The sequence below is a fragment of the Bos javanicus genome, chromosome 23 (genome assembly GCF_032452875.1).
Source record: "Bos javanicus breed banteng chromosome 23, ARS-OSU_banteng_1.0, whole genome shotgun sequence".
NCBI lineage: Eukaryota > Metazoa > Chordata > Mammalia > Artiodactyla > Bovidae > Bos > Bos javanicus.
In genome coordinates, this window is record NC_083890.1 from 13,095,194 (window position 1) to 14,234,374 (window position 1,139,181).

General features: G+C 45.6%; 6 protein-coding genes, 3 long non-coding RNA genes, 1 other non-coding gene and 2 pseudogenes across 28 annotated transcripts; 3 read left to right on the plus strand and 9 right to left on the minus strand.

Annotated features, from left to right (window-relative positions):
• Positions 1 to 20,816: 20,816 nt before the first annotated feature.
• Positions 20,817 to 61,283, minus strand: KCNK5 (potassium two pore domain channel subfamily K member 5). Of its 2 annotated transcripts, none has more exons than XM_061398070.1 (5): positions 60,737 to 61,283; positions 27,578 to 27,689; positions 26,238 to 26,404; positions 25,744 to 25,912; positions 20,817 to 23,361 (listed from the first exon to the last, which is right to left on the minus strand). In XM_061398070.1, the coding sequence occupies exons 1-5, from the start codon at positions 60,920 to 60,922 to the stop codon at positions 22,502 to 22,504; spliced, it is 1,494 nt and encodes a 497-aa protein (XP_061254054.1). In that variant the 5' UTR covers positions 60,923 to 61,283; the 3' UTR covers positions 20,817 to 22,501. The 2 variants fall into 2 exon arrangements, with proteins under 2 accessions (XP_061254054.1, XP_061254055.1); XM_061398071.1 differs by lacking the exon at positions 60,737 to 61,283 and adding an exon at positions 60,109 to 60,730.
• Positions 61,284 to 90,714: 29,431 nt separating this feature from the next.
• LOC133236210 (uncharacterized) lies at positions 90,715 to 107,729 on the plus strand. The gene is made up of 2 exons (XR_009732786.1): positions 90,715 to 90,781; positions 107,493 to 107,729. It is a non-coding gene; the product is annotated as an uncharacterized LOC133236210 (long non-coding RNA).
• Positions 107,730 to 114,717: 6,988 nt separating this feature from the next.
• Positions 114,718 to 119,752, minus strand: LOC133236211 (uncharacterized). The gene is made up of 3 exons (XR_009732787.1): positions 118,973 to 119,752; positions 118,568 to 118,762; positions 114,718 to 114,886 (listed from the first exon to the last, which is right to left on the minus strand). It is a non-coding gene; the product is annotated as an uncharacterized LOC133236211 (long non-coding RNA).
• A 6,589-nt stretch (positions 119,753 to 126,341) lies between these two features.
• KCNK17 (potassium two pore domain channel subfamily K member 17) lies at positions 126,342 to 139,157 on the minus strand. 3 transcript variants are annotated; one of them, XM_061398077.1, is made up of 6 exons: positions 138,699 to 139,152; positions 135,022 to 135,136; positions 134,821 to 134,953; positions 133,136 to 133,296; positions 132,518 to 132,692; positions 126,778 to 127,067 (listed from the first exon to the last, which is right to left on the minus strand). In XM_061398077.1, exons 1-6 carry the CDS (start codon positions 138,975 to 138,977, stop codon positions 126,869 to 126,871), a joined length of 1,062 nt encoding a protein of 353 aa, XP_061254061.1. In that variant the 5' UTR covers positions 138,978 to 139,152; the 3' UTR covers positions 126,778 to 126,868. The 3 variants fall into 3 exon arrangements, with proteins under 3 accessions (XP_061254062.1, XP_061254061.1, XP_061254063.1); XM_061398078.1 differs by lacking the exon at positions 134,821 to 134,953 and having other exon boundaries at positions 126,342 to 127,067; positions 138,699 to 139,149; XM_061398079.1 differs by lacking the exons at positions 126,778 to 127,067; positions 134,821 to 134,953 and adding an exon at positions 127,080 to 127,508 and having other exon boundaries at positions 132,525 to 132,692; positions 138,699 to 139,157.
• A 1,635-nt stretch (positions 139,158 to 140,792) lies between these two features.
• KCNK16 (potassium two pore domain channel subfamily K member 16) lies at positions 140,793 to 148,922 on the minus strand. Its single transcript, XM_061398080.1, has 5 exons — positions 147,267 to 148,922; positions 143,995 to 144,109; positions 142,706 to 142,872; positions 141,739 to 141,904; positions 140,793 to 141,417 (listed from the first exon to the last, which is right to left on the minus strand). Exons 1-5 carry the CDS (start codon positions 147,477 to 147,479, stop codon positions 141,194 to 141,196), a joined length of 885 nt encoding a protein of 294 aa, XP_061254064.1. The 5' UTR covers positions 147,480 to 148,922; the 3' UTR covers positions 140,793 to 141,193.
• Positions 148,923 to 155,591: 6,669 nt separating this feature from the next.
• KIF6 (kinesin family member 6) lies at positions 155,592 to 577,742 on the minus strand. Of its 5 annotated transcripts, none has more exons than XM_061398073.1 (22): positions 577,557 to 577,741; positions 572,848 to 572,957; positions 565,463 to 565,537; positions 485,336 to 485,483; positions 480,575 to 480,684; positions 448,568 to 448,697; positions 419,039 to 419,245; positions 406,870 to 407,013; positions 405,856 to 405,942; positions 397,229 to 397,332; positions 355,687 to 355,792; positions 354,703 to 354,841; positions 349,734 to 349,949; positions 245,970 to 246,078; positions 235,571 to 235,626; positions 191,074 to 191,124; positions 178,354 to 178,438; positions 177,064 to 177,199; positions 174,053 to 174,150; positions 165,684 to 165,773; positions 163,385 to 163,491; positions 155,592 to 161,328 (listed from the first exon to the last, which is right to left on the minus strand). In XM_061398073.1, exons 1-22 carry the CDS (start codon positions 577,620 to 577,622, stop codon positions 161,270 to 161,272), a joined length of 2,433 nt encoding a protein of 810 aa, XP_061254057.1. In that variant the 5' UTR covers positions 577,623 to 577,741; the 3' UTR covers positions 155,592 to 161,269. The 5 variants fall into 5 exon arrangements, with proteins under 5 accessions (XP_061254057.1, XP_061254059.1, XP_061254058.1 ...); XM_061398075.1 differs by having other exon boundaries at positions 155,592 to 157,176; positions 174,053 to 174,153; XM_061398074.1 differs by having other exon boundaries at positions 155,592 to 161,325; positions 174,053 to 174,153.
• Positions 577,743 to 597,968: 20,226 nt separating this feature from the next.
• LOC133237054 (transcription initiation factor TFIID subunit 9-like) lies at positions 597,969 to 643,391 on the minus strand (annotated as a pseudogene).
• An 18,350-nt stretch (positions 643,392 to 661,741) lies between these two features.
• On the plus strand, positions 661,742 to 797,935 carry DAAM2 (dishevelled associated activator of morphogenesis 2). 9 transcript variants are annotated; one of them, XM_061398083.1, is made up of 27 exons: positions 708,429 to 708,516; positions 709,290 to 709,423; positions 741,508 to 741,733; positions 750,952 to 751,041; positions 754,110 to 754,184; positions 754,608 to 754,702; positions 758,054 to 758,387; positions 759,708 to 759,818; positions 761,002 to 761,105; positions 762,228 to 762,294; positions 763,407 to 763,524; positions 766,003 to 766,141; positions 769,918 to 769,976; positions 770,294 to 770,478; positions 771,016 to 771,315; positions 775,799 to 775,906; positions 778,194 to 778,220; positions 779,253 to 779,359; positions 780,513 to 780,597; positions 786,616 to 786,722; positions 786,836 to 786,924; positions 790,592 to 790,760; positions 791,156 to 791,263; positions 792,141 to 792,201; positions 793,373 to 793,504; positions 794,527 to 794,697; positions 794,895 to 797,935. In XM_061398083.1, exons 3-27 carry the CDS (start codon positions 741,566 to 741,568, stop codon positions 795,114 to 795,116), a joined length of 3,231 nt encoding a protein of 1,076 aa, XP_061254067.1. In that variant the 5' UTR covers positions 708,429 to 708,516; positions 709,290 to 709,423; positions 741,508 to 741,565; the 3' UTR covers positions 795,117 to 797,935. The 9 variants fall into 9 exon arrangements, with proteins under 9 accessions (XP_061254070.1, XP_061254065.1, XP_061254066.1 ...); XM_061398081.1 differs by lacking the exons at positions 708,429 to 708,516; positions 709,290 to 709,423 and adding an exon at positions 661,750 to 661,836; XM_061398082.1 differs by lacking the exons at positions 708,429 to 708,516; positions 709,290 to 709,423 and adding an exon at positions 662,118 to 662,556.
• A 640-nt stretch (positions 797,936 to 798,575) lies between these two features.
• MOCS1 (molybdenum cofactor synthesis 1) lies at positions 798,576 to 833,087 on the minus strand. 4 transcript variants are annotated; one of them, XM_061398090.1, is made up of 11 exons: positions 832,889 to 833,087; positions 824,388 to 824,514; positions 822,754 to 822,921; positions 809,218 to 809,382; positions 806,765 to 806,826; positions 806,364 to 806,475; positions 805,842 to 805,954; positions 805,253 to 805,363; positions 802,751 to 802,871; positions 802,198 to 802,245; positions 798,576 to 800,060 (listed from the first exon to the last, which is right to left on the minus strand). In XM_061398090.1, the coding sequence occupies exons 1-11, from the start codon at positions 833,000 to 833,002 to the stop codon at positions 799,300 to 799,302; spliced, it is 1,902 nt and encodes a 633-aa protein (XP_061254074.1). In that variant the 5' UTR covers positions 833,003 to 833,087; the 3' UTR covers positions 798,576 to 799,299. The 4 variants fall into 4 exon arrangements, with proteins under 4 accessions (XP_061254074.1, XP_061254075.1, XP_061254076.1 ...); XM_061398093.1 differs by having other exon boundaries at positions 799,970 to 800,060; positions 802,183 to 802,245; positions 832,889 to 833,086; XM_061398091.1 differs by lacking the exon at positions 802,198 to 802,245.
• Positions 833,088 to 866,925: 33,838 nt separating this feature from the next.
• On the minus strand, positions 866,926 to 867,033 carry LOC133237108 (U6 spliceosomal RNA). Its single transcript, XR_009733139.1, has one exon. It is a non-coding gene; the product is annotated as a U6 spliceosomal RNA (small nuclear RNA).
• Positions 867,034 to 868,590: 1,557 nt separating this feature from the next.
• On the plus strand, positions 868,591 to 869,203 carry LOC133235873 (large ribosomal subunit protein eL42-like; annotated as a pseudogene).
• Positions 869,204 to 1,123,683: 254,480 nt separating this feature from the next.
• On the minus strand, positions 1,123,684 to 1,128,908 carry LOC133236221 (uncharacterized). The gene is made up of 2 exons (XR_009732791.1): positions 1,124,865 to 1,128,908; positions 1,123,684 to 1,123,965 (listed from the first exon to the last, which is right to left on the minus strand). It is a non-coding gene; the product is annotated as an uncharacterized LOC133236221 (long non-coding RNA).
• Positions 1,128,909 to 1,139,181: the final 10,273 nt, after the last annotated feature.

Sequence of the window (1,139,181 nt, forward strand, 5' to 3'; positions counted from 1 at the left end):
GTTAGGAAGAAAAAGAAATAAAATAAAAATAGAGACTTTCTTTTTAACCAATAGGAAGGTGGATATAAAATTTAAAAAATCATTTGGAAAGTAGGATAAGATGACAAAAAGTAAAGATCAGAAAGTCAGAGAGCCGATCAAAGGGGTCTAATTCAAAGAGATAGAACATAACAAGCACAGAAAGGAACCAAAAGGAATGAGCTTCTAGATTAACAGGAGCCTGTGGACTCAGCACTATGCAGGAGAAAATACACCAACCAACGTACTGGGGAATAAAGAGATTCCAAAAAGTTTTCTGAGAGAGAGAAAGAGGGGGAAAAAAAGAATACAGGTCATATAAAAAGACCCAGGAATTAGAGTATTATTAAACTTCTCCACAACCATCCAGGAAGCTAGAAGACAAAGAGGAAAAACTCTCAAAATTCTGAAGGAAAAAATTTCCAACCTAGAATTAGACACCCAACCATGCTACCAGTCAAGATGAAAGTAGAAAAAAAATATATTTTAAGACATAGAAGCTCTCACAATTTTTACCACCCTTGCACCATTTCTCAAAAGGCTACTGAAGGATATGCTCCATCAACCAAGAGAGTAAACAAAGAAAAACAGAAAGAACTGTTCTCAGAAAACAGGGGAGACTTCTCTGGTGGTCCAGTGGTTAAGAATCCACCTTCCAATGTAGGGGATGTGGGTTCAATCCCTGGTTGGGGAAATAAGACCCCACCTTAGGGCAACAAAGCCTGTGTGCTTCAACTAAGACCCAATGCAGCCAAGAATAAATAAATAAATATTTATTTTTAAAAAGAAAAGAAAATAGGGAGTCTGATGTAGGAAGAAGGCAAAGGGAATTCCCAATTAATGGTGAAGAGACATTTCAGGATGCGAGCTGTCCTAGACAGTAACCATCCAGCCAGGCAGGAGCAGAAAATATTTGGTTCTGAAAGCGGGTCTTTTAATACACCAAGAAAAAAAAAAAAAACTGGGACTGGTAGATTATCCTTCTGAGGGAAGTTTTTCAAATATAGCAGGGAGTTTGAGAGTTAATTAGTAACAGGAACACACCCAGTTAAGCAAACAAAAAACTTTGAAAAAAATCATGCAAGAAAAAATAAGTGTACTCAAGTACATTAAAAATATTTACATAGTTATAATAGTGTTGACATTGAGTTGAGGACTATTTTGGGTGACAGAGAAAAAAATATGTGTGTTGGGGATAGAATGGAGCTAATCTCTCTTTTTTGTGATAGGAAGATAATATATAGTATTAACTAAAGTAATCTTCCTTGATGGCTCAGACGGTAAAGAATCTACCTGCAAGGTGGGAGGCTTGGTTTGATCTCTGGGTTGGGAAAATCCCCTGGAGAAGGGACTGGCAACCCACTCCATTATTTTTGCCTGGAGAATTCCATGGACAGCTGAGCCTGGCCGGCTACAGTCCATGGGGTCACAAAGAGTCGGACATCACTGAGAGACTAACACTTTTCACTTTCATAGCAGGATCACAAAAATAATAATGGGAGGGGCTTCTCTAGTGGTCCAGTGGCTAAGACTCTGAGCTCCCAGTGCAAGGGGCTCAGGTTTGAAAACTGGTCATGGAATTTGATTCCACATGTCACAACTAAAAATCCCCTTGTGCCGCAACTAGGACCCAGGGCAACCAAATAAATAAAATAAATTGAAAAAATAATGAATTTTCAAAAATAGCTATATGTTATTAAAGAAGTAGAAGAAAAATAGGAAGAAATGGCTGGAAAGTCTGAAAGAAGTTGCCTCTGGGGATTGGAGGTGGGGAAGGGTGAGGCAGGCAATTGCTGTTTTCCGATACTCTGTGTAGTATTATTTGACTTTTCAAAAGTGTCTATATATATATATCACTTTGCTAAAAATAAAAGTTGAATTAAAAGATAAAAAAGAAAATCCAGGTCATCCAGGGAAGGGCAGAACTTCCATCCAGTGACTGCCCAGAACTGAAGGTCTTTCCAGGTGTCACTGCCTGGCAGCTGCCTACGTCAGTGACTCCGGACATGGCTAAAGGGAACCTTTTTGGGGAAACGTTATCCTGCCTACCCCCATGACTCATAGGCTCCCATTGTTTTCACACCCCTGCCACTCTCCTGCCATAGGGACGTGTGCGTTGATGCTGGGGGTGGGGATCAAGGAACTTTCTCGTGCTCTTTGTTTACTGTGCGCCCCACTCCCATCCCCAGGGGTACAGGCTTCCTTGCCAGGGACCAGGTGTCAGGCGAAGGGCACTGGATGCCAAGAAAAAGAAAAAACAATCTTAAAATACCTCTCTGCCCACTCATTTTGGAAATTCAGAATCATGTGGTTGAGTAGGGCATGTGAGATCAACTTGCTGACATCTCCAAGAGGAAGACATGAATACTTTGAATGACAGGGAACTCATGCTTCAGAGGGACACTGTTAAGGGTTGGGGACAAGGTAAGGGGCACCTAAGGGTCTTTGGGATAAGGCGATGGCACCCCACTCCAGTACTCTTGCCTGGAAAATCCCATGGACAGAGGAGCCTGGTAGACCGCAGTCCATGGGGTCGCTAAGAGTCAGGACACGACTGAGTGACTTCACTTTCACTTTTCACTTTCATGCATTGGAGCAGAAAATGGTAACCCACTATAGTATTCTTGCCTGGAGAATTCCAGGGACAGAGGAGCCTGGTGGGCTGCCTTCTATGGGGTCGCACAGAGTTGGACATGACTGAAGTGACTTAGCAGCAGCAGCAGCAGCAGCAGCAAGGGTCTTTGGTGCCTATAGGCTTTTGCATGAACTGTTCCCCATACTTACATTGGTCAAAGCCCTTTGAGTGTCAAAGAACATAGCAGTTACAAAAGATGAGGTTCAATGAAATGATACAGCTATCAGGGGAAACAGAAACTGCCCAGTCATGTCTCCACCTCTCTCACCAGAGATCTGCTCTATTCTCCTCCTCCTCTCTGCATACCTCCTTCTTCTCCCCACCCTCTGGCTTACACATGACCCCAATACCTGCCACTGCTCCCAAACCTCCATGACTTCAGGTTTAGGTCCCCACAGCTCACTGTCTTAATCCTTTAATAAATTCAAAGTGAAGTGAAAGTTAGTCCCACAGCCGTGTCTGATTCTTTGTGATCCCATGGACTGCAGCCTGCCTGGTTCCTCTGTCCATGGAATTCTCCAGGCAAGAGTATTGGAGTGGGTTGCCATTCCCTTCTTCAGGGGACCTTCCTGATTTGGGGATCAAACCCGGGTCTCCTGCACTGCAGGCAGACACTCTACTAACTGAGTCATCCTAATTTCAAATGCCTAGCCAGCCCATCTCAATGGCTCACCCTGGTTCAGGTTTCCTCTCCTAGTCCAATCAGGTTTACCAAGGTTAATCACGTGGTTCCAAGACAGCTACCTAGGTTGTCCATCTTCAGGAAGAACAATGGGTAGGAAAAGCATCTCAAATGTATCCACACACTCAGCACCTTTCTCTCTGCCCTACCCCACGTTCATTTAAGGATGCCTTTAGTACATTCTTACCGATTAACTTCATAAAGAGCACTGGGGGGGTTGAAGGTGGAGGAACCAGGCTCAGATTTGTGACTCTGGGCAAAGCAATGCCCATCTCTGGGTTGCAGTTCCTTCTTCTGTAACATGAGGGGGGTCTCTGTTTCAACTAGGTCAGAGGTTCTCAATCCTGGGAAAACATTAAAATCATCTAGGGAGCTTTTCTTTTAATTTTTAAAACTCATTTTCATTTTTGGCCATGCTGAGTCTTCATTGTGGTGCCTGGACTTCCTCTAGTCACACTGTGTGCAGGCTTCTCTTTAGTGGAGCACGGGCTCTCTAGTTGTCGCGCCCAGGCTTAGCTGTCCTGCAACATGTGGGATGTTACTTCCCCCATCAGAGATTAAACCTGAGTCCCCTGCTTTGAAAGGTGGGTTCCCAACCCCTGGATTGCCAGGGAAGTCCACATCTCGGAAGTTTTTAAATAAAATTCTGATAGCTGGTCTCACCTCCTTTCCTCTGCAAAGATTCTGATTTCATTGGTTGGAGTGAGATCTGGGTAACATACTTTGAAAGGGCCCCTGTGATTCTAATACACAGCCAGGGTTTACAGCTATTGGATCAGAATCTAATCATTAGATTAACACTAATACTCAGTGGCTAAAATGGTACTTGGCTTACCATGGGTGCTCAATAGATTCTCTCTAAAGGAATGAATTCTCTTCAGCTGTAACATTCTGTGCTGAGAGGTAGGTTTAGGCGTTCTGGGATGCTCCAGTGGAACTCAGTTAAAGAATTTGCTCAGAACCAGGGACAGAAAGACTGGAAGGAGGGTCACCACCAGTTAAGGAGGAATCTCAAGAGTGGTCCTTTGGAGATAGGCCAAGTTGGTTACTCTGACTCACATGGTACCTACTGCTGACCTGGAGGCCCAGAGGTTGGAGGGCTGCCCCCATGGTAGGGATGAGGTCTTAGAGATTTGAAGGGCAGCCCAGCTCTGTGACTTCAGGCAAGTCAATGGACCACAAGATTATCCATACAAAACAGGAATTTGAGTTCTCCTTCATTAGGCTGATGAGAAGATTAAGAGAGACAAAAGATTGGAATGTAAACAATTATTCAAATGAGGCCTCAGGTAAAGCTCACATTATCACTGCCTCCCATCTCCTGGAGGCAGCTGTAGGGGGGTGGGGGAGGGGGGGCACTAGATGGCCAAGTTCTGACCTGGAAAATGACAGCTGTCCAAAGTTCTCACTGGAACTTCAGTGAGTTATTGTCAAGCGTTACCTAGAGTGAGTGGAAAGACCATAATGTACCCGCCATCCTTGTGGCCCTGGGCCCCACATGCCAATCTTTGAGGCAGGTTATAGTTCCCAGTTTTCCTGAGAAAAACAGGCCCAAACTGGTTTTAACAGAGGTCCAGATGGGTTCAAAATTGGGAAAGGAGTACATCAAGGCTGTATACTGTCCCCCTGCTTATTTAACTTACATGCAGAGTACATCATGTGAAATGCTGGGCTAGATAAAGCACAAGCTGGAATCAAGATTGCTGGGAGAAATATCTGTAACCTCAGATACACAGAGGACACCACCCTTAGCGCAGAAAGCAAAGAGCAACTAAAGAGCCTCTTGATGAAAGTGAAAGGAGAGTGAAAAACCTGGCTTAAAATTCAACATTCAAAAAATGAAGATCATGGCATCTGGTCCCAACATTTCATAGCATATAGATGGGGAAACAATGAAAACAGTGACAGACTTTATTTTCTTGGACTCCAAAATCACTGCAGATGATGACTGCAGCCACGAAGTTAAAAGATGCTTGCTCCTTGGAAGAAAAGCTAGACAGCATATTAAAAAGCAGAGACATTACTCTGCCGACACAGGTCCATATAGTCAAAGCTATGGTTTTTCCAGTAGTCATGTATGGATGTGAGAGTTGGACCATAAAGAAGGCTGTGCACCGAAGAATTGATGCTTTTGAACTGTGGTGCTGGAGAAGACTCTTGAAAGTCCCTTGGACTGCAAGGAGATCAAACCAGTCAATCTTAAAGGAAATCAGTCCTGGGTGTTCATTGGAAGGGCTGATGCTGAAGCTAAAGCTCCAATACTCTGGCCACCTGATGCAAAGAACTGACTCATTGAAAAAGACCCTGATGCTGGGAAAGATTGAAGGCAGGAGCAGAAGGGGACGACAGAGGAGGAGATCGTTGGATGGCATCACCAACTCAATGGAGATGACTTTGAGCAAGCTCCGGAAGATGGTGAAGGACAGGGAAGCCTGGCGTGCTGCAGCCCATAGGATCGAAAAGAGTTGGACACGACTGAGTGACTGAACAACAACAGAGAGGTTAAGTGACTTGCCCGAGGACAGGCGGCTAGGAGAGGGCTGAACCTGATATTTAAGGCAGCCCAAGATGGGACAGATACCTGTGAGACATCTATTGACAGAAAAAAAGCCAGTAGCCACAAATGTGAAGTTACCTGCAAAGTGGAGAAGAGCAGAATAGAAAACCTGGGAGAGGCAGGGACTGCTGAGAGAATCTAGAAGGTTAGTGTACAATCATGCCAACCTGTGGTGGAGGAGCATGAAGAAATGACGTCTCATTACTATCTTGAGCTGCTTCTCCTGGGGTTACCTGGTAAGACCAGAGACCACTTTAGCTAGTCACAGAAAGAAAACATGTGGTTAGGATTCAGCAGGTGATCTCAGGGGATCGAGAAATGGGAAGTGAAGTTGATCAGTCGTGTCCGACTCTTTGCAACTATGAGGTTCCTCCACCTATGGAATTTTCCAGGCAGGAGTACTGGAGTGGGTTGCCGTTTGTGGGATCTATAAGCAATTCCTTATGGAGAGTTTGGAGCTGGGGGCTAGAAAGCTGTCTTCTCTGTATTGTTCATTTGTCTCTCTTGCTATCTGTATCTTTATGCTTCTATTCCTTTCCCTCAGCCCCCTTTTCTCTGTCTCTGTCTGACCTCATGCTATGCATGTATACACCACATGCACACACACTCTACACCCCACATTCATGCCCCTTTGCCTTCCTCTGTGCCCCTGCCTGCTCCATCCTACTCTCTCCACTGTCTGACTTCTATGTGAGCACACTTTCTGCTATTGCTGTTGTTGGGTCACCAAGTTGTGTCCAGCTCTTTGTGACCCCATGGACTGCAGCACCCCAGACTTCCCTGTCCCTCACCATCTCCGGAGTTTGCCCAGGTTCTTGTCCATTGAATCGGTGATACCATCCAACCATCTCATCCTCTGTTGCCCTCTTCTCCTTCTACCTTTAATCTCTCCCAACATCAGAGTCTTTTCCAATGAGTCAGCTCTTCCCATTAGGTGGCCAAAGTATTGGAGCTTCAGCTTCAACATCAGTCCTTTCAAAGAGTACTCAGGGTGATTTCCTTGAGGATTGACTGGTTTGATCCCCTTGCTTTCCAAGGGACTCTCAAGAGTCTTCTCCAGCCCCACAGTTCAAAAGCATCAATTCTTCGGCGTTCTGCTTTCTTTATTGTGATGGCAGCCATGATAGAGTGCCCACAGACCTCCAAATATAGGTAGGTAGGTCAATGACCCCCGTTGCTGCCTCTGAAATCCATCACCATGTTTGTGCCTAGACCATGGACTGCTCCAGACAGTGACTGAGCAGAACAGGGTACCAAGGTGGGCCCGTTCCCTGGAGACCTGGGGCTCACCAGATCCTAGCCTAACCCCCCACAGCAATCAGGGCAGTCTAGCTTGCTTCACTCAAACTTGCCTCCCTCTCAGTCACTCAGGATGGGACTTGCATTTGGTCAGATGGTGCCACCAGCCTCTCACAGATGCTTCCCCTAACATGGTCCTTTCTGGCTTAACCCAGCACCCACCTCTTGAAGAACCTGGACCAACACACGGCAGTTCCATGTGGGTCATGATGGACCCACCCACTCCAACCCTACTGACTCTCCTTCCATTCCTGTCACCAATACACACACCGAGGATGGAAGTGGACTCAAACAAAAGAAGAGGAGCCTTTTCCCTGGGGCCCCTTGTCAAGTCCCGCACAGAGCCTGTCCCAAAGCAAGTGGTCACTAAAGAATGGCAGTTGTTAGAGGGACAGCCCCTAGTCCCTGCTGTGCAGCTCACAGCATGGTTGGCCCACAACTGGCTCACTGAGGAGGGAGTGAGCTTCTGGGACGATTCTGGGGTGGGGCTGGGGGCACTGGACCTCTGCAGCACCCACTTCTAACTAGGACCCTGGGCATCCTCTGTGAAGTCACCTCTTCCCCTGCGTTGGGGGCGGGGAATTTCTTGAAAGCCTTAGAGTCCTTCCTGTGTTGGCTTAAATCATGCACAGCATTGTGTGCGTCAATGGTGTTCTTGCTCGGTGATATGATCCTTGCACCCTTAGTGAGGTTCCCACCACCCCCCCACCCCCGCCAATAGTCCAGGTTCAGTTATCACACCTAGTGTTTGCCAACAGGGTCTCTCCTTTAATTACAAGGACACCCAGGGGATGAGGACTTTGCTGAAACCACAGTGCAACTGGGACAGTATAAAGCATGTCCTGGACTAGATTTTGGGCAGCCGGAGAACTCCAGCTGAAGGCAGATAGGCATTCTACAGAAGGCCTGTCTTCCCCTTTCTTCCTCTAGTTTGGAGTGTGACCCTTGGCTGTACCCTTCTGTGTACATACATGGGGCAGGTATCTGAGCCACCTGCCCACCCACTACCCTCACAATCAGCACCCCTGGCCTTGAATCCTCACCGCCTCTCAGCAATGGTCTCAGAGGCCCACAGGATTGTAAGGGGCATTTCATGAAGTATGTTCTCCCTGGAATCCTGACATTGCTTGCTCCTTCCCAAGGCGGGCAAAACCTCACTGCAGTCTATCCCATCCAGCCACACAACCCATCCAGAAGATAGGGCCACCACAGGCTAGTAAATATTTAACATCTGGCTCTCTATAGAGAGGACAGCCCTAATTATAGTGTTTGCTCATTTCTGAGGTGTAAATACTTCTATTATGGCTATTTTAAGCTATAACATGATGTCGTAAAAATAAAGTTGGCAAGAGAACCAGTAGTATACCATTATGTAATGTGTCCACCAGGCACCTCCAGGGGATGTCAGTAACCTCAAAAGCCTGGAGAGCACTAACAGGTAAAGTAATTAGGGAATGATGCCTTTGGAATCCTTTCACCTTTCCTCTGCATACAATTTGAGGGCTTCCCAGGTGGCGCTAGTGGTAAAGAATCTGCCTGCCAATGCAGGAGACTCACACAGTTTGATTATGTAATTTACTTAATACCATCAGCTTGTAAAATTTCTGAAACTTTCTAGTTCTCATGAGCAGGTATGAATGGGCTCCAGACCCCTGGGTCAGAATCTTTCCCCTGGAGTGAACGGTTGAGGGTGGGCATGTGAGTGGACAGATACACACACACACACACACACACACACACACACACACACACACACACACACGGGGTGACCACCCTGTGGGTTACTGTCTGCTCCTCATTTCTCTTCCCCCTCAGTCACCAGCACTACGTGTTCCAGGAAGCCCACGAGGGACTCAACAGGTACCTGTCCTTTGAATTGAATACAGTGTGATGTCAACACTCCAGATGAACAGCTCAGCTGGCCAGAGCTGCAGGTGAAGGAATCTAAGGAGGAGGAGGAAGTGTTAGCTAATTGGAAGTAAACACAGATTTCAATGCAGAATATAAACACAGGCAGGGAGGGGTTGGCAGAAGATACCACAAACACAGAGCAAACCTGCCCTCTGAGATCATCAGCCTGGCATTTCCAGAACCTGAGTGTTTCTGAATTTTACTCCACATCTGCAGGGTCAGAACCTTTTTTTTTTTTTTTAATATTTATTTATTGGCTGCGCAGGCGCAGGAGGGCCTAGAGGAGCTAGAAGGTCAGGAAGGGCAGCTGTGAGGAGATACCCCTCGTCCAAGGTAAGGAGCAGCGGCTGTGCTTTGCTGAAGCAGCTGTGAAGAGATACCCCAAGCCCAAGGTAAGAGAAACCCAAGTAAGAAGGTAGGTGTTGCAAGAGGGCATCAGAGGGCAGATACACTGAAACCATACTCACACATAACTAGTCAATCTAATCACACTAGGACCACAGCCTTGTCTAACTCAATGAAACTAAGCCATGCCCGTGGGGCAACCCAAGATGGGTGGATCATGGTGGAGAGATCTGACAGAATGTGGTCCACTGGAGAAGGGAATGGCAAACCACTTGAGAATTCTTGCCTCGAGAACCCCATGAACAGTATGAAAAGGCAAAATAATAGGATACTGAAAGAGGAACTCCCCAGGTCAGTAGGTGCCCAATATGCTACTGGAGATCAGTGGAGAAATAACTCCAGAAAGAATGAAGGGATGGAGCCAAAGCAAGAATACCCAGCTGTGGATGTGACTGGTGATAGAAGCAAGGTCCGATGCTGTAAAGAGCAATATTGCATAGGAACCTGGAATGTCAGGTCCATGAATCAAGGCAAATTGGAAGTGGTCAAACAAGAGATGGCAAGAGTGAATGTCGACATTCTAGGAATCAGCGAACTGACACGGACTGGAATGGGTGAATTTAACTCATATGACCATTATATCTACTACTGCGGGCAGGAATCCCTCAGAAGAAATGGAGCAGCCATTATGGTCAACAAAAGAGTCCGAAATGCAGACTTGGATGCAGTCTCAAAAACGACAGAATGATCTCTGTTCATTTCCAAGGCAAACCATTCAATATCACAGTAATCCAAGTCTATGCCCCAACCAGTAACGCTGAAGAAGCTGAAGTGGAATGGTTCTATGAAGACCTACAAGACCTTTTAGAACTAACACCCAAAAAAGATGTCCTTTTCATTATAGGGGACTGGAATGCAAAAGTAGGAAGTCAAGAAACACCTGGAGTAACAGGCAAATGGAATACGGCCTTGGACTACGGGATGAAGCAGGGCAAAGACTAATAGAGTTTTGCCAAGAAAATGCACTGGTCATAACAAACACCCTCTTCCAACAACACAAGAGAAGATTCTATACATGGACATCACCAGATGGTCAACACCGAAATCAGATTTATTATATTTTTTGCAGCCAAAGATGGAGAAGCTCTATACAGTCAGCAAAAACAAGACCAGGAGCTGACTGTGGCTCAGATCATGAACTCCTTATTGCCAAATTCAGACTTAAATTGAAGAAAGTAGGGAAGACCACTAGATCATTCAGGTATGACCTAAATCAAATCCCTTATGATTATACAGTGGAAGTGAGAAATAGATTTAAGGGCCTAGATCTGATAGATAGAATGCCTGATGAACTATGGAATGAGGTTCGTGACATTGTACAGGAGACAGGGATCAAGACCATCCCCATGGAAAAGAAATGCAAAAAAGCAAAATGGCTGTCTGGGGAGGCCTTACAAATAGCTGTGAAAAGAAGAGAAGCAAAAAGCAAAGGAGAAAAGGAAAGATATAAGCATCTGAAAGCAGAGTTCCAAAGAATAGCAAGAAGAGATAAGAAAGCCTTCTTCAGTGATCAGTGCAAAGAAATAGAGGAAAACAACAGAATGGGAAAGACTAGAGATCTCTTCAAGAAAATTAGAGATACTAAGGGAACACTTTATACAAAGATGGGCTCGATAAAGGACAGAAATGGCATGGACCTAACAGAAGCAGAAGATATTAAGAAGAGATGGCAAGAATACACAGAAGAACTATACAAAAAAGATCTTCACGACCCAGATAATCACAATGGTGTGATCACTGACCTAGAGCCAGACATCCTAGAATGTGAAGTCAAGTGGGCCTTAGAAAGCATCACTATGAACAAAGCTAGTGGAGGTGATGGAATTCCAGTTGAGCTCTTTCAAATCCTGATGCTGTGAAGGTGCTGCACTCAATATGCCAGCAAATTTGGAAAACTCAGCAGTGGCCACAGGACTGGAAAAGGTCAGTTTTCATTCCAATCCCAAAGAAAGGCAATGCCAAAGAATGCTCAAACTACCACACAATTGCACTCATCTCACACGCTAGTAAAGTAATGCTCAAAATTCTCCAAGCCAGGCTTCAGCAATATGTGAACCATGAACTTCCTGATGTTCAAGCTGGTTTTTAGAAAAGGCAGAGGAACCAGAGATCAAATTGCCAACACTCGCTGGATCATGGAAAAAGCAAGAGAGTTCCAGAAAAACATCTATTTCTGGTTTATTGACTATGCCAAAGCCTTTGACTGTGTGGATCACAATAAACTGTGGAAAATTCTGAAAGAGACGGGAATACCAGACCACCTGACCTGCCTCTTGAGAAACCTATATGCAGGTCAGGAAGCAACAGTTAGAACTGGACATGGAACAACAGACTGGTTCCAAATAGGAAAAGGAGTATGTCAAGGCTGTATATTGTCACTCTGCTTATTTAACTTACATGCAGAGTACATGAGAAACGCTGGACTTGAAGAAGCACAAGCTGGAATCAAGATTGCCAGGAGAAATATCAATAACCTCAGATATGCAGATGACACCACCCTTACGGCAGAAAGTGAAGAGGAACTACAAAGCCTCTTGATGAAAGTGAAAGTGGAGAGTGAAAAAGTTGGCTTAAAGTTCAACATTCTGAAAACAAAGATCATGGCATCTGGTCCCACCACTTCATGGGAAATAGATGGGGAAACAGTGGAAACAGTGTCAGACTTTATTTTTCTGGGCTCCAAAATCACTGCAGATGGTGACTGCAGCCATGAAATTAAAAGACGCTTACTCCTTGGAAGGAAAGTTATGACCAACCTAGATAGCATATTCAAAAGCAGAGACATTTCTTTGCCAACAAAGATTTGTCTAGTCAAGGCTATGGTTTTTCCAGTGGTCATGTTTGGATGTAAGAGTTGGACTGTGAAGAAGGCTGAGCGCCGAAGAATGGATGCTTTTGAACTGTGGTGTTGGAGAGGACTCTTGAGAGTCCCTTGGACTGCAAGGAGATCCATCCAGTCCATTCTGAAGGAGATCAGCCCTGGAATTTCTTTGGAAGGAATGATGCTAAAGCTGAAACTCCAATACTTTGGCCACCTCATGGGAAGAGTTGACTCATTGGAAAAGACTCTGATGCTGGGAGGGATTGGGGGCAGGAGGAGAAGGGGACAACAGAGGATGAAATGGCTGGATGGCATCACTGACTTGATGGACGTGAGTCTGGGTGAACTCCGGGAGTTGGTGATGGACAGGGAGGCTTGGCATGCTGCGATTCATGGGGTCGCAAAGAGTTGGACAGGATTGGGCGACTGAACTGAACTGAATTTATTCATTTGGCTGCATCAGGTCTTAGTTGAGGCACACAGGATCTTCATTGTGGCTCGAGGGCTTTTTCTAGTTGCGGTCGGAGGGTTTAGTTGCCCCACACATGTAGAATTGATGCTTTTGAACTGTGGGGCTGGAGAAGACTCTTGAGAGTCCCTTGGACAGCAGCAAGATCAAACAAGTCAGTCCTAAAGGAAGTCAACCCTGAATATTCATTGGAAGGACTGATGCTAAAGCTAAAGCTCCAATATTTTGGCCACCCGATGAAAGAGCTGACTCATTGGAAAAGACCCTGATGCTGGGAAAGAATGAGGGCAGGAAGAGAAGGGAGCAACATAGGATGAGACGGTTGGATGACATCATCGATTCAAAGGACATGAACTTGGGCAAACTCTGAGAGACATCAAGCCTGGTGTGCTGCAGTCCATGGGGTTCACAAAGAGTCTGACTGAGCAACTGAACAACATCAGATTTTAGTTCCCTGACCAAGGATTGAACCTGCATCCCCTGCATTGCAAGGTGGATTCTTAACCACTGGACTACTAGGGAAGTCTCCAGAAGCTCTTGAGACAGAGTCCAGGAATCCCCTGTGACTGCTGGGTAGTCACCACAGGGCTGAGATGTGCTCATTGGTTCTCACTGGTCCTGCAGAGGATGGGTAGCTGGGAGCTGCAGCCAGGGCACCCTCTCTGGATCCCCTGAACCCTGCTCTGGCAGGGGTGTGTGGTAATTACTAGCACAGGCTCTGGGGTCTCAGGTTTGAACCCAGGCTCTGCTTCTAGCTGTGTGACTTCGGGCAAGTTATATACCTACTCTGTGACTCTGCTTCCAAAGAGGGATGATAATCCTGACCTCTCAGTGTGGCAGGGATTAAATGTGTTCTGAGGTCACAGGCAAGTAAGCATCCTGTAAATGGCCAAGGTGGCCTATTTAGGATGCAAGGCTAGATGGTAGATCCCAGGCTTCCCAGTATGGTTCAGATATAGCAGAGAGGACAGGAGACCCCAAAGTAGAAGAGACTTCAATATCTTGATGGTAAAAAGCTTTGATCCTGTTTAAGGAAGGGACCTCCTGGTAAGGAGAGATCGAGTGTCAGGGCAGCAGGTGCTGTTTGTGGCCTTGTCCCACTTCCTCAGCTCACTGTGAATGTCAGTGCGGCTATAGTGGACAGTCTGTACTTGCGGCCGGAACCCCTCCCCAGGGTACCTAGGTGGCTCTCTGCGTTCCCACTCCAGGGCTTTCTCCAAAACCCGGCAGGAGGTCTCTTAGCCCTGGGGCAAGCCCAGCCTGTGTTCTCGTCAGCTACCACTGCATAACCAACCAACCCCAAACGTAGGGGTTTAAAACAATACCAGTCTTGTATTTGCTTGTGACTTTTTGATTTGGAGAATGGCCAGTCTCTTCCTGCAGCCTCAACTGGGGCCGGAACGTCCCAGATAGCTCCTCAGCTGGGCAGATCCCCTCCAGGGCCTGGGTCTCCAGGAACTTGGATTTCTTACCTTGCAGCTGGCTTCCCTGAGAGCATGAAAGGAGAAGCTGCCAGGCCTCTTAACACAGAAGATCACCTTGAGGTATTCTATCAATCAAAACAGTCCAAGGCCAGAACGCATGCAAATCCACCAATGGACCCCACCTCTTGTTTGGAGAGTGGCAAGGTCAGTCTGCCAAGGACAGTGTGAGATGGTGGTGTCATTGGATGGTGTGGTGGGCCACATCCAGCCTGTATGGGAGGGAAGTGGAGACTGATGTTCCTCAGGCCACACTCCTTTTTAAATTAATTAATTTATTTTAATTAGAGGATAATTACTTTACAATATTGTAAAGTACAATATTCCTATACATCAACATGAATTGGCCATAGGCATACATGTGACCCCTCCCTCCTGAAATGCACTCTCACCTCCTTCCCCACCCGATCCCTCCAGGTTGTCACTTTGGGGGTCCCTGTGTCATACATCAAACTCCCACTGACTATTTTACATATGGTAATATATATGTTTCAAGGCTCTTCTCTCAAATCATCCCACCCTCTCCTTCTTCCACTGTGTCCAAAAGTCTGTTCTTCATGTCTGTGTCTCTTTGCTGCCCTGTACATAGGATCGTTGGTACTATCTTTCTAGATTCCATATATATGCACTAATATATGATATTTGTCTTTCTTTTCCTGACTTACTTCACTCTGTATAGTAGGCTCTAGGTTCATCCACCTCATTAGAACTGCCTCACATGTGTTCCTTTTTATGGCTGAGTGATATTGCATTGTATGCATGTACCACAACTGCTTTATCCATTCATCTCCTGATGGACATCTAGGTTGCTTCTGTGTCCTAGCTATTGTAAACGGTGCTTCAGTGAACGCTGGGGTACACGTGTCTTTTCAATTGTGGTTTGCCCAGGGTGTATGCCCAGTAGTGGGTTTGCTAGATCGTATGGCAGTTTTACTCCTATTTTTTTTTTAAAGACTCTGCATGGTGGTTGTATCAGTTTGCATTCCCATCAACAGTGTAAGAGTATTCCTTTTCATCCATACCCTCTCCAGCATTTACTGTTTGTGGACTTTTTAAGGATAGCCATGCTGCCGGGTGTGAGACCATACCTCCTTGTAGTTTTGCCTTGCATTTCTCTCACAGTGAGCCTTGTTGAGCATCTTTGCATGTGTTTATTAGCCATCCACCTATATGTTTTCTTCGGAGAAATGTCTGTTTAGGTCTTCTGCACACTTTTCAGTTGGGTTGTTTGTTTTTCTGGTATTGAGTTGCATGAGTTGCTTGTATATTTTGGGGGTTAATTCTTTGTCATGTTATTTTGTTTGCTATTATTTCCTCCCACTCTGAGGGTTGTCTTTTCACCTTGCTTATAGTTTCCTTTGTCCTGCAAAAGCTTTTACATTTATTTAGGTCCTTGGGGCCATTCATAACCAACAAGGTTGGGAACTGGTGGATAAACACAGGTCTCTGGTCCTTTAGAGGGACAATTCTGAGGTGTATAGGACAAGCTCTTCGGGGGGGTGGGGGTCCCAGCAGGATCCAGCCCCAACTGCCTGCAGTGAGACTAGCTCAACCATGCCCCCTTATCTTGTGCTCTTTAAAAAAAGTTTTTTTTTTAATTTAGTTTTGGGTGTGCTGGGTCTTTGCTGCAGCACACAGCCTACTTCTGGTGTGGTACGCGGCCTTTTCACTGCAATGGCTTCTCTTGTTTGGGAGGTTCAAGGGTGCACAGGTTTGGTAGCTTTGGTGCATGGGCTTAGTTGCCCAGAGGCACGCGGGATCTTCTCAGAGCAGGTGGTGAACCGGTGTCCCCTGCTGCACTGGCGGGTGAACTCCCTGGCCCACCACGGAAGGCCTGCCCTGTGCCCCTTCCCATCTTCATCTCCCTCTCCTGCTCTGCTACTTCTTCCAGCATCTTCCAGTTCTGTTCTTAGGCCTTGCTCTGCTGGACAAACAAATCCAAACAATAAATTTCCTCATGTGAAAAAAAAAAAAACAAAACACCTTAAATTGAGCTATAAAATACTACACCTGGCTCCTGGGCTGTTGAGTAATCCCACAGGAATGGGAGTGAAAGGGCTTTGTCAACTAGGCAGCCCTGAAACCAAGGTGAGGGGTCAGCGTGAGCAGAGGTATTCCCGAGGCAAGCACGGGGATCTGGGGGCTGCTGGCTGGGCTGCCCAGGCCCCGTCTTCAGGGAGTGCTGAGCAGAAGGGGCACCACCGCCTTGGAGGTGATGAGAGGTGAGGACAGAGCGGTGTTGGGGGTCGGGAAAGGGGGTGTAGACAGAGGGGCTTCCTGGAGTGTGAAGAAGTAGGGAGTGCATCCCTGGCCTGCCTACCAGATTCAGGTGACGGCACAATTAGGTGACTCACCAGGCCAACAGAGCTTGTGACAAGGTCCCTCAGGTTCATCCACCCAGCTTTGCAGGGACTCGCCCTCGTGGAATCAGCCTCACCTCCTGATTTGGCCTCTGGCTGGGGAAAAGAGGGACTGTTAACAATGGGAGGGTCCAGGATTCTGGTTCCCTCACTCTCCACTCAGTAAACACCGAAAAGCTGAGCCCTTTTCCAAGCAAGTCAGCTTGTGGTTTGGATCCAAGGTGAACAAGCCACTCCTTCATCTCTTGGAGTCTGCAGAACAGGAGACAGGCAGTTTGAACAGCATTGAAGCAGCCAGCTTGCTGAAGGAGGGGCCCTGGGCTCAGGGGAGGGACATCTGACCCAGGATCCAAGAGCGGAGGGGGCGGGGGTGGGGGCCAGTAACGGTGGAACTCTTCTGGGAGAAGCTGAGATCTACCTTTAATCCCATAAGTCTTAGAACGCATCCCTGAGAGATGAAGGGCACCCCAAACAGAGGACTGTTAGTGCTAAGTCGTTTCAGTTGTGTCCGACTCTGTATGACCCTGTGGACTATAGCCTGCCAGGCTTCTCTGTCCATGGGATCCTCCAGGCAAGAATACTGGAATGGGTTGCCACGCCTGGAGAATGCCATGGACAGAGGAGGCTGGCGGGCTACAGTCCGTGGGGTTGCAAAAAGTCAGACACAACTGAACAACGAACATGGAGGACGTGGCAGGGTTAAACAGGGTGGCCTGGCTCCTTTGAGAAATTTCGCTATGTCTGAGGCCCAGAGACATGGACGGGGACAGGTGAAACTGGAGAGGGAGGCGGTGCCAGGAAGGGCAATGGGAGCCCCGAGGGGTTTAAAGCTGGAGATAGGGACTTTCCTCCTGGTCCAGTGGTTAAGACTCCAGGATTGGTTTCCAATGCAGGGGGCATGGGTTTGGTTCCGGGTCAGGGAACTAAGATCCCACATGCTGTGTGGTGCGGTCCAAAAAAAAGGAAAAATGAAGCAGGAGCTACAAGGGGTCAGATTTGAGTCTGGCTCCAGCCTGCTGGTTGAAGCAATGGCCAGGCAGAGGAGACCAGATAAGGGGGCTCATTCATTCAATAGACAAAGGCTCTGTGGTGCTCAACCAGGGGTCAGGCCCCATGCTGCTGAGGAGGTCCAGGTGAGGGGCAGTAGTGGCCTAGGTGGTGGCCAGGATGGAGAGAAGGGGCAAAGGTTTTGGGAGGCTCTCTCACTGCATTATATAGACACAAGCTGGCATCTGACTCCTGGACCAACTGTGTGTGAATCTGAAAACTGGGGACCTGTTATTTCCAGGATGGACAATTGATAGGCAGGGCTGAGCCCAAGCCTCAGGGGTCCCTGGGGAGAGGCAGCCATTCCTGGAGACCCAACCCGGAGTGGCCCAGCCCAGCCTGCCTCCTTCCTCCCCCTGCCTCTGCCCCAGGTTCCAGAAAGCTTCCATGCAATCGAGGCTGAGAATACCCTTTCCACTAAGTGGGTGAAACCCAAACATCCCATTTCTTTTCCTCGGTGCTGGCACGGAGCTAAGTGACTCCTCCAGGGTCACACAGGAGCCAGAGGCCCAGCTGGGATCCAGAGTTTGTGCTTGTTTCCTATTTCTGAGCGCCTCTCCCACTTAGGTGGCAGGATCTTTGAGAGCAGGAACTGTCTTCTCCGTCCGTCTCTGTTTTCTAGAGATGTCTTCCCTAGCAGATTAGGAACTTTCTGGAGGGTAGAATGAAGAGTGGAAACGCAAGTCAGGGAAGCTGTTTTGCTGCCATTTAATAGTTATTTGGGGGTCCCAGGTGGTGCTAGTGGTAAAGAATCTGCCTGCCAATGCAGGAGACGTGGGTTCGATCCCTGGGTAGAAGAGATCCCCGGGAGGAGGAAATGGCAACCCACTCCAACATTCTTGCCTGGAAAATCCCATGGACAGAGGGAGCCTGGTGGGCTACGGTCCATTGGGTTGCAAAGAGTTGAACACGACTGAAGCGACTTAGCACACACATGCACGATAATTGCTTGAATTTGTGAAAAATCCTGTATTTGCCTCAGTCTCCTCATTTGTAAAATGAGGTTAATGATACTACTACTTATTGTGAGGACTGAAAGATATATGATAGAAGAGACAAGATTTTAAGAGTCTTGGGGGTATGGAGAGGACAGAAATACCAAGCACAGACCATGAAAAACAGCCAGAAATGAGAGCAAGGGGAACTCGACAGTAGGCTCCATGAATGGGATTTCTGTTCATGTTACACGCTGGAGTTTTCCAGGTGCCCGGGACACAGCCTGGTCCAGGATGGGTGTGGTCCAGGATGGGTGTTCAGTGAGCACTAGTTGGAGGAATGAATAGAATTCCTTCTAATGGAATGAATAGAGAGTCCAGGTGTTGCTGCTGGACAGTGGGGTGCTGGCTCAGAACTAGGGTGGGAAGGCTTTTGGGAGGGGGTAGGGGAAGATCCAGGCCTGGAGGACCGCTGGGAGTGGGCATGTCTGCTCCAGAACCCATAAAACTCTGAGGGTTTGACAATCCACCCCCATAATCCTGCTCGGGTTATGGATGCAGTGTTAAGAGGGGGATTTCCCTCCCAGGATCCTCTCAGCTTCTAAACCACGTGCTCCGCCTGCTATCCCCCAGGAGTTCATGGGCACAATGGCAGATGTGCAGGCGCACCCCTCCTCCACACAGGGTACCCCTCCTCGGCCCTTGATGCTTCAGGAATCCCTCCTGGGCCCCACCCTCGGCTCCAGCTGCTGTCCCCCACTTCCTGTTGCTAGAAAGCTCCACTCAGAAAGCTCTTGACTCATCTCGACAAGTCACAGTGGCCCGAGACCAGAACTCCGCTCCTTCTATCTGTGAGCAACTGTACAAAACTGTGATGGGTCAAGTCATACTCTGAGAGCCTTTGTGTCCTTCACTGCAAAGGGGGCTAAAAGCCCTGTGCAATGGGAGTGCTTGGAGCCACTTGGGTTGCGGGTGGGGGAGCTTTGTGAGATGGCCACGTGCTAAGGTAGTAAATAAAACTGTCATTGGGTTGGCCAGAAAGTTTGTTTGGGTTTTTCTAATATGTTGAGGCTGTAAGGGCCTATAGCAAACCAGAGAAGTTTGGGTGGGTGGGTGGGTGTGTGTGTGAGAGAGAGAGAGGGAGGGAGAGGGAGGGAGGCAGGGAGGTGGAGAGATGCTTTGGCAAAGGGATGGATGGTATCAAGTCCTTGCAGAACCCGCTGATATTTTAAAGACATATGATCCTCTATAAACACAGTCACACCCTCATGAAAAATGCACTTCACTCCTGAAATCACAGAACTTTCCATTTTTCCCAACAGATTCAAACTTCTAATGAATGTCCTGTGCAGTGTGGGAAGGGGACCAGTCTCAAAACCACTGAGACCACAAAGTCTGCAAATCCTCCTCCTTAAAGCAGCGGTCTCTAACCTTGTTGACACCATGAGCATGGGAGACAATTTTTCCATGGACCCGGGGGAGGGGGGATGGTTTGGGGATGATTCAAGTGTATTACATATATCGTGCACTTTATTTCTATTATTATTCTTACATCAACTCAGATCATCAGACATCAGATTCCAGAGGGTGGGGACCCCTGTCTTAAAGGATGCAGATGGGCCCAGCTGAGCCTGTCCTTCTGACCTCAGAAGGCCTGGTCTCCAGGGTCCTTCCTGAGTTTCCCTACCTGGACACCCTTTCAGGGGACGCCAGACAAGCAATGACAAAGCAGGTGATTGCTCTCTTCTGGTCCTGGGGGCTGCATGGGTTTGAACCCAGGTTCACCATCTATGCAGGTTTGCCCCAGTCACCTCCTGGGCCCATTTCCTTGCCTGTAAAATGGGGATGTAATCCCTACCTCATGGGACTGTTGTGTAAAGTGTGTACAACAGGGCCTGGCAGACCCATGACACCAGCCAGCCACAGTCCCCCCTATTCCTCTCCCCTGGTTCCTGACTCCTTCCTGGTTCTTGGACCCCTTCTGAGAGGCTCTTCCCCGTCCTCATTTGGACCTGTCAGCTGTCACCTCCTCCACGAGGCCTGCCCCTTCTCCACCTCCCCACCTCTTTGATTAGTTTGCTCCCTTCCTGACTACTCCAGTTCTCCCCTTGACCTCCAGGCTGCCCTTAGTGCCCCCTGTCCCGATCCCTCCCGGACTGCCCCCCACCTTGTCCCCGCAGCACACACCAGGCTGGCTTGTCCATCTCACATTTTATTGTAAAAATGTTAAAATAAATTACATTTTACATCATTTCCAGTATGTACATACAGTGTGTGTGATTCCAGGACAGCCAGTGACACCCCAGCCAAGTGGGGTCAGGACACTAAGACGAACTCGTTAAAACATTTCACAGAAAGACAGAAGGCTGCTCCTTCCCACCCCAATGCCAGGCCAGCACACCCCTGGGCGAAGGGCGAGTGGGGTGTGGATACCCACGCCCATCACCTTCACTGCTGCGGGTGGGCAGGGTTCCGGCCCTCTCTGGCCCCACACCACTGGAGAGGGGCCTGAGGGGCAGAGGGGGTGTTCGGGTGACACCCAGCATGCAGTCGCCTGCGACCGATGCCCTCCCCCTATTCTGACACCATGACCTTGGCTGAGGTCACCGAGAAAGGTCCGGTTGGGTTGAAGGGTAGGAGAGCGAACACCAGACATCCCGATCCTTGGGACCCCACTCTTTCACCTTTCCTCGCTGCTCTGGCTCTGAAGCCAACAAGAGATGTCAGGTATTAAAAAAACAGCAGTTCATTTAACAAAAGAACAAAATGAAACATGCAGGGCAGAGGCGGCCGGCTCTAGGGTGCGTATCTTGGAGAACCAAGAATGCTGCCAGTCCCTCGCCAGAAACAGTCTGTATACAGTTTCACATTATCGTTTTGCTCCCCCCATCGCAAATCCTTTTCTTTCTCTCACACACACATGCACGCACACGCATGCATACACATGCAGCAGCTGGAGGGAGGAGCTGAATTCACATATCTAGCCGTTACCCACTTGCGAGCCAAGAGCGATCCGGGGAGAGGCGAGGCCCTTCTTCTCAGGGAACAGGGAATGAGGAGCCGGCGGGGCAGGGGCCGGGGCAGAATAAGCCCACTCCTGCAACTCCTGGAGCCCCAGCCTCTCTTTACTGCTTTCGGCTGCCTGCTGTTGCTTGGCCAAAGGGTGACTGAGGGAACAGGGCACTGGGCTGGGCTCCGTCCCACTAAGTCCACAAGTGGGACCGTGGGCCATGCTTGGGACTTGCCCTGTTATCAGGAGTGTTTCAGCATCTGCCTTGTTAGCTCCCCACCCCCTTCCCTAGGAAGAGTCTTCCCTCCTGAGGCTTGCAGCAGGGGGTGCCAGCCAGGCTGACGAGGTGGGACTGGGGGACGGTTAAACATGAACCCCAGGCAGGGCCCTGAGGTGCTAAAGTGCCCAGCCCCCCACCCCAGGTTCTCACACCACTCTCACTCTCTTGGTGCCAGGCACACAGGAGCCCGTTAATACTGGTGAATTCACATGGCCAAGGCCCCCGACCTAAGAGAGCCGTGCGACAGTCTTAACCGAACGACAGGACGATGACCCCCGTGGATGCAAGCCTTGCCAGGAGCGGCCCTGCCAGCCCACGTGTCTGTGAACCATCAGATATGCCAGCCACGCTCGGGACAGATGCCTCCTGCTACCAGGGCACCCATTCTGCTGGGTAACAGAGGCCTGTCCTGGGCGCCATGTCTGACCTGTGGCATCTAGCTGCAGGGGATGAAGGTGAGGGCGGCCCCTGGCCCCCCACTCCCAGTTCCAGGGCTGCGCCCCCCCACCAGGGGCCAGGGTCCCAGCCATGGCAGAATGCCCCAGGTTGAGAATAGAAGCCTTGGAAGCGGGGTGGGGAGCCGGCCCCACCTCACGTGCCTTCGGGGCACTTTGCCTTATTATATTCGTTCATCAGCTGTTCGTAAGGCACGGAGAGCTCCGACTCTGTGCTGGTGAAGGTGGACTCGTCTGAGGAGGGGAACTCGCCCAGGTTCAGGGGCGCCTCGGCTGTGGCCCCCTCCTGGGGCCTCTCCTCGCCGGCCAGGTTGTCCTCCAGCGAGGACTTGGAGGTGTCCTCGTCCAACAGGCCAGCCTCCTCATTCGCAAAAGTGATGTCGGCGTTCTGGAAGATCAGTGGGTGGTAGTCCTGGGCATCCCATGGCTCGCCCTCCTCGCTGATGCGGTCCAGCTGGTTAATGAACACCTCGGAGGTGGGGGAGCCCTCCTCGGGGGGTCCAGCCCCGGCCTCCTCTCCACTGGGCCGCGACACGTGTCCTTTGCTCCGCAGCGTCTGGGACACCTCTTCCAAGCTGGGCACCTGGCTCTTGGAGTAGACCACCAGGGGGGTCAGGGAGGCGGGCAGGGCTGGCCGCCCACCCCTGGGGGGCCCCGGCCCCGGGCCCCGCTCCCCACCGCCGCCTGTCTTCATAGCCTTCTTCCCGATCTGCTTGATGAGGTCATTGTAAGTCTCCTCCTTTTTGGACAGGAAGCTGAAGATGTTGACGTCCTTGGACGCCGCACCGCTCGCCACCTGCAGGGCCTTCCTGGAGTGTGGGGAGCTCTCGAAGGACTCTTTTCGCCGCCGACGCCGCTTCTTAATGGCCTTATGCACCTCCACGAACATGCTCACCTTCCAGTTGACAAACAGCGACAGCCAGGCCAGTCCCAGGTAGATCCAGAGCTCCACGAAGTAGCGGTACAGGGCGTGATAGTTGGCACTGGGGTTCACACCTACGGGCGGGTCAGGAAGCCCAGAGGATCAGGAGAGGGCCAGCGGGGACCCGGAGACACACAGGGGGCCAAAGCCGTGTCACCCGAGAGCGGACGCGGCTCGAGAACACAGAGTAGGGATGGGGACACACCAGGAAAAAGAAAGGATGTCTGTGCGGGACACCAACACCCCGTCACCCCGAAGGACCTTGGCCTGGCCACCGTGTGCCTGTCCCAGACCCGAAGTCAGGAGAGTGGCTCCCTGGGGTGCGGGAGGCTCGAGGGGGAGGGGCTTGGGGGGAGGGTGGAGACAAGCCAGCACCCAGCTCAGGAACTAAGCCATGAACCTTGGCCTTGCAATGATTCACCAACACACTGATTCACAACACTGTTTTGTGTACTCTTTGGGTGTATGTGTTACAGTTCCATTAAAACCTAGATAGGAATTAAGTGAGAGGGCAGCTGGCATCCTCCTGCTGGGCATGGACTCACTCATTTAGCATAAGTGAGGCTGGCGGAGCGGCCTGGGATGTCCAAGAGCACAGGTCCTGGCAAGAATATTCTGGACAGTCTTGATTGTCCTTCCGCTGATGTCTGGTTGGCCTCCTGGCTTCCTGTTTCTACCCTCCTCCTCCTGTGGCCTGTAGGGCTCTGCACTCTCCGTGCCCTCTCCTTCGAGGCCAGGCTCCAGACACCTGCCCCAGGGAGCCCTCCCGGGTTACCCCGCACAGCTCTGGCCACTCCCCTACCCTCCAGGATCGTGGAGATCTCACCTTACATTTCCAGGCATGTTGATCCGTATTATTATCTATCCTATGTCCCCCTTCCCGCCCTGAGACTGGGAGTAACTTGTACAAGTTAACTGCAGGAAGGGGGCCATTTCTAGAATGGGGCTCCCTTAGGGCAAGGACTATAAGCCCCACATCAGACTGGAGGGGGTCTGAAGGCAAGGGGCTATCTCCCCAGCAGACAGGAGGTGCTGTTGATCTTGCTTAGGGCTCTAGTCATAAGCAGGTTATGATGATAACCAGGGCCCTACCCTCTGCACACGTGCAGAGCAACTCATCTGATTGTTTAACACCCTGTGATTGGTGGGCGCTATTCCTTTTTTTTTTTAAAACCAATTTTACAGATAGGGAAACTGAGGCAGGGGTCTGGCATCTTGCTGGAGCTAAGAAAGTATAATTAAAACATTTTTCTGTGCTTCCCTAATGCAAAGGCTTCTCCTTAGCCTGCTCTGGGCCGCATCAGCCAGACAAAGACAAGATTGTGCCTCCGTCTAAATTTATCTCCCAGGGCAGCAGGCTCACATCTGCTGGTGTCAGTGCAGCGTTCAGGCCTTCCTTGCTTCTCACACCCACTCAGCCGCCCAGTCCCAGCATTCCAAGTCTCCATTTACAATGGGGCGGGAGGGCAGTGACCTGTCCCTGCTTCCAAGGAAGGGGGCGGGGAGAGATCAGAGGTCCTGGGTCAGAGGTAGGGGTCAGCGGCCGGGGCAGCAGGCACCGGGCAAGCAAGGGCAAGCAAATACGGACTCAGTAAAGGCGAACGGGGCTTTTTCAGGAAGATTAAGAATCAAGATGTTGTGCAGCCCACAGGCACAAGGACATAAGTGGCTGACAAAGGGGCCAAAGAATCTTATCGTCGCCTGGATTAAAGAGGGGAGGGGTGGGAGGGAGAGTCCGGGCCAGAGGGAGCGGGGCAGCTTGGGAGGAGGCCTTTCTTGTCTTTTAAGCTGCCCGTGGCAAGAGCCAAGTTTCTGGCCTCTGAGTCAAGTGTCCAACAGCGCCCTCATCACCTGTGAGCGATGGAAGGAGGCAGCTGTGATGTGGAGCAGCCCCTGACTCAGCCCCCAGGTCCTGTCTCTAGCCCATAGTGCACCTAAGCCTCTAAGTTCAGACAACGGGGGAGAAGAAAGGAAGAGACCAGAAGCAAAACACAAAGAGAGGAGAGAAAAGCCACCTTCTAAGAAAGCAAAGGGCCTTCCCAGGTGGCGCTAGTGGTAAAGAACCCGCCTGCCAGTGCAGGAGACATAAGACTTGGGTTCCATCCCTGGGTCGGGAAGATCCCCTGGAGGAGGGCATGGCAACCACTCCAGTATTCTTGCCTGGAGAATCCCATGGACAGAGGGAGCCAGGCGCGCTATAGTCCACAGGGTCACAGAGTCAGATAAGACTGAAGCAACTCAGCACACATGCAAGAAAGGAAAAGGGAAAATGCCTGCAATGATTCTCTGTCTTGGTTTCCTCCTATAAGCGGCAGGGCTGGGTCAGGACCCCACTGGATGGAGACCCAGGACACTGGACGCCTACCGGGGCCCCCGGTCATGGTCAGCTGAGCTGAAACTGGAGGAGAAGCAGAGGAAGAGAGGGCAGGGAGACAGAGGCAAGGGGCAGGACTCACCGGCCACGAAGTCGCCGAAGCCGATGGTTGAGATGGTGATGAAGGAGTAGTAGAGGCCCTCGATGTAGTCCCACTCCTCCGTCACCATGAACACGAAGGGCGGGATCACCAGGTGGACCAGCACTCCCCACAGGATGAAGATGGCTGTGCACGTGATCTGCGCCTTGCGCTGAGGGATGGGCAGGGAGACCAAGTCAGACAACGTGCAGTGGGGAGACCAGGGGAACCCAGCAGAGCACCCAGAGTGCACCGAGGAGGTAACCAGAAGGGAGGCCAGCTGGGCGCCGGGCCTGCGAGGAGGCTCACTGCCAAGGAAGGAGGGGGGTTAGTGGCGTTCCCAGCCTCACCTGGGAGGGCAGGGGGCTCTGAAATGGCTCGCTTGCCATCTGTCCCGACACTTCCGTATCGGGACCCAGGGATCCTTCCCACCCCAGCCACAGTCACTTGCCAGGGTCCTTCCCACCTCTGCCCAGGACCCAGGGATGGGAACATACCAGGCTCACGCCTCTCTTGGTGAGGAACTGGCCCAACCTCTTGGCGCGTCCCCCGAAGAACTTGCCCAGGGCACTGATCCACGTCAGACAGAGCGGCACCCCAAAGAGGCCGTAGAAGACACAGAAGAGGCGCCCGGCAGGAGTCTTGGGGGCCACGTTGCCGTAACCTGAGGAAGAAGAAGAAAGTGAGGCCAACAGGGCCACAGGATGGACCCAGACTCAGGGTGGCCCCCACCTCCACCCCACCCACCCCACACACACAGCTGGAGGAAAGCCCATTCTCAAAGATCACTTGACACTGATCTAATGTCAATACCTAAGAAATGAAATTTTCCTTGACCATGCTATGATCTTGATCATCCACAGCAAATGACGGTATGGGCTACGCCTTCTCCACCAGCCTGGGAGCTCCCTGAAGGCGGACTAAGCCTCCCCTGTTAGTAAGTCCTGTCCTAGTCTGCATGGTACCCTTGTGCAAATTGGAAGGCACAAGTCAACAGCTTCCCTGGGTAGACACTCCAGAAGCACCGTAGTAGATGGTCTCCGAAGATGGCCATTCATTTCTTTTCTTTAAAAAAAAAATTATTTATTTTTGACCGTGCTGGGTCTTTGTTGCTGTGCACGGGCTTTCTCTAGTGCGGAGAGCAGGGGCTACTCTCTAGGTGCGGTGCGCAGGCTGCTCATTGGGATGTTTCTCTTTTTGTGGAGCACAGGCTCAGTAGTTGTGATGCATGGGCTTAGCTGCCCCGGGGCATGTGGGATCTTCCCTGACCAGGGATTGAACCATAGCAAGAAAGTGAAAGTGAAAGTCACTCAATTGTGTCCGACTCTCTGAGACCACACGGACTGTAGCCCGCCCGGCTTCTCTGTCCACAGAATTCTCCAGGCCAGAATACTGGAGGAGCCGTTCCGTTCCCTTCTCCAGGGATCCTGATCCAGGTTTCCAGCATTGCAGGCAGATGCTTTACTGTCTGAGCCACCAGGGAATAAGTTATATTCTAAACCTCTAACTTCTGGGATGGTTGGTTATCAGTCATAGATAACTAGAGCAGACACCCAGATTGGTGAGAAAGCAGGGGCTGGGGCTTATGCAGTGACTAAACCTGCTTGACCTCCCGCATGGCTCTGGCTCTGCTGTGTTGTTTCTACTCCAAGAGCCCAGGTCAGGACTTCTGGAAGAAAACAGTCTCCCACGCATGGCCAGTCACCAAGCACTTACTGAATCTCCAGGGGTGTGTCAAAAGGACAGCGTGCAACTGGCCCGATTTTAACCCCGACGAGGTCATGTGACCAGACCTGGGGCATGGAAGAGGGTATCCTGAAGATCTAAGAAGGCTTACCAATGGTGGTGATGACTGTGGCTGCAAAAATCATTGCGTTGGGCCAGTTCCAGTTGTTGAAGGTCTGGTTCCCTGTGATGGCCACGCCCTGTCCTGCAGCATCAGATACTATCTAAAAGGAGATATACAGTGAAGATCAGAGAGGAGGTCACACTTTATGAACCTCCTTATAAGTATTCTTATTAAATCATCACAATAGGAAAGTGGCAATTATTGTCTTCAATTTATAGGAGATGAAATATTTTATACAGGATCAGAGAGGTCAAGTGATTTGCCCAAGGACACACAGCTGGGAAGACTATGAATCCCGGTAAACTGAATTCAGTAGATCTGGAAGATGTCAAGAGAACGTGCCTTTCTAACAAGTTTCCAGGTGATGCTGACGTTATGGCCCCAGGACCACACTTTGAGAACCGCGCCAGACTTTATGCCTCTGAAAGAAGGCAGACATGATATAGAAAAGACAGAAGGACCTCCAGAGAAGTGCTCGACTTCGGGATTGGCCCTTCACACCCCACCCCCCATTGTCAGGGCACTGGCTAAGGTCAGCTCAGAAGCTTGCGGACCCGTTTTCCGGGGGTGGACCCATCAGCTGGCCTGGTCATCAAGGTGGTGTGTACTTTTCAGGCTGACTCAAAATCATCATATGAGTTCCCAAGAAGCTCCTGGCCACTTTGGAGAGCAGGTGAGAAGTCGCCTGGGGAGGTCCACTGGGAGGCCCAGGGAGAGGCCTTTATTATCTATTCCAGGAACACAGACAGCTGCCAAACCTGTCCACCTGGCCTCCACCCCATCCTTGAGGGTTGCCTCCATTCACTCCACCCACCATCAGTGGGGGCCGGGACCTCACAAGGCGGCTCCAAGGAAGTGCCAAGATCTGGGGTCCTGGCCCTGCCCCCAGGGAGAGGCCTGGGATGGACCATCCAGCCCAGAAACCAGGAACGCGACAAATTCCCCCTAGAAATCAAGCCTAGGACCGAGGAAAGACAGAGACAAGCATGGGAGTAGGAAGGAGACAGAAAAACTGGAGTTCTACCCATGGCATGAGAAGAGAGGGAAGGGTGGGTTGTCCTGAAGGAGTGTGCCGTTTGCAGCGGCAGAGGCCAGTGTAAGTGGATCTGCAGACTTTGTCAAGAATTTTCCATGATGACACGCTCATCTGACAGGCTGTCAAACCACACGGCTCACTGCCTTGCCTACCCCCTCCCCACCCACCCTGCTATTTCCTGCTCATTTCTCTGCAAAGTAGAAAGAGGGTGCCGCGGAGTTGGCTGGGCGCTTTACGCCAGGACGTTCAGATAGGAAAGAGGCCAACTGGTCCATCCGGTTGTAGGTCAACTCAAAAGGTTTCCTAAGCCATGACATCTATGTTCTAAGCAGGAGAATGAAACGTCCCAGGGCCCGGGGTGTAAACAGATGGCAAGGAAAGCAGGATCACTCAGCCGCCTTTGGCTGCAGTCTTTGCTATCTGAGATACCCATCTTATGGGGGTGGGGGGTGAGGAGAGCAGCACCGTCCTCAGGAAACACAGCCCGAGATGGCCGACACTGACCGGGAAATCACAGCATTGGAACCCCACCCCTGGTCAACCCCGTGGAGTCTCGGAGGAACAGGAGAGATGTCAGAAGTTGCCTCCCCACCTCCTTCTCACACAAAAGGAAAGGGTGGACTCTAGAAACTCCAAACTGAACTCTCGCTGACTCCTCTCTGGAGACAGCAGAGCACTTGGCGGATTCAAAGAGGAAGCAGTGGGCACTGGAAGCTGCTAGCACAGGTTCACCAGAGCAAGTCATGCTCAGCTAAGTGCATCTCCCACTCCAAAGAGACTGCAAAGCCTTGAAGTTCGGTGGAATGCAGTCAATCCAGATAGCAGCCAGGCAGCTGAACAGATGGGTGCAAAGATATTCGTGTGGAGAAGACAGAGAAATTGCAGGGAGGGACTGGGATTAATCCGGGTCCACATAAAGGCAGATAAACAACCCCAAGAAGTACTGATCATTATCAGTCTGGATCGAGGTCTCCATCATCATGCCAAAGGCCAGGCCCCTTGAATCTTTTAATCCATAGCACAGCAAAGACATAGATGGCTGACCAGTTTAATCTGCAAAAGATGCAAACCTGGGAACAAGGCTGGGGTGGGAAGACAGCTGACACTGCAATGGCACCATCTGGACTGGAAAAATGGGCCCAGGGCTCCTCCGCTGGCTCAGTGGTGAAGAATCCGCCTACCTACACAGGAGACACGGGTTCAGTCCCTGGTCTGGGATGATCCCACGTGTCACGGATCAATGAAGCCCTTGTACCACAACTACTGAGCCTGTGATCGAGAGCCCGGGACCCCCAACTACTGAGCCCACGTGCCCCAGCTACTGAAGCCCAAGAACTCTAGAGCTCACGCTCCTCAACGAGAGAAGTTACTGCAAGGAGAAGCCCGTGCACCGCATCTAGAGAGTCGCCCTTGCTCACCGGAACTCGAGACAAGGCCGCACAGAGATAGAAGGTCCAGCAGAGCCAAAATAAATAAATAAATAATCAAATTTTTTTGAGTTGAGATCTAGCTTTAAAAAAAAGGCGGGGGGCAAACTAACAAGATACGGCTGTCTTTCAAATTTTTCATGTCTTATACTTTGGGTTAGAAGAGACTGACCCAAAGGGTCAAAGGGAAAAGGCCTTGGGTTTTAGCTGACCCCAAACCAACAAACATTAGGGTGGCTGCCAAAACAAAGAGAGGTAAATACAATCTCGGGCAGTGTTAACACCTTATCTCTTCAGGGCTGGGAGGCAACCAGCCCACTGTCCTCTGCAGGTCAGTTCCTCTGCACTCTGCTCCACTCTTGGCTGTTAGACTTCATGATATGCTAACCTAGGGGCCAAGGTCCTGGAGGGGACAGCTGTGAATGTGTCGGATAATGAGTTCCACCAGAATGGACTGCCCTTGGTTAGGCATCCATTTCTGATCATGGGAAGCTTAGGCCCAGGAAGACCAGTACACTTCAGGGATACTGAAGGTGTGACTGCAACAGGGGTTCTCAGGTGGGGAGGCAGCACCCTCTGGGAATGTTTGCCAGTGCTGCCTGAGTGGGAGCCTCCTATGTGCTGGGCACTCACTGTTTGGGCACCAGGGGGAGAGCTTCAAGAGAGGACAGTATCCCTGTCCGTCCCATGCTGCTGGCATGAAGTGGGCAGGGACCAGAGAGGTAAGACAGCCTGGGATGCTCAGGACAGCCCCACCCGCCATGCCCACATGTGACTCCGGAACCATTTAGTTAAGTGCTGGTGACTCAGTGGTAAAGAATTCACCTGCAGGAGACACAGATTCGATCCCTGGGTCGGGAAGATTCCCCTGGAGAAGGAAATGGCAACCCACTCCAGTATTCTTGTCTGGGAAATCCCATGGACAGAGGAGCCTGGTGGGCTATAGTCCATGGAGTTGCAAAAGAGCTGGACGCGACCGAGCGACTAAACAACAACAGCAAGGAGACGTCACATGTAAGAGCTGGCAAGACAGGGTGACCGAAGACGGCTTTATTGTTGGGAGCTTTGCAGCAGAAACGCTGGCTTCTTGCCCTTCACCCCACCGATGGGGTGTCCTTTGGGGCCTCCGTCCTGGGTTATCAGGGAGTCACAGCCCTGTGCACTGTCCCCTTCACCCCCATTATCTCTCCACGGTCACCCAGAGAGGGGCGGACAAATGGGGGCATTCCAAAGAGCCCTAAGCCCCCAGGGCCAGAAGCGCCACTCACCCTTACAACAGTCCAGTGGTGGCAGTTACGCCCACAGATCAGGTCAGGAGACAGAGGCTGAGCGCTTAACTGGCAGAACTGGGCCAGGTTCTAGGCTTTCTCTTGCAAGTCAGCTGGGCTCCTCACCTCCCTCTCTTCCCTGTTCTCTCTGCTCCTGGACGCCCCAAGCTTCTCTGCCCAGGGTTTCCAAGCAGCTGGCCTGGGGATCAGCTTGGCTCCATCCCCATGCTGGGAGAGAGAGCGGGATTTCAGTGCTGCTGTGTGTCAGATGCCTCTTGCTGGGGCTTTTATACATATTCCCTGACTGGCTCGTCCCCGAATCTGCCAGGCATCACCTGACAGGTGAGGAAAGCGAGGCTCAGGGAGCAAAGTTCTGGATGTGAACTTGGGCAGCCTGCTCCCTGTTCCCACTATGGGTCACTGTGGCTCCAGTTGGAACATCTCACTGATTAAGGTCAGGGGCAGGGTCCCTCAGGCTGGTGGGACCCTCTCCCCCAGAACAGAGAGGCTGACCCAGGATTGAGGTCATCCCTGGGTGAGGGGAGCCATTAGACACATCGTCTAGTCCTCCAGGGTTAGGGAAGTTGCTTTCTTGGGAGAAGGTGGACCTTGTTCACACACAAGATGATTTAACTTGGCTTCCAAATTCACACAAGACAATATTTTCATTTTCTACATCACCCTAGAGAACGATGGGAGAGGGGGATCCTGCAGACAGCCTGGGCCTGGCTCTGGTTTGAGAACAGAATGGAGCTCCACCCCCTCCCCCGCCTGTCATCCTTGCAAAGAAGTGGCTGTGATTTACTGGTGAGGAGTTGGTGGTTACCATGCACTAAACGTTATGCTGAGCACTTTATGTGCCTCCAGCTCATTTAATGAGCAAAGAATCCTGCTGGGAAGTCACCGTAATTTTTTTCATTTTGCAAACGAGGACCTGAGGCTGAGAGGTTAAGTAAGTAACCTGCTGCTGCTAAGTTGCTTCAGTCGTGTCCAACTCTGTGCGACCCCACAGACAGCAGCCCACCAGGCTCTGCCGTCCCTGGGATTCTCCAGGCAAGAGTACTGGAGTGGGGTGCCATTGACTAAGGGATGCTAAAATCGAGGAAGCGGGGTGGGCTGGGGAGCCAGCCAGGATCTGGGTTCTGGCTGCAGGAAGGAGGCTGGTGCATACCTCCACCCCTTCACACCACCTGGAAAAACAGTGCCCTAAAACCAGCCCATCCACTCAGACAGAGTTCTCAGGGAGGAGACATTCACGCCTCTGCCTAGGCTTCAAGCAACATGCTACCCTGACTCCACCCTCCCAGAATCTCGATGTCCATGAAGTCTGGGTTCCCTATGGCACCTCATCCCCCAGGGATCCGGAGTTTCTTGTGCAGAGGTAGCTGCCAGGCACCCCCATCCAGGAGACGCACTCTGCAGAGTTCCAGAAAGGGCCCGTCCTGCCCACCTGCGGACACGGGCAGCAGGGCTGAGGTCCAGCCTTTCCTTCATCAGGCCATAAGAGAACACTTTCAGGTGGCAGCCAGCCTGTGGATGCCGGCTACGGGGCCCCCACAGGGCCGCTCCCCACCCTGCCTCCAGCTCCACGTCAGGCCTCACACTGGGAGCACAGAGTCCCTTCCTGGCCACACAGAATCAGCCTCGAGGATGCCAGCCTCCACTGGACCCACGTGTCAGAGGCACCCAAGTGGTCGTCCCTCACCATCCCTGGCTGCATCCGTCCCTAACCCATTTCACCTCCGCTCACTTGGTTCCTCTGGCCTGCAAAGAGAACGAGGCCAATGGTCATGTGTTCACAGTGTGTGGAAGAGTAGGAAGAACATTTACTGTCTCTCACCGGCCCTCCTGGCTCCCCCAGCCACCTTGGGAGGTAGGTAGGGCATGGTTTATTACTCCTTATTTCATAGATTATGATAATTCATATTTGAATAGTAGCTGGTATTTGAGCACTTGTTTTATGACAACCACCAATCAAAGCATTTTAAATCAGCTCATTGAGTGTTTATAACCTTGTAAAGGAGGTTCTCTTCCCTCCATTTACAGCTGAGGCAAACAAGGCACAGAGGCTGAGTAACCTGCGAGGCAGTGGTGGAGCCAGAGTGTGGACCCAGGCCGTCTGGCTCTCAACCCCTCTTCTGTCCACAGATGGGGGTGACGGGTATAGGCTTCTCGGCTACAGCAGTGAACCCAGGTTTCTAGAACACAGCCAGGCAAATGCAAGGGAAATAGCCACAGGAATGTAGAGACTGACTTCCCTAGAAGGTAAGCTCCGTGAGGGCAGGGCTTTTATCTGCGGTGCACACATTTATTAAGTGAGTGAGTGAATGAATGAATGAGGGCATCTTCCCTGACCTTGACTGACTCCCTCTCCCATATCCTTCCTTCAATTCCTTCTCAGGGTTATTCTGCAGGCGGATCTCATAAACCACCCTGTGGATTATATTGTTCATCAGCAACAAGGCACACAGCTTTATCTGGCAAGAGGGTGGGAAGCAGAGTCAAACCCCAGTATGAGTGGGGCTGGTGGGGTCAGGGGAGGGACATAGAGCTGCTGGGACCACCAGCATCCAGGGGAGGAGGGATGGGGGCGGTCACCAGGTTGTGAGAACAGAGGGCAGACCCTGGAGGTCAGGGGTTGGGAAAGGGGTCAGGTGAGGGGGGCAAACAAAAGCCCGCTTGCCCAAGATGGCAGAGCGAGTGGCAGTGGGGCCAGGAGAGTCCCTGGAGTGACTAGAGGGACCGTCCTTCCTGCTGGAAGAAGGGGCCTGCCCCCTCCGAAACTCTTCTGCGGGGCAGTGGGTGTGCGGAGAACAGGAAGAGGGCTATAAAAGAGGGAGATAGGGTTCTCCAACCAGATCCGTGCCCCCACCCTGGGCAGAGGCTCATGGACATGTGAGGCGGACCTGGGGGTTACTTGGTGGGCAGGGAGTCCTCTCTCAAGTGCTGGCACCAAGTTCCTGTGTAAATCATACACTATCAGCCTTAATTTCTCCATCGGTCAAAAACGGCACCCACTCTTGAGTACACCCCGGAAGCCCTGAATAAAGGTAACTGCAGTCAGGGTTGCAACCACACAGTACACGTGGCCTTCAGGAAACCAGCCCCAGCAGTGACCTGACACCCCGGCAGGGGACTGCGGGCCCACAAAGACAAATCAAAGGGCGTGGAATTTACGTCTCTGCACCTGGAGGCCAGGCCTGGATGAGATCAGCAGGTAGGGGCCCCTGGAGTCAGGAGGCCTGAGGGTCGGGTGTGTGTCCAGGCTCCCCCCAGGAAGCAGAGGCAGGGAAACAGAGGCACACCCAGGAAGCACCACCACAGCCCTCAGACAGCCCATCTCTCCAGACCTCTGCCCTCTAGGGGCTCCCAGCCACCCTGGCCGGCCGCCTGCACAGCAGAGTAAGGACACATGCTGATCCCCCACCCTGTGCCCGCTATGGTGGGGCGGAGGCCAGGCATGAGGGCTTCTCTGAACCCTAGTCTTAAAGCCCCAGTTAAGACATCCCCTGGCTTCACTGTCAGCCTAATGCCCATCCACCCCCTGGTCTCTGGGCTGGGCTCTTCCTGTATATCCACGTCTGTCTGTACATCCATCCTCAGGGAAGGGGGCTGGGGTGGGGTCACGACCCCACAGGGAGTTTGCGGCAGTGGGTGGGGGTGGGGAGAGTCTTAACAGACAAAAGTGGGGATAAGTAAACCTATCATAGGCACTTTTCAGGCAAATAGATGCTGAACAAGTTGGGCTTGTTCAGAGCAATGCTTCTCACGTTCTTTAACACTGCAAACTGATGAGCGGATAGAGGAGAGCAGGGGGGGACCCCGGAGCCCATGCACTGGGGCGCCCTGTGGCAGCGTGAGGAGGGGGAGAGGCCGGGGTTGGGGGGGCGCAGTGGGTAGAGCTCGCCGTCCAGCTGTGTGGCCAGCCCTCCCTCTGAGGTCTTTCAGGGACTGACGGCAGACCTACACTATCAGTATCTTAGCGAGAAGGTGAGCACCTGTTAACCTCTTATTCCCAGGACAAATCAGAGGTGTGAAGACGATTATCTGAGCCCTCCATTATCTCCACTCCTCTCACTTGCCGGGCTCAGGCTGACTCAGCTCCTCAGTTCAGTTCAGTCGCCCAGTCGTGTCCGACTCTTTGCAACCCCATGGACTGCAGCACGCCAGGCCTCCCTGTCCATTGCCAACTCCCGGAGTTTACTCAAACTCATCTCCATCGAGTCAGTGATGCCATCCAACTATCTCCTCCTCTGTCGTTCCCTTCTCCTCCTGCCTTCAATCCCTCCCAGCATCAGGGTCTTTTCCAATGAGTCAGTTCTTAGCATCAGGTGGCCAAAGTATTGGAGTTTCAGTTTCAGCATCAGTCCTTCCAATGAACACTCAGGACTGATCTCCTTTAGGATGGACTGGTTGGATCTCCTTGGAGTCCAAGGGACTCTCGAGTGTCTTCAACACCATGGTTCAAAAGCATCAAAAGTATCTACCCCAACGGGGTGGGAGAGGGGCACTGGGCTAGTCTTCAGAGACAGTGGATGCCACCCAGCCCCTGGAGCAGGGGCTCTCCCCCGACCCAGTGGAACCACCTGGGAGTTTAAATAAACACAACACCTGGACCTCACTCACAGGTATTCCCTGGGGTTGACCTAGGTGTCCAGCAAGCAGTTAACAAGCTTCACGGGTGATTCGTCCCCTCATCTGCTAAGTGGGGGTGACGTGGGTGTGGGGCTCAGCCTTCCAGTTCCCCAGCCAGGAGGCAAGATGCGCAGGATCCTCGGTATTCCCCCGCCCCGCTCCCCGCAGCCCAGGTGACCAGGTGTGGCTCGGAGGGCAGGACTGGTTTAGGAGCCGGGCATTGGCCGGGGCCCAACGGCACCACCCTGACACCTGCCTCCCAGCTGTGGGCCCGGCTCCCCCGGCCCTGACTCTCCCAGGCGGACAGCAGGTGTCTGTGGGGCAGGTGCAGGGACGTGGGGGCAGGGCCCCATCTTGTCTCTGTTAAGACTTGACCCGGGCCCTTGCAGTGTGGACTTTGTAGACTTGTGTTTTGCTTATCTGCATTTTCACTTTTGCTCCAATCCTGCTTATCTGCTTTTTCGGTTTTGCTCCGACGCCTGTTGTTTAGTCGCTCAGTCGTGTCCGACTCCTTGCGACCCCATGGACGGCAGCCTGCTAGGCTCCTCCATCCATGGGATTTCCCAGGCAAGAATACTGGAGTGGCTTGCTATTTCCTACTCCAGGGGATCTTCCCAGACCAGGGGTTGAGCCTGAGTCTCCTGCATTGGAAGGCAGATTCTTTACCACTGAGTCACCAGGGAAGCCCGCTCCAGTGTCTACCCGAATACCTATTACGTTTTCAGTAGAAAGAAAGTGTTAGCCGCTCAGTCGTGTCTGACTCTTTGTGACCCCATGGACTGTAGCCTGCCAGGCTCCTCTGTCCATGAAATTCTCCAGGTAAGAAATACAGGAGTGGGAAGCCATTCCCTTCTCCAGGTGATCTTCATGACTTGGGGATCAAACCCAGGTCCCTGGCACAGCAGGCAGATTCTCTGCCATCTGAGCCACCAGGGGAGCCAAGAAGGAAAGACAAATTGCTGGAGACTTGGTTGGTACACTAGGAAGTTAAGGTAGGGTCTGAAGACCTTGGTTCAGTTCAGGTCACTTACTGAGTTTCTCTAGGAACCAAAGTTGGCTTAGGACCACAGGGGTCCCCCTGTCTAAGCAGGTGACACTTTTGTATAATTCATATTTTCCTTTGTCCAGAACTATAACTTCTGAGCCTAGTTCAGCACCTCCCAAGCTCCATTCTCCCTGTCTCCCCCGCAAAAAAAAATCCACAGCCCATTTGAGAAAATACATTTTCATTCTCAGGATTCAGCCTACTGGCCACCAGCTCCAGCTCTTCCCGAGGCCCCAGCAAGCCAGGCTGCTTGAGTCAGAAGCGAGTCTTATTCTTCACCCCACTTCCTTCCTCGATCCCCCCAGACCCCACTGCAGGATGAGGAAGGCGCCTCACTGTGCCTTGGTCCCTAAAGGACTGTGCCTGGTGCCAGCCAGGCTGCCCTCCCTCAGCCCAGGGAGGAAACAGCAACCGGAGGATGCCCTGGGGTACAAAATACAATCCCTCCCCAACCCCAGAAACCCACACATCCTCATCAGGCAAGGTGGAAAGAGGCACCCCACCCCACCCGCAACACATGTCCCAAAGGGAGGGGTCACCAGTACTGCTTCTTAACCAGGCTGCAGGTGGAGACCACCAGGGGTTGGGGGCAGCTTGGGGAAATACTCCTGCCTGGGTGCTACCCTGGGAGATTCAGACAGAAATGGTCTGGGGTGTGGACTGGGAACCAAGTTGCTGAAAAGCTGTCCCAGATAACTAATATCATGTGCAGCCCATTTCAAAACCACCGTCCCAGACCCAAACCATCCTCTCTTCTAGTTACGGGGAAGGCCCAGTCCAGCCCGCCCCAGGGGTCAGCACGGCAGCCAGCGATGGATGGCCGTCCTCCCATCTGCCCTCGGGTTTCCCCTCCAGGGCCATCTCTCAGCAGCTTGCGGAGCCCAGAGGCACGGAGAGGTCTCACGGTCGTGGGGAAAGCCCGGGCCAGAGGTAAGCGCGTTTTCAGCAGAAACCTGGGTTTCCGACTTTCTCAGGCCCGGGAGCCTGTCTGCTCCCAGGAGGGACAATGAAAACAAGGCAGGTGACCCTGCCCCCATTGTTCTCAGGCTGGGTCGGTAACACGCCTCCTCCTCCCCTGGGGCAGCTGGGCGCCTCTCCATGAGAGCGGAGGCCAGGGCAGAGCCCTGCAGGGATCGGCTGCCCCACTGGAAGGCTGTGGGTTTGGCTAAAGCAAACAGACTAGGGCTGGAGGGGCCGGAGCTCAGGATGGGATGTCAGCAAGTGTTCTCAGGCACCTGGAGGGCCGAGCTGATGAGTGACGCTGGAAATCCCGGTGTGAGCGGACACAGGGGACCTCCAGGGCCAGTTCTGGTGCCACAGCTGTGCTGCCCGAGAGCGACCCGGGGGAGTAGCAAAGAACCCCCGCCCACCCAAACAGAGACACCAGATGACCCGCAGAGCCGTGTTCTCAGACTCCACTCCCTGCCTCATTTTCTGAAGGACTCGGGGCAGGTGACACGTCCAGTGAGGCTTAAGTGACAAGAAGGACACCCTTCACCCACCTGCAGCTTCCTGATCCCCAAATCACAACCACTGCCGTGCTCCGGGGTGGCTGTGACCTGGTTTATGGCCTTATGCTGGCATCTCTGCCCTGTCTGGGATGCTTGGCCTGGATTCATGACCAGGCCCCTTCCCTGGCCCCAGAATCTAGATCCTGGGGATGTGGATGTCTTTCTACTTTGATGGATACCAAGAGACATCTCCCAACTTCTGGGCCAACAACTCAAAGGCAGGAAATTAATCAGCCAGGACCCCTCCAACAGGCCCTCCTTCCCCATAGGGGTGTGGGTCGCCAGGGAGCGAGAGGTCCCTGTGGCGGATTTGGCTCCTGGCTTATTCTTTCCAAGCTGACAAACCTTTCTGGGCCCCATTCAGCTCCTTTGTAATAAGGCTCTGGAGGAAGAGCCAGCATCTCCCTCCTTCTGGCCAAAACCCCATTCATCAGGTATCTTTCCTACCAGCAACTCTTCTGGCCCTAATTTCATTCGAGACTCAAGACCCTGTAGGCTAGGCAAGCAACGTGGACACTGTATTTCCATTTCGTAGCTGAGGAAACTGATCAGAGAGGGCTAGTGACACAGAAGAGGTCACACAGCAAGCTCACGACAAAGGACAGAGCAGAACCAGCCGAAAGCCCCCTGACTCTCAGTGGAGGGCCCTCTCCACCAAACAAGCTGACTATCCATCTCGTCCCCCACCTGGGGTGAGGCTCAGAAATGCCAACCAAAGTGGAGCAAGGAAGGTGAGTGACAGGAGAGGGGCAGACACGGGTGATGGAGAGCTATAAAAGGGTGTACGGTTTAATCCTGCGATTCTATCAGATGAGTGTTTGCTTGTGTCCCCTGCCTCCTCCCCAGAGACAAGGAGCAAGCAAGGGAAGCCACCAGCCCCTCGAGGTTTCTAAAAACCACGCTCAAGCAGGCCACAAAGGACGTCACAGGAATTGCTGATCCGCCGTCTCCCGGTCCTGGGCTGACGACCTGACGGAGATTGGGCTCATCAGCAGCCCCCTCCCTGTGCCAGCTTCCCTTCCCTGTCTTCACAGCAGCCTGGACGACACACGCTGGGACAGCTAACCCACTGGGAAACCACACCCGTCAAGTCGGGACCCTCTGCAGGCAGCCCCGGGGCAGAGGAGCTAAGACTGGACTTTGGCGCAGACACACGTGGCTTCAAGCCCTGGCTCCATGGCCCACCAGCGGGTCACCTGGGGCATGCCCTCTCACCAATCTGAGCCTCCCCTTCCACCTCTGGAAAGCGGGGGCACCAAGACTCTCTTGGGTTGGGATGCAGATTACGTGAAATGATGTGTAGTGGTGCTGGGCATATAGGGCGTGTGCTGGGCAGAGAAGTAAACTGGGAAGAATAGGGGGCTGGTGAGGTCCTCTCCATTCCTGGGGTTTGTGCCCAGGGCACAGGGCCTCCAGAGCTGTAGACACAGAGCTGGGCAGGGGTCACCAGGAACGCCCCCCCTTCCTGGCGGCCACTACCTGGAAGGAAGATCAGAGCTTGGGACAGCACTTATCACCCCACACCCCAGGATGCTCTATTAGGATCTGCTGTCTGGTTGGTAGACCACAAGCTCTGAAGGCTTTCAGAGAAAGAGGTTTCGCTCATTCCTCATTCCCAGAACCTGGCACTGGCAGGTACTCAGTATTGGCCAAACGAGGGACTCAGTCTCCGAGACATACGCCTTCCAGGGCACGGAGGTGGGTGCTGATTCTGTTATTTAACACAGGTTCCGGCTGGATGAGATGGGCAGTCCTGGCAGAGATGGCCGGCCCAGGGTGATGGCTTTGTGTTTCTCTGCCCAGTGTGCCTGTCACCCCACCCCACCCCACCTGTCTGCAAGTCCGGAGCCCCCAGAGGTCCCAGCCCTGGTGACTCAGCTGTACAGCAGACTTTGGAACCATCAGGATTCCGGAGGGAAGAGGCGGGTGGGTGATGAAGGGTGGGGGCCTGGAGGCAGGGGAGGGGGAAAAAAATGAAGCTCTGTTCCTCCTGGGATCCTGAGGACAAGGCTCCCCCGCAACCAACACCCCCGGATCCCCCTCCCCAGGAGATGAAAGCTGCCCCCACCAACCCCACATTCATGCCACCTGGGTATGCCCGTGCCCTTGGGAGAAGGATGTGGCTGACACCCTCACCTCTGGCCCTCAGAGGACCACACCCCAGACCCCCAGCAAACTGTCCCCACCCAGGGGCCCTGAGAGCGGTCTCTCCATCTGCCTCTCTTCCTTTCCCGGTCCCTTCGCTGTGGCCGCAGCTCCGGGTAATAAGTAACTGCCCATCCTTGAAGTTTAGGGTTCTGACGATAAGGGATTATTAAGTCTACCCATTTATCATCATTTGTTTAAGATGACCAGGTGGTTAAACTGTAAACCTCTTCACTAATGAAAACAAGAAAAAGCCAGAAAGATACTAGGCGGTGGTATTAGCCCTGCATGAGGAGTAGCAGCAGAGCCGCTCCATACCTATGAGGCCACCCTCCCTGTCGGTTTATTACAAACCACCCCTGTCCGCCCCAGCCTGGCCTTACTGCCCCCACGCATGACCTGACCTGACCCTCTTCCCTCTCCACAAAGCCCCCTGCAGGAGCCCCGAGAGCCGGCCACCTGCCACAAAACCCTTCCTTATTGTCTGCCTCCAACCTAAATCCCCCCACCGGCTGCAGTCCAAGCCCATTTCCTTTGGTTCAGTCTCCAGCTGGAGACAGACAACAGCTGGTCTCCATCGTCTCTGGAATAAATCGCACAAGGAACCACCAGCGTGCTGGCACAAGCGTCTTGGGGTGAGTGGTACTCTCTGCAGGGTGGGGAGCCTTCTGCCTCGATGGCTCTCACCGCCAGAAGACACAATGAGAGACCAGGGCCAAGACCACGCTGCTGACAACTGTGAGCATCCCTGGGCCGGATGCCCTGAGGTGCAGACTCCTCAAGCCCCCGGCCGGGCGGCCGGACACAGATATGGCACCACACCAGGTGAATCAGGGCTCCAGCCACCAAGGGCCCTATCTGGAGATCACAGGGATGAGAAATGAAAGAGACCCCCAAATAGGGGGGAAGGAACAGAGCCCGATACACGCAACCCGTGCCCCCGACCCCGGCCACTCCACCACCCCTGCCTTTGCTGCCCAGCATAAAGCACAAAGGCGCAGCTACCTCTGCTTTTTCCACCCTGGGGGGACAGAAGGCCACCCCACTTCCGCCACCCCATCGTGGGCTGACTGGGGCATGACCAGGGTAAAGCAACACAGAACTGTTTTGTACGAAGGTATGGAAAAGTACAGCCAACCCTCTTCACACCTCTAGAGGCTGAGCTGAGGGGAGGGGTTGCGGTGGGGGTTAGGAAAACCTCCCGTCCTCTGACCTGGGGCCCAGGACCAGGGACAGGCGAGGACACAGGAAATGGAAACTCCCCCAGTGGTGCAGTGGGAGAACCCAGACTCTGAGACAGCCCCATGGTGAGACACCGGGAGGCAAGAAGGACCAAGACCAGGCCACACGTTCTCTCGTTCTCCTTCACCAGGGCTGTGATTTTAAGCCAGGGCCTTTTCCAAGCCTGCTTAACCCCCCTAACACCCACCCAGGCTCTGGCAGCCCTTAACCTTCCTAGGATCGTGCAGGAACTTTTGACACCCAGGCCTGCACAGTATCAGCTGTTTCCTGGCCCTCCTCATCATGACTTCAGTTTCTTGACTGATCTGATGGAAGACAGTGCTGCCCCCTCGCCTCCCCCATCAATTCACAGGGTTATGGGTCGAAAGGCTCAATAGACATGAACGTGATGAGCATGAAGCAGGTGCGCCAATAAAGCTGAAGACGCCCCTGACTTGGAACTCCTAGTTTCTAAATGCCTGCTGCTGTCGGCGGTAAGGCTTTCTCCCAGCCTCCCGGTGCATTGTGTGTGGCCAGGGGAGGCTCAAAGACAGGAAGGCAAATGCCAGCAGATTTCCAAGTCACGCAAGGGTCAGCGGGGGAGCGAGACCTGCTCCTCAAGTGGCTACATCCTGCCCCCCTGCAGAACCGAGTTTCTCATGAAATACTTTGAGTGGCAGCTGGCATGGCGACTTCTCAGGTCTGTCCAGGGAGGTCCGTTTACCCCCAGGTCTGCTGAAGATGGCAGTCTCATCTGGGCCGCTTAGGTCTAAACTAGAGACCTAGCAGTGGGCTTCCAAGACACAGCCTGCCCTCTGCCCCATGGGTCACCTCCCAGAAACAGCAGGGTGACGTGAGGACCAGATGGAATGGGGCTCCTTTCACCGTTCCTCCCACTAGGAGGCCCTGAGCCATTCCCCTTTCTGGAGTTGTTCCCACCCCTACGTTGTGGTTCAGTCACTAAGTTACATCCGACTCTTCTCGACCCTACAGACTACAGCACGCCAGGCTTCCCTGTCCTTCACACACGCCCAGTACACACGCCACAGCTGACCAGACACCAGCCCCCAGTGCCCGTACAGAACCAACCACCCAACCTAAGCTAACCCAAGGAGGGATGCGACCAGAGCCCCAGGCAATCTTTCCTCGCACTACGCAGCTCAGGTCGATTGACTCCTTAAGTACTTGCTGAGCACAAAAGAAGAGACAACAATACACAGGCCCTTCCCAGTTGGACCTCGCATCTAAGGACAGACAGGCAGATGGGAGGCGTTACAGACATGGGAAGACAGCAGGAGGGAGCAGCAGGCAAGCCAAGGCGAGGCCGGGACAGTCCCTGCCAAACACACTCATCTGAGTCTGGAGGGACGGAGTGGGCAGGACAGTCAACAGACCCTGGCAAACCCACGCTTTCCGTCAACCAGTCTGGGGGATGCTCACCTCCGAGGAGCTTGCAAGTGTCCCGCCGAGGGGGACGGGGCAACCTGCTCCATCTATGGGTTCTCAGCACATCACCCTCCCCACTCCAAGGCTCCGGCCAGCTCTGCCCTCACCCACCCCAGAGCAGGACGGAATCTAACGAGACACCAAGAGAAGCCAATGTGCCCTTAGGAACCTCAACAGACTCCACTAGCATTCTAGCACTGCCCAGTAGGACTCTCTGTGCTGAGGGAACCCTGTGGCTACTGAGCCCTCGGACCGTGGGCAGTGTGATGGAGGAACTAAGTTCAAATTTTATTAATTCTATTTTTTTTAAATTTTGGGGCCATGCTGTGCGGCATGTGGAATCTTAGCTCCCTGACCAGGGATCGAACCCACACCCCATCCTGCACCGGAAGCACAGTCTTAGCTGCCAGGGAAGTCTCTAAATTTTATTAATTTTAATTAAAAACTAAACAGGTACAATAGTTAGTAACATCATGTTAAAACCGATTTGTGGCCTGTGAGTGGTGATTACCATACTGATGCAGTCAGACACAGCACATCTACTTAGGTAGGGAGGGCCTGCTTTCCCCCGGACCCCCAGGGCTCACCCAAGCCTTGGGTCACGGTCTGTAGCGTACTCTTGACTCTGAATGACATGTGTGGTCGTGGGCTGTCCCAAATCTTTCCTTTGCCTGTGGTATATTTTTTTTGGTGGTGGTGGTGGTGGGGTTGGGGGGAACGGTCCATCCCAAAAGGCAAGGAGGCAAAGTCTTCCTGGGCCCCAGTGGGAATTGTAAGAGCTGAATATACACTGAGGCCTTGGTCTCTGGAGCACCCCTTTCCTTGTAGGAGACACTGACCCCAACACAGGGGACAGCTCCTGGGACTCCCCCAGCTCTGCAAGCCTTCTCCTGGGGAACCATTCTCTCTTCTTGGTGACTACCAGACTGTGTCCAATCTCAGACTTCTTGGTCTGCACACTGAAAGCCCGCCTGGTTTCCCCAGTCTTTGAGACCCTTCTCTTCAAAGTGGTCAACAGCCCTGCTGCCCAGGAAGTCAGCCCTCTGGCAGCTAAACTGAAAAACAATCACACATTGTTTAGCAATTTCAGAAGTGATACTGGTTTTCAGAGTGTGCGCCGTGGTTAAACCCATGTTTATTTGTGCTTTGTGTACCTCACGCATTAAAAATAGCCAGGGTAGAAGCGGCTGATGCATCTTACCCTTTCAGAAAATCCAATTTCTCACAGTACAATTGCAATACAACAGCATTTCAGAAAATTAGGGAGGCAGAGAAAGAAAAGGCATCAATAACCTTGCCTCCAATTCAGCGCTGCTCGCCTTCTGATTTCACATCGAGTTTCAGTGATTCAACCCTAACTCGGCACCAACTCCGAAAACGAGTCTGGGCTGCCCTCACCCCCATCTCGTTTCTGTCTCACTTCCAGTCTGGCTCATGGCTCAGCCCCACCGAGAACACCAAATTGAAGCCCTGGAAACCCCCACCCCCCTATTCCAGGCCCCCAGCAGATGCCCCTGCTGGTCTGTCTGAGGGTCTTCCAGTCCCCAGGTCAGAGCCCACCGGGTCGCCCAATAAGCAGGGATCCAACTATAAGCAGAGCAGTGGGGTGGGGCAGGGAAGCGTGGCGGGGTGCTGTGGGGGTGGGGAGTGGAGAGTGTGTGCACAGATAGAAACCAGCTTCGGGAAGGGAAAATTTTCAGACTTGTACACAATGACTCCAACACAGAGCAAGTAGGAGAGACAGGGGATCAGGCAGCTCTAGGCTCTGGGGCATTCCAAAAAGAGCAGGCGTGCCCGTTCACTGAAACCTGTGAACTCTGAACCCCTGGCTTGGTGGAGGCGGGCACTGTCTGGAGCAGGACTCAAAAGTGCCCCCTCTAGCCTCCCCACATGACTTGGAAGTTGCCCTGGCGCGGGCCTGGGGAGCCAGCTCTGGGTCCAGACACGCACACCTGGGGTGCGGAGGGGGCAGGGCGTGGGGGAGGGGGACTGACGCACTTCTCCAGGCAACCTATGGACCTACCCCAACAGAGGACAGAGTGCCCGGCTCAGGTGAATTGTGCACAGCAGCAGGGTGGGGTGGGGGTAGGGGGCCGTCCCAGAGTTCTTGTGGGGTTGGGGTAGAATCTGGCCAGGCACGGCCCCCTCTGGAATGACAGGAGTTTTCCAGATTGGAGGTGGGCTCTGACGGTCCTACCTTTGGGATGTGGGGACTGGGAGACAGAGGCCAAAGGAGAGGGAGATATGGCATCGTGGCTCGGATGTCCATTAATCATTACCCTCTCACACAGCGAGAGTTCAGATCCGGTGGGGCACAGTCGAGGGCCTGATGGGAGGGGGGAAGGGGTGCAGACAAGGCACAACCCCAGAGCAATGTGCTCTAATGTGGGGGCAAGAAGGTGCTCAGAAAATGAGGGGGCTCAATAGAAGGCAACCCTCAAGGTCAGGGGAGCCCTCCCTGGCATCTCCCCCCAACCCCCACCTACAGCAACATTTCTACCTTGGAGCATATGAAAGGCTGCTGCACCTGCATAATCCTTCATATACATCGCAGGGCCTTAGGTAGGTAGGTAGGTAAGTCACGTACAGCTCTTGTGACCTCATGGACTGTAGCCCACCAGACTCCTCTGTCCATGGAATTCTCCAGGCATGAATACTCCAGGAGTGGGTTGCCATTTCCTTCTCCAGGGGATCTTCCTGACCCAGGGATCGAACCTGAGTTTACCGCATTGCAAGCAGATTCTACCAACTGAGCCATCAGGCCTGGCCCAACCTCAAAGGCAAGGCTAATGTCTAAATATGGCTCATAATTCCCACAAACCTTGAACTAGCACTGGGCAAAGTGCTGGCGTTCAGTGAGACTCTAATTGGCCTTAGTGAAGAAATCCTTTGGCTCAGAGAGAGGCGGGGATCCTGCCTAGTCACACAGCAAGTCCGCTCAGCCAGGCCCAGGACCCGGCTCTGTCTTCGAGTCCCCGGGGGCTGGGGAGGTAGGGTGTTGAAAAGCTGATAACCAGGACACCCTCCCTTTTCCTGCTCCCTGGGGGGTGCTGACAAGACATTACTGCACCAGCGAGCTCAGCCCACTCAGCACTCTCCCTTGGCCAGAGGCAGCCCTTCCACCCGCTGCTCCAAAGGGGGCGGGATGCTGGGGGTGGGGGTGGGCGGTGCAGGGCACACATCCAAAGCTAACACTGTCAGGATGCATTCCTCGACCCGGGAGGCAGGCGAGAGAGTTTTATTTGAACAGGAGCTACGGGGAGGGCACGGGGCTGCTGTTCTTTCTCCTCCGGAGAGTCTGAACAGGTGCCGTCCTGCAGCCAGAGGCATGGGGGGAGCAAGAACCTTGAATGAGACACAAGGGGCACCCAAGCCAAGGGCTCACCCACCCTGGGGGTCCTCTGCTCGCCGTAAAATAGCCAGCCTGACCCCAGTCGTGCAGACAGATCTGAGCGGGTGGCGGGAAAGGCAAGGCAAGAGCTGTCCCCTCCCCAGGGGGAGACGACAGTCCCACGAGGGGTTAGCCCTGGGGAAGCCAAGTGGGGGACGAGTCACAAGTGTGGCTGTAGCTGCTGGGGAGATTCAGACAGGAACCCCATGGCCAAGAGGCAAGCTGTACTTCCCCCTTCCAGGTCTTTGATTTTTTTTCTTGAAAGCTTGGACTCTGGGTGCCCTGACCCACAAATCCTGCAGGGTCAGGGCCTGACAGGTCCATAAGGAGGCCAGGGGAGCGGGCTGGGGGGCAGGGATGGAGCTGACGGCACCTGCCCTGAACTGTGGCACCTACTTACCTAACCCAGGTTTCTCCTGCTTTCAAACCTTTCACACTGCAAATGGTGAACAGCCCTGAACCAGGTCAGGAAACAGCGATGTCAGGACCCACAAAGGCTGAAGAGAGCGGTGCCCAGCAAAGGGCCAGTGAGCAAGCCCGGTGTGCTTCGGGGCGGAGGGGGCGGGGAGGGGGCGGCCAGAGCCAACAGGGTCCAAGGAGAAAGCCAGTCTCTAGGAGGGGCTGGTGGCCCAGCACAGCTGGTAAAAGAGGCCCTGATTTAGGACACCACGGAGTCTAAACGGGGCAACTCTGCCAGGCTCTGAACCCAGAGGCTTGGGTTCAGGCCGACTAACTAGCTTTTGCGTGACCCGGAAAGACTTATTTAATCCTCTGCCTCAGTTGTCTTATCTGCACATGAATTTGCACAGCGCCTATGGTCCCCGTCGGGAGTCCCTGCGGTGTGGGGCGGCTCCCACCTGCCCTTCCTTCACCAGGTGCCAGCTGCGGTCCCTGCTGTCGAGTGACGGCTGGAACGCCTCTCTCTGCCACCAACTGCAAGGTGACTTACATCATCAGCGGACACAGTCCTGAGTTCCTGGTAAAGGTTGAGGCGTGCTGTGGGCGTGCAGGGTTTTAGACAGCCCCCTCACCCTAGGGGCATGGCCTCCAGTCTGCAGCAGGGATCAAGCATAGGGATCCAGACAGAAGCAAGACCCCACGGGGAGCAGAGTCTAGATCTTTTGGGGCCGCTGCAAGGACCCTGGCTCTTGGCAAGGATCGGACTCAGAGCCTAGGTCTGTGCAGTGGCCCATGTGCTCTGGACTCTGCCCCCCCGTGTGGTCTAAGTCTGCAGGGGAAACCATGACAGGTTTTCTGAATCGGTGGTCCTGATGCAAGTCTATCAGAATCCCTAACTGCTGCAGCAGTGATCACCTCCCACTTTCTGAGGCCATTGCCTCCAAGAAGCCTTCCCCAACTGCCTCACTTAGCAATACCTACTCCTTTATTGTACCTGCCCCACCCTGGAAAGCACAGTAACCTTGGAAAAGTTACATAACCTCCCAAGGCCTTGGCTCCAGGACTGTAAAGGGAGGCTAGTTAGATAACCACTAAGCTCCCTACAGCTTCACATTTTATGACTTGCTGCCAGGAGGAGCACCCAGAGCCAGGCCCTCCTCCTCCCCCATCCCTGCCAGCCTCCAAGAAACCAGCCAACAACACCTCCTTAGGCTCAAACCCTTGGGGAGCAGGGTCCTGTGAAGGACCAGTGAGGCATCAGGTCATTTCTGCCCCAGGCTCTGGATGGCCCCCCAAACCCTGTGTGGTGAGGGGGTTGACCACAATTTCAACCTCTGCCTCTTATTCCAGAAAAACTCACTAGTGGGTAGGGAAACTGGTGCTCCAGGAAAGGGTGTGCTGGGGTGGGGCAGGTTAGGAAATCAGGCCAGGTTAATGTAAGTGAAATAAAGGCTCTGCAATCCAACACACATGAAGATTTTTGATTTAAAGGCTGTTCAGGGCTTTGATTTAAAGGCTGTGGTCCAATGGTTAAGAATGTGCCTTGCAATGCAGGGGACACAGGTTCAATCCTGGTCAGGGAAGATCCCACATGCCGTGGAGCAATTAAGCCCGTGCACCACAACTACTGAAGCCTGTGAGCCTAGAACCTGAGCTGCACGAGAAGCCACTGCAGTGAGAAACCTGGGCACCGCAATGAAGAGGAGACCCCACTCATCACAACTACAGAAAGCCTGCATGCGGCAAAGAAAACCCACCACAGCCAAAATAAATAAGTGAATAAACGCTTCTCACCAGGCCTCAGTTTTCCCATCAAGCAAATGGGATGACATTCCCCAGTCAGACCTCAGAGAGGTCACAGGAAGGCACCTCAGAGGACTGGCTGTGCAGAAGCCTGTAGTAAGGCCAAGGGTGGGAACCCGAGGGGGGCAGGGGGTGCAAACCCTAGAGGTCACCCAGGTGCTGCAGGCAACACTGTGCAACAGTCCTGCTCCCTCCCCTGGGGCCGACATCCCAGTCAGCTCAGCCCCGGGAGGGCCAAGGGGTGGAAAAGGCCCAGGGCAGGCTGCAGTCATGCCAAAGGGCCAGCAACAGCCCTGCCTTCCTCCTTCCTCCCTGCCTCTCCCCCCGCCCCCCTGCACGTCCGCGTGCCCCCATGGTTTCCAGGGCATGTGGTCTGGGGACATTCCCCGACAGGCGGGAGGACCTGCTCATCCTCTTTGCGGCAGGTTTCCACCAGGCCTGCACACACACTGGGTAAACATCCGCACGGACGAAGGAATGGGTCTCCGCTCTGTCTCAAGTTCCTTGAAAGCAGAAATCACCCCCCGTGGGGAGGACAGGCCTGCTACGCCTGCTCACTACGAGGGGTCTTGCTAATCCCAGGGGAAAGGAGTAAGGGGACTCCTGGAGATAAACAGACCCAGAGAGGCAGAGCTGTTGGTCTTGTAAAGTCCCTCAAAGGAGAAAAGGTCGGAGTGCACCTTCCACATGAGTCCTTGGGTGGTCTCTGTGCCCAGCGAGATGGGAACCATCACTTTCTGATGAAGCCAGAGGCTCGGGGTCCAGCTTTCGAAGGCTGTGTGACTTGAAAGCCTATGCTTGACCACCAGGCAACGTGGCCCCACCTCATGCAGCTTAATTTTGATAAAGCCGCCTCCCTTCTGCTCCCTGGGGCCAGAGCCTGTCCTGGCTCAGTTTACCCAGGTAACCACCTTGACCTTACAGGAGGCTTGTTGTTGTTCAATGGCTAAGTCATATCCAACTCTTTGCGACCCTATGCACTTGAAGCACGACAGGCTTCCCTGTCCTTCACTATCTGCCAGAGTTTGCTCAAACTCATAGCCATTGAGTTTGTAGGAGGTTGGGTCCCTTGTGACTAGACTTCCAACCCAAAGGCCCACACAGCTGTCTGCCTCCCAACCAGAGCCAGGTACATTGCTTGGGTACCCAGGGGTCCCACAGACAGATTCCAAGCAAGTCGCTTACCAGGCTAGAACCCAGGTAGGGAGGCTCCTGTTCCAGGGTGTGGGGCATGCCCACATGGAGCTCCTGTGGTCTATGCTGGGTATGTGTGTGCTAGTCACTCATCTGTGTCCGACTCATTGTGACTTCATGGGGATCGAACCGGGGTCTCCTGCATTGCAGGCAGATTCCTTACTGTCTGAGCCACCAGGGAAGTGTGCAATCTAGCAGAGAAGTATGCAGTCTAGCTAGGCCTAATTTAAGAGGCCTGCTAAGCCTTCTTGAATGAATGGATGAACTTACTCCAAGGAAGTGGGACTTCCCTATAGCTCAGATAGTAAAGAATCTGCCTGCAAATGCAGGAGACCCAGGTTCGATCCCTGGATCAGTAAGATCCCCTGGAGAAGGAAAATGGCCACCCACTCCAGTATTCTAGTCTGGAGAATCCCATGGACAGAGGAGCCCGGCAGGCTATAGTCCATGGGGTTGCAAAGAGTTGGACACGACTAAGCAACTACCACACACACAGAGTCCAGGGAAGTGGAGTCCAGAGAGGCGAAATCTGACCAGGTCACAAAGCACAAACCAGTACTGCAGGGAGAATCAGAACTCAAGTTAGCACCAGCTATTCCCTGCACAGTGGTTCAGACAAGGGCTTCCCAGCCCCAGCTCTGGCCCCAAGCACTGGGCACACACGCAGAGGAAGGGGCTCCACTGAGTCCTCGCCAGCTGCTGTGGCCTACCAGTCCCCAGGCAACCCACAGGACCAGCCACTAGGCTACAGGAAGAGCCAGGCTGACCCTGCCCCCAGGTCAGCCCCTCCCTGCCTCTTCTCAGAGCTTGCGGGCAAGCCTCTTCCTAACAGGAGGGGCCAGCTAGGCAGCCTGATTACAGAGTGCCATGGGAGGTGACAACAGCCAGAAGTACACAATCCTGCCTAAATATTTCAGCAGGAAACCCAAATATTTAGAGAGAAGGGGAAAAACAGAATGTACACTTCAAAGCCAATCAACGGGACCTGGCTATCAAGGACCCACGGAGAGGGGAGGTGGGTGGTGTCTGACCCCAAGGAGGGCACAACTTAGACCCCACATCCGGTGTGACCAACCCTCCAGGGATGTCACCCGTGAGGTCATCTGGACCCAGGATCCTCCAGAAGGGAAGAGGTTTAACCCAGGCCTGGGATAAGCCAGGACTTGTCCCCTTTCTCCAGAGGAGGAGGCAGGGCTCTGCTGGAAGGCAAGAGGCGATACACCTTCCTTTTCTCCTGGGAGGTGGGCGAGTCTGCAGGAAATGAAAAATGGTGGGTGACTCCACCAGGAGTTCTGGTGGGCTTTATCATCCGTGTCTCCATCCCCAGATTGGGAGCTCAATAGATGGTGGGGCCTGAAGTAGGCATCGGGAACAGCCCCTAGCCCAGAGATGGAGGTGCCAGAGTGAAACCAAGTACGGCCCTGTGGGACTCCCAGGCTTGGACGTCTTTCTGTCCCCCATTTCTTGTAGGCAAGACTCCAGCCTCCATGACCTTCCCCGAGTTCCAAAGGGCAGATTTGGAACAGCGGCTAATCAGGGAAGGAGCAGCCAAGAAACAACCTGAGGCAAGATTAAAGGGACCAGAGAAACTTATCAATATTAGGAGTTGACCACCCGAAACTCTGCACACCCTAATCCCATTAAAGAGACCCCACTTTCGACTCACTATTCTAAACCTTTATCAAGTTCTTTGACGAGAGACACCTATTTTTTCGAGAGACACCTATTTTTTTCGAGGCAGAGGCTCAGTGTGTTTCCCTTTGCCTGGCAAAACACAATAAAGCTATCCTTTTCTACTTCAGCCAAAACTGTCTCTGGGATTTGATTCAGGACTGGTGTACAGAGAGGCCAAGCTTTGGGTAACAAGAGCAGCAGCTAACAGAGGAAATCACCAGTTGCTTGGGCTGCTCAAGTGTGTTTACATGGATTCTGCAGGAATGAGGGCAATGTTATACTGTAGTCCCATTTCACAGATTAGGAGACTGACTTGCTCAAAGTCACATGGCTAAGTATTCAGCCAATTACACAGAGAACCTCCCGATGCACCCTAGGGTTCTGCAGCCACCACACACACCCTGTACTTTCCCACCTCCGTGCCTTTGCTCCTTGTTTTTGTATGTTTCATAGTGTGGGCTCTGGGTTCAAATCCATTTTCTTCCACCTCCTAGCTGTACAGTCTCGGGCAAAAGAGTGAAGTTGTAGGAGCCACTCTGCTGCTCTTGCCCTAAGGTGGGGTTGCTAACCCTCCAGCAGAGGGTTGCCCCAGGACTACGAGATGATGCACACAAACCATTCCCACTGCCAGTGGTGAAGCAAGTGCTCAGTAACTGCACCCGGGGCCCCAATCCCTGCTCACTCTCATCACTTTCACCTCCTGACTCTACCTCCCTTCAGATCCAAGGCTCTGAAATCAGCAAGGCAGGGTAACTCTCAGCCTCTAGCTAACCATGCCATCCTGGGCAAATCCCCTGACCTCAGCAGAGCATTAACACCTAACCCACAGGACAGGTTCCATGAGATCAGGTAAGAACCAGCCTGGCACCTGGGAGGTATTTGGCAGAAAGTTCATGGGGGCTGCAGCCCACTCCACTCATCGCTTCTGCCCACCTCAATGCTCTCCCCTCCACTTTAAGTTCAAGAGCAGAAATTCACCTCTCAAGAGTACATGCCTGGAACCTCAAGCTGCACCTATGAACACCACTCAGGTAACAAGCTCTTTACCTGGCTTTCTCTAGAGTAGGGGCTCCCTGAGGGCAGGCGCAACATTGTGCTCAGAGCCAGATCCCTCCCCACCACAGGCCACAGCACTCTACAGGCAGCCCTCAGGAAACAGGAGCTGACTCCTCCGAGGCCCCCTGACCCTCGTCCATCTTTCCAGCCTCACCATCTGCAACCCATCACTTGGCACCAGGACTATATTTCCCCTCATTTCACCACCACAGCCCTGTTTCTCTCCCCAGCTAGACGGAGCTCCAGAGGGCTAAGCCCCCATCTGGTTTCTGGGGCTTTGAAGTTAGGTTTCTGTCACACCAAAGTGACAGCTGGCAGGCAGGGGTCCCCCTGTGATCCCCCAACTCTGCCCAGGTCTCTGAGGTTTGGGGTGTCAGATGAATTGCTCACAAAAAGGCGAGACACCTCAGGCAGCCATACAGAGCTGGAGCACCCCACCCCCCACGATTACCAAAAGAAGCAACTAAGGCGGCCTCTGGGAACTGGGAACGTCATCAGTGGAGGGGACCCAGACCTGGAGCAACAAGGAAGGGAGAGCGGTGCCCTAACTGCAAGCTGGGTAAGGGAGTGTGGGTGGGCTCTTTTATGGGGCTGGGAGCTCTGTGGGCTTTGGTAGAAAAAACCATACTCCCTCACATCAGGAGAGAGGGAGGAGACATCTTTATCAGAACAACAAGGGGGTAAAAGGATCCGCCCACAGAAACGTTAGTTTAGAATAGAATGCTCCACTTCTTTTAAGTTGCAAACAGCTGTTGAAGGAAGAGGAATCTTTCTGAAATGCTGTTTACTCCCTTACTGGAAAATTGCAAAAATTTGGTGAGTTCAAATTCTTTGGCTCAACCCAGACAGCCTGGTCATCTGACCCTCACCCCTCTGTCCAGTGGCTGCAGCCTAGAACCATCAGGCAGTTTCACACCTCCCCGAGGAGGGCTGCAATGAAAATGGATGCTCCATCCTACCCTCTCTCTAGCTTTTTTACAAGGGTGGCGGAAGGACTTCCCTGGCCATCCAGTGGTTAAGACTTCGACTTCCAATGCAGGGACAGCGAGTTCAATCCCTAGTTGGGGAGCTAAGACCCTACAGGCCTCCTAGCCAAAAAAAAAAAAACAAAACATAAAACAGAAGCGATATTGGAACAAAGTCAATAAAGATGAATGGTCCACATCCCCCCTCCCCCAAAAAATCTTCAAATAAATAAATACAAAGGTGGTTCACCCAGAAGTGGAATTACTGGGTCATGTGAGCTTCCCTGGTGGCTCAGACGGTAAAGCATTTGCCTGCAATGCAGGAAAGCCAGGTTCGATCCCTGGGTCTGGAAATCCCCTGGAAGAAGTTATGACAACCCACTCCAGTATTCTTGCCTGGGGGAGCCTGGCAAGCCTTGGTCCATTGAGTTGCAAAGAAATAGACACGACTGAGCAAGGAGCACAGACACACACTTGGCAGTCTATTTTTAATTTCTTGAGGAATCTCTATACTGTCTCCCATAGCGGTTGCCCCATTTTACACCAAAATACAAACACTATACAATTCCACTTGTAAGGTATCTAGAGTAGCCAAATTCACAGAAACAGAAAGTAAAATGGTAGTCACACAGCCCTGGGTGGGTGGGGGGAAGGAGAGCTGTTTAACAGGTCTAGCGTTTCAGTTTTGCCACATGAAAAAATTTTGGAGATGTTTCACGGTAACATGAATACACGTAACACTACTGAACAGCACTCAAAAAAAAAGGTAAAAAGTGTATACTTTGATATGTGTTTTTCACTATAATTAAAAGAAAAGAAAGTCAGTTGCCCTTTCTTCTGCTCTAGGAAGACCTGACTCCGTGCCCTCTACACTGGGGTATGGAAGGGGCATCGCGTAGAAGTGGCATTTAGAAGCTCAGTGGCAGCGGCAGCTAATACTTAATGAGCTTTCCTGTGTGTCAAGCACTGTTTCCAATAAGCAACCTGTGAAGGTGATATAGTGCCACGCATTCAGAGGCCACCCGTCACCAACAGACACACAGCTTGGATGGTGACTCTTTCAGCAACAGTAAGGGGCCCACACCGATAAGCCAAGTGGCACGGGGACAAAGACCCCTGCCGAGAGCAGCAGGTCCTCTTATCCGTGTCAACGCACCCTTGGGGAGAACAAGGAAGTCAGGGCTCCTCCACTTATTCCAGGGGTCCAGACGGACTCTCAGCAAAAATCTCCAAAGGGATTCGCCTCTATCTTCTCCACTCCCCCAAAGGAACATCTGGAGGTGTTCACATGCTATTTCATGCTCTCCTACAATCACCGGCCTCACCGGGCCTCTCTCTATCACCCCAGCGATAGAGGCCACTCCGTTCTCTCTGACTCTAGCATCTCAATTTGTACAAAGACTCTCCTTGGGGTTCCGTCTCAGGAGCCTGGCTTCCCTGTTCCCCAAAGCCTTGTACTTCCCTGTCCCCTGCTTCCTCCGCCCCCTCACCACACACAGGCTGAGGCCAATCTAACAGCAAACAACCAAGTTCAAGATGAAAGCTCTTGGCCTGAGGTCAGAGCCAGCCAAGCACGCCTCCAAAATCGGAGGACTGTGTTTCTTTTAAACGCCAGACTATAAATAGGGGAAAACCCCAGGAAAACACTTAGAAGCCGCAGTCATCACCTCCCTTGTGCCCCCCTCCTATAGGACTCCCCCAACCCCCACGAGAACCTTTCAACACTTGCTAATCTCGGCCTTCAATAAGCCTCTATTACTATGCCATCTGTAGTCATCCTAAGGGCTCTAGTAAAACTCTCAAAACGATTCAATAAAAATTCACCTTAACTGTTAAAATTCTAACCAGAGTAGTTAACGAAAGCAGATTTATCAATCTGAGAATTTTTTTTGGTTTTGGCTGCCCCCGACGTTGAGCTGAACAAAAATAAGAAAACGAGAGCCTTTAGGAAGGAACCTCTTCTGTTTCCTCTCCAAAAAAACCAACCTCTCCACTTCCCACTTCTGCACTCCTAGACGGTGAGAGTTGTTTCGAATGAATGACCCGGAGGCTTCTGCGATCCTGGATAATCAAAAGATCGATTGTGCGCTCTTTACTTACAAAGGCAGTTAAGTGGACCAGTGCGCTTTACAATTTCCAGCAAGGCTTGAAACAAAAGAGGCTTTCATGTTAACCCTAGGTTCCCCCCCGCCCCCCACCACCAAATTCAAGTCATGTGCCCAGTCTGAGCATTCGGTCAGATGTAATTTTACATGATTCGTAGTTAAATTTTTTAAAACTTTTAGGAGGAGGATTGGTGTCAGAACCTCAATGTTGGAATCAGCCTTACTCTATGGACCAGAATATGTGTGGGGGAGTGTGAAGGGCCCAGAAGATAAAAGGAGAGCGACTGGGCACAGACAGAAAACCTCAGAAGAGGACAAGGCAGGTAAGGAGGTCGGTGGGATCCAAGAGGCTTCCAGGAATGGGTCAGCTCTGTGAGCAGTCCAAGAAAACCTGGTTAGGGATGGGGCCCCAGCAGAGGGCAGGGCCTGGGGTGACCCCTGCACCCCCAGGAAACAAAGGATCCCCAAGAACCACATCGTGAAGCCTGTGGTCTCCCTCCTGGCCCTCTGCTAGGTTCCTCTTCCCGCTCTTCTCCTGCTTTGTTGTTGATGTTCAGTCACCCAGTCGTGTCCGACTCTCTGCGACCCCATGGACTGCAGCACGCCAGGCCTCCCTGTCCCTCACCATCTCCTGAAGTTTGCCCAAGTTCATGTTCATTGCATCGGTGATACTGTCCACCGATCTCATCCTGATGCTCTCTTCTCTGACACCCTCATAAATTCCCAGTTCCCACTCTTGGGAATTCCCTGGTGGCCCAGGGGTTAGGATTCTGTGCTTCCACTGCAGGGGGAACGGGTTTGATCCCTGGTTGGGGAACTAAGATCCTGCATGCCGTGGGGTGTTCTCAGTCACTCAGTTGGGTCCCACTCTTTGGGACCCCACAGGCTGCAGCCCATCAGGCTTCCCTGTCCATGGGATTTTCCAGGCAAGAATACCAGGGTGGATTGCCATTTCCTACTCCAGGCTGTGGGGTAAGGCGCTGCCAGAAAACAAAACCATATAATGATCAAGATCCCACTCTGGCTGGAGGGCATCTCCTCCTGAGAGTGCCCCCTAAAGTCAGGCTGGACCTGGGGGCCCTGGCGCACTGTCTTGTCAAGGTGGATTTTTCCATCCTTCTCCAAAGCAGGCCAGTCTGAGCCTGGCTGTGTCTAATTCATCCTTGCATTCCCAGTGCTTTGCCCACTGCCGCACACGCAGCAGGCGCTTAATAAAACACTTGTTGGCTAATTCCCATATACTCTGCAATATACTTCAGTTTCACTTCAGTTTGAAACCTGACCCTGTACTGTAAGAACCTGGGCAAATTACATCATCTTTTCAAGTCTTCATCTTGATTGAAAAGGGAAGACTAGATTAAAATCAGAGCGTAGGTAAAGTGCTTATTCAGAGTCCTGGCACACAGTCAGCCCTGGAAAACCTTCCTGTTTAGGATCGCTGCAGAGGTGAAGGTTGAGAAAGGTTCATTCCTGCCCGGCATCCCAACCCTCTGGTTTTCCTGTGCTTCTCAAGGAGAAGTGGGGTGGGGTGGACGGCTGCTGTAAGGGAGGAGGTGCCGACTCAGCCAGGCACAACACAGGAGACGCCTGCGTGCCCATGCCTGTTCGAGGGGAAATAGAAAATAGAATTTCCCAGCCGACCAGAGTCCAGCAGAACCAATTTATTAAGCTCACCGACAGACCAACAGCTTCACATGCCTAAGGGGGAGGGGGAGGGTGTATGGACAAGGAGCAGGCTCTGGTGGCAGATGTCCAGGTCTTAGCCAAGTCCGTGTGTGCCCTCCTGGTCATTCCCTTGAGCTTCAGCTTCCTTATCTGAACACGCAAGGGTGCTGTAAAGAGTACCTAACTAAGGCAGGTAAAGGGCCGAGCAGGTTGCCCCGGTCAGTGTCCTCTAGTGTGTGCAGCGGTGCAAGGCTCGGTGTTTTCACTTACACCTGTACACACCCAATGCCTGATGCTTCCACTTATTAGACCCTCGCCAGATTCAAACCTTACTCAAACCTCACTTTGCAGATGAGGAAAGAGAGGCCAAGTCAAATGGTTTGATGGGTAAATGGCCAAGCCAGATGGCAAAACCAGCTTAGGGCCTCTCTCGTAAAATGCTGATTGCCGCCCACAACGCCCAACATGCCAGGTGCTCAGCCAATGCCAACTCCTCTTGTGGGAGCCTCTGCAATTTAGGAAGAGGCTGGGGGAACGGGTCACCCAGCAGCTGGAGGAGCAGGCTTGAGAGCAAGGGTTCAAGATGGTTCCGAAGGCTGGAAGGAGGGCGACCACGTGGCCTGGGGCCAGTGTGGCACAGAGCGTTTGAAAGTCAGCCTCCTCCACGTCAGTTCAACCACAGCATGCAGAGGGAGGAAGCAACTGACAACTCGGGGTACTATTTCCAAAGATCTAAAGAAGGGGGCCTTAACTCCCTTTCTCTCTTTGAAAGAATACACAAAATTTCCACTCTAAGAGAAACATCAAACCAGGTTGCACCACCCCCTCCCTTCCAACAGCCCCCTTGGGGCAGGGGGTTGGCTCCCACCCCAGGAATTCTTAACCAGGGACTCTGTTAGGATTACAAAGGTGATTATTCTGAACTTGATAAAAAACACAGAACTCAGGTGGAAAATGCCGGAGCAGCTAGACGGGTAAGAAGATTTTTGAGTTTTCATTTTCCTTAAAGCAATTTCCTGAGACCTGAAGCAGTGCCCCAAGTCCCAGATCAGAGAGCAATGCCAGGCAGGTTTCTGTGGACAGAAAGCAATGCTGGGTTAACGCTTCCACTGGTCCATTCTCATTTCTGGGGTTTTTCCTATGAAGGGAGGGGACTCGCCATGTTGGATATGGCTTGAGAGGCTGGCCTGTCTATAAGCATGTCCCAGTCAAACTAGCCTGAGGCCCAAATCTTTTTCCTAAAGTTACCTGCTGGATTTGGGGGAGGGGGACAGGGGGATGCTAATTGCTGGCGGGTTTAAAAGGACCTCAAAAATGTCAGGCTTCTTGCTTGCTCCAACACCTTAAGAAAGCTGTCTAACCTCCAAAGCTATAACCACCAGCTGCACCCGGGTGCCTCGCCCAGACCACTCCCCCCCTTTCCCTACTCCTCGTGTTTTGAAGTTTATTTTCCCACATTCAGCCTTGAATTCTTTCCTTCCTTCCCCTGCAGTGGCGGAGGAGCAGCAGAGAGGGAAACACTTCGAGGGCAGCTCGATTCTTTATCATCCCCGCCTGCCTTCCTCCCCCTCTAAACAAAGCCCTGGAGCAAAGTAAACAACAACTCTTCTCCAGAGGAATTGTTTCCTCAAGGGAAATTATAAAGTGACCCCCCCCTCTCCCCAACACGCACACACAGGGCAGACACCCATTCCAAGGAAGGCGCAGCCACCCAGATCTCCTGCTTTTAGGAGCGACATCACCCAGCTCCCTCCTGAAGCGCATCCTGCCACCAAACTCATCTCCCAACAGCCCCCAGCCCTGGAAACTGCTCCCAGACAGGAGACTCTCCACTAAAATCCAACACCCAACCTTCTAATCTAAACCTTTCACTGGCTCCTAAGAGGACAAATCTATTTGACCAGCTGCCAGTAGGCACCTATAAGCTCACCAGGGGTATTTAGGTGTCCATCAATTTGGGGACAAAAAGGGGAATCCACAGGCAAGACATTGTCATGCTTTCTAATGCTTTCAACCTTCCAACAGACCAGAGCTGGAAAGACAGATGAAGACGGGTTCGTTCCCATTTTACATACAGGGACATTGCTTCGGGAAAAATGAGAGACAAATACCCAGCCATAGAGGATTGGGGAGGCAAAGTAGATTAAACACTGTTACTCATTAAAGTTCCTTTCTGACCTCTTTTACCCCAAGAGAAATGTCACACCTTGGACAATATCTGTACTCCACCTCACCACCTAGAGCCTTCATCGGCTCTTATCCAGGTCTGGTGGTTCTCCTGAAGGGAGGCCATCACGGTAGGCCAAGGAGGGTGAACGGCTGAAGAACCTTCGAGAAACAAGGGTAGAGGCCTTCGGTCCCCAAACAAGTCCCGCAGTTTATCCCAGTGAGATTAATGTCAACTATAGTACACACGAATCTACCAACGCGGAGGAGAAACTCCCACCACCTCCCATTCTGCACAACCTCTCCTCCCTTCCCCCACCCTCGAAAAGGGACGCCCCGGGTGCTGTCCTTTTGTTCCACTGGTTACTTTCACAAAGTTGAACTCCAAGCCCTTCGGGGATGTCTCCACGAGATAAGCCTTCCCGGAAGCCTGCGCGAGTCTCCAGCGTTCCAGCCACCGGCCCGCATCCCGGAGGGGTCAGGCCCGACAGAGCCCCGGACCGCGCCCCCCCCCCCATCCCGAGCCCTGCGAGGGGCGAGGGAGCCTCGCGCCATTCCCCCGGGCTGGTGAAGAAAGGCCGAAAAAGAGCCGGCGGGGTGCCGCTCTGGCCCGGGAGCTGGGAGGTGGAGACGCGAGGGGGTGGCACCCGGCGGATGGCCCGAACTCCGGGAGCGTCTCCAAGGGAAGATAAACGCCCTTATCCGCCCCACAGCCTCCTCCAACCAGGGAGGTACCCGCGCACCCACACCGAGCCACCTCGGGGCCTGGTTCACCCGCGGGTCAAGCCTAAGTTCTCTTTCTGCACAAACTGGGTTCCAAAGAGTCCCCGCGCGCGTGCGTTGATTCCTGTGTCCATGGGTGAACGACGGATTCCAGTGGTCAGACTCACGGTGAGACATCCTCACCGATCACCCCCCAGGACCACCCACAGAGAGTGAGGGTCATCCAAAGCTGCGAGGGGCTCCCCTTCAGCACTCCTAAATCTCCAGCTCACCTGCAGGATCTTGTCCAGACCATCCTGGCCCAGGCACGGGAACTCCTTGAGCAGATGCACTTTCTGGGTATAGTAGTTTGTCTTGGCCTCTTTCCAATGCGGCTCCTCTAGTACCTCGAAGATCGCCGCCCCGATGGCCAGGTAGAAGATAATGGCCGAGGTAAGCAGAGGGCCCCGGTCCACCATGGCTCCCGAGAGGCCGCCTCCTGGAGAAAGCCTCCCCTAGCCCCAGCGACTCCCAGTCCCACCCGCCCTCCAGCCCCTGGAAACAGCTGTTTGAATTTGGAGCTCCGCATGCGCAGTGCTCCGTTCAACCCCGCTCGGCTCCACGAACAAAGTTGCGGCTCCAAGTTGGTCCACTGAGCGCGGGGGAACTGTGCGGACCCTTCTCACTCGCGCCAGGGGTGGGCGGACACAAAAGGGGCCGGGAGAGGGTCCCCGGATCGCGGGAGGGAAAGGAGCTGAGGGAACCCGGGGCAGAGATCCCGGAGCCACGTGCACCACTCCGCGCTTAACAGCAGTGTGCACCGCGCCCGCCTCCGGGAGTCTCTTTTACACGGGCCTGCAGCTCTCGGCCCGGGAGGAGGGGCCGCCGAGGGCCCGCCCCCGTGCAGGCCCCGCCCCGCGCAGGGCTGGCGGCGGGCCTCAGAGTCACCGCTAGGTGCGCGCTGGAACCAGCTCCCGACCCCGTGCGCTCTTTACCCCCAGCCCCCGGCCACAGCCAGGGTCCGCTGCGTGCCCCGTCTGCCCGCAGAGGTTGTGGTCTCATGGCCTCACGTTTCTTACTAGTGCTGGTGTATGAACTAAAATGAGTGTGTGCCAAATGACTGGGGTCAGGAAGTTATTACTACTGCTATTTTCCTTATAAGCCAATTTTCATTTGCTCATGTTTCTGCCAAGAACACCTGATTCTGTCTCTGTCTCACACACCTTCCTGTAAGACAGGGGAAAGGCCATTAGAAAGGGACTGGGGAGGCTGTAGAGAGTCAGAAGGTATCAGGAACTAAACCAGTCAATAAGGCGTGCATGGCTCCTCCCTCTCATTTCAGTCTCACCTGCCCTGGTGAGAGCGCCCCTCCAACCCACCCCCACCCCTCCATACCAAGGAAAGAGCAGTAAGAGGCAGCCCTGTGCATACCCCTCCCGGCAAACACGCTGTGACTCTACAGGAAACACTTGACCTGTTTCATACTCCCAAACATATTTAAAATGGCAAACACCCCCTCCCACATACACACAGACGCATAAACACACACACTCACACACTCCTCATCCCCCTTGTTGGTCTTATTTTCTTCCTGGCACTAAATTCCTTCTGATATAAAACACTAAAATGATGACAGCTGTGGAGTCTGGACTGTTTGCTGACATAACCCCAGTGTGTGTTACATAGCAAACATTCAAACATTTGTGAAATGGAGTGAATGAATTTATGAATTTGTCGAAAGCACACACCCAAAGCCAGAGCACTTAGGCAAGAAAAAGAAATAAAAGGCATCCAGATCTAGATCAAGATCCTTTGGCCCAACTTGGTCCTGTGCGGCTGGTCAGCGAGAGTAAGACCTGTAGGTGTGGCTCTGGTCACTCCAGGACTCGCTTCAGGACAGAACATTCCAGAACTGTGCTGCTGTCATAAGGCCTCCAACCCAAGATGGGTACCCTCCTGAGGAGCTTCAGGGTACCATCCTCAGTTATCTGGGGGCGCTGCCCGACTCACATGGCCTGGGGACCACAAATGTCTAGTCTGCCCGCAAGGGTAGTGCAGAGCTAGGGAAAGTCGTGGCCTTGGGAATGTCCTCTGATGAAGAATCTGAAGGGTTATAAGATAGTTTTGTGTGGAATGTTGGTGTGCTGAAAAATAGTTATGTGTGTTCTAGGCACGCCTGCACTTCTACCTCTTTGGTGTGGATCAACAGGGCTGAGGGAGCAGGCACATACAGGAGTATGAGTAAAGACCATTTGGAATCTGAAAAACTCCAGGGAAACTAAAGATGATGGAAAGTCTAGTGGAGAGGACAGAATTGGGGAGGGAGAGTGGTGGTGGTAGCAGGAGTCCTATCTCCAGTGACAACAGCCCAGCAGGCACCCCTTGGGGTCCTCATCCTAAAATCCTCCAGCCTGGTAGTTGGATAAGCTGCAAGATCTTGCGTGGAAGGATGTTCCCATGTTGGCAAAATTAGCGAACAAATGGGTCTTGAATTAAAAAAAAAAAAAGGCATCCAAATTGGGGGGAAAAAAGTGAAATTGTCAGTGTTTTCAGATGATGTGTTGTTATACATAGAAAGCCCCAAAGATTCTACCAAAAAAAAAAAAAAAACTGCTAGAACTAATCAATGAATTTAGTAAGGTTGCAGGATAAAAAATATGTTGTGTTTCCATACACTAATAATGAGCTATCACTAAGAGACATAAAAGCAGTTCTGTTTATAATGACATCAAAAAGAATAAAATATCTATGAATAAATTTAACTAAGAGGGTGAAGGATCTGTACACTGAAAACTGTAGGACATTGGTGAAAGAAATTAAAAAAGACACAAATAAATGGAATGGAGGGATAACCTGTGCTCATGGACTGGAAGAATTACTATTGTTAAAATGTCCATAGTCACCAAAGCAATCTCCAGACTCAATGCAACCCCCATTGAAATTGCAATAACATTTTTCACAGAAATAGAACAATCCTAAAATTTGTATGTAATCACAAAAGATCCAGAATAGTTGGCGCAATCTTAAGAAAGAAGAAAATAGCTGGAGGCAACACACTTCCTGATTTCAACCTATATTCCAAAGCAACAGTAGTCAAAACAGTAAGATATTGGCATTAAAAACAACTCATGGATCAATGGACAGAAAGGACAACCCAGAAATAAACCCACAATGTGGTCAATTAGCTTACAACAAAGGAGTCAAGAATACACATTGGGGAAAGGATAGTCTCTTCAAATAAAAGTGTTGGGAAAACTGGACAGTCACATGCAAAAAAAGAAACTAGACTACTATCTTATACCACCCATAAAGATGAACTCAAAACGGATTAAAGATTTGAATGTAAGACCTGAAACCATAGAACTCCGAGAAGAAAACATAAGTGGTAAATTCCTTGACATCAGGCCATAATTTTTTGGATCTGACTCCAAAAGCTAAGACAGCAAAAGCAAAACTAAACAAGTGGGACTACACGGAATTAAAATTTCTACCCAGCAAAGAAGATTATCAACAGTGAAAGGGCAACATTTTGAATAGGAGGAAATATTTGCAAATCATGTATCTGATAAGGAATTAATATCCCAAATGTATAAAGAATCCATATAACTCAATATTATCAGAAATAAACCATTCAATTAAAAAGTAGACAGAAGATCTGAATAGACACTGTTCTAAAGAAGACATACAAATGGCCAACTGGTACATGAAAAGATGCTCGACATCATGAATCATTAGAGAAATACAAATCAAAACCACCGTGAGACATCACCTCACACCTGTCAGAATGGCTATCATCAAAAAGACAACAAATAACAAGTGTTTGCCAGGATGTGGAGAAAAGAGTTCACAGTACCTGCCAGCACTGTTGGTAGGAATGTAAATTGATGTAGCCACTATGGAAGAGAGTATGAATGTTCCTCAAAAAGTTAAAAATAGACCACTATATGATCTAGCAATTCCACTTCTGAGTATGTATCCAAAGAAAATGAAAACACTAACTTGAAAAGCTACATGCACCCCTATGTTCACTGCAGTATTATTTACAATAACCAAGACATGGAGACAACATAAGTGTCCACTGATGGATGAATGGACAAAGAAACTGTGGTGCGTATCAAATTGGGAAAGGAGTACGTTAAGGTTGTATATTGTCACCTTGCTTATTCAACTTATATGCAGAGTACATCAGGTGAAATGCTGGGCTGGATGAAGCACAAGTTGGAATCAAGATTGCCAGGAGAAATATCAATAACCTCAGATGTGCAAATGACACCACCCTTATGGCAGAAAGTGAAGAGGAACTAAAGAGCCTCTTGATAAAGGTGAAAGAGGAGAGTGAAAAGGCTGGCTTAAAACTCAACATTCAAAAAACGAAGATCATGGCATCTGGTCCCATCACTTCATGGCAAATAGATGACGAAACAATGGAAACAGTGAGAGACTTTATTTTTGGGGGTTCCAAAATCACTGTAGATGGTGACCGGAGCCATGAAATTAAAAGACACTTGTTCCTTGGAAGAAAAGCTATGACCAACCTAGACAGCATATTAAAAAGCAGAGACATTACTCTGCCAACAAAGGTCTGTCTAGTCAAAGCTATGGTTTTTCCAGTAATAATGTATGGATGTGAGAGTTGGACAATAAAGAAAGCTGAGCGCTGAAGAATTAGTGCTTTTAAACTATGGTATTGGAGAAAACTCTTGAAGTCCCTTGGACTGCAGGATCAAACCAGTCAATTCTAAAGGAAATCAGTCCTGAATATTCATTGGAAAGACTGTTGCTGAAGCTGAAACTCCAATACTTTGGCCACCTGATGCGAAGAACTGACTCCTTGGAAAAGACCCTGATGTTGCGAGATTGAAGGCAGGAGGAGAAAGGGATGACAGAAGGTGAGACGGTTGGATGGTATCACTGACTCAATGGACATAAGTTTGAACAAGCTATGGGAGTTGGTAAGCCTGGAGTGCTGCAGTCCATGGGGTTGCAAAGAGTCAGACACGACTGAGCAACTGAACTGAACTGACTGGAATACTAAAAAAGAATACATAAATGAGAAAGAAATACATAGAAAAGAAAGAAACCTTGCTATTTGCAACAATATGGATGAACTTTAAGGGCATTATGTTAAGTGAAATGAGTCAGACATGGAAGACAAATGCTGCATGATCTTACTTATATGGAGAATAAAAAACACATAATAAATTCATAAATACAGAGAACAGATTGGTGGGTTGGAGGTTGGGTATAGGGTGTTAGAATGTATAAACTTACAACTATAAAATAAGATATGGGGATGTAATGTACAGACAGCATGGTGACTATAATTAAATAATACTGTATTGCATATTTGAAAGTTGCTAAGAGAGTAAAAAAAGATCTTCATGACCCAGATAATCACGATGATGTGATCACTGACCTAGAGCCAGACATCCTAGAATGTGAAGTCAAGTCGGCCTTAGAAAGCATCACTACAAACGAAGCTAGTGGAGGTGATGGAATTCCAGTTGAGTGCTTTCAAATCCTGAAAGATGATGCTGTGAAAGTGCTGCACTCAATATGCCAGCAAATTTGGAAAATTCAGCAGTGGCCACAGGACTGGAAAAGGTCAGTTTTCATTCCAATCCCAAAGAAAGGCAATGCCAAAGAATGCTCAAACTACCACACAATTGCATTCGTCTCACATACTAGTAAAGTAATGCTCAAAATTCTCCCAAGCCAGGCTTCAGCAGTATGTGAACCATGAACTTCCTGATGTTCAAGCTGGTTTTAGAAAAGGCAGAGGAACCAGAGATCAAATTGCCAACATCTGCTGGATCATGGAAAAAGCAAGAGAGTTCCAGAAAAACATCTATGTCTGCTTTATTGACTATGTCAAAGCCTTTGACTGTGTGGATCACAATAAACTGTGGAAAATCCTGAAAGAGATGGGAATACCAGACTACCTGACCTGCCTCTTGAGAAATCTGTATGTGGGTCAGGAAGCAACAGTTAGAACTGGACATGGAACAACAGACTGGTTCCAAATAGGAAAAGGAGTACGTCAAGGCTGTATATTGTCACCCTGTTTATTTAACTTATATGCAGAGTACATCATGAGAAACGCTGGACTGGAAGAAACATAAGCTGGAATCAAGATTGCTGGGAGAAATATCAATAACCTCAGATATGCAGATGACACCACCCTTATGGCAGAAAGTGAAGAGGAACTAAAAAGCCTCTTGATGAAGGTGAAACTGGAGAGTGAAAAAGTTGGCTTAAAGCTCAACATTCAGAAAACGAAGATCATGGCATCTGGTCCCATCACTTCATGGGAAATAGATGGGGAAACAGTGGAAACAGTGTCAGACTTTATCTTTGGGGGCTCCAAAATCACTGCAGATGGTGACTGCAGCCATGAAATTAAAAGACACTTACTCCTTGGAAGGAAAGTTATGACCAACCTAGATAGCATATTCAAAAGCAGAGACATTACTTTGCTAACAAAGGTCCGTCTAGTCAAGGCTATGGTTTTTCCTGTGGTCATGTATGGATGTGAGAGTTGGATTGTGAAGAAAGTTGAGCGCCGAAGAATTGATGCTTTTGAACTGTGGTGTTGGAGAAGACTCTTGAAAGTCACTTGGACTGCAAAGAGATCCAACCAGTCCATTCTGAAGGAGATCAGCCCTGGGATTTTTTTGGAAGGAATGATGCTAAAGCTGAAACTCCAGTACTTTGGCCACCTCATGGGAAGAGTTGACTCATTGGAAAAGACTCAGATGCTGGGAGGGATTGGGGGCAGGAGTAGAAGGGGACGACAGAGGATGAGATGGCTGGATGGCATCCCTGACTTGATGGACGTGAGTCTGAACTCCGGGAGTTGGTGATGGACAGGGAGGCCTGGGGTGCTGCGATTTATGGGATTGCAAAGAGTTGGACACGACTGAGCAACTGAACTGAACTGAACTGAAGAGAGTAAATCTTAAAAGTCTTCATCACAAGGAAAAAATTGTAACTGTGTATGACACATGTTAACTAGACTTACTGTGGTGATCATTTTGCAACATATACAAATATCAAATCATTATATTGTGTTGCTGCTGCTGCTAAGTCACTTCAGTCGTGTCCGACTCTGTGCCACCCTACAGACGGCAGCCCACCAGGCTCCTCTGTCCCTGGGATTCTCCAGGCAAGAACACTGGAGTGGGTTTCCATTTCCTTCTCCAATGCATGAAAGTGAAAAGTGAAAGGGAAGTCGCTCAGTCGTGTCTGACTCTTAGCAACCCCACGGACTGCAGCCTACCAGGGTCCTCCATCCATGGGATTTTCCAGGCAAGAGTACTGGAGTGGGGTGCCATTGCCTTCTCCGTTATATTGTGTTAGGTTAGTGAAAAAGTAATTGCAGTTTCAGACTGTGAATTTTAAATCATTATAACTAGGTTCGAACACATATTTATTAATCAAAATAGGAAAAATTACAGTCAACACACTTTTGCCAATGAGAAATAAGATTGTTTATTCCTGTAGCATAAAAATCCATGCTTTGGGATTCAATAAACTCTTGGAAAGCATTTTCTGCCTCCTGTTGGTTGTGGAAGCATTTTCCCTGCAAAAAGCTGTTGAGATGTTTGAAGAAGTGGTAGTTGGTTGGCAAGAGGTCAGATGAATGTGGTGGACGAGGCAAAACTTTGTAGCCCAATTTGTTCAACTTTTGAATCACTGGTTGTGTTACCTGCAGTCAGGCATTGTCATGGGGAAGGACTGGGCCCTTTCTGTTGACCAATGCTGGCTGCAGGCGTTGCAGTTTTCCATGCATCTCATCGATTTGCTGAGCATACTTCTCAGATGTAATGGTTTTACCAGGATTCAGAAAGCTGCAGTGGATAAGACGGGCAGCAGACCACCAAACGGTGACCATGATCTTTTTTTTTTTTTTTTTGGTGCAAGTTTGGCTGTGAGAAGTGCTTTAGAGCTTCATCTTGGTCCAACCACTGAGCTGATCATTGCTGGCTGTCGTATAAAATCTACTTTTCATCGCATGTCATGATCAGATTGAGAAATGATTTGTTGTTGTGTACAGTAAGAGAAGATGACACTTCAAAACAGTGATCTTTTGATATTCAGTCAGCTCATGAGGCACCCACTTATCAGACTTGTTCACCTTTCCAACTTGCTTCAAATGCCACACAACCATAGAATGGCCAACATTGAATTCTTGGGCAACTTCTCATGTACAGTCAGCTTTGATGATTCTCTCAGTTGGTTGTTGTCACCTTCTAGTGGCTGGCCACTACACTCCTCATCTTCAAGGCTCTCATCTCCTTTGCAAAACTTCTTGAACCACCACCACACTGTACGTTCATTAGCAGTTCCTGGGCCAAATGTGTTGTTGATGTTGACAGTTATTTCTACTAATTTACAACCCATTTTGAACTCAAAAAAGCAATTGAATGTGCTTTTTGTCTAACATCATTTCTATAGTCTAAAATAAATATAAAGTAAACAGCAAGTAACATCATTAGCACAAATCACAAATTGAGAAATGTGTGTTAAAATGATGTATATGTGTATTTACTTAGTCACTCAGTTGTGTCCGACTCTTTGTGACCCCGTGGACTATAGCCTGCCAGGCTCCTCTGTCCACGGGGATTCTCCAGGCAAGAGTACTGGAGTGAGTTGCCATGCCCTCCTCCAGGAAAATGATGTATAAACACATTTATTTAAGAATGTATTCCAATAGCAAATGGCAAATTTCAACAATGCAAAGAACGCAATTACTTTTGCAACAACCTAATATAATACATCGGAGGAGGCAATGGCACCCCACTCCAGTACTTTTGCCTGGAAAATCCCATGGATGGAGGACCCTGGTAGGCTGCAGTCCATGGGGTCGCTAGGAGTCGGACACGACTGAGCGACTTCACTTTCACTTTTCACTTTCATGCATTGGAGAAGGAAATGGAAACCCACTCCAGTGTTCTTGCCTGGAGAATCCCAGGGACAGGGGAGCCTGGTGGGCTGCCATCTCTGGGGTCGCACAGAGTCAGACATGACTGAAGCGACTTAGCAGCAATATAATACATCTGAAATTAATGTTATATTTCAATTATCCCTGAATTTTTTTAATGAACCAAATTTATTTTTTAAAAGAACAAACAAAACAGAACAACAAAAACAAAAAACACGGGACTTCCCTGCTGGTCCAGTGGTAACTCTCTGAGCTCCCAAAGCAGGGGGCCCAGGTTCGATCCCTGGTCGGGGAACTAGACCCCACATGCTGCAACTAAGACCTGGTGCAGCCAAATAAATGAATAAATATTAAAAAAAAAAACAAAAACACTTACCCAGGTTTTTTTCTCATTCAGCTTGCTAATATTTACCAAGTGGTGGCTTAGGGGTTAAGAATCCACCTGCCAATTCAGGAAATGCGGGAGATGCTGGTTTGATCCCTGGGTCAGGAAGATCCCCTGGAGGAGGAAACAGCAACCCATTCCAGTATTCTTCCTGGAGAATTCCCTGGAAAGAGGAGCCTGGCAGGCTGCAGTCCATGGGGTTACAAAAAGTTGGACATGACTGAGCACAGCCTAATAATAAATAACATAAGCCTCAGGCTGCACTATATTCTTTCCAGGCATCTTCATCAGGGCCTGTCATTACACCCACTTTGCAGTGAGGAAACTGAAGCCTGTGTGGGTTAGTTTGTTCAAAGTCAGAAGTTAGGGAGGGGGCACACTCCCTCCAGCACTCTGTAAGAGAGCTAGCCCTGACCCGGCCCCTCTATGGGGGCAGGCATTGCAGCGGGCTGCACACTGACCCCTAGCCAAAGCCTTTTTTTCTTTCACACTGGGGGAGAGGGGCCTTTGCTCAAAGGGTCAAAAGTTAGCGTAGTTCTTCCTTGGGGGCTGGAAGATGATAAAGTGATATCTTCAAGTCAGACTGGAGCCCAGGGACTAGGGATGCAGGTTTGAAGGAACGCCCTGGGTTTGTGCATGTTTCCATTTCTCCTTTGTGGAACCGTGTGTGTGTCCCCTGCAGGTTGAGACAGGAAGCTGGGAAACCCCAGGTTCTGCATTCTTGAAGACTTCGGGAGCCTTATCCCCTCAACAAAGGCCTTGGGGTGGCCCCCTCTGGAGACCACCTACTCTCCATCCAGAGCCCCTTACCCACTCCAGACAGACGCCTCTTTCTTAACCCCTGCCCCGCTCTCACCCTGCACATCGACGCTCCAGGGCTCAGCCTGGAGGGAGAGCAGACCCCTCTCTCTGGATAATGTCGGGGACTGCAGTGTGAACAGTTTACCCAGCGTGGGGTCGGGGCAGTTGGGGAGGCCACAGGCTCTCTCTTTGTTTGGAAAGTTCTCTCCCATTCCTTTCCCACCTCCGGTCTGCGTTCTCTTCCTAAGAAAATAAAGGGCCTCTTCCTATTTCAGTCTCCCTGTCTCACAAAAACACTGCAGAAGAGTTTGGGGTGAATTGGCTTTTATTTGAAGATTTTTTTTTTCTAATCATTTCTACTTTCCAGGCTATTTCTCCATTCCCTGACCCCTTCCTCTTTCTCGCCCCCTCTATGTCACTTTCATTCTCTCCTCACCCTCTCTTCCTGCGGGCCCCCTTCCTTACCTTCCTGCATTTCCCCAACCCCCTTAACCCAGCCCTCCGTTCTCCCTGCTCCAGCCTCTCCCTCTTTCCTTTGGCTCCATCCTACGTTGAACGCTCTCCTCCCCTCCTCCGCCCTCTCCCTGGCCCCATCCACACATTTGGATCAGCAATTTCTGATGGAGATCAGGAGCTGTGCCCATTCTCTGCACAACAGACAGTGGGGCTTTGGGAAATAGAAACTGTACTGAAACCTGTGAATGTCTGGACAGCTGGAGCCTCAGGGACAGAAAAGGAAAAAGTAGGTATATGGGGGGAGGAGGTGTATTTTCTTATACCACTAATAAAAATACATTCCAATGGCATTATTATTATGCTTATGGGTGGTAATTGCTTTGGATTGCTATTCTTTGCAAGGCAATCAGCTTTGAGAATGATTGAATTTCACTTTGGTACTAGACTAGCCCTTCACTCGAGTCAGCTGGGTCCCAGCAGAAACTGGTAGAGCAGATGAGTTGTTTTCTCCAAGGCCATGCTCCCAAACCCTGGCCGCAAGATGATCCCAACTCACCTTTGTCATTTCTTCCTCGGTTCAATTAGATGAAGGGTTTATCCTCTTGGTGAATGAATGGTTTGATGATCCTTTAATAATGTTAAGATATTTACTGTTTTATTTCTGCTTAGGATTATTTCTGTTTGTATTTTGTTTAGGAATTTCAGAGGGAATAATCCTCCTCTGAAATTCATGACTGATCTAAAGAGGCATATAAAACACCATTGAAAGAATAAAAAGTTGTTCAACATCACCTGAAGACCTTGTATCCTTAAACAAACAAACAAAAAACTATAGCTCTCAACTCAAAAGGTTTTATTTTTATTTTTGTTCTTGTCATATTACTTGGAAGAGAGACAGTTACAAATGCTTATAAAATAGCTTGCACTGTGAAAGACTATCAGTTAATTTATAAACTTGCTTTGTTTCTAATGGATCATTTGGAAACCTGGGGAAAGTATCTGTTAAATTTTCACATCTACAAAGCCTCTGTTTATTCAATTAGAAAGGTTTCTGAGTAGTAAATTCAAGGTACGTGATAAGACTACCTTTATGTTTTATACCAGGAAACACAAAATAAAATCACAGCACAAAATGAAATTTCAGAGCAATATAGTTGTACCAATAAAAAAAAGTAGTGAAAATGGTATACACAGATAATAGAATATTATCTGGCCTTAAAAGAGAAGGAAGACTTGTCATATGCTACAACATGGATGAATCTTGAGGACATAATGGTAACTGAAATAATCCAGTTTCATAAAAGACAGGTACTGCAGGCTTCCACTTACATGAGGTATCCAAATTGGTCAAACTCTTGGGAACAGAAATTGAAACAGTCATTTCCAGGGCTGAGGAGAGGGAGAAAAGAATTATTCACTGCGCATATAGAGTTTCAGTTTTGTGAGAGAAAGAAGTTTAGAGATCTGATGTCTAATGAGATACATATGGTTAACTCTACTGTGCTGTCCACCTCAAAGGGGTTAAGATGAAAAATTTTATGTTATGTATAGCTCAAGGTAAAAACACAGTTTTAAAAAAAGTAGTGAAAATTAGACTTGTAAATCCAGTGTTAGCTATTCGAAGGGACAAGAATTAGCTGGGCATTGAGAAAAGAGATATGGCTAAGTAATCATAATAAAATCACATAAGTGTTGCCTTATCAGGGTTTCCATCACTCTTTTTTGTTTGTTTGTTTGTTTTTAATTTTATTTTATTTTTAAGCTTTACAAATTGTATTAGTTTTGCCAAATATACACCAAAGCTACTTGTCCTTTGCTGAGAGCCAGTTAAGCTATGGAGAAACGAGTCCTCGTAAATTAAGGGTTGAGCTTGAGCATGGATTTTGAATTATTTATATTTGAAGATTTCTGATAGGTCTCCATCACCTTTTTAATGTATCTTCTTTTATGTATATGTGTATATTTATATGTATTGCTACGATATTTGGCGTGTGGGATCTTAGTTCCCCAACCAGGGATTAAACCCAGAGCCTTGGCAGTGAAAGCGCAGAGTCCTAAACACTGGACCACCAGGGAATTCCCAATGTCTTTTCCTTTGAAAGGGAACATGATAATATTAGAATTTCATTGCTGTGTGGCAACATCTGAAATTTCTACTGCCCCCAAAACAACTCCGTAACAAGAGAGGCCCCCACTCCAACCAGTTTAGACATCACCTGAAGCTTTTCCTTAGATGGGGTCATTTTTAGAGTAACACAGCAGGGCGTGAGTTATGGGACCTACCTCCAAACTTTTCTCTCCAACTATCATTGACCCTTGAAATTCTACCATTTGAGAGTCATCCCTTTGTGTTAAACATTGTCCTTCCCTCTAAGATCTCTTTTGAAACTCAGGGAAGGAGTAGGGCATTAAGACTCTGTGCATCTTAGCCTTTTTTTTGTCTGTTTGCTTTGAGCATTTATGGACATTTTCTCAGAAAAAAAATGCACTCATGCAAAAACTGAAAAATTTTTTACAAATTCTGATGGTTCACAGGAACACCCTACCCTGACCACCCGCCAAAGTTGTTCCTGGCTGGGTGACTCTGTAAGCACCTTGGGCAGGGAACCCTGGGGTGACTGAATGGGGCTAGGAGGGAGGCTCAAGAGGGAGGAGAAATGTGTATACACATGGCTGATTCACATTGCTGTACAGCAGAAGCTGACACAACATTGTAAAGCAAGTATACTCCAATGAAAAAGTAAATGAATAAAACTGGCAAGTGAAAAAAAGAAGAAGAAAAGGTGAGTGGAGAGGATGGTGGGCCCAGGGAGCCAATTTGTGTTTTTAAATTTGCCTGTAGCAATACCAATTAGGTGCTTTTAAGTGTTCACTATGTACTAGAAATGCAATAAACACTCAATGAGATAATACAGATCAATAAAGCACTTAGTCATTATTTACTCATTTGATGGTTGCAGTGACACCATGGGGATTATTGGCCCATCTTACATGTGAGGGACGCTGAGGTTCAGGGAAGTGAAGTAACTTTGCCCAGGTTCCTTGCTCAGGGTGGTCTGAGCCCACAGGGTGTGGCTTTCCTTGCGACCTAGGCAGGTGCTGTCACCACCTGCTGTCCCATGGCCTCCTTCACCTTCCCTGCAGCCTCCTGGTTTTTCCTTCTGGGCTGAGAATCCTCACCCTGCTGGCTCAGGTCCCCTATGCACTGTGGGGCTGACCGAGAATGACGGGAGGGCCTGGCGGCCCTGTGGGGATACCTCTGTTGTCTCTGTCTTTCAGTGAGCAACTTCCTCTGTAGCCTTCCTCTTTTGGAGATGGTGGCCTGTCCCCACTGGTCCCTTCCAGCCTGCTCCCTTTGGGTCACACTTAACACAGATAGGAGCTTTAGAGATAAGAAGAGTGGATGGTCAATGGAAGAATTGCTCTTTGCCTATAGGAAGATGGTACCATATTGACCCTACCAGAGTGGTCAGGTGACTGCTCGCAGTGCTTCATATTCATACATTCATGTAGTCACTCATTCATTCCTTTGATTTTTTTTGTTTATTTGTTTGTTTTTGAGCAACTACTTCATGCCTGACTCTGTACCCGACACGGGGAATATAGCACAGTATGGCACTGCCCTTGTCCCAGAGGGCCTTCACATGACCAGGAGACAAAGCAGCAGGAAAAGTCTATCCAGGGTTGGGAGTAGGAAGCATAAAGGAGAGGGTCAATTCTATCTGGTAGAGTCAAGTAACTTCAAAGAGAGGGTGGCCTTGACATTCACTTTGGACTCTAGGTAAGAGTTCGCTAGGTGCACTGGGCGGGGACGAAAATCAATCATGAACGCAGAAGGCAAAGACACAAGTTGGACGCCACGAACTTGAACGCAAAAACATTTTATACCTTTATTTGAACTAACCTCTACCTGAACTTTAGCATCCTCTTCAAGGGCAAACTGCAGTCGTGCTAACAGCCCCTGAGACTTGGTCACCCACAGACAGCATGGTTCTTTGGCTATCACAAGGAGAGGGTGGCAGATATTTCAAAACATTGTCACAAACAAAAAGATGTCAGTTATTAGACCCACTGATATGCCTTGTAATACTACATGTTATTTCAAAACCACATATATTACTATACACAAACTTTATTTTTAAGAACTATTTTGATAATGGCGTTTTGATATAATTGGTTGCCTTTGGGACACGGCACATTTTATTTTAGGCATTGAAAAACATTTTACTAGGAAGAAGTCCACGGGCTTCACCAGACAGCCAGAGGAGTGTACGAAACAAAAGTAAGTTTAAGCACTGTGCCTGGGAGTGCTTTAAGCAGCAAATGTCCTGATCCCTGTAGTATATTCAAGAGCTCACCCAGGCAGCCGTGTCCTTTAGGAGGGGATGGCCACAGTCCAGAGGGGAGACAGTGGGGAGTGGAAGAACAGTAGAATGTTCTGGAGTCTGGCACCCAGGATATACTGCCTCCCATCCCCCACTGCCCGAGTCCTTGGCTCACACAGGAGCCTCTTCCCTGCCTCCCTCACCCCCTGGCTGCTCTAAGCCACCCTGGAAGCCTTCCTTCAAACCTACTGTCTCATGCCTGCGACAGCCCCATCTGGCCCCACCACCGCTGTACCCAAGAGACATAAAGATCTCAGAGACAATTGGCCACTTGTCCCCCAGATGGGAGAGGTGCCTGGGGATTGGTGGAGAAGGGGGCGGGGAGGGGAGGGGGAGGTGGAGGAGGACGATGCCAAGGGGAAGGAGGAATTGGGATTCCTGGAATTTCTGCCTCCTGAGCCAACACCCAAGAGCAAGCCGGGCAATAACCAGAACTTAGCTGCACACAGGACTTTGGCCTTGGGGACCTGAGACATGAGTATCTGGGCGATGGCTTACCAGGCACTGGGGCTGCAGAGGCTCAGAGCCCCACACCTTATTATGGGATTCATAACACATAAGGGGCTATTCATTTAATACCGTAAGGGGCTGGAATCTCTGCCCTGGTCACAAAGCACCTCAGTCCTCAAACCAGCTACCCAAACCTTCTCCTATCCTTGTGTCGGCGACCCAAGCTGACCTGATCTGGAAAAGCCTTTGGTTGGAACCTTACTGAAGGTGAACATGTTGGGTGCACAGTCCAGCCCCTTTACTCTTTACCACCGTACTGTCAGGGGACAGAGGGGACTAGTCTAAGCCACGCTGTGATAGGAGTCACAGGCACTGAGTGCTTCTCACATGTCAGGCACTGCAATCAGATCAGCGCTGAAACACGTCACTGCGTCTAACCTCGCAAAGACCCTCTAAGGTGAGCCTGGTAATTATCTGCCTTTTACCTGCGAGGAAACTGTGATTCAGGGAGGGGAAGTAACTCACCCAGTCTGGTGGGTGAGGAAGTCAGGATGGGGACCCAGGTTGGTCTGGTGGCAGAGACCTCTGAGTACTTAGACAAGGTGGGACCCTAGTGAGTTTTGTGCCTCCAGCATCCAGTCCCATATCCCTGCAAAGTCAGAGTTTTACCTACTGGGGCACAGCAGTGCTGGCCCTGCTACTGATTTCGAAGCTGAACACCTAAGGCACAAGGAAAGCCCAGCTGAGGGTCTCTTCATTTGCCAAGAGGCGGTACCTACACAGGAAAGCTTCCTTACCTAGGATGAAAATTATTGGTGCTCAGAGGTAGTGGAGACAAAAATGTCCAGGGACCACAGCTGCCCCTTCTTTCCAGCAAGCCCTTCCCAGAGGGACAGGGAGAGACTGCAAGCCACCTTGGCCTCCAACCTGCTCTCCCCTTCCTGCCTGACGCCAGGGGGCCATTCCTGAAGGACTGGTGTCCTAGGCAGTGAGTGTCAGTGGCTGTCAACCTCCCCAGAAGGGAGACAAAGTGGTACCCCCATGGGAAGTACCCAACACCACCCTGAAATAGACTTGCCCTAAACTGAACTTGAATCTGATGAAGTCTCTAGCTACAACTACATTCCTAGGGACTACAGGGGACAGAGGAATGTGTTAAACTAAACCACAGGGGTTTAATTGATAAAATCCAAGTCAAATGACTTGCTTTCTTTAACAAATAAGTCACAGGGGAAAAAAAAAAGAAAAACAGAGAGGCAGGGAGAAAGATTCAGCAGAGATCTACGGATTTCAAGGGACTTTAAAGAGAGCAATTACATGTAGAGACTTCATTTGGTTCTTGACTCTAACAGTAATAAAAATAAAAGAGCTTACCAATTTCTAACTTTTAAGAAATAATTAGAGCTATTCTGTATAAAATAAGCTACAAGGATGTATTGTATAACACAGGAATTATAGCCAAAAGTTTGTAACAACTATAAGTGGAGTATAACCTTTAAAAATTGTGAATCACTATACCATACACCTGTAACTAACATAATATTGTACATCAACTATACTTCAATTAAAAAAAATTTTTTTTAAAGAGACAATTGGGAAAGTGAACATCATCAAATGGACTTTTGATGATATTAAGGAATTTTGGTTAATTTTTTGCTGGACCACTGGCCATCTGATACCTATTTTTTTTTTTATTGTGACAAAATATAGTAACAAAATTTACTACTTTAATCATATTTAAGCTTATAATTCAGTGGTCTTAAGTACATTCCCAATGTTATTAGACCATCACCCTATTCATTCCCAGATAAAATCCCTTATGATTATACAGTGGAAGTGAGAAATAGATTTAGGGGATTAGATCTGATAGATAGAGTGCCTGATGAACTATGGAAGGAGGTTCGTGACATTGTACAGGAGACAGGGATCAACAACATCCCCATGGAAAAGAAATGCAAAAAAGCAAAATGGCTGTCTGGGGAGGCCTTACAAATAGCTGTGAAAAGAAGAGAAGCGAAAACCAAAGGAGAAAAGGAAAGATATAAGCATCTGAATGCAGAGTTCCAAAGAATAGCAAGAAGAGATAAAGAAAGCCTTCCTCAGCGATCTGCAAAGAAATAGAGGAAAACAACAGAATGGGAAAGACTAGAGATCTCTTCAAGAAAATTAGAGATACCAAGGGAACATTTCATACAAAGGTGGCTCGATAAAGGACAGAAATGACATGGACCTCACAGAAGCAGAGGATATTAAGAAGAGATGGCAAGAATACACAGAACTGTACAAAAAGATCTTCAGGACCCAGATAATCACGATGATGTGATCGCTCACCTGGAGCCAGACATCCTGGAATGTGAAGTCAAGTGGGCCTTAGAAAGCAACACTACAAACAAAGCTAGTGGAGGTGATGCAATCCCAGTTGAGCTGTTTCAAATCCTGAAAGATGATGCTGTGAAAGTACTGCATTCAATATGCCAGCAAATTTGGAAAACTCAGCAGTGGCCACAGGACTGGAAAAGGGCAGTTTTCATTCCAATCCCAAAGAAAGGCAATGCCAAAGAATGCTCAAACTACCGCACAATTGCACTCATCTCACACGCTAGTAAAGTAATGCTCAAAATTCTCCAAGCCAGGCTTCAGCAATACGTGAACCATAAATTTCCTGATGTTCAAGCTGGTTTTAGAAAAGGCAGAGGAACCAGAGATCAAATTGCCAACATCCGCTGGATCATGGAAAAAGCAAGAGAGTTCCAGAAAAACATCTATTTCTGCTTCATTGACTATGCCAAAGCCTTTGACTGTGTGGATCACAATAAACTGAGCAAAATTCTGAAGGAGATGGGAATACCAGACCACCTGACCTGCCTCTTGAGAAATCTATATGCAGGTCAGGAAGCAACAGTTAGAACTGGACATGGAACAACAGACTGGTTCCAAATAGGAAAAGGAGTATGTCAAGGCTGTATATTGTCACCCTGTTTATTTAACTTATATGCAGAGTACATCATGAGAAACGCTGGGCTGGAAGAAGCACAAGATGGAATCAAGATTACCGGGAGAAATATCAATAACCTCAGATATGCAGATGACACCACCCTTATGGCAGAAAGTGAAGAGGAACTAAAAAGCCTCTTGATGAAGGTGAAACTGGAGAGTGAAAAAGTTGGCTTAAAGCTCAACATTCAGAAAACTAAGATCATGGCATCTGGTCCCATCACTTCATTGCAAATAGATGGGGAAAGAGCGGAAACAGAGTCAGACTTTATTTTGGGGGCTCTAAAATCACTGTAGATGGTGACTGTGGCCATGAAATTAAAAGACGCTTACTTCTTGGAAGGAAAGTTATGACCAACCTAGATAGCATATTCAAAAGCAGAGACATTACTTTGCCAACAAAGGTCCATCTAGTCGAGGCTATGGTTTTTCCAGTAGTCATGTATGGATGTGAGAGTTGGACTATGAAGAAAGCGTGGTGGTGAAGAATTGATGCTTTTGAACTGTGGTGTTGGAGAAGACTCTTGAGAGTCCCTTGGACTGCAAGGAGATCCAACCAGTCCATTCTAAAGGAGATCAGCCCTGGGATATCTTTGGAAGGAATGATGCTAAAGCTGAAACTCCAGTACTTTGGCCACCTCATGAGAAGAGTTGACTCATTGGAAAAGACCCTGATGCTGGGAGGGATTGGGGGCAGGAGGAGAAGGGGATGACAGAGGATGAGATGGCTGGATGGCATCACCGACTCGATGGACATGAGTCTGAGTGAACTCTGGGAGTTGGTGATGGACAGGGAGGCCTGGCGGGCTGTGATTCATGGGATCGCAAAGAGTCAGACACGACTGAGCGACTGAACTGAACTGAACTGTTGGCATTGTGGTTTTAGAAAAAGACATTCTTGGACTTCCCTGGCAGTCCAGTGGTAAAGACTCCACACTTCTGTTGCAGGGGGGTGGGTTCCATCCCTGGTGTGTGAACTAAGATCCCACATGCAGCTTGGCCTTAAAAAAAAAAAAAAAAAGACATTTTTCGTTTTAGAGATTAAATCAAACATTCAAAGAATCTTGTCACTTCTCTGGTTTTCTGTTGCTTGAGGATAAAGTCCTGCATACCTACCATGACCTCTGGATCCATCCCCTGCCTGCCCCTCTGGTCATCTCTCCCACCACCATCTCGGGCCACTGTCTCTGACTCAGCCATGCGGCCTTCATGCCAGGACCACATGGTGAGTTTCAAGGGTATTTCTGTCTTTGTTGGGGCCCCTTCTTCCATACATTACATTTTATAAATGTATTAATATGAAGAACAATGCATGAATATTTACACTTAAAACGTTTTCTTCAACCCAAAGTCCATTTCTTTTCTTCTGATTTTAAAAGAAATTAAAATATTTGCATGAGCTCCTTTCAGTGTGGTGGGTCCCTGACAGCGTATCCATGATGGCTATCAGCCTTTTCACAAATTCAGTCTCTACCTCCCCAAACATTCTTCCCCCACCACTTCCATCTTGGTGAGCCCTACTCTTCCTTGCTGGCCTTCCATGGACTTCCCTGGTGGCTCAGATGGTAAAGCGTCTGCCTACAATGCGGGAGACCTGGGTTCGATCCCTGGGCCGGGAAGATTCCCTGGAGAAGGAAATGGCAACCCACTCTAGTACTCTTGCCTAGAAAATCCCATGGACGGAGGAGCCTGGTGCAGGCTACTGTCCATGGGGTCACAAAGAGTCGGACACGACTGAGCGACTTCACTTTCACTCTTCCTTGGAGAAGACTTCTCTGACCACCCCAAGTCCTCATGATGAGCTCACGGCCCCATCACACGTAGTCTTGCTTCCCCACCCCCTGGCTTCACGAGCAGCATCACAGTTAGAGAATCATGTATTAATGTGCGCTGTTCTTTTATTTTTTGGTTGCGCTGGGTCTTTGTTGCAGCTCACAGGCTTTCCTACTTGCTGAGAGCAGGGGTTACTCTTGTTTGCCGTGCGCAGGCTTTTCATCGCGGTGGCTTCCCTTCTTGTGGAGCACAGGCTCTAGAGCGAGGGCCCAGTAGTTGCGATGTGAGGGCTGAGTTGCCCCACAGCGTGTGGAATCTCCCTGGACCAGGGATTGAACCTATGTCCCCTACATTGTCAGGTGAATGCTTAACTGCTGGACCACCAGGGAAGTCCAACCGTGTGCTTCTTTGTTGTCTCCCCCACTAGGCTGTCTGTCTGTGATCCAGGCACCCAGTCCTGTGCCGGATGCTTAGTAATAAACATTTGCTGAGTAGATAAATACATCCGAGGTGGGAAGGGATACCAGTGGTGTTTTAAAACAATCAAATAAGAGAAAGAAAAATGTCTGAAGAGGAATACACCAAAAGGCTAACCATATTTTTAGGGGGTGGGGAGGGGGTTAGGGGAGGATAGTAGGAGTTTAGAAAGAGTGGTAAGTTGAAGAGTGAATTTTACGAAGTTGCTAAGAAACTAGATCTTAAGCTAAATGTCCTCACCACAAAAAAAGTAATGATAATTATGTGATTGAGGGAGGCTGTTAGCTAACGCTATGGTGGTAATTACATTGCAATACACAAACGTATTAAATCAATGTGTTGTTTACCTTAGACTTGCTCAGTGTTATAAGTCAACTGTCTCAACAACAAAAAAGAGAGTGATATTTAGTTTCCTGGTTATACTTAAGTGCATTTTCAAATTCTATCTCAATGACCACCTGTGTCTTGTGTCTTAAAAATATAAAAACCAAACAGCAGAGAAACATTTTTTCCAGATAGTGCTAAAAGAAAAACTCTATTGTCTACAAACTCCTTGAAGCATGACTGTGTCTGTCTTGTTCTCTGTGATATCCCTTGCAATGGGCATATTGTTGTGGTTTAGTCACTTCAGTCATGTCCAACTCTTTGCAACCACACGGACTGTAGCCCACCAGGCTCCTCATGGGATTTTCCAGGCAAGAATACTGGAGTGGGTTGCCGTTTCCTTCAGGTGCTCAGTCATTATTACTGACTGACCAAATGCTGATCCTTGGGGTCTGGATTAGAGATGGGAGCCGCTGACAGCAGGAAGGAGGCTGTTGTTTTGCCTGGATAAGGATGAGAGGGGAATGATGCACAGTCTGCTGAAGTTGGAGAATATGGGACCTCTTAGAGGTAGGACTCTCAGGACTGAGAGAGAAGGAATTCATTTAGCCTGGACAACTGCAGAGATTGCAGAGAGAGTCCAGTGGAGGGGGAGAGATAATGAGCTGACCTTGGGCTTTTTACAGGTAAGATGCTCTTGGCACACCTGGAAGAAGAGGCCCAGATAGCAGTGAGGATGAAAGACCAGGAGTTCAGGAATCTGAAGAACCAGATTCGGGGGTCACAGCACCCAGATGGTGTTTGTTGGCAACTGCCTTCTCCCCAGTGGATCAAACTGCCCCGCTCCTGATCTCGGGCTGGAAAACCAAAATGTTGGCAGCTGAGGCTTGCTTCAGAGCTCTTGGAGAGGAAGAGGATGCTTCACTGAGACAAGGATGCAAACTGATCCCAGGGGTAAGACAGAAACTGGGGAGAACTGGTTCAGCCTCTGAACTGAGGACCAGAACCAAAACAGCCATCAATTACATGTACTGAGTCAGAGTCCAAGCTGAAGTTTAAGAAAACAAGCACACAGGGACATGGAGAGGCAGCTCTTTCTATTCAGTAACAACCACTACCTAAGATCAACTGAATTGTCTTTCAGCTCATGCCCGGACGGGAACCACTTCTCATTCCTAGCACGTCCTTGCTCTGAAATGGGCCTATGAGTCACTGGGAAAAGAGGATTCGATTAACCAAGATTCAATTCGACTACAGCTGTGGCCAAAAAGTGGGGTGTGCCTGCAGGACAAGCCTTCTCCTTGGGCAGCCAGGTTGCCTCGTACCCTGTTCAGGCCTGCTGTCTGTCACCGTGCCCCGATCTCACCATCAGGGGGTGTGCCACTGGGGAGAAGGCATGACAGCCTCCAAAGATCTTATTTCAAAATGCAAACGTCCCATTAGGGTAGCACATCCCAGAGGCTAAGAACTTGTTGCGAATTTACTTCTCAGTTCTCTTTTCTCCTGGAGGGGTTGCTAGGACCAGCACTCTGAGAGAAAGGAATATTAACGAGGGAGAAGGAAAGGACAGAGGTCGTCGTGCAATTTGTTGTAATGCATGGAGTGGGAGAGGGTTGGGTGGTGCGGCTTGAAAGCTGTGGGCATGAGGCGGGGAGGGGTCTGCAGGAAGTGCAGTATGCTATTCCAGATGTGTGTGGGGCCCAGTAGAGCTGATCCTCTGAGTAGCTCACCTCCTTCCTGTGCCTTTGTGGACTGTTCTGAGTGGTCCACGAATGGTCCATGATTGTTCCTCAACATTATAGAAAGCCTCTTCTTCCAGCAGCCTTTCCTTATACTGACAGTGAACTCTGAATCTCTTGGCATCACACCGGACAGTCTCTTTCCTAAGAAGGGCCCATTGTTAGCTGGAAGAGAAAAGCCCAGCCAGAAACCAAGCATCCAGAAGGTATAGTAATCACTTTCAACAGATTTTGCACACACCTATTCACTCTAAGCTTATAATGGCTTTAACAAACATCCTATATTCCCTGGTGGTTCAGAGGTTAATGTCTGCCTCTAACGCGGGAGACCTGGGTTCGATCCCTGGGTGGGGAAGATCCCCTGGGGAGAATCCCATGGACGGAGGAGCCTGGTGGGCTACAGTCCACAGGGTCGCAAAGAGTCAGACACAACTGAGCAACTTAACTTTCACTTTTCATAGCATCTGCGTATAAGAAAGAGCTCCACCAACAGCTGTAGTCTCCAGGCTCTGCAGTGCTAGGCTCTGCAGACACCTTCAAGTTCGGCAGACAGCTATACATTTCAAAGCAATTACTCTTCAAAACTGTGATTTGAAATTGAAAAAACACTTAACAGGATTTCCCTTGTGGTCCAGTGGTTAAGAATCTGCCTGCCAATGCAGTGCACATGGGTTCAATCCCCAGTCTGGGAAGATCCCACATGTCTTGAAGAAACTAAGTGTGTGCTCCAGAACCACTGAGCCCACCTGCTGCAACTACTGAGACCTGTGCGCCTAGAGCCTGTGCTCTGCAACGAGAGAAGCCAGCACAACGAGAGCCTGCGCACGGTAACCAGAGAGAAGTTCCCACTCACTACAACTAGAGAAAGCCCACGCGCAGCAGTGAAGACCCAGTGCAGGCCCCTCCCCACCAAACCAAACAAACAAACAAAAAAATCAGTGAAAAATTTATAGACCAGAGGCTCTGCAAATAGGGGTAGGCGCCGCAAACAGCTGTGCCAGCTGTGAGATGTGTGAAGAGCTACAGGCTTTGCGAAAGGAGACAAGCTCTGTGAACATCTGCAGTCTACAAGTGCCTGCAGATTCTGCAAACAGCTATAGGTTCTGCAAACAGTTAGACAATAGGCTAAAAGTATCAATCACAGGCCCAAACCCGAGAACGCTATTAGAGCTTTTGAAACTGATCATCCCTTTAAACAGGAAATACTTATTAGAATAAAGATGGGAAAGGACGGGAGAAGGGCAAGTAAATTTGATAAAAAACAGTTAGGGACTCTGGTTGGGTTGAAAATGTGCCCACATAATTCAACAAACATTTGGTTGTGCTGAGAACAGTGCCAGGTACAGTGAGAAATGTGGAGAGCTATGTGCTCTCATTGATCTTGGAAATTCAGACGCCCCCTGGGCCCTTTCTGATAGCCCTTGGGAATACCTGCACGCAGCCTGGTTTCCTTCTGAGTCATGATTACTGTGTACCTGGCTAATGCCCTGGTTACCAACTAGAGCAATAAAAGCATATCACAATCCACTTGAATACTGGATGCAAAGGTGATTGACACCTCTGCCAATGGCTGCTGGCACTGGGGCTGGGACAACCTTGCCTGTGGGAACACAGGTAATCTAAGGGCAAAGAATGGACCAGGACTGGGGCCAGGACTCCACGCAAGGCATCACCCCAGTACATGATCCCTGCATGCTCCTGTGTCCCTAGGTTCTGGAGAAGCATGGGAATGAGGCTGAAGCATTTGCTTGATTAAAGCAGGCTTCTGGGAGGAGATGATGGGCTTGGAGCATAGACACACCAGCTGACAGCTGGGGAGAAAGATGGCTGTCCCTGGTGGCTCAGCTGGTTAAAAAAACAAAAAACAACAAAACACACCAGCCAGTGCAAGAGACGGAAGAGATGCAGGTTACATCCCTGAGTGAGGAGGATCCTCTGGAGAAGGAAATGGCAACTTGTTCCAGCATTCTTGCCTGGGACATTCCATGGAGATCTGGGGGGGCGGGTACAGCCCATGTGGTCGCAAAGAGTTGGACACGATTGAGCATGCACAGAGTGCCATATGTACGAGCGAGAGGAAAGGAGTAGTCCCGGAGGAACGTTGAGGCCAAAGCACAGACGCCTTCTGGCTGTGTGGCCTTGGGAAGATGATTTAACCTCTCTGAGCTTCAGTTGCATATTCTCTGGAAAGTGGGGATAGTAATATAGGACCCACCTCATAGGGCTGTAGTAAGGATTAGAGAAGTAAAGTGCTCAGAATGGCAAGAAGCTTGGAGTTCTAACCACTGGACCGACAGGGAATTCCCTGTCTCACTGTTCTTTACTGTCGCACAGCACATGCAAGTCTGAGGTCAAGGTGTTGGCAGGAGTGGTCCCTCCTGAGAGTGTGAGGGAGCATCTGTTCTGTGCCTCTCTCCTAGGCTGGATGGCAAGCGTTGGCATTCTTTGACTTGAAGACCCCTTATCCCGTTCTCTGCTTTCATATGGCGTTCTCCTAGTGCGTGTGTCTATGTCCAAATTCCCCCTTTTTATAAAGACACCAGTCACATTGCATTAGGGCCCAACCTAATGACCTCATCTTCTCTGACCATCTGTAAAGACTCTATTTCCAAGTAAGGTCACATTCTGAGTAGCAGGGTTTCAACGTTTTTGGAGAAGACACAACCCATAAAAGTAATGATGAGGATGGTGATGGTAGTGGTGATAATGGTGTCTTTCCTTCCTTGTGCCTCTCTCTGCCTGATTGAACAGTTTAAAGAAATGCCTGTTCACTGCCTGAAGTTAGGCCTTGTCCATTTTAGGCTCAGAGTAAACATCTACAGCAGGGCTTCCCTGGTGGCTCAGCGGTAAAGAATCCACCTGCCAAGGCAGGAGATGCAGGTTTGATCCCTGGGTTGGGAAGATTCCCTGGAGGGCAACCCACTCCAGTGTTCTCGCCTGGGAAATCCCATGGACAGAGGAGCCTGGCAGGCTACATACAGTCCATGGGGGTCACAAAGACTCAGACACAACTTACTGACTAAACAACAACAACCACAAAACATCGAGTGCATTGAATCGCAGTTGACCCCACCCCACCTGATCTTGCTGAGTGACTTGAAGTTGGAAATTCCCTACTCCTTGTTCTGGGTCCCCTCTCCAATCGGAGACAGAAGACTACATGGGGTGGGAAAACTCAGCCCAGGAAGCAGGAAGCAAGTTTTTTGAGCCAGCATCACTGTATCGATATTCCCAAGGTTCTGAGCAAGCAAGGCAGGAGGCCATGTTGTTTTACACATGTCTGTATAAACAGATGGCAGGGAAACACTCCGTTGTGACAGGAAGGGATGATAAGGCATGAAGAGTCATAAACACTTTGGCACAACCTTCATCCCAGCTGAGCCCGGGCTCCATGTTTGCTCAGGTGTGGTCCTTCTCTTGCCACAGCTCGGATTGCATCACCTGTTGCCCTAGAAGAGAAGGGGTTAATCTGGGGGATGTAAAATAAATAAGCACACACTCCTTGGCAACACTGCCACCCACCCTCTTACACGCACAGCATACCTCCTGAGAATAATCACACATTCTAACGCGTTACATAACAATAGTCCCCTCCTTAGCTTCCCTGCAGTTTGCAAAGCATTTGGATACACTTCATTTTTACATATCTTAAATATTTCAAGATCATTTCAACTTTACAGAAACTCTGCAAGGACAGTGCTAAGAACGCCCTTGTCCCTTTTATCCAGATTCTTCAACATTTCTCCACATTTGCTTTGTCACCTTCTCTCTTTTTAACATATTTAATTTAATTATTTATTTGGCTGCATCTAGGTCTTATTTGCATCATGTGGGATCTTTTCCTGTGGGCCCAATAGTTGCAGTGTGCAAAACTCAGTTGCTCTGTTGCATGTGGGATCTTAGTTTCCTGACCAGGGATCGAACCCCTGTCTCCTGCTGTGGAAAGCAGATTCTTAACCCCCGTACCATCAGGGAAGTCCCACCTGTCTTTTAATAGACACCCATTAGGGCTTCCCTGTTGGCTCACTGGTAAGGAATCTGCCTGCCAATGCAGGAGACACAGTTTAAATCCCTGATCCCGGAAGACTCCACGTACTGCAGGGCCTGTGCACCACACCTACTGAACTCTGTGTCTCGAGCCCGTGAGAAGCAACTGCTGAGCTGACATGCCACACCTACTGAAGCCTGAGTGCCCGAGAACCTGTACTCTGCAACAAGAGAAGCCACCAAAACGAGAAGCTCGTGTACTAGTGAGTAGCCCCTGCTCGCCACAACTAGAGAAAATCCCTTGCAGCAATGAAGACCCAGTACAGCCAAAAATAAATAAGTAAATAAAATTTATTAACAATTAAAGCATTATTTGTTTAACCATATATTTACGACAGACTTTAATAGCCCAGACGGTAAAGCATCCGCCTGCAATTCAGGAGACCCAGGTTCGATCCCTGGGTCGGGAAGATCCCCTGGAGAAGGAAATGGCCACCCACTCCAGTATTCTTGCCTGGAGAATTCCATGGACAGAGAAGGCTGATGGGCTATAGTCCATGGTGTTGTAAAGAGTCAGATATGACTGAGTGACTTACACACACACACACACACACACATAATTCTCTGAGCATTTTGTTATATTCTGGCACAAGCAAATGTCCCAAGCTCATTTGTACTTTCCCTGCTCTGGCCCTGGAATCAGCCATTGCTACAGGAGCCCTGGTTTGTTTTAGTGGAGGGTGGTGTTTAGAAACTGTGATCTGGGGGCTTCCTGGGCTGCTGTTACTGGGGTGTCATTACTTCTAGGCCTTAGGAAGGAGCTAGGACATGTTTGTATAAACAGCCACTTTTCTTTATTTGCAGTGGTTGTGTTTTATAAAGAAACTACAAACACCAAATGGATGATTTAGGGGAACCCTGGCCCATTTAGGAGAAATGGGAACCAACAGCCTCAACACAGGCCTAAGTGATCTTCTGGCCCCAAAGGAACTCATTCCAATCCAGGGCAGACGCAATATGTGGAATGAAACTCCAGTTGTGCAATAAATACTCTGCCTAGTCGTCGAATGGTGGTGATGACCAACCTGATGGTGAAGGAGAAGAGTTGGCTGTTTAAGGCAAGTGCTCCTGGCTGGCGGCAAGTCCACTGGGGAAGCCCAGTGGCCTCTGCCAAAGGAGAGCAGGCCTTGTTCACCGGTCCAGCTCGCATTCTCTCTTCTATGACTCAGCTACACTAATTCTTACTATTTTCCACTTGCCTGGGCCAGGGGACTTTCATGGGTCAGTGGCTCCGTGCCTGGGAGAAGTCTAAGGTCCTGGGAAGGCAGAGGCCCATGAACTGGCCCGGTCAGGAGATGGCAAAGGGATGGGAGTAGAGAAGCCAGATAGCTGCATACCCCCAAAGAATCTGACCCCAGAAAAGAATCAGCCAAACTCTAATGCGGTGCCCGGTCCCAGCTTAGCCGATCTTGATTGGGACATGAGTGGGAAAATGAGTTCCTTGCTAGGAACGGCTCAGAGCAGGACTTCTGAGCTGGGGCCTTGCCAGCTGACCCTGCCGCCCTTTCCTGGCCCTTCCTGGCCTTGGAGGAGCAGGATGGAGGTGAGGGCAACCACCCCTGGGGGTACAGTCTCTGTTTCTGTGCTTCTTGCACTTGAACACCCTCCCCTTACCCCCTCAGTCCCAAGTCTTACTGCTTACCACCACCACCCCACCCCCAGTGCTTAAACATTTACCAAAGCCTGGTCAGGCAGTTTTCCAGGGGCTTTGGCCCCGTCAGGCACTGCTGAGCACTGAGCGTCACTGAGCGGTCCACGGAGCAGAATTGCTGATGCTGACTTAATGCCCCCCACACCCTACAAAGGTCCCCACTAAGGCCCTTGCCACTCGACAGCCCTTCAGCCTTGGCCTACCTCCCAGACCCCAGGCACCATTGTTCCGAGTTACTTTATCACCAAAGCACCAGGCTTGTCTCCAGATTACAAGGAGAATGGGAGGAGAAGGCCGGGGCAGGGAGGCGGGGAGGCTGGGGTTGTTATAGTCACAGCCACATCTGAGTGACAGGTCAAGGAGCTGGAGATCTGGCTTTCCACATCTTAGGCAAGTGATGTCAATCTCTCTGGGTCTCAGTGTCCTCATCTATAAAGTGCAAAAACCTAGATACATAGATACTAGAAGTTTTTTTGTTTGTCTCAATATGACTGAGCGACTAACACACAGAAGTTTTGCAAATCTGAAGCAAGATCATGAGTATTTTTAAGTTGCTGAAAATAGGAATGATCCACGAGAAAAAAAATGTTTAACTCTCACTTGACTTCTTTTATCAGCATTTGTGTAGCTGTGGTACCAAATGCTAAGGAATCATATGTCCAGCTGTGAAGTCCTAGAAGCCAAGAATGTCATAAGTTGGATAGCATTTCTTACTTATTTAAAAGTTTCTGACATTTTCAACACTAGTATGTATTGAGAATTGCCAAAAGAAAAGTTTTAAAGGGCATTTCAGCACTTTTTAAAATTTAAGTGTTTTTCAGTAATATATATATGTATATATTAGAGATGTATTATTAAAGTTTTATAGTAGAGTTCATTTTAACTAAAGTGTGTATGTTAGTCACTCTGTCATGTCCAACTCTTTGTGAACCCAATGGATTGTAGCCCACCAGGCTCCTCTGTCCATGGAATTTTCCAGGCAAGAATGCTGGAGTGGGTATCCATTCTCTTCTCCAGGGGATCTTCCCAACCCTGGGATCAAACCCAGGTCTCCCACATTGCAGGCAGATTCTTTACCGTTTGAGCCACATAATGTATAAAGACTAATGCTGAGTTTTTCCAGTGTAACTGCCACTTACTATCTAAGCAAGAACATGATTTGTTGGATAACTTCAAAATGATAAGTTATATCATGTTTAGGTAGGGATTGAATGTATTTAAAAATGGATTGATACCATTTTATATGTTAGAACATCAACAATTTCAGGATGTGGTGCATGGAATTCTTGCATTTTCCATCATGAATAATCAGCAGGTTCCCTGCCATACATTTTAAGCATGGTTTCTACTCAGTGGGAGAGAAACTTTCAGGCTGGTTTTTCTAAGCATGTCTCCGTATTTAACACTATACAGTCTCCATTTCCAATAAAAGCAAAGCCAAATTGGAAGAAATCAGCATTTGCTTTTTTTTGGAAGAACCCAAGATGTCTTGTTGTGTTTTAAATACTGGGTTGGCCAAAAAGTTCTTTTTCGTTGGTGAACATGTTGCTCAATAAAGTTCTTGGTGAGAATGAAAAATACGTCTTGTATTTTCACTTAGAACCGAACAACCTTTTTGGCCAACCCAATAATTTCAATCAAAGATGAATGCAAATTATAAACCTGGCGATGAACACTTTGAGGCAAATTGCAAGATTCCTCGTGAAGTTGCTATGCTTCAGCATCAATATTTTTTCTCTTTCTCCTTACTAACCAACCAGCCATTGTGGTTAGACATAAAATGATAAATGACGGTATTGAAAAACTATTTAAAGTTGTTTAATGGTCAAAAAATACACATCGACTATCATGTGCTGCTGAGTAAGAAGCTGTGCCCTGGAGAGGCCAGTCACAAGAACTACTTGCTCACTCCGTAAGTACTCCCATTGCTCTGGGGGAAGCTTTTTAATTTGTTCTAATTTATTTTTAAGCAGTTAATAGGGTTAGCTGGTTTTAAATGTAAAAACTACAACAGCAAAGTGGAATTACGGGGTTGAATTCAACATGCATTTATAATTTCAATAGCTGCTGCCAGACTGTTCTCCAGAGGGTTTGTTCCAATTTACATGCTCAGCAGAAAGATCTGAGTGCTGTTTCTACACATCTTTGCCAACTCAGGGTACTGATGAATGTTTGATCTTGGCTAATCTGATAGGTGAAAGTGGTATGTTAGTGCTAGTTTAAATATGCAGTTCTCTTATTGCAGGTGAGATTGGCATCTTTGCAAATGTTTGAGTCATTTGAATTTTTTTCTGCCTGCAGATTGTCTGTTGATATCCCTCGTTCATTTTTTTCTATTGAGGTTTGTAGATTTTTGTGTTTTTTTTTTTTTTTTTAATTGATTTGGAAGAGCTCCTTATTTATGATCTGGAGAAGAAAATGGCAACCCACTTCAGTATTCTTGCCTGGAAAATACCATGGATGGAGGAGCCTGGCAGGCTACAGTCCGTGGGATCACAAAGAGTCAGACACGACTGAGCAACCAACTATTTATGAGGGAAAATTAGCTGTATGTTTATGACATTAACCACAAATACTTTTTCAAGTTTGTTGTTTATCCTTTAGTTTTGTTATCATAGTTTCTGTCATGCAGAAAATTTTGAAATATATATGTATATTTTTTTGGAGTGGAATTTATCAAGCTTCTATTTTTACGACTTCTGGGTTTGTGTCCTAATTAGAAAGGCCTTCTAATTAGAAAGGGTGAGGAAAATGATTATTTAATTTAGTAAAACTGCATGAAATAGAATGGGACTAGACACCATCATCTCCTTTAAAAGTCCCCGGCTAGGAAGACGTCACTCTGGGAGATAATGAAGGACAGGGAAGCCTGGTTGTGCTGCAGTCCATGGGGGTCACAAAGAGTCGGACAAGACTAAGACACTGAACGACAGCAACAAAGAAGACTCTGGGAGACCTTGGGCTCTCACAAGCCTTTGGTTGGTACAAACGGATTTATCCCAATCTCTTCATTGAATCAGCGTGAAGGCTGAGACCCAGAGAGGGAAAAGTCCAGTCAGGGTTGGTGTAGAACCAGCCCACCCGCTTTCCCTCAGGGGGCACTGCTTTCTCTTCTCAAGGCACCCCCTGGTGAGGGTAAGCTCAAACTGGGCCGTATTTCTGCATAGAGCAAGCCTTCCTGACTGCTGGGAAAGGGAAAGAGAGGCTGCCTCTAGCTACAAGGGCAGAGGCAGATTCTTTGAGCGCTGAGCCCGTGGGGGTGCGGGAGAGGGCGGGGGAGGGAAGGTCAGCCAGGTGTGGCGGGAGCCTCAGGCACCGCCCCTTCCTACCATCTTCTCGAGGCCACGCCCCTCCCGGGCCCTCTCCTGACCTGTTAGAAAGCAGTTCCTCAGTGCCCAGCGCCTTCCTAAGAGCCTCATCTGGAGGATCAGCGCTTTCGTTCATTTCTGCATTTCTAAGAAGCAGTGAGCTGGGTTTACCGCAAAACTCAAGAAGCTGCGGCTTCAGCATCTGCCCCGGTTTACAACAGGTCCTTCCCAGACTGCGATGGACCCCCGCGTGGTGTCCCCAGGGTCGCATATTTTTGTAAAAATCGTCTTTTGAATTCTCTTTCTGAGAGAGCTCCCTCCCACACTGGGGCTTCCGGTCCCACAACCCACTGCGGATCTACAGTTAAGCTTCAATAACTGTGAGGTTTGAGGCCAGCTCAGGCAAAAGACCCACTTGTGGGAGGGGATCTTCCCGCCACGTCTAAAATCACATCGAGCCAGGGGACCATCTTTAGTCACAAGTTCTGCAGAACAACGTCAGCCTCCCAGCGAGCCTGGGCCCCGAAAAGCAGGGCTCTCACCTCTGAAAATTCTTTTCCAACCCGTGTCGGGACCACGACCCTTATTTATATTAAAGGGGGCATGATATAGTGACCCACTAAACATAGTTCTGATTTAAATAATCTACTATACAATGGGCTTCCCTGGTGGCTCAGATGGTAAAGAATCTGCCTGCAATGCAGGAAACCTGGGTTTGATCCCTGGGTCAGGAAGATCCCCTGGAGAAGGGAATGGCAACCCACTCCAGTATTCTCGCCTGGAGAATTCCATGGACAGAGGAACCTGGCGGGCTACTGTCCATGGGGTCGCAAAGAGTCGGACAGGACTGAAGCAGCTTAGCACGCAAGTAAAGTGTAATGGAGAACCACTCTTCTTCATTAAGAGAGAAGTGGGAAGCCCACGTGCTCTACAGACACCTTCTCAGGGTTTTTTTTTAACAGCCCTTTCTTTCTGCTCAACTTAGATCCCTGTCTGAGAGTGACACTCCCCACACAACACTCTACTCTTAGCTTTTACCTAAATGCCAACAGTTATCAGGGAGCAGAGAGCCCCTAGTCTGAGGAGGGAGGCACCAGTCCCACCAGGAAGGAGCCCCCAGCACGACATGGGGAGCAGGGAATACAGAGCCTTGGAGGGATCAGAGGAGACAGAACAGGAGCGAAGGAACAAACGCAGTTTAAATCACATTCCAGATTCCCTGGAGATTATGTGGAAAAGACTTGTTAGTTAGGAAGGGTGGGAAGGGCAGGGTGACAGAAGGGAAGGGAAGAAGGGAAGTACCACCCAAAAGCACATGGAGGGAGGCAGTGGTGAATATATGTGGACTGTGGGGAGCTGCCCCCCATCTCCTTCCCTGCCTGCCAGGTTCCTCTGTGCATGGGATTCTCCAGGCAAGAACACTGGAGTGGGTCGCCATGCACTCCTCCAGGGGATCTTCCTGACCCAGGGATCAAACCCACGCCTCTTACATCTCCTGCATTGGCAGGCAAGTTCTTTACCACTGGGTGTAAGGAGTGCTGAGTGACATCTGTCTCCCTCAGCCCTGTCCTCCAAACACCCAGTTCCCCTCCTTCCCCTCAAACACTATTGCCAGCACCTTCCTCCCACCACACAATGTAGGAAATGGTGGTGGTGAGAATGCAGCTGGTTATATGAGCTTAGACTTTCTCTTGTATTTAAAAAATAAAGGTTGTGCAACCACTTTTGAAAACTGTTTGGCGATATCTTGAAAACTGACCACTGGCATATCCTATAACCAAACAGTTTCTTTTCTAGGTTTCTTTCTGACAGAGATGCATGCCTCTGCTCACCATGAGACTGTTCAAAAATGTTCATCACAGCATCAGGTCTAAGAGTCAACCATTGGAAACATCCAACAACTCATGGAAGGCAGAATGGATAAATAAGTTACAAAATGTCTCTCTAATGAGCTAGCAAACAGTGATGAAAATGAACCCATGACTGGGTGTGTCCCAGGAATGTGCTGAGAAAGCCAGATTCACAAGGGGCATATGGAACTCTTTGTGCAAAGATGTAATGCAACAACCATGAATCTACAGTGCTTGGTGTCAGGTTATGGTGACCAATGAAGGGAGAGAAAGCGGTGATGGGGGTTTCTGAAGTGTTGTCTGTGTTCTCCTGGGCTCAAAATCCTGAATCCCCCCTGGGCCTGTCCAGGGCCTGTGGTGCCCCAAGGTAGAAGAACAACATGAAAATGGGGATGAGGGACAAACTGGCGGAGGGAAGTCATCATGTATGAGAAGCGTGGGGAGCCCCACAGGGACCGAGTGAGCTGGACGATCAGCCCCACAAACTGGCCTGAGCAGCCTGTTGGCTGGAGCAGGGCTGGGAAGGCTAATGTGCTTGCTAAATCAAATTCAGGAATTGAGTCCAAAGACTTTTACACAGCCTGGGTTGGTTCTCTAGGATACGAGAGGAGTGAGACCTGCTCTCAGCTCTCACGGGGCTCGCAGTTTGGTGGGAGGAAAATGTGGCGTCTGGATGAACAGCTTGAATGCAACACAGTGAGAGCCACCAGGGAGGGAGGTGTGGGCCCGTGCCGCAGGAGCCCTGAGGAGGAGGCATCTCTCAGGCTGAGGAGCTGACACAGGAGAAGGAACAGGAGCCCCAGGGCCAGCGGAGGGCCAGCAGAGTCAGAGGATCAGGGTTGGGAAAGCCCGTGAGCTTTGGGCAACTGCATTTTCTCTGGAGCAAAAAGTTTATGCAGGGAAGGGAAAGGAAGTGAGGCAAGAAATGGGCAGGACAGGACCCCGAACTGTGACCAGCTTGGTTTATCTCACTTGGGAGTCAAACTTTCCCTTCCTTCCTTCCTTCCTTTCTTTCTTTTTCTCCCTTCCTTCCTGACCCTCTCCCTCCCTCTCTCCCCTCCTCGCTTTGTTTTTTCACTTTTTCTTCTGCCTTTAGAAAACCAGTACCTAAAATAACTTAAAATAACCTTCCCTAAAATAACTTTGAAATATGCAAAAACTGAGAGTGTGAGCTCCGTAAAAACAAGAACTTTGCTAATTCCCCATCATTTCCCCAGGGTTCATGGTTGGTACATGACATTAGGTAGATGCCCCAAAAATATGCATCGATGATGTGTTGATGACAAGGGTACTGGGCTGTACCTGCGGTATAACATAGGCAAGATGCGGATTGACCGTCTTGAAGCATTATAGTTAACCAGCCATCTTGGCAAGTGCCACAGCAGGGGATGGGGGCCAAAACACCTTACCTTGGGGTGGGTGGGGAGGAAGGCTTCCTGGAGTGAGCAGTACATGGTAGGGGCTAGTCAGGGCAGGTTTGTTCCAGGCAGAGGAAACAACACTGGAGAGGCCCAGAGGCAAGAGAGCCCTGGCTGGGGTTGGGGGGAGGTGTTTGTGCATGGCTGGGGGCAGGAGTGAGTTTGAAGAGGACAGAGCTACGAGGTTGAGTTGTAAATGGGGAGCAGGGATGGCTGCAGAGTAGGGATCATACTTGAAGGCCAAATTAAGAATATGTGGCTTTGACAGGGAACTCTGCTCATATCATAATGTCATGTGGCAGCCTGGAAGGGAGGGGAGTTTGGGGGAGAATGGACACAAGTATATGTATGGCTGAGTCCCTTCACTGTTCATCTGAAACTATCACAACATTATTAATTGGCTGCATTACAATATAAAATAAACGGTTAAAAAAAAAAGAATGTGGGGCTTTGTTTTAAGGACAGTGGAGTTCAGGCAGGACAATGCTGTGATAAATTTTGTGACAAAATGAACAGATCTGAGAAGGCAGGGAGAGGGGAGCCAGGCAGGTAAGAGACTGTTAACACCAGGTGATGGAGCGGAGGGTGGTCTAGGCGAGGGCAGAGGCCATGGGGGCAGGAAACAGCAGGACTCACAGAGTCTTCTGAAGGGAGACTGGACTTCCCTGGCGATCCAGTGGTTAGGACTTAGTCTTCCACTGCAGGGGACATGGGTTTGGTCCCTGGTCAGGGAACTAAGATCCCATAAGCTAGTTGGTATGACCAAATAAATAAATAAAGGGAGACTGGTCTTGGGGACCAAGGATGGGTGAAGGAGAGAGAAGAGCATAGCATGACTCCCAGGTCTCTGGCCTGGAAAACAGGCTCAATATGGGGAGAGGGACATTATGTAGATGCTACACAAGTGTTATGTAAATGCTACACCGGGCCTGCCTGGTGGCTCAGACTAAAAGCATATGCTTGCAATGCAGGCGACCGGGTTCAATCCCAGGAAGATCCCCTGGAAAAGGGAATGGCAACTCATGTCAGTATTCTGGCTTGGAGAATTCCATGGGCAGAGGAGCCTGGTGGGCTATAGCAACCAACACACACTCAAGTGTTACTTCCACTTATTCAAATGTACTGTTTGCCTGTGGCTCCTCTTCAGTGATGACTGATAGAAATGACAAGTGGCCTGGCCGCAGGCTCTGCTGGCTCTCAAGGGCTCAGACCTGGTTCTTAGTCTGTGGATATCTTTCAGGCTCCTTTTTCCTCCCTCCACCCTCCAGCTCTTAAGGAAGCAAAAATTTTTCCTTTCTGGCCCTGAGCCCAGCTTTCAGCCAAGGATTGCATGAGTCCCTCTCCGAGTCACCTGCTCCTTACTCATTCCTGCAGGGAAATGCCCCACCTGCCATAGAAGTGAAGTCGCTCGGTCGTGTCCGTGTCCGACTCTTTGCAACCCCATGGACTGTAGCCTACCAGGCTCCTCCCTCCATGGGATTTTCTAGGCAATAGTACTGGAGTGGATTGCCATTTCCTTCTTCAGGGGATCTTCCCAACCCAGGGATTGAACCCGGGTCTCCCGCATTGTGGACAGATGCTTTACCATCTGAGCCACCAGGGAAGTCCTGCCATGGGGCCTGGCTTTTGACTCAATTTCCCTTTCTCCCACCCAGGATTTTCTGCTCATCTGTCAGGCCTCTTGCCCAGCAGCCCCTTCCTTCCTCTTGGCTTCCTTCACCTTTCTCCCCAAGATGCAGCTTCTTTGAAAATCTTCCCCACCCTTCTGGAACCCCTTGATTGTGCATCGGTGCCTATACCTCTTGGGTGCTAAGCTGTAGGTACACTCTGATGCGGGCAGGTGGTCACCCTGACCTTGATACAAGATATCAGGGTACATACTCAGGTTTGTGCAGAGAGATGGGCTAGACTGGAAGGTCTCCAAGGCAGAGTCTGGTCTCACTGAAGAGCCCCAAAGCCTGGCAATCAGTAAATATTTGTTGAGAAGAAGAATACAGCAGACATGGAGGTGTGTTTGCAGACCTCCCTCCAAGAAAGGACTTGCTATTTGCTGCCAGGAGTGTGGTGAGCTGACGGGTCCAGTTCTTAGCCTCTCCCTGGTCCCCAGGGCTGGGACTAGGCTGAGGAGAGCGAGGTGCCCAGCACACACAATGTGAGGTGGAGCTGGCTCCCAGGGTCATCCAAACACCTCCTTTTATTTTGTGCACCTCGCTCACCTCTCTCTCATCCTGGCACTTGAGGGCCAATGGGGGCTGAGCACAGCTGTGGTCCTAGGTCCCAGTCATCTCTGCCCAGCTCAGGCCTGGCTCCTCCCATGGGCTGGCTATCTTTGCTTGGGAGTTGCACATCAGGCTTGTGGAGAATTGGCAGATCTGCCCAATCCTGTTTCCTTTCACGGCAGTGACTCCCCAGGGACCCTTTCCCATGCCTATCTTCATCTCAGCAGCTGCTTCCTGGTGAACCTGACCTGATGAGCAGGTGCATCCAGATTACAAAGCAAAGCACTGATGCCTCTGGGAGAACTCACGCCCCGTCTTGGACCTAGTGCCTGGCATAAATCACAAGGACGGACTGAACGGTGAGGCGATCCCCAAGGGTCTGAACGCCTGGTGGGAGTCCAGTGACTAGATATGCTGGCCTTGGTACCCCTGTAGGTAGTCATGAAGGTGGCAGAGCTGTTTCCACAGTTTAAATGTTCTCCTGAAATCTATGCTTTTAGAGGAAACAAGGCCACTCAGGTTCACAAAAGGACCCAAACTTTTTGCTTTTGGTGGGAATGATATCAGAGCGGTGTGGCAACATCGGCTTATCTTGGGTAAGCAATAATTCCCATTGGCACCTGTATATAAACATGTTTTTCACTGGGCATAATGGGAGCAGAGGAGAGCAGTGGGAAGGTCAATGGCTTTGGACTGTCGCACCAGGTATCCTCAGGCGAATCATCCTACCTCTCTGAGACTCAGTTTCCCCATCAGTAAAGTGGGATCTAGGAATGTCTGGTTATGGGGACTGCGGGGATTAGATCAGATCACAATATAAAGAGCCCACCACAGTGTTTAGCCTAGCATGGAGTGGCAGCTACTATTATCATCAACTAATGCCCATCAAAACCTTTTTTTACTATTTGGCCATGCCACTCAGTGTGTGGGATCTTAGTCCCTGACTCGGGATCAAAACCAGTGCTTCCTGCAGTGGAATTGCAGAGTCTTAACTATTAGACTGCCAGGGGAGTCCTGCCCATCAAAGCCTTTTCAAAGATGGAATTGATAGGCATGAATGCCACAAGGTCGTGAGTGGCCTAACTGCTTTGCAAGGACCAAGTCAAGACAATGCCAGTGCCAAGTCACTTCAGCCATGTCCAATTCTCTGTGACCCCATGGACCATAGACTTCTCTGCCCATGGAATTCTCCAGGCAAGAATACTAGAGTGGGTTGCCATACCCTCCTCCAGGGGATCTTCCCAACTCGAGGATAGAACCCACATCTGCATTGGCAGGCAGGTTCTTTACCACTAGCGCCACGTGGGAAGCCTAAGTCGAGACAGAGACCATTCATTTTGAGAATAAGAGAGCATTCAAACTCTGAGGCCACAGCAAACACGGACATGAGCTGAGCCAAGCTCCTTGGGAGCTAGGGACAAACTGGAAGAGTGAAGTGCAGTGGGAATCTTCAAGTTTCCAGCCAAAGGCAGAGCTTGGTGTGGAGTATGGGAGATGGAATAACCTCTGTATTTACAGGATTAGGGTTTAGTCAATGTCCCAGGGATGCTCATGTACATCAGCCTGAAGGGTCAATACATACAAATGACTTGGTAGCTGGATCCACCAGGAAGATTCACAGATCTACATTTCTGTGGGTACCCAGGGCTTTTTAGAAAGGAGACTGTTCCCACATGCCAGGGGCTGTGGCCAAAAAATAAACCATAAAGTAAAATAAAAAAGAACGTTGGTGCCTTAAAAAAAAAAAAAAAAAGAACAACAACAAAAAAATGGAGACTGTTGGTTTTTCCTCCTAGGAGGCAGGAGGTTGCATATAAAGAAGGCCTTTATGTGGTCTGGGGCTCTGTGGAATACTCCACATGTACATATGAAGTAAAGACTGAAAGGATTCTGTAAAGCAATTATCCTTCAATTAAAAAATAAATAATTTTTAAAAAGACTGCAAGGAAATACGTAAGTGTCAACCATTGTTTTTTCACTTAGGGAGTGGGATCATGGGTGATTTTAATTTTATTTTTTATACTTTTTTGTTTCTTCTGAATTTGTTCTCCACAGATGGTGCTGATGTAGGTAGATGGAGGGTGTAGGTAGTGGAGGGTGGACGTCAACAAGGAGTTTTAAAAAATGTATTATCCTCAGGATCTACTTAACTTGAAGATGAGGTTCTAGACTCAGCATTTTCACGGCATGACCGAGAATCTACTGTCAGCTTATGGTTTGTAGCAAACAAGTGAAAGAAATCCACCGAAGCTCTTTACACCCCATTCGGGATGGGAGTAAGGATGCTCCAGGAAGCCTGAATGATCATCTCAGATTCTCATTTATTCTTCCCTTTGACACAAGGAAGGGAAGTGGAAGCGGAGGTCCTGACTGTCCCTAGAGCAGCTCTGCGATGAGTCAGAGGCTCAGAGAGGATCTATGGAGAGAGATCTCTACAATCTAATACCAGGCTCAGCTTGTCATTCTGAAGAGGAAGAGCCTGGGCACCAAGCCCTTTGATAACCTGACAAAGTGTGTGTTTGGCATTCTCACTCTCTTTCCTGAGTTATCTCTTTACTTCTAGACATACTTTCTTGTCCTTCCCTGTCTAGGCTCTTTAAAACCCTCCTGGACCCAAGCCTTACATATTCCCAAATTGTCCCTTTTCATTCCCAACCTCCCTCTCCACTTTTACATTTCCTTCACTGTCCTATTCTTTGCTATCTCTTTGCAAAGTGTGCTGACCACTAATTTTTACTCTAGTGTAAAAGACTCCTACTATGTATTACAGTTCGTAAAACAAGATTCTAAGAAAAGCAATTTTACAATGGAATTCACTCTCTGGAGAAGTCAGTATGTTGTTGTTGTACAGTCTCTAAGTTGTGTCTGACTGCAACCCCACAGACTGCAGCATGCCAGGCTCCTCTGTCCTCCACTGTCTCCTGGAGTTTACTCAAATCATGCCCATTGAGTTGGTGATGCTATCTAACTATCTCATCCTCTGCTGCCCCCTTCTCTTTTTGCCTTCGGTCTTTCCCAGCATCAGAATCTTTTCCAATGAGTTGACTCTTCGCATCCTGGCCATAGTATTGAAGCTTCAGCTTCAGCTTCAGCTTCAGTCCTTCCAATGAATAAACAGGCTTGATTTCCTTTAGGATTTACTGGTTTGATATCCTTTTGGTCCGAGAGACTTTCAAGAGTCATCTCCAGAACCATGATTCAAAAGCATCAATTCTTCAGTGCTCAGACTTCTTTATGGTCCAACTCTCACATCTGTACATGACTACTGGGAAAACCACAGCTTTGACTATACAGAAGTCTGTCAGCAAAGTGGTGTCTCTGTTTTTTAAATGCTATCTAGGTTTGTCATTGGAAAGGAAGCTTTCCTTCCAAGGAGCAAGTGTCTTTTAACTTCATGGCTGCAATCACTGTCCACAGTGATTTTTGGAGCCCAAGAAGATAAATCTGTCACTGCTTCTAACTTTTCCCCCTTCTATTTGCCGTGAAGTCATGTGACTGGATACCATGATCTTAGTTTTTTGAATGTTGAGTTTCAAGCCAGCTTTTTCATGCTCTTCTTTCACTCTCATCAAGAGGCTGTTTAGTTCCTATTCACTTTCTGAGTGATATCAGAGTGATATCATCTACATATCTGAGGTTGTTGCTATTTCTTCCTGCAATCTTGATTCCAGCTTGTGCTTCATCCAGTCCAACATTTCACATGATGTACTCTGCATAGAAATTAAATAAGCAAGGTAACAATATACAGCCTTGTCATACTCCTTTCCAAAATTTGAACCGGTCTGTTGTTCCGTGTCTGGTTCTAACAGTTGCTTCTTGACCTGCATACAGGTTTCTCAGGAGACAGGTAAGGTAGGCTGGTACTCCCATCTCTTTAAGAATTTCCCACAATTTGTTGTGGCTTTAGCATAGTCAGTGAAGCAGAAGTCAGTGTAGAAGACCCAAAACCTAATTCTAGAATCAGAAGATCTGGATTCAAGTCTTGTGTTGGCCTTTAAATTATTGGCTCACCATGAGCAAGTCATGCCCTCCTGGAGCCTATTTCCTCACTTGTCATAACAGGACCTCGAAACTGTCTTTTTAAAAATCAGGTCACAAGATACTTTCCCCCTCCATTGTCTTGTTTTATTTTCACACTAATCCTGTGGTTATTCCCCATCCATTATATCTTTTGATTGTCACACTAATCCTATCTGGGCAGGAAGCCCTATTTTCTGATTTGCCTTTCAAAGTTGAGTTCAGATAAGCCCATCCCCAGAAAACCCTTCTCCCCACCCCCACCCCCAGGCTAATCATTCCATGGAGATGGGAGTGGGGGGCTGGGCAGCCTCTGAGTCTGGCATTGGCTCCTGTCACTCCACTCAATCCCCTACCTGCACCAAGGGCAGTGATCCCTCATTGTCCCTTTGGTTCCTTAGGGCTTTGCACACAGTCTCTAGTGGCTGTTCTAGAAAATTGAATGACACCAAGTCATCATTCACGGGGGAGACTGAAACTGAGCAGGGCCCTGTGGGGATCCCAGTTGTGGATGTCTTTCTTTCCCCCATATCTTGTAGGCAAGACTCCAGCCTCTGTCATGACCTTCCGTGCGTTCCAAAGGGTGGATTCCAACAGCTGCTAATCAAGGGTGGGGCAGCCAAGAGAACACCTGCTGTTGTTCAGTTATGCCTGACTCTTTGGGACGCCATGCACTGCAGCACACCAGGCTTCCTGTCCTTCACTATGTCCCTGAGTTTGCTCAAACTCACGTCCATTGAGTCGATGATGCTATCCAACTATCCATCCTCTGCCGCCCCCTTCTCCTTCTCACTTCAGTTCAGTCACTCAGTCATGTCTGACTCTTTGTGACCCCATGGACTGCAGCACACCAGGCTTCTCTGTCCATCACCAACTCCTGGAGTTTACTCAGCCTCATGTCTATAGAGTTGGTGGTGCCATCCAACCATATATTTGGTCTCAAGATGGTGGGGTAGAAGGATGTATGGTCCTCTTCTCCTTTGAGAACTCCAAAATTACAACTCACTGCTGAACAACCATCGACAGGAGAATGTTGGATCCCATCGAAAAAAGATACCCCAAGTCCAAGGGCAAAGGATAAGTCCTAGAAAGATGGTAGGAGGGGCAAAATTGTGTTTAGAATCAAACCCCATACCTGCCAGAGATGCTTGAAGGCTTCAAACAAGATCTTGTGCACACCAGGCCCCAGAGACCCCACAGAGACTGAGCCAAAACCGTGTTTGAGTGTCTCCTGAGGAAGTACGGGTCAGCAGTGGCCTGCTGCAGGGGCAGGGACTCTGGGTTCAGGAGACCTGGTCACACAGCCTGTGGCATAAGCCATCTTGGAGGAGGTCACCATTAACCTCACCATAGAGCTGCTGAGCAGATGACCTACAAACTGCAGAACAATTATACCACAGAAATTCTCACACTGTGAAGAAAGTCCTAGGAATTACAACAGATTTCCCAACCTAGGGATCTAGCAAAGGGACTAAGAACTCCCAGGGAATTTGACTTTGGAGGCCAGTGGGATCTGATTACAGAACTTACACAGAACTGGGTAAACAGACTCCAGAGGGCACAAACAAAACCGTGTGTGCACCGGAATCCAGGAGAAAGGAGCAATGACCCCACAAGAGACTGACCCAGACTTGCCTGTGAGTGTCCAGGAGTCTCTGGCAGAGGCCTGGGTTGGTGATGGCCTGCTGCAGAGTCGGGGGCACTGAGTGTGACAATGTATGCATGGGACCTTTTGAAGGAGGTCACCATTATCTTCTCCTTCTACCTTCAATCGTTCCCAGCATTAGGGTCTTTTCCATGAGTTGACTCTTCGCATCAGGTGCTCTAAGTATTGGAGCTTCAGCTTCAGCAGCAGTCCTTCCAATGAATATTCAGGGTTGATTTCCTTTAGGATTGACTGGTTTGATCTCCTTGCAGCCCAAGGGACTCTCAAGAGTCTTCTCTAGCACCACAATTGGAAAGCATTAGTTCTTCAGTGATCAAGCCTTCTTTATGGTCCACCTCTCACATCTGTTCATTACTACTAACCATCTGAGGCAAGATTAAAGGGACCAGAGAAACTACTGGACCAGCTGAGACTAAGGACTGCAAATCCTGCAGAGACCTCACATTTGACTCACTGTTATAAAAGTGAAAATGTTAGTCGTTCAGTCGTGTCTAACTCTTTGGGACCCCATGGGCTGTAGCCCACCAGGCTCCTCTGTCCATGGAATTCTCTAGGCAAGAACACTGGAGTGGGTAGCCATTCCCATCTCCAGGAGATCTTCCCAACCCTGGGATCAAACCCAGGTCTCCTGCATTGCAAGTGGATTCTTTACCATCTGAGCCACCAGGGAAGCCCATTCTTATGAAAACCCTCACCAGATCCTTTGGGGTGGAGACACAGTTTTTTGAAGCTTGGTGTGTGTCCCTTCACCTGGCAAAACAATAAAGCTATCCTTTACTACTTCCCCTGAAACTCTGCCTCCAGGATTTGATTTGGTACCAGTATACAGAGAAGCCAAGCTTCTGGTAATAAGAATGCCCTCTGAATTCTGTTTTCCACAATATTCATTAGCAACTACCTCCTCCCCCTTCCATGACCCTCTCTAGAAACTCAGCAGGTGGGCGGTGGGCAGGATCTAATGACAGCACCAGGCAGGAAAGATCTAAGGGCAGAGCCCTGGACCCCTTCTATAGCGGCTGTCATCCTCAGGGCACCAGTCCTACAAATACAGTTGGTTCAAACACCAAAGAATTTTGAAATTACCTGCACTGCCCTGGGCCAAATATCACCTTACAAGTATCAAGATGATATTGCAAATATCATCTGACAAGTGCCTGACCCAGGGCTGGTACTTCACTGATCTCCAAGGCTTGTTCCTGCTTCCACCTTCTTAGCAGGTGGAGGTGGGCAAAGGGGACAGTGCAAATTGGTTTCCAGTACACACAGCACACACCTCTCTGATGGCAAGGCAGAGGGTGACCCCCCCCGCCCCCCCCCGCCCCCCGCCACACACACACACACACACACACACACACTTCCCCAGCACCAGCAGCCACTTTGTAATTTATCCACAGAGTCTATTTCCTTCTCTCAGGGTTCTGGGTGCCCTTCTCCTAGGGAGAAGTTTGAGAGGTTTGCAAGGGTGCTGCAGAAGCTGGGTCACTGGCAGCATGCTGATAAAGAGCAAGAATTTGAGGCTTCCCTGGTGGCTCAGTGGTAAAGAATCTGCCTGCCAATGCAGGACACAAGCGTTCGATCCCTGATCAGGGAAGATCCCAAACGTTGTGTAACAACTAAAGAAAAAGTCACTCAGTCCTGTCTGACCCTTTGCAACCCCATGGACTGTATAGTCCATGGAATTCTCCAGGCCTGAATACTAGAGTCGGTAGCCTTTCCCTTCTCCAGGGGATCTTCCCCACCCAGGGATCGAACCCTGGTCTCGTGCATTGCAGGCAGATTTGTTACCAGTTGAACCACAAGGGAAGCCCTATAATTGATGCTACTATATGTTATATATGAAAGTTGTTAAGAGTAAATGCTAAGTGTAACAACTAAACCTGGGCACAGCAACTATTGAGCTTGTGCTCTGGAGCCTAGGAACTGAGACTACTGAGCCCATGTGCCCCAGTTACTGAAGCCTGTGCGCCCTAGAGCCTGTGCTCTAAAACAAAAGAAGCCACTGCAAAGACAAGCCTGAGCACTGCAACCAGAGAAAAGCCCTGGCAACGATGAAGACCCCGCACAGTCAAAAATAAATCAATAGAATAAATAAAATTATTTTTTTTTAAAGAAAGAATTTGGAACTGGCATTCCCAGCTCAACCACTTACCGGCTAGCTATGCCACCTGGACATGTAACTATGTCTCTTGTAACCCCAGTGCTCTCGTCCTATAAAGTAGAGGTAATAACATAATAAGATTGCTACCTCATTGAGTTTTTAAAAAATATGTATTAATTTATTTGGCTGGGCTGGGTCTTAGCTGTGGCATGTGGGATCTTCAATCTTCATGGCAACACGTGGAATGTAGTTCCCTGACCAGGAATCAAACCCAGGCCCCCTGCACTGGGAGTGTGGAGTCTCAGCCACTGGACCACCAGCGGAGTTCCTCACTGAATTGCTAAAGAGACTTACGTGAGGAAATATATGTCACAGGATGGGCAGTGTAAATTAGACTAGTAATTTTTTTTCTTCTTCCAGATTTATTGGAACTTCTTCCTGGTATAATTGACATACACAACAGCATCATTTAAGTTTAAGGTGTACTTATCGCAGTGTTTAATGAACATCCACCTCATACAGATACAAGATTAAAGAAATAGAAAACAATTTTTTATTCCGATGAAAACTCTTAGGATTTTCTCTCTTAACAACTTTCATACATAACATATAGAAGCGTCAATTATAGGGCTTCCCTGGTGGCTCAGATGGTAAAGAATCTGTATGCAATTTAGGAGACCCAGGTTTGATCCCTGGGTCGGAAAGATCCACTGGAGATGGGGATAGCTACCCACTCCAGTATTCTTGCCTGGAGAATTCCATGCAAAGATAGAGGAGCCTGCTACTGCTAAGTCACTTCAGTTGTGTCCGACTCTGTGCAACCCCATAGACAGCAGCCCACCAGGCTCCCCTGTCCCTGGGATTCTCCAGGCAAGAACACTGGAGTGGGCTGCCATTTCCTTCTCCAAAGCATGAAAGTGAAAAGTGAAAGTGAAGTCGCTCAGTCGTGTCCGACTCTTAGCAGACCCCATGGACTGCAGCCTTCCAGGCTCCTCCGTCCATGGGATTTGCCAGGCAAGAGTACTAGTGGGCTACAATCCATGGGGTTGCAAAGAGCTGGACATGACTGAGTGACTACTCCTACTCCTACTAGTGTTAAGTATATTCATCATGTTGTACATTACGTACACGTACTTATTTATCTTATAACTGGAAGCCTGTAAATTTTGACTGCCCTCAGCCAACTTCTCCTCCCTTCACTGGATCTCGTTTTCTATGAGGTTTTTTTTTGGCTGTGCCACGGGCTTGCAGGATCTTAGTTCTCAAACCCATGCCCTCTGCAGTGAAAGCCTGGAGTCCTGACCTCTGGACCTCCAGAGAATTCTATGAGCTTATTTTGAAATATAATTAACCTGCATCACTATGTTAACTCCAATATTACTTCAATATTAGAATAGCAATTTTTATGATCATCTCCACTGTTGCCTTTGGGGGTCAGGAGGAAAAACTGGGCAGGGGTCCTTCAGAGCACCCTACACCAGGACCCCCAGCCTAGAGTGAGTCCAAAGGCTGCCTTGGCAGGTGAGGAGCACACAGGCAGCCCTGCCCTTGCTGCCGGCTGGGGCTGGAATGTCCTGGGTGCTTGCATAAAATTTGGGATGGGGACCAAGTGGCTTGGTGTGTACAAAGTAAATCATTCTCTGGGCCTCAGAAACTGTAAGACTTGGCCAGGCTTTCTAGGTGATGAAATGTACCAACCCTGGGTGGAGCCTGTCAGCCACTGCCATGCATACACCGCCCTACCCACCAGAGTGAGAACGGAACAGTGTGTCTTCCTCTGGGTGTCAGCCTGGCCCAGAGCCCCGGGACCAGGACAAGGCTGGAAAGTCAGGCAGAGGGAGAGAGACAGTGGATCCTGGTGCCCTTCCCCTTGCAGGACCTCAGTTTCAGGAAATTTCCAAGGTCCCATCAGTTCAGGGAGATGTCTCCCTCCTCCCTTCCTAAGGAAAGGCAGGGGGGCTGGGCACTCTCTGAACTCTTACTCTGCCATGAAAACAGTCTGAGTTCTAGTTTCTGTCATGTGTTTATTTGTTCATGTTTTCCTAAGGACTGAGCCCATCCTGCTGCAGTTAAAACACCTATTCTCAAGGCTTGAGGATCTAAGATAAGAAGAAAAGGGGGACTTCCCTGGCAGTCCAGAGGTGAAGACTTCATCTCCAATGCAACGTGTGCAGCTTCAGTCCCTGGTCAGAGAGCTAAGATCCCACATGCCTCATGGCCAAAAAATCAAAATGTAAAACAGAGGGGATATTGTAACAGATTCAATAAAGACTTCAAAAATGGTCTACAGCAAAAAAAAAAAAAAAAAAAAGTTAAAAAAAAAAAGAAAGAAAAGATGCAAACTCCCACCTACCCCATATTAGCCAGGTGACAGACAGCAAGGGTACCCAGACAGAATGTGTTGTGGGAGGTCTGAGGGCCTAGGAGGGGCTGAAGGAGAGCAGGATGTGGCACCCTGAGGGGAAGGGGCAAGTATTCCAGCTGAGGGGACTTGATGTGTGTCTGAAATGGCAGAAGTCAGAAGCCCTGGGCTACAAGTGACCTCTTCCCCTAGACCCCCTGGACTGCCCCTGCTTGTATTCTTGGCCCTGCCCTGACCCAGGGCTCAGCCCTGCTATGGGGGCTCCCCAGGGGCTGGCCGTCCTCCTCTCAGCCCCCCAGTTGGCCCTGTTGGTAGCTTCAGGGGCTGCTGGGGACCAGCTGAGAGCAGGCCCAGCGTGGAGGAGGCAGGAGCTGCAGGACCTGAGCCCCCGGCAGCCTCTCTCATCACTCTCCCTTTCGGATTTCATTCCGGGTTCACTTAGCAGTGATTTTCCTACTGCTGAGTCACCCTGGGAAGAGCAATAAACAAGGGTGATTAAACGTGTTGTAGTTTCTGGGATTTCCCAATTCTGTTTACAGAAATTGAGAGGCATGCTACAGACATACCTGTGGTGAGGTGGGCAAGGGCCTCCGGGCTCTAAGGAGATACCCCTCTTGGACTGGGGTCTCCGAGGGCACAGTCAGGGTCTCCCTGTCAGACCCTGGCTTCCTGGAGACAAGGCTCTATCTCCCCTCAGACTGGGGGCTCCCTGAGGCAGGGCTGTGTCTCCCCTCAGACTGGGGCTCCCTGAGGCCGTATCTCCCCCTTCCATCAGGGTCTTCCCAAGAGGAGCGTCCAGCTCTCATTTTCTGTACCAATGCCCTGTAGCCGCGGGTCACTGGGTGCCCCCTCAGAGGTATAGTTGGACCCACTGTTTGGAACAGACTAGGTATTTGGTGTCCTCTCCCGGGATTCTTCTCACATCAGAGGAAAATGCCCAGACATGAAATCTCTCGTCTCTCTCCTGCGTTCCTTCCTCCTCTCTCCTTTCCCTTCTCCCACTCAGACCGCAACATTTCCGCCCCAACCCTGCCCTTTGGTCCCCTGTTCCATTCGAGAGCCACTCTGCTATTCATTGACCAGAGAGCAAAGGTGGCACACTTGGGCAGTGTGGTGACACCAGAGTCCAGGCTGACGGGGTGAGGTCTGGGTGTCTGCCTCTCACCCCTCCTGCTGACGGCTGAGTGAAGGCACTCTGGGTGCCTCTGGCTCCGTCCTCAGTAGGAGCCTCGGGTCACAGAGAAATGGCTGGTGTCACGTCCATAGTGGGAATGGCTTGCTGGTCACCGGCTGGCCCCAGGAGACGAATGGCAGCCAGCATTTCCACCATCCCTGTTGTCGGCCCTGGCAGCAGCTCACCCAGGTGACCCCAGCAGCTACGGGTGGCAGAGCCTGTCCTTGGGGTCGTGGGTGTTAGACAACGTTGATCCTTCTCAAACTTTCCTGCCAAAATGACACCCCAAAGGGCCAGATCTCCTCCTCCGCCCCAGGGCTTTGGCTCAAAATAGCCCCCTCAATGCCTTGGTAGGATCTCAAGTCTTCTATCTAAAACCCACAGGTAAATGTTACATTCTATTCCATCACAGCTGTCTTTAATACAAAATGTCCGTTATCTTCCTCATGTTCTTTGAAGTCAAATGGATGTTGCAGGAGACTTGGGGGCCCATTTATCCTTTGGCTTTGCAGCCCTGGGCCCCTTGAGGACAGCGGTGGGAGCCCAGAGCAAGTGGCGCAGGGGCTCAGGCAGCCTCAGCCTTAGTCCCAGTGCAGACTTACCACCCAGCTTCAGCTGTGCAAGAAGCTGCTCCATCCTTCCTGTCTCCCACTACCCAGGTGTCACAGTTGGAGGTCAGGGGTCTCTCGGCCCCCTGAGGGTGCAGGCAGGGTGGGGGAAGGGTCAGGGAGCTGCGGCCCTGGATGCAGGGCACTGCGGTTCCTCCTCCTGGAGAGCTGCTTGGCTCTGCTCCCTGAAGAGGCTGAAGAAGGATCACACACTTGGACTAAGGATGTTGATGAATCCATGGACAGTGGTGGTATCTACCATGTCTGGTCCCAGGAGGCCTTGTCACGCCCCTGGGCCTGACCACTTGGTAGGAACCCACACGGGACATGGCAGCTCCTGGCAGATGCTATGGGGGTGCTGCCTGCCAGAGCCTGGGCAAACCCCTAGGAGGAGGAGCTATGAGAGCCAGGGAGCTGCTGCTTCCTGCTCCCCTATGTCCAGGGGGGTCTTTCCGACCCAGGGATTGAACTCACGTCTCTTAACATCTCCTGCATTGGCAGGTGGGTTCTTTACCATTCACACCACCTGGGAAGCCCCCCAGAGCCCATGCTCCACAACAAAAGAGCCATGGGACGAGAAGCCCATGCATCATGACTAGAGTAGCCTCCATTCACCACAACTGGAGAAAGCCCATGCACAGCACTGAAGACCCAGAGCAGACAAATATAAATAAATAAAAAAATTTTTTAATTTATTTCACTTTTTTGAGATATAATGAACCTACAACACTGGGTAGTAAGTTTGAGGCTTACAGCACAATGACGTACATATATTGTGAAATGATTACCAAGATAAGTTAACATCCATCATCTTACATAGCTACTCCCTGCCCTTCCAAAAAAAGAAAAACAGTGTTTTTCCTTGTGATGAGAAATCTTAGGATCTACTCATACCACGTAATAACAAAGAGACAAATAACCCAATCGAAAAATCGGCAAAGGGCCCAAATAGATATTTTTCTAGGTAGGCCAAGAGGTACATGAAACGATGGGCAACATTACTTGTCATTCCAGTTCAGTCGCTCAGTCGTATCCGACTCTTTGTGACCCCATGAATTGCAGCACGCCAGGCCTCCCTGTCCATCACCAACTCCCGGAGTCCACTCAAACTCACATCCATTGAGCCGGTGATGCCACCCAGCCATCTCATCCTCTGTCGTCCCCTTCTCCTCCTGCCCCCAATCCCTCCCAGCATCAGAGTCTTTTCCAATGAGTCAACTCTTCGCATGAGGCAACCAAAGTATTGGAGTTTCAGCTTTAGCATCATTCCTTCCGAAGAACACGCAGGACTGATCTTTAGAATGGACTGGCTGGATCTCCTTGCAGTCCAAGGGCCTTTGTCATTAGGGAAATGCAAGTGAAAACAAGAATGAGATATCACCTCACACCCATTAGGATGACTACTGTCTAAACCCCAGGAAACAACAGAGTTGATAAGGATGTGGAGAAATTGGAACCCTTGTGCCCTGTTGATGGGAATATAAAATGATGCAGTCATTGTGAAAAACTGTGGTGGTCCCTTTAAAAATTAAAAATAGAATTGCCATGTGATCTAGCAATTCCACTTCTGGATACATACCCCAAATAATTGAAAGCAAGGTCTCAAAGAGATGTTTGTACACCCGTGTTCATAACAGCATTATTCACAATAGCTAAAATGTGGAAGTGACCCAAGTGTCCATTGAAGGATGACTGGATAAGCAACATGTAGTAAATACATACCATGGAATATCTTTCAGCTTTCAGAAGGAAGGAAACTCTGCAATATTGCTACTATATGGATAAACTTGAGGACATTATGCTAACTGAAATAAGCCAGTCACAAAAAGACAAATACTGTATAATTTCACTGCTGCTGCTAAGTCACTTCAATCATGTCTGACTCTGTGCGACCCCATAGACGGCAGCCCACCAGGCTCCCCCATCCCTGGGATTCTCCAGGCAAGAATACTGGAGTGGCTTGCCATTTCCTTCTCCAATGCATGAAAGTAAAAAGTCTAATTTCACTAGAGTAGTCCAATCATGGAGATAGAAAGTAGGAGGGTGGTTGCCAGGGGCTACGGGGGAGGAGAGGGTAGAGAGTCCTTGTTTCATGGGTACACAGTTTCAGGTTTACAGATGGTCATGGAGTGGCAGACCTGACTCTGGTTAAAGGCTTCAGTCTCCACCAGCTCTACTATTGCAACTCCATTATCTCCCTCTGGAATGCCCATATTAACCAGACTCTCGAGGTCCCAGTAGGCTAAGTCCTGAGGCTAAAGCATTGCCTGGGAGAGAACTGTAGCCTTTTAGTCTGATCTGCCCATAAGTCTCATGGCCACAGGCCACTGCTGTGAACTGGTGCAACACATTCCTCTTCCTGAAAATATCTAAGAACTTACACAAATTGATCCACCTGCTCCCTTAAACCCAGAACAATGGATGCCCAACTGTTCTACTTTTGAGTAACTAAGTGTTCTCCAGGACTGACCCTTTGTCTCACAGAGAAGGTCAGTTGTCCTCCATTTCAGAAAAGAAAGAAGGAAGGAAAGAATAAAAGAAGGAAAAAAATACAGACAGACAGACCATCCTGCTACATCTGAAAGATGCAGCCAGGTGGGCATCCAGGAGAAAGTGCAGGGACACAAATGCTGAGTCTCTGAGATGGGCAAGTCAGATAAGAATGGACAATGTAGCTGGTGCCGTGGAAAAAGTCTGGGTCCCTTCAAAATTTATATTGAAGGCGGGTTGAAATCTTAATCCCCAAAGTGATGGGCTTAGGTGGTGAGGGTTTTGGGAGGTGCGTAGTTATGAGGGTAGAGCCCATCTGAATGGGATTAGTGCCCTTATCAGGGAGAACGCTCCCTCTCCCCTTCCACCCTATGAGGACACAGAAGGTGGCTAGATAGGAACCAGGAAGTGGGCACCCACCAGACACTAAAAGCTCATCTCAGACTTTCTAGCCTTCAGAATTGTGAGAAATTAATTTCTGTCATTTATAAATCACCAGTCCATGGCATATTTTTTTTTTAAATATATATAGCTGCCAGAGACACCTGGACTTAATAACATGGACATCTATCCTCACAGAGAGACACTCTGGGGTCTGATTCTTCACTGGAGTTGGGGGAAGGATGCGGCCAAGTGAGGAAGCTCAGTCAGGGTGTGTCTTTGGAGGTAGTGTGGGGTGGTGTGAACACCAGGGTCTTGAAGTCAGGCTGAAGGCTGGTTTGAACCCTAGCCCCAGCAGTACCACCTCACAAAATGAATGAATACATCAACACATAGTAAGCGGCGAGGAAGCTGTAGTTTCATTTCTTTCCCCATTTTCTTTTCTAAAAATATTTATTTAGGCTGAGTCAGGTCTTAGTTGTGGCACACAAGAGCTTCATTGCATCATGTGGGATCTTTCTCTTCCTTGTGTGGGCTCTCTAGCTGCAGCCATGGCCTCAGTTGCCCTGCAGCATATGGGATCTTAGTTCTTTGATCAGGGGTTGAACCTGTGTCCCCTGCATTGCAAGGCAGAGTCTTAACCACTGGACCACCAGGAAAGCCCCTCCTCATTTTCTGCTAAGAGTGCCCATGGGCAGTTCACGGTCTCTGAGCTTGGTTATTGTTTCTGAAATGAAATGCCGGTCTCTGTGTATGTCTCTTCTTCCTCCAGCAGGTTAGTACAGAAATGTTCTCATGGAAAACATGAGGAAGAGAGACAGAGAGAGAACAAGTCAACTCATAAGCATTTTTGAGCCTTAGTTGGTGGAAAATTCTGAAGGAGATGGGAATACCAGACCACCTGACCTGCCTCTTGAGAAACCTGTATACAGGACAGGAAGCAACAGTTAGAACTGGACATGGAACAACAGACTGGTTCCAAATAGGGAAAGGAGCACATCAAGGCTGTATATTGTCACCCTGCTTATTTAACTTATATGCAGAGTACATCATGAGAAATGCTGGGCTGGAAGAAGCACAAGCTGGAATCAAGATTGCCAGGAGAAATATCAATAACCTCAGATATGCAGATGACAGCACCCTTAGGGCAGAAAGCGAAGAAGAGCTAAAGAGCCTCGTGATGAAAGTGAAGGAGGAGAGTAAAAAGTTGGCTTAAAGCTCAACATTCACAAAACTAAGATCATGGCATCTGGTCTCATCACTTCATGGCAAATAGATGGGGAAACAGTAGAAACACTGGCTGACTTTATTTTGGGGGGCTCCAAAATCACTGCAGATGGTGATTGCAGCCACGAAATTGAAAGATGCTTACTGCTTGGAAGGAAAGTTATGACTAACCTAGACAGTGTATTCAAAAGCAGAGACTACTTTGTCCACAAAGGTCCGTCTGGTCAAGGCTTTGGTTTTTCCAGTGGTCATGTATGGATGTGTGAGTTGGACTATAAAGAAAGCTGAGCACTGAAGAATTGATGCTTTTGAACTGTGGTGTTGGAGAAGACTCTTGAGAGTCCCTTGGACTGCAAGGAGATCCAACCAGTCCATCCTAAAGCAGATCAATCCTGGGTGTTCATTGGAAGGACTGATATTGAAGCTGAAACTCCAATTCTTTGGCCACCTGATGCGAAGAGCTGACTCATTTGAAAAGACCCTGATGCTGGGAAAGATTGAGGGCAGGAGGAGAAGGGGATGACAGAGGATGAGATGGCTGGATGGCATCACCAACTCAACGGACATGGGTTTGGGTAGACTCCGGCAGTTGGTGATGGACAAGGAGGCCTGGCGTGCTGTGATTCATGGGGTCAGAAAGAGTCGGACATGACTGAGTGACTGAACTGAAGTGAACTGGTATCTCATTCGCTAACATTCCATTGGGCAAAGAAAGTCAGATGACCAAACTTGTATAGTCATAAGTTATGGACAAAGGGATGCAGAAAGTGGCAAAGAAGAAAAAGAGTTGATTTTGGCTCTTAGCAATGTGGGAGGCATTGATTCAAGTAGCAACTAAAATGTGCTCTGAGGAAAATAGACATGGCAGGGGTTTATAAAGGTCATACACAAAGGCATTCCAGAGAAGTTATATATGTTATCTTTGCAGAACTAAGGGTTGGTGCCTACAGGCATCTGGTCACTTGTGGGGAGCAGATTCGTTGCTGAACTGCGTTCTCTAGGCAGTAAAGAGGACAAGTTCCAGGCGGTCTCAGGATCATTGGGTTGAAAGTTTATTTTGCATTCAAGAGTGAACAGGTGTAAGTTCTACTTTCTCAATGGTGCCCTGGCTTCATTTTAGATTCTGTAAAGCAATTTTCTGGCAGTCCGGGGTTAGGCTTTCATTGCCAAGGCTGTGGGTTCAGTCCCTGGTTGGGCAACTAAAGAAAAAGAAAAAAACAAAGCCTGTGACATAAGTAACTCCATTATGCTGTTCATAGTCCATAGAAGTCACTGTGAAGTCACATGACAGGGACGGAATGAAGAGTTTGGAGTATTTTCTAGGTCATACAGCAAGCAACACAGGGCCAGGTGAACACAGCTAAAAGCTCTGTAAAACATTAGAACTTCTCAGAGTTCCCCCTTCCCTCCCATTTCACCAACCATGTGATCACTGATAGCCGGGGGACTCTGAGCTAGGGGGTTTCCCAGGCGGCCCAATGATAAAGAATCTACCTGCCTATGCCGGAGATCCACGAGACACAGCTTTGATCCTTGGGTCTGGCAGATCCCCTGGAGGAGAAAATGGCAACCCATTCCGGTATTTTTGCCTGGAGAATTTCATGAACAGAGGAGCCTGGCGGGCTACAATCCGTAGGGTCACAAAGAGTCAGACATGATGGAGCAACTGAGCATGACACACTGCAAGAGCTAGGGAGATAATTCAGTTAGCCAGGAAGAACACTATCAGTTAAGAGTAGGTTCAGCTTGCCAGTGACAGAAATACCAAGTAACAGTGTGCTGAATGAGGTGGATACTTCTCTCATGTAAAAAAAATCTAGCGGGAAGCAGATCAAGGCTGGTATGACAGCACTTCAATTGATAGGAACACATGACCTTGTGAAATGAAATATCTCCTACAATGTCAATAAGCAAGAAATGTCACAGCCATCAGCTATTTCTGGCCTCCAAATGGGAATGAGGGCTCCCAAAATGGAACAGAGCATTTACAGTCCAGCAAGAACCCGCCATCTGCCACATGAACCACACCTTAAGATGAACAAGCAAACAAGATCTGACCCCGGCGAGCTGAGGTGCATATGAAATTAATGAATTCAGCAGGTCCAGAGACTTGCATCTTCCCATACATAGAATGCTAAACTCCTTAACTTGATATCTGGTTTCTCGTACCTCACAATAATCTTTGGTGTTCAGACTACCTGCTCCCTTTGTTGAAAACTTATATATAGTCTGACTCCCCCCTCCTGCCCCCTTGGAGCAGTTTTCTCAGAGCTACTGAGAAGCTGTCTCCTGGGCTTGGGGTCTTAAACATTCCCACTAAATAAAATAACTCTTTTATTAAAATAAAATATTTTTATTTTAAAATAAAATAAAATTTTAAAACAAAATAAAATATTTTCAGGTTGTGATTATATTTTTTAGTCAACACCTTCCTATAAAGTGAATTTCCTACCTTAATGCAGCTTTTTTACCTCACAGTCTAAGAGGGCTGTTGGAAGTGCTACCTTCCAAAACAGAAAGAAAGAAGGCTGAGAAAGGGAATACTCCCCTTTTTCAAGGACAGTTGTACACACAATTTCTGACTCTATCCTGTTGCAAACACAGAAGCCATTCTCCCCTCCTTACATAGTAATAGCATTCTTGATGGATCCTTCAGCTGCTTCCCTGAAGACAACATTTCCCAGCCTCCCACGCAGGTAGATGTGCGCATGTGACTAATTTCTGGCCAATAGACTGTGAGTAGAAATGATACACCGACTAGCTGTCACCTTAAAGGGAAGAAGTTTGATCTCCCTTTCCCTTTTCTCCCCTTTCCACTGACTGGGATGTGGATGTGATGGCAGGAGCCATCCTATATGATGAGATGAAGGTCTTCTATTGAGAATGATAGAATAATAAGATGGAAGGGCCATAGACCACCTCTCTCTTTAGTCGCTAAGTCTTGTCCAACTCTTGCAACCCCATGGACTGTAGCCCGCCAGGCTCCTCTGTCCAGGGGATTCTCCAGGCAAGAATACTGGAGTGGGGGGAGTGGGTTGCCATTTCCTTCTCCAGGGGCTAGCAGTATAGTTAATTCTCAATTCTCTAGCCCATAGACCATATACCAGGTATTTATATGAGAAATAAATACATTCCTCCATTATTTACCACTATTTTGCATCTCTTGTTTCAGTAGCAAACCAATATTCCTTTAATGTCCATTAGACACACTTATCACAAAGCCACTCTGTTTCAAGGGAGCCTGGAAAATGTGGTTTTTATTCTGGGCAGCCCTGTGCTTAGTTAATGACTGGAGGTGCATCCTTGAGGAAGAGAAGATCCTGGAGGCAACTCACCCGTCCCACCCACTGGAGGAATAATAATAGTCAACACACAGTCTACTTAGTGGGGCCAGATGCTGTGCTGGTGGCTTTGCCTCCAAGTCCTTATGGAACCTCACAGTCATCCTGAGACTAGGCATTAGAGTCCCAGTTTTAGAAGTGGGAAGACCACAGCCCAAGAAGTTGTAACCTGGCCAAGGTCACACAGGCCCTAGGAGTGGAACTAGGATTCAGACACATGTCTGTCTAGACTCAAGCTCCTAAACCTATGCTTGGTTCTTAAAGTGTGCTTGCTGGACCAGCAGCCTCAGCCTAAGAACTTGGAAAAGCAAATTGTCCTAGAAGTCACATACTCAGGAGGTGGGGCCAGCAACCTGTCTAGCCTTCTTGGCAAAAGGGATGTAAACTCAATGCTGAGAATTTTCCAAGTGGTTTCCGATTGCTCCAAGGCAAACCTGAAAATGGTGTGCAGGGATCCTCACCTCCTCCCTCTCCAGACAAACCCAACCACCAAGAAAGATTCAACCCTGACCAGCTCCAGGCTGCAGTTCACCTACCAGCCCCAGGACTGGAACTTGACTTAATTGGTGCAGGCAGAGTCAACTTGGGGTGGGGAGATGGCTTTGTCTTCTCCCCAGGAGACTCATAAAAGGGGTGATGGAGAGAGAAGTAGCTGTGGCTCAGCCCCTGGATGAAGTTTTGGGGTGAAGAGGGGAAGTTTACACCACCTTGGGGTCGTCTTTAGGTATCTGACGTATACTCTATGAATGAGATCACAAGTGTCCTCTCTGTCTCTCTGTCTGTCTCTCCCTCTCTCTAAGTCCTTGGGCACTACTGTCCAAGGTACGGCTGGTTTTCAGCAGGGAGGAGGGGAATGGGAGTCTATGGTGAAAGCTTCAGGGACTTTGGTCATTTCTGGTTCCCTCCAGGGCAGAAGGTGATGATGATGGTCTTTTTACGACTATCACATCTGTAGCATTTACTCTGAACCAGGCCATTTTCTAATCTATTCATGTGCATGAACTCATTTAATCCTCACAATTCCGTGCTGCTAAGCTACGGCTGCTAAGTCGCTTCAGTCGTGTCCGACTCTGTGCGACCCCATAGACGGAAGCCCACCAGGCCCCCCCCCAGTCCCTAGGATTCTCCAGGCAAGAACACTGAAGTGGGTTGCCATTTCCTTCTCCAATGCGTGAAAGTGAAAAGTGAAAGGTAAGTCGCTCAGTCGTGTCCGACTCTTAGCGACCCCATGGACTGCAGCCTACCAGGCTCCTCGGTCCATGGGATTTTCCAGGCAAGAGTACTGGATTCCGTGAGCAAGGTACTATTATTAACCCTGTGTTAGATGGCGAAATGAAAGCACAGAAAGGTTAAGCATGTTGCCCGCGGTCTCACAGCCAATAAGCAGTGAAGCTGATCTCTGAACACAAATGACGTGGCGGCTGTGTCCATGCTCGTAGCTGCTGAGCTATTCAGCCTCCAAATAATAGTAAAGACATTCAAGGAGTTTTTTTCTTTTCTTTTTTTCTTTACTTATTTTAAAAAGTGCAATGTTCTTACCATTGTAGAAAGTGAGATATTTCTAGCAGACCCTTGGTGTTGGTGGATTAAACATCTGTGCTTTGGGTTATTTTTTAGGACCCATTGTGCACATGTGTGTCTCACCAGGAAAAGCGGGAATGTCGAGGCCAGAGATTGTTGCTCTTTCCATGGTGTCATGTTCTAAAAGGAACCTGCGCATCACACTTGTGGTTCCTGTGAAAAAATAAACCCGATTCTCACTACCAGTCAAAACAACAATATTTGTGCAGCTCCAGTAATAACCACTAGAACCACTCTTTCTCCTGACTTCCTGGCAGTGCCTTACCCTCAGCTCACTCTCACTCTCAGGGCCCCTGCAGCTTTCTTCCCGTGAAACCCATGTTCTTAGGCTGACAGCAGCTTCTAACTGGTTTAGGGACTCACCTCCTCTGGGAAGTCTTCCGGGATGGCTCATACCTTCACTCTGGGTGGGACTCAGCTCTTCAGAACTGTGTGCTCTCTATTGAATTGACCTTTGTGATGCAAGCCTCTGTGGTTCTCCCTAGACACCTGTGATTGAAGTTTCTATTTTTCTTTTCCTTGTCTCCCAAGTTTGACTCATCGTCTTCCCCTCTGGGCTTCCCTTGTGACTCAGCTGGTAAAAAATCTGCCTGCAAGGCAGGAGACCTGGATTTGATCCCTGGGTTGGGACGATCCCCTGGAGAAGGGAAAGGCTACCCACTCCAGTATTCTGGCCTAGAGAATTCCATGGACTGTATAGTCCAAGGGGTTGCAAAGAGTCAGACAGAGTGACTTTCACTTTCACTTTCTTCCTCTCTGCTATTTTCCCTTCCTTTTCCTTTCCTTGCCTTCTCTCCCTTTCCTCTCTCTTCCCCTTCCCTCCCTTCCTTTCCACTACCATCCTTCTATTTAATGCTCTTTTCTACCCTTGATCATCCTCACTTCTTTGCTTTAGCTCTCAAGGTTATTCCACCTGGTCTACTCTCTCTCCTTTTCATCTGGTGACCAGAATCAGCCCAGAGCCTCAAGCCTTGATCCAGCCTTTCCTGACGCCCACAGACCTGACTGCATCACCTCCTTCTCTGGCTGCCCACAGCCCTCCAGCATCTAGTTAATCCCACAAGTTCAAGCATTTGAATCGCTCTCCACTTATTTGGCATCATTTAAACATTTATTGTGCACCCACCCCACACGAGGCCTGCCTCCTCCTCATGCTTCAGAGCTCTCCCGGAAATTGTCTCCTCCAGTCTGGACTCCCTTTCCTGCAGGTGGGCAGGGCCCCCTCTGCTGCCATGTCCCCTGCACATCATAAGTGTGATGGAGGTACACGGGCACAGATGCTGACCGTGCCTTGTCCACCCTCCACTCACATCCCTGTGCACTTTGCAGGCTTCTGCACCACGTGTGGGGGGGGAGCTAGCACCTCTGGGTTTAGGGAGATTTGAGGATTATATATCCCAGATCCCTTGCCCCTCAGGAGGGCAACTCTAAGCCACCCAGGTTCCCAGGATTCTGCGTGGAGTGGAGCCCCAGCTGCCCACAGCAATCACCTGCTTGTGAATACTCTCTGCCTTGGTTTCCTCTTCTTCCCTGTGCTTCCCTCACTTCTTACCAGTGCTTCTTGGAGCCACTTCCCAAGTAAACTACTCGAAGCCAAACCTTGTCCCATGATCTACTTGTAGGGAACGCAAACGAAGAAGGTAGATCACATAGAACTTACTCTGTCCGAATCACATAGAACGTTCTAAGTCCTGGATTTGCATCAACTCCTTTTTAAAAAATTTATTTTTGGCTGCATCCGGTCTTAGCTGTGATACACGGTCTTCTTTCTAGTTGAGGCGTGTGGGCCTTAGTTGCCCCAGGCCAAGTGGGATTTTAGTTCCCTGACCAGGGATCGAACCCATATCCCCTGCATTGCAAGGCAGATTCTTAACCACTGTACCACCAGGGAAGTCCCTGAATTCACTTCATCTATACTGCAGCCTTCTTCATGAGGGAGATCTTGCTATTTATCCCTTCCATTCACATATGAGGAAACTGAGGCCCAGGGACTTTGAGTAGAGGGGACAACTGTCTCTTTTTTTCCGGGGACTAAGGGGTTTCCTTGGGTGTGAGACTCTCCCAGGACAGTCTCGGGAAAATCAGGACTGGTGGTCACACAAGAGTGAATGGGAAGATGGGTTGGGAGCCAGGCAGGTGCTCCAGGGTGGCGTTCTGGAATACCCTGTCCCCCCACAGCACAATCTGCTCTGCTTTTAAAGGGGCCTGCTTCCCACCAGAGGGTGGGGTCACGTTTTGTACCTTTCTGTCTCTAAGTTTTGCACTGAGGAGATGTTTCTTGGTGATTGAGCTAGATATTGGGGATCATAGAAACAAACAAAGAAACAAGCAAGAACTTCCCTGATGATACAGTGACTAGAAATCCACCTGTTGATTCAGGGGACATGGGTTCAATCCCTAGTCTGGAAGATTCCACATGCCTTGGCACAACTAAGCCTTTGTGCTAGAACTACTGAGTCTGCGTGCTGCAACCACTGAAGCCTGTGTGCCTAGAGCCTGTGCTCTGTAACAAGAGAAGCCACCTCCATGAGAAGGTCCCACTCTCCGAAACTAGAGAAAGCCCACGTGCAGCACAAAGGCCAGTGCAGCCAAATATTAAATAAATAAATAAAAATAAAAATATACGGGTGAGATGCAGCCCTGCACTCAGGGAGCATCTAGTCAGATGGGGGAGACCTGGTTTCTCACATCACGGAGCCCCCAGTCTGATGAAGGGGTTTCCTATTGGGGGCAGGGGCTGTTCCTGCCTCCTTGACTTCTCTGCAGGGCCCAGAACAGGGTTTCTGGGAGCCTTTTCCCTGCCTGCCCTCGCGCTGCTGTCCCCAGCCAGGCAGAGCCAGGCAAAGGTGACAGGGTCGGCCTGACACCCCATCTAGGTCTCCACTCTCGCCACCCAGAGCATGAGCTGGAGCCTGTCCTGAACCAGGGTGGGTGGATTGATTCCTCCAAGCATTAATTCAGAGTTCTGAGCCTCCGTCCCCACCACCTGGCTTAAGTTTGACTCAGGTAGGTGAGAGGTTGATGAACTTGAACTGGGTGCTTGGCTCAGTCAAGCCCTTGCAGGGAGTGGGTGGCACGTTCCATGAGTTCATGGCAAAGAATGTCACGAAGAGAGCGTGCAGTGTGGGCGGGTTTAGGCGATGGTGCGGTTCCCAGGGCCTAGAAAGGGCGGGGAGTCCTTACCACTCCTAGGCTGAGGGGGCAAGGAAGGGCAGTCTTGTGAGAAGCCAACCAATGCTGCTACCCTGGGAAGGGCCACTGGACACTGTGCCCTTAGGCGAGGGACACAGCCACTGCCAAAACCAGGACCTGGGGGGAGAGGGGAGCAACTACCCTGACTCCTCTGTCCCCACCTCACCCCCCATCACTTTCCTTCTCAGGCCTAATCAAATCTGAAGCCAAAGACCAAATGAGCCTTGGTGATGCAGTCCTTGGGTGTCAGCCCCTGTCCCTCACCTTGGAAGGTTCAGAAGTTCAGAGAAAGTCAGAGGGTGGATGGGAGATAAATCAAGAGAGATTAATGACCAGAGAGCTGCTGAAGGCTCTCCCCTCTGCTGCCCGCCCCCCATCCCACCCTACCATCAGGGGGAAGGCCCTGTTAGGTGGGTGGATCAGGAGTTGCCCTTCTGAGATTCACAATAACATTCTTATTTTACAGTCTGTCTCTTTGCTTCCCAGAACTCTGGCGAATTTATTCCATCTCCTCCTTACTTCCTGCCCCTCCCAAGTCCACTGGAGGCCAAAGGGCAGGCAGGTCCAGGTCAGGAAAGAAGGGGCACAGCAGGGCTTCATGAACTGCTTGATGGAAGAGGGTGGAGGGGGAGGTTTCAGGCCAAGAAGAAGAGAAAGTGAGGGAAACAAATATTTCTGAGCCCTATGCTGCGCTAGATACAACATGGGTGTTTTCTCACTGGTTACTCATTCCCCTGCATTCCTCAAAACAATCCTGAGGTTGGTATCAGAATTTCCATTTTAAGGATGGGAAGATTAAGGCTCAGAGAGGCTCTGTGACTTCTCAAATATTGCAGAGCAAGTGATGAGAGTAAATGAGGTAAATGTTGGTCTGAAAAGATATGAAAAGATTGGAATGTGGGCAAAGGTCAAACAGGATTCTATCCCCAGAGTCAGGCAGGGAGCAAGGGACTGGGTCAGTGGCTGGAGAAGAGCCAGCCAATTTTTCTTTTATACTTCTGGACAATATGCTGGTAAGCTGTGGGGACCATCCCCGGCGCCGTGTCTAGCTCCAGCTGTTGTTCCTATCTGCAGGTTGTGAGCTGCAATGGGTCCCGGAGGGCTTGGGAGAGATTTTCTGTCTGAAGGTTGGGGCTAGTAATCTTGGGCAAAGACCCTAGGGATGAGATGAGAAGGTCTGGGGGGAGGGAAGGGTGGCTGTCTCCTTGGTGCCAAGGAACAATTTCAACTGAGATGATTTCCCCCAGCAAAGGGCAGAGGAGAAACATGAGATAAGGAAGTCCTGCACTGTATTTGGGGGGAGGGGGAAGGAGGGTCAGAGAGAGTCAGAGGCCCAGTCACCACTGTGTGTACATGGCGGGTGGGATGGACTGGGGCAAGAGGCCAGGGACCAGCCCTGTGGGTCGGTGGGTGAGTGGATCTGTGGGTGAGTGGATTTGTGAGCTGGGAGGTCCTGGGGCCAGCAGTGTGGGTTGTCTGGGGAGGGTGAAGGAGGTGGTCCGTGGGGTCGACTTCAGGGCAGTGCTCTCTAGGCCTGGAGCCCAGGGGTGGGGACCTGGTGAGATAAGGGCTGAGGGGAATGGGGAACAGGGAAATTTCAGCATCACTCTTGCCCCAGGCTGAGGATTCTTCCAGCTCCTACTGAGTCAAGTCTTTCTCTGGCTTGGCTCCTAAAATTAATGGACATCCCTCCCCAAGCTGGGCCTTCAGCATCAGACAGGCCACAAGGGAGCGGGCAGGGACCTGGGAAACTTGTATTGTGTGTGTGTATATGAGAGAGAGAGGGAGACAGAGAGAAAGAAAAAGACAGAGAGAGATCTGTTGGATCCAAACTCTTAAGACAGCCCCAAGAGACAAGTGGGGCCAGGAACTGCCCTCCCTGAGACGTGGTTAATTAGAACAGTCCAGACTGAGATTGTAGAAGTAGTAAGACTCAGACTCCCTGAAGCCAGCCTCTTCTTTTAGAGGTAAGGAAACTGAGGCACAGAAAGAGGAGTGGCTGGTTAAGATCTCACAGGACTTAAAAAAAAGGAATCTTCCTGCCTCCTCCAGAGAACTGGCAGCGATCATTAAGATGACCCACTGACGGGGATCAGTGGCTACCTCCCATCTTAACATCCATCAAGAATCTCATTTCCCTCATTTTAAAATAGCATTAAATAAATAGCTCCTTTCTCACAGAGTTGATGGGAGAAGAAAATGACCAAGAGCTTAGAACAGTGTCTGATGCGTAGTAAGCACCCAATAAATGTCAGACATGATAATGATGACGGCGGCGATGATCATAAAAGATGCCACTGTTTTAAAGGTGACGGCTGTTTGACATTGAGTCTGATCTTGCCCGGGCTGTGCTGGAGCCACAGAACTGGGCCGCCCATCCATGAGGGAAAGGGGAAACAGCAACTGCCTGGGGTGAGGGTTCTGTCTGCCCCTCCGCATCAGGATCCCCAGGCTTGCATTTGCCTACTCGGTCTGCCCTTCCTGGTCTCTGCTAGGAGGTTCCCCTGTGACTCATGAGAGTCCAGACCCCTCCTGGCCAGCAGCACCACGGCATCAGCCTGGGAGCCTCCAAGGGCAGGGCTTAGTCCTGCATCACCACTTGCTCAGCCCAGTCCCCCTGGCCAGCCACCCACTCCCCCCAACCCAACCGTCAACCCCGCCCCAGCCCCAGAGGGATCAGCAAAGGCTGCTGCCTGCCACGTGGCTGCCGGCCGGCAGTGTCCGCCTCCTGCCTCAGCCCCCGGGCCTGCTGTGGACTGCCAGCAGCTGACGTCCACATTACGCTTCCTCTGGGCTGACGCACACTCTTCTGGTACTTTGCACAGTCACTCATTTAATCCCGGGAGATCAGCTCTGCTCTTATCTCCGTCTCACGGAGGAGAAAACTGCTGCAAAGAAGCTTCGAGTGATTTGTCGGGGATCACGGAGCTGGTCCAGGGTGAGCCAGGCACCACTACAGTATACAGTTTTGAGGGCCCCATTCCCCCCCGTCCTCCAGGATTTGGTGGCCGAAGTTGTGTGAGTGAATGAAGGACTTGGTTCCTTGCCTGCACACTGTGGATCGCTCTCTGGCTGCGACTATCACAGTATCATGGTTCCACTTCCCCTCCCTCTTGACTATGTGGGAAAGACCTCACTGCCCATTTTGCTCTATGATTTCAGTCCTGAGGTCGGCTTTTCTGTTCTCGTCCCTTTCCCAGATCCCGACCTCTTTCTGTTTCTTATTATTTGTCTCGCCACTCTACAACCCTCGCTGTTCACCTGTGTTCTCTCTCCTCTACCGGTCCCCACTTCCCGATTTGTACTGAGAGTCCCAGTGTCTCTTCTTATTGGCTGTGGGGCAGACGTCTGTAGGGAACTGGCCAATCAGAAGCTTTCTTCGGCCCCGCCCCCAACATCACAGGTTGTCAGTTGCCTGTGCGGCAGACATTCTTAGCAGGGATAGGCACGCGGTGATGGGCTGAGTGGAAATAGGATTGTCTAGAGAGGCATGTGAAGAAAGAGGTTCAAGGCAAGACAGAATTGGAACCACAGAGGCCAATCTAGCACTCCGGGTTCCTCTCTCCTAGTTCTGAATTGCTAGGCCCTCCTTCTGGGGTGTGCTAAGTACAAGTAATATTATTTCCAGAACTGCAGCAAACTCTTTTGTACTTCGACTTTCCTCTGCCCAGCCCGTGGGCCTTAAGAAGTGGGCATGGACCCTGAGGTTTACTCGCTGGTGTTTGCTCCTGAGTCTGGCCTTGGTCCACTTTGGCCCAGGCCAGATGGGGCAAGCTGGATGGTGTAACAACCCTTCCTTCTTACTCTGCCAAGAGACTGCCCCTGACCCAGTTCCACCAGGGCTCTGAGGCTAAGGGGTTTGCCCACAGGGAGGAGCTACATGGAGCAACCCCAGGTCCTTGAGATGCTATCTATAGGACGGTGGAGGGGAGCAGACTTGCAGGTGCCCGCTGAGACCAAGGACCCAGCTGCCCCAGGTGACCTGTAGGTGCTGGTTGGTACTGCCAGGGGCTCCTGGCTGGGCTTGGGTTCCTGGGTGTAGTGGGGACCACACAGCTCTGTGCTGCCTTAATAGCAACCCTGAGTAAGAGATAGAAATGCTTAGGGTGATGTGCTTTGCAAACAGAAATGACCTCTGCAAACTCTACCTGGCTTTACAAACAGTGGTTGGAGCCTTCAAATGCAGTGGGGCAGACTGAGTCAAGAGGAGCCCACTGGCCTGTTCTAGGCTTTTCTGTGGTATAGTGAGTGATTGAGTAAGAATTAGGAGCCAAACTGGGACCAGTTGCCTGCTGCCTATAGGAGCCCTGAGAGATATCAGCAAATCTGTAATGAATTTACCTGGAAGGTCTCTGGGGCTGTGGGGACCTGCACTGCAGCCCTCAGTCCATTCCCTCCTCCTGTCTGGGGCAAATCCACCTGGAGAGGGAGTGATTTCTCTAATATGCTCCAGTCTCAGAAGCTGCCTTTGCCTCTGGGTACATGTGTCACCTGGAGTTAGAATTAGATTTGGTTATGAGTGACAGAAAAACTCAATTCATAGTGTTTTAAATAAGCTTAATTTTTATTTCTCTCTTATATAAATGAAGTCTGGTGGAATCCAGTCCAGGTTTATTATGGTGGCTCTGCAAACGTCAAGAGTCCAGGCTCCTTCTATTTCATTGTGTCACCAGTCTCAAACATGGCCTCCAACTCATGGTCCAACATGGCTGCCAGAGCTCCAGCCACCATTGCAGCCAGCCAGAAGGGAGTGGTAAAGAGGAGTACCCTCCACACACTGTAAGTCACATCCGTAAGTCACACAGATTACTTCTCTGTATATCCCACTGGATAAAATTTAATCATATAGCTGCACCTAGCTTCAAGGGAAGACCAAAAACTGTAAACTTTAGTCTGGGTGGTCTTATGCTGAGCTTAAAATCAATAATCTTCTTGCTGAAGAAGAAAGTGGAACAAATGCTGGAATATAGTTAGCTGTCCTTTCCGCAGCATGAGACTTGAGTAGAAGGTTCTGGGTGCTGCCCCTCTGGAGAGCAGCTTGGCTGTGGGGAGTGGGGTCCTGCCTCCTCATCCAGGCCCTGACTCCAGCTTCGGGGCTTGAAGTTCCCCTTGGAACTCTGAGGATAGCAGGAGTATGATTCTCGTGGAGCCTCCAGTAAGGAGAGGATCAGTTTGATGATCAACGCCAGCCACGCCATCCCAAAGAGGATCCACAGAGACACTGTGTTCTGGTACCACAGCGGGTAATTCCGGGAGGGGTTCATTCCTGAGGGAGAAGGAAGGTCAGAGGATGCAGACCTGGGAAAGTCAGGACCAAGTTCCCCAAACAGAAACAGACACACATGGCTTTGTGTGTATATGCAGAACGTGGGGGGTCCAAACTGGTCTGAGCTGGCTGGGATCACCTCCCTAGGATTCTAGGAAGCCTCCTGGATTAACTCCTAGAGTTTTGACCCTAAAATTCCCCTTTGTCTTTCTGAAGGACTCTGCTTATGCTCTGTCCCAGTGGTTCTCAAAGTGGGGCCTGTGGACCAGCACCATCAGCATCGCCTGAAAGTTTGTTAGAAGTGCGAATGGTCTGGATTCCATTCCAGATCACTGAATCAGAAACTGTCATAGGAAACCCTCCGAGAGTGTGTAATACCTGCTCTGCGGTTTGCCTGTTTCTATGTTTGGTTTTCTCAAAGGAAAGGCAGCTTGCCAGCAGCTTTAGGAAGAAGAAATGGAACTGCTGGGGTTTGTATCCAGGCTCATTTCTCACTAGCTGTGTGACTATCATCTGCCTGAATGTCCTTTGCCTGTGAAATGGGGACAATAATTTCTCCTTCTTGGCTCATCCCAGCACCCACCATCTGCTTCTCCAGACTGGATTTGCACATCTCTCCCTTGAGCGCTGTGCTCCGGTTACTCCGGTCCTTCCCCTGTTTCTCCATCTATCGACCTTCCTGCCCCAGGGCTTTTGCACTCGCTATCCTTGCAGTTCAGAATGCTCTTCATTTCCTCACCCTTCAGATCCCAGCTCAGAGACTAGACTGAGCCCCTGTGTTACCCTCTCTCACAGCCCTTGTGCTTTGGCCAGGTAAGTTACTTACTCTCTCTGGGCCTCAGCTTCCTCATCTATAAATCGGGGACAATAAGAGGACTGTTGTGATTATCATATGGTTCATATCGTAACGTGTTCATATCGTACATGCCTGGCATGTAAGATCTGTAGTACATCTGTAGTCAGGTGACTGTTTTTCTCAGCTTTGGAGCCCCACAGATCAGGACTGGATAAGGAATGACGGAAGGAGAAAACAGATGGAGCTCCCTGTGAGGCTTAGGTAGGTCATGTGAAGAGCCTGCTCCAGGGCTTCCCTGTTGGCTCAGTGGTAAAGAATCCGCCTGCCAAAGCAGGAGATGAGGGTTCACCCCCGAGTCTGGGAAGATGCCACATGCTGCAGAGCACCTAAGCCTGAGTACCACAATTGCTGAGCCTGTGCTCTAGAGTCTGGGAACCGCAACTACTGAAGCCCAAGCACCCTAGAGCCTGTGCTCAGCAACAAGAGGAGCCACCAAAATGAGAAGCCCGCACAGCAACTGGAGAGTAGCCTCACAGCAACGAAGACCCAGCACAGCCAAAAATAAATTTAAAAATAAATAAAATTATATATATAAGAGGCTGCGTATAACTTCGTTCTTCCCTCTGTCCTGGGGGTCTATCTTACCTCCCTCATCAGAACAAGATTGTTCAAAGGGCAGAGCTCTGGCCTTTTATTTCCCTGACATCTTCTTCTGTCTCCGATCTCTACACTACCCACCTCTCTGTCCACTTCCCATTCTGTCCTGCTGGCCCCAACACTACCACTCCTCGCTGTCTTCCCCAGCCTGGACGCATCTCCTGGGTCCCAGCTCGGGGATGAGCGCACAGCCCTGGACCTGACATCACCACCTGGCAGCAGCCTGGATTGGATTACGCTGATTGGGTTAGGAGGCCACGATTCCGCTGGCGGTCCCAAATGAGAGCAGCTGTGAGCCAGCTCTCTGCCCCCGGGGACCCGTTGGCTTGGCTTGCTCCTGTCGATGGAAAGGGGAGGAGGTGTTCTTCTCCCTTCTGATTTCATTTTTTCTTTAGCTGAAATCATAAGCAGCAGGAGACCCGGCAGCTGGCAAGGCGCTCAACTGAGTTGCAAATGCAATTGGGGGACGTGGGGGCTGGCTGCAGGGCCAAGGAGGGGCAAGCGGCTGGGACCTGGGGGCTGCTCTGACCACGGCGTTTGGACAAGAGGAACGGCTATGAAGACAACGCCCCTGTGGCTGCTGACATGGGACAGTGGAGGCCCAGAGTCCAGGTGGTGGACCTCAGCATTCCCATCCGAGAAAGGGGTTTGACCCTGTCCCTAGAGGACAAGGAGGGCTGAGAGACATGGGGAAGAGCTGAAGGTGGATTGTCCCCTTTCAGCTATGGAAGATTCCAGAACATGTGCACATGAGGATCCCTAGCTTGGGAGTCTATCCTAGACCTGTCCTTGGCTTGCTTGCACTATAACTTTCATCAACTTCTTTCTCCTCTCTGGGGCTGTCAGTGAGGCAGCGGGGGCCTGGTTGTGCAGGCTGGGCACTGCACAACCTAGAAGGTTGCCATTCACACCCAGCACAAGGAAGATGTGCTCGTGGACCTGGTATGGCCTCTGTCCTTGTCTCCACTAGGCTCTGTGACCTTTAAGAATTACAGGCACTATCATGTCACCTACCCAGCTCCTCTGAAAACCTTTAGAACTTTCTTGTAGTCTTAGGACAGAGTCCAAAATTCATGACTCAGCCTGAGAAGGCTCTTTATGTGACCAGGCCCTGCCTCCCTCTCCACTCTGAGCTCCCTGCTTCCCCACTGGACGTGGGTGCCCAGGAAATACTCTTCTGACCAGCCCAGCTGCAGTAGCCTCAAGCCAGAGCTGTGTGTTCTCACGGAGAGGGCAAATGAGGGTACATGTGGTCACTTGTCATGAGGCGCTGAGACGGCTGCAGAAGGAAAAGTGCGTGGTGCAGGGGACAGAGCTGCCCATTGCCACTCCGTGGGCATGGTCTGCCCGGCACCCCTGTGGACTTAAAGGGCCCTCATGGGTTCATACCAGGCCTTCTCAGTCACAGCATGTGGTGGGAGGGGGCTCTGGGGGGCCTGCACCCCACACACCAGCCTCCCTGCCCTATCAGTCCCCACAGGGTGGCTCACAGGGTAGCAGGGACCCTCTGATCAGCCCTCCTTGCTCCTGCAGAGATGGCTGTGTGGAGGTTGCGGCCCACCTCCCAAGCCCCTGCTCCCCCAGTGGTGGCAGAGACCTTGTCTCCTTTTTCCAGGGTGCCATGTCTAGAGATGCCTGCCTCCTCCCCCTGGCCCTGCCTTCCCTCAGGGGACCATGGGGCCTCGGGACATCCTCACAGAGCGCCCTAACAACCCACAGAGGTTTGTCCAGACACGCTTCTAAGGAGCCTATTGTCAGCTCTTCCCACCTAGGACCAAACTCTGGAGCCCCAGTGGTCAGTGGGCACCAAGAGACTGTAGTTAGGGGTCCCATTCCCGTTTCTCTTCCCCGCTTTTTGCACGGGGCACCCTCAGAGAACAAGGACTTGTGGGTTTAAAATGGGCAAATCCTGAGTTTCATCCTTTGAGCCCTGGGGTAAGGGGGAGAGTTGGTGGGAGGGGGCCAGAACGACTACAGAAAAGCCCTGAGGTTTTCAGAGGAGCTGGGCAGGTGACATGAATTTTTTTTTTGGCTGGCCCCCATGGCATGTGGGATCTTAGTTCCCCAAGTGGGGATTGAACTAAGGCCTCCATATGGGAAGCACAGAGTCTTAACCACTGGACAGCCAGGGAAGTTCCGGAACTTGTAATTTTTAAAGGTCATAAGAGCCAAAGGGACACAAGGACAGAGATTGTTCCAGTCCATGGTGCCCTTCTCATTGTGCTCTGTGTGAATGGCAACCGCTTAGGGTTGTGCAGTGCCCAACCTGGGCAACCAGCCATATGCAATGGCCCTGCCTAGACTAGGGAGACAGCAGTGGGAACAGAGAGGAGAGGACAGATCCAGAACTCATTCTCTGAGCTGCACGTGTGTGTGTGTGTGCCTGTGTCTGTGTGTGTTTGGGGGGCAGTTGAGGCCTTGGGGACGCTGGCGTCACCTGTCTCTGAGCTGCACGTGTGTGTGTGTGTGCGTGTGTGTGTGTGCGTGTGTCTGTGTGTGTTTGGGGGGCAGTTGAGGCCTTGGGGACGCTGGCGTCACCTGTCCTCAGACACATTTCTCCTCTGGGGCCGGGAGTGGAAGCATGACTCACTTGGAGGAAACCATCCCAAAGACTTCCTTCCAGAGCAACAGCATCCCTTCCAGGATGGGGGACATTGGGAAGGGGCACCATGAGGCCCCAACCCCGGACCCTGGGGATGGAGAGGTGCAGGGAAGCGGGCCCGGCACCCAGGCCAGAAGGCGCTGAGCCATCACCCGGCCCAGCCCCTCGTTTTACAGACAGGAACACTGCAGCCCAGACGGGGGTTATGGGAGGCCGTCTGGAAAGGGTAAGAGTTCTTGGAGAAAAACAGATCAGAATTCGTGTCCTACTAGCTGTGTGATTGCAGGCAAATGGCTTGGCCTCTCTGAGCGTCATCTTCCTCCTCAGTAAAATTCAGTGACAATCATTACTCTTAATGGGCTAGCTCTTTGTTACTTTGGTAGGACCTCATTTCTTCTTTTATTAAATTTATTTACTTATTTGGCTGCACCGAGTCGTAGCTGTGGGACGCGGGATCTAGTTCCCTGACCAGAACTAGATGAAACCTGGGCTCCTGGCATTGAGAGCATGGAGTGTAGCCACTGGGCCACCAAGGAAGTCCCGGGACCTCATTTCCGTATTCCAGTCTGGGTTCTGTCTTTCTCTGAAGGAGAGAAGGGACTCCTCCCCGGTTTAGGATCAGCGATGGGAGGTGGGGCACAAAGCCCGCCTGAGGCCTTCGTGTCGTGCTGCTGGGGGGCCAATGCTCGTTTGGTGACCCTTTAGGGGCAGGGAGTGAAGGGGGATGAGGCTGCCCCTGTGCCTCTCTGCTGCCCCCTGCTGGGCACCCACCTGGCTCTGTTCTGCGAGGACAGTTGCTCCTGTTTACCTTGTCCACGATGGGTGATGACCACCGAATAAACCCCACCCTGGACACTCCGGACCACACAGCTCTTTCTTTCTAACACTCAAGAGTTTGGAGGCTGACTGGGGGCTGGGAGAGGCTGGGGTTTTCTGATTCTCTCAGGCTCTCCTGCCAGACACCCCTGCACTGTGATGGGGGCGACGTGGCCCTCAACCCAGGGACAGTAAGAAGTTGGCATTTTGTGGGGCAGGGTGAGGTGGGGGAGAGGTGAATGAGAGAGGCCCTGGCCAAAGATGGATGGGGGAGAGGACTCAGAGCCCCCCTTCTTCTGATAAGCTTTAAAAATAATATGTGACCCTGTGGGATCCTCAGGTTCCTCAGAATGATTAGAAATGTGGCTTACAACCCGAGATGCTGGGTTCAAACTCCAGCTGTCACTTTTAGCTGGGAGGCCTTAACCCCATCACACCACAAAGGCAGGTTAAACCAGCCAAACTAAGCCTGTGTGCTCTGGACTTTGGGTCCCCAAACCCCATGGGGCTGGGCACGCAGCAGGTGCCCAGGGATGCGGGCTACGAGCAGATGCATGCAGGGTGCCCCTCGCGTCTCACCAATCACGTAGTCGCCGAAGCCCACGGTGCTGAGAGTGACGAAGGAGAAGTAGAAGCCCTCCACGTAGGTCCAGCCTTCCATGTGGTTGAAGAGCAGCGGGGGCAACAGCAGGAAAAGCAGGAGGCCCGACAGGAGGGCGCTGGAGCCCGCCAGCCACCGGGCCTTGGCCGGGTCCTGTGGGTGCACACGGCGACCAGCCCCCGTGAGGCTAGTTCTGCCTGGCGTGTGCGGCCGTGGGATGGCGGGGCGGGGTCGGGCAGATAGCCTGGAGGGTACTGAGCTGCAGACAGGGCTAGCACTCCCTTGGATGAGGAGGGAGGTGCCCTTGAGGCTTCTCCACCAGTGCGTGTTCTCCGGGCTCCTGAAAAGGGCTTGGCTGCCTCGTGCCTTTCCTGTGTCTCCCCACTGATGCCCCTTTGTTACTGAAGACCTCCCCCATTCTGGGCAGTGACCCCCCAACCCCACTACACTCCCACCAGGAACCCTGATTTCCAGAAAGACCTTCTGCTTCCACCAGTGGCCCACCCCCTGGGGCACCCCATGACTGCCAGCATCCATCCTCTTCTACCAGAGACTCTCCCTCCAGGCGGCGGTGGCGACCCCCGCGGCCCCCTCACCTTCCAGGCGCCCCCCAGCCTGCGGGCACAGCGGTGTACCCCCTGCTGCATGCAGTGCCCCAGGCGGTTGAGCACCACAAGGTTGAGCGGGATCCCCACGAGAGCAAAGAAGATGCAGAAGAGCCGGGCGGCCATCGTGCGGGGGCTCAGGTTCCCGTAGCCTGAGGGCAGCAAGGGGATACTTCAGGGAGCCTTTCCATCCTCAGGGGCCCCGGTTCTACCATTGCTATGGATGGGACGCGGCAGCTGGGGTGCCCTTCCCAGGCGCCGTGCAGGGCCCGACACACTCCCTCCCTCAGCCCAGCCTTAACCTCCCTTCCCATGGAGGTCATGCCCCAGTCCGGCAGACTGGAAGACCAATGCTCTAGGAGGGACGGTGTTTGCACCATAAAACGTGAGAATCCCGTTTGTCCTCACTTCGCTTCTTCCCTCCCTGGGCGGGCGGAGAGACGCGGGAGGGGGACGGAAGGATGCAGAGCCCCTAGGGCCCTCCTCCCACTCAGAGCTGGCCCAGACAGTTTTAGGGCTACACTGAACGGAGAGAAGGGAGAGGGACAGAGTCCACTTTGGGGATGGTAGAGCTGGGCAGAGAGGCTGAGAACCTCTGAATCAGGTGGGCCTGGGGCAGGGGGTGTCAGGGTGTGGGGCTCAGAGATGAGGGCGCCCTGCACACCCAGGAGGCCTGGACCACAGTGACTACATCAGCAGCCCCTCCTGCTCTGGAGCTCAGGGAATGCTGGTGGAATGGGTATTTTGGAATTTATTAATGTGTCAGCATTTGTTGAGTGCCCACGGTATGCCAGGCTTATGCTAGACCCCTGGGGTATAAGGATGAATAAACACCATCCTGCCTCATCCTTCTGGGGCCCATGGAGTCAAGGGGCCTCCCAAGCATGCTTGCTTCGTGGTGGAGACTACCCAAGTCCCCGGGTAGCCTGAGATCTGCTTCCAAGAAGTATTGTCTAATTTAAAGCCAGATAGAGAGTCCTCTGGGTGCATCTTCTTAGCTCCACTCTGGGGAGGAAGGGGCAGCAGGGGGTGGGGTGGGGCAGGGTGGGAGTAGGGGACGGCTGGGATCCTGGTTTTCTGGGGCCAGCGTCCTGGCTGGAGGAGGTAGCTGTAGCCACCAGTGGGGTCAGCCTGCCACCTGGTGGTGAGTATGGTGTCATGCAGGCTCCGGGGCGGGGCGACCGGGCTGGTTGATCAGGCAGCCCCACTGAGTTATTTCCTGGGTGTAGAGTTGGAGGGGTCTAGGCCATTTTTCTTCTCCAAACAAAAGCCCCCAGACACCTTCCCAGGACAAGTTTCGCCTCTGCTCTCTTGAGGATGGGGCCAGAGGAAGGGGAATGAGAACTATTCGGGCGTCCCTGTGTGTGAGGGAGGAGAGGGGTTTGGGGAGGATGGTGATGGGGGTGAGGAGGTGCCTTAGTGAGCTGGGGGGAGGCCTCTGACAGTGGCCACCTCTCCCAAGGCTGAGACAGGGGGTTCTGTCCCTTCTTCCTTCCCAAGTTCCCCTTATTCTCCTGCACCCCCTCCTGCTGCCCTTCCAGGCTCAGTGTTAGGTGGGCTTGACTGAGCAGACCAGGACCCTTACAGTGCCCAGAGGGTCTTTACCACTACACAGGGGACCCTCTGCTTCCTGAAAAGTTGTTTAGCAGAAATCCCCAGAGCAGGACTTCACAAACCTCCCAGGAACCTGGGTGGAGGGCAGGAGCCGATTCAGCACATCTTCCGTAAGACCAAGGTTCTGCTCCCAGGCGGTGTCCAGGCTGCTCGGCCTGACTGTGCTTGGGGTCCTAGTAATGCCTCTGAAAGAAGCTGGTCCCCGGTCTCTCAGGCAAGGCCACCCTCCCCAGCAACCCTCCCTGACCCCATTCTTCTCTTACCGATGGTGGTGATGGTGGACACGGAGAAGAAGAAGGAGCCCACAAACTCCCAGCGTCCCATGCTGGTAGTGTTGCCAAGGACGATGTCCCCATTTTTGTATGCCTCGATGATGCCCTGGGGAGAGGCTATAGTGACCACCAGGCTCTCTGGGGCAATGGGGCCCCTGCACCCAAACACACACACACACACACACACACACACACACACGGCTGTCCTTGTAACCACTCTGATCCCAGCCTGTCCGGGGCAAGGAGGCTCTTCCTCTCCAACCAGGGCCTCCCCCAGGGCAGGGAGCATGGGGACAGCTCCTTCCCCTGTCTACCCTGGAGCACAGATCAGCCCCAGGTATCGCACTGGCTGGGAGAACTCCATTTGTTTTCTCTCCTGTTCACTCATTCTTGCAACAAGCCCTGGTCAGGACCTGCATGTGAGGTATCAGGGGAGCTGAAGATGAAAGAGACATGACCTCAGTTTTCAGTGCGACAAAGCCAAACTTAACTTTGTCTCTTTTAATTTTTAAATTATCTATCTATATTTTTGGCCATGCCAATCGGCATGTGGGATCTTAGTTCCCTGATGAGGAATCGTCCCCCTGAATTGGAAATGCAGCCTTAACCACTGGATTGCCAATGAAGTCCCCAAACTCAACTAACTTTGATACAGTGTCATCCATGAAGCTTTAGGCACCCAGCTACGTGAGCTGGGCAAGATAGCCAACTTCTCTGTGCCTCAGTCTCTTTCTCTGTAAAACGGGAATACTCATAGCACCCACTTCATGGAGTTGTTGAGGTTTAATGAGTTATTAGGTGTAAAGGCTTAGAAGAGTACCTGGAACACGGTTAAGGTTAGCAACTGCTCTCATTATCATTATTATGAATATAATGCTGTAGAAATACAGGATAGGAAGGGTGTGCATTCTGATGGGGGTAGGGGCAGAAGACTTCATGGAGAGGGTGATTGCTTTTCTTTAACGTACCAAAGTACAAAATACAGTTTTTTTAAGGATTATGTGTGTTTTCCCCCATGATTCTCGATTTTCTGAAAGGTGCTTATTTTGCCTCCATACGTACTTTAAAAAATGCGTGTCATCAACATTAGCATTCTGTACAAATGTGAGAAGGCAGCTGAGGGTGATGCTTTAGTTGGGCCTTCCTAGAGGGTTGGCTAGGATTGTTCCTGGTAGAAGGACGTTTAGGGAAATAGGACCACAGGGGCAAAGGCTGGAAGGGAGGACTGTGTCTGGGATATAGACTAGGGAGACTGAAAGGTAGTTGGCAGCCAGGCTGGGGATGGAGTGGCAGGCCTCTCTCAAGGTCACCGAGTAAAGGCGAGGCAAGCTCAGGTATGTGTGCTCCGTGGCAGCTGGCAGTACAGAAGATGCTGGCAGATCCGGAGAGGAGAGAGTCCTGCAGGGGTGAGTGATGGAGAGGGCCTGGCCTGCATCCCGGCACGGAGTGCCCAGGAGGCACAGAGAGGAGGTTCTCAGAAGCCCAGGGCTCTGGCCTTATTTGGTGTAGGTAGTGAGGGACACATCTAAGAGCACTCTGAAGGTGTGTGGATGCGGGGACAGATATATGGAGCAGGGAAGAGCAGAGCTGCTTACTCTTGACCCGGGGGGAATTTGAGGGCTGCTAGGAAGGTGCAAGAGGAGAAGAGGGCAGGAGAGGATGAGATGGTTGAATAGCATCACCAACTCAATGGACATGAGCTTGGGTAAACTCTGGGAGATGGTGAGGGACAGGGAGGCTTGGCATGCTCCAGTCTAGGGGGTCACAAAGAATTGGACACAACTTAGCAACTGAACGACAATAACAGGAAGTTACATGAACATGTCTGCCCTCACTGGGGAGATCTGGGTTGGAGACACCACATCTTTATTCCTGGGGATGGTTGAAGCCACAGGGGGCTGAGGAAGGAGGTGAAGTGGAGGTGAGCTGGAGGTGGGTGGAGGGGAAGAGATGAGAGCTCCGCTAAGAAACTTGGGAAGCACCCCCGTATGCAGATCTGCACTGAGGCAGTCCTCATGGTGGTTGAGAGCCCCAGCGCTCTGACTATGAAGCCGTGCCTTTGTATGTAATCTCTCTGAGCCTCAGTTTCTCCATCTCTACAATGGGCACGATAATAATGGCGTCCACCTGTGAGACAGGTGGGGGTGGAGCGAGCTCACACATTAGGAACAGCGCCTGACTCGCAGTAAGCGCTGCATAGAAGTATTTCCTATCATTCCCATTGCTGTCACTGTCATATTTTGGGGGGCCAGGCTGCTCGTAATTGAAGTTCACCACCTTTTCAAGGGGAGTGTCACATAGCCTCCAGGACTAGGCGGTCTGTATTTGTAGAAGTTTAGAGATAAGGTGGAGGTGTCATCTGAGATTCTTAGCAGAGATAGTGCTCTGCTGGGCTCCAGGCCTGACACATCCGCCCAGTCCCAGGGCTCAGGACTTCACCTCCGCTCCAGTGCCCTTGTCCCTTGCCACCAGACACAATTCCCTGCCACCTTCTGGGGACCAGCTTTGGGCTGGCAACTCTGGGACACAGGCCCTGCTTTCCTCGCCAGAAAAGGCACCCGGACTGCAGAGCGGGGACGTCTGGCTAGGGGTGCAGCTGTCTGCGCTCATGGACCAAGCCAGGGACCCGGAGATGGAAGCTTGCGTCAGATCCGAGCAGCCCTCCGTCCAGCCCAGGGTCGAAGGAGACCTTCATCCATCGTGAGGCCTGGAAGAACCCTCCCCTGCCTGCCTCCCTCCCCTCGCCCCGCTGAGTCTTCCCCCACCCACTCAGCAGTCTCTGCCCTCCACGATCTCTGCATCCTCCCACCCACCGACCCCTGCAGACCCTCTGGGCCCTCGCTGCGTGCCCTCAGACTCGGAGAAACCCGGGTTCAGCCACCGAACGTCCCTGTGTCTGCTGCTTTCTTTTTGCGCACCTCAAATCCCCGGGCCCCTGGCTCCTGCACCTCGGCCCCATTCCACTTAACCTGGGGCGTTGTGTGTGTGTGTGTGTGTGTGTGTGTGTGTGTGGCAGCGGGGACAAGAGCGCTCTGCACCCCCTTTCCTCCCAGCCTCCAAAGATCTTGCTGCCGGCTCGCTCATCATCAGACCAGACCAGCGCCCTCTGCTGTCCCCGCCCCCAGGTCTCAAATTCGCACGTGGGTCTCCTGTGGAAGGGGCCATGGGTGCCCCTTCGCCCTTCGCCCGCTGTCCGACCCGACACAGCGCCCGGAATTCCCAGGTGGACCCCTCCCGCCTTCTCCCAAGCTGAGCAGCGCGCTCTGTCCTAACGCTACCCGGACCCGGTCGGGCCCCACCAGCCCTGGACCCCGTCAGTGCGCCCCCTATCGCCTTCACCCCGAGATTTGGATGCGTGCGCCACGCAACTCTCCAGACAGGGAGGGTCCCGCCCTCTCGCCCCGAACCCTGGGTTCACGGCGCCGCGCTGCGCATTTCTCGCGCCCGAGCCGGGGTCTCTGCATCGGGATCCATCCAGCCCAGCACTCTGGTCTCCTCCCTGCAACGCGCGCCCCCAGTCGTCCGCGCGTCCGTGCCTTCCACTTTATTTCGGACAAGTGCTCCTGGCGGTGCCCTGACCGGAGCCGGGCCGTGCCCTTTCTCCCCGTGCCCCTGCGGTCCGCTGAGCCAGCGCCCCCGCGCCCGAGCCGCCCAGACTCTCCCCTCACCCGGATCAGCGAGTCCAGCGCCTGGCCATCCAGACACGTGAAGTTCCGCAGCAGAGCCCACTTGTCACGCTGGAATCTTTTGCTGGAATCGTGCGCCGCGGGGCTCTCCAGCGCCCAGAACACGCAGGTGCCCAGGACCAGGTAAGTCAGGTAGGTGAGCAGCAGGAGCAATGTGCTCGGCACCGGTACCGCGCAGCCCTGGACCCCGCGCTCGCTCGCATCCCAGGCTCTCCATCCGCTCTTAGCCGGAGAGGCGGAGAGGCGGGAGTCGGGAGCCATGGACCCGGACCGAGGAGCAAAGGAAGGGCTAGGGAGGAGCTCGGCTGGTCCCTTCTCTCGCTAACGCCCGCCTCTGCCCCGTTTTCTCAGCAGAGGAGGTGTGTGCTGGGGAATGGGACAGCCCTGCCCCACCCCGCGCTGGGATCCAATCCCGGGGACAAAAAGAGGGCAAGCTGTGGGCATCTGGCCCCGCCTCGAATGCGTGTGGAGTGCCCACCCCCAGGCACGCCTAGCTCAGGAAGAAGGGGAGGTCTGTTGGTGACCGCAGGCGCTGGGAAAGACCGGCCCAGGGCCTCCCCGTGTCCTGTATGTAGCAATCGGTGGGAGGAACTCCTGCAGACCGCACTCAGGGGGAAGAGAAAGTGGCAGGCAAGTTTATTTTCCTGGGGCCCTGGGATTATTACCAAGGACCCGCTGCCTGTCAAGTCCTCTCTGGATCTCTCCCATCACCATTCTTGCCTTATATACCCAAGGATGCGAGATCCCAGCAATCTATCGCCAATTGCCCGTGAACTTGGGAGGCAAGAGGCGTCCCGGCCAGCGGGCTTGTCCATTCCCTGCTTCTGAAGATGCCGCCCTACCTATTCCCTCCTCCACCCAGGATGGAGGAAGGATTCAATATAAAGAGTCCTGGGGGTTCCCAGTTTCTCAGGCTTCTCCTCCATGCCAGGAAGTCCTGGGTGTAGCCCGGGTCTCTTGCTGCTGTAGATCCTTCCCTGAGTGTCCCACCCAGAGCCTCCTCGGCTTCACGGTCTAACCTCAGTCCAGTCCAGAGGTCCCTGGTCTGTCTTGCTCAGAGAGGTTTGCAGTCCGTGGTGAGCTCGGGCCTTTTGATATGTGCGTGTGTGCTAAGTCACTTCAGTCGTGTCCGACCCTTTGCGACCCTATGGACAGTATGTAGCCTGCCAGGATCCACTGTCGCTGGAATTCTCCAGGCAAGAATACTGGAGTGGGTTGCCATGCCCTCCTCCAGGGGGTCTTCCTGACCCAGGGACTGAACCCGTGTCTCTTAACATCTACCTGCATTGGCAGTGGGTTCTGCACCACTAGTGCAGCCACCTGGGAAGCTCTGGGCTTGGGATGGACCGGTATAAATCTGTCTTCTCCTTCTGGCCAGAGGTGTCACAGTCTGGCAGGAGAGAGGCCAGGCTGCATGAGATATTCCCAGTGGAGGCTGGGCCTCCTCACAGCTCATTTCCTGGAAATCTTCTGGGATCAGCTGGCTGGTGTTTTCCCAGGGAGGGTTTGGAAGGGCTTGTAAGAGCCCAGAAGGGGTAATGAGATCAAAGGGTGCCGTGAGGCAGTCAAGGGAGGCCATACTCAGGAAAGTGGGTGGGACGCCCGGGAGTGCTGAAGCCTTGTTCGCGGACAGCTCTAGACCTCTAGGCAAGAGGAAGTGGCAGACCTGGAGGCAGGCTGCCCACCCCTCTAGCTGGGAGCCTCCTGAAGGCATCATGATGGCTCCAGAGTCCCTGCCTGGGCCAGCGGATCCCATGGGTGCGCGTCATATCTTGGTCTGCCGGTGCCATGAGGTTTTGGTCACTGGGTCGTTTTGCCTCTCTGCTTGTCTAGTCCTTCCACCTGGGGGGCAGGAGCGTCACTGTTGCTGCCCTGGAGCCTGGGCCAGCGCCTGACGCACACTGGGGGCCTGATGACGCCCCGCACACGTATCAGATGAGGCCCCGCACACGTATCAGATGAGGCACAGATACAGCGGCCCTTTGTTTATTGTCCTGTATGAGATCTTCTGGGGTGGGGGGTGGGGGCAGTTCAGGAAGCGCGATGGAGATTTGGTCATAATGATCCATGTCTGGATTCAACTTTTTCGGGTCATTTTTTTTTTTTTTTTTTAATTTTTTGGCCATGTGGGATCTTAGTTCCCCGACCAGGGATCGAACCCACACCCCATGCATTGGAAGAGTGGAGCCTTAACCACTGGGCCACCAGGGACGTCCCCACAGGTCACTTTTGAGGGAAGGGCTCGGGGATCGCAGCACACATTTTGCTCCGCACACATCCGTCTCCCGTTCTGTCTCCTTTCTGTCACTTTCTTGGGCCCTCCTGTTTCCTTTCTCTCTCTGGATAGCTCCTGAGACCAGCTCTGGCTGGGAAGTGAGTGGGTTGGCCAAGGAGGAGGTGTGGCAGGAAATCCAGGGGGCCTATGGGGTGGACAGAGGATGCTGTGAGGGGCTTCTGCAGCCATGGTTTTGGGGGGCTCATGCAGAGATGGGAATCTTCTGAGGTCTAGGGAGCCCATTGGTCTCGGGGGCTCCCCCTTCCTTGAGACCGAGGCCTCTGCCAAGCAGCCAGAGCTGGGAGCACCGGTGCAGAAGCAGGGGGCCCAGTGGGAGGACCAGCGCCAGCCACGCCAGGCCCAGGAGGATCCAGATGGCTGCCAGACTCCGGTACACCGAGAGGTAATGCTTGCTGGGGTCTGTGCCTGGCAGGGAAGGAGGACACGATCAGTGCCAGCGGTCGGAGGGACAGCCACCCTCCAGGTTCCAAAAGGGTTCCCACCAGTCTCCCCCTAATAAGGATCAGCAGGCGAGGCCCCTGGGGTGGGGGAAGGGTGATGGGTTCCCGGACCAGTGACTTCTGAGGATGTTGTGAGAATTCGCAGCAGCCTCACAAAGTGTTTGTCTCCCTTGAATAACCAGGGGCTCTCTGGTCCTCAAGAATTACCCACTTCCCCCCACTGATATCTCCCCCTCCCCCAAATCCCGGTGGCCCCCACCCTGTGATCTGTGGCTGCCTTTCTCACCAACGACATAGTCCCCGAAGCCGATGGTGCTGAGGGTGATGAAGGCAAAGTAGAAGCCCTCGCTGAAGCTCCAGCCCTCCACGTGGCTGAAGATCATGGGCGGCAAGATGAGAATGAGCAGCGTCCCCAGTGCCAAGAAGAGGGCCAGGCCCAGGGTCTGCAGCAGCTGGAAGCGGAGGAGTCTCTGAGTCTGCTTGGAAGGCCCATGGTTATAAGCAGGGGAGGGGGTCTGGGGCGAGCTAGGAAGTGGGCTGGGCCATAGTCAGGTCCTTAGCCTGCACCCTGTGGGGCGGGGGTTGTATCTCTGTGTGACATCTTGTCCGGGCCAGGGAAAGAGCTGGTCAGCAGGATTGCGTTGGTGGGTCAAGTTGGAGATGCCTTTCGGCTTGGTGTCCACGTGTGCAGGACCCCGAGGACTTAGATATGGGATGGAAGATGGTCACTGAGCTGTCCCCAGTCCTTCTACACCTCTGCCTCTTTGCACAGCTTTGCAAGGGCCCAGATGACAGGTTGGGCACTGGGGGTGTTCAGGGTGGTGTGGAGATGGCTATTGGAGTTCTCTGATGACCATGGAGGTGTGTGCCCAGATAGATCCCCCTTCGAAGAAGGCCTAGCCAAGCTGCCAGCAGGTGGCCTCCAGCCATCTCTCTTGCTCAGGGTGTATTTCAGCCTGGCCCAAGGGCACACCTTGCCATGCCCAATTGAGGCCAGGGCAGAGTCCTGGCCACGTCAGCGCCCACTGTGGGGCAGCTTGTGCCACCGGCACCTGCCCAGCTCCTTGAGGGGTGGGCTGAGGCTTTGTCCAGCCTGCATCACAATTTTGTTCCTCCTTCCACCTGGTCCTTTTTGTCCATGGGTGTCGAGCCCTAACACACTGCTAGCCAAACTCTGTCTCCGTATCAGCTTCTGGGTGACTTGAGTGCAACAGACTCTGTCCCATTGAGGCTGTGGGGAGGGAGGACCTTACCTGGGAGCGTCTGGGCTGGTCCTCCCACCTCTCCAGCATGGTCAGGTGGGCACGCAGTCCTGTGCCCAGGTGGTTGAGGAAGACCACGTTGAGCGGGATGCCCACCAGGGCGTAGAAGACACAGAAGACCTGGCCTGCCTCTGTGCTGGGCGCCAGGTTCCCATATCCTGCAGGCGGGGGAGAGGGTACAAATATGAGGAAGGGAGAGTTTGGAACGGCCTCCCTGATAGACTCTAGCAGAGGCTGGTTTTCCACCACCACGGGGAGGAGAGGTGCAACGGGGGAGGGTGGGGCGGGGCAAAGAGAAAGCTCCTCTGTTCCCATGAACACTCTTCTCAACCTCTTCTAGAATGATCTCGATTGGTAAGTATCCTTTGATGGCTCATCTCCAAAAACACCACCTCTAGGAAGCCCTCCTGACTTCCAGCCTCTTCCTCTTTACCAGGTGTGACTCCCCACAGTGCTCTGTGTCATTCCTATCTAGCTATCTAGTTTGCCCTGTGCTCCTATTTTTAGCCTGCTTATCTTATCCTTCATTAGTGTATCAGAAGCTCCTTGAGAGCCAAGCTTGGGTCTGATCCAAGGTCATACTCTGCTATCTCCACTCTGTCCTTGGGTGCGATCCAAGTTCATGCTCTGCTACCTCCACTCCAACTGCTTTAATGTCACCTGAATTCAAGGACGGTGTGTGGAATTGAACTTAATCGAATGAATGGGGAGATCGGGCTTCGCGGGATGGAGGGGTTCCTTGTGGGAGGGGGAGTGGATTTTCTGGCTGAGGGAGTACAGCAGATGCTGTTGGTGCTGTGTCCCCTGGGAACACAGGGACAGCAGCTGCAGCTGTGTGGACAGCTCTTGGACACACAGGGGACTCCCCACCCCAAGTCCCTGCCTCTCTGTCTACCCGAGGGGTTCTTCTGGCCACAGGAGGTGTTTGGTCTGGGGGCAGGTCCGAAGTGCTGGAGAATTCATACATCTGGACTCAGTCCTCAACCAGCCAGGGCAGGAGTATGTAGATAAATATGCCTGTTTCCTCCCCACTTGGCTGGGCTCTCCTTGGCTTCTCAGAGGGTCCCCAGCACTGGTGAACCCAGTGGCTCTAACCAGTCCCCTGCTCATGATTGCGAACTCTTTTGCCCTTTCTCTTCTTCCTGTTTCACTCTCCCGCTTCTCCTGCTTCCCAGAATCGTCTCCGAGATAAACCACATCCTTGTCTCGGCCACTGCTTTTGGGGAACTCAAACTTCAGCAGGGGTACTGGGGGTGGCCTTCTCCATCCCAGCGCTTTACCTATGGTGGTGACGACCGTGCCCGCAAAGAAGAAACTGCTGCCAAAGTCCCAGTTGCTGGGGTTGGTGGAGTTGCCTTTGGGGTTCACGCCCTTCACCCAGGCTTCCATGATGACCTGTTGAGGAGGGGGAGCAGCAGTGGGTGGGAGGAAGAGGTTGCTGACAGCACCGGCTGGTGGCCAGCCTCCCCGCTGAGTGTCTCCCTGTTGTTTCACCTAATGAAGTTCTTAAGTCACATTCCCATTTCATGGAAGAGGAAACGAAGGCTCAAAGTGGCTGACTTGCCCAAGATCGCTGAATTCCAAGCTCACTTCCTGCTTCGCTGGCCAACGGCTGAGTGTGATGTGGGCATTAAGTGTGGCTAGTGGAGGGGAGATGGCCCCAAGGGGACAGACAGTACTTATGGAGTCATCCAGGTGGGACATGTTACCTATAGCCAAGAGAGTGAGACCCCAGGGGTTGCCAGGACGAGAAGACTTCGAGTTGGATGTTCCTGGAAGGGTGTGCTTGCGAACATGAGGTTTGGGACCACAGGAAAGCCATGGGGCTGCCCTCTCTTGGGGCTGATGGTGGACAGAGGACCTTGAGTTCTCTGAGCTTCCAGGTGAGCTGGCAGGCTTGCTCTCTGCCGCCCCCTGGTGAGTCCCAGGTCTATAGCAGAAATTCCATCAGAGGCCAGGGCAAAGGTCTCTGTGTGTGTGTGTGTGTGTCTGTGTTGGTGGTGTATATGTGTGGTGTGTTGTATACATGTGGTGTGTGCATGGGTGCCGTATGTTGCACGTGTGTGCATGCTGTTGTTTATAGAACTTGAATCCTGCAGACTCAAGCCTAAGCCCCTCTGTCCCCTGCCAAGCCCTCTTGGAGGTGGGCGGGGCACCTGCCCCCATCAGCTCCCAAAGCCCTCCCCTGTAGCCCTGAATTGTTCCAGGGTAGCTGCGCAGTCTGGCCACCTGGTAGAGCCCCAAAGGCCAGAGGGAGGTGGGGTAGGGGAGGGGAAAGCTCCAGCCTCCAGTGCCTGTGGGAATCGTTTCCCCCTTGGCTGGGTGAGCAAGCACTGCAGGGGCTGGGGGTGACCCCTGTGAGGGCCGGGCTAGTCTGGATGTCGTGACCGGGGCTGTCTGCTTCTCCTCATTTTGGCAGAATTGGCCTCTTCTCATGTGAACCTTGGCCTCTTTCTCTTTCCCACACATCCAGAGAGGCCAGACCGAATATTCCAGAACACGCCTGCTCCCCAGAGACCCTAGCCCATGGGAGCAGCACTGGCCCTAAGACCTGGCTGTCCCCTCCGCCAGTCTGGGCGTCTCCATCCTGCGGAGGAGGGGCCGCAATGCGGAGGGTGCTGGGGGTGGGGCTCCCAGTGCGGACTGTCCATTCTTCTCTAAGAATCCCCGTGCCCAGGTGAGAAAGGCAGACTTGCACCCCGGGCAAGTTTCCTGATGGTGTCGGTCTTCAATACTGTTTTTGTTACTGTTATAGCTCCGCTCCCCCTACTGTCATCTGAACAGTAGAGCAGGCCCTCCGTATCCAGGAGATTCACACAAGCGCAGTTCACACTGGCAGATACGAGAGCATTGCTGGGGTTCTTGGAAGCAATCCTGCGCGGATACGGAGCGATGACTGTCACGTGTGTTCTTTGGGAATCTTACCTGGCATTCTTCTGCCTCTGAGTTGGACATCCCCTGGCAAGTGAGGGTCCCTCCCAAGGAGGCTGAGGATCCCCGGGGAGGTCTGGGGGCCTTTCATCAGTGGCACCTCCCTCAGGATTGCAGTCAAGCCTGTACCTTTAATTACATACCAGCTACCAGTCCCTCCCCTGCTCCCTCTGCAGCTCCAGGAATTGCTTCCAACCAGGAGCTGAGGGTGGAGGGGTTCCAGGGCCTTTGCCTTACTCCCCATCCTGAGCCCTTCTCACCCCTGACTGGGGTGCTATGGTCTCAGCCCTGTGCTGCTGTGGAGCGAGGAAGTGAAACCTGAGGCCGGAAGCCCCTTTTCCTGGGAGAAAGGGCCTCTCACAGCTCTGGAAAGTTCTCTGACCAGCCAGCCCACATCTCATCTTCAAGGCCTGCTGTTCTCCAGTCTTGGGGGTCCATCAGTGTGGCCTGAGGACTTGTTAACACACAGCCTGTTGTCCTGGCTGCCCGCTGGAGTTCCTGACTCAGGAGGTCTGGGGTGGGACCTGAGGGGTGGCCTTTGTAAGGAGCGTCCACGTAGGGCTGATGCTGCTAGGCCAGGGCCCAGCCTTTGAGAGCTGCCCCCTGTACTTATGTTAAGCTGTGTGGCGAGGAGCAGCTGGCTTGGGTTAGAGTTCTGCCTCTGCCATTAACTATGCAGCTCTGGGCAACATATCCCACCTCTCTGTTGCCCAGTCCCCACCTGCAAATCTGAGAGAGTGGTGGCAATAGGTAATTACGAGGAAACACATAGAAAACACTGAGCCCCAGGGGATGGACCAGTATTGGTCTGACCCCCTCGTGATGGCCCTGCTCCCTGCTGATTGGGGCACATTATAAACACTCAATAAAGACCAGTCATTGTGATGAATCTGCATGTGGCTTGCTCCTTTGTGGTGGGTGTTGTCCCCTACCGGACCCCCTGGTCTCACCCTCCCCCACAACACCTTGGTTTTGGCTGGTTTCCGGGAGAGAAGGGACTGGGACCCCATAGTTTCTACAGAAGGGATCCAAGCAGGGGTGACTCATCCATCACCAGAGATGCCCCATGGGCACCAGAGGGGTGGGGCTCAGTCACCCTGGCTGTTGCTTATCAAGCCCAGGTCCATGGCGGCCGGCGTGGTGGCTGCTCCTGACCTTTATCTGTGTCTCCCACCCACAGTGTGGTCAGCAGCCCGTGGACGGGGGAGGTGAGCTAGTGGGAAGGCAGAGGAAGAAGCTGCCTGGAGCCGGGGAAGGGGAAGCGAGGAGTGTGGGGGCGGAAGTGTGCACCGTGTTGGTAGCCCTGACACATGATTCACATTTATGCAGCAAGTGGCAACCTAGAAAGAGCTTTCAATCAGCTCTCAAACGTCTGTGGCACATATAAGACTATTCTCCTCACCTAGAAGGGGACCAAGGAGGTTAAGTGGCTTGCCCAATATCACACAGCAATCCAGTTATAGACCCCGGGGCCAGACTCCGACCTCAGGTCTCCCCTGGCTCTCTGTTCCCATCACGCTCGGCTTCCAAATGGGGCCTCAGCCATCGGTGATGGCTCTGCAGCTGCATTCTGCAACCCCGCCCCCCCAACCCCCATCCCACATCAGCCTGTCCCCTCCACCTGCACAAACTGCTCCACGGCCTGCTGGTCCAGGCAGGTGTAGTTCTCCAGGAAGCGCAGCTTCTCGAACTGGAACCGGTCCCTGGACTGAGACTCTGCCTGCTTCTCCAGCAGCTGGAAGATGGTGGCGCCGAGCAGCAGGTAGCAGACGTAGGCCAGGAGCAGGGGCAGCACCCGGCCGCCCCAGCGGCTGCAGAGCCCGGTGCGGGGCATGGCAGGCCCAGGACTGTGCCAGGGCCGTGGGGGTGGCTGTGGAAACAGAGGCGGGAAGCGCCCGGGGATCTGGTCTGGCCTCCTGCCTGCCTCACCCTCCCTTGCGGCACAGGTGTTCGGAGGCTGGGGAGTCTGTTTGAACAGTGCAGCTCAGCTTGGCTGCACTAAGTGCCCTGAGTGCAAACAGGCCTGCCACCCCCCGCCCAGGCTTTTTTTTTTTTTTTTTCCCCATGGAGAGCAGCAGGTCAGTGGCAGGGACCCCTCAAAGAGACCTAACGGTCCTCCTGAGCGCATCATGTCCCACTTTCTGCCTCCAAGTTGGATGGGTGTTTGGGGACCAAATCGGATGCTCCCCTTCACTCTGTCCCGGCTCCCTTGGCAGCTCCCAGCTTCTCACCCATGACGTCTTCTGAGCCCCAGGCTTAGGAGCTGGGAAGAAATCAGAACGGGTGTGAATAAAACTTGCACTCAGTTGCCTTGGCTACGAAATGGGGCTGGAGGGATGGACCTGCCTCTTGGGGGAACCCAAGGATGAGAGATCTGGGTGACAAATCAGGGGAAAGCAAACAGACAAAGGACAGCCTGGATCAGGAAAAGTGTGAGGCTTGATGTTCCTAATAAACTGGATGCGTTTGCTGAAAGTCCTCCTCGCTTGAAATCCTTAGCAGGTTCCCTTGGGAGGCTACGTTGGTGAGACATAAGTGTGAGTAAAAAGAAGCTAAAACAAAGTACCTCCCGGCTCGGAGGTCTTAACAGTGGTTCACTCCGGGTGGGTGGAATCGAGGGTGTTTTCCTCTCTTTCTCTGCGTGTGTGTGTGTATATTTGCAGCAGCTTTTTTTTTTTTTTTGATTTATAACTCACATGCTACCATTCACACACTTAAAGTATATAATTGGATGGTTTCTCTGTTCAACTATATTCAGAGGCCTGCAACTATCCCAAGATCAATTTTAGAATATTTTTAAAACCTCAGAACAGAAACTTGTACCTTTTAGCTGTCACCTCCATTCGTCCAGCCTGCCCCCTTGGCCTCTGGCCAACAGTTAACTTGCTGTCTCAGGATTTCCCTAATCTGGACATGTTTAAACATTTTAAAAAAGTGAAGTATAGTTGATTAACACCATTGTACCTATGTCCGCTGTACAGTAAAGTGACTCAGTTACACACATGCTGCTGCTGCTGCTAAGTCACTTCAGTCGTGTCTGACTCTGTGCGACCCCATAGACGGCAGCCCACCAGGCTCCCCCGTCCCTGGGATTCTCCAGGCAAGAACACTGGAGCGGGTTGCCATTTCCTTCTCCAATGCATGCAAGTGAAAAGTGAAAGGGAAGTCGCTCAATCGTGTCTGACTCTTCGCCACCCCATGGACTGCAGCCCACCAGGCTCCTCCGTCCATGGGATTTGCCAGGCAAGAGTACTGGAGTGGGGTGCCATTGCCTTCTCCAAGTTATACACATATATACATTTTAAAAAAAATATTCTTTTCCTTTACAGTTTAATCACAGGATATCAAATATATCGGTAGTTCACTGCGCTATACAAAACGGCCTTGTTAGACAGCATTTCATTTAAATGCAGTCATACCATGTGTGGTCTTTTGTGTCTGGCTTCTTCAATTAGCATAATGTTTTCATTATCCGAAAAGTAGCAAGTGTCGCTACCCCATTCTTTATGGCTGAATAATATTTCATTCCATGGATATGTACCAACATTTTATGTGTGTTTATATATCCATTTATCAGTTGATAGATATTTGGCTGTTATGAATAATACTGCTATGAGTGTTCACGTATGAGTCTCTTTTAGTGGGATTGTAACTTTTCATTTCTCCCCTGTAGTGTCCTTAAGAGTAGAATTGCCGGGCCACATGATCACTCTATGTTTAATTATTTGAGGAACCACCAGGCTCTTTTCCAAAGTAGCTGTGCCATTTTACATCCCCACCAGCAGTGTGTGAGGGTTGTCAGTATAATCTGCTTGTGTTCTCTGGTGTTTCCTGTAATGAGCTGCACCCGCAGACATGAGTTGCCACGCCGATAGCTTTTCCCTCCTTCTCGACGAACAGAGCCCCACATTTGTACATGTCAGCCCCAGGCAGTGGAGCCTGGCTGATCTCACCCATCATGATAATCCCACTCCTCACTGTCTCAGGAACAGCCCTGCGAGGGCGCTTTATGTACGGGCAGTGAAGTAAGTGAAGACCCATAGGGGGTTAAACAAAGCACCGTAGCTCTGTCCTCCCCTGGTTTCTGGGGAGCCCTGATGGGTGAAGTGCACCCAGTTAGTCCCCTGGAGGCAGGGAGGCCAGACTATCATCGTCCCCACCCAGGCAGTCATTCTGGCATTTCTAGCTCTGCATCTGCAGGCAGAATGGCTCCGGGAGCCTGTGGACAGTCCACCGAGGAGCCCCAGGTGCAGCCAGGCCATTAGAAGCAAACACTTGAAAGCGGAGGAGAGGGGCCCAGAGAGGGGGAGGGGATCAGGGGATCGCCTGCCCCTCGCACCCACTTTCGGAGCTCCCTTGCAGCAGGGCCGCCCTCCCTGCCCCGAGACCTGGTTCTGGCCAATTAGATGTGAACAGAGACAGCTGCGGAGGAGTGGGCTGAGGGTGCTGCATCCGAACCAAGGGTGGTCTGCCCTGAATGCACAGATGCTGGCCCCTGCTCAGCCACCCCGTGTCCTTGCAGGAAAGGTCACGAGCATCGCAAAGATGCTCAGCTGATTCCTGCACACGCCTACCTCTAGATGTAAATGGGCTTGAAACCTAAGCCTGATTTGTTTAAGCCCCAGTTAGGGATTGTTACTTCTCAATGGTTAGATAAGTTCAAGGTTCAGTCAGGGCCCTGTCTGGGGGTGGCAGGTGCTGGCCCTGGGTCCCTGAGGCCACCTGGGCGTCCACAGCTGTCTCCTGTAAGGCCCTCCTCACACCCAGAGCTTTCCCAGATAGCACCATGCTGGGAGGCTGGCTGGTCCTGGGGCAGAAGCAAGCATCTGGGTCACACATCTCGCCCTCGGTCCTGGCTCTAAGCTAGGGTTATGCTTACACACCTGCCAGGCGTGTGATAATCAAATCCCATTTTATTGCCTGGGAGAAGCTCAGTATGCGAAGATTTCTCCTTTACCATTTGGAAAGCTCACGTGCTTCTGTCTGGGGACTCGGGCGGGTCTCAGCAACCTCTTCTGTGCGAATATCCTTGCTGAGTCTGGGCACGGTCTGCAGGTAATGGTGGTGGGTCTCAGGTGGCAGGAAAGGGAGGCGGAGCATGGGCGAGCACAGTGGGGAGGGCCGTCTGTTGCAGGTGGACAGGGCTCCCTCATGGCCTGGACAGGAAGGATGCCAGGCTCCCTGTGGGCCAAGACCCCCACTCCTTTGGGGACCTCCTGTTGAAGGCCTCGCCCCATTTCTCCCTGCTGCTGCTGTTTCCTCTCACAGGGCATTGTGTGTGTGTTGCTCAGTCACGTCTGACTCTTTGTGACCCCCTGGGCTGTACCCCGCTGGGTCCTCTGACCATGGAATTCTCCAGGCAAGAATACTGGAGCAGGTAGCCATTCCCTTCTCTGGGGGATCTTCCTGACCCAGGGATCGAACCCTGGACTCGTGCAATGCAGGCGGCTTCTTTACTGTCTGAGCCACCTGGCTGGAGTTTAAGACAGCCTTTCCCAGGAGCTCTTCCAGCTTAAGGGGACCACAGAGCTAAAGGATGGAGCCTTCATGGTGGACTTGCCGGGAGCTCACCTCGATTGGTCCCCAAAGCACGCCCCACTCCAGAGCCAGTGCCTGCCCCGCCTCCGCTTCACTCGTAGAATATGTGAGCTGGGTGCCCTCTGTGTGCTGGCACCTGCCTTGGCTGCTCCCCTGCCTGGCTGTGGCCTGGCCTGGCCAGGTTTAGGAGGGAAACTTCAGGCCTGCAGGGACCTCCCCTGCCCATCAGACATGGTCCCTGCCTGCATGACACCTCCCCACGTGGGCGCCACTCTGCTGGGAGCGATGGACGGACACAGGGCATGATTTATAATCCTTTTCAGGGAATTACTGCTCCTAATGGGAAGCGCCAATTTGTGCTTCCCCAAGGTGGGAGGGCAAAATCAATTAATGGAGAGTCTAACGTGGCCAGGCCTGTTGGCAGAGTGTGGCCTGACATCCGGCAGTGATAAGGGACCTTCTGAGGCTGAACTAATAAGGAGATTGGAGGAAAAAAGAAGAAAAACAACCCTCCCCGCCACCCCGATCAATTTCATGTACAGTGGCCAGAGGATGCAGGACAAACAGAGCAGCTGGATGTGGGCCTCTTTCCGTCTGAATGAGCCCGGAGGGCAGGGCAGGCCAGCTCGCCCAGCCGCCGTCCAACATTGGTATTTGCTCACGGAGTTTCTCGACAGGCGTGCATCTGCACAAATGAGAAAGGCACGGACCAGAGCTCAGGGGAGGGGCTGAGGCCCACCTGGCTCAGGTGTGTCCCCTGCAGGGGAAAGGGCAGGTGGAGCGCTCCGGTCTCAGGTCCTGCTGCCCTAACGGTGCCCACCTACATGGTGGCACATGGGGCCAGAGCCACAAGCCCGGCGTGTGGTTGTCTGGGCTCCTGGTGGTGTCCCCACTGTGAAGGGTGTGGGAGGCAGGCCGTATGGGTGTATGGCCAGAGAGTCAGGGGAGGTCCCGCTGGGCTGTGTGGCCCCCGGGGTGTGGGGAAAGCCAAGGGGAAGGAGGCTGAAGATGGACAATCAGACAAGCCCACCTGTTACTGACCTTGTTCAGAAGATTCCATTGTTTACTGGGGCAGCGGGATTCATTTCTCATGAGAGATCGTTCCCTGAGCCCCAGTGTGTAGCAAGGTTGAGAGGGGGCTCTAGTTGAAGTTGGGGGGATTCCCATTCTCATCAGCCCAGAGAGCTTGATGCAAGAGCCCCCTGCCATGACTCTCAAATAGATGTCCTCGCCTGAGTTGGATTGACCTTGGAGCAGACTCTGAGACCAGATGTGGGTGTGCATGGTTTATCTGGAAAGTGAGCCCAGGAAGGGATTCTGAGAGAGCGGGGAAGAGGGGCAGGGGAGAAACGTAGGCAGCCCCGCACATGTGATGGAGCAGGTGGCTGCTGTGGGCACCCAGGGGGGCACGACCTGTGTAGGGCTCACTCAGAGTTGTCCCACGGGGCAGAAGGAGGGTGGGGTGTTTAGCTCCCGACTCCCATCCCTACCAGCTGAGGGCTGACGGGGAGGTTACCTCCTGCACTGCCAGCCTGCCCGCACATAGGCGACTAGAGGGCTCACCTCACTAGTTTCTCTTCTCTTGGGGTTCCAGGTCTTGTAGTGCCTCTGGTCGCATGTCGGAAAACCCTTGTTTTATGTGTCTTGCCTCGTTTTCAGCCGCTTAGTGCAGGAGGCTGAATCAGGTCTCTGTTGCTCTATCGTGGCCAAAAGTGCCAGCTCCATACAACCTACTCTCACGTGCCTGCTTCCCTCCTAGCTCAGTCGGTAAAGAATCTGCCCGCAATGCAGGAGACACGGGTTCGATCCTGCATCGGGAAGATCCCCTGGAGAAGGAAATGGCAACTCACTCCAGTATTCTTGCTTGGAGAATCCCATGGACAGAGGAACCTGGCGGGCTACAGTCCATGGGGTCGCAAGAGCTGGACACGACTGAGTGACTTTACTACTAGTGCATTTTATTTCTTGGTTGTGCTGGGTCTTCGCCGCTGTGTGTGGGCTTACTCCAGCGGCAGTGAGTGGGGGCTACTCTTCCTTACAGTGCTCGAGCTTCTCGTCGCGGTGGCTTCTCTTGTAGCAGAGCACAGGTTCTAGGCACAGGCTTCGGTAGTCGAGGTGCGCGGCCTTAGTTGCTCTGTGGCATGTGGGATCTTCCCAGAGCAGGGAACAGACCCATGGCCGCTGTGTTGGCAGGTGTTATCTTAACCACTGGAGCGGCACGGAAACCCCCGAGTGCCTTTTGATAGGCGGCATAGAAGGAAGGAAACAAATTCTGAGAAACTCTGGGTCTGTTCACATACGATCTCTGGGTTTCAATTCCTGTGGCTCTTGCTACAGTTAATGCTTCATAGCAAGTCAGAACCCCCACCCTGCCAAGTCTCAGTGGCTAATGACAGCCAGCATTTATTCTCAGGAGTATGGGTCCTCAGGTCAGCTAAGGCTCAGCAGACCTGGGCCACCTGATGGGGAATCCAGGCTCCAGTGCTGCGGGGCTCGACTCCAGGCTGAGGCCTGGGCCCGGGTTGGCTCGCTGCGTGTTCTGAGGTGTGGGCTCAAGGGGGCAGTGCCTGCCCAGGGCATGTTCTTGCCAAGCAGAGATCACCAGCCTGGCAAGAGGCAGGCCCAGCCAGGCGGCACATTTCACGCCTCTGCTTGTACCGTAACTGCCAATGTCCTCCCCACCAACCAAAGCAAGTCGCAGGGCCGAGCCCAAACTGAAGAGGGAAGGAGGCATACTCTGCCCTGATGAGGCCATGGCCAGTGCTTTGGATGCCTGTTTCTGTTACACAGCAGGTGAAGAATTAAGGCGAGTTATTCAGTCTACCCGGAGAAGGCAATGGCACCCCACTCCAGTACTCCTGCCTGGAAAATCTCATGGATGGAGGAATCTGGTAGGCTGCAGTCCATGGGGTCACGAAGAGTCGGACACGACTGAGCGACTTCCCTTTCACTTTTCACTTTCATGCATTGGAGAAGGAAATGGCAACCCACTCCAGTGTTCTTGCCTGGAGAATCCCAGGGACAGAGGAGCCTGGTAGGAGGCCGTCTATGGGGTCGCACAGAGTCGGACACGACTGAAGCAACTTAGCAGCAGCAGCAGCATTCAGTCTACCATAGCTTCTCTGTTTTCTAACCACGGCTCCCCACCCCACCCCCGGCCCTTTCCAAGATCAGAGAAAGCCACATTCTAAGCCTCCCTTCTCCTAACACTTCCTGCCACGGGACTGGCAGAGCCAGTTCGGTCCTAGTAGGACCTGGGTGGGAAGTCACTGGCCAGGCCGCTTTCTGGAAGACGTTTTGGGAAAACTCCACATTTCGGCCTGGAGTGAACTCAGATACTCTGGACCTCTTCACGGCTGGCTCTCCGGAACCCGGTGCGGATTGCGGATGCCCGGTGCGGAAAGACCCTGCTGGAGGGTCTTTCCAGAATGTTTCCTCTGCTCCTCCCATTTGCAGGGCCCACAGGGCTGAGGGGAAGTTGCATCGGGGGAGGGGCCATCCATGTCAGAAGCCGGCCTCTGTGGGGAGGGGGCGACTTCGGGGGCTGTCTGTGTTCCTCTCGTCTTTTCCTCTCCGGTCAGCGACTGTTCTAGGAGGGGAGTTTGCGCTCTGCGTGGGGCCATGTCACACATCCCTGTCAACAAGGCCTTTGGGTCTGGGAGGTGACTTCTGGGCAGGAGCACTATGGTCCGCAGACGAACCAGCTCCAGAGGGCTGGGCACCCAGGTGTGCGGGGTACTTTGAGTCTGTTTCTGAGGGAGCCTGGCCCACTGCATGCCATCCTCGGGGCTCGTAAGAGAGAGAGTGAGAGAGAGAGAAAGAGCGTGTTTGTGCCCTGCGGGCTCCTGGGGAGGCTTCTAGAATCAGGCTGTGAGGGCAATTTGTGCCCCCTCACTGGTTCCGTGGACTTTCCCAAGGATTTGCCACATGCCACGTGGGCCCAGGGGAGGTCACGGGGGCCCAAGAAGCAGGAGCATGGCTCTGACTCTGTCACTCGTGAACTAAGGACATATTGCTGGGGACACAGTGACGGGCAGGACAAACAATCCCTTGTTGTGGGGCTTTTAGGCTTGGCGGTGGTGGGCTCTGAAGGCCATTAGAGAAAAGCAAGCAGGGGATTCTCTGGCAGGCCAGTGGACGGCTTGCTCTCAATGCCGAGGACTTGGGTTCAAATCCTTGTTGGGGAACCTAGATCCCACAAGACGTGCACCATGGCCAATAAAGGGGAAAAAAGAAAAGCAAATAAAGATCTGAAATCTGTCAGGTAGTGATGAAAAGACAACAGAGTGACGGGATAGAGGGTGACCAGGGTGGGGGTGTCCCTCTAGTGGGCGTGATCAGGGAAAGCTGCCTGAGGAGGGGACCTCTGCCACTAACTGGCTGTATAATTAACAACCAGGACCTCCCGTTCACTTCATTTTTCTTTCTTTTTTAAAAATAATTTTATTCATTTATTTTTCGCTGTGCTGGCTCTTTGTTGCTACACGGACTTCTCTAGTTGCGGTGCTGGGGCTTCTCACTGCGGTGGCTCCTCTTGTCGTGGGGCACAGGGGCTTCAGTAGCTGCGGCTCTGGGCTCTAGAGCACAGGCTCAAGAGCTGTGGCTCACGGGCTTAGCGGCTCCTCGGCATGTGGGGTCTTCCTGGACCAGGGATGGATGGAACCTGTGTCTCCTGCATTGGCAGGTGGATTCTTTACCACTGAGCCACCAGGAAAGCTCCCCCCACTTCAGTTTTCTAATGTTATAAACAAGGGTGTGGGTCAGAGGAGCTCTGTCTAGCTTTGAAATGTAATCACCTAGCTTCTCTTGCATGATCCTGTTACCCAGACCTGAAAGGGTCCGGGGAGCGGGGGGGGGGGGGGGGGGCGGGGGTGGTGGGTGGGTGTGGAAACTGACTATGCCGTACTCTCTCTCTGCTCCCTCCCCAGGGCGACTCATGGGCCAGAGGTGACAGGGCGGTGGACAAGTGCTTTTATTCGGTTAGCTGAATTTCCAGGGTCCCTCCCTTTCCCCCCGTCCACCCCACTTCAGCTGGCTTGGACCTACTGCCAGCGTCCTGAGGCGGGTGGCAGTCCCCACAAGGGCCTCTGAGGGGTGGCCCACCCTCCACTGGACCTGAGCCTGGAGTGCTGAGAGGGCTCCCTGAGACACGTTCCCCCATGGGAGCGGGGAGAATTGGCCCAAACCCTGCCAAGCCCCGAGGCATGGGGTGAAGGTGAGGCCCAAGGCGCCCACACTGCTCCTTGCGATTCTCAGCAGAGCTCCCGGGAGCCACCCACTGCCCTCCGGGTGCTGCCGTAGGGGTGGCTCCCTGGAGATGCAGCTGATTCAGGTGTCGCCCGTGGGTCGTCTGGACCACGAGAGCGATGGTGCGGGGTCTGGCCTGAGAGGGCAGGGCTGGCCGTCCAGATGCCCTGCTGCTCTCCACTGCCTTGCCTATGGTCTGACCTGCTGTGAGGCTGCCCCAGCCATTCCTGGGCGTCTCACCCAGGGGCTGGGGCAGGGGCGTGGCGGGAAAATATTGGGTTGGCCGAGAAGTTCATTTGGAATTTTCCTGTATGATGTTACAGAAAAACCCATATGGACTTTTTGGCCAACCCCATAGCTAAAGATAGCCCATTATCATTTCTGCCTCCTTCTACCAGTATGAGCTTTCCTGCCACTGCGCTAGGATGGTACTGTTTCATGACCTCAAAGGCTTGTAGTCGTCTGTGTGTAAGACCACAGCAAGGGTGAGCTAAAGTGCTCGTTCCACCCCTAGAACCCGGCGCTGCCTGGCTGCCCACGGCTCCAGCACCCACAGCAAGGACAGCACCGTAAGCCTGGCCCCAGCCCCACTGGCAGCACCCAGGGCTCCATCCTTAAAGAAACACAGCCTCCCGACTGGGATCCAGGTCACCAGTTGCTTCCAGCAGTCCACAGATCGCTGCTGGAGCTGAGCCCTTTGGAGTCCGTTCTTGCTGCCACAATGCACTGGGGTGCTTACTGGAAACCTGAAAGGAGACGGGTGGTCTCGGTTAGGCTCTGCTTGGGTCACGGACCTCTCGGATCACCCCCCGTGGGTGTCAGGTGGCGCGCCGCTCAGGGCCTTACTCCCAGGGGGCTGTGTCTACTCCCCAAACACTGTAGGAAATGCCTGCCTGCTTTGCTCTTCGCAAAAGTCTCATCACCCCGAGCCAGGACCCACACTCACTTTCCTGCTCTGCGGTTTTCGCTGACACACCTGTTTCATTCTTGCAGATTCACTCCTTGCTTTTTGCCCCAGGTATTCATTATACTCCATGACGTTTCCTCCTGACCATGTGGCCCCATCTAGAAGCTTCCCATGGCGGGGCATGGAGAAAGGGTTCTCTGGCCTAAGAAGCATGACCCCTGGGTTCTAGCCAGGATGGTCCCCAACCCATGGTGTGACTTTGGGTAAAACATGCTTGTTCTCTGGGCCTCACTTTTCTCACTTCCAAATTGCTGGAGTAGACCAGGTACCTGGAAAAAGCCAAATAACTAGTGTGGCTCCTTGCTTTGCAAAGCGGGGCCCACTGACCTGTGGGACGGGCATCTTCAGGAGCTTGTTAAGAGATGTAGACTCTTGGGCCCCACTCAGACTCACTGGACCCAGAAAAGTATGAGAACTAATATGGGGAATGTGCAGTTAATTTGCTTAAAGTTTGGCTACCATAATAAGAATTTTTGAAGATCCTTGGGTAAAGAACACGGTATTTTTTAAAAAAACTGCATCAGACAGAGAGATGAGGCGGCTGCAGCATCCAGGTGTGGACATGGATACCTGGCAGTAGGGGGTGTGGGCGTGGCCGGCTCGCTCTTCCGGAGGGGGAGTCGGTGATTCTCTGCGACGCAGAGGATGTGGGAAGTAACAGGGAGGAAGATGTTGAAAACAATTCAAGGCTGTGAACCCTTGATCCCCAAATTTAGTTCTGTGTGCCAGATCTAGTTCCGTGGACTTCACTGTCTAACTCAATGGAGATGGTCCTTATTATTATTTTTTTTAATTTAAAAACTTTTATTTTTGGCTGCACTGGGTCTTCACTGCTCTGTGCGGGCTTTCTCTAGTTGTGCTGAGCGGGGGCTACTCTGTATTTGTGGTGTGTGGGCTTCTCATTATGGCGGCTTCTCTTGTTGCGGAGCACGGGCTCTGGGGGCGTGGGCTTCAGCACTTGCGGCCCCGTGGGCTTAGTTGCTCCACAGCATGTGGGATCTTCCTGGACCAGGAATAGAACCTGTGTCCCCTGCACTGGCAGGTGGATTCTTAGCCACTGGACCACCAGGGAAGTCCTGAGATGTCCTTATTTATTTAAACAAAAATTATTTAATTTTTGGCTGCACTGGGTCGTCATTGCTTCTCGGACTTCTCTGTGGGGGCTCCTCTCTAGTTGCAGTGCGTGGGCTTCTCCTGTTGCAGAGCACAGGCTCTAGGGTTCATGGGTGCAGTAGTTGCTGCTCCTGGGCTCTAGAGCACAGGCTCGTAGTTATGGTGCTTGGGCTTAGCTGCTCTGTGGCATGTGGGATAATCCTGGATCAGGGACGGAACCCACATCTCCTGCATTGGCAGGCAGATTCTTCACCACTGAGCCACCAGGGAAGCCCAGTCCTTATTTTTAAGACATTCCTGGCTGTCATAATTTGACTCCTAGACCAGGAAGAAAGTCAGACACACCAGAGCGTGGGAAGGTGATGTGTTCTAGTCACTCTGGACCCAAGGTTCCCCCAGCTCTGGTGCAGGTTGGAAAGGGCACCCTTACTGCTACTGCTAAGTCACTTCAGTCGTGTCGGACTCTGTGCGACCCCGTAGATGGCAGCCCACCAGGCTCCCCCGTCCCTGGGATTCTCCAGGCAAGAACACTGGAGTGGGTTGCCATTTCCTTCTCCAATGCATGAAAGTGAAAAGTGAAAGGGAAGTCGCTCAGTCGTGTCCGACCCTCAGCGACCCCATGGACTGCAGCCCACCAGGCTCCTCTGTCCATGGGATTTTCCAGGCAAGAGTACTGGAGTGGGGTGCCATTGCCTTCTCCCTAGGGCACCCTTAGGAATCCTCATACCCAGGCCACTCTCAGGATGGATTACATCAGAATCTGAATGGCCAGGCCCAAACCCGCTGCTTTCATCTCTCTGTCCCGAGAGTTGGCGAGGGCAGGTACTGGGGACCACGAGGCATGTGGCTGTGGACCAAGTCATGGGTCTGAGGCTTCTTCTGCACCACTGAGAAGCGTCCTGGGCCAGGACTCCTGGTAAGGAGCACAGAGCCGGAGCCAGCTCCCCACTAGGGCTGTCCCTGCTTCCCCGCCCCAGACACTTGCCTGCGGTGAGGACTGGGGGTGAGGGTGGGGCTGAGAAGAAAGGGCCCAGTGCTGGGCTCAGAGTGCACGATATTCAAAGACATAGCCTCTCACACAGATCGACCTCCATTCACAACAAATGTCCCGGTTCCCGTCCATTCTCTGTGAACCTCATTTAAGTAATGGAGCTACCAGTCGAGGCTGGTGACTGTGGATTCCCAGGGTGGAGGGCACCGCTACACCATTGAAACCACCACCGCACCTCACCGCGTTAGATCAGGTCTCAACACACAGGCCAGTTTCCCCGCTGATGGCTCCCTGGCGCTCAGCAGGTTACGAGGGAACTTTGTGGACCTTGTCTCAGGAGAGCTGCCCACCGGGGCAAAGGTGGAATCCGGACCTGACAGGGGTGACAGGGAGGCTGGAGGAGGTGAGTGGCCCAGGGTCGCCCAAGGCCGAGATGGACAGCCCTTATGTTCCGGTCTCTTCCTTCCCAGATCTGTGCTGTTTCCGTTTCCCTGGGAGGGCTCCTGATGGAAGGAGAGAGCCAGGGGCTTCTCAGAGCGGAAGTGCTGGGGCTAGGGGGACTGGGGGGCTTTGGGGGTTCTCCTCCTGGCTGGAGAAGAGGGCATTGTGGTCATGGGGGGTCACAGCAAACATCAAGGTTCCAGACAGACATTCTTCCAAACTCAGGGATTAAGGAAGATTCTAGAAAGGGGTTAATCTTATTTTCTCCACTCTCGAAGCCACTGTTGGCAGCTAGAAACAGCAGCTTTGACACCATGGATGACTAATGCCCCTTCCGGGGAAGATATACCTGTCCACGTGTGCCCCTGGCAGGGATTGGAACGCTCCACAGCTTCCCCAGGAATCCTAAATCAAACAGATTCATCCTGGCCCTTGGTGAAGCCTAAGAGCCGGCTAAATCACCCTTTCCGGGCTCTTGGTCCTTGGCTGACGGTCACAAATCCCCCATAATGAGCACTTGTGAAGGAGCACCGCCAGACAGCGCCACTGAATTAAGAGCAGAGGGGCCCAGGGCAGGGACGGGCAGTGTTTGCTTTGGCTGCGGAGGGGAGGGCAAGGTGCCTGGGCCCAGCCCATGTGTTTGCCCACAGGGAGGCCTGATAAGTGGGCTGTGTAGACAGCGCAGCATGGTGGACCGGGGCCATCTGCCGTGTGTCGGGGGCGGGGGGAGACTGCACCTGCTGCTCTGCAGCCCCGACCTCGCCAGAGGGGGGCCCTTTGTCACCCTGTCTTCAGCTTCTCTGGGGCCCCGCGGTCACTAAGAACCTGGGATTATTTTCCTCCCCTTGGGGAATAAAAACTGAACCCTCGAACTTGTGTTTGTTTTGATGAATTACTTCCAGGCTGCCGTTTGTTTGGAGAACCAAGCTCCCCAGCTGCAGGGAGGGTGGAGGCTGAGGGAAAACACCCTCAGCAAGCTGGCTTTCCAGACGGCTCAGCCCAGCGGAGCGCGGGAGGCCTGGGTTCTCCTGGCTCTGCCATTGCAGTCGGGGGCGGTGGGTGGTGGGGGGCGTACCTCAGCTTCCTCTCCTGTCAAAAGGGGGGAATCACACTCGTGGTTCTGTGCGCCTTACAGACGTGTTGAGGGCAGCACATGGAATAATGTTCATGAAGAAAACATAACTGGTAACCTGCTCTAAACATCATAATGAAAGCGCCCCAGCTGGACTTCCCTGGTGGCTCAGTGGCTAAGACTCCACGCTGCTCCCAATGCAGGGGGCCCGGGTTCGATCCCTGGTCAGGGAACTAAGATCGTGCATGTAAGCAACTAAGATTCCGCGTGCCACAGTGGAAATGGACCATCCCGCGTGCTGCAACGAAGACCTGCTGCAGCCAAATAAAATAAATACATAAAAATAAATAGTTAAAAAAAAACAAACCCAAGAGTGCCCCAGTCTTTGACCCAGTTTCCTGCATCAGCCAGGCCTGGTGTCAGCGGGAAGATGCCCTCCTGCCATAGACCTTGGATGTCTGCCTTTTCTCTTTGGAGCGGGCTGGAGGGTCACATCGCTAATGTGTGAAACAAAAGCTGAGTAAATGGAACTTTAAAATATTGCTTATTTGTAGACTTTTGGATGGGACAAATGATGGTTGAATTTTATGAATTTGTTCTGGGGGGTGGGGGTGTCTCCTAGCTCCAAGAACAATGCTCCCTCCACTTACATCCTGGACATTATTCCGTCAACTTCCTCAAAGAATTTTCTCTTGCATTTTGGTCCTCTTTCCCACATCATAAAACCCCTTCCATTTTTCCCCCCCTTCCTGGGCTGTTCCTTTCAGTGTATAAACAAATCTTCGTGACCCCCACGTGTCCCGTGCAGGCGGCAGTAAGTCCGAGCCATCCAGACCTTCCCAGGAAGGTACTTCCCTGAGAACCACTGGCTCCTGGTCCTCCGTGGCCTGCACGACACTGTGTGGCCGGAGTGAGCTTTCCAAACCACTGGTCAGACGACATCACGCTATGGTTTCAATTCTTCCCTGAGTTCCCACCACTCGCTCCTGGAGTGGAAGCCAAGCCCAGGAGGCCTGTGGGGTCCTGCTCTCCTCCCTGGCTTGGCCCCCCACCCCAGGCGTGCTAGTCTCTGTCCCACCCTGTGACCATGCTGAGTCCTTCCCCTCTGGGCCGGCCCCCTGCTGCTCCTCCCAGAGTGAGTGGAACCCTGGCCCCCAGAGCCACGAGGCTGCATCATCCTCACTCTCAGGCCTCAGTTTTGAGTCTCCCCCTTCCCCCCTCCCAGATAAAAGCATCTCTCTGGGGATCTCTATGCATCACATATTCCAGCTACTTCGGAGCTCTTGTTGGCACCGAAGATGATCTTATGTCTCTGGGATGTGTTCACAGTCTCTCTCCTTCCTTCCAGCCTGTCAAGGGCTTCAGTCTTGTTCACTGATACGGCCCCAGCACTGGTACAGTGCCCGGCATACAGAAGATGTCTAATAAACACAGTGCTCATTTACCGACTGGCTGTCTGGTATTGCTCTGTGTCTGATATGTATCATTAGAGTATTTGGGGGATGAGTTGGGGGGTTGGGGAGGGGGGGCGTGGCTTGGAGAGTACTCAATCTGTATCCAAATTTTTCTAACCCTAACCCTAACCCTAACCCTAACCCGTCTGGTGCCTTGTGGTCATGTGAAAGAGACGCTAAGCCAGACGAGTAGCCTTTGGATTACTGAGATGAGGCTAAGACTAAAAGGAAGGCTGGGGTCAGGGGCCCCGGATGGAGGCTGGTCCCACGGGTCTCCAGGGAGAGGGAAGAAGTCCTGTCCACGCAGGAGGGCAGGGGCCACGAGGAAGCGGGGGAGGCCAGTGACGGAGGCCAGGCTGGGCCTTCTCTTTCTCTTCCAGCTCCTGACACACTGCATATTTCTTCTCTGGCTGTTCTCATGTCCTCGGGCCTGGGCCTTCAAGTGGTGTTCACACCTACAACTTGCTGGCAAGAACCAGGCTCCAACAGAAGAGTAAGATTTCGACCTGGATGTTGAACGAGCTCCAAGCTGTCAGTCAGCCCTTCCTGTTAGGAGCGGGCAGACGGAGGGGAGCTGGCTCTGGGGACAGGCGACCAGACATCATCCTGAAGACTGGGGATGGAGGGACTCTTTGCCAAGAGGCGCAGGCAGGGGCCCCTGGGCCGGCCACCCCCTTGGCCCGTCTCGGTGTGTCCGAGGCTGCCTTCCGGGGCTGTCTCCAGGAGGAGGCAGTGGTGGCAATGCAGGAGGTGACCGCAAGGCCCTGCCCAAGACTTTGGGAACCTGCAGAAGCTTCCTATTTCCTCAGCTCCCTGTTGTTCCAGCTTTCTCCACACCGCGCTCCCCCACTGCCACCAACCTAGGGCCTGACCATGACCTTGGCCCTGGAGGAGCTGCCGGGGAAGGGGCTCTTACCTGTCCTCTGCAGGATGTTATGTCTGGCCTTGATGAAGGCCAGGATGTCGGAGTCCGTCTGGCTGTCCCCTGTGAGAGGGACGGACGACACTGGCCTCTCTGGGATGCTGGGGACAATGACACACCACACTTTACCATGCTTGACCTTTGGCCCTGGGATTCACCTTTCCAGGGCACTTTTCCTTGCTCATAGCTGGATCTGCTCTCACCCCCGCTTCTCTGCAGCCCGTGCAGCAAGCCACCTGCACCCACGCGAGGCACGTGGCGCCTGGTCTTTTGGCTCAAACCCTGCGTGGCTTCTTATCAGCCTTGGGATGAAATTTGGACCCTTCCTGTGTGATCTAGGCTGCTCACTGCACTCCAGCCACCCTGTTTCTCTGATAGACCAGGCTCCTCCCAGCCTCTGGCCCTTCGCTTTGCCGTCTCCTCCTTCTGGGCTGCTCCGTCCCCAGACCTTCACAAGGCTGCACAAGCTTTCATCACCTCCTCCATCCCCTCACCCCCACCTCTCTGCCCAACCTCTAACTGACACAAACCAAGCCCATTCTAGGGTGGGCCTGCCTTCCTCAGCCCCTGGCTTAGGTGTTGTATCCTCTAGGACATGACCCCACTGCACCCCCACCCCCACCCCCACAGGAGGTGAGCGCAAGGCCCTGCCCGAGGCTTTGGGAACCTGCAGAAGCTTCCTGCTTCCTCAGCTCCTTGTTGTTCCAGTTGCCCCCTGGCCTCCCTGCCTTGGGCCTGACCATGATCTCGGCCCTGGAGGAGCTGCTTAGCTAGCCCTTAGCTAGTTGCTCCTGAGACAGAGGCAACTCTTTCCCCTTCTCTCCTTAAAAACAGAGCCATACACTATTTAGCCCAGCAAGTTGCCACATTCAGAATACTACATTTCCCAGCCTTCTTTGCAGCTATGTGTGGTCAGGTGACTAGATTGTGGCCAATGAGATTTGGAAGAAGTGAGATTTCTTTTCCCCTTTAAAAAGGGAGAGATGCAAGGATCCTCTCCCTTCTCATTTTCCATGCAACCCCTAGACGTAAAACCCTCCTTGAGAAATTCAAACGAGGTGCTCTCCTGGCTCTGGCAAGCATGCGTCCTCACACCTGTCACTCCACAGGGCATGGACAGTATCCACTCCCTTAGAAGGTGGGGAGGATTATATGTAACAGAGGGTTGCTTATCACCTCATGCAATATTTGGTGTTCTGACTGCAGCTCAGCGAGAAGAGCTAGAGCAGGGCTGGGGCAGGGAGACGGGGGCAGCTCTGCAATTGTGCCTTCTGTCCAGAGTGGGGGTGTAGGGGTGGAGTGGGGGGTGGTGGTGGGTGGAATTCACCCCTGGGCAGCCTGTGGAGAAGAGCAGGGCCTGCCGGGTGGAGCAGGGCTCGCGGGTAGTCTAGTCAGAGGGCACTGGAGACACGCACTGGGGGTAGGGGCCACATCGGCTTTGCTCAGCCTGAGGCCAGGCCTATCCACTCCACCCCTTCCCACCTGGGGACTGTGCGTGGGGCTGGTGGGCTACATGGAACTGCCCCTGGCCTGGCTCCTGTTCCTTTAGTGGCCCCAGGTACATCAATTTACAAGGACACATGGGCTTCCTGGGTGGTGCTAGTGCTAAAGAAGCCGCCTGCCAGGGCAGGAGACATAAGAGACGCAGGTTCAATCCCTGGGTGGGGAAGATCCCCCGGAGGAGGGCATGGCAATCCACTCCGTTATTCTTGCCTGGAGAATCCCATGGACAGAGGAGCCGGGCAGGCTACAGTCCATGGGGTCACTAAGAGTCGGACACGACTGAACCGACTTAGCACACATGCATATGAAGCAACTCAGGCTCCCCAGGTGGTGCTAGTGGTAAAGAACCCGTCCGCCAGTGCAGGAGACATAGAGATGTGGGTTTGATCCCTGGGTTGGCAAGATCCCTCGGAGGAGGGCATGGCAACCCACACCAGTATTCTTGTGTGGAGAATCCCATGGACAGAGGAGCCTGGTGGGCTACAGTCCATGGAGGCGCAAAGAGTCAGACATGACTGAAGCGACAGCATGCACGCACGCATGTGAAGCAACTCTGTCTGCACGGGGCCCCAGTGACTCTGGGGACACTTCCTCAGCTCTGGGAGTTGGCATCTGTGAGAGATTCCAGGGAATTCCTGGGGTGCCAAGGTGGAGGCCTGCCCTGGGTTCCGTCTGTGAAGCCACTGCACTGAGGGGCTGCTGGGGCTGAGAGAAGCCGACTGGCGGTTTCAGCCCGCTGCACCCATGGCAGTGCTGTTGCAGGAGTCAGAGGGGGAAGAAGACCACAGACCTGTTCTCCATGGGGGCACCAGGGCTGCTCTGCTCCTGGCTGTGCAGGAGGGGGCCAGGTGAGGGCAGGATCTTCCTGGCGTACACATCACTATAAAGACAGATCAACAGGAGACAAATGTGTGGAAGGAGGTTTGCAGAGGAGAAATCTAGAGTTTATAGTTAGGAGCTGTATGGATTGATTGAGAGTTTGTGCCTCCTGAAAACTCATATGTAGGAATCGATTCCCCTGTGTGACGGTATCTGGAGGTGGGGCCCTTGTAAGGTAACTTGTTTGGATGAGATCATGAGTGTGGAGTCCCCAGCATAGGATTGGTGGCCTTATAAGAAGAGGAAGAGAAAGAAATCAGAGCTGTCCCTCTGCTGTGTGAGGACTCAGAGGAGACAGCCATCTGCAAAGCAGAAGGAGGTTCTCACCAGGAGCTGATCCCTCTGGACCTTCGCCTGGGACTTCCCAGCCTTCAGAACTGTGAGAAGTAAATAAATTCCTGTTGTCTAAGCTGCTTAGTCTATGGCTTCTCTTACGGCGGCCCAACCTGACTATGACAGATGCCAAGACTCCTCTGTTATGGATGATGATCAGTCCGTTCAAGCTGCTATAACAGAATGCCATGAATGGGATGGCTTCAACTACAGGAATTTATTTCTCACTGTTCTGGAGCTGGAGTTCTGAGGTCAAGGGATCTGCAAGGTCAGGTCAAGGCTGCCAAATTCTTGTGTCCTCACATGGTAGAGAGAGTGAGCTCTCTGGCCTCTTTTTATCAGGGCACAAATCCTCTTTATGAGGGCCCCGCTTTCATGACCTAAAGACTCATCTCCAAATACTATCACTTTGGAGGTCAGATGTCAACTTACGAGTTTTTGGAGGACACATACAGTTTATAACATTCTGCCCCTGACCCCACTCCCCCCAATTTATGTCCTTCTCATGTAAAATATGTTCGTTTCACTCCACCAGCCCCCGGCTTGTGCCAGCGTCAACGCTAAACCTCATCCACTGAGGTATCATCTCAATCAGATGTGGGTGAGACTCAAAGAAAGATCCATCCTAAGGCAAAAATCCCTTGTTGGCTGTGAACCTGTGAGACCTGACAAGGTATGTGTTTCCAAAATGCAATGATGGGACAAAGCAGAAGACAGACATTTCCACCCATTTTACCTTTTCCATTCCAAAAGGGAGAAATAGGAGAGAGGAAGGGAGTGAAGGTCCCAAGCAAACCCGAAGCCTACAATGCAAACTTCATGGGATCTTAAGGTTTGAAAGGTCTGGACCCTCTTTGGCTTGATGCTCTACCCCCCAGACCCACTAGGGGTGAAGGTCCTGTCTTCTGGACCCATGGGTGGAGGTCCCTCATGGTTCTGCTGAGCGGCCCCACCTCCACATCTTTGGGCAGAGGCTGTCTGGCTTGTTGAAAGCAAGGCTATGCACCCCCCCACCCACTTTTGAAACAGACGAGGCAGTTGTGATGATCTGTGAATTGCCTCTGCGGTCATTCTTGCCTTGACCTAAAGGCTACTGCCCATTCACATCGGATTAGCTCTATAGTCCCATCCTGTGAGATCTGAGAGGTCCACCAGCCTTCCTTTCTTCCTCTCATCTCCTCCCCTTCAGTTCAGTCTCACAGTTTTCCCTCTAGGAAGGCAGATGAAGCCCGCGATCCACACCCACACTAGTCTCCCAGCGTTCTCTTCTGAAACATTTCTTTGGTTTTTGCAATATGAATAGGCTGAGAATTTCCCAAATCTCTACATTCGAGTTCCTTTTTGCTTAATAATTCTCAAATCATTTCTCTCTTCTTGAATGTTGATCTCAGCAGTCAGGAAGGGCCGGGGCCTCTCCTGCAACTCTTCGCTTAGAAATCTCCTCAGCTAAACATCTGGTTTTGTCACTTGCAAATTACTCCTTCTGCAAAAGGCCAGAATGTGAGTGTAGTTCAGTCAAGTTCTTTGCCACTTTAGAACAAGATCACCTTTTCTTCAGTGTCCAGTAGCATGCTCCTCGTTTCTGAGACCTCACCAGAATGGTCTTTACCATCCATATTTCTAACATTCTCTACATGGTTATTTTTTTATTCTTTCAGAAGATGGACATGTTCTCCTCAGCTCTCCTCTTTCTTGTCTTCCTTTCTTCCTTCCTATTTTTTTTTTTTTTCTCCCCTTGGCTGCACTCCATCTTCATTTGGGTGCTCGGGCTTAGTTGCCCCGCAGCATGGGGAATCTTAGTTACCAGACCAGGGATCGAACCCACATCCCCTGCGTTGGAAGGCAGATTCTTAACCACTGGACCACCAGCAAAGTCCCTCCTGTTTCCTTTCTGAGCCCTCGCCGGAACTGCCTTTAAAAGTCCATTCATGATGATCTTAGTGTCTTACAGCACGAGCTTCCAAACTCTTCCAAGCTTCTAGTCATGACTCGCTTCCAAAGCTGCTGCTACATTTCTAGGTATTGGTTATGGTAACACCCTACGTCTTGTACTAATTTCTGACAGAGTCAGTTTGGGCTGCTATAGCAAAGGACCATAGACCGAATGGCTCGTAAACAATGGAAATTCATCATTTCTCTTGGCTTTGGGGCTGCGCGTCCGAGGTCAGGTGCTGGCATGGTTGTGTTCTGGTGAGGGCCTTCTTCTGGGTTTCAGACTGCTGACTTCTTCTTGTGCTCTCTCGGGGTAGAAAGAGAGAGAGCTAGTTCTCTGAACCTTTTTCTTTTTAAGATTTTTCTTTTTTGGATGTGGACCAATTTAAAAGTCTTTATTGGTTACAATAGTGTTTCTGCTTTATGCTTGGGTTTCTGGGCCGCAAGGCATTTGGGATCCTAGCTCCCTGACGAGGGGTCGAACCCACGCAGCCTGTGTTGGAAGGCCAAGTCCTAAGCACCGGACCAGCAGGAAGTCCCTGGACTCCCCTTACAAGGAATAATCCCGTTTTTGAGGGCCTCACCCTCATGACCAAATTACCTCCCAAAGGCCCCATCTCTTAATACCATCTCACTGGGGATTAGCGTTCGATATGAATTTGGCGAGGGCACGAACATTCAGTCTATAATAGATGTTTACACGTTAATTCTCATTGTCAGAGCATTGCATGCACCTGCTGTGGAAGCCGAACAAAGACAACAGTGATCACAGCTGTCACTTACAGACACTGGCCTCACACAGGTCCTGGGAGGGCGCTCGGCAAACATCACCCCACTTAATCCTCTTGATAGCCTCCTCATCCCCATTGTATAGTTGAGAAAAGCTGAGGCTTAGGAAGGTTAAAGAGATTCTAAAAGTTCCCCAGCTGGTAAGTGGCAGTATCTGGATTTAATCACAACTCCGTGAAGCTTCAGAACTTGAGCTTTATTTTTACTTTTGGCTGTGCTGGGCCTTCGTTGCTGTGTGTGGGCTTTCTCCAGTTGGGGTGAGCGGGGGCTCCTCTCCAGTTGTGGTACGCAGGCTTCTCATCGCAGTGGCTTCTTTGCTATGGAGCACTCAGCTCTAGGCAGGAGGGCTCGGTCAGTAGTCATGGTTCCTGGGCTCTAGACTACGGGCTCAGTAGTTGCGGCACATGGGCTTAGTTGCCCCGCAGCACATGGGATCTTCCCGGACCAGGGATCGAACCAGTGTCTTCTGCTTGGCAGGTGGAGTCCCAACCACTTGCTTTATTAACCAGACTCAACTCTGGCATTCTAAGGACACACAGGAGACACACAGCTTGTTCCTGGCTGCGTGGATGACCCTGGGTGGCCCTGGTTGACCGGCTCTGTGCTCCCTGAGTCAGGAGTCAGAGCCAGCAGCTCTGCAGACGCAGCTTTGCACGTTTAATGGATGTGAGCTCCTTGCCTTGGACCCCAGTTGGGAGACAGTGGAAACCAGCAGCACCCCAAGGAGGTGAAGAGATAAGCCGTCCGGAATGGCAGTGACGTGAGAGATCCCCTCCTCTCTTTATGACGTCCTGCCTAGATCAGAGTCAGAGCAGAAGGAGGCCTGCAGAGTCACCTGGCCAGAGCCCTCCTTTTCCCAGTGGGGACTCGCGGGACGAATGGCAGTAGGGTTAGAGACAGGCCTCTGGCTCTGCCCAGCCCATGTCATCAGCCCCAGGCTCTCCATGGGCCCGACAAGCTGCTGTTCCAGCCGTGAGCACCGCTTCCTCCCCAGCTCCAGCCTTCTGCCTTCTCCCGTCTCAGCCAGCGGCAGGGTCTCTTACCCTGGGCCTACTTCTACTGGCTCAGGACTGTGGGTCCTACAAACAGGAAAGGAAACAGAGCCTAGGATTTTTTTTCACCCCCAGCATCTCAGAGACTCTGCACTGACTCTGAGAGAGCGGGGCATCTGTGCTGTTTGGCCAGGGCTGCTGCAGGACCAGAGGTGGCCGCAAGGTGGCAGGCTCTGCACGCCTTTCTTTGGAGAACAGAGGCTGGCTTCCAGAGCTCCTTTTGAACAGTGTCTGGGGTACAGCCTCAACACGGGAGGGAGAAAGGGCTTTCCATCCTGCAGGTGCTGCAATGACACCAGTCTGAGGTCAGTTTGGAGACTGTAGCAAGTCTTGCAAGATCCAGCCATTGGCATGCAAATGGCTCAGGAACTCAACGGTTTCCAGGACGAGATGCTGGAGAATGCTCACAGGTGCCAGCTGCTGAGAGTTGGGAGCGGGCGGAAGAGAGCGGAGCTGGAGCTGGCAGGGCAGAGGGCATGACCACACCAGGGCAGAGGGAGCACCTAGTACCCTCTGTGGGGGCCCAACTGCCCAGCCTGTTACCTCCAGCAGCTCATGCAGGAGGATGATGCAGTATGGAGGCCGTAGCTCTAGGACAGGGGTGGGGGGCTATAGGGTGGGGGACATGGGGGTGGGTGGAGGGGAAGGACTCCTCCAGTCCCGAGGCTTTGGGAGCCTTCCAGGATGCCACAGCCTCTGAACCCTCAGGGTCATACCGCAGTGACCTTTGTCCTCTCTCCTGACCCTCTAGCCTTCGACAGTGAATTCATTTCTCACGCAGACGTGCCTTCTTGGAGAGACAGCATGCCAGCCATCAGAACTGATTATCTCTTTCTTCATAAGGATTAATTAGTATTATTAATAATGATTAGGCCTCCTGGGTTGCCCATCAGAGTGCTGTGAATTTAGTGTGATTGGCCCACAGGCCCTAAACGTCCCTGGGGAAGGGATGAAGTCAGGCTTCTCTCAGAGCCTAAGAAGCAGAGGACCAGCCCCTGGGCTGCGGAGGGTCCATTGGGAGGAGCAGCCTCTCTGGGGCTCAGGGGAGACCAGCAGCTGGACTCCCGCTCTCCCGCTGTGGCAGCTTTCAACACTGAAAGCTGGGACACTCGTCTGTTCGTGGAAGGATAGTGACAGAGGGACCCGGGCGCAGCTTACAGATGAGACAAGGGCATCCCAAAGGGGGATGCTGGCTTGCCCGAAGGCCCGTAGCTCAGGAGAGCACCCTGGGTGAAAGTTTAAACTGAGGGGACTCCTTGCAGGTAACCCATGGTGAGCTGATGGGCACCTTCGAGATCCAAGGTTCTGAACCTCAAGGTTTAGGATCTATGGTAAGCACACCCAGGGATCACTTTAATTTGGGATGGGTGTGTGCACACTCAGTCGCTTCAGTAGTGTCTGACTCCTTGCGACCCCATGGACTGTACTCTGCCAGGCTCCTCTGTCTATGGGATTCTCCAGGCAAGAATACTAGAGCGGGTTGCCATGCCGTCCTTCACAGGATCTTCCCTACCCAGGGATCGAACCTCTGTCTCTTACCTCTCCTGCACTGGCAGCTGGATTCTTTACCAGTTGTGCCACCTGGGAAGCCCTAAACTTGGGATACCCAAGGAATATCCTGGAAGGCCAAGGCCAGATGGGCCATTCTTCTCAGACAAGGCAGATGATGGGGGAGGGTTCTAACAGTGTTTCCCAAGGAGATCCTAAGAGTGCCCAGTGGCCGGGTCTTAGACCCAGTCCAGGGTGGGCACTCTCTTAGAGGAGCTGGCAGTGGATGGACACACGGACAAGCAACAGAGAGTTGCCTGGGTGGAGAGGGAGGAGGGGGAGAAGCATTGGGAGGAAGACGAGAAAAGGGAGAAAAAGAATGTAGGATGGGGGAGGTTAGGGAAAGCGAGAAAGGGAGGGAAGGAAGGGGAAGAAGGGAGGGAAGCAGTGAGCAGGAGAGAGGAGGCGGGGGGGAGCGGGAAGGACAAAGTGCTGCTCTTCATGGAGCCTGGAGTAGGGCTGAAACTGCAGCTCTTTCCATTGCTTTTTTTTGTTTTGTTTTTGGCCACACCTCTTGTTAATCTCAGAATTCAGAGCATCACAGCGATGAGTGATGTTGCCGTTTCTCCACATCCTCACCAGCATTTGGTGGTATCTGTTTCATACATTTTATTCTAGCCATTCCCATAGGTGTGCAGTGATATCTGGTTCTTGCTTTAATTGTAATTGGCAATGATCTGTGATGCATCCTGTCATACACTTATTTGCCATCTGTATATCTTCTTTGGTGAGTGGCTGTTCAGATCTTTTGCTGACATATATATATATATATATATATACACACACATATATATATACACACATATATCAGAGAAGGCAAGGGCACCCCACTCCAGCACTCTTGCCTGGAAAATCCCATGGACGGAGGAGCCTGGTGGGCTGCAGTCCATGGGGTTGCTAAGAGTCAGACACGACTGAGCGACTTCACTATCACTTTTCACTTTCATGCATTGGAGAAGGAAATGGCAACCCACTCCAGTGTTCTTGCCTGGAGAATCCCAGGGACGGGGGAGCCTGGTGGGCTGCCGTCTATGGGGTCGCACAGAGTCGGACACGACTGACGTGACTTAGCAGCAGCAGCAGCATACACATATATATATTTCAAACATTTTCTCCCAGTCTGTAATTTATCTTTTCATTCTCTTAACAGTGTCTTTCATACAGCAGCATTTTTTCATATTTATAAGGTCAAACTTCTCAATTTTTTTTTCTATTGTGGGATCTAAACTGCCTTTTAAAACACCAGGGTAGCCAAGGAGGACACACCCTGCTGGCTATTAGCCTGGGGCCTAAGAACTCACATTGGCCCATGTTTCTTAAAGCTGGAATACAAACCGAAGTCCTGGCCCTGAGGACCAGCTTAGGGGGTGTGAAGAAGTCCAGGGAAAATGTCAGCGAGGTGGTGGACGGCTCATTGGTTGGCTGCTTTAAGAACAGGTTTAAATTTTTTAAAAATTTGAACATTTTTTGGCCACACCACTCAGCATGTGGTATCTTAGTTCCCTAAACATGGGGTCTTGAACCCATACCCCCTGACGTATAGAAGCCTGGTGTCTTAACCACTGGACCACCAGGGAAGGCCCGTGTAGGTTTAGATTTAAAGAGAAGTTGCAAAGCTAGTACAGAGAGTTCCCACGTACCCCACTTCCCGTTTCCCTTATATAATCTCACATTCAAGCGAGGCACGTTTGTTGCAATGCTGATACACTGTTATTAACTATAGTCCTCTTTTATTTGGATTTTCTGAATTTTTCTTATCCAGTCCCATCCAGGACAGCACACTCCATTTGACCATCATATCTCCTCGGGCTCCTCTCGTCTGTGATGGTTTCTCAGAATTTTCTTGCCTTTGATGCCCTTGGGCAGGCATTTTGTTGAATGCCCCTCAACTGGGATTTGTCTGACCTTTTCCTCATGATTCAATGGGCATTACGGGTTTTTGAAAAGAAGACCAGGAGGCAAAGGGCCGTTCTCATCACAGCATCATGTAGAGGACACTGTCTGGCAACCCCATTCCTACCCTCTTTAAAAAGCTCTATTTCACATTCCAGTGCAAGAGCTCGGTTCCTGTCAAGGATCAGGCCCTGGTGGTGGAGGTCGAGGCCCCGCTCCCACTGGCCTGGCCACGATGCTAGCCGGCCTGTCTGAGGGATGGAGGCTGCACGAGGCAGGTGTCATTGGCTCCACCAGCTGCTCTGTGCCCCCTCCTGAGCCTGGGCAAGGGCACAGTCATCTGCCAGAGCTCCCTGGGTCCCGGCAGGCCGACTTCCCGCTGCCTTCCACCAACACCCCCCCCACCCCAGGTCACCCCTCCTTCTCCCCTCTGCCAGTCGTTCCTTCCTACCCCCAGGTGGGACCGCACCCACAGTCTGGCTAAGTTGTTCTTCTTGTCGCTGTGGCAGCAGGTCCCCTGGCTGTCAGAGCCAGAGGGACAGGGCTGGGGGTGGGGAGGTTCTCCCACAAGCCTTAGTGAGAGCCACCGGCTTGAGCGTCTTCAACTAATTTAACAGTACAGGTCACTCATTTTCCTGGATCACGCAGCCTACAGAGGGACTTTTAGAGCATCAAGACTGGGTTGGGCGAGAGAGGTAGGGCACCCCAACCTGTTGCAGGGTTCTCCCCTTACCTTTTGTTAGAGAGAGGCTGGGACCTTTCGTGCTGGGCTTCTGACATCTGGGGAAAGGGCTTCACGTGATTCGATGGAGTCACTGCTGGGGAGTTTACCTGCTGGTCCGGGAGAAAGTTTCACAGTGTAAGTGTGAATCCAATGATGTGGGAAACTGTCTTTGATGTATTTCTCAAGGGGAAAGAACTAGCTATGAAAGTTGGAATATACAACATGTATGGGGAAAAAATAGATCTGGATGTAGCCATGGACCATGCTGATGGGCGTGGAAACATTCTCTCTGGATAGCAGGCTAAGGGGTGATGTTTGAGTCATTCTGTGTGCTTTTCTCTGTTTTCTGAATTCTCCAAATTGAGCCTGCATTACTTTTTTTAAAAAATACAATTTAAAAAATTTATTTCTTTATTTTTGGCTGTGCTGGATCTTCTTTACTGCCAGGGCTTTTTCTCTAGCTGTGGCGCACAGGCTTCTCACTGCGGTGGCTTCTCTTGTTGCGTACCACAGGCTCTATCTAGGGCACGAGGGCTTCAAGAGCTGTGGCTTCTGGGCTCTGGAGCACAGAGCCTGTATTACTTTCTGAAGTTAAGAAAAGATGTGTCTACAGTGTGATCTGACAGTGCTCCAGAAGTCCTTTTGGCTTTGCCTTCCCTCCTCCCAAAGAGATGCTGGTAGAGTCAGGGGTGACCCGCTCAGCACTGTATGTGGGGGCAGCCGGGCCAGGGTCCCAGAGACCTTGTACGTCTCCACACAGGTCTCTGGAGCAGCAATTAAACCTTAGCTGACGCGAGTCCTAGCAGAACGCCGCCCCCCGCCCAACCCCTATTCTCCCAGAACAGGAGGGCGTGGGAGGCTGGTGAGCAGCTGCTGCCAGGCCACTCCCCCCCGTGCCTCGCCTTCTTCCTCGGAGACCGTCAAGGGGCAGCTTCTCATCACCTCCCGCCTTCTGATGAGGCTTATGGCTTTCTGCCCGTTCCACTCAGGCTTCCTCCTCAGGCTATGAAATGGTGTCGTGGCTGCATGGAGCTGACTCCCCAGCTACACGTGACCCATTGCCCCTGCTGTGGTCACCTGGTCCCTTCTGCTTCTGGGACATCCTGCAGGGTGGAAGGCCCATGCAGTGACACCTTGGCTACCCTGGCTTTCACTGTCCACGCGAGTAATAAACGATCTGAAGCCAGCAGCCTCGACGGGACTCTTCCTGGGTCACACAGAATGACCTACACAACTCTCCCGCGGCCAGATGCCCGTGGGCACCGGCAGGGGCTAACGGCCTCACCCACTGAGGACCTCACGAGGGAGGCTTCCTAACTGAAGAACAGACAGAACCCAAGGGGTGCTGTGAGTGTGACCGGGAACCAGGGACATCTTTATCCTTCCCAACTTCCACCTGAAATTTAACATTTCTTTCAGTGATTAAATGTGGAAACAAACCACAGGAAGCCACAGGATATGGGCGGCACCAGTGGCTCTGTAACCAGTAGAGATCACGGTTGTTTTCAGATCACATTACAGTTGGTGCAGAAGTCTTGAAATATCTGTGTTCTACGTGTTCTACTTTGAAATTTTGGTAAGTATGGAGCACTCCCCCAGATCTTATTAATTTGTGCATTTGTAAAACACTATACATATTATTATACCACAAATTTGCTGCTAAAATATTGCGATAACTGTACTTCCATCTCATTGGTTGTATTTGTCATTGTGTGTATTTAATTTTATCCAAATAGGCTTCTGCATTGTCTGGTCACAGGTGGCAGTAACATACGGGTTATGGCTTGGTTGTGTCTTTGGGAAAATATCTTCCGTGCCTCTCAGCTTCCTCATCCTTAAAATGAAGTGAGCAGCCTGTGAGATGGCCTCGAAGGGTTCTGCCAGCCCCACGAGAGGCAGGATTATGTGTCTGTCATCTCCTTTGTTGCACACACCTGAGGGGAGGTCACAGGAGGGCGCTGGGAACTGGGGGTTTGTACTAACGTTTCTTAACAGGTTATTCTAGCCCTTATGACATCATAGAGTACTTCTAGGAATTTGCCTAGGAAATATGCAAAAACGTTTCTTCAAATACATTTCCAGGGAACCAGTCCCCAAACAACCTAGACATTAAACAATAGGAGATAAAATATATTAAAACAGATCCATATGCTTGAACAGCGAGGGCCTTGGAATGATGTCATAGAATAATAACATGGAAGAGGTGGCAGGCTGGACAACGAGGGAAAAACAAAGGCATTTGTAATACTCAGAGACTAATATGGACACTTCCCTGGTGGTCCAGTGGTTAAGAATCCGCCTTGCAGTGCAGGGGACACGGGTTCAATCCCTGGACGGGGAACTAAGAACCCACGTGCCGTGGAGAAACTAAACCCACGCGCTACAGCTACTGAACCTGTGCAGCACAACTGGAGGGTCCGTGCGCAGCAACCAAGACCCCTCGGGTCGCAATTACGACCCGGCACAGCCAAATAAATAAATTCATATTTAAAAGAAGGAAGATTTCTTTCTTAAAAAAAGACTAGTATGATTCTATTTTTATAAAAGCATGTGGATGTATATGCATAAAAGTATAAAATAATATAATCCAACATGTTATATCGATTATCCTTAAGTGGTGGGATTATGTAATTTTACCTCACGTCTATGTTTATAACATATATAAAAAATATATATATATAACTGTAATAAAGAACAATCAAGTGTTGTCACTCCATCACAGGAAGCAACGGTAGCAAATCCCTCGGCTCTTGGGGAGCTGTGCACACTCCACCTCCACCTTTCCCTGGGAACAGTAAGGCATCGGACCACTCACGTTCCTTATTACTACTGAACGCTCACTTCAGGAGGCAGGGGCTGAGAGTGCGTTCGGTGTGGGTCAAGGCCCCCCATTCTTTTCCCTCTGCACCCACCCCCCCAGGGGAGGGCTGCATGTCCCGCCCCTCCCTGGCTGCCTGCCAGCCCCCAGGCCACAAGAGGAGGGCAGACTCTGGGGCAGCGAGCGGCACAGCGGCCAGTACCTGCAGGCTGGTTGCCTCCTTGGCCCACCAGGCTTCAAACTCTTTCTGCAGCTTCACCTTGGCTTTGTCCATGAGCAGCTGCAAATGCTCTATCTCCACCTTCAGGGCCTTCAGGCGTGCGAACATCGTTTTGTATCTACAGTGGAATCAGAGAAGGGGGAGGGAGGGAGGGTTCGAGAGACCAGGGCGAGCCTCAGAAGCCCGGCAGAACGGCCGTGGTGCCCGAGGCCAGAGCATTGTGCTGGTGTGTGAGCCCAGAGCCGGGCATTTCTGTCTAGCGGGCCATGGGCTCCCCTAGAAGGCTGGCTATCATTACTGGGCACTGAGGGGCAGGTGTTGCTCTAGCCACTTGCTGTCTGCAGACTCATTCAATCCTCTTCACCACCCTAGGAGGAAGGTGCTATTATAACCATCTCCCCTTCACGGGTCTGGAACCTGAAACATGGAGAGGTTAAGGAACTTGGCCCTTAACACAGAGCTAATAAACACAGGGGTCAGGGTTTGAACCCAGGCCATCCGGGGATGAGGGCAGGGTGACATGTGACCCACTTGGGGTACATTCCTAGCCAGCTCAGGGGTGGGTGGCTTGGGTGGCAATGACATCATTGCCCGCTGCAAGCAAGGAAAGTTTCTTGTTTGGTTTCCCGCAAGCAACTTTTTCCAGGGCAGAGGAGATAGCCAACCTCTCTGCTGAATGCCTAAATGAAGAAATGAATCGAGATGCTTGTATCAGTAAGGACAACAGGACTGTTTATGCTTGAGGCTCCTCGCTCTGCAGGTTAAATCATTCTGGGGCTCTCAGTGTCTGATGTTCTCCGTCACCCTGCAGGTACCCAGCCTCAGAAGAGCAGCGAGGTGGAGGCCCTCCGTGGTCATACTCCGGGTCTCCCCTAGAGGGCAGCAGCAGACAAGACTAGCTGCTTCCCGGGCTGCAGCCCGGGCCCCAGGCTGCAGAAGCTGCAGAGGGTGCAGATGGCGACCAGCTCTCCCTGCCCGAGTCAGGGATCCTGGCTCTGGGGCCTGGCTGGGCCTTCCATTTCCACTCCACCCTCACCCTGCCATGGCTGGCTTCCTGCACCTCACGACTGCCTGCTTAAAGGTGGCGCCTCCTCCAGCTAATTTAGGACCCACTTCTCAGAGGAGCTGCAGGCCTGGGTTGGCGGGGTGGGGGGTGGTGGCCCCCTGCCCTGCCCCACAGCTCCAGGTGGTCCCGAGGGTCCTCTAGGGGAAGGGGTTGTGGTGGGGGTGGGGGGCAGGGATCAGGGTGTGTGCGGCGAAAGGAAAGGGCACCTTCTCTTCTCTTCCTCCAGCTGTGATCGCAGCTTCTCTTCTAGCTGGTCTGGCATCGAGGGCACGGGGATGTTTTCTGAGATACCTGGAGAAGGGAGATGCTGATAGCTCACTCCAGCGAGGAAGAAAGGGAAAGTGTGATGTTTAGAGCAGATGACAGAGTCATCGTGCCTCCCAATGTGAGAGGAGACCCTGTGAGTCCCCGTAGGGGTTCTGGATGGGAGCTTGCTTCACTCGCCTCCTCTGGGTGGCAGCCTCTGCTCGGCCGAAAGGCCCCCGAGGAGGCTTCTGTGATCATGCTTTGGACATAAACCCACAGTCCAAAGCCTGTCACTGGAAGGCAATTCTTCCTTAGGTCACTATCAGTCCTTTGCGCATGGGGTTCCCTCATTCCTTCTTGAGTCATCAGCAAAGATGCAAAAGAGCATTCCCCCCTCTTTTGATACAGAGCCCTTTGTAAACCATGAAGGCATCACTAAAACGGCTCACATCTAACTTTGCACCACCTAAGGTGCCGAATTCTCCAGCCTCAAACCATGTGCCCCACTTCTGACTTCCCCTAAAGCATTGCTTCTAAGCCTGATTAACCCAACGCGCACCTGGGCTGAGAACCACGCTCATATGCCCTGTCCTGTGGGCAGCATGGCAGGACCCCTCGCAAGTCCTAGGTGAGGGCTGCAACCCAGACATGCCAGCTGCTGCTGCTGGTTGCCCGCTCTGGGTGCTACTGGGCTTGTCTGGAGCCTGTCTTTCCATAGCCCGGTGGTTGGGATCTGTCTATCCTTCCAGGAGGCTTTTGGTGGTTATACGGCATGTCTTACTCAGAAGGCATCTTAGAAGTCATGCAGCCCCACTTTCTGCTCCTTGGAGGGGACACTCTACCATGGGCCGGGCACTAAATGGACATGTTCAGACAATTGCTCCCACTTTACAGATAAGGGCATGGAGGTTCAAAGAGGTCACACAGCTAACTAGAGGAGCTTGGCTCTAAATCCAGGTTTGTTTAGCTGCAAAGGCTTTGGAATCAGAAATTGCTTTGATGACGTTTTTGAGGGTGGTCAACTGCTTTCTGCTGTGGTATTGCCAAGCGTTGGGCTCACTGCTTTGCATGAGAGCACAATTCATTGAAGGCAGCTCTGTTTCCTCTTTTTTTTTTTTTTCTTTCTGTTTCCTCTTAATTGGAGCTGAGACCTGCCGCACTAACTTCTTTTCACCTCTACTTTGGACCTCTGGAGCAGCACAGTATGTCCTCCTTAATCTGAAGAGTCTTTAAAATATTTTAACAGCAACCACCACGACAAACTGTCACATCCGTCTGGAGCTTTATTCTCAGCTGACTCCGCCCAATTCCCTCATCTTAGGGCTCATGACATGGTGACCTTCTAACTGATCAGAAGTCTGGAGTCTGCATCTGGACATCACATTCCAGACAGGCCCAGGAGAGGCAGGGTAGAGGACAGTTTTCCTAGCTTTGAAAAATTCATGTTCGATATTTCTATGGGAGGTGAATTACAAGCAATGATCATTACTGAGCGTCTCCTTTATTCCAGATCCTACCAAGTCCTCCTAGGCACTGGGCTAGGTGCTCTATTTACTATTGCTAATTCTCAAAATAACCCAGCAGGAGAGGCATTACCAGCTCATTTAAGTTAAGAGTCTGAGGCTCAGAGAGATCAGTAACTAACTCAAAGTCACTCAGCTAACAAGCGGTAGAGCTGGGATTTGAACCCAGTTTCTCTGGTTCTAAAGAGCTAAATGCTTATGCCAGGCAACACCCAGCACTGCTTTTGTATTCAGCAGTATGGACGTTGTCATGGTCATGTCAGTCTGTCACTGTCTTCTATTAATCTTGTAGTCAGTTGACACGCATTCTTATTTTTGAGTGGTTGTCAAAATGCATTCTGTTTCACTGCGACTGTCCTTTGGATCCCAAACGTAACATTTCCCATTCATCAGGGGTTTAGTCTGCCGAGGGGTCCTCATTCTGGCATGCCTCTATTCTTTCCCTTTTGGTTGCTTTTTATGTTGCTATCTACTGCTGCTGCTGCTGCTAAGTCGCTTCAGTTGTGTCCGACTCTGTGCGACCCCATAGACGTCAGCCCACCAGGCTCCCCGGTCCCTGGGATTCTCCAGGCAAGAACACTGGAGTGGGTTGCCAGTTCCTTCTCCAATGCATGAAAGTGAAAAGTGAAAGGGAAGTCGCTCAGTTGTGTCCGACTCTTTGCGACCCCATGGACTGCAGCCCACCAGGCTCCTCTATCCATGGGATTTTCCAGGCAAGAGTACTGGAGTGGGGTGCCATTGCCTTCTCCGTGTTGCTATCTAACTCACCGACAAATATGCTAAGTGGATTGGGATTCTGTTCTTTATCTGCCGGGCATCTGTTTGTCTCTCCCTTGTTTCAAGGGTCACCTGTCACTTGTTAACTGGCTGAGCAAGCGTCTCACCCCATAGATGCCATAGACCTCCCAGAGGAAGTCTGTGCTAAGCCGGTGCATCTTAGTGGCCCTAATGACCCAGACTGCCCGTCCTAGTCGCCGTGGGTCCCCCAGACCCAGGCAGCCAAGGCCCCGAGGGCAGGGACTGGCCCCTCTGCTCTTTGTTCAGGTTCCACGTCCAGGGTGCCCTCAGTGCCCACAGTGCTCATGGGCCCTGTCCTCTCTGGGAAAAGTCAGGAAGTACCTCAATGCCAAGCTGATAACTATGGGACTTGAAATGTGAATATTTCCTTTCCTAACAGTTTCAGCAATGGGCACATGCATCTCTGTTTAAAAAAAAAATAAAAGCTGTGACTCTTCTGCTTCCTTTTAACACTTTTCGACCCAGACCAAGGAACTCCTTGAGGGACGCAGTGAAGACCCTGCTCTGGGGGAAGTGAAAGTGTGAAAGTGAAAGTCACTAGGTTGCGTCCGACTCTTTTGGACTCCGTGGACTATACAGTCCATGGAATTCTCTAGGCCTGAATACTGGAGTGGGTAGCCTTTTCCTTCTCCAGGGGGATCTTCCAAACCCAGGGGTTGAACCCAGGTCTCCCGCATTGCAGGTAGATTCTTTACAAGCTGAGCCACCTGAGGTGAGATCATGCTGGACCTCAAAGGGCCTGGTGGGGACATTGGCTTTGTGAGAACTGAGAGGCTGGGGGCTGCTGAGGAGAGGGAATGGTGTGATCTGTTCCTTTGATGGCCAAGCCAAGTAGTTGATTTGCCAGTTAAGACAAAGCTGTTGCAAACAGAATAGTTAATGTGAGGTGGCGCCAGGGTGGTGAAAGGATCTGGGAAAGAAACCTGGGACTCGGGGACTTGGGCAGCCAGAATGAGGGCACAGCGTACCCCCAAGACACAAGCCATCCACGTTGCCATGGCAACCAAAGGGGCCTCTCTGCCAAAGTGATGTTTGCTGAGTGAAATGCATTGTAACCCCACCAGGAGACGGCCCCTGGCTACTTCTGCTGCTTCCTGAGGCTTGGCTTATCAGACGTCTCTCAAGAGAAAGAGGGGCTGGGAGCTCAATGGGAACCAGACAAAGCGGCTGAGCAGGAACAGAGGCAGAGGGAGCAAGTAAAGGGCAGTTGGGCTTCGTGGGTCTCCGTGCCCACTGGGCCTGTGGCCAGGACAGGGCCTCCGGTCACCTGACAGTCAGCTCCTTTCAAGCGCGGGCCCCTGGCTGGGAGCACAGGAGGTCACAGCCCTGAGGGGCCCAGGAGGTCACACTGTGGGCAGCCGGCCCCCAAACAACACACAAGCGAAGAAGGAGGGCTTAATTCCAGCGGCCGTGGGTCTGAATGTCACATACGGAGGAATCCCCCAAGCCTCAAAGAGTAACTGGAACTTCAAGCGGGGCCCACGCCGTTCTGGGGTGACCCTTCCTCTGATGAGTCAGGTGTTCGGGAATCAGCAGCATAAGACAAGAGGGGCGCTGGTGGGGAAGGCCAGCCTCCCATGGGTCTGCTTACACCTGGCGTGATTTTGGGGGCACTGGAAACACCACCTCCCTGCACCCTACACACACACACACACACACACACACACACACACACACACACAACTCTCCTAGTCAGTCCATGTCTGAAATGTGTGAATCTCATTTCTTTTATTCATGGACTCTTTACCGGGGGTGAACCTGAGAATCACCTAAGGAGCTTGTAAAAGCAAGAGACCTCTGGGCCCAACCCCAGACACACAGCATTAGGATTTGACAGCAGATGCCCCTGTGATTCGACGCTCACCCTTTATTAAGAAACTGCTCAAGGGACTTCTCTGGCAGGCCAGCGGTTAAGATTTCACCTTCCAATGCAGGGCGTGTGGGTTCAATCCCTCATCAGGGAGCTAAGACCCCACATGCCTTGTGGCCAAAAAACCAAAAACATAAAACAGAAACAGTATTGTAACAAATTCAATAAAGACTTTAAAAACTGTCCACATCAAGAGAGTCTTAAAAAAAAATCTTAAAAAAAAAAAGAAACCGCTCAAGGCTCTACATCCAGTTTCAATACAAGTACTTCATGTGGGAGTCACCGAGGATGCCAGACCTGCAGAGGGTTCAGGTAAGATGCTCTCCGGGCGCCTGAATAGCAATTTACCCCCTGCCCACCTTCCAGACCTCTGGAAGCCACTGTGGGGCAAAAGGACTCGGGGCTTTGCAGCAAGAAGTCACGGTCTCTGTGGGGCTGGAGCCGCCTGCACTTGGCCCTTGCCGGCGGAGGATAAAATCTGAACATGTGGCTCTCTGTGGCTCTCCTGTAGTAACTCCCATCACAGACCGGGAAACTGAGTTCTGACATGGGTAGTGACCTTCCCTGGGTTCGCACCACTGGTAAAAAGAGCCGGAGTCAGTACCCTGCTCTGCCTAACTTCAAAGCTGGTGCTTCTTCCTCTGCAAGTGACCTGCACAGTGAAGGCTGCCACAGGGCAGATCACTGAAGTCGGTATTGACTCGCCCTTGGTATTTGCAAGTGATGCTCTTTTTTGTGCGAATGCCTTTCTGACGTGGGGCTCGGGGGCTGAGAGAAAGCCTCAGTCTCTCCCCTGTGTGCTGGCCTGTGTGGACTGCCCTTTCCTAACCAAACCCACCGCCTGCACCCTGATCCCACTTGGCATTTGCAGCTCACCTGCTGGGTGTGAGGAACGGTCTCATCCACATTACCCACTGAGTAATTACCCACTGGGGCACCTGAGGTCAGCCCCCAGAACACTCCGAGCCAGCCTGCTTATCTCCTTAACTGTCTGCTAGGAGTCTCAATGAAGGCAGGATTGACATTTCCAGCTAGGTACAACCGTAAGTCCCTTGGACTGCAAGGAGATCCAACCAGTCCATCCTAAAGGAAATCAGTCCTGAATATTCACAGGAAGGACTGATGCTGAAGCTGATACTCCAATACTTTGGCCACTTGATGTGAAGAGCTGACTCATTTGAAAAGACCCTGATGCTGGAAAAGATGGAAGGCGGGAAGAGAAGGGGACAATAGAGCATGAGATGGTTGGATAACATCACTGACTTGATGGACATGAGTTTGAGTAAGCTCCTGGAGCTGGTGATGGAGAGGGAGGCCTGGCATGCTGCAGTCCATGGGGTTGCAAAGAGTTGGACACGACTAGCGACTGAACTGAACAACCGAAAGGGGCCCTGTGGGCTTCCAGGGAGCAAGGCCAGGGCCCTCTGTGGAGGAGGCTGTGAATTATGTGGCTCTCCCATGGCAGATGAGACATCAGAGCCATGGAAGCATTCTGGCGGGTGGCCTCAGCTGACTCAGGGTCTGCTTCCCAAATACCCACTCTAGGCCTCCTTGGGCTAGACTGTCTCACAGAACCCAGGTTGCCCAGCTCCATCCCCTTTCAGAAGTCAGCATGTCTATTCTCCCGAAGATGGATGTTGTCAGTAGGCTCAATGACCACGACGGTCAGCAGCTCAGAGGCAAAGACTCTGGCTTCCCCATCAGACCATTTCCTGTTTAATGGCTCAAGTGAATCACCAACTGGAGCGATCACAGGCTGCCGGGCACTCGGCGCTGCTGTCCGTCTTGGTGCTGATTTTGCGTAACGCCATTGCTGCCCGTGGCTGGCTCAGACTCAGGGGTGTGATGAATACCCTGCAGACCCAGGGCTGTGGTGGATCATTTCTCTGGCCCCGACTCATCACCATCTTCCTCGCAGGGAGAATGGGGTGATTTCCAAGAGCACAGATGGCCATAGTGAGAGTGAAAGTGTCAGTCACTCAGTCATGTCTGACTCTTTGAAACCCCAGGGACTGTAGCCTGTCAGGCTCCTCTGTCCATGGGATTCTCCAGGCCAGAAAACTGGAATGGGTTGTCATTCCCTTCATATGGTCAATAGTACAATCACGATCCTTCCATTTGCCTGTTTGAAGCACGGACCCTGCTCTGTGCCTGAAGGCCGGCCACATCCCTTCCTGCCCCAGTCACTCGCTCTGAGTCCACTTTGGGCCTCTCTGCCACAATCTGGCCGCTGGGATGGGGGCTTCTCTCCTTCCACATTGCTTCCCTCACTGCATTCTTGGAGGAGGATGCAGCCTGCACAGAGGGTCAGTGTGGACTGACAAGCAGTACAAGGGGGACCCCAGAAGCACCCTGTGTTCACAGGAAGGTGTGTCTGGTCTCCTCACTCACTTCCTGACCACGATCACCTCTGCTCAAACTGGAGCTCTTTCCTCCTTCTGTCTCTCCACAGTCCTTCCTGCTGGGATCCCAGCTGTACCTCCACTTTCTCCTCAGCATTCTCTGGTTGCACCACCCAGAGCCTGGCACAATGACCCTCTTTCTGAGGCCCCTGGCATCCCCCACTCTGCCTGGGGCAGGTCTGTGCAGAGGCTGCTCCTTCCTGCATCCAGTCCACGGAGGCTGCCTCACTCTTCAGAAATGCCCACAGTTCTGAACCCAGGGTTTCTCTCTGGGCCTGAGTCCCTTGGCAATTCTACCCACTGTCACTTTAGCCTCACCGACCAGTGGTGACCACATGCCTCAATCTTGGTGGCTTTTTAGAGAGACATTAGCAGGAAGCTTGGCATCCCTAAAACTCAGGTTTTCGGGATCCCTAAAATCCATCACAGTGGACCCAGCATCTCCTGCATTGGCAGGTGGATTCTTAACCACTGAGCCATCAGGGAAGCCCAACACCAGTATTTTCAAAGCACCACTTAGAGCTTCTTCTTGGTTATATGGAATACACAGCACCTATCATTTGTATCTGAGCACAGACAACCCTGATTTCCCCAAATTCATCATTGGTTTCTTTGGGGGAAATGGGAGGATCTCAAGCAGCTCCACTACACTGGCAATAGAGTAGGACCTACCACACAGCGAGACCTTTCCTGGCTGAGACTGGCCAAGCACAAGGACAGGTGGAGTAGATGGCCATGGTACATTTTAATCCAGCACATGAGGTTGAGGGGTTAGGATTTTGTCTTCTGTGTTTGATTGCTACCAATGGAATGTGTCCTCTCCGCCCCCTCCCCGCTCCAAGTTCACATGCTGAAATCGAAGCCCTAACTTGATGATATCTGCAGGTGGGGCCTTTGGGAGGTAATTCGGTCATGAGGGTGGGGCCCTCATGAATGAGATTAGTGCCTTTCTAAGAAGAGACCCGAGATCTAGCTTGATCTTTCCACTATGCGAGGGCACAATGAGAAGCCAGCAGTCTGTGCCCAGGAGAGGGCCCTCACCAGCACCTGACCGTGATCTCCGGCTTCCAGCCTCTACTGCTGTGAGGGAGAAAGGTTCTTGAAAGCTATAGAACTTTTTTTTTTTTTTTTTTCCAAACAAAGGCTTAGTGGTAAGAAGGGAAATAGAAGTTGTTTTGGTTGATCCACGTGAAAATCTGGGGGTGCTGCCATTTGTTCCCTGGGTTCTCTCACCCTTGTGGGGTCCCACAGAGCCCATCTGAAAACCACTGAGCTGCCTGATCCTCAAGGGTCCAGGCAGTTGTCTCCACTAGCGGTTCCTCTCCATACCCTGGAATTCCTGGTCTGGATCATACTAGGTGCTCAGTCAAATCTGCTGAATAAATTGATGATGGGCTGGCTTTTTGTTTTCTCTAAGATTTGTGGTTCCCAGGCTCAGAATTCCAAAAGAGTATTTCAAGACTCAGTCTTAAAGAATTTTCCGCCGAATGGCACAAGGTGGCAATGGCAGTGGCCTGTGTGTGGAGCACGGCAGGGGTGCCATGAGGTCACTGCAGTGATTCTGTCTGGGAGACAGAAGCTTCTCGGAGCACTCGGAGCTGGAACAGGGAAGAGCCTTCAGGGTCAGGGCCGCTCCCGGCCCTCCCGGAGGCCCTGCTGGGATTCAGCGCTCTCACTGCTGGGTCTTCAGGTCAGGTTGGTGGGCCCTGCCTGGTGGTCATTCGAGGGCCCACAGGGCACTGCAGCCACTGTGGGCTGCCGTCAGGGGCTGCTTCTGCAGGGTGAGTGGCCAGTGTGGGGCTCCCAGGAGGCCCCAGCTCTCGCTGGGCAGCATCTGCAGCAGGTTTACTCAGAGACGGCAGGAGCACCATCCGCCCGGGCCGGGCTGCAGGTGTGTGTACCCAGAGGAGGCGCCCAGTGCAGGGGCTGGGTGCAGGCTTGGGTGGCTAGGTGGGCAAGGGGGGGTCCCCAAGGTGGTTCAGACTATTTACTCGTCAGTCAAGTAGCGAATGCTGAGGAACGCATGCTCCTGCCTGGGGCTGTCTTTTCCTAAAAGGCCTCTCCTACCAAGCCTTCCTTCCTTGCTCAGAAATATGTCCAGTGGCTCAACTGCCTGTGAGTGAAATGCTCAGGTTCAAGGCTCTCAATAAACTGGCCCTCCTCACCATTTTAGCCTTTTTTTCTGGACGATTTCAGATCAACTCCCCACAGTCATCCTCCCCCCACCTCCTCCACACACAAAACAAACACATGCCACACACATATACCCCACATGCATGAACACACACTCCACAAACACACATACACCCCCCATACACATATACACACACAGACTGCATACACACGTATCCCCCACATACATATACATATACACCACACACACACGCACACACACACACACATGCACACACACCCCAGCCCCTCTCCCCACGCTCCTCTCTGAGGTTCTGAGTCCTGCCCATTCTTCTAGGCTTGGCTCAGGCCCATGGCCTTGGTGAGATCCCCAGTTCCTGGAGTTCCAATGGCCTGGTGCTCACTCTCACCTGTCACATTTCACATGCTGCTCGGCAGTGCCATGCGCTTTTTAAATTTTAATCACAGGCACTTGGTAGAGTTCTGATTGTGAGCTGAAGGAGAGCCAGTCCCTGATCAAATACTGCTCAGAAGAGACTTGAGAGAGAGGGCGAAGCCCTGCATCCTGGGGCGGCTTCTCCCTGTCCTGTTCCTGCTCCATGTGGCCATTAGAGGGCTGGGCGCCCGGCGTGTCACCTCGCCGCTCCCAGAGACACCCTCAGTGAGTCACGCGCTCCTGACGGGCCTCTCGCTTCCACAGAGGGTCGATGCGAGAACCATCTTGTTGGACAACATTTTGGTAACCTTTGCAAAACTGCAGTTGACGATGTCATTCTCTGTCACTCAGAGTCCTTTGTACAAAGGTCCTCACAATAAATTCTGCTTTGTGTTTAGTTCCAGAAGAAATTCTCTTTCTGCAGATAAATTAGCATGCTTCCTGTTGTCAGAAAATGAAAACTATGGAACTCTGGGTGCTCCTCTTTCTGCTCTTTCTGCTAGATAAGATAGAGTTGGATTTACTGCCTGCGTGTTGGAATCTGCTCAACTGTGGGGTCCAAAGGCATTTATTCCTTATACTTCCTTTAAATGGACTTATTTTATGTTCAAATGTCTCATTACACTTCTATAAGATGTGTGAGTCTCAGAGTCATCTGGGGAAGCATTGACTCTGGCCTGTTTATTGCCTGTGCCAGCTGCTGCAGGGACAGAGGTGAATTTGACTGCACCTAGCTTCCCAGGAGCTCATATTTTCATGTGGAGAATAGATATGGAGATAAATAATTACAGGACAAAGGTGGTGCTCCAGCCGAGGTGCCTGATGCTGGAGGACAAGCAGACTGGGGAGAAAGGGGCAGGCGAGGCTTTGTGGGGAAGGTCAAAGCTGACTTGGTTTGGGGCTACAGTGGGCAGAGGATAGTGGATAGAACAATATATGCATGCTGTTGCTTCAGTCGTGTCCGAACCTTTGCGACCCCAGAACTGTAGCCCATCAGGCTCCTCTGTCCATGGGGATTCTCCAGGCAACAGTACTGGAGTGGGTTGCCATGCCCTCCTCCAGAGGATCTCCCCAACCCAGGGATCAAACCCAGGTCTCTAATGTCTTCTGCTTTGGCAGGCGGGTTCTTTACCACTAGTGCCACCTGGGAAGCCCCATGGCACCTCTCACCCCACCATTAAACTTCTCCTTTTTGAGATTGCCTTTCTGCAAATTTTCTTGGGCATATGTCCATTCCCACAGAGACACATTCTTATGCAAAATGCATGAGAAAACCTCTCCTGCTCAGACTCCCTCATTACCCCTGAACCCCCCCACCCCCCAAAATCCCAAACCCAACCAACCAACCCCCAGCTACACACTCATGGATGTAAAAGAAAGAAATACTACCAAAGGGAATATCAGAAATGGAGGGAAAGTAGAGAGAAGCAGCAGACGAAGAAACAGAACAGACAGGGAAGGGACCGCCATACGAACAAACCCACGGGAGTGGAAGCGCAAGAGCGGGTGTAGTCACCTCCTCATCGCTCCACCAAAGCTCAAACTACAGAACGTCAGGAAGACAAATACACTGAGTGAGCTGTCTGTGGTCTTACAGAAGCTGTGGGTCCTGGCCTTTAGCCCCAATGCTAGTCTGAAGCGCGAGGGTTAAGGCAGGAAATGGCGCTGCAAGCGACCTGCTGCATCGAGACTTTCTCTCAAGGAGAAGTTTCTGAACTGAGGTCCCCTGGGACACAGCACACCGGCGGGTCCACAGACCTGTCAGACAAGCTCCCGAGGCGCCTGGACAGCCACGTGGCGTTTGATCTCAAGATGGCAGCTGGAGATGGTACCACTTCCTCTTTAATTGAGATAGTCGGCTTTTAAGATAATTAGGCATTTCAAATGCTCTTAATGAGACTCAGCCACAGTGTTTTTTGTTTGAGGTTTGCTGATTACTTTGGGCGAAGCTGGGCCCTGCTGAACCTGACACCGGCCATACTTTGGAAGAAGGCTCCAGAGAGGTGAGTGGAGGAATTAAGGAGGAGCCTGCTGTTGAAGACACGTGGCAGGGTCCGGACTGGGGGGCAGAAAGACTGGAGCACGTCCTGCCCTGAAAGCCATGGAAATGGCTCCCCAGACCACAGAGTGAAACTGCCCTTGGAATGATTTGAGTGGTATTTTCCACATCATTGTTTCTATTCAACAAGCATGATGGACACTGGAGAAGAGGCCCAGGGGGAAGCCCCAGGGACAACTCCCCATCCAGTGACCTGCATCTCGACACAGCTTCCAGTGGAGAGCCTTGTGCCCCGACCAAGCCTGGCCCTAGGAGTGAGGACCCTGGGAGCCCTGGCTGCATCTGGAGGAAGGTGCTCTGCAGACCCTGCACAGAATCTCAGCTCCAAGCCCCTGTACAGGCCTCTGGCAAGAGGAGTGTAGGCCCCGAACGTCCGTCTGACCCTTCAGTCCCAGGCCCAACAGGGAAAAGCTTGGGTTCTGTCTGTGTGGCTTAGACTTCCTTGTTGTATGTTTCTGATGTAATCACTAGTTATTTGATATGATCATTGTTAAGACCTAAACTGAACAACCAACTTCCCCCTTAATCCAAATTACTGGAGTCAAATGGATTACCCTCATGGTGCTGGGGCTCAGCTCCATAGCCCCCAGAGACCCTGGGTGCAAGGTTTCTCCAGCTATAGGTGATTTCGGGGGTCAGACATTCTCAAGGGGAAGCCCCCTGTTTGGAATACAAGAATAGCTTATTTAATCAAAGCTCTAGAAGGCTTGATCCCAGCTAGGTGGTGAGGACACGGGGGTCCTGCCCAGGAACCCTGCTCCGCCAGCTTTCCAGGGAGCTGAACGCTCTCCCTGGGTGACTTCCTTGGGTTGTGTATCACAAGGGGGCATTTTCAGTGGATGCCCACTGCCTAAAAGGTGCCCAGGGCCTCTCAGAATATCACTCTGTTGGTTTAGTGCTTGCGTTATGGGCCCATCATTGCTGTGGGCAGTAAATAGCATGGAGACCAAGGGCATCTGGGGTGGACTCAGAGACCTGGTTCAAGTCCTAGCGCCGACAGTTGCTAGCCTGTGACCCTGGGCAAGCCACTGAATCACCTTCATCCAGAAAAGGCGCTGGCCTCAGGACTGTTGGCACACAAAACAGTGCACAGAGAAGAGTTCAGCCACCGGGAGCTGTTTTCACCACCAGTTGTTCCTTCTGGGATTAGCTGGTCTAGCTCCAAGTAGGACCCTGAGGAGCTGGGATATAGTGGGTGAGTTCAGGTTGGAATGTGGGGTGGAGAAGGTCAGAGATGAGGCAGCTGCTGGGAGGGTGGGTGCCAGGTGCTGACCGCCGGAAGCAAGTACACTGGAGGGGAAGCCTGGCGCCAGAGAGGAGGGGCGTCCAGAGGAAGCTGCCCTGACAGCAGTCCTCCCCACCCCTGACCTTCCTGAGGTCCAGCTAGGCGTGGGTTCCCCAGACCAGCTCAGTCTGTGTTACCTTCACCGTCCGCCTGCAGGCTCCACTCTGTACCCACCTAGAGCCACCTGCTGCACGTGCCGCTGGGTGATTTCCTCCTTCAGGCGACCTGTCAGAGACACAGAGGAAACCCCTGGTGAGTCCTCAGCGGGCTGGAGGAAGAGGTGGCCTTGGAAGCAGGCGGTGTGTTAAAAACCTAAGGCAGGGTGAGAAAGCCAGAAGTGGGCACAGGGACCTCTCCTCCCTGGAGACTCTGTCCTCCCAGTGCAGGGGTCCTGGGTTCGAACCCTGGTCGGGAAACTAGATCCCACATGCCACAACCAAAGATCCCACATGCTGCAAATAAGACCTGGCACAGAAAAATAGACAAATAAAAATTTTAAAAAGGTGAGTACAGCTTCCAAGAAGAGCCCTTCATGCCCTGGATGTCTGGAAGAAGAGGCTGCAGAGACTGGGCCCTGGCACATCAGTACAAGCACACATTCCACCTTTGGAGACAGTATCCGTGGGCTCAGTTATCTTAGACTGTCCCTCATAATCCTCGCTGGGGCTATAGTCTCTTAAATAGTTCTGTGTGTGCATTATTAATGCAGGGGGAGGCAGGATTTGATCTTCTAATACTTTATAGGGCTCCCTTGAAATGCACTTCTTTCTTTTAAGCTATAAAGAAACTGTGTCAAATAAAAAATACTGTGGTTTTAGTTGACGATAACCTTCATTTGAACACAACAGTTGGTCATTTGGTAGGAAACACATCTAATACCATATTGCATTAATGCAGGTCTAGTGGCTTCCCTGCTGGCTCAGACGGTAAAGAATCCATCTATAATCCATTATAATGCATCTATAATGCAGTTTGTTTTATCCCTGGGTCGGGAAGATCCCTGGAGGAAACGGCAACCCACTCCAGTTTTCTTGCCTGGAGAATTCCATGGACAGAGGATTCTGGCGAGCTACAGTCCACGGGGCCCCAAAGAGTCGGATACGACTGAGCGACTAACATTTTCACTTTTCACAGTGAGTGGAACAAGGGAGGTGAGAGCACCGCTGTACTCTGCAGTGGTCAGAATACAGTTGGTTATTTGTTCTAGGAGCTACTTTTTGTAAAGAACATTCGTAAAACAGAACATATTTAGAAGATGGTAACCGGGCTGCTGAGGGGGTCTGAAACCACACCATGTGAGAAATGGCTAAGGTGACTGGAGATGTTTAGACAGGAAAAAAAAAATATTTGGAGTTCTGGAGACAATGGCTGTCTTTAAAAATCTAAACACTGTTATATGGCCGAGGGAACGGATTTATTTCTGTCCTTCCGCCGAGGGTAAAAGTCAAGTTAAACGAAGGCAGATTTGGGGCTCAGTATGGGGAAGACATGGCTCACGAGGACTGTCTCCATGTGGATTAAGTTGTCTCAAAATGGACTAAACCTCCTGGCAAAGCAGTGGGTCCCCTCCTGAAGGCGCTCAAGCAGAAGCTGGGCAGCTATGTGTTGGGGTGTTGGATGGAGAATTCCTGCCTGGGGTAGGACCTGGGACAGAATGACCGCCTGGCTTCCCCCATCTCTGAAGCTCCGTGATGCCGTGCTTGAGGCCTGGCTGCAGCGGCCGCCCTGGAGTTTGTTTATGTCCCAGGGCTCCACGCACTTGTTAACATGTCAGTGCTGTCTGTACTGCACATCCCGTTTGGGATACGAGATCAGGTCACTGGGGGATTCTGAGAGAGCCTGGGAACTTCACCGCCTCCTTTCCTCGTATAAAGTACATTCTGTGTCTCAGATGGCTTCCTAGGTGCTGGTGGTAAAGAGCCTGCCTGCAAATGGAGGAGACTTTAGAGATATAGGTTGGATCCCGGGGTCAGAAAGATCCCCTAGAGGAGGGCACGGCAACCCACTCGAGTATTCTTCCCTGGAGAATCCCATGGAGGAGCTTGGTGGGCTACGGTCCCCAGTGTCGCAAAGAGTCAGACCCTACTGAAGCAATTGAGCACAGCACATGTGTCAAAGGCTATGCCTGAACTGAGTTTCCAGTGAAGTGGTCACAGGAGACCTGGCCATTCCCTGAAAGTTCTAGGGCATTCCTAGACTATTAAGGTTGGGAGGGATGGCAGAGGCCATTCAGTTTAATTTCCCCACCTAATTGAGGAGTCCCTTCTACAGAATGAGATGGTCATTTCACCTCTCACTTGCATGTACCTGGGCTGTTCCACCAGTTAAACCATACATAAGGAATTACTGATGTGGTGTTGATGCATGACTCCTTGTAATTTTCCCATCTGGACTTGGTCTGTTCTCTGGAACAGCATAGAAAAAGGATCTCTCTCATGGTCAGTGAGACTCCTTCATACATCTGAGGATGCTATGGTTTCTCCACTTAGACATGTCCTCTGCAGGTTAAACATCCCCAGGTCCCTCAGCTTCACCTTGGAGACCACCATCTCCTGGTGTGTCACAGTGCAAGTCTGCCATGACTTCCAGTGTTCCCCTCCCCTCACCGGAGAGGACTAGGCACAGAGAGGGAGCCAAGGACTGGGGAAAGCAATCATCACACCCCAATTCCAAGTGGGGCCCATGAGAGTGTAGGGACTGTGTTAGAAGGGAGTGGGGAGGTGGGAACCTGGCCCACGGATGAGTACTGGATGAGCCTGGAGCCATCAGGACCTGAAACCTGGAACAGTCTCTTCCCCCATGATCGTACTGTTTGTGCCAGCAGAGTCAACAAGTTGGGGGCACAGAGGCAGTGCTGGGCTGAGCCTCCAACATTGCTGACTTGATTTTTAAAGAAGCATGGCATACACACTCTTCAAATAAAAGGAGACAGTGCTGTGGCAAGTGCAGTACCCCTTGAGACCCCTCTCTTGATTTTGAGGAGGTCATCAAGGGCTTTCTCAGGTTCACAGTAGGGAGTGCTGATGCTACATGGTTCCTGGCTGGTTTCTTGGGTATCTGCACAGTGCCTTGCACCACAAGCCTCTTATGTGCCTGGGTACTGTGCTGTGCTTAGTCGCTCAGTCATGTCCAACTCTTTGCCACAGCATGGACTATAGCCTGCCAGGCTCTTCTGTCCATGGGGATTCTCCAGGCAAGAATACTGGAGTGGGGTGCCATGGCCTCCTCCAGGGAATCTTCCTGACCTAGGGATTGAACCCAAGTCTTCTGCATTGCACGTGGATTCTTTTACCATCTGAGCTACCCGAGAAGCCCAAGAATACTAGAGCGGGTAGCCTATCCCTTCTCCAGGGGATCTTCCTGACCCAGGAATTGAACCTGGGTCTCCTACATTGCAGGCGGATTCTTTACCATCTGAGCTACCAGGGAAGCCCCATGTGCCTAGATGCCTCCCTCCTAATAAGACTGGACAAAGACCTGATCCTTTAGAGCCATATGGGGCTGCCCGCCCCTCTGGAAACTACTTCCCCGATGACAACAAGCTTCCCCGCCAGGAACATCCTTGACAGCTGGCTTTCCTGACAACTCATCTCTCTGACCAGGTGCCTCCCTGTCTACATGCCTCCCACAGGGCCATTTCCCCATGTCTGGTGGCAGGTTAGTGACTCAGTCATGTCAGACTCTTTGTGACCCCATGCACATTAGCCCACCAGGCTCCTCTGTCCATGGGATTTCCCAGGCCAAGAATACTGGAGTGGGTTGTCATTTCCTTCTCCATTCCCAAGCCCTGGGGAAGCTATTTTGGAATGATAGGGTGAAAGATTCTCACCGTCCCAGGCTAGGAAATGGTGCTCATGAAAATAGAGAGGGAGGTTTTGCCACCAGGACTGAGAGTTCTATAAACTCTGCAAACATAGACACCCACTCCCTGAACGGTGAGCTATACCTAGGGGACATGAGGTGAGTCGTCAGAATGCCGCATAGTGACAGAGGTAGGTTGGAAATGTGTTTAGTGATTCTCAGTTTTGGCCAATTTGGCTAACATCTACAAATCCGCCACAGGGCGATTTTTGTTTTTGAGATCTTCGCCAACAAGCTTCTAAAGATAGCCTCATGGCTGATATCTAATTGCATTTTCTAACAGAGCCATTCTTCATGCGATGATAACAGTCTCTGTAATCGGCTGGATCTTGCAGCTCCACAGGTCTTGGCAAAAGGAGTTGAGGGGGATTGCAGAAATCACTCTGCATGCAGCTCGCTGTCATTAGCATGGTGATAAATCTGCTGCTTTTGGCCTGGGTTCCTGGACACATCCCTGTCCCGAGGTATGGAAAAGAGATGAAACGGAAACAGAGGACTCCCAACCCGAGGCAGGAGATGCCGAGGAGGGGAGGAGCGCTCTGCTTGTAGGAGAATGGTGGTAATTAGTAATTTGGTCTCTGGTAATTTACAATGGTAGATGCTAGAAACACCTTATCTCCCTTTCAGATTCATTAATGGACAGAGTGGGGGTGGCAGCAAGGGGTGCAGGAGTGCACAGAGTTCCAGAAGAGATGCAGGGCCTCAGAAACAACCCTGTGGAGGGCACGTGGAGGTGGTGCACTTCCTGAGTACAGTTCGTCTGTACCAAGTGGTAGCTCATATGAGAGGTATAACCATCACGCAGAAGCAAAACTCACTTTTCAAACTGATACTGTTTTCTGGATGAAACAATTTTCCTGAAGCTTCATACTCTATTTTGCATGCATATTGGTTTGAAATCATGTACCAAGTGAAAGCTGCTTAGCTGGTCCAGACCAGAGCCCTTCACTGACGTCCTCCCAGTATAGTTGTTGCGAGCTGTTTGTGCAGCTTCCACCATGCAGTGCCTTATTGAGGATGTTGATGTTACAGTCAAGCGATACCTATTTATTGCTCCTTCACTCTGTGTTAAGCACTATGTTCTAAGTGCTACAGAACATACAGACTAGACTGATAGAAGACTCCATCCCAACTCAGGAACGTTAGTATGATGTGGTGGATGGCAAGGAGGTGGCCCACGTGCTCTTCCTTGAAAAAGCTGAACGCACAGCAGACGTTGCTCCTCTGTCGTGGATGGTTTGCCTTCCCACTGAGCCTGACTTTGGCTCTTCAACACAGCACTTTGGGCAGTGATAACCATTGGCTGAAGTTGGACTTGAGATGAAGCAAACCTCTTTGCCATTTTGATTATACTACAAAGTGATTGCAAATGCGTAGGTCAAGAGTTGTTACTGTTCAGTTGCTAAGGACTTCCCTGTAGCTCAGATGGTAAAGAATCTGCCTGCAATGCAGGAGACCTGCGTTTGATCCCTGAGTCGGGAAGATCTTCTGGAGAAGGGAATGTCAATCCACTCCAGTATCTTTGCCTGGAGAATCCTATGGACAGATGAGCCTGGCGGGCTACTGTCCATGGGGTTGCAAAGAGTCAGACACAATTGAGCGACTAAGACTACACTACTACTAAGTCATGTCTGATTCTTTGCAACCCCATGGATTGCAGCACACCAGGCTCCCCTGTCCTTCATCATCTCCCAGAGTTTTCTCAAACTCATGTCCATTGAGTCGGTGGTGCCATCCAACCATCTCATCCTCTGTTGTCCCCTTCTCCTCTTGCCTTCAATCTTTCCCAGCATCAGGGTCTTTTCCAATGAGTTAGCTCTTCACATCAGGTGACCAAACTATTGGAGCTTCAACATCAGTCCTTTCAGTGAATATTCAGGGTTGATTTCCTTTAGGATTGACTGGTTTGATCTCCTTGACGTGCAAGGAACTCTAGTCTTCTCCAACACCACAGTTCAAAAGCATCAATTTTTGGCGCTCAGTTTTCTTTATGGTCCAGCTCTCACATCCATATACGACTATTGGAAAAACCATAGCTGTGACTATATGGACCTTTGTTGGCAAAGTGATGTCTCTACTTTTTATTATGCTGTCTAGGTTTGTCATAGCTTTTATTCCAAGAAGCAAGCATCTTTTAATTTTATGACTGCAGTCACTGTCTGCAGCGATTTTGATTCAAGTTCAAATTCCAATTCTGTTACTTTCTAGTATAGCAGCTTACTTAACATCTCTAAGCCTCAACTTCATCATTTGAAAAATAGGGAATAATAATATAACTGGGATAATATCTGCTTTCTTGTATCTCAAGACTCTTGGATGGGATCAGAAGATAACAAACCAGCATCTGTGACACAGCTTTAGGCATCGAGGCTCTTTCAGACATATTGGAAGGAAACTGTATGTATAAGGTGACAGATTCTGAAGGGCAGATGGCTCACCATCGGTCAATGGTAGAGGGAAGTTGAGAGGAGGAAAAGGTGGGCTAGTGGTGTTGGGAAAGGCATCATTACTAAAGGTGAGATTTGAGTGGGTTCCAGGAAAAGCAAAGGGGTAAAGTGGGGGGGTTGGGAAAGCCATTCCAGTCAGAGAGCCATTGGGGTCAGAGAGTGGAGAAGGCCAGGTGTACATTGATTGAGGGAGGGGTTGAATGGGGGAGGATGGCTAATACTAGAATCCTAGGTAATTCCAAAGGGCTTTGGACCCAGGAAGAAATCTCTTCTTCTATTTGACTACACTATTATTGTATTGTAGCCCAGGGAAATCAAATGAAAATACACTTCAGTAGCAGGACTGGGGTGCGTGGAGAACACAGAATGTTTACTGCAAGGGGTGTCTTTGAAAGGGAAGGTCTAGTTAGTGGCTCTGAATTTGGAGCATTGCTTTCGACTGTGACATGGAAGCTGGTTTCTCTGTGTTCTAAGCAGAGGACTGTGGTTACCATAGGTTGCGTTCCCTGAGTGGTTCATAAGGCTGTTAGTAAAAAGAATGGGCCTAGCATAAAGCAAGTGTACAGTCTTAGATGAATTTCCAATAAATGAGTACATAAATCATTTCAAGCCTTAAAATCAGGCACCTTCATCTCCTCCTTGCTAATATTTCATCAGGCTTTATCTAAACATGTTTGTGAAATTTGACAACCTATTGAGTCAAGAATCACCTCTTCCCACCTCAGCAATGGTGGGTAAGATTAAAACAGACTATTGAGAAGGCTTTGCTGGGTTAGATGACAAGACATATTTCTGAAGACCAGAAGTGGGACAGAAATGCACAGTAGAAAGCAGAGCTTAAGCCTTCAGTCTCAGGACTCTGGTCCAGAAGTAGGAAGAAGACCAAGCGTGTGCTGCGCAAGACACAGTTTGAAGCCGCAGGTCGAGGGGAGACTCCCTGCCACCCAGCCTATGAGTGAAAGGGGACCAAGGGAAACCAGTTCTTCCTGAGCTGCCTGGGGCTGAGTTCATGCCTCACGCAGGCCCAAGATGGAAGAAAGGGCAAACTCAGTCTCTGTTGGCTGAGCTGAGATGCCCACTGACTTTCTGACCGGGTCATCCACAGCTCTATCCCAGTACTACTGGGAGCAGCGGCTTCAGACTGTCCTTCTTAGAGCTGCTTCTGGACTGGGGGCCTGGAGGGCCTGTCAGACAGAGAGGGGTGAGCATAGGAGACAGGGAGAAAGAGAAAGAAAGAAAGTGGTTTTCATTAAAAATGAACCTGTCCACCCAAATGCCAAAACATATGAATAAATCTAATGCTAAGAAAAGATAGCAAAATCAATAGTTGGGACATGAATTTGTGAGAGATGAAAAAGTAGTTTTCTGGACAGGCAGAAGAAGACATTTATTGATACAGAAGCACAGAGGGTTGAATTAGTCTTACTCTTCCATTTACTCACGCCACCCTCATCAGTCTGGAGAAAGCCTCCTCTGTGTGTGTGTTTATGTGTGTGTGTGTGTGTGTGTGTATGTGTGTGTGTGTGCATATGTCTGTGTGTGTGTGTGTATGTCTGTGTGTGTGTGTGCATTTTTATCCTCATGCCTTACACCCCACCCCCATTCCTATTCTCCTCTTCCTCCAGCAGGCACACACACTAATTTGTTTGAAGTGCGTCTTTGTATTGTATGTGATATTACAATCGGCATTATAAGCTTTCTGTGTAGTTTTTTAACTTATAGAAATAACACTGTGCTACAGATCTCATTCTGTTTCCTGCTTATTTATCAGCACTGTGTTTTGGACATCTACCTCTTTTGCTATATGTGCATCTAATTCTCAGTTTGTAACTGCTACATACATTTCATAGTAAGTACCCCTGACTCCCCAATTTTACTTCCCTTTCCGGAGGCTGGAACAACTAGACTGCCCCCATTTCCGTGAAGAGAAATAGCACTGTGATGGCCATTCATCATGGAGTCTTGTAAGTCTGTGAGAAATCTCCTTTGCTGGGTCTCAGCAGATTGGTGTTTTGAATTAACACTATTCTTCATCACAACTGTTCCAGTCTACACTCCCAAGACAGACTTCAAAATAAGCATGTTGAGAATACTCAAAGAGGCGAATGCAGGTGTAAGTTTTCTTTAAAAGGAACAAGAAATCATGCAGCAAATAGGAACTAATATAAATGAAATAAGAGCAAGTGGATAGGAAAGAAATTTTGAAAAGAAAACTAGAATCATTGAAACAAACAAACAAAAATAATAGAAGGGATAAGGGACTAAACCCCAGACTGGACATATTTTAAGAGTGAATTAGTGAACTGGAAGATAGTATAGAAAAATCCATCCCAAACACAGCACAGAAAGCAAGAGGTAAAGCTGGCAAGAGCAGTTAAGAGTCACAGAGAAGCGACTGAGAGGCATCATCATCAGTCTGATAAGCGTCCTAGGAGAAGCGAATGAGGCAATAGTGAAGAAGCAATATTGGAAAAGATAGCAGTTGAGATTTTTACAGAACTGAAGGAAAGCATAAGCCCTTGGGTTGACAGTGCACTCTGAGCATTAAGCAGGATAAATAAAAATAAATCTACCCCTGCACATATTATAGTGCAACTGCAGAACTTCAGGGGAAAAGACCCACTATTACCAGGCTCCAGGGAACCTGCAAAGAGCTACTCAGACAACAGCCCCCACCTCAGTGACAGCAACAGGCCCAGGAGACAATGGAGGGAAATAATTGTCAACCTGAATTTTATACACAGTCCAACTATCATTCATAGTGAGGACACAAGAAAGTAATTTTCCATTGTAAGAGGACTAAACTTTCATTATGCACAGAGCCCCCTCTCCAGCAGGACTCACTGACAGGCAGCCAAACAAGAGAGCATGGACTCTGGAGCCAAGCTCCCTCATCTGCAGACCAGCCAGGTCATTTGCTGGGCAACTTCGGGTAAGTAGTATGCCAATGTGCCTCAGTTTTCTCATCTGCAAAATAGAGATAATGACAGTATCTGTTGAGAGGACTCAACTAGGTCACATATGTTAAGTGCTTGGAAGATTGTCTGGCGTATAAAAAGAACTATGCAAGTGTAGTTCATGGCACATAGATGGGGAAACAATGGAGACAGTGGCAGACTTTATTTCCTTGGGTTCCAAAATCACTGCAGACAGTGACTGCAGTCATGAAATTAAAAGACACTTGCTCCTTGGAAGAAAAGCTATAACCAAACTAGACAGCATATTGAAAAGCAGAGACATTACTTTGCCACCAAAGATCCGTCTAGTCAAAGCTTTGGTTTTTCCAGTAGTCATGTATGGATGTGAGAGCTGGACCATAAAGAAGGCTGAGCACTGAAGAATTGATGCTTTTGAACTGTGGTGTTGGAGAACTTGAGAGTCCCTTGGACTGCAAGGAGATAAAACCAGTAAATCCTAAAGGAAATCAGTCCTGAATGTTCATTGGAAGGACTCATGCTGAGGCTGAAGCTCCAATATTTTGGCCACCTGATGCGAAGAACTGACTCATTGGAAAAGACTCTGATGCTGGGAAAGATTGAAGGAGGGAGGAGAAGGGGAGGGCAGAGGATGAGATATTTGGATGGCATCACCGACTCAATGGACATGAGTTTGAGTAAACTCTGGAAGTTGGTGATGGAGAGGGAAGCCTGGCATGCTGCAGTCCATGGGGTAGCAAAATGTCAGACACAACTGAGTGACTCAGCTGAACTGAACTGAACTGAGATACAGCAATGAGATCTGAGAGCCCAGCAAGCTGAAGCAGGGGCCAGAGCCAGGTCCTGGGGTGGGAGTGGGCCGGGGGTTGGTGGGAATGATATCAGGAACCCATGCAGCTCCAGAGCCCAGCACACTCCCCATGCCTCCCTCAGGGCCTCTGGTCGTGTATGATGACAGAGGATGAGATAGTTGGATGACATCACCGACTCGATGGACTTGAGTTTGAGCAAGCTCTGGGAGATGGTGAAGGACAGAAAAGACTGGTATGCTGCAGTCCATGGGGTCTCAAAGAGTCAGACACGACTGAGGAACTGAACAACAACAAGGCAAGTATAAAGCTTTATTATGATGATCAGCAAGAAGACAAATAAACTCAGACAAATATGGAAAATAAAAGAAACAAAGATGTACATAAAAAGTAGAGTATTTAAGTAAAAATATTTAGTAGCTACTAAAAACACCCTATGTGTGTGTGTGTGTGTGTGGTGTGTGTGTGTGTAAAAACTAAAATTTTAAGCAGTAAGAATGTTGGAGCTAAGGTGAGAGGATGTCCAAAGGGGAGTTGAAACAAGCTATAGCCCTGGTTGTGCATGGAGGAGGGTGGATTTGTAACTTAAGACTTTGTTTCAGTAACTTTTTAACTCTAGAAGAATAAAAATATGTGCCATAGCAGCCAAATAATAGAGAATCAGAAAAAAGGCAGGGGAGAGCCTTGCAGAGAGGGAAGGCTGCAATTTTAACAATTCAACACACCAGGAAAGGAGAAAAAAAAGAAGCAAAGAAGACAGTGGGGGCAAAGAGGCATAAATAACCCTGTTTGGTCAAACAATGATAAGAACCTCCCATACGTGTATGTATATGTGTATAATCGTGCATGTGTGTGTGTGTGTGTGTGTGTGCAAGTGGGCGCACACCTATAAACATGCACTTTTGAGTGTGGAGCTGATCTGCATGGGAATCTACAAAGTTGTTCTGATGTGTTACCTGTGGGTGGAAATGGGTGGAGGATGAACTGGGTGAGAAAGTGAGAGCCAAGCAAGATGAAAACAAAATCACACATCAATAAGTGAGTATGCCTTATGGTTTATGTAAAAGTGTATCTGTGTGTGTTTATAAAAAGAAATTAAAATTTAAAGACCCACTGCGGTATGCTTCAGATGTGATGCTATTGTAGCATGCTGAAAACTGTTCTGGGGACCTGCCACATGTGAGGACTGAAAATATTCACGACCTGAGCTGCAGTGATAGGTTGGGGGCCGTTGGGACTGTTTCGGCTTATTAGTCAGGGCTCTGTTACTGCTCAGGAACCTGACTGAGGAGGGGGGAGGATGGAGGACGGGGAGGATGGAGGACGGAGAGTCAGGCGGAACCCAGAGCAGGAGCACGGCCCCAGCGCTTTCCCACTGGCCTGGGCTGGAGGAAGGCGTCTGAGAAGTCTGCAGCCCTCCCCCGGAGCAGAAGTTGGGTCCTTCCCTGGGTTCCCTAGACGCAAAGGTCCAAGGACGGAGCACGGGGTGGGAGACCAGAAATGTTTTAATGCTTGGCATGTGTTTTTAAGCCTTTTCATTCCAAAATGATATTTCAGTCTTCCGGAATTTCAAGATGCTTCTTCCATTTAAGATCATATTTGGTAACATTATTAACTCACAGAGAGAAAGAATGCAGTTCATTTTATAAACTATCAGTGATTTTAAGAAAAACATATTGTAATTTGCTTTGATTCCCTTTATGGGTCTTCTTCTCTCCAGGGCACCCCATCACCCTGGCCCTCCCTTGTAGAGGAGGACGTGACCCATAATATATGAGCATTTCAGCTTGGGATGAAAACACCAGACCTGGGCTCCTTTCTTATCACTAGGATAGTACCTGGTGATCATATTTGGCGAGACACTCTCATTTATTAAAAAAAAAGACCAAATTATACTATGTCTGAGAGACCAGATTCCTTTCCTATGGGATACTCATTCTGGCTACCCAAAGAATCATAATATTTATATGAGATTAGCACATTCTGTCTGAAGCTTAGGCATTTGGCTGTTGAATATGCTTAATTAAGCTGAGGAGCTTATTGATATCACTATTCTAGTATGTGATAATATTCCATGAACATATTCAGAGAATTAAGTAAATGAGTGCATTTGTTGAAAAGCTCAAACAAATGTGCAGGTTAGGTAAGCACAAGGAAAATTTTCCGCTGAGTAACCAGCATGAATTGTTAAATACTAAACTTTTCAGGGAGCTGAGGCTTCATGATTGTGTTGGCATCCATTCAAAAGATGTTACTTTAGATGCCTGGAAGTCCTTATTTCAGCAAAGGAGGAATATACCCAGCTTCTAAGACCTGCCCTGGAGGAGAAAATGTAGATCATAATCTTTCTTTCCATTTGAAGATGTGGTTCTTTTTGCCAGGGATGCTATTTGGGGCGAGGGGAGGGCTCCTGCATCACGGCTTCTGACCTCTATCCCTGTAGCCCCAAAGTAGCACAGGATGCTCTCAGAGGTGCCCGAGCGCATTCAAGACTCTCCTGCTCCAGGCTGGGGGTGGATAGGGCTATTACACCTGTTCCCAACATCCCCCACTCACATGGGAGGCTAGTTTGTATGGACCCCTCATTGACTGGGGAGGTAGAGGGCAGGGTTCACCTAAGGGATATAAAGTAAGATGTTTGATTTGGCAATGTATATAGCTTTTAGGTAGAGTAACATGAACATAGTTTCACATTGCTCTTTGATACAGATAATAAACTTTTGCACTCCAAGATAAGGCTTGGTTCTATCCACTTGGCTTTAAATCAGCTAATGCTTAAAAAAAAGTCAATGGAAAGAAATATGCCCCAGTAAAGGCTCACTGCAGGTCAAACTGCCAGCTGGTGTGTGAAATGACTGCCTTACAAAGAGTGCTTCTTGATGCGGGAATTGTTCTCCTTCAGAAGAGGCTGGAGATAGGGGAAATGTGTCAGTGGGTTTGTAAATAACAGATAAAATCAAATGGAGGTGGTTTCAGCTTTCAGGTTCAAAAGTCATTTTTTAATGTGCTATTATACCTATTGCTTCTTTCTTGTGTAATGAGGGCCCCTGGGCTCTGCCTCTGCAGTCACCTACTGGGGGCTGGGATCTCTGAGAACAGTTCAGGAGAATCACCCAGGGTAGCCACGAGGGGCTGAGCCTAAGGGAAGGAGCCAGTGGGAAGACTGGGAAGTTGTGGTGGAAGTGAGGAGCCAGAAAAGTGTGGCTGGCCTTCTGAGACCACCCAGTAGTGGTGAGGGCTCACTCGGGAGGAGGACAATGGAAACTGGCCTAATTGCAGCGGGACCCTGGGCCCGGAAGAATGGAAACAACAGGGGTTTGGGGAGCAGGTGGGCTGGGACTGCCAGTAACTTCCAGTGAGTCATCTTGGGCCACTTCATCCCTTTCAACTTCATTTTCTTCACTAAAATCAGGTGATAACACCATTGCGGTGAGGTTGCTGAAAGAACTGGACAAGATATATAAGGAGATCAAATCAGTCAATCCTAAAGGAAATCAATCCTGGATATTCACAGGAAGGACTGATGCTAAAAACGAAGCTTCAATACTTTGGTCACCTGATGGGAAGAGCTGACTCATTGGGAAAGACCTTGATGTTGGGAAAGATTGACTGTAGGAGGAGAAGGGGATGACAGAGGATGAGATGGTCAGATGGTATCACTGACTCAATGGACATGAGTTTGAGCAAGCTCTGGGAGATGGTGAAGGACAGGGAAGCCTGGTGTGCTGTAGTCCATGGGGTCGCACAGAGTCAGACATGACTGAGTGACTGAATAACAAATACATCAGCTACCCAGCACAGTGCCTGGCAATTGAAGGGGCACAAAATGAGGTAGCAATGGTGGTGGTAATAGTGAGAGTAATTATTATGGGGGGTGAATTACAAGCAATATTGGATCTTCTCTGGTGTCCAGTGGCTAGGACTTCACCTTCCAATGTAGGGGTTGTGGGTTCAATCCTGGGTTGGGGAACCAAGATTCCACATGTCTTGTGACCAAGAAAATCAAAGCATAAAACAGCAGCAATATTGCAACAAATTCAGTCAAGACTTTAAAGAAACAAAAAACCAACTAATAACCACAAAGAGGACAGGAGAAAGCAAATCCACTGTAATTGTTTTTAAGCCTTGATTATGTTCACATATGACACCTGCATTTTCTCCTATATCCTTTCTTGAAAGTCATCTAAATTAACACATTTCCTTGGGCCCAGTGGATGCAATGTCCTTGCAACAGTCCCAACTCAGGGCTTCCGCCGTCATTGAGTTCATCTCCAAATTTTTACAAATGTAGGACCCCATGGACTAAAACTCTGTCTTTGGATCGGTTATTCAGCCTCAAACTCACCATCACTTTCTATCGTAACGGGGTCTTTCATGTTCCTTGACATTGGCAAATATGATTGATCTCTGTAAGTGGAGGTAAGCGACTTTTTAATAAGCTTGCTTGAAATGGTGGTGGTAATGGCCCTGCTTTCAGAGCCTGAAATAATTCCTACCCTCATTCTTTTATTTTGCTGTATTTTCCAGAAAATAGCACTAGAACTCTTTCTCCCTAGGTTTCTGTGGTGGCTAAGTATCCCCAGCGAGGGGAGGGGAGGCGGGGAGAGCGGCAGAGCTTGCCAGCCGTGTTGTAGAGGATGCTCTTCAGGAAGAACACCGTTCCCCTCCCTGAACTTGAACTTCATGACATTCTCGCGTACATGGCTCCATTTCTGTACAGATTTCAGTCCCGCTGGTCATTTGGGGGATAAGTGGAATCCAGGAAGTTAGGACTAGATAAAGGAGGCAGAGCAGATCACAGAACCAGGAGGGACGCATTTGCAGTGAAGTTCTGGGAGAGAGAAAGGGAGCCGACAGGGGCAGTCCCCCAGCCCAGGAATTACACTTCTTCGTTTGTCAGGAGGGCGAGGGGTGGGGTGGCGGTTGGAACACGCGAAAGTTGGTGCTGCTTCTCAGGGCAATCAACAGCTCCAACTGCTAACATCAGAAAGGCAGTGCACACTGAGAGAGAAGGAAAACAGACACAGAGAAGGGACTGCCATCATACACAAACACAGAAATAATTTACAAGCTGCATGCTGAAACTTCAAGGGAGAGAGATCCTGACTCTTTTCAGTGTATAAGGAATGGTAAGGGGAAGTCAAACACGCAGAACCCATCGTGACAGACGGAAGATGAATCAGATGTTGTGATAGAAATGGATTCTTTAGTGTCCTGGCTTTAGTGTTTTGTTTTGATGAATATAAAAATATTTGCAGGACCTTTCATGGGTTTACTCACAAACTGAGTCCTGTTTTTCACAAAAAGTCTCAGTCCTTAATTCTGACTTTTCCTATCGCAGGATATACAGGTCCCTGGTAGCTGGGATGGATGGACAGCTGTACTCAGTAAATGAGAACACACAACAGCATGCGTCTCAGGGCTCAGCAACTGCTGAGAACCCTCAGTTCAGTAGCAACTACTTTCCTCTCGGGCTCCCCTGGTGGCTCAGTGGTAAAGAATCCATCTGCAGTGCAGAAGACACAGATTTGATTCCTGGGTCGGGAAGATCCCCTGGAGGAGGGCATGGCAACCCACTCCAGTACTCTTGCCAGGAGAATACCACAGACAGAGGAGCCTGGTGGGCTACAGTCCCTGGGGTCAAAAAGAGTCTGACATGACTGAGCGACTGAGCACTCCTCTATCTACCTATCTACACACACATATCCTACTGATTCTGTTTCTTGGAGAACCTTGACTAACACAGGTGATGTGGGTGTGTGTACTTGTCTAAGCACTTGCTCAAGCACTTTGGGAGAAGAGGACAGAGCATCATAGGATGGACGTGCGTGCGTGCTCAGTAGCCTCAGTCAAGTTCGACTCTTTGCAACCCTATGGACTATAGCCCACCAGGCTCCTCTGTCCATGGGATTCTCCAGGCAAATATACTGGAGTGGGTTGCCATGCCTTCCTGCAGGGGATCTTCCCCACCCAGGGATCGAACCTGAATCTCCTGTGGTTCCTGCATTGCAGGCAGATTCTTTACTGCTGAGCCACCAGGGAAGCCCTCATAGGATGGACATGCAGGCTATAATCTTGTCCTCATCTTGTAGGTGAATGCAGGCTCTCCTCCATATTTTAAAAAAAAATGTGACTCATAAGGACTTAATTTCCAAAATACACAAACAGCTCATACAGCTTAATAACAACAACAATAAAAAACCAAACCAATTGAAAAATGGGCAGAAGACCAAAATAGATATTTCTCCAAAGAAGACCTCAGATATGCAGATAATACCACTCTAATGGCAGAAAGTGAAGAGGAACTAAAGAGCCTCTTGACGAGAGTGAAAGAGGAGAGTGAAAAAGCTGGCTTAAAACTTAACATTCAGAAAACTAAGATCATGGCATCCGGTCCTATCACTTCATGGCAAATAAAAGGGGAAAAAGCAGAAGCAGTGACAGATTTTCTTTTCTTGGGCTCCAAAATCACTGCAGACAGTGACTGCAGCCATGAAATTAAAAGACACTTGCCCCTTGGAATAAAAGTTATGACAAATCTAGACAGCATGTTAAAAAGCAGAGACCTCACTTTGCTGACAAAGGTCCGTATAGACAAAGCTATGGTTTTCCACTAGTCATGTATGGATATAAGCGCTGGACCATTGGAGACTGGACATTGAAGAACTGATGCTTCCAAATTGTGATGCTGGAGAAGACTCTTGAGAGTCCCTCGGATAGCACGATCAAACCAGTAAATCCTAAAGGAGATCAACCCTGAATATTCATTGGAAGGACTAATGCTGAAGCTCCAATACTTTGGCCACCGGATGTGAAGAGCCGACTCATTGGAAAAATCCCTGATTGCTGGGAAAGATTGAAGGCAAAAGAAGAGGGCAGCAGAGGATTAGATGGTTAGATAGAATCACCAACTCATTGGGCACGATTTTGAGCAAACTCTGGGAGATAGTGAAGGACAGGGAAGCCTGTCATACTACAGTCCATGGGGTCACAAAGAATTGGATATGACTTAGTGACTGAATAACAATGACCAGATAAGACATACAGATAGCCAATAGGCACATGAAAAGATGCTCATCATTGCTAATTATTAGAGAAATGTAAATCAAAACTACAATGAGGTATCACATCACACCAGTCAGAATGGCTATCATCAAAAATCCACAAAGAGTAAATGCTGGAGACAGTGTGGAGAAAAAGCAACCCTCCTACACTATTGGTGGGAATATAAATTGGTGCACCTACTATGGAAAACAGTATGTAAGTTCCTCAAAAAACTAAAAATAGAGTTGCCATATGATTCAGCAATTCCAGTCCTAGACATATACCCAGACAAAGCTATAATTTGAAAAGATACATGCATCCCTATGTTCACAGAAGCACTACTTATAATAGACATGAAAGCAACCTAAATGTCCATTGATGGATGAATGAATAAAGACGATGTGATGTACACACACACACACACACACACACATATACACACAATGGAATATTACCCAACCATTAAAAAGAATGAAATAATACCATTTGCAGCAACGTGGATGGATCTAGAAATTATCATACTAAGTGAAGCAAGTCAGAAAGAGAAAGACAAATACCATACGTTATCACTCATGTGGAATCTAAAATATTTATGTTAGTACAAGAGTAATGGTGGTTTTGGACTGTGAATTTTATTCATTGTAACTAGGGTCAAACACATCTTTATTAATCAAAATAGGAACCATTAAAATCAACACATTTTTGCCAATGAGAAATAAGCTTGTTTGTTTAGCGTAAAAATCCATGCTTCAGGATTGAATGAACTCTTGGAAAGCATTTTCTGCTTCCTGCTGGTTGTGGAAGTCTTTTCCCTGCAAAAAGTGGTCAAGATGCTCGAAGAAGTGATGGTTGGTGAGAGGTCAAGTGAATACGGCAGATGAGGCAAAACTTCGTAACCCGATTCTTTCAACTTTTGAAACATTGGTTGTGTGACTTGCAGTCAGGCATTGTTGTGGAGAATTGCGCCCATTTTGTTGACCAATACTGGCTGCAGGCGTTGCAGTTCGGTGCATCTCATCAATTTGCTGAGCATACTTCTCTGATGTAATGGTTTCACCGGGATTCAGAAAACTGTAGTGGATCAGACCAGCAGTAGACCACCAAACAATGACCATGACATTTTGGGGTGCAAGTTTGGTTTTGGGAAATGCTTCGGAGCTTCTTCTCAGTCCAGTCACTGAGTTGGTCATTGCCAGCTGTCCTATAAAATCCACTTTTCATTATGCATCACAATCTGACTGAGAAATGGTTCATTGTTGTTGCATAGAATAAGAGAAGATGATACTTCAAAATGAGGATCTTTTTGATTTGTGGTCAGCTCATGAGGCACCCATGTATCAAGTTTCTTCACCTTTATAGTTTGCTTTGAATGCTGATTGATTGTAGAATGATCAGCATTAACTGCTTAGGCAACTTCTCATGTAGTTGTAAGAGGATCAGCTTCGATGATTCTCTCAGTTGGTCGTTGTCAACTTCCGATGGCCAGCCACTATGCTTCTCATCTTCAAGGCTCTTGTCTCCTTTGCAAAACTTCTTGAAACACCATTGCACTGTACATTCATCAGCAGTTCTTGGGCGAAACGGGCTGTTGATGTTACAAGTTGTCTCTTCCGCTTTATGACCCATTTTGAACATGAATAAAAAAAAATCACTGAAATTTGCTTTTTGCCTAGTGGGCCTTAGAAAGCATCACTACGAACAAAGCTAGTAGAGGTGATGGAATTCCAGTTGAGCTATTTCAAATCCTGAAAGATGATGCTGTGAAAGCACTGCACTCAATTTGCCAGCAAATTTGGAAAACTCAGCAGTGGCCACAGGACTGGAAAAGGTCAGTTTTCATTCCAATCCCAAAGAAAGGCAATGCCAAAGAATGCTCAAACTACCGCACAATTGCACTCATCTCACACGCTAGTAAAGTAATGCTCAAAATTCTCCAAGCCAGGCTTCAGCAATACGTGAACCGTGAACTTCCAAACGTTCAAGATGATTTTAGAAAAGGCAGAGGAACCAGAGATCAAACTGCCAACATCCACTGGATTATCAAAAAAGCAAGAGAGTTCCAGAAAAACATCTATTTCTGCTTTATTGACTATGCCAAAGCCTTTGACTGTGTGGATCACAATAAACTGTGGACAATTCTGAAAGAGATGGGAATACCAGACCACCTGACCTGCCTCTTGAGAAACCTATATGCAGGTCAGGAAGCAACAGTTAGAACTGGACATGGAACAACAGACTGGTTCCAAATAGGAAAAGGAGTACATCAAGGCTGTATATTGTTGCCCTGCTTATTTAACTTCTATGTAGAGTACATCATGAGAAACGCTGGGCTGGAAGAAGCACAAGGTGGAATCAAGATTGCCGGGAGAAATATCAATAACCTCAGATATGTAGATGACACCACCCTTGTGGCAGAAAGTGAAGAGGAACAAAAAAGCCTCTTGATGAAAGTGAAAGAGGAGAGTGAAAAAGTTGGCTTAAAGCTCAATATTCAGAAAACTAAGATCATGGCATCTGGTCCCATCACTTCATGGGAAATAGATGGGGAAACAGTGGAAACAGTGTCAGATTTTATTTTTTGGGGCTCCAAAATCACTGCAGATGGTGATTGCAGCCATGAAATTAAAAGACGCTTACTCCTTGGAAGAAAAGTTATGACCAACCTAGATAGCATATTGAAAAACAGAGACATTACTTTGCCAGCAAAGGTCCGTCTAGTCAAGGCTATGGTTTTTGCAGTGGTCATGTATGGATGTGAGAGTTGGACTGTGAAGAAGGCTGAGCACTGAAGAATTGACGCTTTTGAACTGTGGTGTTGTAGAAGACTCTTGAGAGTCCCTTGGACTGTAAGGAGATCCAACCAGTCCATTCTAAAGGAGATCAGCCCTGGGTGTTCTTTGGAAGGAATGATGCTAAAGCTGAAACTCCAGTACTTTGGGCACCTCATGCAAAGAGTTGACTGATTGGAAAAGACTCTGATGCTGGGAGGGATTGGGGGCAGGAGGAAAAGGGGATGACAGAGGATGAGATGGCTGGATGGCACCACCGACTTGATGGACGTGAGTTTGAGTGAATTCCAGGAGATGGTGATGGACAGGGAGGCCTGGCGTGCTGCGATTCATGGTCGCAAAGAGTTGAACACGACTGAGTGACTGAACTGAACTGAACTGAAAGTAAATATAAAATAAACAGCAAGTAATAAGTCATTAGCAAAAAATAGAGAAATGAACATTAAAATGATATATAACATAATCACATTTAACAATGTATTCCAATATCAAATGGCAAAGTTCAACAAAGCAAAACTGCAATTACCTTAGCACCAACCTAACAGGACACAAGTGACCAGATCTACGAAACAGAAACATGTTCAAGGACATGGAGTGCAGACTTGTGATTGCCAAGGGGAAGGGGTAAGGGGAAGTGAAGTATTGGGAGTTCGAGATTAGCAGATGCAAACTACTAAATATAGAATAGATAGATGACAAGGTCCTCATCTGTAGCACAGGGAACTATGTTCAAAAGCCTATAATAAACCATAATGGAAAAGAATATGAAAAAGAATACATATAATGGGATCTCTTTGCTGTACAGCAGAGATTAATACAACATTATAAATCAACTAGACTTCAATAACCATTAATAAAAAAAAAAAAAAGAAGACAACAGCTTGGTTTGGGAAAACAAACTGCTATGAACTATTTGTCGTGGCTATGATCCAGTGGCCTGGAGAGAGTAAATATGGGAAGATGTGGTTGGGCCTGGAGTTTAAAGCAGGTTGCTCCCTGGAACACCTGACTCAGGGGATATGGCGGCCTCGGTAAACAAGGCTCCAGAGCCACTGAGTCAGGACTCTCCAGGGTCTCACTGCCAGACGTAGGATTTAGAAAAGCTACTCTCCGGGGAGCATTTCCATTAGCCTCAAGCGTATGGTGAATTCTTGTAGAAGTCTGCCTGGCCTGGTGTTATAGGGTAGCCAGTGGAGCAGGATCACTGAGTCAGGAGTGGGGGCCACTGGTGATGCCCACAGTGGAGGGCGGTGGGCTCAGCAGATGGCAGCCCCTGCAGGAAGATGAAGCCAGGGGAGGCGCACTGGACCCACGCTCCAGAGCCTTCAGGAGGCAGCCCCTGGAGACCCTCACAGGAACAGTGTGGGGACTTGTTTTGAGATGACTAGCTGAATTTCCAGCAGTGAAGCCAGCAGGGACTCTGGCCACGATGATTTGGAAATAAAAAAGAGGCGTAGGCTGTTTGGCTGTCACAGGCTAGTTAGCCAGGGATATGTGAGACTCCGGGGAGAAGTTTCCTCTAATGCTGTCCCCCGCTACCCCACCACCGCCCCCGCCAGCCCCAAGCCAGGGGTGGGAATGGTGGCTTACAGGGGCAGACAGAGGTGAGGAGCCATACACAGTGGGAAAGGATGGCCTTCTCTCAAACACCGCCCAGCCGATTATGTTCCTAATTGATGCCAATCTGAACTCACAAACTGCTGAAGAAACGAAATCTGGTTAAATTTGTTCTTTTTCACTCTTCTTAAAAAATATCAAAAAGCTAATATTTTGCAGGCAGCTCTTATTCTGGCCACGCGGGCCTGGCCTTGTGGGGTCCAAAGCAAACACACCTGATCTAGATTTGGTCAGCATTAGGAGGCCCAAGAAGCGGCCAAGGAATTAGGAGAGGAATCCGAGGATTGTTCCTCCTCCCGAAAGGCCTCCACTTGAAATAGCTCTCGCTTTGCAGGAGCTGAGTGGGCGTGTGACAAGGAGAGGGAGCAGGGATGTGGGGAGAAGTGTTTTGAATTCACTTGGGCTCACGTGAAAGGATTTTGATGTTGACCTGTCATTGGCAACAGATCTGACTCCTTCACGGGGATGAATATTTGTCATTTCTTTTCACAGTCCAGGGTACCGGTGAAGAGTGAAGATGTGGGTTTCTGGTGGGGACTTCGCTCTGAGCCGTAGGCTGTTGTCTGCTGGAGACAACATGCTTGAGGTAATGACTTTCTGAACCACAGAACTGCAGAAATCTGCTTTTCATGGATTATGTGTCAGCTGACTGAAATCAATGACCGTTCCTGGTTGTTATTTTAGCCACGAGGGGGCGTTCCGTGGGATCAGTGGTTTTCACCTGGAACTTAGGAAATCACCGACTTGTGTCATGAATGTATAGCAGGAAAAGAACAACTAAGTTTCTGAAGGGCAAACAGCTGTCCTGACTCCTGACAGCGTGACGTTACCAGAATTGACGTTTGGGCTTCTGGGAGGCTGTCGAGGGCTCCAAGGCTGTCTGTGGTTTCCCCACTCACTTTGAATTCTCTCGGATCCAGTCTGTGTCACCCCATTTCCAGTTTTCTCTATCTTCCCTTAACTGCTTGAGTTAAGGAGATCCCTATCTTAGGGAGGTGTCTTCCAGAAGCAGACCCTAGTACAAGCAACTTATTTAGGAAGCTGCCCCTGGACAAACTGATAAAGTAGCCAGTGAATTGCGCACTAGCAAGCCAGTTCTACTGGAGGCAAGCGCAGCTCAGTCCCACTGGGGACCCCTGGGGGGTCAGTGCAGGACACATTTCTCTGAGCTGTCCCTTCTGGGGGTGAGGGGGGTGGGGGAGATAAGTGTGTATACACCAACTTCTAACAGTCACTGGGGAGGCCCCCTGCGGGAGGGGCATTAATTCCCTGGCACTCGCCTGCCCCACTTGCATCGCTTGGATGGTCAGAGAAGGCTCGCAGGGGGACTGGGAGGTGCCGGGAGGTGAGGTCGTGCTAGGTGAACACACAGCAGGCATTGAGGGTACAGGTGGAGCCCTGACAGCATCTGCTCCCGCCTTTATTTCTTATTCCTCATCCTCCTGGTCTGGAAGAGATTACCACTGCCCTCAGTCAATATAGTTTCTTACAAACAAAGCTAGTTCTCTGGCAACCAAGCCAGCAGAGAGACAGGCAGAGGAAATGAAATATTCTGGCCAGTCTGCTGCCTGATTTCTTAGAGGTCTGGCTGGTACTGGGCAGGGGAGAGGGTCAGGTTTATTTTCTGGTGTAACAGCCCCTAGTTTTCTATTGACCATGTGTTAATAGAAAGCAGATTTCCTGGACCTTGGCTCACATTCTGCATGTTGGAGTGAGCTACTCTCTATCTCTCACTGCCTCAGTTTCCCTCTCTGGGGTGACACCTTGGAAATGAAGCTTTGGTATCAGAAGCTCCTTAAGGAGCTTCTTCATGGAGATCAGCTTTCATCTCGCGCTGTGGAAAGTGCCGACAGCTTGCTATGATGGTGAATGCTACTTTGACCAACCCTGGCGGTGGGGGACACCATGTGGAAGCCCGAGGGACTTCAGCTGTTCCAAGGACTGAAGCTAGGACAAGAGGAACAACACATTCTCCTTTTACCCATTCTGTGCCATGCCTGGCAGAGACCTGCAGCAAACTAGGAAGTCAGGGAAAGACACCCCTGGTTGGGGGGAGCTTGATGAAATACTGTTATGTGGAGAGAGACAAAAACATAAGCAAACTGTCTTTAAGCGGGACAGGAATCAGAAAGTCTCCAGAGGTGCATTTAAGAAACCCCTAGATTTTCTGGGTTGACCACAGAAGGGAAAACTGAATTATAGATGATTATCTCTGATCAGATCTCTTATGGACACTTATTTGTGGTGACCTGTTACTCCACCAACAAAGCCTGGCTGAGGAGCCCTGACTATTTGTTTTATCCGGGGATCTACAGAGTAACCACAGGGTCTGACCCCAGGAGTCGTCTTTGTCTTCTCAACCAGCTTTTAAGTGTCCGGAAGCTGGGACTCTCACCTAGAGATCTGTGTATCCCCCACACAATCCTGGATTTTATTGATGCACAAAAATCACCAAATGAACAAATCTCAAAACCTAGAGTTTCCACCAATATTCCTGATGATCAGTTCAGTTCAGTCGCTCAGTTGTGTCTGACTTTTTGCAACCCCATGAATCGCAGCACGCCAGACCTCCCTGTCCATCACCAACTCTCGGAGTTCACTCAAACTCATGTCCATCGAGTCTGTGATGCCATCCAGCCATCTCATCCTCTGTCATCCCCTCTCTGATCATAGAAGCCCTCAATTTTCCTACTGTCTCACTCTTGCTAGCCCTGCCCAAATTGTAGAAAACCTGTGGTAAAGACTCCTACTGTGTTCAGTCTGAGATAACTGACCAAATTTGTACTCTTAACCCATACACAATTGCCTAAAGCACCCTTCCTAGAGAAATTAAAAAAAATTTTCTGTCCTCTACATAAGATTCATTTCAAAATCATAGCTGAGATATGTTAATATTCCCTTCCATCTTCTTTATTCCATCCTGTTTCATTTGAAATTTTATTAAATCAGCATATGGTAAAGTCGACTTGGCTGTGTGCATGTGAACACGCATGAGCAATTCTATGAGATTTAACACATACACAGGTTTGTGTAACCACCATCACAATCAGGATTCCCAAAAGTTCTATGACTTCACAAAAGTCCCTCATCTTGCCCTACTGGATTCACACTCTCCTCCATCCCTGCTCATTATCACCGCACTTTCACCCTTTCAGAATATCATATGAGTGGAATTAGGTTGGATGCAATTAGGTTGGGTCCTGCTGACTATGCCAGACGTCCCTGGAGGCTCATTGGTAAAGAATCTGACTGCAATGCAGAAGAAGCAGGAGATGTGGGTGTTCATTCCCTGAGTCGGGAAGATCCCCTGGAAGAGGAAATGGCAACCTACTCCTCTATTCTTGCTGGGAAAATTCTATGGACAGAGGAGCCTGGCAGGCTACAGTCCATGGGGTTGCAAAGAGTTAGACATGACTAAGTGACTTAGCACAAACATGCAGGTTGTATACAAGTTTATGAGCACAAGGTCTCTGAGGTTTTCTATGTTGTCATGTGTATCTGCAGTTTGCTCTTTAATTGTTGAGCAGTATTTTATTTGATGTAGTTGAGCCATTCATTCATCAAAAGACATTTGGGTTATTTCTGGTTTTCACCAATTATGAGGAGGACTGCTATAAACATTTGTATGCAAGTTTTTGACTGAAGATAAGTTTTCATTTCTCTAGGTTAAATAGCCGAGTTGTATAATATATCCTTGTGTAACTCCATAAGAAACTGCCAAAGTCTTTTCCGAAGTGTGTTTACCATTTTGCATTCTCATTAGCGGAGTATGAGCTCCAATTGCTCCACATCCTTGTTGGCACTTGATACTATCAATTTACAAAATTAAAAAGCCTATTTCAATGAAGGTACTCATTAAGAGATTAAAACAATCTCATCGTTGTTTTAATTTACCTTTCTCTAACTGCTAATGATGTTGTACATCTTTGCATATGTTCATTTGCCATCATGTATCTTCTTTGGTTTTATTTCAAGAGGTTTCTCCTTCATTCTCGAAGCATGGATTTAGGCGTTGCTTTAAATCTTTGCCCCCTAACTTGAACACTGTGTCAAGACAGGGCTGGTTTTATCTGTCATCTTTTCCCTTGGGAGTTGAGATTTTCTTGGGTCTTCTTAAACTAAGTAACTTTGGATTACATCGTGAACATTTTCAGGGTCTTATTTAAATCCTAAGGCTACTGATTTTTGTCTGTCTCTTTCAGTAGTCAATCTGGTTAGGTTCAGGTGGCAAATTCCACTAAGTCTTCTTTGGACCGTGGCTCCAGTGTTGGCTCTGTTTTCAAAGGCTCCGCGGTGCTTTTCAGATTTGTCCGGTGTGTGTGCCCCTCAGTGGCCAGTATGGGACTTGGGTGTTGGTCTACCTTATAGCCGGCTTCCCTTGTGGCTCAGCTGGTAAAGAATCCGCCTGCAGGGCCAGAGACCTGGGTTCGATCCCTGGGTGGGGAAGATCCCCTGGAGAAGGGAAAGGATACCCACTCCAGTATTCTGGCCTGGAGAATTCCATGAACTGTATAGTCCATGGGGTCACAAAGAGTCCAACACAACTGAGTGACTTTCACTTTCACTACCTTATAGTCGGATTGTCAAACTCTTTGTCATGCTCTTTAGAACCATGCAGGCTCAACTTGAAGGTCAGCCCAGTAGTTAATCTAAACAACTTTATGAAATTCCTGCCTTGATCTCCTTTCCTTTACTCCGTGATCTTCCTGACACGTTATGACTTCCTGAGGCCCCTTGATGCTGCCATGCGGTCCCCATGACTATGTCTGCATCCGGCACCAAATAGGGGAAGGACAGGGAGGAAAGAGCAGTGGGAAGCCTTCCCATGTTTTTGGTACCCCATTTCCCCTGTTTCGAATGAGGGAGTCTCCTCCATCAGAGCTTTAGGCTTCTGTTTCGCTACTGCTGCTGTCACTGCTGCCGGATTTTCTGGGGGTGCCAATTTGATGGCACTTTAAATTCTTATCTCCTTCCCTGAGCTGCCACTTACTTTTTGGAACTCTCAGATAGCTGCTCCATGTGTTCTGTGCATAGTTTATAGCTGCCTTCAGTAGGACAGATGGGATGGAGTCTGGTTAACTTGTTCAGAACTGGAAACTCACACTGCGTTTTTGACTTTTTTATTATAAGAATATGTCCTTCTCACTGTTAGGGATGAAAACTCTCTTCCATAATATATTGTTCATTTTCTTTTATTGAAAGTTTAATTGATAAATTATTTTTGGCTGTGCTGGGCATTCACTGCTGCATGCAGGTTTTCTCTAGTTGTGGCGAGTCGGGGCTACTCTGAAACTGTGGAGTAGCTTTTCATTGCGGTGGTTCTCCTGTTGTGGAGCACGGGGCTCTAGGTGCATGGGCTCGGTAGTCGTGGTGCCTGGGCTTAGTTGCCCCATGGCACGTGGAATCTTCCTGGACCAGGAGTTGAGCCCACGTCCCCTGCGTTGGCAGGTGGATTCTTAACCTTTGGATCACTAGGGAAGTCCTCGTTTTCTTTTGTTGTCATGAGAGCAGGCTCATTTCTTTCCTTTACCCAGCTCATTAGCTGATTCTATAATAGATATGCTATATCTAATTTCTTATCAAACTTCAGACATTTGTTACTACCTGATCCTCTGACCACCAAACCCTGAATCTCTCTATCACCTGCCTTGTGGTCCTGTGTTTAGAGCATGTGGATCTGCCTCACATCAGATTCATACTATAGAAACTCTAACAGCCTGGACTTGGATGATGTATGACAATACTTATCATGTTCATATAATGTCTTTTGTCACTTTAGATTATGTAATCTTAAGCCATTTCCATTAAACTTGGGAACAAGAAAGGAGAAGCTGTTCCTGTTATTAGCTAATAGTGATTCAGAGGTTCTAATGAATGCAATAAGACAAGAAAAGAAAATACTAAGTGCAAGCAGTGGAAAGAGATTTTTCTTTTGCGATGAATATGATTTCATTTCTAGAAAATGCAAGAGACTATAGCAAGAAAAAGCCCACTAAAATTGAAAAGAGAATTTGGTAAGATGACTGGGTACAAGAAAAAAAAAATCTATTTTTTTAAGTAGATTTTTTTTTCTATCCCAGGAAATGGAACAATATTCCATTCAAGAAAGCAGCAAAAATTATAATACTCTTAGGAAGAAATCCTACTCCTAGAACTCTATTCCAAGGATTGGCAAACCAGAGCTGGCAAGCCAATCTGTTCTGCGGTCTGTTTTGTTTGGCTTTGGATTTTGTCAACCTAAGAATGGTTTTTACATTTTTATAGAGTTGTAAAAAAAAAAAGGAGAAGAAGAAGAAGAAGAAGAATATACAACAGAGACCACAGGAAGCCCACAAAGCCTAAACTATTTACTATCTGGTCCTTTAAAGAAAAAGTTTCCCTAGAGGTAAAAGCACCGGTGTATAAGGATATATATGCACGGGTGTTTACTGCAGCACATTTTGTATGGCAGAGAAATGGAATAAAGAAAATGCCTGTCGACTGGAAAATGATAGAAAAATATGGTGAGGCAACCTTTCTATAGAATATTACGCAGGCATTAAAAGGAGTAAGATTGCATCCTAAAGATTAATATCTCCACCCGTGGGGCAATCTCTCTCTTCCTCACTCCCACTCAGAAATCTCTGGAGCCTACCCATTGCCAAACAAAAATACTCATGACACTTTAGCCTTAAAAGGAGTGAGAGGCTTCCTTGGTGGCCCAGTGGTTAAGACTCTGGGCTCACAATGCAGGGGGCTTGGGTTTGATCCCTGGTCAGGGAAATAGATCGTGCATGTCACAACTAAGACCTGGCACAGCCAAAATAAAAAGATAAATAAATAAAAATTAAAAGATATATAACCACAGCAGTTGATTTGGAGGGATTTTATATGTATATTCATATATATATGAAATTCAGAATGCAGGATGTAGAGAAATGTACATAATACGCTTTTTGTCTCTTTTGGTAAGACAAGCAACCCAGTCTTTCATATAAGAATATGAATTTAATATAATTATTAATGTTGACATAGTATAATTATTATGTTTGCAAGGATAAAGGATTTAGAAAGGCTAAAGGGGCACTTTCACTTTTCACTTTCATGCATTGGAGAAGGAAATGGCAACCCACTCCAGCAGTCTTGCCTGGAGAATCCCAGGGACAGAGGAGCCTGGTGGGCTGCTGTCTATGGGGTCGCACAGAGTCGGACACGACTGAAGCGACTTAGCAGCAGCAGCAAAGGGGCATGGGCATTTTTGTTTGGCAATCGGTAGGCTTCAGAGGTTTCTGAGTTGGAGTGAGGAGGAGAGAGATTGCCGTGTGCTATGGCTTGGAGATATTAATCTTTAGGATATAATCTTACTACTTATTACCCAGAATTCTAATTGAAAGGTGGCCAACTCCACTGACTCAATGGACATGAGTTTGAGCAAGCTCTGGGAGATGGCGAAGGACAGGGAAGCCAGGCATGCTGCAGTTCATGTGGTCGCAAAGAGTCAGATGCGACTGAGCAACAACTTCCTATAGGCAGACTACTGCCATATCTGCTGTTTCCCTCTCCGCTAGACCCTTCTATCCAATGGATTTCCCTCTTTTGGTATCAGTGTCCTTGGATTCTACTTTAGCAGTGGAACAGCTCTTTGCTTTTGGCAGCAGTCTGAGTCAACCCTGACTCTGACCTCCTTCCTCTGCTGTTCATCTCCTGCCCCCAGTAACAACAGCAGAAAGGTACTACCGTGAGGCTCCCACTGAGGGCTGACCGTGGACTCACCACCTTGCCTTCCAAGTGTTGGACCTCTTTTTCCACGTGGCGTCACCTCTGGAATGGGAGTTAACAAAGGTAGTGTTCTAGTTATCGCACCAGGGGGTGAGGCGAAGCTAAGCCCTTCCTGACTCCCCTCCATGTCGCAGCCTTTCCTTTTCACAAGACACCTCTGCAGGAATATGCTGAATATGTTGCTTCACCACCTTCAAACACAGACTTGGCCTTGCTTTGGATTACGGGTGCAGGCAATTAATAAACTTTACGTCTTTGATGTCCCTTGTCTATTACGTTTACTGGGCACATTACCCATTTCTGTACTCATTCCTTAATTATTCGCTTTTGTCTTCCAACAAAGGGAGTACCCAAGACCTCTAGTATTTGCTAATGAGTTATAGGTACTTGCCACATTCCAATTATTTATTAGCAGGTTGTCTAGACTAAAGCATCATCAAAACATGTGCTAATAAGTTGTTTTGCAAAACACAATTAAGTTTTTAAAATATTCAGGCATCCTTAAAGATGTCTTCAATAAAGATTAAGTCAATAAAATCAGTCTTTACCTCATTACAAAGCTTATGCTTTCAGCAGTAAGATTGCCAGACTCGTGGTCTGCTAAAAGGTTTAAACATCTGCAGGCAAGAATCATGTGATCATGCCGTGGCTAGTGGCCAAGAGACCATGATCTGCAGTCATCATGTTCAGTTTTGACCCATGTCTGTTTCAGTGAGGCCTGTGCACTACAACCAAGGTTGTGTTAGATGTTTTGTTAGATGTTATATAGTGCTGTGGTGAGGTAGGGCTGGGAAGGGGACTGGTGCATGCGTGCTAAGTTGCTTCAGTCACGTCCAATTCTTTTGAGACCCCATGGACTGTAGCCCGCCATTCGCCTCTGTGAAATCCTCCAGGCAAGAATACTGGAGTAAGTTGCCATGCCCTCCTCAAGGAGATCTTCCCTACCCAGGGATCAAACCCACATCTCCTGTGGCTCCTGCATCGCAGACATATTTTTTACCACTGACCAACCAGGGAAGCCCTGATAACTCTCACTCGTTGACAACTTAAAAAAAAAAAAAAAAAACAGACAAGGGGGAGAATGGATACATGTATATGTATGGCTGAGTCCCTTTGCTGAAACTATCACAGCATTGAGAACTGGCTATACCCCAGTACAAAATATAAAGTTTGGGGGGGGGAAAAAAAGACAGATCAGTCTTATTATCCAAGGCAATTTTTAAAAATTAGAGAGAGGCAACTGTCCTTGGGTTCTTCCTAAAAACCTTAAGAGAAAATTAAAATAAGTGACGGACTGGAAGAAAACATCTGCCACACGTTCCACAGAGAAAGGCCCAATATCCAGACGGTACTAAGTGCTCCTGCAAATCAAATAGAGAAATTCAACAACCAATGGGCAGAGGATATGAGGCACTCACTTCCACCAGCTGTCAGCAAAATGCAAATTAAGACAATAAAGAGATACCATTTTTTTTTTTTTTTTTGCTCTCCAACTGGCAAAGCCTAAAATGACTGATATTATCATGTAAAAGCAAGGATGCAGAGGAATGAGTACTGTCACACACTGATGGGAATATAAACTAATGAAACCCTTTTGCAAAGGCAACTGGGGAGTACTCAAGAAAATTGAAAATACATATCCATTACCATTCTCCTCAGCTCTACTTGGCATCTACCTCGTGTTTGTACACAAAAACGCGTGCATTGTGACAGAGAAAAATTGGAGGAAAAAAAAGAAATTTCTCTCACAAGGGAGTAGTTAAATAGATCATGGTTCACTTATACTTAAATGTGGCCCCATTAAAAATGGTGAGCAGTAGACCCGTGCAGAATAACATGTACTTTATGGTCCTATTTATTCAACAAGATAAGGCATCTTTGAATAGGTCTACTTCTGTCTATCTATCTATCTCTCTATTATTTATCTACCTATCTATTCCCTATCTTTCGATCATCTATCTATGCCCAAATGCCCAGAAGGGAACGGAAGGACATGCATCAAATTGTTGAAAGTGGTTTCTCTGCTCTGGGGAGGGGTCTTGGTTGGTTCCAGGGAGAGGAAATGAAGAGGATTCTTACCTCTTGATATGTATATTACTGTAGTGTTTGAGCATTCCAGAGCAAAATGCACCCATGAATCACTTGTGCAATTAAAAAAGTACAAAGATAATCCTGAAAAGAATCCATAACTTTTTAAGCTCTAGAGAGAGGCTAGTAAGGGTCCTGTCACTGACTTAGCCCTCCTTCAGCTCCTGCCAACCTCTCTGCCTCCTTCATTATCTTCCTGGGAGTAACGGTGGGAAAGGCTTCCTTCACTGACTCCTTTTCTTTCTTTTCATTAACTTAACTCAGAGAGGACGTGTGACCTAATATCTCCTTTACAGTTGGCTTGTGAACTTTCTGCCATGTGAGGGCACTGGCCTTAGAGTCCAGCAGAAAGTGGGTTCGAGTTCTGCCTCTGCCCCTTACTAGCTGTGTATTATTGGGCATGTGTATGAGCCTCTGTAGACCTCAGGTTCTTCATCTATATTAAGAGGATCATATTATAATAGCACCTCTGTCAAAGTTGGTTATTATTATTATGATGAGGACTTGATCTCTTTGACTCTAAGTGGCCCAAAGTCTGTGCTTAGACACCTGATAGTTGGTTGCAAACATTTCTTGCAATATCCCAGTCCTTTCGGGCACCCGCAGCACTGACCAGACATCGATCCTAGACTCTGGGGAGTCCCTGTGGCACTGCCTCTGGTTCTCTGCCTCCGGGCCTCCTTTCAGATTTGCTCAGGCAGCTGCCCGGGGTCCTGTTGTTAGGACTTTCCCCACACAAGCTGCCTGGTTGGGCTTTTGTTCATGAGATGCCTGATGAGGGATGCAGTCCAGATGTGCTTGGGAGGGAGTGTCCCTGCTTTTTAATGCTGCCTAACCGCAGACACCTACCTGCTGGAAGGGGAGCGCAGAGTCCCTGTAGTGGCTGTGAGAATGTCTCTCTGTGGAGTTTCATCGCCTTTTCTGAAAGTCTGAGCAGTGCCTAGCAGCCTTGCTGTGGAGCTGTGCGTGCCTTTTTCAGGCTTAAGTAAGTTGTGGTGCAGACTGAGCGTTAGAGAGCGGGGCTGGTCCACAGGGTCTTGTTACTACCTGAGGCCAACACCAAGCCATGGCCATCTCCACCCCAAGCAGAGCAGGGTGAGGTGGGGACAGGCCCACTCTTGCATAGGCTGTGCTTTGGAAAACTACTGGTGGTTTTCAGCAGGGGGCTCATCAGTGATTTCAGGGTGGTTGACAGTGGACATAGCAAACCGGCTGTTTTCAGCTCTTCCCTGTTCAGCATCACTGACAAAGCCCCTACCCCCACTTCCACTTCAGTTACCACTGTTCGCATGGTGCCAACTACCTTCCTCCAGCAAATGTGTAAGGGGAGCCCAGCTCATGCTGCTGTGTTTAAAGACTGTCTCTTTCCCCTTCAGAGGGTGTTGACAGAGCCCTCAGCCTGCGGGGTCCACCACTCACAGATACGTGCCTGTCGTTCCCCGTCCACGAGCTTCCTGGTTTACAGACAGAGTCACAGATGTAGAAAAAAACCTATGGTTATTGAGAGAGAGGGAGGGGGTGGGACAAACTGGGAGATTGTGAATGACATACACACACTATTATATATAAAATAGGTAAGTAATAAAGACCTACTGTATAGCACAGGGACCTTTACCCCATATTCTGTGATGACCTATATGGGGAAAGAATCTAAGAGTGGATATAAGGATATGCAGAGCTGGTTCACTTTGCTGTACAGTAGAAACTAACACGATACTGCAAATCAACTACGCTCCAATAAAAATTAATTTAAAAAGAAGTTGGCACTTTTCTGCAGGGTTATTCTGATGTCTAGATAAAAGTATCTGCTGGCAAAGTTATTTTTGAGATACTTGTATGAAAATGATCATGTGAAGAATGCACATTACTGCTATGATGAGATTAGAATGCATTATCTGCCTTCTGAAGATCTGAAATTACTCTGCTATGAGGAGAAGAAATTTTATTTTAAAGCATTTCATTAAATGAAATAGGTGTTGGGAAAATTGGCTCTTTGAAAAGGATTCAACTTATAGCCTCAGCTTATACCACATTTCACAATAAATTCCAAATGAGTTGCGTGTGAAAAATAGAACAATAAGAAAAACTAGAAGAAAATTTAGGAAAGCATTAAACAAATATCAGGCAATGAACAATTCATCATTATAACTATTACAATGACCCTTCCTAAGTATAAAAGCACTGGAGGAAGTTGTAAAAGAAAAGACCAATGAATTTAACTAGATGAAAATAAATAAAATCCCTATATATTATAATGTACTTTACAAAGATTGGTCACTATTACTGTCGGTAAAATGAAGAGACAAGGGCAAAGTGCTTCCTGGGGAAACTAGAAATAAAAGAATTGACGTCGCCTTATAGGTGTTGAAGCCTGGTGTGCTGCAGTCCATGGGGTCAAAAATAGTCGGACATGACTGGTCAACTGAACTGAACTGAACTGAACTATAAATGTTCAATTGGCAAAACCTTCACACCTGTGAGATAGAGCCGAGAGGACACGAGATGTCCATTATTGTGCCTGCTCAACACGTTCTGGTTATAAAACATAAACCTCCCCATCACACCTTCTTTTGCCTAGGTGGACACTTTCTGAAATACAAGACCTCTCTTCCTCCCTGGTTACATCTGCCTGGACAAGACATGGGTTTCTGATCCAAAGACAGCACATTCTTAAGCTTGCCAGCAGTGGCTATCCTGAAGGCTTGGAAAAGATAAACTGGGCCAGTCAAGTTCTCTTTCTCATAACTTTGAGCTAGAGTTAGTTGCTCAGTTGTGTCCGACTCTGCATCGGTTTGCGACCCTATGGACTATATCTGGTCAGGTTCCTCTGTCCATGGAGTTCTCCCTGTAGTTTGCCAGGTTCCTCTGTTCATGGAATTCTCCAGGTAAGAATACTGGAGTTGGGTGTCATTTCCTTCTCCAGGGATCTTCCCGACCCAGGGATCAAACACAGTTCTCCCACATTGCAGGCAGATTGGTTACCATCTGAACCACCAGAGAAGCCCTTTGAGCTAAGGAACTTTGAGCTAAGAAACAAGCAAATCTTTAGCTTGTTACCTTGGGGACAGAGTTAAAGGATGCTTTCAGGTACAGCTGGGGCCAGAACAGACCAAAACCATGAGCAAGCACGACCCATGGTCAGCAGAGTCAACCGGTTGCAAGAGCAGACGTGCACAGAGGTAGCAAGAGGCCCTGAGGGAGGTACAGGCAGTGTGCTGGGCTCTGGAGCTGCATGGGTTCCTGACGTCATTCCCACCCACCCCCGCCCCACTCCCACCCCAGGACCTGGCTCTGGCCCCTGATCTGGGCTCTCAGATCTCATTGCTGTATCTCAGTTCGGTTCAATTCAGCTGAGTCACTCAGTTGTGTCTGACATTTTGCTATCCCATGGACTGCAGCACGCCAGGCTTCCTGCTCCATCACTAGCTCCTGGAGCTTGCTCAAACTCATGTCCATCGAGTCAGTGATGCCTTCCAATCATCTCATCCTCTGTTGTCCCCTTCTCCTCCTGCCTTCAATCTTTTCCAGCATCAGGGTCTTTTCCAGTGAGTCAGTTCTTCACATCAGACCAAAGTATTGGCGCTTCAGCTTCAGGATCAGTCCTTCCAGTGAATATTCAGGGTTGATTTCCTTTAGGAGTGACTGGTTTGATCTCCTTGCAGTCCAAGGGACTCTCAAGAGTCTTTTCCAACACCATAGTTCAAAATCATCAATTCTTCAGCACTCAGCTTTCTTTATGGTTTGACTCTCACATCCATATATGACTACTGGAAAAACCATAGCTTTGACTAGACGGACCTTTGTCGGAAAAGTAATGTCTCTGCTTTTTAATATGCTGTCTAGGTTGGTCATAGCTTTCTTCCAAGGAGCAAGTATCTTTCAATTTCATGGCTGCAGTCACCATCTGCAGTGATTTTGGAGCCCAAGAAAATAAAATCTGTCACTGTTTCAATTGTTTCCCCATATATTTGCCATGAAGTGATTGGATCGGATGCCATGATCTTCATTTTTTGAGTGTTGAGTTTTAAGCCAGCTTTTTCACCCTCCTCTTTCACTTTCATCAAGAGGGTCTTTAGATGCTCTTTGCTTTCTGCCATAATAGTGGTGTCATCTGCATATCTGAGGTTATTGATATTTCTCCCTGAAATCTTACTATTTTTTGACTTTGAATTGGTTTATGTATCTGAAAGAGAAGTTCACTGTCAGGCGAAGAGTCTGTCAGCAGGTAAATCCAAGAGGAAGCCACTGCACTGAGCAGGTCTGTGGCTGAGGGTGGTGAGCATACGCCGGGGTGTATTATAATAGGAGATATCAGAGGGAGCAGGTCATTGACAGGAGGCTTTGAAAGCATCTACTTAGAGAATACCAGAGTGACAGTCTTCAAAGATGAATAATCCAAGGCATTTTCTTTATCTCTGGCTATTTGGAGCATTTATATTTGAATACATAGGGGACTTCCTTTGTAGCTCAGCTGGTAAAGAATCCGCCTGCAATGCAGGAGACCTGGGTTCAATCCCTGGGTTGGGAAGATCCCCTGGAGGAGGGCATGGCACCCCACTCCAGTATTCTTGCCTGGAGAATCCCCATGGACAGAGGAGCCTGGTGGGCTTCAGTCCTTGGGGTCACAAAGAGTTGGACATGACTGAGGGACTAAGCATGGATGGACACACAGCATGGATAGACAGGATGTTTTGAGATTTCACTTTAAAGAAAATAATGTAGGTCAACTTTGAAATTATAAGTTAAGAGTCTAGAGAAACTGTTGTTTTCTAATTCTTTTTTTAAAAAAACTTTTTATTTTGTACTTGCATTTATCTTTCAAACTGTGGTGCTGGAGAAGACTCTTGAGAGTCCCTTGGCCAGCAAGGAGATCAAAATAGTCAATCCTACAGGAAATCAAGCCTGAATACTCATTGGAAGGACTGATGCTGAGGCTGAAGCTCCAATACTTTGGCCCCCTGATTCGAAGAGCTGACTCATTGGAAAAGACCCTGATGCTGGGAAAGATTGAAGGCAGGAGGAGAAGGGGACGAAGGAGAATGAGATGGTTGGATAGCATACCAGCTCAATGGACATGAGTTTGAGTAAGCTCCAGGAGATGGCGAAGAACAGGGAAGCCTGGCATGCTGCAATTCATAGGGTCGCAAAGAGTCGGACACGACTGAGCGACTGAACTGAATTGAACTGAAGTAGAAACCTAGCATATGGTATTGTCTCTTCTGGAGAAAAGTGTATTGTGCCCAGAAGAGAGGTGGCTGGGGTGGAGGCTGCCTGGAATCTCTGTGGGGATATTCACTCCCCTGGGCACTGGATGCCTGGCAGGGCTTCACCGTGCCTGTGAGAACCTTGCTCTCAAAACACTTCTCTGATTTGACTCCCTTTGTGCTTGGGGATGCTTATTTACTAACCTTCCAGTAACGAATCTATTTTGTTCCTGGGAGAAGAGGCCTTGGACAGAGGCAGTTTAAGAGTTCCTGTCTATAAAAGAACATCCTCCATGGTAAATTAATAGACTGCCTCTCTAGGTTATAGTGAGTATGATTGACAGGGGACAGCCCTCCTGAGTTCACCCTGCATGGGCCAGATCCTGGACCTTGTTTCATTCACTAAGGTAGGACCACTCTGTCAGGAGTCTTGGGAGACAGCCATCCATCAATTTTTTTTTTTGGCTGACATTCCAACCAAATCACTGCTTCCTTCTTTATATGTGACAATTATTAGTGTTACCTCTTGTCAGTTAATACACTCCACAGTCCTCCAGCTTGCTCAAATCATTTTGCTGTTGTTGTCTGATCTCCAAACTAAGACAGCAAACATTCAATCAAGTCTATGAAGATATCAGTCATACTGGTTATGGGTTGTCACTCCGGTAACTGCACGTCTTAGAATTTCAACATTCTAAATTGTTAAGGGAAGGACTTTAAGAAATCTTCCTTCTGCTCTTTTCATCTTTGGATACACCAAGTCATCTCACAAGGTGCCAATCTATCCTGCTTTTAGTGATTCTGAGAATTTATATTCTGTTAGTCACCTTTTCTGACAAAATGTCTGTTTCACATGATCAGCTATAGGTTCAATACAACTGAAAATCATCTCTTCCTTTTTGAGTCTCTTTAAAGATGAGCTACAATTTACTGATCCCTCTGCACAACACCAAGTAATACACAGTGTGCCCTCACACGATTATGTTTAATAGGAACCACTCACATGGGATTGGTTAGGTGGAGCTGGAGTCAGTGTCATACAACAGGTTCATTTGTTGACATAGGGCGTTTTTTTCTAGAAAGTTCAAGAAAAGGTTGTTAAATACAAAGGAAGCTAGCAGAGCTGAGCCCAGGGGGCAGCGGGGACGGTCAGGACTGAACCCAGCCCCTCTCCCCACATGCCTCCTCTGAGTCCAGTGTGGCCAGTGCTCTTTCTTAGAAGGAAGCGCTTCTTTCTTCTTGTGGGGCCCTTCTGTCTGTGCATGTGTTGTTCACATTTCCACAACTCAGCCCTCAGACCTTCCTATGTGCTCTTCTATCACGATAGCCTTGTTTTGGGAGAAAAATGGATGTTTTGCATAGTGTTTCCTTATGCATTAGGAATTTAACATGTCTTTTTATTTATATAATTATTTTTTATTAGGATTGTAATTGGTTGAATTAGAGCACTAGTTTTAAAATTGCGTGGGCTTTGAGAAGTCTTTCCAGTCTTAATCTTCCTACAATCCCTGCTATTTTTTTTAGTATGTGACTGCACTTATTCCATTACAGCAGAGGCACCGGTACGTAAAGCCAGTTTTTAAATCCCTCATTCACAGCTTCCTTTTTTTCCAGGATAAATAACTCTAAGCGTTTTGGTCCCTCATAGGAACTACTATCCATTCCTTTACAGACGTATCCTGTTTCAAGCCGCAGATCAATATCTTAGAGGTTTGTAGTGAATATGATTGCTGTCGGCCCAGTACTTCTTCCTTTGGAGACAGAGACTTCTTCAGTTCCCTAAAACTTGTATTCAGCTTCTATGGAGCAGGTGCGCTGAGTCCTGAGGAGGGGACATAGGATGTAGCACCAGTGAATCAGAACGTTTCACTCCCTGGATGCAGGGTCTCCTTCAGAGATGGACGCACGACAGAAGCCAGACGGGTCATTCCCCCTCTAGGGGTTTTTGCCAACAGTGTTGGAAAAGACTCTGTTTACTGGGATTATGAATCTATCATCCAGAGGTCCCTAGCCTTTTTGGCACCAGGGACTGGTCTTGTTGAAGACAATTTTCCCACAGATGGTGTAGGGGTGGGGGCAGTTTCAGGATGATTCTTATAAGAAGCCCTCAGCCTAGATCCCTCACGTGTGCAGTTCACAGAAGGTTAATGCTCCTAGAGAATCTAATGCCACTGCCGATCTGACAGGAGGCAGAGCTCAGGCAGTAAGTAATGTGAGGGATGGGGAGTGGCTATAAATACAGAAGGAACTTCAATTGCATGGCCACCATTCACCTCATGCTGTATGGCCCCGGGGATCATGCTGTATGGCCCTGGGGATCATGCTGTATGACCCCTGCTATGGTCCACATTAGCTTAGACCTTTGAGAAGCACCTTCCCACTAAATTGGGAGAGACTCCCAGAGAACCCAGTTGAGTTGGGAGGAGGGGAGAGGAGAGGAGAGGAGAGGGAGAGGGAGGGAGAGGACGGAGTGGAGGATGGGGAGGAGGGTGCACATGAAGCCAAATGCATTCCTTGGATTTCCTGCTTTCATGAGACAATAAAATTCCTCTCATGCTTACAGCCAAACATCCTGGCCAATACAAATTGAACACAAATTAATTAAATTTGTTTGATAAGAGTAATTAAAAAATCAAACTAATGTGCAAACAGAGCTTATTATTTAAAATTCATGTGATGAATTACTTAATAAAGCAAAAAAATCCCCCTTGTAACATTTTCATCATGACTTTACTGTTTTTCTCTGAACCATCTCTTTTCCCGTAGACAGGCAGAATTCCCAGGAAATGCAGTGCACACACATGGAAATGCTGGGCAGAGGGAAAGGGTGTCACCTTGACTTTTCGCATTTCTTAATTTTGAGAGCATGCATTTTTTCACATTATGGTGACATATTTTAATTTTGTGGCCCTTGATGATTTCTTTGCCTGCCCTTAACCAGGCTTTTTCTGGCCCAGTTGATTGGTGCTTGTTTTGGTACCTAAGCATAAGTACTTCATTACACCCATTTCTACTAAACCTCATCTAAGTTTGTGATTTGAAATCTCTCATGTTTTCTGAAGCATCAGTAAGTGCACTCAGTTGGAACTGTATAGAGCCTGAACATACGACCCCTCTATTTTATTTTGCAAACCACTGGAAATGAGAGTTGAGACCCATGTGGGACACTGAACCTTCCAGGGCTGCTGCAGGTCTGCAGCACACCTTTCTGCAAATTAGAAAAAGGCACCCCTCTCTAAGGGTCAGTGCAACTGTGGGCCAGTGCACGAGGGATGGAGAGCAAGGACAGGCTGGGTGTCAAACCCACTCATCCTTGCCACTGAGCTCCACTGGGTGAAAGACCAATCATTAACCATGTTACAGAGACCCTTTTCATCTTCTTGGGCTCCATATGCACGAGCTAGGGTCTAGTATGAGCCTTTTGTTGGGCATATCAAATGAAGGGCAACAAGATTCAGGAAAACTGAGTAATAGCTTAGTGAAATATTAAACTCAGAAAATTTCAGAGGCAGGTAAATCTGAATTTATGGAGATAATATACTGTATTTAAAAGTTTTGGAGTTGGACAAAAATGCACTTTGATCCCAGACTGGCCACTTAGCAGGCCACCTCCCTGAAATTCCATTTTTTAAAAATCTGCAAAATAACGATCATACGATATTTCAGAGAATCTAGGCTACATCAGCTGTAAGATCTGGTCTCATTAAAGAGGTTTTTAAAATGAAAAGACAGCCAATGGATTGTTAAATGTTTCCTGACTTCAGAGGTGTTAAGACTGTAAAACTTGTGTATTTTAGAATCTATGACACATGTATTGACTGCGGTTCTTCTCTGCGTAGATTAAATGAGATAATGCGCTTGCTAAGTTCTTGGCATGGCCCAGCGTCAGTGCTCCGTGAAGCTGCAGTGGGTGCAGTTATTTGGAGCTGGTGACAAATAGTAACAAGAGAATAAACTTGACTGAGGCCTTCACAGCCTCACAAGACAATCTGGATGTAGGGTGAGATACTAGAAGCCAACATGCACGGGTAGGTCCAGAAGTAAACCTCAGAAGATGATGAACGTACAGAAGATGCACAATGGAAAAATAATCCCACGAGTTCTGCTGATGGAGACCCAGATCTGAGCAATGACCTACCCAAACCCCAGACGCGCAGGAGAAACACTTTTTAAAAGGGTACTGTTCAAATGGTGGGCTGGCGTTCCTTGTTTGAAGGTGAAGCAGGAGAGGGAAAACTTCCAGAATGTTCTGTCAGCTTTTCTAGCATTTGGGTTTTCTTCTTCCCTGCTCACTGACATCTACTTCTGTTACATTTCCTGTGATTTCTGAAGCGATCACTGATTGGCTCCCCGGGGAAAACCCTTCTGTGCTACATCCTCTGATGGATGTTTTCACTTAGGCCTAGAGGGGTCTGTGGAGGGTGAAGAGGTGCCAAGACGCGTCAGTCAGGCTATTTCACCTGCCTCTGAAGCTGCTTGTTCCCAGACTGGGCGAGCGTGGGCCTCATGCCAAGGAACAGCCATTCATTGTTCTCTGAGGCCAAAGACAATGCTGCCAGAGGTAGCACACTGCTGTAGAGAAGCCAACGCCAGGATTCTTATAAGTGAAAAACGGCCTAGATTGTGCCTCTGCTTTGGAAGCCGTCTATTTCTTTTCCTGCGGTTTAATGGCATTTTTAGAGATATGATCAGTGGAGGCAGGGTGTATATGAATGTGTGATGGAACCTATGATGGGAAGTGGCCTAAATGCTGTTGAGTATGGGGCAGGAAAATGCAATGAAAATGGCTCTCCTTTCGAAAACAAAGACCTCATTATTCGGGGAGGAGATCCTGAAGAAATTAGTCATTTCTTCCATTTCTGACTTTAACTTGTTTCAGCATCAGGACTGATGTAAATGGTGTACAGAGAATGACGAAGAAAAGAGTTTGTGGCAAGAGTTAATCGACTCAGTTTGGGTTGGTTTGAATTAAGAAAGGAAAATAACAGGGAAATTTTGGTTGAATGATTATGCCATGTGAAAATTAGATATTATATGGTTGCTCCCGAACTAATAAACTCTAGGGATTTTTAATAATGAAATTCATGGGCTTTCCCGGTAGCCTAGTGGTTGAGAATCTGCCTGCCAATGCAGGGCCCACACGTTTGATCCTTGGTCCAAGAACTAAGATCCCACGTGCCTCAGGGCAACTAAACCCCGGAGCTGCAAGTACTGAAGCCCGGGTGCTCTAGAGCCCATGCTCAGCAACAAGAGAAGCTACCGAAAGGAGAAGCCTGAGCGCCACAGCTAGAGAGCAGCTGCCACTTGCCACAACTCGAGAAAGCCCGTGTGCAGCAATGAAGACCTGGTGCAGCCAGAAATTAGAAAAAATAATGTATTTCTTTAAAAAAAAGAATGAAATTCAAGTGGCAGCTCTGGATCACAACATCAGAGAAAAACCAAATTGCCCGAGAAGACAGTGGCAACCTGCAGTCGAAGCGTGTGGGCTAGCTGTGTAGATCACAGACAGAGCTTCCCTCTCCCCTCGGCAGACCAGTTGCACGTGCGCCCCCAGCTTCTCACTTCAGCCCGAGGGTCCGGAGAGAGGATGTGGCCCAGCCTGGGAGCTGAGCTGAGTCATCACCCTACGCACGTCATGGCACATCCGTGCCACGCTCCCACCTCCAGGCTGTTAGATTCACTAAAGGACTTGTAGGGGGATGAAAATTCCATTTGATTTAATTTCTCCCTAGGAAAAAATACACTCAGTAATGTTGTAAATCTCTTGAAACCAGTTTCCTTCAAAGTTGCCTCGGAAATTTTAAATATGTGTACAAGTTCCACCTTGTACTTCCTTAGTCTTAACCCTGTGTCTGAGATGCAGTGGTGCTGGTGGTGGGGGCTCCTCACAGTGGTCAAGCGCTGTCAGGGGCTTGTTGCGTAAGGCGGCTGAGTCTCAGTGATCCACTTGCCTTGGCCGCACCTCGTATCAAGAGCGCATCTGAAAGATGGGTGGCCAGGAGGTGGGTCTTAAGCCTATTATTTGCATAAAATGACTTAAGAGTGACATTGGTTTTATTAGCAGCACTGAACTACCAGCCACTTTCTCATTAGCAATAAATGTTTGAGTTTTAACTCTGCTGTGAACTCTACTTATTATTATGCAGAAAACACAAAGGTTTATTTGCCCAGGGCTCTCTCTAGTACATCTGGACCTTTTGTGTGTAAATTACAGACATATTGTCTGGAATACCAACTACAGCCTTCAGATCCCTGGCCTGGGCAGCTGTGGGGCAGCCTCTGATTTGCCTAATCTCAAGAAATATGGCAAATTGGATCCATCAATGTGTGTTGTTGCATCAAAATTATGGAGAATTTAAAATTACTTGTGACAGCAACACACTGTACTCAGAGTGAAACACTAAGTATATTAGAATGGGCCATTGTTGTCTTCCACCGTTTGTATATTTCATTGGTGTTGGAACAGTTTGATTTTGGTTTAGAGAGTTAGATGTTTTCCAAGGGCAAAACTTTATGTCACTTTTTGGGGAGAAATGATTCATAAAATGCCCTCCCCTCTTGTCTCCCCAGGAGTGAAACCAGACCATTAGGTCCTTCGAGTCAGATGACTCTGACAAGCTGGCTCTGAATCCACTTAGGCCTGTTTCCCCTTCCCTCGTCATTGGTTTGGGTCACTGATCGCTATGAGAGTCCGATAAACTATAAATGTTATCTCTAGAAAAGTGCTCCTGACCTTCAGTTTTTTTTTTTTTTTTAATATGGTTTTAGGGGTTTTGAGAATTCAAGCCAAGAAGGGAGTTTTACATAGGATTTTAAGAGAGACCAGTTACATTGAAATAGTTACCAAGATTTTAAAAAGTTTTGTGAATAGAAATAGCTATATGTGCTTTTATATAAGTGCATTAAATAACAAGGTCTACTGGTGAGTCTAATAACTACTGTAATTTTGAAGCACTGATGAGTATAAAAGATATTTTACAACGTCTGCCAACTGTGCTGTGAAATGAAAATGTTGGTAATTTCCACTGTGACAGGTGCTAGTACTTCTACTGTGGCCTGCTGCTGACTTTCATCATTGGACGGAGCGCTAAATTGCAGTTAGAGGTTAGTGAAAATAAAGGTGCATTTTCCCTGCATCCAAGTTGCTGGACCTTAAGTCGAGAACCTCTGAGACTCTAGAGATCCTTGTCCTGGTGCTGGGCGTGGCTCGGGGCTTGCTGGCCTCAGTTCTTTGTTCAGGCCACAGTGGAGGATGCAGGGCTACCCGGTTCCCTAACTGAAACGACCCCAGACTATTGTGAGTTGCCATATTTTGTAGGAAAAGCCAAAAGGGACGTTCAGAGTGGCCTTCTGTCCTGTCCTCACTTATGAGAGCAGAGAGGTCGGGACGAGGGGGACACAGGAGTCAGCTGTACCAGATAACTCCTGTCTTAGCTAGCACAGAGACGAAGCCACAAGGGACCCCCTTGGTGAAGCTGCCCAGCCTGGGAGATGGGTCTCTGTGTGTCTTCTAGCTTCGGGTGAAAGAAGCGTCTTCCTCTCACTTTGACAAAGATCTGAGGCACAGTATTACCGAGGTTGCCTCTTGCCTTAACCTCGCTTTTCCAGGGATGCTCACCTAACTGGGGGAGCTCCATTGGGCAGCCCAAGTCCTGGGAGGGCAGAGTGACTCATTTTTGCCTCTCATTCTCCTAGTTACTGAAAGAGAGGAAATGGTGCTGAAAAATGCACACCTGGCCAAAAATGATAAGTATAACTCTGGGAGGTGTGAAAGTGTTCCACAGTCCCTTAAAAATGTGAACCGTCGCTGCAATAGTACAGTTATGACCAGTTGAGCTATTGCTGGAAAACACCAGGGACAGACAAAACTTGCCCATTGGGATGCTCAAACTCAGGCCTGCATGAGGATGCACAGTTCAAGTTCTAGACAAAAGAAAGTGATTTCCCTGATGAATGGTGGGAGAGATGACAAACTTCCAAGGAGAGGTGCTCTCAAAGCAACCTCCTTGGCAGGGACCTCCTGAAACTGGTCCTCACGACTGCTTGGAAGCACATCATGACCTGATTTCACCAGGAAAATGGCCTGTGAAAGAGGCTCACAGAGTGTCATCTGCTTACCAATTTTACTTCTTGCTTCGTTTATGCTTTCTCCCAGGGCCTTAGCTTCAGCAAATCTGGAGGGGGGAAAAAGAAGAAATGAGAGTTTAACCTTTTCTGTTCACCCTAAATTATGTTTTAAAAATAAGAGATTTCTGAGAGGTCTCTGTTATAAAACTTCATGGAAAGGGACATAAAAAGACAATTTAAATGAATGAAATACATTTGGCTTAAGAGCAGAGATAAAATTTGTATTAATTACTGGTGTCATGAATTTTTACTCCTCTCTTCAGTGTAGAACTTCCTTCTCATAGTCTCTAATTTACGACTTTTGATTTTGAATGTTTTATGATACAAAGAAGCCAGAGTAAAGCAGGGCTCTACGCCTTATGTGCAGTGTTCTATTAATCATAGTACCAAGATATTAGAGTCAAAGAATATTTAAAGAACTTTTTTTTCCGATCTTTTCTCTTTTTTTTCTGACTGGTAAACTATGGCTGGTCATGAGGCAGATTCACGCCATCATCAGCTTCTATAAATCAAGTCGCATGGGACGCAGCCACATGGATTCCTTTGTTTACTGTCTAAGGCTGCTCTCACACTGCAAAAGGCAGTTGAGCGGCTGTGATGGAGACTATGGAGCCTGAAGAGCTGAAAATATTTACTATCTGGCTTTTTCCAGAAAAAAGTTTGTTTACTTTTTTTATAGATGATGTTAAACCACATTTTGGAACTATCAAAATAAAAAAAATAAAACCCTCGTTATTCCCCACCCAGAAATAGACCTATTCTGAGATCTAATTTTCTTTCTAGCCAGTTGTTACAGTTAAGATCATATACACATATGATTTTATGCTTTGATTTTTTTTTTCATTTAGCATTGTAAGTCCTTCCCTATGTTCTTAGAAACTTTCCCATTATCTTTAGATGGCTGCATACTAGTCCCCCAGATGCTGTGTTGACATTTACTTAATGACGCCTTTCTATTTTCCAAAAGGTATTCTTGAGAAGCCCCCTGAGAGCCCAGTCTTACGCTGGACAAGTGTAGAAATGACCTCTAGGAAAACCACGCTGTCTAGGCCTACACACAGTGGGCCCTTAGGAAATGTTATTGCTCCATCCACAAATCTTTCTGGATCCCAGTAAATCCCAGATGTGCTATTGCTCCATCCATAAGCACTTCAGTCCTGCGGGATTTTGTTAGAGGATGTGGGGAGAAGAGAGGGCTCCCAGGTACGGGAATACCAGAAGTGAAGCTCAGAGCGCCCAGAATGCTCTGGGCTGGCTGGGAAAGAGGCGTGAATTACGTCACTGCTATTTTCCGACCATGTCTGCTTGGCTGGAGACTGCCGACAGAAGTTTCCAGGGAAGGGGACTACATTTTCTCTCAGTGTTAGGTTTCTTGGGACTCCCCACCCTGGCTCCTTATTAACAGTGTTCAGGCTCATCCCAGACGACATATGTCCCTTCTGCAGCTAGGGCTTGTTGCCTTCTGGAGATGAGTACAAGCCCACTGGATGCCACGCAGACTGAATTCAGCTCAGCAAACATTCGTAACATGGGTGGGTCGCTGTGCTGGGCTCTGGGGCCTCAGTCTGGCCTCTGTTCCCTGGGCAGGTAGACTGAGGCTTTGTCTGGGCCACTCAAATGAGGACTATCTTCATCCTTTAAGCTCTGCCATGTGGAGGTGGCAGGGGGCGGGGGGGCTCTATCTGTTTGTTGGTACCACGTCCATCCTCAGGACCTGTGGTTTCACGGCGTTTGATAGTCCTCCACAGCCCAGTGAATGACGCCTCTGATGGCCTGTTTCACAGAGTTCTGGAAGCTTGAGATTCTTGGGAATGAGGAAACTACAAGAGCAAGGCTGCAAAGCTGTTGAGATTTATATCAGTGCTGGAGGAAACCAGGACAGAGCCGGAGAAGGGAAGATTCTGAAGGCACAGAGGGCCATCTCCGCAGAGGAGCCCTCACAAGCATGGAAGGGAGCCCCCCGCCCTCCCTGGTGGTCACCCACATGTGTCGGGGTGTGGGGCCCGTGGCGAGGAGCTGCTGAGTGCTGTGGTCAACCGTCTTCAAAAAGCCGCCCCACGCCGGGCTGGCAGACATGGCCGGGAAGCCGTGGGCTGTTGTTCCAGGCTCTCTGCAGCCCAGCGCCGAGCTAAAAAGGGCTTTCCCACTAGAGAGGTGTGGGCTGAGGGCTGAGCCGTCTCTGAGAGACCGTTTTCCTTCGCTCTGCAGCTGTTGCCACCCCAGGCCACCTCACCCACATGCTTTCCTGCTCCTGCGTTCTCAAGACAGACTCTTGCCTGAGGAAGCCCAGCCCTGAAGGAGAAGGAGGGGAGTCAACAGTGATAAGACATGGCTTTGCATTCCTGTCTTGGTCCTCCTGCATCTCCAGAACCCCCAGCCCAGCTCCCTCAGAGCCACCCCCTCGCCTTCTTCCTGCCCTCGCCTGAGCTCTAGACAAAAGAATTCATTTACTGTGAGAGAACCGCAGAGTGAAAACAATTCTCTTCCATTGGCTTCCACGTTTCATCATGTATCTCCCTGTTTTTTTTCCCCCTCTCTCCCTGACTGTTGCTTCTCAGACTCCTTTTCAGGCTTTTCTTTTGCAATCTGTTCCTTAGATGCTGGTAAGGGTCAGGGTTTGGCTTCCCTGGCGGCTCATATGGTAAAGAATCTGCCAGCAATGCAGGAGGCCTCGGTTTGATCCCTGGGTTCAATCCCTGGGTCGGGAAGATCCCCTCGAGAAGAGAAGGGCTACCCACTCTAGTACGCTTACTTGGATAATTCCACGGACAGAGGAGCCTGGTGGGCCACAGTCCATGGGGTTGCAAAGTTGGAAATGAATGAGTGACCAACACTCTCATTTTCCTCAGTGGTCAGGGTTTAGTCTTAGACCCTTTCCTCACGACACCCACTCTCTAGGCACTCCACTCAGGCCAGTGCCTTCATTGGCCACCTCTTTGGACACCTCCCAGATCTCAGTCCTGCTTTATTTTCTGTCTGTTTGATGCCCTGCAGATAACTAAAACCTATGGGATCCAGAGCAGGGCTGAGGTCCTTCCCTGAAGACCTCCCTGCCTTTCTCCCCTCGCTGCCTGGCACCTACACTCACCCAGGGGCTCATGCCACTAACCTACACACCACACCAGCCTTTGCCCTTCTCTCCATCAGCCCCTTCACTCAGTCCTGGAGTCTTGCCCCCTCTCTGTCCTCAGTACCTACACTGACATCCCACTGAGCTTTACCCTGCGCCACCGGCTCTGAGAGGGTGCTGTCATCTCTCCCCCATACCACTTCAACCGCTACTTGCTCGGCTCCCTGCAATTATGTTGCCTGCCTTTGGGCTATTTCCCACATTTCAGTCTTTGTCTTCTTGTCTAGGGTGATTAACATAAAAAAAAATGTGTTGCCCATTCATGGAGTGAACGTCCAATTCGCTTCCCCATCATAAAGACTGGTTCTATGTCCTTTCCTTTCTCTGTTGACTCATTCCTGATATGACACCTTGGCTGCCTCTGTTATATGGTGATGAAGATCCAATGTTCATTTCTATTACACTTTTTAAAATACCGAAATTCCTTTCTATCGTGTCCCCTTTCCCCATCAAGATGGCTGCCCTCTTGTCGCCCACCAAGGGGTTCCTCCCCGACACAGGAAGCCACCGCTACATTCACCTACTTCTAGCAAGCAGTTCTCAGGCAGCATCTGGGCTGCTAAGGTTTCTCAAAGACAATTTCAAATTGTCACTCTCAAGCCAAAAAAAAAAAAGTCTTTTTGAATACCTTTTTTATGGCTAGTGTTGTTTTAAAAAAAAACTGTGGGGAGACTGAGAAGATTCTAATCTAATCTTTGCTCTCAGAGTTCATAATTCTAGTTTAGGAGACAAGGTGTAAATACAAAAAACAAATGGAAAAATAATAAAGGTTAAAACTGAAGTCTAACAGGAACCAGGGAACTCCTATTTGGGGTGGACTTTATTTCCAGATGATGGTGTTAGATTTGCTCTTGGATGCTCTTGGTCCAGTTTTCCTGTTGGTGTGGTATTGTTGTTCTAATCTCTATCTAAAGGATTCAACTGAGTGACGGGGGTTGCTTTTCTTGGTTTCGTTCACATTATCAATGCCTTCATTTCCAATTGCGGCTGACCTCCCCATTGATTTACTCTTTTGTTACTGAATGGGACCCTGCGACAGGGGATTCAGTTTGTATGAGGGACCCGTCACAAAAGAAAGTCAGCCAGGTGGTGCCTGGGCACTGGAGTTAGCCAAGCATGGGGCTTCCAGCCTCTCTCTTCATGCTATTATATACTGTGAGGATGAGTCATGCCTGGAAAATATAGCGATTTTCAATTGCACTTCTATCTGAATTGTCTCCTATTGAAAAATCCAGCTTAAGAATTGGCTCACGTGCTCCAGTTTGCTGGAGGGCAGATATCCTATTAATGTGCCAACATCTCATATCTTTGTCACAGGCAGGCAGCACAACTATCCCCAGGCTGGGGGCAGAGCTGAGACATGCTGGCAACAAGGGGTAGACATCCCTCCTACTAAGTGGCCCTAACGTCTGAGCCACGGATGGTCCCCTCTTGCAGCTCGGCATCAACTCCCACACTCTGGGGCAGCTGAGGGAATTCAAGTCATCAAGAGTCCTTGGGCTTAGAAGCTACTTGCCATTGGCTTACGAGGCCGAGCTGGACCAAGGCTTGTGTTATTGGGGGGTAGTGGTGGTCCTGAGCCCTTCTTTTCTGGACTTCTCCAGCTGCAGCACTAGGGCCCTGGGTTGGCAGAGTTACTTGATAAGAGAAGTAGTGAACAAAACGGGAGAGCCCAGGCCCACGGGTTCTGCTGGCTGTGGATAATCAGGAAGGTAAGACTTTCTAAGAGGAAGTCTATTAGAAGTAGAGTTAGGGAAGAGCAATTATTTTTTGGCTGTGCTGGGCAGCGTGTGGGATCTTAGTTCCTTGACCATAGATCGAACCCTCGGCCCTTGCATTGGAAGCGCAGAGTCTTAACCACCGGACTGCCAGGGAAGTCCCAGGGAATAGCAATTTAACCACCCTGGGGAACACCACTCAGGCGCATATCTGTATTCCTAGGACCCATCATTCCTCCAACAGATGGTCCACGTGATGCTCTCGGTCACTAGAGGGACTGGGAGCAGATGGGTTGGTGGGATCAGGGTCACTGCAGACCGATTCCTAAAGAGATGGAGGCCTGGAAGCTTTTCACACTTGATTTCAATGTCTGCTATGGAAGCACTGATTGTAGATACTTGTTTTCTATAAAAACATCTCTCTTTGTCCTCTGCCATAAGAGTTATGAGCATGTAATATCTGCTAATTGAATATTCTCTGTGAATGCAAAAGTTCCAATCCTGAGAAAAGAGTAGGACCTGGCTTACACTCCCCGGTCCCAAATATTCTTTTAATAATTGGTAACGCTGAACAGATGTAGATATTTTAAAAATGTGGGCTGGTCTGCTGACTTTTCATTTGATTTTAAAAGACTGATTTACTGCTGGGAAAACCTCTTCTCAGAGGGGAGCATTGTGTGAGTTTCATTAACTCCTTTGCTTTAGGGCCTTGAGGAAGATGGGACCACCATTCGCACCAGCCCGTCCTGTGCGATTTCCATGTGTGTGAGCCCAAAAGCACATCTGTCATGTGGCTGTCAGAACTCTGCTGTTCTAGAGTTAGTGAACTCTGTACTGGAACCCCATACATCCTCATCTTTTCCAACCACCCCACCTCCCCCCGCCCCCCCCTCCCCGCCAAACCCATCTCCCGCTGGAAAGAGACCTCTAAGCTCAAGAGTACAAGCCTGATTCAGGAGCCATACCAATTCTAGAATAAGAGACATGACATATTATGTTCTTTCTCAAGGTCTCTGGACAAGCTCTCTGTCTGGCCAGTGGTTTTCAAACATGGTGGCATGTTGGAATTCTGAAACAAATGGATGCTCGGGCTCTACCTAATTCAGTGAGAATATCCAGGGAGTCAGGCCTGGGCTCTGGTAGCTTGTACAAGCTCCACGGGTCAGTTTACCATGAAGCCAGGGCTACGAGGTCACCGGTATGGGCCCTGAAGCCCCGGGGGTGGACATAGCTGAGGGCTCTAGTGAAGTCACTGGACGAGGCAGCTGTCTTCCAGCCTGATGCACGTGTCTCCAGACAAACAAGGTGTCCTGCTCCAACACGTCCAGCTGAAAATACACAGCCTGCCCCAGGGAGAGGTTTGAAAGGTACATGAAACCCCCTGGATTCACAGGCTCAAGTCTTCATGGGTGTGCATATTCCAGTTTCCTGGAAACAGAGACCTCAACTTTCACTAGAGCCACTTTATTTTCTCCCTGTGTGAGTGCTAGTTGCTCAGTCGTGTCAGACTCTTTGCGAACCCCATGGACTGTAGCCCACCAGGTTCCTCTGTCCATGGGATTCTCCAGGCAAGAAGACTAGAGTGGGTAGCCGTTCCCTTCTCCAGGGGATCTTTCTGACCCGGAGATGGAACCCAGGTCTCTCCCACATTGCAGGCAAATTCTTTACCATCTGAGCCGCCAGGGAAACCCACCTTCTCCCTACTCCTTGTTTTATCCATCTATCACTCACATGCCACGTCGGGCTCCCGTTCTGCTCCCTGCAGAGGTAGCCTTCCTTACTGGTAAAGTAGGCTGAAGTATACTTTTTTGTTCTGCTGTCTTTGTTTGTTTGTGTGCATCTATTTATAATTTACATAAACTGTGGTCTTACTTAGTGCTGCCCTTGTTGGCATGTGCTCAATAATCCACCGCTGCCTGCCGCACCCAGCTCCCCAACTGTGGCCTGCACGGAGCGCCCCCAGCCTTCTATTCTCCACTTCCCCAGGGACGGACGATCAGCCAGACGGACAAAAGAAGTTGAAGCAGGACAAGAGATTGAGGGTGGTGATGAGGGTTCAGTAGGTACAGCTGCCACAGGCAACAGGAAAGAAGGCAGAGCCGGGAAAAGGAAAAGGGAAGGCCGACGGCCCTGAGGTCCCAGCCCAGCTGTTAGCCGATGGTGTTTACACTCAGGGGCGCAGATCGGAGAAGGTGGGCTTCCTTGGCGGCTCAGATGGTAAAGAATCTGCCTGCAATGTGGGAGAACTGGGTTCCATCTCCAGGTCAGAAAGATCCCCTGGAGAAGGGGATGGCTACCCACTCTAGTCTTCTTGCCTGGAGAATCCCATGGACAGAGAACCTGGTGGGCTACAGTCCATGGGGTTCGCAAAGAGTCCGACACGACTGAGCAACTAGCACTCACACAGGGAGAGAATAAAGCGACTCTAGTGAAAGTTGAGGTCTCTGGTGGGTGAGACAAACCCACCGGCTTTCCAGCCCTCCTCAGCCGCAAGCAGAGCTGCCGTGGACATCCTCATCTATGGCCCCTTCTGAGGCGGAGAACCTCTTGGGAGCTGCAGTCGGCCCTCTGGATCCGTGGGTGGAACTTGTGGGTTTGGAGGCCGACTGTACTACTCATTTTGCCTAAGGGACTTGAGCATGTGTAAATTTTGGTATCTGTGCATGCATGCTTAGTTGCTCAGTCGTGTCTGACTCTTTGTGACCCCAGAGGCTGTAGCCCGCCAGGCTCCTCTGTCCATGGGATTCTCCAGGCAAGAAGACTGGAGTGGGCTTGCCATTCCCTTCTCCAGGGGATCTTCCCCACCCAGGGATTGAACCTGGGTCTCCTGCAAAGCAGGCAGATTCGTTACCGTCTGAGCCACTGGGGAAGCCCTGGGTATCTGTGGGGGGGTTCTGAAACTCATTCCTGCAGGTGCAGAGACACACTGGCTGTAAACCCAGAAGGGGAGTTGCTGGGTCACAGCGGGTGCAGACACCTCCTTGGTTAGGAGGGCTGCTCCGGCCTTCACTGGATTCCTCCAGTGATCTGGGATCCGCGCCCCCGAGTGTAAACACCATTGGCTAACGGCTGAGCTGGGCCCTCAGGGCCGCCGGCCTTCCCTTTTCCTTTTCCCAGCTCTGCCTTCTTTCCTGTTGCCTGTGGCAGCTGTACATACTGAACCTTCATCACCACCCTCAATCTCTTGTCCTGCTTCAATTTCCTTTTTCACAGACAAAACAGAGGCCATCTTTAACGCGCCGCCTCTGCTTCCAAATGTATCAGCGTCAGCCCACCTTGCTGTGTTTCTCCATCCGGCTTCCTTCCAGGCCCCCCGCCCTCTGACGGTCCCCACTGCCTGGCTCCCTGGAGCCTTGCGGGGCCAACGGTTCCCTTGTTTTGTTCCCTACTTTTCTGCCCCTTCTCTTTCTCCCTGATTGCTCCCCCCAGGAGCTTGCTTCTGCCTGCCGCCTACAACCCTGACCAGTTCTCCTTCCTGAAACAAACTTCTGATCTCCTCAGGCTACTTCCCGTTTTCCTGCCACAGAAGTCCTCCTCCTCTCACAGCTCTCCGAACACACTGCTGGCCCTCCTTCATTTGCCCAGTTCCTTCTCACCTGCTCCTTCACTTCTTGTAGTTCAAGCCCTTTCAGCTGCTGACTCCCCGGGCACTTTTTTCTGCTGCCTCCAGCTTAATACTTTTTAAGTTTTTGAAAACAAGCTTTATTTATTTGACCTCTTTTTAGAATTTTTGGTACCAAAAAATTCATTTGCAGGGCAGCAATGGAGAAACAGATATAGAGAACAGAGATTTATGGACACGGGAAGAGGGGAAGAGAGGGTGGGGAGGTATGGAGAGAGTAACATGGAAACGTACGTTACCATATGTAAAATTGATAGCCAAGGGGAATTTGCTGTATGGCTCAGGAAACTCAAAGAGGGGCTCTGTATCAACCTAGAGGGGCAGGATGGGGAGGGAGATAGGAGGAGGTTCAAGGAGAGGACATACGTATACCTATGGCTGATTCATGTTGCGGTTTGACAGAAAACAAGATTCTGTAAAGCAACTATTCTTCAATTACAAAATAAATAAATTAAAAACAATTTTGGGTGCACTTGTGGCTTCTCTGGTGGCTCAGATGGTAAAGAAGCTGCCCGCAATGCAAGGCACCTGGGTTCAATCCCTGGATCGGGAAGATCCCCTGGAGAAAGGAGCAGCAACCCACTCTAGTATTCTTGCCTGGGAAATCCCACGGACAGAGGAGCCTGGCAGGATACAGTCCGTGGGGTCGCAAAGAGTTGGATGCGACTTGTGGCATATAGGATCAGAGTTCCCCGACTAGGGATCAAACCTGCACCCCTGCATTGGAAAGCAGAGTCTTAACCACTGGCCCACCAGGGAAGCCCCCCTGCCTGCTTCTTTGTAGCATCGGACACCACCACCACGGACAACTTGCTTCTGGGAGCCATCTCCCCTCTTGGCTTTCAGGCTGGTCTTTCCTGCTGGTTCTCCTCTCTTCTCAGCTCCCTCCCCTCCGTTCTTGAAAGCTTCCCCTGAGTTTCTTACCCTCCAGGCTCTTGTACTTCAGCCCGTTTCCTTGAGAGAGCTCGTCCCCTTCTCATGCTTCCTTGAAGCATTTATAAACATATGATTCTTAAACCTGGAGCTCATTTTAATTCAACAAATACTTTTTGAAAATGTTCTGTGTGCTGTGTTGTGGAGTCACACATGACGTCTGAGAGATCGCGGTCTAGAACCCTCTCTTTTAAACCGTAGGCCCACACGTCCAGCAGTGTTTTCTGTTTGCACCAGCTTGAGGACATGTGCTGAATTCAGGCATTAGCTGTAACAAACGATGCACCTCTAAGCTTTTTCTAAAGGGCCTAGAACACAGGCTTTGCTGGACAACCTGTCAATGAATGGTGCTGCCTGCTCTGCTTCTGGCCAGGAGAACACATTAGAGGTGTCTGGGTCACAGGACATGCATGTGTACACGCGTCCCGTGACCAAGAAGTACAGGGCGGCTCTGCAGAGCTGCTGGAGGGCCTGGAGTTTTAAGATGTGGGGTTTGGTATGTGTTGTTTAGTCACTAAGTCATGTCTGACTCTTTTGTGACCCCAAGGACTATGCAGCTCACCAGGCTCCACTGTCCATGGGATTTTCCAGGCAAGAATACTGGAGTGGGTTGCCATTTCCTTCTCGGTTTGGACTGTAAGCACTTTTTTTTTTTTTCCCTTGCCTTTGCAGCAGTGAAATAGCGATAGAGTCCCAGACTGCTGGGAATTAATGTAAGATGTGAGGACTGTATGCAAAGTGCTGGCATGTACAGCCCCTGTTCTAACGTTGCTGGTGACCCAGCTGTACTGGGATAATGAGGCTTAACACGTGGGAGACAAGGGTACCAGGCTGAACGCAACTCAACCAACGTGAAGCTGCTCACACCCCATGCCCTTCTCTCAGAAACCGGACTGGGCGGATGAGAGAGGCAGAGCAGCAGCAAGTTTTCTGGAGGCTGGCCTGGCAAAGTCTTGGAGGACCAGCTGCTCTCCACGGCGGCCTTACCTCTGCTTCAGAATCTGTTTGTTGTCTTCGATGGTAACGCTGTCAGCATGGTCCCTCTTGAAAATCTCAAAAGCCTCCTGGCGTCCTAACGACATTTCCTCTCTCATCCCTGTTTGGAGACACAGGGAAATGGCCTCAGTGACGGCATGGGGGTCCCATTAATTCCGTTGTCTCTTTAGTCAGACCTCAGAGCCAAGCCTGGCTCCGGAGGCCCACAGCAGAGAGGCTCTTGACCAGACAGGTGGCCCCAGGCCCTTCCAGCTGGCCACTGCCACCCAAGGAGGAGGCCCTTTCAGGGACACCCGCTGTGACCTGTGGGGCCTGAGCCTGGGCCTCCTCATGACTCTTGCAGGGTGGAGTCTGGAATGTCTGGTCAAAGGAAATGAAAACCAGAGCCCCAAGCCTTGGATGGCCGGGGACATCTGCCAAAGCACTTTTGGCCATCATTCGGGGCCACGTTTCTCCCCATTCTCCTGTTATGCCCCATTTGGGTTTTCTGTTCAATTTCACCCTGAATTTTCAGGCATCCAATTAAAAGAAGTCAGGTTCTCAATCACAAGACCCACGAGTGGATGGCGGTGGAGGTTCCTAGTTCACAACTAACTTCAATCTCCTGGATCCCTGGAGCCACTACCGGCCAAGCAGTGTGGCTGGGCCCTGCTCGATGGGGCCAGACTCTGAAAACAGAGTCAGAACAGCCAGGGCCCTAGGGGTGAGCAGATGGCATTCCTGCCCTGAGGCCTCCTCCTCGTAGCCTCTCAGGGTGAGGCTCCAGGCAGGTGTGGGACCCCATGGTGAGAGCTGCTTGCACAGCTGGATTTTGGATGAATCTATGGAGTCGTTTCCATGCCTCTGCCCGTGGTTCCCTCTGGTGTATTGTCATCCACTTAACTCTATCTTTGAAGCCCTGGCTGAGGGCCGCCACCTCCATGGAGCTTTCCGTGAGCCCCCAGACTAAACAAATCCTCCCTCCACTCTGTGTCTAGCAACGCGTCTGTGACCTGCACAGCCCAGCAGACGCTGCCACTTCACATGACAGGCCTTTCTCGTGCAACGCACGTCTCTCAGGAGGTAGAGATAATATGTTTCATGAGTCCCCAGTGTCTTGTTCAATGTCTGGCATTTAGAAGGTACACAACATATGTCTGTTAAATGAATCAGGTCAGGCATGAACCAGGAGTGATGCAGAACCTTGCTCTCATTGCCATGGGAACTGGGTCCAGGGTGAGAGGGACTCGCCTGGGGTATGAGAGAGGTGCATTCATATGGACCACGTGCCACATCTCCTTTTGCCTGGAAAAAACGCATGGTATTCCATCACCCAGCCCCAGGGTGAGGCACTGGACCAGCCCATCTGATACCAATTTAATGATTACTGTTGATAAAAATAGCACCACGGAGAATGTCTGAATGGTGAGGCACAAGACACCCCACCCTTTTCCAATCAGAAGCAAATGGGCTCATCTCAGTCCTGTTGCACACTCCTGAGTCAGGTGGGCCTGGGAATGGGTCTGAGCCGTGCTCAGAAAGATGAGCCCTGATGTGTGAGGGACATTAGCTGGAGGGTGCTTTGGCCCAGCAGAGCCCGCCAAGAGCCAAAGGACTCTTTCCACACTTTCCCCCCGACCCTAGTCCATGCCCAACTCTGACAGTGTATGCCCTTTTACTGCGTTACTTTTATGATTTATCATGTGTAGGATTTGTTTTAACCATAGAGGGTAGAGGACTGAATCTCTCTGGACTACTCATTGGAAAAGACTCTGATGCTGGGAAAGACTGAGGACAGGAGGAGAAAGGGGACGACAGAGGATGAGATGGTTGGATGGCATCGCTGATTCAATGACATGAGTTTGAGCAAACTCGGGGAGATGGTGGAGGGCAGGGAAGCCTGGTGTGCTGCAGTCCATGGGGTCACGAAGAGTCTGACATGACTGAGCGACTGAACAACAACCGGGTTTGGGGAGAGGGAAACTCCACCAAGATCACACTTAGAACCCATCTGCTTGTGGGACCCCTAGATTGCCTCCCACCCAGGAGGTGATGAGAGGGCCTCCACCAGCCAAAGGAGAGGATGTGGGGTCAGGGTGGAGGTTGTCCAAAAAGCTGTAGAGGAGAAGGGCTCGTGGCCTTTTCTCTCCCAGGCTCTGCGCTCTTTTGGAGCCAAGAGCCCAAGGTGACAGCTGGGTGGAAAGACCACGGTGAGGCTTCTCAGAGCCCGTGGCACTGATATGGTCGTAGGTCCCGGAAGAACTTATAATCAGCGGAAAACCCCACTGGGCCTTTCCTGAGGGGTGGGGGGGGGTCCTGGCAGGAGGGAGCAGAAGGGACAGGGGACACACAGAGGTGATAAGCCCAGAGGGTAGTTTGGGAGCATTTTGCAGAGAATTTGGAAGGTAGTGTTAAGAAAATCTGGGGCTGGTGCCATGACATATTGTACACAGATCATCAATTTTCAGAGACTAGAAATTTAGTAAAGTCCACATTATGGGATAGTTCCGCTGGAAGTATTTGACACTTTCCGTGGTTTAAAAGGCACCTGGGGTCCTGCAGTACCGTGCTTATTGTCAGGAATGCAGGGGACTGATTTTCCTCCAGCTACAGTGGAGGAAGATTCTGGGACTGGAGTTCTCTCATGGTGATGACCTCGGGTGAATGGGCACGAGAGTGAGGGCTGACGGCTCCGGGAGGTCAAGGTGAGGTGGCGAGGATGCCCATGGACCGAAGGCCAAGAGGCGAGGCCAGGCCTGAAGCCTCTGGGGCTTCACGGCTTCACCTGGAGGGTGAGGCTGGGTCTACAGAGAGGGGTGTGTGGAAGAGACCCCACAGGCAGCCACAGTGCGTGATCCTGGATCCATTTCACTCCTCCTCTCATCCACCTCTGCCGGCTTAGAGCCTTTTGGACTGTGCTAAAAGACCAGCTCTCACTCCAGTTTGGGGTCAGCCACAAAGTTAAAAATAAAATACAAAAGCACCTTTTTTATTTACAGAAGAGAGAGCCTCACCTTCCTTCCCTCTCAGGGTTTAGAAAACAGCTCTTTCTGGTCTGGCGACCCCTACCCTCTCAGCCCTGAAAAGAGCAGGAGCTTCTCACCTCACTAATGATTTATTTATTCTCTCAACAAGTATTAATTCATCTTAGGTGCTGTGCTAGGCATGTGACAGAGAGATAAGCTGGAACAAGAAGATTAGAGCGATGGATCCTTGCCCTTAAAGAGTTAAAAGTTCAGTAAGGGAGAAAGGTGAACAAATAATTATAAAAGAAATCGCTGCTTGCTGTAAGGCAGGCTTAGGTCCGGGAAACAAGGAGGGAGGGAGGCCAGGTCTGTCAGGGGGAGTGGGGAGGCTCCTGAAGATGGAGCAGCACTTGTCAGGTGGAGAAGTGGAAGAGATCCCGGGGAAGCAAGGGGCCGGAGAATTGTAGATTAAAAGGGCAACTGAAACCTCCATCCTGTTCTCTATAGTAGCTCCATCAATTTACATTCCTATCAACAGTGTAAGAGGGTTCCCTTTTCTCTACACTCTGTCCAGCATTTATTATTTGTAGGTTTCTTGATGATGGTCATTCTGATTGGTGTGAGGTGACACCTCATTGTAGTTTTGATTTGCACTTCTCTAATAATTAGTGATGTTGAGCATCTTTTCACCTACTTCTAGGCCATCTGTATGTCTTACAGATTGTGATACAGAGTGAAGGAAGTCAGAAAGAGAAAAATAAATATTGTATATTAATGCATATATGTGGAACCTAGAAAAATGGTACAGATGAACCTATTTGCAAAGCAGAAATAGAGACACAGACACAGAGAACAAATGTATGGACACCAAGGGGGGGAAGCGGAGTGGGATGAATTGGGAGATTGGGATTTGATAGGTCTCCCGCATTGCAGGCAGATGCTTTAACCTCTGAGCCACCAGGGAAGCCCATAAATACACTACTGTGTACAGAATGGGGCTTCCCCGGTGGCTCAGTGGTAAAGAATTCCCCTGCAATGCAGGAGACGAAGGAGACTCAGGTTTGATCCCTGGGTCAGGAAGATCCCCTGGAGAAGGAAATGGCAACCCACTCCAGTATTCTTGCCTGGAGAATCCCATGGACAGAGGAGCCTGGTGGGCTACAGTCCATCGGGTCGTAAAGAGTAGGACATGACTGAAGCAACTGAGCGAGCGAGCGATTTATAAAATAGATAACTAGTGAGAACCCACTGTATAGCACAGAGAACTCTACTCAATTTTCTTCATTGGAAGGCGAAGTCTTAACTGCAAGACTGCCAGGGAAGTCCCCAAATACCTTTTGAAAGAATGAATGTTTTAGATGCTTTACATTGTTCCTCTTGGAACAGCACGCTGTGATGCGATGCGGGAGGAGAAGCAAGCACCCACTGCTGTCGCTGTCTCCACCATCAGGCTAGGGGAGTGGGTCCATCCACTGAATGGTATGATTTTACATTGGCAGGTGGATTGTTTACCACTGAGCCATCTGGGAAGCCCACATGGTGTGATTCTAGAAATTCAACACCATCTTCTCCCTACTATATCTTACCCTTAGAGATGAATTCCATCTCCAAGAAGCTTTTGTTAAAAATGCAAATACTCCTGAAGGTATCTATTTTAGGGTTAGCCAAGAAAAACTCCATCGTTTGTTGACAAGTAGCTAACAGGTCCTACAAAGATGAGACATAAGATGGTGTCTCGGGCTGGTGCCAGAATCGCTGCGGGGTGGGAGGGAGATCTGAGCTTAGAAGGGATGATGCCCTGTGCCTTCTTCCCAACTTTGTTTAGTCTGCCAGACTCAGAGGTCTATCAGTTTTGGCCTCAGGGGCTCTGACGTGTCATGCCGTCTAGAACTCTCAGTTTTGTTGCCTCTTAGTGGATTTCAACCAGAGGTCCCAGTGCTGAGTCCCAGAAAATATAAATGACTTAGGGAAGCCTGCTGGCTTGCTGAATCACAGAACCACTTAAAACCTAAAGGAGAGCAAACAAAACATCACAGGGTAGTATAAAATTTCAAACAAAACAAAGCAAGAAACAAAATCCCCCCCAAACCCAAAAGGACAGGAGTTTCTCAATCTCAGTCCCCAAAATAGGACATTGCAATTCTGGGTTGTGAGTTGGATGGAAAATATTTCCAAGTCCTGAAGGTGCAGCCTCTTCTGAATTTTGATACTTATTAAAGAGCACTGAGGTAGAGATGGCAGTCAACGAGGCGTCCTCAAAATTAGCCTTGGAGCTGGGTTTCTGAAAAGTTTGGAGGTACTGGTCTCCTACACAGTTCTGAATGCTTCTTTTCCTTTTCCTTGCCAGCCTGAAATTTTGTTCCTTATTTTTCTACAGAATGCAAATCAGTATTTTTGGAAGCCTTCCCTGCCCCCAACCCAGGGTCCCATGGAAACCAAATGGAAAGAAAAAACATCGGAAATGGAGAGTTTATGCTGCTGCTGTTGGGCCTGCTGTCTGATTTCCTTTAGTCTGGGGCCTGTGGGCCAGAGCTCATTTTCCTGGCTGCCCCCAAACAACCTACTACTGCTTCAGCTATTGCTTAAAAATTGACAGGAGAAAAATGATGGAGCGTTGTGTTCTTCATGCTGAAAAATGATTTGCTAGTCTGAGCCAGAAATATATTTGCCTTGGGAAAGACATGTATTCATGTGGTGCCTCACTTTCTTCTGACTGAAGAAGGAAGGGGAGAAAAGAAGATCAACAGGGAATCAGGAAAAGTGGGGTGGATTCCAAGGGGAGGGGGTTCAAGCCCACCGCTGGGGACTAGTTACACGGAAGACTCAGAGCCCGGAGGGGACAGGCAGGGAGGAAGCCGGATGAGCGGTGGGATAACCACACCCTCTGTGGCTGGGCGCAGAAGTGTTCTAAGCTGAAGGTAAGGTGTTGGGGGCCAGAGTGAGGTACTCCGCCCGTGACAAAGGTCATGAGGGAGGAGGCTCGACATACGCAAAGGCGGGATCGAGCCTCAGGAGTCCCCCTGGAACTCCTCGAGCATCTACCCCCATAACCAGAGCCTGCCTACTTTACTACTTTGTGCTCTTACCTACACCTCTGACTTTACGGGGGGCTGTCCCCCACCACCTCTTTCGGAGAAGGAGTTAACCTAGAGCTCCAGTCAATAAAAACTCTTGGGTGTGACAAGAGTGTTTTAACCTACAAACTCCTCTGAAGGTTCTCTAGCCTGCCTGACAGGCTCGTCCGGCCACATGTGATTGCTCACAGCCTCCCAACCGTGAGAGGCACAAGATGCTTTAAACCCTCTAAAAACAGGTTCTTTAGAGAAGTTAGAAAACTATAAGTATAAGTATAGTGGGCTAATTAGAAATTGTGTTGGTGAAGGGTTTTTCATTTGTTGAGCCAATGTTTGTTGCTAAGTCTCCATATCCCCTGCCCTTACACACATTAATGAATATATAGAATTAACCTTTGATATTAATCACGTTAGACCTTAGGCTAAGTAAATTCTTTCCTTAACTAAAACCCACTACACCCTCACCCTGTAGGAATATAACTTTATTTGGGTGGTGTCTGTTTTGAGACTAATCAGCCCTGGAGAAATAAGTGTCCTGACTGACTGACCGCTGTCACAAGGAGAGGGTCGTAAATTGTCAGCAGGCCCCCCTGGCCAGAAGATGATGTAACACCCCTAAGACCTCTGTATACATTTGTGTGAAGCACCTGACTTTAATAAAAGTCAGGACTGCTGTCCCCACGTGACTTTTGTATAACATCTCAGTGTATAAAAACAGATTCTGGAAAATAAAGAATTGGGATCAGTTTCTCGAAATACTGGTCTCCCCATGTCGCTCTCTCTCTCACTCTGGCTGAGTCTCCATCTGGAGCGCGGAACCCACCATGCTTACTAATTATGCCTGGGCTTCTAAGATCCGACCGGGGAGGCCTCAGTGTCTCCTCTCCTTCGGGAGAACGGAAGGACGCCTGCGGCCTATGTAAGTGGTGCAAACTTCTTGTCTTGAAGTTTTATTGGTCTCCCGTGTAAACCAAGCTACTCAGCCTCTTTTCTCTACTGAATTTTCCTACTGAGCTATCCTCATCCTATTACTCTTTATATCTTTGATAAAATATTTAAATAAATAGGTCGCCGACGCCGTCCCCGCTTCGAATACCCTGGATCAGCCGGGGCAGGACCCCGGCAGTAAGGGAATGGCTTTGACGCAGTGCTGTGATGAATACCTACAGTACGGAGACCATGGAAGTGCACATGGGGATGAGAAGCGATAGGCAGGGAAAGAGTGGTTTCTTTGGTACCTAAGTTCCACATGCACTGAAATTTCTCAGTAAGTGCTGACTTAGGTGAAATAAACAAAAATGTGCGTGCATGCGTGCTGTGTGCTCAGTCGTGTCTGACTCTTGCGACCCCATGGACTGTAACCCCGCCAGGCTCCTCTGTCCATGGAATTTTCCAGGCAAGAATACTGGAGTGGATTGCCATTTCCTCCTCCAGGGGATCTTCCTGACCCAGGGATTGAACCAGAGTCTCCTGAGACTCTTGCATTGGCAGGCGGATTCTTTACCACTGCCAACACCTGGAAAGCCCATACAAAAATATCCTTACACAAATAATCAGAAGAGAATCCCACCCTCTAGTGTGTGGAGAAGTTAGCATGAATAGACCGATGGGCGGGAAAGGAATGAAGAATTGAGATGAAAGGAGGGGCTAATCTATCAAGGTGGCGTGAAACATAAAGGTAAGGAAGACCTTTGGGATAGGAGGACCCAGGGAAAAGTCCATGGTCCAGCATTCTTGGGGATGGTACTTGGATGCCCTGAGGGCCAGAGGAAGTGATGGCTTCAGCCAGAAACTCGGGTGAAGGACACATCAGTAACTTTAAGCATGGACAGCAAAGGGTCCTTTTATGCTAGACTAAATGAACTCATGAGATCAGGAGGTGCTTAAGAATGGACCGCCTCCCGGAAAACCTAGAAAGGACATCTGAGATAGTGTTTTCACCGTTTTGCCCCCGCTGTGGGGCGATGCTGTCATCTAGGAAGGGGGAGGGTTTCTGCAGTTACACGAAGGACAGAGATGACACGAACATAGCCCCTGTGTTCCCACTTTCCTTTCTCACACCCATGGAAGACGGTGCTAACCAATCACAGTATCCTTTGCTGGAGAAACTAACTGTAGCTCTAGAGTTTTCAGTAGGGCTCTTCAGGCCTAGAAGTCAACTCCCCGAGGCACAGCAGCTCTTCCTAGTCAGTTATTCCTGGCATAACAGCTCTTGCTGTAATAGGGCCCTCACGTTACTAGCCGATTAAATGATGTCTGCTGTTGCTTTCATCATTCCTGTGCTTTTAGGGAAAAAGAGTCACCTTCTTCCATCACCTTAGGGATTGACATGAAGGTAATCCTTGCCAGGGAGCAGCATCGAGCCCTGAATCCCTGAGAGCGGCAGTCTGGGAGGGGACGCTCCCCACCGCCAGGGTGATAGAGGTCACCACAGGAAGCCATGCTATGGCTCTGTTTACTTTGAGGGCCAGGAGCAGCTCATCTACAATTTGAGGGGTTGCTGGGCGGGTAGAGCAGGGTATGGAATCAAGAGGAGGAGGGGAAGACAAAACCACTTAGCCACGACCCAAGTGGCTGCAGATGTGAAGCCTGAAGAGTAGATCTTTTGGAGGGGGACCAAGGATACTTGCTTAACCTACTCCCCCCTTCTGATGGACAATTTCTGGAGTGGGTGGATGCCCCCCAAAGCTTTGGGGTCAAAAACCTTAACATTCAAACCAGACGATACCACCTGGGCTAAAGTCCTCAGATGAGGACTTGCCCTGGAGTTTCCTAAATTGCCACATGAAAGACGTTAAAGAACTTTAATTAGTAGATTCCTAGGGGTGGCTTGGAGCGGGCTTGGCAGGGAGTGGAGTGAAGGGAAGATTCGAAGTGGAAAGAAAGCCACTGAAACCTTAGGAGACCCACCCAATGGTGGCACCACATCTAAATAAATCAAATGGGCTCCTGACTTCTTGTGCCAGAAGTCACACATCCCACCAACAACCCTACCGGGGCCAGGCAGCACAGGCCATGTGAGCTGGACAGGACAGAGGGGCAGCATGTGATGCGGGCTGTTTCCTTTTTGTCTTGGTAACCGGGGCTGGTCCACCCTCCTGGTGCAGCTGTTTCCTGGATGTAGGCCTCAGCAGGTGAGAGAAGGCCCCGTGTGCCAGCCCAGTGGATGGTCTTGGAGCCCCTGAAGGAAGGGCAGCTGTTTGAGCTGCCCATTTCCAGCAGTAACATAAAACCTTCAGACAGTGGTCCTGAAGATCATCTGCAGAAAACTGTCATTTTCCTAACCCAGGATCTCTGTGGTTTTTTTATTTTGTGAGTGTTTTTATTCAGGACAAAGTGCCCATGTGGGCTGCTTAGAGAGACCTGTGGGCAGACGTGGGCCTGGAGTTTGGAGAGCAGCCTGGGTCATGTTGGCATTTCTGCGTTTTGGAGTTCACTCAGGAATCTGGAGGCCAGTGATGTTTCCATGAAATAAGACAGCATCCTGTGGCTTCTGCTGCCAGGCTGACCTGGACCTATGGGGTCTTTTCCATCCATTTCAGTCCATAGAAGTGACAGCCGCCAAAGGGCCTCATTCCACGCCCAATATTTGGACCAACCCTAGGAGGAACGACGTGGGCTCTAGACCTTTGGGGGTTAAAGGGCAGTTGACTGAGAGACCCACTGAACAGAAAGGTAGCATTTCTCTTCAGTTTAGAGACAGGCTCCAAATTCTGTGAAACCTGAAAAATACTGAATTGCGAGTCTGACGTGTTTTGATCACTTCTAAAGGCCATGGTTAGCAGGGTTCTGTTGCCTGAATCCCACCTCGATGAGTTTGGTTCTCATGTCAGCCTGTGCTCTGGGGTCAGTGGTGGTTAAAGCAGAGTCCACATGTCCTGATGTCTGAAAACAAGGCACATTGTCTATGTATGCCTAAATTAGGAACGAACTCCACTCTAGTCTCAAATTTCTTTGATACATTTTGAAAAGATAATTAAAGAATCACATTTTAGCCTAGTAGCAAAATGCTCTTTCCCTGCAATGCATGTGGGTTTAGATAAAATTCTGTTTCCCTGGCTTGGAAACAAATATAAGGCAAAATGGAGTTTAGATGCTCATTCCTTCACGGAAAAAAGAGAGAAACTTATTTTGTGTGTGTGTGTGTCTTCTATGTTACAGGCATAGTTCACAAATATTAACTCAACTAATCTTCACCATAACTCTATTGGTGGTGGTGGGGAGCTAGTGCTGGCTGAGAACTCTGTACTACATGGATTATATATGTCGTCTCATTTAATGCTTTCAACTAGGGAGTGTGGGGCCCACTTTACAGGTAAGATAATTGAGGTGAAGGAGATTCAAAGGGACTCCAACACAACAGTTAGTAAAACGACAAAGCCATAACTCGATCCCAGGTTTGTCTGATTCCAAACACTTTCCTGTGCATATAGCATTGCGAGATGGAAATCATTTGCCAAGTAGAATTAATCTCACAAATACCAGCTAACCACCGTGGTCAGACTGATGGAGTCAGGGGTGGCAACAAGAAAAAGGCAGATTTGGGAGGGTTGGAATGTGGACTGAAAACCATGAAAAGCATGATGGCAGCTCAGAAACGCTGGAGATCTCTGTGAAGGGGGAACAGAGGGCACCAGGCAGCTGGGAGGAGTCGCCTCACCTGGGGCCTGCGGGGTGGGGTAGAGATCAGAGGTGGAGGGCAGGTTGGCTGACCTGCAGTGAAGCCTTGTCCTTCTGCCATGAGGGCTGTGTGAGTTAGCCTGCTATGGCAGGACCAGCTAAGTAGGTATCTTTCCCTCATCTACACGGAGCTTGTGCGCAGGGGATCTCCACCGTGAAAGGATTTGTGCCCTGAAGATGGTTCTGTTGGACTGAAGCCAGGGAGGATGCTCCAGGAAAGAGAAGGGGCAGGGTCCCGGTTCTCAGTGTGGACTTCTCAGAGACTAAGCTCCCGCCCCAAACCAGCAGCGGTTGGGAAAGGAGGTGACAAGGCTCCAGGAGGCCGTCATCTCCCCTTTGGCCTCTCCACATCCTAACTGGCGCGTCTCTGGAAAGCATCTCATTGCTTACACGGAACATCTGTTTGTTCACTTAGGCAGCGAGTCAGTGGGTGAAGCGGACCATCTGTTAACAAGTACCGAGTGTCTACTCTATTGACAGCTCGCTCTCCCCTGGCTAGTGACAGATAAATGGAGGAGCCGTTGCCCTTGGCCTCAGGAGGCAAAGCACTGTGGGGCACGGGGAGGTCAGAGCTTATGCGACGAAGCACGAGAGCGCTGAGACAGAGGGCCGACGGCGGCGTGGTGCAGGTGGTGTGGATGTTCGCGGGGGACCAGGGGGTCGTGGTCAGACTGCAGAGGGGCTCTTGGAGGAGTGTTCCTTCTGGGGAAAGTTTTAGAGGAATGAAGAGGAGGAGAGGGAAGAAAGGAGCTTGGCCTGGCACAGAGTCTGACGGGGAGGACCTGGGGGCGTGGGTTTCCTCTGGCTATGCGGGGACCTGGGGCCCAAACGACCTCTAGGGGTGGACACCACACTCCCCACTGCTTGCTCAGGGAAGCCCCAGGCAGAGGCCACTGGGGCTTTCCACAGCCTCCTCAGGCAACTCTCCCCCCTGCAAATGACTGAGGAAGAGCATTATGCTTTAGCATGTACCCTTGGTGATCCTCCCAACCAGGGGCTGGGAAAAGGCCATAGGATATGGAGTGAGAGGCCGTGGATCTGAGTGTTGGCTTCTCTTCAGCTGCGGGACCTGGGGTCTCTGCCATTTACACCGCTCCAGGTCTCAGCGTTCTCCTCTATCAAGTGAAGCTAACAGGACTCCTATCTCTTAATGTTACTGTGAAGGTTAATAAGAGGAGGCAGCACTTGGTGCATAGCTCCCTTTCAAGGCTACCGAATACCTGGGACTTCCCTGGTACTCCAGTGGCTAAGTAAGACTCCGTGTTCTCAATGCAGGGGGGCCTGGGGTTTGAACCCTGGTCAGGGAACTAGAGTCTACATATTGCAAAGAAGATGAAGATACTGCCTGCCCCAACTAAGACAGGGCACAACCAAATAAATAAAAATAAATATTAAAAAACCCTACTGAACACCTTTTGTAATGATGTATTTTCACGGTGATTTCACCTGCCCATCACCCCCACCCCTCAGGCCACTAGCTCCAAAAGGCAAGTGAATTTGCCTTCTGTGTTTGTGGCCCCAGCTCCAAGCTCAGGGCCGGAAACACAGTAGGTGCTCCAAGCAAGGTCTGTTGACTGAATGAGTGAGCAAGGATGAGATAATATCTCTGGTTAACTTGTTTTTCTTAAAAGCATTATTTGTTAAACTGTATATGTATCTCCAATGCAGTTTTCTGTGTATATATTTTACAATAAAAATAAAGAAAGCCGAATACAGCAGCTCTGAATCATTTAAGTCTCTGACAGAGTGAATGAATAAGTATGGAATACCCTATAAAAAGTGAAAGTGTAAAAAATGAGCTATTATTATCATAAGTAATAATGAGTCATCTAAGAACCTCCTCGCAGAGAGCTGTTCAGAGCGCGGGAACTACTTTAACACACTAGCAGAATTTTTAAGGTGGCTGCAAATTATAGTTTAGCAACATAGGGAGAGGGAGTGGTTTAAACGGTCAGGATGGCTTCTTCTTCCAGCCTCTAGATGCTGCAGTGTAGCAGGACTCAGCTCTGGGTGCTCCTATCTTTCAACTTGTAATTGCATTCAGTCTCACAGTTTTAGTATGCATTACACACCAAGGGCTCCCAAAGTTCTATCTTTAGCTCTGTCGTCTCCACCGAGGGCCAGACTGGGACGTGTAACAGACCGCTTGAAATCTATCTGAATCTCTAATTGGCATCTCAGACCTGACATGCCCCAAGCAGAACCCCAAGTTTCATACTCCTTCCCAAACTCCACCCCAAGCTGTTTCCCCTAATTATTTCCGTATCAGTCAATGGCACCACTTGCTCTAACAAACAAGAAAAAACCTAGGACTCTCCCACGATTCCTCAGTTTCCATCTAGCTCTGTCGGCACGTTCGGTCAGCAATCCTTTACAACTATGCTTTCCATCTCTCTGCTTCTCCTGGTCTCTTTTTTCCCCCACCCTAAGGCACCTCCTCTGCTCACCCGGACTGTTTCCTAACGGCTTTGGGAAGCTTCCATTTTGCTCTCCTGTGATCTTTCTGCTCCCCACAACAACCTGAGTGATTTCCTAAGAACACAATCACGTCACTTCTCTGCTTTAAATTTTCTGGTGGCTTCTTATGGTCCCCAAGGAGGTGAAAGTTGCTCAGTCGTGTCCGACTCTTTGTGACCCCATAGACTAGCCATGGAATTCTCCAGGCCAGAATACTGGAGTGGGTAGCCCTTCCCTTCTCCAGGGGATCTTCCCAACCCAGAGATCAAACCCAGATCTCCTGAATTGTGGGTGCCTTTACCAACTGAGCTATCAGGGAAGCCCTACAAACCCCAAACTCCTCAGCCTGGCAGGCCTCCCATTGTCTAGTCTCTGCCTATGTGTCTTCCCCACCAATCTCCCACTCACATCCCCTTTGCTCGTGTCTCTCCTTGGCTCACTGATCTTTCAGTTCCTCAAATATGTCAACAGTATTCTTGCCTCTGTGTCTGTACACATGCTGTTTGTCCATTTTGTCTGGAATGTTCTTTCCCTGAATCATTATGACTATCAACTCCCTGTTCGGTTCTTAGCTCACTCGTCGCCTCCTTTGGTCCTCAACCCACCCCTATCGTTTCCTACCCTGTTATTCTCATTTTATAACCTTCCTACCACTTGTCACCATCTGAAACTACATGCATGCATTATGTAGAGTCAAAACTCCGCCTAGGTATAGATCTGTTTTCACTACTCCTTCTCTGGTGTTGGGAAGGAAGGAAAAAAAAAAAAAAAGAAGAAAGGAAGGAAGAAGAGAAGGGAAGAAGGTGGGAAGGAAGGAAGGAATCAAGGGAGACTGGAGGGCAGGAAGGAGGCACTGGAGGAAGGAAGAGCGGAGTACAAGTTCTATTGGAGGAGGTCCCCTAACAGGCCCCAGATTTGTGCCCTCATCCTGCCTTCTACATCAAGCCCAACTGCCCCTTATGGAGACTCCTGGGTTTGCGGTCCCTCCTCTCTGCACCCACAATCAGAATTTTAAAATGACTCTTCTCTCCCAGGGACTTGCCCGGGCAGACTTGCACAGGCCTTTGTTAGCCCACCTCCTGGGCACCCCCTCACCTCACCCTGCTGCTCTCCCTCTCTCCCTGAGTCTTCACTTGGGTGGTGTTTGTTTTGTTTTTATTTTCTGAATATTGAACCCAGAACGAATTTCTTTCTAAAGGGAACTAACCTGCATTCCACATGAAGTGGCGGGCAGGCCTTTGAAAACAGCTCCCATCCCTTCCCCTGGCAAGAAGTTCCTTTTCTTTTCACTTATTTATTCATTTTGGCTGCACTGGGTCTTCGTCGCTGCGTGCGGGCTTTCTCTGGTTGTGGTGAGCCAGGGCTACTCTTTAGTTGTGGCTTGCGGGCTCAGTACTTGCGGTGCACGGGCTTAGTTGCCCTCAAGCAGTGGGATCTTCCCGGTCCAGGGATCAAACCCATGTCTCCTGCATTGGCAGGTGGATTCTAAACCACTGGATCACCAGCGTAGTCCAAGACCTTTCATTTTTAAGACTGAGAAATGAGATTCTTTGAGGCTGTGCTTAGTTGCTCAGTTGTGTCCGACTCTTTGGGACCCCATGGACTGTAGACCAACAGGCTCCTCTGTCCATGGGGACTCTTCAGGCAAGAATACAGGCGTGGGTTGCCATGCCCTCCTCCAGGGGATCTTCTCAACCCAGGGATCGAACCCAGGTCTTCCACATTGCAGGTGGATTCCTTACCGTCTGAGCCACCAGGGAAGCCCCATCTTTAGGGCTGCTGCTGCTGCTGCTGCTATGTCGCTTCAGTCGTGTCCAACTCTGTGCGACCCCATAGATGGCAGCCCACCAGGCTCCCCCGTCCCTGGGATTCTCTAGGCAAGAACACTGGAGTGGGTTGCCATTTCCTTCTCCAATGCATGAAAGTGAAAAGTGAAAGTGAAGTCGCTCAGTCGTGTCTGACTCCTAGCGACCCCATGGACTGCAGCCCACCAGGCTCCTCTGTCCATGGGATTTTCCAGGCAAGAGTGCTAGAGTGGGGCGCCATTGCCTTCTTTAGGGCTACCCAGCATCATTTCAGGATGCTGTAGGGCTATCCAAGTTAACATCTGTGCCTGGCATTCATACATCCTCAACAAGGAGAAGGAAATTTACCATTATTAACTATCTGTATTATGCCATTCAGGGAAGTTTCTGAAGAATTTTTCTTTCATAGATGCATTATCCTATAGGGATTCAGAGAGGAATACAGCTGATGCAGAAGGCAAGTCCTAAAGATTTAAAGCCCATATCTTTGCCTAATGAGGTAAGACTATGTAAAAGGTATTATTTGATTTTCCTTATTATCAAGATATAACTCACCCATTGCTCCAAATTTAGGAAATAAAAAATGGTACAAATAAGCAGGAAAAAAAATCACTTGCCATTCCTCCACCTCTGTTTTTCTTATACTTTGTTTAACTACATGGTTAAAATGATAATGTATGTACAATTTTGTAGCCTGTTTATGTCACTTAAAATTATCTCACCATCCTTTTTTCTAAGTCATTAAATTCTTCATGAATATTATTACCTTTTACAGCTGTCTAATATTTCTTCATTATAGCCCATTCCCTAATGTTGGACTTAGATATTATTTTATATATATGCTCTGTAAATGCTGCAGCGAGCATCTTGGTGTATAAATTTTACTCCACATTGAATTATTATGTAATTAACATAATTGCATTTACTGAGTGCCCACTATACCCCAGTTACTGAGAGCTGGTGAACACTCCCACTTCCTTGGAGAGCGTTCATCCTCCTGAGGGTGAAGGGCCAGGAGGATCAAACTAATCCACACTGCTAATCAGCTCTGTGAAGAGAGGTGAGGCAGAGTAAGGGGGCAGAGGGCGACGAGTGGCGGGGTGAGCCGATTTTCCTTAGGGGGACTGGAGGAGCGTCTCTGAGAACACGGTATTTGCACAAAGACATTCTGGATTATTTCCGCAGGCTAGATTCCTAGAGGGAGCTTCTGAATTAAAGTTCATGCTTTCTAGGGAGCCAGTTTAAAGTTCTCAGCAGTGCCTGGGAAAAAAACCCAGCTGTAGAAAGACACCCTGCTAGGGCATGATCTTAATGAGCAAGTGACTTAATTCCTCTGGTCCTTAGTTTTCTTGTGGGAGGTGGAAATAATTGCACCTGTTTATGTACAGTGTGTGTGTGTGTGTGTGTGTGTGTGTGTGTGACAGAGGCAGCAGGGCTGCCAAGTGGCCACAGGGAAGGGACGTTAAGGGTCTGCATCCCAGGAGAATGAGCTCAGGGAGCAAACGTGAGTCTGTGGAAAGTGAAACATCAGGTTGCTGAGTATGTGCGGGGCACTCTAGCTGATGAAAACATAACTGAAAGAGGTTCCGGAAGGTATGGCACGAACACGGACTGTGTCTGGCACGAATCCGGTGATCTGAAGGAGAGGAACTCAACCTCTCGAGAAGAGCTGACCGACAGTCAGAGGCTGAGAAGCGAAAGTCTTAAATGACTGGTCACGTAGTGTTGCCCCGTGGCTCGTGACCTTCAAGAAGACACTACAAAGAAAGCCTTTTTTCCTTTGTGAGTCTGCAAATAGGTGGTGTCCTTGGTTTTCTCAATCATAAAATAGGAAGAGCAATGTCTCCTGGCTCTTAGGCTTGTTTGGGGGATTAAGTGGGCTTGAAATTCGGAAAGAACATGATGCCCTGACTTGTTCACAGAAAGTTTTTGATAAACGCTTGTTTCTCTCCCTCGACTTGTATAAGCGTGTGGGAAAGGTTCTGGGGCAGTGAGAGAAGGGGCAGTGGTCTAAAGCACTTAGAGTGGGGAGGGTTTAAACCACAGCGCCGAGAACTGGATTGTTTATTTGCCGATGCACCAGCATTTGGGTTGTATCTTTTTGAGATCTGAGATCTGTAGTAATAATAGAGATGCAGACATAGAGAACAGGCATGAGGAATGGAGGTGGGGGGAGAGGAGTGGATGAATTGGGAGATTAGGATTGACATATATTTACTGCTGCTGCTGCTGCTAAGTTGCTTCAGTCGTGTCCGACTCTGTGCGACCCCATAGACGGCAGCCCACCAGGCTCCCCCGTCCCTGGGATTCTCCAGGCAAGAACACTGGAGTGGGTTGCCATTTCCTTCTCCAATGCATGAAAGTGAAAAGTGAAAGTGAAGTCTCTCAGTCGTGTCCGACTCATAGGGACCCCATGGACTGCAGCCTATCAGGCTCCTCCATCCATGGGATTTTCCAGGCAAGAGTACTGGAGTGGGGTGCCATTGCCTTCTCCGATATATTTACTACTATGTGTATAATAGATAGCTAGCAGGAACCTGCAGTTTAACACAGGGAGCTCAGCCTGGAGCTCTGTGATGACCTAGAGGGGTGGGATGGGGGGTGGTGCGAGTGAGGTCAAAGAGGGAGGGGATATATGTATACTTATAACTGATTCCTGTTGTTGTACAGCAGAAACTAACACAACAGTGTAAAGCAATGATACCACAATTTAAAAATGAAACATTTTGTCGCATCTAAGACAACATCTGCTAATGTTGATAGAGTTTTTCAAAGGAAGGAGTTTCAAAGGCCTTGGCTGATGGCTGATAAGTAAAGTTATCAAAGGCCTCTATTGTAGCCTCAGACATAAATGCTCTCCTTATCTAAAATGATCCACCTAATTTGGAAAGCAACTCAAATTGTATATTTCCTTTGGGTCTTTCCAGTAGTGTTTCCCCTTCGGCTCCAAGTCCCTCCACTGCCACAGGTCCTGCTGTAATCTCTCCTCCATCATACCTTTCTGATCCAACTGGAGGCTCTTTGTAAGGTGGGGACCAGGTGGACCCTGCTTGGGTCTTGTGCATTTGTCTGGGTTGAGAAAAAGACATGACCTGCCCGCCAGTACCATCCTCGCCTCTCCCAAATTCCAGGGATGTCCTGGCTCCGGAGGCACCCAAGGGAGGCCACGGATCGGCTCCAGCTCCTGCTGGCCTCGTGGTTCCCATTTGTATTTCTCTTCCGCTCTCTTTGCCTCATCTCTACACGTGGCAGCAGCACGTGAACAGCCTTTCTCGGCACTTGCAGTAGTAGCTCTTCTCTGACTTCTTCCCTCACTTTCTTTTTTTTTTTTTTTATCCTGTCTTTTCTTTAAGCCAGAAGCAGAACCAGATTGCGGGAAACAATGCCAAGGGCACGGGGCCCTGACTGCTGCCATCTGCTGCAAAGGCAGGAAGAGGCGGGGGAGGGAAAGGGCGCTAAAAGTCAAGTAGCCTGATGAAGAAGAATCGCAATTTGATTTGCCTAAAAGCGTCTTGGGTTGGCGTTCATCTGCAGTGGAAAATGTTCCCTGGCAGATGCTCTTGGACCTGGTTAACTGTTTGCAGTCCAGTGGCTGGGGAGAAAGACTGTCCCCTCTGCCCAGGCCCAGGAAGCCGCCTTTCACTCCACTGGGTCCACTAATGAGCGCGTGGTTGCCTTGGGCAGTAATTTGCTCTTTGGAGACCAAAAAAAAAAAAAGCGAAGAGTGAGCGGGCTGAAAGCCCCCCTGGCTGGGCTTCCTCTTGTTACAAACAGCCAGTCTTTGAACTTGTAATTATGAGTCATGGGGCTCCCAGTCTGGTGCAAAAGTGACTCATTTTAAGCAAATTATCAGTGCTTTCCCTGTTACCAAATGCTGGGATCAGTCATTCTGTATATTAAAAAAAAAAGGAACCATTTTATTAAAAGAGCAGGATGTGTGGAAGGAGAGCGAGCTGCACGGTGCTTTCCAGATGCATGGACCCAAGTCAAGCTCAGGCCCAGTGCAAGCCAAGCAACAAAATAAACAGTAAAAATGGCACAGAAAGGCAACGATCGGGAAAATTCATTTCAGAACAGATGCAAAAGCACCTCTTTCAGCCAGCAGCATACAACTCCTGTAGCTGGGATTCCCGGACGTTCTCCCCTGCCCCCTCCAGCTCACTGGGACCTACTGGAATTGAGGTCAAGGAAGGAATAGCTTTCTTTGGGTCGATTTAACCCACAGTGTTGTTGAAGAGTCCATGAGGAGAGATACCTCTGAGTTGCCCAAACCTGGTGACTTAGACAGATGGACTTACAGACACAGCAATCACAGTGAATAAATGTGATCTAGAGATGAGTCTGTGGTGGAAGGAGAATTTCAGGGCCTTCTGTTCCAGAGCCTTCTCCCGAGGACACCTGCTATGTTAATGGTCTTTAGTTGAGGAAACATTTGAAATGATCATTTCAAATGATCAGTTTTGTCAGTTGCAAAAGTAGTAACTGCTCTGAAAAGACAATTTTTCTTCTCTGATGCCTTGGGCATGACGAACACTTCCCAGGACCACAATAAGGGGAAATGGGACCAGACAGTGGATTCGTATGTGTGTGTTTTGAAAAAATGGCTTGAAATTTTTCATTGATCCCTTTAAATAGCCTCTTATATACCCATACCACTGTAGGAAGATTCCATAAGCTACATGGGAAACTTGGCTCTGAGTTAAGTTGTCTAACTTACAAATTTTACATCCTTTCTAGATTATTTTCAATTTAAAACAGCCTTTCTTGTTTTTTGAAAACATCATTTCTCATCCCTTCCACAGAAACCATATACCAAAAAACTCTATATTTGTATGTTCCCAACTCCCCAGGCTAAAAATCCACTAATCAATTCTCAATATTTTTGGAATATCCATCTTTTATGCATTCTGCTAATTACAGTAACTGATAAAGAGTCAGGAGAAGCCATAAAGAGTAAAGGCAGAACATAACTGTCAACAATCTGCTCCTAATTGGGAATTCCAGAACATATTTTCAATTATCATACCTCTTGGTCTCTCTGCAGTATTTAAATATTCCTTAATTATTAAAATTTTTCTCTCTAGCATCTCCACATAGTTCTCTCATTAATCTCCTTCTGTGTCTCTGACTGATCACTGCAAATCTCTGCTACTGGCAGCTATGCTGCTTGCCCATCTAAGCGGCACAGCTGATACCACGGAGGTCAGTGGGGTGGAGGTGTTGGATTCTGTGAATGCTTCTGATGGAATCTGATGACATACACTGCGTGAGTATATACTAGAACTCTTGAGTTGCAAATAATGGAAAGCCAAAATTTAAGACGACCTTAAAAAAGGGATTGTATTAGTTCAGGTAACTGAAAAATGCAAAAGCAATGCTAGTTTCTGGCATTCTTTGATACAAAGACTCAAAAACCAAAAGAAATAAAAGATTGATCTGAGGAAGTTGCTCAAAACACAGCACAGATATCTAAAGAGATGCAAAATGTGAGAGCCTGAAATGTGGAAGCTAGAACAATAAGACCTAACAGATGTTTAGTAGGAGTTTCCAAAGAAGAAAATAGAATTGAGGAGAGTCAATATTAAAAGAGATAATGGCTTTGCATTTTCCAGAAATAAAAATTATGTGAATCCTGGTATTCAGGAAGCACAATAAATTCTGGACAGGAAAAATAAAACTAAAACTCATTCCCTAATAATATTGATACTGAGAACACCAAAGACAAAAATCTTAAAAGTAGTCAGGGGTTTTAAAAGGCACATTACTTACTAAAGAAGGACAACTAGATTTATAGCAAACTTTCCGATTGCAACAATAGGAAAAAAGACAGTAAGATAGTAGCTCTAAGGTATTGAAAGAAAATATGTACCAACCTAGAATTCTATTCTCAGCTAAACTGACATTTAAATCTGGGGAACAGAATGCTTACTTCCCTCTCCATCCTTAGAAAGTTTACTTAGAATGCTTACTTCCCTCTCTATCCTTAGAAAGCCCAGTAATCTTTACCCCAGTTACACAAAAATTTTCACCAGTATCCAAATACATTATATCTTCTCATGACTTTGGGCTTTTGTGATGCTTCCTTCTTGGCCTGGAATGCCTTTTTCCACATGGCAGGCTCCAATTTATTCTTGTATTTTACTTCATGAAGAAAACGTTGAATGTAAAAGAAAGAAGGAAGATGCAAGAAGAATTAGTAAAGGCAAGTAAAGTTAAACAAATAAAGGAACTAGGAAGATAAATCTAAATAAGTAGTGCCTGTATATAATGATACTAATACTATTATTAATTTGGAATAAAAGAAGAATGAATATAAACCTGGTAATATGTTGAACACCTACAATATTTAAGATAGAGAGTGCTTAGAATTAAAATGTTCTAAGTTCTTTTGTTTAGGAAGGGGTAGAATTATTAACTAGCATTTTATTTCATAAAGTAAAAATTGTTTGTTAAATTTGAGAATAATAGAAATAGTCTATGAAATGTCCAAGTCAATATAAAAATAAAAGAGAAAAACCCTCAATAAATCTACTGAAAGTAGGAAATAAAAATAGAAGGAAGGACAAGTTATAATGAATAGAAAAGGATAAATTAAATAAAACTAGAAATCCAAGATATTAGTAATCACAATAAATGGAAATAGATCAAATTCAGTATTATAAATAATAAAGATTGTCAGATTGAATTTTGAAAATAAAGAATGAGAGTAATAGGAATGTAAACACTAACCAAAGGGAAGCTAGTGTAGCAAAGTTACCATCAGGCAAAATAAATTTTAAGCCAAGTTCATTGTTAGGGGCTAATAGGCTCACTGCTGCTGCTGCTGCTAAGTCACTTCAATCGTGTCCGACTCTGTGCGATCCCATAGATGGCAGCCCACCAGGCTCCCCTGTCCCTGGGATTCTCCAGGCAAGAACACTGGAGTGGGTTGTCATTTCCTTCTCCAATGCATGAAAGTGAAAAGTGAAAGTGAAGTTGCTTAGTCATGTCCGACTCCTAGCGACCCCATGGACTGCAGCCTACCAGGCTCCTCTGCCTATGGGATTTTCCAGGCGAGAGTACTGGAGAGGGGTGCTATTGCCTTCTCCAAATAGGCTCACTAGATGTTGATAAAAAGAAATCATAAAACAGATACAATAATTCATAAATTGAAAGCACTGATAGTACAGCAACAAAATGGACAGAACCAGGGTAAATAAATTACAAAAAAGTGGCTAAATCCATTATTACAATGGAAGCTTTAAATATACCTTCTCAATAATTGAAAGATAACTAGACTAAATGAGTAAAACTGTTGAGAACTTGAAATAATATGATTAGTGAGGTCAATCCAAAGAACACACAAAAATACTATATCCCCAAATGGGAAAACATACATTCTTTTTGAACATACATGGAACATTGACAAAAAACAAATATGTACTAGGTCCCAAATCAGGTCTCAACAAGTACAAAGATTTAGTCATAGAAACCATGTTCATTGATGACAGTGCAATAAAATTAGAAATTAAAAAAAAACCCAAAAAGATACCTTTAAAAAGTCCATGGGAATTCCCTGGTGATCCAGTGCTAAAAATTCACCTTGTAATGCAGGGGATGTGGGTTTCATCCCTGGTTGGGGAACTAAGATCCCACATGCCTTGGAGCAACTAAGCTCGAGCGTGGCAGCTACTGAGCCCACATGCTCTGGAGCTTGAGTTCCACAACCAGAGTCAACACACCACATCAAAAGATCCCGCATGACACAGTGAACATCCCACATGCCGCAACTAAGACTCAATGTAGCCAAATAAACAAATAACTTAAAAATTAGTAACAAAAAGTCCGTATGTTTGATCATTTATAGAACATCTCAGAATTACTTATGGGTCAAAGAAAAACCAAGAAGGAAAGTAGAAATATTTGCATGTGTGCTAAGCCACGTCAGTCATGTCTGACTCTGTGCGACCCCATGGACTGTAGCCCACCAGGCTCCTCTGTCCATGGGATTCTCCAGGCAAGAATACTGGAGTGGATTGCCATTCCTTTCTCCAGGGGATCTTCCCGACCCAGGAATCAAACCCGTGTCTCTCACATCTCCTGCATGTGTGGGTTCGTTACTACTAGTGCTATCTGGAAAGCCCTTGATAATATTTATTACAATGTTAAAGTTTTCATATCAAATCTTGTGAAATGCAGCTAAAACAGTAATTAATAGCAAATTAATAGCTTCAGGATTCTATCAGAAAATAAGGAAGACTTAAAGTTAATGAAATAAGCATATATCTTGAAAAGGTAGAGAAACAACATCAGGATAAATCCCTTACAAGAAAGAATTATATTAGAAGAACACATCTGTTCTTATCATTCCCCTGCTTAGAGAAATATCCTGCTTATTTCCCACTCTACCCTCATAGAAAGCCCAAGTTCCATCTTCAATTCCCAGCAATTTACTCTGGGGTTAAATTTTCACGAGTGTCTAAATATACTGTATGTTTTCATGCTTTTGCAATACTGACTCCTTGGTTTGGAATGCCCTTTTCCACATGGTAGGCTCCAATTCATTCTTCTAATTTCAGTTCGAGTGCTACCTCTTCTTGGGTAATCTTTCATAACTCATCTGGGTAGAATTATTAACTTCCTTAATGCATTCTTTTACAATCATTTCAATATAAAATGCTTTTTAATTTGAAAGTGAGCGTGCATGCATGAATAAAAGTCCTAAACCAGGTTGTCAAAGAAGAGTTTTTGGAAGACATCAGCTTTAGACTAGAACTTGCTTAAAGCCGAGCTAGATCTTGCTTAAGGCCAAACTTAATAGCAATAGGAATAACCTCAGCAATAAATCATACTTAAGATTTATTGACCACTGCTCTGTACCAGTTAATAGTTGAAAAGAAGTATTCTTCATGGGCAGATGACTCAGATGACATGAGTGAGGCCAACCCTGTTGGGTGGCTAACCTAAGAATCAGCCCTAATCCACTTCACCTTTGCCTTCCTCTCACTCTAGAAAACCACCGTTCAATAAAAATATACTGCAAGTCATTTATACATAATTTTAAGTTTTCTAGTAGATATATTAATAACGTAAAAAGAAAGAGGTAAAGTTAATTTTAATAATATATTTTATTTAACCCAATATATCCAAAATATTATAATTTCAAAATCTAATCAATATTTATAAAATTAAGATATTTGCATTTGCTTTTTATGATAAATCTATGAACTTATTTTATGCTTATAGTACATCATAATTCAAACACTGAATAGACATCGAAAACATGACCTATATTTATATTTCATAGAATTTACAATTTTCCTAAATATCCTTAAAGGTTTTCCAGTAGCCTGCCGTGTTCTCTGTCCATGGGGATTCTGCAGGCAAGAATACTCGAGTGGGTTGCCATGCCCTCCTCCAGGGCATCTTCCCAAACAGGGACAAAACCCAGGTCTTCCACATTACAGGCAGATTCTTTACTGTCTGAGCCACCAGGGAACCCTATAAATACTGGAGTGGGTAGCCTATCCCTTCTCCAGTGGATTGTCCCAACCTAGGAATCGAACTGGGGTCTCCTGCATTGCAGGTGGATTCTTTACCATTTGAGCTACCTGGGAAGCCCTTCCAGTAACCAAAATGAGGGCTAAAAAAGTATTGTCTATTGATAGTCACATCCATATTGACAGAACTGGTCAATTAAATGTTTATGTCTAGTACTAGAAACAATGCATGTGCCTGTTGACATGTACTACAATATTAAAATCTTGTATCACACAATGATTAAAGTATAAGATTAAAGTGAAATGTACTCCTACCAAAACAACAAAGTTGTAGCTAATGGAGATAGGTGTTTTTTTTTTTTTTTACTGCTTCCATTTTTATATTTGAATTAAATAAAATTATTATAAATTAATAATAGAGAAATTAAAGTTAAATAAAATTAGAAATTCAGAGCCTTAGTGGCTCTAAGAGATTAGTGGCACTAACCTCATTTTGTGTGTGCTTAGTCACTGAGTTGTGTCTGACTCTTGGCAAACCCATGGACTGTAGCCCACCAGGTTCCTCTGTCCATAGGATTCTCCAGGCAAGAATACTGGAGGGGTTGCCATTCCCTTTCTCCAAGGGATCTTCCCGACCGAGGGATCAAACTGGGTCTCCTGCATTGCAGGCAGATTCTTTGCCGTCCAAGCTACAGGGAAGCCCAACTTCATTTTAAGTCCTCAATAATCACAGGTAGCTAGTGGCTACCAAATTGGACAGTTCAGCTATAGAGGCTAGAAAAGCCATACATCCATGTTCCCAGACTTTCTAGCACCTTAGCATAGCTGTGTAACACGTTTTTGACCAAAGAAAATGCATGACCGCGTTTGGAGTGGCCTTCTGGGAAGTCTTTTGCTTTCTTGATAAAGGGGAAAAGTCAAGAATCTGCTAGCAGATTCCCTTATCTTTCTTCTTACTTTGCATGTGAACATTATGTGATGCCTGGAGCAACAGCAGACCACTTGTTGCCATGGGGCAACTCACATGAAGACGAAAAGTCTACACACTAACAGAGAATAAAACTTGCACCTGAAAGCATTCCATGCAGGAAAAGAGACAACAGGCAGTCTAATAGAGTAGAAGAACATGTTAAAGAATAGTAATAAATTTGCAGAGATGGGATAGAGCCAGAAGATGGAGGGTCTCCTGGATACCTCAGCTGAGAAGCCCTGAGTAACATAACTGTATCTGTCTTATGGACCTTGTCATGTTCTGTCTTTTCTATAACAGTTTATATATATATGTTATTTTTTCCAGTTACTAGATTATAAAGACTGGGAACTTTTACAGAGAAAGCATTCAGTAAATATTCATGAGCTGAATGATCAGATACAGAACTGGAGGGATCAAGACTACCTTTTCAGCATGGATCAGATGTTTGAAATGAAAGAAAACCCAGCAAGCTAAAGCCCTGAGTAAGAAATCCCATTAAGGGTTCCTGTGTTAATGTGTCAAATAGAAAGCCCTTAGCCTAACTCTTCTATGCTATAGACACCCAAAACAAAAAGGACAATGCTGAATTGAATTTTGCCTAAAAACCCTCTCCACTTTCAACTTAATTACTAGGTTGTACCTTTATCTTTCCTCTGACATTGGGCATCTATTTCCATCTCTTTGAACATGTCGTACCTAACCTCGCTTCTGTCCTTATTCCTCTGAACTAAACTCTCCCGTTTTCTCTCGTGTATCTCACTTCCACATCCCACTCCCAGTATGAGGCCTCTAACTTACAGCTCAAACACTGTTCAGACCTCTACTGGCCAGTCTGCCGCCTGTCTCATCAACTCCAACCTACAATTCAGTCACATTCCTCTGACTTTATATTTTACAGGACATGTGATATTTTTTTTCAGATTTTAAAATAACACATTCCTTATAGAATATTTGGAACAAACTTAAAAAAAAGAAAAATCTTTAATCTGACTACCAAGTGATAATAACTATATTTAAGTGTACTTTCCTTCAGACATTTTTCTATATACGTTGAAACTATGTAACGTAATTAAAATTGTATCATAAACAAAGCTTGCATTCATCCTTTTGATTTCTCATCACACCACAAAACGTTTCCTGTGTAATCAGAAATGCTTCAAAAGCGTTAAAAAAAAAAAAAAACAACACGTGATATTCCATCTGATGGCCGCTCTTTAACGTAACTATACTTTTATGCCATCAGTTCTCTTTTCTGATTTCCCACGGTGACTGCCAATTGTCTTTTGCATTAAATAAAAAGTCTGACTCCCGGACCCTGTCAGGTGCTGTCATTCTACACTCGCCTCTACCCTCCAGCTGGTGTTTCATGTTCCAGCCAAACACACCAGCTCTCTCCTTCGCACACAGCTCGCCTCTTTGCCTCTGAGCCATCCTGCATTTTCTTCCTCTTACATCTCTCTCTTGTCAAATCGTTGCTCTCCTTAAAATTTACCTCAGGTGTCATTCCAGTAACCTCCCACCATCCCTTTATATTTCATAGGTCCCAGCTTCTCAAATGTGCACATTTATGACTTGGGCCATATGTAGCTGGTCATATATATGTTTCTACCCCCATGAATTATGGTCTGACAGAGGGTGGGGCCAGCATGATGGGCCGAGAGCAGGAGGAGTGTAGCTGGAGGGTGGGGAGCCCCTTCTTCTTGATCCCCGCCCCTCTAATGCACTTTGCAAGGTCTGGTCAACTCTAGATGGGAGACCAGACCTCATGTTCTCATGCTCAGGGCTGAGCAGCAGTGGGGAGGGGCTCATGCTGGCCTGACTGTGATTAACAAAATAGACTATCAGACATTTGGAGACCATCTGCATTTCCAGGCTAAATGAAAACATATTTATTTTGGCTGTGGAGTATCTGGAGGATGAGGGAACCTCTGTGCATATGGGAGTCTTACCCTTTTTTTTTGGAAAAAGTGATCTCAATTAAATCTTATATCTGCTTTAGATTAGCTGGTATGTGAAGTACAAACTTGTGCACTAACTGAAGGGTCCCAGTGAAGGGTCCCTACTTTGGTATCTAATGTTTATCTCACACAACTCTTCTTTGATAATTGAAAGTTGTGAGCATCTTCACAACTTTTGGTTAAAAGCTGAAATATAAAACAGCCACTAGCCTCCTCGTCCTTAGCCCGCTCAGGCCATCACTTGGCAGCTGGTCTTGACACAGCCTGGAAGCCAGCAGGCTGAGGTGGCCAGGCCAGGTAGAGTGTTTGCAAGCACGACTGAGTGACGGTGACCCCTGAGATGGTTACAGCTTGCTGAATTCTGCGTAAGGATACACCTACGATGGATGAAAGGCCTTTCAAGAACTGCCTTTTTCAACTGATCATTTTTACCCTTGTTAATGGACAACAAACTCTAGGTTCCTGAAAGCATGATTGCTCCAGTTTATGGCAAAAGAAAGCTACATGAAAACCAGGTTTTATGCTTGTTAGCTACCTGAGCTAAAAGCTAGATGGGAGCTAGTGGCTTTAAGATGTATCAGTAGATTTGATTGGTCAGGACACTGTTCTGTCACTCACTTTCCCACATGTTTCTGGCTTCACCAGATAGCAGTGTATTTCTTACTTCCAGGACAGGTTGTGGACTAACTCTTCTGCTTCCATAGTAAATGGGATGCCATAGCCTTGATATGTACAAGCCGTGAAGGAAGTAGCTCTATTATTTAGCTGGTAGCATCACTGGCCATGAAGTTATCAAGGGAGGGCACTGGGGAGAGGTCAGATATAACCATAGGGTGTGATGGACACATCTTTGCAAATGAAGAATTTTGGACAAGTAATTTTGGATGAGATATAAGCATCTGAATGCAGAATTCCAAAGAACAGAAAGGAGAGATAAGAAAGCCTTCATCAGTGATCAATGCAGAGAAATAGAGGAAAACAATAGAATAGGGAAGACCAGAGATTTCTTCAAGAATATTAGAGATACCAAGGGAAAATTTCATGCAAAGATGGGCTCTATAAAGGACAGAAATATTATGGACCTAAGAGAAGCAGAAGATATTAAGAAGAGTGGCAAGAATACACAGAAGAACTGTATAAAAAAGATCTTCACGACCCAGATAATCACGATGGTGTGATCACTCACCTAGAGCCAGACATCCTGGAATGTGAAGTCAAGTGGGCCTTAGAAAGCATCACTATGAACAAAGCTAGTGGAGGTGATGGAATTCCAGTTGAGCTATTTCAAATCCTGAAAGATGATGCTGTGAAAGTGCTGCCCTCAATATGCCAGCAAATTTGGAAAACTCAGCAGTGGCCACAGGACTGGAAAAGGTCAGTTTTCACTCCAATCCCAAAGAAAGGTAATGCCAAAGAATGCTCAACCTACTGCACAATTGCACTCATCTCACATGCTAGTAAAGTAATGCTCAAAATTCTCCAAGCCAGGCTTCAGCAATATGTGAACCGTGAACTTCCAATGTTCAAGCTGGTTTTTGAAAAGGCAGAGGAACCAGAGATCAAATTGTCAACATTCACTGGATTATCAAAAAAGCAAGAGAGTTCCAGAAAAACATCTATTTCTCCTTTATTGACTACGCCAAAGCCTTTGACTGTGTGGATCACAATAAACTGAAAAATTCTGAAAGAGATGGGAATACCAGACCACCTGACCTGCCTCTTGAGAAACCTATATGAAGGTCAGGAAGCAACAGTTAGAACTGGACATGGAACAACACTCTGGTTCCAAATAGAAAAAGGAGTACGTCAAGGTTGTATATTGTCACCCTGCTTATTTAAATTATATGCAGAGTACATCATGAGAAACGCTGGGCTGGAAGAAGCACAAGCTGGAATCAAGATTGCTGGGAGAAATATCAATAACCTCAGATATGCAGATGACACCATCCTTATGGCAGAAAGTGAAGAGAAACTAAAAAGCCTCTTGATGAGAGTGAAAGAGGAGAGTGAAAAAGTTGGCTTAAAGCTCAACATTCAGAAAACGAAGATCATGGCTTCTGGTCCCATCACTTCATGGGAAATAGATGGGGAAACAGTGGAAACAGTGTCAGACTTTATTTCTGGGGGACTCCAAAATCACTGCAGATGGTGATTGCAGCCATGAAATTAAAAGACGCTTGGTCCTTGGAAGGAAAGTTATGACCAACCTAGATAGCATATTGAAAAGCAGAAACATTACTTTGCCAACAAAGGTCCGTCTAGTCAAGGCTATGGTTTTTCCTGTGGTCATGTATGGATGCGAGAGTTGGACTGTGAAGAAAGCCGAGCACCAAAGAATTGATGCTTTTGAACTGTGGTGTTGGAGAAGACTCTTGAGAGTCCCTTGGACTGCAAGGAGATCCAACCAGTCCATTCTGAAGGAGATCAGCCCTGGGTGTTCTTTGGAAGGAATGATGCTAAAGCTGAAACTCCAGTACTTTGGCCACCTCATGCGCAGAGTTGACTCATTGGAAAAGACTCTGATGCTGGGAGGGATTGGGGGCAGGAGGAGGAGGGGACGACAGAGGATGAGATGGCTGGATGGCATCACTGACTCGATGGACATGAGTTTGAGTAAACTCCAGGAGTTAGTGATGGACAGGGAGGCCTGGTGTGCTGCCATTCATGGGGTCGCAAAGAGTCGGATATGACTGAGCCATCGAACTGAACTGAACTTGTCTCTTCAAAAATCTAAGCAATGACGTTGCCACCAAGAGACAAGAATAGGCAATTGAGAAACAGCTGCCAAATGTGATCCCTCTGAATCACCCTTGAATCCTCCTTCCCCAACACTGGCATTTAATTGTTCACAAAGACCTTTTGATTTCCTTTCACATAAATCTCGCCCACTCATCTCTTCTTCCTCTTCAACACTACTGCCTTGCTTCAAAGTCTCATCATCTCATGCCTAAACAATTGCATCTCACATTTTCCTGATTGACTCTCTGACTCCATTCTAACCCTCTCCTTATGCTTGTCAGGAATATCCTCTTAATGTTGATCTTATAGTATTTATGCTTAGTGTACCGTTTCCCAGCCTTATGGATTCAACAATTGGGCCTCATCTTGAGCCCCTATTTCTGCCACGCTCCCCACCTGATAGTGCATCTTGTGTTCTAATTACACTCAACCACTTCAAGTCCTCTAGCCAGTTCACACCTACCCGGCTTTTGCACATGTCTGTTCTTTTTTGACCATGCTGTTCCCTGTTTCTCAAATATTCTTCTCTATCACCTCTGGAGGATGAATTTATTTCAAGAGGCAGCTGAAATGTTGCTACTCCTGAAGCCCACCCTGGTTCCTCCAGGACAGAAGGTCATTTCCTTCTCTGCATGGGCTAGCACCCTCCTTATTTTACATTGGAGTATAGCCAGTTAACAATGTGAGTTTCAGGTGGACAGCAAAGGGATTCAGCCATACAGGTCTATGCATCCATTCTTCTCCAAACTCCCTCCCATCCAGGCTGCCACGTGACACTGAGCAGAGTTCCCTGTGCTATACAGTAGGTCCTTACTGGTTACCTAAGTTCTCCTTTACTTTTGTCCGTCTCTTTCACTTCTCGGTGGGTTCCCTGACCTCAGCACTTAGTATCCCAGGAACTAACACAGAGCCTCACATATGTGTGATGCTCGTTCAGGTTTGCTCAATACATAAATAAGGTGATACAGGAAGTTACTCTGATCAACAATTCTGTGTGACAACAAGACCAGCTTCCCTTCCTCGCTCCTTCCCACTATCCTAACCTTTCTTCCTTCCTTTCAACAAACACTACGTACCAGAACTCTTTCATACTTTCTAGAAGAACTTAGAGCAATTGTTCCTTAGTTGAAAATCAAAGACAAGGGAGTTGGCATTTCCAAAATGGCTGTATGAGGAGCTCAGAGGGCCTTCTCACCAGAAAACAACCATAGCTAGTGAAAAAGTTTTTTTTTTTTTTTTAATTCTGGAAATCATCCTAAGGGGACAGAACAGATGGAGAAATATTTATTCAAGAAAATCTACTAAATCTCAGTAAGAATAGTGATAGTTCATGGCATTTGAGCCAGGAGCTTCCTGTTTCCCACTTCAGGGTGATGAAAGTTTTACTCCAGATGAATGCAAATTAGAACACAAGGCTCCCTCTACCCACAGACCCCAGACTAGAATTAGGGTACCTTGATAGGAGGGGTAGGCTGCCAACATTTCTCATGATTCCCAGGTCAGGTGTTTCAGAAATTTTATTCTGGGCAGGAGGAGATGAGAAGTCTTCATCTATCCCCCATCTTAAAGGCAGAACCTCCACCCCAAGTATATCAGGTCAAGAATACTGGGACTTTATCTCCTTTGCCCTAGTTTTCTCATAAAGTGATGGTTCTGTGCTGGAAGAGTTAAGCTGAGAAGATAAAAGGTTACTGTACCTGACCAGCACTACAGTTAAAAGCAGGAGTGTCACTTTAAAAGAAATAGACTTGTCATGTATAACAGAACTCTAGGAAGATTAAAAGCTGACTTCTTCTTAGAAATGATGGAGAGTGGAAGGCAATGGGATAATTACTCAAACTTCCGAAAAAATCTGCCAACCAAGGAATTATATCCAGCAAAAATATTTTTCAAAAATTCAGATGAAATAAAGATATTCTTAGATAAACAAAAAATGGAGAGAAGCCATTGTTATCAGATCTGCCTTTAAAAAATACTAAAGGATATCCTTCAGGCCAAATGCAAGTGACTCCAGATAAGAATTCAGATCCATAAGAGAGAACAGTGGAGCAGGAAGACCTTGTGCTTGTCTCCTTCCATGGGACACCAAAATCGCAATTATTTACAGAGCAACTCTTGATGAGAATGACCTGAAAACCAGCAGAAAAGATCTTATACCACTAACAATATAAAGTAGGAACCACAATGAAATGGGTAAGAGGAATTAAGATGCAGTATAGTCAAGACCCACACCCTGAGCTAGGTAACCCACAAACAAGAGGATAATAACAATTGCAGAGGTTCTCCCCAAGGAGTAAAGAGGTCCACAGCCCACATCAGCCTCCCCAGCCTGTGGATCCTGCACTGGGAAGATGAGCCCCCAAGGATGTTTGCTCTGAAGGCCAGCTCTCTTGGGAGAACCAGAGGGCCATAGGAAACAGACTTCATTTTTAAAGAGTGCACACAAAATCTCACAAACTCTAAGATCCCATGTAGAAGCAGTAATTTGAAAAGAGCCTATGTCAGACATAATTTCTGATCTTGAGAAAGAAGCAACTGGTATTCACTCTGGGGATTGCTATGCTGGCGAGTGCCATTTTGGATAAAGATTATCTAAGGATGATGTCTGGGACACACTGGAGTATGATTAGGAGGGGTTTCTTTTCATGCTTCCCAGGTGATGTGGAAGATGTTGCCCATTCACAGGGTCAAGTTTAGATGACATATCCGTTGGATCATTGAAAAAGCAAGACAGTTCCAGAAAAATATCTACTTCTGCTTTATTGATTATGCCCAAGCCTTTGACTGTGTAAATCCAACAAACTGGAAAATTCAAGAGACAAGAATACCAAATCACCTTACTTGTCTCCTGAGAAATCTGTATGCAGGTCAAGAAGCAACAGGTTAGAACTGGACATGGAACAACAGACTGATTCCAAATTGGGAAAGGAGTACATCAAGACTGCATATTGTCACCCTGCTTATTTAACTTAAATGCAGAGTACATCATGCGAAATGCCGGACTGGATGAAGCACAAGCTGGAGTCAAGACTGCCGGGAGAAATATCAAATAACCTCACATACGCAGATGACTTGCTTCCAATAGAAGCAAGGTCCGATGCTGTAAAGAGCAATATTGCATAGGAACCTGGAATGTCAGGTCCATGAATCAAGGCAAATTGGAAGTGGTCAAACAAGAGATGGCAAGAGTGAATGTCGACATTCTAGGAATCAGCAAACTGAAATGGACTGGAATGGGTGAATTTAACTCAGATGACCATTATATCTACTACTGCGGGCAGGAATCCCTCAGAAGAAATGGAGTAGCCATCATGGTCAACAAAAGAGTCTGAAATGCAGTATTTGGATGCAATCTCAAAAACGACAGAATGATCTCTGTTCGTTTCCAAGGCAAACCATTCAATATCACAGTAATCCAAGTCTATGCCCCAACCAGTAACGCTGAAGAAGCTGAAGCTGAACAGTTCTATGAAGACCTACAAGACCTTTTAGAACTAACGCCCAAAAAAGATGTCCTTTTCATTATAGGGGACTGGAATGCAAAAGTAGGAAGTCAACAAATACCTGGAGTAACAGGCAAATTTGGCCTTGGAATACGGAATGAGGCAGGGCAAAGACTAATAGAGTTTTGCCAAGAAAATGCACTGGTCATAACAAACACCCTCTTCCAACAACACAAGAGAAGACTCTATACATGGACATCACCAGATGGTCAACACCGAAATCAGATTGATTATATTCTTTGCAGCCAAAGATGGAGAAGCTCTATACAGTCAGCAAAAACAAGACCAGGAGCTGACTGTGGCTCAGATCATGAACTCCTTATTGCCAAATTCAGATTTAAATTGAAGAAAGTAGGGAAAACCACTAGACCATTCAGGTATGACCTAAATCAAATCCCTTATGATTACACAGTGGAAGTGAGAAATAGATTTAAGGGCCTAGATCTGATAGATAGAGTGCCTGATGAACTATGGAATGAGGTTTGTGACATTGTACAGCAGACAGGGATCAAGACCATCCCCATGGAAAAGAAATGCAAAAAAGCAAAATAGCTGTCTGGGGAGGCCTTACAAATAGCTGTGAAAAGAAGAGAAGCGAAAAGTAAAGGAGAAAAGGAAAGATATAAACATCTGAATGCAGAGTTCCAAAGAATAGCAAGAAGAGATAAGAAAGCCTTCTTCAGCGATCAATGCAAAGAAATAGAGGGAAACAACAGAATGGGAAAGACTAGAGATCTCTTCAAGAAAATCAGAGATACCAAAGGAACACTTCATGCAAAGATGGGCTCGATAAAGGACAGAAATGGTATGGACCTAACAGAAGCAGAAGATAATAAGAAGAGATGGCAAGAACACACAGAAGAACTGTACAAAAAAGATCTTCACGACCCAGATAATCACGATGGTGTGATCACTGACCTAGAGCCAGATATCTTGGAATGTGAAGTCAAGTGGGCCTTAGAAAGAATCACTACGAACAAAGCTAGTGGAGGTGATGGAATTCCAGTTGAGTTATTCCAAATCCTAAAAGATGATGCTGTGAAAGTGCTGCACTCAATATGCCAGCAAATTTGGAAAACTCAGCAGTGGCCACAGGACTGGAAAAGGTCAGTTTTCATTCCAATCCAAGAAAGGCAATGCCAAAGAATGCTCAAACTACCGCACAATTCCACTCATCTCACATGCTAGTAAAGTAATGCTCAAAATTCTGCAAGCCAGACTTCAGCAATATGTGAACCTTGAACTTCCAGATGTTCAAGCTGGTTTTAGAAAAGGAAGAGGAACCAGAGATCAAATTGCCAACATCCTCTGGATCATGGAAAAAGCAAGAGAATTCCAGAAAAACATCTATTTCTGCTTTATTGACTATGCCAAAGCCTTTGACTGTGTGGATCACAATCAACTGTGGAAAATTCTGAAAGAGATGGGAATACCAGACCACCTGACCGGCCTCTTGAGCTGTATGCAGGTCAAGAAGCAACAGTTAGAACTGGACAAGAAACAACAGACTGGTTCCAAATAGGAAAAGGAGTACGTCAAGGCTGTATATTGTCACCCTGCTTATTTAACTTATATGCAGAGTACATCATGAGAAACCCTGGGCTGGAAGAAGCACAAGCTGGAATCAAGATTGCTGGGAGAAATATCAATAACCTCAGATATGCAGATGACACCACCCTTATGGCAGAAAGTGAAGAGGAACTCAAAAGCCTCTTGAGGAAAGTGAAAGTGGAGAGTGAAAAAGTTGGCTTAAAGTTCAACATTCAGAAAACGAAGATCATGGCATCGGGTCCCATCACTTCATGGGAAATAGATGGGGAAACAGTGGAAACAGTGTCAGACTTTATTTTTCTGGGCTCCAAAATCACTGGAGATGGTGACTGCAGCCATGAAATTAAAAGACGCTTACTCCTTGGAAGGAAAGTTATGACCAACCTAGATAGCATATTGAAAAGCAGAGACATTACTTTGCCAACAAAGGTTCGTCTAGTAAAGGCTATGGTTTTTCCTGTGGTCATGTATGGATGTGAGAGTTGGACTGTGAAGAAGGCTGAGTGCTGAAGAATTGATGCTTTTGAACTGTGGTGTTGGAGAAGACTCTTGAGAGTCCCTTGGACTGCAAGGAGACCCAACCAGTCCATTCTGAAGGAGATCAGCCCTGGAATTTGTTTGGAAGGAATGATGCTAAAGCTGAAGCTCCAGTACTTTGGCCACCTCATGTGAAGTGTTGACTCATTGGAAAAGACCCTGATGCTGGGAAGGATTGGAAGCAGGAGGAGAAGGGGATGACAGAGGATGAGATGGCTGGATGGCATCACTGACTCGATGGACGTGAGTCTGGGTGAACTCTGGGAGTTGGTGATGGACAGGGAGGCCTGATGTGCTGTGATTCATGGGGTTGCAAAGAGTCGGACACAACTGAGCGACTGATCTGATCTGATCTGATGCAGATGACACCACCCTTATGGCAGAAAATGAAAAGGAACTAAAGAGTTTCTTGATGAAAGTGAAAGAGAAGAGTGAAAAAGCTGGCTTAAAACTCAACATTCAAAAAACTAAGATCATGGCATCTGGTCCCATCACTTTATGGCAAATAGATGGGGAAACAATGGAGAGAGTGACAGACTATTTTCTTGGGCTCCAAAATCACTGCAGATGGTGACTGCAGCCATGAAATTAAAAGCTGCTTGCTCCTTGGAAGAAAAGCTATGACCATCCTAGACAGCATATTAAAAAGCAGAAACATTACTTTGCCGACAAAGGTCCATCTAGCCAAAGCTATGGTTTTTCTTGTAGTCATGTATGGATATGAGAGTTGGACCATTAAGAACGTTGAGTGCCAAAGAATTGATGCTTTTGAACTGTGGTTTTGGAGAAGACTCCTGAGAGTCCCTTGGATTGCAAGGAGATCAAACCAGTCAATCCTAAAGGAAATCAGTCCTGAACATTCATTGGAAGGACTGATGCTGAAGCGGAACTCCAGTATTTTGGCCACCTGATATGAAGAACTGACTCACTGAAAAAGACCCTGATGCTGGGAAAGGTTGAAGGCAGAGGAGAAGGGGAAAACAGAGGATGAGACAATTGGATGGCATCACCAATTCGATGGACATGAGTTTAAGCAAGCTCTGGGAGTTGGTGATGGAAGGGAAGCCTGGCATCCATGGGGTCACAGAGAGTCCAACACGACTGAGTGATTGAATTGACTGATTTTAGGGAAAGAAAGAGGAATACTATGTCATTTGTTCACCCACGTGGGTAACCGTCTACTGCAGCTGTTCCTACTGAGCATTGGAGAGAAGCCATAACTCCATCCGTGAATACCCTACCCTTCCTGGCAGGTACGTGAGCTTCCAAGGGAGTAGTAAGCACTCGCCCACATTCCTTTATTCGGCGCCCTTTTTCCCGTGGGCTCCTTTAAGATCATATTGCTTTAAGATGATCAGACTTTCTCCTTTAATGGAACACCACCAAGCCCTTCTTCCCCCGACCTTTTAATTCACATTGAATAATAAAACTTAACGTTGAACTGTCATTTGATATTGCAACACCATCGATGCCAAAGGTAAGGCCTTGAGTTTGTGAGAAGTTTGCAATTCTTGGTCCAGCAAGTTTTCAGGACGTAATCTGGAAGTGTTTTAAATGCCAAAAAGAAATATGACACCCCTCTCTTCTGTTTTCATTTCCTTTTTATCCTGGTCTTCTTTCCCCCTGGTATCTGTTATAGTCTCCACGTTGCCTCTTTGAGACGGTCTCTCCAGCACGTGGAACCACCTCTTCCCAGGGAAGGTGCTGCATTTGCTGCTGTTTTTGCTTCCTCCTCTCTGATTCCCTGATCTTCCTTTCCATCGTGCCTCTGTGGTCCCCAGCCAGTCTTCTCTCTGCCTTTTTGTCTGGCCATGAGACGGAGCCCTTCCTCTCCTCTCTGCCAGCTGTGCAAATGGATCTATCGTGCTCTTTCTGGATGAGGACACTGGTCACTCTGCGTCTTGAGTTTTACTTTTCTATGGTCATTTTATAGGTCTTCCATTCATAAAGTCACATTTGTTCAGCAAACGTGTACCCACGATGGCTACGGGCTATTCAGAGTCTCTCAGATGTCCTGACCCTGAATGTCACCAAGAGAGGATAAGAGAGTAATAAATATAATTCCTCAGCACACCTGGAGGGACAGCTCCAAGTAGAAAAGGTCTAAGTAATTCAAACCCTTGTATTCCTCCCGATGGAACTATAATACTTTAGGAAAGAGAGACTCTCCCTACATACTTGCTGAGGATCTAAATTTTGGGATATATGTATGGCCTTGCCGAATAAACATTAAAGACATCATAGAGAGTGGGGTAAACTGTAAATATATGGCCTTCTACTTCTTCCATTTTTAAACAAAGCCATTGATACTGTTGATACACCAAGGTAGCCTAAAGTCCAGCAGTCCTAGCACAAGGGGCTCTTAAAATCTATGTCTTAGAGCATAGTATCCTAATATAGGTAGCAATAAATCCCTGTACTCTACCTTCCAATCCGCTGCTAACCTCCATCTTCCTCCCTTTCACAAGCAAATGCTTATAAATTCTCAGTATTCTCTGGCTCCAGTTCCTCAACTACTCTTCACACCTCATTTCACTGTGGTCTGGTTTCTATATTTGACACTCTATTGAAACTGCTCTTCTCAGGTCAACTTACACCTCCTTATTGCCACACCCAATAATCCTTTTTTTTTGTTGTTGTTACTAGACCTTAATTTTTTAGAGCAGTTTTATGTTCACAGCAAAACTGAGGGGAAGGTATAGATATTTCCCATTTACCCTATATCCCCACACATGCACAACCTCCCCATCATTGATGTCCCCACCAGAGTTACAGCTGATGAACCTACACTGACCCATTATTACCACCCAAAGTCCATAGCTTACGGTAGGAATCACTCTTGGTGTTGTACATTCTATGAGTTTGGACAAATGTATAATGACACATATCCACTATCACAGTATCATGAAGAATAGTTTCACTGCCCTACAAATCATCTGTGCTCAGTCTATTTATCCTCCCCTCCCCCAGCTCCTAGTAATGAATAATCTTTTTACTGTCTCCATGGTTTTCCTTTTCTAGAATGTCATTATGTTATAATCATACAGTATGTAACCTTTTTATATTGACTCTTTTTTTTTTTTTTTTAACTTAGTACATGGACATCACCAGATGGTCAACACCGAAATCAGATTGATTATATTCTCGGCAGCCAAAGATGGAGAAGCTCTATACAGTCAGCAAAAACAAGACCAGGAGCTGACTGTGGCTCAGATCATGAACTCCTTAATGCCAAATTCAGATTTAAATTGAAGAAAGTAGGGATAACCACTAGACCATTCAGGTATGACCTAAATCAAATCCCTTATGATTATACAGTGGAAGTGAGAAAAAGATTTAAGGGCCTAGATCTGGTAGAGTGCCTGATGAACTATGGAATGAGGTTCATGACATGGTATAGGAGACAGGGATCAAGACCATCCCCATGGAAAAGAAATGCAAAAAAGCAAAATAGCTGTCTGGGGAGGCCTTACAAATAGCTGTGAAAAGAAGAGAAGCGAAAAGCAAAGGAGAAAAGGAAAGATATAAACATCTGAATGCAGAGTTCCAAAGAATAGCAAGAAGAGATAAGAAAGCCTTCTTCAGTGATCAATGCAAAGAAATAGAGGAAAACAACAGAATGGGAAAGACTAGGAATCTCTTCAAGAAAATCAGAGATACCAAAGGAACATTTCATGCAAAGATGAGCTTGATAAAGGACAGAAATGGTATGGACCTAACAGAAGCAGAAGATATTAAGAAGAGATGGCAAGAATACACAGAAGAACTCTACAAAAAAGATCATGACCCAGATAATCACGATGGTGTGATCACTCACCTAGAGCCAGACATCCTGGAATGTGAAGTCAAGTGGGCCTTAGAAAGCATGACTACGAACAAAGCTAGTGGAGGTGATGGAATTCCAGTTGAGCTATTCCAAATCCTGAAAGATGATGCTGTGAAAGTGCTGCACTCAATATGCCAGCAAATTTGGAAAACTCAGCAGTGGCCACAGGACTGGAAAAGGTCAGTTTTCATTCCAATCCCAAAGAAAGGCAATGCCAAAGAATGCTCAAACTACCGCACAATTCCACTCATCTCACATGCTAGTAAAGTAATGCTCAAAATTCTCCAAGCCAGGCTTCAGCAGTATGTGAGCCATGAACTTCCCAGATGTTCAAGCTGGTTTTAGAAAAGGCAGAGGAACCAGAGATCAAATTGCCAACATCCTCTGGATCATGGAAAAAGCAAGAGAATTCCAGAAAAACATCTATTTCTGCTTTATTGACTATGCCAAAGCCTTTGACTGTGTGGATCACAATCAACTGTGGACAATTCTGAAAGAGATGGGAATACCAGACCACCTGATCTGCCTCTTGAGAAATTTATATGCAGGTCAGGAAGCAACAGTTAGAACTGGACATGGAACAACAGACTGGTTCCAAATAGGAAAAGGAGTTTGTCAAGGCTGTATATTGTCACCCTGTTTATTTAACTTATATGCAGAGTACATCATGAGAAATGCTGGACTAGAAGAAACACAAACTGGAATCAAGATTGTTGGGAGAAATATCAATAACCTTGGATATGCAGATGACACCACCCTTATGGCAGAAAGTGTAGAGGAACTCAAAAGCCTCTTGATGAAAGTGAAAGTGGAGAGTGAAAAAGTTGGCTTAAAGTTCAACATTCAGAAAATGAAGATCATGGCATCTGGTCCCACCACTTCATGGGAAATAGATGGGGAAACGGTGGAAACAGTGTCAGACTTTCTTTTTCTGGGCTCCAAAATCACTACAGATGGTGACTGCAGCCATGAAATTAAAAGACATTTACTCCTTGGAAGGAAAGTTATGACCAACCTAGACAGCATATTCAAAAGCAGAGACATTACTTTGCCAACAAAGGTTCGTCTAGTCAAAGCTATGGTTTTTCCTGTGGTCATGTATGGATGTGAGAGTTGGACTGTGAAGAAGGCTGAGTGCTGAAGAATTGATGCTTTTGAACTGTGGTGTTGGAGAAGACTCTTGAGAGTCCCTTGGACTGCAAGGAGATCCAACCAGTCCATTCTGAAGGATATCAGCCCTGGAATTTGTTTGGAAGGAATGATGCTAAAGCTGAAGCTCCAGTACTTTGGCCACCTCATGCGAAGAGTTGACTCATTGGAAAAGACTCTGATGCTGGGAGGGATTGGGGGCAGGAGGAGGAGGGGATGACAGAGGATGAGATGGCTGGATGGCATCACTGACTCGATGGACGTGAGTCTGAGTGAACTCCAGGAGTTGGTGATGGACAGGGAGGCCTGGCGTGCTGTGATTCATGGGGTCACAAAGAGTCGGACACGACTGAGCGACTGATCTGATCTGATGCCTTTGAGGTTCTTCCTCATGGCTGAATAGTTCTTTCATTGCTTGATCATTTCCTTTTAGCTCTGAATAATATTTCATTGCCTGAATGTATCACAGTTTACTTTTCCATTCACTCTTGAAAGACATCTTGGTTGCTTCCAAGTTTTGGCAGTTGTGAATAAAGTTGCTATAAATATCCACGTACAGATTTTTGTGTGATGTAGATTTTCAACTTCTTTGAGTAAATATCAAGCAATATGACTGCTGGATTCTATGGTAAGAATATGTTTAGTTTTGTAAGAAACTGCCAAAGAGTCATCTTTTTTTTTAAGTTTAAAAAATTTATTTATGTATTTTGGCTGTGCCAGGTCTCTGTTGCTGTGCGGGCTTTTCTCTAGTTGCAGAGGGTGGGGGTTACTCTCTGGTTGTGGTACATGGACTTCTCGTTGCTGTGGTGTCTCTTGTGGAGCATGGGCTCTGTGCATGCTGGCTTCAGCAGGCTCAGTATTGTGGGCTCTAGAGCATGGGCTCAGTAGTTGTGGCACACGGGCTTAGTTGCTCTGCAGCACGTAGGATCCTCCTGATCCAGGGATCGAACCCGTGTCTCCTGCACTGGCAGGTGGATTCCTTGCCACTGACCCACCAGGCAAGCCTGCCAAAGTGTCTTCTAAAGGGGCTGTATTATTGTGCATTCGTGCCAGCAATGAGTGAGAGTCCCTGCATCCTCCCCAGAATTTGATGTTGTCAGTGTTTGGGATGTGGGCCATTCACAGAGGTGTATAGTGGTATCTCGCAGTTGTTTTCTTAGTAGCCTGCAATTTTCTGATGTCCTATGACGTGGAACATCTTTTCACATGTGTATTTGCCACCTGTATCTTCTTTGGTGAGGTGGCTATTAAGGTCTTTGGTCTATTCTTTTTAAATTGGGTTGTTTGTTTTCTTACTGTTGGGTTTTAAGAGTTCTTTGTATATTTTGGATAACAGTCCTTTATCAAACGTATCTTTAACTAATACAAATATTTTCTCATAGTTTGTGGCTTCTCTTTATTTTCTTGACAGTGTCTTCCAGGGAGCAGAAGTTTTTAATTTTAGAAGTCTAGTTTATTGATTTTTTTTCTTTAGGTTGTGCCTTTGGTGTTGTATATAAAAAGTCATTGCTATACCCTAGGTAATATAGATTTTATCCTTCTAGAAATTATAGTTTTGGGTCCTGGAACCATTCCTCTATGGATACTGGCAGATGGCTATATGCAGACACACAACATACTCTAATATAAATATATATATTTCACATTTTAACTGGGTTTCCCTGGTGACTCAGCAGTAAAGAAGTTCAGTTCAGTTCAGTTCAGTTCAGTTCAGTCACTCAGTCATGTCTGACTCTGCAATCCCATGGACTGCAGCATGCCAGGCTTCCCTGTCCATCATCAACTCCAGGAGCTTACTCAAACCCATGTCTATCGAGTCAGTGATGCCATCCAACCATCTCATCCTCTATTATCCCCTTCTCCTCCTGCCTTCAGTCTTTCCTAGCATCATGGTCCGGTCTTTTATAATGAGTCAGTTATTTGCATCAGGTGGTCAAAGTGTTGGAGCTTCAGCTTCAGGATCAGTCCTTCCAATGAATATTCAGAACTGATTTCCTTTAGGACTGACTGCTTGGATATCCTTGCAGTCCAAGGGAACTGTCGAGTCTTCTCCAACACCACAGTTCAAAAGCATCAGTTCTTCGGCGCTCAGCTTTCTTTATGGTCCAACTCTCACATCCATACATGACCACTGGAAAACCCATAGCTTTGACTAGATGCACCTTTGTTGGCAAAGACAGACCTTTGTCAGCCTCTTCCAACAACACAAGAGAAGACTTTACACATGAACATCACCAGACAGTCAATACCAAAATCAGATTGATTATATTCTTTGCAGCCAAAGATGGAGAAGCTCTATACAGTCAGCAAAAACAAGACCAGGAGCTGACTGTGGCTCAGATCATGAACTCCTTATTGCCAAATTCAGACTGAAATTGAAGAAAGTAGGGAAAACCACTAGACCATTCAGGTATGACCTAGATAAAATACCTTATGATTATACAGTAGAAGTGACAAATAGATTCAAGGGATCTGATAGACAGAGTGCCTGAAGAACTATGGATGGAGGTTCATTACATTGTACAGGAGGCAGTGATCAATACCATCCCCAAGAAAAAGAAATGCAAAAAGGCAAATGGTTGTCTGAGGAGGACTTACAAATAGCTGAGAAAAGAAGAGAAGTGAAAGGCAAAGGAGAAAAGGAAAGATATACCCATTTGAATGCAGAGTTCCAAAGAATAGCAAGGAGAGATAAGAAAGCCTTCCTCAGTGATCAATGCAAAGAAATAAAAGAAAACAATAGAATAGGAAAGACTAGGGATCTCTTCAAGAAAATCAGAGATATCAAGGGAACATTTCATGCAAAGATGGGCAAAAGAAAGGACAGAAATGGTATGGACCTAACAGAAGCAGAAGATATTAAGAAGAGGTGGCAAGAATACACAGAAGAAATATACAAAAAAGATCTTCATGACCTAGATAACCATGATGGTGTGATCACTCACCTAGAGTCAGACATCGTGGAGTGCAAAGTCAAATGGGCCTTAGAAAGCATCATTACAAACAAAGCTAGTGGAGGTGATGGAATTCTAGTTGTGCTATTTCAAGTCCTAAAAGATGATGCTGCAAAAGTGCTTCACTCAATATGCCAGCAAATCTGGATAACTCAGCTGTGACCACAGGACTGGAAAAGGTCAGTTTTCATTCCAATCCCAAAGAAAGGCAATGCCAAGGAATGTTCAAACTATCACATGATTGCATGCATCTCACACGCTAGCAAAGTAATGCTCAAAATTCTCCAAGCCAGACTTCAACAGTACATGGGCTGTGAACTTCCAGATGTTCAAGCTTGATTTAGAAAAGACAGAGGAACCAGAGATCAAATTGCCAACATCCGTTGGATCAAAGAAAAAGCAAGAGAGTTCCAGAAAAACATCTACTTTTCTTTTATTGATTATGCCAAAGCCTATGTCGATCACAACAAACTGTGGAAAATTATTCAAGAGATGGGAATACCAGATCACCTTAGCTGCCTCCTGAGAAATCTGTATTAGGTAAAGAAGCAATAGTTAGAGCCAGACATGGAACAAAAGACTAGTACCAAGTAGAGAAAGGAGTATGTCAAGGCTGTAATATTGTCACCCTGCTTATTTAACATATATGCAGAGTACATCATGTGAAATGCTAGGCTGGATGAAGCACAAGCTGGAATCAAGATTGCTGGGAGAAATATCAATAACCTCAGATATGCAGATGACACCACCCTTATGGCAGAAAGTGAAGAGGAACTAAAGAGCCTCTTGATGAAAGTGAAAGAGAAGAGTGAAAAAGCTAGCTTAAAACTCAACATTCAAAAAACTAAGATCACGGCATCCAGTCTCATTAGTTCAGTTCAGTTTAGTTCAGTTGCTCAGTCATGTCCGACTCTTTGCAACCACGTGGACTGCAGCATGCCAGGCTTCCATCTCCATCACCAACTCCCAGAGCTTACTCAAACTCATGTCCATCGAGTCAGCATGCCATCCAACAATCTCATCCTGTTGTCCCCTTCTCCTCCTGCCTTCAGTCTTTCCCAGCATCAGGGTCTTTTCCAGTGAGTCAGTTCTTTGCATCAGGTGGCCAAAGTATTGGAGTTTCGGTTTCATCATCAGTCCTTCCAATGAATATTCAGGGTTGATTTCCTTTAGGATGGACTGGTTTGATCTCCTTGCAGTCCAAGGGACTCTCAAGAGTCTTCTCCAACATCACAGTTCAAATGCATCAATTCTTCAGCGCTAAGCTTTCTGTATAGTCCAACTCTCACACCCATTCACAACTACTGGAAAAACTATAACTTTGACTAGAAGGACCTTTATTAGCAAGGTAATGTCTCTGCTTTTAATATGCTGTCCCTCACTCCATGGCAAATAGATGGAGAAACAATGGAAACAATGCCAGACTTTATTTTCTTGGGCTCCAAAATCACTGCAGATGGTGACTGCAGCCATGAAATTAAAAGACGCTTGCTTCTTGAAAGAAAAGCTATGACCAACGTAGACAGTATATTAAAAAGCAGAGACATTACTTTGCCGACAAAGGTCTGTCTAGTTAAGGCTATGGTTTTTCCAGTGGTCATGTATGGATATGAGAGCAGTAAGGAATCCACCTGCCTAAGCAGGAGATGCAGTTTGATCCCTGGGTCAGGAAGATTCCCTGGAGAAGGAAATGGCAACTCACTCCAGTATTCTTGCCTGGGAAATCCTATGGTCAGAGGATCCTGGAGAGCTACAGTCGGTGGTGTCACAAAGAGTTGGACACGACTTAGCGACTAAGCAATAACAACAACAACATATCTTAATTGAAAAATACATTGTTGCTAAAAAATGCTAAACATAATGATTCTTCAGCAAATAGTCATCTTCTTGCTGGTGGAGGGTCTTGCCTACCATTTGATGTCTGCTGACTGATCATGGTGGCAGTTGCTGAAGCCTGGGGTGACTGTAGCAATTTATTAAAAAAAGACAAGAAGGAAGTTTGCTGCATAGATTTACTCTTCCTCTCACGAATGATTTGTCTGTAGCAGGCAATGCTGTTTGATAGTATTTTACCCACAGTAGAGTTTCTTTCACAATTAGAGTCAATCCTCTTAAATCCTGCCACTGCTTTATCAACCAAGTTTATGTAATATTTGAAATCCTTTGTGGTGATTTGAGCAATTGTCACATCATCTTCACAAGAGTAGATTCCAGCGCAGGAAATCACTTTTTTTGCTCATCAACAAGAAGAAACTCTTCATTCAACAAAGTTTTATCATGAGATTGTAGTAATTCAGTTACACATTCAGGCCCCAATTTGAATTTGAGTTCTCTTTCTATTTCCACTGCCTCTGTAGTTACTTACTTCCTCCACTGAAGTCTTGAACCCCTCAAAGTCATACATGAGGATGAGGGCTGGAACTAACTGGTTCCAAACTTCTGTTAATGTTGGTATTTTGGACTCTTCCTATGAAGCACTAATGTTCTTAATGACATCCAGAATGATGACTCCTTTCCAGAAGGTTTTCAATTTACTTTGCCCAGATTCATCAGAGGAATAACCATCTATGGCAGCTATAGACTTACAAAATGTATTTCTTAAAGAAGACTTGAAAGTTAAAATTACTCCTTGATTCACAGGCTGCAGAATGGATGTCATATTAGCAGGCACGAAAATAATACAAATCTCATTGGATATCTCCCTCAGAGCTCTTTGGTTACCAGGTGCATTGTTAATGCAGTAATATTTTGAAAGAAATCTTAAAAAAAATTTTATGAACACTAGGTCTCAACAGTGAGCTTAAAATATCCAGTAAACCATGTTGTAAACACATGTGCTGTCATCCAGGCTTTGTTGTTCCATTTATAGAGCACAGGCAAAGTAGATTTAACATAATTCTTAAGGTCTTAATATTTTCAGAATGGGACATGAATATTGGCTTCAACTTTAAGTCACCGGATGCATTAACCCCTAAGAAGAGAATCAGCATGTCCTTTGAAGCTTTGAAGCCAGGCACTGACTTCTCTCTAGTAAGTCCTAGATGATGTCTTTTCCCATTGTAAGGCTGTTTCATCCACATTGAAAATGTGTTGTTTACTGTAGCCACCTTAATTAACTATCTTAGCCAGATTTTCTGAATAACTTGCTGCAGCTGCAATGCTTGCTGCTTCCTTTTGCTATGGACACGGCTTCATCCTTTACATGTCATGAACCAACGCCTGCTGGCTTCAAACTTTGCTTCAGTAGCTTCCTCGCTTCTCTCAGCCTTCTAGAATTGAAGAGAAATATGGGCTTGATCTGGATTAGACTTTGGCTTGAGGAAATATTGTGGCTGGTTTGATATTTTGTTCAGACCACTAGAACTTTCTCCAAATCAACAATAATTTTTGCTTTCTTACCATTCTTGTGTTCACTGGAGCAGCACTTTCCATCTTCCTCCATGAATTCTTTCTTTGCATTTACAACTTGGCTAGTTGTTTGGTGCAAATGGCCTACCTTCAGGCCTATTTCAGCTTTTAACATGCCTTCCTCACTAAGCTTAATAATTTCTAGCTTTCTGCTTAAAGTGAAAGGTGTTCCTTTCATTTGAACACATAGAAGCTATTGTAGGTTTATTAACTGGCTTAATTTCAATATTGTTGTATCTCATGGAATAGGGAAAGGACAGTTAAAGAGACAGGGGAATGACTGGTAAAGCAAATAAAACACACGCAATATTTATCAATTAAATTCATCGTCTTATGTGGGCATGGTTCATGGGGCCTCCAAATAATAAAGCCGAGACAAGCTACCACACGCCTGAGGTCAGGAGAGGAGCAACCCCACATCCAAGGAGCGGCGGCTGTGCGGGCAAAGGAGGGCCAAGAGGAGCTACTCCACGTTCAAGGTCAGGAGGGGTGGCCATGAGGAGATACCCCTCATCCAAAGTAAGGAGCAGTGGCTGCGCTTTGCTGGAGCAGCCATGAAGAGATACCCACGTCCAAGGTGAGAAACCCAAGTAAGACGGTAGGTGTTGCGAGAGGGCATCAGAGGGCAGATACACTGAAACCATAATCACAGAAAACTAGCTAATCTGATCACACAGACCACAGCCTTGTCTAACTCAATGAAACTAAGCCATGCCCTGTGGGGCCAGCCAAGATGGGAGGGTCATGGTGGAGAGGTCTGACAGAATGTGGTCCACTGGAGAAGTGAATGGCAAACCACTTTAGTATTCTTGCCTTCAGAACACCATGAACAGTATGAAAAGGCAAAATGATAGGATACTGATAGGATACTGATAGGATACCCTGGGTCGGTAGGTGCCCAATATGCTACTGGAGATGAGTGGAGAAATAACTCCAGAAAGAATGAAAGGATGGAGCCAAAGCAAAAACAATACCCAGTTGTGGATGTGACTGATGATAGAAGCAAGGTCCGATGATGTAAAGAGCAATATTGTATAGGAATCTGGAATGTCAGGTCCATGAATCAAGGCAAATTGGAAGTGGTCAAACAGGAGATGGCAAGAGTGAACATCAACATTATAGGAATCAGCGAACTAAAATGGACTGGAATGGGTGAATTTAACTCAGATGACCATTATATCTACTACTGTGGGCAGGAATCCCTTAGAAGAAATGGAGTAGCCATCATGGTCAACAAAAGAGCCAAAAATGCAGTACTTGGATGCAATCTCAAAAACGACAGAATGATCTCTGTTCGTTTCCAAGGCAAACCATTCAATATCACAGTAATCCAAGTCTATGCCCCAACCAGTAACGCTGAAGAAGCTGAAGCTGAACAATCCTATGAAGACCTACAAGACCATTTAGAACTAACACCCAAAAAAGATGTCCTTTTCATTATAGGGGACTGAAATGCAAAAGTAGGAAGTCAAGAAACACCTGGAGTAACAGGCAAATTTGGCCTTGGAGTACGGAATGAAGCAGGGCAAAGGCTAATAGAGTTTTGCCAAGAGTACACACTGGTCATAGCAAACACCCTCTTCCAACAACACAAGAGAAGACTCTATACATGGACATCACCAGATGGTCAACACTGAAATCAGATTGATTATATTCTTTGCAGCCAAAGATGGAGAAGCTCTATACAGTCAACAAAAACAAGACCAGGAGCTGACTGTGGCTCAGATCATGAACTCCTTAATGCCAAATTCAGACTTAAATTGAAGAAAGTGGGGAAAACCACTAGACCATTCAGGTATGACCTGAATTAAATCCCTTATGATTATACAGTGGAAGTGAGAAATAGATTTAAGGGACTAGATCTGATAGACAGAGTATCTGATGAACTATGGACAGAGGTTCATGACATTGTACAGGAGACAGGGATCAAGACCATCCCCATGGAAAAGAAATGCAAAAAAGCAAAATGGCTGTCTGAGGAGGCCTTACAAAGAGCTGTGAAAAGAAAAGAAGTGAAAAGCAAAGGAGAAAAGGCAAGATATAAGCATCTGTATGCAGAGTTCCAAAGAATAGCAAGGAGAGATAAGAAAGCCTTCATCAGCGATCAATGCAAAGAAATAGAGGAAAACAACAGAATGGGAAAGACTAGAGATCTCTTCAAGAAATAATTACAATAGTAACATCACTGACCATAGATCAACAGTAAGTTTTTTGTTTGTTTGTGTTTTTTTACCATCACCAATTCCTTCTCCGATGTTCTTCCTTTCTTTATGAACATCTGAGTTTCTGACCTATATAATCTTCCTTCTCTGGAAAAAAATTCTTTTAATGTTTCTTTCAAGACATATCTACTGACAACAAATTCCCTCCATTTTTGTTTGTCTGAGAAAGTCTTTATTTCTCTTTTACTTTTGAAGGATAATTTCACAGGGCACAGAATTCTAGATTGGTGTTTTTTTTTTTTTCCTCTCTCACAACACTTAAATAATCTCACTCTACTCTCTTCCTGTTTCTAAGGTTTCTGAAGAGAAATTGAGTGTAATTCTAATCTTTGTTCTTCTACAGGTAAAGTGTTCCCCCTCCCCCCTGGGATTCTTCCAGGATTTTTTTCTTTATCTCTGACTTTCTGCCGTTTGAAAATAATATGCCTAGGTGTAGTTTTCCTGGAATTTATTCTCTGCATGCTAACTTGCTTCAGTTGTGTCTGACTGTTTGTGACCCTAAGGACTGTAGCCTGCCAGGCTCTTCTGTCCATGGGATTCTCCAGGCAAGAATACTGGAGTGGGTTGCCATTCCCTTCTCCAGGGGGTTTTCCCGAGCCAGGGATCAAACCCGGATCTCCTGCATTGCAGGCAGATTCTCTACTGTCTGAGCCACCTGGGAAGCTAGCCTATGTGCTGTTTTCTGAGTTTCCTAGATCTGTGTTTTAATGTTTGGCATTAAATTTGAGGGATTCTAAGTCATTATTGCTTCTTATGCTTCTTCCATTCCTTTCTCTCTTTTCCTTCTGGTATTTTCATCACACAAATGTTATACTTTTTGTAGTTGACTCACAGTTCTTGGATATTCTATTTTTTTTTCCAGTCTTTGTTTTTCTTTTTCCTTTTCTATTTTAAAGGTTTCTACTGAGATATCTACAAGCTAAGAGATTCTTCAGCCATAATCAGTTTACTAGTGAGCCCATTAGACATACTTTATTTCTATTGCAGTCTTTTAAAATCTCAGGCATTTAAAAAAAATTCTCCCTTAGAACTCCCATCTATCTTCTTATATTTCCCCTCTGTTCTTGCATATTGTCTATTTTAATCATTAGAGGGCTTAGAATTTCTTAGAATATTAATCAAAGTTTTTTAAATTTATTTTTTTTAATATAAATTTATTTATTTTAATTGGGGGCTAATTACTTTACAATATTGTATTGGTTTTGCCATACATTGACATGAATCAGCCATGGGTGTACATGTGTTCCCCATCCTGAACCCCCCTCCCACCTCCCTCCCCATCCCATTCCTCTGGGTCATCCCAGTGCACCAGCCCCGAGCACCCTGTATCATGCATTGAACTTGGACTGGCGATTCATTTCACATATGATAATATACATGTTTCAATGCCATTCTCCCAAATTATCCCACCCTTGCCCTCTCCCACAGAGTCCAAAAGACTGTTCTATACATCTGTGTCTCTTTTGCTGTCTCACATACAGGGTTAACGTTTCCATCTTTCTAAATTCCATATATATGCATGAGTATACTGTATTGGTGTTTTTCTTTCTGGCTTACTTCACTCTGTATAATAGGCTCCAGTTTCATCCACCTCATTAGAACTGATTCAAATGTATTCTTTTTAACGGCCGAGTAATACTCCATTGTGTATATGTACCACAGCTTTCTTATCCATTCATCTGCTGATGGACATCTAGGTTGCTTCCATGTCCTGGCTATTATAAACAGTGCTGCAATGAACATTGGGGCAAAGCTTTTTTTTTTTAAATTCCTGTTTTGATAATTCCAACACCCCTGCCTGTATCTGAGTCTAGTTTTAGTTCTTGTTTTGCCTCTTCAGTCTCGTTTTCTTTTTTATTGTTGCTGTTGTTTGTTTGTTTTGGTTTTTAGTACATCTTGTAATTTTTTTTCTTGATAACCAGATATGATGCACTGGGTAAAAGGAACTGCTATAGATAAGCCTTTAGTACTGTATGGTATTGTGTGGGAGGGGGTGGGAAGAGGGAAGCATTTTGTACTCCTGTGATTAGGTCTCAGTCTTTCAGTGAGCCTATGCCTCTGGGCTGTGATCTTTACACATGTTTCTCAGTCCACACCTCTCCTCTACACCCCCTTAGATGGGATAGAATACCCATAATGGGCTCGAGTTGGATGTTTCCCTTTTCCCACATGGAAGGCTAGAGTCAGCTGGAGTTGGTTATTTTCCTCCCCTAGGTCAGTCAGACTCTGATAAAACCCCAGCAGGTTAGGTTCTGGTTAAAGAGCTTCTCCTCAGGGCAGACCTTGCTAAGGAGAGCAGATCCACTTGCATGGAATGTGGTTTTTCCATCGCTTACTTTCAGTATATGTATGTCCTCACTTCCGAAGTGAGTCTCTTGTCGGCAGCATACAGATGATGGGTCTTGTTTTTATTTATCCATTCAACCACTTGATTGGCCTTTTGATTGGTGAACTTAGCGCATTTACATTTCTAAACATTTATTTGATTTCAGCTGAGGGATAACTGCTCTGTCACAGTGTGTTGGTTTCTGCCGTACATCAGCATGGATCAGCCATAGGTATGCGTATGTTCCCTCCCTGTGGAACCTCCCTCGCATCCCAACCCTCCAGGTTGTCACAGAGCCCTGCTTTGAGTTCCCTGAGTCATACAGCAAATTCCCACTGGCTATCCATTTTACATATGGCAGTGTATGTGCTTCCATGCTACTCTCTCCATTAGTCCATTTACATTTAAAGTAATTATTGGTAGGTATGTACTCACTTGGAAGGAAAGTTTGGGAGGAAAGTTATGACCAACCTAGATAGCATATTCAAAAGCAGAGACATTACTTTGCCAACAAAGGTCCATCTAGTCAAGGCTATGGTTTTTCCTGTGGTCATGTATGGATGTGAGAGTTGGACTGTGAAGAAGGCTGAGCGCCGAAGAATTGATGCTTTTGAACTGTGGTGTTGGAGAAGACTCTTGAGAGTTCCTTGGACTGCAAGGAGATCCAACCAGTCCATTCTAAAGGAGATCAGCCCTGGGATTTCTTTAGGATTATATAACAATAATGTATCCTGCCTAAGGACAGTCTTTGGATTCAACCTTCTGTTATCTTAAAATGTTAATTATGGGAGTAGACCTGGTCTTTACAAGGATGTATCTTGCCTGAGGACAGTGTTATCTTAAAATGTAAATTATGGGAGTAGGTCTGATGAGGTCTTTGCAACCTCCAGATAGTCTTTGGATTATATAACTTCATTGTTAACACTAGCAAGGGGGTACTCTTTCTGCCCCCTTCTGATGCCTATGTCAGAAGCTTTCTCTATCTCCTTTATACTTTAATAAAACTTTATTACACACACAAAAAATAAATAAATAAAAATAAAGGAGATCAGCCCTGGGATTTCTTTGGAAGGAATGATGCTAAAGCTGAAACTCCAGTACTTTGGCCACCTCATGCGAAGAGTTGACTCATTGGAAAAGACTCTGACGCTGGGAGGGATTGGGGGCAGGAGGAGAAGGGGACGACAGAGGATGAGATGGCTGGATGGCATCACTGACTCAATGGACGTGAGTCTGAGTGAACTCCGGGAGTTGGTGATGGACAGGGAGGCCTGGCGTGCTGCGATTCATGGGGTCGCAAAGAGTTGGACACGACTGAGCGACTGATCTGATCTGATACGGTATTCTGTTGTGGGAATGCAAAGAAACAACAGAGAAACAAAGAAAGCAAGCTTGAAACTCCAGCTAATGACAGTCTTCGTGGCCATAGGAGTTGAGTTTGGGGTGGATTCTTAGGGAAAATGAAGCTGGAAGGAGCCTTATTTTGTTTGTCCTGATTATTAGCTAGTTCTATGGAATCCACTTGATCAAACCAGCTCCAAAACACTCTAAATGAAATCTTTAAGTGAACCGGAACCCATGGGAAAGAGAATTCCTTGTCTCTCAACTCCCTCACCTTTCTGGGGATGAACAAAGTATTTCATGTAAGAGTCTCCACTTTTCAGCTTGAGGCAAATAATTATTCACTCTTAGAATACTGCATGTAATATCTGAACATACACACCTTGCTTTAAATCTTCTCTGTGAGTTTATCACATCTTATGCTGCTTGAGGGAAGAATCATATCTAACTGAAGATTTATAACTCCAATAGTACAAGCATTTATGCAACCATTTATCTACTCATTCATACAAACATTTATTGGATTTACAAATTTTGACTGAAAATCTACTTTGTAGCAAGGCACTGGGGAAAGCTCTGGGAGGCATAGAGAAATGATGAAGTCAGTCCCTGAAGAAGGAGCATAAAATCAATCCACTGGGTCCAAGAACATATGAAAAGATGCTCAACTTCACTCATAATAAGAGAAAAGCAAATTAGAGCTGCGCAAAGATTTTACCCAATAGACTAGAAAAGCCCCCAAAGTGGTAACCCGCTGTGTTGGCAAGGCTGTGGGGAAGCAGGCAATCCCAGATATTGTTGACAAGAATGAAAAGTTGTACTACTTCCCAAAGAGGATAATTCTTAAATCTCTATGAAAGTTATAAATACATGTAGACTTTGATGCAGTGAGCCCATTTACAGAAATGTATTCTATGGTTATACAGGCACATATACAAAATGATTTAAGGGCAAACTATTTTTTTGCAGCATCATCTGTAACAGTGAGAGATTATTAAAATACACACACCCATCAACAAGGGTCTGATTCTACATATAATGGAATACCATGTAGCTGACAAGAAGAACGATGGGTTAAAACCTTCAAGATCTATTATCAGTGAGAAAGCAAAATCCAGAGATGCATGTTACCTTTTTTTTTTTTTTAAGAAGGAAGATAAGAATATGCATTTGTATTTCCTTGAGTTTGCACAAAGCAACTCTTGGATACACAAGGAGGTCATGAAAGTGTCTTAGAGTGGTGGTGGTGTGGACATACCAGGCTTGATGGGAAGGGGACAGATGGGAACAGGCGGGAGCAAAACCCTTCACTGTATGCCCCTGTATTGTTTGGATTTAAGAGTCACGTGGCTGTTATGATCTCTTCAAAAAATAAAACAGGTCTACTTAAAAATATTTTTTAGAGAAGGCACATACTTGTTCCAATAATGTGTACAATACACGTTGGGCCATATTTTCTTATTAAATCTAAAACTCCTTGAGAGATGAATCACATAAGAGCCTTTTAAACTAATCTCTCAGATGCTTTCTCCCTCTCCAATTTCTCTTGTAAACCCTTGCCAGATTAACCTTCTCAAATACCCCTTTAGACAGACTGTCAGAAATGTTTCCTTATGGTCTCTGCATCAAATTCAAACATCTCTGTTCGACTTTTAGGTCTCTCCCCAAACTCACTCCATCCAACTGATGCAATCTGATGTCTACTATTGAGATCTCCAACTAGCATCTCATGCTCCTATCAGGCTGGGTTCAACATTGTCCTTGAACGATTCCATCCCTGTGCTTTACTTGGGCTATTACCCCTGTCCCTGGGGATGCCTTCCACTTTGCCTTCTGTTTATTCTGAGCCTCACTGTCTCCCAAGGCCACTCCCTTCCCTAAAGACTGTGCTGTGAGTCCACACTGATCTGTTCCTTATGTGACCTCCGAGATACTTAACATCAGTGCTCTAGGCTTGGCTTTGATTCTGTGTGAGATCGTTAGGTCCTTAAAGATAAAGCCAATGGCACCTAAACACACACCCCCCTCCCCCACCGGGACCCTTGGGAGGCAGCAACATTAACCATACACACATACAGTTTTCTGGGTCCTACTAAGGAGAGATTGTCCAGGCACAGCTGTCTGACTGGCTAGACCTCAACTCATTTCCCACTTTATGCTTTAAATGGGGTTTTAGGGACCATGAGCCAAATTCTGTTCTGATTCATGTTATATGTTACATAATAGGCATCCTGTTGTTGTTTAGCTGCTAAGTCATGTCCAACTTTTTTGTGACCTCATGGACTGTAGCTCACCAGGCTTCTCTGTCCATGGGATTCTCCAGGCAAGAATACTAGAGCGGGTTGCCATTTCCTTCTCCAGGGGATCTTCCTGACTCAGAGGCTGAACCTGCAGCTCCTGCTGCGTCTTCTGCATCGCAGGCGGATTCTTTACTACTAACCACTGGGGAAGCCCAGTAGGCATCCTACCTTGAGACAAAACTGAAATCCAAACATGACTGGCTGCGCCTGGTGAACTGGAGGGTGGTCCCAGGTGGAGTCCCCGCGACCTCCCACCATCACCACCAGATGAGGGAAGAGGCGGGACGACATTTGAGGTAGGAGAGAAGAGGACGCGGTGTCTTTTCCCCGTCCTGCTAGCCTGTGTCTGAGTGCTATGGAGCAAGATGCTGCAGGGCAAACCAAAGGTCCCGTTTCCACGAGGGATGCCAGGAACCACACAGCAAGAGTCCGAGTCTGTGAGGGAGCATCTGCTAGGCCAGTGTGGTTCTGGGATGGTGAGAAGTGGAAAGCAAGCAAGGCAGCTTCCACAGTTTTTGAGTTTTGCAGCTGGAGACGCACCAGGAGCCAGAGTCTGAGCCAGGTGGCCTGGTGAGCCTGGGACAAGTGACTTCTCAAGCCATGGATGTGAGCGGGGGGACTGCTATGGAATTACAAAAAATACCAATTCTTGAGCAATGTTAAGATCCTTATTGGGGCTGTCAGAAATCCCTGGGTGGTTTGGGGATTCTGCAGGATGCTGGGGATGGGAGTGGATGGAAGCAAGAGCCAGAGACATTTAGATGAATGCTGGTGGTGTGACCTCATCCACACCCCCAAGCAGAAGACACCTTGTGGAATTTAGCTTACACTTGCCATTCATCAACAATTTCCTCCCGCAGAGGGGGCCCACAGTCTCACTGATCATGAACCCATGGTTTGAGTGACAGAATTTCAGAGTGAGGCTTAGGAACAGCCAGCAGGGTGCATCCTGAGTGCTGACTTCTTCTCATCAACTGGGAATGGCCCCTGTGAATCCCCCCAGGAAGGATTTCAAAGCCCAGTCTGGTTCACTGGGCAAAAACACCATAATCCACTCTACACATGTCTGCCCTGGGCTCAGAATGGGAGGGCACACTTCTTGTGGATCTGTTATCCTTGCTCCTGTGTTACAGACAGAGAAACTGAGCCCTAGAGAAGGGAAGTGGCTTGTTCAAGATATCCTTACCAAGGCAGAACCAGGTCCTATGGCTGCTCCATTATCTTGTAAGGTTTGTTTTTGTTTTGTTTTGGTTTGTGTTTAGAAAGAGGAAAAAGTAAGGATAGTCAAAATAATGAATGATCCAAAACTTTGATTTTAGTTAATAGTTTTATTCTCCCATCCCTTCCCACTGTGCTGCTGTGCTGTGCTTAGCTGCTCAGTCGTGTCTGACTCTGTGACCCCATGGATTGTAGCCCACCAGGCTCCTCTATTCATGGGATTCTCCAGGCAAGAATACCGGAGTGGGTTGCCATGCCCTCTTCCAGGGATCTTCCCATTTCAGGGATCAAACTCAGGTCTCCTGCATTGCAGGCGGGTGGATTCTTCTACCATCTGAGCCACCAGGGAAGCCCATGAAGACTGGAGTGGGTAGCCTGTTCCTTCTCCAGGGGATCTTCCTGACCCAGGATTTGAACCAGGGTCTCCTGCATTGCAGGTGGATTCTTTGCCAGCTGAGCTACCAGAGAAACCCATTCCTTCCCTCTGCCCCTCCACCCACTCACAAAGAAACTATGAGTTCCTCATAAAATAGTCAACAGATTTGAGACTTTCTCCTTTCTGTCTAGCTCTCTGCCTACTCTTTGAGGGGTAAGATGGAGGAGTAAAGGAAACCAAACACAGAATACAGGTGGTCTGCAGGAAAAGCAAGTTGGAAAATACAGTTGAATAACCCAGAATCTAAGGTGCCTGCAAACCTTTCTTGTAGGCATTCAGATCCTTTCCCTTCACAGCTGCTGTTTTCCTGAAGCTCCTTCCTCCACTCCTACCACATACACCCCCACCTCCAACCCCACCCGGCTCCACATCTGATCTCTGCAGCTGGGTTTATGAGGAAATAGTGATCTTTTAAGATTTCCCACCTGCCACATCACATCATGAGTCATCACACTGGGGTGTACCTTCGTCTGACATGCCAGGTCTCTCTGCTCACATCTTAAAAGGCAGTCTTTCACTCACAATAACAATCTGAAACCCATTGATAGAGACCAGGTTTTAAACTAGTACCTTTCGAGCATCTGAAAGAGATCTAAGCTTTGACCCTAACACGGAGGGCGCGGGCACTTAAATGTTTCGCCATTCTTCCAGGCCTTTATCCAGGATTCAAAGGGAAAACTCAAGGACTGTTAGTGCAATATTCAGGATATTAGCCCTAAGAGAAAAGGGAAATGGAAAAAAGCCTACCAGCGTTTCAGGAGCAATAAATGAAACGAGACAGCCTCTGACAGAAGACAAGGCATCGAAGAGTGACATTTCTCGGTGATACGCTGCTCTATTCATTCCAGAAACATTTATTGAATTCTGAGCAAGGGCCAGGAGCCGGGGACAAAAACCGAAGCAGTCACATTCCATGTTCTTCAGTTCAGTGCGTGGGGAGGCCTCCACCCACGTGAACAGGTGACTTTGTTGCGGTGTGACACGCAGTGATGAAGGCGAGGGCTCGGAGCTATGGGAACGCTTTCAAAAGGGACTTAAGGGGACTCACCGCTGCTAATATGTATTCTGCGCTTTTATACTCTGCCCTACACATGCACCTGTGCACTCCCCCGCCATCTCTGCTGTTAGGTTGCCCGCGCCACATTTCAACATATTTTGTTTTGTTTACAGGGTCTGTCCTACAGCAGATGCTTCCTAAATAATTAAATCCACAGACATCGATCGAGCAGCTGGTACCTGGTGAAGCAGAGAGAGCAGAGGAGGCTCGTGGTGAGGAATGCATCCTTCCCCCACTCAGGACTGTCGTTCAGTGAAAACGAAAGGCATGCTGTGCTACAGGGTCATAAAGGCAGCACAAACAGAAGTGCTGGAAGGCAGGAGCAGGAGAGATCAGTTCTGCGGGGATGGACAGGGAGGCGCAGGGTAGGGACAGAGTACAGAGCAGAGCAGAAATGAAACGCAGGAAAGAGTACACTGGGGGTGAAGCAGCAGGGGAGGCAGGAGAGAGAGAGAGGCCAGTGCCACGTTGCGGACCTTGGACTTTATTTTCAAGGCGACAAAAGGCCTATTGCTGACTGACTGATGGGAGTGATTAACTTCAGGAGTCCCAGGTGTGTGGGAATCTGGCCGCGTTACCGGAGTTAAGTAATTACTAAGAACCCCCTGGACTGTGCAGCTTCCCTTGGCTCAGCCGGTGAAGGATCTGCCGGCAGCTCAGAAGGCCTGGGTTTGATCCCTGGGTCGGGAAGATCCCCTGGAGGAGGAAATGAAAACCCACCCCAGTATTCTTGCTTGGAGAATCCCAAGGACAGAGGAGCCTGGTGGGCTACAGGGTATGGGGTCACAAAGAGTCAGACATGACTGAGTGACTAATACTTTCACTTTAACACCTGGACTGTGAACCCTGGTGCCGTTTTTCTCTGCATTAGCTCTCTGTGCTAAGGACTGGGCCTTTTTATGAAAAAGTATCGCTGTTTCCTCATGCACAGGCCAGGCCACAGGGCACTGGAGACATTACGGCAGTCAGCTTGCACTTGTGACTCGTCATCCCTGCCCCTCTTCCTCCTCAACCCAGTGTTTGCCGCCCCAGGGAAACCTCTCCCACCAAGTCTACATGGCGAGCCCTCCGGACCCATCCTCTGCCCTCCTCTCTTCACTCTGATTATTCCTCCATCAGGTTCTGTCTCTCCAGCAAGTGACTGTCAGGTCCCCAGCCCTACCCCGGGCTCTACTCTTGACCTGGGGATTTTTCCACCTTACAGATGAGGAAATGAAACCTTGGTGGGATTAAGAGACTTGCGCCTGTCACTCCGTAGTTAAGTGCAGTGAACAGAAAGGGACCTGCGGTGGTGCCCCTGGCGCTGGGACGCTAGGTTACTTCCTGGCTGTGATGTTAGCACAGCCTACACGTGGTGGGTGAGACTAACCACTTGCAGAGCCATTTCAGGGACAGGATGTCTCATGAAGTGAAGGAAGGAAGGAAAGTTCTAGAAATTTAGAAAGCTCAAAGAGTTCATCCCTGATGCTTTATCTAAAAACATCCTCCCCTAGCCTAACACCTCAGCTCTGACTATAGTTTGGTTCCCCTCCAAGCACTTCTGACGTCTTCAGGTACCTGATTGGTAACTGTCCAGTCACTTGAACGCAAGGCCCTTGAAGGCTGGGGTTTTGTGTCTTCAACCGAACTTAGAATAGGGCTTGGGACAAAGTAAATGATGGATTACAGCAGCCAACAGCTGAGTGATTTTCAAGTGAAGAGCTTGACAAAGCACTGCTCAGGTTCCCACTCGCCAAAGATTCTGATCACCGCCTCTCTCACTGATAATCTGTGTGGAGAACCACTGGCACCCAAGGAGCTGTTGGCCCTTCAAGTGTTTGGAGCAGAACAGAGGAGCAGCCCCAAACGAAGGTACTAACGGACGCTTTATAAAGAATACACCAACATGAGGAGAAATGGTAACAGAAAGAGCTGATACATGCATAGCACCGTCTTCAGGCCCAGCGAAGGGCCTTGTGCTCTACATTTTGCAAGCACTGAATCTTCACAACAGTTCTGCGAGGGAGATGGTATACATTATCTCCATTTTTATAGGTATGAAAACTGAGGCACGGAAAGGTTGAGTGGCTTGCCCGAGGTTGCACAGCCAGGGAGTAGGATTCGAAACCAGATGGTCATGGTCCAGACTCCAGTATTTTTGCCTGGAAAATACCATGGATGGAGGAGCCTAGAAGGCTGCAGTCCATGGGGTCGCTGAGGGTTGGACACGACTGAGCGACTTCACTTTCACTGTTCACTTTCATGCATTGGAGAAGGAAATGGCAACCCACTCCAGTGTTCTTGCCTAAGAATCCCAGGGATGGTGGAGCCTGGTGGGCTGCCGTCTATGGGATCACACAGAGTCAGACACGACTGAAGTGACTTAGCAGCAGCAGCAGCATGGTCCAGAGGGCATGCCAGGCAATCCACAGCAACGCTTGTAGCAGATTACAGATGGCCACGAGCGCCCTGACATTCCTCCCATCGAGAGGGGAGACTCTGCGTGCCCTCCCCTTGAGCCCAGCTTGGCCTGCAGCTGACCTGACCCATAAGGAGTGACAGAAGCATCACTACACCAGATCTGGGCCTAGCTTTTAAGAATTTCCATTTTTTTCCTCTGGAGCCTTGACCTTCCACATCAGGAGTCTGACTACCTACTGGAAAGGCCGGGTGGAGAGGCTCCAAGGCTCCAGGTAGAGTCTGGGCTTCGCAGGGCTAGGCTCTCCCTTCTGGGGCCCCAGGCATGTGGGTGAGCTGTCCTGGAGCCCAGCTACGCCCAGCTGACTCTGCTGGGCAACTCCACTCAGCATCATGCAGAGCTAATCATCACTCGGCTGACCCCCATCTACATTCCCAAGTCACAAAACCATACGCTGTTAATAAAACCATCTTGTTCTACACCTTGCTGAGTTTGGGGACAGTTTGTTACACAGTTACGCTTTATTAACCAGGACAGTGTCTTCCCAGGTTCCAACTGAGACACACAGAAAGAAGTATCTTTTCAAGAAAACACACATATGCACTAGAGAAACCCTGAAGTTTGCTTTGACTCCAGACTTTGAACATGCAGGTGGCCTAGAGCCTAACATGACATCGTTTCTGCAGTCTCTGAACTCGTGAGTGATAGGCTGCATGAAACCAGCAATGTTAGTAATAAAAGAAGGCATGTTATTCGCATTTATTGTTAACATCCATCCATTCACCCACCCATCCATCCATCTGAAATCAAATCTCACAATATTGCCCTTATTGTGTGTAATATACACTTATGGTCGCTGTTCCATTTAATTTTTAAAATACTCATTATGACCCACTAAATTACTTTCCTGACCCACCAGTGAGTCAGCACCAGCAGTCTGAGGAAGGATCGGCACCAAGGAGAAGCTTGTCAGAGAATGGGCACCATCTAGGTGAGGCAATGCTTCAAGTCAGCCAATTCCGACGTTCCATTTACTCAGCAGAGTGAGGGTGGAGACCCCCACACTGCCACCGCCAGGCTTCATGATGCTAGTGTTGACATCTCCCGTCTGACTGTTGTGCTCCGATCCCACATTCAATAATCAACTTATACAGTTTGACCTGTCATTTCTGTACACGCTGCTCCCTTAGCCTGGGACTTGATCCTTTTGCCCAACCCCACTAATGCCTGATGAACAACTCCTATTCATCCATCAGGACCCATCAGAGATGCCCTTTCCTTTCCCCAGAAGCCTTCCTTGACTATCTGAGGCTGGGTTAGGCCTCTCTTCTATGTATTCTAAGCCAACTGTATTACCCTTGCCTGTGTTCTAGGTGGGGGGCTGTAAAAGCTTAAGACAGTATTTTACTCGGTTATGACTCCCTAGCACCTGACACAGCGCATGGTGCTGAGCAGGCACTTGGTAAATGTCTGTCGAATAAGCAAATACCTGTCTAACCATAGAAGCACCACTATGAACAAAGCTAGTGGAGGTGATGGAATTCCAGTTGAGCTATTCCAAATCCTAAAAGATGATGCTGTGAAAGTGCAGCACTCAATATGCCAGCAAGTTTGCAAAACTCAGCAGTGGCCACAGGACTGGAAAAGGTTAGTTTTCATTTCAATCCCAAAGAAAGGCAATGCCAAAGAATGCTCAGACTACTGCACAGTTGCACTCATCTCACACGCTAGCAAAGTAATGCTCAAAATTCTCCAAGCCAGGCTTCAGCAATATGTGAACCGTGAACTTCCAGATGTTCAAGCGGGTTTTAGAAAAGGCAGAGGAACAAGAGATCAAATTGCCAACATCCACTGGATCATCAAAAAAGCAAGAGAATTCCAGGAAAACATCTATTTCTGCTTTACTGACTATGCCAAAGCCTTTGACTATGTGGATCACAATAAACTGTGGAAAATTCGGAAAGAGATGGGAATACCAAACCACCTGACCTGCCTCTTGAGAAACCTGTATGCAGGTCAGGAAGCAACAGTTAGAACTGGACAAGGAACAACAGATAGTTCTAAATAGGAAAAGGAGTATGTCAAGGCTGTATATTGTCACCCTGCTTATTTAACTTATATGCGGAGTACATCATGAGAAACGCTGGGCTGGAGGAAGCACAGACTGGAATCAAGATTGCTGAGAGAAATATCAATAACCTCAGATATGCAGATGACACCACCCTTATGGCAGAAAGTGAAGAGGAACTAAAGAGCCTCTTGATGAAAGTGAAAGTGGAGAGTGAAAAAGTTGGCTTAAAGCTCAATGTTCAGAAAACAAAGATCATGGCATCTGATCCCATCATTTCATGGCAAATAGATGGGGAAACAATGGAAATAGTGGCTGACTTTATTTGGGGGGGGGGCTTCAAAAATCACCGCAGATGGTGACTGCAGCCATGAAATTAAAAGACACTTACTCCTTGGAAGAAAAGTTATGACCAACCTAGACAGCATATTCAAAAGCAGAGACATTACTTTGCCAACAAAGGTCCATCTAGTCAAGGCTATGGTTTTTCCAGTGGTCATGTATGGATTGTGAGGGTTGGACCATAAAGAAAGCTGAGTGCCAGAAAATTGATGCTTTTGAACTGTGGTGTTGGAGAAAACTCTTGAGAGTCCCTTGGACTGAAAGGAGATCCAACCAGTCCACCCTAAGGGAGATCAGTCCTGGGTGTTCACTGGAAGGACTGATACAGAAGCTGAAACTCCAATACTTTGGCCACCTGATGAAAAGAGCTGACTCATTTGATGCTGGGAAAGATTGAAGGCAGGAGAAGGGGACAACAGAGGATGAGATGGCTGGATGGCATCACCGACTCAATGCTCATGAGTTTGGGTGAACTCTGGGAGTTGGCAATGGACAGGGAGGCCTGGCGGGGTGCGGTCCATGGGGCTGCAAAGAGTCAGACGCGACTGAGTGACTGAACTGAACTGAACCATGTACATATTCTTACTAGAGAGAGACTGTCCTGACCAGCCATTTCCCAATCAAACATTAGAATTCCAACTTGCTTGGCAAACATAAACAATATTGAAAATTCTTGTTGATTGACATTTTGCAATTTAGATAAAATCTGTCTTCTGTGGGTTTAGTTTGCCTGAGTCAGTCCCCATTACTCTCATTAACTCTGAGAGGAATCACAAAATTAAGTTTCTGGAATGGCAGTGCTGACTACTAGACCTTTATGATTTTACTGAATTAATGTGACCTTCTAAAGTCTTGACAGCAGTCCTCTTGTGTCTAATTCGACAGCCCTACCTTGCTCCCTGACATTGATTATAAGTGCAGGGCCAATATATGAAATCTGGCGCTTTAAAAAATATAGCTATTTTCCATGTCTTCATCTGAATTAATGTGATGACCGTCTTAGAAATAGGTTTAAGGTATTTTTTCACTTAAAAAAATTTCATATAAAACCTTTGTTTTCTAAACTGCCTCTGACTATTTGGATTTCTTTTGTGGGATTTATTTCTTTTCCTTTTTGAGGTTCAGAGTTTTCTTTTTAAGGAAAGCTATTAACGATTTTCCAAATTGCTTTTGTCCCAAATCATGTAAATTGGTGCTCATTGCAGGTATCTGTTGGTTTTGAAAGTCAGGGATGGTCATGGCAATGGACTTGAGAGCTATCTCAGCTCAAACTGACGTCTGCAGGGACCTCTTGTAATTAATGTTATCACTAAAATAACCTTGGACTATTTATTTCTTACTTGTTGCCAGGGTAGAAAATGAAGAATATTAACACTTGAGTGAAAACAAAACAAACTCAAACAGGAATCTGAAGACCAGAGAGGGATGGTAACTGTGACTGGAGCTGGGAGGGACTACTTTCCCTAGTGACTGGCTTCATAGAACCAAGAAAATAGCTACAAGGGGAGAGCCACGTGGGAAGGGGATGGGAAGATAAAGGTCTTATAAATGAGCAAACTGAACTGCACCAAACTACTTAAGACAGACCTAGAGGCACTATGACTTTATATTGTTATCAGTCACTGCAAAAAGAAAAATTAAGGTCTTTCGGAGAGCAAGGCACAGAGTCCAGGGAACAATCCAAAGACTGGAAAGCAGATAATGCATTCAGAAATGAACCACTGGTGGTGCTCTTGACCCGTGACATCTTTGTTCTTCTTATCCTCTGGCCAGATTTCACCCTTGGATATATGCAGAAGTTCCTGGTAAATTAAGTGAGAGTTAAATGTGCATGCTCAAAGGACAGATTTGGCCTGTGGTATCTTTCCAAAGATATTAAGAAAGCAATAGAAGTGAAAATGGTTGTCGGGCCATCACAGTTCTTATTTCAGATGGGAAATGCCGGGAGAGATGGGAAGCACTGCATTACTCTCTCCTTTGGAGAAGGATCTGTTTGGATTCCCCGACGCCAGTGAATTCTCATTACCACTTAACCGTGTCCACAGAAGTATGGTCTGTTTCAAGGAAAATTCTCATCCCTTGCAGCAGAAGGTGCCTAGACAACGTGAAATCTGGATGGATTGTGAAGGTATCTGATAAGGGAAAATATGTTGGGTTGGCCAAAAGAGTTCGTTCTGGTTTTTCCTATCTTATGGGAAAATCTGAATGAACTTTTTGGCCAAGCCAAATATAAACTCTTATTTCAAAGGAGAAACAGTGAGCTATCACGCTTTTATTGATGAGAAATGTGGGAACGCTACGGGGGGAAAATACTGGTTTGGGAATCCAAACAAGTGGTTTTGAGTTTGATGACTGTTGCCAATAGGTGTGGTGAATGACTCAGCTGCACTGAGCTTTGGGGCTTTCATCTGTAAAACAACAGATGGTTGACAGGATAAAGAAGATGTCCTTAGTTCTAATACTCTGTGATTTTATGAAATGTAAAATTACCTATAAAAGTACTCTACCAGGATTGTTATTACTACTCAAGTCATTATTATTACCCTTAGTATTCAAGGTGGGTTTTTTTCCCCCCCTGAGTACCTAATGAACTCAAGGATTTAGCAAGGGAGATTTCCGGGAAGAGCACTGAGAGAGCTGCCTGCTTTCTCCCAGCTGCCTGTATTACAAAGAGAGAGGAGAGAGATTAATTAAGAAACAAGTCAGTCGGTTTTTGAGTAGAAGTTGGAAGAATTTTAAAGGCTTCAGAAGTGTCTTTTCAGCCAACAAAGGGTTCTTGAATTAAGGAATGGCTTTCTGGAAAAGATGACATCCAGGGCGGAAAGGTAAGGCCCTTTGTTAAGACCTCATAAAAACCTAGAGAGGTATCTCTTTGACTCTCTCTGACAGACAAACATCTCCTAAGGATTTTAAGGGCTCACCCCACAGATCCTCACCAGTCAAATAAGAGAGCTTCGTTGTGCCACAGCAGCCTCAACAGGTTGGGGGTCCAAAGGCTTCTTTTTTGCTTTGTACCATCCATCTCTGCCCCTTTCAGCCCAAACTGATACAATTTCCCTTAAAACTTTATGGGCTGCCTGCGTATCACTTACTTCCTCTATGAAGCTCACAACTTCATGACTGAAAATAAGCTCCCTTAGAGCAGGAATGGGACCTAAATTTGCCTAGTACGCAGCTCAGGGGCTTGCATTCATCAAACCTACATTAAATGCTGATGATAATGAAAATTTCTGAGAGCCTGCTATTTGTAAAGCACGGGTTAGATCCTTTTCTTCTCTGTTTCCCCTGAATATTCATTAAATGCTGCTAGCCAGAATCAGGAAATAGAGAGGCATTCAAGCCTGTCTGCTTGATTCTCTTTGTATTAACAGTAGTTCTAGAGAAGGTTTGTAGGTGAAGATGTTGAAACTATTGCCATTGGCTTGGTATTATCTGTGATATAGGATTATTTATGCCAGATGTTTTGTGTAGCACTTTATCACAGATAATTAGGAACTAAATACAGTGGCTATTTTCCAAACAGAATATATTTCATGCTCATATGGCCACCTTCAAATTGTATAAAATCTCATTCAAAATTTTACAGCAATCCTTCTTGCTAGTTGCTCTGGACTATCCCCTGGCCTTCCCCTAAACCCATCGCTGCTTCTCAGTAAATAGAGCTCAACCTGGAGCTCCTCTTCTGGCTTGAAAATCCTTCTTATTTATTTCTTTATGGCTGTGCTGGGTCTTCGTTGTTGTGTGTGGGCCTTCTCTAGTTGCAGTGAGCAGGGGCTATTCTCTAGCTTGGGTGCGCGGGGTTCTCGTTGCCGTGGCTTCTCTTGTTGTGGAGCATGGAGTCTAGGTGGAGTGGGCTCAATATCTGTGGCACCCAGGATTAGTTGCCCCGAGGCAGGTAGGATCTTCCCAGGCCAGGGATCGAACCCACGTCCCCTGTGTTGGCAGGCAGATTCTTAACCACTGGACCAAGGAAGTTCAAAGAACCTTCTTTTGGTCTGTTTCTACATATGTGTTGGTGAGGCCCTGGCATCTTTCATCAAAATCTTCCACTGCTACCAGCAACAAATCTCTTGTTGCATAATTCCCTACATAAAGAATATTGTCTGCTCCCCAAACCATTAACAACATTCCTGATATTCTTGGGAAAACCTCACCAAAGAACCTACTTCCTTTTTAATCCCTCTAGGGACTGTAAGTGTGCAGTGTGGATTCTCCCTCCTGTTCTTACCAGTGTTTCTTTCTCATCTCGTGCTTATTACTGACTTGGTCCATAGCTTAGAAGGCAAGTGACTCTGGACAGTCTCTGGGAATCCTCACGCATTCAAGAGAATTGAGCGTTAAATTTTGAGTTTAAGATTGCACACTCACTCAACTCACTAAGTCCTAGGAACATTGCTCCATTTTATTCACTTGGATGTTTATATATTAAGAGGTAGATCTAAATTCTTCCCTAAGAAGTTTCTAAAAGGAAAGGTTTACAGTGAAATAAGTGATAAATTGACAGAAATTCGTACCAAATAAGATATTTTTTTAAAAAGGTTAAATAATCATAGGCATTTTTGTAGCACTTAGAGAAGGATAGATTATACAATACTATTTAAAATACCTGAAAATAGTATTTTTGTAAAAAGGAATATGCATAACAACATCATTCAAATAAAGCATACGTTACATTTGATAACAAACAAATTGCTTTCAGAATTCTGAATTTTTGAAAGAAAGACTAATATTCAGATGCAAAATAATGGGATATTTTATTCACGGAGAGAAAAAATATTTTGACATTTGATTGTTTTCTATTCTTCGTCCTTTCTGTAGGAAAGACAATCAAGAATGGATGGTGAGGTATATCAGTTCAGTTCAGTTCAGTTCAGTCGCTCTCTGATGACAATAATTAAAATCAACTGTATTTTTTGTCTGCAAAGTTATCAGAAGTTCCTCTTATGACTTCATAGACAAAGAAAGATAAGGGAGTCTATAATAACATGGTGAATCCACAGAAACTTCCTAAATAGGCGGGGTAATTGCCAGGATCATCTTCCACCAGCGGACAAACATACTTTTTGCATCAAGAGCAGTTCTCAGAGCATGTGGAGATGTGGACATCAGAGGCCTCAGAACCACCACATTTATTTAGAGAAAGGAAATAAAGGTGGAAAAAATCTGTATCTGCAGCTCCCACACCCCACGTCCGCGGTGGCTCCAGAACGAACCAGTTACCAGCAGCATTTTCGGCCGATGAGATAACCGCATTCCCAAACAGCCACAACACAGACAAACTGCTGTAATTAAAACAGTTTCCACAGCGTCCTGGTTCTTTGAGGCACCAGGGAAGGGGAGCTCTGCTCTCCGTGTCTCTGCACGAAAGGGGAACTGGGCGGGGAAGGCACACACAGTGAGCTGTTTGCAGCAGCGAGAGAGAAACAGGTACAAACGGGGAAGCGGGCCTGGGCTCCCCGGGTGTAAGCCCTTCCCCAGGGGCGCTCTCTTCTCCAAGCCCTGCTTCCTGAGGGCAGGCAAGGGGCCACCACCTTTGGTCTTGGTGTCTCTTCCTCAGTAGCCATGGTGCTTCCTTACCCCAGCCACCATCCTACAAAAAGCACCCAGTGTCTGCTCTGTTAAAGAGCGTATAAAAGGGATGAACACTGCAGTGATCCAGCATGCCTGAACAATGGTTAAACAAAACAAACAGCTGTATGGGTGTGTGTGTGTGTGTGTGTGGATTTTCCAGATCTTTGGTAAATTAATACAGAGTGTGATTTTTTTTTAAGAGGGGGGCAGAGATGTAGAGAACACACATAATGGATACCAAGGTGAGACGAGAAGGGTGGGATGAAGTGGGAGCTTGAGACTGACATAAATACACTGCTATGTGTAAAACAGATAACTAATGAGAGCCTACTGTGCAGCACCAGAAACTCTGCTCAGTGCTCTGCGGTGACCTAAATGGGAAGGAAACCCAAAACAGAGGGGATAGATGTACACATATAGTTGACTCACTTTACTGTATGGCAGAAACTAACACAACACTGTAAAGCAACGATGATAAGTCGCTTCAGTCGTGTCCGCCAGGCTCCTCTGTCCATGGGATTCTCTAGGCAAGAATACTGGGGTGGGTTGCCATGCCCTTCTCTAGGGGATCTTCCCAACCCAGGGATGGAACCCACGTCTCTTACGTCTCCTGCATTGGCAGGCAGTTTCTTTACCACTAGCGCCACCTGGTAAGCAACTATACTCCAATAAAATTAATATAAAAAAAAAGGGGGAGGGCAGGCTGCTTAGCATACAGGAGAATTCCTCATTCGTAGACTTTCCCCCAGGACTGCTCTGGGGAAGATTGCCTTCCATGTGATAGATGCTCACATCTTTTGAATTGAATTGCTGTGGAATAAGTCTTCCTCTTTCACTTGTTATCCTTCTACATCTGTGTTCCTCAAGAATCACATATTTCTGCTTGGCTTTTCTTTACCACGTTAAACACTCTCTTTAGGCTTTCTTCCCCTGGAACGATCACCATACTTTCTTTCTATTCATTACTTATGAAAGTCTGTCTGCCTTCCACACTATAAGAGCTGGGAGGGCAGGTTCACCACACATCCCCACGGGCTCCCCTTTCTGGGTATCATCACTGCTGCTGCTGCTAAGTCGCTTCAGTCGTGTCCAACTCTGTGTGACCCCATAGACGGCAGCCCACCAGGCTCCCCCATCCCTGGGATTCTCCAAGCAAGAACACTGGAGTGGGTTGCCATTTCCTTCTCCAATGCATGAAAGTGAAAAGTGAAAGGGAAGTCGCTCAGTCATGTCCAACTCTTTGTGACCCCATGGACTGCAGCCCACCAGGCTCCTCTGTCCATGAGATTTTCCAGGCAAGAGTACTGGAGTGGGGTGCCATTGCCTTCTCCGGGGTATGATCACTAATAACCTTCAAAAACAAGGTGTCCAGGATGAATCCACCATTTCACAGGCGATCCCACCAACTAAGGCGATCTAACCATGAGACTGTTACTCCAGCTGTGTTTTAGACACAGCCAGCCTCCATCTGCCCAGGATCACACCAGCTTTGCTGGCAGTGGCAGGCCTCCCACAAAGTTAGCAGTTAACCAAGATCTCTGGCTCTCCTATACAGGGAGCTGCTTCTCCTGGGACTTTCCTTTTGCCATTTTCTTCTTGTTTGATGGTTGGTTTAAAATGGCTTCATTGAGATATAGTTCACATAGCATAGAATTCAACAACTTTAATTGTACATTCCATATTTTTTTTGTATATTCACCAAGTCGTGCAACCATCGCCACAGTCAACTTCGGAACATTTCCATTATGCTGAACAGAAACCCTCTGCCCTTTAGTGATCACTCCATAGTTTCTTGTGTGTCCTCTGGCCCGAGGCAACCACTAATCCACTTTCTGTCTCTACAGACTTGCCTATTTTGTTCATGTCACTTAAACAGAATCATGTGTGGGTTTTTTTTGTGTGTGTGTGCGACTGGCGTCTTTCACTGAGCATATTTTCAAGGTTCATCCACGTATCAGTACTTCCTTTCTTTTTGAGGCTGAATTGCAAGTATATACCACATCTTGTTTATATAGTCATGAGTTGTTGGACATTTGGGGTTGTTTCCACCTTGTAGCTGTTGTGAAGAATGCTACTGTGAACGTTCTGTATAAGTATCTGTATGAACATGTTTTCAATTTTTCTGGGTACGTACCTAAGGGTGGAATTGATGGGTCATCGGGTAACTCTAAGTTTAACTTTTTGAGGAACCGCCAGACTGTTTTCTGAGTGACTGTACCATTTTACATTTCCACCAGCAGTGTGTGAGTTCCAATACTTCTGTGTCCTCTCCAATACTTAAATTTTTGATCTAGCTCCCACAGTGGTTGGAGTGGTCATCTCACTGTGGTTTTGATTTACTTTTCTCCCAATGACTGATGTTGTTGAGTGTCTTTTCACCTTCTCACTGGTTATTTGTATATCTTCTTTGGAGAACTATCTGTTTGAATCTGTTGCCCATATTTTAACTGAGTTATTTGACTTTCTATAGTTGAGTTATTAGTATTCTTATATATCCTGCATGCTGCTGCTGTGGCTGCTAAGTCACTTCAGTCGTGTCTGACTCTGTGCAACCCCAGAGACGGCAGCCCACCAGGCTCCCCGTCCCTGGGATTCTCCAGGCAAGAACACTGGAGTGGGTTGCCATTTCCTTCTCCAATGCATGAAAGTGAAAAGTGAAAGTGAAGTCCTCAGTCGTGCCTGACTCCCAGCGACCCCATGGACTGCAGCCTACCAGGCTCCTCCGTCCATGGGATTTTCCAGGCAAGAGTACTGCAGTGGGGTGCCATTGCCTTCTCCATATATCCTGCATACCAGACCCTTATAGGTTGTCTTTTCATTTTCTTGATGGTATCCCTTGAAGCACAAAGGTTAAGAATTCTGTGAAATTCAATTTATGTATATTATCTTTGCTGCTTACATTTTAAGTGTGTCCAAAAAAAGCATTAACAAAACCAAGGTCAAGTTTTCTTCTAAGCATTTTATATAATCTTAGCTCTTTGATTCATTTTGAGCAATTTTTTTGCCTGTGGTGTGAGATAGGGGTTCAACTTCATTTTTGTTTTGAATGTGGGTATTCAGTTGTCCCAGTGCCATTTGTTGAAAAGACCATTCTTTCTCCATTGAATGGTCTTGCCATTCTTTTGAAATTCAACTGACCATAGATATATGGATTTATTTCTGGACTCTCAATTCTATTCCATTTGTCTATATTTCTGTCTTTATCCCAGTATCATATTGTCTTGATTGCTGTTGTTTTGTAACAAGTTTTGAAATTGGGAAGTGCTGAGTCCTTTAACTTTGTTTTTCTTTTGCAAGAACATTTTTGCTATTCTGGGTCCCTTGCATTTCCAAATGAATTTGTCATTTTCACAAAGAAGCAAGCCAGGCTTCTGATAGAGACTGGATTGCCTCTTTAGATCAATTTGGGGGGCATCACCATCTTAACAATATTAACTCTTCTGATCCATGAACATGGGCTACCTTTCCATTTATTCATATCGTCTTTAACGATATGAATAAAAGAATATGATTCTTTCAACAATGTTTTATAGTCTTCAAAGCGTAACTCTGGCCTTACCTTTGTAATTTTTTCCTAAATATTTTATTCTCTTTGATATTGTTGTAAATGGAATTGTTTTCTTACTTTTATTTTCAAATTGTTCATTACAATATGTACAGAAATACAATTTTTTTACATATTAATCTTGTATCTTGTACTTTGTAACCTTGTTGAACTCTTTGATTAGTCCTAATAGTTTTTCTTATTTATATTCAAGATCATTTCATCTATGAAGACAGACAATTTTAATTCTTCCTTTTCAGTTTGTATACCTTTTATGATGTTGACTTTTTAACACTAAGAGCAGAACTTTACATTTATTTCTACCCCATTTAATTTTATTTTAACCCATAGGTCATTTCTTTCCATTTTTTATTGTTTTCCAGTGTATTTTGTTTGCTTTTTATCTCCATCAGTTGGCATAGGGTCTGGTGTTTTGCATTCAATAAATGCTTGTAAAATTAAGAATGTGGTATGGATCTGCAATTTTGGAAGGAATGATGCTAAAGCTGAAACTCCAGTACTTTGGCCACCTCATGCGAAGGGTTGACTCATTGGAAAAGACTCTGATGCTGGGAGGGACTGGGGGTAGGAGGAAAAGGGGACAACAGAGGATGAGATGGCTGGATGGCATCACTGATTCGATGGACGTGAGTCTGAGTGAACTCCGGGAGGTGGTGATGGACAGGGAGGCCTGGCGTGCTGCGATTCATGGGGTCGCAAAGAGTTGGACACGACTGAGCGACTGAACTGAACTGAGTTATGTTCTATGTATTTAATTGATACGATTGTTAAACAACATGGGTGCCAAAAAATTTTCTAGGGTCCCAGGATTTCAACAGTGACAGAAGTGGTGCTCAGAATCATCCCTTTCACAGGACCAAGGAGCCATATCAGAGGCAGGGAATGGCAGCCTCAAGAATCAATGGATATACAACCATCATGAAAAAGAGTATGGAAGTTCTAGCAATCCCACTCTTGGGTATATATATATCCAAAGGAAATGAAATATTTCAAAGAGTTAACTACACTCCCACATTCATTGCAACATTATTCATGACAGCAACAATCCGAGCATCCATCAATGGATGAATAGATAAAGTAAATGTGATACATATAACAATGGAATATTATTCAGCCTTTTAAAAGAGGGAAACCTTATCACTTGCCACAACATTGATGAACCTGATGGGCATTATGCTAAGCGAAGGAATTCAGCATGGAAAGACAAATACATCATTATCTCACTCATACGAGGAATCTGAAAAATGAATTCACGGGAGCAGAGAGTAGAACAGTGATTGCCAGGGGCTCTAGAGTGGGGGAGATGTTTGTCAACAGGTTCAAAATTTCAATTTTGAAATTGAATGAATGAATAAATCCTGGAGATCTAATGTATACACGGTGACTATAGGTAATAATACTGTATTACGTTCTTCAAATACAAGTAAACCCTAAATGTTCTCACCACACACAGGTACACACACAGGCAAAACACATACAGTAACTGTGTAAGGCAAGTGAGTGAGTGAGAGTCACTCAGCCCAACTCTTTGCGACCCCATGGACTGTAGCCCGCCAGGATCCTTTGTCCATGGAATTCTCCTGGCAAGAACACTGGAGTGGGCTGCCATTTCCTTCTCCGATGTAAGGTGATGGATGTGTTAATTAGTCTTTCGCAAGATATACATATACTCAACATTATATTGTATACCTCAAACGTACACATTTTTACTTGTTGATTATACTTCAACAAAGCTTGGGAAAGAATAAAGTTTAAAAAAAGAAGCAATGGAGACACGACTGGCACAAACTGGCACTGGCCTTGTACTGACAACAGAGGAGGGAGGTGGCGAGGCATCCGTGCCTTGGGCAGCAGGTGGCGCCACAGAGGCCTAGTGAGAGGAGGGGCACAGCTGCCTGATATTGGGGGTGGGGAGGGAGACCTTGGTCACGTGCACGGGAAACGCTCTCTGTGGACAATTAACGGACAGGGAGGTACTCTCAGGGACCTGGGGGTACCAGAAGACTAGGTAGGAGTGAGAGTTAGACGTGAGAGCTGTCTTACCCAGGCTGCAGTGGTCTGGAGAAACTTAAGCCAGATGTGCTAAAGTCTCTCCATCGCAAACTAGTTCTTCAATTCTACCTTCTCCTCAAGATGCCAGTCCATTTGTCTTCTTTCGCTTAATTTTACACCCCTAAGCTGCTTGCTCTGCTTCTTCAAATCCCACACAACCCATGACACTTTGGCTTCTATATCCGCCATCTACTGAAAGAAATCTACCTAAAGTCCCTCAAATGGTGTGGTCACATCATATTTCATTTGCCACGTGACCCAGGATCGGTGGAAGTCAAAGGGGAGGCAGAGCCTTCTGTATCTACACACTGTGCTCAAAGGGCTAAACTGCCTCCCACAATAACATTGATACTGATATACTGCTAACAGTTCTCGAGTACTTAGTCTGCTCGGCCAAAATTTTATGCATGTGTGTATATATATATGTATATGTAAACATATTTTAGATTTTAGACTCATAGTAACCCACTGAGGGTTCAGAAACTTCCTCTTTCCTCATTAAGTGACAGAATCCAGCCCCCCACACCATTTTCCTTCCTGCTCACAGTCATTTGAGGGAATGAAGTTTAGAAAAAAGTGAGCACTCCCCTTTTTCAAGCCTGAGATGGTTACAGAGTAAGTTAACCAATTTTTATAAGGAAATTTTGTTTATGAAGAAACTACGCATTATGTTCAACGTCTATAGAGTCAACAGAAGCCACTTACCAATGGTAAATTATTAACATGTTCACACTGAGCCCAGAATGATGAGTATACATTTAGTTAAATTATTACATGGCTAGAATGAGTCAAAGCCTGGGTTAATACTGCCTTATGCTTCAGGGACCCTACTTTTGTGAGATATTTCTGAAAATTAGCAAATTTAGGAATTCTATTTTGATTTATAGTGCTTAATCAAATTATTTAAAAAGTGTAACTTTTGTACCAGATTTACAAACCTGTCACCACACTGAAATAACTGCTAGGGTCACAAAGTAAAGATTGCAAACTGGAGTTCTCAGTGCTTTGCGTGCTTAACAGGGGCAAGCTTGGCTGCAGAGGCCACGTGTCCGTGTCCAGCTCCTCCTTGGGGGCAGCAGCTGGACTACACTAAAAATGGAAAACTGCTCATTCTGCACTGACTCCCTTTTGCAATCTCAGTAAGTTCCTCAGTGACAGGAGCCAGCCTGCCAAATGTCAGCGTCAGGATCCGGTCCAACGTAAACACCGGCATCGTGTGGCCAATACACGGAACCGGAGCTACACTGCTTACCCGCCACTCCTAACTCGAAGACGACGTCCCACATCCAAGACAAACAGATCAGTCAGCACGAAAATTGGTACAGCTGTCAAGGAGAGAAGTCAATGCTGGTCGAATCCATTGTCATTAGTCAAGTCTGAGGAAGACCTTAAGAACTGTGGGCTCCTTACTTGACCGACTCCTTACTTGGGCTTGCCACACTATCTGTAACCTTCCACATCCAGGCAGGCTTCCCAGCTAGTGCAGTGGTAAAGAATCTGCTTGCCAATGCAGGAGATGTGGGTTCCATGTCTGGGCTGAGAAGATCCCCTGGAAGAGGGCATGGCAACCCTCTCTAGTATTCTTGCTTGGAAAATGCCATGGACAAAGGAGCCTGGTGGGTTATAGTCCATGGGTTTGAAAAGAGTCAGACAAGACTGACTGAGCACATGTGCATACGCGCGCGCACACACACACACACACACACACGCACACGCACACACACACACTATCCTAGGCAGATGGATTTGTTTGGAGAGAAAGGGCTTATTTGCTCTGATGACTCACTCAATTCTAGCACAAAGCACAGTGTTCAGGGTTCCTGACAACCAGTCTAAGGCAGGCTCAGAACCAAATTTATCCTGTATATTAAACAGTAAGAAATTTCAACCATAGTGACAGCTTCTATGTGGTTGCATGGGGTCAGGCCTCCAGATAAAGCCACGCTGAAGTCACTTTTGACAACCCTTTGCTTTCCTATCATTCCCCTACCCCTGCTCCAAACTCAAGTTTCCTAACACTTCTTAATGTTCTTACACATTCCTTTTCCCTGTCCTCTTTACCATACGGTCACCCCCCTGTGCTGTTCCCCGCCACATTTCTGTAAGTGAACATCTAACAGATTATAAATGATCGGAGCTGGAGAGGTAACTTCCTTATTTTGGAAACTTATTCTTGGTTGTGTTAGTAGCTCAGTCATGTCTGACTCTTTGCAACCCCATGGACTGTAGCCCACCAGGCTCCTCTGTCCATTGAATTCTCCAGGCAAGAATTCTGGAGTGTGTTGCCATTCCCTTCTCCAGGGGATCTTCCTGACACAGGGATCAAACCCAGGTCTCCTGCACTGAAAGGTGGACTCCTTATCATCTGAGCCACCAAGAAAGCCCTATATTCCTGATTGCTCATCTTTAAAGGAAAATTCTATCCTATTAACTAGGAATCCAGGATGTCTTAAGGAGAGGAGAATTCTGTGACTTTAGGGTACATCAGAATCATATACAGAACTTGGAAAACTAGTTTGCATGAAGTGGGGCCCATATGCACCAATTGCCCCCATGGAGCTTAGGATTTGGTATTTTGAGAAATGCTGTTTCAGACTCAGACCAAGACCTTCCCTTCTTCCTAATTCCTGGGCTGTGCATGGTTTATATTTTCAAAAGCTTCTCAGTTGAATCTGATGCACCTGAGCCATAGACCTCATTAAAAAACCTGAGAGATGGGGTGATGTGCGGATTTATGTTTGGCCTGGAGCGTGCCATCTGGGGTGGCTGCAGTCAGGGAAATGCAGACAGAGGGGATCCTCAGGGGAGGTGGGCAGGGCTGTGCTCCAAGGACACTAATGTGTCAGGGATGGGAAGACCATGCAGGTAGCTGAGCAGGTGAGAGAGATCCAGACAGTCCCGGGGACAACCCACCTGGTGGTGGCATGGAAGTGACTGGAGAGAAAGAGTGCAGAAAAACTAACCAGCTTTAAGAATCCAGGAGAGAGAGGATTAAATGCAAAACAAAGGGCAGTATCCCGAGTTTGGGGCAGAATTGGTCAGAATGAATAACCAATTCAATTGTGGGGAACTAGGGGAAGAAAGAATGATTTGTGGATTCATTACAAGCAGATCCTGAGGGTCCTGACCCTCACCTGGTTATTTCTCCAGGGGCCTTTGGTGTGATGTTCTTTTGTCAGTTCAGGAGTGTGCAACCAAGGGGCTGGCGATAAATATTTTTAATAATAAAAATGCATTTATAATATATATATTTTCCCCATGGAACCACATTTACAACTCCCATTTCTTTGTAAAACATTTTCTTTCTTGCTGTGCAGCCAGCTGCCATGAAAGTCATCCTGTTTTTACTTTTAGTGTCTAGCAGCCTGGACTTGGAGATGATCAGAAACAGAAACCTGAAGAAAGGTGAGGATTGGGGTTGGGAAGGTTCCAGTATAATCTGAAGCAGACTTTTGCGAAGTGTGGGCTCTGTGTCAGCAATGCAGGTTCCCAGGCCCACCCACAGGATCCTAACATGGGATTCCTACGTCCACTAAAGTTTGATGACCACTGGACTAGAGGGGTGGGTTCTAGAGGCTACGACTATTAACGAAGAGGCCAGCAGGAAGAATCAGAAATAAAGAGAAGAACTTTCGTCTCTACAGAGAGACTAAAGGGGTGGTGATGGTTAGAAACATTATTTTTTCTCAACTATTTTCTTTCCTTTTGCCTATGATTTCTGTTTGTTGTCCACCGTAGGATTTTGTGTGTGTTTCCATTGCCATCCTTTGTTCATCTGCTTGTGATGCTGGTGGACCACAAAGAAGAGGGGCATTTCCAGGTTTGCTGGAGGGTGCTGGCTCACTCTTTCCCAGCCTGTCTATGGGACCTGGGGTCTCTATGGCCTCCCACCCACAGCCTGTACCAGTCTTGGCCATGGCAGGCTGCACGCAAGCAGCCCCAGCCACTGAGCTCTGGGGTGAGTGTCACCACCTCATGCCAGGGTTCTAGGGCTCCTGGTGGAGCGCCTAGGCGCCCTTGTGTCTGCCCATCACTGTCTTTCTCTTCCTTCCTCCACCTAAGCACAGGTTATGAGAAAGGATTTTGCCCCAGATTCTTTCCCTACACTTCACCCACTCAACCGCAGGCCCATCCCGGGCTTCATTCACATTTGCCAGGACGCTGACATCCAACTGGGCCCCTAGAGTCCTTTCAGCCAATGGACAAGCTTCTCTTTCCTGTGCCTCTAACCACAGGCTATGTTCTTAATATAAATCAACAATGAAGGGCTTCCCTTGTGGCTCAGCTGGTAAAGAATTCGCCTGTAATGTGGGAGACCTGTTCGATCCCTGGGTTGGGAAGATCCCCTGGAGAAAGGAAAGGCTACCCACTCCAGTATTCTGGGCTAGAGAATTCCATGGACAGTATCCATGGGGTTGCAAAGAGTCGGACACGACTGAGTGACTTTCACTTTCACATGAAGAGCTACAGGAATGTTTCTGTCCTGACTTTGTGTTTAGTCTGCCTCCTGAAAGGAAGTCTACTGTAATTCTGTCCTATGAGCCAGGGACATTTATATGTTTTTGGTTTTGTTTCCCAATTAGGTCTTTGACAACCCAGAGACGTAGGTATCATCTTCAGGTTTATATAGATTAAAAAAAAAAAGAGGCTTAGAGAAGTTAAGCAACTTGCTGAAAGCCACTTGGCTACTGAAGGCATATGAATGAAGATTCTAGTTCAGATCTTCATGACCTCAGAACTCATATTCTTTCTTTTATGAAGTAGTGGCTGGCTTCCTGCTGATGTTCCCATCGGAGTTTACCATGATGTTTGAAGTCCTATGGCAAGTGATCCAGCTGCCTTTTGAGGGGTCAGTCAACCCGATGGGAGGTTTGCTTCCCCAAGTACCTGTTGCATCAGCATCAGGCTTTTCCTTTTCCACCCTGCAAGACTCCCATGTGCCTGAAACTGCCCAAGTCTCACAAGTAGTAGGCACTGGCAGGCTGATGATGTCTACACTCTTGATCCCTACGCATCATCATCCACAATACACTGAGGCATCGTTGCTGTTGTTCATTGTTCAGTCGCTCAATCATGTCCAACTCTTCGAGACCCCATGGCCTGCAGCACACCAGGCTTCCCTGTCCTTCACTATCTCCCAGAGTTTGCTCAGATTCACGTCCACTGAGTTGGTGATGCCATCCAGCAATCTCATCCTCTGTTGCCGCCTTTTCCTGCCCTCAACCTTTCCCAGCATCAGTCTTTTCCAATGAATTGGCTGTTTGCATCAGGTAGCCAACATTGGAGCTTCAGCTTTAGCATCAGTCCTTCCAGTGAATAGTCAGGGTTGATTTCGTTTAGGATTGACTGATCTGACTGCCTTGCTGTCCAAGGGACTCTCAAGAGTCTTCTCCAGCACCACAGATCAAAAACCAATTCTTCCGCATTCAGCCTTCTTTATGGTCAAACTCTCACATCTGTTGGATCTATACCAAAAAAGATCTTAATGGCTCGATAACCATGAGGTGTGATCACTCACCTAGAGCCAGACATCCTGGAATATGAAGTCAAGTGGGCCTTAGGAAGCATCACTACAAACAAAGCTAGTGGAGGTGATGGAATTTCAGCTGAGCTATTTCAAATCTAAAAGATGATCCTGTAAAAGTGCTGCACTCAATATGCCAGCAACTTTGGAAAACTCAGCAGTGGCCATAGGGCTGGAAAAGGTCAGTTTTCATTCCAATCCCAAAGAAAAGCAATGCCAAAGAATGTTCAAACACAATTGCACTCATCTCACATGCTAGCAAAGCAATGCTCAAGATTCTCCAAGCAAGACTTCAACAGTACGTGACCCAAGAACTTCCAGATGTTTAAGCTGGATTTAGAAAAGGCAGAGGAACCAGAGATCAAATTACCAACACCCGTTGGATCATAGAAAAAGCAAGAGAGTTTCAGCAAAACATCCACTTCTGCTTTATTGACTACGCCAAAGCCTTTGTCTATGTGGATCACAACAAACTGTGGAAAATTCTTAAAGAAATAGGAATACCAGACCACCTTACCTGCCTCCTGAGAAATCTGTATGAAGGTCAAAAAGCAACAGTTAGAACCAGACATAGAACAATGGGCTGATTCCAAATTGGGAAAGGAGTACATCAAGGCTGTATATTGTCACCCTGCTTATTTAACATATATGCAGAGTACATCATGAGAAATGCCAGGTTGGATGAAGCACAAACTGGAATCAAGATTGCTGGGAGAAATATAAACAACCTCAGATATATAGATGACACCACCCTTAACACAGAAAGTGAAGAGGAACTAAAGAGCCTCTTGATGAGGGTAACAGAGGAGAGTGAAAAACCTGGTTTAAAATTCAACATTCAAACAGGAAAGATCGTGGCACCTGGTCCCATCACTTCATGGCAAATAGATGGGGAAACAATGGAAACAGTGACAGACTTTATTTTCTTGGGCTCCAAAATCACTGCAGATGGTGACTGCAGTCAGGAAATTAAAAGATGCTTTCTCCTTGGAAGAAAAGCTATGGCCAACCTAGACAGTATATTAAAAAGCAGAAACATTACTTTGCCAACAAAGGTTTGTCTAGTCAAAGCTATGGTTTTTCCAGTAGTCATGTATGGATGTGAGAGTTGGACCATTAAGAAAGCTGAGTGCTGAAGAATTGATGCTTTTGAACTGTGGTATTGGAGAAGACTCTTGAGAGTCCCTTGGACTGCAAGGAGATCCAACCAGTCCATCCTAAGGGAAATCAGTCCTGAATAGTCATTGGAAGGACTGATGCTGAAGCTGAAACTCCAATACTTTGGCCACCTAAGATGAAGAACTGAGTCATTAGAAAAGACCTTAATTCTTGGAAAGATCCAAGGCAGGAGGAGAAGGGGACAACAGAGAATGAGATGGTTGGATGGCATCACTGACTCAATGGACATGAGTTTGAGCAAGCTCCAGGAATTGGTGATGGACAGGAATGCTTGGTGTGCTGCAGTCCATGTGGTTGCAAAGAGTGGGACATACTGAGAGACTGAACCGAACTGAACTGGAAAAACTATAGCTTTGACTATATAGCCCTTTGTCAGCAAAGTGATATCTCTGCTTTTTAATAAACTGTGAAACTAATGAGGCTCTATTTTCACAGCCCCTCTTGCAGGAGCCCCTGAGAGTATCTTAGTAGTATAGGGACATGGTCATGAGGTATAATAAAATTTTCAAAAGCAAGGCACTCTAATTACTATCGGTCAAGACCCCTGGATCGACCCACTTGAATTGCCCCTCCATCCCACTTCCCATCTAGTCTGGACATGTGGAGTGCTGGCATGACCACGGGTGGTTTCGGATCTGACTAAGGAACACATTTAATCTGGCTTTATTTTTTCATTGGAGTATAACTGTTGTACTGATCTTGCTTTGGAATAGAAGAGTTGCATAGTGTTCAGCTGTTGCTGTCTGTGCTGAAGCTATTGCTAGTGGTCCTGATGCCAGAATAGCGCCCCCTGCAATGCATTCTCCACTCACTGCCCTCTCACGGGCACTGGCAGGAAGGTACAGGCTTGAGTCTACACTGTGACATGCTCCGTGGCACCCAGCGCTAGACTCTGGTATGGGAATAGAAACAAGGTTTGAATGTATGAATGTGGAGACAGGTCTGTGGAGGTAGAAACATTCCTTCAAATCCGAGAGCGCACATAAAAAGAAACACGATGGAGTTTTTCCGAATTCGACAACAATTCTAACAATTTATATGACATAAGCAATAAGTTGAAAAGCTGAAAGTCTTTCCTAAACTACCAATAAGATGAACAAGCTTAGGGAACCCTCTTACACTGATGGTGGGAATGCAAACTACTACAGCCACTATGGAGAACAGTGTGGAGATTCCTTAAAAAACTGGAAATAGAACTGCCTTATGATCCAGCAATCCCACTGCTGGGCATGCTGTCACACTGAGGAAAGCAGAATTGAAAGAGACACGTGTACCCCAATGTTCATCGCAGCACTGTTTACAATAGCCAGGACATGGAAGCAACCTAGATGTCCATCAGCAGATGAACAGATAAGAAAGCTATGGTACATATACACAATGGAGTATTACTCAGCCATTAAAAAGAATACATTTGAATCAGTTCTAATGAGGTGGATGAAACTGGAGCCTATTATACAGAGTGAAGTAAGCCAGAAAGAAAAACACCAATACAGTATACTAACACATATATATGGAATTCAGAAAGATGGTAACAATAACCCAGTATACGAGACAGCAAAAGAGACACCAATGTATAGAACAGTCTTATGGACTCTGTGGGAGAGGGAGAGGGTGGGAAGATTTGGGAGAATGGCACTGAAACATGTATAATATCATATATGAAACGAGTTGCCAGTCTAGGTTCGATGCACAATACTGGATGCTTGGGGCTGGTGCACTGGGACGACCCAGAGGGATGGTATGGGGAGGGAGGAGGGAGGAGGGTTCAGGATGGGGAACACATGTATACCTGTGGTGGATTCATTTTGATATATGGCAAAACCAATACAATATTGTAAAGTTAAAAAATAAAATAAAATAAAAATTAAAAAAAAAGAAAAATTGAGTAATCTTTCTAATCTCTCTATGGAAAATAATATTATCAAATGGTCTGATGAAGTGGTGGTCAGAGATTATGCAGGGAAAATGTAGAGAAAAAGTATTACAGAGGTGTGTCAAGCAGTTAACTAATTGAAATACTGCATTATTCTGGACTTTGTTAGCTTTTTAAGATTTGTAGTGTGCTGCAATTAAGTTCTCTCATTATTTCATAAATATTAAATTTCATATCTACTTCTGACTTAGTAATTTTTTATTCTTTTCCTTAAGGAGGACACCACAAATTGTATAAGCTTCAGGCCTCACAAACCTGGATTCTCTTCTAATAGTGGCATTTATGAAAGAGCTGTCTAGATCTAGGCATGAAACATGAAAATGTTGGTAGGTTTCAGACAGTGAAAGAGAAATATCTATGATATTCCTTACAAGCAGAATCTAAAAAGAAATGATGCAAATGAACTTTTTTGAAAGACAGAAACAGACTCACAGACTTGGAGAACAAATTTATGGTTACCAGGAAGGAGGGGTGGGGAAAAACTCCTACCAGGAGTTAGGGAGTTTGGAATTGATATGTATATAATACTATATTTAAAACGGATAATCAGTAAGGACCCACTGTGTATCACTGGGGAATTCTGCTCAGTGTGATGTGGCAACCTGGATGGGAGGGCAGTTTGGGGGAGAATAGATACATACATACATGTGGATGGCTGGGTCACTCTGCTGTCCACTTGAAACGATCACAACATTGCTAACTGGCTATATGACCAACCTAGACAGCACATTGAAAAGCAGAGACATTACTTTGCCAACAAAGGTCCGTCTAGTCAAGGCTATGGTTTTTCCAGTGGTCATGTATGGATGCGAGAGTTGGACTGTGAAGAAAGCTGAGTACCGAAGAATTGATGCTTTTGAACTGTGGTGTTGGAGAAGACTCTTGAGCATCCCTTGGACTGCAAGGAGATCCAACCAGTCCATTCTGAAGGAGATCAGCCCTGAGTGTTCTTTGGAAGGACTGATGCTAAAGCTGAAACTCCAGTACTTTGGCCACCTCATGTGAAGAGTTGACTCATTAGAAAAGACTCTGATGCTGGGAGGGATTGGGGGCAGGAGGAGAAGGGGACGATAGAGGATGAGATGGCTGGATGGCATCACCGACTCGATGGACATGAGTTTGAGTGAGCTCCGGGAGATGGTGATGGACAGGGAGGCCTGGCGTGCTGCGATTCATGGGGTCGCAAAGAGTGGGACACGACTGAACAACTGAACTGAACTGAACTGATACTCCAATAAAAAGTTAAAAAAAAATTTGTTGTTTTTCTCTTTCCTTTGGGAAGTCAAAATGCTCAAATGAGGAGCAAATCCCTGCCTTTACCTTGCTGCCCCACCCTGTACACCGGCATCTCCATCTACGTACTAGCATTTAAGCAGAGAGCATGGCGTGAGAGACTGAGAGTCAGAAAACCTCTTCCATGTAGGGCACACAGTTGAAAAAGAAGGCAAGTGTGTTTTCTAAATATCTATTACATACATACATAAACACAAAATGAATAAGATATAATTTTTGCATCCTTTAGACTAGCCCAGAAACACAAAGAAGTGAAATCATTCAAATTTCAATGAAGTCCCCTAATATTTTCCTTGCTAGTCAACACACAGAGAGGCCATATGTATTCACACAGAAATATTCACATAGGAAAAAAAAAGGTGTGATGAAACACATTTAATTACTTCATTTAATGAAACTATTTGGATGACGATTCCAAAAATAGTCATTTAAACTCAAGACTTCTTTTTTTTTTTTCTGGAGATGATTTCCCCTACTACAGGATTTAGTCATTTTCAGGTTAAGTAAATGGATGGACAAATGGAAAATAACATAGCATTAATTTGAACATCAAAACCCAATTAATGATAGAAAAACCAGCATTGTTTTCACTGATGATTAAAGTGAACAAACCAAAGAAATGCTTAAATGATGATGTTTTTATGTTAAGTTTTGATGAAGCTGATCTAAGATTAAAACATGCTCTGAAACCTCAACTGCAAATAGAAAACTATAAAACCTACTACTTTTTAAACTATATGAAAAATTTCTGCATGTAATGCACATTAAATTCATGTGGATTGGAGTGAGGTAAGGGAAATATTTCAATTACAAGGACAGGATTTCATTCTATGTATACTTAAGGTTCGTCTTATAACCCTCATTCTGTTTTTCCAGACAGAAGGGCTTTTCCACGTCTTTATCAAACCCAAATGTCTAGAAAAAAGGAATGCAGCCTTTCACGGTTCAGGAAGATTTAAAAAGAGAGCTAGGTGGTGTCATGGGGCTTCCCTTGTGGCTCAGATGGTAAAGAATGCCCCTGCAAGGCAGGAGACCCAGGTTCGATCCCTGCTTTGAGAAAATCCTCTGGGAAAGGGAATGGCTACCAACTCCAGTATTCTTGCCTGGAGAATTCCATGGACAGAGGAGTCTGGCAGGAGACAGTCTACGGGGTTACAAAGAGTTGGACACGACTAAGTGACTAAGTATACACAGACGGTGTCATGAAAACGAGCCATACTGTAAGATTAAACATAGAATATTAACACCAAAGTAGACCTTCCTCCAGTGTTTGATCTGGGCTCAGATAAAGCTGCCCCAACCCCTCTGTCTAGTGTGACCCTCTCACTTGCTGCTGTGGTCCACGCCTGTTCCTCCCGGCTCCCTCCCACCTGCTCTCCTTTCACAAGGCTGCTGCCCGTGGTTCTCTTCCATTTCTACTCTCCTGGTCTGACTGTGATTCTTACCATTAAACCTTTGATACATTATCCTAAGTAGGAAAAGAGATTTCTCCTTACTGCTAAGTCGCATCAGTCGTGTCCGACTCTGTGCGAACCCATAGACGGCAGCCCACCAGGCTTCCCCATCCCTGGGATCCTCCAGGCAAGAACACTGGAGTGGGTTGCCATTTCCTTCTCCATTCTCCTTACTAGCTCTCTCAAATACTCCTCTTGCTTTGCACTCTGGTTTGACAGCCCAGAATGCATCTGACAAAATCATCACGAAGTGATTTGGAGATGCAGTTACATCATCTCTGCCACCCCAGCAACGGAAGCAAAAGCTGCAAGGAGTCCCTTTCCACCGCCGGCTGGCTGCAAAGAAATATCCAGCACACCAGATTGCTAGGTCCACATTTCAGGACACTAATTCCATCAACGTGGGATGTCTGCATCACCTGTGGTACAACCGCATTTATGCATCATTTAAAATGACTGAAGTGGATCTATGTATGAAAGTGGATAAACCTGCAAGACATACTGCTGAGTGAAAAAAGACGTTTCTGAATGATAGCATTTACTACAATGTAAGTTTCATGTGGGCAAAGATCTTTGTTTTATTCAGAGTTCAGTGGCCAGCACCTAGAACAGTTCAAGTGCAGAGTACGTATTTGACATCTACTGAATGCATGAATTTAAGGAGAAATATACAACTATATATATATTAAATAATGCTACACATTTTCTATGAATTTATCGTATAAAGATATGTATTATGTATTAAATGAATATATTAAAAATACAATTTATATTATATATTACAAAAATAGATATGTTATTTATATATTTTGAATTATATGTTATTTATATATAATTATGCATGTGCTCAGTCATGTCTGACTCTTTGTGACCCCATGGACTGTAGCCCACCAGGCTCCTCTGTCCATAGAATTTTCCAGGCAAGAATACTGAAGTGGGTTGCCATTTCCTACTGCAACAAATATACAGACATATACGTATATGTAAGTATATGTATATATATGTATGTATTTAAAGAAAAAGTAAAGTTAACATACATACAGTTTTAACAGTTTTAACTGGGGAGGTGGGGATTGGGAGATTGGCATGGCTTGTCAAAGGAAACAGTGTTCTTTGTAAGGTTTCAATTTTTTAAAAGGAAAATATGCACAAGTATTGCTTATAAAATGAAAAGTTTTATGGCATCATTCTTGCTAAGCCATGAGGATGTGTGGTCACTGGACACAGAATAAGCATACAAAATCTTTCTACAGGCTGCACACAAATGTCGGGTCTGTCTTGACAATACAGTCTCCTGACTTCTGCATCAGCTACCAGGAGGCCAGCTGACTGTGGCCGACTGGTTCCCTGACGACTTTTCTTCTCTTTCCTGACCTCTGTAACCCTAGCTAACTCCGGTGGAAGGACAGCTGTACCTGATGTGGAGTGAGGCCTGGCAGGACAGAAAGGCCAGAGCAGTGATGTTTCCCAGCAGCACACTTCATTCTTGCTCCCTCCCAGTGCCCTGTCCTTCTCCCTGTGGCCGGCTCTCCAGGCCTCTAGGAAACAGGCCCACATCACAGTGGTATCCCACCCACATGTGTCATTTCCTCAGATTACCGGTGTTTATCTTAGCTAAGAAAGGGGTTGACTAAATGAAATGCACTGAATTAGAATAATGGATGCTTCAAGCTTAACTGTTTTAAACTTGTTATTTCATTCGCCTAAATGAAAGTGAGACTGAGGCAGTTTCAAGCTTTGGGGAGAAGGCTATTCTGGGCAGAGCATCCCTAACCCCCACCAGAGGCTCTTGCTGTTAGGGAGCAGGAGGGATGCAGAGGAGAGAGTCATGCTGAGATTCCAGCTGCAGTGGTGCTCAGCTGGGCCATCTTCCATCTTCACCTTGGGCAGACTGGCGAGGGACAGTGAAGGATGTGGACTGAAGAGAGGCCCCCCTGGACACATTTAGGGACCATCTGCTGCACCGCCACCTGCCTGCACTTGGTGACAAAGGGGACTTTAAAACCCCAGGGCCAATCTTCTATCAAACAAAACTATTCCACAAAAATGGAACACTGAACACCAAAGCAGTGCGTCTGGGGGTGATGAGGTTTTGTGGGCTCTGTTTGCTAAAGGCAAGAATTGATTTTTTTCACACAGAGTAAGCATCACCAAAATGGAAGGGGTGGTGAGTCATGATGTTATGAAACGATGTGATAACCAATTAAGTTTTCACTTCTGCTTACATTTTTTAAACAAGAGCCTATCTGTTATACATCCGAGCTAACGTAATTCGTTTAACAGACCTTGATGAGTTTGGAGAGCAGAAGAGACCACTAAATCCTGTCTGTCTCCCCAGAGGACTTTATCAAAAAACTATCTTGGGCCTTGGTGAGAAAAATCACCCCAAACCCCACATTAGGCAGAACATCACTTTTCCATTATCTCATACATACAAAATGCTGTTCTGGTCCTGCTTGTGTTTACAGAATAAAATGGGTCAAAGGAATTCATTGAGATTATAAAGGGCAAGAGAAATGCTAGCAGATAGAGACCCAGTAGCTGCAAGACTTAATGGAATGGAAAAAAATGGAAATTTAACCTATGAGTCAGTAAATCAACCATTTAGATAGTTCTGGGCCAGCAAGTATGGCAGGACGTTTGTTTAATTTAGTAAAGACAAAGAAAACTAAAACAGGATAGACTAGAAAAGCCCCAAAGAGGAGAGTCAGCATGCACGCACGTGTGCAGTGTGCTCGCACACTGCGTATTGCGTGTGTACTGTCCATTCTGTGTGAATGTCTTCTGTGTGCGTGCATGAAAGTATGTGTGCACACATACATTTGCACAACTGGGACTGATGGACGTGATTTACAGTCACTCCTCAGTGTCATCTGATTTAAGTGATGAGCATTGCAGGCTAACGGATAAAAAAAATCCTCAATTTTTCTTTCTCATGTCATACCCGTGGATTATAAAATACTGAGGTTACATATCTCACTGAGTTTTACAGTAATATAGGAGAATGATTAAGCAACATAGTTCTTGAAATATGAAATATTATGCTACAGTCTTATAAAAGGAATATTCCAGGCATTACCTTGTGATCACTAACATGAATTTCTACTGAAAGAAAAAGATACCAGAAAAAGCCTGGGTGGTGCTCACACCTCAGTTAGATTGCTGTTTGGAGATGAGGCCTGAAGGGTGAGCTAGTGGCTACATGGTACTTCTTGGAAGTACCACTGTCTAAACCCATTAAACTCTTGTGAGTGAAGTCACTTATATGCTGCAAAATGTCACTCAAACCATCCAAATGGTAAATGTTGAGCTTCTAAAGAAATTAAAGTCCTAAGCAGAGAGATCTTTAAATACATCTCAATAGCACAGTTGGAGAAAACTCAGGGTGGCCTTGAGTATTCTCATCATGCAGTGAAGACGGGAACACTACAGAGTTACGTGTTATTATCTTTTTGTTGTTATCTGTCAACTTGGCAAAGGCATACGACGTTATGAACAAGCTCTGGAATCTTTTAAGACTGGATAGAGAAGTTCTTCTGATTGTACGGTTGGTGAAGTAAGAGTGTCTCAGGGGAAGAGAGCAGCATATATAATAGTTCTGTCTCGGCTTGTCAGCTTGAGGAAACTAGGTTCAGGTTCTTTCTGGGCACCTGAAAAACTTCCAGTGGAGCAGGTCACATTATTCATGAATGTAGTGGTTACACAATGTATTTCTGAAAATAACCACATACAGATGGCTCGGCTCTAGAAACTCAGTCAAAACAAGATATGGCCACGGTGCCGTGAGAGCAGCCATGCCGCGAGCTAGTTGTGGCCACTGACCACAGATCTGAAGAATAAATAGCTGAATACACTACTATCAGATGAAGTCAACAGGCAGCAAAAGATGTTCATGGGTAATAATACTCCAAACAATGTTCTATGGAGCACGAACATCCGGTGAGATGTGGATAAGCAAGCATTTGAGGCAAAAGTTTGAGAAATACTATGTACTATAGCACCTCTGTCCTCCTCCTAGATTCAGAAGCTGGAAATTCCACCAGCCTGGGAGGAAGTAGATGAGGAAGAAGTACAGAAAGCTGCAGTATATGGTGCTCATATGACATGAAGATCAGCTCCATCTCCTCCCGCACTGCCCCCACCGCCCCCACCACCCCCCCCCCACCGCCAATATAAAACCAGCCCTGCAGCCGTCCTAATGAGCCCACAGAGACCTCCCTATTCCCCTCCTGGGGCAGTTCTTTTAAGGCTACCTGTGATTCCTGACACCAAGGAAACATCATGACAAAGGAAAGGGCCATGGGTAATATTGTCAGATAAAATGCAGGATTTCCCTGTTAAACCTGAATTCAGATAAATAATGCATAACTTTTAGTATAAGTATGTCCCAAATATTGAACGGGACCTACTTATACTGAAAACAAAATCTGTTGTTTATATAAAACTCAAATGTAACCGATCATCCTCTATTTTACTTCTGTCATCCCAGCCAGAAGGTACACAACCTTCTTCTATCATTTGTAGAAGGTGCTGAACACAATACACCTCTTTATGAGGCTCAAGACATACAGGAAAGAGATGGCTATAGGAGCGCCAGGAAATTTCTGTTCACCAAAATGAAGGAGAAAACCAAAAGCATAGAATTTAACAGATTCATGGAGGCACAGCATTAACCAGTGCAGCATAATAAGAGGATGGGGAGACAGATCAGCCTGAAATGCAGCAAGAAGGGGTGAAGAAGTGCTGCTGAACTAAGATTTCTGGAGGACGGATGATAAGAGGCAGAGAAACAGGTGACAGGTGTGAAAAAGTGTTAAGTTGCTGAGCTGTGTCCCACTCTGTGCAACCCATGGACGGTAGCCTACCAGGCTCCTCTGTCCATGGAATTCTCCAGGCAAGAATACTGGAGTGGGTTGCCATTCCCTTCTCCACGGGATCTTCCCAACCAGGGATTGAACCCAGGTCTCCTGCATTGCAGGCAGATTCTTTACCATCTGAACCACCAGGGAAGCCCAGAAGGTGACGAAGCGCTTTTCAAACAATGTCTAGGATTCTAGTCAAAAAACAAACATCACACGTGTGCAGTGCAGAAAGGTTGTTGCTTCCGAGGTGGCCTTTCTGTCACACCCACATCCGACTCAACATCCACTGAATACATTAAATATGAGGGACATAATCATACACGGGAAACCTAGCTGAACCTCACTGTAGTAGTAGCAGCAGAGTGCTAAATTCTGGCCTGGCTGTCAGAGCAACTGAGGGATGTTTTATACAGATCACGTCGTATGCACCAAACAAATTCAGGGTTCATCTATCATGTTTGCAAAAATACATTCCCTACCAAACGCACTGACAGAAACCATTTTTATCTTTGTTGGTATAAATCCCGGAACATCAGTTTTGAGAAAGGAAGTGCTGATGGAGTTCTTGAGCTCCGGGGTGAAGCAGACACTGCAGCTTCGTGTGATTATTGTTTCTCATCGCGAGGAAGTCTGATCCTGTTATGGCCACGGGGAACTAACAGAGTTAAAACTGTCAGACTGGAGGACTTAAGGATTCTCAGTGCTGAGCCCGGCCCAAGTCACACAGACCAGAGAAAGAAGCTCCTTGAGTCCCTTCTGTTTCTCTTGCGTTTGTGTTTCTGTGTTACCTCCAGAGGGGGCTCTCCAGAGGCCTCTGAACAGTGAAGACATAGGAGCTTACACTTCAGGAAATACAACAGCAAATGTATCAATATCTGACTTAGGAAAAACCCATATCTACAAACCCACAAAACCACTACCACTGATGCAACAGCAGCCTCTAGGCCGGTGCCCTCTCCCTAGGAGGGTTGCTGCTGCTAGAACCCAGCAGGATTCTACCCAGAGATGAGCCTGTAGGGCCATACCTACTGCTTCCCTCGAGGTGGGGGCAACTCTACCCCAGGGGGAACTCTCAACTCCTCCCCCACGTTTTTCCATGCTGTATCTGTGTCCCAGCCTCCGCAGAGGCTGGGGTTTCCCTGGGGGTGGAACATTCTAGAAGCCAGCTGATCTTTCTCCCCACCCTCATTCCAACACATTCATCCAAGGAGAGTTTGTTTCAAAGAGAATTCTCAGAAGAACCGATAAGAGACTGAATCTGCTACCCGTGGCCTCAAGGATAATCGGTCTGACCACGACTTTTATCCCTGCCATCTTCGCTTGCCCACAAAATGCAAGGCACTCCAGGCAGTTGTCACCTCACTCATGATCCCTGACTCCCTCGCTCTACCTCTGCTCACCCGCCCACCCCTCATTCCACCGTGGGGGTCCCAGAGAATCTGTCCTAAGCTGCTCTCCAGACCCCACGTTCCACTGTTAACTAAACTCTCTCTCGCCCTTGACATCTTCACGAAGCACCCCTGTGGCTCTTTCTAATCACTGAAATCGGACTCTCCTCACAAGGACACTGCCTGCTCTGGAGCTCTCTCCAGTGGAGGACTTTCATTCTCCTGCAGTGTGGACACCAGAAGGGCCAGAGGCAGAGCTGGCCTTCTTCTGACTCCTTGATACCATTTCAAAATTAGTGGTTTAAAAAAATTTTTTTTAAACACCAAAGCCAAATATTTTCCTCCTTTGAAATCTGTATTATTTGGTTCTGCTACCCACTGTCTATGATGCTGTAACTTAAGGCTACACACACACACACACATATATAGATAGATAGGACCAATAGTAGACAAACCAGCCAGCTAACCCAAGCTGACTTAAACTCCTGGCTCACAGTTTTCCTTTCTGCCCCATTTCCTGCCAATATCCGGAATGACTTCAACACCCACAGAGAAACTCCACTTAACAACCCTAGCCTCAAAATTCCTTAACCTGCAATGACCTGTGTGACCGCTTCCATCTCACTTCCTCACCTCCTGCTCTTCAATCTGGTGCTGGGAGCTTTCTGCCTCCTCATTCTTTGAAATGGCTTTGGCAAAGGTCACTGCTCACTGTGCATCCACTCCAGTGGACTCTGTAGTTCTCATCTCACTTGACCACACTGTAATATCCAGTACAGTCAGTCACATCCATTCCCCTTAGAACTCTGTCTCTAGCCTGGCTTTTGAGGTCTCCCTCTCTCCTGACTGTCTTGCCTGCCAAGTTCGCCCTTTCTGGCTCTTCTGCCTCCGTCTATGCCACCAATACTGGGGCTCCTAAGTTTTCTACTTTTGGTCCTTTACTACCCGTCTCATTGTGTGACCTTCTCCACTTCCATGGCTAAAGGTCAACCACAGATCCATATCTCTAATTAACCCCTCACCTTGAGCACTAGCGGGGTATGTGCTGGCTTAGACACTTCCATCTTGGACCCAATCTCAATGTTCCTTAATTTGACTCAGAAACTTTCCCTACAAACCTGTTTCTCTTCATGTGTTCACTGCCTTGGTTAAATGACACCGTATCTACTCAGAAACCAGGGAGAAATCCTAGACTTTTCATCTCACCCCCACACTGATCAGTCACAAATCCATTCTCCTTCTAGATACTGCAAACACTTTTCTCATCTTTTCAGTCTCCACTGTGGCTGGTTTGATTCAAACCCTTTTAACTTTCTACCTCGGTGGCTACTACCACATCCTATCTACTTTCCCCTCAGTTTCCAACTTACTTAGCACACTGCTATCAGTGATCTTTCTTTAATAGAAATCTGGCCACATTACTCTCATATTAAAAAGCCATTATGGCTCCCCATTGCCAACACAATAAAGTTCTGAATTTGGAAGCAAGGCTTTTAAGCTTCTCATGAGCTGATCTCTCTCCACCTTTATTTCTTGCTTAATACTACCTATCCACACAAATATTAAAACCCACCCAAATCAAATGCTTGCAATGTCACAAACATACCACGTGTTCCACACGTCTATGCACTTGCTTGAGAAAGTTCCTGGTCCTCAATGCTCTGTCCTTCTTCCCCTGCACCCCGCCCCCGGCGCCCATTCATTCTTCCAGATGTAAATGTGATTACTCTTTGAACACCTTGTTCAAGTCCCGCCTGTTCCACATCGGTTTCCTAAACCAGCCCAGGAAGAGTTGACCTTCCTCTTCCATGTCCCAGGACAGTGTATGTGCATATCTACTGTGAGCCCTCTTCTGTTAGACTGCACACCCTCTAACAGGCGCTGTGTCTCACTCACCTTCTAATCTCTCACACTGAGCACTGTCTGGCTCACTGCTTCAATTCAATGAGCATGTATTGTTGCTGCTGGTCAGTCACTAAATCATATCCAACTGTTTGTGACCCCATGGACTGCAGCACACCAGGCTTCCCTGTTCTTCACCATGTCCTAGAGTTTGTGCAAACTCATGCCCATTGAGTTTGTGATGCTATTTAACCATCTCATCCTCTGCTGCCCCCTCTCCCTTTGCTTTCCAATCTTTCCCAGCATCAGGGTCTTTTCCACTGAGTCAGCTTTTCACATCAAGTGGCCAAAGTACTGGAGCTTCACCTTCAGCATCAGTCCTTCCATTGAATATTCAGGGTTGAATTCCTTTAGGATTGACTGGTTTGATCTCTTTGCAGTCCCAGGGACTCTCAAGAGTCTTCTCCAGCACCAAAATTTGAAAGCATCAGCTCTTTGGTGCTCAGCCTTCTTTATGGTCCAACTCTCATATCTGTACATGACTACTGTAAAAACCATAGCTTTGATTATACGGACCTTTGTCAGCAAAGTGATATCTCTGCTTTTAATGTGCTGTCTAGGTTCGTCATAGCTTTCCTTCCAAGAAACAAGCATCTTTTAAATTTCATGGCTGCAGTCACCATCCACAGTGATTTTGGAGCCCAAGAAAATAAAATCTGTCACTGCTTCCACTTTTTGCCCTTCCATTTGCCATGAAGTGATGAAGCCACATGCCATGATCTTAGTTTTTTGAATGTTGAGTTTCAAGCCAGCTTTTTCACATGTATTTAATAAATTTAATGAACACGTACTTAATGAATGAAGCCACTACTCCTGGAGCTAAGGATAATCTTTCATACTTCCTGTGAGCTCTGTAGTAGAATGTCTCATATTCTCCACATTATCTCAAACAGCACACTATTTCATGTGTTCTAGGGAGTAAATAAATATATAATTGGTGGAAGATTAATGTTTTATTGCCAAGGTCTGGGCAAGACTCTGCATGTGTGTGCATGTGTGCTGGTGTGTGTGAGAGAGGGAGAGACAGAAAGACAGACAAAGAGACAGAGCAGACCTCTATTCCCCGGCTGGCAGAGTGAAGGGGCTGTGTTCTTGGCGTCCCAAGCAGAATACATTGTGTCACGGAAACAATGCTAAAAATAGTGATTAGATTATATGATTCCTTTATTTTCAGCTTTACGGGTCATATTGCTGTTGAGTTACATCATGGGCTATAAAGTTATATAATTCAGCTAAATGAAGGACTATATTTCAGATATCCTATAAAACTTACGACTTGTGGTGGATACTGTGACGTCCCACCCAGCTACTCCTTCAAGAACAAAGGACTTATTTCTCCAGTTGTCAGGAGTACCTCAGTGGAAAGCCCTCACATTTCAACCCTATTTGGGGATTTTTCTCAGCTGAAAATAAACTGCCTCATTTAAAGGCACACCTCCTTTCAGGGGCAACCCATATCCAATGATCACCTCGAGGGTAGAAAGGCCCTGCCCCTCTGCCTCAGCTTGGGGATGACTCTGAAAGGCCCACTCAGCAACAGAGCCCCTCCTCAGGCAGCTGAGGCCTTTGCTGGGGTTGCATCAAAGCCCAGCGTCTCCCCCTATCAATCCTGGACATCCTTCCTCCAACTTCCAAGGCTGGTGGGCCCAGGGACCCTTCCTAATGCGTCTAGCTTTGTTTCCCAGGAAACTCAACCTACCTGTACTTGGGAAAACAAAATCTGAACTCAGAATAATCAAGTGAAAAATTAAGTTTTGAATGCAATGTTTAATAAGATGAAAATTACTTGTGTTCTGACACAACCCTCATATTTATCCTTTACCCTAGAGCCAAAAGACAGAGTTCCTGTGTCCAGGACACTCTCTAACTTTTCTGTTGCACACGAGTGAGTCCCTGTGGGCAGCTGGTCTCCCATAGGTGTCTGGTTAGGGCAGTGGAGTACCTTCTCCCAGAAACTTTTGAAAGGCGGCTTGAGGATATCCCTCCTACTTGAAGAGATTATTTGCTTCGGCAGGCAGTACCCAACCTACTTACAGACATAACTGAAGAGAAATACAGTCTTTCACCCTAAAAGCTTCAGGGCAAGTTGAGGAAAATAGCTTTATCCCAGAAAATGATGTCTCCTGTGACCAGATGGGAAAGGGGGGAGGGTGTTGGCCTGCACTTTATCTGCTTTATCTTGGTGATTCTAGAATAATAGTCATTTATACTGATGAAAGCCAACACAAAAACAATGCAGTACTCTGCCTGGCTGTATCTTCCTCCACCCTCTCCTCACTGTCATCCGCAGACCTCTCTCCACCCTCTCCTCACTGTCATCCGCAGACCTCTCTCCCAGTCATTTCATGAAGCACTTGAGTAGCACATTCATTGTCTTCCCCTGCATACTCGACCCATCAATTTTTATAGGTCATTCTGATGTCCACAGGAATAAATATCCATTTTACCAAACTACTTTCTGACTCTTCTATGCCTCTAGTGTTTGAACTCTCCTTGTATTTGGAACCTGTGTTCCCCCTCCTGACCACACTGTCTTTCCCAGAGTCAGGAATTGATGGCTGGCTGGTTGAAAGTCCAATGATCTGGACCCTCTTCCTGAGCATTAATCATCTTGAAAGACATCTCTATGTACCTATGTGTCTCTTCCACTGGATTAAAAATGACTAAAGGGCTCATAGAAGGTGACTTTTAGGGCTTCCCTGGTAGCTCAGATGGTAAAGTGTCCGCCTACAGTGTGGGAGACCTGGGTTCAATCCCTGGGTTGGGAAGATCCCCTGGAGAAGGAAATAGCAACCCACTCCAGTATTCTTGCCTGGAAAATCCCATGGACTGAAGAGCCTGGTAGGCTACAGTCCATGGGGTTGCAAAGAGTCGGACATGACTGAGCTACTTCACTTTCACTTTCTAAGACAGGTAGATAGATAGATAGATGGATAAACGACAGATAGATAAAGCACATGGGTGCTCTGAGGTGTCTGCTGAATCCAACCAAATGTCAGAAGCTCAGTTCCATCTAGGGCCCTGCTGCTTTCCTTTAGAAAACACCTAGCCTTTTTTTTCTTAACCAACATTTGGGGAAAAAATTATCCCTTATTTAAAATAGAAAGGTAGGGACTTCTCTAGTGGCCCAGTACTCAAGACTCCACACACCCAATGCAACGGGCCTGGGCCTGATCCCTGGTCAGGGAACCAGATCTGCAGGTCATGACTAAAAGATCCTGCATGGCTCAACTAAGATTCAGCGCAGTCAAATAAATATTAAAAAAAACTAGAAATGTAAATTATGATAATGAGGGATACCACTTTTCACATATGATGTTGACAAAAAATTAAAATGTCTATTTCCCAATGCTGAAGAGGGTATGGCGAAATAAGCACTTCATAGCACAGTAATTTTGCAAGTTGTATCGAGATCCAATTCCTCTGAGCCAGGGATTTTTCTGTGGATCTTCCCTAATGAAATAATCTTAACTATAGGAAAATCTATGTGTATAAACATGTTCATTATAGCATTATATAATTTTTAAAAAACGGAACCAATGTAGATATCCAATAGAAAACACTTAGACTTTTGTTTGTTCACTTTTTAAGTTTTAAGATCTTATTGGGATTGCAAAGACTATCAGATTAAACAGACATTTGAAAATGGTTGTGAGCACTGATTTTGGAGCTAAAGCAAGTGATTTGTTCTCTCTCTCATGACTGTCATTTATTCATATAATCTATAGACCCTTCAAATATGAAGGATGCAAAGGTTAATTCCTCAGAAACAGTGAAAAGTGAAAGTGAGTGAAAGTGTTAGTCACTCAGCCGTGTCCGACTCCTTGTGGCCCCGTGGATTGTAGCCCACCAGGCTCCTCTGTCCATAGGATTCTCCAGGTAAGAATACTGGAGTGGGTAGCCAATCCCGTCTCCAGGGGATATTCCTGACCCAGGGAATGAACCCAGGTCTCCTGCATTGCCAGGCAGATTATTTACCACTGAGCTACCTAGGAAGCCCCTGGAGTAAACCTGGTCAGTAATGCTTCCTGCAGAAATGAGATTGACCACAAAGCTACAGAGAAGGCAATGATCATTAACTCACTCTTTCTTTGATTGCATTTATGGGGAAGTGCAAAGATGAGTGTGGTCAGTTCCAAGAGAGGGTGAGATGGATCACGAGAGATTTGAAAAGCCAGGGGTCAGTATTTGTGCCTGAGGTCTACAACAAAGCAAGCTGGAAAGGATCTTAGAAAATCTAATTGCGATTCTTCTCTGGAATAGGAAGAATCGTTTTGTGGATGAATTTTGCCTCCGTAAATTTCTCTTTGAACATTTCTTTTCAACTTTGTGGACTGGGTATATGAAGCCTTCGTAACAGTAGCTTTTGTTCTGGAGGGCAACCCTTTGAGCCAGAAGAGAGCAAATTCAAGGAACTGCCTCAAGGTTTGCATCAGCCCCCGGAGGCACCAACTCCCCATCCTCCTGCACGTGCCTCTCGCTGCAACCTCAGCGCCAGGAGAACTCTGGAAGCTGAGGAGAGGGAGGACAGAGCTATCCGTTATGCCGTGAAGGGCTGTTGTGGCAAGTTCTTCAGCTCCTCTCTGTTGCCATCACTCCTTCATCAGACTATGATGCTAGCTTCCAAACCGTTTACTCAAGTCTCCCGGTGCCTCATTTCCAATACATCCTAAAGATTTCTTCCAGAAAAACCACCTAGAACACAATGCCCCCCTCTGCTTTGGTGGTTCCCTTGCAACTGAAAGCAGGGAACTCCCTGGTGAGGTTTTATGTGTTTTCATAACATGGGCCTACTTGTTCAAGAAATAAAAGTAAGAAATTAAAATAATATGAAAACATATAATATTAACAGAAGTTCCCATCTATTCCTCTACCCCTCCCAGAAGCAATCATCCTAACAATTTCCCAATCATTTTTCTACCCTATTTATTCTGACTTCCTGTACCTCTTGCTAAAAACAAGACAACAGGTCCCAAATGGAATCATTTATGCTAAACCCCATGTCACCAAAGGAAGATTTAACTGAATTACAGTTTTGGCTCCTCCAGAAGTGGAGTCTTAAACCAGTCAGTCAAGAATCTACCTGACACAAAATTCCCTGGTAGTCCAGTGGCTAAGACTCTGCACCCCCAATGCAGGAGGCCTGAGTTTGATCCCTGGTTAGGGAACTAGATCCCACATGCCGCAACCAAGAGTTTGCACGCCGTAACTAAAGATCCCACGTGCTGCAACTAAGACCTGGAGCAGTCAAGTAAATAAACAAACAAAAAAATTGCCTGACAGACCCCTGTTGCGCCCAAAAGGAAGGTTGCTATAACCAACCTGCCTTTGGCCAGTATTTTCACTTGCTTGTTCCCATTCCTGTCTGCCTGCAAAAGTCTTTCATTTTGTACAGCTCCTCAGAGCTCCTTACTGTCTGCTAGACTGGGGATGCTGCTTGACTCACAAATTGTTGAATAAAGACAGTAAGATTTTTTAAATATGCTCAGTTGAATTTTTTTTTAAAAAACAAACTCCAAGACAGCAGTTAAACAGATATTCCTGCAACTTTACTTGCTTTCGTTTTCAAGCCTTTGTTTACATTAATTTTGAAACCTGGAATGTTGACAAAGTTCTTCCCTCCATCATTGAATGTCCAAACTCTAAAGGCCTAATTTCCAAGTCACTTGCTCCGTAATGTTTTTGCCGATTTACTTATTGAAACGTTTCCCTTCTCTTTCAAATTCCTGCAGTAGCATTTCTTGTATTTCCTGCTTATAGCACTTGTTAACTTTATTCTCTGCTCTTTCCCTGTTGCCCAAAAGCATTTCTTAGTCCTCCCCACAATCACCGCAGCCTCCCTCAACAGGTACCTTGGGGCCTTCCTGTGTATATGAAGGACTACCCTGGGGCCTTCCTGTGTATATGAAGGACTCAACAAATTCTCCCAGAGTAAGAGAAAAAGAGTCTGGAGTCTCCAGAGCTTCCCTGGTGTCTCAGATGGTAAAGAACCCACCTGTAGTGCAGGAGACTTGTGTTAGATCCCTGGGCCAGGAAGATCCCTTGGAGAAGGGAATGGCTAACCACTTCAAGATTCTTGTTTGGAGAATTCATGGACAGAGGAGCCTGGCGGGCTACAGTTCATGGGGTCTCAAAGAGTTGGACATGACTGAGCGACTAACTTTTTTTTTTAGATGCCAATGACATCACCTGTGATGAGTGGATTTTGTTAGCATTTCAGACCATTAAAGGAAGTGGTGAGTCCTGAGGGGCTTCTGGGATGTTGACTGGTTCCAGGTGACTATTTGGAAGAACAGTTGGAGAACCAAATCAGAAAGATACCCCACAAAAAAACAACAACAAAAACTCCCAAACTATAATATTCCTTCTATTTTAAAGAGAACAGTATGGATGGCTCTTTGTACACTGTGGAGTTGAACAACCCCTCTCATTATTCCAGTGAAAGTGAAACAGACATTTAACCTCCAAAACAACAACAAAAGACTCTGGAAGCCCCAACCTCCCTCTGTCTTGGTGGGCGGCTCATGCAAGGATGGGGGTGCTCTCTGGTGAACCATGAATTTGGTTTCATTTTCTTTTCACACAAGGGGTTTGAAAGAAGTTGTTTTCAGCATAAAGTAGCAGATGAATGGGAAAAGGGGGAGGGTTGCCAAAGGGGAAACAGTTGCACAAGAGCCTCAGAGTGTAAGATGGTCAAATTTACTTGCTTTCTGCTTTAAGACAGGGATGGCTAATAGAATCTGACAACACCTACAGAAGGCAGTAATACTTTCCATCTAAACAACATGCTTATTAATTTTTTGTATTTGTTTTAGTTTATACAAGCCTCTCGTATATAAACTAGTGCATGAATAAAAGCCCAATCAGGGCCCAGGATTTTAAATATCGCAACAAACTACCCCGTTACCTGTTGCTTTGCGGCATCTGATTCATCAAGCAGTTTTCAACCTAATTGTAGTTTTGCCAAAAAATAAAACCATTAATCTCTCCTTCAAATGGTTAGATCATTATCAACCCATTTGTGAGCCTAGTCCTATTTAAAGTCATTGCGAGAACTATATCCGACAGTTACAACAACTTGAAAACGCTTTCAACTCTAAGGCTTTTCTCCAAAACTGCTTTACCTCCTTTGTACTTGGACTTTGCAAACAATTTCCATTATTTTTTCAGTGCTTTTATGTTCAAGTGAACTTAATTCATCCTCCAACCAAAACTACAGTCTGTCTTGATAGCAATATCAAGGGATAAAAGAGTTACTGAAAAAAACTGGCTATAATTATGAGTTGGGAGAGAGATTATGGGATGCGCGGGGAAGAAGAATTATGAGAAGGGAGATGGTGTGGGCGAGAAAAAATAGAAACAGAGAAGGTCTGGCACATGGCGAGGGGCAGGGTAGCGATACTGGAGGCCACTAGTGCACAGGCGTGACGGTGTGCGTCTTCGGAAAAGGCCACGGAAGAGAGTTCCTTCCATCAGGAGCAAGCGATTCTAACTCAGGAACTGATGCTGACCTTTCATTTCATGGCCAGTGCCATGTTCTTGCAGCCAACAATGCCAGCTGTTGCCAGGCCAGGGGAGGCACTGCTCTCCGCCTCTGTGAAGAGCCTCACCAGCCACCCAGAGACCCGGGGACCAATCATCACCCCCCGTAACCACCCTTACAACAACAAGCCCTGCTCCTCCTGGAGTGTTTCTGATACGCCACCTCTCTCCCCCTCCCCATCCTCTGGCTGGGACTCCTGGACTACAACAGCCCCCTAAAGGGTGGTCTGGTCCTGTGTCCTCTGCTGCCAGTCCGTCTGCCCAGCATGCTGCTGAACCTGTCCTCCCAGCCTCTCACTCCCCAGAGCCCACCACTCCTGGCCTTTCTGCTTCATAAAATGCTCCTTTCCACCACAGAGGCAGTGGAAGCCGTTCAAGTGATTCCTTCTGCTTGCAGAGTTCCTCCCAGCCATGCCCCACCCTCATGACCACTTTGGGTCCTCCGGTCTTAACTTGCAGGAGAGTCTCCCTGCTGTGTGCTCTCTCAGCCATACAGAGTGTACTTTGAAATGAACTGCTCGAGACTCTCTTCTCTGTCAGTCTGTAAGTGCTCTGAGGTCAGGGGCTGCTGGGCCATGCATGTCCTTGTCTGTAATATGGGGGTAAAACAACAACTTAACGGAATAAGGATTAGATGAGTTCACTCAGGTAGCGAACTAAGTATAGTACCTGATACATGTAAGGACTATGTAAGCTTGGTATCTGAGTCATTCAGTGGTGTCCAACTCTTTGCGATCCCATGAACTGTAGCCCACCAGGCTCCTCTGTCCATGGAGTTCTCCAAGGCAAGAATACTGGAATGGGTTGCCATTCCCTTCCCCAGGGGATCTTCCCAACCCAGGGACTGAACATGGGTCTCCTGCATTGCAGGCAGATTCTTTACCCTCTGAGCCATCAGGGAAGCCCATGTAAGCTTTAGCCATATGACAATGATTGACACAGTAACTAGAACAAAGCATGTACTCAATAAATGTATGTTGAATAAAGAAATGAAAAAAAATGATGGCGGAACTAATGAATTCACCAGTCCAGAGGGCCTCCTTTTTTCCAGCTAGCTGTTACCCATAAGACAGTACAGAAATGCCATATGGAGAACGATTGCTTGTTCCTGTCTACTGACACCATGATCAATGGTGAAAAATAGCATCTTTGTTTCCTGGGATTTGAACTTATCCTACTCTGTTGCTTAAGAAATATTCACAGCAAGGAAATTTGGAATGAATAAAGAGATAAAGGGATATAACATCACCAAATACACTTCCAGGCTTCTCAGTCTTGTCTCTATTAACTAAAAAGTGTGCTCTTTAATGAGCACCATACTCTTTATTTATTTCCAAGCTAGATGCATAAGAAAACCACACATGGCAGGTTGTTCATCCCAACAAATGTTTACACAGAAAATTTCAACCTAAGTTGCAAAAGGGAAGCTCTTTATCCCTTTGTTCTAGAACATTCCATACTTGGAGTCTGAAGTATGTCAGATGTCTTCACAAGAAAGGCATTGGTCAACTATACACATGGTCTGCCAGTCTAATAGAAAGAGAAACATATAAAACCAACCTGGACTTCCAGCATGGTTCTGTGGCTGCTGTAGTGATGGGGCTTGCATGCTCGGTCGCTTCAGTGGTGTCTGACTCTTTGCGACCCTGTGGACTGTAGCCTGCTAGGTTCCTCGGTCCATGGGGATTCTTCAAGCAAGAATACTGGGATGGGTTGCCATTTCCTACTCCAGGGGCTCTTTCTCTCCCAGGGATAGAACCTGCATCTCCTACGTGTCCTGCATTGGCAGGCAGGTTCTTTACCTCGAGCGCCACCTGGGGAGTCCGCTGTGGTGGTAGTACCAACACACTCACCAAAAACCACACCCGGGGCAGGTGCCTCAGAGTCGGCCCAACCCTGACAAACCCTATTATCCGACAAAGCTGTGTGTGCTCATTGTCCTTTAAGGCAGACTGTGATCATATCCTAAAATAAGTCTGCTGCAGAGAGCTCCTGTGGATTTATAAATAAACCCTGTTTCATCACATTAGTGGTGATTCTTCTCTCCCTCCTGTATTGGAGGAGGTTTTCTGTTCTCTCCTCTACAGTTGGCTTTTCTGTTGTTGCCCTGAACCCTCTATTTCAGCCTCTGGGACAGTCCACACTTTGTGTTTTCAGTTTAGTCATCAGTTTTAGAAACTGGCACTTAAGAGATTTGGTCATTATAAAAATGAATTCTGACAGGTAAGTTGTTAGAGCCTTCATCCTCGCACATTTAAAACTAAAGGATGCTACACTGAAATCCATTATGGAGAATGAATTTTTTTTTTCCAGAGTGGAAATAATGGCGACAGAATCCACATGCCAATGCAAGAGATGCAGATTCAATCTCTGGGTTAAGAAGATGCTCTGGAGAAGGAAATAGCAACTCACTTCAGTGCTCTTGCCTGGAAAATTCCATGGACAGGGGAGCCTGGCAGGCTACAGTCCATGGGGTTGCAAAGAGTCAGACACAACTGAACAACTGAGCACATACTTTACTTGGGGTTTCCTGTTATTGCTGCTGCAGCTGCTTCTACTACAACTTCAAGACTTCAAGAAATGTTGGTAACATTAAAAACGGTAATATTTAGGATGCTTAGTATAATAATAAAGATTATAATCATTTACATGTTTGTTTATTTTTTATATGGAGGTATAATTTGACAGCCTCTATTTTTGATTTATAATTATAGAGTTTGTGTGTATAAATAAGTATAACTGACCTGTTTTTCTGTGGAGCAAACTGGATCTGTATGGAGAGGTACTGGAGTCCAGGGCCTGAGTGGAAGCTGAGAATGGCAATGTCTTCGGACCATCCAGGTTCCCAGGTGGGAAGGGGGAGCTCTGGCCATGACTCAGTTGACTTCTGTCCACGCTGGAGAGGTGGAGAGCGTCCTGAGCTTTCTTCTTCTCCTTCTTTAACATATTTACCAAAATATCTAAAACTTGACTTAAGGATTTAGTCACTCATGATGGATTAGAATGATCAAAACACTTATTTTCAAGTGAGATTGATAGTTTCAACAACACTTGCTATGGTCATGTGACAAAGACAGACAAAAGAAAGACTTCACGTTTCTGAGGTCCTTGATAAAGCGACGGACAGGGTAGGAGGCTGCTGGCCTTTCAATACGGCACCATTATCATTACATGAAAAACGAGCAAGCCAAAAGGCCTTTAAAATCTTTAAGTTCAAACTAATTTGGGCTTAAAGCTTTCATGAAAGCATTTGTAAAAAGGAAAACGAACCCTGGGTAGTGGTTGACAATGGAGCTGTCTCCGTAAACAAGACTTGAATGCAGGAAGCAGCTCTGGAATCGGCAGGACGAGGAGCAGGGAGAACGCAGAGCCTGCCCAGCAGGCAGCTCAGCAGAGTCAGCTCTGGGGCCAGACCACCTCCATATCCAACTCAGGCTCATTCCGCATACCTTTGAACGGGGCTTTAAGTCACCTTTTTAAAAGTCTCTAATTTTTGGTCTCTCTAATTTCACTAAAAGAGGTGAATTATTAGTAAAGATGTGCATGCTAAGCAACTTCAGTCATGTCCAACTGTTTGCGACCCTGCGAACTATAGCCTGGCAGGCTCCTCTGTCCATGGGATTCTCCAGGCAAGGATACCAAAGTGGGTTGCCATGCCCTCCTCCAGGGGATCTTCCTGACCCAGGGATCGAACCTGCATCTCTTATTGTCTCCTGCACTGGGGGGCAAGTTCTTTATCACTAGCACCACCTGGGAAGCCCCATTAGTAAAGATTTATCATTTTAAATTAGAACTTCTGTGGGCCATATGGATCTATTAGGAGCACTGATAATGAGTGATAAAGTCACTCCATTCTACCCTCCTTCACTGTTCTTTCAAGTTCAAGTTGTCGAGACCTCTAGGGGATTCTGCCATCATGAGGAGAAAAGATGACACTCTTTGGAGAACCTCATAACTCTCCCTGCATTGCACTGAGATGAATCCAAGGCCTCACCAGCCCTGCAGATGGCTTCATTCAAACAGGAGTCTGAGGAAACTCGAAGATGGTGTAGGACAAGACGGCTACACGAAGCCGGGGGAGGCATCCAGGCATGTTCATTCTTGGGCAGGGAACATGGAGAGCACTTGACCTCCATTTTCCTCTTCAGCTTTGACCTCAGCTTTTTTGTGATTTCTGGAAGCATGGTTTTTCTCTTACAAGCCCTGACACAGCCTCTGTTCTTCACCTCAAACAAGCTTGTATTTACTAAAGGTGTTCACAACTTTGGTGGTGTCTAGGAATTCCCCATTCCTCTGTGCGGGGGTGATTATCGAGACCACCACGCACTTTCACTGATTCCTGCTTGGCTATGGCCATGTCCTTCCTTCACTCAGTCAGCGACATTCCTTGGAGCTTGCACTGGGTGCCAGGCAATGCTGTGTTCTAGGCACAGAGATAGAAAGATGCAGGGGCACACTGGCTTTTTGCTCTCATGAAGCAGATGTCTACTGGAGAAAGCTGGATCTCTCTCACACACACAGGCACACACATACGAGGGCAGAAGTGCCAGATTGCTTAGTTTTTTAAAAAGGTCGAGAGTGACTGAGTGGCTGCTTTCTACTGGGTGCTCAAGAAAGGTTCAGGCCTCAAGACAGGCTTTTTAGAAAATGACATTGAAGCTGAGACCTGAATGACAAGAAGAACCAGACATAGGGAGGGTGTCTAAGCAGAGGAAGTGGTGAGTGCTGAAACCCGAAGGAGAAACGGGCTGGGCAGTGGTTTACAACAGAGGCTATTTCACCACCCACGGGACACTTGGCCATGTCTGGAGATATTTTGGGTTGTTTTTGGGCTTTCCTTCTGCAGAGGGGTTGGGGATACTCCTGGTGGCCAGTGGGTAGAGGACTGCTCAGGATAGCTCTGACGGCGGCACTGCTGAGGTTAGGAAGCCGGGTGTTATAAGTCAGGGCAGAGAGGCACCATGCCCACAGCCTAATGTGCACGGGGTGGGGGCAGAAGACACGAAGCAGGGGCTGGGTGGGCGCAAGATCACGTGGGGCCTCTTCACCTGGAGGAAGAAGCGTGATTGCTACTCTGAGTATAATGGGAACCTGCCGGAAAGACTGAACCAGAGAAACGCGGCGTTCTGATGGACGTTCACAAAGGCCACAGCAGAGACTCATCTCGCTGCCCGCCTTCTCTCCGGTTCCCTTTGTCTGGCCCTGCTTCCAGCTCCCATCTCATTCGCGCCTCTGTTCCTGCCAAGGGCAGCCCTGGGGACCAAGTGTCACCCCGTTAAGTGTTTTGTGAAGACATGTCCGAACTTTATGCAAGCTGATAATGCCACTGAAGTGACACCGTTTTCACTCCCTTTCCACGGAGAGCATTCCAGGCCGCACACTGTCTTTCTGTTTGCAGGACAATCTTCTGCTGAGCTCTAGTTGGATCAATTATCCTCCTATTTTAAGCCATATCTTTCTCACTCCTCCTGTCAGTATCCTGGCCTTCTTGGTTCTACCCAAAAAAGATAATGAAAATCGTCTCCAACCTGACTGTGAGACATATGAAACGTCAGGAGCCTTTCTTGGTCATTAGCCCTTGATAAATGTCAGCTTTGTGATGAGTATGTCTTAGCTGCTCTCCCTCCTTCTTCTGAGTCTGCCCATTGTCTGTGGGGTCACACCCTCCACGGTGCAGCACTCTACAGAGCCCGGAGCACAAGCCAGGCGGCATCTTACCAGCTCTGCTCAGCTCTGAGATGCTGGTGAGAGGCGGTGTTGTGGGAGATGACGGATGAAGAGCTAGGGCATCCATCTGGGTGTGAACTTCCAAGTTCAGTGCTCTTTTCACCATGCCTCCTATACATTCTCCTTGCAAATATGAGTCTCAGAAGGCGAGGACCCCGCTGGAGTTGTTCACGGTCGGGAAAGAATCTAGCACAGCCCTGCGTGGACAGCGGTACCTGGATTTACCAGTGAAGAAATGATGTATGTCTCTCTCTCACTCCCTTTGTAAAGTAAACATATACGAACAAGCCTAGACTGTTCCCTCTCTGTCATATCTCATTTCATCCCTCCCATATGCACAGACATTCATAAGCCCAGAAGGGGATTAAGGAGTTGGTAGGAGTATTTAGGGGAGATGATCCTGAACTAGGATCAAGGCCAGGAAAAGAAGCAGAGCTCAGACTGGGGCTGGGGCCAGGACTGAGGCCTCGGCTGGGACCATCTCTGGGGATGGATGGGGCAGGAGAGAGGAAAAGGAATGCAAGGCGACAACACTGCAGCAGCTCTCTGAGACTCGGGCTTGCGTGGGAGTTCAGCTCACAGTTAGATTCACTGTTACTGGCCCGATAATAAAGCGGCTCGAGCCCACTTGAATCAGACACATGGGGTCTGCTAACACTCAACCAAAATTAGAGGCTGAAGTTAATCAGGCAGAGTGCCTACCTCCTATTTGGTTTGGTTTTACCTCTTTATTACTGGATTTCCTTCATGTAAGCTATTTTTTATGAATTTTGCACAATAGCTAAAGCTAAAATACCTTTTAGCAATTTTTGAGAAGTGAACAAAAATATTTGTTCATAAAGAACTGACCGAAATAATTTCTCATGCATGTTTAAAGCCTGCAAATGTAATGAAAATGCCAAATCTTTTGCAAGAAGCTTGGAAGATAAAATAAGAAACAATACTGAAGAAATACTGGGGATACCTGAGATCTAACCATCCATGAGGGGCTCTTTAGTGATGGACAGGGAGGCCTGGCGTGCTGCGATTCATGGGGTCGCAAAGAGTCGGACATGACTGAGCGACTGAACTGAACGGAACTGAGAGGTAACCATCTCATCTGTGGGCTGTCCAGGTGGCGCTAGTGGTAAAGAACCCCATTGCCAATGCAGGAGATGTAAGAGACACAGGCTTGATCCCTGGGTCAGGAAGATTCCCTGGAGGGGACAATGGCAACCCACTCCAGTATTTTTGCCTGGAGAATTCCAGGGACAGCAGAGCCTGGCGGGCTATAGTCCATGGGGTCACAGAGAGTCGACTTAGCATGCACGCATGCACGTCGTCTGGAAGAGAGGCAGTTCCCATGTGCTGTTACAATTTTCAGTCCCCAATAATTCTATCCTTAACGCTCATCTACACTCACTTCCAAATTTGGGAACATTTGTAAGTGGAACTCAAAGTGGTAGATCTGGCTTTTAAATAAAAAAGTTACATTTAAATCAATCTCTGCTCTTTATAAGCTAAATACCATTTGTCATTTCTCGGCCATCATTCGAGTTTCACCCACACACAGAGGCCACAAATTCTGGGCCATGGTGAGGCTGTGGTCAGCCCGGTGTCCGGCCAGCTAGCTAAAGATAACCAGCTAGCTCACTGGGTCAGGACTAAAATAGGAAGAGCACTGTAGAGTAGTCAAAAATATATTAAAAATTTTTTAATGTGGAGAGAAAGAAAACCCATGCTTTTCAATAAACTGAAATGTCTCCCATAATGGTGAGATATCTAGCTAAAAGCAAGGTAATTTTTTTTTTTCTTTTATGGCAACTCTGGCTTTTACTAGTGGCGACAACATGTTTGGTGAAGGGACATTTTACTTCTAAATGGAAAGAAACAACGTGAGCTAGAAGCTGGGTGGGGAGCTGGGTGATGTGGCTAGGGGAAGATAGCTAAGGGTTTCCTGGTCCAACCCCATAGAAGAAGAGTCTCTAATCTCTGCAGAAAGGATACTGATTTCATTGTCCCTCTGCTGTAGAATATCACGTAGCTTTTTATACTCTTCCTCTTTTAATGGTTCTTGGCAGTTTTGATCTTTGTTTTCGGAGGGGGCTGTGCTCTGTCTGTGGATCTTCTTGTCATTCAGCAGTTTCTGTAAGATGAAACAAGAGCTTAGCACCCACACGTCTACTCCCAGTGTCTTGTGTCTCTGATTCTTTTCGCCTTTACCAATGCCTTGCACACATTAGGTGTTCTCCTCTGACGCCTCGCCTTGCAATGCGGTTGCCTTTGCTGCAACATGTCTTCCTCCTCCTACCTCCTTCATCATACCCCTCCCCCTTAACTTGTCTTTCCTTCCCTAACATGGGAAAATCCTGCTCAAACACTTGTCTTCTCTTGAACAGCTTTCTCTATAACCTCATACCACTAACTCACACTTAAAAAAAAAAAAAAACCAGTTGTCATGTCTTATAATTATTCTTTACATATCTGTCTCCTCCATGACTTACTTATTCAACTTTGCCTTCTCTATGCCTAGTCCAGAACAGACTCACACAAATGTCTATTATCTTCATGAAGTATGCTAAATTACAAGTCAGGCAGACATAGAGGCTAATGATATTCACACTGTGTCATCATGAAAGTAAAACCTAAGACAGAAGCTGCTGGAGAAAAATGAAGGACACAATTCTTTTGACATAGCTCAAAAATAAGTGGATTTTGAACACGAAACGATTTTGTGTAGAAGGTAGAGAGATTCCCGGCCAAAGCTTTAGAAGTCCAAGGTCTGAGCTTATCCATTGGAAAGTAAGATACAACCTCTGAAGAAATTCAGTGATCATCTGTTTGAACCATCTCAATGGTTCAAAGATCATACTGTTCTGGAAATGGGAAGCTGGCTCCTCAACCTTTCAAGAGCAGGTCAACTAGAAAAGCTTTATTGCAGTTCAAACACAGCAGACAATGGCTTCTACTAGTGGAAATGTTTAAATTTACCTTTAAATAATGGAAACAGTGATGAATTTTACGCATATCAGTGCCAACCTCTAGTTTACTCTCTGGATCCTGGTCTTCCAAAAAGGATGTTACTAGTTTTTCCAGCCTAAAAATACATAATGTATGAGAATCAACTACAAGCTTGAAACTTTAGAAATTCTAGTGGCATTACTTTGTTAGTTAACATTTGAATTACAGGATATTGTTCTCACTTCCTTATGAAAATACAGGTATCCGATTTGACTATAAACATTAATGAGGAAGAGACAAATTGGCAAAGTGAAATCTGGAAATGATCCAATTATTTGACTAATTTCCAGTGGACTTTCACATGCAGATTTCAATTCAAGAATCATTTGATTTCTACAAGATATGCATTCTAGCCTGCAACACTGCTAAAGTAATGAAAAAAAATTTTTATTAGTTTCATTAAAAATTCATGCTGCTCAGTCTGACCTGGGACCTGAGTGGTGCCCCAAACCCTTTGAATTACTCCTGGTTAACATACCGTATTCACAGTGGCTCTTCCAAATCCTTCCACAGCCCCCAGCCTCCATCAATAATGCAGCTTCTCACTAGACTGAGAAGTCAAAGTTGTTTCAAGTGGGCTCCTTCAGCTACCTTTTCCTCCACCTGCCAGTGTCTCTGTCTCACCTCTCAGCCCTCTTCCTTCTGATTTTGGATAATATCCTTCCTCCTTCTCATGGCCAACCTCTCCCCAGGCTCCTCACAGGATTACCTGATTAGTTACCTCCTTAGCACCTCTTCATGCTGATCTTTCCCTTCTCCTTACAAGGATTTTTCATGTTAGTCCTATTCTAAACCAAATAAAAAATAGAAAACAAACATCTGCCTTTGGAGGGAACATCCAGGCCACGCCAGGAAGCTTAGTTTGTGGTTTATAGTGTCCACACTGCATTCTAGGGTCTGCATGGCATCTTCACCCCTCCGTTAGTTTATGAACATCATGGGGCAATTCTTGACTCTTATTCTTCCTTGTGTTCCCTCTCCATGTCCCTGTATCTACAGCCTCAGTATAGAATCAATGGAATGATTCCTTCTGTGTTGAGATAAGACTCTTGATAAGGAAGGTGTAAGAATGGCAATCACTATCTGTGATGCTATCATTATACTGCGGCAGTCTATCTTTCTCACATTGTTTTGAAAATATCTGCACACTTTCAGGATCATTTTGAACACAACACATCTCCTTTCCACTAGTACTACCGGCCTGCTCAAATAAGATGTAATGATTTCCTTCAGATAGCAGAGGATGAGGTGGTTAGATAGCATCACTGACTCCATGGACATGAGTCTGAGCAAACTCTGGGGGACAGTGAAGGACAGCAAGTTCTGGTGTGCCACAGTCCATGGGGTCAACAAAGAGTCGGACACAACTCTGCAGCTGAACGAAAACAAGCAGCTTTGGATGTCGCTCTTACTTCTTCCTACAGTCTGTGACACATGACAGCTGTTGCTTCCCAATCTGCACTGTCATTTTTAAGGAGCATCTTTGGGTGGAGGGGTACTTATTTGTACCATTTGCTGACTGACATAATCTTACCTTGTAGCAGGCTTCAAACTGTCAGAGACATAGAGACATTAGTTTCTGATACAAAATGTGTTAATGTTTTTATGTGAAATATGATAAAAATAGATATTTATGGAAAGAATTCCAAACAACACAGGTGTGAATATATTAAAAAATAAACACTCCACTCTTCTCCATCCCTTGCCACCATTCTCATCTTTATTGACTCTCAATACTTTGGGGAATCCACGGTTAGTAGCTGAAATACATTCTTCTAGTTCTTAATGAAAAGCTACCTATAGCCTTATGTGCATTTGTAGATTTTGTTTGTTCATACAAAAATGAGATCACACTCTGAATGGAGTTCTATATCATTATTTTTCTAAACAATTTATCAGAAATAATATTCCATGCCAGTACATATATAATAGAACTATTTCATTTTTAATGGCTATATAATATTGCATAGTGTGTGTCCTGAGCCTCTCATGATAGACAGTGAGGCAACATATTCATAATTGCTACTTTCTTCTGTCACTCATGAGGAGGCCTGAATGCACAACTGCCAATTAATGAAGTTTCAAAAAGTAGTAATGCGTATCCATTTGTATTGACCCTGAATACTTAGCAAAAATTCTGGAACTTTGAAAATTATCATTAGTTCTAGAATTTACCACAATAGTAAATATAATTTACTATCCTCTGGAGTAGAAATGTTTTTTGGTTTCCACTGTCTCTAAAATTTCAGACAGCCAATATTAGACTATGGCACCCCACTCCAGTGTTCTTGCCTGGAGAATCCCAGGGACGGAGGAGCCTGGTGGGCTGCAGTCCATGGGGTCGCTAGGAGTTGGGCACGACTGAGCGACTTCACTTTCACTTTTCCCTTTCATGCATTGGAGAAGGAAATGGCAACCCACTCCAGTGTTCTTGCCTGGAGAATCCCAGGGACCGGGGAGCCTGGTGGGCTGCCGTCTATGGGGTCGCACAGAGTCGGACACGACTGAAGCGACTTAGCAGCAGTGGCTAGTCAATTCTTCTGCCTTGCTTTTTCTTTCAAAAATAATTTCTCCTGTATAGTCTGATTGTGAAGTAAATATTCTAGGAAACACTCCATTAAGCAGGGCTGAAGTGGGTTCCAAGCTCACAAGAAAGCACTGTAAAACTGTACAGACCTGCTCATTAGCTGAGTTAACGCACAGATCACTCTGTCTCACTGGACTTTGGTGTTACATCAAGACTCTTGTCTTGCACAATAAGAGTTTAGGATACAAGCAAGACCAGGAATCCAAAGAAATGGTGAAGAACTTCTGCTGACATGAAAGAACTGGATTGCTTCACCCCCCTGAGGCTTGATTAGTTGGATATAAAAGTAAGAATGAAGATCAGGCCTTTTGACGTGCAATTTTTTTTTCCTTAGTACTTGACACAACAGAGCCTCTTCAGATAAGAAAAACATGCCCGGTCTTCCCTTCATCCATTAAATGATTCATTGTTGAATTAATTTTCTTATCAGCCAAGGACTTGGCCTAACAATTAAAATGCAGAAAAATGCCTATTCAGAAGTTTCTGATGTACTCCTCTCATAGTTAAGAGTGAACGATTGACCCCAAATTCCCTGCATTTTCCTATCTCCCAAAATAGTTCCTAAGTTCATACCTAGTCACTGGTCCCAGTGGGGGTCTCCCAGCTGCCAGAACCCTGTTGGCCAGTGAAGAACTGTCTGCAAGAAAGCTTTCCCAAGAGGTCAAGTGAGCATGATAAGTCTGTTCTTTAGGATAAGCTTTTGTAAACAAGAAATTTTACTTGTTCTCTGTCGCTAGGACAAAAAGAAGTAAAAGAATCCCATTGGAGAAGTAAAACTAAATGCATGCCATTCAGTTCTAGTTCATATAGACAAGAAAGATGGTAGATAATCTATGTGCCTGAACACTAAGCCTGGCTGGTAGGTGACTGGAGGATGTTGGTGATGATACTTGTTCCCACCAAACTGACTGTTGATGAGACAGCGCTGACAGCCTGTAGCTTAGATCAGCAGTTCTGTTGTGCTATAAATTTTGATTCCTGGCCACATCACAAGCTGTCATTGCTTAGTTGCTAAGTCATGTCTGTCACTTTTGTGACCAGATTGACTGTAGCCCACCCGGCTCCTCTGTCCATGGGATTTCCCAGGCAAGAATATTGGAGCGGATTGCCATTTCCTTCTCCAGGGGATCTTCCAGACCCAGGAATCGAATTCAGGTCTCCTGCATTGGCAGTATGGTTCTTTACCACTGAGCCACCCAGGAAGCCCATGGCCACACCAAAGAATTGACCATAATTTCTAATCCATGCTTTATCCCCTCAAGACCACTGGACTACTTCTGTTTTTGCTCCCAACATTTCTTGCCAAAAATAAAGTTTTATCTGCAGCCATATTTTTGTGGAAATTTAGGTTTAGTAGTGTGAATAGAAAGGGAAAGCCAGCTAATTATCGTCAACAATAGCTGGTATTACTTGGGCAAGCACTAAATGCTAGCTACTGGTCTGTGCCCTTTGAATACAACATTTCCTTAATCTGCACAACAACTAGATGGGCTGAGTACTATTATTGTCCTCATATCATAAGTAAAAGACCTGAAGGACAGAGAAGTTGTATGTCTTGCCCAAGGTCATACAGCCAGCAGACCACAGAGCTGGAATTCAAACTCGGGGAGGCTGACTTCAGAATTCAAGTTTTAAACACTGCGCTTACCATACTATGGCAAAGTTACTACATTTATTTAAACATCATGCTGGGCAGTGTATTTCTAAAGGGCAATGCCATACCAACTAGAATTTTTTGAAAAGGTAAATAGTCGAATAGACAAGAGGGAAATAACTGAGCTGCACTTGCTTAGATCTTAATAAGGTCACTGACTGGCATGCTTTATAACAGCAAAGGGAAAGAATCGGAATGCCCCATATTAGGAAATTAAATAAATTATGGCATAATTGTTTACACTGTTAGGCAAGTATTTATTTATTTTTAAATTTTTAAATTTTAATTGTTAGGCAAGTATTTAAAATGATGGTGAAGAGGTATTACTGGCATTAAAATAGTCATGATATACTATGATAGGTTAATAATGAATCCCTTTACAGGGATTCTGCAAGTAGCCTGAAATACACCCACCAAGAAGATAAGAGACAAGAAGGAAGGAAGGAAAGACAGAAGGAAGAAAAAAAACCTGAGGCTTTTGCCCAGTTGCCTTTGGCTCAACAGCATTTATTATCTCCTTGTGAAAAGAGAGACTAGCGATCCAAGAGAAACTTGCTCTTCTGCAGTGTTTTTATCATTATGTTACATTCAACTGTTTATTAAATGAAGTTCATTGTTTATCCATTGTGCACGATTATGATGTTCTCATTATTCTAAAATAATCTTTGTTAAAAAAAATTCAGCATGTTCCTTTCAGCATTAGCATCTCAAAATGAATTACAAACCATGTCTCTATGGTACTGGCTGTGGGAAAGTTGGGGGAAAAGAGGAATGGGTATAAGCAAGGAGCACACCTGAACTGGAAACCCCGGCTGGTTCTAAACCCCAGGACAGCTATGGGAAGTGCGGCCCAGAGAGTAACTGGGGGACAAGGATGGCAGAAGTGTCCTATGACACAGTCTTATTCCAGGGAATTAATGGCGAAAAACAAGGTTAGGGAGTGCAAGGCATTGGGACCTTATCCTCGGATACTGAGCTGGAAAGAGTGAGTGGGATACAAAATACCCCAGCTTGTGGGTTAGGGCTGTTCTGTGGCAGAATTATGGAGATGACTGGTGCCCCTGAGCTGACGGCCCTGCTGGCTTCTCACTGGTTCTGAGAGAATAGGCAGTTCTTTCTCGGGGGCTATTAAGGAGTTCTGATTGCAGAAGCTAACTGGGACTAATTATGCCCAAATGTATCAGAATCTGCCTGACCCCCATCAGTCATTCGGCCACTAAAGATGGTGCTGTTGAGCACAGGTTGTGTCCGACAGGGTTAAGCAATGGGGTTGCTGACAAACTATAGTCACGTTTCAACGTGAGCAAAGATCTTTCTTAAAAAGCTGAAAATAATGACAAAGATAAAAGGCAACTGGAGAACTCAACTTCTAGGAACATAACTACATAGGAAGAATGGGAGAATAGTTACAAAATTAAAAATACTGCTCACTGTATACAAAGAATGTGGCTGAACAATTATGCTGAATTATCTGAACCATGAACTAATTCATCAGCTTCTGTGGGTCACAAATTTCTCAGCTGTGAAATGTGCAAAACAACATCATCTCTAGACTGTTTGAGCTCTACGAAACAATGCAATTCAAGGAACAAAGACAGGGTATTTATTGTCTGGCCCACGAACGCCTTGCTCTTCAGTGTGAACAGTAGGCCAACTTCTTAGGCATCACCTGGGAGACTTGAAGAAATGTAGACTCCAAGGCCCCGTGCCACACTCGCTGAATCAACATTTAAACAACATTCCCTGGGATTCCTGTGTGCATCGATGCTTAGGAAGCCATACAACACAGCAACTCGTTGAATTTTGAGTTATGAATATAAACACATCTTTTTGGCTCTGGAATCCAAAGAAATAACTTGAGATATTAAATGAAAGATATTAATGAAAGATATTAAATTAAATTAACAGCATCCCTTGATGGTCAGCCACGTCCTGGCTGCTGTGCTAGTGACCTTACATGATTTCTTACTTAAGAGGGAAAAGAATTAAAGAGATTATCATAGTCTGGTTCTCTTTATAACTGCCTTCCCCTAATTACTTTATTAGTACTTTTATTGAACATCCGTTACGTTTCAGCCACTCTTACATGTATTTTGTTATCTATCTGTACCATAAAGCTAAAAATTATTTTCCCTCCTTCACAGGTGAAGACAGGAGCACTCTTAGAGATTAAGTAACTTGCATACTATTAGTAGCATATTATATGCAACGTACTGCATATAAGCTATAATCTATAATCTATACAACAGCCTGGTTCCAAATAGGAAAAAGAGTACGTCAAGGCTGTGTATTGTCACCCTGCTTATTTAACTTATATGCAGAGTACATCATGTGAAACGCTGGGCTGGAAGAAACACAAGCTGGAATCAAGATTGCTGGGAGAAATATCAATAACCTCAGTATGCAGATGACACCACCCTTATGGCAGAAAGTGAAGAAGAACTAAAAAGCCTCATGATGAAAGTGAAAGAGAAGGGTGAAAAAGTTGGCTTAAACCTCAACATTCAGAAAACTAAGATCATGGCATCTGGTCCCATCACTTCATGGGAAATAATGGGAAACAGTGGAAACAGTGTCAGAGTTTATTTTTGGGGGCTTCAAAATCACTGCAGATGGTGACTGCAGCCATGAAATTAAAAGACGCTTACTTCTTGGAAGGAAAGTTATGACCAACCTAGATAGCATATTCAAAAGCAGAGACATTACTTTGCCAACAAAGGTCCATCTAGTCAAGGCTATGGTTTTTCCTGTGGTCATGTATGGATGTGAGAGTTGGACTGTGAAGAAGGCTGAGAGCCGAAGCATTGATGCTTTTGAACTGTGGTGTTGGAGAAGACTCTTGAGAGTCCCTTGGACTGCAAGGAGATCCAACCAGTCCATTCTGAAGGAGATCAGTCCTGGGTGTTCATTGGAAGGAAGATGCTAAAGCTGAAACTCCAGTATTTTGGGCACCTCATGCAAAGAGTTGACTCATTGGAAAAGACTGATGCTGGGAGGGATTGGGGGCAGGAGGAGAAGGGGACGACAGAGGATGAGATGGCTGGATGGCATCACCGACTCGATGGACATGAGTTTGAGTGAACTCCGGGAGTTGGTGATTGACAGGGAGGCCTGGTGTGCTGCAATTCATGGGGTCGCAAAGAGTTGGACACGACTGAGCGACTGAACTGAACTGATAATGTACTAAATTCGTATTTTCATTTCAGAACTTTCCTTCCTACAGACTTTTGAAAAACAAGCAAAATGCAAAGAACAAGGGCAATGTGATCAGATAAACTTGGTGCCTTGCATTTCAAAGAAAATAATTTTGAACAAGATGCTGCAGAGGGGGTCCTTGAGACCCAGTGGTGGAAGGTGAAGGAAAGCCTTATTTTGACTTTGCTACCATGACAAGCTTCTTTTATGGGTATGACCCTTTAAAACATACAGTGTTGGGAAAGCACATAATTTATAAGAGGAAAGTTCAGATAAGAACAATAAATTCACAATTTATGATTAACTACAATCCACGGGACATGAAAAACTGAAGGCTGAGATTGTGCCAACAGGACTACAACCAAAGGAAACTACACAAATATTTTTTGGGGTCATTAGTTTCACATTTGCTTTTTGTTAGAGTCTGCTGAATGAACTATTCCCAATTGGCTTAAAGGTGGTTACTTCAAGATTTTTTTCTTTTAGACTTCTCTGGTCTATGACAAGTATTATATACATTTATACACTTACCAAGCCCTCACCAGTAAGTGAAAGACATGGACCCTCATGCGCAAGGAATTGAGTTCCGTGTCAGCCAGTTTGTTGGAATGAGCTCTTTTTAATAACACTAGGGAGCCAGATAAGGACTTCCCGGGTGGCTCAGATGGTAAAGAATCTGCCTGCAATGCAGCAGACCCAAGTTCAACCCCTGGTTGGGACAATACCCTGGAAAAGGGAATGGTAACCCACTCCGGTATTCTTGCCCAAAGAATCCCATGGACAGAAGAGCCTGGTGGGTGACAGTCCATGGGTCTCAAAGAGTCAGAGACAACTGAGCGACTAACACTTTCCCTTTCTTTCAGGGGGCCAGAAAGTTCCTAGTTTGGGTGATACAGAGGAAATTCCTATGCAGAGTTTACCAACAAGATTTCTCTTAGTAACACACATTTCCTTTACCTCCACAAAAGCAGTTATATAGCCCCTCAAATGCAGAGCTGCTTAACCTCTGGATACTTTCAGTGTTTCAAAATAGCAAAGGCAAAACATCCAGATCAGAATCCAGACTCACCTGCCTCTAACACTGAAGAGTGAAAGTCGCTCAGTCGTGTCCGACTCTTTGCAACCCCATGGACTATACAGTCCATGGAATTCTCCAGGCCAGAATACTGGAGTGGGTAGCCTTTCCCTTCTCCAGGGGATCTTCCCAACCTAGGGATTGAACCCAGGTCTCCTGCATTGCAGGCAGATTCTTTACCAGCTGAGCCATCCTGCATTGTTGGCAGATTCTTTACCAACTGAGCTATGAGGGAAGCCCTCTAACACTGAAGATATAGCCTATTTATAGGAAAATACATTCACAGACATGTACTTCAATTTATAGAATTTTAAAAATTATTTTAAAATAATTTTTAAAGAAACTAGAAAAACTTTAAAGGCCCTAAAAACTCTTAAAATGCAATGATGAAGGCTTCTGATAAGTTATAAAAATTAATTTTTTTAACTTACATTTTCATGTATCCAATTCATTAAAGGCATACACATATGTTGATATGACTAAACATTTTAACTTCAGTAGACATAGAAAGTTTCATTGGTTTAGAACAAACATAAGAAATTAAACTAATACAAATTAATCAATCCCTACCTATTAATAACTGCCTCTTTAAATTCTACATCTTTTGAACCTTTTGCTCGCTGTAGGCAAATGCTCCATTATTTCTGTGAAAGGGTGAAAGTGTTAGTTGCTCAGCCATGTCCGACTCTTTGTGACCCCATGGCCTGTAGCCCACCAGGCTCCTCTGTCTGTGGGAATCTCCAGGCAAGAATATTGGAGTGGGTTGTCCATTCCCTTCTCCAGGGGATTTTCCTGACTCAGGTATTGAACACAGGATCTCCTGCATTGCAGGCAGATTCTTTACTGTCTGAGCCATCAGGGAAGCATTTGTGTTTAATGTAAACACGAACACCTGTCTCCACAAATCCATCATAACTAAGAAACTGACCTACAGGAAAGAGAAGAGTGGGGTGGTAGAATGGGGCAGAGATGCCAGTTAGGGAGCAGGACAGCTGGCAGCAGAAAAAGGTGAAGAAAGTTACTGTTCGGGAAGTGGGTAATGACAGGAGAAACAGGCAGGAAAGGTTTCATTACGGTGGAGATGGAAAGAGCTAGCAGAGAGAAGCTAAACTGGGTTGAAGCTTTGAGAAGAGTGTAGTAGAGAGACAGACATTGAGGGCACGGACAGGGGAAAGACCAGGGACAAGGACGGACTGTGTTAAAATGGAGGAGCTGCCAGGACAGCCCCTCTGAGAAGCATACTGGGGGCCGCATGGAGCAAGAGGGAGGAGAAGAGGCCAGAGATGGGGAGGGGAAGGGGCTGAGAGTGGGGTGGGGTGGGGCTGGGAAGCAAGGACAGGAAAGGCAGGCAAAGGAGAGGATGAGGTGGAGAGAGAGGGAGGGGAGAGAGAGACAGATCTCAGATAGTTAAGACAAGAATGCACCCATGGAAGAAGGTGAGTGAGGAATGTGCAGGACCAGGGCCAGTTGGAGGGGACTGGGCTCTACAAGCTATATAGACAGCTATATAGCTCATTTCCTCGCTGGTAGCTCAGATGGTAAAGAACCCGCCTGCAATGCAGAAGACCTGGCTTGGGAAGGTCCCCTGGAGAAGGGAGAATGGCTACCCACTCCAGTATTCTTGCCTGGAGAATTCCATGGGCAGAAGAGCCTGGTGGGCTGCAGTCCACCAGGTCACAAAGAGTCAGACACGACTGAGCAACTAACACTTTCACATAGCTCGTCTCCATGGTTATAGACTTCCCTGACAGTTCATTAACTTGAAGGAGCAGTGAAAGCTTTATCTATCCTTTGCTCCAATTCTTTGAACTCTTTTTCAATAATTCTGTCTTTTATGAAATTATGTTTGTAGACAACATTAATGTGTAGAAATAAAGATTTCTCAGTTGGTTCTTTTAGCAAAAATTTATAGTAGTCTTGGTTTACATGTAAAAATGCAGAACATAAATATATATATATACAGTTTGTTTTTTAATATTTATTTTTTATTTATTTACTTTATTTTAATTGGAGGTTAATTACTTTACAATTTTTTAAATTAGAAAACTTGCAAAAGTTTTAAAAGAGGTTGAAAAAGATTTTGTTATGTAAAAATACAAAGTCAATCCTTGTGAGTACGTCCCCATTTGATGACAAATCTGATTTATCCTATCATATGGAAAATAGCTTATTGCTGTTTGGAAACATGTGTTCATGTAATAGGAAATCGAGGACAAATTTATGTAAATTGAATCAAACTCAAGTTCTATATTTACATTGAAGATAGGTTTTTAAGACAAAGACGGAGACTCTAGATGCAAACAAAAAAAATCACAATAAGGAATACTGAAACCTTAAAAATTAAATACTTGAAAGGAAATGGACTTCCCTGGTGGCTCAGACAGAAAAGAATCTGCCTGCAATCCGGAAGACCTAGGTTCGATCCATGGGTCAGGAAGATGCCCTGGAGGAGGGCATGGCTCCCCAGCCCAGTATTCTTGCCTGGAGACTCCCATGGACAGAGGAGCCTGGCAGGTTATAGTCCATGGGTTGCAACAAACACAACAAAGAGTTGGACACAACCGAGTGACTAACACTTCACTTCAAAAGGACATGACCATTAAATTGTTAAAACAATGATGCAGGACCCATATAAAGAAAAATACAAATTAACAGAGGGATCAGAGAGGAAAAGAACACACTGGGAGTCATTATGATCCTGAGTGAGAAGATGCAGAACTGTCATCTCTCTCTAAACTATCACTAAAAGTTAAAGCAAATCCAATGAAAGTTTCAATGCACTATTTTTTCCAAAAAAACAAAAACAACATATACACCCAAACCCTACAAAGTTTTATTCATATTTTTTGGGGTGAAGGGTCTATCAGTTCAGTTCAGTTCAGTTGCTCAGTCGTGTCCGACTCTTTGTGACCCCATGAATCGTAGCACGCCAGGCCTCCCTGTCAATCACTAACTCCCGGAGTTCACTCAAACTCAGGTCCATCGAGTCAGTGATGCCATCCAGCCATCTCATCCTCTGTCGTCCCCTTCTCCTCCTGCCCCCAATCCCTCCCAGCATCAGAGTCTTTTCCAATAAATCAACTCTTCACATGAGGTGGCCAAAATACTGGAGTTTCAGCTTTAGCATCATTTCTTCCAAAGAAATCCCAGGGCTGATCTCCTTCAGAATGGACTGGTTGGATCTCCTTGCAGTCCAAGGGACTCTCAAGAGTCTTCTCCAACACCACAGTTCAAAAGCATCAATTCTTCGGCCCTCAGCCTTCTTCACAGTCCAACTCTCACACCCATACATGTCCACTGCAAAAACCATAGCCTTGACTAGACGGACCTTTGTTGGCGAAGTAATGTCTCTGCTTTTTAATATGCTATCTAGGTTGGACATAACTTTCATCCCCCTAAATCTATACATGAGCCTGACAGCACCTCTGCTGAAGATGAGCATATATACTGATATGAGGAGATATTACAAGTGAATGAAAAACATAGGTTAAAAAGCAGTTTTAAAAGCATGAGCTCATTTTTACTGGAATACATATGTATTCATTGAAAAATTTGGAGGATTACAACCAAATAATAAACAGTTGTTATATTTTTTTATTATCTGAATTATACCATTTAATGATAACAGCTGTTATCTTTGAATAGAGGAATTACAAATGATCCCATTTTTATCTTTGTCCATTATCACTTTTCCCCAATGAATATGAATTGTCGTAAAATGAAAAATTATAAAACTCCTACAATTCTCAAAGTAAAATTTTTAAAAAATAGATAAAATTACAAACAGTTTCTAACATTTCAAGTTACTTTCCTTGAGGATAAGGTTATGGGAGAGAGACATACATTATTTGTTATTAGGTCCTTGAAAAGAAGTGAAGTCAAAGTCTCTCAGTCGTGTCTGACTCTTTGTGACCCCATGGATTATGCAGTCCATGGAATTCTCCAGGCCAGAATACTGGAGTGGGTAGCCTACCCCTTCTCCAGCAGATCTTCCTGATCCAGGAATCGAACTGGGGTCTCCAGCATTGTAGGTGGATTCTTTACCAACTGAGCTATCAGGAAAGCCCCCTTGAAGTGAAATCCACAGTTAAATCCTAAAGCTGTTCCTCCATTGCTTCCAGACGGGTTTGATTTGTTGATATGATCTAATTACTTATTTTATGGTGCTGATTATAGTAGTTGGTGGCTATTCCTGCATTTGTTTATCCATTCTTTGAGCTAAGCTATCAGGGACCAGGTGTTAGACGTCATGTAATTTATTATTTCCATAAGTGCACATTTTCACACTGTGGGTTTTCTGTAAGTGGCATAAACCATATAAAACTGTAATTAGAACAAACATTTGTTTCAGGAAGTCTTTAAAAATATCCAGCTCCATGTATACGCAAACCTTTCCTGTGGAAAGGTTACAGGGGAAGGCAGGAGAGAAATACAAATATTCCTGTGTGATGTGATGAAGGGTCTCATTCCTTCTTTTAAAAGAATTCCCCGGAGCTCACAGAATCCAACTCACAAAAAGCCTTCACATTGAGAAAGCATTAAATAATGGGAAGAATGAAATGGTATGTTCATACTTTCACACTCCAGACGTCCTAATTTAGAATCAAGTACTTGGACTGCCGAGGAAAGAGCCGTCTAGGCCAGAAGAATCCAATGTGTCAACTGTAGTCCGATAAATGGAATGGCCATTCATGCCTTGCCCGTTTTTTGTTATCTGGTTTTGATATTCATTCATTTGGTCTATTAGGACCCAGAGCACTTAAACTTGAGGAGAATAAAATAATCACTAAAGTACAGAAACAGCCCTGAGATGGAGTCAGGCCTTTTTAATCATATTAGATAACTATGTCTGAAGAACTCAAATGCTTCCATAAACTACCCAAGGATAATTAACACAAGCTGTAGACCATGCTTTTAGTTTTCATTTTAATATCTTCAAAATGTGGTGTCAGGACCAGAAACACTTTGTACTGAAGTGGAGGAACATCATCTGTAGTGAATTATATCTCATGAGTGATTTCAGAGATCTGATTTCTTATAAAATAAGAAGAGAGAGCATTAGCCATTAATGACCCTCTGGGATATTTAATCTGCAAAGCTTAGATCATTTCTCCTCAGCCAGCCATTATTAGAAGTTGGGATAAGGATGCCTAGGATCCAAGAGTTGTGAATTCAGGATCATGTTAATAGATAATCTTGGTTTTTTTTTTTTCAAACATTATATAATTACTTGGGCCTTTCCTATTCAGGTGGTGTGAATGAACTGTTTGGAAAATACTGACCATGTATAAGATGTTTCTCAATTCTTTACCGAGTGAGACATACTAGGAGGAAACTATATTGAAGGCTTAAATATACATGTTGCTGCTTAAGGACAGATTCTAAGACGATGAAGAATAAAAACTGAGAATGTGCTAACATCTTATTCTTACACTGATTCAGAGAGCAGAGCATTTACTAACTGCCTACTGTGATCCCGGTAGATAATTCAAGACAATAAGATCCACCCAAGACTATTCTTTATAAATCCTCCTGGATCTGGATCTTTAAAAATCCTTGAGGTGGTGGGTTTAATGGTAATTTTTAAAAAAGATATAAACGGAAACATCAGTTAGTTGTTTTCAAGGCAAAAGTATTCATGGAAATTATGCAGATGAAAATAAGAATCCTGATCATACAAAACTGAAATAGGGTTACAAATATTGCATCAGACACATACTGAAAGGTTATTTGCGGTTTACATGAAATTCACATTTAACTGGACTCCCTGGGTTTTTTTTTATTTGTTAAACCTGGCCACCCTGAGCTGCAAGCCAGAGAACCAGCAGCTACTCCAGCGTGGAGCTGGCCTGTGGGTGCCGCTGCGGGAGCGTGTGGTCCCAGGCATGAGGGAGGGTGCTTACAACTGCTGTTGGTTAATAACCTGCTCCCTAGAAATAAAGACAGGAGAGGCCCGACGCCACTGTCCTTTTCTGAGAGGATGAAAAGTGCTGGAAGCACTGACCACAGCATCTAAATGTTTCCCCACTACTAATATTCTACATTTTCAACTGATTTTAAATCTAAAAATTCAGAGAATTATAAAGCTATTTAGAGCCTACAGGGAGCCAGAATTGGTGAAGGCCAGTTCTCTTAGGGTTTAAAAAAAAAAAAAAAATCTGACTTGGTAGAAATCTTTTGTTAAGTCACATCACTTCTCTTGGACTAAACAGATGAATCTATAAAACAAGAAACCCAGACTGTGGCTTTGCTTGTATCGATCCCTCCTCTATCTGAAATAGTCTCCCTGGCCAACTTCGCTTTTCTAAATCTTGCCTTAATTCACGGGTCTGCTAAAAGTTGTCCCTGAGCTTCCCACTCAAAAGTAATTTCTGCTCCTCCAGTTACCTCAGCACTTCTCTTGTGTCAGGTACCACTTTTTATCTTATAGATATTCATGTGCTGGTCTTGACTGCCTTCCATGACTGAAGCCCTCTAAAGCCAGAACCTGTCACTCACTCGTCTTTGTAATCCCCGCCCTGCCATCCGGGCACCAAGTGCTTCGTTCTGATTAATGTCCCTGCTGTGGGCTGAGGACTCAGCCTTTTCTATGTGCTTCTAAGGAAGCCAGACTTTTTAGGGTCATTTTGCAGAAGTCATTGCCTGAGCATTTTCTGATTTAAGTCAGACCCTCAAAAATGCCTTTGTATAGAACTGAGCAATAGCAAACAGGAATAGAAATAGCGAAAGCAATGAAAATCCTATTTCAGGCACTCCTGAGGTTGTGTAACTACGGTCAGAAGTCCCTGCATTTTAAAAAGGGCTGATTGGGGGCACTTATGGACTGAGCAGATAAGTTGCCTTTACAACAAACATATGGATCAGCATCAGGATTCTGACCGGAAAGCATGGCCAGAGTGGGTACAGAGGGGAAGTTCCCCTGACCCAGAAGACAATCAGAACCAGGGCAGTGAAAGAAGGCACCCAAGCCAGAACCAGAAGGAACCCTCCCCTGGAACAGGATGGACAGATAAAACAGGACCTATGTAATAAGTTATTACTAACCTATATACTATTACCTGCACAGAATATTTTTGAAAGTGAGTTTAGGTCATAAAGTTCTTTTCAGTAAAAAAACAAAAAACACTAAGAAAGCAAACACATAAGTAGTAAAGTCAAACATTTTAGAAACAAACAGTGTGCAGTCTTCGCTTTCCTAATTCACTGAGGAAACGTGATGCTCTGGAGGTTCAAAGCCCAGCTTAGCCGCAGAACAAGGCTCAGCAAACGTGGAGGTGCCTGGGGAAGCCATGAGCATGATGGCATCATCCAGGGAGACTCTGAGGAGTGAGTTTACGAGATCAGGCATGAGGGGGCCCCAGGCCTTCTCCCCAGCCATCTGAGCTTCTAGTCATGTGACACAGTCAACAGAAGCCATGTGAGAACATGTGTCTGTGAAATCAGTGATACTGACTGAATCAAACAAAAAAAATAAAATCCCATACATTTCCGCTTTTCCTCTTTAGCTGATAACAACGAAGAATAAGAAATGACCTTTGGAAAAGCTAGTCGTTTGACCTGAATGGTGGCTAATAAGGATAATTAGGATCTGTCCCTGTGTTTCTTAGTAAATACCTCATAGGTTAGTGGCCCTATGATTACTTGAACTGTGAGGAATTTAATTATTGGCATGAACTCTTGAGTTTTATCAGCTGTGGTCACTTCTACATAAACTGTCTCATATGAAAACAAGCACTGGTTAATATACTTCTAACACACCAAAAATGAGCCAACAGCAGTGGGTGGATGTTAACTTCACTGTTCTCTGTCTTACTCCAGAAGCCAGTTCCTTAGGATGGAAAGGAAGACACATTTCCTACCAGGGGAAACACTTAAGTCTTTTCCTTGTCTCTCGGCACATCTTCCAGATAAGACTAGATGGCATAGCTAGAGTGAATGAACAACAGTGAAGAAAATCCAGTGTTCCAGACAGACCTTAGTTTCTGAGACAAACAATATAGAAAAACCTAGCTAATTCTAGAATACTGCATGCGTTTTGGCCTGTAAACTCCTAGAAGCAGGATTTAAGTTTAAGTCATCACTGTACACCTTACATCTTTGTAGCTCAAGGTCACAAAAGCTCTGGAGACAGACACAACAGGGTTCAAATTCCAATCCTGCTTCTCTCCTTGTTAGCTGAATGCAATCTGCCTCATGAAGTTGTTGCAGAATTTTTATTAGACTATGTACATAAGAAGTGCAAGGCAATGCTCAAGGCAAGATAAATGCTCAATAGTGGCATTTATCTTTACAATTACATGTTTGCTGAGTGATTTGATGATAACTTATGGAAAATGTTAGGTGTTAGAGAACCTTTCACTTTTATTTTACCATGTATATTTTTAAATACCCTTTTAAATATTTTGTCTGATCATAGATTGATACATGTCTGTCTAAGGCAAAAAGTTTAGGAAATATAGTATAAAAAAGATTACTCCAATGTTAGAACCCAGAGATAACACTGTGAAACTTCAGTGTTTATCCTTCCAGAGTTGTTTGTAAGCAACTATATATATATATGCATATAACTGTATACATGTAAATGCATGTTTTGGTTACAAAAAATAAGATATAGAGTTTGGAAGTGTTCCTAGGTCAATATAATATATGGTTCTTCATTAATATAAAAAATCGCCACATTATGTTTCATTAAATGAATGTATCATAACCCAATTCACTATTACAAATGATACTGATAAATATCTTTATACATACTCTTTGTACATTTGTCCTTAAGGACAGATTACTAGAAGTTAAACTGCTGGGCCTAAAAGCACACCCATTTTAAGTTTGTACAAATGCTCTACAGGGCTATCCAACAAGGGGTGTGTGTGTGTGTGCTCACTTTTTCAGTTGTGCCCGATTCCCTGCAACCCTGCAGACTGTAGCCTGCCAGGCTCCTCTGTCCATGGGATTTTCCTGAAAAGAATACTGGAGAAGGTTGCCATTTCCTCCTCCAGGGGATTCTCCCAGCCCAGGGATTGAACCTGCATCTCCTGTGTCTCCTCCATTGCAGGCAGATTCATTACCACTAGGCCACCCAAGAGGAACAAGCTAAAAACTTGCCCAGGCCTCAGAACCGGCCTCCCTGTCTGCCACCCCTCACTGGCACTGTCTACTCTGCCTGCAGAGTAAGAGCTCATCCATGCCCTCACTGACATGGTATCATCATCTTTTCATTATTACCAACATGACTGGCAAAAAATTACATCTCATTGTAATCTGCATTTCTTTGCTAATTAGCAACTCTTTGTTTCTTGATGGTTGCTCTCTTCTTCCAAACTCAGAGGAAAATTCATGGCTATCAGACAGGGAACATAACAAAAAGTGAGATGCAGAAAGAAGAGGAAACACGTGGCTGCCAATTTCAACAAGGGATTTCAGATTAAACAGAAAAGTAAATAGTCAGTACTGTACTCTGCCCAGCACATGCTATTTGACTGATCAGAAAGCAAATTGATGAGGGAAGCAGTTGAAAAGCATGAATAGTGGGAGGTGAGCTTATGAACAGGAAGAGGGAATCTGATTTCTCCAGGAAACTGAAGAAAGCACACAGGCAGCACTAGTTACCTTGACATTGCTGCTGCTACTGCTCCTAAGTCTCTTCAGTCGTGTCCGACTCTGTGCGACCCCTGAGACGGCAGCCCACCAGGCTCCCCCGTCCCTGGGATTCTCCAGGCAAGAACACTGGAGTGGGTTGCCATTTCCTTCTCCAATGCATGAAAGTGAAAAGTGAAAGGGAAGTCGCTTAGTCATGTCTGACTCTAGCGACCCCATGGACTGCAGTCCTCCGTCCATGGGATTTGCCAGGCAAAAGTACTGGAGTGGCGTGCCATTGCCTTCTCCGTGTCTTGACATTACCGATGACATATTTTCGAGGCTGTGGCAAAAGTCATGAGCCTGCTCGGTTAATGATAAACCCAGAGGGAACCACTAGGGAACTGGGTTGGGAGGAGGGGAGTGGCAATGAAGAATATTCTGAGGAATACAGCACAAAAACGAAACAACAAACAAAACAGTCCTGGGTCGTCACCGAGCTCAGCCCCTTGGAGTTAGGTGGCTAGGACACATTGCTTGCCAGGACAACCAGAGCAGGCTAAGAGCCTGTCCTCACATTGTCTGGAGGGATGTTTGTCTTCTGAGAGCCTTGATAGGACAGCCCGTGAACCCCAAGCAAAAAGGGCTCTGGGTGCTTGGGATGGGGTTGGCTGGAGAAGGAACAGGGATTGACATTTTACTTTGGTGCCTTCGTAGGGAGTTGGAGGTACATTGTGGACTCAGATTTACATGTTATTTTGGAGATAATTCTTCATTGTATTCTGCCAAACTAGAACAGTCTGTCAAACTACCATTTTTTTTTTTTTTGATAGGTGTCAAAGTAAAAAGCGGTAAGATTTATCCCAATGTTCAGCTGAATACAAAATAACTGTCACTGCATAGCCCAGTGAATGACACAAATTATCCCTGTTCCACTCTGCAGCGCTGTTAACTCTACCGGCACTATGATGTCAGACATTGGGGTTCTTCAATACAAAAAAAAAAACCCAAAAAACAAAAAAACACTTTGAATTTTCTCACAAGTTCTCAGATCTTTACTTGGATGTCCGGGGGTGGGGATAGGGTGGTGGGTATCCATACTTTACAGAGAAGCCAGCTGAAAAATAAAAGCAAAGTGTCTATTTTCTGGATCCTAGCCACTTGGGAGCAGTGCTAAGAGTCCTCAAGTTTGCTTTGATATCGCATATGGATAGTTCCTGAAGCAGGCCACTTTGCGGCATTTTATTTAGAAAGCTTGATCTATTACAATTACCTGGGTGATTAATGAACCTTTCTTTCATTTAGTCCCTCACATTCCTGGTCTTTATTGCCCACTTTGTACATGATTATTTACTTGTCCTTATTTTTTGGACAAGCAGGTGTCCATCACTGGGTTCCCTCTGGCCAGGCACCACGATTCTGCTGCTTCTTGCTTTGGCTGCTTCGACAGCTCCTAGCACAGGGCTCCAGTGTGCCAATAATAATCCTCGGGGACTGGGAAGTAAGACCTCAGGATGGATCAGAATCCCCAGATTACAGCAGCTGCAAGGCCAAGGAATGAAATAGAAGGAGGAATCTTAACACCTCCTCTCGCAAGCCTCAGGGGATGAAGCTAAGACAAACTGTTCTCTCTGAACTCTCTTTAGCCCACAGATTTGTAAGCAAATGAAGATAAATCAGAAGATATACCCAAAGGTTAGACTCCTAAAATTATACAAAAAGTGAGCTCCCCCTTCTCCCCACCTAAACAAGTAATCAAAACAAAACCCTTCTCAGTAACTGCAAAAAAAAAAAAAAACCCACAAAACTTCAACTCAATTAATCTTACCAATTTATAAGATTTTAGGATGTTCCCTGACCATTTTATCTCTGTGTATTTTTAGTACAACTATTATACAGATGTTGAAATGCGAAATTCAGAAAATGGAAAACAGAAGGCTTTGCTGACACATCCAGCATTTGAAAGAAAGAATGGAGAGTACAAAACAAAGATCCTGGGAAGCACCTGAAAGAAGTATTAAGGGATAAAAATAAAGTATGTATGTCGAACTTCCATAGAGAGGTGCAGAGAATTCCAATTGGCAATAGCCCTGAAGAACAGGGTGAAGAGAGAACCGGGGCTTGGAGTCCACATCTTGGTGTTGGACACAATATTTATAAGTCCCTTGCAAAGTCATCTAGGAGAAAAAGTCTACGCCAACATCATTCGAGCAAAAAGGATCTGCCTCTTACTGTTGGCACGTTTTCCTTGCGCTCAGATACGGGCACTATGTACAGGTTGTTTCGCTTTTTATGTCTGCCTGGATTTTATAGAGCTTCTATAAGTGGATATTATTTATACACTTACATATTTTATCAAGTCACTATACATACATATATTTATAAAGATTTTGTTCACATTTATAATTCTGTTTTAAATCCAAGTATAAATGTTATGTTTCAGTTATGTGACTCAGGCTGTTACTTTAAGTTTCCAAATATCTTAAAGGTCTCAGCACATGTTTCTCACTTGGAGGGTATGTGAAGCTTGTTATGGTTAAGGAAGTGGACAGTAAGATGCAAAGCAAACAAGTCCAATTTGGAAGCATTTTATGAACATTCCATTCTGGCAATTTACAGTTTTTGTTTTCTTTAGCCCTTTAGAAATACAATCTTAGATCAACTGTATTAGAAAAGCACCACTCTGAAATGACTGATTAATAATACACAACTTTACAGCCCAAATATGCAAAAAAGAATATAAATATTATAAGATATTTTAAAGTTAAAATGCCAGAAGCAGATGTAATTTAGATCTCAGAAACAACTATGTGTGTTATGCAATAATTTGTTATATGCCAAGAGAGAACATTTGTTTTTAATTCTGCTGTGAAATGTAGTGTAAAAATAGAGTTAATAAAGAAAGGCATTTTTTTTTCCTGCTCTTCATTAATTAAGTGAAAAAAAATTTATTTTGCCACTTGGAGGTGAGAAGTCAGCAAGTGACGTGAATTTTATAAAAATAACTTTTAATTTTCTGTAGAAATCTTAGGAAATATGGCCAAAATAAAAGCAAGATAAAACAAAACAAAAACCACCACTAGTACTTCTAAAAACATCATTTTCCTGGTTTTTCCCTCTGGTACCACCTCTTTATTTGTGCATGAATGTGCGAGTGTGTATATTCTTAAGATGTTAACACGTGGTTTCTTTGTTTCTAATAGAGGAGCCTGACACAATACCTAATAGAAGTGAATAGATTCTTCAGCAGCAGCAAAAGTTGTATCAAAGAAGCACGGGGAGTAATATAATAATAATGTTAATAATAATCATCATAATTGTGTTTAGTGCAGAGGATGAAGTATTTCATCAATCCTCATAATAGCACAGTGAGTGGGGACGGTTATCACACTCATGACAGATGAGTAACTGAGACACATGTATTGGGTTTACTAAAAAGTTCATTCAGCTTCCTCATAAGATGGCTGTTGTAGTGCTTAGCTTTCTTTAACTTCATTCAAAACAATTTTTTTTAGATTGTATTGTGACAGCTGTCATGTCAGTGTGCATTAAAATATTATCAAAATTGGTGATTTTTGTGTAGCCATTTTAATATTGAAAATGGAAAAAAAAGGAAAATTTTCTGATATTATGCCCTATTATTTCAAGAAAAGTAAAAACACAATCTGAATCTGAATTAAATTTGGGAATGAGCAAATTTAATTCAAATGACCATTGTATCTACTACTGTGGGCAAGAATCCCTTAGAAGAAATGGAGTAGCCCTCATAGTCAACAAGAGTCTGAAATGCAGTACTTGGGTGCACCCTCAAAAATGACAGAATGATCTTGGTACATTTCCAAGGCAAACCATTCAACATCATAGTAATCCAAGTCTATGCCCCAATCACTAATGCTGAAGATGCTGAAGCTGACCAGTTCTACGAAGACCTTCTAGAACTAATACCAAAAAAAGATGTCTTTTTCATCATAGGGGGCTGGAATGCAAAAGTAGGAAGTCAAGAGATGCCCGGAATAATAGACAAATTTAGCCTTGGAATACATAATGAAACAGGGAAAAGGCTAACAGAGTTTTGTCAAGTTTTTTCATTGGTCATAGCAAAGACCCTTTTCCAACAACACAAGAGATGACTCTACACATGGGCATCACCAGATGGTCAATACTGAAATCAGATTGATTATATTCTTTGCAGTTGAACTGGAGAAGCTCTATACAGTCAGCAAAAACAAGACCCGGAGCTGACTGTGGCTCACATCATGAACTCCTTATTGCAAAATTCAGGCTTAAATTGAAGAAAGTAAGGAGAACCACTAGGCCAATTAGGTATGACCTAAATCAAACCCCTTCTGATTATACAGTGGAGGTGATGAATAGATTCCAGGGATTCGATCTAGTAGACAGAGAGCTTGAAGAACTATGGACAGAGCTTCATAACACTGTACAGAAGGCAGTGACCAAAACTACTTCCAAGAAAAAGAAATGCAAGAAGGCAAAGTGGTTGTCTGAAGAAGCTCTTTACAAATTGCTGAGGAAAGAAGAGACGTGAAAAGCAAGGAAGACAGGGAGAGATACATCTAACTGAATGCAGAGTTTCAGAGAATAGCATGGAAAGATAAGAAGGCCTTCTTCAATGAACAAGGCAAAGAAGCAGAGGGAAACAATGGAATGGGAACTACTAGAGATCTCTTCAAGGAAATTGGAGATATAAAGGGAACATTTCATGCAAGAATGGTCATGATAAAGGACAGATATGGTAAGGACCTAACCGAAGCAGAAAAGATTAAGAAGTGGCAAGAATACAAAGAATTATACAAAAAAGGTCTAAAGACAGGGATAACCACGATGCTGTGGTCACTCACCTAGAGCCAGACATCCTGGAGTATGAAGTCAAGTGGGCCCTACGAAATATTACTACAAACAGAGCTAGTGGAGGTATTGAATTCCAGATGAGCTATTTAAAATCCTAAAAGATCCTGCTGCTAAAGTGCTGCACTCTACATGTCAACAAATTTGGAAAACTTAGTAGTGGCCATAGGACTGGAAATGGTCAGTTTTCATTCTAATCCCAAAGAAAGGCAATGCCAAAGAATGTTCAAACTATCAGACAATCATGCTCATTTCTCATACTAGTAAGATTATGCTCAAAATCCTTTAAGCTAGGCTTTAGCAGTATGTGAACTGAGAATTTCCAGATGTACAGACTGGGTTTAGTAAAGGCAAAGGAATCAGAGATCAAATTGCCAACATCCAATGGTCACAGAGAAAGCAAGGGAATTCTAGAAAAACATCTATTTCTGCTTTATTGACTACATGAAAGCCTTTGCCTGTGTGGATCACAACCAACTGTGGAAAATTCTTAAAGAACTGGGAATATCAGACCACCTTACCCTGTCTCTTGAGAAACCTATATGTGGGTTAAGAAGCAAAAGTTAGAATCATTCATGGAACAACTGACTGGTTCAAAATTGGGAAAGGAGTATGACAAAGCTATATATTGTCACCCTGCTTATTTAACTTTTATGCAGAGTACATCATGAGAAATGCTGGTCTGGATGAATCACAAACTGGAACCAAGATTGCTGGGAGAAATATCAACAATCTCAGATATGCAGATGATACCACTCTAACGGCAGAAAAGTGAAGAGGAACTAAACAGCCTGTTGATGAAGGTGAAAGAAGAGAATGAAAAAGCTGACTTAAAACTCAATATTCAAAAAATGAAGATCATGGCATGTGGCTTCATCACTTCATGGCAAATAGAAGGGGGAAAAGTGGAAGCAGTGACAGATTTTATCTTCTTGGGCTTCAAAATCACTGTGGATGGTGACTACAGCCATGAAATTAAAAGACCCTTGGTCCTTGGAAGGAAAGCTATGACAAATCTAGACAGCATATTAAAAAGCAAAGACATCACTTTACCAACAAAGGTCTGTAATGTCAAAGCTATGGTTTTTCCAGTAGTCATGTATGGATGTGAGAGTTGGATCATTAAAAGCTTGAATGCTGAAGAAGTGATGCTTTTGAATTGTTGTGCTGGAGAAGACTCTTGACTTTGGACTGCAAAGGAGATCAAACCAGTCAATCCTAAAGGAAATCAACCCTGAATATTCATTGGAAGGACTGATGCTGAAGCTGAAGCTCCAATACTTTGGCTACCTGATGTGAAGATCTGACTCGTTGGAAAAGACCTTGATGCTGGGAAAGATTGAAGGCCAAAGGAGAAGAGGGTGGAAAAGGATGAGATGGTTAGATAGCATCACTGACTCAACAGACATGAGTTTGAACAAACTCTGGGAGATAGTGAAGGACAGGGAAGCCTGGCTTGCTGCATTCCATAGGGTTGCAAAGAGTCTAACACAACTTAGTGATTGAACAACAAAAAGCAACAACAACAAAAAGACACAATGAAATGCAAATAAAATAAAATAAAAGACTTCTGCAGTGTATGGAGAACATGTCAAAAGCGGTGGTGAAGTTTCACACTGGAGATTTCTTGCTGGATGGTGCTCCATTGTCAGGTCAACCAGCTGAAGTTGATAGCAATCAAATCAAGACATTGAGAACAATCAATGTTAAATCATGCAGGCAATAGCTGACACACTCAAAAATCTCTAAATCAAGCATTGAAAATTATTTGTACCAGCTTGGTTATGTTCATTGCTTTGATGCCTGGGTTCCACATAAGTGAAAAAAAACCTTTTGACTGTATTTCTGAATGTGATTCTCTACTGAAACATAATAAAGATGTCTGTTTTTAAAACAAATTGATGAGTGATGAAAAGTGGATACTGTACAATAACATGGAACAGAAAAGATAAAGGGGCAAGCGAATGAATCACCACCAACCACACCAATGGCTGGTCTTCATCCAGAGAAGGTGACATGGTGTGTAAGATGGGATTGGAAGGGGGTCCTGTATTATAAGCCCCTTCCAGAAAACCAAAGGATTCATTCCAACAAGTACTGCTTCAAATTAGATCAACTGAAAGCAGCACTTGATGAAAACTGCCCGGAATTAGTCAACAGAAAATGTATAAACTTCCCTTAGGATAACACAAGACTGCATGTTTTTGAAGACCAGGCAAAAACTGTTAGAGCTTGGCTGGGAAGTTCTGAACATCGACTGCTTTCACCAGACACTGTACCTTTGGATTTGCATTTATTTTGATCTTTACAAAATTCTCTTAATGGAAAAAAAAAAAAAAAAACAACTCAGTTCCCTGGAAGACTGTAAAAGGCAACTGCAATGGTTCTTTGCTTAAAAAGATATAAAGTTTTGGAAAGATGGAATTATAAAGTTGCCTGAAAAATGGTAGCAGGTAGGGGAACAAAACAGTGACTATATTGTTCAATAAAGTTCTTGGTGATAATGAAAAATGTGTCTTTTATTTTTACTCAAAAACCAAAGCAACTTTTTGGCCTACCCAATAGATGATATAATTTGCCCAAGGTCACACAGCAAAGATTAGAAAATTGAGGTAGGGGGGTCATTTAAGATAACACGTCGATGTTATCTTATCTCCTTCGATGAAGAGGAGAGTCAAGATTAGACATCAAGTCTCTTGACTCTCAGTCCTGTCAAATAAATTTTCTCTGCCTTATTTTGGTTGACAACTCTGGATAAAGTTCAGAAAATAGCTGTGAGCAAGATTCTGAATATTGCAGATAATTCCTGTGTCATTCATACTGACAAGATGAAACCCACTGGATACCAAACCAGTGTGTGTTGAATCTAAATGTCAGGAAGTGCTTACTGCCCACAGAGACTGGTTCTGAGGATCCTTGTTCATACCAAAAATCCAGGCACCTCTGAGTAGAGACCCTGAAGATGGAAAATTAATGGCTCAAGAAAAAAGTGTGAGAGGGAATCAAGGCCCTGATGGAATGTTCACCAAATCATTCAACAAATACTTACGAAGGATCTACCATGGGCCAGGTACATAGTAAAAAAACAACACAGATGAAGTCCCAGTCCTCATGAAGTAGAGACAGACAGACAAAGGAAAATGACACATTAAATGTGATGTTGCTGCTATGAAGAAAAATAACTCAGCATAAAGGAGGTAAAGCGTGGTAGGGGAAGATGTATTTTAGACACTGTGGCATGGGAAGGTCTTTCTGATAATGTAACATTTGAAGAGCGAGGTAAAGGAGGAAAACTATTTCAGGGGAGGGATGGTGACAAGCAGGGGCCTGGGAGGGTTTGAAGCTGTAGAGGTTGCCAGGGGCCAGGTCTGGTGGGGTCACTGGGCCCTGAAAAGAGGTTCTGGATAGTCACAGGTAGGCAGCATCACTCTCACTGGGACAGTTTCATCCATAATAATGAGAAATTAGGTACAAGCTTTCTTGAGATTTTTCATTTTTCAATGAGCAACCTGATATAGGACAGCATTCAGTCATATCTCTATTAAGTTTCAAGAGATCGCTCAGATTCCAGTATAAGCTTCTCACTCTGTCTCTCCAGCCTCCTCTCTATGTCTATCTCTGTCCCTCTCACTCTCCCTGTCTCAGTCCCTACCTCCCTCCCTTTCACCCTTGCACACATGCTCGGGTGCACGTGCTCAGTTGTGCCCGACTCTTTGAGACACCCTGGACAGTGGCCTGCCAGGCTCCTCTGTCCATGGGATTCTCCAGGCAAGAATACTGGAGTGGGTTGCCATGCCCTCCTCCTTTAACCCTTAAGGAACACAGTTTCCTGAAATCTACCCTTTCCTCTCTCCACAGTGGAAGAACAATCAGGATAGCTCATCATGTTACAGAACTTTTATAGCATAAGTCATGATTTTGAAGCATATTTTTAATAGTTGTTTGACAAATAATCACTTGGATTTCTAATTATACACAAATTTATAGTAGTCAAAACAGTATGGTACCGGCCCCAAAACAGTCACACAGATCAATGGAACAGAATCGGAAGTCACGCATATCTGGATAATGAATTTATGATAAAGGAACAAAGAACATATAATGGAGAAAATCTTCTCAGTAAATGATGTTGGGAAAATTGGACAGCCATATGCAAAAGAATGAAACTAGACCAATGTCTTACACTGGTACTCAGAAATTAACTCAAAATGGATTAAAGACTTAAGTGTAAGACCTGAAACCATAAAATTCCTATCAGGAAACATAGGCGGAAACCTCACTGATATCAGTTTTAGCCACAATTTTTTTTTTGGATCTGACTCTAAAGGCAAGGGAAACAACAGCAAAAATAAACAAATGAGAATACACCAAACTAAAAAGCTTCTGCACAATGAAGGAAGCCAGCAAAATGAAAGGATAAACCACTGAATGGAGAAGATATTTGCGAATCACATATCCAGTAAGAAGTTAATATCCCAAATATATAGAGAAGCCATTCAACTCAACAACAACAAAACCTGATTAAAAAATGAGCAGAGGATCCGAATAGATATTTTTCCAAAACAGACACACAGATGGCCAACAAACATATGAAAAGATGTCCAACATCACGAATTGTTAGGGAAACACAAGTCAAAACCACAATAACATATCATCTTACACCTGTTACAATGACTATTATTGAAAAGACAAAGACTAACACATGTTGGAAAGGATGTGGGGAAAAGGGAACCCTCATATACTGTTGGTGGGACTGCAAATTGGGACAGTCACTGTGAAAAACAGGATGCAGAGTCCTCAAAAAATTAAGAATAGAACTATCATATGACCCAGCTATTCCACTTCTGGATATTTATCTGAAGAAAATGAAAACACTAGTTGGAAAAGATACATGCACACCTATGTTCACTGCAGCCTTATTTACGACAGCTAAGATAATGGAAATAACCTAAGTGTCCATTGATGGATGAATAGATAAAGAAGACGTGCAACATATACATAATGGAATGCTATTCAGCCATAAAAAGGAATGGAATCCTGACATTTCTGACAACATGAATGGACCTTGACGGTATTATGCTAAGGACAATAAGTCAGACAGAGGAAGACAACTACCATATGCTTTTACTCATACACAGAATCTAAAAAACAAACATACAAAACGAAACAAAGAAAACCTCACTGATACAGAGATCAGATTAGTGATTACCAGAGGAGGAAGGTGTTGCAGGGGATGAAATGGGGGAAGGGAGTCAACTCTATAGTGATGGATGGTAACTAGACGTGTGGTGGTGAGCACTTTATTGTCCATACAAATGTTGAATTATAATGCTTTACACCTGAAACTTACTTTTTTAATTAAAAAAATTCTTAACAGTGGTTTGACAAATAAAATCACTTTAGAGGCCAGTGACAACAAGCCAAACATTAAAGGGATAAAGTATTATTGATCCAGGGTTAAGTACTGACAAGAGATTCTCCCTAAAAGTCTAGTTTGGTATCTAACTCTCCCTAGGGGTGTATTAACTCAAATATTGGAGGCTATCATTTATTTTTTTCTTGCTTGCTTTTCACTTCATAAACAGTCTGAGGGTCACAGGACAAGATTTATTATGATGATGATGACATATTTCAAATTATATGGGATAATCTCGATTTTAATTATTCTGTCCCATGCCTTTGGGAACAAGTTACCAATTTTTAGGTTCAAGAGAGCCACTATACCTGTAGCTGAAATCTGTTTTATGGTTCTAATCCAGCTCAAACGTATTGAGAAACCGAACCCAATTAAACTTTCATTAGACTAGTCTAATAAAAAAAAGTTGACCTGCAAGTTAAACATGGTGGAAATGACTTCTCCTGAGTCACCTTTAAATGCTTACTTTAAAAGGATGAAAGCACTGATGGATTTTCTGTAAGTCCCTTCCTCTTTCAAGTCTTTCCTCCCTGGTCCTCTGCCCTTTCCAGAACACTCGCCCTTCCTGTCTTGGACCTGGATGTTTATTACAGCAGTTCGGCACCATCACGAAGCACGTATGTCTGGTCGTCTGTCCCTCTCTCTCCAACGGCCGGCCTCCTGCCGGACTCTTTGGTTTGTCTGAGTGCCTGACATGGTATTAACCATATTCAATCAGTGTTTATTCACTAGAAAGAATGAATAAAGGTAAAAATCAATCTTATTTCAAAGTGAGATTTGTTTGGTGCGAGAATGGGACTTTAAGACTCTTCCTTTAGATGTATTTATTTGCACTGAAATAGAGGCTTGGACATCAATGAAGCTTTTATTAGTACAGATATACCCTTTTGAAACAAATTGTTTTGTTTGTGGGGAAGATAACACAATGTATTTGGTTTTAAACTATATTTATAGCACAGAGAGCTCAGCTCCATGCTCTGTAATGACCTAGAGGAGAGGGATGAGAGGGAGGGAGGTCCAAGAAGGAGGGGATATATGCATATATTTAGCTGATTCACTTCGTTGTACAGTAGAAACTAACACATCATTGTAGAACAATTATATTCCAATTAAAAAAAGTATTAGTCTTACTTAATTGTATTAAAAGAAATACTATCAGATAAAAATTTCCAAATATCAAGCAAAGCCCTAAGGAGGAAAGGTGAGATCCTTCCTTCCATCTTGCACATGGTTTAAGGGCCCAAGGTCAATTCCAGCATAGCTGCCAGCTTTACAGAGTGTTTCAGCCTGGAAGGATGGGGTTATTCCCCAACAGGAGAGTAAGTAGAGCAAAGAGGAATCTGGGGACTTCTAAAGAGCAGGCAGGAAGACTGCCCTCGCCAGGGACTCAAGTCATTTCCTGTTTGGTAAAATGTACTTCAAACTAGGACACCATTTCCTTCGGGTAACACTTGCTTGCACAAGTGGATTTCCATTGCTCAATATCTTACATTGTGTGATCGTGTGACCATGAGCCAGTCAAAGACCTCTCAAGTTTTCCCCTTGTGGATTTAATGTAGTTATGCATAATCTTTGCTATATTAATATTCACTGCATATTCTTTGTGTGTCACAAAATGACACAAAGAAAGGTGCTGCGTACATTGATTTTTTTAAAGTTTTTTTTCAAACTTTTAACTTTTTATTTTGTATTGGGGTATAGCCGATTAACAATGAATGCTGGGACAGTTTCAGGTGAACAGCAAAAGGACTCAGCCATACGTATACATGAATCCATTCTCCCCCAAACCCCCTTCCCATCCAGGCTGGCACATAGCATTGCTGTATTCATTCATTTAAAGCAGACATTGCTCCTGCCCTCAAAGGCCTTTCCACATGGAGGGAACACAGATAATACCCAAACAATACCACAAGTGCGTGATTATAAAGAGATAAGCACTCCGAAGGAAAAGCACTGCGAATATGAAAAGATGCAGCACAGTCATGCTGAGCTGGGACAGCAGGTCAGAGAAGATGCCCTTGAGGATGAACAATTTAAACTGAGGTTTGAAGGATAGAATTTGACCACTCCAGAGACTGGAAACGCTTAGGTTTTCAGAAACTTTATCAGATAAGTTTTCATCACTAGTAGGTACAGAAATCGCAAGGAATTTTTGAGACTTTGAGAAGGCAGGAATTCACCTACATCTGTTAGGTGAAATCTGTGATAAGCCTTTGGCATGACTTTCCTAGCCCTGGGACTTCCCTGTAGCTCATACAGTAAAGAATCTGCCTGCGATGCAGGAGACCCAGGTTTGATCCCTGGGTCAGGACGATCCTCTGGAGAAGGAAATGGCAATCCACTCCAGTATTCTTGCCTGGAGGAGGAGCCATGTAGGCTACAGTCTGTGGGGTCACAAAGAGTCGGACATGACTGAGCGACTAACGCTTGAAGGATAAGCAGAGCAAACTAAACGAGACACACGTGTGTTTGTGCACAAGCACGTGTGTACGTGCCCCCGTGCACACGTCACCCCAGGCAGAAGTCAGCACCAACTGCCTGTACAACGTCCCCAGGGTGGAAGACAGGATGGAATGAAACACTGGAAGGTCAGTGCTGTCAAAGTAAAGGGAGCAAAGGGGAGAGGAATGTGAAATGTGGTTGAAAACACAGAAAAGGGTCAGCCCAGGCAGACTCTTGTAGGCCACATGCACGATTTTGGTGTTTTCCCAGGAACAACAGGAAGTCAGAAGTCACTGAGGAGTTTTAAGAAGAGTGAAATGGTAAGAACTGTCTTTTTAAAAAAGAGTATTCTGGCTTCACAGAACAAGATTTAGAGGGGAGCAAGAAAGACCTATTATGACACTATTTTAGTAGGAGAAAAAAGAAGACAGAGGTTTGCAAGGACAGCAACAGTCGGGGTGGGGTGAAGCGGTCCAATTCAAGACGTATTTTGAGGATAGAGTCAACAGGAGTTGCAAACTGATTGGATTTGGGAGGTGAGAAAATGAATAGAATCACAGGAAACCTCTAAGTTTCTGGCCTTGGCAACTATAGGGCTTGTAGAGACATTGACTGATGGGGATCTAGGGCCAAAGACCAGGTCTGGAGAAAGATGAAGAAGAATTCAGTTCAGGGGACTTCCCTGGTGGTTCAGCAGTTAAGTATCCACCAATGCAGGGGACATGGGATCGATCCCTGGTCCAGGAAGATTCCACATGTCATGGCGCAACCAAACCCATGTAGCGCAACTACCGATGCCGGCACACTCTAGAGCCTGTGTTCTGCAAAAAAAAGCCTCCTCGATGAGAAGTCTGTGCACTGCAACTAGAGGGTAGCCTCTGCTTGTTGCAACTAGAGAAAGACTGTGAGCAATGAAGACCCAATACGGCCAAAAACAGATAAATAAATAAATTTTTTCCAGAGTCTTATTTATTTACTTTACAATATTGTATTGGTTTTGCCATACATTGACATAAATCTGCCACGGGTGTACACATGTTCCTCATCCTGAACCCCCCTCCCACATCCCTCCCATCCTATCCCTCTGGGTCATCCCAGTGCACCAGCCCTGAGCACACTGTATCATTCATTGAACCTGGACTGGCGATTTGTTTCACATATGATAATATACATGTTTCAACGCCATTCTCCCAAATCATCCCCCCCCCCGAACAGAGTCCATAAGAGTGTTCTATATATCTGTGTCTCTTTTGCTGTCTCGCATACAGGGTTATCATTATCATCTTTCTAAATTCCATATATATGCATTAGTATACTGTATTGGTGTTTTTCTTTCTGGCTTACTTCACTCTGTATAATAGGCTCCAGTTTCATCCACCTCATTAGAACTGATTCAAACATATTCCTATTAATGGCTGAGTTATACTCCATTGTGTATATGTACCACAGCCTTCTTATCCATTCATCTGCTGATGGACACCTAGGTTGCTCTCATGTCCTGGCTATTGTAAACAGTGCTGCGATGAACACTGGGGTACACGTGTCTCTTTCAATTCTGGTTTCCTCGGTGTGTATGCCCAGCAGTGGGATTGCTGGGTCATAAGGCAGTTCTATTTCCAGTTTTTTAAGGAATCTCCACACTGTTCTCCATAGTGGCTGTACTAGTTTGCATTCCCACCAACAGTGTAAAAGGATTTCCTTTTCTCCACACCTTCTCCAGCATTTATTGCTTATAGACTTTTGGATAGCAGCCATTCTGACTGGCGTGAAATGATACCTCATTGTGGTTTTGATTTGCATTTCTCTGATAATGAGTGATGTTGAACATCTTTTCATATGTTTGTTAGCCATCTGTATGTCTTCTTTGGAGAAATGTCTGTTTCGTTCTTTGCAAATAAATGACCCAATCAAAAAGTGAGCCAAAGAAATAAATTTTTTAAAAAGAGAATTCGGTTTGGGGCATGCTGAGTTCAGGACCAGCTGTTAGAGGGGCAATGTGATCAATGAGTAGGGCATTCAGAGAAGAATAAATATGAATGAGTAAAATAAATATGAGTCATCAGGGCTGAATCATCTAGTTGCGTCTAGATGGCAACTGAGGTGTGGGTGTTGAAGAAATCATCTAGGAAAAAGTACAAAGAAAAAGGTCCTAGGACAATGCTTGAGGAATGTCCACATGAAAGGAGGATAATCTGGTCCAAGAGGCCAAGGAGCAGTCAGGAGATAAGGAGAAGACAAGAGAAGAGAGTGGTCAATCATGTTGAATTCAGGGACTTCCCTGGTAGTCCAGTGGTTAAGACTCCGCCATCCAAATGCAGGGGCTGTGAGTTTGATCCCTGGTCAGAGAACCACAGGCCTCGCACTACACCCAAATAAATAAATAGAACTGTTTAAAAAATTGTTTAAAAAAATAATGTTGAACACTGCTGAGAGGTCAAGGAAGATAAAGACTTACATAGGCCTATGAAATTGATCTACACTGAGGTTCATCAGTAACCAGGGCAATGGGGCAAAAGCCATACTGGAGTGTAGAGGAGTGAGTGGGATGGAAGGGACAGGAGACTGGGAGTGAAGGCAACTTCCTGGGGTGGTTTAGCTTAAAGGAGATGAAAGCAACTGTAGATAGAGGGTGGGTTGGGGGTAAGGTCAAGGAGGAGCATTTCATTTCAAATATGGGAGACTTGAGCCTATTGTAATTGAATACTATTAAGAGTCTAGTAAAGAGTCCAATAAAAAGAGAGAGGTTGCAGATAAAGAAAAAAACAGAAGGCGAGTTGAGGTCCCTGAGATGGTAGAAGGGACTGGGGTTGCAAATATGGTTGGTGAGGTCGCCTCTGGAGGGGACACCTTCTCTACTGAACAGGAAGGAGGGAGGTGGGGAAAGGTATGGGCCGCTGTGCAGGTTTGGAGCAGAGCAGGCAAGTGAGGAAGCTGCCTCAACTTGTACACGTAGTAATCAACTGTAAAAATATATGTCTGTGTGCTTTGAGGGGCTTGTCATCAAAGATAAGTTGCTATTATTTAACCATGGCAAAATTTTACCAAAAAGAAAATATCTCACTGTACAGTTTTGTTTTATTTTGCTTTGGTTTGTTTAATGACTGGTCTTTTAATTTTATATTTTGTCATACAGAGGTCTCCAGTTTTTTAAAAGTCAGGTTAGTTGAGGTTAAATTTACAGACAGTAAAGTTTTAAGTTTACCCTTTTTAGATATATACTACTATGACTTTTCTGGAACTCTCTTGCTTTTTCGATGATCCAGCAGATGTTGGAAATTTGATCTCTGGTTCCTCTGCCTTTTCTAAAACCAGCTTGAACATCTGGAAGTTCACAGTTCACGTACTGCTGAAGCCTGGCTTGGAGAATTTTGAGCATTTCTTTACTAGCGTGTGAGATGAGTGCAATTGTGTGGTAATTTGAGCATTCTTTGGCATTGCCTTTCTTTGGGATTGGAATGAAAACTGACCTTTTCCAGTCCTGTAGCCACTGCTGAGTTTTCCAAATTTGCTGGCATATTGAATGCAGCACTTTCACAGCATCATCTTTCAGGATTTGAAAGAGCTCAACTGGAATTCCATCACCTCCACTAGCTTTGTCCAATACTTTGGCCACCTCATGTGAGGAGTTGACTCATTGGAAAAGACTGTGATGCTGGGAGGGATTGGGGGCAGGAGGAGAAGGGGACGACAGAGGATGAGATGGCTGGATGGCATCACCGACTCGATGGATGTGAGTTTGAGTGAACTCTGGGAGTTGGTGATGGACAGGGAGGCCTGGCATGCTGCAATTATTGGGGTCGCAAAGAGTTGGACACAACTGAGCGACTGAACTGAACTATGACTTTTGACAAATGTGTATACTTATATAACCACCACGACGACCATGATATAGACTATTTCAATCACCCTTAATACCTCCCTCTTATTCCTTTTCACAGGTTCCTCCCCTACTGGCAGCCTTGGCAACCCCTGCCACCCTGACCCCCAACACACACACACACACACACACACACACACACACACACACACACAAACACACTGTGCTCACTCCTTCCAGGCAACTTTGTGTACCCAGACCCCTTCATCTTAGGGTGGCACCTTCTTCCTCATGACATCCTTTCAGACTTAACTTGCTCAGGGAATGATATGTGCACCCCCACTTTTTAATTTCTATGTAACTATTTAGCTTTTCATTATCATAGGTTGTGAGCAAATAATATATTAAACCATGTATAATAAACTGATGTTAGATTTAAAAACATGGGGCTGAAAGTGTACATAAATAGCATTTAGTCATAAGACAGCATTTACATATAAAGGAGTCATTAAAAAACTAATATGAGTAGAATTAAAGTGTAATTAAGGCTTTACAATTCTCAGCGTTCATTTGTTCTTTCCACTAATACACCCTTGTATTCTCTGTTTTACATATACAAACGCTGTGCTCAGTCATTTCAGTGCTGTCCAACTCTGTGCGAGCCTATGGAATTTAGCCCGACAGGCTCCTCTGTCCGTGAGATTCTCCAGGCAAGAACACTGGAGTGGGTTGCCATGCCCTCCTCCAGGGATTGAACTGGTGTCTCCTGTGTCTCCTGCACTGCAGGCAGATTCTTTACCGTTAAGCCACTGGGGAAGCCCTATATATATATATATATATATAAACGTGTGTATGTGTGCACATATTTTATTTCCCCAATAAAACTGTAACTCCTAGGAATTATTTTCTGTACCCTATATTCCTGAACCCCCTCAAACACCTATTAATATGACTAGCATCTAGTAGGTACTCACTACATTCAGGCAGTAGGATTAACTGATCTGCAAAAACTAGCTAAAGGAAGTAAGTCAGAGAAAGACAAATACTGTAAGAAGTCACTTATTTGTACAAAATAAAAAAGGTGAACTCAGAAAGCAGACCAGTGGTTGCCAGGGGCTGGAGGGCAGGGGAAGCAGGGAGACATTAGTCAAAGGGTACAAAATTCCAGTTATAAGGTGAATACGTTCTGAGGACCTGAGATACAGCATGGTGACTATACTCCACAATACTGCACCGTATACTTGCAAAATTGCCTACAGGGTAGATGTCAAAGGTACAAAAACAGAAAGATAACCATGTGAGGTGATGGGGATATTGACTAACCTTATCGTGGTCTTCGTTTCACAATATATACACCTATTCATATATTAAATCATCACAGTGTACTCTTTTAACTTACACAATGTTGTATGTCAATTATACCTCAATAAAGTTGGGAGGAAGGAAGAAAAAAGAAAAGCATAGGATCAAGATGTTCGTAAATTTATTTTGAAAAACTTGAGCCTAAGAGATCCAATTCAGTTGCATCTCAGAAAGAAAATGTCGCTATGCAGAAAATATTCTACTCATTTAGATTTGGGCCAGGAAATGAGGCTTCCATCCTAGCCAGAGGCCTAAAGGCTTTAGGAAAAAACCCAAAGGAAGAAAGAGGTATGTGTTTAGAAAATCAATCAGAATCAAATCTTCACCCAAGAAGTTTTGCATAAACATTAACTTGGCTACACAGCCTTCATCCAGCTGTCTCTTTTCAAATTTACACAGGCAAAGAAAAAAAAGATGTAAACTAAAAATATCCCAATAACTGGAGGCTGACATCTGAAATCCTCTTCGGTTGGAGCATCCAAGTCAATGCAACAAATATTTACATTGAGAACTGAAATTCTGGGAAATAGTTCAAAAATTCGGTGGGGCTAGGAAATTAATAGACATCTCCAAACTGTCCAATGCATGCTACACAGAATATATTATCCAATACATATCTGGTTTCTGATGTCCTTCACAGAATCCCTGATAGGAATGTCCTCATACCATGCCAGTCAACATAAGCCCAGGGATCAGCAGGACAGAGAAGCAGATGAGGCTAGCACATTCCTGCCACTCTGCCCTGCTGCTCCGTGGGTCCCTTCTTGTCCCCACACCACCATCCCCCTCCCACCGCCACCACCAGGGAGCCTGGGCACAATGAGAGGGCTGAAGCTGATTCACATTCCTGAGCAAGTGTCCAGGGTGGCAGAAGACACAGAAGCACCGATAATATTAAATAGCAGCACATTACAAGCAAATGTTAATTTCCTTCTTTTACTCTAACATAATAAAGAGCTCTGAAACCTGATGAATTTTAAGCTATACCAATATTGATCTAGCTAATCAGGCCAAAATGTAACTGCAACAGTATAGCAAAAACAGTAACACAAAGCCACATAATCTGAATAATCCTCACTGTCAGCACGAACAAGCACCAAAGTTACTGGATTGCTCTGAAACTGTGCTTTGGTTTTGGCAGGGTGGATTCAGTCTGCAACATGTGTTCTCCCCAACTGCTTATCAGAAATCATTGAAGAGACGCAATGCTATATATGGTATGCTTATCTTGACCCAGAGAAGCGACTTCATTGTGAATTGCCGACGTTTACTTACTTGCACATGAACTAATTTTATAATGATTCCCAGGTGGCGCTGTGGTAAAAGATTCGCCTGCCAATGCAGGAGATGCAAGAGACACGGGTTTGATCCCTGGGTGGGGAAGATCCCCTCGAGGAGGAAATGGCAACCTGCTCCAGTCTTCCTGCCTGGAGAATCCCATGGACGGAGGAGTCTGGTGGTCTACCATCCATGTAGTCACAAAGAGTCGAACACGAATGAGCACACACTATGCCTGAACTCAAAATTAATCATTAGTATCTCTGCAGTCTCACGGCTTATTCATATATCTCCACACAATGCTTATACATTGCACCATAATTACTTGTGTCTGTCGCTGCCACTAAATTGTGAACCCGTTGAGAACGGGATCCAGGTTTTGTTCATCTTGGTGTTCCTTTCAGGGCCTATAGTAGATTTTTGTGAGTACTGGATGAATAAGAAATGTTGAATGGGTGAATGAGTGAATCAACTGCCCAGAAAAACTAACGGCAACCCTACATACTGTCTCTGTAGAAACCGTTCCAGCTGACATTTGTGTATTCATTATTCGTGGATCAAAGAAAACCAATCCAAGATCTAACAGTCTGTCAGTATTTTAAACCTGTTGTCACAATTTTATTTCTCACGATTCTGCCCCCAAACTCTTGTGAGAGGAGAATCATGAGAATTTGCTTGTTGTCAATAACTTTTAAACAGAAACATCTGTTTATGTAATAAATAGCAAGTTAGCGAAAGATGTAATGTAAATATAATACGATATTAAATGTCATAGAGAAGGTATAACAAACTTTGCTTATTATTGTTTCTTGTCCTTTATAGAATTTTTCTTCTTGTGGAAGTATAGTCTGTGGTGGTCTATTTAAGAGAGGATGTACCATGGGAAATTTCTTGTCTGAAAGTTTGTATGTCTGAAAAATGGCCACCTTCACCTTTGAACTGTAGGCTAGATACAGAAATCTCCATTCACAGCCCTTTTTTGTTTTGTTTTGGGTTTCAGTACTAGAAGTCCCTATTCCCAGAGCTGTTGATGAGAAGTCTTCACTAAATTAGATTCTTAGTTGTCAATACTTTTCTTCTCTAACAACTTCTAGGATTATTTTCAATATGTTGAAGTTCTAAAATTTTTCTACAGTATTATTGCACTACTTAGCATATGATAACTCTTTTGTTCTGAAGTCTTATGTCCTTTTTTTTTTTTTTTAGTTAAAAAAAATAGGTTTTATTTCTTTAACTGTCGGCACCCTTGCATTCTCTCTATTTCTTCTTTGGAAACTCATTGTTGATACCGGTAAATCTAGGGCTATCCTCTATGGTTCTTCTGTTTAAACTTTCTAAATCTTTACCTTTTAACCTATATTCTGGAATGAGCCCTTAGCTCCCACCTTCCTGGCTCACTGATTTGCCCCTCCGTGTTTTCATTCTGCTCTTCAGCCATCATCAAGTTCTTAATGGCAACAAGTACATTTTTTCATTTTCAAGATCTCTCGATCCTGCTGCTGCTTCATGGATGGAACGCCAGCAACCACTCCTCTTGCTTAGTTCTTGAGGCCTCCATGCCATAAATGCTTGTTCTTATCTTTCTCCTTGCTGGCTGTCCTGATATTCCTAGTCACTCCCAACTGTGAGCTCACATTTCCTAGACTCTGAGCTCTCCGCTTGGGCAGCCAGTCTTGGATAAGGGACTGAAGCAGTGGTGGGTACCTGTGCTCCTTGCTGCTTTCAGTGACGAAATGAGCAGAGCTGGAGGCAGGAGCTGTCTCCAGAGCTTATACCTCTTTGTCCTGGGCATCATTAGTTACCTGGGGCACTTCCCTATTTCCTGGGACTACTGACCTAAATACCAGGGGATAAAGGGAAGAAGGAGAACACTGGGGGTTCACAGGAACAAAGTCCTCCCATTCCAAGAGCTCTGCCAACCCTTACGGCTGTTTCCAGCCCTCTCCTGCTCCAGCGTGCCACCACTTCTAGCCATGGGGCCTTGGTGGTGCTGCACCATAACCTGGTTGATCCCTTCCTCCTATCTAGACCCCTGTGGAACCTACTTCTTATTCTTGGGTATAGCTGGAGATTCTGATGTTTCTTATATCAGTTCTATCATCCACCCAATGTGGAGGGAACCTGCGGCATAGGCTTACTCATTCTGACATCTTGAACCATCACATTCAAAATCTTAGCTTAAACTGAGCCTTCTGAGCAACACAGAGCACACAGGAACTAGAGAAAACACTGCTACTTATTTGGCACGTGGGTCATTTCCCTGTTTGCTCTTAGATCCAATTTCCATTTTTCCTTTGTGTGACTACATCACACTGCTTGGCTCTTTTAACAACTGGCTCTGGGTAAGTTCAGCCAGTGGGAGGCACTGGTGGAAGCTAGAAGGGGAGATGAGGGAGAAGCCAGGGCTCCCTGTGGGATGATGCCTCCGTAGCACCCAGGGCTCTTCCGAGGCCTCAGCTTCCGTCCCGACAGGCAGCACTCAGCTTGTGCAGCTTCTGCTGGCCGGCACCAGGCTCCGGCTTCGGTAACCCAACCTTCTACTGATGTCCCTCCAGTCCCAGGCTGAAGGACCTTCTCCTGCTGCTCTGATCTTTGGGTCGCTGTGAAGGTGACTTCCCTGGTGGCTCAGATGGTAAAGCATCTGTCTACAATGTGGGAGACCTGGGTTTGATCCCTGGGTTGGGAAGTTCCCTGGAGAAGGATATGGCAACCTACTCCAGTACTCTTGCCTAGAAAATCCCATGGACGGAGGAGCCTGATGTAGCACCCCATAATACCGTCTCCTGTACGAAAAATTTCCTATATTTAATTCCTGCTGTTGAGAGGCCTAGAATGCTTTTGTTTTCCTGACTGGATACTGATTTGAAGATCAAAACTCTGAAGAGGCACCTTCAAAAATAATATTGGGTAAGCCCTTTCTTTATGGCTTCCCAGGTGGCTCAGTGGTAAAGAATCCGCCTGCCAAGCAGGAGATGCAGGTTCAATCCCTGGGTTAGGAAGATCCCTGCAGGAATAGAATGGCAACCCACTCCAGTGTTCTTGCCTGGAGAATCCCATGGACAGAGGAGCCTGGTGGGCTACAGTCCACAGGGTCGCAAAGAGTCGGACATGACTTAGCAACTAAACAACAGCAAGCCCTTTCTCTGCAGGGCTGGGAGCACCATAATGAAGGAATTTGAAACTTGGGTTTCTCAGTATCTAAGCTATCCCAGGTTATTTCAAGGAGTGACATGAAATTCTTTAAAATGTGAATTCTGGCAGTATATTTCATCTTAATCTCATATATGTCATGAAGCAGTTTTGTAAGGAAAGCCTTAGGGGCCTATCACATTATTAAACACAGTGTTTTAAAATGAGGAAATGCTATCCCAGAGGAGGAAGGCTTGGCGTATAACAGAAACCTTGCTTAAGGCTTCTCAAACTTTAGCCCTGCATTCAGGGGCAGCCATGAAGTTGTTTAAAGAAAATACTTGCACTGCCTGTTAGTTACCATTTTCTCTGTTGAGAAAGGGTCATGCGAAATGACAGTAAACCTTCAGAAAAAGCTTGTGTAGCTTGTTTCTCTGAAACAGAGTACCACTGCCTGCTGAGCCTAGTCCATTGTTATCACTTCACAAATGCTTAATAAATAGCACAGAAGCAACAAGAGAGCCCGCCGTGGTGGCTCGTGATCAGAGCAAGAACTCGAGCCACGCTGTGCCCTTGGCATGCCATATGGCTGCAAGTCTAAAGGCTCTGAGAAATGCCGCACTTGTATGAAGTCCTGAATACCTGCTTTCATTCCCATTTCGAGTGTTTGAACTGTAATATATGGGCCATCTATTTATTAAAGGAGAGAGCTTACTTTGGCATGGGATAAATTGGTGCTTGCAGCAAGATGCTGTTTAATACAAAGGACGTTTCTGGAATTCCTTTCAGATCTGAGATCCACAGCTTACAGAGTGTGTGGCGGATACATTTAAAAGTTGTGTGACTATTATACGATCCTTTTTCTTCAGCTGGCATGAGAAGGATACTCCCATCCTCTCCACGCTCTGTTCTTTTCTTCCTCAAAGCTGAGGCGGCAGAAACACTGCCAGCCTTATGCAGCTTTTCATGGAAAGCCGCCACTCTTCACTGGCGCCTACATGCAATTTCAGACTGTCCCAGGAGACCTTCGCGCTTTGAGGTGAATTCATAACATTAGGGCCAACACAGAAGTTAACACAAACTTGCACTGTTAAAGAAAAAGTCTACAGGCTTACTGAAGGAGCTCTGCTTCTGTGAGTGCCTCTGTCCTCTGCTCCCCAGTGACAATGGCCAGTTCATCCTTCAGTTCCTGGATTTCCTTTTGTAGGCGTATAATCATCTGAAATGGCAAGGCAGGAGCATAAATGTCAGCTCCTCATTGAGGGGACTATGTGACAGAGAACACACATCTTTTAAAATTATGAACAAAAATGTACAGAGAAGGATACCAAAGGCATTCTTGTACTTACCACCTCACTTTGTTAAATCTTATCATTTGGTCAAAATAGTTCTAGAATTTTTCTTAACAAATAAAACATTACTCATGGAACCTGGAGGCCCTTACTCCTGTTTCCTTCTGTCCTTCCTTGGGTGACTGCGATCCTGCATTTAGTGGGTAGCATTTCCCTGCATGTTTTAAATATTTACTCCGTAGGTATAGGTATGACTGTAAATGATAGGTATCATTTTGCATGCCTTACACTTAATGTAAATGCTATTACACTGCATGTAAGTGCAACTTGGTCTTTCTTCCTCACACTACGTTTGGAGATTATTTATATCGTTTCGTGTGGTTCTAGTTCATGAATTTTCATGGATGTATAGTATTTCAATAAAGGACCACATCACAACGGATGTATTTACATCTCCGGGACATTATGGACATTGGAATTTTACCTTTGCTATTACAAACAGTGTTGCGGTGAACACTATAGATCTCTGGGCACATCCAAGTTTCTCTGCAGAGTACCTGCAGAGTAAGTGCAGCTTCCCTTTATTATATGTTGCTAAACTGCTCTTCAAAATCGTTGTATAAATTTATATTCTCATCAATTATATATGTAAGTTCCTGCTTCCCCACATTTTGGTCACTACTAGGTAGTATTGCCAGACACTAATTTTGCCAATTTGGTAGGTGTAAAATGGTCTCTTTTCTAGTTCTAATCTGTGTTTTCATAATTATTGGTGAGGTTCATGATCATCGTTGTAAATGTAAGTTGACTGAGTTTCCTCTTCTGTGAATTTCTTATTCACCATCTTGCCCATGTTTCAGTTGAATTGTTTTTCTTTTCCTTACGGATTTTCAGGCTTCTTTATATATTCAGGATGTGAACCCTTTGTAAGTTTTATGCAATGCCTGTATTTTCTCCCAATCTATGTCATGCTTTCCACTTTGTGGTGTTCTTTCTGTGAAACAAAAGTTTTAAATTTCAAGGCAATTTCATTATCAACTTATTTTGTTATGAGTTGCATTTCTGTGTTTTCTTTGAGAACATCTATTTTACCTAAAGCCATAGCAATATTTTCCTACAGTGTATGCGCATGCTCAGCACATGTCTGACTCTTTGCAATTCTGTGGACTGTAGCCCTCCAGGCTCCTCTGTCCATGGAATTTTCCAGGCAATAATACTGGAGGGGGTTACTATTTCCTCCTCCAGGGAATCTTCCAGACCCAGGAATCGAACCCGAGTCTTTTGTGTCTCCTGCATTGAAGGTGGATTCTTCACCACTGTGCCACCTGGGAAGCCTGTATTTCTCTAGAAGTTCTTTAAAAAGTATTAAAGTTTTGCTTTTTACATTTAGGTTGATTTTACTTTATAGGAAGTATAAGATATGGATCTAATTTTAATTTTTTTATGGCCAACCATGCAAGATTTGCTATTACAATTCTGTTATGTATTTCCACATATAAGACTTGTCTTTTTCTAGGCTATTGGTTAAAAACATTTGTCTACTTGACTATACGCATGGTAATACCACACTTTTAATTCCTGTATCTTAAGAAATTTTGGCATCTAGATAGAACAAACCCTTTCCATGTTGTTCTCTTCTAAAATAGACTTGGCTATTCTTGATCATATGCTCTTTCATATAAATTTTAGACTTGGCTTGTAAAATTCTATCAAAGACTCTCCTCAAATTTCAACTGTAAATAAATTTGAGTAAAAGGTTAATTTGATAAGTAATTAAAGTAATCCTAATGAATCACTGGGCTTCCTGGTGGCTCAGTGGTAACGAATCTGCCTGTCGATGTAGGAGATGCAGGTTTGATCCCTGGATTGGGAAGATCTCCTGGAGAAGGAAATGACAATCCACTCCAGGATTTTTGCCCAGAAGATCCCATAGACAGAGGAGCCTGGTGGGCTACATGTCAATGGGGTCGCAAGAGCTGGACACAACTTAGTGAGTAAGCAGCACAGCATAATGAATCATTACATCCACAAACATGGTACGGCTTTCCATTGATTCCTTTCAATACAGATTTACAGTTTTCTCTATAAATACCGTATACATCTTTAATTAGATTTTGTCCCTAGAACTTTATAAAGTTTTTGTTGCTACTATAAATGAAATTTTTATAAAATTGCATTTTCTAATTAGTGGCTTTTGATGTATAGGAAGGCAATTCCTTTTTATGGATTGTATAACAAATACTTTTCTGAACATTATTTTGGTTATCATTTTTTTTGTTATCGAACACCTGGATGTCCTTTTTCTTCTTGGCTTCACTGGGTCTTCATTGCTGACTGTGGGCTTTTCTCTAGTTGTGGCAAGTGGTGGCTGCTCTCTTCTTGGAGTATGCAAGTAGAGAGTAGCCGCCTCTCCTTTTCATTGTGGTGGCTTCTCACTGCAGAGCACAGGCTCTAGGGCACAGGGACGGAGGAGTTGTGGTGCACAGGCTTAACTGCCCCTCAACATGAGGAATCTTCCTTCCACAAGACCAGGGATTAGACCTGTGTCTCCTTCATTGGTAGGCAGATTCTTAACCACTGGACCACCAGGCAAGTCCCACTACTGGATGCTCTAGATGAGCAATCAAATAGTCCACCAGCAATGACCGATATTCTTTTCAAATCCTCATAAATTAAAAAAAAAATTGTCTCTTTCCTAGCCAGAAACTCCAAGTACAGTGCTTAAGACATTCTTGTCATATTCCTTTTAACATTTCACTTTTAAAATGTTTGCTGTAGTTTTTGATTGATACCCTTAATCACTCTAAGGATGTTCGCTTATATTCATAGTTTGATGAGCCTTTTCAAACTATGGATGAATGTTTAATGTTATCAAATGTTTTTTTTCTGTAGTTAATGATGTGATGATACAATTTTTTTCTTTTAAACTGTGAAAGTGATGAGTCACCTTAATTCATGTGATTTTACATTTTAGTAGGAACTACTTCAGATAAACAAAGAGCTATAAATATTACCTTGTCCCTACTTCTAAGCTTAAGTGAACATTCAGGTACTGACTACTTCAGTTCAGTTCAGTTGCTCAGTTGGGTCTGACTCTTGGTGACCCCATGAACCATAGCACGCCAGGCCTCCCTGTCCATCACCACCTTCTGGAGTCCACGCAAACCCATGTCTATTGTGTCGGTGATGCCATCCAACCATCTCATCCTCCATCATCCCTTTCTCCTCCTGCCCTCAATCTTTCCCAGCGTCAGGGTCTTTTCAAATGAGTCAGCTCTTCGCATCAGGTGGCCAAAGTATTGGAGTTGCAGCTTCAACATCAGTCCTTCCAATGAACACCCAGGACTGATCTTCTTTAGGATGGACTGGTTGGATCTCCTTACAGTCCAAGGGACTCTCAAGAGTCTTCTCCAACACCACAGTTCAAAAGCATCAATTCTTCTGTGCTCAGCTTTCTTTATAGTCCAACTCTCACATCCATACATGACCACAGGAAAAACCAAAGCCTTGACTAGATGAACCTTTGTTGGCAAAGTAATGTCTTTGCTTTTGTATATGCTGTCTAGGTTGGTCATAACTTTCCTTCCAACGAGTAAGCGTCTTTTAATTTCATGGCTGCAGTCACCATCTGCAGTGATTTTGGAGCCCAGAAAAATAAAGTCTGACACTGTTTCCACTGTTTCTCCATCTATTTGCCATAAAGTGATGGGATCAGATGCCATGAGCTTAGTTTTCTGGGCTTTAAGCCAACTTTTTCACTCTCCTCTTTCACCTTCATCAAGAGGCTTTTTAGTTCCTCTTCACTTTCTGCCATAAGGGTGGTGTCATCTGCATATCTGAGGCTACTGATATTTCTCCCGGCAATCTTGATTCCAGCTTGTACTTCCTCAAGCCCAGCATTTCTTATGATGTACTCTGCATAGAAGTTAAAAAAGCAGGGTGACAATATACAGCCTTGACGTACTCCTTTCCTATTTGGAACCAGTCTGTTGTTTCATGTCCAGTTCTAACTGTTGCTTCCTGACCTGCATACAGGTTTCTCAGGAGGCAGGTCAGGTGGTCTGGTATTCCCATCTCTTTTAGAATTTTCCACAGTTGATTGTGATCCACACAGTCAAAGGCTTTGGCATAGTCAATAAAGCAGAAATAGATGTTTTTCTGGAACTCTCTTGCTTTTTTGATGATACAGCGGATGTTGGCAATTTGATCTCTGGTTCCTCTGCCTTTTCTAAAACCAGCTTGAACATCTGGAAGTTCACGATTCACGTGTTGCTGAAGCCTTAGCTTAAGAAATAAAACACTGCAGGCTCTTGGGAAGCCCTTACCCCTGTAGAGCTTTCCCTAAATGAATCTCCCACTACCACTACCCTAAATCTGGTGTTTATTTTTCCCATCCAGTTGTGTTCTGGGTGGTTTTGAGGACAATTTTTCAACTGTCACTTGTGTTTCAGAAAAGCTCTGTACATCAAATAAAGAACAGTAGTGTCAGTTTTTAGAAGCAATTATAAGAGATCAGGAAAAAACACTTGTCAATTACCAGATTATTCTGCTCCAGGAAGACCTCAACATTTGTTCAATTATCAGCTATTAGCTTTTGACTCCTGATTTCTCGTTTCATTAAATCTCTCACAGACCTACATCAAACACATGATAATGTTCATCTTTCTTCAAATTCCTCAAGTTCCTTCAAAGAAAAGTCTCTGCAGCCAAATTTGAAGGGAAAAACCTCAAATGTCTAATATGTTTATTTGTCTTTAGTTAGGAAGTAATTTTTGTCTTCAGGCTAATAAGCCCACTCCTGTCTTTCTCATTCTGCACAGTAATGTTACAGGGTGGCTGGCAGGGTCAGAACAGCAGAGGGATTCATCCTAGGCATTCAGTTCCACTTGTCTTAGGCCTTTGCACTGTGTCTCCTTTTTTCAGGGGGGTAGGGCGGTGCCCTGTGATGCTGGTATGTGAGCAGGGGCTGGCCTGGAAAAAGGGACGTTCCTCACTCATTGGTTTCTCCAGAAGAGAATTCCATCAGGTGAGTTCAGGCTCCCGGAGGCAAGAAGGACAAAATGGTCAGTCCTACTATTCTTCTCTCCTCCTTTTCCTCTACGCTTTGATGGAATGATTTCAGAGAAGGAAGGGCAAACGCTCAAGAGGAAGTAATAATATGGGTAATGGATGAATTCAAGATTTTCATTTTTTGGAATTTGAGAAATTTGTAAATTAAGCACCACTGAAAAGATTTCAGATGTTTTTCTTTTTTAAAAAGTAATGTATACTACCAAACTTTTGCACTCAGGCTTCTCTATGGTGGTCCAACTCTCACATCCATATATGACTACTGGAAAAACCATAGCTTTGAAAATATGGACTTTTGTCAGCAAAGTAATGTCTCTGCTTTTTAAGACGCTGTCAAGGCTTGTCTAGGCTTTTGAACTGTGGTGTTGGAGAAGACTCTTGAGAGTCCCTTGGACTGCAAGGAGATCCAACCAATCCATCCTAAAGGAAATCAGTCCTCCTGAATATTAATTGGACGGACTGATGCTGAAGCTGAAACTCCAATAATTTGGCCACCTGATGCGAAGAGCCCATTCATTAGAAAAGACCCTGATGCTGGGAAAGATTGATGGCAGGAGAAGAAGGGGACGACAGAGGATGAGATGGTTGGGTGGCATCACCGACTCAACTGACATGAGTTTGAGTAAACTCCGGGAGTTGGTGATGGACAGGGAGGCCTGGCGTGCTGCAGTCCATGGGGTCGCAAGGAGTCGGACATGACTGAGTTACTGAACTGATCTGAACTGAGGCTTGTCATAGCTTTTCTTCCAAGGACCAAGCATCTTTTAATTTCATGGCTGCAGTCACCATCTGCAGAGATTTTGGAGCCCAAGAATATAAAGTCTGTCACTGTTTCCATTGTTTTCTCATCTATTTGCCATGAAGTGATGGGACCGGATGCCATGATCTTCGCTTTTTGAATGTTGAGATTTAAGCCAGCTTTTTCACTCTCCTCTTTCACTTTCATCAAGAGGCTCTTTAGTTCCTCTTCGCTTTATACCTTAAGGGTGGTATCATCTGCATATCTGAGGTTATTGATATTTCTCCCGGCAATCTTGATTCCAGCTTCTGATTCATTTAGCCCTGTATTTTGCATGATGTACTCTGCATATAAGTTAAATAAGCAGGGTGACAATATACAGACTTGACGTACTTCTTTTCCTATTTGGAACCAGTCCGTTGTTCCATGTCTGGTTCTAACTGTTGCTTTTTGACCTCCATACAGGTTTCTCAGGAGGCAGGTAAGGTGGTCTGGTATTCCCATCTCTTGAAGAATTTTTCAGTTTGAGCTTTCCAGTTAAAGACTTCAGTATAGTCAATGAAGCAGAAGTAGATGTTTTTCTGGAATTCTCTTATTTTTTCTGTGACTCAATGGATGTTGGTAATTTGATCTCTGGTTCCTCTACCTTTTCCAAATCCAACTTGAATATCTGGAAGTTCTTGGTTCACATACTGTTGAAGCCTAGCTTGGAGGATTCTGAGCATTACTTTGCTAGCACATGAAATGAGTGAAATTTGCTGTAGTTTGAACATTCTTTGGCACTGTGCTTCTTTGGGATTGGAATGAAAACTGAGCTTTTCCAGTCCTGTGGCCACTGCTGAGTTTTCCAAATTTGCTGGCATATTGAGTGCAGCACTTTCACAGCATCATCTTTCAGGATTTGAAATAGCTCATCTGGAATTCCATCACCTCCACTACCTTTGTTTGTAGTGATGCTTCCTAAGGCCCACTTGACTTCACACTCTAAGATGTCTGACTCTAGGTGAGTGATTATACCATTGTGATTATCTGAGTCATTAAGATCTTTTTTGTGTAGTTCTGTGTATTCTTGCCACCTCTTCTTAATATCTTCTGCTTCTGTTAAGTCTACACTGTTTCTGTCTTCTGTGCCCATCTTTCCATAAAGAAGGCTGAGCACTGAAGAATTGATGCTTTTGAACTGTGGTGCTGGGAAAGATTCTTGAGAATCCCTTGGACTGCAAGGAGATCCAACCAGTCCATCCTAAAGCAAATCAGTCCTGAATATTCACTGGACAGATTGATGCTTAAGCTGAAACTCCAATACTTTGGCCACCTGATGTGAACAGCCGACTCATTAGAAAAGACCCGGAAGCTGGGAAAGATTGAAGGCAGGAGGAGAAGGGGATGACAGAGGACAAGATGGTTGGATGGCATCACTGACTCAATGGACAAGAGTTTGAGCAAACTCCAGAAGATGGTGAAGGACAGGGAAGCCTGGCTTGCTCCAGTCCATGGGTTCGCAATGAGTTGGACATGACTGAGCAACTAAACAACAACCAAGCTTACCCTAGTTTATTTTCTAGAGAAATCTTTTTTTTTTTTTTTAAAGGGAGTGATTTAAAAAGTAGTATAATCTTAATTTTGGAGTGTTACAAAATTGAGATACTGTATTTCAACATTTTCCATGTTGGTACAAATTAATTCCTTGTTTTATTTTATTTGCAGAAGACTAACAAAAGAAATAAAACATATCTGCATTTATAATGAGTAGCTGAATCAGGTAACTTACAAATATCTTTCCTTAAATAAAGTACTTTGATAAAGAAGAATGAACTGTTATAAACATAGAGGCTTGGCCATTTTTTCCATGGATCCAACCAACTACTAACTTTTTAAAATCTCTAGAATAAGTAACAGAACAATTATGCAGAATACTATTCTATTTAATAACCACTGAAAGGCTAGGACCTTTCTAGAAATAGACTTGTGTATGATTTCACGTCCGTTCTCAGGACTCTCAGTGCATCTGACAGGGGGCTGTAGATAAGAGCACAGGCCCTGGGCTCACACTGCCTGTGTCTGAGTCCTGTTCTGTGACCTATTAGCAATGCAACTCAGATCAAATCACTAAATGTTCCCGTGCCCCCCTTTTGTCACCTATAAGGTAGAGGAAAGTGAAAGTGAAAGTCGCTCAGTCATGTCCAACTCTTTGCAACCCCATGGACTATACAGTCCATGGAATTCTCCAGGCCAGAATACTAGAGTGGTAGCCTTTCCCTTCTTTAGGGGATCTTCCCGACACAGGGATCAAACCCAGGTCTCCCACAGTGGGGGTGAATTCTTTACCAGCTAAGCCACCAGGGGAGCCCAAGAATACTGGGGTGGGTAGCCTATTCCTTTTCCAGCAGATCTTCCCGACCCAGGAATTGAACCGGGGTCTTCTGCATTGCAGGTGGATTCTTTACCAACTGAGATACCAGGGCAGCTCAAGGCAGAGGAAGAGATGGCATCTACTCAGGAGGCTGTCATGAGAATTAAATGATTTTATACGTTTCCAGTATTTAGAACATTGCCTGGTTATGGGAAGTGAGTGCCCCCAGGCTTTAGCTAAGCTTTTACATACTTTGATTTTTTTTTAACATAGTTAAAAGTTGCTTACCAATTTGGGATCGATTTCTTCATTAAGAACGGCTTCGTTCTTTATGAGTGCCACTCGTTGTGCAAATCTGCAGGTAGATATAGACTCCTGAGAAAGCAAGATTATGTCCTTCAAGTGTTATTGCAAATAGAGAGAAAACAACTTCTGCTCACAGGAAAAATGCATACAACAGTTCATAAAACACAATGAGGAAACAGGCTTCCAAATTAGGAAGCTTTGCCCCAGAAATTTATTTTTCATTAAAGTTTTGTTTGAGCTTAATAAAATGACCAATGCCCAAAGTGTGGAAGATCTGAGGTTCTAAGTGACAATTGGCATATGATTTTCTACTTTTCTGTCAAACCAGAACCACACAATACAAAGCAGAATCATAGCAGGTACCACCATCCATAAGCATCAAAGGGTACAAAATAAATACCTGTAACGGGCCCCAAAGACAGGCTTTCCACAGTATCTCACAATGCACTTGGGACTGGGCCTTGTTTGGGGAGACACCTGGGTGCTTTCCATTTTCCTCTCTTAGAGAAAGTCTGAATCCCATCCATTAAACTGAAATTCTGTAAAACACCAGCTGGCTCTAAAGCTACCTGGGACATTTGGCAGCCAGCCTCTACCAAGGCATCCTGGCGTTGGGCTCAGGGACACATCTAGGCTCACATCTTGGTGATGTCTCCAAGGCATCTAAGCAACCAGGAGAAGAGTGGGTCAGGAGAAGCTGATGGGTCTCCTCTCCCAGGTCTCCAGCCAAGGCAAATAACCCATAAGCAGGTCTTCCAAAACATGTATATGAAGTTTTCTGCAAACCATCCCATGCTAGGTGAACTCAGTTCTGAAAAGGGGGAATTTCAGAGCTGGCACATAACCCAAGGCTCTGAACTCTGCCGGCCTCTTTACCTCTGATGGCACACCCCAGCCCAGCTGAAAAGATGGAGACCCACCCAGGACCATCAACTCCATCTCACAGACTAGCACAAACACTCAGACTAAGATCTCTGGAAAGAAGAACCAACGTACATCTATATTCCTTTTCTCTAAAGAGAGCGTGGCGATCATGGTCGTCATGCAGTTCCCTCCCAGGCTGTCTCTCAGGACGCTGGTCATCATGGAGTTCCGATACGGAATGTGTGAGCGGTGCTTTTCTGAGAGGGCGATGATAACCTGTGGGGAAGGAGAGAAACAGCAGCGTTAACTTAGCAGAAAATGCGCAGCTGACAAAAAACTGATACAAAATGCAGTGACCCCCAAACTGGGCTCAGGATAATCTTAACAATAGTCAGTACAGTCATGGTGAAGAGGAAATGAAGCAAACAGAGCAAGACCTGTCCAAGACAAAGCCTGGAATTGCTGGACAGATGATATAGCTTGTACAGAATTGTATATATTATTATCGTCTTTTTCAGTCACTGGGAAATTTATATTAAAAACTCAAGGGTAAATCATGCCAGATTTTAAAAATTCAACCAAAACTGGTCTGAATGCCTCTTCGTCAAGGTAAGAGAGACAGAACACTGAATCAGAACCACAAGAGGAAACAGACCCCAAATTCTGGCATCAGATTGTCCAGGTTCAGATTCCAGCCTTCCAAGGCATGTCATTCAACACTTCGGCTTCAATCTCCTCATCTGCCAAACATGGAAAAGACAGTACTCACCCTGTGAGTAGTTGGGATGATTAGAAGAGTTCAAATGCACAAATTACTTGGAGTAGAACTAGCCCATAATAAATGCTGTATGCGTGTTTCCTTTCACTGTTAAGTGATGGGCAAGAGGACCTTGATTGAGCTAGAACCTGCTCATCTTGCTCCTCAGGAGTGTCTTCGGTACTTAACAGGAAGGTAGTAGATGAACGTTTGGGAGATGGATGAAGAGATGGTGTGGGCTGTCCCCAAGGGAAGCCACCAGGGTTTCAGGGGTTTCTGGGGAAGATGAATCCAGTGCCAGGATGCCCACTGCAAAGCACCAGGAATAAATCACCCACAGATGTGACATGTGATTTCAGGGGAATCACCGGGTCCTGGCTTCTGAGAATTCTGCCAACACCTGCCAATGCTCTAGTCTTCCCTCTTCCCTGGTGTGTAATTTTCATCACCAGAACTTTCTCTATTCCTTTAGTTACAAAGTAAGATGGGAGCATTGCTTTTAAAGGATGCTTTTAGCAAAATCATGTAATGATACCACTTGTCCTCCTTTAAACGAATGACCACAGGTTTTACCAGGAATCAGAAATCCCGTGAGATTTTCTCAAAAACCACTTTTCCGCTCTGAGAAATGGACCCTCCCACCTTATCCTTTTGTTCCAAACATCTACCCAGCTTCTTCTCCCTGCCTTTGATCTGAGCTGATGGCTACACACCCTTCTTCTAGGTGTAAGCAGCCTGTATGCCCCACCCCTAAATCCCCCTCACATCCCACCCTTCTTGCTGTTACTGCCTGGCCCTTGCCCAAGTCCAGCCCTCTGTCCCCTCCCTGTTCTCCTCTCACCTATTCTGCTCCTAAAATTAACCCCTTTCTTTGCATTAATTTCTCTCTCTCTCACCTGGATCACACCCATCCTGCAAGCCACAACAGTCCTAGACTAAGATGGATCTTGCCAAGGTCACCAGTGACCCCAGTGAATGAAGAGCACTGACCACTATGTTACTAGACCTCTGGTTTGAGGAAGGCATCAACATGGGTATTCACTGCCTCTTTCAGGAAACTTTATTCATGTGGTAATCAGGCTATCACACTTTTCTGGGTTTTATTTTTCTTTAAAAACTAGTTAATGAATGTTTCTTTATCTTCTTTCCAAATGCTTCTTTATCTTCACCTCAATGTATTGAAGTGCTCCAAGGCTCCAGTCCTGGGTCCTCATTTCTTTATTATCTATAGTCCCTCCCTGTGTAATCTCATCCAATCCCTTGGTTTTAAATATTAGGTTGGCCAGAAAGTTCATTCAGGTTTTTCCATAACATGCAATGGAAAAACCTGAATGAACTTTTTGGCCAACTCAATATAACCATGTCCTGATGTCTCCCCAGCTTACAGCATCAGCCACTGCCCCTTCCCTGAGCTACTATCCTTGTGGCAACTCTGTATCTCCACCTGGATGTCTGTTCCTGACTTCCTCTCTCCTTTACTGCCAGTCTCATTCTTTCTCAGATTTTACCCATCATTATTAGTGGCCCCACCATCCACCTATGGCACAGTCCAAAACTCTAGGCATCATTCTTGAATCCCCCAATTCCAACATCCAATTTCTGTTAGGTTTACCTGCAAGATACACCCAGGATTGGGCCACTTTCCCCACCTCTTTTGCCACTATGACAGTTCAGGCCACCATTGTCCCTTCCTTGGACAACTGCTCCAGGGTCTGAACCAGTCTCCTTGCTTCTCCTTGTGCCCCCTGTGGTCTCCTCTCTGCAGAGCAGTCAGAGGCATCTTCATAAAATGTAAGTTACATCTGGTCGCTGTCCTGCTTACAGCCTCCCATGTACTTGGTATGGTGACCCAAGCCCTGTCTGCAAGTTCCTGTCACCCGTCTGACCTCCTCTCCCGTGGTGCTTGCACGGACCACACTGGCGTTGCTCTTGCTGTACCAGGCCAAATGTCTCAGCCTTCGAACTTGTTTCTTTTAACCCGAGATGCTCTTGCCCCAGACTTTCTTACATCTTCCTGCTTCTTACCAGTCAAGTCTTTGCTCAAGTTTTATTTCCTCACCAGGGTTTCCCCTGCACTTTCTATCAAAAGTAACACTCCAATATCCAGGTTCTTAGTCTATGCTATTTTTCCTCAAGTAGTTTTATTCATTTATTATTTGGTCAAACAAGTAAATTTTATTCATTTAATTGTTTGTTATCTGCTTCCCTGCTAGACTTTCTGCTCCACAAGGCAGAAATAAAACACTTGGTTTCTCTTGTCCATGGCTCCATCCCCACTGCCAAGAGCAGTGACAGTAAACAGCAGTGTGGCAGAAACTAAGCTGTCTTCTTCAGCTCTCATGACAGCCCCCGATCTAGTCCTGCTTCCTGCTGCTGCTAAGTCACTTCAGTCGTGTCTGACTCTGTGCGACCCCATAGACAGAAGCCCATCAGGCTTCCCAGTCCCTGGGATTCTCCAGGCAAGAATACTGGAGTGGGTTGCCATTGCCTTCTCCAATGCATGAAAGTGAAAAGTGAAAGTGAAGTCGCTCAGTCGAGTCCTACTCTCAGCGACCCCATGGACTGCAGCCTAACAGGCTCCTCCATCCATGGGATTTTCCAGGCAAAAGTACTGGAGTGGGGTGCCATTGCCTTCTCCGGTCCTGCTTCCTACAAAATGTCATTTCCTAGTCTCTCCTACAGCTCACAGTTTGCATGAGACCTACCTCCATCAAGCAGACACCCCTGCGTGGGATTTGGGGGTGAGTAAATGGGAGTGGTCCCCTTCATGGATCACAGTCTTGTTGTGGAAAGGGGCTTGCATAACTCAGTGAAGCTATGAGCCATGCCGTGCAGAGTCACCCAAGACAGAGAGGTCATAGTGAACAGTTCTGACACAATGTGGTCCACTGGAGGAGGGAATGGCAAACCACTCCAGGACTCTTGTCACAAGAACCCCATGAGCAGTATGAAAAGGCAAAAAGACGTGAAACTGGAAGATGAGTCTGCAGTCAGAAGATGTCCAATATGCGCCTGGGGAAGAGTGGAGGGCAATCACTAATAGCTCCAGAAAGAATGAAGCAGCTGGGCCAAAGCGGAAATGACGCTCAGTTGTGGATGTGTCTGGTGGTGACTGTAAAGTCCAGTGCTGTAAAGAACAATACTGCATAGGAATCTGGAGTGTTAGGTCCATGATTCAAAGTAAATTGGACATGGTCAAGCAGGAGATGCCAAGATTGGATATCAACATCTTAGGAATCAGTGAACTCAAATGGATGGGAGTGGGTGAATTTAATTCAGATGACCATTATATTTACTACTGTGGGCAAGAATCCCTTAGAAGAAATGGAGTAGCCCTCATAATCAACAGAAGAGTCTGACCTCAAAAAACAACAGGAAGATCCCAGTTTATTTTCAAAGCAAACCATGTAACATCACAGCAACCCAAGTCTATGCCCCAACCACTGATGCCCTAGAAGCTGAAGTTGACCAGTTCTATGAAGATCTACAAGATCTTCTAGAACTAATACCAAAAAAAAAGATGTTCTTTTTATCATAGGGGATTGGAATGCAAAAATAGGAAGTTGAGAAATACCAGCATAACAGGCAAGTTTGGCCTTAGAATACAAAATAAAGCAGGGCAAGGGAAAACAGTTTTATCAAGAGAACATGCTGGTCATAGCAAACACACTTTTCCAGCAACCCAAGAGACAACTGTACACATAGACATCAACAGATGGTCAATAATGAAATCAGATTGATGGTGTTCTTTGAAGCTGAAGATGAAAAAGCTCTATACAGTCAGCAAAAACAAAACCTGGAGCTGACTATGGCTGAGATCATCAGCTCTTTTCTGCAAAATTCAGGTTTAATTTGAAGAAAGTAGGGAAAAATCACTAGGCCAGGTGACAAACAGATTCAAGGGATTATATTTGGTAGGGAGAGTGCTTAAAGAACTACGCACAGAGGTTCGTAACATAGTACAGAATGACTAAAACCACCCCCAAGAAAAAGAAATGCAAGAAAGCAAAGTGGTGGTCTGAGGAGGCTTTACAAATAGCTGAGAAAAGAAGAGAAGTGACAGGCAAGGGAGAAAAAAAAGATACACCCATCACAACACAGAGTTTTGGAGAACAGCAAGGAGAGATAATAAGAGAAATTTGGAAAACTCAGCAATGGCCACAGGACTGGAAAAGGCCAGTTTTCATTCCAGTCCCAAAGAAGGGCAATGCCACAGAATGTTCAAACTACCATACAATTGTGCTCATTTCTCATGCTAGTAAGGGTATGCTCCAAAATCGTTCAAGCTAGGTTTCAGCAGTTTGTGAACCAAGAACTTCCAGATGTACACACTGGGTTTAGAAAGTGCAGAGGAACCAGAGATTAAGTTGCCAACATCCATTGGCGTAGAGAAAGCAAAGGAATTCCAGAAAAACATCTACTTCTGCTTCATTCATTATGCAAAAGCTTAGTGAATCTGCTGTATGGATCACAATGAACTGTGGAAAATTCTTAAAGAATTGGGAATACCAGACCACCTTACCTGTCTCCTGAGAAATCTGTGTGTGGGTCAAGAAGCAACAGCTAGAACCTTACATGGGACAACTCACTGGTTCAAAATTGGAAAAGGAGTACGACAAAGCTGTATATTGTCACCCTGCTTATTTAACTTATATGCAGAGTACATCATGCAAAATGCCAGGCTTGATGAATCACAAGCTGGAATCAAGATTGCAAGGAGAAAGATCAACCTAAGATATGCAAATAATACCCCTCTAATGACAGAAAGTGAAGAGGAACTATTTCTTGAGGAGAGTGAAAAACCTGGTTTAAAATTCAACATTCAGAAAACTAAGATCATGGCATCTGATCCTAACTTCAAGGCAAATAGAAGAGGAAAAAGTGGAAGCAGTGACAGATTTTATTTTCTTGGGCTCCAAAATCACTGTGGATTGTGACTGCAGCCATGGAATTAAGGTTGCTTGCTCCTTGGAAGGAAAGTTATGACAAGCCTATACAGCATATTAAAAAGCAGAGACATCATTTTGCTGACAAAGATCCATATAGTCAAAGCTATGGTTTTCCCAGTAGTCATCTATGGATGCGCTGGACCACAAAGCAGTCTGGGTGCTGAAGAATTGATGCTTTTGAACTGTGGTGCTGGAGAAGACTCTTGAGAGTCCCTTGAAATGCAAGGAGATCAAACCAGTCAATCCTAAAGGAAATCAAGCCCAAATATTTATTGGAAGGACTGTTACTAAAGCTCCAGTCCCAATACTTTGGTCACTTGATGCAAAAGAGCTGACTCATTGGAAAAGACCCTGGGATGCTGGGAAAGATTGAAGGCAAAAGGAGAACGGGGTGGCAGAGGATGAGATGGTTAGATGGCATCACTGACTCAATGGACATGAATAAGAGCTAACTCTGGGAGATACTGGAGGACAGAGGAGCCTGGTGTGCTACAGAGTCAGACATGACTTAGTGACAGAACAACAACAGATGAGATTGGAGGCCATAAGTAAGAAGACCATTTTGCAGGAGATTAGTGTGGCAGTGGCATCTGGTTCTTTCGAGGCAGCTACAGAGAAGGTTCTGAAAACTAGGACCTAATGTCCTACATATGCAGTGGTGATAACAGCAGTGTTTAACAGAGCCATTCAGAGCTCTGCTTAGAAGTCTCTCTCAGTTGCTCTGCTCCTAGCTGGGTCATACCCCAGCCCAGTTTTCTAATTTTTCTCGAGATTCTTTATGTTTCATAAACTCTCTGCCACTTAAATTAGCTAGAGTGAATTTCCCAGTTTGCAACTAAGAAATCTGAGTAATAGAACACAATCTCAATACTTTTCTGTTAAATGAATATGAATGAATGAATGAGTGGCTTAATTAGTTTTACCTAGGAAAACTGTCAGGGTCATTAGTAGTAGATGTGGGAAAACTAAGTGTCAGTGTAAGTGGAAGGAAAGTAAGGAATATGGTGGACTACAGTCTGACAGGCAAGGTGGTAGCATGGGGCGCTGAGTAGAGCTCTGGATCCTAAGAACCAGGGGACAAATACCTGAAACAGGCAAGGGTGACCCAAACACCAAATACAAGACCAAACAGGTGCTGGTCTGACAGATATGCAGAGAGGGTAGCATACTGTTTATGAATCATCAGTTCATAATGATTCATCATTACTGTTTATGAATCATCAATTAAATATCTAACAGTTTTCTAAGTACTTAGAGAACATAAAAAAGAAACAGTTATGTAACAAATTCAATAAATACTTTTAAAATGGTCCACATTAAGGCAAATCTTATAAAAAAAAATGAAACCTTTAAAAAAATAAAGAGCTCAGATGTCCATGGAAGATTATCCCCCGAGAAAATCGACAGTTACAACTAGCATGGCACAGTGAGCTTTCTCTCCTGAATGCAGCAAATCCAGTGGAAGCCAAGTGGAAAGAGACACTGAAAAAGTCCCACTCATGTTGGCTAACTGGCAGGGGTGACCCAGATTCTGATTTCTGTGCAAGTGCAGAGCAAACACTCTCTGTTTTCAGTGGTTTCGCACTTGATGTTTGGCCTGACAGAGACCCAGGGTCACCCGAGGAGTGCTTGGTGAAGCTTCTGGTTGGAACAAGTATGCACGGCTCCTTCCTTTTTCTCCTAGGGCTCGATTTCTAGGGCCAAGATGTACCCTGTTATTGTGGCTTAAAATGTTTTCGAGGAGACTTTTTGGAAAAAGTACTACATACACAAGGAAAACTCCAAAACCAACAGTACTCGGGCACGCAGAAATTTACTTACTTCTGAGCATAATGAGGTACATTCAACTCAGAACGGCTGTGCCCTGCGAGCAGGTGTAAGGTCTTTCAGTATTGTCCAGGGAGCAGTTACAATCACATGGATTTTCTATACCAAGTGTGGGTTAATTCATGTAAGAATGGTTACCAAACTGTCTTTTCCTAGTCCATCTCCATCTTATATATTGAAACTGAGACAGAAAGGATGTCATTCGTCACCAACCTCTACATGAGTTTCACGCTTTTCTCTTCCTGCACTTCGAGCACTTGTTTATAGGCCTGGCTCTTTCACTGAATGACATGGTAGCACAGACTATTTCTCAATCATAAGTCGATCCCCATTGCCTAACGTAACTTGTAGCACCCAGTGGACACTCAATCACCATTTTCTGAATGGATGGATGAAGCTGATTAAACTAAATTGTGTTATACTTCCAGTCTCATAGCCTCATAATTAAGTCCTTCATAAGGAAACTTTCTTTATAAAAGTCCTTGAATTCTGTTATTTCATCAACAGTATCTGCTCATTCTTTTTATTATTCTCATTCCCAGGTATTCCTTGGTAGCCTCTCACTTGTCTGTGTAAAATTCCAATATTTGTCTACTGTCCTCTTACATTCTCTATGGCAGCAGCTTCTAGGTTTACTCAACCCCACATACCCATGTGCATACTCTGCATTTTTCCATATTTATGCTCTTCTTTCCTCGTTTGCTGATCTGTTCCTTCTCTCCCTCTCTCCATTATTTTATGCCATGACCTCCATGAAGACACTTGTACATCAGAGTAAAGAGCTAATGGCTGCAGTGATGCAGCCGGTGTCTATGAAACGGATAAGTTACATTTGGAGAGCCAAAAGCCAACAACATGTGAATGTTACCAGGACCCTGGGTGAGTCAATCCCCTGGTGGGAGCTAAGGGCCGACAGGCTCCCGGTTCTCACTGTCCGACATGCCCTGACCCCACCTCCTGGCTGGGCTCACTCCAACTCATCCCTCAGATCTCCGCTTTGCATCAGCCCCAAGAGAACTTTCATCACTCTAAGTCCAGTCCCCCAGGACAAGCTCTTCTCGCCCCTTGGACTTGCTCTTCAGGCTCCCATCAGGATTACAGCCAGGTTTATTCTTATATTATATAAGTATCCTTATTTAGATTACTTATTCAAAGTGTGTCCCCCTCCACTGGACCGTGAGGACTTCAGGGCAAGGACCTTTTCCAATTTTGTTCAGTGCTGTGCTCCAGGACCTAGTGCAGTCCTCAGCACATTATTGCTCCATATAAATATCTGTTAAATAAACTAGCTACACAGAAAATCAAATGCCACCATGACTACTTACATGAGGCTGATGGTACAAGAATTTTGAAGTGAAGAAAGGTAGGGAGAGGAAGAGTTTTAATAACAAGTAACAGCTTGCAAAGATTGTATAGAATGAATGAAGAAAAAAGAAAGGATTAGGAGCAGAATGTTTTTCTTGAGTGATTATAATTAGTGAAAATTTTGGTTCAACTAGCAAATATAAATACAATTTCACATGAATGGAAAGATCTAATGGGAGTTAAAGGACAATGCTAACATCTGAAACAAGTAGGTATATTTTGAAAAAAAGCACTTTGAATGTAGTTTATTATGTTTTCATATCAGTGTTATATAAACATCCTGCAAAGTAACAAGATCTGTTAAGTAAAATTAGAATGTAATATATGAGCAAGAAGGAGTCCAGAAATGCTGACTATTGTCAGAAACACTATCTGAACAACACACAGGCCTTAATCTCGGGGCGCTGCATTACTGGAGTTCATTTACTCAGAGCCCTATTGTGTGTGCCTTGTTCACAGAGAGTTCCCTTAGGTTTCTCTCAAACTACTTTCTCAGCCAACTTGGCCATTAGAAAGCATTTAACATCAGGACAACATCATTCTCAAAAGGGTTCATTAGGCAGCTTTAAAAAAAAAAAAAGTATTTTTTCCCCAAATCTTTCAGTCTCCAACATTCATCAACAAATCATTCTGCCTTGCCAATGTTCTCTGTATTTCTCCACTCTAGCTTTTGATCATGTTTCTCTTTTTTTATTCTTGGAATTAGTTGCCATCTTTAACATTCAACTCACAGCGTTTATACTCACAGAGCTGAAAGGAACTTAAGAAATTTAATTCAATTCGCTCTTTTCAGAGAGAATTTTTTTTTTTTTCTGGAAGATTTATTTAGCAAAATTCAGATGAGCTTTCTTTGCCCTTGGAATAAAACTCAGAAATTAAAAATTGAGCATGCACTGGGATGGACTATAGTAAACCTGGAGTGCGGACAGGGAGGGAAGCTAGATAAACAGAACCAGTGCAGGGTCAGAATCACCACCAGATGAAGTCACCACAAGTGGAAAAGATACTGGTCGTCTCCACATTATGGCCTCACAGCTAATCTACCAGCCCGAAACAAATAGGCCATGGAGGGTGTTTCTTATATTCATACCCACTACTAATTTTACAATAAAAACAATAAGCAAAGGTTAAAAAAAAAAAAAAAAGCATAGGCTTTGGAGTCAAGCAATTCGAGGTTCAAATCCTTATCTCACCACTAGCTACATGATCTTTGGAAGGCCTAGGGAGGACATGAGTTATAAAAACTGTAAGATGGGGGGTAAAAACTAACAGTGCACAACTGTTCTGAGGTTTAAATGAAATGTTTATACAGAATTATAGTAGCTACCCCAATGTTGATAGCAGCATTATTCACAAGAGCCGAAAGGACAAAAGAAGTAATGTTCATCAACAAAATATGATATATTTATATCTACATTCCCCCTTCATGGATCATGGCCTTGTTGTGGTGAAGGGGCTTGGGCAACTCAATGAAGTTATGAGCCATGCCATGCAGGGCCACCCAAGACAGACAGGTCACAGTGGAGAGTTCTGACAAAATGTGGTCCACAGGAAGGAATGGCAACTCACTCCAGTATTCTTGCCTCAAAAGTCCCATGAACAGTATGAAAAGGCAAAAAGATATGACACCAGAAGATGAGCCCTAGGTTTGTATGCTACTGAGGAAGAGCAGAGAGATACCTCTAGAAAGAATGAAGCAGCTGGGGAAAAGTGGAAATGATGCTCTGTCATCCTGCTTATTTAACTTATATGCAGAGTACATTATGGGAAATGCTGGGCTAGATGAATCACAAGCTGGAATCAAGATTCCTGGGAGAAATATCAACAACCTCAGATATACAAATGATACCACTCTAATGGCAGAAAGTGAAGAGGATGTAAAGAGTCTCTTGATAAGCATGAAAGAGGAGAGTAAAAAAGCTGGCTTAAAACTCAACTTAGTTCAAAAACCTTAGACCATGACATCTATTTGCCATGAAATGGTCCCATGGTAACTGCACTTGCTCCTTGGAAGGAAAGCTATGAAAAACCTAGGCAGCATGTTAGAAAGCAGAGACATCACTTTGCCAACAAAAGTTTGTATAGTCAAAGCTATGGTTTATCCAGTAGTCATGTATGGATGTGAGAGTTAGACCATAAAGAAGGTTGAGTGTCAAAGAAGTGATGTTTTTGAACTGTGGTGTTGGAGAAGACTCTTGAGAGTCCTTTGGTCTACAAGGAGATCAAAGCAGTCAATCCTAAAGGAAATCAACTGTGAATATTCATTGGAAGGGCTGATGCTGAAGATGAAGTTCCAGAACTTTGGCTACCTGATGGGAAGAGCTGACTTATTGGAAAAGACCCTGATGCTGGGAAAGATTGAGGGTAGGAAGGGGGTGACAGAGGATGAGATGATTGGACAGCATCACTGACTCAATGAACATGAGTTTGAGCAAACTCTGGGATATACTGAAGGACAGGGAAGCCTGGCATGCCGCAGTCTATGGGGTTGCAGAGTCAGACATGATTTAGAGACTGAGCAACCACAATATCTACACTTCCACACTTTCAATGTAGAGGACGCAGATCAATCCCTGGTTGGGGAATTAAATCCCACATACCATGGAGCAACTAAGCCCGGGTGCCTCAACCACTGAAGCCAGAGTGCTCTGGAGCCTGTGCTGCAACTACCGAGCCTCTGGGCCACAACTAGAGAGTCCATGCATTTCAACGAAAGAGCCCACGTGACACAGTGAAGATCCCACATGCCACAACTAAGACTCAGTGCAGCCAAATAAGTAAACAAGCACTTTAAAAAAGGAAGGACAGTCCAATACATGCAAAAACATGGATGGGTCTTGCAGTTATGCTAAGTGAAAGAAATCAGACACAAAAGGACAAACATCGTATAATTCTACTTACAGGAGTATATGGAATAGGCAAATTCATAGCAGCTGAAAGCAGAATAGGCATGATGGGGCTGGGAGTATAAAGAGATGGGCGTTACTGTTTAATGGGTACAGAGTTTCTGTTTGGGATTATGAGACTTCTGGAAATGGATGGTGGTGATGATTGTACAACATTTTGAATGCACTTGATGTTGCTGAATTGTATGCTTAAAAATTAGCAAAGTGGTAAATGTTACATTATATATATATATCACCACAATATAATATAATTTTACATCATATATGTTTTGTTTTGAGACACAAAACAGGGCCAAAATGCTAGTAGAATGCCTGATGCTATGTACATGGTCACAAGGAGGGAGATTCAAGAGGGAGGGGACATATATATATACCTAGGGCTGACTCATGGTGATGGCAGAAACCAATACAACATTGGAAAGCAATTATCCTCCAATTAAAAATAAATAACATTTATTAAAATGGTAGGTATAGGTCATCCTACCCCAACTGATTACCTGTTCTAAGTAATGCAGTGACAAGTTGATATACTTGGCCTCTGTCAGAAGCTGGCCTCCGACTCCAGTCTTGGCAACCCGCTCTGAACCAGCCAGGTCCACCAAATGCAGCTTGGCGTGTCTCACGGTTGCAGATCCTGGTTCCTTGCTTGACAGGTGAATGGTGAAGATGCAGTGAGAACGGGTTGAAGCTTGGTTCATAGGAGTCTATAATAAATAAGTTGTAAAACAAATGCGAACAATGAGAATTTTGGAAGACTATCAACAGATTTACATGTATATTTCCACTGATAAGACATTTCCCGTGAAGTGAATACTTTCAAATGGAGTAAAGATGCTTGCAGCGGAGATCCTTAATATGAATTACTTTCAGTGTGTTAACCTCCTGAATGACTGATAACAGATATGGGTGGGTTCATTCAGAAAGTGAGAGGTTGAGTGAGGCAAAGCTTGGGTCTTTTTAAACAATACGATAAGTTTACCCTGTTACACGACCACAGTCCGTATCTTAACTTTGGCTGGCCATACTGAAAATGTTCATTGTGAATTTCATAAGAAAAGAGCTGGGAATGGGTGCATTGAGAGAGTTCATTCCACAAATGTAAACACCATCCACAGGCAAGGATACCTAACATCACTGCTACTAACCAACACGGAATTGGGGCTCCCACTCAAAAGAATAAACAAGGAAAAAATATGAGGCATAGTAATAGAAAAGAAGAAATTCAAGTGTCTTATACACAGAAAATACTGTGGTTACAAAGAGAATGCAAGAATATCTACAAATAAACTGTTAAGGACTAAAAAGATGAGCATGGTTGTTGGATGAAAGATAAATACGAGAAATCAGTAAAGTTCTAATAATCCAGCAACAATTAATCAGGAAATATATTATTCATAATAGCAACAAAGATGATGAGATAATAAGAGATTAATCTTATAAAAGATATGCAATTTACAAGGAAAATGATAAAATAATATTAAAGAAGACAAAATGGAAACCTGAAAAATTGAGGTGCCAGATATTAATATACCATTTCATGGATGAGAAAATCCAAAATTAATCTCTGTATTAATCTCTCTCTATTAAGCAATGTATTCAATGCAATTGAAATACAAATGCTGTTGGTTTTGCTTACAGCACAAAACAAATTAATTCTAAAAATGAGATGGGAGAGCAAATATTGAAAATAATCAAAACCAATTCTGTGAAAGAATAATAAGGAAGAGGGTCTTGTCTTGCTATATATCCAGGGATAATTATAACACTAGAGTAATTAAAACAGAGTGGTACTGCTGCAGGAGCAGATAACTAGGTCAGTGAAACATGCTATGCTCATTTAAGGAACTCTACCTAAGTTCCTGGGTGACATCATAGCACAGAGGAGGAAGGATGGACTTATTAACAAATGGTGTTGGAATAATGGGCTGCTACTGCTAAGTCGCTTCAGTCGTGTCTGACTCTGTGCGACCCCATAGACAGCAGCCCATCAGGCTCCCTCGACCCTGGGAGTCTCCAGGCAAGAACACTGGAGTGGGTTGCCATTGCCTTCTCCAATGCATGAAAGTGAAGAGTGAAAGTGAAGTTGCTCAGTCGTGTCTGACTCTTTGCAACCCCGTGGACTGCAGCCCACCAGGCTCCTCCGTCCATGGGATTTTCCAGGCAAGAGTACTGGAGTGGGGTGCCATTGCCTTCTCCGGAATAATGGGCTATCTGTCTTGAAAATGTAAATTTAGATTGCTTTCTCACACTATACACATAAATAAATGCCAGAATGTATAAAGATTTATGTGCAAAATAACACAACTTCTTTTTTTTTTCCTTTTAGTTTAGCAAAATGATTTATACAAGGCAAACATCCTGTTAACTACCTCCTAAGGCAATGGCACCCCACTCCAGTACTCTTGCCTGGAAAATCCCATGGATGGAGGAGTCTGGTAGGCTGCGTTCCATGGGGTCGCAAAGAGTCGGACACGACTGAGTGACTTCACTTTTCACATTTCACTTTCATGCATTGGAGAAGGAAATGGCAACCCACTCCAGTGTTCTTGCGGGGAGAATCCCAGGGACGGGAGCCTGGTGGGCTGCCATCTATGGGGTCGCACAGAGTCGGACACAACTGAAGCGACTTAGCAGCAGCAGCAGGTCAAACAACAATTCTGCCAGGCACCTCAGAAGACCCATCCTAATCCTCTCCCCAAAATAAACATTTTCTTCCCGACTCTGTAGTAATCCCTTTCTTAGGTTTCATTGGGTTTTATCACTTAAGTACGCATCCTTAGATACTATAGTTTTAGTTTTGTCCTTAGGTTTTTAGCTTGAGAAGTGTTGGATTCTCATTCCATCCACAGGTTCCCTTTCCACCCCTTGTTTCCTTTACAACGTATCTGCTGCAGAACTTGAGCCATTTGACCGAAGTTTCTCGGTCTGCGCTTTGCCAACTGCATACGTTCTCATGGCAGAGTTCAACTTGTCCTGTCAGCTCTGTTTCTTGGGTATCAGCAGCGGGATCGAGGGCTTGACCAGACTTACGTCCTATCCCTTTAGCAAGACTACCAGTGGCGGTGCATCTTTTTATCAGGAGATGTACACAAGTCTGGTTGTTGCTTTTTTGAAGGAAATAACACAACTTTAACCTTAAAATATAGCAGCATATTGTAATCAACCCAAGGTAGTAATAGATAACCTATGAAAAAACATCAAACACAAAAATGAATGGATTTGAAATAGTTGATCAAATAATCCAAAATTAAAGAACTTCCGTGTGATGATATCTGCTGCTGCTGCTGTTCGGTAAATCAGTTGTGTCTGACCTTTTTGCACCCCATGGACTGCAGCTCGCCAGGCTCCTCTGTCCATGGGATTTCCCAGGCAAGAATCCTGGAGGGGGTTGCCATTTCCTTTTCCAGGGATCTTTCCAACCCAGGGATTGAACCGATGTCTGCTGCACTGGCAGGCGGATTCTTTACCACTGAGCCACTGGGGAAGCCGTGATATCTACCATAAAGTTAAAAGACTGAGAGGTGATATTAGCAGTATATGTGGCTGACAGAAGATTAACATTTGAAATACAGAACCCCCACAAAACAATAAGAGAAAGACAACTCAGAAAACAATGAGCAAAGGATATAAATACGTATCCTATAAAGAGGAAACCTGAATACGGTCAACATGTCTTTGAAAAAATGCTCAGGCTTACAAATACTCAAGACAAGTAATTAAAATCCAATAATTAACTATTTCATTCACCTCCATCAGACCAGAAAAAATGTAAGAAATAAAGTCCAACAAAACAAGTATTTGTAAAGATATAAGGAAGTCAAAATATTATATACTGCTGGTAAGATTGCAAATTAAAACTCTTTTTTTTTTTTTTTTGAGAGAGAATTCCCTATGACCTGCAAGCCAGCAATAATAGACTGACCACTGGTCAGGCTCAGATGGTAAAGAATCTGCCTGCAATGCCGGAGACCCAGGTTGGGTCCCTGGGTCAGGAAGATCCCCTGGAGAAGGAAATGGCAACCCATTCCTGTATTCTGGCCTGGAGAATACCATGGACAGAAGAGCCCGGTCTGCTACAGTCTATGGGTGGCAAAGAGTTGGACATGACTGAGCAGTTAACACTTCATTTCACTTCACTAGGAGTATTTCCAAAAGGGAAACCTGGGCGGGGCACATTATAGGGGAAAGAGACAGAGGCAGAGGGAGACAGAGACAAAAGTCACTGCAGCACTGCTTAGGGCAGCAAGAAGGTGATGCAAGATGTACAACCTAAATGGACATCTTGCGGTGGAAAGAGGAATAAGCTACAGAAGAGTAAAATGCAACAACTTTTGTGTAGGTTGACACTGATTTCTAAAACAGAATGTTGAGGGAAAATGGAAGGTTAATGATAAAAATACTATGACAAAACTTAGGTAAGTAAGAAGGCAATATTATTTAAAAACATTAGCTTGTGGAGCCATAACCTAGGTCATTAAAAGTTTAGAAAACGGACGGAGAGGATACAGCAAATTAATGATAGTGGTTGCCTTTGTGAGAGATGACTTCATCCTTATCTGAAATATCCTATTTCTTTTATGTAAAAATTATCAGAAGCAAATAAATATCAGACATCTAAAAATATCTAAAATAAAAAGTATCTAAAAATATTCCAAAGGAATGTTCATATGCATAAAGCCATTCAGATCTCCACCTCTGCAAAATGGGATTTAACAAAAGAATTTCTATATGGATACACATGTATTCAGATAGGGTAACATATATGGATTCTTTCTGTAAATGTAAATTCTTGATGGACACCATTGTAGATTTATACCAACTAGCAAAATACATGGAGAAGGCAATGGCACCCCACCCTGGTACTCTTGCCTGGAAACCCCCATGGACAGAGGAGCCTGGCAGGCTGCAGTCCATGGGGTCGCTAAGGGTTGGACATGACTGAGTGACTTCACTTTCACTTTCCACTTTCATGCATTGGAGAAGGAAATGGCAACCCACTCCAGTGTTCTTGCCTGGAGAATCCCAGGGACAGAGGAGCCTGGTGGGCTGCCGTCTATGGGGTCGCACAGAGTCGGACACGACTGAAGCAACTTAGCAGCAGCAGCAGCAAAATACATGGGCTTCCCTGGTAGCTCAGCTGGTAAAGAATCCGCCTACAGGGGCTTCCCAGGTGGCCCTAATGGTCAGGAACACTCCTGCCAATTCAGAGACATAGGAGATGCAGGTTTGATCCCTGTGTCAGGAAGGTCCTCTGGAGAAGGGCATGACAACCCACTCCAGTATTCTTGACTGGAGAATTCCATGGACAGAGGAGCCTGGCGGGCTACAGTCCATGGAGCCACAAAGAGTCGGATGTGACTGAAGCGACTTGGCACACACACGGCAAAATATACAGATGTCCAGATACTGGCATAGTTTCGGTGATGATGATGTAGCTAGTGGATTAAATAGGCTGAAAATCTGACCCATTACTCGTTGCCACAATAACGATACCCAAACCTAGCCAGTGTGTGATTTTGCATGCTAAAGTGGATCAGCAAATAACCGTGCATGTAAAACCGCAAACTCAAATTTAGAACCTAAGTTGAGGTGTTTTGGAAGTGACTGTAAGTTATTTGCGGAACTTAAACATGGGTTTCATTTCACTGTTTTATTCACACAACAATAAATCCTACAGCACTGTAACAAAAGTCAAATGACAATCGATAGAAATGACTAACACGGAGACTATCCCCAACAGCTGTCTTCAGCTTGTAAATCGATGCACTGAAATCACTGTGAAATGTGGGCCATGAGCAAAGAGTGGAAGAGTCAACCCATTTCAAAGGGTACAGCAAATTAAACTGTATTTCTCTACTCTGTAATTAAAATGCAGTAATATGTGTAGGAGTCCATGCCTCCAATTTTGTAACGTCTCATAAATATTTTCTGCATGAAGTAGTAGTTGGTGTCCTCTTAGCTAAAATTTTCTTAAACCTCAGAAAACATTCATAATGTGTAGCTGCTTAAGTGTGATTGAATGTGCCAGTGCCTGCTCTGTGTTTACTTAAGGACGTCTTTGTGTCTCATAGGCATGCCCTTGCACTTGTCCTTTTAAAGGTAAAACTGTACTAAAACCTTTCTGAAACTGCCTAAGAACAGATGGCACCATTTAGGCAGATTCATTCAAATTTAAGCGCACATTTTAAACAAATGTGCTCTTGGCACTAGAGACAGTGCCTTTGGAACAATTCTAGTGATGATTAATCATCTGCATGCAGAGAGCTTTCACATTTTATATCGGTCTCTGTATACAGCCCCATGTTAGGCAGTACAGAGACAAGAAGGAAGAGAAGGCCTGGACCTTGCCCTCAAGGCGTTTATAACACAGTTCAGGAGCTACTGGCAAAATGTGTGAAATGAGAGTGGACAATGAAAAAAAGCTAAATGTGCAGGATAGAAAGTGATCTGTTTTCAGCACTGAGCATCCTGATCATTGAGGTAAAACCTAAGAATGCTAACCGTTTCTGCATTGTGGAAGCTCTCCACCTTCCTTCTGGTCCCAGGTTTCTAGAGCCAAAGACCACCCTGGTGCTCTCCCTCTCTCACCCTCTAACTGCTTGCTCAGTCTCCTATTCTTTTATTGTGCTCTTTTCTCTCCAGTCCGTAAAAACAGCCATGTCTGAAGCTATCTGTGGTCACCATATTTCTTCCTCTTGGGGAACTCTCCCATAGCTCTGATTCTCATTGGATTGGTTGTTATTGTTCAGTTGCTCAGTCATGTTTGACTCTTTGCAACCCCATGGACTGCAGCACGCCAGGCTTCCCTGCCCTTCAGCATCACCCAGAGCTTGCTTGTCCATTGAGCTGGTGATGCCATCCAAGCATTTCATTCTCTATTGTCCCCTTTTCCTCCTGCCTTCGATCTTTCCAGCATCAGGTCTTTTTCAACAACGATTTGGCTCTTCACATAAGCTGGCCAAAGTACTGGAGCTTCAGTTTCAGCATCAGTCCTTCTGATGAATATTCAGGGTTGATTTCCTTTAGTAGTGACTGGTTTGATCTCATTGCTGTCCAATGGACTCTCATTGGATTGGTACTGTCGTCCACTGGATTGGTACTATCACACACCCAAATCTTAGAACTTGGAATTGGATGACCTGGTTTCTTTAAGCTCAGGTTCCATTGCTTACTAGTGTTGAAAGTAATTTTGGTTTTCATGCCTTTGAAATGCCATAATAAAACTTGCTTTGCTGCAGACAGTTATACTAATTACCTATTGAAGTGGTCCATGAACTGTAAAAGGTCATAAAGATGTCTCACTACTGATGTTTACTGTTCAGATGCCTCTGATGTCCTCATTTCGAACCACAGTTTCTCTGTACCCCAGATTAGAATGTCCAAGAGCTGGACTGATAATTGTCGTTAAAATGCCTTACCAGCATCTTGAACTTAATGTTACCCCAAACAACCTCATCACTTTCCCTCATGCTGTGTCTAATCCATTCTGTAGCATTTACCTCCATCCTCTTCTTTCCTTCTCCAAATAACTATTACCTCTCACCTGGGTTACTACATTCTTTCCTTACTAATGTCCCACCCCCAAATTTATTCTTGTTTCCTCCAACTGTTCCCCACCTTGCAGTCAGAGTAATGCTTCAAAAGCACATATCTGATTATAACAATCCCACCTAAATCACTCAATTAAACTGACACACTCTAAGACTAGTAGCTCCAGTTTCTTCTACTGTGCCTTACACGACTGTTGATCAAAACTCTTTTTAAAATATGGTTCTCTGACACTCTGAATTGAGTATATTCTTTCAAACATAGCCTAACCACAGCAGAGAACACTGGAATCTGAAGAATCTAAATCTAGTGTTGCCAATAAATAGCACACAAAGTGATAAACTGTATTTGCTCCAGCCTTTTCCCTGTGCTACGGAATTTCTTTGGGAAACACACATACTTGTTTGTTTGATGACTGCATTTGATTAGTTTTTATCCCAGCATGACTATCCGTTGAGGTAATTCTGGATTTTTACTGTTTTGCAATTCTGTGCTATCTACAAATGAAACTATATCTCTTCACCCAAACAATTTTGAAAGAATGAAGTAGGGCAGAACAATAGCATTCCACGAAGACACCTTTGCTTTCTACTCCACTCAGGGGTATTTTCTAACTGGCTTCAATCCAAGTACTTTCAGATATCTTCAATTTCTGTTTATATCCCCAAGGATATTTTGAGGGACTTTATTAAATAAACTGAATTTACTTGACCTATGAATTTTTATAACCCTATCAGAAAAGTGAATGAAATTGAGGTGAATCAGCTGACTGACTTTTTTCTAACTGGTTATTGACCATCATTTAATAATCCCTTTTTAATTTTTTTTAGATTCTTTTTGAGGCTTTGGTATCAAAAAATGTTTTAATCTGTCATTTTCCAAATGTTTCCCTTTTCAGAGGGTTGAGAATAAATAACTTTCTTTTATAGAGTAAAGTCTAAAACCCAGGCTCACTGGTCCCTTACAGATTCATCATATTGGTAGTCTGTGGCTGATGACAGTTAGTTTCCTCCAGCTTAGCAGAAGCCTACTTCTCAGGAAAGGCCTATCTGAAAGGTTCTACAGAGGCTCTCACTTCCCACCTCCTCCCACCTAGACTCTGAGCTTCTTGAAGGCAGGGACTCGGTCTAATGCATCATTGTAACCCTCGCATAGCAATATACAATAGTTATTTTAAATTGTCTGTTAAATTGTTGGCTTTTGTTAATTTCTAGTTTTCCAGAATCTCTATGGCATGCTTGATAATTTTAGAACTCCATAGGCAAAGTGAAATACAATTTGAGTCCAAAAATTAGAATTCTTTGTACAGCAAGACTGACTTAAATCTCTAAATCTATCTTGGACTTCAATTACTCTCTGTGCCTGATTCCAGAGTTCTGATTAACCCCTAGCCTGAACATCTTCAACTACCCTTTCTCCTCCCCGGATTGTCCTCTTGATGGTCAAGTATTGGCCAGTATGTCTTACTGGAAAAGTATGCTCTTCTCCTACTCTCCAAATAAGCCTATTCAAAATTCATTTATTTTCATAAATTCCTTGCCCTATTCCTAACTGAGTGGCAAAGAACTGATGCTTTTGAACTGTGGTGCTGGAGAAGACTCTTGAGAGTCCCTTGGACAACAAGGAGATCAAACCAGTCAATCCTAAGGGAAATCAGTCCTGAATATTCATTGGAAGGATTGATGCTGAAGCTGAAGCTCCAATAATTTGGCTACCTGATGTGAAAAGCCAACTCATTGGAAAAGACCCTGATGCTGGGAAAGATTGAGGGCAAGAGGAGAAGGGGGCAACAGTGGATGAGATGGTTGGATGGCATCACCAACTCAGTGGACATGGGTATGAGAAAACTCAGGGAGATAGTGAAGGACAGAGAAGCCTGAGTGACGCAGTTCATGGGGCTGCAGAGTTGGACATGACTTAATGACTGAAAAACAATAGCAAATTCCTAACTAGCATTAACTACTGTGTTCAGAAAGGCCATTTAAACATTTGTGCATATAGTAGAAGATAACTAATATCCAAACTCTGGAAAAATCCATTGTTCTAAATGGATTTTTAAATGTCTATCACTTTAAAAATTATGACATTGTAATGGACAGTTTGCTATAAGGTAGTAAGGAGTGATGGTGGAACCCACCAGGCTACAACCGAATGTTTGATGGTTAACCCATTTCATGCAGTGTAGAGAGTGGTTTGGGTTATAGTGAACAGTGAAAGTGAAAGTCTCTCAGTCATGTCTGACTCTTTGCAACCCCATGGAGTATACAGTCAGTGGAATTCTTCAGGCCAGAATATTGAAGTGGGTAGCCTTTCCCTTCTCCAGGGGATTTTCCCAAGCCAGGGATCGAACCCAGGTCTCCCACTTTGCAGGTGGATTCTTTACCAGCTGAACCACAAGGGAAGCCCAAAATCAAAGTTGCTCAGTTGTGTCTGATTCTTTGCGACCCCATGGACTGTACAATTCATGGAATTCTCCAGGCCAGAATACTGGAGTGGGTAGCCCTTCCCTTCTCCAGGGGATCTTCCCAACCCAGGGATCAAACCCAGGTCTCCCGCATTGCAGGCAGATTCTTTACTAGCTGAGCCACAAGGGAAGCCCAAGAATACTGGAGTGGGTAGCCTATCGCTTCTCCAGTGGATCTTCCATGGAATTCTCCAGGCCAGAATACTGGAATGGGTAGCCTACTCCTTCTCCAGAGGATCTTCCCAACCCAGGAATCAAACTGGGGTCTCCTGCATTGCAGGCAGATTCTTTACCAGCTGAGCTACCCGGGAAGCCCTTCGAAATGTAAAAGATGACTCAAAAATGACCTTGTCAGACAATGGTGGCTTCAAACTGCATATCTAAAAGGGACCTGGAGTAGCAATGTACTTGCGGAGTGGTATTTGAATCTGCTTTTGCAGCTTTACAAAATAGAGCTTTAAATTGAGGAAATACCACACCTCTGTATTGAAGGCTAAAGCTTCTTCTCCTCCAGCCCTTCAAGCCATTTACTGGCACTGGCTGGGCTACCATCCTAAGAAGCTCTTTCACTGAACAAGAATCATTTCCTACAGAGCAGGAGATATTCCTAGGCTGAAAGAGAAACATGAAAAGAAATGGTAGAGCAACAAGAATTGGGAAACAGTGATAAGCTTTTTCAAAAGCCTGTCTATTCATCTTCCCTTTTGGAATCTGCAGATGTACAACTTCTAATCCCGATGCTCTATGATTTTGTTACACATATTCTTATTGGTAGAGCAACAAAACTTTTCATTTTTGTTCATTATTTCATCATCATTTGTGTGGGCATGGCCATTTTCAAGACTGAAAATTTGGGGACTTCCAGTGGCTAAGACTCTGCACTCCCGATGCCAGGGGCCTGGGTTTGATCTCTGGTCAGGGAACTAGATCCTACATTTGCAACATCTGCATGTTTCAACCAAACAAGTAAATAAATATGTATTAAAAGTAAATAAAGAAATATCATGCGTTTGAAAAAAAGATTGAAAAATTTGATTTTAGGGGCAAAAAATGATATGTGAGATATGATTTTTGTGTTTACATAATATACTATTAAGGTGCTTCCCAGATGAGGCTAGTGGTAAAGAACTTGACCGCCAACACAGGAGACTTAAGAGCCATGGGTTTGATCCATGAGTCGGGAAGAGGAAATAGCAACTCACTCCAGTATTCTGGCCTGGAGAATCCCATGGACAGAGAAGTCTGGGGGGCTATGGTCCATAGGGTCGCAGAGTCAGACATGACTGAAGTGACTTAGCATACATGCATAATACTCTAGCACAATTTTCGTACCTTTTTTCTACTTCCAGTTTATCTTGTATGTTTTCAATCACTTCAAAACTGATTATAAATAGTTAATACAATCTTCAATGATTTGAATAATTTATTTATGTTACATATAAGATTTCCTAGGATCCTTTGAATACTTGCTTTTTCTTGTCGGATCTTATAGCTTATATTCCATTCTTATGCACCAAAACTTTTCTTTTGTTTTCACTCACTTTTCTATTTTAGAGTGAAATAGCTCAACAAGAATTTCCCTTATTTTAGGATAAGTCAGGGGAAGGAAATCTCTCTTAGGCTGAAGAGGAGTTTGTAATATATGTGCTTGTGACTTTTAAAGCAAACCAACTAAGAACAACAGCAGCAGCCAGCAAATCCAGAATTCAGCTTTCACTCCAATTCTCCTTGTTTGGTAACACTTTCTAAGCATATATTCTATTTGACCTGTTCCTCTGCTCATCTGCTCTATCTGAATTGAAGACTGAGAATACTAATTGCCTAGGTGTTTCCCAGACTAATATCTGAGCCTTTCAGATTAAAGCTCACTCTTAACCAAGGATTATCTAGCCCGCCTCTGATTGTTTAAATGATTTCTTATCTAAGTCCTCCCGTGGCACACCTTGGCCCACAAGACCAACCATGGTGGGCACGAGGCCCACCATGCACCCTATGAACTCTAACTCAGCCTAGAAAAGTGAGGCCTGACCAAACCTAGTGGTTTAGCATGAGACCCTAAAAACACCCATCTCGATCTTTTCTTTCTTTCTAAGACAGCATCATTATTTTTATTTTTAACCAACTAACATGTATTGACTTTTCACTATATCTACGGCACCAGGAATAGCAAGAAAAATACAGCATGCCACATAAATTAATAATTGCAATTCAGCAGAACATATTTATAATAGAGTAATGGGAAAATTATATTTGACCTGCCCCCCGCAAATAGAGCAGTTGCATTTTCCCAGAGTTGTCAGAGGCAGATTCATTCACAATAAATCTTGAGGCAGAACAAATACTGTGAGTATTTATAAATACTCAATAAATACGTGAGTATCTGAATACTCACGATAAATCCTGAGTATTCTTTAGGAGTTTTGCAGTTTTACAAGGCAGATCAAAAGACAGAGGTACCAATGACACTAAAGTACAAAATCTAAGTTGTTTCAGAATATACATACTGCTTAGCAGCAAAATAGCCCCAATTAGATAACCCTCTATTGGAATTAATGACCCTAACCTGCTCATTTTCCTTTCTGGTTTTTCTTTTTATAAGATACCTGGCTTTTAGAAAAGTGATCAAACTCATTGCCCCTAGTAGAAAGATCTCTAGGTCCAGCGCATTATCAAAGTAGCTCTGTAAAAGGGAAAACAGACCAGGCATACTAAGTTTGTTTAAAGTTTAAAAGAAAGCTTTGGAACAACCTGAAACCTAAGTTAAGACTGTGTTAGCAATTGGGATTCACCTTTCTGATAAGAACAGCCTGTTTGTTTCATTATTTATCCTTTCTAACAAGTCTGGAATCAATTGGCTGGATTTTTGATTTTCATGCCTTCAGAGATCTGCTTGTTGTTATTTAGTCACTAAGTCATGTCCAGCTCTTTTGCGACCTCCCTGGTGGCTCATATGGTGAAGAATCTGCCTGCAGTGGAGGAGACCTGGGTTCCATCCCTGGGTTGGGAAGATCCCCTGGAGGAGGGCATGGCAACCCACTCCAGTATTCTTGCTTGGAGAATCCCCATGGACGGACGTGCCTGGTGGGTTACAGTCCATGGGGTGGCAGAGTCAGACATGACTGAGCGACTAAGCACACACACAGGGCTGCAGCCCATCAGGCTTCTCTGTCCGTGGGATTTCCCAGGCAAGAATCCTGCAGTGGGTTGCCATTTCCTTTTCCAGGGGAATCTTCCTGACCCAGGAGTAGAACCTGTGTCTCTTGCATTGCAGGCAGTTTCTTTACTGCTGAGCCACTGGGGAAGCTTTCAAAGATCTGTTAGCTGACTTCAAAATTTTAGGAAAATTGAGTGTCAGAATTAGTGATGACTCTTCAGTTGGATGTCAAGATTCAGAAGATTGCTTCCCTATGGGTCATTTCTTCAAAATTAGGCAAATCAAAGTCAAACACATTTATTAAAAAAATATAAACATGCTAAAATCAGCACATATGGCAAATTGAGAAAGAATTTATCTATATCTTAAATCAGAGCTATGTTCAATTACCATCTCTGTTTAATATCATTGAACTGGGAATCATCATATCAACACCAGGACAAAGGTTTGTTTTCTGAACAATGGAAAATATATCACCCCAAGTGTTCCCCACCTTTTTTTTTTTTTAACTTGACTGCAAGAAGAGTCATAGCTAAATTTCATCCTCAATGGCATCCTTGTTGTCTAGCATATTCATTTTTCATCTTTTACATTAAGTTTAACTATTTTGTCTCTTCTCTTCCTATTAAAATTCAGTCTCATTTAACAATTTCCAAGTCTTACCATACACATAATTGGAAAAAATAATATTATAAGGATTAAAAATCTAATGATCTTCTCAAGAATTTATGACAATTCATTTAAACTGGCTTTAGGGAAAACTTTTTGTTTTTTAATACATACTATATACCTCAAGATGATAAGTAAATTGAAAATAACCTTTACTATCCTGTGTATATACAGCCTTGACATACTCCTTTTTCTATTTGGAACCAGTCTGTTGTTCCATGTCCAGTTCTAACTGTTGCTTCCTGACCTGCATATAGGTTTCTCAAGAGGCAGGTCAGGTGGTCTGGTATTCCCATCTCTTTCAGAATTTTCCACAGTTTATTGTGATCCACACAGTCAAAGGCTTCGGCATAGTCAATAAAGCAGAAATAGATGTTTTTCTGGAACTCTCTTGCTTTTTCCATGATCCAGAGGATGTTGGCAATTTGATCTCTGGTTCCTCTGCCTTTTCTAAAACCAGCTTGAACATCAGGAAGTTCACGGTTCACATATTGCTGAAGCCTGGCTGGGAGCATTTTGAGCATTACTTTACTAGCATGTGAGATGAGTGCAATTGTGCGGTAGTTTGAGCATTCTTTGGCATTGCCTTTCTTTGGGATTGGAATGAAATATCAATAACCTCAGATATGCAGATGACACCACCCTTATGGCAGAAAGTGAAGAGGAACTCAAAAGCCTCTTGATGAAAGTGAAAGTGGAGAGTGAAAAAGTTGGCTTAAAGCTCAACATTCAGAAAACGAAGATCATGGCATCTGGTCCCATCACTTCATGGGAAATAGATAGGGAAACAGTGGAAACAGTGTCAGATTTTATTTTTCTGGGCTCCAAAATCACTGCAGATGGTGCCTGCAGCCATGAAATTAAGAGACGCTTACTCCTTGGAAGGAAAGTTATGACCAACCTAGAGAGCATATTCAAAAGCAGAGACATTACTTTGCCAACAAAGGTTCGTCTAGTCAAGGCTATGGTTTTTCCTGTGGTCATGTATGGATGTGAGAGTTGGACTGTGAAGAAGGCTGAGTGCCAGAGAATTGATGCTTTTGAACTGTGGTGTTGGAGAAAACTCTTGAGAGTCCCTTGGACTGCAAGGAGATCTAACCAGTCCATTCTGAAGGAGATCAGCCCTGGGATTTCTTTGGAAGGAATGATGCTAAAGCTGAAACTCCAGTACTTTGGCCATCTCATGCGAAGAGTTGACTCATTGGAAAATACTCTGATGCTGGGAGGGATTGGGGGCAAGAGGATAAGGGGATGACAGAGGATGAGATGGCTGGATGGCATCACTGACTCGATGGATGTGAGTCTGAGTGAACTCCAGGGGTTGGTGATGGACAGGGAGGCCTGGCATGCTGCGATTCATGGGGTCGCAAAGAATCGGACACGACTGAGCGACTGATCTGATCTGATCTAATCTGATTCTGTGTATAGACAATAACACACCAAGCAGAACTCAGATATACATTTGAAAAATCTTATTCTTATGAAAGAAGTTTTATCCTGTCAAATTGGTTGTGATAGCTCTCAATGCAATGTTTGAGTTCAGGCATCATGACCTGGACCCAACACAGATCTGAGGAAAGTTTCATTCACAGTACAGATGCTGAAGGAAGAACTCTCAAAGCACAGGGGTATAGTTATTATATACATTACTTTACTCCACTTTATAGTCTAATAATATATTCTCCAAATTTTGAAGATTTCACAGTTCTCTCTATGGCTATGAAGATCTCTTGCTGTTAGAACTGGCAAGTCCCAAACATGATCAATTTCCTTGTTGAAGGTTTGGGGCAGCTGATAAGACCCTTGTCTCCTCCCTCCTAACTTGAAATTTACACAAGGAATAGATGTAAAAGTCAGTCTGCCAAAAATGAAAGTATCTATCAACAAGAAGTGCTAGAAGAATAGCTTCTTCTATGTCTACTTAATAAGAAACATTGACTTCTTATACCCAAAATTGATTTCCTGCCAGCTTCCCTCATGTGTATTCCTGGTTGTAAAATAAGCCAAAGCAATCTATCTGAACTATTATCCCAATTTCTTATAGAAACAGCTCTGCTGCTGCTACTGCTGCTAAGTCACTTCAGTCGTGTCCGACTCTGTGTGACCCCATAGATGGCAGCCCACCAGGCTCCCCCGTCCCTGGGATTCTCTAGGGAAGAACACTGGAGTGGGTTGCCATTTCCTTCTCCAATGCATGAAAGTGAAAAGTGAAAGGGAAGTCGCTCAGTTGTGTCCAACTCTTAGCGACCCCATGGACTGCAGCCTACTAGGCTCCTCCGTCCATGGGATTTTCCAGGCAAGAGTACTGGAGTGGGGTGCCATCGCCTTTTCGTGGGTTAATCTCTGTCTCTTTGCCCTCTGCTCCACTCCTTCCCTTTCCTCTCCTGTGCTCTACATTGCAGGGACACTGAGTACTAAAGGCAGCATCTCCCCAAGACTCATTTTAGCTGGTATCCAGCTGGGAAGAAAGGGAGGGGGAGAAATACTCTGGTTTCTCCCCATTTCCTGCCTCCCATCGCCCTGTCAATGCCTCCCACCAGCTGAGACCCATCTATAGTTTATAGTAGCTTCCCGCTGCTAGTCACCTCTGAGTTGCATCACCATCCCGGGTTGGCATCTCAGATTCTTCCACCATCCATGAAACAAAAGTATCTGCGTTGATTTCCTCTATTTCAAAAAGAGTGGTTTATTTTCCTTGTTTGATCCTGATTGATACACTCAGTTAAATACACAATTTAATATAAAGCTCTGAGATGTTATACAAGACTGACAGAAGTATAAAGCTTTTGTATTTCTTTCAAAGTTACAGGCAAGACACTGCCCATTTTGTACACAAGATCCTTTAAACAAGTACATTGTTGTTCTTTAGTCGCTGAATCGTATCTGACTCTTTGAGACCCCCATGGACTGCAGTCTGCCAGCTTCCTTGGTCCATGGGATTCTCCAGGCAAGAATACTAGAGTGGGTTGCCATTTTCTTCTCCGGGGGATCTTCCCGACCCAAGGATTGAACCCGTGTCTCCTGCATTGGCAGGCGGATTCCTTACCAGTGAGCTACCAGGAAAGCACTTTAAACAAGTACAGATACAATTAACCTGCAATTCAATGCCTAGAAGTTTGCGATCTGAATAATGAAAACCATATAACCAAAAATGTCAAAATGTTTCCCAAGTTTTTATTTGTCTGCCTGAAGAATCATAGCTAAACTTTGTCCTTAACGGCAATACTTAATTTATTCCAGTCGTCTATCATATCCATCTATCTTCTTTTAAACTACGTTCACCTTAACTTTTTTTTCTCTCTGACATTTTTTTTGACCTGGTTTATATGTGTTTTGAAATTGTAACTTGCTTCAAACCCATTTGGAAAATAGATTATATATTTACACACACACATGTTTTCTTACTAAAAAAGCCATGCTACATTTGAATTTTATGAAGAATAATGAGTCATTATTTTGTACAAATGACACACATTCATTAAGACAGACTGAGTTAGATTATGGTAGCAATTTAATAAATAGCACCACAATCTCTGAGGCTTAAAAATCACAATTTTTAAATCACAAGGTTTCTTTCTTGCTCATATTATTTCTCCAATATTGTGAAATGCTGGCTCTGCTCCATGTACTTGACCGCTCGAGACTGGTGAGGATGCTGCCATCTTCTAAGGTCACCACCCCGACATAAAGCTTTCAGGGTTTGCCACAGAGGAGGAGATTAAGGAGAACTTCATATTAATTCTTACAGGCTTCAGACTAAAACTGACATGCCACTGTCATTTAGATTGCATTGGTTAGAGCACTTGAACTCTGTTAACTTCAAAGAAGCATGTGCCAGAAGGAATAACCCATTAGTTTTGGTAAACACTGGTAATCCCCACCACACTCATTATTTTAAAAATCTAAACAACACAAAAAAGAACAAAGATGAAAATCTCCCTCAAAAATGTTAATATTTGATAAAAATTATTTATTTTTAATATATGTATACAAATGTAAGAACATGTAAGAGTACTTTACCAAAAAAAAAAAGCATACTACACATGTTGTTATTGTTGGTCAGTTGCCAAGACATGTCCAACTCTTTGCGACCCCATGGACTGCAGCACACCAGGTTTCCCTGTCCTTCACTATCTCCCAGAGTTTGATCAGATTCATGTTCATTGAGTCCATGATGCCATCCAACCATCTAATACTCTGTCACCCTCCTCTCCTTCTGTCCTCAGTCTTTCCCAGCATCAGGATCTTTTCCAATGACTTGGCTCTTTATGTTGGTACCCAAGTATTGGAGCCTCAGCTTCAGCATCAGTCCTTCCAATGAATATTCATGGTTGATTTCCTTGAGAATTGATTTGATCTCTTTGCTGTCCAAGGATTCTCAAGAGTCTTCTCCAACACCACAATTCAAAAACATCAATTCTTTGGCACTCAGTCTTCTTTTCATAGTCCAACTCTCACATCTGTACATGACTACTGGAAAAACCACAGCTTTGACTATATGGACCTTTGTCAGCAAAGTGATGTCTCTGCTTTTTAATATGCTGTCTAGGTTTGTTACAGCTTTACTTCCAAGGAGCAAATGTCTTTTAATTTCATGAGTACAGTCACCATCTGCAGTGATTTTAGATCCCAAGAAAAGAAAATCTGTCACTGCATCCACTTTTTCCCCTTCTATTGGCCATCAAGTGATGGGATCAGATGCCATGATCTTCATTTTTTGAATGCTGAGTTTTAAGTCAGCTTTTCACTCTCCTCTTTCACCCTTATCAAGAGGCTATTTTAGTTTCTCTTTGCTTTCTGCCATTAGAGCGCTATTGTCTGCATCTCTGAGGTTGTTGATAATTCTTTCAGTAAACTTGATTCCAGCTTGTGATTCATCCAGCATTCACTCATCCAGTACATCATTTCTCATGATGTACTCTGCATATAAGTTAAATAAGCAGGGTGACAATATACAGCCACGATATACTCTTTTCCCAATTTTGAACAAGTCTGTTGTTCCATGCCCAGTTCTAACTGTTGTCATACTATTCTTAGTTGAAAATTATTAAATTAAATTTTATTTGAATTTAATAGAAGAAAAAGGAAATAAAACTGAAGGAACTGATGACCTTCCAACAAAATTTTTTTTCATGGTAAAAGACGCATATCCTTTTTTCTAAAAGTATCTCTTTAGAATTAAGGAAAGCTCATGGAATTAAAGGACTTGGGTCATTATATTTTTTAACCATATAGTTGATATGTAGACAGCATCTATTCTTTTCTTGGACTTCCCTCATGGCTCAGCAGTAAAGAATCCACCTGCCAATACAGAAAATGTGGGTTTGATCCCTGAGTTGTGGTGGGAAGATCCCCTGGAGAAAGAAATAGTAACCCACTCCATAATTCTTGCCTGAGAAGTCCTACGGACAGAGGAGCCTGGCAGGCTGCAGTCCATGGGGGTTACAAAAATGTCAGACACCATTCAGTCACTAAACAACAACAGCTTCTTTCTTGCTTTGCAATATAAGGAAATCAGCTCACTTCTAACACCACTCCCTCTTCTATTTTCTAACTCCAAATTTGCGTTTCATCTATTATTAATTTATATTTTCAAGGTTTATAATATTCACTTTACACAGTTGCTCAGTTTTACATCTACAGTTAAATAAATTCAGTGTTTTCCATCGTACCTTTTGTGATGCTTCTGGGTTCCCACATCCTTTAATTTGGTTCATCTCTTAATTGGTTAGACTTGACTGTCAAGCAGTTTTTAAAAAGGATCACCGGGTTCATTTTCTTCCAGAATTCACACATGCTTAAAATTACTCGTCTCATGTCTTTGCTTTTTAAGGACAATTTGAAAATTTGGCTGGGTATAAAATTATCGGGACACAATATCCTTGCTTTAGAACTTGTTCCACTGTCTTCTGGCATTGAACGTTCTGTGGAAAAGTCCAAGTACAAACTTTTTTTTTTTTTTAATCTTCACTCATAGTTGGCTTGCATTTTTCTGACTGGATGTTCATAAAGTTCTTAATTTAGCTTTGGAAATCAGTAGCCTCAGTAGATTTTATCTTGGAGTAGAGCTCTTTCAATTTGAAACACAGCATGTCCTTTTCATCTGCAGATTCAAGTAATTCCAGATTTCAGGAAACTTCTCTGTCTCTCTCATTCTTTATTCATGTTTTTTTCCTGTTGCCCTCATTCTTTTCTTCAGGATTTCTAATTACTCACAGTTGGTTTCTCCTTTGTTTCTCTGATTATTTTCAGCCACATTTCCTCCTCTTCTCCTCTTCCATCTCTTCCTCTTCTTCCTTGTTTTCCTTCTCCTCCTTTTCTTCTTTATTTTTTGCTTTTTAATGGACTCTCATCTCTATAATGGCTTTCTTCTCTTTCATTTCTAGGTTCTTCAAGCTTACTTTTATCTTTTTGTCTTGCAATATTTTCTTTGAATTTTTCCAAATTTTTAGGTATTTTTAAAACCAAAGATTGCATTTAGGTAACATATTTAAGATTATGAAGTATACTACCTTGTTTCCTGATGTAAGCAGTCTTCAAATGTATGTTGCTTTACCCATCACACTCCACATTTATGAAAAGATCTTTTGTTATTTTCCTTCTGATAATTTTATCTTTAAGCATGTCCATCTTTTTCCTAGAGAGTTCAAATTCACTTTGTTTATTACATAGATTTACTCTGCACATTTCATTCTTAACTTTAAGAGCACACACTTACTTAACTTTAAGTGTGCGTGTGCTTAATTGCTCAGTCATGTCCAACTCTTTGCAACCCATGGACTGTAGCCTGCCAGGCTCCTCTGTTCATGGAATTCTCCAGGCAAGAATACTGGAGAGGGTAGCCATTCCCTTCTCCAGGGGATCTTCTTGGCTCAGGGACCTAACCTGGGTCTCCTGCATTGCAGGTGGATCCTTTACCATCTGAGCTACCAGGGAAGCCCTTGAGAGCATATACTTTCCTCAAATTTTTGCACTAAAAGATCTGGGGTGGTAAAATTTCTTAAGTCACCAACTCCCTGAATTCCACTCACCGAGGCCATCTTTCTTGGCCATAAGCCTAGACTACTAACCATAAAAACGGCCTGTCTTTAACTCTTTTGGACTCACCTTCTATAGTGCAGAATGAATATCTAAATCACATTTCTCTATCTTACTTGCCTGTGTCCTTAGATCTCATCACTCTAGCCAGAAGATCATTGGATTTGCATTTAAGAATTGTGACCCTTTCTTTAAGGCGAAACTGTATCCTGCCTGAGGTTGGAGGATATATGTGTTGGCTCTCAGCAACCTCCCTCACCGTAATTCAAACTTCATAATATTTGGCAGATTTCCTCATGGTTTGGGGTTATGGCTATCTCCTTATCTCACTGATGATGGCTTTCCCCTTCTACTTTTCATTTTTTGTCACTGTTGCTGGTGGGTTTTAGTAACAGGGAGTAAAGGCTACTTTTTTTCTGCTGTTTAATCAGAAATCAGAATTTTAAACATCAGAAGAAACTCAGGAGCTAAGTTTTTACGGCCAATAAGATTGTGTTTCTCTAATTATGTATATGGGTTAAGTACATTTTAATATTCTAATAATGGCTGCACTGTACCACTTCATTTATTTTAATAAACGTTTTAGATTTGAAATTCATGGTTCATGCAATACTATTAATCAGGTTAGATGGGAGCAGAATGCAAATGATGTTATAAGACAGAATCACTAGTTAAGAATGACTGCATATTTCTCATATATAAAATATAAAAAAAGAGGAAGAAAAATGCCTGGGATATACTAAGGGCTCAATATTCATGTTCCCTTCTTTCTATACCTAATAACATATATTCAGTAGGTTAGAGAAGAAGTTAGAATTGTCAACACATCTTTTGCTAAGGCTCCTAGCTGCTTAAATCAAATCCCTTATGACTATACAGTGGAATTGAGAAATAGATTTAAGGGACTAAATCTGATAGACAGAGTGCCTGGTGAACTATGGACAGAGGTTCATGACATTGTACAGGAGACAGGAATCAAGACCATTCCCAAGGAAAAGAAATGCAAAAAAGCAAAATGGCTGTCTGAGGAGGCCTTACAAATAGCTGTGAAAAGAAGGGAAGCAAAAAGCAAAGGAGAAAAGGAATGATATTCCCATTTGAATGCAGAGTTCCAAAGATTAGCAAGGAGAGATAAGAAAGCCTTCTTCAGTGATCAATGCAAAGAAATAGAGGAAAACAATAGAATGGGAAAGGCTAGCGATCTCTTCAAGAAAATTAGAGATATCAAGGGAATATTTCATTCAAAGATGGGCTCAATAAAGGACAGAAATGGTATGGACCTAACAGAAGCAGAAGATATTAAGAAGATGTGTCAAGAATACACAGAACTGTACAAAAAAGATCTTCACAACCCAGATAATCACAATGGTGTGATCACTCACATTCACCTAGAGCCAGACATCCTGGAATGTGAAGTCAAGTGGGCCTTGGGAAGCATCACTATGAACAAAGCTAGTGGAGGTGATGGAATTCCAGTTGAGCTATTTCAAATCCTGAAAGATGATGCTGTGAAAGTGCTGCACTCAATATGCCTGCAAATTTGGAAAACTCAGCAGTGGCCACAGAACTGGAAAAGGTCAGTTTTCATTCCAATCCCAAAGAAAGGCAATGCCAAAGAATGCTAAAACTACCGCACAATTGCACTCATCTCACACGCTAGTAATTAATGTTCAAAATTCTCCAAGCCAGGCTTCAGCAATACGTGAACCGTGAACTTCCAGATGTTCAAGCTGGTTTTAGAAAAGGCAGAGGAACCAGAGATCAAATTGCCAACATCCGCTAGATCATGGAAAAAGCAAGAGAGTTCCAGAAAAACATCTGCTGCTGCTGCTGCTGTTAAGTCGCTTCAGTCGTGTCCGACTTGTGCGACCCCATAGACGGCAGCCCACCAGGCTCCGCCGTCCCTGTTTTATTGACTATGCCAAAGCCTTTGACTGTGTGGATCACAATAAACTGTGGAAAATTCTGAAAGAGATGGGAATACCAGACCACCTGACCTGCCTCTTGAGAAACCTATATGCAGGTCAGGAAGCAACAGTTAGAACTGGACATAGAAAAACAGACGGTTCTAAATAGGAAAAGGAGTACATCAAGGCTGTATATTGTCATCCTGCTTATTTAACTTATTTGCAGAGTACATCATGAGAAATGCTGGGCTGGAAGAAGCACAGGATGGAATCAGGATTGCCAGGAGAAATATCAATAACCTCAGATATGCAGATGACACCACCCTTATGGCAGAAAGTGAAGAGGAACTAAAAAGCCTCTTGATGAAGTGAAAGAGGAGAGTGAAAAAGTTGGCTTAAAGCTCAACATTCAGAAAATGAAGAACATGGCATCTGGTCCCATCACTTCATGGCAAATAGATGAGAAAACAGTGGAAACAGTAGCTGACTTTGTTTTTTGGGGTTCCAAAATCACCACAGATGGTGATTGCAGCCATGAAATTAAAAGATGCTTACTCCTTGGAAGGAAAGTTATGACCAACCTAGAGAGCATATTCAAAAGCAGAGACATTACTTTGTCCACAAAGGTCCATCTAGTCAAGGCTATCATTTTTCCAGTAGTCATGTATAGATGTGAGAGTTGGACTATAAAGAAAGCTGAGTGCCAGAGAATTGATGCTTTTGAACTGTGGTGTTGGAGAAGACTCTTGAGAGTCCCTTGGACTGCAAGGAGATCCAACCAGTCCATCCTAAAGGAGATCAGTCCTGGGTGTTCACTGGAAGGACTGATGTTGAAGCTGAAACTCCAGTACTTTGGCCACCTGATGGGAAGAGCTGACTCATTTGAAAAGACCCTGATGCTGGGAAAGATTGAGGGCAGGAGGAGAAGGGGATGACAGAGGGTGAGATGGTTGGATGGCATCACCAACTCAATGGACATGGGTTTGGGTAGACTCTGGCCGTTGGTGATGGACAGGGAGGCCTGGCATGCTGCGGTTCATGGTGTCACAAAGAGTTGGACACGACTGAGCGACTGAACTGAACTGAACCAGCTGCCTATTGAGCGTAATGATAAACGAATGCTCTTCTTATTATAATAAGAGCAGGGTGAGATGGATTTAGCCTGTCAAGTATTCTGCGCTTCCCAGGTTTACAAATCTTGGAGAACACTTGCTAATTATATACAACTAATAAATCTTTCAAAAAAAAATCTGTGAGGTTGTTTTATTCAGTGTCTCTCTAATAGTCTAGTGGAATATGATGCCAGAACTCTAATTGCAACCCAAATTCTCTTGTTTCTCACACACACTACACAAGGAGCTCGAGGCTTAGAGAGCTGTTGACAAACACAATCACACAGTAAAGCTGCTGTTTCCTTACTGTGCTGTCCTCATGCTATTAGACAACGTGTCCAGTGACAGCTGTTTCAGTACCAGTATCTGCACAAACCTACTAACTCCATTCACAGCCTGTCTCCCAACTGCCTTTGCACTTCCACAAGGTCACACAACTCAGTAAAAAGTTTGGTGGAGTGCAAAGTCTGAGAGCTTACAAAACACATCAGTACAACTCAGATACATTGAGTATACTTTTTTTTTTTTTTTTAAATTTCAACCGAAGAATTAGGCAGAAAGACCTCTAAGAGCTCCTAGGAAAATAATTTACAAATCCCATAAATGCTGTTGGTAGGCTGGTTATTTAGAAAGTAACCTCTTCCAAAAGGGTTGAAGCACCACAAATAAAATTTTAAACTGTCAAAGTCATCTGTGATATCCTCTGTACTCCCCAAGAGGCACTGTGTACCATAAAATCACCCCAATTCTGGGCCTGGGATTACAGGTCCTTTCTCCTGAAATCATCAAGTCTTCTTCTCTACGTGAATTAAAAAAATAAAAATTGACTGACCAACTACGTAGTTGCCAGGTGCTGAGAGACTACAGCAGAACACGACTATAGTCTTGTTTTAAACAGTTGCCAGCTGAGGACTGTAGTGTCTTTCCAAATGTTATACTATACGTGTGTGTGCAGTCTCTCAGTCTTCACCAACTCTTTATAGCCCCATGGACTGTAGCTCCCCAGGCTCCTCTGTTCTTGGGATTTTCTAGGCAAGAATACTGGAATAGGTTGTCATTTCCTTCTCCAAGGGATCTTCCTGACCCAGGGGTCGAACCCATGTTCTTTGTGTCTCCTGCACTGGCACGCAGATTCTTTACCACTAGTGCCACCTGGGGAGAAGGCGACGGCACCCACTCCAGTACTCTTGCCTGGAAAATCCCATGGATGGAGGAGCCTGGTAGGCTGCAGTCCATAGGGTCGCGAAGAGTCGGACATGACTGAGCGACTTCACTTTCTCTTTTCACTTTCATGCATTGGAGAAGGAAATGGCAACCCACTCCAGTGTTCTTGCCTGGAGAATCCCAGGGACGGCGGAGCCTGGTGGGCTGCCGTCTATGGGGTCACACAGAGTCGGACACAACTGAAGTGACTTAGCATAGCATAGCATAGTGCCACCTGGGAAGCCCATTATACTATATATATTTAGCATATGGTGTATGTGCTAAGTCACTTCAGTTGCATCCAGCTCTTTGCGACCCCATGGACTGTGGCTGCCAGACTCCTCTGTCCATGGGCTTCTCCAGGCAAGAATACTGGACTGGGTTGCCATGCCCTCCTCCAGGGTGTCTTTCCAACCCAGGGATTGAACCGGCGTCCTTTATGTCTCCTGCATTGGCAGGTGGGTTCTTTACCACTAGCATCACGTAGGAATTTAGCATATTATTGCTTCTGAATTTATCAAGGTAAAGAGCAACACCAGGTAACAATCATATAAGAAATTATATCCGAGGTTATTTGGACACTGTGTTAGTTCTCCAGCACAAAAACTAGGCAACTTCAACAATAGAAATTTGCTATCTTACAGTTCTGAAGGCTAGACATCCCAAACGGAGGTGTTGGCAGGACTGGTAATTCCTTCTGAGGACTGTGAGGAAGGGCTCCGCCCCAGGCCTTTCTCCTCAGCTTGTAGATGACTGTTCTCATGTTCACATGACACACTCCCTCTATATCTGTCTGTCTCCAAATTTCCTACTTTATAAGGGTACCAGTCGGAGAAGGCAATGGCAACCCACTCCAGTACTCTTGCCTGGAGAATCCCAGGGAGGGGGTAGCCTGGTGGGCTGCAGTCTATGGGGTCGCACAGAGTTGGACACAACTGAAGCGACTTAGCAGCAGCAGCAGCAAAGGGTATCAGTGATGTTGGATTAGGGCCCACACGAATGACCCCATTTTGAGTTGATCACCTCTGTAAAGACATTATCTCTCAATAAGGCTACATATTCTGAGGTACTAGAGGTACTAGGACTCCAACATGGGAATTAGATAAGGTGAGACAATTTAACGCACAAAAGACAGTACTGTGGAGTTTTGGTAGAAAGGATCCCCAGACACTACTCTCTTCTCCAAAGTTGCTTGTAAAATAATGCCGTGTTGGTTTAATTATGGGCTTCCCAGGTGGCGCTAGTGGTAAAGAACTTGCCTCCCAACGCTGGAGATTCAGCAGACCCAGAATTTGCTCCCTAGGTCAGGAAGATCCCCTGGAGGAGGGCATGGCAACCCACTCCAGTACTCTTGCCTGGAGAATCCCATGGATACAGGAGTATGGAGGGCTACAATCCATGGGTAGCAAAGAGTCAGACACAACTGAAGTGACTTAGCACGCATGCGGTCTAATTATTCACTTTGAGCAACACTGTGGCTTCCTAAAATGAATACTTAAATGGCACTTTCCCCAGTGGAGATTGCTCCTAGAAGGAACATCTGATTTTGTTAATCTAGCACAGCTTCTGTCAAGATGCAGTTAAAAAAAATCCTGGATTTTACCTGGATCTTGACAGAAGAGCAAGTAGAAATAATCAGAAACAGAAATGCAGATGGCAAATAAAGGTATAAAAGAATTTGGTAATCAAAAATACAAGTTAGAACAAAATTCTTTTGACTACCAAATTGGCAGAACTTTCCAATCTTGTGGTGTTGGCAAGGGCACAGAATAGGGATCTGTTCACATACTTCTCTGGGAGTGGGTTTCAACCAGCTTCTTAACAGTAAAACCCGAACTGCCCCAAATTTAGACTGGGCACACTTAAAATGCTAGAATGCATATTCCTGGGCTCCACTGCTGAGAACATGAACCCATCCATCAGATATGGGGTCCTGTGTCTTTGGACTAGCATGGCGTATCCTGATACAAGCTATCCTCGGGCCACACGTGGGGACAGCGTGCTCTAGACTGTGGGTGGGGCTGGGCAAATCATCTCAGCAATGGGGCTGTGCAGGGCCTGCCGATCGAATGCAGAATGTCTTGTCCAATTAGGTTTAATTAATTGAGAGCAACATTTCAATGCTAAGACAAAAAGTACCAAGTCATACTTGCTACTGGTGGGCTTTGACGTTGGGTCACAAACAGTTCAGCTTTTACAGTATTTATTCTCTTTGGCATAGCAAATCAACTTTTGAAAAAAAAAAAAAAATTCTACCCCAAGGATATAATCAGGTTTTATTCAAAACATTGGTAGGATTACAGAAATTATTTAAGAGTGGGTTCTAAAAATAAGAAGAGGATGAAGCTACTCTTAATAACTTTTCCTTAAAATTCTGGCTCTCGGTAGGAGAACTTAAAAGGGAAGAGTATGCTTGCTTTGGTCCCCCTATTCAGGCTTTGTTTTGCAAATGTTTTCTGGTTACCATGGCAACTTCTGGATTTCTCTGTGTAAATGGGAAATTGGGAACCTCGTCTTCTGAAAAAAAATGATTAGTGTGTTCTTTTTATCCTGGTAAGCTCATTGCGTGCTGACAAATTACATTCTGACAGCTCAGTTGTAATCTAAAGCATGCCTCTCTGGAGACTCTGAATAATAAAGTATTTCCAGGGATTGACAGTTATTCTTCGTTTATATTTTTATGTATTTGCTTTCAATGAATTCAAGAGATAAGCTGAAGTGTTCCATACTTGCTATGCTTTTTAAATAATTCAGAAATGTATCCTCACTTGAAAAATCTGACATGTGTCAATTTGATTACCGTGCTCATGAATTGTGGTGTAAGGAAAGAACATAAGCTTCTGAAATGGTCAGACTTGGAGCTGAAGCCCAGTTCTGCCACCTACTAGCGGTGCGACCTTGCGCAAGCAGTCTAACTCTTTGAGCCTTAGTTTCCATCTATAAAATGAGAGTCAGAAATAATACGTACAAGTATCCACAACAGTGACAAGTCTACTGAGTAGGTTCTTGATAGAACATGGTAGTTATTACCAGAGAAAAAAATAAAAGCAAGCACAGAAACATCCAAAACCTATTAGACTTGGTTTAAAAGCAATCAGGCTTCACACAGGAAAAAAATAAAAAAATGAATAAAATTTTAAAGTACTGCACAACCAGCATTATTAGAATTGGACTTCTCCAGGTTTCAGCTATTTATACTATTGCGAAACACTCAGTGGTAAATAATAGGAAAAGACTGTCAGAATTTTGTAAGATGGTAGAACAGAAGAGCTTATACAAAGGAAGCTCAAGGTCCTCAAAACTTTACACAACAATAATCTGAGAAGATGCAGTTGGCTCAAGTTAGAGGCATAACTTTGAAAGCGCAAATTCGCTAACAGGGGCCATGGTGAACCAGGGCCAGGAGCCCTCCCTGACCCGTTCAAGGTGAAGGGATGGAATTGTGAGAACAAGGCCTAGACTCCTCCGGGATGAGTCACTTTAGGAAGACGGTCAGCAAAGAGGCAGGGGTAGGTTTCGCCTCATGTTTTCCAGGAGCATTTATGATCTCCCATTTTTCTTTTTCATACTCCGTTCGTGGGCAGGACCCATTTACAGTCTGTACCTCTCAGTTTGCTGTTGATTAAACTATGTATGGAGGAGGAGGATTTTTAGTGAAACATGTTAAATCTTTCATTATTACACTCCCTACTTCTTAATCTGCTTTTATTCCTGTCCCTTCAATTACTGTGACAAATGAGCACAATGGATGACTGCATGGGCAAAATGTTGAAATGATACACAAATGCAAAACACTGTAAACAACAGAAAATATTCTGAAATTAAAAACTAGGTGCAGCTCTCTTTAAGTGAAAATGATAATTTAAGGGTCCTTAAATCCATATTATATTTGGCACCTCAAATCAACATTTTTAAGCTAGTCTGTTGAAAAGTACTGATGCAGAACCAGTAAAACAACATGAAACGAAGGGCCCAGAGCAATGACAGATGTCAACACCATGCTTTCACTACCTGATTTCCCATTTATCTGTCTTGTATTTAAGGTGGTACATTCCAAGGGGTGAAAATGGGGCAGAAGGAAAGTCACTTGAGGGAGACTTTCTCAGACTACTTTTCCTCCCAGCTTATTGTCTCTTCTGTTGTTTGTCATCAGAGACAAGGTAGGACACAGAACTCAGGGAGCATGGTTTGAAAAGGAAAGTGCCTGTTTCCACACCACCACCACCCGAATCACCAGTAGCGCTACTTAATTCCTTTCAGTGCAGTGGCGCTGAATGAGATTTTTGTGACCCTCCATCTCCAATCAGTAACTGGTTGAGGCCCATGACCCAGCTGGGTTAATCCTGTCTCCTGCTTATGGTTCCAAGGCAAAATATAGGTGACCAGTTAGGTGTGAATGTCAGATTAGGAATAAATAGCTTTTAGCACAAGAATATCCCCAATATTGCATGGATGCATACTTCTATCACACACCATGGCAGTGTTCCTGGATCTGCCAACAAGAGCTGCAAATGCACAGAGCACTTCCTATGTTCCAGGTGTTATTCTACATTCTTCATTCTCTAAACCCATGATAGCTAAATGCCAGTATATGGATGACTGGAGGTTAGGAAGAATAAGCTATGTAATTTTAAGTTTCAAAAATTAAGCAAAAATTCCTATAATGAAGACTTCCGATGAGTTGTCATGGGCTGGCTGCAAATCAATTTGTATAAAATTTAAAAATACAAAATTAAAAGAGACTAGATTTTAGTCCCTGCTCATTAACTAGCTAAAAGACCTCGAGAAAGTCTCCTCAATTCTCTGGTTCTAGATTTCCTTTTCCTAAAACATGGGATTTAGATGAGATTATTTTTAAAGTCATTGCTGTCCCCCAGATTCCATTATATCTTACAGTGTGCAAACACAGCTTGCAGAGAAAAGCTTATTACCTCTGCAATCATTCTGTTGGTGTCACCCAAGAAAAGCAGATTCAGAGCTTCTTCCTCTGTGGCCGCCTGATGAAGAGACAAGTTTTTCAGGTGGATATTCTGATCGGGGTCCTCCAGGACTGTCACTTTCCTAGGGAAAAAGGAAACAACAGCTTTGAGAGGGAAAAGAACTTCAAGTCTTTCTTACAGGTTTCTTTTTTGAAGGCCGTATGTGTGACGCCTTGAATTTATAAAATCAAGACGTACCCAAGACACCAGACAGTACTGGATTAGCATCCAATACCGACATTCCCGACAGTACTACCAAATAGCTTTGGGGCTGAAAAGTCCATTACAAGCTCCTAATTCAAAGGCAGCTTTACTGGGAATCATCAGATCCCCAGAGCATCTGAAAATGCATATTCTTACTGAATTTAAAATGCCCGTGGATAACCTTCTACCTGTGTCAGGAAGCTTGGCTATGCCTCTTTTTTGCCATGTCATAATTCAGTTTCTTACATTAGGTGGTACTGATTTTTCTCCTTCTAATTTTTCCCTTTTGTTCAATTTCATATTACTTCAATCTATGTGACATTTCAAACTGGTTAGCTCACCAATTTAAACACAATGAAAATTGAGGCATCTGTCATCCCTCTGGGAGTTATTCCCTGGTTTTCTTATTAAGGTGAGTTAAAAATTCTCAAGAAGTCTTCTAATAAAATCCTAGTTTATAATTATTATTTTTATGTCCATCAGATATGTTTTTTGACCTTTCTTCTTTTACAACATCACTTTTCCTTCCATTGACTCCTTAGGTTTGGAATTACATTCACTTATTAAAACTCCTCAAGAGACATTTTGGTGCCAATACTGTTTCCTCCCACGTGAATCTTAACACTGTCTCCAGAGCTGGCTTGTCAAAACTCTCCTCAGAGTCCTGTTAGGACTTTCTGGCAACTTCTGGAACACAATTTGGCTAAATTCCTAAGAGTCTTCTTTCAAAGGACTACAAATTCAAGCAACAGAATTACTAAAGAGAGTTCCCTGTTACCTCTTGAGTTTTGCCTTCGTGATCATTTTTAAAATTGTTGAGGAAAGGAAATCTGTAATTCACAAGTGTTGCCAAGTGTCTCTCCGGGTGTCTGCACTCGCTCACAACAGCAGAACTGATGCCAGGAGGTCTGCTGGCATCATCTAGCCTGCCATCATCATCATGCCTCCCTTCAAAGTACCACCAACAAGTGGACATGTGTCACTCACCTACTGACAAAAACACACTTAGAAAACTTTAAAAGTGAAGATTTTGCAAAGCCCATAATTTTTCAGCCTTCCCTTCTGTAAGGGGACTCTCTGGATTTTCATATGTAATTTGTGGGCACTTAAAATACTAATTGCAGGAAGAAAGTGTAGTTTTTCCAGCCCATCTGTGACCAATATGTCACTAATAATGCAGCTCGTTGCCAAGTTTTGGACTTCTTTTTGTCTCCTTCAATAATACCAATGAGATGGAAAAAGATCTCTTCCCTTAATGGAAACAAGTGTATTTTATTTATTTTTCAACAAGGCTCATAAGTCAGCTTATTAAAAACGCTTTAAGAGTTAAAGAAAAAAGCTTGGAAAATATGAAGGCATTTTTTAAACTGAAATAGATGAATTGTGCTCTATTTTTAGGAACCCTCTTTATTCCTTAAGCTTTATTTCCACTGTGATTCTTCTGAAATGCTTGAGAAGGTTTGGTAAATGCAATCCCTAGGGATACAAAAGTCAGAATTCCTCCTAAATCTACAGATTCTACATCTCAAAGGTGAAAGAAGTTAAGTAATATGGGAAGGAAGATAAAAGCATGAAATGAGTGATGAGACAGTACATCAGAAGTGAGAAAAGAGGAGAGTTCTGTCTTTTACAACATGAAGAAGAAAACAAATTCTTCTACTCTGAGGCAAAGTAACCTGCAATATATGCTGTAAGACCAAGTCAGATACAGAACCATCCTGTGCAAGATCAGAAAAGGGGGAGATGAGGGAGCAGAAAATGATTCAAAGAGGAGGATGCCCACACTCCCTGGGCACCGAAAGACTCCTTTAATCCAGTCATTCTCACCCTGGCTGCATACAGGACCAGTCTTCAGAGTGTAAACCAAACAACACACCAGCACCAGGTGTCCTCTTTAAAGATATTGATTTGAATATTCAAATCAAATATGGGTGCAGACTGGGTACCAGAGTCTGTAAAGGCTCCAGGTGATTCTATCGTGCAGCCAAGATTGAGAGTTACTGACTTCATCTTTAATGACCATACAAGGTGGACAGATGGGAAGGTTTCTGGTTTCTTTATAGTTACTTTCCACCCAGCTCCACCTAAGCCCAAAGAGGAGAGTTACTCATTTTACTGGTTGAAGTCACTTTGGGTCATATATCTACTAACAGGCAAGGTCCCTGTGAATTTTAAAAAGCTTGTCCTTCCACAGGAAGTTTCCTTTTTCTACCTCCCTGACCATGCCACTGATGGGTAAACTAAGCCACCCATTAATCACAGCAATAACTAATGCTCAACTGGGGATTATGGATCTTCCTGGACATCCACAGGGTTTATATCATGGCTGAGTCAAAAAATCTAAATGTGATATCATACATAATCTCCTCACCATTACCTCACTGAAATTAAAAAAAAAAAATGCAGAAAACCAGCATGCACAGAATTCTAAAAGTGTTCAACCTTTTAGATAACCTGAATGGCTCACTGATTCAGGTTACATTTACAAAGAATAGTTAGAAGCATAATATAGGAAGTATGGAATGTCATCGGCAGCATTTGGCTAAATCGCTCAGAGCCTCTGATCTGCAATGTCCTGCAGAAGTGTTATGCTTCTATATTTACTTCCGGGTGCTTGTCCAGCTGTGTCGCTGTGATCACAATTTGCATGTGCTTCAATTTTTCTGCATAGAAATCTCAGTCGTCTTTTGTAACTCATCACCATGTAATTTCTCTGACTCTTTTCTGATTTTTCACTTGAGCTTAGCCAAAAGGATGAGAAGCGATTCTTTTCTGGTTCTGTTTCCCTCACTATTTGCTTATTTTTGCCCACTGAGGTTTTGAAAAGTAAATAAAAAGACAGGTTGGTGTCTAGTTTAGTTTGGCTTCTCTCAGGGTTCTCTCCCTGCTCCAGGCTCATCTGCGGGCACCCTTTAATAAGAAGGCTCTGCCTCTGGCAACTTTCTGGAATCTTCTGTGGTGCAACTTTCTCCAATCAGGGTCTCCCTTGCCAGTTCTTCTCCTCAGATTCTTTCCTGGTTTCTGCCCAATCCCTTGGGCATGAGGCTTTGGACTTTCCCTTATTGCCCTGCCTGCTCTTATTGAAAATTCCTTTTGCACTCACCCTCACAACCCACGTGTCAGCCCCACCCACTCTTACACTTTGCTCAGAGAAGCATGGCCTGAGCTGGGGGTACTTCTTCTTACCTAAATTGGTTAGTCTGGGGGTGAGGATGTTTTAAACTCTGCTGTTGGTGGAGAATTTTTCAAAGTCAGAGGAAATAAGAACCATTAGCAAAAGTTTCTTATTAAGTTGCTTCCTTCCCTGCCCCCCACCCCCAACTCCCCAGCTCTCTCACAAATCAATAGCTATTTCCTGAATCCTCAGTCCACTACTCTGTTCTGGCTATAATTTTCATAGCTTGAAAGAGGGCTTTATTGGAGTTTCTTAAATAAACATCTTAATTCCAAGATGGAAACCCCCCAAACTATTTATTTGATTCTCTTTGAAAGGGCCTGTGAATAGTTTTCTCTACAAAATGTTTCTAAAATGTTTAGATTTTGAGCAAGAAGTCCCTGATAGCCTTAACTTGGACCCCTAAGTGGAAAAGTTCTGCTAAGTACACTCAGCCTGTTTAATGATGGGGAAGAAGCAAGCTTTGTGTTTTCTCTGTAAACAGAGAATCTTTTCCATTTGGCTAAGTAGTTGGAATTTTTAGGCTTTCTAACTGACTGGAAGACATATAAGGAGCAATGGCCAAGCTCTTGTTCCCAATAATGGAAGCCATCAATGGGAGAACCCTCCCCACTCTCCATCCCACCTCCACGACATTCCAGTACCACCAACTCACTGAACAGGGACTTTCCAGGAGTTATTACAATGAATCTGGTTTCTCACGTTCGTGTGATAGACAAATACTGCTATGGTGATTTCTATTTTTTTTTTTTACTTGCAGGGGCCCCACGTATTGGTACAGGCCTTGCACTACACAATGGCACCACGTTCAAGATGTTGCAATCCACATCCTGTGCCTGCAGATTTATTATGACACATGCTGGTCAGGGGCAGTTAACTGTCTTCTAACAAAACCAGCATATTACAACAATTTTCCAAAAGATGGCAGGGGTACCTTTTAATAATCATAGGAAGGTGCCATACAGACAAGAGGGAGCCCTGTCTAGTCACCTTGACTTTGAACAGTATCATTATCAAGAGCAGAGGGCCTCATAAAAATGGGAGGGTATCCATGAGGCTCTTCTAAATAACTGAAAGTATCTCACAGGTTGTAAACACAGCCCTGCTATTCATTTCAGTAAAGAGAAAATTCTACAGTTTCGTGTTTTTCAACCTCATTCCCTCTCACCCCAACCAACCCATTTTCAGCAGCTCTCTACAGGCAAGATTTGGGGGAAGGGAGGATATACATTTTTAGGAGAAGTATGTAAAAGGAGCCCTCCTTCCTGCATTTAAACAATTTCAAAGGTAGACTTTCTTCAGATTGACTAAAAATCTCAAATATTTCTTCTGTTATAAAATATAAATAATTGAAACATACCACATAAGAAAGTTTTACGAATGTGCAATAAATTTTTCTGTTGGTCTTAATCTAGATAGATTGGGCTAAAAGGATACTTTTTCTATTTAACCACTATTAAGATATTTTGAAAACTCTTCCTAATATCTTGAAAAAGATATCTTTTCTTTCTCATTTTATCTAATATTATACTTTCTTACTGATAAGGAAAATATAGCCAATCACATGACACTTTAGGTTGAGTTATTTATTTTAGCCTACAAAGTACCAGGTTCTCAACCAAATATTTAAGGAAGATGTTAAACCAACTATCTACAATTTTGTTCAAAAGAGAGAAGGAAATACTTCCTAACTCATACTATGAGGCCAGCATTACACTTTTACCAAAACCAGACAAAAACATAATGAGTAAACAAAACTCTAGACCATATCTCTCATTAATATAGATGTAAAAATCCTCAATAAAGTATTAGCTAATCAAATCCAACAATGTATAAAAAAATTATACCCATGACTAAGTGGGATTATCTCAGATATATAAGGTTGGTTCAACATTCGAATATCAGTCAATACAATCCATCATATCAATGAACTAAAAAAGAAAATCACACATAAGCATATTAATAGAATCTGAACAAACATTTGAAAAATTCAACGCCCATTCATGACAAAAAACTCTCAGTAAACTAGGAATAGAGAGGATCCTTCTCAACCTGATAATCTACAAAAAAACCTACAGCTAACATCATAGTTAATGGTGAGAAACTCAAAGCTTTCCTAGTAATATCAGGTACAATGTTAGGCTATCCCCTCTCATCATTCCTTTACAACATTATACTGGAAAGTCCTTGTTAGTGAAATAATTTAAGAAAAGAAAATAAAAGCTATACAGATTGGGGGAAAAAAAACATAAAGATGTCTTTGCTCACAGATGACATGCGGAAAACCTGAAAGAACTGATAAAAAAAACTCCTGAAACTAATAAGTGATTATAACAACACTGCAGGATACAAAGTTAATATACAAAAATCAATTGTTTTCCTATATAACAGCAATTAACAAGTGGAATTTGAAATTAAAAACACAAAGCCATTTACCTTAACACTTAAACAATGAAATGTTTAGATATAAATCTAACAAAATATGCCCACCATTTATAGGAGAAAAATTACAAGATTCTAATGAGAGAAATCAAAAAACTAAATAAATGCAAGGTTTTCCATGTTCATGGGTAGGAAGACTCAGTCCTGTCCAGATGTGACTTCTTTCCAACTTGATATACATATGCAATGAAACCCCAATAATCCCAGCACATTATTTTGTGTATATTAACAAAATGATTCTGATGTTTATATGGAGAGGCAAAAGACCCAGAATAGCAAAAACAAAATTTAATGAGAAGAACAAAGTTGGAGGACCAACACTCCCCAACTTCAAGACTTACTATAAAGCTGTAGTAATTAAGATAGTGTAGTACTGATGAAACACAGAATTCAGAAACAGACTCATGTAACGACAGTCAGCTGATCTTTCACAAAGATATCAAGGCGACATAATGGCACAAAGACAATCTCTTCAAAAAGTGGTTCTAGGACAACTGGACCTCCACACACAAAGAAATGAATCCAGACACAGACTTCATACCACTCATAAAAATTAACTCAAAATGAATTACAGACCTAAATGTAAAATGCAAAACTATAAAACTCCTAGAAGGTAACACGGGAAGAAAACCCAGATGGCCTTGGGTACGGTGACATCTTTTTGGATACAACACTAAAGACATTATCCTTGAAGGAAATAACTGATCATCATTAAAATTAAAAACTTATGTTCTGCAAAAGACAATGTCTGAAGACGTAGAAGATAAGCCACAGACTGGAAGAAAACATTTGCAAAAGACACATCCGGTAAAGGACTGGTATCCAAACTATACAAAGAACACTTAAAGCTCAACGATAAGAAAACAAGGAACTCAATTTAAAAATGGGCCAAAAACCTTAACAGACACCTCACCAAAGAAGATGTACAGATGGCAAATAAGCATATGAAAAGATGTTCCACGTCGCATGTCATCAGGAAAATGGAAATGTAAAAAATAATAAGATACCAGTACACACCTATTAAAATGGCCAAAACCTGGAACACCAATGACATCAAATGCTGGGATGTAAAGCAACAAGAATGCTCATCTATTGTTGGTGGAAATGCAAAAATGGTACAGCCATTTTGGTAGTTTCTCAAAAAACTAAACTATTCCTATCAACCCCAAACTTAGAGGCAACCAAGATGCCCTTCACCTAATGGATAAACTTTAGTACAAACAAACAATGGGACACTATTCAGTGCTAAAAAGAAATGAACTATCAAGCCATGAAAAAACACAGAGGACCCTTAAATGCATATTACTAAGTGAAAGAAATGAGTCTGAAAGAGCTATATACAGAATGATTCCAACTGTGTGACATTTTGGGAAAGGCAAAGCTATGGAGATAATAAAAAGAGATAATAAAAAGATTAGTGGTTGCCAGGGGTGGAGGTATGGGGTAGCGATGACTAGGCAGAGTGCAGAGGATTCAAAGTCAGTAAAAACACTGTGTATTATCATGACGGGTGCATGTCATTATAAATTTGTCCAAACTTGTGGAATGTTCAACACCAAGAGTGAAAATCTATGACAAATTATGGACTCTGGGTTGTTTTGATGTGTCTGTGTATGTCCATTCTTGGTAACAAGCATGTCATTTTGGTGAGTGATGCTGGTAATGGGACAGACCATGCCTGTGTGTGAGGAGGAGACATAAGGGACATCTCTGTACCTTCCTCTCAGTTTTGTTGTGAACCTAAAACTAAATACTTTATCAAGAAAAAAAAAAAAAGGTCCAAACTGAAAGCTGCTGCCGCTAAGTCGCTTCAGTCGTGGCCGACTCTGTGCGACCCCATAGACGGCAGCCCACCAGGCTCCCCCGTCCCTGGGATTCTCCAGGCGAGAACACTGGAGTGGGATGCCATTTCCTTCTCCAATGCAAGAAAGTGAAAAGTGAAAGTGAAGTTGCTCAGTCGTGTCTGACCCTTAGCGACCCCATGGACTGCAGCCCACCAGGCTCCGCTATCCATGGGATTTTCCAGGCAAGAGTACTGGAGTGGGGTGCCATTGCCTTCTCCAACTGAAAGCTGCAAAACATTTTTTTCTAACTGAAGTATAGTTGATTTACAGTAGTATACTAGTCTCAGGTATACAACAAGGTGATTCATTATTTTTATAGTTTTACTCCACTTAAAGTTAATGCACAATATTGGCTATATTCCCTGTGCTATACAATATCAGATCAGATCAGATCAGTCACTCAGTCGTGTCTAAATCTTTTCGACCCCATAAATTGCAGCACGCCAGGCCTCCCTGTCCATCACCAACTTCCGGAGTTCACTCAGACTCACGTCCATTGAGTCAGTGATGCCATCCAGCCATCTCATCCTCTGTCATCCCCTTCTCCTACTGCCCCCAATCCCTCCCAGCATCAGAGTCTTTTCCAATGAGTCAGCTCTTCGCTTGAGGTTTCGGGGAGCGAGCTCCGCCCGTGGCAAAGGTCATGAGGAAGGAGGCTCGGCATACCCAAAGGCGGGATCGAGCCTCAGGAGTCCCCCTGGAAATTCTCGAGCATCTACCCCCAAAACCAGAGTCTGCCTACTTTCTGCTTTGTGCTTTCACCTACACCTCTGACTTTACAGGGGGCCGTCCCCCACTACCTCTCTCTGAAAAAGAGTTAGCTTACAGCTCCAGTTAATAATTCCTGGGTGTGACAGTGTTTAACCTACAAACTCCTTTGGAAATCCTCTAGCCTGCCTGAATAGGTTTTTTCGGCCACATGTGATTGTTCAGATCCTCCCAACTGTGAGAGGGAGGAGATGTTCTAAACTGTCTAAACACAGATTCTTTTGAGTAGTTAAAAGATTGATTAGAAAATGTATTGGTGAAGGGTTTTTCACTTATTGGGCCAATGTTTGCTGCTAAGTCTCCATACTCCTTACCTACCGTGTCCTTGGCAGTGTATTGATTGATATAATGGGTGTATAGAAATGTAAGTAGTAGCCTCAATATTTGTAACCTTGGACCCTTGAGTTAATTCTTTTCTTGATTGAGCCCACCTCACCTTTGCCCTATAGGAATGCAGCTTTGTCCAATGCTCTTTTGGAGGCTGGTGCCTGACTTTGGAATAATCACCTTTAGAGAAAGATAAGTTTCTTAAAATGTTAACAGGCCTCCTGGCCAAAAGATGACGTAATTCACCTGAACTTTTGCATATGATAAGTTTGAAAGCCTGGCTTCGATTAGGACCAGGAACTGCTGTCCTTGCATGACTCCACCCCTTCCCCCATTATCCTCTATGCACAACTTAAGGTATAAAAACTACTTTGGAAAATAAAGTGCGGGCGTTGTTCACCGAAACTTGGTCTCCCCATGTCGCTCTCTCTCCCAAATTCTGGCTGAGTCTCCATCTGGAGCGCGGAACCCGCCATGCTTGCTAATTATGCCTGGGCTTCTAAGATCCGACTGGGGAGGCCTCAGTGTCTCCTCTCCTTTGGGAGAACGGAAGGACGCCTGCGGCCTACATAAGTGGTGCAAACTTCTTGTCTTGAAGTTTTATTGGTCTCGAGCGTAAACCTAGCCACTCAGCCTCTTTTCTCCACTGAATTTTCCTACTGAGCTATCCTCATCCTATTACTCTTTATATCTTTGATAAAATATTTAAATAAATAGGTCGCCGACGCCGTCCCCGCTTTGAATACCCTGGATCAGCCGGGGCTGGTCCCCGGCATGAGGTGGCCAAAGTACTGGAGTTTTAGCTTTAGCATCATTCCTTCCAAAAAAATCCCAGGGCTGATCTTCAGAATGGACTGGTTGGATCTCCTTGCAGTCCAAGGGACTCTCGAGAGTCTTCTCCAACACCACAGTTCAAAAGCATCAATTCTTCGGTGCTCAGCCTTCTTCACAGTCCAACTCTCACATCCAAACATGACCACTGGAAAAACCATAGCCATGACTAGACGAACCTTTGTTGGCAAAGTAATGTCTCTGCTTTTGAATATGCTATCTAGGTTGGTCATAACTTTCCTTCCAAGGAGTAAGCATCCTTTAATTTCATGGCTGCAGTCACCATCTGTAGTGATTTTGGAGCCCAGAAAAATAAAGTCTGACACTGTTTCCACTGTTTCCCCATCTATTTCTCATGAAGTGGTGGGACCGGATGCCATGATCTTAGTTTTCTGAATGTTGAGCTTTAAGCCAACTTTTTCACTCTCCACTTTCACTTTCATCAAGAGGCTTTTGAGTTCCTCTTCACTTTCTGCCATAAGGGTGGTGTCATCTGCATATCTGAGGTTATTGATATTTCTCCTGGCAATCTTGATTCCAGCTTGTGTTTCTTCCAGTCCAGCGTTTCGCATGATGTACTCTGCATATAAGTTAAATAAACAGGGTGACAATATACAGCCTTGACGAACTCCTTTTCCTATTTGGAACCAGTCTGTTGTTCCATGTCCAGTTCTAACTGTTGCTTCCTGACCTGCATACAGGTTTCTCAAGAGGCAGGTCAGGTGGTCTGGTATTCCCATCTCTTTCAGAATTTTCCACAGTTGATTGTGATCCACACAGTCAAAGGCTTTGGCATAGTCAATAAAGCAGAAATAGATGTTTTTCTGGAACTCTCTTGCTTTTTCCATGATCCAGCAGATGTTGGCAATTTGATCTGTGGTTCCTCTGCCTTTTCTAAAATCAGCTTGAACATCTGGAAGTTCATGGTTCACATATTGCTGAAGCCTGGCTTGGAGAATTTTGAGCATTACTTTACTAGCATGTGAGATGAGTGCAATTGTGTGGTAGTTTGAGCATTCTTTGGCATTGCCTTTCTTTGGGATTGGAATGAAAACTGACCTTTTCCAGTCCTGTGGCCACTGCTGAGTTTTCCAAATTTGCTGGCATATTGAGTGCAGCACTTTCACAGCATCATCTTTCAGGATTTGGAATAGCTCAACTGGAATTCCATCACCTCCACTAGCTTTGTTCGTAGTGATGCTTTCTAAGGCCCACTTGACTTCACATTCCAGGATGTCTGGCTCTAGGTCAGTGATCACACCATCGTGATTATCTGGGCCATGAAGATCTTTTTTGTACAGTTCTTCTGTGTATTCTTGCCATCTCTTCTTAATATCTTCTGCTTCTGTTAGGTCCATACCATTTCTGTCCTTTATTGAGCCCATCTTTGCATGAAATGTTCCTTTGGTATCTCTGATTTTCTTGAAGAGATCCCTAGTCTTTCCCATTCTGTTGTTTTCCTCTATTTCTTTGCATTGATCGCTGAGGAAGGCTTTCTTGTGTCTTCTTGCTATTCTTTGGAACTCTGCATTCAGATGTTTATATTTTTCCTTTTCTCTTTTGCTTTTTGCTTCTCTTCTTTTCACAGCTATTTGTAAGGCCTCCCCAGACAGCCATTTTGCTTTTTTGCATTTCTTTTCCATGGGAATGGTCTTGATCCCTGTCTCCTGTACAATGTCACGAACCTCATTCCACAGTTCATCAGGCACTCTATCTATCAGATGTAGTCCCTTAAATCTATTTCTCACTTCCACTGTATAATCATAAGGGATTTGATTTAGGTCATACCTGAATGGGCTAGTGGTTCTCCCTACTTTCTTCAATTTAAGTCTGAATTTGGCAATAAGGAGTTCATGGTCTGAGCCACAGTCAGCTCCTGGTCTTGTGTTTGCTGACTGTATAGGGCTTCTCCATCTTTGGCTGCAAAGAATATAATCAATCTGATTTCGGTGTTGACCATCTGGTGATGTCCATGTGTAGAGTCTTCTCTTGTGTTGTTGGAAGAGGGTGTTATGACCAGTACATTTTCTTGGCAAAACTGTATTAGTCTTTGCCCTGCTTCATTGCATAGTCCAAGGCCAAATTTGCCTGCTACTCCAGTGTTTCTTGACTTCCTACTTTGCATTCCAGTCCCCTATAATGAAAAGGACATCTTTTTTGGGTGTTAGTTCAGAAAGGTCTTGTAGGTCTTCACATAACTGTACAATATACCCTGTAGCTTTTTTTTTTTTTTTTGTACATAGTAGTTTGTACCTCTTAATCCCCATAGCTGCGAAATATCCTGAGTTACTGTTTGATGAATTCTTGTCTTGATATCCACATTAACTTCTTTCTTTTCAATTGGTAAACATCCTTTCCTTAATATCATCATTATTATTTCTAGTGATCATATTATCAGACTTGAACTCTGGTCTTTTGATTTCCCCAAGAACTTAATCAACCACCTAAGCTAACTGTACTACCACAAGTCTGGCATTGCAGAGGTGCCAGCAACCTGTATATGATTTATCCCGTCTGAAGAGGAACAAAATGGAAATGAGTCATTTAATGTATGTCAGTCCCCTACATATGAACTAATTCTGTTCTCAGAGTATGTCTGTAAGTCCAAAAAAAATTAGCCGAGGTACCCCACTAACACAGTCAGCTATACAGTACTGTGTAATAGGTTTATAATACTCTTCACACAAATAATACCTAAAAAACAAAAAATAAAGAGAACACTTCAAATCTTACAATACAGTACTTTGAAAAGTACAGTGGTATAGTGCAACAGCTGGCATCCAGGGGCTGGCATTGATGCAAGAAGAGTTACCGACTGGAGGAGGCAGAGGAGGTGTGAGATGGTGGCCTGAAGGATCGTCACCAACAGGAGATGGAAGGTGAGCTGCAACGTCACTCATGCCTGACGCTGATGGCACAGGTTCTGGTTCCTAGCTGGATTCAACTCTATCTACTCTCTTGAAAGAACGATCTAGTGATGTGTGGGTGCGTGCGTGCTAAATCACTTCAGTCGTGTCCGACTCTTTGCGACCCTGTGAACTGTGGCCCATGGTAGCCAGTAGTAGCTGTTTTTCTCTTGTCGCAGATGACTGCATTCTGAGCGGCTGCTACAGTGCTCATGTACCATTCTACCTTCGGGTCTTGTGCCTCGAAAACTAGCAGAGCCCCTCAAATAAAGAAAACCCCCTTGTGTTTCCTGCATCGTGAATCTCTTTGGTTCTTCAGTTACTTCTTCCTCTTGTCCTGCTTTGTCCTTTCTCTGGGCCTCCATTTCCATCAGGTCTTCATTAGTAAGCTCCTCATGTTGCACAGCAAGGAGTTCAGTGAAGTTGTCCTCTTGCAGAACTAGCTTCAGCTTCTCGCTGAGGGTCACTAAGTCGCTGAAGACCTTTTTGGACTTCTCATCCACCTTCTCAAGTCCACGCAAACTGTGAGCAAACTGCAGGCAAAGGTTCTTCCAAACCCCATTCATGGTGATGACCCTAACTTCATGTCAAGCAAAGTCAATATTTTTTGTGGCCTTGTACATGTTATAGTCTTTCCAAAATTGTTGTGAGGTTGTTCCTGATTCATCACTCGCCTTTACTGTCTGACGACAAGTGTGATGTAAATAATATTCCCTGAAAGTCGCTATAGCTTCTTGGTCCACAGGTTGGATGAGTGATGCAGCATTTGGTGGCAGATGCACTACTTTGACCTTGGGATGAAAGTCATCCATGGATGGGGGTACCCCAAACATTGTCAAGCAGCAAAAGAATGTTGAGTGGGATGTCCTTCTCCAAGCAATATTTCTCTACCTCCAGGATAAAGTGGTGGAAAAAACCAGTCCGGGAAAATGGCCTGTATAACCCAGGCTTTGGAGTTAACCGGAAGTGACTTGTGCAGCTATGTTTTTAGGGCTCTTGTGTTTTCTGAACAGTAAACTAAGAGTAACTTCAGTTTCATGCTGCTGGAAGCATTGCCACCAAACAACAGAGCTAGTCTATCCTTTGCTGCTTTATAGCCTGGCATCCCTGGTAGCTCAGACAGTAAAGCCTACAATGCGGGAGACCCGGGTTCAATCTCTGGGTCAGGAAGATCCCCTGGAGAAGGAAACGGCAACCCACTCCAGTATTCACGCCTGGAAAATCCTATGGACTGAGGAGCCTGGTGGGCTACATCCCTGGGGTCGCAAAGAGTTGGACATGACTGAGCAACTGCACTCACTCACTCAGCCTGGCATCAAGTTTTCCTCCTTACTGCTGTAACTTCAGTCTGGCATCCTCTTCCAATACAGTCCTGTCTCACCCACATAAAAAACCTGCTCTGGTAAATACACACCTTCATCAAAAATTTCTCAAAGCATTTCAGGGAATTCCCAGGCAGCTATTGTATATGCACTCACCATCTCGCCACTTACTTTTACATTAAAAAGGTTGACTATAGCCTTGAATGGATGAAACCAGCCATGGCTGGCTTTAAAAGATGCACCCTCTGATTCTTTGCCATGTTTCTTCTTCAGTTCAGTTCAGTTCAGTCACTCAGTCATGTCTGACTCTTTGCGACCCCAAGGCCTGCAGCATGCCAGGCTTCCCCCATCCATCATCAACTCCTGGAGCTTACTCAAACTCGTTCCATAGAGTCAGTGATGCCATCCAATCATCTCATTCTCTGTCATCCTCTTCTCCTCCTGCCTTCAGTCTTTCCCAGCATCAGGGTCTTTTCAAATGAGTCAGTTCTTCACATCAGGTGGCCAAAGTATTAGAGTTTCAGCTTCAGCATCAGTCTGTTCAATGAATATGCAGGACTGATTTCCTTTAGCATGGACTGGTTGGATCTCCTTGCTGTCCAAGGCACTCTCAAGAATCTTCTCCAGCACTACAGTTCAAAAGCATCAATTCTTCAGTGCTCAGCTTTCTTTATGGTGCAACACTCACAGCCGTACATGACTACTGGAAAAACCATAGCTTTGACTAGACGGACCTTTGTTGGCAAAGTAATGTCTCTGCTTTTTAATTTGCTGTCTAGGTTTGTCATAGCTTTTCTTCCAAGGAGCAAGTATCTTTTAATTTCATGGCTGCATCACCATCTGCAGTGATTTTGGAGCCACCCCCCCAAAAGTTTCTCCTTCAAGTCTTCATAAAGGCTTTTAGCTTCCTCTTGAATCGGCATTAAGCTGAGCAGGATTCAAAGCTGGTGCTGATCCTACATCTACACACTGAGAAGTTTTTCCATCTTCTTTATAACTTTTCCATGCTTCTTCAATATTATTGTCAACATCATTGGCATAGCAGACTTCACATGTTCCATCATCTTGTCTGTGTTCTTTATAATTATGCCAACTGTTGAATAATTCATGTTATAGGAACAAGCAATGTCTACCATATCTCACTCTACTCTCTCAGTTATTTACTTTATCATTTCCATTGCTATCACTTGGCACCTCTTAGTGGTACCAGCTACATCACCACTGCTTTTACACTTGTTTCTGAACATCTTGGGACTGAAATAAAGATACTAAACTACTGTACTATATACCTGTGGTGTGTGTGCTCAGTTGCTCAGTTGTGTCTGACTCTTTTTCGACCCCATGTATTGTAGCCTGCCAGGGCTCCTCTGTCCATGGAATTTTCTAGGCAACAATACAGGAGCAGGTTGCCATTTCCTTTTCCAGGGGATCTTCCCAATCCAGGAATCGGACCTGCGTTCACATCTGCATTGGCAGGTAGATTCTTTACCACTGCACCATCTGGGAAGCCCGCTCTCTATAGTACTGTACACAAAAGCACACCTGCGTGTAGACGATGCACACACATGACAATGCATGCCAGACGTGTGAACTTATGTGACTGGACGTGCAAATGAACGTTAGCATCATTAAAAGTTCACAAGGTGAAAGCTTGAATGTAGTGTATCCTACATAACTCAAGAATGCCTGGTGTCCATGTGGCAACAACTCCCAAGAAGCTCCTGCTTCTTGCTGTGCTTAGGCTCCCGGATGCTATGAAAACAAGTATCATCAAAACAACTCAAGAAATAGACCTGCTGGCTACTGCTATTGAGATGCAAAACCAAAATGAGAATTATCCATGGTAGGCAAAAACAGAACCAGATTAGGTACAATTAATGTGTAGGAGAAGCAACACCTTTCTCACCAGTGGTTATATTAATTTATTGGCTATTATCATTTAATTATTTCACTAAGATTTAGCATGTATATGAAACATTCTTTGTTTTTTTCTCAAAATTGTATCCAAATATGATAACAATTTAGACTGCTAATAACTTAATCGGATCATCTTTCTATATTATCTTAGATTAACCAAACTTCTCCCACCCAAACAATATCACATCATAACAATTAACAGACAGAATGGCTCCCAAGTGTAACATAGGTAGGCATGACTTACAACAGACTCATCTATTGCCTACAGCAACCACCATTTGCATGATTTTCCAGAAGTAAATATTTAACAAAAAAAACTACACTTGTTACCTTCCCTCTAATACTAATACCCTTTGCTAATTTCCAACTACATTCAGCTGCCACATTCCTTTTATTAATGCTCCAGGCTCACAAATAATTCATCATTGAATGAAATGTCTTGTTTGGCTTAAATCCATATGGTAATTACAAAGCCATACACTAAAATTATCTTCTTCAGTGCTACTAACATTTTTTTTTCAAGGAAAATCATTTTCCTCCCATTTTCACTAATACTTGCTTTCTAGTTTAGAGTTTATAGTTTCAGTATCACAAATTATGTGCTCAAGTTTTCCACATTTGGGGAAATTACAGAAATAAATAGAACTAGAGGCAATGGATTTGCAATTTTGGAAAAACATAGCATTTCCTCTGCCAAACAAATAGCTTTATACACCTCTAAGTTTACTCTATGGCATTTTACAAGTTCTGAGTTTATTTACTTTCATTACTTTCATTTTAATATAAACTTTATTATTTTTCCAAGTATAAAAGGAATACATGCTTCTCGTAAAAAAAGTTTGAAAATTTTAAAAGTAGAAAGAATTTTAAAAGAGTCCCATCACAAGGACAATGTCAACTACAAATTGACACTTGCCATCTACTTCTACAATGATTAAATCATGAGCTGCTGTAGCTGCTGACCTTCAACAACCCCCGAAAAGAGTTCAGGGTGGAGAGCAGAAATGAGGGAAAAATTGGCAGGACAGGTCTTCCTGATTGATATTTTCAGGAGCTGATTTTATGATCCCAATTTTTGTATCTCCTCATATCTAGGAAAGCACCAAAATCCTACATGGTGACGAGCGTTCCTCGTGACTAGCAAAAGCATCACAAGACTAGGAGAAAACTGGGGAAAATATGTGCATGATTGTATGTATTCCCCTTCACCAAAATCACTCACATACTCATCTTTCACCACTATCCCCGCCACCCCCGCCTCTTTGGAGCAGCTTCTCAGAGCTATCTGAGGTTCTGTCTCCCAGGCTGCCGCCCTCATTTTGCCCCAAATAAAACTTAACTCACAATTCTCACATTGTGCATTTTCTTAAGCTGACAACAATGACACACATATTGATATGATTCCTCAATTTCCTTGTTATACCGCTTAATATTAATGATGCTATTTTCCTTTGACTATTTTTGGATACAAGTGCAAGGAAAGGAGTGGGGGGGTCTCCATGGTTGGATTTTCCCCCTAAGTAACTAAGTGTGGCTCACAGTGCAGGTTGCCTGTATGGGGTCTGATGTCCCTTTCACCCTCTAAGGCTCTGATTTTGTTCAGGGAATTATTTTAAAACACTAGTTTTTCCCTGACTCCCTTGCAACCACAGCTGGCCATGTGACTTGATTCTGGTTAGTGATAAGTAGGTGAAAATCAATGGGCAGAGCTTCTGGAAAGACTGTTAAAGGGGCAGCCTTAACCAATGATTTTTTTTTCCTTTTCTCTTCCAGGAATGTGGGCGTGGTGTGGAAGGTAACTCAGGCATTTTGCAGACTGAAGTCACCTGCTGAGATGGCTCAGCAGAAAGGCACAAGGAAGGCCCTAAGGCCTCCCGAAGCTTCCCAGGCAGCCCTGGCTGCAATCTACAGAACCCTTACTGTGCTCCAGCAGTTGACGGGGAAAGAAGGAACTGTTTGGTTAAGCCACAGTAAACTGGACTGCTGTTACCCAGTTATTAGTTGATTCACTAACAGAAATGTCTAGTATCACTGACTGAATAACTCTTCCCTCTATCCACATTAAATAGTAACACGGTATAGGATCTGATTCTGGTTTATCTGTTCTTCACCTGTATAATTTTCAAGCAGTATAACATGATTTCGTTATTAGGGTTTTTACCTCATTGGGGCAGGAATCCCTAGAAGAAATGGAGCAGCCATCATGGTCAACAAAAGAGTCTGAAATGCAGTACGTGGATGCAATCTCAAAAATGACAGAATGATCTCGGTTCGTTTCCAAGGCAAACCATTCAATATCATGGTAGTTCAAGTCTATGCCCTGACCAGTAACACTGAAGAAGCTGAAGTTGAACAGTTCTATAAAGACCTATAAGACCTTTGAGAACTAACACCCCCAAAAGATGTCCTTTTCATTATAGGGGACTGGAATGCAAAAGTAGGAAGTCAAGAAACACCTGGGGTAACAGGCAAATTTGTCCTTGGTGTACAGAATGAAGCAGGGCAAAGGCTAATAGAGTTCTGCCAAGAGAATGCACTGGTCATAGCAAACACCCTCTTCCAATAACACAAGAGAAGACTCTACACATGGACATCACCAGATGGTCAACACCGAAATCAGATTGATTATATTCTTTGCAGCCAAAGATGGAGAAACTCTATACAGTCAGCAAAAACAAGACCAGGAGCTAACTGTGGCTCAGACCATGAACTCCTTATTGCCAAATTCAGACTTAAACTGAAGAAAGTGGAGAAAACCACTAGACCATTCAGGTATGATTTAAATCAAAGCCCTTATAACTATACAGTGGAAGTGAGAAATAGATTTAAGGGACTAGATCTGATAGACAGACTGCCTGATGAACTATGGACGGAGGTTCATGACATTGTACAGGAGACAGGAATCAAGTCCACCCCCATGGAAAAGAAATGCAAACAAGCAAAATGGCTGTCTGGGGAGGCCTTACAAAAGGCTGTGAAAAGAAGAGAAGCAAAAAGCAAAGGAGAAAAGGAAAGATATACCCATTTGAATGCAGAGTTCCAAAGAACAGCAAGGAGAGATAAGAAAGCCTTCCTCAGCAAGCAATGCAAAGAAATAGAGGAAAACAATAGAATGGGAAAGACTAGAGATCTCTTCAAGAAAATTAGAGATACCAAGGGAACATTTCATGTAAAGATGGGCTCAATAAAGGACAGAAATGGTATGGACCTAACAAGCAGAAGATATTAAGAGGTGGCAAAAATACACAGAAGAACTGTACAAAAAAGATCTTCACAACCCAGATAATCACAATGGTGTGATCATTCACCTAGAGCCAGAAATCCCAGAATGTGAAGTCAAATGGGCCTTGGGAAGCATCACTACAAACAAAGCTAGTCGAGGTGATGGAATTTCAGTTGAGCTATTTCAAATCCTGAAAGATGATGCTGTGAAAGTGCTGCCCTCAATATGCCAGCAAATTTGGAAAACTCAGCAGTGGCCACAGGACTGGAAAGGTCAGTTTTCATTCCAATCCCAAAGAAAAGCAGTGCCAAAGAATGCTCAAACTACCACACAATTGCACTCATCTCACATGCTAGTAAAGTAATGCTCAAAATTCTCCAAGCCAGGCTTCAGCAATACGTGAACCATGAACCTCCAGATGTTCAAGCTGGTTTTAGAAAAGGTGGAGGAACCAGAGATCAAACTGCCAACATCCGCTAGATCATGGAAAAAGCAAGAGAGTTCCAGAAAAACATCTATTTCTGCTTTATTGACTATGCCAAAGCCTTTGACTGTGTGGATCACAATAAACTGTGGAAAATTCTGAAAGAGATGGGCATATCAGACCACCTGACCTGCCTGTTGAGAAACCTGTATGCAGGTCAGGAAGCAACAGTTAGAACTGGACATGGAGCAACAGACTGGTTCCAAATAGGAAAGGAGTACGTCAAGGCTGTATATTGTCACCCTGCTTATTTAACTTATATGCAGAGTACATCATGAGAAACGCTGGGCTGGAAGAAGCACAAGCTGGAATCAAGGTTGCCGGGAGAAATATCAATAACCTCAGATATGCAGATGACACCACCCTTAGGGCAGAAAGTGAAGAAGAACTAAAAAGCCTCTTGATGAAGGTGAAAGAGGAGCGTGAAAAGGTTGGCTTAAAGCTCAACATTCAGAAAACGAAGATCATGGCATCTGGTCCCATCACTTCATGGGAAATAGATGAGGAAACAGTGGAACAGTGTCAGACTTTATTTTTTTGGGCTCCAAAATCATTGCAGATGGTGATTGCAGCCATGAAATTAAAGTACACCTACTCCTTGGAAGGAAAGTTATGACCAACCTAGACAGCATAGTCAAAAGCAGAGACATTACTTTGTCCACAAAGGTCCGTCTAGTCAAGGCTATGATTTTTCCAGTGATCATGTAGGGATGTGAAAGTTGGAGTATAAAGAAAGTTGAGCATCGAAGAATTGATGCTTTTGAACTGTGGTGTTGGAGAAGACTCTTGAGAGTCCCTTGGACCACAAGGAGATCCAACCAGTCCATCCTAAAGGAGATCAGTCCTGAATATTCATTGGAAGGGCTGATGCTGAAGCTGAAACTCCAATACTTTGGCCACCTGATGGGAAGAGCTGACTCATTTGAAAAGACCCTGATGCTGGGAAAGATTGAGGGCAGGAGGAGAAGGGGACGACAAAGGATGAGATGGTTGGATGGCATCACTGACTCAATGGACATGGGTTTGGGTGGACTCCGGGAGTTGGTGATAGACAGGGAGGCCTGGTGTGCTGCGGTCATGGAGTCGCAAAGAGTTGGACACGACTGAGCAACTGAACTGAACTGACCTCATTTCAGTATACAGTGTCACCAGTTCTCCTTCATTTCTCTATTTTTCAAACATTACTTTCTTCTTGTTTTTTTTTTTTTTCTTTCAGATAAACTCCAGAATAATATCATTTTTTTAAAGTCTCTCATGTTTTGCTTGGAATTTCATTGAACTTCTACATCAATATGGGAAGTACTGACCTCTTGAAAGTGGTCACACTTCTCATTCATGATAGTGTCATTTACCTTCCTCTTTTATTTCTCACTCCACACTATACTATTATCTTCACAAATCTCTGAATGTTTCCTGAGTTATTTCACCTTTTATTTTTGCTATCATAAAAGAGTTCATTGTTGCCATTATTTCTTCTACCTGGGAGATTCCTGGGGCTTGCTTCTTAGATTCAGTTAGATAAGTACCGAAAGATAACAGGTCTTCAGCCAGCCTGAAGAGCCTCTGTCTCACATCTGGTTGGTAACCACCAGCTTTGATTTTGTAAAACATTTTCAACTGCCCTAAAATTCGATCTGAAAACACAAGGTCCAGTGTAATTGGATAAACTGCTATGGATACCCAGGTTGTAACTGCTGTGGAAGTTTCAGAGCAGGGAGATAATATGCTACCTGTGACCCTAGTCACCTGGTCCAGACGACCGCTATAGCTACCTGATGGAGCCTCTTCCCTTCACTCACCGAGATTTCATGCTAAAGCTTGTGCCCACAGGCACTCTCTCTAGGGGGGCTCAGCACTTCTCCTGCCTTGGCAGCACTTGTCAGTCTGTGGTTTGCTCCGAACTCTGGCCTTGGCACACGCCAGCAAAATTAGGACATCACTGAGGGTCACGGGGGCAAAGACACTGGTGTGAGGGAACTGAAGTGAGCTGTGACAGAAAATTAGTGGCTGATACAGGCTCTATCCATAAAACTGCTACAGCTGCAAACTATGCCTTTTTTTTGCATTTACAGACATTATTACAATAGCTGTATAGTTGAGGAGTTGTGTTTTACAGACGTCTCCTGAGGTGTTTCATGGGCATGTTACATTTTCCAACTAAATGGTTAGTGAAGATAAGAATACAGTTTAAATTCTTTATAACACCTGAAAAGAGCTCACTGAAATTCTTGCAATGTAGTGAGTGCTTCATATACATGATATTGACACTCTCAAAAGGTTGTAATACTTTAGTAGAGCTGTAAGACTTAGAGGTGTTTCCAAATCTATGTATTCATCTGCAGGACAGAATAAAGTGACCTGGTAAGCCTAAATTATTCACAATTCTTTTAGGTAACTTATGATTTTACTTTATATGCTCAAAATTCAGAAGAGATTTCAAAAAACATAATGTAGTATCAGAATAAATCAAACAATCAGACAACAATTATGAAGAGTACCTGGACAGTAAATTAAAAAAAAAAAAACAAATCCATACCAACACATAATTTTAAAAGTGCATTTTACCTCTTAATCTCAGGAAAAGAAATTATATGCATTTGTTTATATACATATTACAAGGAAAATGGAAAAGACTGTGGTGACAACATTTTACATGTCAATAATTAATTTCATGTGACTAAATCCCCCCCAAATCTACATTCCTAATGTATGAGTGAAAATACTTTAGCTATTTCTCCCACAGTCCTCCAAATCACATATTAAGCAAATGATGGTGAAAGCACCTCTCTTACGAACGGAATGTTTGTGCCCCCTCTCCCCCGAATACAAATGTTGAACTGTAGAGTCCAGAACAGTGATAGATGAGCCTCTATTGTTTAAGTCTCCCAGGCTATGGTAATTTGTTACGGTAGCCAAGGTGACTAAGACAACCTTCTATCTAAGACATTTCTGATATTGAGAACGATCTCTTCCAATTGGCCATTTGGAGTAGAGGAAAAGCAGCTTCCCCCTTGTTATTACTCTAGCAGGACAGGCTTCCTCACTTTTCAGGCTAGAAAGTTCCTCTATTCCTCTACAGTGGTCATTGGTAATGTTCCATTTTTCCAGGAATGCAGTCCCTGGTCAACCCACGAAGGACACAGAGTACAACTGACCAGCACTGGGCACTGGTCACTTGTTCAGATAATCCCACAGTATGGAAGCTCTAGTTTCTCAAGAGGTCGACTCCCACAGGTGTCAGTAATTGACTCAGTAAAAGAGAAGGGTGGGGTTAGTTTTAACTTTGAGATCTATGCATACAGGTCTGCTGCTGCTGCTGCTGCTGCTAAGTCACTTCAGTCTGTGCGACCCCATAGACGGCAGCCCACCAGGCTCCCCCGTCCCTGGGATTCTCCAGGCAAGAACACTGGAGTGGGTTGCCATTTCCTTCTCCAGTGCATGAAAGTGAAAGTGAAAGTGAAGTCGGTCAGTCGTGTCCAACTCTTAGCGACCCCATGGACTGCAGCCTACCAGGCTCCTCCGTCCATGGGATTCTCCAGGCAAGAACACTAGAGTGGGTTGCCATTGCCTTCTCCAATGCGTACAGGTATAGGAATCTCAAATGCTAAATGGGGCCAGAAAATGACACAAAAGAAAAGTGTAATGCAGTAGGTAGGTGTAAGAACTGAAGGCAGCCTGCTTCATCTAAAGGCACTGACTTTACAAATTTTAAACATAAAACGTGTAGACCAAACAAAGCGTATTTGGTACTGATGCAAGGAGTGTCCACAGCCTAAGTGAAAGGACCGGCTTTCAAAAGGACTGAGTTTCCTGAGACTAGAGGAATGCAAGTGATGGGGGGGAAAGGGTGGGAGGCAGCAAGTTGAGGGAATTTGTGTTTGAGGAAATGATCAGTTTACAAGTCCGTACCACTAGACTAGAGCTCTCTGAGGTCAGGAGCAGGAGCTCTCAGCCCCTCCACAGAGCGTCTGACACACAACAGACAGAACTGCACTGGACTCAAAGCTTTGGCTCACACAAGAGCCTCCTGGGGCCTGAAGATGCCCAGAAGTCACAGTCTTCCCAAAGCTCAGATGGAGAACCGAGATAAGCCTGGGGTGTCTAGGCAAGAAGAGCACCATCACCCCCAGCTGTAGGGGCTGGCTGCCTGGGGCTGATAGCCTATCTCTTGCCAGAACACGGAATCTTGGGGAAGTATCACACAATCTCTGTGACCCTTAGTTTAGTCATCCATAAAAACACGGATTATGATGTAATAGGGAAGAACTTTTTGTATTCTATTACAAATTAATCACTAAAGGGATGCTGCCTATAAGCTTAGATGGTAGTCGTCCGTCTCTGGGAACACTGCTTCCCAGGTGATAAACATTAAGCTAAAATACCTTGGTTTAGCTCACAGGAAACATCCTGACCTGTGAATATCTGTGAAAGACTGCAGGGAGGAAGAAATTAACACATTCCCTCTGGAGGCTGATGGGAACCAGGAAGTGTTTGACTTTACTCTCTCCCCTTTCAGAATAAAAGGAGTCTGAATTCAAACTCAGGCAGGATGGTTCTTTTGCGGGGGTGGAGGAGGGATGAGCCTGCCATCTTCTTGGTTTGCTGGCTTTCAAATAGCATCATTATTCCTTGCCCCCACAACTAGTCTCTCAATTACTGGTGAGCAGCACAAGCTTAGACTCTGTAAACAGTGATACTTCCTTTAATGAGAGGTTTTCCTGGTATCTCAAAAAGAAACTTTCCCTAGGTGGATGAGTGAAAAGATTAAGGTGGACGGGCCTGCATTAGAAGCATCTGGGATGCTTGTTCAAACATAATGGAACCTTCTGGAGGTGGAGGCCAGGGATCTACATCTTTAACAGTCATTGCTGGTAATTCTTCCACACAGTTAAATTTCAAGCCACTGGATTATGACATTTTCCAGTTTTGCCTCTCCTGACTCCTATTGCCACGTGAATGGTCCTAATAACTTCCCACAATGCTCCAGACTCTCTCTGACCTCCATCCATCTCATTCCTGTCCTGTACACTACTGAGTGATATTTCTTCCTGAAATATCCAGGAAGGGAAATATCTTCAAGGGCTGCACCTTGTTTGCCGAATCCTTGTTTTTTTTACCTTTCCAGTCTTAAAGTTCTCACCTGTTCCTTCACTGGGTTCCTGCTGAACAGGTCTATTAAGTGTCCCAGGACAAGATCTCTGCTGTGCAAATTCCCCGCCTCTGTTTCCACGTGGAGGCCACACTCCACGGCCCAAAGTCCTAGCCTCTCCTTCAAGCACTGTTCCATGTGCCATCTCCTCGAGTCTTTTTCTGATTGCTTGACCCGGTGTGACTTCTTTCTCCTCTAAGCCCTTGCTATTCTCTGTGCCTCTCTTAGGATTTTCATATTCCACCTAATGCTATTTTGTACTATTTTTATCCACTGTGCTATGAGCTCCAGGAAGGCAAAGCCTATGTTGGTAAATTCAGTGCCTAGCAGAGTGTGTGGAACCAAGTTGGATTTCAATAACTGTTTGCTAAATCCATGAGTGATTCCACATGACTAGGCTGTAAGCCAGGAAGGTAGACACTTTTTGTAACTCCTGTGGCACTTAGCAGAGGTTTATATCCAGTAGGTATTAGAAATGTTGTAAATTTAAATTTAACATCTGTCAGTTTTTTTTTCCTCTGATGACAAATTATTTAAAAAACACAACATAGCCAAGACTTCAGTACTGAATGCTAGAATTTACTGACTTTTTTTTTTTTTTAACAGTAATAACCATGACTGTCTTTGGAACCTTAAATGGAATATGCATCCGTATTTAGGAATACTAAAATTACACTAAAGTAAGGTGACTATTTTCCCTATGGTTAAGACCAGCAGTTATACTGTTTTACTTTGTGAGACATACTTAGATTCTAACTATATTCCCTTTATAGCATATGACATAAGGAGCTTTCAAAAGAAGAAGTTCTATTTTCATTTAAATTACTAAATGCAGAATAGCTCTACTACACATCTGTGCATAAGCATATATATGTCTATAGACAAAAATATAGCCACTTACTGTTTTAAATTAAAATTACATTTTGTGATAATTGTGGATTTACAAGCAGCTGTAAGAAATAATGCAGAGAGGTCCCATGTACCCATTACCCAGTTTTTTGCAATGGTCAGTCAGTTCAGTCACTCAGTCGTGTCCAACTTTTTGCGACTCCATGAATCCCAGCATGCCAGGCCTCCCTGTCCATCACCAACTCTCGGAGTTCATTCAGACTCACGTCTATCGAGTCAGTGATGCCATCCAACCATCTCATCCTCTGTCGTCCCCTTCTCCTCCTGCCCCCAATCCCTCCCAGCATCAGAGTCTTTTCCAGTGAGTCAACTCTTCGCAGGAGGTGGCCAAAGTACTGGAGTTTCAGCTTTAGCATCATTCCTTCCAAAGAAATCCTGGGGCTGATCTCCTTCAGAATGGACTGGTTGGATCTCCTTGCAGTCCAAGGGACTCTCAAGAGTCTTCTCCAACACCACAGTTCAAAAGCATCAATTCTTCGGCGCTCAGCCTTCTTCACAGTCCAACTCTCACATCCATACATGACCACTGGAAAAACCATAGCCTTGACTAGACGAACCTTTGTTGGCAAAGTAGACTCTGCTTTTCAATGTGCTATCTAGGTTGGTCATAACTTTCCTTCCAAGGAGTAAGCGTCTTATAAAATGATATTAAAGTATCACAACCAGGACCTTGAAATTGATACAATCCACTGATTGAATTCAGATGTTCCAGTTTTGCTTTTGCTCACCTATGCATAAGTGCTTTAGTTCTATGCATTTTGATAGTTTGTATATCCACCGTTACAGCCAAGACACAGGAGGGTCCATCACCACAAGGATCCATCATTGGACGCATATAACCATTTCCCCTTCCCACCCTAACTCCTGTCAGCCACTGATCTGTTACTTCTATAACTCTGCCAATTAATGAACATTACATAAATGAAATCACAAAGCATATTATCTTTTGGGATTGGCTTTTTTTTCACTCAGCATAATTCCCTGGAGATTCATCCAAGTTGTTAAGTGTATCAACAGTTCATTCCTTTCTGTTATTGTCATTTTCTTAAACTGAAGATCCATAGTTTACATCAGGGCTCACTCTCTGTGTTGCAAGTTCTGTGAGTTTGTACAAATGGGTGAACTTATATGCCTACCATTACAGTATCAAATCTGATAGTCTCACTGTCCCCCAAATCATCTGCGCTTCGCTTATTCATCCTTCTACCCTTGGCAACCCTTTCAACCACTGGCAAACACTGATATTTCTACTGTATCTATAGTTCTGCCTTTTCCAGAATGTCATACAGTTGCAATCATCGAGCGTGCAGACTTTTTTTGCTGGCTTTTGCACTTAGCACTATACATTTAATGTTCCTCCATGTCTTTCCATGGTTTAATAGCTCATTTATTTTTATGGCCAAATAATATTCCACTACATGGATGTACCACTGTTTTTCTATTTGCCTATTGAGAAATATCTTGCTTACTTTTGGTTTTTGGTAATTATGAATAAGGCTGCTATATCCATGTGTGGGTAGGTTTTCACGCTGTCATAAATTTTCACCTCATTTAGTTAAATACCTAGGAGTGTGATTGCTGGATCATATTATGGTAAGACTTATGCTTAATTTTGTAAGAAATTAGAAACTGTCTTCCAGAGTGGCCATACTATTTTGCTTGCCCACCAGCAATGATAATAATGCAATTTGACTTACATTACATTCTTGTCAGCATTTGATATTGCTAGTTTAACAGCTTTAAAAGGTGTGTGGTGGTATCTTGTGTTTTAACAATTCTTCAATGACAGATGATGTTGACCATCTTTTCATACACTTATTTACCATCTATATATCTTCTTTGGTGAGATGTCTCTTCAGATTTCTTCCTCGCTTCTTAACTGAATTGTTTTCTTACTGTTGCATTTTAAGAGTTCTTTGAATACTTTGGATACAAGTCCTTTATCAGATATGTGTTTGGTAAATAACTTCTCTGAGTCTCTGGTTTGTCTTTTTAAACTACTGAAAGTGCCTTTCAGACAGCCGATGTTTTTAACTTTAATGAATTCAACTTACCTGTTTTATTCCTTCACAGGTCATACTTTTAGCCTTATATCTAAAAACTCATTGCGAAATGACTAGAGCAATAATTGCAAAAAGGGATTGACTTTAGCTTGGTGCCCTGGCAATACATATACAAAGACCACAGGAAGTCAACAGGCTTGTAAATGCATCTGCAAGAGCAGAGAGATGGAACCCATTAGAATATAAGAGGACAAAGAAACAGAAAAGGCAAAGTACACGTGAGAAGAGCAAGGGCGGGTGTCCATCACGTGACTTGGGAGGAAGCTGTGCTGCTCAGTGCTAAGGAACCTATTCAGTTCAGTTCGGTTCAGTCACTCAGTCGTGTCCGACTCTTTGCGACCCCATGAATTGCAGCACGCCAGGCCTCCCTGGCCATCACCAACTCCCGGAGTTCTCTCAGACTCACGTCCATCGAGTCAGTGATGCCATCCAGCCATCTCATCCTCTGTCGTCCCCTTCTCCTCCCGCCCCCAATCCCTCCCAGCATCAGAGTCTTTTCCAATGAGTCAACTCTTCGCATGAGGTGGCCAAAGTACTGGAGTTTCAGCTTTAGCATCAGTCCTTCCAAAGAACACCCAGGGCTGATCTCCTTTAGAATGGACTGGTTGGATCTCCTTGCAGTCTAAGGGACTCTCAAGAGTCTTCTCCAACACCACAGTTCAAAAGCATCAATTCTTTGGCATTTAGCTTTCTTCACAGTCCAACTCTCACACCCATACATGACCACTGGAAAAACCATAGCCTTGACTAGACGGACCTTTGTTGGCAAGGTAATGTCTCTGCTTTTGAGTATGCTATCTAGGTTGGTCATAACTTTCCTTCCAAGGAGTAAGCATCTTTTAATTTTATGGCTGCAATCACTATCTGCAGTGATTTTGGAGCCCCCCAAAATAAAGTCTGACACTGTTTCCACTCTTTCCCCATCTATTTCCCATGAAGTGATGGGACCAGATGCCATGATCTTCATTTTCTGAATGTTGAGCTTTAAGCCAACTTTTTCATTCTCCACTTTCACTTTCATCAAGAGGCTTTTGAGTTCCTCTTCACTTTCTGCCATAAGGGTGGTGTCATCTGCATATCTGAGGTTATTGATATTTCTCCCGGCAATCTTGATTCCAGCTTGTGCTTCTTCCAGCTCAGCGTTTCGCATGATGTACTCTGCATAGAAGTTAAATAAGCAGGGTGACAATATACAGCCTTGACGTACTCCTTTTCCTATTTGGAACCAGTCTGTTGTTCCAGGAACCTATTACTGATGCTATTATTGTGCCATATCAAAATCACCTTGAATTCTATGTCACATGGTTAACCCAAGTATAAGAATATGGAAGGGATCAAAAATGTGTATTGTCATTTTTCCTCAAATGGATGACTTCAGGAGAGAACCAAGGTCAACAGACATCTTGCCTAGTAATTTTGAATGTTATTCAGAGTGTTTGGAACATTCCTGCTCACAACAAATACAGCCAGTCAACCAGACAGACAGGATTTCAGAGTTAAAGCCTGTTCTGGTTCAAGAGTGTGAAACCAGATTAACAGTGCATCCACACTCTTAATCCAATCCAGGTACAACAAAAGTCATATCCCATTATAAAGACTTGCTTTATCATCTTAGTAAAAGGTAAAACCTTCAAAATCCCCAGAAAACTAGCAGACTCAATACCAGTCAAATCCCATTATCCCCACACCAAAAGACTACAAAGCTCTGAGCTGTTCTGGGATTTTATACTATTGAATGCATCTGAAGTACACAGGATACAGTCTTGGGATATGGGAATCTCCTTTCTTAATGATAATCTTCTCATTTTTATTTTAATGAGATTTGTTGTCATGAAATTGTAGTCTGAAACATAAGAAACTTTCAGACCACTTTTGTATGTGTGTGTGTGCGTGTGGGGGTGGGGTAAGGTGTGGGGTAGTTCATTAAAAACATCTGTTTTGTAACTCAGGGCACTTTTGACTTGAGTCAGTGAACTCCTTCTCCAGCAAGAAGACAAAGCTACTAAAGAAGGAACTGCAGTTTCAGACAGGGAGCTGGCATCAGCTATAGGGACAACCCCACCAACACTGAGAACCACGGCTAAATGCCAGGCATGCTGGGAAAAGGAGAGTCACAGAGGGAGTTAAGCCTTTCTCTTGCTCTCAAGAGGCCTGAGGGTATTTTCTAGCAGGACAACAGAACATACCTAGAGCACTTCTTATTCTTCTGTGAAGGGGAGAAGAACCACCAAATAAATTCTACCACCCTATGAGATCACTAATCTGTGAACTTTAGACACTGGAGGTTGGATGGTTGTTAAATATTATATAATCCAATGCCCACATTTTACAGACAAAGAGAAATCCAGGAAAGTGAAAAAATGGTTTAAGCTTGCGGGTTTGGGACTAGAACCCAAATTCCCTGCCTTCTAATCAAGTGCTCTTTCCTCTAGATCACATCACCTCTCTTAGAGCTCAAAGGGCTTTTCTCACTCCTTGGTCTTCCCATAGTTAGACTGCACCTAATTACTCAGACTCAGACCTGTCTCCTCTCTCTCTCTCTCTGTCTCTCTCTCCCTTTCTTCCTTCCTTTCCTCTTATTTATTGCATATCTCTCAGATTTCTCTCTCCTCCATGTTCATCACAGTCAAGCCCTTCATTTCTGGGTTTATTACTAAACACGCTTCAAGCTCTTCAGGGTAGATATGGCTTGTTAAAAGCAATTTTGCATGCTTGCTCAGTCACTTCAGTCATGTCCAACTCTTTGCGACCCCATGGACTGCAGCCCGCCAGGCTCCTCTGTCCATGGGGATTCTCCAGGCAAGAATACTGGAGCGGGTTGCCATGCCCTCCTCCAGGGGATCTTCCCCACCCAGGGACTGAACCCACATCTCTTATGTCTCCTGTACTGGCAGGCGACTTCTTTACCACTAGTGCCACCTGGAATGCAATAGTTATCCTAGAGGTACATAGATTAGACTGGAGGCTAGGAGACTCATTAAGAAGCCTATTAGAATAAAGATCAATCTCATACCAAAAACCTGTCATTCAAGTCCCCCAAAGGCTGGCTTCAGTTGGCCTTTCTGCTTTCACTTCACATGACTCCTCGACACATAGCCTTTCTGTCTTAAACACTATTGCTTCTATCCTTTCCGTGAGGAAACTGTTTCCTTTTTTGTAAACTTAATTCCAATGATTTCTTTAAGAGCAATTTCTTCCATGGAGTCAGTAGTCTTTCCTTTCTCTTAATTTTTATACAAAGTACCAACAATAATCCCCTTTCCTAATTCCCTCTAGTAAATACTGTTAGCATAAAAAAGATGAGATGTAAAAACTCTTAATCAACATTTACAGAAGAATATATATGTTTTACATATATTCTTTATATATATATTTTTTATGATCTCTTCTTGTTTCCTTTGCAAATTAAAATAAGCAAATCGCTGTTGACCTTTTTGGTAGAGGATTAACATATAGTTTAAACTGTCTTAGAATAGTTAATAAGAAAAATATCACAATACATTTTCTTGGCTCTACCAACATTCTAAAGATGTCTGCACAAAAGTATATGAATTATTACTAAATATATGTATAACTTAGGCAAATATTCAAGCAAACAGTGAGGAATATTACATATATGCTTACAGAGTAACTTATTCCATTGTGAGATAAGTTCTGAAGACTCTATTTCTGTTTCAGTTACGAAACTATCAGTGCCAATCTGACCAGAAGCATGTCAATGTTAGTCAATAACTGTAGAGAAGCATTTGGGGAAAACAAAATTTTATTTTCTCTCTTCTCTGGTGACTCCGATGGTAAAGACTCTGCCTGCAATTCAGGAGACTGGCGTTTGATCCCTGGGTTGGGAAGATCCCCTGGAGAAGGGAACTGGCAACCCACTTCAGTATTCTTGCCTGGAGAATTCCCTGGACAGAGGAGCCTGACGGACTACAGTCCATGGGGTCACAAAGAGTCAGACACGACTGAGTGACCAACACTAACTAAAGTTTTACTTTCTCTCTTTCGAATTCTTTTATTGCTAATTTGAATATCTTCCTCAGAGAAAGGCCACAATTGGAGGAGTAAAATGGTCTCATTTCACGTGGCAGGAGTAAAGCGGTGTTGTCAGAGCCCATCAGTCCTCTCGGCACCCACTCTGAGAACAGTCACTGTATCCGCTTGTACCAGCTCCAAGAGAGACTGTTTCAAGAATGGAGTTTCAAGCAATTTTAGGTCCCATCACTACTGTCTATTTGTCATAACTGGAAAAAATATCCACTATACTACAAAAAGATTCTGTTATCCAGTATTTGTTAATTATGATTGAGACCAGAAACATACAAAGTTTCAAAGAAAACAATTGAAGGGAACATCTGAAAGTAATTTCCCCCCACTCTTTGTTGTTCTGCTACTCACGGCAAATCTTCCAAACTGGAGGCTTCATGTCTTGGATCCAATAGATCATAACCACATTCATTGTAGATTTCCAAATAGGAAATGTGCGTTGTATATATTTTGCTGCTGTCCTGATTGGGAAAGAGAAAGATGTTATTAAATGGCTATAAATCATGATTCAGCTTAGAGAGAGATGAACACATTTATCTTTAGTTCCCTTACAGTTTCTCTCCTTCACTCTCTCACTTTGCATGGTTTTCATTTTCAGTTCGTGACACTTTCAAGTTGCCAGTTACCATATGCATGAAGCTTTTTTTTAAGATGGCCAACATCCATGATTACAAGCAACTTCAGTCTGTTATTTTTTATTGTTTCCACATTATATGTAAAAAGTCAATATACACTTGAAATGGACCAACTTGGTTGCAGAACTGTATAAAACACTATTTTTTACTTTCAGACAGGAAAAAAAAAAAAACAGAACACAGAATTGTTATTTCAGTTTAAAAACTTCAGTAGCCAAAGAATTTCCATCTTCAATCATAATTTATTTTTAACTTTTCTAATATTCAAATTTCCAGTGACAGATAACAGACAGTAAATAGATGTGGAAAGTGAATTCCAGGGGATAACAATAAGATGGACATTAACAGTAACAGTAAGATGGACATTAACAGCTCACTACTTATACCTTGCATGCTCAATTGCTCAGTCGTGTATGACTCTTTGTGACCCCATGGACTGTAGCCCATCAGGATCCTCTGTTCATGGGATGTCCCAGGCAAGAATACTGGAGTGGGTTGCCGTTTCCTACTCCACTTATACCCTACCTGTTGGGTTAATTTTCCTTGCCCAAGAGGCAAATTAGAGATATTCAGCTATTGATTAGAGAAAGGCCTTTTCTGTGCGTCATTGCTGAGATGCAATGATACAGGCATCAAAGTAATTAAGATAGAAGTCAAGGTGACTGGTCCTTGTCTCAGTTCTGTCAACAGACAGAAAGAACTCACTCCCTCTTAGATGGAATAAAACAGGGGATTTTTTTTTTTTCAGGTCTCAAGAAAAATTCAAGCTCTGTTTTTCAATACAAAGTATCAATAAGAGCACTTCTTCTTGTTTCCCCCAAGACAGAAATGCTTCCATTTCTGCAAATACTAAGAGTCCTGCTACTCATAAGAGGAGAGTATATTTGTGTCTTCTGGCAAGAAGATCGGCAGATTGTCAGAGTGGATATTCATAGGTAGGATTCTTTTCTATATTCAAGAAAACCCATTTGACAGGTATTATTCAAAGAAGGAGAAGATGGGAAAAGAATCACGGCCTGCAAATCCAAATCTGGAATCCTGGTCCTGGCAACTCTGAGCTGCTACCAGGTCAGGCCTCTGTTCCACACCCGCTGAAGTGAGGAAGTTGGATAAGGACTGTGTGTTCTTCAGGTTAAAATTAATATGATTCTCTGGCCCTAAAATGGCCCAAACTATCCACATAAAGATACTACCACTTCATAAAAATGAAATAATACATGAAAAATTAAGGCAGTTCTCAGCTAGCACATGACTATAGTGGGATACTCAAACTACAGCTGAAATTCCATGTCTGGTGTTCTGCAAAAGTGACAGCATGGACTGAATCTCTACTAAACAACTTCTCCCAACCAAATGCTGGAAATCTTGATGTAGGTGATGCTGGCCGCTAACACTGACAAATGATCTATCAATTATATTAGTGTCCTCGTTTAGTAAAGGCATCATATCAACATAATTTAGGGGGCTATAGCTTACATTCGTGCAGGAAACAAGAGCCTACAAATACACACTTCAACGCTAGACAGTCTGAGTGGCCTTTAGTCTAAGCCAATGTTTCCTAAAATACCGCTTAAAATACTTGTGGAAAAAAGTGCTCCATGATCAACGTACGTGCTGTCCATCCCTGAAAGATTCTAAAAGCAAGTTACAATCCAAGGGGAATCACTCAGCAACATCCTGAGATCCTGTCTGAAACAACACATGTCTAAAACTTATCTGAACATATCTGACATGTCTCATCGATTATGGTTTGAGATTTTAGTGTATAAATATGAATTCATCTCAGCACCAGACAAAGCTGGGGTAGAGCGGTGGCTCTGCCTCTATAACTGAGTGATCCTGCGCCCTTAGCCTCAGTTGTTTAATCATGAAATCGGGGATAATAACCTTTAATTGCAGAACTATTGTAATGGAGAAATAAGTCTCTGTATTTTAAATCCTAACAACAATGCTAGGCACCGATAAATGTTAATAGGCACCAATAAATCATTGCTGCTGCTGCTATTATTATTTCTGAAAGCCTCCAAACAGAGAATTCAGTATGTGAATACAGAAAGAAAGGAAAAGAAAGGCAAAAAGAACAAACTGTATGTTCATCCACAGGGAAGAAACTCTTCTTTCAGAAACCAGAAGAAATTAAAAAAAAAGTCAGGAAAATGGCAAGTCCATTGCCCTGAGATGATAGGGATAATTCCTTTGGCTCCTCCAGCTCCTGCGTTTTCTGGGCTTTTCTTGGAATACACACTTAAAATTCACTGAGCTATGTGGCAGCTACCTTTCCTTATTACTCCTTTTTTTTTTTTTTTTACTGTTTAGGAGTGCCAGACTGTAATGTAACACACATGTTCCCTGCAGACAGCCTTTTCTCCTGCCCCCAAACAAGTATGAGCCTCACAATACTCAAAAATAATGAGTGGTGATTTCTAAAATAAATGGAATCAATTTTCATCTTTGAAAATCTTTGCAAATGTGCTATCACCCATTCACAGGCATTTTAGCACCTGGTATGCACTAGTTCTTAGTTTGTCTTGAGATAAATACTTTGCATAAGTCAAATGTTTCCTTTAAGGAGTCTGGAGAGCACCATGTGACTTCTAAAGCAGTCAACTGGGGCAGCTGAGTACCTGTCGGCATTTCTCAGCTAAGAAGTAAAGACAAACTTTCTGAAGAATTTCAAAGCTGCCTCTGGCTCGTTCTACCACAGTTCAGTCAGTTTATAACAAACGCGTTGTGCCCCATCCTGTTAATCTCTTCATTTATAAGGCGTTGTCCTGGATGGGGGTCCCTCCAAGTCCAGGAGGTTATTTAGAATCATTCAGAATGAAATGAGGTTTAGAGTAATGTCAATGACAAACAGATATAAAACAATGAACCCAAGTAGGTACTTGGGAGATATTTAGACTTTAAAAACTGTATTTTGGTAACCACAGATGAAATTTAAAGACAAATATATTTTATATTAGGAAAGAATTTATTTTGTTCAACTTAATTAGGGGATTAGCTCCATTCGTTCTAAGTTTCAAAGGGTTCTTTGAAATTGGTCAGAAGTCAATTGGCCAGAAGACATTAATGGCTGTAGTGATAGCTATCGTGTTTTGAGCATTGCCTATGTGCCAGGAATTGGACAGTATCTTTAAATACAGTATATTCAACTCTCAAAGCCACTCCACAAGCCTGAGACATCGAGCAACTGCCCGAGTCCACACCCTGTTAAGTGGTGCACTAAGAACCAGGTTGGCCCGCACCACCTTCAGTGATTTCCCCAAGACAGCACACTCCTACATTAAGCCACAAAAACTACTAGAAATTATATTCCCAGTTTGTGAGATCTGGGAACAAAACAAAACAGCTAATGTCAGAAATAAATGAGTACATGAAAAGGAAGAATTTGGATTCAACATATATATTATACTCAATCCTTTCCTTCCCAAATTTTCTGGCACGCAGAGCTGGCATGTTTGTGCTAGGGAGAGATGAGCTGAACTAATGGGTAATTGCTACTTTATGGGTGGAAATTAGAATTCTGCATATCTCAGCAATTCTCATCTTTGCAACTCAAAATGTAAGCAGTATACAGTGGAGAAATTTTGGAAACACTGTTACACTGACCCAGTTAGGCCATTCGTTACACAGAAGTGATACAACCAAAGAAGTGCGGGAACTAGCAGAGATGCCAGAGATTGTCTAGTACAATGCAGTCCCTATTTTCAGAGGAGAACTGAAACCTAGAGAATTGAAGTGACTCATTGTGTAGGATTTGTTTAAAAACAGCCAGCAAAATAAAGCCGGCCTCATTGTCAGTTTTCTCAGTTTTAAAATGGGGATAGAGATACCTACACTGTAAGTTGTGCTAAATCTTGATACAGAAACAGATACTTGGGGGACATAGTTTTTTGAGGCAGCAACCTGCTGTGTCCCCCTTTGCGTAGCAAAAGTAATAAAGCTACCCTTTGCTACTTCAAAAAAAGAAAAAAGAAACAGGCATTTGGAACTATACAATAAATGATGCATATACTATAGAAAGGAAACTCCTCTTCATAACAATATTAATTGCAATAGGATGTTTACTGTGGTAAATTCCTCTGGGCTTCCAATAAAAGTGTGAAGGAGGTAAAGCCACAGTATCCTTTTCACTGCTTTAGTAGCTAAAATAAAAGATATTTTTCAATTTCTTAATGAGAAATAGAAGATATTAGTTGGAAAAATGTGTTATCTGTTCTTTTAACCTCCATGGGTGTATCAGAAGGAACTCCCTTTGAGTCTTTGCTGAAGCAGAATCACTTAAAATGAGGCACCTTCTGGATTTCTACCTTTTCAGCAAAACCCCAAACTTTCCTTAAATGTAAATTATGGCCAGAGTTACTACGCAGTATTTCCTCATTTGTATACAATACAATAAAATGTCACAGTGAATTTTCCACCCACAGTAAATTTCTGCGGAATGTATCGAGCATAAAATGAACTGGAAGCTTCATACCTTTTGTAATTGCTCAAAAATGTATGACAGTGTCCTTGGGATGATGCCTCTGTCGCTGTAGCGCTCCGCCCCGCCCGTGATGGTGAACGTCTTACCGCTGCCTGTTTGTCCATATGCAAAGATGGTACCATTGTAACCCGCCAGGACGCTGCGTAAAGGAACGACACACTTTTAATATCAAAATGGCTAATTGTATTTGTATTACGCATGCACCATGCTAAGTCGCTTCATCGTGTCCGACTCTGCGACACTTTGAACTGTAGCCCTCCAGGCTCCCCTGTCCATGGGATTTTCCAGGCAGGAATACTGGAGTGGGTTGCCATGCCATCCCCCAGGATCATTTGTATTATATGGCTATTTTAATAGCAATTTGATTCAACACTACTGAAAAGACATCGATAGAAATATCTATAGAAATATTTGTGGATGTGACTAGCTAGCTAGGAATTATTTTTTATTTAGGAGTCTTAGCACATCAATCCTTTTCTCTAAGAAAGAACTAGTAACTCAAATGGGATCCAGTCATCTTAAATATTTTCTTCTGTTGTTTGAATAAAATTTTTATTTTAGAATATAATTAACCCTTGGACAACAAGGGTTTGAGCTATGCGGGTCCACATATAATCAGATTTTTTTCACTAAATACATACTACAATACTAATTGATCCTCAGTTGATTTAATCCATCGATGTAAAACCAGGAATACAGGGGGCTAACTGTAAAGCTATACTTGGATTTTCAACTGCGGGGAGGGTTGGTGCCCTAAACCCCTCATTTTTCAAGGGCCAAATGTAGTTGACCCTTTTATATTTACAGAAAAGTTGCAAAGATAGTATAGGGAGTTCACATATACCCCACGCCTGGTTTCCTCTATTGTTCAGATCTTAGACTAATATTGTACATTTTTCACAATTAATGAACCAATATTGAAATATATTATTACAAACTCTACACAAATCTCCTTAGTTTTTAACATAATTTCTCTTTTGTCCCCGCTTCACTGAGATAAAGTTGGCATTATATAAAATTAAGGTGTACAATGTGATGAATTGATTCAATATATATTGTGAAATAATTACCACAATAAGTTGATTTAATAAATCCATCAACACATTCATTACCTCAAATAATTATCTTTTTTGTGGTGATAACATTTAAGATTTTCTCTCTTTACAACTTATAAATACATAATACAGTACTGCTAATTATTGTCACTGTGCTGTATATTAGATGCCCAGAACTTACTCATCCTATATTTAGAAGCTTATATCCTTTGGCCAACATCTCCCCATTTTCTCTACTCCACAGCCCCAGGTAACCACCATTCTACTCTCTATTTCTATGAGTTTGTTCTTATAGATTCCACATATAAGTGAGAACATACAGTATTTGTCTTTAACTTATTTTACTTAGCATAATGCTCTCAAGGTCTATCTATGTTGTCACAAAAGAATTTTCTTCTTTTTTATAACTGAATAATATCCCATTGCAAATATATACCATGTCTTTATCTATTCATCCATAGATGGACACAAGTTTTTCCATGCCTTGCCAATTGCCCTGGGAGTGCAGACATCTCTTTGAGACAGTGATTTCATTTACTTTGGATATAGAGTTGACCTTTGAACAACCTGGGTTAGAACTTTGACGTGGACTTTTTTCAGTAAATACAAAAAGCCTTCTGCATTTGTGGGTTTTGCACCTTCAGATTCAACCAACTGTAGATTCAAGTTTCCACCCAACGTTCATTGAATCCACAGATTCGAAACCCGTGGATACAGAGAATCAAGTATGGGACTTGAGCATTCATGGATTTTGGTGAACGCAAGGGGTCCTGGAATTAGTCTTCCACAGATACTGACAGATGTCTGTATCCCCAGAAGTAGGGCTGCTGTATCATATGGTAGTTCCATCTTTAATTTTTTAAGGAAACTCCATACTGTTTTTAATGGTGGCTGCAAAACAGCTTACATTTCACTGACAGTGTACAAAAGTCCCCTTCTCTTCTCTTGAAATCAGGAAATATGACTCCAGCTTTGTTCTTCTTTCTCAGGACTGCCTTGGCTATTCAAATTCTTCTGTAGTCCTTAAGAAATTTAGGTGTTTTTACCTGCTTTTGTGAAAAATGTCATTGAAATTTTAATAGGGATTGCATTAGATCTATAGGTGGCTGTAGGCGGCTTGTTCATTTTAATAACATTAATTCTTCTGCTCCATGAACATGGTATATTTTTCCATTTATTTGTGTCTTGTTTAATTTTCTCTTTGATGTCTTTTAATTTTCAGGGTACAGATCTTTCACTTTCTTGGTTAAATTTATTCCTAAGTATTTTATTGGTTTTGATACTATTGTAAATGAAATTGCATCTTTTACGTTTATTTCAGATATTTTGTTGTTAGCATATAGAAACACAACTGATACCTGTATAGTGATTTTGTATCCTGCAACTTTAGTGAATTTGTTGCTTAGTTCCAACAGTTTTTTGGTGGACTCTTTAGGATTTTTCTCTATGTAAGATCATATGATCTACAAACAGGAATTTTTACTTCTTTCTCTCAAATTTGGATGCCTTTTATTCCTTTTCTTTGCCTAACTGCTCTGAAGAGGACTTCCAGTATTATGCTGAATGGAAGTGGTAAAACTGGGTACCTTTGTCATATTCCTGATTTTAGTGAGAAAGATTTAAAGCTTTCACCATTGAGTATGATGCTAACTATGATTTTGTTATATATGGCATTTATTATGTTGAGGTACATTCTTTTTATACTCAATTTGGTTGAGTGCTTTATCAGCACTCAAGAATGCTGAATTTTGTCAAATGCTTTTCCTGCATCTATTGAGATGATCGTACGATTTTTATCTTCTGTGAATGTGGTGTATCGTGCTTATTGATTTGCACATGTTAAACCATCTTTGCATTCCAGGGATAATCCTACTTGAACATGGTGTGTGATCCTTTTAATGTGCTGTTGAATTCAGTTTGCTAGTATGTTGTTGGGATTTTTCGCATCTATATTCATCAGGGATATTAGTCTATAGTTTCCTTGTGGTGTCCTTAATCTGGCTTTGGTATCAGTGTAATGCTGACCTTGTAAAATGAATGTAGACATGTTCCTTCCTCTCCAACTGTTTTTAGAAGAGTTTGAGAAGGATTGGCATTAATTTTTAAGTATTTAGTAGAATTCACTAGTGAAACAATCTGGACTCAGGATTTTCTTTGTTGAAAGATTTTTGATTACTAATTCAATTTCCTTATTGTTATTGATCTGTTCAAAGTTTTCATTTCTCCATGACTCAGTCTCACTTCATTGTATAGTTCTAAAAACTTTTTTGAGGTTATCCAGCTTGCTGGGATATAAATGCCCATAGGAGTCTCTTATGATCGTCTGCATTTCTTTGGTGTTAGCTGTTAGGTTCCCATTTTCATCTCTGATTTTATTTACTAGGGAATTCTACCTTTACTCTTAGGTGGCTAGCTAAAAGTTTGTCAATTTAGTTTAAGGAAAAAAAAAAACTTGCTTTCTAGCTATTCTGTAGTTCCTTTGTCCCTTTCTTCCTCTTCTGTCTTTCCTTGGAAATTGATGCTTTGATTCTTTCCTCTTCATCTTTTGTGTATGTCCTGCAGGTTTTTGCTTTGTGGTTACAATGAGACTTACATAAAATATCTTAACAATATAACAGATTATTTTAAGCTGATAGCTTAACTTTGATCACATATAAAAATTCTACCCATTTACTCCTTGTCCGATATTTTATGTTTTTGATATCACAGTTTGCCCCTTTTTATACTGTATATTTATTAACAAAATATTGTAGCTATAGTTAGTTTTTAATACTTTTGTCCTTTAAACTCTGTACTAGAGTTAAGCAATTAGCACATCACCATGTTGTTGTTTAATTGCTAAGTCATGTCTGACTCTTTTGTGACCCCATGGACTCTAGCCCACCAGGCTCCTCTGTCCATGGAATTTTCCAGGCAAGAATACTGGAGTGAGTTGCCATTTCCTTCTCCAGGGGATCTTCCTGACCGAGGGATCAAACTTGCATCTCCTGCATTGATAGGCAGATTCTTTACCACTGAGCTACCAAGGAAGCCTGGTAACACATCACCATATTACAGTATTAAAGTGTTCTGAATTTGACTATATACTTACCTTGAGCATTATGTTTATATTTTCATATGTTTTCATGTTACTAATTAGTGTCTTTTCAATTCAGCTTGAAGAGCCCCTTTCAGCATATCTTGTAAGGCAAGTCTAGTGATGAATTCTATCAACTTTTATTTCTCCCTCATTTCTGAAAGACAGCTTTGCCAGTAAAGTATTCTTGGTTGGCAGTTTTTTTTTTTCCCCCCACACTTATATGTCAGCCCACTCTCTTGGGCTGAAAAGTTTATGCTAAGAAATCTGCTGATAGCCATATGCGGTTTCCCTTATTGTGGGCAGTTTTTTGTTGTTGTTTTTTTTGTTTTTTGGTGTTTTTAAAATTTTCTCTTGGTTTTTGAATTTAGACAGTTTTATTTTAATGTGTCTTGATCTGAAATTTTAGGGTGACATATTAGTTTCATGAACAGGGATATCCAAGTCTCTCCCCAGATTTGACAATTCTTATTATTTCTTTAAATAAGCTTTCAGTCCCTTTATCCCTCTCTTCTGAGAATTTAACAATGAGTAGCTTGTTTCTTTTATGTTATCTCATGCTTCATGTAGGTTTTCTTCACTCTTTTCATTCTCTTTTCTTTTTGCTTCTCTAACTGGATGATTTCAAATGACTCTTTTTTTTCTAGTTAATCAATTCTTGTTTCTGCTTGGATGAGTCAACTATGAAGCTTTCCAATGAATCTTCAATTAAGTTATTGTATTCCTTGACCCTAGGACTTTAGTTTGCTTGTTTTTTAATGGCTTCAATTTCTTTGTTGAATTTTTCATTTTGCTTATGTATTGTTTTCCTAATTTCATTTAGTTGTCTACATTTGTTTTCTTGTGGTTATCAAATACTTTGTCAGAAAGCACACAGATCTCTATTTCTTTAGGGCTAGTCTTTGGAGCTTTATTAATTTCCTTTGATGATGTCATGCCTGCATGGGTGAACTTGAATGGTGGGTCCACAGGGGCTGACCCGGCATTGGGAATCACTGAGGTGGGTCTGGCATCTGGGTCCTAGAGTTTAGCTAAGAGTAGGGTGGACTGGGAGCCTGGTTTCACAGGAGCTGGTCTGGAGGCTGGGTTCACAGGAGCCAGCCTGGTGGTAAGGCCAGTCTAGAGCCCTGGGCCATTGGAGCTGAATTATTACAGAATATTTCTACTCAACAGAATCTGTCACCAATTATATAGCAATAACCTATTAACAATGTCATTTGGAAATATATTTCTTGGCCACAAATGCACTAGGTAAATGACGTCTATGACTTTAAGTATCAAACATTAAACATTTTATTGAGTTTTGATAGAAAACCTTCTAAAATATCAGATATTTCTAATATTGAAAAGTAATGGACACAGAATAAATTTGCATTTTCATTCTGATTTAGCTATGAAAAGCTTTTCACAACCTATGAAAAGTGAGCACTGTAGTGTGCTATACTGGCACCTGATGATTGTTATGTCTACATTTTTAAACTTAAACATTCTCTTTCTATCAGTTGTCTTAATATTATACCATCTTCTATGTGCTTACTCCCCCTTCCCCGCAACTGCAGTAGAATACAAAACCAAATGGCAAAGCTTCAAAGAATGCTATATAAAATTTTTTAAATGTAGGCGCCACCTATATACGTTCTATGGCTATTTCTATATTACACTGCTACAATAAAAACTAAATAAAGAAATATAAATGGGCAAATTCTGTCTCCAGTTCCTTTCAGTTGAGCCTCCTCATCCAAACTCAATCTTCCCCCCTCTTCATTGGACACTGGGAAGTTTCATATGTTTCTAATCTCATCTGGCCTAAGAGAAAAATACTATTTAAAAATAAATATAGTGCGGTAAGGACCTTTCAAAATTATGTCTCCACAAGAACAATAAGAACAGTGGCAGATATAGTAAAAGTCAACTTTTTTAGAACCCTAGAAGATACCCAAAGGTTCACAACAGTCCAAGGAGTGCTTACTCAAGAAAAAGGACTGAATATCAGTAAGAACAGTGAGCTTTATGGTGTTTTAACCTAACCATTCCCACTCCCTTCTCCCCAACTCCATGGTAGCCTTGAAAAGACAACAGCCTTGCAGCCAGAGCAAGTGTGACGGTGCAAACTAGCAACAGGAGACTAGCAACAGCTGGGCGCAGTACAGGTTTGGAGCCCAAAGAATTGCATTTCTCTGACCTGTCTGGAAATGTCCTGGAAAAGCCCCACTCACAGCATTGTCATTGTTTGACCTGACTCAGAGCTCACTCAGTGCAAACAGTCCTCTCCCCACGGTGTTTACTGAAAAAAAAAAAAATCAGTGTTAAGTGTTTAATATTACAGTTGCCCTAGGTTGCAATGTTAGTGAAGCAAACAAGAGGGTGAAAAAGGCTTACAATAAACATTTGTGGAATGATATGTTTAGGAGAGCTTTGAAAAGTGATGATATATTCCTGAGTCTCCAGAAGGCCGCATACTTGTGCCGGGCTATGTGCGTGCCCAGGAAAGACCCAAGAAGGTGATTATATCTCACTTCTGGCTGATCGTGTGGCTCTGCACAAGCATGAAGTAAAGGCTAAGGCAGTTATAAACTTCTGGAGCATTGAGAGGGTGCCCCAACACTACACAGACTCCTTCATCAAAGGTTTGGAGATGGACTGATTTAAGGCATTTAAGGACAGCTCTGTCCAGTTATTAATTGATGATTAAGCAAGTGAGCAGTGATTTCAGAGGCTGCAAGCAACAAAGAATACAGACTTTACAGAGTCAGTCTAGAAAATTACTAAGCAAACCAGTGGCAGCAATAACAATAACAAACTCTAGGGAGGGTGGAAATCTGGTTCTCAGAGCTGTTATATTACATTACATATAACATCCAGTTTTCCAACCCCCAAAATTTTGAGGGCTTCCCTGGTGGCTCACTGGTGAAGAATCCACCTGCCAATGCAGAAGACACAGGTTCATTCCTTGATTTGAGAAGATTTCACATGCCACAGAGCAACTGAGCCTATGCACCATAACTATTGGGCCTCTGCTCTAGAGTCCAGGAGCTGCAACTCCTGAGCGCATATGCCACAACTACTGAAACCTGTGTGCCCTGTGTGCCCTGCAACAAGAGAAGCCACTGCAGTGAGAAGCCAGCACATCACCACTAGATAATGGCCCCCGGCCGTCGCAACTGAAGTAAAGGCTGCACAGCAATGAAGACCCAACGTAGCCAGAAATACATAAATAAATTTGAAATACACAAAGAAACAGGAAAGTATTTCCCATACACAAGAAATAAAAGGTTTAATAGAAACAGTCCTGGAGGAAGCCCAGACAATGACTCATTATCTAGATGTATAATTTATTTATTACACATATGTTCAAAAAAAAAAAAAGTGAAGCACAGAGAAAGTATGAGAATATCTTACATAAAAAAGAATATTAACAAAAAAAAATTTTTTTTTAAAGAACCAAGTAGAAATTCTGGAGTTGAAAGTTAAGATGACCATTTTTTTTTTTTTAAATTCACCAGAACAGAATATTTGACTCCAAAAGAAAAAAAACAATCAGTAAACTTCAGGATAGGTCAATTAAAACTATCCAGTCTGAGGAACAGAAATTAAGAAGAAAAATAAATAGAAAATTAAGATATCAACATATACATAATGGAAGTCCTAGATGGAGAAGGGACAAATATTTAAAGAAATAATGGCTCTAAACTTCCCAAATTTGATGGAAAACATGAATCTATATTTCAAAGAATCTCAGTATACTCCAAGTAGAAAAAACTCAAAGATATCCAAATCTAGGCTTTAAAAGTAGAAAAAGAAAAGTGACTGATTACCTACAAGGAATCTTCACAAAGATTAACAATGGATTTTTTTCAATAGGAACAAATGGACGACAGAGGCAACGGAAGGACATATTCAGAATGGCAAAAGATTAGTTTAGATATCTTTCTTTGCCGAAGTTAACAAACATCTACTAAAATTTACATTTTAATTTTGCTTTCAGATTGGTCATTGCTACTGCATAGAATTACAAGTAATTTATATATATATATATATATATATATATGTGTGTGTGTGTGTGTGTGTATCTTACATTCCTGCAAACTTGCTAATTCTCTTGTTATTCATAATCATTTTATAGTGGATTTCTGTCTATATACATAATCATGTCATCTGCAAAAAGAGATACTTTTACTTCTTCATTTCCAATCTAGGTATCTTTAATTCATTTTTTGCTTAAATTTAAAAGCACTGGCTAGTTCACAAATGACAAATTCTCTCAGTTTATGTTTATCTGGGAAGGTCCTAGTTTCTCCATTTTTGAAGAATAAGGTTCAAAGCTACAGAATTCTCTGTTTGCACATTGATTTTTTTTGTCTTCCTTTTTTTAGTGTCTCTTACTCTTCTTTTTTAACTAAAGTATAGTTGATTTACAATGTCATGCTAGTTTTAGGTATAAAGAAAAAGTGATTTAGTTATTCTTTTCCATTATAATGGGGTCTTCCCAGGTGGCACGAATGGTAAAGAATCTGCCTGCTAAATCAAGAGACACATGGACATCACCAGATAGTCAATACTGAAACCAGATTGATTATATTCTTTGCAGCCAAAGAAGGAGAAGCTCTACACAGTCAGCAAAAACAAGACCAGGAGCTGACTGGGGCTCAGATCATGAACTCCTTATTGCAAAATTCAGACTTAAATTGAAGAAAGTAGGGAAAGCCACTAGACCATTCAGGTATGACCTAAATCCAATTCCTTATGATTATACAGTGGAAGTGACAAATAGATTCAAGGGATTAGATCTGATAGTGCCTGAAGAACTATAGATGGAGGTTCATAACATTGTAAAATGGGTGGTGATCAAAACCATCCCCAAGAAGAAACGCAAAAAGGCAAAATGGTTGTCTGAGGAGGCCTTACATGTGGCTGAGAAAAGAAGAGAAGCGAAAAGCAAAGGAGAAAAGGAAGGATATCTGAATCCATCTGAATGCAGAGTTCCAAAGAATAGCAAGGAGAAAGAAAGCCTTCCTCAGTGATCAATACAAAGAAATAGAGCAAAACAACAGAATGGGAAAGACTAGGGATTGCTTCAAGAAAATTAGAGATACCAAGGGAGCATTTCATCAAACATAGGCACAATAAAGGACAGAAATGGTATGGGCCTAATAGAAGCAGAAGATATTAAGAAGAGGTGGCAAGAATAGACAGAAGTATACAAAAGAAATCTTAATGACCCGGGTAACCATGACGGTGTGATCACTCACCTAGAGCCAGACATCCTGGAGTGCGAAGTCAAGTGGGCCTTAGAAAGCATCACTTTGAACAAAGCTAGTAGAGGTGATGGAATTCCAGCTGAGCTATTTCAAATCCTAAAAGATGATGCTGTGAAAGTGCTGCACTCAATATGCCAGCAAATTTAGAAAACTTAGCAGTGGCCACAGGACTGGAAAAGGTCAGTTTTCATTCCAGTCCCAAAGAAAGGCAATGCCAAAGAATGTTCAAACTACTGCACAATTGCACTCATCTCACACATTAGCAAAGTAATGCTCAAAATTCTCCAAGCTAGACTTCAACAGTACGTGAACCAAGAACTTCCAGACGTTCAAGCTGGATTTAGAAAAAGCAGAGGAACCAGAGATCAGTTTGCCAACATCCACTGGATCACAGAAAAAGCAAGAGAATTTCACAAGAACATCTGCTTCACTGACTACACTAAAGCCTTTGACTGTGTGGATCACAACAAACTGTGGAAAATTCTTAAAGAGATCAAAATACCAGACAACCTTACCTGCCTCCTGAGAAAACTGTATGCAGGTCAAGAAGCAACAGTTAGAACCAGACGTGAAACAATGGAATGCTTCTAAATTAGGAAAGGAGTATGTCAAGGCTGTATATTGTCACCTAGCTTATTTAACTTATATGCAGAGTACATCATGTGAAATGCCAGACTGGATGAAGCACAAGCTGGAATCAAGATTGCCAGGAGAAATACAAATAACCTCAGATATGCAGATGACACCACCTTTACGCAGAACTAAAGAACTCTCCTGAAAGAGGAGAGTGAAAAAGCTGGCTTAAAACTCAACATTCAAAAAACAAAGATCATGGCATCTGGTCCCATCACTTCATGGCAAATAGATGGGGATACAATGGAAACAGTAATACACTTTTATTTTCTTGGGCTCCAAAATCACTGTGGATGGTGACAGCAGCCATGAAATTAAAAGATGCTTGTTCCTTGGAAGAAAAGCTATGACAAACATAGACAGCCTATTAAAAAGTAGAGACATTACTTTGCTGACAATAGTCTGTCTAGTCAAAGTTATGGTTCTTCCAGTAGTAATGTATGGATGTGAGAGTTGGACCATAATGAAAGCTGAGCACTGAAGAATTGATGCTTTTGAACTGTGGTGCTGGAGAAGACTTTGAGAGTCCCTTGGACTGCAAGGAGATCAAACCAGTCCATCCTAAAGGAATTCAGTCCTGAATATTCATTGCAAGGACTGATGCTGAAGCTGAAACTCCAATACTCTGGCCACCTGATGCAAAGAACTGACTCATTTGAAAAGACCCTGATGCTGGGAAAGACTGAAGGCAGGAGGAGAAGGGGATGACAGAGGATGAGATGGTTGGATAGCATCACTGACCTGATGGACATCAAGCTCTGGGAGTTGGTGATGGACAGGGAAGCCTGCTGTGCTGCAGTCCACGGAGTCAAAGACTGAGAGACTGAACTGAATGTGAGAGACACAAAAGACTCAGGTTGGATCTCTGGATCGGGAAGATTCCCCTGGAGCAGGAAAGTGCAATTCACTTCAGTATTTCTGCTGGGAAAATTCCATGGGCAGAGGAGCCTGGTGCCTACAGTCCACGGGGCCACAGTCAGATACGCCTGAAGCGACTGAGCTCACACATGGATTATTATAAGATATATATAGCTCATTGCTGTACAGTAGGACTGTGTTGTTTATCTGTTTTATATGTAGTAATTTATATCTGCTAATCCCAAACTCCTAATTCATCCCTCCCTCTCTTTCCTCTTGATGACCATAAATTTGTTTTCTATGTCTGTGAATCTGTTTCTATTTTGTAAATAAGTCCATTTTGTCATATTTTTAGATTCTCCATACAAGTGATATCATATGATTTGTCTTTCTCTGTCTGACTTATTTCATTTAGTATGGATAATCCATAGGTTTTTTTATGGCTGAGTAGTATTCCACTGTATGTATGTGGAATCTTTATTCCATCTTCTTTATTCATTCATCTCTTGATAAAAATTTGTTTGCTTCTGTGTCTTGGCTATTAAATAGTGCTGTAAAGAACACTGGAATACATGTATCTTCAGAAATTAAGAGTTTTTTCCAGATATATGCCCAGGAGTGAGACTGCTGGATCACAGAGGAACTCTATTTTTAGTTTTTTTAAGGAACTTCCATACTGTTTTCCATAAGGGCTGCACCAATTTACAGTCCCATCAGTAGTAATTATTTAAAAGGCAGAAAGAGAAAATAGTAATTAATAAAAGTAACGAAAAGGAAATGATGAATTTCAGCAATGAATGGTGGGATATACATTTTTGGTAAGAAATATTTCCTAAAACAAATAATGCAGGTTATTGCCTAATTTACCCGAGCTAGAGACATTTCTGATTTATGCAAGCAAATCAATGCCTTATAAACCAAAGTTTGATGATCAGATGAAAGTTGCATTGTAGAAATTCTCTCCCTCCTTTTGAAAAACACATTTTCCCTAGAAATTTAAATTGCAAAGCTATTTTCTCATTTCTTATCTTTCAATATTTGCATGAATAAAACAAAAATAAAGCTTCTCCCCTCTTGCAGATTATAAACTGCGGTGTTATTCCACACACATCACATTTACATCCTAGAAAAAAATACAAACCATTTTAGGTTTAGTTTTTCATTTTTAGTACTCTTTATTTATTTAACCCCAAGTGGAAGAAAGCTGTCTTGACGTATCTGAAGTGAGACTTCTTTTTGTTTAACTAGCTGAGAAGGCTTTAAAAATATCCTTACACAACATCTAAATCAAAGTAACTATCAACAAATTACTACTGTGCTGCTAATTTAGTCCACTGAACCAAACAAATGATATTATAGTCCCTTAAATCTGAAGAGATAAGCAGAGATGAAAGCAACAGCAAAGCAGTGAGATTATGGGTTTCATGACTGGCGTCATTAGAGGTTTTCTAGCTACTTTTTGTTCAATGGAAGAACCCTTTCTAAGGTATTTCTGAAAAATAGATATCTGAACTATGTTTCAACAGCTGTCTGATTGAGGAGCAGGATAGAATCATATCTGAGTGGGGGTGCCTTCATTTTTGAGCAGAGAGGGGCAAGTAAGAGGGTACCTTAAAAGATTCATGCAGGTGAGCCTGGGAAAAAATTAATAATGCCAGGAAAATACATATTTATCATTTTTTAAAATGTCATCAGAAGAAATCAAATTAGTTCACCAGAAAACATAAATAAACCAATTAGTAGTAAGAGCAGAATTTTTAAGCAAATAGAAATTATACTATGTGTTTAATTAGACTACTAAGACTATTAGTCAAGATAAATCTGAACCAGAATTATCAAAATTAAAGCCTCTATGTAAATACTTCCTTGGTGGCCCAGACGGTAAAGAATCTGCCTGCTATGCAAGAGACCCAGGTTCAATTCCTGGGTCGGGAAGATTCCCCTGGAGGAGGAAATGGCAACCCACTCCCGTATTCTTGCCTGGGAAATCCCATAGACAGAGGAGCCTGGCAGGCTACAGTCCCCAGAGTCTCAAAGAGTCGGACACGACTGAGCAACTAAACTACAAATACATGGTAACCCTATTAGCTCATCTTGTCTTTCACCCAGTTCTAAGAACCCGAGTGGCTGAAATTCACTAGTTTTCATTTATCTTCATTCTCAGAACATTTTCATTTCTGTCCACTGTCGCCCTTTTTTGAGAATAAAGTCCCTCAGAAGTAGCCTCAACCAGTATTTGGGGCAGTCCGTTGTATTTATAGAGAATACTGTAAGTGACTCTCAACTGATTTTCACTTTCAGAACATTTCTGAGTGCGTAATTCTGCAACTTGAATTTTTAAGAGGAATTTGAACCCAAAAGAGTAGCAGTTCACAATTAACATGACTCAGCTTTGCCATACATAAAAAATAATCATCCCATCTGTTGAGACAAATGAACCTCTAACCTGTAAAATTTCCAGCAAATTTTGATCATGGGGCATCCCCTTTGCTACAAAGGGGAAGGAGGGAGAAAAGCATATAGTGATGGGGACCTAGCCTTCAGGGAAACTTGAGAAGGCGGTAGACTTGGAGAGCTAAATGGTTCTGCCCAGCAAGCTTCCTTAGTCCCTCATCTTCTGGTAATAACCCCCCGCCCACTCCATCCCATTCTTCAAGCTCATGAGGAATAAGCAAGTGTCAGGGCACAGGACTCAGGCCTGGCCAGTCACCTCCCCTCAATCCACCGTGGTCCCCTCAACATCTGTCATGTCTGTAACAGCTACTCTTCTAAGAGGCTGATAACATACCGCAAGCAGAACAAAACAGGAGTCCCTCTAATATGAATTTTGAGAGGAAAAGAGCTTCCTTTTGCTGGAGTCTGTGAACCATGGCTGTCAGAAGCCATGTCGCCTGCCCTTCTGCACAAGGATCATGGGTCAGAAGGGTGGGGAAGGAACCTTGGTCTTGTCAGGGACCTAGTTCAAGTAGCGATGACCCTGATTTTTGCAGCACTCCTTTCAATTCTCTGAACTAACTCAGTCATATGAGTCAAGAAATCCTCTTTACTTTGAGTGCAGATTCTATTATACGTAACCAAGAGGGTCCTAACTAAAACAGTTTCTAGCGTGATCTGCAAAGCATCTATTGTACCTCGGTTTAGACCAGCAGTCTCAGGCTGGTAGTGAATCTTGTCTACAGGAATGTTTATAAATTTATCTAAATGTAAATGGGGCTTCCCCGGTGGCTCAATGGTAAAGAATCTGCCAGTCATGCAGGAGACCCAGGTTGGATTCCTGAGTCAGGAAGATCCCCTGGAGAAGGAAATGGCAACCCATTCCAGTATTCTTGCCTGGGAAGTCCAGAGGAGCCTGGCGGGCAATAGTCCATGGAGTTGCAGTTGGACACAACTTAGCAATGAAACAACAACAACAAAATGTTAATGCCTTTATGTGGGACATGTTCTTTGCAGTTTGCCACAGTCCCCAAAACTCTCCACTGTCTTAGACTGAGTTGCTTCTCCAATGTCTGATACCAGCCTAGACCTGAAGGCAGGGTTACATCCCCATACAATAACAGAGTGCCAACCACAGTGGGTCCCTGTGAACACCACCACGCCCCCAGAGGGGCACAGTGCTGTCATTCACGCAGACCACAGTGGACCATGCCTCCTGGAGGTGTGTAACACGCAAGCACTGGTTAAAGGCACGTGGGTTTAGTTGCCCTGGTTTGGACATCATCCTTCCAAAAGCACATCTGGCAAGATATCCTCCTAAGGTCTTGAGAGATTCACTTGCATGATGTACTGATCTAACCATAAATCCTGACGGAGAACTAAAGAGCGTTCCATGGCTAACCTTAGTTGACCTAAATCAAACCTTTAGTTGTTTTTTGGAAAGGAATATTCAAGGCAAGGCTATCTGGATGCAAAACAATTAACCTACACATCCAAAATGTGTTTTTGACAGAAAAATTAAACCGTAAAGGTAGATTAAGTTGTAACTGATATACTCGGGGTCATCATTTAAAGCTCTCTGTGTCTGTGGGCATACTAGGGCTTCCTGGATAGCTCAAGTGGTAAAGAATCTGTCTGCAGTGTGAGATACCCAGGTTCAATCCCTGGTTTGGGAAGAGGAGAAAAGCTACCCACTCCAGTATTCTTGCCTGGAGAATCCCATGGAAAGAGGAGCCTGACAGGCTACAGTCCATGGGGTCACAAAGAGCTGGACACGACTGAGGGACTGGTTATTTGACTAGAGTCACAAATAAAAACACTCACAGGCCAGATTCAGTCAAAACAATCTTTTGTTTGTCCAGCATTATCTTTTCTTCTTCTTTTTTATCTGAATATTTGTAGCCCCCGGGGACCTGTGCTTCCCAGTTTTGGCCCTGACATCATCTCTCCCTACTGCCCTCATTGGCTTATTTCAGATTAGCTGCCTGCCCTCTGTGGAATTTTTAATTTTTCAACCTCTGGTATAAAGTAACTCAGATAAATGTTAAAAGATTAACACTATGATTTTTTTTTTTAATAAACTAAACTGAACTAAATATAAGAATGATATGAGCATGGAAAAATCTTCCAGATTTTGAAATGTCATAGGCAAACCCCCTCAAGCCACCAATCACCCAAGAAACAGACTGGATATCTCCCACCACGGCTCACGTTGCACAAGTTTTAGAACACAACATGAGGACAGGGGTGTTGGGTGCCTTTTTTTCAAACAGTGCCTTTGGCACAATTGGGACTCCTGCTCTTGGATGTATCACAAAAACAGTATCAGCAACCGTCTTTCTTGACTGATCTGCAACTTCTTCTCTTTGGATACAGGGCTGAGACAGAGGACCATGTGAAGTTCTCTCCAGCTGTATGATTCTCATGGATTTGTTCACAGTCTTGTCCCAGTGACTTCCAACCAAATTTTGCAAGAGGCAAACACACCACGAGGTACATAATCCAAACAGTCTCCGTAGAAAGGACCCTCAAGATCTTATCCACACAAAACAGCTTTATGTCCATAAGTTCACAGACCAAGTCCACACCAAAGTGCTCTCTAAATGAGGCTGTTTATTTTTCCCCAAGTTTCTGAAGAAACCATTTTGTCTCAGCATTAACAATAGTGAAAGTGAAGTTGCTCAGTCACGTCCGACTCTTTGCAACCCCATGGACTGTAGCCTACCAGGCTCCTCCGTCCATGGGATTTTCCAGGCAAGAGAACTGGAGTGGGCAACTTAAACCTGGAAACATAAGATATATGCATGAAACTTCAATAGAAGAAAATGACCCCTTCTGAACACAATCCAGTTCTGAACTGTGTTTTAGTTTGAAGTCCAGTAAATTGTATTAAAAGGTGAAGGCTAAATTTTTATCTTATTGACATTATGGAAAATGCATTTACTGTAACATTTCTGACAGATACTTTTTCTGCTACCCTTGAGAACAAACGCTTAGATTCATTAAATACATAATTGTTTTCAGATGACCATCTAAAGAAGCAAATAAAATGAAACAACAAAAGTTTTATACAGTAATGTGGAAAAATCCATTGTCTATAGAAATTTATTCAAGCAGAATTTTGCATAAAGTCTGAACTGGCTTCTTTGTGCATATTTTGAAAAGGTACAAAAGAAAATAGAAAACAATTTTCCTTAAAACTGTAACACTGAGCTCTCTGTCAGTAAATTGATCAACCACATTTTCAAAGCATCCATTATATTACATTAAAAGCCTGGCATCATGTGCTGTGTGAATTTATAGGTGGGAAAAAAAACCTTTCAGTGCAAAATAATTATCAAGGTAAATATCTTTAAATATATGAGCATGTGCATATATTATATCTGTATAATCTTCTAATTTACACATAAATCTATAACAAAATACTCCAAATGGCTTATTTATAAATGCTTATAGAGAGATAGAGGATTTATAAAAAGTCCTGTATAAGGATTTGTCATTAGAAAGGCAAAGTGAGATAACTGTATTTTCCTAGGGACTCCATGGGAGAAGGCAATGGCACCCCACTCCAGTACTCTTGCCTGGAAAATCCCATGGACAGAGGAGCCTGGTAGGCTGCAGTCCACGGGGTCGCTAAGAGTCGGACACGACTGAGCAACTTCACTTTCACTTTTCACTTTCATGCATTGGAGAAGGAAATGGCAACCCACTCCAGTGTTCTTGCCTGGAGAATCCCAGGGACGGGGGAGCCTGGTGGGCTGCTGTCTATGGGGTCGCACAGAGTTGGACACGACTGAAGCAACTTAGCAGCAGCAGCAGCAGCAGGGACTCCATTCTTATCCTCTGAGGACTGAATGAAGCCTTTGGACTCTCCAGCTGTCTGAGTATGTAGAAATAGAAATCTAGGAATGTAGGCTGCTGTGGGGATGAGTTATCTGAAGAGTTCTGAAAGAGTGTGGAGGGTGGGAAAATGGGAACCAAGGATGGCGGGGGAGGACAGCACGCAGCTACTACAGGCGTGAGGATGCTGAGAGAAGCAGCAATGGACCAAGGATGTTAAACATGTTTGGTTGTTGTTTTAGTCACTAAGTCACATCTGACTCAATTGTGACCCCTCAGATTGTAACCCACCAGGTTCCTCTGTCCATTGGATTTCCTAGGCAGGAATACTGGAGTGGGTTGCCATTTCCTTCTCCAAGGGATCTTCCCAACCCAGGGATGGAATCCACATCTCCTGCATTGCAGGCAGATTCCTCACCACTGAGCCACAGGATCGAACCCAAAGATGTTTGCAGCCATTAAAAATGCACTCTCCTAACCCTTGCATTTGCTTGAGAGCCTGAAAACAACCTGACTTTTGTGTATCCTCAAAATGACACTGTCCACAAACTGGACCACATGGAGCTCCAGTTTATACTGGAGTTACAAGCCTTCGCCAAACGTTTAGTCTCAGGATTATTTGCTAAGTAAGATCTTCTAACTCGATTTCAATTTGGGGTGAAATGGAAGACATTTTTTACATTCCTGGGAAAATTCAAACACACTTTGATTTTGATTGACCATAATCAAGGGAGGAATTTGCCCTTGGGAAAAGAAAGGTAAATAAAAATGCATCTCATGAGGTTGCCAAGCACTCTCCAACGTAGTTTTGGTTATATCATGCATAAACAAGAATCCAATGAGATATACGAGCTGAGGGTCTGAAGCAGAAGGATGTGACCTGATTGCAATCGCTCAGAAAGGAATGAGGGGAAAGGAGCAGAAAACGAGGCAAAAAGAATGGGCCAGACCATTACTGAGCTGACTGTTCAGCTGAGGAACGTCAAGCTCGTCCTGCAGGCCATGGAGAGTCACTGAGGGGTTGACGCAGGTGGGTGGTGGCCAAGGGGTGACAGGTGGTCATTAGATGGGCTTGAGAGCAGAGGTGGGCAGGCCGATGTTGGTTGAGAGGACATCCTATGAGGGGCCTTCTAGGAGCCACCGTGGGAAGAGACATGAAGAGAACAGGAGGCAATGGTGTTCACCAAATTTTATGAGAAATGTATCCTGCTCTTAGTTTATGGATAGTATAGTTGAGATACGATCTTATCAAGTGCTATTAGCAACATGGTCTTAAATAACTAAAAAATTTCTAGTCTTAAAGCAATCAATAAAAATTTACATATCTAAAATTTTCTGTAGCACTTCAAACTTAGTTTAATAAAAACCTAACTCGGTATTTTCCTCTCAAACATATCCCTCCTCTTTCATTCTCCAGAGAATTTCTCCTGAGACTTCTATTATCGCCACTTTATGATGAAAAAACAGAGCTTTAGAGAAGTTAACTAGATCAAGGTCACACTTCGTAAGTGATAAGACCAAAATTAAAGTCTAATTCCAAACATAATATCCTTCCTACTACCTAATTAAGTTATAAAATGAATCTGACCATCTTTTTTTTTTTAAAAACTTAATAATCTAGTGTGTTCATTAGAATCTTATCCAGTTAAATATCCATCTCAAAGTTGCCTTGCCCACACGTTCACAGGAAAAAAAAAATAACCAAATTATTAGAACTTATGTTTACTGACTTCTTTTTTTTAAGGTGAGGGCTAATCATAATGAAAAGATGACAGGTTAAGTTTTTACCATTAAATTACCCATTCTAATACTTTCCTTGTCTGCTCATCTTAAAACCACACCATTGTGGCTCACACTGCAGGTAGGGAGAATCTTATCAGTGTGAATGCCATGCAGGTCTGTAATTCTTTCATTTTGAGTCCCTTGATTTTCACTAATTATACAGTAAAATCCTGCAAAGCGCTGTTTCATAACACCACTAAGTAGGATGGCTAAAGCCAGAACAGAAAAATAATAACATAAAATCGATGTCACCCATTGAGAGAGAAGCAAAAGACATTAGCATGTGTCAAGGCTATGGTTTTTCCTGTGGTCATGTATGGATGTGAGAGTTGGACTGTGAAGACGGCTGAGGGCCGAAGAATTGATGCTTTTGAACTGTGGTGTTGGAGAAGACTCTTGAGAGTCCCTTGGACTGCAAGGAGATCCAACCAGTCCATTCTGAAGGAGATCAGCCCTGGGATTTCTTTGGAAGGAATGATGCTAAAGCTGAAACTCCAGTACTTTGGCCACCTCATGCGAAGAGTTGACTCATTGGAAAAGACTCTGATGCTGGGATGGATTGGGGGCAGGAGGAGAAGAGGACGACAGAGGATGATACGGCTGGATGGCATCACTGACTCGATGGACGGGAGTCTGAGTGAACTCCAGGAGTTGGTGATGGACAGGGAGGCCTGGCGTGCTGCGATTCATGGGGTCGCAAAGAGTCAGACACGACTGAGCGACTGAACTGAACTGAACTGAACATCAGCATGTTAGTAACATCTGTATGTTAGTAACAGCATTTAATAGCAGCATAGGAAACAGAAAAGAATGTCCAGTCTTTTTAAGGTTTTCCTCCTGAAGGCAGCTGTCAAAAGGAGAAAGTCGCAGGGACTTCAGGGACAGCCTCTAGGCAAGGCAGAAGTTTAAGAGAAAAGAACTCAGATATTTTCCTCAGTTTCCTTTGATACCTGATATCTAAAAACTCATTTCAATTCCCTTTCTGGAACCCAAGGATCACAAAGGAATTGTAACTTGTAACGAGTAGCTAAATATAGTTTATATAATAGGTAAGGCCAGGTGGTTAAAAGACTCTTAAAAATCTAATGGAGAGGGCAGTTCAGAATCGCTTCTCTCCAGCCTCACAGTTAGCTGAGTGTTAAAGAGGAACAGCAGAAGGCTTTGTGAGACTGCAAAAAATGAAATTCCAGAGAATGCCGGTGGGAGGGGGGAGGTTTTATAGACTTCCCTGGGGAGAAAGCTGGTACGGGGACCTCTGGATGCACAGGAAACAGAAATACTCTTGAGTATAAAATGGGATGCCCAGGAACTGAGCCATTTGAAAGCCATTCCCCAGGTTTCTTTCAAACAAGAGGAACTGACTACTTCATTGATGTGGCCCATTATCATGACCTTTTTCTCAGCGTAGGGTTGCAGGACTTGTGGGTGCATATGCCAGGGCGGTGACAAGCTATTCTTTACAAAGGTGACGAGAGGAAAGAGCCCAGTGAGATATTAATAACTGTCAACGTGCTTGGGGTGGACAGGTGGAGAAGCCAGTGTAGCCACATTCACTGACAGCCACAGTGAGGATGACAGGACATGAGGGTGGTGGGGAACATGCTGTTACTTCGAAATGAATGTACAGGTCATCATTCGGGAAATTCTTCAGCTCCTCTCTCCCCTCCCAACCTTCACCCCCACATATACAAACATATCTCCACTAACCTCGTCCCTTCCTTCTCTTTGATCCTAGAGGACTGGTCCTCCTCCCATCCAAAGCTCATCCCTTCTGGCTAAACTCTAGACGGTGCTCTCTCTAAACTCCCTGAGGGAACTTTCTCCATCATAACTCCTCTCTTGTATTAATATTTTTGACTCCTTCCTTCCTATTGACCGCTTACTCCTTGGAAAATAAGAAGCTCAAGTTTCTCCCATCACTGGAAATGTTTTTACATTTGACTGTGTAAAAGTAATTCACAAATGCATGAATATAAGCTTATTAAAATTTTAAATTATGTGTAAAATTGGGTCCCCCTTGGACATAATTGCCCCCGACCAACCTCAAGCTGTCATCATAGATAATCCCTGTTATCCCTTTTGCAGATGTTACTTCCAGACATGTTTACATATAGGATTGTTTTAGGTCTTTTTCTCTTTTCAAATAACTGGGTTAATGCTCTCTGTGTTGTTGGGTGACTTCTTTTGTTCACTCAGTGATATGCTTTATCACATCAGTAGGTCAACCACATTCTTTTATGCTCTAAGTCTGCGTAGCATTTCACAGTAGTAACATATTTAATGTATTATTTAACCAGTCCTCTACTGATGGTAGAAGAAAGCCGAGTGCCAAAGAATTGATACTTTTGAACTGTGGTGTTGGAGAAGACTCTTGAGAGTCCCTTGGACAGCAAGATCCAACCAGTCAATCCTAGCGGAAATCAGTCCTGAATTTTCATTGGAAGGACTGATGTTGAAGCTGAAACGCCAATAATTTGGCCACCTGATGTGAAGAGCTGACTCAATTGAAAAGACTCTGATGCTGGGAAAGATTGAAGGTGGGAGGAGAAGGAGACGACAGAAGATGAGATGGTTGGATGGCATCACCAACTCAATGGATATGAATTTGAGTAAGCTCTGGGAGTTGGTGATGGACAGGGAAGCTGGACATGCTGCAGTCCATGGAGTCACAAAGAGTTGGACACGACTGAGCAACTGAAATGACTGACTGACTACTGATGGTGGCACTAGAGATAAAGAATCTGCCTGCCAATCAATGCAGGAGATGCAAGAGAAATGGGTTCAATCCCTGGGTCAGGAAGATCCCCTGGAGTAGGAAATGGCTACCCATTCCAGAATTTTTGCTTGGAAAATTCCAATGACAGAGGAGCCTGTGGGCTGCAGTCCATGGGGTCACAAGAGAGTCAGACGCGACTGAGCACGCACACACTCTACTGATGAATAGCTGGACTCCGTCCAGTTTCTTGCCATTGCAAATAATGCTAGAAGGAACAACAGCCTTTACAATTTCTCTATAAGTGGATGCTTCGAAGTGGAATTTCCAGAAGCTGGGGTAGGTATACTCTCAATTTTGCAGATGCTGACAGTGACATCCTCTGAAGTGGCCATACCAATGTACGTTCACAGCCAAAATGGAAGAGGTCGTGTTTGCTCCTTCTCTCACTTACTCTTGTATTACCGAATTTTAATTTTGCCAATTTAGTGAGTAGTAAGAATATGAGAATATTTCTAATTTTCATTTGTTTGTTTGCAGTGTGATTAGGCATATTTTCATATTTCTTACTCATATTAAGCATACTTTCAATTTCATATTTCTTATTAATATTGAGCATGCTTTCATATGTGTATTGACTATAATTCCTCTTCAGGAAACTGCCTGTTCATGTCTCTTGATTAATTCATATTGGATTGTCTCTTATTCATTGGGAGTTGTTTCCATGTTATAGATTTTAATCCTGTTATGTGTTGCATGTTTTCTCCCAGATAGTAGCTTATCTTTTAATACTGCTTATGATGGCTTCTGTCATCCAATTTCTTTATCTGGTTCTTTTTTTAAAAGGTATTCATTGTTTTGCATGGGCTGGGTCTTTGCTGCTGCACGCAGGCTTTCTCTAGCTGTGGAAAGCGGGAGCTGCTCTCTAGTTGCGGTGGGCGGGCTTCTCATTGCAGCGGCTTCTCTTGCTGTGGACACCAGCTCTAGGGCGTGCTAGCTTCAGTAGCTGCTGCACGCAGGCTCAGCAGTTGCGGCTCACAGGTTCTAGAGCACAGGCTCTGTAGGTGGGGGACATGGGCCCAGTTGCCCTGTGGCATGCAGGATCTTCCCAGACCAGGAATTGAACCTGTGTCCTCTGCATTGCAAGGCGAATTCTCAACCACTAGAACATCAGGGAAGCAATAACTTTTTTTTTTTTGCAATAACTTTTTAAAAATTTTGATCAGGTCAAACTTGCTTCTTGCATCTTGTATCATTAAGAGGGCCTTCTTTTCCCCAATATCATAAACATTTTTTTTCTCCATTTCCCTCTATTTGTCACTTTCTTTATCTTACAATTATTTAATTCATCTTATTTTTTTGTGCTAATTGCATGAGTTAGAATCTAACGTCATTTTTGCTCAGTTGATAGCTAATTTCCCCAGCACCATTTACTAAATAATCCATCAATACATTCCTCAACTCACTTAAAATGCTACCTTTACCATACATTTTCATATATACATGAGACTGTTTGTAAAATATCCACTCTGTCCTTTATTTGTTCATTCCTGTACTAGAACCACACTATTTTAATTGCCACAGATTTATAATATAGGTTGGTATCTCATCTTTGCTCGTCTACACAATTGTCTTGGCTAATTCTTGCACGTTTTCTTTTCCTTGTGAATTTTAAGATCGGTTTTGTCAAATTCCAATTGCTTCTAATTTATTTGACCACAGAACTCATTTTTCAAACAGCGTTGTTCAAAAGAACACAATTCAGTGATATATTGGCTTAGGTTGTATCTGGCCTAAAGATTTATTTTGTTTGGTCAGTACAGTGTTGACCTATTCATGTTTTTAAAAACGTTTGACACCCATCTGAGAGCCAAACCCAAATAATGAATGTGCAACAGAACGTTTGTATGTGTGTGGTGGGCTCTTTGCTTTCCCAAAGGGCAGCAACTGGCTGGAGCCAAATGGTGAAGGCTCCTTGTATTTACTCAGTCCCTAAGTCCAAGTTCTCCAGTTTCTGCCCTTGGCCCATTTCGCTTATTTGCGCTATGTGCCTGGACCCGAGACTGCCTTTGCCTCTGAAAACCTGGCATTGCAGTAACACCACCATAAAAGTTTTGAGTCTCTCCAATTCATCTTCTCTCTACACTCCCACCAGAATGATTTTCTATAACACCTACAGAAAATAACTAAATGAGCCACCACACTGATTTAAAACATTCGGCAACTTCTGACAGCTTTTAGGATAAGGCCCAGTTTTCTCTGTAGGCCACGTGAGGATTTTCATAACCTGGAATACTTCTCCAGCATCGTTTCCCATTACCTCCATACTATCCCTTCTCTACCTTGACCTGCCTCCTACAGTTCCCCATAGGCTTCCCACATATTCACCCATACTTGAATTTAAGTTGTTTGCCTGAAAGGCCAAGTCACTCCCCCACACATAAGCCTCATTTTCCAACTCTCTGCCCCATTCAAACTCCTTCTCTCCTCACACGTATTTTTTAAAACATTTTATTGGAGTATCGCTGATTTACGATGTTGTGTTGGTTTCAGGTGTACAGTAAAGTGAATCAGAGATATAGATACAGCTACTCTTTATTATTTTCCCATACAGCTCATTACAGTGTTGAGTAGAGTTCCCTGTGCTATACAGTAGGTCCTTATTAATTATTTTATAGATAGTGGTATGTATATGTCAATCCCAATCTCCCAATTTATCCCTCCCCCTTGCTGCTGCTTCCCATCCCCAGTAACTGTTTGTTTTTTACATCTGTGAGTCGATTTCTATTTTGTAAATAAGATCATTTGTACCATTTTTTTAAGATTACACATATAAGTGGTAATATATATTTGTCTTTCTCTTCCTGACTTACTTCACCCAGTATGACAATCTCTAGATCCATCCATGTTGCTGCAAGTGGCATTATTTCATTATTTGTTATGGCTGATAATATTTCATGGCTGATGATGGTAATATACCCTTGTACATATGTACCACATCTTCTTTATCCATTCATCTGTCAATGGACATTAATGCTGCTTCCATGTCTTGACTATCGTAAATAGGGCTGCAATGAACACTGGGGTGCGTGTATCTTTTCAAATTATGGTTTTCTCTGGATGTATGCATGGGAGTGGGATTGCTGGATCTATAGTAACTCGATCTTTACTTTTTTAAGGAACCTCCATACTGTTCTCCATAATGGTTGTACCAATTTACGTTCCCACCGACAGTGAAGGAAGAGTCCCTTTTCTCCACATTCTCTCTAGCACTAATTGTTTGTAGATTTTTTAATGACGGCCATCCTCACAGGTATTTACTTGTATGACACCTACACGTCCAGGTCTCAGACTCCATTCCATTACCCTCCACTCTCCACAGTTCTTTCTGGCCATTTCTCCACTCTCACTCTCACCTTCCCACCGTCGCAAGAAAGGGCTGAGGCTCTTTTTCTGTGTCCCTCTTCAGTCATTACACTTCCACTGAATCAATAAGTTATTGGTTTTCTTGTCTATTTGACCCTAAGACTGTGTTCTCCTTGTGGTCAGAAATGCTATGTTAATCAATACAGTATCTCCTAGGGCAGGGTAACTAGAAGTCTATACACTTTCAACAAAACCTGTGGGCTGAAGGAAGAGAAGCTCAGAGAGACAAGGAAGGACGGAGGGTTGATGGTTCAATGATTGCCTCTATTCTTGGAAAGCTTAAAATCATGTAGAATTCTGTTCAGAATTCTAGAACAGTAACATAGTCAACAAGACCAAACAACTAAACCTCCAAGGAGAGAGTGGAATTAACTTTGTCCTGTATTTTAACAAACAGAGTGGTGTGTGTGCGTGCTCAGTCACCTCAGTCGTGTCCGACTCTTCGTGACTCTAAGGACTGGAGCCCACTCAACCAGAATCCTCTGTCCATGGGATTCTCCAGGCAAGAATACTGGAGTGGGTTGCCATGCCCTCCTCCAGGGAATTTTCCTGACCCGGGGATGGAACCCATGTCTCCTGTGTCTCCTGCATTGTGGGCAGGTTCTTTGCCTCTGAGCCACCAGGGAAGCCCCAAATAGAGTGGCCACAGTTACACATCTATTTCTTGTGAATACCAAAAGCAAATTATCTCTTAAAGTTTTTAAGGTTATATTGTCTTAAAACGAATATATTTTAAAAATTTCATTGCTAAAATAATAAATTTGATGATAATAAGTGATTAAGTACACAAATGCTTGCTTTCCATACAGGTATTTAGCAGTAGTTAAGGCAACCTGTAATCAAATAAGACTGAGGGATGTTCTTTTGAACATTCTTCTCACATATTAAACACCAATCAACTAGGCCAGCTTTATCAAGAAATACCCCAAAACTGATCTCGATAAAATGCCTAAGCCCTATAATCACATTTACAGAACACTTTTAGTTGTATTTTTAGTTGCATTTTTACTTGTATCAATCCCATCTTGGCATTTTTAGCATCTGTCTAGAAGACTTGTGCATGTATATATATTAAACACAAAATTCCATTAATATGACATTAAGGTTTCAAGTTTGAACACGGAGGAAACTGAGAAGTTTTATGACTCTCATAACAACTTCAGCTAACGTGCTAAGCTTAGGTACTAAAAGGTTACGTTGAGCTGGTACACAGAAAGAGCACAGACATAAACTGTCCAAGTGCTCATCTTGGCTAGCATGTCTATCTTTGTTTTCAAAGAACTACACATGAATATGATTTATTTTCTACGTACATAATGGATATATACAAAGGGAAGTAGGAACAGACCTTATTTCATTTAAATATTGAGGTGGTTTAAACTTAAATATTCATACTGCATTAAAAACATCTCTACATTGCATTAAAAATTGCTATACATTTTCACTATACTTTTAGGCCAAAAAATTAAAACAAAAATGTAGACAGCATCTATTTCCAAAATAAGAGAAGTACATGATCTTATTAGGTATCTTGAAAATTCTTTAACACTTGAAAGAGCAAAAATAATTATACCTAACAATCTTACAATGTCTTTTCAATTCTTCTCACTATTTTATTTTCTCCCTAAATGCCTTTGATCCAGAAATTTTAGAAAGAATTCTGTCAGCTTGAAAATAAGCACCCACCTTTCTTGAAGTATATAATTTGTTTCACAAATGAGAAGAAAAGCTTATTTTGTTCTACTACTATTTAACTCAGCATATTAAGTTCAGAGTTATACATTAAATAACTTCCCTATGAGTTGAGGCTAAGAACACATATTTCCACCCAAGGGAAAAAGTTTAGAGTGAATGAAAACAAAACTCAATAATGAAGGTCTTCTATGCTAGAGCATAAAAGTCCAACATGCTGTGTGGCTCTTATCAAAAAAGTACTAATTCATTTAAGTACCAGAACCTCCTTTTGGGTTATAATGAATTGCAAAAACTTTGGGCTAAAAGGGCCAGTTTGATTTGTCCTTCTCCTCTCAGGGAGGTCCAGCCAAGCTATTCTGAACAGAGGAGAAACTGAACTATGGTTAGAGCCTGCCAGGAGACTCCACAATTGCTCCCAATAATTCATTCTCGTATTTAATAGCTCTGTCATGAAATCTCCCAATACCTCCAGTAAATCCTTTGTGCTGAAATTTAAACCGGAAAACTGGCCCCAGTGAGACTCTAACATGTGGTCCCCTAACCTGAAGGTTATACTGGACCATAAAGGCTCATACAATGGGACCAATTCTCCACCTCTTTTATAGCAATTTCCCAACAGTTACTTTAGAACATCTGGGCCAAGAAAGTGTTACATACAGAAAATATATGTCCTATTTTGTTTCAGTATTTGGAATATCATCTCATTAATCTGGGTTTCTTTCCTTAAATGTGGCCACAAGACTAAAGCCACAGCAGAATATCGAAGAAGACCGGTTCTATATATTACCGCTGCCCTGGTCAGTCAGCAGTCAGACTGGCTTGTTCACCATATTCATGGTTGATCACATCATGGTTAATCAGCTCAATTACGCAGTGATATGAGTCAGTAAAGTTGTATTTTGTATGATTTACTTAGCCTCAAAGAAATGGATTCAATTTGGCCATGCTGAAAACTGGCCAACCTAGACATATCATATTTACCCACAAATTCATGTATGTGGAATAAATGTTTCATCAAAACTGCCAATCAAAAAATTTGTTGAAGCCCTATTGCTTATCCATTTCTCCACATATTCATTCCAACAAACAGTTATGGTTCCCCCGTCTTCCACAGCACTGTTCTAGGAGCAATACAATACAAATCAGGAAAATCCACGTGCTGTAGCAGCACATATGGAGAGAGAGCCTGGTCTACACCTGGAAGGGACGCTCTACCCACAGGGTGTTGCTCAGTCACTTGGGGGCTATCATCAAACTGCATCAGAATACTGTGTGAGTAGCCACCTGTGGCTTCCCTCATGGGAAGTTGGTAAAGAATCCGCCTGCAATGCAGGAGACCCATGTTCAATCCCTGGATGGGGAAGATCCCCTGGAGAAGGAAATGGCAACCCACTCCAGTATTCTTACCTGGGAAATCCCACGGACAGAGGAGCCTGGCTGGCTATAGTCCATGGGGGTTTCAAAGAGTCTCATGACTTAGCAACTAAACCACCACCAGCCACCTGTGAGGATATAAGAGGCTCAGCTGTATTGCCAGTGTCTCTTTGGATGATCTGAGGTGCAGGTGGCTTAAGTCCATATATATAAAGTGCTCACACAGTTTTGTCAATGAAGCTTTGCTTCAACAGCCGAAATCTTGCACTTTATTTTCTCCAGGCCAGCTAAAATGAAGTTTAAAGAGCCAAATCTTATTGAACTCTCTTCACTCTATTCAGCGATGTGAGTGTCATCAGTCTAAACATGCTCAGCATTGGGACCCTTGTAAAAGAACTTTACAGCAGCTTCAGAATAATAACTTGTTAGCATGAGATAATAACATCATCTAAGTTGAATAATATGATCCGGAAGCATCCGTTTCCTTTCCAAATAAGTAGAAACTTACAATGCAATTATTACGGTCAACAAAGCCATTGTGAATGATTCCATAATTACATTAAGTTTCCTAAGGCAAGTGATAGCTTCCTTTCCACCCCTAGTAAATCCCACAACAGCATCTTGTCGTGCTTCGTACAAAAAGCTGGTGCCTACATGTTTGTTTATTGCACTGCTCTCAGTGAGAGCTGCAGAATCCAAATTGGTCTCACTCTCCCTGCAATTATTGCTCTATGAAATCAACCGCTCCCCAAAGGCTGACAGGCACACGGTGACAATCATTCACAGTTTGAAAAGACACATCAAAGTCTGCTACTTCAAAAGCTAGTCTTACTCTACAGTTACGTGTTGATAGAAAATTTAATAACAATCATAGCATCTTTTTTTTAATGGGTGGCCTCAATTCTTTATCAAGATTCATTTCTCCCATCTTTATAAAGTCTTTTGGATTCTATTGCCACACTAATCCCTTTGATTTGCATTTCTTTTTAAAATTTTTAATTAATTTTAATTTCTCTGATCATAGAAGTGACATATGCTTCTTGTCAAAAGCACAGTGTAGATTAGAGTAGTAGTAGTCCCTCCATAACCTGTCACAAAGATGACCCAGGTTAACATATGCTACTTATACTTCTAGATCTTTGTCTTTGTCTACAAAAGAACAGGTCTCCCAGGTGGCTCAGCGGTAAAGAACTCGCCTGCCAGTGCAGAGATGCAGGTTCATTCCCTGGTTTGAGAAGATCCCCTGATATAGGAAATGGCACCCCACTCCAGTATTCTTGCCTGGAAAACTCCATGGACAGAGGAGCCTGGCGGACTACAGTCCATGGGGTTGCAAATAGTCGGACACAACTGAGCGACTGAGTATGCACCTGTCATGAACACCTTTCTTTTTCTTTTTTCTCGGCTAAATTTAATCCCAATCCCATTTTCTTCCTGGGGCCTGGTTTTCTTCCACCTTTAGAATCTGAAGCATCCTACCCTACCTCAAACAGTAGAACTGGGAGGAAATGAAAATCAAGGACCAGAAAAGGAGTTTAAAAGACATATGGTGCAGGCAAAAAATAGAACAGAAGGCTGCAAGAGGCAACAGAGTCTTGGGAACTAATAAGGAGAAACTGCTGCTGCTGCTGTTGCTAAGTCGCTTCAGTCGTGTCCGACTCTGTGCGACCCCATAGATGGCAGCCCATCAGGCTCCCCCGTCCCTGGGATTCTCCAGCCAAGAACACTGGAGTGGGTTGCCATTTCCTTCTCCAATGCATGAAAGTGAAAAGTGAAAGTGAAGTCGCTCAGTCGCGTCCAACTCTTAGCGACCCCGTGGACTGCGGCCTACCAGGCTCCTCTGTCCATGGGATTTTCCAGGCAAGAGTACTGGAGTGGGGTGCCATTGCCTTCTCCGAAGGAGAAACTGGAGAAAATCCAATAAAGTGACTTCCCATGAAGAAGCTGATGAAGAGCTAACAAGATGAAGGAGTCACTACCAGATTGATATCCTCTAACTTCCCTCAATCCTTCACCACCGGCAACCAGGAGCCATCTTTTAAAAACACAAGTCAGGCCAATATCTGAGCAGTAATTCAGCACAGGGATATTTTGATTTTCAACCCAGTAACTTCAGCCACCCAAAGATGGTACAACTATTTACCCTAATTGTGGTGGTGACTCTGCCACCCTAGAAAAGTTTAAATAAATAAGAATAGAGATAACAAAGTAAATCAAACCCATACTCAAAATACTTTTATGGAATACATTTAAGAGTAATTTTCATATCACTGGGCTATTCTAGTTATGTTGATTTAAAGAGTTTGAAATAATTACATAGATTATGATTTCAATTTGAAATATGTAATTGATTTCACACTTGTGATATTAAATCAGAAGGTGTAAGAATATTTTATTTAATTTTGGAAATAGTGTGGAAATGTTTAATAAAGGCTGATTTACTACATATGTAAGTTTGATTATTGTTACAGTTTAAGTTGGTTATGTTCTTAACAGTGATTGGCTTTTAGGTTTGTAAGTCTGTCTTACCAGGCAGTTGAGGTACTTGAGGAATCAGGTATTAAATGAGTAGATGAAGTTTAAGATGTTTAAGCAAACTGAACTGCTTAAATTGAATTCAGGACTAATTGTTACAGAACTTTCAACTAAGCTTGAACCTACTAATTGCTAATGAAATAATAAATAAGACTGTTCTTATTTTCTATAAATGACTAGATTTAAAAATGGAACATAAGATTTGAATATTGAAATTAAGTTTCTGAATGCACAGGTTTTATAGGTTAAATAATAATTTAAAACCCAACTAAACGTAAAACGTCCTTTAAAATATTCCCTTTGGACAATGATTCTCGAAATGAAAGTAAGCTCCAAGAAAGCAGGAATTGTCTCTGCCGTGTTTACCCTGATGTCCCCAGAGCCTAAAACAATGCCTGTACATTGCAGGCAGTTGGAGATACTTGTCAAATGAATACCAAATAATACCTACCAAATAATGCTGGTAGGGCTTTGAGCTGGGAATCCATTTGGAGCTATTTCAACTTCCACTTCATATCGTTCTACAGATCCAACTCGTGGGACCAGTCACATCGACACTAATGGAAAAACCCGTGTTCTAGAGTATTTGTAGATTTAAGGAAATGTAAGTTTTGGAACAAAACGGCCCAGGGACACTGTCCCAGGGACACGGCCCAGGCACCAGATAACAAGAACTGTTAAGTGAGGGAGTATTAGGATTTGCACCTTGGCTGGTGATTGGAGATGGATTACAGGAAGAAAGAAGTAGGGACCTGGTGGTCTAGTGCAGAGTCAGCGATGAAACTAACAAGCCTTAGGGCTTCCTCACGAAGAGGTCCCATGTGCAACTGCAACCAAAGCAGAAATGCGGGAGACTGCGCGGTGCTGGACACGTGGAAAAGGTCAGAATAAGCACAGTGTAGGCACTTTCATATTTGACAGTGAGAAGCTCCAGGAAAAACGTATGTTGAAGAGAGGAGCTTAAGTGAAGTGAAGTTGCTCAGTCGTGTCCGACTCTTTGCGACCCCATGGACTGTAGCCTACCAGGCCCCTCTGTCCATGGGAATTTCCAGGCAATAGTACTGGAATGGATTGCCATTTCCTTCTCCAGGGGATCTTTCCGACCCAGGGATCGAACCCGGGTCTCCCGCATTGTAGACAGATGCTTTTACCATCTGCGCCACCAGGGAAGTCCATGAAATATGAATATCCCACAAATCAAGCTGCAGAAGACTTTGGAGGGAATGAGGCCAAGGCGGCCAGAAGAGATGGTCACTTCCAAGACCTGAGCTGGGAAGAGAACTAACTACAAATAGAAAGTAAAAAGACAGAGTCGAGTCTGAGGAAGCAGCTGCCCTTTATTCATTTTTTAAGCTTCTCTTGAAGGCATAGGCAGAGGAGAACATAATGACAGCAAAAGAGAGGATGAGGGAGAGGCAAGAAACCACATCAGGTGAGGAAGGGCAGTTTTAAGAGAGAATTCTAAACAATTCAGTGAACACCTTCAGACACCCAAGCAGACAAATGGGCCAATGAAAGTGCTGAAAGACTTGTCCCAAGTACCTCGAGTGTGCAAGGTGGGGACCACTCTACTAGCTGGGGACACAGCAGTGACTGAGACACACAGGTTCCCGGTCCACATGGGACTTAAACTCGAGGGGAAATAATGAGGATCGGGACTCATACCAATTTAAAAAGTAGAACAAATGCTGTAGATGGTATAATTTCATGTGGTGATAACTGCCATGAAGAAAAATAATAAAGCAGGGGAAGGGGAGAGAGAATGAGAAGTTTATAGGATCGTCAGGATGAGGAGGAGGAGCCGATCAGTGGGTTCAAGCTCGGAGTTTTGAGGGTGGAAGACAGAAAACTGAGAAAGGAGAGAGAGACGGTTGGGTATCCTAAGAATGGCCGTCTCCAGAAGGATCGCAGGCCTGAGACAATGGCACGACAATTACCTCTAATTTCCCCACATGATGGCAGCCTTGATTCTGAGACTGAAGAGTATTGAGCTTTTCTTACCCCTTAACTTCTCACTGACAGATGGTTGCACGTGGAAGGAGCTGTTGTAACAGGTCCTCTCACAGTATTTCTCAATCAATTAGGGTCCTCTGGCTCCAAAACACACAGTGTTTTTCATGACAGTGGCCGTTACTGTATGTGAAACATGGAATTAGATAGGGAAAGAAGGAATATGTGGGCTAGCCATGAGCAGCATTCAGCTACCAGCACAGATGAGATAGAGGGGAAAAAAGAAACAGGAAAACATGTTCATTTTTCTCTTTTCTAGCCTGAGTTAGAGTTGCAAGCGTGACAAGTTAGAGACCTTTCTGCGTGCCTTTCAAACCTTGGATAAATCCTTCTTCCTCTATGTAATTTATTTTAGGCTTGGAAAATTAGAAAAGCTGCACATTGACTGTATCTTAAATAACTAAGAGCAAGAAGAGCCATCCTAAGATGAGTTCAAACACTGACTCATCCAACACAAAGTACACGATTACGACAAACTGAAACCTTCGTAGAATTTTTATCCTAGAATTCAAAGAGTCGGGAGAAGTCTCTCCCTACTGAGCACCTCCCCACGACGTGCAGAGACTCAGCATGTGTCAGGATCCCTGATTACAAGGTCATGCGGCCTTTGCTTGAATACTTCCTGTGATGAGATGCTCATTATCTCTCACAGCAGCCACTTCACTCTGGGTCAGGTTTACCGGCTGCTCAGCCCTTGTGTCCGCAGAGCGCCTCTTGGGAATGTTCCCTGATGGCTCCTGTTGTGACGTCAGGTCTCCAAGTTAAATGCATTATTCTTTAAGTCCCTCAAATGAGAAACACAAATGTAATTCAAATCCACCTCCATTATAATTTTAAGCAATGTTTAATGCTAATTTCAATGTAGTAAAACAATTTTGTGAATATATATTATTTTGGCTTCTTTTCAGTAATGAAAAGTGAAATCTACTAAGAATGAAATTTACCTGCAAAATTACCTAAAGTTATAAAAACCATTGAAACATTTATTCCCAAGATTAAATACTGAATACTCTGACTACACCATAAAATTCTTATTTTAGTAATGGTTAGAATGTAACTTGAGTATTGCCTTTTCAAAGTTATCTATTTATTTTTATTTAATACCTGTACGTTGGACTCATGAAATAAGGGATAAAATACATTCTCTTAAATCATTTGCTTAGATGTTATGAGAAGTTGCAAAAACAGATCTAAGGGGAAAAAAAAATAAATGAGAAAATCTAACAAAACAAACCAAGCTAAATGTTTCAAAGGTCACTTTTTAATTACTTTACAAAGCATCCATTATGTAAACAAAGCCCTACTCCACAAGGCATACAGTTCCCCCACTGCTCTGACTTAGAGGAAATGGCTAGAATTATTCAAAGGAGTTCCTTTCTTTCTGAATACTAATATTGAATAATCTTCCATGAGCATTATGCAAAGCACACACATATGAATTTATCCAAGACATAGAGGCTCTCCACAGAAGTGAAAAACTGACCTGCATAATTCATCTAAGTGCCACGTCTTTGAGGTGGTGAATCATTTCCTTTGCTTTAAAATATTTTCCACATCTCACACAGGTCTATTCTCAGTTTATTTTCTTTAGAAAATGTTACTGTTCATTCATAGCCAGCTACTTTCAAAACTTTAATTGTAATAAGAAACTCAGGTTTTTTTTTTTTTTTTTTTTTTTCTGTATCTTGACTGATCTCTGTCACGCCAAGTACTTGGGCTTTATACCTCATACAAGAGGCTAATAGGTACAGTCCTATTAGCTAGAGGAGCTGTGTTTAAAGGCGCAAGGACCCTCTGGGATGCAGCATGGCCATGCAGTCAGAGCCAGCAGCCAGGGCAGGGGTGGCAGGGGCCGCAGGGGTGGCAGGGGCCGTGGGGCCGGCTCCTGGATAACCAGCCGGGACTGCAGCACACTCAGCCTTGTAGAAATGTTGCCCGCAAGGGCAAACTACACGCTGTTTGCTTCTTCTTCTTAAAGCTTCCTTTCTGAGGAGCCCAGCAGGAGGAGGGAGTGAAAAGGCCACTCTTCCAGGAAGCACTGAGAAAAGGTCCTTTAATGGAAAAGCTATCCTGCGTCTCTGCTCAGAAAGGTGGGAAGTCCCCATTGCATGGGGACTCTCTGAGAAATCCATGGGGCTCCGCTTCCCTCTTTCTGAGAAGGTATGCTGTTGCTGTTCCCCACTCCTCTGTACCACAATCTGTACTTGTCAGTTCAGCTGCATAACAAAATACCACAGAAACTGTGTGCGTGTTAGTCGCTCAGTTTTGTTCAACTCTATGCAACCCCATGGACTGTAGCCCACCAGGCTCCTCTGTCTATGGAATTCTCCAGGCTAGAATACTGCAGTGAGTAGCCATTCTCCATTCCCCAAGACCCTTTCTCCTGCAGGTCCAGGAGGTGAGCAGTTTCAGCTGAGAGCTCCCTTTAGGCTTGCCACTCTGCCTTGCCCTGTGTCCTCTTGTGGCTGAGAGAAAACAATCTCATTTTCTTCTTCTTATAAAATCACAGTACTATCTGAATAGGGCCCCACTCTTATGACTTCAGTTAACTGTAATTACCTCCTAAAGACCCCATCTCCAGACACTGTCATACTGGGGGTTAGAGCTCCACCATACAAAGTGGGGCCTGTTAAGGTGCTGCACTCAATATGATAGCAAATTTGGAAAACTCAGCAGTGGCCACAGGACTGGAAAAGGTCAGTTTTATCCCAGTTCCAAAGAAAGGCAAGGCTAAAGAATGTTCAAACTACCGCACAACTGCACCCATTTTATATGCTAGTGAAGTAATGCTCAAAATTCTCCAAGTTAGCCTTCAACAGTACGTGAACCAAGAACTCCCAGATGTTCAAGTTGAATTTAGAAAAGGCAGAGGAACCAGAGAACAAATTGCTAACATCTGTTGGATCATAGGAAAAAACAAGAGAATTCCAGAAAAAACATCTACTTTTGTTTAATTGACTATGCCAAAGCCTTGACTGTGTTTTTCACAACAAATTCTTAAAGAGATAGAAATACCAGACCACCATACCTGCCTCCTGCAAAACCTGTACGCAGGTCAAGAAGCAACAGTTAGAACTGGACATGGAACAATAGACTGGTTCCAAATTGGGAAAGGAGTACATTAAGGCTGTATACTGTCACCCTGCTTATTTAACTTATATGCAGAGTACATCATGCAAAATGCTTGGCTGGATGAAGCACAAGCTGGAATCAAGATTTTCAGGAGAAATATCAATAACCTCAGATATGCACAAGATACCATCCTTATGGCAGAAAGTGAAGAGGAACTAAATGGCCCACTGATGAGGGTGAACAAGGAGAGTGAAAAAGCTGGCTTAAAACTCAACATTCAAAAGATGAAGATCATGGCATCTGGTCCAATCACTTCATGGAAAATAAATGGGCAAGCAATGGAAACAGTGACAGACCTTATTTTCTTGGGTTCCAAAATTACTGCAGATGGAGACTACAGTATGAAATTAAAAGATGCTTGCTTCTTGAAAGAAAAGCTATGACAAACCTAGATAGCATATTAAAAAGCAGAGATTACTTTGCCAACAAAAGTCCATCTAGTCAAAGCTATGGTTTTTCCAGTAGTCATGTATAGATGTGAGAGTTGAACCATAATGAAGGCTGAGCTCTGAAGAATTGATGCTTTTGAACTGTGGTGTTGGAGAAGACTCTTGAGAGTCCCTTGGACCAGAAGGAGATCAAACCAGTCAATCCTAAAGGAAATCAACCCTGAATATTCTTTGGAAAGAGTGATGCTTAAGCTGAAGCTCCAATACTTTGGCCACCTGTTGTGAAGAGCTGACTCATTGGAAAAGACTCTGATGCTGGGAGAGATTGAAGGCAGGAGGAGAAGGGGACAACAGAGGATGAGGTGGTTGGATGGTATCACCGACTCAATGGACATGACTTTGGGCAAGCTCCAGGAGGTGGTGATGGAGAGGGAAGCATGGTGTGCTGCAGTTCATGGGGTCGCAAAGAGTTGGACACGACTGAGCGACTAAACAAGAGCAACGAAAGACCCACCTCCAGACACTGTCTTATTGGGGGTTAGAGCTCTAACATACAAACTGGGTATGGGACGAGGGAATAATTCAATCCATAGATATAGAAGATAAATTGCTAGAATGGAAATGGAGTTGCTCATAAAATCTCCAAATAATTTAGAGTTCCAGACCCAGAAAACAGGCAGGAGCAGAAGGCAGCTAGACAACTAGAAACATTCCCAAACTATGCCCGTAACCATTCTGATGAGGCCCCACTGCTACCCTTGGATACCACAGCTGAGGCTGTCAGCCCTGATACCTAGAAAGCCAAATGCCAATGTCATGGCCACTGCCACCACCAGCAGCCTAGGAACTTACTTTCCCTGTTTCTGTCCTAACTCAAAATCCCAGACATGTGATTAAGAAGCCTAGACCACAAGGCAGCACCTTATACGCAGGGGATGCTGGTAAAGCAAGGCTTTAAGGCTCTACGATGAAGGAGGGCTTCCCTGAGAGTTCAGTTGGTAAAGAATCCGCCTGCAACACAGGAGACCCTGGTTCAATTCCTGGGTCGGGAAGATCCGCTGGAAAAGGGATAGGCTACCCACTCCAGTATGCTTGGGCTTCCCTGTGACTCAGCTAGTAAAGAATCTGCCTGCAATGCGGGAGACCTGGGTTAGATCCCTGGGCTGGGAAGATCCCCTGGAGAAAGAAAACGCTACCCTTTCCAGTATTCTGGCCCGGAGAATTCCATGGACTGTACAGTCCGTGGGGTCGCAAAGAGTTGGACACGACTGAGCGACTTTCACACACACAGTGCAAGCCAGGCCCTACCTCCCACCAAGACTCATATGCTACGTGGTTCCCTAAACACAGGAACAAGGCTCAGATGCTAGACAGACACACCTCCAAATGCCAACTACCTATACAATTATTACCAAGGATAAGTTAATAGTCTGGCCCATATACATAACTAAAATAAAAGTTCCGTGAAAAAAAAAAACAAAAAAAAGTCTCATCATAGCCATGAACTCTAATGTTGTCTATCTCACCTATATTATACAATTAAAAACTTCTGACCAGAAACAAGTAAATTTATTTTATAACCTACTAGACCCTGAATTGTGATGTGAAAAACACAGGACTAACATTAATATCAGGAGACAGGAAAAACATTTAGGAAGTTATCCAAGTGTCAGGCAGGAAAGGATTAGAGTGTGGGCTAGGGCTTTAAATGTGGCAACAGAATACTGGAAACAGATATGAAATGTTTGGAAGGGGAGGTATTGACACGACTTCTTCTTTTTTTTTTTTTTTTTTGATGTAGACCATTTTTAAAGTCTTTATTGAATTTGTAACAATATTGCTTCTGATGTTTATGTTCTGGTTCTTTGACCATGAAGCATGCAGGATCTTAGCTCCCAGACCAGGAATTGAACCTGAAACCTCTAAATTGGAAGGCAAAGTCTTAACCACTGGATCACCGGGGAAGTCCTTGACAGGACATCTTGATTAATGAATGTTGGTTGGGGTTATGGAGAGAAGACTAAAGATCAAATGCACAATTTCTAGTCCAAATAAAAACTTATTTCTTAAACAGATTAGATTCCTTTGCTGAAAATGTGGTTACATCATTAGTTTGCCTAACAAATTTTCAAATACAAATATTTGAAATATTTTCAAATAAATATTTGAAAATTTTATTTATTTTATAACAAAATATTTTCAATAAAAAAAAGAGTAGGAGTCTTGGACCAAGTAGGAAACCCTGAGTGAAAAACTCAGCACAAGGGGCCAGACGAAAAAAAGTTCAAATTGATATTAGACATCTATATGGTACTGCCTTTCTGGGAAAGAGGAATTTCAGAGAAAATTTTGAGAAAGATTTTAACCAAGGGGGAAAATAGTTAGAATAGGAATAAAAAGGAAAGAAAATCTTAAAGTAGCTTAACGCACGGCCAGTATTTTTGTTGTTTGTTGTTGTTCAGTCACTAAGTCACATCCCACTCTTGCGACCCCATGGACTGCAGCACTCCAAGCTTCCTTGTCCTTCAGTATCTCCTGGAGTTTGCTCAAACTCATGTCCATTGAGTCAATGATGCCATCCAACCAACTCAACCTGTCACCCCTTTGTCCTCTTGCCCTCAATCTTTCCCAGCATCAAGGTCTTTTCCAATGAGTCTGCTCTTCACAATAGGTGGCCAAAGTATTGGAGCTTCAGCTTCAGCATCAATCCTTCTAATGAGTATCTAGAGTTGATTTCCTTTAGGATTAACTGGTTTGATCTCCTTACTGTCTAAGGGACTCTCAACAGTCTTCTCCAACACCACAGTTCAAAAGTATCAATTCTTTGGCCTTCTTTATGGTCCAGATTCAGCCTTCTTTATGGTCCAAATCTCACATCCATACACGATTACTGAAAAACCATAGCTTTGACTATGTAGACTTTTGTTGGCAAAGTTGTGTCTCTGCTTTTTAATATGCTGTCTAGGTTTGTCATAGCTTTTCTTTCGAGAAGCATCTTTTAATTTTATGGCTGCAGTCACCATCTTCAGTGATTTTGGAGCCCAAGAAAATAAAGTCTGCCACTGTTTTTAGCACTTTATTGCCAATATTTTTAGTGCTTTTTATTAATGTAAAAATACTCTAAAATATAGGAATTGGTGCAGTTGTGCCTGACTCTTTGTGAAGCTATGGGCTCCTCCACCAGACTCTTCTGTCCATAGGATTCTCCAGGCAAGAATACTGGAGTGGGTTGCCATGTCCTTCTCCAGGGGATATTCCCAACTCAGGAATCAAATCCATGTCTCCTGTGGCTCCTGTACAGCAGGCAGATTCTTTAGCATTGAGCCACCAGGGAAGCACAAAATACAGAAGTATAAAATACCAAAATGAATTTATTCATGAAAGATTATAGAGAGAAAAGACATGGAATTTAGCCTTGTGAAAATTTTCCCACAAATCAGTTGTATAAGCTTAACTTATATGTCTATGACATGGCAAAAAAAGGAAAGGGGGTAGATGCCATAAACTGTAGATCAGCCAGATAGAAGTTATTCCTGAACAAAATACAGGAAGAGATCATCACATGGCTAGCCTGTTTGCTTTCCTGTGTTTCTCCTCTACCAGGCTGAGGGTCAGGAAGGAAGGAGCTATGGCTTGTTCTTCTTTATATCTCTGGGGCACAAAGTACACAGAGTGGTACACAGTATGTACTTAGAAATACTGGCAGGAGTGAACTGGACTGACCCGAGCAAGTTCATTAAGGATAAGCCTTGTGAGCCAAATATTGAAAAGTAAACTGAAGTGAGTAACAGATTGGAGACATTTGTAAGTAATTTCAAGGATTTCTGATCCATGTCCACTAACAGAAATATCTTCAGTGGCATACACTTGGGCTGTGTACATGAACTGTTCTGGTTTAATGACTTTTACTAAATGCTTTTGGAAAATCAAGATGGTTTGTACATCAAATATACAAATGATTCAGTATGGGAGGTAAAACTAACAGATAACTGAGCCATGATTAAAAAAAAATAAAACTAGAATGAGGGACCAAACTTAATGACAGCAACAATAAAAATGTAACAGAGATGAATAGAAAGCCCTGCAGCTCAGCATTCACAACCAACAGACCAACTGCATTAGGACAGGAGCAGGAAACGTGAAATGACTAAGACTTCCAATTATTTCTCTAAGGCTGACCAGAAAGCTTGAAGTCACTCCTTCTAAAAACTACTTAGAAATTCTGGATAAAATATAATGCATATCCTTTTAAGTGCATAGCTGAATTTGCCCCCCAAAATGTAAGGAAACTATCTCAGGACCAAAGTCAAAGAAGTAAATGAAAAACAAAGTAAAAATGTATGAGGGAACACTAGGACCACCCTAGAAGTGTAGGGGATAGGAACAGAATGCTAATGTCAATAACCAGGGTTTGGTCCAATGAGTGAGTAAGTGAAGAGACTGAAAGTCACTCAGTCCTGTCTGACTCTTTGCGACCCCATGGACTATACAGTCCATGGAATTCTCCAGGCCAGAATACTGGAGTGGGTAGCCTTTCCCTTCTCCAGGGGATCTTCCCAACCCAGGGATCTAATCCAGGTCTCCTGCATTGCAGAAGGATTCTTTACAACCCAAGCCACCAGCGAAGCCCAAGAATACTGGAGAGGATATCCTAGCCCTTCTCCAGGGGATCTTCCCAACCCAGTAATTGAACCGGGGTCTCCGGCATTGCAGGTGAATTCTTTACCAACTGAGTTATTAGGGAAACACTATATGAACTAGGAATTTAGAAATAAGATTCCTTATAAGCCTTGGGCCTATAAGTAATATCCTACTAAAGTAATGAACAAAAAAAAGTTATATGCACCTATCAGCATAGGGAACAACAGGAAGCATGTCTGCACTACGGGTAGGAAAAGAAAAAGTCTTCTTGCAGCCTTTGTAACCATTGAATTGCTCATGTGCATAACTGAGGTATAAATTTACACTACCCAATTGGTCTGCAAGTCTCAGTTGCTGAAATTCATATAAAAAGTGGTTTCAAGCTGATGACAGCCCTGGGGTAGCAGGAAGAAGCAAAAATAAATCTAGTCCTAGTGACATGCCCTTAATGCTATAGAATAGGATTCCAAAAGACCCAGTTCCACTGAAGATGAGCTCACAATCCAAAAACAAAACCCACAAAGGCACAATCTACAGAAAATAGTCAGTAGGTATAATAAACATCAGGTTCAGACCTACAAGAGCTTTAGATATAAAGACTATACAAAAAACGTGTTTAAATTCTTAAAGTATTAAAAAATAATAGAATAGCAAGATGCTATGAAAAGCAAGGACAGACAGAAGAAAAATGACCAGACAAAACTTCTAAAAATGAGAATATAATCACTGACATTTTAAAAACTTAAGGTAAGGGTTAAACCAATTAGGCATAGGTAAGGAAACACTTGGTGAGTTAGGAGAGATTATCTGAGGAAATTATCCAAAATGCAGCAAAGAACAATACAAAGATAGGAAATACATATTTTTTTAAATCTAAGAAACAGCAGCGCATGCAAAGGAAAATGAATATGAGTTATAGAAGCAGACACTAAAGAGAATGAAAGAGGGAACCTGTTCAAAGAACAGTTGAGAATTTTCCAGAATTGATGACAGGCCTGATTCTCAGATTTAGGAAGCATGAGTCCTAAGTAGGATATATAAAAGTAAATTCACACGGAGACATGTCATTATGAAGCTACAGAACACAAAAACAAAGTACAGCTCTTAAAAATGACGCAAGAAAAGACACTGCGTGAAAAAGAAAAAGTAATTAGACTAAAGCAGACTTCTCAAAAGCAGAAGTTAAAGGTGATGGAAAGAGATCTTCAAAGTACCAAACAAATATAACTGTCAACCAAGGATTCCAAACTCAGCTAATATATAAATCAAAAGAAATCTATGCTGACGGAATTAATCATTAACAGACCATCTCAGAAGAAGCCACCGAAGGATGTACTTCAGGAACAAGGAAATGAAACCAGAAAGAAGAGGAAAAAAAGACTGCACTGAGCAAAGATCTGGGAAAATATGAGAAAAATCAACATTCACTAAGTTTCTTTTATAAAATAACAATAATGGTAATTGATATGAGTCATATAAAAACAATGTGAAATTAAAATAGTTGGCAAATCAGACAAAATAGGAGGAATGTGACTAAAGTTAATAATATAGATCAGAAGATTAGAAAGATTAATTTTAAACTTTATGAAGTCAAGTAGGCTTATAAATTTTTAATGATAACCATTAAAAGAAAACAAAGGTAATATAAAATTTCCAGATAAGAAGTGAAGAAAATAAATAAGAAAAAGGTGGTCAGCAAAACAGAAGGTAGGAAAAGAGGAGAAAAAACGACAAAGAAAAAGGGCAAATAGTATGTAAATATGATAGAACCAATTGTAAATATCAGTAATCACTAAATTGACTGAAATTTGGATAGAAAATTAAAAGTCATCTATATATCATTTATAAAGAGAAACTAAGATGTAAGACCATGAAATTTTGAAAGACGGAAAACTTGTAAATCAACTATATTTCAGTAAAAAATAAAAATTAAAAGATGGAAATTACATTTTTTATGTCCTATTCAGTGTGGATATTCACACATTGTATCGTGATTATATCAACATATTTGATTACTGCATGCTGCCTCAGACCCTGTGGTGCTATTATGTAAGATTATGTCCATGTATTGTGGGCTTTAGATATGGGCCTATATGTTTTTCACTTATTTTTTAAACAGAGTTTAAGATAAAGAATTGTTAGACATGGAATCCATCAGGGCAAAGGATTAAAGGAAAGATTCTCAGGAAGATGAAGCAATTCCAAATGAATAACATAACCTCCAAGTACACAAGAAACGAATTGACATGAATTACATGAATATATATATGGAAGTCTTTATACATCTCCATTGGTTCTTGATAGATCAAAAAGAAAAAAAAATTCTACGGATATAGCAAACTTCAACCACAAAGTCAACAAGCTTAAACCGAAGGACAAATATGGAATCCTGCAGAGAAGTTAATTAGCTATTATAAGACTTTAAACAATCTGAAATTGTTCCTGGAATCATGCATCAGGTGGAGAGACTGGTCAAATGACCTCTAGGATCCTAACTAACTCTGGGATTGTTTAGTCTAGTTTCAATAAATATTTCGCTCAAAGGTTTAAAATTCAGGCTTTTTTTTCCCTTTTTTTTTTTCCAAAACTGGGTAAAGCTCTAGGATGAGTTATAGCTTGAGGTATAAACCTCAACATGCCCACTGTGTTCCACTTTGAGTTTGGAGTGGGGTGGGGATCACCAAGCTAAACCCAAAGAAAACTCCATGGGTGTAGTCCAAAGGGAACCAAATCAAACGAACCAACAATTTTGCACAAATTCCCATGAGCCAAAACCACTGAATTTCACTCAGCAACAAAGACCTATATTAGACGCCCCTCATGAGCTGGAGCCAAATTTTCCTAAACCTCAGACATGTCAGGCACTATTCAGTTTGCAAGATGAGCAAAAGGCTAGATTTCAAAAGAATTAACTCAAAACTATTCCAGTTTCTATAACATTTTGGAGTCTTTAAAATGCAACATTTTGGAGTCTTTACAATGGAATAAAATTAGAAGGAATAAATCACACAAGGCCCCAGTACCCTCCGCCAGGCAGCAATATTTCCTCCCAGAAATTCACCATGGGGAAAGGAAAAAGAATTTGTGTACTGATGTTCAACAAACAAATGACAGCAGCATTCTAGAAGGAAAAAAAATAAATAATAGAGCACACATTGAAATAATATAATGGGCTAAATTTATAACTAACATATTTACAGACAGATTTGGTCCAAACATGTATATACAATTACTGTTCGACTGTTATAAAAACAGATAAGTACAAAAGGGAGCCATCCTTTAATTGGTTCATAGAGTAACTACTTGTGTAGAAAACAGTTCTTTGTGTACTCATGTATGAATTTACACTGAAAATTTATGATATCTGAGTGTCCCTTTTTAGAGAGTCTAGTTAATCTATTTACTTCGTATCATTTTTAAGGGAAGCTTTAGGGAGGTATTATCTTCACTGATGCTTACTTTATCCCCTGGGTGGGGGGCCTGGGAAGGGCAACAGTGGGGAGAGGGAAAGACAGATGGAAGAAAAATTAACAGAAGCATCATCTGTCCTGTGAGCTTCTAGATCCTTTGGCTTTTCCTTAAATTCCTTTCTACTTTTGTACACGTCATTCCATCTCTCTGGAATGCCACCCAGAATTTGAGATCAGTCTTAAAATCTGTGCACAGACATCATATAGCAGGATTTCTTTTCTTACATGAAAGCTATTAATAACTTAATGGTATGTCATACAACTCAAGCATCCCAAATAAAGCAAATACAGTTAGTTTTAAGTCCCCCAAGCAAACTATCAATTCCTTGAGAGCAGGTAATTCCCCCAAGCAAACTATCAATTCCTTGAGAGCAGGCATGGCACCTCAGTGTTTGTCAGGACCAGGTACCACTACACCTCCCCAGCTCTTCTGGTGAGTATGTACTGGTTTAGACTGGGCTTCCAACAACTTAGAGTCTAATAAGATAAAGAACAGGGCGGTGGGCGGGGTGGGGGGGCAGGGGGAGACAATTAAGACAACTTCAACACAAAATCCACTGAGGCATATATAAAAATAGAAAGGAAATGGGTCAGGTGTTTTTTAGTGGGCAGACTGTGCTTATTGGTAGAGGAAGACAAGACAGGCTCATCAATGAAGATCTTAACCTAAGAACCAGAAATGGGAGAATGCACTATAATAGGCTGAGGATCAACTAAAATTCCTCCTTCCTACTTTGACAGCTTGACCAAGACTAGAAATAACTGGCCATTAAGCAAGCAGTTTTGTTTGTTTTTTTTAACTAGGGTAGGATAAGACGGAATGGATACAAGTAATAGATGAAGGTAACTACAGAAATAGACATTCCACAAACATGCATTTAAAACCCATTTTCCCAAGGCACTGTGTTATCAGGAAAGATGGGGAGTGTGAGGGGCAGTACAGGAGAGGAATGCAAAGATGAATGGAACGCAGAGAACACTTGTCCTTAGTATGTTCACTGTACAGGATACAGACGGACAGGGAAGACTGCATGATAAGGGCCATGTATCAAGTACCATAGGTACAGCAGGAAGGGTATAAACACTCCTATCTGAGAGAACCAGAAAAGGTCTTAATAAGTGATTTTTAAAAGTAACTCAGGACAATTTGGGCTTTCCAAGTGGTGCAGTGGTAAAGAATCTGCCTGCCAATGCAGGAGGCTCAAGAAACTCGGGTTCGTTCCCTGGGTCGGGAAGATCCCCTGGAGAAGGAAATGGCAACCCACTGTAGTATTCTTGCCTGGAAAATTCCATGGACAGAGAAGCCTGGTGGGCTACAGTCCATGGGGTCACAAAGAGGCCAACACGACTGAGCAAACGAGCATGAGGCAGGACATTTTTACGTAACATTTACGTGGCTCATAACAACTGAGCCATTAAAATAAAAATTTGACAACCTGATTTGAACATAATTGCCATTACAGTGAAAGAAAGATTTCTATATCAGAGCTACTTCTCCATTTCAGAATAATATACAATTAGACACAAAAACAAAGCTCTTCATTGTTCTGTTTACAACAAACTGTCAGCACCAAATATTTCATACTAGGAACTGTGTTCTGTTTTGTTGTTTCATTTTCTGGCCCTTGTTCAGGTATATTTTCATGTGTAGAAATAGCACCTGATGATGTACGTTTCCGTGCTACAAAAAGTAGGAGAGAACAACTCTCAACTTTTAAAAAATAACTCGAGAGTCTTTTCTTGTTCACTGAACAGTAATTGACTTTTCATTTTTCTCTCTTCTCAGCTCCCCTCTCTTCTTCTAATACTCATATCATTCAGCAAAACACAAGCAAACAAAAAGCCCAAAGCCAACATTCCATATAGAACGTCAGGGCGCCTGGACGAGGAAGGTGGGAGGTCCACCAGACCTCACTCACGTCCCGTTTCAGAGTCGCAGCATTCCCCTTCCCGGTCCTGCAGGGAACTGGAGAATCAGCTGTTTCACCCCTAGTTTCTCTAGCCTGGAAATGCAATTTCTGGCTTGGTGACAAATTCTACTGGAACAAAGCCAACAAACAGCATGCCCCATGGATTCATTATAATGAGGTTTTTAACCCTATTGGCATTATGTGCACATTCAAGGGAAAGAACATCTTAGAGAACGGTGAACCTAGTAAGAGCTACAGGTTCAGAAGCGTAGAGCTGGGAAAATTCACTGCCTTTGCCTTTCAGAGGAAAGAAGATATGTTCCTGGAGGTGAAATAACACAGTTCCGTCCGTTCACTCGTGCCCCAGTACAAGGATGCTGACCACACGCCAGGTACTCACGGAGGAGCTGGGAATGCTGCAAGGAACCAGACGGCAAAGGACCCTGTTCTTGTGGCACTCACATTCGAGCTGACAGGAGACAGACCATAAATAAAAGAGAGAAAGATAAGAAAATGTGAGGGCTATGACGAGAATGAAAACAGAGGGATGTCTTCGAGAGAGTAACCAGATACGTGACTTCAGACTGGGAGGTCAGAGAAGCCCTCGGTGAGGAGGTAACATTTAAAGTGAGACCTGAGTGTCAAGAAGGAAGAACACTTAGGGAATGAGACCACAGACCCAAAGGCAAGAATAACCTCTTCTTATACTAGCAACTGAAAGAAGCCCACTGAGACAGGAGCCAGGGGAAGGAAGGAGTAAGTCTGAGGGGCCAGGAAAGGCCAGTTGTGCAGGCTTTGTAAACAACGTGAGCGAATCTGGGCTTTATTCAAAGTTCACCGAAGAACCTTTGCAGTATTGTAATCAGGGGGATGATTAGATCTGCTGTACATTTTTAAAGGCTCATTTTTGTCTACTGAGTGGTGAATGGTCTGTGGGAGGGCAAGAGAGCAATTGGGAGGAAAGTCGCTGAAATACTGATTAGGGCAGCTGCAGTCAAGCTGGTGACTTGCTGACAGGCATGAAGAAAAGGGCAATCAAGAGTGACTGGAGCCATTTACAGAGATGAGGGCAGCTGAAGAAGGGCAGTTACGGATGAAGATTACGAGTTCCTTCGAATGTGTTACCTTTTAGACGACCATTAAATATCCAAGTGGAGATGTCAAGAACATGATTCGATATAGAAGTCTGAGGTTCTGGGAGACATCAGAGCTGGGATAAAGATCTGACAGCCAACGATACAAAGATTATATTTAAAATGATGGGAATGAATAAGATCCCAAAGACATCAAAAAGAGAAGAGTTCATCCAAAGACGAAGCCACCAGTGTTAAGGGCTCTTGGAGAAGAGAAGACAAACAGACAAGGGACTGCCAAGTGGGTCAGGGAACAGGACAGTGTGTGAGTCCATATGGATCCTCTAGGAAGGCAACACCAAGATGGGACTAGACACTAGATGGGAAGATACAAAGGAGATGGGATGAAGAGGAGGTGAAGAAAGCTTTAGGCCTTTTGTGGGTCTGACATCTATGAAACGGGAGGAAGATGGAAGGAGGGAGGAAGAGCTTCGGGTCACAGTTCAGTTCTAAAGAAGGCTTGGCCTGGCCAATGGGGACTTCCTGATCCAAAGTAACAGAAGAACCTTGTGTAGTGAGACTGTTCCAGTTCTAGTACCCGCTTCATGCTCACTTACTGGCTGGGAACACTCAGGAAGTCTGGGCTTTGTTCCCACTGTAACGGATCTAAGAGCATGAGAGCTGGAGGCTGTCACTCAGCTATCATCCTGAAACATACGCTCATGAAGGGAGCCCCCAGGGGACACCTCCATAGCCACCACACTGTGATGGTACAAAAATGAGTGGTAAAAGACTCAAAGAGGAAGAAGCAGTTAACCTTCTCAAATGCTGCTTAGACATCAAGTAACACAAGAATGGGCACGTGACCACGGTGTCTCACAACACGGAGGTCATCAATGACCTCAACAAGAGCCATCTCAGGAGGGCAGAGAAGACAAAAGCCCAGCTGGAGAGGGCCAAGGGATGAAGAGAAAGCGAAGGAGTGTAGACAAGAAGACAGACAACTCTTTTCAGGTAGTGTTGCTGGGAAGAGGGAGTAAAGAAGTGGGAAACAGTTGAAAGGAATATGAGTAAACAAAGTAACATTACTAGAACATACTGGTGAGGATAATCCCTTTAGATTTGAAAAATCAGTGATGTTGCAGGAAGAAGAAAATTCCAAGTGCCGTATACTTGAGACAAGAGAAGAAGGCCTCAGGAAACAAACGCAGGATTAACCTTTGGAAGGGACAGGGCAGTCTAACCAGAAGAGGAAGGAAGCCAGAGAGTTAGGCACTGATGCAGGCTGGCAGATTCTAGAGTGGGAGAATGAGGTAGGACCTGTCTGACTGGTGTCTTCGCTCAGTCAACTATGAAGCAGCTGAGAGTAAAGGGAAGGGAAAGGAACATAGGAAGTTTGAGGAGAATTAAATGGGGAAATAGTCATCTCTGAGAGTAAGACGGCAAACATACCAGGAAGGCGTATTACGTCTACATGGCCATAGTATGTCTCTCTTTGAAGCATGTGGGTATGAGTCTAGAGTAAGACCCATCAACACAATTAATGCTTTTCTCTAGCAATGTTTAGGGGCCTAAGTGTAGGTGCAGAGTAGGTGGCTGATTAGGCTTCACGAGAGAAGGGGTTTTGCTGAGTACATGACAGGGAAAGAGGTGGAAGAATTTATGGTGATTCTTGGCCATGGCTCCAGCCCCATGTGATGGCAGTTACAGTGGCTGAGAGGCTACAGCTCCTTCAACTTTCCAAACTCCTAGAAAAACTTCTCCTTCTCTTCTCCTCTGCTTGGGCAACCTCTGCACTTGCACTTCCTTTGTTGCTAATGAAACTCACAGATATCAAAGCTTATAATGCAAAAATCTGCTGCGTAAGTTTATTTTTGTTTTAACTGAATTTAATGAAGTTTTTAAAATTTTGTTCTTTTATAATGAGGATTGGATTTTAAGACATCATTGAATTTAAATATCTTTTATATGGATGGCAGATGAAAGGACCTTTTGATAAAAATAAACAAAAGAGCTCAACACGACATCTTCTTAAGTCTTTGCCAGGATGATAGAGTAAGTCATTTTTGCTAAGGTATTATATTTAGCTTAATAATTCTATCTAGATCTCAAATGTACATAAAATGGTAATTTTTTTAAAGAAAAGATATCATCACATTAATCTTTTTTGGCAGTTTGCCCAAGGTAGGTGCAACCAGAAACTCCCCATTTATTTGAGCAAATCAAGGCTCAGATGGTAAAGCATCTGCCTGCAATGCAGGAGACCCGGGTTCAATCCCTGGGTTGGGAAGATCCCCTGGAGAAGGAAACGGCAACCCACTCCAGTATTCTTGCCTGGAGAATCCCACGGATGGAGGAGCCTGGTAAGCTACAGTCCATGGGGTCGCAAAGAGTCAGGAACGACTGAGCGACTTCACTTTCACTTTACACTTACATACTCTCTTCAAGGGGCTTCTCAGGTGATAAATGGTAAAGAAGCTGCCTGCCAATGCAAGAGGCCAAAGAGAAGCGGGTTTGATCCCTGGGTCAGGAAGATCCCCTGGAGGAGGGCATGGCAAACCCACTCCAGTATTCTTGCCTGGAGAATCCCATGGACAGAGGAACCTGGTGGGCTACAGTCCACAGGATCGCAAAGAACTGGACACGACTGAAGTGACTTAGCATATACGCTTGAACTAGCTTCATGTACAAACATTTGGCCAAAAAGATGTTAGCATTTACACCCATCCTGTGCCAAAACTGAAACCTTTTAATCAGCAGCTTTCTATTATAATCTTAAAGCTATGGCTTACTGCAGAATGATTCTTAATTCTTAAATTCAACACCAAGGTAAGTACTTGGAGAAAATATAAATGATTGTTTGTGCTCAGAGATTTGAATTTCTTGTCAAATCCCCAAGTTTGGCAGTTTAAGCCCACGGTAGTATCGTAAGGGGTTCCAGGCAACAAGGAGAGAGAATGGCCAAGAAACGCTGGCCTTCTCCCATGACCCAACCGCCCACGCTAGGAAAAATGACTGGGAAGCACATTTGTCAAGAACAGAACCTTCTCTACAGAACCACCACCCAAAACCCAAACTATAAACAGGCACTCATTCAAAGGTCCTATTTTTAACAACAAGAACACCTGAATTATAAAAATGTATGTTTTTTCTTCTCTGAGCTCCTAAAAATCAACTGCATTTAAAAAGTTTGTGTATACCTGAGACAAAAAAAAAAAATTACAGGCTATCATTCTATGAAGTTTTAATGATCCAAGGATTCCCAAAGGGACTGTTACAGGGCTGTTTCTTTATTTTCAGTATTTGAGCATGAAGACATGAAGCTACACTTTAAGGAAAATTTTCACTGCCAAACCAGCCATCCAGAAGCAGCATACTGCAGCAACCAGGGGTGCCCAGAGTCCAGAATCAACACGCTGCAGCTGCAGTCGACAGCAGCCCCGCAGCACGAGGCCAAGAGACAGAAAATGTGACAGGTTACAGCACAGGGACCCGGAGGACAATGGACAATGAAGAATGGGTGGTGGACGCGGTGGGGGCGGCAGAGGACTCAGCCCCCCACCCCGCGCAGACAACAAAACCACGACTACGGCAGCTCTGGGGACAGAGTGACAGGACCGACATGATGTAAAAACTAGGTCATTATGAGAAATGAATACCAACTCCTCATGTCAGGCTCTTCAGAAAAGAAAGAAGCTAAATGTGAACCTTTGATGAGCTCATATTTTAAAGAGAATACTTAGTTGTGGGCAAAGGAAGTTTTTTTTTTTTTTTCAAACAGGGCTGAGGATTGTAAGTAAAATTTGAATTTCTTATTCCTTAACATCAAAGGATATCAATGTTTCCATCTTTCCTGGGTAACAGAGAAAAAGAAAAGTTATTCTCTTTTGAAGTATTCAGATGAAAGTGCCAGGTGAGGAGGGGGCACTGCTGATAATTTGTGGTTGATCAACCTTATCTGTCATCAACATGATTAATGTTAAGGTGCTTTATTACTGTGAATATTCCTGGGAAAACGACGAAATCCTGGATCACTCATATTATCGTACCTGGAAAACAGTAGGGTGGTTAAGTTGAATCCTGGCTCTATCACAGCATAGTCCCGTGACCTGTGCAGGTTACCCAGTGTTCCTGTGCTTCGCTTCCCTTGCCCCTAGAACAAGGATATCACTTATACTTACTTCATAGCAGAGGTGAAGGAATTAATTACCCCACATTCAATCATCGTTTCAGTGAGGATCCCTACAGGAAACAGATGCACACGCTATTCATTGAGGGTCTTTTTACAAAGATGTGGGACAAACAGAGGAGCCCACAAAGAACACGCTGAGACCTGCTGCTTTTATCAGAAGATCTGATATCACCCCCTAGGGCTTACACAATATCAATACAAAGGGAAAGAAAGGCAACTGGAATCCAGAGGAGAGAGAATTACTGCGAGCAGGTTGCCTGAAGAAGTAACTCATCTGATCAAGGTGACCTTGCAGGGAAAATCATGGGGGAAAGTGACCTCAATGTCCCTTCCCCTCTCATCTCCCACTGGGGCTTTCCATTGGCCAAAACTGCCCAGCAGCTTGGGGGCAGGAAGCATGTTGATGAGTCCACAACCTGTCCAACAACCAAGACAGAGACCAGGTAGAAAAGGGAAGATAGGAGACCTGGAGGCACAAAGAGACCCAGCTCAAGCACTTCCAGGCACCAAAACCATCTGACAATTTTAAACTTCCACAAATACACATTAACTGTACAATAATTATGTCATACCAGTCAGTACCAACTGTGAAGAACAGATCCTCTACACACTGCAAGATTAATATACCCAAACATTCACTTTGACCTGATACAGACCAGGGATCAAGAACTCCTTATTTATTCAATTTTATTATGACCCATGATAAAGGAACTATCCTAGCAACTAGCTGAAGCGTGTCTCAGATTGCCCAATAAGGATCTGCTACGATATTTTGCACTCAAGCCGAAGCCATAAAGAGAAGTGAGGCAAGGGACAGCTGGGGACGTATTCTCCTGAGCCTGAGCTTCTACAACAGAACAAGTGGAGAGTTAGGAGGGGAGGGGAGGACTGTATACAATCTGGATTTTCATTTATTGTGAATAAAGACTGTCTAATTATGAGATACACTCATTGTAAAAAAAAAAATGCTTGGAAATAGTCACCTGAAACCTGCTTTCTTATCTCATCACTTAGAAATGTACTGTAAAAGGTATGAAAATGTTCAGATTATGAAGAGATTAACTTCTAAATGCAAAATGTAAGAATTAAACATCAGGTCATAAAATGCTGTTGTCACACAGTTTAACGATAATGTACATTTCCATATATATTTGGTCACAAAGCCAAATACAATGCAAGTGTCATTTTAAATGTTGTTAATAAATCACATTTTTATTATCTAACTAAATTCAAAGTACAAGAAACTATGCCTCATTTGATAAGTGAGGAAAAGTCAAAACGTTTCTTTATGTAATTAGAATATTATTAAATTTTTATTAGAAATAAATGTTATAATGTAATATTTACTAATATAGTTATATAGCCTAGGATAATTCTTCCTTTTAATCTATATGCCAAATTATTATGTAATTTAAAACATCCCTAAAGGGATTTTCAGTATTGTGGTGAAAGAGAAAATTAATCTAAAAGGGTGATAAACACTAGTGTAATAAGGAACAGCCTTTTGTATTCTATTACAAGTTAATCCCTAAAGGGATATTGCCTATAAGCTTAGGCTATACATAACGGCCGTCTCTGGGAACCCTGTTTCGCAGGTAATGAGCATTAAGCTAAAACACCCAGAAAACTCCTGACCAGGCCAAGCTGTAAATAACTGCAGGGAGGAAAAAATTAACACATCCCCTCCAGAGGCTGATGGGAACCAGGATGTGTTTGACTTTACTCCTGCCCCTTTAAGTATAAAAGGAGCCTGGATTCAAACTCAGGCAGGACGGTTCTTCGGGGGCATGAGTCCACCATCTTCTTGGCTCGCTGACTTGCTGAGTCAAGTCATTATTCCTTGCCCCAACAACTCATCTCTCAATTACTGGCCTCTTGTGCAGTGAGCAGTATGAGATCAGACTTGGTAACACTAGTATAAAGTAATGATATAACTAGATAAAAAGGCAGAGACCAACTCAAGTTTTCCCTGTAAGACCTCAAACAAGGGGCTTAAACGCCATTCTGTAGACAAGTCCCTGAAGAGTATCAGCTGGGAAGGAATAAGATTGGTGGAACGGTTGACAGTGATGAAGCTGGCAGGCAAAATGACCTGGCCGTGTGAGCGCAAGCAGGAGGCCGGCTGGAAAGGCAGATGGGCAGGGACCTCGCGTGAGCAGGAGCCTGAACTGAGGGTAAGGTGGGGAACGGGCACACAGGTGCAGACATGAAGGAGAGGCTGTGATGGGGAGAGAAAGAGGACGAGGAAGGGCGGAGGAGCAGACAGGGAAGAGAACTGGGCCGCACTGGTTACTGACTAAACACAGAGGGCAAGGGTACAGAAGGACTCGAAATAACCTCCAAGTCTCAAGTATAAACACTGCTGCGTGCCGTTTATATGAGAAGGATCCGTGGGAGGGGCAGATGGGTGACCGCATCAAGCTAATAAAACAACAAAGACAGGACTTCTCTGGGGGGTACAGTGGATAAGAATCTGCCTGCCAATGCAGGGGACACCAGTTTGAACCCCAGTCTGGAAAGATTCCGCATTTTTCAGTTGCCTCGGGCAACTAAAGGCCCACGTGCCACAACTACTGAAGCCCAGGTGCCCAGAGTCTGCGATCTGCAATAAGAGAAGCCACCGCAACGAACAGCCTGTGGGCCACAACCAGAGGGAAGCCCCCGCTCGCCGCAACTAGAAACAGCTCACACGCAGCAGAGAAGACCTAGCACAGCCAAAAACAAATATATAAATAAATTATTAAAAAAAAAAAAAAACAACAGAGAAGACATCATCCAGACAGAAATGACCAGAGGCAGAGGGAAATGCAGAAACAGGAGAAATCCACTGATGAAGATGTGAACTCCAACAAAGAAAATAGACAGATATATCACAGCAACAGGGGCTGGAGGTAGGGCTGCCAGATCCAATACAGGATGCCCAGTTACATTTGAATTTCAGATAAACAATGAATAATTTTTTGGTATAAGTACGACCCAAGCAACATTTAGGATGCATTTATACTAAAACTTTATTCATTGTTTATCTGAAATTCAAATTTAACGGGGTGTCCTCTGTTTTCATTTGCTGAATCTGGCAACCCTAGCTGAGGAAGTGAAGAAACAGATGAACTTCTGAAAGAGGCAGACTGAACTGGAGACAAAGGCCTAAGTGGTAAATTAGCAAAAAGAAACCTAAAACTAAAGGAAAGGAACCTATGTTCAAATTTTTTAAGACCCCCTAACTTCCCCGAAGTAACCACTACCATTCTTTTCATAACGTGATGGCCAAATTGAGACGTGACGGACTCTGGCTTAGTTTAAGGTTACGGTACTAGACCATTCAGAATCATGGTCTAAAAGAACTTTATTGAGGAAGTCTCACACACTTGCTTTTCCATCCGTACTTCTAACCTTAGAGAGGCTGAAGACAGCAGGGAAATAGCCAAACAGCTTTGCAATATACTGAAGCTGTGCTATATGACTCACAGTTCAAATAAAATGGGTCTCACAAAGAAGAATGATGGCTTTATCACTGAGATGTTTCCTGAACCTCCATTCATTACTTATTTTGTCAAGTAATCTCCAAGGGGAAGTATTTTTAGCATACCTACACTTTCATACGTTGACTGGAGGCTACTTAATATACAACCCTATTGTACTCTGAAACTATTCCTTAAAGGAGATGCAATGTGTGAGGTGAAACAGAAGAGTTAGACTCAATATTTTTTTTTCATGAGAGAACAGTGTGCTGTACTTAAAATATATATAGGCCTGACTTTTAAAAGTGACACAAAGGTGGTGGTAGTGTAAGAGCATGTGAGACAGCAGTGGTCATAAGCGGTGCAAGCGTAAAACACCATTGCCCTTGTCAACCACACAAGGCAAGTCCGTACATGGCTGGACTCTGACAAGACCCACCAGGAGCCTCTTTAAAGCATGTCTGAAGCAAGACACAGGCAGAGATGTAGGCAAGAGAAGGAAGGGAACTCTTAAAACACCACTCAGTCGTGTCCGACTCTGTGACCCCATGGACTGTAGCCCACCAGGCTCCTATGTCCTTGGGATTCTCCAGGCAAGAATACTGGAGTGGGTAGCCTTAACCCTTTACAGGGGATCTTCTCAACCCAGGGATCAAACCTGGGTCTCCTGCATCACAGGAAGATTCTTGACCATGTGAGCCAGCAGGGAAGATCCCACAGATTTTAGGACCTTCCTAAATTAGGTCCCATGGTCTTCCAGCTCCTGACTGATGCTTGTGTATGTTTTGGGAGGTAAATTATGAGGCAGGGACTCCTGGCTGCCTCTCAGCAGTCCTTCTCCCCTCCTTCTCAGTAACCAAGCCCCAGATGTTAGCTGGGCACCTGGCCTCCAAGCCCAAAGATTCACATTTCTCTGCCTCACTTACTGCCAGGTGTGGCCACCTGACTGAGTTAAGACCTAATGAAATCTAAGTGAAAATGTCATGTGGGAATGCCAACCGTTCTCTCTAAGAAGCAGCGGCTGCAGTCTTCTCCTCCTACTCCTTCCTCCTGCCGGGAAGGTATATCTCTGGGGTTCTGTCTTGTACCATGATGTGATGTGGTAGGGAAGGTGGTCATGGGGCTGTTTGTTGGTCACTGAGCTGGACTACCTACCTCCAGGTTTCCTTTATGTGAAGTAACAAATGCTCATATCTTTAAGCCATATTAAGTTTTTCTGTCACTCACAGATGAATTAACACCTCACTGATTCAACTACAGTTGAATCACCATCACTGATTCAACTATACACACACACACACACACACACACACACACATATGTGTAAAATACACCAAAGTGTTTACAGCCTAACACATGATAGAAACCCAACGCATGTTAGTTCTTCTTTATTTGGTATGACATGACTACAATCAACCCAAAATATACAGACAGCTGTTCACTTCCCATTATCAGATAGAGGAGGTAACTATTGGACACCACAGAAGGACACAGCCAAAACAAGCTTTGTTCTTGTTCTTCACCTTTTAAAATCACCCTTGAAAGTCATCAAGCCTTCAGTATCTCACAGGTATCTTCAAATCGATTTGGATTTCTATTTTTGTTTTTCTTTTTAAAATAATTTTATTTAAATTATTTAGGGCTTGCCTTGTGGCTCAGCAGGTAAAGAATCCACCTGCAATGAGGGAGACCTGGGTTCGATCCCTGGGTCAGGAAGACCCCTGGAGAAGGGCATGGCAACCCACTCCAGAATTCTGACCTAGAAAATTCCAGGGACTGTATAGTCCATGGGGTCGCAAAGAGTTGGACACAACTGAGCAACTTTCACTTTCATTTATTTATCTTTGGCTCTGCTGGGTCTTTGTTGCTGTGTGGGCTTTTCTCAAGCAGGGGCTACTCTCTCCTTGTGGTGCACAGGCTTCTCACTGCAGTGGCTTCTCTTGCTGCAGAGCACAGGATCTAGAGCGCGCAGGCTCCGCAGCTGCAGCTCCTGGGCTCCGGACCACAGGCTCAGCAGTTGTGTCACACGGGCTTAGTTGCCCTGTGGTTGTGGAATACGGGACCCATGTCTCCTGTATTGCCAGGCAGATTCTTTACCACTGAGCCATCAGGGAAGTCCCTGACTTTCTTTAATTTGCTGCTTATTCAAGGCAGAGGTTTATCTGTCCAGCTTGTTGCTTCTCTTGATGCCCTCTTCTCTGGCATCTCCAACATCCTGTCCTTTAGCAGAACTTCTCTCTACCTCCAAGTGGTACACAGGCAGGGCTATCAGTGAGTCTGGGGGAACACAGGTAAAGAGGGTATCCCATCCTCTAGTGATAGATTTGTCTGGGAATAGGCATGATCCCAGAATCCTCACATGGGCATTTTATTAATGCTAGCAGGAAAGATAAAGTCCTACTTGAAGGTTGTGGTTTTGCAAACCTGTAACCTTGGAGCTGCCAGTCACATGGAGGAAACTGAGACTGAAGTCAACACATTTCTAGACTTCCTAGTAATGTAAGCCAATAAATTTCTTTTTCTTTGATTTGAGGTGGGTTTTTATCTCTTGTCATTGGCAAAGTTCAGTAGACTAACATTAGATGGGTCATTTTGCATGGTTCAATGACATATTAAGGATAAAATAGATTGGGAAACTTCAGAATCAACAACCTTTTAGTATCTGCATTGGTTATCTTCTTAGTACTGTAAAATTTTTATTCATATTACTTATATAATATTACTAACATTAGATGGAAACTGGGAAATCTTTGGAGTTATAACTTTAACTAATGTAGATATGAAACCATTGGCATGATTTCCATCCTTCTAATGGGAGGCTACAGTCCACGGGGTCACAAAGAGTCAGACACGACTGAAGCAACTTAGCATGCACACACAATTCTACTTAAAGAAGCCGATCATGTTTTTACATCACATCAACATACAGAAAATAGTTTTGGTGTGCTACTTAAGTGTTTCATTATTCTGTTGGCTTCCTTGGAAATTCAAATTTTACAGACATGATATAAACATTCCCTCTACAGAGGGAAACACACACAGAGCACAGCAACTTTCAGTAACAATTTCTCCCACTAAAGAAGCAATTCCATTTTTAAAAGTAGCAGGCAGCACAAGTTTGTTACTTAAAACTGGATACTTCCTACTTGTAACAGTAATTCTGATTTTGTCTCAGGGAGAAAAAATGTTGGTGGTCTCATGGTAAACTAACCAAACTTAAAAATAAAAGAAACATTGATTTTCAAAGTTCCTAGTGTTTGAGAGTGAACACAAGTTAGTAAATATACATTTGAATTTCTACTGAGCCATGGATGAAGAATATTTTATCTATGAATAAGAATAGTTCCTAATTCCTAACATATTTGGCTATGCACCTAAATTGAGTGAAAATACAGACACTCCTAAGTGAAAACATACTGTACTTCTTTTATCATTTAGATTGAGGCAAAACAGGGTCTCATAAGAGATAAATATTCTTAACAAGCAAATAAAGAATTCCGCCACTGGGGTTTTCTTTTCATTCAACTCTTTAAGCTTTTATAACAAAAGTTTTTAGTGTTCCGAAAGCCTTTTACAGCTACAATTATATGAACAACACAATTTAATTAGCATGCATTCAGTGTATGGCTCTATAGTAGGAATTTCCATTAATTAAAATAGATGGAAAATACAAAAGCATTAGCTGTAAACAATTTGAGGAACCAAGAATCTAATTTGCCTATTGCACAACAAAGAAAAACACACTGCAGTTATGTGAATGATTTTGGCTCGCGTAGCAATTACATGTTTATCTAATAATTTCAGACTTCATTCATTTTACAAATATTCAGTGGGTGCGGGTCAGCATTGTTATTGGTGCTTGGGAATCATCAGTGAATAGAACAGAAGATTCCTGTCCTTGCAAAGCTGACATTCTAGCAGAGGAGACAGACACTGTACAACAGACAGAGAGCATAGGTAAATTATAAAGGTCAGATGGTTCTATGGGAAAACATAGGAAGTGTAGACTAATATGGGGGGTCAGTGGTAGTTGGGGAGAGGGCTGGGCTGCAGTTTTCACTGAGATGGTCAGGGCATACCTCACAAGAAGGTGACATTTGAGCAAAGACTTTAAAGAACTGCCAGTGCGAGCTATGTGGGTATTGGGGGAAGAGCATTCCAGGAAAATGGCTAGGGCAAATGCTCTGGGCTGAAGATTCCTGGACTGTCAAAATCTGAAGCCTAGTGAGCAAAGCAATGGCACCCCACTCCCATATTCTTGCCTGGAAAATCCCATGGACGGAGGAGCCTGGTGGGCTGCAGTCCATGGGGTCGCAAAGAGTTGGACGCGACTGAGCGACTTCCCTTTCACTTTTCATTTTCATGCTTTGGAGAAGGAAATGGCAACCCACTCCAGTGTTTTTGCCTGGAGAATCCCCCAGGGACGGGGGAGCCTGGTGGGCTGCCGTCTATGGGGTCGCACAGAGTTGGAAATGATTGAAGCGACTTAGCAGTAGCAGCAGTGAGCAAAGAGGGGAATATGAGAAAATTTGGGCCTCTTTGTTTACAAGGGGGAAGCAGACCTTGAGGGCCTTTTTGATTGGGCTTGTTACATATGTGAGAGGCCAAAGATATAATGAAAATGCAGGGCCCCTTGTTCAAAAAGGAAAAAGTGCTATATCAAAGATATTAAAATATAAAGCTTTCCCTTAAAAATATTTAGTACTTAGAGTGATTATTTATAATTAGATGAATAATTGTAGTACATGAGTAATGATTAATTTTCAAATTGTAAAAAAATGCAGTATTTAGTTTTATAATTTTATGTAACACAAAAATAATAATACTTTATTAGTATATCTTGATTGATCATACAATTTTCCTGACTAGTTTTTCTACATATTCATTTATTAGATCATAAAAATTTGTATTTCTGGCAATTTCATTTTCAGTTGATATAACTGAAAACTCTTAGCAAATTCAAGATCATAAATAATTTTTCTTTCAAAGGTTTTCCTTCTTGTGATGATAACTTTTAGGATCTGCTCTCTCAGCAACTTTGAAATATACAATATAGTATTGTTAATTATAGTCACCATAGTAGGCAGAGGTGGTCAAAATGGCCAACCTTCAGTTGTAAAATAATTAAGCTATGGGTATGTAATGCACAGATAATTTTTAATTTTGAGAAAGATATTTCTGCTGATGCAACTGTTGGTGGAGTTGTTAACAGTATTTCAGAAGCTGTGACAACAGTGAGAAAAATTTCCTATAAATTATTTCAAAATGTAAAGTGTAGTGTATCTAAGCTGATGAATCTTATAAAACAATTTCACTAGAAAGATTTAATTCTTCATACAAATCAGTTGCATTTTAGTTTGAATTTAATTTTAAATACAAATATATACAATGCATGTTAATGTTTCCCCTGACATCTCCTGTAAGTCATGGAGGTTGAATAAGAAACTGTGTAGATTTGTAATTTGTACATAATTCAAAGCACATGTTTATACATTTGATTACTGTATCTACAATTACAATGAAAAATTTAATTTTAAATTTTTCTTCAGTGAGTGGTTCACCTGAACATTCGTAGGAAAACAGTGTCCTTTTCTGTGGAATGTGATCCTTAAATTTAACTCCTATTTCTAAGCCCACAGACAGTTTCTTTACCACGTTGCAGCAGTTTTCAATAATGTGAATTCTAACCTCTCACAGAATTCCATCAACTCTCTGATACACTTTATTGCAATGTTCATATGTCCATTTTTAATTAATTAATTATTTTTATAGCTGGAAATAGTCTTAGAGATCAGAAACCAGTGTGTGGTAGAAAACTTCCCAACCATGAGGAGCCTTGGAAACACAAGTAGAGCCTTTTAAAGAGGGGTCAGTGCATGGGTGTCCTCTCTTTTTTTCGCTACACTGACAGGATGTAGGCTCTTAGTTACCTGACCAGGGATTGAACCTGTGCCCCTGTAGTGGAAGTCCCTGTCTGCTTTTATTTTGTAATATCTTACTTACAAAACCTGCAGCCTAAGTGCCTGCAGTTCCTGTCCTAGGGCTCAGGCTGGAGGCTTAAATATCAGATGCTGCCAAGGCCAGCTCTGGGGATACAAGGCACAGCCTCGCACGGCTGTCCGGGTGCTGCTTCCTCGGGAGGCCCCTTCTGTCCCGCGGGGACCATTCTACAGATGTTGTGGCTGTTACCCTCACTTATGCAGGTCCCAGTTCCAGCATACCCACCCACTTAGGGCCCCACAGTGCCCTGGACTATTCCCAGGTGCAGCTGGCAAAATGCTACTGTGTGGGCGCTGCCCGCTATGCCCGAGCTGAAAGGTCAAACGGGATGAAGACTGAAAGGTATCCACTGATTCCGTGACAGGAACATCACTGGTGAATTTACCTAGGTCGATTTTTGTGAAATGGGAGGGGATATGTAAACACAGCTGTGTGATACAGCAGTTTAAGGATCAAAGGACTATGAAAGGAAGATCTATTCCAGTCTCAGTTCCACAGCCTAATTACTATGTGACCCTGCAGAAGGCAATTAAATGCTCAGAGCCCTGGTTTTCTCATCTAAAATGGGAAATCATATCTATCTACCCACACGGTTATGGTAAAAACTAAGTGATATAATACATGTGAAAGTGCTGTAAGGTTGGCAAAACTCTATATAAAATGAAAGGTGCTCACTGTTACAAGTAAATCTGTTCATGTTATTTAGCAAGAAGTACACTAAAAGTCTGACGTAAACCACATGGCCGATAATAGGAAAGGCCAGATTCACTGAGAATGATGGAATTTCTGCTAAAAGAGCTCTGCTCCAAGGAAAGCAACGTTCAAGTGAGGAAGATATTTAGATCTGCAAGTGATAAAACACTAGATAAATTTACTGCTGTATTTCCCCAACAATTTAAACAACGTATTTTAACTACGGTTGTGCTGTTCGCCACAGTCGATTATAAATTCAAATAACCATAGTAAAAAATCTTGCCAGTTATAATCAATCACTGCACATTTGTCTAGGAAGGATTCTCCAGAAGGCTTTGCATTCTATTGGCTTTCTTTGTCTATCATTCTTTGGGAGGATAGAAAGGTGAATAGTAATAACCAGGAATATCTCTGGATCATCTGTAAATGCATCCTCAAATCCTGAAGTAAAGGTCTATGGTAAAATTGCAAACTTGTGCCTCAGGAGAAACCAAATCTAAAAACAGTCAAGGAAGGGGGTGAAAATCCATAAAGAAAAAACATTCATAACTTGTAAAATCCTGAACTGGAATGAAAAATCTTTTTCTATAAAAATGTTGGTGAGGACCCAAAAATGGATGGTAGCTAATAGTTCTGAACACATACTATGTACTGGGGCATGTGCATTTCATGTATAGTTCACCTGATCATCATGGCAAATGAATTAGCTGTTATGGCATCATTTACAGGTTAAAAACTGAGACACAGAGAGATTAAATAATTTGCCCAAACCACACAGCTATTAAGTATTCAAGTTGGGAACTGAAGCAAGCTTCAATGGCTCCAAAGCTCACAATCTTAATCAATGTTTTATACAGTCTCCCACAATTACTTCTTTCGAGAGCTTTATTAAATTTCTAAAAACTAATCAATCATAATTAATTACTCAATTTAGTCCAAATAGTTTCTGATATCTCTGCTACTTTTTCATCTTCCTATAAAACATTAAATCAGGATGGATCCCCTTCTGAACATGAAGGCTGCCCTAGCATCAGGGTAATGCGTCTTGATTGATTTTATAAATAAATGTGACGTAAATTATAAATAAGGGCTTCCCGGTAGCTCAGAGGTAAAGAACCCACTTGCCAATGCAGGACATGGGGCTTTAACTGCTGGGTCAGGAAGATCCCCTGGAGAAGGAAATGGCAACCCACTCCAGTATTCTTGCCTGGAAAATTCCATGGACAGGACTGTAGCCTGGCATGCTACAGTTCATGGGGTCGCAAAAGAGTCAGACACTACTCAGCGACTAAACAAAAGAAAACAAAAATTATAAGCAAACAAATACCAATTTTGGAATCAGGAAGTTATGTAGATTACATCTCAGATCTCTGGGAAAGATATCATTAAAGACAAATACCACCAGTACCCTATCTCACTATCTCCCTGTTTTCCAAGCCCTCCCAACCTGTATTAAGCTTTGTACCAAGGTCAAGATCCAAGTTCTAATTTGGTGCATCAGAATCACTTACAGATTGCTAAAACACAGATGGCTCTGATTCAGCAGACTTGGATGGGGCCCAAGAAACTGCATTTCTAACTAGTTCCTAGACTACATTGATGCTGTTGGTCCAGGGACCACACTTTGAGAACCATTGCTGTTGCTCAGTCACTAAGTCATGTCTTACTCTTTGCAACCCCATGGACTACAGTATGCCAGGCTTATCTGTCCTTCACTATCACCTGGAGTTTGCTCAAACTCATGCCCACTGAGTCGGTGATGCCATCCAACCATCTCATCCTGTTACTCCTTTTACCTCCTGCCTTCAATCTTTCCCAGCATCAAGGTCTTTGCTAATGAGTTGGCTCTTCCCATCAGGTGGCCAAAGTATTGAAGCTTCAGCTTTAGCATCAGTCCTTCCAATGAATATTCAGCACTGATTTCCTTTAGGACTGACTGGTTTGATCTCCTTGCAGTCCAAAGGACCCTCAAGAGTCTTCTCCAGCACCACAGTTTGAAAGCATCAGTTCTTCAGTGCTCAGCCTTCTTTATGATTCAACTCTCACATCCATATATGACTACTGGAAAAACCATAGGTTTGACTAGATAGACCTTTGTCAGCAAAGTAGTGTCTCTGCTTTTTAATATGCTGTCTAGGTTTGTCATAGCTTTTCTTCCAAGGAGCAAACGTCTTTTAATTTCATGGCTTCAGTCACCATCCACAGTGTTTTTGGAGCCCAAGAAAATAAAGTCTGTCACTGTTTCCATTGTTTCCCCATCTATTTGCCATGAAGCTACCCCACACCTGAGGCCAGGGGTGGCGGCCAAGAGGAGCAACCCCACATCCAAGGTAAGGAGCAGCGGCTGTGCTTTGCTGGAGCAGCCATGAAGAGATACCCCATGTCCAAGGTAAGTGCTGCGAGAGCGCATCAGAGGGCAGACACACTGAAACCATAATCAGAGAAAACTAGTCAATCTAATCACATGGACCACAGCCTTGACTAACTCAATGAAACTAAGCCATGCCCGTGGGGCAACCAAACACAGGCGGGTCACGGTGGAGAGGTCTGACAGAATGTGGTCCATTGGAGAAGGGAATGGCAAACCACTTCAGTATTCCTGCCTTGAGAACCCCATGAATGTTATGAAAAGGCAAAATAATATGCTACTGAAAGAGGAACTCCCCAGGTCAGTAGGTGCCCAATATGCTACTGGAGATCAGTGGAGAAATAACTCCAGAAAGAATGAAGGGATGGAGCCAAAGCAAAAATAATACCTAGCTGTGGATATGACTGGTGATAGAAGCAAGGTCCGATGCTGTAAAGAGCAATATTGCATAGGAACCTGGAATGTCAGGTCCATGAATCAAGGCAAATTGGAAGTGGTCAAACAGGAGATGGCAAGAGTGAACGTGACATTCTAGGAATCAGCGAACTAAGATGGACTAGAATGGGTGAATTTAACTCAGATGACCATTATATCTACTACCGTGGGCAGGAATCCCGTAGAAGAAATGGAGTAGCCATTATGGCCAACAAAAGAGCCCAAAACACAGTACTTGGATGCAATCTCAAAAACGACAGAATGATCTCTGTTCGTTTCCAAGGCAAACCATTCAATATCAGAGCAATCCAAGTCTATGCCCCAACCAGTAACTCTGAAGAAGCTGAAGTTGAATGGTTCCATGAAGACCTACAAGAACTTTTATAACTAACACCCAAAAAAGATGTCCTTTTCATTATAGGCAACTGGAATGCCAAAGTAGGAAGTCAAGAAACACCTGGAGTAACAGGCAAATTTGGCCTTGGAATACGGAATGAAGCAAGGCAAAGGCTAATAGAGTTTTGCCAAGAGAATGCGCTGGTCATAGCAAACACCCTCTTCCAACAACACAAGAGAAGACTCTACACATGGATATTACCAGATGGTCAAAACCAAAATCAGATTGATTATATTCTTTGCAGCCAAAGATGGAGAAACTCTATACAATCAGCAAAAACAAGACCAGGAGCTGACTGTGGCTCAGACCATGAACTCCTTATTGCCAAATTCAGACTGAAATTGAAGAAAGTGGGGAAAACCACTAAATCATTCAGGTATGACCTAAATCAAATCCCTTATGATTATACAGTGGAAGTGAGAAATAGATTTAAAGGACTAGAATTGATAGATAGAGTGCCTGATGAACTATGGACGGAGGTTCGTGACATTGTACAGGAGACAGGAATCAAGACCATCCCCAGGGGAAGGAAATGCAAAAAAGCAAAATGGCTGTCTGGGGAGGCCTTACAAATAGCTGTGAAAAGAAGAGAAGCGAAAAGCAAAGGAGAAAAGGAAAGGTATAAGCATCTGAATGCAGCGTTCCAAAGAATAGCAAGGAGAGATAAGAAAGCCTTCTTCAGCGATCAATGCAAAGAAATAGAGGAAAACAACAGTGGGAAAGACTAGAGATCTCTTCAAGAAAATTAGAGATACCAATGGAACATTTCATGCAAAGATGGACTCGATAAAGGACAGAAATTGTATGAACCTAACAGAAGCAGAAGATATTAAGAAGAGGTGGCAAGAATACATAGAAGAACTGTACAAAAAAGGTCTTCATGACCAAGATAATCACAATGGTGTGATCACTGACCTAGAGCCAGACATCCTGGAATGTGAAGTCAAGTGGGCCTTAGAAAGCATCACTACGAACAAAGCCAGTGGAGGTGATGGAATTCCAGTTGAGCTATTTCAAATCCTGAAAGATGATGCTGTGAAAGTGCTGCACTCAATATGCCAGCAAATTTGGAAAACTCAGCAGTGGCCACAGGACTGGAAAAGGTCAGTTTTCATTCCAATCCCAAAGAAAGGCAATGCCAAAGAATGCTCAAACTACTGCACAATTGCACTCATCTCACACGCTAGTAAAGTAACGCTCAAAATTAGACAAGCCAGGCTTCAGCAATACATGAACCGTAAACTTCCAGATGTTCAAGCTGGTTTTAGAAAAGGCAGAGGAACCAGAGATCAAATTGCCAACATCCACTGGATCATGGAAAAAGCAAGAGAGTTCCAGAAAAACATCTATTTCTGCTTTATTGACTATGCCAAAGCCTTCGACTGTGTAGATCACAATAAACTGTGGAAAATTCTGAAAGAGATGGGCAATACCAGACCACCTGACCTGCCTCTTGAGAAACCTGTATGCAGGTCAGGAAGCAACAGTTAGAACTGGACATGGAACAACAGACTGGTTCCAAATAGGAAAAGGAATATGTCAAGGCTGAATATTGTCACCCTGCTTATTTAACTTCTAGGCAGAGTACATCATGCAAAACGCTGGACTGGAAGAAGCACAAGCTGGAATCAAGATTGCCAGGAGAAATATCAATAACCTCAGATATGCAGATGACTCCACCCTTACGGCAGAAAGTGAAGAGGAACTAAAAAGCCTCTTGATGAAAGTGAAAGAGGAAAGTGAAAAAGTTGGCTTAAAGCTCAACATTCAGAAAACTAAGATCATGGCATCTGGTCCTATCACTTCATGGGAAATAGATGGGTAAACAGTGGAAGCAGTGTCAGACTTTATTTTTGGGGGCTCCAATATCATTGCAGATGGTGACTGCAGCCATGAAATTAAAAGATGCTTACTCCTTGGAAGGAAAGTTATGACCAACCTAGAGAGCATATTCAAAAGCAGAGACATTACTTTGCCAACAAAGGTCCGTCTAGTCAAGGCTATGGTTTTTCCAGTGGTCATGTATGGATGTGAGAGTTGGACTGTGAAAAGGCTCAGCACCGAAGAATTGATGCTTTTGAACTGTGGTGTTGGAGAAGACTCTTGAGAGTCCCTTGGACTGCAAGGAGATCCGATCAGTCCATTCTAAAGGAGATCAGTCCTGGGTGTCCTTTGGAAGGGCTGATGCTAAAGTTGAAACTCCAACACTTTGGCCACCTCATGCGAAGAGTTGACTCATTGGAAAAGACTCTGATGCTGGGAGGGATTAGGGGCAGGAGGAGAAGGGGACAACAGAGGATGAGATGGTTGGATGGCATCACTGACTTAATAGACATGAGTTTGAGTGAACTCTGGGAGTTGGTGATGGACAGGGAGGCCTGGCGTGCTGTGATTCATGGGGTCGCAAAGAGTCAGACATGACTGAGTGACTGAACTAAACCGAACTGATGGGACTGGATGCCACAATCTTCATTTTTTGTATGTTGAGAAAAGAAAAGAAATGTTGAGTGAAGAGCCAGCTTTTTCACTCTCCTCTTTCAGCCTCATTAAGAGGCTCTTTAGTTCCTCGTCATCTGAGGTTATTGATATTTTTCCCAGTATTTTTGATTCCAGCTTGTGATTCATCCAGCCCTGCATTTCACATGATGTACTTTGCATATAAGTTACATAAGCAGGGTGACAATACACAGCCTTGATGTATTTTGAACCAGTCTGTTATTCCATGTCTGGTTCTACTTGTTGCTTTTTGACCTGCATACAGGTTTCTCAGGAGGCAGGTAAGGCGGTCTGGGGTTTCCATCTCTTTAAGAAGATTCCACAGTTTAAGGCTTTAGTATAGCCAGTGAAATAGAAGGAGATGTTTATCTGGAATTCTCTTGCTTTTACTATGTTCTAACAGATGTTGGCAATTTGGTTCCTCTGCCTTTTCTAAATCCATCTTGTACATCTGGAAGTTCTTAGTTCATGTACGCTGAAGCCTAGCTTGAAGGATTTTGAGTGTTACTTTGCTAGCATGTGAAATGAGCACAAATGTATGGTAGTTTGAACATTGTTTCACATTGCCCTTCTTTGGGATTGGAATGAAAACTGAGCTTTTCCAGTCCTGTGGCCACTGCTGAGTTTTCCAAATTTGCTGGCATATTGAGCGCAGCACTTTCACACCATCATCTTATTAGGATTTGAAATAGCCCAGCTGGAATCCTGTCACCTCCACTAGCTTTGTTTGCAGTCATGCTTCCTCAGGCCCACTTGACTTCACACTCCAGGATGACTGGCTCTAGGTGAGTGACCACACCATTGTGGTTATCTGGGTAATTAAAACATGTTTTGTACAGTTGTGTGTATTCTTGCCACTTCTTCTTAATCTCTTCTGCTTCTGTTAGGTCCTTACTGTTTCTGTCCTTTATTGTGCCCATCTTTGCAGGAAATAGTCCCTTGGTATCTCATTGTATTGTTTTCCTCTATTTCTTTGCACTGTTTACCTAAGAAGCCTTTCTTATCTCTTCTTGCTATTCTCTAGAATACTGGTCTTAGACCGCCACCCCGCTTCCCTCAAGCAGGTCCTGAGGCCAGGAGTTGAGTGGAATAGTTTACTTGGGACGTGAGCCTCGGAAGCTCCAGTCGAGGCAGGGAAGGAAAACAAGCCACTTCAGGTACATGAGAGAGCAGGCACCACTGTGGGCCGCGGGGACTCAGTCTCACTGGTTTTCTCTGGCGGACGGCAAGGAAGAGGCCTTAGCGTTGTCCCCACCGAGGGGTGAAGAGATGCCTTTGTATTTAACAGCCCCCTACTCCTGTCCGTCACTGGTTAGAGGGCTGCTTCCTGTGTTAACACCTTGGCACATCCAGCCTCATCTGTTCACAAGTTACAGAAGCACCTTAGGCAGAAGAGTGTGTGGCGGAGAGAGCAACAGATAACCGCAGAACCCTGCAGCAGGAGGCCGTCAATTGAAGGGGAGCAGGGAGTCCTGAGTAGACAGGGCTGGAAAGACAGTGAAAGTGTTAGTCACTCAGTCGTGTCCCACTCTTTGTGACCCCATAGACTGTAGCCCGCCAAGCTCCTGTGTCCGTGGAATTCTCCAAGCAAGAATACTGGAGTGGGTTGCCATTCCCTTCTCCAGGAGACCTTCCTGACCCAAGGATTGAACCTGGGTCCCCTGCATTGGCAGGTGGATTCTCAGGGCACCATTAATTCTGTTGTGATACACCCATATTTCCACTAATTGTAGCCTGAACACTTCTGGGCTTCTCAGCAATTTCTCAACAGAAAAGCAGGTTGCAACGGAAAAAAAAACAAAATCCAAAAGGAAACTTGGAAAGCGATGTTATCTGTATCTACATTTTATGTGAGATCGGGTTCTTAAAACATTACGACACCAGAATGAAGAAGAGAAGTTATCTGCAATCTGCGTGTGGCAAGACCTTTCCTCATCTCTTCCCAATATTCTGACACTCACATACTCAGTGTCATTGTGCCCATTAACCCTTGAAGGTAGTTAATGTGACATGTGTGCCTGTGTGCTAAGTCGCTTCAGTCGTGTCTGACTCTTTGCAACCCTATCAACTGTAGCCCACCAGGCTCCTCTGTCTATGGGATTCTCCAGGCAAGAATACTGGGGTGGGTTGCCATGCCCTCCTCCAGGGGATCTTCCCGACCCGGGGATCAAATCCGAGTCTCTTATGTCTCCTGCACTGGCAGGTTCTTTACCACTCGTGCCACCTGGGAAGCCCCTTAAGCTGATATATGTTGCTGTTTTTAAACACAGAGCCATGTTTTCAATTGAAAGTATGATTTTTAAAGTGTTAAAACTTTAAGAAAAGTAGTAAAATCACAAAAGCCATAAACGTGCTGTTACAGGGAAATTCGGAGTCGTAGGAAGTGGAGCCAAGTGCAGGTACACATTTATAAACAATGCATCTGTTACGTGAACTTGCGGCCTGAAGTTGAACAGGTCTGTGGGAGCCAAGGGGTTTTTGTACAATTTGGTGGTTGACCAGCGTGTTCTGTTTGAAAGCCAACTCTGAGAAAAATAAAACGTTTACTGGCAGGCATGTCTGGGTGAATGTCTAATGAAATTAGTTTTATTGAATTGAGACCCAAGGGGGAGAAGTTCAAATCTAATCATTCGGATTACTGAATTTGCTGAATAGAAGAACATCATAAAACAACTGACACTAAAATATTCATACTTGGAAATATTACTGTTTTCTTTTGAAATAATTATAAATTTATAGGAAGTTACAAAAGGAGTACAGAGTGGTTTTGTGTACCTTCACCAAGTTTGGGGAAACTCAAACTTTAACTCAATGGTTAAATCTCGTATAACTAGAGTATATTATCAAGACCAAGAAATTAACATTGGTACAATACATGTGTAGAGTTCTATGCCATTTTATCTCATGTAGATTCAAATAGCCATCAATGCAATCAAGATACAAAACCATTCGATTACCAGAGATCTACTGATGTGTTGACACTTTACCAATTTGAATAAAGTATAGAAAGCTTGCATGCATGCTCAGGCAGTCTTTGTGACCCCCAAGGACTGCACCTACCAGGCAGTCCATGGGATTCTTCAGGCAAGAATACTGGAGTGGGTTGCTATTTCCTCCTCCAGGGAATTTTCCCAACCCAGCGATCAAACCTGCATCTCCTGTGGCTCCTGCATTGGCAGGCACATTCTTTACCACTGTGCCACTTGGGAATCCTTCAGTTCAGCTCAGTTCAGTCGTTCAGTCGTGTCCGACTCTTTGCAACCCCATGAATTGCAGCACGCCAGGCCTCCCTGTCCATCACCAACTCCCGGAATTCACTCAAACTCACGTCCATCAAGTTGGTGATGCCATCCAGCCATCTCATCCTCTGACGTCCCCTTCTCCTCCTGCCCCCAATCCCTCCCAGCATCAGCGTCTTTTCCAATGAGTCAACTCTTCGCATGAGGTGGCCAAAGTATTGGAGTTTCAACTTTAGCATCATTCCTTCCAGAGAACACCCAGGGCTGATCTCCTTTAGAAGGAACTGGTTGGATCTCCTTGCAGTCCAAGGGACTCTCAAGAGTCTTCTCCAACACCACAGTTCAAAAGCATCAATTCTTCGTAGCTCAGCTTTCTACACAGTCCAACTCTCACATCCATACATGACCACTGGAAAAACCAAAGCCTTGACTAGACAGACCTTGTTGGCAAAGTAATGTCTCTGCTTTTGAATATGCTCTCTAGGTTGGTCATAACTTTCCTTCCAAGGAGTAAGCATCTTTTAATTTCATGGCTGCAATCACCATCTGCAATGATTTTGGAGCCCCCAGAAAATAAAGTCTGACACTGTTTCCACTGTTTCCCCATCTATTTCTCATGAAGTGATGGGACCAGATGCCATGATCATAGTTTTCTGAATGTTGAGCTTTAAGCCAACTTTTTCACTCTCCTCTTTCACTTTCACTTTTTAGTTCCTCTTCACTTTCTGCCATAAGGGTGGTGTCATCTGCATATCTGAGGTTACTGATATTTCTCCTGGCAATCTTGATTTCAGCTTGCGCTTCTTCCAGCCCAGTGTTTCTCATGATGTACTCTGCATAGAAGTTAAATAAGCAGGGTGACAATATACAGCCTTGACGTACTCCTTTTCCTATTTGGAACCAGTCTGTTGTTCCATGTCCAGTTCTAACTGTTGCTTCCTGACCTGCATATAGGTTTCTCAAGAGGCAGGTCAGGTGGTCTGGTATTCCCATCTCTTTCAGAATTTTCCACAGTTTATTGTGATCCACACAGTCAAAGGCTTTGGCATAGTCAATAAACCAGAAATAGATGTTTTTCTGGAACTCTCTTGCTTTTTCGATGATCCAGTGGATGCTGGCAATTTGATTTCTGGTTCCGCCGCCTTTTCTAAAACCAGCTTGAACACCTGGAAGTTCACGGTTCACGTATTGCTGAAGCTTGGCTTGGAGAATTTTGAGCATTACTTTACTAGCGTGTGAGATGAGTGCAATTGTGTAGTAGTTTGAGCATTCTTTGGCATTGCCTTTCTTTGGGATTGGAATGAAAACTGACCTTTTCCAGTCCTGTGGCCACTGCTGAGTTTTCCAAATTTGCTGGCATATTGAGTGCAGCACTTTCACAGCATAACCTTTCAGGATTTGAAATAGCTCAACTGGAATTCCATCACCTCCACTGGCTTTGTTCGTAGTGATGCTTTCTAAGGCCCACTTGACTTCACATTCCAGGATGTCTGGCTCTAGGTGAATGATCACATCATCATGCTTATCTTGGTCATGAATATCTTTTTTGTACAGTTCTTCCTTTTAAATCCCGTTACCCTTCCCTGTTTTTAACTCATCAGGTAATGCTTTGTTTTTTGCTTCATTAAACAACTTTTGAAACTCAAGAGAAGAAAAATTTGTTAGTTATATTTCTGTTCTTTTGCTTGTTCCTTCTTTTGTTCTGATGTTCCAAGATTCATTCTTTTTTCATTTTCCTTCTTTTTAAGAACTTCATTTCTCCCTTCTTTTAGGGTAGATAGGCTGGCAACTAATTCTCAGTCTTCCTTTGTCTGAAAATGTCTTTATTTCCCCTTTATTCCTGAAGGATAATTAATTACACTGGGAATAGGGTTCTGGGCTGAGAGTTCTTTTCCTTCAGCACTTGAGAATATTCTGCTACTTCCTTCTAGACTCCAAGCTTTCTGGAGTGGAGTATGAAAAACACTATAATTCAAACTATTTTTTCCATGTAGGTGCGATATCATTTCTTCCTCATTGTTTTCAGACATTTTTCTTTGTCTTTAGTTTTCTGAAGTTTAATGTTTGTTTTCAAGTGGATTTCTTTGAGTTTATCCTGTTTGGAACTTTCTCAGCTTCATAAAGTTCTAGGTTTATGCCTTTTGCCAAATTTTGGGAATCTTCAGTCATTATTTCCTTGAATGCTTTTCATCTATATTCTTTCTCCTGTCCTTCAGGACTCTGATAACATGAATGGTGGATCTTTTGCTGTAGTTCTCACAGGTCCCTGGGCATCTTTTTTTTTTTTTCCAGTCTATTTTCTAGTGCCCAAATTGGGTAATTTCTATTGTTACATATTAAAATTTATTGACTTTTTCATCTGACCTCTCCATCCTGTTATTGAACCCACCCACTATATTTTTAATTTCAGTTATTATATCTTAAGTCTAAAATTCCCATTTGGTTCTTCTTTATATCTTTTTTTTTTTTCACCAAGACTTTATATCTTTTCATTTCTTTCAAACACTTTCATGATTGCTCAGTGAAACATTTTTTATGATGGTTGCTTTAAAATACTTGTCAGATCATTCTATGATCTGTGTTATAGGGTGGGGAGGCTGATGGTGGTGAACTCCAGGATCCCTGTAAGACTTCCACTGACAACCTGGGTGAGGGGAGAGGGGAAGTTGTTACCTCTGAGAGGGGAGGAAAGTCCTTCCACTCCTTCTCAGATACCACCCTGGCAGCAGCGGAATGGGGTGCCTTGTTATAGCCAGGCTTTGCTGGATGAAGGTAGGGCTGTGGGTTTTTCCATAGTATTTGGATGGAGTAGGGCAACCAGTATTTAAAAATATGTCTCACTGGGTTGCCCCCTTTCCTGGTGCCTTGGTTATAGAGAGCAGAATTTGGCGGGCACTTTTGTCTTGACTTCCCTGGTGGCTCAGACGGTAAAGCGTCTGTCTACAATGCGGGAGACCTGGGTTCGATCCCTGGGTCAAGAAGATTCCCTGGAGAAGGAAATGGCAACCCACTCCAGTACTCTTGCCTGGAAAATCCCATGGACGGAGGAGCTTGGTGCAGGCTCCTGTCCATGGGGTCGCAAAGAGCCGGGCACGACTCAGCGACTTCACTTTCTTTACTTTTGTCTAAGTCTACTGGTGTTTCTTGGTTGCCAGTTTTTCTAGCATCCAGCCTGGAATACACCAGGCAACAACAGCAAAAAAAACACACTGGAAACTCACTGCTGGGTCATTCCTTTAGGTCCTGAGGCCCTCTCACCAGTCTATCCTTTTATCTCTACCCTTTTATCTTTATGTTCTTTTAAATACAATGCCCAGAGTTTTTAGCAGCACTTAGTAAGAGGGTTGCAAGAGATGCAGGTTTGATCCCTGGGTCAGGAAGATTCCCCTGGAGAAGGAAATGGCAACCCACTGCAGTATTCTTACCTGGGGAATTCCAGGGACAGAGAGCCCGGTGGGCTACAGTCCATAAGGTCCCAAAAGAGTCCAACACAACTTAGCAACAAAAACAGCAAGGAAGAGACTTATAGAGAAGTACATCGATTTCACCTTTGTTTGGAGACAGAAGTGAGTGGGCAGAGTTTTAAAGTGCCAGAAATAATGAAGATTTCTAACTTTTCAACCCTTAGATTGAACAGGGCATTGACGTTCACAAAGTCCATTCACAGGCATTGCTTCTTTGCATCTTCAGAACCTGGTAAACTTGATATTATTAGCATCAGCCTTTTTCATATGGGAGAACTGGTTCAGAAGGGACATGCCTGACCCAGAGTCACACAATGAGTTATCACAGGGCTGAGGCCAGAACGTGATTATTCTACTTGTTGCAAAATTTTTTCGAGCCAAAGTAGAAGCATGAGTACATGGAGGTGAATAGCTGGCCAATGATATTAAATACTCTTCTGTGGCCCTCCTTGTCTCCCATTCTGCTTCTCTTGTCTTGAAGGTGCAGGATCTACATTCACTGCTTGTGCTGCAGGAACTGGGCAAGCGATGTGACCCACAGCATCACCAGCCAGGCCTGTTTTCTAGGGCACAGATGACAGCCCTGATGGGCTAGGCCCTGGCCCCATGGGAGGGTGGGACTACCTGCTCTGGGAGGAAACCCCTCAAACCAAGCCCTGGCCTCCCACCCAGTCAGAGCACAGGTGGACAGACATTCTTCCTGAGGTCATGACCCTGGGAGCTTTCTTTTCCCCTCAGGCTCTTCTTCTCATAAATTGACAGGCTGCCCTTGATATTGTTCACCATTCATGAAATCAAAGGTTAAAAAGCAGTGGTTCACAGTAGATTTTCAAAACCAACCTGGCTGCCTTGTTGCAATGCAGAGGCTTTACCCATCCTGTGGGGCCCACTGTGGGGACCTACATCTTTGTCACAACCCGTCCTCCTGGCAATGTGCACCCTATTCATTTCAGTCCAATCATGTTCTTCTCTAACACTAAATCTCCAAATTTTTCCTAAAGCACTCACTGTACAAATTTCCTACATCTGAAGCTTTTAAGTATAACATAAGATTGGCTGGAACACTGGGATTCTGCAGATTTACGAGTGCATGTGATAAAACCTCCAAAACGTCTAGACCTCAAAGTTTTCTGAGTCAATCTTTAAGTAAAATTCACACTCCAGAATGATGTGCCATGTTCAGTCTGTGGCCTCAAGTATCCCCTCGTAGAGCACCACATACTCCCAAGATCGACACACTCCGGTCTGAGAAGCATAACCCCAGGTAACTTATCAAATAAAGCTACAAACTCTTTTCTATGGTTCAACAGCACACACTAAACACATCTGTGGACTTCCTAAAATTTATCTTTCCAAAAAGTTATTCCAAAACCAGTGAGCAAAAATTAATATGACAGAAGGTAGTTTTTATCTGTTGCTAAACAACAAAGGATATATTTCAGGAAAATAAAGTTTAGAAGAGGTGGGATGTGTTTCCTAGTGGAGACTGCCAAACAGCAAATAACCACAAAGATACAAGTTTAAAGCTTTATGAATTCTCACCACCAGTCCCGCAAATCTGCAGTCATGAGTCATATTACTGATTTGAATTAAGTAGGAAAAGGCATGTCTAAAAATAGTAAGATTCTTGAATTACAGAATTTTGGAAAGAAATATGATTAATTTTATTTAGCTCCAATTGCACTCAGCAACCAGAATTAAGCTACAATGGGTTAGCCCAATAGGGAAGCTTTAAAGCATGGTGGAGATGAACTGGATTTATGCTGGGAATTTGTTCCTGGAGACCAATCTTCATCAGGAGCAGACATTTCCATTTAACATCTAAAGTGGCACAGATTCCATTCACCAGGACTGCCAAGTTAAACAATTCTTTAATTTTTTTTTTCAATTTATGGGGGTAATTATTATTTCAAATATTGTATATAAATGAGATTTTATTGTTACCTTGTATTTTACCACTTCAGAGTCACACAATTCAAGTTTTCAGAAAGCATGAACATACTGCATATGACATATTTAAAGGAAATGAAAATAGTGATTCTCCTGGTTCTTAGTCCAGTGTTAATTTGCTTAATGACTCCCTCCTCTGCAGATGAATCAGAGAGAGGTGTGAGTTTGCCTCCACCTGTCCATCCAACGTTGAAGAACACTTTACAGCAGAGGAAGAGCCTGGATTACTGACAGTGACCAGAGTCCCTGGTGGTAAGCAACAACCAGGAGAAAAGAGCATTCTCACATCCAGCAGAACCGCTCAGGGACACCCTGCCCACAGCCCACACACCATTCCTTCACCACAGACATGAGGGGAGCCACGGAGAACAGAAACCACGTTCCCAAACAGATGACGGCCCTTGCAACTGACAGAGGTGAGCCCACCCCTGAGAATCACCAAACATCTGAGAAAATTCTGTAGGTGAAAAGCAAGGCACCAACTCTACAAAAGAAGAACATTCACACAGAGAAACTGCATGTAGAAAGAAAAGCCAGTGTTTCCAAGAAAAGATGCTATTTTTCTTCGGAAGGAGAAAGGACATCACACCAATAAACAAGAATATACCTTTTTTTTTCATTTCCTACAAATGAAAAAATAAAATTGTAAAAGTTATTAAGTTAAAAGGGAGGTGATAGAGAATACAAAAAGAAAAAAAAAATCCAAAAACATCTAGGACAAAAGTGTAATTCCTAAGAAATAAGGTCCAGATAGACCCTGGCATCTCTTCAGCAACACTGCATACAAGGAGACAATGATGCAATGTCTTCACAGTGATGAGAGAAATTATTTTTTAACCTAGAATTCTATACCTGGCCAAATGGTCATTTAATTGTGAAGGAGAATGAAAGCTTCAGAAAGCTCCTCAGTCTTGAGTGCTCGCTAAAAAAATTGTTAATGATGATTACCAGCAAAACTAAAAGAGAACCCAAGAAACAGACATAAGTATAAGAAACACTGATGAGCAAAGAAACAAATAAAAGTTACAGGTAAGCTTAAGTAAATGTTGATCATGAAAATAACGACCCAGAATGGAATCATGGGTAGATCTCAACAGTTAAAGTGCTAGGAGAGTAGGAAAGGCAAAGTAAAAGTGTGCTAAGGGCCCTGCCCGAGCAGCAGAGGGCCAGACAAGCAAGAGGGAAGAAGTTTAGATGTTGAGAAAAAGCACAGATGAGCTTAAATATCTGAATTAAATCACAGAGACGTGTTTACACTTTGAGAGAGAAAATAAAGCAGCAAAAAACAACAAAGAGCACAAACAAAAAGCAAGAAAGGGGAAAAAATAGAGAGTATGATAAATGGGGGAAAAAATAAATAGAGAAGAAGAATTGCTCCAAACACTATTACAGTAACTATAATAAATATAAATAGGTTAAAGTAATTAATCAAATATCAGGGACTCTGAATTTGGCTATGAAGGCAAAGGTCTGCTATATTTTATTCACCAGACCTATATTTAAAAACAAAATGACCCAGGGAAGCTGAGTGAAGAGCTTGAGACAGAGAAACTAGATAAAGCCCAACAGGGGGGGAAAAAAAAAACCCAGCAAAAACGGTTTCAGGAAAATTGGGATACAAGAAGAAAAGTATTAAAAAGGACAATGAGGAATGTTTCCTATTGATAAATGATATAATTCACTTGAGCAACCTTGATAACAACTTGAGCATCCTGGATAACAAAGCCCTTGCCTGTTATTTTTGAGATCTTGTCATCATCAAGTCGGGTATCTCTGTCAAATCATGAACAAGACAAATAAATCCCCAGCCTTCATGGAGCTTTTGTTCTGGTAGAAGGCTGACAAGCAAAAAAAAAAAAAAAAACTAGTAAGGAAACTATATAGTATGTCAGATGCTAAAGCAAATATATAGGGAAGGGTGACAGGGAACACAGTTTCAAGTTGGGTACTAAGAACAGATGGCCTGACTGAGAAGGGGATACACGAGCAAAGGCCTCAAAAGAGCTCGGAAAGCAACTAGGCAGATTTCTGAAGAAAGAGAATTCCAGGCAGAGGGCACAGCAGGAGCCAGAGTGGGAAGTGGGCTCAAGATGGGAGAGGGAGTCAGTAATGGGGGGCAATAAATAGACATCCAGGAAACACAAACTGATGTCCCTTTCCCACAAGACACTGGGACATCACAAAATAAAACACACAAGATGAGCTGCCTGAAAAATGACACAAACTGAAACATTACTAAAAAGAACAGAATTTTAAAAATATACAACACCCAGTCAAGGAGACCTGAATTTAGAGAGACGCTACTGGACTGTGACTACAACTAAAATAGCTGCTGCTGCTGCTGCTGAGTCACCTCAGTTGTGTCCGACTCTGTGCGACCCCATAGATGGAAGCCCACCAGGCTCCCCCATCCCTAGGATTCTCCAGGCAAGAACACTGGAGTGGGTTGCCATTTCCTTCCTCAATGCATGAAAGTGAAAAGTGAAAGTGAAGTCCCTCAGTCGAGTCCGACTTTCGAGACCCCATGGACTGCAGCCTACCAGGCTCCTCCATCCATGGGATTTTCCAGACAAGAGTACTGCAGTGGGGTGCCATTGCCTTCTCCATAAAATAGCTTAAGCCTATTCAATTATATCTTACCAACTGTGATGGAAGACAGTATAAAAAGAGAATGGCTTAAGTTCAGGGATCTAATGGACAGCATGGTGACTGTAGCTAATAATACTCTTATATGTACCAAATACTTAAATGTTGCTATGAGGGCAAATCTGAAATGTTCTTAGCACAAAAAAGAAATGGGAACTATGTGATGAGATGGACGTGGTAGCTGATACTATGGTGATAATCATTTTGGTGACATCATTTATAAATGTGTCAAAGCAACACATATACCTTAAACGTACACAATGTCATATGTCAATTATATCTCGATAAAGCTGGGGGGAAAAAAAAAGAGAGAAGGGCATGGTTTGAGTAGTATTCATGAAACAGGTACTTTGGAGACAATATGTGTTGATACATTTTCGGCAAGGTTGTGGTTGAGAATGCACTGATCAGTAGACTTGAAAAATGAGTTTTTTCAGCAGAAGTATTTTTCATTCTAGTCATAAAGATAGAAGTATCTGGGGATACTTAGATCATTAAAATCACCCAGTAATTTCAGGAGCTGAAAGCCACCTTATTAGTAGTAATTTCCCATATAGACTCCCTATAGGAGAAGGTGCTTATCTAAGGACTTGAGCATCTAGTACCAAGGAGACTTCACCAACATATATTAATAAAATGGCACTCTGATTTATTCAGAATTATTTATTCTCAGGTGAGTTTGGTTTTAGTAGTCAGCAGCCCACAACTACCTGGATATGCAAAAACAAAAGGGACCTAAGTGAAGAGCCAAGTTTTGAAATAGAGGTATTACCCTGAGGTAGAGTTGGGTCTGGAAAAGGCAATGGCACCCCACTCCAGTACTCCTGCCTGGAGAATCCCACGGACGGAGGAGTCTGGTAGGCTGCAGTCCATGGGGTCACGAAGAGTCGGACACGACTGAGCGACTTCACTTTCACTTTTCACTTTCATGCATTGGAGAAGGAAATGGCAACCCACTCCAGTGTTCTTGCCTGGAGAATCCCAGGGATGCCGGAGCCTGGTGGGCTGCCGTCTGTGGGGACGCACAGAGTCGGACACGACCAGAGCTGGGTCAATCAGAATTAGGCCTTCCAGGTGTCACAGTCCTTCATCCATCTAACCATAGGCGTGAAATACTGTCCTGAGCAAACAGCACTGGACCTAACAGTTAGACAACCATCTAGGACTCTGCCACCACTAGCTACCAGCCCTGAGCAGTGCTACTTAGTCTCTCCAATCCTCGGAGATTTACATATCTTTCAAAATGGGAGTAGTAATAGCTCTTCTATCCATCTGATCGGTTTGTTTTGAGGCTCAGTATCTAAATCTAAAACAAACAAGCTGTGAGAAGAGAAAGTATTAGCGCCGCCATCATCACATGCCCTGCAGCCTGAGTATATAATTGATAGACTGAAGCACATTACCACAATTATCTGAGAATTGAAGGCAAGATGAAAAACCACTAACCCACTGAACAAAATATAGGAAATCCTACCTCTCAGCAACTGGTTTGGCAATGTTTTCAAAAATGGTCTCCTGCTTTGCATCCTGATCAAAAATCCTTTGAAATCTGCAAATGTGAAAACAGTAATTATTTAAAAGCTGAGCCTTCAAACCCTATTGGATTAATCCATTTTTTTCCTCCTAAAAGCTCTGTAAATTACCCCATATTTACATCACTAGGCTTACCTAACCTAACACAATGTTTGCCCTGTAGCCCCAAACACACTGAGCTCTTGTACCCCTGTATACAAATGGTGGGTAAACAGTATTGCTTTGACAAGATCTGCACAATAAATCCCTCTGAAAAACTGCAGCAGCTTTGAACCAAATAATAAACTGTGTGTTTTTTAGCTCTCAAGAGGGACAGTGTCTGCAATTGGCATCAAATTCAGATCGAGATTAAGTGCATGAAATGGAAACCCAAGAACAGGACGTAAACAGCCAAAGAACTTCTGATGTCTGACCTGCAAGAAAAAGACGCAGCTGTGGAATGCATGATCACTGAACTCAGTTTTAATGTCTTGAGTTGAGGTTTATTTTCCATTAGTTACCGCATCCTAGGATCAGCTACTTAATTCTCAGGATAGTTTATTTCATTTTGTTGCTCAAAGTCAAAAGTCAAACAGTAAGTTAAAATAGAGCTGCATTGTAAAGGAGATCTTGATGTGACTGGCACAGCTAGGGTACCGGGGAGATAGGATGGTGTCCACTGCACTCTTATTACCTTAGCTTAGGACAGGATCACGAGCACTGCCAACACCGGGAAGAGGCGCTGTGCTGTGTGTGCTTAGTCACTTAGTTGTGTCTGACTCTTTGTGACCCCATGGACTGTAGCCTGTCAGGCCCTTCTGTCCATGTGGATTCTCCAGGCAAGAATACTGGAGTGGGTTGCCATGCCCTCTTCCAGGGGATCCTCCCAACCCAGGGACTGAACCCAGGTCTCCTGCACGGCAGGTGGATCCTTTACCATCTGAGCCACCAGGGAAGCCCCAGGAAGATGCTCAACCCATCCTTATACAGTGTTTACGCACTACCAGCAAGTATGGCCCCCATTCCAAACATCATGAAGAGAGAGACAGCAAGACAAATGGGGGAAGGAAAGGTGAGAAGCAGGGAAAAGGCAAGGAGAAGGCGGAGAGACAGAGAGAGAGGGAATATAAGTGGACAGGGCAAAACGTTAATAAATTGGTGACTCTCCCACAAAGGGTAAAGGAGATTTGATTGCATTATTCCTCCACTTCTTCTGCATAGTTAAAAGTTTTCGAAATAAAAATTGGGAGGGGGAGAATTTTAGAGCAAAGCCTTTGAAACATACACGTCCTAAGCAGCTTTCAAAGTGGTGTGTGTGTCTGCCCACTCCAATGAATTGGGCACCAGTTCAATTAAAGTAGAGATGACATGAAATGTAGGTTTGTTTTCACTACTAAGGAGTTCAGAAGGATGTCTGGAGCTGGGTTGGAAATATAAAATGGAATGAATTTCACTGTCTTTCAACAACATTCATTTCAAAAGATTCCTATACCATAACAACCACCCTTTTGAAGAAGCAAATAATGAAACTGTATATAAAGAGAGATTGTAAGGTGCTCTGGGTACTCATTTAGCAGACAGGATTATAATTTAGCAATATTTACTGAGTGTGCCCAGAACACTCCTCAAGACCCCAAAGGTGTTTGAGGGCTTCAGATACGAATATTGAGATAACACCGCTGCTCAAGTGCTCTTTGGAGAACTGCCCACTGTGATGTCTGAGCACGGACCCAGTGGCGCTTTTCGGTGATGACGATGTTTCTGAGGCTGTTTTGATTCTTTTACCAAGTTGGTGATGACTGAGTAAATGAATTAGTCACTCCCAAGCCTACTTCCTTACACTTCCCTGGTGGCTCAGATGGTAAACAATCTGCCTGCAATGCAGGGCACCTGGGTTTGATCCCTGGGTCGGGAAGATCCCCCTAGAGAAGGGAACGGCAACCCACTCCAGTATTCTTGCCTGGAGAATCCCATGGACAGAGGAGCCTGGTGGGCTACAGTCCATGGAGTTGCAAAGAGTCAGACACGACTGAGGGACTAACACAGATACACAGCCCCACTTCCTGAAGGGGAATGACATCTACCATCGTGTAAACCAAAGAGATGGGAGGAGGTTCAATAAATCATACATTGTGCATTAAACATCAAATATAATCACTCTCAAACATCTTCTTTTATATAACAGAGTTGTACAACAATCTGGAAATTCATTATGATCAACTGTCTTCTGAAAGCCACTAAAAAGCAAAATAAAATCGTAGAGTTTAAGAGGTTTAATCTAATCCTTTCCAGAAGAAGAAACTGAGACTTGGAGAGATAAAGCAATTTACTTTTGGTCCTGGAGCTAATCTATCGTGTGTCTTGAGATATAACTTAAGTTTCCTGATTCCAAGCAGTCCTTTAATTTATTAGGAGGTCATGTTATTGCTGTTGTTCAGTTGCTCAGTCATGTCCAACTCTTTGTGGCCCTATAGACTGCAGCACACCAGGCTTCCCTATCCTTCACTATCTCACAGAGCTTGCTCAAACTAGTGTCTATTGAGTAGGTGATGCCATTCACCATTTCATCCTCTGTTGTCCCCTTTTCCTGCCTTCAATCTTTCCTAACATTAGGGTCTTTTTCACTGAGCCTGCTCTTTGTAACACGTAGCCAAAGTTTTGGAGCTTCAGTTTCAGCATCAGTCCTTCCAGTGAATATTCAGGGTTGACTTCCCTTAGGAGTGACTGGTTTGATCTCCTTGCTGTCCAAGGGAATCTCAAGAGTTTTCTCCAGCACCACAGTTTGAAAGCATCAATTCTTCAGTGCTCAGCCTTTTTTATTGCCTAGCTCTCACATTCATACATAACTACTGGAAAAACCATAGCTTTGACTATATGGACCTTTGTAGGCAAAGTAACGTCTCTGCTTTTTAATAGGTTTGTCTAGGTTTGTCATAGCTTTTCTTCCAAGGAGCAAACGTCTTTTAATTTCATGGCTGCAGTCACCATCTGCAGTGATTTTGGAGCCCAAGAAAATAAAGCCTGTCACTGTTTCCACTGTTTCCCCATCTAGTTGCCATAAAGTGATAGGACCAGATGCCATGATCTTCATTTTTCAAATGTTCAGTTTCAAGCCAGCTTTTTCACTCTCCTCTTTCACCTTCCTTCATCAAGAGGCTCTTAATTCCTCTTCACTTTCTGCAGGTGGTGTCATCTGCATATCTGAAGTTATTGATATTTCTCCCCACTGTCTTGATTCCAGCTTGTGCTTCATCCAGCCCAGAATTTCACATGATGTACTCTGCATATAAGTTAAATAAGCAGGGTGACAAATAGCCTTGACATACTCCTTTCCCAATTTTGAACCAGTCCATTGTCCACGTCCAGTTCTAACTGTTGCTTCTTGACCTACATACAGGTTTCTCAGGAGGCAGGTAAGGTGGTATGGTAGTCCCTTCTCTTTAAGAATTTTCCACAGTTTGTTGTGATCTACACAGTCAAAGGCTTTAGCATAGTCAATGAAGCAGAAGTAGATGGTTTTCCAGAATTCTCTAGCTTTTTCTATGGTGCAACGGACATTGGCAATTTGATCTCTGGTTCTTCTACCTTTTCTAAATCCAGCTTGTACATCTGGAAGTTCTTGGTTCACATACTGTTGAAGACTGGCTTGAAGAATTTTGAGCATTACTTTGCTAGCATGTGAAATGAGTGCAGTTGTGTGGTAGTTTGAAGATTCTTTGGCATTGCCCTCCTTTAGGATTGGAAGATTGTGTAAGTTTTCCCTACAGTGTTAGTCACTCAGTCGTGCCCGACTCATTGTGACCCGATGGACCGCAGCCCACCAGGCTCCTCCGTCCTTAGTCCATGAGATTTTCCAGGCAAGGATACTGGAGTGGGTTGCCATTTCCTTCTCCAGGGGATCTTCCCAACCCAAGGATCGAACCCGGGTTTCCTGCATTGCATGCAGATTCTTTACCGACTGAGCTACAAGGGAAGCCCATACTCCATTTCAAATGTGGTACATGCTGATTTCTTCTCATCCCAAACTGGCTTCTTCTGGTCTTCTCCATCCTAGTAAGTGCCAACTCCACTTTTTTCAAAGTTCAGTCCAAAACCTTAGAATATATGCTTGACTCCTCTCTTTCCATTGTACTCGGTATCCAACCCATCAGCAAACTCTGCTAGTCTGACCTTCAAAATACAGCCAGAAGAACCCAATTACTTCTCAACATTTCCACTAGCTACTACTCTGGCCCAAGCAACCGTAATTTCTTGCCTGGTCTCCCTTGGCCCCCTTTCAGTCCATTATCTACACATTGGCAAGAATGATCCTGCTAAACCATAAGTGAAATTAGTCTATTATTCTGTTCACAACCCTCCATTACCTTCCCTGAGCACTTCAGGAAAAGCTCCAAAGGACCTGGCCACTCTGTTATCCCTTAGCCTTCGTCTCCCTCCAGCCCTCTTGCTCACTGTCTTCTAGCCACACACATTCCTTGTGCTTCTTCAAGCAAGCCAGGCACTCTCTCATCCCAGGAACTCCATTCTTGCTCTATCCTGATCCTGGAATTCCCATCCCTCACACAGCAGAGTGTCTGGTTTCCTTACCTCCTCCAAGTTTCTGTTAAAATGTTCACCTTCCCTGAAGCCCCTGTGAAAAACTGCAGCCATGCCTCCAGTTTGCTGCCCTCATCCCAGCAATCTTTATTCGCCTTTCCTTACCGTATATTCCTCAATAGCACTCAATACTTTCTGACATACACACACTGCCTGTTCATCTTTTCCCACTAAAATGCAAGTACCTGAGAGCAAAAGTTTGGTGCATTCCTTGCTGTATTCCTGGCCATTAAAACAGCACACAGTGGACGGGTAATAAAGATTTACCGACTGCATGAATTTTCTTGGGTGAAAACAGCATTTAAGATGCTTAAATATTTTATCTCTGAACATACATAATTTACTAATTTCTTTATTTAAAATACTAAAGCCAATATTTTTTGTTTCTATCATCCTATAGGTGACACAAATTGAAAGTTCTTCCTATTCTCTGACTTGTGGGGATAACATAATGGAAATTGGAAAGCTCAGTGGATTTTGGGAAGCTCATGAAGAAAAAAAATCCCTTAATTTTACTTTTCTAAATTTAATCTTATTTTATGTATATGGATCATACTACACACTCTGTATTTATAACTGAATTTAATTCATTCAGCAATGTAATCAGATATCTTTCTATGAAAATAAATCTTACTTTATTACATCAAATAAAATAAAGATTTTTAATTCAGAGGTTTACAAAGAATGATCAAGAGATTTAAAAATAATAAGCAAACAGCACTTTTTCAATAAGCGTATGTGCAAATATACTGTTTATATCTGCATAACATACAGCATACTTTGGAAATGGCCAAAAGATAGCTGCTGCTGCTGCTGCTAAGTCGCTTCAGTCGTGTCCGACTCTGTGCGACCCCATAAACGGCAACCCACCAGGCTCCCCCCGTCCCTGGGATTCTCCAGGCAAGAATACTGGAGTGGGTTGCCATTTCCTTCTCCAATGCATGAAAGGGAAAAGTGAAAGTGAAGTCGCTCAGTCATGTCCGACTCTTAGCAACCCCATGGACTGCAGCCTTCCAGGCTCCTCCGTCCATGGGATTTTCCAGGCAAGAGTACTGGAGTGGGGTGCCATTGCCTTCTTCAAAAGATAGGGACATGGCCAATTGTTTCTTAGCCATCAAACAGAATCAAGCTGAACACAATGTTTTAGGAAATTGTGGCTTTGTGGAGACAGGCCTAGCCCAGTTGTCATTAAGTCATAGCTAGTAAGGTATGTAGTATGCTTATACCAGTGGGAGAATGCCACCTTCAGAAAAGTAAGTCATGTATTACAAGGCTACTCCTTAAGGGACAGAATACAAGGCAATGAGGAGCCACAAAGACAAGGTTAGACCTACCTCACCATGCAACCCTGGGCTAGTCCTTCTGCTGTGCTTACTGTAAAAGGAGACACAAGACAAAGATGGGCTGGAGGTGGTGGGAGAGATAACCATGACAGACATAATGGGAGGAGTTGTGAAGACCAAAGAGAATCTTTATGAGACAAAGATATGTCTATGTCTCCTCCATCATAACGAGGAGGGAGGAGAAATAAGAAGTAGAGAGAGAGAAACACACAAAAAATATCTGAGGTGGTTCCATCCATGCACAAGGGCAGGAACAGTCTCAAATTAAGGCCCATGCAGAACAGCCTAGAACACAAGAGAGCAATTAGGATGCCTTCAGCAGGACCACACAGAGTCGCTCAGTTGTCTCCGACTGTTTGTGATGCTATGGATTGTAGCTCGCCAGGCTCCTCTGTCCATGAAAATTTCCAGGCAAGAATACTGGAGTGGGTAGCCATTCCCTTCTCATTTGGCCCAGAGATTAAATATGGGTTTAACTTGAGCTCAAACTTCTCCAGAAATTAAAAGTGTGGATTAAAAGAAATTATGCCATCTGGAGAGTAAAGACAGTACGCAACAGCCATAATCTCCAAATGTAAGGCCTGCCTACTAGGAGAGTATTTGGCCCAAAGGCACTGATGACAATCCAGGAGTGGCTGAATGCTGCTTGCATCTTGCAGTTCAGCACTGTGCCAGAGAAATAAAACGCGACCCATAAATACGAGTATATATTTAACATTTTTACTAGCCACATTGTTGAACTGAAGTGAAACAGGTGAAATTAAATTTAATAATATATTTTAGCACAATATATTCAACATGTTTTCACTTTACTGTGTAGTTAATATGAAAAGAATTATTGAGCTTTTTTATATTCTTTATTTCATAGTAATCTTTCAAAACCCTTGATATGTCTCATACTCACAGCACATCTCAATTCAGACCAGCTCCATTTCAAGTGCTTAAGAGCTACACGTGGCGAGTGGCTGGTACAACAGACAGTACAGGTACAGAGTGTACATATGCCCAGGTGAGGTCATTATGCCTTTTAGGTTATTAAGAAAGCTCATCTATTCAGCATACAGATTGTTCCTTAAGTTGTCATCTTTAATAAATTTTAGTCATGCATTGAACGTCCTATAAGTGGGCCAAGAAGGAAAAAGATAACACTTGATAAACAGATGTAATTAAAAAAAAACAAAAGAGTAGGATCTTAGGATATCCTGTTGGATACAGAAATATACCCCCTTTTTAATTCTGGGCACAGCAGTGAAAAGACAACTTGAATTCTATTTACTAGATAAGACAGAGAACTGTACTACATTCTCCCCAAGAAATGATACCAATGATTTCACAGTGGATATTAAAGCAGGACAAGAGTTACTTCAATAGTAAAACAGAACTGAAGATGAAAAAAAGGAAAGCTTACTTAAATCTGTAGCTTTCTCGCTTATTATTCACAAATCCATCTGCCAAATCACGAGGTAAGATGATTTCCAAGCTAGGTGTTAATTTTTCATCTTCATCTATGGAATAAATCTGCAAATATGAAGACAACAAATGGATATAAAATGATAAAATTATGACTTGAACAATGACCATGTTATTATGACATGCATTGTAATAGTATTTTAAAAACTGTACTTTTCAGATAAAAAGTCATAACACAGCACAACTTGGATAATTTTCCTGTTTAAACTCTGTGCACACTCAAACAAATATATGGAACTGAACAAAAAGTAAAACCTAAATCAATGTCTGATCAAAACTCAGATCCTCTTTGCATTATCTAATACTTAAATTTGAGTATTTGAGTGTCTGTCTCCATTGTTGAGAAAATAATAGCCCTGACAACAACATATTATCTAAGTATTGCTTTGGAATTATGTACCAGAAATTAACATTTTACTACAACCAATAAGCATTTCTCAGCATTTACAAAATGCTAGACACAGAGATGAAAGGCCTGGGTCTGAGCCCTCTCAGAGAGCTCACAAGAATGCCCTAATTCAAGTTATGTTCAAAGAAGCCCGAGTTTCCATGAGACATATTTAAGCATTTGATAAAAGACATGTGGTTTCAAAAGACACATGTAATTCACGTCTTTGATGTCATTTTCTAGGTTCTCCTCCCAGCTCAGCCACTAATTAGAAAATGACCTGAGAGAAATCACTTAACCTCTTTAAGCAGATAGGGAAATGAAGGGTCTTAACCAACCCCCTTTACAACTGTAATATTCTGATTCTCTTCTTGGTTATCTATCCCTTTACTTATTGGCCAGGAAAAGCAAGAGTCCAGCCTATAAACAGATCATAGGGAATAAATAGAAGTCTACAATTTGATGTCCAAAGACCTGGGTCTAACACTGATCTCAGTTTACCAGCTGTGTGACCAGTCACCGCTTTTAGCGTCTCAGTACATACATAAGATGAAGAACACAGAATCGCCTCCATTACAAGATTGCTGTGGGGATCAAATGATGTCATGGAAATAGAAGCATTTTGTAATGCACCATAAAAAATGTTAGTCATTAGGTTTAGAAGTTTTTAAAAAAGACTTTTTGTCTTTCACCAAGAAATAAAATTCTTTCTAACAAGCAATACTTCCCGTTTAAGACCCATTTAGATGCTTGATTATGGGGGGGAAGTCATATTCTGAAATAAGTAAAAAGCCTGCCTAAATCTCCAGAAAGTCTGAATAATTTTCCTAAGCAGATTTTTATTGAGCTCTCTCACTTAAAATGTGAGGAATTCATGTAAGAAAAGTCATGCTGTAAAATAAAATTATTCATAGAAAGTTATGGCATCACGTCCAAGGCTTTCTGGTTAGATTTTCTCAGGAGACATTTAAAAATTATATTCTATAGGGCACTACATTGTTTTTTTTAAAAAAGGTTAATGGTTAGACAGGTGAGTGAAAAGGGTGAGTAAGACAAAAAAGTGTACAGGAGTGAGGGATGCCATACATTTTTTAAAAATCTGTAACAGTACTTAGAAGACAAAAAGGGCCAATATATTAACAGAGTAGGAACAGTGACTTTCCACTCCTCTCATTAAGCCATTCTTTGAGGCATTAAGAAAAGCCCACAACAAGAAAACTTGTTTAGTCTAACAGATTGGCTTTCTACCGTTAGTCATAAAAATATTTGAGATGGAGCTGTTCTTTAATAGGAGACAATTAGACCAATGCAAGGATGACTATGAAGATATTTCAAAATATACAAAGCACTATGCAAATGAAAAGCACTGCTAGTGTTAAAATTATCACAGAGGGTCATCTTATGTATCTTTTAATACACTAATCTATAAATTATCATCATTTAATTTATAGTGTCTCAGGGAGTATGATTAATGAAGTAACAGAGCCACAAAATGAAGAAAAAACATACCTTTGAGTCACTCTTAGTTTAATGCTACAAAGAGTATATCTAATCAGAGAAACAACTACACAACCTTTGGGAGCAAAAGTACAGGGTGCCAACAGTGGGATTTCTAAGGAAGGGTTCACTTCAGTTCAGTCGCTCAGTTGTGTCCGACTCTTTGCCACCCCATGAATCGCAGCACGCCAGGCCTCCCTGTCCATCACCAACTCCTGGAGTTCACCCAGACTCACATCCATCAAGTCAGTGATGCCATCCAGCCATCTCATCCTCTGTCATCCCCTTCTCCTCCTGCCCCCAATCCCTCCCAGCATCAGAGTCTTTTCCAATGAGGAAGGGTAGGGATACACTAATTCCAAACTTGTTCATCTGTGTTCTCTGATTTTTCTGTACATGGCATAATGTTGCAACTCAGTAAGAATCTGGCATTATTAAAGTACAATATGATACCTAAAAATATTTCCTGGAGTAGCAAACAAGACACTCCATAGAATCTCACAGAAGAAATGCAAAAGAAGGCACATTTTAAAAATACAAACATTGCACTTTAAGGAAAGAAGTTCAAATTCAATCCAACGTTCTCTATCAACCCACCCCCCCTCCAAGCCCCACCTCTATCCATCCTGTCACACGATCACATCCAAGCACCTGTTTCTGACTGCTGAGTCAATATAGACAGGTTCAGTATTTTTAGCTAAGAATCTGGGGGTGAGGGTGGGGGAAAGTATGGGTGTGGGGGCAATTTTTATACGTGATGTACTTTAAAAACCTTGTAAGTGAATGTAAGAGGAGAAAAAATGGGAAGATACTCAATGGTTGCTTTCCATACTCTATATTCCTTAAATTTTTTAAATGCCACACTTAGGGTGTTTTCATGCATCTTTTCCTAACTGTATTCCATGAATGAAAAGACTGAAGATGAAAACAATGACAAGACACTATATTCCCCTTGTTTTAAATATATAAATTTACATAAGGCAAATCCTAAATTATGAGCTGCTATGATGACAGAGGATGAGATGGCTGGATGGCATCACTGACTCAATGAACGTGAGTCTCAGTGAACTCCGGGGGTTGGTGATGGACAGGGAGGCCTGGCGTGCTGCGATTCATGGGGTCACAAGAGTCGGACACGACTGAGCGACTGATCTGATCTGATCTGATGATGTTACATGGACTTCCCTTGTGGCTCAGCTGGTAAAAATTCCGCCTGCAATGCGGGAGACCTGGGTTTGATCCCTGGGTTGGGACGATCCCCTAGAGAAGGGAAAAGCTACCCATTCCAGTATTCTTTCCTGGAGAATTCCATGGACTCTATAGTCCATGGGGTAGCAAAGAGTCAGATGTGACTGAGCGACTTTCACTTCACATGATGTTACATGGGCTTCCCAGGTGGCTCAGTGGTAAAGAATCCACCTGCCAATGCAGGAGACAGAGATACTAGTTTGATCCCTGGGTCAGGAAGATCCCCTGGAGAAGGAAATAGCAACACACTCCGATATTCGTGTCTAGGCAATCCCATGGAGAGAAGAGCCTGGTGGGCTACAGTCCATGGGGTCACAAAAGAGTCTGACACAACTTAATGACTAGACAACAGCAAATGTTGTTACATATATACATATACTCTTTGTAGATATGAAGTAGAGATAAAATATTATTAAAAATATACCCATTCCAGAGACTCATGAATATGACTCAGATGGCCCTTGCCAATATCCTTATTTTCTGAGGCAGAAAGGTTTTGTCCCAAAAGCTTTGGAATAAAAAAATCCTTAATTAAAATCACAGTTCTGCCACTCACCAGGTGGCTGGCTGAGCCAAATTATGTAACCTGTCGGAGACTCAGCTTCCTCATCTATAAAATGAGGAAAACAGCAGCCTTGCAGGGTTTTCATGAGACTCGAGGATAATGCAGACAAAGAATCTAAGTGGTAAGAATGACTATGCTCCTTCCCAAGGAAAGAAAACAATGTTTTGAAACATCTGAGGAGCATTCAAAGTATTTCCGCTCAGAGTAGGATCATGCCTTAGCCTTCTTTGCACACTTCTGAGCGTAGCATCCTAGAGGAAACGCCTAGTAAATGCTCAGGTAATGTTTTCAGAATAAAAGGTATGTATATTCTTTGTGTAAGTTGCATAAATACCTGTTTACATCTGCAACGAGTGTATGTCAAAGTTTATGTTCAGAATGACAATATAGTCAAAAAACTCTAAGGGCCCACTGCGTAAGAACCACCGGGTAGGCTTTGTGTGTCTCTATCTGTATTTATCATCCGTATCATCTTAGAGCGTGTAGACACGTATCTCTGGCTTGCACATTTTGCCCGAGGATGAAACAGAAGTTTGAATGCACCTGGGTGGGCAGACCTGTGTGACTGTTCTCGAGAAAAGTGCAATAAGGGCGCACAGCTAAGGCTAGTCTATGATCACGCATACACGCAGACGTACATGTGTGTGCACGGGTCTGCAGCTGCGTGAACACGTGTGTCCCGGAGTACACAGGTGGTTCTGTGCAGGTTAATCGGGGCCCGCAGGTCTGTGTCGGGTGGAAATGGACTGGGTGTCTGTCCGAGCCCCCTGACAGCAATGTGTTGGCGTCTATGGGCTGTTCGGGTGCCAGAACAGAGTGTGCTGGACGTCTGGCCGTATCCCGCGCCGGGAGCTGAACCCCTCACCCGGGCCGGGGACCCTCGCGTGCCGCCCCTCCCCCGGCCTGAGAGGCCCCGCCGCGCCGGCGCCCGTGCTGCTCCGACCCGTACCCCTTGTTGCTGCTTCCGGACAGTGGGCTTCACCCTGGCGAAAATTTGGATCGTCTGCTTCACCATCTCCTCCTCGGCTCTTGCACTGACCCTTGACCTCTCTCAGGCACTGGCTCCCAAAACTTCTGACTCCAGCCGCCTCAGGCAAGCCGTAGCCTTGGCAACAGTAACTAGGGACACTACCCATGGAGCACCGCGCCAACCAGGACCGCCTCCTCTCCCTAATTGGTTGCTGACAAGTGGGAAGGCCCGGAGGGAGGGGTTGAGGGCGGGGGCGGGGCCGAGGACAGGGCGGGGCCACGCGAAGAGAGCTGCGCGTGCGCGTGATCAGATCTGGTACCTGGCTTAGAGCCAAAGCTGGCCTGGAGAGTGGTTAATGGGGTGACAATCGTTATGCCTTGCCCGTTCTTTAATCCATTCTTTCTCTTTGCCAACACCTCTTTTTAGCACTGAAGTCGTTCTGGTTTTTATTATTCATTCATTGAAAAGATGGCACTTGATTTGTGACAGCAATGTACTGCCTGGGGATTCTGAGCTAAGCAAACACTTCCTGTGCCCCCTTGGAGATTAGGGTCTGATGAAGGAGACAGAGTTTTAATGGGAAATCACAAGTTAAGACCGAGTCCTGTGGAAGGGCACCTTATCTAGTTCTGTTTTGGAAGAGGCCAAAACTGGAGGAAGGGGGACTATTTTTCACACAATAGTCCTGTCATGAAAGGATGGACTCTGGTGTGCACTGTTGGGAATGTGAGTTGGTACAGTCACTATGGAAAACAGTGTGTATGGGCCTTAAAAAATTAAAAATAGAACTGCCGTGTGATTCAGCAATTCCACTCCTGGGTATATATACAATAGAATTGAAATCAGAGAGATAGTTGCACTCCCAAATGCACCAGAAATATTAACCATGATATGGAACCAACCTAAATGCCCACTAATGGATGAATGGAAAAAAGAAAATGTGATATATATATATATATATATATATGAATATTATTTTATATATTATGTTTTATATCTATAATGGGGGTATATATATTATTCTGCCAAAAAAATAAAGACATCCTGCCATTTTAACAACATGGATGGAACTGGAAGGTATTATGCTTGGTGAAATATGTTGGAAAAGACAAATACTGTATGGTCTCACTTACATGTGAAATCTAGAAAAGTTGAACTCATAGAAACAGAGAGTAGAATGGTGGTATTCAGAGGCCAGGAAGTGGGGGAAATATGTAAATACTGGCCAAAGGGTAAAAAGTCCAGTTATAAGTTCTGGGGACTTAGTGTACAGCATGGCAACTTTGGTTATATATTTGCTAAGAGAGTAAATCTTAAATGTTCTTACCAGGAAAAAAAGGAATTATATGAGGTGATAAGAGTTGCTGACTGGCTTTATTGTGATAATCATTTCATAATATATGCATGATCAAATTATCACATCATATACTTTAAGCTTATATGTCAATTGTATCTCAGTAAATCTGGAAAAGAAGTAAATAAGAAAATAATAAAAAGAAAAGATGGAGTCTTCAAAAGACACTGTTAACCCATGAAAAGTTGTTCCATATGTATCCACCAAGGTGATACATGTTAAAAAACCACAATGAGATATTGCGACATGCTTATCAGAATGGCTAAAATTAAAAATAGCCACAAAACAAGATGCTGACAAAGATATAGAGAAACTGAATCACTTATGTATTACTGGTAGGAATGTAAAGTGTAAAACATATTGTAGATAATTGTACAACCACTCTAGAAAACTGTTGGGTAGTTTCATACAAAACTAAGTGACTATTATAAAATCCAGCATTAATCCCAGAGAAATGAAAACATGTTCACACAAAAATCTATACATGAGCATATGTATGGCTAAGTCCCTTTGCTGTCCAACTGAAACTATCACAGTATTGTTAATCGGCTATATGCCAATATAAAATTAAATGTTAATCAACATCAGTCCTTATCAGAGAAATGCAAATCAAAACCACTATGAGGTACCATTTCACGCCAGTCAGAATGGCTGCGATCCAAAAGTCTACAAATAATAAATGCTGGAGAGGGTGTGGAGAAAAGGGAACCCTCTTACACTGTTGGTGGGAATGCAAACTAGTACAGCCACTATGGAGAACAGTGTGGAGATTCCTTAAAAAACTGGAAATAAAAATGCCTTATGATCCAGCAATCCCACTGCTTGGCATACACACTGAGGAAACCAGAAGGGAAAGAGACACGTGTACCCCAATGTTCATCGCAGCACTGTTTATAATAGCCAGGACATGGAAGCAACCTAGATGTCCATCAGCAAATGAATGGATAAAGAAAGCTGTGGTACATATACACAATGGAGTATTACTCAGCCATTAAAAAGAATACATTTGAATCAGTTCTAATGAGGTGGATGAAACTGGAGCCTATTATACAGAGTGAAGTAAGCCAGAAGGAAAAACATAAATACAGTATACTAACGCATATATATGGAATTTAGAAAGATGGTAACGATAACCCTGTATATGAGACAGCAAAAGAGACACTGATGTATAGAACAGTCTTATGGACTCTGTGGGAGAGGGAGAGGGTGGGAAGATTTGGGAGAATGGCATTGAAACATGTGAAATGTCATGTATGAAACGAGTTGCCAGTCCAGGTTCAGTGCACGATGCTGGATGCTTGGGGCTGGTGCGCTGGGACGGCCCAGGGGGATGGTATGGGGAGGGAGGAGGGAGGAGGGTTCAGGATGGGGAGCACGTGTATACCTGAAATTTTTTTTAATTTAAAAAAAAAAAATGCAGGAGACCCAGGTTCGATCCTTGTGTGGGGAAGATCCCCTGGAGAAGGGAGTGCAATCCACTCCAGTATTCTTGCCTGGAGAACCCCATGGATAGAGGAGCCTGGTAGGCTACAGTCCATGGAATCTCAAAGAGTCAGAAACAACTGAGTGATGGACAATTTCACTTTCTTTGATTAAAAAAAAAACAACAAAACAAAACAGAAGCTATTACATGTGTGTTCATAGCAGCTTCATTCATAGTAGCTCCAAGTTGGAAAGAACCCATATGTCCTTCAACCATTGAATGGCCAAAGAAACTGTGGAATACTATTCAGCAATTAAAATGAAGAAATTACTGATACATATAACTACTTGGATGAATTTCCAGGGAATTACGCTGAGTGAAAGGAATCAGACTCAAAAGTCAAATACTGTATGATTCCATTTATATAACCTTCTTGAAATGACAAAATTATAGAGATGGAGAGCAGATTAGTGGTTGCCAGGGGTTAGAGAGGCAGAGTGGGGGGAGGTGGCTGGGGCTATAAAAGGATCTTTGTGATGGATTGTTCTTTATCTTGACTGTGGTGGTCACAGAAATCTACATATGTGATAGCACCACAGAGGAGGAGACACACACACACACACACACTACATATAAACAGCTGAAAGTTTAATAACATTGGATGAGATGGATGGATTGTATCAACGTTCATTCCTCAGTTATAATATTGTACTATAGTTATGCAAGATGTTACCAGTGGGAGAAACTGGGGGAAGAGGATGCCAGATCTTTCTGCATTATTTCTTACAATTACATGTGAATCTACAATTATCTCAAAATAAAAAGGTTTAAAAAGAAACTCTTAAAGAATGAAAAGGCAAACCACAAACTGGGAGAACAGTCTTGAAAAACACATATCTGACAAAGGACTTGCATCCAGAATACTTTGAAACTCTTAAAACCTAATAATAAATAGGAAAACAAATGGCCCCGTTTATTTTTATAAAGAAGGGTGTCAAAGATTTAAACAGACACTTTCCACTATAAGGATGTCAGATACATGAAAAGATGCTCAACGTCATTATAATGAAATAAAAATTAAAACCACAATCACATACCATTACATACCTTTCAGTTCAGTTCCATCGCCCAGTCATGTCCGACTCTTTGGGACCCCATGAATTGCAGCACACCAGGCCTCCCTGTCCATCACCAACTCCCAGAGTTCACTCAAACTCACGTCCATCGAGTCAGTGATGCCGTCCAGCCATCTCATCCTCTGTTGTCCCCTTTTCCTCCTGCCCCCAATCCCTCCCAGCATTAGAGTCTTTTCCAATGAGTCAACTCTTCGCATGAGGTGGCCAAAGTATTGGAGTTTCACCTTCAACATCAGTCCTTCCAATGAACACCCAGGACTGATCTCCTTTAGGATGGACTGGTTGGATCTCCTTGCAGTCCAAGGGACTCTAAGAGTCTTCTCTAACACCACAGTTCAAACGCATCAATTCTTCAGTGCTCAGCCTTCTTCATAGTCCAACTCTCACATCCATACATGACTACTGGAAAAACCATAGCCTTGACTAGACGAACCTTTGTTGGCAAAGTAATGTCTCTGCTTTTCAATATACTATCTAGGTTGGTCATAACTTTCCTTCCAAGGAGTAAGCATCTTTTAATTTCATGGCTGCAATCTCCATCTGCAGTGATTTTGGAGCCCCCAAAAATAAAGTCTGACACTATTTCCACTGTTTCCCCATCTATTTCCCATGAAGTAATGGGACCAGATGCCATGATCTTAGTTTTCTGAATGTTGAGCTTTAAGCCAACTTTTTCACTTTCCTCTTTCACTTTCAAGAGGCTTTTTAGTTCCTCTTCACTTTCTGCCATACGGGTGGTGTCATCTGCATATCTGAGGTTATTGATAAAAAGAAGAAAATAAGTTAGCACTTACAAGAACTGGCATGGATGCAGAGCAGCTGGAACTTTCAAACACAGCAGGAGAGGATGCAAGATGGACCAGCCACTTTGCAAAACAGCTTTTGAATTTCTTAAATATAAAATTGCATATATACTTACCATGTAACCCAGCAATCCTACACCTCAGCATTTACCTAAGTGAATTGAAAACTGATGTTCACACAGAAAGGTAAACAGGAATGATTATTGTGGTTTTATTCACAATTGCCAAAAGCTGGAAACAAAGCAAATGTTCTTCAACTGCTGAATGGATAAACAAACTGGTATGTCCACACAATAAAAAGGAGTGGACTGCTGATGACTGTAACAGTGTAGTTGAACCTCAAATTTGTAATGCTGAGTGAAAGATGCCAGACTCAAAGTTACACACTCTAAAATTCCATTTTTATGACACTCTGGAAAAAGCAAGACTATAGGGATAGAATCACTGACCAGATTAGAAGTTGCCAAGGGCTGGGGATAGGGAAAGAGATTGACTACAAATGAGCATGGTAGTTTTTGGAGGGTGATGGAATTGTTTTACATCTTGATTTTAGTTTTGATTACATGTACAGTAACAATGTTAAGTAGTCATTATCTGATTAAGTAGTCATAATCAGACGTGCAAGTTGGAACATAAAGAAGGCTGAGTGCCAAAGAATTGATACTTTTGAATTGTGGTGCTGGAGAAGACTCTTAAAGAGTCCCTTGGACTGCAAGGAGATCAAACCAATCAATCCTAAAGGAAATCAACACTGAATATTCACTGGAAGGGCTGATGCTGAAGCTGAATCTCCAATGCTTTGGCTACCTGATATAAAAAACCAACTCACTGGGAAAGACCCTAATGCTGGCAAAGATTAAAGGCAAAAGGAGAAGTGGGGGGAGGCTGAAGATGAGATGGTTAAATAGCATCACTGACTCAGTGGACATGAATTTGAGCAAACTCTGGGAGATAGCGAAGAAGAGCAAAGCGTGGCGTGCTGCAGTCCATGGTGTCACAAAGAGTCAGACATAACATAGTGACTGAACAACAACAACATTACTATGTACATTTGTCAAAAGTCATAAAACTATCTATATACTTAAAAGGGTAAATTATACTGTATGTAAACTAGTATAAGAAAAGCAAAAAAAAAAAAAAAAACGAAAAATAGAGAATGAGGAATGAACAGGTGGGGCAGTAGCAAGGCTGGAGAAGAGGAGATCACCAACCATGAAACAGTTTTTAAGAGTTTTTTTCACCTGGTGCTAAGTGGAAAGGAAAAAATGACTCAAGATTGGGCTGTTACATTGTTTTTATATGTTGGCTTTTGTGAATCATGCTGCTGGTTACATGTGGATGCAGATGTCTCTTCAAGATACTGGTCTCATTTCCTTCAGGTTTATTCCCAGAAGCGGACCAACCTTTGTTCACCCAGAAATAAATGGTCAAAGGAATTGTGGCATGTGTATATACAATGGAGTATTATTCAGCCATAAAAAGATGGAAGTCGTGGTTTTTAATAACATAGATGAAGGTAAGTGAAATAAGCCAGACAGAGAAGGACAAATACTGAATAGTATCATTTATATACAGATTTTTTTTTTTAAGTCAAACTTATAGAAACATGGAGTAGAATGGTGGTTACCTGGGACTGGGGTGGGGTGGGGGATGGGGAGATGCTGGTGAAAGTTTCAGTTATAAGATCAGTAAGTTCTGAGGACCTAATGGTACAGCGTGGTGACTGTAGCTAATAACACTCGATTGCATACTTGAAATTTTTCTAAGATCTTTTTCTAAGATCTAAGAGGATAGATCTTAAGTGATCTCACCACAAAAAAATTCTAAAGTAGCTATGTGAAGTGATGAATGTGTTAACTTGACTGTGGTAAATATTCCATGATGTATACTTGTATGAAATCATCCCATCGTACACTTAAAATATATACAATTTTATTTTTTGGTTATACCTTAATAAGGGTGGGGGGACGGTGGGGAAGATTGGGCAGCTGGGTGCAGGTACTCACCTGGACAGGTAACACAGATTAGAGCAGGAAAGAGGAGCATGAGGAGTCAAGGACGTGCTTAATTTCAAGTACCTGTGGGACCTCTGTCCGTAACGGGATAAATTTTAGGAGGAAGCTATGGCTGAAAATACGGACTGGGGAGGCATCCCAGGGTGTTGTTTTTTTTTTTCCCCCCCAGAAAGTGATCTAGTTAGTCACAAGGAAGAAGGCTGCAAACCTTACAAGTATGGTTGGCGGTGTAAGCGGGGCTACACAGGAGACTGGAGGAGCAGTTGGAGTGATGCTCTGAGCGAGAACGGGAGATGCTGTAACATGCAAACCGGGAGGAGAGGGCACTTAAGAAGAAGGCCGTGTCCAATGGCGTTGGATACTAAAGAGGATGCCCTGAAAAATGTCCTTGCAGTTTAGCAATTAGAAGATCACTGGTAACCTCGACAACAGCTTCAGTAGCGTGATGGGGTCAGAAGTCAGATTACAGGAGGCTGAGAAGTAAAGGGGAGGCTAGGAAAGTGGAGGCCGCCGAGAGGCTACCTTTCCAGAAGTCGGCAAAGTGTTGCAAAGAAGCAAAACACAGGGTGAAAGCTGGAGGAACACGGCGGGAGGGAAGGGTCTTTTGTTCATATGTGAGGGGGTGAAACCAACAAGGAAAGAGAGGTTGAACGTATAGGACAGAGAGAAGATAATATGTGTTTGCCCCAGGTGAATAATGGGCATTATACCAATATGGTGCAATGCAAGAGGCCAGGAAGCCAAAGGCGTTCAAAAAAGTTCATTTTAAGTGTTGAATCATGGAATTTAGGTTGGTTAGAGAGGTAAGAGACCTTTGACATGGAGGAATGTCATGAGTTTCAGAGAGAGATCTATGGGTACCACATAAAGAAAATGGGCACATCTTGTCTTGAGTGCCAGGCCACATGATCAAATGCATTGATGGGGAGGAAGAGTGTGTTCAGATCCTGCTTCTCTCATACCTAAGGGTGAGACACGGGGTGGATTACTTATGTTTTTAAGTTTCATTTACCTCATCCAATACATGAGGGTGGATTGGATAATTAGCTATGTCACTGACTTGGAAAGATCACATGTGGACATGAATGTAGAAACATTATTCTAGGGTGAATAGAGAATGCTCAGTACTCAAAAGATTCTGACTTCTGAACTGAATTTTTTTTTTTTAATTTCATATTCAAAAGCAGAGACATTACTTTGCCAACAAAGGTTCGTCTAGTCAAGGCTATGGTTTTTCCTGTGGTCATGTTTGGATGTGAGAGTTGGACTGTGAAGAAGGCTGAGCGCTGAAAAATTGATGCTTTTGAACTGTGGTGTTGGAGAAGACTCCTGAGAGTCCCTTGGACTGCAGGGAGATCCAACCAGTCCATTCTGAAGGAGATCAGCCCTGGGATTTCTTTGGAAGGAATGATGCTAAAGCTGAAACTCCAGTACTTTGGCCACCTCATGAGAAGAGTTGACTCATTGGAAAAGACTCTGATGCTGGGAGGGATTGAGGGCAAGAGGAGAAGGGGACGACAGAGGATGAGATGGCTGGATGGCATCACTGACTCGATGGACGTGAGTCTCAGTGAACTCCAGGAGTTGGTGATAGACAGGGAGGCCTGGCGTGTTGCGATTCATGGGGTCGCAAAGAGTCGGACACGACTGAGTGACTGATCTGATCTGATTTTTGGCTGTGCTGGGTCTTTGTTGCTTGCACAAATGTTCTCTGGTTGCGGCAATCAGGGCTTACTCTCTAGTTATGGTGCCCAGGCTTCTCATCCTGGTGGCTTCCCTCGTTATGGAGCATTGGCTCTAGATGCCTGGGCTCCAATCATCGTGGTGCGTGGGCTTAGCTGCCCTGAGGCATGTGGGATCTTCCCAGATATGTCCCCTTGCATTGTCAGGCAGATTCTTAAACAATGGACCACCATTAAGTCCCTGGTCTATATTCTTCTGATTGTAAACATCTCCTCAAGAGTTGAAACCTCAACATACATATGTATAGGAGATGCCCCAGGGATTACAAACTTGCATCTCCTGGGCCCAGACTGATGGAGTAAGCATGTCAGACAGATAGATATATGACAATAAACTGCAGTCATGTGAACTGGAGACTAAGTGCCCCCAACTAAAAACATTCACATTTAAAATGGTTAAAGCACAAGGCTTCCTAGATAAAGCACACTATGAATCCCCGGCTTGCAACCTCTGTTTCTTTCCCTGGTATAACCGTCATCAGTAACTGGCAGGCCCAGGGCCTCTGACAGGTTTACTTAAATCTCAAACAGATGGTTCTAATGAGTATTAAATAAGTTTGGAGATTAAATCCCCAAGTTACAATGTCTTTCCCACAACTAGAATGATATTTGGTATTATTATTTGCACCTTAGCCACTTGCTTAAATGTGGGAATTAAGATCCCTTCAAATTGTTCAAAAGATTCTTGAGTTCTGCAGTTGTCAAAACAACGTATAATTGCATAGGCAAATTAGCCAAGGTTTAGAAGCCTCAAATCTGAAAGAAATTAAGGCTGTGCCTGAAATGAATTAGTCTGTAAGCAAGTTAGTTGGGTTTTGTGTGTTTGATTGTATGTTTTTTAAGAAAAATTGTAACTGTGACCTAGTACTAATTTTCAACTAGCTCTTTAGCTGTTGATACTACAACTGTAAAATACATTAATCTTCTTTGTAGGTCTGAAGATGGACCAGTTAAAATTTTAGGGCCGGTAATTTTGTTATTATTGAATACATACATAAAATTACCTAGCTGAAGTAAACTTCCCCTTCTGTTTTATTCAGTGACTTTGAGGGATTTATGATGGTTTGTTCAAAATCTTTCACTGACACAGCAATCCTCTTTTGTATCAGATGAGCAAGCATGTTCAGACAGAGGTGGTAGAGTCCCCATAAATGGGATGGAAAACATTTGATTGAGATTTTCTCCCATTAACTTCAGAGAAGGCAGTGGCAACCCACTCCAGTACTCTTGCCTGGAAAATCCCATGGATGGAGGAGCCTGCTAGGCTGCAGTCCGTGGGGTCGCTAAGAGTCGGATACGACTGAGCGACTTCACTTTCACTTTCATGCATTGGAGAAGGAAATGGCAACCCACTCCAGTATTCTTGCCTAGAGAATCCCAGGGACTAAGGAGCCTGGTGGGCTGCCGCCCATGGGGTCGCACAGAGTCGGACACAACTGAAGCGACTTAGCAGCAGCAACCCATTAACTTACTCCAAGGGGCAAGACGAGGAGCCAGAATTTTGCTGCTTACTAGTTGCTGTTGTTTAGTTGCTGCAACACCAAGGACTGTAGCTCACCAGGCTCCTCTGTCCATGGAGTTCCCCAGGCAAGAATAATGGAATGGGTTGCTTATTGGTAAATAGCATTGTTAATAGAATAAAAAGTCAACCAATGTAAACTCTCTCTCTACTCTACTCTACTTGGAAGCTGCTCTTATCCATAATAAGAACTCAAGAATATGTTTGGGGATGATGGAGAGGATATCGGGCATGATTCCTTCATGACTCCTTAGTGTCTCTCACTGAGGATTCCATGGGAAGGAATTGAAAGCCAAAGAAGGAAGCATATTTTCGATGGTGGATGCTTTTCTTCCTTAGACATCCCTTTGTCAGCTGAGCTCTTGTTCATCAGTCTTACGAGTGGTCAGTATGGTCATTATCAGAAAGATCCGCTCATACCTGGCAGAATAAAAAAATCATTTATTCCCTTGTTTCTGAATCAAGTAGAGAATACATAGAGCATTTTCTGGTACTCATTAAGTGCAGAATAATAACAACATGCCATTAAATTGCAGAGTAAGTGTACCACAAAATCTGTAATATATAATTTCAGCAAGGAATTTTCTTTTGAGAATATGTTCAGCTAATTTAAAGCATAACTTCATTAACATAACCATCTCTGCATACAGAGCAGAGTGGAATTCATAAAACTTTACCAGCACTTGGGTTTATAAGATCACAGTGGGAATCACCAGGATTGGTAAACTTGCAAGGCCTCCCTTTCCCTATCAGACAGGGGATGGAGATTTGCAACGTTATACTGGGACCTCGCTCGGGTTCATCTCCCTCTGGCTCAGAGGCAGAGGCCCCTTTCCTCCTGCTTTGTCTGATCCTCTTCCTGCAGCTCTCCTGGGGCTCTCCCTGAGCAGCAACATCAAAGTCATTTATGGCTGGAAGCTGGTGGCCAGCCATATGGAATTACAGCCCAGGCTCTCGCCGGATTACAGAGTGTAGCATATGAACCAGATGACAGTGCCATGGCACAGAGGAAAGGCTGGTGAAGCCTCCAGTTTTGAATGGAAAATATGACTGCTTGTGTATTTATATACAGGCTCCTCATAAACAACCTGAATGTTTCACCAACATCCCAATGAAGCAAGGGATGGGCTGAGTTAAAAATAGCTCCAGAATGCCTCTCTTCCAAGTAAATTACCCACCCTGTCCTATCTCCCCCGGCTGCTTACTGTAACATGTTTCCCTGCATATTTCAGAATTCAAGAAATGCTTACCAACACATAGCATAACTTAAGACTTAGAAAAGAAAATGGCTCTCATAGCAGAGTTTCTTTATCTAATGCATTATTTATTTATTTATTTGACTGCGTTGGGTCTTAGTTGCAGGGCAGGAGATCTCTCACTGCAGCACACAGACTCCAGTTGTGGAGCAAGGGTTCAGTGTTTGTGGTGTGCTGGCTTAGTTGGCCCAGGGCATGTTGGAGCTTAGTTCCCCAACCAGGGATCGAACCCATGTACCCTGCATTGCAAGGAGGATTCTTAACCACTGAACCCCCAGGGAAGTCCCTCATGTGTTATTATTGCCACAAAGTCCAACAGTCCAACTTACCCATCCTGTATCTAGCTATTTAGCCATCTCATGTACCTAAATATCTACTTCCTCATCTCCTACTTGCTGCTCAACCCCTGCAGTGTGGCTTTCATCCCCCAACACTCCACAGAACCTGTTTAAGCTTTGCAGCTCCAAGTGATACCTTTTTGTGTGTACATCCTGGAATTACAACGTGATAGACCAGTTGTCCAGGCTTGAACTTAGCGTTGCTCCCTGCTGCTTTCTCTCTCTGAGATAGCCAGGTTCCAAGTCCCAGTGATCCTGTCTCCTAAACCACTTTTGTCTCCTTCTGGTCAACTCCATGTGTGCTTCTTATTGCCTTAATGTGACTCTCCGTTCTTTGCGACAGTTAGCAGAGGTCTCCCAACTGCTCTTCTTGCCTGTAATCTTGTTCCCCCTTTATTTCATAGTCTACACCTGCTACTGGATTGTCTTTATGAGGTGCAAATCAGTTCATGTCACTCCTTGTTCGAAACCACCAATCCTTCTCTGTTATGAATAGAATCAAGTCCAAAGAGCCTTAACCTGATCCCAAACTGTCTTTACATCAACTTCACATCCCTTATCATGTTCCCCACCCCTACTCCCCTGTCCTTCTCCTCCAATCACTGATTTCCTGCAGTTCCCAAGCATGCTATGCTTTTGCACGTCTCTGCGCCTTTGTATCGGAGAAGGCAATGGCACCCTACTCCAGTCCTCTTGCCTGGAAAATCCCATGGACAGAAGAGCCTGGTAGGCTGCAGTCCATGGTGTTGCTAACAGTTGGACACGACTGAGCAACTTCACTTTCACTTTTCACTTTCATGAATTGGAGGAGGAAATGGCAACCCACTCCAGTGTTCTTGCCTGGAGAATCCCAGGGACGGGGGAGCCTGGTGGGCTGCCGTCTATGGGGTCGCACAGAGTCGGACACGACTGAAGCGACTGAGCAGCAGCGCCTTTGTCTGTGTCCTCCCTACTGTTTCCAGTGCCCTTTCCACCCTGCTCCTTGAGAATACTCAACCCACCTTTCAAAGACCCAGCTCAAACGCCACCTGCTCTGTAATGGCCGTCACCCTCATCTCCCCTTGGCAAAGTTAGTGATCCTTTTCGGTGCAGCTACCTCTTATGTGTCCCTTTGTAAATAGCATTTATTGTCCTGTCAACATGGCCTGTACAAATCTGTCCTCCATTCGTGCCAGGGATTATTTAAAACTTCAACCGTTTCCTGCTTCTGCCTCTGTATTCCCAGTGACTAATAAGGTTTTACACACATACCAGAGATTTCTACATGCCTCATGAATGAATGAGCACATGCATAACTCATTGCAAGGAATAAATAAAATAAAACCCCTACAATTGAACATTTTTATCTGAGGTTCATATTTCCATGGCAAAAATCCTCCTCCTTCTCCTCTCTCAGCCCAGGGAACAAAGGTAGCCTCAGACTGAGTAGACACTGAACAGGAGGAAGAGAAGCAGATACAGCATCACCGTTTCCATTTCTGAACCCTCTTTCTTCAGGCACAAAAAGATGGTTACCAATTTCCCAGGGTGATAAAGAGAGCGCTTTTTCAGTGTCACTGGAAGAGAACAGAAACAGCGATAAGTCACAGAAGCAAAGAAGCCCCATTGTTAAGTCAGTGAGTTTCATCCAGGATGTCTGGGAAGCATTTAATGAATCTTGGAATAAACTTGTTTTTCATTTTAAAAAGAATGCACTATTTACAAACGACCAATTAAATGTTTATTCACCTTCTTTTGTTTCACTTTGAAAAGGGTTTGTTTGACAGTTTGACAAAGGCAGTCTCTGGCAGTTCAGTAAAGGGCTCTCCCAGGAGCTTTAGTCCCCAGACAGCAAAGGAATGTTTCCTAAAGTACACAGCCTCCTGCCGCTTTCTCCCGCCTCTGTTCCCAGCCCTCGCTCAGTATTCAGACCCAGGTGAAACCTCACTTTCTCTGAGCAACCTCTACTTGTTACTGAATGCAAGCTCACTCTGCTCTTTGCATGACTGGCCGATGGCTGGGAGATGAGGCGTTGAGGCAAGGAATAGCGACTTTTTGCAGAGAGCCAGATATCCAAAAAGATGGCGGGCTAGTGCCGTAGAGTACCGTCGTATCAGGGGCGGGATGCCATTTTCTTTTACAGAACAGAGAAGGGGAGGACGTGAGTAAGTGAAGTAAAAAGGCCATTAGTTTTGCAAACTATCTCCTGGCTTGGCCAGTATCAAGAGGGGATGTGTTAATTTCTTCTTTTCTGTAGCCATTCATAGGTGGGCAGGGTCAGAATGTCTCTCTGTGAGCTGAATAAAGGCACTTTTAACATTCAGGCAGAGGGGCAAGGTTCCAAGATACAGGCCATTGTGTACACTTTTAGCTACAGACAGCATCCTTTTAGTGATTATAATAACTAAAGCAACAAAGAGCAAAGATTGAAGTAAAAGGGACAGATCCAAGATGGAGTCAACTATGGCTCTTCCCTGTTACACACTGATCCTCTCGGACTCCATACCGCACTCCAGCTCCGCAAACCCTCAGCTCCCTGAACACCCTGTGGCATGCTTACTCCACACTGTCATTATTACTCATAACACTACGTACTCACCGTGGTTCAGACTCAACAGTTTTTTTTTTTTTTGGTGGGCATCAGTCGTCTGTTCTTTTCATTGCTGAGTAGTGGTCCGTAAGGCATCAGTAGTCCGTTCTTTTGGTTGCTGAGTAGTGGTCCATGAGTTAGATGTGCTGTGATATGTCTGTTCATTCATCCAGGGTAGGACAAAAGTCTTCATTTCTCAAACTTAATGCCTAGTGGTACAATTGTTGGGTCATGCGGTTAGCATGTGATTACATTTATAATAACCCCTAAACACTGTTTTCCAAAGTGACTCTACCATTTTGTCCTCTAAGTGGCAATATTTAAGAATTCTTTTTTCTATCCTCATCAACACTTGGTATTCACATTCTTGAAACACTTTCTAGACATTTAATAAGTACTGATATCTCACATGGTTATAACGTTCATTCTCCTAGTGGTAAATGACAGTGAGCCTCTCTTTATGGACTTATTTGTCATCTACATATCTTTGATAAAGTAAAAACCTTTGGGCCACTTTCTAAGTGAGTTACTTGCTTTTTGTTGACTCTCTACATATCACAGGGCTTCCCTGGTGGCTCAGCAATAAAGAATCCTCCTGCAGTGCAGGCGCTGCAGGTGACATGCGTTCAGTCCTTGGGTGGGGAAGATCCCCTGGAGGAGGGCATGGCAACCCACTCCAGTATTCTCGCCCGGAGAATCCCCATGGACAGAGGAGCCTGGTGGGCTACAGTCCATAGTGTTGCAAAGAGTCAGACACAACTGAAGCGACTTAACACACACATACAAACACATACGTATCATATATACATGTTTATGTATGATCTATGAATATTTTCTCCAAGTCTGTACTTTCTCTTTTCATTCTCTGAACAGCATCTTTCATAGAGTAAAAGTTTTAAAAGTGCTCAGTTCAGTTCAGTTCAGTTCAGTCGCTCAGTCGTGTCCGACTCTTTGCAACCCCATGAATCGCAGCACGCCAGGCCTCCCTGTCCATCACCAACTCCCGGAGTTCACCCAGACTCACATCCATCGAGTCAGTGATGCCATCCAGCCATCTCATCCTCTGTCGTCCCCTTCTCCTCCTGCCCCCAATCCCTCCCAGCATCAGAATCTTTTCCAGTGAGTCAACTCTTCGCATGAGGTGGCCGAAGTACTGGAGTTTCAGCTTTAGCATCATTCCTTCCAAAGAAATCCCAGGGCTGAATGAAGTCTAATTTATCATTTTTTTCTATTATACTTCACACTTTTGATGTCATATCCAAGAACTCTAATTCACAGTCATAAAGATTTTCCTCCTACTTTTTTCTAAAAGTTTTATAATTTGACATCAATTTCTACATTTAGGCTTATGATACATTCTGATACATTTAAAATTAATTTTTATAAGATGTGAGGTACATGGAATTGAATGTCTTTGGAGACATTTTGCCTTTACCTTGGAATATCTTGTTTACAGTTCAACCATTGCAAGATGGTTTATTTTTTATGTCATGGTTATCTAGGGAGAATCTTTGAGGATGGGCAAATTTGATTTGAAGAAAGGCTTAATTTTAACCAGACAAGCTGACAGCAATGAATATTAATAAAGAATTAAAAATGCAGATACTAAACTATCTAGTCCTTGCTTTGACAAGCATTGTTTGGCAAAATCAACACACTATGTATGTATGTGTTTATTTGTATGTATGCTTCTGTTCATTTATTCACACATGCACACACATCTATAGAATCTTAAATATTTCTGAGTTTATTGCTTCTCCCTAGAGCTTTAAGCCACAATTTTACTTGTTCAGAAATACCAGCTACCCTTTTCCCAGAGGCAGGAGATTTTGGTTAGTGGCTTTAGAGTTTGTCACAAACTGTCACATTCTTCAGTTTATAAAATGGACTTGACTTGGGTAGACAGAAGATGGATTTTCCATTACATCATTTAGAAATGGATAGGCCTTTCCATAAACACACTTAGACACTTTATCCCAACTTGTAGTTTTTTTTCTATTTCATTTTCATGTTTTAATGGCCCTCTTGCCAGCATATCCCTTTTGGCATCGTTGGCAACGTCAAGAAGCTTGAGTGCATCTGCCTTACCCTGAATCCACCAGAATGGCAGAGGGGCTTCTTTGCCAAGCCCACTGAGCTTGAGGCCTGAGGCATCCCCATTACCACTTAGCACCAGGAGACCTTCACATGGAGCTGGGAGCCTTCTAAATTTCTTGGATTTAGGATTAACGACTTTCTCTGTTGTCAATTCTTTAGTGTTTCTGGATTCACTTAATATAACACTGTCAGGCTTTAGTCTAAAATATATTCTTTGAATTAAATAAAAAAGCAGTTATCTAGGCCAGCCTTTACCAAAAAATACAGGATACTTGCTGTGAAAGATTGGATTGTTTGTTTCAGCTCTTCACTCGCCTGCAGTAGGGTTGTACATCCGCACCCTTCCCTTTGCAGCTGGCACTTGTACGCCCACAGGACACTGGGATAGTGGGAAGAGTTTGCTTCCCCCCAGACTCCACTTTGTTGGCAGTTGGCTTGGCCAGTTGAGTGCTGTGCAATTGGCGTGAACATAGGCTTTGTGTCGGCCTGTATGTTTTAGCTTGCCCTCTTGCATCCCTGTGATCATCATCATCAGAACTAGGGCTTCCCTCTCTGCAATATGGGCCCAGCATGAAACACAGAGAACTGACCCAAACCTGATCTGCAGCTTGGACCTAAACTAGCTAAACTGCAGCTTGAAGCAGAGCTACCCTAACCAGTCCACAGACCAGGGAGTAACAAAGGTAAAATTCTTGTTTGTTTATGCTTGTTGAGTTTTCTTACTTACTAACACACTGACCTATCTCTCAGTCATGTTTCCCACAGTCAGTGAAGTCCATATGAAACCTAGAACAAACCGTTATTTGCTAGGAGAAACAAGTGAATATTGTAGCCATGAATCAGAATGGTTACCATCTTCTCATGGATTTTTCTCCAGTCTACCCCAATCTTCAAGAATCCACTCTGAGCAGATTTTCTGAGCATCCTTTTGGTCAGATTAGTCTGTGTAGAATTACACAATGTGAAGGCTGTCATTTCCTAGTGGTCCTCACAGGTGCTGGATCCCAACAACGGAAGCCTCTATCGAGTTGTTATGTTATGATTTATACATGGGCAGTGGTACAGGTTCCAAGCTGTAGAAGCCGGATTTCTTGGCAATAGAAAGTACTATTAAAATTCAGCCTTTACCCAAGAATATTAACAAGCTCTGATCACTAGCAGTTATGGTGCATCGAAATGTTCAGCGAGTATCAGCGTGAAATGACAGGCTGTCCTTTGTCTTCCCAAGATCCCCAAATCCCCAAACAAACACATTTTCTTACATTCCTTGCTCCAGGAACATAGGTATATTTTGCAGTTAACTTTACTGGGCTTGGCCAGACCTCGGGAGTCTTATTTCCTTACACCTAGATTTTTAGCTAGATAATTTTAATTGGAATCTTTTATTACAGTGCGCTCTTTCAAAATCTAAGGATATAGCTGGCTATTTCGTTTACCAAGCCCATCTCAGAATTAGATGCCATCATCTTACTGGCAGAAAGTTCCAAGGCCACCTTGAGCCTCTGATTTGTATCTTTACAACATGATCAAAGAGTCTTCCTACTTTTAATGCATCACATGAGCCCTAAATATTTAAAAATAATCACCAAGTACATAAAAGTCATGCTTAACCTTATAAAACATGTGTTGGCTCCGTTCATTTTCTCAAAGTTCACCTCCCCTTCTGTGCTTTAACTTTTTCTACTTCTCACCCGGCCATTCCTTTCTTCCTTGGATCTGATTGTTTCTCTTCTGACTAGGCAAACACAGGCAGATTGAGCAAGGCTTTGTCACAAGAGAGATGTTTAGCCAGAGCGAGGAAACACTAAAGGGAGACATTATAGTCATCTTTTAAATTTCATTTATTTTTATATTTTTGGCTGCATTGCATGGCATGCAGGATTAGTTCCTCAAGTAGGGATCAAACCCATGGCCCATGCAATGGAAGCAAGAAATCTAACCACAAGGAAGTCCCTATGGTCACCTTTTAACACGTGATGGTCTATTATATAAAAAAGGGAATATGCTAGAGAAAGAAAGAAAGAGGGAATAAGCTTGTCCTCTGTTGCTATGGAGAGGATGTAGCTAAACAAGTTAGAACAAGTCATAGAAAAGAGTTTTCAGGGAAACTCTCCTATAAAAAAGAAATTGGGCTCAATTAAAAATTTTTCAATCAATTGGTAATGTCCAGTCATAGACTAAAAAGCAGTGAGTCCTTGTGAGTGAATGGATTCAAACTTTTCAGGCATAATAAACACGTAATTCCTACATCTCTGAGTACCTTCCGAATTTAAAATATTATGATTTGATCTATTTGGTTTCTACTTGGTTTCTATTTGGTTTCTGTGCAGTGCAGGATAACATCAGCCATACCAGTTTCATGATTCTGTGATTAAATGAAAAAGTCAAACAGAACTTGTAGTCTTGAGTCTAGTAGGTCCTTCTGAATACTCCTGACTTCTGTGGAATCCAAATTGAAATATCTTACATAGTAAGATAGAGAGCATTCTACTTTTTTGTATTGTGCTGGTTAGTTTTTTATTATACCTACAGCTTGATCTCCACTGTTTAGAAGCATAAATATGCGTATAACTTTATGACTGGGATCATGTTAATTTACTACCTCCTGCTGTCATTCTGAAAGGAGCTTGTTACTCTGTTTTCTAGTTTCTAACCACAACAACAATATTAAAAATAACATTAAAAAGCAGAGACATTACTTTGCTAACAGAGGTCCATCTAGTCAAGGGTATGGTTTTTCCAGTAGTCATGTATGGATGTGAGAGTTGGACTATAAAGAAGCTGAGCACCAAAAAATTGATGCTTTTGAACTGTGGTATTGAAGACTCTTGAGAGTACCTTGGACTGCAAGGAGATCCAACCAGTCCATCCTAAAGGAAATCAGTCCTGATGTTCATTGGAAGGACTGATGCTGAAGCTGAAACTCCAATACTTTGGCCACCTGATGCGAAGAGCTAACTCACTGGAAAAGACCCTGATGCTGGGAAAGATTGAAGGTGGGAGGAGAAGGGGATGACAGAGGATGAGATGGTTGGATGGCATTACCGACTGAATGGACATGAGTTTGAGTAAACTCCTGGAGCTGGTGATGGACAGGGAGGCCTGGTGTGCTGCAGTCCATGGGGCTGCAAAGAGTCAGACACAACTGAACAACTGAACTGAACAGAACTGAACCACAACAACTTTGGGGTTAACTTTCTTTTAGTCTAGCTATATTAACGTACAGAGTGTACTAAAAGAAACACTTTCTATGTTGACTTTTAAAATCATGAATACAATTCCAAGGAACAAAAATAGTAGATAGTGAAAATTCTTCCTTCTTAACAAAATCAAAAGTCAGATTTTAAAACTATATTTAAGACTTAAAGACTATCTAGATGCTTCAGTATGAGATTTGGATTATTTTCTTCTACCTATATACACCTTTTAGAAAATCCTTTGCTGTGATTGATTAGTAGTGAACTAAGTGTTTGAAAGAAAATGCCATTCCTGAAGGACATTTTTCCTGGTGCAAAATTATAGCAGTCATCATTTATTTACTGCTTTCAGCACACCAAAGACTGGTTTCTGGCTTCCATCAGTGTTGTTGAGAAGTCAGCTGTCAGTCTAATTACAGCTCATTTGAAGGCTTTCTTTTTTCTTTCTGGTTGATTTTACAATTTTTTGTCTTTGGTTTTCTAAAGGTGCCCTCTAATGCACCCAGGTGTGAATTTCCTTTATTCATCCAGTTTTTGACTCAGTATGCTCCTTGACTTGGTGGTGTTCATCAGTTCTAGCAAATTCTCACCCATAATTCTTCAAATATTGCTCCTTTGCCTTTTACTTTTTCTTCTTGGATCCAATGAAGCATCTTAAAATTCTGTTACATTCTCTATACCTTTTATCTTCATGTCGGCATTTTCTAAGGATTTGTTGGTTTCTCCAGGATTCATTTTTAATATTTTTTTTAAGTGCATGAATTGCAACTCTATTTTTTACACTTAAAGGCTGATGAGAAACCTTTACTAATCCTATTAAAGAAAATCGAACATGACAGCTCAATTGAAAAGTATGGTAAGCATGTTTACTCACTAAATACTATTTTTCAAGAACACAACATGAAACATCTAGCATGCATGTTTAATCTCAGTACAACAGATTCAGAACCAAGTATACATGTGTACATGCTTCAAGGCTAGGTTACAATTATCATAGTCATCGTCATCATCATCTTCACATTTTCTTTTCAATGCATTTGATGCTTCATTAGCAGTATTTTGTGATGACACCATGTTAGTGGTAATAAGAATATTTTTGGACCCAATTAATGATGGATTAATTAGAACATTCTGAACTACTGATGTTGCAGGAATTGATGCCTTTACAGCTGGGGATTGTGAAGTGGGCATCTGTACTGTGAATCTTTGCCCTTTGAGGGACACTGGAGTCCCTACTTTAGTTGAAATGGACATGGCTTGTGGGGTTGGTGTGCCAAGTGTGGGAGTACTTGGTCTGCTAGTAACTGAACCAACACTTAACTGTGGAACTCTCATTCTTCCTATAGAAGTAGATGCCTTTTTTGTAAAGACTTAAGTCTATAATTTGAAGCAGTCAAGCAAAACCTATCGGGTAGCAATCTAGGACCTGAATATGGCTTGATCCATGGCAAAGGGGTTTGATTTCTTTGCCTTGCAATATCTAATAAAAAAATCTCTTGGGGGAGGAGAGGTAACAGACTGGTCAGCAGGACACTGGATTGCCATTCGCACATCATCTGCATCAACAGTAGCTTTCTTAGCATGATTGAATAAATTTTTGCATCGTCTAGAATTGTGGTCACATACCAGAAAGCAACCTCCAACATCTGATTTATAATTCTTGGTTCATGAATTCTGTAATCCCCATACCCTTCAGGATTTGTGCCGTCATCTGTGCATCTTTTGGCATGCTCTTGGGAGAAGCCATCTTGCCAGACTCCTTGATATTTTGTGGTCAAACTTTTCGAGCTAAATCACACACATTAATGTATTTCAGTCCTGATCTTGATGCAAGTTACTTGCCTAATGTAGTTTTTCCAACCCCTGGTGTACCAGTGAGTAGGATGTTTGGAAGCAACATGGTCCTCACCCCACTGACTCTGGACACCTCTGCACACGTGCTCTACACCCGACTCATTTTTAATATTTTTGACTCATCTTCCAATTCTCCAAGTCTCTCTTTAAGTGCTATTACACCTCCCTGCTGAGATCTTATTTTTATTATTATATTTTTCAACTCTGCAACTGTTTATTCAGTTTCTTTCAAAAAATCCAGGTCACTTTTTTATGGTTTCCAGTTCCAAGCTATAATTTTAAGATTGTCTTTTTCGCTAATTGAATATACTACACATAGTTTTTCTTGGTAGTCTGTCTCTAGTGCAGTCCTATAGCCTACTTTTTTTCACTTCACAGTATATTGTTCACATAATGTTACTCAGTTTCCTGTCTTATTATTTTGGTATCTGAATAATATTCTGTTGATAAAATGAATGGTAGTTTCCTCATTTATAAGACAGGAATATTCCTACCTCTTGGGGTAGCTGCCTGGCTCACAATAATTAATCTCACAGAGAATACTCTAAGTAATTACTTCTGACCTTCTGTATCTTTGCAATGATTATGACTTTGAAAATTATGTTTATGAGTAGATGGGGTCTTCAAGAAAATATGGAGAAATGAAATAAGTTTATTGGGTATTTGGATTCTGTATGTTAAAAATTTCCATTATTTATATTTAAATATGTTTATGTACTAAACATAAATCATAAAAGTAAAATGAAGTTCCTTAAAGGTAAAAAGGTAATATTTTATATTTTAATGAACCCTTCCTGTGTACCAGGCCCTATTCTAAGCTCTTCACATGTATTAGCTCATTTGACCATCTCCCAGCAACCCTCTTTGAGAGGTATAATTATTAGTCCTACTTTACAGATGATAAAGTTGAGGCCCAAGAGGGTTAAATAACTTTCTATGGTCATACAATTAATAAAGGGAAAGACCAGGATTCTAATACAAGCAGCGTGGCTCCAGAAATCAGTTTGTTAAATATTGGTATATGAAAAAAAAAAAAAAAGGAGAGGAAACAGGAAAGGAAAAGCAAGAGTATCACATGTACCTCTACCAGTAAACCTCGTTACCACATCTTCTTTGACATCCCCAGCTCCATTCTGTACTAATCTTAGAGAACCAGGAAAAGATGTGAAGAGAAAAAAGACAGTGTTTCTCGTTCTATGGATGTGTAACAAGTCACCCTTCATGGCAGAAAGTAGCCATTTGTTTTACCCATGGATTTCATGGGTCAGAAGTTCAGAAAGGGTAGAGTGAGCAAGATTTGTCTCTGCCTCACAATGTCTAAAGCAGCTTTAAGTTAAAAAAAAAAAAAATCTTTATTTCAGATAAAGTTATTTCCATAATTAAGGTTAAAGTAAATGCACTTCCATGAGTCCATTATTTCAGGTGACTGAGTCCTCAGATGGAAGACTTGAAACTGGGGATAGAAATTAGGCAGTCATCTGAAGGCTCCTTCACTCACTCGTCTAGCTGTTGATGATGATCCCTGGCTGGGAGTCTCAGAGACTCTTTGTGAGGACCTCTCCAGGGGGGCTTCCCTCAGAGACTAGATTGAGCTTCCTCATAGCCCAGGGTTGGCATCATCCAGAGTTAGCACTTTTAGAGAAAGAGAAAAGCAGACGGAGAGAGGGAGAGGGTGGGAGAATGAGAATAAGGCTGAAACTTTTATGATCTATCTGGAACTTACATAGTATCTCTTCTACGTTTGTCAATGAAGGAGACTCAAAAGATGCAGGTTTGATCCCAGGGCTGGGAAGAGTCCCTGGAGGAGGAAATGGCAACCCACTCAAGTATTCTTGCCTGGAAAAGTCCATGAACAGAGGACCTGGTGGGCTACAGTCCATGGGTTTGCAAAGAGCTGGACACGACTTAGCACACAGCATGATTTCCTCTGTTGGTTGATGTAGTCATGACTTCCCCAGTCTGACTCAAAAGAGGGACAGCCACATTGTAAGAAAACTATATGAGGTGGGATGTGAAAGTGAAAGTCGCTCAGTCATGTCCAACTCTTTGGGACCCCAGGGACTACACAGTCTGTGGAATTCTTCAGACCAGAGTACTGGAGTAGGTAGCCTATCCCTTCTCCAGGGGATCTTCCCAACCCAGGGATCGAACCCAGGTCCCCCACATTGCAGGTGGATTCTTTACCAGCTGAGCCACAAGGAAAGCCCAAGAATACTGGAGTGGGTAGTCTATCCCTTCTCCAGGGGATTTTCCCAACTCAAGAATCGAACTGGGGTCTCCTGCATTGCAGGCACATTCTTTACCAACTGAGCTATGAGTAAAGCCCATGAAGGGGATATATATACATGCCAGTATACATGTGAGGTAGGATATATATTGGTAAATATGCCTGAGAAGGAATATACAAAAGTTCATTTCTGTGTTGTACTGAAGCCAACAGAAAGAAGAGTGGTGATTTAGGCAATCTTTTTTAAGTTAAAAATAACAGCTAACAGAAAAATATGCATTTTCACCCAGAGTAATGGTGAGTGAACAGATATACTAATTTACATAAATACAAATGACTTTAAAACTAACAATCTTTATAAGTCTGCCCTGATCGATTTATAAACTACCTCCGATGTTTTACAGTAGGACACATTCTGGAGGAAGAAAAAGTCTGATTTCACATATCATGACTGGTCTTTATATCCGAGGACCACACTGAGAGTGCATCTGTGGGACAAGGCTTCCCATTAAGCAGACAGAGTATTTAATAGCAAGAGCTTATATGATGTGGCAATTTGGTTCTTACATGTACATTATTACACAAATAGACACTTCGTAGGACAGAAAATGCATCTTTTGTGTCACTGATCAACAATGACAGCAAAAGATTAATTTTAAGAAAAATAAATACGATCTTTTAACAAACATGGTCAATGAGACCAGATTGAAAATTCAATTTATGAGATGAAACTGATGCCTATAACAAACCAGCAGATTATGAGATAATGTGCCCTCTTGAATATCAAAAAGCCTGAAATATCAAAGAATGTTCTGCATTCACTGGTGTTACCTAAAACTCTGGGTATAAGGTCAGAGGCAAAGCCTGAATGATTAGAAGGAGCTAACTGTGCATTTCCACTGTATCATGGAAGGCATAACCACTTCTCAAGCATCCCTACTCCAGTATGCATCAGATGAGGTGGGGTGAATTTCAAACCAAAGAGGCTCAATAAAATCCTATTTAGGAACAAATCAATATGTATTAAAATTAAATCCAAGTTCTCAGCCTGTGCAAAAACATTTGTAAGTTACTATCAAGATTTTTCTTTTTCTTAAAAAAAAAAAAAGTTTGCTTATTTATTTGTTTATCTGGGTCTTAATTGTGGCATGTGGGATCTTTTTTAGTTGTGGCATGTGAACTCTTACTTGCAGCATGAGGGGTCTAGTTCCCTGACCAGGGATCAAACCCAGACCCCCTTCAGTAGGAGCCCAGAGTCTTAGCCACTGGACCACCAGGGAAGTCCTGCAAGACTTTTCTTAAGGAAAATGATCATAATTACAAAACCCAGAGGCGTCAAAGCTAGACACGGACACAAAACACAATCCTATCCAAGGCAGATGGATATGTGGGTTGGACCAAATGTTTTATGGGAACTTCAGTAGATGTGCAGCTAAGATGGTGGGAGGGAGGACCAGGAAGAACTGGAACTTCTTTCCTGGACCATTTCTCATGCCTGCCCAAGCCCTCTGGATCATGTGAGCTCCTGCTCCTCATGCCAAGTTTTTTGGCCCCTTCCATTGTGGTAGCAATACAACAACAATGCAGACAGTTCTGAAGCAAGATGTAATGATGATAATAACTACCTAAGAATCTCCTTGGGTGTACATTATTTATCCTCACCATTGGCAATTGACCAGTTATACACAGATCACCTGCTTGTGTTTTTTTTTAAGTCACAAACATTTTCTTTTATGGTGGCGGGAGTCTGTTGAAGTAAGCAGTAAAGGAATACTGGGGATATAATTGAATAGAGTTTGTATAAATCATAAATGAGTCCAAATTTCGTGTAAAAAAAAAAAAACTAGAGGATGACTATATAAAAATTTTCCTCTTGAACTGATTTTTAAATAATTTAAAAAATATTTTCTTGAGCTGAAAAAACATGGATGTCGGGAAAACTCATTTTGCATGCAAAAGGAAAAAGAGATGTTCAGAGAATGCTTGTGTATTTTGTTGTCTTGTAGTGGTCCTCAGTTGCTGGACAGTTCTGAAAGTGTGTCTGTGGAGACACATTCAGCTTAGTGGCACATAGAGTCTGAGGCTGCTGTGCTGTGGATGCTGACATGTGGCATCCACCTTCCTCTAGGCCGGGGTCCCCAACCCTGGGACATGAACTATTAGGAACCAAGGTGCACAGCAAGAGGTGAATGGCAGGTGGAATGAAACCATCACCCCCTCTCTCGGCCTCCCCATCTAAGGGAAAATTGTCTTCCGCAAAACAAGCTCCTGGTACCAAAAAGGTGGGGGACCGCTGCTCTAGGTCATCCTGGTGGGGGACCGCTGCTCTAGGTCATCAGGCTGACTCTCTACTGGAGGACAGAAGAAGCTTGCTATCCTTTGTGGAGCAAACTTAAAAAATGACATTGTATGTCCAGCTCACTCATAGTTAACATGGACGGATCACATTAGGTGCGTCCCTTCCCTTGTCTGATGGTGGAACTGATGGCCCACTCCAATTCTCTCTCCCTTAGCCATATTATGTCATTTGGAGCGTGACTGCAGTTGTTGACACAGCAGTCTCCTTACCGCACTGCAGGGGGGGTGCCACTCCCTGCCCGGGACCATCAGAATGTGTTGCCTCTCTGTGTTCCTACTTCTTGATGGCCACTACTTTTACTCCTCCTCAGTGGCTTTCAAAGGCCTCGTTATCCATTTGCCAATCTCAGCCAATAATTTCCTTCCCTCTGGCCACAGAGTTTATAGAGCTGCCTTTCTTGCTCAAATCACTTGTCAGACCCACCTCCAGCTCCTGCAACTGAATTTCCATGTAGGGAGGTTGTTTACAAAAGGCCAAGGGACCTGTTTCATTTCTCCATTGTCTGGAGCACACCCATCATTACATGGAATTATGCAACATATTCATGGCTTCTGAAAATAATGCTTACCGTGTTTCTTGGAAAATCAGGATAAAATTCACTTCAAATAAGATGACCAATGTGAACTTAAAAAAGAAACCCACAAGAACTCACTTTTTGAAACAAAACAGAAGCTTTTTTGGCCTGCGCAATGCCCTCAAGTTTATTTCCAGTAAAGGATCATTACAGAGACAAATAACCCAACAGTTACTGTTATCGGATGCAAGATGGTGTGCCCGGTGCACAGAGGGACCAAACAAAAGGAAAGATTGGATTTCGGAGTAGAGAGAAGTTTATTGCAGGACATGCAAGTAGAAAGGGTGACTTGTGACCCCTCAACCCCAAACTTCTTGAAGTGTTTCAACACAGCATTTTTTATTGACAAATAATTCATTTTTAAAATTTATGTTTAATTGGAGGATAATTGCTTTACAATTGTGTGTTGATTTCTGCTGTGCAACAACATGAATCAGCCACAAGTGTACATGTATCCCCTCCATCTTGAGCCTCCCTCAAGAGCACGAAGCTGAGTTCCCCAAGTTTTATAGTATCTGTAAAGCATTTTTAAAGGTAAGGTGAGGAAGGGATGTGATGCTTTTGAACTGTGGTGTTGGAAAAGACTCTTGAGAGTCCCTTGGACGGCAAGGAGATCCAACCAGTCCATTCTGAAGGAGATCAGCCCTGGAATTTCTTTGGAAGGAATGATGCTGAAGCTGAAACTCCAGTACTTTGGCCACCTCATGCGAAGAGTTGACTCATTGGAAAAGACTCTGATGCTGGGAGGGATTGGGGGCAGGAAGAGAAGGGGACGACAGAGGATGAGATGGCTGGATGGCATCACTGACTCGATGAGTTTGAGTGAACTCCGGGAGCTGGTGATGGACAGGGAGGCCTGGTGTGCTGCGATTCATGGGGTGGCAAAGAGTCAGACACGACTGAGTGACTGAACTGAACTGAACTGAGGGAGGGGTGTGGTTAGTTGTTAAAGACTTCTCTGGTCGAAATCTTTTGTTCTTGGCTGCCATCAACTTCCAGTGTTCCTGTAAACCTCTAACAAGACAAATGTTATTCTCTTTTCAGCAACTTTTAATCTCTGTATGAATGGAAAAGTGTTACACCCTTCAAAGAATGGACTATCCTATATATTTCAGGCTATGGGCTACATTCTTTTTTTTTAATATTTATTTTTATTTGTTTGGCTGTGCCAGCTATTAGTTGCCACCATTCTCTGCCCACCCCAGAATCCATATGGTGAAAAGGTACAGCATCTGTAGGACCAGACTGCAAACTTCTTGAAATCAGCTCCTAAAACTTAAATTCCCTTGCAATCTCAAGAATGTTTAACACATCATCATGTGTAGGGTAGGTCCTCAGATATTGTTCACTTGGCCATGGTTCAGCTTCCAGTTATGTGACGTAAGATAAATACTGAATAATACAGGCTGGGTTAAATTACCTCTACATATTAGCTCTGACATTTATAAGCGGAATTTCTAAGGTCTTGAGCTACTGGAAAAATATACAAAGTATGGGGCAATTCCTTCCTATCATCACACAAATAGTGAAATACTCTCTAGGGAAGTTGACCTTCATTAGGTTGCTCACATTAGTTGAAAATGTATTTCAACTGAGCTTGAACCCTCACTTGAACATTCTTCTTAGAGGATTTCAGCCACTCTTACAGTTTCAGCTACCTCCTTAAAAGTGGGTGATTCTCGAACACTTTCCAACTCCTATCCGTTTCAGGATCTCTAGACTACTCATTCCAACTCTTCATTGGAAATCTTCACCAGGCATTTAAAAGCCAGCTTAAAATTAACATGTGCAAAGCTAAACTCTAAATCTGCTTTTCCTATTTCAAATATTATTTTATAACATTATCCTCCCTAATGGACCCTAGCTAGAAACCTAGGCATCATCCTTGACTTTTTCTTCAATCTTACTCTCCAGAGACACAGTGAGTTGCCATATCCCATCTTGGTTGCCTTCTTAGCTCATTTTATTTTTCACAGTTTTTTGAGATTTAATTTACATTTCATAAAATTCACTCACTTTAAATAGGTTCTTCAATGTGTCTCAATAAATGTATATAGTTGGGCAACTGTGATCACAATTCGGTTTTAAAACACTCCCATTATGCTGAAAAGTTCTCTATACCTCTCTCTGTACTCCCACCCTGGCCTCAAACAACTGCCTATCTGTTTCTACAGTTGTGCCTTTTCTAAAAATCCCATATAAATGAAATTACATAATATGAAGTCTTTTGTATAGGACCTATTTCACTTTCCATGATGTTTTTGAGATCCATGGATGTTGCATGTAGCAATAGCCTGTTCCTTTTTTGTTCTTGCTATTCAGTTGCTCAATTATGTCCGACTCTCTGCAACCTCATGGACTGTAGCACACCAAGCTTCTCTGTCCTTCACAATCTGTGGAGTTTGCTCATATTCATGTCCATTGAATCGGTGATGTCATCCAACCATCTCATCCTTTGTAGATCCCTTCTCCTTCTGCCTTTAATCTTTCCCAACATCAGGGTCTTTTCCAATGAGTCAGGTCTTCTCGACAGGTGGCCAAAGTATTGCGGTTCAGCAGTTCCTTTTATAGTTAATAGTATTCCATTGTATGAGTATACCATAGTTTGCTTATTTATGGACATTTGATTGCTTTTCCAGTTTTTTACTATTGTGACTAATATTGCTAAGAACATGCTCATACAAGTCTTAGTGTGGATACAGGTTTTTGTTTCTGTTGGGTAGAGATCTAGAACTGGAATTATGTGGTGAGTATATGCTTAACTTTTAAAGAAACTGCTGTAGTTTTACAAACTGGATGCTCAAGTTTACATACCACCATCAGTGCATTTAGGTTCCAGTTTTTCTATCCTCATCAATACTTGGAATTGTCTATCTTTTAATAGTTGATGTTTTGTTCAGTCACTAAGTCATGTCCAACTCTTTGTGACCCCCATGGAGTCCACCAGGCTCCTCTGTCCATGGGATTCTCCAGGCAAGAAGACTGGAGTGGATTGCCACTTCCTTCCAGATTAGGGATCAATAAAACCCATGTCTCCTGCATCGGCAGGTGGGTTCTTTACTGCTGAGCCACCAGAGAAGCCATCTTTTAATAACTGCCATTCTAATAGGAGTAGCAGCACATTTCATTATTATTTATTTTATATTTTCCCAAGGACTAACAATGTTGTTAGTCTAACATTGTTAGTCTAACTAACAATTTCAATCTTCTCATGAAATGTGCATCCATTTATCTTCTTTGGTAAGGTATCAATATCATTTGCTTTTCTTTATTGAGTTGTCTCTTGTGATAGAGTCATAGAACTTCTTTGTATTTCCTGGATATGAATCTTATTGAATATATGTTTTGCCAATATTTTCACAGAGTCTGCAACTTGCCTTTTCATTTTCTTCATGGTGTCTTTTGAAGAGCCAACATTTAGCTTCTTAACTTTTGAATGTGGCTCATGCCTCTCTTCCCACAGCCACTTCTTTGAGCTCAGCTGTTTTCTATTCATGGCTGAATTTTTTTTTTTTTCATGGCTGAATTTTTGTAGTAGCCTACTGACTAGTCTCTTTATCTCCCCATTGCATTTTCTAAAATGACCTTTGCTTTCAGGACTAAACATAAGTTCTGTAGCTACATATATGTGATGTGACAACTACGGAGGGATGCCCCTCACATCGTTTCCCAAACAACCTGCTGTAGAAAGCATGGTGACTGTCAGAGTCCAGCCACCAGAGCTGTGGATCCGCCGCAGCACTCACTCCAGGGCCACTCTTGCTCCAAACTGCAAGACAGTGACGGAACTCAATGCAAGACTCTGCTAACAGGCGACCCCTGCTGAGGAGCTCCTAATCAGCTTTGCCAAGGCTTTCTCAGGGTTTTGCTGCAGTCTTTGGAGCTTTTCCAACCCAATTTCTTCATTCCTCATTTTTTAAAAAAAAAACTTTCTAAGTTTCATTGTGAATTGTCCTTTTTTTTGAGTCTGTATTGAATTCGTTGGACTTCCCAGGTGATGCAGTGGTAAAGAATCTGCCTGCCAATGCAGGATATGCAAGATATGGGGTTTTGATCCCTGGGTAGAGAATATGCCCTTGGAGTAAGAAATGGCAACCCACTTCAGTATTCTTGCCTGGAAAATTCCATGTATAGAGGAGTCTGGAGGGCTATGTCCATGGGGTCACAAAGAGTTAGACATGACTAAGCACACACACACACACACACACACTGAATTTGTTACCACATCCCTTCTGTTTTATGTTTTACTTTTTTTGGCCACGAGGCATGTGGGATCTTAGTTCCCTGAGCAGGGATCAAACCTGCACCCCCTGCCTTGGAAGCTGAAGTATGAACCACTCGACTGCAAGGAAGTCCTCTTCCTTCCTTCTTTCCTTTCACAGGTGTCAAACCTACATCACAATCTGAAGGCTCTTCTAGCCTTCTCCTATTTCCTCTCCCTTTATCCTTCTTGGTGTTTTTCTCAGTAAACCTCTCACATGTCTAGTCCTATCTTGGCATCTGCTTCTCAGAGAACCCACCTGCCACAAGAGACAAGGCCATGCCTGATCAGGTCCCCACTGTAATCTTGCTGACTCATCAGTTGTCAGTGAACTTGTGTCTTCTTCCAGTTCATGATGACTATAGAAGGAACCAGGGCTTCTTCTGCCAGTTTGCTCTCTTTTGTTCAGACTTCTGAAGCAGCAGAAGAAAAATCCATCTGCCATAGTAGAAAGGCTATGATAATGTGCTGAGGAAACCTTATAAGAGTAATGTTAGGCAGGAAGTTAGTCATGAGCAACAAGAGGTGGCCCCATTGACTGACTGTGGAATAGCTGCCTAATCTCAAGCTATTTGCCAACCCCTTCTCAAACACATACCCCATCAGTACTCCAAAATGGTCAAGAGACTGGAAAAACCCCCCACAGGCCAACTGGAGGGATTTTCCCCACTCTGGCACATGTGCACACCTCATGCTATCATGTCCTTAGATAACCTTTGGTGGCCATAGGGCTCATTAAGTGTTCATAAATATCCTACAAATACATACATCTAATTATAACAAACTGAATTATGGGAAGGACATGTACAGTAGAGCCTCTTCTTATACAAACTGCAGCTATCAATTAAGACTGTCAATCAACAGCCTCCTGGATTATACAAAAGAACCTTGCCTTAAAAACCCTATACCCCAGCTCTCCCAAGGCCATTGGCTTCCTTGGCCTGGCCCACCTCTCTCTTGAGGTGTTCTCTCTGTTCTCTCTTTACCTTCAAATAAACTCTCTTGCAACAGGTAAAACTTCAGGTTCTTTTTTGCATTCTTATCAAGAACTGAGGCCCACAGGAGGAGGGGTCTCCAGACTCTCTTCCACTAAAAGTAAGAAGAGCAGGAACTCCAAAGAAAATTCAACCCTTCTAAAGAACGTATACCCTCAACACCTTCTTTTGAGCTGTGGATGTTGGAGGAAGAAAAAAAAAAAAACCCTTTTCTATAGGGAGTTATTCTCCTTGTACCCATAAATAAATTCACTCTTCCTTGCAAAACCCGATGCTTCTGACAGTGCTCAAATGTGCTGTTAGAGGGGTTTGGTCAGTAGTGAGAGACAGCATGCAGGCATGCTGTGTTTATCATCGCAGGAATCTCATGGGGCTCTTAAAAATTTGCAGGGCTCTGGATCCCAACCCAAACCTCCTAGACTAGATTTTCCAGAGAAGAGCACTGGGAAGAGTATTTTGGACAAATGCCCCATTACAATGTTTGAAAAATACTGGTAGAGTGGTTCAGATTACAAGTACTAAACCTAGCCTGATTAGTCTGGTTCTCTGACTTTTTCTGGCTGTGTAATCTTGGACCAGCTCCTTTGTTTTCTCATCTGTGAGATGCTATAATGAATAGTACTTCCCGCATTGGTTTCTGTGAGCACACAAAGAGTTAATGGTTTGGGTATGAGTAGGACAGTGTCTGTTGCTTGTGGATTAGTTGCTAAGTTGTGCCTCACTCTTTTTGTGACCCCATGGGCTGTAACCTGCCAGACTCCTCTGTCCATGGAATTTCCCAGGCAAGAGTATTGAAGTTGGTTGCCATTTCCTTCTCCAGGGGGGGTCTTCCCAACCCAGAAATCGAACCCGAGTCTCCTGCATTGCAGGCAGATTCTTTACCATTGAGCCACCTGGGAAGGCCAGGACATTGTCTATCTTATAGTAAATTGCTTATTAAATTTTAACTCTCTTTATTGTTGCTATTGTTATCATCATCACCATTATAAGTCTTATTAGTGACAGATTGAATGCAACAAAATCATGAGCAGCTGCCAGGTGTTATGCTAGGATCCAGTAGGGAGACAGTATATTTTTGAAGGGTATGGTTAGAATACAGAAATGAGCCCGACCTACCACCTGCTCATAGCTAGTTGAGTTTTTCCCTACCTGGCCACATTCTCCCATCTAATCTCCATCATCTAGGGCATTCATTAGTCAGCTCTCTGTCAGGATTAGGAGTGGGCTTGGTGGTTGGTACAGAGACAAGCTAATAGTCTTTGATCTAGATTTAGGAGAGGCTCTGAGAAAAGTCTCTTAGTCATCAGTTCAGAGTTCACATCCCAGGGAATCTTATTAGAGAAGTGAATGACCTTGAGCAAATTATTTAAGCTCTCTGAGCTTTTGTTTCCTTAATTTCCAAATGTTTTCTACCTCTCTGGGCTACTGTGAGGCTTAACTAGTGAGATGATGGATGTAAACTCCCATGCTGGGGGCTGAAGAAATGGGCATCCCACCTTGTTTCATTAGGACTGTTTTTAGTTCACTGAGATAACCTATCCACAGACCCTGGATGAGCCCAGCTGTCTCCCTTGGAGGGAAGAATTTCAAGACCCAAAAGCCTCCCCCGACTGCCAGACTTATAACTCAAATAAGCCATCTTCTCTCTGAATGTCTCAGCAGTGCGTGGGAATGTCACTTCTCACCTGTATATTGTCTTGTCATTTACTCCTGCAGTCCAGGAGTGGCCGTTCCAGGGTCATTTAAAAATGCTGAAAGAAATACATAGCTCAACAAACCCAATTCTTTCCCCAAACTTTGGCTTTGGTTTTATCAACATGGTTTTTAATTCTCGCCCCCTGCCTCAATGGTGAGCGCACATGGTCTTTGCAAACATGTCTTCAAAATGTCTTCAAAGTTTACAAAATGAACTTTGAAACAGGACAGTAAGTAATATCACCAAAGCAGCAGTCATTAAGAAAATGGTCTCTTTAAATGGGCTAATGTTTTGGACTTTGATGTGTCCAAATTTCAGAGGAATATATATATAAATGTGTTGATATAAATTTTATTTTTTTAAAAATTAGGACATTTGCTAAAGCAGTTGCCAAAGTGGTGCCTAATTTGGAATTGTTCTTTCCACCCTGGTTTGCAAGGGATTTGCTATGGGGTAAGAGTATGTAACAGAGACTGCAAATCAAAATTTGCTTCTTACAGATTTCCAAGCTTAAGGAAAAAGTCCCACACAATGGATTAGAAAGTACTTGAAATCTCTCTGAAGTGAAGGGTAGGATTATGCAAAGATAGTAACAGGCAGTTCATAACCTTTTTGCTATTTTTCAAGTGTGATGGTGAACTCCTGCAAGCTAATAAAACATAGAAATAGAGACGTAACAAAAACTTTTCGGCGCTGAGAATGAAAACACTGGGATACTCTAAAAAATTTGCTAGATAAGCAACTCATGTTCAAAGGTGAAATAAATTATACACATTATATGATTGATTTATTTAAACATAAGTCTATACTTCAGGGAAAAAAATGATTTCTGAGGAATAGAATGAAATTCAGGATGCAGTTGCCAAGACATCCCTTGGAGAAGAATTGTATCTACTTAGATAAAGCTGGGATGGAGTCATGTGAGGTGGAATGCCAACTCCCAGGAAGCTGAGCCACAGCGGGTCCTTATGTCCTTTGTACAAAAAGGAGAGGTTATGCCAAGGGTGACAGGAAGAACCTCCTTTCCTTGACAAAGGACAAACAGTAAGTAGAATCCTACCAAAAGGGTTTTAGAAAGACCCATAGATGAGGGTTATAGTACCACAGCTCGAGTGGCAGTAGGCAAGTCCTCCTTTCCTGGTGTGAGTTGGGAGACTGTTGTAGATGTTTAGGACAGGGACTTTCCTGGTGGTCCAGTGGTTAAGAATCTGCTTGCCAATGCATGGGACACCAGTTCAATCCCTGGTCCCAGAAGATCCCACGTGACACAAGGCAGCCAAGTCCATGTGCCACAACTACTGAGCCCACACACTCTACAGCCCATGCTCTGCAACAAGAGAAGCCATGGCAAGTGAGTAGCCCATGCACTACAGCGAGAGAGTAGCCCCACTTTTGGCAACCAGAGAAAGCCCCCTCGTAGCAGCAAAGGCCCAGCACAGCCAAAAATAAATAAACAAAAAAATATTCTTTAAAAAAAAAAATCTTTATGAGAGTCTTGCCCAAATTCAGAGATTTAAAGCACATCCCAGTGCAACCTGGCAGAGAGATATTTTTTAACCTTAGTCCTTGGCCTGTGTTTTATTCATTTAGTCCTGCATAACAAATTATCTCAAAACTTGGGGCTTGAAATAACAAGCTATTTTTTTTCATAATTCAGCAAAAATTTGATCAGTTTTCTTCTCCAAGTGGTGTCAGCTGGGGAACTTGGAAGCATTCAGCTGGTAACTGGGCTGTGAGGTCCAGGAAGTCTACGCTCACAGGTCTGTTGACCTGGTCCCCCATTAGGCTGCCTCTGCACATGGTTAGCTTGGGCTTCCTTACAGCATGGTGGTCTCAGGGTAGTCTGGCTGCTGACATGGCACCTGGTTTCGCCAGGTCTTAAAAGTTACCACTTGCCACTTTTGTAGCATTCTGTTAATCAAAGCAAGACATAAGGCCAGTCCAGATTGAAAGGGAAGAGACAGGGACCCCTCATCTTGATGGTGCAGTGTGCGCCTTGGTTCATCTTAAAGGAGGAAAAGAACTGATGGCAGCCCTCTCTGGAGAGTCTACCATAGTCTGAGAAGGTGGGGCTGGCAGCTGATGGCTTTGGAGAAGAGCGTGAAATCAGGCTAAGCCAGGGAGAGCTGCATCTGGAGGCAAAGCTGATGTATGAATGGTTATTAAAGTTTAGGCAGTTGGGCACCAAACTTCAGGTAGGAGTTCAGACATAGTGCAACAGGAAGTTGATCCTAAGGAATCCTAGGGGCAAGGAGCAAAGGAATCTGGGAACATTATACCAACATGAATCAGGCTTCCCACAATACCTGGATTTTTTTTAAAAGTCAAACATCAGACATCCCTGGTAGTCCAACAGTTAGGAATCTGCCTGCCAATGCAGAGGACATGGGTTCGATCACTGGTCCAGGAAGATTCCACATACCACAGGGCAACTAAGCCTGTGCCCCACAGCTATCGAGCCTGTGCTCAGGAGCCCCTGCTCTGCAACAAGAGAAGCCACTGCAATAAGAAGCCTGAGCATCACAACTAGAGCGTATGCTTTGCTTGCCGCAACTAGAGAATGCCGATATGCAGCAACAAAGACCTAACACCGTCCAAAATAAATAAATAATAAAAATGTTTTAAAAGATCCAATGATGTATATTGACCTTATTGTTTTTTTAAAAACAAAGTCAAATATCTGTACAAAAACAAGTTCCTTTTGCATCATCTTTGTGTTCCTGATGTCTCTAAGCTCTTTAGGTAAAGAGCGGGGAGATGAATGACTCAGAAAAGATGGGGCCAGAAAAGCACAGTCAGTTGCCCAGCCTTGTCCTGGCTGCATCTGACTTCCTCATCTCAGCTCTGGAGGCTTCATATGAAATAGCCAGTGTTCTTATTGAGGAGAAGGCGGTGCTCTCCTAGGGAGTACTTGCAGATGTGGTCATCCTAAAGACCTCTGCTGGTGGGAGTGCTCCTGGTGTTGAGTGAATAAGAGCCAGGGAGGCTAAGTATTCAAACACCCCACACACTCGCAGGGAATTATTGCAGCCCAAATGCCATTGGCACCCTGACTGAGGAACACAAGGTAGACAATTGGGGTGATATTGAGTACTTGGGTGGAAATATGGAATTTGGAAGATGCAGGGGCTGCAAGATCCCATAATAGGCTGCTGTCATCTAGTAAGTCCAGCAAGTCACTGCTAAACTGTAGCAAGCATGGTGCCTATAGAAAACACAGTCTTTAGATCATGTACCCCAAAAAAGGTCACCTTTGAAAGCATGCATTTCCTCACTTCTCTCAACTATTCTGAAATGATAGCTGGAGAATCAAAAAATGTTATAATATTTTTATAGAAATAAGGTTGTACCATAACCTTGTGAAAAGAAGGATTGGCTTATCTCCATCTGTGGAAATAACTGCACCCTACTTTTATTGTTCTTATTCAGAATAAAATATGTTCATTTTGCTGTGAAGAGATGTTTCTGCTAACATGTACAGAAACCTATTTATTCTCTCCCAATCCAACTGGTTTTCTCCTAACCTGCCAATCCACCAGGTTTACATGGTCAAGTCCAGTCTCTGATGGCAGGGGAACCCGACATGTAGAACCTTACATGGGGTCTAACGTGTGGGGTCTAAGCTTTTCCTCCAGAATAAACTTCACCTTGTGTGGCAGAAACATACTCTGCAGCCTTTCTCTTGCAGTGATACATTTAAGAAGTGAGCTTGAATTTGGGAGTCCTGATCAGTCTGGCCATGAAATTGCTCCTCCCAATGTCAACCTTGTTCTTCTAGTCCTCCTTTGTCTCTTTTTATGCTTTTACTCTTTTGTGTAGCTGGGACTAATGCAGAGATTTTCTTGGAGGGAAGAAAGCATTCCATGTGAAGCTTAGTACTGTCCATTCCAAGCTCTGGAAATGACTTAGGTGTTTGCCGCTGTGTGGTCAGCAGATGGCTATGTCTCACCCACTCCTAAGCTCAGAAAGTTTCCAATTTTAAAAGCTTTTTAATGACCTCCAATTTGTCAATGGATAATACAAATTCGGCACAAACAAGCAGTGATTTAATTGGGTACACTGACATCTGCTTTCACGGCCGTGTACTTTTGAAAATTGTGCACAAGTATTTTGGTTGAGTCTACACTGACCATGAAGAAAGCCTTTGAGTGGGGGCAAGCTGTAACAGATGTAGTGTAGATTTCATTATCCATACAGTGAATTACCTGTGGCAAATTTGAAATCCTCACGTTATTTCTTCTTCTACCTAGCACTTATCTGGACTCCTTCCCTCTGTGGTTGGTTGATGTGTGCTCTGGGAATGCAAAATCATTTTAGTGCATTCCCTTTGATGACTTGGAAGCATCTGAGACCACGCAGAGCCCCAGGGTCATGGTTATGAACAACAATTATTATACTGGAGACTTACAGATGTGCCGGTTACTAGAGGGTTGTGGTTAATAGAATGTTAAACAACAAAGAGTTTATTGTAGAACTGAGGAGGAAAAAAGCTCCCCAACAGCAAAATACATAATCTCAGAAAGTCAGGGGATCTGGAAGAAAACACACAAAGTTAACTTTTCCCTTTATAAAAAATTGTTCCCCCAAATTAAATGGTCTGAGTTTTAGAAACTTACCCTGTGGGAAATACGTTGCTTCAAAGGAGAAAGAGATTAAATGGAGATGCAGCGAGCAGTGTCTCCCACATGTAGACTCTCTTCCACAACGTGGTTAGGCATTTGGTGAAATCTGATTAACTCCAGTCACTAGGGAACTGTTCAGTGGCTTTTTAGTTCATGGCACTGAGTCCCCGTGCACCAACTCATGTCCTCCTACTGCACATGGAACATCAGACCTGATGGCAAATTCACATGCAATTCAGGCACTATCGTGATCCTTTACACTGAAGGCACTAACCTGACACGCCTTTTAATGCCATCACCTGCCTTGGCCTGTAGTAACCAGACACGTAAATTGGGTCTTGCTAAGAAGTTCACTCCAGTATTCTTGCCTGGAGAATCCCATGGACAGAGGAGCCTGGCGAGGTACAGTCCATAGGGTCACGAAGGCTCTGACACAACTGAAGTGACTTAGCAAACACACACACACAAGAAGTTCACCAGCGCTTCCCTGGTGGTCCAGTGGTTAAGAATCCTCCTGCCAGAGCAGGGGACATGGGTTCAATCCCTGATCCAGGAAAAGCCCACATGCCACAAAGCAACTAAACCCATTTACCTCAACTACTGAGCCCACGGGCCTAGAACCTGTGCTCTGCAACAAGAGAAGCCGCTGCAGTGAGAAGCCCACGCATCACAACTACCGGGTAGCCCCTGCTGACCACGACTAGAGAAAACCTGCTTGCACCAACGAAGACCCAGCACAACCTAAACAAATAAATAAAAAAATTTAAAAACGTTAGTATGGCAAAAACCACTACAGTATTGAAATTAGCCTCCAATTAAAATAAATAAATAAAATGTTTTTAAAAAGAAAGAAAGAAGCAGAGGTGAGAATCCAGATTATAAAATATTACAAATTAAAGAGACTAACAAAATTATAGACAAATGCCACTCATTAAATTTTTTGTTTTGGAAAAAAAAAATACATGTTAGCAAGTAATTCTCATTTTATTGATTTGAGCAAGTAATTCTCATTTTTATTGATTTGATCCATTGATCCTGGAATGGTAAGTGATACATTACCTGTAAATGGAAAAACTGTTTACTCACAGTGTAAATCTTTTTATATCCAATAAATTTCTCAAAAAAAAAAACAAAAACAAAAACATAAAGTTCACCAAAAGCAAAGCAAACTCCATGGTGTTGAGCTCGTCATATCACAGTGGATGGCCTTGTTTCTGACCTATTGAGCTGTCCAGAAAGTTCATACTTGTGAAAAAACCTGAACAAAATTTTTGGCCAACTCAATATTTCCCGAGATCAATGGGGTGAGCTGTGAAACAGACCAAACCCCACTGGGTTTACCTAATACAATAGGTAGACAGGCTACATGGTGCCAGGCAGTTGGTGATAGAATGTATTTCTGCCCAGTGACTGCTCTGAAGGTCTTTGACTTGTCCCTCCAGATTCATTCCTACCCCCTTCCATCCTTCTCTGTGTTCAGGGAAGCTGATCTTGGATTTGCCCGATAGGGAGGGAGAATATAGCATTGGGAGACTCAAAGAAAGCAGAGCACAAGATACACTGCTCCATTCCTGGTTCCTAAGCTACTTGGTAGCCACTTCTGTCTATCTTCAGTTTCTACTTAAGTCCCTGGCTCCCTTGGGGCAGTCCACTCTGCCTCTGGGTTCTGATTACCACTCTTTCCTTTCATCCTTCCAGGCCTAGGATTGTGATAGCTCCTGCTATGTCTAGCCCAAGGTTGCTGTCATACTCTGTAGATTCTTTCCCACCCAGATCTTTGGAAGGGCCTCTTTGTTGGCCTTCCCAGCTAGGTGAGAAGTAAAAAATCCACCTGCCAATCCAGGAGGTGCTGGAGATGCAGGTTCCATCCCTGGGTTGGGAAGATCCCCTGGAGGAGGAAAAGGCAACCCACTCCAGTGTTCTTGCCTGTATAATCCCATGGACAGAGGAACCTGATGGACTTTATGCGGTCACAGAATCAGACATGATTGAGTGACTGAGCATGCATGCAGCCCCTTTGTTAGGCTGGCTTTAGGTTACCCAGTGAGTAGGTTGGCCTGTCTTCTGCTGGAACACTGATGACCACATGGACTCAGTTCACCCTCTTTGTATGTGACTCCATGTGTCCCAGGCTGCCGGGAGGAGTGCAATAATAACAACAGACACAAAAGAGTGTTTCTCTTCATCCTTCACCCCCATGCTTCCTGCAGAAATTTCAGTTCCTCGGTGCCCTAACAATGAGTCCACTTGACTTGACCCTTTGGAGGCACAGCCTTCCTCTATTCCTGCCCCAGTTTGCTATGTGGACAACTCCAACCTTTTCAAAAGGCAGCAGAGCCAGTTCTGCCCATTAGCTCCTCTAGGTTAGCTGCTGCAGTGTCTGGGCCAAGGTCCCTGGTGGGGACCCTAAAAGTACTTCTGTGGTTTTCACATCACAGCTGCCATCGCCAGTCCTGGATGCCACTGTCACACTCCGCACCTCCATTCTCAGTGTTCCATGGAAATGATACTCTTTATCTTTGCTTGCTTTTTATCAGAACCCACTCGGCCAAAGACTTGGTTTGAAGCCCAGTGGAATGGGTCAGAGTTTAGTCTATGTGACAGATCATGCGCTGATCTCAGAATCAGGCATCCCCTTGTCCTTAAACCAACTTCCTCACCTCCATTTATCCTTCCCTTGGGAAGGGTTCTTTCTCAGGAGTCAGATTTCTCATGTAAACAGTGCCCTGTGGGGGCTGTCCTGTTGTTTATTTCTCCAGACCAGCCTAGAAATGTCTGAATCCTCTGGGGAATTCAGCCTAGGTTCACTTGATACCCTCAGTCTTCTGGCCATTCTACTTGTGCCCCTAGAACCCTACCATCTACCCTTATCTGCATCAATCTGTGCTCAGAAATGTCAAATTCTATGGATTTCATCACTTAGCCCTCCCTGCCCTCTCGGTGCCGTTTGGGCTCAGGCAGTAGAAGGCAGGGGCAGGATGTGAGCGTATGAACAGAGAGATCTCAGAGGGTGCGGCTGGGGTTCAGCTGGTAGTAGTGGTTTATACACAGTTACGGTGCCTACCAGGTCACTCTCTCCAGGGCCACAGCTTTTGCCGCATTCTTGTAAAAGTACCCCCAACCCAGCCCTTTGTCCTTTTAGTCCTAGGAGGTGTGGTGGGCGTAATTGCCCCCCAAAGATGACCACAGCCTAAATCCTAGAACTTGTAAGTATGTTACATTACATGACAAAAGGGACTTTGAGGGTGTGGTCAAGGTGCTTAGCTGCTCAATCGTGTCTGACTCTTTGTGACCCACCAGGCTCTTCTGTCCATGGAATTCTCCAGGCTGGAGTGGATAGCCATTTCCTTCTCCAGGGGATCTTTCTGACCCAGGGTCTCCTGCATTGGCAGGCAGATTCTTTACCGTCTGAGCCACCAGGGAAGCTGCCGTGGTTAAGGTAACAGTCCTTTTGAGACAGGGAGAGTAGGGACTTACCAGGTGGTTCCAGTGGTTAAGAATCCACCTTGCAATGCAGGGGACATGGGTTCACTCCCTGGCTGGGGAATTAAGATCCCACATGCCGTGGAGCAACTAAGCCCACGTGCCCAACTAGAGAGATTAAGTGCCATGACAAAGATTCGTGTGTTGCAGTTGAGAACGAACACAGCCAAATAAATTAAAAAAAAAAAAAAAAAAGATAGGTAGAGTAGCCTGGATTATCTAGGCAGGCCCAATCTAATCATGCGAGCCCTAAAAAACAGAGAACTTTCTCCAGCTGGAATAAGATAGATGCTGCAGTGGGATAAATCAGACATTCCAAATGTGAGAAGGATTCCGTGTTGGTTCTGAGATGGAGGAGCCAGAGAAGAGGCTCTGACTCCCATCTATCAGTCAGTAAGGAAACAGCTCTCAGCCCCGCACCTGCAAGGAGCCAGATCCCGCCAACCACCGGCATGAGCTTAGAAGCAGATTTATCCTCAGAGCAACCAAATAGGACCATGGGCCTGAGAACATGGTGACTCCAGCCTTGTGAGAGGAATCAGAGGACCCAGACGAGTTACACTGTAACCAGACTTCGGAACCAGCCAGGGAGTGAACCCATGTCCCCTGCATTGCAAGGTGGATTCTTAACCACTGGAACCACCTGGTAAGTCCCTACTCTCCCTGTCTCAAAAGGACTGTTACCTTAACCACGGCAGCTTCCCTGGTGGCTCTACATCACTGTGTATATAAACCAGGTATCATTTTAAGCCACTAAATTTTGGGTAATTTGTTATAGCGGTAGTAGGAAATGTTCCAGCAAGAATACAGGTGATGATGGCTTTCTATTGTTGCTAGTCTGGGTGCTGCTTCTGCTGCTCCTACTCAGTCACTCAGTTGTATCTAACTCTTTGCCACTCTATGGACTGTAACTGCCAGGCTTCTCTGTCCTTGGGATTTCCCAGGCAAGAATACTGGGTTGCCATTTCCTTCTCCAGGGGATCTTCCCGACCCAGGGTTGAATTCACGTCTCCTACGTCTCCTGCATCAGCAGGCAGATTCTTTACCACTAAGCCACCTGGGAAGCCCCCCATGGGTACTGCACCATCCCCTAACTCTGCTCACACCGCGTCAGTGGTCCCCCCCAGGCTCCGTTCAGTTAGCCCTTTGAGTGGCTGCCTCTTTCCTGCCGGGTCCCTGACTCACATGCACTGCCCTATTTAAAAGCCCTAAAGATACTTATCTACATGTTTGCTAAGTGGTCACACATGTTCTTTTTTATTTTCCTTTTATTTACTGTTTGCATTTTTTAAATTGAGGTACAGTTGATGTGCAAATATCATTTACAACATAGTGATTCGGAGTTGTTAAAAGTTGTATTCCATTCATAGTTATTATAAAATATTGACTATATTCCCCGAGTTGTACCATATTTCCTTGTAGCTTATTAATTTATACAAAGTAGTTTGTGCTTCTTAATCCTCTATCCCTATCTTGCCGCTCCCCCTTCCTTTTCCCCACTGGTAACCACGAGTTTGTTCTCTACCTCTGTGAGTCTCTTTTGTGTTAAAAATCACTACTCTGCTTTATTTTTTAGATCCACATATAAGCGATGTCATACAGTATTTCTCTTTCTCTGCCTGATTTATTTTTCTTAGCATAAGACCCTCCAAGTCCATCTATGTTTTCGTTGTTGTTCTGTTGCTCAGTCCGACTCTTTGCACCTCCATGAATTACAGCACTCCGGGCTTCCCTGTCCTTCACCACCACCCAGAAGTTTCTTAAAATCATGTCCATTGAGTCGGTGGTGCCATCCAAACATCTCGTCCTCTGTCATCCCCTTCTTCTGCCCTCAGTCTTTCCCAGCATCGTGTTGTTACAAATGGCAAAATTTTCTTTTTAATGACTGAATAGTATTCAATTTATATATGTATTACATATTTCTTTGTCCATTCATCTGTTGGTGGACACTTAGGTTACTTCCATATCTTGGCTATTGTAAATAATGCTTCTAAGAACATTGGGGCTCAGGCATCTTTTCAAATTAGTGTTTTCATTTTTTTCAGATATATATCCAGGAGTAGAATTGCTGGGTCATATGAGAGTTCTACTTTTAGTTTTTTGAGAAATCTTCATACTGTTTTCCTCAGCAGCTGCACCAATTTATATTCCCACTAGCAGTATACAACGGTTCCCCTTTCCCTACGTCCTCCTCAACATTTATTTGTGGTCTATTTGATATTAGCCATTCTGACAGGTGTGAGGTGACATCTCATTGTGGTTTTAATTTACATTTCTCTGGTGATTAACAATGTTGAGCATCTTTTCATGTGCCTGTTAGCCATCTGCATGTCTTTGGAAAAATATCTATTCAGGTCTTCTGACCATTTTTAATCAAGTTGCTTGTTTTTTTGATGTTGTATTGTATGAGCTGCTTATATATTTTGTATATTAACCCTGTTCATGACATGTTCTTGACATACAAAGCATAATAGGCTTCATCAGTGTATATAAGCCATGTGTCTCTCATAGCCCCGCGCCTATTAGCTAATGGGGGCGTTTTTAACACCAAGTGGAGGTATTATGTGTGGGGTCTGTGACCTAAGAGAATTTTGTTGCTCTTATCCCTGGGATTCCTGAGGTCCTTCTGGAATAGGCATGACATTTGATGCTTCAAAGTGTTTCCAAGAGCTCAACTACTCGGAGACTAGTAGCTGCACAGTGTCGGCTAGGTGAGTCACTGCATGGAGTGTAACACTGATCAGAAGGATCTGATCCCCGTGTAGTCAGCTCGTTTCCATTTCTCATGGACATGAAGGCCACCCAGTCCTGCCAGCTGTCTCACATGTAGGCTTCTCCGGAGGGTACAGATGAGATGGTGTCAGTGGATCGCCACCGTCAGAGAAGGGCTGGCAGGTGGTGGGTATTTTTCATTTGCCAAATACACTTAACCATGAGATGCTTTCCTGCTGTCCTTGCTCCTCTGATTTCACAAGTACAACCCGGCATCATTGCCTTGGCTTTTGAGAGTCTCCCAATATAGGAGACTTTTAAAAATCAGCTTCGGGCTCAAGGAAGGACTAAGGCTGAGCTTCAGAGAAGCTGTATGGTTAGCACTAGAGACATGATGAAAAGACAAAGGATTGGCTTTCCTGTTACTTGGAAGTGATATCTCCTCTCATTTACATTCCCCAGGGGTTCTTTGGGCGTTGGGTATTTTCAGAGGGACCTGGACCATGCTTGCACAACAATACGCCATGGAGGTGGGTATCATAAGAGCTCTGCAGCTTAAACCAGAGCACTAGACACTTCACAGAGCCCTTGTTTCCCTTAGCAGTCACAGCCAGTCCTAGACATAATGGGTAATACGTCACTAATTATAAACAAACAGACAATGGAGTTTGTTTTTTGCCCCTGGAGTCTGCTCTTGCTCCCAGTCAGATCTGAATGCATTTTCAACTGTAATAGAAACCAAAGCTAAGCGCTTTGCGACTTTATTATGGGTACAGAAAAACAGAAGGAAGGGAAAAAACACCCAGTCCAAGTTTTTAAAAATTGAGTCCCCACTACGTGCGGGTTGTTTTACATACATTTTCTCTAGTAGGAAAAAATAACCCTGCATGTTTATCACGACCCCTGCTGTCCCTAGTTTATTGATGAGAAAACCAAGGCCTGGTGTGGCTCTTTTCACTTGGGCAGGGCCACCATGTTAACAAGCATTGAAGTTGGAATGAAACATTATGATCCTCTGACTCCAGAGCCTAGGCATCAGCCATTTCATCACACTTCCACACTAACTAATTTTTCTCCAGAATTGAGGGATATTTAGCTTTCTTCTCGGGTGTGCCTTACTGGACCTGGAAACTTTTGCCTCATCTGCTCTTTTGCCTTCCAGTAAAACTACATCCAGACAACTTCAGATAAATACTATTTCTAGGACTTTCTCCTAATGGTTCTCAGTGCCTGGAAGTTCTTTCTTATGACTGACCCAAATATTTCTTGCTGTACTTCGAAGACTTCTCTCTTGCTGTGCTCTTCCTGCAGACGGTGAGCAGCGCACTGTAAAACCACCTCACAGACCTGCAGGATTGTGAAATAGCTGCTCTGTGGAGGGGGAGAGTTCATCCCCTTAGGCCAGACAACAGAGTAGCCAGAGAAAATCAGTCTCGTCTGCAGGAACTCAGTGTAGGTTTTAACCTTTCCTGGCCTCTCCCAACTAAAAGTCCAACTTGGAATAAATCTTCAGTGCCTTTAACCATCTTTTCCATACCTCTACTCTCCCCATGTCCCCTCCATGATCATCTTATTCCCCACCATCCTTGAGTTAAAAGATGGGGAAAGGGAAGTGGGAGGTTAAGGGGAATTGAGTTAGTTATACACAGCAACTGCTGTATTAAACTCCTTGGCTGAAAAATGTCCTTGAGGAGATCCAGTTGACAGGAGCACAAAAAGGCCAGGAGAGGTAGGGAGGCCACTGCTCCTGCCCAGCACTCCCCATTAGACACAGCTGGCTGAGCATGTGAGCAGCCTGCTGAAGCCTCTCGTGTGGTTCAAAGATCAAAGCAGAGTGTCCCCCGTGTCTGGTCTCTTCTGAAGGAGCCTCAGGCTCATCTGGGAAAGAGAACCCAGAGGAGGGAGGCTACCTGCTGTGACCATATATCAGAGGGAGGGCTGAGCAGCCTGGTCAGTGGTTGGCAACAGAATTCCCAACTGGAACTTGCAAGACTTTGAAAGGGAGCCAAGGCCCTAGATGGCAGGCTCTGGGCTTGGTTCAAGGAAAACCACAGAGGGTACCAGGATGCTGTGAAGATCTGGGAACTGGTTGGCTTACCGGTGTTGGCATCTGGCACTCTGGGCGTGCTGGGGGAGGTGAAGAGCCATGCAAGCTGGGTTCTCGCCACGCTCTCTTCTCATGCTCAGTGAGGCCTCCCTGAGCTGCTACTTCCCTTCTCAGGGCCTCAGTCTTCACCTGGATTGAGTCGAGTTTCCCTCCACCTGTATTTCTGTGCTCAGCTTGGACTGTTCTCCTAAGTAACTGACTCCTATTTTGACAATCCCTGAGCATATCCCCCCAAAGACCCCACGGGTACCTTTTTTACTATCCCAAACTGAGACGACCACTTTCTCCTCTTTAAAATTGCTCCTTCTGGAAGGTCCTTGGTGATCCAGTGGCTGAGACTCTGAGCTCCCAATGCAGGGGACCCAGCTTCAATCCCTGGTCAGGGAACCAGATCTCACAGGCTGCAACTAAGAGTTCGCATGCCGCAACTGAGACTTGGCACAGCCAAAATAAATAAATACTTTTTAAACATCTTTCTCCTTCTTTGCCAGGATTCAAATTCCAGTAAGCTGGTTTCAGAGCCTTGGCAGCAGGGCGTGAGGAGGGTTGATGGACTGAGGTCACTGGGGTGACTCTTCCTGATTATCCTAAGCAGGAGAATTCTGAATCCTCTGCCTCTGAACCCTCTGATCCCCAGACCCTGCCCTCAACCACTGTCTTAGCTCAGGTCTCCCTCGTCTCCATATAGGGTGGTAACAGCCTCCCATTCACTCCACCCTGTCCTAAACCTTCTAGATCCAGCCACAGCCCTGCTCTGTAGCTCTAGAGGCTTCCATGCTGTCTGCAGGATACAAACAAGGCTCTCTGGCCCCTCATACTTCCATCTACAATTATAAACTTCCTGAACTCAGTCCATCAACCCTCCTGACACCTTGCAGCCAAGGCTCTGAAACCAGCTTGCTGGGATTTGAAACCTGGCCTCTTAGACAAGGGTTTTATTTTGTTTTTAGTTTTCCCTAAAGGTCAAAAGCTCTTAGGAGGCCTCTGGCAATTTCTGCCACACTCACTAGACCTTCCAACCCCAGGGGAACAATATATGTATATATGTACACATACACACATCGATGCATATGTAAGTGTATATTTATACTAAAAAGTACCCGCTGAGCACTTTATAAACGGGTGGGCAATTCTGATTGCCTTGTGTGTGAGTCAGGGGCTTCCCTGGTGGCTCAGATGGTAAAGAATCTGTCTGTAATGCAGGAGGCCCAGGTTTGATACAGACACAGTTCTAATTGCCTTGTGCACATTATTTATTCCTTCCTTAAGCTCTCTGAGGTAGCTATTATTATTAGCCCCAACTTATAGATGAGGAAATAAAGGCACAGAGAAGTTGAGAACCAGCTCAGTGTTGCATAGCTGGGAAGGAGAAAAGTTTGGCCTTGAACCTGTGCCATGGGACTCCAGAACCTGCACAATTAAGAACAAGTTCTTACCACCTGTGCCACGTTCCCCCTCATAATACACCTTCTGAGTTAGGGAACGTCCCCCTGCCTGGGCACCCCAGGGATCTTTTTCCCCATTAATTCTCCTATATTTGAGAATCATGGAAAATCAAAATTGAGAGGCTTCTCAGCTCTGGTCCAAGTTTTCCACTGCTCAGAGAGGGAAAGTGACTTATTCAGAGGCACACAGGAGACAGGGAAAGGCCCGACAAAGAACTTCCACACTGCTTTTCTTTTCTGTCTCTGGACATAATTTCTCACTCATTAGGCCCTTGCTATGTTGGTTCTGATTTGAGATTCCAGCAATACCTACTGCATTTCAGAAGGAAAAGGGGGGAAATGTGTGTATGTGTACATGCACGAGCACACACACACTCCATTCTGTAAATGAAGATTTCTTCTCTAGCTTCTCCAGAGTGAGCTCTTTGTGTGTGTGCACACATGCACGCTCAGTCGTGTCCAACTCTTGGGGACTCTATGAAGTGTAGCCCGCCCGGTTCCTCTGACCATGGAATTCTCCGGGCAAGAATACTGGAGAGGGTTGTCATTTCCTCCTCCAGGGGATCTTCCTGACCCAGGGATCGAACCCACGTCTCTTGCATCTCTTGCACTGGCAGGCGGATTCTTTACCACTGCACCACCTGGGAATCCCTGGTGAGTTCTTTATCCCCAAACTCCCCTCTCCCCTCCCTGGGCATCTAGCCATGGCGTCCTTTCCCCGCTTCTTGTTGATTTTATCTAGGCTCGAAATGTGGAAGCAACTACAGTGTCTCAAAGGGCTAAATACCTTGTGATGACTCTTCTCATCTGTTACCAATGCCCAGCGAATGCAAACAAGGACTCACAAAGGCAGAGGGATAAACATATTTAAGCCAGACCTATTTCCAGAGAAATAATTTAAAGATGGTTCAAACAAATGCTTCAAACACACAAGAATAATGATTTCCCCATGGATACATTGTGTGCTTGCTGGCACTATAACTTTGGCCTTACATGCAGGAGCCCATAAAAAGTTAGGGGCAGGATAAAAAGAAACAAGGAGTGCACAGTGGAGTGAAGCCATTCGCACTGCAGCCGAATATCGCTGCCCCAAATTACCCCGCCGGAGTCTGCTGTCTGGGGATTCCAGACGCCTGGAATGCAGCGAATTCAATGTCTGTGGAAGCACCATCCGTGGATGCTAAGACATGCCAGGACCCCTACCTTTTGCCTCCCTGTGATTTTTGGGGGACCATGCTTTTTAGCCTGCCCACAAGTTAGGTTTGCCCATGGCTATCTGTCTCCTTTTTTTTTCTTTTTGCAGAGAAAAATGCCAAAGCAGATACGCAGCTGGGCACTGGAGGAGTGGCTCGGTTCCATGGGGGAGACTGGGTTATTTCAGATGACCTCTCTGCACCCCTGAACACCATGAGAGACTTTAGCTACCTCGCTCAGGTTCGTCTGGCCCTGATCCCCAGACCACCTGTAGGTATTCTCATGACCCTGACTGTAGTCCATACCTTAACAGAAGAGATTCAGGGGAAATCAGTGCCGCCAACTATATCCATTTTGATCTGCTCCTAAGCCCTCCACTGGGAACATCACCAATATGGCAAACATCTTGAAAAGGTCCATTTCTGTGCCTCCTTGCCTAGGGTTTCCAGGGTCTAGGGGTCCATCGAAAGTGATGAGTTGTTTTGAGTTGTGTCCAGTATTTTCACAGTATGTTTCTTCACCACAAAGATTTTTGCCCTGAATATTTTCACTGCATAAGTAATTGGCCATAAAGCAATTGTGTCATAAGAGGAAAAATAACTGGTTGACAGTTTGGTTTGAAGTATACAGTACAAAGAGCACGACAGGTAACAGTGATTTGTCCTGAGAGTTGATTTCTTTATTTTGAAACACTGGAGGAGAAAGAGGCCTTGAGGGCACAGGGTTGAACCCTCATTTTCCATAGAACTTTGGAACATTTCTCCGTGGACACACGACAATATGCCAAGGACATACAATGGTGTAGAGGCTTTCACAGCTCAATAAAGCTCAGTTGCAAACATGCATCCTGTGTTGGGAAACTGATACCTCTTTCTACCTTTTTAAAAAGTTTTTAATTTTTTATTTATTTTTGGCTGTGCTGGGTCTTCATTGCTGTGCATGATGCTATAGTAGGGTAATGGGAATACCTACAGGTGGTCTCTGGGGGTCAGGACCAGACACCCCAATTTGGTCTCTCATGGTCTTCAGTGGCTCAGAGGGGCAGAAGGGTGGACTACGCCAGCATCCGAAATAGCTGTCTCCCGCGTGACTGTGGCCTCACTCAGTGAAAGCAAGCCACTCCTCCACTGCCCCGCTGAATATCCAATTTGGCATTTCTCTATGCAAAAAAAAAAAAAAACAAAGGAGACAGAGAGCCTACCTTGTGGGCAGGCTAAGAAGCACAGTCCCCAGAAAGTAACTCTCAGCATGCTTTCTCTAGTTGAGGTGTACGGGCTTCTCACTGTGGCGGCTTCTCTTGTTGCAGAGCACAAGTTCTAAAGCACACCAGCTTCAGTAGTCACGGCACTCAGGCTCAAGAGCGTGCGCTCAGTACCTGTGATGCACGGGCTTAGCTGCCCCTCGACATGTGGAATCTTCTGGAGCAGCGATCAGACTGGTGTCCCCTCTACACTGGCAGGCAGAATGTCTCAATCACTGGACCACCAGGGAATTCCTGATCAGATCAGATCAGTCGCTCAGTCGTGTCCGACTCTTTGCAACCCCATGAATCGCAGCACACCAGGCCTCCCTGTCTGTCACCAACTCCCGGAGTTCACCCAGACTCACATCCATCGAGTCAGTGATGCCATCCAGCCATCTCATCCTCTGTCATCCCCTTCTCCTCTTGCCCCCAATCCCTCCCAGCATCAGAGTCTTTTCCAATGAGTCAACTCTTCGCATGAGGTGGCCAAAGTACTGGAGTTTCAGCTTCAGCATCAGTCCTTCCAAAGAAAATCCAGGGCTGATCTCCTTCAGAATGGACTGGTTGGATCTCCTTGCAGTCCAAGGGACTCTCAAGAGTCTTCTCCAACACCACAGTTCAAAAGCATCAATTCTTCGGTGCTCAGCCTTCTTCACAGTCCAACTCTCACATGCGTACATGACCACAGGAAAAACCATAGCCTTGACTAGACAGACCTTTGTTGGAAAAGTAATGTCTGTGCTTTTCAATATGCTATCTAGGTTGGTCATAACTTTCCTTCCAAGGACTAAGCATCTTTTAATTTCATGGCTGCAGTCACCATCTCCAGTGATTTTGGAGCCCAGAAAAATAAAGTCTGACACTGTTTCCACTGTTTCCCCATCTGTTTCCCATGAAGTGGTGGGACCGGATGCCATGATGTTCGTTTTCTGAATGTTGAGCTTTAAGCCAACTTTTTCACTCTCCACTTTCACTTTCATCAAGAGGCTTTTGAGTTCCTCTTCACTTTCTGCCATAAGGGTGGTGTCATCTGCATATCTGAGGTTATTGATATTTCTCCCGGCAATCTTGATTCCAGCTTGTGCTTCTTCCAGTCCAGCGTTTCTCATGATGTACTCTGCATATAAGTTAAATAAGCAGGGTGACAATATACAGCCTTGACGAACTCCTTTTCCTATTTGGAACCAGTCTGTTGTTCCATGTCCAGTTCTAACTGTTGCTTCCTGACCTGCATACAAATTTCTCAAGAGGCAGATCAGGTGGTCTGGTATGCCCATCTCTTGAAGAATTTTCCACAGTTTATTGTGATCCACACAGTCAAAGGCTTTGGCATAGTCAATAAAGCAGAAATAGATGTTTTTCTGGAACTCTCTTGCTTTTTCGATGATCCAGCGGATGTTGGCAATTTGATCTCTGGTTCCTCTGCCTTTTCTAAAACCAGCTTGAACATCAGGAAGTTCACGGTTCATGTATTGCTGAAGCCTGGCTTGGAGAATTTTGAGCATTACTTTACTAGCGTGTGAGATGAGTGCAATTGTGCAGTAGTTTGAGCATTCTTTGGCATTGCCTTTCTTTGGGATTGGAATGAAAACTGACCTTTTCCAGTCCTGTGGCCACTGCTGAGTTTTCCAAATTTGCTGGCATATTGAGTGCAGCACTTTCACAGCAGCATCTTTCAGGATTTGAAATAGCTCAACTGGAATTCCATCACCTCCACTAGCTTTGTTCGTAGTGATGCTTTCTAAGGTCCACTTGACTTCACATTCCGGGATGTCTGGCTCTAGGTCAGTGATCACACCATTGTGATTATCTGGGTCATGAAGATCTTTTTTGTACAGTTCTTCTGTGTATTCTTGCCATCTCTTCTTAATATCTTCTGCTTCTGTTAGGTCCATACCATTTCTGTCCTTTATTGAGCCCATCTTTGCATGAAATGTTCCTTTGGTATCTCTGATTTTCTTGAAGAGAGCCCTAGTCTTTCCCATCCTGTTGTTTTCCTCTATTTCTTTGCATTGATCACTGAAGAAGGCTTTCTTATCTCTTCTTGCTATTCTTTGGAACTCTGCATTCAGATGTTTATATCTTTCCTTTTCTCCTTTGCTTTTTGCTTCTCTTCTTTTCACAGCTATTTGTAAGGCCTCCCCAGACAGCCATTTTGCTTTTTTGCATTTCTTTTCTATGGGAATGGTCTTGATCCCTGTCTCCTGTACAATGTCACGAACCTCATTCCATAGTTCATCAGGCACTCTATCAGATCTAGGCCCTTAAGTCTATTTCTCACTTTCACTGTATAATCATAAGGGATTTGATTTAGGTCATACCTGAATAGTCTAGTGGTTTTCCCTACTTTCTTCAATTTAAGTCTGAACTTGGCAATAAGGAGTTCATGGTCTGAGCCACAGTCAGCTCCTGGTCTTGTTTTTGCTGACTGTATAGAGCTTCTCCATCTTTGGCTGCAAAGATTTGATAGAATGTGGTCCACTGGAGAAGGGAATGGCAAACCACTTCAGTATTCTTGCCTTGAGAACCCCATGAACAGTATGAAAAGGCAAAATTATAGGATACTGAAAGAGAAACTCCCCAGGTCAGTAGGTGCCCAATATGCTACTGGAGATCAGTGGAGAAATAACTCCAGAAAGAATGAAGGGATGGAGCCAAAACAAAAACAATACCTAGCTGTGGATGTGACTGGTAATAGAAGCAAGGTCCGATGCCGTAAAGAGCAGTATTGCATAGGAACCTGGAATGTCAGGTCCATGAATCAAGGCAAATTGGAAGTGGTCAAACAAGAGATGGCAAGAGTGAATGTTGACATTCTAGGAATCAGCAAACTGAAATGGACTGGAATTGGTGAATTTAACTCAGATGACCATTATATCTACTACTGCGGGCAGGAATCCCTCAGAAGAACTGGAGTGGCCATCATGGTCAACAAAGAGTCCGAAATGCAGTACTTGGATGCAATCTCAAAAACGACAGAATGATCTCTGTTCATTTCCAAGGCAAACCATTCAATATCACAGTAATCCAAGCCTATGCCCCAACCAGTAATGCTGAAGAAGCTGAAGCTGAACAGTTCTATGAAGACCTACAAGACCTTTTAGAACTAACACCCAAAAAAGATGTTCTTTTCATTATAGGGGACTGGAATGCAAAAGTAGGAAGTCAAGAAACACCTGGAGTAACAGGCAAATTTGGCCTTGGAATACGGAATGAAGCAGGGCAAAGACTAATAGAGTTTTGCCAAGAAAATGCACTGGTCATAACAAACACCCTCTTCCAACAACACAAGAGAAGAATTCCTGATACCACTCTCTTTTTTTAAAAATTGTATTGATTCATTTTTGGCTGTCTTAGTCTTTATTGCTGCATGGGCTTTTCTCAAGTTGTAGTGAGTGGGGGCTACTCTCTAGCTGCAGTCTACGGGCTTCTCACTGAGGCGGCTTCTCTTTTGGTGGGGCACAGGCTCTAGGGATTTCAGGTTCAGCAGGTGCAGCATATGGGCTCTGTGGTTGCAGTTCTCGGGCTCTAGAGCACAGGTTCAGTAGTTGTGGTCCACAGGCCTAGTTGCTTCATGGCATGTGGGATCTTCCTGGACCAAGGATCAGACTCGTGTCTCCTGCATTGGCAGGTGGATTCTTTACCACTGGGCCACCAGGGAAGCCCCTGATACCTCTGTTAATGAAGGAAAAAATATTAGCAAAAAAAAAAAAAAAGAATCAGTGCAGTGTCAAAACAAACAGACAAATCAACATGCAAAAAAAAAAAAAGTAAGATACTAAGAAAGACTTGGAAGACAAGTGCTTAGGATCAACCTACAAAATAAAAATAAAATCAATTATTTTCACAGATTGGCATGAATCTATATCCATTTAAAATGTATTCAAATATCTTGTATGTCACAATAAAGTCTTAATTTTTAAAATCTATTTCTCATGTTTCTTTATGTCCTTTTTAGCATCCCTCTTATTTTTGATGTTTTATCTTTCATGGCGAAATTGTCTTATGGCTAGTTAGTTATGTGGCAAAAACATTTGTGGCAAAAATGCAGCAAAATGTTTACAATAAAGAATCTTGTGTCAAAAATACCTAGAACTAGTTTCAGTATTTCGAGAAGTTTTTTTTAAAATCTACTTCTTTGGTAATAGGCCTGCATGTAATGGTTAAAGAATAGGTTTTTTGCTTACTGCTAGCATCATATTTGGAGAAGGCAATGGCACCCCACTCCAGTACTCTTGCCTGGAAAATCCCATGGACGGACGAGCCTGGTGGCCTGTAGTCCATGGAGTCGCTAAGAGTCGGACACGACTGAGCAACTTCATTTTCACTTTTCACTTTCATGCATTGGAGAAGGAAATGGCAACCCACTCCAGTATTCTTGCCTGGAGAATCCCAGGGACGGGGAGCCTGGTGGGCTGCTGTCTATGGGGTCTCACAGAGTCAGATATGACTGAAGCGACTTAGCAGCAGCAGCAGCAGCATCATATTAGCTCAGAATGTCACAGTTCTACTACATCCTGCTCATGAGTGTTGATTGGCTATTGGTGGTATCTTGGACTCGCTGGGAATTTTTTAGTGCATCAGCTCTGGTTCTCAGAGCCACAGGCTATTTTCCCCTTTTCCTCCAACATGCATCCTGCCCAGTTCCTCACTGTGTGCTTAGGTTTCCGAGATATACAACACCCGCTTCACTCCTGAATTGTGTTGTCTTTCCCAAGCCAAGGTTCCCAGGTGACCACCCTACACAAGAATGAAGACTAGAGACACTACAGTATAAGAACTTTCCTAATCTCCTGTCTCGTCCAAACATCAGCAAGGGGGTTGGTGGGAACTCAACAGGACTTTGTCTTCCAGCGGCCTCCGTGTGGGTCCTGAATAAAGACTAAGTCTCCTTGGGAGGAGTTTTGAGAGAGGGCACAAGTTGTGGGGCCAGCCAGGAACCCCAATGCCCAAAGGGATCTTGTTTGTCATCCTCATTCCGGATAGGCTATGTAGGTCCCAGAAAGAGTGCTGAAAGGGGACTTAATGGTAAGGTTGGTAACCACTGCCTTACCCTGTAAAGGCTCCACCCATTGCCCTGGATTCAGGAGATTTGCCTGATCCCTTAGGAGGGGTCTCTCTTAGTCCCAAGACCTCATGTGTCATGATTAATGTGCTACGGGTTTGAAGATAGAGAAGAATCAAAATCAGGAATCAAAAGGCTGAAAACTCAAGAAAGAGTCTTGGTTCATCTGATAGGGATAAAATTCCAAAAGACAAAATGGAGAAAGAAATGCTGATTCAGTACATGGCTGGAAGGAAGGGAATCGTAGGGGTGAATTCAGTGGCTTCCCATATGCCAGCTATTGCCTTGACTCAATGGCTTAGGTGGGATGCCCTCGGGGCAGACCTGAGACAGTGACTTTTGCAGGAATAATTTATTAAGAAATGGCTCCTGGGGATGCCGATTAGGGAGTAGGGAGGCTGGACAGGGGAGGAAGATGAGCAAGGAGCTGTCTGGGGCAGGAGTTTAGTGGGGAAAAGTTTCAGCCAGATTCTACAGGGGACCCCTGGACTGAGATCCTGCCTCTGAGTGACTGCCAACTAAGGCAAATGACCTGGACTTTTGAGCTCCCATCCCAGTCATGGGTTAAAAGAGAGGGCTGTGAGCAGCCTCCAGCTGTGTTGAGGTTAAAGAGCTCTAGTAACCAGAAGATAAGCCACCAAAGAGTCTAAGGTGCAGAGATTGAAATCACACCAAACAAAATAGGGGATGAGCAGAGAAACGGTAAAAAGATGTTTCAGGGAACCATCTGAAAGCATGGACATTGTCTGGCAATAACCCAGCTTCCCTGTGTGATTCTTCTCTCTGGCTTCACTGACCTGGCCAGTCCCTGAGTCTCTGGTTTGGAACTGGCCACTCAGCCTTTGAGTTGAAGATCCTGTTCTTTGGTCAGGGACCCGAGTGTTAATGGTCTGGCCTAGAAGGAGCCCTCTCGCCGGGGCAGAAGGCAGGAGTCTAGTGTGGAGCCCAGCCTGTATTCATGATTGCCTGCTGTTTGGATCCACACCCTTAATCTTACTGTAGAGACCAGCAAGCCATGCCCTGGGTTGGTCTACACTACAGGAGTTGCATATACTGATTAACCACCAGTTAGGATGGCCCACACCACTGCTTCTTTCCAGTATCCTGTTTAAAGGGTTGTTTATCTATGGACGTGGATTTATCTATTGTTGAGATGTATCAAACGACAAGGTCAAAAATAATATATCAGTGATTTATGTGTGTGTGATTTTGTCTAGAGGGAGAAATCCGTTTTGCTAAAGAGCATATGTCAGTACTATCTATTCCAGGGCTGTTCATGTGGGTAATAAAAACGATCATAATGATGAATACTGCAGCAACAGTAGCTAGCGGTTTGGGTTCCCTGCCTCACATGCATCATGAGGGCATGTGTCATTCCCCTTTTGCAGAAGACAAAAAGCACAGAGAAGTTATGTACCATGGTCATAACCACACAGCTCCTAAAGGCAGAGCAAAAGGATTCAGACCCAGATCTGGCAGCTTCCAGAGTTCACCTTCCCCTCCTTCACCCTATTGTCTGATGTTGGGTGCTGCTGGAGACATAAAAATGCCAAGAAGTTTGATAAAACAAAACCGGCAGAATTCCAGACTTGCTAGTTCAGGGAGAACATAAGAAGGCACCCAAGGGACACTTAAAAATAAGAACAAAGTGAACAGAGGATCTTTCCTGACTGTCCAGAGGTTGAGACACCACACTTCCACTCTAGGGGGCGTGGGGTCAATCCCTGGTTGGGGAACAAAGATCCCACACGCCACGTGGTGTGACCGAAAAAATAATTTTAAAAATATTTTAAAAATATGCCATAAGATCTTGTGTCTGGTGAGGGGCTTAGAGAAAAAATAAAGAGGACAGAGCCCTAACCCTCTGAGCAACTCTGATCTGGTCTCATCATAAGGCTGATGACGGTTGCAAGTACCCAACTTTCCCAGAAGCATAGACCGCCAGACAACTGATGAAACTCCATGAGCAGATAAATACGCTACTAGCTTAGCTTCACCTCATGTTGTCATTTACTCTCGCCTGATTTTGTCCAATATGTATGCATTTTTTTTCTTAGCTTCAAAGGGAACTTGGAAAACAAATGAGAGGAATAAAGAGAACCGGGAAGCCTGCTGACCGTGACTTTGCACTCACACACACACTCTGAGTGCACACTTAAGTGAGACCCGTAAGAATTCTTGGCCTGACATCTCTGCACATGAGATCATGGCGTTTGTACAATCTGGCCTTCTGCTTATAAATAAAAGACACGGCCTGGAGATAGATAGAGATGACACTCTGGAGAAAAGGGAAGAACGCTTTATGAAGTTCAGGTTTTATATTTTAAAGCAGCAACATGGGAAGATAATCTGACTTGTTTGTAAGGCTTATTTTTTAATCTAAAAATAACGACTTTCTACTAAAAAGGGAGACTTGTGGGGAAATAAGGAGAAACAGTTTTCTGTAGGTGATTTATAAAGCAAGCTATTTCTGGGGATTAAGACTGTCTACCTGGGTTTGAGTTATTTGATTACCTAAAAACTTGAATGAGCATGAGTCAGTTAATTTGCCGGCTTTCTGGTTGACCTCTGTGTCATCATGTCCTCTCCAGATGCGCGGGCAAGATTTATCTGGGGTGGCCCCTCGGCCGGCTTGGGCCTGCAATACCACTTAGTCCCTCTTCCTCCCATGGGCCCCTCCCCGGCCTCTCTCACAATGGTTGCCTTTGAGTCCAGAGAACCTTGGTCTTGCGGGCCCCTGGTCTAATATCTCCGAGGAAAACACTGGAATCCCTCGGAACGGAGCAGAACTGGACGGGGAGACGTCATTATCCCAGGGCTGACTGTAAATTGTGCTGTTTAGTCTGTAAAGCAATTAGGTCTGGGGAGTGTAATGTGATGCTGGAGGCTGGCTGGCCTCTCTGCCCATCTCTGTCTGGTCTGTTAGTTCTCCATGGGCATCAGCACCCAGCTTTTTGGGCCAATATCCCACTCCCCTTAACCCAAAAGCATGAGCTGAAACACATCAGTTTGGTCTTATGGGTTGAGTATCTGTGTATGCAAAGGACCTGGATCTTGACAACCTGAGGGTAAACTGCAGCTTTGCTTCCTTCTTGCTGTTTAATGAAGTTGGGCCAGTCACTGCACTGTCCTGAGAGCATCTTGGTTGCATTAAATGGGCCTTGTCGCCTCTATCATGTAGGTTTAACTGAATTGGGCAGGGCTAGAGCCTGGCAGGTGGTTAGAGCCCCAGTGTTCTCCTGAGTCTATCTGGGTCTCTTTGTAGGGTGACTGGTGACTACTTGGTTGACATCAGCCATGTTCAAAAGACCTGCCATTGTTTCTATCTGCTTCTTGTGAATGCTGGCTGGCCTGATGACCTTCTCCATTGATGTCTCTCCCTTACCACTTCCGCAACCTTCTAGCTGTGCCCTGTACGACCCTGAGCTAAGTCAATCTCCCCTGCTATTCTCTATTACAGTGTCCTGGCTGTCTCCTAGGTACAGCTTAGCCACCGAGTTCATTTTTCTATTGAAATCTTCTTATGGGTCTTCTCCACTTGACTGGAAACTTCACAGAGTGTGGTTGTAGTTGCCTTAGTCACATTATTGACCTGGCACCTGATGTAGTCCTTGGCACATAGTGACTTCTCAGTAAATATTGGGTGGCCACAAAGTTTGTTCAGGTTTTTCTAATGGGAAAACCTGAATGAACTTATTGGCTAAGCCAGTATCTTGTGGGATGAATGAGTGAAAAATAATACATACATGCCCCACAGGCATGTTGGGCATGCCCAACACATGGCAGGTTGGGGCCAATACTCGCCTTCTTGCTGGCCAGATACAATCTCAAGGTCAGAGTCACATCCTTGGAAGATCTGCCAGAGCAGCCTCTTTCCTTGGTTATCCCTGGGTACCTCCCTCATCCTCCATACCATACACAGCCTTGGATTCCCTACCTCTGGGGTTCTTTTGCATGAATAGAAGAAATAAACTTCTATTTCATTTATGCCACTGCTATCTTGGATTTTCTGCCATATGCAGCCAAAGCTTATTTGGTTTATATGCCAGGGAATTTCTCTTCAAGGGCAGCTCCCCTGGGCTAGACGCCACTTTGCAATAGCAAAGTCATGAGGGCCCTATGTGTGTTTGTGTGTGGGGAAGCAGGGGAGGTTTCACCAGAATCCTGGGTGTGTTTGGTGCAGGAAGGAACTCCTTTTTCCTAGTGAAAGATCAAGCCCTAGGAAGACTCTCACCACACTGTGTATTAAGCCAAGCCTACTCTGCTCCACCCGGACTCCAGTGCACATTTGTTTTAAATTATTCTTTAATTGCTTAAGTGTTTGTGGTGTCTTTGCTCTTAACTTGGGGGCCTGAAGAATGAAAGGAGGGAATCTTGCTGTCCCCACCCCTCCACCCCCAGGATGGAGACCCTCCCAGAAGCTCCCCCTTACTTGTCCCAGGGAGAGGCCAGTTGGTCAAAAGACAAGACCCCCGGGTGTGAGAAATGGAAAGACCACCAGGTTTCCCTTGTAATCCTCCAAATTCCAAGCCCCAACTTGGTGTCGTGTTGGGAAATCTGACTGTTTTGCTTTTGTGGCAATGCTAACATATACCTAATTAGTCTGTTTGTCTTAAAATCCACCCACTCTTCAAAAGGAAAAGAAAATAGCTGGGGCTGAAAATAGTTCAGTTGTAGACGTGGGAGCCATTGCCAGAGCTTTAATAAATACCCCAAACCTCTGATTGGTCTTTGCCAGACCTGCTCTTAGAGCAAAGAGCTGCAGGGACCTGGCCAAAGCACTGTCTGCTGGGATCATGGGTGGGATCTCATGGCTGTGGCAGGGGAAGGTCCCACACCTCACGAGAGGTGGGAGTCATCATATCATAGACCGTCAGGGATGGGAAAGAAAGTGAAGTTGCTCAGTCGTGTCTGACTCTTTGTGATCCCATGGACTATAGCCTGCCAGGCTCCTCCATTCATGGGATTTTTCCAGGCAAGAATACTGGAGTGAGTTGCCATTTCCTTCTTTAGGGGATCTTCCTGACCCAGGGATTGAACCCGGGTCTCTTGCACTGTAGGCAGACTCTTTACTGTCTGAGCCACCAGGGAAGCCCCCATCAGGGAAGGGGGAGACCAGGAAATCATGAAGATCAGTGTTCAGTTCAGTTCAGTAGTTCAATCATGTCTGACTCTTTGTGACCCCATGGACTGCAGCACGCCAGGCTTCCCTGTTCATCACCAACTCCCAGAGCTTGCTTGAACTCATGTCCATTGAGCTGGTGATGCTCTTTCCCAGCATCAGGGTCTTTTCCAATGAGTCAGTTCTTCGCATCAGGTGGCCAAAGTATTGCAGTTTCAGCTTCAGCATCAGTCCTTCCAATGAATATTCAGGATTGATTTCCTTTAGGATTGACTGGATTGATCTCTTTGCAGTCCAAAGGATTCTCAAGAGTCTTCTCCAACACCACAGTTCAAAAGCATCAATTCTCTGGTGCTCAGCTTTCTTTATAGTCCATCATGATCATGAAGACCAGCCCTGTTGTTTTATGCCTGAAATAACTGAGATGCAGAGATGGAGATGACTTGCCACAGTTTCAATCTTTAGAAAGCATAATGGTAACCTGAACACATTCTCGGTTCCCCTCTCTCCCTTTACACCATAAGCAGAGGCATATAGAGTCTTCCATGTTTAAGGGGCTACATGAGCCACACCTCTGGTTTCTTCCTACCCCAATCTAGTGACTTCTATATTTTGCTCATCTCTAAGAAAAGCTTTCGTGAGAAAATTTGTTGAGTCTTCACTCTGTGCCTTAGCCCTGGCGGCTCGGATGGTAAAGAACTCGCCTGCAATGTGGGACAGCCGGCAGGCTACAGTCCACAGGGTCACAAAGAGTTGGACATAACTGAGAACCTAAGCACAGCTCAGCACATGTGATCATTGTAACAAGCTTACAAGATGGATATAACTCTTCAGATCAGATCAGATCAGTCGCTCAGTTGTGTCCGACTCTTTGCGACCCCATGAATCACAGCACGCCAGGCCTACTCCTTGGAAGGAAAGTTACGACCAACCTAGAGAGCATATTCAAAAGCAGAGACATTACTTTGCCAACAAAGGTCCGTCTAGTCAAGGCTATGGTTTTTCCTGTGGTCATGCATGGATGTGAGAGTTGGACTGTGAAGAAAGCTGAGTGCCGAAGAATTGATGCTTTTGAACTGTGGTGTTGGAGAAGACTCTTGAGAGTCCCTTGAACTGCAAGGAGATCCAACCAGTCCATTCTGAAGATCAGCCCTGGGATTTCTTTGGAAGGAATGATGCTAAAGCTGAAACTCCAGTACTTTGGCCACCTCATGCGAAGAGTTGACTCATTGGAAAAGACTCTGATGCTTGGAGGGATTAGGGGCAGGAGGAGAAGGGGACAACAGAGGATGAGATGGCTGGATGGCATCACTGACTCGATGGACGTTAGTCTGGGTGAACTCCGGGAGTTGGTGATGGACAGGGAGGCCTGGCGTGCTGCAATTCATGGGGTCGCAAAGAGTCGGACACGACTGAGAGACTTATCTGATCTGATCTGAACCATTATTATCCCTTCTGAGTCTTGGAGAGGTTATCAATGACTTGCCCAAACTCACATGGGCTTCCCTTGTAGCTCAGACAGTAAAGAATCTGCTTGCAATGTGGGAGACCTGGGTTCAATTCCTGGATCGGGAAGATCCCCTGGAGAAGGAAATGGTAACCAGTGTAGTATTCTTGCCTGGAGAATCCCATGGACAGAGGAGCCTGGTGGGGTATAGTCTATGGGGTCACGAAGAGTCGGACACTGCTGAATGACTAATACTTTCTTTCTCTAAACTCACACAGCTTGAAAGTGACAGGACTTAGGTTTAGGCTCTGGGGAGTCTGACTCCAGAGTCCCCAGCCTTAACCAGTGTGCCATATGGCTTTCTAAACTTTGAAGATTTTAGTTTTTGTGTTCAGGGGATCTAGTACTGCTCACCAAACATCAATAGACCACATCCTTGGGGTGATTTTTTTCCTTTGGTGATGATGGAGTCACATGGACCTATTCACAGTTTCTGGTCTGCTGTGCTTTCTGGCCATATTTATGGCCTATGTTTAATGGGTAGAGCTTGTATAAATTCTCAACTCCTGCTTGCATAGTTTTGAATGGGACCTAGGACAGGAGAGGGTGCTTCAGTAGATCCAGACTAAGGTGCAAGGTCCTTTGCCTCTTGGACTATGTGATCCAGCATGCTCAGTGATACTCGAAGTGTCTGAGGCACACTGGAATGCGTCTGTAGAGCCTTTGGCAAGCCTTCATAGGTGAATCACAGCATAGACCAGCAGAATTTTGAGCAGATATGTCATCCTCTGTGGATAACTATTCTCCTTTGAGAAATAGCTCTGTTTTGCTCCAGGGTCCTAGTAGTGGCTGAAAACCACCTGACCTTGGGCCAAGTTACCATAAGACTTGAGTCACACATCATGAATTGGGTGTCAATATCTGACACATTAAAACACAAAGCTGGGCATGCAGGGACCCCTCCACAATCAAATGGAAGTGACAGGACTTTTCTAATGGTCCAGTGGTTAAGAATCTACCCACTAATGCAGGGGACACAGTTTCAATCCCTGGTCCAGGAAGATTCCACATGCCGTGCAGCAACTAAGCCCATGCACCACAGCTACTGCCTGGAGCTGTGCTCCACAACAAAAGTCACTGCAAAGGGAAGCCCACACACCACAACGGGAGAGTAGCCCCCACTTGCCGAAAAAAGAGAAAGTCCATGCACAGCAAGGAAGACCCAGAACAGCCAAAAATAAATAATAGGTTAACTTATTTTTAAAAAGAAGATAACCTCCTTAAAAAAAATCAAAGTGGCATATATACAATGGATTAAAGACAATCTCTTTAACAAGTGGTGCTGGGAAATCTGGTCAACCACTTGTAAAAGAATGAAACTGGACCACTTTCTAACACCATACACAAAAATAAACTCAAAATGGATTAAAGATCTCAACGTAAGACCAGAAACTATAAAACTCCTAGAGGAGAACATAGGCAAAACACTCTCCGACATACATCACAGCAGGATCCTCTATGACCCACCTCCAAGAATATTGGAAATAAAAGCAAAAATAAACAAATGGGACCTAATTAACCTTAAAAGCTTCTGCACATCAAAGGAAACTATTAGCAAGGTGAAAAGACAGCCTTCAGAATGGGAGAAAATAATAGCAAATGAAGCAACCGACAAACAACTAATCTCAAAAATATACAAGCAACTCCTTCAGCTCAACTCCAGAAAAATAAATGACCCAATCAAAAAATGGGCCAAAGAACTAAATAGACATTTCTCCAAAAAAGACATACAGATGGCTAACAAACACATGAAAAGATGCTCAACATCACTCATTATCAGAGAAATGCAAATCAAAACCACTATGAGGTACCATTTCACACCAGTCAGAATGGCTGCGATCCAAAAGTCTACAAATAATAAATGCTGGAGAGGGTGTGGAGAAAAGGGAACCCTCTTACACTGTTGGTGGGAATGCAAACTAGTACAGCCACTATGGAGAACAGTGTGGAGATTCCTTAAAAAACTGGAAATAGAACTGCCTTATGATCCAGCAACCCCACTGCTGGGCATACACACTGAGGAAACCAGAAGGGAAAGAGACACGTGTACCCCAATGTTCATCACAGCACTGTTTATAATAGCCAAGACGTGGAAGCAACCTAGATGTCCATCAGCAGATGAATGGATAAGAAAGCTGTGGTACATATACACAATGGAGTATTACTCAGCCATTAAAAAGAATACATTTGAATCAGTTCTAATGAGGTGGATGAAACTGGAGCCTATTATACAGAGTGAAGTAAGCCAGAAGGAAAAACATAAATACAGTATACTAACGCATATATATGGAATTTAGAAAGATGGTAACAATAACCCGGTGTAGGAGACAGCAAAAGAGACACTGATGTATAGAACAGTCTTATGGACTCTGTGGGAGAGGGAGAGGGTGGGAAGATGTGGGAGAATGGCAATGAAACATGTAAAGTATCATGTAGGAAACGAGTTGCCAGTCCAGGTTCAATGCATGATGCTGGATGCTTGGGGCTGGTGCACTGGGACGGCCCAGAGGGATGGTATGGGGAGGGAGGAGGGAGGAGGGTTCGGGATGGAGGAACACATGTATACCTGTGGCGGATTCATTTTGATATTTGGCAAAACTAATACAATTATGTAAAGTTTAAAAATAAAATAAAATTGGAAGAAAAAAAAAAAAAATCAAAGTGGCATACATGAAACGGCTCAAACCAATCCTAACAAGTAACATGTATAAACAAGTAGTCCAGGAACCAAGGGCCATACTCCTGCTGAAGGTCCTGGGCATGCTCACAGGGCCCGTGCTCAGAAGGCCTCACATTTGGTTTAATGCTCTACTCTCACCGTGTTGAAATTCGTAATTTGGGGGGAAGGGGTCCTTCATTTTCATTTTGCTCCGGGCTCCACAAATGATGTAGCTGGCTTTGTTCCTGCACCTTGCTTCTTCCCTCTTGACCTGTCCCTGTGGCTACATGGGGGTTTTCTATGATCTTTTGACTTAAGAAGAAACATTTGGGCTTGGTTTATGTATGATTCACTGCAAGATACTGACACTATGTGAAGACAGCAGAGTACAAAAACCACAGTCCCACTCCCGGGTGTCCCCAAAGGACGAGGGTGAGTAAGTAATCCTTCCAGTGGGCAGAGTTGTTCATCCTGCCTGAAAGAAGAGATAACCAAAGGTTGGGAGCTATACTGATTCGTGCATAGTGGATAATGGTTTGGCTGGGTGGCCAAAGACTTGGAAAATCAGTGACAAGGAGGCCTGGGGAAGAAGCATATGGTTAAATTTTCTAAACGATAATTTAGAAAATTGTAAAGGACTAATGCATAATGTAAAGGACTTTGTATCTTTGTGCTCACCAAAGAATGCCCTCAATAGAGGAAGAGCTTAAGAATTTGGTAGACAAGATGACTCACTCTGCAGGTCAGACAGCCTCTCCCTAATCACCCTTCCTTGACCAGTTAGCTTGTGAACAAAGTAGCCTTGATGGCAGAAATGGAGGCTGAGCGACATGGATTTCTACTCAACAAGGCTGATTTGGCTACTGCCGCTGCTGAGTCTCCAATATGCCAAAGAAGAGACCAACAGTGAGCCCTTGATAGTACACTATTTCTTGGGGGGAAGGGAGGAGGGATCAGCCAACCGTGCAGTAGTAGGTTGATGACAGTGGGCTGTGTCCATCGTGGAAGGGGCAGCATTTGTTCTTATCGGAGTAGATTCTTTCTTTGGATTTAGACTGACCTCTCCTGCTCACATTGCTTTTGTCAAAACTGGTATCTGTGGGCTTAAACAGAATATTTTGTCCCCTGTCATGGTATTCAATGCAGTGTTGCTGCTGCCCAAGGAACTCATTTCACAGCCAGTGAAGTACAGCAGTGGACTCTTGCCCATGGATTTTTCTGATCTTACCTTGTTCCCCATCACTGCGAAGCAGCTGATTGCTAGAACTGTAGAATGACCTTTTGCAGACATAGTTATGGCACCAGCTGCGTGTCAATCCCTTGCAAAGCTGAGGCAATGTCCTACCATTCACAGAATTCTCCAGGCAAGCATATTGGAATGGGTTGCCATTTTCTACTCTAGGGGATCTTCCCAACCCAGGGATTAAATCTGGGTTTCCCAGACTGTGGGCAGATTCTTTACCATCTAAGCCACTAGAGAAGCCCAATATCCTACAGCATAAGGCATATGCTCTAAACTGGTGACCAAGGAATTGTACTCTTTCTCTCACAGCTGGGATTCATGGATTCTTAAAGAGTGGGAAAGGGATTAAGATCTCTATTACCTCTACTTAAACTTCTGCTTTTTGTTTCTGCATCTTTGGGCCCTTCTTGTTGAGAGGACTTTGTTTCTTTCCTAAGAGGAAATCTGTCCATCACAGCAGTGATTCATTAAACTGGAAGTTGAGACTGCCTCTTGACTTCTTTAGGTTCTTCCCGCTGGAGAATCAACAGAAAAAGAAGGTGGACTGCTGTGCAAGCCTAGGTGATCAATCTTGCCGAGGGGAAATCGAAGACTATTGTACAATGGGGACTTCCCAGGTGGTGGAAGAGCCCCTGGAGGAGGGCATGGCAATCTACTCTATTATTCTTGCCTGGGGAATCCCATGGACAGGGGAGCCTGATGGACTACAGTCCACAGAATCACAAAGAGTCAGACACAACTGAAGCACACGTGTACAACGAGGGAAGACTGAGTACACTGGTATGTCTGGATGCAGATCTCCCAGAGCATCTCTTGGTTCTCCAATGGTAGGACTTCCCTGGTAACCCAGTGGTTAAGATTCCATGCTTCCAATGCAGAGAGCATGGGTTTGACCCCTGGCCAGGGAACTAAGATCCCACACACCATGTAGCACTATCAAAATATTAAAAACAAAAACAAAAAACAGATGAATGGTAAAGGACAGCAGCCTAGTACAGGCTGGAGTGTTAGTGCTCCATAGCCTTTAGGAACAAAGATGGAGTCACTCCATCAGGTAGGAAATTTTGACCAACTGAAGATGTTTACTGAAAGCAAAAGTTATATTGAATGGATAGCAGAAGAAGGAAAACTCTAGCTATGACCATATAATCAGTTGTAGAAATGAAGACTATAACAGTGTTTCTTCCTCATTTTACTATGAACACATTAATATTTTTCTTTCCCTCTCCCATTTCTTCACCATCTAATATAAGATGTGTTAATAGTAAACTTGATTGATATCTTAGAATTTACATTACCAAATAGCTCCAGATGAGTATGACTCAGCTGGAGGAGGAATGAACATCTGGCAGTGATGGATAAAAGAACTTTGTATCCTCTGCAGCGGTCCCCAACCTCTTTGGCACCAGGGACCAGATTCGTGGAAGAATGTTTTTCCATGGACTCGGGGAGAGGGTGGAGTAGGAGTGGTGGTTTCAGGATGATTCAAGCACGTTACATTTGTTGGGCACTTTATTTCTATTATTATTACATCAGCTCCACCCCAGATCATCAGGTTTTAGATCCTGGAGACTGGGGGCCCCTGTTTTACAGAGAAGGTTGTTGTGTTTTGGGTGGTACATGAGAGAGTTGCATCATGTAAGGCAAAGCAAGATCTTGCTATTGTCTTTATTTGGATGTTAAATATGATGAAAAGATACAGGTATGGATGCCAAGTTGTCATGGCCCAGACTGTGGTGACATTGTATTCTGTCAATTAATAAAGCTGAAACTATATTTCCCAGAATTCGCTTCTCTGCATAGTTCCAGGTTAAGCCTGGCCACAAGAGAAATTTGCACCAGAGTTGAAAGGTTTAAGGGATGCTGTGGTCCTTTTAGTATGCTCTGAAGGTGGCTGAAGGGCAGACACTCTTACAACTCAAGCATCTTGTGACTGATCTGCTGGCTCATTGGTGAGGGGTAGCAACTGGGCACACAGCTCTTCCAGCTCCCCCCCTCCAATATCCTCCTCCCATCTCTGAATCCTGGACCAGTTACTTGTGAAGCTTATCCTGCAGGCCACTTGGGTCATCTGGAGTAGAGGCGGTGAGGCACCAAGACAGCTCCAGTCTGCCCTTCCAAGTTCTAGCTAAACCTGAATCTCCCTAGTTCACAGACGTCTTCCCTTCATAACTGCCACCTCTGCTGACTTTGGGCCCAACATGGGATGCAAAAGTGATAGCTTTAAATAGACTGCCATACTATGCCCATGCTTGGTCTCATCCCTATAATAAATCATTATTCTGTATCGTTATTCTATATCATTCACAGCAGTTCATCTTCTCTGAGAGAACCCTGACTGATATACCTAGACTGTTAAGTAAGTCCTCTCTCAAAATTCTCTTATATACATTACACCACCTAATCCTTATAAGAAGCCCTTGAGGTCGATATTACTATCAATCTGAGGATAAGCAACTTGAAATCAGAGAGGCTAAGTGACATTTCCCATATCGGTTCAGTTCAGTTCAGTCACTCAGTTGTGTCCAATTCTCTGCGACCCCATGAATCACAGCACACCAGGCCTCCCTATCCATCACCAACTCCCAGAGTTCACTCAAACTCATGTGCATCGAGTCGGTGATGCCATCCAGCCATCTAATCCTCTGTCATCCCCTTCTCCTCCCGCCCTCAATCCCTCCCAGCATCAGAGTCTTTTCCAATGAGTCAACTCTTCGCATGAGGTGGCCAAAGTATTGGAGTTTCAGCTTCAGCATCAGTCCTTCCAATGAACACCCAGGGCTGATCTCCTTCAGAATGGACTGGTTGGATCTCCTTGTAGTCCAAGGGACTCTCAAGAGTCTTCTCCAACACCACAGTTCAAAAGCATCAATTCTTCGGCACTCAGCTTTCTTTACAGTCCAACTCTCACATCCATGCATGACCACTGGAAAAACCATAGCCTTGACTAGATGGACCTTTGTTGGCAAAGTGATATCTCTGCTTTTGAATATGCTGTCTAGGTTGGTCATAACTTTCCTTCCAAGGAGTAAGTGTCTTTTAATTTCATGGCTGCAATCTCCATCTGCAGTGATTTTGGAGCCCAAAAAAATAAAGTCTGACACTGTTTCCCCTGTTTCCCCATCTATTTCCCATGAAGTGATGGGACCAGATGCCATGATCTTTGTTTTCTGAATATTGGGCTTTAAGCCAACTTTTTCACTCTCCTCTTTCACTTTCATCAAGAGGCTGTTTAGTTCCTCTTCACTTTCTGCCATAAGGGTGGTGTCATCTGTATATCTGAGGTTATTAATATTTCTCCTGGCAATCTTGATTCCAGCTTGTGCTTCTTCCAGCCCAGCGTTTCTCATGATGTACTCTGCATATAAGTTAAATAAGCAGGGTGACGATATACAGCTTTGACATACTCCTTTTCCTATTTGGAACCAGTTTGTTGTTCCATGCCCAGGTCTAACTGTTGCTTCCTGACCTGCATATCATGTAGCTATTAAATAGCCAACATACATCACAGCAGGATCCTCTATGACCCACCTCCCAGAATATTGGAAATAAAAGCAAAAATAAACAAATGGGACCTAATTAAACTTAAAAGCTTCTGCACAACAAAGGAAACTATAAGCAAGGTGAAAAGACAGCCTTCAGAATGGGAGAAAATAATAGCAAATGAAGCAACTGACAAACAACTAATCTCAAAAATATACAAGCAACTCCTACACCTCAATTCCAGAAAAATAAATGACCCAATCAAAAAATGGGCCAAAGAACTAAATAAACATTTCTCCAAAGAAGACATACAGATGGCTAACAAACACATGAAAAGATACTCAACATCACTCATTATCAGAGAAATGCAAATCAAAACCACTATGAGGTACCATTTCACGCCAGTCAGAATGGCTGCAATCCAAAAGTCTACAAGCAATAAATGCTGGAGAGGGTGTGGAGAAAAGGGAACCCTCTTACACTGTTGGTGGGAATGCAAACTAGTACAGCCACTGTGGAGAACAGTGTGGAAATTCCTTAAAAAACTGGAAATAGAACTGCCTAATGATCCAACAATCCCACTGCTGGGCATACACACTGAGGAAACCAGAACTGGAAGAGACACATGTACCCCAATGTTCATCGCAGCACTGTTTATAATAGCCAGGACATGGAAGCAACCTATATATCCATCAGCAGATGAATGTATAAGAAAGCTGTGGTACATATACACAATGGAGTATTACTCAGCCATCAAAAAGAATACATTTGAATCAGTTCTAATGAGGTGGATGAAACTGGAGCCTATTATACAGAGTGAAGTAAGCCAGAAAGAAAAACACCAATACAGTATACTAACGCATATATATGGAATTTAGAAAGATGGTAACAATAACCCTGTATACGAGACAGCAAAAGAGACACTGATGTGTAGAACAGTCTTTTGGACTCTATGGGAGAGGGAGAGGGTGGGATGATTTGGGAGAATGGCATTGAAACATGTATAATATCATATATGAAATGAGTCACCAGTCCAGGTTCGATGCACGATACTGGATGCTAGGGGCTGGTACACTGGGATGACCCAGAGGGATGGTACGTGGAGAGAGGAGGGAGGAGGGTTCAGGATCGGGAACACGTGTATACCTGTGGCAGATTCATGTTGATATATGGCAAAACCAATACAATATTGTAAAGTTAAAAAATAAATAAATAAGTAAATAGCCAAGCCAGGACTCAAACTCAGGTCTAACAGATCCTGAGTTCAAAATTCTTCTGTTCCCCAAACACTTTGAATCTGCACTTTGTTATATGGCTGAATTGTGTCCTTGTTGCTCTGTTTTTGACTCTCGTGTCACCAGAGCCTAAAAGGGTTGTTTTCATGGGGGATGATTACAAAATCAACTGTACCTTTGTCCCACACTGAACCTTTCGCTCCTGTGGTGAATATCTTATCCCATGTGGTGGGTGGCTTATTTTACCTCTCACTAGGTAAAATCTCAGGTCAAGTGACTTTTCTGTTCATGAGTAGCCAATAGAAGGTTCTATAAATATGTTAGAGGGTAAAACATAGACTTGGTTTAAAATATCCAATCCTGTATATTAATTAGAACTTCAATGTATTCAGAGTACTTTTTTCTCTGAACCCCCCACACCCACCTCCTCCCCAGCTAAAATTAGCTGCAGTCTAGCTGCTTACCTTTGGGGAAAGGATGTGGTTTACATTCTCTTCTCTTTCTGGTCTGATTCTCTCCCCTCCTCTCCTCCCTCAGGTTTAAAGTTGAGAGGAAGTAGGAGAGGCAGGAAAGTGTTTTTATAAAAGGATAGTTTTGCATATTATAATATTCACCCATTGTAAGTGTATAATTCAGTGATATTTAGTAGATTTATAGAGTTGTGCAACCACAATGATTTTCACTCTTCTAGAACTTTCCATTACCCCCAAAAGTTCTCTTGTGCCCATTTGCAGTCAACTCCTATTCCTTCCCCCAGTCCAAGGCAACCACTGATCTGATTTTTCTTTCTGGATATTTCCTATGAATGGAATCCTACACCGTGTACTATATTGTGTCAGATTCTTTCATTAACATAGAGTTTTTAATGTTTATTTTATTGGAGTAGAGTTGATTTACAATGTTGTGTTAGTTTCAGGTGTACATCGGAGTAAATCAGTTATACATATACATACAGCCTTTCTTTTTAGATTCTTTTCCCATATAGGTCATTGTAGAATATTGAGTAGAGTTCTCTGTGCTACATAGTCGGTCCTTATTAGTTATCTATTACAGGAATACCAGACCACCTGACCTGCCTCTTGAGAAATTTGTATGCAGGTCAGGAAGCAACAGTTAGAACTGGACATGGAACAACAGACTGGTTCCAAATAGGAAAAGGAGTACGTCAAGGCTGTATATTGTCACCCTGCTTATTTAACTTATATGCAGAGTACATCATGAGAAACACTGGGCTGGAAGAAGCACAAGCTGGAATCAAGATTGCCAGGAGAAATATCAATAACCTCAGATATACAGATGATACCACCCTTATGGCAGAAAGTGAAGAGGAACAAAAAAGCCTCTTGATGAAAGTGAAAGAGGAGAGTGAAAAAGTTGGCTTAAGGCTCAACATTCAGAAAACGAAAATCATGGCATCTGGTCCCACCACTTCATGGGAAATAGATGGGGAAACAGTGGAAACAGTGTCAGACTTTATTTTTTTGGGCTCCAAAATCACTGGAGATGGTGACTGCAGCCATGAAATTAAAAGACGCTTACTCCTTGGAAGGAAAGTTATGACCAACCTAGATAGCATATTCAAAAGCAGAGACATTACTTTGCCAATAAAGGTCCATCTAGTCAAGGCTATGGTTTTTCCTGTGGTCATGTATGGATGTGAGAGTTGGACTGTGAAGAAGGCTGAGCGCCGAAGAGTTGATGCTTTTGAACTGTGGTGTTGGAGAAGACTCTTGAGAGTCCCTTGGACTGCAAGGAGATCCAACCAGTCCATTCTGAAGGAGATCAGCCCTGGATTTTCTTTGGAAGGACTGATGCTGAAGCTGAAACTCCAGTACTTTGGCCACCTCATGCGAAGAGTTGACTCATTGGAAAAGACTCTGATGCTGGGAGGGATTGGGGGCAGGAGGAGAAGGGGATGACAGAGGATGAGATGGATGAATGGCATCACTGACTCGATGGATGTGAGTCTGAGTGAAATCCGGGAGTTGGTGATGGACAGGGAGGCCTGGCGTGCTGTGATTCATGGGGTTGCAAAGAGTCGGACACGACTGAGCGACTGAACTGAACTGAACTGAACTGAGTGTGTATATGTCAAGCCCAGTCTCTCAATTTATCCCTTCCCTCTACCCCTGGTGGGGATAAATCTTAAGTTTGTTTTCTATGGTACATATATATAATAGAATAATACTCAGCCATAAAAGAGAATGAAATAATGCCATTTGCAGCAACATGGATGGTCCTAGAGACTGTCATATTGCGTGAGGTACAGAGAAAGGCAAATATCACATCATATCACTTATATGTGGAATCTAGCATAAAGGTTTTGAAGATCATCCATACTGTGGCATGAATCAGAAATCTGTTCCTTTTTATCAGTGAATAGTATTAAGTTGTATGGATATATCATGTTTTATTTACCCATTCACCATATCCATTCACCAGTTGATGGGCATTTGGGTTATTTCCAGTTTTGGGCTATTATGAACAATGCTATTATGTACATTCATTTACATGTCTTTTTGGGGATACATCTTTTTATTTCTCTTGGCTTTCTTCTTAGAAAAGGAATTTCTGAGTCTAATGGTAAATTTATATTTAAGTTTTTAAGAAATATACTGTTTTCCAAAAGGGTTGTACCATTTTACATTCCCATCAACAATGTGTGAAAATTTCACTTTTTCCACACTTACTGTTGTCTATCTTCTCAATTGTAGCCACTCTAGTAGATGTATAAAGATATCTCATTGTGATTTCAATTCTCATTTCCCTAATAACCAATCATGTTGAGTATCTCCTTATGTACTTATTAGCCATCTGTGTACCTCCTCTTACAAAATGTCTATTCAGATAATTTGCCGATTTAAAAATTGGGTCGTTTGTCATCTACCTATTGAGTTGTAAGAGTTCTTTATATGTTTGAATATTAGTCCTTTATCAGATGAATGATTTGTACATAGATAAATGATTTATACATATTTTCTTCACATATGGCTTGTCTTTTCATTTTCATAGTGTCTTTTGAAATGTAAAACTTTAAAAATTGACAAGGTCCAGTTTGTCATGTTTTTCTGTTACAAATTATGCATTTAATGTCATATTTAAAGTCTCTTTGCTAAACCTAAGTTCACAAACATTTTCTCCTATTTTTATTCTAAGAAGTTTAATAGTCTTAGTTCTTTCATTTATTTACGATTAAAGCTAATTTTTTCCATATTTGATATCTAGGTCCTCAGCAGCATTTGTTGAAAAAAATTATCCTCTTCCCATTGAATTGTTGAAAATCATTTGTACAGAAATGTAAGGTTTTATTTCTGAACTTTTAACTTCATCCTGATGATCTACAATATAGATCATATGTAGATTCTATATGTCCATTCTATGTCAACACCACACTGTCTTGATTATTGTAAATTTATAGTAAGTTTTTTAATTGGGATAATATAAATACTCCAAATTCGTCTTGCATTTTCAAATGTTTTATTTTTTTTAGTTCCTTTGCATTTCTATATACATTTTAAGATAAGCTTGTCAATGTAACTTTTTGCCAAAGACAAACAAATAAACCCTGCTTAGTTTTTGATAGGAGTGCATTGAATCTATACATCAATTTGGGGATAAATGCCAAATTTATCACCAACAATATTGAGTCTTTCAATCTAGAATATTTAAATGTATGTTGTTTAATTTCCAAATATTTGGAGATTCCCAGATTTCCTTTTGTTGATTTTTTAAAAAATAATTTAGATGATCTGTGATCAGATGCCATATTTCATATAATTTCAATCCTTTAAAATTTATTAAAACTTGTTTTATGGCCATGGTATTTTCTAGAGAAGGTTCCAGGTGTGCTACACTAGAAACAGAATTTTAGACAAGGAAAATATTTCCTAATGATAAAATAATCACCCAACGACTACAGGTTATCAAGCGTGCTTGAGACATTCTCCAGCAAAGACCATAAATTAGGCCATAAAACAAGTCTCAAACAATTTTAAAACACTGAAGTCATACAAAGTATGATGTTTGGTCACAAGGAAATTAAATTATAGTATCAGACAAAATAGACTTTAAGACACACATACGTACAAAGCGTTTGTTGTATCAGGTTGGTTGATAGAGTTGTTCGAGTCTTCTATATCCTTTCTGGTTCACTGTCTAGTGATTATATCAGTTCCTGAGGGTGGAATAGTGAATCCCCAATTGTTATTATTGAGTTTTCAATTTCCCCTTTCAATTCTGTCACTTCTAACTTTATGTATTTTGAGGTTCTGTTGTTTTTTATTATATCTTTCTGATGATTTGACCATTTAATAATTATGAAATATGCTTCTTTGCCTCCTACTATTTCTGCTTTTGAAGTCTATGTTATCTGATATTAATAGCCACTTGAGATTTTTTGTGAATGCAGTTTGCACCATGTACTGTTTTTTTCCAAACTTTTGTTTTCAACCTGTTTGTGCGGTGTCATCAGTTTTGTTTTGATCTCCTTACTTTCATTTATAAGCTGGGCTTCCTAAAGATCACACTTGTATCTTTCTGGTACAGCGGTTAAGTCAACGATTTCACACAGCCTCAAGTCAGAACATTAAAGAATTTCAAAATTCTTACCCAAAGTTCATCAGTTTTATGTAAAGTATATGAACACTTCTCAGATTGTCTTTTGCATTTGATTGATTTCCATAGTGTCAGAATGGTTGTTTTTGTTAATTTAATCCCAGTTTGTAGTTGCTTTGTGGGGGGATAAGTTTTGCTCAGCCACAAGTGGAAGTCCCCGCTTCTGCAGAGAATTTTTTGGCATGGTTGCAAAATGGTTTGCATATATCAGACTCTTTTCCCTGTAAGCCTTTGGTGGGTTCTTCAAAGACTATTCAGTTGGGTCTCTCCAACTGCAACTCCTGTGATACAGGCTGTGCATTTTCTTCCTTCAGCTGATTTTCTCCCATTTAGTTGGTTTGCCAGTGGCCCACTCTGTACCAACCCTTGATATCGTGGGTCCACAGTTCTTCCAGGTAGTTCTCTTTGATAAGGTCTAAATATGTCTCCTGACTCACTTTCTCACCCATGTGGCCCACATATGCTTGTCGGGACACATGTATTAATCCTTGTCCTTGCAAACGTAGAGTGCCAACCTTCCCAATAAAGCAACTTCTCTCCTTTGATCCACCACCAAATCAATTTACCATCTGTGTCTTGCCTTCTATATTTTCAGGCTGGAGTCTGACACTGTCCACAATTTCCAACTTCAGGAAGCACTTAGGTCCTTGAGTCATCCCCCTCAAGCTGTTCTCACTAGGGGAGTAAAGGGAAGGAATTTTGGTGCAGGCATCTCAGAGAAATCTTCCTCATTATATTTTTTCTCAACTTCCATGCTTCTGATTCTTCTTATCTGAAAGAGTTTTTGGAGGCATGAAAGCACTTCCCAGATACTTCCTTTTGAAAATCTGCTTCTCACTATGAAACATTATTTGAGAATTTCTTATCTATTGCATCTTGCTGCCTCATTAAAAATTCCAATTCAGCATCCCATTACACTTGTGTTTATTTTTAGAGACTTCTTCTGGTCCCCTTCAGACTAAACAATGTTTCTGAAAGTTACGGGATGTTCATAGATGTTATGTGAAAAACAGGTCCTGTGAGGAAAGAACTTTGGGGAGCACTGTGCTGAGCTAAGTTCGGGAGATCTCTTTTGCTGTGGACCTTCTAGAACTTTCCATATGCTAACAGGCACTGTGAAGTTTCAAGGTGTGTGTGTGTGTGGAGGTGGGTAGAATATATACAGTTTTTCTTGAGCTTCTTTGATCATGAAAAACACTTCCTCTGCCTTGTTTGGCAAGCCATTTAAAGGAATTAGCATTCTATAGAATGCATTTTGGAAATTGCATTTTGGCCTGGAATCACAATTGGCCTGGAAGTTACCAGTGGAAAGGGAAGGTATTTTCTTCTTCATCCAAAGGCAGGCAATCTACCACTGACCTTCACTGCATCCGATCCATCGTGATTCTGAAAGTTTCATGTGCTTTCATTTATTTTTTAACCTGCATGAAATTGAGCTTTCTTTCCCACTGGATTAAAATCCAAATTGATGGAAACCCCATCCAGTGCAACTTTGCAGCTCCAGGGCTTATCGCAATGCCTGAGACTTAGCAGGATGAGTGAATAAACAGCATTAGTGAAGGAGTGTTTTGCTGCTGCTTCTGCTCCTGCTTCTTTCTGTTAAAGAAAGTAAGAAAAAGTCCCTACACTAGAGTCCAAAACCACATATATGCATCCATCAAATATGCCTATTTTGTGTTTATGAAACTCCCCCAAAATATCTAAAAATCTGTGCTCATGACTATCTGCAAGAGGATTCATTAGATGTCCTTGCTTTTTCCAAAGGCAACCAGGGTGGGTTTTCTCTTTCTTTATTTTTGTGTATGATTGTGTACACACAGCTGAAGAGATGAGTTGCTGAGAACTTTCCAAAAGAAATGAATGGGATAAAACAGATTGCCAAGTTACTGAGTGGTAATTAAGAACAGATTCCTAACATCATCACTTTACCATGTTTAAGGTCTTTCCTTTAAAAGACAAAACCACTGAATGATGAAACGCGTTATGCTTCTTCTGATGTCCCTGGGCCTCCCCCAGGTCCCTGCTCAGTTGCATACACACACATGTGCCAGCCCAAAGTCATACAGACCTGACGATTCCAAGCAACCTCCATTTATTCTTCAACGGAGAAAAATGAGTGTGTGTGTGTTTTCCCCATCTCCAGTCCCAGTATAGATCAGGTGGGACGATTTCTTTCTCTCAAACATTTCAAAAGACAATTTCACCTTGAACTTGATTGCAGCACTCAGCCCTGAGCATGATTCTTCAAAGAGTCTTAAGCTACCGAAGGCGAGACCATCATGGGAGTTTGTATGCAGCCCCCGACTGCAAGGGCTCTGTCTCCAGAAATAACATAACCTGCTGTGGCTACCAGTGGGCATGGCCTTTCCCCAGGCTGGGGACCCTAGACTCAGATCACACATTGTCTAGGGGGAGCAGGAAGGAATTCCACCCCCTTTCTCAGCCGCTGAAGTACTTTGCATACTGGGCCATATCCCGTCCCACATCTGGCCAGGTGTGGAGCCTGTCTGGCTTCTGCTGAGGATGGGAATAGGGGCACATACCGCATTAGACGCACGCATGGCCTGCCTTGCTGTGGGGGTGGATGGCTGCCGCCACGATGTCCCTGGATTGTGTGTCTTGTGGTTAAACACTTAGGGTTCTGACGTAGGCAAGGCAGCAGAGCCGACCCTCAAAGCCGCTGCAAACAACCTGAGCAGGCTTCTCAAAAATGCTGTCCTGCGTCTTCGGAAGGAGACGGCTTTTATGGGCCCAATTTTCCAATCGCTGCCTATTTGGTGTGGTCATGTCCGAGCCAGGGGAGGTTTCTTAACTCCAGGCAAAGATATTTGCAGAGAGCTAGATGCCAGGAACCTGGTGAATTGTACATTAGTGTTAAGTGCATTCTTGGTATTAACTAACAGAAGAGCTGTGTGTGGTGGTGGTGGGGGCGGGGGGAGGATGGAGATGGAAAAGGGCAAAGAGAGGAAGAGGCTTGTAAGAATAATGGCCATCTGTAATTACAAACATTCTGCAATTCAATCCTCACTCCGGCACCATGGGCTTGATCCTCCTATTATTCCATATTTTTCCAGAGAAACTAAATGATGCTCTTAATTAGCTGTAAGATCTTGAACTGGGGTTAGAAACCAGGCTTTTACTGATGCCATATTCTGAGGCCATTCTACAACCCCACACCATGATGAGAACCTAAAACATCTTTCAGGCAGTTCATGTCCTAATTTCATGTCCTTTCCAGGAAGAAATTGTGGAAACTGACCTTCCTTCTTTAGTTGTAGTCTTAGAAGTTACTGTTGGCTGAATGCTAAATTTAAAATGGATAACCAGCAAGGACCACTGTATAGCACGTGAAACTCTGCTCAGTGTTACATGGCAGCCTGGATGGGAGAGGAGTTTAGGGGAGAATGGGTACATGTATATGCACGGCTGAGCCCCTTTGCGGTTCACCTGAAACTATCAAAACAATTATTTGTTAATCGGCTATACCCCAGTACAAAATAAAAAGTTTGAAAAAAAAAAAAAGAAGTTACTGTTGGATAGTGGAAGTTCAGGAGGCTGGTTCTAATCAATGGAGATTATACCCCTAAACATACGTGAAAGAAACAGAATGGTCGGTGATCAAAACGCCGGATGTGTTATATATCTGTGCTGGACTGGGCCCAGTGTACCACAGCTTTCTTCTGCCCTCTCGGCATTACCAACGCCCTTGAGACAGAGTTTGGCATTTTCCTGAGCAGAGCCTCCGGTCTAAAGGTGGATTCTGATGGCCTCAGGGCTGGGATGACAGGGACCTCACAACTCTGAGGTTCCTCTTTCTCCCCAGTCTTAGAAGAACTCACTGGAGTAGGGACTTTCGACCCATTTGCCTCGTTTAACCTTGTCAACAGTCCTTTAGGGATGGAATGTTCTTCATCCCATGTTATTGTTGAGAAACTGTATTAGTCAAGGTTCTCTGGATAAACAGACCCAATGGTGGGGGGTGGTTGGGTGTGTGTGTGTGTGTGTGTATGTGTATGTGTGTGTGTAGATAGATAGACAGGTAGATTTTTAGGAATTGGCTCATTTAATTGGGGGAGGCTGGCAGGCTGGAGATCCAGGGAAGAGTTGCAGTTCAGGTCTGATACGTCATCCGCTGGGAGAATCCTAGAAGTCGCCCTTTGTTCTATTATGACCTTCAGATGACTGAATGAGGCCCACCTACATTATAGAGGTTCCCCAATTTAAATGTTAATCTCATCCAAAAAACACCCTTATGAAAACATCCAGAATAATATTTGACCAAATACTTGGGTATGTGGCCCAGCGAAGTTGACATGTAAAATTAACCATCACAAGCACTAAGCTTCAGAAAGTTACCTGTCATAGGCAGCTCACAGAGCAGTGGGAGGCAAGGTGGGGATTTAATCAGGGTCTCTAATACCTGAGTTCTTATCACCATCTTCTTTAGCCTGTCAGTGTGAACTGGGGAAGGCGATTTTGTGCTGATTGGATGCTACTCATGGGGTTCTCACTGATCCTTTACAAGGTCTTTGCTGAGTGCTCCTGGGGCCTGTGTGGTACAGGACCAGGAGATCTGGCCCTGGAAAGTGGGCAAGGAGGGGCTTTTGTGATGCCTACTTCTCTCACGAGTTAGCTGGGCCTTGGAAGTGTACAGTTGGCTTTGGATGCAGGGACAAGCTTGCTGAATTGTTTGGGGGTCCCTTAGGAAGCAGGTGGAATTTTCTAGATGAGCAGTGTGCCACACAGAGCCATATTCCTGGGATATACAGGTGACTGACAGGTGAAGAAAGATGGGCCCCACCCCCGCCCTTGGGGCAGTCTTGAGCATAAGCGATTACCCTCCATCCTCCCTACATTAGGGTTCTGTGTGCAGTAGTAAACAGATGATCTTGGAAGGGCCCCTCCCACTTTATGGAGTCTTCAAGACTCAACAACCTCAAAAACAGACTCTTAGCATGCAGAGGATGTATTTTACAAGCTTCACCTGCTCCTCTTCCCAGTAGAACCTGAGTAAGCTTACCTGGGGAGGGATGGAGGTTTTTTTCCTCCTCTCCTCAGACCTGGCATATTCTGGTGCACAGCCTCATTCCCTTGATCCCATCCTCCTTATGCTTCCCACCTACCACCTCTAAGTCTCCAGCTCTATCTCAGTTCAGTTCAGGTCAGTTGCTCAGTCGTGTCCAACTCTTCGCAACCCTAAGCACGCCAGGCTTCCCTGTCTATCACCAACTCCCGGAGCTTGCTCAAACTCATGTCTGTGATGCCATCCAACCATCTCATCCTCTGTCGTCCCCTTCTCCTGCCTTCAATCTTTTCCAGCATCAGGGTCTTTTCCAATGAGTCAGCTCTCTGCATCAGGTGGCCAAAGTATCAGAGTTTCAGCTTCAGCATCAGTCCTTCCAATGAATATTCAGGACTGATTTCCTTTAGGATTGACCGGCCCTATCTCACCTCATCTTTAATCCCTTTCTGTCTCTCACTTTGCCTGGAAGAAGTTAATGAGGCTATTCTAAAAGGATTTAATTCCAAAAGGAGTAAATTCTTTTTTTGACATTTTAATTTTATCAGACTTTTAATTTTATATTGGAGTCTAGCCGATTAACAATGTTGTGATGATTTCAGATGGAGAGCAAAGGGACTCAGCCATACATATACACGTAAAAAGGAGTTAATGAGGCTATTTCTCATTAGGTCTGCCTCTTTATAGGGTCTGCTCCTGCTAACTTCCATTAATTCTGCTGTATTTCCTTATGGCTGGGGACAAGTAGATTGGCTTGTGGGGTGATCTTCAAGGGAGGATGATCACACCAAAGCTCTCGATCCTGGAAATGAGTCAGTCACAAAATCCTCTTATGCTTTAGTCACTTCTCTGCATCTTTTTTACAATAATAATTTAAAACATATACCAATTATTTACTACTCACCATATGCTGGGCAATATGGACAAAAACAGTTGGAAAAGCAGGGTTAAGATTGAGAGGAAAATGGTGGTTGGAATGTAGATTTGGGTGTCGAGACGATGGTTGACATTCCCAGACAGTCACGGAGCCTGTGGTAGAACTAACGAGAAAGGATGAAATTGCATGAGATGAGTTGGTGACCGGCAAGAGAAGGAAGGTGGCTGGCAGATCCCTGGGGAACATCCACAGTCGGGTGGATGGACTGGGAAGAGAAACTACACAAGGGAAGTTGTTGTGCTAAGATGTCCCTGAAAGAGGGGAGTGCTTCAAAAAAGGGGTGCTCTAAGCATCTCACAGGCCATGACCATGAAGATGCCAAGACTTGATTCAACTAAAAGGTCATGTGACCTTAGCAAGAGCAACTATGGGGATTCAGGGCAGGATATCAGAGGGTAGCTGGAAGGTGGTGGGGATTTGGGGAGACAATGGACTGGACTCAATTCCCCAAGTGGACTGTGGCACTTTCTAGTTCCAGAATTTACTTTCAGTCTCTTGCATCTTGGTTGAAATAGACTTAGTATGGATTAGGCATCTTCACTGGGCTTTGTGGTTGTATTATTTAAGGTGTTGCAGAAAATAGGCAGAATTGGAGTTAGAAGAACTAGGCTAGGGTTCAAGGGTCCCTTACTTTGTAGACTGTGTGATCTTGGGCAGGACATCTATTAAATCTGGCTTCTTTTCTTATATGAAAAATGGAGGTTATTGTGATACTTCTCCAAATTATGAAGTTTGCTGGGGAATATATGCAGATAGGCTTTGAAAACTATAAAGAGTGATGTCAGTATAAGGTTAAATAAGGAGGAAATGGCAACCCACTCCAGTATGCTTGCCTGGAGAATCCCATGGACATGGGAACCTGATGGGCTATAGTCCACTCCTGTAGCTACAGGGGTCACAAAGAGTCGGGCACGGCAGAGTGACTAAGCACACATAAGGTTAAAAGGAATCATCGTACTTGTGAGCTAACGTTCAGGAATCATTCCAATATTGTATTTTGGTGGACTGATGGAAATGTGTCAGGTAAGATAATGTTTGGCTGTAAAAAAAACATAAGATGACTATTATAACAGGAACACATAGGAGTTTCTTTTTCTCACCTGACAAGAAGTCAGGGGAAAATTCAGCCACTTACGGATGTCATCAAGGGCCCCAGTTCCTTTTGCCTTCCCGCTCCACCATTCTTAAGTGAGTGGTTTTTGTACTCAAGGTTGCAAGATGGTTGCTGTATCTCCAGATATCATATTTACATCCTAAGAGAGAAGAAATGGAGGAAGGAGAAATAGGGGCTGTCAAGGGGTTGAAGGGGCATGCCATCTGAATCTGACTTTTTCTTAAAGAATATTCGTGGAAACTGACCCCTGCCTTCTGCATGCCAACCTCACTGGATGGAAATGGGTTTCACAGCTATCTCTAGTTACAAGGGTGTCTGGAATGGTAACTATTGTAGACCTCCAGTTTCTTTAGTTGAGGAAGGCAAGGGAGAAGGGGATTTTGGAAGCCAATGTGCAGTGTCCACCACAAAGCCAAGTTCACCTTGGAACCCTGATGGGAGGAAGGGGATGGAGAGATGTTGCTATGGGGTATGATGCTCAGGAGGGCAGCCAGACAGTGACCAAACAGCAGGGCTCTGAGTTCTCTGTGGCTTGGACCAAAACATCTTGGCTGTCTCCCACCAAGAGGCCCAGTCCCAAGACTTGGCTCCTTCTGGCAATCAGCCCTCACCAGCTGCTGCCAAAGGGGTAAACACATTCCAAGTCCTTGAGTCCCTGCTGCACTGTAACTGTGCTTAAGACACACCCCCACCTTTACCCCATCTGGGCTAACAGAATGCTCGCTAGAGCTGTGTTGTTTTAGTGATGACTTGTGGTTGTCCTCCTTCTCCTTAATGGGGAGTTGAATACCTACACACTTATGTTATCCCACTGAACAAGCGATTTGCATCCCATGCATCTCATTTTTCAGTTCATTCTCCAAACCGTGGGCACCAAGCAGGATAAGGCATTACGCTCTCTTTTCTTCTCTACTCTGGAAAGATGGCCATTAAACCAAGCCATGTCCTCAAACCTCTTCGGCTAGGCAGAGAAATAGACAACCATTAGAATCCAGAATCCAGACCTGAACAGCCAGAAGACACCACCTGGCTCATCACCCAGTGTGGGCTCCATCTGCTTGCTCACTCCTGGGAGAGTGAAACAACCCAGACTCCATCCTGATGAAGGTGCCAGTCATGGAGGAGACTGTTTCTTGACTAAGGCAACTTCCGTCCAGACAAGGAGATGGATCACAATCACATTTAAGAAAAAAAAAAAAAATTAAAAGCCATTTTATAAAGTATGAATAAGGACTATTATAAATGGCTCAAACTCTATATGTAAGCAATGAAGTAAGATGAATTGACTGGTAATGAGTTGGAAAAGCTATACAAGGGCAGGGAGTGTGGAACATAATTTAATAAAAATAAACTTTTTTTTTTTTTTTTACGCACCCACTCCCAAAGAAGAAATGGAAAAGTTGTTAGGGTGTGGACCAGGGCTTCTAATTAGCTGTTCTGTTCTTCCTGATTTATCTCCTTTCTTGCCCTAGCACCTTCCTGGGATTTAGTGTCCCGTGAAGGGACTTGGTGGAAGGGCAGGGCTCCCCCGTCCCGAGCACCTGATCTCCCAACCCGCTTGGACCAGGAGAGAAACGAGGAGAAACCCACCGCCTCAGGTCACCACTCCTGCCTCCTTGACCCCTTCTCTGTTTCCAAAACAGAGGAAGCCCTGAGAAGGCTCTTTGCCAGAGTTGGAAAACAGCTACCCTCATTGTCTGCCTCGCCCTGCCGGCTGCATTCTCCTCCCTCCCTCCGCTGCTTTCTGTCTGAAAGTGTGAAAATTACAAATCCCAAGGAACTGCAATCAGAACTCTACCTAGGGAAAATGCAGAGTATCCTGGCCATAAATATCCCGCTCCAAGACGCCTGACGTCAGAGCGGGGCGGGCGGGCGGGCGCGAGGCCGGCCCAGGGGGAGCGGCGAGGTCTCGGTCGGGAGACTGCGAGCTCGGCTCGGCTAAGCGCGGAGCGGGCGCGGCGGGCGCGGCGGGCGGGCGGGCGAGCGCGCAGCCGGGCGCGGGGCTGCGGGAGCCGAGGACGCGCCATGGGCGGCCCGGGGTGAGTACGGCCGCTCCGCTCTCCTCCCCGCTTCGCATCCGGGAGGCCAGGGGACCGCGGAGGCTTTCCGGGCCACTTCCCCACTTCTCTCTTCCTCTACTTTTCTTTCCGAGGCTGAAAGGGGATTTGGCGAGGCAACGGCTCCGCCGGCTGCCTGTTTTTTTGTGTCTCCGAAGTGCTTTGCAGGAGCCGCCGAGAATCCCTGAGCGGGGTTCCGGGGGGGGCTGGGGGCGGTGGGCTGCGAGCGCGTCGGTGCCGGTGGGTGTGATGTGCGTGTCGGGTCTGTCTGGATGGGCACATCTGGACACAGGAAATGTCTTCGGAAAACTTAAAAAAAAAAAGTTTATGGCTTTGAAATCCGATTCCTTCTTGTCATAAGTGGACAGACAGAGCCGGTGACCCCCAAACGGACAACTTTTTGGTGGTGGCTTTTCCCGGTTCGCTTGTGTCTGCCTTTGGGTGATTTAACTCTTCACACGCCCCCAGCTCCCACTTGCAAGCCTGGCCCCTGGCCAGCAGGCTAGGCGGGGGGAGAGGGGAGCTTCTTGCTCTCAGAAGCAGTGGGACCTGGGAGAGGGAAAGAGCGTCCCAGGAAAGGCGTCCTGAGTTGGGATCCCAGCACCTGCGGCTGCCGCCCGTCCGTCCGCCTGCTGGGGCCCTGACAGCGCGGGGCAATGGGGCTTTGACTTAACCCGAACGAAGGAGCTGGGCTGGAGGCAGGTAACTGCAAGGGGGAGGAGAAGAAGGAGGTGGTGGGCAGGACTGAGACTCTGTGTCCAGCCGTGCCGGAGAGTGGAGTGGATGTGTTTGCCACATGTGCCCACTGTGGGGGCCGATGGGGGTTTTCTGGGAGCCCCTCGGTGCCCCCAAACAAGATGCAAGCTCGTAACATAAAGAGACATGTCTGAGTTGTGGGGTGGAGGAAGGGGGGTGGTGGGGGAGAGGGAGAGAGATTTTTATCAAAATTGAACACAGATTGTTGAGGTCTGGGCTTGATTTAACTCTTCTCTCTCTGCCTTGGCCACTTTTCCAAAGTCCTGTGGTGGTTTTGCAAAGTTCCTAGGAAGATGGGAAGGCGTGGGGGGGGGGGGGGGGAACCTCTCCAGGAAAGAGTCCTTGGAGACTTTCCTTGAAACCTACAAGGGAAAGAGAGCAACTTTCTATCTTTAAATAGTTTCAGGTTTTGTGTCCCCCTCCTCCTTCCATGTTCGGTGTCAGTTTCTTGAGTTTCTCTGAAAAGTTGGCTGAAGAAGGGAATGGATTTTCCCTAGGTCGTAGAGGGGGAATTGTGCTCTTTGAGTGTGGGAGGAAGCAGGGCAGTATGGATCCACCAGCCGGGGGTTGCCCAATGCACACATTGGATGTCCATAGCTGTTCAGCAAACCAGTGACCACAAAGAGAGCCCTTTCAGCGTCATCCTACCCGGATCTCTGGTTTTATATTTTGCAATAGAACCAACCTGCAATATTTGGGTGGGAGGAAGATTACTGGACCTCTCCCTGTGTCCTAGAAAAAAGGAGAGAATTAAAAAAAAAAAAAAAAGGGACAGGGAGGAAATGTGGATATAAAAAACGGACCCACAGGAAGTTGAAGATTTGGAAGGGTTTTAGAAATTATACAAATTGACTCCTCGAGAAGAGCTGTAAGAGACTGAACAGACAGCAAGTCAGCTCTAGACTCTTAACTTCAGGAGTATGTCTTTAACTTGAGTGCAGTGAAGGAGGAAATCACGCTAAGGGCCGTCTAAACAAAAGTGCTTGTAAAGGGGTAGTGGGGTACCCGCCGCGAAATGCATGTGTAGGAGCCTGTTTATGCATTGGCGACTGCGTGGGGATGGTCGTGGCCCCAGGCCTGGAAGCATAAATGGGCCATTTCTCGGTTGCTCTGGGAGCTGCATCGACCTTCATCTCTCCATTAAAAAAAAAAAAAAAACAACTGTGCTATTATTGTCTGGTTCCCTGGTAGCTGCACAGTCCAGCTCCTAACTCCTAGCTGCGTTTCCAGGGTTTTTCCTCCAGATCCTCAGATGCTGAGGGAATACTCGTGCCCCCATCAGGACAAAAAGAGGAGAGAAACTTCTCCTGGACCTCAGAACTGAGAAGAGAGTGAGGAGTTCAGGAAGGGGGAGGATGTGAGGGGGGAACCAATAGAAAGGCCAGTGAAGGTGGAGGGTTTTAGTTTTGGTGATTGTGGGGGAGGTTGAAAGGCCACTGCCTTCTGTGGAAAAAAAAAGTCTCCTCCCCAGTCTTCTTCCCCAGCCCCCGTCACCAAAGTGTTTTTTTTTTGTTTTTTGTTTTTTTTTTTTGCCACAAAACAGGTTAAACTGTTGCCATGATTGAAGAGCCTGGGATCCAGGGATAAAGAAGAGGGAAGGGTGAATGAAGTGTAGGTGGCCAGGAGGATGCAAAGATAATCAGGGAGGCAGAAGCTGGCCTCACAGTGGAGCTGATGGAAGTAACGACTAACACGTCCCCACTCATTCCTACCATGTACAAATAAAAGACTGACTATCCAGGGGTGGAGGGGACCTATCCCAGAGTCTTGTTCAGTCGCTCAGTCATGTCTGACTCTTTGTGACTCCATGGACTGCAGCATGCCAGGCTTCCCTGTCCTTCACTATCTCCCGGAGCTTGCTGAAAAAAAAAGAAATTTTGGAGTCTAGGGTGGTCTCTTGTCCCAGCACAGGACCCCTCAGGGACAACTGAGGCTGAGATCTGGCCTTTCTGTTCTTTCATCATCCTCTCTGGAGGGTCTGTGAGATCCTGACCCTTTAGAGTTTGCTCAGGGGGACAGTTCACTGGATTCTCAGACCACTGATGCCTGGGCTGATGTGGAAGCCTTCTCATTGGCCCTTCTATCAGCTCAAGCTTCTGACCAGCTCATTGGTCATCTCTGAGATCAGAATACTTAGGGTGCATTCTCAGGCTCTCCAGAAGGTTGAAAGGTCAAAGGCACCTGGCAGAACGAACCACTTGGAAGGCGTCCTTTGCTTTGACAGCAGTTGACCTAAGTCTCCACAACTAGAGTCTCCGTGTTCAGGGATCTGGTGTCCGTCAGCTCTGGATGTCAGATGCAGCCTGGCACAATGGAAAGAGGACCGACATCAGAGCAGTCTGCCTGGGAAAGAATTAGTAACCTGGGCATGCGTGCTCAGTCATGTCTCTCTTTGCAATCCCATGAACTGTAGCCCGCCAAGTTCCTCTGTCCATGGGATTCTTCAGGCAACAACACTGGAGTGGATAGCCATTTCCTTCTCCAGGGGATCTTCCTGACCCAGGGATCGAACCTGCATTTCCTTCTTTGCAGGTGGATTCTTTACCACTGAGTCACCAGGGAAGCAGTAACCTGGGATACATTACTTATTCTTTCTGAGCTTAAGTTCCCTCACCTGTGAGACGAGAATGATACTTACCGCTCAAGGTTGTTACAAACATGGTATTTATGCAAAGGGGCTAAAACAGAGCGAGGGATGTTGTAGACCTTTCATAAAGGGAATCTCATAATTTTATTTTCTAGTTTTTTTAAGCCATTAGCCACCCACGTGGTTTGGAAAGGACCTCTCTCCAAATCTGGCTGTATTGTTTTCCGTTCTTGAAGACACCTGGTTGGAGATTCAAGGGCTCAGGTCACCCTTACTTCCTCCCTCTAGAAACAGTAGCCAGTGGGGATTATTCAGGAACGTGGCTGCTCCGTTATCCTGAGGGCTGGGAGGGGACACCAGGCATCCTGGATATCTGGCCTGGAAACCACTCTCGTGTTTGAATTCTTGGCAGGGAGGAGGGCAGCAGAGCCGGTTGTACGGATGGGGTGGGAAGGTGGGCTCGGGGCGGGAAGATCAAGGAGCAGAGGCATCCTGAAGGACAAGGCCCAGGTCATAGACGGTTACTGCTCCTCAGGGTGAGAGGGGAGAATCTGATGGGTGGTAAAAATGGAAGCTTTAGCCATTTGTAAACAGCTTGGCAGGTATGGGCTGGGGAGGCTTCCCCCTTCCCAATGGACACGCCGTCTAGCCCTGTGGGGTGGCTGATCCAGAGGACTAAAGGACCATCTGATGTGGGGAACGCAGCTGCAGGTTCTCTTGGCCCATCTCAGTGCTTCTCAGTTATCCTTCAAGTTGACATTTAAGACTTTGAAGATCACATTTGTTTCTGTTTTGTTCAAGCTCTCTCTTTAACCGTGGCCTGGGATGACTTTTCAGCTTTTAAGAGACTCAGCCAGTGGCCAACTTCTCTTGAGATGGCCCAGATTGGGGGTCGGTGAATTCCTCACTCCTGGCAGTATCTATTTCTCCAAACTCTTTCCTCACATTTTTTTGGTTTGTTTGTTTTTTTGTTTCATTATGAGGTTATAAAACTGCACCATCCAAACGCTGTGCAGGGAGGAAATGCCTTTTTCTCCGGACCTGTGGGTCATCCTGCTAGTGCTGAGTGAGGCTGTCAGACTTGGGCATTAGCAGGTGTTGTGGGGTTCTTTCTGGGTCCCCCCCAATCCCCCACCTGCTCCAGAAAAAGAAAAGGAAAGAAAAAAGAAAACTGAGAAAAATAAGCCTGAGGCAGTTGGGTAGCTCTTTGAATCCTGGCTACAGAGGAGCTGAATTATTTGTAGGATGCCCCATGGTCTGTGCAAAGAGCTTCAGAATCAACAAGACCCAGGTGTGAGTCCAGTCCTGGAACCATCAGGTCACAAGCTGTTCAGCCTCTCTGAGTCTTTTTCACCTGTCAAATGAGAACAATAAGTGTTCTAAAGGGTTGTTCTGAAGGTGAAATGAAATAGTATATGGGAAGGACCTAGCACACCGATGAGTGTTCAGCAAAATGGTAATGCCCTTCACTTTCTAGTTCTTAAGCTCTTGAAAGTACCTGAATTTGGACATTTGTCCATGTGTCAAAGTAAATAAGCCACTTATCCAAGGCTTCACAACAGTGCTCAAAGATCAGCTGTTTCTGCCTGGAGATGGAGACCTTCACTACAAAAGCAGGGCACAGGTCCGCGCTCCCCATGCCAGACAACTGGCAGCGCCATGCGAGGCTCGACTAGCATAAAGGAAAAGGCCACCCACTCGCTCACCCAGGAGCCTGGGCTATTAGTGAGCTACCACTAGAGCTTGGTTGAGAGGTCCCAAACTCTGTCTTGGTTCAAAGAATTGAGGTCAAAACTGGAGAGGGAAATCACTGATGTAGAACTCAGCATTAAAGCTGAATGATAATGGCACAATGACAGTCATACCTCACGTTTAAAAAGCATGTAGCCTCATTTTATCCTCATGACAATCCTATGAGATGGGTATGATCCACATTTTACAACTCAAAGCGGGGGGCTTAAAAGACTTCCCCTATTTCAGATCGTAAATAAGTGGAAAAAACAGGAGGCCAACAGCTACTCAAGCAGTAGATCTCAACCCATCACCTGGGAAGCTTGTAAAATTATCAGTACCTGGGCCCACCCTGGGCTGATTGAATGAGAATCTCTGGGGTGTGGGGCCCGGGTACTGGTTATTCTGCAAAATCCCCAGGCGATGTGAAGTATGAGTTGAGAGCTATAGGTCTAAGGGAAGCGAGAAGTGGACCAAGGTGAGGAATCAGTCTTATCAGGCACAGGTGAAACAAACAAACAGATCTTTACTAGGATTTAAGCTCCCTGGCAGTGGCAACTGGTGTGGTTCTCCCTCTACCTGGAACCTAGAATATGCCAGATACAAGGTAGACATTCGATCCATGTTGGCTGAAGGAATGAACAAACTGCTATAGATTCAGTTCAGTTGCTCAGTCGTGTCCGACTCTTTGTGACCCCATGAATTGCAGCACACCAGACCTCCCTGTCCATCACCAACTCCCGGAGTTCACTCAGACTCACATCCATCGAGTCAGTGATGCCATCCAGCCATCTCATCCTCTGTCGTCCCCTTCTCCTCCTGCCCCCAATCCCTCCCAGCATCAGAGTCTTTTCCAATGAGTCAACTCTTCGCATGAGGTGGCCAAAGTACTGGAGTTTCAGCTTCAGCATCAGCCCTTCCAAGGAAATTCCAGGGCTGATCTCCTTCAGAATGGACTGGTTGGATCTCCTTGCAGTCCAAGGGACTCTCAAGAGTCTTCTCCAACACCACAGTTCAAAAGCATCAATTCTTCGGTGCTCAGCTTTCTTCACAGTCCAACTCTCATATCCATACATGACCACTGAAAAAACCATAGCCTTGACTAGACGGACCTTTGTTGGCAAAGCAATGTCTCTGCTTTTGAATATGCTATCTAGGTTGGTCATTACTTTCCTTCCAAGGAGTAAGCGTCTTTTAATTTCATGGCTGCAGTCACCATCTGCAGTGATTTTGGAGCCCAGAAATATAAAGTCTGACGCTGTTTCCCCATCTATTTCCCAAGAAGTGCTGGGACCAGATGCCGTGATCTTCATCTTCTGAATGTTGAGTTTTAAGCCAACTTTTTCACTCTCCACTTTCACTTTCATCAAGAGGCTTTTTAGTTCCTCTTCACTTTCTGCCATAAGGGTGGTGTCACCTGCATATCTGAGTAGGAGCTGACAATTTCAGCAGCCAAGTCCAACCTGTCACCTTGTTGTGTAAGTAAAACAAGCCTTGTGTGTTACTGGAACATAGCCATGCTGTTTGAGTACGTGTTAGCCGTGGCCCCTTTCATGAGAAAAGGGTGGAGTTGGAGTGTTGTCATCGAGGCTGTATGGGTCACAGAGCTGAAAATATTTACTGTCTCGCCCTCTAACAGACAAAGTCTGGTGGTTCCTGCCCTGGTTCTCAGCGTGAACAGACCAAGTACAGTTTAGGGAAGGTTGTTGCAGCTTGGTGGTCAAGAATATGGCTTCTAGAATCAGATCTATGTTTGAATCCTGGCTCCACCACTTAACCTGTTGTAATACCTTGCGTATTATTTCACCTGAGCCTCAGTTTCCTCATCTGAAAAATGGGGATGATAATAAATGCTACCATTCTCGAAGGATGGTTGCCAAGATTGCCAGCCCCTGGCCTAGAGTAAGCACTCAGTCAATGTTAACTATCCCTATGGTGGTGGTGGTTTAATTCCTGGCAACTAGCCAGTTGGAGGGAAAACTAAAGTCAAAATCTAAATCCGGTATCACTAACAGAATAAGGGGTGTGGTGGGAAAAAATAATCAGTTGGTAAGCTGGTGTGAGGAAGAAGGACTGATGTGAGGTTTTTGAGGTAAAGGGGATCTTTTTAAGATAACACAAGACAGGCTCCTGGTGTGCGAGCGAGGTGCTATTTGGCTGACGGCTATGTCGCTACATCAGCCGTCAGTTCCGTCATCCCTCGAGGGTTAGGGCTGTGCTGTATTCAGTGGATCCCTCTTGTCTTACTCTTTGTGACCATTTGGATCGTAGACTTGCCAGACTTCTCTGTCCATGGAATTTTCTAAGCAGGAATATTGGAGCAGGTTGCCATTTCCTACTCCAGGGGATCTTCCCAACCCAGGGGTTGAACCCTCGTCTTCTGCATTAGCAGGCAGATTCTTTACCACCTGAGAAGCCCCTTCCCTGCCCTAAAAGGGTTAACTTGGGCTTTACGGAGCTTAGTCACAAGCATGTCCCACCTCTATTCCCTTGCTTGTAGTTTGTTCTGCCTGGATGGCCCATCTTCCTGGGGCTACTTGTCCTACCAGGCTTGTGCTGGTGGCCCCTTCTCTCCCAAACTCCCTTTTCCAGGCTTCCCTCTCTGCCAAGTCACTCCCTTTTCACTCTGCAAACTTAGCAGGCAGCTCTGACATAATATCTAACATGTGGCATCGGAGTCCAGGAAGGACTGAGTCTCTCTGTCTTGCCTTCTACGTATTTGGAGCTCATAAAAGTCGAATGACATTGTAGAAGCCACACCTGGTAGCCAGTGTCAATTAAACCCTTGGTTCAACTCTGACAGCTGAGTTAACTCCTGAGGAATGTCTATGGTCCGTGCCCGGGTGCTGATGAGATGGCAAGAGCAAATCCCCAGAGCCAACCAGATGGAGAAGGGCCGTCCAGTTTATAGATGACGTGGAAGCTCTGTGTCCTTATCCTCCGTGCTGTGGTGGCTCCTGCCCTCTGGAGCACCTCTCCTAAGGGGTAGCCAGGGACAGGGACAGAGGGAAGAAACTTGAAACCAACCCTCTGACTTCTTGTCAGCAGATGCGGCAAGAAGTTGGGTTTTGGCTTCTCTGGGCTTTTCATGTGTACGTGCCAAGATAATTGGGAATTGGCTTGGGACGGTCAGCTTTCATTACCACCGTAACAAAGAGAGGCATGGTCACACATAATAGCTAACAGCAGATAGTTCACAGTATTGCCATCTGAACGCAGAATGTGTTGCATAATTTTTATAGATTTTACTGACAGATGTATACTCATGGCAAATATATGTCATATAGGGAATAACATTAAAATTGTTATTTTCTAATGATGGAGAAGGCATGGAAGAATGTCAGCCTTAAATTTTCCTCTTTGAACAACCCCAAATGGGCAATTAGGAGCTGATTTCTAAGAGGGCAAGGAAGACAGGGAATGAAATCGTATTGTTAATAGTAGGTCTCACTATGCATGTAGCACCATGTTGATAATTTTTTAAAAATTTATTTCTTATTTGATTTTTCAAAATTATGATGGTAATTCTCCCTTGCTTAAACATGTGGATCAATATCATATAGAGATACAAAAAGACAAGTGGAAAGCGAATCGCATCTCCACTCCTCCTCCACACCCTGGGAATTGATGTTTACAGCCTAGAATTAATCCTTCCTTATCTTTTCCTTTGTTCATACAACTACTAGAGGTGTGTATACTATTATGGTGGGGTCTTGGCCCAGACGGTAAAGCATCTGCCTACAATACGGGAGACCCAGGTTCAATCTCTGGGTTGTGAGGATCCCCTGGAGACGGAAATGGCACCCCACTCCAGTACTCTTGCCTGGAAAATCCCATGGACTGAGGAGCCTGGTAGGCTACAGTCCATGGGGTCGCAAGGAGTCGGACACGACCGAGCGACTTCACTTTCACTTTCTTGTTGTTTAACTGTTTTTCACTGAAATGGAATCTCTGTGTATTACTCTGCTGCATATGTTTCTTCTCTTTTGACCATTTATCAGGGTCATCCCTATGGTGAATGGAACCGTTTATTTTTTCTGATTTCTTTATATGCCTAGACACACACAGGGGCTTCCCAGGTGGCTCAGTGGAAAAGAATCCCCCTGAAATGCAGGGCATACAGATTCAATCTCTGCTGCAGTATTCTTGCCTGGGAAATCCCATGAACAGAGGAGCCTGGAGGGGTTGCAAAAGAGGCAGACATGACTGAGCGACTGAGTATACAGACGCACACAGCTCTATATATCTGAGATCATGCCATTCTTGCAGCAAAGTCCATTATTTTTTTTTTCAGTCAGTCAGCTATAACATGTGATTTCATCCTGGGTGACCACCAGCTTGGGTACCTGAGTCTGACATACCAAGCATCCATCACCCAGGAAAGATGAGTGGTTGTTGTGCCCTAGCCTGTGACCATCTGGGTACGCTTCCGTGCTGTGTGTGGTCTTTGTCCCCTAGGAAAGCTCTTGAGCATCAGTCCCTGTGGCTGCCCCTCCTTCTCATCAGATTTAGTCTTCCCTCCTTGGGTCTCTTCAATCACTGAATATGTAGGAAGAGCCACAGGAAACGTCAAAGACGGATACATTGGATCGGAGAACAAGGATGACAGAGCAAGTCAGGCAGTGTAGGATGGCACATCCTACAATTAGGATAATGGTCAGCTGTGTGGGCCCTGCGTTCAGATCACCAGCCCCCAGCAGGACCGCTTCCCAGCAGCAGACAGTGCTGGCAGTCGTCAGCCCTCTTGAGAATTGCCTCCGCTGCAGTCTCTCCTACTGGGTCCCCTGTATCCAGTGACCAGTGGGTCCCCTCTGCCCCAATGTGGGGGAAATTCTAAAGGGCATCCTGGCTTCAGAGCTCCTCATGGGGTTGGCTGAGGCCTTCACTGATGCTGCGTGACAGCTGTACTTCCCCTCCCACCTGAACCTCCCTCCCATGATTGGTGAATTCTAAGAACCCTTCAATAAACCCCTGCCTGCCCCCAGAAGTTTTACTTATTTTACATAAATTCGTTTTGGAGCAGCCCATTATTATCCAGATAATTGTTCGTGGCTATGTCACTATATCGGAGAAGGCAATGGCACCCCACTCCAGTACTCTTGCTTGGAAAATCCCATGGATGGAGGAGCCTGGTAGGCTGCAGTCCATGGGGTCAGTAAGAGTCAGACACGACTGAGCGACTTCACTTTCACTTTTCCCTTTCATGCATTGGAGAAGGAAATGGCAACCCACTCCAGTGTTCTTGCCTGGAGAATTCCAGGGATGGGGGAGCCTGGTGGGCTGCCGTCTATGGGGTTGCACAGAGTTGGACACAACTTGCCTTAGCAGCAGCAGCACCATGTCACTATATGAAAAAGAACGTTTTTTTCTTTTTTCCCTTGTGCTCTATATTGTATGTTTTCTAGGTGGGACCCAACTGATTTCTCTTCACATAGAGTTGTGTTATAACTGGGAAGGCTGAGCACATGTTTTGATTTTATTGCCAGATTTGCATTGGCACCTGCTCCCTCCCTCAGGTCCTCAAGTCTAGGCTGAGAGGTGTGGGTATATCAGGTCAGAAGCATGACCGGATAGCTTTGTTGCCATCTTGCCTGGAGACAGGATCTGGACAAGTTGACCTTTGGGAATTCTTTATCTTACCAGTGTGTCTTCTATATAAAGGGGGAGGTCTCAGGGGGCTCTGTTGGCTCATTGGGAGCCAGCTTCCTGCCTGTATAGGTTTTCATGCTTGCCTGGATCTCTGCCAGACCTGATTTGTTCTTATGGGGGTGTTTGTTTCTAACTGCTTGGTCCCAAGCCAGGGAGGTCTTTGGGGCTGTGCATTGAACATTCCACCTTCTGGGTTATGTACACTGATTGCCTACCCAAGTGCCAAAGCAAAGCTTGCCTACATCATGGATTCCTGATGTGCCAGACTCACAGTTCATGTCTGACCGCATTCCTGGGGGTCAGTGTCAACACTCCCTCCATCACTTCCTCTCAGACACCACGGCCCCCAGCCTCAGGTTCCCCTGATAAGGTAATGAGGGAAGGGAGTGATTCCAGGTCAGTGAGGAGATCCATCAGCATCTCCACAGTGCCAGAGGCAGCTTTGAAATTCGTTTGAAGCAAATTCAGAAGTTTCTGTGGACTTTGGGCAATAGAAAGACCAAGCCATTTTAACTTTTCTTTTTTTAAAAAAAAGTCTCCATCAATATATTCATCAGTCTGTTCCTGATCATGTGACACTGAGCTGGCAGCTGCCCAGAGAAAGAGAGTTAGGAATTGTCTCTGTCTTTCCGAGACACTCGGTTGATACCATTACCACTTCCCTGAACAGAGGTGATGTTATTGATGACTGTGGATCCTACATGGAAGCTGGGACTGACAGCTGATAAACAGACCAGACTTCTGAATATAAAGCTGTGAGTCAGAACACAGGCACCGGCTTCAGGTTCTGGGTCTACTTCATGCTAGCTGTGTGGCCTTGCATCACTTATTTCATCTCTCTGTGCCTAAACATCCTTATCTGTAAAATGGGCTGTTATGAAGGTAAAGTTAGTACATGATTTGGTAAAAAGAAAAAAGAAAAAAGATAAACCAGTACTTGAAACCATGGCTGTCACATAGCACTGGGAAGTTAGTGATGGAGTTGATGGTGGTGGAGGTGATGATGGAGAACACGGATCCAGTCTCATTGGCCCCGTTGGGCCTTCATCCTCCACAGTGCTTGGCACAGAGCGGGGGCCCCCCAGGCATGTATCAAGTGAAATATGCCCCTGCCTTTTGGCACAGAGTGGGGGCCCACCAAGCATGTATCAAGTGAAATATGGCCCTGCCTTTTGCCAAGTGTCTGCAGCCTGATTAGTCTGCTCAACTCTCTAATAAAAAAATATTTTCCATTTGATATTTTTATTTCAACTTTGTTAAAGTTGACATGATTCAGAAAAATGCAGTTTGTAAGTGTGTATCTCAGTGGGTTTTCATGCCTGTGTAACCAGCATCCAGATCAAGAAACACAACATTCCCAAACTCCTACCTCTTCTGCCCCAATAAGTCCCTCAGGTCCCTTTGTTTACTCCCCTTTCATAATCCTAACTTCTAATGTCAAAAGTTAGCTTTGCCTGTTCTTGAACTTCATGTAAATGGAATCATACGTTGTGTGCTTGTTTGTAGGGTCTATGTTTGCTCAGCCGACTTCCCTTTCCCTTTTCACTTTCATGCATTGGAGAAGGAAATGGCAACCCACTCCAGTGTTCTCGCCTGGAGAATCCCAGGGATGGTGGAGCCTGGTGGGCTGCCGTCTATGGGGTCGCACAGAGCTGGACACGACTGAAGCGACTTAGCAGCAGCAGCGTGTTTGCTCAGCACGATGTGCTGATGACTCATTCTTGTTGTTGTGTAGTATTCCACTACGGGGCTATCCACATTTGATCCGCTCTTTGGTTGGTGAGCATTTGGGCAGTTTCCAGGTTTGAGGCTGCTGTGAATAGCCTTGCTGTGAACACTCACGCACTTGTTCTTGGATGAAGATAGGAATGTTTCTCTGTTGCTGTGTGCCCGGGACTGGAACAGCTGGGTAGTAGGGAATACATATATTCAACGTTAGGAAATACTGCCCAACAGCTTTATAGAGTTGTTCTACCATGTTTTCCCTTTTCTGTGAAGACGAAGCAGCTGTTCCAACTTGGTAGTGTGGGGGCACGAGGCCTGATCGTACCCTGGGGCTCCTGAAATGTGCATCTTCTCCAAGCTCTTGGTTGTAGAAAGCCTTGGGGAGGGAGGCATGTCCTTTTTAACCAGGCACTGCACAAGGTGTCTCACTTATGTTCCTTCACCAAATCCTCTCAACCATTCCACGAGCTCAGATGCTGTTATCCACCCCTCTCACAGATGAGGCAACTGAGGCTCAGAGCAGTTGAACGAGAACCCTAAGGTCCTTCAGGACGAAACTTGTCAGGACGGAAAACAAGTGTGACCACACTAAGACGTGTGCCTTTTAGGATCCGATGGTGCATTGTTTTACCTTTGGTGCTAACAGCAGAGAGAAACACAGACCACTCTAGAAACCCGCGCCAGCTGTGAGTGGTGGCCATGAGAGGATGGTCTGTGAGAGGGAGCAGAAATAAGCAACTCGGTGACCTTGGGAGGTCAAATTGTTTTCCTGCCCAGGGATGGTTGGAGAAAGTCATAACTTTCCTGGAAGGCAAGGGCGACCATGTAATTTACTGTCTAAACCAGGACGCTTTCAAGAGTGAAAGCGTGCTATCTGCATAGGACGCTGGGGAGGCACGCGTAAACTGGGACTCTTCCAGTTTTGCTCTCTCCTCAGAAGTCTAAGCGGGTATGGCTCTCCTGGTAAGTGGGGCTGCACAGGTTCTTTTTAACTCTTTCAGCACACTGTCTGTCTGGACTCTGCCCTGATGTAATGTCTTCTAGCCTCCTCTGTTTATACTAAAAACGAGTCTGGTTTTCTTCTTCCCTTCTATACAACATTCCCTGCCCAAATGGGGCTCTGACAAGGTAAGCTTCCTTTAAAACAGATCCTCTCACACTGAGATGCATGCGCCAACAGGTTAGAAGCTTCTAGAAGCCTTGGACTCTGCCTTAGTTACTGTGATATCTACAGCACTTAGCTGAGTGACAGACATAGAGTGAGCACTCCAGGAATGCTTGACTGTATATGATGTTTATCCATGTGCTTATTCATTCATTCATAGCTCATAAAAAAAGAGCTTAGTTTGGATCCTAGCCTCTTTTTTAAAATTTATTTTTAGTTGGAGGATAATGGCTTTACAATGTTGTGTTGGATTCTGCTGTACAACCACATGAATCAGCCATCAGTATACATATATCCTCTCCCTCTTGAACCTCTCTCCCAATCGCCACCCCATCACAGAGCGCTCGGTTGAGCTCCCTGTGTTATACAGCAGTTTCCCACAAGCTGTCTATTGGAAAAGACCCTGATCTGGGAGAGATTGAGGGCAGGAGGAGAAGGGGACGACAGAGGATGAGATGGTTGCACGGCATCACCGACTCGATGGACATGAGTTTGAGCAAACTCTGGGAGATGGTAAAGGACAGGGAAGCCTGGTGTGCAGCAGTCCATGAGGTCGCAAAGAGTCGGACACAACTGAGCAGCTGAACAACAGCAATGTATATGTTGATGCTACTCTTTCAATTCATCCAACCTTCTTCCCTTTCTGTGTCCACAAGTCCATTTTCTACTTCTGCGTCTCTATTTATGTCCTGTATTTACAAGTTCAATACCATTTTTCTAGATTCCATGTATAGGTGTTAATGTACCATATTTGTTTTTCTAACTGATTTCATTCTGTATAACAGGCTTTAGGTTCATCCACCTCAGTTCAACTGACACAGATTTGTTCCTTTTTATCCTAACCTCTTCTTTTTATCTGACTCCTATTCCTCTGGTCCAGAAAGAAGTCAGTTGTGTGTGTGTGTGTGTGGTAGGGGCAGTGCATGCACACAAAGAATGAAGAATCAAAGGGATCAACTTAATGAATAGCAAACACATCATGGAATTTGATGTCAGGATCTAGGTTTGAGTTTCAACCATCCACTAATTAGCTGCACTGACTTAGATAAGTGATACAGCAGTTTACCATTGCTGAGCCTCTGGTTCGACCATGTGTGGAGTGGAAACACAGTAATACCAGGGGTAAAGGACTGAAATGTGTCTGTGGAGCAGGGTACTGTGAAGTGTTACGTAATTTCTTGTTAGTTGCTGTAGTGGTTCAGCCGCTCTCTGAGAAGCACCAGTGTGAGGCACAGTGTGCTGAGGCAGGTCCTCCGTCAGCTGAATGAATCCCCCATCAGCTAAACCTATTTCTGCCCCCCAGGGCCTCTGGTCTCTTAAAGCGAGGCATCAGCATGTACGTGGCAACCCCATGTGACTGGGAACTCTTATTAATAAACCAGGAAGCACTCGGCAAATTCTTCAAGGTCTTAGGGATTTGATGTGAGTGTCGAAAGATAAGGATGCAAAGGATGATTAATTTCTCACTAAGCCCACAGCTGCATTTTCTTTAGAACAACAAAAAGAAGCATTTAGAGGCTTAATGTGTATCCCACAGTATCTTTGGTATGGTGTGGTAGTTTCTCATGTAGATTCTGGGGTCAAAACTGCTGCTGCTAAGTCACTTCAGTCGTGTCCGACTCTGTGTGACCCCATAGACGGCAGCCCACCAGGCTCCCCCGGCCCTGGAATTCTCCAGGCAAGAACACTGGAGTGGGTTGCCATTTCCTTCTCCAATGCTTGAAAGTGAAAAGTGAAAGTGAAGTCGCTCAGTCGTGTCCAACTCTTAGCGACCCCATGGACTGCAGTCTTCCAGGCTCCTCCGTCCATAGGATTTTCCAGGCAAGAGTACTGGAGTGGGGTGCCATTGCCTTCTCTGGGGGTCAAAACTGCTGGGATCCAAATTTAGGATTCCACTGTTTATTAGAATTGCAGCCTTGGGCAAGTATTTATCTCCCCTGAGACTCAGTTTCCTCATCTGTGAAACGGTGATAGTATTTTAATAGTGACTACCACTAAATGGGGCTTCCCTTGTGGTTCAGCTGGTAAAGAATCCACCTGCAATACAGGAGACCTGGGTTCAATCCCTGGGTTGGGAAGGTCCCCTGAAGAAAGGAAAGGCTACCCACTCCGGTATCCTGGCCTGGAGAATTGTATAGTCCATGAGGTTTCAAAGAGTCAGACACAACTGAGCGACTTTCACTTTACCACTGAATGAGGACAAAAATAAGACTTGAAAAGTACTTAGAGCAGTGCCTAGAACACAGTACATACACTGTCAGTTCAGTTCAGTCTCTCAGTCGTGTCCGACTCTTTGCGACCCCATGAATTGCAGCACGCCAGGCCTCCCTGTCCACCACCAACTCCCGGAGTTTACCCATACTTATGTCCATCGAGTCAGTGATGCCATCCAGCCATCTCATCCTCTATCATTTCTTTCTCTTCCTGCCCCCAATCCCTCTCAGCATCAGGGTCTTTTCCAATGAGTCAGCTCTTCACATGAGGTGGCCAAAGTATTGGAGTTTCAGCTTCAGCATCAGTCCTTTCAATGAACACCCAGGACTGATCTTTAGGATGGACTGGTTGGATCTCCTTGCAGTCCAAGGGACTCTCAAGAATCTTCTCCAACACCACAGTTCAAAAGCATCAATTCTTTGCTGCTGAGCCTTCTTCACAGTCTAACTCTCACATCCATACATGACCACAGGAAAAACCATAGCCTTGACTAGACGGACCTTTGTTGGCAAAGTAATGTCTGTGCTTTTCAATATGCTATCTAGGTTGGTCATAACTTTCCTTCCAAGGAGTAAGCATCTTTTAATTTCATGGCTTCAGTCACCATCTGCAGTGATTTTGGAGCCCAGAAAAATAAAGTCTGATGCTGTTTCCACTGTTTCCCCGTCTATTTCCCATCAAGTGATGGGACCAGGTGCCATGATCTTAGTTTTCTGAATGTTGAACTTTAAGCCAACTTTTTCACCCTACTCTTTCACTTTCATCAAGAGGCTTTTGAGTTCCTCTTCACTTTCTGCCTTAAGGGTGGTGTCATCTGCATATCTGAGGTTATTGATATTTCTCCTGGCAATCTTGATTCCAGCTTGTGCTTCTTCCAGCCCAGCGTTTCTCATGATATACTCTGCATAGAAGTTAAATAAGCAGGGTGACAATATACAGCCTTGTCATACTCCTTTTCCTATTTGGAACCATTCTTTTGTTCCATGTCCAGTTCTAACTGTTGCTTCCTGACCTGCATATAGGTTTCTCAAGAGTACACTGTAAACCTGTGTTATTATTATTGGCCGAATAATGTGTTGTCCATTGGAATACGATGTGCTGATGCAGTACATAGTTAGAGAAGGGAAGTTTGTTTTGTGATGGGGATGTCTGGGAAGGCTTTGTAGAAAAGAAGCATCCTCAAGGTTGATTCTTTTACACTCAGAGCAGAAAGTTCATGCCCATGATTTCTCTCTTCTTTAAGCTTGGAAAAAAAGATTTAGTGTAGAAAAAAAATCTTTCCTTAAGAGACATCAGTTTAGACTTCCGTGGTGGCCACTGGTTAAGTACCTGCCCACCAATGCAGGGGACATGGGTCTGATCCCTGGTCCGGGGTGATTCTGCATGCTGTGGGGCAACTAAGCCTGTGTGTCCAACTGCTCAAGCCCACACGCCTAGAGCCTGTGCTCCACAGCAAGAGAAGCCACCGCAACGAGAAGCCAGTGCGCTGCGACTAGAGAGTAGCCGCTGCTCGTTACTTCCAAATTAGTTCCTCCATCCTTGTGTCAGGGACAGGGGAATATTCAGATGAGTCCTGCAGGTACTAACAGTGTTGTCAAGAAAGAATCTAGAAGTGAAGAATACTATCCTGTGTCACCAGTGCCATGAGTGGGAGATGCTGAAAGCTGAGAAATTTAGATTCCCCTTAAGAGTGTTTGGGGAGAAGGCAATGGCCACCCACTCCAGTACTCTTGCCTGGCAAATCCCATGGACGGAGGAGCCTGGTGGGCTGCAGTCCATGGGGTCGCTAGGAGTCAGATACTACTGAGCAACTTCACTTTCACTTTTCACTTTCGTGCATTGGAGAAGGAAATGGCAACCCACTCCAGTGTTTTTGCCTGGAGAATCCCAGATACGGGGGAGCCTGGTGGGCTGCCGTCTATGGGGTCGCACAGAGTCGGACACGACTGAAGTGACTTAGCAGTAAGAGTGTTTGGGAACGTGAGGAAGTTCGGGAATCTCCTTCCAAGTTTCCGTTGTGATGATGGGGTGGTAAGTGTATGGTGCTTCCTGTGGGAACAGGATGGACAGATGCTCTCTGTGGTTCCTTCGGTATGCCTGTGATGTCTCACAGGTAAAGGGCACGATGAGAAAACACTCTGAACTTTTCCTAGACTGTGTTGACAAGGTCTACACATATGTGTGTCTCACAGTGCCCAGGGATTGTTGGGATTTCTGCTTCATGGGCTTCATCTCTAATGTTGTGACTCATTTTAAAATTGTCTATCTCAAAGCCATTTTAACAAAAGGAAGTCTTCCCTCTGGCTCCAGCCATAGCTCTTCCTCCCTCTCCAAATTTCCTAGTGAAGAAGTGATGAAATACTATCCGACTTATTCAAACTTTCATAAATTAAAAGAAAAATTCTTGGGGTTTTCCAGAGCATGCAAATGCAGTGCTAACATTGCAGTGATGCTGTAAAATAATAAACATCTGAAAAAATGTTCGACCTGACTTGGGATCAGGGAATTACCCTAAACTGAAGTCTTAGGGAGACAACCATTTCACACTCATCAGATTGGCTCCCCAAATTATACTCCTGCCATTGTGTGTAGTTCAGTCGCTCAGTCATGTCCAACTCTTTTCGACCCCATGGACTGCAGCACGCCAGGCCTCCCTGTCCATCGCCAACTCTCAAAGTTTACTCAAACTCACGTCCATTGAGTCGGTGATGCCATCCAACCATCTCATCCTCTGTCGTCTCCTTCTCCTGCTTTCAGTCTTTTCCAGCATCAGGGTCTTTTCCAATGAGTCAGCTCTTGCATCAGGTGGCCAAAGTATTGGAGTTTCAGCTTCAGCATCAGTCCTTCCAATGAATATTCAGGACTGATTTCCTTTAAAGAAATCTCCCATTCACTCATGGTAGGCATTAAATTGCTATAGACAATTGGGGGAGCTATTTGGTGCTATCCAGTAAAACCAAAGATATATTTACCCTACAACCCAGGAATTTCATTCTTAGGTAAGTCTAGAGAAACTCTAATACATGTGAAAAAAGAAATATCCAAGAATATTCATGATAGCATGTTTTTTAAGAGCTAGAAAACTACCCAAATATCTATCATCAACCAGAAAACTGGTTACATAATTTGATATTTCTGTGTGATGAAATGGGGTGAAAAAAATGCATAGACTGTGCTATGGAGACATAATCTCCCTAATCTCAGAAACAGTATAAAGTGGAAAAGGCAAGTCACAGAAGGATGCCATTGCTATGAAGATTTAAATCATACAAAGTAATACTCTTATTTACATATATTTACCTATGTAATTAAAGTATAAGAAACACATTATTTTGGAATAAACACCAAATTCAAAGAAGTGGCTCCCTGCAGGGAAGACACGAAGGAAGACCAGGGAGGGGTCACACAGGGCCTCCGTTTGTATCCGTGACATCCATGGCTTGTGATGGCTACACAGATGTTTATTTTATTATTATCTATATTATTATATGTATTTTGTAAATATGTAAAATATCTTCTAATCTAAAACAAGGTAACTTTATAAAATGGGCACGAACTCCTGCTCTGTCTCCTCTGCCTGTTGGCACAGAGATGCTGTGCCGTGACTGGGAAGCTCTCCCCATTTGCTCTGGGTCCATATGGGAAATTGTAAGTAGATGTGGCCATCTTCAAAGCTTTCCCTGGTGGCTCGATGGTAAAGAGTCTGCCTGCAATGCAGGAGGTGCACAAGAGACACAGCTTCGATCCCTGGGTTGGGAAGATCCCCTGGAGTAGGAAGTGGCAACCTGCTCCAGTATTCTTACCTGGAAAGTCACACGGACAGAGGAGCCTGGTGGGCTACAGTCCATGGGGTTGCCAAGAGTCGGACATGACTGAGCATGACCTTCTTCAAAGGGAATGTTCCCCATACATCTGCACTGGACCCTGTGTGCACGAGGCAGTCACTGATTTTTGAACTAAACATCTTTTTTCCCTTGGCTTGTGGGGTTTTGGGGATCTTATTTTGATTTGTTGGTGGAGATGCAGATCAGGGCCATAGTAGTAGAAACCAAATGGCATCTCTCTGGCTTATTCTCCGGCTAGCAAATTGCTAGAGCCTCCTCACATCCCATCTCTTCCTTGTTACTGGGATCTCTTGCTAGTGCTGGCAAGTGACCGCCATCCTGACATCCCCTTTGATAAGGACATGGCACTAACATGCTCAAGTATTTCTGATTGCCCGAGGGTGGGGGGAGGAGTCCCCCCTGTCTCCACCATAGCTGCCTGGTTTCAGTGAAGCTCCGCAACCCTTCTAGGTTCCATTAGTACAGTCCCAGCTCTGTTCCTGTTGCAAACATTGTGAAATGGGAAAGTACCCACCGCTGGGAATTGCTTCACTTTCTTTTCCTTGCCAGTGAAGCCATGCTGACTTCTCCTCTGGGTGCTCATTGAAGTGCAGTCGATCCATCTCTTTTATGTGCCTCCCTTTTTACTGCAGCCCCATCTCCCTTGGAATCTGGTCCACGTTCAATCCTGGTGACACACACTGCGTTGGCCTTGAGTGCCCCGTCCTGTATTGTACAGCCTCTGTCCTTGACCGAGCCTGTTAACCTCGTTGCTCAGTGGTTCTGCAACAGTGAGCCCCTTTCTCTGGTTCCCATGGTGCTTGCAGCTAGGGACTGTGGCTGGGGGTGACTTTCCTCTCTGCCTTTGGCTGATTTATACATCATATAATTCATCTTCTTTAAATGGGAGAAAGTCGCTCAAAGCTGGGGCTTTGGGGAGCAAGTCCTAGGTTGCTCTGAAAATGGACACCATAGTCCACATCAGTCAGGCTCCGGGCAGAAAGCAGTTGGCATGCCCCAAAGGGTTAAACTGGTAAGAATGTAATGAGAGGGATATTTGCAGAGAGATAAAGAGCTAAGGAGATGATGAGGCACCCAGGGGCCATCAACAGCAAGAAGCTCTTAACACTCCTACGCCTGCAGAGGCCAGAGCAAGTTCTGGTGTTATCATTGAGCCCTGTGCCAGCTGAAGCCAAGGAGGAAGGGCTACGTGGCTGGAGATGTGGCCCTAGAGGAACACAGCCCCTGCCAGAGCCATGGCTTAGCAGAGACCTGAGATCTCTCTCCCTCTGCCCTCCAGTCACCTGCTGTTGCTTCCCACTGGTTGAATCCGACTGGGTAGCAGAAGCCCAGGAAACTGAGTGATGCATTCTGGAAACGTCAGCTCCCAGCTGCTCCGGGCAGGAACATGGCAGAGAAGGGCAGGGAGTAGAGCCAGAGGGCCAGGCAGATAGGAAGCAGCACCATGTATATTTCTCCATGCTGTCACCATGTAACTAGGAAGACCAGGCGTAATGAGTGTTCAACCAGTAACAGCGTTTTGGGCAACTGGGGCTATGGTTCTGGGACTGGTTGACTCCTGCTTAGATGGGTGAGCCAAGAAGGAGATCTGGGAGGGAAAGGGACTGACATTCATGGTTATGGGTCATGGACTTTGTTCTGTGCTTTGAAAAAGATGATTTGAATGAGACCTGAGGATTGGCTGTTTTTCATGCCCCAGGTGGTTATCATATCTTAAAATAATTGAACTTCGTGATCTCACTTGGCAAATTTTAGCCTTGAGACCTTTTCTGAGCCTAACCCAGGTGACACACACCACGCTGGTCATGAGTGCCCAGAGTATACGCCTGTGAGGCTGATGATGCTCTTAGCTGGAGATGATCTTCCTGGAGTTTTCCTCCTGGCTCCACTTTCTTATTTATTTATTTATTTATTTTAGGGTATCTCATAGGAGTTTTATTTTTTTTTAATAGATTATAACATTTAATTTTTATTTTATTTTTAAACTTTACAATATTATATTAGTTTTGCCAAATATCGAAATGAATCCGTCACAGGTATACATGTGTTCCCCATCCTGAACCCTCCTCCCTCCTCCCTCCCCATACCATCCCTCTGGGTCGTCCCAATGCACCAGCCCCAAGCATCCAGTATCGTGCATCGAACCTGGACTGGCCATTCGTTTCATACATGATATTATACATGTTTCAATACCATTTTCCCAAATATTCCCACCCTCTCCCTCTCCCACAGAGACCATAAGACTGTTCTATACATCAGTGTCTCTTTTGCTGTCTCGTACACAGGGTTATTGTTTCCATCTTTCTAAATTCCATATATATGCGTTAGTATACTGTATTGGTGTTTTTCTTTCTGGCTTACTTCACTCTGTATAATAGGTTCCAGTTTCATCCACCTCATTAGAACTGATTCAAATGTATTCTTTTTAATGGCTGAGTAATACTCCATTGTGTATATGTACCACTGCTTTCTTATCCATTCATCTGCTGATGGGCATCTAGGTTGCTTCCATGTCCTGGCTATTATAAACAGTGCTGCGATGAACACTGGGGTACACGTGTCTCTTTCCCTTCTGGTTTCCTCGGTGTGTATGCCCAGCAGTGGGATTGCTGGATCATAAGGCAGTTCTATTTCCAGTTTTTTAAGGAATCTCCACACTGTTCTCCATAGTGGCTGTACTAGTTTGCATTCCCACCAACAGTGTAAGAGGGTGGCTCCACTTTCATTCGCATTATTCATTAACTTCGCCCAGAGGCTCCCTTGAGCATGTTTTACCTGTGAAGGGTGTGATACATGTCAGAGGGGCAGCCTTGATCAAATGACCCTGATTATGTAGACAAGGTCTCTAAACGTTGTGGCAGGATACCCAGGAAGGAGAAAATAACATAGCTGAACTCGTGGGCGTATGGGACCTGTCTTTGCGAATTCCAAATCTAGTATGAGAATTGGGATGTACACACCAAAGGTAAGGAACCCATGGGAAACAACATATCATGAGAAAGTTCACAATATACAAACAAAATGTGTGCTTGGTAAAAGAGGGTCGGAGAATAGAGCCACTGGGAGCAGAGAATAATAGCCCTGTGGGGCGGTGGTGTTTTAGTTGCTAAGTCGTGTTCAACTCTTGCTACCCCATGGATTGTAGCATGGATCTGTCCATTGGATTTGCCAGACAAGAATACTTGAGTGGGTTGCCATTTCCTTCTCCAGGAATTGAACCTAGGGATTGAACCCAAGTCTCCTGCATCTGGCAGGCGAATTTTTTACCGCTGAGCTGCCAGGGAAGCCCCACTCGCCCTGTAACCTTAACTAAACGTTTGATAGCTCACAGTAGGCCTCAGTTTCCTCATCTGTAAAATGGGCAAACTAAAGGTCGATTTATCATTAGGCAGTTGCAGGGGTTACATGGGAACATCATATGAGGCACAGGGCCTGCTGCTGCTGCTAAGTCATTTCAGTCGTGTCTGACTCTGTGCGACCCCATAGATGGCAGCCCACCAGGCTCCCCCGTCCCTGGGATTCTCCAGGCAAGAACACTGGAGTGGGTTGCCATTTCCTTCTCCAATGCATGAAAGTGAAAAGTGAAAGTGAAGTCGCTCAGTCGTGTCTGACTCTTTAGCGACCATGAACTGCAGCCCACCAGGCTCCTCCATCCATGGGATTTTCCAGGCAAGAGTACTGGAGTGTGGTGCCATTGCCTAGTACACAATAAATGCTCAGTAAAGGTTGGCGATTATCAACACCATCATTATTCCTGGAGGTGAATACCAATCACCACTTGGGAAAAGGAGTAAGGACTCCAAGATTCCAGAGGACTTGGCACCTCCTTGAGTCTTTTAACTGACCTAGTTCACTGCCATTTTCCAGACCACATCACAGGCCTCAATTCTTTGACTCCCACTCATGTCCCATCACAGGTGCTTGTGGACCTGGCCGTCAGCTTGGTCCCCTGTAGGTGGGAATCATGAAGTGTTTGGAAGGAAAAGTCTGAAGGGCCATCTTGGCTCGTGTTTCCCAAACCTCGTTTGATAAACCACTGGGTCCCCACAGTGGCCCTGGAAAGAAAGATCTGTGGTTAAAGAAATTGAAGCAGCCATTCCATCTTCGCTCTTCTTTCCCTCACAAAGCCACAAGGCTCAGAGAGGCACGGTGGTCAAAAACTGGCTTCACATTGTTTAAATAGGATTCTCTCTATTTCTTAACCTAAAGAGGACTTTTTTCCATAGGACACCCCACAGAACTAGTGTTTTTAGACACGTATCAGTTAGAATTTTTGTTTAGCTACGCGGTGATGGTGGTGGTGGTTTAGTCACTAAGTCATGTCCGACTCTTGAAACCCCATGAACTGTAGCCCCACCAGGTTCCTCTGTCCGTGGAGTTCAGAAGCCCAACTAGAGTGGCTCTATCAGCTCAGGTTCTGTATTTTTCTAATTTTCAGGACAGTAGATGCAGGCCTGAGTTGGCAGAGTGGCCCCACAGTGCTACGAGGGACCTGAGCTGCTTCTGTCTCTCTACTTCAGCCGTCCTTAGAATAGATTTTTGTTTTTGCGCTCATTGTCTCATGGTTACAAGATGGCTGCATCACCACTAGCTTCATATCTGCATTCCAGGCAGGAAGAAAGAGAAGGACAAAGTACAAAAAGGGTCTATCAGCTAATTCTTTCTCTTTAATAAGCTTTCCTGAAAAGCTTTTAACAAGCTTTTTTCCAACCTCTAGAAACTGGCTGAAACTCTGTTAAGGGGACTTCAAACTGCAAGAGTCTGAAGAGAAGCTAAAAACTTTTTAAATGGGTATTTTGATGCTTCAAACCAGACCAGGGACCTATTAGTATGGAAGAAGGAGAGAATTAATGTTAGGTGGGCTGTTCACATCATGTGCCACATTGATTGATTAAATCTTTGCTTCTTTCTTCAGTGGGTTTATTCTAAAAGCATCCCATGGCAAAGAAAGAAAAGCAAGCAAGGAGACCAACTACTCTTTGTAATCAATAGAAACTACTGTAAGCAATAAAGCGCTTGGGCTCACAGACTCATTGGGAAGATGCTGCTGGTGCCCCATGCAGGCCCCCCACCTTCCTGGCCACCGTGGGTGTTCTAGCTAATGGCTCACACCTGTGGGGACTGCCCTGGGGTTATTGAACCTTCTCACCCCGAGGTGCCTGGGAATTACGTCATACTTACCCCCACCTTCCCCTGCATCCTGTGGGCCAATGACTAACTGGGGAAAAGGTACAAAAGCCCCACTCCCTCGCCCCAACTGGGGTAGATATGGCAATGCCCTTCCTTCTCCAGAGCTCCCCCTGAATTGGGCTGAAGCTCGACTTTTCCTAAAATCACATTCTTGGCAGATCCTTCCCCTTTCTTTCCCCTATTGCCTTCCTGGTTTCTCCTGAGAGCACGGCCTCAGTACATGCCATGTGTATGAACGTCTGTCTCAGGCTCTGCTTCTAGGGAATTAGATCTAAGGTGTCCCGGGTCAAACAGCTTGAGGGATGGGGAGGGTCTTCACTTCCTTCTAAGGGATTTGGTATAAAACCTGACCCCTCAGTCCTGTCTGTGGCCTCTCTGGCTTGGCCTGGAGGCTGTGGGGCAGCTCTGCATTTCACCCTGGTGATGACTGTGGGGCAGCGTCTTTGCCAGTCCTGTCCAGTATGTTTGGGGAGGACTCGGCACAAGATGGAATCCAGTATTGTTATCTTCTCAAAGCAGATATTCTTAGAAACATTGATTTGCATTCTTAAGCCCACGAACTGTTTGAAAGGACTTGTCTTGTGTGTGGGTGTGCGCGCGTGTGCGCGCGCACGATTTTCCATCTTGCGGCAATGGCAGTGGGGTATTTATAGCTGGATCTACAGGGCCATTCTCACGTGGCTAAAGCAAATGAAAACCTCATGTGGATTTTGTTTTGTTTTCCCCCCTCTGCCTTTGCCATTGCAAACTCTCCTGTTCTTAAACCCTTGTTGTTGTAACCAGAGCCGCGCGGAGCATCGCTGCAATGGGGAGGTTATGTAAATTTACTATTTCAGGCAAGAGTGCCCGTTCTCCTGCAGTCAGGCCACAGGGCCTAAGAGAGGGGACTTGGAGGGGGAGCTGGAGGGTGACCCTGAGTGGCTGCCCCACCCAGCACCGCTTCCCCTCGAAAGTCTCCCCAGATTAACCCTGTGGACTGTGGATTCCCCAGGTCACCTCATGATCCCTCTGCATACATGAGCTCCTTGGAAAGACAACTGTTTTCTTTCCCCCTTGTTTTTCTGTATTTCTTAAGCCTTTCATGTCCGTGTTTTGCCTTCTCGGTTAGACGGAAAACACCCTGGGGGCCTGGTCTGCTTGCCCAGGTCAGTAGAGCTTTTGCAGGAGCTGAGGGGTGGGGGTGGGGGGCAAATGCTCAGGCCCCTGCTTTCTCTGGTTGGATGAAGAACTCCTGGGGTTCTCTAGACGGCAAGGTTGTAGTGTTGGCCTGATCTTTACGGAGAGGACAGCATTTTAAGCTGAGGAGGCCAAGGGACCCAGGACCCTCGTAGACCACCTACCATTTCTTTCTGGTGACCTGGAACCCACACATTAGCACTTTAGATGAAAGCAGCTGGGGCTGCACTGTGGCTGGGGAGGGTGGCCTGGCCACAACCTGCCAGAGTATGCGGAGCACCCGAGGGGCTGGAGGACGCTTAGGAAGCTTGGCTGCCCTGACCCCGGGAGCTGCACATTCTTGCTGCCGGGCCTCTTGCAGCTGGCCTGCCACACAGAGGGCTTTCCAGACTCCTCAAACTTGCTGAGCAATACCTGCCATACATCCAAGGCCTACTCTGTGCCAAGCACTGGGCTGAACACTTGCACACTTCAGCACACTTCATGCTCACAACAGATGTGCAAAGCGGGTGTTATCCCATTTTACAGAAAAGAGAACCATGTTTCTGAGAGTTAGGCACTTTGCCTGAAGCCACACAGATAGGTAGAGGCACAGAGGGCCTGGCTCCAAGACCCTAGTCCTCTGATACGTCATAACCATCTCCTTTAAGGTGTACATATATGTTAAATATTTATTTGGTAGCACCAGATCTTTATTTGCAGTACTCGGTTTCCTGACCAGGGATCTAGTTTCCTGACCAGGGATTGAACCTGGGCCCCCTTCATTTGGAGCATGGAGTCTTAGCCACTGGACCACCAGGGACGTCCCCATCTCCTTTTACAGCGAACTCCCCACCGACCCCCGGATCAGAAGGCACCTTCTACATTGTGATTAGACAGGTGCCTGGGCAAGGGGTATGCATGCTTAGTGGCTGAATCGTGTCTGACTCTTTGTGACCCCTTGGACTGTAGCTCGCCAGGCTCCTCTGTTCATGGGATTCTTCAGGCAAGAATACTGGAGTGGGTAGCCATTCCCTTCTCCAGGGGGATCTCACCAACCATGTGACTTCCACCATGCTATAACTCTGTAGCAACAACAAGCATTATTCTGTATTTCTACCTTTCCACCCTGCTCGGGAGCTTCCCTGGTGGCTCAGTGGTAAAAGAGCCTGCCTGCTAATACAGGAGGCGCGGGTTCGATCCCTGGGTCAGGAAGATCCCTTGGAGAAGGGAATGGCAACTTGCTCCAGTATTCTTGCCTGGGAAATCCCATGGACAGAGGAGCCTGGTGGGCTACAGTTCATGGGGTCACAAAGAGTTAGACACGACTTAATGACTGCGTCCACACCCAGGTGGCCGTCTAGTCACAGCATGGAAGGTGTCTTCTGATCCGGGGGTCAGTGGGGAGCTTCTGGAGAGCCTGAGGCTTGAACCCTTGGGTCCTGCATCTCAGTTCTGCCACTGCCTCCCTGTGGTGCTCCCCATTTCCAGCCCCCCTTCTCTTTCTACTCCTGTGAGTTCTAGAGGGTTTGCAATCCTAGGATAGAGCCAGCAATCTGTTAGTGTTTGTCCTGATTCCAAGAATCCCAGATACACAAGAATTCCTCATTGAAAAGTCAAGCATTCTTGGGGAAAGTGTGTGTCACCGAGAGAGCGAGATTCCTTGCATTGGGAAATGAGATCCTAGGCCGGTCCAGGCAAATAACTGTGGATTTCAGAGCCAGAGGGAAGTGGATTGGCTCCCCCGCGACACCCATCTCCCAGGCTACTCACCCCCTCACAAACCACAACTGGCGAATTTGCCTCCCCAGTTCATCTGAGGGCACTAACCAGATGATAATTTCCTCCAGATACAGAAGGAAGGAAGAGGCAGATTGGGGTGCCTGCATGCGTATGTGTGTGTATACAGTTCTCCTCACGGCTGGTCTCTTTTGTGTAGCTCCTGTTGGCTTGAGCCACTCACCTCATGAAGAACATGCTAGTGAGGTTTTGTTTTGGGAGGTGGGGGATCCCAGGATACAGACAGTGAGAGCAGCTGCTCAGCTGCTCATCTTCTCCTACTTTGGGGCAGCTCTGCTTTCCAGAGCATCTCAGGTCAGTGCAAGGAAAGATGCTCAGTTGAGAAAAGAGCCTCTCATGGCTGCAGATTCGAGTGGTGGTGTCGCTCAGCTGTGTCTGACTCTTTGTGACCCCATGGACTGTAGCCCACTTGGCTTCTCTGTCCATGGGATTTCTCAGATGAGAAAACTGGAGTGGGTTGCCATTTCCTTCTCCAGGGGATATTCCTGACCCAGGGATCGAACCCATGTCTCCCATACGGCGGGCCGTCTCCTGCATTGCAGATGGATTCTTAACCACTGGTGGTTAAGACAAGTGGTTCCAGGGAGGGCACGTAACTGATGGTGTTCTCCCTAGGGAGGGAACTCGAAAGCCTCAGTCCTGGTATCTAGAGTGGGCATCAAATCAGTAAGTCCAGTGTCACCACGTCTCACCACTAGGCTCTTCCTCTAGGAAGTCTTCCAGGTTGAAGTCTAATCACCATTTGTCCGTCCCTTCCTCCATCCCCTTCGGCATTAGCCTTCTCCAGGTTCCAGCTATACAGTAGATAATACTATGGCCAGATGTCACCCGAGCAGCCCTGTCTCTGAGATTCAGAATAAACTAGCTGGATCCAGCACCCTGCCCCCCAAGCACAGGGAGCCCCACATTCCTCCTAACCAGCAGTGTTTCTTAAACAGTGGTTCTGGACCAGCAGAATCGGTATCCCCCAAAGCTTGCTAGAAATGCAAGTCCTTACCCTGCCCCCCACCCCCACCCCCACCCCAGATCTGCCGCATCAGAAGCAGCAGGTGCAATCTGTTTGTGTTTTATCAAGCCCAGTAGGTGATCCTGATCACAGTCAGGGTTGAGAACCGCTGGCCTAGAGATTCCCAAGTAAGAGGTGATGGCTTCAGTTTTTCCTGTCACCTCCAGCTCTGAGTTGCTATTTCCATCCAACTAGTATGGAACAGTGGTAAAGAATCTGGCTGCTAAAGCAGGAGACTCAAGAGGCACGAGTTCAATCCCTGGGTCAGGAAGGTCCCCTGGAGAAGGGAATGGCTACCCACTTCAGTATTCTTGCCTGGAAAATGCCATGGCCAGAGGAGCCTGGTGGGCTACAGCCCAGGGGGTCGCAAAGAGTTGGACATGACATAGTGTTTGTGTGCATGCAACGCACAATTAAGATTATTAATCACTGTGAGTCATGAACAAGGGTGGCTGTGAGGTTAAGAACATGGGCTCTGGAGCTGGACCACTTGGATTTGAATTCTCGACCTCTACTCACTGTGGTCCCTGAGTGGCTTAAATTCCCTCTCCTTCAGACCGCTTATCCCTAATAAGGTTAACATCATATTCCCCACAAGGCAGCTGGGAGCCTTTGGTGTGTTTGCATGTCAACTACTTGAGCAGTGCCTGACACATAGTAAGCCTGCAGTCAACGCTCACTTTTCTTATTGCTGGTTTTGTGCAAGCAGACTCTCTTTTTCACTGTGTTGATCCAGATGTGAAATTGAGTCCTTATACCCTGATTTACCCAACACACACACTACCATTTACACAAGGGCTCTGTGAACATGGTAAACTTTAAGGAGATTTGAGGAAATGGATGGTGTTTACGTTACAACAATGCAAACAGTTGAAATTGAAGATTGGACAGCCTTGTTCTAAGGGGCTGATTGCTTGGGGAGCAGTCTTATGGTTTGGACTTTTTAACTTGCTCCTTTCTTGGGCTCATCAGAAACGTAACCAGCTCCCTCTTTATTTTGCCGAGTGGTTTGGCTACCTTTCCTCCAGCCCTACTTGTAAACTTTTCTCTTTGCCTTCTTTGTAAATCTGACAACTTTAGAATAACGGCCCTTCTCGTCTGACTTTCACCCTGGCTTCCTGCCTATCAGGGAAGAGAGAGCAGCAGGGAAATATATTTCCCTTCGCGTGTGAACTACATTATGGTACCTCTCAGAGGGCCTTAGCGGCACAGTCAGCTTTGGTTTATCTATATATGTATATGAATATTGAGTTGGATCTGCTTATCTTATCTGTCAGAGCATGTTGTGAATGTTTTCACAGACAGAACATCTGTCTGTGAATGTTTTTCCTACTGTTTGTTGTAACCTATCACACCTGTACAGCTAGGGGTTTAGTCTCAACCGGAGCCTCTCAATCTTGATACTGCCTGGATAATCCTTTGTTGAGGAGGGGTGGCATCTTTCCGGGCTTTATAGGATGTTTAGCAGCATCATCGGTCTCTGCCCATTAGAGGCCAGTAGCATTCCCTGGTCGTGACACCAGAGTTGTCTCTAGACATTGCCAGGTGTCTCTAGAACTGGCCGCCACCAACCCTCACCCCCAACACACACTCAGTTGAGAATGGTCTAAGCTAACTCTTCTGTAGCAGTTTAAATCCAGTATACCTTACTCTCAGTCCCAGAGTTTACCTCTGGAGGGTACTTATGGTTGTTGATATTGTTTAGTCACTAAGTTGTGTCCAACTCTTTTGCGACCCCATGGACTATAACCTACCAGGCTCCTCTGTCCATAGGGTTTTCCCTGGCAAGAATACTGGAGTGGGTTGCCATTTCCTCCTCCAGGGATCGAACCGGGGTCACCTGCATTAGCAGAGTCCCAGCAGGTCCTGGGTCACCAGCGATTCCTAGGGAGAATCACCAACACTTTGTAACTGCATTTCCTGAAAGGCTCCACACTTAACCCACCTGTGTTTGAGCCAAGGACATCTCGCTCTCTCCCCAGTACCTGTTTAATCTGCTTCTTGACTCCCAAGCCCCCACCCCACCCCCCTGCTACAGCAGGAAACCTCACAGGAACTAGGAATGGCCTTTGGGTTTTGGCTTATAAATACTCACGGTCTCATTTTTCTTACTGAGAAAAATTTTTTTATCGTGTTTAACATTCTTGTTGCCGTAGTGGAAACTTTTGTTCTTTGGCGAGTTTCCCATTCCAGGCATAGGGTCAGATTCCTCAGTGGAACTCTGAACATTTTCTAGGGAAGTTTCTTTCACCAGGGAGATTGTACCTTTGGTGCATGTACATGACTGAGGTTGGATTCTGCGTTACGACTTCCCAGGAAACTAGAGGAAGAGCCGTGTGTCTGGGGCTCCGTGGGAGGCCATAATGAAAATCCTTTTATGACTCCATTACTTTTTTGGGTTTTTTTTTCTTTCCCTTACATTCTAGCATCTCGAATCTAAGAGGAAAAGCCAGTACTTCAGCCAGTATGAGTTAGATTATGCTGTGGTAACACAGAGTCCCCAGAGTTCAGTGACATCAACAGAGGTTTCTTTCTTTCTCACGCTACTTGTTTGTAGTGGGTCAACGTAAGACCTATACTCATTATAGTAAAATTTAGGAACCAAGCCTGGCAGAACAGGCACCTCCAAAGGCATTTGCTGTACCAAAGGGGAAGAGGATCTGGTTCTGACAATTAGATGCTCTAGAATCAAGATCACTGCTGATGCTTGTATCGGTCAGGGTTCTCCAGAGAGAGCTAATAGGATGTGTATATCTCTATCCCTGTATCCCTTCCTCTCTCCTCGCTACCCTTCCTCCTTACTTACCCTCCCTCCTTCCTGTCATTTATTTATTTTAAGGAACTGGCTCACTTGACTGTGGGGGCAGGGAAGCCCCCGCAGGCTGGAGACCCCAGGAAGAGTCAGTGTTGCAGCTCAAATCCAGACAGTCTGGAAACAGAATTCCTTCTTGGAGGATGTCCATCTTTTCTTTAAGGCCATTTCATTTCAGATGATTAGATGAGGCCCACCCACATTATGGAGGGTAATCTGCTTTACTCAAAGTCTACCAATGTAAATGTTTATCCTATGTAAAAAAAAATTACCTTCATGCAGACATCTAGTTTTATCAAATATCTGGGATCATACCATGGTCTAACCCAGTTGACACATAAAATTAACCATCATTAGCACTCAGCATCTTCTGTCAAGTCATGGGCCAGGATTAGTCACATGGCCCCACTCAGATGCAAGAGTCCAGGATGTATGGTCTATTATGTGCCTGGAGGGAGGAGTGGAAACCAGTGATATTTGATGAAGTACCAGTAATGATCACAGCTGTGAATTCTGTTACCTGAGGATGAAAGAAAGCCTCAGTCTACGTGGTCCCCATTCCAATGCCTTCTGCAAAGTTGATGTAGAAATCATTTTATTTTTCAGTTGTTTTATTTTATTGGAGTATACTTGATTAACCTGGCTTCCCTGGTGGCTCAATCAGTAAAGAATCTGCCTGCAATGCAGAAGACCTGAATTCAATCCCTGGGTGGGGAAGATCCCCTAGAGAAGGAAATGGCAACTCACTCGAGTATACTTGCCTGGAAAATCCCATGGATAGAGGAGCCTGGCGGTCTATAGTCCATGGGGCCACGAGGGTTGGACATGACTGAATGACTAAACCGCCCCTTGGTTTACAATATTGTGTTAGTTTCAGGTGTACAGCAGAGTGAATTAGTGACACATACACATATATCCCTTCTTTTTCAGATTCTTTCTCATCTAGGTCATTATAGAATATTGGGTAGAGTTCCCTCTGCTATATAGTAGGCCCTTATTGGTTTTCTATTTTATATATCATAGTGCATATATGTTAATTCTGAACTTTTGATTTATCCCTCACCCCCATCTTTTCCCCTTGGGTAATCACAAGTTTGCTTTTGTGATTTCTGAGTCTGTTTTTATTTGGTAAATAAGTTTATTTGCATCACTTTAAAAAGTGGATTCCACGTATGAGTGATGTAATGATATTTGTCTTTCTCTAACTTATTGCACTTAGTATGATTATCTCTACGTCCATCCACGTTGCTGCAAATGGCATTATTTCAGTTTTTATGCCTGTTGTAGTATTTCGTTGTACATATGTACCACACGTTCTTTATGCAGTCCTCTGTCGACGGACATTTAGGTTGCTCCTATGTCTTGGCTATTGAAAACAGCGCTGCAGTGAACGTGAAGGGGGGGCGTGTATCCTTTCAAATTATGGTTTTCTCCAGATATATGCCCAGGAGTGGGATTGCTGGATCATATGGCAACTCTCCTTTTAGTTTTTTAAGAACCTCCATACTGTTCTCCATAGTGGCTGTACCAATTTTCATTCCCACCAACAGTGTAGGAGGCTTGCCTTTTCTCCACATGCTCTCTAGCATTTATTAATTGTAGACTTTTCAATGCTGGCCCTTCTGACCAGTGTGAGATAAAACCTCATTGTGGTTTTGATTTGCATTTCTCTAATAATTAGCAGTGCTGGGCGTCTTTTCATGCGCTTTTTGAGCATCTGTATGTCTTCTTTGGAGAAATGTCTATTGAGATCTCTGCTCACTTTTTGATTGGGTTGTTTGTTTATTTTTGATGTGGAATTAGTTTTAGACTGAGACCTGCCTGCCCTCTTCGCTCACAGGAAAGGTTATGAGGGGTGGGTTATGACACGTCCGGGCCTCCAGGGGTACTAAATTTTAAGATTGTTACTAAACGTCTTCCTCTGTTACTTCTTTACTATTTCCTTTACTGTTTTCTGTGTGTGGTGTTGCATTCAAGAATCCTTGCATGTTGTGTACTTGAAGAATACCCTGAAACAGTAATTTGGCCTTTGTGGCTTTCTTTTAGTACAGAGTCTTCAGGTTGTGTTTTTTCTTGCTTGGATGAGAAAAGGCTGAATTGTTAGCCCTCACTTTGCCACTCACGCTCGCTATACTTCTGACAAGTCCCTCCCTAGTCTGGGCCTGGTTTCCCCAGCTATCTAGAGGGGCACTGAGCCCTGGGATCTCTAAGTTTCCTTCTGGATCCAACGTTCTGGGCATCTTTGGTCCACAGCCTCTCCTAGTGACCCGCCCCCTCCAGAGCCAGGGTTTGTGGACTGGCTGCCTGGTTGGGTCCAGTGGGGGCTGCATAACAAGGTTCTCCTCCTTGAAACTGGCAGGATCACTCTGGGTTCTCACTTGAAGCTGTGGCCTTGTTAGTGCTCTGCCCATGCTGTGTTCATGAGCCCAGAGAGAATCCCTTCTTCAGCCCAGCTTGGAAGCACCATCCCCCTTCCCGGTTGGTGGGGGAGCCCAGGACGAGGATGTGTCGAGCTGGATGGAGTTCTGGGAAGCATGCAGAGGACAGGACTGGGAGATGGGAACCATCCATCTTACCTAAAAGTGGGGTCTGGGAGCCAGGCCAGCCCTTTATGGCTATCCAGGCAAACCTAACATCCAAAGAGCAGAGTTTTAAGGACCTCAACATGACTTGTTGTTGCAGTATTCATATCCGATGTTTCCAGTACCCACCCCAACCAGTTGTTTTATAGCTCAAGTGAGATAATGTTTGAGAAAGGACCTGGAAAGCTATACATGCTGTCCAAACATTAATTAATATCAGAACCTCCCTAGGGGTCCTCTCGGAGAAGACAATGGCACCCCACTCCAGTACTCTTGCCTGGAAAATCCCATGGATGGAGGAGCCTGGTGGGCTGAAGTCCATGGGGTCGCTAAGAGTCGGACACGACTGAGTGACTTCACTTTCACTTTTTCACTTTCATGCATTGGAGAAGGAAATGGCAACCCACTCCAGTGTTCTTGCCTGGAGAATCCCAGGGGCAGGAGAGCCTGGTGGGCTGCCGTCTATGGGGTCACGCGGAGTCGGACACGACTGAAGCGACTTAGCAGCAGCAGCAGCAGGGGTCCTCTTCCTTAAGAGTCCATTGTGAAATGCAGAGGATGCAGGTTCAGTCCCTGGTCCAGAAACTAAAATCCCACATGCTGTGGAGCAGCTAAGCTTATGCACCCCAGCTGGAGAATCCATGTGCCGCGTTGCCCCACGTGGTGCACCTAGAACCCAACGCAGCCAAATAAATATTAAAGAAAAAAAAGAATGTTTCCTCTGAAGGAACTTGTTTCTTTCAATCAGAAATTAGAGGATCACAATAGCCCCCTTAAAAAAAGATCATCGTGTGCTGCCTTATTCCATAGATATTTTGGTGCTGCTGCTGCTGCTGCTGCTAAGTTGCTTCAGTCGTGTCTGACTCTATGCGACCCCACAGACGACAGCCCACCAGGCTCTCCTGCCCCTGGGATTCTCCAGGCAAGAAAACTGGAGTGGGTTGCCATTTCCTTCTCCAATGCATGAAAGTGAAAAGTGAAAGTGAAGTCGCTCAGTCATGTCTGACTCTTAGCGACCCCATGAACTGCAGCCTACCAGGCTCCTCCATCCATGGAATTTTCCAGGCAAGAGTACTGGAGTGGGGTGCCATTGCCTTCTCCGATTTTGGTGCTAGGAATGGAAAAGTGAACAGAGACAGTAAGTTCATTAGAATACACCATGATGCCAGATCTCAGCAAGCTCTGGATGGGCAAAGCTTATAGGAGCTCAGAGAAGGGATCAATCGATTGTGCTCATCAGGGTAGAAGCCTCCATAGGAGCAGTGACCACAAGCTGGGTTGTAGTGTCAAGACTTTGTAGGAGGAAGCGAAGGGCAACGTAGGCAGAAGGCTCTGCAGAAGCAAGGGTCAGAGTGCTGGCTAGGCTTAGGGAGACCTCGGGAAGTCTAACCTGGCTGCTGGGTGAGGCGAATGGGACCAAGTGAGAGGAGAGCAGCAGGGCATTGGTGATCACATTGTGAAGGGTCTGGAATAGCATAGGAGTTGGGTGTTCGCTGGGTTTTGTTTTCTTTTAATTACCAGATGTGGAAAAACTTTCTAATTTCAGTTTTGGCTGGAAAAAAAAAATGCTATTGCTCTAATTCTATTGAAAAGCTACCTGTAGATTGATAATGGGAAAAATGTAGATTTCATTAGAGTTGCCGCACTGTCGTATTCATTTTGCTACTCTCCTACCTCTTAGAACTTCCACATGGAATAGAGAGGTCTCCCTGCTCTCGTCTGGTCATTTGAAACATTCAAGTAGGAGATAGGCGGGAGAATCTTATTTTAAAGTTTTCTCTTTAAAATTTTTTCAGTTGCTAAGTCATGTCCAACTCTTTAAGGAAAAAGTGCTTATTTTAGAAAGTGTAGGAAAACAGTAAAGAAGAAGGAAAAAATACAGAAAAAAAATTCTACCTTCCAGACAAGTTTGGTGCTGCTATTTGGGTAATTACTTCCAGCGAGCATTTTGAGGGTAGATACCTCATCTTGCTTCCCTCATAGCTCAGTTGGTAAAGAATCTGCCTGCAATGCAGGAGATCCCCGGTTCAATTCCTGGGTCAGGAAGATCCCGTGGAGAAGGGATAGGCTACCCACTCCAGTATTCTTGGGCTTCCCTTGTGGCTGAGCTGGTAAAGAATCCGCCTGCAACGTGGGAGATCTGGGTTTGATCCCTGGGTTGGGAAGATCCCCTGGAGAAGGGAAAGGCTACCTACCCAGTGTTCTGGCCTGGAGAATTCCATGGACTACAATCCATGGACTCACAAAGAGTGGAACACGACTGAATGACCTTCACTTCACCTTGTCTTGCACATTTCTCACTGTGTGAACCTGACCCTAGTAGGAGCTTCATCTGCATTGTCTATTGATATAGGGAGGTTCCCCTAGACCCCTTTAGGGAAAACTAGTTGAATAGAACCAGGTATGTTCAAACCCAAAATATTTCCATTCACTACCTGCAAAGTTTGGCAGTTTTCTCTCTAGGCCTCAATTTCTTCATCACTAAAATCGATGTAAAATTTTCAGTAAAATTGAAAATAACAGCATCTCCACACTCAAGTATGTGTGTGCTAAGTCGCTTCAGTTGTGTCCAACTCTGGGCAACCCTATGGACCGTAGCCTTCCAGGCTCCTCTGTCCATGGGATTCTCCAGGCAAGAACACTGGAGTGGGTTGCCTCGCCCTCCTCCAGGGGACCTTCCCGACCCAGGGACTGAAGCTGCGTCTTTTACATCTCCTGCACTGGCAGGCGGGCTCTTTACCCCTGGTACCACTGGCATGTGTACACACTCAAGAGCGAAGACCAAATAACTTCTTTGGTGCAAAGGACATAGGAAGGGGCCTTGCACACAGGAAGTGGTTCACATTTGTTATGGGTTTTTTGTACTGCCCTCTGGGTGAGTCCAGCCCTCCCCCCGCCCCCCCCGCGCCCCCCCCCCCCCCCCCCCGCCATAGGGGGAGGTTTGGGGGGGTGGTTGCAGGTGGAGAACTCTGCCTATGAGAACTGTCTTTCTGTCTCATTGTCCTACACAGCAGGAGAAGGTCAAGCCTGTTAAGTCCCAGGATTAGGCTTGTGAACAAGCCAGGGTCCTAGTGCTTGTTGCCAGCTTTTCCCTGAGTAGCTCCACCATCCCCACAGCCTCCTTCCTGTGTATATTTCTCCCCATGGGCTTTCCAGGCAGGCTGTCCCTTTAAGAAAGCAGCCGCAAGCTGTGTACTCCACTGGTAGTCCTGCCTCCCCTGCTGAGTGCCTCCTTAGGCTGCAGCTGGGACCCTCCTGGGCTGGATTTGTGGGCTGGACCCTCCCTAGGAAGGAGGCTGCTTTGCATCAAGTGCACACCCCCAGGAATCCATGCCCAAGAAAGGACTTTCTGGCCAGAGCCCCCCACTGCAGTCCTGGGCTCCCATCCCTCTGCCCTGGCTCTGGGACATACAAGGATCATTCTTAAAGACTGAGCTCAGGATCCCTAAAAAGAAAGTTAGAAAATAGCTGGATAAACTTGGGAAGTGAGAGAAACCTCCGATTGTGGATTGCAGTTTTGGGATTGAGTCTGGTGATTCTTGCTGGATGGAATCTGATGGGTAAATGTGGGAAGGAGATGGGGTGGGGGGTGCAGGGCTGGGATTCCCAGTGGGTAGGGAGCCTTGGACTTGGGGCCAGCCCCACCCCTCCTCCTAGTGGTTGTCATCCCTGAGGCAGGGAGCTGAGGATTGACATCTGGAAACATCTGGAGCCAGGCCCGAGGGGTGAAGATCAAGGAGGGGCAGATGTTAGTTTTCTCTCATTTGGGGAAAACAAAGTGTGGCCTGGGAGGGCTGTGTGCGAAGATGCCCCAGGCCAAAGGCAATGTGTGACACCGTGATTCTGTCTCAGCTGGGGACTCAGGGGCAAGAAGGGGACAGACCAGGCCCTGGGCTTGGTCTCCAGGGCCCTTGGGCCCGGTCAGCTGCCCGTGAGTGACAGCAGGCAGGGCTGGAGCGGGAGGAGGCAGGTCTGCCCAGGGTTGGGAAGAATGAAGGCCTGTTGTTCTGAAGCCTGGGAACGTTGCCCTGGGGGGAGGCCCACGCTGGCCCAGCTGAGCCTGAGAAGGCGTGGGGGAGGGGTCCCCAGGCAGAATGGGACTGAGCTGGTACCTCCCCACTTTGCAGGTCCCCCAGCCCTATTCCTGAGGCCTGGGCACAGGTGAGCTGCCTAGCTGAGAATGCCCAGGTATATTTGGGAGGGCTGGGGTCTGCGACCCCCACAGAGGATGCAGGCTAGAAGCAGGTTCAGTCCCTGAGCTCCAGATCAGAGATGCTCGCTGCCAAATTCTGCTCCGAGAGTCCTTTCCTCTGTCCCATCTTGTGCCAGGCTGTGGCTGAGGGTTTACTGAGATTGGAAAAAAAAATGCCGTGATGGAGTTGGCAGAGTGTGAAGATCTGGAAAGATGTTTTGGATACGAGATTAAAGCTGTCTTTGACAAGTGACAATAATAATTACCATTTATTCTGTAGCTTGAATGTGCCAATCATAGTGCCAAGGGCTTTTGGGGTACCATTTCGTTTCATCCTCTCAGTGATTGTTTGAGTCATGAAGAGTTTTGGAGATTTTTTTAGAAAGATATTTATTTTATTATTTATTTGGCTGCGCTGGGTCTTGTGGGATCTTTTAGTCGAGGCATGTGAACACTTAGCTGCGGCATGTGGGATATAGTTCCCTGACCAGGGTTTGAACCAGGGCCCTCTGCATTGGGAGTGTGGAGTCTTAGCCACTGGACCACCAGGGAAGTCCCTGGAGATTTTTATGGATGAAGAAACTGAGGCTCAGAGAGGTGAAGGCCCTTGCCTGAGGACACAGAGCTGGTAAATTGCAGAATCAGGACTTGAACGTCTTCGCTTATTCAATGGTTCATTCCTGTGTTGGTTTAAAAATGTTGAGCCCGAGAGCCTTTTGTGTGCCAGCGATTCTGAGGGGCACTGAAGACATGGTTGGGCGCTAGGTTGGGGAAAGCCTGACCAGCCTAACCCCACAGCCCAGTCCTCAGCCCCAGGCAGAGTCTTTCAGATGAACCCAGCGACCCTGGGGAAAGAGTTGTGTTGAGAACTCTGCTTGAGAATGTTCTTTGCCTTAAATGTTTCATTTTGTTTTCACTTTAATAATAATCTTAAAAATGAATGCATTCATTCTGAATCATCTGAATGGGCATCACAGAACCTACTGCTGGCCTGAGGTTTTCGTCCCCGAGTTTATGCTTCTGTGCGAGTTGGCCCCAAGTGGTTTCCTAAAATGATAGTGTTTAACGTTAATGCTTTGTTTCTTAAACCGGATTCTGCATTGTGTGCTTGGAAGGCCCAAATACCAAAGATTAAGAAAGGCTACACTGACTCTACTGCAGGGAGGGGGAGGTGCAGTAAGGGTATCCCGGGAAGAGATGGTTTAACATCCCTTCTCCCCCTGGGGACAGAGTAAACTGGACTCAGTCTGGGGCGGGGGGAGTGAAGCAACGTGCATTTCTGATCTCGCAGGATCAGGGGGCACCCAGCCCAGAGATTCAGAGAGAAACATGCAAGTCAGGAAAGAGGAAAGTCCCTGAATTAGGGGCAGGGAGCCCCATTTCCAACACACCCTCTCTGACCTCTAGCAAATGGATGCTCCTCTGTAAGTCTTTCCAGATGGGGCAGCTTGTGCAGAGGCTGGGAAGGGAAAGTGCCAAGCCTCCTGAGAGCGCTGTGTGGTTTCCTCCCAAAGAGGGGTGTTCTCTGGCCACCCCAGAACTTCAGACCTCTCCCAGGGTCCAGCCGTTGGGTGAGAAGGCCAGAGCAGGCTCCCTGACGTCCGGAACTGTGGATGCAACCCAGGCTTCGACCCCCTGGACACGAGCAGGCGCCTTGTGCTGGCCTCGAGCCTCGGCCCTTGGATATGGGGCCAGGTGGCCGGCACCTGGTGTGTATCGGAGAGCCCCCCAGGGCAGGTGGCCAGAGACGAGACCCGGGACCCAGACAGCCCCCTCCTCCTCGTCCACCTCTTGTTCCTCTTCCTCTTCCTGCTGAGGTCTTGGGTCTCGCTGTGAGGTCACTTGTGGTCACACCTCCCTGTGAGCAACGCTCTCATTATCTTTATCCTCTGGTTCCTGTCCTTTCCCTGGATCCTGACCGATCATCCTGGGCTTCCTTTCTCCAGACCTCTCTCTGGCCCCATCCAGCTCCTGCACTAGGAGTCGGCGAGCTGGGAAGTCCTGAGAGCACAGAGTTTGACTTTGGGGTTCACAAGGTCTCCGTCACTCTCACTTGACTCTAACAAGTTGGTTCCCCGTGGCCAGCTGGACTCCTTAACATGTTGCGCCCACCCGCTTCTACATCTCTGGGCCCAGCTTCGGCACTGCGTACTTCTCATCCCTCCCATGAGCCCCACTCTCCAGCCACTCCACCCAGCCTGCCCTTCCTTGAACTTACTCATCTCTTCCCTGCCTCTGAACCCCTGCCTGTGCAGTCCCCCCAATCACCGCCCCGCCCCGCCCCCCACCGCCCAGTCCTATTTACTCATAAGATTTTGACTCCTAGTTCAGGTCAGCTGTTTCCTCTTTGTGTCCTGCCATGACCCTGCACCCCTGAACCCTCTCCAACACAGCGAATTCTCCTCTGTGACTGTCATTTCATACTTGCCTTCACACCCTGCACTTTAGTAATTTGTCCCTCACTGTATCTCTTCAAGGGCAGGAATCGATAGACTTGGCTATTTCCACTGCCTCCCTCATCCCTGGCTCCGTGCCTGCCAGGCAGCAGGCAGGCAGGAAGTCCTGTTGGCACAAAGGCTCATGACCTGTCCCTTCCCCACTTCCAGAGGCCCTGCCACAGCTGGTGGCTTTCTGGGGTCTAGCTGAGCCATTTTGGGAAATCAAGACCTCGTCACGTGTCAGGCCCTGAAACATCCCAGAGCCAAATCCATCTCTGGGCCTGTAACCTGAGCCTCCCCATTCCCTGCACCCCGTGATCAGGTGACCCTGTTTGTTTTGACATCCTGTGAGGGGCCCAAGTGGGGACACGAGAGATCCTGATTTCAAAGCAAAAATTTCTCTGGTAGCCGCTGAAGGCCAGGCCCCTGCCAACTCCCGGGCTCCTGTGTTAGCATTTTCAGTTAATTAAGAAAACAAGCCCTGAATCCCTTGCTGCGATGGTTCTGCAGATTCAGGGCAGAAGGTGCATGTCTGTGTGCAGGAAAGGCCTCCCAGCTTCTGTAGGCAAGGTGAGCCAGAGAGGTGCTGCCGTGCCTTCTCAGCAAGAGAAGATGCTCTGAAATTGCATCCTGGGCAGCCGACTCTAGGCAGGGCCCAGAGTGTGAATTTCTGCTCCACCTGCCCTTCTCAGGGTGTTTTCTGAACGGATGGAGGATGGATACAAGCCAGAGGGATGAGAGTAGCAGAAGAGGATTCGAGAGCCCGGAATTTGCCAGTCTTCTTCTCCAGAACCAGGTTATTCCAGCTTCCTGAGGTGGTCTGGGGATGGCTTTAACTGGGCTGACCTGCCAAGGGGGAAACCCCCAGTCAGGGCTGTTGCTCACCTATGCAGAGCCTTGGTGTGAATTTAAAAGGGTATCTTTTCTTAAGGGAAATGTAGCTGAATATCAATCTATTGCTGCAGAAGCTGCCCAGCCTACCCTCTTCCTTGCCCACACTCTCTAGGGTATTTGGTAGTAATGCCTGGCCTCCACCAGTGCTCTTCCCTGACAGAGGTGTCATTTGACATCTGCGGGGATTGGAGTTGGGCTTCTGGGCGGCACAGGAGCACAGCTGCATCAGGTGTTGCTGCTGAGGGGCCAGCCTGTGCCTTCGCTTCCAGATGTGCTGGCCCTGCAGCCACCGTGAAGTCACACAGCTCCGTGGAAGTGGGATTCTCTTGCCCAGCCTGGACACTGCATGCGGTGCTGCCCTTGGGCAGAGGATGGCAGGATGGAGACCCAGTCCTGCTCTGCCGCTACTCAGCAGTCCAGGGAAAATCATGTGGCCTCTGTGAACCTGGTTTCTAGTGGGAAATGGGGATGAGGCGCACATAGAATGTGTGTCCAGAAGGTGTAGGTGTGTGTAAACATTGGATAAAGTGTTAGTTGCTTCAGTTCAGTTCAGTCGCTCAGTCGTTGCTGAGTCGTGTCCAATTCTTTGTGACCTGCGGACTGCAGCCCAGCAGGCTTCTCTGTCCATGGAATTCTCCAGACAGGAATAATAAAGTAGGTAACCATTCCTTTCTCCAGAAGAACAATCTTCCCAACCCAGAGATCGAACCTGAGTCTCCTGCACTGCAGGCAGATTCTTTACTGTCTGAGCCACCAGGGATGTTCCAAATATTGGATAAGACATGTGCATACCCCGCCTGGCTCAGGGAACCTGGCTTCCTCCCCGACTGTATGTCTGTCTTGTTCCATCCTGCCTGCTGGCCAGGTATCTGGTTCCCTGAAAAGATGCTGGGGAGGAATAACAAAGACGTGATTAGCTTCTGCTCAGCCTGGGGAAGAAGGGGTTGCAGGGTTGTAGGGTCTCCGTATCTGGTTTAACTGTCCAAATGATCAACAGTTGGTGGCAGATATTTTTTGACTTTCGAGACCCTTGCCTTTATCCCCTGGGGAATCTCAGGGCTCCTTGCTTTCCCCAGGTAATGACGCTTCACTCACAGGGAAGGCCATGTTCTGCAGGAACGGTCATTTGGGGAAAGCACGTCTCTCAAAAAGTGAGAATCCTTGTGGTGCTGTAAAGTGGGACACAAGTCATTTGAGATTTTGAGGGGGAGTTTCAGATCTTTCTCTGTTTTTTTTATTTCTTCCCTCTTTCCCTTGCTTCCTGCCCCCCACCCACTTATTTTCCCTTTTAATTTCCAAATCAGTCCTTATGTTGTATAGCTGATATGATCAATAGCTCTTATTTCCTGGGAGACCTATTCAAAATGCCACCTGATCCTCCCCAAACTCCCAAATCCCTGGACATCAGGTGGATTTGTTTGCTTTCAACTTCTGTTGCTAATTTTTCTCACTTTGCCTTAGGACCATTTGCATGCAAAAATTGAGAAATTTTTTTTTTTTAATTAAGGAAAATATACTTAAAATCAGGCGTGGAATATGAGACAGTGTACTGATGGTAGATGAATAATGCTAATTGTGTGTGAAGTCACAGCATTCTATAACATTGACTCGGCAGGTCAGAACTTTTTAGACTGACTATTGGGAAGACCGTCTCTTCTTTAAAGAGTTTCTAAACATCCTCCGGGCTTCAAAGAGAACATTTGAGATAAAGACCAAAAGAAGTTGTGAATTTGTTTCTAGAATATTAGGGAATATCTTCCAAAGGGAAAGGCCCTCACAGGATTCACAGTCTTTAGGGAAGTATTCACTGAGGAATCTGGGTAAAGATTTTCAGAGTTTTTTTATTTACGACATTTTTGTAGTTGCTGTTTTATATACACTGTCTTCAGTAGAAACTAGAGGAAACCAAGAACTGAAGAACCAAACCAGGATTTGTCTGCTGCTGAGAATTTGAGGATGGAATTCTAGCCGTGGGCTCTCATGAGTTTGCTTTTTCCCAGGGGCAAGTGGCCTTGCTTCTCAGGCCTCAGTTTTCTCCTCTGTAAAGTGGTCTTGGAAAGGATAGTCACCTCCACTCTCAGCATCCTGTGCTTCTCTGACTTTGAGTCAGTTCTAAATGAGGTGGATGAACTGGAGCCTTTTATACAGAGCCAAGTCAGACAGAAAAACAAATATCGTGTATTAATGCATATATATGGAATCTAGAAAGAGTGAACCTGTTTGCAGGGCAGCAGTGAAGATGCAGACAGAGCAGATTTGTGGACACAGGGAGGGAAGGAGAGGGTGGGGCGAAGTGAGAGAGGAGCATGGAAACATACACGTCACCATATGTGAAATAGATAGCCAGTGGGGATTTGCTGTATGATGCAGGGAGCTCAAACCAGTGCTCTGTAACAACCTAGAGGGTGGGAAGGAGGCTTAAGAGGGAGGAGACATATGTATACCTATGGCTGATTCATGTTGATATACAGCAGAAAGCAACACAAAATTATAAAGAAATTATCCTCCAATTAAAAATAAATAAATTTTAAAAAATTGCATGCTTTCCAAAATCCTTGAGGGAGCCCCCTGCAGGATAATCAGAGAAGAGAGGAGTCCAGTTCCTCACCCACAGGCTGGGGGAGTGGGGAGGGAGGGGAAAGAGGTGGAACCATCCAGAAGCAGAACAGAGTAGTCTTTCCCAGGGTCGGAATTTTGCACCTGAGCTTATGGAATGGCACTTGGTCACTCCAGAGAACAGCGGCCCTTTTGCCTTGGCTCTCTGAGTGGGGGTCCACTGAGACACCCCTGTGCCTGGCTGATTGTGGGGCGTGAGCCTGGGCTGCCATTCAGGGCCTCTGTCTCTATGTGCTTCCCTTTGACGTCCTTGGTCTGAGCGTGGATCCTCTTAGTGGACCTAAGGAGAGTTTGGAAAATCCCAAACCCAGTTTCAGAGACCAAGGAGGGTGGTCCTCTCAAGACCAAGCCCCAGGCTACTTCTCAGGTCTGGCCACATCCATCTCTGCAGGCCCATCCTCTCACCAGCCATATCTTCACTCTTGCCCTCGGTCCCCTCTGCCTGAAGATTGATACCTGGTGAGGTATCTAGCCCTCCTTTAAGGCTCAGTTCAAACACTCCCCCCGCTTCTATAAAGTCTCCCACCCCGCTCCCCCTGGTTTCAGGGAGATGACGTTCTCCTCCTCTGCCAGGCAGACCTGCCGGTGATGAGGCACTTAGTAGCTTGCTTGAAAACCACTCTTTTGCTTGGCTCTCGCTAAACCAGGAGCTTCCAGAGGCAAGGATTCCAATAGCTTTGACTGGGCTTTCCTACTCCCAGTGACAGGTTCTAGCACATAGTAGGTAGGTCTTAATTAAACACTGGCCAAATGACAAGTGAAGGGAACCTGGGCTCTTTGCGGTTTTCCACTGAGAAGCAAGCAGGCAGGAGTGGTTTGTGTTTGGGCCATCTCCCCAGGGCCCAGCTCCACAGTGGTGTCTGAACAGAGCATGCTGATCAGTCCCCTGCTCCCCCATACCCTTCCGTGCGAGGGGCTGAGAGCTGGGCTGATGGGCGTGCAGGGAGCCCAGGGCTGGTGTAGGAGGCAGCACTGTGCTGTCCTTCTCTAGGGACCGAGGTGTGACAACTCTCAGTTCTTCCTGGCCATCGTCCCCAGCAGCCTGGGATTCCAGCAGCACTTGGGGAAAACCAGACTGTTTGTGCCTGTGATGAACACCTGTGATGGAGGCTGAGGAGACGACTTAACTTGGTACCCGTTAGAGAGTTCTAGTGGGTCAAACTTTCCATGCTCATCAAGAGAAACCTGGGCAATGCCAGCTTGCATGAAGGCCAGGAGGATCAGAGGAGAGAAGGGGTTGCTGAGCGTCAGGAGTGAGTTTGTTTACGCTCCAGCATTTCCAGGTCCATTTGCTGAGTGCCTCCCACGTGTGATCACGGTTCTAAGCTCTGAGGGAGCCACCTGACCATGTCCCTGCCTTCGGGGAAGCGTACTTCCTAGTGAAAGTCCCGGAAGATCAAGAGGATGGGAGCTGAGGCCGGTGCCCCCCTCCAAGGCTATTCTGAGCTGGCCTCTTGGTAAGGGGTATCCTTGCTCCATTCATTAGTCCCTGCATTCTTCCCCAAGATGTTGCCTACCAGAAGCACAGATTCTCAACCCTCCCTCCTTCCCCAGGGCTTGTTAGAGACCCCTCCCCTAGATTCCCACCATGCCCTGCACAACTCTGCCCTCTCCCCAACCTGCTTAACTGTGGACCTTTTTTCCCTGACCAACCGAGAGCCTTTTTGATAACCAGGTCTATATATATATTTTAATATTTATGTATTTGCTGCGGAGTCTTTGCTGCAGTATTTTGTTGGTTAGTCACTAAGCTGTGTCCACTTCTTGGCAACTCCATGAACTGTGGCACCCCAGGCTTCCCTGTCCTTCAGTATTTCCCGGAGCTTGCTCAAACTTACGTCCATTGAGTTGGTAATGCCAGCCTACCATGTCATTCTCTGTCGCCCCCTGCTCCTCTTGCCTTCAGTCTTTCGCAGCATCAGGGTCTTTTCCAGTGAGTTGGCTCTTGGCATCAGGTGGCCAAAGTATTGGAGCTTCGGCGTCAGTCCTTCCAATGCAGCATTCTGGGTCTTTCGGTTGCAGCCTGGGCTTGTAGGGTCTAGTTTCCTGACCAAGGATTGAAGCCAGGTTGCCCCCGCCACCTGCCCTGCACTGGGGGCATGGAGTCTTACCCTGGACCACCAGGGAAGTCCCCAGTTCTGCCTTCTATTCATGACCACACCCCTGCAGCATGCTGTGCCTGGCACAGAGTGGGGCTTCCACATGTGACTGCAGAATTAATAAGCCATGGGGTAAATGCTTGGTTTCATTTATCCATCTTCCCCATCCACGCTCAGCTTGCACATCTGTTCTCTTCTCTTTCTGGGTGAGTCTTGGAGTGGGGTGAACTCTTGGGGAAGCTGCTGGAAAGCTGGAAAACTGGGGGAAATGGGAGAAGACCCTGGCTGGAGTCAGCTCCTCTGTGTCCTCTCTGCAATTTGGCCGCTTGAGGCTCATCTGCCTTTGAACACACTCCCTCCCCTGGGCTGGGAAGGCGGGTAGGGTTCAGGGCCGACAGAGCTGAGCCGTGAACACGGACCCTCCTTACTGAGGCCTGTGTCTCCCTCCTCGTGGGTGGGGACGAGGCAGTGCTGAGGGACAGACCTGCCCCTGTGGGCCTCCGGTTCAGTCCGCCCAGCTGGGCCTGCAGGAGAGCAGGCCGCCTGGGAACGGCTGGGAAGTCAGGCCCAGCCTTGGGCCCACTTCCCCCAAGGCCAGGATGTGGCGTGGGACCCAGGCAGGCGGAGGTTCCCACCACTTGGCTCCTACACCCGAAACGCTCTAAGCCCAGGCGGTGTCTCCCAGCAGGAGGGGGTGGGGAGAGACTCCAGCTGCCTGGGTCAGGCCCCTGCATCAGGACCAGGGCAGCTCCATAGGCGCCCACCTCTGACATCTGTCCGCCACCTGGACAGTTGCCAGTGGCCCTGCAGTCCAGCCTTGCCTTGCCACGGGGGAAGAGATCTGGGGATTAACCATTGCAGGCCCTGCCTGAGCCAGGCTGAGGCTGGCCCTCCCAGATCAGCTGGCATCCATCCACCATGAGCCAAGGACTGGAGAGGACATATTCGCAAATGTTGTCTCATTTCATCCTCATGTCAGCCCCGTTTTTCTGATGAGTAGACTGAGGTGTGTGGAGTTACGGAATTTGCTTATGCTGATGGTGGTGCTCAGTAGTATCCAACTCCGCGGTGGACTGTAGCCCGTCAGGCTCCTCTGTCCATGGGATTTCCCAGGTAAGAACACCGGAGTGGGTTGCTATTTCCTGTTCCAGGGGATCTTCAGAACCCAGGGATTGAACTTGTGTCTCTTGCGCCTCCTACATTGGCAGGTGGATTCTTTACCGCTGTGCCACCTGGGAAGCCCATGTAACGTGCTTAAGGTTATACAATTAGTAAGGAAAGTTCCTGTATTCATCCTTTATTACAGGGTCTGCTGTGTGCTAGGCAGTAATTCTGGGCCCTGTGGATACACCTTGAATGATGGACAAAAAAATGATGGACAAACAGGGAGAGATAGAAAATAATATATATAGCATCTCGTATGGTGATAAGTCTATGTGGAAGATAGGAGGAGGGAAAAGGGAGTGGATGGTGTTGGGAGAGGTTTTTTTTTTAAATTTTAAACTTTTATTAATTCTGTTGTTGCATATTCATCATTGTATTTGTTGCATTTAAACATTTTTTCATTTAAACATATTTTTATTTTATATTGGAATCTAGTTGATTTACAATGTTGTATTAGTTTCAGATGTACAGGGAAGTGATTCAGTTACACATATACACATATCTATTCTTTTTCAGATTATTTTCCCATATAGGTTATTATAGAATACTGACTAGAGTTCCTTGTGCGATGCAGTAGGTCCTTGTTGATAATCTTCATTATCTATAGTAGTGTGTATATATTAATCCCAAACTCCTAGTTTATTCCCTCTGCACCTTTCTTCTTGGGAACCTTAAGTTTGTTTTCTCTGTAAGTCTTTCTGTTTTGTAGATCAGTTCATTTGTATCATTTTTTAAGATTCCACATTCAAGTGATATTATATGGTATTTGTCTTTCTCTGACATACTTCACTTAGTAGGATAATCTCTTGGTCTATCCATGGTGGGGCAAATGCATGATTTCATTCATTTTTATGGCTGAGTAATATTCCATTGTGTGTTTACATATCACAGCTCTTTATCCAGTCCTCTGTTGATGGACATTAGGTCGCTTCCATGTCCTGGCTATTGTCAACAGTGCTGCTGTGGACATGGAGCTGCATGTATTTTTTTGAATTATGGCTTTCTGAAGATATATGCCCAGGAGCAGGATTGCTGCATCCTATGATAGTTCTAGTTGTAGCTTTTTAAGGGCCCTCCATACTGTTCTCCACAGTGGCTATGCTATGCTATGCTAAGTCACTTCATTCGTGTCCGACTCTGTGCGACCCCATAGACGGCAGCCCACCAGGCTCCCCCGTCCCTGGGATTCTCCAGGCAAGAACACTGGAGTGGGTTGCCATTTCCTTCTCCAATGCATGAAAGTGAAAAGTGAAAGTGAAGTCGCTCAGTCGTGTCTGACTCTTAGCGACCCCATGGATTGCAGCCTAACAGGTTCCTCCATCCATGGGATTTTCCAGGCAAGAGTACTGGAGTGGGGTGCCATTGCCTTCTCCAGTGGCTATACCAGTTTATATTTCCACGAACAGTGTGGAAGTTTCCCTTTTTTGCACATAGAAGAAGGCTTTTTTTAAGTAATCTCATTGAGAAGGTTATTGCTACTTACACAGCATTTGCTGGGAGCCAGGCATGACCCAGACCACTAACCCACTAACTTAATCCCTGCAACTACCTTCGGAGGCAAATTACTATTATTTAGATTTTCAGATGGGGACACAGGCACAGGGAGGCAAACTAAGTTGCCAAAGAAAACATAGCCGGTCAATGGTGTTGGCATCTGCACTTAAGCCACCTGAGTTCTGGCTCATTACCATTTTGCTCCCCTTCTAGGGCTACACAGACAGTAAGTGGGTGGGCAGAGGAGTGGGCCTGCAGGACCCTATTCAGACAGGTCAGGCAGGTGCTAAGGGGGCAAGCGTCCTGGTGCTCTCTCCTCTGCAGCCCTTTTGAGCGGGGGAGGAAAGAGCAGAGCAATGGGTGGATTCTTTAGAGTTAAACCTGAGTGAGAAGGGAGGGCTTGAGTAGATTTGCAGAAAATAATAGACAGTAAACACTCCAGATGTGCTCTCCCCCCCGCCCCACCCTACCCAGTTCTTCTCTCCTCTCCTGGTCCCTCCAGGCTCCTTAACTTCCCAGAGGACTCAGATCTGAAATAAGTAGGACTGTTTCTTGCTCTTGTTCTAACCTGCCCTCCCTCCATATCAGTCTGGGGAGAACTTAGTTATGATGATGATGAAGGCAGCTAACATTTATTGCAGACTTCTTGAAATGGCTGGGGAACATGTGTACATTACTCACACATGCAAGAAAAATAATTGCTGGAATTGATCACTTGCAATACAAAAACCTTAGCCTGGTCAATAAAGGTATCTTCATCTTTTCTGTGATGTGATACACAGAGACTTATGGTCCAGTGAAGTCAGGATTCAGTCTTCTAGGGCCCCCCTCCTTAGTGATCTGCTCGCTGGGGAAGCTCCAGTTTTCCCAAGGCCACAGGTTCCATGCTGACGCGCACTGAGGTGTTCTGTGTTCCCTCTGCGTCTAGGATCCTGGAGCTTGTCAACTCAAAAAGATGCACAGCTTGGGAGTTGCGAATTCAGTTTTATTTGCGGCAAAATGAGGACTGCAGCCTGGGAAACAGCACCTCAGATAGCTCCGAGAGACCACTCCAAAAAGACAGTGGGGGAAGGTCAATATATAAGATTTTGGTGAGGGGGGCAGTTCAATACAATCAAGTGCTTACTTTACAAAAGGTTTTCTGCTGGTCACCAAGAGCTGATGTCACCATGAAGAGATTTCGTCCTTTTCTAGTTACGAAGAGATGCAAAGATTGGGATCATGCCATCAGTTGAGATATCTGCCTATCTAAAGAACTGCTGCACCAGCTTCCGTGGAGCACAGAGTGCGTCACTGCACCCTGACCCCTCCCCGGGGGGGCTGAAGGTCAACAGCTGCCGAGGCACAGGGTTCAGTCTTTGCAGCAGCACATGGCAGATGCCTGCACTGTTGTTCAGTCGCTGGCAGCTGTTCTTGGCAAGGGCCAGTTTGTAGTCAACAAACCGAAATCCGCTGAAGGGGCCGGGTCTGCTCTTGTCCCCGGGGCTTTTAAAGGGTTACCTGGCACCTGTTGCTGAAGCCGTGGCTTCTTCAGGTCCCTCACTCTCCCAGGCACCCACCTTCCCCTAGGGGGCCCGAGTGTCCAGCTATTGTGAGGCCCATTCTTGGGCAGGCCCGAGAACAGCTCCCCGGTCCTTCCCAACCTGCCCCTGGCAGAGCCCTGTTGCTCTGAGCTCAGCTGAAGATGGGGCTTCTCCAAGGGGCGTGGTATTTCCCCAGGTGTGTGGTCCCTCTCCTAGGATTCTCCAAGTCATTGGCTCCTTTCTAATCATGTCCCTCCTCCCAGGTGTGGAAGTGAAATCCTGCTCATTTACTTCCTCCCCCTCCTAATCCTAGAAAGTTTCTCTATTTCCTCTTCCTGTCCAGAGTAAACAACATTGCTTCTTAGTGACCCTTCTCTGCTCGGTTGACCTTTTTGTTTGCAGGGGAGTTGATGGGGGGTGGTTATAAATCTTCTCTGACCAGAGAAAAGGCCATGGCTTAGCTCTCATATTAATAGAAGGGTATGGGAGGGACTCCCCTGGTGATCCAGTGATTAAGACTCCTGGCTCCCACTGCAAGGGGCACAGGTTCGATCCCTGGTTTAGGGACCCTGCACTGCCTCATGATGTGGCCCAAAATCAACAAACCCACAACAGCAATCAGAAGGGTACAGGGGAAAAGGAGAAAAAAAAATTAAACATCTGGATCTCCCAGAGGCAAAATATATTGGGAAATATTTTCCTCATAAAATACTCTGTATCTGGCCTGCAATATTATTCCTGAATTTGTCAGTTACTCCTCATGACGGCACTGTGGGGTATGACCTGTCCTGACAAAGAAAATGAGGCTTTTGAGGAAGCAAACTTTCCCAAGCTTTTAGAGTGGGTTCCTGGCAGAGCCAAGTTTAGAAGCTGAAATTCTGGATTCTCGGCTCCATTCTATTCCTAGGGCCTTTGCTTCTCAGAAAGGAGTCTTGCGGTCGAAGTTCGTTAGCCCTCAGTAAAAATAAAATGTTACCCCTTGAATAACATATAATCCTCCCCAGAGAAAGGGGGATTGGCTTCAAGTTGACTCAGCCAGGGGTGAATATCAGGGCAAACCTCTCATGTCATAGAAAATCTCACTCCATGTTAGCAAGCGCTGTCTTCAGATTCTTTCCTATTCCTAGGTATGTAAAAACTTTCATCCTTCTTGTTTTTTTTTATTTTGGTTTTTTTGACGTGTTCTGTCGGGTGTGGGATCTTAGTTCTTCCCTGACCAGGGATCAAACCTGTGCCCCCTGCATGCATTGGAAGCAATGACTTTTACTACCTGTTGGGAGGATGACTGTGCTTGACAGAAAGTGTGATGTGACAGCCTCCTCCTCACTCAGCTTCCCTAGCTAAAGAGGCCTTTGACTCACAGCTGTAGCTGCTTTGTGCAGAGCCTGGTACAGCCCTGACTCAGCTCACAAGTCAGATGAAGCCCTGCCCTTTTCCATCTGCCAGTAGCTGTTTTCCAGCTCTGAAGACCGCAGTGCAACATTTGAAAATTCAGCTCTGGCCCCTGGTTGCACTGGCGTTAAATAAGCCAAGGAGGGTATCTGAGCACCAACTAAAAATAGCCAGGGGAAATAACCTTTTCCTTTTATATTTAGCTTTTATGACCTAATGAAGTTATTGGTATTGTAACATTTTTTCCCTTTGACCACATGCACATGGATTCATTTTCCCAGAAGCCCCAATACCCAGGACATTCTGAGATGCAGGGACAAGGAAGGGAAGGAAGCAAAGTCAGTGAGAGACGTGGTTAAGATGACCTGAAATGGCAGGAACCAAGCCTGCACAGGCTCAGTTTAAGACTTACTACTTCTCTTCATTGCCTCCTCCAGGAAGCCTCCCTGGTCTCCTCCTGGTCAACAACCAGACTGCAGCAGATGCCTCTCTCCACTCATATCACAGTGCCTACCTGTGTCCACCCCGTACAGTGCTAGACTAGCTATTGCGTGCCTGGCTCTCCCACTAGACTGTCATCATTAGGTGCTCAGGAACGTACCTTATTCAGCTCTTATCTTTCCTGCCTGGTTCATCCGAGCAGGTCAACTGATGTCAGTTAAGATGGTCCCTAAGATGCCAGATACAGAGGCTGAGTGAGTTACTGAAGATGACATGCACTGAGGCTCAGACACGTTTCTAAAGTCCACAGGATGGAAAGCAACATGGAACCATAAAGTATGTTACACAGGTGTGTTTTCTTTGGTGTGATTTTTGTGTGTAAGCAAAGAGGATGCTGTCTCACCACTGGCTGGGAGGTCTCTTCTTATGCTAAAAAGAGGATTGAAGAGCATGAGCGTGAACTTGAACATGTCAAAGGGACACTGTTATCTCCTTTCGACTGTGAGCTCCCACTCTAGAGCTCTTTGCACGTGCCTAGTCAGAGGGTCACTAGGTCCAAGCTTGTAGTGCTCACTGCGCAACAGGTCAGTAAATCAAAAGAGATGATTCTGGGGGGCGAGGAATAGAGGTTTTATTCAGAAAGCCAGCATATTGAGAAGATGATGGACTAGTGTCCCAAAGAGCCATCTCACCTGAGTTAGAATTCAGGCTTGTTTTATATCCAAAGAGCAGAGGGTGTGGCTGGCTGTTGCAAACCTGGTGCAGTAATCCTTGGTTCTTGCAGCTGTCCATGTAGGTCTGATCCCAGTATGTCTATAAATATCCACATTAATTAGTTATTGATAATCGTTTTCTGTTCTACTTTTTATCTCTGTATGAATGGGAAAGTATTTTACCTTTAAAGGTCAGAGCCTTGAGAATGGGCTGTTATGTGTATTTCAGGCTATAGGCGACATTCTTTTACACACATACAGAGCCCACATGACTAAGCACCGGCAACAGCGCACAAGGGTTAGAGAAACAGATCCAATATGGAGTCAGGTTTGTTCTCCTCTGTTACAAGAGCAGATGCTGAGTAAACATTTGTGGAATGAATGGATGGGTGGATGGATGCATACATGGAGGAAGAAACTCTTACAATCAAGTGAGGTTCATTCAGGGAAGACTTTGGGGAGATGAGCTTTGAGTCTAGTTATGAAAGAGGGAAGGACATGGGTTGGCAGAGATAGCAGGGAGGGCTTTGTGGTTGGGTGAGGGGAGGCAGGCCATTGGTACCAGTTGGTTTGGATCCTTCTAACCAGATGCTGACTCCGAATGCCCGTCTCTTAGGGGAGAGGAAGACTTGGGGGGCTGTGGATAGCCATACAAAGACACATGCCTAGAGACAGGGTTTTTCCCTTCTTACTGTGCTGCTTTTCCTCCAGCACTTGGAACTGAACACATTGCTAAAATTCCTTGAGTCCCTAGGGCAGGGGTGGGGGTGCAGTTGGTGGGGGGGTCAGTTCTAACAAATGAGTCTGGACAGAGGCATGTGGAGTGTGGCCCAGGGAGATCGGGAGGGGGGAGGGGGAGAGCACTGAAGACTTGGAGAGGAGGGAGTTCTATTTTGGGCAACTCTGACTCCCAGCCTCTCTCCCAGCCAGGTCTGCAGCAGACCCCCGCCTCTGCACAGTTTGCTTGTCCCTCTGCGCACTGGCTTCTCTGTTTCTGGCTCCCCTCTGCATCCTTCCAGTCTTGGCTGTTTGCCTCTTGGTATTCTTGCCTGCCTCCCCAAACCTCCTCCCAGTCTTTTCAAAGAAGCCATCCCTGAAAAACAACATCATCTACAAATAATAATCAACATCGACATTTATCCTCAGTCCCACTAAGTGCCAGGCTCCACACTAGGTGCTTCATGGGTACTGGTTCAGCTCACAGGAAGCACACGAGGTCATTGTTCCTGTGATGATGGCTGTTTGAAGAAAGCGAGCCCCCGAGAGGTTGAGTGAACCCCAGGCAAGGCCATCCTTAATGGTGGTGCCAAAGATCTACCCAACTGACAAACCTGTGCCCTTCTCTTCTCACAGCTGCCCAGCCCTCCCTCTGAATCAGAAACTCTGGGAGTGGGGCCCATTGAGCTGCGTTTAACAATCCCTCCAGGAGATTCCAGAACCACTGGTTTAGCTGATCTGGCTCCAACCTGGCTGATCAACCTCCAAGTCCACCCAAGATTTGGAGAAAGCGGATTCATTTACTGCTATTACTCATCCTTAGGATTCTGTTGACTGGCTCCGGGCAGTGGGCTAGATGCCCAAGGCTACCCAGACCTTGTTTCCCTGGTTGAGAAATAGGAGCAACCCCCACCCTTAGAGGGCAGCATCTCTGTGGCTTCTCATTTCCAGGAGAGGATCTCCCCAAGAGTGGTTACTCAATATTCACAGCACCTTAGCATCACCCAGGGAACTTTTACAACCATCAGATATTAAAGCCACTCATTCCCTGATACCACCCCCAGAAATGCTGGTCTGGACCGAGGACGGAGCCAGGCTTTAATGGACGTGGGGGTGGAGAACCTTGACCTTTCCCTCCCCATCACTTCCCCAGGGGAAGAGGCGAGGCATCTTTGACCAGTGACTTTGGGAGGTAACGAGTTGGGCTGGCCAACACTCCTCCCTTCTCTGGGTTCTGCTGTCTGCAGGGTGGCGCATCTGGCCAGCTCTGGGTGGTGGGGTTGGAAACCTGCTCCTATGGAAAGGTCCCCAGTCACCCTCGTCTGCCAAGGACTGAACACATCAGCTGGCCTCACTCATGGGTGAAATATCAGGAAGTCCATTTGTCTAAAGAGACAGCCGCACACTCCCACAGTTTTATCAGGAACGTGGCTGATACTGTGACCTCCGTCTGTTTGCTCCATGTATCTCTTTCTCAACTGGCCCTGAACTTGAGCCAGAAGAGGAAAGTTTCATAGATGGACCCTGCAAAACCCCAACACCATACGCTGGACAGGGTTAGTGTTGAATTTCGTGAGATGTCATGAGCATGCCAGCTAGTTTAGTTAGTGGTCAGTAAAGGGTCTGTGCATTTGAATCAAAATGCAGCCCACTCTGGTCACCAGTACACCCCTCCAGGGAGAACTGAAGCCTCCCAGCCTCAGACCTCCACCACCAGTTAACTCCTTAATCCTCACTTAAGTCAGTGAATCTTGGTGGCTCTGGGTAGAGTATCAGAGGATCCCTCCATAGCTGTCTGTTGTTGTTTAGTCGCTTCAGTTGTATCTGACTCTACGCTGTAGCCCACCGGGCTCCTCTGTCTGTGGGATTTCCCAGGCAAGAGTACTCGAATAGGTGGGCGTTTCCTTCTCCAGGGGACTTCCTGACCCAAGGACTGAACCTGTGTCTCCTGCTCGTCAGGCAGATTCTTTACCACCGAGCCACGAGGACAGCCCTCTGTATCTGAGAAAAGCACAGATTCTATTTAGAGTTGGCTCTCCCTTGTTAAAACAAGTTCCCAGTTGACACTGATGTTGCTGGTCTAGAGACACACTTTGAGATTAGGTGAGCTGAGTGCAAACCAAAGGCAGGTGAGCGCAGATGAGGTTCAGTGTTTGGCGAGCTTGGCTGCAAATTAGAATCACCAGGAAACATTTGCACCTCGCCACCCCCACCCCCTACCCAGAGCCCTGTAGGGTAAATGACTGATCCCCTTTTCCTGGGACTCAGAACTTCCCAGGGATGTGGGACTTTCAGGATTAAAACTGAGACCGTCCTGAGCAAAGGAGGATGAGCTGCTCACCCCAGTGGCTCCCCGACACCTGCCCAGAGATTCTGTTTTAATTGGTTCTGGTTAGGATTCAGGTGTAAATATTTTTAGAATGCCCTGTGATTCCATTGTGCAGCCAGAGATGAGAACTTGGGGGGATTTGAGCACTACTCTGGACAGGAGGATGAACTGTGGGGAAAAAAAGAGAAAAAAAAAGGTTTGTATAGATGTGAAAAAGAAGGGAAGGGGATGAAGAGTCAATGAAACCACCTGCATCCCAATCCCTTGAAGAACTCGTTAAAATGCAGATTTATGCTTACCCATATCTGCTGATTCAGAAACGCTAAGAGTAGGGCCCTGGGATCTGCATTGTTGAGAAATCCCTTAGGATGGGATCCACTGTCCTTGGGATTCTTCTGTGGAGAGTGGGGAAACCAAGAGCTAAATTGGGGGAAGAGACCTGGAAACCCAGTGTGTGCTCCAGGTGGGTAGCCTGTTGACGGCTTTGGGCCTGAGGCCAAGAGGAGCAGTGAGTGAGGGGCAGGTCCAGGGCAAAGAGTTCAGCCTCTGCCTGGGCTGGAGGCCAGCAAACTGGTAAGAAAGGCTGGGGCCTTGGAGAAATGCTTCCAAGCTGTGAGCACGAGGGGAGGTCAGTGCTGCTGGCCAGACAGGCAGGACCCATGGCCTCCCATCCCCCCAGCTCTGTGACCACACAAGTCAGGCCCTGTGTGTCTGAGTTGGGTCCACATGAGAGATCAAAGGGCCCGTGAAGGAAGCATTTCCAAGTGGGAATCGACTGGGCGTGGAGACTGATTGGATAATTATAAAGGAGGGAACATAGTGTGTTTGTGTGCACACGCGCTTGGTGGTCTTTTGGACAGCCTGTCAAAACCTGCCTCTCACCCCAGCACAGTCAGTTATGTGCCTGTGACCTTGGGCAGGTCACTGGACTTCTCTCGGCCTCAGATGTGAAAGAGAAAGGAAGGGGATGAAGAGTTTCCCGGTCTAAACTCAGGATGCTGATACCCACTTCTCGGTGTTTGATGTGGTCAAGAAATGAGATAATACATGTAAAGGCCTAGCATGCAGCACCTCTCAAGACAGGAAGCGCTGAGGATGAGCTGTGCTTTGAACCTCGGACCGTGGCGTCACTCACAGAGGAAAGCCGAGGTGGGCTACAGGCGGGAGGAGCGAAGACTGTTTGAGAGGAAGTCGGTGGGAATGGTGCCAGCATTTCAGAGCAGACGTGTGGGTCGTTGGAAATAAGGAGCTGGAGATGGGGGAGACAACGCTTCAGGAGAGACCGCTGGCTGAATTCGTCTGAAAAGAGAGGGAAGGTTTGCTGGGAGGGGAAGGGGTGAGGGAGAAGGACAGAGACCAGAGGTGTGAACCTTGGCCAAGCCCCAGCACACCAGCTTCGAGACCAGCTCTGCTGGGTGCAGGGCTCCCAAGAGACCGTGTGACGCTGGTCCTGAACTCAAGGATGTAGCAGCCCGTTGAGAGCGACCCTATTCAGGAAGCGGCAGCGGCAGCTCTGATGTCTGATGGGAGAAGCACAGGATGCCAAGGAGGGGTGCCTCACCACACCTGTGAGCAAGGGCGCGGGCTGCCAGGTGGGTGGCCGGGAGCAAGGGGAGGGTCCAGGAGTGGTGCTCCAGACGGGACCAGCTAGTTGAAATCGGAGATGAGAGAAAGTGGAGCGTGGGGAAAGCTGGGCTGGGTGTCATGTTCTGAAACACCATGGAGAAGGTACTGGGAAGACAGCCTCTGGAGGAGGTGGGGAGACAGGCTGGAAAGAAGTGATGCTGATCTCCAGAAGTTTCCAGGTGAGGTGGACACTGAGGAGGGAGGCGAAGGGGACGTGAGGGGCCCTCGGGTAAGTAACTTTCCTTCAGTGGAGAGAATCCGGGCACAGCTTACAGGTGTGTCTGGGTCAAAGGAACGTGACTTAGGGACGGGGGAGTCCACCCAGAGACTGGGCTTGAAGCTACGGAGGGCATGGTCTGGGTTCCAAAGGGGAAACCCCACCTTCTATAGCCTGAAGTCTCCCAGCCGAGGTCTCACTTCCCTTGGAGGAAGCATCCCGTTCTAGAAGCACAGGGAGGAAAAGTATCTTACACCTTTTACATACGAGATGTCTTTGGTTCGCTGGAAGGGAGCGAGGGCAGCAGAAACAAACAGAAATGAAAATGTCCAGCGTTTCGTCTGGGAATGCCAAGGTCTCATTTAGCCATGCAGGTCCATCAAGGCGCACGCTTTCGCCTCTTGCTAAGTGCCACTTGAGACACCTCTTGATGGTGTCTGGCCAAGATCTGGATGCCTTTGACCTCCAGTGAACTCTTAATGTTGCAGGAAGGGGGACCCCTTCCAGGGCCTGAAACTGGGCTCTTGTCTGACGCTTGGAAATGAATTGTACGAGGAGACACATATGCTGACAAAGCGAGAGATTTTGTTGGGAAAGGGCACCCAGCTGGAGAGCAGAATGGTAAGGGAACCCAGGAGAACTGCTCTGCCACGGGGCTCTGCAGGCTCGGGTTTTATGGTGATGGGATTACCTTCTGGGTTGTCCTTAGCCAATCATTCTGACTCAGAGTCCTTCCTGGTCGTGCACGCCTTGTTCAGCCAAGATGGATGCCAGAGAGAAGGATTCTGGGAGGCGGTCGGACCTGTGGTGTCTCCTCTTGACCTTTCCCGAACTCTTCCGGTTGGTAGAGGCTTATTAGTTCCGTGTTCCATACCAGGACCTCCTGTTGTAAAACAATTATGCAAATGGTTACTATGGTGCCTGGCCAGGGTGGAAGGTTTCAATCAGTGTGCTTCCCCTAACTTTAAGAAGAGAAATGGTTGAAGGACCTGAGTTCGCATAAAATTATTGCGAAGATTTTATTTCTGGGGTTAATAACTTCCTCCTCTCTCTATTCCCCACCCACACTCCCTGCCGTCAGATGGCTTTCATTCATGGTGCGCATGGCGTTACGTCATGTTCCTGGGGCACTCAGTATAGATGGTGGAAAAGCTCATTGGCATAAAAAAGATAAATGAATTCAAGACGTCAAATAACATGAAGGGCCGCAGAGTAGTATATGATGCAGCATCCTATAAAAAGGGTAGACAGCAAGGGCTCTGAGTTTATTTGGAAGAATTCAGATAGCCGAGGATGGTTAAGAAGGCTGCTTGGAGAAGGTGGGACCTGCGCAGGGAAGGGAGAGGAGGAGGAAACAGAGGTAGGCGTGGGCTGGGGGATAAATGTTGCAAACACAAATGTAGAACAAGCAGAACCAATTTTTTTTTTAACTCTATTTCAAAGCTAACACATTTTTCTTGCTTTTAATATTTATCCAATTGTAGAAGGACCCATAATCTTTGTGTCTGAGTAGTCATCACCTTGATGATAGATCCTGTAACTGATGGGGTCAAGCATTCAGGAAATACATACTGCAGTGTATCCATCCGCTCCCATCAAGTTCCTGCTGTGTGTGCAGAAAGAGCCCGGGTCAGGGGAGTTGGAGATAAAGCGGAAGTGTCCGTGCCCTCCAGGAATTTTAATCCCTTGAGCAATGGTGTGTTTAGGGAGGAGTGACCAGGGAGCATGCGGCCCGAGGGGTGAGGTGGGATGGAGAGGAGAGAGCAGGGTGGGGAGCAGCCCAGAAGTTACTGTGTTGCCCCATCAAGGCCGTTAGGGCCAGGAAGCCACCCCAGATTAAAGTAACTTGTCTCCGTTCTGTCCTGACCATTCGGGGACTGTGGGTAACATTTTTGGAAACACGCAGGGAGTGGCTGGCTGGGCTGCTCTTCCTGGGAAAGGCTGCCCGAGCTGGCTTCCTTGGAAGATGGGCAGGACCAGCTGCGAGATTCATGGGCCCCAGCGCAAAATGGAGAGGCAAGGCTGCTTGTTCCGAAATTACTGAAGATTTCAGGACGGCAGCGGCAGAGCCTTAAACCAAGCCAGCGGCTCTTGTGAGAGTGCCTGGCACTCATCTTCAAGAGGCTGGCCCTGAAGATGGGTAGCCTGGATCTTTCTGTGGCTCAGCGTGGGCGGTAAGATGATGGGGCCCGATTGTTGCCTGCGGCCGGGGGACAGGGCTTCTCTGTGCTAGCGCTCAGTTCTTCCCTGAGGGTTGGGGTGGGTAATGGGGAAGGGATGGGAAGGCTTCCATGGCTGGGGGGCCGGGGAGGCCGGGGACGACAATTGCTTACCATGATGCTGTCATCTCTGTGCAGTGGGAAGGCTGTGTCTGAGTTTTGGAATCAATTAGACTTCACTTTGACTTTTCACTTTCATGCATTGGAGGAGGAAATGGCAACCCACTCCAGTGTTCTTGCCTGGAGAATCCCAGGGACGGTGGAGCTTGATGGGCTGCCGTCTGTGGGGTCGCACAGAGTCGGACACGACTGAAGTGACTTAGCAGCAGCAGCAGCAGACTGAGGTTCACACTTTTTATGAACTCTGCTAACTTGGGCAAGTTGCTTACCTTCTCTTAAGCTTTAATTTCCCTATGTGTAAAAATGCATAAGGTCATCTTTGCAGGCTGCTGGGATAATTAAGTGAAATAAAAAAGGCCAGTGTTTGAGCCCAGCCTAGCTCTTAGTAAATGTTAGCATCCTTCTTTCTAAAAATGTGCTGAATGTCTATCTTGTAAAATATGGAGCATGGTATAGTTTGAGGACACATTATTGTCAGCAATTTGGTTTGTTTTTTTTTTTTTTTTTTTCCATCTCAGGCTTATTGGGGAAAGGGCTAAACTCTTAACACCAGAATTTCAAATAGCGGCAGAGGGAGTATACACATTGTTTGTTTTTTTTTAATTGGAGGATAATTGCTTTACATTGTTGTGTTGGTTTCTGCCGTACAACAACTAGAATCAGTCATAACTATATCAGTCATAACTTCCTCCTGAGCTTCCCACCCCTCTAGTTTATCGCAGAGCGCTGCATTGAGCTCCTGATGCTATACAGCAGCTTCCCACTAGCCAGCTATTTTACACACGGTAGCATATTTATGTCAGTGCTGCTTTGTCAATTTGTCCCCCGCTTTCCTTCCCCCACTGCGCTCACAAGTTTGTTCTCTACATCTGTAGCTCCATTCCTTCCCTGAAGATAGGTTTGTACCATTTTCCTAGATTCCATATATTCATATTGTTCATATACAATATTTCATTTTCTCTTTCTGACTGACTTCACTCTGTATAATAGGCTCTAGGTTCATCCACCTCACTTTGTATTGTATTGACTCAATTTCATTGCTTTTTATGACTAATATTCCATTGTATATATGTCCTGCAACTTCTGTATCCATTCACCTGTTGATTGACATCTAGGTTGCTTGCATGTCATGTAAATAGTGCTGCAGTGAACGCTGGGATGCATGTGTACACCTTGTTAATATGCACTAAGGAAAACCCAATTATGTCTTCTGTACAAACACATACACCCAGAGAAATGCACACATGTGTGTGGACATACACATTACAGAACTGAGTTGAAACTGGATTGGAATGAGATGGTGTTTCACAGGAGAGGGTGGGTATCATCTCCTGGTTTTAAACCTCAGTGTCCTTATCAGTCAGAAATACTGACGTTGGTGGGTTGTGTTGAGATTCAGTGAGATACTGCATGTGAATACTATGTTCTCTGGTTCACGGCACGTACAAGCATCTTTCAGTGGATCTCTGTTCCCAGGCCATAATGTGGTTCACAGGAAACTGAAGACAAGACAGTGTCTTCCCACAGTAACATTTCTTGAATATTACATTTGGGCAGCTCCTCATAAACCAAGCATGGGCTGATTTTAAATTGGCATGGAGGCTGATTGTCAGTGATATTACTGTTTCTGCTGCTCATATATGTCAGGGAGCTAGCTGGGTCTTCTCTCTACAGAAACTTGAAAGTCAGTAGAATTGTGTGTTTATTTCCTGGGAATGAATACACATATACATACACACATCACCTATACATCTGTACCATGCCACATACGCACATAAACACACACATAACACTATCAGTTCAGTTCAGTCACTCAGTCGTGTCCAACTCTTTTCGACCCCATGAACCCCAGCACGCCAGGCCTCCCTGTCCATCACCAACTCCCGGAGTCCACCCAAACCCATGTCCATTGAGTTGGTGAGGCCATCCAGCCATCTCATCCTCTGTCGTCCCCTTCTCCTCCTGCCCCCAATCCCTCCCAGCATCAGTCTTTTCCAATGAGTCAGCTCTTCGCATCAGGTGGCAAAAGTAGTGGAGTTTCAGCTTCAACATCAGTCCTTCCAATGAACACCCAGGACTGATTTCCTTTAGGATGGATTGATTGGATCTCCTTGCAGTCCAAGGGACTCTCAAGGGACACTCTCCAACACCGCAGTTCAAAAGCATCAGTTCTTCGGCACTCAGCCTACTTTATAGTCCCACTCTCACATCCATACATGACTACTGGAAAAATCATAGCCTTGACTAGACGGACCTTTGTTGGCAAAGTAATGTCTCTGCTTTTTAATATGCTGTCTAGGTTGGTCATAACTTTCCTTCCAAGGAGTAAGCGTCTTTTAATTACATAACACTATAAACACACACATATATACCACCCAGAGTTGCACCCTGAAGAATGCTGAGTGCTGTAGAACTGATGGGCAAGCTCCAGGAGATGGTGATGGACAGGGAAGCCTGGTGTGCAGCAGTCCATGGGGTCACAAAGAGTTGGAATGACTGAGTGACTGAACAACAAAACCATACCACCCCATACATACACTTCTGTACCATGGCGTCAAACCCTTTCACAGGCCAGCATGGATTCATATCTTCTGTCCCTCTGTTGTCTGGTTATTTCTGAGCATCTCCTATACTTGTCCAGTGAGCAAGGACTGGGTATCTCCCCCACCCCTACCCCGCATCTCTCCTGATGTCTTGTCCTAGAAACTCCAAGTCATGGCCCCCTTTCTCAATCCCCTCTGCTATGTCGTCTGCCTCTAACAAACTCCAGAACTGTAACCTTGGCTGAAGGTGCCTTATTTTTACCCACCCAGAAGCCGGGGGTGCTTTCAATTCAGCTCTACCCCCAGAGGCATCCGGGTGGAATCAGGCTTGTGCTTCACTAGGCTTCTGGGGGCCCCTCAGCTTTTCTCATGCTTTGGTAAAGCCCTGAAATATAACCACTCCTGGGAGGAGCCTGGGGTTGGAACAGGGGAAGGGAACCCTGTTGGAGGGCCTGTGATGTGCCCGGAGCTGAGCTGGCTGCTTGATGCCCGCTCTTTGCTTGATGCTCACCTCTAGGAGGTGGAATTTTCCTCCATGTGCCTATAGGAAAGTGAGGCTCACAGGTCCTAAGTAACTTAGCCACAGGCTTAATATGAAAGCGTACACTCTTTACAAGAAACCACCCCACCTCCTGGAAGACCAAACAAGGTCAGCTGAGACCTGGACCTGAAGAAAGTTCCTTGTCCACCTTCCCACCACCTCTGGGCTGTGAGGTCTTTCCTAGAACCTGTAGAGAAGCTTATCATACTACTGGTCTTCTAGAGCAGGGGTCCCCAGCCTCCAGGATCTAATTCCTGATGATCTGGGGTGGAGTCGATGTAGTAATAATAGAAATAAAGTGCACAGTAAGTGTAATGCGCTTGAATCATCCTGAAACCATCCCCCACCCCGGTCCATAGAAAAACTTTTCCACGAAACTGGTGCCTGTTGCCAAAAATGGTGGGGGACCTCTGCAGGAGATGCTCAGTTATGAAGAAACGATTCATCAGGTTCACTCTTGTTTGCCTAGAGGAAGTAAGAAGGCAGCCAAGAGCAAACCAGTGAAAGAGGAGGGGACCTATCCTGCTAGACACCTGCTGTTCTAGAGGGTTACCACCTGCAGACTCCAGAGCCCTTGGTGGCTGGGTATTGTGAGGCTATAAATATCTCTGTTTTGTTTGTTTTTAAACAACTTCATTGAGATTTAACTGAAGTGCCAAAAACTTTACGTAATTCAAATACATAATTTGATATATTTTGGCATATGTATATACCTTTGACTCCATCCCCACCCTCAAGATCATGCTTGACCATCATCCCCCAAAGTCCCCTTAATCCTTTTATAATCTACTCCCTCCTTTCCCACTTTCCACCCCCTCCATAAGCAACCTTCCACCCACATTCTTTAGAAAGACCAATTGATCAAAAGATCAATAGATCTTAGTTTTTAGTCAGTATAGGTTAATTTGGGTTATCTCAAATTTTAGATAAGTGAAATCATACAATATGTATGCTTTTATCCTCTGGTTCCTTGTACATAGCATAATTATTTTGAGCTCCATTCACATGTGGCACATCACAGCAGTTCATTCTTTTTGGTTGCTGAGGAGTAGTCTATTTTATGGATACACTATACAATTTGTTTATTGCTTTGCCCGTTGATGGACATTTGGGTTGTTTCCAGTTTGGAGCTATTACAAATAAAGCTGCTCTGAACATTCATGAATAATGTTGTACGGGCACATGCTTTCTATGTTTGGGGTAAATACTTAGGAGTGGAAAGACTGGTTCATATGGAGGTGTGAGTTTAACTTTTTAAGAAACAGCTGTTTTCCACAAGCAGTAAGGAGAGCTCCAGTCTCCCATGTCCTCAGTGGCACATGGATGTAGCTCTGATTTCAAGGCTTGGCTGGTATGAAATTTGTGAGCCCCGTATAATGACCAAACCTGGAAATTGAACCAGTTGGCTTTCAGTTTGGACAGGGACCCCCAAGTGATGCTGAACCTAAGAATGTAGAATTGGGTGCTCCTGGAATTATTATTCAGATGGCTGTTTGCAGAATGCCAGAAGTGGGGGGAAATGAGAGGTCGGCACCCATCCCAACCTGAGAGCCTGTGGGGCTGGACCAGGTCTGGAGCTTGGTGTTTGGGAATGAAACAAACACACCTGCGGCATCTGGGGGAAAGGTGACAAGAAGCATTAACAGGATGGGGCGTTAGGGAGAGAAGACAAAGAGCCATGGGAGGGGACCTTGACCTTGGGAGGCTGTAGCTCCATGAGGGCAGGGGCTGCGTCTGTGTGGTTTGCCCTTCAACCTCCAGTACTGTGAGCGGGGCCAGCCACAGATTGAGTGCTGGAAACAGTAGAGGTGGATTGAACGAACAATTGAATGGAGGATGAACTAACTAATGGGAGCTTGAGGCAGGATTCCATTCCACCAGCCTCACTTAGCACCTCGTGTGTTCTGTGGCACAGAGCCTAGTGTCCAGGGTGGAAGGAACTCTGGAAAGCATGTGGTTTGACCTCCTCATCCACAGACAGGGCTCAGAGAAATGATGCTCTCAGCCAAGGTCATTCCTGTCTTGCCCAGGTCGCCTGCTGGGGCAGTTGGGACTCGCTCCTGGGTTTCCTCAGTTTTACTCTAGGGTTTAGCTCCTTTTAAAAATAATATTGTCTTTTCTGATCAATCAATGCTTATTGTTGGAAATTAGGAAAAATCCAGAAAAGGATAAGAAAAACAACCCTAAACTCCCAAAGATAATTACTTTGGGAGTAAATAACTCTAAACTCAAAAGATAATTATTTCAAGCTGTCATATATGTATATGTGTCTGTCTGCATCTATCTAACCAGTCTTTATGTTTTAACATTTTGGCTGTTTTCAGTCTTTCATAGTATTGGGTTGGCCAAAATATGTTCGTTTAGGTTTTCCCATACACCTTACAGAAAAACCTGAATAAACTTCTTGGCCAACCCAATATTAGTAGCCCTGGGACAGGGTATCTGGTCCTGAATCCTTGAGGGCATCTCTGACTGTCTTCCAGTGCTCTGTCCATACATGATACCGTTCGTATGAACAGAGAGCTCGGAGGAGGATGGAACCCCACACTGGGAGAGAGTTCCGCAAACATTCTCAGACCCAAACACCAGTACTGCCCCTAACAGAACCATGCGGTGGTGGTGGTGGAGTCACTAAATCATGTCTGACTCGTTTCCAACCCCACAGACTGTAGCCCACCAGGTTCCTCTGTCCATGGGATTTTCCAGGCACGAATACTAGAGTGGGCTGCCATTTCCTTCTCCAGGGAGCTTCCCAACCCAAGGATCGGACTCTAGTCTCCTGCGTAAGGAGAAGCCACTGCTGAGCCACCAGGAAAGCTCGTAGCCACAATTTATTATGTTCGTTTGTCTCCCTTCCCCACCAAGCTGAACTTTTGTTTACTCTGGTATTTTTCCAGCTCTTAGCAAGGCACTTAGGTGCTGAACAAATGTTAGTTAGAATGAATGAATGGGTGAAATTGTATGAATAAGACTGAGGGGCAGGTGAGGGGAGGGGTCTGTGTTTTCAATCAGTTGTCCTCCAGGAGTCAGCTCATCTGCCCTCCCCCAGCCCCTGCCCTCCCCCGTTCCCTGAAGAGATGGAATGTGCCTGCAGTCCAGGATTTATGTCCGGCCGGGCCAGGGCACATGCAAGGCCTTTTCTGGTGTGAGTGAGGACGTGGAGAGGGACTAGCAGGACTGTCAGCCCAGGGTCCAGAGTGTGACCAGGCGCACAGGCCCCGCGAGGGTCCCAGGGCCAGCTTGCCTGGATGGGACTTCGAGGTCCTGCCCTGATGACCAGAAGGCCTCTGTGCGGGACCCCAAGGAGTGGCTGTAGGGAGCTGCTCCCAGGCCGGGGGTTGCCCAGAATGGTGTGAGTTCTCAGCTGTCTGGCACTCTGGCAGGAGACCTGGAGAAGCACCCAGGAGGAAGCTGGGGGCACTTTTCCCTGCCACCCTTCAATAACGTCTCTCCATCCCTGTGGCCCACGGAAGGGGGCTCGGCTTCCAGGAAGCAGAAGGGGGTGAGGAAGGGTTGTCACGTGTGGGGTGGTTTCCCTTTGGCTGGGAGCCTCAGGCCTCTGGCTCTAATGGGTAGCAGAGATTTGGGTGTTGAAATTCCTCCTTCTCTTTCACTTCACAGCTGTTGCTCAGAGAGCTCCCCTCTGCTCCCTCCCGTTCTCAGTTCAAGTTCTTGCTTTCTGTGCCCAGTCCGTATCTTGCCAAAGCTCCCGTGTCTGCTCACGGCTCGCACACATGTGGGCACGCACGCCCGTCCGTGACATCCTGGGCATCTGGCCCCTCCTGTCTTCCTGGGCTGCTCAGGGACTCGTTAACTCTTACTCAGAGCTGCTTCCAGGCTCTTCCTCACTTCTGTCCCTCCGATAATCCACGCTGAGGCAGTGCCACCAGAATTGTCCATCTGGATACTACTCAGACGTAGAAAGGAACACATTTGAGTTAGTTCTACTGAGGCAGATGAACCTAGAGCAAATTACATAGAGTGAAGTAAGTCGGAAAGTGAAAAACAAATATCAGATATTAATGCATATATATGGAACCTAGTGGAGAAGGCAATGGCAACCCACTCCAGTACTCTTGCCTGGAAAATCCCATGGACGGAGGAGCCTGGTGGGCTGTAGTCCATGGGGTCACTAAGAGTCGGACATGATTAAATGACTTCACTTTCACTTTTCACTTTCATGCATTGGAGAAGGAAATGGCAACCCACTCCAGTGTTCTTGCCTGGAGAATCCCAAGGACAGGGGAGCCTGGTGGGCTGCCGTCTATGGGGTCGCACAGAGTCGGACATGACTGAAGCGACTTAACAGCAGCAGCAGCATGGAACCTAGAAAGACGATTACTGACGAACCTATTCGCAGGGCATCAGTGGAGACGCAGACACAGAGAACAGACTTAGGGACAAAGACAGGGGAGAGGAAGGAGAGGGTAGCACGAATGGAGAGAGATGATGAGAGAGAGAGAAGCATGGGAGCATATATACTACCATATGTAAAATGGACAGCCAATGGAATTTGCTGTATGACTCAGGGAACTCAAAGCAGGGCTCTGTAACAACCTAGAGGGGTAGGAAAGGGTGGGACGTGGGAGGGAGGTTCAAGAGGGAGGGGGTGTATGTATATGTGTGGCTAACTCATGTTGATGTATGGCAGAAATCAAACCAATATTGTAAAGCAATCATCAACCAATTAAAAAAAAAAAAAGTTGTCCATCCAAATCCCAGCTCAGAGCAGGCCTCGAAGACTCCCCTTTACCATAAGCCAGCCGACTAATCGGCCAATAAGCCAGCCAGCCTGGAGCTGCCACCGGCCCTTCCTCCTCCTCCTCTTCCCTGCCCTGCAAGCCCTGTCTTTCTTTACCTGGTTGCCCATCTAATTTCCCATCGCATCTCTCTGAGTTCTGTGTTCCAGCCTGGTAAAAGGAACCCCGTCTTCCCCTCACTCACCTGGATGCCAAGTCCTCACCCCAGCATACCTTTGTCATGAACGGGTTTCTTAGCCCCTCCCAACTGGCACGTGTCCACCTCTTTCCTCTGAGTTCTGGCTTCAAGGCCACTTCCTCTGGTGAATGTTCCAGACCACCCCAGCCAGAAGCCACTGTCCTCTCCCTGCGGTCCCAGAGCCTGGAACTCACTCCCTCCGCCCCCTTAGAATTCTGGTGGTTTATGCACAGACCATGGAGAAGGCAATGGCATCCCACTCCAGCACTCTTGCTTGGAAAATCCCATGGACGGAGGAGCCTGGTAGGCTGCAGTCCATGGGGTCGCTAAGAGTTGGACATGAGTAAGCGACTTCACTTTCACTTTTCACTTTCATGCATTGGAGAAGGAAATGGCAACCCACTCCAGTGTTCTTGCCTGGAGCATCCCAGGGATGGGGAAGCCTGGTGGGCTGCCGTCCATGGGGTCGCACAGAGTCGGACACGACTGAAGTGACTTAGTATAGCATAGCATGCACAGACCTTCCTAACAACATTGTAAACTGGGGTGAGAATGGGATTTGATGTTTGGTTCATCCAAAGCACCTAGAAAATTGCTTGTGCATGCAGTCCCTTGGGGGTTGAGTGGCTAGATGGGTGGATGAATGAGTGAATGCATGCATGCGTACTTGGCCACGGCCTTGGAGAGCTACCATCTGCTTGTTTTCTGTCCTACTGAGACAAAGAAACCTATGTTCTCTTGATCATTTCTCGAAATGAGAAAAACCATTGGAAAACCCACAACTTCCTCACTTGTCCCCCTCCTGAGTCAGAGAAATGTCACTTTGGGGGACGTTTTCAGTTTCACTTTCCCAGCAAGACGCCCCTTTCTCTCCCTCTCCTCCTGCCACCTTGTGGGGCAGGTGGCACAGAGGGGCCCCTGGGGGCACAGAGGGGCCCCTGGGGCTGTGAACATTTACTTTTGCTTTCTTGCTTTTCCCAGAGCCAAGGGGGAAAACCATCATTTAGGCAGCTGCTAAAAATAGCTCCACCGGTCCTGGAAAGAGAGCTTGCTTGTTTTTGAAAGTGCTCCCCGCCCCCTCCCCAGCCCTGACTGTGGCTCACAAGACAAGTCAGATTGTTCAGAGTTCTGTCCTGAGGCCGACAGGGAAGTCACAACTGGGCCTCATCCACTGTGTGGCCATTGCTGTCTGGGAGGTGGACCTGCAGAGAAGTAGGGAGACAGGAGGGCCTCAGGCTGTCCATTTTTTTGTCCTATCAGAGATGGATCCTACTCCCAACAGCCTCTTAGCACCCAGGGGGGACGGTATGGTGGGTGTGGAGTCTGGAGACCTGGTTTGGTTCCTCCACTCACACTTTAACATCTTTCTGAGCCTCAAGTATGGGAGGGAATCCAGGCAGTGATCGTGTTTACCCTGCAGGCGTGTGGTAGAAGTTCCAGATAAACCTTGACCATGGTAAATATTCCAAGAAGGATCATTATCACTTTATTATGATCAGAATCACTGGATCTAAAGCACAGCACTCCTGTTTTGGGCTCCCCAGGTGGTGCAGTGGTAAAGAATCTGCCTGCCAATGCAGGAAGCACAAGAGACTCAGGTTAGGTCCCTGGGTTGGGAGGACCCCCTGGAGGAGGGCATGGCAACCCACTCCAGTATTCTTGCCTGGAGAATTCCATGGATAGAGGAGCCTGGCGGGCTGCAGCCCATAGGGTCGCACAGAATCAGACAGAAGTGACTTAGCATGCACACACGCATGCACTCCTGTTTTAGTGGCTAAGGCAGGGTGCATGATGAGCCAGTATGCTATACTAAGTTAAACCATTTGAAATGCATGGTTTTGTGGGTTAAAAACAATTCAGTAGTCAGCTACATACGATTCAAGCTAATAACACAGGGATCAGTACACTTTCTGTAAAGGGCCAGGTAGGAAATATTTTTGGCTTTGTGGGCCCTACGGTCTCTGTTGAATAAAACATTTATAGATGATGAGCGAGTATAGTTGTGTTGTTTTTAAGTTTCACTGGAGTATGGTTGCTTGTAGCTGTGCTTTAATCAGACTATTTTCAAACGTAGGCTGGAGCTGGATTTGACCCCCACAGCATTTGCCAACCCCTGTAATAATATGTGGGCTTCCCTCCTAGCTCAGTTAGTAAAGAATCTGTGAATATGTAAGAGCCATTCACACAGAGAGCCCATCTGTAATATATACAGTCAGTATGCAGGTTTCTTCATAATTGTAACAGTAGCTTATCTATGTAGCTATTAAGTGTTTACTATTACTATGTAGCTATTAAGTGTTTACTATTACTATTACTGGGTGCTATTCTAGATACTTTACAAATATTAGCTAGTTTAATGCTTATGAAAACCCTATGAAGTGTATTGACACTTCAAAGACAATAATGACAACCCTGTTATTTCCCTATTTTACAGATGAGGAAACTGAGGCTCAGAGAGCCTACGTAACTTGTCTGAAGTCACATAGAGTTGATGGCAGTTGAACAGAACCCAGCCAAGTTTGTGAGGTAGAATGGGATGTCGGCAGTTCAGGATGGGAGCAGGGGCAGGCTTGTGAGGGGTCTCGAGTCTGTTTGCTGTTCACAGAGCTTGAGGGGAGGGTCTTCAGAGACTTGAAGTGGGAGTAGGTATCGTGTAGGTGAGCAGTGGGGAGATGGGTGGGCGGAAGGCCTGGGAAGTACTGTGGCCTGGGATGGAAAAGCATAGACTCTTTGTTGGGAAACCAGGTTCCGGTAAGCTAGACCTGGGGCCATTTCCTGGGTGGTGCCCAGTGGCACATGAAGGGTCAATGTATAGGGAGGAATCTGCCCGGGGAACAGGATGTGGTTGACATTCTTTATGTTTTATGCAGCCGCTCTGGGGAGCTCTGGGCCCCATTCCCAGGCCTGGACCCCGGGGACCTGGTCGGGATAGGAGGGCAGAGGAGCGCCGCCCCGCATCTCCAGGATGCCTGGTCTCTGCCCACAAGTCATGGCACTTGGATACGCTGTTGATTCCCTTTGCCCATTAGTTTAGCCTCAGATCAACAGGCAGCTGGTTGGGACACTGACCTCATGTGTTCTGGACTCTTGTTCCCTCTGTGTCTCTGCTTATGCCCTTCCAGGAATGCCTTTCCCTCCTCTAGTACCCTTCCTTAATTCTCTTCTCTCTTTCAAGATGAGGGGGCATGGGTTCGATCCCTGCTTGGGGAACTGAGATCCTGCAAGTCATATGGCCAAAATAAGAAAAGAAAGAAAGAAAAAAGAATTCCCTGCCAGTCCAGTGATCAGGACTGTGTTCTCATTACCAAGGGCCCAGGTTCAATCCCTGGTCAGGGAACTAAGATCCCACAGACCATGTGCCTTGGCCAAAAAAAAAAAAAAAAAACACTTTTCTCAAAGCTAGTTCAATGTCGCCTTCTCCTGAAAGCTTTCCCTGGCTCCCTCTTCACCCCCCAGGCTGCACTGGGTCCCCTTTCTGAGACTTTCTCACTCCACCTTTCTGTACGGTCATCGCCTCGACTCCCCCAGCTCCCCCACCAGAAGAGGTCCTGCTTGAGGAAAGGGACCAGACTGTGTTTACTCCTGTGTCCTCCCCACACAGTCAGCATCCAGCACAAGGGCTAGAAACGGGTTCCAGGCATGTGTTCCAGGGCAACACCACTGTGCTCAGGATGCGGTGGTTGAGCAAGTTGCCTGAACTTTGGGAGGCTCAGTCATTGGTGAGAAGGGATAGTCAGGCCATTAGACGGTTGAGATAAAGGGCAGTATTGTCAGCTCAGTGCCTGGCTCCTGGTTGGCAGTGGGGAAGTGGCCAAGGGGAGATGCCGCGGTACAGGCTTGCTGTTACCTGCATGTGTGGAGCTGGGGGGAGGGGATGGAGAAGAACATCCCGGGGTCATGGCATTGGTCCCAAGAGCTAAAGGAAGGGTTCACGAGTCAGCTTTGCTTCTGTGACAAGAGCTCTGCACTTACAGTCAGAATATTTCCTTGGGGTTCCAGCTCTGTCCCTTAGCTCCTGGGTGTCACTGATAAGCCGTGTAACAGCTGCTGAAGTCTTAGTCTCATCATCTGTAAGGGGGGATAATAGTAATAACCACCTCACAGGGTCATTGTGAAGCTGAAATGCTATTGCAGAGCTGTGAAAACACCTGGCCCAGCCCATAGGAAATGCTCAGTCATGAATTATTGAGCCTAAAGAACACTCGAGAAAGCTCTGAGCGGGTCTCAGATCAGGACATGTCTTCCATGGACACATGCCCTCTGTCTTAATGGTCTGTAGCTTTAGAATCAAATAGTCATGTGTTTGAATCCTAGCTATGACATCATTAACTGTGTGTCTTTAGGCAAGTTACTTCTCTGAACCATAGAGGTTTGTTTTTTTTTTTTGTCTTCCTTTAAATAACTTCTTTAAATTGGTGCCTTCCATCCCAGAGCATGAGGGGTAGCTATAGCCCTGTGGCCAGCAAATACCAAAGTCTCAAGTACTAATATTGTTCTGCTTTCACTTAAGATTTAGGAGTAAGTGCTAATGATATTGGAATTTTGAAGCTTTAATTAATGTAAATAAAAACTGATGAGTCGAGGACCTAGGGGCCAGGGTTTGGGGTTAAAGGTTAGGATTTTCATCTTTAAAAACCAAATGGGAGTTCTGGACTCCAGTTAGAGGAAGCACTTCCTGGCCTGGGATGGAATGTGGGAGGAGCACCCAGGGCGCGCTGAGGACAGTCTCTGGGGGAATCTTGGCGAAGGAGGTTGAGCCAGGCAGTGTGGACAGTCAGGGCTAAAGGGGCCCTCGGAGGTCTTCAGTCCAACGTGGACACAGCATGGAGGGGAAACCGAGGCCCCAAGGGGACGGCACTGTGGCCCCCGACCCACCGCTGCCTCGTGACTCACCCCGTCCCCTGAGTTAAGAAGCTGTGCTTTCTTCGCAATGTGGAGGATGTGATCATGAGGAAGTGAAGTCCGGTCACACCCAGGGGACTAGAGGAGACCCCGAGAGAGTTACAGGAGGGTCAGTGGATGGAGCCCTGACAATCTGATGTTGTAGGCCATTTGGTCTGTGTTTAGGGCCGGATGGTCCTGGGAAGGCTTTGTCCCCACAGGGATATGGGGATGAAGCAGGCAGACGGGAAGTGTAGGGCATGGAGCTGTTGGTGTTGGGGGAGTTTCCCTGGAGAGAAAGGTGGGTGGTGGGGGCAGGGCGGGTGCCGGTTCAGTTTCTCAGACCCAGGTCCAAGTCCTCTGGGTTTTGTTCCGTGTGGCTTTCTGTTCTTCTATATTGCTTCTAGTTCTTCTCTACTGCTCCTCTTTGTAAAAGAGATTTGCAGAAATGAATGGCGCTGGCCACTTCCACCTTTCCACTCCCTGCTCAGGGTCAGTGACAAGGGTTTATCTTTCCAACGAGAGGTCACTCAGAGCCTGAGGAAGAGTCCTGCCCTCCCTGGTCCAGGCTTCCCAGTTACTGAAGGCAAAGGTGGGTGGCTGCTTAAATCTGGCTAAGAAAGTTCCTTCAACGCCAGGCTTGGTGGCCCCATCTGTGTGCGGGGAAGGGCTCATGGTTCAGACTCTGGGGAGGGCCAGTCTCACCTTGCCAGTCATGGTGATACCGAAGCCACAGCAGTGGTGTTGGCCTTCTTCAATGAATATATGAGGTACTCCTGGCATTTTACTTATATTAGATCATTTATTCTTCCCTGAAACTGCATGAGGAAGATCCTGTTATTGCCTTGGTGTCACAGATGAGGAACCTGGGGTTCTTGGAGGTTAAGACCTCATGCTCAGGGTCACCCAGCTGAGAAGGCAGAGCCAGGAGTCAAACCCCAGTCCGTCTGACTTCAGAGCCTCTGCTGGAGTGGAGGAAGGATTAGAGTCAGGGTGGGAGAGAAATTGGGGTGGTGAGTGATGGAGGCAGTTCCCCCCAGGGAGGAGAAGCAGGCAGCCTTTGGAATCTTCATACCCTCTTCTGGTCTAGAAAGGACCTTGTTTACTGGGGCTATTTCTTTTTTTCTTTTTTAAAATACTATTTTGGATTTTTTTGTTTGTTTGTTAATTTTTTGGCTATGCCACACAGCTTTTGGGATTTCAGTTCCCCAAATGGAAATTGAACCTGGGGCTCGGCTGTGAAATCGCCAAGGCCTAACCACTGGACGACCAGGGAACTCCCTGGAGCTACTTCTATCCTGAGCCGTAGAGTCTGATCTTCTCTAGGGGGTGGGGGGAGGCTGCTTGGGGGGCTGGGGCAAGATGGGAACAAAGGGCATTGATGTGGGAAGAGGCGCTCTGGGGAGGCAGTGACCGGACCACAGCCTGGACCCTGGCATCCTGGTTTTCAGCCCCAGCTCTGTCCCCATCGTTATGTGGCCTCAGAGAAGACATTTCCTTCCCGGACCTCAATTTTCAGATCTCTACCCTGAAGCTAGATGCTTTCCAGCTCAGGGCTTATGGTTTTAGTCTTGGATGTTCAGAAGGGGCCCCAAGAAAAGGAGGAAGGGACAGACTTAAGAGTTCCTGGGGAGGAGGACACCCTCAGGAACATAAACACTCAGGAGCGGTGGAGCAGGCCGCCCTTAAAAGGGCAAATATGCAGCGCGCCCGGGGGTGCGGGGGAGGGAGGGTTGGTAAGGCCCTTCTCTGTGGGGCCGGCACTTCCCGTTTGGAGGTCCGTGTCTACTTCTTCCTTCTTCTCTCCTCCTGAGGCCACTCCACCTTACTCCTCATACTCAGGCGAGACCTTAAAAATATTTAGACAGGTATGAGCCTGGTGCCGGCCAATCAGGGGTCACAGCTGTGAACACGGGTGTAAGACTAATGGGGTGCTCCAGCTGTATGTCAGCCCTGCCTCTGCTGCCCCTCCCAGGAAAGCCTGGTTCAGGCACTGAAGGGCAAAGAAGGACCAGGAAGGAGACTGGGGCGAGAGAAGTCGAGGAGGTGAAGACAGAAGAGAGCTCAGAGGGGCAGTGACTGCAATCTCTGATTCCTAGTAGTTAAGGCACCAGGAATCCTTGAGGGGAACAAGGGCACAGTCTGGAGGTGGAGGAAGCAGCTGGCAGGCTAGTGCAGAATCCGGGTGTATGTTGGCAAAGACCTGGAGCAGGCCCAGAGTTCGCAGATCCTCCCAGACATCAGCCATCCCTCCCGAGAACCCCGTCATGCCATACAGCCCATCTCATCCCACCTCTGGGACCTGCCCTTCCATGCTCTGTGTCCTCAGCAAAGCAGTCTTACCTATGGGACCTGGCCTGGAGTCTGCATCAGCATCCCAAAGGGATGATGGGCAGGGGGCCCAGGGAGGCCCGCCCCTATCTACCTATGGAATTAGTGCTTTACCGAGCCTGACACTCGGAGGCCAGGGTTTCGTCCCACCCACTCCTGCCCATTGGCTATCAAGTCCCCTGGAAAGCCTCAGTGTCTCCCTTCCTCCCTTGATGTCCTCAGCTACCTGTTCCAGGTCTTTGCTGACATAAACCAGGATTCTGCACTAGCCTGCTAGCTGCTTCCTCCACCTTCGAGACTGTCCCCTTCTTCCCTTCAAGGGTTCTTGATGTCTTAATTACTAGGAATCAGATTTCAATCAGTATTTCTTGACTGATTGATAAAGACCCCTCTGTTCTGTCTCCATGAGCACAGTTTCTTTTTCCTCAATTGACCAAAAAATATTATTGAGCACCTACTAAGCACAAGGCCTTTTATTAGCCATAAAGGCGTGGGGGGGTGGGTGTCAAATAAGCAGGAGGCATGGCCCCTGTCGTCAGAGAGCCTTCACTGTAGCTGTGGAGACAACGTGCAAACCTGGAAAAGATGGCCAGTAATACCAGGCGGGCTCAGATAATGTGTTATTTTAGGTATCCCTGGGTCTACTAAAAAGTCTTTTTTTTTTTTAAATTGAAGTATAGTTGATTTACAATGTTATGTTAGTTTCAAGTATAACTGCAAAGTGATTTTGGTTATACATACATATGTATCTATTTTTTTCAGATTCTTTTCTCCTATAGGTTGTTACAAAATATTGCATATAGGTCTCCGTGCTCTCCAGTAAGTCTTTGTTCGCTATCCATTAATATGTAGTAGTGTGTCTATGTTAATCCCAAACTCCTAATCTAATAAATTGGTAAGTAAGGGGAAGGAAGGATCAAATCCCTTTGAATGAATAACCTAAAGTTTATATATATAAAACATAACTCTTGGATTGTATAGGGCAATATTTCTTAATATCTTTGAAAAGTAATCCTTAGAAAAATTTTAAAAGTTCTATGTTCAAATACATTTATTAATGCAACAATATATGTATTCTTTTTTAAGGTAACAATATGGTTGATTTATTCTTTTTCTTAACATACACACATATCTATTCTCTTTCAAATTCTTTTCCCAATTAGGTTGTTATAGAATATTGAGCAGAGGTTCCCTGTGCTATACAGTAGGTCCTTGATGGATATCCATTTTAAATACAGCAGTGTGTACCTATCAATTCCAAAATCCCCAACCATTCCTTCCTCTCCTCCCCCGACCATAAGTTCATTCTCTAAGTCTGTGAGTCTGTTTCTCCCTTTTAAATAAGTCCACTTGTATCATAGTCTAGACTCCACATGGAAGTGATATCATATGCTATTTCTCTGACCTCAGTCAGTATGACAGTTTCTAGACCCATCTAAGTCCCCGCAAATGGCATTACGTCATTTTTAATGGCTGAGTAATATTCCATTGACTTCCCTGGTGGCTCACCCAATACATTGAATAAATGCTAGAAAACATTTAAAACGTCTGTCACAAAGTTAATAAAGAAAGATAAAGTAGGGACTTCCCTGGTGGGTCAGTGGTTGAGACTTTACTTTCCAATGCAAGGAGTGTGGGTTTGATACCTGGTGGGAAAGCTAAGATCCCAGAGGCTTTGTGGTGCACCCCCACAAAAAAGAGATAAAATGGAATCAATGAAAACACCTCTCTTGAATGATGAGTAACATGCGTCATGCCTTATATGGGAGGCTAGCTCAGATGACTGATTTATTAGCTAGTTTGTTAGGGTTTGGAAATAAAGCAGTGTTCTCCTTGAGTTACCTTGGATTCACTAGGAACGCGTTATGCCACAGTTATCTTTTTTCGATAAGGTTCTAGAACTTGATTCAAGGGAATGCCTTAGATTTGACATATTTGGAGCTCCCCAAGGATTCAGGGAACAATCTCCTGTGGTGTCTTTAAGAAAAGAGGGCAGGGACTTCCCTGGTGGTCCAGTGGTTAAGACTCCATGCTTCCCATGCAAGGACACAGGTTAAATCTCTGGTGGGGGAACTAAGATCCCACATGCTGTGCAGTGAGGTCAAAAAAAAAAAAAACCAGAGGGCTAGATCAGTGCATGGGATTCAAAGCTGGTTGAAGGACTGTCCCTTGAGAGTGTTAATGACTAGTTCTTTGGCATTCCCAGACGAGGAAGCTGTGTCATCTGGGCTTGTCTGTGTCCTTGTTGTGGTCAACATTTAGAGCAATGATGTAACTAAAGACCAGGGGGACATTCTGATCATTCCATTAATGACCTAGATATAGGAGAAACAACTCAACCTTTGGGTATATTACCTAAGCACTGAAAGCAGGGACACAAACAGATATTTGTACATGTTGGTAGCAGCGTTCTTCACAATAGCCAAAAGGAGGAAGCAACCCCAGTGCCTGTCAACAGATGAATGGATAAACAAAATGTGGTCTCTGCATACAGTGGAATATTATTCAGCCAAAAAAAGTAAGGAAATTCTGCTACAGCTTGTATGAACCTTGAGGACATTATGCTAAGTGAAATAGGCCAGTCACAAAAAGATAACTGCTGTAGGATTCTACTCATATGAGATACTGAGAGCTGTCAAATTCTTAGAGACAGAGAGTAGAGTGGCGGTTGCCAGGGGCTGAGGGGAGAGGGAAATGGGAAGTGATTGTTTAATGAGTACAGAGTTTCTGTTTTACAAGATGGAAGAAGTAACAGAGGTGGATGGTGGTGATGGTTGCAGAGCAATGTGAATGTATTTAATGCCACTGAACTATACACATGAAAAATGGTAAAATAGTAAACTTCATGTTTTTATGCATTTTACCCACAATTTAACAAAATCTTGTCCCCAAACCTGTGTTATATCACAGATATTACAGCTAGAATGTCTGTAGAATATAAAGGTAGAATAAAGGTAGAATCTGATTTATATTCAAAAATTAAGATACAAAAGTGTGGGGAGAGTATGTTGAGCAGCAGTGTGGTGGGTAAACAGTGGTCTTTCTGCTGAACCCACCCAGATCTGAAACCATGTTTAGGAAGCATTGGAAGGATCATTTGGCCCATTCAGGAAGCCCATGTGTGGATAACTGGACTTAATCCACCTGGAAGCTGTGTGGCCTCAATGACTAGGGCCAGTGTTTATCCTTAGGCTGGTCATCATAGGACTAGGCCTTCCCAGAGGGAAACCGAACACTTAATCCTTTCTGTTCCAGTGACCACCCGTCTGTTGTGTCTCTCAGTTCTGGGCTCTAGCCATAGCGGTATCCTCTGTTCTCCGTCTGTATGGAGAGCACATTTGAGCACATTTGACCAGATTCCCATCACTCTTGGTTGAACACCATTCCAATGATCAGCCCCATCTCTTTACCCAGGGTTCACTCTAATGGCTCCGCAGGCCACCCCTTCTTCTGGATGGATGGGTGAACCCACACCCTGTTGATATTTCACATTCATCCAGACATGCCTGGCTACAGCAGACTGGGAAGAAGGCTGTGCAAGCCTTCCGTCCTCTGCTCCCAGGGAGGCCTGCACTGCAGGAGTCAGGCCATGTAATTAGCTCAGTGTCTCCCCTGCCAGCCAAATTCAGCCCTTCCCTCCCCATTGGATTACACCTTTAAAGCAGGTATCCCCAGACCCTGGAATATTCACATGAATAAGGAAGCCCTGCAGTAAAATGGTCTGCCAGTGGACGGGGAACAGGATTCCCATCTGTACAGTCAGAGTGGGTAATGCATAGTGCCACCTCTGCCCTGGAAGTCACATTCTGTGACCACAGCCCTCCCATCTTCTCTCAGGGCACAGAGGGAGAATCTGGAAGTGTTTGCAGTTGTGGGAGAAAGAAGGAGCTTGGCTGTGGGGTCAGAGGCCCCTGAGAGTTGGCCAAAGAAGTTATGGTGGCAGAGCAGCCACGTCCTGGCCCACCTGGCTGCCAGGCCTGACCACTCTGTACTCTCTGTTCTACCCAGATCACGATGAGGACCTAGGGCATCTGCCTGCGGACTGTCCCCCTGGCCTGCAGTGACCATGGCCCCCCGCAAGAGGAGCCGCCATGGCCTGGGCTTCCTGTGCTGCTTTGGGGGCAGTGACCTCCCTGAGATCAACCTCCAGGACAACCACCCTCTGCAGTACATGGAGTTCTCCAGTCCTATCCCCAACCCAGAGGAGCTGAACATCCGCTTTGCAGAGCTGGTGGTGAGTGAGGGGCGGGGCAGAGTGAAGGGCGGGGTAGAGTGAGGGGCAGGGGCAGAGTGAAGGGGGCGGGGCAGGGCGAGAGGCGGGGCTGGATGAGGGTCAGGGCAGGGAGGGCTTGGCCATGGAGTGGCGGGCCCCAGCAGGAGCAGAAGGAGCCAGACAGAGGGCGGGGGCCTGTGCGGGGATCTTCACCTGCTGAAACCCTGCTTTTGGCAGAGATGGGTCCCAGAGCACCTCAGCTGTGGGGGAGAAACGGTCAGCACTGGGGTGGACACCGTGAAGCTTGTCCCCAGAAGATGGACTTTCCTCATATCTCCACTGGACTCTAGACCTCGCTGGGCAGCGGTAGGCTCCCATGAGAGGAGCAGGTGCAGGCTTTGTGAAGTCGGCACCGAGGAGCCTCAGAGAACATAAGAATGCTTGACACCTTTTTCTCATATGCTGGCTGGAATTTCCCCGGGATCCTCTTATCTCAGACATAAGAGACAGGTGGAATTCTGTAGGCAGATTCTGGGTACCTCAGAACAGGATTAAAAAAAAAAAAAAAAAAAGCCTTTTAATTTTATATTGGAGCATAGCCGATTAACAGTATTGTGATAGCTTCAGGTGAACAGCAAAGGGATTCAGCCATACATATGCAAGTGTCCATTCTCCCTCAAACTCCCCTCCCATCCAGGCTGCCATGTAACATTGAGCAGAGTTCCATGAGCTATACAGCAGGTCCTTGTTGGTTATCTACTTTAAATATTGCTGTGTGTACATGTCCATCCCAAACTCCTTAACCATCCCTTCCTCCCGTCATCCTTCTCCCTGCCCCCTGCTCCAGCAACCATAAGTTTATTCTCCAAGTCTGTGAGTCTCTTTCTGTTTTGTAAGTTCATTTGTATCATTTCTTTTTAGATTTAGGGGATGGTTTTTTAAATTGAAGTATAGTTGATTTACGGTGCTGTGTTAGTTTCTGCTGTACAGCAATGTGATTCAGCTATACCTGTATATACATTCTTTTTTTATATTCTTCCCCATGGTGGTTTATCACAGGATATTGAGTATGGTTCTCTGTGCTGTGCAGTAGGACCTTGTCATTTATGCATCCTATATATAATAACTAGCATCTGTTAACCCCAACCTCCCGCTCCATCCCTCCTCCAACCCTCTCCTCCTGGGCAACCGCAAGTCTCAGATCAAGGGATGATTAACTAGAAACAAGGAGATAGAGATGCCTGAAAGACACCTGGATTGGGACTGGGATGATAACGCCTCGTGTCTAGCCTGGGGCAGACAGAGCTCTGGCATTCACACTGGCGGCGGCTCTTCCGGACTCTCTGTGATACCCATTTAGACCACAGCAGCACCCTGTGTGTGAAACATCCTATTCTGACCACAAAGAGACAGAACAGGAAGACGGCATGATTCTTCTCTTTGGAGGTCTGGTGGTGAGACAAAGCCTGCACACCAAAGAAATTCCCAGATGGGGGAGCAGGATCTGTGCCCAGGACTCGGGCCTGAACCCCTGGGAGAGAGAGCCGTAAACGCAGGGTCATCTACCATCAGCTCTTGGTCACTTATTCTCATGGCTGGCCTGCAGAGAAACAATGCAACATGATTGGAATGGGGTTTCCTACTTGGATTCGGTCATGGATGTATCTGATGAAGATAATCCAGCTCTTCAAAGCACAGGACCACTGTAAGATGGAGCAATGCCTGTGGGAGAAAAAGTGGTCCACCTTCCTCACCACATCAGGTTCAGGAAAACTCACTGTCCCAAGTTATGCCTTTCCTGGGAGTGGAGCCAGGGGTGGGAGATAGGAAATGGCAACCCACCCCAGTATTCTTGCCTGGAAAATCCCATGGACAGAGGAGCCTGGTGGGCTATAGTCTATGGGGTCACAAAGAGTTGGACACAACTGAGTGACTAACACTTTTCTTTGCTTGTGTAGAATAATATTTGAAGCCTGAGCCGTGTTTGTCAGTCCTGCTAAGATCAATTTTTCACTCAAATACTGCTAACACCATTTTCTACATTAAGCAGTTCTCCAGTTTTCTATGGACACCAATTGGATGTCCTGCAATACAACTCCATTCTGACACTTACTGCCCAGAGTTAGCACAGAGCCCACAGGTTAAGGGCTCAGATCCACGAGACTGCCCCTTACTTCACACACCCATTAGAGGTGGTGGGTCCCAGGTTTCCTATGCTTCTGTCCAACATGGCTACAAACCAGGAGTCCCCATGATCTCCTCTGCAAGTGTGGTAATTTGCTAGAACTGCTCACAGAACTCAGGAAACACTTTATGTACTGTTACCAGTTTAGTGTAAAGGAGATGATAAAGAATACAAGTGAGCAGCCAGAGGAAGGCGTACAGAGCATAAAGCCCAGAAGGGTAAGGTTCCTGTCCTGAGCCCAGGAGCATCTGTCCCCAGAAGGTTCGGGGTGCCCCACCCTCCCATCACGTGGACGCATACACCCACCCAGAAGCTCTCTGAGCCTTGCCATTCTGGGGGCATTTGCGGTGGTTTCAGCAAGATAGATATTTTTCCCCTTATTTTTTATTTTATATTATAGTATAGCTGATTATGGGGCTTCCCTGGTGACCTTGGAAGAAAAGCTATGAGAACCTAGACAGCATATTAAAAAGCAGAGACATTACTTTGCTGACAAAGGTCTGTGTAGTCAAAGCTATGGTTTTTTCCAGTAGTCATGTATGGATTTGAGAGTTGGACCATAAAGATGGCTAAGCGCCAAAGAATTGATGCTTTTGAACTGTGGCGCTAGAGAAGATTCTTGAGAGTTCCTTGGACAGGAAGGAGATCAAAGCAGTCAATCCTAAAGGAAATCAGTCCTGAATATTCATTGGAAGGACTGATGCTGAAATGGAAACTCCAATACTTGGGCCACCTGCTGTGAAGAACTGACTCATTGGAAAAGACCCTGATGCTGGGAAAGATTAAAGGCAGGAGGAGAAGGGGATGACAGAGGATGAGATGGTTGGATGGCATCACTGACTTGATGGACATGAGTTTGAGCAAGCTCCAGGACTTGGTGATGGACAGGGAAGCCTGGCATGCTGCAGTCCATGGGTCGCAAAGAGTTGGACACGACTGAGTGACTGAACTGGTGGCTAAAACAGTAAAGAGTCTGCCTGCAATGCCGGAGACCCGAGTTCCATCCCTGGGTTAGGAAGATCCCCTGGAGAAGGGAATGACAACCCACTTCAGTATCTTGCCTGCTTCTCCATGGACAGAGGAGCCTGGTAGGCCACAGTCCACAGGGTTGCAGAGAGTCGGACACGACTGAGCAACCAACATATGACTACTGCTGCTGCTTATAGCTGATTGGCAATGCTGTGATAGTTTCAGGTGTGCAGCAGAGTGGCCCAGCCATACACATACATGTATCCACTCTCCCTCAAACTCCCGTCCCATTCAGGCTGCCACAGAACACTGAGCAGCGTTCCCTGTGCTGTACAGTAGGACCTTGTTGCTTATCCACTTTAAATACAGCTGTATGTATATGTCCATCCCAAATGCCCTAACTATCCCTTTCTCCCACCCTTCCCCACTAGTATCCGTAAGTTCGTTCTCTGAGTCTGTCTTGTAAATAAGTTTATTTGTAACGGTATGATAGATTTTTAGCTCCATCTATTAGAGTTTGGGGAGTAGGGCTGAAAGTTCAAGGCTTCTAATCAAGGCCTGATCCTTCTGGTGACCGGCCCCCACCCTGAAGCTCTCTAGGGTCCACCAGGAGTCACTGCAGCAGGAGAAAAGGGACTCCTATCACCCAGGAAATTCCAAGGGGTTTAGGGGCTCTATGTCAGGAACAGAAGATATTCCTGTCAGTTCTATCATTCATGAAATTCCGAGGGGTTTAGGAGCTCTAAGACAGGAACCGGGAACGAGGGTCAGAAATATTAGGTTGACACTGCTATATTTAAAATGGATAACCGGCAATGACCTACTGTACAGCACAGGGAACTCTGCTCAGTGTTATGTGGCAGCCTGCATGGGAGGGGAGTTTGGGGGAAAGTGGATCCATATATGTGTATGGCTGAGTCCCTTTGCAGTTCATCTGAAAGTATCATGACATTGTTTGTTAATTGACTATACCCCAATACAAAATAAAAAGTTAAAAAAAAATAAAGCATGATGCCACAAAACACCAAAACAGATTTTTTAAAAAAAGAAATGTTGGGTTGGCCATAAAGTTCATTCAGGTTTTCCATAGCATCTTACAGAAGAACCCAAATGAACTTTTTGGCAAACCAGTATATTTCTTACATTATCCCAGTCAGGGACATCTTCCTGAGAAGAGTGCATGAATTTTGAAAGAAGGACATGGCAAGCAGTGTTCCTTCCTTTGGCCCTTTTAGTCTCCAAATATTTATTGAGCATGTTAAGTGGCAGGATTTCTTACTAGGTACTTTGGCAAAAAACAAGGATGAGTCAGACTTGTCTCGTCTGCAGGCTAGCGTGAGGTATTGATCAAACAAATGAAAAATATTTGAGAGACTGACGTGTACTGGGTTTCGTGGGCTGCCAGGGATTTAGTGATGGACCCACTAAAATGGGTTGGCACAGCCCCTCCCCCCAGAATATGAAGTCTAACGAGAAGCCGGGTCTTGAACAGTAATGACAAGTGTAGAGAGTGTCTTGAGAGGGAATGTTTGGGGCGGTCTGTGGCCTCTCTAGCAGAGAGCCTTATTCTAGATTCAAGGTCCTGATGGGCCCCTTGAAGCAGTGACAGATCTTAAAACAGAGTGATGGTCAGGTAAGTGAATGGAGGTGCAGAATGATGCCATGGAGTCCCTGCCAGAAGCAGCATCAGATGTGAGAGTCTCTAGTAGGAAAAAGCTGGGTCCTTTGTGGGGTACCATTATGATGAGAATATCTGAGGATTTGGGATTCAATCCTAGGCATGGTAGAAAGCCACTGAAAAGGTTAACCAGGGGTTTGAGGTTCTCCAATATACTTTTCTAAAAAGACCATCTGGGGTACTTTATTGGCTCCAAAGGCACTGTGTAGACCATCTGGGGGCTCCAGGTGCAAACTCAAGCTGTGGAGGATGGTGGCTTGGATTAAAGCATTAGCCGTGGAAATGGGGAAAAGTGGACAGATTCTAGAGCCACTGAGAAGGAAGGATAATAGGACTCGTTGGGACTAATGCGTGAGTAGGAGTCAGGGAATACCAGGTTTCTTACATGAGGATCTGGGTGGATGGTGAGACCCTCAACAGGACAGGATGTGCCAAGGAGACCCAGGCTGAGGTGACTGGGGTAATGAATTCAGTTTGCATGTGCTTGCTGTGCCTCAGTTTCCTCATCTGTAAAATGGGTTGTTGCAAATGTAATGGATAAACTTTAAACCCTGAGAACAGTGCCTGGCACACTGTCACACGTGCATGAGTGTATGGGGCACCTGAGGGCCGTCAAGCTGATCGGTGCACAGGCAGTTGGGTGCCAGCCAGGATTGGGCGCTCAGGACACTAGGGGGCTGAGAGGATTTAGGATCGTCACTGAGTCCTTGGGAATGACTTGTGAAGGAGTCACCAGAGAAAGCATAAAGGGAGGGGAGAAGAGGACCCAGGATGGTACCCTGAGGGACTTCAGTGCTGAGTGATAGGATAGAGGAGGAGAAGTCAGTCAGGGGTCCCAAGAGGAGCATAGCGCAAAGCAGGAGGGACGGCCCAAGGGTGTGATTGTCCAGGAAACCAGGAAAGAGAGACTCAAGAAGAAGTGGATGGTCCACAGAGTCATAGGTTACCAAGGCTGAACCAACCAAATTACCAAGAAATGCCATTTGATTTAGTGGCAGAGACCACTGGTGAGAGAAGACAAGTGTCTAAATAACCAGAATACAAAGTTGAACACAACAGCTCTGCATTCAGGTAGGGAGAGGTGTTCCTACCTGGGAAGGGCTGTAGAAGGCTTGCCAGAGGATGCCAGCTCTGAGCTTGGGCATTAGACCGTGTGGTGGGCGGGCCAGGAGCGCCGGCTGGGTAGAACTACCTGCAGAAGCAGAAGAGGGTGCAGTGTGTGCCAGCCAGTGGCAGGTGCACAGAAGTCTCTTTAATTTCTGATTCTGACCACAGAAAGGAAATGCTTCAGAAACCTCGAGCAGGGTCTGGAAACATTCCTGGGATATGTAGAGAGTGGTTCCAGGAAGAACTTTTCTTTAGCATTTGATCTACAGGAGACTTTAGTTCAAAAAGCAGGTGACCTGGTGGGCATAGATTCAAGTTGTCCTTGTCGGTGCCACTCAGGATGGCAGCCGCCGGTCACATGGGGCTGGTGACACTTGAAACATGGCTGGTCTGAACCAAGATGGGAAATCCACAGCAGATTTTGATAACTTTGAAAAAAAAAGAATTCAAATAGCTCATTGATCTTTTTCTTTTACATTGATTACATGTTAAAATGACTCGATTTTAGATACTTTGGGTTAAATACAAGGTACCCAGGTGGTCCCATCACTTCATGGGAAATAGATGGGGAAACAGTGGAAACAGTGTCAGACTTTGTTTTTTTGGGCTCCAAAATCACTGCAGATGGTGACTGCAGCCATGAAATTAAAAGACGCTTACTCCTTGGAGGAAAAGTTATGACCAACCTTGATAGCATATTGAAAAACAGAGACATTACTTTGCCAACAAAGGTCCGTCTAGTCAAGGCTATGGTTTTTCCAGTGGTCAGGTATGGATGTGAGAGTTGGACTGTGAAGAAAGCTGAACACCGAAGAATTGATGCTTTTGAACTGTGGTGTTGGAGAAGACTCTTGAGAGTCCCTTGGACTGCAAGGAGATCCAACCAGTCCATTCTGAAGGAGATCAGCCCTGGGATTTCTTTGGAAGGAATGATGCTAAAGCTGAAACTCCAGTACTTTGGCCACCTCATGCGAAGAGTTGACTCATTGGAAAAGACTCTGATGCTGGGAGGGATTGGGGGCAGGAGGAGAAGAGGACAACAGAGGATGAGATGGCTGGATGGCATCACCGACTCGATGGACGTGAAGACAGGGAGGCCTGGTGTGCTGCGATTGATGGGGTCGCAAAGAGTCGGACGTGGCTGAGTGACTGAACTGACTGACTACTGACCCAGGTGATGCTAAGTGGCAAAGAACCCACCTGCCAGTGCAGGAGATGCAAGAGACACGGGTTTGATCCCTGGGTTGGGAAGATCCCCTGGAGGAGGGCATGGCAACCCACTCCAGTATTCTTGCCTGGAGAATCCCATGGACAGAGGAGCCTGGCGGGCTATGGTTCATGGGATCACAAAGAGTCAAACACGACTGAATCGACTTATCACACGTTATTAAAATTAAGTTCAACTATTCCTGCATAATTTTTTAATGTGACTGGAAAAATTTTTTAAAAACGTGGCTCATATTTCTATTGGACAGGTCAGATCTCTCTGAAGGAAAGTCTAAAAGGCTCTCATTGAATACAGGTATCGATATACTTAAGACTTGTACTTTCTTAGACATTACTTTCACTATCATTTTAGAAAATACAAAGATTAGTAATATGCTTTTTTTGGTCTTAATGTAACTTTTGCTTTTATTAAAAAAAAATTCAAAAATCATGTTGAAAGGCCCATTATGTTTCCATGGCCCATTAACTTTTATTTATTTATTTTTGTTGAGTCCTGGCATAGCTCATGAATCATAGGAGAAGAATTTTCAGTAAGAGAGCCTTTTAGGCACCATTCAGCACAGCTAAACCTAAAAAAGTCATCCCAAACTACCTACAGAGTTACCTGAAACTTGATGATGTCAGCAACTTCCTAGTCCAGCTCCCAGGGAAGTGTGGATTTACTGCTGGGGCCCAGTCTTGTGTGTGCATGGCATGGTCTGGGTGGTGGTACCGCTGGAGGGTGGTCTCTGTCGGGCACACCTCCATGGGAAGCAGACCAACACCTTCCATGGCACAGGGTGCCCTCCTTAGCAGGAGGCTGAGCTAGATGAGTTGATGAATTGATGAGTTAGTTGAGTTAGATGAGTTGCCCAGCTCCTCATCTTTACCAGGTGTCCTCAACCATGCTGGGGCCGATGCTGGGGTTGGGGAGCCAAAGACTTTCTTGGGGACACATTTAAAGGGACAGAAACTTGAAGGATGGGGGGCCAAGAGGGAAGTGGATCAGGGGACATCCCTGGTGGTCCAGTGGTTAAGAATCTCCTTTGCAACACAGGGGATGCAGGTTTGATCCCTGCTTGGGGAACTAAGATCCCACATGATGCAGGGCAGCTAAAACCTGCGCACAGCAACTCCTGAGCCCCATGCACTCTGGAGTCCCCGTGCCACAACTAGAGGGTCCATGCTGCTGCAAGGAAAGGTCCCGCATGATGCAAGGGAAGTCCCAAGTACTGCAACTAAGATCAGACGCGGCCAACCAAATAATATAAATTAATAATAACAGACTGGATTGGTAGACTGATTTCTTTCTTTGTCAAGCCTTGATTTATGGTGTTGACCAGCCTAAGAAGGACAAGAGGAAGAAGACAAGAAACTCCAGGCAAGAGGACTAGGAGCTAGCAAAGAAATACAGGAGAGGGGCGGGAACAGGGCCCTGGACGGGGAGGAGCCAGGGGCGGGGACAGGAAGTGAAGGAAGCCTGGACAGAAGCTTGAGGGCTTGATGCAAGGGGATGGGAGGATGGCTCTGTGCTTCAAGAGAAAGAATTGCCCCAGAAAGAAAAACACCAATACAGTATACTAACGCATATATATGGAATTTAGAAAGATGGTAACAATAACCCTGTGTACGAGACAGCAAAAGAGACACTGATGTATAGAACAGTCTTATGGACTCTGTGGGAGAGGGAGAGGGTGGGAAGATTTGGGAGAATGGCATTGAAACATGTAAAATATCATGTATGAAACGAGTTGCCAGTCCAGGTTCGATGCACGATACTGGATGCTTGGGGCTAGTGCACTGGGACGACCCAGAGGGATGGTATGGGGAGGGAGGAGGGAGGAGGGTTCAGGATGGGGAACACATGTATACCTGTGGCAGATTCATTTTGATATTTGGCAAAACGAATACAATTATGTAAAGTTTAAAAATAAAACAAAATTAAAAAAAAAAAAAATTGCCGTATCGTATCTTTGACGCTCTTTGAAGGAAGACAGCAGGCTGAGGAATCTGAGGAAACTGTAATTTCCTATAGGCTGAATATCCTAAGATCAACCATCTCTGGGTTTCAGACGTGTTTTTGTGTCTTTGCAGGATGAATTGGATCTCACCGACAAAAACCGGGAGGCTGTATTTGCACTGCCCCCTGAGAAGAAATGGCAGATCTACTGCAGCAAGAAGAAGGTACCCTCTCTGACCCCTTCCGCTGCCGCGCAGGGTCCACAGCATGGGTAGCCCTTGCTTCCATTCATTTCGCAAACCTTTGTTCCACACCAGCCTCATTCCATTCTAGGTGTCGGAGGAACAACAGTGAATGAATCAGGACAGAAATAATCCCTGCTCTCATGGAGCTTACACGCAGAGGGTTAGGGTTCTGTTCTTCTGGGTTCCAGGAGGGGTGCCGGGTCAGGGAGATGCATGATGACAAGTCCAGATTCCCTTTCCGTGGCTGTGCGCACGCGGGGAGGGCGTGCCACCCCGGGCAGTACCCAGGGGGCAGCTCTGTTGGAAGGACTGGTTTGGGGGAAGTGAATGGCCTCTGCTGGATCTTTAGCCTGGGCCGTGTCCCAGGCTGTGTCCCTGTCCCAGGGCAGCACGCAGGTCAGGGACACACATCAGTCTCTGCTCTCCCCGCCCGCCCCGCCCCTTCATTAAAAGGTGTCAGTCTCCTGACTGCGCCTCCCTAGCAGGGTGTGCTGGGCTGCAGTCAGGACTGAGCTGGGCTTTCTCTCTCCCCTCCACTTTCTCAGTGGCTGTGCTTTCTTCTTCCTTCCTCCCCCTCTCTGCCTCTCTTACCTCATCTCTTTCTCTCTCAGTTTCTCTCATCTCCTTTCTGTTGGGTTGGCCATAAGGTTCATTCTGGGTTTTCCCATAATGTCTTATAGAAAAACTCAAACTTTTTGGCCGGCCCAATGTTTTAGCCTGTCTGTTTCTTTCGCTCTATTTTTCCTTCCTTGGCCCACTTTCCTCTCCATCCCTCCGCCCTCTCGTCTCCCAGGCTTGCAGCTTCATGCCTTCACTTCAACGTACAGGAGTTTGGGAGTTGGGGCCTGTTATTCCAGCACCCAAAGGCTTAGAAGTCTCCCTCCCGGGAGAAGATGGGCAGGTCTGGGGCAGTGTGAGACTGCTTCTCCTTCAGGCTCCCTGAAGCCCATTTTGGCTCTTCTGTTAGTCTTCTTGCTCGGGATATTTGTTCCATCCTAGGCTCCATACTGGGCCAGACCGAGCTTATAAAGTTGGTCACTCTTCCAGAATTGGAAGGGACTGAGGAGCAACCCAGCCCAGTTTTTTATTCTACACAGGACGCAAGGAAGGCCTGGAGGGGTGATGGCCTCACCTAGAGTTGCCAGCCAGCATGACCAGTGGCTGCGCTGACGCTTGAATGCTGGCCTGCTGAGAGCCTGCAGGCACTGCGAGCCACATCTAGTGTAGTCAAGGCATTTATTAAGCAGCTGCAGAATACCATGCTCTGTGTCCAGGAGTCTCATTATGAGGAGAGCAGATCTTTAAAAAACTCACACTATGGAAATAAAGAAGGAAAGGAGGAGAAAATGAATTTCAGGAGTAATTCATCTTCTCTCGTGATTCCCCACTTTCCAAATCGATTTACGATGGAGGTCCCTGACGTTGATTCCTTATGAAGCTAACATAAAAATGCACTAAAATGTAAGGACACTTCTCACCACCTTCCAGACCAGTCTGTGTCATCTCCCAATACACTTTCCCACTCCCCATCATTCCACATAGTACTTCCTCTGCCTGTAACACTCTCCCCTTGTCTCAGCCTCAGTAATCTTGAGTAACTCAGCTCAGTCCTCTCAGACCCCCACCCCATCTTCCCCATTAGCCTTCTGTGTTAAATGACCCCCACCATGGTTTCCAGGGCCCACAGTGGACAGTCCTACCACAGAGCAGTGGTCACCCTGCCTCTGGTATTAGACAGGCTATTACATGGAAGGCTTTTTGTTCAGTACTTTCAGGGCTCATAGCAGTGATTGGCATGGAGTAGGTGCTCATTAAATGCATGTGGAGTGGCTAAATGGGAAGCCAGTGAAGGCAGGAAAGTGTGTGTTTCATGATATGTTTGTTTATGTGCTGTGATCCCCTCTGTAAGGCAGAAGCTAGAATTTGGGGGCCTCGGTTACGGGAGCCCCGTGGCTTTAGGCATACAGCCAGGTGAAGTCACAAAGACCCAATCAAAGCAGGTTTCTCACTGATTTAAAATTTTAAGATTTAAGAAATTTAAAATCTTGGATTTTAAGAAATAAAATCATGAAACCCAAGTGGATGGGCCTGAAAGATGCAGGGCAAAGTCCAGGCTGGCTGGCAGGCAGGTGGTCCATCAGGAAGCTTCTTGAGGAGGTAAATGTTTCATGCTAATTTGAAAGCAGGAAATTGTTAGAAAGCAAATAAAGGGGAGCATCCAAATGGGAGAGGGACAGGAAGCAGGAGGGAGTGTGAAGAGCAGACCCACTGGCCGGAGAAGGGGTCTGAATTTTCAATCAGCATCAGTGTTTGTCCAGTTCCCATCATTCCTGCCCACCCCTGGGGAGGAGTTGAGGCTTTCTCTTGGGACCTGAGGGCTGGGTCTGATCTGGGCTCTGCCTTCCAGCTGCACAGACCCCATCCCTCACCCCCTTTCCAAAACCCAGGACCTTGGGGCAGGGTGCGGATCTCTTTCTCTCCTTTTTTAAAGTTACAATTTATTGAGCACCTACTCTATGCCAGGCACTACACCAAATGCTTAATATCAATCAATATTTTCCAAAACTCCAAAAGACTTAAGTTTTTTTAAAGGTCCAGACTGTCACAGACTGATACTATTTTATAAAATATAGTGAGAATGATATCAGAAAAAATGAGGTTTGAAAAAGTAGATGTACAAAGTACAAGTGCACATTTTCATTAGATTCAACAGACTGAAAGTCGTATTTCATTAAATGGAGTCAGAACAAGGATGACAGGGGAAAAAAATAAAGTATTTTTAACCATATATATTGTTCATTGAAAGTGTATATACCTGCATGGTTTCTGCCCATGTCATTATCCGGTCCTGAGGTTCGGATGTTTGTGATCTGCATCTTGCTGAGGAAGAAGTAGAAGCCTAGGGAGCTTCTGTGACTCCCTCAAAGTCACCCCGTCTAGGTGGGGCTGGGAGATGAACCTGAATGCTGACCTGGAATGAAGCTCAGGACTCCAGACCATGGGCCTGTCTTGCCGGGTGGTCCATACAACCCTTCCTCTTGTTCTAGGAGCAGGAGGACCCCAACAAGCTGGCGACCAGCTGGCCTGACTACTACATCGACCGCATCAACTCCATGGCCGCGGTGAGCCTCACGCCTGTCCTGCCCCGGCCCCACCTGGAAGGGCTCCAAGGGGAATGGGCCTCATGTTCCCTTGCAGCCCACAACTGGGGATCAGCAGCTTTCCAGTTATTCCCAAGATTGTATCATGACCCCTCCGTCCCTATAGAGTCCCCAAACTATTGAAACAGTGATTAATGATGTGTAGATCACCCAGGCTTGAGAAACAGGCTAATCATTCTCCCCATTTTACAGATGAGGAAAGTGAAGCCCAGGACTGGAACCTGGGTCTTCTTACAGCCTGACACTCTTGTCTCAGTAAACCATTTGGTGGGGCCTCATCCCTCCTGAGGCGAGGGTGGCCCCTGGTTCACAGGCAGGCTGGGGGTGCAGGGAGCTGGGAGACAGGCAGCCCAGCGCGACCTCTGCTGCTTTCTCTGATCTCAGATGCAGAGTCTGTACGCGTTTGATGAGGAGGAGACGGAGATGAGGAACCAAGTCGTGGAAGACCTGAAGACTGCCCTCCGGACACAGCCTATGAGGTGATGCCCCTTCCCTCGCTTCCTCTACATCCCTCCCCCAGTGGGCCCCTCAGCTTCTCGAAGCTTCACACAGAGCTCTGCTCCCATCCCAGGCCCCTTGGGACGCACTCTCAGCATCCCCTCCGGCTTACTTTACCCTCTTTCACATCTGGGCTCCCACTCCCCCCTCTCTCTCTGAGGAGCTGGGATGCTTCCAGAAGATGAGCATGTTGGGGAGGAGAGATGAACATAGGAAGATGAGGTAAACCTCCGGTCCAGAGGTAGGCATACGGGCAGGGTGCTCAAGAGCTCTGAGAAGGGAGGAGCCCCACCAGGGAGGTGAGAGTGGGTGAGAAATACTCTGGCCACTAGAGGGCGATGTGCTGTCTCCAGATGAGATTTCTCCATCCAGCGTGGGAGCAGGTAAGGAAGCAGGTGGTGGCTGTCTCCAGGGCTGAAAAGCACCTCTCCCTGCGTCCCAGGCCACATTGGGAAAGGGCCCAAGAGAGCCACAGGCTCCTCTCGTGTCTGGCAGTGGGCTCATTCCGGCTTAGGGGAGGCAACTGTTACATTTTCAGCAGTTTTGCAAGCTGCTTGTTAAAACTATGATTAAAATGTAAATTATATCAACTCATGATTTAAAAAATGATATAAAAACCAAAGGTAATTAAGAACTTGAAACTTATCACTCCTTAACTACCTGATGATTTGACGGCATTTTCCTATACACTGTCATGTGTGCCCACGGAAATCGCACCCGTTGTGTGTGCCTGGTGGGAATCTGTGAATGCTACATGTCTTCCCAGCTCCACGTTCAGTGGCATCACATGACTAGCTTGAAGTCAGCTGTGCTGGGAGTATTTATACCATGGAAATTGGCCAACACCACAGTCAGGCCTGTTTCTTTCTCCAGAGGGCCAGTTGTTACCAACACACGAGTCTGCCTGTGTGTGTGTGTGTGTGTGTGTGTGTGCGTGGTCTGGGCTGACCTTTCTGCCCCAGGAGCCTGGAAGTGGAGCCTCAAGGAGAACAGGGGCTCCCTAACCCCTGCTTGTTGCTCAGGCGGGGATGGGGTCTGATTTAGAAAGGGGATACAGGAAGGTTGAGAAAGTCAGGAAGTAGAAGGGTTGAGGGGATGTTGCCCCTCATCTCCCACTTCCATTTGTTTTTCTTTCTCTTAATCAAATTCTGATGACAAATGTCACACATAGTCATGGTGGAAATTTTGTGGGATACATAAAAGTGTATAATAGAAAAAAGTAAATGATACCTGTTTTTAACAACTTAATGCATTCTGTTTTTCTAAGTATATTTATATAATCATGTAGAAACACTCACAGATGCCCTTGTAATCAAATGTATTCATTATATAGAGTGCTTCCCTCAGCTTCGTTTATGGCATGTCCTCAGATCATTAATTATTGTTCTACTAAATCAAGGGTTTTAAGCCTTTGTGTGTGTGTGTGTGTGTGTGTGTGTGTGTGTGTGTGTGTATGGATGCACACATGTGTGCCATGGATGACTTTGGTACCCAGGTGAAACCTATTGACTGCTTATTAGAACGATGTTTCTAAGTAATAAAGTAGATAGTAGGTAAGGTTTAAAAATGATCCAATTAAATTGAAATACAGCCACCAAATTTTAAACATTTGTGAGATAGCAGTAAATGTACTGCTTTATGCCTTAAATAAAAAGAACTAGCAACCACCATAATTTTGAAGTGCTGATGAGTGGAAATGATATTTTGAGATATCTGTAACAGCTGCAATTTGAGATGAAAACAGCTGTGATTTCTTTGGGTGAGAAAGTCAGAAATTCTGGTAATGCCACTATATTTTATTGCTTACCTTCATCATTGAAAGAAATGCTAAATTCAAGGTTGCTGCTGCTGCTAAGTCGCTTCAGTCGTGTCCGACTCTGTGCAACCCCATAGACGGCAGCCCACCAGGCTCCCCCGTCCCTGGGATTCTCCAGGCAAGAACACTGGAGTGGGTTGCCATTTCCTTTTCCAGTGCATGAAAGTGAAAAGTGAAAGTGAAGTCGCTAAGTCATGTCTGACTCCTAGTGACGCCATGGACTGCAGCCTACCAGGCTCCTCTGTCCATGGGATTCTCCAGGCAAGAGTACTGGAGTGGGGTGCCATTGCCTTCTCCGAAATTCAAGGTAGAGATTACCAAAAAAGTGTATTTTTTGTTTCCCATGGAAGTTGATTAGCCATAGACCCCTTAGGGGAACACATATTCCAGGTTAAGAACTCCTGCACGAAATGGTTTTTAGTGTTTTTTGCTAACATTTAAGCTAACTCAGATGTTTTCTTAGGGATCCCTTAAAGAGTGCCTTCCCCAGTCTTGATCCCTCGATGCAGTGACTGATGGCTCCCCTCTCTGGAAGTCTTCCTTGTCTGCTTGTAATTCTCTTCATTCCCATCCTCACTGGTGATGAGTCTTCAGGTTTAACAGCCATGATAATTATCCTAATAATTATCATAATCATCCCTTTCACGTATATACCTTCATAGTTGTGTCACTGACAGTCAGTGATGTGCAAATGCACAGTATTTAAAATGCAAACAAGACGTGAGTCCCTTGTGGGGTGGTAAGGATTTTAGAGCTTTGTTGTCGTTCAGTTGTTAAGTGATGTCCAACTCTTTGTGACCTCATAGACTGCAGCACACCAGGCTTCCCTGTCCTTCAGTATCCCCCAGGGTTTGCTCAAACTTATGTCCAACCATCTCATCCTCTGTCACCCCTTCTCCTGCCCTTAATCCTTCCCAGCATCAGAGTCTTTTCCAAAGAGTTGGCTCTTCACATCAGGTGGCCAAAGTATTGGAGATTCAGCATCATTTTTTCTAATGCATATTCAGGATGGATTTCCTTTAGGATTGGCTGGTTTGGTCTCCTTGCAGTCCAAGGGGCTCTTTAAAAGTCTTCACCAGCACCACAGTTCTAAAGCATAAGCTCTTCAGTGCTTTGAAAGTGAAAGTGTTAGTTGCTCAGTCATGTCCGACTCTTTGCAACCCTGTGGACTGTAGCCTGCCAGGCTCTTCTGTCCATGGGATTCTCCAGGCAAGAATACTGGAGTGGGTTGCCATTTCCTTCTCCAGCAGATCTTCCCTACCCAGGAATCAAACGCAGGTCTCCTGCATCGCAGGTAGATTCTTTACTATCTGAGCCATCGGGGAAGCCCTAATAAGTTGACCATATAGCAACCATGGAGGGATTAGTGCTTTAGATAAACCTTACGAGTGAACCAAATGGCTTCTGTAGGTGGGACACAGTGGTCCCTAGATAAAGGGTAGCTATTTGCAAAATGCAGACAGAATAATATGCAAATACAGGATACCTGTTTGGCTGACGGCTCTGGTCTGGGCAGGTTTGTGACCCGCTTCATCGAGTTGGAGGGCTTGACCTGTCTGCTGAACTTCCTCCGGAGCATGGACCACGCCACCTGCGAGAGCCGCATCCACACCTCCCTCATTGGCTGCATCAAGGCGCTGATGAACAACTCGCAGGGGCGGGCGCACGTGCTGGCGCAGCCCGAGGCCATCAGCACCATCGCCCAGAGCCTGCGCACGGAGAACAGCAAGACCAAGGTGGCCGTGCTGGAGATCCTGGGCGCTGTGTGCCTGGTGCCCGGCGGCCACAAGAAGGTGCTGCAGGCCATGCTCCACTACCAGGTGTATGCAGCTGAGCGGACGCGCTTCCAGGTGAGGACCTGGCGGAGGGCCTGTGTAAGAAGCCCCGAGGGCCCTTAAGAGAGTGCGGTTTGGCTGGGATAATGCACCCTTACCTACACCGTGGGTTCCTAGAGGATAGGACATTGCTCCGCTTCATTTTTGTGGCTCTACAACTCTGAGCCCAGTACCTGGCTCAGATAGGGGCTCCATCAAGAATTATTGAATTGAATGCCATTGCTCGAATCAAGATTTTAGGCTTCAGAACTTCCCTGGTGGTGCAGTGGTTAAGACTCTGCACTTCCACTGCAGGGACACTGGTTCAGTCCTTAGTCAGGGAACTAAGATCCCACATGCTGCTCGGCGTGGCCAGGTAAAATAAAAGGTGTTAGGGCCTAAGCCTGGACCAGTGCCTACTTTGGGGACACTGGGACCAGTCCCAGGAGCTCAGGCCATGCTAGTGTCTTTATTTCTCCCTGCCTGTGCCAGTAAAGAGACAGACAAGAAGTATAGTGTCTTGGTACAGAGTAAGTCTCAGTAGATGTGACCTGTCATCACAAACTTTATGGTTTGCCCACCAGAATTGACTACATGCTTATTCTGTCATCAAACATTTTAAAGCACCCACTCTGTTTGGAAAGTGACCCTCGACCCTTTGCAGAATATACAAAGGAGATGAAAGGTAGAAACCATGCTATTAAGGAGCTGAGAGTGAATATAGTTACTCTCTGTATCCTCTGGGGTTCCTCCTCCAGGACCCTCACAGGTAGCAAAATCTGTGCATCCTCAAATCTCTTACAGTTGTGCAGTATTTGTGTATAACCTATGCACATCCTTCTGTGTACTTTAAGTCATCTCTGGATTACTTATAATACCTACTATAATATAAATGCTCTGTAAATAACTGTAAATAAAATATAAATGCTATGTAAACAGTTGTCAGTTCACAGCAAATTCAAATTTTGCCTTTTTAATCTTTCTGAAATATAAAATATATATGTATATATTATGTTTTAATGTGGGGTCGGTTGAACCCATGGATATGGAGGGCTGATGAGCTGTAAACAGCTGTAAAGTGCTGAAACAGCATTTTGGCATCACCCAGCAAAATACAGGAAGTCCCCAGGGCTGAGTGGGAAAGGAATAAGGCAGGACTGGGGCTGAGATGTGGAGAGGCAAAGCACGCTTCTTGGAAAAGGTGGACTTAGAGAACGTTCGAGACGAGTTGGATAGATTGGGTACAGAGAATGAATGCAGCGTTCTGGGTGGTTGGAACGGTGGGAGCAAAGGTGTGAGGCTGGACCTGTAGGATCCTGATCCCTCCCTTCTTTTCGGTCCTGCCTTTCCATCCAGACCCTCCTGAACGAGCTGGACCGGAGTCTGGGCCGATACCGGGATGAAGTGAACCTGAAAACAGCCATCATGTCCTTCATCAACGCTGTCCTCAATGCTGGCGCCGGAGAGGTGAGGCCTCTCCTCCGTGTCCTTGCTGTGCTCTGACTTTCTGGCCCTGGGAAGAGGGCGTGAGTGCTGCCTGGGGAAGTGGCAGAGGGTCGGTGTGGCTGCCAGTGCCGTCATCGTGTCTTCAGATTGTCTGTATCATGTCTTGCCCCCTGCACTGGACGCCAAGAAAGAGGGGCTCCTGGGGAGCTCCCTGCATGGGTGGCGTCGTGGGTTATGTGTGCCATGGTCAAAACCCAAGCTTGTCTGGCTGATGATGGCTTAGGATGGCGGGGGATCACTTATAGGAGGAGGACAAGTGTTGGCCCTTCTTTCTAAAGCTTTCCAAAGACCTGTTTCTGGACTGATTTCTGAGTTAGCTAGTCATAGTCTTCTAGCATCTTCTGTTAGGATGTGTGACTTCTGATTTTCCTTCAGAATGGGGTCAGAAATGGGATTCCCAGACCTTAAAAATAGAAAAATGGAAGATGAACTTAAAGAGCAGGTGAACTCCCCAAATTCTAAGGCAGTCTGATGCCTTGGTGAAGGTTAGCTTGTTGAAGGTCAAAAGGGGCAACTTAATGATCTCTGCTTTCCCCTGTTTTCTGCCAGCATACTATCTTTTTTTTTTTTTTTCCCCCGCATCCCATCCTGATGACCTGACTTAGGTGAGGTAGGTTGAGGGAATTACCTGTCCCTAAGATGCTGACATCACCTGGGTCAGTACCAGCTATTTATCCTGACATCTGTTCTGATTAGTTGCTAACCATATCTCATTAGGTAGTTTTTATGAATATCATTCTTGTTAGGTAGGTAATGTTATGCCCATTTAACTGATGAGAAAACTAAGCCTTCTGCAGAGTCACAAAACTGTTAAGTGACAGAGCAGGGATTGGAACCAAGATCTGTCTGGTTCCAAAGCGTGTGCTCTGTATCAGTCTTCAGCACCGCTCTTTGAGGCCAAAATCTTAGAGAAAGCTGGTGAAGGACTTAAAGGAAGTGAGGCAGGAGAGCTGAAGCGCATGACTAACAGGTGAAAGGGTGTCTCCTCCCACCCCCTCCTTGCTGCTCTGGGACCTGAAGCAGTTCCGATGCATTTGCTGCTGGGGGTGTGGTGGAACCGGAGTGGCCGTGAGGGGACTACTGGGGGACTCTTGCAGAAATGGACACCAGCCGGTGAGCCTAGTACCCCCTTGATGACCCCCAGGATAACCTGGAGTTCCGTCTGCATCTGCGGTACGAGTTCCTGATGCTGGGGATACAGCCCGTGATTGACAAACTCCGGCAGCACGAGAATGCCATCCTGGACAAGTAAGGCCCAAGCCACCCATTCCCACCGCAAACCTATGGGGAAAGCGCCTCAGTGGGGGATGGCCGAGAACCTCAGAGAGGCTTCTGTTCCCTGGGAGACCACCTGCCGCACCCAGCATCAGTTCAGGAGCAGCTCTGGGTCTGGGGGAGAGGTGGATGACGGCTCTCCCACCCCCTGTCCCACATCACCTGTGTCCCCTCCTGGCCTCCTCGCCAACCTCCTGTCTCATCTCTGATGTTAGAGGCAGGTGGACCCAGTGGTCCTCTGCCGTGGCAGTACCAATCCTGGGGGGAATTTGGAAATGTAGGGGTGTTCTTCGGTTTTCAAACTGGATGGGGGAGGCACTACTTGCATTGGTTGTAGGGAGCCAGGAACGCCAAACATCCACCATGCCCTCCTGCTCAGCAGAGACCTGCCCCTCAAGGTGCAAGCCATCAAGGCCTTTGTTGACTGAAGAGCACAATGACGCTCCTGTGTATCACCAGTGGGCCCCTCTGGTCCACCCCCTTCACACAGGCTATTTTATTACACTAGGTCTTAAGGGAGAGCAGATGGGTGGATGGATCCTTTTGCAGTGGAGTGGAGGAGGGGATGGGGCAGAAAATGACAGATTGGCTTCGAGTGGAGACCTAGGATGGTCTGAGAACACTGGGGAAGGTCAACCTAGGGCAGTGATCCTTGACTGTGGGTGATTTCACACCCCCTCCCAACCCAGGGGACATCTGGCAGCACCTGGAGACATTTTTGGTCATCACAACTCAAAGTGGAGGGCGCTGCAGGCATCTGGTGGTAGAGGTCAGGGATGCTGGTACATGTCCTTCAACTCACAGGTCCACCTCCCCCCACAGAGTCAGGGATGATCCAGCTGCAAATGTCAACCTGGGAAAGCCTGATTGAAGGTCATGGGACCCTGGGTTGGCCTCTCCAGGGACAGGCATGAGATCCTATAAAGGATGAGAGTGTTGACTTACAGGAAGCTAACTTCTTTCTCGTTTTGCCTTGGCCTCATTTGCATGAAGCCTTCAGATTTAGTCATTTCAGAGGCTTACAGGGGCTGTAACCCTCACCCAGCGCTGACCTGGCGGTCATGTCTACTTCCTCTATCCCCCCATCCCATCTAGGCATTTGGACTTCTTCGAGATGGTCCGGAATGAGGATGACTTGGAGCTGGCCAGGAGGTTTGACATGGTGAGAAGCCTGCAAAGGCAGGACAACTGCAGTGGGTCCTGACTCCTGTGCTGTGTGTTAGCCTGGTTCCCTGGTGGTGCCACCATGGCTGGGTCTCACTTCTGGAGCCCTGGCACTATAGTGGCTCTACAGGGCCTCACCTTAAACTGGGAGAGCATCTCCCCTGGAGGAGACTACAACCCCCAAAGGAAGGAGAGACAATTCTTACACACGGCTACCCTCGAATGCCTCCTCTGGGATGACTTTATCCCTGTCTTCCAGTAATCTGAGTCACCTTTCCCCATTGCTAACCTGATCCTGCTTAGCAAACAAAATCATTTCCATGTGAGCCTTGGTAACCCTGAAAATACACACACCTGCTGCTTTAATATGGTGCTAGAAAATCCCTGTCCAAATAGAGACCTACTTTAGGCTGGTGCTTCAGTGGCCAAGCACCATCCTTTTTGATTCTGAAAAGAGCCCCAGATATAAAGAGAAGGATACCAATGTTCCAGAGGACCAGCGGCTTCTTGCTGTCACACAACTGCAGAGTTGTTCTGGCGTTTGCACCCAAGCTGTGGATCTAGGCCATGTGCTCCTGGAGTCAGCCAGGCCCTGCTTCCTCCTCTTAGTTTGAATCAGTAGTTCTCAACCAGGGGCGAGTTTACTTCCCTTGGGGGCATCTACAATGTTTAGAGATGTTCTTAGCTGTCACAGCAGGTGTGAGGAGGATGCCCCTGCATCTGGTAGATGTAGGGCTAAGATGCTGCTAAGTCATCTGCAGTGAACAGGGCAGCCCCTCACCCCCACGGATAAAGAACCATCTAGTTCAAGATGCTGGTGGTGCCAAGGCTGGGGAACCCTGGTTTATATAATTAGCACATCTCTCTCCTCCTTTTCTCTGCCCTTCTCTTTTTCTAAGTCTGGACCAGAGGCAGGGAAGGAATGCTGTCCTGTAGGATGGGGCTCAGTGGATGGAAACAGGGTCGTCTCCCCTTCTCTTCTCTTCCCCGCTCCTTCCCCTCCCCTCGCCCCATTCACTGTGCCCCCCACACCCTCAGGTCCCCCTTCTCTTCTCTTCCCCGCTCCTTCCCCTCCCCTCGCCCCATTCACTGTGCCCCCCACACCCTCAGGTCCACATTGACACCAAGAGTGCTTCCCAGATGTTTGAGCTGATCCACAAGAAGCTGAAGCACACGGAGGCCTACCCATGCCTGCTGTCCGTCCTGCACCACTGCCTACAGATGCCCTGTGAGTAGCACCCTGCCCTTGGCCAGTCTGAGCCCTTGGTCCGGGGCATCTTGAGACAAGGTGTCAGAAGCTCCCAGGGTAGGGGTGTCTCCCCGTGTCTCCCTCCTGGCCCAATTGTACCCCAGTTCCCAGGAGGTCGGACTGGAGGACTCAGGCCCCTACTCTACCTGTCCTCCTTGGAGTCAGGACTCCCACTGTCCCCAGCAGAGGGTCTGAGGATCAGCCCTGAGCAATGCCAACATCCTGGACCAACAAGCAGAACTTGATCCTTGCTAAATCAAACAGCCCTGACTGCCAGCTCGTGGCAGCGTTGTGATGGGCCTTCTCGGGGCGTTCCAGAAAGAAGTTTCATGCTTGCAGGAGCAGTACAGCTGCGGAGTGGAGGTTGTGGCAATCACGTGAAAGCAAACTTGTTGCTTTGTTTTTAAAGATTTTATCAACTCTTCCATCTAACCCTGGCTGGCTCCCACCCTAGCGCCCTTGTTCCTGCCTCACTTTACAAATACCAAATGACCGTGTCTATAGGAGCAGGTGCTAAACTCTTAAGATCCAGGTGTGTGCAGTGACCAAATAAATTATGCAGAGTTACTAGTAGCCACCCCAGTGTGCGATCTGAAATGAGTTGGAGCTGCACCATTTGGTATTTAAGCTCTTCATAAAATAGCAGATTTGGAAACTGGCATGGACCAATAAAATGGTCACCCCAGACGGACTCTCTTTAGTGGTGGTGATGATGCTGGTGTTGGTAATCAGGTGGTGGTGAAAACTACAATTTATTGTTGCCCACTCAGGGCTGGGTCAGAGAAGGCAATGGCACCCCACTCCAGTACTCTTGCCTGGAAAATCCCATGGACGGAGGAGCCTGGTGGGCTGCAGTCCATGGGGTCGCTAAGAGTCGGACACGACTGAGTGACGTCACTTTCACTTTTTCACTTTCATGCATTGGAGAAGGAAATGGCAACCCACTCCAGTGTTCTTGGCTGGAGAATCCCAGGGACGGGGAGCCTGGTGGGCTGCCGTCTATGGGGTCACACAGAGTCGGACATGACTGAAGTGACTTAGCAGTAGCATCAGGGCTGGGTGTGATGGAAGATTTATATAGTATCTCTAAATCTCAAAATGGCTTAAGGCATGTGTTCTATTACCTACATCCTTACAGTGGGGGAGCCTGAGAATCAGACAGTCTTTACATATGAAAGAATTTTGTTTCTTTGGAGTCAGGACTTAATTTTTAAATTTTTTTAAGAGGAATTTTTTTTTCAAAAATATTTATTTGGCTGTACTGGGTCTTAGTTGCAGCATGCAGGATCAAGTTCCCTGACCAATAATTGAACCCAGGGCCCGCCCGCCCCCATTGGGAGCATGGAGTCTTAGCCACTGGACCACCAGGGAAGTCCCCAGGGGTCAGGGCTTTAGATGAATCACGTTCTACTTCTGTGAACACAGGCTTTACCCTGTGAAAGGAAATGGAAGACATTATCATTTTGCAATGCATGTGCCAGTGGAGGGATGGGAAGATGGACAGAGTGGCCTGGACCAGGAAGCTGCCTGTTCTCCAAAACCCAGTCTAGAAGGTCTTGGTGAAAGACTTGAGAATTCTGACTTCTGCTCCCATGAGTGTTTGGTACTCCAAGGGCATTGTGAATGGGTCCCCCTAGTCTGCCTCAAAATGGAGCTGTGCAGACATGACCTTCCTCCTTGTAGGCATTATGGTCTGCCTTTGAGGTCAGGATCTTGCTGTTTGACCCCCACCTTGGTGGTCAGTAGAAACACAGTACTTGGATTATGAACCCAGGAAGAGGAGCCTGTGGCGATCCCATGAAAAGAAAGTCCTTCTCCAGCCAGACTAAATTAGGGCAGACAGCAGTAGGGCCCTGTAGAAACAGGCACAACCCACTCAATGCCTTTGCCTTCACAGTTCAGGGTCACCTTCACCGAGAAATCTGCCTGGATTCCAAGACTGCTTCTCCAGCCCATTCTGACCCCCCTCTCAGTACACACCTGTAATTATTTTCCATTCCTGTAGGACAATAGCATCAATAAACCTAGAGCCTTTGCTTTTTTAAAAAAGTTTCCCTAGAGACTTCATTATTCAGCATGTAATGTTTGGAGCAGATTTACTTTCTTGAATGTGCTTTTCTAAGATAATTGTTAAAAAAAAAAAAAAAGCAATTTGCATTCCTAAGGCATGGGATGCTCAGGGTACCAACAGGGAAGAAGGCAGCCAGAAAGCATTTCAGGGAGTAGAGAAATATATCTAGAGGGTTGACACATTCATAAAAGGTCAGTTGCAGATCAGCAAGAAATGATAGGATTTATGAGCCTTCATTATCAGCAATCACATTTCCTCCTCCATCATCCGGGGAGCTTGCTGAGGAGATTGCTTTCTTCCCCAGCCTGGCCCCAGGCGGTGACCCTAGGGCAGGGCCCCAGGGGGCTCTGCAGCTCAGTCAAGATAGGATGTCTGTCGTCCTGCAGACAAGCGAAACGGTGGCTACTTCCAGCAGTGGCAACTCCTGGACCGCATCCTGCAGCAGATTGTCCTCCAGGACGAGAGGGGCGTGGATCCTGACCAGGCTCCCTTGGAGAACTTCAATGTCAAGAACATCGTCAACATGTGAGCAGTGGCCATCCCTTTACCTGTCTTTGTCTTCCTTCCCCATCTCTCTCCTCCTTGGCGTCTCACCAGCAAAATCTCAGCTTCCTCTCTCAAACCCAGACAGGGCTCCAGATGGGCCCTGGGCCAAAGCATCCAATAGAACTGCCTGAGATAGCAGAAACGGTCTCTATGCACACTGTCTAAACGTGGCCCCTGGGCGCTTGACCCATGGTTAGTGTGACTGAGAAACTGAGTTTTACGTTTTATTTCGTTTTCATTAAGTCCATGGGGTCGCTGAGGGTCAGACACGACTGAGCGACTTCACTTTCACTTTTCACTTTCATGCATTGGAGAAAGAAATGGTAACCCACTCCAGTGTTCTTGCCTGGAGAATCCCAGGGACGGGGGAGCCTGGTGGGCTGCCGTCTATGGGGCTGCACAGAGTCGGACACGACTGAAGCGACTTAGCAGCAGCAGCAGCCATGTGACATGTGGCTGGTGACCACCATATTGGATAGTAGAGGTTTATAGAGGGTGCTTACCGCTCCCCATGATCCACGCGCATGGAGTGGATTGAGGGAGACGGCAGTGTAACACGGAGGAAGAGTCAGCAACCTATGGCTGTGGGCTAGCCCCCATCCTCCAGTTTGTTTTGTGTGGTCCGTGAGCTAAGAGTAGTTTTACATTTTAAAAGAGTTGTTAAAATCACGCACAAGACGCTGCAGCAGAGACCTCACATATGAAACCTAAAATAGTTACTCTGGCCCTTTAGAGATGGTCTGCCGACCACTGAAAATAGAGCATGACAATTGAATTATTGGAAAAGGATGTCAGAGCCTAAGGTCTCTGGCTTATCATCTTTGACTCACCCTGGGTGTAAAGAAACACCAAGAAATGAGTTTACAGTTGCATCAGTTAATAACCAGGCCTCATGTTAACACACTTAGTTTTAATTTTAAAGTTTTGCTTTCAGTATCAGTCTGAGTCTGCTGCCCTTAAGGAGATACATTGGCTCTCAATGATTCATTGTGCTGCATTGCGAAGCCAAGTAGAAAATGATTTTTGAACCGTTCATGCTACTGTTTTCATTTGCACAAACAGCCGGGTGTTGAAGTCAAAATCCTAACTGGTACGCTGGGAGAACACAGCTAGTAATCCAAAGGCAGCTTTATTAGGAAACCGTTTAATTTAATTTTTATTTTATATTGGAGTATAGTTGATTTACAATGTTGTGTTCGTTTCAGGGGTGCAACAGAGTGATTCGTTATACGTAAACATGTATCTATCTATTCTTTTCCAAATTCGTTTCCATATAGGTTGTTACAGAATATTGAGTGGAGCTCTCTGTGCTATACAGTAAATCCTTGTTGACTGCCTATTTTATATATGGTAGTGTGTATATGTTAATCCAAGACCTAATTTATTCCCTCATCTTTCCCTTTTGTCAACCTTACGTTTGTTTTCTGTGTCTGTGAGTGTTTCTGTTTATAAGCTCATGTGTATCATTTTTTATATTTCACATATAAGTGATATCACGTGGTATTTGTCTTTCTCTGCCTGACTTACTTCACTTAGTGTGATAATCCCTAGGTCTGTCCATGTTACTATAAATGGCATTATTTCATTCTTTTTTTTGGCTGAGTAATATTCCATTTTCTATATATACCATATCTTCTTTATCTATTCCTCTCTCGATGGACATTTAGGTTGCTCCATGTCTTGGCTATTATAAGTAGTGAAAACAGCTTGATTTGTTATCTTCTGCTTGTTCTATACACTATTTAGTGGGGAAGCTTCTCCTCTGCTGAGGATGACAACCCCTCAGGTGCAGTGAACTTTTTGCTGCTTCTTGGACAATAAGAGTCCTAGGCTCACTTTCAGACACCAATATAGTCTCAAAGCTGCAAGTAGAAGGGCTAGTCTTAGATGTGAATCAGCACTCTAGATTTGATTCAACCTTAAATCTCTTTCCTTCCTGGGTTGGAGCTGGAAGCTGCAGTGGGAAGAGTGAGTGAGTGAGTGTGTGTGTGTGTGTGTGTGTGTGTGAGCGTGATGATTGGCTTCTTTCTCTGTTCTCTTTCTCTTCCAGCCCCTTCTATCCCCTCCTTTCATCTAGCTAACCATTTTCTGAACCCCCACCAGAGGGAGCATGGGGCAGGAAGGAAAAATGGGAAAAGGCCCTGCTTGATCAGGTAACTTAGTAAAGAGGTTTCCTGCTCTCTGGGTTTAGCACATGGATAAAGAGATGACGTATATCCCTGGGGTCTTCAGATGTTCCTTGCTGGGTGCCTCTCACTACAAAACCCTGGTCACTGGCTAAGCCTGTTTTTCTTTTTTCCCTCCAAGCCTGCCTGGTACCATCCCTTCTATCAGACCCTGGTTCAGTGGCTATACAGTGCACTGACTCAGTGGACATGAGTTTGAGCAAGCTCTGGGAGATGGTGAAGGACAGGGAAGCCTGGCGTGCTGCAGTCCATGGGGTCACAAAGAGGCGGACGTGACTGAGGGACTGAACAGCAACAGTCCATGTAGACTCATGTTGGCAAAGTGTCCACTTTTCTCCCAGGTGCATTTTTTGGATGAGACTTACAACAGCTTCAGCCGACTTCCTCCATGATGCTCTCTGACTCATGAGCAACCCTCATGCAATCTCTCATACTAACAAATTCTTGGAGTGCCATGGATGCCAGCCCCCCTCTGGACCTGCCTTGTCTCAGTCCACCATGCCTCCCTCCCAGTAGCAGGGCACGTGGGTCAGACTCTCTGGATGGGTGCAAGGAAGTCACTTCCTCTGGGAGCACTGAAGGACAGCCTCCCTGTACCCACCCTCCCCAAACCTCCCCACCAAGGGAGGATGGCAATAGCTTGCTCTAGAGAAATCTCTTCATAAATTATTTCCTCCTTCATACCTTACCCCCTCTTTATTTTATTTTATATTTGTTTATCTGGCTGCTCTGGGACTTAGTTGTGGCATGTGGGGTCTAGTTCCCTGACCAGGGATGGAACCCCGGCCCCCGTGCATTAAAAGCATGGAGCCTTAACCACCAGACCACCAGGGAAGTCCTTCGTCCTCTGGAGAAGGACACACGTGCATTCACATCCTCTCTTCCCATTTCCTTAACCACTGGACCACTGAGGAAGTCCCTGTTCCCTCTTTGTATCCTTGATCTGCTTGAGGAGGCCAAGAATCATGGATCTGTCTCCTCCATGCTTCCAGATCTACAAAAGGAATGATGACTGGGCTCTCACCTTGAAACTTCACCTCTCATACGTTGATGTATCTGGGTACAGCCCTCATTTAAACCCCACATAATGAGAGTTTGACATGAATAGGGCGTATGACTTAGACACCCTCTGCCCACTCACTCTGAGTTGCTGGGGTGAGTGATTTCTCTTGCTGTAACAGACTGGAAGTCTGAACCATGGTAAGGCTGATATTTTGACCTCTCTCAGATGCAAGGACCTATTATTACAAAGGGGTACAAATCATTGTACAACTAGGGGAAACCTGGGACATCGTCCTAGCTTGACGAGTTAGCTTCATCTTCTTTATCACAGAGGGGTTGGGCTCTAAAGGTGCTTTCACTTTCTCAGCCCATAGAGAGACAGGTGATGAGAGCTTGTCAGGGGTGGGACCTGGAGAGACACCTGGAGAGTCAGAACCCTAGCCTCCTAGCTGCACAGATTGGAGATCAGGGCACCAATGTGGGGGACTGGAAGGTGCCATGCCCTCTGGGAAGCTATGAGCCAACAGTCAACAGATCCTTCTCTCAACCCCCTCACCCCAACCCCAGGCTCATCAATGAGAATGAAGTGAAACAGTGGCGAGACCAGGCAGAGAAGTTCCGGAAAGGTGAGGGGCTCTGCCTAAACCCACCACCTGCTCCCCACCCTCCCCTGCCCACCCCAGGATCATCCCATCTCCTACATTTTTTTTTAAGTTTTAAATGTATCATCTTTGTTCTTTCTAAAAAAAATTTTTTTGGCCACATCACAGGGCATGTAGGATCTTAGTTCTCAGACCAGGGATTGAACCCGTGACCCCTGCAGTGGAAGGGTGGAGTCTCAATCATGGGACCACCAGGGAAATCCTTCACCCTTAGGAGAAGAAGGCACACACATTCACATTCCTTTCTTCCCATTTCCCCTCCTGTCCCACTTCCACCCTAGAACACGCAGAGCTGGTGAGCAGGCTGGAGAGGAAGGAGCGGGAATGCGAGACCAAGACGCTGGAGAAGGAAGAGATGATGCGGACGCTGAACAAGATGAAGGACAAGCTGGCGCGCGAGTCTCAGGAGCTGCGCCAGGCTCGGGGCCAAGTGGCAGAGCTGGTGGCCCAACTCAGTGAAATCTCGGTGCGTGGCCTCTCCTCTCCTTTTGCAGAGTTGAGCTGGTACCTTCAGGTCAGGCGGGGAAAATTGGGTGTAGGGAGGGACCAAGGAGGAGAGAGAGAGGATCTCAGACCAGGATAGAGGGCACCCTTGTCTGCAAGGTTGACACCTTCGTGTTAGATGGAAACCATGTTCCTTCCTCCAGGGGAGCAGGAAGCACACCTTGGAAAGCAGAGGGCCGGCTGGGTGTTGGTTTCCCTCCCCACTCACAGCTGGATGCCCTTGTGCAGACCGATCTGTATATCAGTCTTGCTGTTGCCGGCAATGACTGACTGTGTCCACTGTCTGTGTTTGACTTGTGGGTGCACTTGTGTGTTCAGGATGTTTAGGTGTCCAGGATGCAGGGCGAGAAAACAGGGCTCAGCTTGTGTGGGAGGTGAGAGCAGACTTCGGGGTCTAGTCTAGAGGGAGAATAGAGTAAGGGAAGACACAGTGATTGAGGACTTGAAAGGCATCCTCGTTGATGGCTTTGTCTTCCTGATGTCTCTGTTTTCCCCACAGACAGGACCTGTATCTTCCCCACCTCCCCCTGGGGGCCCACTTACCTTGTCTTCCTCCATGACAAACAACGACCTGCCTCCACCCCCGCCCCCTCTTCCGTTCGCCTGCTGCCCCCCACCGCCACCCCCTCCTCTGCCCCCCGGGGGGCCTCCAACTCCCCCCGGCGCCCCACCTTGCTTCAGCATGGGGATGCCCCTCCCCCCAGACCCCTTCCCCAGCAGTGATGTCCCACTCAGGAAGAAGTGTGTCCCCCAGCCTTCACACCCACTGAAGTCCTTCAACTGGGTCAAGCTGAATGAGGTGAGTAACAAGGAAGATATCTATCGGATCCCTTCTACAGGTCGGGGCAGTCAACCATAGATCCACAGCCTGCTGTTTGCAGATCTCCATGGCGAATGCTTTCTTTGGTAGGGGTAAGGGTAGACACAGTGGATGCAGAAGAGGGGGTTGTAGATGACAGGCTGTCTGTTGGGAAGAGCACAGGGAGGAGACGGTTTGGCCTGTGGTGATGCTCACATTGGCAGAGCCACCTACAAACAGAATATGAGTGTGCTGAGGGTTCCTGGAGTAATGTAGGGCCAGTCAAGTGTGCTTTATAGACAAGAGCTTGGCTAGAATGTTAAGGATAGGGTTGATTTGAGGAAAAGGGTGGAACATATAGGTGAAGATCTTTGGCCAAGGTCTGGAGAAGGCAATAGCAACCCACTCCAGTACTCTTGCCTGGAAAATCACATGGACGGAGGAGCCTGGTGGACTGCAGTCCATGGGGTCACGACTGAGCGACTTCACTTTCACTTTTCACTTTCATGCATTGGAGAAGGAAATGGCAACCCACTCCAGTGTTCTTGCTTGGAGAATCCCAGGGACGGGGGAGCCTGGTGGGCTGCCGTCTATGGGGTCGCACAGAGTCGGACACGACTGAAGCGATTTAGCAGCAGCAGCAGAGATGATCAAGACCAGTGTGTACAAAGGACTGAAATGATGAAGCTATGACAGGCTAACAGGAAAAAGACAATGAAGAGTTTGATGTCAAGGTACAGCCACTTTGACATCCTCTTAGGGGAAGGTGCATGCACTGGCTACTTCTCTAGACTGCTCAGCAGTGAGAGGTCCTCATGAATATTATCCACTAAGAACCTCTCATCCCAGGCTGACATGTGGGACTTGATTCCTCTGTTGGATTCTCATGAGTGTAGAGATGCCCTGGGTCACGTTGGACCTCTCATATTGAAGGCCAGTCCCAGCCTGGTCCAAGCCCTGCTCTGGTTCTGTGCTACGTCCTCTTGCAAGGACCAGTGGCTTCATCCTTGAGGTAAATGTTGAGTTAGCCGAAGACTTTGTTTGGGTTTTTCCATATCAACATGGAAAAACCCAAACAAACTTTTTTGCCAACCGAATAAATACAGTAGGTTTCCCTGGTGGCTCAGATGGTAAAGAATCTGCCTGCAACGCAGGAGACCCAGGTTTGATCCCTGGGTCAGGAAGAAACCCCAGAGAGGGGAATGGCTACCCACTGTAGTATTCTTTCCTGCAGAATTCCATGGATAGAGGAGGCTGGTGGGCTACAGTCCATGGGGCCTCAAAGAGTTGGACACAACTGAGCAACTTTCACTTCAGTGACACAAGGGAACTGGCCTCCGTTAGCCTGGCCCATTCACACTGCAAAAACAGTTTGGAACTGGGGCCAGTGAATGCCCTCTGACCTTGTTGTATAGACCAGGGACTAACTCTTGGGGAAATCATTACTCTGAGCTAAAATTAGCTCAAATGGAGACTTAAGTGGGAGGAGACACAGTTTGCTAAGTAGATGGTAAGCTATTTGCTAGGTGCCTTCTCTTGGTGGTAGACCAGCTAGCCCATCAGTCTGAGCTGTGCTTTATTTAAAGCTTTCTGTTGTGGTGGGGAGGGGGCTGTGATGGATAATAACAAAAGGTGAGACATAACATTGCCCTGAAAGAGCTTTGGATCTGGCAAATTAGGAAATGTGTCCAAGGAACTACCTTGAGGTCCTGGGGATGGGTTGAAGGAATGGTTCTAACTTCTAATCAAATCAGGTTTGGCTCAAACTAACTGTGTGGTCTGCAGAAATCATTCATTTTGTACCTGTTTGCTCATCTGCGAGATGATCTCTGATTCCTTTTACCTGTGGTTTTGTCATCTAAGTGGAAAGAAAGACAAAGTATGAATATAGCCCATCCATCACTCAGTCCTGGAGTTCTGCTGTAGAGCCACCTCTAGCAGCACTTTGAAGCAATATCGTTAAAGTCTGTGACAACTGCATCACACAGTTGTGCCCTGTCGTTGCTTCTCCGTGGTCTTGAGACCAGCCAGAAAGACCAGCTGCATATGAGCGGGCAAGTGGTTCTGCAGAACCAAAGGCTGTAGGCTGTGTAGAAATGTTCGTTGTTCACGATCAGAAGTAGTATTTTTAAGTTGCTATTAAAAAAAGAATTTTGCTTTTGCCTCCCATGCTTGCAATTTACAGTTTTGATCATGTAATGAAGGATTGATTAGGCATCTCCACAATTAAGAAAGACAGATAAGGCATCTAATGTTTTTGTAATATTTTCACCTTAAAGAACTTTGTGCTGAGGAGTTTCTCTGGGATCTAGCAATAATAAAGTCTATATCAATTCCTCAGGGACCTAGAGATGGCCAGAGTCTCGATCCTAGACTGGGAAGTCCAGGTTTGATGCAACACGTGTTGAGGAGCTCTTGCAGGGTGTGGGGAGTGGGGGGCTTTGCATCATATTTGTCATCCCAGCCCCAAGCTTTTAATTGCGTGACTAAATTCAGGTCATCTCATCATGTGGGCTTTGATTTCCCAATCTGTAACATGCGGGTGATTATGATAACTAGATGAAAAAGGTTGTTTTGAGGATTGACTTAATACATGCAAAGTGATTGACACATAGAAAGCCTTTAAAATAAGAATAGCAGATGAGTTACTATGAGTGTGACTACCACGCGTGCTGTACGTGTGCTCTCTCCCTTAACCCTCACTCCAGCTCCATCAGGTAAACGTGAGTGAGGCTCAGTTTCCTTTCATGGGATGGGGGAAGAGAAGAGAACCCCTCTGTTTGCCAACTGCCCCACTTAGAGGCTGTGTGACCCCAGATGCTCAAGGGAAACATACTTTCTTGAGCAAGATTCCCTGGCTTGTAAAGGGTGTCCCTAGAGGGGCAGAAGTTTCAGGGATCTGGACTGGAAGTGGTGAAGTCTTGGCCAGAGCAGTGTGAAGATCAAATTTGAGAATGATTGTGTGACAGGGACACTTTGGGGTGGCATGGCGTTTAGGATGTGGAAGATGTTAGGAAGAAATGTATGAGTCTCTGGCCCCAGCCCTCAACTCCACCTTCACAGAGCATCCTAGGTTCTCCTGGTAACCACGGGGCAGGGGCAGTGTTTGGGGACCAGTGAAGGGGAGCTGGGTCCTCAGCCTGTTGACTCATGGAAATGTTTCCCCATGCTGACCCGCCCTCCCTGCCTTTCCCGCTCCAGTTCTCCTTCCCATCTACTCTGTGCCTCCCACGTACCCCATCTGAGAGCCTGGCTCCTCTCCCCGGTCCTCTACCCCACACGTGCTCCTGTACACATACGTGCCCACCCACCCACCCACCCACACACACACACACACACAGAGTGGTGGTTTCTGCCATGAAAAGAATGTGTCTGTGTTGGGTTTGGCCAGTTGCCTGCATCCCTTGCTGCTCCGAGCTTCCCAGCCCAGCATTCCACGAGAGGGTCCCTGGCCTTAGGAAGGCCGCAGGAATGTCCCCACTTTCCCCCTCCCGCTCTGGCCTTGCCTCCCCTTTTCAGAGTTTAAGAAAATAAAAGTGAGTGAAAGGTATGTTTCTCTCTCTGAGCCTTGCTGAGGGGTGATGGAGAGAGGAGGCGGCAGTGGCATTAGGAAGGTTCCCGGCTGCCCCGCAGGCAGAGAGGTGGGGGAGGTTCTGTTTTAAAGGGCAGCAAAGCTTGGGGAGAGGCGAGGGGTCCTAGGCGGGGGCCTCTTGACTCGGCTTCTAAGCCATTATTGGGATGTTACAAGACCACTAGGGCATTCCTGGCATGGGTACCAGATCTTGTCCAGAACCCCAGAGTGGGGTTCAGTGCAAGGATCCTACCCAGAGGTGGACATTGCCTCAGCTGAGAGACCTTGGAATATAACCCTGGGCCCATTCCAGTCTCGAGGGATGAGACGGCCTGTGGCCATCAGGAACTCGTGGCAGAGTCTTCCTGGCTGGGGCAGTCACTAGCAGGGCCAGGATGGCCCGGCCTCTGCCATTTGTCCACTTTCTGGGCATCTGGGCAAGTGGGAGGAAGACCCCCTGGGAGAGAAGACGACCGTCTGGGACACAGGAAATGCAGGCAGCCCTGGGGACTTGAGGATCCCCGAGTGTGTGGGGGCACTCTTCCTGCCGTCACTGCAGCCACCCCGACCTTGCGGGGAGACGTCCTCTGAGAACACTGGCTTGGTTTTTTTTCTGGAAGGAGTTTCATAGCCCTCTTTCATGCTTGCCCACCCGTTACTCCAGCACTACCGTTGATTTTTGGGGCATGCTGACATATGGCCCCAGGTGAAGAGGAGGAGTGGTCTCTCGTCTCTCCCCTGGAGCGGAGTGTTGAAGGGGGGGCACAGGGAGGAATCACCCCCTTCTGAAGGCCTGGGAGCCTGGCTGCCAGCTTCTGTGTTCCTGGAGGACAGGCGGGGTCGGGGGTACCAGCATCTCCATCACGAAGGAGCCGAGTCAACCACGGCCTCCTCCCTCCCCGTGAATCTCAGGAACGTGTCCCTGGCACCATATGGAATGAGATTGATGACATGAAGGTGTTTCGGATTCTAGACCTCGAGGACTTTGAAAAAATGTTTTCAGCTTATCAGAGGCATCAGGTAAGACCCTGCCTGCTCTGGTGTCTTGAGTCTTGACCTCCAGTTGTGACTTGACGCCACCCCTTGAACTCGACCCTCAGCCCCTCCTTGCCTCTCTTCCTCCCTCCCAAATACACTGACTGATTTTATTCTTTATCAGGTACCATGTTCTTTCTGGGACATGAATTGGGGGGGAGGGGTGCGGTGCACAGGGGAAGCATCCCACTGTATTAGTTTGTATCTGCCCATCACGGGATGACGTAATATGATGTCCGTTTCTCTCCTTGGTCTTGGAGCCCTGGAGGCGGAGTAGCAGGGCCAGGCCACTGCGGACCTTATTCTTTTTCTGGCCTGGGACCTAGGAATTATACCTACAAGGCATGATCACTTTTCAGTCGCTTTTTCCACTCTGCTGTCATATCCTGACACTCCCATGAGCAGAGGATGTTGTATCAAGGATGGTGGCGCTGCTCCAGGTCACACTGAGGGGTTGAAGCTGGGTGGGGCAGGCCAGGAGAGGCCCTGGGCTTTGCTCTGAGGATGCTGTGCAGAGGTGGACCAGCAAGCCTGCTCTTCCCGAGGCAGGACAGGGAGTGGAGTGGATAGCAGGATGCAGGGCCAACCCGAGGCGGTAACTGCTGGGATGACCACAAATGCCGATTCTTCCATCTCACCCTCCCATGAGTACGAGGGCCCAGGAATCTGCACAGCAGAGCTGGGGCCTTCCTCGGAGGTCCAGTGTGGGAAGAGGCCTCAGAGCCTCTGCTTTCGCTCTGGCCCTCCTCCCAGGGTTTGTTTATTCTCCGGGCTGTGCTGTCTTCTTCCGTGTTTTCTCCACTGAGTCTGGGGTTCCAACCCCGAGGACGTCCCCCAGTGCCTGCAAGAAGGCTCTGAGCCCTCCTGGGTCTGCATGTCTCGGCCGATCTCCCCACTGCTTTCTGCCAAGCCCAGAGCCGCGGGTGACCCCTCCTGAGGGCAGATAGGACCGAGAGCACGGTGACAGCTCCGGGGCAGGGAGTGGGGACTAGCCAATAGCCAAAGGGCTGCGGTGGGGGTGGGGCTCTGGCCCTGCCTTAGGGTTCTAGAAAAACCCAACGGTTGTTCGTTTAGCTTAAATGTAGGTGCTCAGGGTGTCTGATTCTGTACCCCTAGTCCAGGAAGCACTTTTAGCCCTATGGACATGTCTGCCTGGCATGGCCCGAGCAGCCACTGCGGCCCGACTGGGGCTGGAAGAGGTTCTTTGGAGCATTTGCTGCTCCTGTGATCAGAGCTCCTGAGCGGGCACCAGGGAGGGACGCAGAGGATGTGCGGAGGGTGGTGGAGGATCAGGCCTGGCCTCCCTGCATTTTGAGAGTCTTCCTCCAGGCCAGGGTTCCAGCCTTGCCTGCCCAATCTCCAAGATCCTGGGGTAGGACCAGGGTGCGGTCCAGTAGGGAAGGCGGGACTTTGGGGTTTGGGACAAGCGGGGCCTGCCCCCATCCTACCCCCAGTTCGGGGATGGGGAAGAGTTAAGATGGACAGCGCCTTCTCTGAGCCCACTCAGTCTGTCACCCCATCTCAGAGCTGGGCTCACCCAGAGGACTATCACTCTGCAGGTCGCCCGGACTCTGGGGGATTGAATTCACAGCTGCAGAGCCAGAGAGATCCCAGAGGCTGCATTGCCTCTTTGGCCTCCTGTTTCTGTCTTGGGGTCCTGGGCACATGGGACAGGGACCGTCCTGTGCCCTTTGCCAGTCCTGAGTTGGTGACTTCAACCCCACCCAGGTGTGAGCTCTGCCCCCTCCACTTCCTTGGAAATCAAAGACAGACAGGGGGCAGAGGGCAAGGGACAAAGTTCAGGGATGTCTGCTTTCCTCTGTCTCAGTGAATGCGACATGCACATGCTTTCAGCTCAAGTTCAGTTGTGGTTGTGTCTACTCCCCTGTTTTGGAAGAATGAAGTCATGCAGGGGTACCAGGATGCTCTATGTAGGAGAGGGAAGAAGTGCAGTCAAAGCCTGGGGTGGGGCAGCTTGGGGGCCTGTCCGACGAGGAAGTGGTGGTCTCCCTGGGCGCGGGGCACACAGATGAGGCTGCCTGTCCTCTGCTTGGTCTGGCTTCTTTGTGAGTGCATGTCTGCTGGAAGCAGTTCCTGTTTAGTGCTCCCTGCAGTCTCCATCTCCAACCATGGGGGTCTCCCTTGGGGTGGCACAGACAGAGTAGATGCTTAGGGGTCCCCGTTCCTTTCCTACTACTCTTGGGTCCCCAAACCTCTTGGCTAACGTTGTGCATGTTTGATTCTCTATTGGCTGTGGCTGCTACCTGCCTAGGAGCTGATAACTAATCCTTCCCAGCAGGTGAGTCACTCTTGGGGCTCTGGACACTATAACTCTTAACCACTGTCCTGGGCTGCTGCCCTATACTGGGCTCAAAAGAGGGGGCTTGTCAATTCTACCTTCTGCCTTATTACTCATCTTAACAGGGTGGCATCAGGTTGGGTCCCCAAATAAAAAGTGGAAATGTAGGGAAAGGAGCTAATGTAAACAGACCCCTACCACAAGGGAGGTAAATGTCTACAGAAGTGAGGAGGAAGCTTCTAGGTCTGTTGTCTTACCCACAAGGCCCAAGGGGCTGTCCTATAAGACTGCACAGGTTGGGCACTGCACAATTCCAGGGGCACATTTCACAAAGGCAGTGATGTGGGTGGCAGCCCCTGGAGCATGTGCACGGAAGGACCTCCCAGGGGAGGAGCCAGCCTCCTGTCTACCTCATCAGGGGCCAAGAGAAGGCAAGAGGGGGGTCTTCGATTTCTTGGGAATTGCCTGCTAGAACCCCAGAGAAGAGAACTTTGCAAGGAATTGTGCCTCAGTTTCCCCACCTCTGAACTTGTGGATGCTCTCCACCCTGCGCACCTTGGGCAGCACCCAAAGTCCTCAGGGGTCCAGGAACCGTGGCCCTCTGGGGACTTGGAGCCAGCTTCTCACCATAAGATCGGGGCAGGGAGGGGGGAGGCTCTCTGGGCAGGGTGGGGGGAGTGGGGGTTGATTGTCTGGGACATGGCATGGATCAAATCCCACTGCCCACAGCCATAGGGATCAGTCACTCCCCCTCTAGCCTGCCCAGAGAAGGCAGTGTCTGAAAAGAGGTCTTCTCATTGCTCCCAACCCCTTCTAGCCCAGGCTAAAGTCCCAGAGCCTCGAATTAGAGTCAGATATTAACCGCCCTCCTTTCTCCTCAGTCTTGTTCTTTTGCTTTCTTTCTTCCGCTCACACCAGGAGCATTCTCTGGTTGGCACGGGGGTGGCTCATGGGCTGGGGTTGGGCGGTGGGCAGGAAGAGGACTGGGGGAAACACACACGTCAGCCTTGCCACTCGGCTTGTTGGTTACAGAAAGAGCTGGGCTCCACCGAGGACATCCACCTGGCCTCACGCAAGGTCAAAGAGCTGTCTGTCATTGACGGCCGGAGGGCACAGAACTGCATCATCCTTCTCTCCAAGTAGGTGTCCGCCCTGCCTCTGCAGCCCTGCTCCAGGGAACGTTGTGGGTGGGAAGGATGCGCCCCCAGAGAGTGGCGGCCTGGGCTGGGCCTAGAGAGGAAGATGAGGGAGCTGAGTGCCTGGGGAGAGAGGGACTGGCAGACAGATGGGGTGGTAGTGACCTCTGGGCTCCCCCCATCTCCCAGCTATCCCCTGGGAATGGCAGGGCGCTCCTGATCCAAGCATCCTCTCCCCGGAGCCCCCGCGGAGCAGCAGTGCAGACTCTGCAGACAGGAAACTGCCCCAGTCACGAGGCCCCTGACCTGCCTGGTCAGCGTCTGGCAGTGGCATTGCTCTAAGCCCGCAGAGGGCCCCGCTTGGCTTAGGCCACAGAGCAGCATGATGTCAGCCCCCAAGCATTTCCCGCGGCTGCAGAACAAACAGGGCAGTATCTGGGCTAACAGCCTAGCTTCTGTGCGGGGGCCTCCCGCCTGAGCTGGGGTCAGAGGGCACCGCCTCGCTTACTATTCTTAGTGCTGCCCTAGGACATCCATCCCCGCTTTCCTCCCACAGGGCCCCAGGGCTCAGTGTCTCCCCCCTCGATGGCAAGGGAGACTTCTGCTTCCCCAGGGCTCCCGATGGGTGTGCATCTGGAGGGCTGTGTGGATATGTGTGTGCGTGTTTGTGTGTGCACGTGCAGGGGTTGCTTCTCCCTCTCCCAGTGCTGGAACGGCTGTGTGGGCGCTGAGGGGCAGCTGTTCTGTCTTGAAGGAAGCAGGGGCCTGCCCCCTTAATGGCCTGCCCATGTTCCCATCCTCCCGTGGAGACGCTGCGGGTATTTCGGGCATGAGAAGGAGGATCAGAACTCTTTGTCCTGTCTCAGTCTACACTGAAGGTGGCCCTCTTCCTCCCAAACATCCCCATCAGTGAGGATGGAGACTCAAGCAAGAGACCAGAGTACTCACGTCGCTAATTAGGGACTAAAATATCTCAGGCTCAAGTTATAGAGGGAGCCAGGTGAGTTTCATGTCAAAGGTTTTACCGAGCAGGGAGTGCTCTCAAAGGTAAAGGAGAGAGAGGAGGCCCCGGTTCTGGCTTCAGAAGGAGGAGGCTTGGGGTCTGTCCTGGGCAGAGGGGCCAGGCCAGGCTGCTCAGGGTGGGGTTTTGCCATAGGTTGAAGCTGTCCAATGAGGAGATCCGGCAGGCCATCTTGAAGATGGATGAACAGGAGGACCTCGCTAAGGACATGCTGGAGCAGGTGAGGCCCCTGAAACTAGGGGGCAGCTGTATCCCTTCCCAATAGCCCCCAGGGAGGCTGAAACTCTTAGATGAAGGAGAAGTCAGGCTGGAGGAGCAAGGGAGAGGCTCATAGAAACTTCCTGAATCAACCTCTCTGAGAGGAGACCAGAACAGGCTACATCTTTTCAGGGGCTTGAGGCCCCTAGAAAGGAAACGTAAAGAGTGATTCCCCCATGAGTCTCAGGGCAAAGACAGTGGCCGCAGCCATGTGCTGCTGAGGGCTTCCCTGATGGCTCAGCAGGTGAGGAGCCCGCCTGCAATGTAGGAGACACAGGAGACACGGGTTAGCATCTCTTCCTCATCAGTCTGCTGTGTCCTTCAAGAGAAACCCAGAAACTACCAAACAAAGCCACAATTAGTTGGACATTAAAATTAAGAACTCTATTGAGCAAAAGGCACTATTACCAGAGTGAAAAGGCAAGCCAAGCTGTAGACCTTTGCGTTATGTATAGATCACAAAAATCTCATATTCAGAACACAGGACTTTACAAATCACTGAGAAAAATGACAAACAACCTAAAAATGAGCAAAAGATTCGAATAGATACTTCATAAAAGAGAATCTCTAAATGGTTCAATACCATCACTCATCAGAGAAAATATGGTAAAAGATGTTCAGTACTATTCCGTTCAGTTCAGTCGCTCAGTCATGTCCGACTCTTTGCAACCCCATGAATCGCAGCACGCCAGGCCTCCCTGTCCATCACCAACTCCCGGAGTTCACTCAGACTCACGTCCATCGAGTCGGTGATGCCATCCAGCCATCTCATCCTCTGTCGTCCCCTTCTCCTCCTGCCCCCAATCCCTCCCAGCATCAGAGTCTTTTCCAATGAGTCAACTCTTCGCATGAGGTGGCCAAAGTACTGGAGCTTCAGCTTTAGCATCATTCCTTCCAAAGAAATCCCAGGGCTGATCTCCTTCAGAATGGACTGGTTGGATCTCCTTGCAGTCCAAGGGACTCTCAAGTCTTCTCCAACACCACAGTTCAAAAGCATCAATTCTTCGGCACTCAGCTTTCTTCACAGTCCAACTCTCACATCCATACATGACCACAGGAAAAACCATAGCCTTGACTAGACAGACCTTTGTTGGAAAAGTAATGTCTCTGCTCTTCAATATGCTGTCTAGGTTGGTCATAACTTTCCTTCCAAGGAGTAAGCGTCTTTTAATTTCATGGCTTCAGTCACCATCTGCAGTGATTTTGGAGCCCCCCAAAATAAAGTCTGACACTGTTTCCCCATCTATTTCCCATGAAGTGATGGGACCAGAAGCCATGATCTTCGTTTTCTGAAAGTTGAGTTTTAAGCCAACTTTTTCACTCTCCTCTTTCACTTTCATCAAGAGGCTTTTGAGTTCCTCTTCACTTTCTGCCATAAGGGTGGTGTCATCTGCATATCTGAAGTTATTTATATTTCTCCCAGCAATCTTGATTCCAGATTGTGCTTCTTCTGGCCCAGCATTTCTCATGATGTACTCTGCATATAAGTTAAATAAACAGGGTGACAATATACAGCCTTGATGTACTCCTTTTCCTATTTGGAACCAGTCTATTGTTCCATGTCCAGTTCTAACTGTTGCTTCCTGACCTGCATACAAATTTCTCAAGAGGCAGATCAGGTGGTCTGGTATTCCCATCTCTTTCAGAATTTTCCACAGTTGATTGTGATCCACACAGTCAAAGGCTTTGGCATAGTCAATAAAGCAGAAATAGATGTTTTTCTGGAACTCTCTTGCTTTTTCAATGACCCAGCAGATGTTGGCAATTTGGTCTCTGGTTCCTCTGCCTTTTCTAAAACCAGCTTGAACATCTGGAAGTTCACAGTTCACATATTGCTAAAGCGTGGCTTGGAGAATTTTGAGCATTACTTTACTAGCGTGTGAGATGAGTGCAATTGTGCAGTAGTTTGAGCATTCTTTGGCATTGCCTTTCTTTGGAACAGAATGTAGTCCACTGGAGAAGGGAATGGCAAACCACTTCAGTATTCTTGCCTTGAAAACCCCATGAACAGTATGAAAAGGCAAAATGATAGGATACTGAAAGAGGAACTCCCCAGGTCAGTAGGTGCCCAATATGCTACTGGAGATCAGTGGAGAAATAACTCCAGAAAGAATGAAGGGATGGAGCCAAAGCAAAAACAATACCCAGTTGTGGATGTGACTGGTGATAGAAGCAAGGTCCGATGCTGTAAAGAGCAATATTGCATAGGAACCTGGAATGTCAGGTCCATGAATCAAGGCAAATTGGAAGTGGTCAAACAAGAGATGGCAAGAGTGAAAGTTGACATTCTAGGAATCAGTGAACTAAAATGGACTGGAATGGGTGAATTTAACTCAGATGACCATTATATCTACAACTGTGGGCAGGAATCCCTCAGAAGAAATGGAGTAGCCATCATGGTCAACAAAAGAGTTCGAAATGCAGTACTTGGATGCAATCTCAAAAACGACAAAATGATCTCTGTTCGTTTCCAAGGCAAACCATTCAATATCACAGTAATCCAAGTCTATGCCCCAACCAGTAACGCTGAAGAAGCTGAAGTTGAACGGTTCTATGAAGACCTACAAGACCTTTTAGAACTAACACCCAAAAAAGATGTCCTTTTCATTATAGGGGACTGGAATGCAAAAGTAGGAAGTCAAGAAACACCTGGGGTAACAGAATGAAGCAGGGCAAAGACTAGAGTTTTGCCAAGAAAATGCAAACACCCTCTTCCAACAACACAAGAGAAGACTCTACACATGGACATCACCAGATGGTCAACACTGAAGTCAGATTGATTATATTCTTTGCAGCCAAAGATGGAGAAGCTCTATACAGTCAACAAAAACAAGACCAGGAGCTGACTGGCTCAGATCATGAACTCCTTATTGCCAAATTCAGACTTAAATTGAAGAAAGTAGGGAAAACCATTAGACCATTCAGGTATGACCTAAATCAAATCCCTTATGATTATACAGTGGAAGTGAGAAATAGATTTAAGGGACTAGATCTGATAGATAGAGTGCCTGATGAACTGTGGACTGAGGTTTGTAACATGGTACAGGAGACAGGGATCAAGACCATCCCCATGGAAAAGAAATGCAAAAAAGCAAAATGGCTGTCTGGGGAGGCCTTACAAATAGCTGTGAAAAGAAGAGATGCGAAAAGCAAAGGAGAAAAGGAAAGATACAAGCATCTGAATGCAGAGTTCCAAAGAATAGCAAGAAGAGATAAGAAAGCCTTCCTCAGCGATCAATGCAAAGAAATAGAGGAAAACAACAGAATGGGAAAGACTAGAGATCTCTTCAAGAAAATTAGAGACACCAAGGGAACATTTTATGCACAGATGGGCTCGATAAAGGACAGAAATGGTATGGACCTAACAGAAGCAGAAGATATTAAGAAAAGATGGCAAGAATACACAGAAGAACTGTAGAAAAAGAGCTTCATGACCCAGATAATCATGATGGTGTGATCACTCACCTAGAGCCAGATATCCTGGAATGTGAAATCAAGTGGGCCTTAGAAAGCATCATTATAAACAAACCTAGTGGAGGTGATGGAATTCCAGTTGAGCTATTTCAAATCCTGAAAGTTGATGCTGTGAAAGTGCTGCACTCAATATGCCAACAAATTTGGAGAACTCAGCAGTGGCCACAGGACTGGAAAAGGTCAGTTTTCATTCCAATCCCAAAGAAAGGCAATGCCAAAGAATGCTCAATACTGTTAGTCATCAGAGAAACACAGTAAGTCACAGTGAGGGTGAACCAGCCACCCGCTTAAACAGCTACAACTGGAAAGGCCAACAGTGTGAGCTGTTGGCAAGGATGTGAAGCAACTGGAACTCTCATTTGGTAAAACCATTTTGGAAACCGATTTAGCAGTACACACACCTATTCTGTTTCCCAGAAATCCCACTGGGTACAAATACTGACTATAGGAATATTTATAACTATTTATAAAACCCTCAAACTGTGAAGAGCCCAACTGTCCATCAATAGGAAAGTGAATAGATTGTTATATATTCTCACAATAGAATAATGGTCAGCAATGAATGGGCTTTCCTGGAAGCTCAGATGGTAAAGAATCTGCCGCCAATGCAGGAGTCCTGGGTTCAATCCCTGGGTCAGGAAGATCTCCTGCAGAAGGGAATGCAGCCCACTCCAGCATTCTTGCCTGGGAAATCCCATGGACAGAGGAGCCTGGTGGGCTACAGTCCATGGGGTCAACAAAGAGTCAAACATAACTGAGCAACTAACACTTTCACTTTTCACTTTCATCAATGAATAAAAAATGAATTACTAATACCTAAATGTGAATGAGTCTCAGACATTCTGTTCAGGGAAAGAAACCAGACCCCAGAAAGAGCACACAGCATCATTTGTTCAAGAATAAGTTCAAGAATAGCTGAATTTGGGACTTCCCTGGTGGTCTGGTGATTAAGACTCTGCACTTCCATTGCAGGGGGAAACAGGTTCAATCCCTGATCAGGGAACTAAGATCCCACATGCTGTGTGGCATGGCCAAAAAAAAAAAAAAAAAAAAGGCTAAATTTGATCTAAGGTGATAGAATTTAGTTGAGAGGCTATACTGGAGGAAGAGGTGGCTTTGCTTATTAAAGTAGCAGAGGGGAACTTTGCAGGGGATGAAAATCTTCTGTATCTTAATCTGGATGGTTCAATTAGTGGTTTTGTTGTTGTTATTCAGTCACTAAGTCGTGTTCAACTCTTTGCAACCCCATGGACTGCAACATGCCAGTCTTCTTTGCTCTTCACTATCTCCTGGAGTTTGTTCAAACTCATGTCCATTGAGTCAGTGATGCCATCCAACCATCTCATCCTCTGTTGCCCCCTTCTCCTTCTGCCCTCAGTCTTTCCCAGCATCAGGGTCTTTTCCAATAAGTCAGTTCTTCCCATCAGGTGGCCAAGAATTAAAGCTTCAGCATCAGTCCTTCCAATGAATTTTCAGGGTTTATTTGCTTTAAGATTGACTGATTTGACCTCCTTGCTGTCCATGGGACTCTCAAGATAGTTTTATCAAAATTCATTGAGTTGTACATTTAAAATGGATGCATTTTATTTTATGTAAATTATACCTCAATAAATTGATGGAGAAGACTCTTGAGAGTCCCTTGGACTGCAAGGAGATTCAATCAGTCCATCCTAAAGGAAATCAGTCCTGAATATTCATTGGAAGGACTGATGCAGAAGCTGAAACTCCAATACTTTGGCCACCTGATGCGAAGAATTGACTCATTTGAAAATGCTGATGCTGATGCTAGGAAAGATTGAAGGTGGGAGGAGAAGGAGATGATAGAGGATGAGATGGTTGGATGGCATCATCGATTCAATGGAGATGAGTTTGAGTAAACTCCAGGAGTTGGTGACGGACAGGGAGGCCTGGCATGCTACAGTCCATGGGGTCGCAGAGTCAGACACGACTGAGCAACTGAACTGAACTGAAATTGGTGGTAAATAATCTGCCTGCAAGAAAAAGATGGTAAAGAATCTTCCTGCAATGCAGGAGACCTGGGTTTGATCCCTGCGTTGGGCAGATCCCCTGGAGAAGGGAACGGCTACCCACTGCAGTATCCTTTCCTAGAGAATTCCATGGACAGAGGAGCATGGCGGGCTACAGTCCATGGGTTGCAAAGAGTCAAACACGACTAAGAGACTTTCACATACTTCAATCACGTTGGTTTAAAAAGAAAAAGCTCATTGAGCTGTACACTTAAGAACACTGTATGTAAGTTTACCATATGTAAGTTATAGCTCACTTTTAAAAAGTGAAAAAGAAGGAAAGAAGTCTGGAGCTGGGTGCCCTGAATCCCTTGGAGCAGATGAAACATAAACCACCCACACGAGGATGTGTCTCTCTGACAGAGCTGGGGGGGGGGTGCCCTTCTAATCTGAGCCTGGTCTGAGTGGGGGGGTTTCCATTGGCTGCACCCCCATGGCAGTCTCTCACCAGTATCCTGACTTTCAACTCCCCTTTGCAGCTCCTCAAGTTCATCCCGGAGAAGAGCGATGTTGACCTCCTGGAGGAGCACAAGCATGAGATCGAGCGGATGGCCCGCGCGGACCGCTTCCTCTATGAGATGAGCCGGTCAGAGCAGTGGGCATGGCAGGAGGCAGCGGGGGCGGGCAGGCCGAGGAAGGGGGTGGCTGGAGCTGGCCGGGACAGGGGCTGCCTCACCATGCAGCTTGCCCTGTCCACAGGATTGACCACTACCAGCAGCGGCTGCAGGCTCTCTTCTTCAAGAAGAAGTTCCAGGAGCGGCTGGCTGAGGCCAAGCCCAAAGTGGAAGGTATGGCCCAGGGCTGGGGAGCAAGCCCGGTGGGATGGGTGGGAGTCAATGGACAGGCACAGAGGGAAACTCCTTCCTTATTCTTGATGCACCCCCAAAACCAAGGCCAGGATGTGAATCTATGCTTTTTGTAGATATGGCGCTTGTGTATATGAGCACCTATGCCAGCCATGCACCCTGTTCCCTGGGCTCAGCATGCAGGCTCTTGAGGCCACGGACCTGCTGATATCTGCCCCAGCCTGGGATGGAAATGCTGAAAAAATGATGATAATAGTAAGCAACTGGCACCCTTCTTGGCATGGACTAACCCATCGTTACCCTGCTTGGGAGAGGTCCAAGGTGCAGAGAAGACCTCCAGACACATTATTTGAAGTGTGAGCTACTCAGAAAGTAGGGAACTTGGGTGAGGTGATCCCCAGAGGCACCTGATTTTCTGACCTGGGGAACTTCTCCCACCTATTTCGGGTGGAAACTTTGTAATTAGACAGGAAGCACAGGTCAAGCACCATGCGAAACACGGGGCGTGGATGGTCCCATTTGGGGGCCCTTCTCTCACCTCTCAGATGGATCTGTGTCAGTGGCCCGAGGCTGTGTTACTACTGGTGTTGGTGGAGCCGGGACTGGAATGCAGATGTCATTCTTCAGAATCCAGCCCTTCCCTCTTGTCCTGTCCCAGAGGGCGTGTGGAACTGCCTGGGGATGGCAGAGGATGGAGAGGCAGGGAGCCTGGGGGAAGGGCAGGTGGTCAGGAGGGTGGGCAGCCATGAGGGCCCCAGAGGAGAGAAGCAGGAGAGGCTGTGGGCCCCTCTGTGGCGAGAACAGGCTGAGCAGGTTGGAGACAGGCTGCGTCCTGGATGCTGGGGGGCAGGCTCGGGGCAGAGCAGAGCACGGGCCCCCTCTGCTGGACACCAGGCTGGCCCGCATGCCCTGGGAGGCCAGGTTCGGAGAATGGTCCTTCCTGGAGTTTGATGAGCTGCTTCGGGAGGACTCTGGGGGGTCAGGTGGGGCATGACAGAGCTCGAGGCTGACATTTTCTGTAATCTGGACACACACTCACGTGCACACTCACAAGGGGTCCTCAGGCTGTGTGATCACAGATAACACGTCTGAGCGGGAAGCCAAGGGTTGAGCAGCGTCGCTGCGGGGCTGTGGTCTGGAGGCATCTCCTGCCCTGCTGACGGGCAAGTCCTCACTTTTGTTCTGCTGCTGCCTGCCTCTGGGGCCTGAGGCAGGGACACCGAGGTTCAGCCCGAGACATGTGCTCAAATATTTGTGTGTCTTGGATCAGCGGAGCAATTGTGAGCAATGGCCTGCAGTTTGGTGCTGTGGAACCAGTTTAGCCACTGGGTAGATTTAATCTCAGATAATTCTGTTCCCAGGAGCTCACTCCTAAACTCTCCCTAAGAAACATTCCTGGGAAAGCTAAGATTTTGCCTGTCCCAGCTGGTTGATAAGCTGTTAACTCTCCTCCCTAGCATCCATCCATCCATCCATCCCCAGGCAGGGGTTTTGGGTCAATTTGCCAAAGTCAGTTCATCAAATCTGACAAATTTACCAATTGTCCTATGAATATATTCATGAACATAGTCTTCTTGTATATATTCTTCTTTTAAGTATGTTCATTGCTGAATATACCAAATTCACCAGTTCTTATTATGAACACATTTACTGAGTATAGTCAAGATGAATATGGCTTCACATGGAGATATATTCTTATGAATATATGTATGAATACATTATTCTTAGGAGTGTATCTAAAATGTCTGCATTGCATATGGCAGTTTTTCCCTTTATACTGATGCCCTTTAAATTCTTGTCATTTTCTGTTTTGTCAACATTGTAGCATTTTTAGGATTCCTCTGCAGATTTTTCAGATAGCATATCAATCTAAGAAAATCTACCACGACCAATATATGTTGCCAGAAACTTCCCAGGTGGCACTAGTGGTAAAGAACCCGCCTGCCAAGGCAGGAGACATAAGAGAGGCAGGTTCCATCCCTGGGTCGGGAAGATCCCCTGGAGGAGGGCGTGGCAACCCACTCCAGCATTCTTGCCTGGAGACTCCTACGGACAGAGGAGCCTGGCGGGCTACACTTCATAGGGTTGCACAGAGTCGGACACAACTGCAGGAATTTAGCACGCATGCATGCACTTAAACTCATTACTGAAACGTGCACTTTGAAAAAGTACACAAACCCTAAGAGTCCTAACTGATGAACCATCCCAAAGTGAATTCACCTGTATGAGCATATGCTGGTCTCTTGTTCAGCACTATGAATGTAAGGAACAGTGGGCTATTTATTTTCAGTGCTGCATTTTAGTCCATTGTATGAACATACCATAATGTATTTAACTAATCTAGATGTAATTTTAAAAAAAGGCAGACTAGGAACCACTCAATTACCTTTCAAGAGTAATGCCACTGTGACGTGGCATATGTTTGAGTTTAGAAGCCACTGACCAACCTACCTTCTCATTTTTTTTTTTTTACAGCTTTTTGACAGTTACTTAAACTGCTTTTGAAGAGTTTTGCATACTTTTAGTCAAATGGCTCTCATTTTAACTTCATAGCAGCATCTTAAGGAATGTTTAGTTTGGCAGAGGCCAAAATCATAATACAACGGCTTGGTCTTCTCATCACATTTAATAATCCAAAATCATATTCTTTAACCAGTAGCCAAATTTTCAGTGGAGGATTTGTGTCCCAATTGTGCATACCCACCATAAATACAGAATTGCTGAGGGAAGGGCCAAAACAGCCTATCAGAATGAAATACTGAAGTTTTGGTGACGGGTTAGCCTTAGATTGATTGTATTTCTAGCAAAGGTATCATTTAAGGCATTAGAGGGAAATTTTTAAATGTCTAAAGGTTGGAGAACATTTTAAAATGCTATTCAACAGGCTGTCACGTAACCTATTTAATCAAATCTAAGACACCATCAACTGCAAAGCATAACATTATAGAAGAAAAAATATGAGACTATTGCAATTGATGTTTTAATTTGACAGGGATTTTTTTTCCTTTCCAAAAAAATCAAAATACAGCCCTTCAAAAGAGGCAGAAATAGTCCCATAGTATGTAACATGCTGAAATTAAAAATTTTAATCACTAGGTTTATAAAAGTAAAGGACTTTCCTGGTGGCTCAGATAGTAAAGAGTCTGCCTACAATGCAGGAGACCCAGGTTACATCCCTGGTTGGGAAGTTCCCCTGGAGAAGGGAATGGCTGCCCACGCCAGTATTCTTGCCTGGAAAGTCCATGGACAGAGGAGCCTGGTGGGCTATAGTCCATAGGGTCACAAAAGAATCACTGAGCAACTAACGCTTTCACTTTAGAAAAGTAAAAGTATTATATTCTTGCATATATCCATAGGAAAGAAGCAGTAATCTTTATATGGAAGGAAGATACGTTCTCAAGTCTAGTCTTAGGAAATGTTGGCACATTTTGAGAAAGGGTTATGTGGTTGACTTGGCTTTTGGCGAGTTGGTCGGCTTCCCCTGGAGGCAGGCAGGTGTGGAGAAGATTGTCCTCTGGGACATGGGAATAGCCTCTGCCCCTCTGAAGCTGACACTTGACGACTCCTTTTCTGGATTCTGTGGTGGCACCATCCGAGGGTCCAGGAGCCCCGGCGTGTGCAGGGCTCTCACCTGTCCCTCCTCCCCCAGCCATCCTGCTGGCCTCCCGGGAGCTGATCCGCAGCAAGCGTCTAGCGCGGATGCTGGAGGTGGTCCTGGCCATCGGCAACTTCATGAACAAAGGGCAGCGTGGGGGTGCCTACGGGTTCCGGGTGGCCAGCCTCAACAAGATCGCTGACACCAAGTCCAGCATCGACAGGTGGGACCTCCCGGCTTCTGTCGCCTCTCTCTCACTCCGCCCTGGCCTCTCCCTTCTTCCCCCTCCCGTGCATACGTGCTGTTGCTTCGGTCAGGTCCAATTCTTTGCGACCCATGGACTGCGGCCCACCAGGCTCCTGTGTCCATGCGATTCTCCAGGCAAGAATAGTGGAGTGGGCTTGCCATTTTCTTCTCCAGGGATCTTCCCAACCCGGGGATCGAACTTGCATCTGCCTGCGTCTCCTGCATTGCAGGTGGATTCTTTACCCACTGAGCCACCGGGGAAGCCTTCCCAAAATAGGTCACAGCTCTCCCCTAACACCTCAGCCTAATTTCTGCCAGACCTTCATTCCCAATTCCCTTGGCCCCTGACCCTGACCTGACTTTCACCCACAGAAACATCTCTCTGCTCCATTACCTGATCATGATTCTGGAGAAGCACTTCCCTGACATCCTGAACATGCCGTCTGAGCTGCAGCACCTTCCAGAAGCCGCCAAAGTCAAGTGAGGGGACCCCTTGAGGCTTCCTTTCCCTGTGATCACGTACTCTGTCATCTAAATTTCCTCCTTCGGGGCTACTCCGGGCTGACTAGGAATGAACGGTGTCTCGGGGTTCGCTCTGGGAGAACCCAACAAGAGAAACTAGTAGTTGTCCTTTAGTCGCTAAGTCCTGTCCAACTCTTGCGACCCCATGGACGGTAGCCTGCCAGGCTCCTCTGTCCATGGGATTCTCCAGGCAAGACTACTGGAGTGGGTTGCCATTTCCTTCTCCAGAACAAAAGACACTATTTGCTCTCAAATCCTCATTTCAGAGATTCTCCCAGGAAACACAGTGGGGAGTGGGGAAGGGAGCCAGGGATGGGAAGAATGCCAACAGTGGAAGTGTTGCTAAGTCAGTTACCACTGCAGGCAATCAGAGCTTAATCCTGCCTGCAGAGCTGGGCGACAGCATGGGACACTCACTCTGCTTATCCCCCCAAACTGCAAAGGAGGTGAACCATCATCTCCAGTCAGTCCCTGGCTGAGGAGTTTTGGGGGGGCAATGACTCTGTGACCACCCCCCCCCCCAGAAAAAGTGCTCAGTGGTTGGAAGTCAGGGCTGCGCACTGGGATGGATGGTCCGAGGAGCTATTGGCTGGGGGCACCAAGGCCATCTGCTACAGGCAAGCAGTCAGTCCTAAACATATACAGGCTGATAGAAGCATCTCCAAGAGACGCACAATCAGAGCTCAGAGGGGATATGATTTGCCAGGGCCACATGTTAGTAGCAAAAGCAGAGCTGGAACCCAGGCCCACTGAGTCCCAAGGCCATTGGGGTTGACACTGCCCTGAACTAACCCCAGCTCCTCTCCCTCCCTTTGTCCCCTCCCCACCCCCCCAGCCTGGCAGAGCTGGAGAAGGAGGTGGGCAACCTCAGGAGGGGCCTCAGAGCAGTCGAGGTGGTGAGTACATGGTCTGTGCCCGCCTGGGTTTGAAGGGATGCTGCCTGGGTTGGCGGCTGCCTGTCACTGGGCCAGAGGGTGGAACCCCAGCTGCAGATCCCGTCAGAGGCATCTCTGTGACCCAAAACTCCTGGCGGGACAGACAGAACAGCTGGCACAACGTACACAGCCTCCAGCACAGAGTGGGCCCTCAGGAAAGGATAGCTGAATTATTCAAGGCTTAGATTTAGACTCCTGAATAGGAGACATCCATCCAAGACAGTGCAACCTGTCACCATAGAGGGGATGGGAATGAATGGCGAATTAGCCACATACTGAGGGATGGGCTGGGGAGGGAGGTGGGAGGGGGTTCAGGATGGGGGACACATGTACAGCCATGGCTGATTCATGTCAATGTATGGCAGAAACCACTACAGTATTGTAATTAGCCTCCAAGTAAATAAATTAAAAAAAAAAAAAGATTGATTCAGATGGATGGGAAAGAGGATCTGCAGGCTTTGGAAATGGCTCGTGGCAGGTATTACCCAGTGTGACATGGGGACCACTGTCGTCGTCCTATTCCCGCTCTAAGGGCTTCTCCGATGATATGCTGTCTCTGGCAACCAGTATGGGGTTGGCCCCTACACCCAGAAACTGGAGCGCCTTCTCATCTTCACCGTGTGGGGGTGGGTAGGCAGCTAAGGGAGTAACGGGTTTAGAGAAAGAAGTAGGAGAACCTTTTGTTGCCATTATGGTGGCAGGAGGGGGCACGCTTCCTAATTTATAGCTCTTTTAAGCACTACCCAAAATGTAGTCCATGGAGCAGCAGCATCGCATGGAGATTTGGAAATGCATCTCACACTTTAATCTGCACATGAATTGCCTGAGGGGCTTATTAAAATGCGGATTCTAATTCTGAGTGAGCCCGAGAACCTATTTCAGAGAAAACTTCACGGCGCTGGTCCCAGGACCTGGAGCAAGATGGCAGTGGGGAGGAGGGAAGGATCGAGGCAGGTGGACTGGCTAAGAGCTCACACTCTTCGCCACCCCTGGAATTGGAGGCTTGGGGTGTGCCCCTTCCTAAAGGCTCAGAGCCCTGCAGCCGGCAAGAAGGGTGGGGGATGGGGTGAGCCGGGACTCCTGACTCTCATCCTGGCACAGGTCTGACCAGCACTTGGCTCTCCCTCTTCAGGAGCTGGAATATCAGAAACGGCAGGTGCGAGATCCGAACGACAAGTTTGTGCCGGTCATGAGTGACTTCATCACGGTCTCCAGCTTCAGCTTCTCAGAGCTGGAGGACCAGCTCAATGAAGCCAGGGCCAAGGTAAGGGGGCCCCAAGCCTGCAGGCTGACCCCACCCCGACTCCTCTCCACCTGCATCACTCTGACCACAGAGGGCGCAGAGGGACACACCCAGAGGCACAGAGCTTTGAGAAAGCCTGTCCTCACTCCTGCAAGCAAAGCAACTCTGTTGTAAAAACTTTGATCCGCAACCAGTGTCAGGCACCTTGTTGAGCGTTTTCCACCATCTGCCTCACCACCCACCTTATGGGTCTGTTGAAGGGGTATTGTCCTATTCGACAGATGTGCGAGATCCGGCGAGGTTAAGTAACCTGCCAAAGGTTGTGCTAGACAGAGCTGGGTGAAGCCCGACTCCGGAGCCCAGCTTTGCTCTCAGTTGTTCTGCCTCTCCCGCAGGCATGCCCCTGGACCCCTGCTGCGAGGGTCGCATTGAGATGTGGGTCCTCATTCAGGGTCTGGGGTGGGGCCGAAGATTCAGCCTTCTAACCAGCTCTGGGAGATGCCCATGCTGCCAGTCCAAGGAGCATGCTTAAGAGTCATGAGGGCTGTCTTAGAGGGTTTTCAGCAGGTTGAATTAGAGACGTAGCTGTCAGTAAACAGTGCCGGGCACATGGCTAGCACCCTACATCAACTCATTTAACTCCCCCAACATCATGAAGTAGTCCTGTTATCCCCATTTTACAGATGAGGAAACTGAGGCACAGAGTGGTTAAACAACTAGCCCAATAACTAGATGATCTGACATCCTTTTGGGTTCTAACCAGGCAGGTCCTGGCCTGTGGATGTGCTTCCCTAGCTGTGTAGCTCCTCGTCCTGTACCTACACCCTAACAGACCCAGAGGTGGCTTGGGTCCCTCACCTCTGGCAGGTGTCAAGCCTTTCCTTCAGCCTTGCCCTTACCCCGGATGACAATGGGGATCTCCCCTCTCTAGTCCTGCCCCTCAGCCTAAGGTCCTCTACCTGGATGAGCTCTGCTCTGGCTGGAACCCACCTGCTCACTGGGCTCAGGCGGGGGACTCTCCATCAACCCTTCTCTCCCAACAGTTCTCCAAGGCCCTGATGCACTTTGGGGAGCAGGACAGCAAGATGCAGCCGGACGAGTTCTTCGGCATCTTTGACGCCTTCCTGCAGGCTTTCTCGGAGGCTCGGCAGGACCTGGAGGCCATGCGCAGGAAGAAAGAGGAGGAGGAGCGGAGGGCGCGCATGGAGGCCATGGTAAGGAAGCCGCCCCCGGCGTGTGGCTGGGCGTGTGCACCCGAGAGCGGCCGAGCCGGCGGGGGAGTGCGCACTGGGAGCGGGAGGCTCGGGGTGCCCCGGGAGCCAGGCGGCAGATGCAGCCCAGGCGTCAGTCACCCTGTGGCTGCCAGCCCCTCACCTTCCCTCCTCGCCTCCCCCTCCCCACCACCCACCAGCTGAAGGAGCAGCGGGAACGTGAGCGGTGGCAGCGGCAGCGGAAGGTGCACGCGGGCAGCGCGCTGGAGGAAGGCGGCGAGTTTGATGACCTGGTGTCGGCCCTGCGCTCCGGAGAAGTTTTCGACAAGGACTTGTGCAAACTCAAGCGCAGCCGCAAGCGATCAGGGAGCCAGGCCCTGGAAGCCACCCGGGAGCGGGCGATAAACAGGCTAAATTATTGACCTGAGGACTGGCCAGCAGCAGGAGACTGGGAGACAGGGATGGGTATCCCCTCCTCCCCCCGCAAGGGGGCGAGTGGTGGAGGTGCGAGAGTGATACTTAACGCGACGTGGTGCTGGGCTTAGAGCCCTGGACTGGGTCCTGGGGGCAGGGCTGTGTGTGGCAGGACCCTGGTGTCTCCCCACCTGAAGGGGTTTCCCTCATCTCCACTTCCCATTATTCTTCCTGCACCCCAGCCCCAGGGGTCACTCTCCTGAGGCTGACTTGGACATCCTTGGCCAGCCCCAGCTGAAGGGGCCCTGTTCCCCACCCTGCAGCATGGGCACCTGTGTGTTGGCACAGAGCTGTTCCTGATCTAGACTGGAGAGAGGTCCACAGACCATGTCCAGATTTCCCATGCTGTGGGGAGTTAACAGTGGGGTGGGGGCACCCAGGACCCCATCTCTCAAGAGTAGGGTTAATGGAACATTGATCTGGGGTGAAGTATCCTATCAAATGGAAGAGGCATTAGAGATGCCAGCTAGGTGTTCCAGAAAGAAGAAAATGCTGGGAGGATGCTGCGGGGACCAAGTTATCACGACAGGGTGGCAGTACCCATTTCCTAGATCACAAGTCCGCTGGCCCCTCTCTGGCATGTCATAAGTCTCTTTCCCTTCCCTCCTGCCATCTCCAGTCTACTAATCCAGAATTTCAAAATTCACCTTTGGGTTCCCATGATCGTGGCTCACTATCAGGCATTTGATGGATCTGGTAAGGGTTCAACAAAGACCCCATTCATCACCACACCCTGGATGCTAGGCACAGGGATCCCGGGACAGAACTCTTCCTTCCCCACCCAGACCTGGTATATCTTGACCGTTGTCTTGGAGACAGTGACCTCACATGTTGGCTGGGGGTTCCAGAGGCCAGTGCTTGAATGGCTAGGTTCACCCTAGAAGCTCCTGGGTCACCAGCATCACTCAGAGCCCACACTTCTCTTAACATCTGCAGTGACCTCCTGCTCTGTTCAGCCTGCACAGGGCTGCTTTAAACTGCCTGTATCTGGCTGAGGTTGGCCCTGGGCATTGGTGCCTGAGAAGGTCCCAAGGGCAAGAGCTTCCCCTCTGCCACCTCTAAGGGGGTATGAGGGCACCCCCCCCCCCCCACCATCAGCAGCATTCAGACGGGGCACAGCAGAGCAAGGCAGGAGAAGCCGGGGAGTACCCTGCCCAGGGGAGCCAATGGTGGAAACCTGAGGGGGTCCCACTCGCCCATTTCTGGTGCCTGATTTGGTCCACCTGACTTCCAGGGGGCCCATTCTGGTTCTCCTGTCCACTCTGACCTTCATTTTGTCCATCTAGAACTGTCCTCGTGGGGAAGGATGATGACTGGTATCTATAGTTTTCTCTTGTAAAAGGACAGAGGGTAAGCCCAACTCCAGCAAGGTTCATACTTTTAATACATTTCCTATCTCCTAGAATTAACCCCTCATCCTCAGTGTCAGAGACCTGCCTGACCCTCCCCCCACCCCACCGCCTCCCCCATCAACAGGCTCCCTGCCCTTCTGTCCTGCCCCCACTTCTGATTCTCACCTCTGACCTCCTCCAGCTCAGGGTTATTTCCAGTGGACAGACTGGTGGGCTGGGGCCCACTCTTCAGCTGCCTTTTCTGGGGGTGGAACCAGAGTAGCTGTGGGGTGGGGGAGAAACACAGGGTTGGTGAGCCCAGCACGTGTGTCGGTTCGAGGGGGAGGGACTGGAGTAAGTGTGAGTGTGGCGGGAACAGGTGTGAAAAGGCCACCAGAGTCCGTGTGAGGGCCAGGGGAAGGCCTCCAGGAAGGCTGGCTGCAGGGCAATGTGGCACCCACGAGCCCCCGCTGTTAAGAAGCTGGCGCTGGGATGATGGGAAGGTTGTGGCAGGGCCTCTTAAGGCCCTCCCCGAGACTGGCCAGGCCGGAGTCCACCTCACCCATGGGGGCAGGGAGGCCTCCCCTCCTATGCAGCAGGCCTGTCCAGATCCCAGCATTCCCACCCACCATGGAAGACTAGATACGCACCAGGAAAAAGAAGGGAGAACGGAAGCGTTTGGCAAGACACGTTGGGAATCACAGAAAAAGCACAGTTTGGTTTAACTGTTTACAGAGGACACGTATATTGTTCCAGGGCTCAGGCGTCTCACTTCTAAAGGTTTTTTGCCTTCTCTATTTATTATTTTCTAGATCTGGCCAGTGGCTCTGACACCAGACGCTGCTGTAGCCAGATGGCCAACAGTGCCTTGGACCGTGGACCATCGTGGCCGACTCAGCAAGAAGGGCAGGTGCCCTGGAGACGGCCGGGTTGGTCCTCGACACGCTACGTGTTTACGCCTGTTATATTTGTTCCTTGGTCATTCCCCCATGCCCTTCCTGCCCCGCCCCCCACCCCTGCGCCTGCCACCTATGAGTTAATTTCTCTAGCTGTCTTATGGTGTGTCCAGTGTAAAATTCCAATTAACCTGATGCAACCTGTCCCTTTCTCAGCAGCAGCACCCACCGCCCACCCTTTCCTCTCAGTGATGGAAGCAGGGTGTGTTTAGGGCAGCAGGAGGAGGAAATTCTCCAGGTGGATGGGGAAGGGTCTGATCCAGGCTTCACCCTCCCACTTTGCACCCAATGGAGGTGGAGGGGGGGGCATGGCCATCTCCCCGACCTGTACCACCTCCACACCAAAGCTGTTCCCACCAGCTCTTTCAGACGACAGATGAGGCTAATGTACAAAATCTGCAGTGTCCTTTTCGCCTGCACCTTTTTTATAAGAATATATTGTAATACTAAAAAATATTAAATCCGTACCACCCTCACCTAGCCTGCCTTGAAACCTGTGTCTCCTTCCCAGGTGAGGATGTGAAGTGTGCTGGGGAGGGGGCAGAGCCCATGGGGTGTTGGGACCAGATCCTACCAGCGCCGGGAGCACCAACTGTTACAGCCTCAGGGATTCCGCAAGCCGGTTCACATCATACGGTACCTTGAAATCAGCCAAGGTGGAAGGACTTGGAAAAGAAAAAGCCAGTCTCCACAGTCTAAGAGCTGGGTGGCTGTTACTGGTTTCCCAGCAGACCTGGGTGTAGGGCAGACGGAAGCAGATAGGGTGGGGTCAGAGGGTGGGTCACACTAACCCACCCATGTCAAGAGAACCCAGCGAGCGCATCGTGCTTTGGGGGATGTGAAAACCAGGAGCCTCTAACTGCACCCCCGGCCTCTATCGGCGACAGGAGGTGCTTTGGACGTCCCCAGATGACCGTGCTACAGGAGACGCTGCATCTCCATACCTCCCACTCCAAGCCTCCCTTCTCCCCCAGGGAGGAGAGCATGTTCTCCGCGTGCCCCCGCCTTTTCCAGCATCTCTCCAGCTCCTGTTCCTCCAGGGGGCGAGGCTATAGGCGGCAGGACAGACCTAACATCACGGCTCGGTGCCCTCGGCACAGACAGTCCTCACTCCCGCATCTCCAAAACTGGCATCGTGGCTTTATTTTGTGCGCAGTGAGGGTGAAGGCAAGCTCCACCACTCCTCCCCACCTGGTGTGTCCCAGGGTGAAGGGGTACAGGCGGTGTGCTCGGTCAGGAGGCCGCGGGGCTGTGGCCCATGGGGATACTGCTCAGGAGGAGGGGCCAGGGAAAGGAGCTGCAGGACGGTGCAACTGATAAGCTGGAAGCCTGTGTGTCTGATGGGACAGACTCCAGCAACGGGAGGGGGATAACCTGCTTTTCCGAGGCAGCACGGCGGAGAGGCCGGGGCTGCAGTTAAAGAGAAGTGATCCATTCCCGGGGCGAGCCGCGTTCCCTTCCTCAGAGCGGGTTCCTCTGCTTATGAGCCCTTGTTCCTCCCGGGAAAAGGAGGAGAAGAGAAAACCCACTCGAGAAGTGGAGGTCATGGGCTCGACTGATTGTCTCAAAGAGTTCACAAATCATACTGTGATTATCTAGCAAGGCTAGATAACCCTCCCAGGCACAACCTCAGGGTCCAGGAAGGCTGAAGCGCCTGCTGGTTTCCTCTTGGAAGACAGGAAACCCTGTAGGTGAGTGAAGGTCATCTAGCAGTGAAGGGGTGGGCTGGCTTCAGGTTCCTACCGGCGGAAGGTAACTGGTGAAAGGAACTTGACCTCTTTCCCTTGGGTTGAAACGGCATCCCATTGCTTGCTGGCCTGGGGGTGAGAGCGGGGGCAGGAGCTCTACGTTCGATGGAAGTCCCCTCGCTGACCCCCAGTCTTGCTAACGAGCTTGATCTCCGCCAACACGATGTCCCTGCTGACGGCCTTGCACATGTCGTACAGGGCGAGGGCGGCCACGGCAGCGGAGGTCAGGGCCTCCATCTCCACCCCGGTGGGGCCCCGGGCCCGGCAAGATGCCTGGATCACTGCGGCGTGGCGTGTGCGGTCCAGCTCCAGCTGCACCTGGACATGGCTCAGCGCCACGTGGTGGCAGAGAGGGATCAGCTGGCTGGTCAGCTTGGCCGCCTGGATGCCTGCCAGCTGGGCCACCGCCAGGGCATCTCCCTTCTTGAGCTGGTTCTCCTGGATGAGCTTGAAGGCCACAGGCCCCAGGAGGACCACGGCCGAGGCCACGGCCACCCTCTCTGTGTCTGGCTTCCTGCCCACGTCCACCATAGCCATCCGTCCTTCCGTGTCCACGTGGGTCAGTTGGTCAGAGTCTGGCAGAGGTCCTGAGGAGGCGGCAGGAGCCCGGGGCTCTGTTGGGCTAAGGCACTTTGGGTTGGCATCTGAGTCCAGGTGGAAACTGAAGTGTCTCTGAGGGAGGCTGGACCCCAGCCACCGCTGGGCAACAAGAGGGGCCTGGGGGACCCCGCCTCCTTTCCATAAAGTCACCATCTGGCTGGAGAAACTCACTCTGTGTCTCAGAACCTGAACACGGAGAGAGTTCCTGAAAGTGCTTGGAAGGGCTGGTGGGGAATCTTGGCGCATCAAAAATAACTCTAGAATGAAAACAGAAGAGGAGACTCAGTCCAAAAGGGTCTTTTGCAAAACCACCTCCTCCCCCAACCCTCTCCCCATCCCACCTCGAGTTCCCCTGTTCATGTCAGGGAACGTGGAATGAAGGGCCAAGAGCACAGTGAGAAGACAGAAAAGAGAAGATCCACAGAGAAGGGGCCCCCAGAATATAACTATGCAGGTTTCCTCACCAGGAGGTGCAGAGAGCAAGGGTCCCAGGGTCTCCACCTGTCCTGCAGTGGAGGGTGGGGGTGCTCCCACCTGCTGCCACCATGCAAGCCTCGATCACACGACCACTCTGTCCCTTCATTTTCTTAAAACTATAGCCAGGCCTCAGCCTGAATTACCAATTAGTTACTCTCGTCTTTAAATGTTCCAGGAAGGGCTAACAGTAATCACCTGCTTTGCAGACAAGATTCTAAGGGAAATAATGAATCTATTTCATTGACATCTCAAGCACATCAGAAGTGCACACGAAGCAACAGGCTGATTCACATGGTCCCACGGGCCTGGGGAACCACCTTGTAGGCTCTTGTTACTCGAAGGGTGGTCCAGGGACCAGCACCTTCTGAGAACTGTTAGACACACCGCCTAGACCTCTCAAATCCGAGTCTGAAATAACAAGATCCCTAAGGGATTCAAATGCATGTGAAAGTCTAAGAGGCCCTGTTCTGGACAACTTTCAGTTTTATTAAAAATGACCCCACTTTAGTTACTCTATATCCTGACACTAACCTTACTCCTTGTCAATCAGTCAGGTCTCCCGACTCCCAGCCTTCCAACATGCTCTGGGTCCCCTAACTTGTCAGTGTCACAGATACAACCTCCATCTGTGGGAGGGCGGGGGTGGTTGTCCTCCCCCACTCTCTGCCATCAAAGCAGCCTGGGTCAAGGCCCGATACAGGAGGAGGAGGGTGTGGAGGTGAGGGCAGAAGAGAGGTGGCACGGCTTCCCTCGATGGCACGCTGTGGTGAGGGAGGCTGGTGTGGCTCCTGGGCTGCCTCAGGGCACTGGCTGGCTCTGCTCCACGCGCTGAGGAAAAGAACCCTTGCCCCTAGCTGTTCTCTCTGCCTTCTCTTGCTTAGGGCACGATTCAGGGGCCCAGATCTGCCTGTGGCCAAGGGGGCAAGGCCTCCCCTGCTCTAGCCTGGGCATGTGCCAGTGGGGTGACAGCATCCCTAAAGCTCCTCGTGGACCGGCCAGGTCCCCAGTGTTAGAGCCCACATGCAGCTCAATAACAAGGTGTTTCTGCTTGAAGCATCCTATGCATAGGAGAGAGACCCTGCTGCTGCTGCTGCTGCTAAGTCACTTTAGTCATGTCTGACTCTGTGCAACCTCATAGATGGCAGCCCACCAGGCTCCTCCATCCCTGGGATTCCCCAGGCAAGAACACTGGAGTGGGTTGCCATTTCCTTCTCCAATGCATGCATGCATGCAAAGCCACTTCAGTCGTGTCCAACTCTATGCAACCCTATGGACAGCAGCCCACCAGGCTCCTCTGTCCACAGGATTCTCTAGGCAAGAATACTGGAGTGGTGCCATTTCCTTCTAGAAACACCCTGGGCAATATGTTCAGTTCCCCGGAGTTCACGAATTAGGTAGCTGCAATCCTGGCTGCGTCCTCCATGGAAAGCTGAGCAATATGCTTGCTTAGCTGCTTAAGCGCCGCCCAGCACAGAAACATAACACCGGGCCCAATGGCACTGATGGTCCAGACACACTCGTGGCCCGGTCCACAGGGCAGAAGGGAAGGGACAGACCATGACTGCATCCGAGCCGGGAGATTCCAGAGCCGAGGACAGGTCTCTGTCTTAACCAGAAGCTCCACTCTCAGGGGACAACCACCGCAGCGATCATAAGCTTAGAACCACCCCACTCCCCAAGCCTGATCTCTTGTGAGATAGGATGATGACTTCTGTGGATATGCAGTGAGGGGCAGCCGTGGAAGGGAAGAAAAGCAGCAGTAAAGGCTGGATAGGGCAGGAAAAGATGAAGGATGAGAACCTCAGGATGAAGTGCAGGATCGGGGGGGCGGGGCGGGGGTTGCCTTATGGCAGGAGCCCTGCCCCAGGGGACCCCCAGTGATGAGAGCGCGTGATTACGTACTGATGGGTCACCCACCGATGAGGATCATGGGCCGGTTCTTCATCTGGGAGATATTGAACATGCCTGGGGTGAGCGAAGGGTGGGGAGAGGGGAGTGGGGACGGGGGAGAAAGAGGGCAGGGAGAGAGTTCACTAAGCGCACGATGGACACAGCGGTGTGCCAGCCGTGGGGCCACGCGCTCACCTACATGCACCCCAGCAAACCCCCGCAGGACACTGCGAGGCCGCCCACGACAGAGCCCAGAGCACGTGTGGGTGCCAGGACCCCGCCTCGGTGGAAGACAACGTGTGGGATGACTGAGAGGCAATGACGCCCTCTTTTCCCCCCACCCAATGAAAACGGCCCCAGAGCCTCTGGGCTCCCTTGTCTTGCACGGGCTCTGCTGTGCCAAGAAGCATCACTGTGCCCCCAAGTCAAGAGGTCCAAGAACAGTGATGGGGAGCACAGACCACACGGGGTCCCCAGGCTCCCACCAGGCTGCCCCTCATCCTCCTGCCCCCAAACTACGGACCTCCCTCCTGCTGCCGACAGCCCACTCGCCACCCAGCCCGGCCTCTCTGCACCCTACCTGCGTGCTGCCGCTTCTTCCTGCCCACCGCAGCCCCGATGACCCTCAGCAGCTCCTCCTCGGAGGCCCCTGCCCGCAGGTGATCCCGTAGAGACACCTCTGAGTTCCCGAAGAGGCAGACCTGGAGAGGGTCACATGGTGGGTGAGGCCAACACATCCTCTGGCTCCTGAGCCCTGGCCCCCACTCTTAAGAGTACCCTGCCCTGGGCTGAGCAGGAGGGCCTCCCTTGGCTGGTCAGACTCAAAGCAAGATTTCCTGCAATGAGAGGCCGAAGGTGCTAGATGGAGTAGTCAAGAGGGGCTGTAAGGGCAGGAAGACAAAACCAGACAAGGCCTGTGTCTGACTTCCAGTCATGCTCCTTACAGCGGGTAGAGTGTGCTTTAAAAAATTAATTGCCAACAGAGACAGTGCATCAAAATCTACATTCATACCTTCTCCTGAGACATTCCATGGAATGGCCTCTTGGCTGCCAGAAGAACAGATCCCAGAGAGTGGGAGCTGCGTCCAAACGGTCTCCTGGGAGACTGGCACTCACAAACCGCTTCCCCTCCGTCCTCTCCCCGTCCCTTTGCTCCTGGACACTGCCCGCCTGCCCCGACTCTGTCTGTGGTCCCTGACTGGCGGATGATCAGCAGAGGGCTGGTGGAGACGGCATCCTGGGGTCAAACTTGATTCAACGCTCTGCTGCTTCTGGGCTCAGAGGGGACGGGGTGGTCCCACAAAGCGAGATAGCTACTGCCTCCCATGAAGCCCTATAAAGCCCCTACTAAGTGCCAGCTCTGTACATGGCGCTCTGGACACAGGCACCGAAGCATCTTTGACAAACTGAGATGGTCGGAGAGGATGTGAACGAGAGCTAAGCGGAAGGCACAGCCACCTCCTCGTGCGGGCTGGTGCCCTTCCTCCTCCCCAGCAGCCTCGAAGCTCCACTCTCTGCCCTTCTCTGCAGCCGGGGGGGGGCCCCTCCAGCTGCCTTCTGCCCAGGGGGTTGGCTGTTGGGAGGTCAGAAGAGAGGAGGGAGAGGCCGGGCACTTCGGCAGTGGAGCTTCCACCCACAGCCCTGGCCAGGCGGCCACTCTGCCAGAGTCCGGCTCTCCCAGGGCCCCAGGGACGCCATCTCCTCCGGGGCCCCTTCCTCCCAGGGGAGGGACAGCAGTTTGCTGCGGCTCATCCAGTGCATCGACACCCCTTAACAGGCCCCCTGAACCCTGCACTATAAACAGCCTGTTCCCAACTTTCTGCTCAGAATCCTGGCTCCACTTCCTGGGGCGAGGGCGCAGGCAGGAGGCTGGCTGACACAGCCGTCATCTCTCATCTACAGCCCAGTCAGTCCTACGCCTCCAGCCCAGATAAGCCTTTGGTTTTCTTTTTGGCTGAGCCACGCCACACAGCATGTTGGAGCTGATGGATTTGTCTGCACTTCTCTTCCACCCGCAATCCAGTTTCCCAACCAGGACTGAACCTTCAACCCTGCAGTAAAAGCGTGGCATCCTAACCACTGGACCGCCAGGGAATCCAGCCCCTGGCTTTATGACCGTCTGCTGCACAGCTCCGTTCTGATGCCCAACTTGATGGTCTAAGCCCACCCACCAGCACCTCTGCCTCCAGGCAGGTCCCAGAGCCCACCAGACACCCGGGCACCGCTCTCTCCGCCCCCACCTGCGTCTCCAAGTTCTTTCTCTCTTCCTTCCCACTTTCACCTAAACTCTTATGTTTGGAACATCACTAAATGGCATCTAACTGTCTATTTCCAAATTCAAGCTGGGAGTGATTCTTCCTAAAATACGACCTCCACCTTGTAAAAAACCTCTGCACAGCACCCTGCCGTCAACAGGACACTCTGCACCTTTGAAGGGGCGCTCAGGCCCTCCACGTGGTCTCCCCAGAGCTGACCAAAACCTGCCCTGGCCCTAATTAGGGTGAGCCTCAGATATGCCTCCTCCCCCGCACCTGGAGGGAGGCCTGTCCTGTGCTCATCTGACAAAGAATCACATGCTACCACCCTTAGCTCCTTGGTCTCAGAAGGAGCCTTTGTGCCCATAGGAAATGGACCTGTCTGCGCCTCCCTTCCACCCGCTATGCCCAGCACTGAACACAGAGCACAGCCCAGCACATGCTGATTAGATGTGAGGAATGGATGTTGGTTTCAGGGACGAGCCCCTGGCCTGGTGGGAAGGGCAACCAGGGTAGGGGCTGGGGGCAAAAGGCACCCTGATCCCTGCCTGGCCCCCTACCTTCCATGGCACTGAGTCCTAGAGAGGGGCTCCCGATCAAGCAGAAGCTACTTCAGGGACCCAAGCAATGACGGAACCAGGGAGACAGTTCCATGGGAGCCACAAGTTCACCCCCATCTGCTGCTCCCACAATCCCCCTAAACCTGTCACTATTTCACCATCACTCCCATGTACCCTGCGAGCCTCTCCTCCAATCAGGGGGCGCGGCTGGGAAGAAACATACAGAGCGCAGAGGGGTGGGGGTCCCGCGGGGGAATAGACACTCACCTTGAGGTTCCCGTCAGCTGTGATTCGCAGCCGGTTGCAGGTCCCACAGAAATGCTCAGACATAGACGTGATGAAGCTGACCTGGCCTCGGAAACCGGGGATTTTAAAGGCCTGTGGGTGGGCGCAGAGGAGGAGATGCGGGTGGGCCAGCTCTCCCTCCGTGACATCAGACCTGACGCCATTCCCTCTCTGTGGGAGCCCTGCAGAAAGCGGTCTGCAAGGCCCTCAAACAGCAGAAACCCTGAGCTCTCTGCCTGCCCCTGGCCTGCCCAAGACGAAGGCTCCTAAAGTTTCAGGGACCTGGGGGCAGCATGGCCAGAGATAGCCACGTGGAAGGGCCAGACAAGGTCCCCTCCACCACTTACTCCAATGTGCCCCACGACAAGTTCCTTAACCCACATCAGGGCTTCCTCTCTGTCAGTGAAGCAGGGAGTCCGCTATGATGGCCCTGAATCGCTTCCCGCTTAAAGAGCACTGTCCTGTATCACTGACTCCGGCCCCAGCGCGGCCCCTGCCAGCTCTCCCGTCGAGGGTCCTAGGGTGGTGTCATGACCTCCTCCCAGCCCCAGCCCCTCCGTCTGCCCCCAACCTTGGCTGTGCTGGATTCCTCCTCGGGCAGCTTCTCCAGCTCCGGCCACTGCTGCCGGAGGGTGTCCAGCATCTCCTTATAGCTGACCATCTTCTTAAAGTTCCACTTGTTGCCTGTGTTGGGGGTGGGAACCACTGAGTTGCACGCTATGGGGTGCTGGGGCTTCAGGTTCACCCTCCCGCAGCCCAGGAACCAGTTCTCTGCCTCTGGGTCAGGAGGGCATGAGGCTCAGCCTGAAATGGGGGATGGAACCACACCAACGCTCTCCATGAGAAGCCTCCAATCCCCACCACGGGCCTGGTGCCTGCCAGACCCCTCCCCACCATCCGTGGAGAAATTCCTACACGCTCAGTGGGGTCTGAGGTCAGCAGCGTCCACAGGGGCGGCCAGACCTTGTCTGCCCACTCAGCCCTTCCCGGGGTCCTCGGCAGCCCCCCACTGTGCTCTCAGCGAGGCCCTGGTCAGGCTCCGCGGACAGGCCTGGCCTCCTCTTCCCCACCCACCCTGCCCTGTGGCACTGACCGTCAAAGGGCATGTACTCGATGAAGCGCACATCCAGGGGGAGGCCCTCGGTCAAGGCCACAAAGTCCAGGAGTTCGTCCTCGTTCAGGCCTCGCATCACCACGCAGTTCACCTTGTCGTGGGACGAGGGAACCGTGAGGGTTAGCCCTGTGGTGTTCTTTTTCCGGGGCGGAGGGCTGGTTCTGGCATCTCCCTAGGCTCTCCACCCAGGGTCCCATTCCTTGCGGCTCTCCCCCAGTTCTCCATGGGGTGGAAGATCCCATGGGGTCACTGGTTTTCTCCCCTCTCTTGTGGGGAGCAGGGGAAAGGCTGGAGGGAGTGGGCCAGAGGTAGTGGGGGCTACCCTGCAGCTGCTCCGGCCAGGGATGGAGGCTGTCTTGGAGGAGGCAGGAAGTCCTCACCTTCACGGGGCTGTAGCCCAGCTCGATGGCCTTGTGGATGCCCTCCATGACCTTGTGGAAGCCTGTGGGCAGGGAGAGAAGCAAGGGTCCAGGCACCGCCTCCCTCTTCCCCTGACCTCACACCCACAGTGAAGTGCCAGAGCCATCAGGAGCCTCAGAGACCACAGAGTCCAGGGACCAGAGGGTAAATATTTTAGGCTCTATAGGCCAAGAGGCAAAATTGAGGGTATGATGTAGACATGTATCATAAAGGCTTCATTAACTACATTCAGAATATGATAATAATTGAGTATAACTTATAACACAACTCTGCAAATAGAATGGAAGAGTGAAGTTCTTTTTGCAGGGACAATATTTCGCTTAATTGGGATTCATGGTGAATGTCCCTTATCATTAAATTCATGGCAAATGCTATCAGCAAAATCCATTCCTGACTCGCAGGCTGTAAAAAGCCAGGCACAGGGGCTGGACTTGGCTGGTGGGCTGCAGTGTGGGGACCCTGATCTAGGTGAACCCACTGATGGTCAAGAGGAAGAAACCGAGGTCCAGAGAGACAGGCAGTGCCCACCGGGCTGGGGGCAGGAGGCAGGGCTCGCACTCATCCTTCAGAATGCAGGTTCCCCTACTCCCTCACAGCGCTTCCTCCTCCCCAGCGCATCCACTCACCCACTCTTCACGTTCTCCTCAAGCACCTAGTAGGCCCAGACGCTGGGCCGGGCTGGTGAGTCTCACCCATCTCTGTGGTTAATGCAGTGAATGCGGGCCCAGGCTGCCTTCTCCTCCTGCCCCAGCTCACTCATGCATGCAAGCATCTAGGTGCCTACAGACCCTCCCCCGGCCCGCAGCTGGCCTCCATGGCTTCCCCGTAGCATTTCTGGAGTAAGACGGCAATGCTCAGTCGCTCAGTCATGTCTGGCTCTTTTGCGGCTCACCAGGCTGCCCTGTCCATGGGATTCTCTGGGCAAGAATACTAGGGTGAGTTCCCATGCACTCCCCCAAGACAGCAGTAAGAGACGGCAAAGCAAAGACTGGGCAGCATTTACAGAATATGCTGTTGGAAAGTTGTCTCTTCTGTAAAGCGCTCTTCCCTCCAAAAGGAGGCAGGGGACACAGAGGTGCAAGTGGGAGGGCAGATCTGACATTAGGATCTACTGTCTCCAATCTTCGTTCTAAGAAAGGAGTCAAGGAGGCAGGGAGTATGGGGAGTGTTTGCGGGTGGGCGATAGTGGGTAGGTGGGTGCAAATAAAGCTCCCAATTACACCTTCCACCTCACCCTGCCTCAGAGCCCCTGCAGATTGAACTGACCTCCACGTCAGAGTGGGCTCCCTTGATTTGAACGCCCCATCCCTCAAGGCCCAGCAGGAATGCCTCCTCCTTGAGGTCCTCCCAGTATGCCCCTGCTAGGAGAGACAGCCCCGGAGAGTTCTCTCGTCCCCTCTGAAGGCCTGAACTGACGTATGCCCCTGCTAGGAGAGACAGTCCCAGAGAGTTCTCTCGTCCCCTCTGAAGGCCTGAACTGACACCACACAGCCAGCAAAGGTGGTCCTCTGTCACACTCTCAGCCCTTCGTAGTCTATAAGGCAGAGCAGCGTCTTGTGTCTGTCCTTCCACTGCACCCAGAGCGGCTCTGCACAGGAAGCAAAGACTGCCCCAGGCTTCCTCAGCACACTTCTGGGTATAAACAGGAAGTCACACGCTTGGGGGATGGGGGGGGGGGAGGAGGTGGGGCTGAGCTCCAGGCTGTTTCCAGAGAAGGGGAAGGAGAGCCGGATCTCCCCCCATCTCTCTGATCCTCCAGAGCAGTCTCGGTAGTGTACCGCCCTTCCCAAATCAAAGGGCGTCCGACCCTCTACAGAACCTCCCACCCAACCCAGGGCTCATGAACAGCGGGTGCCAGTCCAGTGAGACCCAGAGCTCGGCCCCTCCCTGATGGAGCCTTGCAGGAGGCGGCCGTGGATGTGCTGGTTGCAGGGGGTGAAGGAAGAGGCTTGCTACATCAGGAGGGGCCCAGCGAGCACCCCTGGGTGCTGGGGGACCCCCCACCTGGCAGCACTGGCCCTGTCCCTGGCATCTAGGATGATGGCTTCCACCCCCAGGCTGCCCCACACTTCCTCAGACCTCACTACAGGGTAAACAACTTGTCCCAGCGTCCCAGGGACTGTCTTGGTTTTAAAATGGAACGTCCTGTGTTCTGGGAACCCTCTCCATGCTGGGCAGGGCAAAGGGAAGGCTGGTCACCACGGTTCATTAGCATCTGACCCCAAAATGTCCTCAAGGGGGTGGCCACAGAGAAAAGGGACATGTAGCAAGAGTAAGGAGGGAGGAATAAACGTCTAGGCTTCGCGAGAGCCCAGACACAGAGAGGGAGAGACCAGGCCCCTCGCACTCGCCACGGCTCCCCTGCTACGAGGCCTGGGAGGGTCACCCTCCACCGTGAACCCCATCTGATCACCTTTCCTGCGGACGATGAACTCAAACTTGGCTGGTACCAGTGTGTCCAGGCTGATGTTGATGGCACTGAGACCAGCTTTCTGGAGCTGAGGTAGCAGCCGGGCTAGGTTGATGCCGTTGGTGGTGATGCCAATGGTCGTCAGACCTTCCAGCTGGCGGAGCTGGGCTGGAGAGACAACAGGGAGGGGTATCAGCCTGCTTGTTCTTGGTGAGGCCGGGAGAAGGGCTGAAAGGAGAAACTCTGTAAGATGGATAGAAAATGGGCTCTGTGTGGACTACTACTGACCAGGTTTAGCTTAACAAGAAACAAGGATAAAAACAATGATCTAAAAAAGCAACCAAAAGATCAAACACCAAGTGCTCCCTTTGCTAGAGTGCAGATGGGACCAGAAGGATTAAGGAGACCAGAGCCCAAAGAGCACAGAGGAGGAGGTTCTGTACAAAGTGGGAGGGAAGCTAGCCTGCACGAAGTTTAGCAGGCACCTGGACAAGGAGCAGAAGCGGGAGCCCTGCGCGTGGCAGGGAGGCTGCCTTCTAGAGAACTGCATACGGATGCATTGGGTATGCTGGTCGCCCTACCATCCCCACCAGCGTGGGGATGGCAGCAACCTTTACCCCAAGGCTTCAGCACTTGAGCCAGCTGAAGGGGGTGCGGGCAACCCTGAGAAGCCGCAGATAGTCAGAAGAGACTGAAAACTACAAAACATGGAAGAAAGAGACTGAAGACCACACAAATAAATGGAAAGATACTCTCTGCTCGGAGGTTAAAGAATCGACGTCGCTAAAATGCACCATTCTAACCCAAAACAATCTCCAGATTCAATGCAATGTCTATCAAAATTCCAATGACATTTTTCACAGAAAGAGAGCAAACAATCTTAAAATATGTATGGTACCACAGAAGAATCTCAACAGTCAAAGCAATTTTGAGAAAGGAGAACAAGGCTTGAAGCATCACACTGATTTCAAACTATATTACAAAGCTGTAGCAATCAAAATGGTATAATATTGGCATAAAAAAAGACCCGTGAGGGATTCCCTTGGTGGTCCAGTGGCTAAGACTCCACACTCCCAATGAAGGGGACCTGGGTTCAATCCCGGGTCGGGGAACTAGATTCCACATACCGAAACTAAAGATTCCACATGCTGCAACTAAGACCCAGAGCAGCCAAATAAATAAACAAAGCTACATGGGTCAATGGAACAGAACAGAGTCCAGAGAGAAACCCATGCATGTGCAGTCAACTAATTTACAACAAGGATGCCAGAAATACACAATGAGGAAAGGACAGGGAAAACTATATAGCCAAGTGCGGAGGAATGAAACTGGACCACCCTATTATGCCATACACAAAAATCAAACTCAGTTCAAAATGGATTAAATCTTGATGAGAAACCATAGGACTCCTAAGAGGAGACAGGCAGTGAGTCCAAGGGGCTTACTTTGACACTGGTCTTGGTGATGACTTTTTTGGATTAGACATCAAAAGCAAAGGCAACAGAAACAGAAATAAGTAAGTGGGACTACATCCAAGGAACATGTCTGCACACAGCAAAGGGAATGGTGGACTTAAGTCTGCCTACTGAACTGCAGAGGATATCTGCAAATGGTACACATGATGAAGGGTTAACATCCAAAATATACAAAGGACTCATACACCTCAGCATCAAAAAAACAAAAACAGCCACCTGATTAAAAAATGGGCAGAGGATCTGAATAGACATTTTTTTCCCAAAGAAGATCTACAGATGGCCAACAGATACATGAAAAGGTGCTCAACGTTAATAATCATCAAGGAAATACAAATCAAAGTCACAATGATATCACTTCACATTTGTTAGAACGGCTATGATCAAGAAGACAAGAAATCACAAGTGTTGGCAAGGATGTGGCGAAAAGGGCACCCCTATGCATTGCTGGTAGGAATGTAAATTGCTGCAGCCCCTATGGAAAACAGTGCAAAGATTCTTTAAAAATTTAAAAATAGATCTACCCTAGGATCAGCAATTTCACTTCTGGGTATTTATCCAAAGAAAGTGAAAACCTTCCCTTGAAAAGATATATGCACCCTATGTTCACTGTAGCATTATTTATAATAACCCAGACTTGTCCATTCATGGATAAATGGATAATTAAAATGTGGTATACACACACAGAATGGAATATCATTCAGCCATAAAAAGAAGGAAATCTGGCCATTTGTAACAACATGGATGGACCCTGAGAGCATCATGTTAAATGAAAATAAGTCAGACAGAGAAGCAAATACCACATAATCTCACTTAAACATGGAATCTAAATAAAACCAAAAAACTAAAAAAAAAAAAAAAAAACCCCAATAATCATGGATGTGAACAATATTCATTGACAAATATGTATTGATCAACGAGCAATACATAACAAAGGGAAGTAGGAAAGCATCCAGACGGTCAAAAACAGACAACTGGTAAATTATGCTTTGTCTAGATGATGGAATATCACGCAACTAAAAATGACTCTGTAGCAAAATATGTCAGGATGTTGGGAAATACACAAAGTCCAGAGGGCAGGTTAAAAATTAGGGCGAGAAGAGAAAAAGACAGGAGGGTTGCCAAACCAAAATGTTGACAGCAGTTTCAGTTGGGCAGCAGTGATATTATTTTTGCTTATCTGAAATAAACATGTATTACTTTTGCAATAAGAAAATGAAAGTGTAAAAATAAACGTTGTTGTTTTAGAAACAAAGAGAAGACCTTTACTCTGGGGACTCTGCCAATGTGAAAAAATTAGTAGCAGTTCTTGGCTCCCTTCAACAAATCAACCCTGAAGAAACACAGAAATCTAGGAACTTAAAAGAAAAAAAAAAAAAAGACAATCTTGAGAAACTCACAGGATGACGGACAGTCCCTTTTGAGCTAGTACGGGGAAGGGAGTGTGGAGCTGAAGGGGACTGGCGAAGGAAAGCAGTTAAGAGAAAGCCAGAGGGGGTGGGTGGTGGGCAGATAAGCTTTCTCGCTGCCCTTATGCACTGATGACTCAGTATGATAACTGCTTATCCCCTTACTGAACAATCTGGTGATAGAAGCACCAGAGAACCAGCTTAGGAATTCACTAGAGGTCAGGTGTTGGGGGGTGGGGGCGGGAAGCTGTTAATGTCCTGCTGGGAGTTGAAGACCACAGTGGGGGACTGTCTGGCCTCAGGCATCCATTCCTCCACTTCCCTCCTCCAGCGCCCACTGAGGGTCATTGCTTCCTTCCAACCTGCTTCTCCCCGAGGGCAGAAGGCCTGCTGGACCACCATATTACATCACTCCAGGAGCTGCCGTTCTCATCATGCTCTAGGTGGACAGCATCTCCTAGAATTTCACAGTACACAACCTGCAGTCTGATGTTAGCATCCTTAGTTAGGAAGGGCCTCGGGGCCTCAGTTAGGGCCAGCGTCAGGGCATTAGTTAGAGCCATAGTCAGGACACTAGTTAGGGCCAGCCTCAGGGCCTTAGTTAGGGACAGTATTTGGGCCTCTGTTGGAGATAACTTGAGGGCCCTAGTAAGAGGCAGATTGTTAGTTAGGGCAGCATCAGGGGCTTAGTTAGGGACAGGATTAGGGGGATAGTGAGGGGCATTTGAGGCTCTTAGGGACATTGTCAGGGCCTTTGTTGGGAAAAGCATCAAGGCTATAGTTATGACCAGTGACAGGGAGTGAGTTAGGACAGCATCAGTGTCTTTAGAAAAGAGTCAGGCCACTATCCTAGGCAGTGTCAGTGACCCGAGTAGAGACAATATCAAGACCTTACTTAGTGAGAACGCCAGAGACTTATTTTGGGTTAGGGTTTAGGGTTAGGCTGGTCCCTGGTGAGGAAGATTATAAACATGAGTGAATAACTGTGATATTCTGGCAACTTGAGCTCTCTGGGCCTATCTATCAAAGACTACGATCTGGCCTTGAACCTTTTCCCGTTAAGTAGTGTCATACAGAATAGCTCATATCCTCAGGGCAGGAAATTTACTGGCTAAATTAAGGAGACCCTTGAGAAGTACATCTAGTGCCTCCCCGAACAAAAACAAACCAAAAAACCCCAACCCTCCACTCATATCAATAGAAAAAAAAAAAAGATCAAACAGACCAAGACTGTAAGAGAAATATAAATACAACAAAACAAATAACAGAGGATATTAACAAAATGAAACAAAATTTTTCATGGTAAAAGGAAACAAGGGAAAGCAGTAGCTAAAAACATTACTGTGAAATAAATAACACAAAAAGATAAATGGTAACATCCACACAGGAGAAATCGATGAGCTGGAGGGTAAGACTAAAGGGCTCTTCTAGCAAAAAGAAGAGAACAAGACACCAAAATATAATTTAAGAACAGTGGAGGATCTAAGTAGATGGGTCACATCCAAATAGAGGTCCAAGAAAAAAATAAATAAATAAACTTGGGAGAAGGAAGGAACAGAATAATGGAAAAAAAATTTCCCTATATCAGGAAAATTTCATTGAATGCCAACATGATAGATGAGGAAAAGCTTATCCTAGACATATTAGGTAAAATTTAAGGAAATTAGACAACAAAGACAACACTCGATCCAGAGAAGAAGAGCATATCACCAACAGCAAAACCAGACTGACGTAAGGCTTCTCCCAATAGCCAGATTGATTAAGGAGACAATACAGTGACATTCCTAACATAATGAAGGAACGAACCTTGAACACAAAATTGTATATGCATTCAAATAATATTATAAAATTACTACTTTAATACTATAAAACGGTGGTGTTGGAGAAAACTTCTGAGAGTCCCTTGGTCTACAAGGATATCCAACCAGTCCATCCTAAAGCAAATCAGTCCTGAACATTCATTGGAAGGACTGATGTTGAAGCTGAAACTCCAATACTTTGGGCCACCTGATGTGAAGAACTAACTCATTTGAAAAGACCCTGGTGCTGGAAAAGACTGAAGATGGGAGGAGAAGGGGACGACAGAGGATGAGATGGTTGGATGGCATCACCGACTCAATGGACATGAGTTTGAGTAAACTCTGGGAGTTGGTGATGGACAGGGAGGCCTGGCGTGCTGCAGTCCGTGGGGTCGCAAAGAGTCAGATACGACTGAGTGACTGACCTGAACTGAACTGCTTTAAAACTTTATAAACACTACCTGGCACGTCAGATTTAATTGGATTCACGGTCAATAGTGGAGTCACCATTAGAAACCACCACAAAAACATTCATATAGGAGAGAAACAAATCCAAGACCTACTGCAAGAAATGTGCATTTACACAGGATCAAATATCTTGGTAAAGTTATCTTAAAAAGAAAGAGAGGGTGCTTACAAGAGATACAGAGGGGCAGACTATTCGTAATAACCTGAAAGTAAAATTCTAGAAAACACCAACAATAACAGTGGGGAAGGTTGAAAACAAAAATCAAAGGCCTAAGAGTGTGCTAAAGCTTTTGCCTTGTTTGGAAGAAAAGCAGGGGGTCATTTATTTAAAAGCCAAAAAGGAGGAAAAAACACAAAAAAGTACAACAGATTTTTAAAAACTGTTGAAATGAGTCCAACTATTTCAATAATTACAACAAAGGCAACTAGAATAAACTTGCCAGTTAGAAGTCAAAGATTGTCAAATTTGATCAAAGTAATAGCTGTGTGCTATTGTGAGAGACATACCGAAAGAATAAGAGCACACAGCAGTTAAAAATGAGTAGATGAAAACAGATAAAATAATCTTATGAAAGCTAAAAGCAAGCTGATATAGCTTTAGTAAAATCAAATACAGAAACCTTAAGACCAAAAATATCATTATGGAAAGAGACCTACTACTTAGTGATAAAAGATCCAATTTATGAAGAAGACATAACAATTCTAACCACATATGAACCTAATAAAATCACCTCAACTATAGATAAAATAAAAAGCAATAGGACCTCTGAGAGAAACCAACAAATCCACCCACTTATTTATTGTTGGCAGGCCAAGCAGATGGAAAGTCAGCAGAGACTGACATAACCAAAGGTTTAGGCAAGAAAATTAACCAGCTGGGTCCAGTAAACATAGATTTTTTTTTCATGTAATAATTAAAGGATAAGCTGCTCAAGAATTAAAAAAAATTATAAAAATTGCCAAAATACTAGGTCATAAAGCAATCCTCAATAAATTTGAAAGGATAAGTTTCATACAGTTAAGACTCTCTGGCCATATAAATTATACTTTAATAAAACTATGAATTAAAGTCCTCATCTCTTGTATCTCCTGCATTAACAGGCAGGTTTTGTTTTTTTGTTTTTTTTTTTTTTTACCACTAGTGCCAAATAGGAAGCTGCTGCTGCTGCTGCTAAGTCACTTCAGTCGTGTCCGACTCTGTGTGACCCCATAGACGGCAGCCCACCAGGCTCCCCCGTCCCTGGGATTCTCCAGGCAAGAACACTGGAGTGGGTTGCCATTTCCTCCTCCAATGCGTGAAAGTGAAAAGTGAAAGTGAAGTCGCTCAGTCGTGTCCGACTCTTAGCGACCCCACGGACTACAGCCCACCAGGCTCGTCCGTCCATGGGATTTTCCAGGCAAGAGTACTGGAGTGGGGTGCCACTGCCTTCTCCGACAGGGAAGCTGACTCCCCTACAAACAGTGCTGAACTTCCTCAGGAAATTAAAAACAGAATTACCACATGACCCAGCAATTCCACTTCTGGGTATACGCCCAAAAGAATTCAAAGTAGAGTCTCAAAGAGATATCTGTACATCCCTAATCACAGCAGCATTATTCACAATAGCTAAAACATGGAAGCAACCCAAGTTGATCAATGAATGAATTACCAAAATGTAGCACATTCATCCAATGGAATATTATTTAACCTTAAAAAGACAGGAAATTTTTCAATATGCTACAACATGAATGCATCACACACAAAAACCCAAATACTACAGGATTTCACTTCTATGAGGTTCTTATTCAGTTTCCCAGTCGTGTCTGACTCTGTAACCCCATAGACTACAGCATGCCAGGCCTCCCTGTCTCCCACCATCTCCCAAAGTTTACCCAAGTTCATGCCCGTTGCATTGGTGATGCCATCTAGCCATCTCATCCTCTGACACCCTCCTCCTCCTCCTGCCCTCAATCTTTCCCAGCATCAGGGACTTTCCCAAAGAGTTGTCTGTCTGCATCAGATAACGAAAATATTGGAGCTTCAGGTTCAGCATCAGTCCTTCCAGTGAATATTCAGAGTTGATCTCCTTTAAGATTGACTGGTTTGATCTCCTTGCTGTCCAAGGGACTTTCAGGGGTCTTCTCCAGCACCAAAGTTTGAGGCATCAATTCTTCAGCTTTTTGCCTTCTTTACGGTCCAGCTCTCATAACCGTACGTGACCACTGGGAAGACCACAGCTTGACTGTGTGGACCTTTGTCCGCAGAGTAACGTCTCTGCCTTTCAACACACTGTCTAGGTTTGTCGTAGCTTTCCTGCGATGGGTCTTAGAGCAGCCCACACCATAAAGACAGAAAGTATAATGGTGGTTGCCAGGGGCTGGGGAAGAAGATAATGGGGAGTCACTGTTTAATAGGAGTAGAATTTCAGATGTACAAGAGAATAGGAATAGATGGTGGTGATGATAAATTTTCTGTTATGTGCATTTAAACACAATTAAAAAAAGGGGGGGGGTGAGGAACATCCCAACAGAATTTTCCAGGGAACGTGGTAATCAGATTCTAAAATTCTCATGGACAAAGCTTGGTATAGCTAGCTAAAGCACTGTTGAAGATTAAAACGGATTTCCCTTATCAGATAATGAACTTATGAAGCCATAGAGATTAAGACTGTGTGATACTGGTGTACAGATAGACAAACTAAATATAATAAAACGAACTCAAAACTGACCAATGCACATATAGCTGATTTATGGAGGAAGTAGGAATTATTCAATAGATGGAATGAGAAAAAGTGACTATTCACGTGAAAAAGAATGAAACTGGATTCCCCGAAGTTACCCCCAGATTAACTAAGGACTTAAATGCAAAAACGAAACTTCAAATGTTTCAGTAAAACCAGAGGCATTATTCTGACCTTGAGTGACGCGTTTCATTAAGTACAAAAAGCACTAACCATAAAAGACAGAACTAATGAATTCAAGAACTACTACTGATCAAACAAATTGTTACACAAAGTATGGCTTGTTTTTTCAAACTGGGAGAAGATATTTGCAACATATCTCAAGAACTTGGACCATACCAATATGAAAAACCAAACAGAAAAATGAGCACATGACTTGATCTGGTATGACACAGGAAAATAAATAAATATATATATAGCTAATAAACACGTGACAAGACGCCCGACCTCATTCTAAACAGGGAAGTACGAAGCAAGACCACAATAACATGGCATTTTATACACAGTCCACTGGAAAAAGTCCAGAATGATAATACTGAATGTTGGGAAGGATCCAAAAGACACTTAGGTACTGCTAGGGAGAGTGTAAAGTTGTACAACCTCTGTAAGACAATGCCGAATTGTCTTCGAGGTTAAACATTCACATATTCCATACCCTGGCAACTCCTTTCCTAGCGAAAGTGTACACCAAGATGCAGTTGCATCTTGAATGAGAATACAAGTGTTTCAAGCAGCACCGTTTATAAAATCAAGAAACTGGAAAGAACCCAAACGTTCACGAACAGGAAGTGTGGTATATTCACGTAATGGAACAGGAGACGGAAGTGAAAGAAACGAACTGCAACTCAGGGTGACATCTGTGCATTTCAGTTGCGTCAAAAGAATAATGCCTAAAATAATACCACGTTCCCTGGAAAATTCTGTTGGGATGTTCCTCACCCCCCCCCTTTTTTTAAGCACAGTGCTTAAAAATCCAGGAACACTATCTCATTCTTAAAAAGCAAAGGAAGGATAAACAAGGCATAAAAGTGTTTTCTTAGGAAGGAGAAATACAAGGTAGTGAAGTCCACAGAGGCAGTCAAAGGTTTTTTCCAGGGTTCTGATTCTTCACACACAAAAAATTGATGAGGTAGTGGGTTTCCTTAGGAATTCATAGCATTATCAAAATATGTAAATACATTTGTATAAAGTGAAAAAGGCCATGCATGGATCAATGATGAGATTATTTAATGAACCCAGGGTTAGGATTTACTCTAAAATTCTATGTAACTAGAGTCCATCAAAAATAAATTTAAAAAACTTCACCCCGTTTCAAAAATCTTTCATGCCTCTTCATTGCATCAGGCCTCTTACTAGGGGCTCTAAGCTTTGGGACCTGGATGCTCCACGTTTCATTTCTTCAACGTAATGGAAGAGCAGAACGGAGGACGGAAGAACAAAACCAAACAGGGAAAGCCTGCAGGACTGAGCGATTCTCCAGCTAAGCTGTCATCTGACAGCGACAAGTCAATCTTGAAGTCAGAAGCCAAAACAAGTGGCCCGCAAACATTGCCAACACTATCGCAGGACCTGTGTGTTCACAGGCATACCTCGGGGATACTGTGGCCTTGATTCCAGGCCACTGTACTAAGGCAAGGATCACAATAAAGCGAGTCACACAGAGTCTCCTGGTTTTCCAGTGCATGTAAAAGTTATGTTGGACTTCCCTGGTGGTCCAGTGATTAAGAATCCATCTGCCGATGCTGGGGACATGGGTTCTATCCCTGGTCTGGAAAGATCCCACATGCCACGGAGCAGCACAACTACTGAGTCCAAGCACCCACAGTCCGTGCTCTGCAATAAGAGAAGCCGCTGCAATAAGAAACCCGTGCACCGCAACACCAGGAGTGGCCCCCACTGGCCACAACCAGAGAAAGCCTGTTCAGAGCAACCAATTCCCAGTGCAGTTAAAAAAAATATATATGTTTACACTGTCCTGTGGTTCGTTAAGTGCACAATAGCATTAGTCCAAGCAAACGTACATACTTGAACTAAAAAATACTTTATTGCTAAAAATTACTACTATTAAGCCTTCAGGGAGTTGCAGTAGTAACATCTAAAATAACTGATCACATGGGATTCCCCTGGAAGCCCAGGGGCTAAGACTTCGAGCTCCCAAGGCAGGGGGTCCAAGTTCAATACCTGGTCAGGGAACCAAGATCTCACATGCGGTAACAAAGATTGAAGATCTGGAATGCCGCAACTAAGACCTAGTACAGCCAAATAAATAAATATTAAAAAAAAATAACTGATCACAGATCACCATAACAAATGTAACAACAACAAAAGAGTTGGAAATGTGAGAATAAAATGTGACACAGTGAGCGAATGCTGTTGGAAAAATGTCACCAATAGACTTGCTCAATGCAGGGTTGCCACAAACCTTCCATGTATAGAAAAATGCAGTATCTGTGAAGTACAGTAAAGCGAAGCATCATCAAGTAAGGTGTGCCTACTTGATGCTTCCTTTTTTTCGAAAATCGCAAACCATCACCATCCAACGTGGCAGCTGCTAACCACACATGGCCATTTAAATCAGTGAAACTGTAATAAAGTTACAAATTCAGTTTCTCGGTCACAGTAGCAGCATCTGAAGCCCAAGGCTGCCTACTGTATCAGGTAATACATAGAACGTTTTCATCATCCTGGGAAGTTCTATGGGACAGCACTGCCCTAAATCTATGACAAGGAGGAACTTGCTCACATACAAGCCAGGAGGAGCAGTGCAGGATCAGCTCAGGATTGTTGGAGGGCTCCCGAGCTGAGCTGTCTTCTCAGGGGGAGTTCTGCAGCACCAGCCCCAGGGCTGACAGCCGCATGCAGGCACCCAGAGAGACCAAGACTGCTGACTCAGTGAAACCCACAACCCCTTCATCTGCCCCCTGGATGGGGTCTCTCAAAACTCTCATCCGGAGGGTGGGGGACAAGTGCTTGTGAACATCTCAGCTCTGCCTGCTGCCCCCTCCCCTCCCTCTAGCCCTTCTTCCTCACTAGCCCCACTTACCCTGCCCTGCAGGGCAGTTTTACTCTGAAGAAGTACCTCTGCCAATCAAAGGAGCTGGGCTGGGAGATGTCAAAGCAGCAGCAAACAGCAGCACAGGAATTCAAGGCCCTGTGACCGCCATTGTCTCAGAACACTGGCGGAGGGTTGGGGGAGAGCTGGGGGGTGGTACAGTCCCCCCTGCCCCGCCCCAGTACACACCATTGAAGAAAGAGATCAATCATTCCAAGTAGGTCACAGTAGCCGGTTCCTTGTCCAAACCACCATCTATGTGGTGATCAACCCTTGACTATCTCCACACTACAAAGCCAGGACCAATAATCCAGGGCCATCAGAGCAGGAGAGCACGTGAAGCAACCGCTGCGTAGATCATGACACTGAACCCAGGGTGGGGCAGGAACCTGCCCAAGTTCAACACGGCAAGGGGGTGGAAGAGCCCAGAGCAGGAACGCAGCTGCCACCTCTCCAGGCTCCCTGGCCTCCTCCTATGCAAGGAGAGCTCTGTGTCCCCCTGACTGTGCTCAGCCAGCCCTCTCTAACCAGCAGTGATCCCCACCCCCTGGCTCACCCACAGGCCCCAGACAGAGAGCAGAGGTTGTGCCCTGACCAAGGGCAGCCAGCCAGATCTGGCCCCTTCCTAGAACCCGGTCTGCCCATCAGGCCCTGAGGAATGGCCTGGAACAGGGCGGGTTAAGTCAACTCCCCTTGGCCAGCGTGTGCAGCCCAGGAAGGATGCCAGGATTCCAGGTCAAGTGACCAGTGGGAGTTGCAGGGAGCTGGCCACAGGGTAGGAGGGAGGGAGAGCTGGCAGGGGTCCCTGGACCCCTTCTCAGAGCCCCCACCGCAGCTGAACTCCGTGTCAGATGGCAGTCTTCAGGAACTACTCCCACCAATGGGCTGGGATCCTTGAAGGTGGGGCCTGCGATCACTTCCCTTTGACCCCAACACAGTGCCAGGCACACAAGCAGGCACTCGAGAGAACATGCATTGAACAGCAAATGAGGCAGACAGCTGAAGCCCGGTGGGGGTGGGGGTGGGGGTGGGGGTGGGGGGGGGGTCCCACCCTGAGCAGCGGAGGCGAGGGCCTCAGCAATCAAGAAAATGAAACCTTATTTTCCTCTGACTTCATCTTCTATAAGCACACACTCACAGTCCCTGCCTGACCTCAGGGCTTAGAACCAGCATACGGCAGGGGCCACCCCACACACAGCACTTGCCACTTGCTAGACATTTCCTTCTTATCTCTTCCCCAGGTCCAGCCTGTAAGGTAGGTTACCCTCTTCATTGGAAGGCTTAGGATGGACTTTAAAAGTTGCCCGAGATACACTACTGTAACAGCAGTATACAGGTGCAGCTGAGATCCCCACAAGGGCGCGTCATGCTTCAGAGACTGCATTTTGAACCACCTTCATTCATTCAGCAAACACCAGGGAGCACCGGCCGTGTGCCAGGCACTCTCCTAGGTGCTCGAAACACAGCTATGAACAGAATTCACCCAGATCCCTGAGAGCTTTCATGCTAGTTAATGAGAAGACAAAAACTAACCAAACAACATAACGTGGTAGAGTAGGGTCACCACATCTTTTCTGTCGGAAAGACCAAAGAGTAAATATTTTCAGCTTTGCCAGCCACATGGTCTTTGCGGCAACGCCTCAGCTCTGCAACATGCTGCTGCTAAGTCACTCCAGTCGTGTCCGACTCTGTGCGACCCCATAGACGGCAGCCCACCAGGCTCCCCCATCCCTAGGATTCTCCAGGCAAGAACACTGGAGTGGGTTGCCATTTCCTTCTCCAACGCATGAAAGTAAAAAGTGAAAGTGAAGTCGCTCAGTCGTGTCTGACTGGTAGCGACCCCATGGACTGCAGCCCACCAGGCTCCTCCGTCCATGGGATATTCCAGGCAAGAGTACTGGACGTGGGAGATATGTAAACGAGTAGGTGTGGTTACGTCACAATAAAACTTTATTAATGGACGGTGAATTTAAAATGTCATATAATTTTCACGTGCCACAGAGGTTATTCTTTTGATTTTCTTTTTCAATCACATTTAGAAACAGAGAAACTATTCTCAGCTTACAAGGCTACACGCAGGCCGGTGGTGGCCCTGGACTATATCTTGCCAACTCCTGGGAGACAAAATAGCCGGGGGCGTGTATGTGGGGAGGGACTTTAGGTCAAGGAGGCCTCCCCTAAGGAGATGATACCGGGGCAGGGCCCTGAACGAGGCAGGCTGGCAGCCCTCTGCTCCTAGCGAGGGTAATGGCACGTGGAAAGGCCTGGTGGCGTGAATGCGGGGGAGGATGGGGGGGGAGCGGCAGGAGAGAGGTCTCTGCGGATGATGGAACCAGATCACGCGGGCCTCCAAGCCTGGGGGAGGACTTTAGTCTAAATCTGACGTCAAACCACTGTGCTCTGGCACTTACTAGCTTTGTGACCTTGGGCGAGTTCTCCAACTTCTCTGTGCCTCATTTCTTAACAAAAATGAGAATAACGATGGTGCCTGTTTTCAGAGGGTGGCAGGACTCTTTGAACATAACATCCCAAGGGAGTGTTGGCTTCTGATATTTGTACTCAAGTCAAGCTGGATGGAGCAGGACCTGGGAGAGGTGGTGATAACTCTGGTCAACTCACCCACGATGTCCACCACGTCCGGCCGGATGAGCGGCTCCCCACCCGTGAGCCGGATCTTGTCCACGCCTTCTTTCACAAAGAGCCGGGCCAGGGTCAGGATTTCCTCTGTGGTCAGCAGGTCAGCCTTGGGGGTCAGAGGGACCCCCTCCTCAGGCATGCAGTATTGACCTGAGGGAAGGGAGGGGACGTGGAGGAAGGAAGTGACCGCGGCGGTCAGACCGGGAGGCCTCCAGTCCCCAACTCGCCCACCATGCTGTAAGTTTCTCTGGAACCTCAACCCAGCTAGGAGGAGAGACCCGGCCAAGTCTGAGGTAGCACAAACCCTAGGCCAGATTCTCTCTGAGGCTCACCTTCCTCTTCTATAAAATTTAACACCCCTCCCCATCTGGCCGTGATGTCCCTCAGTGGGTTAAAGATGAGAAATGAGCGGCCAGGGCAGCCTGGCTGGGGGCAGGGGCAGGCCGAGACTGCCTCCTCTGTGAGGGGCCGCTGGGCGGGGTCTGCGCAGAAGGCCAGGGCCCTGGGCCCACCCCTCCTGCCATCATTCAGTCCCTTCACCGCATCTGGTTGTGACAAGCAGTGAGCCCCACCTCTGTGTGTCCTGAGGTGCAGGAGGCCAGGAAGTGCTCCCTGCCCTGGACAAAGCCACTCTCCTCTGTGGCAACACGTGTTCTCACACCCAGGCTACAGTCCTTCAGGTGACCAAACACCAGTCCCATTTCACAGACCGGAAGACTGAGGTACCGCCTGTCCAGGGCAAGGCAGCAAAAGAGGACAACGAGGCGAGCCCTGGCTGGTGAGTGGGGCACCATTTCCTCCCTTCAGTTCCCGTAGGACAGGTTCAACAGCACTAGTGGCCAGGACCTGCCAGGGAGTGGGGCGGATTAGGGAAGGGTCTAGAATTGGTCTTTCAAGATGGAACAGATTAGGCAAGAACATCAGAACATCAGTACTGCACGGGGTAAGTATTGTTAGGTTGAACATTTACTACACAGACATGTATTTATTGGGCCATGAAGTAAACACATTTCTCACCGTGAGTTACAGTGAGAGGAAGGGAGGAAGAGAGGAAAGATGGAAGAAAGGCAAGACAGACAGACGCGCACACTGTGGAAGTCCCTCCAGCAGTGGACCCGCCCAGAGCTCTCTGTACGATGTTATGCAATGTTATGCAATGAGGACCGTGTACCAGCCTGGCCCCAGACGACCCGTCTCATGAAACTGGAGTGTTTTGTTATACCCGGCAGTGCTGGCTGTGGGCACCAGCCTGTTTCACCTGTTTACAGTGCCCGGCGGGCCCCATGCCATGTCCTGCACTGTGCAGACCTTGGGGAATTAGGAGGGAGGGAGGAAGAGTCCCGAGCCCGTGGTAGGTCCCGGGTCAGCCTCGACCCTGAATCCAACAGCAATTCTGTTCTCCAGCCTGATTCCAAGGAGAACCCAGCTCCCAGGATCACAAAACTCACTCTTGATCCCCACCTTGCCCCCGAACCCCACTTGACAAGCAAGGAAGAAGGCTGGGTGGAGTTTTCTAGAAAGAGGAATGGGGAGGAGGATTCCTGGACCGGGGGCGATTGCAGGGGTCACTGCAGCAGAGGGACCGGTGCCCAGAGAGGGCCCGGGGGGTGACTTACATCTGAGGTTGCACCTCTCGGTGAGGGAGATCCGCAGATAGCTGTGGCGCCGGCCGAAGCTGTCGGTGAGGAAGGCGGAGAAGGGGGCGGCGTGCTCCCCCAGGAACGGCCTCGGCCTGGACAGCACCTGCAGTGGGGTGGGAGGGACCACGGGCTGGGGGCAGGTGCGGGGAGAACCCACCTCCGGGACACGACGCCCACCCCCGTCAACCACCCTCCCCTCCCCTCTGACACCCGCACACACTGCCTCTCCATCCATATGTGGGCTCCACGGTTGTGGGGGTCTGGAAGTCTCCCCTCATTCACAGGATGAGAGACAGGTCTAGAAGGAAGGACCTGCCCCTCCAAGCCCCATACTCAGCCCTGAGGGTGCAGGGCCTCTGCTGGGGTGCATCTGCCTGGGCATCAGGGCAGGGCAAAGGGCACTAGACCCCACCCAGCCCCCACCTCCTCCCTGTCATGCCTCCCTCAAAGGACGCCCATCCAGGAACAGCCATCCCTAGCATCTTTTGGACAGGTCACCGGGAGGGCATGTGCCTCTTGGCACCCAAGAAACACGTCCAGAAACGAGGAGGAAGGAGCAGGCAGCTATGAGGGCCAGTGGCCTGGAACATGGAACCACTTCTCCAACTCAGGCTTCCCCTTCCTTACCTTGAAAGTGAAAGTCGCTCAGTCGGGTCTGACTCTTTGCGACCCCATGGACTATACAGTCCAAGGAATTCTCCAGGCCAGAATACTGGAGTGGGTAGCCTTTCCCTTCTCCAGGGTATCTTCCCAACCTAGGGATCAAACCCAGGTCTCCCACATTGCAGGCAGATTCTTTACCAGCTGAGCCACAAGGGAAGCCCTCCTTACCTTGAGCTCAAAGCGATTACTCCTTGTGGCAGATGGGGTCACACAAGCTGCCTCCCCACTGCCTAGGGGGACCCAACAGACTACACCCGCAGGAGAAGCTGGGGGCCGTAGCCAGCCAGGGTGGGTACACCTACGACGGGGGGCTCCCCTCCTGTAGAAGGCCTAGGGTAAGGACAGTACAACCAGGGGGACCCACAGAGGGAATGAGGACACCAGCCCCCAGGAAGGGAGGATGGAGGTGCGGGATGGCCACCATGCTAACCCCATGCCCAGATTACGTCCGTCCTTACCCTTCACCCACCCACTGCCAGAAGAAAGGATTAAGGACCCACACTTTGGGGTATAATGGGGAGGGGATTGCTGGAGCCTTCTCACAAGGCGCAAACGCATCCTGGGGGAGAGAAAGGAAGCAGCCAGCCTCCGTCCCCCTTTCCCAAGTCTGAGATCATCTGCTCTCTCTCCCCCGTCCCTTTAGAGCAGGGGTCCGCGAAGTCCAGACTATGGACCGGTACCTCCTATAAGATCAGTGGCGGCATTAGATTAGAAATAAAGTGTACGGGAAATGTAATGCACTTGAGTCATCCCGAAACCATCCCCCCCAACCCCAGCCCTAGTCTGTGGAAAACTGTCTTCCAAGAAATTGGTCCCTGGTGGCAAAAAGGTTGGGGACCCCTGCTTTAGAGCACAACCCTGGGTCATGACCGATGTTGATGATAACTGCCCCACAGAAATAACATCTGCAAGGCATCTTGAGGTTTCCAAAGAACGTTCCCCGCTCCATCCCCACACCTGAAAGGATTATTATAACCAGAGCTCAGATGGCGCCCACGAACACCCCTGGTGGAACCAGGACTCAAATCCCGGTCTTCTAAGTTCTGTAGTCTTTCCCCTACTTGCATAGGGTGTGTCCAAGAAGGTACACAGGATGGAATATAGGGCAGGGAGAAGTCATTTCTCTAGAGTCTTTAGAACAAAGGAATCATGACCGTGGTGGTGGTCATCTGTGAGGTCTACAGATAGAGCTCTGGACTGGGGGCAAGAACCCCTGGTTTCCGGGCTCTGTGTACCCTGACAGACTGGCAAAGTTCTCTGACTCCTCTTGGTCTGCTCTCCCAGCTATAAAACAAGGACAGTTGTGGGCTAAAAGTGTCCTGCTGTAAAAGAGGGGTTAGCCAGGATGCTGGCAGAGAAACACCCCAGATTATCACCATCTTATAACCTAATAAAGCAGGCCTCTGGAATGGCTAAAGAAGATGTGGTACTTATACCCAATGGAAGATGATTCAGCCATAAAAAAGAACAAATAATGCCATTTGTAGCAACATGGAGAGACCTAGAGACTGTCATACTGAGTGAAGTCAGACAGAGAAGGAAAAATACCGTATCAATTCCATGTGGAATCCAAAAAAAAAAAAAAAGGTACAAATGAACTTACTTACAAAATAGGACAAAAAAGTTACAGATGTAGAAAACGATCTTATGGTTGCCAAGGGAGAAAGGGATAAATTGGAAGACTTATAAAGGGGGACTGACATATACACACTTGTGTGCTGAGTGCTCAGTTGCTAAGTCATGTCTGACTCTTTTCGATTCCATGGACTGTAGCCTGCCAGGCTCCTCTCTCTGTCCATGGGGTTTTCCAGGCAAGAATGCACAATCCAGCTGCCATTTCCTTCCTCAGGGGATCTTCCTGATCCAGGGATCCAACTCGCATCTTCTGCATCAGCAGGCGGATTCTTTTACCACAGAGCCACCGGGAAGCCTGTACACACACTGCTAATAAAGACCTACTGTATAGCATAGGGAACTCCACTCGGTACTCTGGCATGGCCTATACGGGAAAAGAATCTACAAAAGAGTGGATGTAGGTCTAAGTAACTCACTTTGCTGTGCAGCACATTGTAAATCAACTATATTCCAATAAAAAAATTTTAAAAAAATGTTTAAAAAACAAAGAAAGCAGGTCTCTGGGTCTCCTGCAGTCCAGGAAAGAGAAACATTTACTTCAGGGACCTCCCCAGCCCTGGCTGCATGTTAGAACCATCTGGGGAGAAGGCAATGGCACCTCACTCCAGTACTCTTGCCTGGAGGGTCCCATGAATAGAGGAGCCTGGTAGGCTGCAGTCCATGGGGTCGCTAAGAGTCAGACACGACTGAGCGACTTCACTTTCACTTTTCACACATTGGAGGAGGAAATGGCAACCCACTCCAGTGTTCTTGCCTGGAGAATCCCAGGGACGGGGGAGCCTGGTGGGCTGCCATCTACGGGGTCGCACGGAGTCGGACACGACTGAAGTGACTTAGCAGCAGCAGCAGGGGAGTTGAAGAACATTCCCATGGAGACCAGTTGAATTCAGATCCCCAGGTGCTTGCGTTTTTCATCTCTCGGTGCGATTCTAATGTACAGCCAAGGTCAAGGGCCAGATTGACTCAAGAGGCAGAAGGGGTGAGAGAGAGAGAGAGCAGGGGGTGCTTCAGGCTTTTCCTGGGTCCGTAAAACTGACCTCACTCTGCTCACTCCAGGACCGGTTTCTCAATCATCTAAGAAACTCTTCCCATGGTCCAGGGACCAGAAAGTAGCCGTCACTTCCCTGAATTGCAGTCTGAAATAATCACAAGAGTGCTCCCTCCTCCCTCCCCACTCACCCACTGCCTTTCCACTTCCCCACTTCCCCCATGCCCTTGGGGGTGGGGCAGGGACACACCACAGAATCAAGAGTCCCACCCCCACTGGCCACCAGAGTCCAGGAGCCCAGACACCCCGGAATCCACAGCTATTCACAACTGAGTAACTGGTTAATCACTCCAGGGCCCCTCCTCCCACTCGCCAAGATGCCCTCCTCACCCTAATCTGAACACCCTGGGGGAGGCGGCTGGGTGAGGGAGGAACCCAAATGAAACCCCGAATGGGAGTCAGTGAGAAGACAGAGGCTCGTGACTCAGCAGAAACCGGAGAGCAGATGTGGAATGGAGCAACCCAGCACGGAATTAGGCCCTCTGTTCTGGCCAAGGGTGGGGCAGGCCTGATTTCATTTTTGAAACCAAGAGTCACCTTCTCTACATTCATTCAGATCATACAGCCAGTACCTGAGGCAGCCTCCTAAACACACACAAAACACATCTCTCGTCTCCCTCTCCCTGCCAGGACTGCAAACTCATCACTTGGATATTAACACGCCTCATCCCTGCCTCCTCTCTCCTCCAACACTGCATGTCCTACTTTCATTCTTCCCTTTTTTTTTTCCCCTTTTCCTTTAAACCCCCTGGGAGGAAAAAAAATATTAGCACCAGTCAAAGGAGATTGGAATCCAGGAGGAATTACCGGGCAGATTAGACAGTGAAGCCTCTTGCCCAGGAGAAGCTACGACATGTCACAAGCAGAGCACCCTTGGCTTCGCAGACTCCCCAGGCCCCGCCTGGGGTGGGAAGTCTTCCTGCCTGACTCAGCGTTCCCGAGTCATAGCAGGTGTCAAAACACCTGTGTCAATGGACAGACAGGCAGATCCCCAATTCAGAGAGAAAGGCAGTGTGTGTGAAACCCAGTTACACTGGGGTAGCCATTCGTTTCTAGGCTGGTCTCTACTGTCAAAATGCTTTAGCCCCACGGAGGGCCAAGAGGGAAAGGGTAAATGTATACATACAGCTAATTCACTTTGTTGTACAACATCGTAAAGCAACAATGTGTGTGTTAGTTGCTTGGTCATGTCCAACTCTTTGTGACCCCATGGACTGTAGCCTGCCAGGCTCCTCTGTCTACGGGATTCTCCAGGCAAGAATACTGGAGTGGGTTGCCATGCCCCTCTCCAAATTAAAAAAAAAAAAAAAAAATGGTTTAGCCTCTAACAGTGACTCTTAACTCTTGTTACACATGAAAATATCCTGAAGAACTTCTTAGCAGTACTGAGGCCAGAGCCCCAGACCAAAGATTCTGTCTCAGCTGCTCTGAGTTGGGGCCCTGGCTTTGTTTGTAGTGTTCCTATTCTTCTCTGCAGCCCAGGTTGAGAACCACTGGCCCAGCCACACCAGAATTCGGTGCCATGTTAATCCGGGGGATTGCAGTTCTGAGCATTGGCTTTGGAGGCGGGTAAACCTGAACGACAGGCCTGGTTGCCTACTACTCTTTCAGCTTTAGCTTCCTCGTCCATAAAGTGTGGACAATAATCCTACCTAAGTCAACCGGAGGAGCTCCTGGCACACAGTAGGGGTTCAGGAAGAGACTGCTCCCATTCACTTCATCTAACTCCTACTCAGAAATATCCAGTCACCATATATCCATGGAGGGGCACTAGTTGTATACACTAGGACTAGTTTTCCCACTCATGTCAGCTTCCCTAGTCTTGCAAAGCCCTACTTAATGGCAGAGGGCCCAAGGCTGGGGTTTCCAGACCTGCCCTCACACCACTCAAAGCAGGACAAGCAGGGTCTGAGCCACCCAGGGACCATGGACACCAGTGCAATTAACTGGGCACAAGACAGCCAACCATATGCTACTGGTTACACCTCGTCTCCTACCAGTGCAGACTGGGTGAGGTGGGGAAGGGTAGTAGGAAGGAGTCAGTTTAGGGAGGGACCTGCCCTCCAAGTGCCTTCCCTGGTTTCCATTAACATCGGGCCTTTGGTTTGACTGATAAAGGCCAACCTCCAAATTGCTCTGCAGTGCAGATACCAGAGGAGCTGGGGGACAAAGAGACAGGCCAAACCCAAATAGCACTGGCCCATTTACACCCTCTTTGGGACGAACTATACCCAGGGATGTCCAAAATTCATCTCTATTAAATGAGGGGACCTGGGCAAAGTGCCCAGTCCCGGGCCTTGACCTCCACTCTCCCTCCAGCCCCACCCTAAGTCTGAGGTCTTCACACATGTAAGGATAGTCATATGTCACTGAAACACAGCCCTCTGAGGAGCTGGGCAGGTTGGACGTTCAGACAGCCCTCCTGAGGAAGTCTGCTTTCCTCCCGAGGGTGACTGCCCCAGGCCTGGCCCGGCCATCCTCCTCATGTACGCAGTCCCTCCCTGCAGAAACCTCTCCGACACGTGCTCTTCCCGGCCCCCCGAATAACTAGGTGCTGCTGGCACAGAGTCAGCCTCTCCCCTGGACCAAGGCAGCACACCCGGGACCTGAGGCCAGCCCCACGTCACCCCAACGAAGCCTGCCCGGAGCCTGAGACGAAGAAAAAGGGGTGTAGCTCTTGCAACTGTGGGAAGCCCTCTGTCCTGACTGTGCCAACCAGGATGGCAGGGAGCTCCGTCTCCCCTACCTACCTCCCCGTGTACCCACTCACCTCCCCTGTCCACTTGGAGAACCACCTCAAGTGGACGCAGCCCAAGGCCCCCTTCCACCAGCCTCGCAGCCAGCTCCCTCCCCACACCTCACTTCGCTCTCCCGCCAACACGCTGACGAACAGACAAGCCCACACCCTGACAAACGGACAACACCTCCTGGCTTCCCCTTGTCTCTCCCAGCACCTCCCATCCCAAACCAGACCTCCAGGGCACTCCAGGGCACGGTGGTGTGGGGAAAAGGCCCCCTACTGGAAGGGAAGGGAGGACGGGGATTCCAGGAGCCCCCACCCTTGCTCCCACCAACTGGCAAGCTCAGCGGATGGGCAGAACACAGCTGTCTCCAAGACTCGCTCACCTCTGAGACTCTCCGAAGGACATTCTATGCCCTCCCTCAACTGCGTACAGATGGGCTGGCCACCCCCTGGTCTTGAAGACATGAAAAGAGGGGAAGCCGTAGGCCCAGGAGCCGCATCACACTGGGGGCGCAGCAAGTGTGAAAACTTGGGGCGTCCTGTCCAGCGCTCTGTCGTGTGCTACCTCACCGGGTCTGTTTCAAACGGCCCCAAATATCTGCTGATGCCACCGACGGCAGAGCACCAGGTAAGCACCATACCTAGAAACACAGGGGAGCAACCCATCTGCGGAAGATAACCCTGCTGGGAGACGTCCAGGGTTGGGGCGGGGGGACTTATGGGACACAGCATGTGACAATGGTGGCAAGGATAATTAAGACAAACCTGAGATACTCATGCACAGCATGTACATGGGCCAGACTTTTCAAGTGTGTATATATATATATTACATTAATTCCTTTAATCTCTATAATCACCCTAAGAAGTAGACACTGTTATTCCCAGTTCACAGAGAAGACTGAGGCACTGAGTGGTAAAGGGACTTGCTGACATTCACACACCTCATAAGCGGCAGGGCTGGGATTAAAATTGAGGCATTCTGCTCAAGTCCACCTTCCTACCTGCTAATGATACCTCCGCCCTCACAGTGTAAAGGAAAGGGCAGGAGTGGCCTCCCTCATCCTCCCTGAAGACAAGAAGCCGGAGCACAGGTGCGAGAGTTTGCGCTCCTGCTCACTTACTTTACAGCTCAGGGGGGTCCAGGGAAGTTCACTTCCATGGGCTCCCTCACCTGAAGATACAAACTCTACTCACCTCAGGTGGTTTACTGTGAGGCCTCAGTGAGACCATAAATGAAGCCGCTTAGCACAGGCTGAAAAGTACAAAGTAAGTTAGGGGCTCGGGGTGGGGAGAAGAAACTTCCCCTTTTCCTAAATTCTTTAAAGATCTCTCAGCCATCTTGGTTTTCCCATTTTCCCCTCCATGACGTTCAGAGTTCAAGAATTTGGACACACTTCTTCACCTTCCAGCAATGCGAATTACTTATCCAAGGATCCTGAGGGTGAGGAGGGAGGTCAGAATTGGGGAAAGCAATTTAGCCTGAGACCCTCCTCCTGACTGAGCAACAGCAGGTGCTCAATCTGTTGACCTGCTGAGCCCCTGAACCTGAAGTCCTGCGCCAGGTGGTGGGAAAGGAATGACCAAATGGACCCAGAAAAGGTTTCACCAAATAAAAAGAGATGCTTCTCCCAAAATGATACCCTGACAAGATGGGCAAAACAAATTGAAAACCTGTCACACCAAAAATCCCTCTGAGAGATGCTGTTAAGGACTCAGGGCGGGGGGCGCTATCCTAACCCTAAAGAGAAAGCAGATTCCCAAACCTGCAAGAGCCCAGGTTCTGGGCTCCACTCTGCTCCAGAATCAGGCTGAACCCTCCTAAGGGAAATGAAGATGAAGCACAAACAGCCAGTGAAGGACGGGTCACACAGCCAGGTGACTACAAAGTGACATTTTTAGTCAGTGTCACATTATGAAGTAGGTGTCACAAAAGCACCTGATCACACAGATAACCTACCCCAGGGGTACAGTGAGGAAACTGTTTAAGGAAGAAGCTGTTTAAGGGTGTGAGGCAGGACTGAGAGGGGTGCTAATAACATTGCACTGGTCCCAGAGTCCTGCCCGCCTGCTCCCCCATCTCTGGGAGTCACTTAGACCTGGAAGGAGGTTGCCTGGCCGGGTGGGCAGGGAAGCTTTTGAGTCAGACCCCAGGGAGCACCCCCACCCCGCCACCCCCAGCTGGGATTCCAGGTGGGACTGGGCGGTCGATCTAGAGAACATCTTTCCACACCTCTCCCTGTGCGCCTAATTAAGCGCCGAGGGGTGTCCCTCCCAGGAGCGGACACCACTTTCAGAAGCAGCTGCCGCGGAGGGGCCGGGGTGCTTCTGGGCAGCTAGCTGCCTGGCCACTGCCTCCCCCAGGAAAAGTGTGGATGCGAACCGGCTCACCTCCACGACAGGCTCCCCAGGGCATGGCTGCGTCACCGGAGCCCCCGAGCTGCAGCTCCGGACACTGGCTCTCAGGACCCGCCGCACCACCCGGGACACTGGCTGGGCCGCCATTGAAGCCTGCCGGCTGTGCAAGATCCTACAGGGTAGCCGATTCGGGAGAACGCTAGCCCCGGACTCGCCGCCCCGGGTCCTCGAGGCGGAGGCGGGGCCCGGGAGGGGGCGGGGCCCGAGCAGCCAATCGACGTGGGCGCTGTGCCGCGCGGCTTTCTGGGAGTTGTAGTCCACTCCGGCCGCTCCTTTTCCCTGGCAGGTTGTGTTCTATCTAGGGAGGGCTTGGAAAACACCAGGTTCAAACTCAGCCAATGATCCTGAGTCTTTTCCTACTGGCAGCTCTGGACTTTGTGCCAGTCACATACCACGACCTAAGTGCTTTAGGGCCAGGTGAATGAAATTTAAGGAGGTGCCAAAAAAGTAGATTTTCAAGATAATGTTTTAATGCAATATCTCAAAAAGTCAGAATGCAAAAAAAAAAACACACACACACACACACACATAAAAACAAAATATCAACATTTTACATAAAAAGATCTGAGGAAAAAAGACATGAATGAGTAATAGCTGTAGGCTTTTCCCTCACCGTATTTCTGGCTTTATCAGCCATTTCTCCACAAAGTATGTCCTGCATTCCCTGACACAGGATTATTGGCCATTTCCTCAACTGTGCTTTCCTACCTATGCACCTCTGCCCATCTCTGCTGATTTAAAGGTCATCCATACTCAGACACAGAAGAAATTCCATTTCACTAATCTCAACAGTGCCCTAAGCCCTAAACACATACTCAACCAAATGTTCTCTCTTTTCCTGAAATTTTTAGGCTTTTATTTCTTCCTTTGTCATAAATCCTTTAACCTATTATGGTATGTATTATCAGTTCAGTTCAGTTCAGTCGCTCAGTCCTGTTCGACTCTGCGACCCCATGAATCGCAGCACGCCAGGCCTCCCTGTCCATCACCAACTCCCGGAGTTCACTCAGACTCACATCCATCGAGTCAGCGATGCCATCCAGCCATCTCATCCTCTGTCGTCCCCTTCTCCTCTTGCCCCTAATCCCTCCCAGCATCAGAGTCTCCTTCAATGAGTCAACTCTTCACATGAGGTGGCCAAAGTACTGGAATTTCAGCTTTAGCATCATTCCTTCCAAAGAAATCCCAGGGCTGATCTCCTTCAGAATGGACTGGTTGGATCTCCTTGCAGTCCAAGGGACTCTCAAGAGTCTTCTCCAACACCACAGTTCAAAAGCATCAATTCTTCGGCACTCAGCCTTCTTCACAGTCCAACTCTCACATCCATACATGACCACAGGAAAAACCATAGCCTTGACTGGTGGACCTTTGTTGGCAAAGTAAGTCTCTGCTCTTGAATATCCTATCTAGGTTGGTAATAACTTTTCTTCCAAGGAGTAGGCCTCTTTTAATTTCATGGCTGCAGTCACCATCTGCAGTGATTTTGGAGCCCAGAAAAATAAAGTCTGACACGGTTTCCACTGTTTCCCCATCTATTTCCCACGAAGTGATGGGACCGGATGCCATGATCTTCGTTTTCTGAATGTTGAGTTTTAAGCCAACTTTTTCACTCTCCTCTTACACCTTCATCAAGAGGCTTTTGAGTTCCTCTTCACTTTCTGCCATAAGGGTGGTGTCATCTGCATATCTGAGGTTATTGATATTTCTCCTGGCAATCTTGATTCCAGCTTGTGCTTCTTCCAGCCCAGTGTTTCTCATGATGTACTCTGCATATAAGTTAAATAAGCAGGGTGACAATATACAACCTTGACGTACTCCTTTTCCTACTTGGAACCAGTCTGTTGTTCCATGTCCAGTTCTAACTGTTGCTTCCTGACCTGCATACAAATTTCTCAAGAGGCAGGTCAGGTGGTCTGGTATTCCCATCTCTTGAAGAATTTTCCACAGTTTATTGTGATCCACACAGTCAAAGGCTTTGGCATAATCAATAAAGCAGAAATAGATGTTTTTCTGGAACTCTTTTGCTTTTTCAATGATCCAGTGGATGTTGGCAATTTGGTCTCTGGTTCCTCTGCCTTTCCTAAAACCAGCTTGAACATCTGGAAGTTCACAGTTCACATATTGCTGAAGCCATGCTTGGAGAATTTTGAGCATTACTTCACTGGCATGTGAGATGAGGGCAATTGTGTGGTAGTTTGAGCGTTCTTTGGCATTGCCAAAGTATGTACTATAGTTTTATATATATTTGTAATGCTCCTATACCCAGTGACTGCAGTCTTCTAGAAAGAAGGGATCAATGCTCCCAGTCATTTTGTATTACCCACAGTGCTCAGCACAGTACATTACCATAGTGCTTATTGAATAGTTCTTAATCAATTTAAAAAAAACCAATGTCTGAGCCTGCACATTTATGACTTATCTAAGTCCTTTCACCGAGTCTAGGCCCTGGTTGTAGGATGGTCAGCTCCCTCCTTCAGGGTACACTTCTCCAACTGTTAGTGCCCTAAAGGACACTAACAATCTTGGTGTCTGTGTTTAAAAACGTATGTAGCAAGAAGTCATAGAATAAGTGGATATCATCTTTGGAATGCTCCCTACACCCCAAACATCATGCTAAGTATCACTTAGTACTTACAATAGTCTTACAGTTAATAGAATGTCAGCTTTACAACTTAGGAAACAGAAGCTTGGAGAGGATAGGTAATTTTTCCAGAGTCACATGGTTGACAGCTGGCAAAACTAGGATTTAAACCCAAGACAATATGATTCCTAAAGTCAAGATTCAGTATGTATCAGGAACTGGCAAGAAGGGTCCCTTTCTCTCTCTCAAAAACAAAGAGCATAGTCTTTAAAACTTTCCATGGAAGGCACCCTCAGTAATGAATCTATGTACTGCTGCTGCTGCTGCTAAGTCGCTTCAGTCGTGTTCGACTGTGCGATCCCATAGACGGCAGCCCACCAGGCTCCTCCGTCCCTGGGATTCACCAGGCAAGAATACTGGAGTGGGTTGCCATTTCCTTCTCCAATGCATGCATGCATGCTAAGTCGCTTCAGTCATGTCTGACTCTGTGTGACCCCATGGACAGCAGCCCACCAGGCTCCTCTGTTTACGGAATTCTCTAGGCATAGATTCTCCGAATCTATGTACTGCTGCTGCTGCTGCTGCTAAGTCACTCCAGTCGTGTCCAACTCTGTGCGACCCCATAGACGGCAGCCCCACCAGGCTCCCCTGTCCCTGGGATTCTCCAGGCAAGAACACTGGAGTGAGTTGCCATTTCTTCTCCAATGCATGAACGTGAAAAGTGAAAGTGAAGTTGCTCAGTCATGTCGGACTCTTAGAGGCCCCATGGACTGCAGCCCACCAGTCTCCTCCATCCATGGGATTTTGAGTACTAGAGTGGGATGCCATTGCCTTCTCCAATCTATGTACTAAGAATCCTTATTCTCAAACAGGCCTATCTGTTATATCACTATGGAACTGCAAGAACCAAACACTGAAAAACATCATAGGAAACTCACCTTTAGTTTGAAGCTAAAATCACCCTAGCTTTTCTGAAAGTCTCATTGCATTTGTACAAATCAATTATTGTCAGTTATCTTTTCCTCTCCATTAGTCTATCAGTTTTTTGAGGACGGGAACCGTATCTTTATTTCCTAATACACACTTGGTAGTTAGTATATTTCAGTCAAAGTTCAGACAATATATGCAGGGGTTGAAGTTGTGTTTGGGTACATTTGAAACAGTACATTTGAAACATCAGACAGGCCTGATGGAAATCTATTTGAAAAGGGCCTGAGAACCCATGGAAGACTGTTCAAGCTCTGTCCACAACTAAGTTTGATGCCTCTCTTCCCTCCTCTCAACGTACCCCCCTCCCAAAAAGGACCCAGGACAAAACTTTTGAAAGCAACCAAGATGTCCTTCAGTGGATAAATGGGTTAATAAGGTGTGGTACACCTGGACAATGCAATATTATTTCAGTGATAAAAAGAAATAGCTAATGATCCATCAAAAGATATGGAGGAAACTTAAATGCATGCTACTAAGTAAAAGAAGACAATCTGAAAAAGGCTACATATGACTGTATGTTTCTAACTGTAGAACATTCTGGAAAAGGCAGAACTATGAAGAGAGTAAAAAGATCAGTATTTTCCAGGGTTTAGTGGAGAAGGGTCAATAGTTGGAGCACAGAGGATTTTTAGGATGGTGAAAGTATTCCCTATAATACCAAAATGATGGTACAGATCATTACTCATCTGTCCAAAAGCACAGGATGTATCAACACAGCACTAAGAATTAACCAAATTGTAAATGATGAACTTTGGCTAGTTATGTTGTGAGAGCATAGGTTCATCAGTCATAACATGTACCGCCCTGGTGGGGGATGTTGACAAGTGGACAAGCCTGTGCATGTGTGGAGACAGTGGGTATGTGGAAAATCTCCGTAGCTTTTTCTTAATATTTCTGTGAACCTAAAACTTCTCTAAAAAACAAAGTCGTTATTCAACAAAAACCCACAGTTGGTTTTCTGGCTATATGCCCATTGCCTCTCTCTCTCATAATAGAAGCCTCAAGTACGCAGCCCTCTAAGAAAGTGAAGTCGCTCAGTCGTGCCCGACTCTTTGCGACCCCGTGGATAGTAGCCTGCACCAAGCTCCTCCGTCCATGGGATTTTCAAGGCAAGAGTACTAGAGTGGGTTACCATTTCCTTCTCCAGTGAATCTTTCCAACCCAGGAATCGAACCCAGGTCTCTCACATTGTAGACAGATGCTTTACCGTCTGAGCCACCAGGGAACACTCATTCCAATCCCTCTTCACTCCATCGGTAGCTGTGGACTCTGCAAATTTAGGCATTTTAATTAAGCAATGAAATTTTTAAAAGTTTTGAAAAATATTATTTCAACAATTCATTTAATGTCTGTGTTGTTTGGACCTTACTCACGCTGCTCTCCATTTGCCTCTCCAGATTCTCCGTGACCTTCCCCACCCTGCTCTGAGGACTAGAATGTTGGTGTCTACCAGCTGTTTGATGGCATCACCCAGGCACCCTTGTCTCTGGTTTCCTGCCTAGCAGGAGGCACAAGCAGGAGACTGGAGATGAGAAAGAGAGTGAAGTCAGAGTGTTTATTCCTCCTGCCGGTTTTGCTGTGGTCTGGCACTGACTGTCCTTTTCTACAACTGTAATTAAATGGCCCTGCCATCTTGAGTCCAGTAACACCAGGTCCAAAAGCACCGTTTCTAGCCATTGTCCCTTCAGGCTGGGGCGGGGTTGGCTTTCATCTGTTGATGGCCACAGATGCCTCAACATCCCTGTTAGCCACCTGGACTCTGCCCACACCTCAAAAATGATCCTTTTGAAAAGACCACCTAAATGTACTGTCGGTTTCTTGCTGGTTCCAAGACTGATAAAGGATTCAAGGACTTTTCCCTCCCATAGTAGCCTAGATTCACCCTTGTTGATAGTGGTACTTACAACAGAGCAACAGTTTATCTACGTGCCTTCTGCAATATAAGCTCTTTGAGGGCTGCTGCCAAATTTAAGTCATGTTTAATCACAACACCTAGCATGGTGTTTAATGCACAGTAATCTCCTGATAAACATGCATTAAATAGTACATTCTATGCCTTTGACTTGCCTTTCCAGTGAGGTGGCTGTATTAGTCAGGATGGGCTAGATTGTGCTGTGATAACAACCAATCCCAACATCTCAATGGCTACATGTCCAGTAAGGGTTAGCTGAAAATTGTTTCCCATCAGTGTTGTGCTGACTCTGAGCCCCAGGTTGGCGGGGAAGCCGATATCAACACAGAACATCTGGAGAGAAAAGCAGTGTGCAGAGTAGCAAACCAGCTCTTAGAGCCTCTTCCTGGAAAGGTCACACATCATTCCGCTTCAAGGAAGTCATGTGGCTACATATAATTTCAAAGGGAAGAGGAGCTTAGCTTCCTGGCAGAGTGGGGAAGCAGATATTGGTGAACAGTAAAAATTTTACCAAGGAAACAAACTTCCCCTTGTGTTTTAATACAATACCATCCAAGCTGTTCTGTTCCCTTGGACAACTCTTGCCTTTATTCATCCCTGTGGGTTGCATTATATACTGAAACCAACTATGGAGGTTTTATGTGTCTCTACACATGTCATCATAGTCCCAGTGCTATGAAGTGCTGACTTCACCATTCAGTTGTCTGTCATCAGCAAAATTAGTGGGGAGAGTTTGTAGTATGTCTTTAATTCAGTGCTTCTTAAAGTGTGGGTTTCCAAGGTCAAGCACTAATACTTGTACATACTAATATTTGTATTAATACAAATACTAATACTAAATACTTTTTAATACTGCTAAGATACTATCTGCCTTTTCCATTCTCATGCTCCTATGGCTCTATCAGTTCAGTTCAGTTCAGCTCAGTCGCTCAGTCACGTCCGACTCTGCGACCCCATGAATCTCACTACACCAGGCCTCCTTGTCCATCACCAACTCCCAGAGTTCACTCAGACTCACGTCCATTGAGTCAGTGATGCCATCCAGCCATCTCATCCTCTGTCGTCCCCTTCTCCTCCTGCCCCCAATCCCTCCCAGCATCAGAGTCTCCTCCAATGAGTCAACTCTTCGCATGAGGTGGCCAAAGTACTGGAGTTTCAGCTTTAGCATCATTCCTTCCAAAGAAATCCCAGGGCTGATCTCCTTCAGAATGGACTGGTTGGATCTCCTTGCAGTCCAAGGGACTCTCAAGAGTCTTCTCCAACACCACAGTTCAAAAGCATCAATTCTTCGGCACTCAGCCTTCTTCACAGTCCAACTCTCACATCCATACATGACCACAGGAAAAACCATAGGCTTGACTGGACAGACCTTTGTTGGTAAAGTAATGTCTCTGCTTTTGAATATGCTATCTAGGTTGGTCATAACTTTCCTTCCAAGGAGTAAGCATCTTTTAATTTCATGGCTGCAGTCACCATCTGCAGTGATTTTGGAGCCCAGAAAAATAGAGTCAGCCACTGTTTCCACTGTTTCCCCATCTATTTCCCATGAAGTGATGGGACCGGATGCCATGATCTTCGTTTTCTGAATGTTGAGCTTTAAGCCAACTTTTTCACTCTCCACTTTCACTTTCATCAAGAGGCTTTTGAGTTCCTCTTCACTTTCTGCCATAAGGGTGGTGTCATCTATAGATGAATTTTAAACAGGTTATGCAATAGTGGCTTCAAAACAGATTGAATGAAAAGCAGATATGAAAATCCAGCTTTTCTATGAAGCTCAACAAAGAGACCTGCAAAAATGGAACACAAGGCCACCTTTCTTCCTAATTTTTGGAAAATATAGGTATTTTAATAAAAATGCTTATAATAGGTATTGATTTTGTTATTTTTAAATGAGTTCAATATTTTTAAATTTCTATCTTACTTTCTAATATGATAAATATAAACAAATTGGCATACTAAATATATATTAAATAAACATAACACACAGAAGAAAAACTTCTATGGGTCTTTTGTACTTTTAAAGAGTAGAATGATTTCTTGACAAAAAGGTTGAGAATTTCTGCCTTAATATATGCCTTTTCATCTTCTGCAGACCCAGAGGCATCCTAAAGTGCTTTATAATTACTCTCTGATCACATCATCTTCCCTAAACCGTAAAAAAAAAAAACAAAAAAAACAAAAAACAAACAAACTCAGACCAATTCCCTATTTTCCTGGGCTCCTGGTGGGCTATCTGTTTTATGAAGAGGATAGTGGTGGGATGATGGTTTCAGGGAATCCTCCCTAGGAAACCCGGTTCAATGAAGGAGCCCCACACTGGAAACCAACCCCACATTTCAGGTGTAACCTCTGCCATTTAGTCACTTTCTCTTCGTTTGATTCAGGCTCCTCTTCAGTTAGGAATCATAAACAGGTTTTCGGTTTCCCCAGGATTAAATCATAATGCATAAGCAAGTGATCTATTGCTTTTATAGTTTGTTTAGGAGCAAAGAGTGCCTTACTAGTGCCACCAAAACCATGTTTGCTCCACGTGAAAGAGATTAGATTGATTTCACTGGGTTCATTAAGCCTCCAGGGGTCTGTGTGTCCACACCATGAACACCTCAAATCAAATTAGCTTAACTGCTTTCCAAGGATAGATAGCCAATAGCAATCATGGGAAATGAGGTAGGTATGGCAATGAATTGGGAAAGTTGAGAAGGGATTGCCAGGAAGGATGGGTCCCAGCGGCAAACCAACTACCAGGGAGCCCTGAGCCCCTCGGCATGTGGGAGAAGAAGGTGTGGAAGGGAGCTGAGAACCTTGTGAGACCTTCCCACCCCTGCGAGGAAATTACTCTGAACTCTTTCTCCTAATCTCTTTCTGACTGTAGGGTGGTTTAAGATTGGCCCATATTTTTTACAGTTGTATTTATTTATTTTCGGTTGTGCTAGGTCTTTGTTGATACACCTGAGCTTTCTCTAGATGCAGTGAGTGGAGGCTACTCTCTAGGTGCAGTGCCCTGGCTTCTTGTTGCGGCGGCTCCTCTTGTTACAGAGCACAGTCTCTAGGGCACACAGGCTCAGTAGTTGTGGCACATGGTCTTAGTTACCCACACGGCACATGGAATCTTCCCAGACCAGGGGTCAAACATGTGTCCCCCCGCATTGGCAGGTGGATTCTTAACCACTGGACCACTAGGGAAGTCCCAGAAATTCTGAAATACTCCTTAATTCAAAAGGTGGAGCTGGGAATTCCCTGGCTGTTCAGTGGTTAGGACGTTGTGGTTTCACTGCCAGGGGCTCAGGTTCAATCCCTGCTCGAGGAACTAAGATCCTGCTTGACGTGCAGCAAGGCCAAAAAAAAATGAGAGGGTGGGATGTATGGAGAGAGTAACGTGGAAACTTACATTACCATATGTAAAATAGATAGCCAATGGGAATTTGCTGTATGACTCAGGAAAGTCAAACTGGGGCTCTGTAACAACTTAGAGGGGTGGGATGGGGAGGAAGGTGGGAGGGAAGGTCAAGAGAGAGGGGACTATGCATACCTATGATGGATTCATGTTGATGTTTGGCTTAAACCAACACAATTCTGTAAAGCAATTATCCTTCAATTAAAAATATAAATTTAAAATAAAAAAAATAAAGACACTCGATTTTGTTTTTGTTTAAGGTAGAGCCTTGTTTCCCTCCCCTTAAATGTGGGCTGGATTTAGGAAGAGCAGCAAATGGAATGTGGCAAAGCTAATGGTGTTAGGTTTCTGAGGGTAGTTTGTGGAAGGCAAGCAGCTTCCTCCTTGCTCTCTCATCACTCACTTTCTGGGAGAATCCATTTACCATGTTGTGAGCAGCACTTTGGAGAGGCCCACAGATCAGGGAAGAACACCTCCTGCTGACAGCCAGTGAGGAACTGAGGCCTCCAGCCATCCGCCTTGTGAGTGAGCAACCTTGAACTCAAACCCTTCACCCCCAGTTGAACCTTCCAATGACTGCAGCTTTTGTGGGTATCTTACTGCAATCTCTGGGATTACCCAAGCCAGAATCACACTGCTGGCCACTGCAAGAGTCCCGATCCTCAGAAACTGTGTGAGAAAATGTTTGTTTCAAGCCACTACATTTGGGGTGACTGTTACACAGCTGTGGACAACTAATACAGTATGCAAATTCCTCCTGTGTGTTATTATTTCTTTAAATATATTTCCTGGCCCAATTACAGGAAAGGGGGCCTTTGACAGCATATCCTTGCTAAGATGGCAGAGTAGAGTTCTCATCTTCTGTGAGAACTCCAAAATTGCAACTAACCAGTGAACAACCATCAACAGGAGAATGTTGCATCCCACCAAAAAAGATATCCCACATCCAAGGGCAAAGGAGAAGCCCCAACAAGATGGTAGGAGGGGCAAAATCACATTTGGAATCAAACCCCATACCTGCCAGAGATGCTCAGAGGGCTCAAACAAAACCTCATGTGCACCAGGACCCAGGGATCCCACAAGAGACTGAGCCAGACCCACCTTTGAGTTTTTGAGTGTCTCCTGTGGAAGCACAGGTCAGCAGTGGTTTGCCGTGGGGACTGGGGCTCTGACTGCAGCAGACCTGGGAGGTGCTGCTTGTGAGCCCCACCATAGAGCCACCCAGCAGACAATCTGGAGAACAATTACATCAAAGAAGTTCTCGCACTGTTCTGAAAGTTCTAGGGCGCACAACAGATTTCCCAACCTGGGGATCCAGCAAAGGGACTGAGAACCCCCAGGGAATTTGACTTTGAAGGCCAGTGGGATTGGATTATAGAACTTCCACAGGACGGGGGAAACAGACTCTTGGAGGGTACAAAACGCTATGTGCACCAGGACCCAGGAAAAAGGAGCAGTGACCCCACAAGAGACTGAGCCAGACTTGCCTGTGAGTGTCCAGGAATCTCTGGCAGAGACAGGGGTGAACAGTGGCCTGCTGTAAGGTCAAGGGCCCCGATACAAGAGTCCTGGCATAAGTCCTTTTAAAGGAGGTTGCATATTACTGCCATTACCCCTACCAAAGTTTGGCTTCAGGTCAAACTACAGGGAGGGAACACAGACCCACCCATCAACAGAAAATTGGATTAAAGATTTACCAAACATGTACCTGCTCATCAGAGCAAGACCAAGATTCCCTCACAGCCAGTCCCTCCCATCAGAAAGCTTCTACAAGCCTCTTATCTTTATCCATCAGAGGGCAGACAGAATGGAAACCACAATTACAGAAAACTAATCAAACCGATCACTTGGATCACAGCCTTGTCTAACTCAATGAAATTATGAGCCATGCTGTGTAGGGCCACCCAAGACAGATGGGTCATGGTAGAGAGTTCTGACAAAATGTGGTCCACTGGAGAAGGGAATGGCAAACCACCTCACTATTCTTGCCTTGAGAATCCCATGAACAGTATAAAAAGGCAAAAAGATAGGACACTGAAAGATGAACTCCCCAGGTCAGTAGGTGCCCAATATGCTACTGGAGAAGAGTGAAGAAATAGCTCCAGAAAGAATGAAGAGGCTGAGCCAAAGCAAAAACAATGTGCAGTTGTGGATGTGATTGGTGATGGAAGTAAAGTCTAATGCTTTAAAGAACAATATTGCATAGGAACCTGGAATGTTAAGACCAAGAATCAAAGTAAATTGGAAGTGGTTGAACAGGAAATGGCAAGAATGAACATCAACATTTTAGGAATCAAGTGAACTAAAATGGAATGGGTGAATTTAATTCAGATGACCGTTATATCTACCACTATGGGCAAGAATCCCTTAGAAGAAATGAAGTAGCCCTCATATTCAACAAAAATGTCCGAAATGCAGTATTTGGGTGCAATCTCAAAAACAACAGAATGATCTCTGTTTCCAAGGCAAACCATTCAATATCACAGTAATCCAAGTCTATGCCCCAACCACTAATGCTGAAGAAGCTGAAGTTGAATGGCTCTATGAAGACCTACAAGACCTTCTAGAACTAACACCAAAAAAAGATGTCCTTTTCACCATAGGGGACTAGAATGCAAAAGTTGGAAATCAAAAGATACCTGGAGTAGCAAGCAAGTTTGGCCTTGGAGTACAAAATGAAGCAGGACTAAGGCTAACACAGTTTTGCCAAGAGAACGCACTGGTCACAGCAAAAACACTCTTCTGAGAACACAAGAGACGACTCTACACACGGACGTCACCAGATGGTCAATACTGAAATCAGATTGATTATATTCTTTGCAGCCAAAGATGGAGAAGCTCTATACAGCCAGCAAAAACAAGACCAGGAGCTGACTGTGGCTCAGACCATGAACTCCTTATTGCCAAATTCAGACTTAAATTGAAGAAAGTAGGGAAAACCACTAGCCTGTTCAGTTATGACCTGAACCAAATCCCTTACAATGATACAGTGGAAGTGACAAATAGATTCAAGGGCTTAGATCTGATAGAGTGCCTGAAGAACTATGGATGGAGGTTCATAACATTATAAAGGGAGTGGCAATCGAAACCAAGAAGAAGAAATGCAAAATGGTTGTCTGAAGAGGCCTTACAAATAGCTGGGAAAAGAAGAGAAGAGAAAGGCAAAGGAAAAAAGGAAAGATATATCCATCTGAATGCAGAGTCCAAAAGAATAGCAAGGAGAGATAACAAAGTCTTCCTAAGTGATCAATGCAAAGAAATAGAGGAAAACAACAGAATGGGAAAGACTAGAGATCTCTTCAAGAAAATTAGAGATACCAAGGGGACATTTCATGCAAGGATGCACACAACAAAGGACAGAAACCATGTGGACCTAACAGAAGAAGAGGCAGCGAGAACACACAGAAGAACTGTACAAAAAAGATTTTAATGACCCAGATAACCACGATGGTGTGATCACTCACCTAGAGGCAGACATCCTGGAATGCAAAGTCAAATGGGCTTTAGGAAGCATCACTACAAACAAAGCTAGTGGAGGTGATGGAATTCCAGGTGAGCTATTTCAAATCCTAAGACATAATGCTGTGATAGTTCTGCACTCAATATGCCAGCAAATTTGGAAAACTCAGCAGTGGCCACAGGACTGGAAAAGGTCAGTTTTCATTCCAATCCCAAAGAAAGGCAATGCTAAAGAATGTTCAAACTACCACATAATTGCACTCATCTCACATGCTAGCCACGTAATGCTCAAACTTCTCCAAGTGAGGTTTCAATAGTATGTGAACTGAGAACTTCCAGATGTTCAAGCTGGATTTATTTATTTTTTAATATAAATTTATTTATTTTAATTGGAGGCTAACTACTTTACAATATTGTATTGGTTTTGCCGTACATCAACATGAATCCACCATGGGTGTACACGTGTTCCCCATCCTGAACTCCTCCCACCTCCCTCCCCATACCATCCCTCTGGGTCATCCCAGTGCACCAGCCCCAAGCATCCTGTATCCTGCATCGAACCTGGACTGGTGATTCATTTCATATATGATATAATACATGTTTCAACGCCATTCTCCCAAATCATCCCACCCTCTCCTTCTCCCACAGAGTCCAAAAGACTGTTCTATACATCTGTGTCTCTTTTGCTGTCTCACATATAGGGTCATCGTTACCATATTTCTAAATTCCATATATATGCGTTAGTATACTGTATTGGTGTTTTTCTTTCTGGCTTACTTCACTCTGTATATTAGGCTCCAGTTTCATCCACCTCATTAGAACTTATTCAAATGTATTCTTTTTTAGAAAAGGTAGAGGAACCAGAAATCAAATCGCCAACATCCATTGGATCATCGAAAAAACAAGTGAGTTTCAGAAAAACATCTACTTCTGCTTCATTGACTATGCCAAAGCCTTTGACTGTGTTATTCACAACAAATTGTAGAAAATTCTTAGAGATGGGAATACCAGACCACCTTACCTGCCTCCTGAGAAATCTGTATGCAGGTCAAGAAGCAACAGTTAGAACTGGACATGGAACAATGGACTGGTTCCAAACTGGGAAAGGACTACATCAAGGCTGTATATTGTCACCCTGATTATTTAACTTCTATGCAGAGTACATCATGAGAAATTCTGGGCTGGATGAAGCACAAGCTGGAATCAAGATTTCTGGGAGAAATATCAATAACCTCAGATGTGCAGATGACACTACCTTTATGGAAGAAAGCAAACAGGAACTAAAGAGCCTCTTGATGAAAGTGAAAGAGGAGAGTGAAAAGCTGGCTTAAAACTTAACATTCAAAAAATTAAGATCATGGCATCCGGTCCCATCACTTCATGGCAAATAGATGGAGAAACAATGGAAAGAGTGACAGAGTTTATTTTCTTGCGCTCCAAAAACTGCAGATGGTGACTGCAGCCATGAAATTAAAAAACACTTGCTCCTTGGAAGAAAAGTTACGACCAACCTAGACAGCATATTAAAAACCAGAGACATTACTTTGCCAACAAAGGTCCATCTAGTCAAAGCTATGGTTTTTCCATTAGTCATGTATGAATGTAAGAGTTGGACTATAAAGAAAGCTGAGTGCCAAAGAATTGATGCTTTTGAACTGTGGTGTTGGAGAAGACTCTTGAGAATCCTTTGGACTGCAAAGAGATCAATCCAGTCAATCCTAAAGGAAATCAGTCCTGAATATTCATTGGAAGGACTGATGCTAGAGCTGAAGCTCTAATACTTTGGCCACCTGGTGTGAAGAATTGACTCATTGCAAAAGATCCTGATGCTGGGAAAGATTGAGGGCAGGAGGAGAAGAGGGTGACAAGGATGAGATGGTTGGATGACATCATTGACTCAATGGACATGAGTTTGAGCAACCTCCGGGAGCTGATGATAGACAGGGAAGCCTGGCGTGCAGTAGTCCATAGGGTCGCAAAGAACTGGACATGTCTGAGCGACTGAACTCAAGTAAACTTGATATCTGTATCAGTGGAATTCTGAGTGGTTTGCTCTCCGTTTTACCCAACCCTTATGTGGGATCATTTTTCATCTTTCTCTGCTCTTAAGAGGTTGATTGTGTGGACTCCCTTGCCCTCAGGCTTCTGGTTGGTTTTCATCCACGGAAAACACTGGTAGGGGAGCAGAAGGCAGGACAAGAGAGAGGTCTGGACATCCATCCCTTTGACTCTGATTTCCTTCCCACCATCCTAGGGAGGCAAGAGATGATATTACACATGGCTTTGTTTTATCCAGACCTGCAGAGCAAGGGTTCACTCTGTTAAGGCCCATGCATTTAAAAGAAAATCGACTCCCTCTTGATTCATTTCTTCCTTTGAACTGGAAAACATCCTGTAATTCCCTGAAGACAATCAGATCCACTTACGCAAGCCTGATTCCTCTGCAAGCAAAATTTAGTCTCACTCTCTAGATTATGTGATTGTTTATTAAATTAAATTGGGGCAATTATCGGGGTGGAGAAATGAAACAAGGAGTATCAAAGACTGATACTCCTGGAAATACCTCAGAAGGTCTTCCTGCTCCTTTGAGACTTAGCTGAGATTGACTGAACTGAGAACGCTGCGCGTGACACATTCCCTTGCTAGAGCAGTCAGGGAGGGGCAAGCCTCTATGGATAAGGCAGGTGCTAGATTTCGAAGAGGTTTGGCTTGGCAGCAGGGAGACTTGGCTGGCTGTCTTCACTTGCAAGTTCACTGCCTAGCCACAGGCAAATAACTTCTTGGGTTTCAAATGGAAATTGGTTTGTCTTATCTACTTCATGGGCTGGTGGTTATGAAAAAAATCATTTAAATAGAATTTTGCTGGGTTATTAAACATAAGATGAGGCACAAAGAGGTTAAGGAAGTAGGCCAAGAGCACATGGATAGCAAGTGGTTAAGCTGGGATTTGAACCCAGAACGTCTGGCTTTAGAAGCCATGCTCTTAGGCACTCTGCCCCGTTGGTGGCCTTGACCTTGACCACGTCCCTCAGATAGTCCCTTCAGTTATTCCCTGAGTGTCTCTCTTGAGCTCTCACTTCTTTCCTGCTGTAATTTGTACTATAGTCTATGGTTGTTGACAACCTTACAAAAGATTAAAAATGAGACTGGGAATTACTTTAAAAAATAGTTTTGAGTTAAACGAACTTTATGTTTTATATCAGAGCTGAATTCTAGGTAAAGTATATTAATTATAAATGAAAAATACACCATTCCCTAGCTTTTTCCTAAATATTATGAAGCTAATGTGGATGAAAACACAAGTCCAAGATCTCTTATCGGAAGGCCTAAAGGCCAGATAGATTTCAGAATTTAGGAATGTTTCAGGGTTTTGAAAAGTCTTATTTAGTATATTATACACACTATATGTGTACACAAAAGTATATGAATATGTTACATAACACAGGGTCTAGGGAAGCCTTCAGAAACCAAATATTTTTTCTCAAGAAAACAGACATTCACACTAAGTGGAATAGATCATGGTGATAAATAGTTCATATCAGTAGGTCATGTTATGTTGACAAATGAAGAACTTTATTTTTCAGAAGTAGCTTGGCTTGGAGAATTAGAGATAAAAGATTGTGGGCGTGAGGTGATACAGAATCAGAATCGGGCCAAGGGTAATAAATCTAATAAACTTTTATCAGAGGGAGGAACACATACTTCCCCCTTCTAGTTCTAGTTACTTCCTTGGGAAGGAGGATGCAGTTTTCGGCTCTGTCCCCTCCCCAGGTCAAGATGAAAGAGATCTTTTTTTCCCCTTGTGGTTTGGTAGACTGGGGCAGTCCTTTTGCTCTGAAACACTGACCCTAAGAAAGACATCAGAGTGTTTGCTTTTGGAGGTGGACATAACTTCTCTTTGCACCTCCAGACCCCCTTCCATCTTCTCCACCTTGCTCTGGGCCTCAGAAGGCTGACCTACAGGGGTGACCTGTGGCCTCTAGCTTCTGACGGGGCTTGTCCAGCGGGGAGCCTGGCAGGAGCTGGGAGTGGGGAAGGGCAGTGGCTGGGTGCTAGTCCCTGGGCTCCTGAGTGGCTGCCCTGGGAGGCCCATGTCCTTCAGCTGCAGTCACAGCCTCTGTCAAGGCATCCTCTCCAGCATGGCTTTCTCCTTCCTGGAGTCTGCTATCTGCTCCCTCTTCCTTGTTCCTTCAGGCCTACCTCCAACACACACACACACACTTACACACACACACTCACACACACAGAGTCACCAGTTCCAGGAAACTGCACTTTCCCTTGGGGTTTCATTATGTTTATGATTTCCCTTTTCCATTTATCCCTATCCTGCAAATAAGCATGCTTCTTCCTCATGTGTTGTTACCCAGGTCTATTTTTTGAGACGTAGGAAGGGCCCCCAGAAATGTGTGAGGGGCCCAGTGATCAGGCAAAGATGTCAAGTGCAAGGTCATCCAGGACAGACCCAAGAGGGCAGGCATCCAATCATTCAGTTCCCTTCCTGTGGCCTCCACAGAAATCACTCTTCCTAAGAGATGACCCCTTGGTCATCTGCCTTTTCATTCTTTGGCTGTCTTTCCTTCCCTCAGAGTGCATATAGTCAGAAGGCTAGAGTTCTGCCTCTACAATAGACTAGAAGGGAGACCTTCTTCTGGGCAACTGGAAATTGTTCACGGGACTCAACACTATCGGCTTCCGGCACTGCCAGCCTCTTCCACCCCCACCCCCGCCCCAGTTTTACTCCTTCCCCAATCACACCTTGTTTGTCTTCTACCCTTGACCTTCAGGAAAAGGGATGAAAGTAGAGAGAGGAAAAAAGAGTGATTGACGCTGGCTAGTTCCTCTGGCGTCTACGCTGGCTTCAAGGCTGTGTTGCCACAGTTCTGCAGCTGCCATTTCTTGGTTCATTGCTCACTTTTAAGATAAACTTTTTCTGCAGCTCCTAGCATGGTGCATGATCAATCACAGTGCAGGTATAGTCAAGAAAGAGAGATCAAGTCCTCAAGTTCTCTAATTTAACACCGAGTATACAGAGGTCAGTCACAGGGAGGGAAAATGCGGGAAGATGGCCTGACAAACATGGGGATGACCATGTGCCTCCCCAAGTTTCTGCAGTAAAGGGTCAAAGGGCAGGACACTGCCACAGCCTCTGCACCTCCTCCTCCTCCTGCCCCAGTTCCAAGAAGAGAACAATGCAAGGCTGAGAAAAGTTTTTATCTACAACCCAGATCAGACCTCTCCCACCTCTGCCAGAATTCATCTCCTGCTGGCACACTGTATTTCTCCACTCCTCAATTATGCTAAAATCTCTCTCTCATGCCTGCCTCTAATTACACTTCAAAAGGCGCTCTCCTATTACCTTAATCATGTGACGGATGGGGTCATGTGTGGGCTGATGCCTGGCCCACACTCCCCAGACCCTCCAGGGTGCACAGCAGGTATGGTTTTCAGCCCCAGCACAGCAATTCTTCCCACCTGGAGCCAGAGGGTTTTCTCAGAAGCCAGGGGAGCTTGCTTGGCAAGGGTGAGGCGGTAAGCTGTTCAACGTTGGTGGTGGGGTGCCCGGAGGCAACCCTCACCCAGCGGGGTCATAGGAGGCAGCAGAATGACTGGGGGAGCATTCGGAGGCCTCGCTCACACAGTTCCCGAGGTGCGGGTGCAGAAGGACTGCACCCTCGTTGTGCGTGGCTGTCTTGCCTATGAGGACCCTGCTGTCCTGCCTTTTCTTTCTTCCCTGCCTCCTTCACTCTGCTTCATTGCACTTCCGGTTTCACCTTCCAAATAGACTGAAAGTGAAAGTGAAGTCGCTCGGTCGTGTCCGACTCTTTGCGACCCCATGGACAGAGGAGCCTGGTAGGCTACAGTCCATGGGATTTTCCAGGCAAGAATATTGGAGTGGGTTGCCATACCCAAATACTCATCCACCATCTACTTTGGAGAAATCTAAACTAAGACAGTTGGAGAGGAAAACAGAACCATTGCCAGCTTCACTCTCCTCCTCGTACGTCTCATTTACTCTCCCATCCCACTGAGAGCTTGCTCTGTCCCTGCCACTTGGAATCGCCAGGTCTTGCCAAATCCAGGGATCCTGTTCTATCACACTTGACCTCCAGGTACCAGTTGATGGACTATTTCCTCCTTGGAGCACACTCCTCTCCTGGCTTCGGGCACAGCCTTCTCTCCCATTTTCCTCTAACAATGGAAATTTCTGGTGGTAAGCTTTCCTCTTACCATGGTCTCATTCAAAGATGCCCCCCCCTTTTTTTCCTTCACTTTCCACTTAGGCATCCAGATTCCCCAAAGGCCATCCTTAGCCCTCTTCTCTTCTCATGCCTCACATTCCCTGGGGAACCACCAACTTCCCTGGCTTCCATTCCAACAAATGCCAGTGATGCCCCATCCTCACATCCTGGCCAGACCTCTGGGCTGAGCCTCCTCCTGTGCAAACCTGCCCACCGGGTGGAGCCTCGTGAATGTTCTGCGCATCCTCAGATAGTGCTTCACAGGTGGCTCAGTGGTAAAGAACCCGCCTGCCAATGCAGGAGACTCAAAAGACTTGGGTTCGATCCGTGGATCAGGAAGATCCTCTGGAGAAGGGAATGACAACCAATTTCAATATTTTTGCCTGGAGAATTTCATGGACAGAGGAGCCTGGCGGGCCACAGTCCATGAAGTCGCAGAGAGTCGGATATGACTGAGAGACCGAATACGCATTCACCAACTGAAGTCTTTGTGGTGGTACATTTCCCCCTAAGAAGTCTGGAAGAGAAGGATAGAAGAGAGGCAGGAATGTGAGGAGGTGGGATTGGACAAGGTTCTGCCTGTCTCTACCTTGGTAAGTACGCTAACCAAATGGAAGGTGAATGGAGGAAACTAGTGAAAAGAAAGGTAGCAAAGATATGGGAGAAGCCGAGGTTCTGAGAAGGCAGAGGGGAATGATTAAAAGGAAGGAAGGAGGAAGGTTCAGATTCAGATACTTGCAGGTGCCAGGGAAACATGCTCATGTCACCCTCGCTACTTAGCCTGTTCCCTGCTTGAACCAGGAGGCTAGATCATTTGCTGGGGGTAGAGTGAAACGGAGCATTCGAGAGCAGAGGCAAACGTTTGGAATGGGGCACCAGTTAGGCTGCAATAATGGAAAGCACAACACAAGCTGGCTTTAAGAAAACAAGCTGGAGGGAGTTCCCCGGTGTGGTCCCGGGGTTAAGAATCCACCTGCCAATGCAGGAGACACAGGTTCGATCCCTGGTCTGGGAAGATCCCACATGCTGCAGAGCAACAGTCCATGTGCCAAACTATTGAGCCCTCACACCACAAGAGAGGAGCCCCTGCTCACTGCATCTAGAGAAAGCCCGCGTGCAGCAAGGAAGACTCAGCACAGACATAAATAATAAACAAAATTTTTTTATAAAAGAAAATGAGTAGATTGACTGATACAACCTGACAGTCTAAAGGCAGGCTTGGATGCAGGCATCGTTTGGCCCAGAGAGTCAGGATTCCATCTGACTCCTGAACTGCACCTTCCGGCCCTCACAGTTACAAACACCATGTCCTCCCTGTAACACCCAGAGGGATGTGGTCTCCTCTCAGACTCCAGCAGAAGACAGGGGATGCTTATTTCCCAGAAGCCCCTACAATTGTCTCTTGGTGTCTCATTGGCCCAAATTGGAAGATGTCCGTGGTGAACCAATCACCATATCCAGAGAAACAGGAGAGCTGATTGGCTGAAGCCCACTGCTGGAAATGCAAAAGAAGCAAACCCACCCAAATAACAGCACTGAGACTCGGAGAGGGGCACTGCCTTAAAGGAAAATTTGGGTGCTTTTGGAGGAAAAGGTTAAGGTGGAGGGTGGCAGGGAACAGATGCGGTAAGTCAACCAACAAATGTCCGCCACAGTTCATTTCCGGGGAAAATGTGAGAAGCAACTGCTGAAATATTTGTCAAGGTGGCAGGGGTAGAGTAGGATAATTAAGTAGTTTAGAAACTGCAGGAGGGGATTAAGGACAGAAAGGAAATTGTAAATGAGTTTAGCGACTGTTGTAAGCTAATGACCACTCAAGAAAGAAATCCAGTAACCTAGCAACAATCATACTACCTTAAAGGAAGACCAGGTGCATTCAAACACCAAACACACTCAAACCACAAACCCTGACGGTTAAAATACAAGACAGTAGATGTGGGTGTCTGAATCTTGTTACATGAAGTCAGAGAGTTATAGTCCTTGAAGAGTAACATTTCTGCATGGAGCCAAGACAGAAATATAGGTGAAAAAGGAAAGAAGCTAGGTGAAAGGGGACATTATACTGAAACCTGAAATTAATTACCATATTTTCATATGTGTTACCACCCGGTTGCTATTATTTTATATATATGATTTAAATGGGTTTCTCTGGTGGCTCAGACAGTAAAGAATCTGCCTACAATGCAGGAGACCTGAGTTTGATCCCTGGTTCGGAAAGATTCCCTTGGAGAAGGAAATGGCTACCCACTCCAGTATTCTTGCCTAGAGAATTCCATGGACAGAGGAGCCTGGCGGGCTACAGTCCATGGAGTTGCACAAGTTGGACATGAACTGAGTGACTTTCACACATGATTTAAATAGCACCATGACAGTCCTGATTAGACCACATAGGGCCAAAGAAGAACTAATTATGTCAGCCTTAGTGTCTGCCCAGGAATGAGGAAGAAGGTGGCCTTCTCCCCTCCCAACTGTTTCTTTAATTATAAAAGTGTAGCCCTCTTTGTTTTGGGGGCCACTGAGCTCCCCTGCCTGCCTGCTTGTATTAACATCTCCCACAAGCATGCTATGCTAATAAACTCACTCTTTGCCACTTTGCCTCATGCTGAATTCTTGCTGCGATGAGACAAAAGAAGCCAAGTGTCAGTCAGTTCTGACACCAAGTGAGCAGTTGTAATCAAAAGAGTTCTAGTCCCTTTCTAGTCAGGGATCATGGGTTCAAGTCCCAAACTGAGATGTAGGTGGGTTCAAGTCCCAGTCCATGGGTTCGAGTCCCACCCAAAAAGGAGTGTGGCTTCAAAGGTGTGTTGTGCTCAGGTAGGGTTCTGATGCTTATGAACAGAGAAATCTGTACTGGCTTCACACCTCTTGGTTTTATGACTGTCTGCAGCAGGCTGGTGGTAGGAGAGGAAAAGGTGAATGATAGGATTGATCCAAAGTTGGAGGATTGGCCTGCGAGGACAACTAGGCAAGATGCAAGCTGAGGGTAACAGAGGGCTTGAAATGATGGATGGGGAAGCTGAGAATTTGGAAGGGAGCTGATCAGATCAGATCAGATCAGTCGCTCAGTCATGTCTAACTCTTTTCGACCCCATGAATCGCAGCACGCCAGGCCTCCCTGTCCATCACCAACTCCCAGAGTTCACTGAGACTCACGTCCATCGAGTCAGCGATGCCATCCAGCCATCTCATCCTCTGTCGTCCCCTTCTCCTCCTACCCCAATCCCTCCCAGCATCAGAGTCTTTTCCAATGAGTCAACTCTTCACATGAGGTGGCCAAAGTACTGGAGTTTCAACTTTAGTATCATTCCTTCCAAAGAAATCCCAGGGCTGATCTCCTTCAGAATGGATGAGTTGGATCTCCTTGCAGTCCAAGGGACTCTCAAGAGTCTTCTCCAACACCACAGTTCAAAAGCATCAATTCTTCAGCACTCAGCCTTCTTCACAGTCCAACTCTCACATCCATACATGACCACAGGAAAAACCATAGCCTTGACTGGACGGACCTTTGTTGGCAAAGTAATGTCTCTGCTTTTTCAAAATGCTATCTAGGTTGGTCATAACTTTCCTTCCCAGGAGTAAGCATCTTTTAATTTCATGGCTGCAGTCACCATATGCAGTGATTTTGGAGCCCAGAAAAATAAAGTCTGACACTGTTTCCACTGTTTCCCCATCTATTTCCCATGAAGTGGTGGGACCAGATGCCATGATCTTTGTTTTCTGAATGTTGAGCTTTAAGCCAACTTTTTCACTCTCCACTTTCACTTTCATCAAGAGGCTTTTGAGTTCTTCTTCACTTTCTGCCATAAGGGTGGTGTCATCTGCATATCTGAGGTTATTGATATTTCTCCCAGCAATCTTGATTCCAGCTTGTGCTTCTTCCAGCCCAGGGTTTCTCATGATGTACTCTGCATAGAAGTTAAATAAACAGGGTGACAATATACAGCCTTGACGAACTCCTTTTCCTATTTGGAACCAGTCTGTTGTTCCATGTCCAGTTCTAACTGTTGCTTCCTGACCTGCATACAAATAAGATAAAAATGAAGCAGTTCAGGGACTGAATGTTTAGAAGAACTCATAGAAGCTTGGGTGGGAGGAAGAGGAGACTGTGAATGCTGCCGAGAGACAGTGAGAGAGATGCAGTGAGCTAGAGAGACAAAGCTAGCAAGAAAGAGTGAGGGTGGGATACTGGCGTTTAAAATTCAGAGTGAGACAGTGATGGAAAGGGGTTTCCCAGGTTCTGTTTTCTCAATGAAGACATAATGACACACAGGTCATGGTAGGCTTGATGTTGTTGTTTTAGTTGCTAAGTCGTGTCTGACTCTTTTGCGACCCCATGGACAGTAGCCCACCAAGCTCCTCTGTCCATGGGACTTCCCAGGCAAGAACACTAGAGTGGGTTGCCATTTCCTTCTCCAGGGGGTCTTCCCAATCCAGAGATTGAACCCACGTCTCTTCCATTGGCCGACAGATTCTTTACCAATGAGCCACTGGGGAAGCAGTGAGCTTGATAACAACCCAGTAAACATCTAAAAACCCCCCACCAGCCTCAGAAATATGAGACATGTCACCAAGGTTTCATCTGCCTGGGTGTCCTGTTGGTTCAGCTGGATTTTTTGGACAGAAGGGTCCCTGGGGGCTACTGGCCATCCCTCTGTCTCCAAAATTATCTATAAAACTCAGAGACCACCTCAGTTTTCCTTCAGTCAGGGGTTTTGAAAAAGTTTGTTTTGTTTTGTTGTTTTTGTTATTTTGCTTTTTTCTTCCAGGATGGGTCAAGTCACCTTAGTTCTTGAGACAGAAAGGAATGGAAAAGAAGTATGCCATGAATAGCATACATACTATATGTTCTAGCTTTTTTATTTTTTAATCAAACACATGCTCTAGGCTAAGTAGATGTGTACAAAATTTCTAACAGCATGTGCAGGCAGAAGGAGTCTTAGATGGAATCTAAATTTCTAGCTGACTGGCTTGACCACTGACAGGTTCTGTGAATTAAATCCAATTGTTTAAATATACAGACCCTCGGTTTCTATATATATGCAATGAGCTTATTTATGGCTGTATATCAGGGGTCAGCAAACTTTTCCTCTAAAGGACCAGAGACTAAAGATCTTAGGTTTGGTGGGTCTCCATTGCATCTACCCTGCTGCTATAGCAGGAAAGTGGCCACAGATAATATGCTAAACAGTAAGTGTGGCTGTGTTCCAATATGACTTCATTTACAAAAACAATCACAGAATAATTATAAAATGCAGAACTATAAAACTCTAGATGATAATGTAGGAGAAAACCTAGATGGCCCTGGGTATGGTGATGACTTCTTAGACACAACACCAGAGACATGATCCATGGAAAAAATAGACTTCATTAAAATTAGATTATTTCTGCCCTGTGAAAAACAATGTCAGGAGAATGAGAAGATCAGCCACAGCCTGGGAGGAAACATTTGCCAAAGACACATCTTCTGAAGGATGGTGGCCCAAAATATACAAAAGCTCCTAAAACTTAACAGTAGGAACACATACAACCCAACTTAAAAAATGGGCCAAAGAGCTTAACGGACACCTCGTCAAAGAAGATATAGAGGTGGCAAGAAGCATATGAAAAGATGCTCTGCATTGTAATTCTTCAGGGAAATGAAAGTTAAAACAATAATGAGATTTCTCCACACACTTACTAGAATGGCCGAAGTCCAAAACGATGACAACGCCAAATGCTATTGAGGATGTGGAGCAACAGGAATGCTCATTCATTGCTGGTGGGGATGCAAAATGGTACAGCCACTTTGGAAGACAGTTCGGTGGTTCCATATAAAACTAAACACAGTCTTGCTATACAATCCAGCAACTGCACTCCTTGGCATCTATCAAAGGAGTTCAAAAGTTATGTTCACACAAAAACCTGCATAAAGATGTTTCTAGTGGCCTTATTTATAATCGTCAACCCTTGAAAGCAACCAAGATGCTGTTCAGTAGGTGAATAAATGAATAAGCTGTGGTACCTCCAGGCAATGATCTGCTCTGCCAGGTGAAAGAGCAGGGCTCTACTCAGCCCTTTGGATGCCAAGTCCCCTACCTTTTGCCCTCACCTGTGCCTGGTACAGCCCTGCAGTACCAGATAGTGGCATCATTTGCTTCCAAAAAACTACACAAATTACACTACATTCATTGCAAATATGGTCGAAAGCTTCTCATGTTGTAACATCTGCATGCGTGCTAAGTCACTTCAGGCGTGTCTGACTCTTTGCGACCCTATTACCTGTAGACTGCCAGGCTCCTCTGTCCATTGGATTCTCCAGGCAAGAATACTGGAGTGGGTTGCCATGTCTTCCTCCAAGGGAACTTCCTGACCCAGGGATTGAACCCTCATCTCTTACGTCTCCTGCATTGGCAGGCAGGTTCTTTACCAATAGTGCTGCCTGGGAAACCCGTAGAGGGCTATTAAAAGAAAACAGATACTGATGCCCATTTAGGCCTGATGGAAAGGGAGAGAAATGAGGAGAGAGATTTAAAATGGGGATGACATGTGGGTAAAGCTGATGTATTAATTAGAGTACCTATTGCTAGCCACCAGAATTAACTTTTATGGTCGAGCCACTAAAAAGTCTTTGATTTATTTTTCATCTGCTTCACAGTTTGATGCATATTAGGGAAAACTCCATGCAGTCATTCAAGGACCCAATTGTCTTACATCATAAGACTCCACCATCTTTTAGGAAGATGCCCTTTTCTGCATTCAACTAGAGCTAGAAAAGCGTGGGAAAATGGGAGCACAGAGAATTTTGTAGGAGGGTTTATGGGTCATGCCTAAAGATAGCAACATCACTTCTATTTATGTTTCCTTGGCCAACTAATTCATGGCCAAATTGTAAATGAGGTAGGGAAATCCGTCAGTCCAGACAAAAAAGAAACAGGTTTGCTGGACATATAGGAAGACTGTGACAGCTGGGGACTAAATGAGGGACAAACATTACTCTCTACTCAAAATTACATTCCCAGTTGACAACTGAGTCTCTGTTCCTGTTGGGAAACAATTCTCTGTGGGCATTGTCCTCTGAGCAGAGAGCCTGAGAGCACTCTGGGTTTCTTTGTGGTGGTCCTGCAGATCATCAGAGGATGGAAAGAGTATCTCCCTCCAGAGCTGAAGGCACAATAGTTTGATGTCCAGGATAAAAAAGATAATGTCTCCCTCTGGGGCAAAAGTTAGACACATTTGCTTGCAGCCCCTTTAAAGACTGAAGTTCCCTATGCTTGGGGCTCCTCAGGGGTGAAGGAAAACTATTATGTGGTCAGCATCCACTGAATGCCCTGCATTGCCCCATGGCACTTGGTGGGCAAGGGGAACCTGTGCAGACTTGAGGCTCATGCTGCTTGTTCTGCTATGAGTAATCAAGTCCCTCGTTTCTACCCAGGCATTCTGTGTCTCCCCGAAGCAACCATTAAACGGTACCAGGGTAACTTGTCAGCTTGCCAGTAAGGTAAAATCTCAGGTCCTTCTGTTTTTGAGAGTTACCTGATCAAATGTATCATGGTTAGCATCGAGTAGATGCCTCTGGCTCAGTAACCTTTGCTAGATTTAGGGAACCCCAAGCGGCAGACTTCACTCACACTTAAGTTGAGCACCCTGTGCGCAGTTAGATGAAATGACATCGGTGGTGACAGTGTCAACTATGAAGCATAGGCACTTGTAACCTGATCAGGGTCTCTACATTGTGCAGCTTCAGGGAACTATTCACACCACAGTCTAGAAATATGCAGTGTGACTACTCCCACTATTGCAGTATTTCATTGTTCCTAACAGTTGTTGGGTGTATTTTCGCATTATTTTTGGTGCCATTGTGTATGTGTGTGTGTGGGGGGGGTGGGGAGGATGGGGTGGAGGGAAGCTGCCAATTAAGCCAAGACAGAAATGCTCTTTTATATTGATTTCTTACTGTATATTTATTGAAAGAGCTCTTTAATACTTATTGAGACAGATTTATCATATCTCAACCTTGTATATACAAAGGAAAAAATAACCATTCCTATTCAACGTTACACTGGAAGATCTAGCTAGTACAATAAGAAAAAAAGAAAAGGCATAAGAATTGGAAAAGAGGAAATAAAACTATCTCTGGTTGCAGACAACATGATTGTTTATAGAAAATTGTTTATAGAAATCAACAATAGACAATTTATATTGTTTATAGAAAATCTTAAAGAATCTGAAATAAAAGTTGGTAGTGTATTTATCTTGGTTGGAGGATAGAAGGTGAATATATAAAAATAAAATGTATTTTCATATACTACTGAGGAATTATTGTAAATTAAAACAATTCCATTTGTAATAGCACTAAAAAAAGCCCATGAAATATTTAGAGATAAATCAAATATATGCAAGGTTATGCTTAAAACTATAAACATTACTGAGAGAAATAAAAGACTGTGTTCATGGGTTGGAAGACTCAATATTGTCAAGGTATCAATTTCTTCAAATTGATAAGTTCGACATAACCCCCAAATTGCAAAGTTCTAGAGCGTTTTTTTGTGTGTGATAGAAATGGAAAGTTGATTCTAAAATTTATGAGGAAAAGCAAAGAACAAGAATAGTCGAGATAATTTTAAAAAACAAGAACAAGTTTGGGGGACTTACACTATTTCAAGATTTATTATAAAGCTACAGCCATCAAGAAAGCATGAAACTGGCCATAGTTTAGACAGATCAGTGGAAAAGAACATAGACTCACATGTTCAATTGATTTTCAATAAAATTTGAAAGGCATTTACATGGATAAAAAGTTTTTCAATAAACAATAATGAAACAATAGGATATTAACCTATAATCTTGAACCATATACAAAACATAACTTGAAATGGATTATAGACCTAATTGTAAAAACCTAAAACCCAAAAAGGGGCTTCCCTGGTAGCACAGCTGGTAAAGAATCCACCTGCAATGCAGGAGACCCTGGTTCGATTCCTGGGCCAGGGAAGATCTCTTGGAGGAGGGCATGGCAACCCACTCCAGTATTCTTACCTGGAGAATCCCCATGGACAGAGGAGCCTGGTGGGCTACAGTCCACGGGGCCACAAAGAGTCAGACACAACTGAAGTGACTTAGCACATAGCACACAAAACCCATAAAACTTCTTCAGAAAACCCAGGAGAACATCTTTGTTACCTTGAGTTTGGCAAAGATTTCTTAGGACACAAAAAGCATGAGCCATAAAAGAAAAAAAAAAACTTGACAAATTGGACTTCGTGAAAATTAATTATTCTGCTCTTGGGAAGACACTGTCAAGAAAATGAAGATAGACCACAGACTTAGATAATATTTGCCAAACATCTGATAAAGGATGCCCAGAATATAAAGAACTCTCATAGCTCAATAAGAATATAATCCAACTAAAAATGATGTGAGGGACTTCCCCGGTGGTCCAGTGGTTGAGAATCTGCCTCCTCGTGCAGGAGACAGGGGTTCAATCCCTGGTCTGGGAAGGTCCACGTGATCTAAGCCCACGTGCCACAACTGCTGAAGCTTGCACACTAGAGCCCATCCCTGCAACAAGAAGCCCCAGCACCACAGCTAGAGAGTAGCCCTGCCCCTCGCTGCAGCTAGAGATAGCCCACTTGCAGCAACAAAGACTCAGCACAGCCAACAAATAAATAATTTTAAAAAATGATCTGAACAAACATTTCTTCAAAGGAAGTATATAAACAGCAAATAAGGCCATGGAAAGATGCCCAACATCATTAGGAAAATGCAAATTAAAGACAGAATGAGATACCACTATAAATTAAGAGAATGCCTATACTTTAAAAAAGCTGATCATACTAAGCCCTGGTGAGGTTGCAGAGTAACTAGAATTTTTGTTCACTGCTGGTGGGAATGTAAAATAATGCAGACACTTTGGAAAGCAGTTCAGCCATTTGTTATAAAGTTAAACATAGACTCACCATATGACCCAGAAATCCTACTCCTAAGTATTTACCCATGAGAAATAAAACTGTATTCATATTAAAGCCTATACCTAAACATTTATAGCTTTGTTCATAGTTGCCAAAAATGAAAAACAATCCAAATGTTCTTCTATTGTGAATGGATAAACAAACCCTGCTACAATCACATAATGGAATACTACTCAACAATAAAAAGAAATGAACTGCTGATAAATGCAAAAACACGGTGCTCAGTGAAACAAAATGCTGCATGACATTACAGAAAGGAGAAAGCAATAGAGAGAGAAAACAGTGGTTGCCGAGGGCTTGGAGTGTGGGTGGGGGACTGGACATAAAGGGGGAATAAGGAAATTTTAAAAATATTCTCTCTCTTGATTTCAGAGGTGGATATATGACATTATACATTTTTATCAATTCATAGATTTGCACACCTAAAAAGGGTATATTTTATAATATGTAAAAGTGAAATTGCTCAGTCATGTCCAACTCTTCGTGACCCCATGGACTGCATCCTACCAGGCTCCTCCATCCACGGGATTTTCCAGGCAAGAGTACTGGAGTGGGGTGCCATTGCCTTCTCCAATAATATGTAAAGTTTACCTTAATAAATCTGACTTAAATTTGTAAACACTGGTTGAGGGTTCCTTAATTTTTTCCCATAGAATTCAAGTCCTCTGAATTATTTTCAATGAGAGTTGATGTCAGAGTATTTTCACACTCTATCATTCTCTGGGGAATCAGCACCTATTCTTAAGAGGGCTCCAATATTGCATCTGTGATTTTCCTTCAAGCTGCTGATGCTCATCCTATAAGTTTTGATGCTGAATCTTTACTGATCTAACTAAAAGATGTCAAATAAAATGTTTGCAGACCATCAGGACTCATTTCCGGTGGCATACTGGTCAATTGCAAATCCTCTACATTTTGGCCAACAGACTGCTTAGAGACAATTTAAACATGGGCTAATATCCATCTGAAGTTTGTGCACAGGCAGGCAACAATAACTGCATTGCAGCTGCCACCTGGATAACAGCAATTGTAAGAATCTGTTAAAATCTCAGGTATTAGAATGTGAATGTGCTGATATTCACGTTGGTCAGATATTATTACGGGAAAAGTCTACATGGTGAAGCTGGACTGCAGAGCTCCTTTTGAAAATCTGTTGAAATAGTGATGTGATAGAATATTTTTAATTAGTTTTACAATTTTTTTTTCAGAGAACTACGTTTTCAATTGGTTTAGGTAATGTGTATGCATGATACAAAGTCCAAATTGTAAAACAGAGTACATGAAAAGTCTCTCTCTAACCCCTTGACCCTCAGACACCAAGTTTGCTCCCTGAGAGAACCACTGTTGGGGGGACCCCGTATGTCTGAATGGATTGAGAAGGCAGAGGCTAAAGAAGTGGGAGGAGCAAAAGGCCATTTGTCAACTAAGAAGAAAAGACATTAGTCTGGTGGCAGAGGTGCAGGAAATAAAGCCATAAATTCAGATAGTGGGGATGTATGTCATTGAGAATTGAGCTCAGTTACAAATGCAAGCAATCTAAGAAACAGTAACTTAAGACAAAGACATATTTTTCTCATATAAAAGAAGTCTGGGTGAGCACTTAAGGGCTGATACAGCTGTTCAATTATGTCATTAATTCTCAGGCCTCTTCTATATTTCTGCTCTACCATCTTTAGAAGGTAGTCTCAGGTAGCAAAAGTGGCCAGTGTTGCTCCAGCCATCATATCCAGATACCAGAGGAAAAAGAAAAAGAAGAAAGGGCAGCAGCACAGGTGCTTGTTATCTCCTTTTTGTCCCGATTCATTTCAGCTCTGCTCTTCTCCTTTCCCATCTGCTCTCTGTTTCAGCGGGCTGGCCTGTGTGGGCTACATCAGTGGCTTTCTTGCCCTTGGTATTTGGATAGGTTCAGCCAACAGGACCCATTGCAGGAATTAGAATGTGAGAAGAGAATGGGCTCAGGACTCTTTCCTTCACTGACTCCCTTTCTACAAAGTCACATCTGGCTGACTGCCACCCGAAGGCCACTGTTCTCAAGGCACTCTGCTCTACCTGACCCTCTGCTTCCCAGCACAGAAAGAGATAACAGTTTGGCTGAGCCTAATCTCGTGTCTGTGCTTGTGCTCAGTGGTGCCTGACTCTGCAATCCCATGAACTGCAGCCCACCAGGCTCCCCTGTCCATGGAATTTTCCGGGCAAGAATAGTGGAGTGGGTTGTCATTTCCGACTCCAGGGGGTCTTCCAGATCCAGGAACTGAACCCATGTCTCTTGCGTCTCCTGCACTTGCAGGCAGATTCTTTGCCACTGCATACTAATCTTGTACTCCTGTTCTATTCTTCATGATTTCTGTACGTTCTGCTCACATGTTTATCAAGCCCCATAATATATAAAACCTTTCATGTTATCCTAATTTCAGTGTTCCAGCTGCTTCCCTGCTAGAATTCAGAATGATATATAAGTCACAGGCCTGCTGAGTCAGCCTCTTTTAAGAAGTCTTCCTAAAAGCTTCACTCAACAATTTCTTCTCACAGTTAGAAGTTAGATGGCCATTCTGCTGAAGGGATGTAGGGATATACATATGGCTTATTGTTGGTTGTCAGGGGACTGGTCATTAATAATGAAGAAGGAGGACTAGACAGAGCAGGCAGCTAGATGGTTCTCTTATAAGAGGGATAGAGGGAAAAATAAAGATGCCCCTCAACCCAGTGCCCTGTTGACAACCTGGAGGGGTGGGATGGGATGGAAGGTGGAAGGGAGGTTCAAGAGGGAGGGGACATGTGTATACCCCTGAGAAACATTAATTTGTCATTAACCAGTCTGAAGGGAGAGGCACAATGCATCAGTCATTGAATTTCCAGTAGCTGTCACATTTTAAAAGTGGAAGTCGCTTAGTCTTGTCCAACTCTTTGCAACCCCATGGATTATACAGTCCATGGAATTCTCTAGGCCAGAATACTGGAGTGGGTAGCCTTTCCCTTCTCCACGGGATCTTCCCAACCCAGGGATCAAACCCAGGTCTCCCGCATTGCAGGCCGATTCTTTACCAGCTGAGCCACAAGGAAAGACCCACATTTTAAAGGTTACTGTCAAATTCATAGGCAACTGCCCTTGAAGTTTCCAAACTTTGAAGGTCTTTGTCTCCCCTCTCTTACACAGCCTCTTGTAGAATCTGATTAAAAATAGACCTTTTTAACTCCGAAAAAACACACACAAACCATATGCACAATTGTTTAATGACATTCTTTCTGCACAAAAATCCAGTGCAATAAAGTTTTTTTTTTTTCCTTTTTTTTTTTTTTTTAAAGCATAGCATAGTTGTTATGAAATTGTGTCCTGGAGCTAAACTACTTAAGTTTGAAATCTGGCTCCACATATACCAGTGGTGTGTCCTTGAGCAAGTTATCTAGCCCCCATGTGTGTTTCCTTATCCATAAAGTAGATAGAGTGGCCGTGAGGAGGTACTTGGCAGACCTTCTAGTTCAAGGAGCACAGTGGCTGAAGGTCCCCACTGCTGCACTTTGGAATCCACTGTGGCGTTTGTGACCCAGCCACTTCTCCCATGGGCTTCTCCCCACCAATGATGGGGTATGGCAGGGATACCAAGGCGGGCTCATTTCTGGAAGATCCTAGATTCCATCAGCTAACATCAGCTTGAAGACAATCCTCTCCTGAGCTTTGGTGAACTTCATTAAGCCTGCTCTGCTATCCAAGAACATTCTACCAACCTTTCTTCTCCCTTTCACTCAGGGTTAAACTTGGGCTGTGATCTAGTGACTCCCCCAGCCCTTACCAGCTCCCCTTCACTTCCTTTCTCAAAGGCATTTTACTTAATAAAATCTTTGCACGTTTATTCTGGTCTTGGTATCTGCTTCTCAGAGGACCTGGACTAACACAGTAGGGATAACACTAGTTCCTGCCTCTCACTGAGTTGTTGAGAGGATAAAGGAGTTAATTCATTTACTGTGCTTACAATAGTATTTGACAAATGGTAATAATTCAATCCATTTAAGTTATTAAAGACCAGATCTTACATGACTACTATTATAGCAGACTAGATAATCCCCCAAGTCTTTCATTATTAAATACCATAAAATTATGTTGAAATACAGAAAATAGTCTTCTACCTGCATAGTTGAACTTATAAAAAATAAAAAACCCCAGGGGCAAAATGGAGAGGGACGTAAACACCAGAGCAGTAGTCCTGAGTTCACAGTGTAGCTGTCACCAGAGAATTTCATGACAACTTTGAATGTAAAGCTGAGAATTGTCAAAGAGCTTTAGAACAAAAGTGGGGACTAAAAGCCAAACTATCAGCAAAAAGAGATCAAGGAAGCTTGTCTATCTTCACTTATATCTGGATAAAGGGAAAAGATTCCTTAAGACACCTGCCCTCACTGAAGGCAGAGTTTGGCATTTATACCACTCTCGTGGCTGAGAACTCCCAAGCTGGTAATACCAGTGGCAGAGTGAATACAAGTCCTCTTGCAGGGATAACTGGATTCTCAGGGTTCTTTTCGACATAGCCCTGAAGATGATTTCACAATCCAAAACTGCAGAACCAACAAGGAAATAACCCACCATGAGTGCTGGTGTGAGGAGCAGGATTAGATTCCCAACAATTTAAGGTAGTTATTTTTAATATTTTATTTAATCTCTGGCTGATATAATCTATCACATTAAAGAACAGAATTAAAAACAAAATATAACCAAAAATTGAGACTCTCAAAAAGAACCAAACAAAAGTTTTAAAGACTCTCCTATCTGAGTTTCTTTAGAAAGCAGAGCTGAAAGCAAGGATTAGGCTATTGATTCAGGAGATGAAGCCTGTTGAGATAAAGGCAAGGAAGAAAGGGGAAGTGGGCCAAGGAAAGACGTGGAGCAAGGTGATAGGGTATGTTACAGAGCTGGCCACTACTTGATAAGCCATGGAGAAACAGCTGGTCACTTGGCAGGAATTTGGCCTAGCACCCAGGACGTCTCTGGAAACTTTTCAGAAAGAAACACTACCTCTATTTGGAAGGAGAATTTATCTCCCCCCAGCTCCCTCTTTTTTCCTGCTTCCAATTGCTCAAATCCGCTCCATGGAGAGTTAACCCATAAGTGCAGTGTTGCTCATCCTTTGATGTCACTCAGTAAACTAGATCCTCTGTCCAGAAGTAGAGGAACAGCTTGGTGCAGACCCCCTAGCATGTAGAAGGTGAAGCATTGTGATCCCAGGCCTCCAGCCAACTTGGGGAGCTCAGCAGAGATAGCAGAGTACCCGCACACTTGTGTGAGTTACTAGGAGTTGGAAGAACTTTGAGGATAGAGAGGCAGTTTGACTCTGAGGAGGTGAACAAGCTTAGATTCTGATATGAAATTAAAAATAGAGTCATCAAAATTAAATACTTCCCAGCAGATAGCTTGAATAGTATATGGATACAGCCAGAGACTAACTTGTAGATTTGAAAAGATAATTTAATAAGTTATACCTCTATGCTATATATATATATATATATAGAATGCTTCATAAATTTGTGTGTCATCCTTGTGCAGGGGACATGCTAATCCTCTCTGTATCATTTCAATTTTAGTCTATGTGCTGCCCTAAATAAGCATCTCTATGCTATATTCTGAATAAAGAAAAAAATAAGGCATGAAAGAGTGAAAAGATGAAATTTATATCCAATAGGAATTTCAGAAGGTGAGAGTAGACAGGAAGAGGTTACACTGATAAAGAACATGAATCCTTAGATTCAGTTTCTGTGATATTTTTGATGTCCAAGGACGGCTTTTGTATGCAGAGAAGGTGATTTTCATGTATTTGGGACTGATTTTTTTTTACAACTTTACCTACTGCAATTATAAATTTAAAAGCCTAGTTTTTCTTAAACTCCTAAATTCATAAGTTTTATTACACAATTTCATATCCAGTAAATTTTATATAAAATAGAGACAATTTCAGGGAAACTTTCACATAAATGGACTGATTACTTAAGGGAATCTGATTTTGAATATTATGTAAACTTGAATAGGACAGATTAATTACCTTTAAATACTTCAAATAATATTTATATGTTTAATGTATTCAGTTTTCTTTAAGACTTGGAATGTCCAAACTCAACAAAACTTCTAACTCAATACGCTAATCCTTCCCACATTGTTAAACAACTCTCTAATGCAGGTTCTTTTAACTACTCTACCACTGTTTATAAACTAAGTCACTTACATCATTCAACTTCAAATTAAGTGTTTAATTTGGAATCACAGGCCAATTTGTCATTCATTTTAATATGCAAATTCAATTATATTTTATAAGTATTTTAAATGCCAAACAGTGATCATCTTGATTGTAATACAAAATGATTAATGCCATGGGTTGGACATATTTCATATTTCTGGGGTTAAGAGACACAACCCACTGAGCTTTACTGTGACTTTAAAGTTCCTGAGCCAATAACTCAGGATGTTGGGCTGCCCAGGTGGCTTAGTAGCAAAGAATATGATTGTCACCTGGGGCTAGTTGGAGTTGCTTATTGAACAGACACATTTATTTCAGGAATGCCAGACCTGCAGCTGCCTATGTCCAGTGTGGTCCTTCCTGTATCACACATTGACATACTGAGTCCAGTTTTAGTAATCTCGAAATCACAGGAGACTCCATGTCTATATCCTTCAGGCAAGGTTGATACCTCCTCTTCCGATTACACAACCACATAATACTCTTTGTAATCTCTTTCCCCTTTTCTTTTTTTTTTATTTTATTTTTTAACTTTACAATATTGTATTGGTTTTGCCATATATCAACATAAATCCACCACAGGTATACACGTGTTCCCCATCCTGAACTCTCCTCTCTCCTCCCTCTCTGTACCATCCCTCTGGGTTGTCCCAGTTTGATCATTTGAATTTTTTAACCTCCAACCAGATAGCAACTGATTTTGTTCACTCATCTCATTACTCTCAGGCTGAACTCTATTTTCATTTTTTTCCTGTGTCTTTGGGTCACAGGTTTTGGCAATCTATAGTCTTTGGCTTTATGATTACAACAGTTGTAAATGGCATAAATAAAAATAGATGCACACTGAGACACACTGAAGCACAGAATATAACAATAAAGACAGAGAGACTATCTTGAAACAACCAGAGTTTTGTGCCAGTAGTGCTCCTACAAACATGGTGAACGTGCCTAAAACCTGCAGGACTTTCTGTAAGCAGTGTGGCAAGCACCAAGCCCTCAAAGTGGCACAATACAAGAAGGGCAGGAATTATGCATATGTCCAGGGAAAGTGGCATTATGAGAGGAAGCAGAGTGGCTATGGTGAGCAGACTAAGCCAATTTTCCAGGAAAAACTAAAATCACAAAGACTGTGCTGAAGTTGTAGATCAAAGGATTCTTGCTATTAAGAGATGTAAACATTTTGAACTGGGAGGATTTAAGAAGAGAAAAGGTCAAGTGATCCAGTTCTAAGCATCCTCCTTTGCTCTTATAAAGATACTACAGTCTTGAAGTAAAAAAAAGTAGAAAAATTACATCAAAGTGGAGTGATAGATAGCAGACTTCTAATTAACAACAGTTGAATAGTATCTTCAAAGCAAGAGAAAATAGTGAATCTGCACTTTTTTACTCAGTCAAGCTACCATTCAGGAATGGGAAAACAAAAGTCATTTTTAGAAAGGCGAAGTCTAAATTCATTAACACACACTGAAAAAAAAAACTGCTGAAGTACATGGATCCTTCCGTATGAAAACCCTTGCTATTTGCTATCTGAAACTAAGGAATGAAAAAGATTTGCATAACATGGCGTACTTTTCAATCTCAATACCCCAAATCATCATCCAAATCTAGGAACCCAAAAATTCAGATGCTGAAAACAACTCACACTAAAGAAAGAAATTAATTCACAAAGAAAGAAGTGAGCCTCAAGAAGGAATGATGAGCTAGGAAAATGACAAAGTGTATGGGTAAATCTGAATGATCCTTGATTGTTTAAAATAATAAAAAAAACAACCTGTTTTGGGGGAGTATAAAAACTACATAAATAAAGTATGCACTTGGAGAAGGCAATGGCACCCCACTCCAGTACTCTTGCCTGGAAAATCCCATGGATGGAGGAGCCTGGTGGGCTGCAGTCCATGGGGTCGCTAAGGGTCGGACACGGCTGAGCGACTTCACTTTCACTTTTCACTTTCATGCATTGGAGAAGGAAATGGCAACCCACTCCAGTGTTCTTCCCTGGAGAATCCCAGGGACGGGGGAGCCTGGTGGGCTACCGTCTATGGGGTCGCACAGAATCGGACATGACTGAAGCGACTTAGCAGCAGCAGCCAAGTATGCACTGTAAATGTAATGTAAAGTAGGATAGGTGATGTGAATGGACAAGTTAAAGGTTTGGTAAAAAGCAGTCGATGTTTAGGAATGTTGGTTGTAGTAGACACTGTTGTCACTAACCCACATTCTCTCTGTCCACCTAAGTTCACTTATTGATGGGATAGACAGTTTAACAGGCTGCCAGGTGTTGCTCCAGCACATGTGTCTCCCTTCTATGCCTGATGTTTTTCTCCTGAATCATAGAACTTTCTCTGCCTTAAGCAGGTATAATCTGGACATGCAGGGGAGTTAACACTTCAGGGAATGACTTTCAATCAATGGAGGAGTCAGTAGATTAATGTTCCAACCTTCTTATCTCCTCACAGGAAAACTCTGAACCAAGCTTCATGTGGTCGTTCAGAGGATTTGAGCCCCTGGCATCCACAATAAACTGCTCATGAGCGTTTCCTAGACCTGCTTTTCTCTTCCCCCTGCCTCACTTCCCCCTTCCTTGTTATCCCTTCCTGATGTCACCTCCCAAATGCCTGTATTCAAGGTCTGGTCCTAAGGGCAACTCTTGGGAGAATCCAACTTAACACACTGGTTAGTTTTAGCATTTAATGTATGTATGCTTGTGACAATTTTAAGAGTAAATCACTAAAATGGTACAGATAGAATGTGCAACTTCCAAACAAACATAGGTGAAAAGGAGAAATTTTTTTAAAGTCTTAAGTCAATAAAGATAGGAAAGTGATGGAAGGGGAGAGAAACTTAAGAGAGTAAATATCACATTTCATAGACTGTAAGATGACATCACTTGTAAAATACACCTAAATTTTTGCATGCTAATAAAGAAGAAAAGAGATGCTAATTACAACTTCAATTATACAGGTATTATAATTTCAAAGATGTTTAAAAGTGGGAGAAAAAGTGTGTCATAGAGTTGATGAAATTTGATAGTGTGAAGTAAGATTTTAGAAATACAAGTAAATATTCAATAATCACAATATGAAGGGGCTAAAAAACTCAGCAGTGGCCACAGGACTGGAAAAGGTCAGTTTTCATTCCAATCTCAAAGAAAGGCAATGCCAAAGAATGCTCAAACTACCGCACAATCACACTCATCTCACACGCTAACAAAGTAATGCTCAAAATTCTCCAAACCAGGCTTCAGCAATATGTGAACTGTGAACTTCCAAATGTTCAAGTTGGTTTTAGGAAAGGCAGAGGAACCAGAGATCAAATTGCCAACATCTGCTGGATCATTGAAAAAGCAAGAGAGTTCCAGAAAAACATCTATTTCTGCTTTATTGACTAGGCCAAAGCCTTGGACTGTGTGGATCAAAATACACTGTGGAAAATTCTGAAAGACATGGGAATACCAGACCACCTGACCTGCCTCTTGAGAAACCTATATGCAGGTCAGGAAGCAACAGTTAGAACTCGACATGGAACAACAGACTGGTTCCAAATAAGAAAAGGAGTACGTCAAGGCTGTATATTGTCCCTCTGCTTATTTAACTTATATGCAGAGTACGTCATGAGAAACGCTGGGCTGGAAGAAGCACAAGCTAGAATCAAGATTGCCAGGAGAAATATCAATAACCTCAGATATGCAGATGACACCACCCTTATGGCAGAAAGTGAAGAGGAACTAAAAAGCCTCCTGATGAAAGTGAAAGAGGAGAGTGAAAAAGTTGGCTTAAAGCTCAACATTCAGAAAACGAAGATCATGGCATCTAGTCCCATCACTTCATGGGAAATAGATGGGGAAACAGTGGAAACAGCGTCAGACTTTATTTTTCTGGGCTCCAAAATCACTGCAGATGGTGACTGCAGCCATGAAATTAAAAGATGCTTACTCCTGGGAAGGAAAGTTATGACCAACCGAGATAGCATATTAAAAAGCAGAGATATTACTTTGCCAACAAAGGTCTGTCTAGTCAAGGGTATGGTTTTTCCAGTGGTCATGGATGGATGTGAGATTTGGACTGTGAAGAAAGCTGAGCGCCGAAGAATTGATGCTTTTGAATTGTGGTGTTGGAGAAAACTCTTGAGAGTCCCTCAGACTGCAAGGAGATCCAACCAGTCCATCTTAAAGGAGAACAGTCCTAGGTGTTCATTGGAAGGACTGATGCTAAAGCTGAAACTCCAGTACTTTGGCCACCTCATGTGAAGAGTTGACTCATTGGAAAAGACCCTGATGTGGGAGGGATTGGGGGCAGGAAGAGAAGGGGACAACAGAGGATGAGATGGCTGGATGGCATCACCAACTCAATGCACATGAGTTTGGGTGAACTCCGGGAGTTGGTGATGGACAGGGAGGCCTGGCGTGCTGCAATTTATGGGGTTGCAAAGAGTCAGACACAACTGAGCAACTGAACTGAACTGAAAATCATTTAGAAGATCAAATTGTCTAATTAGGCTTGTATTTTTTTTTGAAAACTAGCTGTACCCTGTTCATAAGAGATATACTTCAAACATAAAATATGAGGTCACATGTAAAAGAACTGAAAAAGATAACACCAAGCAAACACTGACCAAAAAGAGCTGGTATAGCTAACTCAAAATGAAGACAGACTTCATCTCTAGAAATGCTTTTTGTTGTCAGGAGGGTCAGTTCATAATGATACATTTTTAGTTCATAATGAAGAAATGGTATTTCTAAATAGTATACACCTCACCTCAAACATAGCCTCAAAATACATAACACAAAAAATTGAGAGACCTACCAGGAAAAATGTCAAATCAACAGATGGGAAATTTGGGGTACTCTCGTGGTCCAGTGGCTAAGACTGTGTTCTCAATGGAGGGAGCCCCAGTTGGATTCCTGATCAGAGAGCTAGAGTCCACATTCATCCACTAAGACCCGGTGCAGCCAAATAAATAAATGAATGAATAAATTAGAAGGAGATTTTTTACATATCTTAATTTTGATGGAACAAATACACCATAAGTATTTAGAAGCTATTAATGATATAATGGAGAAGGCAGTGGTGACCCACTCCAGTACTCTTGCCTGGAAAATCCCATGGATGGATGAGCCTGGTAGGCTGCAGTCCACGGGGTCGCTGAGTTGGAGACGACTAAGCAAATTCACTTTTACTTTTCATTTTCATGCACTGGAGAAGGGAATGGCAACCCACTCCAGTATTCTTGCCTGGAGAATCCCAAGGGCAGGGGAGCCTGGTGGGCTGCCATCTATGGGGTCGTGCAGAGTGGGACAAGACTGAAGCGACTCAGCAGCAATGATATAATAAATGTGATATAATGAAGTTGAGCACCGAAGAATTGATGTTTTGAACTGTGGTGTTTGAGAAGACTCTTGAGAGTCCCTTGAAATGCAAGGAGATCAAACCAGTCAATCCTAAAGGAAATCAGTCCTGAATGTTTATTGGAAGGACTGATGCTGAAGCGCCAATACTTTGGCCACCTGATGCAAAGTACTGACTCATTGGAAAAGACCATGATGCTGGGAAAGATTGAAGGCAGGAGGAGAAGGGGACAACAGAGGATGAGATGGCTGGATGGCATCACCGACTCAATGGACATGAGTTTGGGTGAACTCCGGGAGTTGGTGGTGGACAGGGAGGCCTGGCACACTGTGATTCATGGGGTCGCAAAGAGTCGGACACGACTGAGTGACTGAACTGAACTGATGTGTGGACTAATATGTAGCTAATTTTCATAAATGTTCCATTTATGTTTGAGTAAATTTATATTTTTAAATTTGAGGTATAGAGTTCAATATATGCTCAGTTCGCTCAGTTCAGTGGCTCAGTCGTGTCCGACTCTGTGACTCCATGGTCTGCAGCATGCCAGGCTTCTCTGTCCATCACCAATTCCCGGAGCTTCCTCAAATTCATGTCCATCGAGTTGGTGATGTCATCCAACCATCTCATCGTCTGTTGACTTCACATTCCAGGATGACTGGCTCTAGGTGAGTGATTACACCATCGTGATTATCTGGGTCATGAAGATCTTTTTTGTACAGTTCTGTGTATTCTTGCCACCTCTTCTTTATATCTTCTGCTTCTATTAGGTCCATACCATTTCTGTCCTTTGTCGAGCCCATCTTTGCATGAAATGTTCCCTTGCTATCTCTAATTTTCTTGAAGAGATCACTAGTCTTTCCCATTCTGTTGTTTTCCTCTATTTCTTTGCACTGATCGCTGAGAAATGCTTTCTTATCTCTCCTTGCTATTCTTTGGAACTCTGCATTCAGATGCTTATATCTTTCCCTTTCTCCTTTGCTTTTCACTTCTCTTCTTTTCACAGCTATTTGTAAGGCCTCCCCAGACAGCCATTTTGCTTTTTTGCATTTCTTTTCCATGGGGATGGTCTTGATCCCTGTCTCCTGTATAAAGTCACGAACCTCTGTCCATAGTTCATCAGGCACTCTATCAGATCTAGTCCCTTAAATCCATTTCTCACTTCCACTGTATAATCATAAGGGGTTTGATTTAAGTCATACCTGAATGGTCTAATGGTTTTCCCTACTTTCTTCAATTTCAGTCTGAATTTGGCAATAAGGAGTTCATGATCTGAGCCACAATCAGCTCCCAGTCTTGTTTTTGCTGACTGTATAGAGCTTCTCCATCTTTGGCTGAAAAAAATATAATCAATCTGATTTTGGTGTCAACCATCTGGTGATGTCCATGTGTAGAGTCTTCTCTTGTGTTGTTGGAAGAGGGTGTTTGCTATGACCAGATGACCATTACATCTACTTCTGTGGGCAGGAATCCCTAAGAAGAAATGGAGTAGCCATAATGGTCAACAAGAGTCCAAAATGCAGTACTTGGATGCAATCTCAAAAATGACAGAATGATCTCTGTTCGTTTCCAAGGCAAACCATTCAATATCACAGTAATCCAAGTCTATGCCCCAACCAGTAATGCTGAAGAAGCTGAAGTTGAATGGTTCTATGAAGATCTACAAAACCTTTTAGAACTAACACCCAAAAAAGATGTCCTTTTCATTATAGGGAACTGGAATGCAAAAGTAGGCAGTCAAGAAACTCCTGGAGTAACAGGCAAATTTGGTCTTGGAGTACAAAATGAAGCAGGGCAAAGGCTAATAGAGTTTTGCCAAGAGAACGCACTGGTCCACACATCAAATCTCTACAAATACTAAAATAATCAATATCACACAGATTACATTATCTGAGTATAGTACCATTAAGCTAGAAAGCAATAACAAAGATCATAGAAATATATTTGGAAATTTAGAAACCTCACTGTTAAGCAGTTTTGGGGTCAAAGACAATATTGTAAGGGACATTAAAAAATATTTCAACTGAACAATAATGAAAATCTACATATCAAAACTCATGGAGTACAGCCAAAGCAGTACCTTTAGAGAAATTTACATCTTCATATCCTCAAAGAAGTCTGAAAATTTATGAGTTAATCATGCAACTCAAGAAGTTAGAAAGAACAGAGTTCAAAGTAATTAAATAGAGGATAATAAAGATATGATCAGCAATTAATTGTAGTAGATTGGATTATTAGTCTCAGTTTTTCATTCTCCTGTAATAGGATTATACATCGACACCCACACTCACTCATCAGCCTATGAAATTACCCTATAAAAACTGACAGCCCCTTCTTGGATGGCCCAGTCTGTCTGTGGAGTGTGTTTCTCTCTAAATAAATCCACCTCTCAGCTATCACTTTGTTTCTCCCTGAATTCTTTGTGCAATGAGACATCAAGAACCTGGGCTTCATTAAGTCCCGAGGCCAGGTGTGTATTCTTAGTTAAAAGACCATGAGCTTTGGTCGGGTTCAAGTCAAGTCCCAACCTGAAGGGCACTGTTTCAGGCTGAGGAGGACAAGACATGAACAGAACCTGAAACTTGGGAGTCTAGATCCTGAATTATAGCCATGCCCTGCTGATTTAGCTGATTCACATATCCTTTAGAAAGAAATCTTGTTTAAATGCTGAGTTGTGGTTTGATATGCAAAAGAAGGCTGAGTGCCAAAAATTGATGATTTTGAATCGTAGTGCCGGAGAAGACTCTTGAGAGTCCCTTGGACAGCCAGGCGATCAAACCAGTCAGTCCTAAAGGAAATCAACCCTGGATATTCTTTGGAAGGACTAAACTTAACCTCCAATACTTTGGCCACCTGATGTAAAGAGCTGACTCACTGGAAAAGACAGTGATGCTGGGAAAGATTGAAGGCAAAAGGAGAAGAGGGTGGCACAGGAAGGGATGGTTAGATAGCATCACTGACTCAATGGACAAGAATTTGAGCAAACTCTGGGAGATAGTAGAGGACAGAGGAACCTGGCATGCTATGCAGTCCATGGGGTTGCAAAAAGTCAGAGATGATTCAGCAACCGAACAACAGTTGCAGCAAAAGCTAATTCATTTGTGAAACAGAAAATATATAATAGAGCATTGCCAAACCTAAAATCTGATCTTCTGAAAAGACATCTATCAGAAGACTTTGCCAGACGTGATGGATGACTGGGGGTGGGAGTGGAAGGGAGGGAGGGAGGAACAGAAAGGAGGAAGGAAAGAGAAACAAATGACCAGATGATGAATAAAATAGGAGGCCGAGCTATAGATACATCAGTGAGCTTTAAAATGAAAGACTGCTGTGAATAATTTGATGCCAATGAATTTGGAGCCTTAAAGTAGATAATGTCCTGGAAAAACAACTTACTGAAATCAAATGAAAGAAAAGAGAAAATCTGAGTAAGTGTATAACTATTTTTAAATTAACAAGTAATTCAGACTTCTGATCAAATACGTCATGGAATAAACATACTTTTCCCTAGTCTCTACTCAGAGTACAACCAAGAACCCTGAACATTAAATATAAAACAAACCTAAGACAACTCTGAAAAGAAGAGAGGAGGCTGACCGCCTAGGGACCACAAAGTAGTGAGTTTCCTGGGTTTTCTTTTTGCCTCATAAATCCCAGATTTGAGGCCGAATATTCCAGAAACCAAAAAGCTAAAGTGTTAGTCGATCAGTCGTGTCTGACCATGTGCGGCCTCATGGACTCTAGCCCTCTGGCTCTCTGACCGTGGGATTTCCCAGGCAAGAGTACTGGAGCGGGTTGCCCCTTGTGCAGACAAAAGACATTCTGACAATGCCACACTTAGCAATACTAATCGGACCACTAGTAATACTAATACCAGTATGATATCTTAGGCTAAGAAATCTGTACTCAGGTTAAGGGTGGCGTAGATATTTTTTTCTAAGAATGAGAGCTGCAGAAGGAAATGGCAACCCACTCCAGTATTCTTGCCTGGAAAATCCTATAGACAGAGGAGCCTGGTGGGCTGCAGTCCATGGGGTTGCAAAGAGTCAGACACGACTGAGCTGCACACAGACACACACACACGAATGATAGCTGGGTTGTTCATGTGGAGTATTTAAAGGTTCTATTTTTACACTTTTTCTTTTTTATTTGGCTAAAACTCGTGGTATACAGGATCTTAGTTCCCCGACCAGGGACCAAATCTGAGCTCTGGCAGTGGAAGTCCAAGTCCTAATAACCACTGGATCGCCAGGGAATTCCCTGCACTTTCCCCAAAATAACATATTTATTCCTAGAAGGTCTTTTATATGGATAAGATCTTAAAATGACAAAAGTTAATCCATGTATATAGCCCAAGTAATGGAGAACACAGTCTCTGACTTACAATTTACAAAGGCATGAAAATGATATGCACTGTATAGCAACCAAACTTAGAATTTTGATCTTTTCTTGGGCTAGACTTATGTGACATGATGCTCTCCAGTGATGCTGCTCCTCCAAGTCAGCTATGCTATCATGAAAGTAAAAAAAAAAAAAAATATATATATATATATATACACACACACACACACTTAACCATTCTGTTAAGGGTTGTTGTAAATATACAACCTTTTATTTTACTTTCAGTACGTTGTATGAGATATTCAATACTTTATAATAAAGTAGGCTTTGTGTTAGATGATGTTGCCCAACTATGTGTTGATGTAAGGATCCTAAGCACATTTAAGGTAGATTAGGCTAAGCGCTCATGTTTGGTAGGTTCGACCCAGACATCAAACCTGCATCTCCTGCATTGGCAAGTGGGTTCTTTAACGCAGAGCCACAAGGGAAACCATGTATTTAATTGGTGCCCCTCGAAGGGGACTGGGCCAAGCTCTGAGGTTACAGGCACTTTCCTTTTATAATCACTCAGCTTCCTTTGCTGGTTCTGGGATGTACTCAGTGGCTACCATGTCTCAAATTTCACTCCATCTTTTTAGATTCCTTTTGGTAAGGTACATCTTTCATTTTTAACACACAGGGCTAGTGGGTAGCAAACTTTCTGGATCTTTACACATCAGAACACATGAGCAGCTGTCATGAGTGCACACCCTTCGGATCTCTGATTGCAGAGAGCAGGATGGACCTGTGGTCCCCACTGCTGCTGTGAGATCCATTGTAGAGTTCATGCTAAGCCTTCCCATAGGCTGCCTCCAGCCAGTGATGAGCAGGGAGACCAGGGACTCCACTTGAGCTTGAGGACTTCCTGGAAGCCTTTTTGAAATTAAAAGATGCTTACTCCTTGGAAGGAAAGTTATGACCAACCTAGACAGCATATTGAAAAGCACAGACATTACTTTGCCAACAAAGGTCCGTCTAGTCAAGGCTATGGTTTTTCCAATGGTCATGTATGGATGTGAGAGTTGGACTGTGAAGAAAGCTGAGAGCCAAAGAATTGATGCTTTTGAACTGTGGTGTTGGAGAAGACTCTTGAGAGTCCCTTGGACTGCAAGGAGATCCAACCAGTCCATTCTGAAGATCAGCCCTGGGATTTCTTTGGAAGGAATGATACTAAAGCTGAAACTCCAGTACTTTGGCCACCTCATGCGAAGAGTTGACTCATTGGAAAAGACTCTGATGCTGGGAGGGATTGGGGGCAGGAGGAGAAGGGGACGACAGAGGACGAGATGGCTGGATGGCATCACTGACTCGATGGACGTGAGTTTGAGTGAACTCCGGGAGTTGGTGATGGACAGGGAGGCCTGGCGTGCTGCAATTCATGGGGTCGCAAAGAGTCAGACACGACTGAGCGACTGAACTGAAACTTTCTCTGCAGTCTAAGACACTCCCACACACCCTTTCTCCCTTCCTTCTCCCCTGTCCCTGGAGTCTGAATAGCCTTGTGGCCTGTAGTCTGAAGCCTCAGACACCCTCTTGGGTGCCTTTATCTCTTTAGGTGTTTGTTTCATGCACTTCTTACACAACTCTGTCTTGGCATGTTTCTTACAGGACCCAAACTTGCACAACATCTTAATTTCACCTCACATTTGAGTTTTTTGCACCTAGAATCCTATTCCCAGTCATTTTCTCCCCAGTTTTTGATGGCATTGCTCCACTGTCCTTTAGTGTCCAGAACTGCTGATGAGGTCTTTATTGTTTCTTTGCAAAAACATTTTGAAATTTTCTCATTCTTAAGATACAGAAACCTCAACTAGTAGGTACCTAGGTGTGTGTATTTTCAAATTTTTGCCTGCTTAATACTTGCTGGGCTCTTTCAATTTAATGACATATTCTTAGCTGCTATCTTCTTAGTGATTTCCTTTCCCCTTGTCCCACCCTCAGTTCCTCTGTTCTGTTCTTCTGAGACTTCTGTTAGAACTTCTCGGGTTTGCACTCGTGAGAACTATGTGTCTTGGCAAAAGAGCTGGGTTTTGTTTGTCTTCTGTAGTAGTTGGTTTGGAACTATGAGAAGCCCAGGTCACCTGGTAAGACTAGAACAGGATCTGCAGGGAGAGAGGCCCTGAGAGAACCGTGGGAAAGCGGACACCAAGCCAGGTGTGTGGCTTTGGGCTCTCACCAGGTCAGGCTGTGAGCTTGGAAATGCACCCTTTGTGGTTATGAGGGTATTTGGTTCAGTACAACCTATGTTTTCTAAATTTATGGAGATGAGAATATATACCTGAGTGATAGAAAATTCACTGTGTTGGAAAGCCTTCCTCCCACCCCTTTAAAGACCCAGCGAGCCGAGCTCTGTGTGGGAGGAGATGGTCTGGAAAACATCGAAGGTGATGAGGTTTCAGCTGGCCTTTGAAGGCTCCATTGTAGAATCCAGGCACAGGGATTAGCTTGGCCTGTGGTCAAGAAAGTACACGGTAGTTTTGGAGTTTATATACCCCTGTGGAAGAAGCGGGGATCATCTGCTGCAGGAGATGAGGCTAAGATGGAGGGCTGGGGAGTCAGACAGCAGGGGCCTGACCTGAAGGCCCTGCAATCAATGTGAAATTTTCCTGAAGGAATTCTTCGAAGGTTTTTTTGAACAGGGAAAACACTATGATCACTACGTTTGGGTTTTATTAAGATACTTCGGGTAGAAGGTAAATTTTCAGAGGGATATAGGAGCCTGTCCACATTAGGGCAAACCTGTATTTCTGTTTTCATGACTGGGACTGGGCAGCCAGATCAGGGCAGGGTGAGCAGTTGGTGATCTGTCCTGGGAGCTGGTATACTGAAAATCAAGGAGGCAAGGGCAGAAATGCCCAGAGAAGAAAACTAGGAGGGGACTGTTCTGCTCCTCTGATCTAAGAGGGAAATAAGAGGTTGCTTGTGAGATGTGTGAGATGTGATGGCATTGGAGGGTGGGAAAGTGGAAAAATACTGTAGGACCTGGCCAAGAAAACTACCTGGAGAGGACTAAGAGGAGATTTCACCAGGGGCAGGAAAAGAAGAATATGTGGGAGAAGCCAGCTCCCTCGCTCTATGGATTGGCTCATGATCTTAGCGGCTGCCCAGAAGGTGTGGAGAAAATCAAACGTTCCTTTCTGACATTTTCTCCTTTCCTTCTAGGACCCTGTGTTCACCTGGTTTTCCTTCTACCCCCCCTGACTACTTTGCCCCAGTCTTATTTGGCTAGGTGGGTCCACTCTTCCAGACCTCTAAATGTAGGGGTATCGCTGAGGCCCAGACTCTGAACCCCCTCTGTGTACTTCCACCTCTTGGATAATGTCCTCTGGCATCTTGGTTTTAAATGTCATTGGTAATCTGAGGACACCCACTACTGATACTGTCTATCAAACGGCCCACTTAATATCTCTACTTGGATATCCAACAGGCATCTCAAACAAGTAAAAGGAATGACTTTTGATTCCCCTTTCATCCTCTGCCAGCCTACTCCTCCCCCATGATTATCCATCTCATAAAATGACAATGCTCTTCATCTTGGAGTCACTCCTAAGTCCGTCTTGTCATCTTTCCCTTCTGAGTCACGTTCAATTCATCAGCAGACCCTGTCAGTTCTACCTATGCGTCTCTGTCCTGCCCCTGAGCACCTATCACTCCCAATGACAGCCAGCTCCTAATAAAAGCCGATACAACACTCCTCCCCAGCATTCCTGCAATAGCGCTCGACTCTGTTCTCCAGTGATCACGTCACTCTCCTACTCAAATTCTCCCTCTGGGAATGACTTCCCATCACAGTTAGAATAGAAACTCAATATGGCCCCCTAGGCGCCATCTGAGCTGGCCCTAGTTCCATTTCCTCCCTCCCTTCCTTTCCATCAACTCATCCAACCATCCCCATTTAGAATCCACCTGCCAGTGCAGGAGATGCAGGTTTGATCCCTGGGTTAAGAAGATCCCCTGGAGAAGGAAATGGCAGCCCACTTCAGTATTCTTGCCTGGAAAATCCCATGGACAGAGGAACCTGGTGGGCTAAAGTTCGTGGGGTTGCAAAAAATTTGGCATGATTTAGTGACTAAACAACAACAAATATACCAACCACATTTCTCCCCTCACAGTCTCCTGGAAGTTTTTAAAAATTTTATTTTGGAACACTACCTAACACCATGCACAAAAATAAACTTGAAATGGATTAAAGACCTAAACATAAGACCAAACACTATAAAACTCTTAGAGGAAAACATCGGAAAAACGCTCTTTGACATAAATCACAGCAAGACCTTATTTGACCCACCTCCTAGAGTAATGAAAATAAAAACAAGAATAAACAAATTCGATCTAATTAAACTTAAAAGCTTCTGAACAACAAAGGAAACCATAAACGAGATGAAAAGAACCCTCAGAATGGGAGAAAATATTTGTAAATGAAGAAATTGACAAAGGATTAATCTCCAAAATATGCAAACAGCTTATGTAGCTCAATATCAAAACAACAAACAATCCAACCAAAAAATGGGTGGAAGACCTGAGTAGACATTTCTCCAAAGAAGACATACAGGGCCATGAAAAAGGCCATATACCTTTTCATACAGGTATATGAAAAGATGCTCAACATCACTAATTATTCAGTTCAGTTGCTCAGTCGTGTCCGACTCTTTGTGACCCCATAAATTGCAGCATGCCAGGCCTCCCCGTCCATCACCAACTCCCGAAGTTCACTCAAACTCACGTCCATCAAGTCGGTGATGCCATCCAGCCATCTCATCCTCTGTTGTCCCCTTCTCCTCCTGCCCCCAATCCCTCCCAGCATCAGAGTCTTTTCCAATGAGTCAACTCTTCACATGAGGTGCCCAAAGTACTGGAGTTTCAGCTTTAGCATCATTTCTTCTAAAGAACACCCAGGACTGATCTCCTTTAGGATGGACTGGTTGGATCTCCTTGCAGTCCAAGGGACTCTCAAGAGTCTTCTCCAACACCACAGTTCAAAAGAATCAATTCTTCAGTGCTCAGCTTTTATCACAGTCCAACTCTCACATCCACACATGACTACTGATTATTAGAGAAATGCAAATCAAAACTACAATGAGTTATCACTTCACACTGGTCAGAATGGCCATTATCAAAAAAAAAAAATTTTACAAGCAATAAATGCCGCAGGGGGTGTGGGAAAAAGAACCCTCTTGCACTGTTGGTGAGAATGTATATTGATTCTTCCTGTAATGTTCTAATCCAAGATATTGTCCTGCCTCACTCTTATACTCCATTCAGGTTAAAAGAGCCTTTCCCTGGCCACTCTTATTATTTTCTGTAGCCCTAATCACTATATGAAATTGTATTACTTGCTTACTTTTCACTATATATTTATTCCTTCAGTGAAAATTATCTACCACCAGTAGAACATAAGCCCCAGGAGGAATTTTGCTCCTCACTGATGTAGCTTTGGCACCTAGAAAAGTATCTAGGTAATAGCAGGAACCTGTTGCTAGTCGCCAACTCATGTCTGACTCTTTTGCAAGCTCATGGACTTTAGCCTGGTACCACTGAGCCACTTGGGAAATCCAGTAGGTATTCAATGAACATTTAGTCAAAGAATGGAAGGCAGCATAGTTGAGCCCAAACTGGAAACTGGCAACTGGCAGGGTAGAGAGAGCAAAAGTCAAGGGCACTGGGGAGTTGAGGGAGTTGGTGAGAATATAGCTGGCACAGTTGGCCATGGATTCAAAGGTATACACAAAGGGGCAGAGGTCGGGAGCCTGGGTAAACTTGGCGATGGCTGGTGGGGTGGTTGGTGATCAGTAAGTGTGGGCAGAGGGTGGGATGGAAGAAAGGAGCTTAGTCAAAAAAGGAATATTGGAGTTGGAAAATCTGGAGAAAGGAAAATGTGAATACATTATATAATTATGAATTTTTTCAGAACAGGAGCTTTTTTTTTCTTAGCTTTCTTTAAATAGTTTAGCACATACCAGACATTCAATTCATTGGTGAATGAGGACACCCAATCTCCAAGTGCGCATTCTTATTCTGGCTCCTTGGGTTTTCCAAAGACTGCCAACAAGGACATCACGTTCTCTTGCTGTGTTAACGTCTCACAGTCAACAATTCCTTCTACTCATTGCCACACGGGCTCCTCCAACCTCAGAAGAATTTGGGACAATGCAAATCAGGACACCTGAATTGGAGGTAGAAAAATTTGCCTGATGTTGCCCAGAAAGTGGTGTCAGAATCAAGACTCAACCACCTCATGGGCAGACTAGTGTTTCTCCGATTCTCCTCAATTTCCGATATTGTAGGATTTCAGATGCATACTAGTTCTAAATGCCTCTGCAGAACCTTTTGAAATTGCCCTTCCAATTTCTGCTGCTCTGAGCTACTCACTCCAACTGCTGAATTGCTTCCTCCTTTACTGATGCTACAATTTTGCATACACATCCAGATTCATCTTCTAAATATCTTCTCCTAGCCATGACACTCTGCTGACATGTAGATTTCTTGCACCCAACACAAGTCCTGGTATGCAGGAAGCATGCAGTGAGAGCTTGCTGAATGAACAGTGGTCAATGCAGGGGCAGTGATTCAAGAGAACAGCTAAAAGCCAGATCTTCTGCTCCATGGACCGGACCCCTTGCCTCCCCTCAGGCCAGTTCCACTTCTACCTCTGGAAACCCTTTCGACCCTCCCCTCCCCTCTTTCCATGTTCTTTCCCTAGTGATGGGTAGGGAAAACAGGCCCAGTATCTCAGGAAAGCAGGGTGGAGTCCTGTGCCGACAGGAGAGAAGAAACATAATCCTTGGGATTTATGCTGATAACGCAGCCTTGCAAAATCATTCCCCCAAACAGGGGGAAGGGTGTTTGTTTTGTCTTGCTTGTTTTGCATCTGTTTCACTGCTGGCAGAACTGAACAGATGGCAAGTCAGTCCATTTCAATGATTTCGTAAGTGTTAACTGAGCTTCACAACTCAGAGGCAAAGGGTACATTCTTAAAGGACAGGGAAGGTCACAAACAAGATCTCTGCAGGTGGCAGTGGGCCTCATATTCACAAAAGTCCTCAATTGCGGACTTTCAAGCTTAACTTCAAATAAGATCGTCTATACTAAAATCCTAGGCACATCATAAAGGGATGGAAAGACGTTTGTGGAAGTTAAAATTAGTGGCCCAATATCAGACTATTTTCAGTATGCTATGACCTGATTGCGTTCTATGAATCCTGAAATTATCTTGGGCACAGTATAATATTTGCAAACTCCTGTATTACATTCATTAATAGATTAAGTGTAAAAATTTTTCAATGATTTCAATTTCACACATGAAAGAAGGCAGGGAGTCATTTTAAGAGATCAACAAATGACTTCAAAGAGCAGACAATTGTTTTTTTTTTTCCATAAAATTTTGACTATATCCTCTTTATCTTTGTCTCTTTCTCCCTTCTACCAGCTCCTCTCTCCACTCTTCCTCCAACTGAGATTCAAGCTGAAGTAGATGATGTTCAAGGAACTTCCTGGCCCTAGAAATCCACCAGGAGTGGTGCCAGGAGTCCTGCTCAGTGGCTCCTGTATCATCTACCCTTTTCCTGAGACGAGCGACAGACAGACACAAGGCACGGCTCTGCAGTTGCTCTTCTCCTTCCAGCCTTCGGCTTGGCCATGCTCCAGGTTTAAATTGTGGGGAATGGAAGAATCAACTTGCTGGGCCGGAACTATGCCCAAGGCCGCTAATAGAGGTATTGCTATTCTGACCCCAGGGCAAAAAGAGTTGTAAACAGAAGCTGGGGGTCAAGAACTAGAAACAGGGGGAATTTTCCTCTTCGGAAATATTTGGACTGTAGGGCAGACACCTTATCTTCTGATGCCCTCATAAGTCATGTATGAGTGTGCTATTGGTCACCACTGCTGGTGGGGAGGAGACATGGGGGAGGGGTGTTGTCTTGGCAATAGCAACTTTGGATAGCACTGTCCTTGACAATGGCATCAGTATATCAGGCATTATGGCATATCTAGTGACGCTGGCCCTTTCAGCGTAGATATAGGGCCCCTAATATCTCACATGGGCTTTGGTAGCTCATCAAGCAATGGGAGGGGGGTGGTATTCATGAATGAACTGCAGAAGGACACATCAGCCCAGGGAGCTAGAGCTTGTTTATTTATTTTTTAAGCAAATATGGCATTACTGTTACCAAGATGACTGGAGTTGTTGACTGGCACTCACAATTCCCAAAATCATTGAGAAGGAATAAGAGGGGGCTGAAGGTCATTCAAAATAGCTAGTGAGGGACCCATAGAAATGCCACGTTCTGCTAGTATTGCCATCTCTTGTCTACGTTAATGACAAGGGCCTTGGAGGGTGGTTAAGGGAGCATCGCTTGCAAGGTTAGAGCCCCATATTTCCAGGTAGAGAATTGTGTTCACGTGCACAGAAGTGAGAAGACTAGGGGAAGAGAGGCTGAATTTAGAGAGACAATCAGTGAGGGACCAGGCAGAGAGGACAGGGTATTCCTGTCTCCTAGGTTGACGAGGTACAGAGGCAGCTGGAGGGGTGGAGGGTGGAGCGGGGGTGGTGATCCTGCAGAATGATTTCCAAAGGTGTCCACTAGATGGCGGCCTCAGTCAGCACATGAGTCTGCAAAGGTTTCTTGGGGAATAGAGGGGGCTCAATGGAAAAATGTCATTTCACAGATGGGAAGGTAGAGGATGGGGAGGCGGGGCGATTCGCTCCGAGCATTATACCAACGACTAGCCCTGTCCCATTCTCCTTGCCTCAGACTTTTAGGGACAATGCAATGACTCTAGGTTCTGCTTCTAGAACTGTAGAAGCATTTTTTTTTTTTTTTTAAGAATCAAAACAAGAAGTGCCGATCTGAGCAGATCAATAAGAGGTCATGAGTCTTAGAGAGCAGCTACACTGAGGTTCCCTTTGACCTGTGGGATAAAGTTCAAATCTACAGCATGACTTGTAAGAGATTCCCTATGTTGCAGGATTTCCTTCCTTTTATATCTCTATGCTACTTAAACAGCACCATGCAGAGTGTAAGGAGCTTCATGTTCAGAAACCTATGTATTAATGGTCTCTGAACTGCTTCTTTGGGAAGCAATCTCTGACCCATTTAGCAGATTGGAGCACTGCTGGCTCTGTGCCACTGCTTTATCTCCTCTAAACTGTTAAGGATGTAGGTTTGGAGGTGGTATTATGGCCGGGGTCCTGAGGACAGATGGGTATGTGGGCATTTCTAACAGTCCCCTGCTAGATGAGTAAGGACTCTCTTGGTTGTGATAGAAATCCAATTAAATCTACCCAAACCACAAAGAAGATATCATTGACATCAGTAAGGGTGCAGGTGCAGCTGGGGGAAGATTGGAATTAAGGATTTCATGATCTCCCTAGAACATTCTCATGGCTCTACTCTGCTGCTTTAAGTGTCAAATTCATTGTGCCCTGCGGAAGGCTGACTTTCTCCATGCATCACTTGTCAATTTCACTACCAGAAAGGAAAAGGCTCTTCTCAACAAAGACTTAACAACAACAAAAAGTGATACTGCAGACGAGGGGCATGTGATCAAAGCAGGGCCAATCATTCCTGTTGGCAAGGAACCAGGTGCCCTGATTGGTCTATCTTGGGTCATGTGTCCATAGCCTATGATTGACAACTTGCTGCTCAAACTGCCTAATTGCAGAAGAGGGGGAGAATTCGTCAAAAGAAAAGTATTGTTACTGAACAAAATTGGTATTTTGTGGGGGAGGAAGGATGCTGAGCAAGTGAGAATAGATCTCTACTCCTCAGCTCCCCAGGGACCCAAAGGACACATTTAGGAAAAGTAGACAAAGTGTCGCTTCTATTAGCTAGGTCAAGGACATGTAAACCCGAAACAGAGACCCGAATTATGCACAAGGCGTGGATTTGAGGTTTAAGTAGAACCAGTGCCCTACCCCATCAAGTCAAAATTCATAGATCAGTAATCGATGTGCTTAGAAAAAGAGCAGAGCTTCAAACTACAAGGAAGAATTTAATGAAGTTACCCACATAGTGGGCTTCCCTGGGGGCTCAGTGGCAAAGAATCTGCTTGCAATGCAGGAGACCTGGGTTCGATCCCTGGGTTGGAAAGATCCCCTGGAGGAGGAAATGGCAACCCACTCCAATATTCTTGCCTGGGAAATCCCATGGACAGAGGAGCCTGGCAGGCTACAGTCCATGGGGTCACAAAGAGTTGGACATGAGTGAATGACTAAACCACCACCACCCACACAATAAAGATCACAACACTTCCTGAAGACCTCTCTCGTTCCAAGTCACAGAATCTGTGCACTGGGTCAGGAACCCCCAGGAGGCCCAGTTCTTCCCCAACTAGTAAGTGAGACACAATCGACATCTCAGCCATCAGGGTAGATAACAAATCCTCCTGGGTGGTGAGTAGGGTTAGGAAAAAGCAGGCTGATTAGTGGAACTCTTTACTCTGCATTTACTCACTTTCATTTCTGCTGGCCCAGTGAGCTCAAGGTTATGGTTTTCACTCATGGCTCTGGTCAGCCAGGAATGAGACAACCTCCTTCAGTGGGGGAGAGCAGCAGTCATCAAGGGAAACCTCTGAGGCTATGCCCTAACACTGACCACTAATTTTTATAAACTCTTGGGACTAGAGAAACGAGCAGTTCTGTTGTTGATTCTAGAAACATCTCAAATGAATAGAATAAGACATTTTAGCCTCAAATCAGAGAGTTACCAAAGGTTAACCTCCTATTGTATTTCCCAACCAAATAATTACAAGCCTATGACAAACCTAAGACAGCATATTAAAAAGCAGGGACATTACTGACAAAGGTTTGTCTAGTCAAAGCTATGTTTTTTCCAGTAGTCATGTATAATGTGAGAGTTGGACCATAAAGAAACCTGAGCACTGAAGAACTGATGCTTTTAACTGTGGTATTGGAGAAGACTCTTGAGAGTCCCTTGGACAGAAACGAGGTCAAAGCAGTCAATCCTAAAGGAAATAAATCATGAATATTCATTGAAAGGACTGATGCTGAAGCGCCAATACTTTGGCCATGTGATGCAAAGAACTGACTCATTAGAAAAGACCCTGATGCTAGGAAGGATTGAGGGCAGGAGGAGAAGGGGACAACTGAGGATAAGATGGTTGGATGGCATCACTGACGCAATGGACATGAGTTTGAGCAAGCTCCAGGAGTTGATGATGGACAGGGAAGCCTGGTGTGCTGCAGTCCATGGGGTCGCAAAGAGTCGGACTGAACGACTGAGCGACTGAACTGATAGAAAAATCTAGAGCAGCAAAGTTCACTAGAGCAGCAAAGTAACACATGTACAATGGCCACAATATAGAAATGGTCCCAAATTGAAACCATATGAATCCCCACCCTTTATTAAATTCCCTCAGAGATATTTAAGTTCTAGCAACAAACTCTCCCTTTCTTTGTTGCCATGGAGAAAACAGAATCTCGCATCCCTGGGGGAAATTAAAAGTCTCAGAGAAATTAGAAGCAAGTCTCATCGTAATTTTCTAATTTATCTCAATCAACTAGAGATGGCCTCGCTGTGTTGATTCTGTTTACATCCCTGCATGTGCCACTCACCTTTCTCGGGGCCTTTTCTGCCCTGGGAGGTGGTCCCTGGAAACTGCACCATTGGAGGTCCCTTGCTTGCCGGCTCCTCGTTAGGTTCAGCCAGTGAGCGCCGTTGACAGACTGGAGGAGGGGAAAAGAGATTGGAATATTTCCTCCAGCTTTCTCCCTGCTTTGGGACACATTTCCGGCAGTGGCTGTTTACCTAAACAACTGTAGGTTTCTATCTGGCAGCCCCTTCTCCCCAGTTCTCTGTCTCACGGGGCTAAGATAACATTTTTTCCTCTCCTTTCTTATTTCAGGGTATCACCAGATTCCTTCGGTTGCCAGCCTTGGGTAGCTCAACCTCCCTGTTGATTCTCTTGATTCTGTCCATACCTCGGATAGTCCCTTTAAGTACATCCTCTTCCTTCAATCCGTTGGTGTCGCATCCTGGTGCTTGCTGTGATCTTGATTTCGCACTTCAGTACCTGGTACCAGGCAACCTAGGTCCTTCTCTAGCAGCAGGCCTCTGGGATGTCTTCCAGCAATGTAAATGGAGTCATTTCCGCACCTGCCTTGTTGAATTAATTCCAACTTGAAGTCTCATCTGTTCCCCTTTCCCCAATTTCCAAAGGGTAATAAGACACAGGGATGTCATAGAACCAATCCTAGATCCATGCCATTTAGGTACAATAGCAGTCTCTAAACAAGAGTGATGTTTCCAGAACACAGTGCTTATTACAGTCTCTAGACCCACACTGCTGTTGCCAGCTGTCGACACTAACACAGACGAAGTGCTACCTGGGGGGAATTGGGGTAGACAAGAAAGCAAAAGAGAAGAGGAAATCTGAGTTTCAGCTTCAGGGATGCCAGAGCGCTCGTCAATAATGCTGTTCACCAAATATTTATCCATCTTTCCCATTCCTGGTTCCTTGTGGTTGGTTAGGGTGTTATGACATGACTAGTTTAGCCAATGAATCTTGAGTCGGAATGACTGGGAGTGATGTGTGTCTGTCTGTAGCCGAGCATTGACCATCTGGTGTGAGACTCCCCAGGAGAGCTCTTTGCTTCTGGTGAGATGAGCTGTCCAGTTCCAAAATTTTAGAACCTTCACCAGTCTGGGTCCCTGAGTGACTATGATGAGAACTACCAAGTTAATCCATTATGAACATGATGTATGACAGAAAAATACATCTTTAAGCCACCAAAATGGAGAGATTGTGTGTTATTACAGTACAATCTAGCTTGTGTGTGTGCTCAGCCACTCAGTCATGTCCAGCGTTTTGCAACTCCAGGTACTGTGGCCCACCAGGGTCCTCTGTCCATGGAATTTTCCAGGCAAGAATGCTGCAGTGAGTTGTCATTTCCTTCTCCAGGAGATCTTCCTGGCCCAGGGATCAGACCTGCATCTCTTGCGCCTTCTACTTTGGCAGGAAAGTTCTTAACCACTGTGACCCCTGGGAAGCCCAAACAACCTAGCTTGTCCTAATTCAAAATTTTTAACATAGTAGTAGTCCAGTGAACTCAATGACCTTTGCCACTTCTTTCCAAACCTTGCAGAACCCCCACTTGAAGAGCTACAGAACCTGTCCCCTTGCTTATGCTCAAAAAACCCAATGCAATGCATCAGGCTCTCAGGACCATACTCTTTCCTTAGCCTTTGGATCCTCAGGCCATGGCTGACTTTACTACACCAAAGGCAGCACCCAATCTCTCTTTTCTACCAGTTTGCTAGCAGCATCGGTTCCCCACTGGTGAAGCAAAAAATATCCTGAGAAGCATCTAAAAATGAGTATTTTGAGATGAGGGAGGAACAGTTGTGATGGCAGAAGCCATTCTACCCACAAAGATTAAAGGGCTTGTTTGGAATTGCACTTTCTCTGGCCCAGGCCATCCCTGCCCTCTCCAGGTGGAGTAAGATTAGTCAGCAGAGACTCATAACAGGTGCAGCTACTTCCACAATTTAATGTCTCAGAGAGAGTCTCCTCTGACCTTAGGATTTCCCTGAACCCCTGCATTTCTAATGCAGACCATGATCCAAGAACCAGTTATATACTAGAGACAGTGTTAGCCACTCAGTCGTGTCCAACTCTTTGCAACCCCAGGGACTGTAGCCCACCAGAGTCCTCTGTCCATGGGATTCTTCAGGCAAGAATACTGGAGTGGGTTGCCATTTCCTTCTCCAGGGGATCTTCCCAACCCAGGGGTCAAACCTGGGTCTCCTGCATGGCAGGCAGATTCTTTACCATCTGAGCCGCCAGGGAAGACCACTAGAGACCATAACCTTCTATTAATAACAATAGAATGATTGGTTCCCAGATTCTGTGAACATAACCCACTTTGTCTGCCATGACTGTCCAAATGTTATAAGCGGAGGAGTTTAATAACACTAGGTGGCATTTCCATGGGACTCTATAGAGTGTCAGTGATTCCTCCAGTCCACAATGTTCCTTAGAGAAGCACAAGGAACAGGAGCTGAAATGAAAAGCATAGCAGTTATTCCTTGATTGCTAGCTGGACTAGGGCCTCCTCCTCTGACACTTACTCTCTGCTAGGTAGGAGGGTCAAGGAGGATGGTAGCCAGCTTCCAATATGACCTGCAATGATTCCCATCTAATGATACCCAGACTCAAACACCCCCAATGATTCCCATGCCTAGTGATACCCACAGTCTTGTGTCATCTCCTCCCACCTTGTATCAGGATTGGTCTGTGTGATTAACGGCATGCAGCCATAGCCACCTCTAGTTATAAAAGACATTGAAGCGTTGTTTTGGGTTCTCTCTCCCTTTTGGATCACTTACTCTAGAAGAAGCCAGTTGCCATGTATTTTGAAACCAGAGGGAGCCCTATGGACAGAGAGGCCCCTGTGGTCCTCTTTCCAACAGCCTGGGAGGAACCAAGGCCTGCCAACACCCACGTGAGTGAGCTTGGTAGCAGCTTCTCCAGCATCAGAAGCCGGGTGCCCTGGTCAGCAGCTGACTGTCACCTCGTGGGCTGGAACTACCAAGCTAAGCCACTCCCAAATTCCTGGCCCTTAGAAACTATACAACATGTTGTTTGTCCTTTTAATCTAACTTCTGCAGTATTTTGGTACATAGCAATCAATAACTAATAAAAAGCCAGTGGCTGTCTGAACCCTGGGACCTCTCCAAGCCTCTGGTGGCCTACATTGTACCAGAATTTGAAGCAACATTCAGCCTCTTGGTTTTGCCTTCTGGAATTGAGCACCGTGACCTTGGGCACTAATAGACATGACCAACCCATCAACTCTGTCTATCCATTTGGAAGCAGAGGGGCAAGACAATAGGAAGGGAATGGTGATACATCCTGTGATGGAGAAAGGAGGCTGTTTGAGATTTCTTTTATTCATACCTATGCAAATGTTTCTTTTTATTGTCTGTGTAATGTCTTGTTGTTGGCTGAGCTGGGCTTTTCTCATTGTGCAGATTACGCCTCCACTTCCTCTCTCCCAAACATACCTGACTAAGCACATAGATACCAGATGACAGATTCTGCTTTGGAAATTGGGGGAGCAGTTTTGGCAGGAAAGGAAAGTCTAAGGAGCAAGTGTAAACAAAGGTAGCACGAGGTCTGAGCCCCACAGTCACAGTGACAGAGGTTGGACCTGCTTTTTGGGAGAGACTGTGATACACAGGCGATGGCACCCCACTCCAGTGCTCTTGCCTGGAGAATCCCATGGACGGGGGAGCCTGGTGGGCTGCAGTCCGTGGGGTTGCTAGGAGTTGGACACGACTGAGCAACTTCGCTTTCACTTTTCACTTTCATGCACTGGAGAAGGACATGGCAGCCCACTCCAGTGTTCTTGCCTGGAGAATCCCAGGGACAGGGGAGCCTGGTGGGCTGCTGTCTCTGGGGTCGCACAGAGTCGGACACGACTGAAGTGACTTAGCAGCAGCAGTGATACAGAGTGAAGCTCTGGGCCCATGAGAACCACCTTCGACTAACAGAGGAAGCTTTTCTCCCTCGTGGTGCTGTTAACCCAGGAACTCATGTATCTCCAGGTGGGGAAAACCCAGGATGCATGCCCCTAGCAGTGGTGGGTCACTGTCCCTTTGCAGACAGAGACAGGGTCAAGTTAGATTAAACCATCCCAGGTAGAGAACTGACACCCACCTGGAGCTAGGTGTCTAAAACTCCCATTCTAGCAGCTGAATGGAAGAGAAGCACAGGGCAAGATAAGGATGAGGGGTTGCCCAGCACCCCATGCCTTCCCTAGAAGTGCCACCTGCCCAGCACCTCAGTGTGTTCACCAGCTGTGAAGTCCTTTGAACCTCAACATTTAAGGGTCTTTTGGCTGTTTCATTATGTGGGTAGGATTGATTGAATCATTGGTCATTGGTGATTGGAACTCAATCTCCTGCCCTTCTTCCTTCCCTGGAGGTTGAGGGGTGGGGCTGAAGCCTTCAACCTTCTCATCACATGGTTGGTTTTTGTGACAACTAGTCCCATCCTGAAGCTATCTAGTGATCTCTCCTCCACAAAAAAGTCCAATATTTATTATGCTACAGCAAGAGACTTTAGAATAAAGTGACAGATTTGGGGTGACTTTTGCTAGGAGTACCCAGAAGTCATAGTGCTGAAACTCTAGCCCCCTGCCCCAGCTCTCCAAAATGGGCTGCTCCAGTTGTAGGCACATCCCACAGGTGAGCTCTCTCATCACATGGGAGAGGGAGGGAGCCAGAGACAGGACATATTTTCCCAAAGGAGTCACTTCAGGCAGAACTGAACTCTCAAAATTGCCTCCCACTACCTGCTCAGGGGCGACTTCAAGCAATGTCTCAGGTGAAGTTTCCTATGCACTAGGCTAAACCTAAGGTATGGAAAAAATACAGACTATTCCCTTGAATGCTTAATATTTTTCACTAGGAGTCTTGAAGCATGAAAACAAAAATGAGAATGTGAAACGTATAAGCAAATGATCCTTGGCTCCAGGAAAAATCAGACTAAGCATATTTTGATTTCAGTATTATAAAGGCAATATAAAGGTAATTTAATTGCCTTTATAATACTGGAAATACCCCTGCAGGAAAACTATAATTTTCCTTTTAAGAGGTGGTTTTATTTTTTTGTCCTTATTCAGTTTTAAAGATCTTGAGTTGAAAGCCCCTTTACTAATACCAAAACCCACTGATGGTTTCTTGGCATATTTGCCTGGATAAAACTGATCACATTGCATTTCCCATGCAGCCATATTGTACATCGAGGAAACCAAGTCTGTGTTGGCTGTAGGAGGCTACAGGCAGGAGTTGGTCTCATCCTTCTCTAGGAGTCGGACTGTCTTCATAAGAAAAGGGGACTTCCCTGGTAGTCCAGTGGTTAAGAATCCACCTTGCAATGCAAAGAACATGGGTTCTGTCCCTGGGCAGGGAACTAAGATTCCCCCATGCCAGGGAGCAGCTAAGCCCACATGCCACAACCTCTGAGCCCACGCTCTAGAGCCACAACTAGAGAGTCCGTGTGCCACAACAGAAGATGCCATGTGTCCCAACTAAGACCCGATGCTGCCAATTAAGTAAATATAAAAAAATAAAGACAAGGTGGGGTGCACTGAAGTGAAAGAACTGAAGTTATGTTACTTATTTTAGCAATTTTCTGCAAAGCAAAATATCCTGGAAGCAAACAAAACAGTTCTTAAAGATGTGCCTTATGCTGTTTCAATGCACACAAGCTTCTCCAAAACTAAAATGCACCAATAAATGAGTTGCTTGTTACTTTCCACACCTGGGGAATTGCACAGGGCGATGGTAATATACCTCGTCCCAAGTATGGCAGTTGGTAATGGCAGTTTTCATATGCTTGGGAACAGTTGAGATGAAAGTCAAAAGTACTTCAATCTTGTACTCTTTTTTTTTTTTTTTTGTATCTGCAAAGTTCTGTATGTGATTCTTTTACTCACTAAAAGATTGTAGTTTTTAATACGTGATTTGTAAAACTTAATTCTTGTTTGAGGATTTTTAAAAAACGTTTACATTTTTGCCCTCCAAATCTTGCTTTTGTTGTTTATAAGGAGGCAGTCAGGACACTGAAATATCAAGATGTTTTTAAAAATTAAACGGAACAAGGCCATAAAAATTTCTTTTAAGTCAGGCAATGAAATGCCTGGTACATTTGGGTCACACGCATCTGATTCTACATCAGACAATGGCTTATTAAATGCTGTCTGGGTATAGACACCAAATATTTTGCATATTCAAGAATATTCAATCCGCTATTTGACTGCTGAATGTTTACCTATTGGGATTTAGCTTCCTCATTTGTCAATTGAGAGTCTTAGATAAGACTTCTAAGGCCAGTTTTAAAAAACACTTTAAAGATTAGAGCTTCCAGCTTCTCAGTCAACTGTTTAATAGTATCATCTCTATTAGCTAGGGTCAGGTTCTCAAATTTGGCCTCACACTGCAATCACTTGGGAAGTTTTAAAGCATCTGAAAGCCCAGACATCATCCAAAATAAACGACTTGCTCTAGAATCTTTCAGTTCCTCCACAAACAGATGCTGAGACAAAGACACTGGAATTGCCTACTTCTTGTAACTAATCCCCTATGTTTATAGCTCAGCTACTTCTGCATATTTAAATGTGATGCTCTCAGATAGAAATAAGCATTGTCTTCCATCACAGAGAATGTTTCAGTGCTCAGATATCTGAACTAAACACCTTTAATTGTCTATAATACTCAAAGGGGTTCTTGAACTTTAGACTTTATATAAAGACAAGAGAATGGCTTTATAAATTGCAAATATTTCATAATATGCACAGTCACTCAATCATGTTTGGAACAAGTAGGCGTGAATAAATTTAATGTGGCTGGTAGGCTGCAATATTAAGCTTAGTTTACAAACATAATTTCAAGCTACAGATGCATGGCGTGAACCTAGTATGGCTGATCGTTTGCACTAGGAAATCGATTAATCCCAGGCAAGCCCTCCCCTTTCTCAGCTGGGTGGGTTTATTGGCTGATCCTCCTCTGAGCCCATGCTGTTCCAGATCTTCTACAGGTCTATGTTAAATCCTTTGTTACCGTGCACAAGACAGGCAGGAGGTGAACTTTGCACATATAAGTGATTATTTACACACACCCACACATATAAAATAGATCACTGCTCAGCTTGCATCAGCTGTGTTTTCATAGTCCTAGTTATTTGCAATTTGCTAACTCAACCCCGTGATTTAGAACATAATTTACTTCCCTTTAATGTACTGTATGAAATGAATGACAGCCATGAGTAATGGTGTTTCTGAACCGTGGCTTTCATCTGGGGGCGAAAAGACCACTTTTGGACTAACTACTGTCTGCAAGCCTTCCCTGCTGGGCCGGACGTTAGTGGACATTTACTGAAGACTGACCTTTGAAAGGTTCATTCAGGGGCCACTGTGACGGGTACCACCACAGCACACGTGGACAACCTACAGCATACATGGTGGGTTTCGGGGGTGTCACTTGTTTTCTCAGAACCAGTTGGAAAGCAAAGACCAGCGATCAAGCTAGAATCCTAATTGCTGGTAGTGCTGAACTGGAGACTGTGGCTTGGATCTGAATCTGTTTCATTAAGATCCTCCCCGCTCCAGCTCTGCAAGTCTAGACCTTACACCCGCAGAGGACAGACTAGGCATATAGAGCAGATACTGCTGCTGCTAAGTCGCTTCAGTCGTGTCCGACTCTGTGCGATCCCATAGACGGCAGCCCACCAGGCTTCCCCGACCCTGGGATTCTCCAGGCAAGAACACTGGAGCGGGCTGCCATTTCCCTCTCCAATGCAGCAAAGTGAAAAGTGAAAGTGAAGTTGCTCAGTCGTGTCCGACTCTTAGCGATCCCATGGACTACAGCCTACCAGGCTCCTCCGTCCATGGGATTTTCCAGGCAAGAGTACTGGAGTGGGGTGCCAGAGCAGATACACCTGCCCACAATCACTGGGTGGAATATATGACCTGAACACAGGACGGGCCCTGGGTCAGCTGACCAACTCCACCCATGGATGAGGTTGGTCAGTCTGTCTTAGGAGGCTTCTAGGTGTGAAAAAAGCGGGAAAACTATTCTAGGTAAAAGCGCTGAGACAGTGACTCTACCCCACTAGTGAAGCGTGGCCCGTGGATGTCAGATTCTGACCTACTATACTAGCCATTCTCCTCCCACAGAGGAATGAGGTGTGCTGAAGGGTATTAGTCAGTCCTCTGTCCTCATGCTCCCTCAGGGAGGTGGAAAGGAGGTCCCTTCTTTCATGGTCCGTGTCTGGGGTGCTCTTATGCCCATTCTCCCCTGATCATAAGTCTACTATGCAGGTAGACCTATTAAATCTCTTTCAAGTCACCTCATGTCTTTGTCTCCTGGGTCATGCCCCTAGCCCAGGCCACCAAAACGCTGGGATCACCACCAGAGCCTCATGTGCAAACTTTTCTTCATTTGCCCCTCTACATCCTTCCCTGGGCCCCAGGAGGCTGACCCCCACAGGCCGCGTCTCTGAGGTTTTCATGACATCTGTGTTCTGGTTTGATTAGGCTAGCGGGAAGCATGGACTGAACTCACAGGGGAGGGTCTCCCCTCTGTTCCCCTCACGGCATTGGCTGCATTCTTCTGCAGTCCCAGCTTCTGTTAGATGGCCGCTCTTCTATGACTCCAACTCTCTCCCTTTGAGCTTTCGGGCTTGGTGTAATAAAGGCTCCCACTAGTGCTAGTCTCCAGGTGCTGCACCATCCTTTCTGGGTTGTGTAAACAGTCTTTCATCAACTTTTCGTCAATAACACCCTATAATTGTGTCACATGTTTCCCATGGTAAGCTGAGACACCCTCTAAATGATCCCCTTGCAACACACCCCTATAATCTACTCTGCACACAATGGCCCAGAACCATTTTTCTAAAAGGCAACCCTGCTACTTTCCCCGATTAGCACACACCAACATGATTCAGTGTCCTCAGGCTCAAGTCCAAACTCCTACAAGATCCTGCGTGATCTGTTCTCATGTTTCCTCTTGCCATCATCCCTCTTTCTCCTTTCAGTCCAGCCAGAAAGTTTAGAGCTGCTCAAAACCTCCTCGTCTTGACAGTTTACACACACAGCTGTCTCCCATCGTCCACGGCCTTGCTTTCTGTAGTTTCAGTTCCCCATGGTCCACTGTGGTCCGAAAACACATGAGATGAAGAGTTCCAGAAGTAAACAATTCATAAGCTTGGAATTGCAGCCATTCTGACTTGTGTGATGAAACCTCGCGCCATTCTGCTGTATCCTGCTTGGCATGGGATTCATTCCCTTGGCCAGCGTGATCGTGCTGTGCCTGCTACCCACCCATCAGTCACTTAGCAGCCATCTGGGTTATGGGACTGACTGTCGTGGTATCACATTCACATAACTTTTATTCCAATATATTAGTGTCACTGTTCTATTATTGTTGTTAATGTCTTACTGTGCCTAGTTTATAAATTAAACTGATACGTGTATATATGCAGAGAAAAAACTATAGTCTATATAGGGTTTGGTACTCTGGTTGAAGGCATCTACTGGGGCGGGGGGTGGGGGCAGGTCTTGGAATGTATCTCCCATGGTTAAAGAAGGACGATTGCACTGCCTTCTGCCTGAAACATGCCCTCTTTTTCAAGTATCTCTTATCCCTGAGCCCCGCAATTCCAACTCTTTATCTGGATGAATTCTACTTGTACCTTAGGTCTTTGCTTGACTGTCGCCTCTTCTTCCATTAACAGTCTGGTTTAGAGATTTGGTTTTCATGGAACTGGTTTATTTGCCCTTGTGTCCCAGCAAACTGTGACTTCCCTGCCTTCCTGAGGTCTCATTCATACCATCCTGCTTCCAGTCTCAGGAACGATGCCTGGGAAAGGGACAGGATGGTCAACAGGTCAGTAACCATGACACTTGTTCACTGGTTTTTTTTTTTTTCCTGCAGAAATTATCTCCTGCTCAGTCTGCAACTGTGGTATACAGCTAAGAACCTTATAAGGAAAGGAATGATACAGGAACTCTCAGGCTAAGAGGGATCCTATAAAAAGAACAACAAATAGAATGATTCTCTGGCTTCAGGTCACCCTACTCTCAGGGCTTAATGCTAATGAATGGTGCACATCCATGTTTCTTTTAAAATTCATTTTCAATTGGGGAATAATTGCTTTAGAATGTTGTGTTGGTTTCTGCCATACAATAACATGAACCAGCCGTGAATATACACACATTACTTTCCTCTTGATCCTCCCTGCCACCCCTCTAGGTTGTCATAGAGCACCAGGTTGAGCTCCCTGAGCTATACAGCGACGTTCCACTCACTATCTGTGTTACACATTGCGGTGTGTATATTTTGATGCTCCTCTGCTCTCACAGTTGGTCCCACCCTCTCCATGCCCCATCTGTGCCCACAGTCCATTCTCTGTCTGTGTGTCTACTCCTGCCCTGCAAATAGGTTCATCGGTACCATTCTTTCTAGATTCCATACATAGGCATTAATTTATATTTGTTTTTCTCTTTCTGACATACTTCACTCTGTATGACAGGCTCTAGGTTCACCCACCTCCATATTTTAACTCAACCTCTGGATGTTTGAGAATCTGTCCACATATATAGCCCTCTTTTCAAATATAATCACAATAGAAGCAGTCCCATATGTTTTTTTAAAAAAAGTCAATCTCACATAGAATTGGATTATGGATTAGCTGTAATCTTGGTTTACAAAGCATTCATCATCAACCCATGACTGACTTGGCATTTAGCTATTTTACTAATATAATACTTATAGTCTCCACCTTCCCCTCTCCCCGAGTCACCTACATCTAACAATGCAGATTCACCCATCCCCTGCCCTCGTTCTTCCTGCTTCAGGGAACCACCATCCTGAATCTTGGGTTGATTACTTTTCTACTTTTCTGCTTTCTTTTTATTACCACTATTGGCATAAACAGTCTATGTTTGCATTTTAGTATTTTTAATTTTATAAAAAGGCATCTTGATATAATTTTCTATACTAAAAAATAATCCTTTGAATTGTTTCACTTTACTTACTTGGTTAAAGTTCATATGTATGGTTATATGTCACTGCGTTTATTTTGTTCTTTCTGCTGAATAATTGCCCACAGTAAATATATCATAATTTATCCATTCTCCTTCAGGGGACAGGCATTTGGATGGTTTCCAAAGCCACTGGGAATAACAGTGCTATGAACAGTCTTTTACATGTCTCCTGTTGTGTATGTATCAGTCAGAATAAGGTATGATTTGCTACAGTAACAATCTTTAAAATCTAAGCCTCAAAACACCAAATGTTTATTTCTCACCATGCTATGTCTCTTTGTTGTCAAGAAGAAAGGCTCTGCTTATTATAATCACTTAAGGACCTAGGCTGACAAAATGGTCACCGCTTCAAATGTTGACGGTAGGTATGCCAGAGGGAGAAAAGGGACCCCTGGATGTTTTGGCATCAGCAATTCAGGGCTCCGGTATTGTAGTCACATATCGCTTCCACTTAGAACTAGACCTGTGGCCCACCTGGGCTTCCCTTGTAGCTCAGTTGGTAAAGAATCTGCCTTTAGTGCAGGAGACCTGGGTTCAATTCCTGGGTCAGGAAGATCTCCTGGAGAAATGGACCACCGAATCACAAGAGACCAGGAAGTTTTTCTTCTCGGAAGAGCTTTTGGAGATAATGTCCAACACTTTACAACCCAGTCACCCCCGTCCTGTGTGTATATGCAAAGAATTTTGCACACTGTGGTATTTATTAATGCTATCTTCCAAAGTGACTGTACCAAATTAGACTTCCACTTGCATGATAAGAAATTTTGTGAATGCATAGCATTTCCAACTCTTAGTATTGTTATATTTCAAGACTTCTTTTTTTTTTTTTTTTTTTTTTTGCCAATTGAATGGATATAAAACGGTGTTTTGCTGTGATCTTAATTTGTAATTTTTGGATCACTGATGACTGTCTTGTTTTATTGGTTATGTATCTTTCATCTTTTGTGAAATACCCATTTATATCTTTGCCTATTTGCTATTTACTTGTAGGACCTCTTCATATATACTGAATATTAGTATTTAATAATTAGTATGTATTACAGAAATCTCTGTTTGTAAACTGTTTTTTTCACTTTAATGAAAAAGTCTTAATTTTAGCAATAGTCAGGTTTCTCAAGTTTTCTGTCATGGTAAATGCTCTTCCTGTTTTAAGAAAAATTTCCAAAGTTTTTTTCCAAGTTTCAAAAAATGAAACTTTAAAACTCTCAGGAAATAAGTGAAAATTTTTAATTCATGTAAAGTTACTGGATGCATATGTGTTTGAGACTTGTGTGAAGTACAGTTCAATTTGATTTTACTACACATAGTTAAAATTTGGGCAGGGGGGATACTTGTTGAAAGATTGTTCCTTCACCTATAACATGACATACTACTGTCATGCAATGTTTCTAGGGGTTCCAATTCTATTTCATTTGTCTATTTGTCCATTTTTTTTTTCAGTTACCAGCCAGTTTAAATTAATGTAGCATCATGCTTAGTAATTATATCTGATATGGAAACTCCCCCCTCCTCCCTTTTTTGGGAGATTATTTATCATTCCATATAAAATTTGCAATCATCTTATTGAGTTTTTTTCCCAACTACAATTTTATTTTATTTTTAAACTTTACAAAATTGTATTAGTTTTGCCAAATAACCTCAGCATTAAGCTTTCAATCAAACATGATGTAACTCTCTAATTGTTTAAATCTTTCAAAATATTTATGTTTATACGTGTGTTACCTCTTTTTGTTGGATTTATTCTTAAATCCTTTATATTCTCTGATAGTGCTGTAAATGGTTTCTTCTCTTCAACTACATTTTCCAATTGTTCAATGCTGGTATCTAGAAATACAACCAGACTTCTTAATATATGTTGTTTCTAAAGTGCTGCACTCAATATGCCAGAAAATTTGGAACACTCAGCAGTGGCCACAGGACTGGAAAAGGTTAGTCTTCATTCCAGTCCCAAAGAAGGGCAATGCCAAAGAATGTTCAAGCAACTGCACAATTGCACTCATTTCACATGCTAGCAAAGTAATATGCAAAATTCTCCAAGCTAGGCTTCAACAGTACATGAACCAAGAACTTCCAGATATTCAAGCTGGATTTAGAAAAGGCAGAGGAACCACAGAACAAATTGCCAACATCCATTGGATCATAGAAAAAGCAAGGGAATTCCAGAAAAACATCTACTTCTGCTTCATTCACTATGCTAAAGCCTTTGACTCCATGGATCACAATAAACTGGAAAATTCTTCAAGAGATAGGAATACCAGACCACCTTACTTGCCTCCTGCGAAGCCTATATGCAGTTCAAGAAGCAACAATTATAACTGGACATGGAACAATGGACTGGTTCCAAATTGGGAAAGGAGTATGTCAAGGCTGTATATTGTCACTCTGCTTATTTAACTCATATACTGAGTAGATCATGAGAAATGCTGGGCTGGATGAAGCACAAACTGGAAATATCAGGATATATTTCTGGAATGCCAGGAGAAATATCAATAATCTCAGATATGCAGATGACACCACCCTTATGGAAGAAAGCGAAGAGGAACTAAAGAACCTCTTGATGAAAGTGAAAGAGGAGGATGAAAAAGTTGTCTTAGAGCTCAACATTCAAAAAATTAATATCATGGCATCTGGTCCCATCACTTCATGGCAAGTAGGTGAGGAATCAATGGAAACAGTGACAGGTTTTATCTTCCTGGGTTCCAAAATCACTGCAGATAGTGACTGCATCCATGAAATTAAAAAACGCTTGCTCATTGGAAGAAAAGTTATGACAAATCCAGAGAGCATATTAAAAAGCAGAGATGTTACTTTGCTGACAAAGGTCCATGTAGTCAAAGCTATGGTTTTTCCAGTAGTCATGTATGGATGTGACAGTTGGACCATAAAGAAGGCTGAGCACTGAAAAATTGATGCCATTAAACTGTGGTGTTGGAGAAGACTTTTGAGAGTCCCTTAGACAGCAAGAAGATCAAACCAGTCCATCCTAAAGGAAATCAACCCTGAATATTCATTGGAAGGACTGATGTTGAAACTGCAGCTCCAATACTTTGGCTACCTGATGCGAAGAGCCTACTTATTAGAAAAGACCCTGATGCTGGAAAAGATTGAAGGCAGGAGGAGAAGGGGGTGACTGAGGATGAGATGGTTGGATGAAATACCCGATTCAATGGACATGACTTTGAGCGAGCTCTGGGAGATGGTGAAGGGCAGGAAAGGCTGGTGTTCTGCAGTCCATGGGGTTGCAAAGAGTTGGAACGGCTAGTGACTGAGCAACAACAATATATAGATTACCTTCTACAGTCAATGACGTTTTAATTCCTCCTTTCCAGTCCTTATGCCTATATTTTTCTTGTCTTATTACACTGGCTGAGACTGTCAATACAATGTTGAACAAGTTTGTGAAATTTTTTGTTTCATTTCTAACTTTAAAATAAATGCTTTTAATATTCCATTTAAAAATTTTCAATCACAAATGGCTACAGAACATTATGACATGCTTTATTATGAGCTTTTTAGATAATTGTCATGAACTCTGAGGGTTTGAGATTTTAATCCCCATGCAAGCTAGTCAGTGTGCCTACCATGGCTTTATAGACTCTGGCAAAAGACATGAGGCTCATATTAGAAATAAGGGACTACTATTCATGGTGCGCAAGAAGCATTATATTCGTGCTAACATCGTATCCCCTTGCCTCTCAATACCTCTAGGGACACCACAGGGCAGTAAAGGTGAATGATGCACATGCAGTAGATTTGCATTATCACTGAGAAAACCCAAATCTTTTGAAATAGGCTACAAGCAAATCTATCCAACATTTGGTCTGAAGTGAGACATTATCTTTATCATACTGGAGAGTGAAAAGTCTGTCATCTGCTTCAAAAAGACAATATCTTTCAACCTATTTACACAATGATCTTGAAGAAATGGGAGGTCTTGAAGGTCACAGGAGTTTCTGCTCACAAAAGATGCATAAATGTAAGATCCATAGAGGATTGTCTCTCAATATTTTCTGTTAACCTCGTATGATGCGGATTGTACTTGAAAGTGAAAGTCGCTCAGCCGTGTCCAACTCTTTGCAACTCCGTGGGCTACACAGTCCCTGGAACTCTCTAGGCCAGAATACCAGAGTGGGTAGCCTTTTCCTTCTCCAGGGGATCGTCCCAATCCAGGGATCAAATCCAGGTCTCCAACATTGCAGGTGGATTCTTTACCAGCTGCGCCACAAGGGAAGCCCAAGAATACTGGAGTGGGTAGCCTATCCCTTCTCCAGGGGATCCTTCTAACCCAGGAATCAAACTGGGGTCTCCTGCATTGCAGGCGGATTCTTTACCAGCTGAGCTATCAGGGAAGCCCGGATTGTATTTATGTGTTTTCTAATATTAAGTGAGAGTTTTCTCCCTTTCCTCTTTTGGCGTTTCCTGCTTTAACTTTGCCAGTGCTCATCTTGGAGGAAGGAGTTAATGTTGGTTAGTTCAGCATATTGGTGGCTTTTCATCCTTCAACATGGCTTCAAAAGTTCTCTTTACCTACAAGCTTGTGTGAGGGGGTCAAAGTGTATTCCCCACCCAACTCCAGATGGGAATTAAGGCTTATAGCATTCAGTGACCAGCCCAGAGACCAGGATGATTTTCACAGTCACGTCACCCCATTCGAGGTCTGGGCTGGCTCTTCTGACCTTCCACCTGCATCACCCTTCTCCTACTTTCCCACTCACCCTCAAGGAGCACACAGCTTGTCAGGAACCATACTTCTGTCAACTTCCTCTCTTGCCAACCCATGGCTGTCAAGATCATACCTCCTCTTAGGCAGTTTTAATGAAATTCCCCACACAGGCTAAATAAAATACAAAATAACCATCATGAGGCTCTGCCCCAAGCAGGTTTCCTGAGACATGTACCAGGCTCAGTTGGATGAGAATGAAACCAAGACATGAATAGGCAAGTAACCATTAGATAAGTTCAAGCCTATTGATCTCCATTGCATGATTCTTCCTATCTGTCCAGAACCCTCAAGCTGCAAAACTCTCCTTAATCTGCATTCAACAGCCCAATATTTTTTCATCTTTTCCTCCTTCTCCCTTTCAAAGCTTGTCAATCCCTTGTTTTACCTTAACAGCATAAAGAACCATCTATACTGCTAGGAATAATAGACCCTGGTAGATTTATGATCTTCCCCTCTAATATAGGTATTTTATCTACCTTATTTTAAAATACTCATAATTCCATAAGAGTGTTGAAAATATTTAGAGGTAAGTAGGTACCTTCGAGAAGTATATGTTAGGGGTTAATTTTTTCTTCTTCCCTAGGATTGATTCTGAGGTGCTAGAAACTACTGGCGTGAGAGAGACAGCCTAAGAACAAGGATAGACAGGAAGAGTATTTGGGGCTTTTATCACACCTGCAGGTACCAGAGATGGGAACTCCCACATCTGTACAGAGGCAAGAGCTGCAGAAACGATGTGGTTTCCCATCTCTAGACCCCTAAGGGTGCTCACTCTAATTTTGCACAAATCTTCTGTCCTTTCACATCTGACGATCCTCCTGGCTTGACAGACATGGGAAAGGACATGGAAGGAGGGATGCAGAGATCTAAACAGTAGTCTGGAGCTATTAACTCAGGCTTTTTGGGTTTGTCATCACTGTGTGGGTGCCTCCCCTCACCAAATACCCTGTTTCTCACGGAAGTGGGTAGGGAGGAGGGGAAGATCAGTTTTAGATATATATCATTGAAAAGGTCGTTTTCTGATTTCCTAAAGCCTTTGCACGGAGAAGGCAATGACACCCCACTCCAGTACTCTTGCCTGGAAAATCTCCTGGATGGAGGAGCCTGGTGGGCTGCAGTCCATGGGGTCGCTAAGAGTCGGACACGACTGAGCAACTTCACTTTCCCTTTTCACTTTCATGCATTGGAGAAGGAAATGGCAACCCACTCCAGTGTTCTTGCCTGGAGAATCCCAGGGATGGTGGAGCCTGGTGGGCTGCCGTCTATGGGGTCGCACAGAGTCAGACATGACTGAAGCGACTTAGCAGCAGTAGCAGCAAAGCCTTTGCAACCATGTCAGAATTCCAGCCATTCCCAAGATATGGCATGCAGCCACTCCCCGCCCCACACACACCCCAGGTGTATCCACACACCTCTCCCTCTACTTAAATTCCTTTCCCCACTTAATCTAGGTAATGCCTTTCTCCCTCTAAATCCAGTCTCACTGTCACCTATGAAGTTGCCAGTAATGACCTCTCCATTCTGACCCCCTTCCTAAGAGGGTGGCTTTGAATACGCTCTTTGTTACTAACTAGAAGCACCCACAAAGTGTCAGGTGTGATGCACCATCATGCTGCTTAACTGCTTTCCTGGTGGCTCAGACAGTAAAGAAACTGCCTTCAATGTGGGAGACCTGGGCTCAATCCCTGGGTTGAGAAGATCCCTTGGAGAAGGGAATGGCTACTCATTCCATGTTCTCTCTCTCTCTCTTTTTTTAAACTTATCTTTTTATTGAAGGATAATTGCTGTACAGAATTTTGTTGTTTTCTGTCAAACCTCAGCATGTATCAGCCATGGATATACATATATCCCCTCCCTTTTAAACCTCCCTCCCATCTCCCTCCCCATCTCACCCCTCTAGGTTGATACAGAGTCCCTGTTTGAGTTTCCTGAGCCATAGATACGGCAAATTCCCGTTGGCTATCTATTTTACATATGGTAATATAAGTTTCCATGTTACTCTTTCCATACATCTCACCCTCTCTTCCCCTCTCCCCATGTCCATAAGTCTGTTCTCCATGTCTGTTTCTCCACTGCTGCCCTGTAAATAAATTCTTCAGTATCATTTTTCTAGATTCCGTATGTGTGTGTTGGAATACAATATTTATCTTTCTTTTTCTGACTCACTTCACTCTGTATAATAGATTCTAGGTTCACCCACCTCATCAGAACTAACTCAAATGCATTCCTTTTTATGGCTGAGTAATATTCCATTGTGTGTATGTACCACTACTTCTTCATCCATTCATCTGTTGATGGACATCTAGGTTGCTTCCATGGTCTAGCTATTGTAAATAGTGCTGCAATGAACAATGGGATGGGAGAAGGCAATGGCACCCCACTCCAATACTCTTGGCTGGAAAATTCCATGGACGGAGGAGCCTGGTGGGCTGCAGTCCGTGGGGTCGCTAGGAGTTGGACACGACTGAGCGACTTCACTTTATTTTTTCACTTTCATGCATTGGAGAAGGAAATGGCAACCCACTCCAGTGTTCTTGCCTGGAGAATCCCAGGGACTGGGGAGCCTGGTGGGTTGCCGTCTATGGGGTCGCACAGAGTCGGACACGACTGAAGCGACTTAGCAGCAGCAGTAGCAGAACAGTGGGATACATGTGTCTTTTTCAATTTCAGTTTCCTCAGGGTATATGCCTAGGACTGGGATTGCTGGGTTATATGGTGATTTTATTCCTAGTTTTTAAAGGAATCTCCATTCCATCTTCCAGAATGGCTATATCAATTTACATTCCCACCAACAGTGCAAGAGCACTCCCTTTTCTCCACACCCTCTCCAGCATTTATTGTTTGTAGACTTTTTCATAATGGCCATTCTGACTGGTGTGAGGTGACATCTCATTGTGCTTTTGATTTGCATTTCTCTAATGACGAGCAATATTGAGCATCTTTTCATGTGTTTGTTAGCCATCTATATGTCTTTTTTTGGAGAAATGTCTGTTTAGGTCTTTTTCCCACTTTTTGATTGTTTTTTTTTTTTTCCCCCTGGTATCGAGGTGTATGAGCCGCTTGCATATTTTGGAAATTAATTGTCAGTTGTTTCACTCCCTGTTATTTTCTCCCATTCTGAGGGTTGTCTTTTCACCCTGCTTATAGTTTCCTTCATTGTGCAAAGCTTTTAAGTTTAATCAGGTCCCACTTGTTTGTTTTTATTTCCATTACTCTAGGCCGTGGACCATAGAGGATCTTGCTTTATGTCATCGAGTGTTCTGCCTATGTTTTCCTCTTAGAGTTTTATAGTTTCTGGTCTTACATTTAGGCCTTTAATCCATTTTGAGTTTATCTTTGTGTATGGTGTTAGGAAGTGTTCTAATTTCATTCTTTTACATTTAGCTGTCCAGTTTTCCCAGCACCATTTATTGTAGAGGCTCTTTGTGCCATTGTATACTCTTGCCTCCTTTGTCAAAAATAAGGTACCCATAGGTGCATGGGTTTATTTCTGGGCTTTCTATCTTGTTCCATTGGTCTATATTTCTATTTTTGTGCCAGTACAATACTCGCTTGATAACTGTAGCTTTGTAGTATAATCTGAATTCAGGAAGGTTGATTCCTCCAGGTCCATTCTTTCTCAAGACTGCTTTGGTTATTTGGGGCTTTTGTGTTTCCACATGAATTGTGAAATTTTTTGTTCTAGTTCTGTGGAAAATGCCATTGGTAATTTGATAAGGATCACATTGAATCTGTAGGTTGCATTTGGTAGTATAGTCATTTTCACACTTTTGATTCTTCCTACATGGAATCTCTCTCCATCTGTTTATATCATCTTAGATTTCTTTCATAAGTGTCTTATAATTTTCTGTGTACAGTTCTTTTGTCTCCTTAGGTAAGTTTATTCCTAGATATTTAATTCTTTTAAGTTGCAGTGGTGAATGGGATTGAGTCCTTAGTTTTTCTGGTTTTTCATTGTTAGTATATAGAAATGAAAGTGATTTCTGTGTATTGATTTTGTATCCTGCGACTTTGCTAAATTCACTGATTAGCTCTAGTACTTTTCTGATACTATCTTTAAGGTTTTCTATGTACAGTATCATGTCATCTGCAAACAGTGAGAGCTTTACTACTACTTTTCTGATCTGGATTCCTTTTATTTCTTTTTCTTCTCTGATTGCTGTAGCTAGGACTTCCAGAACTATGTTGAATAATAGTGGTGCAAGTGGACACCCTTGTCTTGTTCCTGAACTTAGGGGGATGCTTTCAGTTTTTCACCATTGAGAATAATGTTTGCTGTAGGCTTATCATATATGGCCTTTACTATGTTGAAGCAGGTTCCTTCTATGTCCATTTTTTGGAAGAGTTTTAATCATAAATGGGTGCTGAATTTTGTCAAAGGCTTTTTCTGCATCTATTGAGATTTTCATATAGTTTTTATCTTTCAGTTTGTTAATATGGTATATCACATTGATTAATTTGAGTATATTGAAGAATCCTTGCATTCCTGGAATAAACCCAACTTGATCATGGTGTATGAGCTTTTTGATGTGTTGATGAATTCTGTTTGCTAACATTTTTGTTGAGGATTTTTGCCTCTGTGTTCATCAGTGATATTGGCCTGTAGTTTTCTTTTTTTAAGTTGTCTTTGCCTGGTTTTGGTATCAGGGTGATGGTGGCCTCATAGAGTGAATTTGGAAGTGTTCCTTTCTCCATTTTTTTTTTTGGAAACAGTTTTAGAACGATAGGCATTAGCTCTTATCTAAATGTTTAATAGAATTCTCCTGTGAAGCTGTCTGGTCCTGGGCTTTTGATTTTTGGCGGATTTCTTAAATCACATCTTTAATTTCAGTGCTTGTAATTGGGTTGTTCATACTTTCTATTTCTTCCTGGTTCAGTCTTGAAAGATTGAACTTTTCTAAGAATCTGTCAATTTCTTCCAGGCTATCCATTTTATTGCCATATATTTGTTCATAATAGTCTCTTATAATCCTTTGTATTTCTTCATTGTCTATTGTAACCTCTTTTTCATTTCTAATTTTGTTGATTTGATTCTTTTTTTCTTGATGAGTCTGTCTAAAGGTTTGTCAATTTTATCTTCTCAAAGAACCAGCTTTTAGTTTTATTAGTCTTTACTATTTTTTCTTTTATTTCTTGTTGCTTCTTTCTGCTCTGATCTTTCTTTCCTTTTGCTAATTTTTGGGGGTTTTTTTTGTTGTTGTTCTTCTTCTTTTTCCATTTGTTTTAGGTGTAAAGTTAGGTTGTCTATTCAATGTTTTTCTTGTTTCTTGAGGTAGGATTGTGTTGCTATGAACTTCCCTCTTAGAACTGCTTTCACTGCATTCCATAGGTTTTGAGTTGTCCTGTTTTCTTTGTCATTTGTTTCTAGAAATTTTATAATTTCCCTTTTGCTTTCTTCAGTAATCTGTTGGTTATTTAGAAACGTGTTGTTTTATGTCCATGTGTTTGTGTTTCTTACACTTTTTTTTTTTTTTGTAATTGATATCTAGCTTTGATATATAGTGTTGTGGTCAGAGAAGATGCTTGATATGATTTCATTTTCTTAAATTTACTGAGGTTTGATTTGTGACCCAAGATGTGGTCTATCCCAGGAAATGTTCCATGTGCACTTGAGAAGAAGGTGTGTTCTTCTGCATTTGGATGGAATGTCCTGAAGATATCAAGGAGATCCAGCTCATCTAGTGTATCCTTTAAGACATGAGGTGCTAATCCTGTCTGCAAATGACCGGGTTTGTAGTTTTGTTTTGTTTGTTGTTTAGATGAGGGGTCCCGCACAGGGTGGTACTGGTGGTTGCCAGGTCTTGGATTCAAATGGTTTTCTTTGTGTGAGTTCTCACTGTTTGATACTCCCTAGGGTTAATTCTCTGGTAGTCTAGGGTCTTGGAGTCAGTGCTCCCACTCCAAAGGCTCATTCCTGATCTCTGTCAGGAATGAAGATTCTGCAAGTGATTTGTTGTGGTATTAAGCAAGAGTAAAACAAATATCCAAAAATAAGAAACCAAAGATGAACCCCAGACAAATGACAATTACAAAATCAGGCAAATAATAATTAAAATAAGGGAATATACACATATACACCTATGAGCAAAGTCAAAACGGTCCAACAAAAATAAAGTACAATAGACTGACCCAGTGAACAAAGGAAATAAAAAATTATATTTACCAGTTAAGAACAAAACTAACTAAAGCACAAAGTGGAAAACAAAACTACAAACCTAAAGCAAGGTGCTAAGTGGGGAATAAAGCAATGAAACAAAACTAACAAATATATTGAGAGGAAAGGAAAGAAACAATACATATGCAAAGTTAAATAGAGGTAGATGAAGATTTATATACATTAAAAATTAACTCCAAGGGGAAAAGAACAGTAGGAAAGGCAGAGGAATAAATGTAGAAAAATATAATAGGTTTAAAAAATTAAAAGTTAATTTATAAAAAAGAGGAAAAAAGGAAGAAGAAAAAAGGGGAAAAAAAAAAAAAAAAAGGAAAACTCCCCAGAACTGCAAAAGCCCAACACAGAGACAGGGGTTTATGACAACAATAAAAAATGCGACTGAGGTGGGAAAAAAAGCTCAAAAGCTTAGATTTCATAGTGCCAATAAAATAAAAAACTACAACAGAGAGGGGGAAAAAAAAGAAAAAATCCAAAATAATCTACAGAACAAGTCAAAACATAAAAATAACAAATGTTTTTCTTGAGTCACTGCTGTCAGAGTCCTTTCCCTCGATGGGAGTCACCTCCCTAGGATGCCCTGTGGGGGCAGCTCAGATTCTAATCTGGTCCTACTCCTGTGTGTTCTTGCCTCCAGTTTCCACAGCTATCAGAACTAGTGCATTTTCTTTTCTGGGAGCTCTCCATGACCTTTTATACATTCCATAGACACAGAGTCTGCCTAGTTGATCATGTGGATTTAATCTGCAGCTTGTACAGCTGATGGGAAGGTTTTGGGCCTTCTTCTTTAGTCATACTGTCCCTGGGTTTCAACTGTGGTTTTATTTCTACCTCTGCATGTGGGTCATTCACTGGGGTTTACTCCTGAGGCTGCCCTGGAGGACTTGGGTTTGCACCTGTGAGGGCCAGGTGTGGAGGTGGTGCGGCTGCTTGGGTCACAGGGGTTCTGGCAGCACCAGGTACTCAGGGGAGTTGGCGGCTAGGGCAGCAGGAAATACAGTGCTCTAGAAGGGTGTGGCAACCAGCATTGGCCAATACACTCCAGTATTCTTGCTTGGAGAACCACCCCCCCTACACCCGCCGCCTGACAGAGAAGCCTGGCAGATCACAGTCTACAGGGTCGCAGAGTCAGACACTACTGAAGTGATCCTATGCACATAGATGCAAGAGAGTTTTTGCCTGTGGCAGCTCTGCCCCAGTGACAGTTGAGTGTGAAGGTGGTGCAGCTGCTTGGCTTGCGGGGACCCTGGCGGCGCCAAGTGTGCAGGGACACGGACTGCCTCTGCCACAGGAGTTATGGGCCTATCAGAGTCTTTTTTCGAGCCTCTTGTAGCTTGGTGATCAGAAGGCTTCTTTGGCCAGTCTTTCTCTGTAGCTCTGCCGTTCAAGCAATTAGAGGGCTCCCTTGCCTGCGGTCCTGTTGTTCGGCGCATCAGGCACATAAAGGGGCGCCCTGGGTGGGGTCCGGGTCTGTGGTTCACTGTGTCAGGCATTTGATGGGCCAGCCTCTCTATTGTTAAGCTGCCAATGCTGACGTGTGGGGGGAGAGAGGCTATGGTGATGGCTCAACCCGCTATGCATGACTCAGCAGTATCATCTTGCTTCCATGGCTGCCTGGCTTTCCTCCACAGGCATTTCCCACCACAATCTCCTCCCTCACACCCCCTCAATCTGTCTCTCCACCGTCAACAGCAGCCTTCACCCTGGGATTGCTCCACAGTCCCTAAACTCAAGCTCCCAGCTGCTGCACCTTCCAAGGGATCTGTGTCCCTGTCTGGGGTACGTGTGGCTGCAGCAAGGACTGTCTGAGTCTCATTCCATTTAGGCTGCCATAGATGAGCAGTTTCAAACTCTCAGCCTTAAATGTTTCTCCTCTGACTCAGACAATTGCCTTGATGTGGTGGTCGGACCCTTGCTTCAGTTCCCCCACCCACCGAGGGCAGGTCCAATCCTACTAACGCTCCTGTCTTTCCCCCTAGTTCCTTCATCCTACTGAGTTTTGTGTGGGTCTATATGTTCTTTTCCACTGTCCGCTCTCAGCTGGTGTTCTGCGTGCACTTCCACGTCTGAAGGTGTATTCCTGATGTATCCGAGGAGAGAGATGTACTCCATGTCCACCTAGTCCTCCGCCATCTTGTTCTCCCCCCACGCCCACTTCATATTCTTGCCTGGATAATTCCATGGACAGAAGAGCCTGGTGGGCTGCAGTCCATGAGGTCACAAAGAACTGGACCTGACTGAGCAACTAACACTTTCACTCCCTTTCTAAGCGGGATTTCTGGGAAGCAAGGCATCCCTTTCTCTCTCTCTCCCCGGTGCCTAGCACAGCAGCATTCTATCCATTTGTTTAGAGGACATTTCCCCAGCAGCCAGGGGGCTGTGTCTCTCCTTGTCAGGGTTCCTCGTCTATCAGACTGACGGTGACGACAGGTCCACTGTGACTGCCATCGTGTGGCACGGCACCCTCGCCTGGTAAACAGCCGCTCCACAAATCAACAGCCTTCCTCCTAATGGGAGTTCTCCTAGTGGGAGCCATCTGTTTTGGTTGGGATCTTGACTGATATTTATAACTTTATAAAATATGTTTATAAGTACAGTTTATATAATGTCATTATAAATATGTTTCTTGGGTTTCATAGCTTAATATTTTATTACTACACTGGTACAATTTTTCTTCTGAAAAGTGATGGATTGTGGTAAAAAATCCACCTGCCAATGCAGAAGACACAAGAGACACAGGTTCGATCCCTGGGTCAGGAAGATCCCCCTGGAGTAGAAAATGGCTACCCACTCCGGTATTCTTGCCTGGATAATTCCATGGATAGAGGAGCTTGGCAGGCTACAGTCCATGGGGTCACAAAGAGTCGGACACGGCTGAGCATGTGCACACACACACGCACACACATGGGGGGTGGGGCCTGTGATCATACATTGGCATCTTGGAGAAAATAGAGGATGAGAAGCCACTTGGTCTTTAAAGGGGATGCTAACCCCTGCCCTGGGCACAGGCAGCCCTGCTTCCTGGCTGGTGAGCAGCTTGTACTGGAACCCACTAAGCAAGGGCAGAGCCACATGCAGTCTCTGGTTTGACAGAGGACTGGGCACCCAGTGCCCAGCTGGCTGAGCACAGGTACCCCCACCCAGGTTCTGTGTGACAAGGCTGCTGAGCACCAGCCCAGCCCAGCGCAGGCCAGTGCCCTGGGCCATGTGAGGGAGAGAAGCAGGTCTGCTTGGCCGCACTCACGGACTGAGCAGCCTGCAGGCAGTTTGCTTCCCTCTGAGGTCTCATCTGTGGGGGACCCACAGCCATCTGAACGGTGCTGACATCCTTGTTAAATATTTAAACTTCATTTGCTGGAGCAGCAGGGAAGATGCAATTAGATTTTATAGGAAAAGATGCTTGCAAGAGCTAGTTCGTGCTGCATCAGGGGACCCTGTACTCTCCCTTCCATGGGGCAGCATCCTCCAGGAGCCTTTGATTCCTCTCAGGCTAGGTTAACAGTTCGCTTGGGATGGGAGCCTGGCTGAAGGAGAGGCTGTGAGTCCTGATGGGGATGGGAAAGGACTAGAGAAGGAGAGGACCACGTGCTAGACAGGACAGGAAGAGAAAGTGTTGAGCCTGCAGGACAGAGGATGAGATGTGTAGGAAAACAGGTGCTCGCATTTGGGCTGAATAGTAGTAGATACTTATCAGTGTTTTAAAATTCATAAAACACTTTCATATTCATTCTTATTGAATCAACAGAACTATGAGGTCAGATTACCAGTTGTAAATCCAATGAGCATAGAGTTTGGGGAAAATTTCCCCAGAGTCTCAAAGCTGGTCCTCCCATTCAAGTCTGATAACACCTTTCTCTGGGCCATAATATCAGACCCTCAGCCTCACAGGGTCCAACTCTGTCACATTCTCCAGCCACTGCTGTCACATTCTGCCTAGAAGTTCCTCTCACTCCTGACCCCTGCAGGCAAAGCTGGAAGCATGGGCACCAAGCAGTTGATGTCCAAATGGGCATCAGGGAAGAAGAAAACAAGGAGGAGCTATGACAGAAAAACTCATGTGAAGACAGAGACTGGAGTGATGTACCCACAAGCCAAGGAACACCTGGAGTCACCAGGGCTCCTTAACTAACGAAAGAAGGGGGCCAGGGAATAAATGCTCTTCCACTTTGCCCCTGGGATGGATGATTCTGGGGATCCTGACATAGTTCCTAGAGTCTCAGGAAAGCACACTTTCATCATCCACGTCTGTGACCAGTTTGATGAATAACACATGCTTACCTTGGGATCCCTTCTTTTCTTGTTGCTAAATCTGTTTCCTCACTCAACCTCTTGGATTCACTTCTACAACTGAATTGCCTACACATAAGCCCTTGCTTTAGAGGCTTCCATTTGAGTCTCTCGAGCTAGGACCATCGTAATTCCTTCTTCCACCGGTGCATGTGGTTGGGGTGGGAGCAGGATTGATATAGATGGTTTGCTAATTACTACCTACTCCCTCCCGACCCCCGCCCACCCCAAGGCTGCTGTAACAAGTTACTGCAAACTTGGTGGCCTAAAATAACAAATTTATTCTCATTAGTTCTGCAGGCCAGAAGTTCAAATCAAGGGCCATACTACCTCTGAAGCTATATACAGGACCCAGTATAGGGAACCCAGGTTTGATCCCCGGGTTGGAAAGATCCCCTGGAGAAGAGAATGGCTACCCACTCCAGTATTCTTGCCTGGAGAATCCCATGGACAGAGGAACCTGGTGGGCTATAGTCCATAGGGTCACAAATAGACATGACTGAGAGACTGTTTCATTTTCAAATAAGGTTACATTCTCAGGTTCTGTGGGTTGGGATTTTGACATATTTGGGGGGCATTGTTTACCCTATTATACAATGCCTTTGCAGAAAATGTGGGGATATATAGGCACCTTGAGCTGAGAATACACAGAAGAACTGTACAAAAAAGATCTTCACGACCCAGATAATCACGACGGTGTGATCACTCACCTAGAGCCAGACATTCTGGAATATGAAGTCAAGTGGGCCTTAGGAAGCATCACTATGAACAAAGCTAGTGGAGGTGATGGAATTCCAGTTGAGCTATTTCAAATCCTGAAAGATGATGCCGTGAAAGTGCTGCACTCAATATGCCAGCAAATTTGGAAAACTCAGCAGTGGCCACAGGACTAGAAAAGTTCAGTTTTCATTCCAATCCCAAAGAAAGGCAATGCCAAAGAATGCTTAAACTACCGCACAATTGCACTCATCTCACACACTAGTAATATATGAACCATGAACTTACAGATGTTCAAGCTGGTTTTAGAAAAGGCAGAGGAACCAGAGATCAAATTGCCAACGTCCGCTGGATCATGGAAAAAGCAAGAGAGTTCCAGAAAAACATCTGTTTCTGCTTTATTGACTATGCCAAAGCCTTTGACTGTGTGGATCACAATAAACTGTGGAAAATTCTGAAAGAGATGGGAATACCAGACCACCTGACCTGCCTCTTTAAAAATCTGTATGCAAGTCAGGAAGCAACAGTTAGAACTGGACATAGAACAACTTTGAGACTGGTTCCAAATAGAAAAAGGAGTACGTCAAGGCTGTATATCATCACCCTACTTATTTAACTTACATACAGAGTATATCATGAGAAATGCTGGGCTGGAGGAAGCACAAGCTGGAATCAAGATTGCCAGGAGAAATATCAATAATGTCTCAGATATGCAGATGGCACCACCCTTATGGCAGAAAGTGAAGAAGAACTAAAGAGCCTCTTGATGAAAGTGAAAGGGGAGAGTGAAAAAGTTGGCTTAAAGCTCAATATTCAGAAAACTAAGATCATGGCATCCAGTCTCATCACTTCATGGCAAATAGATGGGGAAACAGTGGAAACAGTGGAAACAGTGGCTGACTTTATTTTTCTGAGCTCCAAAATCACCACAGATGGTGATTACAGCCATGAAATTAAAAGACACTTACTCCTTGGAAGGAAAGTTATGACCAACCTAGATAGCATATTGAAAAGCAGAGACATTACTTTGCCAACAAAGGTCCATCTAGCCAAGGCTATGGTTTTTCCAGTAGTCATGTATGGATGTGAGAGTTGGACTGTGAAGAAGGCTGAGTGCTGAAGAATTGATGCTTTTGAACTGTGGTGTTGGAGAAGACTCTTGAGAGTCCCTTGGACTGCAAGGAGATCCAACCAGTCCATCCTGAAGGAGATCAGTCCTGGGTGTCCATTGGAAGGACTGATGCTGAAGCTGAAACTCCAATACTTTGGCCACCTGATGTGAAGAGCTGATTCATTGGAAAAGACCCTGATGTTGGGAAAGATTGAGGGCAGGAGAAGGGGACTACAGAGGATGAGATGGTTGGGTGGCATCACTGACTCAATGGACATGGGTTTGAGTGGACTCTGGGAGTTGGTAATGGACAGGGAGGCCTGAAGTGCTGTGGTTCACGGGGTCCCAAAGAGTAGGACATGACTGAGCAACTGAACTGAGCTGAGAATCTCAGGATTTGAAAACCTAGAATAGAAGTCAGGCAAAGAGAAGGTGCAAGCGTAGAGAAAGAGCTAGAGGGAGAAAAGCCTGGTGGTACAGTGTGCAGTAGTGGCCAAAATGCAAGGCTGAGAAGCTAGATGTAACCAGTGTGTGGGTACCTCTTATGGTACCTAGGCAGGTTGTGTAAATCAGAACCAGGCCCCAACAAGCTGACCCTTCAAACAAATTTCAAAGGTAACTAGATCTCATCCAGGTAACTTTGCACCTTCATGGAAGATGGAATGCACAGGTCTTGGAGTATAGCAGACTAGATCTGGTAGTTCAAAATTATCTAGATCTCAATTAACTAGATCTCAAAATCCATGCTCTAAAGGAAGTACAAGTTTTCCAGGTTTGGTCCAGAGAAGAGTACAAGATTGAGAGGCTGCATGGAAGGAAAAGAAATGAATAGGCTCTATGTATTGGCTGTGTAGGCACTAGGCACTCAGATATCTGAGTCTAATTAAAAATGCTCAACAACTAGGTATTTTGAAAGTAATGAACACAGATTATAGGCACATCTGCTATGTACTCTATGCTGCTGCTAAGTCGCTTCAGTCGTGTCCGACTCTGTGCGACTCCATAGACGGCAGCCCACCAGACTTCCCCATCCCTGGGATTCTCCAGGCAAGAACACTGGAGTGGGTTGCCATTTCCTTCTCCAATGCATGAAAGTGAAAAGTGAAAGTGAAGTTGGAAAATCATAAATGTTGCTTGTAGTAAAATCAACCTGAAAAAGCCACTATTATATTTAATGCTTGCAAAAATGAAGTTGCATTGTTTTTTAATTATATCTTATATTTTCATATGTCAAAGTACATCAGCATTTTTTCATGATGGTAGAACATTCTATTGTATAGAGCTACCATAATTTAATCACGTTGCCAAGTATTTAAATTGTAATTTTGTGTATTTTTTCCTATTATAAGCAGTACAATGATTGCTTTTAAATACTTGTCTAATGACATTAATTTTCAAGAGTAGAATTTGCTAGGTTAAAAGGGTATGTGTATTTTTTTCCTTTCAAGCCTAATTTTCTTTTATCAGTCAGATGAGGTCTGAAGGTGTACAACCCAATAACTTTTGACAAAAGTGTACACCTACTCAAGACATAAATCATTTGACTCACCTAAGAAAGTTCCCTCAACATGCTCTTTTAGTAGTCAACCCCTAACCCTACCTTTCATAGGCAAACACTATTCTGATTTCTTTCCTATTAGCTTTGCCTCTCCTTGAACTTCTTAAATACGGAATCATACGGTTTCTCTTTTGTGTCCGACTTCTTTCAATGAACCTGTTTTTCAGATTCAGCCATAGTGTCTTATGCATCCACAGATCATTCATTTTTACTTTTATATTTATGCATTTATTGTAATTTTTAGTTCACTGTAGAAAAAAATGCTGTAATTTGTCTTCTGCTGATTTAATATTGTTATTTTCAAAAAGATTTATTTACTTGGAGCTGCACCGGGTCTTTGTTGCTGCTCATGAGCATTCTCCAGCTGCAGAGCGGGGGCTCCTCCCGGGCTTCTCACTGCAGCGGCTTCTCTTGCTGTGGAGCATGGGCTCTAGATGCGTGGGCTCGGTGGTTGTTGCACATGGGCTTAGCTGCCCCACAGCACGTGGAATCTTCCTGGACCAGGGATTGAACATGTGTCCCCTGCACTGGCAGGTGGGATTCTAAGCCACTGGATCAGCAGGGAAGCCCCATATTGTTGTTATTTTTATTGTACTGTATGACTATACAGTCAATCCTCCATGTATGTGGATTTTGCATCCACAGAGTCAACCAACTTTGGTTTGAAAATTTTTGAAAAAAAAAAAAAAACAATTCCCGAAAGTCCTAAAAAGCAAAACTTGAAATTGTGTGCTGGCAACTATTTACATAGCTTTTACACTGTATTTGCAACTATTTACATAGCATTTATGTTGCATTAGGTATTAAAAGTAACCTGGAGAAGGCAATGGCACCCCACTCCAGTACTCTTGCCTGGAAAATCCCATGGATGGAGGAGCCTGGTAGGCTGCAGTCCATGGGGTCGGTAAGAGTCATATGTGACTGAGTGACTTCACTTTCACGCATTGGAGAAGGAAATGGCAACCCACTCCAGTGTTCTTGCCTGGAGAATCCCAGGGACGGGGGAGCCTGGTGGGCTGCTGTCTATGGCGTCACAGAGTCGGACACGACTGAAGTGACTTAGCAGCAGCAGAGATGATTTAAAGTGAAGGATGTGCATGCATGTGTGCTCAGTCCTGTCTGACTCTGTGGCACCCTATGGACTGTAACCCAGCAGGCTCCTCTGTCCATGGGATTTTTGCAGCAAGAATACTGGAGTTGGTTGCCATTTCCTTCTCCAGGGGATCTTTCTGACCCAGAGACTGAACCCACATCTCCTAGATTCTTTACCACTGAGTCAACTGGGAAGCTGGAGAGCGTGCATAGGTTATGTGCAAATATCACACCATTTTATAGAAGGATTTTGAGCATCCATAGATGTTGGTATGCATGGGGCTTGTGGGACCAGTCTCCCCACAGATACCAAGGGATGACTGTACCACAGTCCCATAATTCTGATTTACAGAGAGGGTACAGGAAAATGGTTAAGTCCTAGAATGCCAGGGTCTAAAAGATCCCCACATCTTTGCCCCTGAAAAGTTGGAGATGATCTAATGCCCAAGGGGTTGGGGATTTTCTTGGTACAATTCTGTCAGGTCTCTGAGAGACTCTGGAAGCTTTAGGTTAATCATCACTCATTTACGACTTCCTTCTGATCAAGACAGGGAGTGGAAGAGAGGCTTGGGAAGATGTAAGGGTTCGGCTTTTGGATAATAGTGTTTCTCCCTGCCTGGTAATTTAACAACTCCAATACTCCCAGGGGCAGTAACTCTGGAGGAGGTCGGTTAATTACTGCCAGACTGCAGAATAAAATTTCCCCAAGACCCCCGTTTTCTGAGCTGCACTTCATACCAATTAAAAGTTTAATCCAGTGGGACTCTTTCCTGGCAAATTAACATCGTGGACTTTGATGAACTGATGCTTTTAATAGACTATGGTATTTTGGTGGACTTAAGTCACAGCTGTTGCTCCTCTCCCCAGTGAGGTTAGCAAGGCTAGGTCTGGGGGATTTGGGTCATTGGTACCAGGTGAACCAGAGCTGTGAGGGTTAAGGAGAGTGAAGTTTGGTTAGGAACAGTCCTTTCATTGGGCTCATTCATTTTTGACCAACCTATTTATGATCAGAAGCAGCTGACAGGAATTCAATTATTCTGTAGGAGTTCATTCAATCATTGGAGTTCTTATAATGCCAGACACTGGGGACAGGAAGATAAATATGACTGTTTCTATCTCCAGGAGCTAAGAGTTCAGAGGGAAAAAGACCTCAAACACCCTCCTACCCCCATATACACATGTTCACACCCCAAATCATGCCCCACTGCCAGATTTCATAGTTATGCCTATGAATCAAAGCTTTATATCTAGAATGTTCTGGTTAAAAATCTACTACAATGGACACATTCTAAGTGTCACTCTGTTTTTCTCCTGGGAATTTTAACAAGTACTATGGTATACCTAGCTTCCCTCATGGCTCAATGGTAAAGAATCCGCCTGCCAAAGCAGGAGACTTTGGTTCAATCCCTGGGTAGGGAAGATCCCTTTGAGAAGGAAAGGGCAGCCCACTCCAGTATTCTTGCCACAAAAATCCTATGGACAGAGGAGCCTGGAGGGCTACAGTCCATGGGATCACAAAGAGAATTTAACATGACTTAGCAACTAAACAACAATGGTATACCTGCTCTTACCAGCACTGGGGGGTAGAGAGTACAGAAGCAAGGGGAACTCTGCTTAAGAGTCACTATCCTTTTAGTCTGGAGGATGGCCTCTTAAAATCTAGAATATTGGATTGCCTTAACTTCAGATGGGGACCTATCTCCAAATTATTTCTGGGCTCCTCTAAGTACAATCAGATACCAGGAGATTGGGTTAATAATTAGATTGGAAGAGCTCATAGAATTCCGGTTGTCAGACTTTATATCATTTTTAATAGCAGTGTCCATTTTCCAAATCAAAAATCAGACTCGGGTCTAAAGTCATATGTTTCCTGCTGCTACAACTTCATCCCACTCCTTCCCGTCTTAAGGCTGGTGCAGGGACTTCCCTGGTGGTCCAGTGTCAAGACTTCATGCTTCTACTGCAGGGGCCACGGGTTTGACCCCTGGTCAGGAAGCTAAGATCCCTCATGCTACATAGCGCAGCCGACATAGAAAAAGACTGTAATGAAATGGAGCCATGGACACTACCTCCCTCACTGATAATAAGGTTGTGGTGGGGATCGCTACCTAGTTAGTTGTCCTTCATTGAGGAGCTGTTGAGGTTCTTAATAAGTCCTTAGAGGGGTGTGCTCAGCTCAGGGACCTTGGGAAATTCTCACTCTTGCCAACAGAAAAATCAAGGGTGTGTGAGTGCCCTGCACTTCCTCAAGCTAAGCTCTCTGCCTTTCCTGTAGCAGGTACCCACGTGGACACATAAGTCAGGCTGGATCCAAAAAGTGTGGAACAAATGACCATAAGTACCCTTCATTCCCAAATCCTCACCGTGGGTATAGATCTGTCAAGGGAGTTTTTGCCTTAAAACGTCTTGCACAAATGTTGAAATGCATGGTAAACATTCCTGCTCTATCCTAGACTGCTTTCCCTATCCCCGCTTGAATTCATGCAGACCTTGATTTAACACAACACCTTCCCCGTGTCTCCCATCCTTTTTTACATGGCTAATTACTACCCCTTCTTTAAGGCTTAAGTCTTCCAGACTTCTGGGAAGACTAATACCTCCACAGCAGGGCTGCATAGCAAAGAGTACCACTGTTATTGATTTCATTAAGAGCACTTGTACTCGCCCATGTGTGTCCATGTGACATGATTTGGTCAGTGAAACCTGATGTGCCACTTCGGGGTAGAAGCATTGCAGTCCCTGTGGTTTATACACCATTCTCTCTGGTTCCCCTGAAACCTCAGTTAATAGTGGAAGCAGGCGTCGATGTGGAAGTTCAGAGTCACACGAGAGCACGCTACTCTGGATGGTCCCACCAGAGGAGATTTCAGCATGAGTGAGAAATGAACTTCTGTTGCTTAGAGACCCTACGATTTCAGAGCTGTTTGTTACTACAGCATAACATAGCATATCCTGCCCACTACGTGGCGTGCACGTGCTCAATCACTGAGTTGTGTCCCACTCTTTGCAACCCCATGGACCTTAGCCCGCCAGGCTCCTCTGTCCATGGGGTTTTCCAGGCAAGAATATTGGAGTGGGGTGCCATTTCCTACCCCAGGGGATCTTCCTGACCCAGGGATCAAAACTGTGTCTCCTGCATCAACAGGCAGATTCTTTACCAGTGCACCAGCTAGGAAGCCTCTATTATGTAGTATCAGACTCCAAATATTCTAAGCAGGTATCAACAGCTCATTGTCTTACTTCCTGTGGCTGCCACTTTGAGTTGCCCATTCATGTTTTTATTTCCCAAAGCACCGCAAGCCTGCTGTATCTGTTACAAATTTTGAAAGCTCAGTCACTTAATACATTAATGTTTTAACTGGTGCTCACATCAAATACAGTATAGATTGAGACAGCACTCTAAGTCTTAGAGCTGAACCATCTGAAACACTTGGTCTTCAGCATTACTGTGGCTGGAGAAGAGAACGAAGAGGAAAAAGCATCAGATGTTTATATCAGCACATATTAGATCCATTCATTCCATTGGCCAGAAATTGTCCCAACCTAATTGCAAGGGAGGTTGAGAATATAAGGAGCACACGGACTATTTGGTGGAAGCCCACTGTCTCTAGTTCACCCACTGTCTGTCCTGGTAGAGTCCCATGGTCTCTAGTGCAGCCACTATCCACCCTGGTGGAAGCTCAGTCTCTAGTTCACCCATTATCCATCCTTTGATGAAAAGTTGGGGGTTCAGGATGAGGGATTACACCCCTGCAAAGCTGGAAGCAAAATGTTAAAATCCTTCTTGAAATCCTCAGCTAGCCCCATTCCAGGAATTTCTTCATGTTCCCTTGGAACCCATCTGCTAATGTCTCCTGTAAATATCCTCTCCTTCCCAATGAACTTCACTGGATGCTCACTCCTCATCCCACATGGTATCTATTTTGCATTCTCAAAGTCTTTGCAAAGAAGGGAGGTACCGATTCTCTTGCCTAAATGGAACCATCTGTCACAGTCTCCACTCAAAGCAGAGCAAGACTCTGTGGGGCGCTCTGGGGGAACTGAAGCCCTTCTGTGTCCCTCATTTCTTGTTCCTAGGAAAAAAGCTGCCAGCTTCCTAGACCTTCCTTAAGGCCCAAATGGTAGATCCACCCTTTGGTTGGATTGCTTACCAATTAGGAGAACAACAGTGCAGGATGGGGCTGATCTTGTTCCTCCTTGGGGGATGTGAATAACAATTTGATACACACTTGAGTTCTTCTACAGGAACTAAGGCCCCACTCAGGTGGAGGAAGGTGACTTCAGGTTTAGCACAATCCCAGATGGGTTGAAAGCAGAAGGCTTTTTTGAGATTCCTGGAACACTCCTCTGTTACCAATCAGTCAGAGGAGGGTTACACACTCTGCAGTCCTATAAACACTTCCTCCCTGAAATCCACCAGGTCTTCTGAGGATGAGTCACTGATTCTCCTCATTTATTGGGCCCCCAGTAAACCGTTCTCTGATCCAAACTCCAACGGTTCAGTTTGCTTGGCCTCCTGTGCATCGGGCACATGAGCTTGGGTTCGACAACACCCTCTTAGATTAATAAATCACAGAACATTTAAAATTGATTTTTCCAAAGTTGAATTAGATCAAATTCTCCAACAAAATCCTCTCTTACTAGTTGTTTCTAAATCAAAGGGAATTGATAGAGAGTTTGGCTTTTCCTTTAGAGCAGGTGTTAATAAACTCTGTCAGTCTCAATGCAGTCTCAAACTACTCATCTGTTTTTGTATTTTTATTAGAACATGGCCACAGCCATTCTTCTATGTATTGCTGTGGCTGCATTTGGGCCACGATGTTATGATGAATATTTGAGACACAGACCAATTATCTGGCTCTTTAAGAAAAAATTTGTTGATCCTTAGAATAAACTCAAGGGAGTGTTTTCTTTGTATATACCTGACTTATTTTTTGCTTTTTTCGCTTCTCTTCTCTTCACAGCTATTTGTAAGGCCTCCCTGGACAGCCATTTTGCTTTTTTGCCATTTCTTTTCCATGGGGATGGTCTTGATCCCTGTCTCCATTACAATGTTGGAGAAGACTCTTGAGAGTCCCTTGGACTGCAAGGAGATCCAACCAGTCCATTCTGAAGGAGATCAGCCCTGGGATTTCTTTGGAAGGAATGATGCTAAAGCTGAAACTCCAGTAATTTGGCCACCTCATGTGAAGAGTTGACTCATTGGAAAAGACTCTGATGCTGGGAGGGGTCAGGGGCAGGAGGAGAAGGGGACAACAGAGGATGAGATGGCTGGATGGCATCACCGAGTCCATGGATGTGAGTTTGAGTGAACTCCGGGAGTTGGTGATGGACAGGGAGGCCTGGTGTGCTGCGATTCATGGGGTCGCAAACAGTTGGACATGACTGGGCAACTGAACTGACTGACTGAACTAACTGACTTATTCTTGAAACTCTCTAAAACCCCACCCCGTGTAGCCCCCCTGCAAACTCCCTTCTCACTGCCTTTCATGTTTATTGTGACTGCGACCAGGAGGCTTCCATCTGCTTCATGGCTTCATCTCCAGGCCTTGCTCATGAAAGGTACCCAAGACATTTGTTGAATGCCTGAGCTTTAGCATTATCTCATCAAGGTCTGGCCTGCAAAAGTAGTTGATTTCCCTTTTTTTTTTCATGGAAATAGAGACACGTGGAAACCACTGGTAATGAAGACTGCTTAGAAGGATGCTTTCAGATGGGAATGGGTTACCAGCGAACTGAATAGTTTCCTGCAGCCCCGAGGACAGCAGCTAAAATGCCCCAGCCAGGGGCCTTCAGTGACCACAGTACAATGATCATTTTCTGTGAATTCCTTGATGTGTACAAGGGATGGGAAGGCTGACTTAGAACTGAACACAGGAGCCAGGGACATGCCAACACCCCGATCTAACTAGGGTACCCTGATGACCCCAGAGCCATTCTGAGCTGAAAGCTCCTCTTTCACAAATGAGGGAGGTCTGGACTGATAAGAACCAAAGGAATTGGACCCCTATGGAAGGGAAGGCTGAGAGAGAAAGGAGGATAACCTGGAAGATGAAAGAAACCCGTCCCTTTTTGCAAACTTGGCTGCCATCTCTACCTCCAAACAAAGTATAATGACCAAACAGGTCATTTGGGTTTTTCTGTAATGTCTTATGGAAAAACCTAAAAGAACTTTTTGGCCAACCCAGTAGTTCATTGAGACAGGCCCTTCCCTGAGCTCTACCTAAGCCTCCACATGTCAGGGCTGTAATTACTTCTCTTTTTCACAGGCCTTGACATTCATAGAGCCCCGCTTTCTGAGCTCAACTCCAATAGCCCAGACAGCCCCCTGGGGTTCCTTTACTTGTTCAAACATGCATTTTCTGAACACAAATGCATATCACATTTAATTAAAACATATTGCCTATCCCAGGGAATAAGGATGAATAAGACAGTCCTTCCTAGAGGAAGTGCACAGTTTTACATTGAAGTTTGCAAACTGGTCCAGCTCCCTGGTGCTGGATGATTTGCTCACCCCTGGATAAACTCTGCAGAGCTTCACTATAACCCCCACCCCTCCATCAAAAGGACCACAGGAGGGAATGGATGCTAAAGACTTGCTGTGTGACCCTGGTCATCTATACCTGGTCCATACACCTTTCTCTGGCATCAAGTGGTAACGGCCTTTGTCTCTCTTCACAATGTACTCACGTCCTGAGAGGTATACCCTTAGCAAAGCTGATCTTTCTCCTTTCCCCACAACAAGACTTGCTCTGAAATTTAAATTGGGGAGGAAGTTTTGAAAAGAACATCCCCAAACAAAAAAATAAATTAAAAAAAAAAAAAACACAGACTTCCCTGGTGTCCTGTAGTTAAGACTCCGCCTGCTAATGCAGGGGACATAGGTTCAGTCCCTGGTATGGGAAGATCCCACAAGCCTAGGGACAACTAAGCCCGAACACTCCAACTACTGAGCCCATGCTCTAGAGCATCCTGTGCTTTGCAACAAGAGAAACTGTTGCAATGAGAAGCCTGCACACGGCAACCAAAGGTAGCCCCCACTCACGACGACTAGAGAAAACCCACACACAAGGGAGAGCCAGCAGAGCCAAAAATAAATGAACCCCCTCCCTACACACACACACAGACAGAAGTCACGGGAGCCCGATTATCCAGGTGGGGAAATTGGAGGACTTGCAGGACCCCAAGCGTGCAGAACCGAGTGCACTCTCAGCAACCTCCCTGTGCTCCTCCTGCCTTTGTCCCTTTCCTCTCCATGATGCCACCTGAAGTGCCACTTTCTATTAGAAGTCTCCTAGATGCGTTGGAGAAGGAAATGGCAACCCACTCCAGTGTTCTTGCCTGGAGAATCCCAGGGACGGCGGAGCCTGGTGAGCTGCCGTCTATGAGGTCGCACAGAGTCGGACACGACTGAAGCGACTTAGCAGCAGCAGCAGCCACGCATGGAAGGTAGAGGGGGCACTTCTCAGTACCTGTGAAAGCAGGAAAGCAAGGAACCGATGGACATTTCTGGTGCCTTTGGATATAACTTGATATGCTGGTAGCCAATTATTTACAAATGATGTTTACTTGTAAAGGACTGGACACTTTCAGATGGACAGTCCAGAGTTTTCCTTGTACAGATCATTTGCTTCTCCTCTGCTCCTTCATCACTCCATCATTAATCCCTACATCAGTTTTACGCAGAAGGGGAGACTGAGCTCACAGAACAGGCCTGTCACGTGGCCTAGAAGACCACATTCTCCTCCTCAAAGCGTGAAATTCTTAATGTCCCTGGTGTACTGTATCCATGGACAGGAGTGGGAGGGATGAGGGAAGTAGAGAGAACCCATCATCTCTTTGAAACCCCAGCCCCAGTGCCCTGAGGCCTCCCAGGAAATCTTCTGCCTGAACTCCCACCTCACCTCCACCCAGAAGAAATGGACTTTGTTACAGACTGAGTTTTACTTCTTTTCAGGTGGGGCAGCTAGAGTGCTTTCTGGGATTTGTACCTAGAGGATTAGTTACTCACTTTGTCAACAGTGTTGACAACAATAAGCAGAATCACTATTAATGTTAGAGGATGGAGGCTCAAGAAGTGGATGCCTTTTGTATGAAAAGATCAGTAGAGTTAAAATACTTTGATAAGAACTTCCAAGCCCTTCTTCCATGCAGCTGCCTCAGTCTCCCTCAACTCTTCCCAGCTGTCTGTGACTTCCCTTTGGCAAAACAATGCATTTAAAGTTAGGCATAAATTTGCCAATTCTTCAGTCGACAAGAAAAAGAAGCCCCCTCTAGCCACCCCCACCCCCAATTTTGTGGGTATGGGGAGAGGTGGTAGTACTGTCTGGACACTAGAAGAAAAGTTCTCCTGAAGGATGCAGTGGCAGACATCCACACAGCAGCTCCCTGCAAAGGGACTATACATGGTACAGATGCTAAAGACTCACCTTAAATACCTAGAAGAGTCCTTATACCTTTCTGGGATGGGTTAATGGGCATTTTTCAGGGGAATTCATCGTAATTGCATCCCTCCTACCATCTTGTTGCAGCTTCTTCGTCTTTGGACATGGGATATCTTTTTTTGGTGGATTCCAGTGTCGTCCTGTCGATGATTGTTCAACACCTAGTCACAGTTTTGGTCTTCAGGGGGATTTATATCAGAAAACTCTTGAGGCATTCTGACTAGTCTGATTAGCCTTAGTTAGGATTTTCGGATATGGTAGTCTTATTTTATCAATGAAAATTGGGCAAGACCATTCTACTTTCAAACCAAAGTCACACACCGACTAAAACGGCAAGATCAGACAATGGAATCAGTGGTCTGAGCTGAGTCTAAGACTTCAGGATACCCCAAGTTGAAGTGCCCAGTGTCTTAGGTTGGATCCTGTCCAGGAAATAAAATCCTACGTGCTGAGGGGCAACGGAGCCCGCGCACCACAACTACTGAAGCTTGCGTTCTGCAACCAGAGAAGTCACCGCACTGAGGAGCCTGCATACCGCAGCTAGAGAGTAGCCCGCGCTCAGCAACAAAGGCCCAGGGTAGCCAAAAACTAAAGAGATGAGAGGCCGTTATTTGGGAGGTGAGCCCAGGAAAACACTGGTAAGGGAGGGGAGAAGTGAGACAAAGAAGGGAAGGCAGTCAGTGAATGACGGACGATGCTACCAAGCTCAGCACCTCTCCAGGGCGTTCAGAGAGCCCAGGCATCTCAGGCAGCCGGAGTGTTCATCCGTCAGCTCCTGTTTGTCGGTCACCGGCTGAGGGTGCTCCCTGTGGTGCTGAATTCCTGCCCCTTCAAGCTGCCATGTGCCCGCTGTCAACAGCCAGAGAAAGTCCTCAGATGAAGAATCATAGGTGCAGCTGGAGTTGGACTTAAGTCCGCTGCAGTGTGAAGGCCAGGCGATGTGGGCAGGCCACCATCTGACCGAAATGGGCTCTCACATATGCCAGGCTCTGTAGCATCTGTTTAGAGGGCACTGCCGAGTGTATTTAAGAACCAGGCTGCAGAGCCTTGGAACCCCTAGCCAGGTGATGTCTTGAGACTCAGAGCCTGGCGCTAGCTCCTGTGGGAATGGGCTCAGCTAAGGGGTCTTTGTGGGTGTCACCCAGGCACATGGCCTGCTATAAATGTGGGGGTTGAACATCTCTGTCTCCTCTGGAGCTGATTCTCACCATAGGCCTCTGTCAAGGGTTGGAAAGTATTCTGTAAAGCGCTAAACATGTTAGGATTGAAGGGCCATCTGTTCTATTTGAACAATTCAATTCTTCCAATGTAGAAAACCTCTGCAGCCATAGCCAATTATGTAAGGAGTCCTGGGATCACCAGAATGAGTTGGTGATCCTCGTTAGAAGTGTACCAGCCGCCTTGGGAGCAGATCCTCCAGCCCCAGTCAAGCCTTCAGAGCTGCTGTGAACCAGAACCACCCAGCTTGGCTGCCTTGGATTCCTGATCCACAGAACCTGATACAATGTTAAGCTGCTAACTTTTAGAGTAACTTGCTGCACAGAGTGTGTATGTGCCCATTAACTCATTTCTGTCTGACTCTTGTGACTCCATGGACTAGAGTCCGCCAGGCTCCTCTGACCATGGGATTTTCCAGGCAGTAATACTGGAGTGGGTTGCTATGGCCTCCTCCAGGGGATCTTCTCCACTCAGGGATCAAACCTTCATCTCCTGTGTCTCCTGCATTGGCAGGCAGATTCTTCACCACTGAACCACCAGGGAAGAACTTGCTGTACAGCAGTAGATGACAAACACATGCACAGAGGAAAGAAGCAGACTTTCTGCCAATTCTTGGGAGTGAAATTTGATGGGGGCATAACTTAAATGAAGAGAAAAATGGGAGAACTTGGCCCTAGATATGTTCCTTGAGATGTATTCATCCCCTACCCACTGTGTCCTGGGAGGCTGATCTGTAAGGACTGACTCCATCACTGCTGTCTGGAGGGGCTCAGTCCGTAAGGAGCCTGGGCAGAATATCAGAGTAGGGGAGGGAGGTCGTTTCTCCTTGGCTGTGCCCTTGACCAAAGGGCGCTGTGAAGAAGAGCCGTGATTTTTCTCTGGGACTCGTTCACCCTCCCCACCCCCAACCTCCAGGCCCAAGGTTGGTAACAGCTGCATGGCTTGTTACTGACCACTCCTGTGGTTCCTCTACCCTCACCCGCAGCTCTGAAATGAGCTCTTCTGGAAAGAAATCCTCACCGAAGGATCCAAACCTAAGCAAGACACCTGTTACCTATCGGGACCCCATGGACAGATGCAGAGGAGTAAGCCGCTACTGGGCTCTGACCTCAGCATCAAGAGCCTCACCCGGCTGGCAGCTCTCTGGGACAGTGCAGGGAGGGATCTGGGAATTGGTCCAAACTCTGCTGACAGGTGGGAATGAAACAGGAACGGCCTTAACGTCTGTCAGCACTATGTCACCACCCCGTTTGGATAAGCAAATATATTTAAATTTATATTTAATTGTAGGATAATTGCTTTACAATATTCTGTTGGTTTCTACCGTACAATAGTGTGAATCAGTCGTACATACACATATGTCCCCATCCCTCTTGAACCCCCTTCTCACCCCTCAGCCCATCCCATCCCTCTAGGTTGTCACAAAGCATGGGGTTGAGTGCCCTGTGTTATTCATCAACTTCCCACTAGCTATCTATTTTAAATATGGTAATACATACATTTCAATGCTATTCTTCTCAATTCTTCCCACCCTCAATTTCCCCTGCTGTGTGCACAAGTCTGTTCTCTATGTCTGCATCTCTATTTCTGCCCTGCAAATGGGTTCATCAGCACCATTCTTCTAGATTCCATAAATAGGCACTAATATACAATTTTTTTTCTGACTTCACTCTATATAACAGGCTCTAATTTCATCCACCTCACTAGAGCAGACTCATATTCAATCCTTTCGATGGCTGAGTAATATTCCACCCTATATATGTACCACAACTTCTTTATCCATTCATCTGAGAGTTAGCAGAACTGCAGCATTTCCTGGAGGGGAGAATGCTTCCCTTTTCTTGGTTTGTTTTCTCTTTTACAATCACCTAGGATAGTGGTCCTGGAGCTGGGGGAGCTGGAGAAGTTTGTCCTTTATCCACGAGTGCGTCTGACCAGCTCCCAGCTCCCGTTGACCCCTGCTCTTCAGTGTTGAGATCAGGGGAGCCCTGCTTGCCCTGCTGTTTGACCCAGTGGCCAAGGAATGGCCAGGTTGATATCAGGAGCAGTGGTGGTCAGGATTCCTATAGAGGTAGATGGACATGTAGGTTGTGATAAGCAGTATTTTAAGCTGTGCCAAGAGCCCCTAACAGTGGGACATGCCCTAAGAGTAGTGTATGGCACAGCCAACTGCAAGGAAAGAGCAGCTCTTAGGACAAAGCCCGGGCAAGGTTCAGGTCACAGAGCCTTGAGAACCCCAGCCAAGTAGGATCCTGAGACTCTGGGGAGCTTGGACTCAGCACCTGTGGGGATGGGCTTCTCTCAGTCCAGAGGGCATCTTGGGGATTTCTAATCACCCAGGCACTCCCCTAGCTGCCTTCCTGCCTGGAACTGGGCAAAAGAAGCAGGCAATATGGCCTTGCCTGTCCAGACTTCATCTCAAGGAGACAAGGAACAGGGCAGTCAAGTGGCTGCAGCAGGGACCAGGTGGGGACGGATGCAAATGGGTCTGGGGTCTAGTTTCACACAGCTCAGCCTCCAGCCTGGCACTCACAGCTGGACGAAGGCAGGCACAGGACCTCTAGAGGAATCCTGACCACCACTGCTCCTGATATCAGCTTGGCCATTCCTTGGCCACTGGGTCAGACAGCAGGGCAAGCAGGGCTCCCCTGCTCTCAACACTCAAGAGCAGGAGTCAACGGGAGCTGGGAGCTGGTCAGAAGCACTCGTGGGTAAAGGACAAACTTCTCTAGCTCCGCCAGCTCCAAGGACCACCATCCTAGGTGATCGTAAAAGAGAAAACCAACCAAGAGAAGGGAAGCGTTCTCCCCACCAGGAAGAGCTGCAGTTCCGCTCTCAATTAATTACCGATGTTTATCTAATTACCTAGTTCCTTAACACGTTTACTGCTCTGTAATCACTATCTCTCTGTCCAAGGATTCCCATGGGCCTCAGTCCTGCTGTCTCAGTCTGAGTCTGGCTGTTTCTGGAAGATGGGAAGGCAGCAGAAAAGGCTACAAGTTTGATTCTGGCCCATCCCTTCAAAGCCAACTTCAAGTAGCACCTTGATTCAGATCTATGTCAGGAGGAACTGAGGGGACCCACGACAAAACCCCACTCTCTTGTGAAAGCAGCAGGGACCCCACCTGCACCCTCCCCAGGGATTCAGGAGGTGTCCTCTTGGCTTCCATAGCCTGGAGCCAGAACAGAATTGGCAAAGAGCAGCCTCCTGGGAAAGAGTCTTAGATCGGGGATCTGGGTGGTACATCTGCATATCAAGGAGGGACTTGAGGCCATGTTTTTCCAGGGAAGTTTGTGCCCAGTGACAGCAGGTATCGGTATAATGCCCTGGTCGTTTTGGCCCCAAACTGATGGGCTCCAGTGTGCCCTGCTGGGTGGCTACAGGCTTTACGTTGGCTTCACAGCTCTTCCTCTGCCCCACCCTGCTTCCTTTCTTTTCTTCTTAGTTGCTGATCCCTAACAAAGTTGCACGCATCATGGAGAAACGATATACAGAGGAGATAGATATTCATAGTCCATCCTTGAAGGAGCTCCATCTATGGTAGATGGGATCCAGAGCAGGATTCAAAAAGCTATTTAAATGAAGGGAGATCTAGATGAAATGCAGAATCATTCAAACAGGCCATGGAGGTGGGGTGGGGCGGGGGGTGGTGGTTAGGGAAAAGTGGTATAGCAGCGAAAATTATGACTCTGCCCTTAAGTTCACTTCAGTCGAACAGTTCCCTGTCTTTAGCCCGAGGTGCACAGGTCATCCCCACCACCCCTCCAGACTGAGAACAGCCTGCCCCACCTGCTGTGCTCCCAAGGACAAAGGACATTTGCCTCCGTGGGCCATCAGCCAGCTCCCTTCACTGGGACCCCAACCCGACTCAGACCGGTCCTCAGAAGCCTCCTGCTCTCTCAGGGAGGATGCGTCACTGAACTGCTTCATCACTTCACTCAGAGCTGCATCATTAAACATCATTGCGGCAGTTTCCTCGACAGCATACAGGGGCGTAGCACACAGGGCTGACATCCACGCACACCCCTGGAGACAGTGTCAGCCACGTGTAGGTTCCCACACAGCTGGTGGGGACCAGACGACGGGGACGGGATGCGGAGGTGAGCCCACCTTCCAATTGCTACGCACATCCTCTGACTGCCTGGGCTCCCTCAGATCAAAGGGCACCAAGCTCACTTTAACTCCACACTTTAAGGGGAGGAATAGAGTAGTAAGAACACAGGAATGGGAGGTGAGTATCAATTATTGGCTACTTGTGGGTTATTCTGTGTTTACCCCAAAGTGATATTCTGCTTTGCTGTGCCTGTGGGTGGCTAGCCTGTGGGGACTGTGACACCCGTCTTGCTTGATGCTACAGGTTGAAATGGAGTTTGGGATGCAAGGTCTTACTTACACCTGTGAGAGGGAGGGAAGGAAGCTGGACTAAAACAGAAATCAAATTGTAATGCACACCCAGTGACCTCTGGCCAGCCTTACAGGGACTTCTGAAGTCTTGCTTAGCTATGCCATCCTCACAGGGCACATTGAACAGGACTTTCTACCTCACTAAGTCACTGGCTAGGGGCTGCTGCAGGTCAGCATGACCTTGAATGATGGCTGTCTGCTCCTGGGCAGCAAGATAGGCCTTGAAAGGGAACACATCTCTGTCTCCCATACCTTCCATCTGACGTTCAGGGCTTTCAGCCCATGGAAGGCACCTACAGAGGAGGGCCAGAGTGGGAGGAATGAGGCTGCAGAGTTTATTCCCCAGGCTTCCTAATGCACCATCATCTCTGGAGGGACCGAATCCCTCTACCAAAAGCCACAGCTCTTATTGGGCTGTTGGGGCCACTATGAGGAAAGCAAGAGAGACTCCATCTTGAAGCCTGTCATCCATCTTAAAGACAGGATGTGAACTGGGCCTGAACTCTGCCCAAGAATGAGCAAACCATTGCTAACAAAAACCAGGTCTCCTGGAGACTTCCCTCCCTAGAGATGACAAATGGAGACTGGAGTCGAGGTCAGGCTTCCCCTGTTGGGTTAACCATGGAGACATCCCCTCGTCATGTATAATCATTGTTCCCCACTTTAACCTTAATTGCTTGTTCTACTTGCCAGCATCTGCTTGGTGTAAAACTCAAACATATACATCAAAGACGTTGCTAACGCATAACCAGTCACGTAGTGAGGGGTATAAAACTCAGCCTCTCAGAAACATCAGGGTCCCTGTTGGGAACTGATTCTCCTTGAAGCCGCTGGCGTGATAAACTGTACTCACCGTCTTGAGCGTCTTCCAAGGTTTGAGTTGTGACTCTGGATTCCACAACAGGGCTACCTTGGACTAGGTTCCAGTAACAACCTCCTCTCCACACCCCACCAGGCGCTGTGGTGGTTACAGTTCTCTGTCTATACACCCTTGCTGTTTCCCTATTATTTTGTTAGTTTCCTCAACCCTTCCTCTCTTTAAAAGAGATCCCTTTATGACCACTCTGTAGTTACATTCATGTAGGATGCCATTTCCTTCCTGCCAGGATCTGACTGGACCAGTAATCCAGGGATTCTCTTCATGCTGGTTCTCCTGTTCCATGTTCCTTTGTAACATCTAAGATACTATACTATCCTATAGTATACCTCTGTATATAATATACCTCTATAGTATAGTACCTCTATATATAGTACATAGCATACTATACCTCTGGAGATAGGAGATAGAGGGGCCCCAGGCTGAGCAGCTGCAACCTGTCTCCTGACAGTTTGAGATAAATATTAGCAGAAGCATTGGGCTCTGATTGGATAAAAGACAAAGCACCCACATTTTTCCCATTCTTGTGGTCAAGGGGATTTCCTAGCCCACACACGCACAGGGAAGGCCCTCAGTCTAGGGAAGGGGACCAAGGGAGAGACAGACACCAGTCAGCTGCCCAGAAACCCTCAAGCTGGAGTCCGTCTTGGCTGAGGGATGCACACGCCTACCAGGAAGGACCCTGGGTCAGGTCAAATACAGCCACAAGCAGGCTGACTGGCCAAAGACAGCCTGGAAGCCTGCCTCCGTTAAGTGATCTAAGCCGCCCAAGTTGGGCGCAGCTCGCTGTGTTCACCCCTGTGCTCCTCTACACGTACTTTGCTTCTAGTAAATGCTTTGTCTATTTCATAATCTTGGTCTCTGATTTTTTATTTTTTTCCAAAGACGACAAGGATTGAGGTTCTGCTTCTATTCGACTTGTAACTGGGAAGGGTTAATCTTGAATTTATCCCGATCTGCTTCTGCGACTTTAACCCTCACCTTGCCACTTTCGTTGTTGTAGGCAGGAGTAATGGCCTGCCTCAGGGAGATTACTTGAGCCACCCACCTGTGAAGGACTGTAAGGAAGTAAAACTAACACGTCCCCCTGCCTGTGGCTTGCCATTCTAGGGGACATTTGTGAGGACTGAATAGTCTTTGTTTCCTCACGCCCCCTACCCTCCCCGCATCTCTGATCCATAGAAGTGCCTGGCAACCAGGCCCCGACAACAGGGTTATTTTGAGGCGCTAGCCTGCCATCTTCTTGGTCAGTCAGCTCCTGAATAAAGTGCTTCGGCTCAGATTCATTGTCCTCTCTTGCAGCTAGCAGAGCGAGCCTGGACTTGGTAACAGTCTTGCCCCCTACCCCTTACTCCAAACCAGTTTTTTAATCTCAATAATCTACATGCTGCTGTTTGTAGAGTTAAAAAACAAAAAAAGGCAACCCATACTTTAGATCTCAGTTACGGTTCCTAGAAAGAGATCCTGAGATGAAGACGGGGTACAAGTGATTCACTAAGAAAAGGTTACAAAGGGGATCGAAAAGAGTCTGGGAAGCAGAAAAGGGAGGGAATCAGAGTAGGTATATGACTCAGGCAAGGTCCCACATAAGACAGCAGCAGCCTGACCCCACGAGGGAGCTCGAACAGGAACTGTGCCTCCAAGTTTGATGGATATGGATCACCTTTGCCCTAGGGGGGAACAGCCATTGACTAGGGATTGCCCTAGGAAAGCAAACTCCAAGTTGCTGAGGGTCTCTTCCTGTAGATGAGGTAGTATCAGGCTTGAGGGCAGCCCTCCAAAAAAGTTAGTAGAGGTACAGACTATTGGAGGCAAAGGCTCAAAGCCAGGGAGAGATGGACAGAAATGCTGAAAATGGGTTGGAGTGACATGAACAAGATGGCAGAAGAGAAAGCACCAGTTTTTCATGCCCCCCTCCGTGGAAACACTGAATAATAAGCAGGCCAAAGGAGCTTTACAAGAACCCTAGAACCAAGTTAAACTGCAGCAACCAACCTAACCAAGAAAAAGCTGCAGTCGTAACAGTAGAAAACTATCTGGGATTTTTGTTTGCAGTACTCTACCCTCTTTGTGGTCAGTCGGGAGGAAGCTGCCCAACTCCTGGGTCATCCCCCAGGAAGGAAGGGAAAGAGTAGAACTTGCTTGCAATGTTTTGGTTTATCTGAGGGCTGCTTGAAGGATGGCTTCTGTCTCACTCGACTTGGAGCTCTGATGGAAAGGGCAGAATAGTCTGAGTATCAGGTTAGAGGCCCCTGAAACCAGTGGCAGTTACCACAAGGTGAGAGCTGCTGGGGGACTGCAGACACATGGGCTCCTGGGGGCAGGAGATTATGGGCAAAGGACTACAATAGAACATGAGGAGTCCCTTTGCAGGTGAGGTTTTCAGAGACCTGAAAACTTTTGAAGGCAAATGTGCATATAGAGAACTGAAGCACACATAGGAAGATGCATCACCAAAGAAGGTTTGAGAGAAACCTGAGCTGTTATATTGGACTGATAAGCAAAGTTTTTCTTACATATAACTCTGTAAAGACTGGGAGAAGTGTTTTTTCAAATGCCCAATTTCCAAGAAACAATTACAATGCATATGAAAAACAGGGAAACATGACCCATTTAAAGGAACAAAATAAATCTCTAAAAATTGACCCTAAAGAAAAACAGTCCTCTGAATTATCTGAATTACTTGAGGAAGACTTCAAAAACTCATCTTAAATATGTTCATGGGCTAAGTAATAATACACAACTAAACTAAATCAGGAAAATGATCTATGAACAAAATTAGAATATCAGAGATAGAAACTATCCAAAAACTATAGAAAAAAAGTTCTAGAGGTGAATTAGTGACTGAGGTGAAAATTATACTAGAGATTCAACAGCCGATTGAATAGGCACAAGAATCAAAGAACTTGAGTGATTTGAAGTTATTCTTTTGTTTCTCAGAGTCAAAAAAGAAAAGTGGCCGTTTCACAGTAGCAGAAACCCACTGTGAAACCTGAGGGCCTTATGGAACAATATCAAATGGGCCAGTATATGCATTATGGGACTCCCTGAAAAGAAAAGAATCAGAGAGCTTATCTGTAGTACTACGACCCTAAAACTTCCCAAGTTTGAGGAAAGAAATGGATATACAGTTACAGGAAGTTCAAACTCCAAGTAGGATAAAAAGGCACACACTGAGATGTTATCAAACTGCCCAAAGAATCTGAAAACAGCAAGACAAAAACAACTCATCACATAAAGAGAGCACCCATAGACTATCAGATTTTTCTGCAGAAAACTTACAGACCAGAAGGCAACAAGATAAAGTGCTGAGAGAAAAAATTGTCAGAATACTCTATCTGGCAAATCTGTCTTCAACAATGAGGAATAAATTCTTTCAGATAAAGAAGAGCTGAGGGAATTCATGACCACTAGACTGTCCTTGTGGAAACAGTTGAAGGAGTCCTTCAGGCTTAAAAGAAAGGACGGTAGACAGTAACTCGAAGTCACCTGAAAATATAGAGTTCTCTGATAAAGGTAAATGTATGGACAAGTATAAAAGCCTGTATTATATAAATTTCATAACTCTTAAGTTTTAAAAGACAAATAGGAAAGTTAAATGTTTGGTACCCAATATTTAATGATGTCATTGTGATATATTAAGTATGGGATACTCAAGTAGCTCTGGTCAATCTATGACAAAGGGGGGAAAATGCAGAAAAAAAAATGGAGAAAAGACAGTCTCTTGCAAAAGAGATGCTGGGAAAACTGGAGAGCTACATAAAAGAATAATAAGAGAAAATTTCTTCACACCTTATAAACACAAAATGAATTAAAGATCTAAATGTAAGACCTGAACCCATAAAACTAGGAGAGAATACAGCAGAACACTGACATAAATCATAGGAATATTTTTTGGGGGGTCTAAGACAAAAGAAATAAAAGCAAAACAAACAAATAGGACCCAAATAACTTGAAAACATTGAATAGAGGAAACCATTAACAAAAAAGACAACCTATTGTATGGGAGACAATAATTGCAAATGATATGAACAATAAGGGGAGGCCTTGCAAATAGCTGTGAAAAGAAGAGAAGCAAAAAGCAAAGGAGAAAAGGAAAGATATAAACATCTGAATGCAGAGTTCCAAAGAATAGCAAGAAGAGATAAGAAATCTCAGTGATCAATGCAAAGAAAGAGAGGAAAACAACAGAATGGGAAAGACTAGGGATCTCTTCAAGAAAATCAGAGATACCAAAGAACATTTCATGCAAAGATGAGCTTGATAAAGGACAGAAATGGTATGGACCTAACAGAAGCAGAAGATATTCAGAAGAGATGGCAAGAATACACAGAAGAACTATACAAAAAAGATCTTCACAACCCAGATAATCACAATGGTGTGATCACTCACCTAGAGCCAGACATCCTGGAATGTGAAGTCAAGTGGGCCTTAGAAAGCATCACTACAAACAAAGCCAGTGGAGGTGATGGAATTCCAGTTGAGCTATTTTCAAATCCTGAAAGATGATGCTGTGAAAGCGCTCCACTCAATATGCCAGCAAATTGGGAAAACTCAGCAGTGGCCACAGGACTGGAAAAGGTCAGTTTTCATTCCAATCCCAAAGAAAGGTAATGCCAAAGAATGTTCAAACTACTGCACAATTGCACTCATCTCACACGCTAGTAAAGTAATGCTCAAAATTCTCCAAGCCAGGCTTCAGCAATATGTGAACCGTGAAATTCCTGATGTTCAAGCTGGTTTTAGAAAAGGCAGAGGAACCAGAGACCAAATTGCCAACATCCACTGGATCATGGAAAAAGCAAGAGAGTTCCAGAAAAACATCTATTTCTGCTTTATTGACTATGCCAAAGCCTTTGACTGTGTGGATCACAAGCAACTGTGGAAAATTCTGAAAGAGATGGGAATACCAGACCACCTGACCTGCCTCTTGAGAAATCTGTATGCAGGTCAGGAAGCAACAGTTAGAACTGGACATGGAACAACAGACTGGTTCCAAATAGGAAAAGGAGTACGTCAAGGCTGTATATTGTCACCCTGTTTATTTAACTTATATGCAGAGTACATCATGAGAAACGCTAGACTGGAAGAAACACAAGCTGGAATCAAGATTGCTGGGAGAAATATCAATAACCTCAGATATGCAGATGACACCACCCTTATGGCAGAAAGTGAAGAGGAACTAAAAAGCCTCTTGATGAAAATGAAAGTGGAGAGTGAAAAAGTTGGCTTAAAACTCAACTATCAGAAAACGAAGATCATGGCATCCGGTCCCACCACTTCATGGAAAATAGATGGGGAAACAGTGGAAACAGTGTCAGACTTTATTTTTCTGGGCTCCAAAATCACTACAGATGGTGACTGCAGCCATGAAATTAAAAGACGCTTACTACTTGGAAGGAAGGTTATGACCAACCTAGATAGCATATTCAAAAGCAGAGACGTTACTTTGCCAACAAAGGTTCGTCTAGTCAAGGCTATGGTTTTTCCAGTGGTCATGTATGGATGTGAGAGTTGGACTGTGAAGAAGGCTGAGCGCCGAAGAGTTGATGCTTTTGAACTGTGGTGTTGGAGAAGACTCTTGAGAGTCCCTTGGACTGCAAGGAGATCCAACCAGTCCATTCTGAAGGAGATCAGCCCTGGGATTTCTTTGGAAGGAATGATGCTAAAGCTGAAACTCCAGTACTTTGGCCATCTCATGCCAAGAGTTGACTCATTGGAAAAGACTCTGATGCTGGGAGGGATTGGGGGCAGGAGGAGAAGGGGTCGACAGAGGATGAGATGGCTGGATGGCATCACTGACTCGATGAATGTGAGTCTGAGTGAACTCCGGGAGTTGGTGATGGACAGGGAGGCCTGGAGTGCTGCGATTCATGGGGTCACAAAGAGTCGGACATGACTGAGCGACTGACCTGAACTGAACTGATACTATCACTTCATGTAGAATCTAAAATTTAAAAATGAAAAAAGAAAACAGAAATAGATTCAGATAGAGAACAAACTTACCACTGATGAGAGAAAAGGAGGACCAGATAAGGTAGGGGATTCAGAGATACAAACTACCGTGTAAAAAATAGATCAACAAGGGTATGTTGTGGAGCACAGGGGGAAAATAGCCATTGGTTTGTACAATTTTAAGTAAAGTATAATTAGGTCCCATTTGTTTATTTTTGATTTCCAATATTCTGGGAGGTGGGTCATAGAGGATCCTGCTGTGATGTATGTCAGAGAGTGTTTTGCCAAAACCACTATGAGGTACCATTTCATGCCAGTCAGAATGGCTGCGATCCAAAAGTCTACAAGCAATAAATGTTGGAGAGGGTGTGGAGAAAAGGGAACTCTCTTACACTGTTGGTGGGAATGCAAACTAGTACAGCCACTATGGAGAACAGTGTGGAGATTCCTTAAAAAACTGGAAATAGAACTGCCTTATGATCCAGCAATCCCACTGCTGGGCATACACACGGAGGAAACCAGAAGGAAAAGAGACACATGTACCCCAATGTTCATCGCAGCACTGTTTATAATAGCCAGGACATGGAAGCAACCTAGATGCCCATCAGCAGGTGAATGGATAAGAAAGCAGTGGTACATATACACAATGGAGTATTACTCAGCCATTAAAAAGAATACATTTGAATCAGTTCTAATGAGATGGATGAAACTGGAACCTATTATACAGAGTGAAGTAAGCCAGAAAGAAAAACACCAATACATATATACTAACACATATATATACTAACACATATATATACTAACACATATATATGGAATTTAGAAAGATGGTAACAATAACCCTGTGTACGAGACAGCAAAAGAGACACTGATGTATAGATCAGTCTTATGGACTCTGTGGGAGAGGGAGAGGGTGGGGAGATTTGGGAGAATGGCATTGAAACATGTATAATATCATGTATGAAACGAGTCGCCAGTCCAGGTTCAATGCACGATACTGGATGCTTGGGGCTGGTGCACTGGGATGATCCAGAGGGAGGGTATGGGGAGGGAGGAGGGTTCAGAATGGGGAACACAGGTATACCTGTGGCAGATTCATTTCGATATTTGGCAAAACTAATACAATATTGTAAAGTTTAAAAATAAAATTAAAAAAATAAGTAGCGTATAATCTATACAGATACTGAATCACTATGTTATACACTGAAAATAGTATGTTATAAATCAACTATACTTCAATAAAATTTGCAAAAACAATAAAAAAAGACCAAATGTGGGAGGTAAAACTATAATGGAGTAATTTGTATTTAATTGAATGTATCAATTTAAATTGTTATAGTTAAGGATGTTTGATGCATCCCATAGTAGCCATAAAAACTATTTATAGAATACATACAAAAAGAAATGAGATGGAAATGAGAACACATCACTACAGAAGTAAATTCAATTACACACAAAGGAAGGGAGTAAAAAGGAAAAGGAGAACAAAAAGCTACAAGACATATTGTAATTGTTTAGTCTCTAAGTCCTGCCTGACTCTGCACCCCCATGGACTGTAGCCATCCAGGCTCCTCTGTCCACAGGATTTTTCAGGCAAGAATACTGGAGTGAGTTGTCATTTCCTTCTCCAGGGGATCTTCTTGACCCAGTGATCCAACTCGTGTCTCCTGCATTGGCAGGTAGATACTTTACTGCTGACTCACCAGGGAAGCCACCCCCAAAATACTGCTGCTGCTGCTGCTAAGTCTCTTCAGTCGTGTCCGACTCTGTGCGACCTCATAGATGGCAGGCAGCCCACCAGGCTCCCCCGGCCTGGGATTCTCCAGGCAAGAACACTGGAGTGGGTTGCCATTTCCTTCTCCACCCCCAAAATACAGAAAACAACAAAATGGCAAAAGTAATTCCTTCCCTATCAGTAATCTAAATGTAATGAATAAATGTACTTGATCAAAGGACAGATTGGCAGAATGAATAAACACAGGATATAACTATGTGTGGTCTATAAAAGACTCAGTTTTTTCTTCTCTTACTTCTTCTTTGATGTTCTTCCCTTTATAGGTAGATTTGAGTCTCTGACCTATATTTTTCTTCTCTAGTTACAATTTTATTATGTGAATTATACTTCAACAAAACTGGAAAAAACTTAGGAACTCTATCTTTTAAAGTGAAGTGAAGTCGCTCAGACGTGTCTGACTCTTTGAGACCCCATGGACTGTAGCCTACCAGGCTCCTCGGTCCATGGGATTTTCCAGGCAAGAGTACTGGAGTGGGTTGCCATTTCCTTCTCCAGGGGATCTTCCCAACCCAGGTCCCAGGGATCGAACCTGGGTCTCCTACATTGTAGGCAGATGCTGTACCATCTGAGCTACCAGGGAAGCCCATTTTAAAGTTAAGGAGAAGTCTTTAATGACAGCCCCGCTTCCAATCTCTCAGAGCCGACTCCTCATCTACAGAGGTCTTGTTAGGGGTCTGTGGAAAGGGGTCAGCCTCCCCCATTTCTGCCATTTCCACAGCCCAGTGAACTACAGGGAGCAGCTCAGCCACCCCTGCTAGCTGGCCTTGCCCAGGTCAACCTCAGAGTGGCGGTGGGGCCTCCAGCAGAGATTATGTCACTTGCCATTGGGGTGAAGTGTACTCAGTCCTCACCTCCACTCAGCCAGGGCCCAAGCCAATCAACCCAGCCTGCCTGGACTCCAGTTCTTAAAGTTCATTTCCTAGTCTGTTCCATCCACCTATTTCCAAAATCCATCAGTATTACTGAGGATCACCTGGTGTATCAGAAACCTCTATGTTCGTGGACAAAATTATGGAATAAAAAGAGAAGGCGATGCTGACCTCTCTCCATGCTGCTGCTGCTAAGTCACTTCAGTCGTGTCCGACTCTGTGCAACCCCATAGTCAGCAGCCCACCGGGCTCCCCCATCCCCGGGATTCTCCAGGCAAGAACACTGGAGTGGGTTGCCATTGCCCTCTCCAGTGCATGAAAGTGAAAAGTGAAAGTGAAGTCGCTCAGTCATGTCTGACCCTCAGCGACCCCATGGACTGCAGCCTTCCAGGTTCCTCCATCCATGGGATTTTTCAGGCAAGAGTACTGGAGTGGGGTGCCATTGCCTTCTCCGTTCTCTCCATACTAGAAGTTCTAAACTTTAAGTTCATTAAGTCAGGTGATGAGTGTTGTGATATAAACAAGTTAACATTTCTTGCCAGTAGACCTGCCTTGCAACAAATCCCCTCAATTTGTTGGAGAGTCTTTTAATTTTTATTGGAGTATAATTCTTTCACAAAGTTGTGTTAATTTCTGCTGTGTAATAAAGTGGATCTTATATGTGTATATATATGCCCTCTTTTTTTGGATTTCCTCCCCACTTAGGTCATTGCAGAGCGCTGAGTAGAGTCCCCTGTGCTATACAGCAGGTTCTCATTAGTAACCTATTTTATACGTAGCAGTGTATGTATGCCAGTTCCAGTCTCCTAAAGGATGTTTTGTAGGGTGCATAATTCTAGGTTGGTTCTCATAACTTTCTCAACACTATTTCACTCCACTATCTTCTTGCTTGAGTGGTTTCTGAGGACAGTGAGCGAACTATGTCGCTTCAGTCAAGTCCGACTCTGTGTGACCCCGGAACACTACAGTCTACCAGGCTCTTCTGTCCGTGGAATTCTCCAGGCAAGCTCACTGGACTGTTGCTGTATCCACCTCCAGGGTTCTGAGAAGTTAGGCCTAATTCTTATCTTTCTTGCTCTATAAATAAGGTGTTTTTTCATTCAACTTTTAAGTGCGTTTGTTTGCTTGGCTTTTAGGATTTTCTTCTTTATCTGATTTCCTGGTTTGTAAATGGTTTGTAAATACTATGCCCAGGTGTAGTTTTTTAGGGGAAGCATTCATCCTAATCATTCTGAGCTTCCTAGATCTGTGGTTTGGTGTCTGACATTAACTTGGGGGAAGTTCTCAGTCATTATTGCTTCAAATATTTATCTGTTCCCTTTTCTTCTAATATTCTCATTATACATATGCTACAGGTTTTGCAGTTGTCCTTCAGTCCTTGGCTTTTCTTTTAAGTCTTTGTTTTTGGTTTGAGGATTCTATTGGTATATTCTCTAGTTTGGAGGTTCTTTCCTTCGCCATGTCTATCAAGTCCATGAAGTCCAAAGACATTCTTCATTTCTATTAGTGTTTTGGTTTTTCTCTCTAGCATCTTTGTTTTCTTAGGATTGCTGTCTCTAATTACACTGCCATCTGCTCTTACATGCTGCTGACTTTATCCTAATGAAATACTTGGCATATTAATCATAGCTGTTTTAAATTCCCAGTGTATTTCCAACATCCCTGCCATATCTGGCTCTAATACTTTGTCTCTTTAAATTGGGCTCTTTTGTCATTGGTATGCTTTTTTAATTGAGTTATAATTGACCTAACATTATGTTAGTTTCACATGTACCAGGTAATGGTTCAATATCTGTATGTGTCGTGAAATCACATTTTTCTTGACAGCTAGATATGATAATTTACTGTGTAAAAGGCACTGTGTTCATTGGCGTTTAGTAATGTGGTGGTGAGGTATGAGGTTAGAGAGTGGGGATGTTCTATAGTCCCATGACTGGATTTTCCAAGTGTTTCAGTTCTTCTCTACCCCGAGGTGGACAGGCTGTCTAGTGGAGTAGGGTACTTCCCTTCCTCAGGTCAGTTAGGCTCTAATGATATGCCAGCCATCTGGGCTCCGGTAAGTACTTTCCCATCAAAAAGTTTACAAATAATAATACTGGAAAGGGTGTGGAGAAAATGGAGCCCTTCTATATGATTGGTAGGAATGTAAACTACTACAATCACTATAGAGAACAGTATGGACCTTCCTTAAAAAACTAAGAATAGAACTACCATATGATTCAACAATCCCACTCCTGGGCATATATCTGGATAAAATAATAACCTGAGAGAAAGCATATTCCCTAGTGTTCACTGCAGCACTGTTTACAAAAGCCAAGATATGGAAGCAATCTAAATGTTCATCAACAGAAGAATGGATGAAGATATGGTACATATAGACAATGGAATATAACTCAGCCATAAAAAGAAGGAAATAATGCCATTTGCAGCAACATGATGGACCTAGAGATCATTATACTAAATGAAGTCAGAGAAAGACAAGTGTGATATCACTCATGTGTGGGATCTTCTTTAAAAAAAAAGAAATGGGCTTCTTTGCAAAACAGAAACAGACTTAGAGACATTGAAAATAAGCTTACAGTTACCAAAGAGGAAATGTGGAGGGGAGAGAAATCAGAAGCTTGGGATGAACACACACACAGCAAGGACCTACTGTATAGCACAGGGAACTCTACTCAATACTCTGCTTTTGAATATGCTATCTAGGTTGGTCATAACCTTCCTTCCAAGGAGTAAGCGTCTTTTAATTTCATGGCTGCAGTCACCATCTGCAGTGATTTTGGAGCCCAGAAAAATAAAGTCTGACACTGTTTCCACTGTTTCCCCATCTATTTCCCATGAAGTGATGGGACCAGATGCCATGATCTTCGTTTTCTGAATGTTGAGCTTTAAGCCAACTTTTTCACTCTCCACGTTCACTTTCCTCAAGATGCTCTTTAGTTCCTCTTCACTTTCTGCCATAAGGGTGGTGTCATCTGCATATCGGAGGTTATTGATATTTCTCCCGGCAATCTTGATTCCAGCTTGTACTTCTTCCAGTCCAGCGTTTCTCGTGATGTATTCTGCATATAAGTTAAATAAGCAGGGTGACGATATACAGCCTTGACGTATCCTTTTCCTATTTGGAACCAGTCTGCTGTTCCATGTCCAGTTCTAACTGTTGCTTCCAGAAAAGTATATGCTAAGTCACTTCAGTCATGTCCGACTCCGTGCGACCCCATAGATGGCAGCCCACCAGGTTCCCCCGTCCCTGGGATTCTCCAGGCAAGAACACTGGAGTGGGTTGCCATTTCCTTCTCCAATGCATGAAAGTGAAAAGTGAAAGTCAAGTCGCTCAGTGGTGTCCAACTCCTAGCGACTCCATGGACTACAGCCTACCAGGCTCCTCCGTCCATGGGATTTTCCAGGCAAGAGTACTGGAGTGGGGTGCCATTGCCTTCTCCAAGAAAAGTATATATGTATATGTAATTATAATCAAGTTATGGAAGTATATAACACTAACAGAATGTAACTTTATGTAACAGTATGTAACATTAACAGGAAACTTGAAAAATACTGAACAAGCTTACATATAGTTCCACCATATAATTTTTTTTAATAATTAAAGATTTGAGATTCAATATCAAATTTTCAAAAATAGAATGAATATACAGAGAAGTAGGATATAGTGGACCTGAAAAGCACTGTGAATCATGAATATATGTATAACTGATAATATGTACACGGTGCTGTACAGCTGAAACTAGCACACTTTGTGAATCAACTCTATTTCACTGGGGAAAAAAAAAAAAAAACTAGTTTCCCTGAGGTCAGTCCTTGTTCAGAACAGATGGCTCTAGTATATCTCAAAATAGTGGTTCTTCTCTTTCCCTCTGTGAGTATTCTTCAGTATTTACTGTATAACATGGGTGAACACTTAACAGGTAAATTTCAATACAGTATCCCCTGAAGTTTTTAATAGAGTTGTCCACATTAATCCCCTAGCAATCTGTCAATCATAGGCTTTCCTACCCAGCACTGGTTCCCACAGTTTTCGCTTGAGAGTCTTGGCCCTGGTAAACCATGACTGCCTGTGTTCTCCTGTCTGATCTTGGGGACAGCAGTGTGCCCTGCATCTCACCCTCTCTTATAGATTCAAGAGGAATTGTCAATTTTTCAGTTGACAGTTTTTCACTTGTTAAGACACAGTGGTAACTGCCAAGCTCCTGACATGAGAACTTCAAATTTACTTTAGATGTAAGGACATGTGTAGTATAAAAAACCAACCAACCAAAATACCCAACAAAATTCGAATTAAAAGACTTTGAGGCCAGAAGGGGGCGCTCTCATGCTCTGAGGACTGAACCCAACAGGAAATCGAAAGACTTCCTGGCAAGACCTCAGCCAAGGAGGAGACAGCATCACAATTCCACCAGTGAAAAGCCACTCTGAACTCTCAGTTCCTCCAATGAACTCTGTTTACCACAGGGCTAACCTCACTTTTCCTTGGACTTGCACATAGCTTGCCATGGTTGTAGATCCCAAATACAATTATTTCCTGATCCCAAGGAAACTTTTTTTTTGGTTAGAGAAATAGCTTGCAGACTATTTAAGGTGAGAAAATGGTTCAAAGTGAAAGGATGAAAAAAAGATATTCCATGGAGAAAGTAACAAAAGAGCAGGTATGGCTATAGCAATGTCAGATAAAATAATTAAATGAAAAACTGTCACAAGAAACAAAGGACATAATGATAAAAATATCAATTCACTAAAAATTAAATATATGCATCAAACATCAGAGCTCTTAAGTGTGAAGTAAACATTGACAGAATTGAAGGGAGAAATACAGTTGTACAATAATACAAGACTCCAGTACCTCATTTTGAGTAATATATAAAGAACTCCAATAAAGAAATAGAGAACTTGAACAGTACAGCCCAATCATTCCTATCAGATATATACAAAACCCTTCACCCAACGAAAGAATGCATTTCAAGTTCACATGAAACATACATGATACACTGTAAGATCTCAAAACAATGATTAATAAAAAAGATCAAAATCAGTATCACAATAGAGTAAAACTAGAAAATAGAAAAAGGATGACTTGAAAATCCACGTATACCTAGAAGTTAGACAATATGATCTTAATGGAGTAAAGAAGAAATCACAAGGGAAGTTAGAAAGTATCTAACAAAAAAATACCAAAATTTATGAGGTGTAATTAAAGGAATATCGTAACAATCATTTTTAGCTGTAAAAACAAAGGATTTTTAAAACAACCTAACTTTATCACCTTAAGGAACCATAAATAGTAAAAACTAAACCTAAAGTTAGCACTAGGAAGGAAATATTAGAGATAAATGAAATAGAAAATAGAAGAAGCAAAACTAAGACTTGGTTCTTTTAATCAACAAAATCAACGAACCTTTAACTATTTGGCTAAGCAAAGGAGAAGACTTAACTAAAATCATAAATGAAAGAGGAAACATTGTAATTTTTATTCCTATAAAACTGATTGTAAGATATGAACAATTAGGTAATTCCATTTTTGGTACATAAATGAAACGGATGAATTCTTAGAAACCACCACCAAAACAAATCGTGACTAGATTATTTGACCAGACCTATAACTTGTAAACAGATTGAATCAGTGTTCAAAACACTTCCAAAGCAAAGGCCAGGATCAGATGGCTTCACTGGTGAGTTCTAATGGATTCTCAAAGTATTAAGAATACTCCTCAAACTCTCCCAAAAAAACTGGAGAAGGAACTATATTCAAACTCACTCTATGAGACCAGCATTACCCTGATACCAAAACATATAAAGACGTTACAGGAAAATAAAACTACAGGCCAACATTAATGACAAAGGTTGATATAAAAATTCTTAAAACACTAGCAAACAATTTAATAGCACATTAAAGGATTACACACCATGGCCAAGTAGAATTTCTGGATGGTTCAGCATATGAAAATATGGTACTTTAACAGAATGAAAAGCAGGGTGTGGTCACATGAACTCTTCAATTTATGTAGGAGAAACGGATAAAATCCAGTTTTCATGATTAAAAAAAACTTCAAGAAACCAGAAGTAAACTCATAATAAAGGCTAAATATGAAAGTTTACAGCTAGCATCATAATTGTGAAAGAATAAAAGCTTTCCCTTTAAAACAGGGCCACTAGCAGGACACTTTCTTTTGCTTCCATTTAACATTGTCCTGGAAACCCTAGAGCAATTAGGGGAGAAAAATAAGTAAAAGGCACCCAAATTGGAAGTAGAAAATCTTTTAGCAAACATGATCTTATATATAGAAGACTCTAAATATTCCAGACAAACACTAGAAAAGATGAGTTTAGTAAAGTTTTGGGATACAAATACCAAAAATCCATTGCATTTCCATATACTACAATGATCTGAAAAAGGAAGTCAAGTCCATGTACAATAGCATCAAAGATAAAATACATAGGAATAAACTAAGATTAGAGCCTCATATTAAAGTGCTGCTGAAAGAAATTAAAGATGTCAATTTACAGACAGACATTCCATGTTCATGGATTTGACTTTAATACTGTACTATTAATACTGCCCAAATTGAGGTACAGATTTCATACAATCCCTATCAAAGTCTTGATGGTATTTTTTGTAGAGGCAGAAAAAAAATCCATAAGATTCATGTGGAGTCTTGAGGGACCCTGAATAGCCAAAACAGTCTTGAAAAACAAAGTTGGAGGTCTCATTCTTCCCGATTTCAAAGCTTATTAAAAAGCTACAGTAATCAGAACAGTGATATATTTTCATAAAGATAGACTTATAAACCAAGGAAATAGCCCCCAGAAATAAACCTTTGCATATTTGGTCAAGTGATTTTTTGATAAGGGTGTCAAAAACTGTTTAATGGAGAATGAACAGTTTCAACAAATGGTAATGGGAAAACTGGATATCCACATTCAGATGAATAAAGTTAGAAACTTAGCTACACTACACTATAAACAAGTAACAAAATGGATCAAAGACCTAAACATCCTACGAGATTAAACTGCAAAACTCTTAGAAGAAAACACAAGGGAAAAGTTTTCTAACACTGGGTTTGCTAAAGATTTCTCAGCTATAACAAAAGCAAAAAAAATTACATAAAACTTTAGAACTCAAAGGACAAAGAATGAAAAGATGACCACGTGCTGAGATAAAATATATGCTGATCATTTCTGATAGGTTAATACCCAGAACAAATGAACTCCAACCCAACAAAAACAGATAATCCAATTAAGAAATGGGCAAAGGACTTGGAAAAGATATTTCTCCAAAAACATACAAACAGCTAACAAGCCCATAAAATGCTTAACATCATTAATCATTAGGAAGATGTAAATCAAAACTATGGCTTTCCTTGTGGCTCAGCTGGTAAAGAATCTGCCTGCATGAGGGAGACCTGGGTTCAATACCTGTGTTAGGAAGATACCCTGGAGAAGGGAAAGGCTATCCACTCCAGTATTCTGGCCTGGAGAATTTCATGGACTGTATGGGGTTACCTATGGGGTTGCAAAGAGTCAGATATGACTGAGTGAGTCCTTCTCCATTCTCAAAAGTATAATGAATACAGTCTCATTAGGATCAGTTCAGTCACTCAGTCGTGTCTGACTCTTTGCAACCCCATGAACTGCAGCAATGCCAGGCCTCCCTGTCCATCACCAGCTCCCAGAGTCCACCCAAACCCATGTCCATTGAGTCGGTGATGCCATCCAACCATCTCATCCTCTGTCATCCCCTTCTCTTCCTGCCCTCAATCTTTCCCAGCATCAGGGTCTTTTCCAATGAGTCAGCTCTTCTCATCAGGTGGCCAAAGTATTGAGGTTTCAGCTTCAGCATCAGTCCTTCCAATGAACACCCAGGACTGATCTCCTTTAGGATACACTGATTGGATCTCCTTGCAGTCCAACAGACTCTCAAGAGTCTTCTCCAACATCACAGTTCAAAAGCATCAATTCTTCTGTGCTCAGCTTTCTTTATAGTCCAACTCTCACATCCATACATGACTACTGGAAAAACAATAGCCTTGACTAGATGGACCTTTGTTGACAAAGTAATGTCTCTGCTTTTTAATATGCTGTCTAGGTTGGTCATAACTTTCCTTCCAAGGAGTAAGTGTCTTAATTTCATGGCTGCAATCACCATCTGCAGTGATTTTGGAGCCCAGAAAAATAAAGTCTATTTTAAATAGAGTTTATTTTATTAAAATAAAAAAAAACAAACTGTTTCCACTGTTTCCCCATCTATTTGCCATGAAGTGATGGGACTGGATGCCATGATCTTCGTTTTCTGAATGTTGAGCTTTAAGCCAACTTCTTCACTCTCCTCTTTCACTTTCATCAAGAGGCTCTTTAGTTCCTCTTCACTTTCTGCCATAAGGGTGGTGTCACCTGCATATCTGAGGTGATTGATATTTCTCTTGGAAATCTTGATTCCAGCTTGTGCTTCTTCCAGTCCAGCATTTCTCATGATGTACTCTGCGTGTAAGTTAAATAAGCAGGGTGACAATATACAGCCTTGACGTACTCCTTTTCCTATTTGGAACCAGTCTGTTGTTCCATGTCTAGTTCTAACTGTTGCTTCCTGACCTGCATACAAGTTTCTCAAGAGGCAGGTCAGGTCGTCTGGTATTCCCATCTATTGAAGAATTTTCCACAGTTTAGCTCATTAGGATGGCTACTATTAAAAAAAAGTGGAGAAATTTGAGAGAATGTGCATTGCTGAGGGGAATGTAAAATCATGTAGTCACTATGGAAAACAGTATGGTGGTTCCTCAAACTACAGATAGAATTACCATGTGATTCAGTTATTTACTTTTGAACCTATACCCAAAAAAGTTGAAAGCAGGATCTTGAAAAAATACATATATATATATATATACCCATATTCATAGCAGTGGGTTTCCCAAGTGGCTCAGTGGTAAAGAATCCACCTGCCAAACAGGAGATATAGGTTTTATACATGGATCAGGAAGATCCCCTGGAGAAGGGAATGGTAACCTACTCCAGTATTCTTGCTTGGGAAATCCTATCGACAGAGAAGCCTGGTGGGGTACAGTCCACAGGGTCGCAAAGAGTCAGACACAACTTAGGGACTACACCACTGCAACCATTCATAGCAGCATTATTCACAACAGCCATAAAATCGAAGTGACCCGTGTCCATCAACAGATGAATGGATAACCATGATGTGGTGTGTGTATGTGTGTGTGTGTGTATATATGTAGATATCCATATATATATGTAGATATCCATTTATACATAGATATGTAGATATCCGTATATATAGATATACAGACTTCCTTTAAGGCCAAATGGCAAATTCATATGCTTCAACATGGTTGAAACTTGAGGACATTGATGTTAAATGAAGTCAGCCACATAAAGACAAATACTGTGATTCTACTTAAGAGGTACCTAGGGTAGTCAAATTCAGAGACAGAATGAATGGTAGTTGCCGTGCAGGAGGGGAGAAGGGGGATGGAAAGTTGTTTAATGGGTATTCTAGTTTCTCTTTTGCAAAATGAATTCTGGAGATTGGTTGCACAGCAGTGTGAATATACAGTTATACAGTTGACCCTTGAACAACCTAAGGATTAGAGGTGTCAACCCCCTCAAATTATATTTGACCCTCTGTATTCCTGGTTCCACAACTGTGGGTTCAACCAAGCTTGGATTGTGTAGTCCTTATTATTGAGAAAATCTGTCTATAAGTTGACCTGCATGTTGTGTTGTTCAAGGATCAACTCTATGTGATGTTGAAGTGTACACTTAAAGATGATTAAGATAAGGTCGATGTTACATATTGTGTCACTGTTAGAAGGAATTCGAGTCTGGAAGGAGCAGTGAGTGTCCACTATACTTAATTTTTTCCTATGAAAGGCATTTTGTAATGATCAACTTGGGCTCTTCAATTGTTGCCCTAGGATACATTTGTAACTCAGGTCTTTTGCAGTATGACTTCAGAGGCCACTACCTCTTGCCTGAACTGCAGAGCTGGGAAAATAAAGGTGATCTCTTTGGAAGTCCCTGGGATCCTCACACAATGTCATGACTGATGCTCCCCTAAATTAAAGAGGGGTCTGCTGAACCTCAGAACTGTTATCTGAAAACGTGCCTCAGAGCTGTAGAGGATGAAGGAATCCAGGTCAAGCACGCAGCACCATCAGGTGATTACAACACAGACCCAGAGACAACCCAGGTCCTGGCAGAGCCTGGAGTCTCTTCAAAGGAACAGAGTCTAAACAGTCATGACATGTACTCTGCTCTCTAAAAACTAGTAAAAATCTCAGTAAACTGAAGTCTTCTGCTCAGTGAGACAGCTTAAACAGCCTCAGCACTGAGGCCCTTCACCAACCCCCACAGGAAACAGCTCCTCCCTAAACTGTGATTAGCCTCCAAACAGACTCATTCCCACTCATCCCAATGTTTTTCTTTTTAACTTCTGCAATGATTTCTCTGCTGGCAGTAAAGTAACTATTATACACACAGCTTCCCTGGTTCTCATGTTTTCCTGATGACTTGGATCTGAATGAGGCCCAGGAGCTGGAGGGACGGCAGAGATGAGGGAGGGGGAGGAAGTGGCAGGGAACACTCATACATTCACCATTTGACCATATCCCACTAGTAACTCAGAGAAGGCAATGGCACCCCACTCCAGTACTCTTGCCTGGAAAATCCCATGGATGGAGGAGTCTGGTAGGCTGCCGTCCATGGGGTCGCTAAGAGTCGGACACGACTGAGCGACTTCACTTTCACTTTTTACTTTCATGCATTGGAGAAGGAAATGGCAACCCACTCCAGTGTTCTTGCCTGGAGAATCCCAGGGACGGGGGAGCCTGGTGGGCTGCTGTCTATGGGGTCGCACAGAGTCGGACACGACTGAAGCGACTTAGCAGCAGCAGCACTAGTGACTATTTTCTAGAAGTTAGCCGTGTGTCATGTAGTATTCTGCCAGGACTGTGGGTTAGGAAGAACATATGCCTAGATATCAGAATTTTCCCTTCAATTCATTACTTGGGAAAGACGGAGTCAAATTATGAGACTCTAAAATGACTTGAGTTTACAACCGCTGTCTACAATGACTCCTTTTGATGCCGTCTTAATTGTTTTATTTTAAATACAAAGTGTCATCTGAGAAAGACACATTAACCAGAGAAGCCCCCAACCCATGCTGGTTTTGCACTGGAGGTCCCCTGACAGAATTGGTGAAGGCAGTTAGCTGTGTGAACACACAAACACACACAAGCACACGGAGGGACACCAGCTCATTAGTTACCCTCTGGCGGATGTCCCGTGTCCTCAGCCAAATTTCAGGTGTCGCTATGAAGCCTTTGAGGAATCACTGTAAAAAGCAGAGTAAGTTAGCCGTAGGAAACAAACATCTGATCGTTCATTGAAAGATTAAGAGGAAAAACTGCTGTTACTTTATGGGAATGGGTCCCCATGGTTCGGGATCAACTTTCCTGCAATTGTGTCTGATTCAAATATTGCCTATTATGTGGCTAAACACACGGACTCTGGAAAACTTATGATTCAGTATGTCACTTGGGATGACATAAATGTCAGAGCTACGTATGAAGCGTGGATTGTTATGTGACCAGAAAAGGTAGTATTGAAAATAAATGTCTGATGATTTTAAGGGTATATCTAACCCAACTGGTAGACATTTGACAGTTTTGGCACGAAGAGTGCATATTCACTATGTCCAGAAAACATTTATGTCTTCTCACTGGAAGATGGAAGGGCATTTAAGGGCACTCATCGTCTGTATGGGGCCCAGGGCCTTACTCTGCAATGTCTTTCAGATGTAGGAACCCTGGGCTAATCCAGTTGCAGTTTTAGTACTCATAAACCAGTTAGTTCTTACATGATGGACAAGATAACTATCCTGCAACTAAGAAATTGTCTTGTACCCTTTATTAACTCTCATTATATATGGCAGCTATTGCAAGTTGGTTTCTTTCAAAACCCATTCTTACTCCTCTCTCTCAACACAAGTCCCTGCCTTCAACTTTGGAGCAATTTCAGTTACCTCTCAGTCCAAATATCTCTTAGGATCACACACCACCCCCTCAACCTAGCAGGGGGTGGCCTCTTTTGAGGTAGGTTAATCCTTCCATGTTTCCTGAATCCCAGGTTTTCCCTTTCTCTGAAATACTCTATTGATTATCCATCCATCCATCCTCCTGCACCTTCAACATCTCTCCCAGTGGTTCCTTCCCCACTGCTTAATACTCCTGGTCTGCCTGATCTAGTTTAAAAATCTTTCAGTGTGTTTCCTAATTATCACGGGTTTCCTCACAGATCAGCTCCTAGAAGAACTTATTCATTATATCAGTCAGTTCAGTCATTCAGTCGTGTCCAACTCTTTGTGATCCCATGAATTGCAGCACACCAGGCCTCACTGTCCATCACCAACTCCTGGAGTTCACTCAAACTCACGTCCATCAAGTCAGTGATGCCATCCAGCCATCTCATCCTCTGTCATCGCCTTCTCCTCCTGCCCCCAATCCCTCCCAGCATCAGGGTCTTTTCCAATGAGTCAGTTCTTTGCATGAGATGGCCAAAGTACTGGAGTTTCACCCTCAGCATCATTCCTTCCAAAGAACACCCAGGGCTGATCTCCTTTAGAATGGACTGGTTGGATCTCCTTGCAGTCCAAGGGACTCTCAAGAGTCTTCTCCAACACCACAGTTCAAAAGCATCAATTCTTCGGCGCTCAGCTTTCTTCACAGTCCAACTCTCACATCCATACATGACCACAGGAAAAACCATAGCCTTGACTAGATGGACCTTTGTTGGCAAAGTAATGTCTCTGCTTTTCAATATGCTATCTAGGTTGGTCATAACTTTCCTTCCAAGGAGTAAGCGTCTTTTAATTTCATGGCTGCAGTCACCATCTACAGTGATTTTGGAGCCCCCCAAAATAAAGTCTGACACTGTTTCCCCAACTATTTCCCATGAAGCGATGGGACCAGATGCCATGATCTTCATTTTCTGAATGTTGAGCTTTAAGCCAACTTTTTCACTCTCCTCTTTCACTCATCAAAAGGCTTTTTAGTTCCTCTTCACTTTCTGCCATAAGGGTGGTGTCATCTGCATATCTGAGGTTATTGATATTTCTTCCAGCAATCTTTATATCAGCAGATCCCAAACTGAAGTGGATGTGCCCTCAAACTACCCCAATAAAATCTCTGGGGGTAGAGAGACTCACATAATATTGATGAATTCTGATCAGGACGCTGGACACACAGGTTGAGCCCTGGTCATTTGTGCATTGGATGGTCAGGGGGCGCTTTGGACACAAGAGACATGAGCAAAGAGGGAGCTCTCCAGCCTGGAGGTGCTAACCGGTGCTCCCTCAGGATGGCTCTGCCTTCACTCCACAGTGTATTGTCCTAAGTGGATTGGGGCATGTTATTTTAACTAAACTAATCAACACACAGGGCAGTGTGTTGATTTAGACGGCTACAGACTGAAGAAACTAACGCAAGCCCCTGAGAATAGATGGAGAAACTGATCATTTTTGCTCCTGCTGTGTTTCTTCAATGGCCATGTTAAGAGACAATAGTTCAATAAATCCACCAAAAATTTTAACTGAAACTTAAGACATGGTAATGTTTGTCATTAGGAGAAAGATTCCTTTTCTTAGATGTACAGTGACTTGGCACATTAAATTTATAGTAAGTATGCAGAATGCAGCGAAATCTCTAATTCTGTCAGCACTCTGTCAAGTTATGTAATTATTCCAATACTCCACACAATTTCACTAGATTTAGCCATAAATGTTTAGGAGTGAAAGATAAAAAATCCATTTACTGTTGGGGAAGCATTTGGCTCTCCCTACCATGATGGAAATTGCTAGAATACACTGGAAATAAAACCAGATGTATTCCTCTATCACCAAATACTATTGGCAGATGCATGGAAAATACTGAAGATTTGAAGACATAGGTTTAGAACAAATTATATAGTGTGGAAGGTTGCTATACAGTTGAATGAAAATATAAATGTTTTGAACATGTGTTAGATTATAGTATCTGTCAGATTCTATTTCAAAAATGATATACAACTAAAATTACTTTTGTGAGCCAACTTCAACATGAAATGACCCCATTGTGGAAAATATAACTATAGCCACAGTTGATATCAGTAGGTTTATGGATATCACACCACATGTGCAATCCATCCATCATATTATTCACAAACAAGGAGTCTCCAGGGTGAAGTTGAAAATAGTGTATACAGTGTTAAGTTGTCATTGATGGGATTAATTTCATGAAAGCAAGACTTCATAAAAACACTGCAGACCTCAAAACCACTGCAGATGATGACTGCAACCACAAAATTAAAAGACACTTGCTCCTTGGAAGAAAAACTATGACCAACTTAGACAGCATATTAAAAAGCAGAGACATTACTTTGTCAGCAAAGGTCCATGTAGTCAAAGCTATGGTTTTTCCAGTGGTCATGTATGGATGTGAGAGTGGGACAATAAGGAAAGCTGAGCACCAAAGAATTGATGCTTTTAAATTGTGATGTTGGAGAAGACTCTTGAGAGTCCCTTGCACATCAAGGAGATCAAACCAGTCACTCCTAAAACAAATCAGTCCTGAATGTTCATTGGAAGGACTGACCTGAAGCTGAAATTCCAATACTTTGGCCACCTGATGTGAAGAACTGACTCCTTAGAAAAGACCCTGATGCTGGGAAAGATTGAAGGCAGGAAGAGAAGGGGACAAGAGAGGAAGAGATGGTTGAATGGCATCATCAACTTGATGGTCATGGTTTGAGCAAGCTCTGGGAGTTAGTGATGGACAGGGAAGCCTGGCATGCTGCAGTCCATGGGGTCACAAAGAGTCGGACACGACTAAATGACTGAACCGAATTGAAGACTTCATAGTTGAATCTTCATGATATTTTGCAATAAGAACCATTTACCATTATCTATTGCAAAAAGGAAATATGTGTGAAAAAAATCTAAAATAGAGTGGATACATGTATAACAGATTCACTTTGCTGTACACCTGGAACTATAAGTCAATAAAAATAACAAAGACAAGTGATGCATTTGTCTTTTCAAAATTGCAGATGTTCCACCTTTACTGACCTTGACAATAGGATACCCTCCTGGAGAGGGTCGAGTGAACTTGTAGCAATGACAGGACAAACTGCTTTTGAAGAAATTCATGCTAAGAGAACCATATTGTAAAATCTCATTTTGACATGATTCCAATGTTGAGATTTTTTTCTGGGAAAAAAAAAAAAAGCTTACAGTCTCTTGTGTCTGCATAATAAAATCTGGAAGGGTTTTAGAACATTAAAAGGGTTATGTTTTCAAACAATTTCAGCAGGTTTGGGCTAACTGGTTGAAGATGTAGAAATACTACATCTTCCAAATAGTTGCAACAATTGATTGATGGAGAAGATGTGAGATGTACAGAAGAATCTCAAGAACACAGTTTTGCGTAATTGGTAAATGGAAGTAACCAGTGAGTTTCACAATTTAATGAGAGAACAGTGTGGTTCATCTGCAGCTACCCATCTAAGATATTTCTCAGCTGTGACAACCCTTAACCAAGAATCAAAACAAAATAAACTTAGAGCTTCAAAAGTCTATATCACAGAGTGGCGAAAACAAACCAGAAAACAGAGCACTTGTCTTCACATCATTGACAAGTTAGTGTTTTCATTTTTGGTGAAGAAAGGTTTTGTATCAAGAGTATTTTATGATATTTGAGGATAAAGATATACATACTACCTTAATACAGCTGCGTATACATACAACATAAGTATGCGTGTGTTCAGTGCTAAGTCGCTTCAGTCGTGTCTGACTCTTTGAAACTCCATGGACTGCAGCCCGCCAGGCTCCTCTGTCCATGACATTCTCCAGGCAAGAATACTGAAGTGGGTTGGCATGCCCCTCTCCAGGGGATCTTCCAAACCTAGGGATCAAACTCACACTCCTGCATTGCAGGCAGATTCTTTACCACTGAGCCACCAGGGAAGCCCTGACATAAGTATACAGACATAACAATATCACTTGTCTACACAGATCACAATCTATTTGCTGGCTAGTATGGTATGACCTATTTTCATTCTAGGAATTAGATTTTAGCTAATCATTTCCCACATTTATCAGTTGCATCTACCTTGATTTGACACCATTTTTCTAATTCCTTCTAATGAAAGCTCCTCTCCTATAGGTTTCACGGCAACTTTTCTTCTTTTTTAGTATTAATTCTTGAAGTTTTTCTCCAGGCACTTCATTCCACCTGTCCCTTAAAATTTGGTGTTCCCAAGGTGCTCGGCTGTTTATGTTTTTAGATACTCCCCCTGGAGGGGACTGGAGATATTTCTGTACTTCAGACTCTTTGAGCTCATCCTTGAGCCATTGCTACAGGGACCAGTCCCACTCAAGAGCAGCTCAGCATCATCTTACCTGCCTGGCACCCTGGCCTGGAGCTTCTGACATGCCTCAGAGATGCCTGTGGGAATCTGCTCAGGGCTGACACATGTAGCCCAGAAAACCAAGGAGTTACACGCAGCAAAACTTGATCGAAAGGGATGATAAAGTCTCCAGGATAAATACCTCCCTGTTTCTTCTGACCTTTCCTGAAGTTCCATGGGCTGGAGCTGTCAGTCACCTGAAGTGGAGACCAGCTCAATAAAGCTCTATATCATCTCTCAATCCCTACTACCGGGACAGCATGTAAGATACTGAACAGCTTGAGCTAGTTTTGCTTCCCTAAAGCAGTTTGTTGATTAATCAAACCTTGAGTGCTTTTACAGGAACAGCACTGTGTATGTGCAAGATGGGAACCCTTGTCCCCAGCGTGACCCTGGAACCAAGAATCTTAAATTTATGGAACCCAAGTAATAACAATATTGCCACCAGAGTCCTTTATAAAACAAGATGTTCTTCAATAAGCAAAACCAGTTTCCAGCAGCCGAAGTAGCTATGTTACCATATATGGATTGATTTGAGACTAGCCTATCAGCCAAGTTTGAAATTCCCCTAACCCCTTAAACTTTGCCCCCACCTCTGACTCGGGGAGACAGTTTTATTGCAAGATCAACGCTCAAACCTTTCTTTCCTCAGAAACTAGTGCCATAGTATTGGTTTCTACATGCGCTGGGCAGTGAGCCCTTGCTCAGCATCACTTCCTCCCATTGTACGATGTTCCCAATACACCACCTGCACTTCAGTCTCCACTTGGGTCCCCTTAAAACAGAATCTGAAACAAAGACATGGGATCAGCTCCATCACCAACCACATGTACTTCAACGTCCACAGGTCTCCTCCACCAGGTTTCCGTCCAGCCTAACTGCCAGTGTCCATGTCTACCTGAGTGACCCACAGGAATCTCGAGGCCCAAGGGAAACACTCAGTTCTTATCTTCCCTTTATTTTAGTAAGAGGTACCGTCATTTGAGTTGATCACTTCTGGGGACCTCAAATTATTCTTGAGATCTCAGTTCTCAGTCCTTTAAAAAGTCACAATTCTAAATTCTGTATCTGTATTCCCTCAGCCATAGAAGCCTTAGTTAGAATTCCAACTAAAAACCCAACTATTGTCTCACCTCATTTTGTTCACCCCCATTTTTTACCTGCTTTAATCATTTTATGAATATTTATAACAGTTTAAAGATTAATTCAGTAAACATCTACATGTATAAACCATTCACCAAGAAATAGAGTTTTAGCACTACATTTGAAGCCTCCATTTTCTATTAGGATCCAAATTCAAGCCCATCCCATTTCTTTGAATAGTCCCTTGAAATTGGAACCATTTCCAAGACAGATGATCTAGAACCTAGATTTGTAGGTTTTATTCTCATGGTATCATTTGTCATGTTCTTCTGTCCCTACCTTCTATAAATTGAAAGTTAGATCTAGACACTTAGGATTCAAGCCTGTATTTTGGCAAGAACAGTTAATAGGGGACTGTTTCAGGCTAGCTATTCTAGGGCACAGCAAGTATTTTTCCCATAGGTTCTGACACTGTATTGTAATAAAGTAAAATACCAAGAAAAATGGGGAAGGGGAAGGAGGGACGGCAAACACGACAAGAGTGCATCTGAGTTGGCCATAGTTCTCTGACCAGCTGATTTCTCTGGAGGTCTTTCAAGAGGACAAGGAAGGTATTTCCCCTCAAATCCCTCTGAGAAGGAATGGTTTGTCCACCAGCTCCTTCCTCCCACTGCCAGAGCTGCCCCAGGGACTATAGACTCTGCCCCCCACCCCAATCATCTGACGTGCATTCAGAGGGTCTCCAGTGCCCTCATGTTTCCAGAGGGAGTCACCATAAGGCAAGGCTGTGAGCAACCTGATGCTCCCCTACAGCCCTCACAGATCCCTTGCTCTCAGGCAGCGGCTGATGCAGCAGCAATTTCTCTCCCCAGACTACAGAAAAGTACTACCCAGCATTAGAGGCATGGGACTCGGGCCAAGCAAATGTTAGAATGGCGCACATCTGAATCCAGAACTGCCATGCCATAAACTTTGATCAGAAGGCACAAAATGTCTCACTTTTTGACAAGAGAATACCTTGATCATTTTCTAAAATCATTATTTTCTGTGCTACAAGACTCAGGCGAATCCTTCACTGGAAGATTTATTCATGTTGTTGACTGTGCTTGTAATTCATTTTCAGGGCTTACTTCAGCCTCCCCCGACATCAGGGTGCCTAAGTTGATAGCTGCTCAACTTTTTGTGTTCCTTGAATGAGGATGGGTACCCTTATTCCTACTATTAAAGTCATCCAGGCCACCTACCAGCTCAATCTCCCCCAATGAGCAGGATGGGCTAATGTAGTCAGCCTTTAAAATTCTAACACTGGGCTTGGAAGTATACCCATCCTGGAACAGGAATAGGATTACCAGAGGAGGAGAAATCAGTAATCTTGACACAATCCAAGGTCATGCCAAAGAACAGGATGAGTTAGAGAAGATCAGATACACTGACTGTGGGGAGACAGATGGCAGCCTCATGCTTCCCAGGCCACAAAAAGACAACAATAAGGGGACTTTCTTGGTAGCCTCAGGGAGAGCAGGCCATCTCGTCAGCAGAAAGGTAGGCAATGGGGCAAGAACGAGCACATGTCCAAGGCTGCTGATGTGATCAGCATCCATCTCAGACCTTCCACATGACGTCGGCTCCCCTCTGCCTGATGGTGACCCAGCCTGGCTAACAGAACCATTTCCATGTATTACCCAGCCTGGAACTGGAATCTGCAGTTCACCAGCTCCTTCCGGGTCTGCAGTCATAGAGCCTCCCCGCTCAAAGTGAGCTCTACCTGAGGCAGCACTGAGCGATGGGAAACAAGGTCATAGCCATTAAAGGCACAAATCTGGGAATTGATGGATGACTCAGAGTCCCTCATTGGGTTGTTTGCGGCCTTCTCTAGCATGTCTCACAGCTTGACAACTCTATCTATCCAATCTGCTTCCTCCTGTTCCTTTCACAGTTGCTCATTGCTGACCAACCTCTTATACACCAAACTTTCAGCACCTGTCTTAGGCAACCTGCAACAGTTCACTGTCCATGTGCTTCTCCCCTACTACTCATTCTAGATTTCTCACCTTCAGACCTTGCCTGTATGGTCTAGGTTACTCGCAGAAAGGTTAACAGTTTTCATTCCTGAAAGGTTTAACCCCAGCCACCAAGCTCTTGGTTCCTGAAATTCACGGCTATTGACAGTCACAGAGGGACCAAAAGATGCCACCCCATGATTCCCAGACATGTTCCTGCCCACCCCACCATCATCTAAGGGCAGACTTACCTCCATACCACAGCCAAAGTTATATAGTAATTGCTTTCTTGTGCCTCCTTGGCAGGAAACTTCCCTCTGTCCTTCTAACCCATAAATCAAAAACTTGCAACAAAGCATAAACTTGTGGCAGAGGGAAGCACCCTCCCTGCATGGGTCCCGAGTAGGGAATATAGGAGTGGCCATTCCTGTCTCCACTCCTTGATGCTAGGTTGCTGCTTCTGCTGCTAAGTCGCTTCAGTTGTGTCCAACTCTGTGCGACCCCATAGATGGCAGCCCACCAGGCTCCGCCGTCCCTGGGATTTTCCAGGCAGGAGTACTGAAGTGGGTTGCCATTGCCTTCTCCAGATGCTAGGCAGAAGATGAGGATATTCTATTGGCAGCATCGTGGATGTAGTTAAGGGCTCATGCCAGCCTCTGCTTTCTGGGATCCTACCATACCCACATACACCAGGGAGCCCAGCTGCCATCTACCTTGGCCTATGGAGGCTCTTCGCCACAAGTTTCTCAGGGGTTGGTGGCTTCACTACTGTTATCCTTTGGATCCAGAGAAAGGAGTAACCTCTGGGGTGTCCAGGGAGACAGATAGCACATGACTTCTCTGGACAAATATTCAAGCCATCCAGACCACTTGTAAGAACCCAGTAGCACTGATCAGGATTTGCCGGATATAGTTGAGCCCAGATATTCTGCCAACACGGGGCACTGCAGTGGACTCATGCTGGAATGGGAAGAGGGATGCTCCTCTGAGAGGATCAGTCATTGGAGATCACAGGTTGTACCAAAGAATGGGATGAACTGGAGAGGTGAGTGAAATCACCCAGACTTCAAGTAGAGATAGTAGGTGAAAGAGTTTATATTCAACAGGAAATAATTCTATCAAGGGTCTGGTTTGAGACCAGAGCAAGGGAAATAGAGGTGGCCATAGCTGGACTAGCTAGGCAGTTTAGGAGAGAGGGGACCTCACTAGTCAAGCAGGAAAGGGGGCTGTGGGAGCATGACAGACAGTGCTGAGGCTGCTGCATGGTCTGTGTTGTCCTCATTCTTCCCCACATCTTACCCCCTCTCTGCTCAGCCATCTGGCACAGCCAGCCCAGCAGACAGATTTGTTTCCACTAAGTCAGCAGTTAGAATATGCCAGTTCACCAGCTTCTTCACCAGTTAGTCAGAGCCTACCTGCTCAAGGTGAATTTCTCTCTGGGGAAGAACTGTGATGGAGTGAAGTGCTGGGTCTTGGCTGTTTCTGACCCAAGTTGGGGCATTGATGAGGAACTCTGGTGTAAGCATGCCCATTGAGTTGGCTGAAGCTTTCTCTGGCCTGCTTTCCCAGTCTGACTTCATCTGCCCAGTGTTTCCTCCTAGATGTTGATCCCTGATAATTACCTTATACCCCCAATTATATATCAGTCCTTGCTTTGGGACGATCCAACCTGCAATGGGTCACTGCTGCTATTGCACTCTTCTACTGCCCATTCTAGACTTCACTTGCGTGATCTAGATTTGCCCAGAGTGGGTAACTCAGACATTCATCTTTGAGCAGTCCTTAGTATTCACCTGGCTTACCAATCTCTTACCAGATCATTGAATCTGAAATTTCTGCTATCACCAGGCAGGAAGTAGCAAACAGGGCCTACTGAGGCCCACACACACTCCCATTAAATAGCAGCAGCCCTCGTTCTTCTCAATGGCTAGGGTCAATCATATCATTAAATTTTTTCACCTGTTAGTTGGTCCTATAGAGTCTGGTAGTATCCTATGTTTGGAAACTCTTGTGTCCTTTTATGGGAACATTACCCACTTTACCTTCCTCTGTTAAAAACTAGACCATCTACCGTTGTAGCAAGAGGGAGCACAAGTTCCAAAACAGATGCTGAGTTGGAGAGGTAGCATATCCACCCTCACACTAAATATCCTCAGATGCTACCTATTAGTGCCATTAAGCAGTGGCTATGCATGCATTTTAAGACAGTAAGGTGTCAGGCATCAAAAACTGATACACCAGCTCTGGACAAGAGGCCATACTTCGGCTTTGTCAGGCCAGGACTGTGCAGCCTACCACAGTAGACTGTGTTCCTGTGGGGTCTGTGGTCAGACTAGTGGTGGATGATCACTGAACCCATCCGAATACCGCAGGTCATACACACACCCTGAATGGGGAGATGATTGACAGAGACCATGATTCCCACATCCTTTAAGACTTTGAGGCAACAGTAGTATCTTCTAATCTGCATTAGTATTCATTCTACTTTTCCACTAATTTCACAGTCATTCACCTGAAAGACTTCTTTACCCTTATCACTTAGTCCACAAATCAAGAAGTAACAGGAGGGCTCTACCAGTTGCCAAGTAGGTCAATCCTCTCAAGCCTTTAGTGTGATGGAAAATGACCACAGAGTGGATCCAGAGACCCACTGGACCAATAATAAGGCTAACTTCAGGTGGACTTTACTTCCACATACCTTTAATGATAATCACCATGGTGTGATCACTGACCTAGAGCCAGACATCCTGGAATGTGAAGTCAAGTGGGCCTTAGGAAGCATCACTACGAACAAAGCTAGTGGAGGTGATGGAATTCCAGTTGAGCTATTTCAAATCCTGAAAGATGATGCTGTGAAAAGTGCTGCACTCAATATGCCAGCAAATTTGGAAGACTCAGCAGTGGCCACAGGACTGGAAAAGGTCAGTTTTCATTCCAATCCCAAAGAAAGGTAATGCCAAAGAATGCTCAAACTACCACACAATTGCACTCATCTCACACGCTAGTAAAGTAATGCTCAAAATTCTCCAAGCCATGCTTCAGCAATATGTGAACCGTGAACTTCCTGATGTTCAAGCTGGTTTTAGAAAAGGCAGAGGAACCAGAGACCAAATTTCCAACATCTGCTGGATCATGGAAAAAGCAAGAGAGTTCCAGAAAAACATCTGTTTCTACTTTATCGACTATGCCAAAGCCTTTGACTGTGTGGACCACAATAAACTGTGGAAAATTCTGAAAGAGATGGGAATACCGGACTACCTGACCTGCCTCTTGAGAAATCTGTATGCAGGTCAGGAAGCAACAGTTAGAACTGGACATGGAACAACAGACTGGTTCCAAATAGGAAAAGGAGTACGTCAAGGCTGTATATTGTCACCCTGCTTATTTAACTTCTATGTAGAGTACATCATGAGAAACGCTGGACTGGAAGAAACACAAGCTGGAATCAAGATTGCCAGGAGAAATATCAATCACCTCAGATATGCAGATGACACCACCCTTATGGCAGAAAGTGAAGAGGAACTCAAAAGCCTCTTGATGAAAGTGAAAGTGGAGAGTGAAAAAGTTGGCTTAAAGCTCAAAATTCAGAAAACGAAGACCATGGCATCCGGTCCCACCACTTCATGGGAAATAGATGGGGAAACAGTGGAAACAGTGTCAGACTTTATTTTTCTGGGCTCCAAAATCACTGCATATGGTGACTGCAGCCATGAAATTAAAAGACGCTTACTCCTTGGAAGGAAAGTTACGTCCAACCTACATAGCATATTGAAAAGCAGAGACATTACTTTGGCAACAAAGGTCCGTCTAGTCAAGGCTATGGTTTTTCCTGTGGTCATGTATGGATGTGAGAGTTGGACTGTGAAGAAGGCTGAGCACTGAAGAATTGATGCTTTTGAACTGTGGTGTTGGAGAAGACTCTTGAGAGTCCCTTGGACTGCAAGGAGATCAGCCCTGGGATTTCTTTGGAAGGAATGATGGTGAAGCTGAAACTCCAGTACTTTGGCCACCTCATGCGAAAAGCTGACTCATTGGAAAAGACTCTGATGCTGGGAGGGATTGGGGGCAGGAGGGGATGACAGAGGATGAGATGGCTGGATGACATCACTGACTCGATGGACGTGAGTCTGGGTGAACTCCGGGAGTTGGTGATGGACAGGGAGGCCTGGCGTGCTGCGATTTATGGGGTTGCAAAGAGTCAGACACAACTGAGGGACTGAACTGAACTGAACGAGTGTTTTGGGTTTTTCATCAGTAACGCATCTGACCCTGTGTCCAATGACTCCTGATTGATCTGAGTAGTTTCCTTTCCATAGAGTGGAGTTACCCACTTTACATAACTGTCCATAGACGCTTTTGGGGAGGGACATGGGGAAGCACTCCGTGTACTGGTCATGATATTGTGGGTCCTTCCTCAGGGGTCTTGGCCTGTACTGACTCAGGTTTAATAAGTGAGCAAAGGACACTGGCTTTTCATTGGGCAGCAAGTGTCCACATCCTGCGCATCCACTCTTGATCCCCTTTGGTTGGGCAAGTCAGGTGACACTTTTGGTGGTCATCCTTTTCAGCACTCCATGAATCATGGTCTAGCAGCCCTGTGGTTGGGGTTTCTGCTCGCCACTCTGGCTTTGTGGCTCTTTATGGGAACCCTCAAAGGCAATGGGGATGTAGTTAAGGACTGTAGCCAGCCTCTGCTTTTCTGAATCGTACCAACCCCATGGATACCAGGGAGCCCAGCTCTATATATCCACAGCCGTCCACTTTGGCCTGTGGAGGATCCCTCACAAAAGGCTAACAGTGTCTGGTGTCCTCATTAACACTCTCCTTTGTGTCTAGAGAAAAAGATCATCTCTGTGGCATCCTGGAGAACAAACAGCACACGCTTCTTGGGCCCAATATCCAAACCATCCAGACCACCTGCTTACTGCACCTTTCAGTTTCTTCCAAGGATAGAACAGCAACACAAGGGCCTTCCCAAGCATATGTTTATATTGAAGCACCAAGGACCAGGGAAATAACCACTGAACAGTACCAGAGACTCACTGGATTAGTTGACTGAGGACTTTAACTGGTCCCATACATCCTTAGTCTAATTGGAAAATTCATAAGGCATTTTTCCATCCTTCATATTAACATGTCCAACCCTTGATCCAACAGCTCCTGAAAGAGCTTAGTATTTTCTTTTTCCCCAGTATATTGCTACTTAAGTAGTGACTATAGGTTCCTTATGAGGTAAACTTTGAGAATCGCTTCTGTATGTAGCTGCTGTAGCATTAGGAATTTTCTTCAAGGGGGAGTTAACTAGGGTTGGTTTAGGTGAGAACCGAGTAAGGGATAAGTGGCTTCTCACTGGAGACTTGCTGTCCGTCTTCTCAGACGCTCCTGGTCTTTGGTTACACAGGTCAAGCAGTACTTGCATGGCTGCTGATCATTTGTACCACTAGCTACAAGGTCTAGTTGCCTCTTAGATCACGGTCTTTCATTTGCTGTTCTGGCTTTACGGCAATGTGGATGTGATCAAGTGTTATTGCCTGGCCTCTGCTCTTTCCAAATCCTACCATCCCCAAGGACAGCAGCAGGTGCAGTTCAATATAAACCTTTACTCTGGCCAACTCTGGCCTATAGATGGCAGCCACCCCCATTTTTCAGTGACGCTGGTACCTTCCATCCTTAGTACCCTCGTCTTAAGGAGCATCCTGGGGACCATCCTGGTTTTTCTGGTGATGTAATAAAGGTCTTTTAAAATGTCCACTTCTGGTCCTTAAGACTTTCCCGAGGTCATTGCCATCTCGTCTTCATTTGCAGCATGTCAATGGCCCTCAAACTTGGCTGAGGTTAAAGTCACTTGAGGAGCTCTAAATATCCTGATGCTTGGGCCTTGTCTCCTGAATTTTACAGAAGATTATGGGAAGTTTGGAGAAGGCAATGGCACCCCACTCCAGTACTCTTGCCTGGAAAATCCCATGGGCAGAGGAGCCTGGTAGGCTGCAGTCCATGGGGTCGCGAAGAGTCGGACACGACTGAGTGACTTCACTTGCACTTTTCATTTCCATGCATTGGAGAAGGAAATGGCAACCCACTCCAGTGTTCTTGCCTGGAGAATCCCAGGGACGGGGGAGCCTGCTGGGCTGCCGTCTATGGGGTCACACAGAGTCAGACACGACTGAAGCGACTTAGCAGCATGGGAAGTTTAAAGGTCAAGACTTTTAAAAAAACATCTTACAGCGACGTGAATACACAGCCGGTTTGAGGACTGATACTATATGCCACCTTTTCATAACCCCTCCCTTGCCAAAGCTTCTGATAACAGCATATTAAGACTGGTTCCATACATCTTTGTCAAGATATTAGTCCACTGAGAGCACCCCAGAAACTCTCCATCATCCAGCCTTGTGTTCTACACCCCTGCTCCAACACCTTCAAGTCATTTCTAAGCCTTAAAGCTTCTACTGACAGAGTCACCAGGTCCTATGTATCCTTCAGGGAATAATCCTGTTCCTGTCACAAGAACAGACTGCCTCTCTTGGCCATGCTGGACTTGACACCCATAATTGTCCTAGAAGCTTTGGGGGATACTTTACACCTCTTACAAGAAGCAAATACCAGCTTGAGATATGTCTCAGGTGAGAAAAGGGAGAGGCTGAGAGGGTTCTTCGGGACTGGGTGGTTCAGGGACCTCTGGACAGTCCCTGAACCAGGATCCTGCTCTATCAGGGTCCACTGTTGGTGTACGAGGCTTGCCAGGGTGAGAACGTAACATCCCTCTAACTCTGTTGTCCTGGTATCCTACTGGGCCCAGTCCTCAGCTCCATGTGCACTTTGGCATCATTTAAAGGAGTTCTCATCCTCTACAACCAAAGTCTCTATTTTGCTGAACTGAGCTCCCGTTTCTCTTCAGTGCTACTCTGGCCATTAACCAGTTTCTCAATCCTGGTGATCACTACTGCCTCTCTCTCTCTCTCTCTCTCAAATGCTGGAGAAGTTTTCTGAGCAAGTACATCCCCTCTGACCTCTGTCATCCCCATTCATATCAGATAAGTCTTAGTAATCATGATGCTATAGTACAGAGGTTCCCAAACTCAGTGTTGGAATCCCCTGGAATGCTAGTCAAGCACAGAGGCCCCAGGAAGCAGGGGCCTGAGTGAAGCAGGAATGAGTCTGGATTTTGTATTTTCAAATTCCCCAGGTGATTCTGATCCCCCAAATGTGAGAATTATTGATATATACCAAGCCAGGCTATATAACTCACAGCTCAATCAGTAAAGAATCTGCCTGTAATGCAGAAGACCAGAGTTCAATTCCTGGGTCAGGAAGATCCCCTGAAGAAGGAAATGGCAACCCACTCCAATATTCTTGCCTGGGAAATCCCATGAACAGAGAAGCCTGGTGGGGTCAGTCCATGGAGTCACAAGAGTTGGACATGACAGCAATTAAACCACCACAGCACGCCAGGAATTATTAAAATAGAGGTGGGTAAAGAAAATCAGGGAAAACATTAGGGACTTCAAGGCCAAGCATGGGCTCAGGTTTGGAATATCTGGGGCCCCAAGACACAGAAGTTCACTTGCTCAGGCTCTTTACCTCGAATCCCCACCGGCTATTTACAAGAAAGACAGGGACAGAGACCAGAGCCCTGCTTGGTGGGACAGGCTTGCGAGGTAAGACTGGATGCTGTTGGACACAAGTACAAACACTTCTTTCCTGGACCTCCTCTCAGACGGCACTAAAGCCTTACGCCATGGGAAGAGAAGTGGGAAATACTCTCCCCCGCCGAACCTGGCCCAGACCAAAGCTTCTGAAGGAAGAGAAGTCAAACCCATCTGCCTTTGTAGGAGGGAAGGCATTTCTTCTCCCATTTCTAGGACGAAAGGTAAGGGCCACAGCTTCTAGAACAGGGATACCTGGAGCCCCGCCACAACTCCTACACCCGTGGAGGTATGCTGCTACTGGAACAAGGCAGAAGGGACTTTCCTGCTAAGACCAGAGGGCACGTGGCTGCCATGGGGATGGGGCAGAGCTGCTCAGAAACCCCCATTCCAGAGGCTCAGGAACCCAGTGAGACTGAGACTAACATTGGACAAGAACAGAGGACACCTCTGCCCACACCACAAGCCTAGCAAAGGCAATAAGCACAAAGGTCACTGCCAGGGCAGGACAAGGTCATGGAGACACTCCCTTTCTGTGGCCCAGAACAGTTGAAAGCTGAGGATGAGTAAGAACACAGGAAAAGTCTCTGACACTGTAAGCCTCTGGCTTCCTGGGTTGCTCAGTGGGTAAAGAACCTGCCTGCAATGCAGGATAACTCCAGAGATACGAGTTTGATTCCTGGGCTGGGAAGATCCCCTGGAGGAGGGCACAAGAGCCCACTCCAGTATTCCTCCCTGGAGAGTCCCCATGGACAGAGGAGACTGGTGGGCTATAGTCCATAGGGTTGCAAAGAGTCAGACATAACTGTAGCTACTTTGGACTAGCACTGTAAACATAAGGCAGAAACAGACTCTGCTGGAGATACTGGAAGCAGTGAAAGCTACAACAGCCCCAAGAGAGCCCCACATCTGACGAGGCTCGCTATCCTACCTCTCCAACATACAGTCAACAGCCCAACAGCCCATTTCCAGGTGCAAGGTTTATCTGTACTGTTCATAAAACTGGCACTCAGACATGTTGGGAATGGAAAGAAGGTAACGAATTGCAAAGCGATGACACAAGCCAGTTCAAGGATGCTTCAGACGCTAGAGCATCACACAGGCACTTTAACTAGGATCCTGTGAGAGGACTTGGTTGAAGGGTTAGACAACATGCGAGGATCCAGAGTAGACTTGAGTACACAGGAGTTTAAAATGACAGCTGCCTTATAGCAGGTGTGGATGGGACGGAATAAATGCTTCAGTGCGGGGAGCCAGCGGGAGGCACTCCGCCCGTGGCAAAGGTCACGAGGAAGGAGGCTCGACATATGCAAAGGCGGGATCGAGCCTCAGGAGTCCCCCTGGAAATCCTCAAGCATCTGCCCCGATAACCAGAGCCTGCCTACTTTACTACTGTGTGCTCTCACCTACACCTCTGACTTTACGGGGGGCCATCCCCCACCACCTCTTTCGGAGGAGGAGTTAACTTAGAGCTCCAGGTATTAAAAACTCCTGGGCGTGACAAGAGTGTTTCAACCTACAAACTCCTCTGAAGGTTCTCTAGCCTGCCTGACAGGCTTGTCTGGCCACATGTGATTGCTCACAGCCTCCCAACCGTGAGAGGCACGAGATGTTTTAAACCTTCTAAAAACAGGTTCCTTAGAAAAGTTAGAAAACCATTAGTATAAGTATAATGGACTGATTAGAAATTGTATTGGTGAAGGGTTTTTCATTTGTTGAGCCAAGATTTGTTGCTAAGTCTCCACATCCCCTGCCCTTACACACATTAATATATAGAAGAAATAAGTATTAACCTTTGATATTAATCACGTTAGACCTTAGGCTAAGTAAATTCTTTCCTTAACTAAAACCCACTATACCCTCACCCTATAGGAATGTAACTTTATTTGGGTGCTGTTTTAAGAATAATCACCCCTGGAGACATAAGTGTCCTGGTTGACTGACCGCTGTCACAAGGAGCGGGTCATAAATTGTCAGCAGGCCCCCTGGCCAGAAGATGATGTAACACCCCTAAGACCTCTGTATACATTTGTATGAAGCACCTGACTTTGATAAAAGTCAGGACTGCTGACCCCGCGTGACTTTTGCATAACATCTCAGTGTATAAAAGTAGACCATGGAAAATAAAGAATTGGGATCAGTTCCTCGAAATACTGGTCTCCCCATGTCATGCTCTCTCTCAAATTCTGGCTGAGTCTCCATCTGGAGCGCGGAGCCCACCATGCTTACTGATTATGCCTGGGCTTCTAAGATCCGACCAGGGAGGCCTCAGTGTCTCCTCTCCTTCGGGAGAACGGAAGGATGCCTGCGGCCTATGTAAGTGGTGCAAACTTCTTGTCTTGAAGTTTTATTGGTCTCCTGTGTAAACCAAGCTACTCAGCCTCTTTTCTCCCCTGAATTTCCTCACTGAGCTATCCTCATTCTATTACTCTTTATATCTCTAATTAATACCTAATTGAAGCTATTGTATCCTGATCCTCGCCGAAGCTGTTTCTCCTTTGAATACCCTGGATCAGCTGGGGCTGGACCCCGGCACTTCAGTACACACGTCTACAACAAGGTTATTCATATGGGAAAAAATTTGAGTATAGACTGTAACATGGGCAAAATATCTACCAACTGCTGATATAAAGATGCAGATATAAGAGCCAGTGTATTCTACATTGTCTTTCTAAAGTTTTGACTTGGGGATAAGATAGAACGAATTCTGTGGCATGTAAAAAGCACACAAGAATGTTGAATAATTTACTATAAAGAATTAAGACCTAGATGGGATGGGGGTATCAGATCAGACCAGACCAGTCGCTCAGTCGTGTCCGACTCTTTGAGACCCCATGAATCGCAGCACGCCAGGCCTCCCTGTCCATCACCAAGTCCCAGAGTTCACCCAGACTCACGTCCATCGAGTCAGTAATGCCATCCAGCCATCTCATCCTCTGTTGTCCCGTTCTCCTCTTGCCCCCAATCCCTCCCAGCATCAGAGCCTTTTCCAATGAGTCAACTCTTGGTATGAGGTGGCCAAAGTACTGGAGTTTCAGCTTTAGCATCATTCCTTCCAAAGAAATCCCAGGGCTGATCTCCTTCAGAATGGACTGGTTGGTTCTCCTTGCAGTCCAAGGAACTCTCAAGAGTCTTCTCCAACACCACAGTTCAAAAGCATCAATTCTTCGGCGCTTAGCCTTCTTCACAGTCCAACTCTCACATCCATACGTGACCACAGGAAAAACCATAGCCTTGACTAGATGAACCTTTGTTGGCAAAGTAATGTCTCTGCTTTTGAATATGCTATCTAGGTTGGTCATAACTTTCCTTCCAAGGAGTAAGCATCCTTTAATTTCATGGCTGCAGTCACCATCTGTAGTGATTTTGGAGCCCAGAAAAATAAAGTCTGACACTGTTTCCACTGTTTCCCCATCTATTTCCCATGAAGTGGTGGGACTGGATGCCATGGTCTTCATTTTCTGAATTTTGAGCTTTAAGCCAACTTCTTCACTCTCCACTTTCACCTTCATCAAGAGGCTTTTTAGTTCCTCTTCACTTTCTGCCATAAGGGTGGTGTCATCTGCATATCTGAGGTTATTGATATTTCTCCCGGCAATCTTGATTCCAGCTTGTGTTTCTTCTAGTCCAGCGTTTCTCATGATGTACTCTGCATATAAGTTAAATAAATAGGGTGACAATATACAGCCTTGATGTACTCCTTTTTCTATTTGGAACCAGTCTGTTGTTCCATGTCCAGTTCTAACTGTTGCTTCCTGACCTGCATACAGATTTCTCAAGAGGCAGATCAGGTGGTCTGGTATTCCCATCTCTTTCAGAATTTTCCAGTTTATTGTGATCCACACAGTCAAAGGCTTTGGCATAGTCAATAAAGCAGAAATAGATGTTTTTCTGGAACTCTCTTGCTTTTTCCATGATCCAGCGGATGTTGGCAATTTGGTCTCTGGTTCCTCTGCCTTTTCTAAAACCAGCTTGAACATCAGGAAGTTCACGATTCACATATTGCTGAAGCCTGGCTTGGAGAATTTTAAGCATTACTTTACTAGTGTGTGAGATGAGTGCAATTGTGCAGTAGTTTGAGCATTCTTTGGCATTGCCTTTCTTTGGGAGTGGAATGAAAACTGACCTTTTCCAGTCCTGTGGCCACTGCTGAGTTTTCCCAATTTGCAGGCATATTGAGTGCAGCACTTTCACAGCATCATCTTTCAGGATTTGGAATAGCTCAACTGGAATTCTATCACCTCCACTAGCTTTGTTCGTAGTGATGCTTTCTGGGAGGGGATATATGTATACATATAGTTGATCCACTTTGTTGTATGGCAGAAACTAACACAACATTGTAAAGGAATTATATCCAGTTAAAAAAATTTAAGAGTGGGTAAGTATCCAAGAAAAAGACTATAAACTGGAAGAAAATATTTTTACTCCTCCTGAGGGAGGAGTAGTCACCTTCTCTCAGCTCTCTTGCCAGTGCTCCCTACTGGTGGGCCCTAACCAGAGACCAGAAAGCCTGCGAGATGAAGTCCATTCAGATCAGCCTCCGGAGCACAGGAGGTGGGCAAAGGAGGTCAGAGGAGCCAATGAAGGATCCTCAAAACTATACATTGTTAGGAACTCTGAACAATGACTTTCATTTGTAGCTGAATGGGCACGTACAAAAGCTTTAGTCATTTCCAGTAAGATATAAGGTCTGCACACCCAGTGACTCCTGGACATACACCACAGAGAACCTTAAACCTGTGCCTGGGAGACAGTCAGGAATGCTCATAGCGGCGCTGCTTAGACAGCAAAGCCCTGGAATGAAGCCCTTGCCTGATGTTGGCTCCCAGTTTTGGTCTTTGCCCTTTTGTTCCACTCAGGTTACTACAGGGAGCTCACCCTTGAACTCACAGGCTGCGTTTCCCTGGCTCCTCATTTAGCTAGCTCGTAGCTGCTTTTTGGCCAGTGAAAGGCCTGGTGAGGGGCTGAAGGGTGGGAGAACCCAGGGTGTTCTTTCTGCTTACTCTTTGTTTCAGGAAGCTCCTCTGACTCAGGTAGGCCGGCCTCGTTTCTGCCTCTCCAGGGGCCCCACCTTAGGCTTCCTAAGACTCTCTTCGCTACTCTGTCTCCCCAACCTAGCGGCAGTAATGTACCCCCGAAACTGTTCATTTCTTCGTTTCCCCATCATCTCAGTCCATTTACTAGCACCTCGATCTTCAGAAATAACTCATGACTTGGCTTGAAATCTCTTTGTAGTAAATATTTGGAATGCTTCATTTCCAAGTTTGTTGTTGTTGTTCAGTCACTAAGTCATATCCAGCAGACCCCACGGGCTGTAGTATGCCAGGCTTCCCTGTCCTTCACTATCTCCTGGAGTTTGCTCAGCTTCATGTCCACTGAGTCAGTGATGCCATCCAACCATCTCATCCTCTGCTGCTCCATTATTTCGCCTTCAATCTTTCCCAGCATCAGGGTCTTTCACAATGAGTTGCCTCTTCATATCAGGTGGCCAGAGTATTGGAGCTTCAGCATCAGTCCTTCCAGCGAATACTCAGACTTCATTTCCTTTAGGACTGACTTTGTGGTATGCAGGATATTTAGTTGCTGCATGTGGGGTCTAGTGCTTTGTCCAGGGATCAAACCTGGGTTCCCTGCATTGTGAGCGTGTAGTCTTAGCCACTGGACCACCAGGGAAGCCTTTTCTAGATTTAGACCCCGATTAAGAGTTAGAAGATACACTGCACTGAACAAAAAGATGCCAAAGATAAAGATTGCCTAATTCATTGTATAAAACTAGCATAGTTCTAATACCACAGCGAGAGAAAAGTGAGGTATATGTCAACATCATTAACAGATGCAAGAAGTCTAAAAATATTGGAAAATCAAATACAGAAGTGTATTAAAACCAATAGGGACCAAGTAGAATTTGTCTCCGAAATGCAAGGATAGATCACTATTGGAGGATATTAATAATTTCATTACTATGTTAGAGAAAAAAAACACACATTATCTCAAGTTTTAAAAAATCATTTGCAACCTTTATGAATGAGCGAATTCTGTCAACCTAGAAATGAAAAGAAACATCTCTAGCTTGATAGAGAATCTTCCAAAGGCTTAGAGCAAACATCACATTTAATGAACCATTAGAAGCATTCAATTTACTGAGATGGTATTACTACTACTGTTATTAACATTGTCCTGGGAAATTAAATACTGCTAACATTAAACAGGGAGAAATATTTGTAGCTATGATCATACTTCAAGCTCAAGAAAATTCAAGTTCAAATGGAGTACATGCTAGAATTATACTTATTATTCCTCCCCTCATATGTCAATGTTTCAGAAAGCTCATGAAAGACAACATAGCCATACTTAAAACAACCAAGGGGCTCCCCAGGTGACTCGGTGGTAAAGAATCTACCTGCCAATGCAGGAAACATGGGTTCTATCCTGGGTCAGGAAGATCCCCGGGAGGAGGACATGGCAACCCACTCCAGTATTCTTGCCCAGAAAATCCCATGGACAGAGGAGCCTGACAAGCTACAGGCTCTATGGTGTCAGATAGTCAGATACGGCTGAGCACACATGTACACACGCAAAATGTGGGGAGGGGGGTCAGGTGATGCATTAGACCCAAGACAGGGCTCCATGCAGGAACCCAGGACGTCAACCCTAGTTGTGATGAGTGGCTTTCTTCTGCTTAAGACAATATTTCCCAAGGACACTTACCCCCATCCCCTTGGGGAAGGTACAAAGGTAACTTCCCGTGGCCCATGCTCAAAAGTGGGGAGTCGGGAGGAGCCCATACCAACCAAAATAAACCCAGTTACTCAGGCCTCTTGCCATCCATGGGCTCAGATACACTAGCTCATTGCCTTCAAAAGTCAAAATTACTGTTAATGGGGCCTCCCTGGTGGTTCAGTGGTTAATAATCCACCTATCAATGCAGGTGACACAGGTTCAGTCTCTGGTCCAGGAAGATCTCACGTCCCTTGGGGCAACTAAGCCCATGCACCACAATCGCTGAGGCTGAGCCCTAGGGTCTGTGCTCCACAATGAGAGAGGCTGCAGCACTGAAAGACCCGATCACAGCTAGAGTGGCCCCAACTGGAGAAAACCCTCATGCAGCAGCAAAGCCCCAGCACAGTCACAAAATTAAAAGGATGTACATTACAAAAACACATTATTATTCCTAGTGTTTACTGACGCTTTATGTAGTCAACTCTTCCCCTCCTTTTCCAATCTCATTTTAGCTTAGAGATAAGTGTAAGCTGAGGAGAGAAACAGTTTGTCCAAAGCTAAGAGACTAGTTAACGGCCAGATAGCCCTCATCCCCATCGTTTATTACCTGACATGTCTACTCCATAACCAAAAAAGCTATTCCCCATCCATTCCAGTACCTAGACAGGCCAGCTCTTGCATTTATCGGTGCTGTTTTAATACATTAATTTCTGCTTCTGTTACTTTCTTTACTGATCTCATTTAAACAGAAAACTTGTTTATGGGATTTGGCTAAAATTATAGTTTCACTCGAAGCCTCTGTAATGTCTTTAAAAAACACATGTTTTTAAAAATTATTTAAGTTATGAGTTTACCTCTGGGGACTTGATTTATTCTTTGAACCAGTACTTATGAAGCAGAGTATTTTAAATTGGAAGAGCATGGGAATTTTTTCTGTTGCATAAGTTATATTCTCTTGTGACAATGCAATTTCTGTCTTTTGAAATGTAAGATTCTCTGGCCCAGTATAGAGTTGATTTTTATCAGTCTTTCATGGATGCTTAGAAAATTCAAACTCTTAATAGGGTACAAAGTTCAATGTCTAATTATCAGCTTAGCACAGAGCTCCATTTTTTTCCTAAAAAAATCAGATAGGAGATGAAGAAATGTAACCCAACAGTCACATTCTTGGATATATTCCAGAGTATTCTCAGATTCATAAATATTCTAGAATATTCATTTTGGTGTTAAGGAAAGTTGGCAAAGAACCTAGATGCTCATTACAGGAAATGAAAAATAGAATTACAGAAGTTAGAAGCCATGAACTGCATGTAGTGTAACAACCAATTTTGGTGTTAAATGAAACTGAAAGATCTATAGCACAATATCATTTATGTAAATGAAAAGTACATGTAACATTTTGTATTATCCAAGGATAAATGCATATTTTCAGACATTTAACACACTCTAGAGTGACTAGCTATAGGACAGGTTGAAATTAGAGCAAAAAATCAAGGATAAGGAGAGAAGAGGAAAGAGGTTACAATCATTCTGGTTTAGATTATTTGATATTTGGTACCTCTGAGCACACACACACACACTTAAGACATCAGGCAAATGCAGGTTAGCTGATTTGTCCTCAGATCTTTTGCCTTCCACCCCTGCAAACTACTATTTGCAGATTCCTCTGCTGTGATGGGCAACTTCTAAGACAGCACTCATGATTCCTGCTTCTTGGAATTCACATCATTCCCTAACACTCTCCCCTTCAGAGTGGGCAGGACCCGTCACTTGTTTCTAAATACTAGACTACAGCAAGGCCATGCTTGTGTTTTATGAGACAGCATCCACACAAGATGAAGGTCACGATTTCCCTTTTGGCTTTAATGAAGCAGCCATCTGTGTTAGGGAAACACATATGGCAAGGAAATGCAGGAAACCTCTAGAAACTGAGGATTGCCTCTGGTCAGAAGCCAGCCAGAATCTGCAGTCCAGACGCTACCAAGGAGCTGAACTTTACTGCCCTTCTGAGTTTGGAGGTAGATTCTTCCCCAGACAAGTATCGGTATGAAAATGTGCAGCCCAGCCAACACCAGGATTGCAATTTTGAGAGACTCTGAAGCACTGGTGAAGCTGTGCCTGGACTCTTGATACTTAGAAATTGTGATAGCTGTATTGATTTCAGCTGCCAAGTTCAGTCCTATTCTTATGTAGCACCACTTAAGAAATGAGTCCATCAGCAACTTCTGGCTAGGTTCAGAAAATGGCTTACTTACAAGATATTGGATAGAGGACAGACAAACTCATGTATTTGCCTTCTCTTTCAGCTTGAGCATCATCTCAGTGACTCCAGGTTGCCCTCTCCTGCCACATAGCCTGACATGACCCTGGCTCCTAGGCTCTGGGAACATCAGATCTTCACTTTCACAAGCCTGCTGTTGCTCATCTCTGGGTTACTGCACTCATTCCATTTCACTTTATTTTTATGGTAGCAATGTAATGAATTCTCCTGAAGTCCTTCCAGTAAGGAAAACTGAGCCAATGTTGACAAAAGGCCCAAAGAATTTGTTCTCGATTTCTTAATGAAGTATCATAAATGCATGCAAAATAGAGAAACAAAAGATCTGAGTGATACATCATCTATGGATTGGATAATTCCTATTGTTACAAAGCCCATTCTCCCCCACTGATCTATATAATCAAACAATACCAAATGAAGATAATTTTCTACAGTAATTGACACTGTTCAAAAATTCATCTGAGTAGAAGCAGAGTAGCCCAAGTCATTTTAATACAGAACAAAGCAATTTTATTACCCGATTTCAAGACTTTAATAGAGCTATAATAACCAAGGCAGTGTGGTATTGGCAGAAGGTAGACATACATCACTTGTCACACCAGGCTTTCTGGGAAGCAGATACTGAGAGGAACGCAAACATTTTTTTTTTCAATTATTATTTTTTTTTATTTTTAAACTTTATAATATTGTATTGGTTTTGCCAATATCGAAATGAATCTGCCACAGGTATACATGAGTTCCCCATTCTGAAAGAGAAATGCCTTTGAAAAGGAAGGAGGAGGAAAGGTGGATCAGGAGAATCCATCAGGTTGCAGTATAGTCTGACAAAACCCTCTGAAATGAGGGAAATTTGGTCCTGAGGGGAGGTTCATAATGGATAGACATAACTAGTCTTTGATCAAGGTAGTGGTGGATGAGGGCAAGCTTTTCTCTGGGTAGCCTCGAGCCCATGACTGACCAAGGTAGTGGTACAGAAATTGGTTGGGGGAAACCCTGAAAAGCAGGAGACCTCATGTCAAAAGCTAAGGCAGACCTTGAACAGCTAACAACTGGAAGATGTCAGATAACAGTGCCTCATCTACCTGGGAGAAGGCAATGGCACCCCACTCCAGTACTGTTGCCTGGAAAATCCCATGGATGGAGGAGCCTGGTAGGCTGCAGTCCATGGGGTCGCACAGAGTCGGACACGACTGAAGCGACTTAGCAGCACCTGGGCAGTGAACCCTTTCCTGAATGCATCAACAGTATAGGGAATACGGAAATTAGTTTCTTAGGGTTCAAAGGATCCTTAACAAAGGCACCCACACAATTCAATGGAGAATATGTTTTACAATATAACTAAAACTAGATATATCATACGAAGAGAGTTAACCACAAATCCTACCTCATATTTCAACCCACACATAGGTTAAGTTAGGTCTGTGATCAATCTCAAATTAAATGCCAAAGCTAAAAACATGTATAATATCATAAAAAAATAAACAGTAAAGAAAAAAAAGAGCATAACCTCCACAAAAATAAAAATAAATAAAAATAAATGCTAAAGCTATAGAAGTTTCTGAACTTTACCTAGGACTGCTACTGACCTGTTTAGCCTCCCTTCTGGAGGGGTCTATAGATGCACTCATGTGTTTGGGTTGGCCAAAAAGTTCATCTGAGTTTTTCCATTAGATGTTATGGAATGAAATTTTGGGCCAATCTAATACAGTGGCAGAGTTGAATTTGCAACAGAGACAAGTAGTTTTGGCTCTCAAAGCCTAAACTATTTAGAACCTCGGCTTTTTTTCAGAAAAGATTTGCTCAGCCATTCTATTGAGTTTGCTAGGTTATCTGGTACCAGCCACATAGGGTGAACCTTCCTGAACAGAAGAGCCTGGTCCTTCTCTGGACCTAAATGGGAGTTTGCAGGTTTTCTTTCCACTCAGTATTTGCAGAGCAGTGATCCCAAACTTATAGACAGCCACACCAGGGGCTGTGCTCTATTACAGTGGATGGTGCAATAATTCATCTTTTACTCTGCACTGCTGCTGCTACTGCTAAGTCGCTTCAGTCGTGTCCGACTCTGTGCGACCCCATAGATGGCAGCTCACCAAGCTCTGCCATCCCTGGGATTCTCCAGGCAAGAACACCGGAGTGTGTTGCCATTTCCTTCTCCAATGCATGAAAGTGAAAAGTGAAAGTGAAGTCGCTCAGTTGTGTCCGACTCTTCGCGACCATCTCTGTACAGAATATCCTAAAATGCCCTTGACTACTGATCTTGTAAAAGTTTGATGTGACATATCTTGAGTCTTTGGTTTGTCTTCCACCCCAAGAAGTACACTCCTTACCAATACTTTTGATGTGTTAGCCCCTCACTGCTCATCTAGTCCAATCAGCATGCCATCAACAGAGTGGATCAATATGTCCTTCAGTACATTCAGATGGTCCTGATCTCAAACTACAATAGTTTACATAACTCTAGAGCAAAATCAAATTTATGATGTCTGTTCCTTGTAGATGTGAGCCACTTCTGATTCTCAGAATAGATATTTACCATATTAATGTCTACATGCCATGTATCTCAGATACGCAGATGACACCACCCTTATGGCAGAAAGTGAAGAAGAAGTAAAGAGCCTCTTGATGAAAGTGAAAGACGACGCTGAAAAAGTTGGCTGAAAACTCAACATTCAGAAAACTAAGATCATGGCATCTGGTCCCATCACTTCATGGGAAATAGATGGGGAAACAGTGACAGACTTTATTTTGGGGGCTCCAAAATCACTGCAGATGGTGACAGCAGCCATGAAATTAAGACACTTGCTCCTTGGAAGAAAAGTTACGACCAACCTAGACAGTATATTCAAAAGGAGAGACATTACTTTGCCAACAAAGGTCTGTGTAGTCAAAGCCATGGTTTTTCCAGTAGTCATGTATGGGTGTGAGAGCTGGACTATAAAGAAAATTGAGCGCCAAAGAATTGATGCTTTTGAACTGTGGTGTTGGAGAAGACTCTTGAGAGTCCCTTGGACTGCAAGGAGATCCAACCAGTCCATTCTGAAGGAGATCAGCCCTGGGATTTCTTTGGAAGGAATGATGCTAAAGCTGAAACTCCAGTACTTTGGCCACCTCTTGTGAAGAGTTGACTCATTGGAAAAGACTCTGATGCTGGGAGCGATTGGGGGCAGGAGGAGAAGGGGACGACAGAGGATGAGATGGTTGGAGGGCATCACTGACTCAATGGACGTGAGTCTGGGTGAACTCCGGGAGTTGGTGATGGACAGGGAGGCCTGGCGTGCTGCGATTCATGGGGTCGCAAAGAGTCGGACACGACTGAGCAACTGAACTGATCTGAACTACTTCCCCTGGAGGAAGAAATGACAATCTACTCCAGTACTCTTGCCTGGAAAATCCCATGGGCAGAGGAACCTGGCAGGCTACAGTCCATGGGGCTGCAAAGAGCTGGACACAACTGAGCATGCACGCACACGTGCCCCCACTTCCCCGGGGAAGATGCAGAATATTTATTACCTGAGAAAACTTCCTCTTACTCCAGGAAACAACTGATCCAATTTCTCTCATAGATTAAGTTGACTGTTCTAGAACTCCATACAAATAGGGTCCTAAGATACATACCCCTGTCAACCTGTGTTGCTTCATCTTCTCTGTTAAGCTTTACTGCTCTTATCACCCAGGCAAAAATCAATTGTATTAGAAACCATTCTAAATATTTCAAGCAAAGGAACTTTTTCCTGAGTGGACCTTGACTGCCAACTTAAACTTACATTCCCATAAAGGAAACTTATCATGTTCTTATATCTGTATACATTGCTAGGTCAGCTTAGCTGGTCTTAAAACTGTTTGGAATATCCAGCTTCAGAAATTTCTTGTGCTCTCCTGATTTACTTTCATAACCAAGGTTATTTGAGCTTTGAAACAAGCTAAGAAAAATGTCCCTTTTTCTTTTCTCTCGTAGTCACTGGTAACTCCAAAGATTGGAGTTAACTGAAAGAGCTTAGCTATGATATACTCTGGGCCTGATTTTATTTTTCATTGGAATAGAGATATGAGTCATTTCTTCATTTCATTATGGTAAAATTCTGTTTTTCTAGGAGTGTGTTCATATTATCCAAGTTTCAGATTGGCATAAAGTGGCTCATAGCATTCTGTGTAATTACACTCCATTTCCTAAATGCAAATATACTTACTTGGAGCATCTTTTGACCAGTTATTTTAGTCTGAGTTTTCCCAAAAGCAGACCCAAAGATAAGTGCAAGCAGATTTGGGAAACACCAGTATTTAGAGAGCAGAGTGATGAGATGAAAGAAAGCAGCCAATGTCTTGCATTAGGAAGACTTAACACTGGAAATGACTGGAGCCTAGTCTCCTGGGAAACTAAAGGCATTCCATCAGAAGGGCAAAATAATAGGGCGTTTACAGACTAATTCCAATAAACAGTTGGTTAAGCCTTGCTCCAAAGACACGTTAATTTCCTAGCACTTGGGCCCTGTCCTGTGCAAAGAAAAAGGGTCTCTTGTGGCTTTGGAAGAGCCCTCAGATGTAACACTGGCAGTTAGACACCAGCTAGCACCTGGTATGGTAAGACCTGAGGGGTGTGGGTGGACACGCACCAGTCTTACCAGATGTACCTCCTCCTTGGCTTTTCCAGAGAGTCTTGGCCCTATTGCATCATGAATTTCATTAGGGTCTGCTGCTGCTAAGTCACTTCAGTCATGTCCGACTCTGTGCAACCCCATAGACGGCAGCCCAGCAGGCTCCCCCGTCCCTGGGATTCTCCAGGCAAGAACACTGGAGTGGGTTGCCATTTCCTTCTCCAATGCATGAAAGTGAAAAGTGAAGTCGCTCAGTCGTGTCCGACTCTTAGCGACCCCATGGACTGCAGCCTACCAGGCTCCTCTGCCCATGGGATTTTCCAGGCAAGAGTACTGGAGTGGGGTGCCATTGCCTTCTCCTCATTAGGGTCTGCTATTGTGTAAATATATCTTATGCAACATACCTATAGAATCCAAAGGTGGGAAAAAACAGTTTGAGGTTTAGCTGTCAATATAAAATGCGGGGAGCCAGCGGGAGGACCTCCACCCATGGCAAAGGTCATGAGGAAGGAGGCTCGACATACACAAAGGCAGGATCGAGCCTCAGGAGTCCCCCTGGAAATTCTCGAGCATCTACCCCCAAAACCAGAGTCTGCCTACTTTACTACTTTGTGCTCTCACCTACACCTCTGACTTTACGGGGGGCTGTCCCCCACCACCTCTTTCAGAGAAGGAGTTAACTTAGAGCTCCAGTTAATAATAATTCCTGGGCATGACAGGAGTGTTCCAAACTTACAAACTCCTCTGAAGGTTCTCTAGCCTGCCTGACAGGCTTGTCCGGCCACATATGATTGCTCACAGCCTCCCAACCGTGAGAGGCACAAGAGGCTTTAAACCTTCTAAAAACAGGTTCTTTAGAGAAGTTAGAAAACTATTAGTATACGTATAGTGGGCTGATTAGAAATTGTATTGGTGAAGGGTTTTTCATTTGTTGAGCCAAGATTTGTTGCTAAGTCTCCACATCCCCTGCCCTTACACATATTAATGAATATATAGAAGAAATAAGTATTAACCTTTGATATTAATCACGTTAGACCTTAGGCTAAGAAATTCTTTCCTTAATTAAAACCCACTACATGCTCACCCTATAGGAATGTAACTTTATCTGGTACCTTCGGAAGGTGGCATCTGTTTCAAAAATAATCACCCCTGGAGAAATAAGTGTTCTGGTTGACTGACCGCTGTCACAAGGAGAGGGTCATAAATTGTCAGCAGGCCCCCTGGCCAGAAGATGATGTAACACCTCTAAGACCTCTGTATACATTTGTATGAAGCACCTGACTTTGATAAAAGTCAGGACTGCTGACCCCGCGTGACTTTTGCATAACATCTCAGTGTATAAAAGTAGGCCATGGAAAATAAAGAATGGGGATCAGTTTCTCGAAATACTGGTCTCCCTATGTCACTCTCTCTCTCAAACTCTGGCTGAGTCTCCATCTGGAGTGCGGAGCCCACCATGCTTACTAATTATGCCTGGGCTTCTAAGCTCCGACCGGGGAGGCCTCAGTGTCTCCTCTCCTTCAGGAGAACGGAAGGACGCCTGCGGCCTACGTAAGTGGTGCAAACTTCTTGTCTTGAAGTTTTATTGGTCTCCTGTGTAAACCAAGCTACTCAGCCTCTTTTCTCCACTGAATTTTCCTACTGAGCTATCCTCATTCTATTACTCTTTACATCTCTAATTAATATCCAATTGAAGCTATTGTATCCTGATCCTCGACAACGCCATCCCCGCTTCGAACTCCCTGGATCAGCCAGGGCTGGACCTCGGCAATAAAATATTAAGAATGGCTTAAGTTTCTCTTTAAATTTAACTTTCCATTGCTGTTGTTCAGTTTCTAAGTCATGTCCAACTCTTTGCAACCCCATGAATTATAGCACACCAGGCTTCCTGGTCCTTTACTATCTGCCAGAGTTTGCTCAAACTCTTGTCCACTGAGTCAGTGATACCATCCAACCGTCTCATCCTGTTGCCCATTTCCCCTCCTGCCCTCACTCTTTCCCAACATCAGGGTCTTTTCTAATGGGTCAGCTCTTTGCATCAGGTGGCCAAAGTAGTGGAGCTTCAGCTTAACCCAAGTTCTGATTTCTGGTACTTATTCTAGTAACTTACATCACTTGTTTTGAGACAAAGAATTTCAGTAGTTGCTAAATTCTTAACAGGTGGGTAATTAGGCTGAAGTCAAAGACAAGAAAGTTGTATTTTGGTCAGAGAAGATGATCTACAGGTAGCAGAGTTCTGGTGGCCCAGCTCTGCCCCCTTGGCACACCTGAGCACATCTGATTTCAGTGTGGCTGTGAAGGATGGTGTCCTATCTCAAGAGCTCACCAACCTCCTCCTCTTGCACTTTTTCTGAAACCTGGGAGCTTATTCAGCCTACAGGCAGAGCAGTTCAGAAGTGGAGAGTTGATATTCCTTGGGAGCAACACTCCATCAGCAGGGGATGAGTGGTGGGGGCACGTGCTCTGGCCTCCCAACCTGTAGACACACCCCTGCAGCACATCCTCCAGGGCTCCTCAGGTCCCTACAGGGTGAAGCCCCAGCTGCCCACAGCAGGAACCAGCTAAATAATGCTTCCTTTTCTGCTTTTATTGTCACATTCTTCCTCCCTGTTCCCTGGGATCACCTCCCAACTAAGTGACCCACACTTGTGTTCTCTCAGGCTCTAGTTTCTGGGAACACTAGACCAAGACAGGATGTTAAGTGTCTTGAGGAGTGATGAAACTTGCTTTGTGGCCTAGTATCTGGTCAGTTTATCAGCATTTCATGTATACTTGAATATAGTCTAAGTTACTGAGCTCACTGATCTGTGTTTCCCTCAGGGCAGTGGTCCCCAATCTTTTTGGCAACCAGTTTCATGGAAGATATTTTTTCCACAGACTGGGGAGTGGGGGATGGTTTTGAGATGATTCGGTTGCATTATGTTTATTGTGCCCTTTTTTCTATTATTATAATACTAGCTCCACCTCAGATCATTAGGCATTAGATCCTGGAGGCCGGGGACCCCTGCCTGAGGTCATGTCTGCTAAGTGTATTATTTGTTCCATCTTCCACATTCTTATCTTTGCCTACTTGGTATATCACATACATAGCCCATATGAGACATGTTACATACATCACAATCCCTTCAGTCTGAGCTGCCCCTCATTCTGGCAGCTGATTTCACATTGACATAAATGCCACGGTGTTCACACTGACATCAACCCCTGCCCCTGGGTTCCTTATTCAGATGGAGGCACAGCGTGCCCATGCCCCTGCTCAGTGCCTATGTGTGTGCAAATGAAGATGTATAGAAAAGTAACGTGGCACAAGTCAGCCCCTGACGCACAGCAGAGGGGACTCAGCAGGTCAGTTCTTCCTTTTCTCCCTGCATGAGCTGACACACACAGACTACGTCAAGTTTCAGAGGAGGGGCCAATGGTCTTGAGAAGTCAGCTGCATTGTTGCACTTTTTCCTGACTAACAGGAATTTTAGCTCTGAGTCACATCCCCCTGGTTTACCTCTAATTTCAGCTGCAGATGCTTTGGATAGTTATAGACAAGCTTGAATTCATGCTGACGGTGTCCAGCCTCAGGCGACCTACATATCTTCATGCTTTCTGCCTCAGGGTCTTCACGAAGCCACTGAAGACAGCCCCATTTTTGTGCAAGCACAGGCTTGAAGTAAACTCAAAGTGAAGAGGTGTTGATATCTTCAGGGCACATCTCCAATGGGATGCAAGAGTTACAGCTAAATACTCTGGATGCCCATTCTTCACAGAGATGGAGTGTGGAAGACATTCCTTTCTCTTCCTCAGCAGAGGCAAGACTCTGTGGCAGCACTGTTTACGGCTCATCTCTCCTAGGTTGAGTTACAGGTGAAAAGGAGAGCATTGGGTGATGGAGCGGTTCTAGTAACTCAACGGTATTGGGTTATAGAAACCCATGCTTGTAGGACAATGTGACTTTAAAAGACTGATTTGGAAACCTTGATGAATGAGACGCTCAGATCAGCCTCCTAGCAACTCAGGACATACTGAGAAAACCAGGACACTTCAGTGACTTGCTTTAGAGAGATCTTCATCTCCTACAGCTAGATGACAGATTGTATTGAAAATTCACACTGAGCATTTGACTGTAAAGGTGGTAGAGATACAAAGGACACCAAATGAAAATTTGACAGGTCTCCTTTGCTAGATTCAGAGCCTTTATGGGCAAAGAATGGGGACCCCAAGACTCAGGATGGGTATATTTGGGTTGATGTCCCTGAGAATCCTGAACTTTCAGATATCCCCTCAAACCTGCAGGCTTGAAGAAGTGCTCCCCCTAACCTAGGCTAGAAAGAAACAGCTTCCTGTTGCTTAGAGATCATGGAAAGATCACACTTGATGTATAGACTGTGAAAGATGTAACATGTCCTCCTAAAAATCCACCTCTTCTCCTTATTATCTCAAAACTAACTTGGCTCACAGCCGCCTCCATCCCTAAGCCAGGAATTGTCTTTGTCCTGAGAAGAGGAAACATCTTCACTGAAAATGTCACAAGGCCTGCTAAGTACATACTGTAGCACTTGTGAGAACAGGCATGGAAGGTCTGCCTTGAATGTTGCACAGTGGCTTTAAGAATGTTGGGCTGCACGAGAGAAAGTGTAACATGAGAGCACTTCCCCAGGACCTAATATCCTGGCAGGGACATCTGGAGATGACCTAACCAGAGACTGCCGAGATGGCGGTTTTGAAGCTTGGAGATGATGACAACCTGTAATAAGTGACCTGGAGATGCTTGAACTGCTTTGGCAGAGTGTTGAGAAAGGGGTCAGAAGGTAGAGGGAGGACATTACAATGAATTTTCCCCCAAGATCAGAAAATCCACTAGGAAAGTTGTGTCTTCTGGGCCCTTCTCAAAGACAAAGGCAATAAAGAATGCATTAGGGTGGCAACAACATCATTGAGAAGCTGTCTTTATAGCTAAGATATAATAGCAGCGGATGCTACTGTGGAATTAGGCTCCTTGCATCAATAGGGAAAGTAAGATTCTATACAGAGGTCAGGCGGTAGCATTTTGTCTCCTGATTAGCATTTTGTGTTTGATGGTAATATATACTAAATAATAAGCAAGGTCTGTGTGCAGTGTATCTTAACCAGTGTCAGTTCTCACCAGGTCAAAAACAGCTGGTGTTTTAGGGTGAGATAGATGGGCAATAATATTTTTTCACTTCTATTATGAGAAAAATACATTCAAGGGCCAGAAAGCAAGTTTTTCAGGTACAACAATTAAATAAAATAGTTACAATCTCTATGAAGTTTCTAGTCTGAGCCAGTTGTCTCATTGGAGAATGGGTTTCCTTGAGGAAAGACCTACAATATCATCAGAAGTATTTTCCTAGTCTTTCCTCAGAAAATCATTTTAGAATAACTATACCAGGTAAAGAACATCCAGAGTCTGAAGTATATGGAGACCAGGTGATAAATTGAGTCCTGGTTCAAGTTCATGCCACAGTGTGGTCAATGGTTCGCTGGATCTATCCCATGTTTCCCAGTCCTCAGTGAAGAAATTGATCAACTTAGCATCTTATTAAGACTCACAAGTGGCTTGTCAACTGGTGGAATAAGATATCAACATAAGAAAAACCAAGTAGAATTCCCTGAAACAATGTCATAATTCCTGATCCATCCCAACCTCTGACTATGTAGCCTGGGGAGAATGCTCTTCCCATTTCACTAATCTAGGGACCTAAAGACCACTCACCAAGCCCTCCAGGCAGGAAATTTTTGGATTCTTGAATGGCGGTGGTGGGGGTGACAGAAATACTTTAAAATCAAATAACATTTAATCACATCAGCCTGTGAGCCTTTTTCACTCACTTGTTGGACCCAAAGGGAGAAGATGACAATATTCACCCAGGAGCTCCTGAATAATTAAAAACCTATGAAAAGAGTATCAGATCATTGTCTCATCTTTGGGTCTACATGTCAAAGACCAAGTTTCTAGGGATCTCTTCCTACAACAGATCTAGGCAGTATTAGCCTTGAATGCTTAAGCCCACCCTCCAATGGAAAGTCATTCCCATAGCCAACCTCCCATCCTAAAGACCTCAGGCTCCTCTGGGGCAGGATATACTCCTACTATTTCAAGTCTAGGGAAAAGGGCTTTGGAATTTGGCCTGAGATGCAACTTCCTCTGAAGTGATATCTGGGATATGAGTTCAATAGTTACTAAATTTGTAGAATTGCAACTGTTTAGGGGCCTTAGGGGGAGAAGGCAATGGCAACCCACTCTAGTACTCTTGCCTGGAAAATCCCATGGATGGAGGAGCCTGGTGGGCTGCAGTCCATGGGGTCACGAAGAGTCAGACATGACTAAGTGACTTCATTTTCATGAATTGGAGAAGGAAATGGCAACCCACTCCAGTGTTCTTGCCTGGAGAATCCCAGGGACAGGGGAGCCTGGTGGGCTGCCGTCTATGGGGTCAAACAGAGTCGGACACGACTGAAGCAACTTAGCAGTTGAAAAGAAGTCTCATGCAGGTGTCTATTGTATGCCAGTGAGCCAATTTTATAAATAGTTGTGTCCTCAAAGGACTATTTTAGCCACTGAAGTCAAGAAAGTTGATATTCATAGCCTTCTTTAAAGATCAGTATACCCATCTAGCTCCCCATAGGAGACCCTTTAACATGGGACAGCCTGATTCAAAGGCAAATGTGATGGACAATTTGCTCCCCACTTGGACTCAGATGTGAACAAATGCGTAGGAGTTCAAGCATATACCTCTCCAGTACACCTGCTTAAGGGATTCCAAAGACTTTGGCCATCTTGTTAATGCTATCTGTGGTGGGACCTCTTGCTGCATGTCAGTCCTCTCCTTATTTGCAGGACAAGCTGAAGATGCTCACTTCAAATGCCTCTTAATCTCATTCAACTGATTTTGGTGGTACCTACTGTACCGAAAGTGCTTTTTCAAGGCCACCCAAACTGTCCAAAACATCACAGTATTTTAAGTTCACTGCCTGATCATTCTAGAACAAGCATGGCTTCCCTGAGGACATCTCAGGTCAGTGTAATCAGAGAACACATGCAAAAGCCAGGACGTTTTAATATTTCATATGCAACCGTTTAGAGATAGGATTGTCAGCCTGATGGTAGCAAAATAAGTTGCTGTTTTAGTAATATACCATGAGTAAATTATGCTAAATCCCTGGTTCTATCAAGTCTAAGTACTTTCATGAAAAATATAAATAAGTTATATGCTATGACTTTGTTATACAGTTAGAATGAAATACAAATTCTGATTGTAAATTCAATTATAATTGATGTATATATAGCTCTATATTATGGTTATCAAGAAAGAATTTTTCTGATACTGAAAATGAACAATACTCTATCTAGTGTCTGTACTATGGTGTATTCAATAAAGGCATGGTTAAATATTTAGTATCTTAGCTTTTTCTTGTATTTGGTCTTTTATGGCTTAACGGCTTTAAGTAAAATTATTGAAGTGAGAACAGACCTAATGGTTGATCTTGCCTGCCTGCCTTTCAGAAGCATCCTCTTGACCTGGGCCAATTGATAAGGTCAATTACTGTATCCCACCAACATCAAGTGTTCAAGCAGATAACCATCCCTCACATTAGTTTTCACATCTACTCTTATGCAGTTAATTTCTGTATGTTTATTGGTTGTGTTTTGTGAGGTAAATTGTCCCCAGTCCATTATGTTGTTTTGAGACAGTTTAAAAGTATACATAACATTCACCCTAATTCAGCAGTTTTTAGTATATTTGCGAGAATTGTACAACTACAACCCTCATCTAATTCTAGGACATTTTGATATTTAATTTAGCTGCTCTACAAGTTCACATTCTTCTGCCTGTTCTGAGGCAGTTAACAGCATATTTGAAATTATCTCAGTTATACTTTAAGAATTTCTATTTCGGTTATTTAAAAAATATTGGGTATTCTCTAAAGGCAAGACTTCATATTTTCCTTTAGTGTTTTTAAAAAAAATTTAGAGGAGACCATTTTCAGCACTATTAGGTTCACAGCAGAGTTGAGCAGAAAGTACAGAGTCCCTGAATACATCCCAACCTACTTTCAGTCTTCCGCATCTCAACATCTCCCACCAAAGTGGTATATATGTCACAATCAATGAACCTACACTGACACATTATTATCCAAAGTCCATAGTTAACCTTAGGGTTCATTCTTGGTGTTGTATATTCTTTTTTTTTTTTTTTGTAATGACTATTTATTAATACATGTATCACAAATGTTCACAATATCAATGCATTCTTGTTGGCATGCGAGACAGAGGCATTTTTAAAGATCTTTTAAAAATATCTTGACTTTTGTTCCCCCTTCACACTCATTTTTAAATTGATTTTGATGAGGTCCTCGATGTCCGTAATGTCAATGCAAAGAAAAAATATAGAAAGAAGTAAAATAACACAATAGCAATTAATTGGGGAAAAACAGAAGTAATTATTTCCTTCACAGGAAGCAACAATACAGCTTTGTAACAGGGTTATACAGGTGCACTAAACCCTCTATATGTTCCCAGGCATGTAACAGCAAGGAGTAAGGAGGCCACCCAAAGCTCAATAATCTCCTTTGTGCATGACACATGCCCTTTTCTCCTCAAGGACAATTGCAAAGTATTACATGCCTAGGCAGCCTAAAGAAGGTAGGAAAGAGCCTTAGTATATTGTATTGTGTTGTATATTCTATGTTGTATATTCTATGGGTTTGTATAAATATATAGTGACTTGTATACATCATTATAGTATCACACAGACAGCTTCACAGCAATGAAGATTTTCCATGCTCTGCCTGTTCGTTCCTCCGTTCCCCCAGCCCCTGGCAACCACTGATCTTTTTACTGTCTCCACAGTTTTGCCTTTTCCATAATGTCATATAGTTGGAAGTACATGGTGTGTAACCTTTTCTGACTGACTGCTTTCACTTAGTAATGTGCATTGAAGTGTTCTGTGTCTTCTCATGGCTTGATAGCTCATTTCTCTTTAATATTGACTAATATTCCATTTTCTGGATAGACCAGTTATTTATCCTATTTATCCTTTCACCTACTGAAGGATATCTTGGTTTCTTTCAAGTTTTGGCAATTAGTCTTTTGGGCATAGTTACATTTCTTAAATATTTAAGATAGCCAGTTTAATGTGTTGAATCAGTCCAGTATCTGCAGTTCCCAGGATAGTTTTTGACAGCTATTTTTCTTATGGATGGGCCGTATTGTTTCAACTTTTTGTTGAAACAATGGACATTAATATGGTAGCTCTGGAGATTAGGTTCTCCCTAGGATTTGCCATCTGTCATTTGCTCATTTAGTAACTAAATTCTATGAAGTCGGGATTCATCACTTGACTATTGAGGTCTAATCTGTTAGCTAAGTGATGTAAGGAAATCTGCCCATCAGTAGTTAATCATCTGGGACCAAAAGGCTCCCAGTATTTGCTGAGGGGGTTTGTGCATGTGTTAGCACATGCCTGTAGAACTCAGCCTGGCAGTTGAAAACTGCCTTAGCCTTCATTTTCTGCTTGTTTAGAGTTTCCAGATCAGTAACAGGTAAGACTTAGAACCTTCCCGAGTGTCTTTTCTGGAATATGTGCAGCCCTACGTATGTGACTTTCTAGGTTTCTAGGAAGGTATTGGAGCTTTTCAAAGATCTGGGCATATAATTTCCAGTTTTTCCCGTTAAGTTTTTTGGTTGTCCCAAAGTTTCCCCCAACTGATATCCAACATCTTAGGCAACTGCTATGTTAAACTATTGCCTCTATTTTTGACAAGGTCCCCAGGGAAAAGTTTTGAATTAGGTGACCACCAAGTCAGGTCAAATAAAGACAGTGTTTTGGGTAGGGTCTTCCAGTGGACCAAACAGGTCAAAAAGTGACAATATATTCTCCAGATACAGGATTTAGAGAGAGTTCTGACTTCATTCTGCTCTGGTGATTCCCAAGTTTGCTGGTTTTCAAAGCTACCACAGAGCTGGGGGTGATGGTGGGAGAGAATAGAAATAGAACATTTAAGAAATACCACAGAGCTTGCCATTAGAGATTTCCCTGAATTGCTGCAAGGTTTTAGTTCAAGTTCTGAAATAGCTGATTTTGACAATTTTCCCATTGCTCTTTATGGAGGATCTTTGCGCTTCCCTGGTGGCTCAGATCTGCCTGCAGTTCAGGAGACTTGGGTTCAATCCTGTGTTGGGAAGATCCACTGGATAAGGGAATGACTACCCACTCCAGTATTCTTGCCTGGGAAATCCCATGGACAGAGGTGCCTGGTGGGCTACAGTCCACAGGGTTGCAAAGAGCTGGACCTGGCTGAGCAACTAACCCTTCTATTCTTCTGTTGTCACTGATGTCATTCATGTAGTGGTTTTATATACCTAGCTATCAGCCCTTTGTGCCCTTCCTTGTATCCACACGGGAAGACCAAATATGATTTGGGAGCACGTAGCACTGACAACTATGCTTCCTACCTTCTTGGAGTAAAGTAGGAACATGACTGGGTTCTTGTCCCACTGTGGGAAAAGTGAGATACACCTGTGCTCCTAAGCCCAATCCACACACCAGTACCAATTTACAAACTTATCAGTCCAAGAGTCAATGTGCTTGCATTGGACTATAACATGCATTTCCTGCCGCTGAGAAGACTTGCTGTCAGAATACCCCCAGCTGAACTGAAGTGTGCTTACTGAGGCAGTTGAGCTACATTCTGGTACAGCTATTTCACTGATAAGTGAAACAGACTATGGTCCGACATCTCCAGTGCCATTGACATGTGCTACCTCCGGGTCTGGTCATAAGCCCTCTAGACGTCACTCATTCCATGCCCTTGGACACTTTGGGAGACAGTCCAGATCGAGTAACTGAGATGGAAGGAGCAGGAATTCGTAAGTCACTGCTTGGAGATGAACCACTCAACCCTCCCTGCTCCAATGAGTGAGTAGAATATTTGTATTAATATTTCTAAATATTAATTTGTAATTGATTTGCTGGGATTTAGGGATATTTTAACTGAATCATAGACACCATATTAAAAAGCAGACACATTACTTTGCCAACAAAGGTCCATCTAGCCAAGGCTATGGTTTTTCCAGTAGTCATATAGATGTGAGAGTTGGACCATTAAGAAAGCTGAGCTCCAAAGAATTGATGCTTTTGAATCGTGGTGTTGGAAAAGGCTCCCGAGAGTCCCTTGGACTTCAGGGAGATAAAACCAGTCAATCCTCAAGGAAATCAGTCCTGAATACTCACTGGAAGGACTGATGCTGAAACTGAAGCTCCAGTACTTTGGTCTTCTGATGCAAAGAACTGACTCACTGGAAAAGACTCTGATGCTAGGAAGGGTTGAGGGAGGGAGAAGGGGATGACAGAGGATGAGATGGGTGGCATCACCAACTCGATGAACATGAGTTTGAGCAAGCTCCAAGAGTTGGTGATGGGCAGGGAAGCCTGGTGTGCTGCAGGCCACGGGTCCAAACAGTCGAACGCAACTGAATTGAATCATGTACTGCTCTACGTATACCATGGTGTATGTACTGTGTATGTTTCCTAGTATCTTCAGTATATTATCAGTTTTCTATATCTGAGTTGTCTTTGTTAAAAGTTCAGGAAATAAACTGCTTTACCTCTCAAGTAAAGCATCCCTGTTTGGTTTCTCTAGCCTATTTTTATACATTCTACTCTAGTTTCAGAATGTGGAACAAGAGCTGCTCAACCCGTTTTCCAAGTTCCAGTTAGTTGATACTCAGTTTTAACTGTATCAACTTACTGAATAATCCTGGCATTGCCTATTGATTTGTGATGCCTCTGGCAACAGGAATTTAGATCACAAGGGTGGTTTTTGGCTCACTCTGTCTTATTGGTTTTTTCATTATGAGGCTGAAACCATTATAGTAGTGGTTACTAGGATAGGGCTTGTCCTTTTGAATTCATTTTCAATATAGTTGGTTACTTTTTAAGGTAGTTCATAAAATTTCAATAGAATTTTTATATTCACCACCAGTCCTTCCTGGGATTTTAGATTTTTAATACCTTTTGAGGATAAAGTTTCTATTCAGAATGAATGAATTACTACAGAACTGCTAGAGATAAAGAAGCTCAGGGATTTAGAGCTTAAAGGTCACAGACTAAGACACTAAGATGGGAGTTAAATGTGGATCCAATTTCAGAACCTTCACTTATTCTAACAAAGCATGTTACTTGCCAGTCTAAAAACTTCCTTTTGAGAAAAAAATAAAAAGGCTTCAGCTGAACTGACTCAATGAGCTTCTCTTGCAGATCCTACCGGGCTCATAGCATCTCCCAAGATGTAACAGGATTCCAGACTGATGCTCATCTCTCAAAAACACTTTAACAAGGAATTCCTATTATCCTCCCAACTAGCGAATAGGGTTTTAGCAACCAAGGCCTGTATTTGAGCTGCCTCTTATTCCAAACCTAAAGCCCACTATTTCAGTAACCTTTAAGAAATTGTACGAGATTACACAGTCTAGATTTTTGGGATTCCTCATCTATTGAACACCATTAAAAGTAAGCCTATCATTTCAGTGTGGATGGGGTGTTCTTATGAGAACACTAAGCCAGTTCAAGGGTACTGAATTCTGAAATGCCATCCATCTCTCAATATCAAAAGGGAACTGCCTTGGAAGAAGTCTGGCTGTCAGTTAGGGGCCCTGCCAACCAGAGGACAGGCTGCAGCGTGACTGACTTATCAAGGCTCTAGATACACAAATAAGCATATGATGTGGAGCAGGTTAAAGACACCATGTTAGTTGAAACCACTATGCTTTGGAACCTTCAGACCATTTTCTAATTACCATGCAATAGCATCATGACATCACAGGTGTTGACAGGGCTGGCAGGAGACCAGTGGCAGCATCTATTTGTGAACTGCAAGTTCCACTGGAAACTCCAGTGGGCATATTGTTGAATACCATGGTTTGAAATCAGATTGTTTTTTCGTTTGCTAGAATTCCAGGACCATCCAGAAGGCAAGCAAAGTGGGAAGATGCTGTCTACTACATTCTTTCAGTGTAATAATTGTGTCTGTGTAGCTCAAACCAGTTTTCCATTAAGAATTCTTTTATGGATAGTCGCTGTAAAGCTCCACGAGGCATCATTTGCTGGAGGCTAAGGAAATATGTCTTCAAGCCACCAGCATGCCTTCTCCAGCATCTTGGCACAGATTCTAACCTCCTTCTCCATTGACTGTTAGGACTGGTGTCCCTGCCTAGCAAACACAGCCAGAGACACTGTTTTGAACACTGGGAAGTATTCTGAAGGGCCCTGTTCCCCTACCTTGTACTTTTATTACTTTTGGCCTCAGACACATTTTATTGAGGTAGATGTCACTTACATACACATTCCTTTATTATTCTTATTGGAAGGAAAGCTATGACAAACCTAGGCACTGTATTAAAAAAGCAAAGACACCACTTTGCTGACAAAAGTCCATATAGTCAAGGCTATAGTCTTTCCAGTATTCATGTACAGATGTGAGAGTTGGACCGTAAAGAAGGTAGGGTGCTAAAGAATTGATGCTTTTGAACTATGGTGCTAGAGAAGACTCCTGAGAGTCCCCTAGACAGCAAGAAGATCAAACCAGTCAATCCTAAAGGAAACAACCCTGAATACTTGTTAGAAGGACTGATGCTAAAGCTAGAAGCTCCAATATTTGACCATCTGATGTGAACAGCTGACTCGGGGAAAGACCCTGAAGCTGGGAAAAACTGAAGGCAGAAGAGGGTGACAGAGGATGAGATGGTTGGATGGCATCATTGATTCAGTGGACATGAACTTGGGCAAACTCTGGGAGATGGTGAGGGACAGGGAGGCCTAGCTTGCTGCAGTCCATGCAGTTGCAAACAATTGGACACAACCTGGTGACTGAACAACAACAAGCTTCAAACAGCAGGAATTTACCAGGTATCTTGGGCACAATGGTTGAATTTATTTAAATCGGGTGACAGTACCTTGAAGGGGCTCTGGCTCCCTGAAAAGCCCTTTGCAGTAAGTCATTTTCTCTTTTGCTTACTTTCTATGCAGCCAGCCATGGGTTAGGAGGCAGCTCTGCTGATCCTGGCTGGGCTCATGTTGGGAGGTCAACTCACTTAAGATGAGTCTACAATGGCCTGGGATGGGACAGGAGAACTTCCATCCACAGGGTCTGGTCTCCAGCAGGCTCCTCCTAGCTCAGGCTCATTCTCATGACAGTGGCAGTGGGTGAGGGGTGAACATGCAAGGCCCGTTGAAGCCTAGGTTGGGATGGGCAATTTTTGCCATGTTCTATCTTCCAAATCAAGTCACAAGGTCAACTCAGATTTCAAGGGCAAGAAAATAAGCTCAATTGGAAGAGTGGTGAAATCACCTTGAGAAGGGTATAGACAAAGGATGGAGGACATGATTTGGGTTCTGTATTTTTGGTCAACCACATGGGCTAAAATCCTTAAGTGAAACCTTGATGAGAAAATAACAATGAATTCATATGGTGTCAGCTCATCCATTCACTAAATAGAACACTACTATAAATGTAACAGAGAGGCACTGCACTTCTGAATGTGAGAATACAGGAAGTCCAGTCACCTATGGAGTCTTCTTTCCAAAAAATGTCTAATTAAACCCACAGCATCAACTATAGATTTGCAGTAACTATGAGGGAAAGAACAAGTTAAACACTGAAAAAGTTTGCCAAGTTGAGAACATAGGACATTGTCCAGGACAAGTGACCTCATTTCTCCAATATATCAATGACATGGGAGATGAGGAATAAATTTAAGTAGTCTAAATGCTAGGAGACATGCCATAGGCAAGCCCTTCATATTCTTTTTAGAATCACCCATCTCCTAGACCCTCAGCCAGATACTGGTTGATGCCATGTTGACCTGTACCCTAGGCTGCTTCATACCTGGAACTTCTGGCTCCTTCCAGTGATGGTGAGCTCACAGGAAGTGCTACACTGCATGGATGTAATTTCTTTTTCTCTCTGGTCGTCAAATAGGCTAACCATTCGGAAGAGTGGGAGAGTTTATTCCTTAGGAGAAATTCTGACCAATGACTGCGAAGAGATTGAAAAAAATTTTCTCCCCCTTGCCATACTCTCTGACTCATGAGACCCAGCAATCAGCTGTGATCTTTGTGAAGCAGTAGCCAGCTTAGCCCTCATCCATGAGTTTATATATATTTCTCATTCTTCCCTTTCTTACATTCCTTTTCCTCTCATTGTTGCTACTTCAGTTGCGCCTCTTAAGCTTTAGCAATGAATGTTTGCCTCGATTCTATTTTCTGGGGAACTTGGATTTGGGTTAAGACATATGACCCAAATGCATTTGTCAGCTTGCTTGGAGCTCAATTTGAATAAACCAGCTCTAGGACATTTGAGGCGAGCAGTGAAGCTTGACTGTTAGATATTAAAAGGACTGTTGACTTTGTTAGATGTCTTATAGTGATCACAAGGAGAGACCTTATCAGTATTTGTGGGTAAAGGATATGCCTAGTATTTGCTTTGAAAGAATTCTGGTGAAGTACAATAAAGCAGATCACCTAGGGGGATAATAAAACAAGACTGAAAAAATGTTGAGTTGCTGAAGTTGAATAATGGGAACGTGGTTCATTATACCACCTCCGTGTGTGCATTTTAAAAGTTTTCTATCAACTTTAACTATTTTCTACTTTATCCAATATTTGAGTCCTGTGAAATTCTAGTTCTTACTCTGTAGATTCACTGGAAGCTGTCAGTTGACTGACTTAACGCTTGTTACGCTATCTAGTCGTGGGGTTTTGCTTTTTTCTGAGTGCTTTCAAAATGAGCTTGTCATTCATTCAGGGAAATCTATTATTTCAGCTTTTTGAGATTTTTACAATATGTTTACTATTTTTCTACCCTCCATTATCTTCTTATATCTTCAATGTATCTTTCCTGCTTTCCTTCTGGAAGAGTTCCTCAATCGGATCTTCCAACTCATGAGTTTGTTCTTCAGCTCTATCTAGTCTCCCACTTCTTTTACATTCTGTTAACTCATACTTTTCATTCTTACATTTAAAATTTTTTGCTATTTTTTAAATGGAAATATCTTAAGTATACTTGTTATACTTCATGCTCTCATTCTAAGTGTTCTGCTATGTCTGCTTCCAATGGTACATAATGTTCTGTTTTCCTTTTTTAGGTCATTGTAGTCCTCTAGTATCTTGTTTTGGCCTGTGAAGGTATCCAGCTCCCTCTGAGGAAAATGATTTATCTAGTAATGTTGTATTAGGTAGAGAGCAAAGGCAAGATTCTCACTTGTTTCAGCATTGGTAAGTTCACTGACAGGGGAGAAAAGGGTCAAGGACTTTCAGTGAGTGTGTGCTCAGTCATGTCTGACTCCTTGCAACCCCATGGACTGTAACCCGCCTAGGCTCCTCTGTCCATGGGATTTCCCAGGCAAGAATACCAGAGGGGGTTGCCATTTCCTCCTCAGGGGATCTTCCCAACCCAGGGGTCAAACCTGTGTCTCCTGCATTGGCAGATGGATTCTTTACCACTGAGCCACCTGGGAAACCTGTAAGGACATTCTGTAGTTTCCAGGAAAAAACCAGGTCAGGGCTTCCCTCCCAGGAGAAGCAGCCGTGGAGGAAGCAGACTCTCTGGACTGGACTCCACCAGCTCCACAAGGGGACAAGATGAGACACTGAGTGCCTGAAACCGGTCAGCTGCCACCTGCGGTCGTTGACCTGCTAGGGCTCTCCTGCTTGCCCGATTTTACCAAGTGAATGTCTGCATTGACCCTTTTTCTTTTGCCACTGATTTTTCTGCCAGGCAATAATCAGCGATGATCTCAAACCAGTCATACGGAAGATGCAAGTGCAGAACTGAAGCCACTTTTCTCTAATACTCACAGCTCTAAAACTGCCCTTTGTCTCAGATCACAGCTTCTATATCCATGGGGGCTGTATGAACGAACTCATCCAGGCAGTTCTCATTTATGCTTGTTCCCTATGTTGCCACCTTACTACAATTACTAGTGTCCTTTTGACTCTCAGGCATCCTGTTTGGACAATTACATGGATATTGTGGCAACCATGGAGATCTCATCACTCAGATCTCCTTCAGAGGCATAGTCAGCTTTGAGGAGTGCAGTTAGCTCACAGCCTCCAGTTAGAGCTGCTTTGGAATCTGCTACAGTATCAGAATCAAGGACACTCTTCACCCAGGGAGTTCCCAACCAGTGAGTGGGCTGGGAAGGGCAGGGCACTAGTGCCTGCCTAGTTCTGCCAGATGAGGACTCTCCCGTGGGCAGCTTTGTGCCAGAGGTCCCTGTGATGCTGGCTGAGGCTTTCTTAGAGCTGCACTGACTTCTGGGTGTCTTCCTGCCAGACCTGAATTGACCCAGTCATCTCATCTATGGCCCCTACAGAAGGTCAAGCCCCACCACTTTTCAGTCTCCCCAGAGCCCCTCACAGTAGTTATTCCATATGTTTGCTTCGATATAGTTCCTCCAGGGTTGATGGCTGAGGCAGGCAGAAGCCACTTCTGGTTTATTGTCTTAGCAAGGAATCTCAGGCTGGGGGTGGAGAGGGAGCAGGGGTATTTTCAGTGCTCACGGTCTCAGCCTCATTCAGGTAGGAGCTGTGCAAACTCTAAAATTAGATTTGTATTTCACCTTATTCCTCCAGTGGTTGCTAGAACCACTCTTTTGGAGGGTATTACCCAGATGTTGTCATAGGTTACTAAGTCATGTAAGAGTGCTCACTCCTAGAGCTGTCGTTTCAAGTCAGCCGAGTTCCTCAGCCTCCCCACAGACAGGTGAAACCAGTTGGGTCACAGTATGATGTTATTGGATCTAACATAAGTTGAGTAGAGGAATCCAGAATTCCCAGTTACATTACCCTGATGATTTACCCTAGAAGAAACAGACTAAATGATACAGAGGAACAGATTAGTGAGCTGGGGACAGAGTAGAAGAAGTCATTGACACTGAAAAGAAATTAGGACAATTTAAGAAAACTCAGACATCAAGTGCACTAGTATTTGCGTTATAGGAATCCCAGAAGGAGAAGAAAGGGGCTGAGAACATATGAAGACAAAGAGGAACACACTGAGACATTGTAACTACAAAGTCAGAGAATATTAAAAGCAGCAAGGGAAAAGTAACGAGTAACATAAGGGAAGCCCTATAAGGCTATGAGCTGATTTATCCTATTCTAAAAACAGCTGTTTCTTAATACCAGCTTTATCCATCATGTGTGTGTGTGTGGGGGGTCATTTGTTAGGTGGTGTCCAATTCTTTGCAACCTTGTAGACTGTAGCCCACCAGGCTCCTCTATCCATGGGATTCTCTAGGCAAGAATACTGGAGTGGATTGCCATTTTTTCCCCTCCAGGGAATCTTCCCAACCAAGGGATCAAACCCACATCTCCTACATTGCAGGCAGATTCTTTACCACTGAACCATCTGGGAAGTCCCATCCATCTGTTTCTCATGATAAGATCTTAGATAACTTGATTTTGAACATATGTCAAGTACATTATTCATGAATGAGGCAATTGGGGGAACCAGAAGGTAGAGAATGCTCATCTGGTACACTGGGGAGCTTATCCCAAATCTAAGTGGCCAGGTAGTTATACAGCAGAGACAAAGCTTAGCACAACAGACCATAGCAAGGGAGGGACGTTTCAGTACCCTCAGAGAAAACTCAGGTTTTCTAGGCTCTCATCTGGATTTGGCCAACGGGAACTGAGAGATTGAAAGGCAGGTGGACAGGAGACACTGGGGTATTTTTCCCACTTCTGAGTCTCCAGCATTTCGAGTCTGACCCTCTTTTCTCCCAGTTTCCTCCTAGCATCCCTGGCATGACTCAGGGCTCTGTGCAGTCTCTGCCGCTGTAGTCATGACACTGCTTCTTCCCCCACCTCAACCCTTTAGCCCTAAGGCTAGAAGTGGCTACTTGCTGTTAGTCTGGATTTTGTCACTATTTCTCATTTGGCTTCCAGCTTTTAATACCTTTGTAGCTTGCTGCCCACATTGAATTCCTGCTATTGAACTACTTGACTCCAGTTTCCTGAGTGGACCCAGATGATTAACAGCTGATTTATTTCAAGAATAAGCCATTACATTACCATCTCTTTCAGCTGGCACAGGTTAATGTTGAGGGCATGGGATTATTTAGAGGTATCTTAATACATGAGCCATTAATCATAAGTAGCAAGTAATATATCTAGAAGACAATAGCTACAAATCAATTTGCTCATAAATTAGGTGTGCCAACAAACAAGAGTTTCTGTCTTACAAGGTGCTCCTCAGCAAGAGGTTTCAACAGACCAAAGTCAGCTTACATAAGCACAGGATCCTTACATATCAAGCAGATAATGGTAACTTTCTCAAGTCTTCAAAAATGCTCGTTTTTTAAATCTAGTTTCATATCTATTTTGGAGATAAAACTTTTAATTGTCAAGCTGTAAATATTGATTGATCCCCAGGCTACCCCAAGCAGTTTAGGCTCTAATACAATTGGCTAGCCATCCTCCAGCCTGGGAAGTTGTACTTCAGAAGGCTGTGGCATTAACTCTAGACACTGTGTCTATTCTAACCACCCTTTCAAGGAGCCTCAAATATCTGCCATTTATCTATTATAAATGCCCTTAACTTTCAATCTTAACTCAAGTTGATCCATTCCTTCAACCTTTCTACCTTTTAACTCTTCTGTACCCCACCCTACCCCAAGATGCACAACAGTGGACAGGAAATCAAAAATTCTGGCATGGGCATTTCTAGAATGCTCTGGTGTTTGTCTTTGCTGTAGACTAGATCTGAAAGTGTTTGAGACACTGATGCTTACTTTGAAGGGCAGAGCTTCTGTCTTGACCCCTAGTTCCAAGTCATGCTATCTGCTTAAATAGAAGGAAGGGTATCATTGGGGAGGGGGTCTTTAACATGATCATTTTCATAAGGAGGAGAAGCACAAGAGGCAAATCTTATTAGTTTTCCCTAACAAATCATGGCAACTTCTAATATGACCTTGCAGGCCATTTCTTGAATCTGCTTTTCTACCACTCAAGCTTAGGATAGTTTTTCTTTGAAAGAATATTCCTAGGAATACACATGTTTGGGTACCTTTGCCTACTCTATTTTTTACCAGTAAGAGACTTTACACTGGGCTTAGTCAAGCCCTGAAGTCTCTCTCTGGAATTATCGAGGAAACAGCTCACCCAGTTTTTTTTTCTTCTCCTTTTAGTTTACTGGAGTAAGTCCCTTGGTTCTGTCAGCTCAAGCCAAATGCCAAGTTTAGAGGGTCCCATGGAAACTGGTTTTTATTCCAATCCGAAAGACAGGCAGTGCCAAAGAATGTTCAAACTACCACACAATCACACTCATTTCACATGCTAGCAAGGTAATGCTTAAAATTCTTTAAGCTAGGCTTCAGCAGTACATGAACTGAGAACTTTCAGATGTACAAGCTGGATATAGGAAAGGCAGAGGAACCAGAAATCAAATTGCCAACATTCATTTGATCGTAGAGAAAATAAGAATTCCAGAACATCTACTTCTGCTTCATTGACTATGATCAAGTTTTTGACTTTGACTTGTGTGGATCACCACAAACTGTGGAAAATTTTTAAAGAGACAGACCACCTTACCTGTCTCCTGAGAAAACTGTATGCAGGTCAAAAACCAACAGAACCAGACATGAAACTGGTTCAAAATTGGGAAAGGAGTATTGTCAGGAGCCACGTTAGGCATTACTGACAAAATGGAGGCACGCCCCCAAGCCCCTCTCCTCATCCCACAGGCACGGTCTCGGGATGAAGGAGTTAGGTCTTGTGATTCTGACTTGTTCTTTCCTTTCTTCGGTTGAGTTGGCTGGAAAGAATGTTAAGGTGCTTATTGTTCTTGAGAGAAGCATGAGAAAGCACAAAGCCTTCTGCAGTTGTGCCCAGAAAATAATCTATAAAGTAACCATTGATATTTGTTCAAGGATCTTTACAAATAATGTTCCAGGATGAGCATGTAGGCCACAGCTTGAGGCCATGGGAAGGATTGTTATCTGAGACCTGTTTGTGAGGGGAATGTTTATGGCAAAGGAAGTTTGCTGAGCTTAGGGTTTAGAATAATTAATAGCTCACTTTTTAGGACATAGTGAGCTTAGGATGCTAGGAGCAAGCAGGATTTAAAAAGATAAGAAATAAACTGAGGGATGTGGTATGCAGCCCAGACATAAGTATGAGTTACAATGTAACTCTGGTGAAATGCAACAATAATTTATGGAGACAATAAATCTGGGTGAGGGGGAGCTGAAATGTAAAACCTTTGACCTAAGCTTTTATCAAAGTATAAAAGACCTGATGCTTGAAATAAACATGCAGTCCCGCACCTTGAGTCAGAGGCTGCATCATTCTCCGCTGACACCACTCATCTCTTCAGGCTGATTCCCTGGCTGCTGGAGCTGGACTCCAGCAGAGTATGTCAAGGCTTTATATCGTCACCCTGCTTATTTAACTAATATACAGAGTACAACCTGCGAGATGCTGGATTGGATGAAGCACAAACTGGAATCAAGATTGCTGGGAGAAATAAACAACCTCAGATATGCAGATGATACCACTCTAATGGCAGAAAGTGATTGAGGAACTAAAGAGCTTCTTGATGAGGGTGAAAGAGGAAAGTGAAAAGGCTGGCTTAAAACATTCAAAAAACAAAGATCATGGCATTTGGGCCCATCACTTCATGGCAAATAGAAGGGAAAAAGTGGAAACAATGACAGATTTCCTTGGGCTCAAAAGTCACTGCAGACAGTGACTACAACCCTGAAATTAAAAGATACTTGCTCCTTGGAAGAAAAGCTAGACAGTGTATTAAAGACAAACCTAGACAGTGTATTAAAAAGCAGAGACATTTTGCCACCAAATGTCCATATAGTCAAAGCTATAGTTTTTCTAGTAGTCATGTATGAATGTGAGAGCTGGACCATAAAGAAGGCTGAGCACTGAAGAGTTGGTGCTTTTGCATTGTGGTGCTGGAGACGACTCTTGAGAGTACCTTGGACTGCAAGGAGATCAAACCAGTCAACCCTAAAGGAATTCAACCCTGAATATTCATTGGAAGGACTGATGCTGAAGCTCCAATACTCTGGCCACCTGATGCAAAGAGTCAACTCATTGGAAAAGACCTTGATGCTGGGAAAGATTGAAGGCAGCAGGAGAAGGGAGTGACAGGGGTTGAGGTGGTTAGATAGCATCACCAACTCAATGGACACGAATCTAAGCAAGCTCCAGGAGATAGTGAAGGACAAGGAAGCCTGGCATGCTGCAATCCATGAAATCAAAGAGTAGTGTCTGAACACCTAATGCTCTCTGGGGGTCTGTGTGCCCCTTCAACCCAGGGCATTCCCTCTTGCTTCTCTAGGAGGCCTTCACTGCCTCAAATTCATAAAGCAATACTAGATCTTTGGCAAGTAACCGACGGTGAGACTTGTTTCCCAAAGTGAATTGATTGGAACCACAATTGCCGCCTGTTATTAAGAACTACAAGTAGGCCAATAACCTGGAAATTGAGTCAGTCTACATCTCCGAGACAAGTTCCCTGGATAACCATGGAGAACAATGAACAGAACTCCCAAGTTTATCCCTTGCTTTGAATACATCCCTGAGCTCCTAGCTGATACCCAAGTATCTACGTGACATGTCTTTATGGGTGCCATGATAGGCATCTCAGGTTTAACATGCAAACCACTTGGATTTGCCCAAAACTTTATTCTAAGCTTTTTCATATTACTGTCAGCCCAAAAACTACATGTCAAGACCAGAAGGCAGGGATCATTCTAAATTCTTCCTTACCCATCATTCTTTACACAGAGATGAGCAGATCTTGATGATGGATCCTAAGTGATATTCTGAAATTCACCCAGCTCTTCCATTTCTACTGCCTCATCTTAGTCCCAGCAACACTTCATCTGCTTCTCTATGAGCAGATGGCAGGGGCCAATAGTGTAGGCAAAGTGATTCAAAAAGAGAATCATTCATGTTGTTTCCCTGCGAGGGATTTTCCTAGAGGCTTTCCTAGGCCTTCCTTTCAGGATTCTTCACAGTAGCTCCTGCTTCTGTTTTTCCCCTTCGGTCATTAAGTTTTAGCCACACTGCTTCCTTTCAATCCTTCAAGCATGCCAAAGTGCTTCTGCCTCAGGGTTTCTATTTCCCACGTTCTCCATCTCATGTGACTATGCTAGAGCACCTATGTGCCTAAAATCCAGGAATTTAAGATGGAATGAATGGAAGGGTCATCTCGGAAGAATTCCTGACTTTATCAGTGACTTTATCACTGCCCTCCACAGTTCCTGCCAAATGTTATCTTTCCCTCTTTTTCTGCCTGTCATTCTCAGGATAGTTGTTCCTTGAAGGAATAGTCCTAGGTTACCCGTGCTTGGGTAACTGTGCTTTCCTGTTCATTTTAACTAGTAAGAAATGTATCACTAACCAGAGGCAGCTTGTTTGACTCTTACTCATCTCTCCTATGAAAGCACAAGATCCTGTACCCGTGGACCTCATCTGATTAGGTTAGTAAGAGTTAGGCAAAGTAGTAGGCTGAAAGATCTTCAAGAAAGAACTTGCTGTTGAGTTGTAGAGAGTATTAATACAGCCAACAGCCTCCATCTGCAGCTCCTGGGATCCACCCCAGCATGAGGTAAGGCTACAGTCTTGTATGGAGCACAGCCAGGGACTAGGACAGTTGAGGGACTCCTACCTGTGGGTGTTCTTTGCACCAGGTCTTCTGGGGATTGCCAAGGCTCTCTCGGGGCTGCACTGTGGACTGAGTTGTTCCTGCTCAGTTTTTCATCCTTCCCTTCTCCTTTCACAGGTGCCAGACCAGCATTACCTGAAGGCTGAAGCTGGTCTATGCCTGCCCCCTTTCCCCTTTGTCTTTTATAGGTATTGATCAACTGTAAGTTTTATACTCCGAACTCTGCTTGGCAACAACTATTTTCCAAAGGACCCAGCATAGTTGATAAGAACAGCTTGAGACACTAAGCGGTTGAGGACTGAGACACCTTACTGACCCAATCACCAAGACGACCGAATGCCAGCTGCTCATGTGGCATGACTAGCTCCTCACACAGTGACAGGCCAATGGGTGGAAATGTCGCCAACAGTGACTTGACAGAAGGCTCCTATGCAGGGGGAGTTCTCTGGCCAAGGCAGTGATTCAGGCCTTAAAGTACAGGGAAAATGAAACTGGCTCCTTACTTCACTGTGTGTAAGGGACACTCAACTGCAGAAGGATGAGGTAACAGGCATTTCCATGATCAGGACCAAAGAAAACCAGAGGGTCTTTTTGGTAAAAGACCTCTATCTTGTAAGAAGCCCTTATCTCCTTTGGGAGAGCAGATATAGCTGAGAAGCAAATTTAGAATCTGAGATTCATCAAGCTTAAAAGATGGTTGACAATACAATATTGTAAAGTAATTAACCTCCAATTAAATTTATATTAAAAAAAAAAGGTTGAGTGCTGTCAAGGCAGTGTCTGCTACAGTATCAGAGCCCTGGGTGGAAAAACTTAGGGACTGTGAAACAAGGGCCAGGGAACATCCGGGTATATGCTCCCAAGGGCTGTGATTCTCCAACAGCCCTGAACCAACACCCTCAGAGCCTATGGAGGTGATTCAGCTCTATTAGGAGGTAGTCTTCCCACGGGTAGGAAGACACTGCAAAGGCTTCCACTCCATAGTAATTCCCCCACCAGGAGACATCCTTTCTTGGAGGCCAGGCTTAAAACTAGGATTAAATCTCAGTATACCCAAGCTTCAATCTCAGGATGTACTGGGCCTGGAGGAAAGCGTTTATACCCCCAGAACTAGAAAACAAGCACCTTTAAAGAGGTTTGAGGAATTTTTCTCTGGCTGGATTTTGAGAATGCTTTTTCAAAGGGCCAGAATGTTAAAGCTTAGGAGCAATGTCAGGATACTATATTTAAACCCTGGCAAGGATCCCACAGCATGGGGCAAACTCGTTCTTAGAATCGGCCATCTTGAACAGTCATCTAAGCCATCTGAGGTGCCTTTTTCTAGCCTTCTAAATTGGCACAAAAGAGGAGGCACTAAACAGCTTGGGGAGGTAAGTATACTGGAATGGCCGAACTATGCAAGGCCAGCAGATATTCTGTTCCATGAAAGGATACATTGATCATCATTAATCAAGGCCATCAACAGTGGAGTGATAAGGACTCCATATCACTAAGTTCACTGGCGTGTCTCCTACAGACAAGCCTGTTGATAGGACAGGCAGTCCCAAAGCTGGGTTCATTAACAGTTTTAAACACGGTGGACTCTGAAAAACAATAAATGCACACTTAACCAGCAGAAGTCCCTATATCAGCTAGAACAGTGGAAGGATGACTAAAAGGGTAGCTTGTCCCACAGAAAGGTCAGAGATGATTAAGTCTCTGGGGCAAAACAGAATGGCAGCTCCCAACAGATGCTGCTCAATTTATACACAAGCGAGTATGAAAAGGAGACTGAGGGAAGTTGCCTCAAAGTTACAGTGTCTTAGCCACTTCCCAGACATGAACGGTTTTTAAACCTGTAACCTGTTGACTAAAAAAGTGGCCAGGTTCCTGGCATACTGCAAGTGTATCTCTGGTTCTTCTCCAAAGACACTAACTGGGCAGTCGGTTACTAATGTCCAGACATTAAATTTTACTTGGACACAAGGTCCAAGCTGACATCAAGACCTCAAAACCAGAAGTCTCATAAGAACTTTGAGTATGAGCCTAAGGGGTCCAGATAATAAATGGAGTTATGGTCAGAGTATGAGGTTCAGTGGGTCTGCTGGGTCCATACACTAACTCAGAGCTCATCTTTTGTCTCTTGAGTGTATAGTTGGCAGGGACAGAATAGTTGAAATAACGCACACATGGGCTTCTTGGACCAAAGAGTAATTTGCTATAAGAGCAGGAAATGTCAAGTAGGAGTTTCTGAAGCTAGCCAACCCCCGGCCAAGAGTGAATAAAATCACATTTTGGAGTAGCAGGTTGGCACGTGTCAGTACCAGCCTTAAAGATGAAGGCTTCAGGGCTGGTGCTGTCTGTTACAGCATCATTTAACTCAGTCTGGACTGTGTAGAACTCAGATGGGTTCAATGACTATAAACTCAGCCTAGTTAGTCAGTCCTACTTGCTATCATTCCAGAGGAGATGTCTTTGGTAGGGCAGATTAATTAGACCTCTGACATATGGTATGTGGTCAATTTTAAGGTGAAGTTCTTTTCCATCTCCATCACAAGAGGGGGCCAGAGCCAGTTTGAATTCATGTGGAATTGTTAATATACAATTAGAGATTTGTCCCCAGGGCTGTGGTGCCTTTCAGGCTCTACCATAATCTATGCAGGATGCTTAGGCCATCTGGACATCTTAGAACATGCATCTATTATAGATCACACTGACTGTACAGTGTAGGAAATGGATAGTACACCGGAAGCCTTGGTAAGATATGTGCCTCTTAGAGGATGGAAGTTATACCTCCATGAAGATTCAGGGACCTGCCCCTTCAGGAAAAGTTGAGGTTCAGGGCTGTGAATAATGTGACCACCTCTAGAATAAGACACAAGTTGTGTTAGACATAAGGTGTGTTTCCTTCACTGCTACAACACCATGTAGGATTTTTTAGGTTCCAAAAAAACACTAAACATAGGAATATTGCTTTAGCCCATACAATAGAATGTTAACTCTGACATGAACCCAGGACAGGAAAAGATGCTGTAGTATATCTAGGCTCCGATACAGCACCCCTGCCTCCTGGGCCATACACTCCAGTGAGGTGATGGGTAAGTCTGTTACCTTAATTGTGGTAATATTTTCACAAGTGTTTGCATGTGTCTAGAATCAACTCATACAGACATAAGTAACTGCCTATCAGAGTTTGTAATAGGGGATTATGAACTGAATTGTCCATGAGAACTTAATATAAAATAAAGTCAAGCCCCAGAGGGAAAAACAAGACAGGGTCTCCTAGGGCTAACAAGTCCAGTCATGGCATCTGATGAAGACTACCGTATGCTATAAGTGGTTGCAATATTCCTATGTTTAGTATATATTTCTGGAACCTAAAAACAAATCCTACATGGTGTTGTAGCAATAAAGGAAACACATCTTGTGTCTAACACTTGTGTCTTAACCTAGAGGTGGTCACATTATTCCCAGCCAGAAGGCTACCAGCCTCTGGTGTAGAGGAAACCATACCCACATGATACCAAGTAGGCATCTATCTGGGGTCAATTAGCACTAGACCAAATTCATCCAGGCTCAGGACCTATCCATTAAAAGATGACGATGGTATGCCCAGAATTGAATCCAAACATCAGAGGGCACGAGGTGCCAAAAGCAGGTGGCCCAGATTCTCCTCGTCACCCATGCCAATTGTCTGAGGACCCGTCAAGCTCACACCTATGATGTACTGAGGTCTACTATGACCAGTTGAAGGAAGAAAGAATTTAAGTCTGATAATGGATGGGTTGGTCCAGTGTGTCTTCAAGCTGAGGAGGATGGACACACTCAGTGGTGGCTTTGAAGTACAGGGGTTCACAGAAGACCCAAGAAAAAGCAAAGTGATCCTGAAAAGGAGCAAAACAGGAGGCACCTGATTTCAGGCCATATGATAGAGCTGTAGTAGTTGAAACAATATGGTACTGACATTAAAGGCACAGGCCAGTTAAACAATTAAGGGCCAGAAATAAAAGCATGTACTTATGCTCAAGAACGGGGAAGGCAATTGCACCCCACTCTAGTACTCTTGCCTGGAAAATCCCATGGATGGAGGAGCCTGGTAGGCTGCAGTCCATGGGGTCGCTAGGAGTTGGACACGACTGAGCGACTTCCCTTTCACTTTTCACTTTAATGCATTGGAAAAGGAAATGGCAACCCACTCCAGTGTTCTTGCCTGGAGAATCCCAGGGACGGGGGAGCCTGGTGGCTGCCGTCTATGGGGTCACACAGAGTCGGACACGACTGAAGTGACTTAGCATAGCATATGCTCAAGAATACTCAGTGGAGAAAAGGAAGTCTCAATAAGTGAGCTGGGAAAGTTAGTCAATCTTTTTATATACACACTCACACCATTCACAAACACTCAAAGGTTTAAGTGTAAAATCAGAAACAAAAAACGCTTCAGAAAACGAACAAATCTCCTTGCCATGGGTTTTGGCAATGATTTTTGGGATAAGATACCTAAGGTATAAGAAATAAAAAAGTGGGACTAGAAACTAGAAGCCTCAGCACAACAAAAGAAATGATGGAAGTGACAAGAACCTACATAATGAGGAGAAAACATTTGCAAGGGGTTAATATCCCAAATATAAAACTCATACAAAATAAATTCAATTTTTAAATGGGCAAAGACATAAATAGACAATTTTCCCAATAAAATATGTGAATCACCAGCAGATACCAAAGAAGTTACTCAATATCATTAATCACTAGGGAAATACAAGTCAAAACTCACTGGGAGACGATAACCATTCTGACAGATGTGAGATGCTATCAATGAGATAAGTGCCAGCAAGGATGTGGAGATTGTGTGCACTGTTGGTGGGATTATAAACTGGTACAGCCACTGTGGAAGATAAGAAGGTTCCCTCAAAAAATTAGGGCTAGAAATGCAGCGGTGAGGGAAAATTCCCTGGTTGGTGTGTCTTTGAGGAGCACACTGTGGAAAGAAAAACCACCTGAAGTAAGGATATACACAGACTTTCAGGCAGCAGCGGGCAACCTGGTCAGGGGTCTGGAAGAAAGACTGGAGGATCAGAGGCAAGGTGCTCTGGGGTAGATGCAAGCAGAAGACCATTTGGGAGTAGGCACAGGTGTAAAGTCATGGCCCACGCTAACGCCTATCAGAACGCATTCAACGTGAGATTAGCATTTAACGGAGTTGACAAAATAATTTGAATAGTTAGTGTCAGCCAGCTTCATTGGTCATATCAATGCCATCAGTCAAATACATAGACTGGGCAGCAAAGATAGCAGTTATGCAAGAACCCAAAAGCACGGTTTCCCATGCACCAAGGTCGATTTAGGTACCACCACCTATGAATGTCTGACCTGCCATCAGTGGAGGCCAACCAAGACTGATTTAGCCTATTCATGGAGGCCTAACAATCACTTGATAGAAAGTTAATTCCTTTACACCCCCTTATATCCCAGAGGGGCCAACAATGAATTCTTAGAGGTTGACACCAACTTTGGATATGAGTTTACCCATTTTGTTCAGAGCCCCAGCCAACATTCTTCCTCCAGCAACCTACACGATGTCTGATCCCCAGTCATGGAATCAGACACAACATGACATCTGACCAGAGGCTCTTCTATACAGTGAAGGTGTGGGAGACAGCCCATGACGATGTGGCCCACTGGTGTCACAAAACACCATCTGGAGGCTGCCAACTGAAGGCACAGCCAGTAAGTCAGGTCAGAGGCATTACTTTGCCATGATGGCAAGGCATCACTAACGATGCATCTTTGTGCCCCAATAAGAAGGTATCATGGGCCTGGGAACCAAGGCTGCCAAGCAGAAGTGGTCCCCCTTACTTTCACTACCTGTGACCCACCAGAGGACTTTGTGGGTCCACAGGCCTGTCTCAGAAGTGGTAAAGGCCCTAGTCCCAAGAGATTTCATTTTTGCAAGGGTTCCTGTGAAGCACAAGCTACAGATGTTTGTAGGACACTTTGGACTTCCTGTGTCTAGAGACCAGCAGTGAAGAGAGAAGACACTCAATTCACAGGGAGGTGGCATGGTCCTCGTTATGTAGTGGGGGCAGGCAGAAAAGTGTGGAACTCATTGGTTCATTTGGGCACCTTTCAGTTCTGCCTTGACCAACAGTGACTAACAGCCACTCAAGCCCAAGTAGTATACGATCAAGGGCTCAGACTCCTTAGGAACTCAGGTTTGGGTCATATCACTAAGCCATGAAGACCAACAGGGGTGACCTCTGAGGGCAGAGAGAATGTGTATAACAGTGAATACTAGCTGTGACTCAGAAGTCCACTGCAGCAATGGGCTGTCAGTCATCCCACTAGTATTTCTATGTCTTCATCCAGTAGGAGATGCAACACTGGAGTGCTGGAAGACCCTGAATATGCATGTTCCTTGGACACGCATGGAGAACTACATTCATATGGCACAAGGGTGGATGGCAACAGCCATAGAGGCATACCATCCAAATTCCCCCTTAAGAAGGGACTTCATACCTGTGAGGAGTGAAGTTAACTGACCATTTCCAGCTCCAACACCGTAGGGATCCACCACAGCATTTGAGCTGAAGCCACCCTGAGTACTCCATCAGAATGGCAGAGGTCCAGGGTTTGGCCGTCTCTTCTCATTGGAGGATCTTGTCCCACGGGACATTTGAACTGCCGCTTCTTAGACTGAGCTGTGGTCTGAGCCTTCCTGTGTATTTAAGAATCAGACTTAAATTTGTAGTCTGAAGGCGTTTCTCTGCATACTTCTGGCTCCCTGTACCATTAGCCCAGTAAATCTCTTGTACCTTCAACTCCAGAGGATTCAACCAACATCTCATGTACACCCCAGTACCCTTGGACAGTGCCTGGCACTATTGCAGGTATTCAGATATTTAAGTGCTACTTGGTGCTAAGATAGAAAGGCAGGGCTTCTCCAGCTCTCACTTTGTAAGATGTTTTAGAAATGGTGAGCAGAAGGCTGCTCAAGTTGTCAAAGCTGGATGCAAATATTGAGTAAGAGTTTGTACTGAGTATTGCAGAAACTGGAAGATGAGTCGGACCTGCATGAGTATTACTGGAAACTCATTTTGCCTCAATAAATGAAAAGGGGGAGAATAAGGAACAAAGGGGCAACAGTCTCAGTGACCATTCCAATCCCTGAAATTTTAGGGGGACGATGGCCAAGAAAACTATCTTGAGAGTTCTGCCTAACTCAAGGATGCCCATTTTTGTCAACATCTGAATCTAGAGAAACCCTAGTTATAGACACATCATTGACCTCTTCTCAAGACATTCCATTGGCACATGACAGCACCTAGACATGAACTGAGTAGGCTGCTGTTGACATAAGTGTGCCTCTCGAGTTCTACTTCTAATCCCTCTGGACATGGATTTCCTAGTCAGCTGTAGGAGTAGAGTTTTACTTCATCTTATGGTTCCTACTGATTTCAGTGTTGACCATCTGGTGATGTCCATGTATAGAGTCTTCTCTTGTGTTGTTGGAAGAGGGTGTTTGTTATGACCAGTGCATTTTCTTGGCAAAACTCTATTAGTCTTTGCCCTGCTTCATTCTGTATTCCAAGGCCAAATTTGCCTGTTACCCCAGGTGTTTGACTTCCTACTTTTGCATTCCAGTCCCCTATAATGAAAAGGACATCTTTTTGGGTGTTAGTTCTAAAAGGTCTTGTAGGTCTTCATAGAACCGTTCAACTTCAGCCTCTTCAGCGTTACTGGTTGGGACATAGACTTGGATTACTCTGATATTGAATGGTTTGCCTTGGAAACGAAGAGAGATCATTCTGTCGTTTTTGAGATTGCATCCAAGTACTGCATTTCGGACTCTCTTGTTCACCATGATGGCTACTCCATTTCTTCTGAGGGATTCCTGCCCGCAGTAGTAGATATAATGGTCATATGAGTTAAATTCACCTATTCCAGTCCATTTCAGTTCACTGATTCCTAGAATGTCAACATTCACTCTTGCCATCTCTTGTTTGACCACTTCCAATTTGCCTTGATTCATGGACCTGACATTCCAGGTTCCTATGCAATATTGCTCTTTACAGCATTGGACCTGGCTTCTATCACCAGTCACATCCACAACTGGGTATTCCTTTTGCTTTGGCTCCATCCCTTCATTCTTTCTGGAGTTATTTCTCCACTGATCTCCAGTAGCATATTGGGCACCTACTGACCTGGGGAGTTTCTCTTTCAGTATCCTATCATTTTGCCTTTTCATACGGTTCATGGGGTTCTCAAGGCAAGAATACTGAAGTGGTTTGCCATTCGCTTCTCCAGTGGACCACATTCTGTCAGATCTCTCCACCATGACCCACCCACCTTGGGTTGCCCCACGGGCATGGCTTAGTTTCATTGAGTTAGACAAGGCTGTGGTCCTAGTGTGATTAGACTGACTAGTTTTCTGTGAGTATGGTTTCAGATTGATTATATTCTTTGCAGCCAAAGATGGAGAAGCTCTATACAGTCAACAAAAACAAGACCAGGAGCTGACTGTGGCTCAGACAATGAACTCCTTATTGCCAAATTCAGACTTAAAATTGAAGAAAGTAGGGAAAACCACTAGACCATTCAGGTATGACCTAAATCAAATCCCTTATGATTATACAGTGGAAGTGAGAAATAGATTTAAGGGCCTAGATCTGATAGATAGAGTGCCTGATGAACTACGGAATGAGGTTCGTGACATTGTACAGGAGACAGGGATCAAGACCATCCCCATGGAAAAGAAATGCAAGAAAGCAAAATGGCTGTCTGGGGAGGCCTTACAAATAGCTATGAAAAGAAGAAAAGCGAAAAGCAAAGGAGAAAAGGAAAGATATAAGTATCTGAATGCAGAGTTCCAAAGAATAGCAAGAAGAGATAAGAAAGCCTTCTTCAGCAATCAATGCAAAGAAATAGAGGAAAACAATAGAATGGGAAAGACTAGAGGTCTCAAGAAAATCAGAGATACCAAAGGAACATTTCATGCAAAGATGGGCTCGATAAAGGACAGAAATGGTATGGACCTAACAGAAGCAGAAGATATTAAGAAGAGATGGCAAGAATACACAGAAGAACTGTACAAAAAAGATCTTCACGACCGAGATAATCACAATGGTGTGATCACTGACCTAGAGCCAGACATCCTGGAATGTGAAGTCAAGTGGGCCTTAGAAAGCATCACTATGAACAAAGCTAGTGGAGGTGATGGAATTCCAGTTGAGCTATTCCAAATCCTGAAAGATGATGCTGTGAAAGTGCTGCACTCAATATGCCAGCAAATTGGGAAAACTCAGCAGTGGCCACAGGACTGGAAAAGGTCAGTTTTCATTCCAATCCCAAAGACAGACAATGCCAAAGAATGCTCAAACTACTGCACAATTGCATTCATCTCACACACTAGTAAAGTAATGCTTAAAATTCTCCAAGCCAGGCTTCAGCAATATGTGAACTGTGAACTTCCTGATGTCCAAGCTGGTTTTAGAAAAGGCAGAGGAACCGGAGATCAAATTGCCAACATCTGCTGGATCATGGAAAAAGCAAGAGAGTTCCAGAAAAACATCTATTTCTGCTTTATTGACTATGCCAAAGCCTTTGACTGTGTGGATCACAAGAAACTGTGGAAAATTCTGAAAGAGATGGGAATACCAGACCACCTGATCTGCCTCTTGAGAAATTTGTATGCAGGTCAGGAAGCAACAGTTAGAACTGGACATGGAACAACACACTGGTTCCAAATAGGAAAAGGAGTACGTCAAGGCTGTGTCTTGTCACCCTGTTTATTTAACCAATATGCAGAGTACATCATGAGAAACGCTGGACTGGAAGAAACACAAGCTAGAATAAAGATTGCTGGGAGAGATACCAATAACCTCAGATATGCAGATGACACCACCCTTATGGCAGAAAGTGAAGAGGAACTAAAGAGCATCTTGATGAAAGTGAAAGTGGAGAGTGAAAAAGTTGGCTTAAAGCTCAACATTCAGAAAACGAAGATCATGGCATCTGGTCCCACCACTTCATGGGAAATAGATGGGGAAACAGTGGAAACAGTGTCAGACTATTTTTTTGGGCTCCAAAATCACTGCAGATGGTGACTGCAGCCATGAAATTAAAAGATGCTTACTCCTTGGAAGGAAAGTTATGACCAACCTAGATAGCATATTGAAAAGCAGAGACATTACTTTGCCAAAGGTTCATCTAGTCAAGGCTATGGTTTTTCCTGTGGTCACGTATGGATGTGCGAGTTGGACTGTGAAGAAGGCTGAGCACCGAAGAATTGATGCTTTTGAACTGTGGTGTTGGAGAAGACTCTTGAGAATTGGACTGCAAGGAGAACCAACCAGTCCTTTCTAAAGGAGATCAGCCCTGGAATTTCTTTGGAAGGGATGATGCTAAAGCTGAAAGTCCAGTACTTTGGCCACCTCATGCGAAGAGTTGACTCATTGGAAAAGACTCTGATGCTGGGAGGGATTGGGGGCAGGAGGAGAAGGGGACGACAGAGGATGAGATGGCTGGATGGCATCACCAACTCTATGGACGTGAGTCTGAGTGAACTCCGGGAGTTGGTGATGGACAGGGAGGCCTGGCGTGCTGTGATTCATGGGGTCGCAAAGAGTCGGACATGACTGAGCGACTGATCTAATCTGATGGTTCCTGCTTCTCTCTATGGCTCCAATATATTTCTTCTGGGGGTCCCCTCTGCCCTTGGTTCCCCTGAACCAAGTCACCATCTTTAAACCAGCACCTGATTAAGGCAGTTCTGGCTCCTGAGAGGGAAATGGAGATACCATTTTAGGGGGCCCTTGAGAAGCAGGAGACAGTTGTTGACACGTTAAAATACTGAGGAATAACTGTATAAATACAGGCTCAATAGTGCCTCAACTTTGGTTTAGAAAGTTCTCTGGAACCTGGACACTGTCACATTAGTTCAAGTTCATGCCAAGTAGGGGATTTCAGCAAAGCCAAGGTGTACTGACTTAAGTTTTAGCTCTTGCTAACAAGACTTTAAGGAAGAAGAGAGCTGGAGCATTTCATCTCGTAGGACCAACCCTGCACTTCTGACCATGACTTGTGCCATCACTAATACACTTGCCCTTCTTTGGCACTGCCAGTCAGGGCAAACACCCAGCCCTGGGTGTGGGGACCATGCTGCCTACCTAGACCCTCAAAGATCTGACCTACCAGGGCTGTGGGGTCAATGACAAGTTGATGCCAGAGAACAGACTGATTCTATCACACATCTCAAGCATCTGCTTCAGCTCGTGTTGGGGTTGGAAGAGATGGTTCAGAGCAGCAGCAGGTCTGCCCTTTGACTCCAAAGTTGGCTGTGGGAGAGACAAATATGACACAGGCAGCAGAGTTCCACGACAGCCCTGAGAATGCATCTCGGGTCTAATGCGGGGTGGGGGCGGGGGGTGGGAGGGGAGTTAATCAGGATCCCTTACTGCTGTGCTGTAAGATCCTTCACTGCCTTTACCAAGGCCACACTCCCCATGATTACTGTCAACCAATGATGGGTCATAAAACACTAAAGGAGGTCTGTTCCTGGGAGATGTGGGGCCACTGACAAGCAGCTTTGGCTTGACTCTCAAGTTGTATTGCAGGCTGACGCAGTTCAACCTGCATTCTGCCTTTCATTCCTTTACTATTGCACTCTGACAGCTCTCCAGCCTCTTCGGACCTTACCCCATTTTCTCACAGGTGTTTCTTAGATTCCAAGGCCAGGTTAAGCATGCATCTTGCAGAACCTAGATCACATTTCTTCAGTGACAGGATTCACCTTCACCATATATCAGACACTTGAAGTGATCCTACAAAAACTCATTTTCCAACTTGCTGAGGCCAGGAGAACCTTCATATTAATTGAAAAGAATATTAGCAGGAAATAAAACTATAGGCCAATTCCCATAAGTCCTGCAAAGATCCTTAAACTTATCAAATCAGGTAAATATAAGAAATTATGACCATGGGAACTGATCCTGAGAATGCCAGGTTAGTTAAAGTCAGTAATTCCCCACACTAATAGAGAAATCATCTTTGGGAAATAAAGACCAAGTCAATTTAATACCCATTTATTATAATAGTTTAACAAACTGGGAGTAAGGGGCAACTTTCTCAACCTGAAAGGATGTTATTGGAAGACCTTCAACTTTCACAACCCTTAATTCTGAAATACTGTTACTTCCAGTCTTTGGGGAAAACATTCAATATCTACTTCTATTCAATAGCACGTTAGGGGTCATATCTAGGGCAATAAGGCAGGGGGTAGGTTTATGATACTTATGTCTACGTGTGTTAGAGTGTTTATTTACCCTACGGGTAGGCAAGCAGGTAGACAACAGGCAGTGGGTTAGACTCGAGTTCTAGTACCAGCAGCCTCAGCTCCAGTGGACTAAGGAAGGAATGAAGTTAGAGGTTCAAGGTGCTTCACTCCACCTCCCATCCCAGAGCCAGGACACTGGGGTGCTTCAGTTGTAATTCCTTTCTGTAAGCTCCCAAAGAATACCTCAAGTCTATGACAGTCAGCAGTAAGGGCTGAGGGAAGGAGTATGACTCAGGTAAGACCTTGGCCAGTTAACTAGGGTTTATTCTAAAACAGTGCTTCCAAGATCCTAGCCACCCTGCTTGTGAGTGAGCAAGGCTCAAGACAGCAGATAGCTTGGAGCAAAATCTGTACCCGGTGAGGACCAGTGGATCGACTTCCCAGGTCCAGCCTCTCAGCCTCTTACCCTGCTGCTCCCCCTTCCTCATCTGAGGCCAGTCCCACCTAGCTTGGGGGGCCAGGGAAGTCCTGGCTTCTACCTCCAGGGCCTTTTTCACACCTATCTCCCCAACCATCTTCCCAAGGTGTCAAGAAGGGATTCTAGGAAGGGCCCCATTAGGACCCACGGGACCTTGGCTATTTCTCCTTCACCCCTAAGTTGCAAGACACTTTTCTACTGCAACCCTCTATCAGACAAGTCATTTAGACATGGCCAGAAGGGCATATGGGAAACTTTGAGGCTCATAGCCTCTCTGCTCAGTCTGTGAGGTCAAATCACCAATAGGTAATATACCCACCCTTAAAGAAGGGGATCCTCCATCATAGGGAATGGAAGGACTCTGTAGGCCAGTATCTCAGTGGTCTAGTAGGTTCCTTCTATTCCTGGTATTGACAGGGTAAGCTATGTATCTACAACATCTTTGCATATACACTTTGGCTAAATATAAAAACAGAAGTTGGACATGTACTACAGGTACTGACTTCATTCATCATTTCCTTTAGTAAGGCTTCCCGGCCTCTAGATCTGTTTTGGTGAAGTCTCTTTTGTGACTCCGTTTAACACAAACAGAAAGCATTGGCTTTAAGTACTTCCTGTTATGATGTTTACTGCATAACAAACTCATTGATTTCTTCTGTGACTGGCTTACATTATAGATGGCCAAGAGAACACTTTATTTCAAGTGACCATAACAGATGAAGCAACAGTAACAAGGGTACAACTTGCAAGTGTTACCACTTATTCAATTGTATGTTAAGATACTTTAAGGTGCCATTGGTGCTTCCAATGTCTGTTACCACATATCCTCTGCCCACTGCTGATTTAGCTATAGTTCCATGGAAATGGAGGTTGATACACAAGGAACAAGATTGAAATTAAGCTCTACACTTCTTATCCCAGATCTGCTTCTAGTGAGAGCCGCCCAGCATCTACCAGTAGAATGCAAAAATTCATTCAGCAGATGTCCCTGCATCCCAAGCTTTTGGCTGACAATGCTGCAAAGCATCCTTAAGGTTTCAGAAAGAGTCAAGTTCTTGCCACTAACAACCTCAATACTTTCCTTTTCTCTCCTCTGGTTCCCTCAACTCTGGCTCTATGGGAATCATTCCCAAGTATTCCACTTCCCTGGAAGCCCACTTATCTTCAGCTCTGTTTTGAAGGAAGCTAAGACAGTAGAAAGCCTTAGAAAGCAGACTGGAGATAAAAGTCTAGAACTAGAACAGCCTAAGAGTGGTGAGTCTTGTGATGCTGCTGCTAAGCATGGTGGTGATAATGCCCAGCTCAGTACAGCATCACAGTTACTAAGACTTACCTTTCAGAGCCAGATATTCTGGAGTGTGAAGTCAAGTGGGCCTTAGGAAACACTGCTGCCAATAAAGCTAGTGGAGGTGATGAATTCCAGCAGAGCTATTTAAAGTCCTAAAAGATGATGCTATTAAAGTGCTGCACTCAATATGTCAGCAAACCTGGAAAACCCAGCAATGGCCACAGGACTGGAAAAGGTCAACCCTCATCACAATTCCCAAGAAGGGCAGTACTAAAGAATGTTCAAACCACCAGACAATTGCACTCATTTAACACGCGAGTAAGGTTATGCTCAAAATCCTTCAAGCTAGGCTTCAGCCATTACACGAACCAGGGACTTTCAGATGTTCAAATACTGGGTTTAGAAAAAGGCAGGAGGAACCAGAAATCAAATTGTCAACATTCACTGGATCAGAGAAAGCAAGGGAATTCCAGAAATACATCTACCTCTGTTTCATTGACTATGCTAAAGCCTTTGACTGTGTGGATCATAAACTGTGTAAACCTCTTAAAGAGATGGAAATATCAAACCATCTTTGTTTCCTGATAAACCTGTATTGCTTAAACTACCACACAATTGCACTCATCTCACGCGCTAGTAAAGTAATGCTTAAAATACTCCAAGCTAGGCTTCAGCAATATGTGAAAACCATGAACTTCCAGATGTTCAAGCTGGTTTTAGAAAAGGCAGAGGAACCAGAGATCAAATTGCCAACATCCGCTGGATCATGGAAAAAGCAAGAGAGTTCCAGAAAAACATCTATTTCTGCTTCATTGACTATGCCAAAGCCTTTGACTGTTGATCACAATAAACCGGAAAATTCAAGAGATGGGAATACCAGACACCTGACCTGCCTCTTGAGAAATCTGTTTGCAGGTCAGGAAGCAACAGTTAGAACTGGACATGGAACAACACACTGGTTCCAAATAGGGAAAGGAGTACGTCAAGGCTGTATATTGTCACCCTGCTTATTTAACTTCTATGCAGAGTACATCATGAGAAATGCTGGGCTGGAGGAAGCACAAGCTAGAATCAAGATTGCCGGGAGAAATATCAATAACCTCAGATATGCAGATGACACCACCCTTATGGCAGAAGGCAAAGAAGAACTAAAGAATCTCTTGATGAAAGTGAAAGAGGAGAGTGAAAAAGTTGGCTTAAAGCTCAACATTCAGAAAACTAAGATCATAGCATCTGGTCCCATCACTTTATGGCAAATAGATGGGGAAACAGTGGAAACAGTGTCAGACTATTTTTCTGGGCTCCAAAATCACTGCAGATGGTGACTGCAGCCATGAAATTAAAAGACGCTTACTCCTTGGAAGGAAAGTTATGACCAACTCAGACAGCATATTCAAAAGCAGAGACATTACTTTGGCAACAAAGGTCCATCTAGTCAAGGCTATGATTTTTCCAGTGGTCATGTATGGATGTGAGAGTTGGACTATAAAGAAAGCTGAGTACCAAAGAATTGGTGCTTTTGAGCTGTGGTGTTGGAGAAGACTCTTGAGCGTCCCTTGGACTGCAAGGAGATCCTAAAGGAGATCAGTCCTGGGTGTTCATTGGAAGGACTGATGTTGAAGCTGAAACTCCAATATTTTGTCCACCTGATGCAAAGAACTGACTCATTGGAAAAGACCTTGATGCTGGGCAAGATTGAGGGCAGGAGGAGAAGGGGATGACAGAGGATGAGATGGTTGGATGACATCACCGACTCAATGGACATGTGTTCGGGTGGACTCTGGGAGTTGGTGATGGGCAGGGAGGCCTGGCATGCTGCAGTTCATGGAGTCACAAAGAGTCGGACACAACTGAGCAACTAAACTGAACTGAAACCTGTATTCAGGTCATGAAGCAACAGTTAGAACTTTGTATGGAACAACTGACTGGTTCAGGATTTGAGAAAGGGATATGACCAGGTTGTTTGTCACCCTGTTTAACTTTTATGCAAAACACAGGCTGGACGAGCTACAAGCTGGAATCAAGAATGTTGGGAGAAATAAACAGCCTCAGATATGAGGATGATACCACTCTAATGGCAGAAAGCAAAGAGGAACTAAAGCGCCTCTTGATGAGGGTGAAAGAGAACAGTGAAAAAGCCAACTTAAGTCTCAAAGTTAAAAAAAAAAAACTAAGACCATAGCATCTGGCTCCATCACTGCATGACAAATAGAGGTGGAAAAAGGTTGAAGCGGTGACAGATTTTCTCTTGGGCTCTAAATCACTGCGGATGGTGACTGCAGCCATGAAATTAGATAATTACTGCTTGGCAGGAAAGCTATGACAAATCTAGACTGTATTAAAAAGGAAAGAGCTTGTTGACAAAGATCTGTCTAATCAAGGTTATTTCCAGTAGTCATGTACAGATGTGAGAGCAGGACCATAAAGAAGGCAGAACACCAAATAATTGATGTTTTCAAACTGTGGTGTTGGAGAAGACTCTTGAGAGTCCTAGGAAAGCAAGGAGATCAAACCAGTCAATCTTAAAGGAAATCAACCCTGAATCTCATTGGAAGGACTGATGCTGAAGTTCTAATACTTTGCCCACCTGATGCGAACAGCTGACTCACTGGAAAAGACCCTGATGCTGGGAAAGATTGAAGGTAGAAGGAAAGAGCAACAGATGGTTGGATGGCGTCACCGATTCAATGGACATGAAGCTGAGCAAACTCTGGGAGAGAGTGAAGTACAGAGAAACCTGGTGTGCTGCAGTCCATGGGGTTGCAAAGAGCCGGACACGACTGAGTGAACAATCTGTGTTGCATTCGGATGAGGCACAGAGTGAAGGATTAAACCTTTGTTTATCCAACAGTTCCAGCACTTGAACAATGTGGGCACAATGGTAATTATAAATTGCAGAGTTGGCTGGTACTGAGAGCATGGTAGCCTCAGAAACCAACTTAAAAAAAAAATCAGCTAGCTCAGGGCATGTGGCCATAGCCAGTAGGCCTTCATGACAACCTTGGAAGACCATCATATCCTTCAGCTAAAGGGCTATAGTAATTAGTTATGGGTTTGGAGAGTGGCAAGAATTTGTAAGTTGCGAAAGAGACTTACATGTATAATTTTAGCACATTTTCCATACTGAAGTCAAAACCCAATAAGAAAGAAGCAGGACTCAGACCTGGGTCAAGGTATGCTGACTAGACACACCCAAGAATGTTCAGGCAGATTCCTTTGAAACCTCCAGGAAGGCCCCTACCACCTACAAATGGCAAGCCACTGCCCACTGTCTAAAGATCAGACAGCTTTACTTGAGGTAGATATAAGATAACACATGAGAATGGCATTGAAACATGTATAATATAAGAAATGAATTGCCAGTCCAGGTTCGATGCAGGATACAGGATGCTTGGGGCTGGTGCACTGGGATGGTATGGGGAGGGAGGTGGGAAGGGGGTTCAGGAAGGGGAACACATGTACACCTGTGGCAGATTCATGTTGATGTATGGCAAAACCAGTAAAATATTGTAAAGTAAAAATAAAGGAATGATAAATGGTTTAAAAAAAAAGATAACACATGTCAAGATTATCCCTCGTTTTTTTTTTTTTTAATTGTACCAGAGCATGTAACTAGGGTCCATGCTCAACATACCCTGAAGACAGATATATACCATTTGCTTCAGGAGGGAATAAACATTTATTGAAATACCTGAATTACTTAACACACATCAATAGGAACTGGGAAGCGGGATCTTGCAGGTGTTGGAAATGGAATGGGCTGAATAGAAGCCTGGATAGGAGAGTTCTCTTCCATGATTCAGGGTTTAACATCTTAGATAAGACATTGAAACTGCTATTACACTGCTGGGATTTTTCCTTGAAGCTTGGACATAATGATCGTTAAGTTAGCCAGTGACATAGAAATTCCAGAATGGTTCAGAATATACTGGGAAGGCTCAGCTGCTCAGGGCTATGAGATAACCTTATGGAAGGGACACATCCTGGACTTCCCTGGTGGCTCAAGTGGTAAAGATTCTGCCTGCCAATGCAGGAGTTGCAGGTTTGATCCCTGAGTGGAGAAGATCCCCTGGAGGATGAAATGGCAACCCACTCCAGTATTCTTGCCCGGGAAATCCCATGGACAGAAGAGCCTGGTGAGCTACAGCCCATGGGGTCGCAAGAGTTGGACACAACCGAGTAAACAGGCACACCTTACAGAGAACTCACCAGCTGGCTATGCTCCCTCTAGTGGGGGGAAGAGAGACCCTTCACTAGGGCACAGAATGCAAGAGGGAACGGTCATTTGTAAGCTTAGTGTGGACTATTTGTTCTCTGTAGGCTAGGAGATGCTACCCCGAAACAGGTTCCCTGGGATACATGTAAGTGATAGTGATCAGAATTGGTACTCAGTCTTAGAGGCAGCATGAACATGATTATAAATGGGCAGCAAGCCCGATATTGCCAGTGTTATCTTGACCTGCAGGGGTCTTTGACCATGGCTAACACACAATCATATTCTTAGTTGGTGAGGTAAGTGGGCAGCTAACCAGTGTCTGACTTGTAGACCAATTTTAAAAAGATCTGTGCTGGTAAGAATGGTGTCAACCACAACAATGTGAAACAATTTCTTTACATCTAGTTTCCAGATTCAAGCAGTTCTCAGACCCAGATTCCATTGCTTGAAATCAGAATTCTATGGAAGGATGACTCTGGAATGCTACAAGCATTTACTATATAACTATTTGGGTCCTCTGTCAAGGCCACTTACCAGAGTTGTGCACAGGGGAGTCACAAGAGGCTGACTTCAGGTCTGAGCTGAAACTCAAAACAGGAGACTAAAAATGCCAACCTGGTCCATTGGAGCAGGTGCCAACAACAGTTGTAGCTCAAGGTAGTCTAAGTCTAACGGATCCAGGGTATATCTTCAACTCTAGGAAGTATCATTTCCTAAGTCTGAGTGCATACTTAAGATGGATGGACTTGAATCTGGAAGAGCTCTCAATTCATTCCTTGGCCTCGGGTATAGGGCAAAGGAGGAACAATTTCCTCTAAAGGGTGGGACTTAAGTCTCTTCTGGAATAGTGGTTCTAATAATATTGAAGCTAGAGAGCAGTGGTAGCAGATGCTTGGTATGAGGACCACTAGCACTGCATCCTTCACTGCATTCATGGTCTTTGTGTGAGTATAAAAGGCCATGGCAAGTGTCGAGAGTATTCTCCATGTGAACCCCACCTGAGCTGCTTTGTTAGATGTGGTCTCTTTAATACCAGCATGACATGCACCTGATATGCTTCATGCACTTAATATGCTCTGCCAGCATGGCCAAGATGTTCTCCTTAAGCCCCACTGAGAGGATTTGAGGCAGTTCTCACTTATGCAGGAAAGTCAACAAGACAAGTGCACAGTTTTGCAAGGCTGTTACCTCTCACTCTCTGCTGTATAGACCACAAGGTCTTGGTCACCTTAACATGCCACAAAAATACCACATTAATTCTTTGTCAATATCATGCTCCTTAGATCTGACAGAGTGCAACAAGTTCTCTGGCTACCCAAGACACACAGGGCAGGTGGGGAGAGAAACACACTCCAATATGGGAGTATTACCTCCCTAGGGTTTAAGCGTCTGGTCATGTTATGTATGCCTGGGCATTGAAGGAAAGGGCACATTATCACGCTTTGTACCAATATCAAGAGAACAAATGGTAGTACTCCTACTACCAAAAGAGCAACATGAAATGCGGTGGGCTTTTTGGATAGGGGCAGCATCTAAATATACTTTGGAACGTCATTCCAGCATGTTTGTCAAGTTATGCTAAAGGTTTCTGGTTTCAAATGGGGCCCAAAGATTCAGGCTATTCTGAACAGTGCCAGCTGTTCTGCTAATTGGTCTGTAACATCCAGCCTATACCAAGGCTAGAGACGTTTTTGGTTAAAAAAGGTAGAAATAAGGGATATACAGTAAGCCACAACTCAAGAGCATTTGAGAGCCCTTAAGTTTCTGGAACAAAGTCATGTTAACTGTAGCACAGAACTACAATAAGACAGCTCCTGACATGGTGCTAGGCCCTCGGAGACTGGGAGTCTATCTTTGGGACATCAAGTGACTATGACAGGAGCTAGTACAGAAACCCAATCAAAGTTGGGTGGGCACAACAGAAAGCAATTTAAAAATAAACAGTACATTCAGGTAGAGTATGAGGTCTTGAGGGTATGTGTTATATAAGCAGGTGGTCCAGAACCAATTCCACCTACCTCTTTCCCTAAATCTACTCCCCATGAGGAAATGGGTGCATTTATCCCACACACTATAGGTAAAAAGACCCAGCTGTAGTTCAAAGCACAATGAAGGTGCTTACAGAAAGTCCCCTGCTGTGGCATTACACTCTACTAGGGCAGAGTCCCAGAGAGCAGTCAGAGAGGGAAAGCCCGTTAGTGGCCAGAGCTTCAGAGAATAGTCAGTCACGCATTGGGAGACACTGACCTAAAGGAAGGCTATGCAGGACTTGTACACAAATGGCTTTACTGTTTGGTCAATGCCTGGAAGGAATGAGAATGGGAGGATGGATGAAGGTCTAGGGAAGGAGTGTGTCACTGGATCTCTAACAGGGGTAATGGAGAAGGATCTGGGTGCCTCCCTCTAAAGCTCAAAAGACATCCAAAGAAACTGACCAAGATGAATGGATGGACTGGCTCATTTGAAGTCAGCCAGCCTGTGTCCTTGGGCCCTATAGGGTTTCAAGAGATTCGTGAATGAAGAATCATGGTAGCAGGAATGGAGGCTATTGCACTGACCCAATAGCACATGTCCTCTCAAAGCTTACCTAACTACCGCCACCACTGAACACCTGACCTGTAAGCAGCATAGGCTTATCTTGATGGTGGCCTTCTCTATAGAGACACTCCAATGCACTTAACATTTAGTTACATTTTCTCAGATTAGTTTGTGGCAACCCTACCACATGGTCAAGCATGGACTCATGGACACGTTTTCCAACAGCATTTGCTTATTTCGTGTGTCATGTTTGGGTAATTCTCCATGCTTCAGACTTCCATTCTTGTATTTGTTACGGTCATGTGTGATTGTAACCTTTGGGGGACACCATGAGCTGCCCAAAATACAGCAAACTCAAGCATGTATGTGTTCTCACTGCTCCACTGACCAGCCGTACTGTATCTCTCCCCTCTTAGGCCAGTCAATAATGGCCTCTAACTTCAATATTGTGTTTCAGGAATTAGGGAGGCCCAAGCATTTAAGTATTATGTGTCTCACTTTAAAATCAAGAGCTGGAAATGATTAAGCTTAGTGAAGAAGGCATCTCAAAAGCCGTAATAGGATGAAAACTAGATCTCTTGCAGACAGCCAAGTTGTGAATGCAAATTAAAAAGTTCTTGAAGGAAATTAAAGGTTCTGCTCCAGTGAACATATAAGCAAAGCAGCCATACTGCAGATCTGGACACAGTGGTCTGAATAAGATCAAACCAGCCGCACTATACACTTAGGGCCTTGTTCTGGATTAGGCTTTGGCTTAACACTCAAGTCTATGAAGGCTGAGAGAGGGAAGGATGCTTCAGAAGAAAAGATTGAAGCTGGCAGAGGTTGGTAAGTGAGGTTTAAGGGAAGAGGCCAGCTCTGTAATAAAGTGCAAGGAAGCTGAAAGTGCTGATATAGAAGCTGCAGCACATTATCCAGAAGATCTACTAATCAAAATGGCCCCACTAAACAGTTTCAGTGTAGAAAAAGACTCATATTGGAAGATGATGCCATCTTGGACTTTAATAGCTAGATAAATCAAGTCCTGGCTTCAAAGGACAGGCTCTTAGGAGCTAGCTAATGTAGCTGGTGATAGAGTTAAAGCCAATACTGTTTTACCATTCCTCAAATCCTAGGACCCTGCACTCTACAAAGCCCAGGTGACAACACACCTGTTTATAATATTTATAACACGGTTGACTGAATATTTTAAGCCCACTGTTGAAACCTACTGCTCAGGAAAAGATTCCTTTAACAAAAAGTTACTGCTTACTGACAATGTACCTGATCACCCAAGATTGGATGGACATGTACAATGAGATTCATGCCATTCTCCTTCCTATTAACATCTATTCTGTAGCCCATGGATCAAAGAATCAACTCTCAGGTCTTACGACAGACCTGTTCTCATGGTAGGTATTCAAGATGAAGGCCACACAAAATTAGTTCAGAGATATGAACCTTTGCTAAGTATTCCTCCTTGCTTTTGGGCATAGAGCTTTGTAGACAGTCAGCTGATAGGACTATATTACGATTTGAAGTCAGTTTAAAGAAACCTTAAGAGCCCCTGATGTTCATCTTAAATGAAGTGAACCCAATTTGAATGGGATACCCACTGCTCTATTCTATCCTACAATCCTGGACATGTCTCTACCAAACTGGACTATTTAGGCTATTACAGCCCACAGTTTTGCCAACAAACCAGTCAATTGTGATTATAGTATCCACAATATCATTTACAGTATTTACAGTTGGATAGCAATGATCACCTTCCAGTAGCTCAAGGGCTCACATGAGCAGTCATAATGGTAATGAGTGCTTCTATGAGACCAGGACCGACTACACCCTCCAAGTAGTTGGACACATCTTGTACCATTTCCATCACTTAAAATATGGCTGGCCTCGACTCTGAGTATAGGGCCCTCAGTTTGCCTTCTTAGTCCATCTGCATCCATAGGGCTCCCAGCAATAGCAGTAGGTGTGATGGTGGGGAGGGGGGGCGGTGGTGATCTGTAATATTCACATTAGGAAAGGTTCACAAACTCTTGCCTGCCTTGAAGGCTGGGGCAGATGATCTCAGTGCTCTGCTCATGTCCTCTCAATCCCTTTGTCACTTTGCTGTCCTTACTTGGACAGTAGAAGCTTGTTTACATGTGAAGAGGCTCCAAGTGCCTGGGGAACTTACATTCTCCTGTGACATTCTGAGACCGGCACACTGAGATTTCCATTCCCACCACCTTGAGCCTTCATCCTACATTAAACCAATTGGACAACCCAAACTCCTAGTTAGCCCATGGAAGCTAAGTCAGCTGCAGTTAACTAGATACCTACTTGGTAACTCTTACCTTTAGCATCTAAATTCTCAGAGCTCTGCAATCCCCACCAAGTTATCTCTGGCCCTTCTAGCATTTGGTTTCTTATCCTAGTTTACAAGCACTGATTCTCTAAAGCTTTTGACTTTGACCTTTCAGCTGTGATTTGTAAGGATATCCTTGTCCTCTGGACTCAGTCCCCAGCCATGGCTACCTAGAGACAGATGCTCTATTTGCCACTTCCCCCAATATAAAGGCCACTTTTGTTCACAAGACTCCTCCCAATCTACTGGGAGCCAACACCACCCCCAAGTATGAGTCAGCATATGAAGGGGCTCAATATCTGATATTAAGAATCAGTCCAAAGCACTTGCTAGTTGGCCATGGATGTCCAGGAACCATCCTAGCTGGCATGCCAACATGTACTGCTTTGTACCATATGTCTTTGAATGCTCATAGCTCACTCGTGGAGTCAAGTCATGGAGACATTCACGAAAGTGATTTCCTGCCTTCAGAAGACATACCTCACCCAAGCTGTCCCTTATATTGAGCACCCTGCTGGTCCTGGCTTCCCCATGATGTTTACTCAGCGTGTGAAAACTCCTGATTCCCAGGCCAGCTGGGGCACCTGGTCATAACTCTCATGGCAAGCTCATGAAGTCACTCCTTCTGTCCCCACTGCATTTGTTTCTCCACCTGGGCTCAATCCAGAACTACCAGTTACCAGAGTACATACTAGAAACAGGAACATAGGGATATCCTGCTTTTAAGTGTGCACACTACTTTTCCCTGGCAAAAGCACACCGAAGTTCAGAAACCCAAGACTTGACTTATGCACCCTACCTGAGGGATTTCTGTGGACTGTTAGGATAGAACCCAGATCTTCTCCAGGTCCACTGTGCACACAATTTAACCTTCCCAAGGAGAGAAATCTAGACAGAACCCATGAGTAGGGCCTTAGGATCTAACATGAAGACCTTTGCTCAGGACCCTGGTTCTGAGATTCAAAAAGCTCACTGCCTTAAAAAGCCGAGTAACAGCTATAGCTCACAAGTAGTAACTCATCCTATTTAATACACAACAAGCTGTGTGGCCAGGCATGGGGGTGAGCCAGCCAAGCCAACCCGAGGGGGAAAGTGACTAAGACCCAAAGGGAACAGGTGCTGGAGCTGACAAGGAGCCCCAGCTGTAAATTGGTCATTTTTTTTTTTTTTTGGCCTGGCATCAGAACCTATCTGCCATCTCACAGCAGAAGTGGTTCTCTGAGCATTGTTAGACCGAAGGAAGAGGACAATGTCCTTCCCGCCCTTCATCTCAGTGCTACTAGTGTCAGTCTGGATGACAGCACTATTAGTCAACCTACAGTCAGTCCAAGTCCTAAAACTCATTTCTTTTGCTATAAAAACTTAGCCACAACACTAAATTTAAAACAGGTTCAGTAACTCCAGTTCCAGCCTAGCCATTCAGTGCCTTGCTCATTTGGCTGTCCCGCCTCTACCAAGCACACGTGTCCCCATCACCACTGGAGAAGTGGTTCTGTCATCAACACCATTGTTCAGTCTAGCCGGACTGTACAAGTCGATTTTTCCCCATCCCACCTCTTCCATTTAGGAGAGCTTAAGATGGGTCAAGAGATATTTAATTGTCACAACCTCCAGAAAGCGAATTGGTAACTCAGACCAGCACTGACATTTGAAAGGGCCAAGTCAACTTCTGTGCACAGATGGCCTTGATACATCTTTCATTAAGTACAAAAATGACACTCTTATTTTACTTTAACTCTTTACTATTCAGCTTGAGCATTTTCCAAGGTTCTGCCACCCTGTACTAGCAAGTACTACTCTTAACTACGTGGCCACTGGATTATACATTTCCTTAGATATGATCCAGATCAATCCTGAGAAGTTCTGTATACATTGCCATTTTGGTGTACGAAAGCTTGGAAGTTTTGCTTCCTAATAAAATGTGGAAGTGAAAGACATTGTTACCCAGGATTTGGGTAGGCATTCTGGCCGGAGTCTAGAATTAAGTCAGGAGGATTACAGCAGAACTACTTTGCAGTTTGGTAAACAATCTGCAACACCATTGTTTAATTCTCTACCCACTTGACAACAACGGTCTCTTCGTAATGAGTATATTATACACAGGGGTAGTTCCTGACTTCATGTTTTAGCTCCTGACTTTGTGTTCTAGAACAAGAGTGGCTCAATGGTCTGTCATTTTGTTTACTGTTCTACTAGGAGCAATAGTTCCAGTTCACACTTGTCAAGAGGCTTATCCTTCAAGAGATAAGAGCTAAGTCTGAGTTGGTTATATGGCTCTGGGGGCTACAGAGCATATAGAGAGTCTCTGTACACCCTCATGTTCAGGGTCTGCCTTCTACTTGTAACTTACCAATCTGGTTTCTTTCTGACCTTCAGTAATTGACCTTGGGTTCATGGCTGAGCTCTGTCTTTTGATTTTGACTAAATTGGATGGCCCAGCTCCTGTTTCTGAAGCTGATGCTCCAGTTTGGTTCTAGAACAGTCAGGGTACAATGGTATTCCAGTCAACCAGAATCGTCTTTGGGGACATCGATCAAGGACTGGTAACTGCTCACCCTGCAGCGAGGAACCTCCTTCCCTGAAGTCCTTATTAAAGCGCTACCCCACAGGTAAAGCCATTCCTACACCTCAATAGGGATGTCAATACCTTAACAGCTGCTAAGCTTATGTACCCCCAAGGGGCCCCCAGGAATCCCATGAATCTAGAGGACTCATGGAATCCCTGTGTCTACATTCCATGGATCTGGGGTCTCTCAGGAAATCTATGCCAGCATATTTGGATGAAGGGCTTATCTGAATTCATTTGGGATAAATTGGCACATATACCCCTGGGCAACCTATAACCTGGTAGACTAATTACCATGAATTTGGCATAAAGGATCTGTGGCTAAAATTTGCTCTTCAACAGTGAGGAATGAGTTCAAGTCTGATAACTCTCGCTTCTAAGAGTCTAGTCCTGGGTTTTCTGCCTGAAAGGGGGAAAGATCAGATAAAGGGTGAACCACAAGTTAGTCAAGCAGATTAAATTTGATGCAAGAATCACTTAAATCCACCTGGGCTCATCAAGTTAGACTGAAGACCCATCACAATGTCAAGAATGAGCATCTAGACTGAAAAGGGGCCACTTGGATGCACAGTTTTCAATACAGCAAGGAATTGGACGTTGATAGGATGGATAAGGCATGGTGAGTCTGTTAATGCTGCATCACAGTTGTCATGTCATGCTGGTTCATGCAGAATGACAAGACTGATGCTCATGTTCTGCTGATAGAACCTGTCAGACTCTTCCAAGGCATCCTATTGTGAGGACATTCTAAAGTAACATACATGTGTCCCACTTATGTGTACTCATTTCCCACTTTCACATGGAATACCAAGTCAAAACAGGGATCAAACACTTGATCAAAAGCATTGGTTCTAAACCAAGCCTACTGAATCCACATGTCTGCCTCCATTGCAACATTGAGACAGACCATACTTGAAGCCTGGGGAATTAAGATTTCTAGTTCCTCACGTACCAGGCCCATAGAGGTGGATCATGCAGGCAATGAGTCCTAGTTGTTAAGGACACGGTGTGATCAAGGCCTACAAGGTCTGAAAGGTGTAATTTATCTGATTCTGACCTCATGACATTTTATTGTCCAATTCTCTAACACCTTAAGTTCTACCCTGACTGGGGTTGAAGGACACATTGAAAGTGACCAGGAGGAGTTGGGTGGCATTTTTCTTCATTCCTTTGAATTTCCAACCACCAGACCTTAAGTATTCTGATCTCAGTAGTCTGCCTCAACAATTCCCCAGTTCAGGGTTGGCAACTGCCTTGAGCTAGACCAATTTCAGTGACTGAAAACACCCACTCCCTAGCTTCATGCTTTGTTTTAAAGAGCCCTTGCCTTGTCCCAAAGTTGAACTAAGGCTACTCCAGTTAAGTAGGTTAAATGGTTCTCTGCTCCACGAAGGAGTTCATAAAAATTAGATTTTTCTTAAAGGATGAAGGAGATCTAACTTACAGGAGTTGACTTTCAATTGTTTAAGCCAACAGATGCATTAAGAAGTCACTCTGCATTCTCACCTCACATGGAAGTAGTTTCTGTATCAAGTTATTTGACCTCCATAAAGAACAAGTGCTAGGACTTGGCTTTTGACAGCTAAGTTAACTTCTGGCTAAGAATTTCCATTCAGAAACCATTTTTCATGGGTCATGTTGGAGAAGCTTATATGGTTTTTCAGGAATGCAGGTCCCTGAAAGCTCTGTTCTAGTATGAATATAGTCTCAATAACCCAGGCCCTTGTTAATGTCTAGGAGACATCCAGTAGCCAGTCCACCAGGATACATTAGTTGGTGCTATCTGAGCACTCAGGATTAACTAGAGAGGCTCTTGGTTAACCGGGTTAGGTCATGACCTGGAATGAATAGTAAGGTCTCTGCAATGGGAGAGAGGAAGTTATTTCATGGGAAGAATGGTAGGATGTGGTTAACACATACAAACAGAACTGGGACAATTTCTGGGTAGTGCAGAATAGAGCGCTGGTACAGAGATTGTCGATTAGGAGTATCTTGTGACAGCATTTAACATCTCCCTAAGTGCCTGGGACCAGTCCTAACCTGCTACTGGGACGGTTCCCTGGTCTTGGACACAGTGCCTCTAGTAAAGGGGATGGGGTTAAGGGATCCATAGCCTCTGAAGGGCAATCATGGTAGCATGCATAACATAACCAGAGGCCCCACCACCTGACCATATTCCCTGGAAAAGCCTATCCTTCACCAGAGGAATAGTGAATGTACAAGGGAGGGTCACTGACGTCCTGTGGGTCAGAATGGAAGTCAATTCTGCGAGATCAGTCTCCCTGGGGTCAGTTGCAATTCTAAGAGTCTAGAGTAGAGGCCCGGAGAAGGCAATGGCACCCCCACTCCAGTACTCCTGCTTGGAAAATCCCATGGATGGAGGAGCCTGTTAGGCTGCAATCCATGGGGTCGCTAAGAGTCGGACACGACTGAGCAACTTCCCTTTCACTTTTCACTTTCATGCATTGGAGAAGGAAATGGCAACCCACTCCAGTGTTCTTGCCTGGAGAATCCCAGGGACGGGGGAGCCTGGTGGGCTGCCATCTATGGGGTCGCACAGAGTCGGAAACGACTGAAGTGACTTAGCATAGCATAGAGTAGAGGCCAGGTGGCTGTATTTAACTAAGTCATGATGAATAGCAAGGGCAGAATGGTCTTGACCTGTAAGAATCTTTGGCAACAGAGCAGACCATGGCATGCCTAGGGGTGGGAGGTGGACAGCCAACAAAATTACTGCTTGATCTGTGTGATCAAGATGATCAACAAGGGAGAAGGCAAGTTAGTCATTGCAAAGGACAGGCATGGCTATGATGGACTTTTTGGCATCAGCTTAGGTAGACATCAGTCCTAGACATTAATCCAAACATTTTTAGGTGTTGTGAAAGTATTTGAGTTGATTAAAAGCTCGTAATTATTTGACTTTAAGGGAGATTATCCTACCTAGTCTGTGGGCCTGATTCCATCAGTTGAGAAGTTCAGTTTAACTGTCTGTGAACAATAGAGCTTTGACCCATGCCTTCGAGTTCCACTCAAAGGTGATCCATCTTGACTGCCAACCCTACAATCTTGACTTGCTTCATCACCTTCCACAATCACATAGGTTTAACTTGAGTTTATGACAAGAAATCGGCCTGTGGGTGTATGTGTTCTAGAGTTTGCTTCTCTGGCTTAATCTTAGACTGATACAACCCTCAGTTTCCATAGTTACGTTACTAGACTCAGTCCATGGATTGAGGCCTATACAGAAGGCCCTGCTGTGCTATGGCAAATACAGTATTTCCTCATCCTTACTTACTGGAACCAATGTCCATTTACTTGGGTAACTACTGAAGGGTAACACTCATACCTGTCACAGCTGGTTGGATAGAGGGTCTGAACTGATGCTGATAACTGGATCTCAAGCTTGATTAATCCCCTTGATGGGATGGGGCAGGTACATGGAGGCTAGGTGGACAGGGAGACCAGGAATCTTGCAGTGGCTTCAATGACTATAGAACTACTATGGTCATCTTCCTCATCCCGAGTACTAGTCAGATGAAGATGCAGCCACTGACAAGCTTTACATTAGTTCCCTGGCCCACAGGACAGAAGCCATCACAGTGGGCAAAAGCCAAGTGGAATCTCCTAAAACTGTTCTCCACCCAAAGTCAAGAGTAACTCAGAAGCTGTACCATGTTCTAAAGAGGTACCAGTACAAGGGGTGGGGCTCTATCACCTAGCTTGATCCACTAGGATGGCCCCTAGAACAAGGTGAACCATGCATAATTCTAGACAAAATGGTTCTGTTCTAGCTGCTCAGCCAGATGTGGCATCTCTACCACTGATCAAGGCTATTGATCTGGAAACTCCTTAACCCTTATGAGATTGCCAGCCATTCATATTCACTAGGGAAGGGCAGCACCACTCATGGTTTTTCCATCAGGTTTCCCTGCTCTGCCACAATAACCTCCAGTGGCTTTCATAATCTTGAATTTCAAAGCCATTATTCCGGCCCACTAGATCAGTAGCAAATGTTCCCTGTTATGAGCAACCCTTTCAGGTATTCAGGGGTCTGCCATGTTTGACTTAAGGGGTCAGTAGTTTGAGGTATGCGCCTTTACTTAAGAGCCTAGTTCCATTAGTGCCTCACCCCTCCTACCCCCTTGGGTAGCCTCTTTGGATTTAAGGGACAACATAATCACATGCTTGGGCTCAGTACTACTTTAAGTAGAGTTCAGAATGAGAGCTGTCTTGCAGGTCCAGGAATCAGTACAATCTTCTCTCTAGCTTCAACCATATGGCCCTGCATGCTGGTGGTGCCACATGTAGCAAAGATATCACATGCGAGACAAGGTCTGTAGCACAGAACTATTACGTTGTTTAGAAATGCAGCCCCTGATCTACTTCCAGGCTCTAAAAGGTACAGATTGACTGCAAGACATCAAGCGTCTATGGGAACTGGACCCACCATTCTGTACACATTTTGAACTCTTGGTACATGAAGAACTTATTGAACAGAATGGCATGGTGGGTGCAACACACAGGGACCCAGAGCCCCATGTCACCACTAACTCTCCAGCTCACATGTAGACCTTATTGGGAATTCAGTCTCTCGACCAACCTGAAGTCTTGTTCAAAATGGTCAAGTATTGGTATGAGGCCAAAAAAATATGCTGTCTTGCAGCCTTACAACCCCAAAAGCAGTGGCAAAAGAAGTCCTCTTAGACCTGAGCACTCTCCAGTCCTGTGCTTGGTGAGGGAGAGGTATACAAGGACAGACACTCCTGGTTAGTGACTAACTACTTAGCTGGTGGTCAGGGGCCTGTCAGGGACAAGACTGTAGGAAGAGTCACAAGGAAATTTGAGACAACGTGGATACACCTGAGGGAGCTGACAGACTGCAGATCTTGTTCCTTTCTATTTCTATAACTCAGAAACTCAGATTTTTAAACTTGCATTGGGCCCCTGTGGTCCCTCTGGAGGTGCACAAACATCTGAGGATATTGAACTGGATAGGCAGGCTGGGAAATTCGAGCTGAAGCCTGACCACGGCTTATCAGGAGCTAACTGAGGGTGTCCTCTCTCCAGAAACAACTCACTCTCAGGCTGCAGCTTCAAGACTAGCTTTGTGTTCATAGGTCAACACATATCCAAGTGTATGGACATCCAGAGTCTGTTACTTACATGAACCCTAGTCAATCTTTTCCTATGTCTCATGTCATGGGTTGGGGGTCCTAGGCTGAACTAGCTACTTGGCAACATTATGTGGGGCCTACCCTTCCCTCCATTCAGAGGCTATCAGGCACATCTCTCAAAATGCCAAGAAATTCCATGCACACAGGATATGGGAACTGGAACCCCACTTCTCCCATTGGGTATGAATGAATTGATGAAGGAACCTGGTGGAACATGAAGGGTTGTTATGAACAAAAGATGAGGCACTAGGGACTAGCAATGATGTGAACCTACTGCCAACCACAGGGCTAACAGGAAAAAGTTATCTGAGCCCTCAGGAGCCAGAACTATGGAAGAGGGGCCCCTTGGCAAGAGCAGAGGGCCTTGAGGAACCTACCTACTGTGAAATGCAGTGCTTAAGCAGGGAGGAAGTCAGGAAAACGTACCCAAACCTCTTGTATTCTAGCCAGTGCATCTCCATGGCCAAACCCACCTGGAAATGTCAACTTTCAAGGGAATCTGGGAAAACAGGAAGTCACAAGACTTCCTGTGCAGTCCACAGGAAGCTCTCATTAGGAGACAGAGCAGAGTAGATCAAAATTAAGGAGCAATGGATGACAGTCAACTCATTTGGGGGCCAATGTGAAGTGAGGGTCAGAAGGGAACAGCCATATAACACTTAGAGGATAGAGTACAGGGCTTGACTCCCAGTCTTTCCAGAGGTGCCACCTGGCAGGGACCACAGAGGCTGGAGCGAATCTTCAGTGACAAGAGGACCCTCCTACAAGAACAAAGTGGGTTTCCCAAAAGCTAGTTGGGAAATTCAGAGCAGAATCATTGACTTAGAGATAGGAGAAGTGCAATATTTTACTCATCCAAAAATAGTTAAATCACTGCTGGCTACAGAGCTAAGTAGAGGTGAAGACCCTTCCAGCTGCAGAATTCACCACCACTGGCCTCAGCCTGTGAACATTCCTGGCACGTGGCTTCCAGGCTCTGTGCAGCTCCCATACACTCTTCTCTCTAAACAAGATTAACCTCGTTTTTTTCATCCTATTACCAGGGAGGCCAGCTACCTCCATTTTCTAATAGAGCTTCATTTGATGATCAATTCTGATAAAGGGATCATTATCCTCCAGCAGTGCTGGAACAAATTTGAGGAGATACCCAATGTACAAGGGCAAAGAGCCCCAGAAAGATGGTACAAGGGGCGAAATTGCATTTAGAATCAAACCCCATACTCAAGAGATGCTCAGAGGGCTCAAACAAACCTTGTGTGCACCAGGACCCAGAGACCCCACAGAGACTGAGACACACCTGTATTTGAGTGCCTCCTGTGGAGGTGGTTGAGCTATTTCAAATCCTGAAAGATGCTGTGAAAGTGCTGCACTCAATATGCCAGCAAATTCGGAAAACTCAGCAGTGGCCACAGGACTGGAAAAGGTCAGTTTTCATTCCAATCCCAAAGGAAGGCAATGCCAAAGAATGCTCAAACTACTGCACAATTGCACTCTCACATGCTAGCAAAGTAATGCTCAAAATTCTCCAAGCCAGGCTTCAGCAATACGTGAACCGTGAACTTCCTGATGTTCAAGCTGGTTTTAGAAAAGGCAGAGGAACCAGAGATCAAATTGCCAACATCCACTGGATCATGGAAAAAGCAAGAGAGTTCCAGAAAAACATCTTTCTGCTTTATTGACTATGCCAAAGCCTTTGACTGTGTGGGTCACAATCAACTGTGAAAAATTCTGAAAGAGATGGGAATACCAGACCACCTGACCTGCCTCTTGAGAAATCTGATGCAAGTCAGGAAGCAACAGTTAGAACTAGACATGGAACAACAGACTGGTTCCAAATAGGAAAAGGAGTACGTCAAGGCTGTATATTGTCACCTTGCTTATTTAACTTATATGCAGAGTACATCACAAGAAACGCTGGACTGGAAGAACCACAGGTGGAATCAAGATTGCTGGGAGAAATAACCATCTCAGATATGCAGATGGCACCACCCTTATAGCAGAAAGTGAGTAGGAAGTAAAAAGCCTCTTGATAAAAGTGAAAGAGGAGAGTGAAAAAGTTGGCTTAAAGCTCAACATTCAGAAAACGAAGATACATGGCATTTGGTCCCATCATTTCATGAGAAATAGATGGGGAAACAGTAGAAGCAGTGTCAGACTATTTTTTTGGGCTCCAAAATCATTGCAGATGGTGACTGCAGCCATGAAATTAAAAGACACTTACTCCTTGGAAAGTTATGACCAATCTAGATAACATTCAAAAGCAGAGACATTACTTTGCCAACAAAGGTCCGTCTAGTCAAGGCTATGGTTTGTCCAGTGGTCATGTATGGATGTGAGAGTTGGACTGTGAAGAAAGCTGAGCGCCGAAGAATTGATGCTTTTGAACTGTGGTGATGGAGAAGACTCTTGCGAGTCCCTTGGACTGCAAGGAGATCAGCCCTGGGATTTCTTTAGAAGGAATGATGCTAAAGCTGAAACTCCAGTACTTTGGCCACCTGATGCGAAGAGTTGACTCATTGGAAAAGACTCTGATGCTGGGAGGGATTGGCGGCAGGAGGAGAAGGGGACAACAGAGGATGAGATGGCTGGATGGCATCACTGACTCAATAGACGTGAGTCTGAGTGAACTTTCGGAGTTGGTGATGGACAGGGAGGCCTGGCATGCAGCAATTCACGGGGTCACAAAGAGTTGGACACGAATGAGCAACTGAACTGAACTGTGGAGGTAGTGGGTCAGCAGTGGACTGCCGCAGGGGCTTTAGGTGTAGCAGACTGGGGTATGGCATAAGCCTTCTTAGAAGGGGTTGCCGTTAACCCTACCATAGAGCCACCAGAACTTCCACAGGACTGGGAAACAGACTCTTGGAGGGCACAAACAAAACCTTGTGCACACCAGGACCCAAGAGAAGAGGAGCAATGACTCCACAATAGACTGATCCAGACTTGCCTGTAAGTGTCCAAGAGTCTCCAGCAGAAGCATGGGTCAGGGGTGGCATGCTGCAGGGTTGGGAGCAGTGCATGCATGGGACCTTTTGAAGGAGGTCACCATTTTCATTACCTCCACAATACTTTGGGCTTAGGTCAAGCAACAAGGAAAAGCAGCACCACTCATCAACAGAACTGAGCACAGACCAGCCCATCAGAACAAGACCCAGTTTCCCCCCCGTCTCTCCCATCAGGAAGCTTCCATAAGCCTCTTATCCTTTTCCAGAGGGCAGACAGAATGAAAACCACAATCACAGAAAACTAACCAATCTGATCATATGGACCACAGCCTTGTCTAACTCCGTGAAACCATGAGCCATGCCGTGTAGGGCCACCCAAGATGGATGGGTCATGGTAGAGAGTTCTGACAAAATGCAGCCTGCTGGAGAAGGGAACAGCAAACCACTTCAGGATTCTTGCCTTGAGAACCCTATGAAAAGGCAAAAAGATAAGGACACTGAAAGATGAACTCCCCAGGTTAGTAGGTGCCCAATATGCTGCTGGAGATAAGTGGAGAAATAGTTCAAGAATGAAGAGACGGAGCGAAAGCAAAACCACCCAGTTGTGGATGTGACTGGTAATGGAAGTAAAGTCCGATGCTATAAAGAACAATATTGCATAGGAAGCTGGAATGTTAGGTCCATGAACCAAGGCAAATTCGAAGTGGTCAAACAAGAGATGGCAAGACTGAACATCAACATTTTAGGAATCAGAGAACTAAAATGGACTGGAGTGGGTGATTTTAACTCAGATGACCATGATTAATCTACTACTGTAGGCAAGAGTCCCTTAGAAATGGAGTAACCCTCATAGTCAAAAGAGGGCAAAATGCAGTACTTGGATGCAATCTCAAAAATGACAGGATGATCTGTTTTCAAGGCAAACTATTCAATATCACAGTAATCCAAGTCTATGCTCCAACCAGTAATGCTGAAGCTGAAGTTGAATGGTTCTATGAAGACCTATAAGACCTTCTAGAACTAACACCCAAAAAAGCTGTCCTTTTCATTGTAGGGGACTGGAATGCAAAAGGAGGAAGTCAAGAGATACCTGGAGTAACAAATTTGGCCTTGGAGTACAAAATAAAGCAAGGGCAAAGGCTAATAGAGTTTTGCCAAGAAAATGCACTGGTCATAGCAAACACCCTCTTCCAACAACAAAAGAGAAGACTGTCAGATTGATTATAGTCTTTTTGCAGCCAAAGATGAAGCAGCTCTATACAGTCAGCAAAAACAAGACTGGGAGCTGATTGTGGCTCAAATCATGAACTCCTTATTGCCAAATTCATACTGAAATTGAATAAAGTAGGGAAAGCCACTAGACCATTCAGGTATGACCTAAATCAAATCCCTTACAATTATACAGTGGATGTGACAAATAGATTCAAGGGATTAGATCTGATAGAGTGCCTGAAGAACTATGTACAGAGGTTTGTGACATTGTACAAGAGGCAGCGATAAAGGCCATCCCCAAGAAACAAAAGGCAAAAGGCAAAATGGTTGTCTGAGAAGGCCTTAAAAATAGGTATGAAGAGAGAAGCAAAAAGCAAAGGAGAAAAGGAAAGATATACCCATTTGAATGCAGAGTTCCAAAGAATAGCAAGGAGAGATAAAGCCTTTCTCAGTGACCAATGCAAAGAAATAGAGGAAAATAGAATGGGAAAGACTAGAGATCTCCAAGAAAATTAGAGATACTAAAGCAACATTTCATGCAAAGATGAGCACAATAAAGGACAGAAATGGTATGGACCTAACAGAAGCAGAAGATATTAAGAGATGGCAAAGAAGAGATGGCAACAATACACAGAAGAATACAAAAAAGATCTTCATGATCCAGATAACCATGATAGTGTGGATCATTCACAGAAAGCCAGACATCCTGGAATGCAAAGTCAAGTGGGTCTTAGGAAGCATCACTATGAACAAAGCTAGTGGAGGTGATGGAATTCCAGTTGAGCTAATTCAAATCCTCAAAGATGATGCTGTGAAAGTGCTGCACTCAATATGCCAGCAAATCTGGAAAACTCAGCAGTGGCCACAGGACTGTAAAAGGTCAGTTTTCATTCCACTCCCAAAGGCAATGCCAAAGAATCCTCAAACTACTGCACAATTGCACTCATCTCTCATGCTAGTAAAGTAATGCTCAAAATTCTCCAAGCCAGGCTTCAATGGTATGTGTACTGTGAACTTCCAGATGTTCAAGCTGGTTTTAGAAAAGGCAGAGGAACCAGAGATCAAATTGCCAATATCCGCTGGATCATTGAAAAAGCAAGAGTTCCAGAAAAACATCTACTTCTTTATTGACTATGCCAAAGCCTTTGACTGTGCGGATCACAACAAGCTGTGGAAAATTCTTGAGAATACCAGACCACCTGACCTGCTTCCCGAGAAATCCGTATGCATGTCAAGCAGTAACAGAACTGAACATGGAACAGACTGGTTCCAAATCGGGAAAGGAGAACATCATGCTGTATATTGTCACCCTGTTTAACTTATAGGCAGAGAACATCATGCAAAATGCTGGACTGAAGCACAAGCTGAAATCAAGATTGCCAGGAGAAATATCAATAACCTCAGATATGCAGATGATACCACCCCTACGGCAGAAAGAACTCAAGAGCCTCTTGATAAAAGTGAAAGCAGTGAAGAAGTTGGTTTAGAACTCAACATTCAGAAAACTAAGACCATGGCATCTGGTCCCATCACTTCACGGGAAATAGATGGGAAAACAATGGAAACTGTGACAGACTTTTTTGGTCTCCAATCACTGCAGATGGTGACTGCGGCCATGAAATTAAAAGACGCTCCTGGGAAAAGTTATGACCAACCTGACATCATATTAAAAAGCAGAGATGTTACTTTGCCAACAAAGGTCCATGTAGTCAAAGCTATGGTTTTTCCAGTAGTCATGTATGGATGTGAGTTGGACTATAAAAGCTGAGCAGCAAAGAACTGATGCTGTTAGCTGGTGTTGAAGACTCTTGAGCATCCCTTGGACTGCAAGGGGATCCAACCAGTCCATCCTAAAGGAGATCAGTCCTGAATATTCATTGGAAGGACTGATGCTGAAGCTGAAACACCAATACTTGTGGCCACCTGCCACAAATAATTGACTCATTAGAAAAGACCCTGATGCTGGGAAAGATTGAAGGCAGGAGAAGAGGACGACAGAGGATGAGATAGATAGCATTACCGACTCGATGGACATGAGTTTGAGCAAGCTCCGAGAGTTGGTGATGGACAAGGAAGCCTGGCATGCTGCAGTCCATGGGATCACAAAGAGTTGGACATGACTGAGTGACTGAAGTGAACCCTCCTGTTAGGAGAGGTGCCAGCATCTCAGCTAGGGAAACCTGCTGTGTTGCAGATTGTTCGAAGAAAGAAAAGAAAACCACTCTAGGGATTGTTCTCTCCCTAGCAGGTGTAGAACAAGTTAATGTATCTCTTAAATTTGTGTTTGGTTTAGCATAGCACTCTGCTATCTGAGAATTTTGTCAGCGTTACACAGTGAAACTTCAGTTAACGTCAGAAGGGTGTCCAGCAGTAAGGAATGTTGCCTGAGATTGTGTAATGCATTAGTACTACAATTTTAAGATAAATAACCACATACTGATTAACTCATCTCAGAAATAAAACATTTTGCACAATGATAAATTCCCAGGTTGGCCTCAGCATGAGCTCATGTCCTCACTATCTGACATTTAAGTGAACAAGGCTGAGAGTTGACATGCGAGATACCCCAACCAATAAGCTCGGTTTTATTTTCAATTTCAGCCATGGCCTGAATCTGAAGCCTCTAGATTTCAGACCGCTCCATGCAGGCAACTCACTTCAAGCTGACAGCACCTTGCCCAGAGTAAGCCCTTCCTGCATTCACTTTCTGCTTCAAGGCTCCCAACTCTGGATGCAGGCAGGAGCGTGCTAAGCTTTAAAGCAGCTCACACATACATAAAACGGATGGTTAAATATGCCCGTCTCCTTATCCTTCAAGCAAATAAATCCTGGAGGTATTTAATGGATCTGAAGGGGTCTCAGCAAAACTAAGCCCCTGATACTAACAGGGCTGCCAACGTTCTTTCTTCCATCTCCTACCCTACTTTGACCACAGCCCAAGTAAGATACCCCTACATGAGTCCACTCATTCTTAAGGGAATCCAGGCTAAGACAATCCCTTCTTACTCAGCCAGATGAGGAACCCAGACTCAGAAGGGGTCAATTGAATTTTTATAATCAAGTTAGATTTGTTTTAAAAAAGTGTTTGGCTCAGGCAAGAAAGTCACTTAATATACACCCCAAGTTCATTTCAATCAACTAATGTTTGCCTTACAAATAGTGAAAGAAGCAAAAAGCAAGGGACAAAGGGAAAAGGTATATCCAACTAAACCCAGATTTCCAAAGATCATCATGGAGAGACAAGCCTTCAATGAACAGTGTATGAAACAAGAAAACAAGTGGACAGACTAGAGATCTCTTCAGGAAAATTGGAGATAAAGGAAACACGTTGCCCAAAGATGGGCACAATAAAGGACACAAAAGTTAGAGACCTAGTAGACGCTGAAGGGAAGAGATGGAAAGACACAGACGAACTGTACAAAAAAAGATTCAAATGAACCCAATTCCTACGAAGGTGTGGTCAGCCACACAGAGCCAGACATTCTGGAGTGTGAAGTCAAGTGGGCCTTAAAAAGCACTAATAAAGCTAGTGGATGTGACGAAATTCCAGAAGAACTATTCAATACTCGATGATGCCATCAAGATGGTGCATTCAACATGTCAGCAAATATGAAAGACCCAGCAGTGGCCACAGGACTGGAAAAGTCAATCCTCATCCCGATTCCCAAGGGTAGTACTACAGAATGTGCTAACCATTGGACAATTGCACTCATCTCCCACACTAGTAAGGTCATGCTTAAAATCTTGCATGTTAGGCTTCAGCATTATGCAAACCAAAACTTCCTGATGTCCCAGCTGAGTTTAGAAAAGGAAGAAGAACCAGAGATCAAGTTGATAACATTTGCTGGATCATAGAGAAAGCAATTCCAGAAAATATCTACCTCTGTTTCATCAACTACGCCAAAGCTTTTGACTGTGTGCGTCATAATAACCTATGTATGGAAAGCTCTATAGAGAGATGGGAGTACCAGACCATCTTACTTGTCTCCTGAGAAAGCCGTATTCAGGTCAAGCAGCAATAGTTAGAACCCTCTGCAAAACTGGTTCAAGATTGAGAAAAGAGTAAGACAGGGCTGTCTGCTGTCACCCTGTTTGTTTAATCTATATGCTGAGTACATCATGAGAAATGCTGGGCTAGATGAGTTACAAGCTGGAATCAAGATAGGTAGGAGAAACATCAAAAACCTCAGATATGCAGATGATACCACTCTAATGGCAGAAAGCAAAGAGGAACTAAAGTGCCTCTTGATGAGGGTGAAGGAGGAGTGTGAAAGAGCTAGCTTAAAACTACATGTTAAAAAAAACTAAGATCGTGGCATCCGGCCCCATACCTCATGGCAAATAGGAGAAAAGGCGGTAGTAACTGATTTCCTCTCCTTGGGCTCTAAAATCACTGTGGATGGTGACTGCAGACATGAAGTCAGAAGATCTTTGCTTCTTGGCAGGAAAGCGATAACAAACCTAGACAGCGTATTGAAAAGTAGAGACATTACTCTGCCGACAAAGATCCATATGTCAAGGCTGTGGTCTTCTCAGTGGTTAAGTGTGGTTGTGAGAGCTGGACTGTAAAGAAGGCAGAGTGCTGGAGAAGACTCCTGAGAGTCCCTTGAACAGCAAGGAGAGCAAACCAGTCTATCTCAAGGGAAATCAACCCTGAATACTCAATGGAAGGAGTAACGCTAAAACTCCAGTATTTTGGTCATTGATACAAATAGGCAACCCACAGGAAAAGTCCCCACTTCTGGGAAAAATTGAGGGCAGAAAGAGAAGAGGGTATCAGAGGATGAGATGGTTGGATGGCATCACCAATGCAATGGACATGAACTTGGGCAAACTTTGTGAGATGGTGAGGGACAGAGGCCTGGTGTGCTACAGTCCATGGGTCACAAAGAGTTGGACACAGCTGGGTGACTGAACACAATGGTTGCCTACCACTGCTCAGGGACTTGTTACACACAGTCCCATCAAGTTTATAAAGGGTACGTTTTAGGAAGATAGAACCGTTAGGGAAACTAAAGTCTTATTTAGGCTTCAGAGACAAAGAACAGGCCTCTGACCTTGCTTCTATGCTGCGTGGACACTGCCCTGACTGCCTGCCGTGAGTACAAGCCTGGCAGCACCATAGACAAAATAAGGGAAAAATCTTAGACTGAGGCCTGGAGGGTGTCCAGCCAACCAAGCCCTAGGCTTAACATTCCAAGTTTTACATGACAGAACAAACAGCATTAACATGAAGCCAGAGCTGCAATTTGCTCACAGATCGACTATCAGTTTGCATCCTGGGATTATAAGCAGGAACCCCAAACTGCAATTTTTGAAGTCTCACCCACAGAGCAGACACTGTGGGGGCCTGTCTCCAACTGGGACTCCAGATGTGATGTGTCACGGGACTTCTCAGCACTATTTGAGTCTGGAGGTTGGTCAAAACCCAATCTGGTGATGCATCCTGTTTCTATTTCCTTTAATGTTAGTATATTGAAAGCAAGCAAGATAATTCTCTAATATTGGTATTATTTGTATATAATGAATGGCTTATTTTGTTAACAAATCCTTTGAACCTGAGATGGACCACGTCTGAAGCACCTCAAGAATCATAAGTTAAATTGCAACACTTTTCCAACAAGGAGAACTGAGTCTGCCCAGACCTCTCACTTCTCCCGTGTACTGTGTTACCAGGTCTGACCCAGTTCTTTCCCCACATCTTAGACCTGAAAATGTCTCTTGGAAAGAGGGTTAAGCCTTTGTGGAACTTAACAGGAGTTGGAAATAGACATGTGATAACAGCACGCCCCACAGAAACTTCAGAGGTGTTGTCTTAAAGCAAGTGAGATGGTGGTTGGTGGTGAGCAAGTAGAAAAGAGGAACTAAGTCTATCCAGTCATTTCAAGGCAGCAGGCTCTGGAGAAAGACATATACATGTACACATTGAAGGATTCTCCAAACAAGTCCACCTTGACATTACTTGATGGAACTACTAACTCCAAGATCTGTTAGTGGTGTGCACTTCAGCATGAAATGCTTCAACCCTCCAGACTCCAAACTCACACTGTCACCCCACTAGGGCCCTACACTGCAGAATTTCACTGCCAAACATTCTGGAATCCTGAGTATGACTAAGTAGCTGATGAATATTCTCTTTAATCACAAAAGAGAAGTCTCTTCTTATGCAAGTCTGCACAGAGTTGCTTATAAGCCTGAGTAGGCATTAACAGCCCAGTTACCCAACTCCTATGCAATTCAAGACTTTGACAGTGGCAATATTAAATCTTTCCCCTTGAATTTCATATGAAAGTTAAAGCTTCAGCCATAAGACTTAGAGCTAGATCTATTAAATTGCTACTTAATAGTCTTGAAGCTGCAGGCTGGTGAGCATCCATTAGGCATGCACATAGGCTGCTTTTAACTAGAGCTCTGAGTGCCTCAGGGTGAGGTCAGAATGAAATTTCTGGAAGGGTTCTCAGCAGGTTGAGTTTCTTAGGGTTTCACCTACTTTAAGAAAGCATATTAACAAGTCCATGGAATATCTAGTTTGGAGGAGCTCATAGGAAGGTGGCCGGTCCTAAACAACTATCCAGATAGAGCTAGTTTCAAAGAATCTCAGAAAGCTCATAAACCAGCTTCAAATAGTTACTATTAGTGTTACTTCCTAGTTTCTGTCAACTTTCTAGTCTCAGAACTTCAAGTTTGAAACAATGGTGGATCTGAACAAAGAGAAAATAGAAACAGTCCAGAAAACCAGATATATTGGGTAGAGGCTAAGATGTAAGTAACTGGTCAAGTTAGCAGGGACCACTTGCAAACACAGCTGGAGGGGGTGATAGGAGCCTGGGGCATTCTCTCTCCAAACCCAACTTCCCAGCATCCCCAGACTGGCAGAGTAGAGAGAAGACCCCCCTTTTGAAGAGCTAAGTCTGGTCTCACCTGAAAGCATCTCTAACAAGATATGCCTTTTGATGGTGTAAATGTTTCTGACTAGTGTATGCCCCATTTCTCATAGCAGAATCTTGGCCTGTCACCCCCTGCACAGCCATGGTAAGGGGTATCTGAGGCTCTTGGGTTGTTACAGCCTCTGCTGAAGCCTTTATCCTAGAGTCTTCCTCTCACCACATATCCTGCTCTTGGCTTCTGCTCTGATTAACTCTACTTGTTAAACCCTGCCACCTGATACTGCTTCTTTAGAGAGGGCATTCCTTCCACTAGGACACCTCACGTTGCCTCTTTAACCCCATTGCACCCCCACAAGGCTGCCTTCTCTGCTGCTTATCCAACGCTGGGGGTGGTACTGAGTTACTTGTATAGTTGGATCTGGGTAGCTCCAATATGAACCAATTCCAAGCACGACCTTCATCCTTGTTCAATTTAGCAAGAGATGAGAGACCCTTTAGTACCTTCTCCCCACAGTACTTCCAGCTCCAGCACCTTACACACCTCCCACTCCTTTGACAGATCAGCAGGTTCTCCTCACATGCTGCCCCTCAACGAGGGCCATTGGCATTGCTGTAAGCATGCCAGGAGGAGGTCCTATCACAGAGAATGTTGACAATCAACCCACTTTAGCAGTTATCCCAGGAGGTGGGACCGACACTCCTGCCAGTCAGCATGAATGTTTGCCTCTTGTTAATTAGATCACCTGTATCTTCATTTCTAAGTGGTTATGTAAAAGGTGCAAGGAGCTCATTAAGCCAGAGGAGAGATCGCTAGAACAAATTTTTCCAGCTCGATACAAAACAAAACAGGTACTCCCATCTCTCACTTGTGGTATATCCCAAGGTAGTTTCTCAGAAGTTGTCATGTCTAATGCCGGATGGATGAGGGGGAGTCCTTCTGAGTGTGCACGTGAGGTCCTTAAGCAACAATGATGCTCAAGAGACTGAGGATTGGACCTGGCCAGGAAAGGAAGAAAGCAGGCCTCAGGTAGCAATACAGAGGTCTACAGATCCTCTTGAAGGGAGAAGGTTTGAGGACACAGTTTAGCAACAGGAGAGGTGGATATAGTGAGCTTGTCAACACCCCCACCCATACCTGCCCACTACTAACCAAACACCACCCAGAGGAATTTGACTTGGGTGAACTGGGCAGGTGGGAAGCCTTGTCCTTCACTGGAATTCTTCCCAGTTAAGCCCCTTGGCAGTTAACTATCTGAAAAAGCAGCTCAGATAGAATTCATTCTCTTTAAAAATGCATGACAGAACGAGAGTTCATCCATACCAAGGCACCAATGGGATGATTTAAGGAGACCATGTCCCCAGTCACTGAGAGCTCCAATCCTAAGTGACCAGGTCCAGTAACGCACAAGTTGGTGGACTTCCAGTATTTGTCAATTGTGATTCAAAGGGAGAATTTGGTTCTCAAAAGCTTTGGGAGATTTTTTTCTAATCACTTAAGACGTATGCCTACTTACACAACACCTACCCAAACAGTAGCAACTGGGGCACAGGCATACAAGATTACCCTAGCAACACTAGACCATGGTGCTGCTCTCCACATGAAGCAAGGCAGGGGAGCATGAAACTCCCTGGCTGGAGATGAAAAACAGGACTGACTTCCCAACAAAGCACCAGAGGAAGAACCCCACAGCCAGAAGTGCACTCAGTCCTGAAAGAGCTTGGAGCCCAGTTCCTATAGTGCCCTCACAGATCCCACCTGCCCCTCCCACCTCCAGCCATGTGCAATGAGCAGGGTCAGGTGGGACCCGTGGACTCAAGCTGACGTTCATTTTCTACCCTTCTTTCCTGCTTGAGGGCAAGTGTGTGTGTCTCTTTTCTAGCTAGGTAGGGCAGATCTCCAGGAGATTGTTCTGTCAGGCAAGATACTTCTCTTGAAAACCTCAGACCCTTTTCCTCCATACCCAACACCCCAAACCTGGGGGAGAAAACTCATGAAAGTAGGGAGGCCCCTCGAACTGGGTCCTTTAATGCTTACCCTTCAAGGTAAGTCTACAGATGCCTCCACTGGTTTGTTACCCTGTAAGCGATCCTGCTGGTTACTCACTGGTTTTTCTGTCTGTCCAGTTTTCAGGACAGAATTTTGTCCTGTGATTTCAAGCCTCTGATCTAAGAGTTGTTGATTCACTTCGTTCCTCACTCCTGTCCTTACAGCAGAAGTCAACTTTCCAAGCTCTTTTCATTTGGGGGCAAAGAGTCAGAGTTAGGTTAACTTAGAATAAGAGTATCTCAAGTCAGCAAAGAGGGTGACAATCAGGGACATTTCATTGAAATCTTTTGTACTGGCTTAGAACAAGATTCCCTTTGTGTTAATATTTCAAGGCATGGAAACCTGAAGTCCTGTTCCATTCTATTATTGAAGCAAGGAAGGCCTTTAGGAAATTCCAGGGGCCCTGAGGAGGGCCACTGCCCAACTAGGTATGCAGCAAGTCTTTAACTTACAAGTAGTCTAAAATGGGCAGAAAAACCGCAACATCCTTGATACAAAGTGCTCCTTTCCAAAAAGCAAAGTAATTGGGAGATTGATTTTTTTTAAAGACGACTTCATAGGAAAACAAACTCATTCTGAAGTTAGGAGTGTGGACAGATCTGCAGGATCTCAAGCTTCTCTGGGATTCTCGTCTTGAATTGAGGAGGTAAAAGCAGAACCATTTACTCAAGATTTTCCTTCTACCAGTTAGGTTTTCCCCACTTCCCTGGTGGCTCAGACAGTAAAGAATCTACCCGTGCAGTGCAGGAGACCTGGGTTGCACCCCTGGGTCGGGAAGATCCCCTGGAGACAATAGCTACACACTCCAGTATTCTCGCCTGGAGAGTTCCAGACACAGAGGAGCCTGGTGGGCTACAGTCCATAGGGGTCGCGAAGAGTTACAACTGAAGGACTCCCACACTAAAGAGAAATTCAGATGCTGACTGTTAAGTGAAGGGGTTGTGAAGATTTAAAGCAAGTTCCGGAAGAGTCTGTAGTGGTTAAGACCCTTGGGTCTCTGGGAAGTGGTTGAAATAGCCTTCCTGTCCCCAAAGAAGGTCACTGGGACATCCCAGAGGGGTGAGAGGAACCCAGGGATGACTGATAGTGAAACAAGAGCAAGGTTTCAGTTTGCCTTTCACCTCAAGTTCCCTGAAGAATGGCACTGAAACATGTATAATATCATATATGAAATGAGTCGCCAGTCCAGGTTCGATGCACGATACTGGATACTTGGGGCTGGTGCACTGGGACGACCCAGAGGGATGGTATGGGGAAGGAGGAGGGAGGAGGGTTCAGGATGGGGAACACATGTATACCTGTGGCGGATTCCTGTTGATATATGGCAAAGCCAATATTGTAAAGTTAAAAAAAAAAATGATGGTCTTTAGCTTAAAGCAGAACAATTCAATGCTGTGAAGCCTATCTCCCCACCCAGGGCTTCCTTTTAGTCTTAGACTGTCATTCAAAGCTATATTTCCTCAAGTTACCCTAACACAGTCGGGGCTGCCATAGGACCACCACTTGTAATATCAGACTAGACACTTTATGAGCTGGTCCAAAGTCTGCCCCAGGCCGATGGAGCCTGATGAGCCAGAGAACAGGGAGTCAAGTGTTCAGAGCCCAGGCCATCTCTGTAGAGGCCCATGGCTTATGACAAGAGTCCAGCTCTTTATAAACCAGAGCTGCCCTCAAGAGAGCCTTCTCCCCTGCGGCACAAGCAGGGAAGTTCCCTTATTCCTCAAGGAGTGGCTTCTGTTCTTCCTGCCAGGAGGCCTGAGCTTGAGGAGGACCTGGCTAGTGAACCCCCACTACCTGTCACCCACCACTGGCCCCAGGATAAGCCTGAGCTACAACAAAGGCTATACAGTTTAGTGATAGAGAGGAGACCCCAGGAACCAACTTGGAAGGGGGAGATGCTGCCAAGCTAAGGCTTGAGGGTAGATTACACTAAACAAGGAGCTATGCAGAGAGAAGCCTTTCAAACAACCTTGGATGGAACAGGTATCCATCGACTTGGGCAGGTAAATGAGTACTGGCCTGTGCGTAGTCATAGGACTGGCAGTAACTCAAACCTCCCATGATCATCACCGAAGCCTCATAGCTCAGTTAGCTTTTTAGCTAACCCATTGTAACAGGTCAGATACTTAAGAGAATTTAAGCAACTTATTCAAGACATGAGAAATAAAAGGCAGAAACCAGGCTCAAGCAGTATGTGGCCCGAGGTCTGTGACCTCAACCTTTCAGTTTTAAGACCCTCCATGGCAAAAGAATGTGGTGAGCCAATTTCGAGAGCCTGGGAGCCAAGCTTTGTCATGAGCAGCTTCCCTATGGCTAATCTACAGTCTAGATTCTGCCTAGTTCTGGACCATCTTCCTTTCCACTCAGGAGTCCCCTGGTATGAAGAAAAGAGTACAGAAAGTCCAGACAAGCAATTGGACTTATCAGTCCAATAGCAGCAGCAGCTGGCAGCCCTGTGTCAGCACTTACTTAGCACACTCCTGCCTGGCTGCCAGCTGAGTAAAGCTAGGACCACCCACCGCCCCCCTACCCAGGACTATAATGTGTGATTGTGTGCACTTCATGACCTGGCAGAGCGCCCAGCGTCACCTAGGCGAAGTTGGTTCTGAGTGATGGCCCAGACTACTGCACAATACCCAGGCCCTTTCATAGGCTCTGGCACATATCAGACTGGGTTTAAGCCCCCACCATGTGCCCATCATCCTTTTGCCTCCCCCAGGGACTTGGCACTAAACCGAGTGCTAGGGCTGAATGAGTTCCTGGCTTATTACGAGATAAAGTTACAGCTCTGGCTACACACCACTGAGACTAAGAACTCAGGTTGTAGCCAGCGGCACTTGTAAGACTGTAGCCTCTCTCTAGAGGTCCTAATTCCTTGTCGACAAGGAATCCAGCAAAGATGCTTCAATCTAGAAGGTCAAGATTCTATTGGTCCCCCTGCTTTCAAGTCTTTAGGGCAGAAAAAGCTTTCAGGTTAGCTGGCCCAGCTCTGACCGTGTTAGAAAGTCAGCTATACTTTGAACCCTGAGCAGTTAACAAGCAGCTTTTCATCCAGACCTTAAGATGTGGCATTTGAAGCAATTGTTCAGGACAAGAACAAACTCATACAATCCAGATAGTCTGCCTGGGTAGGGGAGGGAGCTACACAAGCATGAGGTACCAAGTTGGGTTCAGAGAGGTGCCAGGCTACAGGAAGGTCATAACATGGAACAGGAGTTTCATGCTATAGGGATGAAGGTGCCAAGACGCTTGTGGCACAGAACCCCATGAGCCCTGCACTAACTCTGTGAGGCAGTCTATGGGGCAGCAGCTAGAGTGTACTGAGCACACACCATGATGGGTACTGGTCTACAGTCTCCTATCGCCACAAGATCTGTCTAAGCCAGTTTCCCAGAGATTGGTAACTTGCCCAGGTTATCAGAGCTAGTAAGTGACACAGCCAGGGAAAGAACCCAGGTGAGCGGCAGCCCGTATCCTGTCACACCACATGACTATGAAGGTCTCTCCACGAGACCAAGGCTCTCGTCAAGTGGCTCCGCAGACAAGACCTGAAAGCAGACAGATTCCAGACCCCAACACTCCCACCTCCAAGGTCAACAATTTCGATGGAAGCTTTCAGTTGTCTTCAGAGGAGCTGCTTTAGAAATTGATGGTTAAGTCCTCACCAAGTTTGACCCAAAACTGGTTCAGCTGGACGAACTCCACATCAACTGGTCATGCCCAGTTATCAGGTGAGGTCAGCACCAACCACTCGTTTCCCACTTCAGCAGATTGAACTGCATCTAGGCCCCAGGTTCTCCCACTTTTCAGGCCAGCCCATGTGGTCAGTTGCCTGCTGCCTCACCTAGAGTTCTTCTGAACACTTAAGACTTGCCTTGCTTCTCTAGAGCCTTCTGCCAGTTGGAGTTTAATACTGAGCCCTTCCACACAGTCACCACAGTTGTTACAGGCTCTATGAGCTACTCTTCACGTGAGCAAGGACCTACATCTAGACCTATGCCAGCAGGGAGCCCCCAGGAGCCCTTTACCTATGATCCTATTAGAGAAACTCTAGTCAGTCCAGTTTCTTCTACTTGGGCACTCCCCTGGAGTGGATCCTCACCCTCCCCAGAAGGATTTGAACAGCACAGACTATAGGAGAAAACCATCTCCAAGCGCTAATGGCTTAACTATGACCTGCCGTCCCAGTTCAACTCATACTGATATTCTTTTCAGCTGGGGAAATACACGAGTCCCCAGACATTTTAGTTTTTGCCAGATTTGAGTTCACATCTGTGCTGGATTTGCCAATAGCAAGTCTACTCTGTAGTACCTTATTGCCAGAGGAAAACTTTAGGATGCTTAAGAGAAGGAAAACAAGTGGAGTGCCTCACCTCTGAGACCTGAGCACAGAAGCCAGGCCACAGGTTGTTTGAAAACAGGTTTGAGCAGGAAAGCGTCATCACCCCATCACAGGAAGGGCTGAGTCACTGCTTGCTGGAAGTTTGAGTTTTTGGCTTTGGGGAGAAAAGTCACCCCCTTCAGTGCATATACTCCAACTCAGGGTCCCATGCTCTTCATGTGAGCTTAGAGTTCATAGCCGTGGAGCTAGGCAGAGATAGTTTCCCTCCATCCCCTCTGCCTGTTGATATAGGCCGTTAGTCCCCAGAAGAACCCACTCCTAGAAAGATCTTTCCTGGGAGAAAAGAGAGCTTCCCAAAGAAACTGGAGCTCTGTTTTATGTACCAGGATTTTTTTTTTTTTTTTTTAAGGCTTCAAGTTGGTAAAAAACCCCTGAAGATTTTTACACAGAGGTTGATGTGGAGCCTTGAGCCAAGGAATATCAGACAGTCCTCTCAAGAAAATTCTCTCCGAAAGCCTCCAGAAGGAATCACAGCTTTACCAACACCTTGATTTTAGCTTTGTAAAGACCCTTTTTTCACACTTCTGACCTCCAGAACGTTAATACATCGGTACTGTTTTAAGTCACAAAGAGGCTTTTCAGATGTAAGAAAGCAGGCAGAGAAGGGGAAAAAAAAAAATCCCTGGGAGAAAGAGGCAGGGCTTGTGTTATGACCCCAGGACTATCTGTGAAGAAAACAGAAGAGAAAATCCACACAGAAGAGCACTAACAGAGACTAGTGTGTGGCGAGAGCAAGCCCTACAACCCTATTCCCAGAGTTTTCTCTTCTGAAACAAAAGGAAGCTTTATACCCTACCCTCCAGGCTTAATTAATCTGCTTTCCCCACTCCAACCCTGAGAAACCTTCGGCAGCCACAACCACCCCAACCAAAGAACACTGAGGCACAGACTGCGGATTTTATAGGCTAGAGAGACTAGTCCCACCCCACCCCACCCCAAAGCACTCTGGGTGGGCAGCTGTTCCTCTGTTTCTCATTGGCTCCCTCTCTCTCAATCAGCAGATTGTCTCCACCCTCCTCTGCTCATTTCCTGTCTGTAAGTCACCAACAGCAGTGTAAGCAAGGGGAGGTTTTAACAGTCTGCACTCAACCCTCGCCTAAAAATGTGATTTCTCATGTTTTTAGGCAAGATTCTAGAAGCAATCTTGATTGGAAAAAGAGACAGCCTCTTCACAGACAGAATGTATCATTCTTTTATCTATGTTCACCCAACCATCTGAATCAGGGTTCTTTCCTGGAAATTATGTTTGAGAAGATCTTGATGAAAGCCTTGGAGTCTGTGGTTTCCCAGAGGCACTGTCAAGATTTGTGTCTTTAAGGAAGCCGGCATCCTACTAAAAGGTGGTATTGAAAAATTCCCTTCTAAGAAATGGCTTACCGTCTACCTGTTACGGTTATCCCCGTATTCCCAATTCCTCCTTTGGATTTGAGTTTCTCCAGCAGCTACCTCAAATAAGCGTTATTTCTGGAAAAGAAAGAAAAATGCAGCGTTTAGGAGGAGGTGGCCGCGTTCTGATCTTCACCACCCCTCTACACTTAGGGAATGAACCACAGGTGGGAAGTAGCTTTCATAAGTCAATTCACTGAGTCAGTTTGAGTTTGGCCGCATTCCCCTTCTGGTCCTGAGTGAGGTCACAGGAAAAAGAAGGAGCCTTTTGATGAGAGGAACTGGGGTGTTTGAGGTGATGAAAGTTTGAGGGCAGCCAGAAGATAGTGGGAACACACGAAACTTTTGCCAAGAAGGCAGCTGTCTGTGCACCATGCCTGTGGTAAGTGAACTTAATATAAGATACCCACCCTGGGATCAGAAAAACTTCAAGAAAGGAAAAAGCATTAAACTCGGTGGTTGATTCTCTTGTCGCTTGCTTGAAAGCTGATTCCATAAGCATTGTTTCCTAATCAAAGTAACTGTTGATTCCCTCCTTTCAACAGGCCCTTCATTTTCCTGACTTCTGTCTTCACTCCTGCTGTTCCTCGGTCAGTCCTTTTCCTCATTTTCTGCCACAAATCAAAATTCTAGCCATGTAAGACCCAGCTGAGATGCTAAATCTTTGTGTTGTCTTCTCTGATCTCCCAGTTTGATTCCACGGGCTCACCTCACTTTCTGAGATGGTTAGAGAATTCAGATGGCCGACACTTGGTCTTCTCCCTGACAGACCTCACACCCTGATTAACAGATCACTCTTGCCTTGCTCTGTCATAGCATCCCTTGCACCTCCATATAACACACACTGTATCTGCTTGGTGTTTGGTTGCTATCACGCTTATCTACTGCCACTGCATTTCAAGTGCCTATAGGAGGGTAAAATGACTGCTTCAACTCTGTGTCAAGAATATGGTACAAACGTGATGTGTTTCTTGAATGAATGATTGGGGGACAAAAAGAAGGGGAGGAAATGACGGCAAAGAAATCAAGAAAGTTCTGCCTCCTTCAGTGTTCTCTTTGTAGCCTCAGTTTGGTCTGGGGCCGGGGGTAGGGTGGGGATGAGATAAACTTTCAGTATTCCTTGGGGTCAAGAAACAGTTCCAACTCCCTAAAGTCAGATCAGGAAGAGCAGATATTACCAGAGTGAGAGAGGGGAGAGACTTCAGGGCAAGAACTAAGTCCCCTCTCCCTTATCCATAGTTTATGAGTTCAAGTACTGCCGGACACAGCTATGAATAAACTTTGAGAACTTGGGAGGTGGTATAGTGTGGTCATTAAATATGTAGATTTGGGGTTCACATCCTGGCTCTGTGGCTTACTGGCTTGTGACTTTATGTGACTTGGTGCAAGTTATGTAATCTCTTTAAGCTCCTGCTGCTTTTTAGGCAAAATGGGGATGATTACGATCATAATAGTACTCACCTCTCAGGATTATTGTGAGGTTTAAGTCAGCCAATACATAGAAAACAGAATAGTGACTAACGCAGAGTAAGTACGAAATTATCAACATCTGCCATGTAACATTCTTGGCTAAATCATAACAGCTACACCTTATTGAGCTAGATGTTATTCACTTGTTCTAGTGGGAAAATGTAAATTCAACACAGCTGTAGACCAAAGAGGCCTATTGAGAATTGCTGCAAAGTTAAGGGGTTGTTGGTCATGGCTCCTAACCTGTTGCAGGGATAAGTCAATTTTGACTCCATGTTGGAACTGTTTGACCTGCTTTCTGTTGCTTTTGTTGTTATAACCACACATAATGGCCTGCCTCAAAGAATCTTGCCCCTCTGCCTGACTGTTAAAGAGCGCCTTTGTTCAGAACACTGTCCTCCTGTAGATGGCAGGAAGGAAGAAACGAACACATCCCCCTGTCCGAGCCTTGCCATTCTAGGAGATATTTGCAAGATTAATGGCCTTTTTACTTTGTTTCCTCACCTCTCCTCATCTCTGATCCATAGAAGAAACTGGTATCCAGACCCAGGTAAGATCTTCTCAGTCAGCTGACTTTCTGAATAAGGTCGTATTCCTTGACTCGACATCTGAGCTCTCAGATTCACTGGTCTGTTGTGCAGTGAGCTAGAGCAAGCTTGGACTCAGTAACAAACCCCTTTCAAGGGCACCGATGCCTTCCCCTGACCGAGTACACATGCTCCTGTTAGAGTCAGAGCTCTGAGCACAAGAGGGCCCTGTGTGACTCAGGATGGAGAGAGTGACTGATGTGTTCATATTCTTGTTATTGGAAGAGAGGACTTCTCATCCATTTGCAGAGAACTAACTATAAATGATTAATTTTGTCTGTGATATATAATGACTTTGCTTCATGAGGGCTGTCGTTATATAGTGACAATAAGACAAAACAATATTCTGGGATTCTAATTAGTTTCTGGAAGAAGCAAAAGGGGCATAATGGTTGCCTATTTCCCTTCCCAAGGAAGAACTGAAAAACAGCTATGGGGCTGGGGTAGCCGTGGCAGCGAGTATCCGAGGAGGAACAGAAGTGCGAACAACAAGCCTACAACCTGCAGGCAGAGTCTCCTCCTCTAGTGAAATTCCCTGGGAAAATACCCATCCCTGAGCTGGGGCCTTGGCAGAGATGGGTGATTAGATCATTTGCATTGGTGGTGGCTGAAGGGGGTGTGAGGGTGTGAGAGAGGGACAGGTGGAGTCTGTTCTGAAGACAGTGGTTTCTTGTCCTGTCCCTGGCAGGATGGGGACAATCATTCTTGTCCACCTGCTCCCCATTCCACCATTACCTGGAACGCTGAGAGCTTTCCTCTAAACCAGTGCTTCTCACATGCACTGCGCACACACATCCCCCAGGGACCCTGTTAAACCATAGACTCTAATTCGGTAGATCTGGGTTGGGATCTGAGATTCGGCATTTTCAAATGTTTCCAGGTGATGTTCACGCTGCTGGTAATGGGAAGAATTTGACAAGGTCAAAGACCTTGTATCTGACAGCTCAGTCATCACCAGGAAGCTCTTTACAAATGCAAATTCTTGGGCTCTGCCTCAGAACCAGAAACTTGTTTTAACAAGCCATCCAGGAGACGATGGACATTGGCGCATATTTAAATTACAGAGTCACTGTTACAGATGATAAATGAACTAGTCTCATTGGAAGGACAGATTTAGAAAAGTGGTGTTTAGAAAAGTTTTAGAAAAGTGGTGTTGTCAAGAGCCCAAGGGTGGGGAGACTTGCCCAAGAGGTTACCCAGCCAAGTCCTCTTCCAGGTGAGCCCTGGAACAAGTCCCTTGCCCAGGGGCACCCTTCACAGGATCTTCCATAGGAACTCATTCTGATAAGGAGGCTTTCCTGCAGTGCTAGCTCCCAGCATCCACAAGGGGAAGCCTTTCACAGAAGCAGGAGAGGTGACCAGGATTTGAGGTTGGTAGAAAGCGGATGTAGAGAAAGGGGTAGGGATCTCGGGCCTTGCTGGTAACACAGTACAACATTGACAAATACACACAGCCCCTGGGCTGATGAACAGAACTGACCTCTATACCTGGTGGAGACACACTGAGCATCCGAGGCCTTAACAACGGTCCAGCGGGGTCCTTGAGCTCAGAGGAGAGAAGGAAAGGACAGGGGAACACTTCTCACAAAATTCTCCAGCTGTCTTCACATCCAGTTAATTAACTAAATTAAACCCTAAAAGCCTTACTAGATTTGGAGGGGACCTTTGATGTCTCTGAGCACCAAGCCCAGGGAGGCGGGCAATGCTGGGTTGGGAACATCTCCCATGGATGGCCGAGCAGCATTCTGTTAATCGTGGCTATTAAACTGCTTTCCTGGGAGTTGTTTTTGAATCATGTGAAATAGATTAAGAGTCTGTTTTGAATCCCTCAGGGTTTCCTGTGGTGCATAATTATAGATGCACTGGAAGAAGAATTCAGGTCAACAATTACTTTAATGAGATGTCTGAAGAGCATGGCCCAGCAAGGCGGAAGGCAGAGGAGGAGCTGGGAGAGGACGTAGGGTGGGGGAGAGACAAGAGAAACTGGAGGAAGGCAGGGAAATGGGCAGGATGAGGGGCAAAGATAGGAAGGTTTCTGCAAGGAGAGCAGAAGAGGGAGAGGAAGAACGCAGAGCAAGAGAGCCGGAGGAGCAAGCAGAGGGCAGAGGAGCAGACTTCACTGTGTCTGGAACATTTTTGCTGCTGCTGCTGCTGCTGCTAAGGTGCTTCAGCCATGTCCTACTCTGTGCGACCCCATAGACGGCAGCCCACCAGACTCCTCTGTCCCTGGGATTCTCCAGGCAAGAATACTGGAGTGGGTTGCCATTGCCCTCTCCCATGCACGCATGCTAAGTCGCTTCAGTCATGTCCGACTCTGTGCGACCCTATGGACAGCAGCCCACCAGGCTCTGCCATCCACAGGATTCTCCAGACAAGAATACTGGAGTAGGTTGCCATTTCCTTCTCCATGGGACATTTTTAAAGACGGAGAAAACATTCAGAAAGCAAGAGAGTGGCGCTGGGTGCCCATGGAGAGGTCTGCAGTCTTGGATCCAGATGCTCCTCTCACGGATGCATCTGGAGACAGTGGGGAGGCATTGACAATGGGCTTTGGCATCAAACAGACTCGGGGCTAATCCCTGATCCTGCCCTGTTTGACCTGTGTGACTTTTGGCAAGTCACTAAACTTCTCTGAGTCTGCTCCCATCTGTAAAATGAGGGTTAACTATATAAGGTGCATGCCTTGGTCTGTTCAGGTTATTATAACAAATTACCATAGGCTAGGTAGCTTGGAAACAATAGAAATTTCTCACAATTCTGGAGGCTGGAAAATCCAAGATCGAGGCAGATTTGGTGTCTGGTGAGAGCCTGGTTTTTGGTTTATGGCCAGCTGTCTTTTCATTATGTCCACACATGGTGGATGGAGTGAAGGGGCCTTTTCGAAAAGGGCCCTGATCCCACTCATGAGGCTCCACCCTCATGAACTAATCATCTCCCAAGGGCCCCATCTCCAAACACTATCTTACTGGAGATTAGGCTTCAACTGATATATTTTGGTGGGCCACAAACATTCAGGCCACAACAGTGCATAACACTCCTAGAATGAACTGTATCTGACATACAGCAAGTCCCAATAAATTGTTAGAATGGGGAATCCGAGAGGTTAGTTTTGCCCAAGGGCTCATGGCTAGTCAGTAGCTGAATTGAAATTTAAACCCTGATTTGTCTGATCTCCAATGCCACGGAGGAAAATGTACAAAACTGCTCTTTTTTGGGAAATGCAAGGTCTGTTCTCCAGAGAGTCAGCCTCAATCCATGAAGACAGTCCTTATCAGCTGGTGCCAGGGGTTCAAGGGAAAATGAAACAGTTGCCCATAAACCAAAAAACAGGCTCAATCTAACCATAGTAGGACTTTAGACATAGGTATGAAGGTCAGGCAGAGAAGGCAATGGAAACCCACTCCAGTACTCTTGCCTGGAGAATTCCATGGGTGGAGGAGCCTGGTAGGCTGCAGTCCATGGGGTCGCTAAGAGTTGGACACAACTGAGCAACTTCACTTTCACTTTTCACTTACATGCATTGGAGAAGGAAATGGCACTCCAGTGTTCTTGCCTGGAGAATTCCAGGGACGGGGGAGCCTGGTGGGCTGCCGTCTATGGGGTTGCACAGAGTCGGACACAACTGAAGCAACTTAGCAGCAGCAGCAGCATGAAGGTCAGGAAGATTCCCTGGATAAGGAAATGGCAACCCATTCCAGTATTCCTGCCTGGAAGATTCCATGGACGGAAGAGCCTAGTGGGCTACAGTCCATGGGGTAGCAAAGAGTTGGACACAACTGAGCATACACACACACACACACACCCACACACACACATATACACACATGAGGTCCCACTTCCACAAGCTGGTTTTTACAGAACATGCCCTTGTTCACGCTTGCAGGATATAACAGGGCATTCATTCTTGAGTTCATTCCAGGGCTTACTGAGTGCCCATACTAGGCCCAGTACTATTAACATTTCAGGCTCCCAAGAGCATATGCCTAGTGGGATAACTATGACCATCTTGGTAGTGCACTGCTCAAATCTCCCTTCAAGTTCTAGAATATACTATCTGGAATCCATGAGAAGGTTCACATTGAGGCCACAATCTTCCCCAGGCTGCTGTCAGCAAAGGCAGAGCGTGGGGTGGAGGTGGGGGGTGTGTGCTAGAGCTGAGTCAGCCTGCCAGCGTGGAACTTCTTTAACAGAGGGGCGCTCAGACTCCAAAAGCCTGGTTGAGGCTTCCTCAGAGCTGCACTCCGGTCTGAGGCTCTTTCTGCCCCACCTTCTTCCTTCCCTCACTCCTTTCTCAATAGGCAGATCAGCATCCCAGTCTGAAGGCTCTCCGTGTCTCCTCTTGATCCCCCTTCCCTCACCCCCTAATCCTTCACAAGAGTTTCTCCCAAGAAGTCTCTTGCACTTCTATCTTGGCATCTTTCCCAGAGGAACCAAACAAAGGAACCGAGACCCATTGTTTATAGAAAGATTAGGGCCTCTCTGGAAGTTGTCCCGGGTGTTCGCCGCTGGAGCTCCGGGTCGAGAGGACGGGGTCCCGCTGCCGGGAGAATCCTCCACTGCCGCCAGTGCCCGGAGCCCAGCCCTTTCCTATAAAAAAAAAAGAAAAGAAAGATTAAATGACAAGATAAGCAGAAACCACAAGCCCCTTGTAGATATCTCTTGAATCCATCCACTTTGCTCTAGGTCATCTCTTGAATCCATCCACTTTGCTCTAGGTCGACAGTCCGCACCTAAGTTCAAGCCACCATCTCTGTCCGTTAGATCCTGGTAGGACACAGATATCACACTCAAACAGGATAATTTGTTGAGGTTAACAAAGGATAATTTAGAAAATTCTGGTCCTGAGATATGGATTTAGGCTAAAGGAACACAGGCCACAGTCTGCCTGCATCACCTGGGGTGGAGGATAGGTACCCCCACCTCGCTCTCCTTCCTCCCTCCTATCTCCTGTTGGTGCTCCTTTTTGGCCAAACCCAAATGGAAACCAGAGAAGACAGGAGCCCATTTATGGAGGCCCAGGTCTGCTTCCCAGAGAAGGCAATGGCAACCCACTCCAGTACTCTTGCTTGGAAAATCCCAGGGACGGAGGAGCCTGGTGGGCTGCAGTCCATGGGGTCACTAAGAGTCAGACACGACTGAACAACTTCACTTTCACTTTTCACTTTCATGCACTGGAGAAGGAAATGGCAACCCACTCCAGTGTTCTTGCCTGGAGAATCCCAGGGACGGGGAGCCTGGTGGGCTGCCGTCTATGGGGTCGCACAGAGTCAGACATGACTGAAGCAACTTAGCAGCAGCAGCACCAGGTCTGCTTCCCATGGGCACAGATAGAGCAGGGCCAAAAGCAAATCAGGAGAGGCAAAAAGAAGCTGCCTGGCACAACTGTGTCTCGCCCAAAGCTTTGCAAGATCGTATTTTACCCCACTGCCCTCTTTTAACCTTTCTCCCAGTGACATATTAAAGAGTGCTGACTTTCCCAGCTACTTAACTCCATCCAGTGGCTCCCCTCAAGGACTAACTTGTACAAGGTCAAGGAATGTCTGCCTGACTCAAGGCACAGGGTGGCCCTTGAAGATACTTGCTTTTTTATGAGTAAATAAAATGCTATGGGCAAGCCATGTATTTTGGAGTCCAGGATGGTGCTGATTTCAAACATTTCTTCCTCTTTTCCCCAAACATTGAAAAGTCCTGGAGTTTCAGTGTCTGTGTATCCAAACTCTATCTCCTAGGTACCACTAACTGAGACCTACGATGGGGAAGGCACTCTGGAAATGTCTTTCTGAATAGGATGACTACTCTGCACAATGAGTGCCCCCATCTGAGTTTTTCACGTTAGAAGAGGGACTCAGTGGTCAAACATGAGTTGCCCACAGGCCATCTGGGGTCCCAGTCAAGAACAAGTCACTCCTTTTATGTTTCCATGTCATCCTTCCCACAGGCACGCTTCCCCTAGATGTACCTTCCTTGTGGGATTATCCCAAGGATACGCTGTGCTCTGCTTAGTCACTCAGTCATGTCTGACTCCTTGTGACCCCATGAACTGTAGCCCACCAGGCTCCTCTGTCCATGGGGATTCTCCAGGCAAGAATACTGGAATGGGTTGCCATGCCCTCCTCCAGGGGATCTTCCCAACCCAGGGATCAAACCCAGGTCTCCCCATTGCAGGCGGATTCTTTACCATCTGGGCCATCAGGGAAGCCCAAGAATGGAGTAGATTAACTCATGCAAAGAGTTTAGAACAGTGCTTGGACCCTAGTCCCTGTGCAGTCGCTGTTAGCTCTTATTAACATGTCATCCTCTTCTAAGCTTTTGTATGGAGTATCATTTCTGCCAAGTGGACCCTCCCCCACCACCTGGCACATCATATTCATGCAATTTCATATAATGATCAAGACTTACGGCATCCTGGACGCTGTCCAGGGCTTGCACCTCTTGACTGTATTGACTCCAGGGACTCTGAAGAATATGTCAATAGTTTTGAAGAATGAGAGCATGGGTTCAACCCCCTTGGATAAGGATGCTGAGTGGACTTGATCTGTCCTCACATCAGGAAAGCCTACATGTCCATCCATTTCCCAGTACTCATACTGGCTTTAACTCCAGCCCTACCTCCTCTGCCCCCTGGGAGCTCCCCTGCTCTCTGGGCACCTGCTCAGAAGGATCACCCCACCCTACTCCCATTATTTCTTCCTTCCCATCCCTGCAGGCACGCACTGCAGCTTCCTCAAGGGAGGTGTTTTATTGTAAGTCATGGAGTGGAGAGAGCACATCACAAGTATTAATACATCCCTCCCCTCTCCTCCCTCCAGTTTTCTCCACATCCCCCATCCCTTCTCTTTGTCCCCTCCCCACTTTTCCTGCTCCCACTGTCTGCACAGGTTGAATTACCCTCCTGGGCCTGTGGACTTGAGATGCCCTCACTTCAACAGGATCCCTTGAATCAGACATCTCTTAGGTACCACTTCCCATCCTGTTGGCCTTCCCATCCATCCTCCAGCCCCAGCTGTGATACCCAGTTCTACACAGGCTGAGAACAGCTTCCTGCACATGTCCTTGGACAGCTCCCCATCTTAGCCCGAACTGCACACCTTGGATTCCTGTCCTTGGACTTTTCTGATGCTGAGGGATGGGACAGCTGCAGAGACCCACTGGGCACTCTCACTGGCACACCTGGCAATACAAGGGGAGTTGGCTAATGGTGGTGGAAGGTGAAGGCTTTCCCCTTTTGCCATCCTCTGCCCAGGTCTGTGGTTCACTGTGGGAAGGGGACCTGCACAAGGCATCCTCAGCTGGTTCTCATTCCTTCCCTGATTCACTCCCGTGATTACTTCCCATGTAAACTGCTTGCGCACAAGTCACTTCTCAGTCTGTTTTGGGGAAATACAAATTAAGACACCATTGTCTCCTGGCACAATATTCCTTCCCATCTTCCAGTTTTTTCCATGGAATTCTTCATGAGCTCCTTTCCACCTTTCCAAGTCTGACCCATCCTTCAAGGATCATCTGAAATTCCAGGCCCCTGATTGTATCAACCCACAAAGATCTCTTCTCTTCCTGGGTAGCTGGAGCCCTTTCTAAACACTTAGAACAGTTGTATGTTCTTCTTTTCTTCTCAACATTAATAATGAATAATAAAAACTAATAATTGTTGATGCATACAATTGCTGGCTTCAATTCTAAACCCTAAAGAAATTATAAACACCCCGAGGCCAGGCCTGTGTCTAAGTCCCCAGAGAGCCTGGCATAGAGGGTAACCTGAACTGTGGGATTTTCCCAAACTCCTTCAGTAGGGCACAGCTCTCTCCTGAGCACCAGAGCCAGGTGGGGAGGCCCCTCTTTCCTAACTCTGCTGTATCTGGTATCTAACCAACAGGAAGACATGAGCTCCTCACAGCCTTCCTAAAAGCTCTAGGAAGAAAAGTGAAGGATTTCCTTAGTGGTCTAATGGCTAAGACTCTGAGCTCCCAATGCAAGGAGCCATGGTTCAATCCCTGGTCAGGGAACTAGATCCCCCAGGCCACAACTGAGAGTTTGCATGCTGCAACTAAAGATCCCACATGCCACAATGAAGTCCAAAGATCCTACATGGCACAACTAAGACCCAGCACAGCTAGCTAAGTCCTGGTGTAGCTAGCTAGCTAGTTAGTAAATACATACGTAGAAAAGCCAATGGTCACTCATCCCAGCATATGAATCTGCAAATCCTTCTTGGCCTCCAAGGCCCAGCTTAAATGCAACCTTCTCCGTGTGGTCTCATCCTTCCAGAAAGACCCCTCTGTGCTCTAAACTTCAGTAGTTCTTTATCTTCACCCTTTTAATAAACCTTCTCATTTTCATACACGTCTTGCAATTAGTTATCCATCATTTGTCTCTCATTTAACAATGAGTAAGTTAATCAGTTACCAAGCCCCAGGGCCCACCCCTTAGTAGCTACTCAAAACATTTTGAATGAGTGAACAACTGCTGGGGGGAGGAGAGCCTGAGAGGCTACAGACAGACAATTATCAGGCTTCCTGGCATCCTGTTGTAAGTCCAGGGAGGCCCACAGTTACAAATTCATAAAGATGATGGAAGAGTCTGCTAATTGTCTCCTCAAACCCATTCTTCTCTCCTGATACAAATTTCCCAGCCTCCATCTCATGACTAAGTACTGATGTCTGTGAACAGAAATGGTGTGACAACAAATTACAAAGTATGTTCTTAAAAGGAAAAGCCCTGTGTCCCCTGGGAGGGCAGGAGCTGGGGCAGCCATTTTGGATCATGAGGTGAGAGCTGCATGTTGAGGTTAGCAGAGCAAAAAGACAAAAGGAGTCTGGGCTCATGATGACTATGGAGCCGCCTTGTCAGTCCTAGACCACTCACTTGAGACTCTTGCATGGGAGAAGCATAAACTCCTTTGTTGTTTGAGCCAGTCTTATTTGGTCTCCCAGTTAAAGTAGCTGAACTTATCTTTTAAATAAAGCCAGACACATTCTGTAAGTCTGATCAGTTCTGAAGGAGTGAAAGGAAAGCACACTCCAGAGAGATGCTGGGCTGAGGGTCTGTGATGGGTGTAGGTTGGGGCTGAGGGCAGCTGCGTGGCTGGATGGGCTCAGAGCACAATGCTTGTGTGCTCTTAAACAGACTCTGCTGCGGTTCTGTCGTTTCTTCAAATTGGACAGAAGTGACTGTGCTAACTGGACTCAGGCTCGCACTTGGAGCTCAGGTGGAGAAGAGCTGGGGAAGGTGTGCCACCTGAGGAGGCCGAGGGCAGAAAGCCGGTGTAAGGAACCCTGGTGGGAGACACAGAAGGCAGCCACGAGTTCCTAATACAGACACCAAGTGTACAGGGGCCAGAGCAAGATGCTGAATCAAAGCCAGACCCAATAGTTGGGGACTAGGATGGTGGGCCCAGCAAGCAGATTCTGGGATGACTTCCATGAATACATGGATAGATGAGTAACATGGAGTATGGTAGTATATGGTGTATTCTACTGAGTTAAAGATTCAGAAGGGCAACAAGGAGCAATTTTTCACCCTGTGTCCTCACTCATGATCCTAGGCTTGCAATCCCTGCTCTAGCCTGTGTCTCCATTTGTTAGCTTCACTTATCCTAAAAGACTTGGGTGTCACCTTCTCCAGGAAGCCCTCCATGACACTACAGCTAGGTCAACTGCCCCTCCTCTGAGCTTCCCCTAGACCATGCTCTTCTATTGTAGTTATTAATGTGTCGATTATTGCAGGAGTACAATGACTACAACACAGCTTATAACCAAGTTTAACTGAGATGCCCAAGAGCAATGATCTTTGCTTGATACCCTCAGTGTTTCCCATGATTGCTGATACATGGAGGGAGAAAATTCACCTGAACAGGACCACAGGGGCAAGTGGATGGGTGATCAGATCGGTTAGAAGCACAGCATGGGGGCCTCAGACATCACAGAAGGTGGACAGTGAATGGATTCTCGAAAAGCCCATTGAGATCCTCAGCGGGGTTGGGGGGTTACACTGGGAGGTGGGAACAGGCAGTGAACAGAAGGAAATGGTCAGCTGCCCAGAACTGCCTGACTCATGTCATCACAATCCCAAATCTGGTACCCGGAAGGGACAATTATCAACAACCCAAGGAGCAAGTAAACATCCTGAGAGTGAACACTGCACATCCCTGATTATGCACGGCTCGTCCTATCTATTTTTCTACTCTGTGTTCTGGGAGAGAAGAGGTTATAGAAAATTCAACATCTCCCCCACCCCCAAGATACACACCGACTCCCTGAGATGTGTTTTCTTGGGGGAGTAAGGTCAAAAGGCCAACTTTCAATCTAAGGAGAGGGCCCGGGGAGAGGAATCATGATCTGATGTCTTCTGTTCCTATTTAATCATTTCATTACTAATTAATAGGGTCATTACTGCAATTCAAAGGGAAAGAACTATGATTAAAGGTTAATGCCGTTGCTGCACGCATCACACCTCAAATTATGTTATAAAAATGTCCAGCGTATTTAATTGAACCTATAAGTAACAATGTAATTACACTTAATAATGTACGTGCCTTGTATTTATTTGTTCCTCTCTGAGGTAGAGAGAGCCCCACGTGGGTGGGTTAGGGAAGATCACGGTGACTCGCCGTCACAGCGTGCCCTCCGTCTGCTGGTCCTATCAGCTTCCGGCCCCCGCAGGACAGGAATGTTAGCTGACTGGTTGCAAGAAATCCAGCCCTGCCCCTTCAGCACTTCTCAGTGTTCAGTTCAGTCACTCAGTCGTGTCCGACTCTTTCTGACCCCATGGACTGCAGCACGCCAGGCCTCTCTGTCCGTCACCAACTCCCAGAGTTTACTCAAACTCATGTCCATTGAGTCAGTGATGCCATCCAGCCATCTCATCCTCTGTCGTCCCCTTCTCCTCTCGCCTTCAATCTTTCCAGCATCAGGGTCTTTTCAAATGAGTCAGCTTTTCACACCAGGTGGCCAAAGCGGGACAAGGTCTAATGTCGGTGTTTCCCAGGAGGGAGGCGAGGCGAGGGGAGGGGCAGAGAAGTCGGCCACTGGCTGAGCCCCTGGCACTGTTCTGGGAGAGAAGAGGCCAAAGGGCTAGGATGCTTCCAACTTATGTGTCTTACCCTGGGTGGCACATGAACAATGATCATTTATTCCTCATGGTTCTAGAGCCTGGCAAGTTCACGATCAAGCCACAAGCAGCTTCAGTGTCTTCCTGATTCATAAGACATCTTCTGGCTATGACTGTCCATAGTGGAAAGAGTGACAGCTCTTGCACTCTCGCTCTCTTTTTTTTTTTTTTTTTAGTCTCTTCTTTTATAAAAGCACTGATGCCATTCATGAGGGCTCTACCTTCATGACCTAATCACATCCCAAAGGCCCCACCTCCTCATCCCATCACTTTGCGGGCTTGGTTTTAACCTGTGAATGCTGGGGAGACACAAACATTCAGTGTATATAGCACTATGACCTTTTGTTATTCCCTCCTTTGAAAACACCTTTTTCCTCCTCTTGGAATGTCCCCTCCTTCTTCACAGAGTACAGTGCATACAGCTATTTGGCTCTCAGCATTCATTCTCAACTTCTAGTATTTTCTTCCGTTACTGCAAAGGCTGGGAAGCTTAAAACTGGCTTTTCTCAGACTCTCTTGCAGCTCGGATTCTGGATGCAAGTTAGCCACCCCACTTCCCGCCCCCAACACTGGATGTACTCATGGGAGATCTGGAAGGTGGCAGTGAGACAGGGATATTGTTGCTTTGGCTGTCTCAATGACAAGCACGTTCATGGAGATGTGACTATTTCTATATCAGCATTCCTTACCCTAGGGATGATACAGTGGAGAACTGAAGGAGTAGAGGACTTGGGCAAGTCATTTATTTTCTCTGTGTCACTTCTCAAGTGACAGTCAATAAAAAAAAGTTCTACCATTTTTACAAAGTTGTTGTAAAGATCAACCTTCCAAGAGTATCTTTGAGAAGTTGAAATAACCTTTGTGATCATAAATTATTAGTCCTGTGCAAGTGTTCTATCTTAAATCAGAATTTCTTCTAAGGCAGCTGATCTCAGATGGTTCGGTTTTTCATTTTCTATAGATTTTAGCATATAATTTAGAGAGCATAGATTCATTTCCTCTGCTGGCTCCCCTGCCACTATCCATATGTCTCCCCACACATATGCCTAGAAGGTTTTGCCAGGAAAGATTTCCTTGTACAGAACCAAGGGAGCCTTCCTCACTGGCGTGTAGCTTTTGCAAGCACTGCTACTCTTTATTCTATATTTGGATCACTTGCCCGTTTCACAGCCAGTCTCACTGATGAAGCCAGCCTCCTAGGGTCCTCTGTGGAGGCACCGCCGCCCTCTCCAGCTCTCTGGCACCATGTCCCTTTGTGATGAGCACTTATACGTTTTGGCCAACATTTCCCCAATTTCACTCTCGAGTTCCTTCACTGCTCTCGAGTGAGTGCCATCTGGTCCTGGTGATTTATCTATGTTTAGTTTGTCAATTAGGTATAAAATCACTTGCACATTTACTGCTATTTGAGTTGGTATCTCTGCCCCATCAGTCCCAAAAGACAGTCTAGAAGTGGGAATTTTATAGAATCACATAGAACGATAGAACCTCAGAGCTGAGAGGGTCCTTGGAGAGCCTTTCAGAGGAAACATCATTAAGCCATTCATTCAGCTATTCATTTATCCTAGAAATAATGACTACCCACTATGTGCCAGGCTGGGTGCTGAGATAAAGCAGTGGGCAAGAGAGTCTCTAAAATTGTCCCTGGGGGCTTCCCTGATGGTCCAAGGGTTAAGATTCCAAGCTTCCAATGCAGGGGCCCTGGGTTTGATCCCTGGTTAGGGAACTAGGCCCCACATGCCTCAACTAAAACCCAGCACAGCCAAATAATTCGTTGATTTGAAAATAAACTATTAGGAGCTTCCTTAGTGGCTCAGTGGTAAAGAATCTGCCTGCCAATGCAGGCGATAAGGGTTGTATCCCTGGTCCTGGAAGATCCCACGTGCTGAGAAGCAGCTAAACCGGTGCCCCACAACTATTGAGACTGTGCTCTCGAGCCCGGGAACTGTGACCACGTGCCAAAACTACAGCCGGTGCAGCCTACAGCCTGTGCTCCACAGCAAGAGCAGCCACCGCAACAGGTAGCCCCCACCTGCCACAACTAGAGAAAAGCCCCACACAGCAGCGAAGACCCAGCGCAGCTACAAATAAATAAATAGATACAATTATAAAAAGAAATAAATAAAATTGCCCTTGGAGCCTCTGTCAGCATCATCCTGCAAGCATCCTCTTTCGTTAGTGGCTAAGGTGGGGCAAGAAGTGGAAGTCCTCTGTTCCCTGCCACCTGTCTCCCAGAGTCAGCCCCATTAATGACAGGGAGAGGCACATAGGAAGAGAAAGATGGAGGTGGTTGAAGGGCATTATGGAGAATAAAACAAAGGGAACTGGGGCGATGAGGGGTGAGTATAAGGTCAACATAAAGACCAAAGGGAATGGGAAAGGATGCCATATTGATTGTAAGAGAAAGAAGTTAAGAGGAGGGAGAGGGTGATTCAACACTGGGGTTAGGATTGAAGGGAACAGCTGAGAAACAGCGGGCAGGGGTCTCAACCCCTTCACCCTCTTTATGCTTAATTGCTTCCCATCTGCACTCTGATTGGCAGGAAGGGAGGAGGAGGTGATGCATCCATTGCTGTGAATTGAGCTCATCATCATTATAATCTAAGGAGAGGCATTTATCATCCTAACAGATGCTCCCCTCTGAAATATCTGATAGCCCAGAGTCTGCTCCCAAGGGGATAAGAACCACTGTGACCCTTACCAGATAAAGAATATCTTTATCTTGATGGGATATTCCCAGCCTTAATTATGTAGGGCCTGGGCAGAATGAAGCCAGGAATTTGTGAGTAGGGCAGAGGCAGAAAGGAAGAAGTCCAGAAGAGAAGGAAAGTGAGGCGTCATGTAAGAAGATGCTGGAGATTGTAAAGAAACCCTTTGCTCTGTTTTCTGGACTGCAGGTACTGATGATGGGCCCTAAGTGGACAGCTGGAAGTCCAGAAGACAGGACAAAACATCTGTCGGCATCTCCCACACTGAACATGGAACATGAGTGAGAAATAAACCTCTGTTATAAAAGTCGCTTCGATTCGGGGCTGTTACTGCAGAATCCTCTAGCCCATCCTGGCTGATCAAGGGAGGCTGTCGGGGCTGGTGAGGCAGGACAGCTCTGGTCTGGCAACAAATCAGAAAAGATCAAAGCTGAGGCTTCGACTACACAAAGGGCTCCATGCCAGGGAGGGACAGATAGTGGCCGTGGGATGGAAGGGTCTGGGTGTCTGCAGGACTGGCCCAAATAGACCCTTTGAGATAGAAAAGAAGCTAGAAATTGTCATTAGAGATGATAGCCTTACCTAACGACAGAATGGGCTCTGGTGCCACGGCTCTTTCCTCTGCTTCCTGAGCAAGTTACACTGCACTTCAGTGTCCTTTTCTATAAAGTGAAGACAGCAGCACCTATGTGTAGGGTTGTTGCTGGGGCTAAATGAGTTACCCACATGTGAGTTAACACGTGTGCTTAGAACGCGTATAATGTACTACCCACATGTAATGAGGTACCACGGGAGCTTATGAGGTGTGTATCCGACTCACTACAGGTGCTCAATACACATTATTCCTCAGTATTTTCTTCCCAAGGCTCCCAACTTGCAGATAATAAAACTGAGTTCCAGACAGGCTCTAAGACTTCCTAGAGATGACATGGCCAACTGACAGCACAGAAGGCCTCCCCCACAGCCAGCCAGGAAACGGGCTGACTCTGCACGTCGTGGGTGTGGAAGGCCAATGACAAGCATTTAATTTGCTCTTAAGCCAAAACAGTTGTTAGTAAATTAAACATTGATTGTAAAAGGGTCTCCAATTACGATTCACTAATTACATCACCAGCTCAATTGTCATGCAGTTTATATACAATTACCCAAGAACAAATATTTAATTACTTTCCTCTTAATACATTAAACTAATATGATTCCTCAAGCTGTGAGATAGAAATATAGAAACATTTAATTGACATGGAGACATGAAATCAGACAGTTAATGAGACAATAGCCATATTGTCTTGTCTGTTGGTGTGACATAGCCCCGGGGTAATGAGAAGGCAGGGAATCAGTAGGGAGAAAGCCCTCGGGTCTGTATCTTCCACTCCTGTGATTGTTGAGATGGAAGTGGCTGGGGGACGCTACAGAAGCATGGACCATCCTCAAAGGGAGTTGTCCACAATCCTCGTGGGCCGAAGCTGTTGTTGGTTGAATCTGCATTGCGGCTTAAGGTCCCCTTCCACTCCGCCTTGCTTCCTTCCTTCTCCAAAGATGTCAATCCTGAAGGCACTTCCTACTGCACATCTTGAACACTGAATTGCCTTGTATGGTCTCTTCAGAAAAGTCCATATGCAGTAGGAAGCCAGTAGATTTTTCTGAGCATGTATGTGGCATGACCTGACTTTCACATTAACAGTCTGTAATTAAAGGGAGGCAAGAGGTGAAGCTGAGACAACTGTTAGGATGCTTTTGTCAGGCGTGAGAGCAGAGCATCTAGATTCGAGGGTTTCCCTGGTAGCTCAGTGGTAAAGAATCCGCCTGACAATGCAGGAGACTAGGTTCAGTCCCTGGGTTGGAAAACCTCTCCCCGGAGAAGGAAATGGTGATCCACTCCAGTATTCTCGCCTGGGAAATCCTGTGGACAGAGAAGCCTGATCGGCTACAGTCCATGGGTTAGCAAAAGAATTGGACACGACTGAGCTACTTAGCAACTAAACGACAATAACTCTAGATTCAAAGGGTGGAAGGATGTCAGTCAGGGGGCCCTGGGTGAGGGAGAGAGAAGGGAAAGGGCTGGGGGTGGGAGCCTGTCTGAAGGGCAAGTCATATTCCTCAGGCACCTAGCAAAGGGCTCCCCAGCGAGTTGCCCTTGGGACCACCCCTGTGTACCCCCGGGCCACTGACCCCTGGGACTCCCAGCACCCATGGGGATGCTGGTGGGGTTGGTTTGCAGCGGGAGCTACGCAGCTTACATCACGTAGTTATTTCACAAACTGATGAAATCGCTGTAATAGATTAATAATCTGCAGTGTAAAACTTATTACTTCCTTAAACCTGTCAGCTCAAGAAAAACCGAATTTGATTTATAATGTTCTAGAAGCGCAGAGCTCAAGCTATAAACTCTGGCCTTGAGAAGAGGGGAAGAGTCTTGATTGTAAATCTTTTCCCCGAGTTTTCTGAGACACCGGATTGCATTCAATACTGGCTCTGCCACTGGCAAGCTGTGTGACCTTAGTCCAGTTATTTAATCTCTCTGAACGTCTTTCTTCTTCTGTAAAATGGGAGTGATTGCCATACTGGATAGTCTGCCCACTGAGTCATGAGTAACAGATGAGATATTCGTGTGGCCACCGTTGATATGCTTTATAAGGGACAGAGGAATGGCTTTCCTGGTGGCTCAGATGATAAAAGAGTCTGCCTGCAATGTGGGAGACCTGGGTTCAATCCCTGGGTCGGGCAGATCCTCTGGAGAAGGAAGTGGCTACCCACTCCAGTATTCTTGCCTGGAGAATCCCATGGAGAGATGAGCCTGGCAGGCTACAGTCCACGGGGTCGCAAAGAGTTGGACACGACTGAGAGAATAACACTTTCACTTTCAAAGGGACAGAGGAACGTGGCCTGGGTGTTGTGGCCATGTCAGTGGTCCCCAACCTTGCTGGCAACACGGACTGGTTTCATGGAAGACAATTTTTCCACAGACAGAGGGGAGATGATTCAAGTGCATTATGCTTATTGGGCACTTTATTTCTATTATTATTGCATCAGCTGCACCTCAGATCATCAGGCATTAGTTCCGGAGATTGAGGACCCCTGGGAGATTTTCTCTGGAATAAGCACACCAAGGGGAGAGGATCTGAAGTAACCAGATTCCTTCTACCGAGGAGACTTTCCAGTTCAGATGTGACTACTTCCACTGCTGAGCCCTGAAACCCTTGATACACATTCCTCTAGCAGCATTCGCCTCAAAGAAAATCTTTCCCTGTGATTTTTGTTTGTTTGTTTCAGACTGAAAGATGGGGAAGGGAATTTTCAGATATTGAGTGTCCATGATATGCCAAGAGTGTTTCCTAGGTGGCGCTAGTGGTAAAGAATTCGCCTACAGGAGACATGAGACCAGGGTTCGATCCTTGGGTGGGGAAGATCCCCTGGAGGAGGGCATGGCAACCCACTCTAGTATTCTTGCCTGGAGCATCCCATGGACAGAGGAGCTTGGCGAGCTAGGATCCATGGTGTTGTGTAGAGTCGGACGCGACTGAAGCGACTTATTACAAAGCACGATGTGCCAAGAACTGTGTGAGGTGTTGCTAATATATCACCTCCGTGCATATTTCTGTTAAAAAATTTTTGTGAAAAACTTTGGAATGGGGAGAAAACAACAAAAATAGAAACTGCTGGGTGTTCTCTTCAGTGCAACCTGCCAGCTTATCTGACGCTATTGAGGCCTGTGTATGTTATTGCCTTTGAGCCATTTATAACTGTGCAAGTTCCACAACACTGATAGTAATGAAATAATTCTCATCCTTAGAAATGCAAATGAAATGTTTGGTGGCCATGCAGCTCATTATTACCCAATGGTCTTTGACCAGTTTTGCAGATACTTGTAAATTTATTCCAGTACTCCCGATTGCTCACATATATGTGTTCTTTGAATTCTTCCCTCAACTGGTTGTCATATCTTGCTGGTTCTCTCATTAACCAATGAGTTAAATAAATTCTTTGGCATGTATTTGTTTTATGTTTATATGAGTCATGATTTTAGCTTTTAAAAATTATCTTTTAATACTGCATATCAGGAGTATCGGGGGGATGGGAGGAGGGCTCAATTGGAAAGGAATATATAGATATAGTTATGACTGACTCTTGTTATATAGAAGAAACCAACACAACATTGTAAGGCAATTACCTTTCAATTTAAAAAATATATGTAATACATAAAAAAATACTTTCTGACACAAAAAGCTTAAAAATAAAATAAAAAATTTTTAAATACTGCATATCAGAAAATTGAGAAAATTTTTGCCCAGAGTCACAGAGGTAGAAATCTCAGAGCTGGGATTTGACCTTGATTCTGTCTGATTCTGTCCATTTTATGGAGTGGTCTCAATAGGTCATGCACTCTGGTTTTCTCTCCTGCTTTGTGTGAGTCCTGGAGGTTTAAAGGGCCCGGGCCTCACACTTAGGAGTAATTACTCTTAGAAGAGACAAAGGAGCAGGGTCAGACTGGTTTCTGGGCACTACTGTTCATGTGATAGGTGGGCAGGTGAGGGATGGGCTTAGGCGGAGAAGAGCTAAGTCCCTGGAGAAAGGCTTGGGTGTGAGCATAGAAAGGGATGAGTGGGACAGGAGAGATGTTCCTCCCTTTTTTCTACAAAACACCTCCCACCACCTGCCACATCCTGAATTCTCTTTGTAACTATGGTGCAGAGAGAGGAATGGGAAAGCCCCAGTCTCCATCCTGAAGGATCTTGGATTTAGTCCCCAGATTTTCCTATGAAATGCTCTGAGTGAAAAAATAAATAAATAAATGTTGCCTGCCATGTCAGTAAACAAAGGATGTTGTAGCCATTACATCTGCTGCATTAATGAGCCCTGAGGGAACTCAGGAGAGAACCAGGATGCCCATACACCTGAAACTAACATCACATTGTAAACCAACTATACTCCAATATTAAAAAAAAAAAAAAATTAGGGACTTCTCTGGTGGTCCAGTGGGCTTCCGTGGTGGCTCAGCAGTAAAGAATCCCCTTGCAACGCAGGAGATATAAGAGATGGGGGTTCCATCCCTGGGGTGGGAAGATCCCTTGGAGGAGGGCATGGCAACCCACTCCAGTATTCTTGCCTGGAGAATCCCATGGACAGAGGAGCCTGGGGGGCTACAGTCTGGGGTCGCAAAGAGTCTGTCATGACTGAGCAGCAGCAGCTGGTGGTCCAGCAGCTAAAGACTCTGTGCTCCCACCACAGGGTACCAGGAACTGGGTCCCGCCCTCTGAAACACAGAGTTTGCATGCCGCAACGAAAGATACTGCATGCCGCAACTAAGATGCAGTACAGCCGAATAAATAAATGTTTTAAAATAATACAATAAAGTAAAAATTAAAAAGCAGACAAATCCCCTAGTATCTGAAAAAAAAGAAAGAAACAGGATGCCCGCCATCAGCCACTGCAGCCACCCATGAGAGAGCACCCGGAGGAGACCCAGGAGGGGATACCACAGGGTACTGGCCCAGATAGCCGAGGTACATGTCAAAGGAATGACTGCAGTGATCCCGGGCTCCTGCATCCGATCATACAAAAGCGCTAAATTCCTAAACTTGGGACGTCTGGTTTTCTTTAACAGTACTCTTCTGAAGTCCTGACTACCTGGGCTTTGTTGCAAACACTCCTATACACCTGGTTCCTCCTTACCTCTTCAGCGGTCCCTTAGAGCTGACAGGCTGTCTCCCAGGCTTGAAGTCCTCAGAACATCCACAGAATAAAACATTTCGGTTGTGCAACTTTTTCAGTCGACATGCAACCTTGCAGAGTCCTTCCGTGGGTCCCACAGCTACGTGCCGGGGTTGGCCCAGATGTTTGGGTCAGCCTCCTAACTTCCAGTTTCTCCAGATTCAGTTTCTCCCTCGCTGATGATCCAGCTCACTGGGTGTTTTACCAAGTTAATCCTCCTGAAAGAATGCTTTGAACGTGGATGGCTCTGCTGTCTGAAGTGCTCAGAAAGTACTGGGTTGGCCAAAAAGTTTGGGTTTTTCCACGGCATAACCTGAATGAACTTTTTGGCCAACCCGGTATTGCTGACTGCGGGGCAGGCTGCTTTCTCTCATTCTTTTTTGTTACTGGTGCTTATATGAAATGCTTACCCCCCACTGGTTAACATTATAAAGCCTCCCCTGGGGAGGAGGGACTCCCAAAATTATAAGAAAGGAACGTTCAGGTTCACATGGAAAGACCTTAATAAATTATCACCTAATAATATCACAAGCCCTGGCCATCGCTGGTTTATCGGTCCCAAGCACCCCTCACTTTCTAAGCATCTGTCTTGCTTATTGCCTGTCTCCTCAGTAACAAAGTAAGCCCCAGGAGGGCAGGGATTTGGGTTTGGTCTTTGGTTTTGGGGGGTCTTTTGTCTTGTTTACTGCCTGGTACATAATGAACAACCCATGAATGTTTGTTGAATGAATAAATGTGTGTGTATCATGGTCATCAGCTAAGCAGCAAAAGACTTTGAATCACTTGGATTTTCAGATGAGGAAACCAGAGTTCAGGCACTGACTTGCCTAAGGGTGACCCAGCTAGAGGGTGACAAAGCCTGGATTCGGATTCAAGACTCCTTGGTCATGGCACCTGTACACACTTGTCAGGCAAGCGATGCTGAATAAAGATACACAGCAGGTCACGATGTGAGAGAGCCATTCTACCTGGAGTGTGAAGGACATGAGTGTGGGAGGAGCAGGCAGGGGACCACCTCTGGAGAAGGCTCCAGAGACCACAGGGAGCAGACAGGACAAGCTTAGAGCCATAATCAGCGAAGCACATCAGGGCCCAGGAGGCCAGACAAAGAGTAGGTATCGGGAGAAGGAATAAGACGGGGGAGTAGGGGTTGGTGCTCCATTCATTCATTCAATCATCCATCCATTCACTCAACAGGTACTGAATATCTACTATATCCTGGACACATTACTAGGCTCTGGGAATTAAAAAAAAAAACGATTAAGACACAGCACTTGCTTTCCAGGAAGTCTAGACAGAGAGAAACACATAATAAGCAGAAGCTGTAGGAAACATTTGTATGAGTTTGGTGGGGCACAAAAATAGAAGCACTGAATTCATGGGGAGAGAGGGACAGAGGCATGTGAAGGAGCAGAGATGGCGTCACGGAAGAGCTTTGCCTTGAGCTGAATTTTGGGTGACAGGTCGGTATTCACCAGAAGCTGGGATATGCAAAAGAGGACTCCAGGCAGAAGGAATGCACGAACAGCTCTAGAGGCATGAAACAGGCTGGTGAAGGGGCCCACCATATAGGCGGGTGGCTGCCCGTGGCTAGGGAGGAGGCACACATAGGCAGGTGGAAAAGTTAGGCAGGGCAAGGTCAGAGTCCCACATCCGGGGCTAGGGCACACAGACTGTATTCCATCCATCAGAGGGGTCAGCAAGCTTCGTAACAGAAAGTGAAAGTGAAGTCACTCAGTTGTGTCCGACTCTTTGCAACCCATGGACTGTAGCCTACCAGGCTCCTCTGTCCATGGGATTTTCCAGGCAATAGTCCTGGAGTGGATTGCCATTTCCTTCTCCAGGGGATCTTCCCAACCCAGGGATCAAACCCAGGTCTCCCGCATTGTAGACAGACGCTTTACTGTCTGAGCCACCGGATGGTAATTACCAGAGGCTTTGGATTCTTCTGTCTTATTACAAAAGCAGCCACAGTGTGTAAAGAAATGGGTGTGGCTATGTTCTAGGCAAACTTTCTTTAGGGAAGCGGGCTGCAGAATGAATTTGCCTTCCCCTGTCACAGACCATGAGCAGCTACGCAGTGTTTCAACAAAGGAGAGCCTCCAAAGATGATTATGAGGCTAGAACGTGCCAGATAGATTGAAACAGGGGGCTCGTGGGGAGCCAAGTGAAACAGCCCAGCTATGAATTAAAGTCTGAGCAGGATGGAAGCAACAGCAAATGAAAAGAAATGTAAAAGCCACTTTGTAAAAGCTAAATGAAAAAAGGAGATGCAGAAGAAGGGAGAGTTGAAAGAGGATCCCAGATATGAGCCTGGGTAGGAGGGAGAAAAGCCATGTCTTCGTGATTTAATTTTAGACAGTGCTCTGCCACTCTATAACAGAGATCTAGATAAAGATATTCATCAGGAATTGCAAAACAAATCAGAAAAATTGCTGCCACGTGACTGTCAAGGCAGAGATTCTTTTTAGAAGCAAATATTACCTGCAGGTGGAAGGGAAGGGATTTCAAGTGGTGGGAAAGGGGTGGGGGTGAGGGGCAAGGTGAAATCGTCCAAATAAGCTTTTTACTAACTTGAAGGGAAATGGATACATCTGGAAAATTCAGAACTGTTTGCATAAGTGATGCCAGGCTGTTCAGACCCTGTTTCACAAACCCCAGGTGTTACATAAGATAATGTTACTAAAATGTTTGGGGCTTCGGGAGAGAAACTGTATAAACATGTGGTTTTACTATAGCTCATAAAAGATGATTGTGTGAAAACCTCAGAAAAATTGAAACTCTGTAAAGTATAAATGAATGGCTTCCCTTTTTCTTTTATGGCTGCGCCTCGCTCAAGGCTTGAAGATGTGATTAGAAATGAGTGTCTGGGGGCCGGGCTAAGATCTGAGGATTTAGCAAGTGGCCTCTGTCTGTCTATCATGTTCCAGTGACTCTGGTGTGTGGGGGAATAGAGATGGTGGGGAAGAATGCATGGGTATGTGTTCACGGGTGGGCCAGGCCAGGAGTGGGAAGTGAAATGAGTGAACAGAGTCATCAGCTGGGGCACAGGGAGGGGGCTGGTTTAGGCAGCGGAGGCTCTGAGCCAGAATCCAGGGGGGCTTGACCTTGATGTGTTGCCTTGGCATTTTCCATTTCCTCAAGTAAAGTGAAATGTGAAATGGACTTTTTTTTTTTTTTTTAGCAGCAGTATTTTGTTTATCTGCCCACAAGGGGACAGAACAACGGTTGCCTTTGAAGAGCCGGCTGTGTGTGCAGCTCTGGGTCTGCTCCCTGGAGCAGGCTGTGAGATCTTGAGTGAGTCCAGATACCAGAAAATCAGACAGAAAGAAATGGGGGAGGATGGGAGGGAATGACTGGGTACGGTGGGATGGGCGAAGGGGAAGTGAGTGGGTGGTGGGAGAGAGGAGGCTTACAGGGGACCACTTGGCAAGCTTTCTCATCCCAGTGGGAGAGGCCTGCTTCCACCAGAGGGAAGCCCTATAGCGTGGAAAGAACCAAGGCCTGGCAAACACCTCAGGGGTTCAAGTCCTGGGTCTGCTACTTGCTAGAGGCCAGGCCTCGAGCTACTTACTTAATCTCTCGGAACTTCATTTCCTTATCTGTAAAATGAGCCTGCAAAGATCTCTGGGCTTTTTAAAGGCTTTGTAAACCACCAAGCCTTTGTTGTTTGTTGTGTTTAGTGCATAAGTCGTGGTGACTCTTTTGCAACTGCATGGACTGTAGTCCACCAGCTTTTTCTGTCCATGGGATTTCCCAGGCAAGAATACTGGAGCGGGTTGCCATTTCCTTCCCCAGGGCATCTTCCCCACCCAGGGATCACACTTGCATCTCCTGCACTGGCAGGCAGATTCTTTACCACTGAGCCACCAGGGAAGCCCCAGCCTAGGGTCTGCCCATTCAGTTCAGAGCAGCCTGTATATATATATGCATACTGCCAAGTCTTGATGCCAACAAGAACCCAAGAGTTCTGACTTCACAGGTCAAGTTCCACCCTGGTTTTCAGTGAGTGGTTTCCAAAGGGCTCAGAGGTCTTTGGGGCCTGGTTGCTGAAACCTTCTTTATTGACAGACTGTGCTACCTTCTTGGCTTTTCAGACAAAGCAAGTCACTCCTATTGCCTGCAGGCAGAGAGGAGGGGCGTGAGCCCCAGTCACTGTAGTTCAAGGTAGACCATAGAGCAAGGAGGGCTCAGGCAATGGCAGATGGTGGGGTGCAGAGGAGAGAGTATTCTCTGGCTTATTAGCTGTGTCATCGTGAGCTGATCACATTACCTCTTAGAGCTATGTCCTCTGCATCCACACAAGGATGGAAAAGGTGTGTGAGTTCGCCAGGAAGAGTAAGTGAAATAACCTACGGAAACGCAGGCAGCAAAGAGCTGATCTTGGTTTGATGGTTATGATGTGCAGGTTTGAGTCCATAAGTTAATTTTCCTTTCTACTCCTCATTTGGCTAATCCCGCCGCTGGAGCTGTCTGATGGGAGGAAAATCACTCTGAACTCCAGGAGGGCAGAATTCATGTCTTATCTCTATGCACCACAGTCCAGCATAGGGTTTGGCAGATGGGGCTTTTTCTGCCACGGTCAGCATACAAAAAAGAATGCATTTAATGGGCCGGCCAGAGAGAGTGCCCTGTATTCTTGTGGCTGGAAACTAGGAAAGGCCTGGAAGAAATAAAACAGCTCTGATCTCCCCTTTTGTGTGTCGAGGTCCACTCTCTGCCCCTCAGCACCCAGTTCTGGCCCTGGAGAGGCTGTACCTACAGAAACTACGTGAATGGGTGCCTTGCCTTTGGGCTCCTAATTGGGTTCAGTCAGTGAAAAATACCAGCAGGAGATCAGAAAACAAGGCGGAAAGTGAGACGAGGTATTTATTACCAGGGATCCCTCTTCACTAGGTTTCCCAGGTGGCACAGTGGTAAAGAACCTGCCTGCTGATTCAGGAGACACTGGAGGCACGGGTTTGATCCCTGGGTCAGGAAGATCTCCTGGAGAAGGAAATGGCAACCACACTCCAGTATTTTTTGCCTGGAAAATCCCAGGAGGAGGCTGGTGGGCTACAGTCCGTGGGGTTGTAAAGAGAAAGACACGACTGAGCGACTGAACAACAAACAGCAAAAATGCCTTCTTGCCAGGTCACTCTGTTGATGGTTGAAGTCCACTGAAGGTCATAGCTCCTGCTGGATACTCTTTTCCTACAACTACCATCTGTGGTTCTGGAAGTAATGCTGTCCTTTCATCCCATGATGCCCAGGGGAGGCAGAAGTCTCCTGCTGTTGCCACACCGGCATAAACCATGTCCAAATAGCAACTCACTCCAGTATTCTTGCCTGGAGACTCCCATGGACAGAGGAGCTGGGCAGGCTAAAGTCCATGGGATCGCAAAGAGTCAGACATGATTGTGCAACTAACTTTGACTTTTGACTATTTTTTCATCCAGCCCAGAACTTTGTAAGTAGACCCTGCATTAATCTCCCCATTGACTTCTCTGTCTGTTAACATCCTGGGACCTTCTCTTTTACAAAATTTGTCAGAGAGGCTAGGAAAAAATGAAAGGTGATTTTATGTAGAAACGAAGGCTACTAATAACATGAAGACCTGGAGCCCATGGAGCCCATGAAACCCAGGGGAGGGAGATTATTATAAGCATGTTTCTGAGCATGAGCAGAAGTGAGCCTGCTTCATCCAGGTCTGAGGACCCAGGGATTGAACCCGGGTCTCCATTGTCTCCTGCATTGGCAGGCAGATTTCTTACCACTGAGCCACCTGGGAAGCCTTTCGATAAGTCACTTGCACTCAAATCCTTATCCTAGGGCTGCCTCATTGGGTCAGCTTTTTATATGGTGCTTGTGCTTGTAAGTTGGTTCCTGAGCAGCAGAGGCTGAGAGTCTTGTTCAGTTAGCTCTTTATCTCCTGCCCCTTCTCGCTTCCCCCATTCCTTTCCTCCTGAAAGCACTGCTCCCCCTCCCCAGTAAGTCACAAACAAGAATCTCCACCTCAGGCTCTGCTGCTCAGGAACTGACTCACAAGCAGAAAGAGAGACACAGATGTAGAGAACACATGTACGGACACCAGGGGAGTAAGGGGGGTGGGTGGGATAAACTGGGAGATTGAGATTGATATATATACACTTCTATGTATAAAAGAGATAACCAGTGAGAACCTACTATATGGCATGGGGGGGGGTGGTAATAATCTGTTTGTAGGACATATATTCAGTTCAGTTCAGTTCAGTCACTCAGTCGTGTCCGACTCTTTGCGACCCCATGAATCGCAGCACGCCAGGCTTCCCTGTCCATCACCAACTCCCGGAGTTCACTCATATTAAGTGAGTTCACTCATATTAACCTTAAAAATGCATTCCAAAATATATTAGGTGCAGACAAATACTGTTTGAGTCCACTTATATGAGGTACCAGGAGAAGGCAATGGCACCTCACTCCAGTACTCTTGCCTGGAAAATCCCATGGACAGAGGAGCCTGGTAGGCTGCCGTCCATGGGGTTGCTAAGGGTTGGACACGACTGAGCGACTTCACTTTCACTTTTCACTTTCATGTACTGGAGAAGGAAATGGCAACCCACTCCAGTGTTCTTGCCTGGAGTATCCCAGGGACGGGGAGCCTGGTGGGCTGCCGTCTATGGGGTCGCACAGAGTCGGACACGACTGAAGCGACTTAACAGCAGCAGCAGCAGCATATGAGGTACCTAGAACAGTCAAATTCGTAGAGTCAGAAAGTACAGTGGTAGATGCCAGGAGCTGGCAGGGTGAGGGGGGTGGTGGGGAAGGAAATGGGGAGTTAGAGTTTAATGAGAACTGAGTTTCAGTTTAGGAAGATGAAGAATTTGGGAGATGGTGAGAGCTGTACATCAGTGTGAATGTACTTAGTGCCACTGAACTGTACTGCTAAATACAGTTTAAATGGTATGTTTTATATTCCATGACTTTTACCACACAAAAAATTTTCTTAAAAAAAAAAAGCTAGGTAAGGACGTGGTCCCAGCGGGAGCTCGGGGGCGCAAATTGCTCCGCAGGGTTGGTCCTGCCTTGAGCCCAGGAGGCCAGTCTTGTGTTCCCCGTGCGGTTGGACATCAGCTGAGGTGTGGGGAGGGGAGGGGACACAGCCGCCTCTGGCCAAGGCCTTCCTCTTCATCATCCTTCAGATCAGCCTCCGGGTGGAGGCTCCCCGTGGAGGCTCCCTTTGGCCTTGGGCAATTCTCCTGAGTGGGAGCCAATTCTCCATTGAGGAGACAACTTCAATTCTCCTGAATTTGACAAACACCTGCAGCCGCCGGGAGCTACAGGGGCACCAGCATCGCCCTCTACAGGCCTTCTGTAGTATTACAAACTTGGTACATTTTCTTTTCTGTGGTCACTTTTACCCGTGAACTCTGCCAGTGAGCACCATAAGGAGAAGGAGCTAGATAAGGGCTGATCCCTGGACTCAGGAGCTTGCAGTCTACAGAGGGAAACAGGAAAAAAACAATTACCCAGCAAACAAGAAATTTACACAGCATAAAATCGAACTGCAGTGGGAGCTTAACTAGGAGGTGGAGAATACCCAGGTGGGAAAAGATGACCCTGTAAGGGTTTGATAAGGAAGCAGTATTCCAGCTGGTACTTAGCTGTTATCTTGAAGGACTTTACTAAATATTGCTTAGATTCTGTGCAATAGAATGGATGCTAAAATACTGCTTAGATTCTGTGAGGCTCAGACTGCTATGAGAGTTTCTGTCTCCAGAAATGAGAGTCATCCTCCCCGCACTGTATACACACATCACACTCTTGATCCTAACATTGGAATATTAGGCATTTTTCTGGGCTGCTAAGTCACTTCAGTTGTGTCCAACTCTGTGCGACCCCATAGATGGCAGCCCACAAGGCTCTGCCGTCCCTGGCATTCTCCAAGCAAGAACACTGGAGTGGGTTGCCATTTCCTTCTCCAATACATGAAAGTGAAAGGTAAAAGTGAAGTCGCTCAGTCGTGTCTGACTCTTTGCAACCCCATGGACTGCAGCCTACCAGGCTCCTCCGTCCATGGGATTTTCCAGGCAAGAGTACTGGAGTGAGTTGCCATTGCCTTCTCCTTTTTCTGGGCTAGTGGGTTTTTTTTTTAATTTGGTCTAATTTAATTTTTTATTTTTAAAATATCAGGTTTTGAAATGGCTATGAGCATTCTCTCCTTAGCCATCTAACACCAGGGTCCCCTTCATAGCTGGACGTGCCACCTTCTCTCTCACCTACATACACACCTGCCATCTCCTCCACAACTTCATAACATGGGGGAGGTGAGGTGCAGGCTGGATTATCAGTCAGTGGGGACCAGGTCTCCATCCCTGCAGTGAGAGGCTAACCCCAAGGAGCTTCGTGCACACCCTCTCCCTGCCTCTGCCCCATGTGGTGTGACAAGGGCACACCCCCCAGCGACAAAGTAATAAGTTTTCACCATCAGTGTTCAGTTCCAATTTCCTGTCTGGCCGTCCCTGAGCCACCCTGAGCCAGTCCTTAATAAGGTCCGCATTTTCCGTCCTGCTTAAAGCCTGTGTCTCGGGGGCTGCTGGCAGTCTGGGAACTTATCAAGAGAAAACAGCGTCCTGCTTTAATTGTCTCTGCTGAACCTGGGTCCTGACCCTCCCCATTGCAGAGCCTTGGCCAGAGGGTGAACATTCTAGAAGCTGGGCATAGGGTAGGACTGGGAGTTCTAGGAAGGCACAGGGTGTCTCGAAGCAAGGAGACACGGTTTCAGTCTCGAAGCTCCTCTCCATTTATTTAATCTCTCAAGATTTCAGTCAGCCAGGCCTAACCTGACGAGCTCCACAGACCAGAGAAAAATCATATTTCCTCTTGAGTGAATCATTCATTTCACACAGACCAGCTGCTACCTGAGAGCCTCCCCGAAAGGCATCAGCAGTCCTGAGGCCCCCCACACACCTCCCAGACCTTTCCTCCCTTGTGAATGCGCTTTCCTCCACTGTTAAAGTGCCTGGTGATGACGGGCTAGGGACTCTGGGAGGAAGAAAGTGCCGAAGCCACAGGTTTTATCTTCAAAGGTTCTGACACAACAGGAGGGTGACAAGTTTGGGGGAGCTGGTTCCTCTCTCCTCAAGAAGCATTAGAAGGGAATTCCCTGGCAGTCCAGTGGTTAGGACTCAGCTCTCAGTGTGGAGGGCCCAGGTTCAACCCCTGGGCAGAGAACTAATATCCCACAAGCTGCATGTCCTATCCCCTCAGAAAAAAGGCACTAGCAGAAGGAGTGACGGCTTCTCCAGTCCTGGTCTCTGCATAGTTGTCCCCGCAGGCTCCCCAAGAGATGGGAGCAAAGATGAGGAAAGGGATCCAGAATGTTCCACAGGCCTAACACAGTGTAATATGCATTTTATAAGTCAGGACATTTCATCATCTCTGTGATTATTCTCATTTCTCTCGCATGGACACTGAATTGCCCAGGGCCACACAGCTGGTCAGAGCTGGCAGCAAATTCAAGGCCGTGTCCAAAGCTTGCTGTGTTTCCATCTCCACTCACTGATCATGTAGGTGGCGGTTTATTATGCAAATTTTGTAGACCCTCACCCCGAAGTCTATGGTGCTGCTTCTCCTGCTTCCAGACTACAGGGATCTGGAAAGCCAATGGCGGGAGGGTGTGGGTGCCCTTGTTAGCAGACCCAGGGACCCCAGACCCAAATGCCTTCCTCCTTGAGCAGGGCCCTGTTGGCTTAGATACTCAAATGCCAGGGAAGAGATGTTCTGCCAGGGGACACACAGTGGCACCCAGAGAAGCATGGGGCCTGTAGGCCACGTGCCCCCCTGCCCACGTCCCCACAGATGTGCACAGAAGCAGATGTAGCTCTTCTCACGTGGTCCTGCTTTGTCAACATCTGAACCAGAGCTGGCCCCAGCAGTCCAGCTACAGACCTCCTCACACATCTGCTTTTTATTCAGAGCGCATCTGTGGGTGATGCTGGGTTTGATGCAGGTCACCTGCGGAGGTTACGGGAGGCGGGTAGTATGCTTCCCTTTTACCAACGTGGTGGTCTCGTGATGAGCCCCTGGAGTCCTCTTCAGGAAGGAAGCCTCTGTTTTCCCACCTGCAAGTCTCTTGAGGGTTTGCCAAGGCTAAAGAGAACTCCTCACCCAAGGTCACACCCTCGCGGAGCAGCCCCCAACCAGGGACAGACCAGAGCAGACCAGCCCCTTCTTTACCCCCCACACCCCCTTTGGATTGACTGAGGCTTGAGGCTCCCACGAAGGCTGCGTGATAGTCCAACTTCTCCCTCTGCCCATTTTAGCTTCCCCCTTCCCCCTCCCCAGCAACCCCGACAAAGCTCCTGTCTGCTAATCTCCAGCTCAGAGCCTGCTCCAGGGGAGCCCCTGCCCCCCAGGGCTAGGAGCCCCAGGGAGGAGACACCTGAGGAGACAGGAGAAGAACCAGATGCATCATGGGAACCCTCTCCTCTGTTTCCTGTTTTGCCGCTAAGGCATGGTGTGGTCGTGGAGTAGCCAATGGGCCTGTCTGGACCTCAGTTTCCCTCTCTGCACTCAGAGAAGGGGGTGGACTGGATCATCTCAACAGCCAACATGATCTAGGACCACTTGATCCTAAGGAACTCATGTGAGAACTGTGGTGGAACCCACAACTTCTGCACTTGCTGGGATCTCCCCACCAACCCTGCCATTGTGGCAGGAATTGGGGCATGGTCCCTGCGACTCCTGGAGAGACTGTCCCCTGGGCCCAAGCTGGGAGCTCAGGAAATCGTTTCCTAAGATTCACTGCCCCCCCACCACTCTTCACTTTCCCCACGGGAGCTCTCCCCACATCCCTAGCACCTTCCACCAGCTTGGCATGTCACACACCAGAAGGGGGGTGTCGGAACCCCTGCCCCTCTCTTGACCCCAAGCCTGGTGATGACCTTTGCCCTAATTGACAAGAGGAAGGTGCTGGGTGCCAGCGGGAGGCAGGAGGCTGCTCCATGAAATGCATGGATGAGTTTGTACCCAGGACTGGGGATGTAGGTGTGGACAGTGGTCCCCAACCTTTTTGGCACCAGGGACCGTTTTTGTAGAAGAAAATTTTTCCATGGATCGGCGCAGAGTTGGAGGAGTTGGTTTGGGGATCATTCAAACACACTACATTCACTGTGCATTTATTTCTATTATGATCACATCAGCTCCACCTCAGACCAGCAGGCGTTAGATCCCGGAGGCTGGGGACCCGTGGGTACAAACTTATGTGGTCGTCAGACTCCAGATGCCAGGCGGCAGATCTCCCCTGCTCCCCAACCCGCCCTTCTCTAGGGCAGCTTTCACATGGCCGCCAAAGAGCGCCAGCCCTTAGGCATGTCCGGTTTCCTGCAGACCTGGGACTGCCCGCTTCCTGGCACCCTGACCAGTACCCTTGCCGTGCAGATCCCTTCTTTCCCGTCACATTAAGGGTCAGTCCCTCTCCGACTCCCACCATCCCTCCAGGGCCAGCTGGGCAGCGAGCACCCAACCTTCAGCACTCAGCTTGTTTTTTTTATAACTGAGCACAACAATCAGCATTAGATGGAGTCGGCAATATCCCCAAAGCCCATATGGCCAACTGAGCGAGCAGTGTGTCAGCCTGTGAGCAGAGCACCTGTGAGGGGCTCAGGCTGACGGGCACCAGGCCTTGGCAGGGCTCCCTGAGGGCAGAGACCCACCCCTCTGTCCCCTGGGTGGCTGCCTACGACCTTTGACTCCGCAGTGCGCACGTCACAGGCCTGAGCCATTGGTGAACCCCTTTCTCAGCACTTGTCCTCTTCACCTCTAGGGTCAGCTCCCTTTATGAAATCACTGGTGCAAATCCCATCTCTCTCATCAGATGGGGTGCTCCAGGGAGCAGGAACACCTTACAGACTGGAGCTCCCTGAGGCAGGGCTGTGTCTCCCCCAGACTGGGGCTCCCTGAGGCAGGGCTGTGTCTCCCCTCAGACTGAGGCTCCCTGAAGCAGGCCTGTGTCTCCCCCAGACTGGGGCTCCCTGAGGCAGGGCTGTGTCTCCCCCAGACTGGGGCTCCCTGAGGCAGGGCTGTATCTCCCCCAGACTGGGGCTCCCTGAGGCAGGGCTGTGTCTCCCATCAGACTGGGGGCCCTGAGTAGGGGCTGTGTTGCACATGGCTCATTGGAAAGCAGTCCTAGGAAGACCCATGAGGAGTGGGACAGTGAGGCAGGGAAGAGAGAAAGCCAGGAAGGAGTTCATGGATGAGGGGCTCACCCCTGTGGGTACCTGGTGCTCAGTCCTGCTGGAGACCCTTTGAGACATTGTGAGGAGTATGCCTAAGAATTGTGCACTTGGAGGGGCAAGAAGTTTGATATTTATCCATCAACTCCTGTGCATTCTTGGTTGAGGGTCACTCCTAGAACAGTAAGTCCGAACACTTCCAACGTGGCTGTTCCAGCAACGGGGAACACTCTAAGACAGAGAGACACAGGAAGGCACGGGTGGCCAGGGCAAGAGTTACAGTGACTTACTGGATAGCATGGGAGGATATGGTTGGCAGCAACAACAGCACATGAAAACCAAAAGTAAACCCCCCCACACACACACACAAATGGTTATTCAGGTGTGGCCACCTGAATATTGCCAGGCACATTACAGTTAACATGACACCAAAGGAACTCACACCTTTCCTTCCCATCAGTCAACCCCTAAAGTTGCTACTTCTCTCACTTCACCACCTTTTGCAGAACCATCCAACCAGCTGATCCAAGCCATTGGTCTAACTTGCTAATGGATCCCTCACTTCCCCAGAGTCCTTCATCCAGCCACTCTATCTTTGAAGACTCCCGGGGAGGCCCACCATCTTCCATGTCTGCTTGGTTATGGCTTGCCATCCTCCAGAGCTTCACTGCTGTTCAGCATTGTTTGGTTTTGTCTCCAGGAAGGCATTCCCTTCTTCCTTGACAAGACAGGTATTTGCCGATCAGATAGCCTGGCTGGCAGCTTCCCACCAAGCCCCTCACCAAGGAAAGGGCAGTGACCGAGCCCCATCTTTCAGTCTGAATTCTAGAATCCCCACTCGGAGGAACTCTCTCTTGGAAAAACAAGATCCCCTCGCTCAGCAATGCTAAGGTTTTTGTTTGGCATATCAACCCTTCCCCTCTTTCTGAGGCTCCTTGGGAGACATTTCTCTGTTTTCAGAACCAGCGCTCCCTGTGTTTCTCCCAGGCAGCCAGAGTGCTTCTATGCGATGGGCTCTGTGAATCAGCTGAGGGACTGAACCTCCCTTTCCACTGATTTTCAGAAAATCAGCCAAATCCATGGCTCACCCTAGGCAAGTGTAAGGACTCAGATACCCAAATGTGAACTTTATTCATGATCTCATTTTATCTTCCCTAGTTTGTTTTTTCCTTTTGTCCTGCTTCCTTCTACATTTAATTTGATTTGATGGTTTATGCCTTTATCTAAGCTGCCTTTTTAAGACAAGGCAGATTACGAATACATAGAGACACACACATCAGCATGCAAACAGGTCTACCTCTTATTATTGTCAATAATGTTATCTCTTCCCACCCCAGGACTACCCCAGACTGGTGCTCACACATGGCTGCGACACAAATAATCTCCCTCTGGTAAAACGGCCTACTTCTGGGTCTGATGCCCAGTCCATCGTCCATGCGGCTGCCAGGTTAATCTTTCAGATATGCAAAGTTCCTAGGGTCACTCTTCTGCTCAAACTTCTTCAGCAGTCCCCTCAACATCTCCAAGATAAATCTCTCTTTTTCTCTCCAAAGAAATGGCCCCTGACTGCCTGTTTGTTCAGCCTCATTTCACATTCTTCCCCGCACCCCCGACCCGCAACCCCCAAGACACCCCAACTGACATTCCAGAAAATATTCCATAAAAACACCAGACAGTCTTCCCTGTCCACCTGCCATACTCCTCCTCATCCTTTGAGATGCACTGCAAAACCACCTCCTCTGTGAAGCCTTGCCTGATTCCCCAGGCAGACTCTGAAAGGCTCCAGCTGTATGACTGATGGAATGTGAGAGTGTCAGCCACAACATCAGATAAAATGTGAGGAAACCCAGGACCCTACAGACTTGCATTCAAACGTCTTCCAAGCTAGAGCAAAAGACACTACGATGTCTTAAGAGAGAGAAGAAAATATGGAAAGTCCAGGCAGGCAGGCAAGGAAGCTGGGTGGGTAAAGGAAGGTATGTATCATTCCCTTGACTCTTCTCAGAAGATATAGTTTTGGGTGTGATTCGAACACAGGAACAAGGATTGCAAAAGCTCAGATGAAAAAGAGGACCTCCCCCACTGTCATAGAAATCGTCCAAGGACCAAACACATCCATATGCTCTCGCATACAGCCGCCATCTCCATGTCCACTTAGGAATCAGGGCAGGAAGCAACTGCAGTTCATGAGATACTTGCAGTGTAACAGACCTGAGTTATTGACCTAGTAACTTTCACTCTCTATAGGCAGTAACTCTGCTTGCCTGCAACTGCTAAGTTGCGTCAGTTGTATCCGACTCTGTGCGACCCCATAGACGGCAGCCCACCAGGCTCTGCCGTCCCTGGGATTCTCCAGGCAAGAACACTGGAGTGGGTTGCCATTTCCTTCTCCACTGCATGAAAGTGAAAAGTGCCTGCAACAGTGATCCTCAAACATGAGCCCTGAGCCAGCAGCATCAGCATCGCCTAAACTTGTGAGAAATGGAGAGCCTCAGCCCTGCCCCAGACCCACAGTTCAGAACTCCTGGGGTCAGGGCCCAGCAACCTGAGTGCTAGCAAATCCTGCAGGAGATTCACATCCTTAGCTGCATGTTAGAATCAATGATGCTGATCCCCACTGCCTAGGGATGTCTTTTCAACACTAAGTAGTTTTATTCTTTAATAGCTTTTTTAAAAAAATTATTATTTGGCTGTGCTGGGTCTTAGTTGCGGCACACAGAATCCCCACTGCAGCATTCAAACTCTTAGTTGAGGCATGCGGGGTCTAGTTTTCTGGCCAGGGATTGAACCTGAGCCCCCTGCATTGGGAGTGCAGTCTTAGCCATTGGATGACCAGGGAAGTGCCAACTTTAAGTAGTTTTAGAAGAGATGGTGAAACAAATCAAATCCATGGCATTCATGTGTTCAGATTAGTTAAGGAATACATTTTAAAAACAGGGATAATGTGTGAGTTTATTTGATGGATTTTTTAAAAAAATATTATCACTTAAGAAATCTCAGAAATTGGTGTTAAAATTCCAATTTGATTTTTAAAATTGTTTATTATGCAGCATTCCAAACAAATACAAATGTTTATAGTATAGTCCTGTGATTCCCTATGAATCCAAGCTCAGTTTCAACAACTGCCAACTCAGGACAAACTTTCCCATCTTCATCCACTTCTCCCCTGGGAACAAATCCCACATGTCATAGCATTTTATATATATATATATATATATATATATATATATATATATATAAAGTGACAATGATGCCTTAGTAATATCAAGTGTCCAGGGTTTGAATTTCTGTCTTACGAATGCCATAAACTGTTTTTTTTTTTTTTAATCAAGAAGCAAATAAGTTCCACACATAATGATTGGTTCTTTCTTGTGCTGTGCTTAGTCACTCAGTCATGTCCAACTCTTTGTGACCCCGTGGACTATAGCCCACCAGGCTCCTCTGTCCAGGGGGATTCTCCAGGCAAGAATACTGGAGTCGGTTGCCCTCCTCCAGGGGATTTTCCCAAACCAGGGATCCAACCCAGGTCTCCTGCATTGCAGACATATTCTTTTACCACCTGAGCCACCAGGGTTCTTTCTTATAGTTTTTTAAATTGACCACTTCAGTTTTCTTTTTTAAATTGCCTTGTGACTAATTTGTTGAAGAAACTAATTTAAAACTAATAGTTGATTTTTGGCCTGTGATTTTTAACACTGAAGTTTTAAAATCATTTGAGTAAGTTTGGTGAAAACATCACTATTATTAGCCTGATATTCATAAATTAAATGCAATCAATTTACTACAGTTATTTAAACACCTGGGAACTTTTTGTTGTTTGTTATAAGTTTTCCCTCTAAGGCATTTGATGGTCTTAAAGAGAAAAAAAAAATATTAACTATATGAATACAGTTAAAAATATTTAGCAAACCTAGCTAAGTGTGTAAATTGGATTCTTCAGAGAGAAATGTGTTCAACTTGAATTGATGGGACATTATTCAAAAGTCTCATGAAAAGTGATCATTTCACTGTACCTAAAATTTACTAGATAAATAAAACAGCAAGCAACACTGTAATTGAGTGTGGCGGTTGTGGTTAGTCACTAGGTCATGGTTGACTCTTTTGTGACCCCATGAACTATAGCCCACCAGGCTCCTCTGTCCATGGGATTTTCCAGGCAAGAATACTAGAGTGGGTTGCCATTTCCTACTCCAGGGGATCTTCGTGACCCAGGGACTGTAACGGCATCTCCTACTTAGCAGGTGGACTCTTTACCGCTGAACCACCTGGTAGCTAATTTCAAAACATTTTGTCTTAAAAATCAATTTAAAACCTATACAGTTGTAAATAATCCTTCATGCACAATTACACACGAGCCCATGCTGACATTCTCAGCCCACTTCAGTTACAATAATTACTGTATTATTAATAATGCCCATGGCTTGTGCCCTGCCCTATCTGCCTGCCGCCTTGTGAAGTCTGAGGCCTTTGCAAGAAGAGGCTCTCTGGCCTGAAGATTTCAGGCCCTGGACCCTGCCTGTGTTGGGCTCTGGGGAGCCCAGCTGGCTTCACTGCTGCCCCGGGTGCTGGAGTGCTGGCCAGAAGACCCTTCTCTCTGGGGACAACTGCAGCTTCCCAGAGCCGCTTGCCCAAGGCCGTGCCCTGCCAGAGTAGCCCCTCCCCAGTGCCTGATGCCTGGGGGTGGGGGCGAGGAAAGCACTCCGAGGCACCAGAGCTCACAGGGGTGGTCCAGGCTGCTGACGGCCAGCATCCCAGCTCAGTGCCCCCTCTCTGCCCAGGCGCTGACCCCCAGTGCGTGCATGCTCAGTCCCTTACTCGCATCTGACTCTTCAGGACCCCACGGACTGTAGCCCTCCAGGCTCCTCTGTCCACAGGATCTGTCCCAGCAAGAATTATGGAATAGTTTGCCATTTCCTCCTCCAGGGGATCTTTCCAACCCAGGGATTGGACCTGTGTCTCCTGCGTCTCCTGCATTGGCAGGCAGATTCTTTATCACTGTGATACCTGGGAATTTCACTGACCCCCAGGATTCCTCCTTAAGAAACATCCTGCGTGCTGTTCTTTCCTTGAGAGCTTGTTTCCTGGGACACTAGCCTGCAACCTTACCCACAGAGAGGAAAAGCAGGAGAGAATTATTCCCAGCTCAAAAAGAAAGTGTTGATAAAAATGTAAGATTCAGGAGCTGCCCAACATGAATGCTCAGGAAGAAGCTGTCCTGGGCAGAGATAACTGGCATTCTTAGCCCCCACATGGCAGGCACAGTCAGGACCACATCTCCAGGTGGGAAGACCATTCATCAGAGGAAACAGGAAAAGCCAAGAGCACAGAACTAACCAGACAAAGAGGTAAAGCAGAAAGTTTAGAAGAGGCAGGTGGATCTCCACTTTGACAGTATCTACACTTAATCATGTAAAGTCAACACTGTCAGGAAATTAAACACACGCTGTGAGAGACCTTAAGGTGTAAAGGTTAAATTTTACCGTATCATGGCAAGCTAACTCTTCTCAGCATTTAACATGTGTTTTCCTACACTTCATTTTTTATTATCTTTAACTTTACATTTGTATACTCTTAAATATTTCAATCCACTTCTTTGGACTAGGCAAGATATACATCATTTAAAAATGCATTATTTCATCAAGTAGCTCAGACCCCCAAGATATAAAGAAGCATGACTCAAAAATAAAATAGAGGAGGGATGATTCTGAAAACTAAACTCACCTCCCGTGCAAAAAAGGGCCTCCCCCTTTATTTCACTTATTGCATGAACATTTACTTAATGCCAACGGTGGGTGTGATGTTACACTTGGCACTGTGGGAAAATGGGTGAAAAAGGCAGAGTCTCAGCCCCAGTGAGGTTATGAATAAAGTTGCTAGATGAGAAAGGAAACATATCTTTCTCTTGTATTCCTTATAATTTAGTAGAAGAATTATTCTTGGTTCCATGGTAATAAAGTTGATATCTAACCGCAAGTACATAAATCCTCATACGTATTTTTAAATTCCAAGAACTGCTATGAAGCCAATGAATAACAGAATGAGATATAGTAAGAGATGTGATTAAAGACTTATCCTGCACACGGAAGCTACTCCAGATGGATTCCCTAGGTGCTTTTCTTAACTTTCGAAAAATCAAGGATGCTTGAGTTTTATGAAGTTTTAAGAATATAAAAAAAAAGGTGAAAGGTAACATTTTTGCAGGCTAATACAGGCTAACTTTCACATCTGACAGATACCAGTCAGGAAAGCAAACTGGAACAATTCACTTTGGAAAAATAGATACAAAATAGATACAAAAATCCCAGTTAAAAACTTAGGAAATAAAAACACCTTAGGAGAACTACTCATGAAACCCAAGCCAGGTTTAATCATGAAATTCAAACCGTCATACAGAAATTATATTACACCTCATGCGAAGAGTTGACTCATTGGAAAAGACTCTGATGCTGGGAGGGATTGGGGGCAGGAGGAGAAGGGGACGACAGAGGATGAGATGGCTGGATGGCATCACTGACTCGATGGACGTGAGTCTCAGTGAATTCCGGGAGTTGGTGATGGACAGGGAGGCCTGGCGTGCTGCGATTCATGGGGTCGCAAAGAGTCGGACACGACTGAGCGACTGATCTGATCTGATCTGATCTGATTGAGGAGGGACAACTGAAAACTAAACTCACCTCCCGTGCAAAAAAGGGCCTCCCCCTTTATTTCACTTATTCCATGAGCATTTACTTAATGCCAATGGTGGGTTTAATGCTATACTTGCCTCAATATAATTAATCATATTAGCATAAAACCCAAAATAACAAGTGTTGTTACATTACCTTTATATATTCTGGAAATAACTTTGACGTGTTTAAAAATCCATTTTGTGCAAATCAAAACTATAATGCATTAACACCTCACATTGGTCAGAATGACCATCTTTTAAAAATCTACAAATAACAAATGCTGGAGAGGGTGTGGAGAAAAAGGAAACCCTCATAAACTGCTAATGAGAATGTAAAGTGGCACAGCTACTGTGGAGTACAGTATAGAGGGTCCTTTAAAAATAGAGCTACGTGGAGAAGGAAATGGCAACCCACTCCAGTATTCTTGCCTGGAAAATCCCATGGATAGAGGAGCCTGGAGGGCTACAAGCCATGGGGTCTCAAAGAGTCAGACCTGACGTAGGGACTAAACAACAGACGGACTCTTAGAAATAAGTTTGATATTCATTTTATGTCTGGAAAATGAATATTAATATTTCCCTAAAAGGGGAAGTTATTCATGTGGTTCAGCTGCCTCAGAAGAGATGGCTTCTTACACACACTTTGAAAGAACTGAAAATAAAAGTATCTTCTGTTAAAAAAAAATAGAGCTACCATATGATTCAGCAATCCTACTCAACATATATCTGGACAAAACTGTAATTTGAAAAGATGCATGCCCTACAATGTTCATAGTTGCACAATTTATAATAGCCAAGACATGGAGATAACCTAAATGCCCATTGACAGGTGAATGGATAAAAAAAGATGTGGTGTATATACACTATGGAATACTATTCAGTCCTAAAGAAGAAGGAAATAAGGCCATTTGCAGCAACATGGATGGAACTAGAGATTATCACACTAAATGAAGTAAGCCAGAAAGAAAAAGACAAACACCATATGATATCACTTATATGTGGAAACTAAAATGTGATGCAAATGAAGTTATTTACAAACAGACACAGACTCACAGATACAGAGAATAAGCTTACAGCTACCAAAGGGGAAGAGGGGAGGAATGAATTAGGAGTTTGGGATTGGCAGATACAAACCACCATATATAAAATAGATAAGAAGGTCCTACTGTGTAGCACAGGGGACTATATTCAATATCCAATAAGCCATAATGAAAAAGAAAACTCCATTTTGTATACAATTCTAAGATTCAATGGATAGCTTCTCTCTTTAAATTATTTATTTCAAATGGAGTATTCATCTCATTTCAACCTACATATGTTGAGTGTTAGTTAAATACAAGGTACATTATACATATTGGAGAACTGTTAGAATTATACTCTTAAAAAGAGAAAAAGAAAACAGAACCAAACCAAAGATGCCTTCTTCATTGTATCTATTTAATAATTGTGCCAGAAGAGCCTGCAATAACTTGCAGGAAAGACAAGAAGGAAGACAATAAAAGACATAAATAACAAAGGAATACAAATGTTGCTTTTTGCTGGTGACCCAGAGAATCAAAAGAAATCAACCAAAATGTTATTAGAAGTAAAAAATGAATTTTGTAGAGTTATGGGATATAACATGCAGCCTCAAAAATCAATTGTGTTGTCATAGACTTGGTAGCACACTGAAAATAAAGCAAGAACGAAGAGCTCATTTATAGCAATAAAAAACTTGAATATCAACCCGCACTGTGAGAGATTTATTCAAATAATGTTATAAATATTTAATGGCAAAAAGAAGACATTAATACGTAGAGAGAGAACTACATCGTGCCTAGAAATACCACAGGCAGTGAAGTAACAGTGCACCTGTGTCTTCCTGATGCTCCTTAGCCCCTCTGGTGCTCCCTTTCTGTCTACCCAGGTGTGCCCACATCACTGTGAAGGGAGAACACAGTATGGTGGGCACAATCGCCAGTGTTGCCAGCTTACTCTCTGCTTTGTCCATTTCTTCATCACTGCCTCTGTCTGACTTTCCCAATTCTGATTCCCACTCAGTGAATTTCAGGTCTCAATTTCTGGCTCATTTTCTTGCTCATTCATTTTGAAGCCTCCCTTCTTGGTGAGCCATCTATCAACCAATTGGTGGCTGTCTTAACTGGCCAGCCTCCAGACACCCCTCTTCGGGTATTACTTTAGCCAGCAGTGCTCCCAGTGCATTTGGACAATATAAGTATGAGATTTAATGCAATTCAAATTCAAACTTCTGTGGGATAATATAGAGTGGAATCCAATTGGGAGAAAAAGTGGTGAAGAAATAATTTAGAAAAGGTGATAGGGACTTTCCTAGTGGTACAGTGGATAAGAATGAGCCTGCCATTGCAGGGGACACAGGTTCAATCCCTAGTCCCAAAAGATTCCACAAGCCTCAGAGCAACTAAAACCTGTGTGCTACAACTACTGAGCCCAAGCTCGAGAGCCTGCGAGCTGCAACCACTGAAGCCCATGTGCCTAGAGCCCACCACTGCAATGAGAAGCCTGTGTGCTGCAACAGAGTAGCCCCCATTCGATGTAGCAATGAAGACCCAGTGCAACCAAAACTAAATAAATGCAAAAATTAAAAAAAGATAATAAGGTATGCGTGTATGTTTTATGAACTTTTCTCTTATACTTCACTATCAAAATATATATGAGAAAGAAAAAGTAATTATGATGAGCTAATCTGAGACAATAGCTTCAAAGAAGACAAATGGTGTTTTTCCAAGGTCACATGGGCAGTATGGCGAAAAGACAGGTTTTGAACTTGTTTTGATACCAAAGTCTGGGCTCTTAAGTGCTACTCTACAGACTCCATAGGGACCAGAGATAAATATAAAAATCCAATCCATAAAAAATAAAAAATAAAACATAAAAGAATATTTATCTCAGTTCTGGGGAAAATAAATTTATGAATATTAAAAATGGAGGTTATCAATGGGAACAAGATGAATGTGTTGGCAATCCATAAAACCAAGGACTTTTGTACAACAAAAAGCAATAAAATAAATGTCAGAAGAAAAGCAACAGAAAAGGGAAATATATTTGAATATAATCAGAAAAATTTATCGTTCCAAATGTATGAAGACTTGATAAACTATATAAGGTCGATACCCAGATTCTACAAAATAAGAGATAAGAAAATGCTAACTCAAGGAAATACAGACAGTAAACCATCTCAGGAAAAATGTATTCATACTATAAATTAAAGGTATGCAGATGAAAACAAATTTAAGATGTAATTATACACATTTGATGAGCAAAACCAAGTAAACCATTTTTAAGGAGGTGGGAATGGGCTATTTTCACATTAGGTTTATCAACAGCTACAAGACTGTCTTAACCGTAACTCACATGGGGTCTGTTACTGGCCCCTCTAAGCAGCTTGGGAGGGGTGTGATTCATTCTACCTGGTCCGGACTCATCATAGAAAAGAAAGTTAATAGAGCCATAGATGCTAGACCATTTATGCTCGTCATCATTATTATTCACATGATTCATTTACCTACTTCCTGTCATCCTCCTCTTTATTGGGGTTATTGAACAATAGACTTTTCTGGAAAGAGCCCAGGGGGCTATAGCAACTGGGCATCTCTTAGGTTCTCAGGCAGAGGTCAAGACAAGAAGAGCAAGGGCAGAGGCAGAAGGGGGGCCCAACAGCAGGTAAATCTGATGGGCCAGGGCCTGGGCCAGAATATACTGAGAAGACCTAGGGCCGTGAAAACCATCAGAGTGAAAATCCAGACACCCAGGATGTGGAAGACCAGGATATGGCTTGGATGTCTTACCCAATGGCAGCTTCACATTCCCAGTCTGTGTTCATTTAAAGGGGAGATATGCGAGACTCATAAACACCCAAGACTGCCCAGAACTCCAGACTGGTCCTCCTATCTATCCATTTACACATGTATTTCTGGCTGCCTGGGATGCTGTGGAAATAACCACTGACCATTTGTGTCATTTCTTAAGGAGCAAAGGGAATGTAAAATGAATCATGGAAGAAAGTTATAAATACCAGCTACGACCATATAACCAGATTCAGAAAACAAGAGGCAAGGAATTACAAGTTCTTTTCCTCATTTTAGTATGAATATATTTTGCATTTATTAACCCATTTTCCCTCATCTCATTCTATCATCTAAGTAAAAATGTATTAATAGTAGTTAATTTTATATCTTACTGTGTGAGTTTCACAATATTAAAGAGAAGATATGACATGGACTGAAGGGAGTTAATATAATGCAAAGATGGATAAAATGTGTCTCTTCTTTTGAGGAGGGGGTGGGGTGTTTTTAGTTGTATAAAAGACAGAGTTGCCTCATGTTAGGCAGAAGGTTGACTTTGCTATTTTCTATATTTGGAAAGTCAGTAGAGTTAAAAGAGCTGTGTATCCCCATGTCCTAACTTTCTTATATATTCCTGACTTGTAAAGGTTAAAATGATGTGACTTAAGATATACAGAGGCATTCAATTAATGGTATTTTATTTTTATTAGTAGTATATTGGGATCAAATGCAAGTCTACCAGACATTATAAATAAAATATGCTAACAAATATGTTTATGACAGAGAGAGAGAGAATGAGGGAGGACCAGAGATGTGAATGGATGTTAAATCCTTACAGTGTGGGCTGTGGTGGGTTTATCCTGTGTTAACTTAGCTGTACTAGAAATGCATTTCCTAGAATGCGTGGTTTGAGGCTCGAGTTCGTCACAAGAAAAATTGAGCTGTTTGCAAGGCAAAGGCAAAGATATCCAAGACAGTGGAGTAGAAGGACAGGTGCTTATCTTATCCTGTGAGAACTTCAAAATTACAACTCACTGCTGAACAACTGTCAACAGGAGAATGTTGGAGCCCACCAAAAACAGATACCCCACGTCTAAGGGCAAAGGAGAAGCCCCAACAAGATGGTAGGAGGGGCGAAATCATGGTTAAGAATCAAACACCATACCTGCCAGAGACACTCAGAAGGCTCAAACAAAACCTTGTGCACACCATGAGACCCCACCCCACAGAGACTGACCCAGACCTGCCTTTGGGTGTTAGAGTGTCTCCTGCAGAGGTACAGGTCATCAGTGGCCTGCCGCAGGGGCAGGGGCTCTGGGTGCAGCAGACCTGGGTATGGCATAAGCCCTCTTGGAGGAGGTCACCATTAACCCCACCATACAGCCACCAGAACTTACACAGGAATGGGGAAACAGGCTCTTGGAGGGCACAAACAAAACCTTTTGTGCACCAGGACCCAAGAGAAAGAAGGAATGACCCCACAAGAAACTGACCCAGACTTACCCATGAGTGTCCAGGAGTCTCTGGTGGAGGCATGGGTCAGTAGTGGCGGCCTTCCACAGGGTCTGGGCACTGAGTGCCGTACCTTTTGAAGGAGGTCGCCATTATCTTTATTATTTCCACCATGGTTTGACCTCAGATCAAACAACAGGGAGGGAACACAGCCCCACTATCAACAGAAAATTGGATTAAAGATTTACTGAGCATGGCCCCACCCATCAGAACAAGACCCAGTTTCCCCCTCAGTCAGTCTCTCCCATCGGGAAGCTTCCATAACCCTCTTGTCCTTCTCCATCAGAGGGCAGATAGACTGAAAACCACAATCACAGAAAACTAACCAATCTGATCACATGGACCACAGCCTTACCTAACTCAGTGAAACCATGAGCCATGCCGTGTAGGGCCACCCAAGACAGATGGGTCAAGATAGAGAGTTCTGACAAAACATGGCCCACTAGAGAAGGGAATGGCAAACCACTTCAGTATTCTTGCCTTGAGAACCCTGTAAACAGTATGAAAAGGAAAAAAGATAGGACACTGAGAGATGAACTCCCCAGGTCAGTAGGTGCTACTGGAGATCAGTGGAGAAATAACTCCAGAAAGAATAAAGAGACAGAGCCAAGGTAAAAACAATACCCAGTTGTGGATGTGATTGGTAATGGAGGTAAAGTCCGATACTATAAAGAGAAATATTGCATAGGAACCTGAAATGTTAGGTCCATGAATCAAGGCAAATTGGAACTGGGCAAACAGTAGATGGAAAGAGTGAACATTGACATTTTAGGAATCAATGAACTGAAATGGACTGGAATGGGTGAATTTAATTCAGATGACCATTGTATCTACTACTGTGGGCAAGAATCCCTTAGAAGAAATGGAGTAGCTATCATAGTCAACAAAAGAGTCCCAAGAGTACTTCAGTGCAATCTCAAAAATGATGGAATGATCTCTGTTCATTTCCAAGGCAAACCATTCAATATCACAGTAATCCAAGTCTATGCCCTGACCAGTAATGCTGAAGAAGCTGAAGTTGAACAGTTCTATGATAGACCTACAAGAACTTCTAGAACCAACACCCAAAAAAGATATTCTTTTCATTATAGGGGACTGGAATGCAAAATAAGGAAGTCAAGAAATACCTGGAGTAACAGGCAAATTTGGAGTACAAAAAGAAGCAGGCCAAAGGCTAACAGAGTTTTCCCAAGAGAACATACTGGTCATAGAAAACACCCTCTTTCGACAACACAAGAGAAGACTCTACACATGGACATCACCAGATGGTCAATACCAAAATCAGATTGATTATATTCAAAGATGGAGAAGCCCATACCGTCAGCAAAAACAAGACCGGAAGCTGGCTGTTGCTCAGATCATGAACTCCTTATTGCCAAATTCAGACTTAAATTGAAGAAAGTAGGAAAAACCACTAGACCATGCAGGTATGACCTAAGTAAAATCCCTTACAATTATACAGTGGAAGTGACAAATAGATTCAAGGGATTAGATCTGATAGAGTGCCTGAAGAACTATGGATGGAGGTTCGTGACATTGTACAAGAGGCAGGGATCAAGACCATTCCCAAGAAAAAGAAAGGCAAAATGCTTGTCTTAGAAGGCCTTAAAATAGCTGAGAAAAGACAAGAAGCTAAAGGCAAAGGAGAAAAGGAAAGATATACCCATTTAAATGCAGAGTTCCAAAGAATAGCAAGGAGAGATAAGAAAGAATTCCTCAGTGATCAATGCAAAGAAATAGAGGAAGACAATAGAATGAGAAAGACTAGAGAGTTCTTCAAGAGAATTAGAGATACCACGGAACATTTGTGACATTGTACAGGAGACAGGGATCAAGACCATTCCCATAGAAAAGAAATGTAAAAAAGCAAAATGGCTGTCTGGAGAGACATTACAAATAGCTGTGAAAAAAAGAGAAGCAAAAAGCAAAGGAGAAAAGGAAAGATATAAACATCTGAATGCAGAGTTCCAAAGAATAGCAAGAAGAGATAAGAAACCCTTCTTCAGCGATCAATGCAAAGAAATAGAGGAAAACAACAGAATGGGAAAGACTAGGGATCTCTTCAAGAAAATCAGAAATACCAAAGGAATATTTCATGCAAAGATGAGCTCGATAAAGGACAGAAATGGTATGGACCTAACAGAAGCAGAAGATATTAAGAAGAGATGGCAAGAATATACAGAAGAACTGTACAAAAAGATCTTCACAACCCAGATAATCACGATGGTGTGATCACTGACCTAGAGCCAGACATCCTGGAATGTGAAGTCAAGTGGGCCTTAGAAAGCATCACTACGAACAAAGCTAGTGGAGGTAATGGAATTCCAGTTGAGCTATTTCAAATCCTGAAAGATGATGCTGTGAAAGTGCTGCACTCAATATGCCAGCAAATTGGGAAAACTCAGCAGTGGCCACAGGACTGGAAAAGGTCAGTTTTCATTCCAATCCCAAAGAAAGGCAATGCCAAAGAATGCTCAAACTACCGCACAATTGCACTCATCTCACATGCTAGTAAAGTAATGCTCAAAATTCTCCAAGCCAGGCTTCATCAGTATGTGAACTGTGAACTTCCAGATGTTCAGGCTGGTTTTAGAAAAGGCAGAGGAACCAGAGATCAAATTGCCAACATCTGCTGGATCATGGAAAAAGCAAGAGAGTTCCAGAAAAACATCTATTTCTGCCTTATTGACTATGCCAAAGCCTTTGACTGTGTGGATCACAATACACTGTGGAAAATTCTGAAAGAGATGGGAATACCAGACCACCTGACCTTCCTCTTGAGAAACCTATATGCAGGTCAGGAAGCAACAGTTAGAACTGGACATGGAACAACAGACTGGTTCCAAATAGGAAAAGGAGTTCGTCCAGGCTGTATATTGTCACCCTGCTTATTTAACTTATATGCAGAGTGCATCACGAGAAACGCTGGACTGGAAGAAGTACAAGCTGGAATCAAGATTGCTGGGAGAAATATCAATAACCTCAGATATGCAGATGACACCACCCTTATGGCAGAAAGTGAAGAGGAACTAAAGAGCCTCTTGATGAAAGTGAAAGTGGAGAGTGAAAAAGTTGGCTTGAAGCTCAACATTCAGAAAACGAAGATCATGGCATCTGGTCCCATCACTTGATGGGAAATAGATGGGGAAACAGTGAAAACAGTGCCAGACTTTATTATTTGGGGCTCAAAAATCACTGCAGATGGTGATTATAGCCATGAAATTAAAAGACACTTACTCATTGGAAGGAAAGTTATGACCAACCCAGATAGTATATTCAAAAGCAGAGACATTACTTTGCCAACAAAGGTCCGTCTAGTCAAGGCTATGGTTTTTCCAGTAGTCACGTATGGATGTGAGAGTTGGACTGTGAAGAAGGCTGAGTGCCGAAGAATTGATGCTTTTAAACTGTGGTGCTGGAGAACTCTTGACAGTCCCTTGGACTGCAAGGAGATCCAACCAGTCCATTCTAAAGAAGATCAGTCCTGGGTGTTCTTTGGAAGGATGCTAAAGTTGAAACTCCAGTACTTTGGCCACCTCATGCAAAGAGTTGACTCATTGGAAAAGACTCTGATGCTTGGAGGGATTGGGGGCAGGAGGAGAAAGGGATGACAGAGGATGAGATGGCTGGATAGCATCACCGACTCAACAGACAGTGAGTTTGAGTGAACTCCAGGAGCTGGTGTTGGACATGGAGACCTGGCGTGCTGTGATTCATGGGGTTGCAAAGAGTCGAACATGACCAAGCGACTGAACTGAACTGCAAGACTAGCAGGGGGGCACTCTTTCTGTCCCCTTCAGATGTCTATGTCAGAAGCTTTCTCTATCTCTTTTATACTTTAATAAATCTTTATTACACAAAAGCTCTGAGTGATGAAGCCTCCTCTCTGGCTCTGGATTGAATTCTTCTCCTCCAGAGGCCAAGAATCCCAGCGTCTTTCGTGGTTCAGTGGCAATGTTTCGGCTTCATCTTGTTTAGACCCCACCCCCACAGACAGGAGCAGCCAATCTGATTTGCGAGCACCAGACATCCTTTGACCACACTCCCACAGCTGGGAAAGGTCAGTGTCAAAAGGCCACTGCTCACCTGGGGCACGTTCTCTTACCCTCTCAGACAAACACACTTAGACTAAAGATACCCTTCTCCTACTCTTCCTGTGCCCATCTGGCTTCAGATAAGAAAAGAGAGGCTCCACATATAATTTCATGATGAAGGATGAAGGATTCTGTCAGCTTGTCCTATATAACAGTTATTATAGACAGAGAGGAGGGAAGGAGGGAGTGTGTAGCATGTGTTCATGTGAATGAACATTTGTTTAGCAGCTAATAAACATAAAAGGTTATCAACAAAATTAAAAGGTGTTCTATTGTTTCTAGGTTTCAAAACAGCAGACATCAGCTTATTTATTTCTTTAAAAAAAAAATTTCTTCTGCTGCAGCAGGAAGAGAGCAGTGCACTGTTCATCATAACCTTTTGGAGCTTTCATTGAGCTTTTTTTAGTATTGAAAATAATGCACCTTCAGAAAGAAGCTTAGTAAGCATGACTGCTGGTTTATTTATATCAAGTGATAGAGATTTTTAAATTGTGAAATAGATCATACATACAGGAGAGCACAAAAACATAGTTACTATAATGTGGTAAACCAACTATAGTTCAATAAAAAATAAAATGTCTAAGGTATAGTTTAAAAAATCATTATGAGGTTATTTAATATTAAGAAAGGCCAACACTTTAGACCAGTGGTCCCAACTTTTTTGGCATCAGGGACAAGTTTTGTGGAAGATAATTTTTCCACGGACCTGGTTGTGGTGGGGGTGGGGGGGGGGTGCAGATTCTGTTTCACTCACCACTCACCTCCTGCTGTGAGGCCCGGATCCTAACAGGCCACAGACAGCTACTGGTCCATGGCCCTGGATTAGGGACCCCTGCCTTAGAAGCCCCTGTGAGTTACTCCCCAGTTACATAGTCCCCCACTCACAGAGGTAACCATTATACTGTTCTGTTTTAATCATTCTTTGTTTTTGCTTTTCACCACCCATGCATCTTCTCTCTATTAACAGAGTCAGGCACAAATCTACCTGGTATAAGGACAGAGCAATGTGGCTCCTGTTAGATGAAAGCTCCTAAGAAAAACCAAGCTGAACTGAGTCTTTTGGTCAGAATCTGGGAGAGGTTAACTAGGCACACAGGTAAGCCAAGCCAGAGAAGGAGAAAAGCTGGGACAAACTCAGCAGAAACTTCCATCTGTAGATTCAAAAGAATAAGGTAAGCAGCAGCTGGGATCCTTACACATGAGCTGCCCGTATATGGGCAAATGCTGTCTATGCCTGTGGTGCAGCTGTCATTACAGGATCTCCATTTATTATATTTGCCTCTGTGATGGGTCTCCTCTTATATTTCATCTTCCTCTCTCTTAATCTAGTCTCTCATCTTTAGTGAAGCACAACGCACAGCTCATTGTGGAGAAAGGATGCAGAGGAAGTCCACTTTTTGGTTCTCTGAATGTCAGAAAATATCTTCTCTGCCCTCACGCTTGGATGATAAGCTTGGCTGCAAGTAGAGTTTGATTAATCAGTGACAACTTGCCTCAGTCTTATATCAATGATAACATGCTTCACTGAGTACACTTGTGCAAACCAACCAATCCAGGATAGCCACTGAAAGTCCATCAGTAGCCAACTTACTGCAGTGAAGTCTTCTCTAAATTAATTCTTGCCAAGCCTAACACAGCTTACTCCCTTCCCTAAAACCATTACAATCCCCACATTATCCCTGACTCCGAAACTTTACATAAGTCCAGCCATCTTTGCTGGGATAAATTGTTCCTAACTAGTGTAACTTTCGTTAAGCTAATAATGAAGCAAGCCCCTGTGTATAACTACCTAATCACATACACCCTCACCCCTAGATGTCACTATTATTGTTTTGTTTTAATCTTTTTTTAAAACTTTTTACCACCTATGCGTGTCCACCTAAACTAAGTATCAGGCACCAACCTAGCTACCTAAGGAAAAGAGTAGCATGGTCTTTGTTACATGAAGGCTTCCAGGAGAAGCTGAGCTGGGTGGAGTCTCTTGGCCATAGCTTTTTGTCTCAAATGTTAAGGGGCAGCCTTTTTCTTTCACAAAACTAAGGGATTGAAAAACAATGACCGAGTGCTCACTCACACTTAGGATCACTCTCACATCAGAAACTGATGCCTGTATGATGTGTTATTGCTTACAATTTCTGCTGGTCCCATTTGAGGTTCTACCCTTCCAAAATCCCTGGGTTGCTGGCCCCAGTCTTGGTCTTCCTTAGCTTAAAACTCCCCTCCCAGCTCCATGCCAAATCTAATAATACCTTTTGGAAATCTTTCAACTCTTCATGGGGCAAGAGCAGTCAGTCGTCCAAAGAGGAAGGGTGCTGAATGGGTAATCAGGACCCTTGGGTTCAAGTCCTAGTTCAAAGTGACCAGTGAAGTGACCTTAAGCACATGCCCTCATGTTCCTCGCTGTGCTTCTGTTTTCCTATCTGTGAAATAAAGCTTGGACGAAATCAATAGCTCCCCACCTTGGCTGCACATGAAAATCGCCAGGCAGTTATTTTAAAATACTGACTTCTGAACTCTACCCTAACCAATTAAACCAAACCTCTCAGGACAAAGTCTGGGCTTCAGTATTTAAATCTCCCATGTGAGTCTAACATCCAGGATTGAGAACCTGCACCAGCTGACCTTTGAGGGACCATTCAGTGCTCACATTTGGCCTTCTAGGAAGTACTGTGATACATCACTGAATAAGTTGGAAATTATGTCAGTAGGACTCTGTTTGTTGGGTTTCTAAGAGAATAAGAAGTAAACGACACAATACGAGAACATCTATGATGCAATTTGTCCATTTGTCTATATGACAGATATCGATGAGCAGTATGCATAATGGAAGCTGGTAGAAATCAATGAACACAAAGTGCAGATTGCAATCTTTTCTCAACCATGCCTGCAACTGGTGACTGTAGTTGTAAGTGATAAACATGGTGGGTAACATCCATTAATCACTCTCTGGCTTACAGAGGCTGTATGTATTGGGAGGTGGGGGCAGCTCCAGCTTGTAAGAACCTCAGTCTAAGCAGCTTAAAGACATTGTGACCACATCTTCAGGGTCCAGGGTCCCTTCTGAAGCAAAGTTGGAGCCCAGATATCATTAAAGACATCATCCTTGTTCAGTTCAGTTCAGTTTAGTCGCTTGTAGTCGACACTAATTAACAGGGCTCCCCAGTGTCTGGCTCTGATGCCAGAAATGGGCAGACCTTCAAGGGCCATGTCTAAACTCTGTGATTTTGCCCCCGGCAGTCTTTTTTTCCAAGAGGTTTCTTGGGAGAAATTCCATGCTTCCGACTGCTGATATCCTTGGCATGTTTCTGTTATCAGCCCGTCATGCATCCAGGTTGTTGGGCTATTCTTTTGATTTTTTGTGAGCTGTCCCACTATCCTTCACACAAAATTTCTTCATTTAACAATTTCTATTTCTTGCAGCCAAAAGAATCTTAACTACTGTAGCCCCCATCCTTAAATTTCCCAACCCAGGGATCGAACCTGGGTCTCCTACATTGCAAGCAGATTCTCTACCATCTGAGCAGCCAGGAAAGCCTTTAAATAGTAACAACTTCCACTTATTGAATATCTGATATTCATCAGGTATTTAACTATACTATTACTAATTCTAAAAACAACCCTGTGCCAGAGTTGCCCAAATAAGAAAATTGAGTTTTGAGTAATTTGCTCAAAAGCATAAAGCTAGCAGTTAGCATAACCAGGATTTGAACTTACTTCGAACTTTTGAAAATGCTGCTGCTGCTAAGTCGCTTCAGTCGTGTCCGACTCTGTGCGACCCCATGGACTGCAGCCCACCAGGCTTCTCCGTCCATGGGATACTCCAGGCAAGAACACTGGAGTGGGTTGCCATTTCCTTCTCCAATGCATGAAAGTGGAAAGTGAAAGTGAAGTCGCTCAATCGTGTCTGACTCTTAGCAACCCCATGGACTGCAGCCTACTAGGCTCCTCCATCCATGGGATTTTCCGGGCAACAGTACTGGAGTGGATTGCCATTGCCTTCTCCCTTTGAAAATGCTATTTTTCTGCTATTCCATGCAAAAAAAAAATTTGTTGTTTTACTATCTAATAACTGGTTCTTTCTGCTACCAACTTCTACCCATATCCAAACTCACTCATACTAGTCACTGAGTACATCTCACAAAGAGGATGGGGAAGGTCACGGGAGATTAATCTATGGTCCACGAACATCTGTGTTTTTTTTATTGATGACAGGGGCTTGCTGGGGTCAGAACCAGGCTCTTGGCACCAAGGGCTTCAGGATGCTCAGTCAAAACTAAACATGGAGATGATAGGAACAACAATTCCTGCCCCCGAACTTCAGCAAATGAAGAGTCAGCCTCAGGAAACCTGCAAATTAGATGCATTTCCCAGGATAGATGTGGATGAGGGTCGTGGGACTGATGAAGAATGTGGCTAGAAAGGACCATAAGAGTCTTTTCCTTTTAACTTCTTCTTCTTCTTCTTTTTCTCATTTGGGAGAACCAGGGTCCAGGGAGGGGAGGACTAAGAAGGAAAGGGTGGCCAGGTTGCTCACCAACGCAGTGGCTGAGGCAGTCTGACCTTTTCATCTATGTTTTTTTCCCACTGGTTTATCCCATCATCTGTCACCTCAGTATCTCTATTTGTGATAGTGATGCAGCTTTTGAAAGGGGGTCAGATTTAGAAACTGGCCTGTCTTTGTCCCCCACAATCTGAGTGTGTATACTTGAAACAGGTTTTGTCCTCAAGACACACAGGCTCTGGGAAGGAAGTCTACATCTTCCCACGTGGAGACCCTGTGATCATCCTTTACTTTTTCTCTAGGGATGCTAATTATTAGATTTCTGAAACGCAGATGTTCAGAAGTGGAAGAAAACTGATGCAGTGGCATCCGAGAATCCCAGAAGGGGCTGGATTTCAAGTGGACACCCTCTGTGTCACAGGTGACACTCCCCTGATGATTCCAAGCTGGCGATGCTGCTCAGGGAAGCCAGCCCATCAGTCTGTCTGCCTCAGATGTTGGCAGTCGTGGAAGCCCCCTGTTGTCCTGAGACCTGAGGATGTACAAACTTCTCCCTGGTGAAACCACCCACTGCTTCCTTCAAAGGGGCCCTGCTGATGGAAGGGGATTCCCAGACCTGGAGGAAAGACCATGAGACATGAGGCAGTTCGTCCTGCCTCACATCACTGATTGCAGCATGTCTGTGGCAGACAGATCCTGCCTCAGGGTACCGAGGAAGCTTCTGCTTTCTGCCTCCAGGCTTTCTGCGGGGCTGCAGGACTTAGTCAACACCTGAGCACAGCTGGGAAGTGCTGGAGAGCTAGTAATCCAAAGGGCGACTCAGCTACTGGAGGACAGAAGCCAGTGAACAGACAGGTATCCCAGCTATTGATCTTTCAAAGGGACAGTTCTGAGGTATGTTCTAAATGGTTCCCCAGGCTGACCCTAGCAGGACTGAACCCCAGTTTTCCACAGTGGTCCTCAGCTCACTCAGTAATACAGTCTTTCAAAAAAAATTGTAGCAAATTACACACACACACACACACACACACACACATACACACACACGTATGGGCTCCCCAGGTGGCGCAATGCTACAGAATGCCTGCCAATGCTGGAGGCGCTGGTTGAGAAGATCCCCTGGAGAAAGAAATGGCAATTTGCCCCAGTATTCTTGCCTGGAAAATTCCTTAGACAGATGAGTCTGACAGGCTACATACAGTCCATGGGGTCCCAAAGAGTCAGACATGACTGAGCACGCATGCAAACATACCCATGTATATGGACAGAAAGTGATGATTAAAATGGTATACTTTTTATATATATATATTATATTTTGGTATAAATATATAATATAAAATATTATATTTTGGTATAGAAACTTCCTGTCAATGCAGGAGACTTAAGAGATGTGGGTTCGAGTTGGGAAGGATCCCCTGGAGAAAAGCATGACAATATATATTATTCATATATTTATATTATATATTTAATAGATGATAAAGTATGCCATTTTAGCCATTTTAAGTGTACAATTCAGTGGTGTTAATTACATTCACAGTGTTGTGCCATCGTCACCGCTATCGATCTCCAAGCTGTTTTCATAATAATTCTGTGCCTTAAACCAGAAATCCCTCAACCCTTTCTACCCCCAGCCCCTGATAACCTCTAATCTCCTTTCTGTCACTAGGAATTTATCTAACATATTTCGTATAAGTTGAATCATATTTGTCCTTTTGTGTCTGGCTTGTTTCACTTAGCATAAGGTTTTCAAGATCCATCCATGTTGTATCAATAGCATGAACCAGAACTTCATTCTTTTTATAGCTGGAAAATATTCTACTTGCATGTGAAGACCACATTTTGTTTATCCATTCATTTTCTGATGGACACAGGTTGTTTCCATCTTTTTAGGTACATACCCAGGAACGAAATTCCTGAGTCATATGGTGACTCTATATTTAACTTTTTGAGGAACTTCCAAACTGTTTTCCATAGCAACTGAACCATTTTGTATTTCCACCAACAACATTTAAAGAGTTCTAACTTTCCCCATTCTTATTATTATTGTCATCATAGTAGGTGAGAAGTGGTATATCATTGAGGTTTTATTTGCATTTCCCTAATAACTAATGATTAGCACCTTCTTGTATGCTTATTGGCCATTTGTATATCATCTTTAGAAAAATGTCTAAGTCATTTTTAATTAGGTTGTCTTTTTTTGTTGTGTTTAGGAGTTATTTATATATTCAGTAATTAAACACTTATGTGGTTTGCAAATCTTTGTTCTCATTCTATAAGCTGTCATTTTACCTTGATAACGTCCTTTGCATGAAGGTTTTAGCTCTGATGAAGCCCAGTTTATATAGCGTCCTTTGCATGAAGGTTTTTAGTTCTGATGAAGCCCAGTTTATATAGCGCCCTTTGCATGAAGGTTTTAGCTCTGATGAAGCCCAGTTTATATAGCGCCCTTTGCATGAAGGCTTTAGCTCTGATGAAGCCCAGTTTATATAGCGTCCTTTGCATGAAGGTTTTAGCTCTGATGAAGCCCAGTTTATATAACGTCCTTTGCATGAAGGCTTTAGCTCTGATGAAGCCCAGTTTATATAACGTCCTTTGCATGAAGGTTTTTAGTTCTGATGAAGCCCAGTTTATATAGCGCCCTTTGCATGAAGGTTTTAGCTCTGATGAAGCCCAGTTTATATAACGTCCTTTGCATGAAGGCTTTAGCTCTGATGAAGCCCAGTTTATATAACGTCCTTTGCATGAAGGCTTTAGCTCTGATGAAGCCCAGTTTATATAACGTCCTTTGCATGAAGGCTTTAGCTCTGATGAAGCCCAGTTTATATAGCGTCCTTTGCATGAAGGTTTTAGCTCTGATGAAGCCCAGTTTATATAGCGTCCTTTGCATGAAGGTTTTAGCTCTGATGAAGCCCAGTTTATATAGCGCCCTTTGCATGAAGGTTTTAGCTCTGATGAAGCCCAGTTTATATAGCGTCCTTTGCATGAAGGTTTTAGCTCTGATGAAGCCCAGTTTATATAGCGCCCTTTGCATGAAGGTTTTAGCTCTGATGAAGCCCAGTTTATATAGCGTCCTTTGCATGAAGGTTTTAGCTCTGATGAAGCCCAGTTTATATAGCGCCCTTTGCATGAAGGTTTTAGCTCTGATGAAGCCCAGTTTATATAGCGCCCTTTGCATGAAGGTTTTAGCTCTGATGAAGCCCAGTTTATATAGCGCCCTTTGCATGAAGGTTTTAGCTCTGATGAAGCCCAGTTTATATAACGTCCTTTGCATGAAGGCTTTAGCTCTGATGAAGCCCAGTTTATATAACGTCCTTTGCATGAAGGTTTTAGTTCTGATGAAGCCCAGTTTATATAGCGTCCTTTGCATGAAGGTTTTAGCTCTGATGAAGCCCAGTTTATATAGCGTCCTTTGCATGAAGGTTTTAGCTCTGATGAAGCCCAGTTTATATAGCGCCCTTTGCATGAAGGCTTTAGCTCTGATGAAGCCCAGTTTATATAGCGCCCTTTGCATGAAGGCTTTAGCTCTGATGAAGCCCAGTGTATCTGCTCTTTTCTTCTGTCGCTCATGCTTTTGGTATAATGTCTGAGAACCCATGACCAAATCCAAAGCCATGAAGATTCACCCCTTTCTCTTTCTCTCAGTGTTTTATGGTTTTGATTATTACATTAGGTTACTGATCCATTTTGAGTTAATTTTTATATAGTATGAGGTAGGAGTCAAACTTCATTTGTGCCATTTGGAAATCCAGTTTTCCTAGCACCATTTGTTAAACTGACTATTATTTCCCCTTGAATGAACGTGGTACCCTTGTTGCAAATCAACTGGCTATAGATAAATGGGATTATTTCTGGACTCTCAATTCTATTCCATCTATTCTTACAACAATACCAATCCATTTAAATTACTGTAGCTTTTTAGTATATTTTGAAATTGGAAAATGTGTCTTCCAACCTTATTATTTTTTTAAAAAAATATTTTTTTGGTTATCCAAGGCTCTTTGCAGTTCTATATAAATTTGAGAATCAGCTTTTCCATTTCTGCCAAAAAAGATTTGAAATTTTGATAGGGATTGTGCTGGGTAGTACTGCCAACTTAACAATACTAAATCTTCCAAGTCATGCACAAAGAACATCTTTCCATTTACTTGCTGCTGCTGCTGCTAAGTCACTTCAGTAGTATCCGACTATGTGCGACCCCATAGACGGCAGCCCACCAGGCTCCCCCGTCCCTGGGATTCTCCAGGCAAGAACACTGGAGTGGGTTGCCATTTCCTTCTTCAATGCATGAAAGTGAAAAGTGAAAGTGAAGTCGCTCAGTCGTGTCCAACTCTTAGCAATCCCATGGACTGCAGCCTACCAGGCTCCTCCGTCCATGGGATTTTCCAGGCAAGAGTACTGGAGTGGGGTGCCATTGCCTTCTCTTTATTTAGGTCTTCTTTAATATTTTTCAGCAACTTTTTATAGTTTTCAGTGTATAAGACTTTTACCTCCTTGGTTAAATTATTCCTCAGCATTTTACTCTTTCAGATACTGTTGTAGATGAAGTTGCTTTCTTTCCAGATTGTTCATCCCTGGAATAGAGAAACACAACTGATTTTTGTTCTTTTGATTTTATTTCCTACAAAACTACTGAATTTGTTTATGGCTTCTATTAACTTTCTTATTGTTTCTTTGGGACTTTCTATATATAGTATATGTCATCTGTGAATAGGAATCTTCCTTACTAAGTTTGACGCTTTATCTTTCTTTCTCTTGTTTAATAGCTCTAGCTAGAACTTCTAGTACAGGGTTGAACAGCAGTGGTAAAAACAGGCATTTTTTTCTTTTTCCTGATCTTAGAAAATGTTCAGTCTTTTACCATCGAATATGATGTTAGCTGTGAATTTTTCATAAATGCTCTTTATCATGTTGAAGAAGCTACTTTTCATTTCCAGTTTTCTGAGTTTTTATCATGAAAGGACATTGGATTTTGTCGAATATATTTTCTGCATCAATTAGATGATCATCTGGGCTTTTCCCTTCATTCTATTACATGGTTTATTACATTGATTATCTTGTGCTGAACCACCTTTGCATTCCTGGGATAAGTCATATTTGGTCATAGTGTATCACCTTTTAAATATGCTGTTGGATTTGGATTGCTAATATTCTGTTGAGTATTCCTGCATCTATAGGTGTAGGAGATATTGGTCTCTAATTTTTTCTGTGGTGGATCTTTATGTGGCTTTATTATTAATGTGGTTTTATTATTAATAATGCTAGCCTCAAAAACGAATTAGGAAATGTTTCCTCTTTTCTCTATGTTTTGAGAAGGACTGGTATTCATTCTTCTCTAAATGTTTGGTAGAACTCACCACTGAAGCCATCAGATCCTAGACTCATAATGTCCTATTTATTAGTTTTCCCTTATTCCAGTCTTTCTCTCCCTGTTTCCTCACTTTGGCAGCCTGGGTTCATCTCCCAAACAAACTTACTGCACCCAAAGCTTCCTTCAGCCTCTGTTTTCAGGGGAATCCAAGCTAAAATAAGATATAATGAAATTCAGAGGTTTTATATGAAAATGGAAATGTTGTGTGAGAGAATATTGACTCATTGGACAATCCAGGGAGATGGAGAAAAGGGGAAAGAGTTTTCTATCCAACACTGGTGAAACAGGTATTAGTATGATGGATTGGAGATTCAAGAGAGGATGCTGAAATGTTCAGGAAAACTGGATCCAACAAGATGAGAAATAGCTGGATGAGTTACTTAAGAGTGGAAGAGCTGGAAAAGGGGTCAGAGCCCGTTCAAAAGAAAACAATAGACCATATAAGAGGAAGAAAGTGGAAGAAATGAAGAACACACTGGTTCAGATAGAAGACTCAGTACCCAGCCACTGAACAAGGCAAGGAGTAAAGGCTAGTTGAGGAATTTCTATGGGCAGAGGACAGGATGAGCTGGTGGGCATGGGATGGGGTTGTGGCAGCCCTGAGAATATGCCCTGCAGACCTCCAACTGCAGGGAGCTTAGCTGTCTAAGGGCCCCCAGTGCTGTGCTCTGAAACCCAGTATCATGTTTGCGCCAGGGCAACATTCCATGTCTCAGTGGGCTGCTCCCATCCCATGACTGAGTGCAGCAGGATACGCAGGTGAGCAGATCCCCGAGAGACCCAGACACCTCTGACAGGGGATTTTGGCCTGAGAACAACAACCTTGCCAAACCCCCTTTAGCATGTATAGAGGCCTAGGGTGTTCCAGCCAACCTCCCTTCTCTCTTTCCTTCATTCATCACCAGTTTTACTTTGCAGTCTGAGGACTCTTCTAGCCTTTACTGGCTCCGTCTTTTTCTCCTTTAGGGTCTCCCCTACTAAAATCCTTGCACATTTAATTCCATCCTAGCACCTGCTTTTTTAAGGACTTGAACTAGACATTGTCTGTGACATGTCCATTTTGACCCAAGGTTAGAAGGTGGTGTGCAGGCAGAAAGGGGCTATGCTTCATCAGGCACCTTGGGGAGCAAGGAGACTCTACTGGCCTGGGACAGGAGGCGGTGACCCAGCAAGAGAGGGCAGTGGGAGGACAGTCCCAAGGACAGAGGGAGATGAACAGCCAGCGCCTGGGAGGACCCTGGAAACCGCACTGCTGAGACAAGCCCCTTGAATGCATGAATTGGTGCTAAGTCATTTGGGTGAGGTGCTTCATACTCCTTATCTCTATTTCGCATGGTTGGTACCCTGAAGTCACCCACATTGTATTAAAAATAGCTGTGTACACTCCAGTGGCGGACAACACTGCTGTCCATCTTTCCATTTCTTCAGGTGGTGGCTGCAGGCACTTACAAGGAGCAGAGATGCCGGGTACCCGGCCTAAGGGATGCCTCCAAACCCCATCTACTGCCTCAGGGATGATTCAGGAACGTCTCAGACTACTTCGTCCCTGAAGCATTTTAGATCAGCTCTGTCTCTGTGTGCCTTTCTTTCAGTTGGCAGGAGATCGCCCTCCATGGAAAAGTATTCTTTAGATTCTCCAAGAAACACAGCACTGGTGGAAGGAGGCTCTTCAGCTGCCCTTGAAGCCATTTCTTCCAACCTCTCTGAGGGTCAGGCTAGGCCAAGCATCCCTGGAAAGATATCTCAGCAGGGGAACCAGCCTCCTAACCAGGTGGGGAGGGCTGGCTCTCTGAACCCACTGCCCAAGCTCCCAGTGGGCAGACACCCAGATTATCTAGAGGACTGGTTCTCTCTGCCCTCAAGGGCTCTAACAGGCTAGATAAAAAATTTCCCTCCAGATCTTTCCCCCTGTGCACTGCATCACTGGGTCCCCTTTCCCTCGAGCCCTGGTTGGGTTTGGCCAGTGGGAGGCACTGGCGGGGAGTAGGGGAGAGAGGACTCAGGGTCCTGGTCTCCTGGCCCTCTCTCAGTGGTGTTGCTGTGAGCCGGCCACATCCCTTACCTGAAGGTCACAGCTCCGCTTCCCTCGGGGTTCCATGTGACAGCCCTCCCCTTGGCCTTCCTGACCTGGAGGGGAATAGAACCCTCTCCCCCACTACACTACCATCCGCTATCTCCCTTTCCCTGCCTGCAGCTTTGTAAGTGTCCCTTTATTTCAATCTCCTCAAATGACCTGATTGGAGGTGCCATCTGTTTACCATCAGGACCCTGATGGATGCACCTGATCTCCCTGAAGAGGCACAGGGACCTTTACCAGCTCACTCACGCTCCAGCTCTCCTCATGATGGCTGTGTCCCAGCCCTACTCTCCAGGAGAGATGCCTTTCTCCGGGGCTGTGTGGAGGAAAGGGTAGTTGACGAGCTGGGGTCAGGCACTCCAGGCTGCTGTCCTCCTGCTGACTCAGGTGTGACCTGAATCAGTCCCTCTCTCAGGCTCTGCTCTGCTCTGCTCTCTGTAACAGCATTGATGGTCACGCCTGGTGGCTCTGCCCATGACTGAAGCCCAGGGTTCCTGTGGTTCCAGGCTCACTCCTTGGGCCAGCCGGTCACATCAGTGAGGACCACTCCTGCACTGGGGGAGGGGGTCCAATGACTCAGACCTTCACTTCTCCTCCTCTTGGGGACAAACAAGATCTTCCCCAGGAGACACACAAACTACCCTGTCCCCTGACTCCTAGGACACCAGGGAGTTGAAGACAGGATCTAACTTTGGCTTCTGAGGGCTTGGATGGGAGAGTTGGCAACCTGCTGACCTCCGAGTTAGAAAGCAGGGTGTGGGACTTCTGGGAACTTCCTGCCTCTGCAGAAAGCCTTCAGGATCTCAGAATATCCAGAAGGAGATGAGTTACCCAATTAAGTATCTGAGGCTTCCTCGAGACTGAATAAGTTTGTGATGAAACCATCCAACATGGTCCGTGAGACTGAACGTTCTTATTTGTGAACAGGTGAAGATAAATTCATAGAAATCACTGAAGCAAAGTGACAAATTGAGCAGGGTTCTGCACCAAGACTCAGCCTCAATGGTGGGATGAGTGTTCTTGCTGGCAAGGGACAGTCCTTACTGGATGTGTGGAGAAGGGGGTTGGTTGCTGAAGGGCTGGCAGGGGTGGTGAAGGAACATGTATCAGCCAGGTTCTGTGCAAGAAAAGGGATTGAAGACATGGGATTAAGTGCCTGAACATCTCCAAGAAGATCTGGAACCATGTGGGCTTCAGTCGGGGTCCAGGACCCTGGAGCTGACCTATCAGTGGAGCTGACCTATCAATGGAGCTGTCCCCAGAGGCCGTCACTGTTGAGTTCAAGACCCACAACCGTGATGCAGGATCCAGGGATCCAGACTCAGGAAGCCAGCCCCGCAGCTGTGTCCCCATGCCCACTTGTCTTGAACCATTCTCAATGCTGGTAATCAGCTGCAATGTGATTTTCAGCTGCTGTGTCCACCGCCGTTGTTTCTCAACCTGAGAACAAGAATAACGGGCATCTGAGTACTGCTGCAGGGGGGAAAAGCCACATCTCTACAACCTCATTTTCCAGCAGGAAAATAGCCAAAGGCCTCCAAGTCACCTTTGTCCCTCAGATCTTGCGCAAGGACATGGAAATTAGAGAATTTAACCACACACAGAATGATAGCTACAAAGAGGTCTAAGAAGTGTCAGTTTTAGCTTCCCAGCCTTGGCAGGGCAGGGGACACCCTAGAAGTAGTGGGGAATGGAGGGTGGACAAGCTGCTCCATCGCGCCCCCCACAGACAGCCTCCTATTAGGAGGAGGCTGTGGGCCTGAGTAAAACTCCCCTGGGGGCAGGCTGTTCTCTTATCAGTTCAGTTCCTTTTTTTTTTTTTTTTTTCAGTTCAGTTCCTTGCGTAGTCATGTCCAACTCTTTGCAACCCCATGGACTGCAGCACACCAGGCCTCCCTATCCCGTTCTCTTATACCTTCCCCAAATTTTCCTCTCAGAAAGGGTTATGGAGACCCAGTATGGCTGGATCTCATGTCACACCCATGTCAAAACAAATGGGGCAATAACTTGTATACAGATTTGATCTAGTAATTAATTGTATGTGGTGTGAAGAGTGTGAGTGGGTGTGTATGTGCGTGTGTGAAAGAGAGCGAGAGAGAAAAGAGAAGAAGAGACACAGACACTGGTGTTTTTGTTCTCTGGAGTAATGTTGATATTCAACCGTTCAAATAATTTCACGTCCCCAAGATAACAGAGGTTTCAGACATACAGAGACTTGGGTTTAAATCCCAGGTCTGCCACTCTGTGACCCTAGACTAGTTGCTTGTCTTTTCTGAGCTCAGTCTTTTCATCTGTAAAGTGGAACTAATGACATTGACCTCACAGGGCTATAGGGAGGAATAAAGAGATGAACCTGAAAACTTTGCAGTTCGGTGCCTGGCATATGCACACAGGGGCTCCAACATCTACTCTGCTGTCCTGGTCAGCACATTTTGCAGGAATAGCCAGTGCCCATGGCAGGAAATTGATTGTCCCTCCAATAAATATCAACTGCTTCATGGTGTTCGAGAAGCAGACATGATGGCATTTCTTCCCTTGTGCTTCAGGGAGCCCTCCACAGACCCTCAACACCTGGTGTTCTAGGCGGCACACCTTTCCAGAGATAATCTCTTCCAAATGGCAAGGGTCATGAGGGCAGCGCAGGGAGGAGGAAGGGCAGTGAGAGGTCCTCAGACAGTCACAGCAGCAGGCGTTTTTACACTGTAGGTCAAGACCCATCAGTGAGGAGCCTTGGCGGTTCGGTGGTGGAATTCTTGCCTCCCATTAGTGGGGAACAAAATCAATTTAGAGGGTTGTGACTAGTATTTGTCCAAGCAGAAGAGGATGGAAGGAAAAATAAAAAGAGACGAGGCAGGGGATAAGAAAAGAGACTCTGGGCCTGCATCTTAACAAGAGCGCTGTTTTGAGAAACTGTTGTTTCTGTTCATAGATTGTGTGTGTGTGTGTGTGTACTAGGTCACAATGTGCAATATACATTATTTGGATGTGTATAATGACTAACAATGGTTGTGAACTAGTAACCAAGAGAGCTAGCCCCTTTTCAACGGGGACAACTCTGATGACCAATCTGCTATACAGCTTGTGATGAAAAGGGGTTTGATGGAGAATAACTTCACTGCCCCAGAGATAAATGTTTACGAAGAAGTCTCTAAGCCCTGGGCTGCTCATGCCCCAGGTCCTGCGGTCACTTCTGGTGGCCGCAGGGGACCCCACATCAGGCTGCAGGCGTGGCCCTTTAGAGCCACGTGGTGGCTGCACACCCTCCGGCCCCCCGTGCCCTCCCCCACCCTGCTCTCCTCCTGCCTGCTTCCTTCTGCCGCTCCTCTCCTGCTGTCTCACCTGCTGCTTCCACGGCTGAATGACTTCGTGTTCTCAGCCAGCAGATAATTCCTGTCACTTCACAGTCTGCACACGGTTGCCACTGCCGCCGCCAGGCCTGAGCCATCTCAGGCTCTCAGGCTTGCTCCTGGCCCCGCTGATGGGACACGGGAGGCACCAGGCCCCTTGACCTTTCCGAGCCTCCGTTTCCTGGTCTGCACAATGGGTGTGATGATCAGCCGTGCCCAGGCTGCTCACTAACACAATGAAAGAGCCACACAAGATGATAGAGCAATTCTCAAAACCCATGAGGTCCTTCCAGGAGCTGGCAGGTTGAAGGGCTTTGGGGCTCCTCACGACCCTCCCTGTCCTTCCCCATCCTCCCTCCCCTCAGAGCAGCCCGTCGAAACACTGGGTTCCTACTCCATGCCCTGCACTTTAGGAAACTTGTTTTGGAAGGAAAGGGCCAATGGGAAACAACTCTCACCTCCTGGATGCCCAGTACTACCTCAGCTTTGATACTCTCTAGTTTCCTTACTTTGAACCCCCTCCCCCAAGTTGAAGGGACCTTCCACTCCTGCATACAACTGGTTGATTGCAAGACAAATGGAAGCGCTTTAAACCTGTAATGGTATTCATGAAAAGTCAAAATGAAAGTCACCCAGTTGTGTCTGGCTCTTTGTGACCCCACAGAATATACAGTCCATGGAATTCTCCAGGCTAAAACACTGGAGTAAATAGCCGTTCCCTTCTCCAGGGGAATCTTCCCAACCCAGGGATCAAACCCAGGTCTCCAACATTGCAGGCAGATTCTTTACCAGTTGAGACACCAGGGAAGCCCTATCCATATCGGAATGTAAACGGCTCAACTCTCAGATGGATAAACAGGATCACTGCACTCTCTCATCTGGTTTTAGACAATGTGGTGCCTCACATCAAGCCCCCCCACCCCAGACAAGGCTCTGAACTGGGTATTGCAGATGCATGGTGGGCCCAGAGATCGAGGGAAGCAATCTCCTGGGACTCGAACCAGGAATCAGATGCTTAAGACACAGGAAACACCTTAGAGTGACTGTCCAACCGAACCCCTGTGATGATAGACACGCTCTAGTCATGCTAATAAATAGTAATACAACAGCCACCAGCCAGGCGTGGCCACTGAACACAAGTGAGAGTGCTTGTGTGACCAAAGAACTGAATTTTTCATTCTGCTACATTTTACTTAATTTCCGTGTAAGTGAAAACAGCCATGGGTGGCTAGTGGCTATCACACTGGACAGCACCACCTGATGTCTCCTTCTCGGTCCTCCTCCTCGATTTCCCCCTGGGCGTCTGGCCTGAGTCACTGCTTTCCACATGGGACACTCAGTCTGAAAGTGGTGAGCAGGAAGGTCTCCTTGATCCCCTGGGCCCACCTCCAGCAGCCCCACGGCCTCCCACCGTCCAGCATCCAACAGCCTCTGAATCCGAGATGCAGCTATGATGACAGCACAGACAGCAGCCAGGAGAAGGGGAAAGACAAGAGGGTAAATACACATTAAGGAAACCAACACGAAGATTAAGTGATTAAGGGAACAGGGCTCCTGCTGAGACAACCCTGCCTAATGAAGCATCACAGACGTCAATCTTTGCACCACGACACCCTATGCCGGGCCGGGTTCCCTCCCAGCCAAGGAGCCGCCACTTCTTCTTCGGGAGCTGTGGGTCATCTGCAGCCAGTGACCCTTTCCCTCCCAGTAAACCATCTTCCAAGGTGAGCTGGGTAGGTGCCAACACATTTTTCCATGATCCTTTTCAAAATAAACAGAAGGAAGCCAGGCTACATACAACCATGATCAGGGGCACCCAGCATGAAATCAAAGGGCCGGTCCAGGAGACGGGGTGAGACCAGGACAAACCTGGGAGCTGCGGAAGTCAGACCCACCTCTACTGGGAAACCTCTCCCCCAGGTAGGTCACTTACTAGGACTCAGCTTTCCCATTTGCTATGTGGAGTTGATGGTTACATTAACACAGGACAAAAGTCTATGCCTAGTGCTCCGTGCGATGACTGGCATATAGTAGGTACACAAGGTGTGTGCTGAACTCATGGCTTCATTGATTAATTCGGCTGTACAACTGGTAATTATCAGCAGTGGCCAGCACTCCGACCAGACATTATGTATGGCCCTGTGGAGAACATCATGCAGTAGAGGACCTGCTTCTGGGATGAATTTTCACTTAGGAGTGGAAAGAATCTTATTTCCCCTGCTACTCACTGCAAGGAAGGCTGATCTCTTGTGCCTTTCTGCTGGCAGAGAAGCCCTCAAATACTCTGGTTTATAGGCATCACCCTGCTCCCAAAACACGTGGAATCTTTGGGCCTCAGTTCCTTCACCTGTAAAATGGGGTGCATCCCCTTCCAGCTCTGCAGCTCAAAGATCCCACAGCCTTCCTGCAGAGGGAGACTTGAGTGCGCCTGGGGACTCATCAATTTCTTCTTCCTTGCCTCTGGAGCAAAGATTCTGATTAGACTGGAGTGATGGGAGAGGGACACTGCAGCCTTCTCCTCCCTTCTTTGTCTTCCCCGCTAGTCCCAACTAGCCCCTTTCATTCCTCAGCTCTGAAGGGGAATTTGCATATTAATTTGAAAATGAGATCAGTTATTAGCCATAACCTGTCTTGTATCATCCAATGCATCTGGACCTGGATTAGATTCAATATTGCCACAGAATAAAGATGGGAGAGGAAAAAAAAAATGAAATAATTTAAACTCATTATTTTACTAATCCTCCTGCTTGGCTGGGCTCCCCGGAGGTGAGTTAGGAGGTAATTGAAAACACGGAGATGCGCTGAGAAGACATTTGAGATGAACACTGCCAAGCCACGCTGTGGAACACATGGGACTTGATGGTTTTTCCCTCTCATTTACCCACAGGGAAGGGAGGAACATGGTGGAGTGAGGCAGAGACAGACTCCAAGAACACCAGGGTAGGTGGATGGAGTTTGAGGGCACAGGGCCCAGTGCCAATGAGGCCAGGGACTCAGCTTCAGGTACAGTGCAGGGGAGTCTCTGCTCCCCAAAAAGGTTCCAGGAAAGGGGGAGAGGAGGATGCCATGAACCCCTCTCCTACAGACCCTTACCCACCCTGCTCCTTCTGTGCTCTGTGTAGCCTTATGCCTAAGAAAGTGGTAAACTGAGTCTGCAAAGGGGCAGCTCAGTCTTGTTTTGTTTGATCTGATGGCACAGTGCCTTTTTTTAGAAGATGAGTTTAACACCAACACTGTCAAATCAGGAAATTTCACACAGAGATTAAAATCTCTGCCTCCCTTGCCAATGCAAACCTGGGTCTGGTTTCTTGAAAGCAGTGTGGGCTGAAGCTGAGTAAAGATGCCCACTAACATAGGTGGAGTTTGGGGTCCCTAAGAACCATCAGCAGGGCTTCCTTTCTTTGTTATCTGCCTCCATGCCCCCGCTACCCCCAGGCATCTGCGTTTGCAATCTCATATTTCAGGGCATAAAGGCCCTTCCCTTGCAGCTCTCAGGAAATGGATCTGCTGCAATGCAGATAATCAGAATCCCAGACCCATCTCCCTCTGGGTCAGCCATATAAGGGCAGGAGCAGGGAACTGATGTTTCTAGAACACGCACTCAACCAGGTGCTGGGCCAGGCTAACGAGAGATGAGAGAGGTGGCTCTTAGTGTGGGGAGTCTTAAAGAGGACATGGCTGTGTCTGTATGAAAAAACACAAACCAAGAAAGAACTTCCTGGCAGAGGTTCTGAGACAGACTGATCTGGGTTTCTCTGCTCTGACGGAGCTCCCTAGAGACAGGTAGCTCACGGCAGAGGACTGGATACAGCCCCTTGTGGGTAGATGGCATCCTGACCTGTATTCCAGGAGCAGAAGCTCTGCGAGGCTGGGGAGAGAGCCCAGGGAGGCATGAAAACACAGCGGTCTGGACTGCAGGCCAGGCTCTGCCAGCAGTTCACTTTGAAGATTGCCCTGGGGCAAACTGCCAAACCCTTTCTGGATGCCAGCTTCCTCAACCATAAAATGGAACCGCTGGTGCTTCTGGCCCTCCCTCTTTCCAGGAGCCAGAGAGAGTGATGTGGAGGGATGGCAGAGCTGCCAGGGATGAGACCAGAGCCCCATCTCTTCCAAGTGCTCCCCACCCTCTCCCCTCCTGAGTATGGGACACCCAGCACCACCCACAGGGGACCCATCTCCTGCCACAAACCAAATGCTTGGATATTAGCTCTGTCTACCACCACTGTAGCTGCTGCTTAATTAATCCCTAATGAAGAAAGCAGTGTGGGTCCCTGCAGAGGCAGACACCGCCCTTCCTGCCCACTCCCCAGGCCTGCACTAGTTTTATAAGTTCTCTTCTAAGGCTGCACCGTGAGCAAGGCAATTATCCTCTCTGGGCCTCAGTTTGTTCATGTGTACAATGGAGAGTTAGACCATCATTCAGAAGCATATTATTTTCTGTTTCTTGTCTGTATACCATTCCCCCACCAACTCCATCATCTGAATCTCAAAAAAAAAAAAAAGTGGGCAATAAAAAAAAAAAAAAACATATCTGGTTTTTTATCAATTAAGCCCTCTAATCACGTGTGAATCATTTCATTGTTTCCATCCAACCGAGCCTCAGCTCTATGAATGGGGGCAGAAAGAGTCCCTTCTTCCTAAGTGACTCAAGGAAATGAAGCCAAGTAAACCTCTAGCTCATATCTCAGCACTGTGATTCTTGCAGGCTTATTAGGGAACTTGGAAAATGACCGGTGGTTGACAAGATCTCTGATGGGAAAAGAATGAATCTTACATTTGGGTTTCTGTTGCCACAGAACAGATCCCATGAATCACTGCTGGATCATCACCCAGTGTGCTTTGCTCAGCCCTTATCGCCAGCATCAGGCTTCTTTGTTTAGGAGCCTGTCTCCTCAGCCAGGAAGGGAGCGGCATCCTATTGGTCCCTTCAATGTCTGCTCCACAGCAGGCTCTCGGAGAATGATTGTGAATAAAGAAATGAATTATGTGTAATAGCCTAGAAGCATTAATCCACTGAGGATGAGGACTGGGAGGCTCTGTCTGGTTTATCTTCAGTATCTTCCAGCGGGGCCGGCCCTGCCAGGGGCTTCTGCAACACCTGGTGTGCTGGGCCTTCAGGTTAAGCCTTGCTTGCTCCCTTTGCCAGGCTCCTCACGCCCTGACCCACTGTTATGCATCATAAAACTTCGGTGCTCTGGGCCAGGATCAGTGAGCGAGATACTTGCTAGGCTGCAAAATTTCAGAGGGACACCAAAAAAACCTAGTAACCAAATAGCATGTTAATACAATATTTCTAAAAATGAAAATGGATACAAAAAGTGTCCGTGATGAACAAAATATCAGTATTTTCAAGAAAGGCAAGATCCAACCCTACACTTGCAAAACCCTGCCTCACTCACCTCCACCTACACTTAAGAGTCTTTCAGGAGATAATGCTTCAAAAGTAGCAAACTGGGAATCTGGTAGTAACATTTCCATCTGTTGGCTATGACATTGACCTCTTGGTTTCCTGAGGTGTAGTCTGGGGTACTGGTTTTCAAATGGGGGTGGGGGATTCCAGTGTGTGACATCAGGGCCCCTTCCCCCACCAGCCCAATTAGAATTTAAACTCCCCAGACAAGGCGGCCAATGAAGCCCCTGCCAGCTGGTCTGGAAGACGAGCGTTTTAAAGAGAGCCAGTTCGGCCAGGCTGGTCTTGCGGTGGCCAACAGTGAATGTGATGAGCTAGTCATGTACTCCATCCCTTGAAGTCAGGTTCTGCCATAATTCTGCTGCCTAAACGCCGTGGGGTGCTGTGTGCTCCACGCGACAGGGCACAGGTGCTGAGAAGGTCCTTATGGCTCTTCTGAGCCTCACAGCACAGGGAAAGCCTGGGTCCCCCATCCCCAGGGACATCTGGCGATCTCTGGAGGCAATTTTCATTGTCATAATTGTGGAGGAGGATGCTATTGGCATCTAGAAGATAGAGGCTAGGGGTGCCCCTCAACAAGGAATTATTCAGCCCAATCTGTCAATAGTGTCAAGGTTAAGAAACCCTGGTATAGAGAAACCAGGAAAAATTAGTTCAGATCAACCTGGCTGACAAATGAGGGACAATCCCTGCTTCTCTGATTCGTCACTGAAAGGCAGTCACCTCTCAATCAGCCCTCTAAGTCCTGAAAGCTTTGTGGTCAGTTCCTCTGTCCACATGTAGGATCAACCCCAAGCATTTATGAGAGAAGAGTTTGTAATTTCCTTAGGTACCTAGAGGTTTCCTTGGCTTTCAGAAAGTCCCTCCTGAGATCTAACCTTAATCTCTCCTGCTGCAGGTCAAGAATGTTTGGTTTCCCAGAGGTCTCTCTTCTGCTCCATCCCTTTTTGAGCCTTTGAAATAACCTACCATAATATTGCTGATTGAGTTTCCCTGTTCAAGAAGGGGAAAACAGCTCAGATATCATGAGGAAATGGCAGTTCTGCCTCCCTAACACCTTATACATACTGAGATAAGCAAGCACCGAGGTACCTCTTACTTCATCCAGGCAGCCTGTGTCGGGTTCATTATGATGACCCTCAGGCTCTCAAGTCAGGGCTCACAGGCTGGAACAGAAACCCCTCTTTGCCTCAAAGTGACAAAATTCCTAATACACAGATGGATCCTGTTTGAGAAAGAGCCCGGGGAGAACCTGTTTCTGTAGACTGGATGAAGTGGGTCTGCTCACCAGAGTCATCCCTTCCCTCAGCAAACACTTGCTGAGTACTTCCTGTGTCCTGGGGCAGTGACACTTAACCCTGATATACCTTAGAATCCTCTGGAGGGCTTGTTGACACAAAGACCCCTGGGGTCACCCCCATCGTGTTGCATGAGGCTGGCTGTAGCCTGCAGTGAACCACTCACCATAGCAGAGGCAGGAGTGAGCGGTGGGGACAAGAGGGCGTGAAGTCATAGAGAAGAGGTGTCTGGAGCAATCTAGGGGTTTCCCAGGTGATGCAGTGGTAAAGAACCCACCTGCCAATGCCAGGAGATATGGGTTGGATCTCTGGGTCATGAAGATCCCCTGGAGGAGGGCATGGCAACCCACTCCAGTATTCTTGCCTGGAGAATCCCATGGACAGAGGAGCCTGGCGGGCTACAGTCCATGGAGTCGCAAAGAGTCAGACACAACAGAGCACCCACGCATGTCTAGAACAATCCACCCCTTGAACCACTCAGACCTTCCTGGGCCTTCCTCCCTGTCCAACCCATCGTCGGGTTTTCTTCACAGTGGTGGCTGCCTACAATCTCTGTCAAAACTGAATACAGGAAGGTAAGTGAAACTTGCTATAGTTTCTGTGATTGCAACTAGTCCTGAGACCAAAGCTAACATCCATCATCTCCCTCCTCCAGCACACATGTTGGGATCCCTCCCCCTTGGCCTGCTGGTCTGAGCTGCTCTCCTGTGAGATACCACTGTGCCTCATCTCAAGGGCTCTGTGCTCTCAGCTGCCCTGCTCTTGTCAGGCTGCTACGACTGCAGTTGTATTTTACCATGACCAGGCATGGAAACCCAGGAGACAGCTCAGCAGATTCTTGAGTTCTAGACAGGTTCCTCCCTGCTCATGACATGTACCAGCAACCCCAGCTCCTCATGAGGGTCAGGGCCAGTTACTCCTACTTACAGAGTCTCTGCTTGCTGGTCCACTGGCAGGAGGAGCTCAGACTGACCACGCTGTGGTTGCAGCTTCTAGCACAGCATGATCCACTGACAGAAGCATATCCCCTTCCTGGATCTGACAGAAAACAAGGTTATGAGCACAGAGAGCAAAAAATCTCAAAGTGTTTCTGTTTGCTGAGAGTGATGGTGAGAGGTGGGCCATTCATCAGCCACGGGTTCAGTCTGCATCCTCGTGGATGGCACCCCAGAGCTGAAGAGCACGTCAACTGAGCTTGTCTTTCCCGTTTACCTTCACACATACTCATGCATGTGTAAGAAAGAAAAGAAAGGAAGTGAAGTCGCTCAGTCGTGCCTGACTCTTTGTGACCCCATGGACTGTAGCCTGCCAGGCTCCTCCGTCCGTGGGGTTTTCCAGGCAAGAATACTGGAGTGGGTTGCCATTTTCTTCTCCAGGGGTTCTTCCCTACCCAGCGATCAAATCCCAGTCTCCTGTGCTGCAGGCAGACTCTTTACTGTCTGAGCCACCAAGGAAGCCCTGGTGTGTACGTAGGCACAAATACACGTTCACATGCTCACACACAGCCACGTGCAAGACCATGGACAGAGGCCTTTCCCAGCTCTGACATTCCATTTCCTATGAGATGTCTACACCTACGCCCCAGTTCTTTCCATCCTCTGGTCTCTCTCGGACCTACTCTCCTCCAGCCTGTAGGCAAAACCCTAAGAGCACACAGCTGATTCTGGAGGCAGAACAACTACTGTCCTTGCCCCTCCTTGAGGATAACATTCCATCCAGTCCAAGACTAGTGTTCGACTTCCAACTCAAGGCTCTCTCTGCTTCATCAGCCAGCCCTTACTCCATGTAATACTGTCTCAGACACCTCCGTGTGCCGCTCACTCACATTCATATATGCTCACACACACACAAAGTCATAATACCCTTCTAGCATATACCTACTTGACCCAGCAGCCAGGCCTCAGCTAAAGCACGTTCATTTAAACCATATGTTATATAATAAAAGAATCTGTTCCTGGGTCCTGGGAGGGAACCTCAACATGTTGGGATTTCCCATGCTATTCATGGTGGGCCCTTAGACAACACCCGAGTTTATGTTCACAAGATGACTCAGGACGCTGGCTGGCCACTCCAGAAAGATGAAATATTTAATTAGAGGGTTGGGGCTTGGAGCCACATATCAGCCAGAGCTCCTGGGAGGGACAGTGGACTAGAGATTGAGTTCAATCACGTGGCCACTGTTTCAATCATGTGCACATGATGAAATCCCAGTGAAAACCCTGGACACCATGGCTCAGTGAACTCCTCAGATTGGCAACACTCAACATGAGCTGCAAGAGCGATGCATGTTGAGGACACAGAAGCTTCACGTTTGGGGCCCTCCCGGACCTCCTCCGTGGCTTGGGTGGGGGGGGAGCTGGTCCTGATGTGTATCCTTTATAATACAACTGTAGTTATTACATAAGTAAAGCACTTTCCTTAGTTCTGAGTCACTCCAGTGAATTATCCAACTTGATGAGGTCATGGTAGCCTTGGGTTTGTAGCCAGTTGGTGAGACGTACAGGAGGCTCTGAGAACCCTTCAGACTGGGGCTAGTGTCTGAAACGAGGGCAACCTTGTTGGATGACGGTGCCCTCAATTTAGGGAGTCTGACCTAACTCTGAATGGTTAGCATCATAATTGCACTACATGGCACCCCACTCCAGTACTCTTGCCTGGAAAATCCCATGGACGGAAGAGCCTGGTAGGCTGCAGTCCATGGGGGTCGCGAAGAGTCGGACACGACTGAGCGACTTCACTTTCATTTTTCACTTTCATGCATTGGAGCAGGAAATGGCAACCCACTCCAGTGTTCTTGCCTAGAGAATCCCATGGACGGAGGAGCCTGGTGGGCTGCCGTCTATGGGGTCGCACAGAGTCGGACACGACTGAAGCGACTTAGCAACAGCAGCAGCAGTGCTGTGTGAGCTGGAGTGGAGACGACAAACAGACCAGGGACAGTCTAAGAAGAACTGGGCTTCCCAGGTGGCACTAGTGGTAAAGAAGCCATCTGCCAATGCAGGAGACTCGGGTTCGATCTCTGGGTTGGGAAGATGCCCTGGAGAAGAGAATGGCAACCCACTCCTGTATTCTTGCCTGGAAAATCCCATGGACAGAGGAGCCTGGGGGGTTACAGTCCATAGGATCACAAAGAGTCGGACACGACTACGTGACTGAGCAAGAAGAATTAGGTGAGAGGGAAAGAACAGGAACAAATGACTCACAAAGGCAGCTTAGAACCCACTCCCTCCCCAGCTGTTCACAGTATGTAGAAGCAGGCTAGATGGTCAGTCCTTGGCACTACTGAAATATTAAAATGCTTTCATCCCCATGGCTGTGTCGAGCCCTCCAGCGCCCCCACCCTGCCTTTCCTTCAGGATTCCCAACACCTACTGCCCTGAGATATAGAAATGAAAGAGTTAACCATCTGGGGTAGCGGGGATGCCACACCCCCTCCCACGGGTCAGTGCCAGAGCCCCCCATTTCCTTAAATATTGTAAATTTCAGTCCACAGTTCCAGGAGTGTCAGTAGGAGACCTGTCAGAACAAACTAGTTTCTAGTCTTAGTTCTGCAAGGACTCTGTCAAGAAAGACTGGTCTAAATCAGGGTTTTTAGGCTAGAAAAGACAGAAGAATTGACTGGAAAGTGAAAAATTCAGTCAATTTGGTTACTTGGCAGCTTGTACATTTAGAAATAATCCACTGGTCGGGCTGAATTCAATGTTAGTGTGGCTTTCTATCCCCTCTCTCTTCCTACGTTCAGCCAAAATAAGAGTTAGCAAGCTCAGACTGCATCTCAAAGAGCTCTCTGTATACAGAAGGAATCTAATTGCTCTGTTCCCTTGCTCAGATATTTCGGCCAATTTCAAGACACATAAATAAGCCTGTTATTCGGGCACAGAGGAGAGTGGGATTTATTGATTTAAATGAGTTGATTTGGAGGTCTCTGGGGAAAGGCGCCTGCATTATTCACTTGCAAGTCCCAGGGTATAATTTACAGTGAGTTTTCCCTTTATGCGTTGGACCTAGTTGAAGCTAGGGCATAAATTTCCTCAAGTTATTATTATTATAATTTATTATTCATTGAATGTTGACTCAGTGTAACACAAGCAGTGGCGGAAAGACAGGATCCTCCCAAAGGGCAGGACAGCCAGGGCCCCAGCAATCCCAGAGGGAGATGGAAAGAACTCGAGGGGATCAGAGGAGAGTGCCATCTCCCCAGGACTCCCCAGAAGCTTTCTGGTGTCCACTAAAGTCTACCCCGGAGAAACAGGCTTTCAGCAGGGAGAGTACACCTGCAGGCTTTGTGGGAAATCGCCCACAACTTGGGCTAAGTGTTGACCTGAATTCATTAGGATGGGAAAGGGTCCCTGCACAGGACAGGGACAGAAGTGAGACCCTGGGGTGGGGGAGGAGATGCTTCCATTTGGGAGCCATTCACTCATTTTCCCTCGAGGTGCTGGGTTAAGGACTTAAGGGTTTGGGCTGTGAATCCATGCTCATTTGATGAGTCGTGTCCGACTCTGCGAACTTATGGACTGGAGTCCACCAGGTTCCTCTGCCCATGAGAATTTCCAGGCAAGAATACTGGAGTGGGTTGCCATTTCCTGCTCCAAGGGTTTGGATTGGGTGCGCAAAATAGCTAGCTAGTGGGGAGCTCTTGTGTAGCACCAGGAGCTCAGCTCGGTGGGTGGTCTGTGATGACCTTGCAGGGTGGGACCGGGTTTTGTGTGGGAGGGAGGTTCAAGAGGGAGGGGTGGTATCTATACATATAGCCGATTCATGTTGTACAGCAGAAACCAACACAGCACTGTAAATCAATCATCCTCAAAAAAAAAAGAACCTAAGGGATGGGGCAGGTGGGAGGCAGCCAGGTGCCAGCATCATTCTCCAGCCCTCCCCGACCCTAGCTCACATCTGCCCCTCCTCCCTCTTCCACCCAGTCTGTTCTCCAGTGAGGGACAGAAGTATCTCTCTTTACCCCTCAGTCACATCAAACGATCGTGCAGCTTGGAGGCGCAGGCAGGCCCAAGTGACAGAACGTTTTAGCCCTAGCAACAGCAAGCAATTAAGTGCAGTTTGGAGCCACGCATAAGCGCGATCGGAATAAGAGGGGAGACGAAAATGACGTGCTTGCTCCCTCTCTCCTTCCCTCACTCACGGAGCATCAGTTGTGTACCAGATTCTGTTCTGTATCCTCGGGGTGTTCACTACTAGCTGTGAGGGTGGAGGTGTGAGGACTCACTAAGCAGTGTGCTCTACCAGGAAGGGATCTGGGGTGCTGGAAAGTTATCCAACCCTAGTGAGCCTCAGCTGCCCCACTCTAAAGGTGGGGTGCCACCCACCTCACGATGGTGGTGAGGGAAATATGCACCAGTGATTAAAGCACACGCCCAGTGACAGTTAGCTCTCTTTCTGTCATTAATGATAAGTGTCGCTCTGTTGGTGGGAATGTAAATTGGTGTAGTCCCTACGTATGGAAAAGAGTATGGAGTTTCCTCAAAAAATTAAAAATAGAACTACCATATGATCCAGCCATCCCACTCCTGGGCATATATCCAGATAAAACTACAATTCAAAAATATGCATGCACCCCTGTGTTCAGAGCAGCCCTATTCACAACAGCCAAGACATGGAGACAACCTAACTGTCCATTGACAGATGAACAGATAAAGAAGATGTGGTGTGTGTGCACGTGTGTGTGTGACATACACACACACACGTGCACACACATGATGGAATACTACTCAGCCATGATCAAAAAGAATGAAATAATGCCATTTGCAGCAGCATGGCTGTAACTAGAGATTATCATACAATTCATAAGTGAAGTAAATCAGAAAGAGAAAGACAAATACCTTATATCACTTATATGTGGGATCTAAAATACAACACAAATGAACTTACCCACAAAACAGGGACAGACTTACAAACAGAGAAAGCGGACTTATTGTTGCCAGGGCACGGGGTGGGGGAGGGAAGGGCTGGGACTCGGGGATTAGCAGGTGCAAACTATTAAATATAGGAGGGATAAACAAGAAGGCTGTACTGTACAGCACAGGGAACTATGCTCAATATCCTGTGATAAACCACAATGGAAAAGAATACAAAAAAAGATATATAATGGGGTCACCTTGCTTCACAGTAGAAATTAACACACTGTAAATCAACTACACTTCAATAAAACTAAAAAAAAAGTCACTTATAGACACAGTGTATTGAAACGCCATGCTTCCTCCAAGCAACCACTTTTATTTGAAATTGTCAGTGAAACACATATACACAAACACATAAATATCATAAATGCAGCTTGAAGAATTCTCACAAATCCACATTCAGATTGAGAAATAGGCCATAACCAGGACCCCCCGGGGACCCTGCCCTACCATCTTTCTATTCATCGCCCCACCTCCAAGTATAACAATTATCTTGACTGACAACAGCATGGATTAGTTTTGCCTGTTTTTGTACTTATTATTTAGTGGCATTTCACAGCATGTACTCTTTTGCATCTGACTTCTTTAATTCCACCTTCTGTTTGGGTTGGGGGAGGGTCATCCATTTTGCAACTGACTTGTCTTTGTCAGTGAATTCTGCAACTGATCATATTTTCAGGGAGCTGAGAGCTGCTATAATGACCCCCTCCAGAAACCCCCTAGAGAAGGGAACGCAACCCACTCCAGTATTCTTTCCTGGAGAATCCCATGGACAGAGGAGAGCCTGGTGGGATACCTTCCGTGGGGTCGCAAGAGTTGGACATGACTGAGTGACTCACTCATTCACACTCACCAGAAACCCCACAGGACCTCACAGGGAGCCTTCTGTACACTCACCTTGCCCTTGCTCCCCCATATTCTCCCATGAACTTGGTCTCTTCTGATGAAGTCTAAGGATGTTTCTGACTCATCACACATCCCATTTGGAATGATACATTTGAAAAAATGATGATAATAATTGAATGCTAGTTCTGCCTTCCCTAGTCCAAGGGTCCTCTCACTATACAACTATATTTTAGGAAGATGATGATGATGGAGGAAGAGGAGATGATGCAGATGAAGCTGAAGCTGGTGATGGCAGGTGACATGTATTATGTTGCTTATATGTCCTGGGCCTTATTCTAGCCTCCTGACCTGTACGGACTCATGAAATCTTCATCACAACACACATCGATCCCCATTTTCAATTAAAGAAACTAAGGCACAGAGAGACTAACTATCTTGCCCAAGGCCGTCCAGCTGGTAGGTGGTAAAGCTTGGTTTAGAGCCCAGCCTAAAGCCTAAAGCCCTCTGGTTCAGAAGCTCTGCTCTTAGTACTGGCTAGTACTGCCCTTGAAGGACTTCCTCTGAGCCACCTGTATTGTCATCCCTTTTGAGGAAGTGCTCCTGACTTGCTCCTCTGATCCTCTGCATCAGTTACAAAAGCACCAATGACAAGCCTGATCCACAGCCTTTCACAAACTTGTGTGTGTGTGTGTGTGTGTGTGTGTGTGTGTGTGTGTGTGTGTGTGGCTGGAGAGTAAGAGATGCCCCTGATTCTAATGCAAATGAGCACACACCACAAAGGGCTAAAGGCTCCAGCAGAGCAGCCTCCCTCCAACCCTCCCCCAGGCGGCACCAAGTACAATTATCACTATCTTTCTGCAGAGCCAGAGGCAGCCTTTAGCAGCATCAACAGCTTTTAAATCACAAAGGGAGAATGCAGGCAAATCAGGCTGACCAGTTTACAGAAGAAGAGCCGTGGCTGCCTGGTCAGGAGGGTCAGCACTGTTATCTGTGGGAGGATTGACCCAGGTCTGATCAGTTTCCATATCAATTTCCAGACTCTTTAGGTTCTTCATTTCTACACTTCACAGCCATCCCCTACAGCAGGAGTTACCTTTTCCATTTTCCAGTTGAGGAAACTGAGGCGCCAATAAGATGGAGTCAATCAAGGCTGAGCAGTCTGGTTTGATTTACCATGAAAAAGAAATCTCAGTGTTTGTTAAGAAGAGAAATACACTGATTTTTTTTTTTTTCTGCAACAAAATCAAAGGGACTGGGTCCCCAGAGCAGACACAAGGGGGAAACTTAGGTTCAATCCAAATTGCGGTGCAGGTAAAGACAAAGCTCCCCAACAGTCTTTGACTGAGCATAGCAGGCTCCTTTCCTCCCCGAGCAGCCTGCACCCGCAAACTACAGTGAAAATATGCACCGACCTCCAGCTCCCCAGGAAAGCTCCTCCCAAAGTCCTTCCTTGGGCTTTAATCCTTCTTACCACTTAATTTCTCAGTAAATTCTGTTGACAACTAGCCTGTGCTTTCTCCAAGAGCAGTAAACATCTTGAAATTTATAAATTACTCCATCAGTAATTGCCTGCAGAAGAAACGAAGCCACCAAAGACTGAGTGGTGAGGATGCAGAAGAAAGAAGGGCTGTGGAAGACAGGGGTGATGTTTAAAGAAACAGAGACAGGCCCTCCTCCAGCACCACCATCATCCAACCCTACTCCCCTCGGTGCCTAGAAAGGGCTGCCCGTCCTCAGAGACTCATTCCTATTGCCACACAGAGAGCACAGGATGAATGCTAAACATACCAGGTACTGGCATTTTCAAACTGCGCAGTGAACATCATCGTCCCAGCTCTCATACTACGTAGGAGGGTGAGTAGTCTGTCCAGCCTGCAGGTGGCAGGGCCAGGATTCAAGGATTCAAGCCTAATTCTGGCTGACTTCAAACCCATGAAGATTTCCAAGGCCTCCTTGGTCTCCAGTGGACAATGGCTGTCAAGAGTACTTGACTGCAACCCATGGGAAAACACAGATGTGACATTTCCCTGTGCTGGAAACTGTCCCTTCATCCCTTGGGGTCCCTCTACCCCAGGAGCTGCAGGGCACTGTGCCATGGTTTTTTCTTGCCCTCTGGCCTCTGGGACGCTCTGCCAGTGGGCAGCCCCAGTAGAACATGGAAGGGTGGAGGGTGAAGTTGGGGTATTTTCTCTCCTGGCTTCCTTCCTGCCAGGTCTCGGCAGCCTGGCCGTCCTTCCAAGGAAGGCCATTGCTCCTCTCAGAGTGGCCTTTTCTACAGGACCCCCTTGTTGGGTTCTGGAAAGCACTCCCTTCCCACATTCCTTTTGTCTGAGGGGTAGTAACAGCCCTGCAACCGCCAAGTCCTGGTCCTGCATCTTTGATTTCCCTATTCTCTGCCTTCATTAACAGTCCATGAAGCCCTGCTCAAATTATTCTCACTGAAGTGATTGGCATGTGGTAGCCACGTGTTCTGGGAAACAAACTCACTCAGAAGGACAATGCAGATAGTGGAGTGCAGTTTTTTACAATGCCGGGCCCAAGGCAGAGTCTCCTCTTACCCAACTACCCCAACCAACTTTTGTAAAAAACTTATATATCTTAAATGTACTCTCAAGCCCACATCCCCAAATACCTTAAACCTAGCCTGGAAAGAGTTAAAGGGAGATATAAGCTGGTTACAGCCATGATCATAATCAGAAGGGTCAGCTGGTTATACATTGTAGCCTACACCAATGGGTGCCATCAAGATGATGAAGGTGATTGACTACAAAGGGGATTATTACATTCTTTTTGGCGACACGAAATCTTGGTATGGAATCTGGTGTTTGTCAGTCCAGAAGGCCAGTTTGGCCACAGGTATGTTATCCCCAAGGCTACCAGGCACATAGTCCAAAGCTCACTGAGAGTGCAAGATGGAGTTTCCTTCTTTTGCAAGATGCAGTCAGCTCGGCCTGTTCCGTTCCTCCCTCAGGCACAGTGACCCAGTATGCTTGCGTGTGTGTACACACACACACACACACACACACACACACAAAACAAAATTTCAAGAAAACATCCTATTCTGCCAAACCCTACTCTGACTCACCAAATAATTACATATTTTTTCATGGCTCACATTTTGGAAAAATCCATTTTATACCACAGCCATGATAGCATCCACAGTGATCATCTAACCTGATCCTGTCTTTTTGGAAA

Excerpts from the sequence above, each read along its gene's own strand:
- KCNK5 (XM_061398070.1), bottom strand. The coding sequence starts at position 60,922 with ATGGTGGACCGGGGCCCTCTGCTTACCTCGGCCATTATCTTCTACCTG. Across the intron at positions 27,690-60,736 it reads GTCTGGACAAGATCCTGCAG|ATAGTATCTGATGCTGCAGG; the intron begins GTGAGCTGGAGA and ends ATCTCCTTTTAG. Across the intron at positions 25,913-26,237 it reads CCAAGAGAGGCGTGAGCCTG|CGCAAGGCGCAGATCACGTG; the intron begins GTATGTTCCCAT and ends CCCATCCCTCAG.
- KCNK17 (XM_061398077.1), bottom strand. The coding sequence starts at position 138,977 with ATGGCTCCCGACTCCCGCCTCTCCGCCTCTCCGGCTAAGAGCGGATGG. Across the intron at positions 134,954-135,021 it reads GTCCACCATCACCACCATCG|CTTCTTTCAGAGGCATTACT; the intron begins GTAAGAGAAGAA and ends ACCGGGGACCAG. Across the intron at positions 133,297-134,820 it reads TCCACCCAGGTTCCTGGGAG|GCTACGGGAACCTGAGCCCC; the intron begins GTTTGTGAAGTC and ends TGCTGCCCTCAG.
- KCNK16 (XM_061398080.1), bottom strand. The coding sequence starts at position 147,479 with ATGCCCCGCACCGGGCTCTGCAGCCGCTGGGGCGGCCGGGTGCTGCCC. Across the intron at positions 142,873-143,994 it reads CACGGTCGTCACCACCATAG|GATATGGGAACCTGGCGCCC; the intron begins GTAAAGCGCTGG and ends CCCCGCCTGCAG. Across the intron at positions 141,905-142,705 it reads ACCAGCCCAGACGCTCCCAG|CTGCTGCAGACCCTGGGCCT; the intron begins GTAAGGTCCTCC and ends CTCCGCTTCCAG.
- KIF6 (XM_061398072.1), bottom strand. The coding sequence starts at position 577,622 with ATGGTGAAGCAGACGATCCAAATTTTCGCCAGGGTGAAGCCCACTGTC. Across the intron at positions 178,439-191,073 it reads CGTGCAGCAGGTGGCTCTAG|GTATCTCAGAAAACATCCCC; the intron begins GTGGGTACAGAG and ends TCCCTTCTCCAG. Across the intron at positions 165,774-174,052 it reads CAGCCTCTCTCTAACAAAAG|TGATGTGTACGCCAGGAAGA; the intron begins GTAAGGGGAGAA and ends CTGTCTTTATAG.
- DAAM2 (XM_061398081.1), top strand. The coding sequence starts at position 741,566 with ATGGCCCCCCGCAAGAGGAGCCGCCATGGCCTGGGCTTCCTGTGCTGC. Across the intron at positions 751,042-754,109 it reads TCTACTGCAGCAAGAAGAAG|GAGCAGGAGGACCCCAACAA; the intron begins GTACCCTCTCTG and ends CTCTTGTTCTAG. Across the intron at positions 794,698-794,894 it reads GGGCGCGCATGGAGGCCATG|CTGAAGGAGCAGCGGGAACG; the intron begins GTAAGGAAGCCG and ends ACCACCCACCAG.
- MOCS1 (XM_061398090.1), bottom strand. The coding sequence starts at position 833,002 with ATGGCGGCCCAGCCAGTGTCCCGGGTGGTGCGGCGGGTCCTGAGAGCC. Across the intron at positions 824,515-832,888 it reads CTGGGGAGCCTGTCGTGGAG|GTGCTGTCCAGGCCGAGGCC; the intron begins GTGAGCCGGTTC and ends ACCCCACTGCAG. Across the intron at positions 822,922-824,387 it reads CGAGAGGTGCAACCTCAGAT|GTCAATACTGCATGCCTGAG; the intron begins GTAAGTCACCCC and ends CCCTTCCCTCAG.